The following is a 1,153,433-nucleotide window of genomic DNA, read 5'->3' as shown; positions in this document are numbered from 1 at the left end:
TGGAACACAGGGTCAAAAGGGACAGACAAAGGGGCATTTACCACAGGAAACAGTCCCCAGGGCTCAGCACAGCAGGAAGGGCAGGAGGTCCTGGCATGGGACAAGGACGGGCAAAGCAGAAGATGGTGTGAGCATGCTGCCCCTGCGTAGTTCTGAAACCAGACAACCCATGGGTTCGAGCTGCCTGTCACTTCCTGAGCCAATTCAGCAGACAGGGTTGACTCATAGAGGAGCGTTTATTCCAATACTGCCAGCAGTATGGGAGAGCAGCAGATCACCCACAATAATCTGCTCTGTTAACCCCCCATAAGCCAGCTGCTTATATAGGGTAGGACAAAGATTACATGGGGAAGCAGGAACCATGGGCTGTGGGAAAGTAGGCTATGCAGGCTGGGCGGTGGGGGAGTGGGGGGGAGGGGACTCCCTTGTTTGGGCAACAAGGTTGTTAATCTTTCCTTGATAACAGGCAGTTCTTGAATGAGAATGGACAGCATTCCAAGGTTGATTCCCTGGTCCAAGATGGACTCCCAGGCCCCGGGGCGTATAGCTTGCAGCCAGGTTAGAATGTCCGTTCTTTAACCAGAACCAGGCAATCACGGTTAACAGAGCATGATAAAGATTTCCCATAACCATAGCTAGTCCCCAGTACTGTATGTTTTGCCCCTAACAGTTCCACTTGTCTGCAGCAGTGTGCCCGGACTGGCCCGGGCACCAAGGACAGTGGTGTGGCCTTCCCTGCAGTCACCGTGAGTCAGCAAGTTTCCTTGAGGATGTGGCTCTGTCGGGGCTCTCAAAGGTCACATGTTCCCAGCGTTCTCTGTATGGGAGGCGGTAAGTGACTGATAAGACCAGCCAGCCCACTGGTGGAGCAGCCGGGGCTGGATTGCATCTCTGGGTGCTTATCCAGTGTCCTTTTCCTATAGGTCACCTGCACTGGTGTGCCCGCAGGCTGAGCGCCTCATCTGGGAAACCTAAAATCGTCAAGATGAGCCCCATCTAGACTGGCTTCCAGTGAATGGGAAGCCAGGGGGTCCAAACTGCACCTCTGAGGAAGCCTGGAGTCGCCACCCTTTTGGGCTCTGCTGCGGGCAAGGAGGTCGGCTAGGTGTCCTCCCTCCCTCCCCTCCTGCCTCAGCCAGAGAAAAGTCCTTCCCACCTGCTTTGTTTGTTGAAATGATGTTTGCTATTTCATTTGTGAGGGAAAAAGAGTTCTGATCCTTAAAAAATCATTTCAGAAACATTCAAATCAATCCATGGAGAACCGAGGGATCTGTTGGGGCCCTCTCTGCTCATTTTCCAGATTTTAATACCTCTCGGTGAGGATTCCTGGAGCTCTAGCTACTCGTTCAGCTTTGTGGAATGTGCTGGGGGCACAGAAAAGAGGGTCTGGCCTCAGCACAGGTACCACGATTCCCGGGTGAGTCACTTGGAGGCATTTCCCTTAGAAACAGTTTTACATATGATACCTCAACATGCCCATTTCGGGCACAATGTTCCTACCATCCTATTTAATTGCACCTCATTTCTTGGAGGTCCCGGAGAAGGACACATACAATGTGTTAGCTTTCTGCCACTGTGCTAAGGATGATGTATTTATAGGATCACACGGGGATCTAGTTCAAAAGCTTTCCAGATTGTTCTGTACCGGGTAACGTACTGGACTGCTTCCCTGGAGTTCATCATGGTCCAGTGAGGGAGGACAGAAGAAGGCATCCTAGAGTGGAGGTTCCTAAGGTGAGCACAGCTTAGGATGTGATAGAAATTAACCCTGTTGGCTCCTGGGATTGCCTGGAGGGCAGGCGGTATTTCTATGACAAAGAAGGCAGGTGGAAGGTTAGGTAACAAGAAATGTTTCAGGAGGAAGCATGTGAGAGTAAACTGAGAGGCCCCCTACTATATGCAGAATTCTTCCCAGGACCCAGCACCGGCTCCCGCTAATTATATGCTCACAATGCAGCTTGGATAGGATGGGTTACCTATAAACAGCTGGTCTCTGGCCTCGTCCCTGGCCTGCCCGTCTCACCAGAACATTCCTGACTGTGCCTCCGCGGCCTGGGTGGTCTTGACCCTCGAAAGGGAGTCACCACCCTTTTGGGCTCTGCGGGCCAAGCAAGGAGGCAAAAGGAACCTACTTCATTCTATGTGAGCGACAGAGCCTCCACACTCACCACCCTGTTCCGTTCCACCTAAGCTCATAGTGTAGTGCTTGTTGCCCCCTGCTGGCCACATGTGAGTAACGCTAATGTTTCAGCAAAGCTGGGTGACTTGGGGAAGCCCTTGCTTACTGCTTGGCAGTGAACCTTCCTGGTGATAGCAAGAACCACACTGCTATTGCCAGAACTAGCGGTGGAGGCTTATAGATAGAAATATGCCAGGCACTGTTTTAAGCTATATATACACTGAGTGGCCAGGTTATTATGACCACCTGACGTTTATAGGCAAATTAGCTATAATTTCATGCTGAGGTTGCTACAGGGCCAGATCATTATAAACGTCTGAATAGCACAGCATACCTAAGTATCATTGCTGATCAGGTTCATCCTATCATGTTGATGGCGTATCCCAATGGAGATGGCTTCTTCCAACAAGACAATACGCCATGCCGGGCCGGAAGACATGAGAAATATAAGTGGTACAAAAGTAAGATAATTCAGGATAAAAAGGGAAGACACAGCTTGGGAAATGTTTACATCAGTGTGAAAAGGGGGTGATAAATACGTTTTTATTAGAGGCCCGGTGCACGGAATTCATGCATGGGCGGGGTCCCTAGGCCTGGCTGGCGATCAGGGCAGATCAGGGCTGGGCCGGAGAGGAGGCAACAGTCACCGGGCCAGGCACGGAAGGAATGGATGCCGGACACCTGACGCCAATGCCGCCATTGTCGGCACCCTACCACCATGCAGCTCCCCGCTTCCTCCCCTACTCCTTCCCTCACCGCTGCAATGGGCATGTGGTGGGCTGATCAGGGCCTGCCTGCTGGGGGGAGGGACAGGGCACGTTAGGTTGGCTGCCTGCCCCGAGGAGGGAGCTTGCCCTTGGCCTCCCCGGGAAAGGGGCTGTGTCTGCTGCCGCCCACCCTCGATTCCCCATCCCAGCCCAGGGTCTGAAGGCCCCCTGGAAGGGTCCGGAGAGGAGGCGACAGTCGCCAGGCTGGGAGCAGAAGGAACAGACACCGGACACCGACACCAATGCCATTGTTGGCACTCTGCCACTGTGCAGTTCCCTGCCTCCCCCCTCCTCCTTCCCTCACCACTGTGGTGGGTGGGCAGTGGGGTGGGCCGATTGGGGCCTGTGGGAGGTTGGCCGGCAGGAGGAGGTTGGCTGTGGGAGCGCTCTGACCACCAGGGGGCAGCTCCTGCGTTAAGCATCTGCCCCTTGGTGGTCAGTGCACATCATAGCGACCAGTCTTCTGGTCATTTGGTCATTGTTGTTCTGGTTGCTTAGGCTTTTATATATATAGATAAGTCCAATTTTAAAAAACATTGTGGTTGCATCCTCCACTAAAAAAATAAAAACAAAAATAATCATTTTACATTGTGAGCTATTACATATTCAGTTTGAAACAAATTGTATGCATGAAAAGCTCACTATTCAAAATGATATTTTTTTATTCTATTAATAATATTAATTAAGTTTCTATAATATTACCAGAATATAACTTTCCTACCTTTCTATTATATTTTATTCTATTCTATCCTATTCTGTTCTAATTTTTTCTTTACTGCTCGTCATGAGCCACTGGATTGATTTCCTAATCTACTAATGAATTGTGACTTGCTGTTTAAAAATAGTGATCTCAAGAGCTCTGATAAATATATTATTGGGTAAAGAGTAGACACAGATACTTCTATGCATGAAAGACATTTCCACAATGTTTAAAATGTGGAAAAAAACATTTTTAAAATATAGCAAAATCTCAACCTCACCCAAGTTTTACAAATTATAAACAATGATAAAACACAATCTTATTAGCAAAAATTTTAATTAGCAAAAATTAAAAGCAATGATACTGTCTAATGCTGATAACAGCACAGTAAAGACTTTTTTGTTTTGTTAAATATTTTTATTGATATCAGAGAGGAAGGGAAAGGGAGAGAGAGAAACATCAATGATGAGAGAGAATCATTGATTGGTTGCCTCCCGCACGCCCCCAACCAGGGATTGAGCCCGCAACCTGGGCATGTGTCCCTGACTGGAATCGAACCCAGGACCCTTCAGTCCGCAGGCCAATGCTCTATCTACCGAGCCAAACCAGCTAGGGCAGTAAAGATTTTTTTTTTTTTGAGTGCACTTATTTATATCCCACTTCAATTCAAAACACAGTTGAGGTGGGTTTATGTACCAACATTGGCAAACACAGTGGATGACAGAATCTACTGCTGCAATGTTGTCTGAGAAGCAATTTGGTAGTATATTTGTGGAGTCATAAAAATGTTCATAGCCAAAAGTAATTCCACTCTGGGACTTTGTCCCAGTGAAGTAGTTCAAAGAAAAAGAAAAATCTCCATGCACAACTCTGTATATCCTTACTAAAATAGTGAAAAATAAGAGTTTGTCTAAATAGCCAAAAAGAGCACAATATTTAAACAAGCTATACTACAACAACTCAAAAATATTTTGCAGCCAATAAAGTGAAAATTATGGCTATAAAACAACATGAGTAAATGCTTATGCCCATAAATGCAAAAGTTATAAAGCAAAACTGTGTGTTCCAGATACTATGGCTGCATAAAAATTACTCTAAAACAATTATGAATTTCCTAATTAAAACCATTAATTTAATGTTAATTAAATAATAAGAAGTCCTTCTATAACAAATTCTAATCTCTTCCCAGACATATCGTTGTCTAAGGCAGACTAGGTATAAAGGTCATGGACACATGGAGACAAAAGAAAAATATCACACAGAATTTCAAATTATTCCTCCACTTATGTTCTTAAAACTCTATATCCATCCCAACCACAGGGGCTCTTCTGAGCTCTAGCCGGTAATAGCTAATTGCCTACTGAACGTCTTCAGACACCTCGAAAGTCTAAGTCATTATCTTCCCTCTAAAACCTGCTCCTCTTCCTTTGTTCCCAACATCAAAGTTTAAGGAGAACAGTGGGAATTTTTTTTTAATTGATTTAGAGAGGAAGGGAGAGGGACAGAGAGAGATAGAAACACCCATGATGAAAGAGAATCATGGATTGGCTGCCTCCTGCATGCCCCACACTGGGGATCCAGCCCGCAGCCCAGGCATGTGCCCTGACCAGGAATCGAACTCATGACCTCCTGGTTCATCGGTCGATGCTCAATCACTGAGCCACTCCGGCCAGGCGGGAATTTTTTTAAAGTATGTTTTTATTTATTTCAGAGAGGAAGGGGGGAGAGAAAGAGAGAAAGAGAGAGAGAGAGAGAGAGAGAGAGAGAGAGAGAGAGAGAGAGAGAGATCAATGATGAGAGGGAATCATTGATCGGCTGTCTCCTGCACAGGAGATTGAGCCTGCAACCTGGGCATGTGTCCTGACTGGGAATTGAACTGTGACTTCCTGGTTCATAGGTCAATGCTCAACCACTGAGCTATGCTCCTCAAGGGGAAAAAAATATTTTTAAATCAATGAATTGCAAATTTCTAACACCAGGTGTTTTTCAAATCCTAGACCTCCATCCTTTTATTCCCAGAGATTCTGAATAGGTCTGGGGAGCCTGCATCTTTAGCAAGCAAGCCAGATGTTTCTGGTTCCCATGGAAATGGGGGCGGGGCGGGGGGGGATGGCATGGGAACCACATTTGGAAAATGTGCTCCAAGTCCTGCCACCCAGGAACCACACCTGAGAGTGGAGTGGAGCACAAACAGCCTGTGGATTCGCTCTCCCCACCCGGCTCCCCGCCATGCGCTCCGTCTTGCTTAATGACATCACCGTCTGCCCAGCTGAGAAGCGGGGGAGTCTTCCCCCTTCCTTCTCACTGCCCCTCCTCACATCCACACCGCCCCTGGATTTCCTCTTCCACCTCCTGGTTGAGACTTGTGTCATCTTTAGCTGTGTGGCTGCACTGTCTTTGGGTAGGTCTCCAGCTAGAATCCCGCCAATCCACCCACCCACTACCCCCGCCCGGAGTGAGTTTTATAAATGTAACTGATCATGTCACTTGCACTTAAAGGCCCACAGTGGGTGCCGTTTTCTCAGACCCAGGCTCTTCACCACTGAGGCCAAACTTCCAGTTAACCCAACCCTCTCCCCTCACAGATCCTCATTTCCCAGCTATGCCAGCACCTCTTAGTGCCACGGTCCTTGGTTCATGCTGCGCCCCTGCCTGGGGCTTCAAACACCCTGGGCTATGAGCTACCCTGGTCCTCCCCACCTCCAGGCCAGAATGCACTTTTGTAAGAGCTCCCCGCCCCCACCCTGGTCCCTACACCGGCTCCCACTGGCCTGTGTTTGCATCGCTGGATCGCATTGTGCACACTGAGCACCCAGTATTACTGCTAATCCTAGATGCTGCCACTCCCCTGCAGCTCAGGAGTTTCTTGAAGGTGTTTTGTTGATGAATCCACAGAGTGACTGAAAAGAAATTCCAGGGCCCACCCTTGAATGGAATGAATCAAACATCCCTCGAGTCTAGAAATGTCCCTTCCAACCTCCCAGGAGCAAAGCTGTATTTTGTCCTCTGCTGTGCTTTTTTCTTTCTGCCCAAGTCAGGACCCAACAACCAGGTCCTGACTGAGGGGAAGTATCGCTAAATGGTTAGGGGAGGCATGGACCCGCCATCCAGACTCCTGGGTTGAACTCGGCTCTACCATCTGCTGCTGGTAGAACCTTGAGCCTCTCTACACCCCAGTTTCTCCAGCTATAAAATGAAGGCAGTAAAAATACCTGTGTCTTAAAACTATGACGAGGGTTAGATGGAATAATGCGCCTGAACTGCCTGCAGCGCTGCCCGGCGGGTGGTAGGTGCTGTAAAAAACGCTATGAAAGCTCAATCTGGGTGGTGGTCAGCCTCCTGTGAGATGCTGCACAGACAGTCCATCGCAGGGGCCTTCCCATGATAAAGACCAGTTGCCAGCCACAGGGTTACTCCAGGACCAAGACCTCCTGCAGGTGTATGGGGCAGAGGCAGTTGACGGGAGGTGTGACTACCATGCTGGACACGCCCCACCTTAGTGGCTGACGCATGGCCCCTCCCCCTAGAAAGCCTCCTCTCCTCTCTGCCTGTGTTGTGCCCGCCCCCTCTAGCCATGCTTCCTCACAGCCCAGCTCACAGGAGCCCTTTTTTCTGGGTCCTGGATGCTCATGTCTGTATCGCTCACATAGAAACTGTATGTAAGGTGATACCAAGATTGTGGGTACCAGCAGGCCTAGGGTAAGCCATTTGACCCCATAGCAGGGATGGCGTAAGATCAGTACTCAGATGAGGCTTAGCCCTCAGATACCTTGCAGCCTAAGCTCTGAGGCGAGCTTGGGAGTAGCTCGGAGGGAGGCTGGATCGTTCTCTTTGTGAGCTGGACCCCACCTGTTACCCAGAGGAAGCACAGCTCCGCCAGGCCTTCCGGATCTAGCCCAGGTAGACCCTGCTCCGTCTCTGGGGCCGTGACTTCAAGCAGGACTGGATTGCTAGGCCGCTGCTCCTGGCCCTGGACAGCCATGACCCCCAGAGGACAGGTCTCCCGCAGGGCTCAGGTCCAGAATGGCTGGTCAGACCGTCTCCTGTGGGTTTCCACCCTTGGCACTTCCTCCTCTGCTGTCCTGGCTCCAGGAGCCCGCCTCGGGCCTACGGTTAGAAAGTCCCTGGACAGGACCCCTGGTCCTTGTGTGTGTGTGTGAGAGAGAGAGAGAGAGAGGAAGAGAGAGAGAGAGAGAGAGAGAGAGAGAGAGAGAGAGAGAGAGCTGAAAATGCTGTACATCTCAAAACAGTGGCACTGGGTCCGGCTGTGGCCCTCTGTTGTGGGGTGCCCCTGAGGGAGGATGACAGCGGGAGCACTATCTCTCCCCTCACAGGATTGTCACTGCCTAGCAGGTCTGAGGAGGCTTGTCCTGAGGTCAGTAGGCACAGGCCAGGGTAGACTCAGTGCCTCCGTGGGCCTAGGGCTGACAGGGGCTTGAGAAGTGCTGGTAGCAGGGGCCACCAGGACTGATTCATTCATATTTCTTAGCATTTTCAGCAAAACCCAGAGATCTGTGGGTGCGGTGTGGCAATCTGCAGGAAGCGCGGACGCCTGTGAGCAGGGCAGGCAGGATATGGGATTGCAATGGAAACATCAGCTGCTCTGTCATCACAGGAGGAGGAAGACTGGGCCTGGTTGGCCCTCCCTCTGTATAGCTCATTTGTGGGAGAGGCCAGCCCTCAGGGTTCCTGGTCCTGCTCCATTGGGTCCAGCCCACCTACAGCAAACACCCTCCACCCTCCACCCATGCCACCTTCCTAGCTTCTTCTGCTGGATGGGCCGCATGGATGATCCTTCTCCCCCCAGCTCAGGTGAGTCCTCTCTGAGCCACAGAAGGGCCTGGACTGGCCAGGCTTCCAAGGTGCCCAATGCCAGGTCGCCAGTTCTCCGGCCATACACAGGCATTTTCCAGGAGCCTGCCACCTGGGTCAGACCTGGGCAGGATACTTCCCGTACGGAAGGATGAGTTGGACCAGGTGGTGGGTAGGGTTTCCAGCGGATCTGTCACTCTAATTCTGGGATGAATCTGGAAAATAGCACCAAAAAGGCCCTGCGTAAGCCCTCAGAGATAAGCCACCAAGACACTGTCTCCCGTACCCAGCCTTGGGCACGCTTCATGGAAGGTCCTAGGTGGACTCCTTCCCCCCCCCCAGGCAGGCGGGGACCACAGAGGAGAATGGGAAGGCAAGGACCCAAAGGACCCAATGCGGGTCTCTGTGAGCAGGGTCCCCGCTCAGATTTGAGACCAGAGAAGGGGTCCCACCAACTCTTCCCCCGTCTTTGGTCTCTGCTTTGACCAAGTGGAAATCTACACTCTGGTGGAAAGGGTATTTTTTTTTTTTCTTCTAGAACCTTTGTGCTTTTCTGTTTTCTAAGTTTCCAAGGGAAAGTTCCTTTTGGGAAATTCCAGCTGAGCCTCAGCTAACAAAAGGAAAAAAGGGATTTTCCCAGGATTTTGAGGGGGCGATAGGGAGACTCAGAGCCCCAGCTGAAATCAGGAGCTGGATCGATAAGAAGGGAATTCTGGGAGGTGGGAGCTAAGGTCAGCCGGCGACCCCTGGCCCTTCTCTCCCACCATCGTCTCAAGTGGACAAAGAGGACTTCTGACACTCCCACTGCTCTTCTAGGACTCAGCGCTTGGGGTTCATCTGAGCCCTAGTAATCGAACATGTTAAATCCAGTAATAGGATAAATGCACTCTGTTGGAATGTCTAGTCCCAAAGAAAAACTCTCTGAAGAGTTGGTTGGATCTTGGAATATTCTTTAACCTCCTGCTACCCCTAAAAGCCACTCTGACTGTTTTCTCTTCTTTTTCTCCTCCTCCTCCTCCTCCTCCTCCTCCTCCTCCTCCTCCTCCTCCTCCTCCTCCTCATTCTCCTCCTCATTCTTATTATTCTTCTCCTTATTTTTATTCTTCTTTGCTTTGGTAAATATTCAAATGCTCTTTAAAACTGAGATAAATTCCTTTAACATAACATTCACCATTTTGAAGTGCACAGGCTTTTAGTAGATTCACTATCCGTGTGACTTCTACCCCTTTGGCCTCTTCCCTGGGAGAGAGGGAAGGAGCTTGGCTGGAAGTTTCCCTGCCGTGTGACCAAGGCCGCCTGGCAGCTGAGATCCCAGAGGCCCCCTCCAGCCTAAGTGACAGAGCCTCGTCCCCTCAGGAACTTCCGGGAGAGCCTGTGGGGCTCGAGTCCTGCCCTTCGGGGAACAGGTGGCACTCGGGGACAGTTTTCCGTGTGTGGGAATCTCTGACATCAGCGACACCGCGGTCCACACTAGAGGGTTTGGAGATCCTTGCCCCGAGATGAAGTCAAGCCCTGAGGGTGAGCTGACCAGGTCAGAGCTCTGGGCTGGGATGGAGGAAGTTGTGGCCTGGGTGGCCCTCCCTCCATATTGTAGGATAGGAAGGATCAGAAGAGAGAAGGAAGAAGAGATGGTTAAAAGGACCCTGAGGCTAATATAATATTGAATGTCAACTATAATAAGTAAATAAATAAGGATACATGCATATATGCTCAGCCTTTCCCTCCCTCCCCCTCCCTCTCTCCCTCCCTCCCTCCCTTCCTCCCTTCCTCCCTTCCTTTCTTCCTTCCTTCCTTCCTTCCTTCCTTCCTTCCTTCCTTCCTTCCTTCCTTCCTTTCTTCCATCCAATTACCTATTCATTTCATTCATCAAATATTTGGAATGTCCACTATCTGTCAGGCACCATACCGTTCTCTGGGAAAAAGCAAATGCCAGCGAAAGAAAGACCATCCCTCCAGCACTGTTCTCCCTCTCCCTGGGAATAGAGCCCATTTGGGCCCAGGAATCTCTTCATGTTAGAACTTACAAAGGGCAGGGAAACCAGACCTCAATTTCAACGTAAGGGCTAAAGGTCTCAGAATGTAACTGGATTACCCAGTACTAAACGCATACAAGTGCTTAAGCTTAAGCAACTGAACTTGTACACGATTTAACAAAAAAGAAAATTATCTTTAAAATCCTCTGTCCAGCAAACAAAAATCCCCATCTACATATCTGTCCAGTTGCACATTGTAGATAGATAGGTGTGTGTGTGTGGTGTGTGTGTGTACCCATCTACTATTCAAATATTTGGAATGTCAGGCACCATACCGTTCTCTGGGAAAAAGCAAATGCCAGTGAAAGAAAGACCTCCCCTCCAGCACTGTTCCCCCTCTCCCTGGGAATAGAGCCCATTTGGGCCTAGGAATCTCTTCATGTTAGAACTTACAAAGGGCTGTAAGTTCTCTTTATCCTTCAAGTTGCTACCTCTTTCCATTGTGATCGTTTCTCCTCCTGTTAGTTTATTGTCTTCACTTTCTCTTTTTTAGATAGCATGGATTCAGTGAGCCTTTATGGCTTCTCATTCATTGGCTTCTGGTCACTTTCTGGTCCCAAATTTTAACATACCCCAGCTCGCCCAGGGTAGTTGTTAAAAATGCAAACTCCCAGCTGCCAACTCCCAGGTTCTGACCCAGCAGATCTGGTTCAGGCCCCAAAATCTGCACCTTGACCAGGTTCTCAGGTGATTCTGAAGCAGGTGGTATAAGCATTTTGCAAAATACTTCCTGTGTCCCTGATATGCCTAAGTAATAGGATATGTATTGTCTTTTCCCGTGGAGAGGATTCAGTTCTGCGGCTCCGTTCCCACTCCCTTGCTTGCCGCCCTCACTAGCACAGTTGTGTGAAGTTTCCTCTGTGTTAGCGTGCTAACCCTGTGAGCCCGCTCCATCAACCCTGTGCTCTAAGCAGCCAGGCCTTGGATCGGGGTGACACCAGGTAAACTCTCTGAGGAGAAAGAAGTTAATGAAAAACCAGCAGTCAAAGCTGTCACTCTGTCTCTCCACTTAGTGGCACTATTGCTCCACTTCTAGTTCCTCTCAGCTTGGATCCCTAGCTTTATTTTGCTGATGGTTTAGAGGGGTTTTAGTTGTTATTTCGAACTGTTTTTCATCCCCTGTTACAATCTTTGATTCAGATACACAGCAACACAATGAGGAGCCTGTAAAGGGAATGGCATTTTCTCTCACCCGCACCACAGGTTTTGGGAATGCGTTTTAGATTGTGTTAAAGAAGCATCAACAAAGACCAGGGTTCACAACAATCAATTTGGGAGAGGCTGACGCACGCCTCAAAGTCATGGGGAGTCACTTTGCTGCCTTCCCTCTAGACCAGCGGTTCTCAACCTGTGGGTCGCGACCCTTTGGGGGTCGAATGACCCTTGCACAGGGGTCGCCTAAGACCATCGGAAAACACATATATAATTACATATTGTTTTTGAGATTAATCACTATGCTTTAATTATGTTCAATTTGTAATAATAAAAATACATGTTGCATATCAGATATTTACATTACGATTCATAACAGTAGCAAAATTACAGCTATGAAGTAGCAACGAAAATAATTTTCTGGTTGGGGGTCACCACAACATGAGGAACTGTATTAAAGGGTCGCGGCATTAGGAAGGTTGAGAACCACTGCGCTAGACCCTAACACAGAGATTACATAGCCGGTGTGCGGAAGAGACCTAATGTTTGTTTGTTACCTCCCGTGTGCCAAGTACTTTACTTGTCATCTCATTTAATCCTCCCCCTAATCCTGTATTTTATTTCTCTCGAGGGAAACTGGCAAGCTGGAGGAAAATGAGATGCAGAGAGAGCCCTCCCCCATTCTTTCTGCACACACATCATCTCCGTTCACTCGCTGATCAAACATTGATAACAAAGCAGATTTGCAAGTGATTCTATTTAGGACAAACGGATGGGTACTCTGGCCTCTGCCTGCAGTAGTTCACTTAGAAAATAAGGGAGAGGAAAGGAAATGAGTACTTTCCAATGAATGGGCAAACATGGTCCCGTCGGCAGCTAAAACCAATGAAAGCAGCAATGGGGGCATTTGAGCAAGCCGGAATGAAGGCCACCTGGGACCAGCAGTCCTCATGCCCTTCCCAAGGACATCTCCTGTCCCTCTCACACCTGCAGACTTCTGAGAGGGCCCCCAAAGCCATTGGAGGGGTGTCCAGCTGGAGCCACGTGGGATATGCAAATAGATGGTGTCCTCGCTGTCTTTATCCATCTCTTATGTCTAATGCAGGCACAGGCAGGGTGGAGGTCCAGGTTAATTAAGGTACAAATAGAACTTAAAGAGCTAAAATTAGGAATTACATGATGTCATCAGAGGGACAATTAAAAGCAGGTACGATCTGGCAGGAAGGAGCTGTGTCTGAGCAAAACTATGAGAAGTGAGATGCAGAGATCTTGAACTCAGGCCAACCGAGGGAGCGGGTGGAGGAAGCACCCTCATTTGCCTGTGTGGGTGGGTGCCTAGGTTTTTACTCTGAACACCTGTTGGGCTATTTTGCCTGGCTGGTCTGCCAGCAGCGTTCCCTCCCCCCCGCTGGCCATCTGACCCACCAGGGCAGCACCTGAGACCACATCACCCCTCCTGAGTCACCACATTATTCACATCCCTTTCCTCTGCCTCAGGGCAGCCCCACTTCTCCCTAAACAAGGCCACAGGGAGAAGACCCAGCCGACCAACCGACGACCCGTCTGGGTGACAGGCACCTGAGGGACCGTTTCATCTGATTTGCTTGATGGTAAACTGTGTACGTCCAAGTCACTGAACTGCAGCTTGAAAGGGGTTATGCTTGGCCTCTCCATGGCCACTCATGAGCTCGGCGTTTGCTTCCACATTTTGGTAGATAGACAGAGCTAGATGTGTGGCCATCCCGTGGACCCAGCCTGTGTGCAGCACCGACACCTCCATTCACTCAGCCACCTGCTCTGCCAATGGCCAGGGAGTGCCTGCTCTGTGCCCAGGACGTCACACGGTGGGCATGGCAAGGGGACTGCTGCTCTCAGGGGGCTTAGGTTCTAGTGAAGGGGACAAAGCCTAAACAAACAAACAAGGAAAAGTCAGGTGGTGATGAGCACCAGATGGAAGTAAAGAAATGTGAGTGACTGAGGTGACCAGGGGCTTAGATGGGTGGGATCCGTCTCCAGGGACCGTGCAAACCGACCCCAACAGCATTCTTTCCTGGTTTTACTCAGCTCTGGCTTCTGCAGGAGGAAAACTAAAAGGCAGGCTTCAGGGGAAATGGATGAGGTCATTGCTTCTCGGTGATGCTGCAAGTCACAGGTGGATGGGGAGGTTCCAGGAGACACCACCGCTCTGGCCCCGATGGACGGGCAGAGGAAGCTGGACATCGGGAGCCCACGGTTGTCTTGTCTCCCTGGGTCCTGGACTGTGCCAGCTGAGAGCGCCACCCTTCCTTCCCAGGTGACAGGATGGGAGTGGGACAGGTGGAATGCTGTCTCTGACTCCTCACAGCTGCCCATCAAATACCTGTTTTACATTCCTCCCCTCAGCCCCTTTATTTTCTGGAAAAGGGAGAGTATAAAAAAATTGACAATAATTTCTTTTGATTTTTCAGATTCCTGGTGCCCCCATATAGGGCAGTGCTCAATTTAACTCGGAAGAGAAGATTTTAAAAGTCTCTCTATTCTCTATTAAATTTGATGCAGCCAATAAAGGCGGCAGGACTGGGGCTATGCAATGGGAGAGGAGTTGTCACAGTGGCCACCATTTACTAAACACCTACTGTGATGTGACAGAGAACCGGGCATGAGCCGTATCACCCCTTCATGTCTGCCCTCGAGTTAGGAGTCTGCTCGTGAGGAAACTGAGGTTCAGGGAGGTAAGCAAATTGCCCGGGTCGCACACTGGAGCAGTAGAACTGAGATTTGAATGCAGATCTCCTTGACTACAAAGCTTTGTCTTTTTTCTACTGCAGCACACCAAGGAAAGTTCTAGAAAAAAAATGAGAGGAAGGCATTAACTTGTAATCTTTGCTCAAATATCAAAGTTCTGAGACCACATTGTCCAGGCTTCTGCCAGTCATGCTCTCAGGTGCCTGGCAGCCCCCCGTGGCCATGGACCCTGGCTAAGCCCTCCCATAGGATGATCTGAACTCCTGTTCAGGCTGCTAAACTCCTATGAAGTGGGGAAAACAGCAGAGAATGTCACGCACCGCCCAGGTCCAGGTGAACAGCTCTCCTGTCTCCAGCGCTCATTCTTTCCCTCCTGTATAGTCCTTTCTCCACACACCAGCCAGAGTAACCTTGGAAAATGAAAGCCCATCATGTTCTCCATCACATTGAAAATGAAATCTGAGGCCTAGTGTGGTCCAGGGCTAGGTCTGCCTGCGTCCGGGCCTTCATTCCTGGGTTCCTCTCTCTCCCTCTACGGGAGGCACCTGCAGATCTGTCCCCACAGCCTGAGGACGAATTTTTACCCCCAAAGTCCCCAGAGCTGGCCCCCTCACCTTATTTAGATCACAGCTCAAATGTCACCTTCTCCCAGACACCTTCTCTCACACTCTACCACTTCAGTCTGCTCTATTTTGTTTCCTAAAACTTTTCACCACTTGTTGTTCTATACTTTTTCAGTTGTCTTGAGTGCCTGTCTGTTATGGGTATGTAAGCTTGCTGAAGGCAGGAATTGTATACATAACCCTTGCCCACCATGGGGCCCATGGGAATCCACAGTGCCTGGTACACTGCAGACTCAGTAGCTGCTGTTGAATGTGTGACTAGATGAACAAATGAATGTGTTGACCGAAATAAAGAGGTAAACTGAGGCAAGCTCAAAAAAAGATGAGTTTATTCAGGGATAGCTGAGAAATTGCAATTCGGGACAAGCAAACTGTAACCAGCTATAGGCGAGTCCATTGAGGGTTTGGGGTAGGTTGTATTTGTGGGCAGGGAATGTGAAGAGGGAAGAGTTCAGCTGAGTCGGTTAAAATAAACAAACAGAAACCAGCCTTGAAAAGCTCCCAAGGCGACAAAACCAGTCACACAAACAAAAGTCAATTCAGCCCACTTTGCAAGCTCAACCCCACCGGGGTCATCTCCCGTTCATGCCTCTGGCAAAGCCAAGCCCTGACCAACCCCTCATCATCCGAGAAAATTCCAACAGGACCAGTTTTCTGTGAGTCGGGCATTTACAGGCAATCAGACCCTTAGTCCTTACGTTTCATCTCCCGAGGGCACATGCATGCGATTCTCCATCTTATATCCTCTGGTCCTGTTTTAGACTAAAATTCTTTCACAAATGAATGAATAAGGGGCCGAAGCTCATTTCCCCATGACATACACTGGGTTCAGAAGAAATAAATTGAAGGCTTTTTTTGGAGAGAAACAGCCCCAGCATCCTTTGCTCCTGAGGCATCAATGGGAGATTCCTGCTCGTGGCTTCATTCCTCTGAGAACTCTCTTACAAAACCGGCCTCAGAGCCTAGTCCAGTGGTGGCAAACCTATGACACGTGTGTCAGAGGTGACACGCGAACTCATTTTTTTTGGTTGACTTTTCTTTGTTAAATGGCATTTAAATATATAAGATAAATATCAAAAATATAAATCTTTGTTTTACTATGGTTGAAAATATCAAAAAGTTTCTGTATGTGACACGGCACCAGAGTTAAGTTAGGGTGTTTCAAAATGCTGACACGCCGAGCTCAAAATGTTCGCCATCACTGGCCTAGTCCCTGGACACCAGTCTGGGGCCGGCTCTCGGGCCTTCTCCTTCCTGCCCACCACCCTGGCGAGGTGAGCTGATTTTGCCTCTGCTGCTCAGAGCTCGGCACAGTTACACTTCCTGCTGTGGTTCAGGTCAAGATCAGCTCCCAGATATAAGCCTCTCTCCTAGAGAGGTTTGCTCTAAGTGTAAATCACTGATAATGAGGCGGAAGAGTCTTGAATGGAAAGTTGAGGGAGGGAAGGGGGGCCATGGAGAAGTCACGTGTAGGTTGGTGGTCCCTATCAGACGCTGGTAGGGTTTCCCTTCTCACAATGAGAGTCACACCCCACTGCCCTCCCTGGAGCGGGGTAGCTCCTGATGCCATCTCTCTGCTCTGTTTGGGTCTCCAGGTTTCTGTTTGGGTCTCCAGGTTTCTGTTTGGGTCTCCAGGTTCCCCTTTTCAGAGGATGAGGCCAAGGCCATCACAGGTTCCATTTCCTTCTCCTTCAGGTGCTGAATGAATACAACAAAGCAGCATTTTATAAAGTGTTTGATTCTGAAGTAGAATCATTCATAAAAAGATCAGGCAACTCTAGAGACCAAATAACCGAGTCTTCTCATTGGAATGATGCGGAAACAGAGGGGCAGAGGGGCTGAGCGACTTGCCCATGGTCACGGGCTGGTGCAGGGCCCACCTCGGACATGAAATTGCCTGACCCGCCGTCCAGCCCAGCCCTGCAAGCCACATATGGCAAACCAGGCCAACAGCGAAAAGCCCTGGCTCTTAATTAGTGAAATTCTCTCCTCCTGGTCATTGAACAGATGGCGTCACATGACTTAGCTTCTACAAAGCTAATCAATCGCATTCCTGGAGAAACCTATATTTCAGTAGTCACATCATTAACATTTTTCATGTATTAATCCTATTAGGAATATGCCCTCCAGGAGCGGGATAAAGGTGGAACGAAAAAGCAAAACAAATAGGCAATTCTGCAAAGAACACCCCATTCCAAGGCCTGCTGTTTCCCTGAGGCACAAGCTTCTTGGTGCAGATGTGAGCGCATCTGCGGCTCAAAGCGTCCTCTGACTACCCCCAAGGCTCCACAACATCCCAGCCTAAGGGTCTGCTCTTCAGAGAAAGCTGCAGCCCAGCATTTCTTTTAAATTCTGGGCATAGCTCCTTCCAACGCTTACATGAAGCATTGGAGGGACAATTAGAAAACAGGCCAACAGAAGGGCGAGCAGAGTGGCTGATGGATGGTAATGAGCGTGCAATCGGGCCAACTACACACCCGAATGCACCGGCCACAGGTGAACGCGATGGCCTTCATTTTAGCCCGAGCCTGGCAGGCAGTGAACTCAGGGTCCACGCCACCCTACGATGCTTCACCACCTGCCCCGGAGACACTGCTCACCTTAGGAGACCAGCACCCACGCTGCAGCCTCTTCTCTTAACTCCTGTCACATCGGGCTCTACTTCTTTCCCCTATTTATGCTCCTTATTGAACTGTTAGCTCCAAAGAACGATGATTTTTATTCACCTCCTTTGTACCACTCCCATGCACACAGTAGGGGCACAATAAATGATGTAATCCCAGGAGACAGTCACCCTATCTTTGGCTTGTTAGTAGTTTAATTTCTGCTTCCTAACCCTTCTATTGTAGCAACAGAGATGGGAGAGAGATGTCATAAGCCAGATATGCATATAAGAGAAGGGGGATTTTTGTTTCTTCTCATTCGCCTTCATGCTTTTAGTCTTGGATTTTGAGAGAATGGAAAGGATCTCGGTCAATGAAAAAAGAAATCAAGAAATGCAACCCAGTCTTGGAATACAAGGTGGAGGCATAAGTTTCCAAAGTTGCAATTTTTCACCTCTCAAACGAATAATAATCTGTATTCTGACTACTCGCAGGACTAGCACGAGGCTCAAACGAGATAATGTGTGTATGGAAGCTCTTTGCTAGTAGGAAAGCACAATACGGGTGTAAGGTGTTATTATCCCTTTAATCTTCCTCGTCTCATAATAGAGAAAATTTTTCAAAGACAAATTGGGAGCTCGTGTCAGTCTCCCAGCTGCCTCTTGCGACATGACAGTCATGACAATTAGATGCTGCCGAAGGGTCTGGCTGAATCCAAATAAACAGCGTGTGACAGGCATTGTCAACCCTCTGGCGCTGCTGCTGACGCTGGCGGGCCTCTGCGGGCTCTGGGGCTCCTCGCCGGCTGAGATGTCACTTTGCATGAGAACACCACGATGCCCTTCTGAAGAGCTTTACTCGTGCATCCCAGTTCCAGCTCTCACCCTGCCGCCCAGGGCCGCTCTGCAGGAGCGGGGGGCTGTTCCCGGTGACCGTGACCTAAAGCCCCCAGGAGGGAATTCAGGGTGCTCTGCCCAGACCTTCCCACCCTTTGGGGAACGAGGGCCCATTCTCTCAGCTGCTCGGAGTCATGGCAGTTGGGGGCTCTCAGGTGAGCCCCAACCTCGGCATTGCCCTCAGCCTAACAAGGCCTCTTTTCCAAGGCCACGTCCGCTCTCATACCCGGTGACGGGTCAGTGATGGGGAGGGGCGGATAAAGGCCTGGCTCTCTTGCCCTCAAAGTGGGACAACTCTGAAGGGTCATCCTAGCCCCAGAGCTCCCCAGACTGTCCGCTGAGGCATCTGAGGCCACTTTATTGCCACTCAACTCCTCCTTCTGCCCAGTCCTGCGTGTCCCTTGCCCCTCATAGGTGGTGTTCTTGACACTCAAACATGGCTTCAGGAAGCTCCTGCATACCGATCTCCGAGGAACTTACCTATGTCCCCTCTCCAACAGCTTCGCTGTGAATGGGTCTGGCCGGCAGCATATTGGCCCCCAGCCCTTGGAGAAGCTATGTGGGTCCCCTGTCACTTCACCTGCCCAGGCGAGTGGCCTTGGCCATACGCAGCAATCTCCATTCCCCTTAGCTTGTCAGACAAGCATTATGTTCTCAGTCCCGGGATGAGAAAGGTTGGGGAGCCCACAGGTCATGTGCAGCACACTCAGAAATAAGTCTCTTTTAACACAGCATAGCTGCCTTTCCAACATCCATTCCCTCTCTTCCTCACTAACTGAACCCTGATTTCAATTCCAGGCAGTGATTTTTCTCGGCTGAAAAACAAGATGTTTTCGCAACTTCCCCCGTGGCCCAGGAGAGCCGGTGTGTAGCTCTTGCTCAATGGAGAGAAGTAGAGATGCGATGGAGGCATCTCCCCACGTGGGTGTTGTTCCCTTCTCTGTCCTCCGGCCTGGAGCAGGGCTGGGAGGCTGGTGACCAAGGGGAGACCCATGTGCTAAGCGTATGCATAAAAAATCCCCCCCAAACTGGGAAGCTTTAAACAAACATATTATTTCCCAGTTTCTGTGGGTCAGGAATTATAGGGGGATGAGGTCACTTTTTTTAAAATATATTTTTATTGGTTTTGGGGTTTTTTTTTAAGAGAGGAAGGGAGCAGGAGAGAGATAGAGACAGAGAGAAACATCGATATGAGAGCGAAACACCGATTGGTTGCCTCCTGCAGATCCCCTACTGGGGGATCCAGCCTGCAGCCCCGGGTACGTGTCCTGACCAGGAATCAAACCAGTGACCTTCCCGTGCGTGGTATGGCGGCCAATCAACTGAGCCACACCGGCCAGGGCAGAATGAAGGCACTTTGAGGTATTTTCTTGGTCATCCAACCCAAATTCAGTCTAATGTGGGAGGGACTGTACAAGGATGTGCATGGCAGGAGGCAGGGATCATGAGGGGCCTCCTGAGGGGAGCCCACCACGGTCCATCCTTGGCCCTGACGATGCACATTTATTCCACATGCAAAATACACCACTCTCTCCCCGCCCCCCCCTCAGAAGCCTCATCTCCTTTTAGCATCAACGTGCAGAACCTCATCATCTGAATCAGGTCCATGTGTGGGTGAGGACTCAGGGGCAGCTCCCAGCAATCCCTCTGATCCAGTTTCACTCAACTCAGGCGTCAACCACTGAGCCATGCCAGCCGGGCCACTTCTAGGTTTATCGAAGCAGGTAGTTGGGAGGTAGCTAACCAAATCGCATTAAATTACTCAGTTGTTCAACTCAATGCATCCCTGAGAAGGAAGGGGCAAGATCCTCCAGGACTTTTAGGAGGGTTGGGGGAGGGGCATGGAATTGGGCAACTCTCAGCCAATGTGTGAACTGTCACCACAGAGAGCCCTGCTGTCTGAGGGCCTGAAAAATTCCAGTGAGGCCCTAACCCAGCCGTGGGCAAACTATGGCCCGCGGGCCGGATACGGCCCGTTTGAAATGAATAAAAGTATTGAAAAAAAAGACCATACCCTTTTATGTAATGATGTTTACTTTGAATTTATATTAGTTCACACAAACACTCCATCCATGCTTTTGTTCCGGCCCTCCGGTCCAGTTTAAGAACCCATTGTGGCCCTCGAGTCAAAAAGTTTGCCCACCCCTGCCCTAACCAGTTTGGCTCAGTGGATAGTCAGCCTGCGGACTCAAGGGTCCCAGGTTTGATTCCGGTCAAGGGCATGTAACTTGGTTGCGGGCACATCCCCAGTAGGGAGTGTGCAGGAGGCAGCTGATCGATGTTTCTAACTCTCTATCCCTCTCCCTCTCTGTAAAAGAATCAATAAAATATATTTTTTTAAAAATTCCAGTGAGACCCCAAGCTTGGGGAAGGCTTGGCAGGGGGCTTCTGGGAACCACAGGCAAGCCCGCCCCTCCCCACCCGGGCCCCTGCAGGTGCTGGAATCGATGGGGTGCAGTCAGGTACGTAGGCCATGCGGGGAAAGGCAATTGCAGGAGAAGCACAGGCCTGATTAATGCACCACAGCCTTTGAGAAGATTAATGTGTGGACAAGGGGAAACCAATGAATGTAATTTATTTAGACTTTCATAAAGACTCCACACTAACGGCTATTTTTAAAAGTCACCGTGGAGAAAGGGTTTTAAAGGGCTCACTAGCTTTTTGAGGTTAATGCCAACACAGACACATTTTCCTGCTGCCACCGCCACAAAGTAGGGGTGACCAGTGACTGTGACTCTGTGTGGCAATTTCTAAGCAGATCCCTACCTCCTGTCACCCCTCCAGAAGTGACATCTTGCTCTTTCCCTTCTAAATTCCCGTCTGATTGCTCTCTTAGTGAGCAAGACCTACCTTATGTGAAATTACATGTCTCATTCCCAATAGACTGCAACCTCCTCAGGACAGGGAAGAGTCTTACGCACTTTTGTGCCCTTTATAGTGCTATGGATAGAGCTTCCTTACACCAGTGGTTCTCAACCTTGGCTGCACATTAGAATCACCTGGGAGTCTTTTTTAAAATCCTGATTTCTGGGCCTCATCCTCCGGAAATTCTGTTTCTTTGTTATGGGGTGGGGCCACAACATTAGTAACAAAGAAAGAATTTCCGGAGGATGAGGCCCAGAAATCAGGATTTTAAAAAGATTCCCGGGTGATTCTAACGTGCAGCCAAGGTTGAGAACCACTGCCTTACACCCATTCAGAGGAGACAGGTGACTTCAGACCCAGTAGCCTGAACCACTACAGCTTACACCTGGGGATATTGCTAAGCATGGCCAACTCTGCAGCCCTCAGCCCCATCACACACAGCTGTTCCCCCAATGGCCCCTCTTGGTGGGTGCCATCACTCCCACCCACCTGTAGTGTCCACCTCTCTTCATCCCACTGCACCTACCTTAGCCCAGGCCCTCACTGCTACCCCTGTGTGGCAACACTTCCCACCTGGTCAAATCCTTCAAAGGCCCAGCATGCAGGGCTCCCCATGCCCCCACCCAGGTTCCCCTCCAGCCTTACTCTTTGCACCACCTTCTGTCCCGCTTGCCCGGAGCTGGAGCCGCTGTGGGTGGGGGCCTCTGCAGGGCCTTTGGCACATCTTGCTCCCATGACTGCCACTCCTTTCCCTCACGTCTCCCAGCTTCTTCCTGCAGTGAAATTGGCTTGTCTTTTATATCGCAACTCGGGTGCTGTCTCCTCTGAGAAGATTTCTCTGAACCCCCAGTCTGGGTTTATCACTTTCTCTATGTGCTCATTCATTCATTCAACAGGTATTTCTTGAGCAGCTACTATGTGGCAGGCGTTATGTTAGCTGAGGGTGAAGTTGTAGTCAATGAGACAGACATGGTCTCTGCTCTCCCAGAGCTCAGCATGTAATGAGGAGCAGGCACAGTTCTACAAGGAATTGGAAAAATATAGTAAATATTCAAAGAAATGTTCCCTTCTGCCCCAGGCATATGCTAGCCCCTTCCCCTGACACTCTCCCTCCCCTTTGTCTAGTGCTCTTTTAGATGTTAGTTCCCCAGGCTGATTCTCCAAACCCCCCTTCCTTATGCTTTCATCACATTTTGCACTCCTCCATCAACGCATTTAGCACAATTATAATTTCATATTTATTTGTATCATTCCTTGGTTGATGACTACAACTCCTCTAGGCCGTAAGCTTTATAAACACAGGGCCATGTTCAGTTTTCCCACCTGGAGATGACTCTGGCATAATAGAAACTCAACAGGTATTTGCTCTAAGAAGAAACTCTAGGAAATGGTTTAAGGGGGGCTAGGCAAGGCTGCCCAGAGGAAGTGATAAATCAGAGACCTTTAAGAGAGTGTAGGAATGAGGCCAAGAGCAAGTGGGCAGCAGACACAGCTTTGTGAAGACTCTGTTCCTGGGGGAATAAGTAGGTGCTCATTCCCAGGGGTACGTAAGGGAATCCATGAGGACGCAGGAAGAAAATAGCCATCTACGTACGCTGAATTTGTAATCTCACTAGATAGGAAAGAAAGAAGCTCTATTATCTTACCTAATAACAGACAAACATGTAAATTGACTGTACCTTCGCTATGCTAACCAGCCAATCCGGAGAGTATGCAAATTAACCCAACAAAGATGGAGGTTAATTTGCATATGTAGGCTCCAAGCGGCGGAGCGAAGCCTGATGGCTCCGGGGCTGATTCCGGTCGGAGCCCAGCCAGAGCGAAGGCCTGGGTCCCAGGTGCCAGAGGCAAACCGGTGCCAGCAGCCAAGGGAAGGGAAGGCCTATTGCACGAATCTCTTCATGCAACAGGCCTCTAGTTCTCTAATAAACAGGCTGAAACCGGCGACTCCCTCGGTGTTGGAGGGCCATGTGCCATAGAATGCACGAGGTGTATTCTGGAAGAAAGGCCATGTCTGCACGAGCAGCTCACGTGTGTCTGTTACACTAACTCATGGAGCATATTACTTAATGTAAACCAACTCTCGCAAAACGAAATGTGGCTAAAAGAGGCTCCTGCAAAGGATTCATCGGCTGCAGGTAAAGTTAATAAGGGAAGTACCAGTGAACAAGGATTCTCTCCTGAACTGACATTCCTCGCACAAGCTCTTTGTCAGCCACATTACGAGATCACAACAATGATTTAATCAGACCTGACAAGAAGTCTGCCTAAAGAATATAAAGTTATCACCAAGTCTTTTTGAAATATGGATTTGCATCCTCTGTTGTTAATGTTGAATCTTTATAGTTCTCCTTGCATTGATATATTAATGGTAGTAATACATTATACAATGTATAAATACATATACACACCTTGGAGTGTGTATGTAAATATATATATATTCCTATTATATACATAATACATATATATGTTCAGAAGGTGTGGGTTTATTTATTTGCTGTGTTTTCTAATTGAGGTGTACAACCAAAACTTTGGAAACTGTTTCATTAAGGAATAAAAGAGGGCCGTATAGCAGAACTTGGGAGAGGGGAGGGCAGTGTTGAAAAACTGGACCAAAGAGGTAAACAGGGAACGTATTCTTAGCATAGTATTTATCATAGTATTTATAATTACTTATTTTAGAGGTTCTTAACCCAGTATCTAGGATTAAATTATACCCAATAATTTGTGTTATGAGTATTTTGTAGAGATGATTTAAAACCTCCATGCAATTCTCTAAGTCTATGCCTTAGTAATATTAGGAACTATTGATTTAGCCCTAGCCGGTTTGGTTCAGTGGATAGAGCATCTGCCTGCAGACCAAAGGGTCCTGTGTTCGATTCCAGTCAAGGGCACATGCTAGGTTGCGGTCTCATCCCAGCCGATCAATGATTCTCTCTCATCATTGATGTTTCTAGCTCTCTCTCTCTCCCTCTCACTTCCGCTCTGAATTCAATAAAGATATATTTTTTAAAAAATCAATGGAAAAATATCCTAGGGTGATTATTAACAAAAACAAACAAACAAAAAAGAACTATTGATTTAGTTAATAGTCCACCTTTTCCAACTAAACTGTGTTCCTGTTGTCAAAGACTCTCATCTTTATTACCATCATCATAATAGGATTGGAACAGAGCCTCAATAATAATTGACTGAATTAGTGATTTATGCATTGCCTTCTCTTCCAGTGTTGAAAGACAAAGGAACCAGAAAACTGCATGCAGACAAAAGTTGATTCATGGAAAGAGAGTTTTGTAGTTTTAGTCAATATTTTATTTTATTTACATAAAACTTGCTGTGTGCAGACACTAGGCTAAGCCTTTAGCAACATTAACTCATTCAGTCCCTGTACTAAATCTGGGAGAAGGTCCCGTCCTTGTCCCTTTTCTAGATGGGGAAGCTGAGGTGCAGGGAGGGTAAGTGGCTTGCACAGGGTGTGTAGCTAGTAAGTGGCAGAGGCAGGGATCAAACCCAGACAGTCCGGCTGTAGAGTCTGTGGTTGTGAACATTGAACATGGCAAGACCTGTGCGTCGGCTCACATGGTAGAAAGGTCAGTGTCATCAGAAGATGCTCATTTTAACCTGACATCAAAGAAGACCCCTGTCATAACCTCCCTCACTTCTTGGCAAAGAACGCCCTTCAAAAGGAAAAGCCTTAGGTTCATTTGGCTACAAACAGCGGGCTTGAGTGGACAGCTCTACAGTGGGGCCTTGACTTACGAGTGTCCCGACTAACGAGTGTTTTGAGATACCAGTTGTCTCTCCACCGATTTTTTGCATTGAGTTGATAGAGTAATTTGAGTTAACGAGCTCCTTAACGAGCTCCTTAACGAGCTGGGTCTCAGAACGAATTAAACTCGTAAGTCAAGGCCCCACTGTACTTTGTAAGATAGCAAACTGCTCACAAAGCTGTGAAATTGTACTTAACATTTTATTGTTGAAGCTCTCAAACTTATTCTAAGGTATAGAGAAAAATACAATGAACTTCCACGTACCCATCACCCAGCCCCCAAAATTATCCACACATGCCAATCATGTTCATTCATACGCTCATTCACTCCCCCAGGCTATCATTTTTAAGTAAGCTCCCAATATTATGTTATTTCATAAATGGTCTTTAAAATATTGTACTATTCACTTAGAAACTGTCTAGGATTGGAGTCAAGAGATGTGAGTTTGAGTTTTTCTTCTATAATTTTCCGGCTGCGTCCTTGGGCAATAACTTCTCTGAGCCTCAGCTGCCACATGTAAACATCATGATGACAGCTGTTCCACAACATGGTTTTGAGGATTAGATAAATCAACACACGTGAGAGTAATTTTAAACTGTAAGGTCCTGATTGACCCTCAGCATAACTCTGCTTCCATCTTGCCCCGCCACAAGGTCTGTGATGGCTAATTTTATGTGTCAACTGGACATGACTGTGATGACCAGCTGAGGTGTTGCTGTAAAAGTAGTTTTTAGATGTGATTGACATTTACAGTCAGTTGACTTTAATTAAGTAAAGCAGATTACTCTCCATCATATGGGTAAGCCCCATCCCATCAATGAAGGTCTTCAGAGCAAAGACTGAGGTTTCCTGGAAAAATAAAGGAAGGAAGGAAGGAAGGAAGGAAGGAAGGAAGGAAGGAAGGAAGGAAGGAAGGAAGGGAGGAAGGAAGGAAGGAAGGAAGGAAGGAAGGAAGGAATTCTGCCTCCAGACTGTAGGACAGAAATTCTGCCTGAGTTTTCAGTCTTTGGACTGGAGACTGGAACATCAGCTCTCACATCCCCAGCCTGCCATTCACCTACGGACTTCGGACTTGCCAGCCCATCCATGATGTCTGGCTTCAAACTGGGATTAGCCAATGGATTGGAAGGTGAAGGGAGAGAGGGGTTGGGCTATTTATTCCCATATCCTCCCCTGGTAGGTTGTTCCAGGCCAACGTACTTCTCTCCCAAGGTGGTTCTCTCCACTGCCCGGCTTCAGTACTGCGGTCTCTCCTCCCCTCCAGGGATGCTCTCCCCACATTGTCCCAGCCCTGGGCATATCCCTGGCTTTCCTCTCATGGTGCCCACACTCCTGCAAATAGTCCCGTGTTAAGCTTTCCTCCATTGCCCAGTTGGAGTGCTCCATCTGTTTCCTGCTGGGACCTAGGTGAGGCTGGAGAGAAAGCAGCTGAACACAGAAGCCATACGAGGTATGAGGATTAAACACATCCGCTAAGGATTCCACTGGGAAACGTCAAGTGCCCCTCAGTAGCCCTTTTCCTGAGTCCCCAACCTGTCATGCTCCAAGCGCTCCGGCTCTGAGAAACTCAGACAACGCCTTTTCTGTGTCCTCCATCTCCTCTCCTTCCAAAGTTCCCACCGGCAGCTGCCCTCACTCAGGTCCTTCGGGTCTGCCTTTGACACGCTACCGCAGCGGTTCTCAACCTGTGGGTCGCGACCCCTTTGGCGGTCGAACGACCCTTTCACAGGGGTCGCCTAAGACCATCCTGCATATCAGATATTTACATTACAATTCATAACAGTAGCAACATTACAGTGATGAAGTAGCAACGAAAATAATTTTATGGTTGTGACACAACATGAGGAACTGTATTTAAAGGGCCAGAAGGTTGAGAACCACTGCTCTACCGTGAAGCGGGGGGGGGGGGGGGGGGGCGGGGGGGAGGGGGGTCAACAGCTCCTCCCCTCCCCCACGGCATCACTGCATCCCCTCCTTCTACACCACTGGCAATGGCTTTCCTGTCCTGAGCCTTGCTCCTCTGGAACCACTAGCCCAGCCTCCGAAACCAGCTCAACCAAGGGCAGCCCTTCCCCCATCCACCCTAACGTCTGCCCATACCTTCCCTCACACACGTGCACAAACACTGTGGTTATTTAAATAGCTATCTCGCTTGCTTTTCTTCTGGGTGTGGTGATTCACCAGTTGGGTCTTTTCTGCAGCAACACACAGTTCATTCCACCCTGAGAAATAGCCTTTCATTCCCCCCACTCGTCCCCTAGCGTGGCTCCCACGACCTGGGCCCCCATCAATACCTGCAACCAAACCCCAGCTATTACAGCGTGTGTTGGAAGGCACATGCAGTTTTCACCAGGAATCTGATACTATCTTCAAAGCTAGTCACCGCCTTTCCTCCCTTGGCAGTTTACTTCGGAAGCTAGAGAACCTTTCTTGCTTATACAAAAGACAAAATAAAAGTCAGAACTTGACCTCTGTTCGCCAGCAGGACGGTGTGTGTGAATTTTGCTTTAAATAATTAAAAACACTAATAAACTACAAAGCAGCCTTTCTGCCCTGCTCTAGCGAGAGAGGTGCGTCTCAATGCGACACTGATACAACGTAGCCATGTTGATGTCCCCTGATTTCATTAAAATGGGATTGTGTGTGTGTGTAGCCATAGGAACAAACTCCAAAACCAAAAAGCACAGACGCTGTTTGAAAGCTGAGGAAAACGGCCTTCAGGATTCAGGTGGCGGTGATCAAAAAACAGCATCTTCCTGCCAAGCCCCTCGCAGTCAGGAACATGCTTGGAGTCGGCGGGCGTTACTGCTGTGGGAGCGTATAACTCAGCTGCTAAATGGCCCGCGGGCATGGATATTGCCGACCCAGCGTCATCAGTCAGCCGGGGCTCTGACATCCTCTCCCACTCAAACCTCCGCGAGCCGGGGGCATCTTGAAACAGGGGACTGTCCCCCCAGCAAGTCCACTCAGCTTTTGTGGCCAATGAGGATTTTCTACTCAATAGTGGTGGGAAGCGGCCTGGGACAAGGTGGAGAGTCTCTGGGAACCAGGCCTGCGGGGGGGAGGGGGGGTTCACAGCAGGAAGCTGAGCATCCAGGCCATCCTCATCCTCCTCACTCAGGATGGTCCCGGACCTGGCCAGATCCCCACCTAGCAGGACCCCCACCTGAGCTCACTCCCCACGTGGCCTGACCCCTCACCTGGCCTGACTCCCCCCACCTGGCCTCACTCCTCACCTGGCCTCATTCCCACCTAGAACAGGTGGCAGAAACCAGAGTCCTACACAATCTTCACAGTTTTTAAGGAGAAAGTGGCTTTTCTTGGTCCTTATTAGCCTCCATACCTTGGGGACCGCTCAGAAACAGTAGGTGAGAAGTAAAGAAACATGCCCAAATTGGCCGCTTCTGGACACCATTCATTATCCCGTTCGTTCTCTAGACCCTTCTCTAGAACCTCCCTCAGCGCTTTCCTTCGCTCGCTCCACCATTCCCCTCAAACCCACTCAGAAAGAGGGTGTCGAACAGCCTAAGGAAAGAAAGGTTTTACATGGAAAACTTCCATCTTGTCTCTCTGCAATGAGATGGCAAGGCCACATGTGAGCGTGTCTGGGGGGTGCCCAGTTCTTTCTCCCTAGTCTGTCTTTGCTCATCTCAGGAAGGGCCTGAGCATCAGGGCCAGGCAGGGCTGGGCGCTATTTGTTACTGGATGACATTGGGACGATATATAACCTCTCTGGGTTTGCAGTTTGTCCATCGAGAGAACAATAAGACCCAGTAATGGATACTTATGAGGACAAGGCAGTTACGAGTCTAAGGAAACTTGGGGCAGGACTTGGGAGAGATGAGGTCCTCAGTCACACAGACACCATGCTACCTGCGCAAACCACGGGCAGAATTTACAGTTTCTGCCAGACCAAACACAGCTCCAGAGGGGCAGGGTCGCCGTGCTCTCTTCTTACATTTTGGGGAATGTAGCAGGTTGGATGATAGCCCCCTAACGATGCCCACATCCTAATCCCCAGAACCTGTGAGCATGTTGTCTTATGTGATGGGTTTTGCATGAATGATTAAATGAAGGCTCTTGAGATGGGGAGAGTATCCTGAACTAGCCAGGAGAGTCCAGTGTAACCACAGGGTCCTGTTGCGGGAGAGTCAGAAAAAGGGTCACGTGATGTTGGAAGCAGAGGTCATAGTGTTGTGGGGCCAGGACACAGGAATTCGGGTTGCCTCTAGAATCTGGAAAAGGCAAAACAAGACAGCACAACACACACACACACACACACACACACACACACACACACACACACCCCAGATTCTCCTCTAGAGCCTCCAGAAGCAGCACAGCCCTGCTGGCCCATTGCAGACTTCCAGCACTGTAAGAGGATAAATCTGTGTTGCTTTAAGCCACTGAATTAGTGGTAATTTGTCCCATGGAGCAACTGCATATAAAAGAATATGGAAACATCTGAGAAATGCTAGGATCTGAGCTAACCTCTCCTCAGGATTGATCTTGAAGACGGGGACATGATGGAAACCTCTTCAGAGGAAAAGCTTTGCATCTGAGCAGCGTGCTCAGAAGGCAAGGAGGAATAAGGATTCTTCCCCTGGAGCCCAGCCACCCGCGGTGCAGAGAATTCCTTTCCCATAGACTGGGTGTGGCTTATCTCTGTGTGCCCACAGCCTGGTGAAGCACAGGCACAGAGCAGGTGCTCTGTGAACACGTGTGAGATGAATGGAGTGGCATGGGATGGCATGGGATAAGATGGGATGGGATAGAACTGGGTCAGAGGCAGAGCCCTGCTGGACACTGTAGAGATTTGGTAACCAGCAGGGGTCCAGGTGCTGAGGCCCTTCTCAGCCTGAGAGGCCCCTCCTTGAGGAGGGAAGGTCAGAGGAGCTGGTAGTTGGAGGAGTTTTACTTCCCTTTTAGTCGTTTCTGAGTAGCCTGTCATTTCTAAGCTGCATCTCCCCTGGGCTACAGACCTGTCAGAGCTCATCCAGGGCCCCTTGGGCTCAATTTGCATAACCAAGGACCAGGTAGGCTGCACAGGTTTGATTTGAAAGACAAGGAACCTGGTCCAGCTATACTGATGGCAACTGGGGTATCCACCTCCCCTTCCTTTATCTGTACCTGGGGCCTTTGTTTTGCAAAGAGCCAGAATGTACACAAAGTTAGCCCCACTCATTCGTTTCCCTAAGAAACCCAATCATTTTATGGTTTTTAATAATATTAGTGAAGATGAATCTCACTGTGCAACAGTGATCTCCCAACCTCTTGTTACTTTATGCTTCCTCCTTTGTATTCTCCCCTCTCCCCTCTCCAAGACCGAATAAAACCCTAAATAACATGTATTTCCTTATGCAGAATAACTGGCTCTTTCTCTGAAACCTTAGCACCAGGGAACAGCTATGCTTCAAAGGAATTGACTACACAAGTGAGCTTATCAAGTGAGCTTGCATTTTTCTCCAAGAGGCAAGTCTCTTCCTAAGATAAATTCCGGTACCAGCTACTAAGGGGATAGCAATTTTTTCATCTCTTTGTGCCTGCGAACTGCAGCTGAGCAGAGTCGGGCATCTGTCACACAGACCATGTCCTGACCCAGACCCCAGGTGCTCATGGCTGAGTGCTGCCATAAAAGAGCAAGTCCCATCTCAGAGAGCTTTCCCATCATTATCCCCACAGGCCTCTGAGAACACAAGACGCCGCCATACTGGCCCCAGCAGCTCTGCGCTGGTGAGAGAAGTACCAGGGCTTCAGAGAACTCCCTTGCTCAAATCAGACCTTCAAATCAGACATCAGCTGGTGGTGGCCGAGGTGGTGACCTACATGGAGAATCCATGCCCAGATGTTGCTTTTGGAGTTGGCCCAACCTGGCGTCATCCAATGAACAGGGGGAAAGGAAAACGGTAGGTGTCACTGTGTAGCCAAGACAACTGAGGCAGAGCATTCTCAGGAGACACCCTCACCTCCAGGGGGCCTCGGATGCTCTGGGAGGAACTGGAGCATTAAAAAGATTAACTGCCCTAGGCTCTCAGCAGGGGAGGGCGGAGTGACCTATCAGGGTCTTTCTGTCAGATTTCTGTAACGAATGGGGAATAATCCATAAAACAAAACACGTGCTTTGTGAATTTGTCTTCCATGGCACAGAGCTGTGTGACTTCTCTGCTCAAGGTTATTTAAGGATAACTTTAAAGTGTGGAGAAAAGACAGCTTGGCTGGCCTGGCCCGCTCTTCCCTTCTCTACAGCTCTCTCCTCTTTCCTTCTTCTCCAGAGAACACAGATATGGAAACGAAGCTCCTTTTTGTTAATGCAGGAAAGGGTAGAGACAGCTACATCTCTGATGAAAAATACTCCTAGCCTGACTGGCATGGCTCAGTGGTTGAGCTTCAACCTGTGAAACAGGAGGTCACAGTTCTATTCCCGCTCAGGGCACATGCCCAAGTTATGGGCTTGATCCCTAGTGGGGGCGTGCAAGTGGCAGCCAACCAATGATTCTCTCTTGTCATTAATGTTTCTATCTCTCTCTCCCTCTCCTTTCCTCTCTGAAATCAATAAAAAGATTAAAAAGATAACAACTCCTGAATTTCTATAAGGACTTCCTCATCCTTCTATCTTTCCCAGACCTCTCAGGCAACTTGGTGGAGGCATGTGAGCTAAGATCTTGGTACTTATAGATAAAGTGATGCTAGAATATACTTCTATAAGGTTCACAGTCTTGTTCCTATAAATCTCAGATCAAGCCAGTGACTTTATAGCCTGCTAAGCCAAATAATCATATAATCAAAGTGTGAGCTAGAGCCTTTCTTCTGTCTACTCCATATATACCATGTTGTCATCAATACCCTCCCAATCTCTTTACATTGTAAGTAGATGGACCACAACTTGGGAAAGATCAGAAATATACTGGAAGAGGGTTGGGAGTTCAGTGCCGCTGTAAGCTTTACTTGGTGCCAATATTAATTTGTTTCATCGAATGATCTGCATGGGAAGAAGCACAAAGAGCACAAGAATGTTTGTGCTCGTGGTCATAATTCTTGTACTTGAGCTCTTACAGCAGCTTCCACGGGGAACCTATGGACTATGCCTCACTTTCTCCCAGTGCTCAGGGTCATGTGAGCATCCCCCATGCAGCATGACCTCAGACAGAGGTCACCCCAGTGCTGCAGGACCCTCTGACATCATGCCAATGTCCTCTCCCTATAACTTCTTTGTCCTCCCTAGAACACAGGAATGAAGTTCTGACTGACTCCTCAAAAACTGGATATTTTGATATCAGCATCCTTTCTTTCTCCCAAAGCTAAATTGCAACTACTTCTCTGGATCACCCATTCTACTTGTCATCTCTTGTTTATACCACATTTCTATGGATGTTCTCTTCTGTCAGTCATTAATATTTCTAACCAGCACCAATACCTATAGTTTTCCCTCATGCTGTACCTCATTTAATTTTTAATATTTTATTTGTATACTAGAGGCCTGGTGTATGAATTATGCACTGGTGGGGTCCAGGTGGGCTGGGCTGGGCCTGATGGGGTCCATCAGGGTCGGGCCAGCTAGGGCCAGGGGCTGATTGGGGGCGGGGCCGGCCAGCATGAGGGGCCGTGGGCATTCGGTCATTCCATCATTTGGTCAATTTACATATTACCCTTTTATTATATAGGATTCTCTCTGTATCCCTCCACTACACATATGCACACAGTAAAAATATCTATACCCAATATTTTACTTGTTCGAGTTCCTTGTACCTACACAGTTATGCATTTCCTACTACCCCCTTATTAAGAAATTTAAACTTACAATGATCACAATCTCTTATGCCAAGTAATATTAGCTGCCATTTGTTGAGATCCCTGACACAGAGGTGAGAAACTTGAGTGTCAGTGTGTTTAAGGAACTTGTCTAACATTAGGCTGCTAGTCGGTGGTACAGCTGGGACATATTTCATGGTCTTTTGGACTCCAGAACATGTTTTCTTAACCCCTGGCCCAGTTATGGAACTATAAGAAATCAGCACTGACACTAACATTTGCTTGTTCTACTACTCACCCCCCGCCCCATACTTCTAGACTCCCTGTAATACTGGTGAGTGGGGAAGGATGGGGGAATCCTTGCACATTCTGCCCCACCTTTACTGGTACACTGCTAGCTTCAGGTGTCCTGTGCCTAATTGGTCCCACTCAAGAATCTCCCCAGGCACCCTCCCCATCATCAAACTCCCGTCCTTTCCTTTAGATGTCAGATGAAAGCAACTTGCTTTCTTTCTAGACTCTAAGTATTAAGCGAGCCCATATTTAGAATTATTCTAGAAAATGTTTTTAAATGGTAATGTTTGTCCTTGACCATGACCTTCCCAAACTTCCAAGTTTAAAAATGAGAAAAACCTATGGACTGAAAATAACAAAAATGGCTCATGCTTGCCACTTCGTTTTTGTGATGAAAATAGTTATTTTTGGAAAAAATTTCAATAAGCACACATGATCCCATTTGAATAAGATCCAAATATCTTTTTGTTTTAGGATTTTACTGTTTTTCTGAGCTCATATTGGGGGACATGAGCATTTTATCCTCAACCTGTTTCTCTTACTCAATTTATAGGTCTGAGCTTCACAGAGAAAAATATCTAGACGCAGAGCTGAATAGGTGTTAATTCCAGATTGATGCAATTAATATTTTAATAAGGAAGCAGGTTGGCTAAGGTTCTTTTCAATTTGATGCCAGTCTGCTCTCAAAATAACTTTTCTTTTGAATCTAGACTGTTCAGATGAATTTAACATTATTAGAATGTTTTCTAAATGTTCTTAGTTATTCCCACCTGTTCTTCAGATGGACAATATAATTATATTATCAATTTCCAAAAAAATAGTCCCATTAGAATATTCATTGGGTCTGTAACTAATGGATAAATTTAGGAAAATTAACATTCTTAAAGTGGTCAGTCTTGCTATCCAGAAGCAGACATATGTCGCCATCTCTGTAAATTTTAGTTTATAAGTAGTGACAATGTTTTGCTGTTTTACCTCCCAAATTATACTAATTTTCTGCTTTTCAAAAAATGATGTCTGCTTTTACATTTGTCATTTTATTCCTTTTATCTTCCTAATATTTATTTTATTCCTACTATTCTCTCTTTTTATTGATTTGAGAGAGGAAGGGAGAGGAAGAGAGAATAGAAACATCAGTGATGAGAAGGAATCATTGATTGGCTGCCTCGTGCACGTTGGACCGAGCCCACAACCCAGGCATGTGCCCTTGACGAGAATCGAACTAGGGACCCTTCAGTCCACAGGCCGACGCTCTAGCCACTGAGCCAAACTGGTGGGCTTACTATTCTCATTTTAACACCCCCACCCCCGCCCCAGTTAAGAAAATCGTTTTGAGTCTATGCACTTACCTATTAGTAGAGCTTTGGCTGCCTTCCAATAGATTTCATGGCTGATGGTTATTTTCCCCTTGTTTTGTAATTGCACTTTGATATTCTGTTTGATCTAACAGTAGTTAATTTTTTTATCTTAACTGATTGGGAGTTTAAGTTGATTCATTCAAAATTTTATTAATTAGGGTAATGAAAAGATGTGACCAAAAAGTAATAGCAATAGTAATAATACCAATAGCTAATGTGTATTGAGTGCTTATTATAACATGCTCTATAAAAACTCCTTTACTCTTCACAACACCTGTATAATATTATTAATACTTTATAGGTTAAGAAACTTAGTAAGCCAGAAAGTGACCCCAAAGTTTCTGCATTGTGTTTTGAATTCTCATAGTAATTTTGACTCATTTGAATTTATTGAGGTTGTTATTAGAGCCTAGTATTTAGGATCAGCTTTGGTAATGGGGCATCAATGCAGGATAGGAACTCGTTTACAGTTTCCAACTTTGCAGTAGATCTATTAATGACCATTCCCTTTACCCTTGTTTGTACTGCCAACCTCATCAAAAACCCAGAGGTGTGTAAGGGTCTCAATGATTGTGCTTCTTGCCGAGTCTCCTGGTTGTGCCTGTGCCAACTAAGCCTTTCACAGTTAGTGGATATCTGCCCCAGCATCGAGCCACAGTTTCAATTCTGTCCTTTACTGCCTCTAAAGTGAATTTTAAAGATTCTTAAATTTTTTTAAATAAATAAAAAATATTTTGCCTTTTAGTTTCCATGAAACCCCTTCTATATTTCCACTATCTCCTTGTTGCCTTTTTATCTCAGCTGCTTCTCTGATTACTTTATTCTGTCTTGTAGAGCCTGAGTCTTCTTACATTCTACTCACAATGTCAAATTTCCCTCTGTCATTCCCACTGGTTTCAGAGATATGCCCTCCCAATGAGCCATGAAAATTGTATCTTTTGCCCCACTGGTGTGGCTCAATGGTTGAGCATCAACCTATGAACCAGGAGGTCACAGTTCCATTCCCGGTCAGGGCACGTGCCTGGGTTTTGGGCTCCATCCCCAGTGTGGGGCGTGCAGGAGGCAGCAGATCATTGATTCTCTCTCATCATTTATGTTTCTATCTCTCTCACTTCCTCTCTGAAATTAATACAAATAAAAAGTAAATAAAAAACATAACTGTGCTAGCATCTTTCTCCCCATGTTTTCTCTCTTTCTGGTTATCCCAAACGTGGTGCTTGCTAAAAGGCAGGTGAGGGGGGTATCCTTGACCTTACTCTATTCCCTTCCCGCTCTGTGTTCAGCTTGTGATCTAATGTGTATCACAGCTGATCCTATATGTTCCACTTTGCTGAGCAGACATGGGACCTCTGTTTCCCCCCCTGCCTCGCTTTCTGACACTCTGGTTTGTAAACAGTAGAAGAGTCTACACCTGCACCATGAAGACAGCTCTTCCTGTCTCCACCTTGGCTTCCAACAATAGTTCTCAAACGTGGATCTGAAAATCTATGAGCTTTGTGAGAATTTTGAAATTCAGTGCCTTTATTTTTATGATAATCTAAAAACAGTTTTATTATTTTAAAGGTTAATCTATGTTTTAGTGGTAATTTGCAATTGGAAGATATTTGCATTGAACCAGATTAATTTTTTAAAGTCAGAGTTCTTAAAAATATCATCAGTCATTATTAACATAATTAGTGAGATTGGATTAGATCAATGTCATATTTCCTGATTATGATAAATGTTTATTGTTGTTTTAAAAAAGAGAAAGTTCTGGCTCTTAGGAAATAGGCATTAGCATGTTTATAAAGCCCGAAAACTACTCACAATGATTCAATGAATGTGTGTGTGTGTGTGTGTGTGTGTGTGTGTGTGTGTGTGTAGATTAGTAGATAGATGGGGAGAAAATGGGGCAAAATGTCAACAATTTGTTAACAATTGGTGAATCTGGGTGAAGGTTAGATGGGAGGGTTTTTTTATTTCTTGTAATTTTTTGTAAGTATAAAGTTCTATCAAAATGAAAAGTTTTTAAAAAATGCATGACTTTCATGGACCTTGGCCCAAAAGTATTCCTAGAACATACAATTCTTTTTTTCATTTAAAGTTATTCAAGTTGAGCCCTAACCGGTTTGGCTCAGTGGATAGAGCGTCAGCCTGCGGACTCAGGGGTCCCGGGTTCGATTCCGGTCAAGGGCATGTACCTTGGTTTCTCTCCCATCGATGTTTCTAACTCTCTATCCCTCTCTCTTCCTCTCTGTAAAAAAAATCAATAAAATATAAAAAAATAAAAATAAAAAAAATAAAGTTATTCAAGTTGAGAAGCACCAATAAATCCTCCACTGTCCCACTAGGTTGAGCATTGGATAGACCAATTTTAGAAACCACAACTGTTTACTGTGCTGCTTGGAGTGTTTTACTGGCTCCTGAACACCGGGTCCCAGGCGCCTAGTCTGGCCAACAGGACCCTCTGCCATCTCGCCCTGGCCAACACCCAGCTGTGGCTACTCCTTACCTTTCACTGAAAAACACTAACTACGCATGGCTTCCTAAAATCACTCTATGGGTTCACTCTTACAGACTTTGGCCAGGTTATTTACTTTGTGCCGCTCCCTAATTCACACCCTTCTTTCTTTAACTCTGTAACTGTCAATCATTTGTTCCAAGCCAAATCAGAGAGTGCCTCCCCCAGGAAGCCTTTCTTGAATCCTCCTAGGCCAAGTGTGTTCACTCTGAGTTACAATAGTCCCCCGAGGGGCCCTCCATCATAGTCCTTGGTATCCCCACCAAGTGTGAGCTCTAAAAGGGCAGGGGGGTCTGTCCCCTCTCTGTGCCCTCCACACTTAGCACAGTGACCAAGAACAGAGAGGTGACCTGGGAGCAGAGAAGCTTAGCAGGTGGCTCTATTGGTGGGGTCCTACTGTATGTAGGAAGAGCACATGACTGCTTTGTGATGGAGGAGTTGAAAAGCTCCAAAAGAATTCGTCTCCTACAAACGTCTCTCGCACGCCTTTCCCACAGTGTTTGACATTTCCACCTGGGTGTCCTTTTTTTGAAGTACTGTTCTACCCTTATGTTTGGCGGCATGATAACCTATTAGCATGCATTATTATTGCAGCACAGGTTATTATCATTAATGAGTGCCCCATATACTCCTAGAGTGCTTTACGATTTACAAGTGATGTAAGTTGCTAGAGGGGCTCAACTGTCTTTACATGTAAATACTTATGCAGCCCAGCTAAGTTCCTGAACATAGTAAGTGCTCAATAAAAGTATGCTGAATGAAAGGAAAAAATGTTGCACATTGTATCTCATTAAATGCTCACATATAAACCCCAAAGCCAGAAGAGACCCTCACTTACAAACCCCCTGATGTCACTTCCCTAGAGGGATGAGCTGTTTGGAGTCAGACAGGAGACGACCCGAGATGGCACACCTGTCTCATGGGCATGCGTGTTCACTCACAAAGGGGAGCTGGTGAGAATAAACTTTCTGAAGAGGAGGAACAATGATGGATTTCCCTGAGCCCAATGTAGGTGCTAAGATGGCTCCGGAGTCCTGCCGGTTCAGAAGGGGTTAATGGCAGCTTTGAAGCAGGCTAGATAATTAACAGGATTAAATCTCTACCTGTCAATTAAGCCAATATATTTGAGTATAATGCTATTTAATTCCGGACCAGGGACAGTGCAATAAATCAAAGTTTACGGGTGTCTTCAGCAAGCCCTTGATGGATGAAACACTGTAACTCAGAGGTGCATAGAAAATCTCAAATAAGATAACCTCCCATGTGATTAATATAGCTGTCTGCATTGGCATCGGCTCCAGAAGGTTCTAATCCAAACATGTTTAACATCACATACTTTATTGTGACAGATGCAGACACCTGAACTAACTAACCAGGCAAATGGTGCTTAATTATACTGACTCATTATGGACCTCAGCAATAAGGCTGGGGCACAGAATTATGTGTTAATTCCCATTGCACACAGTCACCTGCAACAGTGGTTTTCAACCTTTTTTTCATCTCCTGGCACAGATAAACTAATTACTAAAATTCTGCGGCACTCCCCAAAATGTATTTTTTGCCCCCCTGCCCAAAACAATAGGGATAACTTCGATTCACTCACACCGGATGATTGCATGTTTTTAAAATCCTTGCAGCACACCAGTTGGAAATCGCTGACATACAACATAAGCAGCCCAGTGTCCACAGGGCCTTACAGGGTCTGATGCACAAGGCGCAGGGTAGCGGAGCAATCTGTTTCTTCTAAAGCACACTTCCCTCCCCTCTGCTCAGTGGTGCTTGTCTGCAGGCCTCGTTCAGACTGGCGAACAAATGCATATTACTGATCACCAGGGGCCAGGGTCATGTGATCACAAATGTCTCTATGAACATCCCCCCAGTTAAAATACAAAAGAGTTGAGGTGCAAGTGCATCCGCATGACTGGAACTCTGTTGTTTAAGAGGCTGAGTTAAATGCTTATCAACTTTCTGTGTTGATTCCAGAATGCAATTCCAAAAGCGTGGCCTTCTCAACAGGCGTACAGATTGGAGCTATCAGAAGTGGTAGCTCTTGAAACTTGCAGGTACGAAATTCAACTCCCAGTCCTGTTTCCCCGCTGAACTTCTTCCTAGGGGACCTCTCTGTGTCTCCTGGGAGTGTCAACACGTGCACAATTAGTGCAGGTTTTTTCATTAGGATCGTTGTTTGACTCCATCTGTGCTAATGTCACAGTGTAACCATGTGGAGCGGGTCTCAGTCGCCGCCTGCCGATTGACTGAAGGATCGATTAAGTGTGCCAAATGTTGTGTAAAGATGGTGTGGGACAGAAACGAAGCATAACAATGGTCTCTGCTCTCAAGGCATACCTCATTTATTTGGGGAGAGCAGCTTAACACATACCAAGGATTGAAGTTATGGTGCCAGCTATACAGAAAATAAGAATTCAGTCTGACTGGTGTTGCTCAGTGATTGAGTGTCAACCTACGAACCAGGAGGTCAGGGTTCGATTCCTGATCAGGGCAACATGCCCGGGTTTCGGACTCGATCCCCAGTAGGGGGCGAGCAGGAGGCAGCTGATTGATGATTCTCTCTCATCATTGATGTTTCTATCTCTCCTTCTCCCTTCCTCTTCTTCTCTGAAATCAATTATATATATATATTAAAGAATTCAGTAAGGACAGAGACCTGTGTGGGCTGGAGGTAGTCAAGAAAGCCTTCCCAAAGAGTTGAGTTTGAGATGAATGTTAAAGAAAGGGAAGGATTTGGACCAGCAGAGAAGATGGAGTAGGATGTTCAAATGGGAGAAACAACACAAACATAGAAGCAGGGATTGATGTGTGGAGTGAGGACGGCATGTAGAGAGCGACTGAAAGAGCCCATGTTGCACATTGGTGGATGGAATCAGTGTGATGAAACCACATCTGCAAACACACCCAGAGAAGTCTGAATCTAAACCAGTGGCAGGGGGAGGCATTTACCACAACTGGATCAAGAGGGAGACATTTACTGTAACTGGATCAAGAAGAGACAGTATGAGCAGAGGCGGGTAAGAGCCTTCATCTAGCAGCTGTGTGCAGACTGGACTGGAGAGGGACAAGGTGAGTCAGAGCAGGCAGATGAGACATTATTGCAAAATCAGTACAGGCACGCACAGCTGACATGGAAGGGACTGCTGTATTGGAGGGGTTACAACATGCAAGCCGGGACGCTGAAAAAGACTGCAGAACCACTGTTCCCACAGGCTCCCTCAGGCTGTGGTCAGTGACCACTTCCACCTGGAAACCAGGAGCTGAGCAAGGTGACCCCTCGAACATCCAAAATGATGATTGTGTTAATTCTGGTCCCTACCAGGTCTGCCATCTCTCCATACCCCAAAAAATCAACTTAGCCCGGCCGGTGTAGCTCAGCAGTTGAGCATTGAGCCAGGAACCAAGAGGTCATGGGTTTGATTCCCAGTCAGGGCACATGCCTGGGTTTTGGGCTCGGTGCCCTGTTGTGGGGTGTGCAAGAGGCAGCTAATCAATGGTTCTCTCTCATCAATGTTTCTATCTTTCTATCCCTCTCTCTTCCTCTCTCTCTAAAAAAAAAAAAATCAATAGAATATATATTTTTAAAAATCAACTTAAAAAATAATCTGTGTGAAAAGGAATGTGAGGGGGCTGGGAAATCAATTCCTAAATGATTCTACTTTCGTGTGAAGAGATTTGCTTCCTTTTATTTTGGGGACTTAGACTGTTTGCATAGAATTCGCTTGTCCTATTTCTTTGCGTTCGTATTCCTGTCTGCTCTGTGACATGACGATCAGTCGCTACGCTGGTGACTACGTGTGTCACGAACAGAGAATTTCATCATTTCAGCTGCAGGATGACTCACCACATTCTGGGCTCACAGTTCCTGTGATCGTTTCGGCTCTCAGCTGCTCTTAGAAGAGCCAGGAAGGTCTCTGTTGAAAGTGATTTTTCTGATTAATCTTTAAAAATGTATTTAGTTCCTTTCTTATTTCAACTCATAGATATGGTGCCCATCTAAAGTCACTTGTCACTTTACAACTGCAGCAATTGCAAGTGTTGACAGAAGGCTGTCTCCCGGTTGTCAGTCTTGTAGAAAATAAGATGATATGCATTCATGAACTAAGCATCACGGGTTCCCTGGCTGTGAGTTACCTGACATCTGGCAGAAGCCTAGAAGGTAACTTATTTCAAGGCTCTGGGTGAACCTCTGTCGCTCCCAAAACATTTCTCGATCAGCTGACTCTTCATAATTAAAAATTCTTTCCTTAGTCGCCTGGTAAAAGGCAAAAGCTGCCTTTGAGCCTCCACTCTACCCGATTACCTAGGAAGGTTACAGGGAGTAGGGACGCTGCGGGTGGATGAGAAGGGATACAGGTGGAGCACAGGGAGAGGGCCAGGGGGCAGCTGGGGATACAGAAACCAACCCCCCTTTCTGAGAGATTTCCTGGAAGGCAAGAAGACTGCACGGGAGAAGCTAATGGCCCACCCATTTCTCATGCTCCCCTGCAGTTCAGTGAATGGTTCCCATACAGGGTGATGGATGGCTAACCCCCTCAGGCATCTGTTTCTCTTGAAGACTTTCTCTGGCTTCATACTAGGACCACAGTCAGCTTACTGCTGGGGAGGCCGGAAGTGCCAAGGAGCTACAGCCCCAGGAGCAACCTCAAGCCAATAAGATAGAAATTTTTTAAAATATATTTTATTGGTTTTTTACAGAAAAGGAGGGAAAGGGATAGAGAGTTAGAAACATCGATCAGCTGCCTCTTGCACACCCCCCACTGGGGATGTGCCTGCAACCAGGGTACATGCCCTTGACCAGAATCAAACCTGGGACCCTTCAGTCCGCAGGCCGACACTCTATCCACCGAGCCAAACTGGTTCGGCAAGATAGAATTTGATGGATCGAAGCCTCAGCTTCCTCAGGCCTCGGTGGGACCGTCCTAAAGTCTTGCCCGTGACTGCATCACTCTTCACTTCCATGTTCGCTGGAAAGCTTTAGCTGTGCTTGATAGATGTGTTCTCAGCGTTACTTCCAGATGCTTGACTGTTGGGCAGGGAAGTCTGACTTCGGGTTGAACTTTCTCATGCTTAACCTTTGGCTAAATAGAAAGGTATTTGTAAAGTTTGAATGAATTCTGTTTACTCATTTTCAGTAAAGACGGAATAAAAAAAGAATATAAGTTTAAAAATTGAAAATGTGCGTTTTGTAATAAATGATTGATTCCAAGAAAAACAACAACACTTGAGTGTTCCTCGAGTCTCTTGAAGGACCCCTCTTCCCCCCTGGGGGGATGAGTCTGGGTCACCCACAGTGACAGCCCTCTCATCGACATGCCCTTTCTTGGCTTTTTCTCCTCCCATTTCACTCTCCTACTTGCTCACCATGCTTCCTGGGGTCACTTCCTGGATAAACTACTTGTACCCATTTCCTCACTCAAGGTGTGGTTTTGAAGGAACTCAAACCAAGACATCATATCTTCTCAAAACAATAACTCATTCACGTCCCACCGTGCTGCCTGCCACCTTAAATCCATGCCTCACCGTCCCTCCAGAGAAAAGTCTGCTTCAGTCACACCCTCCCCCTACTTCTTTCCTGACTCTCATCTGGTCCCATCTCCACACCTTCCATCACAGCCTTGTCCTCCCTGGAGCAGTGTCCTAGCCTCTCTCCCTGCCTAAGTCCTTCAAGACTCCTGGGGCCAGTCCTTGACATTTCTGACAATTTGCCAACACTGTAAATACCTTGTGGGCTCATGTCCTCTACTTTCCCTCATGACCGTCTCTTTGTTTAATGACCTCATTAGATACAAGTCTATGCCAATGATCCTCTCATAAGATACAGAAAGAAAATCCACTCTTGGGTTAACTGATGACCAATGGCCCCTCTATAACCTCAAATGACAAATGCTAGCAGCAAAGACGCCTGCACAGATACAGCATCATGAAAATGAGAGGGGTCATGCATTGGGTATGCATGACTTCCGAGGAGGAAGCAGTAATGGGTTCTTATTTTTTATCTTAATGAAAAATGGTAAATTTCACAGTCATCCAGAACAAATAGAATTGTGACTTATGCTTCACAATTTATGTAATTGATTTCCTGGAATTGTGACAGTTCTATCATGCTTTCAACAAATATCTCTTTCTTCCCTCGGAAGTTGGTCATATGGTGGTGGAGTGGGTGGTTCCGGAAGCCTGATTATTTTTCTTTCTTTGAATTGCAAGGCAATTACTGCCTAAATCACTTATTTGGCACTTAGCTGCAGCCACCTTGCATTTTTAATTCTTTCTTCTACCCACAAAAGCCCAGCTTCCCCAGGCAGGCATCTTGCCTGGTATTTCTTCCAGGGCCTGATAATTGCCAGTTCTCTAAAAATAGAAAATAAGTTTTTCTTGTTATTGATGAGAACATTGACACTTTTCTGAAATATATTATAAAAGTCTCTGCCTTCTGGAGGAGAGAGCTATCTTTGTGAATGCACCGTGCACCATTTAAATTCTACACTCAGTTTACATGTTCTGTCTTCTTCCTCAGCATCAGGTCATTAACCAGGGCACCCACCTCAAATGCCTCGCCTTTCCACACTACAAGCCCCTCCCCAGTTCCCGGGTTACAATCTGCTGCAGGCCAGGGGTCCAGTATTCCAGATGGGATCCGGCTTGGAGTGTAGAGGCACCAGGCACCTGCCCTTTGCTCAGCAGCTCCGTGCTGGACACGCCCAGTGCTCAGGGACTGCTTCCCCGCACGGCCAGGCTGGCGCTGTCAGCTGCAGAGGCCAACATTCCTGTGTCCACAGGGTCTTGGCGGGTCTGGGCAGAGCCTGGTCAATGTTAAACGATGCAGAGAAAGGAACTGTTGACACCCTACAGGCCAGCAGGAAAACTGCATGCACAGCTGCGACTCATGCAACTTCACTCCCAGCCTTGGTTTTCCATGATTCTGGAACTGGGAAATTATAAGGCAACTCACTTCCTCAGAATTCAGAAAGACCTATTGATCAATATCAGCTTTGCCTACACAGGACAACCTTCTCCAGCACTCCCCTCTGTTAACTTTGCTTTAACCAATGGCTGGAAAACCACATCTCTTCCAGGCGACCTCTTCCAGGCAGCCATCCTGGATTCACCTCAGAAATTCACTGACACCTGTGTCCTAATCAAGGTGTACAGTAGTGTTCATGTTCACATTGTGATGAAAAAAGAAAACCCAATACAAAATGCATTTTAAAATGTTTACTATCTCTTTCTTTTCTACAAATGGATTGTACCGGCAGCCTGCTGTTGCACACGAAGAAAGAGCCTGTTTAACAGAGCAACTGATCTTGTTTATCATTCAAGACTTGGGAAATTTGAGCTAGACCATTAATGGGCACTGGGCTACTCTGTTTTAATGGAGTGAGTCAACACAACACTTCAAAAGGCATTCCCTCCTGCACTGAATGCACCGTGCACCGTTTAAATTCTACACTCAGTTTACATGTTCTGCCTTTTGTAAAAGATTTCCTCCCAGAAAAGCTTGCTCGGTGGAAGAGAACTGAGAGCAGCTCTGGGTTCTACTTCCATGGAAAATCCTGGGGAAGTTCCATCTTTGTGGATATTTTAGGTGTTGCAGATGCCCAATCAGAAACAACCTGAGAAGTCTGTGCTGCCAGCGTGCTGGTGGTGAGTGTCAGTGGAAAGTTTCTGCAACTGAGTGAATCACCCAAAAATGCTCCCTGTCAACAATGGCCCCGCCCAGGAGAGCTGAGGAAAACATAGGCAACACTAGCAATCCCTGGGGAAAACTCAGCAGCTTTGGGTAGTCTAAAGGGCATATACATGCACACAGATACCTTGCCAATTCAGTGGTCGGCCAAGATCCACTTGGAGATCCTGTAACTACAAGACTAGCCAATGCGCAATATGGCGCCTCAGTTACACCTTGTGTGGACAAAGATGAGGCCAACGTCTTCTCACTGAGGCTTTACCCACATCCATGTATTTGCCCAACCACCCTGCATAGGTTCCAGGGTACCTATTTTTTATCCTTATTTTATAAACAGGTCTCGGAAGATTACAACATTCTGCCTAAGTATTAAGAACCGGCTAGTACGAGTTGGAGCCAGCATACACCTAGGACTTTTCCACAGAAACTATAGACGCATTCAGAGGAAGACCCTATTTGGACACAGGTTTCTGGTGACACAGATTCTTTTCCAGGAGTGATAATCAAAACATGTAGGCACCCAAACGCCAGGACATCGACCACTCTGAAGGGAGCCAGCAGTGAATCCTGTGGACAATCACAGGCTGGTCTAGCTGCCGAGTACCTGGCCTCCTCGTCAGTCCACGCGGGAGATTCGGACCTTTCTGAGTGGGTGGAAGAGTGCATAGGTGGTCATGGTCATCAAAAGATTTGTTTTACTTCAAATAGTATTTTTGATGATAAAGCAATTTAGGTTGATTGTATAAAATTGCAAAATATTTAAGAGAAAATAAAAAATGCATATGATTCACACACACACACACACACACACATACACACACACACACACACACACACTCCTGCCTTGGGTAAGCTCTTGCCTTTTCCACTTATAAACAGGTTGCTATATCATAAAAAAAAATCTCTGGCAATTTTATGTCATTGGCTGCTTAATACTTTATTTTAGGGATGTAATGTAATTGATGTAATCTCCCTCTTAGTGCTAATTTAGAATATTTCCAAGTTTTCATTTATATAAATAATGCTTTGGTAAATATCTTTGTGCCTGAAGCTCTGTTTACATAGAAGTCTATGTCCTTAGGAAAAGTCCTAGAACGGTTCCCGGTAAAGATGATCACAGAACCACTGAACCTCCTTAATGGGGAAAATTCCCCTTCCACTCAGTAAGGTTTCCACCAATAGTAAGCATTATCATCGTCATTGTTGTGGTTCTAACCTTTGTGTGAGCTCTCACCTGGGACCTGATCACGTGGCATCACATCCCGGCCGGCACCCTCACTGGTTTCCCCTGCCGCTAGGATCCAGTTCAATCCCCTTCATGTGCTGTAGGGGCCATGCATGAGCTCGCCTTGTCTTACCCTCTCTGCTTCATCTCCTGCTATTCCACCCTTGAACTTCATGCTCTAGCAGTATTATATGACTTGTCATTTCCTGGATATACAGGAGGGTCTACTGGACTTTGTATATGCAATTTCCCCTGCCTGAACCACTTTCTTCACTACCAAGCCCCAACTTCACCTCTGCAATTTCTATTAATCTCTTCAGTTAATGCTTTGATGTTGTCTTTTTCTAGGAAATATCTGGGAAGCCCAACCACCTCACTGTGCCCCATCCCTAGACTGGGCCACCTGCCCCTCCTAATGCCCTACCATTCACCGCACCGTAGTGTAATTGACTGTCTTCCCTACTAGGTACCGAGCTCCTTGAGGGCAGGGACTGTGGCACGCTGACTACTGTATCCTCAGTGCCTCTTGTGTTTTGGCATATGGTAGAGAGTTGTTGAATGAACAGAACACAATCTGTGTTTAAAGAATTGGTTTGCTGCTCTGATTGAATGAATCTGAAAAGGTACCCAAGAGCTGAGAGATTTTGGATCTTGAGGAGCTGCCATTTTCTTGGAGGATTTTTTGGACTAGAAAATGACATACCTCAGCAACATGGCAAAAAGTCAAAGCCAAAGCAAGGGTCCGGCTAGTGGGAAACATGGAGGGAGGCGGTGGTGCACCCATCCCTCGTCACACAGTAAGTTGGACCATGGATCCTCATGCTGCCTTCAAGTCAGAAATCCCCGTTCTCATAGATGAGCAGGAGTGAATGAGGGATTCTACCTTGAAGAGCCCAGCCACCATATGGAAGTCATACTCCCATCGTGGGTGGGAGCAACAAGAACCGTGTCCAAGGGAGATGGCATCTCAGACCTGTCATACCTGCTTCCCAGGTACAAAAGGAAAATGTCTCCTCATATTTATCCAACACTTGTGAATCAGCCCCCTAACTTGTCCCATCACCTTTCCAGAGGTTTCCAGAATTTTCTAGAATCTTCGGAGGAGACGGGCTTGGGGCGAGTCCTCCCCCCACTACCTGCCCATGTTCTTTTAACCTCGAGCTGATGTGTCATACAAATGCCTCATGGCTGGCCAGCTTCCAAGCTATCAGACAGCTGTATAGTGCAGGGGAAGAATACAAACTTGGACATCAAATGACCTGAATTCTGGTCCAAGCTTTGTAATTGATTTGATTGTGTCTATTTCTTTATGTGTCTGTTTGCTCACCTGGAGATGGAGTGTTTTGATATCAGGTTACTTCTGAGATCCCTTTCTAGTCTCAGATTTTCCTAATTTGACTCCTCCATAACCCTGTGATTGGCACTGTTGGACTGGTTAAATATGAAACATGATTTCAGTCCCTGAAATGGTCCGTGCGTTCTCCCGTTGGTGTGCCTGCCAAATACAGGGTTACTTCCACTGCTGGGGGTGAAGAAAAGGCTCAGGGCTGTCATTGAAGTAAACTACTTACTAGTAGCAAAGGGCCCTGGCCAGGAAGAGCCTCTGCTGTGAGCCGCAGACAGATGGTCATCTTCGTTGTGAAATGTGCCCGTCCACCAGAGTCCTGGAGGACCTTTAGGAGGGATGGGGTGGGACAGGGCATATTCATTTCCAAGCTACACGTTGCCACCAGACTGGCTGTAATTCCTTGTTCGGAGACTATGCCTCTTAGTGCTTTTCTCTGTGGTATCACTGTTAACAACACTTTTTAGAAACCACATTAGCTCAGAGTAGGTATGGCATGCCTACATTTCCCAAAGGTATTGCTGTTAGTCCATGAATATGGAGTCAATCTTTGATCCTTCAACCGGGAAGAGAGAGGGACAGGGGACTAAAACAAGTCAGGCACAGAGCCAGGATTAGATGGCATAGCCCTATGTGACTTGTCCCTCCCCACCCTCTCCCCATCTTGGCCTCCAGTTATCCAAATGAGTCATCAGCTGCTCCCCTGTCTGCCAGGTTAGCTGTCCGATGAACCATGGGCCTTAACGGCTAAGGAATTTTCCAGCAGTTCACCGTGTCCACCTTTCACATGAGATCATGCCTCCCCTCCTGTGTCCACCTTTGGACGTCCAAAGGGAAAAGAGAAAGGAGCGCACATAGAAATGGAGGGAAAGAAAAGCCAGCGGGGAAAGGGGGCAGGAAGGGTGTCCTGGAATTGTCTATCTGTCTGGCCCTGTGTTGGTTCTCGGGCTTCAAGTCTCCATGTGCACGGGGTTGCCGGGAGCAGTGGCAGGGTTATCTGCAGATCATGCCATGTGGGTTCATTTCTTAGCTGCATTTCTCATACGCTATTAAAATGAATGTGGACTTGACCTTAAATAACAGGGAACTATCACAGGTTCTTCGTCAAAGGGAGTACTGGAACACAGCAGCTTACATTTTGTATCTGCCAGAATCCTGGCAGGAAACAAATGGCATATTCCAAAGGGGTGTTTGAAGTAAGTTAATTAAAAAGACTGTGCACGATGGTGTGGGTGGAAGACGGGAAGCCAGCAAACGGTTCCTGCAACCCGGACCGAGCTCCAGCCCCAGGAGACAGACGGCTGCCTGCGGTGAGCGGTGGCCTTTGGTAGAGGAACACAGTGTGGCTGGAATGGGGGAAACTGGGAAATAATCCCGACCTCTCTTTCCTCTCCCCCTCCAGTCTCCTGTGAGAGCCTCCCATTAGCTGAACCCAATGTGACACCAGTGAGTGGGCAAAAGAGCCCGTGGATGCTGTCCATTCAAGCCAGCTTCCCAGGGTCAGAGCAGGGGGGAAGGGGAAGGTGGGGTGCTGGGTCAAAGAGAAAAGGCCTTGGCCAGTGTTGCTAAATGGTTAGAGCATCGCCCCATGCACCGAAGGGTCTCAGGTTCAATCCCTAGTCAGTGCATAAACCCAGGTTGCAGGTTTGACCTCTGGTTGGGAGGCATGTTTGAGGCAACTGACTGGTGTTTCTCTCTCTCTCTTTCCTCTCCCTTCTTCTTTAGAATCAATGAAAAATATATCCTCAAGCGAGGAGTAAAGAGAGAAGAAGATCTAGTCTATGTGGTACAGCCTTATGATATCCATATAAATAGATATCTAGATGTACTAGTAGATAGAGATAGAGATAAATATAGAGATCTATTTTTTAATCTCATTTGAACCTCACAATAATCCTGCAGGGTTTGCAAGTTTTTCAAATGAGAAACTTGGGCTACCAGAGATCAAATCATCGACCCAACTAAAGAGGTGGCACAGTGAGAACATCAATGCAGGACAGTGACCTTTACAGAAGCCACTCTCTGTCTCTGTCCCTTTTCATAGTCTACCTCCCTCTGCCTCACTTACCCAGGGCTAACCTGTCCTGCAAGTCTAGTTCGAACCTGTTTGAATGAAGTCACTCCATTGATCCCATCCCTTCTGACTGCCCAGAGAGCCTGGTGTTCAATAGACACAGTGTAGCAACTATTCATTTATTGACTTTGTATTGTTCTGGGAGGTTGGTCCTTGAGCTCCAGAGTCTGTTTTTTTAAGACAAGATCAATAGAACATTCCTTTGGATATCAACATCTGACAGCACTTGGCAAATTCTACCACTCAGCAGATGGTCAGGAAATACATCCCAATTTAAATCAGCAACGTGGGAAGGCAGTGAGAGTACGTGTGTGCATGTGAGTGAACAGACAGGTGTCAGGTAGGGCTCGATGCAGGAAACAGAGCAAGTCTAGCGGAAAGGGATCCCATATAGGGAACCAGGCACTCCCAAAATCCTTGGGCAGGCAGAAGCCAGGGGGCCACCTGTACATACTGGTGTCAAGCTCACATTACTATAGCGGCAATTCAGGAAGCTGCTATTGCTAATAACACCTCACCCCTCTCATAGATGGACGTGGAGGTGGATGTCAGGGCCAGCCTGACAGGTTGAACCGGGCTGAGGTAGGGAGGTAGGAATTGAGAAAAGAAAGAAAGACAGGAGAGCGGGATCGGGAGGACTGCAGCTCAATCGAGGAACTGCAGCAAGTTTATTAACCACGCAATACCTTTTATACACAAGACACTGAATGGGAGGTCTGTCAAGAGGAATGTATTCTTTGTTCCTCTTAATCTCTAAGGGAGAGACAGAGCAGAAGGACAAATTCTCGGTACAGCAAATCTCAGTAAATAGTTACAGACTTCTTGGTAAGCCATGAAAGGCTGTTCTCATTCTACAAAGGTTGCTCTCATTCTTCTGATAACCGCCATCCAAACAAGTCTGGGAAAACTGTGTGGGTAAGGGTCCCAGCCTTGCTAGCCCCTTCAGGTGCAAGGACTGTGTCCGCTTACACCCAGTCTCCAACAGGTGGAGTTCAACCACCATGGACATTCACCTTAACTGACCTCCTTCCAAAGCCGCAGTGCGGGCAGATGACCTCTGCCCCTCTCCACTATTCATCCCAGTCCCGCTCATGGCACCAGTGCCCCACAGTGCACACAGGCCCCAGCTCTGGGGAAGAATGGGAAGGCAGTTGCTGGCCTCTCCTTTCTCGCAATATTGAAGGGAGCTCAGAAAGGGTTGGCAGTGAATTCTGAGTGCCAACGGCGCATGTGCAGCGCCTGGCTGTCAGTGTGCAGACCGGCAGCGTCTGTGTGCTGTCCTCGTCCAGAAATCAAGACGGTGTGGTCCTGGCGAGACATCTGGGAGGATCGGTGAGGTGAGCGCCTTTGAGGAATTTTAGATGGAGCGTCTTGCCCTAACCCAGTGATGGCGAACCTTTTGAGCTCGGCGTGTCAGCATTTTGAAAAACCCTAACTTAACTCTGGTGCCGTGTCACATATAGAAATTTTTTGGTATTTGCAACCATAGTAAAACAAAGATTTATATTTTTGATATTTATTTTATATATTTAAATGCCATTTAACAAAGAAAAATCAACCAAAAAAATGAGTTCTCGTGTCACCTCTGACACGCATGTCATAGGTTCGCCATCACTGCCCTAACCGGTTTGGCTCAGTGGATGGAGCGTCGGCCTGCAGACTGAAAGGTCCCAGGTTTGATTCCGGTCAAGGGCATGTACCTTGGTTGTGGGCACGTCTCCAGTAGGGGGTGTGCAGGAGGCAGCTGATCGATGTTTCTCTCTCATCGATGTTTCTAACTCTCTATCCCTCTCCCTTCCTCTCTGTAAAAAAAAATCAATAAAATATATTTTAAAAAATAGATGGAACATCTTTATTCCAATCAGTGAAATTTGATGGAGTCTTCAAGGTCAGCCTTGGAAGGAAGCAATGTCAAAGAAAGACAACTTGTGACAGGAAGGCAACCAGCCTTACCTGGGAGCTGGCAGGGATGCAGTGGGGTGGGGCCAGCTTACCAGAGACTTTAGGTGTATTTGCCTGTGTCTTTGAGCACCAGCTGCTCACTGAAAGTCCAATCTCCCATCCCATCCTCTGCCACCACCCACCAGCCCACTTCCTCCCTCCCCCAACCCGCCCCCCACCCCGCCACACACACACACACACACACACACACACACACACACACACACACACACATCCTGGCTACCATCCTGAGCCTTTCTGGGTCAACAGGGCCCCCTAGTGGTATAGCAAAAACCTCGTTTGTCTGTAGCATAGCCCCAGATTCGCTCCTTTTGAACGCAACTTTTACACGTGGGAGAGACACAATGCTAAACTGAGATGGTGAGCAAGTCGGAGCTGGAACTAGTGATGCTTAGCTCCGAGCAACTGGGGAGCCCCCTCCCCTCCTCCCGAGGTACCAGGCTGAGGCTAGGTGGTCCTGACCTGGACAGGGTCCCCAAAGGGGTCTGTCCTGCTGCCTCAGGCACATCTGGGGACATTTTTTATTGTCAACTTGGGAGTGGGGGCTGCTGGCACATAGTGGGAGGAGGCCTAGGCTGCGGCTCAGGCATCCCACAGTGCACAGGGCGAAAGGAAGCATCCGGGCAAAAATGTCACCAGTGCCTCCGTTGAAAAGTTCTGCCTCGGAAGTGGACAGTCCCCTCCCCACCCATGCTCCTCAGCATGTCCCAGGCTCAAACCTCCTGAATGTCTCCCAGTCCTCCTCAAACCCGAGGCCCTGAGAGACACGAAAAGACAAGAATAAAGGCCCACAAGCCCCACGCCCATTAGGACCGCGGATGGCTATTGTCACAAAAGGGAGAGGGTAAGCGTTGGTGAGGAGGCAGAGAAATGGAAACTCTCAGATATTGCTGGCGGGGATACAAAATGGTGTAGACGCTGTGAGAAACAGTATGGAGGTTCCTCAAAAGTTAAACATAGACGTTCCTCCGTGTGATCCAGAAATCAGCCGACGCTCCAAAGGGCTGAAAGCAGGGGCTCCAATCGACCCGTGTGCACCACTGCGGATGGAAGTGATCCTCACGACGGTCTGAGGCAGGAGCACCCAGATGCCCATCGGGGGAGGATGGGGAACCCGTGTGTGGGGAGCACACACCGTGGGCTGCTACTCAGCGGCAGGAGGGAGGAGGTTCTCATATACACGACGACACGGGGTGGGGGGGGGGGGGGCTGGAAACACTATGCCAAGTGAAGAAACCGACACAAAGGACAGATTCTGTGATTCCACTCACATGAGGCGCCCGGAGCGAACTCACAAGCACAGAGGGTGCATGGGGGTGGCCAGGGCCTGGGGGTGGAGGGACGGGAGTTGTGGTTTGATGGGCACAGTGTGTGTTTAGGAAGAATCGTCCTGGAAATGGACAGCGAGGCGCACACGACGTGGTGAAGGTACCGAATGCCCCCGGATTGTGCACTTGAAAACGGTTAAAATGGGAAACTTCATGCTATGGGCACTTCACCACAATAAACCTCCAAACCTGGGTTCTCGGCTCTTCACGCCAAACGGCAGCCAAGGTCAGCAGGGCCCCTCGCTGGCCAAGACCCACGAAGGCCCAGGGCTGTGTGTGCCAGGACGGGTGCCAGGGCTCAGGCCCGCCGCCCGTGCCTTTCATCACCGGGCTCGCACTGGACACCGGGGGGCCGCGGCCACGGCAGCAGCGCGGCTGCCTCCTCAGCTTCCCCGCAGGCCGCGCTTAACGTCTGAACCGAACCGAACCGGACCGGACCGGACGGAGCCCTCGGCAGCCGGTCTGGCTGCAGGGGCAGAGTCAGCAGGGCTGTCTTGCTGCGGGAAAGCAGATACGAGAAAGGGGCTGGGGTTTGTGGGAGGATGAGGACCGTGCCAGGTCCTCTGGCTGGCTGTCCCCCATTCGCTGCTGCGCCGACGGGGTGCCAGCTCTGCTCAAGTTCAGACAACGCTGCTTCCTCGCCTCGGTGTGCGCCGCGCTGTCGTCTGTGCGTGGGTGTGCCGGCGCGCATGGTGGTGTATTTCCCACTTCCCTCCAACCTCGTCATCCCAGGCTTGAGAACACAGAGGTGACGAGTCCGCGGTTGTTTAATTCCAATGACAAACCAGTTTCAGGCTGCAGGGACCACTGTTCTCGGTCGCAGAGGGCACCCTGGCCTCGGCTGGCCAGCTGGCACGGGGACCGGGGTGGAGGAATAGGGATGGCTCCCGGAAGCCGCCCACACCAGCGTGCCCATGGCCTCCAGGAGGCACGGGCTTTGTAAAGCGGTGAGTGGTGCTGAGGCCATCGGTGACCGGCCTGTGGCACCCGCCGGCTTCCACCCAGAGGAGGCTGCAGACCCAGAAATCCCCCGTTGGTGATATTGGCCTCGTTCCATGGACTGAACCTTCAAGCAGTGGGATTTTACAAATCCGCTTGGTGTCCGCTGTGTATAATCCAAGCTTTTCCCAGTAACCCCTTAGGCCCTAACCCTTTAATACAGTTCCTCATGTGGTGACCCCCAACCATAAAATTATTTTCGTTGCTACTTCATAACTGTAATTTTGCTACTGTTATGAATCATAATGTAAATATCTGATATGCTATATGTGTCTTCCAATGGTCGTGACCCACAGGTTGAGAACAGCTGCCTTAGGGTCCCCCCCCCCCCGAGAGGAGTTGGTAGCCAGCAAAAGTGGCTCCTCAGCTGTCAGCACTGGAGATGGCTGTGCGAGCAGACAAGCCCCTGCAGAACCCACAGGCTGTCGGGCCACCCTCCTGGTGGAGGCCTCACCCCCGGGGTGAGAATTACTGCAGCAGTCTCCTTGGGCAACCAAGAAAAAGCACTGGCACCGAGGAGCTGAGTATATGGGTCAGAAAAGCCAGTGGATTTCCTAAAGCCTGGATGGGGGTACAGTCATACCAGGCCACACTCTGGGGTCTAGAAACGCCCCGTCCATGCCTGCATGTGCAGGGTTTATGGCACATATACCTCCCCCTCTGGAATTCAGTGTAGTCATTCCCATCTCTGTTTCTGTGCATGTTATTCTCCTTGAATAGGATGCCTCCCATTGCCACCTCTTTATTAAATTCCTCCAGCTTCTACCCATCTTTATGCATTCTGTTATTTTAAAAAGTCGAGTTAAAGCAAGCCATCTTACACACTGTTCTTCTGGAGCCTTTTATTCGCAACTCCAACCTCTGACACTAGGTGGCGCTGACACACTGCGCGTTGCTATTCTGGGTCCCACAGAGAAGTTACCTACCATGTGTCAGGCATGACCGCACTTAATCCTACAATGATCTTAAGTATTGCCACCCCCATTTTTGCAGACGAGGAACCTGAAATTCAGAGGGGCCTAAGTAACCAGCCCAAGATCACACCACTCATTAGAAGCAGCATCTGGGAGCTTCTGGAAAGTTCTAATTGCATTCGACCTACAGGCTCCAGAGTCTGGGCGTGGTTGGCCTCTGCCTGTCATCAGCAATGCACAAAGCCCTTCCACATATGGACTCTCTCCTGGGCCTCACAACAGTCCTGAAACGAGGTTTATTGTTCCCATTTTATCACTGAGAAAACTGAGTCCGAGAGCCCAAAAGCGGTTCACCACCCCCGCCGCCCCCATGGAGCCAATGGGAAGTGAACAGCTTAGCCAGGATTTGAACCCAGGCCTTTTAATTCTTAATTCCAAAAACCTACCCCCTCAATCTTTTTTTCTTTTTAACAAATCAGGGCCAACTGATAAAAAATAAGATCAACCCAGGGAGTTTTTAAAAAGCTAATATTTTTGAAGATTGTTCTGTGATTATTTCCTTCCTGGGTTGTTTATGGGGATTTGGTGGTACTGTGTTTTTGTGTTGTTGTTTTGTTTGTTTGTTTTGCATTAAGATGTCATTTTGTATTAAATGATTCTGATTATGGATGGTAGAGTAACATTTTTTTTTTATTATTTAAGGCCTAGTTGGCAAGATTTTAAAAAATGACAACCCCATGTTAGCCCCCAAAAATTATACTATTAGGGACTTCTCTGGTGTTTGACATCTGGAACCAGTGGCCCACAGTCCACAGTTTTCACAGACCACACAGGTGAACGAAACAGGTGGGAGCCCGAGGACGCTGGCCTCCCTGCCCAGTCCCCGTTCTCCGACCGTCCCTGCCTCAGTGCAGGTCAGGGCTGCTGGCTCTTTGCTGCGGGATCTGTGGCAGCTCCCCCCACAGGGCCTCCTGCTGCTGATCTTGCTCTCACTGGTGCCTCCAGTGGGCCAGTGGCGAGGAGGGAGACTCCGCTCAGGGCAAGCGGGTGAGAGATTCCTCCCGGGGCTGCTGCAGAGACGACCTTGCTCTATTTCTCCAGCAGCTTCGCTATCTAAATGCAAACTGGATTGGATGCTGTGCCACTCAGAGGAGGGATTGCAAATGCGCGCTCGCACAGCTCTGCCACAAACCTTTCCCTGTCTCTTCTTTGCCGACAGATTGAAATGCAAAGCCCTAAACGTGGCCCTGACCGGCATGCTAAGTGGTTAGAGCATCATACTGAGCACTGAGGGGTTGTGGGTTTGATTCCCGATCAAGGGTGGGTATCTGGGTTGCAGGTTGGATCCCCAGGCCTGGTCGGGGCGCATGCAGAAGGCAACCGATCGATGTTTCTTTCTCACATCGATGTTTCTCTCTGTCTCTGTCTCTCTCTGTCTCTCCCCCCTCACTCCCTCTAAAATCAATGGGAAAATATCCTAGGGTGAGGATTAACCAACAAAATAAATGAAAAAACCCTAAACTTGGATGGGTCTCAGGCACAGTCTGGGCCACTTCCCTTTCCCCTGCGTTCTGACCACCCACCACGATTCCCCGCCCTCACGGAAGCTGGTCTGTCCTCCAGGGCCCTGCACTCTGTCCCCGCCTCCCCTTCACTGTCTGCTCACGCTCTTATTCTGACTGGGAGGATGGATGGAGCCGCAGCTCAATTCCCAGTTTTCCAAGGAACTCTGCCCTACTTGCCAGCACTTAGCATCTCCCCGTGGTGGTACTCGCTGTCCAAATTGTTCCCTCTTTTTTTATGGCTAAAGATACACCAAGTTACCCCCAAGCCGATGTCAGCATTGCCGGGGCCCTTGCTAACAGCTGCAAGAAAGGATGTTTGTCACTGGGAGAGACTTGATTTGCTTTATGTCTGACATAGAAGGTAGATGTTGTGTGGGTTTCAAAACTCCCAGCAATCCTCTGTGGCCCTTTAAAGGGGTGACACGTGCGGGGCTAAGCGTGGGACATGTTGGGAGCACGGAGAGGCCCTGGCTGAAGTCCCTCGCGCTGAGAATGAGTCCCTCCCGCCCAGCTGTGAATCCTGTGTGAACCCTTGGTCTGAAGACTTCACTTGTGTCCTTTTATGCAATGGCTCCCCCTCCCCCAGAGGGCAGTGTTGGCGAGATGTGAGCGAGCCTAGAGTCGCACAGTGACTGAAGACCAGGACCACTAACCTGTGCACCCAGGCTCGGCGCCTCAGGTGAGCTTGGGCCCCTACAGCCAGGTCACGCATGCTGTGCCTGCTGATCACGGCTACCAAGCTCTGCTCTTCGGTATAAACCTTCTGTGACCGTCCCTCCGTTTCCGCCGTGGCCCAGGCTGCGGCAGCTGACCCGCTTCAGTAGCACCTGCGGTGGGAACGCACCGGCCTGCAGCCGCCTCTGCTCCTGCAGCCGCCCCTGCTGACGCTGGCCCACCTGCCTGCTGGAGGGCCACCCAGTGGGCCCTGTCCTCTCTCAGCAGAAGGGAGAATGGACCGAAAAGTGCTCCGTCCCCCAGGACTAGCCCTGATTTGGGAATCTAACAGGATGCAGTACAATAGCCTTTCTGGGAACCTCAGAAGCCGGTTCCATGTTGTCACTGTTTCCTATGGGAAAGCATGAGCCAGGCCCAGGGTAGGGAGCAGCCAGAGACACCAGCTCAGTCCCCCTGAAAGGGCCTCCTAACTCCACACACCACCTGAGCCTACGGCATCTCCTCTTAGACAAGCTCTGTGCTCAGATGCGCCTTCCTCCTTCCCTTCCTTCCCTCCCTCCTTCCTCCCTTCCTTCTTTCTTTCCTTCCTTCCTTCCCTCATTCCTTCCTTCCTTCCTTCCTTCCTTCCTTCCTTCCTTCCTTCCTTCCTCTCTTCCTTTCTTCCTTGCTTTCTCCCTCCCTCTCTTCCCTCCCTCCACCTTTCTTTTTCCTTCCTTCCTTCCTTCCTTCCTTCCTTCCTTCCTTCCTTCCTTCCTTCCTTCCTTCCTTCCTTCCTTTCTTTCTTTCTTTCTTTCTTTCTTTCTTTCTTTCTTTCTTTCTTTCTTTCTTTCTTTCTTTCTTCTTTCTGTTAATTTTCACCCGAGGATATGTTTCCATTGATTTTTAGAGAGAATGGAAGGGAGAGGGAGAGACAGAGAGAAGCATCGATGTGATAGAGACACATCGACTGGTTGTCTCCGGCATGCACCCCGGGGGTGGGGGCAGGGAACTGCAAAATGTATGGGTCTGTATCGAACCAGCAACATTCCTACTGCCAAGAGAACTTTCTAATTTTAAGTTGTAACACTTTGACAACTAGTTATTCAAAACTCTTTAAGCCCTAGAAAGCCTTAAAACTGTGAATGAAGTGATTATTTTACGTTTCAGTGATCAAAACAGTATATTTTAATGAATCTCTGAAAGCATCACTATGAAGGTGAAAATGGAAAAATGTAGTTAGCATGGGATCCACTTTTTAAAAAAATGTTTTTAATGATTTTCTAGAGAGAGAGGAAGGGAAAGGGAGAGAGAGACCTGTCAATGAGAGAGTGAAATATGGATTGGCTGCCTCCTGCACGCCTCCTACCCGGGATTGAGCCCACAACACGGGCATGCCCTGACCAGGGACTGAACCAGTGACCTCTTGGTGCACGGGACTATGCTCAATCAACTGAGCCACACCGGCCAGGGCTAGATCCACTTGTGAAGAGCGGTGCCTGTTCCTGGCTGTGTGGTCCTTACTTACCGGGCGCCATCGGCTGTGTGCAGTGTGAAGGGCCCATGGGGAATATGTGCAGGCATTTGTCAAGCCTGGATCTGCAGACTCGGCCTGCGTCACGGAGTCTCCGCCACTGGTATCTACTAGGACTAGTAGAGAAGCCTACATCGACTCCCTGATCACATCGGCTCCCTCCGTTTTAATGTCAGAAACGAGCAGGCCCGCGTCGTTAGATCACTTCCAAGAGTAAATAGTATGCAGCCAATAACCAGAAAAGCCGGCAAAATTAACATCCTTTTAGGAAGCATAACTTACCAAGATAACCAGGGCCCAGGCACCACCCAAACGCCACAAGATCCTGGTTGCATGTTGGCCACGCCCCCTCCTGACCTGTCCTCCCTAAGAACGCAATTGGACCCAAAGGTTCCCCATCGGCCTGCACCACTTTGCCGAAAGCTTCCCTCCGTGGAAAAGAAACGCCCTGCCCCCTGCTTTGTGGCAAATCAAAGCGTGTTGTCCGTGGCATTGTATTGTCTACCGAGGCCGTGGTGCCACGTTGTACCCAGACGCCACTGGGCACGTTACCCGCAGAAATGCAGGATTCTTCTTATAAATAACCCTGAGCTCACCTTGTGTGAGGGTTCGCCGGTCCCCGGGGCCGTGTGTTACCGTAATGGAAGGGGGTGATTACATGTCCTCCACCTTCCACAGGGCCCGCACTGCGCCTTGTGCCAAGAGGGTGCGGAATCGACGCTGCATGAAGTGGTGGGTGGGCTTTGTCAGCAGCCAGAGAGCTCCATGGGGGACAAGGGGATCAGGGCAGATTCATCTCTGTGAAACAATGAAGTGATTTGAATTCCACGTGGCGGTTCCAGAAATGTCAGTGACTCCCAGAGCACGTGACCCGGGAAGGGCCTGGTGCCAGCGCAGCCGAGACAGGTCGCTGGGTTGTGGCTCAGCCAGGGTGAGTGCAGAGCCGCTTCGGCACGCGCACATAGGTAGTGACTGCCGTGTGCCTGGAGGTGCCGTGCAGGCACCAAAAATGTGTTTCTCTGTTTTGATCGGCTGCTGAAAACCACTGCTCATCGCCCTGAAGAGAAATAATGCCTTCATGGCTCACAGCTTACAAAACAGTTTCCCAATACACTGTCTCCTCAGATCCCTCTAACAACCAGGTGAGGTGGATGCTATTAGAAAAGGAAGACTTAGAAAGGTCACAACTTGCCCAGGCTGGGTGGGAACATTGTGTCTCAAAACCAGGATTTCTAAACCCAAAGGCAGTTCTTGCACCTGGGCCAGGCCTTTAGCTCGCCTGACCCTCAGAAGCTTACTTAGAGGGGCCCACAGGACAATGTGGGTGAGGCCCCAACTGGATGAAATACTATCTCGCTTATTAGTCATTTCAGTGCAGCGTGGGGTTGCTTCGTAACCTTTGTTGCATTTCGGGGCAGAATGGCACATTTTCATAGTTTCTTGGGGGAGGTTTCAATGCTTTTGTTCTCACCGTTTATTCCTCATCCATGAGTCCCAGTCCGCCTTATTTGTCGTTGGAATAAACAAAATTGTCCAAGCACAACGATGTGTAAGACCTACCTGGGCTCTGCTAGGTACAGAGAATCTCTTGCTCCTCTCCGTTCACTCACCTGGGGCATTCTGGGATGTGAGTCCCCAAGCCATGCTGGTCTCGGCCTCCCCTCCCTCTCCCAGGCTCAGGGAGGGGCGTCCCCGGGCCAAGGCACCACGGGACACAGAGCCTCTGCTCAGAGCCCCTCCTCAGGGATGGCTGGGGGATCCGCCCTCTGACAGAGCCTGTGACTAACAGCAAATGTCAAATGCCCCAGGGGATGTGCTGCTAAAAAAGGAAAACATCCATCCCCTTCAGGAACTTTGGCTGTAGACCAAGGCAATCTCTTTTATCCCAGGCTAGACTTTCCGCGCTTTTCCCTCTCTCTGCTTCTACCTCCATCCTATTGCATGTGTGTTGCACACACACAAACACACACTTATTTCTGAGGTCCAGTCCTCTCATGGCAAAAGGATTTGAAATGAAAAAAGATAGAGGAGGGAGGGTAGAAAAAGAGAAACAGCTAGCTCGATCACCCAGCCTCCAAATCTCAGCAGGGGGGAGAGGGAGGGAGGCAGGGGAGATCGGCTGATGTTAAGGCAGCCTGGAGACCACCTAGTCATTGAATGAAACACAGAGAAGAGAGAGAGATGAATTTGCTATTCTAAAGAGCCACAGTCAGTGAATACAAATTCGCCCTATTGGAGAAAACCAAATTAAAGGAACTGTTGGGAATTCTCTGCATAGTTAAGCGGAACAGTCCCCAGTCCGCCCACTCCCCCCCCTTTAAGGCCATGTTTACCGTTCGGAAATCACATACCCTTAAGCACAGAAACCTAGAAATGCATCGTTCGCAGGAAGGATGTGTTCCATTAGCCCAGCCCTGTCCTTCAAAGGAAGAATCACAAAATCCATCACTGCCCTGCCCGCATCTGCCCGCTGCAGCTGCAGAGAGAGGCTGGGCTCCAGGGCTCCTGGGTGACTTGGCTTCAAGGTGACAGGTGTCGGGGTGGATCAGAGCCCTGGCCTTCCTCTAGGCCACAGCCACACTCCCACGTGAAGTGACTGTAGACTAGGGCAGCGCCTTTTAATGCCAGAGCCAGGGACCAGGCAAGTGAGCGGGATGTGGAGAGCCCAGCCCCCATTCCTGAATTTTGCCACCGGGTCAATACCAATGGTTGATTCAAGATGTATTTTCATTTTTCAAAAGGATATTTTTATTGATTTCAGAAAGGGAGAGAGAGAGAGAGAGAGAGAGAGAGAGAGAGAGAGAGAAATTATCAATGATGAGAGAGAATCATCGATTGGCTGCCTCCTGCATGCCCAACACTGGGAATGGAGCCCGGAACCCCGGCATGTGGACCAGGAATCGGACCATGTCCTTCTGGTTTATGGGTTGACGCTCAACCACTGAGCCACACCGGCTGGGCCAGATGTATCTTCTTTCCTTGAATTGCTAAGGGAACTTTCTTCTGATTCTTCTGTCTTCATCTGCAGCCCGCGTTGGTTTTGGGTTATAGGGGTGCCCTGGCCCAGCCCAGGCTGAAAGGCGGAGGGGAGGCTGTGAGGATCTGAGATCTCATGAGGGAAGACAAACATGCAGACCCTGAGCGGGCTGGGTGTATCTGTGTCTCTCGGGGTCTCTGTCCTGGGTCTGTCGCTCCTCTTGTGGGGGCTTCCCGTCTCGCTTTATCCACATTCTGTTCCCCACAGTCCCCGGAGGACTTCCTCCAAGCGGACAGCCAGCAGTCTGACCCCACCTCCTAATCTCACGGCCTGATTTCTAGAAAATGAAAACTTGTGAACGAAAAGAGGACACCCCCTGCCTGTATGAACTTATAGAGAACAAGACCCTATCCAAATAGGCACACGGCTTTATAAATGACTGATGATGTAGAAGGCAAAGACGTAGACTGCTGTGGTGGGGGAGGACGATCGGGGAGTGCTACAGACTGAAGGTGTGTGTCCCCAGCATTCACATGTCGATACCTAACCCCCAATGTGATGATGGTATGAGGAGGGGGGCCTCTGGGAGGAGACTGGGTCTTGAGGGGGGAGCCTTCATGAAAGGGATGAGTGCCCTGATAAAGGAGACCCCAGGGGGCGCCCTCACCCCTTCCACCAGGTGAGGACACAGGGAGAAGACAGCCATCCAGGAGCCAAGAAGCCAGCCCTCAACGGACAGTGTCTGCCAGCGTCTTGAACTTGGGTTTCCCAGCCTCCGGACCCATGAGAAGTGCATTTCTGTTGTTTAAAAACCACCCAGTCTGCATTCTGTATGAGCGGCCGGAGTGGACTGAAAGGGGCGGGGGTGCCGGGAAGTGCTGTTCGGGAGGAGTGAGGTTTAAGCCGAACCCTGAATAAGCAGCAGGAATGAGCCATTCAAACGGAAGAGGAAGGAGACTCCAGGCCAGGGAACCCCCGTGGACGAGGCCCCAGGGCCCAGGAGAGCGGAGCTGCTTGGAGAACGTAGATGCCCCTGTGGCCGGTGGTGAATGGGGGAGAACTGGGCCGAGCTAGAGCGGCCGCAGGGCTCACACCAGGGCAGTCTCAGTGCCAGGTGACGGGATTTTACTGGAAGTGCGGTGGGGAACAAGGAAAGAGTTGTCAGCAGATGAATCCTCTTTGTGATTGTTTTAAAAGATCAACCTGGGGACACATGAGCTGATAGCAGTGGAAGGGGGTGGGCAGTCAGGAGCCCGTGGGAGGGTCCGGAGGGGGCGCTATGTAGCTTCTTAGCTCGAGGTTACAGCAGCTGAGAGGAAGAGAAGGACTGAAGGTGAATCTGGGAGGCAGAAATGACAGGTGTTGGGGGTGTGTTTTTTATGTGTGTGTGTGTGTTGGGGGGGGAGTGGGGGTGAGGTAAGGGTAGAAGCAAGAATGCACCCAGATTCCTGGTCTGAGCAACAGGGTGCGTGCAGGTGCTGGTACAGAGACCGGAGGCCTGGAGGGAGCAGGAGCCGATGGGCCAAAGAAGAAACGGCTGCCTCTGAGGTGTGACATGGAGTTGAAGAGTAGGGACTGTGTATGTGAATCTAGTGCTCAGAAGAGAGGTCTGAGGCTGGAGGTAGCCGGTCGATGTTTTTCTCTCACAGCGATGTTCCTCTCTCTCAACCTCCCCTTCCTCCCTGCCTTCCACTCCCTCTAAACATTAGTGGGAAAAATATCCTCAGATGAGGATGGGCCAAAAAAAGATGTATTTGGGCACCATCAGGATAAAGAGGTTTTTTGTTGTTGTTAATCCTCACCCGAGGATATTTTTTCCATTGATTTTTAGAGAGAGTTGAAAGGAGGGGGAGAGACAGGGAGAGAGAAGCATTGATATGAGAGAGACACATTGATCGGTTGCTTCCTACACGCATCCCAATCAGGGCCAGGGATCAAGCCTGCAACCGAGTTTATGTGTCCTCGACCAGAATCGAACCCAGGATCCGTCAGTCCCCATGTACCCAGACAAACAGGCTAGGGCAGGCCAGAGAGGGTTTTTAACCCCTACGGTGCCTGGGAGCGCAATCGCTCTCCTGTCTTTCACCAAAAGTGTTGGGAGCGCTATCAAAGCTTCGAAATGGCGTCCAGTTCTAAGTCTGCTTTTATTAGTGGTGATGATATTGCTAAATATGTCAATGTAGTAAAGGTTTCCTTAAGTTTTTGAATATGTAACTTCATTTACTTGCGATTCATAATTTTTTTTCCTAAACTGCTGTAAAATCAGCAAAAATGCCTTGGCAATTTTAGCATAGTTCCTCGGATATTGGTTGGCACTCGAAGGGTTAAATCAGGAGACTGGGTGAGGTCACTCGCCAAGGAGAAAGTGCAGAGTGAAATGCAAGCTGTCAGGAGCTGAGGACGAGGAAATCAAAAATCAGCAAGGAAGTCTGTGAGGGAGGCTGGAAGGAGGGAGACTTGGTGAGCAGGCTGGCCCAGAGCAAGGGAAGACGGGGAGGTGATGCTGAGTGACCTAGTCACCTAAACCGACAGCACCCCAGGCCCGAGAGGGGACAGTGCTGTTGGGGCCAACGGTGACATTATATAGATGGCTCCATCCGGCCCTTCCCTGTTTTACAACCATTCGAGGTAAGCTTTTTACTCTAAACTATAACTCTAAGTCATCCACCACCCACCTACCTATCCATCCCTCCATCCCTCTGTCCGTCTGTCTGTCCGTCTGTCCACCTTCCATCCAAGTTCCACATTTTCCTCTAAGTTGCAGGGCATACATGTGTCCACAAGGGGGAGCCCTCAGTCCTCTTTCCTTTCACTTTAATGGTTTTTGTTTTCTGGCTCTGAAGGGATTGTGCAAGGCCGTCTTCATGTACTTGTAATGATATCCCTTCTGGTATGTGGTCTTGCTGAAGAACCCGAGATTCCAGCGTAATTATGTTGAGTTAGTGTTAGAAATAATAGCAATAATAGTAATAACAGCATGATCGGAACGATCTTCCTGTCAGTGACAGAAGGAATACGTCGAGCTTCCCAATGACTCTCCATGGTTTCCACACCGCTGACTGCTCTAACCCTGTAAGCCTACTTTTTCTCGATTCACTCGGTGTCTTCCAACGTTTGCATTTTCTCTCAGCCTGTCAGCATGACAGACTCTGATGTAGCGATGCCTTCAAGGCCAGCGTGGTACCTTCACAAACACCGGTAAGACTGTTGTCTGTTGTGTTACCCTCGACGGCGAGCCTCTTTCTCCCCTGGCGACAAGCCCCATTGTCCTGGCTGGGCCGACAGCCTGCCCGTGGCCGACGTCCTCCCTCACTTCTGCTACCTCCAGAACCACACGTTTTCCCATTCTCAGTCGGTGTCCCCTTCCGGCTACCCTCTGGACTTGTCTTTTCATAGATCATGTATCCAGGAAGCCTTGCAGTGGTTCTCAACCTTCTGGCCCTTTAAATACAGTTCCTCATGTTGTGACCCAACCATAACATTATTTTCGTTGCTACTTCATAACTGTAATGTTGCTACTGTTATGGATCGTCATGTAAATATCTGATATGCAGGATGGTCTTAGGCGACCCCTGTGAAAGGGTCGTTCGACCGCCAAAGGGGTCGCGACCCACAGGTTGAGGACCGCTGCCTTAGCGTGATGGTAGGTTTCACTGGAGCCTCCCCATTGATCCACATCTTCCTTAATGACCCTCTGTGACACGGCTTACAAACTCTGACACTTCCAGACCGTCTTGGACTCTTCTGTCAGGATCACTTTCGCCAGTTTCTTCTCTCTTTCCCTAGATTGTTTCATAGCAACTGGCCAACAGTGCGCTCGCTCCAGGCCAGCGGCAGCCCCTCTACTCTCTATTCTCCGCCGCTTAGCGCATCCCCGTTCCGCTGCACCTGGCCCAGCGTCCAGGCGCAGGGGGGGGGGGGGGGGGGCCAACCCCATCTGCAGGTCCCGCGCACCCGTTTGGGAGGTGGGTAGGGGCACAGACCTTTAGAAAATAGACTCCATCAACACGCGTTTGCCGTGACAGGTGATGAATTAGGGGGATTAAACTTCCAGCGAGTGAGACTTGTTAACACCGCAAAGCCTCCACCAAAAAGAGGTTTCTGCGTGCTTTTCCCTGGGGGTTTTCAGAAATAAAACGAACCTGCCTCCGATGACTTATGGGGACAGACGAGAGGACTTCGAAGTTCCTCCCCGTCCTGAGTTTCTGCTGTTCGCCTTCCGTGACTCTGCTCTCTGAAGTCAGAAGCAGGCATGTCGTTACGTTGTGACGGACGCACCCACCTGCATTCTCTGTTGCCCCAGTCTTATCGAGGGGGTGAGGTGGGCTTCTTGTGCACCCATCAGAGACATATCTGAAGACTTCTCTGGTGTGCGTAGTAAATCTAGGAACCAGATGGCCCTTTACTTCTTGTCCCTGAATAACAACGAGGCGCCTGTGTCCTGGATTTGCTGATTTGCTGACTTTCTTTGCCCACGTCCACCTTTCCAAGTTTTGTGTGAGTGGGCATGCCTCCGAGGCATTGACAGTCTCCCGAGAAAGCATTAAGCCATGAAGCTGTTTGCCGCAGAGGGTAACTGAACCCGGACGCGTATTCCTATGAAGCCTCCTGAGTTTAAAAGCCGAAGGGGGCCGACTCTCACCATCCTGCTCAGCACAGGTGTGTGTGTGGGTTGACTGGGTTCGTGCTACTCCAGTAATTCACTTGCTCCGCGCCAGGCTCAGTGCCAGGCAGGCTCCCAAAGGCACAGGACAGTGTTGGGGGTGCAGCGGTGAGCACAGCGCCTTCTTCTAAAGCTGCAGCACATTCTGCAACAGAAGAGGAGAGAGCGGGGCAGAGGGAGGGGGTGACTCACGGAGCCAGACACCCCAATGCTTCTAGCCAGCCCCACCCCCACCCCCACCCCCACCCCCACCGCTTCACAGCTGAGTGACCTCGCCAAATCTGCTGGCGACTGCATCGTGGACTTCCCACCTCCAGAACTGTAAGAAATAAGTGTTTGTTGTTTGATTTAAAACTTTTCAATCCTGCCGAAACCGGTTTGGCTCAGTGGATAGAGCGTCGGCCTGCGGACTGAAGGGTCCCGGGTTCGATTCCGGTCAAGGGCATGTACCTGGGTTGCGGGCACATCCCCAGTGGGGGGTGTGCAGGAGGCGGCTGATCAATGTTTCTCTCTCATCGATGTTTCTGACTCTCTATCTCTCTCCCTTCCTCTCTGTAAAAAATCAATAAAATATATTAAAAAAAAAACACAAAACTTTTCAATCCTAAGCCTTGGTTTTTTGCTCTGTGAAATGGGGATAAATCTAAGATTGCTGCAAGGGGCAGGTGAGCAAATGAATGTGAAGTGTCCGACCACTGCATCCAGTGGCCAGGGTGCATGAAATGTGCAGTGACTCCTCCAGGCCCCTGGATTGGGCGGGGCTGTGCCGTTTAAGGTCTGACTCAGTGCAGGGCTGCATTCAAAGCTCAGGAGGGATGCTTCCTGCTGACACCCCTGCACGCCCAGCACCCACGGGAAGAAGGCCGAGTGCTATGTGAGCCACCAACACCATCCCGCCCTCCAGCAGAAATGGGCCGGGTGGGTGAGGTCTCGAGCCAGGAGAGCAGAAGAACAAGAGGAGCAGGACATGCAGTGGTTCTGATGAGGCCCAAGTACCACATTACTCCTCGCTGCTCAAGCTGGAGGAGGCACAGCCCCGGTTCTGTGCAGGGCGGATGCAGAACAAGAGGACCCCAGACAGCCTGGCCAGTGTGGCTCAGTGGTTGAGTGTTGACCTATGAACCAGGAAGTCAGGGCACATGCCTGGGTTGCAGGCTTGATCCCCAGTGGGGGGTGTGCAGGAGTCAGCAGATCAATGATTTCATCTCATCATTGATGTTTCTATCTCTCTCTCCCTCTCTCTCTTTCTCTCTGAAATAAAAATATTTTTAAAAAATATATTTTAAAGAAAGAGTACCCAGTAGATCTTTCTGAAGCAACAAGCTTATCACAACATTTGGAAGAATCAATCTATATTATAAAAAGCCAGTGACCATAACGCCATAATGACCAAATGATTGGTCACCAGGAGGTGCATTGATGGGTCCCACCGGCGTGGCAGGTCTGGGGTCCTGTACGATTTCCCACGCTGGGCATCTAGTACTTTAATAAAAAAAAGAAGAGCAGGGAAGGGAGAAGGGCTCCGGGGGAGAAAGTCCAGTCTCTGAAGCTTCACCCAGGTGGGGCCAAGTAGTGGGCCTGCAGCTGGGGTGGCCTCTCCTCTTGCCCCTCAGGTGGCTCCAGGGCATCCTCCAAGCTCACCAGGGATTTGGGGTACCATGCTCCTGAAGGCCACAGAGATGCCAGGCACCCTTCTGATGTGAATCCCATGCAGAGAACACTCCCACACTTGGCACCTCTCCATAACCCACTGGATCAAGTCCTCTGGCCCCAGGATCCTTGCATAACAGGCTGTACTCCTTGCACTGCCGCCACCATAGCGGTGGTGTCCAGCCTCTGACCCATTTCCCCACACCCTGTGGCCAATAAGATCATGAGCAGATGTCTCATCTGAGGCCTCGAGACTAAGGGGCAGCAGGTTGATATATTCAAAGCACTAAAGGAGAAAAGCTGCCAACCAAGAATCCTCTATCTGCCAAAACTCTCCTTCAGAAATGAGGGCGAAATGAAGACATTCCCAGATAAACCAGAGCTGAGAGAGTTGTTTGTCACCAGACCTGCCCTGCATGAAGGAAGTCCTTCAGGCTGGAAAGAAAGGACACTGGTCAGTGACTCAGCCTTATGAAGAAGTAAATATCTCTGTTAAAGTTAATACATGGACATTATAAATGCTGGTACTCTTGTAATTTTGGTTATAGCTACACTTCTTGTTTTCTACTTGATTTCAGAGACTAAGGTATTTAAAAACCCAATTGTTAACTATGTTTTTGAACACTGCTTACATGTGTGATTTTTGTGACATTAAAAAAAAAGAAAGAAGTGCAAATTCTCCCACAGAAAGCTTTCAAAGGTAATATATGTCTTTAGTAAATGTGTTAAGGAGGCAGAGGGAGCCAGGTTCCCTGGCCAGTCTCTACACCTCTCTCCCCAGAATCCAGCTTCTCATCCATGATCCCATCTCCCTACTGTTTGTTGTTGTTAATCCTCACCCGAGGATATTTTTCCATTGATTTTTTTAGAGAGAGTGGAAGGGAGAGGGAAGGACAGAGAGAGACACATCGATGTGAGAGAGACCCATCGATTGGTTGCCTCCCACACACACCCTGACTGGCACCGGAGATGGAGCCTGCATCCGAGGTACATGCCTTGACCGGAATCGAACCTGCAACCCTTCAGTCTGCGGGCCAAAGCTCTAACCACTGAGCAACCAGCTAGGGCCCACCCTTCTACTTTTCATAAATCCTCCTCGCCCACCCTGGCTCTCACACTGGCCCGCCCACTCCTACACCACCTCCAGCGCTCCGCCCCCCCTCACTTTCCGGAAACCAGCAAACCTCCCATGGGAACATCCTAAACAGCTGTTAAGCCGTACCAGGCACTGATCAGCATTTCTAAGAACTGTGGAGGCCCTTAGCTTGAGGGAAGTGCCTTTTCCCACTTGTGTTCATCAAAACTTCATTTAAAGGAGAAAACCTACAGGAGCATCTGAAAGGAGGGAGGAGGAAGAGGAGAAAGAGGAAGGTGAGGTTTGGGAATGGGCTCTTCTCCTTGCAGAGCAGGGAGTGAATAGCCACTCAGTATATTCACCGGGGAGGAAGGAGGTGTCAGGCATGACCGTGGGATGTGAGGGGCAGGCGTTGACCTCAGCTTTCTGCGGAAGCTCTCAGAACGCAGCGGACGCCCCGAGCCTCACTCTCCAGACACGTAGGAGGATGCATCCATCCTTCCCTTCCCATGTCCCGGTCTTCCAGGCTCCACCCTCCCAGGCCAGGCTGACATTCCCAGGGTCACACCTCTCCAAAGAGGACAAATCATTAAAGGACCTGGATTCTAAACGAAGTCGATGTGCAGGGAGCATCTGCCCAAAGTCCCCCTGGAGCCCAACGCTTCTCGTGGCTCCATTAACCTTGACTCTGCATTTCATCAGATGCATTTTAAAGGGGCCAGAGGGTGGACGGAGCCCGAAGTTCACTGAGCGCATCCCACGTGCCAGGAGCTTCAGGTGTGTAATTTTACTGAATTTTCAGGGTAGAATAGGCAGGTGCTGTTATTCCCTTTTATAGGTGAAGAAACTGAAGCTGAAGGTTTTTAAACGACTTCCTTAAGGTCACAACACCTAATAAGAAGCAGAGTCGGGGGATGAAGCCAGACCCATCTGATTCCAAAATACCTCCTTTTCCCTAACTCCATACGGTTTCCCTTCTTCCGGGTTTTTCATCAACATGAACGCCTGTTAACTCCTATAGACCAAGTTCACATATTCCTAAGTGAAGGCTTGATGGAGAGAACCTCAAGAAAATCATTTTCACGGGAGAAAAATCTCACATACTGAACTCAGTTAAAAGCATTGACCCCTTCCCATCACTCAAAACACTGCCCACGCCCTGCCACTCTCACCTCTGAATTGATTTGCTCCTGGGTGTGTTCAGAAAGGACAAACGATCATGACCTCTCAGTGGGCAGTAGAATGTCTGTGCACATGGAGGGAAGGGCTCCTTTGTGAGAACATGTGGTCCAGGCCTCACCCCAGCACAGGCTCCAAGCAGTTCAAGACCACTCACTCACTGAGGCAGTCTCCACGCCCAAACGGGACAGGGCCATTGTGCATGCACCGCCATCATTCACCATTTCGGAAGCCAAAATAAATTGATCTGGGTAACCAACCCCCCTGGCCCCACACAACGTAGACTCAAACAGCAAAAGAACCTAACTCCTTCCGTTCTAAAGCACCCCCCCAAATGGGCTCCCTGTGCTCACCCCATTAATGAGCTCTCCTCACCGCCAAGTGAAGGACTGAACAAACATCTTTGACTAAAAAGAAAAAAGAGGGGTGACCGTCATCACCTGCCTCGTCTGGAAAGCCAGGACAGGGTCTGAGGGGGCTGGCTCCATGAACCGTTTCTTTCAAAAGAGGTACCTTTTAACTGGAAGCTAGCTTTTTTGTCAAATTTCTAATTTGACCTTCCCAAATTGCATCTTGGGTCTCTATTAGGAGATGGCGTGGGAGGGTCAACTCTAAAAGAGAAGAAATAACTGCAGATTGAAGGAAGTCAATGGGCTCTAGGATTTTTGTTCTTTTACCAGTTCTTCTGCCCCTTGTAAGTAGGGCCCAGAGGTCTGCCCAGCTAGCCAGGGTGGCTCAGCTGGGTGAGCATCATCCCCACTGGAAGGTCGCCAGTTAGATTCTGGGTCAGGGCACATGCCCAGGTTGTGGGCTCGATCCCTGCTAGGGGCTGTGCAGGAGGCAGCTGATCAATGTCTCTCTCTCACATCAATGTTTCTCTCTTTTCCCCCTTGCCCTTCTTCTCTCTCTAAACATCAATTTAAAAAAAAATCGTTATAAATAAATAAACCCACTTTGGTAATATTTACTGAGCAGATACTATGGTGTCCTGTAAGTCATCTAGCTGACGCTGGGGAAAGCCGTGGATGGAACAGCTAAGTCCCTGTCCTTAAGGAGTGTACATTTGAGTCAGAGGGCAGAAAAAAACTAGTATCATCTATACTAATAAAAGGATAATATGCTAATTAGGGTGGACATCTTCCGGACGTCCATCTGGACGTCCATCCGGACAAAGCCACAGCGGCTGCGAGGCCTGGGGCTCAGGCAGCCATGAGCCCTGGTGGCTGTGAGGCCTGGGGCTCAGGCCTCACAGACGCCGTGGCCGGCAGTGGCAGCAGCAGTGGGGTGATGGGGGCGGCACCTTCCCCTGATCAGCCCGGTTGCCTCCCGCAGAGGGAGGCCAGACTGCAGCTAAACTGTCAGTAGGACATCCCCTGAGGGCTCCCGGACTGTGAGAGGAGGCAGACTGGGCTGAGGGACACCCCCGCCCCACATGCATTTTGTGCACCGGGCCTCTAGTATCATATAATTTCAGGTGTTGATAGCATGCCTACAATGTACAGCAGAGTAAGGGCTGGAGGGTGATGAAGTGGGAGGCTGCTCCTCTTTTAGGCAGGGGGACCAGGCACCGCCTCTCTCAGCACTTGGCATTTAAGCAGAATCCTGAACGCGAGGTGGAAGCAGCCAAGTGGGTATTTGAGGAAGGAGCCTTCCTGCAGAGGGAACAGGAGGATGCGAGGCTCACCATCGCTCAGCTCCTAGTCAGAGAGACAAAGGCTTGGCTCCTCAGGTCGAGGCTGAGAAAGCTGAGGGCCAGGGCGGTGGAGACCCCGCCAGACGCCCAGGGTTTCAGGGTGTGGACAGGAGCAGGAGGCCTGGCCATAGTCCCAGCGACTCCGTCAGGGAGCTGACAACCTGAGACGAAGCTGTCGCCGCCTTCACGGTTTTCTGAGACCTGCATTTCTCCGGCTGTGAAGATCCTTTGACCTTTTCCTGTAAAATGGGGCTTGAATTGGGTGTGCACCTCCGAAATGTCTCCACTGCCTACACTGTGCCTGGGAGGGGGCAGCAGGCAGAGCTGAGCCAGGGCCCCACCTTTGTGCCCAAAGTGCCCACTTCCCTCGCACTAAATATTGTTTTTGCTCAGGCGGTAGCTAAATTACAGGCCACTTTGCAGCGTGAGTGCGCCCCGCTGTAGTGTGTGTATTATACTGAGCCATAAAATGTTTTGAAGTTTCTTGGGATGGGAACAGGTATGAAATTACAGCCCATTATTATTATATATTTCTTTTCATTACTCTTTGTTATATTTCTCAGGTCCAACCAACATAATTCTTACTCCGCTGACTGTTTACAACCTGCAGCTGTAAGAAGCGGGTCCCCGAGTTCCCTGCGGTCATCATTTACGGGGCTCTACTTACTCAGCTCTTTCATCTTTCTTCATGAATCCAGCTCCTCCTCCATCACTGTGGCTGCTTTTCCCCAAATGTGCCCTCCATTTGTCTGTACCTAGAGGTGATTAGGTGCTCGGAGCCCAGCACAGCCCTGAAGGTGGGCTCAGCAGGGCTGTCGCTACTCTGGGGGTTGCTTAGCTGATCCATTCCCACTTCCTCTGGGGACCCCATTTCACTCCAGACGGGAAAGAGAGCACGAAGGGGGGGCGGGGGCAGCACAGATGTTACCCAGACCCAGAAAACAGCTCCAGAAGCAGCCACAGGAAGACGGGGTGGCGAAGGCGGGGGTCATTTCCTCCTCCACATGGGTGCCATGGACAAAGCGGGTCTTATTTGCAGCGGAAACATGTTCTCTTTAAATGGTATAAAACCTGCCTCAGGCTGGCTGGTGTGCCTCGGCGGTGGAGCACCTACCCAGGAACCGAGAGGTCGCTGGTTCGATTCCCATCAGGGCACTTGCGGGGGTTGTGAGCTTGATCCCCGCTAGGGGGCGTGCAAGAGGCAACCGGTGGATGATGTTCCTCTGTCATGGATGTTTCTCTCTCTCTGTCTCCCTCTCCCTTCTGCTCTCTCTAAAAATCTATAGAAACATATGCTTTTTAAAAAACCTGCCTCAGACTGAGCTTTCTGGGGTCCTCTCCTTCGGAAGTACCCATGAAGCATAGTAACCTCCATCTTGGGTAACAACTGCTGTTTAAAATTTTAACCCTGCCATCCTGGCTTCTGTAAACATTTGCTTCCTTAAATAATAGGGAAAATAAGACTACTCCCCATTCCAGAGAGGCCATAAACTGTGCCCCAGACAGAGCTGTCAGTGCTGGCGCCAGGCCAGGCCTTGAGATATGGTCTCACCGCCCTGTCCCAGCACACAGGACTTTTTCTCAGAAGGTCCAGAAGTCTCATTCCAAATTTGGAAAACAAAGAGCTGAAAAACATATAAATTGAAAAGACTTCCACCATATTGGGCCCAGAATTTGAGAAGCAAGAGTTCCTCTGGGCCCGATAGCGCTAGCGAAAATGAACGGGACTCCAAATAAATTTGGCTTATTGATTAAGGCATCTTCTGATTACAGTATAACACCTAGAGCCTCCGGCACAGTCAGGCAAGACACAGGGTGGGGCATGTCATCCCCCTGCACGCTGAGTTCACAGCCTGCAATGGGCGGTTTCTCCAGCCCTTGCCCACCTCTGCACAGGCTCCCGCCTCTCCAGAGTCGTATACAGGGCACTTTCCTAGTGACTCCCTCACCACGATGTGGGATTAATTCTTTTTTTAAAAAATTAAATCTTTATTGTTCAGATTATTATATTTGTTCCTCTTTCCTCCCCCCCATACCTCCCCTCCTCCCAGTTCCCACCCCACCCTGTGCCCTCACTCCCCACCCACTGTCCTCATCCATAGGTGCACGATTTTTGTTCAGTCTCTCCCCAAATCCCCCACACCCCTTTCCCCCACAAGAATAGTCAGTCCATTCCCTTTCTATGTCCCTGATTCTATTATAATCACCAGTTCATTCTGTTCATCAGATTATTTATTCACTTGATTCTTAGATTCAGGATATGTTACTTAGCCACCCGGACCTCAGCTTCTTCAAACCCGAGACAGAAGCATCTCACTGGGGGTTTGTGAAACAGTGAGAGAGTGAGAGGGCGTAAGTAAAGCCCGATACACAGCATGCGTTCATACAAGGTTAGTTTTTCTCCCCAGGGGGGAAAACCCATAATGGTGCTGGCCCTGGTAGACCTCACAATCTCTCATGCTACAAAACTCCCGTAATCATCGCTATTTTAGGAAAGTTAGTGTTTGGAGGGAGGAGAAAAAGTCACATACACTTTAATCCATTAGCAAGACAGCGCAGAAGTTTACAATCTACCTTTGATGTGCAATTTGGAGAAGGCGGTCCCAAATACTTGAGGGATCCTCTCTCTCCTTGATGTGATGTTGGAATTTAACTCCCATTAACCGTTCTAGGCATAACAAGCCGGCATCCGGGGGGAAATATACCCTCTAGTGCTTAATGAACACAAAATAAAACATTTCCTTTTATCTTCGACATCTACCAGAGTAATTTGAATAATGACATTCATATTCATGACTCATCAGACCCTTCCGCCAGCTCAGTGTTGTCACTAAGGCCCCTATGAAATGCCAATAACTTCGCCGAGATCTTTTGGATGATATTATGGTGTGGAAGCTGCTGCTGCAGATGACTCATGGGGTCACAGGTCAATAGAAGGTAAAGAACATTCTACAGCACAGTAGCTGTGTCTTTCTATTCAAACCAATGGGATTTGGAGGCCCCATAGAGCACAAATCACCTTTAATTGAGCAGAGACCCTCTGCCACCGGATAGGATGAAAACAGGACGGCGGCAATAATGAAGGCCGTGAGGGTCTGCGGGGGGCCCAGCTGTGGCTAGAAGGACACCTTGGGAGTATAAAAAAGAACTGGGTCTCGGGGGGGGGGGGGGGGAAGAGTTTAGGTCAGTGGTTCTCAACCTGTGGGTCGCAACCCCTATGGTGGTCGAATGACCCTTTCACAGGGGTCGCCTAAGACCATCCTGCATATCAGATATTTACATTATGATTCATCACAGTAGCAACATTACAGTTATGAAGTAGTAAAGAAAATAATTTTATGGTTGGGTCACAACATGAGGAGCCATATTTAAAGGCCCAGAAGGTTGAGAACCCCTGGTTTAGGTTGTGCTATTGTCCAAATGGAAGATGAGAAAACCTCTTCGGTGACGCCATCTTTCTCCCTCATTATACCTGTGAGCTCTCTGAGGCATGAGACTGTCTTCTTTTTAAAAAAAAATATATTTATATTGATTTCAGCAAGAAAGGGAGAGGCCGAGAGGGATAGAAACATCAATGATAAGAGAGGATCATTGGTTGGCTGCCTCCTGAACACACCCCACTGGGATAGAGCCCTGAACCCGGGCATGTGCCCTGACCTGGAATCAAACTAGTGACCTCTTGGTTCATGGATCCACAATCAACCACTGAGCCACAACAGCTGGGATATTTCTTCTATGTTTTAGAAAATAAAATAATAAAAACCTTAAAAGGTTACAAGTGATATGAAGCACCTACAATGTGGTGGCACAATGCTAGGTGCTAAGCACACAAAGGCGTAGGGAGAACCTTGTTTCCTCATGGGCTGGTGGATTCAGGTTCGTCATCACTGGTGGACTCTCTGGTGCTGCTTCAAGTGATCAGATCGTGCAAAACGCCTGTCGCACAGAGTACACAGGTAGCGTCGCTCCTCACTGTGCTTTTTGTTGTGTCTCGTGAGCTCATCTGAACGGGCGAATTCCCATGTGCATCCCTTCACACTGCATTTGTAGGGCCTCTCTCCTGTGTGTTTGCGATTATGGATTTGGAGATGGGAATTCTTTTTTTCTTTTTTCACTGACATTACAAAGTACAGGGGAAAGAGGAAGGGAGAAGGAAACAAAAACCTCTACCAATCCTGCTAATACTGTCTCACGAAATCAGACCACACTGCTTTGTCCCATATTCAATCACTTATATAATAAACCACAAATAAAATCTTCTCTGGAAGATCAGTTGCCCCTCTTAGAGGCGGCAGGGGAAAGGGCCAAAGTGGGGGCAGGAGGCTTTATTCTTTTGGCAGATCCTGTCAGTCATTATAGATATTGCTGCACTGTTAATAAAAATATATATGCTTCTCTGTAAAGCATTAAAAAAAAAAAGTCCAAAGATGAGATGGCTGAGGTCTCAGCTCAAGCATCTCCAAAAACAATGTTGTCCATTCCCTGATCTTTCCATGGGTTATTTCTTGGTTATTTCCCGGATCAATGCCATTCTCTGTTTGTGAGCCTCTGTGGTGCAAGCTTTTCTGTAGGGTCGGATTTCTTCAGAGCCAAATCCTGAGAGGCACGTGTTCCACCGGCACTGTAGGTGCAGCTGGCCGTCCTTCACCTCCAGGGTGCTGGACTCGCGCTGCCGAGCCAGCTGGCAGGCTGCTGGCACTACACTCTCGATAAAACCATCAGCCATCGGCAGCAGCATCTCCTCTACATCATCATCCAGTTCCTCATTAGGATCCACTTCTCTCACTAAGTCTTGTAATTTCTTCTTGGTCAACACCTGATTGTCTTCAGGGCTGAGACGCCCTCCAGACCCAGGCGTGCCTGGTATTGTTACCACTGTAGTGCTATTGGCCATGGAGCCTTGCGGAGGGGTGCTGACTGGTTCCCGTTTTATGGCTGATAAATTGGACAGGTTGATGAGGGCTGAGGGGCCAAACTGGTTCTGCGGAGCTTTGGACTTCAGCTCATAGAGCTTATCGAGATCCGGTTTCTTCCTGGAGGTATGAGGACCAAGACCAATCAAAGGCAGCAGGTCTGTCTCCCCATGAGATGCGGAGACTGCCCCAGTGAAGCGATCCTCTCGGCCGAGATAGGAATTCTTTGAATATGATTTCTTACAGTCCTGGTCTGTGCAAATGTAGGGCTTTGAAATGTCAAGATTCTTCTTGAACTGACATCTCTGGGTTTTGAGTTTTGACTTCTGCTCTTCTAGGGGTTGTCCTTGGGTCAAATGGGAACTTGAACAGTCCGGGAATCCTAGGTATGGCAATGATGGCGATTGACATGGCATCATAAGGGTTCCAGAGAGAGTGTGGTCCTCAGTGAAGGCTCTCATCTGGTCCCCTTAAGGGTCCCCATCTGACCCCCATAGAGAGTCTTGTCACTGCTGTGTGTTGTCACCTGGCCCCCAGTGAAGGTATGGTTCCCAGTGAAGGTCAGTGGATAGCCCCCTTTAAGAGCTGTCATCTGGCCCCCATAATGGGTCTGGTCCCCACCGCAGGTCATCTGGCCTCCATAACGGGTCTGGTCCCCACCACAGGTCATCTGGCCTCCATAATGGGTCTGGTCCCCACCACAGGTCATCTGGCCCCCATAACGGGTCTGGTCCCCACCACAGGTCATCTGGCCCCCATAACGGGTCTGGTCCCCACCACAGGTCATCTGGCCTCCATAACGGGTCTGGTCCCCACCACAGGTCATCTGGCCTCCATAACGGGTCTGGTCCCCACCGCAGGTCATCTGGCCTCCATAAGGGGTCTGGTTGCCAGATAACTGAACTAGGTCTTCAGCTGTGGGATCCATCATTTCATCGAGCGCGGTCAGGAGCCACTGTGTCTGGAGGTAAGGTCGGCTGGCAAGCAGTTGCTGGGTGCAGGGCCTGGCACTTATGGAGCCGCAGCCAGATGCGCTGCGTGTCTATTGGCCCCTTCGCTTGCCACGCCCCTCAGGGCGGAGCCCAGGGCATCGCTGTAATCCGCTTAGGGAACACGGATGCACGCATGGCCTGAGGTCGCGGTCGCAGTCCTTCCCCGTGTTCCCACCGTCGGGGGAAGCATTTGACAGGGATTAGCCCACCTCTTCCTCCGCACCGTTCCACCTGGTGGACTCTGTGTCTGTCATCAGATGAAGCAGAAACCGCAGGAGACTGTCTTACGCATCTTTGTAGCCCCACCTTAGCACAGGGCTTAGTGCACAGGGGCTAACAGACTTGAACCACTCTTTATGTGCCAGGCCCTGTGTGCAGCATTTCCATCAAATCATCTTATTCATTTCTCATTACAAGCCTCTGAGGGCAGGAAGTGGTATGGCTTGTCCATTTGTACAGATTAAGGACATGAGGATGATTTAAAAAATTCGAAAAACTAGCCCAGGTCACCCAGGAGATGTCAGAGCTGAGCTTGAACCCAGGTCTGTCTCGAGCCAGAGCCGGTGCCCCGTGCTGTGAAATGGTCCTGACCAGCACGAGTCAGGGGTGGGTCAGCATGTGCAAAGGCCGTGGGGCTCTTATAAGTGACCGAACCAGTGCAGGAAAATTACCATCAAGTGATCTCACGGTTGTGTGTTTGTTTTTCCCTTAAAATATTATCAGCTATGGGAGGAGTTCAGTAAATAACTCTGAGACGTGTCACACAAGTGAAGAACTTGGTTCTCTGACATCCTTCTTTCTGTCAAGGCGGTAAAACAGTGTCTCTTCCTCAGAGTTAGACTTGCCACCTCAGGGCATAAGGCGATTTAACACCCCCCAGCTCAGCAGCAGTGCGGGGGGACCAGGCACAGGGGCCGAGTAGAGGTGTGTCCTGCTGTCCAGGAGCTTGCCCGCAGCCTGGGCGCTGAGCACTGTTCCTTAGGTGGTTATTCTACTTACAGGTTCCCCCAGGGCAGGCAACCCCTCTCCCATTTGTGTATGAGTCGCTACAAAAGGAGCTGTTTTTTCTAAAGGTCCTTCCTCCTCCCCCTCCTCCTCCTTCTCCTCCTCTTCCTCCCCCAACTCCATCTGTCCCTCTGTCCTTTCTTCCTACCTTCCAATCATTACCTACTGCGCATTTGCTAAAGCTTCTAGATTTGGAGGATACGGTGGGCAATACGATGAAGTCCTTGACCTTGTGCCGCTAACGTTCTGGTGGAGAAGATTTCCTTTCTAGCCAAAACGCCCTGTGCCGTAACCACAGGACTCTGAAGAAGAAAACCTGTCTTTAATGACATCCCCGAGGAAGCCAGCTTTTACACACCTGTCAGTACACGGGGGCATTGCTTGAACATGACCCATGAGACAAGCAACAACCACCTTTGGCTTTATCAATACCGTGAGCCTGTGCACAGCTCCAAGCACCTCAAGGTTTACGCGGCAGAAGGAGGAGAAAACCACCCTCATGTCATCGATAAGGAGAACAAGTTTACAAAACACCAAGTGACAGATCTCTGTAGGATTGTCACCTTGAGGACACTTGTCAAGCAGCAAGCCACAGGAGTCATCTCACTTAATTTTTGGGTCAGCATCTTGGCGAAGCCGATTTTATAAATGATTCAAACGATGTCTCAGTGGCAGGAAGTGGAAGCAAGAAACCTTCACAGCGCCAACTCCGGGCAAAGAAGATGAACCCTCTCAGGACGATGGGTCCCTCCTCACAAGCGAAGGGCACGTGCGAAGGTTTAAACAGGGTGAGCCTGGCTGCTGTCTAAGATGTTATTCACTGAAAGATGCTAGAAGTTTGGGCTCAGGGAAAGGAGGAAAAACAAAGACGCCTGGGAGCTGAAGCCATGCCTATACTTCCTAACTTTGGTTTTATGGAGAAACAAACTACTGAAGTTGAAAGAACCCCTTAAAACTGGGTGTAAGTTGACAACTGGGGTGTTCCAGCTGTCGATTTACAGCCTTTCAGCTCCAAATCCACCCTTCACGGCCCTGTTTGTGATGGTGGAGCTGGACCCTGGGGACGCCGCCTCCGCCAGGTATCGTGCGATGCCGGGATTTGTCGGGGAAGGCGGGCGGGCGCTGCCAGAGCAGGACAGGAGGCGGCTCCTCTTCTGGGTTCTGGCGCCTTTCCTCCCTGTTCCTGCAGCACAGAGGACCTGCGTGGCGCTCACCTGGGTCAGCTGAGCAGCACCTTCCAGGTGGTTCCCAGGAGGCCCTAGAGCCCAGCCAGCTTCCTGGCTGGACCCAAAGGTGCTCATAGCGTTTATCAGCACCTCACTGCTAGCGGAGGGCTACAGCCAGACCCCCACTAAGGTGGAATCTCCACTTTAAGGGGAGAAGACCCTGGTCCACATGAGTTCCTTCCTCGGGAAGCCCCTCTCAGTCCTAGGCAGTAGCTGTTCCTCGTGTCTGCTCTCCCTGTAATCCTGGCAGTTTCTTAACCCCTCACAGTAACAAATCCGCTGCTATTAGTTAATAGTTCTTCCTATTATACTTTCGCTCTTCAAATTACTGGTCATTTCTGTTTTCTGGCTGGCTGGACCTTGATGAAGATACTCATATCCAACAGCAGTGTGTACTTATGTTCACCAAAAGGCAAGTACAAGACATTTCTTAGCCCTAGCCAGGTTGGCTCAGAGGATAGAGCATCGGCCTGCGATCAGAGTGTCCCAGGTTTGATTCCGGTCAAGGGCTGGTACTTTCATTGCAGGCTACTCCCTGGCCCATGCCCTGGTCAAGGCTCACACAGGAGGCAACCAATTGAGGTGTTTCTCTCACATCGATGCTACTCTCTGTCTTTCCAACTCTCTTCCAATCTCCCTAAAAGTCAATGGGAAAATATTCTCGGGTGAGGATTAAAAAACAAACAAACAAAAATTTCTTAGTGGCACTATTCATAATAGCCCAAATCTCCATCTCCAGAAGAAGTGACACATAAAGTGAGGTACATTCGTACAAGGTGCATTCATGTCAGTGCTATACAGCAATGCCAATGAATGAACTACAAATACATGTAACAACACAGATGAGCCGACAAACATAATGCTGAGTGAAAGCAGGAACCAAAGAAAACATTCTGTATGATTCCATTTATATAAAACTGCCCAAACAGGCAAAACTAACCTCTAGTGCTAGAAAGAAAAGCAGTTATCTCCAGAGTGTGGCGAGCAGCTATAGGGTTAAGCCTAGGACTGACCTGTTGGCAAAGTCACAAAGTCTCAGCTTAGAGGGCACAGTCCTCTTAGCATAATTAAGCTTGACCTTATAATGCTCCCTAGATCTTATCTGGGAAGCTAATAGGCTGAGGGAGGTGCAGGAAGTGCTGCCAAAACAAATGAAACTCACAAGAACAGTGTAACTATGGTAACCACTACCTTGTTTACCTCTGACTATAAAATAAAGGCTCAGCTTGTCTCTGTGGCCTCAGCCAGGCACAGGGAAGATCCACGGAGAATAAAGAGAGAACCTGGTTATGCTGATCATCTGAATGCAGTCTCCTGTAAATCATTTTTAGCCAACTCCGTCCACACCTTTGGGAACCCCTGGCCTGCTGGGGCTGGACCCCGGCACCAGAGGGGGTCAGTGATTGGAAGGGGCAAAGGCACTTCTGAGATGCTGGTAATGTTCTGTTTCCTGCCAGCGCCTTTTTGATGTTTGCATTTTTAAAAATTCATCAGACTGAAAAATATTACCTATTTATTGACTTTGTGAGGTGTGAATTATTTTACTCAAGTAAGAAGTCAAGCTCATTTGTTTACTCAACAAAAAGTGTACGCACATATTAGATACCAGTCACTATATATGACGCTAAGGATCTAGAGATGAATTAGTTATTCTTTATTCTGGTCCGTCATGGGCATGAGCTAGAGTAGGAGGAAGACTGACATGAAAACAGATAACTACAATGCCCCCTGATTCCGGGAATGGTTTAGGGATGGATGGAGCGCTGGAGCTATAGAGAAGAAGCTGTGGATGATGCATTGAAAAGCTACACATAGAAAGCTTTTGTGAACAGAAAGTTCCTCCCTTCAGACATCACATTGTCGAAGATGTCAAATAAGCAGTTGGAAACTTTGATTTAAGACATGAGGAAGCTTGGGGCTGTACATATATGTATGTGTAGGTTCACTGTTCCATATGGTGATGGTTGAAGTTGCAGAGATGAGATCACCAATAGAATGTGTTTGGACAAAAAAGGAAGGGACAGATGATGGAACTCTGAAAGGAGAATTTGAGTGGACGGAGAAGGAAAAGCCTGCAAAGAAAACTAAAAAAAAAAAAAAAAAAAAAAAGGGTAAGTCAGAGAAGTAGAAAGAGAAAGATGGGACTCGTGTCTTATGAGCAGAGGGACAAGAGAATGTCAGAGCATTGAGTTTCATTGTCAAAAGCCATTTGCAAGATCAAGTAAGACTGGTACAGTAAGTTCTCACTTAACATCATTGATGGGTTCTTGGAAACTGTGACTGCAAGTGAAACAATGTATGTAATGGTGCACACAAGCTAATTAGTAAAATTCTGTGGCACACCAAAAAATATATATATTTTTTGTCAACCTGACAAAAAGAAAATAGGTATAATTTTGGTTCATTCACACCAGACAGCTATTGTTGTGTTGGCTGTTGTCATTTTTAAAAATTTGATAATCTATGTCAAACTGCAGCGGGAAGGCCGGGGAGGGTGGGTGCAGGAGGTAGGGGGGTAAGAGATCAACCTAAGGACTTGTATGCATGCATATAAGCATAACCAATGGACATAAGACACTGGGGGATAGGGGAGGCTAGGGGACTGTCTAGGGCGGGGGGAAAAAATGGACACATATGTAATACCCTTTGTAATACTTTAAGCAATAAAAAAAAAATTTGATAATATAAAGGAAAAGGGGTTAGTGTCCCGACTAAATAGTCAGGTGCTTCACATTTTCAAAATTCTTGCAGCACACCAGCGTGCTTTTGCCGGCACATGGGCTGAAAATCGCTGCCATAGGCTAATTGATAAACGCAAGAATTAAGTTGTAATGGCATCTTACGAACGTTATAACTAAACAACATTAAATGAAACGGTACTCAGAGATCTGCTGTATATGGTTTTGACAAAGAGGTCAGTATAAGTCAAAATGAAACTATTTTTAAAAATCTGGCTTTGATCAGAATAAAAAAGGCTATGACTATAGATTAGTCTTTAGAGATATTTGGTGGTAAAGTGAAGGAGAAAGGTAAATTACTTTGAGCATGATTGTAGGCTAAGGGGAAGGAGAAAACTAAGCAACCGTTGAGTGGCAGGAGGTCCCAACCTCAATGGGGTGGGGCAGAGAAGTCTCCAGAGACGATTGTTTTAAAGGTGTCTGCTCTTCTAAGGGAGGTGCACAGACCGGTAGCATCAGCAGCAACTGGGAACTTGCTAGGGATGCAGAATCTCAGGGCAAATTGCAGGTGTAATGAAGCAGAACCCACATTTTAACAAGATCCCCAGGTGATCATAGCTTGTAACCCTCACAACAAGCGGTGAGATGGGCATTACTGCTCCCGTTTTTACCAATAATGAGACTAAGGCTCCAAGAAGTTGCCTGCGATAGCAGAACTGATTAGCAGCTGAGCCAACATTCAATCCCAGCACTTTCTGACTCCAATGCTCCTTTCAAAAGGTAGAAAAGTAAGTTCAGAGGAGTTTTTGCTTTCACTCCATTCAGAATTGTTTCAGATGCTAGAACGCCGCCAGCGATCAATCACAGGTCTGCAGCTCTAGTGCCGCCGCTGTGTTTGTTGAGACCTGGACGCTCGCATCCCTCTCTGAGCCCTTGGCTTACTCGCCAGAAACCACCTCGGCAGGGTTGAACTTCACTTCCCAACAAACCCTGCGGCTTCCTATCGCGAGAGTCATGACGAGAACCTCGCTGCTCTCTCTTCTCGAGTGGAGGGTCCCAGCAGAGGCGGGACACGTCCCAGCACGGCGTAAAGGGTGCGCGGCATCCTGGGATATGTAGTCGGCCTGGGACCAGAGCGCCCCCTCGAATGAATGGGGTCGGGGCTGACAGTGAACTACAGCTCCTCTGGCCGGGAGCGTTGGTGGCGGCGCCGGGGAAGAGCGGCGCTCCGGGAAGGAACGAAGTTGTGTGCCACCGCCGAGGTAGTGGTCTAGGCGGGCGCTTCCTCCCCGCGCGCGCTCCCCTTCCCCGCGCCCGCCATGCGCCCGCTCTTCGCGGTGGGCCTGGTGTTCGCCGGCTGCTGCAGTAACGTGATCTTCCTGGAGCTCCTGGTCAGGTGAGTGCTCCCCGCGGTTCCCGGGGCTGCACCGAGAAAGCCGGAGGGGCGTCCGCACGCGTCACCCCCACGCGCCGCGGGGTCGACTCTGCGCGCCTGGAACCTGAGAGTCCACTCCTTCATCCTGCGCTCCGCCCGCTGTCCCACCAAATAGTTTCACAGCATCGCTCGCAGAAACACTCGGGGTGTTGCTGGCGTCACCCCCTTTTTACACACCCGGGGATTGAATCCGGGGGAATTTCTCACGTGACTGGCCTCAGGTTGGCAGGAGCTTGTGGCAGACCCCAAGGTTCCTCTAGCTCTCTTCTCGGGTAATAATGCCACGTTTGGTTAAAGCAAAGCGTTTCGACTTCTAATGCAGTCTGGTTTTGCACACGCTGCAAAGAAAGTGTCATGTGTATTCAAGTGCCTGCAAAGCATTTGTTTTGCTACCCTTACAGATCAGATGGCCATGAGGACTTTGCCCAAACATTACCTCTCAGTGATGTAGGTGAATCAATTCTTATTTATGTCTATGGTCCGTCTAATTGACTCAAGAGAGCATTTCCAGCTTTAAGATATTAGTCTTTAAATTGGGAGGCATGTATTTTGAGACCTAACTTTCTAAATTAAGACTGGGGAGTGGATAAAAACAGCTGTGGTACATTTATACAGTGGAATACGACTTGGCTGTAAAAAAGAAGACAATCTGACCTTCTGCAACAGCATGGATGGACCTGGGGAATATTATGCTAAGTCAAATGAGCCAATCAGAGAAAGACAAATACCATATGATCTCAGGTGTATGTGTAATGTAATCAACACAATCACTTGACAAACAAAATAGAAACAAGCATAGGTACATAACAGATTGACAGCTGTCAGAGGGGAGGAGAGTTGAGGGTTGGGTGAAAAAAGGTGAAGGGATTAAGGAAAAAAAAATACATATATATATATATATATATATATATATATATATATATATATATATATATATATATGACACATAGGCAGGAATAACAGTATGGTGATAGCCAAGTGGAAGGAGGGGTTTGGGAGGTGGAAGTGGGCAAAGAAGAGGTAAGTGGGAACAGAAATGTACTTGCCTTTGGGTGGTGAGCCCAGGATGCAGATGATGTTTTTATTGAGTTGTACACTTGAAACCTGTATGGTTTTACTAACCAGTGTCACCCCAATAAATTCAATTAAAAAAGAAAAAAAGAATGGGGGTGCCAAATGGAAGCTTCCAGTGGTGAGCAGGAGGTACTACACACAGATGTCAAATTTTAATGTTGCACACCTGAAACTTATGCAATGTTAGCTAAAAAAAAAAAAAAAAAAAGAGAGAGAGAGAGAGAGAGAGGAAGGAAGGAAGGAAGGGAGGGAGGGAACTGAAAAATCTCAAAATTATGAACTTCATTCTTGGCTTTGTCATTACCCAGGTTGGGTGACCTTTTCAAATCATTTCGCTTCTCTGGACCTCCTCCTGCTGTAAAATGCTATTTATGGCGCTATCTACCATCATGTTTCTGAGTCTGCACGTTATCTCCATTGACCCTCAGGACAACCTGTGTCCAGTATAAGTCAAGAATTATAATGTCTGTTTTACTGAAAATGGAACAGTTCCCGAGAAGTTAGATCGTCTTTTACTTCTTGTAAGTGGCAGAGACAAAACTGGAATCCAGGATATCTAAACTCCTAGTCCAGTGGTTCTCAACCTGTGGGTTGCAAACAATGAAAATACATCCTGCATATCAGACATTTACATTACGATTCATAACAGTAGCAAAATTACTGAAGTAGCAACGAAAATAATTTTATGGTTGGGGGTCACCACAACATGAGGAACTGTATTAAAGGGTCGTTCGTGGCATTAGGAAGGTTGAGAACCTGTTAATTTTGAACTTGAGCAGCCTATAGGTTTTGGTCACCCAGTTGCTCATGTGGTGCCCACTAGAAATGTATTTTATTTTCCTGATACCATTGATTAAGTCATTCTGAAGCAACCAGTTTATTTAAGGTGAACTCTGTGTGGGGTTAATTTTTGCAGTTACTGAGCTTGAAATTTTGTTATGCAGACAGTGTTGATAAAGACCTGTCATTTGTCATTCTTTTCTTTTTAAAGGATAAAGTACTTTTTTTTTTTTTTTTTTAAAAAAGAAGAGTTTATTGATTTTTAGAGAGAGAGGAAGAGAGAGAGGAACATCGATATGAAAGTGCAACATCGATCAGCTGCCTCCTGCACGCTCCCCACCGGGGATCCAGCCTAAAACCTGGGCATGTGCCTTGACCTCGAATCCGACCGGCAGCTTTGTGGTGCACAGGAGGAGGCCCAGTGAACTGAGCCACACTGGCCAGAGCCATTTGTCCTTGTTGAGAGTAGGTGGCGAAGGATAGAGCAATGTATCCTGCTGTAAGCTGGTACATTTCAAAGGAAGGTTACTTTGGAAATTTTTTTTTTGATGATTTCTGTTCTTTTATTATTTTTTAATTTATCTTTATAGTTGAAAGTATTACATATGTCCCCCTTTTATCCACATTGACCCCCGCCCCAGGCCTTCACTGCACTATTGTCTGTGTCCATGGGTTATGCAGATATGCATAGAAATTCTTTGGTGAATCTCTTCCCACCCTCTACCCCCTCTAATACCCTGCCTTCCCTCTGAGATTTATCAATCCGTTCCATGCTTCTATGCCTCTGGATCTGTTTTGTTCATCAGTTTATTTTGTTCATTACATTCCACATATGAGTGAGATCATGTGATGCTTGTCTTTCTCTGACTGGCTTATTTGGCTCCAGGTCCCTCCATGCTATCCCAAAGGGTAAGAAATCTTTCTTTTTTACTGCTGCATTGTATTCCATGGTGTAAATGTACCACAGCTTTTTTTATCCACTCATCTAACTTGGCCTGTTTCCAGATCTTCGCTATTGTAAATTGTACTGCTCTGAACATAGGGGTACATACATTCTTTTTAATTGGTGTTTCAGGTTTCTTGGGATATATTCCTAGAAGTGGGATCATTGGGTCAAATGGCAGTTCCATTTTTAATTTTTTGAGGAAACTCCATACTGTTTCCACAGTGGCTACACCAGTCTGCATTCCCACCAGCAGTGTACTAGGGTTCCCTTTTCTCCACATTCTCACCAGCACTTGTCCTTTGTTGATTTGTTAATGATAGCTATTCTGACAGGTGTGAGGTGCTACCTCATTGTCGTTTTAATTTGCATCTCTCTGTTGATTAGTGACTGAGCATTTTTTTCATATGTCTCTTAGCCAGCTGTATGTCTTCTTTGGAAAAGTGTCTATTTAAGTCTTTGCCCATTTTTTAATTGGATTATTTGTAAGCAGTCTATGAATTTAATGCAATTCCTTTAAAATACCAATGGCATATTTCACTGATCTAGAACAAATATTCCAACATTTATATGGAACCAAAAAAGACCATGAATAGCTGCAGCAATCTTGAGAAAGAAGAACAAAGTGGTAGGTGTCACAATACCAGATATCAAGTTAGACTACAAAGCCACTGTGCTCAAAACAGCCTGGTCCTGTCACAAGAACGGGCATATAGATTAATGGAACAGAACAGAGAACCCAGAAATCAACCCAAGCCATTATGCTCAATTAATATTTGACAAAGGAGGCAAGAGCATATAATGGAGTAAAGACAGTTTCTTCAATAAGTGGTGTTGGGAAAATTGGACAAATACATGCAAAAAAATGAAACTAGGCCACCAACTTACACCATACACAAGAATGAAGTCAAAATGGATAAAAGACTTAAATGTAAGTCATGAAACCGTAAAAATTCTGCAAGAAACCATAGGCAGCAAAATATTAGATACCTCTCGTAACATGTTTGCTGATAGATCTCCTAAGCCTTAGGCAAGGGAAACAAAGGAGAAAATAAACAAATGGGACTACAGCAAATAAAAAGCTTCTGCACAGCAAAAGAAATCACCAACAAATGAAAAGGGAGCCCACTGCATGGGAGAACATATTTGCCACAGATATATCTGGCAAGGGGTTAATTTTCAAAATATTTAAAGGACTCACACCACTTAACAAATGGAAATTGATTTTAAAATATAAAAATGTGATAAAATCAGGCCAGCCAAATAAAGGTCAGAGAAGAATAGTGTCACATTTGTGTTGAATATGCCATTAAATTAAATCTTCTGAAAGGTTGTGTGAAGTCAGTTATGCTAGCAGCTGAAGGTCTTCTTTACTAGTTATGAGCACTCGGCTAAATTACTTGATCTCCCCAGTCTGTTTGCTCAACAGTAAAAGTGGGGTGGGGAGGTGATGGCTCCACCTGCCTCACGTGGATTTGAAGGAGATTCATGTGCAAAGCCTGAAGCACATTCAGGCTTCCCCTCCCCTCTAACAACCTTTATTTCAGTGCAGGTCTGCCTTGTTTTATGGGTTTGTTCCTGAGAAGTTGTGGAGAAATCTAACTTTACAGAATATTTTCATGCATTATGGAAGCTTCTATTTAGAACGCTTTGAATAATGTGTAAATAAATGTCGCTCATTTATCCCTTTTGTAAATCGAGATTTTTGCATACAGCAATGGGCTTTCGTAAGGAGAGGGGTACATTTATGACTTTAATGAATGGTACTTCAGATGAATAGCAGCTTTTTTCCTGATTTGTTTGGGCAACTCACGACTTCTCATGTTACAATAAAATAAGAGCTGGTTGGACTGGATGGTCTTTAAAGTTCTTTCTAGTTTTGGCCTTCTCAGAATTTGTGACTCTGTCTTGGGACATCACGGCTCATAAGTCTTTACAGAGCAGGAACTGCGCTTTTTATATGGCTTCCTTGGAACCCTTGGGTGCCGTAATAAATGGCAGGTAGACACATGGAAATGCTGAAGTGAATTGCAGGGAGAAGCAAACATTTCAAATCATTTTTCCCAAATTGGAAAAACAAATGTAGGCTTTTCTTTCTGATGTTCATGCCTATATTTAGGATCTAAAATAAAATACAGGCCACAATGCAGTGTAAAGAGCAGATGTGAATGACTGAGGGGATGTGCATCAGCTAACTGAGTAGGCAAGGTATTGTGTGTTTTACATGAGGAAAGCACTCTGAAACATTTTCTTTCCCCCATTTTATTCCAATCAAGTGCCTGGTATTGACTCAAATAGAAAAGTTTCCTAACTTTAGACTATGAGATAACAAAAGGCATAAAATATATGCCCAATTCTTTCTCTTCAAAGTTGCCTTTTTTAAAAAATAATTTGCCCTGGCCCACATGGCTCGGTTGGTTGGAGCATCGTTCCATCATGCACTGAAGGGTCATGGGTTCAATTCCTGGTCAGACACATACCCAGGTTGTGGTTTTGATCCACAGTCAGGGTGCATACGAGAGGCAACCAATCGATGTTTCTCTCTCACATGTATGTTTCTCTCTAAAATCAATAAAAGCATATCCTCGGGTGAAGATTTTAAAAAAATTATATAAAAAGTTAGAATGAAATAAAATAAATTTGGATTCTTGCAAAAGAGAATTCAAAGTCAAAGAAACTGTTTGCAATTATGACTATAATTCCCAAGAAATGAATTTCAACAAAACAAGTGATTTAGGGAAAAGGCTCTTAAGTTTTTACTCTGAAGTTTTAAAATGAATTAAATTAAAATAAGTAATTCCATTGGTATCTACACAACAGTGTGTTCCTAAAAAGCTCTGTAAGTTCATTTTTTAAAAATGGAATCATGTGAGTGCAGTAGGGAAGTTTAACAATGCTATGGAAATAGAGCGCGGAGATTAGAGTTGTCAAGGGGCTGATTGGATTTGTTGTTGGAGGTGCCCTAAATCCAGATCATGGTTGCTTAAAGTGAGGCACCCCCACATTCACTCAGGTGCTTGAGTGAAGGCCACACACTGCCCAGAGAGTAGGGGCACCTTCCTCTAGCCATCCCTCTGTGGCACTGGGTCCTTTCTATCTCATACTCCCTCATCCTGTCATCTGGGGGCAGGGATCAGGTCTCATTCACATGGGAGCTTCCTGGCCGCTAGCCCCTAACTTTATGCACAGTGCACAGTAGGTACTCCCTAATTGTTCTTTAGTTGAATCGACCTAGGCTTTTGGGAAAGAGAAATGGGAGGGAAAGCCAGGAAGCTTCTTGAGCCCTCGGGCTAAGTCTTGGGCTTGGCACTTTATGTGTATTTTTTCATCGCATCCTCATGACAAGGTTAAAAACATGTCCCTTTTGATTTATAGTTGAGAAGAAAACGGTCAATATAAACATATTTTAAAAGGTTACTATATTCAATTGAAGACCTCATATGCAAGATGCGACATTTTGGTCATCCTAGAGTCCCAGTCTGCCTTTTTCCCTGCTTGGCAGACACTGTGGGAAGTGCTTTTCAGGGACTGGCTTATTTGCTCTGCAGTAAAACCAATGAGGTAGTAGGCACTCATACTGTTCCCATTTGAAAGATAAGAAAACTAGATGTAGATAGGGTAATCAACTTCCATGTCACAGGGTAAGTGACAGCTGCGTCTTGCATGTCACTGTGTATTTTTAGCCACTGGAGCGCGGTAATTCTCAACCCTGTGTCAGCACATAAAGATCACCTGTGCGTCTTACACGCAGCCTCACCCCTCCTGTCCTTTCCCCCAGGCCTACCTTAGGGTTCTCAGCTCTGGCTGCACATGAGAATCAAGTGGGAAGCTTTCACAAGTACAGGACCTATCCCAGACGAATCCAGTCCGAACTGGGAGGGGAGGCTCCCAGCGCTCATGGTTTTAACGAGCAGCCTAGGTGTGCAGACTGTGCCAAGAACTATCTACAACTCAGGCTCCTTCTCTAACTCATAGTGAGGCTAATGGCTTTAATTAGCTCCTTCAATGAGGTAAATGTCGTACATGATTATTTATGGATTCCTGCAGCCTTTCGCCCTGTCCCTTGAACGTAAGAGGTGCTAAAAGAAATCACCGAATTGAATATAAAGCTGTAGTTTTCATAGGCAGTGGAGCCTAAAGAGTAGCAACAGTTCTGCCTCAGATGTCAGCATAGCTCCGTACAAGAAAGGCGTGTGCTTGGAGCTGTTTATTTTTATGCCTGATGGGTGTATTTTGGAATTTGTATGCTCGGCACTGCTATTCAATATTAAAACCACTAACAGAGGATGGAGTTTTTTTGTTTATTTTACAATAAATAGCATTGTATTAATGTGTAGTAATATAATTACACCCCTCTACTCAGTATCTGTGGGTAAATGCCTTGGGTGAAGGTGAAGATGCAGGCTACGAAGGCTGAATTTTGTAATGTGGGGATGTGGGTAGCATGGGCAACCAGGAAGCTTCAGGAAAACAAAGGCAGCTGGCTGCTCACTTCGACCTTCCTCCAGGGGTTGAGCAGAGCCTCATGGAGGACAAGCTCAAGAAAACGACACACGGTTTGAGTAACTCCTTTCAGTGTGCCTCAGGAGGGATGCCAGAAGGAATTCTTCTCTTGTACATTTTCCCCTAAGTCACCGTGAAAGATTCCCCATCCCTTACCAGATCACTGAAGAGCTTCGATTGAATTTCATGAACATTCACTGAGTGCCTAATAGTGTTGTATGGTAAATCAGCGAGGTAGACGAGACGCCTTAATGAGCCAATTAGTTAGGAGTCATCTTTATTGCCCGCGGGTTCAGAGCAGAATACCGCTGTCAAATTCCAAACCCCAAAACATAGAGGAAGTTCTCGCTATTTATACCTTTTGACCTCTTTGCAGATTTTACAAAGAGCTTTGTGTAGGTTATTTTTGCAGAGAGTTTATAACTTTGGATACATAATGAACAAACACTTGTCATGAAAATACGGGAATTATTATCAGTATTTGCCTATTACGTTAGACGGCTAGCTTGCAAGGTCAGACAGTTAAGTTTTTATCTTTTTCTATTATTCAAACTAAAACAGTTATTTTACAGAATAAGGGACTATCTAAAAATAACGGAGTCGGCCTACAGAATAAGAGACTGTCTAAGAATAACGGTAGTTCAAACGGCAGTTTTCTAAAGGAGGAATTACTATGCTTCAGTATATTTGTGTTAAAGGTTGTGGAGAGTAAGCAGTGTCCTCATTCTATTCATTATTGCTTCTTACCCTCTCCCCACCCTCATCTAAAACCCCCTTTTAGACATTTTTTCCTAGACATCCCCCCCAGACACACTGTACATGGGTTTATGTACTATACATATATCTGTGCTTTATACTTACAAAATAGTAAGCTTTCTCCCACCCTAAGGACCAGTTTTTGCCTCTATACGGGAGCGAAGACAATGTCCCTGGATATGAGTCTTTGACTGACAGTAGTCTTGGAGATTCCGGCCAGGAGGATATATAAATGTTTCTAGGAGACTGAGCGTGAGCTGCGTAGGCTGACTAGGACCCTGAATGAAGTCCTCTTGGTTACATAAGTGAAGATCTCAAAAAGAACATCTGACTGACCAGCTTCCTCAGTTTACTAGGAAGGCTGTATCAGAGCGGTCCTTCCTGATGGCCTGCTATACCTATAGGAGAGTGAAATAAGGCTTGACGTTCTTTTCTGTGAGGTGTGTGATCCATGGGACATGAAAACCGAGAGGACAGTGGGTAATGGAAATCTATCCCCCTGTTACTCTGAACTGTCAGTATAACAGGTCATAGTGGCCTTTATCTCAGTCTTTCGTGCCTTTTTCTTTTTGTCCCTCACTATGCAGGAAGCATCCAGGATGCGGGAACATTGTGACATTTGCACAGTTTTTATTTATTGCTGTGGAAGGCTTCCTCTTTGAAGCCAAGTTGGGGAGGAAGCAGCCAGCTATCCCAATAAGGTATGTACATCGAAGTCTCTTTTAGCCTTGTTTGTCTTAAAATAACATCGCCTAAGAATCCAAAAACACCAGTCAGAAAGAATATATCCACCCCTGTGTTCATAGCAGTGCAATTTACAGTAGCTAAGATTTGGAAACAGCCCCAGTGCCCATCAGCGAGATGAGCGGATAAAAAGGCTGTGGTACCTTTACACAGTGGAATGCTACACAGCTGTGAGAAAAGAAAGAACTCACATTTGCAACAGCGGGCATGAACCTGGAGAGTATTATGCTAACCTGAATAAGCCAGTCAGAGAAAGATAAGTACAGTGGGGCCTTGACTTACGAGTGTCCCGACTAAGGAGTTTTTTGAGATACCAGCTGTCTCTCGGCGGATTTTTTGCATTGAGTTGATAGAGTAATTTGAATTAACGAGCTCCTTAACGAGCTCGGTCTCCGAACGAATTAAACTCGTAAGTCAAGGCCCCACTGTATCACATTATCTCACTCATTTGTGGAATCTAATGAACAAAATAAACCGATCCAGAGGCATAAAAGCATGCAACAGCCTGACAAACTTCAGAGGGAAAGGGGGGTGGGGGGGTGGTTAGAGGGTGGGAGGGGAGGATTCACTGGGGAACTTACATGCATTTATGCATAACCCAAGAACACAGACAATAGGGTGGTGACAGCCTGGGAGAGGTGGGTACCGGGTGGAGGGGGTCAATGGGGAAAAAACATACAGGACATCTGTAATACTTTCAACGATAAAGAGAAATATTAAAAAAATCAAGAGCTTTTCTGGTACTTATATAAAAGGAATATGAGACATCTATTTATAAGATTTGTATCAATGGTATTAGTAGAGTTTATATTCATTTTCTGAATTTAATATGTTGTGAAACTCCAGGAGCCTATATTTAAAATAAAATTCCTGCCTCAACACTTTAAATAACTGTGATGGAGACAGCAGTAGATATATATGTGTGTGTGTGTGTGTGTGGTAGGTGGTCAGTTAAAGGCCTAGTGTGATCACCAATTTTTTAAACAGTTATGTACGCTATCCTCATGTTATCACATATGGTAAGAGTGGTCTCATTGTTCCTTTTAAGAAATGAATGGCTTTGGAAATAGAGGTGGTAGTTGCACAATATTGAGAATGTACTAAATGCCCCTGAATTGTTCACTTTAAAATGGTTGATTTTATGTTATGGGAATTTCACTTCAATTAAAAGAAAGTGACTGGCAAGCTAAGGCAAAATTATTGATTCCAGACCTCTGTCCATTAGTCCATATTTACATAATTGTACTCATGGGGCCAAATAGCAGTTCTTATAATAAACAGTGTATCGAAAACTCAGTATTCTTGCTGTCAGAGACTTGAAATAAATATATAATCCATCCAATTGTGAGTATGTAATAGGATAGTGTCACTTAATCTCTCTGGGGGGTCCTTCTGGTATGAATGTATTTGGGGACTGGTTAAGGCTCGTCCTTGTTGGTATTATTTTACAGCATTCCTGAGTAAGCTTACTATAGAAAACCTAGCTGAATTTTGTTATTAATATCATATTTAAAATTCCCAAATGTGATGCTAAATATTCTGAATACATTTTTGTTTGTTTCTGTTGGCTTTCATATCTGAATAAAATTCTTTGCTCTCAAGACCAGCATGTACATCACGGGAGCTCCAGCATTTTTCATTTCTTTGACCCTTTCTCTCTTTCCATCTGGCTGCCAGTGTAGTTCAGGAACATATTCGCTTTCCTCTTAACTTTCAAAATAGTTCTAGAGGCCCAGTGCACAACATGCGTGCACTCGGGGTGGGGGAAGAGATCCTTCAGCCTAGCCTGTGCCCTTTATCACTCTGGGAGCCCCTCAGGGGCCTAAGCTGGCAGTCGGACATCCTTAGCGCTGCCGCGGAGGTGGGAGAGGCTCCCATCACTGCTGCTGTGCTCGCCATCTATGAGCCTGGCTTCTGGCTGAATGGCGCTCCCCCTGTGGGAGTGCAGTGACCACCAGGGGGCAGCTCCTGCGTTGTGTGCCTGCCCCCTGGTGGTCAGTGTGCATCATAGCGACTGGTCATTCCACCATTCGGTCGATTTGCATATTACCCTTTTATTATATAGGATCCTTCCTGCACGGCCTTCCATCTGTTACCTCCTTATCCCCTGTGTCAACTTCTTACCTTTATAGCATGGCACCCTCTCTCACAAGTGCTCAGGGGTCACCATTAGGGTCAGAGTAAAGCCCAAACTCCCTAACCTGCCCTTGGAGGCTCACCATAATCCTTCCCTAACAACCATACTTCATATGTCCCATTTGTGCTGGCTTTTTATTTCCTATCTATGAAGCTGTAATGAAAATCTTGCTCATGTCATTCATTCCTGTGAGCAATTTCTGGGCAGTGCTAGTTGGCAACAATGTGGAATATAGTTAGAATTTTTTCCTAAAAGACCTTGATGAACGCACTTTATCTTTAAATGGTATCTTTTCAAGACAGGGACTAAGAAAATTTGGCAAGTCGCCAATGGTATATGATTTAAAGCAGGGAAACAGCTATTGCTGCCGGGAGCCGGTCCATCCTTGCTGTTTCAAGGGACCTGGCATATATGGCATACGGTTCTTAATATGTTTGCTCACCTTCTTGGCGCTGTGTTTTAACCAAAGTCACCTCTCCGAGAAAGGTTGAATCCCCAGGTAGGGATTTTCCCCTGAAGTTAGGGAGGGAATAAAACCCCTCAACTAAGTGCCAGGCGGGTAATTAATCCCTTTAACTACGAACAATCATGCTTAAACTACATAATCTTTTCTCCCTGGAATGGAGATAAGAAACGCCCTAACCTTTGTAATAGAGATTGATAGGATTGAATCAACTGGTATAAATACAGTTGTAACAAGACAGAAAGACTCAGAACTCAGGAGACAGAATTCAGAAGACAGAACCTACACGGAGCCTAGAGACAGAAGAACTTCGCTGGCGAGAGCATGCCAGAGGATCCTGGACCGGGACTGGCCTCGGAGCCTAGAGACAGAGCCTAGCGGGAGAACATGGCAAGGGATCCTGGACTGAACCTGACTACAGAGATTGGCAGGAGAACCTGACTGGAACCTGGACACTGAACCTGACTGGAGAGCCTGGACAGAACCTGGCTGGAGAACCTAGCGAGGGAACATGGCTACAGAACCTCGCTGGAGATCCGAAGCAGAACCTCTCTGGAGATCCGGGCTGGAGATCCTGGCTAGGCTGCTGATCAACTGAACGCTGTCTCCGTGACATTCCTTCTTCGCCGACTCCGTCCACACCTTTGGGGACCCCTGGACCCCCTGGGGTTTGGACCCCGGCATATTGCCAGTAATTTTTTCACGTGTGTGATACTGTTCTGCATTGATAGGGAAGATAGCTTAGAGTTGGTGCTATCGCATTCTGCAGATGTGCAAAGATGAAGGATGAGATCCCTGTCCTTCAAAGATCAGCATTTCATGACGAACATGGAACCCCTTATTTGCCTTTCCCCTGCAATCTTTAGCCATTTATTTTAAACTAGAGGCCCAGTGCACGGATTGGTGCACAGGGGAGTGGGGGTACCTCAGCCTGGCCTGCACCCTCTCATAGTCCGGGACCCCTCGGGGGATGTAGCAGTGCACCAACTGACAGGTGGCCAGGGAGGAGCCTGAGCAGGGGCCCGGTGCCACGCTGCTCGCACTCATCCCGACCCGCTGTGCCTGCCACCACTGCTTGGTAGTGCTGCCGCAGAGTCAGGAGAGGCTCCTGCCACTGAAGCTGCACTCGACAGCTGTGAGCCCGGCTTCTGGCTGAGCGGCCCTCCCCCTGTGGGAGCGCACTGACAACCAGGGGGAAGCTCCTACGTTGCGTGTCTGTCCCCTGGTGGTCAGTGCGCGTCATAGCGACTGGTTGACCGGTTGTTCTAGTCGTTCGGTCATAATGGTCTCTTAGGCTTTTATATATATACTAGAGGCCTGGTGCACAAAAATTTGTGCACAGGGGGTGGGGGGAGTCCCTCAGCCCGGCCTGCGCCCATTCACAGTCCAGGGCCCCTTAGGGGATGTCCACCTGTCTACTTAGGCCCACTCCCCGGGGGATCAGGCCTAAGCTTGCAGTCAGACATCCTTCTGGCAGCCAGGGAGCCCTCGGGGGATGTCCAACTAAAGGCTTAGGCCCCCAAGGGATCAGGTCTAAACCATTAGTCGGACATTCTTAGTGCTGCTACGGAGGTGGGAGAGGATCCTGCCACCACCACTGCGCTGGCCAGCCATGAGCCAGCTTCTGGCTGAGTGGCACTCCCCATATGGAAGTGCACTGACCACCAGGGGGCAGCTCCTGCATTGAGCCTGTGCCCCGTGGTGGCCAGTGCGCATCATAGCAACCGGCCATTCTGCCGTTCAGTCAATGTGCATATTAGCCTTTTATTATTATACTAGAGGCCCGGTGCACAAAAATTTGTGTACTTGGGGGAAGGGGGGTCCCTCAGACCGGCCTGTGCCCTTTTGCAGTCTGGGACCCCTCGGGAGATAACGACCTGCTGGCTTAGGCCTGCTCCCAGGTGGCAGAGGGCAGGCCCAATTCCTAGGTGCAGCCCCTGGTTGGGCTCAGAGCAGGGCCGATTGGGGAGTTGGGGCGCCTTCCCCTGTCATGCACAGAGCAGGGCAGATTGGGAGGTTGCGATGCCACCCTCAGTCACGCTCAGGGTAGGGCCGATTGGGGGGTTGGGGCACCGCCCCGTCACACTCAAGGCAGGGTCGATGGGGAGGTTGCGGCGCCACCCCGTGTCACGCACAGAGCAGGGCCCATCAGGGGGGTTGGGGCTCCATACCCTGTCATGCACAGAGCAGGGTCAATCGGGGTTGGGGAGCTTCCCCCTGTCGTGCACAGAGCAGGGCCGATCAGGGGGTTGAGGAGCTCCCCCCTGTCACTCACAGAGTAGGGCCGATGGGGGAGTTGGGGCACCGCCCCCTGTCACAGTCAGGGCAGGGCGGGTCAGGGGGTTGGGGCACCGCCCTCTGTCACCCACAGAGCAGGGCCGATCAGGGGGTTGGGGCGCCGCCACTGTCATACTCAGGGCAGGGCAGATGGGGAGGTTATGACTCTACCCCATCACACACAGAGCAGGGCCCGTGGGGGTGGGGGGGGTTGGGCCGCCGCCCTCTATCACCCACAGAGCAGGGCCGATCAGGTGGTTGGGGCACTGCCACTCTCATACTCAGGGCAGGGCCAGTGGGGAGGTTATGGCTCTACCCTGTCACAGAGCAGGGCCCGTGGGGGGCGGGGGGGTTGGGACCCCGCCCCCTGTCACACACAGAGCTGCAGGGCGATCAGGGGGTTTGGGCGCAGCCCCCTGTCACGCTGATACCGGTGCCGGGAGGCCTCGCGGCTCCGCTGATCCCGGTGCTGGGAGGCATATTACCCTTTTACTATATAGAATAGAGGCCTGGTGCATGGGTGTGGCTGGCTGGTTTGCCCTGAAGGGTGTCCTGGATCAGCGTGGGGGTCCCCACTGGGGTGCCTGGCCAGTCTGGCTGAGGGGCTGAGGGCTGTTTTCAGGCTGGGACTGAAGCTCCCAACCGCTCCGTTTTTTCTTTCTTTTTTTTTTTTATTCTGGGCCAGCTTTAGCTCTGAGGCCTCGGCTGCTGAAAACAGGTTTCTGGCCTTTGTTTACCGTCTGTATTTGATACAGTGTTGCAGTCCGGCTGGCTGAAGCTCCGCTGAGTAAAGCAGGTTTCTGGGTTTTTTTTATCTTCTTTATTCGCAACATAGTTGCTGAGAGTTGCAGCTGAGAGGCCGGCAAGTCAGGCGGGGAACGTTGGAGTTCTCTGTCACTGAAGCAAGCAAGCCTCCCTGTTCACATCAGCTGCCTGGCTGCCGGCCACCATCTTGGCTGCCAGTTAATTTGCATATCTCGGCCCTACTCTGTGAGTGACAGGGGTATTAGCCAATGGGAAGGGTAGCGGAGTGACACTAATTACCATGTTTCTCTTTTATTAGTGTAGATAGGATGTCCCTATTTCCCCCCTTTTGCCCCCTCTACCCAGCTCTTGCCCCCCACTTCTCTCTGGCCATCACCATATGCCGGGAGCCGGTCCATCCTTGCTGTTTCAAGGGACCTGGCATATATGGCATACGGTTCTTAATATGTTTGCTCACCTTCTTGGCACTATGTGTTTTAACCAAAGTCACCTCTCCGAGAAAGGTTGAATCCCCAGGTAGGGATTTTCCCCTGAAGTTAGGGAGGGAATAAAACCCCTCAACTAAGTGCCAGGCGGGTAACTAATCCCTTTAACTACGAACAATCATGCTTAAACTACATAATCTTTTCTCCCTGGAATGGAGATAAGAAACGCCCTAACCTTTGTAATAGAGATTGATAGGATTGAATCAACTGGTATAAATACAGTTGTAACAAGACAGAAACACTCAGAACTTAGAACAGAATCAAGAAGACAGAACCTACACGGAGCCTAGAGACAGAAGAACTTCGCTGGAGAGAGCATGCTGGAGGATCCTGGAGAGGGACTGGCCTCGGAGCCTAGAGACAGAGCCTAGCGGGAGAACATGGCAAGGGATCCTGGACTGAACCTGACTACAGAGATTGGTAGGAGAACCTGACTGGAACCTGGACACTGAACCTGACTGGAGAGCCTGGACAGAACCTGGCTGGAGAACCTAGCGAGGGAACATGGCTACAGAACCTCGCTGGAGATCCTAAGCAGAACCTCTCTGGAGATCAAGACCAGAACTTGGCTGGAGATCCTGGCTAGGCTGCTGATCAACTGAATGCTGTCTCTGTGTCATTCCTTCTTCGCCGACTCCGTCTACGCCTTTGGGAACCCCTGGACCTGCTGGGGTTGGACCCCGGCAACCATACTGTTGTCTGTGTCCATGGGTTGTGCATATATTTTCTTTGGGGCCGGGCTGCCTCACCACCCGGGGTCTTAAGAGCATTTTTTTTTTTTTTTTTTTTTACAAATGAACACAGTGAGGAGTCACACTTTTTTTTTTTTTTTTTTTGAACTTCTTAGCATGAGGCACAAAAAAAGATTCTGTTCGCGTGCGCTGTTTTACAGCTACAGGCTGAGGGGAGAATGGCTTCCAGGGAGCAGCCTTGAGGCAGTCACGGCCCCCACCACCTGGGACGGAGGAAGGGGAGGCTGCAAAACGGCCTCGTCCGAGCTCAGAGGGACGCCTGCTCCTGGGGCTGCCTTGGACGTTTCCTGTGCCACGGACTGAAAGCGGGCTGAGCCCTCAAGGGAACCGTCTTCCCCAAGTCTTCCGTCTTTTCAGGGCTAAAGTCTCACTCTTCCTATCGACCAAGTGTAGCAGCTGCTTAAAATCTAAGGGGTGACCCCAGAACCAAACCTCATCTGTGCCATGAACGTGAGGCCTGGCTGCCCAGGGGGTGGGCATGACTTTAACAGCCAAGATAAGGGGAAGGGAATAAACTACATGCAACTACAACATCTGAAGTAATATTTACATTTGAAAACCTGGGCTGGGAAGCTTGGAATGGCATCATGGCTGGGCGACCTGCCCTTTTCCTTCACTTGCCTGAAGCCACACCTCCTCTACCTCGTGCTCCTCTCCCGCCGCTCGCATCCTGAGGCGAACACCCGGCCTCAGCACCATTCTCTCCAGACGTAGCGCTGCCCCGCTCTGAGCCACACCCCCTCTCCCTACGCAAACATGGCCCTGCCTTGTGCTTAGCCACGCCCCCTGCTTTTCCGTACAGAAAATGGTGCCCCCCCACCTTGGGCTTAAGCCTCCAGGTGAAGAGCTGCCTGCCGCTTCCCGACACAGGGCCGGATCGGGTCCCCGGGCGGCGAAGCAGCCTGGCTTCTGGGTCTTCTCTGATCACCGGTGATTGGTGATCGGAGAAGCTGAGCGGGGCAGGGAAGAGGCGGCTGCTGGCGTCCGCCTCTTCCCTGCCCCGCCCGGCTTCTCCGATCACTGGCCAGGGGGCAGGCAAAGGCGGCCCGGTTCTCTGATCACGGGCTGGGGGGCCGCCTGGGTTTCCAATCACTGTCAGCGGCAGGCGGCTTCTTCCGTCCTTCCCCTTTCGCCTCCCAGCATTACGCCTACGTATGCAAATTAACCACCATCTTTGTTGGTGGTTAACTCCCATCTTTGTTGACAGTTAATTTGCATATCGCCCTGATTAGCCAATGGGAAGCGTAGTGAAGGTACGATCAATTACCATGTTTGTCTATTATTAGTGTGGATACTAGAGGCCCAGTGCAAGAAATTCGTGTATGGTTGGGGGCCCCCTCAGCCCAGCCTGCACCCTCTCCAATCCGGGAATGTCTGACTGCCGGTTTAGGCCCGATCCCTGGGCCCTAAACCAGCAGTTGGACATCCCTCTCACAATTCGGGACCGCTGGCTCCTAACTGCTCACCTGCCTGATTGCCCCTAACTGCCCCCTTTGCCGGCCTGGTCTCCCCCAACTGCCCCCTCCCCACCGCAAGCCTGGTCACCCCTAACTGCCCTCCTGGCCAGCCTGGTCGTCTCTTACTGCCCCCCTCTGCTGGCCTGGTCACCCCTAACTGATCCCACCTCCCCCCCTCCCCGCCAGCCTGGTCCCCCCGTGCAGCCTGCTGTTCAGTCATTTGGTCGTCCCTCACTAACCCCCCCTGCCACCTGGTCTCCCCACGCAGCCTGCTATTCATTCATTTGGTCGTCCCTCAGTAACCCCCTTGCCGGGCGTGTCGCCCCACACAGTCTGCTTTTCAGTCATTAGTCCGGTTGTTTTGGTTGTGAAAGCCCCTGGCTTTTAATACATTAGGAGATTATATATATATAATTTTTTCTCCTATTGAATGTATTGGGTTGAATAAAATGAAATTACTGACATTCAATCCTTTTTGACCTACAAAAGTATGGTCATGTAGTTGAATGTGATATGTATAAAAGGCATCTTAATTTTATTTGGTTTAACCTGGTATTTATGAAAGGCATTGTAAAAGTATTTTGTAGTTCAAAGTGGGGGCATACAAATGTAAAATTATTTAATTCATTTGTTTATTTGTATTTATCCCTTTATTTTTCTAAGGTACTAGGGTTACTGGATTTTCTTTTTAGCTTTTGTGTGGTTGTTTTTTATTTAAAGACCTATAAGTCTTAAAAACAGGGGCTCTGGTTTTTAAAAACAGATTTGTACAAGTTAAATGATGTCCTCATTAATTTGGAGGCCACTCCAAATGTGAGATAATTATTAACAGTTGCTAGGCTGAAAATAACCTTTGACTTAGCAAATATTTTCTTTAGAAATAGTGAAAATTAATAGTATAAACAAGTGTATAGAAGAAGTATTTGAGAGAATTAACCATTTTTAAGTTCTTTAGAGGTATAAGAAAATTATACAAAGAAGTGATACAGTAATAAAAATTATTCACTTTGCCCTAACCGGTTTGGCTCAGTGGATAGAGCGTCGGCCTGCGGACTCAACGGTCTCAGATTCGATTCCGGTCAAGGGCATGTACCTTGGTTGTGGGCACACCCCCAGTAGGGAGTGTGCAGGAAGCAGCTGATCGATGTTTCACTCTCATCGATGTTTCTAACTCTCAATCCCTCTCCCTTCCTCTCTGTAAAAAATCAATAAAATATATATATTTTTAAAAAGTCAAAAAAATTATTCACTTTTTTTTATTTATGAAATTAAATATATTGAGGTAGCAATAAATTTGTTATTAATAGCATTATATAAATTTCAGGTATACAAGTTATGACATCTGTATACTCTTTTGTGTGTTCACCACCCAAATCAAATCTTCTGTCACCATATTTTACCCCTTTTACCCTCTTTGTTCTCCCCCCTTACCACTTCCCCTCTGGTAATCACCATTTTGTTGTCTGTTTCTAAGAGTTTGGGGTTTGTTTGTTTTTTCTTATATCCCACATACGGGTGAAATCATACTGTTCTTGTTCTTCTTTGTCTTAATTTCACTCAGCATAAATATTCTGAAGATCCATCCATGTTCTCGCAAATGGGAGTATTTCATCTTTTCTTATGACTGAGTAGTAGTCCATTGTTTATATGTACCCCATCTTCTTTATCCAATCATCTGTCAAAGGACACTTAGGTTGTTTCCATATCTTGGATCTTGTGCAGTGAGCATAGGGATACACATATCTTTACAAATAAATGTTTTCCAACTTTTTAGGTAGATACTCAGAAGAGGGATTGCTGCGTCATGTGGTAGCTCTTTTCTTAATATTTTGAGGAACCAGTCCACACTGTTTTTCCATAGTGGTTGCAGCAATTTACATTTCCACCAGTAATGCCAGAGGGTTCCCGTTTCTCCACATTCTTGCCAGCACTTATTTGATTTACTGATATCCATTCTGACAGATGTGAGATGATATTTCATTGTGGTTTTAATTGTCATTTTCCTGACGATTAGTCATTTGTAGCTTTAGATTAGTCATGTTGAGCATCTTTTCATATCTCTGCTGTCCATCTATATGTCCTCTTTAGAGAAATGTCTGTTCAGCCTCAGCTTATTTCTTAATTGGATTGTTTGGTGTTTTTTGTTGTTGTTGAGTTGTATGAGTTCTTTATGTATTTTTGGTATCAGCCCTAATCAGAGGTATCATTTGCAAATATCTTCCCCCATTCAGGTTGGTTGCCTTTTTGTTTTGTTGATGGTTTCTTTTGCTGTGTGGAAGCTTTTTCGTTTGATGTACTAGCAGACCCATTCATTTATTTTCGCTTTTATTTCCCATGCCTTTGGGGTTAAGTTCACAAAAGCCCCTCTGAGACCAAAGTCCACAAGGTTAGTGCCTATGTTTTCTTCTATGTATTTTATTGGTTCAGGTCTTATATTCAAGTCCTTGGTCCATTTTGAGCTAACTTTTGTTTATGGTGTCAAATAGCAGTTTAGTTTCATTCTTTTGGATGTGGCTTTCCAGTTTTCCCAGCACCATTTATTGAAGAGACTTTCTTTTCTCTGCTGTGTGCTTTTGTCTCCTTTGTCAACTATTAGTTGCCTATAGACTAGTATGTGTCAGCTTATTTCTGGGCTCTAAATTCTGTTCCTTTGGTCTGTGTGTCTCTTTTTCTGATTGTTTTAGCTTTGTAGTATAATTTTAAGACAGGCAGTGTGATACATCAGCCTTTGTCCTTTTTTCTCTAGGTAGCTTTGGCTATTTTAGGGTCTTTTGTGGTTCCATATAGATCTGAGGATTTTTTGTTCTTATTTCTGTGAAAAATACCATTGGGGTTTTGATGGGGATTGTGTTAAATCTGTATATTACTTTAGGTAATGGTCATTTTTAACAGTGTTAATTCTTCCAATCCATGAACATGGAATATCTTTCCATTTCTTTGTGTCTTCTTCAGTTTCTTTCAACAATGTCTTATAGTTTTCAGTGTACAGGTCTTTCACCTCCTTTGTTAAATTTCTTCCTAGGTATTTTATCCTTCTTGTTGCAGTTGTAAATGGGATTGTTTTGTTTCTTTTTCTGGTATTTTGTTGTTAGCATATAGGAATATAGTGGATTTTTGTGTATTGATTTTTGTATCTTGCTGCTTTATTATATTTGTCATTGTTTCTAATAGTCTTTTGGTGGAGTCTTTAGGGCTTTCTATATACAGAATCATGTTGTCTGCAAATAGTGACAGTTCTGTTTCGATACCTTTTATTTTTTTCTCTCCCTTAATTGCTCTGGCTCGCACTTCCAGCACTATGTTGAATAACAGTGGCAAGAGTGAGCATCCTTGTTTTGTTCCTGATCTTAGAGAAAAAACGTCCAGTTTTTCACCATTGAATATGGTATTAGCTGAGAGTTTGTCATATATGGCCTTTATTATGTTGAGATACTTTCCTTCTATATCTATTTTATTGAGTATATTAATCATAAGTGGATGTTGTATCTTGTCAGATGCTTTTTCTGCATCTATTGATATGATTATATGATTTTTATCTTTTATTTTGTTAATGTGGTTTATCACATTGATTGATTTGCAAACATTGAACCATCCTTGCATCCAGGGAATGAACCCTACTTAACCTTTTTTTCCCCCAATTTGTTTTTACTAGCGGCCTGGTGCATGAATTTGTGCTTTGGTGGGATCCCTCGGCCTGGCCTGCGGACATCCCCCAAGGAGTCCCAGATTGTGAGAGGGCATAGGCCAGGCCAAGGGACCTCACTGGTGCACGATCGGGGCCGGGAAGGGACCACAGGAGGGCTGCAGGATGTGTTCGGCCCGCCTCGCCCAGTCCCAATCGGCCAGACCCCAGCAGCAAGCTAACCTACCGGTTGGAATGTCTGCCCCATGATGGTCAGTGCACATCATAGTGACTGGTCGAATGATCGAATGAATGGTCAGACACTTGGCATATTAGGCTTTTGTTATATAGGATTGATTTCTGAGAGTGGAAAGGAGAGGAAGTGGGGGATAGAAACATTGATGAGAAATATTGATCTGTTGCCTCCTGCACACCCCCTACTGGGGATCTTCCAGGGCTGACCAGCAGACCCACAGTGACGGATGAATGATTACTCTAACACAATGTTTGCTGTGAAAGAGAGGACTAAGAGACTGCCTGGCTAAAGGAACCAGACAGCCTCAATCACCTGTCTCATTAGGCTTTTATTATAGCAGCAGTTTGAGATAAAGTTTATCTTTTAGATACAATCAGTAGGGTAAGTAATCTTGGAAGGACACATGTGTTTGTAGTGTCCTTTAAGCAAGGACACTCAAAGATTAAGCATAAGAATTCCAGTAAACATCCAGGGGTCTGCATGTGCACAGACTTGTTTGGAAAGGTCAAGGAATAATTAGGGGCGTGGCCTTTGGCACTCCCCTAAGTTGGAATTCCAATAAACAGGGCAGTCTGCCTCCAGCACATTTTTTTTTCTTCTCGGAATGTCCTCCTTACAAACTTTCCACCAAGTCTCCTGTGCTCCCCAACAGGGATTGAGCCCACAACCCGGTATGTGCCCTGACCAGGATTGATCTGAGACCTTCTGGTGCATGGGTCATTGCTCAACCACTAAGCCACACTGGCTGGGCAACCCCACTTAATCTTGATGTATTATCCTTTTAATGTATTGTTATATTTGCTAATATTTTGTTTAGAAATTTTGTATCTATGTTCATCTGAGATATTATCCTGTAATTTTCTTTTTGTGTGTTGATATCATGGGAATGTTGGTCTCATAAAATAAATTAGGAAGTAGTCCCTCCTCTTCAATTTTTTGGAAGAGGTTGAGAAGGATTAGTATTAAGTCTTCTTTGAGTGTTACTGTTTCATTTTCCTTACTAGTGATCACTCTCTTTAGGTTTTCCAATTCATGGTTCAGTCTGTTGGCTGTATATTTCTAAGAACTTTACCATTTTTTTCTAGGTTTATAGAATTTGGTGGTGTATAGCCTTTCATAGTGTATTTGTATAATGATTTATATTTCTGTGATGTCCACTGTATGTGGTATAAAAAAGTGGTTTAGTTCTTTTTTTTTTTTAATGTGTTCAGTTTTCCTGATACCTCTTATTGAAGAGAATGTCTTTACCCCATTGTATATCCTTGCCTCTTTTATTGTAGATTAAGTGATCATATAAGCAAGGATTTATTACTGGTCGCTCTATCATATTCCATTGATCTATACATCTGTTTTTATGCCAGTACCATACTGTTTTAAGTATTGTAGCTTAATAATAATAGTTTGATATCAGGTAATGTGATACCTCCCACTTTGTTCTTTCTCAAAATTTCTTCGGCTGTTTTCAGTCTCTTGTGGTTCCATATAAATTTTAGGATTCGTTTTAATTCTGAAAGAATGCCATTAATATTTTAATATTGGTTACCTTGAATCTGTATATTCCTTTAATAAGGACATTTTAACAATATTAATCCTTCCATTACATGAGCAAGGTGTATTCTTCCATTTATTTGCTCTTCAATTTGTTTCCTCCAATGTCTTATAGTTTTCATAATACAGGTTTTGGTTAAATTTATTCCTAGGTATTTTATGCTTTTGATGCAATTGTAAATGGAATTGTTTTCTTAATTTCTCCTTTTGATCATTGGTTATTGGTGTATAGAAACCCAACTGATTTCTGTGTATTAATTCTATGCTGTGACTTTATTGAATTCATTTATTAATTCTAATTGTTTTTTTTCTTTCCTTATCGTTATGTCATCTGCAAATAATGAGAGCTTTATTTCCTTTTCTATTTAGATGTCTTTTATTTATTTTTCTTGTCTGATTGCTATAGATGGGAGTTCCAATATGTCGAATAGAACTAGTGATAGTGAGCATCCTTGTCCTATTCCTGATCTGAGAGGAAAAGCTTTAAGCTTTTCACCAATGAGTATTATATTACCTATAGGTTTGATCATATATAGCCTGTTTCTTCTATACTCACTTTGTTGAGAGCTTTTTGTTGAATTTTGTCAAATGCTTTTGCTGCATCTATTGAGATGATCATATGGTTTTAAACCTTTATTTTGTCAATGTGATGTATCATGACGATCGATTTATGGGTGTTGAGTCAGCCTTGCATTCCTAGGATAAATCTCACTTGATCATGATGTATACTTTTTTTAATGTATCTTTGAATCTGGTTTGCTGATATTTTGTTGAGAATTTTGCATCTGTGTTCATCAAGGGTGTTGGCCTGTAATTTTCTTTTTTTGTAATGTCTTTGTCTGAGTTTGTTATCAGGATAATGGTGGCTTTATAGAATGAGTTTGGAAGCATTCCTTCCTCTTCAATTTTTTGAAATAGTTTAAGAAGAGTAGGTGTTAATTCTTCTTTGAAAGTTCACCTATGAAGCCATCTGGTCCTGGACTTTTATTTGTTCAGAATTTTTAAAAATTATTGCTTCAGTTTCATTGCCAGTAATCAGTTTAGATTTTGCATTTATTCCTGATTCAGGCTTGGAAGGTTATATACTTCTGGAAAATTCATCCATTTCTTCTATTTTGTTGAATTTGTTGGCAAACAATTGTTTGTATTATTCTTTAATGAGTTTTTATATGTCAATGGTATCACTTGTAAATTCTCTTTCATTTGTGATTTTATTTATTTGGGCTCTCTTTTCTTGATGAGTTTGGCTAAGGGTTTGCAATTTTGTTTATCTTTTCAAAGAGTCAGTATTTTAGTTTATTGATCTTTTCAATTTTTAAAATATCTATTTTGTCTTTTCTTTTCTGATCTTCACTGTTTCCTTGCTTCTGTTTACTTTGGGTGTTTTTTTTTTTTTTTTTTTCCTAATTCCTGTGGGTGTAGACTTAAATTGTTTATTTGGGATTTTCCTTTTTTTTTTTTTTTTTGAGGTAGGCCTGCATAGCTATGAACTTTATTCTATAACTGCTTTTACTGTATCCCATAAATTTTGAAAAGTTGTTTTTTCGTTTTCATTTGTTTTTATGATAGTTTTTGATGTTCTGTTTGACTTCCTTTTTGATACATTCCAGTTTTCTTGCTGGAGTTGATTTCTAAGTTTCATGTTATTGTGATCAGAAAAGATGCTTAATATGATTTCAGTCTTATTGAATTTATTATGGCTTATATTGTGGTGTAATATGTGAGCTATTCTAGCGATTGTTCCATGTACATTTAAAAAAATGTATTCTGCAGTTTTTGTTTGAAATATTCTAAAAATGGTATTAAATCAATCTGGATTAATGTGACATTTAAAGCCATTATTTCCATATTGATTTTCTGTCTGAATTATCTGTCCATTGATGTGAGTGGGATATTAAAATCCTGTACTATTATTGTAATACTGTGGGTTTCTCCCTTTATGCCATTAATAATTGCTTTATACATTTAGGTGTTCCTGTGTTGGGTGTGATAGTTATGATATTTATGATTGCTGCATCCTTTTCTTGGATCGAACCCTTTATAATTATGTAATGTCCTTCTTTGTATTCTTAAAATATTTTTGTTTAAAAGTATATTTTGTCTGATATTGCTACCCCATCTTTCTTTTCATGGAATATCTTTTTCCATCCCTTCACTTTCAGTCTGCATCTTTCGATTTGCAGTGAGTCTCTTGTAAGCAGCATATAGATGGGTCTTGTTTTTAAATCCATTCAGCCACCCTATTTTTTTTTTTACTGGAGCATTTAATCTATTTACATTTTAAATAATTGTTAATAAGTATGTCCTTATTGCCATTTGTTAATTGTTTTCATTGTTTTTATAGTTCTCTGTTTCTTCTCTTGATCTCTTCCTTGTGGTTTGCTGGTTTTCAGTAGTTGGGTTTTTTCCTCTTTTTTCTTTGTATATCTTTTATAGGTTTTTGGTTTGTGGTTTACATGAGGTCTATGTATATCTATAACAGACTGTTTTAAGTTGATAGGCATTTAAGGGTGAATATATTCTAGAAGGACTACATTTTACTACCCCGTCCGTGCTGTATGCTATTGATGTTATGTTTTGTGTTTTGTATAACCTGGCTACTTATTGTTTGAGTTGTGTTTGATACTTCTTTCTTTTGATCTTAGTAGTGTTTTCAATGTGTGATTCACTGTATTTATTTAATATTTGGCTTTACCTGTGAGATTTTTCCCTTTAATATATATATTCCTATTTCTGAATATGGCCTGTCCTTTTCTGCTTAAAGAAATCCCTTTAACATTTTTTGTAAAGCTGGTTTAATGGTGATGAACTTCTTTAGTTTTTGCTTGTCTGGTAAACTATCTCTTCTTCAATTCTGAATGATAACCTTGCTGGGTAAATTATTGTGTAGTTTTCTTTCTTTCAGAACTTTAAAGATGTCCTGCCACTTCCTCTAGCTGGTAAAGTTGTTGCTGAGCAATCAGCTGATAACCTTACGGAGTTTCCTTTTTGTGTAATTCAGTTTTCCTCTTGTTTCCTTAAAGATTGTGTCTATATCTTAAACTTTTGCCATTTCAGTTACAATATGTCTTGGAGTAAGTCTCTTGGGTTCATCTTTGTTTGGAACTCTTGTGCTTCATGGGCCTGGGTGTCTTTTCCTTTCCCAGCTTTAAATATAGTTTCTGTTCCTTTCTCTCTTCTCCTCTGGGATCCCTGTAATGCTAATGTTTGGGTTCTTGATGTTATCCCAGAGGTCCCTTAAATTATCCTCGTTTTTTAAAATTCTTTTTCTGTTTTCTATCCTGATTGGTTGATTCCCATTGTCTGTCTTCAGGATGCGTTCTTCTGTAGTAGCTAATTCCTTCTAATGTGTTTTTCATTTCAGTTACTGTATTCTTCAGACCTGGTTGGTTCCTTATTATCCTTTCTACCCCTTTTTGAAGTTCTCCCTAAGTTTTTCTATGTCCCTCTCAAGTTTGGTGAACACCTTTGTGACCATTTATTTGAATTCTTTATTAGGCAAATTACTTAACATCCATTTCCTTAGGTTTTTCTTTTTTCTGCACATTTTTCTTGTTCTTTCATTTGAGAGATAATTCTTGCATCTTTTCATTTAGTTAAAGTGTCTATGTTTGTTCTATGAATTAGATAAAATAGCCCTCTCTCCCAGTCTTTATAAAGTGGCCTTATGTACCAGGGTCCTCGGTGTAGGCTGAGTCTGTCAGGTGATTTTGGTCGGCCAGAGGAGCCGAGCAGGTGTAAGGTGTCCTGGACACTGGCCCACTGAACTGAAATGGCTCCAGGTGGGGCGGCCAGGTGCATGTAGTAATGACCTGTTGATCCTGTTTGCTCCCGTTGTTTGGGACTGAAGTGGGTTTGGGTGATGTGTCAGGTACACTCTGCAGTTACCTTGCTGGTAGGCCAGAGCATCTGGATAGAGCCCCCGCCCACCCCGTGGAGGCAGAAGGGGGTATAAGCAATGATGCTCTTTGGCACCTCCAACCAGGGATAATCCCTGCAGTCTCCGGAGAGCTCCAGTGGCTCCCCAGACTTCTCTATAGTCTCTCTCTTGTTTGTTGTACAGAAAGTGGTCTCATGTAGAATGACCTCTGACTTTAATGCCAGCTTGGAGCCCAGCAGGGAGGCCGGGCGCCTGCACCACCCAGTTGTTCCTGCTTGCTCTCTTTGCTGGAGGCAAAGGATTGGGCAGCAGAGCTGGGAAGGCTGCTGTGATTTGCAGGCAAGCCACAGCCCCTGAACAGAGATCCCGCCTGCCCTAAGGCGTTCACCGGCGCCTCCAGCCCATGGAGTTCCTGCAGCTCCCAGAGGGCTCGTGGCTTTCCCAGCCTTCTCCATTCCGTTGTTGTTTGTTGTTGAGAAACTGTTCATGAAGCCCTTAGCTATCTTGCAGAGTAATTACGCTATATATGTGTATATTTCAGTTTGCTCATGGGAGGGGTTGAGTTCAGACCTCCTATGCTGCCACCATCTTGGACTTTTTCTTTCTAGTTTTTAAATGTGTAATGCTAGGTGGTTTATTTGAAATTTTGTTTGTTTCTTGAGCTAGGCCTGTAATGCTCTAAACTTCCCCCTTTGTACTGCTTTTGCTGCATCCCACAAATTTTGGTATATTGTATTTTTATTTTCATTTGTCTTTATGTATATTTCGATCTCTTCTTTTATTTCTTCTTTGACCCAATAGTTGTTTAGTGGCATGTTGTTTAAACTCCGCATATTTGTGATTTTCCCAGAAAATATGTTTGGTATGATATCAGTCTTCTTAAATTTATCGAGATTAGTTTTATTATCCAGTATATGGCCATTCCTTGAGAATGTTCTCTGTGCATTTGAAAAGAATGTGTGTTCTGGCATTTTGGGATGTAAAATTCTATAAATATTAAGTTGATTTAACCTGCTGTGTCATTTAAGGCCCATATCTCTTTATTGACTTTCTGTCTGGATGATCTATTCATTGCTCTCAGTGGGGGATTCATGTCCCCTACTATAATTTTATTTTTGTCAGTTTCTCCCTTAGGTCTATTAGTAATTGCTGTATATATCTTGATACTTCCAGGTTGGGTGCATACATATTAATAAGTGTTATGTCTTCTTAATGAATTGTCTCCTTTATCATTATAAAATGTCCATCTTTGTCTCTTGTTTCTTTTTTTTTAAATCTTAACATCTGTTTTGTCTCATATAAGTACAGCTACACCCACTTCTCTCTGGATGCCATTTGTTTTAAGTATCATCTTCACCCTTTCACTTTGAGCCTGTGTTTGTCTTTGTAATTGAGCAGAGTCTCCTGCAGGCAACATATAGTTGGGTCTTGTTGAATAATCCATACCTCTACTTTGTGCCTTTTGACTTGTGAGTTCAATCCATTTATAATTAGGGTTGTTAATGATATATGAAGATTTACCAGTTATTGTATCCTTTGTTTTCTTGTTGTTCTATCTCCATTGTTTGTTTTCTCTTATAATTATTTCTGCTATTTTAGTTTGACAGTTTTCTATGATTTTCTTCTTCATTTCTTCTTCTTTTTTAATGTTTTATCTCAGCTCTGGATTTTTGTTTTGTGGTTACCATTAGGATTGTGCAAAATGTGTCATACATACATATAACAGTCCTTTTTCTTCTGATTGCCTCTTCATTCACCTGTACTATTCAATCCTCTTCCTCTTTTATCATTTTGTTGTTGCAAATTATCCATTTTTATGTTGTGAACTTGTTTATCTGCAATAGTTACAATTATTTTAATGCCCTTCCCCCCTTTAACCTTTATGTTATAACTAGTGGCCCGGTACATGAAATTCGTGCCGGGGGAGGGGGGTGGGTGGGTGGGTGCAGTGTCCCTCAGCCTGGCCTGTACCTTCTCCAATCTGGGACCCCTTGGGGGATGTCCAACGGCCAGTTTAGGCCCAATCCCACACCGGCAGTGGGACATCCCTCTCGCAATCTGGGACCCCTGGCTCCTAACCGCTCACCTGCCTGCCTACTTGATCGCCCCTAACCACTCTGCCTACCAGCCTGCTTGCCCCCAACTGCCCCCCCTTGCCAGCCTGATCGCCCCAACTGCCCCCCCTGCTGGCCTGCTCGCCCCTAACTGCCCCCCACTGCTGGCTTGCTCGTCCCCAACTGGCCCCCCTTGCCAACCTGCTCGCCCCCAGCTGCCTGCCCCCCCCCCGTCAGCCAGATCTCCCCCAACTGCCCTCCCCTCCTGGCCTGATTGCCCCTAACTGCCTCTGCCTCAGCCCCGCTGCCATGGCTTTGTCCGGAAAGACATCTGGAAGGTCTCCCAGTCTAATTAGCATATTACCCTTTTATTAGTATAGATAGAGGCCTGGTGCACGTGTGGGGGCCGGCTGGTCTGCCCTGAAGGGGGTCCCGGATCAGGGTGGGGGTCCCCTTGAGGGGCATGGCCAGCCTGGGTGAGGGGCTGAGGGCCGTTTTCAGGCTGGCCAGACCCTCTTCAGGGTGGGGGTCTCTGCTGGGGGGCGTGGCCAGCCTGGGTGAGGGGCTGATGGCCGTTTGCAGGCCGGCCAAGCCCCCGGCTTTGTCCAGAAGGACGTCCGGAAGGTCTCTGGAAGGTCTCCTGGTCTAATTAGCATATTGCTCTTTTATTAGTATAGATTATTTAATAAACTACTCTGAAATAGATTTTTAGTTTCCTGCTTCTATGTATTAATCATCTTATTCAACGTTTTGTGTACTTTTGTGTTTTTGTTTCCAGTAGAAGATCTCCTTTCAACATTTCTTATGTGCAGTCTTACGGTGGTAAATTCCTCAGCTTTTGTCTGTCTGGGAAAGCCTTTATTTCTTCTTAATGTCTAAAGGATAATTTTGCTGAATATCTTATCCTTTGCTGATGGGTTCCTCTCTTTCAATATTTTAAATATTTTCTTTCATTCTCTCCTCTCTTGTAGTGTTGCTACTGAAAACATTACAGAAAAATCTGGTGATGATCATCTAATGGAGTTTCCTTTGTCGGTTAATCTTTATGTTCCCTGGCTGCCTTAAGAATTTTTTCTTCGTCATTAATTTTTAACAGTTTGAATAAAATGAGTCTTGGAGAAGGTCTTTTTGCATTGATATAATTAGGTGTTCTGTTTGCTTCCTCTATTCTAACATCTAGTTCTTTGCATAGGCTTGGGAGTTCTTGTCAATTATTTCTTTAAGTGGGATCTCTGTTCCCTCCTCTCTCTCTTCTCTTTCTGATATACTGTATCTATTATCCTTATATTGCTCTTTCTAATGTAGTCAGAGAGCGCTTTTATTATTTAAATTTTAACTCTTAGTTCTCTCTCTTCTTCACGGGTTATTTCTAGGTTTCTCTCTTCAAGTTCCCTAATTCTTTTCTTTTTTAAATATATTTTTGTAGATTTCAGAGAGGAAGGGAGAGGGAGAGAGAGAGAGAAACATCAATGATGAGAAAGAATCATTGATTGGCTGCCTCCTGCACACCCTGCACTAGGAATCGAGCCTGCAACCTGGGCATGTGCTCTGACCGGGAATTGAACCGTGACCTCCTGGTTCATAGGTTGATGCTCAACTGCTGAGCCATGCTGGCCGGGCAAGTTCCCTAATTCTTTTTTCCATCTGGTCTGGCTCTGTTTCCAATGCTCTCTAGTGCATTCTTTATCTCATTTATTGAGTTCTTCAGCTCCAGAATGTGTTTCTTTTTTTATAATTTGAATCTCTTTGGTAAAGTACTGCTTTTGCTCATTAATTGTATTCCTGAACTTATTGACTTGCCTTTCTGAGTTTTCTTGTATATTGTTTAGTTTCTTTGTAATTGCAGTCTTGAATTCTCTGTCATTTAAACCACAGTCTTCCATGCCTTTGAGTTTGGTTCCTGGAGATTTTTCATTTTCTTTCTGTGCTCCCAAGTTACCCTGTTGTTCATGGTATTTGATGGGTTGTTTCTCTGTGTGTGCATTTGAGGTAGAGATCTTATGGCTCTGCTCCACCCCTACAGTAATGGCTTCCCAGCCACCTCTATACCCAGCTTTGCCCTAATGGGCAGGGCGGAAGGGAGATGCCTTTTCTAGGAAGGAAACTGCTTCTGCCCCTCTGACCCTCCAGGTTGCAGTGTGAGGGCTGCAGCCAGACTTCTCCCCCACTGTTGTGCTCCTTGCTCGCTGGAGCCAGGATGGGCACCAAACTGCATCTGTGGTCACATCCCTGTCCTTCCCCTGTCCCCCCTCCCCTCCTGTCCTTCCCCCATCCCACCTTCCCTACTCATTTCAACATGCCCACCTTCAGATGTGCTAACGCATGGATCTTTCAGGTGTGTTTGTGTGCTGAGCAGGGGATCTTTGTTGAGTTATAATTGTCTTGAGATAAATTTAAGAGGAGAAACAATGGAGTCTTCTCACTCTGCCATGATGCTGATGTCATCTCTCCCCATTTACTTTTAAAAACCTATTGCTGTTAGGTAACATTTTTTGAAGCCTAGGTTTTAGTTGCTATGTATACTTGAAGCATATTAAAAGTGTTTCTTGAAACATACTCTATAATTTAAACTTTTTCCATGTTAGTTTGGCTTTGTGAAGTATTTTTATAGGTACTTACTATTCTACTCAAATTATAATAGTGATACAATTTTAATAAAGAGGAAATAAGCAAAATACTTTTAACTAGAGGTATTTATTTCCTTCTCTATTTGATTTTCTTGAACTAGCAGATTCTGTGTGGTAAGCTATTGCCTCTGCATTTCAGATACTATGCCGTCATGGTGACCATGTTCTTCACGGTCAGCGTGGTGAACAACTATGCCCTGAACCTCAACATCGCCATGCCCCTGCACATGATCTTTAGATCCGTGAGTACTGCTGCGCAGATCAGTGAGCAGAGGCTGGCTGTCGTCTGAGAGGCCGAAAGAGCAATGTGAAAGTGGATGGGTTACTTTTATCTATCCCAGGTCTTATGGGTGATTGATAAAAGGAAAGTTAACATTTTCCTGAGAAACAGATTTTAACTTTTAATTTCCTTCATCTGGTTGATTTTATATTCAAACTTGCTATGAATGTTCTTTAACATTTCTCATCACTTTTTGTTTCTTTCTTACATAAAATTACATTTATTTCAAGTAAATGAAACAGACCCTTCTTTCATTTCGAGTGTGTGTGTGTGTGTGTGTGTATGTGTGTGTGTGTTGTTAATCCTCACCTGAGGATATTTTTCCATTGATTTTTAGAGAGAGTTGAACAGAGGGAGAGAAAGAAACATCGATGTGAGAGAGACACATGGGTTGGTTGCCTCCCTGTATGTGCCCTGACCATGGCCGGGGATCGAACCTGCAACCCAGGTATGTGCCCTTGACCAGGAACCAAACCCACAATCCTTCAGTGCTTGGGCCCACACTCTAACCATTGAGAAACACATGCCAGGGCCAGACCCTTCTCCTTCCTGATTTTTTTTTTTTTAAATCAGAGACTTGAGATAATTAAATAAAGGAAAATTCTTGATGGAGGCATGCTTCTTCCAAAGCAGTAGAGGTTTTTTCTTTGCCTCATGTATGGTGAGAGATCTGTGTTCAGTATATAGATAAGAACAGTTTTCCCTGGAGGGCAGAACAGACTTCAAGGGAAATATAGTTAGGGTTGCAGAAGAATACAAAACGGGTGAGGATTAGAATTGTAACATTTTGGTGTGGTCTGAGATTTTTGTGAGATCAAATGTGTTATTCCTAAAGGCACTTCCCAGAGCTAATTATAATGACTAAGATGACCCTCACAGCATGGAGCACGTAGTAGACTTTCTATGAGCACTTGATGAAGGACAGACACCCTTCCAGAGAAGAGAGAGATCTCCACACTTCTTTCCTCAAAACGAGGGGGGAGGAGAAACGTAGTAAAAGCTCTTATAAATTAGATGGAAAAGCTGACAAAAATAAGCCTGTAATAAGCTTCAGCTATGAATAGTTATTGAGAATTGATCATTGTTATCTTCATTGTCATCTTTAAAAGGCGTAATTATTTTGCAAGATAGATTTTTATGGCTTATACTTGTTGCCATCATAAGAACACCTGGACCTTACTAATTATTCATCCGAATCTCCTCCTGCCCGCTGTTTTTCCCTCTTGGCGATGTTCATTTTTACCTTGAAGTATGTTGTCTTTCCCTAGTGCACTAAAACTTCCTCTTGTCTCCTTTTACAGGGCTCTCTAATAGCCAACATGATTCTAGGGATTATCATTTTGAAGAAAAGGTAAACAATGCGCTTTTATAATTTATGTTTAGGAAGCACATTCTTGGCCCCACCTATAAGCTAGGCATGTGGGTTACTTTTCTCCTGCTGGAGGGGGCTTGCTCCTGGCCTCCTTTGTTTGAGTTCTCTCTGTGGCATTGATGTGCATTCCTGAAGCAGCTGGCCAGGTAGGGGGTCCCACCTGTGCAGCAGTGTTCTCTCTGTAGAATTAGCATCATTGAGTCCTTAGATCCATCCTAACCTATGAAGCCAATCGATTGAGAACTTCAGTGTCCCTTGTGGTCACCAGAAGCCACATGTGACTATTCACATTTAACATTTAAATTACTTAAAATTAAATATGTAGTTTCCCAGTCTCACTGGTCAGAGTTTAATTGCCCAATAGCCACATGTGGCTGGTGGTGACCGTATTGGAGAGCCCAGGATGGAGCATTTCCAGCCTCATAGTTGTGTGGGACAGTGCTGTCACAGGAGGTGTTCATCAGTGCAACACAATGAACGAAGGACTAATCGTGCTTAGTACAAAGAAAATTCTGAATAAAGCCCAAGTGGCCAAGAAAATAGAATGAAAAGTGTCAGAACTGTTCTATGTGACTGTCACCAATGGAATGTCATGTTTGGTCTTTTTTTTTTTCCCCCCCTAATGAAACCATCTGTTGGTCCACAAACTTTTAGAAACTTTTAAGCAACACTAAGGAAGGGTGTGTGTAGCAACCAGTGGGCACCCTGATCCTTGCACATGCAGACTTACGTGGGCTCTGCTGGTGATTTATACTCTCAGGCACCATCTACCGAAAACATCCTGTGGAAATTGGTACCTGTGCCTTCCTAATGTGTTCTTGTTCTTATTTCTGCAGATACAGTATATTCAAATATGCTTCCATTGCCCTGGTTTCTGTGGGGATATTTATTTGCACTTCCATGTCAGCAAAGCAGGTGGTAAGAATCCGTTCACAAATCATTTATATTCACTGCTTGCCATGCGGCCCAGGCACCAGGTACTTATTAATGATACAAAGAGGGGAGGGAAAAAAGGTAGCAAACATTTCCCTTGTGTCCAGGCCCATTGCTTGTGGTTCTGGTCTCTGTACCTAATGTTTTTTCTTATTCCCTAGACTTCCCAGTCCAGCTTGAGTGAGAATGAAGGATTCCAGGCATTTACATGGTGGTTACTAGGCAAGTATGCTAATTACAATAATGATAATTGCCTCTGCAGTTCTGTTTGCTGAGTTTTCTCCTAAGGGACATGTTTCTTGGCAAGAAGCGTTAGCTAAACAAATGATGCCACAGGAGAGAGGCACCTGGGATCATAAATCTGAACCGCAGTGCTCAAGAAGTGACAAAGGAAACGGCGAGGTCATGGTGGTGTGTTCTGTGACATGGACCCGTGTTTCTCTGCTGCCACTGATCTAGGAAGAAAAGCACCTGCCTGCCTGCCCGGCACCTGTGGGTGCTTGGCTGTCATCCGTCCTTTGTGACCTGTCTGCTGAGGACAGAAGGGCACGTTGCAGCAGTGGGCTCTAAGTCCCCAAGGGACCCATTGCTAAATCTTAGATTTATTTTCTTCGGAAGTTAGCTGTTCCACATGGCAGTGTTCCCAGACCTGAATGGTCAGCAGAATCTCCCTGGAATTGTGTATCTTTGTGGAAGTGATGAGACGATTCCTGTAGTGCTTGGCCCTCCTGTTGTGAGATACAGAGGTGAAGCTTTCTGTGCTGGCAATAACAGGTTGAGACTGACCAGGCGAAAGAGAAATAGCAGGGAAGGAACTGGATTCTTGCTTCTTGGCTTTGAAACTGTACCCCCCTTCCCCCCCCCCCCCCTTTAGATTGCTATTCCTAACACAGAAAGATCTTCATGAGCTATTGGAAGAACACTATCTATGAGGAGAAATTTGCAAAGGATTTGAACATACCACTTATGGAGGAAAATATTAATGTCCTGTAATTTTTTAAAAATATTTTATTGATTTTTTACAGAGTGGAAGGGAGAGGGATAGAGAGTTAGAAACATCGATGAGAGAGAAACATCGATCAGCTGCCTCCTGCACACTCCCCACTGGGGATGTGCCCGCAACCCAGGTACATGCCCTTGACCGGGATCAAACCCGGGACCCTTGAGTCCGCAGGCCGACGCTCTATCCACTGAGCCAAACCGGTCAGGGCAATGTCCTGTAATTTTATGTTCAGCCTCTAACTAGTCTGATAATTAAAGAAATGCAACTTGAATCCAAGATGCAGTATCTTTTTATTTTTGATCTATTATATTGGCAAGATAATAAATGATTATTCTCTTTGCTGCTGAGGGTGCAATAGGACAACCATTTTCACATAAACTGTTTACAGTATAAATTGACAAGCCTTTCTGGAAAAAAAGTATATGTATTGAGTTTTTAAAATGTCTACAACTTTGACTCAGTAATTCCACTTGTGAGAGTATACTAAGAAAATAACATTTTAAAAAGATTTACATACACGGATGTACATTGATTTTAATGAAGAAATAATTGGAAGTAATCTAACCATTCTCATATTGTACATCCACATGAGAAGAGTAATGTGTGGCCATTAAATCATACTTTTGAAAAAATTTTAATGAATGACCTGAAGAAAAATCCAGAAAAAGATCATGAAAAAAGCAAGACATAAAGCTGTGTACTCATGATCCTGGCTTAGAGAGATGTAGAAAACTATCAAGGACTAGATGGTAATATTATGGTTGATTTTTATTTCTCTTTAAAGTTTTGTGCATATTCTACAGTTAGTTTGTAATATTTGTAGTACATTTAAATAATAAATGTTCTTTAACAGAATATCTGGAGAGTAGCGAGTGCAGGTGTCTTGTAACCGGGCCTTTGTTTTGCAGGTATTGGGGCACTGACGTTCGCGCTCCTGATGTCTGCGAGGATGGGCATCTTCCAGGAGACTCTATACAAACAGTTTGGGAAACATTCCAAGGAGGCTTTGTTTTATAATGTAAGCAATTTCTTGAACCTGGGGAGGATGAAAATTACTGCGTTATTATATTGTTGTAATGTGTGATTTCGAATGTAACATGCCATCCTGCTAATGGAGTTGAAGGATCAGTTGATCACCCGGTGAAGGGCTTTGGGCCCACAGACTGCAGTGCCTTCCATAGGCTGCTGCTGTGCATCTGAGCCACAGCCCTCCACACAGGTGGTCACGGCCAGTCTGCATGAACATGTCTGCTAACCAGGAGCCACCGGGCAGACCAGGAACCTGCACCCCAGTGGTCCTGCAGATGCACCCAGGTTCAGACCAATCTGGAAACCTGGGAAAGGAAACTAAGCTACAAAAACTGCATGCCCAGGGGAACATGTGCAGGCAGGCCTTTGAGAAGGTTGGGAAGACGGGTGAGAGGAGGCCCTCAGATGGGCTTCAGTCATTTTATGGAGAGTTTAAATAGCAATAATACACGCTTCAGCTTCTTTGTTTTAAACTGCTGGTCTAGGGCCGTGGTCGGCAAACTGCGGCTCGCGAGCCACATGTGGCTTTTTGGCCCCTTGAGTGTGGCTCTTCCTAAGCCTTAGGAGTACCCTAATTAAGTTAATAACAATGTACCTACCTATATAGTTTTAAGTTTACAAAATTTGGCTCTCAAATTTCAGTCGTTGTACTGTTGATATTTGGCTCTGTTGACTAATGAGTTTGCCGACCACTGGTCTAGGGCTTCCTCTTCCTCCTCCTCCCTCTCTCCTGTTGTGATAATGCCCAAAGCACAGCCCCTCAAGGTCAGGGTGAGGTTTGGTAACTCGGGGATTCCTTCACTGCCAACTTTTTGTACTGAAGCTGCAGACAAGCAGTTTGGCTTATTAGTTGGAGCTAGAGCATGTGCCTGGGAATGTAAAAATACACACTCCATTTGGCTCACATCTTTCTTTTAGAACAGTAAGTGGCACATAATGACTTCTGAGTAAATGTTAGCCGTGATTCCTTATTCAGTTATTGTGGTGGTGGGTTGGTGTCGAGTATGTTAATCTTTGCTTATCTGTTGTTTCTTCTTCCTCTTCAACCTCTTTTCATTCTTGGCTTCATTTATTTTTCCCCTGACATTGAACTGTTCTCCATCTCTTTTCCTACTACTTTTCTAAACAATCTGAACTCTGCCTGCACATTCCTTTTGTTGTTGTTGTTAATCCTCACTTGAGGATATTTTTTTCCATTGATTGTTGGGGGAGAGTGGAGAGAGAGAGAGAGAGAGAGGCATCAATGTGAGAGACACACATTGGTTGCCTCATGCACCTGCCCCAACTGGGGCAGGTATCAAACCCACAACCCAGGTACATGCCCTTAACTGGAAATCGAGGTGCTCAGGCCATTGCTCTAATCATTGAGCCACACCGGCCAGGACCTGCCCCATGTTCTTTATAATTTTTAAATCCATTTCATTTGCTTAACTATTCTCAAAATTAGTAAAACGTAACAAATCATTGGACACAATGACTGTGTGTATTCCCTTTTGTTGTGTGTGTGTGTGTGTGATGATCGTCACAAACTCCAAAAGGGCAAGAACCGTAATTTGGGGTTTATTGAGCCAGACAGTGTCAGGTTGTTAGAAGCACTGGATACATTTAACCTAGTTCTATTTGCTTTTCTTGATTGCTTGTCAAACAACTTATAAAACTGCTCATTATTCTGTCGTGTGTTGCATTTCATTTGATGTGAAGTATTTCTTCCCCTAGCATGCCCTCCCGCTGCCTGGATTCATCTTCTTGGCTTCTGACATTTATGACCATGCAGCTCTTTTCAATAAGTCTGGTGAGTTTGGGTTACTCAGGAGAATTGCCTGAGAGCTTCCAAGGCAAGTTTCAGTTTTACTCTGGACTTGACCACTGATGTTTTTATGCAAGTCATCTGGCCCACTTAAACCCTCTCCATTCTACCTTCCTGGAATATAGTGCCATTCATCAGTAGTTGCAGCAGCAAAAGCATTGGCAGGTGTTTCTCAATGATTTGCAAGAGAAATAAGAATATGTATCTTCAGATTTTCTGTTTTGCTTTGGAATTGTGTGTTTGCATTTGAATGCGGAAGATTTGCTTTTCAAGAATGCAAAGAAATAGTCCTAACACACAGCAGAGATGGGAGCCTTGGGGAAGAGGAAGCAAAAATGGTGACAGGTTAGAGTTTGCAGGAATAAGCAAAATTAATTCAAAAGTCTACAGTATGAATTGGCTTTTACTTTTTAAAGTGACTAATAAATTAGCTATCAATTGCCAGTTAACTTAAGTTTTTAAGGCTCTGAATTACCCATTTCTGAGATAGTTTATTGAGGTGATTGACATACAGCTGATTTTTGACACATGGTTTTCAGAGTTTCTGACAGTCCCTGCATAGCGAAGAGCTGTTTGAGTAAACACACTATCAAATTCATTTCGATTTAATTATTAGAATGCTTCTTCCAAAAGTTGCAGAGCTGGGTACTTATACATTTTTTACTTTTTAGAATCTGCCTTTAACTTTTTCAGGATCATCCCTAAGTTAAATTTACATTTTTTTTTCTCTTCTTGAGTTTTAGCATCTGGAACCTATTATCCTTGATTTTTCTAAGAGAGCCGAATATCCATCTAAATGTTGTAGGTAATACTGATTGTCTCTTTCCTCAGCAATTGATATAGTGGATCTCTAAAGTTATTAAGTAGTAATAACATTTGTTAACTTTCTTTTCATTTCAATACTTGCTGAGTGTTTCAAAGACAATATAATACCAGATTATTGGGATTTCTCACTAGTCTAGACATACAGTTATCTCTTTATCTAGATGGCTTTTAATTTTTTTGCAAAAGAAAATTAATGTTCTTTTCCTAACCAGAACTCAGCATCACCTTTGGGATTTCCTAAGTTATGCTGTATATTTCAAACTCCAAAAGCAAGTTAGCAATATAAAAGAAGCGACCCTGAGAGGGCTATTATGTCCTTATTCTTGTTAATCATGGGCATTTTGTTTCCTCTCAGATGTTCACTGTGCAAACCTCTTATATAAAACTGACATAAGAATGTATTTAAAAAGAAGAAAAGTTTAATAACTTCCATCACTCTACACATCAGCTAATTTCATTTTACCAGTTTCCTTCCAGACACCATTTACATAAATTCTTACATCGTTGTAACCCTTGTGTAGATAAAATTTATACTTTTTCACTTTCATTCTTAGTTTTTTGTGTGACTATATATAATCCTTATATTTTAAATAGAATGTACGTACAATGTCTCATCTATTCAAAGCACCTTTGCTTGCACAGCCATTGCTCTATCATTGGACATTTAGATTAATTCAGAGTTTTTCCTAAGAATGGGTATCAATACTTTTATGGCCCCTTAATAAGAATTGTGAAATTGATTTTTAAAAAATCAATTTATACTACAATTAACTGAATGGCTGCCAATTCCAATTTTACCTTGCCAGATTAGAGTATTATTTGTAAATTTTAGAATTATTTGATGACTAGTAGGATTGACAGTATTTCCAAATGGCATTTAGTTACTGGTTGTCTTTTCTCTGTGTTGAGTTGTTAAGACCACATCATTTGAACTTCTCTGTGATTCACAGCCTTTCTCTGTAAAGTGGAGTCCTGTTTAGGTGAATGGTAAAGAGTTTATTTTAAACTTAAGATAAATTCTCATTTGTTTTAAGAAAGCAATGCAAGGACTCTTGAGGCTGATATAGCCTGGAATCAAGGGCAAGTAAAGTGGTGTTTGGTCCAAATCTAATTGCAAGGGAAATAACATCGTTATCTCTATTATGTTCAGTTTGTTCAAAAAGATGAAAACTTTAGCTGTTAAAAGTAATACAGCTATCTCCCCTCTTAATCTTTGCAGAATTATATCAAGTTCCGGTTGTTGGTGTGGCAATGCCCCTCATGTGGTTCTACCTCCTCATGAATGTCATCACTCAGTATCCTTTGCACTCCTCTGCCGCATGGTGGTCTTTGGCATGGGATTGTCTATTCCCTGACAGCTCAGTGACATGAGTTTCATTTCTGCTTTGATCTGTTCTGCAGGAGGAGGAGAAAGGCCCATCCATTGAGCTCCCTGTGGAGGGCCAAAGAGATGACAGTGGGTGCCGAGGGCACAGGGCACTATGAAGGAGGTGCTCTGGTGCAGGGGTGGAAGTCAGTGGGTGATTGAGAATTAGTATATGACATGAATGCTCCGTGATTTCTACCTGGAGTTTTCTAGTATCCTGGGACATTTCACAAGCTTCCACAAAATTCTGAAAGAAATTCCAAGTGAATTAAAACTAAAATAATGCTTCTTTCGAACGATCTTAAGTCCATTATAAAAACTTGAAGTCTTTGGAACAGATGGGATTGACTTCATTCCTCTCACTTCACCTCATAGATTTGCCTTACAGAGTTCTTTTTTGGAGAAGGGGTGGAAGGACTGGGGACCAGATCAAGTAGAGGTAGGAGTGATGACCTTTACTGCGAGTGTTAACCTCTGTCATTCCTTGGGTGGTGACCTTCACTGTAAACCGTGGGAAGAATCCAGAATAAGAATAATGGGAGGTTTTAGGCAGTTTGAGTTGGGACCCACAATTAGAATGGCAGGACAGGAATCTGCAGAATGTCCTACCAAGGAGCCGCCATAGCCAACCCCAGAGTTTTCTGGTTCTTAGAATATGAACATTTAAGCCAAGAGCCATGCCAGAAAGTGCTCCCCAGCTGATCTCTCAGTAGTCAGAAAACTACCTTAACCCTGTCTCTCCAGGTACGTGTGCATTCGGGGTGTCTTTATTCTCACCACAGAATGCACCTCCCTCACCGTCACACTCGTTGTGACTCTACGCAAGTTTGTGAGCCTCATCATCTCCATCTTGTACTTCCAGAACCCTTTCACTGTGTGGCACTGGCTGGGCACCTTGTTTGTCTTCATTGGGACCCTCATGTACACAGAGGTGTGGAACAACCTGGGGATCACAAGAAGCCAGCCTCAGAAGGACAAGAAGAACTGAGGCCTGCCTGGGAGACCAGGGTCTGGCTAAGGTCTGGCTGCCATTTCTCCTTTGTTAATGAGAATTACCCCAGCACTGAACCACCACGTACCAGAGACTCCTCAGAGGAGGGGGCTTTACAGACCAACATGTGTAGACTCTGAACAGAAACCTCTCAACCCTGAATTAGAAAAAGAATAGTTGTCTACTATTGAACAACCATTTGTTTACCAAAATATACAGTACTGTACTTGTTTATTGAGTCCCAGAGCTACTCGTTTTATATCCATGGTCTTGCACAAGACTATCCATTTTGTTGTTGTTTTGATGATTCTCTGCCATAACAACCATTATCTCGTGTCCTCATGCTTTGGTCTGTCACCTTCCACTTTTCAGTCAGCCAGATGTTCCTGGCATCATCGTCAGGAACAACTGAGTGACCAAGTGAAGTGAGACACTGGTGACACGGCTGGACTTCCCCCAGCGTGTTGGGAACGAGGCAGTGGTCTCTGAGCTGAGCCCTGGTGACAATGGAGCAGGGCTGGTGGGAACCCTTTGCACGTGTGCAGGTTAAGTCTTTGAAAGGCTTCTTAAGCAAAAAGGTTGAACTCTGCCTGGCGATTCTGATAGAATCATAGGCTGGGAGTAAAGTATGGTGTATAAATTCAGGTCAAATCACAACTAAAATGGAAATTTTTTCTTATTTTTCTATAAGGTGTCTTAATGTTCTTGATGGGTATTTGTGTGTGTGTGTGGGGGGGTTGTATGTGTTTCATTACATGTAGGAAGGTGCCGCCCCCTTTACTAACTTGGTTTTTCTCCCATGGTATAATTTTGAGACAGAGGAACCATGTCAGCGTGGTGTGTGTAGGTAAGTGTGATCATTTTGAGAGAAAGGCATGAAAGTCTGAGTTCTTTCTTCACTTAGTCCTGGACCTTAATGGACCTCACAGAAGTAGATGGTGGTTAAACTTACCAGGTACTCCCTTTTTGTACACAAAGGCCTTTTTTTTTTTTTCCCTGGATGCAGATTATGTTCGTAAATCGACATGTGGCTGTATGGTCCCCTGGGTTCACGCATGGTGGACTATGTATATTCTAATACCTGGAGCTATTCTATGGTGGGGCCTGAGATTAGTGACTTCCCCAAAGTAGCCCGAATTTGGGCAGGTCCAAGATGGCAGCATAAGAGGACACTGAGCTTGCCCCTCCCATGAACACACTGAATGCACATCCATATTTTGAGTAGTTGTCTCTAAGAACTGAACAGCTTTTGCACAACAAAGAAGAGAGGAAGAGGCCACTTGGAGAACATGGGAACTACAGGAGCTCTTCAGAATCAGGGAACCCACCAGGAATCGGAGTAGCTGGTGAGCACCACTGTTTGCATTCTCCTTACACTTGGGTAGCATTGGTGAGAGCTCTACCCAAGTGCTCTGGCCAACCTGCAAGGCGACAGTAGTGCATCCCTAGTCACCCCTCCTGTAACCAGCTCCAGCAGGAAGGGGTGCATAGCAAGCATGCACAGCCCCTGCTCCCTACGCACCAATCCAGAGTTAGATCCGCTGGGCCCAACAGGGCACTGAGGCTCAGCCACTGCTGTGCAAGCCCACTGGACAGCCCCACCTAGAGTGAAAGGGACTTAGCAGGGCATCACTGTGCCCCTGCCCAGGGGGCAGTCCAGCTCAGACCTGCATGTCAATCAATCAAAGCAAAAGGACATGCCTCTGAATGCACAGAGAGGGGCCCCAGAGTGAGCCGCGCACAGAGAGGGAGGCCCCTACTAGAGTGGGAGGGAGCTGGCAGAGTGCTGCAGCACATGCTCAGCGAGCACCCCAACCCGGACTGGCAGCAGTCAGTCAAACCACAAGGCGAGCCTTGCACAACAGTGAGTGCTGCGGTGCCCATGGTCAGGTGTCCTCAGACCAGCAGCAGTCAATCAAAACAACTAGGTGTGCTCCTTTGTACACCAGGCAGCCCCACCAGGATCAAGAGTAGAACCAGCAAGGTTCTACAGCACACACAGGTGCAGCTGTGAACAGCCAAAATAACAGGACACCCAGACCTGCTCCTTCTGGCCAGGTAGCACCCTGGGCACTGCACATGCCCGCCCTAACTCCAACCAACTTGCCAAAGCCATCCAGTCTACACAGACACCACTTTATACAAGACCAATTTTTCAAGACCAGGAGAGAGAGCTATTTCATCTAACTCGTAGAAAGAAACAAACACAGAAAGTCAAATGAAATGGAGAAAAATAATTTGATAAAAAAATTCAAAGAAACTGTCATAAGGATGCTCCGTAAATTTGAGAGTAGAATAAAGGAACTCGGGGACAACTTCAAAAAAGAAAATATTATAAAGAATCAATCAGATATGAAGAATACAATAACTTAAATGAAAAACATACTAGATGGAACTGACAACAGACTGGTTAACACTAGAAAGACTGAAATTTAGTATATACCTATATTGCCCAAAAGCAGTCAAAATGACTGCATTGTGAAAGAATAATATCAGAGCACTCTTCACTTATGTTCCTTAGCTTTTCCAATAACTCACTTCTATTCGACATTTCTTTCATGAATTTAGGGCGCAAAAGAAATAAACAACTTCCTAGAACAAGTATCACTGCATAAAGATTCGAATAACAAGTACTAGTTTAGCTTATTGAGCAACTGCAACTTATCAAGTATCGACAATTTATCATGTACTTGTATGTTATCATGTGACGGTAATCGAAAAAAATGAAAACTGTTATTTCAATACAGAGCCGAACTGGTCATATAAGAAATTTACTCAATTCAATAATAAGAGTCATTTGATTATTTAAAGTTTCCCCAAGCAGTCAAAATGACTGCTTTTGGGCAATATAGGTATAACACACACACATTATATATATATATATATATACCAGAAATGAAGGAGGGGGAGGTACCTACAATTATTAAACGCATTTATATATTGTACAAAAAGTCACAAAATTCTAAGACATTGTGTCCTTATATACATAATTGTTTTTCTAATTGAAAGTAAAAAGAAGTCAAAATGACTTCCTTGGGCAATCTAGTGTTAATATAGAAGAATAGATCAGTAACCAGGGAGAATAGTGAAAATCACCCAATCATAATAATAATAAAAAAAGGAATTTAAGAAAATAAGGATAGTATGAGAGCCCCATGGGACAGCATTATAGGGATCCCAGGAGGGGGAGAGAGACGAGCAGAAAGTTCATTTTAAGAAATAATGGCCAAAAACTAACCAGGGAAGGAAACAGACACCCACGTTAGAGAATTCCAAAGAGGCCCACACCAAAATATATTGTAATTAAATGGCAAAAGTTAAATATAAAAACACAATCTTGAAGGAAGCAAGGGGAAAACATTAAATTACATTAAAAGGAAACCCCAAAAAACTAATAGCTAATTTTTCAGCAGAACTTTTACAAGCCAGAAGGGAATGGCAGGAAATATTTAAAGTGCTGAAAGAAAGGAACCTACAATCTAGTATATTATACCTGGCAAGGTTGTCATTTAGGATTGAAGGAAAGATAAAGATTTCCCCAGATAAGCAAAAAACAAGAAGTTCACCACTAAACAGACTTAACATGAAGTCTTTATGCAGAAAAGGCCATGCCAAAAATAAGAAAATGGGGGTTGGGGGGTGGGCAGGGGAGGGAATCACAGATAAAGGCAAATACAGAATTAACAGTGAATCAGCCACTCAAAAATCCAGTATGAAGATTAAAAGACAGAAGTAGCAAAATTAACTATAATAATCAGGAGCTACTCAAAACAAAAAAGGTATGATATAAAAAAGTGTGGGGAGGCAGTGAAAATGTAGTGCTTTTAGAATGTGTTTGAACTCAAATGCTTATCAGTTTAAAATAGACTGCTACAGAACCCCAGCAAAACATTAAAGGAAACCAGCAAAGCGATCAACAAAAGAACAAAATGGCAGTAAGTACATACCTGTCCATAATTATGTTAAATGTAAATGGACTAAATTCTTCAATCAAAAGTTATAGGGGGGCAGGATGTGTTAAACACCAAGACCCCAGACCCATCTCTGTGCTGCCTACAAAAGACTCACCTTAGATTGAAAGACCCACAAACTGGAACTGAATGGATGGAAAAAGATATTCCTACAAATAGAAATGAAGAGAAAGCTGGGGGTAGCAATACTCATATCAGACAAAGTAGGTTTTAAAACAAAGAATGTAAAATGAGACAAGGACATTACGTAATGATAAAGGGGTCAATCTAAGAAGAGAATATTACAATCAAATATTTACACACCCAACATAGGAGCACCCAAGTCTATAAAGCAAATATTAATGCATATAAAGGCAGAAATTAATACAATAATAGTTGCGGACTTTTACTGCCCCACTTACCTCAATGGATAGATTGGGCAAAAAATAAGAAAATAATGGCCTTAAATGCCACATTAGAATAGATTAATATAATAAGCATTTTTAGGACTTTTTATCCAAACAGTGTGGATTATACATTTTTCTCAAATGCACATGGAACATTTTTTAAGATAGACCACAAAAGAAACCTAAATAAATTCAAGAAGACTGAATTTTTATCACATATATTTTCCAATCAGAATTGCATGAAACTAGAAACCAACTATAGGAAGAAAACGGGGAAAAATACAACATGGAAATTAAACAGTTGCTACTAAACAACCAGTGGATCAAAGGAAATAAAATACTACTTAGAGACAAATGAGAATAAAAACTCAACTTTTCAAAACTTACGGAATGAAGCAAAAACAATTATAAGAGGAAAGTTCATAGCTATGCAGGCCTACTTCAAGAAGTAGAAAAAATTCCCAAATATAATCTAACTTTACACCTAAAGGAACTGAAAAAAGAATAAAGTCCAAAGTAAGTAGAGGAGGAAAATAATAAAGATCAGAGTGGAAATAAAATACAGACAAAAAAAAAAAAACTATAAAAAAAGATCAATAAAATTAAGAGCTGGTTTTTTGAAAGGATAAATAAAATTAACAAACCTCTAGCAAGACTTACACCAAGGAAAAAGAGAGTCTAAGTAAATAGAATCAGAAATGAAATAAAAGAGAAATACTACAGAAATACAAGGGGTCATTAAAGAATACTATGAAGGCAGCCCTGGGCACTAGCAGGGCAGGACTAGAGGCATCAGCTGTCCCCATGCTACCCAGCTGCAAGCCCCGGAAGGGGAAGCCCTTTAAGCTCCTAGGAATTTTAGATGTTCAGAATATTCCTTGTGCCTGGGACTCAGTCTTATATGGTTCATAAGGATCTGTTGTGGCTGGCCTTGGACATTTTTTGTTAACTAGTAGAATTAGGAGATCATAGGGTGTTGGGAGTTGGAGGGTTTATTTTGGTAGCTTTAGGATGCTGGTTCCATTGTAGGTATAATAAGGTAATACTAAAGATCTGAAGAAGAAAATAAAAATAAGATAGTATGAAACTACCCACCGTGATCCTGAAAGAAAACAAACGGCAACAGCAGCAATTGAGCAGAGACTCCAGCCTGGAAACCCAATACAACTCCCTGAAGTCAGTGTGGACAAAGTTAAGATCAAGGATGTAAAACATTCTATGTATCATAAGGAAGCTTTCAATCAAGTGAAGTGTGTGTAAGTTGTAGCCTTTTGTATACTTGTATGAATAGTTGTGAACTTGTAGCTCTGTATCTGCATTACAGTATATAGTAGACTTGCCATACGTAAAATAAAAATTATGAATAATTATGTCAAGAAATTGGACAATCTACAAGAAATGGACAAATTTCTAGAAGTAGACAACATTCCAAGACTAAGCCAGGAAGAAACAGAAAAGCTGAAGAAACCTATTATTAGTAATGAGATTGAACTAGTAATAAAAACAAAAAAACAAACAAAACATGAATTTAAAAAAAGCCCAGGACCAGATTCCTTCACAGGTGAATTCTACCAAACCTTTAAAAAATTAATACATATTCTCCAGCTATCCCAAAAAGTTGAAGAGGAGGGAAAGCTCCCAAATATTCTTTGAGGCCGGCATTACTCTGATACCAAAACCAGAAAAAAATACTACAGCAAAGTATTACAGGCCAATATCCCTGATGAACATGGAAAAATTCTCAACAAAATACTAGCAAATCAAAACCAATACAGTAAAAGGCTTATACATCATGACCAAATGGCATCTATACCATGGATGCAAAGGTGGTTCAACATTCACGAAACAATGTGATTCACATCAACAAAACCAAGAGTAAAAATCATATCTCAATAGATACAGAAAAAGCTTGTGACAAAAAAATCCTTTTACAATAAAAGTTCTCAATAATGTGGGTATAGAAGAACTTACCACAACATCATAAGGACTGTATATAAGCCCACAACTAACATCATACTCAATGGTGCAAAGCTGAACATTTTCCCTCTAAGATCAGGAATAAGACAAAGATGCCCATTTTCACCACTACTATTCAATATGGAGGGGATGCAATGGCGTAATGGACTGTTTTCATTCTTCATGCAATCATTGCTAGAGCTTTTGTAGGGGGCTTTAAACATTTGATTATACAGAACACCAAAAGCCTGACAGTGAAATATATTGAACAAATTAGAATAATAACGAATAAAACAATTTTCAACCCAGACTTTATAATATCTCCAAGCCCAGTAGGGAGTCAGCTAAAAACATCAGAGAATTTAAATCCTAACCAGCCAGTGGTGCTTGAGGCAAAACTGGAACACCCCTTAAGAGAGTTTGCAAGCTTAAGGCGTCTTCAAGTTTGGTTGTTTCTAATTCTGCATGGGAAGAGTTATTTATCCAGGTACAGCTGGTGATACTGGCTGTGGCAAAAAAAACCCCACAAAAACACACACACAAAAAACTCCCTGGGTGGCAAGCAAATAATCAAGCAATCCTGGTGTTATGGACTACTCAAGCTCAGGAATCTTGTCTCTTGAGCTTGAATGACTATCATGGCCAGGTGGGCTATTCTATTAATGGTTCTGGTCAGATTTCACATTATGTCTAATTGAGTGGTACCAAGGCCAGCTAGTGTTGAAATTGAGGAGGACCATTCACATGCACAGTAGTACCAGAATCATACTCAGATTTCCATGCAATGTTTACCATGCAATGACTTGTTTGAGAACTTTGTAATGGTTAATAGAACAAAATCTTTTTTTGCCCAGCTGGTGTGGCACAGTGGTTGAGTGTTGACCCATGAACCAGGAGTTTGTGGTTTGGTGCCCTATCAGGGCACATGCCTAGGTTGCAGCCTCGATCCCCAGTAGGGGGCATGCAGGAGGCAGCCACTCAATGATTCTCATCATTGATGTTTCTATCTCTCCCTCCCCCTCCTTCCCTTTTTTGTTATAAAATAAAAAATATTTAAAAAGAATTTTGAGAGTACATTTATTAAGGCTGGGGACAGTGAAACAAAGAGGAAGGGATTAGGATAGAAGAAGCAACAGGAGAGAGCCCAGGCTGGGCTGCTTTGGCTCACTGAGAAGTCAGAGAAAAGGGGGCGTTGGAGACAGGTTCAGGGGATTAGCCCAGGACAACTGCCGCTGCCCATTCCTCCCCTGGTTGGAAGTCTCATGGGTCCCTTAGCGTTTAGGACATGTGCTCCGGGGAGGGAGAGTGTTCCTAACAGGACAAAATCTTAATGAACATTGTACTAATGTGTAGCACATTACACCAATTAAGCAAGAAGCTCAAATTTATAAGTTTAAAGACCCAATATCCCCAAATTTGCAAGCATACATCTCTGTTATCTTGGTTTCACCTAATTGTTACTTCACTGGGAGAGACATTTTAAATATCCCTCCCCTTCCAATACATCATCCTTTCTGAGATGGAAAGGGAACACTTCAATTTCTTCACCATTTCCCCCCTAATCTCATGAATCTGATACAATATTGTTAACCGTGCTTACACTAAGGTGTAAAGGATCCATATACATTTTTGTATACATGGAACACATGGAATCGCTCTAAAGCAGCGGTTCTCAACCAGGTGGTTGTCTGCTCTGGATGACTTTAACTTGAGGTCGCCTATAGGCTGGGATGTTCAATCAGGTGAGTGAGGTGGAAGTGTGGAAGCCTTTTTAAATAAGAAACAGGAATTCAGAGTTAATACCTTTTAACTTTGTAGTGCAGGGATTAGTTAGCCATAGCTGGCATGGTCTCTCCAGCGAGGCTGGAGAGAGGCCTTGTGGGGAGGTCTTCTGATGAACCTGTCTCCAGGTTGGGCGCCTTGACTTTCAATGTCTTCATCTCCTGGCAGTGTGCTGTGGAAAGATTGCTCTACGAGCTATGAATTCATTTCAAGGACGTCTATAAGTCCTTTGCTGTAAGCTAGAAGGTCGCCTTAAGGCAGGCTCATGCATTCCCTGATCTGGCCTCACAGGTCTTCCGAAAACAATTTTAAATGGGGACAATGGACATTTACCAAAAGGAGTAAATCTTACGTTAAGCAACACCAAGTCAAGAGCTTTAGGCCAAGGTAGACTAAAAGATTCAACCAGATTTCACCAACTGAGTTTTGACTACCTCACATGTTTGTGCTGTAAAACCAGAAGGCTGGGGATGATACACTGCATTGTTGGCCAGAGTTTGTCCCCCTGGTGTAGACTGTCTTGTAAAGTGGGTTCCCTGATCCCTGTGGAGTTCCATGGTGATTTTCCAACAAGAAAACATGCTTTCTGCAAGTATTTTAATAATTTTTTCAACTGTAGCCCTTCAAGGTGGGAATGCTTCTACCCAATGGGAATGCATATAAATCATCACTGGAATACCTTTATCGTGGGAAGGGACAATTGGATTAAAATCTACTTTCCAAACATCAGGATTTTAGCAGATCACACAGGCCTAATTAGTTTCATTTCTCCCTTTCATAAAGAGAGATTTCCTTATTTTAGTTATCCGCTTAATCATCCATTTAAAGACTTAACAAGCAATTATAGAAAGTTAAGTCATTAGGAGCAAAATTTAATTCAATATTAAGAAGGCTGGGTTGCCGAAGCAATCAAAGAGCAGGTCATATAGAACATAGGAAATAATCTTACCAAACACAAAATCCTTCCTTTGCCTTTGTAATCTCTTACCAAGAGCATACCATCAGTACAAGAAAACTTGTCCTTTTTAACAGAGAAAACCCCAAATTTCAATTCGGTATCAGGGTACTTTTGAAATCAAAGAAAGTTCACTTAAATAAACCCTTTTCAGTGCTAGCCAACCTGACCCATACATACGATTTCAAGATTCCTTTTCCATCAACTTCCATAAGCCTTCCAGCTTTTGTTCTTTTTCCTTTCTTACTCTAGAAAAATCATTTTAGTTCAGGACAAAATTAATCTTTCCTTCCACAAAATGTATCTTCATTCCTCATACCTTCTTCTCCCAAGCATGCATCTCTTAGTTTCATGTAAAATCTTTTTCTGTCACCGTAACATCCTGATCAGACTTTGTCACAAGTGACCCCAGATTTATTGGAAACTGAAAAAATTTTCCCTAAAAACGTATCTTACTTATCTCATTTGTCTTTAACAATCACTTTTAAATTACTTCTTGAAGGCTTCATGAGACCTCAAAGCGATTAGCCATTCTCTCTAAAGACATGCCTGTTTTAATTAAACCAACAACCTTAAGCCACTCCATTCACTGAAGACTGATGCTAGATCACACACATTAGGAAGTGACTGGGTTCATGTCTGTTCTCTCTGTTTCATATAAGTGCTCATTTGTTTTAAGCCAATTGAGTAAGTTCCTTTACAACCCAATTCTGAAATTATAGTTCAGTCTTGGCAATACCATCCACCTGTAGAAATATACTATATCTACAACATAAATACATAGACAGATATAAACATACAGATCACCATAGACTGCACTCTTCTTTCATTTGAATATGCTAGCTTATGTGTCCCAGGCACAGAAATACAAAACTAAAAAGAAAAACTGGATCCGAATTGTGTTTTTATCAGATGGACTAAGTTCATGTTTTGCTCCAATGGCCAAAGTTTTTGCATGCTATAAGGATTCCTTTAGAGCTGTTTTTAAAATCAAAGGATATATTTTCTTGTCTTTGAGAGCAAAGATCAAATAGATGACACTAGCTAGAAAATGTTGTGTGTGTGTGTGTGTGTGTGTGTGTGTGTGTGTGTGTGTGTCTACACGTACCTGTGTGCCCACTGAACCACTTGACCAGGGTTATAGATAAGGTAACGGGAGAAAACAGTGGATATCTGAAATACATTAATGTAATGTCTACATATCCTCTACCACAATTCTGTCATCACATTATAAATGCTAACTTTTCCATTTTTATTAGTAATCTTTGATCCTTTATTTTCTTTTTCATCCAACTAAAACAACCGTTAATGCACTTGATAACTTTCTGTCAAGTTCAAATGTATTTAGTCACAATCCAAAGTTTCTTTCCTTCTTCCTGCCCTGTTATCCAAGCTGAAATGCTACAGAACTTGAATTTGGTCAGAGCTATGAGTGAGGAAAGATCATGAAAGCTGAGTTGATCTGAGGCAACCACAACACACCACTCCTCCTGGGAAGATTACCTGACGTTTTCTTAAAGAATCTAATAAATCTCTTCTGCCCATTTTGTTGTTGTTATTGGGGGGGGGGGTTGTTTTTTGTTTTTTGTTTTTACTTTCTGCCCTGGTTTTTGTGGTTGTTTTATACTTTCTCACCCCCACCTCCATTCACTTGTGTGGTTTTCTACTGAACAACACCTATAATAATTTATCAGTTCATGTCTCCATTATTTGAGGGTTCTGGATGTTTTGTGAATTTCCACAGAGTATTTGTATGGGTGAAGCATGTAATTTGTTACACATTGTCATAAGCATCAGCAGTAGGGGCGTGTGTCTTTAGGGTGAGAATATTAGGCAGAGTGTATGACTGTATGTGTAGGTGAGTATGAACATGGAGAGTTAATGCAAAAATGTTTCTATACTGTTACAGCTCTGAGGGGGTTGAGAATCTTTAACACCACTCTGTCTACATTTGGAAAACGATTCTCATTTCCCTCTTTTTACCCTGCCTCTAGCTGACTTCACGCAACTTCACAAGTGTCAAATGCCTCTGAGAGGGAGGGAATGCATTAGCTCAGGGATGATTCTAACCCATGAATGAGCTCTGGGCTGGGGGTGCCCCTCCGGGGACCCACTGACACACTAGAGCAGGTGGCAAAGACCGGAGCAGATACACAAACATACACGAGAAGAACCACATCAGAGTCCGAAATCAGGATACTCCGTCTGCTGGAGTTGGTTTCTCTTTGGCTGGGAGCCAAGAGAAGTATGAGTGAATCTGCCCTAACTAGATAGGCAAAGCATTTGGGTCTCTACAGCTGTATCCCGAAAAATGTGCGTGGGACTTACCGATGGTGGTTTGTTCTTGGGCTGAAAGAACTGTCAAAAGAGATAAAGTCCATTATTACCACTGACTGGTGTGACACCTGAGAACAGTATAAACAATATTTGTAAGTAAAAGAACTAGCCCTAAGCACTGGGATGTGTTCAGTACGTACCAAACTGGGGAGGGAGACTCTGCAGGGGGTGCTCCTTCCAGCAGCTTCCGTGTGGTAGTCGTGCCAAGGGGGATCAGGGTCCTGTCTTCTCAGTTCAGCACTGCCCGCCTCCGCGGTGTCTGACTTGTGCTACACGAATGAATGCACACTCACTCAGCTAGCTTATTCCCTCAAGTTTCTGAGAAATCTTCGCATGGTCCCTGATACCTGTTCTCACTCTCCATCAGCTGTTGGCAAGGAGGCAATTAGGAGGAAACACCCCTAAGATCCAAGCCAGAGAAGCAATGCGGAGCCAGAGGAGGGCACACACCAGGGATATCAGCTCTGGCTTTTTGCCCTGTCTGATGGTGGGCGGGAAGGGCATTACATATTTAGCACCTTGCATCATGGGATGCTCCCTGCAAGGAGATGCCTGTCAGGCAGCATCAGAGAGTGGTAAGGGTTTTGGAAGCAGGCTGTCTCCAGAGCTGGGGGAGTGGGTTTGTACTGATGCTGCCCGGAGCTCCCTGTGTGCATGTATCACGTTCCCTGAGCTTCACCTACTTAAGTCGCTAAGCACCTACCACATTTCTCCCATTTTAGTCAAGTAAGGCAAGCTGCAAGGTAGCGACATAGGTGGGGGGTGGGAGGGGAAAGCTTGCTCTACGGTTGGAAGAAATAAGACGCATACTTTTTAAGAAAAAAAAGGCTGTAATAATTCTGTGGGCACTGACTTATTTATGTCATCGGAGATGTAAAGACGACTCCTGTGAACTATGGAGGAGCCACGGCTACTCTCCAGTGCAGTACAAACGTCTGTGCATCAGCTGCAATCACAAGGCATTACTCTGCCTGCTGCTTTCATTCCAGGGAACAGCCTCTTCCAAAAAAAGAGGATGGTTTTGAAAGTAGGATTTCCTGACTAAACCTGTGGGAGGTGGGGGGGGGGGGCGGTGAGGGTTTGATTTATCCAGCTCTGATCACTTCCCTCTGTATTACATTTTAGGAACTGGAGAGCAGTAGGTAGAACAGCGAAAAGACATTAGCAAGTACTCACATTTTGAGCTGTGTAAATATCAAACATCAGCTTCCAGCCCGCGGAGCTATCTGTGCAGAGTGAAGGAGGAGAGGGAGATTTCGTGAATAAAATGTCTTGCCAAACAAACCGAACGAGTCTTTTTACCGTGATTTCTGATAAAGAGCAATTTTCTTCCTTCTGAAACGACTCGTCGAACTGGGTTTTATCGCGAATGGTGCAATCACTGTTTCCTAATGAAAGCGATCCGTTTCCTGCAGGTGTTCCCCGTCACCATTACCTGTCAAGTGCCCGTGGGCAGCTTCCGGAGCTCCCGAGCTTGGCCTTGCGGGCGGTGCCGGTGCACTTCACCGCAAACGATGACAAGCAACCGGTCCTCCCAGCGCCCAGCAGCCCGATCAATCACAAACCACTTTGCAGGCGCAGGCCCGCTTCCACCTCAGACATTTACAGAGGTTTGGAGGTTTGGGGCAGTACGTTTCTGCAGCCAATCTCTCAAAACCTCTTTGCCTTAATAGAAGCAGTGACTTTTGTAGTACTGCAGTGGTATCGCCAGTCTTGCTTTTAAAGAAAGCCCCTTTCAAAGCCGTTTACCACACCCAGTCTATTTGAACCGTATCATGCAGTGGGCCACTGGTCCGGACACTAACAGGAAAAAACAAATGAGAGATTTTGCCCTGAATATAGCATCATTAAAACGAATCTTTAAAACTCACGGCACAGCTTTCTCAGAACGGAGCCCGCTATTCAACTGTCCCGAGACCCTAACTGCAGCTGGGATGGCCCTGGCTGCTCGAGCCCCTCGCCGTCTTCATAGGCAGGAGGGGGTGGAGAACTCGAGATGCTGTGAACCGCATGCCTAAGAAAAGTACAGAGCCCTTTGGGAGACTAAAGGAAACCGTGGTTTAGTGCAGGTCTTGAGCAAACGGCATCCTCTCACCAGTGCAGCAGTTGCTGCCCGGCACCCTGTGGCTGCACTGCCAGCTGCCAGCACAACGGCGGTCACAGCAGCATCTCCCCGAGGTGTCCCTCTCTAGCCAGGGCTCAAGCACATAGGCCAGCAGTTCTCAACCTGGGGGTCGCGACCCCTTTGGGGGTCGAACGACCCTTTCACAGGGGTCGCCTAAGACCATCGGAAAACACATATATAATTACATATTGTTTTTGTGATGAATCACTATGCTTTAATTATGTTCAATTTGTAACAATGAAAATACATCCTGCATATCAGATATTTACATTACGATTCATAACAGTCGCAAAATTACAGTTATGAAGTAGCAACGAAAATAATTTTCTGGCTGGGGGTCACCACAACATGAGGAACTGCATTAAAGGGTCGCGGCATTGGGAAGGTTGAGCACCACTGACGTAGGCGGCTGTCAGGAAAGATCAATTTCTCAGTCCCCGACTTCATTCAGCATGGGAGCCACGATCAGAAACGAGCCCGGGTGGGTGAGCTGAGCAGGCACTCAAAGTCGAAAGTCCTCTTGAACAGAAAAGAGAGCGCATCTGGCCATGCAAGTATTTAATTCTCCAAGCTTTTCAGTGATGTGCAAATTAACAAAGTCATCCCATCGTTACAGTGAAGTTACGTTCGTGTCTGATTGTTTCTTAACCAGCACTTCAAGGACGTAGCATCTGGCGTCATTACCGTGTGTGACTGGCTGCTGCACAGATGCGAGCTGCAGCTAAGGAAACAGCTGATGATAATTACTGGAGTTTTGCTATTTCCTATAATGGCTTCAAATGAAGTTTACTGCATGAGTACATTCCTCGCATGCAGGTCATTCATGTGTATCGATTTCCCATAATCTTTAACCTTGTTTAAATAATGGGCTTTAATTCCAGCAATTAAATGGGGTGACACAGTAATAGTAAACGCACATTTACCATGTATGAGGCACTTTGCTTGGCTTATATGTTGATTTATTTAATCCTCTGACAAATCATTGAAGTTAGAAAATTATCATTTCACAGGTAAGAAAACTGAGGCACAGAGGAGCTAACTTGCCTTCTTACCCATGTGTTGGAACTGGGATTTGAACCCATGAAGACTAATTCCAGAACCCGCACTCTAATCACTGCACTGTGCCACTAGAGTCTCAGTCAGAGGTTGTAGGATCTTCCTGTGCCCTGCCTCCCTGCTTGGTGCAGACACATGCCCAGTGTCAACGGTCTTGAGTTTGATCTTTTTACCATTATGGTACATGTGTCTTTGAATTCCTATCCTATCCCCTACCATTCCTCTAAGACAGTGGGGTTCTCAACTTTCCTAATGCCGCGACCCTTTAATACAGTTCCTCATGTTGTGGTGACCCCCAATTTCATTGTTACAAATTGAACATAATTAAAGCACAGTGATTAATCATAAAAACAATATGTAATTATATATATGTTTTCCAATGGTCTTAGGCGACCCCGGTAAAAGGGTCGTTCAACCCCCAAAGGGGTTGCGACCCACAGGTTGAGAACCGCTGCTCTAAGAGCTCATGATCTGTAGTTCAATACAAGCAAGAAGAAAATAAAACCCAGAAAGGAGCCAACCAGGACTCTGAAACAAACGATCCTGGACCTTCAATCTTCACACCCAAATGTACCCGCTATTCCTGGGTCCGCAGCACACGGCTTTCAGGTCAATGAGCAGCATCACGTAGCAGCGCGGAAACCTAGGTAATGAAATCACACAGCCTTTATCAACGATTTGCTTAAGTAGCTGTACTTTACAGAACGTTTAATGTACGTGTTAACCGTTCTTTCAGTCTCTTCACGTTCTGTCTCGGAAAACTTAAATTATATTATCTCGTCTACCCGGAGAAATGCCATCCCTGAATTATACTTTGATAAGAAGCCTACAACCATTGTATAAAGATATCATTACAAGAGCTGTCATTGCCAATGATTCAGTATCTTCGGCACAAGTGGTGTTTAATGCATTATCCGTTACCCACGGATTGCCTGATACCCCCTTCCGAGCAAGAACCACTGGTCCAGTATTGCTCAAACGTCGCTTCTGGAAAACATTTGTCTCTGCAGATGTGCCTGCGCATGTAATTCTGTCAGAAAATGGAAATGTAACTGTCATCCCTTGGATACTCGTTGTATCAGGACTAAGTTTAATGACACGAAATAGAAACCCAAACTGTGGTAACGTAGCCTAATGGTTTCTCTTTCACGAGGTAGGCAGATTGGGGCTGGTGCAGCCCCCCGGGGAGTCATCACGGAAACCAAGTGAAAGCTGCCAAAAGGAGGCACGTTTACAAAAGGCCACGCGCCTTCCCACTGCAGTGTCTGCCTTCCCCGTCACATGACCCCTGTCCCCCGAGGAGCCTCTCCCAGAACACTGCTGGCCAAGACTCTGGGCAGTGCAGACTCCGAGACTCCCAAACCCCTTGGATGACTCAACAACAACATTTAACCTTCAGACGAACGCTTCGAGCTGAGGATTCTAATATCCTGATTTGGGGGCTGAATATGTAGACCCTTCTGCAATTTGGTCTCTGGCCTGTTCTGTTTTGTGCCTTAAACTCTGAACTGGTCTACCTGACCGCATTTCCGTTTCACCACAAGACTTGTTTTACTAGTTTGTTTTGCAGACACCAAAGGACATGGAGGTGTGGCCTGCCTGGTGACCCCTCGCCCCCTGCTGACCATGTCTTAGGACTCCCACGGTTGGCCAGGTACTGTGACCCGACCTGCTGACCACCAGTCAACTGAAACCGCTCGTTGTTCTTATCTCACAACCCTACTTGCTGGCGACTGAGTCAGCCAACCTGTGAAAGTCACTTGCCCCCTCCAATCGGAAAAATGCTTGATGTATGTCTATGATCTTGTTTCCCTAGCAACCCATCAGCTTCTTGCAACTCTCACTTTTAAAACCTTTGTCTTATTTTTCCCACCTCAGAGCTGGTGTTCGGCTAATCCGGAAGGCTACGTTCTCAGATTTGCAAATCATCAGAATCAAACTCTCTTTAATTCCTCAGAAGAGTCCTGTGAAACTTCTGTTTACAGAGCAAAGCAGCATGCTTCCGCCTACAGTGGTGTGACGTTTCCTCCTACAAATGAACATGCTACCATTCTTTCCCCTTAAGGCACCGTATTTATCTCTGTTTCAGCTCCAATTCCCCTTTGAGATCCTGTAGCCTGAAGCCAAAATTTACACGGTCACCACCATACATCTTACATAAAAGGAAAAGGGTGGTGGGATTTGTTGCTGATAATCAAATTAATTTGCTAATGTTAACATACCAATATATTCATAACAATGCAAGGAGCAAAATATGCGGCTGGTTAATAGTCCTTATTTTAGCGACTGTCCCTGCGGCCATCGTTGGTATTTGTCACCTTCTCATCCCATTCCTCATACTCTGTTTGCTTTGTCTCTGCCAGCTACTCAGCTGGTCAAGACTCTACCCAGTGGGATGACCCAAACCGTCTCCCTGAAGCATCTGCCCCTGCCTGCCTGCCTGGTCCCTGCAGTGTGGCAGGACCACCGGGTCCAACACCCCAGCAGCAGCAGCAGCAGTCCTCTTTGCTGTTGCTTCAGTGGCATAAGAACTGCCCCCTCAGCCGAACCTCTGCTGATCCCTTGCTGAAAGCATTCCTCCCTTGTAATCTAAAATTTCTAGACCCGCAGCATTTGAACAAGAAACAAACATTCTGCAGATGGGTTGTTAAGGGTAATGGTGTGAATCTACTCATGTCTGCCTCCTAATTCTTAGACCCGTTTCTCTCCTGTGGTCCAAAGGGCTCCTAAAACGTCTTGGACAGCAGGTTTGCACTGCTCTTCCAGGATACTGAAGGCTGTGCCCACTTACCTAGGTCCCTCTTCCTGGCTGTCCCACAAGCAGCCAGTTCTCAGGTGTTTGTTACCGGCTTAGACCAACTTAAGAGACAAAGGGCTGGCCCAGCTTCTTCCTCAAATGCTCAAAAGTGTACAAGGAAAACACACACATTTGCCGTGTCTCTGGTGTAAATAAACCCCGAAAGCTACATTTTTTTTCTTTCTCTTTTGAAGACTCCCCAGTTCCCCCTGTCCCCACTCTCTGTTGGCAGGCCAATTTTAATGTGTTAAACTTAGGAGGAGATGTCATCAAAAGGAGAGAAACAGGTGGGGAAGAAAGAGATGAAAACACTCTGACAATTCTCTCCTGTTTTGCAGCTGTGAGAGCTGCAGATTTGAATTGTGTTACCTCCCTCCCCAAGTTAATTAATTCTCTTTTTTATAAAAACAGCAACAAAAAACCCCACATCTCTTTCCTTCAATCAGTGTCAACAGCCAATTACAATCTTTCATCACCCAAAGTGTAATAACACATGTTATCATGGGAGAAAACAGTTGGACTGACAAGATGAGCAATTCGCTCCTTTCTTAATCTTGTAATCACATGGTATGCAGCAGTTTACAATAACAGGCACCCAAGCTCGGCAATAAATTACCCGTAAAGACTGTATGCAAATTCCCCAGCATGGCACATTTGCCTTTGGCACAGAAGCGCGTGTCTTCCTGCAGGAGACACGGGAAGGATTAAGATCAGCTCCTGAGAGAGCCTTCTCCTCCTCTGTGAACCACTGCAGAAGGCTGTTAATTAGGTAGAGAGAGCATACTTGGTAGACTACGTAAGCATGACTGGCATTTAGGGGCAGCAGAAAACCCAGGCAGGTGACATGACAGAAGGTATTTCGCCAATGCTGCCACATGCTGAAAGACAAAAGGCCTCCTGCCTTATGGGCATCAAATATGTGCTGATATGATTTGGGTTTTTTCCCTAACGTCTTTGCGAAGCTCAGCTTTGTTTTCCGCGCTCAAAACCACATTCCCCCCACGCGGGAGAGTGTGAGTGTAGTGGGTATCAACCTTAGATCACAAACTGAATTGTGAAGGGATTCCACATATAATTAACAGGAAAAAAGAAATTGAGAATAGAGCTACCATATGACCCTCTTCTGGGTATCTACCCCAAAATGTTGAAAACACTTATTCATAAAAAATATATGTACCCCTATGTTCATTGTAGCATTATTCCCAAATAGCCAAGACATACAAATAACCTTTGACAGATGACTGGGTAAAGAAGTGTACATATATACAATGGACTACTCCTCGGCCATAAAAATATTGCCATTTGCGACGACCTGGATGGATCTTGAGAGTTTTGTGCTAGGTGAAATAAGTCAGAGGGTAAAAGACAAGAACTCATGTGGGATATAAAACAAAAAGCAACAAATGAGCAAACAAAACAAATAAACACATAAAAATAAACTTGTAGATACAGACAACAAAATGCTGAATCTTCCTTAATTTGCCCACATGTAACCACTGTAGATGATTTGTGGAAGACATGACGAAGCCCGGCAATGCCTAGTGCCTATGCTTGACAATCTCCCATCAAGAGTGAATAAAACATACCTATTTCAAATCAAACAAAGACACAGACACTCTGCCGTGGACACGGCGTGTTGCGTTCATTTCACACATCTAAGGCAAAGGTCCAACAGATACACTTCACTGTGAATGTCTACAAAAGCGCTGGTGAGAAGTGTATGAACTGTCTCTGTCATTTCCAGTGCCCAGAATGCTGTTGGTGGATGTGGCTGGTGTGGCATGCCAACCACTAGCTTTGCAAGCAGGAATATATGATAATGAAATTTCAGAACACATGATCAATGGTAAGTTATTGATAACAGGCTATGAAGGATTAGAATTCTTACTGTTTTTATGTGCATTATTTCAATTAATTGTTGAGTACCACAATTCACAAGCACTGTGCTGAACTATAGAAATATCAAGCTGAAAAAAATGTCATACTAATTTCAAGGTGCTTGTGGTGTAATGTGGTAACCAGACTCATTGGTGATTCCAATCACCCAAGGTAACTGCTGAAAAATACTGGTATGTTTCTTTCTAGTTTCCTCCATGCCTACCAACCATGTACCAAAATTAGGATCATGCTGTTTTATTTAGTTAACAATGTCTTGTATGCATTTCTTATAATCTCCGAAAACGTGAGTTTTAATGACTTCATGGCAGTCTGTTATGTGAATGTTCCACAATTGTTACCAAAAATTCATTACTGTTGAATACTTAACCTTTGAAGTTTCCAAACTTACTTTAGCATAGTGATTGCATGAACATCCTTGTATATGACTCTGTCTACACTAATCAGATTTCTTTCTTAGAATACATCCTGAGAAGTAGATTTACTGGTCCAGAGGCTATGAGCAGTTTTAGACTCTTACAGACATGTGACCAATTGTTGTGGATCTATCCTTCACGTGATTCATTAGGCGAGTGTTTTTTTCATTCATTAGCAAGTCGCTATGTGCCAGTTGTGGTGCTCCAGCACGAGGGAGACATTGGTGAGCAAACCCAGCAGGGCCTCTCTCTGTACAGAGCTTGTAATCGACTAGAAGATAATCTAGATCTAACCTGAGAACAAGAATCTTTGTAGATTTAATGTTAAATTTTATGCAGAATTAAGATACGTGGCCAAGGAAGAAATAGAAATAAAACTAAAATTTTGACTCTCAGAATACCATTGATGCAAATAATTCCAACAAATGGTATTAAAATTTGCCAAGCATTCAGCTCCTCTCAAATGACCCATAAATTATGTGTGCAGTTAGTTAAGGTTATGGGGGACATTAGAAATTGCCATGGTTTGGAATGACATGGACGGGTTCCTATCCTGTTCCAGACACATAGACATTTGGGGGGAAAGGGTAACAAGGGAGGGAGGGAAGAAGGGAAGCAGAAAGGAGGAAAATTAAGCTACAAACTAGGAGAACATATTTGTAATATACACAGAACCCCTAAAATAAAAAAGGAAAAGACAACTGAATAGAACAACAGGCAAAAAAAAAAAAGATACAATATTTCACAGAATAAAAACACCCAACGGCTACTAGACATGAAAGGATGCTCACTTTCATTAATAATTAGGGAAGTGCATCTAAAAACCTGAGTGATGTATCATGTTACATTCATCAGATAGGCTGCCATGAAGTAAGGAAATAGCAAGTATGGACAGGGAGTATATCAAAGGGGCTTTTTTTTTTCTTTTCTTTTTTATATAGTGCTCTGGAGTGCAAATCGGTACAGCCAATTGGAAGATAATTAGACGTTACCTTTTAAAGCCACAAATGTGTCTATCCTGCAACAGAAACGCCACTCCTGGCTGTACCCATAGAGCAGCGCTTGCACACGGGCACCAGCAGACACACCAAGACTGTTCACAAGTGCTGCTCTCACTCTGCAAAAGGGAAAAGACCACACACACACACACACACACACACACACACACACACACACACAGTAACAGCAAACTGGAAATGCAGAACTGTGGTCACTTCTGCCCTCCCAGGGCTTCCCTTTCATAAGGGAAAACACACAATAAAGATAAATAATTAAAATAATGTTGGATGGCGAAACATGCTCGAGAGAGGAATAAAGCCGGGAGGGGCTGAGTCCTGGGTGGAGTGGGGTGGGGCTCTGGACAGAGATTGACACAGGATGACTGGGGAAGGCGTGAGACAGTGATGTGCTAGCAAGACTAGGACCGAGTCAGGGGAAGTGCACACACTCTCCTGGTGGCTTCATTTCCTGGGTGAAGGTCACCTCATTAATGCTGGTGCACTGGAACCAACCAGAATATTGAACTTCAAGTTACCACGCCTTTCTTGTCTTTCTTTTTCCTTCTTTCATCTGGCTTCCTGAATCACACACTAATTGGGTTTTTAAGGACCTGAGCCAAGAACAAGCAAGTGGAGTTATTATTTAGGTAAATGTAGTGACCCAAGCCAAATCTCCATTTGTCAGAATTCTGAGTTAGAGCAGGGATTTTGCTACAATTTTCAAGTACCACAATTTCAGGGGGAAAACAGATTGTACCTCAGTTCCTAAGCCCAATGATCCAGTAAATATACAATTTACTCCACAGTGGCAATGGAGAATATTTTTGACTTTGTAATTGGTGGGAAGTACCATTTCTTACAGGAGTTAGAGAATGAGAGGCGTGCATTAGGATAATAAATTTTCAAGAGAACCTCATAAACTAGGGTGAAAATCAGACTGGGAGCTTTAGTGTCTGGGGTTCTAATTTAACAAGCTGCGGAATTCACCTCATCAAATTGTAAATTCCTCTCTCACGCCATCAACTGCCTGGATTAATAAAAACCTGGAGCTTTTCACAAGTTAAATATGAAACTGCACACCTTTCTCCTTAAATGCAAACAAGACATGACCTTAGCTGGGCCTCTCTGATTTGATGGAGGCATTCTGATGAGCGGATCAAATTGCTCTCATTTTTCATAGCGCCTGTTCAACAAACTTCTGCATCTGCTTTTTAAAAACAGCAATATCGTTGATTCTGTCTGGTGCTGGGCAGATTGTTACACCAAGGAGCTGTTTTTCCTGTTCATTTCATCGTCTTTGTAAACAACGCCCTTTGCTATCATAGATTTTGGGATTGGGGTGTTTTCATTAACCGGGTACTTTTAAGGAAGAGTTTTTTTCACATGACTACCTTTCAAAAAAGTATGAAAACAATAACATACAATGTTTAGGCATTTGGAGATCTGAGCGGCATATATTCAACGATGCAGCGTCTCACCAACACGGTTTAAGGGGTTTGCTGTGGTTTGGGAGAAGAGGGGGCATAATTCCCTGGGTGCCCTCACACCTCTTCTCCCCACGGGGACTCTGCTTGGGCCTTGCACTGTGAGCAAACCACGGTGCACAGAATTCTATTCCCTAGCTTCCAACCACGGCCTGGTTTTCATTGTTTCACCATTTCTCTTTTAGTTTTTGTTTTTTCTAAGGAGATAAATATGTATATATAAATATATTAAAAAGAGAAACATATACGTGTGTGTTATGTGCAGAGGTATATATTGTTTTAGTGAGTTTTTCTCACTCTATTTTTATTGTTTTGTTTTCTATGTATAGTCTTGTCTTATTTTAAAATTTATTTAATCTTCCGGCCCTCTGTTTCATCTTTTAAGATTTATTATTGCATTTCTTAGAGTAACACTTTTAAATACTTTTTTTGAAATTTCAGTTATTTTAGTGCCAAATGCTTTTCACATAAGTTTTATATGGAAATTTCTTACACTATGGTCTCTCTTCCTTTCTAATTTGAGATTTTATTTATTATCAAGGTTGATTTCTTGGTCCTGAAATTCTTATTCTTCAGCTTGTATGTTATTAATGTTTAAATCCTTCTATATTTAAGTTATCCTGTTTCTTACATTGTATGAGCACCAATGAGCAGACAGACTTCACGTGGCCCACACACAGAGTAGCCATATAAACAGTCACCTGCACTAGGACACTCTGGAGGGGCGACAGGAGCTCTGCCAGTAGCTTCGCTGGGACAACGGGCATAAGCGGGGGCGGCCCCAGGCAAGCTGTGTGCGTGACTGCTTGACCCACCAGGGAAGTCTAGGTCTTCCCCCTCCCAGGCACCAGGAAGCACAGGGCATTTCCGGTGTCCCTAACAGACCCTTCATATCTTCCAAAGCCCGCCTTGCCGAAAACACCTACACAAACAGCCACGTTAGCTGAGCATTTACCATTTGACGAACACTTTATGTGGACGACTCTGGGGGACTAGGCTGTGAGCCTCCCTGCCCACAGCCGCCTGGCCTGGGCTCCCGAGCTCCAACAGGGTGGTTTCCTATGTCCTGCCTGCGGGTTCGCCGGCCTGGACAACAGCGGGGAGATTGCCACACAGAAGGGAAAGGTCAGAGGGAGGGGCTGCTAGCATTGATCTCTCAATAGTCCCGGCCGGCCGGACTTGGTGAGGAAAACACAGAGCCCCAGGGCGGGGCCCTGCAGGGGACCCTGGCAGGCTGGGCGCTTGTTCTCTCCCTGCCTCTCGTTGCACAGTATTTGTTTTTTACAAAAACATATTTTTATTGATTTTTTTACAGAGAGGAAGGGAGAGGGATAGAGAGCCAGAAACATTGATGAGAGAGAAACATCAATCAGCTGCCTCCTGCACACCCTCTACTGGGGATGTGCCCGCAACCAAGGTACATGCCCTTGACTGGAATCGAACCCAGGACCCTTCGGTCCACAGGCCGACGCTCTATCCACTGAGCCAAACTGGTCAGGGCTGCACATTATGTTTATTTGTGGTTTAATAACTGCCACGCGTCCCAAACGGAAACCACGCCCACACGCCATGATATTTTGAATTTACTTGCGGCTACAGACGCTTAGGGCGTACAGAGGGTCAACTCTTTTATCTCCGTGACAAAGGCGTTTCCTGGTACATGCAGCTCTTTCCCTCATTATGAGGGACTTAGAGAAGAAGGCATGCTTTTAAAATGGAAGGTCCATATGTCTGCTGAACACCTTCTTCGCCAGAACCCAGCCAGCCAGCCATGGCCTCCTGGATTGCCAGAACTTCTGAGGGACTATTCCACCTCTCCACACAGACCTCGGCTGCCCCCGAGGAAAGCCGGTCTCTTAGAATAATGATCACGACCGAGCTGTATTGAACCTCAAATGTTATAAATTGAAATATACACCATCATTCAATATCCTACCCAGAAAGAAAAACAACGCTGCCAAAGTGGCTGTGGCATGCCATCCATTTCTCAGTGTGCCCGCTTTTAAACATATGGAAATGTGACTCTCAGAACTGACAGAGTGCTTTCTTTTCCTTTAATTTTCCACTGCTTGACTATTAATTTTCTTGCAAGACCCACCGCAGCGGGTCTGGAGACCTGCCTGCTGCTGCTCAGCCTGATTCATGACGTGCCCTCCCTCCCTCCCCACCCCCACGCCTGTAAATGACATCTCCATCAGTCCCTCCATGAGTGAACCTAGCAGTTGAAATAACGAAGAGGCGAGGAAATTGCCCAAGGTCAGACTCCCAGCAAATGCCTGAATCAGAATTTGAACTCAGATATTCGGACAGCAGTCTCACACAGTGAATCCTTATGTTGTAGTGCCTCCCTACCTTTATTTAGACAGGGCCTCTCAAGAATTTCCTTTTTTGAAGGACATTTCAGAAAATCACCCGTGTCAAACTCAACTGCAGTCACTGTCTGTAAGGTATTGAGAATGTGGGCCAGACATTCCTACAGCGCCCTCCTTGGGAGAACGGGACAAAACCGTCTCGGGGTCCTGGCCAGGTAGTTCCGTTTGTTGTCCAGACACATCAGGAGTGCGGGTTCAATTCCCAGTCGCAGCTCATAAAAGCAACCAATGAATGAATAAGTGAAACCACAAATCGATGTTTCTCTCTCTCACACTCTTTCTCAAATCAATCAATAAAAATTTTTTAAAAATGTCCCCCAAAGTCTCATTAATCAAGAAAAGCTGTACTGTTCCGGGCCAACCATTTGCCTTTACCTTAAGGTCGCCATGAATCTGGACACTGTGGAACTGACCATGCTTGCATTTTTACTGTGACTCCCAGGAAGCCTAATTTTGTGACCCACCTCTAACAAAAAGAGCTTTCACTTTATATATTAAACATGACCTTTGTTTCATTGCTCCAATATCCTTACTTTTTCATGTTTTATCTGATTGAATTGAATACACCACTGTAAGTGTCCTTGAACCTTTTTGGAATGGAGTGGTATAACCTACATATACATAGATGCAGACGCACATCTTTATGAACTTTTGAAAATTTAGTGCTTTCTAGAAATTGAAATGCAGCATGTTAGCATCTACCTATCCTAGCTCCCCATTCAAACATTTATGAAAGGCAAAAAATAAAATAAAAAATAATCCAAAGAAATTATAAAATTCAAATAAAACAACAGTAACAAAATAACTGGCACTAGGAATGAAATCTAAAGTTAAGTCCAATGCCAAGTCTTGGTATAGCCCCTGAGCACAGCATCCTGGGAGAGTAGATAGAAAATATACCCTGGAATAGCAGAATATATGTTTTCAACAAATGTTAGAAAATTCAGTCACCTCTCACCTCATCTGTCTACTAGAATACAGAAAATCAAACAGATTCCTACATTACTGTAGAACTATTTTCTGAAATGCTCCCCTCCCCTCACTTTCCCTTTGGGCTTTTAGATTAAGAAATTTGACAATGAGAAAGCAATCATGTAACAGAATTGGTAGTAAACACTGAAACTACTGAAAAACCCAGAGAGAAATAAAACAACATAACTACTGAGTATGAAGCCAAAAGAGGGGTAGGGGGGAGTCCCATAAACTGAGCCTATAATTCCTAATTAAATTTATAATTGTGAAAATTGGAAAGGCAGGGAGAAATAAAAGCATTTTAAATTCCATGTTATACATCAGAGTAGGGAAAAATATATCTTCCAAATCACTGTAAATGAAAAGAGCAAATATATACAAAAGACATAAACCAGTCAGTGAAACAGCTGTTTTTTACAGTCTCTAACTCACCACAAAATATAAACAAAATGACAGAAATAGGACTGAACTCATCAGTATTGAAACAAAATAAAGATCGTTTTGCTCTACCACTGAAGTTAGACTGAGTTAGAGAAGAAATCCAACTACGTCTATTACAACAGTGAGACCAAAATCAAATTACATAGAAAGAATAAGATCAGAAGGATAGAACAAAATATGTCAGGCAAACAAAATAAGCAGAGGTGGCACTGATCTTACCAAAGGAAAAGTTAAAGCCCCATTTTATATTGAAGCAAAGTGAAATCCATATCTATGTTATAATAGTCCTGGGCATTTATGAGCTGATTAACATAACATCAACATTTATAAAGCAGCTGTAACCGGTTTGGCTCAGTGGATAGAGCGTCGGCCTGCGGACTGAAGGGTCCCAGGATCGATTCCAGTCAAGGGCATGTACCTTGGTTGTGGGCACGTCCCCAGTAGGGGTTGTGCAGGAAGCAGCTGATCGATGTTTCTCTCTCATCAATGTTTCTAACTCTCTATCCCTCTTCCTTCCTCTCTGTAAAAAAAAAATCAATAAAAATATATTTTTAAAAAACCTCCTATATACTCCTTAAAAAAAATTATAAAGCAAAAAACTATTCAATATGTAAGAAGACAGACACAGAAACACAACTATAGTGAGGTACTAAAATACCAATATCATCTATGACACAGCAAGTTGGTAAAAATAAGAGGATATCTCCAGGCAGTTTAAACAATGCAATTAGCATCCAGCCAGCATGGCTCAGTGGTTGAGCATCGACCTACAACCAGGAGGTCACAGTTTGATTCCTGGTCAGGGCACATGCTCAGGTTGCGGGTTCAATTCTCAGTGGGCCTGCAGGAGGCAGCCAATCAATGATTCTCTCTCATCATTGATGTTCTCTCCTCTGACTCCCTCTCCCTCTCTGAAATAAAAAATATTTTTAAAAAATACAATTAGTAAAACCGAGTTAGTAGATGTAGCAACATTTTATACCACAGACTTTCAATTCCACTGGTTTAAAAATGAGCACATCCCAAGGCACAAAGAGCATTAATAAAGTTTATACAATATAATGATAAACCACATTTTTAATAGGGGGAAGGGGAATGCAACAAGAATAGGGCCACAGATGTTTAAGGATTATTCACCTTACCAACTGTAGATAAGGGTTTTCCTACAGACCCCGGGAAACGAGGAGAAACACAGGATGTAAAAAGATCAGCGATGCCTCCATTACTCAGATGGGCCCATTACTCAGAAAGAAAGTACATGTTGAGAACAGACAAAGCACAGGAGATACTTTGATTTGGTTGCTGTGCCTGGACCCGGGACCCTCCCGGAGTTTGCCTCAGGAATGCTGCCATGCTTGGTCCCAGGACTGGGGGAGCCGTTTTAAAAGTCATAGCAAATGAACCACCTTGTTATTGGACTTTAAGATCCTGGGAGGAGACACACAGACACCCTGCAGCCCTCACCCTGCCTCCCTCCGCCCTCACAGTTAGTCTTTCTTCCTTATCCATATGCAATCAGCCGGCTGGGGGGGCGGTCAGAGCAGATGTACAGGATGAGCTGCTGCTCTCCCATCCTGCCGGCATTATTGGCATAAACACACGGATATGATTCAACCTTGTCTCTGCTTCATTTGGCTCAAGTAGGGACAGGTGGCCCCCAAACCATGATGAGAAACCCTTTTGCTTTTCACTGTCCCATATGGTAGCCACTAGCACATGCAGTTACTTACATCTAAATTAATAAAAGTAAAACTAAAAATTTAGTTCCTCCGTCACAGTAGCCACATGGGGCTATTTTGTGGCTTCCATATTGGACAATGTCGATATTTCTATGCATTTATATTTTCACGGAAAACTCTACTGGACAGTGCTGCTTTTAGAAAATAAGAATTCATGATAACAAGTGGGGACCAAATAGTTAATATTCAATACACATAATTCTCAATAAAAATATAAAACACTAACATGCCAGGATAAAAATGTAACAAAGACCTGAACCAATAATTTTTTTTTTTAAATCCTCACCCGAAGATATTTTTCCATTGACTTTTAGAGAGAGTGGGAGACAGAGGGAAAGGCAGAGAGAAATATCAATGAGAGAGAGACTCATCCATTAGTTGCCTCCTGCACGAGCCCCAACCAGGGCCTGGGCCGAGGAGGAGCCTGCAGTCTAGGCACACACCCTTGACCGGAATCAAACCCCAGACCCTTGGGTCCACAGGTGTACACTTGATCCACTGAGCCAAAGCACCTAGGCAACCAACAGTTCTTAAGAAGAGAATACTAATTTTACAAAAGCATATGAAAAATATTAAACCTAAGCAACAAAATAACATTTTTAACCATGACGTCAATAACGATGAGATCATAATTGCTTTATGCTAATGAGCATGGTGACATGATCACTTGTAAACCCCTGAAGGCAAATAATAAGAACTTGGACAAAATCGTTGCAGAAACCTCCCACTCCACCATCTAGCTGTGGTTCTTGAACCTGGCTACACGTTGGAATCACTCTGGGGACTTTTTGAAAAATGCAGTGCCTGAGCCCCAAGCCCACAGGTCCATCTCTAATTGGCTTGGGATGGAGCCTGGGCTTTGGTGGTGTTCAAGCTTATGGAGAGTCTGAGATGCAAACCAAGTTGACAGCCATTACTCTAGAGACATAACGTCAGGGTCCAGGAACAGCAGAAATCCGACCTGATGTGGGACCTTCAGAGCAGGCACTTACGCCCACTGCTTGGCCTACGGTACACAGCTCGCTGGCAGCCTGCTCACCGAGGTCCCAGTATATCCACGTGGTGGGCACTCGTCCAGGAACGAATACTTTAGGTGTCAAGGCAGAGAGAGGCTCAGAAAGATCCCTGGCCTCAGACACATGGAGCAGCTGGCTTATTATGTGCTTTCATGAAAAGAACCAAAGTTGCATTAAAGGAGGGGTGGCATACCTGCGGTGGTCTGAATGGCGGGGGTGTGGCCGCAGCCACAGGCAGGGATCCTGGAGAGCAGGCAAAGCCACGGCACTTCTCATTAATGCAGGAACCCGTTGGCTCCCCAGGTAAAAACCAAGGGAGGAGAAACAGAATGGAGTGAGATGGTCCTGAAATGACTAAGAATAAGATTAAGAGTGTGTGGCATGGGGTGTTCTTGCTCCCTACACGTGCATTATCTAGCTTAATTACCACAAGGATCCTAACAGGCACTCCAGTTATCATCCTAATTTTATCGATGATAATGCTTTGCTTTGGACAGAAAGTAATTACATTTCCAACACTTTTTGCTTTATATGCTTTGATGTTACACAAGTCAATTCATGAGGGTTTAAACTCAAAGATACAGACAACAGATTGGTAGGTACCAGAGGGGAGGGCAAAATGGGTAGAGGGGGTCCCATGTATGGTGATGAATGGAAACTAGACTTTGGTGGTGAGCCCGTCATAATGCACACAGATAACCCATTATAATTTGTTTTATCTGAAAATTATATGCTGTTAGTAACCAATGTTACTGCAATAAAAATAAAGTAAAAAATGTTTAAAAAAACAAATGCCAAATAAAAAATCTTAAGGTTTTGTGACTGCTATATCTTAGTAATGGGATGTGCCTGGTTTAATGTAAAAGGGTATTTTATGTATCATTTACTGATTTTTTTTGTCTTGACCTCTTACTTTGACTAAAATATTGCTGCTTGTTCATTTGTGTGATATTGCCTTTGATGCTTCTGTAAGCATTTCTGTTAATGTAGAACTAACTTTTCTACAGTCAGCAGGTAATCTGTGAGGGAGGCAGGGAGGGTAGGAGGGAGGAGGAAAGAAGGAAGAGAGAGCGGCTAGAGAGAAAGGAACAGAAACTCAATCACTGTAAGAGGTTTTTTAATATATCAGTATGAGTAAGTTGAAAAAAAAGGAAAATAAATGATTTGATTAATACGATTGAATTCATACATACTCATTCTGCCATAGGTCAATTTGCATATTAGCCTTTTATTATATAGGATTCAAATTACCTATCCCATAATGGGTAAGTTGTGGTGGTGTGTGTTCTTGAGGAATTGGTCCATTTCATATAAGCTGTCAAATTTAGGTATATAGTATTGTTTGTAGTAGTCTCTTATCCTTTTGATGTCCACAGAGTCTGTAGTTCCATCCTTTGCTTCATTTCTAATATTGGTAATTGTGACTTTTTTTTTGTCAGTTTCACCAGAGAGAAGTTATAAATTTTATTGATCTTTTCAAAGAACTAGTTTTTTGTTTTCTTGGTTTTTGTTTATTATTTTTCTGTTTTCATTTTTCTTGACTTCTAATCTTTATTATTTCCTTCTGCTTGTTTTGGGTTTATTTTATTCTTTTTCTAGGTGCTTGAGATAGGAGCTCATTGATTTGGTAAAAGGCGAAAGATTTATACGATCTGAAGAGAAACCAGAGTATAAAGGAGCTCATTGATTTGGGAATCCTCTCTTCTAGTGTATGGATTTAGTTCTATACATTTCCCTTTCAGCACTGTTTTAGCTGCATCTCACAAATTCTGATATGGTATATGTTTTTAAGATTTTTGTATTGATTTTTAGAGAGAGAGGAAGGGAGAGAGAGAAACATGTATGTGAGAGTGGAACATTGATTGGCTGCCTCCTACACGCCCCCTACCAGGGATCAAGCCCAAAACCCGGGCATGTGTCCTGACCAGAAATAGGACCTGCAACCTTTCAGTGCACAGGACAATGCCCAACCAACTGCGCCACACCAGCTGGGGCTGATGTGATGTATTTTAATCTTTTTCCAGTTTGTTATATTTCTTTAATTACCTTGAGAATTCCTCATAGACCCATGAATTTAAGAGAGTGCTGTTCGGTTGACAGATGTTTGGAGATTTTTTCTGTTATCTTTCTATTATTATTTTCTAGATTCCAGTGTAGTCAGAGAACAAACTTTGTATGATTTCAGTTCTTTTAAATGCACTAAGGTGTTCTTTTGATGGTCCAGGATATGGTCTGTTGTGATAAATGCTCCATGAGAACTTGAAATGAATGCTTATTGGGCTGTCACTGGAGGGAATGCTCTATAAATGTCAAATCCTATTGGATGATGATGTCGTGAATTCTACATCCCGGCTGATTTTGACACATAGGGTGGGAAAGGTAGAAATGATGCCTTATTAATGCTGGGTGAACATGGAAGTTTAGGGTCCCCACTAGGCCTCCACTGAGACCACCTTTGCTGGGAGGGGAAGGGGCACTCCTTTCTCCTCTGCACAGGGCACCCCCTGACACCGCAAAGAGATGGTAGAAGTCCTGGGTCTCCTCAGACCTTCTCTGATGCCACTGATGGGAAGGGGAGGAGATGCCTCATTGCTACCAGATAGGGAATGGAAGTCCAGGCTAAAAAGATCCAGTTATTGTCTACAAGCTTTCTCTCCTGCTAGGCTGCCGCCTTCCTTGTAGGCGGAGAGCACAGGCTTTTTGTTGAAGTCTTTGTTGATGGTACTGCTGTTATATTGTAAATCAGAACACATCTTAATCAATAAGCCAAATTTACTTGGAGTCCTTTTCATTTTCGCTAGCACTAGCGGGCCCAGAGGAACTCTTGCTTCTCAAATTCTGGGGCCCAATATGGTGGAAATCTTCCTTATTTGTATGTTTTTCAGCTCTTTATTTTCCAAATTTGGAATGAGACTTCCCGACCTTCTGAGAAAAAGTCCTGTGTGCTGGGACAGGGCCGTGAGACCGTATCTCAAGGCCTGACCTGGCGCCAGCACTGACAGCTCTGTCTGGGGCACAGTTTATGGCCTCTCTGGAATGGGGAGTAGTCTTATTTTTCCCTATTAATTAAGCAAGCAAATGTTTACAGAAGCCAGGATGGCAGGGTTAAAATTTTAAACAGCAATTTTTATCCAAGATGGAGGTTACTATTCTTCACTAGTGCTAGTGTTTGAGGTCGCAGCTCTTCCAGCACCCATTTCAGGGTAATTGAGGCAAAAGGAAAACCAGCACTGTGCTGTCACTCAGGTCCCTACATCTCTCTTCTCCCTTTCACCTCTCAGTCTTCTTATGTTTACTTTATATGTAATTTCTAGGATTTTAGCTGTACTTAGTAGGAGAAACAAGGAAAAGTGCACCTCCTCCACATTGTCTGAAATTGTAACTGTGATATCTTCTATTGCATCTAAAATACTTCACAATAACTTTTTAAAAGATGAGATGATGCAGGTGGAAGTAACTATTCATTAAGATTTTGGGGGCACAAGGCCCCCTCTTCTGCTTTCCCACTTTCCCAGAGAGAACTGCCTCCCTTTTCCTGCTCAGCCTGGTCCTCCTCCCCACATCCTGCCCCCATTCCCTCCCACCAACCCCAAGAAAAGAACTTTGTCCAACTTCTGCTGAGAACTGGGCTGTGGAAGACAGATGACTGCAAATCCTGGTACATCCACATGCAGTCAGGGAGAAGGAGTCATTAAAGGGGGTTTAGATATGTTAAAATGGGAAGTCATTAGAGGGTTTTGTTATTTAAAATATATAACAATTGGTACAGCACTGCTGAAGGCTCCTGTCCCCAGGAGTCCTCTAGCACAGAGGATTCCAGAAGAGACCATTTAGCAACCCAAATGGCTGTGCTGCAATATTTCAACAACCAGGATAATCCTACTGGCACACCAGCTGAATGCCAGCCTTACCATATTTTCTTTCTGCAAATACTAGTAGCAAGTAGTGAAACCATAAAGATTATTAAAGTTGTTTAAAACATTTCTAATGGCAGGCAATACATGATCAGAGTCAGGAAAGGGTGCATTAAAAAATATCTGATACTTTTTATTCCTTGATATTGCTAAAGCTAGTCAAGAACCATGAGAATTCCATTAATTAACTCTCTTTGAGAGATGCAGTTGATATCATGTTTGGCATAGCTAGGTGCAACTCTACAATCCTTTCATAATCAGAAGAAGAAAACATTTCAATTCCCTAGAGTATACACTAATGTTATAAATGGACACAGTGAAATTTCAAGAGCACAATCCCAGTTGGATATATCGAAAAATCAAAGGGTGGAATAAATGGTGATGGAAGGAGACCCGCCCTGCGGAGATGAACACACAGGACAGTGTTCAGATGGTGCGCTGTGGAATTGTGCACCTGAAACCTGTATAATTGTGTTAATCAGTGTCACCTCAATAAATTCAATAAAGAGGAAAAAAAATAAACCCAAAGACAAAAATCACATTGCACATAGCAACGCAGAGATCCTGGGGGACTCTGCCGTCAGATCTTTCAGGCAGGAAGCAGCTGGAAAAGTCATTAATGGCTGTGGGAAAAACAAATTCCTTTTCTAAAAGTTAAGAATAACTTACATAAAAAATAAACACTATTCAGAGAATCACAAAAGAAATTGATTGAGAAAATTAAGGCATACAGGACATTCTTTTGGAGGTAGATGGCGGTGCAAGAAACAGCCAGGATCCATGGCCAGGTGAGACACAGGAACTGGGTGTGATCGGAGCAAGGTTTCCGTGTTAGTAATGGTGTACTTTCAATGTTAAGTACTGCTGTACTTCCGGCCCTGAGGGATTGGAGGGAGGGTGGGTTTGGTGTTGGAAGCTGGGTGACTGATGAGTGATATCGTGTGTCTTCTCTGTGGCAAAGACCCTTTTTCAAATTGAAGTGACATCTTGTGTGGTGCTATAAAACATGAAGAAAGATACAGTACATATAGTTAACACCTTGCAACACTAAACAAAGAAAATAAGCATTACATGATGTAAGCACCAGAATAATATTTAGAATTATAACAAACTCTAAAGAATATATGATATACAAACAAGAAAAACAGAGGGTGAGGTTCAGAATATACTGTGTGTGTGATTGGACAAGCCTTGGGCTGTGTAGACTTGCACAACGACCAAGAGGTTGCTACAGTAAGCAAATCCTATGCTGCTCTTCTATGCTGCTCCTACCTATGGTAACAGTGACCTGCATCATATTCTTTCACAATCACACATAAGTAGGCTTAGCATGTGCACACGCGTGCACGCACACGCACAAAACACACACACACACACATGCGCGCGCACACGCCTTGTAGTCCTTCTTAGAGAAACCTCATCTACCGCCCTCTAAGGTTGTCTGTTTGCCAAGGATGAAGACTCCAAGGATGAACCATGGAGCCAGGTTCCTTTGAGGACTGTATTAAGCAAGAGGAGTCTGGACGATAGAGACTGAAGGCAGACGCATGGTGGCCATAGAAGAAGCCAAATCCTCCCTGGGGAGAAAGCAGTGGAGTAGAGACTGAGAAAGTGAGGCAGGGCATTCTAATGGGAGTGAGTACATGGAGGGACCTATATAATAAGATCTCTATGTCATAAGATCAATGACAGTGAGAAAAGTATTGGAGACAAAAAATACTGCCATTTAAAAAATGGAAACAAAGATTTACAAACCAGTATACCTGACGCTAAACTTTACCAAATTCGAGTTTATTAAAGAAACTAGAGGCCCGGTGCACGAAACTCGTGCACAGGTAGGGTCCTTAGGCCTGGCTGGTGATTGGGGCCGATTGGGACCTTCCGGCTCCCAGCTAGTGCCTCCCTTCCCTGGCTGCAGGCAGGGGCCTTCCTTCGTTCCTCTCCGCACCCTGGTGGTCAGTGCACGTCATAGCGAGTGATTGAACTCCTGGTTTCCCGAACTCCCGAGGGGGCAATTTGCATATTAGGCATATATATATATGGCTTGCGTATTTAGAAAATACTATAATGAGAGATACGTGTTGAAAAGGATTTGTGAAGGAAAATTATTTCTGATGAACTTAATTTCCCTTTTACTATGGCAGAGGTCAACAAACTATAGCCCATACGCTAAATCTGCCTGCCATTTTCAAAAAGCCCATCTTTTCATGCAAGCCCACTTTGTCCCCAGCTTTTGAAAGCAGCCATGCAGAACTGGGCCCCTGAGCCAGTTCAGAGAACCTTCCCCTCTTCTCTGCTGCCTCCCCATGCTCGAGCACAAGCTTAATAAAATCTGTCTGAAAGCTTCTCTGAGGTTTCCTCTCAATTTCTACCTTAGGGAACCCAAGAATCCCAACATGGGTAACAGAATCACACACCATGTAGACTTTGCCTGGAATTGAGTCTCTAGAGCAGCCATGGGCAAACTACGGCCCGCAGGCCGGATCTGGCCCGTTTGAAATGAATAAAACTAAAAAAAAAAAAAAAAAAGACCGTACCCTTTTATGTAATGATGTTTACTTTGAATTTATATTAGTTCACACAAACACTCCATCCATGCTTTTGTTCCGGCCCTCCGGTCCAGTTTAAGAACCCATTGTGGCCCTCGAGTCAAAAAGTTTGCCTACCCCTGCTCTAGAGACTTGTTACAGGATACTCTTCTTAGCCAAGTCCTGGGTCCTATTTTAAAAAATTTTTTATTTACTGATTTTAGAGAGAGGGGGAAGGGAGAGACAGAGACATTGATTTATTGTTCCACTTATTAATGCATTTATTGGTTGATTCCTGAATGTGTCCTAACTGGGAATTGAACCTGCAACCTTCGCATATCAAGACGATGCTCTAACCAACTGAGCCACCAGGCCAGGGCCACTGGATGTTACAGTGACCATGACAAAGGCATAAGTGGCATGCTTGCTGGATTTATAGAAATCTATAAGTAGTTAATATGGGAGGTGAATCAAGACCCAAAGTGATCTTATCAAGCTAGAATGTGGGGCTAAAAATCCTATATAATAAAAGGCTAATATGCAAATCAACCAAACAGCAGAATGACCGGTCGCTATGATGTGCACTGAAAACCAGGGATCAGACGTTCAACGCAGGAGCTGCCCCCTTGTGGTCAGCGTGCTCTCACAGGGGGAACGCCGTTCAGCCAGAAGCTGGGTTCATGGCTGGCAAGTGCAGTGGCAGTGGCAGGAGCCTCTCCTGCTTCCACGGCCGCACTAAGGATGTCTGACTGCCGGCTTAGGCCTGCATATCCCCCGAGGGCTCCTGGACTTCGAGAGAGCGCAGGCAGGCTGAGGGACACCCCACCCCCTAGTGCATGAATTTCATGCACCAAGCCTCTAGTAAAATAAAAAAATGAAAATAAAAGTTGCATTTCAATTTTAAAAAATCAAGTCCGCATATATTGTACAACAGAGTTGCTGGCTTGGCAATTCATGCGAAAAAGATGCGAGTGTTTAATAGACCAACAGCCAATAGTGTGATGTGATTGATCAGAAAACCACCAGTGAAGGACCTCAGGTAGACGGCAGACCAGAAAGCGCCAGGCCCTCATTCCTCCAGGGAAGCATTAAATAAACAACTGGAGACCAGCCAAAATAACTTTATAGGAGCCCTGAAAATCAGTCAAAGGCCTACAGCAACCAATGGACGCCCAATCAAGAAAAAGCCACATTAAAAAGGTAAGAAATATCAAGGTAATTTTATAAATTGTCTCACCCCCTTCCCTGGTGGGTTAAAGTACAGCATAGAGGAAGGGAGGCCTGGTCCCCAGTTCCCTCCTGAGAACCAGAAGGTAGAGCAATGTTCTCACCTGTCTGGTACTGCCTGGTGACTGTGTGACTAAGCTGAGTTCAAAGTGATACCATTGGAATCTCAGTCTAGGGGAGCCTTAGGAAGCCATGGAAACCACAAGGGGGCAATAGATGCACAGATGCCTGCGTCAAAAGATGACTAATAGAGGAATATAATAGAACAGCTAAGAAGCAGGAGTCTCTTAGGAAAATTAAGACATTTTTTAAAGCACCTGTGCATACTGAGGAATTGGGAAAAAGCCCATGGAAAGTGCATGTTCAGAAAAGGACTGGAAAGACCCTAAGCCTTCATGCTGGGCTGATCCTGGGCCCTGCTAATTGGCCAAGGTCTCCCCCTGCACGGAGCCAGTCTGCAGACTTGGAAAGGAGGCTCCTTTTTCAAATGCCCAACTTTCAACAAAAGATCACAAGACATATAAGGAAACAGGAAAACATGGCCCGTTCAAAGGAACAGAATAAGTCTCCAGAAACCATCATTGAAGAAACTATCACAGACTTCTGCTGCGTGTATAAAAATTTACAATCATAATACCTCGTAGGTATCTAGCACTTTGCTTCTTAATTACACCATATTCATCTTGTCTGGTCCTATATGATTATATTACACATTATGTTCTAATATACACATATTACAGTGATATGTAGAATGTAGGATATTACTATATTTCTGTAGGACCGATATTATTATTCCCAAGGCTCATACAAGAACTGATTTTCCCAACCGCAGTCAGCCAGATAATAGTAGAAATGGAACTAGAACCCAGGTCCTCTGATTCCTAACCCAATGTTCTTTCCACGATACCACCCCACAGGCAACAGCCCCACTTTGCTCTGTTTGGCCAGGCTACTAGTATGTTTGGAACAAGGATACAGGCAGAGGAGAACACACGAGATGGGACAGGTCTAGGCACTCTGTCCAGTGGGAGCCAGGACAGGATGGGCTGTGGTGACATGCTTGGTCCAGGGCCCCTGGGTACTCTCAGGTACTAGAGTGACAGGTCACAGTCTTTAAGGGGTTCCTAGCATATGTCCCGCTCCTGTATGATGACACGAAGTATCTACTTGAGAATTTGGGATTATTTCCTGGAACTCTGGTCTTGGGACTCTAATCCTTATTGCTTACACCCTCCCTCGTGTGTAAAATCCTTGAAGATACGTTATCTCAGCCAGCTATCCTGAATTTATTTACAGCTGAGGAGGGAGCTGCTTTTAAATGGGTTAGAAGACGGCTGTTTTAGGAACCTCTTCCTTCCTCCATGTGTCCTCTTGTCCCTGGCAACCTAACAAATCTATATTCTGTTTCTGGTTCCCCTGGTCACCTGAGCAAGCAGGGATCCTCACTTCTGGACTCAGGCAGAACATCCCACCCCCACCTCAGGCTACAGACAGTGGCTCCCTCCTGGCCTCCAGGTCCTAGAGAATTCCCACGATCTACTCGTTCCTCCATCAGTCACGCACAGAACCCCAGCTTCTATCCCAACACGGGGTTACTTTCCCATTTGCCCATTTTCATCTCTAACGCTTCAATTTCCTCACACTGTTCCAGGTCTTTACTCACTGTCATTTATGAACATTGCACTGAGCCCAGAGACAAAAATGCAATGAGCATCTGTCTGCACATGAAGATATGCATTTACATGTGTGTTGGGGAGCAACAGGCAAAAAGTGTGTGAAGTGAGGGGGGTGAGTTAGACTGGGCCAGATCCGTCAACCTAACAGCCTCAGCATTCTCCCAGAGCAGCCAACAACCTGAAACCTTCCATGCTTCTCTTCACTTTCACTCAAAGGAGCCCTGCTTGTCAAAGGGGGATCCCAAGTCAACTCTCTTCCAGAGAGCACCTGCCCCTCGCCCTAGAAGACCCCTGCAAGTGGTATGGTCAGGTGTGGGGGGGGGCAGCGTCCACTCTGAGTAGCTGTGTGACCTTTCTGAAGTTTGTTTCTCATGTATAATGATGAGGCAAATAACCCCCCCTACCTACAAGGAGCGGTGCTGACTTAAAACACTCATTTAGTTTAAAAAAAATCCATAACAGTCAGAAAAAGGGTAAGCAATACATATAATTATAATTTTACTATTTATATGAGAACCAGTTGTAAAACGACTCCTACCTTTAAGGGTCCAATCTTCCTTGACATCACTTATTTCTGGAGGCTTAAAAGGCAAGTCTTTTAACCATGGACAAGACTGAAACAATGCAGAGTATTTCTCAGCATAGGTATCCTTGTTGCTGAAAATTGAAAAAATGAATGATACCTGTTAGATGAAAAACTACTAATGGCCACGCAACCTATGCCCATGACTTCACTGGGTTACCTTTATCAAGTCCTGTCAGGAGTCTGCAAACAAGTCTCTGTTGAGCTCAAGTTTTCACTGGTGTCTGTAGCAAGACCCTAGATAGCAGCTGACATAAAGTACTGTGCAGATTACCATAAACTTCTCATCTATTATACAGAACATAACTGAAGACATTGGGATAGGTGCTGGAGTATAAAACTAGATAGGTAAGGCACAGGCCCTAATTTCTAGGACTTTACAATCAAGTGCAACTTATGTACAGTGGTTCCTGCTCCTTCAAGGAGAGAAAGAAGGAAAGCATGTCAGGCGGCCTGACCTGGACCACACATTGGGCCCGTCTGACGCTAGTTTGGGGACTGTGATTTCATCCGGCTCTTAGGATGAGGTGGGGGTGTGGACTGGGTGCCTGGAGTTCCTGCGTCTGGTAGTGCACTTCCTCCCGCCCCATTGCTCTTCTTGCGCGAGTCACCTGCTCCGTGGCTACCTCTCAGGGGAGGCAGCCCTCCCTTCGTGGCTCACCCAGCAGAGCACTGTGAGTGGTTGAGCTTCATCCACTGCAAGATGGAACGTTATTTCTTGTATTGATTAACTAGCATGTCTCCCATACTTTGTAAACTGTTTATTTCTTTTCCTCATTTATCCTTTGAGGATGTTCGTGTTTTCCATATCAGTTTGTGTGAACTCTTTATATACGGAATGCCAACTCTTTTGTTGCATTTTAAAGAGCTTGCTGTTTTCCTTTTAATTTTATTTTGAACCTAGAGAAACTTAAGATGTTTAAATCATAAAAAATATATTCATCTTTTCATCTGTGATCTTCCCTCATTTCTGAAAAAAATATTTCATTAACATTTTAATCAACCTACCATATGAATAGAATTAAAACTAAGCCATATTATACAGAAGGGCTCATAAAAAAAAGCAACACTCACCCCAATTTCTTTCTCCTGAAAGCCAACCATTTCTTAACCATGTCTGTGCTTAGATGTCCTGGTAATAACCTTCTGATTTCTAAATATGTTACTAACGTGTATTGATTTATCAGCTTTAGACACACCTTTGGGAGACATGGATTTCCACTCTGACTGGGAAGGATTTAGCTCACTTAATAACACTCCCCCAACTTTTCCTCCCCAGAACAGTTCTAACCTATTTTCAGTTGCTCCATCTGTCAGATCTTCATCTTCATGTTTCCTATTTAAAACCTCCACCTCTTGTTCCATCAACAACAGATGGTATATGTTGACCTTCCACTTCTACGTCCTAAACTTTGTCCTCAGAGTTCCACTTTTCACTGTCAATGCTAAATTTTAGATTTAGCCTAAGGCTGAGTTAAAATGTTGAAAATTAATAGATGATTGTTTACTGCAGAGACCAGTAGTTGGCTGTGATTATTCTTTCTCCTCTATAGTTCCACGTAATGATTCCTATCTCTGCAAAAAATACGTTTCAAGGATCAGGTTCAAGTTGACCTCCACTTGCTCACATTCCACATTTACACACATATCTGGCAGTAGCAAAGGCTGATACCAGTTGAGTCTGTTCAAGATAAAGCCTGCCATTTAAATGTCAACCAGGATGATATTGTGACAAAAAGGGGTAGAAGTCTCGATGAGGTATCTTCAGGAGTTTGGGGCTCTACTGCTGGAAGCAGAGTTAGCTTTCTGGGCCTGTCCTCGACCCAGGAGGAAATGTAGTGGGTGACACATCCAATGTGGGCCCAAGCTCACTGCCTGAGTGATGTTTGAATGGCAAGCAGGGGCTGCAGCTCTTGGGTGGTAGTTCATGGCTGGACTCCAGCACCGGCTTTCATGGAAAGCTCCCATTCAGCTGAACATGGACACCTGCCTTTGCTGGGCCTGAGCTCCCTATCAACTATAGCAAAGGCTAGGTGACGCCAATATTCCTACCTAGAGGTAGTCCAATCTCCTGCACCCAGGGGTTCTGCTTAGAAGTTTTGATTACTTGTTATCAACTGATAGTGAAGTTGAATTGCTTTCTTAATGGAGGAGATCACTCTTGGACTGAGGTCTTGAGTCTTTTGCTAGACAACAGCGTTTGGAACCTCCTCAGAGTGCTAGGCCCCTTCCGGTCCGACACCCAAGGTCCTAGAAGCTCTTGCTTCCCAATGACTTGCTCACACAGGAAGCACTTCCTAGAGAAGGATAACCTTGGCGAGACCAATACTGTCAACACCTGGGTTTTCCAGTGACCGAACAGCTCTACTCCTGGCAGTGGAGAAATGCCATTAAGCCAGGCCTGGGATCTTCTCTCTAGAAGTATAACTAGACTGAGTCTTGCCCCTTAAGTTCAGTCTCAGATGCATTTATGTTTTATGGGCTAGACCTTTTATTCCAACCCACAGAAGCATAAAGGTGTTCTTCCCTCTTTAGTGAAAGACAATAATCCATAGTTTATGGCCAAATTCCTAAGAGTATGAATGTAGTACCTTGAAAGGAACATAGAAAGAAAGTAGCAAGAAAAATCTCAGTGGGTTTTAGTAACAGTTTGGTACTAGTTTTCTAGGTTTGGCATAACAAAGTGCTATGAACTGAGTGGTTGAAATTTATTGTCTCACAGCTCTGGAGTCTAAAAGTCAGAGATCAATGTGTCAGCGGGGCTGTGAGGGAGAATCAAGTCCAGGCCTCACCCCTAGCTTCTGGTGGTTTGAGGCAATCTTCTATTTCCTGGGCTTCTGCATCACCCCAGCTCTCTCCCTGTGTGTCTGTACCAAATTTCCTCTTTTATATGGACACCAATCATATGAAATCAGGGTTCACCCTACTGCAGTATGACCTCACCTCAATTAATTATACCTGCAATGACTCTATTTCCAAATAAGGTCACATATTCGTAGGTACTGGGAGTTAGAGTCCCAACACATGAATTTTTAAGGGACACAATTCAACCGGCAACACATGTTGTGATTTTTGGATATCTTTTCACTTAAAACACACATTTAAAAAAGCATAACAGAACAAGTTCTGCCTTTCAACAATTACTTTTCCTTTGTATCAAGGCAAGCATGAAGTGAAAACTCTCTGAAAGAAAGTCAGAAGTCAAACATGGTGGAGTTGAAAGACATACAAGTATCACCATATACGAAGGGTCAGACTTGAGTGACAAGTCCCTTTCACCAGGGGCACAGGTGATGTATACATAGTCCACTGCAGCCTATTAGGCATTTTTTTTCCTTCTGCTAAGGACTGAATGTTGTGCTCCCTCCCCAAAATCCATGTGTTGCAATCCTAATCCCCAATGTGACAGCATAAGAGGGTGGGGGGCCTTTGGGAGGTGACTGTCAGGAGGTGAAGCCCTCGTGAATGGGATTAGTGCCCTCAAAAGAAGAGACAGGAGACAGCTTGCTTCCTCTCTCTGTTTTCCGCCCTGTGAGGACACAGCAAGGAGACGGTCATCTGCAAACCAGGAAGGGGACCCTCCTCAGAACCTGGCCGCCTTGGCAGCCTGATCGCAGACTTCTGAGCCTCCAGAGCTGTGAGAAATAACTGTTAGCCATGCCGCCCTGTCTGTAGCAATTTGTTACAGCAGCCTCAACTAAGACATTCTCTTTCTCACTGTATTCCCATCCACCTGCCTCACTGTACTGAAAACTCAGAGCTTCAATAAATCCCCAGAGATCCACAGTTTCAACACTGTCACGGAAAGCTAATTAGCTCATGGTAATGCCAGAGTCTCTATCTACTGAAAGGTGCAGATGGGGGCGGACCACTTAGAAGTGACAGTTATTTCGCGTCATAAAATTAGTGAAGGAAACCCAAAGTGTTACAACAATAAAACTCAGACAGGAAGGAAAGTATTACTCATTTTTAAATTCTCATTATGACACATCACCATCAAAAAAATATCCCTTTGTGTGGCAGACTTTAAAAATAACTTTAAAAATTTATATTAATGCTTTGAAAATGATAAAATGCTCATTGTTGAAAATATGGAGAAGAAGAAAGAAAATTAAAATTGGCCATAATCCCATCACTAAAAGATAGTAACTGATGAAATTTTGGTATATTTCTTTCCAGTGTTATTATTTTCTGTACTACACAAATATTTTTAGAACCTCCATTTTGCTGGATATGCATTTGCATTTGACTTTTAACACTTATCATTATGTTATAGGCCCTGATTTATATGTAACTAAAATTTTTTTAACATATAGAGCATTATGAGAAACTCAATTGTATATAAAGGACCATTTTTTGAATATTTCATCAAATTCTCATGAAATTTTAATAGTTTTTAGGATATATAAAAATAAAAAGTATGTCCTGTGTAGACAATTTAGAAGGTACAGAAAAGAGATAAATAAAAGGAACATAATTCTAGAGAAATACTCACTGTTAACATTTGAATGTACTTCCTTCCAGTCAAAGGTTTTGTCTAGTGTGTCGCCATGTATTCAAATATGCCAGAGAGACTGCCAAACCCACAGACCCCTTCTGAAGAGTTCTTTCCTCAGTTCTCTGTCACTGGTCTGGCTACAGATGACTGGAAAAGGATGGGCGCTTGACATGGGGGCAATCAACTTATAAGCCAGCCTGTTACCTACAAGGGCCCTGGCTAGAGACCTCTACCCAAGAGTGGCACCTCATAGTAAATGGTGGTTGACTCAGCCAGCGAGATCTTTGCTGGGAAGCTTGGGTTCAAGCCTACAAGAGAGAGGGCCAGTGTGGCAGGTCCAGCTGAAGTAGAAACAGAGTGCAGGAGAATGCCCACCAAAACCAAGCGCTAAAATCAGCAGTGGAGGGTCTGCTGTGGTCTACATGGAGTCCTCAACTTATACACAGTCAGGTTTTGGTTTTTTGGCTTTTTTTACAATATATTTTTATTGATTTCAGAGAAGAAGGGAGAGGAGAGGAAGATAGAAACATCAATGATGAGAGTGAATCATTGATCAGGCTGCCTCCTTCACACTCCCTACTGGGGACTGAGCCCGCAGCCCGGGCATGTGCCCTGACCGGGAATCAAACCATGACCTCCTGGTTCATAGGATGACACTCAACCACTGAGCCATACCGGCTGGGCTACATGGTCCGGTTTTGAACCACACTTTGACATATTATGCTTTGGAACCCTGAAATGGCATTTTGTATGTTGGACATGAGCTAGTAAACGTTTTGAAATATAGCACTGAACCAACCAGAGATGTTGACTGTACATTACGGACACCAACTTTGGCTAATTTGAATATTACAAAGAGGGGTATTGACAAGCTGTCGGGTAGTTTAGAGACTTGGTGGAAAACTAGAGAACCAGGCTTAATGAGGCAGAAGCCAAGGTAAGGTAGGTGCCAAAACACAGCTGAGTCACGATACAGGAAGAGACTGGTAGACATCATTGCTTGTACTTCCCAGTAGATTCTGATTCTTCTGCCACTGGCGACTTGAATGACCTCTAACTGTCCCTGCATCATGTGATCACTCCCTCAAGATCCAGAGTTCCAGAGAGAGAGGCTTCCCATTGTGCGAACCTAGCTTTATGCCTGTATCCTCCCTAGAGGGCCAGCATCTCTCATTCCAACCCCATGGTGGCAGGTGGGGCCCTGCTTCCCGGATTCAGGATGTTTTTGAAGCCGAGGGACGATGCCATTAGCTTAAACTGACCAGTAGAAAATAACCGATTCCATCCAATAAAACCCAACTCACCTCTTTCCATATCCAAAGGGAATTTTAGAAGACTCTTCACAAATCTCAAAAACTTTCTGTAGTTCTGAAACTGAGGCATAATGTGTATTGTTGAGGGGTGTTGGTACTGAACCCCTGAAATTAGAAATAACAAAAAATGTAAAGAATTTTGTAATGATACCAAGTATTATAAAACATGTAATACGTAAACACTGACTATTACATTCCACATAAGTGCAAATATCAATAAAACCCCTCATAAGCATATACCTCAAAGCTGCATTATTACATCCCAATTTGTAGATTAAGCAAATTTGTGTTGCTGTAAACATTCCTTTTCCACGAAACCAAATTATTTTTCTACTGATCAGAATGTATTATATTATAAGCCTAGTCTACCAGCTATGTGAGGCCCGGCAATATACCAATGACTATGAAAATGGACATAGATATTTCCCTTCCTTTGTAATCTAATGCTCTGAAATAGCAAATTAAACATTTCTAAAAATCCTAGTATTATACTCTCACCTGAAATAAAGTACAAAATATTTCTTTTTTCTTCTATACTAGCCTGTTTTCCCAGAGTGACTTGAAAGAATCATTCACCATTTTTAGGGAATAAATCCTACAGTTTGCCATTCACCCCACACTTGCTAACTAGAGTTGCTGTGTGCACAGTAGCTCAATTGCATATAAATGCAGGCAAATCCAAAGCACCTATCTGTCCCAGCATGACCCATTTGGAGCTCATATTTAAACTGCTGAGTTTCTCTGTCTACAGTGCTTTAACCAGCAAGGCCACCCTGCTAGTCAGAGGTCATACAGGCCCAGTTGTAGCTGCTCTGGGGACCACTGCCTATCATCTGGCCACCACCCTCCTAACCCCCAGAACTTTGTGAATACCACACAGCCTGTCCTGTGAATCAGACTAACCAAAGACAGTCTCCCAGTGTGGGGAAAATTAATTATGTTTTATAGAGCAGACAAATAGACACATGCATTATTTATGTTAAAAAAAAATTTTCAACAAATAGCTTAAAATTACAGACAATAAAAAGAACTATGATTTCAAACAACTATTTAAATGGCCTTTTTATCTTGAACCACTGGGTTCATTTTAGTATAGAGGTCCAAGTTTATGTTGATCATTTAGGATTCATCTGCTCTATTTCGATATGAGAAAAATCAATCTAAAGATGCCCAGGTATAAATAAACGTGATAAGTTGCTACCTTTGAAACAGGAATGTAAAATGAGGAGGTGTCCTCCCCATTAGGGCCTGCCGGGCTGCCTCGTACTGTCTCTCCATAGAATTTTCTTCCTACGCAAGAAACAGCATCAGAAAATTATACTGATGTTAAAAACATGTCAAGTGAGTAAAGAGCTATAATCATTTCTCTTCTTACTAGAGATTGCCAAATATGTGAAAAGAAAAAGGAAAAGTAGATAGGCCTAAAACAATTGTTATTTGTTCAGTGGGGGGTGGGGGGGTGGATAACTTTATAACTAAAATCAGAATACTTTTATGGAGACTGCGATTTAATATATAAATATATGAGATCTGAATAATGATGTAGAAAAATTTTGTTCATGTTTCACGTTTATACTTTTATCTTTCCAATGAGACTCTCTCAAGGATCCAGATTATTATTGTCCTTTTAGTTTTCCCAGATGTCACACAGAGTAACAGACTGACTATATCCAACAATGTTGACACGTGATCCGGAAACAGGACAAATGGCGACGTCTTTCTCCTGTATCTCACCAACATCACCGTCACCATCACTAAATCCTTAGTAAGCATTTGATAGGGATACAGAGATATAAAGACACAGTCTCAGCATTCAAAAGGAGTATGACCTGGTGGTAAAAGGCGATTTAAAAAGATGGAGGAAAAAAAGAAAAGATAGCTCATGCTGTTTTGTAAACAGTACATGTGTTTACACACAGACGGTCTGATGGGGTGTGGGCCTGTTGAGCAACTGTCCATGCACTGGGTTTCTTCACTTCAGCCAAAGTTAATACATAAAATTCTTAACTGACAGAGATATAAATTGGCAAGTGCTTATTTGTTTTACATAAAAAAACCTATGCACTGATAAAGGGATTTATATTAACATTTATTTAAACAGCAAGTGCATTTAAAAGACACTAATATTTGCTTGCAGTAACTAAAGCTGAAATAAACCTGACTTTTTATTTTAATGCCCTTACCAGGCTCCTTTATAAATTGATATTCTATTAAAATCGTATAGGAAATAACCACGAACAAGCATGTCAGTGAAAGAACCCAGGCCATAGCTAATGGTGAAGAGCCCACAACTCCAGGCTCCCCACCTGCTCAGCCTTGGGGGCCGCATAGCTTCGAGAGTTTGCCTGTCTTTGAAGACACTTTTAAGAATCCAGTGTTAAGGATTAAGTTGGTGTGGTTCTAAAGCAGTGATGGCGAACCTATGACATGCGTGTCAGCGGTGACACGCGAACTCATTTTTTTGGTTGATTTTTCTTTGTTAAATGGCATTTAAATATATAAAATAAATATCAAAAATATAAGTCTTTGTTTTAGTATGGTTGCAAATATCAAAAAATTTCTACATGTGACACGGCGCCAGAGTTAAGTTAGGGTTTTTCAAAATGCTGACACGCCGAGCTCAAAAGGTTCGCCATCACTGTTCTAAAGACACGTCGGCATTGCAAAGACTTGCCTGCAGGAGTGGCTCTGCTCTGCCGGACGCCAAGATGGACACAGCGAGCATCTCTGGGCAGCAGTTCCACCCTGGAGACCAGAATCGCCCCCCTGTCTCCCCGGCACATGCACACACGCCTTAGCACAAAGCAGGGGCTCAACAAATATTTTTAATGTAAATTATGTAAATTTGGGAAGATAAATAATGTTCACTGCTCTCTATAATCTGGACTAGAATTGCTCTCAGCTGTGGCTAGCTGTGGAAATCATGACACATGAGAGCTACCATGTGGACTCCCTGGACATGGCTCTCGGGGGAACGTTTGATTGCCAAGACCTTTCAGTGTTCCCCTGACCATCAGCTCCGAGGTTCTGTGTAAGCAGGATGAGGGGAAAATGTCGATTGGGCAGAAGGGAGGGGTCCGGAATGGGATAAGAAAGGAACACACTATTTACATTTCACCATTTAAAAACGATATATTTAAGTAACTCCACGGATATGTCTATATTGTTTCATATTACTATAAAATTACTAAATAGATTCCAAATCTGCTGCCCTACTCTCATATTAATTTAGTCTTCTTCCTCGAATCATTCTATACTTGTATATACTACATTTACTGTTGTGATTTCACTCTATACCAGTGGTTCTCAACCTTCCTAATGCTGCGACCCTTTAATACAGCTCCTCATGTTGTGGTGACCCCCAATTTCATTGTTACAAATTGAACATAATTATAGCATAGTGATTAATCACAAAAAAACATTTAATTATATATGTGTTTTCCGATGGTCTTAGGTGACCCCTTGTGAAAGGGTCGCGACCCACAGGTTGAGAACCACTGCTTTCTACCATCCTTATTTTTTCCCCTATACTGATGCATGCTTTTAATTATATCATGACTGGGAAAGATGCCAGTGGTAGTGGATGCACAGCTTTTGGATCTTCTGGAATCCCCATCTGAAAATATATATAGAAACTATATAGTAAAATAAAAGATGTTTCAAGACATGTGTAAGAAAACAAGGTGAGAAGGTATCATTTCAAGCTCCAAATACAAGTGATAATAGCCCCCCAAACCGCATGGTACAGGTTTCCATGCAAGAGGAAGCCGCAGGAAGGGACAGGACAGTGACTAAAAAAGCTGAGAACAGGAGAACCTCCAAAACAGCTCAGAGGTAACCCCTGGGAAGCACAGGGGGAGGCTGTGGGAAGCCTAGCGGAAACAGGCAGGGGCTGTTCCACTCCGGTAGTGGTAAGAGTAAGGGGTCCACAGTGAGGTCCAAAGGAGCTAGATCAACTGTGAATTCTTGAGAGTGACCCACTGGGACTCCCCCTTCTGAGGGGCCTCACACTGAAGGAAAGCTGTGGGAATGGAATAAAATTATCAGGACAGAGGCAACAGAGACAAAGGAAAGAGCAAGTCTACACCAAAGTGGGAGAGGGAAGCAGAACCAGGGAGCCTCAGGAAGAACGTCATTTATATTTCATCACCCTTCAAAGAAACCTAAAAGCTTGAGAAAACGAATTTCACATAAAAATGAGAAATTTTCTGGTCAAACCCCATACAAAGTTATTATAAGAAAAAAGAGGCAAGGAGTAGAACAGTGGTTCTCAACCTTCTGGCCCTTTAAATACAGTTCCTCATGTTGTGACCCAACCATACAATTATTTTTGTTGCTACTTCATAACTGTAATGTTGCTACTGTTATGAATCGTAATGTAAATATCTGATATGCAGGATGGTCTTAGGCGGCCCCTGTGAAAGGGTCGTTCGACCGCCAAAGGGGTCGCGACCCACAGGTTGAGAATTGCTGGAGTAGAATAACACCTCTACATACAATGAAAGCTTGCTCATAAAACAGGTAAAGTTCATATTCCACTATTTCAAAATAAACTAAAAGGCATTCAGACAATGACACAACATATTAGAGCAGTGGTCGGCAAACTCATTAGTCAACAGAACCAAATATCAACAGTACAACGATTGAAATTTCTTTTGAGAGCCAAATTTTTTAAACTTAAACTATATAGGTAGGTACATTGTTATTAACTTAATTAGGGTACTCCTAAGGCTTAGGAAGAGCCACACTCAAGGGGCCAAAGAGCTGCATGTGGCTCGTGAGCTGCAGTTTGCTGACCACTGCATTAGAGGAACAAATAAATTACAGTGTTACACACTCAGAAATGAGGTGACAGAACTCAGGAAAGACTTAGAAATAGAAGGGGGGAAAATCACCTTAGAAACAAAAACTAAACCAGAAAGGATACAGGAGTGAATGAGCACAACAAATAATGTCTTAAGTAGAAAGTAAATGGAGAGAAGTTTTTAAACTAAAAATGAATGAATGAATGAATAAATGAATGAATGAATGAATGAATAAATGAATGAATGAATGAATGAAAAGGATTCAAGAGAAAATGACAAATATTTAAGATAAACAAAGAAGACCCAACACATAAACCATAGGGTCCTTGACAGAGTAGACTAAAACAAGGAAACAGGATAGATAATAAAAAACTCAGTTCAACTATAAAGTACAATAGTACAACAGACTGTTAGCAACAGGTAAGAGTTCTGGAAACACTGTTACCATAGCCCTTTCTATATCTATTACAGAATTAGCTTAGATAACAAAACAGCTAGAGAGATATTTGCCTAAATTCTAATAACGAGCATTACGTATCTACAAATTTGAGAACTAAGACAAAATGAAAGTTAAAGGGGAGCAGGTGTATAATGACTATACGCTCTGATAGTGCAGCTATAACACCATCGAATATATTGGGTGCTGGCAATATTATTGTTATTCTGAGGCTACTCTGTGTGTAATGGGCATAAAAATAAAAACTGTAATGAGATATTATAATTTTATCATCTATGTCTTTCAGAATCAGGTTTCTCAATGTGGCAGAAAAAAATATATGTAATAGATATAGAAGAAGATAGATAAAAATCCTCACGTCTTGAATCTGAATTGGAAATATTAACGCGAACTCATGAAATATCTTATCCACAAAGCAGGCCTAGAAACAATGACCGCCCCAATGGGACAGGTAGCGAGCAAAAGAGCATAGACAATCTTATGAGTCATGTTACAAGGACACAGGAGCAGCTTGAAGAGGCTCTCGCTGGCCAAAGGTACAATGCATTTTAATAAGGATAAAAAATGCAGCGGGTGGATACCCTTCAATATGCTGTGCATAAATCAGTATCATAAATGATATTTTAAAATTAATAGGTCACCAATTTTTTGTCTTTAAAAAAGCGTTTGGATGGCTGATCTTATATGAGCCGTCCCACTTGGCAACCCGGTGGCAGGTCAGAGAAGCATTTCCTTATACGTTACCCCAGCTAATAAATATGGCGCTGAGCCCTGTGCGCTGAAAAATGCACCTGAGGAGAACGCACTTTTCTTTTGGCGTCAAAATAGACCCTCCTAAGCTGCGTAATCCTGGGTGAGCCCCGGAGCTGACCTCCTCACAGTTTTGAAAGGAAACAGCGCCAAGTAGGTGTTAGGTGCCCACTATTCTCTCACCATAGGTCCGCTTCTCACTGGGCACTTTATAAAACGGTGCCGCCTTATCTGCCACACACATGCATTTGCCACGCTGGCTTTGAACGAATTGGGCATTCAGCATTTTTTTTTTTCTAAAGAATTGGCTTGGGGTAATGTGGCCTGCTTCACAGTAAGGGTGTCCCCTAAGGAGGTCAGAGGAGCTTGCTGAAGAAACAGATACAGTTGAAATTCAGACAATCGAGCTACTTTCAGAAGGCAAAGACCTAGTCACAATAATTCCAGAGCAAGGAGCCTTCACGAAGCCATCATAACCTCCACGTGTGCTTCCCGGGAGCCAGCCGTGCAGAGGGGGTCGGGCTGCTCTCAGGGAGGGCAAGTGAGCACAGTGATATCTGACAAATAAAACACAAGAACTTCGCTGCAGCCAACTGCACATGTGAGTGTCATACAAAGAAACTTCTCACTGTATACGCTTGTTATATATTTTTAGCAGCAGTAAAAAAAGGAGCTGTGCATTTTTAACTCACACCTAAAAAGAAAATTCTGTTTAAGAAATAAGGCTATCATCAACAAATCAACAAACAAGTGCTGGAGAGGATGCGCAGAAAAGGGAACACTCGTGCACTGCTGGTGGGAATGCAGACTGGTGCAGCCATTATGGAAGACAGTATGGAGTTTCCTCAAAAAGTTAAAAATGGAACTCCCATTTGACCCCGTGATCCCACTTCTAGGAATATATCCCAAGAAACCAGAAACACCAATCAGAAAGGATATATGCACTCCTATGTTCATAGCAGCACAATTCACCATAGCTAAGATCTGGAAACAGCCTAAGTGCCCATCAGCAGATGAATAGATTAGAAAACTGTGGTACATCTACATGATGGAATACTATGCTGCTGTAAAAAAGAAGGAATTCTTACCATTTGCAACAGCATGGATGGAACTGGAGAGCATTATGCTAAGTGAAATAAGCCAGTCAATGAAGGAAAAATACCACATGATCTCACTCACTCATGGATAATAAAGACCATTATAAACTGATGAACAAAAATAGATACAGAGACAGAGCATCATCGAACAGACTGCCAAACTATAGCAGGAAGGCCGGGGAGAGTTGGGGGTGGGTGGGTAAGAGATCAACAGAAGGACTTGTATGCATGCATATAAGCATAACCAATGGACACAAGACACTGGGGGGTATGGGAGACTAGGGGAGAGTCAAGGGGAGAAAAAAAAGGAGACATATATAATACTCTTTGTAATACTTTAAGCAATAAAACAATTTAAAAAAAGAAATAAGGCTGATTAAAATTATGTTTATAGTTCTCTAAGAATCTTTTAGAGACGTTCAAATTAATGTGCTTTGGGAGTCATTCAGAAAAGTAAATACCATTTAAACTTTGAAGAAAGAAGAAAAAAAGCAACAGAAGATTGTATAAGCAAGGAATGAGGAAATTAAGCACTTCATTAAATTACTTAAATCTATATTAAATTATGGTCATATTCCTAGAAAGCATTGTATGTTGATAAACTATTGGAATAACAACAAGAAAAGTGATGTTAACAGTTTTTTTTTTCCCCCCAGACTTGAAGAACAAAGAATAACACGTTTCTTTCTAAGAAAGATGAATTAGTTGGGTCCTAGAGTAAATACCCAGTGATCTTAGATACAAGGAACAAAAACAGCTGTCAGGATGTTAGGAGTCAGTAAGACCGAGGCCCTCCATGCTCCATTAGCCCATTTTCTACTTATAGAACCAAGGCAGGCCCTGGCTGGGTGGCTCAGTTGGTTGGAGCATTGTACACCAAATGGTCAGGGCACATACCTAGGTTGTGGTTTCGATCCCCAGTGTGGTATGGACATCTGTGGGAGGCAACTATTCCATGTTTCTCTCTCTCTCCCTTCCCCTCTGTCTGAAAATCAATGAATATGTCCTCAGGTGAGGAGGAGGAGGAAGAGAAGGAGGAGAAAGAGGAGAAGGAGGAGGAGGAGGAGGGAGGGGGGGAGAAGGCAGTAGTAGAAAAGCTACAGACACACTGGCCTGACCCTACCAATGAGAGGAGACCGGAAGGTGTCACTACTAGACTATACCTTCCATAAGGACAGGGACCATGTCCATCTTGTTCTAGTGTCAAGAAGAGAGACTGGACAAATACCTGTGCTGTACTGAAAAGCAAATCCAGATCGGCATACATAGTAGGAACTGCACACATTCAGGATGGGTAGAGATAGATGAATGAGTGAGAGGAAAAGAAGGGGAAGGAGAAGCGTAGAGGAAGGGAGGGGAGGTGAAGGGAATAAATATTGCTATTATATAAAAATCTAATTTATTTTTGCATATTGACATTGTATCTAATAACCTTGTCAAATGCATTATTTCCTAAATTTACACCAATCACCTCTTTATATAACCGACATGTAACAAACAGCATGTAAGTTTCAGGCGAGCAACAGCTGAGGGCCTGACCCTTTCTGCCCTCCCTGCCAACCACTATCACCATAACAACAGTTAACATTTGTTTTATGGTTAACAATTTAGAAAAACGTTCCATAAGCATTTGACACAATAACTTTGTAAGGCAGATATTACTAGCTTCACTTCACAGGAGAGAAAATGACATGCCATAGCAGATAAGTGGCTTTCATAAGACCACCCAGTAGGTGGTCAGACTGTCACATGAACTCAGTCGGTGCATTTCCTTCCAGGTCAAGGAACCAGTAGGTAGATGCAGACAGAAGCAAGCCAGACTAAAAATACACATGCACACACACACACATGCACACGCGCACACACACACGCACGCGTACAAATACACGCACACAAATATACACTTACCCAACCACTTATAATATGTGTCCACGTGACTCCCAAGGAATAGAATGGTTTCCTTAAGACACAGACAAAAGCAGTTTCCTTGTTTTGTAATCACACCTTGACATACATGTAGTTACAAACTATGCACACGGAAAGAGTGGAATGTTAGAAGGAAGGGGTGAGAGGAAAGACCTCATGCATGGGTGAGTTCTGGGGTAGGTTTGAGTAGAGAGGAAGAACGCAGTCTTCAGCAGAAGCAGGAAGGGTGCCTCAGAGAAACAACCAGAGAAAGCATTGCTGACAGGAGCGTCTACCCTGTCCCTCTCTGCCAATGGCTCTCTGGATCGTTTCCAAAGGTAAATCCTCATCTACAGTTACAAGCCAAAGAGGCACAAACATTTCTACCTTTTCTTTTTTCAGGGGGCAAGGTAAGATACAGGTTTTTGAAAGAGAAAGCTGTAATTCCTTTCTTTAATCCAGAAACTGGGAACTAAAAGTTCTAAAAATACATGGAAATTTATGTTGGGAAAATAACACGTTCTCTCCGGAGGGGTGGAATGAGGGCACATGAGGTAATTTACACGAAAGCCCTTTCTGGATTAGAAATGCTGTATAAGGCCATCTATGTTCTCTAACCTAATGTGGCAACATCTTGCTAAAGCTTCGGTGTGGTGATTTTAAACAGCCATGCTGCTCCTTTTGTAGCATTATAACAGCAGTGGCAAAGGCTAACAAACTATGAACTATCCTAAAAGTGAATACTTACAATTTAAAGATAGCATTGTATTCATAATCTTGACAAGAAAATGAGGCACTAGCCCTAGCCAGTTTGGCTCAGTGGATAGAGCAACGGCCTGCAGACTAAAGGATTCCAGGTTCGATTCTAGTCAAGGGCACATGCCTGGGTTGTGGGCTCGATCCCCAGTAGGGGGCGTGCAGGAGGCAGCCAATCAATGATTCTCTCTTATCACTGAGGTTTCTCTCTCTCTATCTCCCTCTCCCTTCCTCTCTGAAATCAATAACAAAATATTAAAAAAAGAAAGAAAATGAGGCACTAAAAATATCTTAGGCAAATTCACCCCATACACGACAGCAGTAATTTAGTGTTACATTTGCACTGGTTCCTGAAGAATGAACCTGTGGGCCTCTTGGGGGGTGTGATTCGGTTCCACTGTCTCCCCACCAGCACTGACAAGCAGAGGCGCCGGGACCTCGAGGCTGCCAGGTCTGAACGCTGCTGCCGTGAAGGGCAGGCAGCTGCCAGCCTCACACGGGACACAGTCGGTGTCCTAGACTAGGCTCTGGCTGCCCTTGATCATGGGGCTGACGAGCTTCCCAGGGAGGTCCCTGCAGGAAAAGAGTGAGTGGCCCGGCGTGTAAAAGTTCACGGGACTCTGACGACAGGTGACACCTGCTCCCCTCCCCATCTGCCGCCACCAAGGTGGCCCCTCCGACTCTCACGCTGCCTTTTTATCACTCTTTCCCCTCCAGTTTCTCCACGCCGGTCATTCATTTTATATGGAAATCTTGGAGATGAATTATTGAGAAGAACATACAGAGTGGCTTTAAAAAACATCTCTGTTCCCCTGTTCCCACTCCTGGGTATGTGAGCGCCCTGGACCAGAGAAAAGCTACCTGTAATTAGGCCTGAAGGCTTTCTAACAGGTAATATTCAGATTTAAGTAAATCACGAATGCCCACTAACTGGCGGAGGGGTGCCAGCCAACGGTGTGTGCATCTCAGCGGTGTGCGGAAACACAGCCTCACCGGGACAGGAGCTGGTCTGGCTGCAGGGCACAGACTCGTCGTGCGGCATGAAGGTGGCCCATGATTTGTGCTCCGGAGTTTACACTCTGGAGTGCCCTGTCCTAGGGGAGAGTAAAGAACAGTTGACATTTGAAAAGCTAAGCTCCAGGAAGCATAGAGCCATGCCACCGTGTGCAGAGAGGAAGCGGTGGACTGACCTGGAAAGAGCTGGATGTCCCAGGACTGAGGGGTTCCTTGTGCAGAGGGAGGACTCCTGGGACACAAACCTCAGGGGTCAGTAGGAGGCCAAGGGACCAGGAAGATGGGCTACGGAGAATACCAGAGCCACTGGCTCGGAATGGAACTCGGGGTCTCAGAGAAGGAGCGTCTCTGTGCTATCCCTGGAGGGTGGTAGAGTGGCCCAGCGCTCTGCCCCAATTTCCCAGGCTGGTGTGGGCCTCAGGATTCTTGAACTTAACCCAAACGGTGGACGTGATCCCCACTCCCAATGGCTGATATTTGATTTCCCTCGGATCCCCGGTGGAGGGGAACGATTCCGAATTTATTTTGGATAAATATGCACTCAAGTATCAGGGAACGAATTCATATTATAGATGTTTAGAGTCTACCCACTGCTCCTTCTAGGAAGCCACAGTCTGTACAGGTGGCCCTGCCACCGATAACTGGACAAGCAGTCTTCTGTGATCGGGGTGGTATGGCCTGAAATGTCCAGCTGGGCCAATGAGATTCTCTTGCGTTCTGCAATATATATTAAAGAGATGGAATTTGCTGGGAATTGCAGGCACTGAGTCAAGAGATCGTGGAGAATTGGGGCTGGTGTGCATGAGAAAGGGTGCAAATTCTGTGGGAGAGGCCAGCCCAGAGAGAGAGGGGACAAGACACACGAGAAAGAGAAGCAGAGGTGACAGGCACCTGCTGCCTCAGGAGGCAGAGAACGCGTCAGCCTTTCTAACCCAAGCTCGCTTCTCCGAGGTCCGCTTTTCACCCCGCCCACGATGCACTGGGAACCCCTCACCTACCCTTCATAATGGAACTGCCTCCTACCGGAGCCGATCTGAATGGGCATCTGTTTTCTTGCACCTGCAACACCCCACTCTTACGACTAAGTCAGAGTAGAATGTATACACAGTTCATACCGCTGCCCGAGACTCTTCACCTGCAGGAGCCAGTCTGATTCTTCTGACCCCTGCCTATGGTCCCGACTTCAGAAGATGATGTAGTTATTTGTTTAGAAGAAGCTGGGCTTAAGGAAACACATCGAGGTGATGACAACCAAAGCGAAAGTTCCATCGCTTCCACAACGGCAACTGCAATGACTGAGATCTCTTCGCATTCCCAGATCATCACGTGCAAACTATTACACAGGGACAATGAGCACCACCTCACTTGATTGCAGTGCCAATGCTGCATTCAATAAACCGATTTCTCCGAATTTGCCGAGAACGGGGCTGGGACTCGGTGAGCTGGCCGGTCTAAGTGCTGCTGTGTCATAAAGCATGCACTCTGAGGGGGCTCCCTCTGGCGACTCAGCCCAAGAACACCAAAATCCCATGCCAACAGCAAAGCAAGTCCTCCCGGGAAATACGTATTTTACAGCCTTAGTTCTATTGTGCTTTCCTGTTCGTGCTAAACAGGAGAGCTGGGTGTTAAGGTTCTGACCGGGTTCTGCCTGGGGGAAAGGCCCTCACAAACTCTACACGGAATATTCTATTGTTAGAAGCGACGTCTACTATTAGAGGTGTAGAAAGCGGCAAAAACAAATCCCTTGTGTTTATGTGACGCCAGTCGGAGAATCATTTTGGTGAAACTTATTAGTCTGCAAATATCAAGCCCTGCGTTTTTCTGACCCTATGTAACCAGTTGCAGCTTCCCCCGTCTATCCCTCCTTACCACTGGTGTCTTTTTGGTTGAAAATTTGGTCCATAATTTCATAAAGTAGTTTCTGTCTGTAGAATCCATAAAATTAGACGAAGTCAAATAAGCAGATTTTTGAAATGTCCGTGGAGATGTCTTAACAACTGGTAGAGGAAAAAAAAACACACCAAAGTTTAAAATAAAAGGCATAAAATAGGATAAAGGAACTTTCTGAAGTGAGAGAAATGTTTCCTCTCTGCATTTGCCCAAACACATCGGCCTGCATGTTTAGTCTGGACCGTGGTTTCAAGTATGAAGAAGACGGGCATTCAAGTACCTGGGGCAGATGCTGCGCGGGCAGAGAGAGGGGCTGTGCCTAAAGGACCCGGAAGCATGCTTAACACTGAATTCAGGAATCCAGGGGGGCGGAGCAAGGAAAGCGTAAGATGGAGAGGCTGGAGTCTGTGCTCATTTAAAAAAAAAAGAGAGAGAGAAACAAAAAACCCCTTATCCTGTTTGTTTTTTTAACTTCTCATCTGAGGGATTTTTAAATTTTTTATTTATTATTTATTTATTATTGATTTTAGAGAGAGGAAGGAAGGGAGAGAAACATCAATGTGAGAGAGAAGAATCGATGGGTTTGCCTTCCACAGGCTCCCCGACCTGAAATTGAACTTGCGACCTAGATATGTGCCCTGCCTGGGAATCAAACCCACAGCCTTCTAGTTTACAACTGAGCCATTTGGACAGAGCAAAAGCCCGATCCTATTACTGGAACCATAAGAATAGCATTTGTGTCAGGGTGCCTTGTTCCTTTCTGAGATGTAAGTCATTTGTACTATAGTGTAAACAAACCAAGTTCTACCTGATGATCCAATGCAGTTGTAATTCTAACAATTTAATGTTTTAATGGCTTCTCAGCAACAAGACATTTTGGGTAAAGATCACTATTAACTGCATTGTAATGCCACCACTTTAATGACTGGGACACCTATAATAAACAGTTTCACACAGTTCTTAATGTAGTTTCTAAAGTCTTAATACATCAATGGACAAGAGTTTCTATTTCTCAATTTAAAAAAACACATCAGCTCTAGCCAGTTTGCTCAGTGGTTAGAGCGAAGGGTCTGGGTTTGATTCTGGTCAAGGGCACATAACTGGGTTGCAGGCTCAGTTCCAGGCCCCGGTCGGGGCACGTGTGGTAGGGAACTAATAGATGTGTTTCTCTTACACTGATGTTTCTCTGACTCTCCCCCTCCCTTCCACTCTGTGCAAAATTCAATGGGAAAAATATCCTCAGGGGAGGATTAACAACAACAAAAAAAATTAAAAACACACACAATAATTCCCAATATTATAATACCCTACAACAAAGTTTCTTAATGGGATCTTATTCAAAGTACCTTGAGGCAACATTAAAAAGATAAAAATTACTTTACAGTACACAAAAATACCAAGTTCTTCAGTATATAGGCTAAATTTATTTAAACAGCTCCAATGAAGTATAAGTGAATTTAATGATGCATGACAAATTTTAAAGTTATTTTATGGATTTGTGCCATTACCATATGCAGGAAAATATAAATGAAATATCTGTAACTACATCTCAAATTAATTCTAAATAGCTTAGACCTTTTAATTAGAATTATATTCTCTTGCAGTCAAGTGAATTAAAATAATATTTATCTAAACTGTTTAAAAAGAATGAGCATAGAATCCAACCTAAGTAATAAATGCAGTAGAAGCCATGTTCCTAAGAATAAAACATTTGTACGTGTGTTTAATATCATATCATCACGCAGTCTAAACAAGGCCTTTTACTTTATAAAAGAAAGTAGAAAATAAAAGATGCTGATGATCTAATACTACAGGCCCATAGCCATGTCAATAACTAGTAATAAAATAAGAATCTAGGGGTCAAATTGTGAATACAGTTGACCCTTGAAAAACACGGATTGGAACTGTAGGGTCTACTTATATGTGTATTTTTTCAATAAATACAGTAAATGTATTTTCCTTATGATTTCTTAATAACATTTTCTTTTATATAGCTTACTTTATCATAAGAATACAGTATATAATACATATGACATACAAAATATGTGTTAATCGACTGTTTATGTCATCAGTAAGGCTTCTGGTCTATAGTTGGCTTAGTAGCTAAGCTTTTGGGGAATAAGAAATTATACATATATTTTTTGACCATACGGGAAGCTAGTGCCCCCTAACCCATGTGTTGTTCAAGGATCAACTGTATTTTGAAAACCAAAAATCACTATTTTAATAACCAATTTTTCTATATTAATGAGGTTATATGTACAGCAAAATAACTGAGTCACTCTCTTGCCCCAAAACAAGAAACTTAACCATTTTAAATATAAATTTACATTCTTAATTGATTTCAGAGAGAGGAAGGGAAAGGGAGAGAGAGATTAAACATCACTAATTAGAGAGAATTATAGATAGACTGCCTCCTGCACCCCCCCCTCCCCCCAGGGGATCAAGCCCACAAGCCGGGTATGTGCCCTCACCTGGTTTATGGGTCAACGCTCAACCATCAAGTCACACCAGCAGGGCTAAATACACATTTTTACCATTTGTATAAAGCATTGCAAAAAGTGAATCCCTACTAGAGTTTCTCTTTGAAGACACTTGGAAATGTATGGCTTGGAAATAGCCCTTAATTTTCAGACAAAAGTTCTCAGCCAGCCCGATGATTTCCATATTGTTCACTTTTTTTACCACTCAAATGGAGCTTTTAGAAAACATGTTTATGTAGGTAATAATGAGGCTACACTAATAACATTAGGTAATAAAAATACCGTGTGCAATTTTTTAACTAACAAGAGTAATTTATACTTATCATGATTAAACAGGCATACCTATATAAAATGTAAATACCTTTAAAATCCTTGCAAAAGAGTCTCAATGCTGAAATATGTAACCATAAAAAGGACCAAACAAAGAGCCAAAATCTGCTATGCAATGAAAAATGTTTATTTTTAGTAGGACAGTTACATAATTTGTAGTGGAAAGTTAAGGGAAAAGCTGTTCATTAGGAAGTGTGACCACAAAACTGAAGGCACCAAAAGAATCTATTTTTTCAGGACAGAATTAAATCTTAAAGGTCTTATAGATCTGTGCTTATAAGAAATGATAGCAAGTAGAAAAATAATCATTTTACATAATATCCGTAATAATTTTCCATAGTAAAATAAGCTTTTAAAGTAGAAAGCTACCATGTGAGTCCAAGGAAATGCAGTAATAATGCTCATGTTACAGATGGTAAAATGAATATACCAATTAAGCTATTCTAACAGTAAAGTACTTTATTCTTGAGTGTCCAATCAAAGGCATAATCGGCCATTTAAACAGAGGACAGGCTCTCCATCAGGGCGAAGGGAAGTGTGTGAAAGTGCATCCTCACACAGACAGGGTGAGGTACAGAAAGGGTTTCTTGCCGCTGAACTTCGTCCTTCGTTGAAGTAGAAGCTTTGTACCTGGAATGCCTTCAGGAGAGCTGAACTAGGGGTCACTGTTTGGACACTGTATTCAGAATGTCCTAACTAAAACATGTAACAAAAGTCCCCTGAATTTCAGTTCTTTAAAACGGATGAGTTCATTATGCAGCAATTAATTGACATCTTGAAGGCGATACCATACAGGACAGGTAAATTTCAAGAGGCGAAACGTGATACATAAGACCTAGATGTGTGTAGAATTTGGGAAAGGGAAGAGAAGAAAGAATAGCGATGATTGGCAGGAAAAAGGATAGAAACCTTGAGGGAGCTGAATACACACTAAAGTGTCTTCTCCTTTGAGCAATATTGTTTGATAACTCAAGTTCTGATGTGATTTTTATCTAACCCAAACCCCTACTTCTGGGGTGAGTGTGGTCTTCCCTTGATAAGGGCTCAGTCTTCAAAAACAATTCTTTCAAAGATGTTTCACTGGTCAATACCTTTAACAAAGGCATTTTTTATTTTTTGCCCTTTTTCACTTTGTTTTTGTATTTTTTTCCTTTGGAAACTGGTGGTCTTTAGATTTGGTAGCATGTAGAAGCCCGTCTGTCTCACCCCACAACAGACAGAAATGCCCCCTATCTGGTAGTTTATTCCTGAGTCAAGCAACTTGACAGCATCTGCCATTTGAAACATAACATACAAGTGCCTTTGTTTTGATCAGTAAGTAAATAATAGTAGTAAAAATAATAGTTAACACTAATTGAGCATGTCCTATGTGCCAGGCGCTGCTTTAGAAGGCTTTTCTGTGTGCATCACGAGTTTCAGTGCTGCCTGTGAAAGCCCATGAAGAATCTCTTGAGCTAAGTAATATTTTGCTGAATCACAGTTTCTTTCTAATGTTATTCTAATTCTGCTTAAGCTCCTTAATTCAGTCAAGGTTGTCCATGTTTTTAAAAGGATTTTCAGAGATGAGTCTCCCATTTGCCAAATATTTACACCTAGTTTGACCGTTATTGTCCTATTCTGATTAATGATAAAATGCTACTTTAAAAAATTTGTTTTTAAAAAAATTTGTTTTTAGATATGGAAACAACCCAAGTGCTCATCAACAGAGGAGTAGATAAAAAGTTGTGGTACACATACACAATGGAATATTACTTGGCCATAAAAAGAATAAAATCTTACCATTTGTGACAGCACGGATGTACCCACAGGGTATTATGCTAATAAGTCAGAGAAAGACAAATACCAGATTATTTCACTAATATGTGAAATCTAAAGAATAAAATAAAACGAATAAACAAGATAGAAACAGACATATAGATACAGCGAACAAACTGATGGTTGCCAGAGGGGAGGGGGCCTGGGGACTGCATGAAAAAGGTGAAGAGATTAAGAAGTACAGATTGGTAGCTACAACATAGTCACCGGATATAAAGTACAGCACAGAGAATAATATTGCAGCCAGGTGGGCACTGGAAATAGCAGAGGTGCACTTTGTAAAGTACTGACCACTATGCTGTACACCGGAAACTACTACAACAAATAGGGAATGTAAACTGTAATTGAAAAATAAAATTTTAAGTTCTTAAAAAAATTGTTTTGCTGCTTACATGTTAATACTAACAAACACTAATATCAGCATTACTATGTGTCAGGCGTTGTTCTGGGTGTTTTCCAATATATTCACTCATTTAATCTTCACAATAATCTGGAGACAGCTAATATTACCACCTCCATTTTCCACGCGAGAACTTTGTACTTACCCAAGTTCACACAGCTAGGCCATACTGAACTGAAGTTTCCAATTAATATTTTGACATTTAGTGTTATTTGAATTCATGAGCTTCTAAATTTATAATCTTTAATAATGATAATACTAATAATAAAAAGGTGCCCTAGCTGGTTTGGCTCAGTGGATAAAGCAGCTGGCCTGTGGACTGAAAGGTCCCAGGTTTGATTCTGGTCAAGGGCAAATGCCTGGGTTGCAGACTCAATCCCCAGAAAGGGGTGTGCAGAAGGCAGCCAATCAATGATTCTCACTCATCACTGATTTCCTATTTCTCTTTCCCTCTCCTTTCCTCTCTGAAATCAATAAAAATATATTTAAAAAATGAAATCAATAAAAACATATTTTAAAAAGGTCTTCAGCTTTCCTAATCAACACTACGCTCTCAAAATCACTTTTAAGATTAAGATTTGGTCTTCTAACATTATTTATCTATCATCAACACAAAGAAATAGGCTCTTCTTATCAGTAATGCCTGATCAGTAAAGAAAAGTGATTTCTAGAATTATGTCTTTCAAATTGAACTAAGCAACTAATTAAATTCACTTAGACACACTGTCCTTGACACTATGCAAATAGCGCAATTATCTGAAGTGAAATTTGGAGGATCAAATATTCTCCTCTTCTCCATAGTCCTCTACAGCATGATTCTAAAGGCAACACAGCATTCTAGCATGGGGCTGTACCATAGCATGTTTCTAAAACTTATTTTTAAAATCCATTAGATGGCTTGGTTATTTTCAGATTTTTTAAATAAAGACATTAATATGATCATCCTTGTATATAAATGATTTCCTTATAATTCTTGGATTGGAATTATAAGGTTCAAGATATGAACAATTTTTAAGGTTTTGACAGATATAAAACTGTCCCCAGAAAAGTTGTGCCAATTTACTTTATTTTTTTATTTTTATTGATTTCAGAGAGGACGGGAGAAGGAGAGAGAGAGAGAGAAACATCAAGGATGAGATAGAATCATTGATCAGCCGCCTCCTGCACACTCCACACTGGGGATTGAGCCCACAACCCAGGCATGTGCCTTAGAACTGTAATCGAACCCAGGACCCTTCAGTCGTCCTGCAGGCCGAGGCTCTATCCACTGAGCCAAACCGGCTAGGGCTCAATTTACTTTCGAATGATGACACAGAAAGCGCTCTTACCCTTAGCCTCACCAAGAACAGGTATTAGTTTTCCCTCTTTGCCAGTTTGGTACCCAAAAAATGTCTATTTGGTTTTAACTTATAGAGAGGTTAAGTACTTTTTGACATATTTACTGGTTCTTTTTATTTCCTCTGTTATGAATTAACAAATCACGTCCTTTGTCCAATTATATTTTGAAACCTAAAAATAATTGACTTAGCTCTTCATACATTTGAAGAAGGCTCCCATGTGTCCAGTGGAACTATTCTCTCTGTGGATTGGAATACTAGCGGCCAGACTTCCTTTCAAACACTGAGAATGACAGTAGCTAACAGAATGTCTAAAGTCCATAATTTTCCCTATAGAGATAGCTTTGCTGAGAAACGTAGCGAATGGAAGTGATATGAATTTTATCAATGTAGATAGAAAATGACAGTTTTTGAATATTTATATTCTGCCATCAAAAAGCAGTTGCTATCCTTACACCAAGAAAGTCAGTAATAGCAGTAAAAACGTCTCATCAGAGAGGAGCCGGTGATCTTCTCGACTCCTTCCCTTGGACCACAGACAAAATGCTGTCCAGCTGCACTGAATCTGAGACACTGTGCCACCAAACAGAAGCACAAACACACACTAAAACATACTCTATCACTGACCCCAGGAAGGAGGCCCGAGCTTCCCTTCAAATCAAGTGGAGAGAAATTTGGCTTCTCCCTCCATTGCTACCCCAATGAAAATGCAACCCAAATGCACTGAGGAGCCTCCAAAACAGTTGCACAACGAGGAAATCAAGGGACATTTTAAACTGTTCACCTAAGTGAGGTGTTGGTGCCACCAAAATGTCCCATACACAGCTCATAAGCAGCAGGAATGGGACAAACAGCAGGCATTCCTCCTGTGCCTTCTCCTGTGTATGCTGTTTGCTCTTTCACAATCTGCCCTTCCCATACACCTAACCCAAATAACTCTTGACTCTCCATTCCTGCCACAAGGCCTTATTTCCGGCCCTTACTGTCTGATCAGGACTAGTACAAGAGCTTTTCAGCCATTTTTCCTGCCTCCGACATTGCTTTACTCAAATTCATCCCCTATACCATCTCTAAACAGATGCCTCTAAAATAAAAACGTAACCTCATTGTTGACGCTCAAGCTCCACATTCACTGGCATAGCACAGAAGGCCCTTTGAACTTACATATGCCTGGGGCTCTCCCAGCATGTGGATCGTTAGAATATGCTGTGCTTGCTCCTGTGTATGCTGTTTGCTCTTCTGAGAAACCTTCCCTCTCTCCCATCAGTCTGCTGACTAATTCTGCAACCTTGGGGACTTAGCTGAAGGACCACCTCCTCTTCGAAGTGTTTCCTGATTCAATCTTCACATTCCAGGCGGAATTCAGTGCCCTTCTTGGTATCCTTATGACATTCTGGAAAAATCAGTAAATAATTTTCTTGCCTACGTGATGCTGAACTTAGCCTAGATTCTGCCAGGCCTCCAGCTGCCCAAGTCACATGGTGCTGTAACAAACCCTGTCTCCTCTGCTGACGTGCAAGCTCCTTGAAGTGTCCTCATCATCTCACTATATGTAGCAACTATCACAGTGTCTGGCACATAGGAGGTAATCAATGCTTCTTGAATAAACTAACACAATAAAAATGTTAAAATTCACCTTCTTACTTTCATTTCGGACAAACCAGATAAATCAGAGGGTAATTACCAGTATAACACAGGCTTTTAGTTTGACAAGAGGATAGTTGCGTCATGAATTTAAGAATATCAATATCTTGCCCAGCCAGTGTGGCTCAGTGGTTGAGCATCAACACATGAACCAAGAGGTCACTGGTTCAATTCCCACTCAGGGCACATGCCCAGGTTGCCGGCTTGATCCCCAGTAGGGGGAGTATAGGAGGCAGGCGATTGATGTTGATGTTTCTCTCTCATCAATGTTTCTCTCTCTCCCTCTCCCATCCTTTCTTTTTCAAATCAATCAAAACATATATAGGAAAAAAAATCAATTTCCTCTACTGCCCTTGAAATACCATTTGACATACATTCAATTTTGTGGATGCATACCTTTTGTGTAAGAGAAGACACATTTATACAGGCATTTAGTCATCAATTACACCTTAAAATACAGAATGCCAAACACAACTTAGCATGCCTCTGTATACCCAGTATAATAAGCCTGCAGTAAGTATCTTGCAACTTTTTAAGAGTTGAATCTTGGGTTGGCTGCTTCGCTCACAATATCCTCTTTCTGGGAATGCAGACTCCACACCCTCCAGGAGTGGGCACAATGGGTAGGTCTCAATATGACAGAGTAGACTGGTTTAAGAATGAGCCTGACCCAAGCTGGGCCAGAGTCTTTCCCTCAACTTTAAAAAAAATCTTATGATCAAGGAACACTTGAACTGATCCCTTTCTAGTAGTGGGAGCTGCCAGTTGTTAGATGAGATGAGATGAAAACTTGAGAGGTGTTTGTTAGTGGCCGAGTTCCCTGCCACCTGCAGAAACTGATATGCAGTCATTAGTATCAAAGGGAATAAAGGCAACACGGAGGAGAAAACAGAGAGGAGAACTGACGAGAGTCCAGGAGGCGATGAGAGTCCAGGTGGCCAGGGGCCAGGAGACAAGAATCAGTAGATGACAAAATATGCAGATGACAAGAGCACAGGTTATGTCCAACAGCTGGTTCCCAATCTCTCTGCACCTCCGCCCTCCCCACAGTTTGGTTGTGTGAGACGTTCCACTCCCGTCCAAGACATTCACATAAGCTGGCTCTGGTTGGACACCTGTCACTGGCCAGCAAAGAATCCTGATGGTCTGAATACATGAAAACGAACTCGCCTGAACCCCTGCTCCCCCCACCCCCCAATTCTTTTAACGGATTCAACCAGATGGTTGGGCATAATGAAGGCGTGAGCTAATTTACAAGAGGCTCCTATTCAGAGAGGGAGGAAGGTATTCATTTTGAAATACATTTCAAACAAAAGTCAGTTTAAAGCAGTATGTGCCAACGGGATCTGAAATGTTGCGTCACAGGGTCACGCGCAAGGAGATCGTGTCCTCTGGCCTTCCGAAGGTTCCCACGTGTCAACTGTGCACGTGGGAGAGACCGAGAGCCACACACTGCAGAGGCTTCGTTCCTCGGGGTTCCCGCTCCCGGACCCCTCAGTAATGTAGGAGGCAGGGGAGTGCTCCAATCTAAAAGCGGCTTTTCTAAGGAACAGAACAAAACCTAATGGCAACACAGCACCGTCTCCCCCGAGCTGACTCCTGTTGGGCTCATACGCATCTGGACACCAGGGCTCCTGCTGACACCGCCATGCCCAGCGCTGTCGGCTGGTGTCTCTCTTTATAAGGGCTGCTCTTCCAGGCTGCAATGACCAGCCACAAAAGAGGCACCGAAGGGCAAAGACTGGGTGTCTTCTAAGAACCCAGTGGCTGGACTGGATGGTGCGGGCGGGCCCTTCTTGGACGACTCGGGTTGCAGAGGGACATTGGGTGTGAACTCAGCGTCCTGGCCACGCTCTCCATCCTGGGGTCCTGGGTCAGCACTTCTTTGGGCACTGGCACTGCTAAACCTTAGTGCTCTGGCTGCCCCTGGTTCGCAGCCTCTCCTGCCGGCCACCCTGCTCCTCAGCAGGCACTGGATTCTGGGGTGCAGCAGGGTTTCTGTCGTGGGATGCCCCTTCGTGTTTTGGGGTGTGTTTCTCGTTGGTTTGCTGCCTGGAAGCATCGTCCTCTTGGACAGAGTGCTCTCTGGCCTCGCTGGTCCCTGGGGCAGGCTGCGGGGTGGGTGCCGAGACATCCTGCTCCGGGAGGTCTGACGCCGGCTCTCCCTTCCAAGACCTTCCCCTGTGATGAGCCTCTTTTCTCCTTGGACGCCCCGCGGAGGCGGGACCGCCCGCAGTGGACTGTGCATGGCGGGGAGCTCTCCCGTGGGCCAGCGGACCCTCCCGGCTGGGCCGATCACTGCCAAGGGTGGCTTTATTTTCTTGAGAGAGCCCTCCAGCACGCTCTCTTTTCGAAGATGGCCCTTTGGTGGACGTAGCTACCTTCTGAACCAGGTCATTTGGGGGGAGGTTGGCATGGGCCTTTTTTCTGGAATGTTGCACTTTTCCCCTTTCCTGTTCCTGTAATCCGGGATCCCCAGGCGCTGGCTCAGCATGGGGTGGCTCAGGAATCCCTGGGGAGTGGGCTCTGCTTTTCTGGCTCCTCTGAGGGCTCCGAGGAGGGCTGGGGTTAGGGGCGGCGGCGGTCTCTGGGCCGGTGGGTCTGCTCTGGGATTCTGGCTGCAAGGCTGTCTGGTGGCTTGCGGGCGGCACCTCTGTCAGGTGTGCTGGTCCTCTAGCTGTCCCTCTCTGGGCAGCGAGTTTTTTTTTCCTCGCTACTGCTTGCTGCACGGGCTCTTGGTTTGGGGGTGATGCCTGCATATCTGGAATCTTCTTGCTGGAGGAGCGGCCACCTTGGGGTGCTTGCCTCTCCTTGGCAGGCCTTGCCTGATGACGGGGCCCCCGGTTCTGAGGCAGGGGTGTGGGAAGGCGAGGGAGCCTGACCCCGGGGGCCTCCTCTTCCTGGGGCAGATCAGGGGCCGGCTGGGGGGTGTGCTCCTGGATGGGGGGGCTGATCAGAGGGAGTTTCACCTCCCGGACGCTCTCCTCCTGGACGTGCTGAGGACTGTGGCCCGGATGGGGGCTCAGGTGCGGTGGTGGTTTGGAATTTGGGGGGCTGATGAGAGGGAGTTTGCCGGGGTCCCCTTCCTGAGCTGGTGGAGGCTTCGGAGAGGGCGTCCTGGGTTGATCTGCGGCTGCGCGGGGTGAGGGGAGTCGGGGTGAGGGCCTCGGGCTCTGGAGGGGAGCGAGGACCCGCGGCTGGGGCAGCCTGCTGGGGGCCAGTCGGCTTCTGGAAAGCAAAGCCGCTGGGTCTCCCCTGTCCTGGGGCTGCTTGCTGATTCCTGGATCTTGGGGTGGCGGCGGTCCTGGGAAAGGAGTGCTGACCCTGACTTCCGCCTCTGGGGTTCCCCCCTCCAGGGGATGTTGAGATCCTCCCAGCGACGGTTGGAGCATCAGAGCCCCTTCGGGGTCGGACGGCTGTCCTGGGGGGTCATGATGGGAACTGCCGGGTGGCAGATCGGCTGACTCGGTCTCCTCAGCCGGGCTTCTCTGGGGGCTGAGGGGTGGCGGGCCAGGCCCCTGTGGAGGTTCGGGCGAGGGTGGGTCGGTGGGGGTCACCTCGACCTCTCCCGACTCCTCATTCTGGTCCGGCGGAGGGCTGGGGGCTGGAGGTGGGTCAGGGAGCCGAGGGGGGCCCTGCCCTCCTTCACCTGCTACTGGCTCGGATGTCCCGGCCTCGTTTTCAGGGGGGTTTGTGGTGGTTCTTGTTGAGGAAAGAGGTGACTGTGGCGCATCGCCTTCCTTCTGGTTTGGGGATGCGGCCTGGGCCTCCGGGGGGATGCTCAGAGCCGAGGAGCCGGGCTGTGCAGGAGCCTCAGTGCCGATGTGACCACGGGGAGAAGGCTCTCCCTGAGGGGTGGCTCCCCCCGGACTCAGCTCCTGGTTCTGGTTTTCAGGGACCTGCCCCCCAGAGAGACGCTCTGCGGCCAGGCCGTCCGCCTGCAGTTTTGCCAGGCGCCGGGGGGAGGGAACCAGGTGTGCTGGGACCCCGGAGGGCGTCTTCTTGTTCGAGGGGTCTCCTGCTTTGATATAAAAAGATGTTAACGAAGACTCTCTTCAGAAGTTAATCACAAAAAACACCTTGCCCTTTGCTGCACCCAGGCCCATGGCAAGCATGAGATTGCACATAGAGAAGCATACAACCATCCCTGCTTCTGGGGGGAGTTAATGGGATTTAGAACAACTTTCTTTAGTCAACTGAAAACATGCACTTTACTGAATAAACATAAAGAGGTTACTCGCAGAACCAACATTTATATCCAGCTCTGAGAGTGGCAAGAACATTTGCTAAGTGAATGAGATTTACGTTTCCCCACCTTGCAGGCCAGGCTGCTTTCAGGGGCAGGAAGTAGGAGATGGGCGTCTAAGCCAAACAAAGTCCCTCGGTTGGTTCCCTTGTTTACTGGCGCCCCTCGGAGACACCGCGCTCTGTGGGAGGCGCCGGCGCACCAACCCCAGCAGGTGCATGAAGCTCTGCAGCGCTCAGGGAACAAGTGCTGGGTGGCAGAAGGAAGGAGGGCGTAGATCCCAGAGAACCCTCCGGCCCATGGCTCAGAGGTGCTGCTCCCCAGGGTCTCCCATTCAGGAGGCCACCCCACCTCACCCCGGGGCTACCCTTTTCCCTCCAAGTCTTCCCTGGCATCCGAAATGGCTTTCAATAAACGTGATACATCACATAAACAGAATGAAAGACAAAAATCACATGATCATTTCAATTGACACAGAAAAAGTATCCGCCAAAATCCAACACCCTTTTGTGATAAAAACTCTCAGGAAAGTGGGAATAGCGGGATCATACCTCAACATGATAAAGGCCATCTATGACAAACCTACAGCCAACATCATACTCAGTAGCTGGCAAAAATTAAACCATTTTCCCTAAGAACAGGAGCAAGAAAAGAATGTCCGCTTTCACCACTCTAATCAACATAGCACTGGAAGTCCTCGCCACAGCAGTCAAGCAAGAAGAAAACATAAAAGGTATCCAAATTGGAAAGGAGGGAGTAAAACTCTCATTATTTGCAGATGGCATGATGCTGTACATAGAAAACTCACCAAAAACGACCCACCAAAAAAGTACTCCACCAAAAAACAACTAGACTTAATAAATGAACTCAGCAATGTAGCAGGATACAAAATTGACTCTCAGAAATGGATGGCATTTTTATACACCAATAACGGACTCTCAGAAAGAGGAACTAAAACACAATCCCATTTACCACTGCAACAAAAAATTAAGATACTTAGGAATAAATTTAACCAAGGAGATAATTTTCCAAGTATCAAATATCCAACTGCTATTTGATACTTGGAAAATTACAGGACATTAAAAAAAGAGATAGAGAAAGATATAAACAAGTGGAAGAATATACCATGTTTATGGATTGGTAGAATCAACATCATTAAAATGTCCATACTACCCAAAGCAATCTATATTTTCCATGCAATCCCTGTTAAAATACCAATGGCAGATCTAGACAAAAATTTATATGGAACCAAAAAAGACCCCGAATAGCCACAGCAATCTTGAGAAAGAAGAACAAAGTTGAGAAATCACAATACCAGATATCAAGTTATACCGCAAAGCCACTGTACTCAAAACAATGTGGTATTTGTCACAAGAACAGGCATATAGGTCAATGGAACAGAATAGAGACCCCAGAAATCGACCCAAGCCATTACCCTCAATTAATATTTCACAAAGAAGGCAAGAGCATACAATGGAGTAAAGACAGTCTTTTTAATAAATAGTGTTGGAAAAATTGAACAGATACCAGTACGTGCAAAAATATGAAACTAGACCACGAATTTACATCATACACAAGAATAAACTCAAAATGGATTAAAAACTTAAAAGTCGTGAAGCCATAAAATCTTAGAAGAAACCATAGGCAGCAAAATCTCAGACATTTCTTGTAGCAATATGCTTGGCAATACATCTGGGAAATAGGAGAAAGCAAACAAATGGGACGACATTAAAATAAAAAGCTTTTGCACAGCAAAAGAAACCATCAACAAAATGAAGAGGGAGCCCAGTGAATGGGAGAACATATTTGCAAATGATACATCTGAAAAGGGGTTAATTTCCAAAATATATAAGGAACTCATACAACTTAACAAAAGGAAGACAACAATCCAATTAAAACATGGGCAAAGGACCTAAATAGACACTTCTCCAAAGTGCCATACAGATGACCAAGAGACATACGAAAAAATGCTCAAAGTCAATGATCATCAGAGATGCAAATTAAAACAATGAGGTATCACCTCACACCTGTCAGATGGCTATCAGTGAAAAATCAACAAATGACAAGTGCTGGCAAGGATGTGGAGAAAAGGGAACTCTAGTACACTGCTAATGGGAATGCAGACTGGAAAACAGTATGGAGTTTCTTCAAAAAATTAAATATAGAACTTCTATTTGATACAGTGATCCCACTTCTAGGAATATATTCTAGGAAATCCAAAACACCAATAAAAAAGAATGTATGCACCCCTACGTTCATAGCAGCACAATTTACAATAGCTAAGATCTGGAAACAGCCCAAGTGCCCTTCGGTAGATGAGTAGATAAAAAAAAGTTGTGGTACATTTACCCCATAGAATACTATGCAGCTGTAAAAAAGAAGGATCTCATACCCTTTGAGACAGATCTCTTGGAGGGACCTGAAGAGTATTATGTTAAGCGAAATAAGCCAGTCAGAGAAAGACAAGCATCACATGATCTCACTCATATTTGGAATCTAATGAATAAAAGAAACAAATGAACAAAATAGGTCCAGAGACACAGAAGCATGGAACAGACTGACACATCTCAGAGGGAAGGCAGGGGTGGGTGGGTGGGGAGGGATTAACTGGGGAACTTATATGCATATAGGCCAGGTGCATGACATTCATGTACTGTTGGAGCGGGTATTCCCTCAGCCCAGCCTGCACCCTCTTGCAGTCTGGGACCCCTCAGGGGATGTCCACCTGCCGGCTTAGGCCCGCTCCACGCGGGGAGTGGAGTGCCACTCAGCCAGAAGCCGGGCTCGCTGCTCCTTAGTGCTGCCTCAGAGGCGGGAGAGGCTCCCACCACCACCACTGTGCTCGCCAACTGTGAGCCCGCTGGTGAGCCTGGCTTCTGGCTGAGCAGTGCTCCCCCTATGGGAGCGCACTGACCACCAGGCGGCAGCTCCTGCATTGAGCATCTGATCCCTGGTGGTCAGTGTGCATCATAGCAACTGGTGGTTCCCCCGTTTGGTCATTTTGCATATTAGCCTTTTATTATATAGGATATGCATAGTCCATGGACACAGACAAGATGTGATGGAGGCCTGGAGTGGGCGTGGGAGGAGGGACCAATGGGAAAAAAAGGCGGGGGGAGATCTGTAATACTTTCAACAATAAAGATAGATGTTTTGTATAAAGGCTCGCTGTTCTCTTGTGTCCCTATAGCACCTTAAGCCAGTCTAAGGACATGGCTCTACCATGCTATCACTCAGAGGTAGCACAACCTAGAACAGCCCTGAAGAAACTAGCCTCAGCTCACTTTGGGGGAGACCAAACAAGTCAGGCCCCCGAGGTGGTCCCAGGGTATGAGCTTGGACTGCCCCAGGTAGTGTAGGTGCACATCCTCCACATGCCCTCAAACCAGGCGTCTCTGTGGAAGGGGGTGGGGACAGGGGAAGAGCTTGCCTCTTGGTAGGGTGTCTGGGGGGATGCCCTGATCATCATTCTTATCTCCCTAGTTTACATCGCTTATAAATTAGAACACAAATTTAGTCAAGAAACAGGTTAAAACCAAATATCATAACAGTGAAAACATCTAGAATAGGCAAATTCATAGAGACAGAAAATAGGTTAGCGGTTACCAAGTCCCGGGAGGAGTTATTACTGAATGGATACAGAGTTTCTGTTTGCGGTGATGGAAAATTTCATAAACAGGTAGTGGTAATGGTTAGGCAACATTGTGAGTGTAATTAATGACACTAAGTTGTATACTTAAAATGGTTAAAATGGCATGTTTTATGTTATTTCTTTTTACCACATAGAAATCTAGAAAAATATAAGAAGAGTGAAACCCAATGCTGAGGTTAAGTCTTCCTGGTTTCCTGCAATCAGACATGCAGGATTTCCCCGACTTCCACAGCTTAACTGTTCATGTAATTTGTCAAATGATGCCATACCCTTTATTCGAGATAACGCACCACTTTATGGACTGGCAAATTGACCAATTTCGCCTGTTTGCTCATCGCCATCACCAATTTCCTCCATCATTAGTCAGAATTCTGAATGACTTGCAAATATAATTTCATGGTATGATCTCTATAGCGAGCATGCAGGGTGGAAGTTGGACCGGCTCTTTAAAAAGCTTTGCTAGAGCCTGGTCCCGTAGCTCGGTTGGTTACCCTGCTCAGCTGGCATCCTGATACACCAAGGTTGTGGGTTTGATCCCTGGTCATGGCACATACAAGACTCAATCAATGGACGCACAAATAAGTGAGCAACAAATCGATGCTTCTCTCTCTCTCTCCCCCTTCCTCTCTCTAAAATCATTAAAAATGAAAAAAGGAAAAGACAAGCTTTACTGGAAGAAATGGGCTGTATGGAGACATATGGAGGGTAAAGGTATCCCTTACACTGAATTGTGAATATAGTGAGTTTTTCCTAATTTTATAGAAGTTATATTGTTTACTCGGCTTTTTTGGTCTTTATAGTTTAGAAATATTTACCTGCATTGCTATAGGGAAAAAAAATAAGATAACTGTGTATTTTAATTGCTACACACTTTTAATTAATGGTAGGTCTAAAGATCTCGAGGTTTTATAATTACTCTGTACCTAAAGTCACCATTTTATACCTGCATGGAATAAAAATTCAGCTAGTCGCTCCTCTGCTGCAGGTTTAGCTTTCTGGAGCCACTCTGATGGGCCTGCTATCAGCTCAGGATTATAATCTGGGGCTTACTTTTACCACTTTGTGCCACTTTCATTGTTTAAGAAAAGGAATTAAAACTGCATTCTCAGTTACAAATAAACAACATAGAACTGCCAGAGATAAAATCTATATATATAAAAGCCTAAGTGACTGGCCAACCAGCTGACCAGCCAGTAGCTATGACATGCACTGACCACCAGGGGGCAGATGCTTGACATAGGAGCTGCTGAATGACAGCAACTTTGCAGAGTGCCCTCTCTGACTCCGGGACCCCTCAGGGATGTCAGACTGATGGTTTTGGCCCTATCTCTGCAGGCCAGACCGAGGGACCCCACGGGTGCATGAATCCATTATAATATGTCTAGTCTATTATAATATCAAATATTTGGGAATAATTTCCAGTTTGCATTGATACAGGATCCCTGTTTCTATGGAAAGAATGCTGTTGGCCATCAGATTCCTGTGTGTACTAACATGTAATCTAGATGCTCTAACCAGCTGGGCACACCTCAGCTCGGAAGACTGGATTCTAAGTGTTCCATAATATTACATGAGTTGACTTTTTAAAAAAGAAATGGGTGTTTAAGTGATTTCTCTAAATTAATTATTACTGGTGACATTGAGAATACAAAATTAAGGATTCCTACTTTTAGTCCCATTTCTAATTGCTCAGACAAAACTGTCTTTCACAGGATCTTATATTTTTCACTTTCTTACCTTCTTAGCTCAATTATATATATAAAATATTCCACTATACTGAATTATCAACTTTTGTTTCTTGGGGTCCCACTTATATGAGTAATACTAGTATAAACATTTATATAGATATACCTAAACTAAGGAAATTAACATCAGAGTGCCAGGCAAACAGGTGAGAGCCAGCAGGGCCTGTGGCAATGACCCTGATGGAGTCCTGACCTTCACCTGGTGGTAGCTGTGGTGCGCCCGCCCCTCAGTGAGCCTGTAAACACCTAGCCCCGCCCCCTCAGTGAGCCTGTAAACACCTGGCAATACTTTTCAGCTGTGAATCTCAGAGGCCCCTGGCTCTACTCTTGGGCCACTAGAGACACTATAAAAGCTTAGAAAATGGACAATGTTAATGAGAATTTTTTAATACTCACTTGAATAATGTTTAGGCTCCACAAAAAAGTCAAATCCATCCTTAAACCATCAACTGAGAAATAAAAACTCCCCCAACAAATTAACTATAAATAAGAAAGTATGTGGCATCTTAAGAAAAACATATTTTATTCTAAAATACTAAACCTGCCAGAAAAACAGGGGCTGTTGGGTTTAGTGATTTGATATATTAATCACAAACACTCCCATCTGCTTTGGGAAAGATGGAATTCGATTAGTCAAGAACTGGATGGCCCTGTTACAGTTATGAAATGACCTGAGAACTTACAAATTCTATAATTCATACTTTTCATTAAGTCAGACAGGGCTAACCTAATTAGTGCAAAAAAATGAAGTTTTATTATACCTTTGAAAATGGGAGTCCATTTTCCTACGCACACATTATCTGGTCTATTAATTTCCTGAATAGCAACTGCATGCAACAGTGAGAGTTTCTGGCAGTTGCAGAATAAGAAACGATGGAGATGAACCGCCCCCCCCCCACACACACACGCGCGCACACATGCTGTCCCCCTATAGCTCTTCCCCTCCCTCCCCTGCTGCCCCCCTGGCTGTTGAGTCAGAGACAGAGTCCTGCACAGGCACCGCCACTCAGAGGTGCCCCAGAGCCACGGATCCAGAAGCGCACTTTCCATCCTTACTCAGAACTGGTCAGGCTCGGGGACTGACTCGTGTTTATCCAAACCCACAAGGGGCTGATTTAAAAGCCAGGACACCAATTTATTAATTTGCAATGGGAGATGGGCCTGGCTCAGGGATCGGGGCAGGGTGTTCTAACGTAAGGGACAGCCCCCACCGGGACAGGTCCACCCAGGGGACCAAATTAAAGATCAGGAGGAGGCTGCTGGGTCGGCAAGGATTTAAAGCAAAGGGAGCCAGATTTCCTCAAGAGAAACTTCCATCAAGCTACGGAGGCCTCATTAGATAGCCTGCGCTGCTGGGGGGGGGGGGGCACAGGTGCTGAAGAGCCGCTGCCTGACGCAAACACACCGACGCCCCGGGACTGTGGACGGAGCCCGCCCTCCACGCCTCCGCTCCTGCCTGTTTCACACAGGGCACACTTCCCTCAGGGGCACTACAGAGAGCAGATCGTCCCCTCCTTACTTGCCTCTAAGACAGTGGTTCTCAACCTTGGCTGCACATTAGAATCACCTGGGAATCTTTTTAAAATCCTGATTTCTGGGTCTCATCCTTCGGAAATTCTGTTTGTTTTGGGGAGGATGAGGCCCAGAAATGAGGATTTTAAAAAGATTCCCAGATGATTCTAATGTGCAGCCAAGGTTGCGAACCACTGGTGGATTCGGGAGCGTTCTGCCCCCGCCTGGCAGGACGCACTGGCCCTGTCCTACCTGGGCAGAGTCACGGAGGCCAGAAACCATGTGTACACCAAGCTGTGGGCATCCGCACAGCAGCCAAGTCTCCAGTTAGTGGTTCACAATGAGCAACTTGGGAATGTGGTTCCGCCCATTGGTGGCACCTTGTCTTTATTATGGTGGTAAAATAACACGTCACATAAAATGTACCAGGTTAGCCATATTGAGAGAGCACAAGTCATTGGCGTTCGGTACACTCACAGTGCTGTGCCACCATCACCACCACCCAGCTGCAGAACTCCTTTCCTCTTGGGGAACGGAAACCCCGCCCCACGTCCCCAGCCCCTGGCCACCACTCTTCTACATTCAATCTTTAAGGAGTTCACCTTCTATCTGCGGAATCATATAGTATTTGTGTTCTTGTGTCTGGCTTATTTCACGTAGCATAATGTTCCCACGGTTTACCTATGTTGTGGCAGGTGTCAGAATTGCTTTCTTTTTTAAGGAAGAAGTGTGTCCCATTGCAGGCATACGCCACATTTTGTTTATCCATTCACCCTTCCATGGACAATGGGTAGCTTCCCCATTATGGCTGCTGTAAACAATGCTGCTATGACCACAGGCCTACAAATATCTGTTCTGCTTTCAACTACTCTGCTTTCAGTTCTTTGGGGGCATATACGCAGAAGTGGAATTTCTAGGTCACAAGGTGATTCTATTTTTTTTCCTTTTTCTATTTTTTTAGGTAATTCTAATTTTAATTTTTTGAGGAGCCACCATATTGTTTTTCAGAGCAGCTATACCATTTTACATTCCCAATTTCTTTACATCCATGCCAACATATTTTGTGTGTGTTTTGGTTTTTGTTATAGTCATCCTAGTGAGTACGAGGTAGATCTGGGGGAACCTTATAAATACATTTCAAATGACTCAGGTTGGAAAATTCTAACTTTAGAATCCTAGATTCCGAGGAGATGCACTCACATATCCCACATCACTGCCGCTCACACCCGACCCATGAGGCCGTGGGGAGCCCTCAGTCCATTTGGAAGGCAGGAACCTGAGGCTCAGAACAGTGGGCAGCTTGCCCGGGGAGCGGCAGGGCCAGGGCTGGCTCGCAGGCTCTGACCCGCGCCTTCCCGCTACACGCTGCGGTGCCACTTTTTGAGGGCTAGGGCGACGCAGAGAAACCTCTTGGACTAAAACAACAGTGAACACAAACCTGCCAAGCAGAACACATTCTCGAGGGACCCTATGGGAGCCAAACCTCTGGAAGGCAAAGTTCTGACCCGTGAGGCTGACCAGCCTGGTGCACTGCCAGCCTCCCAGGCTCTGCCCCGCACATCCCTGAAGGGCAGTCCCCTGGGTTCCCCTGTGGCCATCGAGACAAGCAGAGGGACAGGCCCAGGGGGCTCCCTCAACGCTGCCCGTCTGTGGGGAGGATGGCCCCAGGGGAAGGGTAGGGATTAAGGAGCTACACGCAGCTTGAGCCTGGTTGATAGTACTCAACTACTCAAAGATTTGTTTTCCTCTCCTCGCACACAGATTCTGGCACCAAGCGGCTAGCACTGTACCTGCAGGCGGAGCCAAACCTGTGGCGGTGTCCTGACCCAGGCCAAGGTACTCCTGGACCAGCTGGCTCAGCTGTTGGTAGGCAGCATCCAGGTCATCTGTGGCAAAGAGAGAGTGTGCTTTAAAGCACCAGAATCCTATCAACATACGCCAATTGGCAACTGCGGACGGTAACGATTTTTTAGCTCCCTTTAAGTCTATGAATATCATGGCAGGCAATGTCCTAGGATGGCCCCACGACATGGACAGGACCTGGGACAGCCCTGGACTGAGGACAACTCCTGGCAGGGAGCCAACAAGGAAACGGCCTCCGGCCTACAACCACAAGTAGCTGCACTCAGCCAACAATAACAATGCACTGTAAGCCGATTCCCCGCGCCCCCAGTGACCTTCAGAAATAAAACTTTGCTGCAAGTTACCAACCTGCATTGATCACTGCATCAAAAAATCCTGGAAATTTCTGATTAATTTGAATGTAATGGTCCACTCTGGAGACAGCAAAATCAATCTCTACACGACTGAAGAGCCCTTTTCTCCGCAGGTGGCCCTCATATTTTTTCTTGTTCAGGGGCAGCACCAGGATATACCGAGGTTCAAAATGGGTGAGCTTCAAACTTCTTACACCCTGCACATTGAAAAAGGGTACTAAGTTAGACACAGAGACAGGATTTAGAAATAATTTTGGAGATGTCGGAAAACGCAAAGTATACTAAGTAATATTACATTGAAGAATTGCTTTTATAATAAGAAATAACTAGCAATTATTTCCCTATACATATCTCGAGATTGGATTTTCATTACTGCTCCCTCTTCATCAAATATTAAATTATCATTGGAAATATAAGAATTCATTCTACCTGGTATCCTCAAACTAATCATTCCAATGAACATGACTGTCCACAAAGAAAACGGCCTGTACGCATAGGTACACTCAGGGCAGCACTGCTTCTTTATTACTGAAGAGTGACTTCAGTTCTACAGTTCAAAGGCCTCCTGGCAGCGTCAGGACAGAGATCTTACCAGAGAGAAAGGCTCCTCTGTTCCCTTTTGTCATCTCCCTGGGACACTTCCGGTTCCTCCACCAGCCAGCAGCCTGGCGGGCTCCTGTCACAGCCTCTCCCCAGAGCACAGGACGGCCCAGCTCCAGACCCCGCGATACCCACGCCCACAGCGGGAAGCAGCGCAGGTGGAGGTGTTAGCTCCCGCGAACCCGTGCAAACCCTCACCTGAGCCCGTTTCCTCATCAGGGAAATGAGAGAGTTACTCTCATGGACCCGCAGCTCCTTCCAGCTCAGTCCTCTCACCAACAGTTTCACCCAGTGCTCAAAATCTTTGTTTTAAAAATTCAGGGGAAGAAAAACAGGCTCTTTTCAAAAACAACTTCTAAGAGTCCATGGCGAGAGCAGTTGGGAAAGTGCGTTCGTGGAGAGGACTGGGAGCAAAGCCTGACTTACGGACTCAACCTCTTGGGAACGAGCAGGAAAAAGCTCCCAGGGAGGAAAGTGGGAAACCAGGAGCCACACTCAGAACCGCTGAACTGCCAACAGGTGGACGCAGGGAGCTGGGGCGTTCTGGGCCTTAAAAATGCATCAACTTTCACCTCTTCCTTGTCCAGGGAAGACATTGTTAAAAAAGGCCTTTTATAAAAACAATGAAAACCTCCTTAAATGCAAACCCAATCCCATGCAGAACGACAGGGCGAGCAGGATTTGAAGTTGGGGAAGGTAAAGAGCTGGGAGAAGCGGGAGGGTTCCCTGAAGCTGGGACACGCACACCCACACCTGGAGCCGGAGGGGACCACGGCTCCTGCTCCGTGAAGTTTTAAGAAACAGACTGAGTCAATAGGAAAGGAATACCAGGCGTGCCCAGATTTAGTTTTCTGTTAAGTTTGGGTTAATGGAATAATGTTTATTACAGATATTTTTTCTGACTCCAAAAATGTTAGACCCCCAGAGCAAGGACAGTGGGCCAGAAAGCCCCGGATGCCTGGCAAGGGGCAAAGCAGAGGAGACAAGCACTTGCCCCCAGGGTAACCTACCCTCCCCAGCATAGCACTGGTCACAGGGTTTGGACCCCTGACCTTTCCTATCACTGGTTAGGCCGTCTCCTCTAAAGACAACATCTAGGCCTCAGTTGCATTTCAGCTCCAGGCAGAAAAAAGCAGCACAACCAGACAAGTGGTGCCCTGGCTGCCTCGGGACCAGCTGCATTGACTAATGACCGCGGCCCTGGCACCGACCAGTCAGTGGAGACCACGCCCCTGAAAGAGCACACCTGGAAGCTGATGAATGGTCTATTGCAGTGGTTCTCAACCTGTGGGTCGCGACCCCTTTGGCGGCCCAACGACCCTTTCACAGGGGTCGCCTAAGACCATCCTGCAGATCAGATATTTACATCACGATTCATAACAGTAGCAACATTACAGTTATGAAGTAGCAACGAGAATAATTTTGTCGTCAGGTCACAACATGAGGAACTGTATTTAAAGGGCCAGAAGGTTGAGAACCACTGGTTGGGACCCTCCCCTGAGACCTCCCCTAAGAGATCCACCTGCAGGAAAGAGACAAATACGCTCAGGACAAAGGGCCCAGTGTGCGCTCTCCCTCCAAGGAGCACGCCCCTGCCACTCTGCCCCCTCTCCTTCCCCCACAGGCACGTATCCCCCAACCTCTAAGGGACCCCAGGAGACTTGCAACCAGGGAAGCAATGGGCAGCAGCAGCTCATCCTGGGCTACCCCCCTGAACCTGTCTCCTTTTCTCAGACTTCTCAGTGAGCGCAGGCAGCCCAGCCTAGGCTCTCCTGTTGCTTCTTCTATGCCCTTCCTTGTGTCACTCTCCTAAGTAGATTTGTGCTGCCATCATGGACCCAATACCCTTTGGCCCTTCTCTTTGGAAAGCTCCATCCCCATCCCCTTTCCTTAAATAAATTCCATTTTTCTTTACTCACCATCTGAGATGGCTATTTAGCCTGCTCGCACCTCCCCACCCCCGCCCCGGCTTTAGCCTTTCAGTTAATAAGGCCATATTTTTAAAAACACATGAGTGGAATATTCATGCTTTTCCTTTGAATCTTCACTTCGGAGAAACTTGTGTATTAATACAGAAGATTAGTGCAGGGAGAAGGGGTATCGGGGCAGAGAGAATGCCCCCCCACCTTTGAATCCTGCAAGTCTAACTTGCTAAGAGAATGAAAATACCCCAACCGGTGAACCGGCGGAGTCAAGTGGCAGCAGAGCCCACGTCCCCACGTCCGCACGGAGAATGAGGGAACGAGGTCCCTGCAGGCTGCCACCGCCCTGAGGGGACAGGGCACCAGTTCCACTCCCTGTGAGGATCAGGCTTTACCCAATATCACTTCACAGAGACTCAGCCCAAGCTCCCAGAGGCAAGAGGATAACCTAGTGAGAAAATGGCTGAGAAAATAAACCCAGAGCGGCAGTTTTACTCCTAATAAATGCATACATTATGAGTAGTACACTTCTTGTATTGGAATCTAATTCCTGTCATTTAATTTTCATGTGTCTTGCCTCCCACATACTAATTGTAAACTTAAAATCTCGCGCATCCGTGTGCATTCCTCTTGTGCCTAGCAGGGTGCCACCCCAAATATGAATACACACACACATTAACGATAAGTTGATTGGAAGAAAGACACTTACTTCTATTTCCATATGAACACAGCTGGCTAACCCGTCTCTGGCGATGCCTTCTATGGTGTCCCTACTCAATCCGTAACTGTGATCATTATAATTAAACGTGAGAATGAATTTCCCCTGAAATTTAAGAAGTACAAAGATTTTCCTAAAACAGCTGCCATGATGAAATTTAATATAAAGAAAATTATTTGATGTCTTACTTTTTATATGATTCCATAAAACTTACCAATATTACCAATAATATAACAATGGGCCTATGAACATTAATATCAGACTGTGATGGAGAAGTTGATTCAGAATTCTCTGCTGGCAATGACAAATTAGGTTTTTGGAAATAATGTGCTGACAAAATGTGAGAGAGTGACATGTAGAACAGGTCATTTTGCTTACTTGCCCACCTCCTGCCCAACCTGCTCCATAAATCTCCATTAGAAACAGAAAAACTTAGTTCGCCATCTGCCTCAGCAACTTGGGCTCTGCCAGCACCCCGGGTGGCCCGGAAAAGCTCCCCTTCTCTAAAGCTTGCTCTGCCCGTAAACGGTAAACCCAGAGGCCGGGATTACAGGGCCGTCCTGAAACCTCTGCGTGCTGGGAGGAACAGACCTATCCTGCTTTTCCTTATAAGCTGCCCAGCTCTTCCCAAGCTGTACTCCCTTGCAAAACAAAACAAACAAACAAAAACAAGTAAAAACATATCTCTCAAAATCATCTGACTCTTTCTCTGACAATATTACAGTTATGAAACCACTAGGTCTAATCTAAATCAGGAGGCTAATGACAATGGAAGGAATAGAAACATGGACAGCTCTGACTCCTCATGTGCATGTTTTGAAATAAAGTCTGAAGTGAACCTGCAAGGCTGACCCCCCAAAGGCAGCATCCTCAGTGAGAACATGCAGTTAGGAGTCTCCGAGCTACCCTGCGCCTCCTGAACCCCTGTCCAGTAGATGTGTGAGGACGGGACAGGCTGTCTCTCAGGGGGCGGTGGTAGAAGGCCAGGAGACACTGGGTGCCCCTCAGGGTGGGATGGGCTCTGGGGGATGTGTCTGCTGCGAAAGATGAGGAAAATCCACCCCCTCAAATCAGAAGAAGCTTATGTCATAGATTCTGGAAGTTAACTCAACTATAAGTATCCTCAATTATTTACTCTCTGTGTCATACCCTCTTTGCTCTGTGGAACAAATACTGTGACTCCTTTTCTTTTAATCTATGTATTATAACCAACTAGATAGATAGATAGACAGACAGACAGATGATAGATAGATAATAGATAGATAATAGATAGGTAGGTAGGTAGGTAGGTAGATAGATAGATAGATAATAGATAGATAGATAGATAGATAGATAGATAGATAGATAGATAGATAGATAGATAATCTACCAGGTATGTTCTTATCTTGTTTACTGTGACTCACCCTGTTTTCAAAAAACCTTGAACCAGGTTTAAGATATATACTATATATACTTTGGGGACAACGGCCTCCCTCTGTGGATTCCAAATACAGTTTCTGGAAGGATGTAGGGTAGGAATTACTCATGGACTGTGCTTATGTGTAAAACAGGCCATTAATTTTTTTTTTTAAGAATTAAGATTAAGTGACACTCCTTTCATTTCTCCCTGCCAGTGAATTTCTTAATAAATAGCAGTAATAATATTTCAGAAGCCTCCAGATCTGTGGTCTTATTTGCACAAAAGAAGTAGGTAAGTGACTGTGTCATGGACATGCTGGGGGATGGCTGTGTTGGGAGGTGTGTTAGGGGAGGGTGTGTGGCGATGGGTATGCCAGGGTTACCTATCCAGGGAAGATGGTAAGTGGGGGAGGGCAGGCCGCCTGAGGGGATAAGAGCGGGGTTCTGTGCACAGAAGGCTGAGTGTGTGGCCGAGATCAGCAAAGCTGACAACGTGTCCTGAGTTTATAATCTGTAGGTTTGTCTCTCTTCGTAAAACAGTCTCAAGCTTACTTTTAAGAAAAGATAAGGGCGTCAGAGCAAAATTCAAGTTGAAGGAACTGATATTATACTGAAGTCATATGTGTCAGAAGAGGTGAAAATGAGTGATTCTCAAACACATAAGGGTTTCTGCAGAGGAAATGGAACTATAAGACTAAATACAGCACAGAGTTCAGTGATCTTGTTGAGGAGGAACTGAAGCAGACTTGATTACGGGTATGATAGGCAAGGTGTGGAACATCAGGGGTGCACGTGGGTACTGAGAACAGATGCACCAAACCGAGAAAAAATGGCTCCAATCCAACAAGAGAAATCAACATTAATTTTGGGAACTAGTTGTCTTCCAACCCAGAGTGTCTTAAGAAAATGCTTCTTGCTAATAACAAGATGACTCCTCGGATCCCTCTAAAGTAGTGGTTCTCAACCTGTGGGTCGTGACCCCTTTGGCAGTCGAACGACCCTTTCACAGGGGTCGCCTAAGACCATCCTACGTATCAGATATTTGCATTACGACTCATCACAGTAGCAACATTACAGTTATGAAGTAGCAACGAAAATAATTTTATGGTTGGGTCACAACATGAGGAACTGTATTTAAAGGGCCAGAGAGTTGAGAACCACTTCGCCTAAAGCTTTCAGAACTGTGACCTGCCAGAGGACTCTTGCCACAGTAAACTGAACTGTCAGCATGGGGGCCCAGGAGGGAACATACACAGCATCTCTGAGATGTGCCCCTGACAAGGTCGGAGGGAAAGGGCCTGGGACAGGAGGGCGTCTCTGCAAATGTCGGAGGAAACACGCTCCGTGGTGCAGCTGGTTGGTCGTAACTGCTGCGGGGTCTGCGCTTGGACGTTTTGTGCGGATGTGCACTGAGACAGAAGCCAGGCTCATTACTGGGGAAGGTGGGGCACAGAAAGGAGGGCGGGAGGGGAGGGGACGGGGCAGGGAGGATGCAGCTGTAAGGGCATCACTGGTGGGTGGTGGTCTTTCAAAAGCAGAAACACAGACTAACCCTTAATCTGGCCCTTTTGTGAATTTCAGGGGGGAAAGTGGTGCAGGATTCCTTAGGTGATGGAACAAATGATAATATAAACAGAATCAAGGCCCCTGGTGAAGAGACAATAGGCTCACACTCGCTGGTAGTGATCAAGACATGAGACATTCCTTTAGTTCCCCTGGGTCTCGGGTGGACGTGTATTGACATGAGCATACAATTTGACAAATAAAACAAACGAGGGTGGTGGGGGTTCCCTTTGCAGGTGAAGGTCAAAAAAGAACACAAGTGAAGGGATTAAGAAAAATATATATATGTGACACATAGACTACAGTGTGGTGATAGCTAGAGGGAAAGAGGTGGGGGAGGTAGAAGTGGGCAAAGGGGGGGATACATGGGGATGGAAAGAGACATTGCTTTGGGTGGTGAGCGCAAGATGCAGGATGCAGATTACATTTTATTGAAACCTATATGGTTTTATTAACCAATGTCACCCCAATAAATTCAATAAAAAAGAAAGAACAAATAAATTATCTTTAAGAAAATGAACTCAGCAGCCAGGGTGTCATAAATTACTAGCAATTAGATTATTAGGGTTTCAGGAAAATAAATTGAGTCTGATTGCCCAGAGCGCCTGCTTCAGGCTAATGCAGGGCAGCTCCCCTCACACTGGAAGGACATGGACTTGAAAGAAATTAGGACTCTTCTCCAGTCTAACAGTAAGGCTCCCTGGTGCACTAGTGAACTGCCTGGCCTCCAAGACTCAGAACTTCCCAAACAGGGTGCTACAGTGGACGGCTAAGGCTGCCTAGGGGTCAGGGACAGGACAGCCACATGGAGCACACCATGATGAAATAGTGCTCCAGGAGGCGGCAATGAGAGAGCCCCACTGACAGCAAGCAGAGGAGGGTCTCTGGGCAGAACCCACCCCCTGGAATGCTCAATTCGCAAGCTCCGTGCACCACGTAGGTCTGTGAGAGCTGTCTGTCTTCAGTAAAATCTGATTAATAACAGGAGAACCTGATAAACACAGATCACAACCATTTTTCACAGTGCTTTTACTTCTATTTTCTTAAACCGTCTACTCATCAGTCGTATTGAAAATTTATAATACTTTCTCTAAGATCATGAAATAAAGCAGCCTGTGGACAATGATGGATTAAGTGGATTAAGGAAAAACAACCCAATAAGAATACATCTCTCATAACAAACACAAAATGTAATTGTTCTTCTTATTACTGTTTTCCAATATTTCTACCAGAGCACATGTATTTCTTGTACAATAAAAATAAAGGAGAACATTCTTACCATGTGCACCATTTTATTAAAAACCTCTTCCGAGATAAATTGGTAATCAACTCGATCCCCTTCTCCAAAGTACGGGGCTCTTGTGGTGTGACAGGCCCTGAAAACGTAGAACAGATCATCCAGTCTGTATCTCGTAACTTCAAATTCAAAATGAAAATGAGTTCAGTATAAGGTATATTAGAAAAAACTGAAATTGACCCATAAATCGTAAGTGATTATACTCTACAGGGCTGAAACCAAGTTTGGATTATCAACACAATATTTTCACTCATTGTTACCGGTGACCTTCTGAGCCGCCTCCTCCGCCATCACATAATAACATCTCGGGGAGTAGAACAATAGTTACTGCTTACGTATTTTCCACCCAAGTGTTTTCATGTTGCCTCTGATCCACGGCACGTTCTCCACGTTCCTCTCTCATCCCTCCATCTGGATGCCCACGTGATTTCAGGACTCAGTTTAAGTGTCACCCCCCTAAAAAGCCTTTCCTGAGCCCTTATCACTGGTGTCTGCACCTCTTCTTTACACTCCCATCCCCTCTGCGCCTGCACCGACTGCAGCCCAGTTGCTTGTTCAGGACCCACCGCCCCTGCTGCCTGAGGGCAGAAGTGAGCTTGTTCCCTGAGCTGCCAGGACGTGTGCACACTGTGCGTGAACCTCCACTGGGAGCCCAGGATTCCAAAGCTGAATAGAGTTCTCAACTCAACTGTCTGAAATAGCATTGCCACTCCACACCCCCAATAATTCTCTCTCACCAAACCGCCTTCTTTTCCCCGGGTACCAGGTTTTTCCCATCTTCCCCAGCAGGACACGGGGATCATGAGGGGAGGACTGATCTAATTCGCCTTGTTCCTGCTGCATTCCCAACACCTGGTCCCTAGTAGGCACTCTGACTATTTGTAACACGAATGAAGACATGCAATGTGTGAAGTGGACAACAGCTGCGATAAAGTCCATTTCACAGGTGACTCTAAACAAGACCTGTCCGAGGCCACAGAGCAGCCTGGTGTCGCTCCCAGGGCTAACTGTGGGTCCCACCTCGCTCAGGTCTCTGGACTTCATACCACTCTGACTCCTGTAAATATTGCGGTCTTGACGTCACACTTAAACCGTATACTCAGGAAAGAGACGTTCTAAGAGCAGACTGGCAAGTCATGGTGACATCGGTCCTGTTGTTTGGGTACACTGGCATTTCCTCACACACCCTGGCAGGGACCTGAGCCCCTCTGTCTCCCGGTGTCCTTGACAGTCAGGAGATAAACCAGTGGCTGGGCATCAAACCCTCAGCGTAGCCTTACACACTGCGCCCAGTCTGCACGCCCAACACGGAACCGAGCGGCAGGAGTCGCTTCAGAATCTGTGAAAGGAAGACAAAGCAAGGCACAGTGCGGCGCTGCTGGCAGGTAAGGGGAGAAACGGCGTCCCCGATGGCAGCTGCACCCACTGCGGAACTCTCCACTAAGAAGGCCCGGAGGTGACCTGAGGCTTCTGAATCCGTCATCCTTTTCACACGCAGAAACGTTCACTGCGGAGTGTGCTGCCAAGTATGAGCATCTTAAACAGAACTTCGTAGTGAAAGCATGTTTCACTAAGAAAAAAATAATGCCACATTTTGGACAGAGAAATCTGCTTTGGCATCACTTTGCTATCCTTCATCTCCCCTGTAAATACAATTTCAACTGCAACTTAAATTTCCGAGTTCATCATTTACATCGTTAAACCACGGTCCATTAGTTCAATCCTGGTTTGTAACTGGAGCCATACTCCCTGTTAGTTTCACTTAACAGACAAAAGAACGGAGTTAGAGACGAACCCCGCAGGCTACGACACCGCCCTGCATGTCTAAGGGTGAGATGGACGTTTTAAGGACCAATTCATTGGCCAGCTGTCACCCAGGATCCTCACAGACCAAGTCCACGGAGAGGAGGAGAGGGTCAGCAGGGAAAGGAATCCAGAGGCCAGGCCGAATACTGGGGTGTTCAAGTACCAAGGACACGGGACAGGAAGAAAACCATACCTCGGAAGAGCTAGCGGGTGGGTGAGGAAGCAGCATGCAGATTTAGAATCTCAGTTCTGACCACACTGCCTCAGGAAATAATCAACTCCTTGTCGTCGCAAACATTTAGGCGAGTGATGGCGAACCTTTTGAGCTCGGCGTGTCAGCATTTAGAAAAACCCTAACTTACCTCTGGTGCCGTGTCACATGTAGAGATTTTTTGATATTTGCAACCATAGTAAAACAAAGACTTATATTTTTGATATTTATTTTATATATTTAAATGCCATTTAACAAAAATAAATCAACCAAAAAAATGAGTTCGCGTGTCACCTCTGACACGCGTGTCATAGGTTCGCCATCATTGCTTTAGGCAGAGGCTCGGCTGTGAGCGCATCTAAACCCAAGCAGATTACTGCGCGCCACACTGTTAGTACTGAGCTCTTTCAGTGGCATCCACAGAGGCCCAGGGGGTCCTCGAGCATTTGGCAGGCAAATGAAACTGTTCCCAATGCTCAGTGCAATGATGTGTCAGTGAACTGCTGGACACATGTAAGAGGTCAGCAACACGGAAGATTCCAGCACATATGCATCTGAGTGTCAAATTCCACGAAGCCACTCCGCTGTCCACGCTCCAGAAACAACACACCCCTTTCTAACTCACACCATCATCACCTGTCACTTATCCTAACTGATCTCCTGTCTCCAGCTTGCCCTTCCCAAACCCTCCCCAAATGCATGCCGATAGGGTGTGCTTCCCAAACACGGCTGTGAGCCGACACTCCCCTGCTCAGAGACCCTTTATGATCAGACACTGGCTGTCTACTAGCTGGTCACATCTGAATAAACAGGCAGCTTAGATTAGATTGCATCCAGGTAATTCTAGATGCCAGCCCATTTAGCTAAATAGCTGCGGTTTTTTACTTTGCTGTTTAGAGTGTTAAAAGTAAAATATATTTAGTAGCCAACATCATGCCAAAGGTCATGAAAAGTGAAAGTAGTAGATGTAAGGGGAATACAATTTTCTTTCATGACTATTCAGGTCACTTAGATCAGTGGTTCTCAACCTTCCTAATGCTGCTACCCTTTAATACAGTTCCTCATGTTGTGGTGACCCCCAACCATAACATTATTTTCGTTGCTACTTCATAACTATAATTTTGCTACTGTTATGAATCATAATGTAAATATCTGATATGCAGGATGTATTTTCATTGTTACAAATTGAACATAATTAAAGCATAGTGATTAATCACAAAAACAATATGTAATTATATATGTGTTTTCCGATGGTCTTAGGGGTCCCCTGTGAAAGGGTCATTCGACCCCCAAAGGGGTTGCGACCCACAGGTTGAGAAATGCTGACTTAGATGGTCTTAAATCTAGAAGGTGGACGGGCAGGCTGGTGTTGCTGTGTTTCCCTCATTGTCCAGCTCTCTTCCAGGAAGACACCAGTGTTAAGGTTGGAAACAGAGAGACTCCAAAGGCAGTAAACCCGCATTCCCAGGACACTAATAACACATGTAAAGAATATCCAACCTACTTTTCTTTTCTTTTTTAAATACATTTTTGTTGATTTCAGAGAGGAAGGGAGAGGGAGAGAGAGAGAGAGAAACATCAATGATGAGAGAGTATCATTGATCAGCTGCCTCCTGCACACCCCACACTGGGGATCAAGCCTGCAACCCAGGCATGTACCCTGATCAGGAATGGAACCATGACCTCCTGGTTCATAGGTCCACACTCAACCATTGAGCCATGCCTGCCGGGCCCAATCTACTTCTAAAATGAGAAACAAATAGAAAAATCAAACCTAAGACAAGAGCACAATCTCTCTGCCACAGTGACATTTGTTATACCACCAATTATGCTTTTACTATTTATATATCTGGATATGCAATTTAGCACATGAAAACTTCATTGAATGTGTTGGTCTTAGGTCAATGCAATTTAAAAAGGAAGACAGGACACCAGGAGAAAATAAAATACATAGGAGGGAAAGGAACGATTTAAGCAAATGAGAGAAAGTGCCTTGTAAATGCATATATCCACAATGAAACTGTATTCATGCCTTTTCTCTTTTCATTTAATTAAAAATCAATAACACTTATGTTGGATGAAGAATAAAATAAAAGCTTCCTATTACAGTCATTTCCCGCGAAAGTTGCATATACAGTGGGGCCTTGACTTACGAGTTTAATTCGTTCTGAGACCGAGCTCGTTAAGGAGCTCGTTAACTCAAATTACTCTATCAACTCAATGCAAAAAATCTGCGGAGAGACAGCTGGTATCTCAAAAAACTCGTTAGTCGGGACACTCGTAAGTCAAGGTCCCACTCTAATACCATTAATTAGTTTATCCATTTGCTCACTCAACCAGTAACTCATTGATTGAACAAATACTTATCATGTGTGTATTAGGTGCCTGCCACCTGCTGAGCCCTGAGAACTCAGTGGTGAGCATCACCGACCTTGGTCCTTACCCTCATTGGGCTTACAGATGAGCAGGGAAAACAGACATTAGATGAATCCATCACACGCATGATGAATAAGCATTGTAAGAGGGGAAATATGGGATGTAATGAAAATGGATAACGGGGGGACCCGTCCAGGTGAGAATGCAGAGGCAGACGGGGTCCGAATCTGGGTGGTGAGTTCATAAACACCTCCCAGGACACATCTGACCCAGCGTGCCTTAGCAGTGCATACCACAACCGAACCTGAGGGGCAGGCCACCAGCCACTGGCCGTGTAATCGGCTCCCAGGAAGTGCAAGGAATCCTGATCAGAGAAGACCTTGGCTCTCCTTGCTTTGGTTTTCTAGAAGGTTCCAGGCTTACGTATTAGCACAATAGGCAGGATACACCCCTTTGCCCTGGTTTTATCTTCCACTCTCTGGGTTCACTTATCTTTTACTACAGGTCCAGTGCCCCTATATAAGTATAATGACACTCTATTCGGTTTTATTCTAAAATTAAGTTTTAATTTACTTGTGTTACCTCAGGGTACTTCAAATATATTAATGAGTACATTATTCTTTAGTATTTGCGTCCTGAGGTTGTTTGGATGAGGAATGTAATTTTAGATATCTGAATAACGGACCTGCTTAAATAGCATCTGCATTGTTTGAACATGTGCAGCTTAAGGGAAGGAAGTTTCCTGTAACAGTATTAGAACGTAATTTGCATTTATTTTCCTCGCTGTCCTATATATCTTCACAGTCACATCCTCAGCTCATGGACAAACACCACTAATCTAAAAGTAATTTCGTTGCCACGCAGGAAAAAATAAAAGAGGAAACTGGTGTGAAAGACCAGTGATCATTCTAAATCTGATTCTCAGAAACACTTTGGAAGTCTGTACATCCAGCTGAAGGTTTCTCTTGGAGGTTCTAGTTTTCTGGATATTTCCTCTATTTTTTCTAAGTCATTAGGGAATTACACAGCAAAATATTTGTCCAGAAAAGCAGCAGCGAGCTGAGTGCTAACCGGCGGGAAAGGAAGGGAAGGCTTTGCCTACCACTTCTCAGTCCTTCTCCTGAAATTCGGCTCAAGAGAGAAAGCCGGGCCGTGGGGACGAGGAGCCGCGTGCTGTGCTGTGGACATGGAAGACTGGGAGGCTGCCTGTCACCCATCACAGCATTGTGGTCGTGCTGCCGCCCCGCCCAGCGACAGGATGAGCTGTTCCAACGCCGCTCTGCGCAATTAAAACACGAGTATTTCCTGACCTTGGAGAGTGACTTTGGCTGTCACTGAATTAAAGATAAACATTTGGAGGGTTAAAGTAAAAAAAAAAAATACAGTGTACAAAACAGTGCAATAAATGGCATCTATGCATGCATTTGAACTTGCTTCAAATCAACAGTCAAAATCAGCAATCTCCAACCTTCCACAGTCTCCCCAGCCAATGAGCAAACCTACCCGTATCGGAAGTAAGTGCTGAACTGCCTGCAGAGGCGGTGGGCGAGTTCCCGTTTCCCACAGTCTTCAGGACCAGCTAAGACCAACATGGGGTACGGTGCGTCCAGGCTGGGCAGGGTGCTGCAACACAGGGCAGGGTCAGTGCGGGGCCTGCTCCGCCACGGTGGGGTGCTGGCTGCACCCGCACAGCAGGCAGGCCCCCCTCCATACGATGCCAAAAGTACATTCAAAGCACAGATAACCCGGGAAATCCAAGTCCGTGTAAATCTAACTTAACAATTATTTAAAAAGAAAATAGATGGTAAGGTATGTTAATTCTTGCTTGATGAAGTATTCCCCTATGAATTTCAAAATGAAAGAAGACTGCCCTCTGAGAATTTCACTTTAACATCCCTACCGATTGCATTAGAACACTGATATGCAAAGAAACGTTAATAACTAAAACTTACCTGAGCAATTACTATGTCCCAGGCACTATTCTAGGAGTCTTACATGTTTTACCTCATTCAGTCATCACAGGAAGCTAATGGAGATACTTCCATCATTATCCCCATTAACAGGTGAAGACTGGAACACAGAGAGGTTAATTAACTTGCTCAAAGGAACAGCTAATGAGGAAGAGCTGACGGATGAATGTCAGCATGGCTGCTGGGCCTGAGACGCTCGCCTAAAGAATGAGTTGGCTACTAAAACCTCCTGCAACACGGCGAGCTGAAGTGTTGGACTCCACTCACGACACTAATTCTCGAATAAGCGGGACATTTTAAATAAACAGATGGCTGAGGGGTGATTGTTATGAAGAATGGGGGCGGTGGCAGCACGATGCTTCAGCCTCTCTGAAAACCCACAGAGAAACAGAAAAACGTGAGCGCAAAAGCCCCCGGAAAACACGTATCACAAACCAGGGGACAAGGTATCTCCATGAACTGCAAATCTGTGCAGGAAGAGGAGGGAGGAAGCAATGGGGCGGCCTCTGAGGGATCTGAGAGCAAGGGAACCCCAGCAGCCAATGGGGTCCCCTGGGAAGCGGGCGGGCCGGAGCTGCACATGCACCAAACCTGTCCAGGAATGTTCCGGCAGCTGTAGTGTGACCGCCGGAACCGGAACCGGAATCAGCCTGGATGAATCGCTCAACTGGCTGTGCTGCATCCGCACAAGGAACGCTGCTCAGCCATCCCAGGGAATGAGCTACTCATACAACCCACCAACTTGGATGAATCTCCAGGGAATGAGCCAACCCCAAAGGGCATATACTACATCATTCCATTTACATGGCATTCTTGCAATGACAACATTATACAGATGGGAACAGATTCCGGGTGGCCAGAGCTCAGGGCAGCTCAGAGGAAGGCGGCTGCAGCTATAACAGGGAAGCGCAGGGACCTTGTGACAAAATCATCTGCATCTTGACTGTAGTGCTGCTCACATGAATCTACACACGTGATAACTGCACAGAACTAAGAGCACATGTGAGGACATGCAAAAGTGGCAAATTCTGATAAAGCTGGTACTGCATCAATGGCAGTTTTCAGGATTTGATATTCTACTATTGCTATGATGTCACCATTAGGGAGACAGTGAAAATACATAGGATTTCTCTGTATTATTTCTTACAACTGCATGTGAATCTAAAATTATCTCAAAATAATTCTTTAATGATTCAAGAGAAGAAAACTTTGAGAGAAAGTGACAAATATTGAAAATAAGCAAATAAATATCCTCTTTCTCAAGAAGAAAACCAAAGCAAAAGAACAGAACAAATATTAAAGGCTGTAATTAAAGAAAACTTTCCTGATATAAAAATAAAACAAAATGGTATCTTATGAAAGAACACACAACATACCTGAGGATATTAGCCCAGAACGACGAATACCAAGATATACTAGTAGTCTAGTAAAATTACTGGACTTAGAAGAAAAAGGAAAAAAAATGTTCCGCTAGAAAAAGAGATGACATGACTTATAAGGGAAAGGAGATCAAATTGTCATTGGATTTTTTACAGCAATATTTTGCATAAAGTAAAAATGAAGTAACAGCTTCAATATATTCAAGGAAAAATGGGCCATGAGCTTTATATATTATAGCAAAGTGACTTTCAGTATAAAGGGCAGAGAATACCATCAACAAGGGATACTGACCCCATAGACTGTCCTGAGGACTCTCCTAGAGAACAAGCTTCATATAAGCAAAATGACTCAAGAGACATCCATATAAGGGGCTGGGAGTGAGCAATGAATACTAAACTACCCACAGAGCCAAGGCCAAGTGACAGCTAAGGAGAGTGTGCAGTCTGTGATGGATATATGTCCTGACAATATAAATACAGTACACTATTTTTAAAATGGGGTGATTGACACTTACATAAAATATATACAATAGGCAAAGTCATAGAGACAGAAAGTAGATTAGAAGTTACCTGGGAGTGGGAGTAGCTGAGAACTGGGTGATATTGCTAGAGTTTCTGTTTGGGGTGATTAAAAAGTCTTGCAAAAAGACGGTGATGATAGTAGTACAAAATTGTGAATATAATTAATGTCACCGAACTTTAAAATGGGTAAGATAGCACATTTTATTCTATATATATTTTGCTATAATGAAAAATGGGGGCTGGGTAATGGGAAGAATATTGGCAAGATACGTTCAGTGCTTTCAGTAATCATGTTGGTGGGGGTGTTGGTATTGGTATTCTGATACTGTTGTTGTGTGCCGGGAGCTGGTCCATCCTTGCTGTTTCAAAGGACCTGGCATATATGGCATACTGTTCTTAAAATGTTTGCTCACCTTCTTGGCACTATATGTTTTAACCAAGGTCTCCTCTCTGAGAAAGGTTGTTTCCCCAGGTAGGGATTTTCCCCTGAAGTTAGGGAGGGAATAAAACCCCTCAACTAAGTGCCAGGCGGGTAATTAATCACTTTAACTACGAACAATCATGCTTAAGCTACATAATCTTTACTCCCTGGAATGGAGATAAGAAACGCCCTAACCTTTGGAATAGAGATTGATAGGATTGAATCAACTGGTATAAATACAGATGTAACAAGACAGAAAGAGACAGAACTTAGAAGACAGAACCAAGAGAGACAGAACCTACACACAGAACCTAGAGACAGAAGAACTTCGCTGGAGAGAACATGGCAAAAGATCCTGGACAGAAACTGGAGACAGAACCTAGTGAGAGAACATGGCAAAAGATCCTGGACTGAACCTGACTACAGAAATTGGCAAGAGAACCTGACTAGAACCTGGTGACTGAACCTGGCTGGAGAACCTGGACAGAACCTGGCTGGGGAACCTAGCAAGAGAACATGGACACAGAACCTGGCTGGAGATCCTAACCAGAACTTCGCTGGAGATCCAGACCAGAACTTGGCTGGAGATCCTGGCTAGAGATTCTGGCTAGGCTGCGGATCAACTGAACACTGTCTCCGTGTCATTCCTTCTTCGCCGACTCCGTCCACACCTTTGGGGACCCCTGGACCCGCTGGGGTTGGACCCCAGCACTTGTGTAATGTGGGATTTTTAAAAAGAGTAATTATGGGATATTCTAGTTCCATCCTCCATGTTGCTGGTGTGGAAGAAAAGGAGGTTCAGATGAAATAGGCAGGGGGTGAAGCAAAAGCTCAGCTGTAATCCTGAAACTGAACTGCAAGTATCAGTGTGAAGTGAGGAGGTGTTTGATACAGATAGATATATCTAGATATAGATTAGATAGCTATCAACAGCTTGGACAGATGTAGGTAGATAGGTGCAAATAGGATAGAGAGAATAGATGACTACATGGATGGAAGGACAGAAGGAAGGAGGGAAGAAAGGAAGGAATAAATAAACATACTCCTGGTTCGGTCCACTCTAAGGCCTAGAAACAATGACCCACTCTATAGCCATGATTGTCTCCAGCACTCACATTGTGATTGGAAAATACCATTTCTCACTAAAACAAACCAGAGCTTCTTGGGGAAATGGAAGATTGTTTTAAAATATATTTTTATTGATTTCAGAGAGGAAGGGAGAGGGGGAGAGAGAGAGAAACGTCAATGATGAGAGAGAATCATGGATTAGGCGCCTCTTGCACATCCCCTACCAGGGATCGAGCCAGCAACCCAGGCATGTGCCCTTGACCGGAATCGAAACCGGGACCCTTCAGTCCACAGGCCGACGCTCAATCCACTGAGCCAAACCAGCTAGGGCAGAAGTGGAAGATTTTAAAGTTCAGACAGGACTTGCACAAGGGAGTCTGCAGAACCCTGTCAGTCCAGAGCACGAAGCTCTCAGCAACCACCAGGCCAGAGTCAAGGCTCTGCGGGCTCATTTTAATCCTGTATCCTCACCCAGTCACGGCAGAGCGGGATGGTGATTCCCCCAAAATGCAGCACAAAAGCCCAAGGTCAAGCATCAGGGTTCTTCCTCTGGGCTCCCAGAGAGCTGTGTGCTGGCCCAGAGTGGGACGGGCAGTGCCCCCTGCGAGTTTTTCACAATGAAGACTGCCCCCTACCCTGGCTGCTTGGCCATTCGCACTTACCTGCTCAATAGCCAGAAATGATGATGAAATATGTGTTTATCAGGCACTGTTGTAAATTTCTTTGATACATATTTTTATATAAATGTACCCTAAAGCATGAAGCAACTAGCAATCTTCATAAACTAAAAAAGAAATACAATGAGAACATAAATGCTCTTTTTAAAAAAAAAATCAAATGTGCTTTTCCAGATGTATGCAAGTAAATGGTAAATCATTTCACCTAGAGGGCTACCATAAATGTGTATAAAACTGTCAATGTCTGTATTATTAAATTACATGTAAAAAATCATGTCCTGGTTGCAAAGTAAAGCATTTTGCTCTCTGTGGGAAACCATGTGACGTGCAGGAGCAAATATCCCATGAAGAAGAGAAGCCATTTATAACCAAGAGATCTTACAAGTATTTTAAGCAAGCTGTTGGGTCTTGGTAGACTTTCTGAATTATACTTATAGCATAAATGGCCATCTGCTCCAACAGATCGTTTAGAAAGGAAAGGAGAAAACGTGGTAATCTGTCTCCGAACTTAGAGGTGAGAGACTGTTCATGTGTTCAAGCAAGGCAAGCGCCTGCTCCGAGGGCACCCCTGAGACAAGACTGGCAGGCTTCCCTCGGCCAGCGGGCTGCCTCCAGGGCTCTACCAATCTGTGTTCCTGGGATGCTCCCTGGCAGGGGTCCAGCCTCCACTCACAGCTAAGGGAACATGTACAGTGGACAGAAATGATCACGATCGTCCGTGGTTCTACCCTATAGCAAAAACCCTGACAAACTCTTTTTACTCATTATTATTATTTCACCATCCCATGTCACAGGCTGGCCACCATTCAGGGGCCAGGTGAGAGAGGGAAGATGAACCCACTCACCTCCACACTTGGGGAAACACTGAGAGAGAGCCCATCTTTAAGCATGTGATGGATAAAACGCTGTCATCGAGCCAAGTGGGCCCATCAGATAAACCCCTGGCCTCTTCCCTCAGACAAGGTGAAAAAGGAATGGGTCACAAAACGGAAGCCTAGGAAAAGGATGGGGGCCCTGTGCTCGCCGCCCCAATTCCACCCCAAGAATCCCTAGCGAATACCTGTCAAAGATCCTCTGCGGCTGCATCACGCTGTGGACAACGTGGGACAGGTGATCCTGGGCTGCGACCACTTCCGGGGGAGGGTTGTACTTATTTACTGCGAAAACCTGTTTCAGAATCAGAAATGCAAAGGGAAACAGACTGCATTTCTAAAAAATACACAAGGCTCAGATTTTCTGTAATGAATCAGTCTAGACATGCAACCAGGGAGAGAAAATAATGTAAGGCATGCTCATGAATCTTTGTGCTCAGTCTCCAAGCCTAAATAATGATAATTACTTTAAAATATTGAGCTGGAGTCCCTCGATCCCCTACTTTTAATACAGTCAACATCCCAACTGTTAGTAGAAGAGGAAGAAATAAAATTCAGCTGCAGATTCCAGGTAGTTGCAGAATTTTCTTCTTATGCCATCTCACCAAGAACTATCCTGATGATCTCAAATTCTACCCAGAGCTCCTCCTCTTTTAGCATAACGTTCTCTGTCCAAAGACCTAGGCCTTTGCCTCATAAGGTACGGCTCTCCATCCCCTTGTTTTTGCCATCCCTCTAAATGCATTATCCTGTCTGCCATACCTTTCCTTAACCTATAGCTTTGAATTATATTTCCTTCACAAAACGTTAAAGGAAGAGAAATCTAGTAAGTATCTTTGGTTGTGAGAATAACAACACACTCTTGTCTATAACTACTTTTAACCAAGATTTCAGAAAGGCATTTATAAAATGAAATACCTTCCTCTCTACATTAAGCCTGTTTCCATTCCACTCAATGTGCATTGAAAGACATCCCTCGTCACCAGTCACTAAAGCGAGACAAAGCGGCTAGCACAGGTATGGTGGAGGGGAGGCAGGTGCTAGCTTTTGAGGTCTGCTTACTCTGCAACTGTGTCCAGATGTATTATCTATATAATCTATATAATAAAAGCCTAAGCGACCGTTACAGCAGAACGACCAGAATGACTGGTTGCTATGATGCGCACTGGCCACCAGGGGGCAGATGCTCAATGCAGGAGCTGCCTCGTGGTGGTCAGTGTGCTCCCACAGGGGGAGCGCCGCTCAGCCAGAAGCTGGGCTCACGGCTGGCAAGCGCAGCGGCAGTGGTGGGGGCCTCTCCTGCCTCTGTGGCAGCGCTAAGGAAGGAGCAGCGAACCGAGTGGTAAGAAGCAGTGAGCAGACAGGCGGTAAGGAGCAAGGGGTCCCAGACTGCAAGAGGGATATCTGCCTACCAGCTTAGACCCAATCCCCGCAGGGAGTGGGCCTAAGCCGACAGGCGGACATCCCCCAAGGGGTCTTGGACTGCTATAGGGCACAGGCTGGACTGAGGGACTCCCCCCCGACCCCGTGCACAAATTTTGTGCAATAGGCCTCTAGTTATCTTAAAAAGCAGAATTAAGGATTTAAAATAGCAGAGTAGTCATTCATTTGTGTACCTTTCGAGTATATGGTAAAATGACAATAAAATACATTTCATGACTAAATCTATTTTAGAATAGCACATAGAATGGCACACCCTCTAAATAGGATAGTTATCTAAATTAATAATCTGCCGGAATGCTGCCGGCCTATAGAAATGCAATGCTGCTGCTGAATTGGGGTTGATGTTCAGCTTTGAAGAGGGTTAAACAGACTGATCCTAGGACAAGGCAGCACTCCCTGAACAAACCATTAATTCACATGTAAATTGATTATGGGCATCATTTATCGATTTTATTGGTCCTGCAGCAGGCAGTGTGAGCTTTTCAGCTTATTACTGAGAAACACATGAAATAATATGATTACATACCTTTTCTTCCACTGTAATCTTCCTCTGATCTAATTCCGTTAATTGTAGTAGCATAAAAATGACGAAGAGCCAATATTCACAGTGTTCCTATTTGAAATACCAAGAGGACTACTGAATTGCCTTTGTTTTCCAAATTAAAAAGCACCAGCATTCTACTTTCATGAGCATTGGTCTATCACCTGCTACCCTGTCTCACACACACACACACACACACACACACACACACACACACAGTTCTCCACATTTTCACACTTATCAGCCCCATTAAATTAACAACTCAAATGCACACTGTCCCTTGCAACTTATAAAGCTCTTCCAAGTTGTGATCTTGTTAGTCTCCCTGTGAGGCACGCAGGACAGGTGTGAGCATCTTCATTTCCAAAGAGCCTTAGGGGCGAAGCATTCCACCTAAGGATCCATGGCCAGCAACTCGAACCCTATCTTCTAACTCAGCCATTTTCAACCTTTTCCACCTCCTGGCACACATAAAGTAATTACTAAAATTCTGTAGCACACCAAAAATACAATATATTTTTTGCTGATCTGACAAAAAAAAAGGATAATTTTGATTGATTTACAGAAATAACAACAGTAATTACCTACCTTTTTTGCTCCCAAAGTGACTTTTTTAAAAAAAAGTGACTTTTTCCCAGCTGTCATGGCTCAGTGGTTGAGCATCGACCTATGAACCAAGAGGTCATGGTTCAATTCCCAGTCAGGGCACATGCCCAGGTTGCGGGCTCTGTTTCTGATATGGGGCCTGCAGGAGGCAGCTAATCAATGATTCTCTCTCATCATTGATGTTTCTATCTCTCTCTCCCTCTCCTATCCTCTCTGAAATTAATAAAAAAATATATTTTTTAAAAAGTAACTTTTTACATATGTACCAAGAATTAACCAACAGATGCAACCTTATTATGTAACACTAGGGGCCCGGTGCACGAAATTCGTGCACTGGGTGTGTGTGTGTGGGGGGGGGGGGGGGAGTGTCCCTCAGCCTAGCCTGCCCCCTCTCACATACTGGGAAGCCCTCAGGCGTTGACCCCCATCACCCTCCAATCGCAGGATCGGCCCCTTGCCTAGGCCTGACGCCTCTGGCCTAGGCGTCCGGCCCGGGCAGCGGGGACCCACAGCTGCAGCGGCCCCGCGATCGTGGGCTTCGCTTTAGGCCCAGGCAAGGGACCCCTAGCTCCTGGGACTGCCAGCTTCGACCGTGCCCAGCTCCCATTGCTGGCTCCACCCCTACTTCCTGCTATCACTGGCCAGGGCGGCAAAGGCGCCTGATTCTCCCATCATGGCTGGGAGGCAGGGCAAAGGCGGCCCCAGGGCCGCCTTTGCCCTGCCCCCCAGCTCTTAGCTCCCCCCTGGGTTTCTGATCACTGTCAGTGGCAGGGGGCTTCTTCCTGCTTTCCCTTTTGCCTCCCTGCATTGTGCCTACATATGCAAATTAACCGCCATCTTGTTGTCAGTTAACTGCCAATCTTAGCTGGCAGTTAATTTGCATATAGCCCTGATTAGCCAATGAAAAGGGTATCGTCCTACGCCAATTACCATTTTTCTCTTTTATTAGTATAGATGACCAATAAGATGCAACTCTGTTATATGACCTACATATATATGGTTCAAGACAGGGCATGCATACCAGATGGCTATTGTTGCTTTGGCTGTTTTCACTTTTTAAATTTCTTTATTGATTTCAGAAAGGCGGGGGGGGGGGGGGGAGGGGGAGGGGGAGGGAGAGGGAGAGGGAGAGAGAGAGAGAGAGAAACTATGACCTCCTGGTTCATAGGTTGATGCTCAACCCCTGAGCCACACCGACTGGCCTTTGTCATTTGTTTTTATTTGACAATCTAGGGGAAAAGAGGTCAGTGCCCCTGACTAAATAGTCAGGTATTGCATGTTCCAAAAATTCTTGGGGCACACTGGGTGAAAATTGCTGTTCTAACTCCAAAGAGTTTCAGAATTGCAAATATTGAAACATTTATTATTATTTGTTATTTGTTTAAGACTTTATTTTATTTTTGTATCAATTTGTTTCATGTATTATATGGAGGGGGGTGTTCTCTTCCCATGACCAGTGCAGAGAGAGAGAACTCGGGGGTTGATGAATCTTGATTAGAAAGCGACAAAGTTTAAGGGAAAATGAATAAAACAAGACTGAGACAGAAACAGAGTGAAAGCTGGGCCTCTGATGGAGGGACAGACACGGAGAGAGCGCCGCAAGCAGGTTTATTAAATACTCGAGTAACAGGAAGTTACACCACATCTGGGTGGGCCGTGAGTTCCTGGCGACACCATGAGCTCCACCGCCTTAAAGCAGTGTCCCAATCTCTTGATTAGGTCTGCCCCCAGGGCGTGACTCTGCCTTCCTCTGAGTTTCAGCCGACATATTTAAAGATGCCTGAGTGTTTTGCCAGCAGCACTCAACAGTATTATGAATTTATTTCATAATAAAATGATATTTATTTATGGAATGAATTCTTTATAACTCCCTACCATCGGCTATGTTAGGATTATCTGCCCTTTAAAAATGCAATTAACGTGTTTTGTATCATGAAGCTATGCCTCTTTGAAGGGAAAGATGTTAGTGATTGATGCATCTTACAGATGACAATGTATGTTACATGAACCGACACTCCTTACGGATCTGAAGCTGGGGGTGATGGCTGTTGTAAGCTCCATTGCTTTCTTTCCAGAGATGCTTGTAATGCCTGCCACCATTTCTATACCAAGCATTGCTTTTACTTTTAAATCTTATTTTTCGCTTTAATTTTTTTTTGCCATTCTAGAGACATTGATTACAAAAACAAAGGTACTCAGAGCTATGTACAAAGTCAAGAGTCTATAGAAAGGTAAGCAAAGGGTATAGGTAGAAAAGGGTATGAGGACAAAGACACAAAGGCCAAGGCCAGGAGAAAGGATTCATCGGTGAAGCCAGAGCCTGCAAAACAGTCATGGGTCTCAGATTCCCGGATGTGAAGGATCCAGGGAAATACATTTTTTTCTTTAATCATTTTACAACAACACCTGCTTCCCAGCTATATGCAGACAATACTCTAAGTATCTAATCTTAGACTCTCTTTCCCCTGTTACAAAACAGGAACCACATTCTGTCCACACCCCAGCACCGTGCATCTTCTAATGCAAGAGGCTGCTGCTCCCCCATCTCAGCAGCTCCTTCCCGGGATGTTGGCCACCTCCTGGATGACTCACAGGTACCACACAGAGTGGACCCGTTCAGGCTTCCTTCCCCTGACAGAGGTGCCCAGGGTGCCTAACCCTTCTGATTGCTTAACCCTCCTCTTTGCCTCCTAAGAGACTGAGAATGAAGATAAACACACCGCACTCATGTCCTGATGCTCTTTATCAAAAGCACTTCTTGAAGAAGAGTTCCAAGAAGCCCTCATCCCCTCCCTGAGGTAAATGATCTCTTACCTGTATTGGATTTTTCAGAAGATTGAGAATTCGAAGGAGGGGGAGATTTTCAATGTATTCTATTTCACCCAGCTCAGCAATCTGTTTCATCAAAGAGACACAACAGTATCAATAGACTGAATACACAAAAACAGTAGGAAGGATCATATACGAGGGGATGCCGTGGATCCTTTAAATTCAACTTATTTTAAAAATTGCTCTGTCGACTATTCAGCCCTTTAATAAGAATCTCACAGTTTCACAGAACCTCTCCGGCTTGAGAACAGTGAGGTGCTCCTCATGCTGCTTTACAGGCACACGTGAAACGGCACATGGAAGCAGAGAAATGGCACGGAAAAGGCATGTGGAGGCTACCTGTTCTCCCCCACCTCCCCCTTCCTGAGCCTCCAGTCCCCAATCTGCCCCTCAGCACAGCTTCTGCTGCCCTGGCTCACTGCCCGGTGAAGCCTTCTTACAGCAGGTGTAGCTCTTATCATTTGTGAAAAATATATATTTTTATTGATTTCAGAGAGGAAGTGAAAGGGAGAGAGAGACCGAAACATCAATAATGAGAGAGAATCACTGATTGGCCCCCGTCTGTAGGCCCCCTACTAGGGATGGAGCCTGCAACCCGGCATGTGCCCCGACCAGGAATCACACTGTGACCTCCTGGTTCTTAGGTCAATGCTCAACCACTGAGCCATGCCAGCCAGGCAGCTCTATAATTTTTTAACAAGAGATCATTATTTTAAAGAAAGATAAAAACGAAAATTGTATGACGTAGTTCTCAACATGGGTGTTACACAGGTGTTTGCCTTAATGCTTTTTGTTAAATGTACAGTTATGTTTTATACTCTCTTCTATGTAAGTTAACTTTCACAACTTTTAAAAGTAAGGGGGAAAAGGTGTCCTTAATTTAACCAAGAATAGAGGTTGGGTTGTACCATGCCTGAATTTTCCACTAAACTAAAGACAAACACTTTTCCTTAAATTCCCTGTAGTTAGCATAATTACCATTTTATTTCAAACTAGAGGCCCGGTGCACGAAATTCGTGCATGAGCAGGGTCGTTAGACCTGGCCGGTGATCAGGGCCAGCCAGGGCTTTCCTTCATTCTGTGCCACCCCCTGGTGGGTCAGCACATGTCATAGTGAGTGGTCGAACTCTCGAGGGGACAATTTGCATATTAGCCTTTTATTATATAGGATACAGATACTGAACTTTTGCAAAATTTAATAAGCACTTTTCATTTATATTTCTCCCCACCCAACTCATTCCTGCACACATTGTAAAAGCTCCCCAACAGCAGAGGCCTGAGAATCCTGAGTTATCCAACCACAAAACACAGCGAAAATGTAAACTATTCCCAAAGCTAAATCAGGGTAAGAATATTCGCTCCATGTTTGAAGGATGCTACTTTCAAAGATACAATAAGAAAGGCAAATTCCAAGATACAATACACAACCTGTCCACATTAATCTGGATATATCAACGTTAGGCTATTACACACAGCTTTTTCCATAAGATGACTAGCTTACCCCTAGCTTACCCCTTGGACTAGCTTACCCCACACGGCCCTCTATAAGATACAAGAATCAATATTTTATATTGCATTGTTCAGGGGGTAGAAAGGTTCCTATTGGCTCAGTCATAACGCTCATACTATGGACTGACTTCCCTATAGACACCACTCCTGTGGTTGGTCCTAACGCAGATGTCACCATGTCTCACCAAGTCCGGCCACAGGCATTCACAGCACTGCTGGTGAGAGTGGAAACTGGCACACTCTTTCTACAGGGCAATCTGCGTTAAAAATGCGTAAGCTATGACACAGGTATCCCACTTCAGGAGTTTTATCCTGAAGAAATCATCAGACAGGCAAACATTAGATACAAGAATGCTCTAATGTTTTTAGTAAAAGTTAAAATATTCTGAATCCTGAAAGCTCCACCATCATGTGATTAAATGAGCCATGGTGCAGTCACATAACAGGAATTTATGCATCCAATCCAGAAGATGGTGACATCTACAGTGATTGACATGAAAAGGTCTTCAAATATTACAAACAGCACAGACAGAATGATCATGGACCACGCAGTTCTATTACCACTAAGATGCCAGCTGGGATCACTGGTCTTTTGAGAGTCAAATGAGAGGAATCCAGCTTCCCTCCCAGTCCTTTCAAAGGTAGGATGATGCCGGTAAGGGCAGACGGGAGCCGGTGTGGAGTAACCTGGCTTCGAGTTCCTATGGCTGCTGAGTTAGCCACGTGCACAGGTCCTGGCTGCCTTGCCTGAGCCCCCTGTCCTTCAGACCTACCCCCACAGCAGACCACCCCATGTCTTCTCTCCTCAAATGCCAAGACCCGTGGCTGTGTGTATCACTGATGATTATAGACGGAGTGGGGACACCACACCCCAAATGACCTACAGTGAATATTGCCAAACAGGTTATATTCTTAAAGGAACATCAGCCATCTGCTGCACGAATGTCACACCAGCAGAGCTGGTCCCCATTCTGGTCTGGGCCTCTTCTCGAGCCTCCTCTGCCCGTTAGCTCCTCCCCACCCTCCAGAGGCCTTTCAGCTTGGGCTTCGTAGGGAGCACAGTTCACATGACTCATTTTTTGCCTTTTCCTTCTGGCCATGCTCACCGCGCCTTACCATCCAGACCTAAGGGTGCCGTGCTAGATGGATGGATGGATAGACAGACAGACAGAAGACAGATAGATATAGATATTTGTGATATAATGACACTAAGTCTCAGAAAAGCAAAATGGCATTCTCTAAGTAACTCCCAGACCAATATTTTGCTTCTAGAAGAAAGGACTGAGGTTACAATAGAGTTAACATCTGGGGGATAAGTTGTAAATGCTAGAAATAACATCAAACCTACCAAGGACTACAGAGTAAAGAGCGATAAAGGCCCCCAAATCACCAGCTGACAATAAACATTTGCAAAGGAACTTAAAAGAGATGTTTGCAAGATCATGGGAGGTACAGCAGTGTTTCAACAGCTAAAGCCAAGTGAATAATACCAGAGACAGTGCTACCGATAAAACAACATTCCTAACATCAAATTAATCACATGAGAAGCAACAGCCATGTTATGTTTCTTTTAAATGATAAATTTTCCAGCCCTGATACATAGCATTCCCAGTAGTACTGGAGAAATCTCTGAGGAAATCTTTGGAAGGCTCAAAGAATATTTCAAAGTACTGGGTTGCTCCCCAACCTGCCCACTGGGGAGCCAGGGAATTATGTTATTGTTACAAACCCAATCATTGTCAAAGGATCCCCACCACTGGGAAATGCGGCCACTTTTTTTAAAGGGGAGTCTCTTTAATATTTGAAAATTATAAACTCCTTCCTTCACTCGCTTTTTTCTTTAAATGTTTTCAAATGTAATTTGGATAGTCTCTTGAAATGGGAGAGAACAACATATGATTTGTGAGGTCTATCTAGACCAGCACTACACAGAACCGTGGTTACTAACCACAAGTGGCAACCCAGCACTTGGAATATGGCGAGGATGAATCCAAATGTCCTGTGGGTAAAACACACACCAGATGTCAAAAATCTTACTGTGAAGCAACAGAATATAAACTATCTCGCCAATAAATTTTTACATAGATTACATGTTGAAGTTATAATATTTTGGATGTTTTGCGCTAAATAAGACATATCATTAAAACTAATTTCACCTGTTTCTTTTTACCTCTTTATTGTGGCTACTAGAAAATTTAAAGTTGCACACACATATTTCTATCAGAAAACACTCTCCTAGGACATTTACACCCTACACCTTTCTGAAAGGGGGCCCTTAGCGTTTCATTTACTGTACTTCCTGCAGGGTTAAGAACATTGACTCTGGGGGCAACCAGTGTACACTTACATTTTGGCTCTGTTATTTGCTAGGTAAATAGCCTTAGACAAGTTACTTAACCTCTCTACATCCCAGGAGCGATAATCATAGGGCTATATAATAAGGATTAAGTGAAATATATGTAAAGTGCTTAGAATAGTGCCTTGTGCTATAGTCAAAGAATATCACAGTTATTTTATGACTATAATTGTTATTATTAGTATTACTATTGCTGCTTTTCCTGAATCCTGAAATACACTGAATTGGGATTAAATGAGTGCATTCCATCTTTCCAACATTCCCTGCATATACGTGAGAATCACGTTAATGGCAATCTCATAAAAAAGGTATTAAAACCATACAAAAGAGAGATGATGCTGGCTTCATAAGACACATGGCACAATGAGCAAAAGTTGTCCATTGGAATTAACTTTAGAAATAGACAAAACAATTTAACGTACAAATCAAGTGAAAGTGAGGATGAACAGTTCTGTCTGTAATTAAATATCTACTTCTTCCCAGACCTAAAGATTGCCTTTTCTTAATTTTTAAAAACCTAACAGATGCCCTAGCCAGGTAGCTCAGTTGGTTAGAGCATCATCCCGATATGCCAAGGTTTTGGATTCAATCGATGAATGCATAAATGAATGGAACAACAAATCTCTCTCTCTCTCTCAAAACAATCAATAAAATAATAAAAATAAAAACCCAATAAAGATGGAAGTTCATTGGAGAAAGAGTCATCAGACACAGATGAGCATCATCACAGCTGAACAGAGACAGGTCTCATAGCCTCACAACTTAACCCAAGTAGGACCAATGTCTCCTTCAGGGTCAGCCAAACTTTCATTTTCAGAAGAAATAAGGATTCAACTTCCTTATGAAATCTTTTCTAAACACGTGCTGGAAGTACGCAATATGAATAAAATCACAATGTAGATTTTACTGCATAAGAAATCAGCTATAGGTACCAACTTAATATACCATGATCATAAGTACAACTGATTTATTAAAAGTCAAGTATAATTAAGAATAAAAATTGCCTTGGCTGGTGGTTTGGTTGATTGGAGCATCATTCCATACACCAAAAGGTTGTAGGTTCGACCCCTGGTCGGGGAGTGCACTAGAGGCAACTGATCAATGTTTCTCTCTCTCTCTCTCTCTCTCTCTCTCTCTCTCTCTCTCTCTCTCTCTCTCTCTCTCATCAGTTTTTTATAAAACATCCTCAGGTGTGGATTTAAAAGAAAAGAGTAAAAGTTAACCTGTATAATTTGTGGTATCATGTGCACATTAAGCCAGATACAGAGATTTGAGTAAGTCCGATCCCCAACTCATACAGCTGGGAGCATACACTGTTGTACCAAGGGATGCAGGCGTTCACCCCTGTGCCTCTTCTTTCAAGGGCAGGCGTGGGCCACACCAGCCTGTGGCCATTCTTCTGTCTACAGTTTCCCTGCGCTGACTTTCAGGCAGTCCTAGCGCCATCCTGCTACACAAACGTGCACGCGGACACGTTTACTTCAGAAGGTCATGTGTACTTGGTTGTAGCTGAAACCTTTAAAACCATGTAATAAGGGATCATCAAGTTTTCAAAAATTAAGAATTGTAAGTATTTATTTATTTATTTCAAGTCCTCCCTCAACTACTGTTCCAGGAGGTTTTCTAGAATGACATTTCTGAGCTGGCATTTAAGATGACAGCCCTTGAGCAACCAATAATGGGTCCTAGTGTGTCTTCTTAATGTCGACACAGCAGCCACCACGTGGGAAGCATGACCTTACCTTATTGTCCTCCAGGTTGATCACTTCCAGGAAGTCGTGATTCTCCAAGCCTTGGAGGCTCCTGATCTGATTGTGGGACAGGTCCAAAATCTTCAGGGCTCTTAGCCGGTCCAAACCCATGATCTTCTCAAGCAGGTTATGGCTCTAAAATGGTTAAAAGACACTCAATGTCCTAAAGGCCTCTATAGGAAAAGGTGTAATGACAAGTTTTCGTTCTGAATACGGTCCCAAATCTCGCCCACAAAGAAATCTCAATTTCTCAGCTGGAAGACTCAGAAGATAATATTTTTTTTTTAAAAAAAATTAAATATGTTTCTATTGATTTCAGAGAGAGGAAGGAAGAGGGAAGGAGAGATAAAATCATCAAAAATGAGAATCATCAATCGGCTGCCTCCTGCAAGATTGCCCCTTAGTGGGGATCAAGCCCGCAACCCAGGCATGTGCCCCGACCTCGAATCGAACTGTGATCTCCTGGTTCATCACTCAACCACTGAACCACACCAGTGGGCAGAACATAATATTTTCACTAAAGTTAAAGCAAGATGAATATTCAAATCAGTAGGGCAGCATTTTACATTGCATAACCTAAAGCCTAATGACAGCATAGCTCCATGTTTATCTTTAGAAATAAAATGTATGCAGTTCTTTCATCAGCATCACAATAAATCACTTGAATATTGTAATTTCCACAAACACTCTGTTTTCAGCAGTATTCTAAATGCACTCCCTCCATAGCGTGAGGGATCTGGCAGTCTGACACAAGCCTTCCGCTACTTGTGCTCTGAGGTTCCTGCCTCACATATCTGGGCTGGACCTATGCCTGTCCTAATCAAAGGACATGGCAGAAGCAGGCCAGTTCCAAGTCTCAGGATTAAGGAGGCCTGGCTGCTTCCCCTGTGGTGCCTTAGAGCCCTGCGGTGCAATGTAAGAACACTAGCTACTCTATTGGAGAGAATTTGTGGATAGGTCCCATGGGGAAGGAGAAGTCACATGGAGAGGCTCCTGAGATTAAATACAGAGGGAAAATCCAGCCATTCCAGCGTCCCAGCTGGGCCCAGATCCCAGCCCATCTGCCAGCTGTGTGAGGCAAGACCAGCAGAAGAACCGCCAGCCGCCCCCAGCTCAGACTGTAGAATTGCTGGCGAACACAATGGTTAGCTAATAAAATTTCTCCACACCACTACACTTGGGGTGGCTTATTATGCAACTATAGAAAACTGAAGTAAGTTCTTCAATTATTCACACATGAACATCTTCTCAGACAATGAGCATAAAACAAAGAAAGATTCAAGACTCAACCATTGTTCTTTCCCAACCCTCATGTACCCATCAACAACAAATTATGGTGATAGTGGGCATTTGAATTTTCTTTACATTTTTCAACATACTCATAACTCCATGGTTCCTTAGTGTTGAGGTATAGTAAAACGCACAGTAAAAGTAACTTTTAATTTAAATTGAGAATCATATTAAAGACAATTTTGAGGTTTCAATTAATGCTGTTATGTCCATCTTTAAACTTTTAATAAACACTTAGGAACTAAAAAATGAAATTATGGCCCTGGCCAGGTGGATCAGTTGGTTGGAGTATCATCCCATATACCAAAAGTATTCAGGTTCAATTCCCTGTTGGGGTGTATATGAGAGGCAATCAATTGATGTTTCTCTCACGTCAATATTTCTCTCTCTCTTTCTCTCTCTCTCTCTCTCTCTCTCTCTCTCTCTTTCTTTCTCTCTCTCTCTCTCTCTCTCTCTCTCTCAAATTAATAAACATGTCCTCAGGTGAGGATAAAAATATTAAATCATAATATTCTCTTCCTCTATAATATTTTTTCTGAGATATTTAATAGCAAGAACTCATTTTAATCCTATTTTTCTTAAGATTTCACTTCAATAATGAGCAAGATTTGTGTTCATTAGTATAATTTATGGTTCTTTAAAACATGTTAATAGAATGTTGATGATCTATAAAGCTTGGGATCTCATTAAACCATTTCCTTTACTCTTATATATGTTGAAAAAATTCTATTAGAAGAAGGAAAAAATACTAATAACCCCATTTGCCTAAATTAAGTCAAGTTTCCTACTGTGCAGAATTAAAAAATGTTCAAAAAGTATAATAGAAAAGAAAAAAATGATATTAAACTTAACATGATGTCCATATTAATTTAACTTATTGAAATAAGACTTCAATATCCTATTTAAAATATGCCCACATATCAAGTTTATATACCCTATACTTCTTTGCAAAGAACCTTGAAGTGCTGTAGATGTGGAAGATAGCCTGTATAATTTTTTTTTAATATTTTTTTATTGATTTCAGAGAGAAAGGGAGAAGGAAAGAGAGAGAGAAACATCAATGATGAGAGAGAATCACTGATTGGCTGCCTCCTGCACACCCACTACTGGGGATCAAGCCTGCAACCCAGGAATGTGCCCTTGGCCGGAATCGAACCTGGGACCCTTCAGTCCGCAGGCTGACGCTCTATCCACTGAGCAAAATTGGCCAGGGCAGCCTGTATAATTCTTTACAGCATCTCTGATGGCTTTCAAAGTGGTAGATATAAGAATAATGAGCCTTGGACGGTGTTCTCAGTGGTTAGAGCATCGGCCCCAGACACTGAAGGGTCTCAGATTGGATTCCCTGTCAAGGGCATATACCTGGTTCACTCCCCACCCTGGTTTGGGGCGTGTGTGGCAACCAGTCGATGTGTCTCCCTCTCATCGATGTTTCTCTCTCTCCCCTTCCACTCTCTCTGAAAAGCAATGGAAAAAATATCCTCAGGTGAAGATTAACAACAACAACAACAAAAAGAGTAGAATGAGGCATAGAGAAGTTCAATTAGATAGCGTGTGGTCATAAAAGGAAGCAGAGCTGAGAAATATTCAGAATCACATAATTTCTGAGTTGAAACTCATCCAGTCCAACCCATTATCCAAGTGCTGAGGACACAGTGGACATCCAGTTTCTACACGAATAGCTGTTGCTTATTGTGTCACAACTAACAGGGTAAAGGGAGCCTTCAGAGAGAAGCCATTTCCTTAAATAAATGAAATGAGAAATACTCATCTCCCCATGTGGAAGGGAAACAACAAATGGTTCTTACTAAGACAAAATAAATTTAAAATGTGAAATGCATTGTCCTGATTTGCTAAGGGAGGTGGCTACCACAACCGCCCACAAGTGAACACATTTCCCCCTTACATTTGTCACAGACGTTGATGGTAGACAGCTATTGGTGTGTATACTGAATTGTCCTTTTTTCTCTAAATTGTAAAATAAATTATTTTCAGTAATAAAGCAATTGATTTTCTTACTCCACAGCTTAAAAAATGAAAGCATTAAAAACCGTTGAAACAAATGTGTAACATTTCACTGTATGTATTTTATTAACATATGGAAAAGAAAACCTTCCTATTCTCAAAAACTTTAAGGAAAATTAATGATGGCACAAAATTGTCAGCATGGATTACTTATTTAGTTATTGAAACAAACTCTGAAGGATGAAAGTGCTATGTGTTGTTATTCTTTTTATTAAGATTCTAAAAAGTGAATTCTAGAGAAAGGAAGGGAGAGAGAAACATTAGTGTGAGAGTGAAACATCGACTGGCTACCTCCTGCATGATCTTCCCGGGGAGTGAGCCTGCAACCTGGGCGTGTGCCCTGACCAGGAATCGAACCAGCGGCCTTTCAGTGCATGGGACGATGCCCAACCGACTGAGCCAAACCAGCCAGGGCTATGTGTTGTTATTCTTAATAATGAATTCAATTCTTGTTCCCTTAAGCACACCCCCAGATCTTCTTCTATTGCTCCACTTAAAGTTAATGGGAATGCCAATACAGAAAAGATGTAAAGAGAGGATAAGCTACAAACAGAACAGTGCATGCCGCCAATAATCCTTGAAATTGTTACAACTTTAAAATGTGACTTTTCTTATAATTCTGAAATTTGCGATCCAGCTTATCAAGTTCATTTTCATATATGTTTGGCTAATAGGCATTTGTGGGCAGGAACCATGAAACCTCAGGGAAATGATTAAACCTCCCCATGCCTCATTCCCATCCTCAGTACTCGGAACCAGAACTTCATCCTCCCCTGACTCACTGTAAGGAGTGAAGGGTCTTAAAAACACACTTCATCCCCAAGCGAGGGGAGAAAATTAACACACGGCCATCAATCAGCTCTCGGTAGTTAAATAAGACAGGGATAGTATATTGTATACGTCAAAATTCTGCAGGCAACCAAACATGTCATTTCAAACAACAGTTCAACACTCCCATGGGAGAGTTCACATAGGAATTTAATAAGCTACCAGCCTCATGGCTTACCATCCTCCAGGCCCACCTTGTGACAGGTATAATAAAGAATAGCAAAGCCATCCAAGGTTAAGAAGTAGGAGGGAGGAGGGAAGGAAGAAGAAAAAATCCTGGATAATTCCGAAACTATATTATCAGCCCCCAAATTAGTGAGCAATGCTGTTCTTTCAAAAATACTGTGTATTTGGGACTATTATGATCCTCCCAATTTTTTGTAAATTACCTTTTCATTGAGTCATAGTCACATAGCATGTTCTATAGCTAAAGAAGAGTGCTCTCTATGGGAAAGAGAGCCAAGTTTCCACTCTCTGATTGGAACCGTTCATCTATTCTCAGTGCTAATTCTGGTTGTTAGAAGGGGAGACTAGCATATATTAATGCAAAACTTCAGTGCCCAGAGAACATCTTGTGGTTCATTTGAAAGCAAGAGTGTTAACATCAATAAATATAATGCTTAAATAAGCTTAAGTTTTCTTTTACCAATAAGACATTATAAAATGTATTTTTAAATAATTGTTAAAAGTATGCCTTTCTCAATGCAAAAAAAAAATCAATCTTTTGAAAAAAATTGAATTTGGATACCAAATTAGAAAATCATTTTTCTTTAGCCTGAAATATTGATATATATCTCTCTCACACACACACACACACACACACACACACACACACACACACACACAGATACAGCAAAGAATAAACAAAACTGAAGAAAATAACATTCCATTAAGGAATTCTCTCTTTCTAAAGCGGAAAATTCCTAAACAATTCTAAGTCCTGCCTTTCCTAAAACGTTAACTAGCGCTCCCAATGCTGTCACTCACCAGACAGAGGATTTTGATGGGCAGCTCGCCCAGGCCGCTGATGGTTGTGATCTTGTTCTTGGCCAAGCTGAGGTGAGTCAGGCTGCTGCACAGCTCTAACCCTCTGATTTCTTCTATCGCGTTGCCTATATACCATGACTGTGTTTAAGGAAAATGTTGTTCAAAACATTTTAGAGAAAACAAGAACCACTGGTAAATCAGGCAGTAGCAAAAACAGAGCAGTATTATATGTCAATGTAGCATGAACATGTATTTTTCACATAGAAGTTAATACCAGCACAACTTAAAATTAACTTTTAAAAAAATCCCCGTGAGAGGATGGAGAGAGAGAGAGAGAGAAACATGAGGTGAGAGAGAAACATCAATCAGTTGCCTCCCATATGTTCCCCTGACCGGGGATCAAGCCTGAAGCCGAGGTATGTGCCCTGACTGGCACTCCCACCTGTCACCCCTTGGTGTACGGGAGGACGCTCCAACCACGGGAGCCACCCAGCGAGGGTGAAAATGAAACAGTCACATTTGCATTCACAGGTGACTCAGTGGGCGAGGAAAGGAAGTGCAGAGGGGCTCCCGGCTGCCCCCTGCCTTGGTGTGCGCTCCCTCTCTCACAGGGCTCTGTGAGAAACTCCTGCTTCCCACAGGCTGGACTTCTGAACGGAACTGCCCAGAGAGGCAACAGGTGCCAAGCTTTCTCATCATCAACACCAGGGACACAGCCTGGGAAGTGAATGGCCTCTAGCCAATGAGTGGTAAGGAAAAGCCAATGTCCTGGTATAGAGAGAAACGGCCCTTTCCTTCTCCCTTTAAAATAAACGAAGCCAAAACTCTGCCTTCATTTCCTCATCCATTGACTAAGTTTCTATTCATTGCTAAAATTTTAACCTATCTTCTGTGTCCCATCCGTGTAGGCACCTAAAACCATCAACTCAAAGTCACCGAGTCTTCTCGCCTCTCTCTGTCTTCAATCTCTTTGGCAAATTTCTGGATTTGATACCATTTCCCCATTAAAGTTCCGTTTTCCCTTGAAAGTAGCCCAAGACATCACCGTTTTCTCAGCCACTTGTAATCTTCAGGGCCTGCAATCCATCACCAAACCTAGCTTTTTTTTTTTTACTTTAAAACATCTCTCTAATTATTCCTTTCCTTTTCATTCATTCCTCTGCCAACTTAATTAAGCTTTAGCGCTAATGGGCACCTCCAACATCCTGTCTCCAAGTCACTTCACACATTGTAGTCAGGTTAATATTTTATTCAAAATGTTGGCTGGGTATTACACTTCAATTAAAAAATTCTCATAGGATGAATCCCAAATTCCTCACTCAGCATTAAGGGCTCTTCCCTTTAAGCAAACCAGTTAGTCAATTTCATCCCCATTATAATCCAGTGAGAATTCTCCACTCCTGCCAGTGAACATTCTCAGTGGGTCTGGGAGGGACCAGCACCGTGTCTGCTTGGCCGTGTTACGGTTCTTCATACTGCTCTCCAGCTCCTTTCTAAACCCTGCCTGTTCTTCAGGCTCAGCGTCAAATCCCACTTTTGTTTTCCCTTTTTTTAAACATTCATATTCAACCAACATCTTAAGGGTTTTTTTTGATAGATAAGCTCATTTTCTTATTTCTTTTTTATTACTTTTTAATTGCATAAGTAAGTACAAATGATAGTTTGGAAGAACATATTCACAACATCTAGAATAGGCAAAGGATTACTATCTAGAGTACATAAAGAAACGCCAGAAACTAATAGAGAAAAAGGAGAAAACAACCGGATTGAAAGCGAAGAATATGTTCAGGCTATTCCCAGGTAGTTTTCAGAAGAGCAAATCTAAGTGGCTAATAAACATGTGAAAAGACACTTCACCTGTAGTCAGAGAATACAAATTAAGACAAGACGCCACTCTTCGCCCACCAGCGTAGCAAACATCTGAAAGGATTAAAGGGTGCAAAGGTTCTAAAGAACAGATACTTTCATAGTACTGAGTGAGAGGGTTCATTATGACGCAGACGCTTTAGAGGTGACGCGGCAGTAAATATGTCACAGCAATTCCCCTTCTTGGCATCCACTCTAGACAAACCACCGTTTTCTTGAAGCCTTTTCTGTTCAATTTCTACCCCCCTCACCCCCAGCTACCTCCTTCCATGAGTCACAGGATCAACAATCATGGAATTAATTTTTTAAAGGGGTGGGAAGGGTTTGTAAGCATCACAAGGACATGTTTTTTGCCTCACAACATTTTGTAGTTATGGTAACTCTACTACTTGAGTTATGTGACTTCTTTCAGCTCAGATGTTTCGTTTGCAAAGTGAAGATCATGCCAGATTGCCCCAAAGCCCAAAAGTTAGATCATCAGAAAAAACTAGAAACTGGGTGTGAATGAGTTGCACAAACCATAAAACACTTAACACTTGTAAGGCATGTTATCCTTCCTGAATTAGGAGCACGTGAGGCCAAAGAATCCCATCCTCTACCACTCAGCCAACAGCATGAATGGAAGATTCAAGGCCAGGACTGATTCCGAAAAGAACTAGGCTGCGGAAAGGGACATTAGGAAACTAGAAGCAATGGTGAGAAAATGTTGCCAGATAAACCAGAAATTCCTAGATTTTCTTCACCGGTTTCATTCAAATTCAATTGTTGGGTGGAAACACAGCTCTGCTTGTCGTCACTATGCATTTTCAAATCTCCTTGCACCAGCTTCTTGCCAGAATAGCTCTGCACAGAGACCTCCAAGCTCCCCGACGCTATGGCTACGCTCCTTTCCGCTCCCATTTTCTTTAGCTACTTAACTAATCCTTCTATTACTAAACCAAGACCAGAGCTTTGCAGATAAGGATTGTAACAAAGGGTGTGAAATGTAGGAGATGGGAAATTAAACTCTCACACAGCCAGGTGAAATACAGCATCTTAGGAGTAGGCAATCTTTGGCAAGAAAACCTTCAGATGCCCATCTGTCTCAGTTTAGCAGAGGGAGCAACGGTCCTTCGGGCCTATTTCAGGAGCTCTAGTGCCCTGGTAGCTGTGCTCCCACCAAAATGAAGAAACTCTAAATTACCACAAAGGGTAAGCACAACACATGCTTGTGGGTGGCTGAGCCAGGACGCATTCCCTTGGGAAGCAGGCAAGGATGAGAACACAGGCAAACAGGAATCCTGAAACTAGGAAGAGATCATGGGAATTGAAAAGGAAAGCTTGTTTACTGTGTACACAGTAATTTTCCAAGACACTACAGGCCAAGCACAGTTCCCTTGGTAAATCCAGCTGACTGGCTGATGAGAGCGGCAAGGCTTGCTGCAAGTATTGCCAGGGCCAACGGGAGGAGCAATGCGGGTGCATCACTGCAGTGGTAACCCTGGGCTCTGTGGCGACCGCCACCCTCACTCACAGCACTGGGGCCCAGGGTGAGGAACTGACTGAACAACTCTATCGAGAAATATGTTCATTTCAGAAAAACAGTCCCCCACGCTTCATTTTCCTTTAGATTTCCAGGACTTTCAGGCACTATAAATGAACAAGGTTCGTGGGTAAGGGGCATTTTAAAAATATATATTTTTACTAGTATTGACTTTAGAGAGAGATGAAGGGAGAGAGAGGTAGAAACATCAATGAGAGAGGCATGGATTGGCTGCCTCCTGCACGCCCTTCACTGGGGATTGAACCTGCAACCCAGGCATGTGCCCTGACCTGGAATCGAACCAAGGACCTCTTAGTTCATGAGTTGATGCTCAATCACTGAGCCACACCAGCCGGGCAGGAAGAAGCATGTTTTTACAGTGGCTCAGCAGCTTTCCTGCCCAGGGACCCCACAGCACCTCGTGTGTGACCGCCAGCACTGGTAACGGTCAATGTGCAGGCTGGTCCAACAGTCCACATGGTCCACGTAGCGCCGAGTTCACAGCCTGCTTTCAGAAATTCCTTTATCTCCCCAATTGCCCAGTTTCTTATTTCAGGAACCTTTATAAAGTATTACCTGCCCTTCTTCTAACATTATTCTTTCACAGGTTTTGGAACTTTTGGGTAAGAAATATCATTGATAAGTCACTAAACTATTATAATGAATTAGCTTACTGGGTAATCCTCTTAGGTGTATTTTCATTTTAAAAGGCCACGGTCAGGAGAAACACTCACAGTACCCTGAATTATCAGATGGTATTCCAGCTCTAAAGCGCTTCGTTCTGTGAATAAATCTTTGGCAGCGGAATGTTAGGTCCCGGAGGAAACGGAGCGGAAGAACCAGGGTGCACAGGCAGAACCTCGCAGTAGGGAAAGCCCAGCCATTTATTTTACATTTTGGCGATGCTGTCAGCAGTTCACAGCTCTTGACATGAATTACTCACTAGTCAGTATTCGCTCTTATTCATGTGTCCGTGATCAAAATATATGGTCCGAGTGGGTAGAAAACCGTTACTAGACATACTGGAAATCCATCACACTCCTCTTAGTGGGGAGAGCCGCAGTGATGGCTTTAAGCAAAACCAGCCCTGAGAGGCCTATATCACCTTGCCAGGGCAAAACGTTCTTCCCATGGGAGTGACACTCTTTAAAAGCAATGAAACACGCACACACTGTGAATGGAGAGGTGATAACAGGAGTAATTACTCAATGAGATGCAACATGGGCAAAACAATGGCATTCAGAAAACTACTCTCAGTTCAACCATTTTCCAAATAATCTCGGACAGTTTTCCGAATCCCCTGAGTTGTGGGCGCCTCCTCCACAAAATACCGGTTAGTACTGGGTGGTTTCTAAAACCCGTCTCGATTTTAAAATTCAATGAATCATTTTTAAATTTCGTAATCCTATAATTGTAAATTACAATGCACAGCCAGTCAGGATTTATAGGTAACGAATAAACTGCTCCTTTCTCAAGAATAATAAATTTATGTACACTTGGCAACGTTTATCATCTTGCAATTTAAAATGATTATCAATTAATCACCAATTATCCACGTCTTGAAAGGATAAAACAGCATGATAAAATAAACTACAAAGTTGTTATCTTATAGTTAATTCATTCTGAGGTATTAATATAATCTACCAGGATTACATTATCAGTAGTACTAGCTTTATTAACTCAGTTGTTTTTAAATAATTGTTTTGTTTGTTATATTGATAATTACACTTTTATTTAACTTTATTTTAAAGAAAAGCATACTTCCCTCCCACCCCACCCCCCCAACTAGAAAAGTCATATATGCCCACTAAGGAAAGCTCGAACAAATATAAAAATGACAGCAGTCAGATTTCTGCAGCCATCAGATTAGGAAAGCATGCCTTGCAAGGCAGAATAGAGAGAGTGGGCTAGTTTAGAGCTGAGCTTCTCAGAGTACGGTCTCAGACCAGCAATGCCAGCATGACCTGGGAACTTTAGAAACATGATCTCAGGGGCCACCCCAGACCTACTCAGAAAGAGGCTCTGAGGAGGGGGCCAGCAATGTGTTCAGCAAACCATCCAGGGCAGTGGTCGGCAAACTCACTAGTCAACAGAGCCAAATATCAACAGTACAACGATTGAAATTTCTTTTGAGAGCCAAATTTTTTAAACTTAAACTATATAGGTAGGTACATTGTTATTAACTTAATTAGGGTACTCCTAAGGCTTAGGAAGAGCCACACTCAAGGGGCCAAAGAGCCGCATGTGGCTCGCGAGCCGCAGTTTGCCGACCACAGATCCAGGGGATTCTGACTCAGTAGATGTTTGAGGCTTGGAAAATAATTATTTTCAAAGAAATTAACATAATTTTCAGGCTTTTAAATTTGCTAACTGACATAGGTACACCATTGTCCCATATATCGCCTGCTTTTTATTTACTTTTAAAAATATAATGGACCCTCTTGAAACCACCACCATCACCATCATCCCACCCCCAACCCGAGAGGCAGGACATTAGCAATACTTAAACATCGTCTCTGCACACCCCTCCTGTCCTATCCAGGGGCCCCTCTCTCGGAGCTAACCACTGTGCTCAATGGTCTATTTCCTCTTCCTTTTCCCATTGGTTTTATACCTAAACTATATTTAGTTCATTAAGGTCTCTCCTATTCCTACATGGAAATACATTTCATTCATTTTCGATACATATGATATTCAGTTGTGTAAGTACACCATAATTTATGCTTTCTGTCATCCACGAACATCTGGCCTGCTTCGATATTTTGTTGCTATAAGCAGTGCTGCAATGAGCATTGTTAATTCTTACACAAGCCTCCAGCTACACGCATGCTACCCTTTCATATGTAGGGATGAAAATACTAGGTCATAGGGAATTTGGATATTCAACTTTACACAATAGTATAAAATTGTTTTCCAAAGTGGTTGAACCAATTTCATACTCATAAGCAACCTAAAAAAGAGATCCTTTTGATCTACATGTTCCCCAACGCTTGGCGTTTTTTACATTTCTTAAATTTTTTCCACTCATTGCTCATTTTCGCACAAAAGTGCTAGAGGGCGTGGCACTATGCTCAAAGCGTGCCATCAAAGGTGAAGGAAGGTTTCTCCTACAAAATATGTCTTCAAGGAAGCATCCCTTCCATTCTCCCCACCTCTCGGCCTCATCGCAAGCGTAATGTGTTCTAGCCGCTGCGACATCCTGACATCCTGGAACTAGGCGCCCAGGGGCAGTCCATTCACTCTCCACTCTGCCTGAGAATCCTCAGGGGGCAGGCAGACACTCACTGAGAGGAGACGGGCTGCTCCCTGGTCACCCAGAGGACCGCAGCCTCTGGTGGGAAGAGGAGGCTCAAGCTCATTAAACTCACAGGCCCCCAGTGACCCCCTGCGGCTCCGGCTGGAGCATGTGCTTTAGCGAAGGCGCAGCCCGAGCCGTGCCCTAGACCTGTTCCTGAACTTGGTCGCAAATCAAGTTGTTCTTTTTTCATGAAAGCACATTTAAAACACACCAGAGAAGCTTGCTATTTAAAGGGAGCTTAGTAGGAATTCTTTTGTGAAATAGTCACTAATTTTCCAGAGGGCCGTATCAGGATTTTCAGATACTGAATTTATATGAAATAGGGTGCAAGTTTAAGTAAATTTGAAAAGGAGTCAGTTAAAACAGAACTTCTTGTCTGGTTCCTGCATTAAAAATAAGCCTCCATTAATCAGAACTTAACTTTTCAGGTAGAAAATGCTCTTGGCAAGCTTTGACTTGCAGCCTTAATCCTTTGTAAATAAAACATCTTTCCCATTTTGTGATGATCAGTCCTTCATTATTTAGTAAACTGCTTATCTGGTACTGTTTCATGCCATCGGGGACATGCTCATCAATGAATCTATTAACCAAATTTTCCCCTTTACTTAGCAAAGGATACTGTCCAGAATTAGTTTAGTGAGAGCCTGGTATGCCGACAAATCACCCATTTTAGAAATTTGGTTGCAGGAAAAATCCACCTTCTGAGGAGAAAAAGAAACAATATGTCATACTTTATTTTTCATTCAGCTTCACCACAGTAAGTAAATGCACAATCAGAATGTGTTTCTGGATGTAGGATTAGAATTCTTCATTGAAAACATGTTTATCCCTATTTCATCACTGTCTGTCCCCTCTAGAGACCCTATGACGACCCCGTCCTGTGGGCAGAGCAGAATCCCACGACCCAAACACCCAGCTCCTGCAGCTACTCTCTCCCTTTCAGCATTTGTTTTAAACTTTCCCGACCTTCTTCCAAAAGTGGGGTCTCTGATTTGTTTTTGTTCATTTGTGGAGTCTGAGAGAGGGTGAGGTAAGGGTGTAAATGGGAGAAACCCTGGGGAAGTTCTTCCCAGGGCCAAGGCCACGCTGTTGCCCGGACTGACTTCCCCGGGGCTTAGGGCTGCAGGGACAAGCCGGGGAGGGCCAAGGAAACAGCTCTGCCAGTACAGCTCCCAATAACCTGCAGACGCGGCCACGCACCAAGCACTGGCAGGCACCCCGTGTGGCCTATTTGGACAGAGCAATGTCACCCTGGCATCACTGTCATTCCAAAGGGGGAAAACCCCACTATTGATAAAGACAGCGAGATGTGAAACCACAGAAGGAAAATTAAGAAGGGCAGGAAGGACGTCAGATCTTGATCTCAGACCTGGGCAAACGCTGGCAGAATACTTTGGGTCTAAGTTCATTTGGTTTGTAAACAAAATAAAACCAGTAGCTAATAAAAGGCAGTAGTTGATGTCCATTCCTAAAAAATAACTTTAAAATTAAATATTTGGGTCCAAAAGAGGAACACGGGTCCCCAGCTCAGAGGCACTGGCTCCCAAATTTGTCAGCACATTTGAGCCCCAAAGTCCCGTCATTACCTGGGGCCACTTGGATCAGAATCTCTGGCAGCAGGACCCACACACCGAGGTTTAAAAACTCCCAGGCGGCTGCAGTGTGCAGAAAGGTTCGGGAGCCAGTACTCCCCGGCCTCTCTGCCTAATGTGGCCCATGGACCGGCAGCAATAACACCACCTGGAAGGTGTTGGAAATCACCCTCCCAGGTGTCCTCCCCCCACCCCACCCGCCTCCGCACCCCCAGGACCTCCAGGGAAGAATCTCATCTCCACAGGAACCAGGTGAGCTGTGGGCACACTGCAGGTGGAGACCCAGGGCCCAAGAGCAGAGCAGGCTGCTCTAGCAACCACTGCTCACAGAGCGTTAATCTGCCCCAGACGTGCAAAGGCAGCTGCAGAGGTGAGGATCCGGGCCTGAAACCACCACTTCCTTATAGAACTACTGGCTGGATCCAAAAGGAGGGTGAAATATGAGCCCCCAGGACATTTTTACAGATTTTTCACAGTAAAGTTATTCTGCTGTCATAAAAGCATACAATCACTCCCTTTAAATGAGGGAGCGAGAACAGAAGGGAGCTAGTTCTTTGATGTGAACACTAGGTTTCAGCACAACTTCCTATAAACATGCTGCATTGACAAACCATCTCCCTTTTCCAAAATACATGATGCATAAAGCCTCTCCCTCTTATTTCACTTCAAATCCTTACACTATTTACCCTCCCTCTTATCCTCTGCATGTCCTATTTTAGTGACATTTTCTTATTAGTGTATTTTGCAAACAAGTTACCATACGGAATTAGTGTATGAGTCAAGCCTACCTTGAGATTTTTGGGTGGCTTGAAATTGAAGAATGAGGTCAGTTTATTTTGAGAAGCATTAAGTTCTAGAAGATACGGCATACAACTCACACATGACAAATCTGGGGAGAAAAAGAGATACACAATAAGGTAAGCCAATAAAACAGAAATTGGACAAGGTCGTTAAAAACAACATGTTACGTAAGAACATTTTTTAATTATACCAGATACAAGCACATCCAGATGAGTGAAATGAATAGGATGTGTGAAACACACACACACACGTGTGCACACACACACACACACACGTGTGCACACGCACAGAACACTCTCCCTGAGTCAGTCACTGAACCTTCTCCCAGGGCCCCCCACACCCCCTCCAACTTGTCCCAGGACAGCCCCCTAACAATGAACGGGCCTCCTGGGGGTCCCGGCTCACTCTAACAGTCACATCTTCAGAAACTGCCAGCCAGGGAGGAGAGGACAAGAAGCTAAAGCCCGGATAATCCTCTCGATAATTGGCCCCTAAGTAACTGAGTTAGTTCCTTTCAGAAAGACTGAACATGTCACAATGAGAGAACTTTCTATGCTACAAATTTTGTTTTATTTGGACTCAGTCCTAAATCTAATTCATTATTTGAAGCAATTTAAATGATTGCTATTATTATACTTTGACTCTGGATTGGCTCAAATCTATGTGAGTTCTGCATTTTATCCCAAGCAAATATTCTGAGTCTTGAGTACTAAGTAAAGGACTGTAGTGCTGATATTTGTCCTAATGAAATTACATGTAAAACATAAGAAATGAAGTATTGTGTTGCGTTTTGCGGCCTCTTCACAGCAGACGTGATTCTGGGCAGGAGGAGAAATAAGAAACCAGCTCAGGCCCAGCCAGCATGGCTCAGTGGTTGAGCATCGACTTATGAACCAGGAGGTCATGGTTCGATTCCCGGTCAGGGCACATGCCCAGGTTTCAGGCTCGATCCCCAGTAGGGGGTGTGCAGGAGGCAGCTGATCAATGATTCTCTCCATCATTGATGCTTCTCTCTCTCTCTCCCTCTCTGAAATCAATACAAATGTTTTTTAAAGAAAGAAACCAGCTCCAGAAGAACCCCGAGATAAGGACTTGCTGCCCTGTCTCTGCCAGTAACTTGTTTTTCCACCTAAAAATGGTAGTGATAGTGTCTCCTCTCTTCTCATTCTAGATCACAGGGCCAGTCACAGCCACTGAGGCCAGAAGCACTCCACCAACTGCTACTTCATTTCTCTGGCCGAAACCACCCCCTTCCTCTAGCCTGTCTGTTGAAATGAAATTATTCTGGGAGGGGCACCCCCCCGCCCCCCCCAACATCAAACCTCCTGTGGGAATTAATGAGCGCATCAAGGCCGTCTGTGAGAGACGCCTAAGGGGAAACTGCCATTGCTTTACAAGCTTGGCCTGCTTGTCCCTTCTGAGCTCAGCTCTGTGTCCGTCAGCAGTGGCCTCAACTCTTCATTTCCACCAGCCCCTCCGCCCCCTGCAGCTGACCTTTCTGTGGCCAGTAAGGGTTGTGCCACTGAGTTCTGTCTTGAAGCAGCAGCAGCAGCGACCACTTAGATGGCGATGAAGAGGTGGCAGGTACATTTCATACTGTGCAGACGGACAATGCTTTCCAGTCACTGACAGAGAAGTTCATGGTCTGGGTTGCTGGGCTTCTAAAGTCTTCAAGCCGGTTAATCCCTTACTCGGTGTAGAGACCTCCACGACCACCAGATGGCAGGAGCACCTCGAGTCTACATCCCTGGTTCTCAAAGTGTGGTCCTGACCAGTTTCACCAGGCAACTAACTAGAAATGCAAATTCTCAGTTCCCACCCCGGATCTGAACCTGAAGCACTGAGGGTGGGGCACAGCCACCTGTGTTTGATCAGCCTCACCTCCACGCCCCAGGTGATTCAGACGCAGACTGAGATTGTTCTGCTCCAATTCATCAGTAACACTGTCCTCACAAAAAGAAAAATCGACTGTACTTTACACACAGTAGGTTCTCAAACACAGGATGAGCTAATAAAACAGGCCTTAAAGATGAAAGGAGACTGACCCCAGAGGAAAGCTTCATTGGCAAGTGTGGGCTCCTTGCTCAAGCGATGCCACGCCTCCTCCCCCTCCCCCAGCTCTAGCACCTGGAAGCCGCCACCGCTCTGCAATTCCTTACCCAGGAAACGAAACCAACCTGTGTGGGGTGCGGGGTGAGCGCCTGCCAGTAACACTAAAAAAGTCTTTCTGATGCTATGGTATCTGAGATTTGCTTTGAAATAATCCTGGGAGCGGGGCAGGGAGGCACAGACGAAGCAAGATAGGCCACAGGCCCAGCCGAGGGGGCTCAGTGGTCACGGTTCAATTCCCTGTCAGGGCACCAGTTGTGGTGGGTGTGCAGGAGGCAGCCAATCAATGTTTCTCTCTCATCAGTGTTTCTATCTCTCTCTTCCTTTGCCTTCTTCTCTCTAAAATCAATATATATATTTTAAAGTACCATATACTTAAAAAAAAAAAGATAGGCCATAGCTGGAAATTGTTGAACCTGATTATTCATGACAATGGTCCCTCTACTTGTTTATGTTTGTACTTTTTCATAGTAAAGTTTTATAAAACTGGGGGTGGGGGTGTCTTTCAAAACAGTAGCATTTTAAGAAAAAATACGCTAGAATATTCCTTAGCCATTGAAATAAAAGTGGATTTTAATTATTGCAGTCATATAAGGTTAAAAAAAACCACACTACTTAAAATGAGCCAGAGAAGACCTAATCAGCAACATTTAATTGTGACAGAAAGACAAACTAAAGAGAGTAGAATGATTATCAGTGAAGAAAGCAGGGCAGAAATGAGGATTTGCTTCCTTTCTTAGAAGTCTGAGGAAAAGAAATTGTAACTTCAAATAAGACCAGACGATTAGAAACAAGGATCAAGCTTTCGAGGAAATGTAACTAATTTCATGAAATGTGAACAAGGCGTCACAACAAATACGTCATACAGACCTTCTAATGTCAAAGTTGAGAGTTTAAGAATCAACTAAATATAGAGACAGCAAACACAGAGGAAAAAACTAATTTGAGAATCTCTGTGCTCAAATAAGAACGGAAGTAGATGGCCAGTACTAAAATGTTGTTGCTGCAAGCGCAAAATAAAGGAAAGAATCCATTAAAGGGAAAAATAAAAGCGAATTCATCTACACTGAATAAACTAAAAGAGAGAAGGAAAAGGGAATCGTGGGACATTCAGGAAATATTAGAGAATCATCCCTCTCTTAAAAGGAAAAAGCAAACCTTCCATCTGAGACCCTCACCCACAGCACATTACCGCAGTCATCGGCCACTGGTGCCTTTTTACATGGAGAGCCTTGGGTGGATGTGTACATGGACCCACAGTAGCATTTGTATCAAGTTTTGCAGTATTAAACTATATCACCTTCTGCAAAGCTGAACTTCTGAAATGATTCAGTGACCCTAGAATGACGATGACATACCTCCAATTTTATTTACTGAGAGATCCAGCTTCTGTAGGTGGACATATCCGCAGAGGATGCTAATGTCAATCAAGTCAGAACCCTGAGAAAATAAAAGGTAAAGGACTTTAATGTTGCTTTCACAGTTAGTACTCAGCCTTCTCGCAACGTCTAGAAATAGTTGTCGAAAGAAATTCGGAGTTCCTTTCATAAAAGAGTAGAAGTGAGAGGGGGAAAATCTGAAGCCTACTGCTAAGAGGATCCCAAGACAGACTACAAGCCCCATTGAAAATGCATTCCTCTGAAGAAAATAATAGCGTAGAAAATTAGTGTTAGCAAGAACAAATACGACACGAAAAGGCAAATTAAGGCAGTGCCACGAAGACCTTTTGAGCAGAGTTTTATAGTAAGAAACATGTACGAATAATAAAGCCACAGCCTTCATCTGGCTGAAGAAAAAGCAGATGCCTGGAATTTAAATGGCACATTAAAGAGAGTTCACACCCAATCAGGAGATCATTAACCAGAACACCCACGTTCTCACAGGGATCCTTTTCAACTCTCCCACAATAACCTCCTCTGATCAGACAAACCTGTGGGATCCCCAGGGCAGAGGGCTCCCAATTTAGAGATGAGGAAAGTGAGGTACAGAGAGGAGTGTAAATAGCCTCAAATCGCATAGCAAGTTGGTGGGGGAGAAGCAGATCCAAGTCTCCTGAGTCCTTCACTAACATTCCCTCCATGACATCCCGCCTCTAGTGAACTGACAGGGGCTGGAGGGGTGTTCGGCCCCTTGGAACAGAGACTCATGTCGCTGGTTTGTGTTGTGACGTCGGAGTCAGAAAAAGCCGACCGCTGACGTGTCATCATACGCAAGATCTCAACTACAATAATAATGGAGTTCAATAGAGGCCACTAGAACGGTAATCAATAACTACCTACTGAAACCCTACTGTGTAGAAGGCATTGTGCTCGCCATGATGAGAAATACAACAATGAAACAGAGCCATATTGTGTCCTTAAGAAAAGTATGACTCTGGTAGAAGAGAACCTACATACACAAGTAATAACAGAAAGTAAAAAATAATGTGTAACATACCTACTGGTAAGATATTGGGGGGAGGCGGGAATCACTAAACCAGGCAACCCTAAGACAATGTATTCAGTAAAGACAGGTTATGAAGGCAAAGTAATTCAACACGTAATATCTCACATGTAAGGAGGTCAGTGGCAAAGCAAGTTAAGCCTCAGTCCATCTGGCTGAAATAAGATTTAAAGAATTGCTTTTTTTGGTAGATCGATTTAAGGCATAGCGCTGCGTACCTAAGTGGAATATTGATCGCAAGGGACTTGTGTGGGATGTATTGGCTGCTGGAATCATCCACCATCCCAGTGCCTACACAGTGCAGTTCACACAGGGTGCCCCCTGTATGTGCCGGCTGAGTCATCCATAAATGGTGTAAAGTGAAAACAGGAAAAGATGAGAGCCTTCATATGCTGTTCTCACAGGACATGCCATGGAGCCAGCGTGGGTGAAAAGAGCTTATCGTTTCTCAGATAGTTTACTAGTTCAAACCCAAGACAGAACAGCATTACGATGAATTTATACACTTGGGCCAAATTTTGGTGCCACAGCAAATTTTCAGTGTGCGTTTTCAACTACGTATCTGCATCTACTCAAGGAATACTAATGCTTTACAATACAAGGCAGCACAAAGATGCACTGTTTGCCTAGGACTGTGGAAAAACAAGGGAAAGAAACTGGAGTCCTCCACGGATTCTGTGCTGCACTGTGACTAGCATCGAAATCTTGAAAATTGACGAATAACAATACACTTGTTCATTAATAATAGGTATCTTTAGGAAAGGGAGAGACTGCTCACAGCTACTTATTCCTTGACATACTAGGGGGGAAAGTCAATACCAAAACCCTTTGTTCCCATGGATTCAGATATAAATTATAGTCCTGATCTGAGAGAAAATTCTTAAAGAGTTTTTTATTAGTTTTATAGAATCAAATTCAACCTTCTGGAAAGAAGGCATTGATTGCTATAAAATAGACTACTTAAGATGAAAGACATAGGCTCCGAAGGGAATGAAACTAAGGAATTTGAGAAGCTGATTGTGGAACTGGCCAGGATTCTTTGATGTCTAACATTTACATAAATAACTTTTATCACCAATCTCCACCAAATGCTACTGAGACGTGGGGCCACCACAAAAGCTATGGGTACCGGAAAAAAAAAAATGGAAATAGTCCAACCCAGTGGTTCTCAACCTTCCTAATGCCGCGACTCTTCAATACAGTTCCTCATGTTGTGGTGACCCCCAACCATAACATTATTTTCGTTGCTACTTCATAACTGTAATTTTGCTACTGTTATGAATCGTAATGTAAATATCTGATATGCAGGATGTATTTTCATTGTTACAAATTGAACATGATTAAAGCATAGTAATTAATCACAAAGACAATATGTAATTATATATGTGTTTTCTGATGGTCTTAGGAGCCCCCTGTGAAAGGGTTATTTCGACCCCCAAAGGGGTCGCGACCCACAGGTTGAGAACCGCTGGTCCAACCCCTGTCAAGATGCAGCCAGGCAATGGTGATGTTGTCACACTCACCGATAAAGTTAGGTTGAGGAAGACCTGCTCAGTCCCGGAACCGGAGCGCCCCAACTGGTAGAGTGCCTCAGCCACCGCCTCCTCTCTCAGGACCCCATCAAATTCACCCTGCAAAAAAAAAAAAAAATCGGGCGAGGTGGACAAAGAGGACTTCCATTACAAAGAAACAAGCCATCCGTCTAATCTGGCACTTATTCAGTATGGGACATATCTAGGAGCTGAGCACTTCAAGATTTACCAGTACCCTCCCCCAAAATTCTGTGTGGAATACAGAGATTACAGTTGTTTACACCAATATCTATCAAGTCATTGTTTTCACGGCTGCTTAATTTTCAGGTGGTCACTGGCATTAGGTATGCCAAGTGGAATGAGCACCATAGACACACCAATATTAGTGGTGACAGTTACACTGATGGAGCACCGTGCCAAGAGCTCTTGATGGATCAGCTCATTTACTCCTCTTGCACCCCAGGGAGGCACTCTTAGCTCCATTCCACAGGTGAAGAAGGCTTAGGGGGTTAATTTGCCCGAAACTGCATAGCCAGTTTGTGACGGACCCAAAACAGGAACCCACATCTTTCCAACCCCAGGCCATTCTCACTGGTACACCTGACTGCCTGCCCACCCCCTGGAGGCTGGTTACATCAAATTAAGGTCATGACTTTGCTAAATCTGGTATTCTTGCTGGAGAAAACAGGTCTTCTGTCAGCTTCCTATGGGCTAATTTTGCTGCATTCATACAGTTTGCCAGATTTATTAAAAGGGTAGTAATCATTTCCATAAAGGCGTCTGTAGACATCCAGGGGCCAGTGGTGGCCCAACATGCTCTTTCCTCAGTAGCGACAGAAAGAAGAGATAACAGGTGGTTAGTGCTGCCTTCAACTCTGTAACGACCTGCACATTATCACTGGCATCAGCACGAGGACACAACATACAGAAATCACATCAGTCAGAACCAAATAACTAAGCTTAACTGGCATGCAGACTGTGGCGGCAAAATGTCTTTCCAGGTTTTCCACATTAATCCTGGTACTGAGGACATAAGTACGTCGGCTGGTGCTACTGTAAGGATTTTCTTTCTCCCAAATTTGCACTAACCCAGGGAAGCAAGTATCACACAGAGAGAGCCCACAGGCTCCGGGGCTGGGCAGGCTTGGTTAAACCCTGGATCTGCCATTGTGGATATATGACTTTAGGCGGATAAAGTTTTCTCTCAGCCTCACAGTCTTCATCTATAAATAAGAAACATTATTACCTTCTCTTAATGTTTTGGGGAGAATGGCTAGACTATAGCAAGTGTTTCCAATAAATGACAGTTGTTACTACTAATCGATGCAGTCAGAAATCCCACATGGGAATGTTTCCTTCATCCATGCCATCAGCCTGTGCACAGAACGGGGAAAGGCATTTCCTTTTCCAAATAAAGTTCCAATTTCTTATAAAAGGCCTGGGAAGGGATCAAGGTGGGCGTGTTACCTTCCTTCCAAAACTTTCCACCTAAACCTCTGAAGTTTACCTGACCCAGCCCCTCCACTTCCTGGATAAGAGAAGATGTTGTGCCTCTTACTCACAGCAGGTGAGTGTCTGTAGCCACTGATACGGAGACCTGCCATACTGTCAGCACTGTCCCAGGACCCCCAGGCAAGACCCCCCAGCAACGCCCTCACACCTCCTTTGAGGCTCCTGCCATTATTGGTCAGGAGGACGCCTTTGCCTTCTGGTCTTCGGTCATTTTCAGTCCTTTTACGCCCTGTCTCTATCTGGGGCGGCATCGGAGTCCCCAAGGATGGCCACTCAACACGCCTTGGACTCTGAGCACATGCACACACACACATTTCTTTGCTTTCTCAACTTCAGACACCTTAACATTGATCTCCTCCCAACTTCAGGCCCTCACTCCCAGGGCCATGCCCGGGCCTGGTCTCCAGTCTAAACTGCTCCACCCCAGACACCTCAAACCCGGTATTCCATTACTCCCTGATCCTCCAGGTGCCTACCTTCAACCTTTCCAGCACGCACCGGACTTGTTCTTGGTTCACAACAGGATCTCCGGTCCGTTCGTCCTTCCCTTCTCAGGGTCTGCCTGGCCCCTCCCGACTGTGCTTCTTTCCCTCCTGGGTATCCCACGGGCAGTTTCAATGTCTCTGCTCCCAACTCTCTGACTCCTGGCCCCCTGCTTGCAGTTGCCACGTACATACCCATGCCTGGAGCAAGTTCACAACTGAGCACTCTGCAGGGATTGTGTCATGCTCATCACATGCCGGACAAGGACACAAGCTATTTCAGGACTTGGATAAATATGACACTAGAGGTAAACAGGGCGCCCTTTTTGTCAGGTCTAGTGGGGAGCAGGAGAGTAGCAAAGGCTTCCTCGGGGAGAGAGCAGTTAAGTTGAGACCCAAAGTTGTGAGTTGTTCTGGAAAAGGGGAAGAAGGGGCAGAAAAGAGGGCCAAGGATCGTGCGGGCAGAAAGGGAAGCATGGACATCTCTATGGCAAAGGCGTGCACGGCCCATTGGGGAAACTACAGAGAGTCCCACAGCTGAAGCATAAGGTGGGGAGGGGCAGTTCAGTGCCTGGTACAAACGCAGGTTGAAGCATTAACGACCCCACTCTCCCCTTGAGCTGCTGAGAGGGCTGGGAAAGGCCCCACCACCATGCACTCTGGTGCCGCTCTACAGCCAACTTGTGGCTGGACCTCAGGGCTGTTAGCGTCTCCCACTCTGTATCAGCTGCCTTTCAGCTCCCCACCTTGACTGTGCAGCGTCCACCCTCTCCTCAAGCTGTCCAGTGCCGCCACTCCTTCAGCAAAGTAGAAACAACCACACAGGATCCCTCTCAATGTCCTGCGCCGGCCCTAATGCTGCTCGCTTGGGTCTCAGATAAGCCTGCTCCTTCTCCACATTCAGGGTCCCACTCCCTCTGTTTCCTCAGGGACTTGGCTCAGGGACCATCCACTTTGCCCTCTTTTGCCTGCGATTTCACCCAGTCACTCTCCACTGTCCCTCTCCAGCTATCCAAGTTGTGAGTCTCTTCTGTCCTAAGAGGGCTCCCTTCAGTCCTGCTTATGGTCCGCTATCGGGAGCTATCGTCTCCCTTGATCACCAAGCTCCTCCAGGGTTGCGTTTTTATCCTTCAGCTCCTCTTCCTCCCCTCCAATTCGCTCTTCAGCTCCCTATGGTTAGGCTCCGCCTTCACCACATCACAAAAGCACATGGGCCTCAGGTAGGCACAGCTAAGAAGCACTTTTTAGGCCTCTTCCCACTTAACATAATGGCAGCAACAATATTCCCGTTCCTCAAAACTCTTCCTTGCCTTGGCTTCCTTATCACACAGCCCTTCCTCCCTCCCTCCCTCCCTCCCTCCCTCCCTCCCTCCCGCATATTTGTATTGATTTCAGAGAGAGGAAGGGAGAGGGAGAGAGAGAAACATCAATGATGAGAGGGAATCATTGAGTGGCTGCCTCCTGCACGCCCCCGACTGGGGATCAAGCCCACAACCCTGACCTCCTGGTTCATGGGTGGATGCTCAACCACTGAGCCTCACTGGCCGGGCACACACAGCTCTTCTTTCCAGTTTCCTTCCCTAAACCCTCCTCATCTGCTGGCTACTTAAATACCTGTACCCCAGGGCTCTATGCTTGGCCGTCCTCTCCTCTTCCTTCCTGGCTGATCACACAGACTCCAATGCAGATGATTCCTGGTCTTCTACTCCGAGTCCATGTCCCTGATTCCAGTCATACGACTAGTATATCCAACTCCTTACTACACAGCTCTGTCTGTTCCTGTTTCTTACTGTGGTTAATGGCCTTAACATCCCCACCCCCATCCCAGACCATGCCATAGATCTAGCAGGCATCCTAGGCTTATTATTTTCAATCAGTAACTTTCCCATCTCAAAAACGTTACACGTTTTCATCTTTACCTTCCTTTCCATTTCCACTTCCACTGCCTGAATGCAGCCTCTTGTCTCTCCTCCATAGATATTACTGGAGTCTTCTCACCGACCTCCCTGCTTCTAAACGAATCCCACTCGGCCATCAGAGCTCTCCACAACCTGGCCAGCACCTCAGCCGCCTGTTCTGCTCTCACCTATCATCCATCAATAGGAAAAGCTGCCATCTGCCTGCCCACACACCACCTCTCCACCCAGACAAGGGTCTACTTTCCTTAAGTCTTCCATGATCCCCACAACCCAGCTGTCATCTGTACACAGCAGAGTACATAATGCTTCACATAATGCGTAGGTATGATTTACTCACATTCTTATCTCACCTTGAGAGGGACCATGTATGTCCTCAATCATGTTCTCACCATCTTCTATCATTACTGTTGCTATTAGTATTACACCTAAAATTTTTGAGAGCCTACTCTGTATCAGACACTATATTAAGGACTTCAACATAGCTTCTCATTAAATATGAGGTTCATAATAATCCAGGAGTAGGCATTGTTACCTACAGTAGTCACTGGAAAAGAGTGGTTTTCGTGCATCAGACACATATAATGGGCCCAGACTCTTCTTTTGCCCTTTATAGTCAAAGAGCGCTTCCTACATAGCAATCATTCAATTAATGTGTGTTCAATGAAGTCTACATTAATTAAATCACTTAATGGGCTGTAGTTAGCACATAAAAACATGCAAGTTATTATCTGTATTAGTAACAGTATAAGTAATATAGTATACTAAGTATTTTACATGTGGAATCTCATTTAATTCTCACAATTCTCCTTTGAAGTAGGTTTTATTATAATTCACATATTCCAGATGAGACATAGAGAGGTAAAGTAACTTGCTCAAAATCTCACAGCTAACAAAAGGCTTCACAGGAACCAACGACAGTATTCTGAACAGCTGGTCTGCACTATCTCCGTCAAGTCCATGAGGGCTTCAGAGGTTTGAGGCTAATTGCATTACAGGCACTCAGTAATCATTGTGACCACCGTGGCATTACAAATCTTAACTAGGCTAAGACATGGAAGATAAATCACTAAACATAAAAGTTCAAATAAGTCCTTTTAAGCTTGACAGTTCAGTATATTAAAACTGATGAGATACTATAAAACGCTAACATATAATGTGAAAACACAAAGTAAATATTAATATTTAGAATGCAAATGGAAGAACTAATAAACTTTTCCCACATACATCCAATAAGCCAAAAAGGAATAACTAGTTCAAGTCATCCCCTTCTCTGGTTTGTTAATGGCATACTGAAGACGGATTAACAACGGTACTAATGAGCCTCATAGCTTAAGAGCATGTGTTAATTAGGATAATAAAATGAACTGGTGGTTCATTTGTGAATTCCTCTGGGGTGGAAGCTGGTGGAAACCATACAAACATCTCGAAATTGTAAAAACACTGTAGCCATTTTGCAATAGTCACTGTTAAAGGTTGCAAAGTAAATAAAAAGATGAACAAATAAGGCATAATTTCCTATAATCTATTTTAAGCAAAATTAATGTGTAACTAGCCCCTGTAAAAGGAGGTAGAAGAACAGGAAAGACAAAATGGAGGTGGAAAAAATGAGCCAAATGTTGAGAGTGACCAAAAGGACATTACAAAGGAAGGGAACCCAAGTGGGGTAATGTGTAAGTGGTTAGTGGTAGCATCAGAGTAACAGAAGACAATGCAAGTTTCTGAGGGGAACATAAGAAGAGGTAAGACTAATGAGGAAAAGGGTTTGGGAAGCAGAACGGCATGCAGAGAGAAGCATGTTTGGCCTCACGGAGGAAAGGTGACGGGAAAGGTGCAAAGAGGGGAAGACAGAAGAATATCACAGAATGGGGACATTGGGATCATTCTATTTCTCTGCATCATGCCGGTATCTACCTACTTCTGAAACGAATTTGAGGCAATTTATACTACAAAGGAAAAGAGGAGAGAAAAACCTACCTCAGGAAAAACGATTGAAAGTAAGAAAAATGTTGATTTGAGTTTCCTGGCAGCAGGACAAAGAGGAGAACATAACAGTTCGTTGAAAAGAATTCCAGTCAATTTGTATTTTTTTAAGAAAACAAATAGCATATTAGAAGCCAAGAGAAGGAAGTGATGTGATGAGAAGTAGAAGGGACAGAAGACAAGTAATGGGCTAAGAAGGAAGCAGGAGGGTAAGTGTAAGAAAGGAGTGGCTTCGAGTGGTGTTTAGAATAGGTATCTATTAATGTGAATTTGTATAATGTACAAGGCAAAGCCACCACCCCAGGCAATGTCAATGGGAAGGTTGGGAACCATCTCTACACCCTAAATCACTCCCAAAGTGAGGGGTGTGTGTGTGTGTGTGTGTGTGTGTGTGTGTGTGTGTGTGTGTGTGTTGCTTGATAATGTGTCAGATACACCTGCCGAAGTAATATGTTAAACTTGTAAGTCACGTAGTGTTTGAGGAAGCACTTCTCAAATTATTTCAAAATGTTAAGTAAGTAAGTAAGTAAATAAATAAATCCGTAGTAGGGCAAAGACGACGAAGGACTAGAAGTGGGGGAGAGCATTGGAGTGCTTCAAATTCCCGGGGACAGGCCTTGAGCAGGGGATGTCAAGGACGAACTCTACCTATTCACAAGCTTGTCGAGGTGTAATTTTAACAGAGTTGAAGCCGTAAGTCCCATATAAATAGTAATTTTTTCATAACGACCCTGCATAATTTGACTCTTAAGAAACCAGGTGTGCTAATAAAACTAAAGGAGAAACTGGGAAATATTTCCATAAGGGGTGGGTGAGAAAACCGGGTAACTGAAGCGGGAAGAGGACAGGGGAAGCCTCGAAGCGGTCGGGACTAACGAGGGGCGCGCGGGGAGCAGCCGCAGAAGCAGCAGGTCCCAGGGCTGGAGGAAGGAGAGAGGCGGTGAGCGGTGGGGGGAAGGCACACCTCCAAATTCAGCAGCTCGGACTCTGAGGACGCCTCGGAATCCATTCGCTCCTCGTTCACGCCCACGCCCTCGCCCTCGGCCTCGGCCTCGGATTCCTCCAGCTCTGGGTCCGACTCCGGATAGCGGTGAATGATGTGCTGGAGCAGGAAGGAGGAGGTGGAGGCTTTGTAAGAATTCACCCCCCTCTGCGCCATGGGAAATGAAGACCAGCGTTCTTTTTCTGAGCGAACCACTGCCGACTGGGCTCCACCTCTAGAACCGCTCGAGCCCTCGGGGAGAGAGGTAGCTTTCCTTCTCTGGGGATGTCCCCCGGAGGTTGCCATCTTGTTTACCTGGGTTGCCTAAGAGACTGACACTGGGGTAGGGGCACCGCAAGGGATTCTGGGGGCTGTAGTCTTCCCCCGTCCAGAGTCCTAGCGTTTAGGCAGCGCCGCAGGTGGCACGCGCCTTTCTTTTCTTTTGGTCGCCCCGTGGTCTTCTTCTTCTTGTCTCCTTCCTCCCCCCCCCCCTTTAGTGCATTCAGTCTCTGGCTTTGTTTCTTTTTGTTTGTCTTTCTCGTTTTCACCTCTTTTTCACACACCCCTTTTCTTTGTGTCCAACTGTTTTCTCTGGACCTGGAAGCCCCTCTAAAAGATTTTTCATCCCACCGTAAGATCACCTGTGAGCCCCATCCTGTTTCCTCCACGAAGGCTCTTTTCGCAGAGTCGAACTTTGGAAATGTTAGATGTTTCTCTAACACCCTCTGTCCAAAAGCTAATAATGTTGAAATTTTACACTATGCAGAGCATGGTATTAGGAGATGGGGTCTGCATAAATGAAATAAAAGGCGTGGCTTCCAACCTTACGGTTTAATTGGAGATAATAAAGAGAAACTAGCAGACAACAACTGAAGCTGATTTGCAATTAAATTCATTTTTTCTCGGACACGATAAGCCATGTTCTTGAGGAGAAAAATAACAGTGGTCGAACAATCCAATCCAGAGAGAGGGTGGGGTGGGGGTGGGGGGAAAGACTGTCAAGTTGACACTATCTGAAAGCTTCTGAAAAGCTATTAGCATCCATAAATAATTGTTCGTCAAGTGACTGTATTGGTAATTATTTTTGTTGTTTTGCATAGGTTCTTGCCGGGGTCCAGTCACGGGGGTACAGGGGTTCCCAAAGGTGTGGACGGAGTCAGAGAAGAATGTTTTACACGGAGACAGCATTCAGAACTCTCTAGCTCTCTTTAGTCTCCGTGGATCTTTCTGTGCCTGGCTGAGGCCAGAGAAAAGATCTTGAGGCAAGCTGAGCCTTTATTTTTATAGCCAGAGGTAAACAAGGTAGTGGTTATCAAAGTTACACTGTTCTTGTGAGTTTCACTTGTTTTTGTTCTTGTTGCACTTCCCTCAGCCCATTAGCTTCCCAAGTAAGATCTAGGGAGCCTCATAAGGTTAAGCCTAATTACACTTAAGAGGACTGTGCCCTCTAAGCTGGGACTTGTTTGTGACTTTGCCAACAGGTCAGTCCGAGGTTTAACTCTATAGCGGCTCCCCACAGGTTCTCTTTGCAGTTTCATAAGATATTCTGGGAAGATTACAAAGCATGATTTTATGTTAGTGTGATTTTATGCAGCCCAAATCCCATAGCCTTCAGCTCCACAAAGTAAACACTCTATAGAAAAGCAGAACGAAAATCACAGTAACTATTATTGCCATCATGATGACAATAGAGATCCTTGCAGGGAAGATGCCCTCATCCGACTGGCCTCACAGGCATTTTCTCCATACTTCAGGGAGAGCAGTTACAAATACACAATCAGCCTGTCAGTGGCTGTCAGGGGAGGAGAAAAAAATCCTATGGACACCATCCATTGACTATTATCTTTCTCAGTGCTTGAGGGATCCTTAAAACGGTAATAAAGCTTTCAGAATTACATTCCTTCGTCATCTTGCTAGTCATAAATGTGAAGGCCATAATGAAAGTGTCTCTTTCTGCTGGGCTCATCTTGCAGCTTGCTTATTTATTTTCTCCAGTGGGTAGAGACCCGTCCAAGGGCCATTTCCTCACCTTCACCCCCTTAGGACCTGGCTCTAGCTAACTGACATAGGGAAGAGGAGGATAGAATATATAAAAATGGAAACCCAAGTATGTTTTTGGTTGCTCCCCACCCCCATCCCCCAATAGCTTAATCAGCATTTCTAGCAAAGTGTTGCCTATGTCAATATATTCAGTAACGTGTCTTAGAGGGTCAGTTAGGGCCTGTCAGAGGATAATTTTCCAAGAGTTAAATATGCAATTCTCATACCAAGTATAGGATGAAACATATGTGATTTTATTCAACTCATTAATTAATGAGGAAATGAGTAAGATGGTAATGGTATTCATAATTCACAAAGAAAGATATCCCAAAATAAGTTCCCTAAAAGATAAAACTGGTTAATGCCTTTAAGGACATTAAGCTATAGCTTTTGGAGTTATATATTTCTAAGCGTTTTGTCTCTTTTCATCTTTATGTTTATTCTTTGTCTATTTCCACTTGACAGATGAGGTAACTGAGACCCAGAGAAGTTAAATAACTGGCTCAAAGTCAAGTCCTGGTGTTGAAATCCAAACCTAGAATGACCAACTCCATAGCCCACCTTCAAGTACCACTTTTGCAGGTGAGGGGAGAGTAAACCCTTACCTTTAGTACAAAAATATCAACAATCACTTCCATGTATTCATCGCTTACTGTAAACCAGGCCTATGTTAACTGCGATATATGTATTTCAGTTAATTATTCCAACTGCTCTCTGAAGTAGGCACTGACATTCCCATTTTACAAAGCAGAAGGACAATATTAAAAAATGCTAGCAAGTCCTAACTGGTTTGGCTCAGTGGATAGAGCGTCAGCCTGCGGACTGAAGGGTCCCAGGTTCGATTCCGGTCAGGACATGTACCTTGGTTGTGGGCACATCCCCAGTAGGTGGCGTGCAGGAGGCAGCTTATTGATGTTTCTCTCTCGTTGATGTTTCTAACTCTCTATCCCTCTCCCTTCCTCTCTGTAAAAAATCAATAAAATATATTTTTAAAAAAATGCTAGCAAGTTTCCCAGACAGACTATTTGTGTCCAAATCAAAACTCCAACTCCAGTCTTCCTGGATCCAAAGCCCCTGAACTTAACCATTAGTACTTTACTTTCTCTAGAAGTCTAAATAAGTTTCTCAGGAAATAATTGTAAGGCACAGAGAGCCTGGCCCTGGTGAGATACTGAAAACGTGTGTGTGTGTGTGTGTGTGTGTGTGTGTGTGTGTGTGTGTGTGCTCATTGGGGGCCAGGTTTCTGGGGCCAGGGGAGTGGAGTAAGGTGGGCAAAGGCCGTGGGAAATAATGACCCAAGAGAGCACGGTGTTCTGTGATAGCTCTGAATGCTTTCCTACATGGCTGAGAGGAAAGAGAAAGTGGGGCAGTCTCACTCTGACACCCAAGAGCACCTTTCTTGGGAGGACATCCAGCATAGGCTGTGGGGAGGGGAGAATCAAGGAGGTACAGAGCTTAAGTTTGAAAGACGGTGCCAACAACCTCTAGCTACTTGGTAGCTTTGCCCCAGAAGTATTACTTACCCTTACCCCTCACTTTTCTGTGTGGAATAGGGGTGTCCACTAACCTCGAGTCAGTGCCCTAGAAGAAAAGGGGCAGGAGTGAGGAAGAGGATGAAATTGTCTCATGTAGCAAAATGTCTTAGCAGAATCTAGGGGCTGACTTTTTTAAAAAAATGTAGAACAGATGGGACTGGTGAGATAGTCTGACAGCCATGAGGAGACGCCAGAATCTTATAATCCTTGGTTTTACACACAGATGATACTTTCCCATGAGATTAATAGGAGACTTTGTTGGTCCCTGATGTACTTAATGTCTATTTTAGGTACTTTACACAATTTACATCTATACTTCATGAACAAATTTTCTCAGTTCCTTGTACATAGCAGGTGCTTTAGAAACAGGTATTGACTGCTCAAAAGCTTAGATTTATGTGATTATGAGACAGGTTAGTAAGCCAGGACAAGCGGAAAAGGGACGCTAAGACAGAGAACTTATAAGTAGTTTACAGTTACTTAGTAAATAGCAAAATTCTATCTTCCCTAACCAAGGACCTTTAAGAGTAAATGTTTCACACTTCTCCTTTCCAACCACTGTAAATCCCCAACTGATGAATGTTGTGTTAAGATTCTCCCCTGAAGCACACCCATGCCTTTCTTCCCTCTCAGGAGTGCATCTTTACTTTTCTCTCCCAAACCCCAAGGGTGTGTGTACAGGGATGAGAAAAATTGGTGACCATACTTATAATTTTCCACACCAGTTCAGCCAATTTTACACTCATTGCATTTACACTCGTTTACACTCATCCGCATCGCCTTGGGAGGTAGGCGCTGGGACTGGCTTGAAGTAGATCCCAGGTCTGACTCTAAACAAGTCCTGTTAGTCTCTGTAAACTCCATGAAACTTGCAACCAGGGGAGCAACAGGCAGCAGCAGCTTGTCCCGGGCTTACTCCCTGAACCTTTCTTTCTCCAAGGCCCCCTTTCTCTAACTTGTTAGTGAACTAAAAACAGCTCTGCCTTGGCTCACTTCTGTCGCTGTCACTTTTACTTCTGAGTGAATTCATGAAGCCCAGCATGGCCCATTTCTTTCCTGTAACATTTCCAGGAAGCCAAAGCAGATCCCTGTCTAGGCTCTCCTCTGTTTCACTGTCCCCAGCTTTAATAAACATACTCTTAAAATCACCTGGACTCATGTGAAATCTTTCTTACAGGAAGTCAAGAGCCCACACACTGGCCTGAGGCAGGCTGGCTCCAGGCCCGGTCTCTTTCCCATGATAATTATACTGAATGTAACTGCCATGTCATTTCTCTGGAATGAACATCAAAGCAGAAGAGTGTTTGAAATTAAGTTAGCAGGACTCCTGTCCCAGGAAGAACCTGGACTCTGAAGCCACCAAAGAAATAAAGGGTTTACAGAGACTAACAGGACTTGTTTAGAGTCAGACCTGGGATCTACTTCAAGCCAGTCCCAGCGCCTACCTCCCAAGGCGATGCGGGTGAGTGTAAACGAGTGTAAATGCAATGAGTGTAAAATTGGCTGAACTGGTGTGGAAAATTATAAGTATGGTCACCAATTTTTCTCATCCCTGTACACACACCCTTTGCAATGTGACTCTGTAGGCCCCCCACCCCTCACCCCCCACCCCATCTAGAGGTAGAGTCTGTTTCTCCACCCTTTAAATCCAGCTGATCTGCCAACTGACTCAAAATTTCTGAAAACAATAACAACAACAACAACAACAACACACACACACACACACACACACACACACACACACACACCCCAAAAACCAGAAAAAAACAATGAACAAAAGCCAAACAAGAACTGCTTGGTCAACCCAAAGAATCATGTGTTAAATAAATGGCTGTTTTGCCTGCCAGTGTGGTTCAGTGGTTGAGCATTGACCTATGAATCAGGAGGTCATGGTTTGATTCCTTGTCAAACCAGGGCCACAGGCTCGATCCCCATTAGAGGGCCTTCAGGAGGCAGCTGATCAACGATTCTCTCTCATCATTGATGTTTCTATCTCTCTTTCTCCCTCTTCCTTCCTCTCTGAAATCAATAAAAAATATGTATTTTAAAAAAATAAATGGCTGTTTGAAGCCAGTAAGATTTGGGATAGTTTGAAAGGCAGCAAAGTTAATTTATACATAGAGTGTCTGGGTTTCCTGCAGTCTCACCCAACTGGTTAGTAACACATTGAAGTTAGAATCTTTATCTTCTCTCACTCAAGTCATTATTTCCATATTGGTTTTGCTACTGTCAATATTATCTTCCATCACAAACAAATCTTTGCTACTATAAAGCTCTCCCACCCCAAAAGCTTCAAGTCTTTCCAACAATGCAGGAATATTAGTTAGGATTCTGCAGAGAAACAGAACCAATAGGAGATAACATCAAATACAGGAGCTGACTTACATGATCATGGGTGCTAGAAGTCCTAAGATCTGAAGCAGGCCAGCTGGAAACCCCAGAGAGCCCATGGCAAAAATTCCAGTCTGAGAGGAGGAAGACAGATGTCGCAGCTTAACAGTCAGATTCCCTTTTACTAAGTCTCTTTGTCCTATCCAGGCCTTCAATTGATTGGGTAAGGCCACCCACACTAGGAAGGGTGATTTGCTTCATTCAGTCTATGGACTCAAATGTTAATCTCATCTAGAAATACTCACAATGCACCCAGAATAATGTCTGACCAATGTTCGGTCCAGTCAAGTTGACACATAAAATTAATCATTATAGAAGGTGACACTAATGGGTGGTTTCTAAGTAAGGGACAGAAAGAAAGCCTTTTGGAATCTGTGAAAAGCAAAGAACAGGCCTCACATCTTTACTGTCCTTGTACCAGCCACCCTGTCCAGCCAAAGGGCCTCATGGATATTCTGCTTGAACCTCATTCTCCCTGCTGTCTGGGGATGGCTCCTTAAGGCCTATGATGATGCAAATCACTAAGAGTATTAAAAAAAAAAAAAAAGAAAGGGTAATATGCAAATTGTCCCCTCAACTGGGAGTTCGACCAAGGGGCGGGGCCAGCTGGCCAACTGCCTGGGGCCCCTCCCTCTGGCTGGCCCCACCCCAGATTGGTCCTCCACACCCTGATTTGGGACAGGGCTGGCCCACCAACCGCCCACAGCTCCTTCCCCCAGGCTGGCCCAATCCACCTCGGTCAGGGCAGGCCAGCCAGATCCCACCCATGCATGAATTCATGCACCAGGCCTCTAGTAATAACAACAATAATAATAATAACAAGAACAACAACAATAATAATAAGCCACACTCATGAAAAAGCATAAGTAGACCACAGGTGGCTTCAGAATTCTTTTCCCTTCCAATGAAACATTATTTATTCAGAAGTGGAAAGAGGATGGTAAAAAGGGAAATCATAGCTTGAGATGTGTCACAGGGCCTTTCAGTGAGTCATTGGACACTGGCAACATACACATCTGGAGAACAAAAATCAGTAGCCGTCAGAGAAATAAGACAGAATCCTGACCTTTGGCCTCTTACTGCCCAGGTGAGCAAATCTGTGTTTGAATTATTTATCTGCTTTGTGAAGAGTCTTGCAGATACAAATAGCACAATATGAATATGCATAGTATTTTCATTATAAATAAATGGAGGCTTAGGGTATTTTTCAGAGTTCATTAATTATTGAAGTCCCCAGCTCTCACTCTGACATGCTTTGATTTTTGTTCCTGACCAAATCAAGTTACTCAAGAGTCCATCTTGATTGTAAATTCATTCTGAAGGTGATGTGTAGGTTTTATAAAATTATTCTCTCCAACATGAAGAAAAATCATGTTGGAGAAATTTGATTTTAACTATTTAGGTACTGTGTTACTCTTCATCCTCCAGCTTTTAAAAAAATTGTGGCAAAATACACATAACATAAAATTTACCATCATAACCATTTTCAAGAGTACACTTCAGTGAAATTAGGTATATTAACATTGTTGTATAGGCAACACTTCCATCTATCCCCAAAATTCTTTTCACTGTGCAAGACTGAAACTCTATTCCCATTAAACAATAACTCCACATTCACCCCAGTCCTTGGCAACCACTGTTCTACCTTCTGTCTCTATGAATTTGAGCAGTCTAGATACCTCATGTAAGTGGAATCTTACAGTGTACGTCTTTTTGTGACTGGTTTATTTTGCATAGTATAAAGTCCTAAAGGTTTATCTATGTTGTAGCATATGTCAAATTTTTCTTCCTTTTGAAGGCTCAGTAATATTCTGTTTATCTGTCAGCGGGTACTTGGTTGGCTTCCATCTTTTGTCTATTGCGAATGCTGCTGCTATGAACATGGGTGCACGGAGACCCTGCTTTCAGTTATTCTGAGTGTATACCTAGAAGTGGAATTGCAAGATGATATGATAATTCTATTTTTTAATTTTCTAAGGAACTGCCCTACTGTTTTCGATAGTAGCTGCATTCATTTTACATTCCCACCAACAGTGCACAAGGGTTTCAATTTCTCCACGTTATCACCAACAATTATTTTCTGATTTTTAAAAATAATAGTCATCCTGAGTTGTAGCTCTGGTTTTGGTTTGCATTTTTCTAATGCTTCGTGATATTGAGCATTTTTTTTTCATGTGTTTATTGGCCATTTGTATATCTTCTTTGGGGAAGTGTCTATTCAAGTCCTTTGCCCATTTTTAAATCAGGTTGCTTGGTTTTGTTGTTGTTGTTGTTGAGTTGTAAGAGTTCTTTATATATTCTGGATATTATTATTATTATTATTATTATTATTTTGCCAAACAGATGATTTGCAAATATTTTCTCCCCTTCCAATGGGTTGCATTTTCACTCTGTTGACTGTGTGCTTTGTCTTGTGGACAAATTTTGAATTAGCCTAATATATTCTTACTTTTGTTGCCTGTGTTTTGGGTGTCAAATCTGAGAAATCACTGTCAAATCCAATGTCATACAGCTTTTCTCCTGTTTTCTTCAAAGAGTTCTGTAGTGTTAGCTTTATGTTTAGATCTTTGATCCATTTTTGAGTTAATTTTTAAATATGCTGTAAGGCAAGGGCCCAATTTCATTCTTTGCATGAAGACATCCAATTTTCACAGCATCATTCTTGAAAAGACACTACTGCTTGTTCTAATGTTTAAAATTCCCAGGAGAAACTAAGTCTCTTCGGGCAGAGAGCATTAACACTGTGCAAGGTGGGACTAATTACAGGCAAGCACTACTGAGCACCTGATCAGTATTGCTTTAATAATCTGTAAGGCATAAGCAATGTCTAGTCTTCATTTCTTTCTTACTCCATCGGTTCCCTTCCAGTCTCTGCATCCCTGGAGGGGCTGACCCTGCAGACAGTATCACCTGGCTCCCTTGCCTTCTGTCTTTTGATTGATTTGGGGCAATGGAAGGCAGGAGCTGGGAAGGTAGGCAAAAAAGTGGTCAGTGCTCCTCTCCCACGTCTTGCATCCCTCTGAGACTGTGCTTCTGTCTGGAGCCCCTTCCATAGCTTCAGCGCACATGAGGCTCTGGAAAACTGTTTGCTTCTTTGATCCTTCAACTCCTGCTGCAGCTAGGCCCTGGGTATCGCAACAGTCTTGGTCCTCTAGTCATCTCTCAAAGGGACTGTATCTTCCACTGACTCATTTCTCTTCAATGCATCAGAACCGAACTAATGGGTAAACTCAACCCATGCCCATGCCTGCCTCAGTTATTGAACTAATTTGATTGTGCCTGGAAGGGACCTCTTCCACCTCGCTGGACTTGAATGAAATCATTCTGTAAACTACACCCAGAATTGTGTACCCTAGGGTGAATACTGGGTACAATGTAGTCAGAATTACAGCACTTCTACACTGCCAGCTACCCCCATTGCTGACTCAACCCATCAGGCCATGCTTCTGCACTGATAAATATGCCCCAGCTACTCCGATCAGCAGCTATCAGAATTGCAAGATTACACCCAGAAGGGAGTTATTTAGTGGACTACTTCTGGGATATTTTGTAAACCCAACCTATTCTAAGGATCATAATCATCACAATGTACAAGATATTACATCCTTGCCATCTCAAAAATTACCCTTTATGTTACAATTTAAAAATAAGTGGATATGGATCATAGTAAAAATACAGATAGAAAGATCTTCTCCATGCCAAATCGGTTCATACTTATTCAAACGATGACTAGGGGGCAGCCTTAAGCAGGAAGAAAATTTTGACACATGCAACAACATAGATAAACCTTTAGGACTTTATGATATGTGGAATAAGCCAGTCACAAAAGGACATGTCCTGTAAGATTCCTTTAGATGAGGTATTTGGACTACTCCAATTCATAGAGATAGAAGGTAGAACAGTGGCTGCCAGGGATTTGGGTGAAAGGTGAATGTGGAGAGCGGACTTTCAACTATTCACATCTCCCCATCCATCTATTTCTCAAAGTACCTGCCAAGGCTTCTCATAAAAATCCTAAACAATATCCTGTATTTTCATTATGCTTGTTTTTTAAAATGGAAGTAAAAAGACAGAGTATTTGTCACCCTGACAATAAACCTGCACAGGCAGAGAATTAGGTGTCAGAATCTTTAGAAGCAGCCACATTATTTAGCTGATGAATTAATAGGAATTTGTGGAAGAGGTAGGATTTAAAATTATAACTGAATAACAACTCCACTTTCATCTGCTACTAATTTTCTTTTGACTATAAAAGACATTAGTTTTTCTGAGTAAAGAGTAAGAAAGATCTATATTGTTTTACAGCAGTACCAACCAAAGAGGCTGCCACTTTAGTAAGAGGTTGTCATTTGAATTGTGTATACAGTGTGAACATGAATAAAGGAAAGGCTCATTCATAATGGACTTGGAAGGCATGAAGGGAGGGTTCTGATGCATATCCACTTGTTACAAATTACTTTACGTCCCCATGCAGGAAGAAGAAAGCGTTTCTCCTTGCCCAGCAACAACACAGCCAATAAGAAGCCACCACAACTCCGAACTCTCACACTCTCCCAATAAACTGTTGTTCAAAACTGCCCCTCCCAACGTTCCCCCTTCCTCTATGACAGCATGGTTCCTTCCTTTGTTTCCTGGACTTGCCTATGGTTCACCATAGTTTGCATGTCCTAAATTGCAATTCCTCTGCTTTCTTGAATAAACTCCATTTTCCTGGCTAAACCACTTACCTGTTTGCTTTAAAGGTTGACAACAGAAGTAGATGAGCAGAAGAGGGGAAGATTGGGAAAGAAAACAATGCCCTGGGGTGCATGTGAGAAGCCTGAAAGCATGAGCCAACTCAGACAGGAAGCAGCACTACTGTTCCCAGTGGTAGGAAATCAGATGAAGGAGTGAAAGAAGAAACAGCAGAGGCCAGCATCTGGACCTGTCTTGACACAGGGGGCAGAGAGGACTGCACACCAAGGTGTCCTTTATCAATAAGAAGATGAGGTGCTTTGAAAGGGAAGGTTGGGGGTGTTGTGCAAGGTCAAAGACAATTCTACTTAACTCCAATTGACAGCATGGCCATCAGGTTTAAGGATTTAGCCAATTTCCATCATTGAGATACTTGTTGGTATATGGAATTTATTTGGGGAACAAAACTTGAGTTGGCGTCATGATTCTACCTTACCAACTTTTCCTTCCAGCCCCCCAAATAAAAACTTGTCTATTAATGTCACTAGGCCTAATCACCCACCTAATTCCTGATTAGAAATAATAAGTGTGGAAACTGAATACATTTCATTGTTAAGCAGGTCCATTAATGTATTAACTGAGAGCAGAAGAGCAGAAGTATTTTAATGTTGTGACAAACTGCAGAATCTGAGCTGTCGGCTGTCAGAGCTACAATTCTGGGCTCTATCATTCAAAAACCGAACCATCTAAGGAGAGGAAACATCACAGCATGGGGTAATGTGTGGAAATCCAAAATAGGGACAAGGCTACTACTGCTAAGCCTCAAGACTGCTTAGAAAAGTGGACATCCTCCTTAAAGGAAGTCTGGTAAGCACACAGCTCTTGGAGAAAAACAGCAACTGAAGAAAACGGATCCCATACATCTTGTCATTCTTCCGGAACAGAGGAACCAGACCTCCCTCTCAAGGAGGGACAGATAAAGAGAGCTGCCTGGAGAGGCCGAGATGAGAAAGGAGTGACTCAGCAAGAAGATGGCAGCCCCTTAAAAATGAAATGTGGGTCAGAGCCTCAGCCCTCCCTCGCCTTCCTAATGGCTCCTCCGAGGGTAGTTCTGTTAACTTTGTAGTCTTCCCTTAACAGGGAAATGAACATCCCGTGACCTCATCACAGCACTAAAAGGGTCACATTTTAGTTAGCAAATGGCAATCTGTCTTTGTAATTTACATACTAAGCCAGCGGGAGCTCTTGGATTCCTGCAATCTACCTTAGGGAGACATGATAAGTAAGTGCTGGGGTTCAACCCCAGCAGGTCCAGGGGTCCCCAAAGGTGTGGACAGAGTTGGCGAAGAAGGAATTGACATGGAGACAGCATTCAGTTGATCAGCAGCCTAGCCAGGATCTCTAGCCAGGATCTCCAGCCAAGTTCTGTTCAGGATCTCCAGCCAGGTTCTGTGTCCATGTTCTCTTGCTAGGTTCTCCAGGTTCTCCAGCCAGGTTCTGTAGCCATGTTCTCTCGCTAGGTTCTCCAGCCAGGTTCAGTTGCCAGGTTCTGTGTCCAGGGGGGTCTGCAGTACCCTGGTGGAGTCCTATCCGTCCCGAGTGTGGGGTTCTCAATGGGGGGGGGGGTTACCTAGGGGAATCCTGTTCCAGGGCTTCCCAAAGGTGTGGACGGAGTCGGCGAAGACTATCCACCCTCTTCCTACGGTGGAGTCCTATCCGTCCCGAGTGCGGGGCGCTTACCTAGGGGTCCCTGTTCGGGTGCCAGATGCTGGGGTCCAACCCCAGCAGGTCCAGGGGTCCCCAAAGGTGTGGACAGAGTTGGCAAAGAAGGAATGACACAGAGGCAGCGTTCAGTTGATAAGCATGGTTGGGTTCTCTTGCCTGGTTCTATTGCCAGGTTCTGTAGGTTCTCCAGCCAGGTTCAGTCACCAGGTTCTAGTCAGGTTCTCTTGCCATGTTCTATAGTCAGGTTCAGTCCAGGATCTTTTGCCATGTTCTCTCCAGCGAAGTTCTTCTGTCTCTAGGTTCTGTGTAGGTTCTGTCTTCTAAGTTCTGTCTTGTTACATCTGTATTTATACCAGTTGATTCCAATCCTATCAATCTCTATTCCAAAAGGTTAGGGCGTTTCTTATCTCCATTCCAGGGAGTAAAGATTATGTAGCTTAAGCATGATTGTTCGTAGTTAAAGTGATTAATTACCCGCCTGGCACTTAGTTAAGAGGTTTTATTCCCTCCCTAACTTCAGGGGAAAATCCCTACCTGGGGAAACAACCTTTCTCAGAGACCTTGGTTAAAACACATAGTGCCAAGAAGGTGAGCAAACATATTAAGAACAGTATGCCATATATGCCAGGTCCCTTGAAACAGCAAGCATGGACCGGCTCCCGGCAAGTAAGAAAAGCTGCCTATGTTAACCCATGGCCTAGCAGGAGAAACAGAGCTATGCATTGATGATTCAAAAAGATGGGTGAGTTTTGTAATACAATGTGAGAGATGCTAGTAATGGAACTCTGGACTCAGTGCTAAGGGAAAGCAGAGAGTTATGTATACAGTTCTGTTTCTTAATATTCAGAGTAGTAGAAATTATTCTCTACATTTTATGGACCAGAAACAGAGTTGAGAAGGTTAGGTGACCTGCCCCGTTAGCTGCAGACCCTGCTGAGGGTCCATTGGTTGCACCCAATCAGAGTGTCCGTAACTTGCTGGTGATTGGCTTAGGATAGTGACACAAAACTCATCTGACCAATGGTATGTCTCTATTGGAGGGACTCTTTAAAAACCAGTTCAGCCATAACCGGTTTGGCTCAGTGGATAGAGCGTCGGCCTGCGGACTCAAGGGTCCTAGGTTTGATTCCGGTCAAGGGCATGTACCTTGGTTGTGGGCACGTCCCCAGTAGGGGTTGTGCAGGAGGCAGCTGATCGATGTTTCTCTCTCATCGATGTTTCTAACTCTCTATCTCTCTCCCTTCCTCTCTGTAAAAAAAAATAAAATAAAAAACAAAACAAAACACAGGTCAGAGAAAGGATTGGTGAGACTTCCACATGGGGGTCTTGGAACTGTGCCAGCCTTCAGTACCAGCCACAGAGCCCGGGGGAGGGAGCTGGAATCCAAAAATGTCGGCCGGCTGCCCAGGCCAAGGGCCATCTTGGGCCTTTCACTACTTCCTTTGATGGTGGGAACTCTCTTGGATGTTCCTAATGGTTAACCAGCTACTTGAGCTATTTTTTTTTTTTTTTTTTTACCTTTTGTAGAATCTGGAGCAGTTAATCACTTCATATTCATTTCTCTTTTGTAATGTAGAGAGCCTTCTCTGTGAAATGGGGAGCAAGTTCAGAGAAGCCACAAGACAGTTCTCCCCTCTCCCAAACCCTCACAGTCCTTTTTAAGATCAAACAGGTATCTGTGCACAGAGAGCAGCATCGCAGGCCAGAGCGCTTGCAGGTGATGATGAGATAATGCCTGCGCTTGGATCTCCTCAAGAGTCCACAGGCCGCACCCACCGGCACCTTCTCCCACTTTGGTCTCCTCTCAGCATCTTCTTCCCACTTCTTTCTAAAATTCAAATGAATCTCTCAATATTCTCCGTGTTATCTCTACTTTTAAACCTTTTACATTACGATTTTATGCTCACCGGCCACCCGATTTTTATCCTTAAATTCTACAAACGCTCCGTGCACAACACGTGGCGAGCCCAGTGCAAGATATGATGCTGAGCGCGGGCCCTGCCTCTGTTAGTTCATACTCCAGTAAGGGAAGTGAGTCTGGTAGGTAAGGAAAGCAGGAGGTATGGACCAGCAGGGCAGTTTTGACCAGCTGAGGCAGGAAGGGCAGGGGACTGAGGTGAGAGCAGAGGGAGGGACCAGGCAGGAGAGGACCAGTCAGCCCTCGTGCCCTCCTCAGCTGGCAGCTCAGCTACGGACTGACTGCAGGTGAAGGAAGAGGCTTCCATAGGATCTCTGCCACCTCAGCCTTTCCCGACCTCTCTCCTTCGTAGCCTGTTGACCCTTCTGTGGGCTTCTCCCTTCTCCCAAGTGAGGCACTCCCTTTACTTACGCTTTTAAATATTATTATTATTGTCATCACCTTCAGTTGCCTTTCTCTCCCATAAGCTGGGCGGTTCCTAGGATCTTCAAAGGCTGGGTGTGAGGCAGAGCCAAGATGTCAAGGAAAGGCCCTCCCTCCGCCTGTGGGGTTTCACGGGAGAGGGGCGTTTAGGAGGAGAGAAGGGGCTGAGGCTTCCCGGGTGGTGCAGCCGCGTGGGCTTCCTCTCTGGACAATGCTCCCCATCCGGCCGTGTTGCTGTGCTGAGTGGGCCCCCCGTGGTGTTGGGGGGATGGGCTGAGGGGAGATGATGACTCTCATGCCTTGACCAGAAGGTAAGAGAGCCTTGGGATATCACAAGGCCTCATCCACGTGACTCATTCACTGCCAGGTAAGAAAATCCACCGAGCACCACTGTCTGCAGGTTGGCCTCTGTGCTTATGTACTCAGAGCTCCACGGACGGTGAATACTGAAAATCAGGGCCTCTTGCTGGCTGTTCCTGATAATACATACATGGGCAAGGTTCTTTATTTTAAATCCTCACATGAGGACATGGAGAGAGAGAGAGAGAGAGAGAGAGAGAGAGAGAGAGAGAGAGAGAGAGAGAGAGAGAGAGAGAGAGAGAGAAGTGAGAGAGAAACATCAATCGGTTGCTTCCCGCACCTTGACCGGGGATCAAACCTGCAACCCTGGATTATGTGCCCTGACTGGGAATCGAACCGGCAACCTTTGGGTGCTTAGGACAAGGCTCAGGCAACAGAGCCACACCTGCCAGGGCTCTTCTTGACCTTTTTCGTGTGGCTGCTGGCAATTATTTAGTAGCTTATAGCTCACAGTATATTTTATAGGACAGCGATGAGGTAGTGCACAGCTTATGTGACAGGCCACCAGGGGAGATATTGTTCACTTTCGGTTGGTTTAATTATGCTGAAGCTTTGAAGGCGTTAAGTATGGGCGCCTATGAGTTAAGTGCATTCTTCCACTGCCCTCACTGCTGACTTTCAGCAAGGCTTTCCTCACTCCAGTCGCTTTATAGAAAGCACCTTCTCTCATCCTGCTGCTAAAAGCATCCAAGGGCTTCTTCCTGGGTCTGCTTCCTTTGTCTTTCTCCCCAGGATGCATCCATTACCAACACTTTGACGACCAGAGCTTCCTGGCAGAGCTCAGCGCTCCCCACTAATGAACTCTCCAAAGACAGCCCAGCTGCTGTCCTCCGCTCTTTCTTGCTGCCTTGGTGTCTCCCCTTCCCTGTCCTACCAGGGCCAGGAGAACAAAGTGGGGGGTCCCCTGGGGCTGCAGGGCCTCAGGCCTGGGTTCCCACTCTCATTTTTCCAGCTGGGAGAGACACCTGACAAGCAGCATATTCACTTCATTACTCCACCTTCCAGAGAGAGGAATGGATTTCTCAAAGCAAGGTTCAAGCAGACCAACCTTTTCTTTGTTAATAGCATTAAAATGGCAACAAATAACAACCCACATTTGAACAGATTAGAAAACCTTTAAATGGATTAACATAGTGGCCCCCCCTACCCCATTTTATTTCATGTCCTATATAGAACTGTTAATTTTCAACTGGCTTCAAACTTTCAATTCTCTTGTCCAGATGAATGATGTCATGTTTCAAATCCATATTTTCTTCCAAGTTCAACCCCAAAGTCAGCGTGTGCCCAGGATCTCTCCACACCCCCACAGGCCCTCCCTTCCGAGCTAAGTCTGCTGATGCGCCACCGTCGTCCCTGTCTCAGAACCTCAGGGCCGGCTCCTCTCTCCCTGCCTCTCCACTCACACACATTTGCCGGTCAACCTGTAGCTTCATCTCCTGTCTTTATCTCCTCTTCCCCGCTCTGCCCCCATGACTGTTCCGGTTCTTCTTTGGGTGCTCGCTGCAGCTTCTTCCCTCGGCCTCTTCTTGTCCCGTTTCTCTAAGTAGGAGTGTCCAGGCCCATGTGCCTATGGAGGCTCTGATCAAATCACTCCCAGTAGGCAACCGGGTTCCCCAGGACTACAGACTAAAGTCAGACACCTCAGTTCACTTCCTGCCACATGGATACACATAAATAGAAACACAAATTAAATGAGAAGCAAACTCTGCCGGACGGAACATTTCCCAGCATCCAAAGCTCTCTGTTGCCTGGCCCAGTACACGTCCCACGCCTCGTCCTCAGACGCTTGGTTCCAGAAGAATTGAACTATTGAATGCTCCCGAGAGGCCAGACCATGTGAACTCAGTGAGCTGTGCTCTTCTCTTCACCCGAGGTTCTCTTTACACGCATCTAAACACACAGGCCTCCGGTCTGCATTGCTGTGCTAGGGCTGCTGCACCGAAGTCCCACACACTGGGTGGCTCAGAACCACAGAAACTGGTTGTCTTACAGTTCCGGAGGCCAGTCCGAAACCAAGGTGTCAACAGGGATATCCTCCCTCTAAAGGCCTCTCTCCAGCTCCCAGTTATGCTCCTTGGCTTGTAACATCATCATTCCAGTCTTCATATGGCATCTGTGTGTGTGTGTGTGTGTGTGTGTGTGTGTGTGTGTCTCCAAATGTCTCCTCTTCATAATTACCAATCACATTGGGTTAGGGACCCACTGTACTCCAGTGTGACCTCATCTTAACCATGTATAGCTATAATGACCCTATTTCCAAATAAAGTAGCTTTCTGCCATATGCGGGGTTAGGACTTCACCATCTGAATTTTGGGAAATAGTTCAATCCATAACCCCACCCTATAGCCTGGCTCCAATGCATCTCCTTCTGGAAACAACCCGGACCCACTTTCCATTGTTCTACCCTCTTCGACTGCCTCTGGCCTAAGTCACCCCCATAAACTCTTCTGCACGGTGGCACAAGCCCTGGCTTTGCATCTGGTTCCGGTACTTGAGTTGGCTCCGAGCTGTTGTTTTGAAGGGGATGTTGACCCTGATCGCAGGGTCTCTAATGCCCACGCCCTCTCATCTCCCTGGGAAGATGGAGGAGAAGCATGATGCTCAGGCTCTCCCTGGCCCCAGACCTGCTGTGCCTGATGAGGAGGGTCTCATGGCGACTCCCTGCTGTGAGAGTTGTGCCCAGAACCGGTGCAGGAGTTCTGGACAGTTCTGAGGACTCCTTCTCTCCAACCTCCACCGTTGACGATGTGAGATTGCTCTGAGGCAGCCCCACGCGGCCAGCAGCTCTCCCAGCCAGAGCCGTTAATCTGCTATTTAAGATGCACATCTTGATTTCTTCTCATAGCCTGCTCAGCCACATTTTGCAGTTTTGATTAGGAGATAGCACTCTGTACGCAAGAACTGGGTCGGGTCACACCATTTAATAAAACTCTCACGACCCATGCGATCGCTACACACCAAAGGGCACAGAAGTCACATCGCTGTGCTCTCCGTGGCCAGAAACCGTGCCGCTTCCATTTGGGCGGGACCTTTTAATGTCACAGGGTGAGGGATCAAGTCATAATCATGCAGATCCAAATCAAATCGCCCTCCAGCAAACCCACGGGCGTGTCTTCTTTTACATCGCAGCCAGCTTTCATTCCAGCATAAGACTGATCACCCTGAGCCCCCGGCACCCAGCCTGCAGAACAGGTGGGGGATTAAGACTTTGGTTGAAAAGAACTTTTGTCTCAAGCTTGATTTGGATGGAAAGTGTGCATCCTCCTTCCGTGGCAGTGCTTGGGGAGTGTGTTTGCCACGCACCACACGTCGGGCTCTGCTGCCCAAAGCTCACAGCCCTGGGATCTGAGGACCCAGTGGAGCCAAGCAGCTCATGGCTTTAAGGTGTGACCTGAGACCGTGGCTGACCCTGGTCATCTGCGTTCTCATTAGAAGGCAGTGCCACCCCAGGTCAGGTTTCTCCCCAAACCTTTTATGACTTAGGTGGCAGCTGATGTGATCACAAACATCTTCCAAACCCACATCATACGCAGAGTGAGAACAAAAAACACCTTCGTGTCTTTTCCATGCGTGTAGGGCAGTTCTCACGGATGGTTTTCTGTAGTTGAGCTGTAATTTTGATGTGGTTTGGGAGGTTTTGAGTACTGCGTTTATCTAAGCTGCCTTCTGGACCCGAACCTTCTGCAGGTGCTGAAATAGCCATGGGAATGGGGTGAGGGTGGGGGGTGGTGAGGGGAGGCACAGGATAAACAGGTCTGCCCGGCACTTGGCTGTTTCTACCTCATCATCAGGCTGTGGAGGCTGGTCCCCGGTCCATGAGCAGGATGCCTTAGGTTGGTTGGTTGACTCTTGTTTGGGGTCACCCAGAAGCTGTCTCAGCAAGGATGGATTATGGGCCAAGATTACCTCCTCCATCTTCCGTTGGGGTGAACCTAGGATACTGCCCAGCGTTAGCGAGATGCAAAGCCCTGATTTAGGAGACTTCAAGGCAGTCCCTGCAAACCAGTGGTTCTCAACCTTGGCTGCACATTAGAATCACCTGGGAATCTTTTTAAAATCCTGATTTCCGGGCCTCATCCTCCGGAAATTCTGGTTCTTTGTTATGGGGTGGGGCCACAACATTAGTAACAAAGAAACAGAATTTCCAGAGGATGAGGTCCAGAAATCAGGCTTTTAAAAAGATTCCCAGGTGGTTCTAATGTGCAGCCAAGGTTGAGAACCACTGCTGTAAACAATGGACAGTGAGATCCGCTTTTCTCCATTAAGGAGAGAGAGAGAGGCTTTCTCAGACTAACCTTAAGGGATAAGCTACCCCTACTTTTTTTTTTTTTTGTCTGTAACAGGGAACATGCTTTAGCTTACCTTAAATCGGGTAATGACAGCCCCTGACAAAATCATAGGGCAGGTGTCGGGTCGGGAGGAAGAGCCCGGGCTAGAATATCTCCAACAGAAGTAGCCAGTGGGCTTTAGGAAAGGGACCACTGCCAGGCCCCGCTCTCGGCCGACCTCGTCACACCTCCAGTGGTCGGGAGTAACATTTCCTTTCTCTCCGCTTCCATCAGGCTTAGTTTTAGCTGTGGCAACTCTAATTCCTCTGTGTGGTTTCTGGTCTCTGCTTTTTATTTTCAATCTTAGCTTGAATTATGTATCATAATTCCAGAGCACTTCAAATTCTTTCTGGAAAACAGGAGGTAGTGGGAGTGGTGGGAGTCAAATTATAAGTAAAATTAAAAACAGTCGCCGAAACCGATTTGGCTCAGTGGATAGAGCGTCGGCCTGCGGACTGAAAGGTCCCAGGTTCGATTCCGGTCAAGGGCATGTACCTGGGTTGCGGGCACATCCCCAGTAGGAGATGTGCAGGAGGCAGCTGATCGATGTTTCTCTCTCATCGATGTTTCTAACTCTCTATCTCTCTCCCTTCCTCTCTGTAAAAAAATCAATAAAATATATTAAAAAAAAATAAAAACAGTCATTCACAAAGACCACGTCACGTCCTCACTAGAGAAAGAAACCACATCATCATCTGTGGTAAATGCCCATCGATCTTTGCTTGGAATCTTTTAAGGGCCAAGCAGCTCTCCACTTTAAACTGGGACCTATTCCATTGTGGGCTGCCTTGTACTGGAAGAAAATTAGCTTCCTGGTAACATTTCTCTTATTGATCTTCTTTCCTTTGAACATTTCAGAGGATTTTTCCTCTCAGCATGCATTTGTTACTATTGCTGCATAACAAATTACCCTGAAAGTTAGCTTAAACAACAGTTTGTGTGAGATGCACAGTTTCTGAGGGTTAGGAACTCAACAGCCAATAACCCGGATGGTTCTAGCTCAGGGTCTTGCGTGAGGTTATTATCAAGATGCCAGTTGGTGCGGCTATAGTCATGGGGAGGCTGGACTGGAGTTGGAAGATTTCCCTCTAAGACGACCCACTCACACGGTCGTTGGCTGGAGGCCTCAGCTCCTTGCCGCGTGGCTCTCTCCATGGGGCTGTGCGAGTGTCCTCGTGACATGGCAGCTGTCTCCCGCAGGGCAGGTGACCCGAGAGGGCAAGGAGAAGCCTCAGGGTACTGAGGACCTAATATGGTCACACACCATCGCTCTGGCAGATTCTACTTAGTAGACTGAGTCGCTAACTGCAGCCCAACTCAAGGGGAGGAGAATTAACCTCTGCTTTAAAAAAATAATTTCTATCTCTTCATTGATAGTCTCTGTTTGGCGGGACATTATTCTTATTCTTCCCTTTAATTTTTTAGACATGGTTTCCTTTAGTTCTTTGAACGCATTTGTAATAGCTGGCTGAAAGTCGTTGTATGGAAGGCCAACACTGGGACAATTTCCAGTGACCGCCTCTTTTCCTGTGGATGGGCAGGCTTCCCTATTTATTTGAGTGGCTCCATTTCTTGGTTGAAACCTTGACATTTTCTTAAAAACATTTTTTTGAGATAGGTCACGTACCATAATGTTCATACTTTTGAAGTGTACAATTCAGTGGATTCTAGTATATTCAGACGGTTGTGCAACTGTCACCACTATCTAATTCCAGAACACTTTCTTCACCCCTAAAAGAAAATCAATACCTATTAGTTGAAAACTGGACATTTATAATAATACAATGTGGCAACTCTGACAATCAGATACCCTCTTCCACCGAGGGTTGTTTTTGTTGCTGCGTTGTTCTTGCTGTTTAGTAACTTTCTCAGACACATTTTGTAAAATATGCATTTCCTGTCATGTGTGGCCACTGGGGATGTAGATGGAGGACACTTACATTCAGGGAGACCTGCCCAGGCCCTCCTGGTACAAAGGTAACCCAAGGGCACCAGGTGTCAACCAGGCTCTAGGGCTCTCTGATCAGCTTCCCCAGCAAGGTCACCCGGGGTCACCCAGGTGCCTAGTAGGAGCTCTTCTCCTTGCCTGGATGGTGCCCTGGCAATGTGTAGCCATATTTTCACTTCTGGCCAGCCCTCCGGCCCCCTGATATATATATATAATTGATTTTTTACAGAGAGGAAGGGAGAGAGATAGAGAGCCAGAAACATCGATGAGAGAGAAACATCGATCAGCTGGCTCCTGCACATCTCCCACTGGGGATGTGCCCGCAACCCAGGTACATGCCCTTGACCGGAATCGAACCTGGGACCCTTCAGTCCGCAGGCTGACGCTCTATCCACTGAGCCAAACCGGCTTCGGCCCCCTGATAGATTTTATGCGTCCGTAACACTGACAGGAGACAGGCCTCTCTGCTATTGGACAATTGAGGAACTACCTGTGGCTTCCGCAGGAGTATTTTGGAATTATAATTAGGTCTGTACATCTCACTTAGAAGGAACTGCCTTCAGAATGGCCAGTCACACCTGGTGCTCAGTGTGATAATTAGTCAGTAGAACTCTACAGCCTCGGCTGAGCCATGTTTCCCGAGTGAATGGCTGAGACCGGGCCGATTATACCTCTTTCACAGTGAAGAGTCTTACTGGGGGAGAGGCAGGTTAGCAGCTCGCTGGAGCCAGCCAGCCTGGGTTTGTGTCACACACAGGTGCTAGAGGGATATTAGAAGGGACCTTTTTGTTTGCTGTGATAAACCTAATTATCTATGGAAAAAGAAGCTGAGAGATTTTCACTTTGCAATACACGTACGGGGCGACGGGCAGCGGGAACCAGCCCACACAGCAGAGGGGTAGAAGAGTAACTGGAATACACAAGCTGATCTTGCCCTCTTGAGTGTGGCGGATTCAAGATGGCTGTAAATCCTTTGATATCCCCCTCGTATTGAAAGGGAGGTCTATGTACTTTCTGACCTGTAGAGCATGGCCACAGTGATACGATGCTGGTTTCAGCCTTTGAAAGGACTGGCAGCTGCTGCCTTGGTCTCTTGGTACCTGGAGTCCTCACGTAAGAATCATATACATCCTGTAAGTCCATGTGGAGAGGCGGAGACTACATGGGGCAGGAAAGGGGCCCAGCAGAGCCAGCCAAGGGTCATTCCTGCCAAGGTGTCAGGCATGCCAGTGAGGCCACCTTGGATGCTCCAGACGAGCCCAGCTGCCAGCTCAGTCCCGCCCACCGGCCCTGGCTGATGCCAGTTGGAACCGAACTGCCCAGCTAGTCTCTGCCCTAATTCTGGACCCACTGACTCCTGCGGCATAATAAAACGATTGTTTCAAGCTACTAGGCTGGGTTAGTTTGTGACGCAGAGATATACAACTGGAGCAGGAGCCAGTGCCCTTCTGTGAGAGTGTTCCTTAGACATGAGCAAGGGACCAGAGTTAGACCTGACTTTCTGCAGCTGATCTGGGTGCGTCCTCAGAGACCCTCCTAGGAGTCAGGACTAAGGGGCCTGGGCCTGCCCCCTGTGAAACTGGACGGGGCTTTGGCTGCCTGCTTGGTGGGACACAGCTGGCCACACTGAAGTAAGGTCCTGTTGGTGGAGAGCAGATCTTGTGCTTACGACCAGCAGATAAAGACTTAGAAGAGAAATTGCTGAGTCATGGATATGTAATTTCCAACTTTTTGATACATACTGCCAGCTGCATTCCAGAAAGGTCCTTCCCTTTTCCAGTTCCTCCCAAGGTCTAGGAGAGTCCTTTCCCTGCCCCTTAGGAACACTGGTTATCATCAACTTGGTAGTGACTGTGATCTTAAGAGAAATGTCACCATTTGCACGATCTCAGTTTGTTCATCTTCGTATCCATCATGCCTGCATAGCCTCTGAGACAAAGGAGACACATAATCAATATATTCTGAATGAATAAAGACATCAAAGGTTACACAATCTGTTCCTCCAGCCAAAGCCCTCCGCTGTCTCCCTGCTCTTGTCCTAGATGTCCCACAAGGGCCTCATATTTTCCATCCACTCAACCCTGCGTCTCCCCTCCCCCATGGAGGTCCCATCTCACTGACTGGCAACCACCCGCTCAGGCAGCCTGGGAACTTTCCTTTGTTCCTGTGCCAGTTCCTCTTACCCCTCCCATCTAGCCATTGCTCACATCTTGCCAATTCCATTCATCCTTCACCTATTCATTCACTCTAATAGCATTTCTTTATCCTTTTCTGTGTGTCAGGGATTGCTCTAGTAAAGCCACCATGCTTTTAACTATCTCCTGCATCCGTCCACTTCTCTCCATCTGCACTGCCATCGCCTTTATTTGAGCCACCACCGTCCTTCTCCTGGATTACCACTAGTCCTCCACCTTCCGATTCATTATCGATCTTCCCCACCAGGGTGATATTTCCAACGTCAAAACCTGATCCACTGTCTTGCTTAAAAGCTGTTAGTGGTTACTCCAAACTCATTAATATCTCCCACAAGCCTCCAGCTGCTTCTCCAACCTTTTGTTCCCCCAAGGGCCTCCTAATGGCCATAGCTACTTATAGTTTCTTCAATACACACAGTGCTGAACTTTGCAAAACCTTCTTATACACCTCTCTTACTCCACAAAGAAGATAATGGGTTTTATTTATTCTTTTTTATTTGGATATGAGATGCATTTCAGAAAACCTGGCTCCCTTCAAAAGAGCCATTCACTCAGAAAGGGCAGGCTGGGGACAGGACGGTTTCTCATCAGTAAGGTAAGAGCTAGTCATGCAGGTGAGGATGCTTGTGGTTTAAGTCGGGGCCTGAGCTCTGCATTACTAATAGGCTACCAGGAGGGGCAAGGCCCTGGACAGTAGGGGCAGAGGCTGGCTGGACTCTAAATCTTGGTGTGATGGGATACAGAGCTTCGCATCCTTGGAGAGGGAGCCAGTTGGTAGAGCCACAGCAGGGTTAGATGGGGGTGGGGCACCCCTATGTACTGGTTCATGGGGTCTGGGAGTCTGGCTTCCGATGTGGGTGACTGGAGGGAGCAGCGAGCTCCGGGGGAAGGTGGGTCAGAGAAGCACCACATCACCAGCGTTGTGGGTCCCAAGGCCCAGTGGGCCACTCAGTGCAAACCTGGGCCCACACTAGGAAAAGGACAACTAGCAGATGTCCTGTTGTGGGGACGAGAGGCAGTGACGCTCCGTCTGAAGGGCCGGATGTTGGTAAGGGGCAGGGCAGCCCATTCAGGCGGCTCCCGGAGCAATACTGTCTCAGGGACCAGGCTCAGGGCCCTGCCAGCACCTGCTCCCTGGAGGGGCCTGGGGCAAACCTGCCAAGTGCTTGACACATGTGCGTGGCTGGTCAGACCTCACAGCCTTGCCCAGCTTTTTAAGAATAAATTAAAGACAAGCAAGGCCAGGACTGGTGGCTGTGGAGCAGCACTCTGGTTCCCGATCCCTCCAATGGATAGAGAACCTTGTCTCTCGATCTGATTGGGAGGCGAGTCTCATCTGCTGACAAAGCACTGCCGTGCCTGACTTGGAGTAAACACCCGGATAGAGAGGGGCCAGCGGGGACTTCAGGGAACTCACGGAGCACGTTGGAAGACTCTTGTCCTCACTAATAAATGTTGTCTGCGCACTTTGTAGCATACCGCCTGCTAGCAAAGCCGCGGGAGGAGGCAGACGGCTCCTACTGATGGTTGAAGGCTGTGATGGTTACCAAGGGAACCTGGCAAATAGGAATGTCAACTTGGCCTGGATGGTTCTGTTCTCCCTGAATGTGTATGTGAAAATCCCAACACTCAGGTGATGGTACTAGGAGGTGAGGCCTCTAGGAGGGGCTTAGGGTAGATCCCTCATGAATAGGATTAGCCCCTTTTAAAGAGACCCCAGAGGGCTCCCTAAGCCTTCTCACCCTGTGAGGCGCCATCTATGAGCCAGAAAGAGGGTTCTGACTAGATTCCGAACCCGCCTGGCCCTGACCTTGGACTTCCCAGCCGCCGGCTCTGCGAGCAATGAACCTCTGTTGCTTCTAAGCCCCAAGCCTCTGGTATTTTGTTACAGCCCGAGGGGACTAAGGCAACCAGTCCTCAGTGGAGGGATGGGATGTGGGTGAATTGCTTAGATACTCTTACTCCCTCCTGACCTCTGAGACGGTGTGGGATCATGTGTGACTATCTCAGGGCGGTACTGGGGCAGAGCCTGACCGGAACTAACTGCAGCTAGAAAACATGGAGATGAAATGCCAAGGAAATGACCACAGTTAACAACACTGCGGAGTTTAAGACTGTGTGTAGCCCCTGTGAAAATACTTCAATGTCTGCTGAACCGGACGTGAGTGAACTGCAGCTGGTGCCAAACGCCCAGGACCTCTGCTTTCTGAGTCTCTTGAAACAGCATGTCCTGTTTTGTTTCCTCATTTTTAGGTTGCAGCTGCAGCTCTCCTTCAAGCTGTTAGCACTGACTTCCATGGGGCATCAGAGAAATACAAGGGCCTCTGAGCTGCTGGAGAACAGGGCAGCCAACAGAGAACAGATTTCCCTCTCTGTCTTTTTCATGTTTTGGTGAGTGGGTCTGGTTGTCAGAGGACAAAACTCAACTCTGGGGACTGGTACTAGATGGGGCTATGATGGAAAGTTTTGAAGAAAAAGGGGTTGGTCCAAGGAGATGATCAGACCTCAGGGAAAATTTAGGATTTTTAAGCTTTAACAACAGTTATAGTAGTGCGAGTTTTGCTCTTTATCTACTAGATGTATTTACAAACTTTTCTATAAACAGAAACACTGAACTAAGACCTATGTGCACGGCTCAGTACTACTACAGAAATTAAAGGGAGGAGGCAGAGAAAGCAAAAGACATAAATAAACCGGGGGCTCCAGGGCCACTCGTTGAGTTTCCAATACAACCCCGTTGCCTGTGTCCCTAGGACCAATGTGCTGAGTGAGCACTTGGTATTGGTAAAACATCACCTCTTCTCCCCAGTCTCTAAGTCTGGCTCCTATTCCCATCACTCTGCTCAAGTAGTTCTCTTTGGTGCAATAACATCATCTTTGTTTAAATCTCCCTTGCTTTATCTGCCCTCCTCATCAAGGTCAGCATCTTTCTTGTGTGTATTAGTCAGGATAGGCCAGGATATGCTGCAGTAACAAATAACCCCAAGATTTCAATGGCTCAAAACAATAAGGATTCATTTCATGCTTACATCACATGTCCATAACAAGTCAGCCGGGCTCAGCTCTGCATCTTCCTCCCTCTGGGACCCAAGCGCACTGAATGGTCGCTGTCTGGGATATTGCTGGATGTTGTGGCAGAGGGGACAGTGAGCTCTGCAGGGTTGCACACTCGTAGTGAAATGCTTTGGCTGTGAAGTAACACACTTCCACTCACAACTCATTGGCCACCTAATCACACGGTCTCACCCCAACAAAAGGAGCCAGAAAATTCAATCCTACTATATTCATGGAAGGTGGAGAGCAGAAAATATTGAGAATCTGATCAAAATCTCAGACATTTAATTGCATATAGAAAGACACCATCTCTCCAAACGGAGTGTTGGATCCCCAAAGCTTGTAGATTCTATGGTGCCTCCCAGCGGGCAGGACCGGGGTGGAGGTGACTGAGGGGTTACCTGTGGACACTGGGCATTGCACCTGGAGCCCAAAGCCTGGAGACATAGGAAGGACCTTTGGATCTGAGGGCAGTGGCGTCCAGCGCAGAGGTGACAAACACAGTGATCAGCACACACGGATGACGACACCGTGCTCACTGCCATCTTCCTGACCTGCTTCAGCGGTGGATACAGGCACAGCCCAGAGAAAGGCAGGCTGCCCGCCTTTCCAGGAAACCACAGCAAATTACTGATTTGCTGAGAATGGTAAGTAGGAGCTCAGAGTAGATTTAGAGAAGAAAGGGACATTTTTCTTACCTCGGTTTTGTAGAGCAGTTTGTGAACTTGTAGCTACGAGTTCCGTGTGACATTCTCAGCACAGGTGGGAAGTGCAACAGCAAACGCAGGCCCAGGCCGGTCGCCACGTCTGTGACAGCCTGGTCCCTGCAGGGGGATGGAGCCTTCTGAGTTGACTGAGCTGTGCACAGGACATTGGCAGGCAGAGACGCACTCACTGACGGCTAACAAGGAAGCAGGCTTGAGGAACCAGAATAATATCATTCATTATGTGGGGAACATTTATGATGCGCCAGGCACTGAACTCCTCTTTTACTCTACTAAGCAACTGTTGGCTAGGCGCTATCATCCCATTTCTCAGATGAGAAAACTGAGGTACAGGGCATTTACTAACCTGTACAACAGCAAACGACCTGTAAAAGCTGAGGTGACATTTGGAGCCAAGGTCCATCAGGTTCTAAAAGCAGATGGAGGTGTCAGTCTATCAGCCAATGTCACTTGAAGCTCAAATATAGCAGGTAAGGTCCCCTCCCTTTCCCACATGGGATGAGGGGGTTTGGCTCAGAATAGGGAACAGAGGGCTTCTGAGCATGAACTCTGGCACTGGCATCTCTCTGGGGCGAAGGCCGTCATTTGAGCCTGTTTCCCACGTAAAGGAAAGAGCATAGATCTCAAAGGATACCACGAGGATCAAATGGAATAAAGTGGTGAAGCACTTAGCCCAGCATCTGACATATAGGAGATGCTCAATAAATGATTTCTAAAACAACATAATGGCAATCATACAACAAAAGCAACAGCAAAAACCAGGCACTAATGCTCGAGTCTAATGCATTCCTGGAGTCTCACAGGAAGTAAATCCTGCGACCGAAAGCTTGGCCTTCGTGGGTGAGTACGTGTGGGGTGAGGCGAGCCAGCTTTCCTCCTTCTGGGGTATCTTTGCAACAGTGATGGCGAACCTATGACACGCGTGTCAGAGGTGACACGAGAACTCATTTTTTTGGTTGGTTTTTCTTTGTTAAATGGCATTTAAATATATAAAATAAGTATCAAAAATAAATCTTTGTTTTACTATGGTTGCAATATTAAAAAATTTCTATATGTGACACGGCACCAGAGTTAAGTTAGGGTTTTTCAAAATGCTGACACGCCGAGCTCAAAAGGTTCGCCGTCACTGCTTTGCAAAGTCAGCGGGAATCGGAGGCCACGCTTCTACTGGGATACAGTGTAGTGGGCACTACACTCACTTGACAGCTCCGAGGCCCCTTATTTTTCTTTTCAGTTGTGTGAACGTACAAACACTGTACAGTTTAAGAACACACGTGAAGCTGTTACGGGCCACTGCTCTGTCGGTCCCGGGGCCGCCCCCTGCAGGTGAGTGAGTGTCCTGCCGTCTTTCTGATCACAGACATCAGTCCTTGGCCCACGTATGTTAAAGCGATTTCTCAGATCACACAGGTTTCCTCACGCCTACACCTGGCTCCACCAACAGAAGCTCTTCTCCGGGGTTGGCATCTTTTTTAAAGACATTTCCAGCTCCCCTGCAGTGGCTTCTGCATCTCATTCCGTTCTTGGTAATTAGCTCTCTCACTGCACCCAGCCCTGTGGCTGCCTCCCTGCACCTCTGCAAAATCCCAGGCGGGCCCCTGCCTCAGCCCACGAGGACACTGCCAGCTGTGCACGCCTCCCTCCAACTTCCGCTTCAGAAAACACCCCGCTGCCTTCCACATCTGGCCATTCCTTAAGTGCTCCTCATAACAGCCGTGCCTCACTGAGACCCGCTCGGGCCTTTGCTGAGCCCGTCCCTCTGTGTTTCCTTGTTCTTGGACCTCATTACCCTCCCTCCCAACTGTGACCAGTTTGTCTGACGTCCCTGCCACATTAAGACGGTTGTTCCCAGCTGTGTATTCCGCAAACGTGTTGCTTCTCAGGCACAAGCTTGTTGCTCAGGATGCTCCTGCTCCCGTATCCTGCCAGGACGGCCGTTTTGCTGGTCTTCTCAGATCTGCCCCCGGTGGAGGGAGTCTAGCTGGCCTGAGTCCTGTCACCCTCTGTGCTTTACTGGGAAATGTGTGTCCCCTGGTCCCGGGGAGGCAGCCATAGCGAAACCTCAGGGCAAGAGTCCTGAGGACAACGGCCTGGGTCCACTCAGAGCCTGTGAGGCAGGAATCCAGTTTTTCCACCAACAAATAGTCACGGGTGAACTTCAGGCGCTGTGTAGCCAGGGAGGGGACAGTGAACAGTGACATACACCGTCCTGAGCTGCCAGAGGGCCCAGCTCAGAGAGAGCTGCAGAGGGCTGGGCTGAAGACTTCAGTCCTAGGTCCTGCAAGATGAGAGGCCTTCCGAAGTGAAAGGACAGCTGTGGCCGATGGAGAAGGAGAAAGGGGCCCTGGGAGGACAGTATCAGAGCGGAGGCTGTACGACTCTCCATCAGTGCTGGCCACTGCATGCACCCCGTGCCAGCCGGGCTGTGACGGGCAATTACATCTTTGACTGACTGAGTGGAGGCATTAGCGCAGATATCCATGGGGGTGACCTGACAGGGAGAATCATCAGGATTAGTTGCCAATTCAACTTGGCTGTGCTTGAGGGTTTCTTCCCAGGCCATCTGAAACATAAAACAGTGACTGACAAGAGGAAATATTCAGACAGGAGGTCCCGGAGAGGATCTGGGGCTCCCAGGACTGAGGTCACTCAGCAGGGGGCAGTGCCCCAGGTGGAGGTGGAGGGCCCCCGGTTTCTGGGTTCCTGGCCCTCTCAAGGGTTGTGCTGTGGGAGCTCAGCCGGTTCTCATGCCCTGTCCTATGAAAGCGATGAGTGTCCTCGTGTCTAGAGCCAGCCCACGCCCACCAGCACTGGCACATATATGGCTCAGGAAATGTTTGCTGAATAAAGAATACAAGAAAAACAGCACACCACGTTTAAGCTTCCAAATACTTTAATGTTCTTTTATTCTCACCAAGACCAAAGTTGTACAAACAGGTATCAAATTCTGGACCATTAGGGCGTGAGGAAGGGCCATGTGCATCAAAGTCCCTGCTGCTCTCCCCCCACCTGTGTTCAAGGTGTGTCGCAGTCAGCACACCGCTTTCTTCTGTGACAGATCACCCAAGGGTGCCAAGAGTACTTGGCGACCCTGGGACAGTGGTGAGGCCATGTGGCAGGGGCAGTGAGCACTCACACCACCCAGGAGCATTTCAGACATGGACTTGCTGGCTGGCACACACAGTGGGGATGCCATAGCTGCCCCTCTCCTAGCACTCAGCTGAGCAGATGGGGCTACTTCCTAAGGTGAGAAAGACCGAGGGTCTCACAGGAGGGTAAATGAGCACCTAAGTATCGTTCACACCCAATGTGTCTAGTGAGATGAAAAGTTTTCTAGCTGCTATTTTCTCAGAAAGTGTGGGGAGAAAATCAAGAAGACGACCGAATCACCTTTCATTCTGCCATTTTTGTCATTAATTTGATGGCTCTTGGTTTTGATACGGCAGAAATAAAAATTAAAAGGTAAAAGACCAACTCAGAAGCTGTGGACGAGCCACTGCATATAAAACACAGAGGGCATGCCTGGCCAATGAGGCTCAGTGATTGAGCATCAACCTATGAACCAGGAGGTCACGGTTCGATTCTGGGTCAGGGCACATGCCCAGGTTGCAGGCCCGATCCCCAGTAGGGGGCGTGCAGGAGGCAGCCAATCAATGATTCTCTTTCATCATTGATGTTTCTCTCTCTCTCTCCCTCTCCCTTCCTCTCTGAAATAAAAAAATGAAACAATCAACAACAACAACAACAACAACAACAAAACACACACAGAGGGCTCTCCCCAGCCCAGAGGCGCTCCTGTGCTGCTCAGGAAAGTTTGCTGAGAGCTCCATCCAGCAGAGAAGCCACTCATTTGATCTTGGCAACTGAGACAGAAAACAATGCACATGCACTTATTTCACTGAACTGAAACTGACAAGGTCAAGAGGGTAAGATCCCTACTGTTCCTGCAAGAGAACCTGTGAAGCAGATTTAGGAAGAGACTGAGGCTTAGGTAGCAGTCTGCCTCCCAAAGACTGCTGGGCAGTAGTAACTCGTGCCTTTATTTTCTCAGAGTCCCATTGACACAACCTTCCTCTCGGTCCCACCCAAGTCCCTTTGGAATCGACCTCATCAAAGTAGATGTTAAATCAAAACATTCTGTACTGCAAACTCCCTTTGGAGTGTATATGAAAAGCCAAAACTGAAGAGGAAAAAAATCCTTACACCTTCTCTCCACTAAAGCATCTCTCCACGACGACAGCTCAGAATATACCAAATAACATGCCAAAGAAAAAAGTAAGTATAAGTTTGACTAAATAACCAGAAGTGACCACCCCCCACCCCTGACCCCACGCAGTACCCCCCTCCCGCCCTGCTACACCGTGGTTATCTTCTTATCCTTGGTGGCCTGCTTGATGGCGGCCTGCTCACAGATGATCTCCTTGAGCCGCTGCAGCCTCGTGTTCTGGGTGGTCTGGTCTCCCACGCCCGTCTGGCTGCGGTGCAGCAAGGTCAGGGCATGGATGTACTCCAGCTCCGTGTACTTCACGCCCTGGTCCACCACCAGGTTCAGGAGCTCGTCAGCCGTGTTGTACAGCATCTCGTAATACTGCCTGAGGAGGAAGAAGAACACTGCTCACCATCTCCTGAGTGATCTGTGTGGCTTTAGTGGTCATGGATCTGCTGTTTATAAATGACTTGGTTTATTTATTCACTAAACATTGGTTAATCACTGGGTGTTGTTCTGGGCCCTAGGAATATGATAGATAATGAGACAGACCCGATTTCTGTCCGCTTGGAACTCACTGAACCTCTTCATGACAATAGGAAGCCCTAGGAGATCTCATGTCTTTCAGAGTTCAATCAAGACTTCCTCCTATTGTGCATTTATCTCCAAAGAAAGAAAAGCAGGGCACAAAACCAAGAGGGAGAAAAACAATCATCGGGTGGGCAATGCCAACAGTGTTTGTCTCATTCAATTCTTCACTCATTGCAGGCTCTGTGCAATGCTTGGTTTTCTCCTCTAAAAGTGGGATAATAATAGTACCTACCTCTTAGGATTATTGGAAAAATTAATCAATCTATATAAAGCACCTAGAATGGTGCCCAACACAATTATACATGCTCCATAAACATTAGCCGTTAGAAAATAATAACAATAATGTATTAACAGCAATGCAATAATGGTAATCGTATACAATGATGAGCAAGCCATGGTCTCTTTCCTCAAATGGCTCAGAGACAAGTAGGAAAGGTAATGAGAAGCAGAGAAATCATCACTGCATTTTTGCTGACAAGTTCATTTCCACGTGCTGTCATTTCTCCTTGCGGCACCTAATGAGCTGTGATTATCCCCTTTCTCAGATAAGGAAACTGAAAGCACAGAGGAGTTAGGGGGCTTGCCCATGTCAGAGACAGCGAGTGACTGTGCCGGGATAGGAACCTGGGTTTCTGACTCTCAGTCCGATACTCTTTCTTCAAGGACATAGCCAAGAAGAGCTTGCCAAGTGCCACGGGGAGGTGTTAGTGCCTGAGGAAGGGGAAATCACATCTCGCTGAGGGGCGGGTGAAGAATCCAGGAAGTCTTCGTGGGGTAGGACCCTGCCAGGCAGGGTTTACAGGGAGCAAATTCTAGATTAAGGGGAACGAGAAGAGCATGAGCAAAGGCAGGGCCGGGGGGCCTGGGTAGCCTGCGAAGTGTGGCTGAATGACGGGGAGTCGCAGGAAAAGACAGAAAGTCAAAAGGTAGAGAAGAGAGTCTGACATCAGGCTAGTTGAGTTGATAAAGGGCCCCTCCCCATTCCCAAGGCCCCACTGAGGAGAGCAGAGGCGCTACTCCCAGTCCATCTTCTGGACGATTAATGAGATGGTACGCAAAGCGGTCGGGGAGGGGACTTGGCCAGGACTGAGGGGACAGACCAAGGTAGCGGGTTCAAGGAACCTCAGGATTGAAGGGATCTTGTGGGTCTATCAGGACCCCCTGCTCAGAAATCTTCACTCCTGGGCTTGGGGCCTTGGATTTGTTTCTTCTTCATCAGCAGAAGCTTGAAAAAATGGGTGTCCTAGGGAGAACTAAGCCCTCCTGGGGCAAGGAAGCCCTCTGGGGTTCCATAAGCTCAAGAATGTTTTATGAATTGCCGGTACAATGAGACGGGTCATTGAGAGCCCTGCTGTCTTCACAGGGCTATTTCCTTTTCCTGCTCTGCCAACCTCCTGTTCTAAATAAAATACTCTGCTTAAAAAGAAATAGGGTAAGGAATTCTCCTTTGTGACTATGCCCTACATAGTGGCTGGAATGGAAAGTGCTCATCTTAGACGGCGAGTGCCTGAGTGACTCCTGGCAGCAACTCGTTGAACATCCTGTGCAGGGTCCTCTTGGGGCCGATTCTCTGTAGTGGTTTCAAATGGGTGTTCCGTTTAACCTCCCGGACCCACGTATTCAGGAATCAATGCTCAAGGATAACCTTGAATGCAGACAGAGGCACTGCTGAGAGAAGGGACATGTGCTTTCTCACCTCCAGAGGTCTGGGGCCCAGTACTGGCTCAAGTCAGAAACTTGTTTGAAGTTTCATGTTAAGCATAAAATCCACATGACCTACTCCCCCTCCATAACAAATCTGCTGTAATTAAAAAAACACAAACTAATTTATAAAGACCCAATGCTGTAGGAAGAGGCATCCTATTTACCCGGTGGCTTCACACATCTTCTGGCTTCCTCCCCGTTTGGACAAATGAGGCCCGCCTTATCTAATTCTGTTTCCCTTGCATGCACAGGTGAGCCAGGGACTGCCCATTTGTAGAACTAAGCACACATTTAAAAATGTCTCAGGAAGAACACAGGTTCAAATCTAGATCTACAGATGGAATGAGAGAGAATTGGGGCCCGGGTTTCTTTCAAAGCTCCAAGGGACTAGGTAGCTGCAGTTCTACACTGGAGGTTCCCACACTGCAGAGCGCCTGGGGAGCGTGGGAAAAGTACCGGCTCTGAGGCCCCTCCCCAGGTCCTCCTATTCCCAAAGGTTCTGAGGCTGGGCCAGGAGGCTGCGCAGGGTCTGCTTGGTGTGGGAACAGATGCAGAACCCTGCCCATCTCCTTGAGCCAAGGACCAATAGCATTAGGGAAGGAGACAGAAGCTGTAAGTGGGCTGTAATGCTTTTCAATGAGATGAAACCAAAAGAATCGGGTTTCTTTGTATTATGATGCTGATATTTTCATCATTTATCTTAAGAAGTATCATTGAACCCATGAGATCAGATGAAATTGTATTTCTCTTGAAAGAAATCAGATGAATTGTTTCCAGAGGTGAATGGCTGGTTTTCTACAGAGACCGCTATTCCACGCTGGGAACAAACAACGAAAGGAAGAGGCCCGGATTTCTAGTCGCGGGTCCCCCAGTGTGATGAGTGATAAAGGACATGCCACCCAGGCCCTTAATGTTGCAATATCCTCTGTGCAATGAAGATCTTTATAAATCCCAGAATGACACTCTGGCGGGGACTGAGAGACTAAAAGAGTCCTCAGGAGCCTCGGATAAACAGCGCCTCGGAATCGCGAAGCTGAGTTATTAAACAAAATTGACAGGTAACTGATGGTGTATTTTCTGTAGTTAGGGGAAAAAAACTCCCCGTAACCACGATGATATATTAGATCATAAAGAAACATAAATATTTAAAGCCAGAATGAAATTCATTCATCTTTCAGAATAGCACCCAGTCGCAAATAGTACTAAATCAGCCCAGCAGTGGGGAGGTGGAGAAAGGGTGCCATAAGGTGCCCTGAGGAGAAAATAGGAAAGTGCCCCAAACTACACAATTAGAATGAGCTTCTATGATAAACATTGCCATGCTGAAATGAAATCACGCAAACCAACTGGGATAAATAATTTATCAGCACTTATTGAGGCCTCGGGAAAATGAAAGCGTGATCTTTTATCACCAAGTGTTAAAACAGCAGCCCTGGCTTCCCAGGCACGTTTTACGGTAGATAGCACTTGACTTAGCTGCTGGGATGGGATTGCATGCTGCCATGAGTTTGACATACTTGGTTTAGACCCTTTTGGCTCATGACTTGTGGAGCGAGTCTCTCCATAGCCCATAACATCACAGGGCCAATGGCTAGACCTAGACCAAATGTCCCCTTCTGGAAACCGGAGTATATTGTCTTCCTGATGGGTGGGACATCTTGCGAGAGGAAGTCCCTTCTTGTGCACATGGTAATATTAATAATAATATCTACCTTTTAGCTCCATTAACACAATCCACCCTTGGGTGTAGGTACTGCAGTCATCTATTATTATTTTTAAGTATTTTTATTGATTTCAGAGAGAGGAAGGGAGAAGAGAGAGATAGAAACATCAATGATGAGAGAGAATCATTGATTGGCTGCCTCCTGCACGCCCCCTACTGGGGATCAAGTCTGCAACCTGGTCATGTGCCCTTGACTGGAATCAAACCTGGGACCCTTCAGTTCACAGGCCGATGCTCTGTCCATTGAGCCAAACCAGCTAGGGCCAATTATCCATTATTTACAGACTATTGGCGTGGTGCACGATTCATGCACATTGAAAGAAAATCAATTAGAAGAAATATTTTAATATCACTATTTCCCCTTTCTCTATAATAGAAGTGTCAACCAAATTCACGGTCAACAATGACAGATCGAAACACACATGTGCGATTGGCGCCAGCGAGAGCTTTATAATGTATCGCACATGTGTGAGTCAATGTTTATTTTTAAATTTCCAGTGTGTGTCATATGTACCAGCCGGCTGGTTGGTGGGACGGACATCCGGTCGGTCACTTAGCCTTTTCTATATATAGATTGCCAGTGCATGTCATATGTGCTGGCTGGTCAGACGGTTGGATGGGTGGACAGTCGGTCACTTAGCCTTTTATATCTATAGATGAGCAAACAGAGCTTGAGCAAGTGATTTGTCTGAGGCCCCGAATGGAGGGCTTTGAACCCCGGACTCACTCCAAAGCCACCAGAATACAGAAATATCTGAAACTGTAAAAAGCAAAAGTACTAATTTCAAAGAATACTTGTGTAGCTAATTCATTTTTAGTATGATTTAGGAAATATGAATTGAATAAAATTCGCATAATGACTCAACTCTCTGCCTTCTATTGTATGGTGGCAATACAAGCTAGTATTTTGGCAATTCAAAATTCACTTCCACACTCTGCAGGTATAGTTGAGTAACAGTGGGCTTGATCTGGGAATTCAGTGCTCTAAACCAAATAACGAAGTCACTTTGTAAATCCAGCATTCAGAACTCACAGGAAAGCTTTTCGGCCTGTTCATTCATTTTGTCACCTCCCTTTACTCCTCCCTTTTTGCCCCTCCAAGCTAGTAATGGACGAGGTGACCTTTCTTTCTAAAAGCTGGCTGCCCTTCTGACTCATTACTTCCCCCAGGAAGGGAGAGAATTAAGTGATTTCACTGTAAAGACTTTCTCATTTAGTCCTTCTGAGATAAAGAGTGTGTTAATGTCAAGAAGAGACTTAGGCTCTGAAGTTGGCTTTTTAAAGTTTTAAAGAAAGAACAATTTACCGGAATATAGCTCAGTAATAACTGCTGCTCCTCATGTGCCTTTTAGCCAATAGTTGCAGCATTTTGAACACTTAAATAAAAATCCAGTTGTAGACGTGCCAATGAATTATCAGTTAAAACATTCAACTCCTGTTTTCCTGCTCACTCGGTGGTACATGTGACAATAAACAGGGAGATGGAAAGAGAGAAAAGAAAGGAACTGAATAATCTATAAGCTAGATAATCATCCCATAAATAATTGAGAGGTAGTTACAGCCGAAAGACTTGGGGAAATAAAAAAACACTCCGGAGACCACCTACAGTCAGATTCTCGTGAACTCTCACTGCCCGACCAGCTGTGTGACCTTGGGCAGATGCTATCAGCTCCTGGAACCTCCGCTTCCCAAGAAACACAAAGAGGCTAGAGCAGGTGCTGCTTAAGCACCAGCATTTTTGGATTTTAAAACCTTTACAGCATCCTCTGCCTGGTCCTTTAAAATCGTGGGCTTCCACCAGAATTATCGGTGCCGATTTCCCCGAGCCGTGACTGCAAGATGCTGTAGCTGTGGATCTGAAAACATTCTGAACCAGCGGAAACTTAGCTGACGGCGCCTCCCAGACCACAAGTAACCTGGATGGCAGTCCCGTGTGACGGAATACATTCATTTATGGAAAAAGATAATGTGATTGCTCTCATTTGCCTTCCCCTTCTAAGAGCTTAGAGTTTCTCATAGACAAGACTGAAAGTGCCAATCTGAAATAGTTAATGAAGTTAGTTACTTTCATTTTAGGAATGAGAAAACTAAGACAGAGAAAAGTGAAAGCATTTTTCGAGAGTTGGGGGCAGAATTAGATTTAGATGCTATACGGGGCTCAATTCTAACACTCCCGACAACAGGTGGGGCAGGGTTTTGTTCTGGCCAGGCCACTCCAGAAGCAAAGGGAAGTATGGCCTTTAGAAGCATCAGTGTGAAATTCCCTCCCCTGGCGGAGATCCGGAGGTGAAGAGAGCTGGGGGTGTCTCTGGAAGGCTGGCACGGGCTTCCTCCATGTCATTTACCCCTATTTTCTTCATATAAAGGGACACGCACACACACACACACACACACACACTCACTCACTCACTCACTCACACACACACACACTCACACTCACACACACACACACACACACACTCACACTCACACACACACACACACACACACACACACCAGGGCCCTTGGTCAGTGGCATGTGCTTAAGTGGCAGTCACCTACTGGCCTGGTTCTGACACTCCCCACGCTGCAGCAGGATGGGGGTGTCTCGCCTGGGAAGACACTAACAGTTAAAGCAGCTGGGCTCAGCCCTGCTGCGAACGCATCCTGGTATCTTTCCTAGCTGCAGCCACAGCCTTGCCTCATTTCTCTTAAAACACACACCCACAATCACTCGACACCAAGGAATTCCTCTGAGACCCACCCCTGGAGATGGTGACCTCTCCCAAGCTCAGTAACACTTGCGGAAAAGGGGGAAAATTGCTTTTTGCTCCCTTAGCTACAAACTCTGCTCCCCACCTCTGGAACACATCCTACATTTATAAAGAACTATGGTTGAAATTTCCTCTTCAACAATGCAAGGATTCATAGTCACTCTCTGCTGCATCAGATAATTTTTTAAATTAAGTTTTCTACAACAGGGCTGGGAGAAGATCTGCATTTTAAATTCAGCACAATTAAAACAGTGTCTCTCTGGTCTGGGCACTGCCTTTGGTCAAACTCCAATTGTATGAATAATTATTCCGTCCATTAAGAAGTCTGCCCAACTTCTCCTCCCATTTTGAAGGTTTTAATAAATATTGATCAGGCACGTTTCTGTTTGCACTTGCCAAAGCAATTCTGATGGATTCATCTTCTGATGTTATCAAATAATGAAATATGAAAGAGTGAATAGAATTACCCTCTTGTTCTGTGATTTTTTATTTAGGTCCTTCATTTTACTTTCATAATTGCATTTGTCTTATACTCCTGTAAATGTTCGTTTGATTATCAAAGGGTGAGTCCAGGTTGGTTAAGGAGAGCTGTTCTGTGCTAAATATCACTTTAGAGAGTCTTTTCCATTAAAAAAACCCCAAATTATCTAATAGCACAGGTTGATAAAAGGACCTCGTATTATGCAGTTTGGTGGCCTCAAAGCTACATGATTTTTACCTGTTAGCACATGGCCCTTATTGGATATTATCTGTTAAACTATATATTCTCAGATTAGTGATCTGGGAAACAACTGCTGGGATATGCTGAATAAAAATAATTCAGATGCCCTGTGGTCTTTCAGTGTGAAGTAATGAAATGGAATTATTGTCTGGCTGGTGTGGCTCAGTTGGTTGAGTGTCGTCCTATGCACCGAAGGGTTGCCAGTTTGATTCCCGGTCAGGGCACATGCTTGGGTTTGGGGTTTGATCCCCAGTCAGGGAGCAAACAGAAGGTGACTGATCAATGTTTCTCTCTCACGTTGATGTTTCCCCCTCTCTCTCCCTCTCCCTTCGTCTCTCTCTAAAATCAATTAAAAAATTGAAGTGGAATTATCAATAAATAATGCAAAGAATTTTTTCAAAGGACAACCTAGTATTATTACTAGTGTTTAGGGAGCTCTAATAGCATTTTAAATGCTAATATAATGCAGAAAGGTATAGTCCTTGTTGCAAGAAGCTTCTTTTATCTACACTTAAAAAAAATCCAATCCAATCCAGGCCCAGATCAAAGGTATCTGAGGCACTAGGCCAATGCTCTCATGGAAAGTAAGGTAAAACTGGGGGTTACTAGCCACCCAGCCCACCCATACGACCCCCAAAGAGTCGGAGGGCCCTAGAGAAGGTGCAGACCCAAGCTCGCTGCTCTAGGTGACTCGCAGAGTGAGTGACGGGATGGAGAAGTGAACGGGTGACAGTGTTGGGTTTCTGTGTTTACAATATGGAGATCCTTCTCCACCTGTGATTGGGGAGACAGGTATGGACTGCATGGCTTTGCTGGGAAAACCTGACCATTAGAGCATCATGCCAGTGAGGTCAGGGTGAGGGCTGGTTCTGGTAGGTTCCAGTTCGTTCTATTCTTGTGCCACTGCCTCTGCCTCTGGCCAGCAGCTCACAAATGTGTGAAGCCAAGGACTGGATGGGGTTGATGAACAGTTCACTGCAAGCGATTATCACTGCCAGGGGTGCTAGACGCAAAGACTGCTTGCTATTCAGCCATTAGTTGGCTGAGTTAGTCAAACCCGACTCCTGACCTTTTGGTCCTAGTTAGAAATCCTAATCCATGTCTCTTGTTTGTTCTAAGAGATTTCTCTACTTTGCCGAGGCAAGAGACCATATCTTTTAGGACTGAAGAGCCAGAAAGGAAATGATTTTGGCAGAGAAACAAAAAAATCAGCAGATTATTAGAAAAGTGTGAGCATATGCAAATCGGTAGGTTCCAATGGCAAAACCTGACATGTTTACTAAACCTTTATGGTTATTTATGAAAGAGAGAAAAATCGAAATAAAACAAAGCTGCAAAATGAGCCACCTGAGATCCAGGGACACGTGACTCAGGATGTCAGTTAAAAAAAATGATAGACTAAATCAGAAGGAGCTAATGGAAATATGCAGAGCATCCAGCAGGGTTTAATTAAAGACCCAAACACTCTGCCAATGGGTAGCGTGTGAGTCTGGGAGATGAAAAGACCACTGTGGGTGATATATATTTGGATGTCAGCGAGTCATTTTGCACAGTGCCTCTAAAAATATTACTAGCAAAATGAATTTAGTCTGAATGGCTACCCCTGATATGACATGGGCTGAAAAACAAACAAAGGGTAGTGATAAAGGCAAACCAATTCATTCAGAAGAGAAAGCAGCTGGTGAATGCTGAGGACACTGGCTTATAACTGACCTCACTTAACACCTTAATTAATGTGCAAAAACATACAGAGTGCTGGAAGCCGCATATGTTACCCAATGGGGAAAGGCCGTGAACAGAGAAAAAGAAAGAGAAATATTGTAAGGACCCCAGAGCAGCCCAAGTGCATTTGTGTGGAAGAAATTCCAACCTCCTATATCCCATAGCTGGGAGAAGCTTAGAACAGCACTGGTAAACATGGTCCATGAGGGTGTATGTGTGTGAGGTAGAGGGATGTCCCCAGAGCATTTTCTTACTTCCTGTGAAAAACACTGCTGGTTACAGGACAAGGAGGTGATGACCATCTCTGTTCTTGTACTTCACAGTTGTGGACGGCTTTCTCCCATAAGCCATTTGAAAGGAAATCAGAAAAGAGTGCCAAATGGGATTAAAAGGACAGAAGGTTGGAGGAAAATAGAAGCATAAAAGAGATTCAGTCCCGTTTTTGCTCAAATGTCAGCTTATCTGTAAGAGAGGGCATTGGGAGGGAGAAGTTTTCCCTGACCACCTTATCTAAAACTAGAGGCCCGATGCACGAAAATTCATGCAAGAGTAGGCCTTCCTTCCCCCGCTGCCGGCACCTGCTTCCCTCCGGCACCCGGGACCCGGGCTTCCCTCCTCTGGCTGCCCACAGGCACCCAGGACCCGGGCTGGCTTCCCTCGGGTCGCCCGCAGGCACCTGGGCTGGCTTCCCTCCGGCCCTGGCTTGGTCAGGAAGGACATCAGGAATGACATCCAGAAGATGTCCAGTCTAATGAGCATATTACCCTTTTATTATTATAGATGATACCTGCCCTTTGTCATCAAGCTCTGTCCCTTTTCTGAGTTTTACTTTTGTTTTTAGCTCTCACCTCCATCTAAAAATGTATCTTTCCAAAAATATCTTAAGATATATTTTATAAGTACAAAGTACATATTTGGTAAGTATACTAGTATGTATAAAGCTAGAGATGTGGGGTAATGCAGTGGTTAGCTAAGAGCCTGGATTCAGGAACCGGGGGCTGGACTCTGACTATTGGTGTGATCGTGGGCTATGTATTCATCTCTCTGTGCCTTCTTTTCATTTGAGAAAGGAACTAGTAACGGGGAGGGGGGTATTATAAGGATTGGGTGATGAACAGTGGCTGCAATAGAGTGTTTATTACACAAATACGTGTCTGCCCCACCCCTTCGTGGAGAAGGGCTGGACTCTGTCACTCCTTGTTACCCGCTGGCCTGAGAACAGGGCCCTGAGTGGTGTTGAATAAATCAAAAGGAATGAATGAATGAAAGAGCCAACAGTCAGTAAATCTCGCTGAGTGGCACAATGCAAACAGTTATCTGATTCTTTGACGCTGGAAAGGAGGAACCATGGCTAACAGCGGCTCCGTGTAAGGGCCACAGTACTCTGGTGCTGTTCTGAGCAGGAGGTGTGGGGCGCCTCGACGCTGGGATAACTGGATGCAAATGGAAAAGGGGAGCACGGAGGGAGAGATGCACTTCTGACTGAGGATCTGCAATCCTCCACTTATCTTTCCTTCTCTGGGGGAAACAGACATGAGACCTTGGCTGTTTCTTGGCCTGTCTGGACTTCAGCTTCCTCAGTCACCCCATGAGATGAATGACACCACTTTCAGGTTAGGCCTGAGGATGAAAGCAAACGGTCGGCAGGACACTTGCTATGTAACAGTGGAAAGGAGAACAGCTCACTGGTCTCGTGCTCGTTACCGGCCACCTGTGTAAGTTCTTCCTTCACAACTGTGTGGGGTATCATTTCCCCTACACGGCACCGGTTTTTATCAGTCCTCCCTCTCCACTGGGAAGAAAGGTTCATTTTCTTTCTTTCCTAAGATTAACCCTATGCCTTTGATCCCAATGCCTCCCAACGCTTTTAGGACCCTGCTGGGGTTTTTTTTTGTTTGTTTCAATTCCTGTGTCTGGTATCTACCCCTGAAAACAAAACAAAGCCAAACAACTGACCCCAAACCTTGCACTCCCCCATCTCATTGTTTCTTTTCTTCTTTCATTGTTGATTTCTAGAAAAAAATCATTTTTATGCCCGAAAGCCGCCATTCTGTCTGAAATTATATTTATAAAGGTCACCAATGACACCCTAGTGCAAAAACACAATGGCCTTTGCTTAGCACCCCCCCCCCCCCCCCGGACAGTTCTCCATCCTAAAGTCAACTCGCACGGAGCCCCGTTAGTTAGGCCCCTCCCAGCTCCCACAGCGACTTTGGTTTTTCACTGGCCCCTCCCCGGTCTGCCCACTGAGGGCATTCCTGCCAGCCAGGCGCGGGCCCTCTGTCTTTTCTTTGCTTCCAAAAGTCTTCTCTGTACATGAGATGTTTTCTCTTTCTCTCTTAAGATCTGGTCTCTTATCAGGTTTGCCTCAGTGGATAGAGCATCAGCCTGCAGACTGAAGGGTCCTGGGTTGATTCCGGTCAAGGGCACATGCCTGGGTTGTAGGCTCAATCCCCAGCGGGGGGCATGCAGGAGGCAACCGATCAATGATTCTCTCTCATCATTGATATTCCTATCTCTTTCTCCCTCTCCCTTCCTCTCTGAAATCAATAATACACACACACACACACACACACACATACAATCTGGTCTCTTAATATCAAAGCTTCATTTTCTCCGATTTGCAGACATTTTTACCAGATGCCTTATCAGGTAGCCCTCCGACTTCCAAATTTTGCTTAACAGAAGTATAGTTTGCAAAACCTCAAAATAGTAACATGGGGGTGTTAAAAGGATCAAATGAAGAACCATGGCTGGGATGAGTAAGTGCTGTGTGAGTGTCTACTATGTAAATAAGCTCACTTTTGAGTTTCTGCTCTTCCATCTCCTTTGATGATGATCCCCAGGTCTATCATTATAGCATCTTTTGTTCATTTCTTCTTTCCACTCGCAGCATCACAGACCTTAATCACTGCTCATTGGGCTATTACAACAGTCGCCTAATTCAGTCTCACACAAGCATTAACTCCTCCCAGGCCAGTTTAACAAGAGCCACAACCACAACTTGTGTGTTTACTAGTGCTAATAGGGTTAAGCCCAGACTCTGATACCCAAGGCCTTTTAAAGATCTGGCCCCCAGTCCACCTTTCCTCCCACTTTTCCCCTGCATCAACCTGCTATTTAAGCCAAACTGAGCTACTCACGGTTCCTTGAACACTCTGTGTCTGTGTATCCAAAACCCAACAACCTTCAAGACTCCCGAAACCCTCTGTCCTCTATGAGCTATCTGAGCCGTTCTCTCTTCCGTTACTTACTGCATGGGTCACCCTTAACATGTATCATTCAGAGAAGTGTCTGGTTTTTAAAAAAAATTATTTTTGACATGGTGATACAATACAGAAAGGTATAGGTATGTTATTACTTACATAAACTTGGAAAAGTTACTTGACTTTTTTGGGCCTCAGTTTCCTTATCCATACAATGAGGATATTGATAGTACCTACTCATAGGGTTGCTAGGAGGAGTAAATGAGTTAATATCTGTAAAGTGCTTAGAACAATGCCTGGCACCTAATATATTTTTATATATTTGTTAAATAAATTTGATAAATAAGCAAACAAAACAGAAATAAAACATAAGGTAAACAGTGCAAAGTCTCTCTCCCACTCCTGTCTGCTGTCCCCAGTGTCTAGATGTCCTTCCAAATACATTGTATACCTACACAAGCACAGCACCCACACCCCCCACACACACAGCATGTAAAGAGAAATGGTGTTTACACGCTCCACTGCACTTTGCGTTTTCCACTGAACACTAGATCTTAGAGATGGTTCCATTTCAGTCCACATCAACTTGACTTATTCTTAATGGCTGCAGAGAATTCAGCTGTATGGATGTACCATAACGTATATTTATTAACTTCTCCCAGACCGCAGCCTTCTTGACGAAAAAGACTCTGTCTTATGACTCTGCAGCATCCTCTGTGCTGAAATAGTACCTTTAAAAATTCCTTTTCCATGTGTTTATTTGCTCAACAAATATTTAAGCATCAATTATGCAACAGGGAGTATATCGTAGGTACTGTGGATACAGACGCGAGTAAAACCTAGTCCTTGCTCTCTGGAGGTAGAGTCTGGTGTGGCAGGAGCCGGGCAATTGCAGCAATGTGACAGCAGCTTAAAAAAGGTACAAACGAGACTCTGAGACCAACAGGAGGGGCTATGCACTTAGAGCACTCGGGGAAGACTTTGTGGGGGAGATATTCATGATGAGGCGAACATGAGAGAAAGTACTCGAGTGAAGAAAATGGGATGTGTGAAGTGTGTGGGGAAGTAGGAAGAATGTAGTTTTGGGGGGAACTGCAAATGGTTTACTTCTCACTGGAGCGCAAGTGAGAGGGGAGGAGGAACAGGAGCTAGCAAGGTAAACGCTCCAGCTCTCGGTGAGCCTGCTGTCAGGCCCGAGACTGTGGGCTTCCATGCGAGGTGGAAGAGGGGTGGGGGGCGAGACTGCTTAGAGTTGTCAGCCCTGCATCAGCCTGGGTGGCAAGACAAAACAATGATCTATTATTACCAGGCTTTAATGAAAGAAGATGCTTTAAGACTCCTCAAGTAGAAAAGAAAGAATCTCAGAACTAAAGGTCCATGTTTTCTTTTATGAGAAACTCACAAACTTACTACACGGTCATTATTTCCCTAACTTTCCCGGGGATGAGGACAGCTGACACCCTGGCACTTGGGAAAAATTCTGTAATTGATGTGGAGGAATCTGAAGACAGAGGGTTTTAGGGAGTCGGCCGTGAGGCCACGTGTGTGTCCTCAGGGTGGAGGACACAGTCTGAGAAGCAGGAGCGCCTTCAGGCTGTGGGACCACCCAGCTTCTCCTTGTCGCCCAGCTTCTCCTTGTCGCCCAGCTTCTCCTGTCAGAGCGTATCATTCTTTAGGCTTCCTCACCACTCCATGATACTGAGCTGGACAAAGTCAACCTCAAAGAGAGAGAAGTGTGCAAACTTCTCAGCAGAAAAACATGTCGAGGCTGTCACCTCTAGTACCTTCTATCAACAGGGCCGTGGGACTATTGCAACATGCACAGCTGGACTAAGACAAGGCTGAGAGGACAGGGAAGGCTGGCAGTGGGAACAGACGAGAGCAGGAGGCACACCTTTTACCCAGAGGCACCTCCATCCCTATCCCTCCACTGGTCTGGTGAAACGTGAGGGAGGGAGGACCTAAGATGCACATAACTGTACGCGTATATACAATTATAAGTGAGGAGTACCATCACTATCTTGTTTAATCTCTTGACAAGCACACACAGTGGCTTGATGACCTTAGTTTGGCAGATAAATAGAGAGTCTGAGAAGAAGGCCACAGTGTCATGTGACTGACATGGGATTCTTCACTAGTTACGGGAGCTCCTGGGAATTCCATACCACACAGCGAGAACTTAACAGCAGATCCTTAAGTTTAGCATCAGATTTAAGTCCGGGGAGGGTATCTGGAGTAAAATGAGATGTAACAGGGTAAAATTAACCACAGGAAAATACGTTCTGTGAGTCAGAGAAAATGGGGGATGAGGGACAGAATAGCACTTTTTTTAAAATGGCCCTTTCCATATAAAAAGACTAGTACAGAGACACAGCAATGCTGCTCTCCTAAGTCTATATGTATAGAAAAGGCCTTTAATGGGAAAATATATATAGCATTTGCATCCTTTTTTTAGAAAGAAGAAAGTATTGGATTTGAAAGGGCAACTTATGAGAGAAGGTCTTTAATGCCTCTATTTAAATGCTAATGCTAACCTATAGCTCCGGACCACACAGAAATGAAAGATTTTGAAAGACCAAAAAGTGAATTTAAAAGGAAACCTTAATTCTTGAAGAAGGGATTTTTTTTAAAAAAAAAATTTTGAAGGGAAGCGAACACATGAGATTTCATGAGAGGCACACGCTTCTAATGGGGGCAAAATCCATGGGCCGCCCAGCAGGTGAGTGTGAATGGAGTTTCCCCTCAAAACCTGGCCTTGGAGCTCCAGGTCTGCCACAAAGTGGACTGGGAAGGGGATGCTTTTTCAGCCAACTGAGCGGCCTCCGTTAGAGCCGGCGCTGAGGGAGCCCTGCTGACTGGGGGGGAAGCTGGAGACCCAGGTGAGCACAGGCCTGGGGTCACGTGGCCCGGACAGGGCGGACACAGCCAGGGCCTCCAGAGAGTGTCAGTGCCGCTGGATTTCCCGCGGGAACAGCAGCAGTGATGAGGCGCAGCGCTGGGGAAAGGTCTGTGGGAATCAGAAGCAGGATTAAGGCTGGGAGACCGCGGGCTGCACGCGGTGCCAGGGAAACCAGCTCACCAAATGAAATGAAATGAAATGAAATCTGGAAATTGCTGGGCTGGGGGAAATGACTAGGAAGGGGGCCCAACGAAGCTTCTGGGGGGTTCTCATATTTTACATATGTTTATCTGGGTGACGGCAATCAAGATGCATAGTTAAGATTTGTACCGTTTCCTGTATGTATGCTATGCTTCAGTAAAAACATATTACTTTCTCCTCCTAATCCCGCCTCCAGAAAAACACAAAAGAAAGATAAAATGAAAAAGCAGGCAGTAGGCCAGGTGATGGGGTGGGCACCTGGAGATTATATATATATATAACTCAGTCTCATACCCTAACATTATATGTAACTCAAAAACATTACACCAGCTAAAAGAAGCTAGACACGAAGACCACATGTTGTATGATTCCATTTACATGCTATATCCAGAATGCACAGGCAAAGAATGTGCACGGGTGGAGGGGAGGGGGGGGGGGGACAGGGAGTGACTGCTGATGGAGGTAGGGTTTCTTTCTGGGGGTGATGAAAATGTTCTAAAGTCAGCTAGTGATGATGGCTGCACAACTTTCTGACTACAGGAAAAAAACAATGTATCACATTCTTTAAAGGTTTAATGTTTATAGCATGTAAATGACACCTCAGTAAGGCTGTTACACAAATGCTACTCCCTGACTGTCCGCAGCCAATGCTATTTCAAGACCGATCCAGCAAGACATGTGCTCCTGTGGCATCTTCAGAGAAGGTCTGTAAGTTGACAGACACGCAACATTCCCACCAGCTCGCATTCGCACCAACTGCCCCTGAAACGTACTAGGGCATTTCGCAGGGCTCCACACTGCTGTAGGCCTGTGACCCCAGAATCTTTGCAGGAAATGCCTCTGAACTCCCTCTAACCCAGTGGTTCTCAACCTTGGCTGCACATTAGAATCACCTGGGAATCTTTTTTAAATCCTGATTTCTGGGCCTCATCCTTTGGAAATTCTGTTTCTTTGTTACTAATGTTGTGGCCCCACCCCATAACAAAGAAACAGAATTTCCGGAGGATGAGGCCCAGAAATCAGGATTTTAAAAAGATTCCCAGTTGATTCTAATGTGCAGCCAAGGTTGAAAACCACTGCTCTAACCCTATATATTAATCTCAAGAAAAAGCTGTAAGTAATAATAAATAATCCCTACTAGGAAAGTCAGTTAGAGTTGGGAACAATTCTATGTGTGTGAGTACAAAGTAATAGAGATATAATTGAGCCACAGAGTCACTAATTATTGTTTTCATTAAGGAAATTAGTGTTTATTTAACACTTACTATATGCCAGGTGCTTTACAGGTGTACCTGATCTCATCCTCACAATGGAGGCTCACAAAGGCTAAATAACTAAGATACCCTGGCTGATTAACAGCAGCCAGACTGGATTCTGTCTACATATTACACTTCCCTATTCCCTCTCCCCCCACCTCCAGTCATTCTGGGAAAACTCCAAGTTGGACCATGAGAAAACAGTTCACACCCAGAATCAAGCTTGGGGAGACAAAAATGTTAACTCATAATCAAAAGACCCACTGAGATCATATTTGTGACAGTCCTATGTAAACTGTAAAGTGGTGTGCATATCTGGCAAGAATATATTAATATACTTTGGCCTGGGTATTATATGGACGGGGAAATGACAAGCTGGGGTGCAGATGATGGCTGCCAGGTGACGACTGCTGTGTTAACTTAAGAGAAAGAGAAAGATGAAATGTCTCACATTTTCTGTGTGCAGGATTCTAATGTGCAGGATCTGACTTCCAGATCCTGATTCATGGCAAACAGTGACTCTTCAAGGTGGAGCTGAGGCAGGTGAGAGAGAAAGGTGAAGAGTGGGATGGCCTGTCATCTCAGCAGGTACAGTTTAAAACACACACGCGCGCGTGCGCGCGCACACACACACACACACACACGTTCATCTTCAACAGGAAAAATCAAAAGATGTGCAAAAAGGCAGTAAAATGGGCTGGAAAGCTGAGCCACCAGGTTTCTCACAAATACTGCAGAAGAAGTGGGAGAAAGAGCATTACCTTCACACTTGCACCTTCGAAATCAGTCTCAACATTCCCAGTGCTTTCAAACACCCAGCGAACCTCCCCGGTGCTTCCCATATGGCCCAGTGGGCTCCACAGCGAGCAGGACGTGGCCCACCCATCCTCCTCCCGTGGCCCTGAGCAAGTGCTGCTCTCAGGACAAATGGAAACCAGAGGAAGATGGCGGAGGGACCCAGGGGAGGGTCCTGACAAGCCACAGTAGAGTTATGAGAGGAGAGTGAGGCTCACTCTGCCTGGACCCTGCTGCTGACCTGGTCACTAGACCATGCTCCATCGTTGGCCAGGCCAGTCTATGACCGAGGTCATGCTAACACCCTGCTCCAATGAGCACTGCTGTGTTGGAGCTGCAGCCACTATGCAGGGGAAGGAGCCTTCTGTCTGTCCTGCCCACATGAGCCTGCTCTGGCCAGTTCCTGCTCCTCTCTTCTCTCTTCCTCTCAACACCTAGTCTGAATTCACAGGCACAGGAAGGAACTCGCCTGCTGCCACAGAACCCACCCGAACCACAGCCCTCCTCAGCACACCTAGTACAGTTCAAAACCCAAAGAGTCAAGGTCTAAGGTCCTGTCGGGAGATTACACGTCACTTAGGAGCCAGGAAGAAACTGCTGTGCGGGAGGCTCCTGCATGTCCCAAATCAGGCAGCTGGGGTGGCCCTCTCCCTCCGGGCTTATCTTTCTGCTGAGATCTGCTTTACTGGCAATTTCCCATGTTTCTAAGAGAAGCATTTCAAGCAAACATTGGTTTGCAACCCAAATGTTTCTGCAAGTGTTTTTTTCAGGCTGGGGGGTGCAAATGTTTACAAACCATGTGGGAGGGAAAGCTATAGTGATGTGCTTCAGAAACAGTTGCTCAATTGAGGGGAAAAACTCCAGCTCTACCAAGTACAGCCAGGATGTTATTAAATCATGTCTGTGTACTCCCTGTGACAGTGTGGGCGTGACGGCACACCTCGGATGTGCCCATCCACTCCTCGCCCTGCCACTAGCTAACTAGTGGTCATGATGGTATAATTTATCCCATGGTACCTCATTTTGCGTATCTGGGAAAAGAAATGGATTACACTAGAGCAGATGACATCTGAAAACCATCCCAACCCTAGAAGGAGGCTGATGTGGGGGAAGCACAGCATTCTATATAATAAAAGGCTAATATGCAAATTGACCAAATGGAGGAACCACCGGTCACTATGACACACACTGACCACCAGGGGGCAGAGGCTCAACACAGAAGCTGCCCCCTGGTGGTCAGTGCACTCCCACAGGGGGAGCGCTGCTCAACCAGAAGCCCTGAGTCAGGCTCACAGCTGGGGAGCACAGCGGCAGTAGCAGGAGCCTCTCCCGCCTCAAAGACAGCTTTAAGGATTCCTCGGGGGATGTCCAACTGATGGCTTAGGGGAGGCGGGCCTAAGCCATCAGTTGGACATCCCCCTAGGGTTCCCAGACTGCAAGAGGGCACAGGGGGGCTGAGCCCCCCCCCCCCCCCAGTGCACAAATGTTGTGCGCTGGGTCTCTAGTTATTAATATTTTTCCTATTTTCCTAGAAAAGAACTCCAGGCTGAGAGAGATCAGGCCCAGATCACACAGCTAATCAGCAGCAGAGGTTTGATCTGTTCCTCGTTAAGCCCCAAAATATCACACCACAAGGGCTCCCAACGTTTGTCTGGCTCCCTGGCTGCCTCTGTAGTAAACAGTGGTGTACTCGGTCATAGAGGATCCACATTTGTTATTTGTCCTTTCATTTTTTTTCTATGAGGCATCGTGTCACTCAGTCTGCACTAAACACACACACACACACACACACACACACACACACTGCTTTTGACAAGAGCACTAAGCACCCTGGGAATGTGGAAGATGCGGTGCTATTTCAGTGCATAGTCAATCCACTGTAATTGTGGCTTCATTGTAATAAAAAGCTTTATTGTGCTTTGTAATGAAGACACAAAGCACTTAGTTGAAATCACAGTCTTTTAAACTAATCTGCTTTATACTCTACGGCAGAGATGCAGATGCATGGGAATTCAAAGTGATTTCTACAAAATGATTTACTCAAAGAAGCAAGCCTGAGTGGGAACCTCAGTTCTGCTCAGGTACTACACTGGGGTCGCGGTTTCTTATCTTTCCTCTTTTTTTACTGTGGCTATGGCGGCACTCTGATCTTTCTCTGTGTTTATTCCACTGTGAGGACTGAGAGACTTCCCAATAACAACCCTTCCACAATATGTGTCCTCCATCCGGACCCCTGTACCATGTACCTCCAGGCACACACACACACACACACACACACACTCACACACGTACACTCACGCACGCACACTCACACACGCATACTCACATGTGCAGCCAAGACAGCCAGCTCAGAGGGAGGACAGGGAAATGAGGATTTTAAAGCCTTTAAATAAAGATTATAACTGTTGTTGCACTGCCCAAAGATACAATAGTAATTAAAAACTCTTCAAAGAATGGAATAAGTCCATTAAATTCAGTTAAATAATTTTTCAGAAGCACTTCTTGCTGTTCGGTTCTCTCACAATGAACTGAAGGAAGAATATCTCATTTTCCAAATGGGACTTTATGGAGTTTTCAATAAGCCCCCTCAACACTTATCTAAATCTTTAATTAGTTCTATAATATGCTGATGATATCGAGCCTAATTAAATTTATAGAGATAAGGTGCAATGAAATTCTAACCAAGTGAGCTGGAAAGCATATATTAAATAGTAAATTTAATGGTTCAAGTTGATAACTACAATTTTTTATCAAAAAATTCAATTCAATTTACATGTTGTATTCAAATTGATTTTGAGTGTGCAAATTATTGGAAAAATCTCTTGAATACATCAGTAAAGTTGCTAATCCAGCCTATTTAAATATCAGTTATTAGTGTCTGCATTTGCAAATAAGCCACACACATTTGCATTTTTACTGCATGTAGTAAAAATTATTTGAACCTTATGCCATTTTATTAAGAATACTAAGTGATTTTTCTTTTGGTTTCATGCATAAATTAAGGAGGTAAAGAAATGACTACTGGATCTAAAGAAGAGAGTCAGCAACTCAATATATAGCAAGGCAAAGATGACATATATATTGCTGACTAAAGCAGTTTATGTTACTCTTTGGGAACAGCAATTATGATAATAAAGTTCTCCCTTATTTAGGATCAGCTGGAATGGAACCGTACACAAACATCTGATACCACAATCTCAGGGTGGGTGGGCACATACAGATTTGGGGTGCTGTTATGTTTATCAGAACGTACAGGTGCACATTTCACCGTTTGCCAAGCGTGTGGCTGGGAAGCTATGTTAAACATTACAAACACTGTTCAGTGAGCTGCAGTGACCTCCGAATCAGCTGCATATTTGCAGAGATTGAGCCGGACCAGCCATTATCTTTTTTCTCCAAAACATTCCTTTATTACGATGGGATTCCATTGGTTGGAAATCTACCTTTGAATAATCAAATAGTTTTCCAAAATCTATTACATGGCATGTGCTTGCATTATGGGAGATACGAATAATACACTGATGACTTCAGAGGACAGAAAACTGAGTGTCAACTGGGGTAGTCAATCATTCCAGAAAAGGAGTGGGAGTGTGATGCATTTTGAAGAGTGAGAGGTGTAATAAGTAAGAATAGCCAGAACAAAGCATGGAGGTTAGACTATAAATCATACGTAAGGAGGACAGTGAGATCAGTGGGAAGAGAAGAGTCTGGAATAAATAATGAGAGAAGAAGCTGGGTAGTTAAGAAAGGGCAGTTATTAGGAGAATTTCTATATAAGCTTGACATGTTTGGGCTGGATAGTGTATTTTAACAAGCCACTCTGAGGATTGAACAAAAAATTAGTTTAAGGAAAGCAGTATATCAAACAGTGGCTTAGAAGGAGATACTGAGAGACACCGACATCAGCTGAAGAATGTTGCTTTCTTCCAGATGTGAGATGGAAGTGATGTGGGAACACAAAACAGGAATCAGTTAGAGGAAGAGAGTCAACAAGTCTTTGTGCTTAACTGGACTTAAGAGGTTGACAAGGATGGATGAGCCACGGAAGGCGGCAGAAACTTCTGTAATGTAAAATCCAAGGTTAAGGTTCGGATTTGGCAGGTGTTGAGCTTTTACAGACAACCAAAACCAAAGTGATTAATACTTGAAGACCTGGAGGGAGAATTGCTAGGACCAGATAAGGATGACAAAAGAGAATCAGGACCAAGGATTATCCAGATTTCCTCCTGAAGGGAGAATGCTGTCAAGTTCAGAAATGGGAACTTGCTTTATGAGAGAAGACGGCTCTTTTCAAATGTATTCTCTTTAATAAAATGAAAGCCTGTGTATGCTGAGGCTATCCTCATGGTAAATTTAGTTCATTCTATTGGGGCAGCTCCGCAAAACAAGGGAAAGCTGGGCGTGGAGGACTCCGGTGGGGAGCGGTGGGGAGAAGGTGCCGGCAGGCCTGGCAGGATGGTATCCTTCAGCATTAGGATGACTGCCTGTCCTGATCCCAAACTTTTTGTTCAGAATTTCCCAAGAGCAGACAGCAAATACAGATGGTCAAAGAGAAGGGATTAAGAATCTCACAGTACTTTTGGCAAATTTGGTAAAACCATGGACTGTCTGGCCAGAAATATTAACATCTACATAAACAGATTTTGCATATAATTTTTTGGTGTTTATGGACCCCCTGAAGATCCATCATGTACTCCAAGTTACGTTTATATGGTTTATATTCTAAAAATCACACACATACACAGACACACACACACACACATTTATATAGACACTCGTCTTTTCTACACAAACCTACACCATACTTATGGGCATGTCCATCCATCCATGCACTCCATGAGCTCTCTTTACCCACTTCTGTTTCTGATTGATCAGGATCTCTCTGCAGACCACAGGAAGCCAGGAACAATGTAAATGTGGGTGGATCTCTCCATGTCACAAGGAAAATGAAGGAAGAAACTTCAGTATCTCCAGAATTAGGAACACAGCTTATGGGATTTATTGTTTAGACACATATATGTAGATCTTTACATGTGCACTGTGAGTGCTTTGAGACTGCCGGGTAAGCCAGTGTTCATTTATCTTGATTCTTAGGGTGCTTACGTAGAAACAGTCAAGCCCTGGGAAGGTCTTGGTTCGAGCTTACAGCCCAGGGAGCCATCCTTACTATAGGCCCCGCTTCCGTGTCGAGAGAACGGGGACAGATGGCCTGCTCAGTGAAAGGAGGCCGCTAGGCCAAGTCTCCCTTGCCTGGCTCCTACACCCACAATGTCAGAGGAACTGGAAGCTCCCCTCTCCCCCTCCTGTTCTGGTCAGCTCTGCAGTTGGCTTTCTTGATTCTCTGACCTCTGAACAGACACTGTGGAGACCCAGTGGGCATATTCCTATTCCACAGGTTGACCCTGCCTCTGCCCCCATCCACGCCTTTCTATGACCACCCCCCCCCCCACTGCAGCCCTCAGGAGCTTGGTTCTCCCATGGTTGGCCTCAGTGATAATTTGGTGACCTTTTCTCCTCACTTGGGAGTGATCCAAGCATCTGTTGATATTTGCATTTAGAAGCAACATGGAGGCATTTTGAACCTTTGCCACTTAGTGAGTGAGTACAGGGCACACCTTTCATTGTGGCACGACAATGATCAGGTGATGAAGAGCAAACCGCAAAGAGGGACCCCGGCAGAGTGGGAAGACTTAGTGCACTTAATGTGGGCTGCTCCGAACAGATCAGGGAGCCAGACCGGGAGGGGAGGGGCTCTCCCTGTTATTTAGTGGCCGCACTTGAACTGAAACACACACATCTCTTCATTTCACATGAATCTCTCTCTGTTCCAGGGGCACCGGCTCTCGGCTCTCTCTTCTTGGTAGAAAAGTGCCTTTTGGATGCTGCCTGCCTTCTCCATGGAGAAAACCACTGGAACTAGTGACCCTGGGATGTAAGGTCTTCAAGAAAAAATAAGACTTGCTGGCTTACAGTAAGCTTGTGTGTGTTTGGGGGTGTGTGTGTACAAAAACAACAACCACCGACAGCCCAGGCATCTTGCAAGAGCCCTGGTCACTGCTGATGGGAATGTATGTATGAAGATTGGGGTAGGCCTGCTCTCTGGGAAGGGGAGGTCTGGAGGCCACACGGGACAGCGAGGAAGCATAAGGGAAGAAACAGGGAAAGATGTAAAATAGAGATGAGAAGGCAGAGATGGGGAGAGATGAGACATCAGAAGAAAGTAACAGATAAACATGATTTTTCACAACTGATTTCTCAAAAGGGATGAACTTATCCACGTGATTTGCTCAGCACTCTAAGACAATTGGGGAGATGTGGAAGACAGATCAGAGAGGCCCTGACTTCTGCATGACCGCCTGCATGCAGCGGTTCCCGAGGAGCAGAGATGTAAGCGCAGCTGCCTAGAGTGTCCACAGCAGGCGGGAACATCTCACTCTGCCATGTGCAACCGGCCCTGGAACCGATAAAGGCTTGGATCTCTTTGTGTGCTCACTGCATCTCCACGGGAGACTCAGGCTGCATGTTCAGACCTGAAATCTGACACGTCAAAGTTCAGCAACGCCCATCCGCCCGGTGCACCTGCCTCTCAGTTGAAGGGGTTCAGACAGTCCCCATCTGCTGATTCTTATACAATCAATACCGCAGCGCCTGAGCCTCATGCTTCTCCGAACTGCCTGCTCCACGGTGTGGTCCACAGCCGGTGGAGGAGGCCGACATGCACTCAGTTTGTTCCCACCCTGACCTTTGAAAGGCAGAGCGGGAAACAGGTTCCCGGGGTTAATGCCTTGGTATTCAGAGTGCGAGGCGTTTGTAAAGAACTCCCGAGATTCAGAATCAGGTGTAAGTGGTAAGATGCTGAGGACTGCTGTTTTAGGATGGGAATCCTGGAAATAAAAGCATGCGCTCTTTCAAGAACTCCGGGGCTACCGTTGGGGAATCACAACTCGTGAAAAGTCACAGGAAGCCTTCAGTGTGTTCTGGGGTGGCATTCGGCTCCACAAGCTGTTTGAACCTCGAGCAACCGCTCTAAGGACATTTAGAGAAGAAATGAGAAAGATGATGTCTCCATTCAGAACCCAGAAAGCCACCAAGAATAATCCACTTCTAAATTGTGCCTCTAATGTTCACGGCCGTGTATATAAGCCACGGAAGCTCCAGCCCCAGGAGCCCTGCTCTGTCTCGTCCTTGGCACAGGGTGTAAAGAGCAGCAAGCCTGCCCGGCAGGCATGGCTCAGCGGTTGAGCATCGACCTATGAACCAGGAGGTTCAATCCCCAGTCTGGGTACATGCCTGGGTTGCCGGCTCGATCCTCAGTGTGGAGCATACAGGAGGCAGCCAATCAATGATTCTCTCTCAACATTGATGTTTCTCTCTCTCTCTTCCTCTCTGTAATCAATAAAATTTTTTTTTTTTTAAAAAAAGAGCAACAAGTCTGAGCAATTCTCATCTCCTCTGAACCTGCTGTAACTCACTGGGAGGACACAGCTGAACTTCCTTGAACCTCCCACCAGGGGGCAGTGCTAGAGAAATTCAAATGTTACAGAATGATAATCCTATCACACATTTTATCCATCAGCTCATGCTTTTTGATTGTCTGAGCTTGATTTCTTTTTATAATTCAAAGTGATTCAGTGAAGAAATTCGAGGAAACCACCGCACGGAAAGCCCTTCAGTGGCGGCTCCCTGGGATGGGCTCGGGCCAGATGGCGCAGCCGGCAGTCTTTGCCTGAGAAAACTTGGTCAAAAGCACTGGGATCTCCTCCCTCGGGTCCTTTCCTCGCTGCTTTTCATCTCTCCTCATGTTATTCTATTCATATTTCAAATGAGAATGAAACTCCTCGGCCTTGTCCCCTAATCTGACTCACCTTCAGTGATGTCAACTGCCTATCAAACACATAGAAACCGGAAAGCCGCCTGCTGGGTATCCCTATCCTTACAACAGGACAAAAGATGGACCATTGCTGACATCCCCTTATTTTTAAACCAGGTACTTCCATTTGCAGTTTCATTTCATTCTTAAAACCACCCAAACACGTACACAATTTGTCTCTATTTTAGAGACAATTATAGCTACAGGGTTAAAAGGTTAAGAAACTACTGGAGGTTATGGAGGCACTGGTAAGTGGTAGAGTTGGGATTCAAACTCTGGTTTGCACTGGCCAAGCTGCAACACAAGCACGTTTTGGAAAGAGACACAGAATCCTTCTCTCTGGGTAGCATTCTGGATGCCAACTTTGGGAAGGGTGAATGAAATGGTGCGGTATATTTTCATGTCTATAAATTTTCATTAATGCCTATGTTTTCAGTTTCTCTTGGCATGCTCACATTTTCTGAACTATTTATGGGCCCTGAACTTCTCCAAAACATGTTACACATACAACTGAGCCCCCCCCCCCCTGCAACCCCGCCACACACACACTGGATACCCATTACTGTATCCCATCTTCTTCCCATTTTCCAGAAACCTACTGACATCTTCTGTTTATTGATTAATCCCCTCCTACCCTTTCTCATTTTGGATTTAATCTTTTTTGTGTCTCCATGAAAGTACAGTGGGGGCCGCTATCTTGAACCCTGTATATTATCAAATCCTCACAAGCTTTTTAAAAAATGGAGATGGGGAAGATTTTAAAATAACTTTTAATATATGGCACTGAAATTCAGTGTATGTCGAGGAGGAGCATGCACGCTATTGCTCATTTTGTGCAGCTGAGCAGGCACACTGCCAAAGCTGTCCACTGTGCTTAGACCAAGTAGTTTTCAAACTGTTTCATCTCTGAAACCAGTAAAGAGGAGAGATGCCAGGCGCTCATGTGCAGACTCTTAAAAGTCCAGGATGCTTTCAGTGTCCAGGTCCAGTCTCACTGTGAGGCCTGCCCAGCCGTTTCCATGGGTCACAAGGTGACTATCCAACTCCCTTTGCCAGCGAGGCCACCCGGCTCAGGGCTGGTCCCAGTGGCATCAGCCCTGCGAGGGTGGTAATGAGCAATGGCAGTGCAGGGTGTCAGATGGCCCGGAGCCTGGGGTGGTGAGCGGCTTCTGCACCTTGATGTGGCCTGGAGAGGCGCCAGCCCCTCTCCACGAGCAGCAGGAGGACAGTGGCAGCGGCAGCAGCTTGTATGTGATGGTGCTGACAGCACGGTGAGGCAGGCTGGCAGCTGCCACAACACCAGCGCACAGCCACCGGCCAGCGACAGCAGCCACAACTCCAGGAGAGAGTGGTGACAGACTCAGGGTAGCACATGCCTAACACTTTAACACAGAGATTTCAACCGTTTTCACCTCATGGCACACATAAACTAATCAGTAAAATTCAGCATGCCAAAATAATTTTTTTCCCCCATCTGACAAAAAATACAGGTATAATTTGATTCATTCATACCAGATGGCTATTGTTGTGTTGGCTGTCATTTTTAAAAAAATATATTTTATTGATTTTTTACAGAGAGGAAGGGAGAGGGATGGAGAGTTAGAAACATCGATGAGAGAGAAACATCGATCAGCTGCCTCCTGCACACCCCCTACTGGGGATGTGCCCGCAACCAAGGTACATGCCCTTGACCAAAATCGAACCTGGGACCTTTCTGTCCGCAGGCCAACACTCTATCCACTGAGCCAAACTGGTTAGGGCTGTTGTCATTTTTTTTTTATTTGACAATCTAAGGGAAAAGAGGCCAGGGTCCCTGACTAAACAGGTATTGCATATTTTAAACATTCTTGTAGCACACCAGTTGAAAAAAATCACTACTTTAATGTAACATATTGAAAATCACTTTTAATATATAGAATACTGCTCTCTAGGTAGCATGGTTGTAAGAAAAGACTCGCTTGTGATAAGGGGCTCCCTTTGTAAGACCAAGGTCAGAGGACCATACATAATAGTAGGGCCGTTACACCATCTCTGCATCACTGATTCCAAATTTCAGCTTGTGAGGGGTTAATCCATTTCTAAAAAGGCTAGTTCTTCTAGAAGGGCTGTACTCTGTGTTGTCATCAGGTGGCAATAAAGAGTCATCATTTATAATCCCAGATGGTTTGGGTTAGGAGGGAGATCAGACAGTATTTTAAATCACGACTCTGTAACTAAACCCACTGTCTGCTTATTAAAACAATCCGAACTGAGAGAGTCAGTAACAAATGAAAACGCAGTAACAAAACGTCTGCAAATACAAAACAAAAGAGTTCCCTTACACTTCTTCAGCTGCTCTTAGCTTGATGGGTGTATAATGGAGTCTCAGATTCATTTGCACAGAAGTTTCTTTCTCTTTGTTCGATGCAGCGAAAAAAATCTTTGGAACTGGTATTTCTTCAGTAGTTTACTGCACCATCGCTTCTTTTCTAAAATAACGTTTTCCTCCAGCTGGGATGGATGTGTGTGTCAGATCTTGAATTAGTGAAACCTGTCTCTACTCTCTCGAGTTGAACCACTCTTTTTTTTTTTTTTTTTTTAGGCTGGATGGTCTTTAGTCCTAATTAGCTCCAGAATCAACTCTTAACAATTATTATTATTATTATTATTTTAATATATTTTATTGATTTTTTACAGAGAGGAAGGGAGAGGGATAGAGAGTTAGAAACATCGATGGGAGAGAAACATCGATCAGCCGCCTCCTGCACATCCCCCACTGGGGATGTGCCCGCAACCCAGGTACATGCCCTTGACCGGAATCGAACCTGGGACCCCTCAGTCCGCAGGCCGACGCTCTATCTACTGAGCCAAACCGGTTTCGGCTCTTAACAATTATTTTAAAAAATCACCAGGACTACTAAAAGTACCCCCACTTCCAGAAGCAGTGTTACAAACTCCGAGCGCTTCCTGCCATTCTCTCTCACTACTTTCAATTTTTGTTCTTATTAGTATAAAGCATAGCTTTATTGAGATATACTTCACATACCTTATAATTCACCCATTTAAAATGTACAATTCAATGGGTTTTGACATTTTTATATATCTGCAACCATTACTGCCATCAATTTTAGAATATTTTCATCACCTGAGACAGAAACCCCATCCTCCCTGCCCTCCTCCCCCACCCCAGGCAACTGCTTATGTACATTCTGTCCTGTAGATCTCACTATGCTGGACTTTCATATGAATGGAATCGAGCAGCGTATGATCTCGTGAAGTCATACACTGCTTGATTCACTTACTTGGCTTTTCTTCACTTACATAATATTTTCAAGGTTCATTCATGTTGTCACAGGAATCAGTACTTCAATCTTTTAAGGCCAAATAATAATCCATTGTATGCATATACCACATTTGTTTATCCATTCATCCAATGATGGGCATCTGGGCTGTTTCCACCATTTGGTTATTATATATAATGATACAATAAACATTTGTGTCCAAGTTTCTGTGTGAACATATGCTCTAATTTGTTGGTATACCTGTATATATCTAGGAGTGAATCTTAGGAGGTTTTAACATCTTTTATTACCTTAATCCTCTTTCTCTTAATTCTTATCTCACTGTACGGCTCACATTATGGAGCCAGCCCTGCCACTCTGTGAATAAGCAGAAAAGGCATCTTGTTTTTAAAGCTCCAGGAATGATTAGCTCTTACATATGTCCAGTAACTATCTGATGTATGAATTATATGAATGAATGACCCCTTCCTAATTTGTCATAACCTTGAGCAACTGACTTCTTCAGGAAATGCTTCAGACACAAGCAGTATAAAGTACATGCTTTGGGGCTTGTACTTGCCTCTATTCTGTAAGAAAATTAGTGGCCAGAAGCTCCCAATGGTAGATGGTTCCACGGATGTGTAAGAGCCAGAGAACAGGCTGCTCTGAAAGGACCACCAAGGTGCTAAAGTGACTCAGAGGCTTAATGTACAATATGGAAGTGGGTCATCAGACCATGTATTTGGGGTGATAAGGATGTCGTAAGACAGATAACCCCTTGGAAGGGCATGTCTTGGTCTGGGTAGGGTCTGCTTCCTTTATCGCACTAAGAGAAACCGAGGTAGTCGTCCCGTGCACAGGAGGGCTGCTTCCCCTGCTCCCTCCTGCCTCTCAGAAGGACCGCTTGGGGATCTACAGGTCCTCTCATATCTATCTGCTAGATGTGGCTATGCATCTGCGAGTGTTCTTACGAGGCAGACAGCAGGTATCTAAGTGAGACTGATACCTCTCAGAGAAAGTAAGAATTTGAAGGTTTTGTGCACTAATATGTGACCCCGACATGAACCCTCAGTGCTCCCCCAAATGGGTTGGAGAGAGACTCTCCCTGTCTACCTAGCACCTCTCCACATTGTTACCATGAACTCTGAGGCTCAGGAAAAGAACCTGTGTGCCCCGGGGAGAAGTCTTCATTGGAGGCAGAAGAATGGTATCAGGGTTGGCACTTAACTGGGTAGTGACGACACAGCTTCTGAGCCTGGCCCGCTGCACTGTGCCTCCTGCACAGGAGTCGGTCCCCTCCACACGGGGGCTGACCTAGGGACTCCAGGCCCTTGGGTTTGACCTTCCGCTTCTTAGTGGCAGGGGCAGCCTCCCCTACCGATGTTGTTTTTATTGGGGTGACATTGGTTAATAAAATTATATAGGTTTCAGGTGTACAGTTCTATAATCATCTGTACAGAGTTTAGCAGAATTTAGACAGCAATTAACTATGTGATCATGTCTACTCTTAATTACTTAAGAATAAAGATTCAGATTGATGTGGGCAGAGCAGATATTTATAGCTAAGAGAGAACATGGCAATATCAATATCAAAAGCTAATCAAACTAATAATCTTTCTGTGTCCAGTTAGTAACAAGAACATAACTATGTGTGGATAGAGAACAGAGCTCATAGTCATTATCACACAGTAATTTCTGTTTATGAGAAAGTGTCCCACAGCACTATGATTCTAGTTTTAGAGAAGACGAACATCATGGGGAGTGGGATAACGTGCCCCCCTAGGGCTGTGTCAGACACTGGGCAGGGTGGAGGGCCAGTGGTGTCCCCTCTCTCCAGGCCACCTGTCACTGCCCAGGGGGGCACTGTTTCTGATGAATGCGAACCCGTGGGAGCTGCTGGTATCAGCCTGCAGGAGGCATGGCGGCACTCAAGGAGCCCTGACCCAGGAGATAGGAAGTCTGGGTTCTGCCCTAGCAGGGTCCTTCCTGGCCGGTTACGTCATCTCTCTAAGCCAGTTTCCTGCCTGTTCAAGAAGGGACAAGATAAGGAGACCTTCACCAAAATGAAGAGATAACCCACAGAATGGGAGAACATATTCGTTGTTAAATTTGATAAGGGGTTAATATCCAAAATTTATCAAAGTCCTTTCTAATAAAGATGTTTTAGGTTTGGGGAAGACAATATGATCTAAGTAACCTGAGAAACAAATTCTAAATAAATCTCTGCCTTCTACTGATTTTTCCTTTCACCCTAAGTATGGAAACTGTAGTCAGCTTAGCCAGGTCAGTTTCTTCTACTTCTCTCCTCATACTCTCAGACCTCTTTCAGTGTGTGTGTGTGTGTGTGTGTGTGTGTGTGTGTGTGTCTGTGTGTGTATAAAAGAGAGAGCGAGCGAGCGACAGAGAGAGACAATGAGTTGGCTCACTTTCATTTTCTCCTTAGCATGTGAGAGAAGAGCTAAATACACATTCATGGAAACCTTCAGCTTCCCGGAAGGACTATAAATACAGAAACGCAGATTACTATTATTTCTGGTAATTTCAGCAACTACTGTTAATCAGAGTGACAGAGGACAAGGGAACATATATTGTAAAAAGGCTTTTCTTTTCCTTTGATAGCAATCACCTTGGACATTTTATTTTTGTCTGAGCCCCTTACACACTTGTCACTCCGGGTTAAAGAAATGTCCTTGGAAGCAACTAAATCTGCAACTAAATAGTACAACGCACTATGGTGACAAAGCCCTTGATTTTCTTAAAGATACGGTTTTAGGAGAGCAGCAGCATCCCCAAATTAAACTTTATAACATTTTCTGTTTTTAATAGCTTTTGGTTCTTGAGAAGATAACCTTTCCTCTGTCTACAATATCCACCCTTCTAAATCTCACCTCTTTCAAGTATAGCTAAAAAACCCCATTTCTTCTACAACACTTTTCTCTAATCATTTCAATGCACTCTGAATAATGTCTCAGCAGCACCTCCATCTAACTCTTTCCATAAAAATGGCTTCCAGTAAAGAAAATTTTAAAGTGTCTATTTTCTTTGGCACATAATAAACTGAGGACATTGTCTGTGCTGCTCACTTATTACTTAAATTTCATTCAGTCAGCAAACTGCTGTTGGTGTAGTGGTTATCTCTTGGCTCTGTTCACCCAGCATTCGTGCCACTTCTTTGGTAACAGAACCCTTCCTTTTCTCTGGAACACGTGCTCTGAGGTCCAGGTTGGACTAATCAATCCTTCACATAGGTGTGAGCATGTGATGTGGATTGTCCAATCAGAATGCTCCATGCTTCTTGGTCATAGCAATTGGCTGAGAGATGAACAGGGCCATCAGAACCCCCCCGCGCCCCTCCCCCCTTTCAAAAAACACACACACAAAAACTTGCTATACTGATTTTAGAAGAGAGAGGATCTCTTTTTTCTAAGATTTCCAGCTACAAGTATGACACTAATTTGGGGCTACTATTTTGCCACAGGGGGAGACAGGCTATGTAATGATAAAGCCAAGCAGCTGCAAACAGAACTAAGAGTGTATCAGAAAAAAGACTGAGCCCTGTTGATATGGTTTAGATCTTTGAGTAAAATCAAGTCTAAGACCAATCACCCCTTGACTGTCCCAGTTTCATGATTCTATACATTCTCATCTTTTGGCTTAAGCTGATTTGGATTTGGTCTTTCTTCTTGCAACTGGAAGTTATCCTGACAAATACATTGGATGTGTACTATACCGGGCACTGAGCATCTAATCTAGGGCCTGAAGTCTGGATATAGTGCACCTAAATTTCAAAGATAACCCCTAATGAACTATGTGTTCCATTATTCATGCCTTTGTGTGTCCCCTCCTGCATTAAATATGAGCTAGCCCAGTCTTGCTTCAACTAATAGAATGTGGTAGAAGTAATACTGTGCCAGACCTGGATCTATGCCATGGCAACTTCTACTTCATGGTTTTGGGAGCCCTGAGTCATCATGTAAGAAGACTACCCTGATGGAGAAACCACTTGGAAAAGCTATGTGAAAGGGGGATCTCTGAGGCTACATGGAAAGAGAAACCCAGCCAGCCCAGCATCCCAGCCTCCCAACTATCCCCACCATACTACGCGAGCTGTCTTGGGTATTCCAGCTCCAGCTGCCATCAGATTACAGCCATGCAAGAAGCTCCATAGCAGTCCAGCAGAACAACTGTCCAGCTGAGCCCTAGTCAATCTGTTAAATCAAGAGAACTAATATAATGCTGTTCTTGGTATTAAGTATTGGGATGATTTATTACATAGCAATAGATAATGGAAATAAGTACATACATCCAATAAGTAAATTGTCCCTGCTATGGGGAACCAACTTAAGGGCACACAATCCAGCCAGTTTTGTTTTCCCTTAAAATATTAAAATTCTTGAACGATATTTAAGTATTCTATATAAGTGACCAAGATAAAAAGAGATATGATATAATTTTATGTCAAAATTTTAATACTAATGAGTAATCATCAAACCAAAGCTTAAATCAAAATTTAATAGTAATAAGTAATAATGTAAGACTCTGAGCGTTGCAAAGGACTGACAGAATTAAACCAGCTAAAATTCACTAGTTTCACTAGATTTTACTATATATGTATGTAACATTGAAGGTTGTAAATCAAAGAAGAAATTATTGAAAAGATACTGGGTAACTCATAGACGAGCCAGACTGGGAAAGTGAGCAGGAATAAGCAAAGCTAGGCGGCAGTTGGGATCATGGCCAAAATTACTGCGGAATCACTCTCCAAAGACAGGAAATACCAGCGCTGCCACTGCTAAGCACACACACCAGGTCTTGTTCTGCTCTCATGGATGTTGAGCCACTGAAGCTACCACCACCTCATGAGGTTCCCCATTCCCCTGCCCTCAGTGTCCATAGTTCCCTGCTTAGTCTGGAGTGGGCACATCTGACTGGCCCAGCATAGGTTACGTCTCCACATAGTCAGCCAGCCTGGACTTTATGTTTTTATGATGGAAGGTGGCTGTGTCTCCCTTTAAGGCCATGTTATGAGGAATTCCCTAAACACAGAAAGAGGTTTAGAAATTAGTTGGTCAAAAAATGACAAATGTCAATCATACTAGTATGCCATTGCTTTTATTTGTCTTTTAAAATAGCTAGGTTTTCTATTGATAAGACAAAAAGACATAGTTTATTGCTTTCCCCTCCTTTCTGAACACTTAATTATTTATTTATTTTATATATTTTATATGTTTTTATTGCTTTCAGAGAGGAAGGGAGATGGAGATAGAAACATCAATGGTGAGAAGCATTGATCGGCTGCCCCCTGCATGCCTGCTACTGGGGATCGAGCCCACAACCCGGGCATGTGCCTTTGACTGGCATCAAACCCGGAATCTGTCAGTCCGCTGGCCAACGCTTTATCCACTGAGAAAAACCAAATAGGACCTTTCTGAACACTCTAAATTCATGTAGGAAAACATAGTAGCTTCTTAAAAGCCATTTGAGGACAATTTCATCAGTCACTGTATACACCTTACGTAGTGCTGTACTGATACTTTGGGAATGGAGGCTTGCACTTAGCAGTGGTCCTACTCTCCCCTGTGCTGCCTGGCCCAGGTTCCTCCCAGGCCTGGACACCTAATGCTGCTGCCACGCCAGGTTCTGAGATCCTCATCCGTCCCTGCCTCTGTTGGGCCCAATAATGCCTGTGATCATTTCTAGACAGGCCTTAGGTGCTGTGCTAACATCCTTTCTCCTCATCTTTCTTGGTCTCCTTTGTTTCTCCCTGCAAGCCTACAAGACAACAACTCCTTTCAATTGCTCTCAGGGAGGATAAAAAATTGTCACCCCTCGTTTAAGCCCTTTCAACTAGGAACACCCCATCATCACCATTTAATAGAGTCTATAAAGTCATTTTGGCCCTGGTATATCTTCTTGAAATGCTAATACATTACAGTGAAATGAGCTGTGTAGCACAGCAGCGAAAATGCAGATAGAGTTGGTTTTGAATCATAGTTCTGTCATTTACTAGTTGTGCAGGACTTGGGTTACTTAATCTTTCAGAGACTCAATTTTCCCATTTGTAAAATGAAAATGCTAATACATGCTAGGTCATTATAAGGGTTGAATAAGATGTGTGTAAATCATGTAAATAGAGTCCCTTACACGAAGTAGGTACTCAACACATAGTAGTTATTAGTAATGATATTAACAATAATAAAATATTTTAAGTGCTTGGCTTATACTGAGATATCATATTGAGTCATCAATTTTTAAGACAATATAATGAGATATATGTAATGCCTAAACTACACTAAATGCAATGGTATCTTTGATGATGGATAGGATCCTCTAGTCTCAGAGATAAACACCAGGAACCCCAATAATCATGGTGGTGAAACAGCACAGAGTCCGGCTACAAAAGAATTATCCATAACCAATTCTTACTATTCTTCCATTGGGTTCTAAATATGAACAATAGTTCAAAGAAAAAGAGGAATATTGGAAAGGAAAAAATAAACATTGTTCTAAGAGAGGGACAGCTTGATCTAGGAGATTAAGCAAACCTTTGAAGTTAGAACTAATAATGGCTTGCTGATCAGGAAGGGACAAGACAGATGAGATGGAACAGAAAAACTTAATATCCACACAAATGATTTATATTAAAAAGAAATGCAAACATGTAGCTCCTATTGTTTGGGATGAGCCAGCCTCAGCACCAAGCACAGGATCCTGTGTGTGATAATAGGTCACGCTGGCCGGCAGAGTCCTCACTATTGTGTCTGCCTGGGTGAGGACCCCTTTTAAGATAGTTACCAAAAGGCCATTTCTCCCTCATTTTACAGGTGAGTGAAGTCATATTATCCAAGTAGATCTGCACAGGCCCTTTGGAAAGAGAGAGACACCAAGAAAGGAGCTGTAGGTTTCCCAGGAAAAGTGTGTGTGTGTGTGTGTGTGTGTGTGTGTGTGTGTGTGTGTGTGTAATTCAAAAATGGAAAAAGAGCTATTAGAGGCTCTTTGGCTTCAGGGCCCATAATTTAAACATATGCCATAGGTGAGAAGGAGCCTCCAAACGCCCCAGAGCGCGTTCTTTCCTTCCGCACCACAAACAGTAAATATTTAAGGCTCATTAGAAGCACTGGCAAATAGCTGATGGCCAATAGCTACAAAATTTAACTAAGGCAATCAGCTTCCTGGCAGACATATGCTTCCCTTGTTCAAATGTTAGTTATGTGTCATTATCATTTCAGTACTTTCATTCCTGGAGAACTGGGAAACCAAGAAATAATAATAAAAAAAAGCAAAATTTCTGAAAACTGAAAAATAAACATTCTCCCATGCTATATAATTAAAGTTAACAAAAGAAGCTGACCGGTTGCCACATACATGGAATGGGAGAAGCCGAAACATCAAATGACTGATTTATCACAGCAAGTAATTACTTTATGTTTTTCACAAACATTTCAAGCCTATTATTACTTTCACAGCGGTACACGCCAAGAGAAGACTGTCACCTAAGGGAGAAATGGGGAGCCGGGCTGTAATTAATTTCTGGTCGAATATATCACGAAGCCCTTAACGTTGTCAATAAAATGCTCTAGCAATGAAAAATCCCCAACGTCTCCCCCTCCCTCCTCTGTCCCCAGCCCCCCAACATGGTTAATCAGCATCTTGCGGAGGATTTGCCTAGAGGAGAATGCGATGCAGCCTAGTGCAGGCAGCCAAGTCCAGGCCATTGATCCACGCCTTCCCCGGCCCTGGGTAAGGGGTGGGGGAGTCAATTAGGAACTGGCCTCTCCCACCCCCACTTGTTTTGTTCCTCATTTGACTCCATCTCCAGCTGAGAAAGTGGAAGGTGTGCAGTTCTTCGGAGGAACTCAAACATGCAGATGCCAGGCAATGGAAATCATTACAGCAGCAGCCACAGCCTATATCCTTAAAGGTTAGAGCACAAAGATTAAGAGTGCCTCGAGGACAGAGTGAAACGCTGATCTGAATAAAACCTTTCCATCAATCGGAAAATTGCAGCACAGCAAAGGAGCTGCGGAGCTGCAGTAGATGTGACATTTATATTTTTGAGCACCTACATGTTTATTTTTTAAATTACTGTTCAGAGCCTTAGGAGACCTTTCTAGGTCACGCAGACGCAATAGCCAGTTTCTGGCTGGCCGGCCATCCAGGACGTGTGGTGAGCAAAAGCTCCAGCCACTATTGTGACTCTGAAAAGAAACAGGCCTCTATTACTTCCCTCCTCATCCACACACAGGTGCCAAAATACTCAAGTGCCTGTCATGTACCTTGTTTCTCAGAAATCTTTACAGTATCTTCTTGGAACTGAGTTGAAATTAATCTTCCTTGTGAAAACCTCTCCCGTGATAGTCTCTTTTGAGAGTGGGAGGGGGGGGGTGGCGGAGGTCGAGGTGAACCCCATCCCTGGCCCTACATCATGGCACTCGGGGCAAGTCATGTCTGTCTGAGGCCCTGCAGTCAATTGTCTGACCAAACCCTTTATTTTGTTGACGAGGAAACTTCAGCCAAGAGAGTTGAAGTGACTTGTCCAGGTGTGTGCATTTATGGGTTGCATTTGTTTACTGGCCAACCACTGAATAAATGAATAGTTAGTTCTCCCCTAAATTTCCAAGAACACAACTGGACTCAAGGTGCCTGCCCTGAAGGATGATTTTAATGAGGATTCAGCTTAATCCTTTCAGGTTATAATTATCTTCACTGTCCTGGAGAGAAGAAGAAGAGAAAGGGTGACTAATGGACAATAAGAAGCAGAGAGAAAAATGGCCTAGATGTTGTGTGTCTCAAAAAACCCGAGGTTAGGTCAGTATTTCCCCAGGAGTGTCTTAGAACTACCGCATCGGGGTCCCCTGGGTACACATTAAATACAGTGCAGGTGCCCGGGCCACACCCTCAATCTTCTATTTCCAAAATTTTGGGATGGAGTCAAAGAATTCCACTTAAAACAAATTCTCTAGGGAATTCTCAGACCCTCCAGCTTTTGAGAATGATGGTTAACCTGTTGGTGCTGTGAGAGTGCAGGGTGTGCACTTGGGGTTAAGGGCAGAGCTCCCCAGGGATGCGATCATGTGCTGGGTCTCATTTGTGTGACGGGTCCCAGAGAGCAATGCTGGGCCTCAAGTTATTGCCTGGGAGTTTGGGCAGAAAGCCTACAAGCAGCACCAAGAACACATTCCCCTGTGGGCGGGGTCTACAGAGCCTTCTACGGTGAAACTGCTGATTAAAGCTAATCAGAACTGCCAGAGGCCAGAGCTCCACAGAAATGGGGGTGGGGGTCGGGGAAGAAAGACGTACAACCAGAAAAATACAAGGAAAAAATGTTCGAGAGCCTAATGGAAAGATGAAATCATATTTTAATTAAACAAAGCAAAACAGAGACCCAATATTTACAAGATGACAGCCCTGATTTCATAGGTGAAGAACAGCCTTTGGGGTGGGACTGAACTAACTTTGAATCCTGACTTCTTATGTGAGCTGAGTTCATGGTGGTCCTCGGCCTCCCCTCAGCACTCTGGCTTGTTTTCTTTGAAACTGCAAAGGTGTTGAGAAAACAGAAGGTGGGATGGAGAGAGGGCTTTCTGTAGAAGATGCAACAAGAAAAGGTGGATGCTGGGGAGGAAGTCTGGCCTGGACAAGTTGGTGAAGGGTTGTAGCTCTGCTTTAACAGCTGTAACAACGGTGCCTGTTTACTACTTCTAAGTATCAAAGTTAAACATCATATCCTATTTAGAAAACAGGAAAGGTCAGCTGCCAGCATCAAGCTTTGCAGTGAGAATTTTAATCAAGTAAATGATCATCCTTGGGCTTTATCACAGAACGAGTTCAACGTCTTTTCAGTACAATGCAATCCTTTCCTGGCAGAAAATGGCCTTCCTGGGTGAGTTAATTCAATTTCCTGATGGTGACGACTACAGGGCCAGTGCAGGGTACACAAATAGCACAATTTGATGAGAGCTTTTGGACAAGTCACTTCTGATTTCCATCCCCTGGGATCTTTATTGGAAATAATAACACGTGTCATCTCTGCTAATCTCTGAATCATTCCAATGGCAGCATATCACTCCGAAGGGAAGACACTGTTTGCCAACAATCCCTAAAGTATATATGTGCAAGGCATAGTAACTTTCATTGAGCATAATCAAAAGGAATCTTACTTAATCAAAGCCTCACACCTGAGATATGTTCATGAGAAATCAAACACCAACACTGACAGGTATTTTTTGAGAGGGTTATAAGTACTCATAGTTTTGGGGTGCTTTCTGGGGGATATGCAGACCAGCAGGCATACTCACCTGACTTCAAAGAGCCCTAATTAAACAACCAATTTAGATCAATTGTTGGAATATATAGAACCTACTATATGTGCAATAAACACAGAAAAAGAGATCAGAAGAAAGTCGAATGGTCAGAAACAGGGTAGCAAAGCCAAATGAAGGTTTAATTAGGGAGCTGTAATGTTTAAATCTACTTATACAAAGATCTTAATATTTTTCTCAGAGATCAAGCCATTACAATTCTTGGTTTACTATTACATTTTTTTAAAAAATATATTTTACTGATTTTCTACAGAGAGGAAGGGAGAGAGACAGAGAGTTAGAAACATCGATGAGAGAGAAACATCGATCAGCTGCCTCCTGCACATCTCCTACTGGGGATATGCCCGCAACCAAGGTACATGCCCTTGACCAAAATCGAACCTGGGACCTTTCAGTCCACAGGCCGACGCTCCATCCACTGAGCCAAACCGGTTTCAGCTACTATCACATTTTATTAACTGGTACATTTCCTCCTACCAGGCAGCAAAAGCGATTTAACCCGTCATATTTCTCCATTTACTCCGGCCCCTAAGAAAGTCAGGGCTAACTCTGCATCACCATTACATTCAAGAAGTGTAACAGAATTTTGGGGAGCATTTTCACGAAAAGAATTTGGATAGCAGACTAATCTCTCATAAAAATTAATCACAAATCCACATGGTTAATAATCTTGAGTCAAAAAATCTTGAGTATTACAGGTAAAGGCTAAAAAAGGAGTAGGTTACCCCAGAACTGAAAAGACACCTATACCAATGGCAAAATAAAGCTGGGGGTGGGGAGGGGAGGAGGAGGACCAAACAGAGAAAAAGATGTGAAAATATTTTGGATTTTTTTTAAAGTAAAAAAATTGCTCCCCTAGCAAGACAGAGAAAATGTTATGTGATAGGTAAAGGCATTTCATGTTGTCAGCCAAGTGGCCTCTGAAGCCTACCTCAGGCAGCACCATTCTTTGGAGATTTAGACCACGGTACTCGCTTGTCTGGATGACTGGGGTGTGCCCAGCAGATGGCAGCATGGCACTGCTAATCCCTGATCATACCACCCTGGTCACTCCAGGCAGGAAACCTATAACCTTTTCCTGCAGGAAACCAAACTAATGACTTGGTGCAATAGGTTTATAGTAAGAAACCTACCAAACAGCTCCTGGTGGGGATTAAACATTCTCAGCCCTCCAGAGACCAAGGTCAAGGACAAAGCAGGGTAGGTACCAAGTGATATGTTTTGTTTCCAGGCTTTGCGCTTGGGAACATTCCTTCCCTATCCTCTTCAGGGGTTCCTCTTCCTCCTCACGCCCCTCCCTGGAGATGCTGGTGTTCCTGGGGGTTGTTCTGCACCCACAGTGTTTACTTCCTCTAATAGCTTAAAGGACAACTCTATGCTGATGACTCCCCAAGTCTGTTTGCTCAGCACAGGCCTCTCCCCCAAGCTTCCAAGCTACACTTGCGTATGGGAAGTCTCACTTGGAAATCCCGCAGGCACCTCAGACTCATGTCCACTGAAGATCCTGCTTCATCGAATCTACCTATCCCTCCTCCTGCAGGCTCATCTTATTTGATGGTGACCCAGCTAGATACCCATGCCAGACAGTGGAGGATCATCCGTGACGACTCTTTCTTTACCTTCACGATTCAATCACTCTCGAAATCCTGACAACTTTAGCTCCTTCATACTTCTCAAGTCTCTCCTCCATCCCCACCAGCCCTGACCTCTTCAAGCCCCACACACCTCTCACTTAACAGTCACCTTCCAATGGGTCTGCAAGCCCTCCAGTTTTATTGGCCTCAAATCTATTTCCCACATAGCTGCTGAAATCATCTACTTAGAATACAAATCTGACCATCTCACTTTTCCACTTAGAAGCCTTCAGCCACTGACAATAGGAAGTCCAAACACCTTAACTTTATCACCCAGGAGTATTTATTGAATGTCAGGTACTGCTCTAGGCTCAGGGACTATAGAAATGAATAGTCTTTGCCCTAGAAAGCTCACATCTACTTCCAGTAGATGGGGAACTAACCCGCTGTTTGAAAGCAGCTGCACCATTTATACTCCTGCCAACAATATACGAGGGTTCCAGTTTCTCCACATCCTCTCCAACACTTGTCATTTTGATTAGAGCAACCCTAGTGGGTATGATGTGGTATCTCACTGTGGTTCTGATGTGCATTTCCTTAAAAGTGAATGATGGTGAGCATCTTTTCATGTGCATATTGGCCATCTATGGACCTCCTTAGGAGAGATGTCTATTCAAATCCTATGCCTATTTCTTTAATTAACAAATTTTTCCCTCCAACAGTTTTACATTTACAGAAAAATTGAAAAGACAGTACAGAGATTTCCCAGATAACTTACACTCAATTTCCCTATTATTAGCATCTTATATCAGTATGGTGAATCTATCAAAATGAATGAACCAATATTGACACACTGCTGTTTACTAAAGTTCACAGTTTATTCACATTTTCTTAGATTTTAACTAATGTCCTCTTTCTGGTCCATGATCCCATCCAATTACCACATTACATGTAGTTATCCTGTCTTCTCAGACCCCTTTTGGCTATGATAGCTTCTCAGACTTTCCCTGTTTTTTAAAATATGTTTTTATTGCTTTAGAGAGAGAAGGTAGAGGGGAAAAGAGGGATAGGGGAGAGGGAGGGAGAGGAGGAAAGAGAGAGAGAGAGAGAGGAAGATAGATAGATAGATATCAAAGGGTTGCTTCCCTCCCATATGCACCCCAAATGGAGATTAAACTTGTAACCTGGGCATGTGCCCTGACTGGAATCGAACTGGTGACCTTTTGGTGCATGGGATGACACTCCAACCAACTAAGCCACACTGGCCAGGACAGAATTTCCTTGTGGTTTTTTATGACCTTAAAGTTTTGAGGAGTACTGGTCAGGTATTATATAGGGTCCTTTTCCATGAATATAGGCCTGATGTTTTTTTCTCATGATTATACAAGGGTTATGGATTTGGGGGAAGAAGATCATAGAGGTCAAGTGTCATTTTCATCCCCTTGTATCGAGGGTACATCTGTCAACATGATTTATGCTTGTTCACGTTGACCTTGACCACCTGGCTCAACTACTATTTTTCAGATCCCCTCTACTATAAAGTTACTTTCTCCCAATCCACAGGCATTCTTTGGAAGGAAGTACTCTGTGTATCCTACACTTAAGAAGTGGGCAGACTGGTGCAGCCACTATGGAAGACAGTATGGAGTTTCCTCAAAAAACTAAAAATGGAACTCCCGTTTGACCCTGTGATCCCACTTCTAGGAAATATATCCCAAGAAACCAGAAACACCAATCAGAAAGGACATATGCACCCCTATGTTCATAGCAGCACAATTCACCATAGCTAAGATCTGGAAACAGCCTAAGTGCCCATCAGTAGATGAATGGATTAGAAAACTGTGGTACATCTACACAATGGAATACTATGCTGCTGTAAAAAAGAAGGAACTCTTACCATTTGCAACGGCATGGATGGAACTGGAGAGCATTATGCTAAGTGAAATAAGCCAGTCAATGAAGGAAAAATACCACATGATCTCACTCATTCATGGATAATAAAGACCATTATAAACTTATGAACAATAATAGATACAGAGGCAGAGCTGCCTCAAACAGATTGTCAAACTGCAGCAGGAAGGCCGGGGAGGGTGGGGAAAAAAAAAAAAAAGAAGTAGGAAGTTAGGATCCCCCTCCTTTAGGGTGGAGCAGCTACACAATTTATTTGGAATGCCTCAGCACAGATTGGTCTCTTCTCCTCACCAATATATTCAATCACTTATTTATATCAGTATGGACTCATTGATATTTATTTTTTATGCTTCGGGTTAAAATCCGATGATACTTTTTTTTTTTTTTGCTGCTCAAATTGTCCAACTTTGACCATTAGAAGCTCTTTCAGTGGTTCCTGTGGCCCTGGACACATCCCATCACTGTGTCGTGTGTGTATTTTGTTACTGCAAGATGTTCTAGGCTCATCTTGTATATTTCCTGTCCCAGTCCTAGAATTCTATTTCTCCCAGGAGCTCCGGGTGCTTTCATTTGAGAATACTATTACAACCAAGATCTGGGCACTAGGTGTACTTAATGCTACTGGGGTACCTTTACCTATTCTCTAATTTTGCTATTTGCCTTTGTATTATTGAGTTTTAAGAGTTTTTTATATGTTCTGGATACAAGACTCTTTATCAGATATATTATATACAAATATTTTCTCCCAATCTATTGGTTATCTTTTCACTTTCTGATTCAATGTCTTATTGAATTTAACAAATATGGTATATTGTACTTTTCCATATACTAGTAAACCCGTGTTCAGAGGAGGCATTTCAGGCAGGATTTATTTTATCCTTTGGTCCTTAGGTCTCAAATGGCTCTTTCTCTACCAATCAGATGTCTCTGTTGGCTTCTGTGGGATAAATGTTCCCATGTATGGGCACTATACGTGGGCAACATAGGTCTTCACTGGGTAAGTGAATATATATAGACCAGCTCCAAAGCTAACTCAGAGTTGCTGGAAGGGAACTGGAAAGGGATGGGTGTGGCACCTGGGAGCAGAGACTGCCCTTCATTAAAAATGAAACTGCCCAGGTATTTATCCTTCTAGAGCAGGGGTGGGGAATGTTTGGACTGCGGGCTGCATAAGGCCTGAGAAATCATTTGGTCTGGCCCTGCCAAGGCATTAGGGGTGAGTTATTGAAATGTTTGACCAAATATAGCAGGGTAATTTTTAGGTTGATAATTTTGTATGGCCCACAAATGATGTTATAAATATCATTGGCTTGGCAATGGCCCTTGGCAAAAAAAAAAAAAAAAAAGAAGAAGAAGAAAAGGTTCCCCACCCCTGTTCTACAGGGATCACAAGTCTGCTTTATGATGGGAAACACATCATACCGTGAGTACCTATCCCGGAAAGCGCAGAGCTTTCTCAGTCAGCACCCAAAGAGAAAAGAGAAGCTGCCCATCTGATTTTTTGCATCTCACAACAGAAACACTCTAATCACTGCATTCCCTCCCAGGGAACTGAGGAGGGAGGAGCCTGCTCCAAATGTATGCACAGCTTGCTTCTACACTAGGTGAACTGTGTAGTGAGGATAAAGAAATGCAACCAAAGCATTTCAGGCCTCTTGTGGGGCCTGTCAGTGGCCAATTCTCTGTCCAGAGCGATGTAACCTACCCACAGCATTTGACACAGATGAAGACACCTCCTCTCAAAATACTTTCTTCACCTGACTGCTCGGACAGCCTCTCCTGGTGGTCCTCCTACCCCTGACTCTGCTTCAGGATCCTCGCTGGTCCTGCTCCAGCACCCCAACATCCAAACAGTGGAGTGCCGCTCAGTTCCTGGACAGCTCCTCTTTCTCCTGTAATTTGTTCTCGAGTGCTCACCTCTTCCTTTCTCTCAGCCTTAAATCCCAGCTTCATGCTGATAAGCCAAGCGCCTCTTCCCATCCCAAACCTCTTTCCTGAGTTCTAGGTTCGTATATGCAGCTCTCTTTTTCATCTCTATTCAGATGTCTAATAGGCACATTAAACTTAACATTCCAAGCCCAAATGAACTTTTGATCTCCCCTTCCTACCTGCCCCTTTACCCCTCTCCCACAATCCCAATTCTGGCTCATGGTCGGGCTCATTTTCATTTCAGTAAATGAAAGCTCCGTCCTGTGAGCTGCTCAGAAAAAGAACCTTGGAGTCATTGGCTCACTTGCAACCTTCAGCAAATCCTATCAGCCGCATTTTTAAAATATATCCTCGTCTGACCGCCTGCCATCCTCGCCACTGCTGCCATCTTGCTGTGAATCACCACCATCTTTCACTCGGATCACTGCAGTCGCTTTCTAACAGCTCCATCTGCTTCTGCCCTTGCCTGCAACCTCCTCTTCCCAATCGTCTATTTTCAACCTAGCAGCCCGAGTGATTCTTTTACAGTGTCAGTCAGATGATGGCACTCCTCTGTTCCAAACCCTAACAGCTTCCTACCTCACTCACGGTGAAAGCCAACACATCATTACAGCAGGCTTCAAGGTCGCAGCCTCTTAGATTAAACCTCTGACCTCACCTCCTACTCTTCCCCTTGCTCATTCCTTTCAGCCACACTGGCCTCTCTGCTGTTCTTCAAATGCCAAGCACACTCCTCCCTCTGCGTTTTGCTCTTCGATTCCCTCTCCTGGAATGCTCTTCCCCTGGAGAGCCACCTGATCTACTCTCACTCTTCCCTTAGCTCTGTCCTTAAATGCTGCCATCTTATTGAGGAATTCCACAAAAACTCCAAAACTGAAGGTTACATTCATTATACCCTGGTGCACTCAATTCTCCTTCCCATGCCTAATTTTTTTTATCATAGCATATACCTTTATCTGACATACATATATTTTACTTATGTCTGTCTTGCCCCACAATAATGCAAGTTCCATGAGGGAAGGATCTACAGAGGATGCATACTCAATAAATATTTGTTGAATGAATAAATGAATGAATGAATGAATCAAGGCAGGAACACAAGGGTGAGGAAGTGTTCATTTCTGTGTTAGAATTCCCCTCACCACTCCTAAACCTTAGCTTTCATTTCCTTACCTTTGTCAGACTGAGGAATGAGAGATACCATTCTCAGGAAAACAAAAATAAGAAGAAAATCAAAGTGAGATGACACCTTGAAGGAGGAAAGCAGAAAATAGAAGTGACAGGAGAGATAAAGGAGAAAAGAGAGGCAACTGTAATGAGAGAGACAGACACAAAGAGGAAATGGGGGTGGGGGAGAGAACTAGGAGGAAAACTCTGGAATATTCTTTCTGAGTAATGGCCTCACAAACTATAAACACTGCCAGGTCTACTGTGGGAACTTCAGTGCCCACTCAGACTCCTGAGATATGCCAGACTGTCCCTAGCGACTCAGCCTGGAGAAGTGACAGCTCAGGGTAGAATAATCTCTGATGACAGGAATTAAAAAGCACACTGATAAAGCCTTCCACTTTTCAGTTAATCCCAGCAATTTCCCAGGACAAAGCCTCTTTCTGAGTTTGAAAATTAATCTTGGAGTCAGAGGGTGAGAACCACAGCAGAGGTCATTACCACAGGGCACAGGGTCTCTGCAATTCTGGTGATCACAGGCCGTCTTGACCCTTTGCTCACCCAAAGTTTATCCTCCGATTAGAGATTAGACGGAGCACAGGAGTGTATAAAAAGAGACAACTTCACAACACCCTGAGCAGAAGAATGAACATAAACGGAGTTACCCCAGAGACCTCATTTCTTTATTACAGAAAGGGCGCTAATTTTCCCACTGGCCAGAACGGCTACGGAAGAGAGAAACCACAAGCATCTTGCAACTTCTTGTTAAATAAGTTTTCTGACACATGGTGACTGGTGATTAATTACTGTGTTAGAAGACAACATTACTATAGAGATTGGCCGGAAATACAGCTGCTGTCCATGCTTGATTAGACATTGCCTAAGGAATGCTGAGGCACACAGCTCCAGTCTATCATTTCTGGCTATTTTGGTACTGCTGTTACATTTATTTTACATAGCTTCAAGTTCAGGAGAATTGATGGAGCCCATTTCACAAAGCTGTCCCTACCGAAATCGGAGCAGAAAAAGGATAAGGCTGTAAAGTGTGTCTATGTCGGTGTATGAGGGCAAGAGAAAATGAGGGACAAGGCCTGTGAAGAGTAGGGATGCATTATTCCTCTCTGTAACACTTTCCACTCCACAAAGAAAGGACTGCAAGGGAGATGATTGGTTTCTTATAAGCCTAGAAGGAACTGACCCATGTCGCTGATTAAAACTTTCAGGGCAGTGACGATAAAACTGAACTTTGGCGTTATCCAAGCCCTTCACCAATACCAAACGAAGCCTGGATTTGGTCCCTGTTCATTAGTCCAGTACACATGACGAGCACTTACTCTGGACCAGGCATCGAGGAAACAGGGAGAGTCTCGGCCCCTTGAGCTTACAGTGTGGTAGGGAGATGTCTTCTGACCCAGGATGGGAAGGACAGAATCACCCAATGCCATGCACTTACACTAGCCTACTTCCGAACCCACCAAGAGTGGGGAGTAACAACAAGCAGTACCTGTCCTACGTTTCAGCTTACACCCATTCCCTGGACTTCAGGCACAGGTCCAGCTGGGAAAGGCAGGCCTCGGTTGCCGTTCTATTATTTCACTCAGGCCACCGATGCCAACTCCAATACTGCCCAGTCAGCATTCAATATTCAGATGCCAGTTTTTTCTAGTGTGTGTTTGAGCCCCATACTGTCTGCCAAAAACTGTGTTAATTTACTTACTTCAGCTAAATAAAAAAAAAATCATTTAAAAAGGATGATTGGATTGCGGAAAATATATTCCTCCGAGAATTAGTAATGCTTTTCTCTATCCCTCAGGCCTCCACGTTCTTATGTTCCCCTTGTCAATGTTATTATGAGACTAATTCAATAATGAGATCATTCCCCATAGAGCGGCCAAATAAATGCAGCATTCAGTCACACCTGGTTTCTCTAATCTGGGCAAGAAAGGCTTTCCACCAAATTTAGCCTAAAATAGGGAATTTAATGAACACACACACACACACACACACACACACACACACACTCTCACACATGCAGGAAAAAATAAGACAGGGAAGAAGGACAGAGAAGCAGAAGAACAGAGCAGCAGTGGAACAAACGCAGTGACAGATTGGAGAAGAAAGGTTAAACACGAAGATATATGACTATGTGATTCCAAAGCAAAGTTCCTAGCATACGTCTTAATAATTGTCAAGGTAATATAATACTTCATCGTTCCTTAAATGTCTCGAGAATTGTTTCAAATTTTCTTGAACTTCTTAGGGAATCAAAATATCAAGCGAAAAGACACAGAAGTACTAAATATGAGGCAGGAACACTCTGGATTATTAAAAACAAATGACTTCTTAGCCATAAAGGAGTCTGTGGAATAATTCAGCTAGATATAAGATTAGCACTGAGAAGCCATAATCATCATCTATCCTCTTCAAAACTGGTTAAACTTTCATTAAAACACCAAAGGTCTGATGACTGAAGCAAGGTATAAATGGTATTGAGACCTCATAAAGAGAGAATAAAATTAACTCGCAAATTTGAAAAGACACGTTATAAAGACACATTAAACACTGAAATCAGCAAACCTAGAAAAGAGGAAGTGCCGTTTAAAAGCAGCAGCTTCAGTTACAGGAAAACGAGGGGAGGCAGGTTCCCTTTGGGACGAGATGGAAGAGATGAGGAAATAGGTTCATGTAAAAACACATTCAATACCTGTTGTTTACAATGAGAGAAAAAAAGGGAAAACCCAATGTCTGCAAATTTGCAAGTTATTAAATAAATAAATTATGGTTCATTTACAAGAAATTAAAAGTAATATTTTCAAGAAATAGTAAATATGGGAAAAACATGTTTTCAAAGAGTATAATAATCTGATATGGAAAAATTCAATTAAATGAATATAAAGCCACATTAACATAGTTTTAATTTTGTAAAAAGAGAAATTGCATGTATACGCATGTACAAAAACTCCCCTACACACATAATACGTGCACAAAAACCAGGAGAAAGTATACCGAATATCATGGTCTCTAGACTAAAAGTTTACAAGTAATGTTTATAATCTTCTTTGTATTTTATATCACATACTAGAGGCCCAGTGCACGGATTCATGCACCAGTGGTGTCCCTTAGCCTGGCCTGCACCCTCTCGCAATCTGGGACCCCTCAGGGGATGTCGGACTGCTGGTTTCAACCAGATCCCTGCAGGCCAGGCCGAGGACCCCATTGGTGCTATCTATATAGATGTTATGAATAGCATATAATACTTTTATAACCACCCCCCCAAAAAAGTTAGTAAAGTTTTGCAGCAAGAAAAACTTAGGTTAAACAATAGGAAAAAGTACCTAATGGATGTTTTGTTTCCAATAGAATTTTATAGAATATCTTTCTTTATGACTGATGAAAACCTATTTCATTTATTTTTGCTTTTTAAAATTTGAGGTATAATTGATATATAGCATATTCGTTTCAGTTGTACAACATAATTATTCAATATACATATGTATATATTGCAAAATGATCACACTAAATTTAATTAATATTAAGCAACTGTTTTAACTTTTTCTTTTTAAAATATTTTTTCCCCATTGATTTCAGAGAGGAAAGGAGAGGGAGAGAAAGATAAAAAAAAAATCAATGATGAGAGAGAATCATTGATCGGCTGCCTCCTGCATGTCCCACCCTTGGGATTGAGCCCACAACCCAGGCATGTGTCCTGACTGGGAATCAAACTGTGACCTCCTGATTCATGGTTGATGCTCAGCCACTGAGCCACACTGGTTGGGCTAAACTAACTTTTTAAGAACCAATAATCTACTTTTAAAAATGACTCATACGCTTTGGTACAAGGAACTGAGCCCAATCGTCCCTCTTACCTTGCAAAGTCCAGGTCTGCCTCCCGTGACATGGTGATGTTGGTTAAATTCTGCTGAAGAACAAAAATGTTCCTGCACATTTTCTTGATGCCAGACTCACTGATGCGCCGGAAGTACTGGGCACCATTAATGAGGATGCAGGAGATCAGGTGTCCTAGGCCTGACGGATGGGCACAGGGTTGGGGAGACAAGAAACAATAGATTAGTGACCTCTTACATAAACTGACACACAGGATTTCTCTCTTCTAATCCTCCACCATTTAAATGACCAAAGAATACACATCTCTGATGGCTGCACCAGCTAATGTCACAATGATTTCAGAGCTGCCCTGGTACTGAAAAATGGGGAGACTTTGCTGGCAACAAAACCTGGTAAATCCACAGCTCTAGCACCAGCACGTACACCCAGTCATGCCAGGGCTTGGAGAAAATGCCAGGTTTCATAAACTATTACAGTGCAGGAACTCTTTTCCTGTACAGGTATGTTGGGAGTGGAGAACACATGTAAATACAATGATGTGTTTGACCTCCTCTTTCTACCACAAAACATAGGCGTATACGCTACCTCAAAAGTTGCTTCGGGCCCTACCTAAGCAAAAATAAATCAATAAGAAATTGGGCTATTGGCACTGACGCTAATACACCTCAACGCTGACAATGGAGTATATTTCTGAAGTAGCAATTGGAGAAAATGTAAGCAGAAGCAAAGTGTGAAAGAAAAGCAGATCATGCATTAACTGTTGAGTTCCTCCAAGATGGCTATGGGCATTTCTAGAGTCTGATAAGTGGTTTGTTTTTGTCTCCAAAGGGCTATCTTGAGGTCTAGGAAACTGACCAAGAGCAGGTCAGAACATCAACACCTACAGGTCCCATTCAGGGTATCCATGTAATTGAGTTCAGAACAACCCGAGGCACATGTAGATTACCATTTCAAGAAGCCAGATTCCAATTCTAAATACTTGGAATTAAGTAAACTTCTAGTTCTTCTTTTTCCTTTTTTTTCTTGCAGAGCTGGACTCTAGCAGGCTGTTTCCCCAGAACTTGAGTGCTAGTCTGACGAGTCCCATCGGTCTGCTGTATTTGTTACTTTCCTCTTCTGAAGGCATAGTCCCTCCATGGTGACTGTGGCTCAAGTCAGAGCTTAGGGTGAGTCTTTGGGTGTAATGGCTCCCTCTGTCTTCAAAATGAGTTTCCCCTCCATTAGGATGAAGGTGGCAAAGGGAGAGGAAGGTGTGCGCTCTCTTGTTCTGCTATACTCACCAACATTGCTTCCAGCCCATAAACCCACTTGCATGTGCTACTACTTGAAAGTGAGGAAAAGACACACAGGGATTTTTACATTAATGCCAGACGATTGACTTCTGTGAAAAATCTCCGTAGGTCAAGTTTCAGCTGCTACTCCTGAGCCCATACCTCAGGGTATAATTCTGTTCTGCCATTTGCAGTAAATTCTAGTGCAGGCAATGGGTGCGGGCAAGTGGATTGTTTGTAAAGAATAATAAATACTGCCCGCCGGTGTGGCTCAATGGTTGAGCATCGACCTATGAACCAGGAGGTCATGGTTTTGTTCCTGGTCAGGGTACATGCCCCAGTTGCAGGCTTGATCCTCAGTAGTGGGCGAGCAGGAAGCAGCTGATCAATGATTCTCTCTCACCATTGATATTTCTATCTCTCTCCCTTCCTCTCTCTCTCAAATAAATAAAAACACATATAAAAAATAGTAAATACTAATAAATATATTACATAAAAATTTATGTAATAAATAATAATAATAAATAATAAAGCCAATCAGAAGTTGGTCTGCCTTATGTTATCACTACACACCAGCAATTCTAAACCACAGCTGGGTGAAGTACTTCCCCTCGGCCACGCATGGAAGCCTGAGACCTTGTCCCCTCCTCTCCCAGCTTGGGGAAACTCAATATTATACCTTTTGAATTTAGAAAATGACATTGCAGAGAAATAACTGGCTTTTAAAACATAAAGTCTGAAACTTTCCTAGTTAGAATTAATTCTAAGTCAGAGGATCAGGCCTGTATTTGAGACATGGTCTCCCAGCAGGATTACATGTGAAGAAATGCCTGGGCACAATGAGAGGAAAACTCTGGGAGAGAGAATGTAGGGCTTGGGAGAGCCCCGGTGAAACCCAGAGAGGACACTGTGCAGGAGGGAGAAGGGAATTCTCAGACGGGCGCCTCAGATTCAAGCTATGGAGTGTGACCGCGGCCCCCAAATCCATTGTACCAGGCGCTCACTAACAGCTAGCTTTATGATATGATTTAAAGAAAAAATAGATATCCCAAGAAACCAGAAACACCAATCAGAAAGGATATATGCACCCCTATGTTCATAGCAGCACAATTTATAGTAGCTAAGATTTGGAAACATCCTAAGTCCCCATCAGCAGATGAGTGGATTAAAAAACTGTGGTGCATCTACACAATGGAATACTATGCTGCTATAACAAGAAGGAACTTTTACCATTTGCAACAGCATGGATGGAACTGGAGAGCATTATGCTGAGCGAAATAAGCCAGTCAGAGAAAGATAAATATCACATCTCATTCATATGTGGGATATAATGATCAACATAAACTGATGAACAAAAATAGATCCAGAGATAAGGGGCAGGGGGCGAGGGGAGGTTAGAGATCAACCAAAGGACTTGTATGCATGCATATTAGCAGAACCAATGGACACAGACACTGGGCGGTGGGGGCTGGCCAGGGGTGGGAATGGCTGGTGGGGGGAGGAGGTTAAATGGGGAAAAAGGAGACATATGTAAAACTTTAGACAATAAAAACATAAAAATAAAGGAAAAATAGGATTTGGAGGTCCACATTCTCTGGAACACAACTGTTTCATGAAGCAATCAACAGCCAGGCATCATCGCTGCCTCTCTTCAGGTGGCTACAGTCCTTTAGACGACGCACCTCTTAATAGTTGTAAACAACACTGGTTTCATTCTGAGACACACCGTGGATGCTTTGAACACCCAGGTCTATGGACAAAGAAACCAAAACAAGAAAAGAGGGAAGGCAATGTGAAGTCCTGACAGGGATCCTAGGAGGGAATTCAGCATGAAAAATTACCTGCCTGGCACCACTGTGCTGTCTCTCATTCCCTCCCCTGCCTGTGGCCTGCCCTGAAGGCATTCAGGATGCAGCCTTCCTAAAATCAATGCCCATCGGAGGTTGCCTTTGTTTTCCCACAATAATGCATTCTCTGAGAGAAAATGTTAGCCAGGAGGGATTTTTCAGGGCCCTCTCCTCACGGTGTATGTTTCTTTTTCTCTTATGAGCTCCTCTGGAGTGAATTCGGGGCCCTCCACACATTTACCCAACTCTCATGAGTGGCATGTCAGGGAGGCAGCCGGCTGCCATCTGCCTTATCTTGGATTAAATCTCCTTATCAACCGGGAGCAGATGGCAGCCATATTGTTGTCTACCTGGCCATACAGAGATACCAGGCATTGCTGCTTTAAGCAAAAAAGATATAAAAATTCCAACAACCTTTCCCCACAAGTTTTAAACCTCGATAATAGAGAAAAATCAGGCCACCGGCCCCTCCTCTCTCCTGAACACGCAGGGATGGGGCAGGGCTGACCTTCAAAGATGTACTGGAACTTGTGCTGCTGCAGGCTGGCACTCATGGCCTCTTCGATGGCACTGATGTCTTTGTTGAGCTTGACCACCAGAGGGTCATAGTCCATACTTTCCACGTTGGCAACGATAGCATAGTTCCCCTCCTTTGCAAGAGGGATGAGATAGTGGAAACAGTGAACCCTGGAAAAGACAGAGAGGTGGGGAGAGCAATGAGCAATTCATCGTTCTGATGAGAATAATGATCTTTTTGTGATAGTGCACTCAAATATTTGCAGAAGCAGTGGCCTGTAAAACCGCATGTGGCCCTCCCCCCTTCACCAGAAAGCCATTTTGGTTACTCCACAGAACAGGTAAGTGGCCCTGAGCCAATCAGCGTCTGTGGTTCTTGCTTATTTAATCCATACGCTGTGGGGGAGAAATAGATGAGCTCTAAAATTCTTGTCAGTGACAGGACTGCATGCATAGTGTGAAAAGCATTAGATTTTTCAACAGATATTGTTGTAGTAAAAATGAGAGGCAGAAGGCACAGATCTAAAATGTGGAAGCTGTATAATGAGACTGCATTGGTTTCAATTCCCAATTCCAATCCTTATTAGCTGTGTGACTTCAGTCAAGTTATTTTCTCTCTCTCTGTCTCCGTTTCCATAGCTGTGCAATGGGAATGATAACAATTCCTAAGGAGCTACCGCATAGAAAGTGTTTCGCAGAGGGCCTGGCACGAAGGAAGTGCATAGTAAGGCTGGATGACATCACTATTAGCATATTTATTAATGTTAGTCTATTACTTAAATAAAACACAAAACATCCATGAATTTGTAAAAATTGTGCTAGGCCCTGGGAATGTAAGACTCAATTTGAGTCCTTGAACACTACAGCCTGGTAGGGCTGACCAAGAAAAAATGGCCACAAGAGGGCAGTGTTTCCCCAAGAAGCACATACACTGCGAGTGTGTCTGGAAAGGGCATATCTGAATGAGCTGGAGGAAGAAGTGCACTTTATTTCTGTGTTGAAATGGCCTGAGTCATTTTGGTTATGCACAATTCTTCATTTCTTTTTATTACATTTTACTGAATTTATTGGGGTGACATTGGTTAATAGAATTATGTCGGTTTCAGCCCTACCATTCTATAACACAGTGGTTCTCAACCTTCCTAATGCCGCGACCCTTTAATACAGTTCCTCATGTTGTGGTGACCCCCAACCATAAAATTATTTTCGTTGCTACTTCATAACTGTAATTTTGCTATTGTTAGGAATCGTAATGTAAATATCTGATATGCAGGATGTATTTTCGTTGTTACAAATTGAACATAATTAAAGCATAGTGATTAATCACAAAAACAATATGTAATTATATATGTGTTTTCTGATGGTCTTAGGCGACCCTTGTGAAAGGGTCGTTCGACCCCCAAAGGGGTCGCGACCCACAGGTTGAGAACCGCTGCTATAACACATTGCATTGTGTGTTCACCACCCCAAGTCAAGTCTCCTTCCATCACCATTTACCCTCCCTGTACCCTCTTCTACCTCCTCCACCCCCTCTTCATTTATTTTTTGGTAGATTCAGTAACTGCCAAAGATGTTTGAGGTGGGTGAGAATTGGCTACTTCATTACCTTTGTATTACATTGAAATGAAAAGCAAGTTTCAGTCTAAATATCACACACATAGGTATTTATTTAAAAAAGAAAACAGAAACACCATCCATAGTTCACACAGGCCATTCTCTGACCTCAATGAAGTCCTAACTCTCTATTGTTTTGGATGCATGTCTCTGATGCTCCTGGTGGGAGATATGACACAATTCGGGTCAGGATTCTATTACCCTTATAGTTGGCATCAGGTAACAAGAAATATTCCTAAACACATGGTCGCAAAAACCTTGGGCATTATCCCCAGTGATGCAAACACAGACTTGACTACCATCTTTCTAAGTCGGGTTTACTGAGAAATAATTTATAAGCAGGAAAATTCACCCTATTTAGGGTCCTATTCTATGAGTTTTGACAAATGCATACAGTCATGTAAGCACCAGCATAATCATTACAGAATAGTCTTATCACTCCCAGAATTTCCTTGTCCCCTTTGAAGTCAACCTCTACTGAAACCCCAAGCTCTTGCAACCACTGATGTATATTTCCTGTCCCATGGTTTCAACTCCTCCAGAATGCCACCTCAATGGAATTGTATAGAATGCCGCCTTTGGAGTTTGGCTTCCTTTACTCTGCATTAAGGGTTTGAGATAAATCCATGTTGTTCATTCCTTATTATGGCTGAGCAGTCCCCCACATATGGATGTACCACAATTTCATTCTTCACCAGGTGACATCTGGGTTGTTTCAAGTTTGGGGTGATTATGAATGAGGCAGCTTCATGTACATGTTTTTGTATACATTTTCATTTCTCTTGGGTAAATACCTAAAAGTGGATTGGTGGGTCATATGGTAGGTGTATATTTAATTTTATAAGAAACTGCAAAACAGTTTTCCAAAGTAGCTGTGCCTTTTCCTATCCCACCAGCAACGTGCAAAGGTTCCAGTTGCTCCACATCTTCCACCAGCACCTAGTGTTGTCAGTTTTCTTAAATTTTAGCTCTACTAAGGTATAACTGGCACGTTATAGTCGTAAGATATTTAAAGTGTTTTGATATAGGTATACATTGTTAAAGGATTCCCCCATCTAACTAAATAACACCTTTATCACCTCACATATCTATTCCTTTTTTTAGTGTGAACATTTATGTTCTAATCTAGTAGCAAATTTAAATTACACAATACAGTGTTATTAACTATAGGCACTATGTTTTACATTAAATCCCCAGGCCTTATTAATCTTATAATGAAAGTCTGTACCCTTTCCCCAATCCCTTCCCATTTCCTCCACTCCCCCAGCCACCAATTACTTCTCTTTATTTAGATTCCGCATATACTAATACCATGACTATTTGTCTTTCCTTGTCTGGCTTATTTCACTTAGCAAAATGCCCTCACACATTTGTTAGGTAAAAATAAGTGCCGTCATTCTAATAGATGTGTAGTGACACCTCACTACGGTTTTAATTTATGTTTCCTAATGACTGAGGATGTTGGGCATATTCATAGGCTTATCTGCTATCATATATCTTGGTGTTCACGTCATTTGCCTACTTTTTTAATTAGGCTGTTGTCTTACTAACTTTTGAGAGTTCATTCTATTTTTTCTGGAGGCAAGTCTTTTATTAGATATGCATTTTGCAAATATTTTCTACCAGTCTTTTCTTTTTTTTCCACATAAACTTCTTAGTCTATTAATCCTCTCATGAAAAATCTGCAGTCACCACAGAGAAAGTCAGAAGAATCTTTACTCCTCCTGTTGTCCAGTCTCCAGCTCACTTTCTGCAGCACCAACGCTGGCCTTTGCAGACCCCTGACTTTGGTCATCCTGTTTTTGCCTTCCTTTCTCTGAGCGCTTCTTCTCATATAGGTTATGTCTTGTGAGTCTGTGTTTGGGTTCATTTTTCTTTGCATAACCCCAGGAATCATAAATCATGCCAAAGCCAGCTGAAATGCCACCACCAAAAATGGGTTCTGAATCCAAACACAAAGATGACATCTGCTGTGGTTTAATACATTTTGGCTACTTCCCCTCAAATTTCTGTCTGAAGCACTGTTGATGATGGGTGAAGGACGTCAATGATTATTTGTTTCCGCTGAGGTAGTTTGTTGTCATAAACTTCCTGGTCTGGACAGTCTCTGTGCTGCTCATGATGGCAGCCAACCCTGAGGCAGCCAGGGGGAAAAGAGGCACTTTTTCCCCCCCCACTTTACCAGTATCTTTCAAAGAATGGTTTTAAATTTTGATGAAGTTCAATTTATCATTTATTTCCTTAATGGACAGTGCTTTAGGTGTTAGATTTAAGACTCTTTGCCTAGGCAAACTCACTCAATTTTTTCATGTGTTTTCTTCTAGAAGTTTTAAAGCTTTAGGTTTTACATTTAGATCTAGAATCTATTTTGAGCTAAGTTGTGTATAGTACGTGCTATATTCTTATAACCTGTTCATGCAAGAGAATAGAAATATCTCGACTAACGGTTCATTTTCATGACGGGGGCTCATCTTAACAGCTGCTAAGCAACTCATGACTAATTGCACCAATAAAAGCTCATTTTGACATTCACGTGCTAACTGGCAAAATGTACAGTTTTGATCAAGATACCAGTAAATGCACTGGTCACAGAATCCTCTAGAATCTGATTTTCTAATATAATGAAAGTCAATCAACCCTGGAGAAGGATTAATGATGAGGGAAATTGATTAGCACTGTGGTTGAAATTTAAACTAAATAGCTCTTAATTGAAAATAAAATGAAACCATCAATGCTAAGGTATTTTTATAATAAATTATAAATATTATAACTCAGACAATGGGAAGACCAGGGACAAAGGCCTGTGTGAACGGAGGGCAGTTTCAGGGGGTGATGAGCTGCTCCTTCCGGTACACACAGATCACAGGACAGAGCACGAGGTGAGCTTGGGGAGATGGGCAGGGCCAGGTCATCATGGGCTTTGGAGGCCATCTGCGGACTCTGGATTTTGAGAAGCCATAGGGAGCCTCAGAAGGATTTTAGGAGGTGAAATGATATCATTGGATATGAGCTTTGGCAAGATCACTCTGGCACAGGATAAAGGGTGGATTGATGGTGGAGGGTGGAAGAAAGTGGAAGTAGAGAGACTAAGTACTTAGGACATTGTTACAGATTGGAAGTGAGAGCTTATGAGATCCTGAGGTGAGGGGCAGAGAAGAGAAATAGACACTGTCTTAAGGTACCAACTTCCTCTCCCAAAATGGCCAGAGATGAAAAAGAAATTAAAGTAGTCATTGACAAACATCAAACTTGAAAAAAGTGTTCGTTTTTTTCCTTTTCTTTTGAATTCTGACATGTTGTTGCTGACCTTAATATGCCTTTGGCATTATGGTTTTCTGCAAATATTGTTGATTACACAGCAGGATGGTTGATTTTCAGGAAGTGCACACTTAGGATCCCAATAGTGACAGGCAGTGGCTCTTGAACCCACTTGGATTCCTGCTGATGGTGAGAATCAGCTGATAAAGGTGACATTCTTTGCATCCTGGGCTCAAATGGCAACCTAATTTTCTTATAACATTCAAATAGGAAAAAATACTGACCAATATTTTATGGTCTCACTATGTCTTTCATTTCTTGGGGGTGTCATTTGCCTTATGTTTCAAACTTTGGAAAGTTGGTGGTTAAATGTGACCTACAGTGACGCAGGTAAACTGTCAAATGCTCTTTGGATGGGTTCTTCAACACAGAACCTACTGGATTTGAGGACCCTTTAACATTGAACTTTAACAATAGTAAAGAAAATATGGACTATGGCTATAAAAATTGGGGACGATAAGACAAAAAATTGGCATTTGAAGTTGTTCTGGACTTCTTGCTAGCATTTCCCATTACTTTTTTTTTCCTATCTATGCTCTTACTAGTGTCTCCTTGGGTAAAAATGCCAGAGGCAGTGCTTTCCAGCCACCTTTTCATTGTACCAGTTCTGGACAAAAAGTCCTAAGTTCTAATTCTTTCCTAGCAGGAAAGGAAAAGAACAAACACGAACTGATTATTCTTATACAAGGATGGTGTTGGCCATGCAGCACCTCTGTATCTTTCAAAATACATATAGTGAACTCCTAAGTGAAAACAGAATCTCAAAATCAATTAATTTTCTTTAACGAGAAACAGATTTTATTTGGGGAAACAGCACTTATTTTATCTGGGTTTGGTCTCAAACCAGCTAATTCTCAAAGGTGACTGATCTTTTTATTGAGCATCTATTATACAGAGGGACTCTTCCTGGTTCTTGGGCCATCACAGTGAACAAGACTCACCTGATTCCTGTCTTCTGGGAGCTAACTGTCTCTTCCCACTGTGGACACTTTGCAGTCTGCTCTATTTTAACATTATTATACTACAGTATAAGGATTTGCTTGAGATATGTCTTATTCATTTTGTAAACTGATTATCATCACCAACAGTAAAAATAAAATAAAAAGCTTAGTACTGTGACAAGAAATGAATAAAATGTGTGAACATTTACTATCGAAGCCATACATGGGGTGTTCTATCCAGTTTTATACACCATACTTTAAAGAAACAAAGACAAATGGAGCATATGCATGAGAAAGCAACCTGAATGTTGGAATCATGTTATATGAGGAGGTGAAGACATTCAACTTAGAAAAAACAAACATGTTTAGTGTTCACAGTAAAAGTCAAGGAAAGAAAATTCTGCATCCAGAACTCTAAAACTCAGCATTTTTTGTTATTTATTTTTAAAATGACCTTCTTCTGTTTTCAGACTAATGTTGGAGGAGTATAGCAGTGGATGTTACAGCACCAAATGGTTCCTTGTAGAGTTAATAAATAATGACTAAAACATGTTCAGCATTATAGAATAGTACTGCCAAGATGTAGAAAAACAAAAAGGGCAGAATAGAGGTTAAGGATTTAAAAGATTTTACTCAAACGTGTTGTAAACATCCCACCTGGAATTAACTACACTACAAGCAGATAATTCTAAATGGAGAACACATCCTGTGCCCGCACAATCAAAGTATAATTCCAGGAGCGGGGATAGTAATGAATTCGATGTTCTCTTGTTTTTCTGTGTGACCCAGGTAAAAGAGACATCAGAATGTTACTGGTGGTTTCGTTCTTTTATGCTTATTGCATTTACTTACTCACAGAAAACACCTGTCATGCTACAAATAAATAGAAAACAAATCTAAAACTTATTGTAAATCAAATCAGAATACAGAAGAAAAGCCTTATTCCTGGACAGCTGAATATAAGAAATAAGTTCAGGTTGGAACCAAGATGGTGGCATAGGTAAACACCGGTACTCGCCACATCTCACAACCACAACAGAATTACAACTAAAATACAGAACAACCATCATTCAGAACCACCTGAAAGCTGGCTGATTGTCTGTCCTAAAACTAGAGAAGTAAAGAAAATACAAGACTTGTAGGAGGGGTGGAGGCGTGCCGCTGTGGAGGCCTCACATGAGGAACAAGGGGTCCCAGCCTCACATCAGACTTCCAGAGCTGGGAATAGAAGTCCCTGTAACTTTGGGCTATAAAAACCAGTGAGGATTGTGGCTGAGTGACATGGAGGCTCCTGGAGACCCAGGTAGTCCCTCTTAAAGGGCCAGCACATGAACTTAAATGGTCCTGCTTCCTCTGAGCTCCAGTGCTGGGGCAATGTTCGAGGGAAGGGTAGGAAGTGCCTGACACACATAGGGAGGAACTGAATTGTTTGGCATCGGGACAGGAACTTGGGAGATGGCTTTATCCCAGACAGGGGTGCTTGCAGGGGTCTTTGTGCCTGTGCTGGGACCTCCCCTGTTGCAGAGCTGACTGGCGGCCATATCTGAGTTTCCATAGTGTGGTCCACACTATTCATTCTGCCCTGGTGATTCCATGAGACTCGGCCCCATCCAATTTGCAGCCCCACCCAGAGTGTTTGCAATAGCTTTTCCATATGAATGGCATGTCCTAGCTCAGGCTTCAGACTTCCCTAAAATTTCTTAAACAAGCAGCGGCTGGCATCACCATGCCCCAAAACAACCAGTAAAAGGCCCAAGACTAGGCACTAGCACTAGACTGCCTTGCTTCACAGCTGGGCCTCACCTGGGCACTTCCAAGCTCAATACAAGTAGCAGCCATCTGCAGATCTCTCTGTAGCTCTTGCCTGGTGGTCCCAGTCAGTGGCTGACTTTGCATCTCCTGGGAGACCCCAGAGCCAGTGCACTGGGTGGACAGTTTTAGACCATACTAGATTACAACTCTACATATCCACATGCGACACACTCAAGGGACAGATTCAGTGAGCACCAAAGCCCCACTGAAGCTGGTCCTGCTCCATAGGGGTATCTCTGCAAAGCAGCTCTTCCACCTTAGTCACAGCTGGTCCCCACAGCCAATTGGCCTGCAGGGCAATTCCTTTCAGTGACGCCAACAACAATCAAGACTCAAGTACAAAAAGACTGCAAACAGCCCACATAGGGGCATACCTAGAGTGCCAGCTCAGGTGACTGGGCAGGTTGAGCCAGTGGGCCCTATAGGATACGTACTACACAAGGCCACTTGAACAAATCCAGGAAACATAGCAGCTCTACCTAATACATAGAAACAAACACAGGGAAGCAGCCAAAATGAGGAGACAAAGAAACATGTCACAAATGAAAGAAATGGAAGTGAGCAAACTACTGGATACAGAGTTCAAAACAATGGTTATAAGGTTATTCAAGGATCTTAATGAGAGCTTCAAGGGACTCAGTGAGACTTTCAAGGATCTTAGTGAGAATTTCAAAGACATGGAAAAGGACCAGTCAGAAATTAAGCATACACTAATTGAAATAAAGAATAATTTACAGGGATTCAACAGTAGAGAATATCTAGAATCAAATAATCGATTTGGAATATGAGGAAGCGAAAACACCCAATCAGAAGAGCAAAAAGAAAAAAAAAAATGAAGATAGTATAAGGAGCCTCTGGGACAACTTCAAGCGTACAAACATTCATATTATGGGGGTACCAGAAGGAGAAGAGAGAAAGTGAGATATTGAAACCTATTTGAAGAAATAATGACAGAAAACTTCCCCTACCTGGTGAAAGAAATAGACTTACAAGTCCAGGAAGCACAGAGAACCCCAAACAAGAGGAATCCAAAGAGGCCCACACCAAGACACATCATAATTAAAATGCCAAAGGCTAAAGACAGAGAGGATCTTAAAAGCAGCAAGAAAAAAGCAGTTAGTTAGTTACAAGGGTGAGCTCATACAACTGTCAGCTGATTTTTCAACAGAAACTTTGTAGGCCAGAAAGGAGTGGTAAGAAATATTCAAAGTGATGAATAGCAAGGACCCACAACCAAGATTACTGTACTCAGCAAAGTTATCATATAGAATTAAAGGTCAGATAAAGAACTTCACAGACAAGAAAAAGCTAAAGGTATTCATCACCACCAAACCAGTATTACATGAAATGTTGAAAGGTATTCTTTAAGAAGGGAAAAAGTAAGAGAAATAGGATGAAAAAGAAGAAGAAAAAATATGAACAATAAAATGGCAATAAATACATATCTACCAAAAATAGAGTCTAAAAATCAAAATAAAGGAACAAGAAATCTAATGAACAAAATAAAATAGTGAATAAAATATAATCAGAGGCATGGAAACATGCTGGAAACCAAGATCAACAGTAATTAATATAAATGTGAGGAATCTGGCAGAAGGCTGACCAGGACTCCTTTTGATATTAACAGGGTGAATATTTACATTTTATTACCTGCTGCTGACACAATGGCCTAAAGCAAACTCCCCCAAAACCTGACAATCTTAGTGTTTACTAAACATTACCATTGATATGTCTGTTTGCATTCCTAAAAGGCAATTGTGTATTCTAGTAAATAATAGTAGTTGGGAATGGAGACTCAGCAAGAACTTGACTGCTATGGTCGAGTTTTCCTCTGGTTTCCCCCGGTATCAAAATTAATATTTTGTCTTGTATGTCATTTGTGCGTCAGCTCTTCCTCCAAGCCTTTGAACCCTGAAAGCCATGCTGGCCGTGGACTTTCACAGAAACATGGAACACACTGACGAATCTCAGAGGGAAGGGGGGGGGGGAGGCAGGAAGAGACTAACCAAAGATCTTATATGTATAATGCATTACCTATGGACACAGACAATAGGGTGGTGAAGAGCTGGGGTGGGGCAGGAACCAGATGGAGGAGGGCAAGGGGGGAAAAAAGAGAGACATCTGTAATACTCTCAACAATAAATATTTTTTTAAGAAGAAATAAGTTCAGAAATAATGCTAAGATAGACTTCCAAATCTATGATGCTCCTTATCTTGTTCCACTCACAGGTGCTCACAAGCAATAAAGAAGTAACTCACTGAACAAGATAATGAAGAATAAAAAAAGCAAGTGTCATACAAAAGAAGTGACATTAACAAGACATTATCATTTAGGCTTTACCTGGGCACACTGAAAGATATCCACGTTCTAACTAGAGTCTAAACCAGTGATGGTGAACCTTCTGAGCTCGGCGTGTCAGCATTTTGAAAAACCCTAACTTAACTCTGGTGCCGTGTCACATAAAGAAATTTTTTGATATTTGCAACCATAGTAAAACAAAGATTTATATTTTGATATTTATTTTATATATTTAAATGCCATTTAACAAAGAAAAATCAATCAAAAAAATGAGTTCGCATGTCACCTCTGACACGCATGTCATAGGTTCGCCATCACTGGTCTAAACAGTTGTATGAACCAAAATCCTATTTACATTTAAAAGTCTAAATCTAGTAAAGACTCCAAAAGAAAAAAAAATACTCTATCAACTTTAACAATGTCTCCTAGTCATCTAGAAGAAAATGTATTGCTATACACTCTCTAATCCTAAGATTTCTGATCCTTAAGTTTCAAGTCTATATCCAACTGCCTATTTGACATTGCTACCTAGATGTCTACTAAGCATCTTCAACTGAACATCTCCAAAATAGAATTCGTGATTTCCATCTCTCGCTCAACCTTTTTCTTCCCTTGGTCTTTCTCACCTCCGTCAATGGCTTTGGCATCCACACAACTGCTGTGGTCCCAAAGCTGTTGGTTCTCCTTGAGCCCTTTCCCCCTCACTGCTTCCAGTCCCTGCGCCCAATCTGATCTACTAACAAGTTCTATCGGCTCTACCTTCACAATGTGTCTCAAGTCCAACATTCTCACATGCCCACCTCCGTCATGCTGGTGCTCATAATGGTTTCAACTGGTCACTCTGCTTCCACTCATACCTCTCCCTGAAATTCCTTTTCCATTTACAGCCAAAGTGATCTTTTAAAAATGTGAATGGATGTCTGACTTATTTAGCTTTGCATGATATTCTCAAGATCCATCCATGTTGTTGCAAATAGCAGTATTTCATTTTTTCTTATGGCTGAGTAGTATTCCATTGTATATATGTACCATATTTTTACCCAATCATAAACATGCTAAGTGAAACAACTCAGACAGAAAAAGTCAAAAAATATATGTGGGATATAAAATTGAGAGTAAGAAATGAACAAACAAGAAAAACAAACAGAAACTCATAGGCACAGGCAATAGTATAGTGCAGTGATGGCGAACCTATGACACGCGTGTCAGAGGTGACATGCGAACTCGCTTTTTTGGTTATTTTTCTTTGTTAAATGGCATTTAAATATATAAAATAAATATCAAAAATATAAGTCTTTGTTTTACTGTGGTTGCAAATATTAAAAAATTTCTATATGTGACACGGCACCAGAGCTAAGTTAGGGTTTTTCAAAATGCTGACACGCCGAGCTCAAAAGGTTCGCCATCACTGGTGTAGTGATTACCAGAGGGAAGGGGTTGGTGGGGTAGTGAAGGATAAAAGGGGTCAAATACATGGTGACAGAAAAAGACTAGACTTTGGGTGGCAAATGCATAATCCAACATACAGGTGATGTATCACAGAAATGTACTCTTGAGTCCTATATAATTTTATTAACCAATGTCACCCCAATAAATTTAATTTTTATAAAAAATTGAAAAAAAAGTGAATGAATGATGAATGAATAAATATGTCTCCCCTGCTTAAAAACCTCACACGGCTTCTTAATGCACCTGAAATAAAATGTGAACTGTTCACTTGGTCTGTAAGACCCTAGAATGTGTCAGGTTCCATGACCCCACATAACCAGGCTCCAGCCCACTCCTTTACCTACCCTTTCACTCTACCCTCTCCTCCCCCCCCCCCCCCCCCCCCCCCGGAGTGACAACCAGCTGAACGCCTCTCTCTTCCAAGCCTGATTTTGTCTCAGGACCTTGTGGTGTTTCTCCCTCAGAGAGTCTGAAGCCCTTTCCCCTAGGTCTTTGTACAGATGGCTCCTTCTTGTTACCGTGCCACATTTCCTCTGCCCACTCTATCTAAAAAACACACACACACAAAACTCCCGCTTTCTCATCCACCTCAGCCATTCCCGGCACTGCCCAGGGTGACAGCACTGGCCACAGGGAGGCGCTGGAGCACTGGGAACGTGACTAGGCCAACGTTCAATGTGATGTGAGTGTAAAATCTGCAGATTTCAAAGGCTTGGGACAAAAAAATACAAATGTCTCATTTATAATGTTTATGTTAATTGCATGTTGAAATGATATTTTGGTTATACTGGATTAAATAAAATATGTTATAATTTACACAATTATAAATTGTATTCTTTTTTCAAATGTGACTTGTAGAAAATTTAAATTATCTATTTGGGTCACGTGTAGCTCATTTTATATTTCTATTGGATAGCACTGCTCGATTCCATTTTGCCATTTCCTTGTTTGGGTTGCTCTTATCTGAAATCATCTTTTTCGTTTACTCATTGGCTATTTCCCCGTTAGAATGTAATTCCAGGGGAGTAGGGACCTTCGGTGTTTTTCCATTCCTATATCCCAACTTTTAGAACACTACCTGGCACAAAGAAGGCACACAAATGAATGAATCAACAGGTAAAGGCTCCCTAGTCTTTTCATCCTGGCCTTTCCATATATGTAATAACAGCAGTTATCAAAGTACTCAGAATATTCTATACTGCAGGGGAAGAAATAAGAGGCCATTATTTTCATGAATTATTATTTTAACTTACTCTCTCCTATTGGGTTTTAAGATCTTGAAGGGAGGGACCATCATTCCTGAATCTCTATACTACCTTCTTGATCAGCAGAGCACTTTAGTAAAAACATCAGTGACAATAAAATCACCATAATCACAAAGCTATCACATTTTGCATCCTTACTATGTAACAGGCATTGTATTAATTATGTCATTTATAAAATCTACAAGTTAGGAATTCTTGTTTCCATTTTTAAGATGAGGAAACTGAGGGTTAGTAAATGTAACTGTCTCAAGATCAACTAGCCATCTGGTATAGACATTCAAATCCAGGTCATTCTGATATCACAAGCCTTGCAAACTCTGAATCACCGTGTTCACAATACAACATGCGCTCAAAAAACTGCAGAGTCACCGAATAACACTACAAATCACATCCAGTGTAAAAAAGGAACAACACTGATGATAATAAAAAAATTATGGTGATATTTTCCAGAAAAAAAGCAAGTGATTTATGGCCCACGGTGGGTTTCAATCTTGGCGTCTTGTGGGTGGCCCAGTCATACCTGACTTCCAGATGCAGCACCAGCAGGCAGCGGTCGGCCATGTCCTGGAAAGATCTGGCAAGCTCACTCAGTGTCTGCATGATCTGCTCCGACACCGGGGGCAGATCCATGTTCGTGTGACCATCTTGAGCAGGAGAAAGCACTGGAGAAAGGGGAGAGGACAAACACGAATCATTTCTCTACATGCCTACTGGGGTTTGAAATGACATGTAATTTTGTTGTTCATCATGTTGCTTTTACCAATTTGGCTAATGCTAGTGTTGGCAGCATTAGACGTCCAAGACAGGATAGACTATTTCTGTCCTTGATTAAACACAGAAACCCAGATGATTGAATCTGTTTGCAGAATGACAAAAAACAGACCTTCAGAGTTGGAAGTGACCTCAACAGTCATCTGGCCCAGCCACGTGGTCTATGCTTGTGTCATTTACACATCTGCAGGTGGCTGTTCAGTTTCGGGTGGCACACCCACACAAATGTTTGTGAAAGGGCTCTCAACACCTTCTGAGGCAGCCGAGCCAATCTCTGAAGGATCTGACCATCCTACATCAAGTCATATCTGTCTGCCCTGATCTTGCCAACTTTGCAGTCATTCTCGTATGTGTCAGCACTTCAAGTATTAAAGACATCGCCTTTGGCTTCTTTGAAGTCTTCCCTTTCCAGGCTAAATGTCCGTCCCCTGTTTTTCAATGATTCTTTAAATAAATGAATTCAATAATTTTACAGTTCTCATACTTCACCAATAAAAACATCCTGGCTATTCTGTATCTCCCTTGAAATGTGGAATGCAGGACCACACACAATAAATACTGCAGAAGGAAAAAATACATTGGGGTCTGGCCTGTCTAGAGAGAGCTATCTCCTCCTTCCATGTAGATGCCACATTGCTTGCACGTAAGGCTAAGGTGTTCAGGGGGCAGGCCGTGGTTTTATGTTCTACTTGAACTCATATAGAGCTCATAGTCAACTAAAAGTCCTATAAAGGTCTTTTTGGAAATTTTTATAAAGCTAACTTCTATATCTTTCCCAAGTAATTGACACAATATTCAATAGCACTTGGACATTGCCTTCAGGAAAAGACTGAGCAGCAGAAATGTGAACTATATTTGTTTATGTCTAGGTTTCTGTTATGTACCCAGTTTTCCACAATCTCTCAAAGGCTGCCAATAGTAATTTCGCAATTTCATTCAAAAGATCTTTTAGTTCTCTAGAGCCTCAAAGACTAGCCCTGAGTCCTGTCCCCACTACTTACTATATGGAAACCAAGGGTTAGTGAATGTAACTAACTGTAAATGTAACTAACTGTCTTATAATTAAGAGGTAATTACTTAAATTCTGTCGGCCTGTTTCTTTTTCTATAATATGGAGATAATAGTACCTAGAGCATGAGGTTGTTGGGAGTATTGAATAGATTAATGTAGATAAAACTCTTTGACCAATAGCACATAAAACTCAATATTAACATAAATAATAAACACAAATAATAAGTATTCATTAGCATTTGATTTGTCCAGGTTAAGAAGCTTAATTATAGCAACATGTTACTTAAAAGCTAATTCTATCCATCTTGAAGTCCAATTTCCATTTATCAGTTATTTTTGCTTTTCCATCTGAAAATTCTTCTCCTGATTGGAGGACGCAATGTCCTTTGGATGTGGCCAGGCACTACTGACGAAGTGCCAGGAGGTGTTCACCTTCAGGGTAGGGAGTCAACATCTGGCTGCAGCTGCATCTACAGTTATGGGCTGTCAGGGCTGCATGGATGCCTAGATTCTGGCCAAGCCCGGAGAAGGGACCAGAGAGATAGTCAAGACTTAGAAGGATAGTTCTTCCCTATGGAACCAGACTTTAATAAATTATCACAGCAAACATGAAAAAAAGACTTTGTTTAAAGGAACTGATGCATAGGAGGAAGGGAGTGTAGCGAAGTAGACTTAAAATTATTTCCAGCCGTGGCATCATCTAAGGTGAACAGAGCTGGATCTGCAGGAGGCTCCATGCGAGGCAGAGCCACTCTCCTGTACTGTGAGCATGACTTATGTTCTCTCATCGCCAGGAGAGATCACCGCCTTCAGGCCTTCATTTGGCAGGTGGGGTGAAAGCAACCACAAGCAACACTGATGGAGTATTTCAAAGCATTTTAGGGCTTTTGAGCTCCTGGATTCCTCTGCTGTGTGACACTAACTGTGGCAGAGAGAGCTACTATGTATCCACGAAAAGAGGTAGAAATCAGATCCTGAAGAAATCGGACTCATGGTCTGAGGTTCAAAGTTCTACAGTGGTTTCCCCTCATCAGCAGGGGACACGTTCCAAGACTCCCAGCAGATTCCTCAAACCATGAATGGTACCCTACACAGACCTTGTTTTTTCCTACACATACACACCTTTTCACTTAAAGGAAGCACTGTACAGCTTCTCTTTTGTATTCAAATTACCAGCATCTTCTACTACTCTTGTGTTTGGGGGGCATTACTAAGTGAAATTAGGGTGACTGGAACCAGGCACTGTGACACCACGACAGCGGATCTGTAAGGGCTACTTACCAAGTGACTAATGGGAGGGTAGCACATACATTCGCTGAACAAAGGGATGAGTCAGGCAGGACAGAATAGGGTGCTGAGATTTCATCATCCTACTCAGAACAGTGTGCACTTTAAAACTTATGAATTGTTTGTTTCTGGAATTTTCTATTTAATACTTTTGGATTGCAGTTGCCTGCAGGTAACTGAAATCGTGGAAAGCAAAACCAGAGATAAGGGTGGACGGACTACTGTACTAATATCCCAAAGTCTATCAAAGGCATTCTGGACAAATTCCACCAAGAAAGTAAAAAACAACAACTGCTTTATTATAGAAATATATAATTTCATTATGTGTAGCAACCGAACATTGCCAAACTGAGCCATTAAAAAAAAAACAAGCAGCCATGGCCAGTGTTGCTTAATAGTTAGAGCATCGACCTGAGCATTGGAGGGTCAAGGTTTGATCCCCAGTCAAGGGGACGTGCCTGGGTTGCAGGTTCAATCCCTAGCCCTGGTCGGGGGAGGAGGAGCATACAGGAGGACACCACTCATTGTCTCTCTCTCACATCAATGTTTCTCTTTGTCTCCCTTTCCCTTTCCCCTGCCTTCCACTCTCTTTAAAAATCAATGGGACAGCCAAAACCGGTTTGGCTCAGTGGATGGAGAGCATCGGCCTGCGGACTGAAGGGTCCCAGGTTCGATTCCGGTCGAGGGCATGTACCTGGGTTGCGGGCACATCCCCAGTGGGAGATGTGCAGGAGGCGACTGATCGATGTTTCTCTCCCATCAATGTTTCTGACTCTGTATCTCTCTCTCCCTTCCTCTCTGTAAAAAATCAATAAAATATATTTTTAAAGAAATCAATGGGACAAATATCCTCACTCCTTTGGTGAGGATTTACAAAAACACACCAAAAAGACAAGTACAGTAACTTAATGGCAAGATAAAACTTGCAACAAGCGAGGTAAAAACAGTTTAGATAGCAGCACACTGCACATTTTGCTTGACTGTAATCTATAGCAAAAAGATAACACTTTAGTAAAGCAACATGAAAAATCATGCCCAGAGTTCTACTGAAAAGCTGGCTTGTGAATTCTTGAGGGCTCACTGAAGTTTACAAAGTTTTCTTAACAAGAAGGAGTACACGGAGCAAAGAAATGCTGAGAATGGCAAACAATGACAACACAAACAACCAATGAGCTCTTAAATGTCAAATGGAAATCTGCAAAAAAGCAAGGCTGACAGAATCTGCTGTTTGGGTGACTATAGTCAAGATAGGTTACTACACACACACACACACACACACACACACACACACACACACACACACACACACAAACCCTTTTAGAGGCTCCATGGTGTATATTTATCTTGGGGATTGCTTCGTTTCTGCAGAACACATATTGTGGGCTTTAAAGCTATTAGCACTCAATCATTTTATTAAGGTATGCACTTTATGCTGTTTTTCTGACACTGGGGCTGGGCCACATCAGGTCATTCACAACATGCTTGTTCCTCTTATAGCCTTTGCATAAAAGCAGGCATCTCCGAGACTCCTAGCTAACCATCTGCATGGCAATGTAGCTGGGCTTTCTATGCTAAACTGATTGGTTTATGAGGAAGCTGATTCTTGATCTCAGGGGCAAACCCTGCTTATTAGATAAAAAAACAGATACTTCCAACTTTCCTTTGTTCATTCCACTAGAGACTGGAAATCTAGAAATCTTCCCAGCCTAGCTTAGTGGTAATGATCCTCTAAGCTAGCGGTTCTCAACCTGTGGGTCCCGACCCCTTTGGTGGTCGAATGACCCTTTCATAGGGGTCGCCTAAGACCATCCTGCATATCAGATATTTACATTACGATTCATAACAGTAGCAACATTACAGTTATGAAGTAGCAACGAAAATAATTTTATGGTTGGGTCACCACATGAGGAGCTGTATTTAAAGGGCCAGAAGGTTGAGAACCACTGCGTCTAAGCATATTTTTCTTTGGCAACTTGACCTAACTATGGCTAATTCTGCGGCTCACCTTTTGACAGGGAAGCGAAACAACCCTAAAGCATCAATTGTTGTCACTAAAATTTTCTGGGTTTTATGCTCAAAAGCATCTTCAATACCACATGTTCATCCTTCCCTAGTGCTTGGCTAGCTCCTTTCCCCTTCTCAGCAACTTCCCCCAATTCATGTTGCTCTCCCAGACTCTTTGTCTTTCCTACTCTCCATTACTCCTCTCTTGAGGACCTCAGATTCTTATTAAGACTTCAAAAAAATTCTCAACACTTGCTTTCTCCATAGTCTTGCTTCCCATTAAGTCTTTCATGTGCCATAATCTGATTTCTGCCTTGGACGGTTTGTTAAATAATTATTCCGAGGATCATCACCAATGATAGCCTGCTGCCAACTCTATTGGGTGTTTCCCAGTATTAATCTCATTCAACACGGAAAGGCCATTTCTTTCTTGTAATTCTGTTTTCTTTTGCCTCATATGGCACCCTGTTCTTCAGGGTTTCCTTTCACAGCTCTGACACACTTTACATAGTTTCCTTGACTGGCTATTCTTCCTTTAGCCCACCCATAAATGCTGGTGTTCCCGAAGATTTTTTTCTATCGGTCGCTCTCACTTGTCATTCTATCTGTTCTCTGAGTGAGCTCATCCATTTTCATGGTTTTCGCTATTATCTAAGAATTGATGATTCCTAAATTTTATTTGATCAACTGTTTGCCAGCTATCTTTACCAGAACATCCCACAGGCATCTCAAATGCAATGAGCTCAAAACTAAACTCATTATCCATCTCTACCATCTGCCCTTTATCCTGAATTCTCTCTCAGTGGCATATCAATGTCGGAATCTCAGCTGCAAACATAAGAGTAATCGATTCTCTTCCTTCCCTCACTCTCCTCAACAAAGACTAATGTCTGCCCACTTTATTGCACAAATGTTTTCTTAACATATTTTGTCTTTTCTATGTCTACTGCGATTTTCTTGGTCTAGCTCTCTCTCTTCCATGGACTACTGGGACAGTCTCCTGACTGATGTCTTTGCCTTATGCCTTGTCCCTACTTAATTCAATCCTCCATATTTGGTTAATTAAATGTGAGTGAGGCAGTATTATTTATCTAAGACACACATTTGGCTATATTAATTTTTTATAAAAATCAATGATTTTTTAAAATTAAACAGAACAAGTGATTTAATTGGCCAACATAACAGGACAAATAATCCACATAATAGATTAATAAAGATCAGGAAAGAGAAGCAACGACTTGCCATTAACAGCTATAACTTTCCCCTTAGTTTCTTGAGTAGATGCCAGGGACAGAGTGGAAATAGGGAAGCAGTTCATTATAGCTCGTCTCCTTGGCTATTCAAAATCTTGCAAAAGTATAGCTTAAAGTGATTCCGGTCAAGCCCTACAGTCCAATCCCTATAAATTGGGTTGCCTTTAGAAGTCACTTTAATTTCATGAGGCCATCTTGCTGCAGCTGAGACGTGGGGGGTCTCCTCTCTTTTCTACTGACATAAAATCCTTGGCATATCAAACACCCAGCATCTCACAAGGAAAACCAACACACTAACTGTCATGGAGAAGCAATCAACGTAGGTCATTAGGATGTCTCAAGTGGTTCCACATCCTAATATTAACCAGACTGAAATCTGTTTAGGTCTTAAAATCAGTCAAAATTGGACTCATTCAGACCCAGAAGAGCATCTGTTTTCAAGGATGCAGCTGCTACACTTTTAATGGCAACTTACTGTGACTTGTTTAATTGATTCATATGAGGATGTCCTTGTGCATCTGCAATATTATCTAAAATTGTTACAATATTAGCTTAGACTGGGATCAGCTGTCATCAAAGTGATAAATTGAAAAGGGAAAGATGGTTATCACAGCAGGAAAAGAAAGGTTAACTCTGCAAATTCAAACTCTTTAGAAGATGGAAAAAAGACAATGAGGAATGATCCCATGAGATTTTCTCACTGGAAAACATTTCAGAAGATCACATTTTGGTGCAATCATTATTTCTGACTCCTCTTCCTATTTGTACAGAGAAATGACAGTCACTACAAAATGATCTCTGCTTCAACCTGGGTAAAATTATTTAATTTCCAGTCTTCAGTTTTCTAATTAGAAAATTGTGGTAATAGCACCTTCTTAACTCCTAGAACAATGTGTGATTAGCTTTTGTAAATAATTTTGAGATCCTTTGATTTTGTTACCTGGATGACATTTTTTAAAAAGTGAGAATGGGAATCCTGATTAGGCCTGTGACATTAAGAACTAATGGGGCTTACAGAGTCAATGGGGCTGTGACAAGAAGACCCTCCGTCTCACCTCTTTCCTCCTGTTAAGTGCCTGTGGGATATGCTACTACCAAGCTCAACATCAGGTTACAATGTAAGTGTTAGGCACTATAAATTCACAGTTCCAAGGTGCAATTTTAGTGTCAGCTAGCTCTATTCTCAGCCTTCTTATTTTCTCTGTACCACAATCCCTACTTTTTATTCATTCCCTTGAATTATTTACAAACTTATAAAAGCTAACTTTCCTCCACCCCAGTGTTTTGTGCACAGCAGGCACTTTATAAGTGTTTGTTAAACAAATTCTATATAGATAAACCTACTAGTTTCTGGAATGGATACATGACCTTCACATGCTGATGTATCTACTGTCTTATTAGCATCTAATTTGGGTTTTCTTAGGAAAGAGATGTCCTTTCTTATCTAAGTCAATGGCTCCAAATTAAAATCTCATGGTGACACTTTTTGATCACTTTCTCCTTCCTGAGACATATTTTTAACACCCAGCTAGCTATTCTTTGCAAAAGTCCTAGCTTTAGCCAGTACTACCAAGCCATTTATTTAGACACCCCTTCCCATCCTCCAGTCTATAACCTAGTTTTAAGTTCTTTTGTTCTGTTTCTACATAAGATGGACGTCATCTAAGAAACACATTTGGTGGGTTCTCTTTATTTTGCCTCCTATTTCAGAGGCAATGGTTCTTTTGTTCCCAGATAATAACTCTTTCTTTCCAGCCCAGATTTCCTCAGAAATTCTGGGTTGAGCTAGCAAAGCCAATGGATTTTTGAAAGCCAAAGTGCCGACTCAGATTGTTCCTTGACCTATAGAATTAGGATTGCAAAGAATGGGGACACAGGACACATTGTTCAGATTAGATCCCACGGGCGTAGTCAGCGCTGGAAGTACAGCTCCTCTCTCAGACACAATGCCCATCAGTGGATCCCTCTGTCTAATGGCTGTGCTGGGATGCTCAGCCTTTCACTGCTGCCCCGGAGGGGGGCTCTTCGTCCACTCTTACAGGGGACGAAGGGCAAATGGAAGGGATTTTTAAAAAATTGGACTGGGGAAAAGTAGATGAGATTCATTATCAAGAAGGAAACAAGATAAGGATGGGGGTAAGGTGAAGGTGTCTTATTTATATTTGCTTTGCTTGGTTCTATTCACCTAATTGATAATATATTGATGGTTAAAAAAAAATGCTTTCAGTTGCTACAGCAGGCAAAGACCTACTTCCTTGTCTATGGGACTATTTGTTATTTAAATGACCATGTACTACACCTTCCCCTTATTAATTACAAGACTACAGGCAACACAACTTCTTAGTGTTCTCTGTAACATCTCCTTCCCACTCCTTTCTCTTTCTCTTCTCCAAAATGCCTTGTTTCCCTAATTATAGAGAGTAACTCTTTGGGGAAGAACAGATATGCTTGTCCCTCTCACTGTCCAGGTAATGACATCTGTATGAGAATGTATTATTATGAGGCCAAAAAAAACAAAAAACCAAAAACCAAACCAAACACCCAAAGATCATATTTTTATAAAGAACCTAACTTCAGGGATGCTGCTTACGAGTAATTTTCATCTCCATGAAACCATTCTCTTTCCTGCAGCTTCCCAGATAAATAAAATGTATTCTTTTATTTTGTATTTCCTCTGGAATACATTTCTTAACAACTCTAAGCCTTATTTTCCACATTTATACAGGTTATGTTGCTGTGCGGGCCACTAGGGGACTTGGCCCCTCCCAAGGTGCCCACAGAGCTGGAGCACATCTTCTCAACTCTGGCACCTCTGCCTCCCTTTTGTGGCCGGAAACATTTCATCTCACACTGGATTTGCCTAAGTCAACGATTCTTGGTGCGCTGTAAGAATTTTTAAAACATTCCAACACCTGACTATTTGGTCAGGAACACTAACCTCTTTTCCCTTAGATTATAAAATAAAATAATGACAACAGCCAATACAACAATAGCCATCTGGTGTGAATGAATCAAAACTATACTTATTTTTTTGTCAGATGGACAAAATATGTATTTTTTGATGTGCCGCAGAATTTTAGAAATTAGTTTACGTGTGCCACGAGATGGAAAAGGTTGAAAATCGCTGGTAGAGTGTGAGATCCATGAGAACAGAAGCAATATGTTATTCTTCCAGAGCCTTTCATAGCCTGTGGTTCTTCTTACACTCAGCAATAATGCCTGTTGAGTTTAATCTTTAAGGACAAATCAAATAATTTTATATCCTTTCCCCCCATTATATCTTCACACAATGCCTTTGACCTAATGTCTTCCAAACAGTTCACTAGCCTGGAACATTATTCCACTTCGGGGTAGGAAGCTAAGCTCCAGAAAGGCTACGAAACTGAAGAATGGTTCCAAATATCGACCCACGTGGTGGGAACAAAGGAGATCCGTGTGCGGCACGCCGTGAAAAGCAAAACAAAAATAAAAACCCAGGTGAAAAGAATAGCTGTTTCCTTAGGCTACACAGGATAGGAGGCATTCTGCGCGGCCAGGATGCAGCACTGTCCGCAGAGGGAAAACCACATCCCCTTAATTAGGCGATAGGGCTTGCTGGTAGGTCACCAGCCGCGCAGGCCCAGGGCCTCCGAGACGGTTGGCATTAGGCTCCTGCTCTGTACAGTGCAAAGCAGCACAGACACGTGGTTTTCACACGTTGTGAGCAACAGAACAGACCTCAGCCTCTTTTGGACCTGGGGGGAAACATTAATATTGATTTTTCCTTTATTCCAAATAATCCTCACTGATGCTTCATGAAAACCTAATCATCTACTAAAAGGGCATGTAGTGAGGCCAGATCAGCTCCTGCTGGAAAGGGAAGTTACTAGAAACGGGGGGAAAAGCTAACGAACAGCTCGTCCTCCTGTGAAAGGCACTATTGTGGAGCCGTATGAGGCGGGAAGCCTTTTGTGTTTCTGTAAAACCCGCTTTAAAGAGCATCTTAAAATGTTAACAAATACTTAACTCAATATTTCAGGTGAATAAGCAACACAGATGCAAGTTTTAACAGAATTTTAGAGGCAAAAATATGGCGAAGGGCTAACATTTATCCATGTTATTAAAACAGCAGCCTCCCAGCTTCAGCATTTGTGAACCTCCCCGAGTCTTAGGGAGCGGCATAGTCACTGTAAATTGGAAACACTCGGCCCATTTACTAACGGCGAAACTGAGGCCACCAGAATAAAGCACGTTCTCCAACAGGACGCAGCAAGTGCGTGCCACGTTCCTATAGGTCTTTCTTCCGTTTATCTTTTCGAGTTTCCTTGTGTCAGGCAGCTGCATCCTTCAACAATTTAGAGCCAAGCTGAGAAAGAATCATTACCTTCTTCACTGAGAGCAAGTACAACCTCACTTTTATCCTTGTACCCCCAGAGTGCCATGCAGTTCCTGGAACCAGCAGGTAACTATCAAGTACAGTGAACAAGAAGGTGCCCTTTGGAGACAGACAGATCTGAGTTCAGATTCTGACTTTCTCTAGCATATGGGTGAACTTCCCTGGAACGTTCCCCTGTAAAAGGAGGACCCCCACACCTAACTCCCAGGATTCTGAAGATTAAAGGAGAAAAGATATAAATGCTTAGAGAATAGCGTTTAACATGCAAATGCTTACTATATGGCAATCGCTATTACTACTACTTCTATTTATTTATTCAATACAAATGTATTCAATAAATAAGTAATGAAACCCCAATGTGTTTCTCCTCCATTTATAGCTTTAAGTGGGCTTTGGAACAATTAGCTCTGTACATTCAAGGGCAAAGCGTCATGTGCTACTGTGACTCAGAGCAAACGTGGCCGAATCGTAGAAGCCCTGGTCACTCTGACCCGATCGCTGTGTGGACAACACAGATAACCGACTTATCTGGAAGACAGAGGGGACCTTGCCACGGAGCCTCGCAGTGTAGCTGGCACCGCTGCCTGTGACACATGCTGGAAGTAAGAAACAGGCAGAATGAAGTTGCTACCATGAGGTCCAGGATTTGTAGGTGGAAATCTGGCTAAGAGAACTGCTGGTCAGTGAGAATAGCGTGCACTTCTCCAGTGTGTGGTGAAGGGAACAGTGGAGTCCTGCTCCTTTCGTTTTGCTGGTGACAGATACTCTGTGCAGCCTCAATTGACGAGTCGGTGCCAAACACATACTGACTAATGCCTTGTGAAGGTTAATAATATACAGCCATATTTTTGTCTTTATATATTAGTTACACATGGATACTGTTCACACATCCATTCCAGTTTTGCTACATAATCCCTAGAATAATTAACAGTTCATATAGATGAATCTAGAATCAAGTTTCCTAAAAATCAAAAGATAGTCTTTTTTTTTTATGCCAGTTAAGGGTAAACTACATAGAAAAGCAATAATTTATCTGTCAGGTGATTTTATAATTTCAGGATATTGCCTCAAACTCTAAGTACTTTCCTTCCCCTGAGTAAAAAGATATGAGTGTTCTCATTAATGATGAACCCGATTGCCCTACCTATGACAACATTTCTTTCGGATTGACTACCTATGTGTAGGCTCAGAAAGTGGTTACATCCTGACTCAACCTCTTTATATAATCTTGGGCAAACTGCTAAACCTGTGAGTCAGCAACGGCACTCTCTGCCTAAGAGGAGCACTGTACGGATTCCATGAGATGACACATGTAAAGCATGCGCACCATGCTCGGCACAGTGAGCGCTCAGTAACCTGAGTCACTGCTGCTGGACCTCCTGGGAGGACCTGGAAGACTGCAACGCCTGCACTCACCTCATTCCTCAGGGAGACACCTTGCAGAACACTGGAGCCCGGTGGGCTTAGCTGTTCACAGGGCTAATGAGCAGGAAGGAAATAACATGTTGATCTATGAAGACATTTACACTCTATAAAATCATGACCTTTTGACCTTAAAGTAAGGAATTACAAAGTATCAGAACTACAGAATTCTGGAAATGGTGAAGACAAGCAGGAGAAAAATGGGACTGAGGGTGGCAGGTTTAAATGTTATCTTTTTATCTACAAAAGGGGAGGAAAGCCTTTCTCCAGAGTTGCCAATTTAATAAAGGAGGTGGTATTTCAGGCAGGCATGAGGAAGTGGTAGTTTATATTTATATTTGCATTTATATTTATAATCAGCATCTGTTTTATGGTCACAGTTTATTCCCCTGCCAGAGGCACTGTGAGGAGAGCAGAGATGAAATACGCAGGGAGGTGTCTATACGGTAGAGTAAGGGAGTCACAATTATGAAATCTATATAGCCGTGACATGTCAACCTGGAATGATAGGAATTATTTTCATTTGAGGAGACAGAAATTGTGTTATAAATTATTTCAATATACAGGACTTCTATTAAGGCTAAAACAGTTGAGATGGCCTTATTTTGGAAAGATTTTTTTTATATTTACTACTATAGAAGATGTGTTACTTTACTCGCTTTCTTGGGAATATATTCCCCTTGATAATACCCTAGGTTAAATTTACTATAGAAAGTAAGACAGGAAAATACCTTATGACCCTGTCTACTGTCAAGTCAGCATCATCTCCAGCCACTGCCTGGGGAAGAGGAATATCTATATACTAGGGGCCCGGTGCACGAAATTCGTGCACTGGGTGTGTGTGGGGGGGAGTGTCCCTCAGCCCAGCCTGCCCCCTCTCACATACTGGGAGCCCTCAGGCGTTGACCCCCATCACCCTCCAATCGCAGGATCAGCCCCTTGCCCAGGCCTGACGCCTCTGGCTGAGGCATCCGGCCCGGGCAGCGGGGACCCGCAGCTGCAGTGGCCCCATGATCGTGGGCTTCGCTTTAGGCCCAGGCAAGGGACCCCTAGCTCCTGGGACTGCCAGCTTCGACCATGCCCAGCTCCCATCGCTGGTTCCACCCCTACTTCCTGCTATCACTGGCCAGGGTGGAAAAGGCACCTGATTCTCCGATCATGGCTGGGGGGCAGGGCAAAGGCGGCCCTAGGGCCGCCTTTGCCCTGCCTCCCAGCTCTTAGCTCCCCCCCCGCCTGGGTTTCCGATCACTGTCAGTGGCAGGGGGCTTCTTCCTGCTTTCCCTTTCGCCTCCCTGCATTGTGCCTACATATGCAAATTAACCGCCATCTTGTTGGCAGTTAACTGCCAATCTTAGTTGGCAGTTAATTTGCATATAGCCCTGATTAGCCAATGAAAAGGGTAGCTCGTACGCCAATTACCATTTTTCTCTTTTATTAGTGTTGATAATGCATACATACAGTCTAGGAATATAGTTTCCTACTTCTTGCAGCAGGGTTTTGGGCTTAATTCTGGCAGTGAGACGTGGCAGGCAGAAAGGAAGGAAGGCGTTATTGTCCTTTGCGTGGTAGAAAGATGCTCGGGCAGAAGGCCCAGAGGAGAGCGCGGCGGTGCTGCTTCCTCGCAGCAGGTGGCGAACCCCTGGCGCATTTTCTCGTTTCCTGTGAGCAGAAGCTAGTTTCCTTGCTCTTTGCTTCCATCCAACTGTTTTCGAAGCCCTTTAAACAATTTTTAAAATATCTAATTCCATATGTTAAATTCCTTCTTGCTTGAAAAACCTAAAATTGGTTTCTGTGTTCCTGACTGAGCCTGGATGAATAAATATAACCTTCCCATCATGAGCTATTTCTGAGCTACAGCGACTCAGATCTCAGAGAACATCTGGAGCCGGAGGAGTGGGATGAAGGGTCGCTGAGGATGTGCCTCCTGGACACCTTACCCACAGGCTCGCTTTCCGTCCCATATGCCCTCACCTGTGATCACAGGTTTCTTCTTCCATTCCTATGTTCCCCTCTGTGAGCTCATGAGAGAGCTCTTTGGATGCTATACAACAGCATGGTGGCTAACAGTACAGACTGTGGAGGAGGCATATTGAGTAAGTTAAAATTCTGGTTCCACCACCTAATAACTTAATGTGTCCTCTCTGTACCTCAGTGTCCAGTTTGTAAAAATGAAGATAGTATGGTATTAAATGAGAGAGAGAGAGAGAGAGAGAGAGAGAGAGAGAGAGAGAGATATTAAGAATACATCCAGGCGTAGAGTATTTGATATTATTATTGTTGTTGAAATTACTTAGCATTTTTGGTTCAAATTTTATGTCCCAAGTCTTCCCACCCCTCACCATGAACTACATCCCATTTGGTAAGTTCTAATCATGGGATCACACCTATATTTTTCCCAAATGTCTGAAAATGTAATGTTTGCAAATTAAATATCCAGCTACTAGTACACCCAGTGTTTACTTCTTTGCTGTGTAAACTTCAATATGATGACATTCTCCAAAAGACTGTAATAATGTTTACTTTCCCGTGAATTCTTCCTTTTGGTCTAATTAAGTACTACAGGGTGTTTGGTCTCCATAGTCTTCCCTCTTGAGAAGAAAAATCATCCAAAAAAACAAGTCAAAAACATACTTCTCATCTCACCGTAGCTGCATCAGATTCCCCATCACTACTGTCGCCTTGTCAGTGGCATCCTTACGTGACGGGAGCACCACCCAGGGCCTGCTCTCATCACGCGGTCCATAGTGCGTACTTTGCATCACTGCTACTTGCTTCTTCCTTTCAGGTTTATTTTAGTCTTAGTTTGAATGCTGTTTTCTAGCCTCTTCTCAGGGAGGTGGATTTTCATAGACTATTTCTCACACTTTCCCCATTAGCTGTGCTTTCTTCATTGGAGATATAAAACTCAAAATACATGTGCAGGAATTTCTACAGGGCTTTAACTTATTTGGTGCTACAGATGGTCCATTTTGTGTTTTGCCATTATTTTAGATGAAAGCAGAATACACAGTAAGATGTTACTAAGTAGTAAGGGAGGGAAGAGAAAAGGCGATGAAGTGACAGAAAAATATGCTTTGACTTTAAAGAAGCAATTCTGATATTTCAAGTTGGTTTTCGTCACTTTATTTTATGTTTAAATTTTTTAAAAATGTGTTTTTCTATTACAGTTGGCATTCAATATTGTATTAGTTTCGGGTGCTTAGACATTTATATACCTTATGAAGTGATCACCCACTAAGTCTAGTACCCATCTGGCACCATCCATTAGTTAACACAGTATTATTGACTACATTCCCTATGCTCTACTTGTTTTTATCAGGTAAAGAAACAACTTAATGAGAAGAAAGAGCAGTAAAGACTTTCTAACCCAGAAAGTAAAAAGCATGTCCACATGACACCAAAACAGAGTTTTAGAAGGAAATAAAGTACTTCAGATGAAAGATTGGTAAAATTCTGTCCTGTGAGAAAGCATACATCACAAATGGAGTGGGCAGACCAGTTGTCTCCAATGAGGGGTGCTGAAGAATGTAAAGAATATGAGAAGGAAAAAGTCAGAGAAACGGAGTAAAATTTCTTGTTAGTTTAATGAAAAGTAATGTGTTTTCAAGATCAATATCCCCGCTCTGTCCCTGGCTAAGCATGGTTCCCACTTTCATGCTTCAGTTTTCCATCTGTAACGTGGGAATAAAGATGCTAGCTTTCGAATTGGCTCAGAAAGTGGCTGTGGGGATTAACCAATGGATGATTAACATTACAAATATATACAGTGCTAGAGCGTTTCTTCTGGGGACACAACAGAAATCAAAGAGCAAGGGAAGGAAATTGAAAACGGACAGGACATCTTCATTGCTTCCTTGGTACCCCTGGGCCACTCTTTTCAATGACCAGAGGAGGGATGCCCAACAAGTGATGTAAACTAATTCGAGATGAGCTATGATAAGCCGGCCGACCGTGTTCCCCAAGGGTTAGTAAACAGTAATGATGAAGAGAGTGCAGACTGCCACTCGTGATAGAGAGCCAGCTAAACACCCTAGTAGTTTTTCATCTGTGAATTGATGTCCTTCATGGCGAGCGTACACTAACCAGTAATGGGTCTCCTTAGAACTGCCCGGGGAACTCCCCTCCGCCTCTGCAAGAAGGCATACAGTTCACATGGAAATTAGCGCTTTTAAGGAGGCAATAACTCCTTTCAAAGAAGTTTTGTTTTCAATTAGTTTCTGCAAACATCTTGCCTTATGAAAATTTGCCCCTTTTCTTCCTCCCTCTTCCCAATCTATCTTATAAAAATTAAAGGAAAAACAATCCATAAAATTTTATAGATAGATATATTTGATTTATTTAAGAGCCCAAGTATGAGCTGGGGATATTTAAAACCACCACAATGCTCAAGCCCTGTTAGTCTTCTATAACAATAAAGAGAAATGAATCTCTTACCGGTCAGGTCTTGCACATTAAGCCTGATGATTGGGTTTGCTCCGTTTGCCAAGGTCCCCTAAACCTTACCTGCCCTGAAGAATTAGAAAGCCAGCCTGGGCCTCCAAGACACATAATCGTATTTCACCTCTCCAGGGCTTATAAGCATATAGCTCACAACAGACTGTACAATTGGGGCTCAGGCTCTCTTTTCAGCCTCTGAACAGCCTCCCTGTGGGATCTTCATCTAGAAAAGATTTCTTAGGGAAATCTTTCATCAGGGAAGGCCATGCCGCCTGGCCTGGATTTTCTGTGTGCTCTGTGGTTGACAACCTTGAACCAGAGAAGGAAAACAAAACTAGGTTTAAAAGCCTGAGAGAAAAATATTGTTATTTCTTCAACTTAGCTGGCTTCCTTTTTTAATATAAAAAGTTAATACTGAGGAGACTGCATTGTGTTCTGCCATAAACAAAGAGATGAGCAGCCAGGGAAGTCCAAGTTCTATGACGAGTTCTCTTGCTAATTTTTCTAAAAGGGTTTGGGATTTATTTCCTTCCCCAAAGATTTATATACTGCCCATTTCCCTAAGCACCTGGAGTTCTTTCTCATATATTACCTCATATTAGCCATGCAGATTTTAATTAAAAAGATTCCACAGGGGCATACATACATAATAAAAACAATCTCATAAGATAGAATGACAAGTCTCTGTTTCTCAGTGTAAGGCTCTTAACATTCATCCCTTCAAGTCGACCTACTCCTTTCTTCTTTTCCATCTTCAACATTTCCTAGGTAACTGTATTAAAAAATAAAACAAAAACCTCTGGTCCATTTAACCACCTCCCTGCATTCATGTCTTATGCAGACCGTGGCCCACTAAGCTGTGGGCCCTAATGGCCTGGACCGTGTATCCTTTGTCCACTGGTGACTCCTCATACCCAAACCCATCCTGGCACAGGTGGGCTGACAACTGAGATGACAGATGAAGGAAGGACAAACCCTGTCATGATCAGTGCAAATTTCACCCTCCTATTCCCCTTCATGGGAGTTCTCATCTCTTTCTTTTTTGACACTTAGTATCATAGATTCTGCTCTAGAAATTAAGCATAAAGTCAGTCGTTTCCCCACATCCTTGGTACCACAGTTGCCTGCAGTTTGGCATCCTTCATCTATATGTCACTGCCCTGTCATTCGTTACCTTCCTTGGCAGAAGCGCTCAGAAGCATGGCATTGCCTTTGTCCTGGACTGTCTCTAGTCTGAAGAGAAGTTCCTAGGAGGGCGAGCTCCTGGGTTCCTCTGTGGAAAGCATTTGGTAGTTGACTTTAATAACAGGACTTACATGAGTCTGATGGTTTTCTTCCTGGTCACCTAGCATTTACTGAACACGTAGAGAATACTCAGAAATGTGCTCTAACACTAAAAGGCATTCACAGCCCAGCTGGCATGGCTCAATGGTTGAGCATCGACCTATGAACCAGGAGGTCATGGTTTGATTCCTGGTCAGGGCACATGCCTGGATTGCAGGCTCGATCCCCCATGTGGGGTGTGCAGGAGGCAGCCGATCAATGATTCTCTCTCATCATTGATGTTTCTATCTCTCTCTACCTCTCCCTCCCTTTCTGAAATCAATAAAAATATATTAAAAATCAATAAAAGGCATTCATAGAGTTGTGTGTGTTTTTTAAAAAAATTCTGAGCTTTTCAACGTTCTGAGCCCTTTAAATATGAAAACCCCATGACCACCTGTCTGTGGTACCTGCTGCAGGGGAGTAAGATGAGGCACAACCTTGGGGAGTGACTGGCCCAGGGCCACCTGGTGAAGCAGAGGGACCATGGGAAGTAGCTATGGGTGCAACGTCCCTCCCCTGGAACCTCCTTTGTATAATGCCTGCCGCCCCGGGATCTCCACGCCAGCCGCCATGTGCAGCCTGTGAATGCTACTGCAGTCCTCTTCAGATCATCAGGCATCTGCTCTGAGAGGCTGAATGAGAGATGCCAGAGGAACATTAGCGCAGAATTTCCTAACTTTAGTGCAATTAAAATCTCAGCCACAGTGTGGAATTAATGCAGCCCTTTGCATTCTAAATACATATTTTAATTAAATGACACCCATCTGTAGAATATGAGACTGCATTTTTATTGAGGATTTCGCATTATATAATCTGTTCCTATGAAGCGTAAATGGCTTGGTTCATGTTTGCAGAAACCTCAGAAGAATTATATAGATCCCGCATAAGCACATGTGAGGACACTCAATTTTGCTTAAATTTAAATCTGTTTCACTAGCATGCTAAGTGTTGTTTGTGTGATGAGATTTAGATTGTGTACGAACGTCTTGGATCGTTTCTGGGGAGCGTCTGTGAGAAGGAAAGACAGGTCAAGGCTGGGACACCCCTGCCCTGGCTGGAGCCAGGCAGTCATGATGTAACTGAATGTGAAGCTTCATCTGAGGAGAAAGGGAGCAAATGCTTTCCTCTTTAGAGCTGTTACGGAGCATCTTTGCTCGATGTGGGTTCTGACCTGTATCTTCACATTCAGTGTGTTCTTCAAGAAGGGAAAGGCCTAGAGGAGGGAACCTGGATTCAGACATCCAGTTTTGTCTCCATCAAGCGGGAGAACGTAGCAAAATGGTGCTGAGGCTGAGCACACTGAATCCTGCCTCCACACTCTCTTTAACCTCTCTCTGCCCCAACTTCATCACCTAAGAAATGCGGACAGCTACCACCTCCCTCATAAGCTACCATGAGGACTAGGCAAGATAACACAGTAGAGATCTTAGACCAGGGCCTGCCTCAGACCTGGCTGTTGTTATAAATGCCAGCTGTCACTGAGTCAGGTCTGGGAGTCCCAATGTCCTGCTTTGCCCCTTACTACCTGCATGATTTTGAGGAGTTACTCAATCTTTTGAACCTTATTTTTGTCATCTGAAAAATGGAGACAACAATGCTGAGTGCATTAGATTCCCATTGTTCCTGTGACAAATTATTGCTAAGATCACAGTTTACACACACTAATGTATTATCTTATAGTTCTGGGGATCAGAAATGTGACATGGGTCTGATTGGCTAAAATTGAGGTGTCAGAGGCTCTAGGACAGTGGTTCTCAACCTTCCTAATGCCGCGACCCTTTAATACAGTTCCTCATGTTGTGGTCACCCCCAATTTCATTGTTACAAATTGAACATAATTAGAGCATAGTGATTAATCACAAAAACAATATGTAATGATATATGTGTTTTCTGATGGTCTTAGGCGACCCCTTTGAAAGGGTCGTTCAACCCCCAAAGGGGTCGTGACCCACAGGTTGAGAACCGCTGCTCTAAGGTGAATCTGTCCCCTGGCCTTTCCCAGATTCTAGAGGCTGCTGCCATTCCTTGGCTTGTGATCCCTTCTCCATCTTTAAAACCAGCAATGAAGAGGTGAGTCTTTCTCACATGGCTTCACCCTGAACTACTCATCTGTTTCCCTCTCCTACTTCTAAGGAGCCTTGTAATTACACTGGGCTCACCTGGACGATCCAGACTACCTTCCCTACATTAGGGTGAGCTGATTAACAATCTTATCTTCAACCTTAACTCCCCTTTTCTGACAGGTTCTGGGGATTAGAGGTTGAGAACTTTAGGGGACTATGTTCTTCCCATCACACTTACCCCCCACAGGGTTATAAGAATTAAAAATAATATTCTAAAACTCCCAGCAAAGAGTCTTGTGCATTAATAAATTCTCAATAAATCACAGTGTTCATTATTAGAGCGAATTAGTGACTAAGGTCCCATCAATCGTGGAAGTTCTATGATCTTATAATCATATTGTTAAATGTGTTTCTAATAGTTTTGTTTTGATCATAGAGCAGTATGTTCCCAGTTCTGATTACATATCTCTAAAGATTTGTCTATTAATAGACAGAATATCACAACAGAATAACATCTGACTCTCTGGTTAATCTATCAGTTGCAATTTGAGGTAAATTAAATCTTCTAATATGATTATTACACCCCTAGGGGGATCTGCCTCAAAAACACTGTCAAATAGCTTGTGAAATTATCTTAACAACCAGGAATTGTTAATTTGAAAAGATATATGCACCCCTATACTTATTGCAACCTTACTCAAAATAGCCAAGATATGGAAGCAACCTAAGTGCCTACCAATAGACAGATGGATAAAGAAGATGTGTTACATATATACACTGGAATATTACTCAGCCATAAAAAATAATGAAATCTTGCCATTTGTCTCAACATGGGCAAACCTAGAGGGTTCCATGCTAAATGAAATAAGTCAGACAGAGAAAGACAAATACCGTATCATTTCACTTATATGTGGAATCTGAAAAACACACACACATAAAACCAAAAACCAAACAGAAACAAACTCACAGATAACAGGAAACAAACTGATGATTGCCATAAGGAGTGTGTTAGAAAGGCTGAGTGAAAACGGTGAAGGGAAAAAGAGGTACAAACTTCTAGCTATAAAATAAAAAAGTCATGTGGATGTAACGTACAGCACAGGGATTGTAGTCAATCGTATAACTTTGCATGATGACAGATGATTACTAACTTATCATGGTGATTACTTTGTAAGGTAAATAAATGTTGAATAACTACGTTGTACTCTGAAACGCATATACTATTGTATGTCAACTATACTTTAATAAAAATAGTAAACTTTATAATATTACTTATGGGGATATAATGTTAGATATAATATTATAGATGTGCATCTATAAACACATAACAGAAGGGCTTACATTTTTTCATTATACCTAAAAAAACCCCACTAAGTCAAATTTCCAGGCTTCTGTTGTTTCTCATGGGACTATTGCTGATAAACAGAATGCCGTTCCAATCTATCCTGCGTTTGGCATCCTATTGGTTTCAGCTATCTGGCATCTTATAGTCCTTATGAAACCAGAAAACACCTTGGTCAATATTGTGTGCCCATGAACAAGGCAGAATGTGGGAGCAGCTGAAAGAGTTAAAGAGAATATAACGGGGCAGAGAAAACTTATTGTGCTTAGCAGATATCTTGCAGAAAGCTTGCAGCCTTGAGCACGGCATAGCCCAGATAACCAGAAGACACCTGGCATGGGAGGAACCAAGGACGGACCAGACCCTCACGTCAGCAGAGTGGCTTGCAGCCAGCAAAAATTAATAAAAACCTATCTCTCCCTGCTGGCTTTGCTGATGCCTTTCTCGGTCTCAGCCCACCTGCACCCAGGTGTCGGGAATAAAATCTCTTTTGATACATTATGGCCTCATGTCATAGATGCATAACCCTGGCCCACTCCAGACCTTTCAGCAGCTGCCTGGGATCTTATTGAATAATGGATAGTAGAGCGTTTATCACTCACCCAACGCTGACAAAATCAATTATAATAGTAAATTTGGATTTGGTGGTCAGCACTAGAAATGAGGACAGATATCAGTTATTCATCAGAAATGTTACAGGAGAAATTGTGAAAGTCCAGATTCCAACTGACATTTGGAAGGTCCATTTTTCTCCAGTTTCTGGATCGCAGGAAGACTGATTGGAACCTTGTGGACAATAGGTTCTTCCCAGCTGGGTCTACCTAACATTGCCCTATAGTCTCAATAACTCATTAGAATTGATTAAAAACTTAAAAGTGAGGGCCCAGTGAGAACTTTTGCTACTGTAATCACTTTTTATTTTAATCAAAGCTAGAAACACACATAGTCAAGTAGTTTTTATAGGTACACTATACTGCTCCACACAGTCTTTTTTTACTTTTTTCATATTTTCTATTTGTATTTATGTTTTTCTAAACATTTCTTCAACTCTATCTTCTAACCTTTCTTCTGAGATCTTTATTTTCACTTATTTTTTTATTTTCAAGAGTGTTTTTGTTGTTGTTCTCAGCATGTTCCTTTCATATAGTATACTATTCTTGCCTCTTGGATGAAGTGTCTTTCCTTGTTCTTCTAAAGATATTGATTATAGATTCTTTTAAATGATTTTCTTTCAGGATAACCCTTGTTTCCTCTAAGCTACTTTTTCTGTTTACTTTGGTCTCTAAGTTTCATATTATATGGTTTCCTCAAATGTGTATTTCCCCACGGAAATAATATTATTAATGGAGGTTAAGGTTGATTAGTTTGTGATTTTTTTTTCTTTTTTGGTAATTAAAGAAATCCACATTGTTTGAGCCCTTTCTAAGTACCATATCAGTTGGTGGTGTAACGAGGAAAGAGATAAAGCCCATACTTCCAAGGTGCATGTGGTCTAAGGAAAGACAAATGTAGAAATGGAAAAATGGTATAATATAGTATGTAAAATGCTAGAGATAGCTCTTGGGCACTATGAAAGGTCAGATGAAAGTTGCTTAATTCAATCTGAGAGGGTTCAAAAAAGTTTCTTGAAGTGCTGACCGTATAGCCGAATTTTTAAGGAAGAAGAGGAAGTAACCAGATGAAGGGGAATGGGAAAGGTAGGAGGAAAGGTGTCAGACTCAGAGGAGAGGGCCTGAATAAAGGGGAGGAGGTGAGAAATGGCATGACATTGCAAGAACACTAAGGGCAGTTCAATTTCCATAAACCAGAGATCTAGATTGGGAGGAACTTTCTAAGTCATGTTAAGGATCTTGGATACTTCCTATGGGATGATGAGAAGGAATCAATGTATCAGTTACCAGGTCATATCTGCATTTAGATAGATTGGTCTGGTATGGCCTTTGTATCACAGGTGAAAAACCATGAAGGTATAAAATAGTAGGAATGAAGAAGGAATGACAGATACAGAAATATTTAGGAAGTAAGATTAGCAGATCTTCATAGCAACTATCTATAATAATAAAAGTGTAATATGATAATTAGACTGGACATCCTTCTGGACGACCTTCTGGACGACCTTCTGGACAAGGCCAGGGATGCAAGGGAAGCCCGGGTCCTGGGTGCCTGCCAGTGGCTGGAGGGAAGCCCGGGTCCCGGGTGCCAGAGGGAAGCCGGTGCCGGCAGCCGGGGGAAGGAAGGCCTACTCTTGCACGAATTTCATGCATTGGGCCTCTAGTAAGAAATAAACATTATAGCCCAGCTGGTGTGGCCCAGTAGTTGAGCATTGTCCTATGAACCAAGAGGTCACAGTTCAATTTCCAGTCAGGGCACATGCCTGGGTTGTGGGCTCGATCCCCAATAGGAGGTGTGGGATGAAACATCATTGATATTTCTATCTGTCTCTCTCCCTTCCTCTCTGAAATAAATAAAAATATATTAGAAAAGAAATAGAGATTGTCATTATACCTCATTTATAGGTGAGAAAATTAAGACTCATAGCGATTAAAAATCATATCTCATATCCCATAACCAGAAATAACAATGTTTCTATAAAAGAAATACATTTAGAACTTCCCACAGTTGACTTTAAAGTGAATTTCTGGACCACAACATATTCATTAGTCAGTAAGTAAAATTTGTTCCCAAAACAGGTACTGAAGGGAAAATTGTTTAAGGAAATAAAAAATAGGTCAAAGTAGATGGTCAGAAAGAACATTTTCAGTAAATAAAATCCACATTTAGCAAGGGATAAAATAGGCATATAATTAAATATATTGCTTTAAATAAGGAAGTTAATGGCCAAAATGCTATGGAAATCCAAAGGCAATTGTACTGTTTAATCCCAGGAGAAAACTGTAAGGGAGGTAATGGATGACTTGGGAGGAACCTGCCTGTGCTCTATAAGATAATGGTTACCATCAGTGCCTGAAATGAGAGGGAGAAAAGGGGAATAGCAGAACTGGCAGAAATAAGAAAAAGGGTTGGCTCATTGTAGACGCATTTACCAGCCAATTCAGCAAATGGAAGAAGAGTAGCAGATTTTAGGATCTCATTGGAAGCACTCTGTTAATTTAATTCAATTTGACGAAACATTTACTGCATACCTGCTATGCTTTGAACTGGTTTTATTGTTGATGCTGATAATTAGACTGGCCTTGTCAACAACTGTCTCAACATGCAGCACTCATACGCCCTGTGCAGCACGCCCAAGCCGGCTGATTTCTACCTGGTGCTTTGGTTTAGGATCTAAGCTAATGGAGACTCTGATGAGGGTAAGGAGTCTCAGTGCTGGCTCATCTGGCAGTGGAGGCTGGGCTGTTAAGTAATTCACAGGACTAATGCAGTGTGGAGGGTACAAAATTAAGTGAATTGCAACATGGGTAATTGACCCATAATGAATTCAAGCTAAATAGCTATTTTCACTATTCTTGCTTCCCAGCCCTCCCAAGTATATTCCTGGGATACATTTCTCAACTGTTCAGATGTTTCCAATGGTCCTGCTAAAATTAACAGAAGATCCACAATAATTAAGTCGTTCTGTTGTTTCATGATGTATGTGAAACCTTAAGAAGTGATCCTTGTAAAGTACTGCTTATACAAACAAAATCACAGAATAATAACCCATTACCTTACTAGTGGATATAGAAAATACCATATTAGTACTTAAGAATTTAAACTTAATCTAAAGACCAGAATGGCCTTTTTCTTATAAGAAAAAATCCTACTTTAGACTAAATTATACTGTGCCAACAGGATTTTATTGAAGACAAAGACTATAGTTATTAAAAGCTAAGTAATTTAAAGTTGTGGTAAAAGTTTTAAATTAATGCATATTTATTTATTTTTAACATTCTAATGTATATGGCATTAATGAAATGTTAGTGTTCTATTTACCTTCCTAAGTCTATTTATCGCCACTCAGACACTTAATAGTCTATTGTTATCCTAGTTTTAAAAATAAAAAGTTAACAGTCACTTAACTGAAAAAAATCCATATGAACAATAAACTCAATCAGACATGTTCCAAGTTAATCCCTAATAAAGAAGAGAAGTTGTTTGACTTATTAGGGAAGTTGTTAGGGAAATACTACTTTCCCTGGAAAAAAAAATTCAGTTCACTTTAAGTCATAAATATAAAGATCCTTACCGTATGCCATTGAGGCATCATTAAAAAAAAATCTCACCCAAGGACTTGTTCATTGATTTTAGAGAGCGAAAGAGACACACACACTGATGTGAGAAACAACCACTGGCATCCTTCTGCACTGCCCCTGACTGGGGACCGAACTCACAACCTAAGCATGTGCCTTGCCTGGGAATTGAACCTGCAACCTTTCAGTGTATGTATGATGCTCCAACCAAGTGAGCCACACCAGCCAGGGAAAAGCATCATTTTAACTGTGCATTTTAGTCCTTAAATATAGTCTTCATATTGACACACACACAGAAAATCAGGCATATTATCAATTGGAAAATACAATCTTTTTTAAAGGAAATGCACAGAAAACAGGGTCTCTGTTTAGGCCAAACTAATTAATTATAAATAATTATATCTTTTCTGGCATTGTTTCCTCACAATTAAACATGTGTGCTATAATAAATATGACCACAATTCTTTGCAATTCTTTTCATCAAAAGGCAAAGTCTTTACCCTAACTCTTGATTCTGGGCTGGCCTTATGGCTTGCACGAACACCTACAAGCTATGCCTGTGTGGGTTCTGGAAACTGGGCCTTAGCATTTGCTTATGCATTCTGGACACTGCCCCGAGACTGCTGAGCACTGAAGCAGCCCCGGATGAAAGACCACAGGGAGAGGGGCCAGCTTTCCCAGAGGATTCAGCCTCAGCTGAGCTGCCCAGCTGACTGCAGCTGCTTGAGTGAGCTCTGGAAAGCTGCCTAAATTGCTAAAGTCCTAATTATTTCATAATTTCAGATAAAATTCACAATGCTCACCTAACAAAAAATGAAAAAAAAAAAAGAGCAACAACATAGAAAGCCATGGCAGAGCTGTCCTGGTCCCTTAACAATTCCATTTGGAGGCAATAATGTCTAGGGCAGAGATCTCTAAACTCTTTGATTAAATATCCTAACAGTAAAAAAACTTTTGAGCCCAGATCATCAGAATAGATATTTATTTACTTATAAATTATGCAATCTATTATGGTACTAAATATATAACTAAAAATTAATAAAGAATGAGCTGAAGGTGGAACAAATAATGTCCTTAAATGTCTTCCTAATCATGATGACTTCAAACTGATGTTAGTTACTATATCATGGCTCATATACACTTAGGGCAAAGTTCATCTTGATGGCAGTGGATATAAATCCATATTCCAAATAATATTCTTGTCAAGTTAAAGTTCCTTTGCCAATTTCCAGTCATATCTGATTAGATTGTTATTGCTGATTAAATGACATCATACTATGACTGATAAAGAGCTCTACCAGGAACAAGAAAAAATAACAGCTCAGCCATCTTCTTGTTGTTTGTTCTTGTTTATATTTTAGTCTAGGGCTCCCACGTCATCTCTTATATTAAATATGCTGTTTTAATTGTTAAAAGTATAAACATATGGTCTCATACTTTTCCTCATGCCCCAATGTATTGTTTCTCACATTTCCTGGAGGAATAAAACCTATATTGAAAATAATTGATCTAGAGAACTGAGTAGTAATCTTGAATCTTAATTATAAATTATAAATTCCCTAGTAGAGTAAAGGAGACAATATCTAGGGCTTTAAAATTGTTTTAAGCCCACAGATAACATCAAAAGGTTAGAAGTTTTCCCACTAATCTCAGGAACATGACAAGTATGGCTACTCTCACTACTACTATTCTATACATAGTACTACTAGAAGTCCAAGTCAGAGCAAGCAGGCAAGAAAGAGAAATATAAGACATTCAAACTGAAAAGAAAGAATTAAAACTCTGTTTACAGATGACATGATCTTATAATAGAAAACCCTAAAGACTCCCTACTAAAAAAACCCCACAAACCTGTTAGAATTAACAAATCAATTCAGTCAAGTTTCAGAATGCAAAATCAACATACAATAATCAATTGCATTTCTATACCTAACAAAGAATTATCTGAAAAAGAACTAAAGAAAATAATCCCATATACAATAGCATAAAAGGCAACAAAATACTCAGGAATATATTAAACTAAGGAAATGAAAGACCTGTACACTGAAAACTACAGGACATTGATGAAAGAAATTGAAGAAGACACAAATAAATGAAAAAATAGCCCATTTATAGGTCAGAGGAATTAATATTATTCAAATGTCTATACTACCCAAAGATTCAATGTAATCCCTCTCAAAATTCCAATGGCATTTTTCACAGAAACAGAAAAAAAAATCCTAAATTTTATATGCAGCAATAAAAGACCCTGAATAGCCAAAGCAATCTTAAGAAAGAGCAAAGCTGGTAGCACCACACATCCTAATTTCAAGCTATATTACAAAGCCATCATAATCAACACAGTATGATACCGGCATAAAAGCAGAGGAAGTGAATCAAGGGCCCAGAAGTAAACCCATGCATAAACGATCAAATAACATTTGACAAGGGAGGCAAGAATACTCTCTGGAGAAAGGACAGCCTCTTCAATAAAGGAGGTGGGGAAAAGCAGATATTCACATGCAAAGGAAAGAAATTCCTATCTTACACTACTCAGGATAGATTAAAACTTAAACATAAAATCTGAAACTAAAAATCTCCTAGAACAACACATAGGAAATAAGCTTTATGACACTGGTGTTGGCAAAGATATTTTGGATATGACACCAAAAGCAAAAACAATAAAGGAGGAATGCATTAGACTAAAAGAAAAGGCAACCTGTGGGCTGGGAGAAAATATTTGCAAACCACATATCTGATAAGGGATGAATATCCAAAATATATAAGGAACATACAACTCAATAGCTAAAAGCCCATATAATTCAATTAAAAATATATATTTCCAAGGAAGACATAAAAATGACCAAAAAGTACATGAAACGGTGCTCAACATCACTAATCATTACTTAAATACAAATCAAAACCACAATGAGGTACCACCTCACATCTGTTAGAATGGCTATTTTAAAAAATATAAAGAATAACAAGTGCTGGCAAGGATGTGTAGAAAAGGGAACCCTTGTTCACTGTTGATGGGAATATAAATTGCAACAGCCACTATGGGGTTTCACAAATATTAAAAATAGAGCTACCATGAGATCCAGCAATCTTAATCCTGGGTATTTATCTAAAGGGAATTATCTAAAGTCACTATTTTGAAGATATATTTGCACACCCATGTTCATTGCAGCATTATTTACAACTAGAGGCCCAGTGCACAAAAATTTGTGCACTAAGGGGGGTCCCTCAGCCCTGCCTGCACCCTCTCACACATCCGGGACACCTCAGGTAGGGTCCCTAGGCCTGGCCTGAGATCAGGGCCTAGTGGGGCTCTCCTTCCCCCGGTTGCAGGCAGCTGGCCCCACCCCTGCCGCTGCCACTGCTTGCCATCTGTGCAGCGCTGCTCCCTCTCCCCTGTTACCAGTGGCCTCTCTCTGCAGGCAAAAGGCTGGGGTGCGATGGCTTGGCTGGCCTGGCCTGGGCCTCCCTCTTTCTTTGCTGGGGGTGGGGCTAGCCCTGCAAGGGGCCGTCTGCCTATCTGATCACCGCTGGCCTGTCTGTCTGATTGCCCTCACCACTCTGCCTACCTGCCTGATCGCCCCTAACTGCTTGCTTGGAGGCGGGGCCAGCCTGGTGAGGGGCTGTCTGCTTACCTGATCTCCCCTAACTGCTGACCTGCCTACCTGATCACCCTTAACCACTTGCCTGCCTACCTGACCACCCCTAACTGCTGGTCTGCCTATCTGATCACCCCTAACCACTCTGCCTGCCTGCCTGCCTGATTACCCCTAACCACTTGTTTGGGGGTGGGGCCAGCCCGGTGAGAGGCCACGGTGGTCTGGTCTCTGATCATGACGCTTGGCCTTTTATTAGTATAGATAGCCAAGACATGGAAGCAATTTACGGATGAAGAAAATGTGATCACACACACACACACACACACACACACACACACGAACATTATTCAGCCATAAAAAGAAGGAAATCCTGCCAACATCCATGAATTCTGAGGGCATTACGTTAAATCAGACAAAGGATTAAGTCAGACAAAGAAAGAAAAATACGGTGTGATCTCACTTAGGTGTGCAATTTTAAAAAGCCAAACTCATAGAAATGGAGAGTAGGATGGTGGTCACCAGGGACTGGGGGATAGGGCAAATCTCACATCTGCTAGTCAAAGGGTACAAACTTCACTTATAAGAGGAATATGGTCTGGGGATCTAATGTACAGCATGTGGCTATAGTTAATAATACAGTGCTGTATACTTGATAAGAGGGTAGATCTGAAATGTTCCACCATACAACAACAGCAAAATGGTAATTATCTACGGTGAATAAGGTGTTAGTTAACCTGATTGTGGTAAACATTTTGCAATATATATGTGTATCACATCATCACACTCTTTACCTTAAACTTACACAATAGTACCTGCCAATTATATCTCAACAAAGCTAGAATATTTTATTTTCTATTTCGTGAGGTGGTAAGGAAAAATGGTTCATTTGAAGGTAACAGAGTGTGATATCACGCAGATATGGGTTTACACATTAACTACACCACTTACAACCAGAAAATTAACCTCATAGGCCATAAAGATTAGATGAAATAACTTAAAGAGCTTGGTATATAATATTATTCCAATTGTGATTAGCATATCTGAGAATAATGCTGAATGTCTCATCAGGACACTATCTATACAAGCAATGAAGGGTTTGGGAAGCAGTAAGTAGAAAAAACATAGGTCTCAGAATACTAATTTTTATAATTCTGCTTCTGGGTATATATCCAAAAGTACTTAAAGCAGGGACTCAATGAGATATTTGTGCACCTGTGTTCATGGCAGCATTATTCACAATGTGTAAAAAGTACAAGTGTCTACTGATGAATGAATGGATAAACAAATTGTGGTTTATCCACATAATTCAAGCTTTAATTTAGAAAGGGAGGAAATTATGACACATGCTACAAGTGGATGAAGACCTTGCTAAATGAAGTCAGTCAGTCAGTCATTTACATGAGGTCCCTAGAGGAGTGACATTCATAGAGACAGAAAGTAGGATGGTGGTTGCCAGGACTGAGGAGAGGGAGGAGTGAGAAGTTAATGTTTAATCAATATAGAGTTTCGGTTGGGGAAGATGAAAAAGTTTTGCAGATGGAAAATGATGACGGTTGCACAACAATGTGAATGTACTTAATGCCACTGAACTGTATACTTAAAAATGGTTAAAATGGTTTAAAAAAGAAACAAAAGAAATACCAGTTTCCATTTCCAGCTAACACAAAGTTGTAGCAGAGTTGGGACCTCCAGAACCCATCATCTATACTAGCAACTCGGGAGTTGGGAGAGAGTAAGTAAAAAGGGAGGTATTTGGTAGTTTTATTATTCCTGAGGCAGAAAAGGAGGGTTACCCCAAGCCCAACACTTGTCACCCCTGAGGACTAGGCCTGGCTGAAGCTTGGGTAAGTCTTAACTGGAGCTGGTCCACCGGCCTGCTTCAATACAGACAGACCCCTCGACGTTAAGAGGCCCAGGAGATCCAGAGCTATTGGGGCTGTAGAGCTGGGTGGTCTGTCTTTTGTGTTATAGTTTCTACTAACACCACGATGCAGCAGCTTCCTCATTGCCACAGCCCCTGATACAATGAAGTGCAAGTTTACAGAAAAGCCATTTCATGAGAGCTGGGGGTTTAACCTTCAGTCTCACTCATTGTGGTCCCCAATAAATTCAGCCTCACCCTGTGCCTGAGTTCAAAGGCCACAGCGATTTTGGAAGGCTGTTAAACATAAGTGCTCAGCGTCTAATTTCAAATGCAATACATCAAAGATCCCTCGATGTAATAATTAAATTATTATGCAGAATGGCTCAGCGATCAACTAGAGGCAGACCTGGGCATTTCACACTGAGTACCACTGTGGGCAAATATTGGCAGTAAAATAAAGAGAGCCATCTTGGGATGGCTAAGAATGAGGTAAGGAGCTTTAAAAAGGAGAAGAAACAAGGAAAAAGTACCACTTACCGAGGTATCTACACTGTGTGGGCTGATGGGTACGCATTAGTTGATTTGACCTCGAAGCAAACCGCGAGGAGTTTATACTACAGACACCACCCGCCGTGGTGGTGAGTGCCTGGCCCAGGCCGGCCAGTGCCCACCTACTGAGCTGTGCTGGCGCCGAGGAACAGAAACAAGGCAGGAGTGTAACATGGGATGTGGGTCTCGCCTCAATACTCCCGGGTCGGGTGGGGTTGGGAGAGAAAGTGTGGACGCAGTGTGGAAGGAAAGCCTGTCTCCCCACCTGGTGAGGGGGCTGGAGGAGGCGGAGGAGGAATTTCCCCTTTGGTGCAGTTGGCAGCCATCTGTCTGCAGTGACCCAGGAGGGAGGCAGGGACCTCAGCATATGCAAACCTCCTTCGTGGGCCCATAAGCTAGCACTTGCAAGATTTCTGTGAAAAGCCCAAAAGCTGTTGGCTTGAGCCAAAGTGTTAATTGGGCTTGTGGTCCCTTTAAACAAATGATACAATGGTAGCATTTTCTCACACTCCCTCTTTCACAAGCAGACATGAGAGGAGTCTGGAACATCTCCCACTGGGTAAAATCTAAACAGATAGTTTTGCTCATAAAGCCAGTTCTAAAGGATGGCCTTTTCAATTAGGGTTCTGAAACTGAAAAACTCTGATGTTATTTCTGTTTTGGTGCTTAATACAATAATCCATAAATCTTAAAATGAATATATGGTGAGAATTTCTCTTTATACAAGGATTCTCAGTAGCCTGATATCCCCATTTAAAGACTGTACCATGACAGGTCAAAATATTTCTATCAGCGTCCTTGAGTGAAGTTCTATATTTCCCTAAACACTGTGCAGGAGAGACTGTCTTGGAGAAAATGGGCAGGTCCTCGCTGGGCCCAAGGAGAGAGCTTCCGATGAGGGATGCGAATGGTGGCCCTTTCATTCCGCTCCTTTTCCAGGCTGCCTCCCCTAAAGCTTCCAGGGAGTTCTCATTATGAAGAGAAGGGGCTTGGTCTCAAGGAGAAAAGAGCACTGCACAAGGAGAGTGCCCAAGATAAGGCCTGGAATAAAAGGTGAACACCTGAAGGCATGAATTACAGATCAGGTCTGAAGCTTGGGTGAAGTATACACACCTCTTAAAAATAATTCACTTGGGACCACAGGCGGTTGCATTTTTAAAGACATACAATAGTTAAATTCTCAATAATGATCTAAATGTAGGAAGAGATGTTGTTTGAACTGGCACGTCTCCCCCAGGTGTCAGGCTAATGATCATTTTCCTTTCAGGACGTTTCTCATATAAAGACAGTCTTTATAACAGAGACCCAGTTACATAGCTTCTCATCACCATTACTGAGGCTCTATAATAAAGTAATTCCGATAATGCCTTCTCTTGTCTCCTGGCCACCTCAGGTTTCATAATACCTCAACTTTGCATGCACTGTGTTGTTTTAGAAGAATGAGGCTCCAAAGAGATAGAGAATACACATATATTGGAAATAAAGAAGGAGAGGCCAACCCCAATTGCAATTAAAATGCAATAGTCCTCCACTGCATGTCCCAAAGCTAGTTAATACAGACATTTCCAATAACTTTAATCTCTAAGTGGCGATTGTTGAAAAAAAGAAATCAAGTTTGCGTTTCTTAAAAGACAAGAGGGAAGAAAATGACTTGTCATATCTGACTGGGTTGGAAATAAAAAATCCAATTCTGAGGAAGCAGAGATAAGGCAGGTGCCATGGAAGTGCCATCAGCTTAGCAAACACTAAATAATGAACAATGCAGAGACTGTCCAGCATGATAAAATACTCCATTAGAGGGACTGTTTTTAAATGAGTGTGATAATTGTGGCACAGCCACAGTGAAAGGTTATTGAATTTTTATCTGTAGCCGGAAGCTTTTGACAGACTTGCTGAAAAGTCATCTACAAATAGTGCCTCCTTTAGATGAAGCCGACAAAGGGGGTTTCCAGCATGTCACATCTTCCTGACATTTACGGGATTTTTTGCTTCCTTGAAGAATCTGATCAGATATTCTTGGTTTCTAGAAAGACACTTAGGTTTTCATGAGCCTTATGGAAAAGTCCTCATTATTCTTCCTTTCGTAAAAACTGGATTAAGTTGTTAGTTAATAACTTCAGTCACATCCACCCAGGATTCAACAACCAGAGCTCAAAGATGCTAGTACACAGAATTAACTGCTATTAGTAAGCAACACTGTGTCTTGGAGACCTATTGTTTAATTTATAATACTGGATATAATCACAGTATTGAAATTAGGTTAATAAAGTGAAAGAAAACCTTTCCCTAAATATATGACTAGAAACTTTGGTTCCAAAATAGATCCTTTGTGCAAGGAGGGGCACCGCTTTTATATCTCAGTTTCTTAAAGTGAGTGAAATGTCAAGATCAGTTCCCCCTCCTCCCCTTACAGTGCGTTCAATGCCATTCACACTAAGGACACAGCATCCCATCCATCTTGCAGCTGTGATTTCGGAAGTCAGCTGAAGGACAGCAGTATCTCAGTGGAGGAAGCTCGGCCATGCTGGTTGGGGTTCTGAGACTCATTAGTAATGGGTGATGATGATGTCTTTCTGGATACCATAGTCTGCATTTTTTTTAATGTATATATTTTAAGTTGATATCAGAGAGGAAGGGAGAGGGAGAGAGAGCTAGAAACATCAATGATGAGAGAGAATCATTGACTGGTTACCTCCTGCATGCCCCCTACTGGGGATCAAGCCCGCAAGCCAGGCGTGTGCCCTGACCAGGAATCAAACCGTGACCTCCTGGTTCATAGGTCCATGCTCAACCACTGAGCCACACTAGCTGGGCAATGGTCTACATTCTGAGAACTATCAGCTTAAGTCTAGATTTTGTCACTGACTCATTTTGACTTTGGGCAAATAGCCAAACTTCTGTGTTTCATGATTATGCTTTGTAAATTGAGATAAGAATGGTTGGCCTGCCAACAATAGTTTGAGGCAAGGATAAGGGATTAAGAATTAATGATTACACAGGTCTGTGAAAGTATGAAACATAATCTAAGATGAGTGCTGTTGCCACCCACAGGCACCTCTGGGACTGCTGCATGCACACACATTCACAAGTGCCACCCCCTGGTGCACTTACCTGGGGCCACGGTCTGAAAAGGGTCTTATGCACTAGCCTATATAATAAAAGGCTAATATGCAAATTGACCGAAGAGCAGAATGACCGGAACGACTGGTCGCTATGATGTGCACTGACCACCAGGGGGAAGACACTCAACGCAGGAGCTGCCCCCTGGTGGTCAGTGAGCTCCACAGGGGGACTCCACAGGGGGAGTGCTGCTCAGCCAGAAGCCCTGAGCTGGGCTCACGGCTGGCGAGCACAGCGGTGGTGGCAGGAGCCTCTCCCACCTCCGCAGCAGCACTAAGGATGTCAGTTGGATATCCCCCGAGGGCTCCCGGACTGTGAGAGAGCACAGGCTGGGCTGAGGGACACCCCCCCACCCCGCCACAGTGCACAAATGTCGTGCACAGGGCCTCTAGTTGATTAATAACTCACCTGTCTGAGAGAGCACATCCAGTCTACACATAGAACATTTTTCTAAATTCAATCCCACAGAGTGTTGAAGATTTCTCCCATTCTGTTTTCCTCAAGGATGGCCATTTCATTCTGATCCTTTAGCCTTTGATCTTATCTAACTGAAACTACTACTTTTGTATGAACGTTTATCACTTTTTAAAATAATGTCCAAATATATTTTCACACTGTACCCAATTTCACAACTAATCATATGTTTTGTAAGGATAAAAATGCCAAATGCGAGGCCTGCCTTTTAGCCTTTCTGTTTTCCTCAAGGATTCGTCTCTCCTACCCGCTGAACTGTGTGCTACACCTAACTTTAGTTTCAAGGGTGAAGAAAGGAAAAAGACTCTCTTTTTCTGGAAGGAAGTTCATTAAGCCATGGTTCATCTTGGTTAGTGGGCACACCTGGAGTTTGAAAGCACCAAGTCTCTGAGGGCCTTTCTAGATAAAGGGCTTAGGTTCAATAGCACAATCTGTGCTTCTCACTGAAAGAGGCCTTCCTGCTTGGTGGCCAAGTCAGTCCCTCAGACTTCTCGTTCAAGTCCCGCCACCCTGGTAGCCACTCGTCCTCATGGCTGCTCAGTGTCACCCCGGGGCCCTCTGCATTTCCTCCATCTCCTCAGGCTGCTGGGCAATTTCAGCCCAACACTTGAGGGACGTCTCTTGCTTTCCACCTTCTTCTGCTTCCTGCTTTCCAGAGATTTTCACTATTTCTTTTTCCATTTTCTGGTTTTGTTTGAAGACATAATTTTTCAGCTGGAAGCTCTCAGCCACCACACTTAAGCATCCATGATATTATCATATTTTAATAAAATATTTCCCTTATGGATACAAATGTTGGCATTTTCAAAGAAACAGCCACATAACTCTTTATGGGCAGACACTTAGAACTCCATAATTACACGGAAGCGCCCACAGCACGAGCCCCTGTAACTCCACAACTGATATTTGCTAGAAATGTTCAGAAGCATAGATGGTAACTTGAGACAAAAGAAAAGCCTGAAGAGGTAGAAGGAAGGGAGGTGAAGACCCAGTACTCGGGGAGGAGTGAGACTCATGGCAGTGCTAAGACTCATGGCAGTGCTAAGACTCATGGCAGTGACCCCGGAACTCCATACTGAGTCCCCGCTGTGTGTCACGTTCTGCTAAGAACCCAAGTTCATCATTTCACTCAATGGTTACAGTAACTCAATGAACATAAATCACTGTTTCTATTTAACAGGTAAGAAACCCCATTTAGCTCAGAAAGGCTAAGTAATTTTCTGATAGTAATACAGTAACTTGCCTGCTTCTTCCCACATATACCTGACTTCAAGGTCAAATATGTCTATATGCCTCCTAGACTAACCCCTAGAGTGCCGGGGAGCACGATCTCGCTTCTCCTGTCTTTCTCCAAAAGTGCCGGGAACACTATCAAAGCTTCGAAATGGCGTCCAGTTCTATGTCTGCTTTTATTAGTGATGATGATATTGCTAAATATGTCAATGTAGTAAAGGTTTCCTTAAGTTTTTGAATATATAACTTCATTTACCTGCGATTCATAATTTTTTTCCTAAACTGCTGTAAAATCAGCAAAAATGCCTTGGCAATTTTAGCATAGTTCTTAGGATATTGGTTGGCACTCAAAGGGCTAAGGGAGAAGCATGGGAAAGGTTCTGTGAATTAAAAGAAGAAAGATGTTTGGAAAGAGGAAAAATTACCATGGTTTAGAAGCCAGGTCAGGATGCTCAGGTGAAAGGAAAGAGAAAAAGTGAGTAGAAATGTTCTAAAAGGGACTAAGTCTTGTGTATCAGTATTTAAATTGTGCTAAAAGCAAAGGAACATGGCCCCCCTGGTGAGCGGAAGCCTGGCTGAGCAGCAGCTGCAGTGCACAGTGCATCATGGGAGACGGGGCTGGAGGGGCGATCCTTTTCCTCACAAACCAAGAATCACCAGCAGCTCCACTGCCAATAACGACATGGGTTTCGGGGCATTCAGAGGAACAACCAGGTGAACGCTGGGAGCACAGGGATGTTCCACACAATTCTGCCTTCATTAAGATCAATTGCAATCAGTTTGTAAATAACAATAGAGTATAATGATGATTGAAAACGAACAAACTGAATTATCATAAAATTATCATTTGGTGTGTGTTATTTTTCCTACAAAACATATGACTCGTTGTGAAACTGCATACAGCATGAAAAGATATTTGGGTATTATTTTAAAAAGCGATAAAGGTTCATACAAAAGTAGTAGTGGTTTCAATTAGATAAGATCAAAACAAATTTGGAGTATGGGCAAGATATAATATAATGCCAGTGGCAATTTAATGTTCTGGGCAAACAATGTGATCAGGAAGTTAACCAATGACAATGAATTTGGAAGGTGTCACCAACCGAGGAAGAAGGATGATAAGAGTGAAGCCACAGAATGAGTCAGCTTTAAAAAATGACGCTAATAAGGCCAAAAAGGCTGATGGCATAGGAAGCCTAACCTCAGAAAGACGACTAGAGAAACTGAACGGGTAGAGTGAGGCCAAGCAAAGGCCCGAGGAGGAGCTGTCTGATAACAGTCTGCAAATATTTGAAACTTGTAAATACCGAAGTGGGAGAGGAATTACCACACATAGAGTTTTAATTAAAAATAATCAGATGAAATTACGACAGGGGGAATTCTAGCTTAATGGATTGACAAAATCAAAGCTGAGACAATGTCTCATGAGATCCTGGCAAGGGACAATTTTATACTCATTTGTGTCACGGCAGAAAAACAACAAGGCATGCGGGGGTGGGTGGGAGATCTGCATGTTTTCTTTCATTTACCATTAAGGCCGAAAAAGCCCATTCACACTCCACCTTCTAGAAAATGTTAAATCATAGCAGGCAATGCATAAAGGTCCCCAAGTATGGCACACACCATGTATGAGAGGGATGTACAGACACTGGACCTTTTCCATCTTTATTGTCAATGACTGATTGACTAGTAAACATTTCCACGTTCATTCAACTGGTTTGGCAATCAGCCTTCGGTGTTAAAATAAAAGGCACCAATTCTTATATTCGTTTTACTTATTTGGCTTGAAAAGGATAAGAGGAATGTTTTTATTTTTAATCAGGTTTGGGAGACAGGTTGGCTAACTAAAAACTGCTAAGCAGAATTCTATTCTACCATAGAATCAGAAACATCCATCTGTATGCCTGGTGCTCTTGTCCATAAAATGAAAAGTCATGTGAAGCCAAGCTTTGAGAATGAAAGCACTGATAAAATAACCTCAAAGATTTCTAAAATATAAATAGCTACAAAAACTAAACAAGAAATTGAGGGTGCTCTATATCAAGCTTGCCTATGTGTTGAAATGCCCTGAGGAGTGTTAAAAAGTACAGAGGCCTGGGCACCTGCCCACAAGCTCAGTAGCTGATTCTAGTCTAAGACTGAGAGCCAATCTGTTAGAAGAGTGGCTCTCGACCTCCGATTTGATTGGTTTGGGGATGCCCAGGCCACACCTGGGAAGAATTAAATGAACGTCTCAGGGAGTGGGCCTAGCATCAGTCTTTCTTTTTTCTCCAGCTCCCCATTGAATACAACTAATGTGCAAAAAAGTTGTGAAATGCTGCTCTAAAACACATTAGACCCTAATGAAAATGGGTTAAAGTAAGACCATTTTTAGTGAACAAAATGCAGGTAACTTTTATTCTCAGCATGGCTGTGTCTGAAATTACTATGGTCGTGGACACTTACCAAGGATTGTTTAGCACATGTGGCAACTAGGAATAGGGGCAGGCCCTAAACAAGTGGCTGAGGGCAGAAAAACAGCTCCTCCCACAGAGAGCCTTTCTGACCCACAAGATTATAATCAATATCAAATGCATAATTGCTTAAGGTGGACCACGATTTATTTTAGTAGCTATTCAAGTTGTCCAAACGTTGGGCTTATAATAGATACATTTGTCATGTTAAAAAATAGTCACTAGAAAGATAAACAGAGAAAAGCAATTTGTGGTGGGGAAGTGGAAAGTCGATCTAGAATTCAGAAGGAACTGTCCAGAGAGGATTACAAGAATTGGAGGCATAAAAGTCAATCCCAGAGCATCATCGGTGATAAGTCTCAGTGAGAGGAGTTAACCTTGACACGATGTGATGAGAATGGCATTTATTTCTGTGGTTTTCCTTCCCCAAGACCATAAACCCAGTCTAGTCATGAAAAGAGATGAGACAATCCCACATTGAAGGACATTCTGTAAAATATGACCATCATTCCTCTAAACTGTCAAGGTCATCAAAACAAGGAGACTCAGGAAACTGTCACAGCACAGACAAGCCTACAGGGGCACCGTGACTAGATGTACTATGATATCCTAGATGCGATGGAACAGGAAAAAGACATTAGATAAAAACTAAGGAAATTATAGACTAAAATATATAATTAAGTATATAGACTTAATTATATAAAGTACAGACTTCAGTTAATAATAATGTATCAATACTGGTTCATTAGTTGTGAGGAATGTAAGATATTAATAATAGGGAAAATGAGTGTGAAATACGTGGGAATTCTATACTATCTTTGCAACTTTACTCTAAATTTAAAACTATCCTGGGAGTCAGAAAACAGGCTTATGCAATGAGAACCAGGGGGACCCAGGAGAGAGGTCAGGCTGGGTCAATCCAAGTCCTTACTGGGGCTGTTTCTGGAGCTCTTGGCAAAAAATTCTCTTTTTATTTGGGATCAAATAATCTTGGGGCTGCTGATGGTCAATTTTCATTCTAAAATAAAAATTTTATTTAAAAAAAATCAATCCAGGGAGTCATGTTAGCATTAGTCAGTGAAGTGAGGTATGGAGTTACATTAGCAGCTAGAATCTCTGATATTTGTGAGGACAGTGCAATGGTAGGCAAAGGGTTGTCATAGCAGCCAAGTCTGAAACAAGCAAAAAAAGTAAACTATAGTCATTTATATTGGCTGACTAGACCTTCAGGCCCAAAATCTTTAATAGCCAGGGATAGGCAGGTAGGGGCCAGGGAAACGCTCTCACCTATATTAAAGTCTTTTGTAGAGAAGATATTCAACATTTAATTTTGGAAGAATAGGACAGAGAAAAGAGGGGTAGACAGAAGTCAAGGGCCTTGAATACAAAAGAGATAACCTCCTAGATGGCAAGATTGCTTATAAGGCAGAATGTATAATCAAGGAAGTGTTAGAATCTCTAAACCTGGAGACTCTTTTCAGAATTCAAGACAGAGAGGAGGCCCCTGAGGAAGCAGTGCAGACAAAATGAGCCCTGGAGCCCCTTCCTATAGTCTATTTTTAACAGCAACACGTCCTTAAAACAAAAGGGTGAAATACAAAAGCAAGTCATTAGTGCTCAAATTGAATACATCTAACGATTTTTATGTAGGTCACATTTTCCTGAGGATTTTCTCCACCATAACAGTTCATCTCAGAGCCTTCCTTTAGAATTCTTACAAACACCAGGTACCACAATGGACAGATCCCATGATGTGCCTTTACTACAAGGTTGAAGTTGTGATCTAAGTGGGAAAACACACACATATAAACCTAGATCCTGAATGCCCAACTCAATATGAGCCTGTTCAACCTCCTTGCACCGAAAGCATGTTTGTTACAGCGGATCCTGAACATACAGGAATTCTAGAAGAGGGCGTGGGAGACAGACTAAGTATGGGATGGGTAGAGGAGCCAGAAAACAAGGCACGTGCAAGGAGAACCAGAGGGACCCAGGAGAGAGGGTCAGGCTGGGTCAATCCAGGTCCTCCCTGGGACTCTGGGCAAAAATGCTCCTTTCATTTGGGATCAAGTAATCTTGGGGCTGCTGATGTTCACGGATGTTGCCATTTGGAAAGCGCTCTCCTGAGATGGAAAGCAATAAAGAGAAAATAGGAAATGCTGGATAGGGGGAGCAAGAGTGAGCAGGTGTGTAAACATATCTGTGACACGATGCTATCTTGTGAGCCTCTGGATCCAGCCATACCTGAAGCCTTCTGCTGTACCAGTTGTATGAATCCATGCATTCTCTTGCCTTCAACTGGTCTGTGACTTTCATGGAAAGAATCATAAGTAGAACAGGCTTAAGGAAGATTGAGAGGGGAGGGGCACCAAGTGAAATGGAGCAGGAGCCATGGATTGAGGTAGGACAAAAGTCAGAGCAGTGCCTTTGGTGCAGTCAGAATCTACATGAGGTGAGAGGACCCTTTTTGGCATAAAGAAGACAGAGGGACCTTTGGGCAAATACTAAGAGAGATGGAAAAATTATCTTAGAAAAAATGGTCACCCTGATCTCCTGGATGAATGGACAGCCATGCTCTGCCCCTAAATGCAACACTTCAGGGTGACACACGTTTCGGGTGGATGAGAATCCTGCTACACTATGTGAAGAGACATTCTACTATGAAAAGAATTTTCTGCCCACTTCCTCCACTCCATTACATGATTAGTTTCTTAATGATAATAAAGCACGGCATTTACCACACCAAATAGTTAATAGAATGCGGAACAAGAACCTGTAAACTTCTTGCCTTGATTTCTTCCCATCCTGAGCACCCATGAGTGCTAGATAAAAGCTAGCATTTTATTCCTGCTACTTAGTCTCCAGACTTGGAACAACTCTTGTTGAGGTAATCAGGTTCGCTTTTCAAGATAATAACCAAGAGCTATTCCTTATTCCCTTTCTAGAGTCACAATGACATGGAGCAATTAGAGTAACCCATTATAGAGAATTCCCTGCTTTGTTCAATTTATATAGACATCAATGGACACCTCTCCCGGGAATTCAAAGAACAGACTTGTGTGGGCGAGCTAGGCTTGCTGGTGGCAGAATAAAACACATTTGCTCACTGCATTGTTTTAACAAAGACAACGTAAGTAGTGATTACAGTTCACTGGGGTTTTGCACCAATCCTCAAAACGCTGACAGTTATTTAAGTCACTCACTGGGTGGAATGATCATCTTGAGAGGAACAGAGAGGGTACCATTTATATTATAAAATGGAGTGAGCAAATGAGACAAAGCATCAGCAGGTGTGGTAGAAGAGATCTTTGTCAGAATAAGAGATGATTACATTTAGGAAGTAGACAGCAACTGTACTGAGTACTCGTGGTGACATGAACAACAGCTCAACTGTGCCATTACAGAGGTGAGCATAATTCTGGGAGCTTCTCTCTCTATCCAAAACAGTCGATGCAGGTTGGCCTGAGTATATCACTCAAAGGCTTGATAGAAATTGGAACTATCGTGCCTTGTGGAGCCCTTTTAGAATGGATAGAACAGAAATCTGCAATGCCATGCCACTGGAAATAAGATACTGTATTATTAAATACTAGAGGCCCAGTGCACAAATTTGGGCATGGGTGGGGTCCGGCTGGCCCGGCCCCAATTGGGCCAGGCTGGTGTGGGGGAGGGGCCGTAGGTGGTTGTCCCTGCCGCTGGTCGAACTCCTGGTAGAAGGGACAATTTGCATATTAGCCTTTTATTATATAGGATTAGACACTGAAAGGCCACCAATGATCACTAATACAACTACCCATGCAGTCCTGTATTTGCAAGAAGCAAAGAAATCAGCAAAACAGGCATCTGGTCCCTTTTCAGGGCTGTTTATTTTGCAATTAGCAAAAGGGAAGTAAGTTATATTTGACTTTTTATTTTTATTTTGGTAAAGTGGAGTGGCACCGGGAGATAAAATGGATAATTTAGGCTATTGCTTGTGACAGATTGCCTGATACAAAAAGATTATAAAGTTGAAGGTCTTTCAATGAGACCTACTTATCGAGTCTGCTCAGATCCAATACTGTGCCCAAATTATCCTTAATAGGTGCATTTATTTTTTCCTATTTTTATAGGTTCTGGGAACAAATATGTATAATCTTTATCAGCAGATAAGAAGTAATATTTTAAATAATAAAAAGTAAAAGTACAAATAAGAAGTCATATTTTAAGCTTTTTAAAATAGAGTCTATGATCTCACTCAGAGCCCCTCCTCTGCTGGCCTTCAGGAGAGATGCTCAGTCAGCACGAGCTCCGAGGCCGTGTGCCTTCCAGGGCCCGGACTCTGCCCCTGGGGCCTGGATTTTGAATAATTTAGCCCTTGAATTTCATCTACACCTCTTCCATCTCTATGCTGGAAATGCTTGTTAATCAATAATAACTTGTCAAAAGACAATGGTAATAAACCACTTCCCCTGAAGTTCACATTCCAAATGATGTGTTTTCCTAGCAATAACCTTCGAATGGTTAACTTTGGTACCAAGTTCAGGGCAGATTCTGTTTATTTCATGTTTTTGCTGTTATTTTCCTTTTTTCTACCCTGTTTCTGTCTCTCTGTTTATGCATTCAAATCGGCCATTTCCTTTATTCCTTCTTCATGTTTGCTTTGCCTCTATTATAACTGCCTACCACATGCTTCTGAATGAATGCCTTTAATATGTATTTATTTTATAGTTATTAAATAATGTCTATGTGCCCTAAAGTTTTCAAATTATTTTTCTCTGAGTCATTGGTTCTTGGTAAAAAAAAAAAGAAGTTTCACATTTTTATTTCATACCCTATTACTTAATTTTCTTGAAATCTATAATTAAGTTGTCTCTTAACCATCTCTTTTCCAGAATAATTGTTTTTCTCATATTCTCTATTTTCAAGCACCTTAATCACTTCTAAATATTCTCTTCTTAGACATTTTTTCATTAACTTGTATCAGTTAAAAAAAAAAAACCACAGCTGTGTGCTCAGCGCTGAGTTTTGAGATAAGTTCCTTCCCTTGGGAAGTTGTGAGGGGGACTGGACTGGCTTTTGTTCTTGAGACAATCATGGTCCAATCTTCCACGATTTTGTTTCTAAGGTTTAATATCAAGCACTGTTAACATGGACCATTTTTGGCTTCCCACGCCCCACACAGGGAAGCGAGATTACTTCCTTCTGCAGAACCACCAAGTGCAGAGGCTCAGCTGAGCTGGGTTCTGATAACCTGGACACGTCCCATAGGGTGACACATTCCCAATGAGAGTACTCAGTCTAGTTCCTCAGCCTTCCCCCATCAGGTACTTACTCTGGGATGAGGAAAGATTGGAGAAGGCTGACTTTGTTCGGCCTGCTAACCATTCCAGGCTCTCGTGCATGTTGGCCAAGGCTTTGAGGTCACTGACGTCACGCAGGATGTCTTGTGGAGGGATTAATTTATCACCCAGGTTCCCAATAAGAACTTCTGACTCCTTGCCAAAGGCTGCCCTGCAAAGCAAACCAGAGACATTTCACATACAGCACGGCAAAGACTGGGGTGGGCAATACTTTTTAAGACATGCCCAGCATGAGGTTGTTATAATCACTGTTATTACGGCATGCTACTTTTCCTAGGTTTAATTTTATGAGGATACTATCATATACCTGCTTAAAATTACTCTGATCCGAGAAAGAGAGCTCTTGGAAGAAGAAGCAAATGACCTGATGCTTGTACCTTTAGCAGCAACTGGTGTGGGCCTGACCTACACAGGGATGATCCTAGGGATGCTCGAATGCCTGCTCTCTTCCGGGATTCCCCTTACCTCTTCTCCAGCTGTGCAAATTGCTGATGGTGTTAAATATATACATTGTTTGAAGGTTTTTGAAGTAAATAAAACTACTAAGTTAATCTGGCAGCTAGAAAATGTTCTGAAATGTTCAAAAGCAAAGGGGCCCAGCCTCTTTAAGGAGATTATAGTTGGGAAGGAAGGCAGGCCTCATTCATTCATTCATTCATTCACTCACTCATTTACTTATTCTAAAAAGGCTCTGGACACATAAACGAGGAAGCATTTAGGCACTCATCATTTGGAAAGAAAACCCAGTAAAAAAATCAATGCCGGGATCCTTTTACTGACTGGAAGAAAACACAGTCAGGTGGATTTCACACAGAGCCCAGTGTCTTCATAATGTTTTTGGAGGGTTGAAAATCATGCTACGTGGGGTTGCAGAAGGATGAGCTGGAAGGGACCGCAGAGACCGCATGGCACAGCCACTGCACAGATGAAGAAAGGAAGGCGCCGAAGGGAAGGTTAACTACTCTGCCTGCAGGACACATAGTGGCAGGGCTGGGACTCACGCTGTCCAATTCCCACAGCTCTCTTTCTTTAAAAAAGAGAGGACGGAAATGATAAAAGATGAAGGAAGATGTTAGGGGAGAAAAGTCCCGTCTTTTCAGGAAGTACCTACAGGTGGGCAAGCAGAGCTCATGGCGGAGCTGGAACAGGCACCTGGAGTTTCCATGGAAGCCTCCCCACAGCTTTTAAAACTCAGGATACCTTCCGTGAGCAGCAGCTCTACTTTATACGCAGAACAAACTAAATTAAGTTTCAAGTGAGCAGCGTTAATAAGAGCAGACATATATGTTCAGAGCGATGCTTAATGACACACAGCATTCGGTGCCCAGCACTATAGCAGACACCCAACGTTGGCAGAAAGAGCTGCTGTGGGTTAAATGCCTATTAAAAGTATGTAGCTGAAGTGGTGGTTCATGATTGGGCTTATTTCAACAGGAGAAAAAGTCAGAATTGATGGAGTTGGGTGAGTCACGTGGACAGAGCACAGAAATGCGAGTGCACTTGGGGGTCTTGTACCAGATCCTGGGGTGGGACCCGAAAGTCTGCATTTCAAGTTTCAGGCTGCTGGCCTGGAAGCATGCTTCCTGAGTGGTAAGGGTTGGAGCACACACTTCAAAGTCAGGCAGACCGGTGCGAATCCTGCAGGCGCCTCTTCCTTGCTGTATTATTGGCTAGGGTGATGGCGCTGACCTCCTATGGAGCATTTTAAGAAGTAGACGAGGTGACATTTAAAATCTTTATTGGGAAAATTTCAATAATTACAGAACTAGAGAGAATAGTGTAGTAAACTCCCAGGCAGCCACTGCTCAGCTTCAATTATTAGCAACTCACAGAGAGTCTCTTTCATCTATCCTTATCCAGAATTAAAAAAATATTTTATTGATTGATTTTTAGAGAGAGAGAGGAAGAGGAAGGGGGGCAAAGAAGGGGGAGAGGGAAAGAAGAGAAAGGGGGGTTGGAGGGGGGAGAGATTTGTTTGATCACTTATTTAGGCATTCATTGGTTGCTTCTTGTATGTGCCCTGACTGGAGATCAAACCTGCAACCTCAGCATATTGGGATGACACTCTATCCGCCTGGGCCACCCCAGCTAGGAGATGCCTTATCCACAATTTTGAAGCAAATCATTCAGCTGATATTCTTTGGTGCCTAACACAGTGCATGGAAAGCTAACAAATTGTAGCTATTATTATCCTTAGGTCTGTTGAGGTGGTTGGTTTACTTAGTGTCAACCTGGGGTCTGCTGTGATGAATAAATTAAAATAGATAAGAGAGATCAGAAGTAAATAAGTTGGATCTCAAGGGCTAGTTTCACAAATGGAACCTTGCAACATCAGAGCAAATGCCGCTGTGTTTCAGAGGCCAGACTTTTCTCAAAATCTTCAAGAGGTAAATCATTGCGGCAGAAGCCACTGGTGGGCTAAGCGGTATCCATTATCCCATGCCTGCTTAGTAAAAGGGCCCTGGCATTGTTGGGGTCAGCATGTACCCAATCTAAAAACAAAATTAAAAAACACACAAGGCGAAACCCCATTCAATTTCCCAGCCCCTCCTGCCGATGTGGCGGTCAATGAAATAACAGCTGAAGTCGCAGACAGGTTTCCAAGAAACATTTCTCAAGCATCTTCGTTGGCAAGGACCTCTTTTGTGCCCCCCCCCCCCCGCCCCTTACTGGACGCAGCCCTGGCATCAGGTGCCCTTGAGCATGAAAATAATGCTGAGAATAATGGAGCCAAAGACAGGAGGGCTTGGAGGCACCGATGACATCATGGAGCTGCAATGCAGCCCCAGATAATGCACTTCTAGGCTTAGTTCGTTTTATAGGAGAGAAAGTGAAACCTTATTTGTTTAAGCCATTGCTATTCCAAGTTTCTGCTACTAGCCGCTAAATGTAATTTCCACTGACACCATTATCTAATTAGCATAAGTGATGTCATTCTTGGAAAACTTTCTCTAAATTAGATATCTCTGAAATCAAGTTACTGCGAAAGCAAGACAATGTCTCTTCCATGATCTGAGCCCAGCAGACAGTACAATATCTCCCCCTTGGCTGTCACGCAGTCGAGTTGTAAATATGTAGTTTGCTTAATCTGTCCTTATATATCCACTCTCCCAGCCCCTTAATCATCTTAGATAGATACAACAAATAGTGCCTCTGAGCTCGGTGGTTAAAGCAGCAGGGGAGGCAGACAGCTTTGGAAACCCGCTCGGAGCCATCTTTATGCATGGAGGTGTGACCCTGGGGGGAATGTGACAATCAAGACAAATGCATTTATGTCGAAGTCGAATCTGCTGTGTGGGATCTGAGGCCTGGGCATGTCTGCGGTCTGCCTCCGAGGCCAGATGCCGAGCCCGCTCCCCTCCGGCTCCCTGAGATCGGCTTAACCTGCTCCGAGGGGAGCTCGGTGGACCGAGAGAAACACACACTGCCTCTCGCTGCACACATCGCAGACATCTCATTTGACAGGAATCCATAATCACCCCCTAACAACCTGGAGAGGGCCCCGCAACCATGACACCCAGAATAAATGATTGACAGCTATCACCATTTCACACAGAAAGTCGTTCCTTCGAGGATTTGTGTGTCAAAGAGCTTGGTGGACGGTCTTTGTGTGTTATACAAACCTTCAGGGGACGGCTTTAGCTGCAAAACCGTGGACTTTTTCCTAAACCCTCTAATTTATTAAGTAAACTATGGTATAGTCACACTATGGAAAAGTGTTCAGTCATCAGAGATTATATAGTAGAAAATACGTGATACCATAGAAAAATGTTGCATATAGTTTATTTTTAACCATGATATGCAGTTGAGTAAAACAAGCTGTTATAAAACTGAATGCACCACATACTATTCAAAAAAGAGTAATTATAGATTTTTATGAACTGAAAAGACTGAATATCTATACACCAACATGTTAACTGTGTGACCGGATTATTTTCCTTTGTGCTGCTCTGGATTTTCTACGTTTTCTCCAAAGAACATGTTTACTTTGTAATTAAAAACAAAAATTACAAACCCTACCGGGAATGAGAAAACCTTTCAGATGGACACAGGAAGAATTTCACCAGGGAAATGGGAGGGGAGGGGGATTACAGTCACTTGAATGGAACTGGGAGAGACGGGTGCGGCCTGGGGGCTAGCTCAGGGTGTGGTCAGTGTCCACCACAGAGGGTCATGCCGTCAGACTGACCACACCCAGCATCTGGGCCAATGCGGTTTCTTCCTAGATCTGAATCGTATGTACTCTTTATCATCTGCTTATTATGAAAGCGCAGTACTTAATGGAGATGTTACATGTTTTTGAGTGAAATGGATAACAGAATGATCATTTTCTTGAGAAGTGAAGTGACAGGTGCTCTGTAATTGCCCAGTGATTACCTGACACGGCCAAGAAGAGAAATGTGCTTGCAGTGGGTACCCTGAGTCCCATGTGAGGAGTCACTGTCACCATCGTAGGCCAACATGCTCACAGAGGAGCCCAAGAAACTGAAAAAGGGTGTTCAACCTGTTAAGCTTAATTTCCCCACACAATTATCATCTTTAAAGAGCTTGATCTGACAAGACTTCATTTAAGAGAGTTTTCGAGAGCATGAAATCTGTGTAACTTAATTTTACCACACAATCATCATCGTTAAAGAGGTCTATCTGACAAGAATTCATGTAAGAGAATCTTGCCAAAGATGCCGAAAATTGTCTCCATTTAATCTTTAAATAATTCTGTTATTCACTGAAATCTTAGGAAGGAAAAAAAGAAAATCTGCATTTCAGCAGGCTAAATGCACTTATGAGAGAAACACTGCACATCGTTTCTGAGCGACTGATTTGCAGATCTGTGCTATATTTGGTCACATAATATGCACACTCAAGACTCAGGGCTCTCTCTCCCTGCCCCACTCACCCATCACCCAAGACTGCTTCCTACTGCTGAACCCACTGAGCGACCAGGAAACGCGGACAGAAGGTCAGTCCCCCTGTGACCCAGGCAGAGCAGGGGAAGGCGAGGACTAAAGCAAGCCGTGCTAATGGTTGCGAGGTGGCATTTCCTCTACGATTTCATACGAGGAGGATGTGAGTATTATAGTCACTTGAACTGAACTAGGAGCAGTGAATGCTTGGTCTGGTAGCATTTCCTCTACGATTTCATATGAGGAGCTGGTAGGGGTTCACTTTCCCATTTAGTTCAGAGATCACCAGATAGGAGGAGCTGAATCTGACTTGAGATGGAGGACAGGGAAATCCTAGACCTGGGAGGAATGCAGTGACTGAGGTCACCAGACAGGAGGAGTGGCATCTGACTTGAGATGGAGGACAAAGGGCTTCCAGGCTTGAGACAAATGGAGTGACTGAGAAGTGTGACTCCCTGTTGGGGAGAGGAGAATGCTTCCCTATGATGGGTAGCTGTCACCTTGTATTAAACATAAAGTATGACATTTTAAAATATGGGTACAAGGGTGAGAATGGAGACAGAATGACAGAAGGGTGGGACCTAAAAGTCCTAAGGCTATTGGCCCCAAATTCATTCCCTTCCACTCCTCTCTCCTGCTCTGATCTGTAGGGGACAAGGGGAGCTGACCCCTGCAGGCTGTGTCCTAGGCTCCCACTGGGCACTGAGCATGGGTGGCCCTGATGGGACACTGAAGGACACAGGGAAAGGAGAAGACAGGGCATTTGTCCCCCTCCCTTTGCCTGGGATGACATCTCCAGCAAGGATGCATCTCATTCTTGGTCCATCCAGCTCCTACCACCCCCAGCTCCTCTGCGTGCCTCTCCAGGAAACACTTCTTCCCCTTGGCATTCCAGTTAAAGCGACAGCGACTTCCTGCTGTTGCTCATCTATGGGTTATCTTAATGCCCACTGTGTGACAGACACTCAGGGCACTATGAACCCGTGTACCAATTCCCTACATTAAATTCCCTCTAGGTAAACATTACGAGTGGTTTCTGTTTTCCATGTTAGATCCCAACTTATACAAGACCTAATAATGATGTCTGACCATATGCCATGCTACTGGGAAGCGAGTACGTTTTTGGCACGGGGATTAATTAGTTCTGTTGTGCAGGCAGTGAAACTGAGATGTGTCAAGGTGACCTGTAAAGATCACTTAGCCATTACCTGTCAGTCTAAACTGATGAAGGTTATAAAAAGGTCAGGTCACCTTACCCAGATTCGTCATAATACCCACTCCTTATGAGATTCGACAATGACACTTCCATTTATCATGTCTGATTTTTACAACTGCTCAATCTTCAACACTTTCAAAACGTGTGCCAAAATAATGGGGGTAGTACCATTCTGATGGGTTCTTTAATCAGGTTTTCACAAACTGCTCTTCTAAAATGATCCTGGCTAAACCCTTATAAATAGGAAGTAATCCAGTAGTCCAGTTACCTTGATTACAACATTATTTTTGTCCTGGAACCTGCTGAAACTCATCACTGTCTACCCTTCAATTGTTTTCATGCATGTGCATGTCATCACACACTATCATGAGAGTAGCTATTTTTCATATTTAATAACTAATTGCTCCTCTTTAGAAAGCTGCCTCCTCCATTATCACAGTCGAGGATTTTTCCTTTGCTTTCTTTACCTACTGTGTTTCTATCATTTAGAAACTTGCAATGCTCATGACTGGCGAGGCGAGGTGAGGTGAGCAGTCTATAATTCTGTGCAGAGGCAGAACTGGGAACAAGTTGGGGGGGGGGGTGTGGTTCTCAGGTGTTCTTTACAATCAAGGCAAATATGTGAAATATCAGCAACTTCTCTTCCCTTAGTGTCTGCTTGGGACTTAAAACATTCATTATTTCCCATTGGTTGCAGGGAAATTGGGGTTTCTGGGTTCCTACCCACTCAGAGATGGCAGAGAAGTTAATTATGACCACCAGCCCTTTCCCTTGTGCTTTTAAATCAGCTTGCTTGGCTCTAGCTGGTTTGGCTCAGTGGATAGAGCGCCGGCCTGTGGACTGATGGGTCTCAGGTTCGATTCCGGCCAAGGGCACATGCCTGGGTTGCAGGCTCGATCCCCAGTGGGGGCGTGCAGGAGGCAGCCCATCAATGATTGTCTCTCATTGATGTTTCTATCGCTCTCTCCCTTCCTCTCTGCATCAATAAAAAATAAATAAATAAATAAATAAATAAATAAATAAAAATAAATCAGCTTGCTCACTGGGACAGGCACAAAACACCTGTCCTGTGGATTTATGGTATTCTGGCACTGACAGGGACCCTATGGGTTTATGGTATTCTGGCACTGACAGGGACCCTGTGGGTTTATGGTATTCTGGCACTGAGAGGGACCCTATGGGTTTATGGTATTCTGGCACTGACAGGGACCCTATGGGTTTATGGTATTCTGGCACTGACAGGGACCCTGTGGGTTTATGGTATTCTGGCACTGAGAGGGACCCTATGGGTTTATGGTATTCTGGCACTGACAGGGACCCTATGGGTTTATGGTATTCTGGCACTGACAGGGACCCTATGGGTTTATGGTATTCTGGCACTGACAGGGACCCTGTGGGTTTATGGTATTCTGGCACTGACAGGGACCCTATGGGTTTATGGTATTCTGGCACTGACAGGGACCCTATGGGTTTATGGTATTCTGGCACTGACAGGGACCCTGTGGGTTTATGGTATTCTGGCACTGAGAGGGACCCTGTGGGTTTATGGTATTCTGGCACTGACAGGGACCCTATGGGTTTATGGTATTCTGGCACTGAGAGGGACCCTATGGGTTTATGGTATTCTGGCACTGACAGGGACCCTGTGGGTTTATGGTATTCTGGCACTGACAGGGACCCTATGGGTTTATGGTATTCTGGCACTGACAGGGACCCTGTGGGTTTATGGTATTCTGGCACTGAGAGGGACCCTATGGGTTTATGGTATTCTGGCACTGACAGGGACCCTATGGGTTTATGGTATTCTGGCACTGACAGGGACCCTGTGGGTTTATGGTATTCTGGCACTGAGAGGGACCCTATGGGTTTATGGTATTCTGGCACTGACAGGGACCCTATGGGTTTATGGTATTCTGGCACTGACAGGGACCCTATGGGTTTATGGTATTCTGGCACTGACAGGGACCCTGTGGGTTTATGGTATTCTGGCACTGACAGGGACCCTATGGGTTTATGGTATTCTGGCACTGACAGGGACCCTATGGGTTTATGGTATTCTGGCACTGACAGGGACCCTGTGGGTTTATGGTATTCTGGCACTGAGAGGGACCCTATGGGTTTATGGTATTCTGGCACTGACAGGGACCCTATGGGTTTATGGTATTCTGGCACTGAGAGGGACCCTATGGGTTTATGGTATTCTGGCACTGACAGGGACCCTGTGGGTTTATGGTATTCTGGCACTGACAGGGACCCTATGGGTTTATGGTATTCTGGCACTGACAGGGACCCTATGGGTTTATGGTATTCTGGCACTGACAGGGACCCTATGGGTTTATGGTATTCTGGCACTGACAGGGACCCTGTGGGTTTATGGTATTCTGGCACTGACAGGGACCCTATGGGTTTATGGTATTCTGGCACTGACAGGGACCCTGTGGGTTTATGGTATTCTGGCACTGACAGGGACCCTATGGGTTTATGGTATTCTGGCACTGACAGGGACCCTATGGGTTTATGGTATTCTGGCACTGAGAGGGACCCTATGGGTTTATGGTATTCTGGCACTGACAGGGACCCTGTGGGTTTATGGTATTCTGGCACTGACAGGGACCCTATGGGTTTATGGTATTCTGGCACTGACAGGGACCCTGTGGGTTTATGGTATTCTGGCACTGAGAGGGATCTTGGTAGTCTAAACCAGTAGTTCTCACCATGGTTATAAATTAAAAGCTTAACTAGGAAATCAAACAAAATACTTGATGCCAAACTCCACCTGCAGAAATTCTGATTTTATTGGTCAGGGGCGGGGCCCAGGCATGGGCATTTAAAAATAACAGCTTTTTTGAGATAACATTCACCCATTTAATATGTGCACTTTAATGTTTTTTAGTCTAGTTGCAGAGTTAGACAATTAATTCAGAACATTTTCATCTCCTCAAAAGGAAATCCTGTACCCATTAGACTTTGCACTTACCCCACTCTCCACCCCCAGTCCTTGGAAGCCACCAACATTTCTGTCTCTATAGACTTCCCTATTTTAGGCATTCATATTTAACTCCTATTCATATAAATGGAATCATACAATGTTATTTTTTTGTGAATGGCTTCTTTTACTTAACATGGCTTTAGGGTTCATCCATATTTAAGCAGTGCTTCATTTCTTTTATCACCAAATAATATTCTATTGTATGGATAGATCACATTTTATTTACCTATTCACCAGATGATGGACATTTGGGTTGTTTCCAATATTTGACTATTTATAAATAATGCTGCTATGAACATTCACACATGAATTTTTACATGGATGTATGTTTTCATTTATCTTGAGTATATATACCTAGGAGTGAAATTGCTGGGTCAAATGTTAACTCTATTTTTAATCCTTTGAGAAAATGCCAGATTGTTTTCCAATATGGCTGCACCATTTTACACATTCCCTTGTACCAAGGGTTCCAATGTATCCACATTCTTGCCAACACTATGATTCCTGTCTCTCTTTTTTATTGTTATTGTAGTCATCCTAATGGATGTGAAGTAATATCTCATTGTGGTTTAAATTTGCATTTTCTTGCAGGCTAATGATATTGAGCATCTTTTCATGCGCTTATTGGCCATTTGTATGTCTTCTTTAGAGAAATGTCAAGTCTGAACCTTCATTAATTTTTTAACTGGGCCATTTGTCTTTTTATTATTGAGTCATTAATTCTTTAGCTGATATTTACTAGGAACGCGCCATTACCCAGGCCCTGCCCTAGTTTCTGTAGTAAGTTCAAAATCCACTAAAATTATTTCATAATTTGCTCATAGGCCACAACGCAGAGTTGGAAAAACACCATGTCAAAGCCCGCCCGGCTTTGTGAATGTGCTCCTTAACTGGGCCTTCCACAGAGGGCGAACATTCATCAGGCGCTTCACAGAGAAATTGGAGCCCGGAGGAAGATGTGTTCATCGGCTCACTGTGGCAAAGGAGGGAGCAGAGCAACATCTCTCACGAGCTGCAGGGGCTTTAGTGTTTCCCTCTGCCCAGGGGTTCAAATAGCCCCCACCCCCAACCCAAGACATATAAAAACTGCTTTGAGCCATGGAAGTGGACTTTCCTAAGCACGCAACTGTCATGAGGTGCTAGAGCAGGGAGGACATACTCAGATCTGTCAAATCTCAGCATAGAGCCCTTAATGACAGTAGGCACTTTCCTACTTTTTAAGATCAGAGAGTTTGATTGACAGGCAACTGCCTAGCAATAAAGTAAATCAAAGCCTCCTATGGGGAAACAATACTTCTTCTAGTTCCTTGACATGTTTACCATATAATCCACAAATGATTTCAGAGTTCATGTGGGACACAAAGAGGGAGGACACAACACTCTTAAGCGCAACGTGGGAGAACTCTGGAGGGAAAGAGAAGGAGGCGTGGATGAGTAAGCCCAAGGACTGGCTGTCGAGAAGGGCGACTGATGGGTACCCCCTCCACTAAGGAGAGCATGTTGCTTCCATTGGGTCACAAGTCATCCCTGAGCCGTTTGTCAACTTGACCGGTGGGTGGGTGTAACAATGAGGAGGAGCCTTCTCATTTTAAATTAATCTCTTAATTTTAAATTAATTTTAAATTAATTTTTACATGGAGGGTCAATGGTGATAGCTATGCATTAAGTCTGTTCTTAAGTCACAGGGTGTGTCACATACACTTGGCTCAGAAAACATGCCTGGAGAGCTTTTAAGAGAAAGGAACCCTGAGAGATGTAAGAGCATTCTTTCCTAAAAGGAAAACAATGACAATTTCCAGTTCTTCCACTATTTTAGGCATGTTCCCAGGTCATGCTCCAGCAGGTGGGTGCTAGTAATGGCAGCAGCACATTGTTAAACACACAGAGCAGAGAAAATGGAATTGCTTACTGCAATCATGTCTTAGAAATGCTGGAATCCCTTGTGGTTTGAAATTTCCTGGAGTAGCTGCTTACCCTCAACTCTTCCTTCCTGATCCTTAATCTGAACATGTCATAGAAAGGAAAACATTTTGGTAGGCGAATGAACATATTTGTAATCAAACTGATCACTTCAAACATTTAAATCATTTTAATGTAACAGCACAAAGACTGACTAACCACCAAGTGTTCATATTATTATTAGAGAGATAAGACCTTATTATTATGAGATCTAATATTATTACTAGAGGACTGCATTATCCAATGCAAATACTTTTGGTTCATTTACCACCATTATTCCTTTTCACCATCAAGCTTTCCTTCCAATTACATCTAAAGCAGTGACTAATTGAGAACCATTAAGGAGATGAGAAGAGAAAGAGTGAGGGGAGGGGAAGGGAGTGGAAAAGCCCCCCCCCACTTTTTTTTACAGAAGAATGTCAGCTAATAAATGTTTCAAAGTTCATCAATGGATGATAAAATTACTGGTGGAGAGGCTGTTAGAGAAGTGGATAATCACATAGTCTCAAGTTAGCAACTCAGATTAATCATAAAGGGACATAAATGCACCTGTCTACAGGAGAGTCTGACAGTCACCACCTTAATGCAATAGTCAGTAGCAGCCCAGGCAGACTTGATGGAAGCGGTACCGTGGGAGGCACAGAATGTCACCCATGTAGTGTTCCCAACAGAAATGTGCAACTTGGACATAATCACGAAGAAACTGTGAGATAAACTCACATCTCTACATGGTAACTGGCCTGGCCTCCTCACCAAAGGATTCCATGTTGTGAAAAAATAGAGGGAGTTGATGAGACTTTGTGGATTAGGAGACCTAATGAGAATTAGCGAAACTTAGAGCTGTGCAAGTCACATGACAAGAAATTCTTCACATTTTCTCTATAATTAGAGTTAGCATTTTTCTTCCTCTGCAGCATAACTTCTGTTCTTTCACCTGTGTTACTAACTATACATCCTATACATTAAACCAGTGATGGCAAACCTATGACACGTGTGTCAGAGGTGACACGCGAACTCATTTTTTTGGTTGATTTTTCTTTGTTAAATGGCATTTAAATATATAAAATAAATATCAAAAATATAAGTCTTTGTTTTACTCTGGTTGCAAATATCAAAAAATTTCTATATGTGACACGGCACCAGAGTTAAGTTAGGGTTTTTCAAAATGCTGACATGCCGAGCTCAAAAGGTTCGCCATCGCTGCATTAAACTGTCAGCCTTTTTATTTCTGACTGATTTCTAATTGCTAATGTAAAATTACAGCTCAGATTTTAGGTAAACAGTTAAGTATTTGCACTTTGCTATGGGCTGAAATGTATTCTTTCCCAAATTCGTATTTGGAGGCCCTACACCCGAAAATGATGGTATTTAGAGATGGGATCTCTGAGAGGTAGTTAGTTCAGGAAGGGGGTACCCTTATGATGGGGTATATACTCTTACAAGAAGAGGCAGAGCTCTTTTTCTCTCTGACCTATCAGGACACAGCAAGAAAAACAGGCCTCTGCACGCAAGGAACTGAATGGGCCTGCACCTTGATCTCGGACTTCCCAGTCTTTAGGACTGAGAGAAATAAATTCCTGTTGTTTGGGCCACTCAGTATACAGTACTTTGTTATGGCAGCCAGAGCAGACTAAGACATACCCAAACCCTGAGATTCCTTCTACCCATTCCTTTATTTAAGCCCATTACTTGTATATTGAGTAATGCCTGCATTCAATCAGTATTTTTTTTAAATATATTTTATTGATTTTTTACAGAGAGGAAGGGAGAGAGAGAGAGAGTTAGAAACATCGATGAGAGAGAAACATCGATTAGCTGCCTCTTGCACATCTCCTACTGGGGATGTGCCCGCAACCCAGGTACATGCCCTTGACCGGAATCGAACCTGGGGCATTTCAGTTCGCAGGCCGACGCTCTATCCACTGAGCCAAACCGGTTTCGGCATATAAGTATTTATTGAACATGTGTGACACACTACACCTGGCATTTGATACCAAAATTCTAGAGCAATAATACAACTTAATACTCTGACCATTTGCCCTATACTTTTGCTATCAGTGTTGAATCCTGATTTGATGGAGGAACTTGTTTGCAAAGCCTTTATAGGCACCTTCTGCTCTTAGGACAATGTTTTTCAAGAAAATAACAATCATCAAAGAATTGATCAAATTTTCTTATAAAAACAGCTTTAAAATGGAAGGTTGTGATTCTGAGATATCAAAAAAAATGATGGTTACAGAAAATATACCATAAATGTAAACATACTAAAACTAGAACCCCAAGAAGCAGCTAAAAATAGTAAAATTATTTTTATATGCCTTAATCCATTTATTCTTTTCTCCCCATTGATTTTTTCTTTATTGATTAAGGTATTACATATGTGCCTTACCCCCCCATCCCCCCGCCCCCCCCCCCCCCCCCAAATCATGCCCTCACCCCCCTGGTGTCTGTGTCCATTGGTTAGGCTTATATGCATGCATACAAGTTCTTTGGTTGATCTCTCCCCTTTACACCCACCTTCCCCTACCTTCCCTCTGAGGTTTGACAGTCTGATGGATGGTTCTCTGTCTCTGGATCTGTTTTTGTTCATCAGTTTATGTTGTTCATTATATTCCATAAATGAGTGAGATCATGTGGTATTTATCTTTCTCTGACTGGCTTATTTCGCTTAGCATAATGCTCACCAGTTCCATCCATGCTGTTGCAAATGGTAAGAATTCCTTCCTTTTTATAGCAGCATAGTATTCTGTTATGTAGATGTACCACAGTTTTCTAGTCCACTCATCTGCTGATGGGCACTTAGGCTGTTTCCAAATCTTAGCTATTGTAAATTGTGCTGCTATGAACATAGGGGTGCATATATCCTTTCTGATTGGTGTTTCTAGTTTCTTAGGATATAATCCTAGAAGTGGGATCACTATTAAACATTCCTCAAAGTGGAAAGAATGCACTGGGTATACTGACTAAACAAAAGGCCCCAACGTAATCTAAAGCATAAATCCACAACATAAAAGCGCAACTTTAGTAGATATTAAATATGACCTAATATGCTAGCTAACACACACACACATACACTCTAAAAACAGCCTGTAAGTTGCAGAATCAAAAGCTGTCATTCATAGATAAGGGACAAAGGTGCAGAGGAGCGAGGGACCTGACTAAAGTCACACTGAAAATTAGGGGCAGATGGAGCAGAAACCCGGACTCAGTCTCGGGGTTTTCTCCACACTCTACCCCTTTTTTTGGGTGCCGAGTAGATGAGTACACTGATGTATCAGTGGGTAAAGATAGTGAAAAATTCCATGTAAATTGATAAGACGTAACAACAAGCAAAGAGCTAACTGTGAAGCCATAGATTTGAAGGCCGATGGCACCTGCCCCGAGTTCCAACATAGACACAACTTGGAAGAAGGTTGCATTGAAATGCTCTGTTAGCTTGAATGCAAACACATCTTTCTTCAGCTAAGCCACCAAGCAACAGTGGATTCAAACAATAAAGGGACAAGGTTTGCCCTGTAGGTGCTGAGGCTTCCAGGCCTATGCAGTTTTTCTGCCAGAAGCCACTATAAATTATGAATTTATTCAAATAGCAACAGTTTTCTAAGAAGAACATTTCTTAAGATTCAATACAGAGTATCAATATGTAGGAATAAAATAACCAATAATTGCTTATCATGAATTGAATATATACTTTGGTTTTTCAACTACCAAGAAGGATTACAGGTTTAAAAGTAAAAATGTATATAGCATTGACCTTTCTCGTTGGAGGAGTCTGGTTTATTGACCATTCTGGGTATTTCTCAAATTGCCATACAATTCCCTTTTGAAGAATCTAAATCTAGTCAGAGCATGGACACTAAACAATTGATCTCAAGCAAAGGCAGGAAGCCCAAACTTTGCAACTAAGTGCCAGGTCTTCAAGGAAGCCCTGGGGGAACAGAGAGGGAAGAGAGTGAGGGGGTGGAGGGGGTCTTGGGGACTTGGGAGAAAGACAAAGACAGACATGGGGGCCACTGGGGCAGTGAGAGTCCACAGAGAAGGGGAAAGGCTTTGCATAAAATCGGCAGAAAGTGAAGATGGTTTAAGATTAAGACTTTCCCCCAGGGGAAAAACAGAATGACAGTGTATTTGTAGAGAATTGTCTAACTGGCAGTGAACAGTCCCTGGGTTTGAGAATGTGTGGAATTTTTTTAAGCAAGTATGAATTTAAAATCTCAGCAGCAATCACTCGTGGTTAAATAACCTATAATGAGCAGTGAGCCCCTGCCCCAGCTCTCCTCATCCTTAGTCCTGTGCCCCCAAAGAAGCACCTACAACTTAAAAAATTGTTCTTAATTCTTCCAGTTGTTATACGTACCTCGTTACATAATCTGTGGAAACAGCTACTTGTTGATATATTACTTTTAGATATTTTATTCTGACAGGCTGCTCAATGGACGGATGAAGAATTAATTAGCTATGTCCCCCTTTTCCATCCCCAAATTGCCCCCTTCCCCTTCCTAATGTAGTTATATTACAGTTTTTATTTTTTCACTGGTTTTTAATAATATATGTACACATATCTTTACCTCTAGCAGGAGCACTCACCACACTAAAATGCTGACTTGTCTTACTCCCCCCAAGACTGTGGGCTCCACCCCAGGAGGAAGTGGGGTTTCGGGGAGAAGATGCTGGAAGAGTTGATGTCTGAGCTGAATCCTGAAAGAGGAACTGGGCAGGTGCAGGAGGTGGGCGTGGGGTGAGCAGAGAGCATTCTAGGAAGAGGGATGGGCAGAGCAAAGACAGCAGTTTGTAGGAAAGGGCACGGTGGCCTGGGGACCTGAAAGCGTTTAACAGGGAAATAAAGACAGTGAAAGGGCAAGTGTCCTCCCGGGCCTGGCAGGGAGTGTGAGCCTGTGGCAGGGGGCAGCCATCAGTGAGGAGATGGACAGGGGAGCAGCCATCAGTGAGGAGATGGACAGGGGGCAGCCATCAGTGAGGAGATGGACAGGGGAGCAGCCATCAGTGAGGAGATGGAAGGGGATCAGCCATCAGTGAGGAGATGGACAGGGGGAGACAGAAGACAGACGAGGAAGGAGGCCCTTCTGTACAACTGGACTCGCACTGCTCGCCTTGTCTCAGGCACACCTCACCCTGCCCTGGCCCAGGCTAGATGACAGGTGTTTTTCCCTCCACAGTGGCATGGTACGTCACTATCAGCCACTTTCTGAAGGGCTGAGCGGGATTAAATTAGAGGGATTAATTTTCCCCCTTTATTAAGAATGTTATTAAATGTACACCTATGTGAAAAATTAAATAATTGCATGATCTAAAATTAAACAAAAATAAAATGTTTTAAACATTCTATAGTGATGTTTAAATGATACTATTAGATAATTATAATCCTCAGATAACTGTATAGGAGAGATTTTAAGTTCTTTTTTTCATTTACTGCCAATCATGCTAGTAAGTCATATCATTTTGATATAATAATAAAGTGCCTAATTTAATCTTCTTGAACATTAATTGATATGTTTGTAGCTGAGTCTCCAGTTAATTACCTGTCTTTTCTGTTTAATCTTGAGATTTAAGTCTGCTTCTCACCCTCCCTTGCTGGGCAATGTCCTCCATCTATCCATGACCTTCATCTTATTTAATTGAGGGAAAAGAGCATTTTAGCAAGGCATTCTATACCCTTGTACTTATTTAATACATTCATGCTTTCTGAGTCATCTTTCCTTTTAGAATTAAAAGGAAAGTGATCTTAAACATGCAGAGATAGTGAAATAAATGCCTCCATTCCAGTAAACATTTTGTCCCAGCAAACGAAAGTGTTTATTTTCCTGCACCAGAGTTTTCACTTGTTTCTTCAAATATATGTAAAGATTCTCCGACAGCTACAGTTATCTGGAAACACTTCATGGCTGTTGCTTTTGAGAACCTTTTACATTTCCAAGTGAAATTTTTCTGAAAATTTATACTCTACTTCATTCAGACCATGTTTCCATCCAAATACATCCCTAGGCCCACTAGATTTCTGCTTCATTTACTTGTCTAATCTGGGTTTGGGCTGGATGTAGAAACTAGAGGTATAAAGACCTACCAAAGGCAAAACAAAACAAAAAACTCTGAGGATCGGAAGTCAGGCTGTGAGCTTCTAAAAGGAACATGTTACCAGACATAAAGCGTAGGGAGCCACTGAAGACATTTCCTTCCCACTAAGGCAAGCGGCTCACCAATTCTTTACATGTTCTTTTCATTTGAAGAGTGAGAGATCCTTCCTACTTGTTTGTATTCAGCTTCCTTGGTTCAGCATTTATTGAGGATCTCTGATGAACGTTGGGGCTCCAAAGAGGAAGGTGAGTGCAAATCTGCTTTCTGCTTTTAGTCTGACTTGTCCCTCAGTCTCTTCCCTACTCAGGACTGCATCACACTATCTGAAACCCACATAATTTTATATCATTTTGATATTTTCTTTCCCTTGGTATTATATTGTTTATCTTTTCAATAATGATTATTTTCTTTTCTTTGACTGGACAAGCATAAAGCTCAGATGAAAGCTAAGATAATCAGTTTTAAAGTACCAGCCTCCCCTCCCCCAATAGCTGGATATTCTGTTACCAACCTATTATTGAAAGGAAGAACTCAAAACAATGTAATACATGAAATATAATACAGTGAGTACTAATGATAACACACGCAATCTATAGTAAAGCACCTACATGATAAAATGTTTGTGACATCAGTAGAAAGTGATTAGCATATCAGCCAAGATGATGATGATGATTAAAAATGAAGGAATAGTCTGGTTGGTGTTGCTCAGTGGTTGAACATCGACCTATGTATGAACCAGGTGGTCACAGTTTGATTCCCGGGCAAGGCACATGCCTAGGTTGTGGGCTCCGTCCCCAGTAGGGGATGTGCAGGAGGCAGCCAATCAATGATTCTCTCTCATCATTGATGTCTCTCTCTCTCTTTCCCTCTCCTTTCACCTCTGAAATCAAGAAAAAATATATTAAAAAAAAGAAAATGAGGAATAACTCAAATGTGCAAAAATACAAATTCCTGATCCATTTTTAGGCTGGTTGTTCAAAGTGTTAGAGGAGGCAGATAGACGGATATGAGCTGGGAGAGGCTGGGAGAGGCAGGTGGGCTGGAGGAAATCAGTGTGAGACGTGACAAACTGAAAATAGACACTGGCAGTGGTAAGTCCCTATGTGAGCAGAGAAGATTCAGAGCCCTCCGGGATGTGGTCTCCCAGGGGCATAACACCTAGCTGAAGAAGCCTCATTAAAGAAATAAGGGAAGGGGAGATTACATATCCCAGACCCCACCCAAGCAGGGTACTGGGTTCAGTGCCAGCCAGCTGAGCTGCCCACTCAGGTCCTCTCTGAGCGTAATGCCTTCCTCACCTGCTTTTGCTGTTATTTGTTGTCTCTTGTTTGAATTTAATCCTACAAGCAAGACAAGAACTGGGGCCAGAGGTGATCTCCGGCCAGAAATGCCCTTATCACTGCTGACGACAGTGTGGTAGCTCTGGGAGCCAGACCACCTGGGCTCAACTAGCGGCATTACTTCGTGGCTCTGTGAATTTGGGAAAATCATGTAATTTCTCTGCTCCTCAGTTTCCTCATCTCTTGCATGGAAATAACAGCACGTGAATACCCATAATGCTGCTGCCCAGTGCCAGGCGCGAGCTGACTCTGATCGCTGTAACAGCTGAAATAAATTGTACAGTCTTTCCAGAAACGTAATCAATTATTCATCTTTCCACATGCTAGAGTTCAAGACTAATTTGTAGAATTTACAAACAAGAGTGGGCAAAAGTAGGTTTACAGTTGTTCATATGGGAAAACAATATAATAATTCATAAATAATAATACAAGAATAAACTCTGTGTTTTGCGTACTCACAGCTGTATTTTTTCACTTTTATCACCAGAAAGCTCTGGCCCTGGTTCTGCCAATTACATCTGTCCACTTAAGGATTTTCAACCCTGGCTCTAGAGAAATGATTCTTATTCTTTGATATTCTGGGGCCCTGAGTGAAATGGCGCTAAAAGACTTTTAGGACAGTCTTTCTAATACACATGTTCCCCCCCACCCCAACTCCTAGACAACCCTTAATCTTCCCCTTTACTTCCCTCAACACCTTACCCCTTCTGTTAATTACATCTCCAGAAAGTAGGGCTGCTTTTATCAGTGGATAGTTATTGATCTCAAAAGGATAATATATTCATATATATATGACAGGTGCAAAGACAATGGCTAGAAAGCCTGCTTTCAGCTTGTTGGGAACAAAAGGATATTTGCTATTTTTCTTTTTTCTATTAAAGCCCTGGCTTGATCTATTCCCGCCACCTCCCCATTCAAAGTTAAGCCCAGAAATAATACATTTTATTTTTTTAGTTAAAAAATAAGAATAGAAAAAGGCCTTGTTTAGTAATGAAGGGAACATCACCTTTATTCAATGTGAAGGGCACTGGATTCTATATTCATCCATCTGCTAAATAGCTCTCTGAGCTCTAAGAGCTAATTACAGGAGGAGAGTGTGACTTCTCAGCCTTGTGGCTCACGCCATGCTCTATGGTACTCTAATGTGGGAGATAAAGGCTCTGTCAGCGCTGCCAAGTTGGAAGGCTCTGTTCTCTACCACTTACCTTTCCTCAACTTCTCCTTAGGATAGAGAACATGGCAGATCAAGAAGAAAGAATCAATCACACACAAAACAAATAGGCCTATCATATTATTTTTTTTCCCTTAAAGCAAATATAATTTGTTTTCAAATCATGTCTAATTGCAAAAATGTAGACAGAGCTCTCAGACATAAGGTCCAGCACAATAAACCAGATACTATAATTCAATTTATATGGAATTTGAGGACAGTGAAAACTAAACTCGGTGATAAATGCCAGAACAATGGGTACCTTCAGGCCAGGCCTCTGGGGCCCTGGAAAAGCTCGATATTTTGATCTGGGAAGTGGTTACATGGTGTGATCACACATAATAATTCATTGAGTTATACACTTCACTTCATGTATAACTAACCAAAAATTTATAAAAGTATAATTTGTTCTTCCTTTAAATCTAAGCTGGAAAGTGATACAATTAAGTGGGCAAGACAAGAGTAAAGAAAGCTGGAACTCACTGCTAACCCTCCTAAACCGGAAGCGGGAGGTGGCACACGAAGGTTAGACCTTCAGATCAGCGCACTCTTTCCTGGGAAGGGCTGGAAACTCCTCCCCAGGTCCAAGCTGCTGAAGAGACCTAATGAAGCTGACGAACATCTCCTTGCAAGCACAACATGTGATTAAGGTGTGACGTTAGAATAAGCCAAGGAACGGCAGAAAAAAGACCTAGTTTGATTTAAAGTAACCTGAAAAGTTGAGGAACACACACTTTATCTTTGAGAAGGTGCCCCTAACACAACCATGAAGGGAGCGAGATGATTAAAGGGAAGGAGTGGGAATGTGCTTATCCAGACGTCTTAAAGCTCTGGCAGCAGGAAAGCACAGTGGTGAGACTGAGAGAGAGTAGAGCCTGTGGCTGACCTCGTCCTAAGATCAGGTTAGTTATTCTTACGTGGGGCTCCAATCCACCCATGTCTCAGTCACGCTTTACCACTCTTGATAGAAAAACATTATGAGGTTACGCTCTGTTATTATCACCATGTGATTTAAATTACGGATATTACTTAGGAGCATTCTTTCTGTGTAGAGAACAGGCATAGGAAATAAAAATTTAAGTTTTCAATTTACTTCAGATGCTGGGGAAAATATATTCAGCATTTAAAGGTGTTAGAAAAAACACCTCTGTGACTTTGGTATAAGCCTGGATTTCTAAATAGAATACAAAATTTCCTATCCATTAAAAAATAATACATTTGACTTATTAAAAATGTTAAAGTCTGTTTATTAAAAGACACCATTAAGAGAGTAAAAATGGGCCTGGCCGGTGTGGCTTAGTGGTTGAGCGTAGAGCCAGGAGGCCACGGTTCGATTCCAGTCAGGGCATATGCAGGGGGCATACAGGATGCAGCTGATCAATGATTCTCTCTCATCATTGATGTTTCTCTCTCTCTCTCCCTCTCCCTTCCTCTCTGAAATTAATACAAATATATTAAAAAAAAGAGAGAGAAAGTAAAAATACAACTTATAAAGTGGGAGATGATATCTATCATAAAAAGTTATATCCAGATATATAAAGAATTCCTACAAACCAGTACAGAAAAGACAACCTAATTTAAAACGAGTAACAAATATGTTGCAAAAAAGGATATTCAAATGGCCAGTAAATACAGAAAAATACATTAAAAGGTGCTCAACTTCCTTAGTCATGAGAGAAATGCATATTAAACCAACATAAAAGACCTCTACAAACCTACTATAAGGCTAAATTTTAACAGATGGAAAATATCAAGTATAGATGAGATATGGAGCAACCAAACTCTCATATACTGCTATGCAAACTCTTACCATCACTCTGGAAGGTGGTTTGGAAGTGTTACTAAAATTGAACATATGCATAGCCTATGACCCAGCAATTCTACTCCTATAAATAAACAATAGAAACACTTATAAATGGGGTTACCAAAAGACATAGAATATTCATGGCTGCACTATGCAAAAATAGTTCCAAACTAGAAACTACCCGGGTGCCCATAAGCAATAGAATAAATGAATATACACATATACATACCTACACAAACAAATAATAAAACCAAAAAACTGTGATGCATTCACACAATGGAATACTATATAGACTATAGAGTGATAAAAACTAATACAACATAACATGGATTAATCTCACCAACATAATGTGAAGCAAACGGAGCCAGTCATAAAAGGAAACACGAAAAGGATCCTTTTCACTATCATTCTGTTTCTTGATCTAGGTACTGGTTACACAATAAAAAGGGTGAAAATGTACCAAGCTATGCCTTTGACATGTGCACATATGTTATACATATTCAAGAAAAAGTTAACCTTAGGTAATTTAAGCAGATAAATGGAAACTCTAAGAAAGAATCGAAAGGAAATGTTGACAAACATACCATAAAAAAATGAAGAATGTCTTCTCTTTGCTGACCAATAGACTGGGCATGACCAAGGAAAGAATCAGTGAGCTTGAATAATTGTCAATAGAAATTTCCAAATACGCAATCCAAAGAGAAAAAAAGAGAGAAAAGACAGTACAGACTATTCAAGAACTGTGAAAAAGTTACAAATGGTGTAATGTATGTGTAATGGAAATAACAGAAGGAGAATAAAAGAAACAATATGCAGAAGAAATATTGCAGCAATAATAACTATGAATTTTCCCAGACCAGTGACATACACCAAACCATAGACCCAGGAAGCTCAGAGAACACCAGGCATGAAAATTCCAATATACACACATCCAGGCATAAACTATTCAAGTGGCACAAAATTAAAACAAGGACAAAAACCCTCAAGGAATTCAAAGGAAAAAAATCACCTTACCTATAGAAGAACAAGAAAAAAAATTACAGTAGACCTCTCTTCAAAAATTACGGAAACAAGAAGAGTGAAGTGAAATATTTAAAGTATTAAGAGAAAAGAATCACCATCCAATGAATGCTATACTCAGTGAAATTATTCTTCAAGAGTGACGGAAAGATAAAGTCTGTCTCTGACAGACAAAAATTGAGAGCATTTGTCACCAGGAGACCTGTCTTATAAGAAATGTTAAAAGAACTTCAGGGAAAAGGAAAATGATATAGGTTAGAAACTTGGACGTACATTAAGAAAGGAAGAGCACAAGAGAAGAAAAACCTAAAGGAAAAGATACCGGCTATTTCTCTTATTCTTAATTGATCAACAGGTAACAGTTTGTTCAAAATAATAACATTATGTGCAGTGACTGTAGCTTATGGAGAAATGAAGTGAATGAGAGCAGAGAAATAAGGAATGGGAAGAAGGCATTCCCCACGCAGTGGGAATGTGTTATTTGAAAGTGGACTCGGATTAGTTTAAATGTATCTTGAAAACTCTAGGACCACCACTAAAAACAGTAAAAAAATAAGTATAATTTATATGCTAACAGGGAAGAAAAAAAATGGAATCCTACAAAATGCTCAATTAAAATCATAAGGAGAAAAAGCACAATCCATAAAATAAAAAATCAATACATTTGAATTCAATTAAAATTAAAGACTTCTGCTCTACATAAGACATTGTGAAGGGAATTAAAGACAAGGTACAGACTGAGGGAAAATCTCTGCAAAACACATATCAATAAAGGACTGGTATCTAAAATACACAAAGAACTCTTAAAACTCAAAAATAATAAAACACACAACCCAATTAAAAATGGGCAAAAAATCTAAACAGATATCTCAACATGTGTCATTACAAAAATTTAAAAAATGAGATACCACAACACAATTATTAGAATACTAGAGGCTGGGTGCACAAAATTCGTGCACTCGGAGTGGTCCCTCAGCTGGGCATGCGTCCTTTTGCATTTCCATATTAGCCTTTTATTATAGGATACCAAATTCAAAACACCAAATGCTATTGAGGATGTGGAGCAAAAGGAACTCTCATTCATTGCTGGTGGAAATGCAAAATGGTACAGCCACTTTGAAGATAGTTTGGCAGTTTTTTGTGAAACTAAACATACTCTTACCATATGATTTAGCATTGCATTCCTTAGTATTTACTCAAATGAATTGAAAATTTACACTCTCACAAAAACCTGCACATGAATGTTATCAATAGGTGAATGGATGAACAAACTATAGCATGTCCATACAACGAAATATTATTCAGAAATTTCAAAACAAAGAGTTATCAAGCTACAAAAAGACATGAAGAAAACTTTAGTGCATATTGCTAAGCAAAATAAGCCAACCTGACAAGGCTACATACTATATGATTATAAATATATGACATTCTGGAAAAGACAAAATGATGAAGATGGTAAAAAAAAAAAAAATCAGTGATTAACCAGGGTTTGGGGAGTGGAAAGCAGGAATGAATAGGAGGAGCAATGGAGAATTTTTAGGGCAGTAAAACTATTATTTTGAATGGTAGATACATTCATTATACATTTGTCAAAACCCATAGAATGTATAACAAAAAGAGTGGACCTTAATGTAAACTATAAACTTTAGTCAATAACAATATATCTATGTTAACAACTGTACCGCACTGATGTTAAAAATAGAGAAACTTGGAGGATGAGTGAGGGGATATATGGGAAGTCCATGATTTTCGATAAAATTTTTTATGAACCTAAAATTGTTCCTCCTAAACTAAAGACTGTTCATAGTTTTCTTATATCAAAGTAACTAGTTAACAGGTTTCTCTGAGATAATTTGAATAATGAGAAAGAAAAGTATAGATAGGAAGGCTTTAGGTTAAATTACTAGTGAATTTTGAGTATCATGATTTGAGAAAGTTTTAAATGGCCCTTTAGCATATTTTCATAATAAAATGATGGTAAAATATGGCACTACAGAATATGAATGTGGTTAATGTTGTGAGCTATAAAGACCTATTTATCTATAGTTTTGAACTACATTCTGAGAAAGAGAAGAGGTCACGGCAGTCTTATGATAAAATGAAAGTAAGGTACTGGCCATTCCTTCTTTTATTCCTTTTTTGGTCTTTGCTTCTTTAAAGTGCTTTTATTTTATTTTTATTTGAACTATTTCTTTATTCACCTGGATAGGCAAAAGACAATAGGAATAAAATTAATTTTCATGTGAGAACGTATTACTTTCCCCTCTACTTTACAAACTAGGTGGGATGTTTCACTGTGGCAAACCCCGCCTGTGAAAATGAGTAGCTTCATCAAATTAGGCTCTAAGTAAAAAATTTAAATTGAACTTAGGTAAACACTGAGTGATAAAGTTGAAGGAGAGACATTACTTTTGTCAAAATAATCAGAAAGCAATCAGAGAAAATACAATGTATATGAACAGACGTGGGGAGCACATTTGTATCTCCAGAAAGTTTCACTAACGGTTCTCTGAGGTGGAAGAACATGCTAAGAACAACTGTAATATGTGCTGTATGGGCAGGAACTTTTCTTATCAACTGTCCATCATATTTCCAGGTGTGGTGCTTAATAAGGTGAATACAGCTTTGCTGAATAAGTGAATGAATACATACACTATTTGTCCTCTAAGCGGGGAGAAGGACCTACAAATTGAAATATATTTTAACTCGATTTAGTAATGCTCCAAATTTGACTCATGTCGCTCACTGCCTTCTAATGTTTTGAGCAAAAGGCATAGTTGCATGGGAAGTGAGGTGTAGTAGGATGAAAACAGACTTGACTAAGTTTGGTTAATTGCTACTTGATATTTAAAATTGGCCAAAATTTCACACAAGAAAGAATTAGCTAAACAGATATTTTTCCTCCTCATGCTCAGTACAACTTAGAAAATAGACCTTTTACCTTATGAAATCTTCTTCATCTTCTCTCTTTGGCCTCAGCTGTTTGGGCTGAGCCATATTGATCCAGTTGGGTAGAGATTTCAAGAGTCTGCTGATATCATCATCTTTTGCCCAAGATGCACTGATGACAAGTTTTTCTTCTGACTGGACGATGCCCCTAAACACAAGGCAGAAAAGGGACACGTCAGCACATTGCTTCATATCTGGCTGGCACTTGTCATCGACCTCTGCTACACAGAAAAAATGCCTCACCCCTCTCTCTTACTAACATAATCCATTACCTGGGTTGGGGGCAGTGACACCATTAATACTTCTCACCCTAAGCGAAAGTTTTCTAACAGTAGTATAGTTAGTGGTACAAAAACATACTCTCAAATTACTCACAGTTACCTTCAATCCCCGTTTCTCCCCTATATTCTTGCATAATTTCTGAAATATTTATGGACTAATCCCACAGCCTAACTTTTACACTTTTTATACTTGGGGGACTGGGTGCAATCTTAAGGAGTGGCATCACCTCACATTTATGGTACGCCAGGCCAGATGGACCGCCATGCTCTTAGGCATTCTTCTTACCTGTCTCTGATCGACTTCCTCTCCCATTTCCCTCAATGACTATTTTCTAAGCCTGTACCCTTTATCTCCTCATTGCTTCCTCCCCCCGCCCCAGTCTTCCTATGTGACAGAGGAGGGGACCTAAGTACATACTTTCAAACACTCCACCTCTGATCCCCCACAGAAGTACATGCAAATCTGTTTCATTCTCATTCACCCCCAGTAATCTCTCTACCTAGGCTTTTGAGGATCATTCCCCCCCCCCCACACACACAATTATCCCCTCCTTTTCCTTATATCTAGTCCCTTCTTAACCATGGTTTAGCTTTCTGTGGTTTAGGTTTCAGTTACCCAGGATCAACAGTGTTCTGAAACTATTAAAAGAAAAATTCCAGAAATAAATAATTGATAAGTTCTGAGAAATGTAATGAAATCCCGTGGACCCCCACCCAGGATGTGACTCCACCCTCTGTCCTGCGTTTCCATACCGTACACCCCCCACCCATTAGTCACTTAGCAGCCATCTTATTATCAGATTAACGGCCATGGCATCACAGTGCCTCTGTTCAAGGAACACTTATTTTACTTAATAAGGGCTCGAAGCACAGAAGTGATGTTGGCAATTCAGACATGCCAAAGACAAGCCATAAAGTACTCCCTTGAAGTGAAAAGGAAGTTCTCAATTTAGGAAGAAAAAAACTGCATGCCGAGGTTGCTAAGATTTCTGGTAAGAAGGAAGGTTCTACCCATAAAATTATGAAGAAAAATTCATGCCAGTTTTGCTGTCTCGCCTGAAACTGCAAAAGACACGGCCACAACAGTATATAATAAATACTCAGTTAAAACTGAAAAGTCATCAAATGTGTTAGTGGGAGAAATGAATGGAAAAAGTGTCTTGACTGAGAGCCATCAGCCAGGGTCCCGGAAACCATGACCCCGAGCCATTCACTAAAAGTGAGGATGGTTCCACAGATGCAGGAAGAGGTCTGGACTGAAAATACAAAAAGTACTGATAGTATCACCACACTGTTCTATTGTATGATTACTTATTGTTAATCTCTTACTGTGCCTAATTAATAAATTAAACTTTATCATAGGTATGCATATATAGGAAAAAACAGTACATAGTGGGTTCAGCACTATATCCACTTTCAGAAATCTACTGGGGATCTTGAAACGTATCCCCCACAGATAAGAGGAGAATACTATCTATAATAATAAAAGAGTAATATGCTAATTAGACCAGACATCCTTCTGGACGTCCTTCCTGATGAAGCCGGGGCTGTGAGGGAAGTGAGGGAAGCCCAGATCCCGAGTGCCAGAGGGAAACTGGTGCCAGCAGCCGGGGGAAGAAAGGCCTACTTTTTTTTTTTTTAAATAAATCTTTATTGTTCAGATTATTACAGATGTTCCTCTTTTTTCCCCCCATAGCTCTCCTCCACTAGGTTCCCACCCCACCCCTTACCCTCTGCTACTGTCCTCATCCATAGGTGCTAAGATTTTTGTCCAATCTCTTCCTGCACTCCTCACACCCTCATCCCCCCAAGAACTGTCAGTCCACTCCCTTTTTATGCCCCTGCTTCTATAATATTCACCAGTTTATTCTGTTCATCAGATTTTTTTATTGACTTAATTTTAGATTCACATATCCCAAGAAACCAGAAACACCAATCAGAAAGGATATATGCACCCCTATGTTCATAGCAGCACAATTCACCATAGCTAAGATCTGGAAACAGCCTAAGTGCCCATCAGTAGATGAATGGATTAGAAAACTGTGGTACATCTACACGATGGAATACTATGCTGCTCTAAAAAGGAAGGAACTCTTACCATTTGCAACGGCATGGATGGAACTGGAGAGCATTATGCTAAGTGAAATAAGCCAGTCAATGAAGGAAAAATACCACATGATCTCACTCATTCATGGGTAATAGAGACCATTATAAACTTTTGAACAATAATACAGAGGCAGAGCTGCCTCAAACAGATTGTCAAACTGCAGCGGGAAGGCCGGGGAGGGTGGGGGTGCAGGAGGTAGGAGGGTAAGAGATCAACCAAAGGACTTGTATGCATGCATATAAGCATAACCAATGGACATAAGACACCGGGGGATAGGGGAGGCTAGGGGACTGTCTAGGGCGGGGGGGAAAAATGGACGGACACATATGTAATACCCTTTGTAATACTTTAAGCAATAAAAAAAAATTTTTAGATTCACTTGTTGATATGTATTTGTTGTCACTTTGTTGTTCATAATTTTTATCTTTACCTTTTTCTTCTTCTTCCTCTTCTTAAAGAATACCCTTCAGCATTTCATATAATCCTGGTTTGGTGGTGATGGACTCCTTTAGCTTTTTCTTGTCTGTGAAGCTCTTTATCTGACCTTCAATTCTACATGATAGCTTTGCTGGGTAGAGTAATCTTGGTTGTAGGTTCTTGCTATTCATCACTTTGAATATTTCTTGCCACTCCCTTCTGGCCTGCATGGTTTCTGTTGAGAAATCAGCTGACAGTCGTATGGGTGCTCCCTTGTAGGTAACTAACTGTTTTTCTCTTGCTGCGTTTAAGATTCTCTCTTTTTCTTTTGCCCTTGGCATTTTAAATTATGATGTGTCTTGGTGTGGTCCTCTTTGGATTCTTCTTATTTGGGGTTCTCTTTGTTTCCTGGACTTGTAAGTCTATTTCTTTCATCAGGTAGGGGAAGTTTTCTGTCATTATTTCTTCTAATAGGTTTCCAATATCTTGCTCTCTCTCTTCTTCTGGCATCCCCATAATTTGAATGTTGGTACATTTGAAGTTGTCCCAAAGACTTCTTACACTATCTTCATATTTTTGGAGCCTTTTTTCTTTTTGCTTTTCTGAATGGGTGTTTTTTGCTTCCTCGTATTTCAAATCATTGACTTGATTCTTGGGATCCTCTAGTCTGCTGTTGGATCTCTGTATATTATTCTTTATTTCAGTCAGTGTATGCTTAATTTCTGACTGGTCCCTTTCCATTTTTTTTGGCATTCTCATTAAGATCCTTAAAGGTCTTACTAAGTTCCTCAGCGGTCTCACTAAGTTTCTCGGAAGTTTGTAGAAGATTCTTGAGTAACCTTATAACTGTGGTTTTGAACTCTATATCCAGTAGTTTGCTTTCCTCCATTTCTTTCATTTGTGACATGTTTCTCTGTCTCCGCATTTTGGCTGCTTCCCTGTATTGATAGAGTGGCTTTGTGTGGTAGGTGTCCTATTGGGCCCAGTGGCTCAGCCTCCCCAATCACCTGAGGTGGACACTCTTGGTGCACACCTTTGTGGGCTGGGTGCACAGTCTTGTTGTAGTTAAGCCTTGATTGCTGTTGGTATCCCTGGGAGGAATGACCTCCAGGGCAATTGACTGCGAGGACCCTCTTGTCTATAGTGAAAGAACTGCTGTGCTGGAGACACCCTTATGGGGCAGGACTTGCTTCAGTGGGGCTTTGGTGCTCACTGAGTCTGCCTCTTGAGTGTGTCACTTATGGATGTTGAAATCTGGCATCTGACCACTGGGTACACTGGCTCCTGGATCTCCAAGGAGGTGCAAAGTCAGCCACTGCATGAGTCCACCCAGCAGGAGCTACAGTGAGATCTGCAGATTTCTCCTCTTCGTTTGGGGTTTGGAAGTTTTGGAGCTCTCTGACCCAGCTGCAGTTTGTTAGGTTAGGCTGCAAAAGGACAAGCGATTCATATGCAAAAGCCGCTGCACACAGCTTTGGTGGGGTTGTAAATTGGGTGGGGCGGGGTCTCAGGGAATCACCAAGGTGGAGCAAAAAGCGATGGCTGTCAGTCAGCTGTTTCTGCATCTCCGCGTCCCTGAGTCCCGCACCCCCACAGTAGCAATGATCCCTGCAAGCAGCTCTGCGAGAAAGCCATCCTCGCTTTCCGACCAAATGCCAGACAATCCAGTTTCTCCCTGTAGGAGTCTGGGTCCCCAGAGTCTCGGTGGAAACGAGTTCAGAGCAGTCGGGAGCTTGTATCTCCCTTCCAATTGAAAAAAAAACAGTGCACCCAGTTGCCAGCCCGTTTCGCTCACCTCCATACCTCTGCTCTTGGTGCCTCTGCACCTCCTATCCAGTCTCAATGCGCTTTTTTCTTTCCTTTTAGTTGTAGAACTTCCACTCAGCCAGCTTTCCCATGGTTCTGGATGATAGCCATTTTGTCTTTTAGTTATAGTTTTGGTGTGGCTGTGGGGGGCAGCATGTACAAGTGTATACTTTATGCTGCCATCTTGGTTCTCCCCAGGAAGGCCTACTCTTGCACTAATTTTGTGCATTGGGCCTTTAGTACCTACATATTCCCCAACCCTCTGTTATTATTATTAATTCTCACCTGAGGAAATGTTTATAGATTTGTGAGAGAGAGGGAGGGTAGGAAAGAGAGAGAGAAAGAAAGAGAGGGAGAAAGAGAGAGAGAGAAGCATCAATCGGTTGATTCCTGTATGCGCCCGAACTGGGGTTTGAACCCTGAACCAAGATATGTGCACTGACTCGGAATTGAACCTGCATTAAACCCAAAACCTTTTAGTGTGTGGGATGTCGCTCCAGCCAAGCCACTCAGCCAGGCCCTCTAGGTTATTTTTTCAAAGAGTGAGTGAATGAATGAATGAATGAATGAATCTCTTCGGTGATCCAGCCTTTCTCTCCAGTGAAGCTCCTCTCCCTCCTACACAGATACTCATCACTTGAGTGAGCTTCACTTTATCACCTCCTTTTTTTAAATTCATGAACTCTCTAGGATGTGCTCTTTTATTTAACCCATTCATTGGTTTTGATAATTTTTCAATGAACATATTTTTCATTTCCATATTTTCTATTTAGCTCTTTCATAAATCCACTCAAAAATGCCCTGTTTTTGTATTATGGATTCTCTTCCTCCGCCTCTTTAAATATTTAAAAGCAGCAATTTTAAAGCTCCTTTCACTTGGCGCTATATTGTGTATGTCTTTGGATGTCAAATGTCCTGTTTGGTGCATTTTCCTTCCCTTCTCATGTGCTCTGCTAGTTTGTTCTGCAAGCTCTGCCTCAGTGGCACTTGCCTCCTGCAAGAATCCCACATGTGCCCTGAGTTTTGGAGATGTTACTATTAGGTGGTTTGCATTAGTCTCTTCTGGATCCTATGGGTTTCACTAGTTCAAAATAATTTTTTAAGGTTTTTTTTTTTTTTTTTTTTTTTTTTTTTTTTACTTTATAAGTTTCTCTCCCCACATGAATAGTGTAATTTGCATGTGTCACAGAAATGGAATTCTGATTTCTTTTCATGGCCACCTTTTCTACTCCTAGGTGGGTGGCTCATTCCCAAGCCCAGAGTTCTCCTGGCTCCTTTTATGAATGAACGTCCCTCTATAACTTCTGCACAGATAAAACTGCTTGGCATGCAGGTGTTAAAATGTCAGCCCCTTTTGGTTCTTGATCTCTGATATGACCTGAAGTAAATGTAACATCTTGGAATCCTAACACTAATGTGACAGTGTTAGGAGGTGGGGCCTTAGATAAGTGATTGGGTCACAAGGGTGGTGCCCTCCTGAGTGGGATTAGTGCCCTCCTAAAAAATCCCAGACCATTCCATCATTTGAGGATGCAGTGAGAAGCCTGTGACTGGAAGAGGGTCCTCACAGTACTATGATCTTGTACTTCCAGCATCCAGAACTGTGAGAAATAAATTTCTGTAGTTTATAAGCCACCCAGTCTTTGGTATTTTGTTATAGCAGCTCTAAGAGACTCAGACAACCTGGAGAATTTCTTCTTCCTTTGAATGTGGATACATATTAGAAAAAAATTTGTAAGGTACATATTTTTATCTGGACTTTCTATGAGCTGGCAGTAGGAACAGAGCTTCCTAAATCTATCTACATCACACTTTTGGCTGAAGTCAAAATTCTGTCTTAAATCAACTACTGCCCTGTCTTCTAAGTCTCAGACCTGTATATCCAAAGGCTTACAGGAAAACTTCACTTGTAAGTTCTACCAGCATTTCAAATAAATATTATCCACCTCTTTCTCTCCCACTAAACATCTAATATACCTGTTCTTGTCAACAGTTCATCCATCCATCCTGCCATCCATAGTTACCATATCCTGCCAGTCCACCTCCTTAGAATCTTATGAATCTGCCATTTCCTGACCGGGTTCGGTCATAACCGATATTTAGACCCTCATCATTTCTCACTGGGACTTGGCAGTGACCTTGTAACTGGGTGTCTTGCCTCGAGCTTCAAGACCATCAGTTCAACTTACAGCACTAGTCGCAAGAGTCATTTCTCTAAAATTGTTCAAATACAATCATCTTATCCTCCTTAGAATTCTTCACTGACTCCTAATTCTAAGACCAAGTCACACTTAGCAAGCCATGAACACCTACCTTTTCAGCTTCATCTCCTGCTACTATTCTCTGCTCTGTCCCTGTTCACTACCCCAGACAAACCCTGGCCCAACCTGTGCTGGCTGAATACCCTACCCATGACGAGTATTGTAAAGTTTTTTGAATGCGATATACTATTTCCTGCTTCTGTGTATTATCTCTGCCCAGAGAGCTTCTCTTCATCTTCCTTACTTGCCTCTGCTGATCAGGATTGCCTTGGCTCTTCCCTTAGGACAGCTGAGTCCTCTCCTTTGAGCCTCATCACCTATACCAGAGGCTTTCTATGGTGACTGCACATTGGGATCATCTGGGCCACACCCAAGACCAAGTAAATGAGACTCTCAGAGGATGGGACCTAGGCATCAGAATTTGTAAAGATTTCCCAGGTGATTCCAATGTAAAGTCAAGGGTGAGCACCACTCCCTTACACAGAACCTCCACTCTCACTGGTCCTATTACACTTCTTCACAATTTGTGATCCCATACCAAATGGTGAGTTCTCTGAGGATAGAGTTGATTTCTTACTAGATTTTGTGCCTGTGGCACTTAGCACAATACCTGGTATTGGGAAAGTGTATAAGAACCGAACTGGAGATAAAAATAGCCCTCTTCAGTTTTAGGAGTCTAGATAACACATTAAACTAAAACCAATTTTGTGGTTTTCCTTTAGCCCTTCTCTGCACTAAATGACTCGGGTGAGCTAGCAAGCCACTGGCATTTGACCAAATCACAGATGGCTCTGCCTGGCTCTCACCATACCTCCCTGAATTCAATACAAATCAGACTAATGAATACAGGTGTACCGCCCTCCCGCAAAAAAAAAAAAAATCCAACATAAAACAATCCTGACTCAAAAAACAAATGAGCCAATGAGTGATTGTTGACAAGCCTTCCCTTCTACCACTTATTTTCACGTGGCGATTATTGGAGAGTCTCCTCCAAGTCTCACTTTCTCTGTGAAGAATTTGTTGATTGTGTCAGCAGCCTTCAGTAATCTCTCCCTTTGGAAAGCAATAGAACAAAAAACCCTCCTTTTATACTTACCACCTACAACTTCACCATTAGAACTTTGCTCCATAAGATGGGCTAGGCAAACAATGGCCTGTCAGTCAAATCTGCCCCATCAACTGACTTTGTATATCCTGTAAGCTATAAATGGTGTTGATATTCTAAAATTTTTTTAAAAAAATCAAAAGAAGAAAATTACATGAAATTTAAATTTCAGTGTATATCTAGAAAGAACTTTGGTTGGGTGGCTCACTTCCTCTTAAACCCACACTAGAGGTCAAATTCTGTTGCACAGAATTAGAAGCCCAAACCTAACTCAGTTTTCCAGCCTCTAAATCTTTGAGCCCATCTTTTCTGGCCCACTTCAGCCCTGGGAGTCAGTAAACTGTTTGGGTCTATAGGTGTGACATGGTATTGCATATTTTGGGGACTTGGAATTTTTCACTTTATCACTAGCTGGGATGAAAAAATTAGCTTATTGGGAACTATGTTAAAAGCACTCACATTATTTACATATTTTTTGGAAGACTTTGGAAGAATTCAATAATTCAAGTACTTTATTGCTGCCTTCAGTAATATTCATTGATCCTGTCTTATTAAAAAATGTAATCCAAATTAACTAACATGCTACCTATATAGTGCCCTCAACAATATATTACTAATTCATACTGGAATGAACATCAATTTCAAATGCAATTCCCAATATTCCAATTTAAAATACTGGCATTGATTAGCAACATACAATTACCCTAAAGGAAATTTTTCATTCAAATGGCAAGTTTCCATCTTGACCAATTGCATTTATTGATTTATAATTTTGTGCTAAACTAGATTGTGTGGGCTACAAAATTCCGGGACATATCCAAATAGCTTCAAAAAAGTAGAGCTAAATCTCTAACAATTATTCCACAAGAAGAGTAGGGTTAATTACCACTACCAGAACCATAATCTACTAATTAATTCACAGCTCAATGGGCCACAGACAGAGCCATCTGTGTAACTATTTGTACCTCCTCCCAGGAGGAAGAGGAAAATAGGCATACCTCTTGGAACAGGTGATAAGGCTGCCATGAGAGGGTCCACCCTCCAGACACAGCCGAGTAAATTTCATTCGGAAAACATCTGTTGGTGCCGACTGGCTGATGCGCACTGCTTCCTCTCTGGAACAGTTGGGACGTGCAAGTGTGTGCCTGGTCCCCGGACACAGCTGGGGTGCCGAGTCTTTCATTAGGTAAACAACCAGGGGCAGGTGGGGCTAATTGGATTCAACTGTTTCCAGGGCATGATGTTTACTTTCAGACACTTCAAAAAGTAGGAGCCAAGCTAGACAAATGAACCCTGGGCAAAGCTGGTCCAAATGAAGCTGCTGGTGCGGATTTTCGGGTGGGAATGATGACCTGCAGCAGGCTCAATGCAGCGCAGTGTCCAGCAACATAGTCGTAATGACAACGAGAGAGAAACAAAATAAGAGCCGGCACTATGCTGCTGATGAAAACAAAACAGGACAAAATAAACGCAAATTCAAAACCAAAATATCCCTTAAGGTAAGGCGGAGCAGAATAAACAGGAAAAGAGCAGAGAAACATCAAGTTATCTTTTATATCACGCTCAACGTTCATCGGAGAGCCTTATGGTGGTATGTGTTTCTACTCAATAATCCCAACTTAGGGAACGTCTGATAACTCTGGAGATGGCTCCTGGAAAACAGAGGCAAACTGGAAGGCACCTGGCATGGAGCGGGTGGCAGGTTTCCCTGGCATGTGCCCTCGGCTCTTTTGAAGTTCAAAGTTAGTTTGCTGGCAAAGGTCGCAAGGCAATCAAGCTAAGCTCTTACTCCTGCAGGACCTGGCCTGTGGCTACACAGGAAACCCGAAGGACTTCACAAGCCATCACAGCCCTGGTGTCTAGTCTCTGCTACAGTACGATGAGGCCACCACCTTCACACACCACAGGGAGGAGGTCGTCTTTCTCAGCAAACCTATGATGCCCTCCTTTAGGAATATGGGAAGTTTTCAAAGCTCCCTTTTCTTCACCTTCCTACCCAACCACACTGCCAACCCCAGGCATTTGGATTTCCTGGCCTTCTCCCCAGCCATCACGATAGACATGCTACCCCACTGCCTGCTCATCCTACTCAGTCTGCCAGGAATTTCCTCATTCATTCAACAAGCAGACTGAGGGCCAACAAGGCGTGCAGGCCCGCACCACACCTGGGTTCTGCCATCAGCTACTGTTAGCTTTGCGCCCTCGGGCCTCCGTGAAGAAGTGGTAAAAGGCGGGCCCTGAGGATGGACCTTTCCCTAACAGAACCTGGGAACGTGCTGTGTCTTCTATCAGTCAAGCCTCTAAGATTAGAAGATGCTTTATGTGTATCCTCCACCAGGCCGGACGCAGTGCAGAAAGGCCAAACAAAATTTTGACGAATGAACAAATGCTAAGTTGGAACAGACAGAAACTTCAAAAAATTGTGACTTTCAATTTTTAAATGACTATTTTGAGACACAAGCTGCGGGCTGTGCCTCAGGACAACGGGCAGCAAAGGGGGCGAAGCGCTCAGCTTGGGACAGGTTGACTAATGGACCAGCTGCCTGATGCTAACAGCGCAGAAGACAACTCCCAGATGAGTGTTCCTTAAGCCCCAAGGGGTGTGGCTAATTAAGGGAAAGACTTGGGGGTCCTCATTCCCTTTAGGAAACCTCTCTTTCTCCAGAGCATGTAGCATGGTATCATTACATATACAGGCTTTCTCTCCAGGGTGAGGTGCTCATGGAAAGGTGAGCTGTTTCTGACCTCTCCAACCTGTAAACACCAGTGGATGCCCAGGTTCTTATAGTAAACTTGGTGAACTTGGAAAACCAGCCAGCTCTCAGCAGAGGGCATTGTAAGCTTATGGATTTGATCATTTCTGTAAGAGTTATCTGCTCCGAAAGAATCCGACTGCAATGTTCCCAGCTCCCTTCCTCCTTCCCAGTGTTATATCATTTTGAATCATTTGAATTGTATATGGCTTGCTATTTAAGTCAGTCATTTGCTGGCAGCCAAACTAGAACATTTCCTGTTTTTCCTCTCACTGTAATCAGGATTTGGCTGTCCAAATTAGGACTGCCCTAATTACTCCTCAGCAGGTGCCAATCCGGGGGAGGGCAATGCATGGGGACAGGAAGTAAGGACACTGCGTCTTCAGACTCATACGGTAAGAAAACACTTTCCCACTGGTGTGAAAACCTGATTACGGAAGAGACAACAGGCTGTGCGCATATGTGTGTGCACACAGTTGTATAACAACCATATACATAATATTCTATTCCCCTCAAAGCTTCACAGAATTACTTTTCCCAGCCCCGAGATAATTCATCCTAGGCTGTAATTCAGCAACTGTGGGAGATCACTGCATACATTACCCTATATATGGGATGGTCTCTTAGTGGCACCATTCCAGACAATCTGGCCAAGAAGGTCACCAAAGTGTCATACTAGCCTCCCAGGGGAAGGACTCAACAGACTCTTGATGGCCACAATATATCAAGAACCAAAAGCCATGGCCACGATCCTGGAAGGAGTATATACTAGAGATACAGTTGCACTGTATGGACCAAATGTTGATATAGAAATGACAGAGAATTATCTCAATTCCTGTAAGAAGGAAATACCATGGTGAACAACACCACCCATGTTCCTGCCTCAAGCCAATCGCTGGACTGACTCACTACATCCACCCTACTCACTACATCCCACCCTACCCATCGCCAAAGCATTAGTTCTACAATTCACCCTTTGTCTCCTACATCAATAATTTCCCCTTTTCTCTAAGCAGTTTTCTTCAAATACAAACACTCAATCTTTCTCCTAAATAAAATAGCACACAAAATGACAAAAAAGCCCATCATGTTCATAGAAGAAGGTAAATTACAGAAATTGGGAGAGTTTAGAATTATAGGCAAAATTCTAGAGCAGACTATTAAGCATAGTGTGTAAACAAGGAGGAAGTGGCACTCAGTTGGTGCCAGGAAGACCTCACAATGAGTGAGTCACATGACTTTTTTCCTTTCCTAAACGGGTAATTTCATTGACTTGAATGAATAAATTGTATATATGGCTCAAGGTCAAGAAACCTTATATCCAAGGGTAATTTGTAGGCTGTCCAAGATGAGAGTTCTTAACATAGGTCTGGCAGGACAGGGAGCAGTGGGTCCCAAAGTGAAGGGATGGGAGGGTTCCTGCTCAAACACCATTGCTAGCTTATACCTGCCCATCTTGGGGAGACAGGAGGGAAGATTAGCTACAGTAAAAGGATTGGGACTTGGAGATGACCAGCAAGAACTCTAACCTCTCTTATAGGGCAGATAATAAAATGTAGGGCAGTACTGTCATCGATGGTAGTCATTATCAAAATAGCAGCTAATCATTTGGGGGGAACTTAATATTTTGTTGAAAACAGCTCTAAAAGATTGACATTTTGAAAACTACCCCATGAAGGAAGAGCTATTAACTCCTTTTGGCAGATGAGAAAATTAAGGCACAGAGAGGCTGAGTAATTTGCTCAAGGTCATAGAACTAAAAAGTAGAAAAGCTGGTATTCAAATTTAGGCTCCAGAGCCTCCTTCTGAGCTACCCATGAGCTCCTGGAGTACTGAGTGATATGTGGATGTAGATCTCAAAGGAAGTCTCCAGAGATATGGCCCCAAATTCTTAATTTAGCCCTGTCCTATTGAACATTTTTAAAAATGATATATGAAGAAACCAGAAGATTGCTTATAAAATCAAGATTGACATGAAATTTGGAAGCATAGCTAAGATTTTTCTGATGACAGAATGAGAATTCAAAAATATCTCAATAGATTAAAATGATGAGCTAACAGTAACATTAAATTTAATGGGTAAATGTGAGATCTTGAATTTGAGGTAAAAAAAAATCCCTACAAATACAGCATAAAAAAAAAAATAGGCTAATTTCAACTATTTCTTCTTACATCACTTCCTACCCCCTCCAGCCAAGCAGTGGCCATGTCCCACAAATTTACTTCCTTAATGATTCTTGAACTCTGTTCCTACCCGGCCTCTCCTCTGATTCGAGCACTCACTGCCCCTCTTCTGCCTCCACACACTTGCTGTCCGATCCATCTCATACAAAGCTCAGAGGCTGTCCCTAAAGCACCTGGTACTCCCCGTTCACTCACCTTCACCAGCTCCCACCTCATTTAGGCCAAGTTCCTGGCACTCAAGATCCTCCACCATTTTGGCTCAGTCTTCCTTTCCAAAGCTCCAAATCCATCATTTGTTCTTCCTGTTTTTACTCTTCCCCACCTCCTTGACATCTCTCTGGTTCCTTTCTTCCTTAAGCTCCATAAGCCTAAGTCATGTCTAAACCTTCCGTTTCCTTCACAAGGCCTCCTTCATGTCCTCTCCCCTGCCTTTCTTGTCCTCCTCAGGTAATTTCTTCCCCCTGGAACATCTTACTGTATTTTCTGTTATAAGCTAATGCTGTGGATATACACATGTCCCCTATTTCCCTTTTTATCCTCTATCAAGAGTGTAAGCTCATTAAAGGCATAACCTGTGACTGATTGACTCTGCTGTCCCCATACACTCAAACGTGTCTTGGGTCTGGTAAACGCTCAATCAGTAGCTGACAAATGCAATGACAGGATGTAAGAAGCACTGTGTCCAGTACTGGATCCTGCATAGCGGAGGTGATGGTGCTGCTGAAGTACAAAGAGCACACCTGGATGCTAGGCTCAGTGTGGAGTCCTTTATAATCCAGGCTAGTGGGCAAGAGAGAAAGAAGACTGGGATGGTTCATGAGAAACCGAGAATGTTCAGTCTGGGGGGGGGGGGGGGGGCGGGGGCAAGAAGACAATATGGACCCTGATAGCCAACCTCACACATAGGAAGGGTTTTCATGTATATGGATTAAACTAATTTGGCATCACTCCAGGGAAAAAGGTCTATGCACAATGGATAGGGGGACATCATTTCAAAACAAGAAATTGCTCAAAAGAATCAGCTTGCTTTGTGGATGTGGAGAGCTTCCCATCACGTGACATACTGAGAGGCAGGATTATAAATGATGAGGAAAAGATCTACAGCCAGTAAGATGCCAATCTATATGAAGTTAAAAAAAACAACTTCTTTCTAAATCACAAGAATAGCCCTAGCCGGTTTGGCTCAGTGGATAGAGTGTCAGCTTATGGAATGAAGGGTCCTGGGTTCAATTCTGGTCAAGGGCACATGCCCGGATTGAGGGCTCAATCCCCAGTAGGGAGCGTGCAGGAGGCAAACGATCAATGATTCTCTCTCATCATTGATGTTTCTATCTTTCTCTCCCTCTCCCTTCCTCCCTGAAATCAATAAAAATTTATTTAAAAAAATAATAAAAAAACAAATCATAAGAACAACAATATAAATGGTGATCAACGGTGTTTAGATTCTAGAATCAACTTTACCTTATCTTGGGCAGGTTATGTAACTCCTCCATTATAATTAATATTCATCAGCATTATTATTTGTTAGAATTATTGGTTGGCCATAATATAAGCAAATATAAGCAAAAAAAGGATATGATTTGCTTTTGTAAAAAAACCTTAAAATTCAATGGAGGTTAAAGACAAACTTAACAGTAAACTTAAAACAATGTTATTAAAATGCAACCAATTTTAAAGGTTTTTTTAATATTTTGTTTTAATATTTAAAATATGCTATTTGAGTCTCATTTGGTTGATGTGACGTTGGTATAATCACTTTGGAGGTGGGTTTTGTAAAGCTGAAAATGTAACTCTGTGGCCCAGAAATTCCAATCAGAGAGAACTAACGATGAGCAGTGGCTTTTAAAATTTGTATTTGTGTACCAGTTAAAGGAATTTTGAAAAATGATATTCTCCTCCCCACATTTAAAAATTGATATTTAGTATCTTTCAGTATGAACTTATATGGTAGCAAAGAATATACTTTGTTTAATATTATAAATAGTGACACTTTAAAAGCACTATTTCAAGTGTTCCCAGTGGAATCTCAACACCATAGGGATTTGATATCCACCATTATATACATAAAATATATTCGAATAAGGTCTTCTCTGACAGTTGGTATTGTTCACTTTTCTCTTGGAATTATTATTTCTATTTTAGTTCCTCACTGAATTTCATCCATTAGAAATATATATTTATGCTTGAGAGTATCTTATTGATTACTCTATTGTAGTGTTCTGCCAAAAACTGTTTGTACAAATTAAAATCTAAGATAAATTAAAATTTTCTGTTACCACAAAACTAAATTTTAACATTTTTGTTTGAATTGCCATTATTATTATTATTATTTAGTACAAAATAATAATAATTATTATTATTATTTAGTACACAATTGATTATAGCATAATTACTGATTACATGTATATTTTAAAGGCAAATATGTTATAATTTTATGAATCACTTTTAAACAAATAAAGTAAAATATCATTGGAAGCGCATCTCTCAGTGAGGTGGTTGATGTTCTGTGGATAAACAATACTTACTGCTGGAAGGTGGTAAAGTATTAATCTAAGTTGTATACTCTTTGGCCAGATTCATCTTTCTGACCACTGCTTCCTGGCTCACTTATAATGACTCCTTATCGTCTACTATGCAACATCTAAATGTTCAAGTCTTGCTCTGACTGGTTTGGCTCAACGGATAGAGCGTCGGCCTGCGGACTGAAGGGTCCCAGGTTCGATTCCGGTCAAGGGCATGTACCTTGGTTGCGGGCACGTCCCCAATAGGGGGTTTGCAGGAGGCAGCTGATTGATGTTTCTCTCTCATTGATGTTTCTAACTCTCTATCTTTCTCCCTTCCTCTCTGTAAAAAATCAATAAAATATATAAATGTTCAAGTCTTACCTTTTAAGACCCTTTGTTATTCGGTCTTACTTTTCCTATTAAATATTATCTCTCACAACCTTCTACTAGGACATCTGTTCCATCCAAACCTCCTTCCATTCCCCCTTTGAATACCAAGCAACCGTGCTGTGCTTCCTCTCCACCCCTGCAAAGCCCTTACTTATTCTTTGCTACGTCCTACCTCGCATTTGTCTTTCTCAGGCCCAGCACATAGCTCATCGTCTCTGAAATCTTTCCAGACTCCAATCACCCTTTCTCTCTTTCATTCCCTCTGCTCTTATATTCTGTGCTGCACAAGTAGTACCTGATTATGTACTGCACTTTACCTTCCTAGGTTTAATTATATATCATACAAAATGTAGTATTTTATTATACATTCCTTTCTCCCCTAATTGTGTTAGGTTTTGTCAACCAGATCATAATTTGCTCCTATAATTAGCTTTTCATGAGAAGTGCTATGATCCTTTCCATGAGCTCAAAGAGATTTTTGAACCCAGGGAAAAGAACTGAGAGGGAAAAACTAAAGGTTTTCAAGTTCATAACAATGGTTTTTCATTTCTGCTGATGCTAAAAACAGTGTAACTGTCTTTTCATGACAGTAGGAAGGCTATAGATCAAACAGTAAGAGGAACACATTTGAAAGAAGTAAAAGGAAATCATATTATAGATTATTAAGAGTTCCTATGAGTTTGAAATTGCTTTACTTTAAAGATCATTTAGAATCACATGATGGACTAATCAAGTTCTGGAATGTCCTCAAGGAAGATCAATCTTAGGATTCTAAGCTTTCATGGAAATCAAGGCTGACACCTCATCTCAGCCACGGATGGCAGTCCCCAGTGGCTCTGTCCCTCTGTGCCTCTGTCCTTTGCCCTCCCTCTGGGGGATGAGGACAGCATCCAGGAGACTCTTTCTGTGGCACATGTTCTCCTCAGGCCCCTTGACCGACTAAAGGTGGTCCTTTCCTCTGAGTGAGGCTCTGAAGGCAGCCTCACCAACCAGACAACCGTCAGGTTGCCAGTGACATTGCTCAGGTCCTACCTGTAGGCCGCCGTGCAGGTGTCCTTATACTCCTGGAGCTTCACGCACACCATGTTGAGGAACTGGTCTGAGTACGCGCTCAAGTCATGCATCAGATTCAGCAGGTCTTGCACTGTCTTCTCCACAATGATTGTGCTCTGCCAAGGACACAGAGGACACAGGCTCAGGAGTTGTTGTTTTGTTTGTTTGTTTGTTTTTACTCAAGTAATAGGTAGGACAAGGAAAGACGGCTGAAATAATGCAATCACTTCATACACTCAAGCTTTCCTGGGAGGGTATTTAAAAGTACTGATTAAAAATGACAACAAAATAAGTATCTTACATACAGCTGGTCTTCCCAAGATCTGAGAAGTGTTTTCTGTGAAAGGACATAGGCTAGGGATTTTCAAATTGATTTCATGGAATTCTGGGCAGTCACAGCTATCTCTGTGGCTTTTCAGAAAGTGAATACATATTCAGTTGGGCCTGAATTTATCACCTCCAGGTCTGCACTTGGAGATGAGGGACCTATGGCAGGCAGCACAAAGAAAAAGCCTTCCATGACTTATTTTTAAAGTTTCAAAACCACCAATCTATTACGAATAACAACTACCATTTGTATTGTGCTTTACAGCCTCTAGAATGTTTTTACATACATGGCATATGTTATCTCACCTGAGACACATAATGATCGTCATGATCATGAACATTTACTGGTTTTTGCAAGTACAAGGTACAGTGCTAGGGTTCTACATGCTTCACCTCACTTAATCCTCTCAACACGCCCACCTGCTGGGTGAATCCTGTACTCATCCCTGTTTAAAGATGAACAAACAGGCTTAGAAACAGGTAGCACACAAAGCAAAGGCTCCAGGCTTTGCTCTTTTAACTACACCGTTCTGCCTCCCGGCTAGACCTGAGTTCTGCCTGTAGCCCCATCATTTTCTCATGAGATCACAGTACTTGCTACTGTTGTTGCCACTGTAGAAGCAATGTCCGAATAGACTCCGACATAGAGACAGGGAGTACTCTGCAGTAAACCAGTGTTATGTCTGACAAGAGGCATAATCAGTAATTTTTCACTCTTTAAAAAAGACTGAGTTATGTAAACCATTAGTTCATCTTTCAAAAGGAGCAGAATTACACTGGGCCAAATATTAATCACATGCTTAGCAGCTTGGAATCCTTTGGTCAATAAATAGTTTGTTGAATACGCATTTAATCAGACAGAATTGCATAGGCTACGGTAGACTTGGCCATAAAGTAAACATTGGAAAAAACTATTTATTTCGTCTGACAGTGACCCATGAAAGATCAAAGGCATTTTATTATGCTTAAATTCAGGCAGTGGGGCACAGACTTTTGGTTAACTTTCTTTTTCTTCTAAACATAAAAAGAATGGATAAAAGTATGCAGCTTTTTTCTACACAATGGAGGATCCGCTTGTTATGTGTTTACATGTGTATGTTTATTCAAGATTATTTGCTTGTAGGGATTTCTTGTCTTTTTCCCCTCTCCCCCTCACACCCCACCCCTGTACCCTCCCCCAGAGTAAAATAGCCAGAAGGAGAAAAGGAAGAACAGTTATATTCAGTAAGGCAAACCAAATTACCATCTCTATAGAATCCCCACAAGTTCAACTTCCTTTTCTGTATTGATTTTAAGATTAAAACACTGCAGATTCCCCTGATCCATGATCCCGTTTCTCTGTATTTGTGTGTGAGTGGCAGGAATTGATTTTGCTTAGCTACATGTCCCCACACTGCTAAGAAGAATCTAAAATCCTCATCCTGCTTCAGAACTCAGGATATCCTACATGTGGACAGCAATTAACAAAGGAGAGTGCACTCAGCCTTCCTGAGGAAGCCAGTGTCAAACCCAAAGCTCTGCGGGAAGATGAGCGCGGGCAGGATGAGGGCGGGGAGATCGCATGGATTGTTGAGGGACAGGGCCTGGCTCTCCTTTCAATTATGCCACTGGTAATCAGCTCGGGGCAGGTTTGGGTAACCTCTTCCTTTCTTATGACTCAATTTACTCTTCTAATAACCGAGGATAATGTGATGGCGCCGCTAATCTACTGGCTGGCCCTCATCACTCGAGTATTCACTGGGTGCCCCGCGCTTCTGTTCTGGGAAATAAACACTGTAATTGCTCCAGGCCTCCCAGGTGTGCTGGGGCTGCCTGACCAGATTACCAATTTCTCAAAAGCAAGCCTGGCATTCTCCTTTCATCCAGCTCCCACCCTCCCCGGCTGCTACTTGCTTATAATTTCTCAGGATCTTCAGGACGATACTACTAATAAAAGGAACAGGACTAATAACAGTAATGCACATCAATAAACCCCGATTGTCGAATGGGAGGGGTGCTAGACACAGCCATCCCTGCATTCGGAAACCTCTCTGAGTGGATCAGTTTGGTCTGTATTTATCCCAGTGCTTCCGGGTGACCAGCACTGGGCTGATGACAGTGAGAGTGGAAGGGAGATGCAGGCACAGAGGACCAGTCCCTGGAGATAAGGATGTGGGGTAAACAGGACCTACAGGAGAAGTAGGAGAATGCCATGGTTAATGTGAATGGCTGTGCTCACCAACCATTATGATGCTGTGATTACAGACAATTTTCCAGCTATTTGCTTGGTTTACCTTGTCATGGCAGCACTCTGGATGGCCAGTCACTACATTCTCCTCAAGGAAAATGACACTCGTTTGCCAAATGATGGGTATTTTTACAAGGGAAAAAAGTTCCCATTTTTCAAGAATTTATAATAATTTCCAAGTCAGTGGCTCAGACAGAGAAATGTTGAAAATATCAGATTTCTAACAAGGTCAGTTCTGTTTTTATTATATGATCTCTTTGGCATCACAAATGATTCATTGATTCATTATTAATTTTGGTATCTGCCTATATTAAATGAATTCTAAGTGAAACCCTGATTTTATTCATTGTAATTTCTATTAAATATATCATAAATGATTGATATTTATACAGAAACAACTCAATTTTCATTTCTTGTGACTTATTACCAGGTAATCAAGTCTGGGCATGACATGAAAAATGAGAAAATGAAAAAAAATTCCCAGGATAGCTGATGCTATGAAATAATAACCACCAAAGTTTCTTACGGGGATACAAAGCAATCTAAAACACAGAGAGGGTGTGTGACCAGCTCTTTCAAAAACTGAATGACTAAATAAATGAAGACATGTGGATCTTTGAGGCCTTGTTCATTTTTTGCTAAAATGGGGCTCTGCAGCATGATACTGACAGTGATATTATAGGAAATTGGCTCTAAGTTCAAATAACTTGACAAATGCCGAGTTAGAGAAACCTGAAGTGGTTTCTTCACTGGAAGGCTGGAAACTTAACATGCTGATGCCATGGTGAATCTTAGGGGAGAATATGGTAGTCAAACTTCCCCTAACGATTTAAGTAAAGAACAATTTTTCATAGCACATCTTTTTGCATCTACCAGGACACTGTTCCCAGAACATGGTTTGGGAACAACTCTCCCAGTTCTCTGGTCATACTGATGAGGACACTAGGCCAGATGACAAGCTTGAGGACATGGAATCTAGGTGGGAACAGGGGAGAATCCAGGTCTTGTCCTCAGACTACACCCTTTCCTACACCCAGCTTTGTGTTTTTGTTTTTTATAAATTAAATATTTATTGCTGAAAGTATTACATATGTCCCCCTTTTCCCCCATTGACTCCTTTTAGCCTGCCTCCATGCCCTGCCCCAGGCCTTCACCACCCTATTGACTGTGTCCATGGGTTATACATACATGCATACAAGTTCTTTAGTTGATCTCCTGCCTCCTGCTCTAGCCTTCTCTCCAGCTCCCCTGAGCATGCCCACCCTGGGCTCTAACCATCTGTCTGCTAGTCAGGAATGACTGCACCAGGCTACTTCCTGCCTCTGTGCCTTTGAGGTTCCCAATCTCCATGCTAGGTGTGCCCTTCCTAGCTCATGCCCCTCATCCTTGACGAGGCAGCTCAAGGGTTACCTGCTCTGATTTAAATGCCCCTCTTCTGTGCTACCAGAGCACCGTGGGTATAATTTTTATCTCAAGTCTCAAGTGGGATATGACAACCGCTGGGTCACTTACTTGACTGTCTCTGCTGCTAGTCTATAAATTCCTTTGATCAGCAACTATACCTTGTATCTTCTACTACCAACTAGCAAGGCTTCTGGCATATTGCCAGTGCTCTATAAATGTTTATTAGATGAATTAATGCAAATGCATAGCCCATTCGGAATAGGGTAAAAACACAGATGTAGAGTAAAATTAGAAGGCCAGGTAGTGGGTTAAAACCCTGACTTGGTCAGGTGGAATTAGAACACAGCTCTTCAGTACACATTACTGGGTCTCAATTTCCAAATGAAGACTGAACACTGATTGTCACTGAAGGTCTTGGATTTTTCTATAAAAACACCTGACTGTATTATTTTCTATAATGTCAACCATATCCTATATAGTAAAAGGCTAATAAGCAAATCGACTAAATGACTGGTTGCTATGATGCACACTGACCACCAGGGGGCAGACGCTCAATGCAGGAGCTGCCCCTGGTGGTCAGTGCACCTGAAGCCAGGCTCATGGCTGGCAAGTGCAGAGGCAGTGGCAGGAGCCTCTCCTGCCTCTGTGGCAATGCTAAGGATGTCCAACTGCAACCTTAGGCCCGCACCCCCACGGGGAGCGGGCCTAAGCCATCAGTTGAATATCCCCTGAGGGCTCCTGGACTGCAAGAGGGTGCAGGCCAGGCTGAGGTATCCCCCGCCCCCCCCCAAGTGCATGAATTTCGTGCACCGGGCCTATAGTATATCTATATATATAAAACCCTAATATGCAAATAGACCGGATGGCAGAACACCCGAGCAACTGGTTGCTATGATGTGCACTGACCAACAGGGGGCACACGCAGAACATGGTGGCGTTGGCAGTAGGTGGCAGAGTGCAGAATATGGCAGGCATCAGCTGCAGCAGGATGGTGGAGCAGGTGAATTGGGGCACCAGACTAAGGCGGGGCACCAGCGCTGTCATTGGGGCAAACCTCTGGTGGTTACTGAAAATTCTTTGTTCCCATGTGCTGTGGTCCCTCCCAGCCCTTGCACCTGCTGCCGCTCACACCCGCTGCCCACACCCAGTGCCGCCCTGATTGCCCCTGAGGGCTTCTCCACCTCCCCCTGCTTCTGAGGGGCGATCGGGGCAGCAGCCGCCACTCGCACTTGCTGCTGGCACCGGCCCCAATAACTCTGCAGTGTCAGCGGGTGCGAGCGGGACCAGCACTGTCAGCGTGTGGGAGCAGTGGTGGAGGGAGTGGGGCCGCAGGCAGATGGTACTGGAGACTGTGGTGGAAAGGGACAGGTGGGTGCGCAGAGGATGGGCCGAGACCCGTTCCTGTGCCCACCGCAGCCTCGTGGCCCACAGTTCCTTTCAAGGTGCACAAATTCATGCACTGGGCCCCTAGTATGTATGTATGTATACATACACACATATATACAACTAAACATGATAATTTTAAAGTTTTAACATATAAATAAATTCACAATTCAGGAAAAAAACACAAGTCTGGATCATGGCAGCTCTGTATTTGTGCTGTTTTACCTGTAGAGCAGGGATGGCTCAGAGATGCCGCAAAGAACTGAGGGTTCTGGGAAACTGCTTTAGGAAGAATTTGAAAGAAACATAAATAAATCATCTATCACTTCAGACACACCCACTACCACACACACATACAGCAATTGTGGAGGGAGGGGCTACCTGAATGTCTGATGATAACAATAATGTTTCTGTTTATTGTTACAGAATCAACTATAATTTGCAAAACTTGCCATACCATATTGTCCTCCCAATTAGCTGGCTGTAAACAATGCTAACTCCAGTCTTACGGCGGTGATCACTTTGTAGTGAAACAAATACCAAATTATAACGGTGGATACCTGAAAATTACATAACGTTACATACCAATTTTACCTCAGTTAGGAAAATAGTAACGAACAATGACTACTGACAAAAGCCAAAAGGAAACCTGCTGTTTCTAATCTCCATTTTGATTTGTGTGACATTGAGAATGCACTGAAGGTGCTTGCTTTCTCAGTGAGCCTGCTGGTGAAAGGCTGTTCCCAGGGGTTCATTGCCTGAGGAACTGGCCTTCCACTCTCCTCCGTCACCCTTCCCTGCACAGGCAGGCCTTTTACACAGCTGTATCTTCCGCAGAAGTGACTGCTGATGTCCAGCAAAACATGAACACAATATTCACAGATGTGTTCCTTATAATAACCAATAATAAGAATGAAAACGATCCTCATGCCCATCAATAATTGAATGGGTAAATAAATTGAGGTGAATTCATACAGTGGAATGCAGCACAGAGATGAAATGGAGGAACTGCTGCTACACTTGACAACAAGGATGTCTCACAGACCACAGGCTGAGTGCAAGTAACATGGTTTTGTTATTATTGTGGTTCAAGAAAAAGGTAAAAGTAAGCTCTGGGGATAGAAGTCAGAATAGTGGAGGGGCCAGTCCTGACGGGAAGGAGAGAACCTGCCAGGTGTTGAAAATATCTTGCTTGGCAGCTGTTGCCTAAGTAAAAACATATGTAAAAACTCTTTGCTCTTAAGATTTGTGCACTTCATAGTTTGTAATTTTAATATCAAAAGAAAAATGTAAAATTATATCTGATTCTATTTCTCACCAAGTTACCGCTCTTTCATGCACTAGGGCCCGCATTCTCCAGATTATCCATAAGGCCTTCATGACAGGGCTCTGTCTACCCTCCAGCCTCTTCGCCTACCACCTCCCTCTTGCCCCTCGAGGACCTGGCTACCTGGGCTTCTTCAGTTCTTCCTCCCCTTGCAGGGCCCTATATTACCTGCAAACTTCTGTCCCTTTTTTTGCTTTTCTAGAGTATTTTTCCTTTTTATTAATCCTCACCTGAGGATATTTTTTTCCATTGATTTTTAGAGAGAGTGGAAAGGAGGGAGGGAGGGGGAGAAAAAGAGAGAGACAGGGAGAGAGAGAGAGAGAGAGAGAGAGAGACAGACAGACAGACAGACAGACAGAGAGAAACATTGATACATTGATTGGTTGCCTCCAGCACGTACCCAGATGCAGGCTGATGCTCTAACCACTGAACCACACAGACCAGGGCTCAAGTATTTTTTCTTATCTTTCAGGTTACAACTACACACGCCTTTCTGTGGGAAGACTCTCCCTAGCCCTTATTAGGTCCTCCTGTTAGAAACACCTAAAGCACCTCTCACCCCTTCCCTTTGGTTCCCTTTCACCTTTGCAAGGGGAAGGACGTCTGGCTGGTGGTTACACCTGTGCATGTTAAATATCAATTCTGAACAATTTCTGTCCAACCATAATGCAAATGAATTGGTACCACTTCCAAAATGTGTCTGAGCAAACCATCTGTACATGTATGACTATTTTATCATAATCCTTCCTCTTGTGGCATATATTTAAAATGTGGAGATGTAGCAGTACTGTTGGCAACACTACTATAGGCCACTAAATAAAAAAGTTCAGGAGGATCAGAAGTTATTTGGAGAAAGAGCAGGGAATTTAACTAATTGATTAATACATATTTATTAAGTAATATTGTCTCTGTGCCAAATATTAGGGTAACTGTAGGCAACAAAAAGCCAGATGAGACAAGACTGCCGCCCTCCAGTGATCTTAGATGTTAGTAAAACAATGAAGTGTCCCAGTGCTACTCCAGCATCTGTACCTCATCCAGTGGAGGGCCAGGAGGAGAGAACTCACCGGGCTGCAGTGGAAGGTGGGGGAGTGGTGAGGAAGAGGGTGTTATCATTGAACTGAGTCCTGAAAGATAAACAGCAACTTGTAGATTAAAAAGATGGGAGAAGAGGCACTCAAGTAATGCAGCAGCATAAACATGACATGGAGTGGGATTCAGGATTTGCAAGTGAATTTGCTGGGTGAATTGTGTGTGTGTGCGTGTGTGTGTGTGTGTGTGTGTGTGTGTGTGTGTAGATCAGGACGGCGAGCTGAGGAAGGCAGCCAGAAGCTAGATCCTGGAGGTTCTTCTATAACATACACATACATAGAACCTAAATATTTTTAATATCCCTCTGTTCCCCTTTTCTAACAAGAAAACACACAAACTAATCCAACCTGATATCACTAATCACTGGATAATCCACTCAGAGTGAAGGAAGATCATTTCAAAAGGTCCCACTGTCAAAAGGACAAATATATTCATACAAACAACAGGGGAATATATTCTGAAGCTCTGTTTGGCAGCCTAAAGAGTCAGGAAGAATTTATGAATAGGCTTAACAAAGAAAATGTGCGTCAAAAAGGTTGTGCAGTTAGGAAAGCTGTATCCCTTTAGAATTCACATAAGTAATTATAGAATTTACTAGAGGCCCGGTGCACAAAATTTGTGTATAGGGGGTGGGTCCCTCAGCCCGACCTGCACCCTCTCCAATCTGGGAGCCCTCATGGGAGCCCTCTCCAATCTGGGATCCCTCTCCAACCCGGCAGCCATGACGGCTTAGGCACACTCCCTGTGGTTCTCTGCTCTCTGGGGGGCCTGGCCGCTCCGTGACCCCTGCCCAGAAGCTCTCCACAGCCCAGAAACTCTCCGTGGCCGGGGCAGGACAATTGCCTCATCGCCATAGCGACGAACCAAGCATTCCACCAGGCTGCTCACGATGCCTGGTCTCAGTGGCCACCCCCCCAGGACTGGGGGACTCCGGCAGGGCTGAGGGGACTGGGCACCGCCATCTTGTGGCTATGGGCGCTGCATCTTTGTATGCAAAGGCTGGGAGTAAGGGTGAGCAAACAGGGGACCAGGGTGGCTACAGGAGGGGATTCCTGTTGAGGACTTGGAGGAGAAAGGGTTGACTGGACTTGGGAGCCAGCCTGTGGGTGGTGTGAATGACAGGTGCAGATGGAGAGAAACAGACCAGGGTGTTAGTGGAGCTCAGAATCCTAATTCTAGAGCTGAAAGTAACTTTTGCTATCTAGTCTAATTCTTTAGTTTTATCAAAAGGAAAACAACTAAGTCAAATACTAAAGGGCCTATCAAAGACACATAGCTAGTTTAGGATACTTCGAAATCTAGAAATCAGATCTAAAAACTAAATCCAGCTCCCTCTGGCCAGAGCTGATAATTAGAGTATCAAACAGAATAAATTATTGCAGGTGATCATATTTATTTTAAAAAATATGAAAAAAATCAATGCACAGAGAAAGCAAAAACGCCAAACCCTGTCATTTATCAAATTCCTCTTTGAGAATTAATAAATAAAGAGAAAGAATTAGACATTTACTCTGTCTTTCCAGAAGGATCTTTATTTTGCGGTTACTAAATAATGAAAGCTCTTTAAGGAAGACCGCCAGCAAAGGCACGTAGGAGAAAAAACAGAACCAGAAAATCATTTTGGAGCCCCCAAATAGAAAAGTTGATTCAGGTAAAAATTATCAACTAGTGCTCAGACAAACAGATGAAAGATGATAGGAAAGGAACAATTTTGTAATGGCAAGGTTATACCGGACAGATGACTTTCTGGTCAGGTGAGGAAGACTGTAACTGCCCCACGGGGGGGATCGGATGGTCACAACCTCTTCCAGAGGTCAATCTTAGCATCACTAATGTGAGAAGTGAGCTTGTGCAGGTTTGCAGATGTGATGGAACATGATATATAAAGATTTAATATAGCAAATCACATTATAATCAAATTGTTGAAAACTAGTGATAAACAGAAAAATCTTAAAAGCAGCAAGATTAAAAAAGAGAGAGATATTTGTAAACAAGAAAGAATTCAGGCTTTTTGATGACCATTTCTATGTTCTCTTTAATACTCCATACTGTGCCACCTCCTGGGAAATGGTGTTAGATGAAGAAGGATTTTATCAGGTTGATGTATGGGATGAATTAGAGAAGTGAATGTTCAAAAAGAAGATTGACTGAGGCCCCAACAATAGTCTAGGGTGGCGTGGACATTCATGATAGGAGAAAAAGAGGGTTCAACAGAAAAAAAGAGTGGGTCAAAGACAAAACAGAAATCAAGAAAACAAAACAAAATAAAAGCTAAGGTAGAAGAGTTTCAAGAAAAAGAAAGGTCTAGGGGAAGGGCATCTGACTTTTAAGGAACAACCCAGACACAAAGTTCTCCAACATGGAAAGAAGAACTCCAATGGAGGACTTCCTCCCTGGAATTTTGTGAAAAAAACTCCAATGGAGGGTCTCCTCCCTGCAATATTGTGGAAAGAAGAACTCCAACAGAGTAATTATGGAATCTTGTGGAAAGAAGAACTCCAACAGAGTAATTATGGAATCTTGTGGAAAGAACTCCAATGGAGGACTTACTCCCTGGAATCTTGTGGAAAGAAGAATTCCAACAGAGAATTTACTCCTGGAAGTTTATAGAAAGAAGAACTCTAACAGAGGACTTACTCCTGGAATCTTGTGAAAGGGACTCAAATGGAGGACTTACTCGTTGGATTCTTTGGAAGGAAGAATTCCAATGGAGGACGTACTCCCTGGAATTTTATGTCCCAGCTATATCTTTCTAAATATTGTCTTTCTGTGCAAATGGCCTAATAATATTCTAAGCTTTATAGTCTAGCTATACATACATTTAAAAAATACTTTATTATTTTTAATATAAGTTGTTTTTTAAAAACATAATTTGCTCAAAGAAAACTATAATAAAGGAAGCAGTATAAAAGTTAAAAGGCATGAAAACACACACACACAAATATAAATGACCTTATAGGAAACAGGTCTTCAAAGGTAACCAAATTCTAGCCCCTCGTTAACTTGATTGGTGAAGACAAAATATCCAAGTACCATTATTTCCTTTTTCTTATATTGAGCGTACCTGTAATTATGAATAGCACTTATATTTACTATCAATAGCATTTATAGTCTAGAATAAATGTGAATATTAGAATAAATTACCTGTCATTCATCTGTCAATCTATTCAATATTTACTGAGTACCTACTATGTGCCAGGCACTACATTATGCTACATCTGGGAATCCACAATTATAATGAAGTGTGCCATACAATATAGATCTAAGTGCTTCATATGCATTATCTTATTTAACTCCCTATAACTTTTATTTAACATGTTTAAGGTGGGTAATTATCCCTATTTTACAGTTGAGGAAATAGAAGTACTAAGAGATCAAAGAGTTGTCTGAGGTCACATAATTAGTTCATCCAGGATTTGGACTCAGGCAACCTGCATCTTTTGTTGCTTCTAGCAGAAACACAGAAACAGCGAGTGATGAGTTAGTCTTTTCCAGCTACAATGTGGTGAAGTGAATGATGAGTGATTATGAAAGGTCACTGTGACCTTCAGATGACAGTTTTAGCGGTGGTTTTGGTGACAGCAGAACCAGGTTTACAGGAAGCTGTGAAGGCAGTGTGTGGCGAGGGACAAGAGACACCCATTTGAGACATAGGTCAGTGAGAGGAAGGTGTGAAGTGATCCAGCAAGTAGGCAGGACAGAGTCAGGAGAGGAAACAGAGGTGGGGCCTTCTGCTACTCAGCAGGCTGTCCTGACAACACAGGCCACTCCAGCACCTGCAGCTAAGAGACTCTTTAATGACAGCTTCCCACCAGCAAGTGGGCCTCTCTTCCCAATTTCCTGATACCCCAACCCCTTACCTTACCCAGAACTGAGACCTCAGACAAAATGACTGGACTTTGGACATACAGGCTCAGGCTGTAATTCAAACTTTCTCAGGCTCATCTTTCGAAAGTTATGTTTTTGCACAATTTTCCATGCCCTGCTAACAATATCACCACAGCATTTTCTAACACCCTTTCTTCTGAGAACTCAGAGTGCTTTGCAAATATCTCAATCGATATCCCAGCAGATTGCAGAAAGTAGAGCAGTCATTATCGTTCCTATATTTGAGCAAGTCTGACACCTAAAGCAGTTTCAAGGAATAAGAATAGCACTCAGAAATGGAGGTTCATAAAGAACTCTAGAACATGAAGCTGCCATCAGAGGTGGTCCCAGATGCCTGCATTTCTCCATGTCCCTCAGTTCTCATTCCACTGTGACTAGGTTCTGTAACGTCGCAAAGCATCTGCGTTCACAGAAACCCCTCTCTTGATGTAACGGTATCATTCCAGCATTTTATGGGGCTGTTCTGTCCTTTTAAAGATCACATGTCCTCAGCCACTCCATTTAGCGCCAATAAACAAACAAATCTGGAAATTCACGAAGCAGAACCTCTACGGTTCTTCCTTTTGCTGGCGAAGGCAAGGTCTCTTCAGCAGGAGGCCCCAGTGACCCACGCAGGGGCACAATTCATTAGGGAAGAGCCATAGATCTATAAATCAACATGTCAGAAGAGGATGTGGGGCTGGGCCCACACCACACACACGTTTGCTCCGCTCTGTGCAGCTCGCCTGTCTTTGGAGGCGCACACCATATAATCATCAATTATGCTGACAAGTTTCCCACACATCCTTTCAGCCTCAGTTACCCGCGCACCACAGGGGTGAGATCCAGAGCCCTCCAAGGAGGAGAAGGAGCGGGAGCGGGCTTCCAGGAAAGCAGCACATCTGGAGCTGTTTGGGGAGGGAGGAGTGGGAGAGAGAGCGCACAAACATGCACGCACCAGGGGAAGTTGGTTGAAGGGTAGAGATACAGTGTCTCAGACCCGGAGGGACAACAACATTTGAGAAGAGCTAACGAATTTTTTTATTTTATAAAATATGTTTTTATTGATTTCAGAGAGAAGGGAGAGAGAGCGCGAGGGATGGAAACATCAACGATGAGCGAGAATCATTGATTGGCTGCCCCCTACTGGGAATCCAGCCCGCAACTCACAACTGGGATATGTGCCCTGACTGGGCATCGAACCGTGATCTCCTGGTTCATGGATCAACGCTCAACCCCTGAGCCACACTGGCCAGGCAAGAGTTAATGAGTTTTAAAAAGTAGATCTTGTTCTTGACAAAACTGGTCGTAGTAAACCCACCATTTCAGCTCTTTCTAGGAATCAAGTTAAGTGCTCCATGACTTTGGCATGCTGAGAAAAATAGCGTGCACCACTGGGCAAAAATCAAATGATTCTAAACACCACCTGCTTTGGGGATAGGGAACAAATTACTCTCCCTTTCTTTATTCACGAAAGATGTGACACCCTTCATTAACCATGGTGACATCTCCATCCTGCCCACCATCAGGCCAAGGAGGGCTTTTACTCATTTCCCCAAGTTTAGGAGCTGAGTCCGTCACACTACCTTTCCTAGATCTTAGCTGTGAAAGCACGTTATTTGTGCAGAAACAGGCCCGTATGAAATTAGAAATTACCATAACGCAATCTGAGAAGCAAACTCAGTGGCATCCTGCCAACGTCTGTGTGACAGGAACAGAACCGCCCACATACTGCCCAAGAACCCAAGAACGCACTCTTCTCCTGAGTCCAAGAAGAGCTGGTGGTTCAAAATCGGACTATGGAAGCTTTTAGCATTTCTTTCTTACAGTCTCTTCACACAGGAAACACCCATGCCACCGGGAATGATACAGCCAACACAATACAATGATTTCCAAACTTTAGGATTTCACCATCAGGAAAAATAAATGGGTCAACATATACCCAACTTCTTATTTCGCAAATTATGATGCTTAAAATAAAACGAAACAAAACCAGAGCACCTTCAATACCATTGTTTTATAAATGTACTAGTATGATAAAAGCATGAATGTTTTAATACCAAAAATAGGAGGAAAACTAGTAATAAAAGTTCAACCTTTCCCAAGAAAGTACACCAAAACTAACTAACTCCTCTCTCTCTCTCTCTCTCTCTCTCTCTCTCTCTCTCTCTCTCTCTCTCTCTCGACTTCACCCATTTCCTGTGGCTCCTGTTGGACTGGCTGGCCCGGGTTGGTGGACCGGCTTTGGGGACCACTCTGGGAAGGTGTGTTTGGTGTCACGAACAGAGTACGTTTATTGCAGGTCACTATACCTGATGTGACATATAAGCCAAAGAACAATGTTCAACGGTTGTGACAGCTCTCAGTTTTGGGGGAAGGTTTTGCTTTTAATTGGAACACTGTCCTTCTATCAAATGAGGGCTTCATATTTATCCTAGAATCTCTCATTAGACTGAGGGTGAGAATAGTGAGAGGCTATGTTTTATTTTTATTTATCTTTTACTTTTTAAAATATATTTTTATTGATTGCAGAGAGGAAGAGAGAAGGAGAGAGAATAGAAACATCAATGATGAAAGAATCATTGATTGGCTGCCTCCTGCATGCCCCCTACCGGGGATCGAACCCGCAACCTGGCATGTGCCTTTGACCAGAATTGAACCCAGGAACCTTCAGTCGCAAGCTGAACCGGCTAGGGATGATATATTTTAAAAAATTGGAAAAATGAAGTGCACAAGGATTCAGATGCCATGATTTTATCTTTTCGAAGTAAGTATAACTTTTTTTAAAATGCAAAATTAATACAAAACTCAAAAGTACTAAATGGAATAATGAAATTGTTCAACAGCCTCTTACTGTGAAAACTTAGAAGGCACTTTAAGAAGACGCAGATATAATTTGGAAAGAAAACTCTAATGATTCATAAAATTACCACAGTTCCCATGTAACTGAAAACAATAGCGCTTACTGCAAAATACAGGCAGAGCATTCAAATCATTTTAATGGTTTCTCATCTCTTTTCTTGTTAAACTCTCTGCTCCTTTTATCACTAAGATTTTTTGAAAATGAACAGTAGGATGTTCCTGCTGCCCATTTTCTTCTATTATTGTCTCCCTTTTGTTCTAAAAATGAGGGTAAAATTAAGTGCTTAGATCACTAGAGATTTCCAGATGGTCAGACAAATGGCCCTGTGGCTCCTGGGCTTGCTCTCCCACAGCCACGGACACGCGTCGCTCACTCAGGCTCCACGGCTCTCGTTCAATACAAATCTGATGCGGCCTAAGTACCTTCGGGATGTGACAATCACATTTCTGCCTGGACCAGTGATGGCGAACCTTTTGAGCTCGGCGTGTCAGCATTTTGAAAAACCCTAACTTAACTCTGGTGCCGTGTCACATATAGAAATTTTTTGATCTTTGCAACCATAGTAAAACAAAGACTCATATTTTTGATATTTATTTTATATATTTAAATGCCATTTAACAAAGAAAAATCAACCAAAAAACTGAGTTCGCGTGTCACCTCTGACACGCGTGTCATAGGTTCGCCATCACTGGCCTAGAGCAAGGATCAAAATTGGTTTAATTGCCTAAGTCACAATGGAAAATTTCTATGCATTTATAAAGTACCCCTCTACTTTCCTGGTTGTATACATTTGCAATAAAATATTTTAAAATTACATTTTCTATTTTTTAATCTTAGTGGATTATTCAGAAACAGAACTATTTTTTTATTGATGTGCCAACCTGCCTTAGCTCCACCCTTCCTCCGGTTCATCTCATTACCCTTTTCCTGCTTCCATTCCAGCGTTACGTTTCCTGTTCGTGTGACCATGTTTCCCATTCCTGTGTGACAATGCCAGGCCAATCTTTCCCTCCTTTTATTTTCATGTGTTCCTTTTGCTATTCTCCTTTCAGTCATGAGCTACCTCATAAGAAGAAGCAGGTAAGGGCTGGATAACAGCTAGGAGAGTTTATTTTATTAAATAAACATGCATATTTGCTTACTATATGCCAGGTGTTATTGTAGGTGCTTTAAAAATAATTGGCATATTTAATCCCCATGATAACTCTATGAAGTAGATGATATTATCATGTCCACTTGACATAATAGAGATGATAAAGCCGAGGCAGAAAAAGCTTGGTAGTAAGCGAGGGTCACACAATCACGATTGGTGGAGCCAGGTGCAAAGCTAGTGAGTCTGGCACCAGAGGCCCTGCTCTCACAAAGAATAAAAATGAGGAGGAGGAGGAAGGAGAAGAGGAAGGGCGGCAGAATCAGAGGGAGAAACTCAGGATTAATGACTGACTCACTGGGGATGAGAAGGCTGGAGGGAAGGGCAGTTTAGGATCCATGGTAAAAATCTGGGCTTGGGGTTCACTGGGGACCGTGGCACAAAGAAACGTAAGGCGGGCACAACCATGTTAGAGGAAGAGTTTTGCCATCAGGAAGATAAACGGTAGCTGATGTGGCTCACGAGCATTGGGGCTGGGATGTCGGCAGAGGTGGAAAGGAACGGCAGGGGCGCCGAGATCACTCGAGATTTCCAGGTGGTCAAAGGAGTGCCGTGGCTCCTGGGCTTGCTCTTTTTCAGAGATATGGACACTCATCTTATTGAATTTTATGTATAAAGCATGTATCAAATGCCTGGAATTGAAAGATCAGCACAAGATTCATCTCATTATCCCAAACTGCCAAACGATGGGCTGCTTGCTGATTGACACCTGAACATATAATTATAACTGGCAACCCTACAGAGAAGAGCACCTGAGGTCAAAAACCCAGCTCGCTCCAGATCCCAAGCGGCCACCTGTGGGCTGAACTGGACGTCAGTTCACATTGTTCCCATGTCTAATTGCAGAGAGAAGCCCAATTACAGTTCCCACGCCCGTAACTGTGAGCCTCAGGTCGGCTTTGGGAAAGCCAGTGGCTCTGTGTCTGCCTCCCCCAGCCCCTCCCCCAGCCCCCCGCTTACTCAAGCAGTAAGGGTTTCCTGCCCTAAAATTCTGGTTCAGAGCAGGGATTCTACCTTCCTGCTGTAGTTGATGTAGTTTACCTCAGATACAAAAAAAAAATAGGAAAACTGTGTGATGAAGAAACTGTATCAACGTCTTTTCCAGAACAACGTCTGGTGAACACTCTGGAGCATCGCTGGAGGGAAACTCTGTGCTAAGGAGACCCAAACACAGAGCGGGGAGCCGACCTGGACCGATCCCCGCGGGGTGCAGGGATTATGCTGAGCAGGGCCGCCCTTCATCTCATTCAGTCCTCACAGCCTCACTTTACAGAGAAGCCAGGAGCTTCAGAAGGTTAAGATCCTCGTCCACCGTGACACAGCTAGTGAGCGGTGGGGCCCAGAGCTGCCTTCAGACTGGTCCCATTCCAGAGCCACGCTCTTTCCTCGGACCACATGGCAACTCAAACCGGAATCCGCAGGCAAGGCCTGGCAGGAAGGAGGCCACACCTGGTTTTAGTCTCCTTGGAGAGGATGTAAGACACACACACAGAGGTGGCTCCCACTTGGGGTATGCGTGAGTGCTTTTGCCCACGGCCTGAGGTTTATCACAGACCAGTCAGACCTGGAGCTGGGCCTTCATGGGGGGGGAGGAGGCTGGACCTCACTGGCACGGGGCGAGTGGGAGCGTTGGCTGGAAGAGGGGTGCTCTGTGTTCCTTCAGTGGCCGGATGGAGAGGCAGGGCCGGGCCTGAGGAGTGAAGGCACAGGGAGCAGGGATGAGAAGGTGTGCCTAGGGGAGGATTTAATTCTGGGTAAAGAAAGCAGGTTGGACATACACGTCGAGTCTCACCCTCTAAAAAATCTCACTGAAATGACAGCCAAGGGATTATTTTTTTCCAAGACATAAACCTATAAGGATAAGGAGAATAGGAAGGAGAAGACAGAAGCAACACAATTTTGGAAGCGGGGAAGCAGATCAGAGTGGCAAATGCCACTGACAGACGCAGGAGAGCAGAAGCTTATGTCAGCAGCAGTAGCAGCGGCTCTGCTGTGAATTCCCACAGCCGGGGGTGCATGTGGATGTGGGGAAACAGAGGAGTGGCTAGTATGTGGATTAGCTAAAAGTCCTTTTTTTTTAAAAAAAAAAATTATCTTTATTGTTGAAAGTATTACAGAGATGTCCCCAGTCAGGACACGTGTCCAGGTTGCAGGTTCCAGCTCCAGTAGGGGACTTGCAGGAGGCAGCTGATGGATGTTTCTCTCTCTCCCTCTTCCTTCCTCTTCCTCTAAAACTCAATAAAAACATATTTAAAAACAAATCTTCATTGTTCTATAACTCTAGCCCAGGCAGTGCAATCAGAAGAATAAATAAAGCGGAAGAGCTCTTGCCCCTAATATTTGAAAAACAGAAAGGATCTCTTTGAACCACACTCCATATAGAACTATTACTAAAGACAGTTTAAAGCATTTTAATTTACTTATAAAAGAAAATTCTTGTTGTTTTTTTTATCTCTGTGCTCCTGGCAACTATTTGATTACCAAATTGATGAAATAACCTCAGATTCATGCTGGTTTACCTGAGAAGGCCATTAACACACATGCTTTAAAGATCCCTGGGAACCACATGGTCAGCTCTCATGCAGTGCAGCACACAGGTTATAATCTTCCTTTAATTAAATTAATCAATACGAATTTGCTCGGGTTCGACTGAGTGGACCTGGTTGGTCTCCTTTAATATGCACACCTACCTCTGAGGCTCCTAAAAATTAGTCTTTGGCAGGTGTGAGTGAGTGATTAGAGTTTTCACTGATACTTTACAGATCAGACTGTGCGTCACATTTAAATGAACGAGGCAGGATAATTTTCTGAGAGTCTAGCTTCTGCTCCAACTGCCACAGGAAACTTGGGGGTGGGGCTCAAGGAGATTTTTCTCCTTTTCTGATCCCACTGGTAAAAGAACAGCCACATCTTTGATTGCCCAAGAAAGGAGTCACAGAACTTGGCGAATGGCATCTGCGGCCAGGTCTCTGGGAAGGGAAGCCGGGTGCCTCAGTGGGAATGGGTAGGAGGCACTGCGTGCTTTCAAAGGACTGATGACAGTGATGGTTATGACCACACTGAACTTTCCCTGAGTGCTGACTACGTGTTTGAAAGTGTTTGCATTAATGTGTAAGTCAGACATTTATATATTAATTTACGTGCTCCTTACCCAGGTGAAGAAGGTACCATTATTGCCATTTTACAAAGGAGAAAACTGAGGCAGAGAATAGGAATTGTGCCCAAGGCCACACAGCTAGTAGATGGCAGAACCAGGACCGGATCAGAGCCCGCTGGCGTAATCACTCTCAGGAGGGCCTGGAGTCTGGGAATGCCTGGATGAGAGGCTGTAGTTCCCATAAGGGCAGGACCGAGCCCTATACAGAGCCCCGGCAGGCAGCAGATCACAGAAGAGGTGTGTGGAGACGTCTGGGAGCCCAACACTAGGCTGTAACCTTCGGGGCCACAGGACCTGGGCCAATGGCTGAGTTGGGTTGGCATGGGCGAAGAAACTGCTGGGCACAGAGGGCAGAATATTTTCAAATCAACTAAAGAGACTTGCAAATGAGCTGCTCATCAAATACTAGGATGAGCAGAACCCAGGCCAGTAGATGGAGCGTTCACATTTCTCTCTCCATCAGGGAGAGTACCACAACTCTTGCAAAGCTCTACAAAGCTTCAGAGCAACACAGTCTCTCAGACCCAGAGATGAATCACAGGGAGTTCTACTCTGGAAGAGGGAAAGAAGGTAAAGAAATTGGAAGGCACTTATCAAAGCTGATATTTAGTGGAAGATGTAAGCAGCAATGCTTCATATTAGCCAATCCTCTGGCCTGGCCCACATGACTGCACCTCCTCACCAGCAGTGGTACAGCCATCTCGCCTGCACAGCCTCTCCAGCTAGCATCACCTCTTGTCAACCTCCCCACTTTCCACCGGCTGCAATGGACTGCAGACCCTGCCACACCTGTGCCCTTGGCCTTCTTCCCCTACCGGAAATGTCCACCTCCCCGTCCTCTGCTGGGTACACTCCTACTCAACCTGCAGGATCAAATGCCAGCCTCTCTGAAGGCTTTCTCCAAATTAGTCGTTCACTCCTTCCTGCTCCCACAGCGCTGGGGACAAACCATTACTGTAGCATGACTTGCTTGCTTATCTCCATTTCTTAGCCACTGCCCCAACCATTTCATGGAAAACAGACCTGGAGACACACCAGGTCCTGCATTTGCTGAGTGGCTAGTCAGCATTCAGTACCTACTAAGCCATATGCCTAAGGGAGGCAGTCAGTCGTGCAAAGAGGCAAGAGTTAAGAAGGCCAAGACTCATCCCTGACTCTGCCAGTGACTTGATCTGTGACCTAAAGACGTCAATTTTTCTCAACCTCATTATTGTTGTAAAGATTACATGAGATGATGTGTCAAAAGCATGTTGCTCAACAGCCTCCTCTTTATAAACATCAGTTGAATGAATGTAATTTTCTTGAGAAAAATGTGAGAAATGAATCCAATCTTTATTAAGAAAATAGCAAAATAAATATGTCCTAAGTTCACAATGATTGGTCATTAATAGAGGTATCATAATCAAGCAACTAAGACACAAGTATTTCTATAGAGGGATGAATAAAATTGCAAGTGATGGGAAGATAATGTAGCTCAACTGTATGTGAATTAAAACAATTTAAAAGAACTGCTGGCAAACACTGAATTTATATATCATTTCTAAATAAATTACATAAAAGGACTCCAGAGGTTTTCATCATAAACAAACTACACTTAAATTTTTATTTACTTGTTTTGATGCACTGCCTATGAATTTCTATATTGTCACTTCTGATATAAGGTTTCCATTGTTTTTTAATGGGAATGAAAATAAGAAATTCAGAAGAAAAAAAAACCCATCTGATAAATCATCTTAAATTTGATTGGGCAAAAGAAATTAGTCAAGACAACAATTTTCTCCCATGAAATTTACCTAAGGAAACATTAAAAAGTGTTCCATCATAGTGAGCATCTTTCAAATTACATGCATAACAATCCTTCACTATTCACTTTCATTTTTCAGATAAGAATTTCTCAAATAAAATCTCAATTCCTAATAGATGGCTTAGGAATAGATGAGCAGAACCCAGGCCAATAGACGAGCTTTCATATTAGCCAATCCCCTGGCCTGGCCCTCATGACTGCACCTCCAAAGACCACAGCACAGGTGGTCAGCAATCATCAAAAGAATGGATGATGGTGAGGAAAATATGCCGTAGGCATGGAAAGAACAAACTCCAGAATCCCCATGAGAAGTTATACTTCTTATTGCTTCTAATACCATCCCAAACAGGTATTAGAAACAAATGACTCAGCAGCCACCTACTTATTGTCTTTTATGAAATCTGTTCACTCCTATAGCTGTTTGGTCTGTAGAACCCAACAGAACTGTGGGATGTCACAACCGTCAGTCATTAGTGCAAAACTGCAAAGCAGGCAGTACATGCCCCCCCCTGCCGCTCCCCCCCAAGCCATCCCAAACTAGATGCAATTCTCTAACACATTTAGCCTTTATTTTCTTGGCAAAATGTTTAAATGAAATATAATGTTTAAATATATACACTTTATATAATGTCTTATACTCCCATTTCTGATGATTTTTCTAAAATATATTCTATGCTTTTAGAGTAGAATCCATAGGTCATAATGTAACCCCATAATGACTCCTTAAAAATCAACCATTCACCATTATTAATATCAACTTTTCTGTTTAGCCATAAAACCATGACCTTAAAGGCGATCATGGCAGGTAGCACAGTTTGCACCTCACTTAAGTGGCTCTAAACAAGCATGTCGCTTTATGATTTTACACGGTGTTTGTTACAGAGACTAGCGGTTATGAAATCTCAGTGCTTTGAAAAAAAGAGTAGCCTCTTGCTGTCAGTTTCTGATTGCTCATTTACCGCTTCTTAAAATAATGTGAACCAAGAAATCACATAGAGAAATTTTTTTCTAGAATAAATAGGCTTTGAGCTAGGAGCCTGTGGGTTTATTATGATCACTGTTTATGTAACTCAGAAGCTTTCAATTTTGCTCATACTAATCAACTTTTGGTACTTAATTTCTGAATCAATCAGGTGCTCAGACAAAATGTAAGAGCATCGCTATCCTCTCCAACAGTAAGTCAGGTGTGCAAAAAGTAATATGGGTACTTGATGGAGACAGGATTCATACTATAGATGGATTTTGTCATTTCCTTGTGTGTAAAATGTAAATTTCTTGAAAACAAAGCCTGGTCTACACATTTTTTTGTACATCCCAGAGCACCTAGCGTTGTGCCTCATACATAAATAGCAATCAATTGTTATTTATTTCTTGAAATAGCTATAAGAATAACAGGAAAAGAGCCTTTGGTATTTCATCAAATGCATTAGCTGCCTCCAGTGAGGATGGGAGCCACTCCCGTGGACACACCTCCCATTCAGAACACAGAATGGAGGAGGGGGAGCATAACAGCAAGGTGGAGAAACCAGAGGAGGAAGGGGTGGGGGGAGCTGACTCAGGGAGAACCTCCCTCTCCCTCCACTGCCCCCAGGCCATGGCTTAGGGGAACTAGCTGTCCATTCCTTGAGTTTCTGTTCTCAGGGCTCCCACTCTGAGGAATTTGGCCACCCAGCCTCACTCCCACATTTTCACTTCTTACTATGTGAGACTACTAGAGCCAAATATTCCATGGCCGGGCAATGTTTCCACATCTGCTATACATAATCCACTTACAAAACCCAAAGTTCCAGTGACAGGAGATCTACCTTGTGTTCCATAAATATCTATACTCACTAAGCCCTCTGCCTTTCCTAATTTGAATGTAAATGCCTTAAAGGTTAGAAGAAGCGGATTTGACAATTTATTGCTTACCAATATGCTATAGGTTGATATTCGGCAAGTGACTAAACACTAATATTTGCAGGAAACGTTTGGGAGCCCATGGCATTACCTAACAATTCCTGTCAACTTTTGTAAAATAACAAGACTCCCTAAAGATGAGCAGCGGGATAGAGAGGGCATGGACTCAGAGGTAGTGGGTCTGGGTGGTAGAACCTGATCCACACTCCGGAGATGCACTACATTAACCAAGTCAGAGGCACTAGGTAAAATACCACCCAAATGCTCATGGATATGATCAATTTCCACATATAAATCAGGAGACCTAGTCAGATCAGGTTTCAGAAACCTGTGGCCAACACCCGCAATGGCCATGCAGCGCTGCGTAGCGTCCATCACAGCTATTTATGAAGAAGAGCGAGTAGAGACCACAGCACAGGTGGTCAGCAATCATCAAAAGCACAGATAATGGGGAGGAAAATACGCTGTAGGCATGGAAAGAACAAACTCCAGAATCCCCATGAGAAGTTATACTTCTTATTGCTTCTAATACCATCCCAAACAGGGATTAGAAGCAAATGACTCAGTGGCCACCTACGTACTATCTTTTATGAAATCTGTTCACTCCTATAGCTGTTTGGTCTGTAGAGCCCAACAGAACTGTGGGAGGTCACAACCGTCAGTCATTAGTGCAAAACTGCAGAGCAGGCAGTACATCCCGCACCCCACCCCCCCGCCCCCCGCCCCAAGCCATCCCAAACTAGATGCAACTCTCTAACACATTTAGCCTTTATTTTCTTGGCAAAATGTTTAAGTGAAATATAATACACAGAAAAAAGTAACAAATCCTAAGTGCAGAGCTCAATACATTTTTACAGAGTTAATCTAACCAAATCACTAGCACCGAAATGAGAACACTGCCAGCCGTGCAGAGGCCGCCCTTCACTCGCCAGTCGCCAGTCGCTTTCCCTGCCCAGAGGCAAGCACTGCCCTAAATTCTAGCCCTTTCATTCCTTTGACCTCTTCTGAACTTCATTTAAGGGAATAAAACAGTGTATGCACATTTGTGTATGGCTTTTTTTGGCTCAATATTATGTCAGTGAGATTCAACCATGTTGTGATATTAAAAAGAGCCTGCTCTTTTCACCACATTATAGTATTCCATAGAGTAAACATACCATAAACTACATATTCTATAGATTCTTGGTTGCTTCCACTTTGGGTATGTACATGTGTACATATTTTTTATTGGGTTGATACCAACGAGTGGAATTGGTGGGTAAGAGGATATGTATATGGTCGTCTTTAATAGATACCACCAAAGAGTTTGACGTTTGACGTAGTTATACCAACGTGTGCTCTACTTTTAGCACATGAGCATTCCAGTTGCTCTGTCCTTACTAACCTTGATAGGGACAGTTTTTTAAAAAAAATCTTAAATGTGTAGTGGTACTCCGTTATGGTATTTTATTTTGTATTTTCTTGAAGAATAATGATGTTGAGTACCTTTTTATATATTTTTTTGGAGTATCTTATTTTCGTAAGTGTCTACTCAATCAAGTCTTTGCCCACTTTTTATTACCTTGTCTTTTTCTTACTAGTTTGTAGAAGTTCTCTATATAGTCTGGACATATATCTTTTTGTAGGAAATATGTGATAAAAATACATCTCTCTCTCTATGGCTTATTTTTTACTCCTTTAAAGGTGTCTTTTAAAGACAGTCTCAATGAAGCTAAATTACCTCTTTTATTACTGGTACTTTATGTGTCTTTTTAAAGAAATCTTTGCCTAAGTCATGAACCTATTCTTCTATTTTATCTTTCAAAAGCCGTATTTTTTCATTCCAGTTGGATACCCAGTTGACTTGGCACCAATCATGGGAAAGATCACCCTTTCCCCACAGCCCTGCAGTGGCCCTTTTGTCCTAAACCAGGTATTGGTCTGTTTTTTACTCTATTTTTTTAATATACTTTCAATATTCACTGATGAAGGAAATAGTGAGCCAAAGATAATATGAATTCAGTAATGTTTATAATTATTTTGTAGTCTGTCATTAAAGCTTTTATCTGTACTAACAAATAGTACTTTCATGTATGAGACTTAATTATACAGATTCACGATCCTTGCAAAAACTCAGAAACCCTCAGCCTGTCAACTTCTGCTTTAGATGTTAATCTTTAAAAGCTTTTACTCACACCCTAGCCGGTGTGGCTCAGTTGGTTGGGTGTCATCCTGTGCAACGAAAGGTTGCCGGTTTGATCCCTGGTCAGGGCACACTGCCTGAGTTTTGGGCTTGATCCCCAGTGGAGGGCATGCAGGAGGCAGCCACTCCATATTTTGCTCTCACATTGATGTTTCTATCTCTCTCCTTCTCCTTCCCCTCTATCTAAAAATAATTTTTTTAAAAAAGCTTTTACTCACATATCTTTGCCCTAACATAATTTCTTGTGTGTATACGTATATATGTAACTATCTAGCTGTCTATCTTTATTTTAAAAAGCAACCCTGGCTTCTTGTAGAAATCCTTGAAAATCTTAGGAACAGCCATCAATTTCACAGCTGGAAACAATGATTAACTTACCTAAAGGTCATCTTTCTGCTGTAACTAGTACTACAGTTAGTCAATCAATCAATCAATCAATCAATCAAAAAATAAAATTCCTCAATTAATTCCTCTAAGTCAGTGGTTCTCAACCTTCTGGCCCTTTAAATACAGTTCCTCATGTTGTGACCCAACCATAAAATTATTTTCGTTGCTAGTTCATAACTGTAATGTTGCTACTGTTATGAATTGTGATGTAAATATCTGATATGCAGGATGGTCTTAGGCGACCCCTGTGAAAAGGTCATTTGACTGCCACAGGGGTCGCGACCCACAGGTTGAGAACCACTGCTCTAAGTATAAAGTTCTTTTTAATGAAGCAGATTAAAGTAAAAAAAAGTTTTAAAATAACTAAAGGTATGCATCATGTGCACCAGTGTTGGTGTATGCCTGTGGCTTTATCAGAATGTTTCTGAAGCTACACACACAAACAACAGCTGACTGAGTACTGTGTCACATGACTTTTATTTATAATCACCCAGGGAATATGGGTTTGACCTTACACAGACTATGAAGGCGAACCTTTGACACTTCCTACCTTGCCTTCTTTACCCTTCATTATCTTGATATGCAATGTACTTCCTGCCAAACTAGTGTTTCTCCAAGTGTCGCCCAAGAAACACCTTTGTTAGAATCACCCTGAAGGTATTAATAAAACTGAGCCCCAATCCTGATGTAGAGAATCAGAATCTGTGGGGTCAGCCCCAGGAATTTCCACTTTTAAACACAGTCCAAGGCAATTCCTGAGCACCCCAATTTGAGAACCACTGTTTCTGATCCTACTGTAGCTTTTCCTCGTTTCCTAAAAGCGGAATGCAGGCGCTGTCCAAGCAAGGTCTGCCTTAAAGGAATCTTCCCTCACAGGCCCCAATTCCTCTTTCTCTTGAAAACAGATTGGGAGAATCAGGGCTTATTTGTGAAGGAGGTGACAGTAGAGCTAGTAATATTTGGATATTTGGGGATGGGTGGAAGGCATTCCCAGCAGAGAAAAGTGAGGAATGTAAAGGCAAGGATGTTCTCAGCACATAACGCGAACAGGGAGCAGTTGACTGGCTGACATGCCTGAATTATTTCTAATTATATTTAATGAGAAAGGAACATACAAACTGACATCATGTGGCTATGCCGATAATCCGCTTAGGTAGATCATGAGATTATATACAGTTGTGTTCACTGGTTAAAAGTTTACTGTGTTTTGCATAGGGCATTATTATTACTTCAAGACCTACAGAATTTAAATCCCACATCTAAAACCTGGATATAAAGAGGAAAAAGAGAAATAACACCCACTAAGCACATATGTGTGTGGACCCTACACTAGATACTTTACTATCTGCTCTTCCATTCACCAACATTTCTCTGAAATATGATTTTCCTTAGTGTGAAGTACAAATTGGTTGACATTAAGATACTTGCTGAAAGTCACATAGCAGCTGTGCAGGGGAAAGATCTGCTGTTAATTTGCTTTGCACGGTTCTTTCTTCCTTCTCACAAATGGCCAAACACATCCCTGGAGTCACCAGAATTAACGTTTTTCATTGTAAACGGCACTTTTGAAAACTGAGGAATTGCTGGCTCTTTTATTTTCTTCCTCGGAACTTTTAGTGATGGTCTCTCATGCTCTGTCACTTTGACTGTAATGCTGTAATATGTGGAACATGAGGCTCAGGAAGGGGCAGTGAGCCGCCCCACATCAGCCAGGCTATGTGACCAGATGTTCCCAGTGCAGCTGTTCCCAGGCAGCTTTCTGACTCACACAGCTAGCAGCTCTGAGTTGGGCTCCTGTAAAGGACATAGGGGAAACACATATCTATGGTGCTGTTGGCCCTCAGAATTCTATCTAAAAATACCAAATTGTACAGGTTGAACCCTATGACATTTCCAGTTTTTGACATTGGTTGACCTACAAGTGGCAATTTCATAACCTAATAGAAGCACCACATATGTGCTCTAAGGAGTTTTCTTGTTGGCTTCTGGCTCAGCTTTCTAGAGGGTAAGACAACTATTTGTTACTAAATTTCCTGCATTTAACCCCCAACCCCACTGATGTTTTTAGAGAGAGTGGGAGGAGTAGAGGCAGAGAAAGAGATACATCGATGTGAGGATGTGAGCGAGACACATAGATTGGTTGCCTCCTTCACATGCCCCAGCCGAGGCCAGGGATCCAGCCTGCAACCGAGGTATGTGCCTTTGACCAGAATCGAACCCACGACCCTTCAGTCCACGGGCCAGTGCTCTAACCACTGAGCCCCGGCCAGGGCGATTTCCTGCATTTTACAGAGCTTCAGCACACGAAACAGTAGTAACATGGAGTGTGACACTTAAAAGTACTCAGAGTAATTTCCTCCCCACATCTCATTTATCTTCAAGGCCCTGTACACTGAAGACCAAAAAATTCCATTTTTTTTGATTCTTAAAACTCAGAGGTGACCCTCTCATGCTAGGCCATTTGTCTAGCCTAGAAGGATTCTGTGACTTCTCTCTCTAAAACAAGCAAACAAGCAAGCAAATAGGCTCAAACAACCGAACTGCCCTGACCGAGCATGGACAGCAGCAAGTGGCTCTCCAGTCCTGGTCTTCCGTTTGATTTCCTTCCAGTGCTAATGACTATAAGCCACTACCCTGTGAATAAACCCATTCAGGTCTCCTGGCGCCAGCTGCAAATAGGAAATTAAAGTAAATGGAAAGCCAGGCGCAGCAACAGTTCCAGGGTGGGTACTGGATCCAAGAGACACTCATCCATTAACCAAACAGCAGCACTTCCAAACCCAGCGGGAACCACTGGCTCCCTGCTGAGGAACAGAAATTAACTTTGCAAGGAGATAATTTGTCTTCAGATGGCTGTCATATTCAGAGAAGCTCTGGGTGAGGTGGGGGGAAGAGAGGGAGGGAAGTGGCAGCAACACAGCCACATAGAAAAAGGAAGCTTATCAGGGAGACAGGTGGCACTGAGGATGGGTGTCCATCTTGCTGCCTCTGTGACCTGAGCTTGAAATGTAGCAGGAGCTGTGGTGCCATTTGGGTCTGATGGCTGCTTGGAAACACTGAGACTCCCCAAACAACAGCTGTAGATTTAACTCCATCGAAAAGGACCAAAGAGACACGTGGAATCAGGTCTTTGAAAAACAAATTGGTGCCAGTGGGTGGGGTTTTGCAAGGCTTGGGGGGAGAGGAGTCAAGTACCCAGAGGGTGTCCATGGTAACAAGAAAGAGACCTGCTGGGGTGGAAGGCTGCCACCAAGTAAGCCACGGGGATCTGAAATGGACCCTGGATCGGACAGCAAGCTGCCAAAAGATGCCACTTGCTGTTCAGAACAGATGAAGGATACTAGATACCCAAGACTGTGACACTGTTTTGACTAACTCGAACATATTTTAACATCACAGGGTTTGAAAACTGTGATGGGGTCAAAGTATAGGAACACTCTGACGTGTGTGAACTGAACAGAACACCACTCGATCTTGGAGCCAACATTTCTCCGACACCTGCCCAAGACCCAGTCCTCACGCTCAGGAGTTTCTGGATGTGTGACCCCCAAGGCACCCAGAGCGTCCTCTCAGGGCCGCCTGGCACATAAAGTGATGTCTGCGTGTTCCCTGAGTATCAGAAGACAATCAGCAGGTAGACCAATGGATATATTGTTTTGTAAAAGTGTTGTGTTTCTCCGCTGTATTGCTGGCTGCAGATAAGAACCTAACAAGCAAGGAATTTGAATCAAGAGCGTTAAGAAGCTTGGTGATGCAGACTGGAGGCAGCTTTGTGGGGTACAAACAAGCTACATTAGTTGGCCATGGCCCCACCGATTCTAATTTATAGTTATTTTCATAGATGTGAGTAATATCCCTGAGGTACTACGGCGTGAGAAGTGTCGCAGATGATAGGAATCATGCACTCGTTCATTGAGCAGACTTTGCTGGGCACCTCCACGAGAGACACTCTACCGGCAGGTGCGCAGGCAGTGAGGACAGCCCTCCTGCCCTCCAGGAACTCACAGACTCGCAGGTGGCAGAGAAGTGAACAAGCAATAACAAACGCGGTGGTGCCACACTGTTGGTGAATGGCAGTGCTGGGGGAAGGCCTGAGCAATGGGCCCCGCGTGCTTAACTCACGTTCTCTCACAACTCTCAGTCGCTGCAGCATCTCACATACATTTTCTGCACCAGTAACTACAATCTGCATATTCACAATGTACGCATTTCTTATTTAACCTCCATACTGATATTAAGAGTCACCTCAGTATTATTTCCATAAAACAGATCTGGAAACAAAGACACTGGGTGCTTCTCTGTGAAAGGCACCCAGCTAGTGAGTGGCAGGTCAGGGATCCAAGTCCAAAGGCCATGCTTTTTAAACTACACACAGGGTTTCACTTTATAAAATGCTTGTATAGGTTCCAGACCATTTAATCTTCCAGACAATGCTATAAGGTCAATATTTTCGATTCCAGGTAAGGAAACTGAGGCTCAGAGATGCTAAGGGATAGGACCCACTTACACAGCTACTAAGTGGCAAATCTAAAGGCTGACAACCAGGTGCCAGTCTCTAAATTGAAGCTTTGCCCACTACAGTCAATACATGTAATAACTGTTCGTCAGTGTGAAGGGGAACACAGGGTTAAGCATTTTGACTAGCAGATGAAAAACCGGGAATAACATAATGCCTACTTTTCAATCACTAGTTGCTTTTACCCTCTCCCCAAAGGAAAGGTACATGCTCAGCTTTTCAGAACTGTTCATCATTCTGCATTATGTTCAGAGTGCTATGACATCACCACTTGGGCACTTAGCACAGAGAAAATGAATGTGAAGATTTGAAGGTTATAGGCTAAAAAGTGGATCCCAGGGCCCTGGCCTCAAACCCACATATCTCTGAATGTAGTCGTGCTGGTATCTTGAGACTCCAATTGAAGAATCAATCCTGCCTGCCCGGTAAGTGGAAGACATATGGACCTGAGTGTTCTTATCGCTTATTTTCATATCTCATTAGACAAAAGACATCTTCAGGGTACTGGCTGTAGCATAGAGGAGCAATTGAAAACCCACAGGTGAAACCAAGTTGGTTTTCTGACAGGGATTATAGATTATTCCAGGATGCCTGGTGGTTTGGGAGAGGCTGAGAGGAGTACGAAGTAGCAGAAGCTCTCTCTGCTAAATGCCTGGGTAAGTCGTGCCTGAGAAACAATTGTCCAGGTCTCTCTGCTGGTAAAAAGGGCTGATTGGGCAGTGCCTTCGGAGGAAAATAGCAGGAGGAGCCACTGACAACACCATAATCCGCCAGAGGGCAGCACTGTGTGTGCTACTTCCTGCAAATGAGAAAGATCAAGTGGGATAATACGCTGCCCAGGCCTCTGGCTGATGGTCCAGATCACAAGGCTTCTGCCTTCTTTAACTAATGCCAACAGGCAAGTTCTGTTTTATTTTTCTAAATTGGTTTCTTGGGAGCAAAGGAAAGGACTAGATGGAGGATACACCCCAAAAGGAGAAATGGATGAGGTGCAAAGTAAGATCTCAAAAGTTTCAAGTGCCTCAGGGTTACTCAATTTTGCTGATGGCTGTGCTTATGTTTTAAAAATAAAATATCTGCTGAGTGGATGAAAGAGTGAATTGCATTCCCGAGGCTCCTATTACCTTCCCTTTGCCAGGTTTATCAGCAACGATTAGTATGACCATCAGGTCTGATGTAAACTTCCCTCTGGCACTCTTTTAGCTTCAGAGCCGATGGAGCACAGAGGTAAATTTTTTCTTTTGAACAGTGGAGCCCAGAAGGAGAATGTGCAAGAAAAATACCTAGTAGCCAGGAAACCACAAAGAGAGGGCACACACGTGTGAGGGACATTAACCTCACAGACTCTGAAGGCACTTTCCTCTGCAGTCCCCAGGGCCCCAGTGCCCTGTGTCTGTCACAGCTCTACCCCAACTTCCTGAGAAACAGGAAGCTGGACGTCCAGTGTCTGGAGAGATGAGTGTAAAATGACCCTGCTGACTGCCTTTCCCTGCAGTCAAATGGGATGGACCCCTTTATACACTTCTGTCCGAGGACAGTGACTCTCACCAGGCAGCTGCTTCCTCCACGCACCACCTCCTCTTGAAGGTTAAACTCTCCACCTCCCTCCAGAACGCAAATGCGCACACCGGGACATCTTGACCACACTAGGGACTGCGCTGCCAGGGCCGGCTGGTGAGAGCCTCTGGCTCACGGACAAGTCAAGGAAAGAAGGCACCAGAGGCCGCGCCCTCTCCCAGGCAGAGGAGCAAAGTCTGGGGCTGGAAAGAGGGTGTAACTCTTACGTGCTGCTGGGCTGACGTGAACCAAGAGGTTGAGGGATTTAACCTGGTCAGGAGTGGGAAATGCCTCTAGAGCAGGGGTGGGCAAACTTTTTGACTCGAGGGCCACAATGGGTTGTTAAACTGGACCGGAGGGCCGGAACAAAAGCATGGATGGAGTGTTTGTGTGAACTAATATAAATTCAAAGTAAACATCATTACATAAAAGGGTACGGTCTTTTTTTTTTTAAGTTTTATTCATTTCAAACGGGCCGGATCAGGCCCGCGGGCCGTAGTTTGCCCACGGCTGCTCTAGAACATTATCTCTGTGCCCCCAGAGACCAATAAGAACAGGGACACGTGGTAAGGGTTCAATAAACACTGCTGGACTGGACCACAATGAATGAGGATGTCCGAGAGCTGAAACACTGGCGAGTGGTTTGCTGGACCTCAGGCGTGCCAAAGCCTGATGCCAAACAACTCAGATGTTCGGGTGAAGAAAGATTTTCTTTCCCCTAATAGAGGTGATGATGAACACAACCATAGATGAGGTCTTGACAATCACAATATTAAGAAGAGAAAAGGAGCGATGGCAACTGAGCCCAGCTAGCTCTGTGCAGCAGGCGTGCTGGCTGGTGACTAAGCACATAGTTCCCTTGGTGTCACACTACAGAATAAGGTCGTTTCCAAGTAGCCAGACACCACCTTGACTGCCTAGGACAAAGCCAAACTGCACTTTAAACCAGTACTTTTCTACCTCAGGCTAGAGCAGCCTGGGCAAACTACGGCTGCGGGCCGGATCCGCCTGTTTGAAATGAATAAAACTAAAAAAAAAAAGACCGTACCCTTTTATGTAATGATGTTTACTCTGAATTTATATTAGTTCACACAAACACTCCATCCATGCTTTTGTTCCGGCCCTCCCATCCAGTTTAAGAACCCATTGTGGCCCTCGAGTCAAAAAGTTTGCCCACCCCTGGGCTAGAACATTAGGAGCAAAAAGTCAGGTAATTGACTAACTCTGGCTTTCAATGACTTGACCTATCTCTGACCTCCCAGGCTTTTAAAAAGTACTTAAGAGCGAAGATACCTGATTATCTCTTAATTTGTTTATTGTTGTGTTTTCTGTTTTGAAGAAATCATTGGTCCCTAGGTCACTGTGAGAGTGCTCAATAAATACAAATTTGTTTTGTGTGAATCTGTGTCAGTCATGGATTTTTAGAGACAGCAGACCTGTTACTCCTTTCTCTTAAGAACACTCATCAGAGGAGACTCCATAAGAGTTGTGCTAGCTCCCTGATCTCTATCCCAAAGGCTTCAGTCAGGAAAATGTTATTTTTTATTTTTAAATGGAAGAGAATGCATTTTAGAAAGAATTGATTAAACTTCAATCATCTTTTGGGTTATTGAGAAAAGAAAATGTTATCCAAGTCACATTTATATACATTTAGATGAATGTTATCTAAGTTAATTAGATATTTACATGTTATCTAAATGCATTCAGGGTGTTTTGACCATTTTCCTTCCTTTTTTCTTACAGGATTAGTAGACTGAGTGATCCATATGTCTCCAATTATCTTGAAGGCTATCCTTATGGGAAAAATATGGAATGGATGACAGTTCATGAATCAAGTATTAGCAGGTGGTTGAAAAACTATACTGAGAAAGGGCTGGTTAACGGATTCTTTTCAACCTAGAGAGATATCCATCCATAACAGACTAAGTCCTTGGAAATGACCTGAATATAATTTTATTGATAACTGTGAATAAAGACATATAAGATTTATTAAATTAAGAAAAACAGAAAGCTGAGGATGCTGCTATTACTACTGATGACAAAGTCAGGAATTTAACATCTGGACAAGCAGGAAATCAAAACAATGAAACTTAAAGATAACAAATGTTTTCACTTAGATTCCAAATTCTGGCTCTATCAAGAGTATAAAAAAGAAAAAAAAAATCACCTGGAGATTTTAATTTGTCAAAAATCACTAGGACTTAGAAACTTGATCAGATTCGTAGAAAAACAACAACCCCCACCAAAAACCCAGGCCTGGATCAACAGCACTACAATGTGCTACCAAATGTAGGTCATCAAACTGTCCATGTATATCAGTGAAGATCAGACTGACTGGAATTACCCTTTGGAAGTTCATGTTGCTCTCCCCTTACAGTACTCCCCAAGGTGGCCTTCCTTTCTACTGACAATACTGCCCACAGGGGCCGTCTCCTGTTCCTCTCTCTCCTATAAGGAGAGTTCAAACATCAGCTCCCAAATCGTCACTAACCACTGATCTCAAACAAGCCACTTCCTTCCTAAATACTTTGTCATGATAGACATTCCTGTCTTATGTATAACATTTTTGACTACCTGAGACCATCTTCCCATTTACCTATTTCATGGTTTATTTGGTTTTCCACCACTAGGCCGTAAGCTCCATGAGAGCTGTGACCTAGATTGTCTTGTTGCCTGTGTCTTGAATAGTGCCCCAAACAGAAGAGTGGTCCTAGAAGTATTTGCTGAATAAGAAGTTAAACGTTTCTGTTGGAAGACTATAGCAGACTGTATTTAATTCTAGGTATCTCATTTTGAGAGGGGACCTTGAACATTATCCAGGAGAATAGTCAGGATGGTGAGAATTCTAGAAACTTCCCCAAGTGAGGAAGAATTGAATAAACTAGGACCGTTCAATTTAAAGAAGAGAGTGCTAACAGGGAACATGCTAGTTATTGTGTAGAAAAAGAAGCATACTTGTTTTCCAATATTCCAGTTGGCAAAACTAGAAGTAATGGATAATTTAGAGAAACAATGGGCCACCAATGGAGTGGCCTGCCTTTTGGGATGGTAACTTTCCTGTTAAGATTAGTATTTAGCGGAAGCTTGGTGGCCATTGGGCCTGGTGATGCAAAAGGGATTCTGGCACAGGGATGGGGTTGGGGAGGTAACCTAGCTAACCTTAAAGCCTCTCATTCTAAACATTCCATGGTTCTGTAAGTCTGTTTGTTTATGAGTGTGATGTTCCCCAAAGAGTATTCCTTGGAACATGATGTCCTTGTGATACTCCTGTGAAAACAGATTCACTGGGAAATGGAATATATTGCATTCCCATCAGTAATGTGCTACTGTAAAAATACCTGCTTAATGTTAAATTAATTTTTCCCAAACCCATTCTTACCTTGGAGCCAGTTCTCACACTGTACCCATTAACATCCCACAGAACTGGTCCCATGGACCACACTTCAGGAAATGGCGGCCTACACGGTGGGAAGAGCCTTCTTTTCTCCTTAGGAGACCTTAAAATACGAAGATGCTAGAACTTCTAATTTTGCTCAGTACCAAAGATTTAGGCTAAAAATATAAAAATTATGCAGCACCCAGAGAAAATTTTTAAATTTTCTGCAATTTTATTAACACAATTAACCTTCATGTCATAGGAACTAACAGTATTTTTGTTGGCTTAGAAGAACAAAGAAATTGACATTCCATTGAAAAACAGTTCCCAAATATATTTATATTATGAGTTGTTTCTTTGAATATTAAGCTCATGAATAACTCACATACCCTTAGTTACAAGGTATTGAAAACATTAATATTTCATATACTAAAGTACTTAGAGAAAAACATACATAGAAAGTATATTGTGAAAGCTGACCAAAACCAAATCAAGAAAATAAAATGTGTATTTAGGAAAATAAATCTTTATGTTTTGTTTCAAAGTGGATTAACCTGGTGAGAATGCAAAAGACTGAAATGATTCACTCAGTAAACAAATACTTGAGTACCTACTATGTGCTGGGCATTAGAGATGCGCTGCACATGCTTTCAGGAAGCTCATTATTTAGGGAAGGAGGCAGACAGTGAAACAAGCCACCATAATACATTGTGACAAGAACAGCGATGTGCTGGAGCCAGCTCCCACTGGCTCATAAGAGTGAATGGTTAAATTTTTAGGACTTTGCGAAACAGTTGTTAAACCCCGACATGATTACACACACAATTAATACTACTATCAATGCACTTGAGGCTATTTATGTCTATTGTGTCTGTAGGGTGAAAATTCTATGTAATGGGTGCTCTGCGCAGCTCTTCTCCGCTCTGCATTCAGCTCCATGTTGGTAAATCTAGTTGGCCATGGTAGGAATAGACACACCATGACAATTGGCAAATGCTATTGATCTCTCGCCCACCCCACTTTTACCCCCCTAGAGAACTGGCTATTAAACATTTACCAGAAAACTATTGGGTAAAAAACTACTTTTAAGTCCCCAAGCTTGTGGAAAACAAATGACAGCTCCATTAAAAGGTAAAAGCTACCAAACAAGGTTAGTGTATTCTGGTCTTCTTGGCTTCTGAAAAGCTCTCCTATACCAACAAACCCTTATTTACTTTCCCCCACTCATGAACATGCATTGACCATCATATACAAGAGATTAAGGGTTCAAGACTATGTCAGGTATGTTTTTGACAACAGTGGCCAGACAAATTAGAAAGTTTGTGTTATATAAAATTCAGCATCCCATATAAGATACAATTATCTTCCACTGCTGTTCCTTATGAAACATGTTTACAAGCTAGCTTCATTCATGTTAAAAATATGGAAACTGGAGGAAGAGAAGTTATAGAGAGATAAATGGTGATGAAAAAATAAAATAAAAAGTACAAAGTACATATTTTAAAAAAAAATCTGTCATCACTGGTGTTCTCTTTCGAGAGTTCACTGCAAATTAAAATTATAATGATCCTGAAGCCAATAAATAAGTGAAACTGAAAATATGGAAACTGGAAACGTTTTAGTACTGTGTCTCTTGAGTCTATCAAATCCTTCCTGGCAAGTGTAAAATTTCATGAGAATGCTTAGATGGGAGGGAGATCATCCATAATACTGACCAACCCACTGGCTGCCAGGGTTGGTGTAAAAGACATCACAGACAATGTGGACATCATCTCCCTTCTCCTACCAGCGGTTCTCAACCTGTGGGTCGCGACCCCTTTGGCGGTCGAACGACCCTTTCACAGGGTTCGCCTAAGACCATCCTGCATATCAGATATTTACATTACGATTCATAAGAGTAGCAACATTACAGTTATGAAGTAGCAACAAAAATAATTTTATGGTTGGGGGTCACAACATGAGGAACTGTTTTAAAGGGCCAGAAGGTTGAGAACCACTGTGATCTTCCTGAAGCTGTGTACTCGGGCAAAAGGGGCCATTTCTGATTTTCTGATGTGCTGCTAGGGCTTCAATTTAGAATTATATGTATACTAGAGGCCCAGTGCACAACATTCATGCACTGGAGGAAGGGGGTCTCCTCAGCCTGGCCTGCACCCTCTTACAGTCCAGGACCCCTCAGGGGATGTCCACCTGCTGGCTTAGGCCACTAAGCTCACCAGCCAGAAGCCGGGCTCACTGCTCCTTAGTGCTGCCTTGGAGGTGGGAAAGGCTCACACCACCACCACTGTACTCGCCAGTCACCTGGCTTCTGGCTGAGTGGCGCTCCCCTTGTGGGAGTGCACTGACCACCAGGGGGCAGCTCCTGCAATGAGCATCTGCACCATAGTGACTGGTCGTTCCACCATTCAGTCGATTTGCATATTAGAGTTTTATTATATAGGACTAGAGGCCCTGCGCATGAAATTTGTCTGTAGGTACGGTCCCTAGGTCTGGCCTGTGATCAGGGCTATCTTCTCTGACTGCCTGTAGCCGGCCAGCCCCCCACCCCCCACCCCCAGTTCATCATTCGCCATTGGCAATCGGAGCCTGCCTGCAGGGAGGAACTGAGAGATTGGCCAACCACCCCTTCACCGGCCCTGTCCCCCTGCTGTGGGTTACCCTCTGTGTGGGGCAACCAGTGGGGCAGAGGCCTTGGCCTGGCACCCCCACATCCCCCGCCACCCACCCTGAGTTCCCTGCTCACCATCGGGCAACTGGAGCCTGCCGGCCGGGTAGAGGAGTGGAGAGGTTGGCTGTTCTGCCCACTTGCTGGCCCCGTCCCCCACCCCCAGTTCCCTGTTCACCATCGGCAATGGGAGCCTGCTGGCCAGGGGAAAGGGACCGAGAGGTGGTTAGTGCACCTCATAGTGACTGGTTGAGCAGTCATTCTGCTGTTAGGGTCAATTTGCATATTACCCTTTTATTATATAGGAGGATGTATATAATCATACACATATTTGGAGGTGCATTCTCCTTCCAAGTATGGGGCAATCTGAGGGCTTGTAGATGTTCTACCCCTGACCCATAAGTTCCAAGAGCCTCTGATATAATTGTGGAAAATTAGAAGTGAATCCTATTCTTCTACCCTCCTAGAAAAACTGCCTTGGCTGTCGCTAGTAATACCAGGAAAAAAGGCTATGCTTGCATAGTACTTCATAGTGAGGCAATCTTACATATGTTATTGCCTTGAACTTGCTAAGGAAGGTATGACAAGTGCTATTACTACAAATTTATTTGTAAACTAGAGGCCTGGTACACGAATTCATGCACGAATGGAATCCCTTGGGGTGGCCTGCGGGGATCGGGTCTCAGCTCACGCCCCCAGGCTCACAGCCCTACAGCCCCGCCTGGCACCCCACCATGGCCTGGCCCCCGCCCAGCTCCCTCAGCACCTGGGAGCCGGGCGGCAGCCCCACCCCCTGCTGCAGCGTGATCGATGGGGCGATCGGGCCCGCACTCGCACCTGCTTTGGCCTGGCACTGCCTGCTCACCTGCTCAACCATACTGCCGCCGTCTCACTCTCATGGGGGCTTATTGGGGCCGGCAGCGCCTCTACTGCCACCTGCTGCCAGCTCTGCGTCGCTGACGCCCACCATGATCCGCTCTGCCTCCTGCTGGTCAACGCATGTCATAGCGAGTGGTCGAACTCCCGAGGGGACAATTTGCATATTAGGCTTTTATTATATAGGATAAATATACCCACTTAAGATCACGCTGTGATGATATGGGTTATAAACCTCATCCAACAATCTTGCCATGATGCCAGGGGTCAGTGCTCTCAACAATAGTTTGTGGGCCAAATCTGGCCTGCCACCTATTTTTGTAAATAAAGTTTTATTGAAACACAGCTACATGTTCATTTGTGCACCAGCTATGGCTACTTTCCTGCTATGGAGGCAGAGTTGAATGGTTGCAAAAGAGACTCTCTGGTCTTTTGCAGAAGAAGTTTGCTGACCCGGCACTATCTCACATTGGCTCAGTTGACTGATTGGTCCTAAATTTTCAGCAGCGACAGATGGACTCTTTCAGTCCAACATGCAATGGATTATTGTATAGGTATTGGGTACTTGAAAGGGACCCTGGGCCCGGAGTACCACTGTGGATGCACATCACCTACATGTCAACCACAACTCAGCTAATGGTGGTTAAATGCTGTGGTTATAAAGTTCGTGACTGGCATGAGGTTGATCTAGAATTTCTATTATCAGCATTTTGAGGTTTACGAGAAACTGAAGAAAAAGAACTAAATAGAAAGATATAATGGAAGACTTAAAAGATGAAATGAAAGCCTAAGGTAACGAAAGCCTAAGCTGAAGGGCTAGAAATAGATTTTATGAAATCCCAGCCTCAGCTTGTGTCTTGCATTGTCTTTTCTCAAATTTCCTTTCACTTGATCCCTGATGTCTTGGCTTGACTGAAGACCAATTATGTGGGAACAAAATAAGGGAGAAGTCTTCCTATTTTTGCTTTACATTTTCCCTGTGTATATATGTATGTATGAGGGGAGTGAGGAGCAGAGGACAGTAATCATAGAATTCATCACAAAGTCTGTTGGTTTATTATGGCAAACAAATGCCTGTCTTTTATGTTCTTTTAAATCCTGTAAGACTAACAAGTTGAGCCATTCAGCCAGACACTTCATTTCCCCCCGGAAAAGGAGTGTGGACGTCAGCACTCTGACAGGACACTGGCAAAGACCAGATTATTGTGACCTGAGTTCATGACATGATTAGAAATGGACCTCTAATCTGTGAAAGCAAGCAAAGCTTCTGTCATGGCAACACCAAGTGTGGAGTTTTGTTTCAACCCAGCTCCAAACTGGTATAAGAAAGATGAGATCTGCTGGATGAGAGGGAGGTGAGGTGGCTGGGACAGGTGGCCCCCATATCATCTTTCTAAATAGATAACAGTCTAGTCACTCTCTTTCATATACAGAGAAAACACACAAGCAATAAAAACCAAAGTTCCCATGATGTAGAGGCTGCATACACATACAAACTTCAACTTCAAGACATAAGTTTAGATTTTTAGGCTTGAGTTTATATCAGGCCCTTTAAGTTAAAAAAAAAAATCCATATGAGGTAGAACAAAATCTACTACAATAAAAGTAGAAAATCTAGTGTAGTTTCATGTAAACAGACATTTCAGGGGGTAGTTTAAAGAGAGCTTCTGAAGGGGGTTTAGTGTGGTTATAAAACCTGAGTGGAATCTGAGGAAGAGGATGAAGACTGCTGGTACACCCACAGAAGCGCGGCGGCGAAGCGTGGCCAAGGACACGCAGGAGAAAAGTGAGCCGCAGCACGGGGCGTGCCAAGTGGTAAGAATGGGATGTGTGGTACAGTGAGCACAGCCAAATGAAGTTCGGTGGGTGAAATGGAAAAGAGGCTCTAAGGGGGACACGGTGGTTGGCACTAATGAGGGTGTGAGGATGGCATCTGAGCCTTCTTGGTAGGGCAGTGTGGAGGGAGTGGTGACTTACAGTCTGAAGAAGCAGGTATATAACAACATTTGTGTAGACTGACAATGAGGAGCAAAAGCTGCAGGAGAAAAGGCCTTGCCCATTGTGGACACAACATTCCCTGTCTCAGCCACAGCCATCTTCCTAATGGACAAATTAAAAGCCTGGGATCATGGCAGACCCTGGCTTCCCATCACCAACTGAAGCAGGGGCCATAGGCTTCTACTGCCTAATCCCCTTAACCTCATTCTTCCTTTTCCTACTGCCTTATTATCTTCTTTGTAAGGTATCGTGTGTGTGTCTGTGTGTGTGTGTATGTGTGTGTGTGTGTGTAAGTTTGTGACATGGATGTATATCTTAATAAGTAATCATAATGCAAACACTTGAAACCAAAAATCTGGTAAAGAAACAAAACTTTCTAGTATTCTAAACACTCCCCACTCAAACAAAAGTTGCTCATTTCCCAACAGTGGTAATCTTCATGATAATCTTTTTTTGCTATTCTTTATCATTTTGCCACTTTGATATGGATCCCTACACTATCTAATTTAAACTTGCCTGTTATTATCAGAATCCTATTTTGCATATTCTTTGTGTCTTTTTCCTTTCTTTCAACATTATGATTCATCCAGGCTATAACATGCAGTCAGTCATTCTCATTGCTGCATAGAATTCCATATGCTATACTAGAGTCCCAATGCATGGATTCATGCATAGGTGGGGTCCCTCCATGTGGCCTGTGGGGATCGTGCTGAAACCAGCACCCAACATCCCCTGAGGGATGTGGTAGTGCATGAAGCGCCAGGGAGGAGCCATTCCCGCTCATCCCAGCCCTGCTCATCCCAGCCCCGCTCATCCTGGTCAGCTGAGCATCTGCACCCCCGCCGCCCCCCATCTTCTACTGTCACCCCTCACATCTCCTGGTCTGCTGTACCCATCTATGGAGAAGTGGGTCCCTAGGGCGGAGCTCCCGTGGCCTCACTAGGGGTGTAGACTGAGGTTCTGAGAAGTGGGGTGAGTACCCCAGCAGCACCGAGGGCAGACCAGGGAGTCACAGTAGCTGTGCAGTGAGGCCGCCCACTTTGCACACCGTCCTGCAAGTCCCAGGGTGGCTCTCGTCTGATAGGAGGAGGCGGTACTAGGGAATGGAGTTTGTGGTCTCTTTTTTCCCTCTCTCCATCCCTCGGTTCCAGATGCCCCAGGAGGACACGGCCAGAGGGGTTGACAGGGGTCTGGGGCACCGTGTCTTCTTTGTGGGCCTGGGAAGTGATGGAATTTGGGCCGATGGCCCGGCTGCCCCATGCGAACTGCAGCTCAGCCCCACCTGCTTGCAATCTTTCATAGACTCAATCGCCTGTTTCTTTTTTCATCTGCCCAAGTTGACTGCTCAAATGGTCGACTGGTCGAATGGTCGCTTAGGCTTTTATATATATAGATATGACAAAGTATCTATTTCTCTCAATGTGCTATGCTCTTACATGCCTCTATATGCCTGTTAATGTTTTCTCCTCTACTTGGAACATTCTCCCACCTTTCTAGTTTTAGCTAAGATATCCCTTATCAACTCTTTCTTAAATGACCGCTCCCTCTCCTAAGCCCCAGTGTGCCACGTACAAATGTGGATCATGGCAGACATACTACTGATTCGTTAGTACCATGCCGCATACTAAATATACATGTGAGGCATGTTGGCTAAATATGTGCAAGTCTAGATAACTTCCAAGCACAACACGTAAAACTTCAAAGAAATCAAGTACATGTGATCGTCAGCAACAGATAGATTAAAAAGCTGAACCTAGCACATTGGCCTGAGGTTCATAAGTCTGAATTTTAATCTTCTCAATGTGCTCTTAACTGATGACCAGCTTTAGTTGTCATTCTTTGTTGACTACCAACTCATAAGCCCATTTCTCTGTGACCAGCAGATGAATAGGCAAAGGGTAAAAAGCTTGCCAAGGAAAACACAGGGAAAATGAATTTATTAAGAGCATGCATTTTTCACCAGAGCGCAATCTTCAGAGCAATATGCTGCACTGTCATTATCTCATTACAGTAATTTCAACACTTGCTCCTGTTAACTTATTAAAAAACATTTTAAATCATTTTCTTCATTGCAGGCACAACAAACTACCTCATTACCCAAATATGGATCAGAGCCAAATGATATGGCAAGGGATGTGATAAAGAAATGTGCACACACGGACAGAGCTGGAGTTCGGAGAGGCGAGCTATAACAATATGCAACTGCAAACCACTGCTCACCAATCAGAAAGCAGTTTTTTCCAAATGCTGTCATCTTTATGCCACAAAGGTGCTAAAATATCATGCCTCTCGTCCATTCCAAGTCCTCTAGGGAAAAAAGATACCTTGTTATTTGGCTTAATTTTTTCTTAAATAATATCTTGGTAGAGGATAAATGAACCTCTACCCATTTTATATATGTACCTACATTGTACAACAATCCCATACAAACACTTGAATGAAAACCATCAAATGTAAAAAATATATATCATTTCAAATACATTGTCTAAACCAGGGGTTGGTGCACTATGGCTCGCAGCCAGATCAGGCTGCTGCACTTTGGGTCAGTAAAGTTTTATTGAAACAAAGCCATGCTCATTCATTTACACATTATCCATAGTTGCTTTTATATCATGATGGCACAACCAATCCAACAGTGGCCATTAGGCTCCCGTAGCCACATGGACATATTTACTACTGGGCTTTTTGCAGAGAAAGCTTGTTGAGCCCTGGTCTACAGCCTTTCCACTTGCAGTGGGGCTCACGGAGCAGCAGCAACATTGCCTGAGTCACGTAGAATACCAGGACCCAACCAAACTGACTGCATCACAATGTGCCTTTATAAAAAGCAAAATAAGCCAGTCAGAGAAAGGCAACCATCACATGATCTCATTCATGTGTGGAATCAAGTGAATAAAATGAACTGATGAACAAAATAGATCCAGAGACACAGAAGCATGTAACAGACTATGGAATCTCAGAGGGAAGGCAGGGGAGGGTGGATGGGTGGAAAAAGAACAAGCAAAGACCCTGTATGCATATATGCATAACCCATGCACACAGACAATAGGGTGGTGAAGGCATGGGGCAGGGGGTGGGGCTGGGCTAGAAGGGGTCAATGGGGGACATCTGTAATACTTTCAACAATAAAGATTTTTTAAAATTAAAAAAATAGTAAAAATTAAAAATACCTCCCTGGTAATTAACATGAATATTAAAATATTAGAAGCATTGATCTAAAGAACACAGTCTGAAAGATAAATAAAATGATCAGAAAAGAGGTGGGCATATTGTTATGTTATTACTAGACAACAAAAGAGAAGGTGCTTGCAAATATTTTAATAAAGTGGAAAAAGGAAACAGATTGCAAGTTGGAAAGTATCAGTATCCTATATGAAGAGCAGAGTTTTCTAGCATCGATTTACACCCCTAGAGAGAACGGACATGTGCAAACTACTTTACCCCGGATGGCTAGGTTTCTTTCATAAAAGAACTATTACTGCTGAAAGCAGGTCTAGGCCCCATATCACTCTCCCTAGTGCAAAAACAACAAGTAAATAAGAAACAAATTTGCCAATTTCAACCAAGTCCATTTGGTTGTCATAGTCATTTCCTTTTTAAATACTCTATTTTCCCTGTATAATAGGAAAATTGTTTTTCCAATAAGGCAAATGGGTTATGATTTGCTCCCTGAAAATAAATCTGTTATAAAACCCCTCTAAATCTCTCTATTTTCTCATGTGGTATTTGTGTTCCATTTGTAACAGGGACACACTGTCATTTTGGGTTTACTTTATCCCACACTATAGGATCTGGCAGCGATGAATAGCATTTTTCCTCATAAAGTTACAAGGCCTCATCTACGCTTGTGATTATATTTACTACCTTTAAGCTCTTCAGTTGGCAAGTTTCACCATATCAAACTAGACACCTCCAAAGAGTAAAGAATAAAATATAAGCAGCCGAAGAAACATTTTCTGAGCTTGCCTTCCAACCAATGGACAATGAAATTCAGACTCATGAAAAACGCATTATAATCACAATCTTCACTGAAAAACCCCAGCTTCGTGAACTCGCAAAAAGATGTCAGGCAGTAATTTGAGAGGAAAGTTATTACTCCTTTGATAACAACTTTCAGTTGCTCAGATTTTGTTGCCTTCTGCTCCCAAGCATACCCTGCTTTGGCCCCACGGGACCTAAGGTAGAAAGCACATTGAAGAAAAATGTTTAAGAGCTTTCAGACCAGACCAGTTTTGATTTCAGAGGTGACAAACTAAAATCTCTCACAGAAAATTCATAACTTACCCCACCCCCCTACTCTTCCAATGAAACCTGACAAAGAAGGAATGTGGTCACTACTTTATGCTCTTTTCTCAAAGCATCATGGACTGTTATAGATGGAAGATCATTGGAAGAGGCCCAATAGCCTTTGCCAGAGATGAGAAATTGAGGCCACAGAGGTTAAGTAGACTGCCCACCGCCACATCATGAGCTGGTAGCAAATCACCAAGTCGTACACTGCTATGGCACAGTGTTCTCATTTCCTTTCAATCTTGGCACTTCTAATGTTCGGTCCAGGCCTGGGCCATAGCAGCCTCTCAGAAACTGCTCGGTGAATGCAGATCTTTGAATTCCAGCTCAAAGTTTCTCCCACTGCACCACGCTTGCTCGTATTTAACAATGGATTAATCTCTCTTTTATCTTCAAAAGAATCAGAAGTCACATTTCAAATTATGCTTTTACACAGGTATAATTAAATCTTTAAAAGGTGGGATGGCAAAGAAATTAGAGGCTAGAGCATAACAGACGTTTTACAACCCGCAGATGCCAACAGCCGGCAGCCCACCCCACTCCGCCCGCCTTCCCCCACAGTATAGCGGCAATTACATTCCAGGGTGAATAATATAATTATCTAAATGAAACCAGGAAGGGGAAAAAAGTATACAACATAAAAGGATTAGCTGCTCAAGGACTTGCGTTGGGGGAGGCGGGAGGATGGATCCTGCCTGACAATTTCATAAAGTAGCCATCAATTATTTAAATCATTGTGACTTTTCAGACAGCATGCTGGACAGCAAGGGAAAAAACACTGTGCAATTTTGAAAACCAGAAATTAGGAGAGAGATCCTTGTTATTTGGTTTTGGAGTGAAATGTGCTCTGCCTTGAAAGAAAGGAGCAAGCCAAATCCCCTTAGCGGGAGGTGGTTCAAAACGTCACTTTCCCGGAAGTCAGCACAACAGACTACTTTCCTTGTCCGAGCAATGGCAGCAGTGATGTAACGTATGGTAACAATTTTCTTACTACTGATATTAAGATGCAAATACATTTTCTTTTTTAAAATATAGTTTTATTGATTTCAGAGAGGAAGGGAGAGGAAGAGAGAGATAGAAACATCAATGATGAGAGAGAATCATTGATCGGTTGCCTCTTGAATGTCCCCACACTGGGGATCGAGCCCACAACCCGGGCATGTGCCCTGACCTGGAATCAAACAGTGACCTCCTGGTTCATTGGTCGATGCTCAACCACTGAGCCACATCGGCTGGGGGAAAATGTATTTTCTATTAGGTTGGATATGGTTCTTATCATTAGATGGACATTCTTTGTTTTAGGTTTCTAGGTGCTTTGGTGCTGCTAAAATCCAATGTAAATAAATTACTCAGTACATGCAAGGCAGCTAATTGTAAATAGAGCTGCAGGTAGAGTAGAAAGAGAACCAGGGCAGCAGGAGAGAGGCCTGGATTCTGTTCCTGGAGCTGCCGCTTCCTCACACTGTCACCTCAGGCAAGACACTTAACGTGCTGAGGGTGACTTCAGCGAGAGTTGGAGTAAGCTCTAAAATTCTATTGAAGTCCAGTGTTGAGATGACAGCCAATGCCAACAGTATCTGGGCAGACTGTAGGCTTAACTATACACAGTCAGACTTATTAAACAGAGTTATGACTTACAAAGAATATTTGTCCCGTTTGTAAGAGTTGGGTTACAACATTCCTTGTCTGCTAGATTATATTTCTGTCATGTGAGTAAACCAGCCTGTTCCTAGATGCCAAGGACCTGAAAGAAGTAAGGAAGCAGAATTTTAAAAAGCCTAAAATTTTTGCCATTGGTCTAAGCTAGCTCTAAAGCAATGAATTATTTACCCAAGTTACAGGTTTACGTCTGAGTTAGTATTCATGGGGTGAATATGTCAGTAGTTTCATGAGTCAATTAGCTTGGTTTTCCCTAGATACACCAGATATATCTAGTTGAGAAAGAGTGAAATTAGCTTTTAATCCAGTCACTTATGATTATTACTATAAAGCTACTCCATAAAAAATGCAGATGTTATAAATATATAACTAATCACATAAATATTTAACTAGTGCATTTTAGACAAATACATGAATTATAGCAAGATTTTAAAAAATATAGCTACCCAGGGACTAATTAAAAACATTCACCAACCAAATTATAACATTATAATTAGAACTTATTTCTGATTTTTTGTTTTTGACCTAGAGAAATCTTTAATTTGTTCTTATTTATGTTTTATACATCAAACAGTTCCTGATCACTTGCAGCTTACACATTCTTGCCATGCTGGGTGTAGGAGAAAGTTCTTTCTGCACTGATTGTGTGGTTCCTCTGCCTCTACTTCTACCCTATTACTTCCTCTACAAACGAAGAGGGCTTGCTAATTCGGTCGGGCCTCTGAGCTTGTGTTATGTTTTCCTAATATGCAGATCATTGTACATTCCAGCAGGATGTATATACCACCTCCTGTGCATGCATCTCCCAGGCATTAAGCACACTTTCCTTTTCTCTTCCACCTTCTTTACCCTCGACTAGTGTAGAAGTCAGGATCCAGTTGACCCAGCCATTTTAAAAAAATAATATGTTTTTATTGATTTTAGAGAGAAAGGAAGGGAGAGGGAGAGAGAGAGAAAAAAAAAAAAAACACACATCGATTTTGGTTGGCTCCTATACGTACCCTAACCAGGGATCAAACCTACAACCTGGGCATGTGCCCTGACTAGGAATCGAACAGTGACCTTTCAATGCATGGGATGACATTCAACCAACTGAACCACCCAGCGAGGGCAGATCCAGACATTTAACACTCAAAAGTGTGCAAGGAGGAAACAAGAGGCCTCTTAAAGGGCCCCTGGCATCTCTTCCAGGAAGCTTAACACAAAAACTCTTCTTGAAAGACAAGCTTATCGCTTGACAAAGCAGGGTTTCCTTTCCCATGTGCTAGTCCCTTTGGGTTTGGCTCCTTCTATAAGACATCCTGGGGGAGGACCCCCAAATCCCAGAGTAAATTTACTTGTTAGCTCGGGATGACTTGGGAAAGAATTATATTTGCTCTTTTGTCCCATTAATCCAGATTTCCAAATAGCTCAGAGTCTCTATGCCTTGTCTTCTTCTCTCGGGCAAGAGCTGCTCTCCCCCTTATGTAGCCACCTCCCCAACTACTGAGCCGGAGGAAGAGCCATGAAGTGCTAAAGGAGTCTACTGCCAGGGCATTCCTATGCCCAGCGTCTCTCCCGGAGATGTGCCACCTGGCGCGTGGCCTTTGCTTGGCTGGCGCAGCATGTCCTCGATCGGCAGTTTGGTTTCATTTTGAGGGTATGGAGGGTAGAGTTGCAGGCAAAGAGTGTTTTTCCTGGAAAAGAATTCTAAATGCTTTTAAAAAATAGAATCTAAGAGTAAGTTTTTAAACAGGATCTAAGAGTAAGAGCAAGTTATACTATTTTTACGTTGGCCCTTTTCTTAGATACATCTGTTTATTCATCATGTTCATACTTTCATTGAAACATCACTGTAATGTACTTCTTTTTTTATGTTTGTGCTCGCCACCACCACAACCCCATTCATCCCCACAACTTCCATAGTCAGCACACAGCTAAAATCATATCCAACTGACTTGAAAACTTATGACCGCAAAGAAACATATACTCAGATGTTTACATCCTAAATGGAAGCAACTAAGATGTCTTTCAATATGTGAGTAGATAAACAAATGTGATACATCTGTGCCTCATGACACACCCACAATCCATACCATGGGATGTTATTCAGTGATGAAAAGCCAAGGATGAATCTTAGGTACATGGCTAATTAAAAAAAGCCAGTCTGAAAAAGCTAAATACTGCATGATTCCAATTATATGAATTTTAGATAAAGCAAAATTATAGAAAAGGCAAGATAATTAGTAATTGCCAGACTTGTGTGGAGAGAAGCCAGAAAGGGTGAATAGATAAATTATTGGAAATGTGGGGGTTGGTAAAAAATACATTTTGTAGGGCATTGTAATGGTAAGTACATGACATTATGTATTTGTCTAAGCCCAGAAAACTTTAAAGCACAAAGAATGAACATTAATGTATGTAAGTTTAGTCATTTAGGCCCTAGCTGGTTTTGCTCAGTGGATAGAGCAGACTGAAAGGTCCCAGGTTCAATTTCAGTCAAGGGCATGTACCTCGGTTGCAGGCTTGATCCCTGGCCCTATCGGGGTGCGTGCGGGAGGCAATCAACCGATGTGTATCACATCGATGTTTCTTTTTCTGTCTCTCACCCTCCCTTCCACTCTTTCTAAAATCAATGGAAAAATATCCTCAGGTGAGAATTAACAAGAGAGAGAGAGAGAGAGAGAGAGAGAGAAAGAGAGAGAGAGAGAGAGATAGATTGATTAAGGGATTCCAGGATGGAGTGCAGAATATGAAAAAACCATCTAACTGAATGACAAAACTGAATGACAAAGGTATAAAACTACCTTCTGGAAAGGAGTGGGAGAAAAAGGTGCCACCCCAAGTAGTTTTGGAAATTAGTAGAGCCTATAAAACTAATGGCTAAAGACACTGTACACAAGGACTGTGCCCTATTGATAAAGGTATTTCCTACAAGCCTATGGATTAACAATTCTGATGTTGTTATACATGCTGCTGGAATTGAACAGGTAAGTAAATGATGGTAAAGATGGAAGCAGGTGTTTCACTGTTAAGAGGGAGGTTGAAGATACAGTAATGCATTAGAGTTGGAGACATCAGGATGAACTTAGTTTTAGTTTAATAAATAGGTACAAGTAGCTACATATAGAAATATGTACAGTTATGAATATATGCCAGGGTTAGTATATGCAAATATGTTTCCTTTCTCTATCAGCTGAGAGCACCTAGAGGTAGCAACAAGCATAGCAAGTCCCAGCTCCTGGTTACAGTACTATTCTCCAATAACAGCAACTGAGTTCCTTGGAAAAATGGCTGTTTCTAGGCCTGGGTAGAAAATATACAGATACAGTTTGGAGCATCTTGTGGTGCCAGGAAATTAGTGCTAAAAATCACCAGGATCGGGACACAGGATATAAGAGTGCCAAGTGAAATATCTCCCAACGGCCAAAGTTGGAACCATCTGAGCAACAAAATAAAGTAGTAGTGGATTGTAACCCACTGTGAACAATAAAAATCCATGAGTCCCTATTGACAAAGAGAAATGATTGAATACGTATAAAATGGGAGACGAGACACATCCCTCATGCAGAAGAAACCCAAATAACTAATGCACATTCTCTGCTGCCAGGGAAACGAAGCCTACCTGCCCGCCCCGGAGTGTGTGGGCCCTGCACAGCTGCTCCTTCCACAGAGCAAGCTATCGAGAGAGGGAGGGAAAGAGTAATTTTGCAGTGGAGAAAGCTAGGGGCCAAGGTCAACACTGACAGTGATGAGTCATGTTGGCAGCGTGCACACCTGATGTGATGTGATGAGAATGGCACGCTATCCCTGGGATCTTCCTCCCCAAAACATAACCCAGATCAAATAATGAGAAAAAGAGCAGACAAAGCCATATTGTAGGACATCCTACCACATACCTAACCCGCTCTCAAGGTCATTCAAAAAATGGGAAAATCTGGGAACTCATATCCAAGAGGAATCTTAGGAGACAAGACAACTAAAAGCAATGTGGTGCCCTAGGTGGATCCTGGAACAGAATAAACACATCAGGTGAAAAACCAACCAAGGGGGCAATCTGAATACAGTGTGAGATTTAATAAACAAGAATGTATCAATATTGGTTATCAATTGTAATGAACGAACCACACTAATACCAGATGCTAATAGTAGGAAAACCTGTGCACAGTGTATGGAGACTCTCTGTATTATCTTTGTAATTTTCTGTAAATTTAAAATTTCTGAAATAAAAAATAAGTTTATTTAAGAAGAAGGTCAAACATTTAATGTTACTTTCCTTGGCAAACAAGACAGGTTCACTTATACACACCCTGCCAGCTGTGTAAACCAAAGGCCACTCTTGAACAGATTGCTGACAATTTCCCTTTTATTCAATCAACAAATGAGTGCCTACTAGGTGTCAGAGACTTCTTCTGGCTCTGAAAGAATTGAAGAAAAGGGGATACTTCTCGCTGGAGAAGTAAGAAGTTAACCTGCAGCAGCCACTGCTAGGGTGGGCTGCTCATCTGGCAAACCCTGGGAAGCCACGGACAAACACAGCAAGGTCACCAGGGCTCTTCTGCAAGCACCTGATAGACAGCCTTGACCTTGGGATGACCAAGGGGAGAATAAATTTAAAAGCGCTTTGTGGAATAAAAAGGAAGAAGCAATTAAACTCCTGCTGTTGAAATAGGGCACAGAGAAGCGGTGTGTGGGGAGAGGTGCTGAATGGCGCTAATTTAAGTGCAACTATTGGAGTTTGACTTTGTAGCTATTTGCAAGTGAATACTCAGGGTATTCTGGACTCCAAAGATATGACCGTTCACCAGGGGAATAGCTGTGACTATGGAGGGAAAAGCAGACACAAATGACGAAGAAAAAGAAAGGGAAGCTGGAAGCTTAGGCGGTGTTTTGTGGGGTTTTTTTTTTCCTCCTTAAAAGACTATTTTCAATATGCACAATCCAAAAAGGACATAATGACACAGATAACCTGTTAATGAGCTCGCTGCGTGCCACGTGTTCCCCTAAGCAGGGCTTTAACTGACAGCTCCTGTGTATGGGAAAAGGCAATAAATGAGAGAGGTACAGCTTAATCTTTAAACAAATGTGACCCTTCGGCAGGCCAACGGCGGCTCCGTGGGCAGAGGTGATGGAGAGCCCCATCCAGTCCTCGCCTGGAGGCTCAGAGAGGAAACCCGAAGAAGATCTATGAGCACAGTATTTATTCCAGAAAGAAAGCCTGTCAGGTGTGTTTGGCCAATTATGACGATCGATCAAAAGACTGACTTCGAATGCTGAGCGGAGCAAATCCCAGGCAGCTATGAGGTCACTCCAAGCTTCGGGCTGGAGAGAAACATTCACAGGAAACTGTCTCCCCTTCCTGGCTGGATTACTGGTCGCTGCCTGGGCTGGCCTCTCTGGCCCCAGCTCTCTGCCCTCCAGTCTGTGAACTGTCAAAGCCACTCACCCTTCAAAGAGCATCCACTGGAGGCACACCCCTCCCCCATGCTGTACCTCCTCCCACTTCAAAAATGAAGACCTTCTCGAGAGTTCCGTGCTTGTGACCCTCATTTCTCACTCTCCATTCGTTCCTCCACTCATCAGGCTAACCCGCTCTCTCAGGAACACACCTGCGTCTTTGCTACGTTATGTCCCTTGTTTGGGTCGCTGTGTCCTCTGCTTTCTCCATTACCACACATGCCCAGTTCAGGACCTGCCTGTTGTCTAGAGTCTCTCTTGAGTCCTCTAGCCCACGGTGGTCTCTCTCCTCGATTCTTAAACTGCAATTCTTCTGATTCCCTAATTAAATGGGAAACTCCTGAGAAATGGGAATTATACTTTACATTTCTTCTTTAGCTCCACATGTCCTTGTCTAGTGATAGGACAAAGTAGGTGTTTAATAAGTCAATATTTATCATTTAGTTGTACCATTGAAATTTTAACCGTGGAAACTGCTCATCTGTGTCGTGTCCCTCTCGCTATAGCAGATGCATCAGACTTAGCGTGTGCGCTAAGATAAAGTGTCTGAGTAGGACAGGATCCTCACACAGCATGAAGAAAAGCAGCTGCTTTATTTGAACAGTTAATCTTAAAGGGCCATTTAACTTTCAAACCGAGAGTCTTGTTTCTCTCTCTCTCCGTTTTCTCACTAGAACATCTCTAAGCCGGAGCTGCAACATCCAGACAGGACAAAAATTACTTATGATAAGAGCCTCAAAAACGCCCAAGAGCAGCAGTTCTCTGTCTGCGCTCATCCAGCTCCGAGCAGTCATCTCGCCAGGTCAGCAGTCCCGCTGCTCCCAGGAGTGATAGCTATCATTTGCTCAGCTGTCGAGCCAGCCTTTCCCCTCTTCTTGGTATCTTTTGAGGGGACGTTCTTCCTCTTCTCTAGCGTTCAAGGAAAAGAAAGAAATCTGAAGATGCCTTTGTTAGCAAGTAAAGTCCAGTATATTTCAGGCAAAGGCGATTCTAAAGAGCTGAGCAACAGAGCGTTAATGCAGTTGGGTCCCTGTCAGCAGGTCTAAGTCACTACCTGTCCTAAGTCACTACCTTCTCTCCTGCGGCTCCACCAAGGAGGGGCCCAGACAGCAGCCAATCAAGGTCTCAACATGCTCACCACACATGAGCCCTGTTTCTTAGCACAGTCGAGGTGACGACTAAGATGGTCACCAGTGGGCCTACCTTTTCTGAGAGCGAAAGTCAACTCAGAGGCCTCGTTGACACCCAGGCTTGTCCCTGTACTGACGTCATTCTGAAATGGCCGGCTGCTCACACGTTTCCTAGTACCAATCGGAGCTGGTAAACAAGTGTCACTACTGAGATTACTTCCTCTCTCAGGAGTCCCTCGCCACTCTCCACCTGCCTGGAAAAAGCTCTCTATTCCAGCTGCTTCTTTTTTAAAATATATATATTTTATTGATTTTTTACAGAGATGAAGGAAGAGGAATAGAGAGTTAGCAACATCGATGAGAGAGAAACATTGATCAGCTGCCTCCTGCACACCCCCTACTGGGGATATGCCCGCAACCAAGGTACATGCCCTTGACCGGAATCGAACCTGGGACCCTTGAGTCCACAGGCCGACGCTCAATCCACTGAGCCAAACCAGTCAGGGCCCAGCTGCTTCTTCTTAAACTGACCTTAAACAGACATAAGAAGTGAATTCTTGAAAAGTTGCATCTCATTCAAAATCTGTTCCAAACACATTAAGAAAGACGAAGGACATTTAGAATTATAATTGACTTCAAAAGACATAAACTCTGAGATTACTAATGGGTCTCATACAACATTGGAGGCTGGTTGCAGATGACTTTCTGTGACAAAAGAAAAACATTTCTTCCTTTCTAGCTCCTCTGTACTTACTCTCAAAGCTTAGCTGACTATACTGTACAGAAGTTAGTATGTAACACACACACACGGTGGAGCAAAAGCAGGTTTATAGTTGTTTGTGTAGGATATAATATAATAATGAATAAATAATAATATAAGAACAAACTGTTTCATGTACTCACAACTATAAACCTACTTTTGCCCCACCCTGTATGTATAGACAGGGTGCTCCCACAAATGTATACACACATGTTGAATAATTATAAAGACAGTGTTTATTAAAATACATTTCTTTTTTAGAATTATCAGTTATTAAAGTGTGTATACACTTTTGGGGACACCCTGTATATATAAGTTTTTCTCTCTCCTTGCTGTGCAGAAAGATTCTTATAGAAATCTAGTTAACCAGCACCTTCTCTAAGAAAAGCAGCCAACCAGACAAGACCCTATTTCTTTTTCATCCAGAAATAAGACTACAAAGATATTTGTAAAATGCAGGTTGGCCTACTGTGTGCCTATTCCTCTTGTATGAAAAGTCATCTCTCACCTGCTCACATCACAGCCTCCTTCCTCAACAGCCATGCAGACCTGCCCCCTGGCAGTGTTACACCAATAGCGGCACTACTGACAGATTGGTCACAAGCATGAGCGGGCCAATTTGCTGTTCTCTGACACTTATTTAAAGGAAATGTTTGAATAGGCACTTTTAGAAATTGGACATTCTTTTAACAAAGCAACTACTTTCCCACTTAATACATTTCTCTTTATGTTCAGATTTTCTAAGAAAGATATTAAAAACCTATGAATACCACCACGGTAAAGAGCTTAGGGAATGATTGGAAATTCATATCTGGATCTGGGATGGCTAGTGAAGAATCAAGATGACCAAGTTTGTTCACTCTGAAACAAATACAGCAAAGTATTCATTATAGGATCTAGATCAGTGGTTCTCAACCTTCTGGCCCTTTAAATATAGTTCCTCATGTTGTGACCAAACCATAAAATTATTTTCGTTGCTACTTCATAACTTTAATGTTGCTACTGTTATGAATCGTAATGTAAATATCTGATATGCAGGATGGTCTTAAGTGACCTCTGTGAAAGGGTCGTTCGACCGCCAAAGGGGTCGCGACCCACAGGTTGAGAACCGCTGATCTAGATGGTGAGTGGTGTTCACTGAATTTTCTTCACCCTTTATAGGCATTTAAAATATTTTCAAAATCAACTGTATAAAAATATTGCCAGGTTCTTACCCTGGTTACCTAATCGTGGTTATCTAAACAAACTTGGTAAACACCAGTGCAGCCAGTGAATGGGAAACACTGGCCATGTCTGCAGGTGTTTTCTTAGCATCCCCTCCCTTTAACACTAGAAAGACTGAAATTTAGTATATACTTATATTGCCCAAAAGCAGTCAAAATGACTGCATTGTGAAAGAATAATATCGGAGCACTCTTCACTTATGTTCCTTAGCTTTTCCAATAACTCACTTCTATTCGACATTTCTTTCATGAATTTAGGGCGCAAAAGAAATAAAATAAACAACTTATTAGAACAAGTATCACTGCATAAAGATTCGAATAACAAGTACTAGTTTAGCTTATTGAGCAACTGGAACTTATCAAGTATCGACAATTTATCATGTACTTGTATGTTATCATGTGACGGTAATCGAAAAAAAAATGAAAACTGTTATTTCAATACAGAGCCGAACTGATCATATAAGAAATTTACTCAATTCAATAATAAGAGTCATTTGATTATTTAAAATTTCCCAAGCAGTCAAAATGACTGCTTTTGGGCAATATAGGTATAACACATATATATATACCAGGAATGAAGGAGGGGGAGGTAACTACAATTATTAATAAACGCATTTATATGTTGTACAAAAAGTCACAAAATTCTAAGACATTGTGTCCTTATATACATAATTGTTTTTCTAATTGAAATTAAAAAGCAGTCAAAATGACTTCCTTGGGCAATCTAGTGTTAATGCTAGTGGATTTCCTGAGCGATGTGATCACGTGGGCATGTGGACTAATAGCAGCAACTATAAAACAACTCGATATGTTGAGCAGGTCATAAGGCACTGCTGAACACATGGTCCCACGCACATTTCTCTTTGGTCTATGAGGGAGTTGAGCCAGCATCATTTTTGCTTTATAGATCAGGGGTGGGGAACCTTTTTTCTGCCAAGGGCCATTTAGACATTTATAACATCATTCTCAGGCCATACAAAATTATCAACTTAAAAATTAGCCTGCTATATTTGGTCAAACATTTCATTTACTCACCCCTAATGCCTTGGCAGGGCCCAGACCAAATGATTTCGTGGGCCTTATATGGCCCTCGGGCCTCACGTCCCCACTCCTGCTATAAAGAAAATAGAGCCCAGGGTAGGTAAGTGGCTTGGGTTTGTCTATTGTCACTAAGATGACTAGGAAGGAGACCAGATCCCTGTTTTAAATGCTTTTCCCACCAGGCCACGATGAAATTTGCATCAGTTATTTTTTCTGAAAGGCTATAAAGAATCACAACAGAAATTCTACAAACATTAAAATGTACTGACCCAGTAACAGAATTAATAATACAAAGATAACAACTAAATAAGACAATTTGAAGATGGAGATGAATGTTATAAAATCCCCAAAGTCCCATCAGTCATGAAATAGTAAATTTGCTTGGCTGCCTCAGCAGTGAGAATAGGTGAGTGCTGAAAGCCACGATGACAACACAATCAAGACAGGATAAGGGCATTTTCTCCTTCACCTTCCTGGGTAACCCTGACGTGGCCACCAGGGGTTGGTTATTTGAGGCCCTTACTTGTCATGAAGAGGCCAAACAATATCAGCAGTGTGTAAAATAAAATAATAAGAATAAAATTCAAAGAAAATCAAAATGCAAGCTGTGGTATTTCTTTAGGTCTAGATAGACACTGAAGAATCAAATTAGACCCTAACGCATCTTGATTCTAAGAATTATTTTAGTACAGTGAGACCATTAGCACCTCCTCTCAGAGCTATGGAGGGACTGGGGGGATCAATTGATCAGCTCTGTTTTCAACTTAATGATTCGCATCATGACTTCCAGCATCCCTTAAAATTTACTAATCTGGTTACGCTAATAAAAGCTAAATCTGTTCTGTACCACACAGTGGAACGGCAACAACTGGCCGTGATGCAGATATCAGTCAAATGCCACATTTTTCACATTAACATAACCCGAGGTGATGAAAACAACCTGCTATTGCTGCTGGCCGCACTTCCTTGGGACCCCAGCAAGAGGACTGGCGGTACCTCATCTCAGCCGGAGAGAGATCGGGTTTGGGCATCAGTGTAATTCTCTCTCGCTCATCATCACACTGTGAGCAGATGTGTCTACCAACCTTCAAGGAGGTTTAACCCCTGCTCCAGCAATCACTCGGCCTACTCAACATTCATTTGGAACCTTGTTGAGGCCTAGAATTTAGACCATCCTGACCCTGTTGCCTAACACTGCTTCCTGCCAGAGGGTATTCAAGGCAAATACAGCAAACTGCATATATTGTGTTCTATATAACTTGCTTCCAATTAGCCGTAGTAGGTTAAGCAGTGCCTGCCCCCAAATAAATTCCCACACAGACCCTCGGCGTGACCCTTCTAGGATACGGGGTCTTTGCAGATGTAATTAAGGACTGAGATGAGATCATGCTGGCCTAGGGTGGGCCCTAAATCCAATGACAGTGTCCTCAGAAAAGCCAGAAAAGGACAAATGGAGACACAGATGAGAAGACCAGGTTACATTGGAGGCAGATCAGAGTCCCGTTGCCAGAAGCCAAGAATCGCCAGGATGACCAGAGGTGGATGAGGCAAGATCCTCCTCTAGAGCCTTGGGGGGAATGTGGCCCCTGGAAATTTGGTATGGGAACTGGAGGATGTATCTCCACTGTTTTAAGCCACCAAGGTTGTGGTAATTCGGATGGCAGCCCCAGGAAATGAACACACTGGCTTTATTGGTCATTAACCCCGCACGCTGCTTTTGCTGCTAATAAATGGTCTGCAGAAAAACACCAGGAACAGAGAAAGGAGGTGATACAGTATCATCTTGCTGCCACACAGGGCAGTGTGAGGCCGGAGGCAGAGGCTACTAGGTGGGTACCAGCATACGAAGAACTGGAGTGGGTAGACAGCACAGTGGCACAGAGAGGAGACACGCTGAAATGTGGGCAGGGATGGCAAGGATGGGGGCAGGAGCCAGGGGTCTGTACAGGTGAGAGGTAAGGAGCAGGCAGGGAACATGTATCGGAGCAGCCAATGCTGGGATTCACCTGTGATGTGCGGAGGGAAGGAGACATGGTTTACAGTCATCGTTCCACCTGGTCGTTAGAGGTGACCCCTGTGCTCCGGTGGCACATGTACTATTCTTGCGTTACAAGGAGGAAACAGGTGCAGAGTGGCTAGCAATTTGGTCCTGGCCACAAAGTTTTCAACTGCAATGCTGGGATTTAAAGCCATCTGTATCTGCTTCGAAGGCTTAGGTACCCAGCTTGGTTCAAGGATCAGAGAGCCCGCTCTTATAAGCCCAACTGAATTAAAGAATGTCTGGACTATAATTTTCAGATGCTTCCTCTCGGGCAATAATTGATTCTCTGGCAAAGACAGATCCAGGCCAGTGGCACTAATCCTGGCTGCACCTTACAAAACTCGAATGCCCAGGCCCCCTTCTCTGGGGTGGGTCAGAGCAGTGATGTTGCAGGAAGCTCCTGGGCTATTCTAACAGTCACTGTTGCTGAGAATCACTGCTCTAAACCCTTGGGTACCAGTGGGCAGTGCGACTGGCTAAGAGAGTGTGGTGTTTGCGGGCTGACTATAACCACTTCACTCCTCAGAGGGAACCTGACCAATACTGGGGCATTGAGGAAAATTAAAATATGCTTTAAATCTTTTGAGCGATCACCTACAAGTTTTACTTGCACAGCTTACTGGTATGTTTTTTTTGCAGGAATTTGAGCCTAAGCATAGAAAGCCGCCTCTGCATGAGCCAGGAAACATAGGCTCATCCTGTGTTTGGAAAGAACTTTGAAAAAACTCAGCGATGTGCTAGACTAGGAAGCAGCTTCTGCTGCCACAGTAAATATTGTTTTTACATTTCTGGGCCTGTAGGAAACAAAGCTGAATCGTTTAAGTGACTATTGCTCTCCACGAAGCTAAGAGCGCACAGCGTGAGGTTCCGTTTCCAAACCGACAGCTGGGTGTGGGGGTATTATATAAGGAAAGGCTTCTAGAACTTTACTCTCCATCAAAGTCACCTGGGAGGCTGGTTAGAGCAAGGCTTCCTGGGCGCCAGCCCAGAGTGGAGTGAGGTGCAGGGACTTGCATCTCTCCCGGCTCGGGAGATGCTGATGCTGACAGTCCCTGGACCACATTTGGTGCTACCCTGGCACCGGCCACACTTCTCCAACTCTAATGTGCATGCAAATACCCCGGTGAGGATGTCCAAATGCAGATTCTGACGTTCTTGTCCACAGACCCTCTCTAGGTAGCAAGGTAAAGCATATTCCATCAGGGGTAGGGAGAAAACTGGTACCTTTGTTCAAGCATTCGGGTGCCCATGCAGCACTGTGACAGGTAAAAGGTAAACACCTTAAGCATTACCACCCTTGCCCTTTTTTCGGATGGAGACACTAAGGAAGCAATAAATTAAATGACGCCTCCACACCAATAGTAAGTAGGGAACTGAGTGGCCGTCTCCTGCGTCGCAGGCGTGAGCAATCTGTAGACTCCTGTAGGCAGATAAGGCGTGAGAGGGCGTCCACTTCAATTGAGTGTTTCTATAGCTCCAGGTGCAAAGGCTAGGAGCTCTGACTCAGGAGAAATGAGGAATGTCTTAAGAGATTTCCTCATTTTGAGGCATCAGGCTTTGCCGTGCACCATGTGGAAGCCATTTTTTAAAAGGCGGAATCTCAGATAGCGAGAGCATGAGGTATATTCAATCCTGCCTTCAGATGGACAACATTCGAGGCTTGAGAACGATGACATTTTAATGTAAGCATTGCCCATAATCTTCAACCCAAGACCACAAATCTTACCCCACGAGGAGAAAGCATGCACGCGCATGTCCTTGTACCAAGGAAGCTGCCATTAATTCTCTCCTTGTCACGCAGTCATCCATGTATTCACTAGTGAGCATCTTGGTAGCAGACACTGTTCCAGGGCTAGGAATTTAGGAGAGAACCACCTGCAACTAATATCTGAGCCACACTGTGGGCACAGAGGCCAGAGGTGGCTGGTGCTGTGCTTTCACTTCTCTGTGAGACAAGATAGGAAACAAGGGGTTTGGAGCACTGTGGCCCTAACTATGGTGAGAGCCCAGCCCCCACCTGCTGTAGATTGGCACTTTTATAAAATACAATAGAAATAATTTACTGGGAACAAAGAAATGAAAAAAAATGCCACAGAAGGATATACAAAACACAAGTCCCAATTGTTACTATTAGAGCCGACGGACAGTGATAACTGCTTTAAGGGGTGGGGCTCTAAAGGCTTATTTTCAGCTCTGTGGTCTCCGGGCAGATGAGGAGCAAACAGCTGGCAGACAAGCTTGCTCCTCAGCTCGGCTTTGGGCAGAACTCATTCAGAGCGTGGCCTCCAGGGTTAGGCTCCTAGGTTTGCATTACAGTGCTGGCACTTGCAGCTATGTGACCAAAGGCAAGCCATTGAATTCCACTGTTTCTCAGTTTCCTCCCCACAAAGCTGTTGCCCATATACAGAAAACACAAGTCAAAACATAAAGCACTCAGGATAGTGTCTGGCTCACAGTAAATGCTATTAAAGTGTTAGCTGTGATCATTACTACTGTCTACAACTATTACTATTATTACTACTTCTATTACTACTGGTACTGTGCTCTGTATTATTTTGGGCCAACACTTGAACAGTTGTTTCACCTATAAAGTGGTGCTTGTAATCTCTTTCCTTCTATTGCTTCCTTTCCTTCTATGAACTCGGTGCCAAGGAAGTGAAATCACCATGTGAGGGCACACGATTGCCCATGGAAACTGCCCCTGTCATGGACTCTCTGTGCTTCCCAGATGCCAGTCCAGAGGGGAGGGCAGTGTCCGGGGTCCCTGCACCTATACCTCATCACAGGTGACAGCAGCCATGGGAAACTGTCCTCCAGGCACCGAGACCCAGCTGGGCTGGTGCTGCCTGATGCTGAGCAACCAAACCACAGTCTAACAGACAGAGCGACTTTGAAGGACATTTTAAAACTTCATGTAATTGAATGCTTCACCCACCTGCATTTTTTCACACATGCACAGATTTCCCCAAATGCCCTTCTTGACAGCTGTTTTGGAAACTCAGCTTAAAATTTTCAGAATTATTTCTTACTTTTTCTTCAGATTCGTCACCTACAATTGGCTGGGGATCACAACACCCAGGTGACAGAGAAGCATTTGAGAAATATTGAGACTTGAGCTTGGGAAATTTTCTTAGAAAACAATTTACGGTCATTTTAAAGCAAGACTAAAGCTCAAGATCTGAAAGGGGAATAACCATCACTCTAGTTCCTTCCTAAATCTCCTAAATCTGAGACTATGAAACAAATTTATTAATATGGCCTAATGATTTTGCATTCTCATAAAATAAAAATTTTATTAAGAAAGAGAGGGCAACAAAACAACCAAATAAGAAACAACCAAAGAAGAAAGCGAGTGTTTTGGCTGTAAAAACAAATTTGGAGATTACTAACGTGAATGGCCTAGTTTCAAGACTCACTCACTCACATGAAATTACCACACTGTGACTAGGTCAAAGAGAGAATAGGTCAAATTGGAGTTCTTATCTGGCCTCAGAATGAATGGAGTTACTGATTTAAGGAACGAGAGGGAAAACCACACAACATTCAAACGGCATAGTGACATGTGCAAAGGCTGGTGATGAGGTTGGGAGGGATTTGACAAGCATATGGGGAGACTGCCCAGAGATGTAATTCAGTATGTGGCCCTGACATGGCCCAGATAACAGTCAACTGGTTATGAGTCTGAATGTGTCTTTGCCACTCGAGCCGAAAACGGTAATGTTTAATAAGCCAGCATCTTTAGTTCACAGACTCACTCTAGGGATCTTGCTGTAAATGTCATTTAAATTCAGTACACCAAGCACACTGAAGGTGCTCTGTACAGCGGAGAGCGTGGCACTGTAGGGGCACAGATGCTGAGAGGTGTCCTGACAGAGAGGAAGTTAATGTCAAACAACAACAAAAAATATTAACAAGTCTGTGTCAGTCTCTATTTCTTATCTTTTCCTCCAACTCTGCAATTATTTATGAATCTCAAAACTTATTCTCTGTGTCTATCTACCTCTCCACCCTCCATCTCTCCATGCTTGTATGCATTCATTCAGTAAATGATTTATTGAGTGCCTTCCTGCCGCCTGGTACTGTATTAGGCTTTTAGAACTTACATTGTAGTTGGAAAAGACAAAAAATAAACAAGTTAGAAAATAAATGAAATAATAATTACAATTGTGTTAAGAAGGAAAAAACAAAGTCAAAGTGTTAAAATAGTGACTAGCTGGGGAAACCTATTTGGGATCCTAACAAAAAAGAGAATTCCATTCAGATGATTCAAATGAAGAAATATTAAAGAGGAGATACTCCCAGGGGTATGGGCAGCACTGACAGAAGCAACAACAGCTGTCCTGGTACCAGAAACCAGCAATGGCAGAGAGCAGTGATCAAGGTCAAGGAGAAGAAAGGATGTAGCCAGAGTCCACTGAGAGCTGCAGGTCTGGAGGAAGGGTCATTGGGCAGGACTGTTGCCGAGGGATGTGCCCACAGCCAGCACCATGATGCAGCGTGGAGAGGAAGGAGATAAGAAATAACCCAACCTCCTCCTCCCACCCTCCTACCTGCTGCTAGTGCTTCCTATTGGTACAACCTGATCCCAAGCCCCCTGGCAAGGGAGCTTTGGTGATATCGTCCACAGAGTTTGACTTTAGTGTTGAGAATGGACTGGGGACATGAATGGAGGAGGGGAGAATGGAGAATAACCAGAGAAGGGGACCTACTTAGGTGGGACAGTCAGGAAAAGCTTCTTCGTGGAGGTGACATTTGAATTGAGACTCAAGGAGGAGAAGGTCCCAGCCCTGCACAGAGCCAGTGGGAGAGCCATCCAGCCTCTGTGATTCTCCCTTCTCTAGGCCAGGCTCAGTACACATCCCTCACCGGGAACCATGTCACACAGACCCCGACGATCTGAATGAACCCACTCCTCGGTGTGATGCTATAATTCAAGTTCCGGGAGAAGCAAATGGCGCTACTCGATTTTCTCAACACCACGGAGGCGTCTGCTCATAAACGAGAATGCTCCTATCTAGGACACTACCTATGAAAGACTCAGCGTTGCTATCAATTCTAATGTGCACAGAAGGAAAAATCAAGAAAGCTATATACACAAAGGTGGGTAAGGGCAGCCATTAAAGCAACTGTAGCTTCCTTCCACTGGTACAACTTCTCTTTGAAGAGTGAAAGCCTTCCACATTTGCAGATATCCTCATTTCATGCAACTTGGGTAAAAAATGAAGAAACATTTTTCTCTCTTAAGTGAAAAAACGCCAGGAAGATTCCATTTCAATTACAACTGTAATAGCAATCAATGTACAGCCATAATTTAAACTCATACTATTTTCTTTTAGTTTTATATTTGTCTTTATGTCCCCGGATAAAATGGATACAAAATAAATACCTCAAGCCTATGAATCCACATATCCACTGAGAAATTATTTTATGTCTGCTGCCCAGAAACCATTTCTTTATATAGTTAAAGTAAAAGTTTCAATATTAACAAGACCATCACTTAAACCGAAATGGTATGACTTTGAAAAGCCAGTTTGCTGGTAGGTTCAAGTTCACTGTGAGCTGGCCAGTCCGTAACAGCGTCTGCCCTCCAATGGATGGGTACGGGGGTTTCGGTGGCCTCTGTTCGGCAGGGAGATTTCCTTCCTGTAAGTCCCAGCAAGGGCAAATGCCAGGCAAATAAGGAGGCCTTGCCTGCATGTTAATGAGATGTGCATTCTACCATATTCAAAGCTATCCACATTTTTCTTAAAGATCCTAAGGAATTTCCATTATCTCTATATTAGTCCTAAATGTCCTTAGTGCCTATTTAATTTATTTCCTCTTGTTTTGTCCCCAGTGAATATAAAAACAGATGGCAATTCTTCTTCTGTTTTTTAATTTGAGACTCTTGCGAAGGCCATGAAAACTGTTGACAAACAGTAAGTTCAAAGCATATCCTTACCTGCAGCAGAGGGCGCTGCACGCCCAGCACCTTCATGGTGTCCGCGTTGGCCAGGATCTTCAGGGGATCCGATGTTTTCGTGACTCCTTCAATCTCCTTGTTGATCTCAGCCAAGACTTGATTGAGAAAGATGTTTTTGATGTACACAGTGAGGAACTCTCGGAGAGGACACTGTTTGGCTGGCCCAAGTCCCAAGGCATGCTCAACTTCCTGAATGAACCTGGAAGCCAAACAGGAATGGTTGTCACATGTATCAGAAAGATGGCTACAGAAACATGACAAAACCCACATGGGTATCTCTGGACTTTGGCTATTTTCATGGAGGGAAGCAGGGAAATTCCTAGAATTCTTAACAAAAGCAGCTCATCACTCTATAATAGTCATATCCATATATATCCATATCTATGTATATAGATATACTAGGGGCCTGGTGCACGAAATTCGTGCACTGGGTGTGTGTGGGGGGAGTGTCCCTCAGCCCAGCCTGCCCCCTCTCACATACTGGGAGCCCTCAGGCGTTGACCCCCATCACCCTCCAATCGCAGGATCGGCCCCTTGCCCAGGCCTGACGCCTCCGCCAGAGGCATAGACCCCCATCACCCTCCGATCGCCTGATCAGCCCCTTGCCCAGGCCTGACGCCTCCGCCAGAGGTGTCAGGCTTGGACAGGGGACCCCCATCTCCCCCCGATCACTGGCTCTGGCCCCCGCCCAGGCCTGAGGCCTCTGGCCCAGGAATCATGCCTGGGCAGGGGACCCCCATCTCCCTCTGATCGCTTGCTCCACCCCCCGCCCAAGCCTGACACCTCTGACCCAGGCTTCAGGCCTGGGCAAGGGGACCATCATATCCCCCCAATCCCCGGCTCTGCCCCCCACCCAGGCCTGATGCCTGATGCCTCGGCCAGAGGAGTTGACCCTCATCACCCGCCGATCACCAATCACTGGATCGGCCCCTTGACCAGGCCTGAGGCCTCCGGCAGAGGTGTCAGGCCTGGGCAGGGGACCCCCAGCTCCCCGCGGTTGCAGGCTCCGCCCCTGCCCAGGCCTAACACCTCTGGCCTAGGCGTCCGGCCCGGGCAGCGGGGACCCGCAGCTGCAGCGGCCCCGCGATCGTGGGCTCCTCTTTAGGCCCAGGCAAGGGACCCCTAGCTCCCGGGACTGCCAGCTTCGACCGTGCCCAGCTCCCATTGCTGGCTCCACCCCTACTTCCTGCTATCACTGGCCAGGGCGGAAAAGGCACCTGATTCTCCGATCATGGCTGGGGGGCAGGGCAAAGGCGGCCCCAGGGCCACCTTTGCCCTGCCCCCCAGCTCTTAGCTCCCCCCTGGGTTTCCGATCACTGTCAGTGGCAGGGGGCTTCTTCCTGCTTTCCCTTTCGCCTCCCTGCATTGTGCCTACATACGCAAATTAACCGCCATCTTGTTGGCAGTTAACTGCCAATCATAGTTGGCAGTTAATTTGCATATAGCCCTGATTAGCCAATGAAAAGGGTATCGTCGTACGCCAATTACCATTTTTCTCTTTTATTAGATGGGATGTGTGTATATATATGTATGTGGATATATAAATATATATATGTATGTGGATATATATGTATATATGTTTTAATATATAAATATATGTCATCTTTCTCTATATAACTATCCATCTTTTAAAATGTTATTTCACTAATTAAATAGAAATAGGATGAAGTAGAAAACTACTTCTAACCTGGGGTGAAGAAAAAGAGATGCACAGAATATTTTTATTAATTCAAAAAGTAAATAAGAATACAAGAAGCAAAGCACAATCAAAGAAAAACAATTATGTGCAAATTTAAAAGCACACCCCAAACACTACATATTTCTCATTGAGATTTTTATATGTGTAGATAGAAATGTGTGTGTGTGTGTGTGTGTGTGTGTGTGTGTGTGAGAGAGAGAGAGAGAGAGAGAGAGAGAGAGAGAGAGAGAGAGAGAGAGAGGTGATGATACGTAAGTTGGGAAATTACAAAGTGAACAGGATGGGAGGTGGGGGCAAAGAAGGACTTCAGCCTTATTTGTAATGATCTATTTCCTTTACTAAAGTACTTAAAGCATATATAAAGGATTGTTAATAACTGCCAAAGCTCGGAGATGAGTGTGCAGTTGTTTGTCATATTACTCTTTGTGCTTTTCCATACTGGCAGTTCTTGCTTTGCATGTTTCTGATATATACAAATTTTTTTAAAAAAATATATTTTATTGATTTTCTACAGAGAGGAAGGGAGAGAGATAGAGAGTTAGAAACATCGATGAGAGAGAAACATCGATCAGCCGCCTCCTGCACATCTCCCACTGGGGATATGCCCGCAACCCAGGTACATGCCCTTGACCGGAATCGAACGTGGGACCTTTCAGTCCGCAGGCCGAGGCTCTATCCACTGAGCCAAACCGGTTTCGGCTGATATATACAAATTTAAGTTACTACAGTTAATGCCTGTCTTCCAAAACCAAGATTCAAATTCCAGTTAACAGTGTTTTAACTGGAGTAATGGCATAAAGTATAAACTCTGAGGCTAGCTCTTCAGTTCAGATACCTCTACCAGAATAATTGATGTTCACCATGATCAATGATCAATCATCTCAAAATGTAACGGTGACTGATCATTGCACATCTGTTATTCAGTTCATGTACAGACAGCAAAGTCTCTCAGTGATATGCCCATGTGATATTTTACAAAGGATAATTAAAAGGGAATTGGTCAAAAATGGTAAAAGTACAGAAAAAAACTAAAAGTGGTAACAGTGGGAGTGAAGTTTGAATTCAATGTAAATGGATTTATAGAAGCAATAATTGACCATAGGAATATTAACATTACCCCCATTCGAGAGGCAAATGCAGTCAGAGTGAAGGTGAACTTGATCTAAATAAATGAGGAAAGTGGTTATGACAAAAGGGATAAAGGTGGCCCAGAGGAGGTATGCCAGCCAAAAATCTCACATTATAAGAACTCTTTGAGATATTTCATGACAGTGAAAATCAAAGAATAAAATACTGGCAGTTGACCCGAACTTTGAAGGAGGTGTGACAGTTCACCAATGCATGCATAGGAAAGATGCTCACTGTGTATTGTAAGGTATACAACACAAAGAAGATGCAAGCATTTTTCAACTACTCTGGACAAGATTTTAACAAAGAAATTAAATGTTTCTAATAGCAAGTGGACTAAATACATTGTTATATGTATACATATCTGTATACATTTATAACAGTAAGGGAGTTTTTAATGTGTTGTTAAAATTTGTAAACTCATGAAACCACTGTGATTTCCCCACTGATTAAGACTCTCTGCAGGTAATGTTTACAGTTCCACAATGCTATGCAAAGCAGGTTACCAATTTTCTCAAAAAAAAAAAAAAAAAAGGAAAAGGAAAAGTGAAATGAAATGAAATGAAATGAAATGAAATGAAATGAAATAAATAAAGACAACAAAATGAATGACTAACTGGGAAGATATATCTGCAACCTATATTACAGATGACAGGTAGGGGAAAACAAACAAGTTTTGTAGAAAAATGACCAAGGGCACAAAAAGACAGTTTACAGTAAAAGGAAGACTGTGGTCAGTAAACATAAGGAAATATTCTTCATTTCATTCACAATGAGAAGAAAGGGAAGTAAACTATGCTGAGATGCCATTTTAGCATCTATGCATTGGCCAAATTCCAAAAGTCTGAAAACACACCCTGTCGGCCTAAGAGTGGGGAAAGAATCATTCTATAATGTTGATGGGAGTGAAAAAGTACAACCCTTATGAAAGGCATGTTGTCATGATCATTCAACATTACACATGCACTTCTCTTTGACCCAGAAATCGGACTTCTGAAAAAAATTTTTGGACAGCCATAGCTGAACATGATTACACAGGCCAGTGTGGCATTATTCTAATGGCAAAAGACTGGAAACAACAAAAAAATTCATCAGTCAGGGATTCATCAAATCCACTAATGTATCTGTACACTGGAATACCATGCAGCAACCTCAACCCTCCAAACATGGAAGCTGTGGGGGCACTAACATGTAAAGGCCTCCAGGATATATTAAGTGAGAAAAAGAGCAAATTGCAAAGCAATTTGTGTTCAGTAGTATTTATATTACACTGACTTTTGTGAAAGAACTATATATCCTCATTTGTTTATTTTCTTATAAAGACACCCTGGGAAGACTCATAACAAAACTAAAACTGCCCAGCAAGCATGGCTCAGTGGTTGAGTGTCAACCTATGAACCAGGAGGTTGTGGGTTAGATTTCTGGTCAGGGCACATGACTGGGTTACAGGCTTGGTCCCCAGTGGGGAACATTCAGAAGGTAGCTGATCGATGATTCTCTCTCTCATTGATGTGTCTCTTTCTCTCTCCCTCTCCCTCTCTCTCTGAAATCAATAAAAATATATTTTAATATTCAGTTTAAAGGCTAAAACTGAGTACCTGTAGGAAGCAGAAATGGGGGGGTCTGGAAGAGGAGTGGGAATACGATTTTTCAGTTACAACTTGTTTGAATCATGTGATTTTAAAAATCATGAATGTATTAACTACTCAAATAAATTTAAATTAGAAAATGAAAATCACCTACATATGTCAGAGACTATATTTCATAAACTGCTTTCTAATTAGATCACATTTAAAGTTTAGTGTATACATGTTCCTTCAGTTTAGCTGTTTAGCCTCTGAAGTGTTTCCTTCAGTTAATAAAGAAATAAATCGTGGTTAATTGTGCATATCAGCAGTTACACACTCCATTAACCCCCGGGTGTGCATGTGTGGTGGGGGAAGGAGCGAGCGCACATAGGACTATCATGAGGAAAAAGCAACCCAAAGAATTTGGGGGAAAGGCAGAAATTGAGAAGTGATGAGAAACAGCCACAGGCTTCTTAATTGATGTCATCAACATGGAGAGGGAAATAAAAATACGACGCAGACAAAATATAACGAGTCTTTAAGAAGAGTGAGTGGAAGAAGGTAGGGGACAATGAAGACATGGAAGTAGATAGCCAACCATGGCCATCATTGTCAGATCTCTGATTTCCGCACCCTGCTCTGTGGGCCACTTCTCATCTCATCTAACGCTCAAATCATCCACCAGGAGCCTCTGGGGCCCCTTGGTGGGCCTGTGAAAGAAAACCTCTGCTATTAATCTGCTGATGTGTAAATATAGCAAAGGTCTTATTTTATTATTTTTAATATTATGAGAATCAATCATCAGAATCCCAATTTATTCTTCTCAATGGGACTCCGATTTCTGAATACTTCTTACATTTTCAATATCTTTAACATCAGAACACAATTTGTAGTGGTTAATCTGTTCCTAAACAGTGACAGAAGGCTCTAAATGATCCCCCTGTTTGTGTTTTCTGGTCCCTTATTTGCCTTTGTGTCCTTAAAGTATCGAACTGCTCTGAGCACACTGATGGAGGAGTTCCCGTCACTTGCCACTGAGTGATTTCTCTCAAATACAAATCACTTATTCCCTAAAGCACACACATCCGTCTAAAACGACACATCCAGGCTGATGCTGTCATCTCTGACTGGAGGGGACCCATCCAGCATGTTCCCAAATCTGCTTTCAGAGCTGCGAGGGCCCTCCCTGTGCAGAAAGTGTGAAATATTCGTAAGAGAATGAAAGAGAAAAATTAGAGCTGTCTTATCAGACCGCTTTTGTACTCTAGTCAAAAATGGGTAGCCATTGCATTAATAGGCAAACTGCTCTTTCTGGGGCAGGCAGGACACTGAACCAGCGCCTTCTCAGGCATCTGGGAGGTGAGCCAGACTCCTGGTCACGGTGGGGAGGAGTGATCTAAGGAGGCTGAGCGGCCAAGAGCAGGCCTGAGAGCAGCGGTACCCGAGTCTGAATCCTGAACTTACAGGGTTGGGCAGACTATTCAGCCTCGCTTTATCTTAGCTTTGTATTCTGTAAAATGGTATGATAACACAGGACTGTTCTGATAATTAAACGAAGAGATGAAAGTTAAGCACTCAGCACAGAGGCTGACAGCAACTGCTAAGGAAATGGTAACTAATGCTATTTGTGTAAATGACCAAAGTCTCATGTGGCCAGGGGCCAAATTGCTCAGGCTGTATCCTCAGTGAGTAGGACTGGCTAGCACACAGTAGGCTCTCAGGATGTATTTGGCGAAGAAAGTGCTGAATAAAATAATTTACAGACCCTTTAACTTCAACCCATAGTTCCTGAAACGGGTATGTCCTTGCTGACAGATAATATCCTCTTCTCAAGAATGTGAACTAGATAGCCAAATAAAAAAATTGTTTTTGAAAAAAATCACCCCATACCTCCACCACCCCAACGTTAATAGTTGCCTCTCTCTAAAAGAGCATTCTCTAGTCCCTGCCCACATTCCACACTGCTTTTTACTTTGCATAATTCAGTTGTTTCACATTACTTTATATTCTGCTCTTTTGCAGAGTATCAGAGACTCATTCATCCCCTCCTGCTAATGGACACACATTATTAAACCAAACATTGATTAGGTAGCAGCCATGCTGCCGCCTGGTTTATTACAGATAATCCCACAGTGAACATCTTCATTTTGTTTCTGTTGAATTCTTTCCCCAAGTTATTGGCAGGACCTCCTCATGGTGGTTCATGAGCAAGTCTGTATTTTGTTTCCCCCAGCCCCCACAGTACACCGCATGGCTCCTTTCACCATCAAGGACTTTGAAGATGATCTGCTGAGTGGGAGGCAGAAGAGTGGAGAGGAGACTCATCAAAAAGCCCAGTTTTTCTCACACTGCTCCCAGTCAGCTCAATGGAAGTGAGGAAGCACTGAATTCTTTGCAGTCAAATGAATCTCATTAGGAAAGAAAACACTTCACTTCAAAGGGAAGATGAACCAGATGGAACCCTGTCAAAAGGGTATTATCTCATCTCACGAAGTGCCTTCATGTTAGGGATTTCCCATCTCTGTAAATGATGAGAAGGCAAACACAAAGCCCAGGTAGAGCTACATAGAAGCAGACAGAATGAGACTCGAAGGAAAGGATCTACATAATGCTATATGGGAAGCATTTAATTACAGGATTTCGAGAAATCTTATTCACATCAGCTTCCTAAATTGAAAATTGTAAAGTAGGATAAAACAAAAAAACAAGTGAGAGTAGACAACCTATTCTCATTGCATTTGAATGACCAAAGCATGGATCTTATTCCCGACATTGTAATATTGCTACTTGTAAATATTTTCCAGTTTTCTTTTCAGAATTTCATCAACTATGGGCCTCCTAAAATACGTACAAATGTATCAATATTTTAAATTTATTCTTTTTTATACAAGTCTATGTCCTTTGGACTGCATACAAGGAACACACACTACCTATATTTACCCAGGATTTTCAAGATTTGTATCTTGATTTGATTTCTATCCAGAGAAATTATAAACTAATTAAAATTTCACACAAGTTTCCCAGGTCCTTGCTTAACTCAGCCTCCTCCTCATTGCAAATTCTAGCTCATTGCAAAGCTCCATTTCTTCCATCTCATCTCAGCCACGAATTGTAGCTGTTACCAGCTAGAATCAGCCTTGAACACAGAGGGCCTTGATTGTGTTTTAGAAGTGGCAATGATATTTATTCACTTGAATATAAATAGTTGCTCATAGTAAACATGTACTCCTTACATTCACACCCTAATGAATTTCTTCAGCTCCATGGCCAACATTATCAGTAATGGGACAACCGAATATCCTGTGTCTCCTAACGGCATCACTTCTCTGGTATTCTTGTCCTGAACCCAAAAGTTGAATAGTCATGGGGAGACATCATCTTTCCATAAAATCAAAATACAAAATTAAAAGTGAAAATTTCAGGAAAATTCAATTCAGAATTCTGGGTTTTGGAGCACAAAGAATTTGTCCCTGTCTCTCATGAACAGTGTGTCGGTGTTTGCTGTTAATTATGCTTTCAATGTATACATTTGCACATAATCTGTATCATACACCATATAAAATTTCAATTCCTTTCACTCTGATATTTCCTGACTTTGTTGTATATTATTGTACACATGTTTTGGTAGTGTAGGCCGAAGAGTGTACACAGAGTATTTATGTGAAAGGCTTGGGGGTGTTTCTGCCGATCCCGTGTATTAGAACCACTGGTGATGTGTGATGTATCCCACTGACCTACATTCTGCGGATCTCTCAGCGTATCACTTCACTGGTCTCTAATCTAGCCTGAATCTGCACTGATAGGCCATGCTAACCCCACCAAGAAGCTCTGAATCTCTACTACTGCAGAGTAGCTTTCGAGACATTTTTAGAAATCTGAACCATCTTCCCTTTGTGTTAGCCCAAGGTTCCTGCGTGAGGATCTGCGTGATACGTATGGGCCTGCGGAAGCTCTGCTTAAGTAGCCGAGTACATTCCAGGGTAAGTCCAACGGCCCATCCTCACTGTGCACATTTAATAATGTCGTATGACACAGACATTTCTAAATGTATGAATTTAAACTTAAACAGCGACACACTGTTCATGAGAGAGACATGAATGAATTCTTTGTACTCCAAAGCCAGCGTTCTAAATTTGAATTTTCTGCAATTTGCACCTTTGATTTTGTGTTTTTGTTTCATGGAAACAGTGCAACCAACAGCAGTAATCACAACCCTATAGCACGAATGACACAGGAATGACAAAGAGAAAACAAAACTACATTTCCCCTCATATCCAGTAAGTAGGAATAATCTTTGGGCAGGAAAGATAATAAGATGCTGAGTGTCACATGTAGAGCTTTCCTGGAATACACGGGCCAGGTAAGAAGACGCCAAGCAGTGCTCATAATAGGGTCCTGCTGAGGACCCTTCCTGCAAGTCACTCCAAGGGGCAGAGCAGACGTTTATGAGCGTATATTTCCAATCCCTGCCATGCTTGACGGACACGGAAAAAATCAATCCATAACCCATAATAAAGCCATTCTGACACGAGCCCATCCTTGCATGTTAGTTGTACCCAGGGAAATGGGCCTTTGGAATCAAACCCTGTGACGTCACACCAAAGGCCGGAAATAAATCAGGGTGCGGAGAGATGCTGCCCGGCGAGCATGGCTCCTTGAAGGTATTTCTTACTCAGTCGCGCTCAGACACGCCATTCACGGCACAGAGCAAACCCAGAGCAACGTGGGCTCAGAAGGAAAGAAGCCTCAGAAGAATTGCTTGGAGATGCAGTCAACTTGCCTGGATTATCCGACTCAAAAAAGATCCTTTAGAAATGATTTACAAGGGACTCATTGAGAAGCAGCAGCAACAAGCATATTTAAGGCCATAAATCAGTGGAACATGAAAACTGGAGAAAAATCCATGAAGGTTAATGCACATTTGGAGCCCATTTGCCTCTTAATGCCCGGGAGTAAGTCATTGGCACAGCAGGGGTGGGGGAGACTCCCCAACAGGCTGCACTCGCTCATGCTGAGGGTAACCGCTCTCTGTGCCTTTTGTATATGAAGATTTTCTGAGTAAAAGTGCACAATAAGCTCTCGTTGCAGAGCCCAATCATGTCCTCAGCCCAAATCCCTAGGAGACAATTTGCTGAACTAATGAAATAAACAAGGATTTGGATGCTCTTATTTGCAATGAGTAAAATGCATGCCTAGGACTAGAGGAGAAAAAAGGTAAAAGTCATTAAATAAACGGAGAAAAGAATATTACCTACGAAATGTGAATTCTGCAGGCCTGTAAACAAATTTAACTAGAAAAAAAAACTTAACCTGAATATATTGCAAGTGATTTTGGACTACATTTAAGTGTTCCCTCCAGACGAAAAGCACTTTAGGCAAAATAAAGTAAGCCTCTTTAAATGACAGCTGTGTATATTTTTTAACCACATAATTTAAAATTGATATAATTTAAGCCCTAACCCTTAATATTAAGCAGTCTTTTTGAGCCAAAAAGTGCATATAAATAAATTAATAAGGATTATGGATATAAAACTCAAAGACAAATATGATAATCCTGCTCTTCTGACAGTCCTGGGATTGTTTGTATCCCTTCCATTTATCTTAATTGTAGTAAAATAACCTCTCCTTTATATTTTTTATTATAAAAGATAAGGCTGTCAGAAAAATTTTCAAGAAAAATTATAACTTATTATCAAGTGTCCATCATAGTACCTGAAAATTATATGTAATGTATTAAATATACTTTTGTTGTTATTGTTGTTAATCCTCACCCAAGGATATTTTTCCATTGAGTTTTAGAGAGAGTAAAAGTGAGGGGGAGAGACAGAGACGTGCCTTTGACCTGAATCAAACCTAGGACCCTTAGTCCCCAGGCCGATGCTCTATCCACTGAGCCACATCCATTTGGTCTTTATTTATTTTTTAAAATAATTCTTTATTGTTGAAAGTATTATATATGTCCCTCCCCCCCCTTTTAAATTAGGCTGAGAGCTAATCTCTCTTCTTTTAAAATATATTTTTATTTATTCCAGAGAGGAAGGGAGAGGGATAGAGAGATAGAAACATCAATGATGAGAGAGAATCATTGATCGGCTGCCTCCTACATGCCCCCAACTGGGAATCGAGCCTGCAGCCCGGGCATGTACCCTTGACCGGAATCGAACCTGGGACCCTTCAGTCCACATGCTGACACTCTATCCACTGAGACAAACCAGCTAGGGCCATATGTTCCTTTTTTCTCCCATTGCCCCCCTCCAGCCCCCCATCCATTTGGTCTTTAGCTATTCTAGTGCAGGATACAGGGCAATGGCCAATGTGCCTGCTTCTCTGTCAGTAGAAACTATACTAATAATTGCTAGCATCTATTGAGCTCCTACCATGCCTGATTGGACAGCTTTGTACGGATTACTTTATGCAATTCTTATAATAACTCCATGAGGTCTGTGCTATTACTATCTGCATGTTACATATCCTGAAAGTGAGCAAGTGAAAAATAACAGTAGCATTAATGGCTGACAGTTACATGGTACTTACGATATGCCAGCACCCTTACTTCTCATAACACTATGAAGTACAGGGCTTTCATAATTGTCCTTTGGAAGAAGAAATGAAGGCATACGAAGCTTAAGTACTTTTCCCAGGTCAGCTACTAAGTGATGGGGCCAAAATTTGAACTCGGGCAGTTTAGCTGCAGAGGCCAGGCTATAATGTAGCCTTCTAACTTTGCTGCCTCCCAAATGTTCCCTTTTGGGTAATGACTCATAAAGGGGTTTGGTAGGGAAGGAAAATCAGCAGAAGTCCATGCAGAAAGCCCTCGAGTGTGGACTGATGCAGCAGAAGCTTGTATTGATTGACAGGGCCACAATGTTGCTAGATACAAACTACCTGAATATACGAAAGACTGAATGATTTCTCTTAAAATACAATACATCTTATCCCATGCCCTGACTTCTCTCTCCAAGCTCCTGACCTGCATTTTTAATCGCCTATTAGATACTTTCAATTGATGTCCTCTTGATAATTCAAACTCTGTCTAAAACGAACTCATCATAGCTGCCCTCCCATTATCATTCCTATGTTCCTATGTTCCATTTCTGTACCATCTCATTTCACTTATGGAGGCTTAAACTTAAATATCTTTTATTTCTTCTTATTTTTAGCCTTCACTCATGTAAGAAGCTAGAGACATCCTCATTATATTATCTTTTGTGTACGTGCACTTACTCACTGTCCATTTCTTTGTTTGAATAAGCAATACGCATGGAGTATCTACCTTAAGCCACGCATTGTTTTGGTGCTAAAGCTTCCACAGGGAAAGAACCCTGTCCCAAGGATGCCACTCACATAGCATACGACATGAGGTGCCATCTCGATTAGTCCCTTGTTGGAGTCTGGGCAGACATTTCTGTGGCTCCATTTGTAACGTCCAGTACCATGACTCAGGCTTTTATTAAATGAGATGATGTAGATGAATGGGCAGAACTTAATTTAAGGTAATTTCTTTCCCAGGCCTCCCTAAAATAATCTCCTGACTGGTTTTTCCATCTTTAATCCCTCCTTCCTTCAATGTATCTAACATACAGCTACTACGGCACAGAACATATAACTACCTGCAGTTCTATGAATGCACCACATCCATATCCGTTTGGCCTTTAAATAATCTAATGCAAGGCAGAGGGCAATGGCATCCTTGTCTCCAGGTCTTGCACATGCTGGCTTATTTGCAAGAACATTCTCCCCATAGATCATCTCCCAACAGTCACCTACAGCCAGTAGCTTAAATATTACTTTCTCCAGGAGGCCTTCTCCCTGGAGTCTCCCCTGAATTGCCTTTCATTTTGTCCCCACAGCACCCCAGGTCCACAAAAGACTCCTGATGAGGGGTATTTTCTGCTGGTTTGTAAAGATTTTGAGGAGAGGGAACGTGTCCTGTTCATTGCAGACAGTCCCTAGTAGGCACAAAGAAATAAGTCTAACATGTATTCATTTCTACTCATCAGCAAACTTGGCTTGCTGTATACTCTTTACATAAAAAAACCCAAACCAAAACAACAACAACAAAAGCCTCTTCTCATGGTATCTCTGTGGTCTCCTTCTCCATCCAGGCATTTCCTAAATCGTGGTAGAGAAGCCGGAATGGAGGCTTGAAAGTTGTCACTTTCACTGTAACCTTCCTTCAAGGACCAATCAGAGCCCACTCACTCATGGTTTTCCCCCATCTCTTTAAACCACATTATTAATTGAACTACTTTACTGCATTACACAGCGTTAGTCATTCCTCTCCCTCTGTTTTCTCTCTTCTGTTGGAACTGAGCTGGAGCAGCCACGGTGCCCGCCCGTCTGTGCGTCACATGCGACGCACTGAACGACGCACTGAACGCGAGCGATGCCAAGCACAGTGGATGTGGTGAATAGCGTTCTAGTGAACAAAGGCACGGTGTTCCTATCACAGACGAGGCCTGTCGGGAAAGGCCGGTGCTTTGGAAAGGGTTACACTGCACAGCTTATTTTAAAGGCTGTGATTTGGAAAATAAATGCAGAGTATTAAACAAAGTGAAAAGATGGAGATAATGAAAGAGCAAAGAGAAGGTTGAGAAGTGAAATGATGCAAGCAGTGGGTTAAATGTATCAAGGAGGCGTTTTAGGGCAAACCATTAGCAAATCAAAACATGTTTCCATCCCTGGCCCCGTGAAATTTAGTGACTGTGGCCTAAGTGGGTGCTTCTTGGGTACCAAGGGCAGATGTCAGAGACGAGGTATGTCCTGTGCCAAAACATGGATTTTGAGCCTGCTGGGGTCAAATGACAGCATGTTGCTGGAGAAGGCTGGCCAATGGGTCCACTCCTTCACTGTTCCTCAGTAGAATAGATTTCTTTACATTTAATAAATGGACGCTTTAGAAAACAGTGTGACTGTCTCTAATGAGTCTATTTGGCAGTGAACCTTGTTTCTGAACTTAGCTTATGACTTAGCTTCTCCCACTCTACGATTACTGGCCCTCAGTGAACTGCCAGCTAATGCTCAGGGCTCTCAGGAAATGTACCTAGGAAATAGCAAGATCCCCTGTCAACAACTATGGCACACGTGAGTCTCAGACATTTCTTGTCCCCTAAACTTTTCTACTTTTATCTCCTTTATTCACAGGCTTAATTATTCCAATTAAGCCATAATAATATTCTCATATCACCGTTGGTTCCTTTCTCTGCTCCCACATCCACACGTTCCCAGACCAATATCTATAATGATCTTGCAACAACATTCACAAAGTTATTTCCACAGTGGCTCAAAGTTCTCCTCAAATTTACCTCCTACTGATCTCTTTCCTATTTGAAAGAGACTTGGTTTCTAGAGTCTCACGTTGGCCATCCGCTGTCACATTACACTCTCAGGGCTTCTGCCTGACAAAATGCGCTGCAGTCACATCAACTTCATACTAAAAGTGAACGAAGCTAAACGGTTCTAAGCCATCTCAGCTGGGTTCTACTACTGACTGTTGGTTCCACTATTATTATCCTACTTCCTTCCAGAGGCCTCAGACTCATTTCCTCCTTTATAGTTAGTATTATAAATAGATCCACTTTTATATTATTCTATTTCATTCAAGTTTTCATATCCTTTGTAAGGCTAAATAAATGTTAAAAATTAGGCTAACAGCCCATTTGCTTTGGCTCAGTTGGTTAAGTGTTGTTCCATGCACCAAAAGGTTCCCAGTTTGATTCCAGGTCAGGGCACATGCCCAGGTTGCAGTTTTGATCCCAAGTAGGGGGTGTGTAGGAGGCAGCCAATTAATGTTTCTCTCTCACATGGATGAATCTTTCTCTCTCTCTCTCTCTCTCCCTCTCTCCCTCTCCCTTCCTCTCTAAAATCAATAAAAAACATATCCTCGGGTGAATATTAAAAAAAAAAAACACTACATAAAATGATGGAATATACAACATTTTCAAACAAAAACTGGCCTCTATAAAGCAATTTGTATTGCAATATTATCAGTTCCTACAGAACTGATATTCCTCTGGATTATGTTGATGACAAATACCTAAAACACTCAGAAAACAGCTGCCACAGTCAGTGTCTGCATTTAGGTTATTCTGCTCAGTGAGTTACATGCTTGAGCTCATTGTCGCTACTAACTGCCGCTGAATATGCAAGGGACAGAAAAAACCTATGGTAGTTCAAACACTAAAAAAAAAAATTCAATATAAGCCCTGGTTACATCTGAGAAACGTCTCCTGTTTTCAAAGCAATGGAAAAATAAGTAAGGAATATATGCTTTATCATAGCACAGAGATAAAATATATCTTAATGGAAAAATTATTTCGGAAAACTTTGTCTCATAGGAAACTTGTGAAAAAATGCCTAGCCCATCAGACTAGCAACGAGCTCCCTCTGCTAGTTTATTTTCAAAATGATAGCAGACATAAAAGTGTCCAATTTTATGAGGTCAACAAGGAAAAATTATGGTCACAGGCATGAGAGCCACCGGCACTGGAATTAGCTTTGCATTGAGCATGTATGTATTCAGATCGTCACTGTGTGCATTTATATTTATTAATACTGTTATGTGTTCTTATATCATTTCCCACAGGCATATTTTGTTTTGGCAGCTATAGAACAAGCTCCTTTTAGGCAGGAGGTATTCATTGTTGTTCCTCTCCTTTTATAATAATCACTTATACAAGATCTCAGCACCTCACTAATTGATAGGGACACCAAGTCTAAATAAGTCACGTGGCTAAATGATGGTCTAACTGCAGTGCCTGTTAGCCCTTGCGAAGGACTTCCACATTCTTGAACCTCACTCTGCTTTGGGGGCTGTTTTGACAGTGATAGTTATTTGCATTTTACAAAGGAAGAAATTGCAGTTCAGATGAGATAATTTGCTGACAGTCACACTGCTATCAAGTTTTAAGATTGCATCTTGAACCTAGATCTGACTCCTAAGTAGTGTGCCATTCTTCTACACCAAATTCTAAAAATGTCAAAGCCCGTATGCATTGGGATTCCGAATAAAGTAAAATAAATGGCCACAGATCTGATAATTCTAGAGACTTTTTCAATGTGCTCATTTCCAAAGATGGAGAGGCAAGTTTTCCACAACTAAGTTTTAGATATTGTGGTTGTTTTAAAAACATTGGCAACGTCAAATGCATACAGCTTTGTTGGAAAAATGAGTGGGCAAAACGCACGTGTAGAAAGGAGGGACATGACAGGAGCTTCTACTATCAGTGTGTTCACTTCTAGAGCAAAGGACTCTGGCATGGTGCCAATGCCATTCACAGGCCCCGGAGGCTGGGGGAGACCTGGAATTCTCAAAGACTCAGTCATAGCACTAGGCCAAGTGCAACATCTCCGTCTTCTGCCCCTTGGTTCAATGTCCTATTCTTCAATGACGAAAGTGAAACAATAATTAGAACGTGTAGGTTTCTCTTTAAACCAGTTGGCCATTTATCTTAACAGCACAATCACCCTGCTAATGATATTAAGCTGGGTTGAACTAGAGGATTCTTTCACAGCAGAGTTCCCAAGGACTCCCGTTCCCATAGGATCCAGCCTTCTGTAGATGCGCCCAACATTCATTTGCCGTAATGAAAGCCAGACACAGAATGGGGCCAGCACAGTGGTGAAAACACAAGGGCTTTTGTTTATATTGAAAAAGAGCCCCGCTTAGTCAATCTGAATCTTCCTAACACCTAGTGAAATATTTATTAATGAGCATCCGCGCAGCAAGCCAGAAAGTCCTATTTGCATTCATTTGAACCATAAATAATTGAAGGTAGATTTCATTCCTTAAGTCATGGTTTCCGAAAATATCCTCACTAGCATGCTGGGGGGCGGGGAAGAGAGCCCATCAGTGAAGTAAAATGCATTAAATGTTGAGTGTGGTAGATGCTGTGCAGATCCTTGGACTACATGGACTATTTCTCAAGAATAAATAATGCATTATCCTGTTACACTCACCTCAGTGGAGGTGACAGGATGAGACACTGATACTTTTTCCTTATGTCTGTTGGTCAGGACTACAGGGACTGTATCTTGCTGTTCATCAAGCTGAACCAAACAGTAGTTCTCAGCAGATCCGGGTATCCATTTACTCACTCAGGGAACAAACATTTCATGTGCTTACTATATGGCAGGAGCCGCTACATCATAAGAATGAGAAATGGACAAAACAGAGAACTGGCTCTTAAAAGAGCTCAGGCTAACGCAACACTGAATCCAAAACATAATTCACACCAAAGACACTGGTCCAAAGGAAAAGGACTTAAGAATTACACTCTGGACAGGCTAACGGGCTGAAGGCACAGCCCATTGTGTATTTGCTTGCATACCTCTCCCTCCACAGGACTGTAGGTTCCCTAAGGGTAGGGGGCTGGTCAGCTTCACCACTGCATTCCCCTCAGTGCCCAGCCCAGGGGGTTAGTAGATGATCAGTGCAGACTCCCTGCATAAAGAAGTTAAGTCGACTCTGAAAATGGCAACGATGTAAACCAGGCAACTAGGGCTCTGTTTCGCTGAGCAGATGTAAAGAAAATATATATTCATTTGCTGTTGGCCAGTGTTAATGTTCATTTTATGCTGTATTTTCTCTACAAATGACAATTAGAGCTAACTCCATGTGTGCAAGCTCTCATTAATTCACAGCTTTGAGTCTCTACCTGTAGAAAGAATTCAGAAATTACAAACAATATTGCTGCTAAGACAAATTGTGCCTCTTATTAGCTGGGTATGCTACTGTAGGGGTAGGGAAATAGGTCTATCCATTATTCATAAAGAGCAAATATAACATAAGCAGCAAGAGAACATAAGCATGAGGGGATGCTAGTAAATCATGTCCAGCTCACAGCCAATAAGAAGAAAATCATTTCCAAATATCGTGCATGCCTCTCATCTCATTGCTCCCCTTGGAAATTAGCACAGGGATAAACAGCATTGCCAAGGAAGCAGTGAGCATGGTCAAAGAAACACAGCCTCCTTCATGCTCTCTAATCACCCTGAGCCCATATGCCATGTCTGCATCATCGGCCCCACGATGTTAAAGTTATCTGGTGGGCGTCTGCCACGCATGCTATGGCTCTTGGCCAGTTGTCACCTAACACTTCTTTATCTGAAAAAAGAGGGGCTCGGTCAACTCTGACCACAGGCTGAGCCATTCTATTCCCTGAGGTAATTTACAAAAGTTATAACACTGGAAAGGACCAACACATGAGATGATCTTACAATTTTTCTCCCTTGCTCTCTGACTTGAGAAGTTATGCATGCTTGACACACCGTAGTATTGTTACGAGAGAACAGACGATGCCTGCATGTTAGGTCTCCACACCGAGAATAAACACTCGTTTTAATTAGATGTTAACACTGTCAGTTGCTTGGGTCACCTACACCTTGAAGGCAATGGCCAGGGAATGTCCCTGATGCGTTTCCATAAATCAACTTCTTTTTCACTATTGTTTCTAAGACTGAACGTGTGCAACAAAAGAAAGAAAACCATATCAACAGAGGACTGAATATTTACTGCAAGGATATTATTTAACGATATGACTATTACTTAATACTGCCTTCTGAGGAAAATAAAAGCGATGTTATTAAAACAAAATAGCAAAACCTTTATTCTTATAGCTGTTAATCTTTCAGATGGAGCATCATAAAGAGAAGCAAAGTAGTTATTTCAGATCTTCCTAGGGAGAAAGAAGACTCCCTATTTGGTCAATTAATTCTCTAGGAGAAGACATTGTCATAAAAATGTTGAAGGAATCCGAATAATTAGAAACAGAATAATTGACGGATATATTTATTTCCAAATGTACAAGCAATATACCCATCTACCTATCTAATCTAAATATGATATTAGAGAATCAAAAAGGGATGAAACTAAGTAATACTCATAATGTTTGAAATGTGTCTTCAGAATTTTGGAGGCACGCTCATATTCATTACCTAATTTAATGCCAGTGCTATGTTGGCACTGTTATTTGGGAAAGCAATGTGTTAGAGGGAGAAAAAAGTACAGGATGAAAGAATGGCTGGATGAATGAATAATAGAGTGCATTTAAAAAAACTATAGCTAGCTGATTTACTAATTTCTTGGTATTTAACCTGTTCCTTTGATGTGCATTATTCCCCTTAAATTGCTTCAATGAGATCAATTAAGATGCCAAAGTCACCAGAAGGGTGTGGCTCAATGGTTGAGCTTGACCTATGAGCCAGGAGGTCACTGTTCAATTCTGGTCAGGGCACATGCCCGGGTTGTAGGCTTGATCCTCAGTGTGAGGCGTGCAGGAGGCAGCTGATCAATGATTTTCTCCCATCATATATGTTTCTCTCTCTCCCTTTCCCCTCTTCTCTGAAATCAATAAAAAGATTTAAACAAATTTTTTTAAAGATGCAAAGGCAACAGAGTGATCTCCACACAAGTCCCACCTTTATGACTGGTCTATAGCTCTGGATTATTACAACCATTTCTACACCAGCCTTTCCCATTCCCATGTCACTCTCCACCCAATGTTTCACCAACAGATGGATCTACATTAAAGATGCAGTGATATTTCACAGTGATATTCCATTTCTCAAAAACCTCCTGTGGCTTCTACTTCCATCACACAAATCTAAAATTCTCTCTGGTTCTCACAGCCCTCCTATGATCAGGCCTGCTACTTTTGAACATCTCTGGAGAATGCTCATTGGCTTATTATTTCACAAGAATCAAAAATAATTCCTGCCCAAGACCTTCCATATACATTTTTCCACTCATTCGGAACACCCCTCACTTTAGAGTACCCACATTTAACATAGATGACACATGCTGAGAGAGAGGCATTTAGCTGCCATTCTACTTGATGGAAGTATGACCTGGGGTGAGCAGGACAGGGAGACACAAATCCAGGTCCCTCAATCAGACTCAACTCCAGGCAGCCTTTCATGGTGTTAGCACCTGGGTGTGACTATGTAATCAAGAATCTATATCTATATATATAAAAGCCTAAGCGACCATTAGGACCAAACAACTGGAATGATGGGAACGACTGGTCGACCAGTTGCTGTGATGTGCACTGACCACCAGGGGGCAGATGCTCAATTCAGGAGCTGCCCCCTGGTGGTAAGTGCGCTCCCACAGCCAACCTCCCGCAGTCATCCGAACTCCCGTGGTCATGGCTGGCCAACCTCCCACAGTCCCTCCCCCTGGCTAGCCATGGGGTGATCGGGGGGGATTCCACTCATGCACAAATTTGTGCACTGGGCCTCTAGTATATACATAAAAGCCTAAGTGACCATTACAACGGGTCGACCATTCACTATGACAGGCACTGACCACCAGGGGGCACTCAATGCAGGAGCTGCCCCCTGGTGGTAAGTGCGCTCCCACAGCCAATCTTCCATGGCCAGCCAACCTCCTGTGGTCCCTCCCCCCCGGCTGGCCGCCCTGATTGGTGGCCAGGCCCAAGGACCCCACCCGTGCATGAATTTGTGCACCGGGCCTCTAGTTTTAAAATAAGTATTTTTAATGCACTATAATGCCTATTATTCACAAAGTGAATACTTCTTTTGGAGCTTTACTGAACAGAGGAAAGAAAACTGGGAGGAAATCTTGCCTATTGTATTTACTATGTTAACAGACAATGGTTCATGTCTAACTTGGCAAGTGATTTCTGCAGGTAGTTATGAGGCTATTCAATCTTCACCTTTGGTACAGGAGTAGATTCTAATACCCACACATGACGGGAATTTTCTGACGTAGCCTATCTACATTCCACCTGCCTTTTAAAGCTCATCCTCAGGCCCAGTGTCACCTCTCTTCCTCAGCTTTTGTAGTCCAAGGAATGCAGTTATGTGTTTATACCTCACTGTTCCCTGTCCTCCATTATTTCTCATGTAATCATCTCTTGCCAACTGTATTTTCATTTCTCTGAGTACAGAGACTCTGCTTTTGTTTTTTCCATAGTCCCCAGGGTTCCTAACACAATGTGCCATCATGTTAAGAACTCCATGGTATATTCTTTTCAACATGGTATACAGAAGACAGCATAGGGCTTGGGGTCAGATAGGGCTGGGTTGGAATATCAGCTCTCACAAATATTTAACTGAAGGACGCCCCGACCCCCAGGCACCTAACCTGGTGAATAATACCTGCCTTGGAGGGTCTGGTGAGGCTGGCAGTGACGTCTCTATGGCACTAAAGCCTCCTAGACACCATACATATAAGCAAAGTGCCCGAAATTTAGTAACTCTCATCAAACGGTGGTGGGGCAAGTGCAGCAGGGCTGGGATGAGCAGGAGTGGTGTGGCGCCCGGCCCAGGCTTGGGCTGCTCCTCAGCTGCCTGCTGTGGCCTGATTCCTGCAGGCCACGCCGAGGGACCCCACTGGTGCATGAATCCATGCACGGGGCCTCTAGTCTAAAATAGTGCCCAACTACTCTCTACCTCCTTTAATTGCCTCTTTTTCATTGTACATTTTTATTGTAATCTGATACCATATGTATTTCCTTCCTATTTGCTTCTTTTCCCTTTGTTCCCTGAGGGCAGGGACTTAGGTTGGATCACAGCTGTACATCTAGGACTCAGAAAAGTACAGAACACACTGCAGGAGCTCTGAGGTCCCTGCCAATCACGTGAACTTGCTGGATCCCTGTCAGAGCTTCCCAGGCACATCATGGACTGGAAACTCCCGGAGGCTGAGATTCTCACGGAATCACTCAGTGAATGAATGAAGCCAGGCCTTTACCAGTTCTCGCCATCTGACCCACCCCAGACAGGCGTTTGGGGGAGAATACAGCTCTGGGCCAGGTTCTGCTCCCAAACTCCCATAGTGAGCCCACCCCATGTGTCCCCTCCAACAGTCCCAGCAGCAAACTGAACTCTATGAAAGAAGAAAGGTGCTTAGCAAGACCCTGTCACGTTCCTTTAATGCAGTGGTTCTCAACCTTCTGGCCCTTTAAATACAGTTCCTCATGTTGTGACCCAACCATAAAATTATTTTCGTTGCTACTTCATAACTGTAATGTTGCTACTGCTATGAATCATAATGTAAATATCTGATATGCAGGATGGTCTTAGGCAACCCCTATGAAAAGGTCATTTGGCCGCCAAAGGGGTCGTGACCCACAGGTTGAGAACCGCTGCTTTAATGCCTCATTAAGACTGTTGTTTGTTTAATGATCACACCTAAAAAGTAAGAAAAGAATACTTGAGTCTAATGACATTACTTGGGCAGAATAGCTTAAATTATTTTTAAAAATGATCACCAGTAGCACATTTTTGCATGTTCCAATCCTGCAGCTCTCAATCTGGCCCCCATAAAAAGTAACATATGCTCACAATAAATCTTTAAAATGGCTTTATTAATAGAGTGGCTATAGTGACAGTTTTATAAATGGGCCCCATCTTCATGCAAACTGTGTTTTATTAGATTGCATTATAATGATTTGTAATAAGAATACAGAGATGGATTCTGAGAGAAGGAACTCCAAACATCCCTGAGCCAGTCAGGGGTTTCAAAGCCCGTGATTCTGTGTGGCAGACTGCGCATCCGGGAACAGACACCATCAGATTAGTTTTGCCACAGTTGCATGCGTCTCCGCCTGCTTTTCCCAATCAGATAATAACAGTCTAATAACTGGCTTTGTGTCTGTCAATCCAATTACTTCCTATTTGGGATGTGCTGACACTCCATTAAAGAGGCAGACAGATGGCAGGGTCTTTCATTACCCTCAGACTGAATAATTAGCTTACTGGGCACATAACCAGGCAAGGAGCCCATCTATGCCGTCAGGTGTCTTCCGAATGAAACCAAAGACATAGATCACTAAAAATAATCTCATTAGTTTAATGTTATGTCGATGCCGTGCCTGTAACAGGCACAGCCATCTAGTTTATCCTTATGTCAACTCAGAGCCTTTCTGGGCAGCTCGATCAGGCGAGGGGCCCTCCGGCCATATTTCCACCAGAGCATAAGTCTGACTGGTGTCCACCTAGGAAAAATACGTCAGTCTGAGATTCCAGTGATGTCACCTTGAGAAAGCAAAACTGTTCCTTCATTGACCCGATCTCTTCTCATTAAGAAACAAAGGGAATGTAATATTCACTAAAATAAGCTGCCTAAGAAGAAAGCTAAGTAGAATTTAACCTTAAATTTTTAGGCTTAGAGGTCTGGGTGCCTATTGTGAATTAAAATGCAACCATAAGAATTTGAATGAAGTTATCTTATAAATCTTCATAGGATGCTTACAAACAATTTCAACGGAAGCACCGTCATCTGTCTTCCATATGCCTCACTCTATTGACCATAATGATCAACATTTAGCAGGTGTTCCATAAATTCTCCGTAAACCAACTTACAGGTGTTTTTAAAAAGTTAATTATCATAACGATAATGTTTGAAAGGAAAAACTGTGATATAGTTGGTGAAATTAATGTCCCCAAATAAGAGAGTTGACTTCTAAGAACCTACATGGTTGGCACAGACCCCTCTCCACTCCTCTACCCTCCCTGAATAGCTTTGTGTCAAATGTCTCAAAGTCATGGTTGAATTCTAAGTAGATACTGGGCACTTCATGCTTTCAATGGGTTAGAACTTGAGGAATGAAAAAGGCAATTTAATATGGAGACAGCACGATATTATGGAAAAAATATGGCCTGGGAATATGGATAGACCTGGATCCCACCTGGCTGCCCTATTACAACTGTGACCTGGGGCGTCAGTCTATTCACCAGGTGAAACCCACAGATCCTTTGAGTACAGCCCTCACATCCCAGGACTCAATATGGGATGCTGCCAGGATCTGGCCATTTTCTCAGCTTTCCTCATTGCTAAGAGTAATCCCCCCAGGGTCCTAAAAGGAAATGAATATTCATTTCCAAAGGCGACAAAGGCTAATAAACTCCCAGCTGCTGGGAACAGAGGGTCAACACACTAAAACAGCACTAAAAGCCAGGAGACATTAGTGTATTGAACCACCATCTCAGACAACTTTATAGCCCTTTAAGGAGGCTTATTTTTTTCATGGTTATGGTTAAAGGGAAAGCAGGCCCATTAAACCATTGTTCTCCCTTTTCTAAGTGTCTTCATCCCTTATTTATTGCGGGTAATAGTTATATTCAACAATAGTTACGTATGAGCTGGATGGTGTAATACCTTACTTTTTTTTAAAAAGTTCTTTGAATACAGAGACTCTTCGATTGAGCATTTACGAAAGCATTCACAGTGGGCAGTTGCCTTGCGAAACAGTGATTAGATGGGAGATGCTCCGTCAATGGAGCCAGAGTGCAGCTCTGAGGAAGAGGCTCATGGCGGGCGGCTTGGGACATTGAGGCTATTATCCTGAACACACCAGCCCAGACAGCCCCTAGGAAACCAGTAAAATGATGGAAGGAACACTTGGGCTGAAAGAATTGAAACCTGAATGAGTTGACTTGAAGGTAGTGCCTCTCAGATGCTAAGAGAAGAGATCAAATAGCCTAATAACTAGAGTTCAAAATGGGGAAAGAGGTGATTTAATTTTGAAATTTTACAGACACTGAAATTTAGTCAGAATTCCAAAGTAGAAGAGGCAGGCTATGTTTGCTGGCCACTAAGGAGGCCAGGGATTATCAGTGCCATTAGTACAGTTAACAAGGGGCTAGGCTGCCGGTGGCTTTCTGAAGTACAGTAATGCACCCTTTAAAGTGGGAGAGCCTGGACAGTGTTGCTCAGTGGTTAAGCATTGACCTAGGAACCTGGAGGTCACGGTTCGATTCCTGGTCAGGGCACATGCCTGAGTTGTGGGCTCAATCCCCAGTAGGGGGCATGCAGGAGGCAGCCGATCAATGATTCTCTCTCATCATTGATGTTTCTATCTCTCTCTCCCTCTCCCTTCCTCTCTAAAATCAATAAAAATATTTTAAAAAATAAATAAAGTGGGAGAGAGTAGGAGAGGGTAGAGGGAGATACATGATGATGGAAGGAGACCTGACTAGGAGTGGTGAACACATAATATACAGATGATGTATTATAGAATTGTACCCCTGAAACCTACATGATTTTATCAATCAATGTCATCCCAATGAATTCAATAAAAAATAAAGTGGGAGAGAGACACTTAGTATGACTCATCTGGACAGCAAAGATGAAATACCACCCTAATTACTAACATCACCTGAATGTATGTGATATGGTATTTCTAAAGAGTTAGTTTTCCAACTGGGAGTCAAGAGCACTAGGAGCCCCATGAAGATCACCCTCCCTTCCCCCCCTTTCCTCCTCCCCCCCCCCCCCCGCCCCACACAAACATTCAACAGCAAAATAATCGGCAAGATGTATGGAGAAAATGGCCTCCATGCTCAGGGGTCCTGGATCTAACTCCTCCTTTAGCCTCCCTGTGTCTCAGGAGAGCCTAAGGAGGAAAAGACTTAGAATATGCAAGGGGGGTGTTTCCATTGAAATTAGAAGGGTACCATGGAGCTGGAAGTGCTTTTGGAGCTGTTCAAAGCTATGCGAGGTCCCTGATACATCCTGTCAACAGAGTGCTACTCTGGTAGTCGCCTCAAACCACTCTGAAAAAATCACCGATGAAGATGGTGAAATGAGGTGAAAGGCTCCCTGGTCAGGTTCCTTGGGGGATTCCGAGGCCCCATTTTTATTAAATATCTTTTTTTGCCAATGAAACACACTGTGCTTGCTTTCCTGGTAATGGGCCCATTTTCACAGGTAAAGAAGGAAGGGGTGGCTGGGGTGGGAGAGGCTGCCTCAGAAAAGTGAAGTGAATGTTTTCCTTTCCCTTTTCTTGCCCAGACCCCCAAGGCCAGGGGGACACCCAGGCAGATGACCCACCACTTGGCTCTCTCTAGACCAGCGAGCCTTCACATGCACTCAGACCACTGAGAGTTTTGATATGCTCCCTTGAAAAACTACAAACACATATCATTTCTATACACTATTTTTTGGGCATCAAAACTGTCTTAGTTTGTAGATCCACATTGTGATAAAAATGCACACTCCACAATAGCTCCATTTATGGCTGCATCGCAACACAGTAATTTAGATTTCTGTTCCTCTGAACAATTTTCTTCTATAGCAGTTTTTTTTTCATTATCCATATTCTTAAAAAATGAAATTGCCTTAGTCATAAATAAAATAATCACTTTCTGTGGACAATATGAGAAGTACTTGTTGGGGCATTTTAAATGGTGAAACATTACGGGCGGTTTAACTCCGGTCTGAGCAACTGTGAAAGCCCTAACGAGAGCACCCAAACCTGCAGGACAGAAGGGACGGCAGCGGATTTCCTGAACCAGGTCCCCGTTGTGGGGTCTAAGGACTGCCTGCCACTGTGCTTAAAACTACATGGGTCTGGGCTTAGGAGTACTTACCCAAGGCTCACAGCTGTCATCTCAGAATCTCAAAGGCAGCTGTAACTGCCCCCTCAAATTCCCTAAACCACACATTCCCCTAAAAAGATACTTATCTGCATGTGAAAAATAAAAAGTTCAATTCCGTTTCCACATGTCATACATGAGAATAAAAGCTATAGAGGCAAGTTTTATTTAGAGCCACAGATGTTTGATTTCTAAATCTCAGATAACATTTCTATCTTGTAAAAATTAAACATATACAGAAACCTGATACGGTTTACATGATGTAGTTGGTAGTGGGAAGACTGGACCGGAAGTTCTAAATTCTAATTCTGGTTCTGAGCCCCCTGCTGCTCAGCCTGGAGTAGGGTGACTTCTCTGAACCCCCGTTCGGACCTGCTGACAGTAGTTTACACGTCAAGAACTATTTTACTAATTCACTCTCACTGAGGTTTTTGTTTTGAAATAGTTCCCCTAACCAAATTGCATTTATTAAACACCTGATTTCTCCTTTTAAAAATTAATCCAGATTTATATAACTGTCCAAAGAACTTCTGATTAGTTTTTCTTCTACCCTTTGTCCAACCACCCAAGCAACAAACACTTACTAAGCTCCTAGCATGTGTGAGGCCCTACTCAGGGAGCTGAGGACACATAACTGAGCAGTGTCAACCCAGCCTCCACTGCTCTAGGGCCTATAGGTGCCTCACCTTGAGTTGGTGTAACTCCAGCCAGAACATAACTGAACGGATGTGTAATTCTGCAGGCATAGGCTGAGTGAATCCATACTTGTGAGGCTTATCATCCCAGACTTCTAGGAGCTGGGACCCCTGGATGGACTGAGATCAGCTGTCAGATCCCTTCTGGTTCTGAAACATTAAGGTCTCACTGTTGTAAGTGAAGAAGAAAGGACCTACAACTCAATACCAGTCCCTGATATCCGGCCCTTGTACAAATGATACTTCAATGATTAAAACACTCCCACCTCTCCCCAGTCTACATAAATGTCTCCTTTCACGGAAACCTAATTACGTCTACAACTAAAGCAGATATTTATACTGATAATTCAATTGAGGTAATGTACATCTTCCTCCATGCTTCAGAGAGTTGAGTTTAAATGCCTTTTTGATTACTAATTAATTTCTTAGTGAGTGTAATGCCTGTGAACGCCACTGGGACCACATGCCAGAGAGTAAATGCTGTTTACTTGACAGGCAGGCTCCACCGAGCCCTAAGCCGCCTGCAGCGGGACCTCTTCCGCAAACCCCGACCTGGAAAGGCTGGTTCTGTGCAGCTGAATAGTTCAGTCACGATTTCTCCCCTTCAGTTACTGGCTACTTATAAATGTCACGCAGGAGGATGACCCAGCGTTAGCCATAAGGGAAGAATTACATGAAGAATTTGCCTAATCATTGATTTCAAATGGAATGCATGTGGCCTCTCACAAACTAAAACCTGGAGGAACAGGGCTAACATGAATTTGTAATAAAGGCAATTGCATCCTTATCTTTTCTGTCAATTGTGTAAATTCTCTCACTCCGTGCAATTTGAGGTGTTACTGTAATCACCCCCATAGTTCCAGGAAATCGAATCATTTTTGCATCATTTGTTTCAGCCTGCTCAGTGCTTAGCAACATGTAAGTGCCCCCAATGGATGGGCAGACTCATTAGCAGCCTAAAGCTTGAGGAGAACTAAGCAATCTCAGTAAAGATCTCTCTCAGATTATTGCAGTGAAAATCAATTCATTGGACTCCCGTCCTGTCCACATACTACTGCAGGCTCCTAACAAAGCCTGTCCTTCCCCCAGCTGGGCAACCGCAGTTCACACAGCACCCTCTGATTCTGGCACATTGCGGACTATAAAGCAGGCCGGCTCCCATTTCTGCGGGGAAGATTGGGTTGTGCTACTTATGCGCTCATTATTTACCAGGCTGGAGGCAGCTCCGACTCCCTTAGGAGACGCCTAACACTAATGGTGTCAGGTTTGTTACACGAGAATATGTATTTCTTCTAATTATGTGGTCAATGGGCTAAAGACCTCACTATCCTGAAAAAGAGGTGAGTCCTAGGACACCTTAAACTAGATGATAGATATGTTTATTATACCTAAGATGAAGAGGTAGAAACTAAATCAGTAGAATATGGTTGTGATGCTTAAAATGTATAGCTTATACAGAAAGTCTTTCACTACTTTCTACAACAGTGTATTCTTAGAAACTGAAATGGAAATGAGACAGTTTTTTCCCATCAGCCTCCAGTCTACATCAAATGCCATCTTCCCTTTGAAATGGGTAGGCTGATCAGTAAACCTGCGATTACTGTACTGGAAACACAATCTTATACCCAAACTAAGTAATGGAAGCACGGACTTTGTAGTTTGACCACGGCTATCCTTAGGTCAACACTAGGCCTGGAACCCAAGACTTTTAAATACTCTTCAGTCATCTTTCCAATGCGTTGCATTGTTCTGTTTTATCATCAAATGGTAATCCGTTATCATTAGTGTGGCAGACTATAAAGTTCCATTAGGAAGCTTGCTGGAACTTAACAACTGAACTAAGTAAAAGAGGTCATTTGGTGGTGGGGGGTGGGGAGGGGAAAAGTGACACAGAATTAAGTAAAGGTCAGCACAATACAAAGTGGAGAGCCCTGCCGCAGAGCGACCACCTGAGGACAATGACTTCCTCAGCCCAGGGCTCCAGAGCTTTGCAGATAAAGAATTCCTTTCTCTCCTTTCCTTCCTTCCTTCTTTCCATCTGCCTTTATTAAGGTATCATTCACATACCATATAGTTCACCCATTTAAGGTTTATAATTCAAGTAGAGGCCCAATGTACGAAATTCGTGCCAGGGCCTTGGCCCTGGCCCCTGTCCACGGCTGCCACCGTGGCCAGGGGCCTCTGCTGCCTCTGCCACCTCTGCCGCGCCCCCGCCCGCTCTGGCTTTGTCCAAAAGGAAGCACATCCAGAAGGACGTCTGGTCTAATTAGCATATTATGCTTTTATTATATGTGATTTTTTTTATTATATGTGATTTTTATATTCCTTCGAGTTGTGCAGCCATCACCATAATCAACTTTAGAATATTTTCATCACCCACAAAAGAAATCCATATCCATTTGCAGTGACTTCATTTCCCCCACTTCCTGCCCTAGGTCATTACTAATCTACTTCCTGTTTCTATGCATGTGTCAGTTCTAGACTTTTCATATAAATGGAATCATATAACAGGTGGTCTTTGAGACTGGCTTCTTTCACTTAGCATAACATTTCTAAAGTTCATCCATGTTTTAACATATACCTGTACTTCACTCCTTTTTATTGCAGAATAGTCTTTCATTGCATAGATATACCACATTCTATTTATCCATTCATCAGTTGATGGATGACATTTGCTTTTTGACCTGTTAAAAAGCCCTTCTAGGTTCTTCATTAGCTTATAGTTCACTGTTATCACTATTTTTATTTTCTTTCATAATGACTAATGGAGTTGTGCTGTTGTTTTTTAATCTGAGGAAATAAAAACAATCTAAGTAAGAACTGAAAGGCAGATTGAAGATAACAGATTAGCCCTGGCTGGTAGGCTCAATTGGTTGAGCTTTGTCCCATGCACCAAAACATTGCGGGTTCCACTCCCAGTCAGGGCACATATCCAGGTTGCAGGCTCCATCCCTGGTTGGGTATGTGTACGAGGCAATTGATTAATGTATCTCTCTCACATCAATGTTTCTCTCTCTCTCTCTTCCTTTCTCTAAAACTGGTAATAAAAAAAGATAACAGACTAAAGGTCATGGCTTGGTATGAATAATAATCAAATTAACCAGAAACCATTAACAGAATACCAAAAGAATCTTTTGGATCTTAGGAACTAGGTGATAGTTATCTAGGAAGGTGCTGCAGTGTAGATCCTTTTGGCATCACCATAGAATAGTGACTAAACAGAGACGGTGGGTTTCATAGTACTTTCCTGATGACTTCTCAGTACGCCATTAGAAAAAGGCAATGTCACTGCTTGAGCTATCCACCTGTTGGCTCCCCTGGTCTGACATCTCTTTGAACCTCCTCAAAAGCCTAGAATAGCACCTGGTAGATCTAGAGTTAACAAATATTTATTAAATGATCATATATTCCAGCTTCAGAGTCCCCTGAGAAAATTCCAGAATTTGCTAATGCACTGGGATCTCATAGCAAGTTTTCTAAGGGACAAGCTCTTGCAGGTCACAGCTGTGTATGAACACATTTGATTCTTGGAATTATACTTAAAATGACTGCACTGTTTAGTATTGAATAAACATCTAAACACAACTGCTAATCAATTCACAGGCACTGTTGAGTATCTGCTATGTGGCAGGCATTACCCTAGACACTGGGACCTAAAAGACTAAGATGCTGCCTGATAGAGCTCACACTCTCAACAGGGGAGGCATATGAAGTAGGCATTATCAAGTAGCAACAGATGCCATGAAGTAAAATAAAGAAATAACAACTGGAGTCTGGAATGTGAGGAGTGCTTGCTCTTCTACATGGATGGGCAGGGGACATTTGAACAGAGACCATAGTAAAGTCAAGAGTGCTGCAGACTCCTGGAGCTCTAGCATATCTGGATGGGGAACAGCAAGTGCGAAGATCCAGAGCAAGGACAGATCTTCTGCATTTGCAAATATCAATGAGGCCAGTGTAGGTGAAGCAGGAGGAGGAAGGGAGTAAGGAGAGATGACTCCTGAGAAATCATGAGGGGCTAAGTATGAAGACTTTATAGACCACGGATTTGAATTGGGTGTCATGATTTACCTTGTGTTTCAACAGGATCACTCTGCCTGCCATGTGGACAGTAGAGGATAATGGGCAAGAAAATAGTAAGAGCTTCATCGTGTAGAAATTACAACATGCTGATGAGACATTATGGTGGCCTCAGTCAGACTGGGAGCATGGGGATGGATGGTGTAATGTAGGTAGTGACTAAACAGAGAGGCTACAACAGTGTATTCTTAGAAACTGGAATGGAAATTAGAAAGCTTTTTCCCATTTGAACAATAGAGGTTTGAGCTGTGCAGATCTACTTACACACGGATTTTTTTTCAGTAAGTATGTAAAGTACCCTAAATGTATTTTCTCTTCCTTATAATTTCTTTAATAACACTTTAAAAATATATTTTTATTATTTTCAGAGAGGAAGGGAGAGTGAGAGTGAGATAGAAACATCAATGATGAGAGAGAATCATTGATTGGCTGCCTCCTGCATGCTCCACACTGGGGATCAAGCCTGAACCTGTGCATGTGACCTGACCATGAATCAAGCCATGACCTCATTGTATATAGGTCGATGCACAACCACTGAGCCATGCCAGCCAGGCTCTTAATTTTCTATTCTCTAGCTTACTTTATTGTAAGAATACAGTAGATTATAATACATATAACATACAAAATTTGTGTCAATGGACTGTTTATGTTATTGGTAACAGTTCCATTCAACTATTAATAGTAGGCACACCTAAATCCTGTATTGTTTTGGGTCAATATAGTGTGAAGGTAGAACACCTAAGATCTGTCAATAAACGACTGTTTTAGGGATATAAAAATGAGAAGTCTCTAGTATGACATAAGGAGTTTTGGTCTGAGCAAGTGGAAGGATTGAGGTGACATTTACTGAGATGAGCAAGACAGTAGGAGAAAGAGGTTTGGGGAGAAAGTGAGAGTTTTGTTTTGGACAAATTTAGATAAGATGACAGTTAAACATTTAAGTGGAGAGATCATGTGAGTCTAGAGTTGAGTTTTATCTGGCAGTGCAGATAAGCTTTAGAAAATATTAGTACACAATTGGTATTTAAAGTCATGAGAGTAGGAAGTTCATCTGAGATACCTCAGTTCAGACAGAAAAGACAAGCAGGAGCCAGCAAAGGAGAAGCAACAGCAGCAAGAAAGGGGCAGACCCAACCAAAACCTTAACAATTATTACATAGAAAGCAAGTGTTTTCAATATATATGGACTTTATTCCCCTTTCCTCTAGGAAATTCCCTAAAATATGGTATGTTATAGAGAATATATAATAATTAAGAACACAATTATTGGGAAGAAGCACCTAGGTCATGCTGGTACTACCTGTGTGACCTTGAACAAGTTATTTAACCTCTAGGAGCCTGTTGCATTACCTGTAACATCACCTATGTGCTGAGGGATGAAATGGCACAAACCATAAAAAGTGTTCAATATACTACCTGACAGAAAGTGTTCAATAAATGTTACTTATTGTTATTCATGAATCTTTCATCTTTTATGTCTAAAGCACTTTCCATCTATATACTGATCATTTGGGATTTATTTACAACCTTGAAGCATAATGGTAACTACTTCTGTGTTTATGTCTTATGTTGTCAACTAAAGCGTAAGCTATTTGAATTCAGAAACTGGCTCAACTTTCTTATATTCTCCACAATTCTAGCTCAATACTCTGAGCACAGCAGAAGCTGACTATATATATTAGTGAACTAATTTTATTAGTTTACATTTTGACAGGGCAGAAAGTATATGGGTCCTAGGGGTTTTCCTCTCTCTTTGCCTGAACACTTTTAACAAAGGAAAATGTAATATGCATCATACTCTATGTTCCTCACAGATAAACTGTAAGTCTTCTAACAGCCAGGGGTTCTGGCTCTTACCTGGCTTTTGTTGGATGGGGGAAGAAGTGGCAAACAACTGAATAAAGGTCAGCAAAATGTAAAATGACACAGAGTGTAGAGTATAGATCTCCTCTGTGACCTTAAGCCTGAACAAAATTGCTTCCTGGACCTACTGTTCCAAACTTCTCAGGTACTGAATATGCTTTGAGAGCTTTCATTACATTTCTGGAACAGGTGCTGGTCTATAAAACTCTCTGACACCTGCTTTTTTATTAATGAAAATGAAGGTTATGGGTTCAATAGCACATGGACACTTTTGGGGTGGCTTACCCAGCCCAGTCCCCTTCTCAGTGAAGAATCCATATTCCCCAGAATGTTAGACATTTTGAAGCTATTTTTTCCGCTGTGTGACCCTGTCTTTGCACTAATTGATTTGCACAGTGTCAGGAGATACTTGGCCAATGCGGGAGACCTGGATCATGTAATGGGAGCACCAGAGGGAAGATTCGCAGATTCCTCATACCAAGGTCCCCAAGAGGCCCTAGTTGCTATCCTTCCAAAGCTTGGGTTCGTGAGACATGCTATTGTCCTTCCAGAAGTTTCCTTTTTTTATATATTGGTTTCTTTTACTTACAATAACACACACACACACACACACCATGATTCATTGATACATTTGGTACACTGGAAAGAGGCTGAGATTTGAAGTAAAGCCAAGAATATAGAGCATATGCCAATTTCCTTCCTTCATCTCTTCCTTTGACCTCTTGGGTTGGTGACTGAAAATAATGACATTCTCAGGGCTGAGGATGAAAGGAGCCAGGCAGTTTCAAGAAAGTACGTGTGTGCTTAGAGAAAAAGAAAGGAACAGAGGTAATTTTTGTCCAAGTCACCCCAGGTCCTCCATCTCTTAGCACTATATTCCTAAATTACTCAGTTAAACAAAAGATAAAAGTCCTAAATATGGTATAGTGTAATAAACCGGAATCATATGGGAAGAAAGGAATCCACTGAAAAACTTTCTCAATTCCATGGGAGTGCCAAAGAAAACAGTTACTGAAAAAGCTAAGACTTGATCAAGTGCTTGTATTATTATTATACTTAAATTAGAGGCCCAGTGCACAGTGGGTCCCTCGGCCTGGCTTGCGCCCTCTTGCAATCCGGGACCCCTCAGGAGATGTTGGAGAGCTGGTTTCAACCTGATCCCCATAGGCCAGGCCAAGGGACCCCACCAGTGCACGAATCTGTGCACTGGGCCTCTAGTATACATATAAGATCTTCGGTTAATCTCTTTCCACCCTCCCCACTCCCCGCTTCCCACCCATGGAACTCCCCTTATCAGTCTGTTCCATGTTCCCATGCCTGTGATTTCCGTTCCTGCACTGAGCACCTGCCCCCTGCTGGTCAGTGCGCATCATAGCTACTGGCTGGCCAGCCGGTTGGCCGGTTGCTTAGGCTTTTATATATATAGAAGGAAGCATAATTGGTAGCTGGGAAAAAAGTAATATATAAGTAGGAGCTGGTTTACTCACAATACCCTGATACCCATGGTGTGGATATTCTCCACACTGACAATTAAATCTCCAACTCTCTGGACACCAGGTGGATGCCCAACGACTCAGTTCAATTCAGACACTAACTAGAGTTGGTGCTAGACCCAAGTTAAGAACTCAGGTTCACAAAACTGTCCCCACTTCAAACACCATCACAAGCCCCAGGCCTCTCACACTTCTGACCGACCAGCTATAAATCAGGTGCCAACCATCTCCTTGCTGGGTTTGATGATTTGGTAGACCAGCTTACAGAACTGAGCAAAAACAGGTAACTTACTATTACCAGTTTATTATAAAGGAACAAATGAACAGTCAGATGAAGAGGTACAGGGGGAGAGGTCCAGAAGGGTCCTGGGTGCAGCACCTTTGCTCCCGTGGAGTTGGGGTGTGCCACCCTCCTGACACATGGATGTGTTTGCCAGCCTAGAGGCCCTCAGAATCCTGTTGTTAAGGGGTTTTTCTATGGGCTTCCTTCAGGCACGACTGATTAAATCATTGGCCTTGGATGACTGATTCAACCTCCAGCCTCTCTCCCCTCCCAGGAGGCTGGGGACGGAATGAGAGCTGAGAGTTCCAACTCTCTCATCATCTTGGTCTTTCTGGCAACCAGTCCCCGTCTTGAAGCTATCCACAGGTACCAGTCATCACAGGAGCATGCAAGTCTACGTCACTCCAGAGATCCCAAGGGTTCTAGGAGCTGTGTGCCAGGAACAAAGGTCAAATATATATTTCTTATTGTACCACAAGTAATAATACCTTGATTCTAAACACGATGTACTAAAAGCCAAACAGGTAAAGAAGACAGAGTTTGAACATATCACTGCAATAGTGATGCCACCTTTGGACTGACCAGTAGAGTTCTTTTCCCAGATCCCCTTTTGCTGGCAGGCAGTAATGTGAGCGATAACTAACTAGGGTTGGAGATATGGTGACTGATGATTTAGTTTAGTGAAGTCCTATGGGAACTAACTCAGGGCACTGGTCTCGCTCAAACTGTGCTCCGATGAACTACAATGTACTATTCTGGGGTCGTGGAGCTGCTGCTGACTGTAGCAGCACAGCTGCTCAGAGTAAAAGCCAGCAGCCAAGCAGTTAACTGCATTTGGCAAAGAAAAAAACACTTTTGAAATGCCTTCTTTTTTTAAAAGTTAGCCTGAGAGCAGCTGTGATTCTGGAACAGCTTGTTCTGAACCACAAGGCCTTCCAGCCTCCCAATCCCCCACTATGTTCCATGCTCAACTGGCTTGCACAGCTCTCCCGAAGCCACTCTGCAGCATACTAAACTGGGGATTCTTTACACCAAGCAACACTCTTTTCTCTTTAATGGGATAATTTAGCCTTTTGCCTTTCGCAGAAGATGCATTTAAGACTTAGTGATGTCACTTAATTACAGACTCTGAAGAAATCTGCAAGCCTCATTATAGCTAGCCTGGTAGTCAGCTCCCTGACGGAGCCCACCAGCAATGCCACGGACACCAGGACTGACTTCTGGGGAGAAGAACGAGAGAAAGGCACAGGTCAAAGCCTGCACTTCATCAACTGAATCCTGATGTCCAAGGCTCTTCACATATCATCTAGTTAAATGGGGATAGAACTCAGAGAGGCAAAGACTGAGGGTCCAAATTAGAAAGCAATGATCAGTCAATATTCCTACTAATAGTTATTAAGATGTATTTTCTCAATTAGAGTGATCAAATTAAGATACCGAAGGTACATTGTTCTGTCCTCTTAATGTGGTCTTAAAGTCTTAACCACCAGAGTTCAATAACTACTGTGCAAGCACTCCCACTTGACCTTTTGCCTCGTAAAGTAGAGATAATGAAGATTAAGGGATACAAATATAAGCTTTCTTTGCTTCTTTTAACCAAATGAGAAAGTGCTTTAAGAAAAAATTAAATGGCATAATTAAGAATGTTATTGATTTGAATTAAATTAAACTTATTAATGTTACCATTGAAAATGAAAGGATAGTTAAAATGGATATTTTAAACAAACGATTACTATTCTTTAAGAACAAAAGTGACAAGAAAAGAAATCCCAAGCTATCCTAAGTTAAATTACAGGAGGCCAGAGGGTGAGAGGAGGAGACAAGGAAAGCTAATCAATTAGCAGCCACGGCCGAAACCAACAAAAAGCTAGCCATGTGCCTCAACGTACAGCTTCCAGGCAGCTATGCAACAATTACCCAGAAAGAACAGCCGACTGTCAGGAGCATCCTGCTGGTGCATGAACTTTCCCAACTGCTGCCCACAACTAAGCCAGAAGCAGCAAGTCCTCCTCCTTCTGGACTGTTTACCTATCCCCAACCTTCCCTGCTTCACCTCCTCCCCCCGCCCCCTCCCCCATTTATAGCCAGTGTAAGTTCTTTAAAAAAGACTGACATCTGTCTTCCTCAAGCTCACTGCACAGACGAGCTCCATGAACCCCAGGATGGCAGACACACTGTGTTCTCTGTGTAGTCGCGCTGGTGGTTTAGACTCCAGACCTCCAGACCTGGTCCTTTCTCAGGCTAGAAAGGGTTTGTTTATGGTTTAAAAAAACCTTTCTTTCAGAAAAACTCTCTATCTCCAAGGTCTTTTTTGTTTGTTTGTTTGTTTAACATAAGGATGGGGGTGTGAAGAATGTATCATGTAAATAAATTATCCAAAAAAGGAAATCAAAACAAGTCAAAAATAAATATGCATTTCGTCTACTGCAGAAAACGTTCTCTTCGTTCTCACTGCCATCAGATCTGCTAAGAATCTGAACAATTCAACTGCACAGAAGAGTTTAGCAAAATATGAAAGTGTCGCAACTCCAAATATGTATGATCTGTTACTGAGAACACCTATCACTGGGATATCACAGCAAAGGAAGAAAGAACTAAGCTATCTTTGTTAGTCTGTCAAAATCAGAACCTTCCTCCCTTCTAAATAACTTAGAGGTTTTAAAACTATAAGCAATAGTCCCACACACCAACTCTCCACACAGTTCACTGAATGCACACTTTATTCAACTACTTAAATGTGAGAGTTCAAGAGCACAGACAGATGAGCAATTGGCACGATGACTGAGATGAACAGTCTGGCCTTCTGCTACATAGAGTCATATAAAATTCATTGCTCATAAAAGCAGTTATGTCCTAGGGCCGTGGTCGGCAAACTGCGGCTCTTTGGCCCCTTGAGTGTGGCTCTTCCTAAGCCTTAGGAGTACCCTAATTAAGTTAATAACAATGTACCTACCTATATAGTTTAAGTATAAAAAATTTGGCTCTCAAAAGAAATTTCAATTGTTGTACTGTTGATATTTGGCTCTGTTGACTAATGAGTTTGCCGACCACTGTCCTAGGGGGACTGCACGTGGGATGATGGCCAAGGCCATGGCTTGATATCATGATGTCATACAGAGCAGTGCTTCCTATGTAAGCATCGAAGTCCACCTGGTTATGTGACCATGTCCCACTCTTTCAACAATCAGTCACAGACAATCCCTGGTCTCTGCATATCTCCAACCAGAGCTGGTCTTGGCAAAGGGCTTGGCAGCCTATGGAGCAATCAGACTTAAGGATGCCATGAAGATGTGGATGCTCTAAGTTCTCTGCTTCTGGGCAGGGCCTAAAAAAGTAAAGTTTTTAAGGGATACAACGGCTCGTAGCCACGGTAGAGGATATGAGTTACAGACGATCTAAAAGTCATTTATCGAATACTATAAACTGTATAAATTGCTGTATACATTCTATTACTAATGTTCATAAAACTCCCATAAAAATAAACATCCCAGTGACACTTGAGTCTTTCCACTCTGTCACCCTACTTTCCAATGGTTGAGCAAGTGACCAGAGCAGAACCCACCAGTGGGTGGCCTCGCAGGCAGAGGGCAGGTCTGGGGAGACTTCTCCTGTCTTTCTGTACACTCCTCACAGTGCCCTCAACCTTTGCTCTCACCCCTCGCCCCACAAGAACAGCACACCTGTATTATGTACTCGGGTCCCGGGATAGTTAATCTAAGGACAATCATTCCTGGCGCTCACTGAATCCGATGTTATCTACAAAAGAATGTATTCCAGGGGACGCATTAGAGTATGATTTGCCCCAGGCTCCACTTCCATGACGATGATGTGAAGGAGGCTTCCATTTGAAATGTATCCTGTAGCAGCACTCGGCCTCCCTGATGGGAGTCTCCTCTGTGCAGGCAGATGACTGCAAAAGAAGCCCCGTGCCTAGTGAGATCTCCATGCCGGGACACCAGATAAATTCTAACTGAATTTTGCATCACTTTGATTAATGCCAATGCCCTCAAGGCCCCAAGAATGGGTGCATATGTGTAATTTGAAATAATTTAACAATTTTATAAAACCGAGGAGAGTGTTTGCTTATTTGTAAGCCTAGAGGCCCAGGTATCTAACTAGTTTGGATCTGGAATGATTGCATGCCCTCAGAGGTTACATTTATTTTAGTAACCAAGATATGTATAAACATAACAGTTCCTAATGTAGCATTTTGACAAATAACTAGCGATGTCTGGATTGATGACTTCCTCTGAGCTAAGGAAGCTAACATGTTCTCAGCAAAAGCTTAAAAGATACTGTGAACATAGATAATACTGCAACTCTTGGCAACTCTTTAGCCCATCCTGGCTGTATTCATCCCCAAAGGTAAGTCACGTAGAAAGACTCATGCAGGCTAGGATTACAAAGGGGGTCTCTCTCTCTCTCTCTCTCTCTCTCTCTCTCTCTCTCTCTCTCTCTCTCTCTCTCAAAAGCTTTTGTGTGTTGCCCTCATTAAGTGGTGTGTCTGGAAGGAGATGTTATTTGCTCTGTAGTTGTTGAAAGTCATGTTATGTTAGACAACTCACCCAAAGGCATAAGCACTGAGAGTAAGCCAAGAACACATTGGGAGCTGAGCTTCTGAGTCCCTACCTCTCCACTGACCACAATGACTTCATGCTGAGTCCATAGGGGAGACACACAGGCAAGGAAGGCCCCATGCAAGACAAAGTCTCTGGAGACATAACTAGCTCTCCCACAAGCTTCCAGTGTGGGGATGGCTGGGCTTTAATTGCCTGGACACTGAGATGCTAGAATTGGAAAGTGGCTCTGCACTCATGGATACCCCAGTTCTTGCATTGTGCAGAAAAAGAAACAAACTCAGAAAGCCTAGGTGATGTGGTGAAGGAAACAACCAGTAAGTGGCAGAGCCAGACCCCACACCTTGCCCATTGTTCTTTAACATCGCCATGGTGTGGACAAACCATCTTTAGATTTCAGAACCTACAGAAAGCCAGTTTATTTTTACAGTGAATCCTGAAACCCCATTTGATCTAATCTAGAGTTTAATGACCACCCTCAGGGCTACCAACAAATAAACCAGGTAACCTGCAACACATTTAAAGTTTCCAGCTTCACCAACCTTCTTCAGGGACTATTTGAATTCTGCTTTTAGAGGTGTGTGAGTGTGTGAGTGAGTGAGTGTGTGTGTGTGTGTGTGTGTGTGTGTGTGTGTGTTTGCTTCTTGATACGTTATATTCCCTATAGAGAAAGACACACTCTCTAAGAGCTGTCATTTTCTCTTAGAACCACAGCTGGAGGGACCGGGCATCATGTTCCACCATAGTCAGTGCTGCTGACACACTGGCCAGGGTCTCATGCTTCTAGAGAGGAACAGATCATATGCCCAGGTCGGTGATGTCACCTGTGGTCACCATGAAACAAGGCATACATTCTCAGAGCAATCTTTGGAGGATCAACTAATCACTTAGCACTCCAAGAAGCAAAATTGGAAAACTCTTCGTTTTAAAAAGACCACACACTAACAGGGGCTGTAGCGGCCATGGAGGTGTTACGGGGAGAGGGTTGGTGGTCAGCCTGCGGGTGCACACCTTAGGACCCGTTGGTGGTCATGTCCGGCCACATTTTCTGGAGTAGCTCCCAGCTGATGGGGAAGCATGGCAGGCACACTTGAATTGCAGCATTGCAGCCTGATATGGATTCCATATGACACGACTTTGAATCCAAACAACAACAACAAAAAACACTTATCTTGGGAATTATTGAACAGAATTCTCTTAGCAAATCAGGGAGAGTTGCTAAGTCCAAATAAGAGGGCTGTCTCTATTGGTACAAAGGGGCAGTTTTTTTAAAAAAATGCACAGGAAGAAACCTGTTTAATACAAGCTCTTAAATGCAGTTTTTGAGCTCCTAACTCCAAAACACCCCTGAGCTAGTATCATTACAAAAATGAAACAGAAAACCTCTTACTGACTTGGTAACACTGCCAAATAAATTGCTAAAAGTGAGGCCTTTTTAGATTCTTTAAAAAATAATTATAGGACGAATAAAGTATTTCAAATATGAAGAAAATGAAGGATATTTTTGGAAGACATATTAGCCATGAAAGTTAAGGTATTTAGGGTACTGCTTGATGAGGAAAAATAAAAACATAGCTGATTGTAAAAAAATATTATTAGTGACCATCATCTGTGAACCCAAACTGATTCCTCCAGCAACCCACTGCTGCCCCTGTAATCGGCAGGACTCACTCCGGTTCCCCAGTGAGGCATCACTACTTGACCAAGGTATCACTACTGAAATGTCTCACAGGATCCAAAGGTCTAGTGAGCCTGAAACATATTAAGAAACAGAGTTTTTATATTTGTTTCTTCTCTTTTTTCCTCCTTCACACTTTGCTTTTTATAGTATCATAAATCCACAGTCCTCAGCTAGCACTATAGCAAAAGTAAGAGTTAGCACTATTGAGCAAGCCATTAAAAATAAGCCCATTTTTTCTAGACAGGGACATTAAATGCACAATATTTAAACCTCTCACTTATACAATGAAGATAACAAGCAGTTATAAATTTTACCGTATCTAAAAGCAAAAACCTGTGGCCTTCCAAAACAAAATTACCTTTCTCATGCATTTTTTCAATGGGAAATTTAAATTCCAAAGGTAATTTTGCTCCAAGGTACTCACTAATATATGAATATACTCACAGAGATGAGTCAACACAATTTGCTTGATTGCTTCCTCATTCTTCTGTTATCTCAAATCTTCTAAGGCAGCAGGAAAGATCATAAGCATGTTTGAGGATTGCTTATTTGAAGGTACAGAGGAGGCCAAACTCTATCATACCTATTACAGAATACAGCCCGACCATGAAATCTTAATTAACACTGTAACAATTTATTTAAAATTCTCTGATGCAGCTCATGTGAGGCTAAATCAGAATGGAAACAGTGCTAGCATTTTAGAAGAATTAAATTAAGAGAAAAACCCCAACATGGCAGAGGCTGCGACACAGACTAGTAAGAAATTAGACAAAGCAGTTATTGTTGGGTATTGTTTCTGCTGTGTGCGAGGATGAAGGGAAAGCAGAGCCTTGGTTAGACTCTGCTAACTCTCTGGATGAGTAGTGGTGGAAAGACAGGGCAGGTAAAAGGTCCACCACCGTCCCGCTCAATCCACACCCTAGAAATAGTGGAGAAATGTTCAATGAAATAAAATCACAGATCAAGTTCTGTTTAAAGTAAATAAGGGAATTATGAGAAACTTGGTTTATTTTTTTCTCATTAATTACCCAGTAAGATCCAAATTAAGAGCTAGAGTAGCATGAATGGAAACTTGCGTTACAACTTACTCTATATCCAGCATGTCAAACTCACCGCCTGTGGGCCAGATGCCTCGTTTAGTTGGCTCATGTTAGCCTTTGAGTTTGACATGCTTCCTCTACATACTTTGGACCTTTCCTTTTCTTTAATCACAGCACAGTCCTAGGAAGAATAGCTGCAATTTTCATCAATTAAGTATACTTTATAAGCCTTTGAGGGACACCTTTCTGTTTTCTAAGTAGGGAATAAAGTAAAGAGTGGATGTTATGAAATATCTAGGCTGCAGAGGTACAGAAAAATGTAGTTCAAGGAAGAACAGAATATCACAGGTAAGGTATGGCACAAACTTCATAATATCTCATGATAATAGAAAATGCTATACATTTGTGCTAGTTATATGCCAGAGACTGTTCTAAGAACTCCACATATATTAAGCTTAATCTTCATAACAACTCTATAAGGTAGGTACTATTATTATTATCCCATATACGAGATAAGGAAACTGAAAAACAGAGAGAGTTTAGTAACTTCCTCAAGGTCACACAGCTAATAAATGACTGGGCAAGGATTTGAACCCAGACAAGATCATTTTAAAGTCTGCATTCTCAACCATATGCCACTATCTCTCTACTGCTCGTCTGCTTCTTACTACAATTCCAAATCAGGCCATGCCTGATTTCACCAAAAATCATAATCTGCCTTGTCCTTTAGAATGACACTCACCAAGAATATGAAAACACTTTTAAGCTCTAGAATAGCAGCTTCTCAGATGACCTTCCACAGGAAGTATTTTTATGATACATTGTGGTCCAAAAGGAGACCCTCAGATTGCCTGAATCAGACCTAGACAAACAATTAATTAATAACGTTTCCTGATGATTTCTTCTGAAGCTACATCTCTGAAAGCAAAATTAACAGACAAAACAAAAAAATAAAAAATAATATATATATATATATATATATATATATATATATATATATTCAACAGAACAAGCAGAGGCCTAGAAGACAAAGTGTACATGGTTTTTGATCTCAATAGAAATTCTGATAACTACTGTGTTCAAAGAATTCTCCTTGATAGGGAGCAAGAATCATTAAAGATCCTGGTAAAATCATTTTAAATTAATAATCTTGGCAGGCTAAATGTAAAACACCAATAACAAAAGATAATTATGAAATAATGTCCAAAAATATAAAGAAGTAATTTTCTTAGCCCTCAAGTGGTCCCATATTTAGAACAAAATTAAAGCTTGTATTCTTTTCCCCTGTGGTCACATTCCAGAGGCTAAAGGGGCCTTGTTGTTACAGCAGTTTGGCTTCCCATTTTTAGGATAGTAGTGAGCTACACATAACTATTCTAGATACAAAGAAATTAGGAGCACATAAGTAAAATAGGGAACAAATTTGTGGCTCATAATTTGCAATACAGAGACATAGAAAATCATGTTTTTTAAAAACACCCATATGAAGACCCAAAGCAATAGGTTTCTGAACTTAATCCAAATTATTTGGCATATGAATAGGCTTACTCTGAGCCAAATGTTAGCTCTTGAACATTTGATAACTCTTAGAAACAATGTTGATAATTCAAGAGGATACAAGTCAAATAGGAATTGAATTTTTCATAAATTACACATGATCTTAAAAATTAGAGAGAAGAGTGAGTGAATCCTGTCCACATTCACAACAGAACCCAGTTCGCCAGGCGCATCCTTCATTCACAAAGAGGTCAATTAGCCTCCTTTGCTTGCTTCTTTTTACACATAAAGGAATCGGGCTTAGGGCAACACGTGCCAAAATGTCTGGAACAAGAGACAAGATGTTCAATTAACTCCTGAAAGACGGCTGAATAAATTAATGGGGAACTGAAACTCATGCCAGTGCAATTAAGCGTCAGAGAGTGGAGGAGGAGGAGGAGGAGGAGGAGGAGGAGGAGGAGGAGGAGGAGGAGGAGGAGGAGGAAGAGGAGAAGGAGGAGGAGGAGGAGGCGGCGGCAGAGAGGAAGAAACTGTGTTGTTGCTTTACTGAGCAGCAACATGAAGACACCACCGTTTGTACTCCTAGCACCAGAGCGGGGAATCAGAAAATAGACTGTGACAATCATTAAAGGGACAGTGACAAAAGAAACCAAAACTCAATCTCCCCAAGTGGCTAACCTATTCCTTAAAGCCTTGCTTGCAACTTGACGTTCCCACTTGCTTTAGCTTTATGGCCCAGCTAGATTTAGTTCTCTATTCTTATGCCTTATTTCTTTGATTCAAGAATGCTTTTCATCCATAGGCTACCCATAAATATCCAAAGGGCTTTCATGCATGGAGATTACACACAAAAATAAGATAGATGTATTTCCTTCAAGAGAACTTGTAATATTTTTTTCTTCTAGCACTGGGCCTAATTCTCTATTTCTTAAGAATCCTTTTATTAAGTTCCAAGAATGCAAATTTCAGGGTTTTTTGTAGACACTAGAACTTTCCAAATGATCAACAGCCATGAGTTACCTGCACTGATGGTCCCAAACCAGCCCTCCTGTCTCCTATGCATTCATGGACTGCGGACTCAACAGAAGAGGGAGTGAACAGCTGGTGGGCTATGGATGCCTCAGAGGAGACATGGACAGGGAAAAAATCTCTCATATTTTCTTGGATATTTTGATGCCTTAACTGTTTCAAAGTCCTCTCTATTGTAGTAAATCCATGGAAAACTAAGGAGAGAATATATCCCAGGTAACATTAGTGTCGCTATACATATATGCTGCCGAGTGTCCCTGCTGCATGTTTGGCAGATAAAATTAAGTTGTCTTCTTGTCTAACTTTATTAAAGATGATCAATTGAAAGACAAGAGCTCAAGGATGGTGCTCCACTCTGTACCCCAATTAAGAGAGTCATGTGTTTGCAGATTACTCTGTGGGATTGTCAAATTGGCTCCTTCATTAAATGGTCTAACAAGTGGCTTGAAGTCACTTCTCAGTGAGACAGGCTAAGAGGGACCAATGAGCACTCTTCTAGTTTATATAAAAGCCTAACACATGGGGGCACACATTTCATCCATGTTGATTTCTACTCCTTTTCCCCAAAGGACAGGGCCATTGCAGATAGACGGGATTAAGAAACCCTGATATGTGGTACTATGTAGTCCCTGCTTAGAGTTTAGGAGGGAAATGGAATGCCTCACTTCTGACGACACAAACTAAGAGAGTAAAAAATTGTAAAATATTGTCCACCTTTTTGAAAAACTGCCACACCGGTGAGTCCATCAAGAGTTTCATCCTCTTAGAAAGCATGCCTGGAGCCAGGGTACAGGCAGTGCTCTCACTGCCTGCACGGAGCTACTGCTGGAGGGACAGACAGCCAGGTTAACCACGTTTTCATCATTATTTATTCAACTAATAAGCGAGGCAAGTTGAGTGGAGGATTAGAATCTTCAGGGAAAAATAATCATAAACTTTGAATTGACATTGTGAGTTGTCCATAAGGCTCAATGATTCCTGAAATTGGTCCAGGGAAGAGCTTCGTACAGTCCATTTAATTCACCTAAAAACCTCTAATTCACTACACCCAATGGAAATATGAAGTCAGAATTAATGTCCATAGTTAAGGACCATATACCATAATATGCACAAATAGAGTAAGAAGTTAGGCTTGAACTAAGTGGATTTTAAAAACTGCCCTCTCCCCCTGTGAAAAAATCAAGTTAAATGCCTTCAAGTTTTTATGCTTAATATTCATGGTCAATATGTCACTGATTATCAGCAATAGCTTGAGCTAAACAGCAATGGCATAAGAATAATAGCAATAACCTGGACTGGAGCTAACACTAAATGCTGACTATATGCTGGCTTCTGTCTAAGCTAACTTTACGTATATATCAAATCTCATTATCTCTGATTGCCTTCTTTTCTCAACATCTTTATTCAATGTCGTTCTACTTCCTACTGGAACATCTTTCAATTTTTGCAAACACTAAGAGTCCACAGCTGGGAAGGAGGCTGCATTCGTTTAGAAAGCAAGTGAACCATTATGGTAGCACATATGGAATTGGCCAGTCATATGCTTTCTGCTCAGGCCTGAGAATAATTCAAGACATCAGTCTGGATCTTCAGGGATGTGGATGGTCTGCAGTCCTGCAGCCTTCCCAACCGACCCTGGCTGGTTAGCTCCTTGGGGAATCACACACCCAAAATTATGGCATCATCTGCTTTCAGGTACCAGTTTATTTTGCACAGAGAGCAATCACTCAGTACAATATGCTATGCCCTTACAACCAGCTACACGTTTTGAAAATATCTTTGATCATGAGGGGACCAGATGTAAGAAAGAGGCCTTTCATGTAAACATGCCCTATTATTAGGATGGTGCGTGTGTGGAGATTACATCTGACGTGCGTTTTCTAGTAGTAGACCACAGACCAACTACAGAGTCCATTCAGGTCAGAAGGGCTGTGGACAGAGTGGCGGTGGAGTTGGTGAGGGGGGGAACAGTGGGGACAGTAAGTGGCTTTGTGTATGTATGACTACATAAGGGCAAGGAATAAAAGCGTCAGTACCTCCAAGATTTATATTATCAGCTTACTGCTGACATTTCAACTTCTGAAATGCACAAATTAATTCAAGCCTATAAAACAGTATCCAGAGCTTACAGCAAGCTGTAGGCCGCACATGTTAGCTAGGGTGTGATCTGCTCTACAGCAGCATCTCCCAGGCAGTCCCCCAGGGAGCTCCCAAAGCAAAAGCCAATAAACAAGCCTGGCCAATAGGAGGTAATGATCAGGCTCCACTCCACCCACTGCGTTCTGTTTCTTCTGAAGGAGGTGCTGATGGCAGGGGGTGGGGGGGGTGGGGGGGGTGGCGGCAGGAGCAGGGACTTGTACTTTTAGAAAACGCTCTAGGGGATTCTTTCTCTGTCATGCTTGGAAGCTACCACCCTGAAGACATCAGTTATGACCACTGGGGTTGAAAAAGACTGAATTTCTGCACAGGACTTGAGTGGCTATATCTCTAAAACAGAAAACAGATGTATAATGGCTAACCTGTGAGTATGGATTTCAATCAGAAAGGTCCTGAGAGCCTTCTTATGACCCTTAGCAGGCGTTTCTGAGCTAGACAGACACTGGGGAAAGGAGACGTGACCAAAGCAGCCGAGGGCAGCACAGATTGCTGGGAGTCCTCCAGACTGCATGGAGTTGCTCCCTCTTCGCTCAATGCCCCCTGAGGGTATTATTCCTATGCCCATTTTACAGATGGGGAAACTCAAGGACTGAAAAGTCTCATGGTTTTCACAGCCACCGGGTGGTGGGGCAGGAGGTGGTACTCTACAGGGAAAGGAGCAACTGCCTTGAAGTCGGGAGATGCAGTTTCTGCTCAGGCTTGCCATGAAATGACTTTAGCACTGCGGGTCTCACATATCCTTGTTTGTAAACAAAGACATTCGAATGAGTTAGTCATTTCTATGGCACCTTAAAATTTTCACAATCTACGATTTTAAGCTGTCACAAGCAGGATTTTCCCTTCATGGCTTAGTTTCTTTTATGTTATACTTTATTGCCATGTTATAATGCTGGTCAGCAAAAGGGGGCATTAAAAATCAAGGTTAGGCACTATGGCAGGAGATATCCGAATCTGAGGTTTATTTATACGAGAATAGATAATTTTAATTAACAAACTGTCAGTTCTGCTTTAGTGAAACTGGAAGGGGGAGGTGCCTCAGTGGTTTGCTCTAACACAGGTTGCAACTGGTAAGTGGCGTCCTCCATGAGCCCAGCTGTCGGAGCCTGCTGTGCGAGACGTTCCTAAATATTACCAGGGCTGCAGCAGCAACTCTGTCTGCAAAACGCATGCCCGGCACAGCCTGGGACACAGAGCACATACTAAGTGGGAAACATAAATGTGCAGAACGGCTGTATAATTGTTGAACTTGTGCCTCATATATTCATAGTTAATTTTGGCAACGAATTTCAGTTACGGGAAGGGGGAAGATGGGGCGGGGGTGACTTCCCTTGTCCTTCAACTTCCCAGAAATGTATTAAAAATGACAGCCTGTGATTGCTGCAGACAGTATCTAATTAACTGTCATTATAAAACACATGTCAGAGCCTGGGGCCTATGAGGGATCTGATGTCTGATTTCTCTCCAGAATAATAACAGTCTCCTTTGAAACAAGCTGGTGAATGAATTTTGTTGTCTTATTAATCAACTGATTTCAATCTGACCCCTATTTCCCTCCCCTGCCTTATTCTTTTCTGCTGTACCCCTAAACACCCCCCCCGCTCCCCCACCCCCATTCCCCCAACGACTTTGGAACCATACTTTAGACAAGTGATGGATTTAAAACAACTCCTTGTCATCTTTTGCCAGAGCAATCGCAATAAAGAGCTACCGCAGAAATATGATATGGGAATGGAAGCTGTTTGTAAAAACTATTAACTCAATAATGAAACAATTATTCTTAAACAACCATGAAAATTACTTACAAGCCTTATTTTCTCTCATTTTGCCACACCACAGATTGCGATTCTATTTTCATTCCTATTAATTAGAACAAAGACTTTAATCCTTTTCTCCCGCTATTATGCAAAAACAAGCATGGTTATTAGGGAGCTATCTAGTTTCCAATTAATTTTTTTTTTTTAGGGATGAGCTGCAGAGCTGGAATCATCACGGATGCCCTTTGTTGAGGGGGTTGGGACAAGATAGGGCCTGTGTTGACAAAGAGAGTAAGAAATTTCCCTCAATTCACTGTTCCATTCACAAGAATACTCCTCAGCCCCTCCTGGGCAGCCTGCGACTAAGCAGGAACTCAGCAGTGAGGCTGGATGACACAAGAGAAAGGCTGCCGTTGACAGCGTGTGTAAGAGCCCGCATGCAGCATCCACAGTAACTCGCCTCCCCACCTGCTGCCACAACGCGTGACAGCAATGGAGGAGTTCAGCTGCTGCACCTGCTTGATCTGTGTCACTGAGAATGACCATCGTGTGTTTCTCAAACTGTGCATCATAACCAGCAGGAGATGAACTGATATGCAATGGAGTAGGACAAAATGGAACAGCATTTTGAAGTATCAGAGTGTATCGCATATGCTAATATTCATGTATATACAAATATGTATATATATTTATGCCTGCATACTCTTGGTTAAGGACAAATATTTTGAAAATCCTTGGACTAAGGCAAATAAAGTAGTCATCAAATATTCATTAAATACTTAGATGACCCCAAAGCAAACTGAATTGGCATGATGCTTGTCAGCTACTCAGCTGAACTGCAGACCTACTCATTAGCCACATCGGCTCCCATCCTTCTTCCACAAGGAGTAGCTGGACCGTGTGGGAATGATCCTGGCCCCATAGGTCTAAAGACAGGCCTATGACTCCTGGTCAAGTCAGTTCCAACTGCTTTTGAAGAATTAGCTGAGAATCTAGGATGCTGGTAAATGCGGAAAAAGCTCCATTATGTGAATTATTGAAATGTAAAATAAGCCATAAAATTTCACCTTGGTGATCATAGCAGGTAATTATGTTCTACTTTAAACATGCTATGAGCTTGCCTACAAAGAAGCAGCCATCACTTGACTGTGACATATGCAAGAGCCAATTATTTAGTAATTTACGTATACATCAGATACTTATTTACATCTGCCCATGAGAGTACTGATAAGTAATCACCATATAAAAAAATCAAAATCTGGGTCTTCGTCCATTAGCTCTGCTGAAGCACCTTGTTCAATCTTATGTGGCTCAGGTCTTAGAAGATAAACTAGCTGAGAGGTTTAACAAGGCTTATGTACTTTGTGAACTGGGCTGCTATGTACAGGGTCAGCTCAGGACAAAATTGTTCATAGTCCATACATCTACCCACCTATGCAACTAGTATTTACTGAGTGATAACTATGCATCAGGCATACTGCTAGGTGCTAGGGATATGGAGTTAAAGATATGTTTTTTGTTCTCAGAGGATCGCTATCTAGTAAGAGGATACCAACCAACAAACAAATGAGTGCATCATTATTAGAGATTCCTGTCACACAAACAGACAGTGGAGAGGAAAGGAAGGAGCGCCTCGTTCTCGGGAAAGACTAATCAGAGGAGAGCGGATGATCCTGAAGCTGGACAATGGCTGGTGGGAGAGAAGACCTAAAACTGAGCTTCTGAGTGAGGCAGAGAGGTCCAGCAGAGCAAAGCCCCGTGCAGACGTGAGGCCAGGTCCGCATGCTTCTTTGAAGAGTTAGACTAAAGCCAGAAGGTGGGGAGAAAGACTAGAGCCCAAAGCTCACTTAGAAGTACTAGTAAGTCACTGAGTATCAATCTCGCAATTCACGGTTGATCTTCTCAAAATTTGCAATCTTTTCCCTCAGTACTTAATTATTTAATACCTCATGTTACTTCCTATCTAGACTTCATCATCAAAGTACCTTACCTAGGACCACCCTTTTGAAAATGGGAAATAAAAGTATGCCTCAAGATTTCCTCTCACTTACTTTTATGCTGGGGTAAATTTCATCAGAGAATATTCATTCGAACATTCACTCACTATATTTCTATGTAACCAAAACATTGTACAACATTCTTGGTGCAACAAATAAGACACCTACTTTCTAGATGAAAAAAGATGATATTTCTCATCCCTGATGCCCCACCGAACTCCCCTCCCTCAGGCAGTGCGCCCTGGTCTCTTGGCTAGATGTATTTCTATCCCTCTCTGACCTGCCACCGCACTTTACTTAAACTTCTCAGTGCACGTGGTATACTCCACCTTTCATTTTGTGTCTCTTCTATGGAGTTATTAGCTCCATAGGGAAGCCTTAATGGCATAGAATTTTGAGGAAGACGAACCTGAGTAGGAATCTCAGTTCTGCCCGTGGTAACTATGTGAGCTTGGGTAAGTAACTTATCTGAGCCTCAGCTTCCTGGTCCCTAGAATACACATCATCACCAAGCACCTTCCAGGGTAGTTTGGAAGGTTAAGTACAATTTCTAGAACAGTGCTTGGTATATAGCTCAGGCTAGGAAACTGCTGCTTCCTTCTCTTCCTCCCTTTACAAGGGGCTGAGATCATGTCTAAATCTCTTACAGTGCCCAGGAAGGAGAAATACATGGTAAAGATACCCAATAAATGCTTGAGGGTGAATGGGGAAGTAAATGAATGACGAACAAATAAAGGCAATATATGAATTCAATACACCTCCAGCCGCAGCACTCAGGTGCAATAATAGACTCACGGGAGAAAGATCTTTGGACATAGAAGTGTCCCTGGAACCCTCATATCAAAACATGAAGATGACAGTCTCATGACCTTATGCGAGGATAGCCATACAGTTAGGGTCGATCATTTGATGTAATTTCGTAGATTTCTTGGGAGTGGTAAACACCTTGCGGGTGAGATGGAAAGTCGCTGTGAGATATCAGTGACAGTGCTCACTGGAGGTGATTTATGACTTCCAGTCATTACCCCTCCACCCCCACCACTGTGGTTCTGGAGGTTGCAAACCACACTTCTACACCTCTGGCCGAGACTCACTCAGTTCTTTAGAATCAGTCTGTTTCCCACAGGGACAGGTATGATAATTTTATATGGAAAGTTGCTAAGCTTTCAGGATTTTTCTGAGTAATTAATCAAGTGAGACATCTTGTTTACAAGTAGCTGGAGAAGATGCATTTGGGCAATCTTCTTTCATAATACAGACATGCTACAAGACAGAATTTTCTACTAGGATGAAACAAAGAAAGTCTTTTATTTTTTAAATCCTTCCCATAATAACCTATATATAATGACAACTGCTCCATAGAAGGCAAGGCAAAAGCTCTTGGTGAAAAGGAGACAGGCAACATTGTTTTTGAGATATGAAGCTATTGGGCCCCTTTGTTCTTTTTCAGTTTTGAAATTTATTCTTCAAGATCCTCCTCCCACCATCCAACTTCCCTGCCTGCTCTGAAAATACTTTATCACCATGAGATGGAAGGTGCTTGGATCATAGCTGAATATAATTCTTAAATGTACACAGTTCTATAAAGAAAACTTCTAAAAATAAACCTCTAATCGGTACTTCACTTATGTCTTATTCTTGATCTTAACCCCAGTCCTACATTAGAATCCCCCAGGGTAACTCACCTTGATTTCTTTAAATCAAATCCATGGGAAGACTTGTCAGTGGAACAAAACCCTATTTTGTGGCAGCTTAAAATCAAAGTCTACTCAATTATTCTCAAACTGCAATGGAAAAACATTCCACGGCTGGTCTTTAACTCAAGCTGTTGGAGACCATGTCCAAGAGGCGTTAATGTAGGATTCTCTCCTTTGTTTACAAAGGAAAAGAATAGGAAGCTACAGCCTATAGCTATGCCGAGAATGGTTTAAATGGCCTCTAACATGTTACCCCAATCAGAGGTGCTGCCTTTCCAAAGTATCTGCACTAGTGGCCGAGATGTCCTCAGCCACTCACTGACTTTCACAGAGCGGCCGGCCTCTAAGTGACACGTGACCTCCTGACAGAGCTCATACCCCCTCACGCCACCTCGCATCTGACACTGGCGCCTGAAACCCCTCCTCCGCAGGGAGGAGACACTTTGCTGCTATTCTTATATTCATGGCTACACCTCCCTTTTCCTTCTCCACCAACAGCCTCCACCCTCTTTAATCTCTTTAGCTTCGTTTCTTCCCTCTGACCTTAAATGTCATCACCTACATTTTTTACTTTGCCCACCCTCAATAACATCATTTATTGTCGTAGATTCAAATCAGCATATATATACCACTGACTAAATGTCAAATTTGTAACTAGTGCTTCAGACCCCAAATGCCAAATGCCTGCTATATATCCCCACAAGCGTGATATAGGGGAAACTCAACCCCAAAATGAGCACTAGTTCCTCTGTCAATCCAAACTCTCGCTCTGTTCTTCCCACTGGATTTCACAGCCTAGTCAATGGCATTCCCACTGGCCCAGAGGTCAAAGGTCAGCTTTCAGGTCTTTTCTTCATCTCTCAACCCACCTCCTCTTCTCCGTTCTTACTTAATTACTGATACTGCTTTGGTTGAAGTCCTCCTCACCTCAGACTCTGTTTACCAGTACAGCACCCACACTGTGGTAAGGATTTCTTTAATGCAAACATTCAGAGAAGCTCTCTGTTTAAGGCCTTTCCTGACCCCCCACAGTCCAGCCACAGAGAAATGCAGTGCACACTCCCTGGGGCGTGCAAAGCCCTCCAAAACCTGGTGCCGGCTTGCCTACCGAGTCCTGTCCCCCCCAGACACCCGAGCCAGGTTCTTCAATGATTCCACGTCTCTGCCCTTGACTTCAGCTCTGCCTGGACGCCTTCCACCTTTGGGGGAATTCAACTTTCAGCACCTAAAGCCCCCCTTTTGTGAATCTAAGTCAGGCCAAGTGGTCATTCCCTCCCAAGCTTCCGGTCACTGTGCGGGACCTCATTCCCTTTGCCAAAGCCCTGGGCTCAGCTGTAGTTCAGAACTGAGAAGAGCCACGGAGGGCACTGTCTACATATTACATGACAACTCCGGCAGAATGGGGAGCAGCACCTCATAATCAAACACACACATCAAAAATTACCCTCAGGTACAAATCAGGGCCATATGTAGCCTCATATCCGTTCAGGCCATGTCTTGGTACTAAATGAGCCTCACAGGGAAAAACATCAAAACCTTCTGAACTTTCGGGAACTGCGAATTCTTGTATATGTTGCCAATATGCTACGGCCTCCTCGAGGTCAAGAGGTATCTTTCTTAGTCTTTAAATCCCAATGCCTGGTGTAAGGTTTGGTTTGTTATTAGCGAAAACATCCTTGCTGAATAAATATATTATCAAGTCTGCATTGGCGCCAGCTTGCTTTTGCTTTTTACAAACAAAGCTATGAATAAGCTAACAAGCACTATCATAAAAGATGAGATAAATCATGGCTTACATTAAGGACTGTCACGTGGAAAGTCGGCTTTAGAATATCACAGATGAACTGAAAAGATGCAGTTTAGCCTCATTTTAAGAGCATGGGCTCTGGAATCAGAACATGGGTTCTGGGTGCAGACCCCAGCCCTGTTATCTGTAGGATCGTGGGCGAGTTGCTTGACTTCTAGACACTTCAGTTTCTTCATAGATAAACTGCATTATCATGTTAGCATCTACGTGATAGCCTTACTGTAAAGATAAACAGAATAACACATGCTACATATATGCTTAGTATGAGTTGATTGATTTAAAAAAGAGTTTATGATTATGCAGTGATAAGAAGAACATTTATAACACTTGTGCTGACGTAGCTATGAGGGATCAAGGTGACAGTCACGTGTATGGAAGGCTACAAGGCTTGCATTTACCAAGCTTATTGAAGCGCTGATCTCTACTCCTTCCCAGTATAAAATCTGACACTTTCCTGGTGTCTCACCTTGGCGCAGGGGGACACATTTAAAGTGTAGATGAGGCCAGTGAAACAAAGGGACCTGCTTTCACTACACGGAAAGTGAGTCTGTTCCAGAGGAAAAGTGTAGCAGATATAATCGAAGTGTGAGGCTCCCTGTGGTGACTGCTAATAGTCCTTCAAACCTGGAAGCTAATTCTGTACAAAATCCAGCTCCTTTGGATATTAAACATTCATGATAAAGGAGATTAGGGAAAAGTTCAAAACTGTCTCAGATTCCCTTGTTATCTAGGAAACAGAATTGATGTATTGCATTTAGAGATTTTTTCCCCCATTAGCTAATATCCAAAAGTTTCTCCAAGCAAGTTTTTTTTTTCTTCTTAAACAAATGCTATTTCCCTTAGTTGTTAATAAAAAGAACAATAAAAAGGAATCATTGTCCTTGTATGAACTGCATGGCTCAAGGCATGATGTGCACAGACAGACTTTAAAATTGGAATGAAAACCAGACACAACCCCAGGACAGAGAGATTTGATGGATCAAAACCATGTCTGTTCAGTTTCTAAGAAAAATGATGCATTAGCCTAACCATTGTGTAAATCAGTGGTTTTCAACCTTCCTAATGCCGCAACCCTTTAATACAGTTCCTCAGGTTGTGGTGACCCCCAACCATAAAATTATTTTCATTGCTACTTCATAACTGTAATTTTGCTACTGTTATGAATTGTAATGTAAACATCTGATATGCAGGATGTATTTTCATTGTTACAAATTGAACATAATTAAAGCATAGTGATTAATCACAAAAACAATATGTAATTATATATGTGTTTTCCGATGGTCTTAGGCGACCCCTGTGAAAGGGGTAGCGACCCACAGGTTGAGAACCGCTGGTGTAAATGGTTGGCAAGTTCAGCTGCTATCAATTACCAAAATGTGGCTTTCTGGGTAACAAAAGTCAAATTGTCAATGTTTAAAACCAAATCAACTTATTTTAAAACTGTGCACCAGGCCTCAGTTAGCCTCACTGTATGTATTTCACATTTCATTCTCACAGTGTTCTGCGGTGAGCACTAAGCAGAGGTGTGGGAAGTGATGTTCAGAGGCTAAATAACTGGCCCATTTGTGGTCAAGGCCTTGAACGTGGCCGGCCCAGTCTCTGGTGTATCAGATGTCAAAGCCAAGTGCTTCCCGTCTTAACAGGAAGCACATAGGATATGTCACCGTACCAACCCCCCACCTCTGGCACCAAGTCTTCATCTGCCTAATTCCTAACTTAACCTTAAAGACTCAGTTTAAATGTCAGGGCCTGTGATGTAACACCCTCCTTTTTATGTTCCCATAACCTGCTCTTTATATTTCTTCCACAGCCTTATTACAATATTTTTAAATTACCCATTTACTGATCTGACTTCTTTATGGGTCGATGGCTTTCTGAGAAGAGGGGCTTTTCCTTTTCCTGATGGTACAGGTTCCAGTGCCTGGCATATAGCAGTCCATCAAAAAGTTCTTGTTATATTGAGCCGAACATCTGTCCCCAATATGGCATCCAATTTTAGGGAATTCATTAGAGTGTTATCAACTAGCTAATAGCCATTACCTTCCTGCCAAATAAACGCAAATTTTCAGATGATAACTAGGAATCCCCCTCATAAAAACACTACAGTATTTCCATTTTGTTAATTAGGGTTCATTACCTAACCTTGGTGATAGTTTACACTAGATGCTTTGCATGTGTTATGTCATTTGACTTTCTCTCTAGCTCCATCTTCCACATAAAGTCTCTGAGGCTCAGAGAATTCACAGTTTATCTGAAGAGGTACATTTTAAACCCATTTCTGTCTGGAGCCAAAGCTTAAAGCCCTTGAGGTAGAAAAGAAAGGTTTTGGTGTGAATTAGGGAGCATAAATAGGAAAACTAAATTGCAAATATTTTAAAGTTGGTATTTCAGAGAGAGAATTTAGTTTTAAACTAAATGAAGGAAAACAACAAAGATCAAGCCCTCGGGATAGACACAAGAGTGTGTGCAAATGAAAGGCAACAGTTACATGGGAGAGGTGTGTTTCTAACATCCAACGTCTGACAAAGATTGGGAGGAAGGGGAAACCTATACAGGTAGAGGAATTTTGAAATGGAGAGAGAACAAAAAAAAAAAAATGAAACGGAGAAGAGCCAACTCCATTGCAAATTATTTTAACTCTAATAGATGATTTGCAAGCTTGGGTAAAACTATAAATATACTAAGTATGGAGAATGATCATAACCAAGTGAACTGGGCGATCTGACATTAAACACGTGCTTCAGAGAATACGTTCGAAGGTGAACTGAACCTGTTGGGTCTTTGACAATCATTGCCAAGTACTAATTCTCTCGCTCCCTCTTCTAGAGTTGGTGACAGAGAGGTTCAGAGGGCCAGGAAGGTTTTCCTTAAAGCAGTGGTTCTCAACCTTGGCTGCACATTAGAATCACCTGGGAATCTTTTTAAAATCCTGATTTCTGGGCCTCATCCTCCAGAAATTCTGTTTCTTTGTTACTAATGTTGTGGCCCCACCCCATAACAAAAAAACAGAATTACTGGAGGATGAGGCCCAGAAATCAGGATTCTAAAAAGATTCCCAGGTGATTCTAATGTGCAGCCACGGTTGAGAACCACTGCCTTAAAGGATTTGGTAATGTTGACCATCGTATTCTAAAACTTTACCATTCTTAATTACAATTTGATATTGAAACAACTCTTGTTAGATTTTAGCCAGTCCAAATTCCATGGAGGTGGCTAAATATTTTTCAACTACCATTCTAATGATATGTCACTGCTATTATTTTAGGAAGCATATTAAGTTGGAATTTAATTTAAAAAGAAAGCAAGTTGCTTTCCTTTAAAGAATTACACTGTTTCCTGTGTTAAGCAAATAATAATTAACACAAGTACATCCAGTTATAATTAGCAAGGAATTTAATTAAACAAATATGCCAACATAACCAGATGCATGACAAAGTAATTGTAATATGCCTTGCCAATGCATTCTCTCCCACTTCATAGTTCTTACATAGTAATTATAAAGCTATCTCTCTCCTTTTAAAAAAATAAGTACAGAAGTTTTAAAGATTAGCCTCCTAAAAGCCATATTCAAGGAAAAACTTTAAAAAGCAAGTTAATGAAAGCTTAGCGAAGGGGCAGTATTGGAGAATGCAATCATTTATTTCACTCAGCACTCCTAATACAAGCGTAATTGATTTTGATTCTTTAGCTCCATCTGAACTTTTCCAGATTGCAACCTCACAAAATTGAAGTGATACTCTTCCAGAGTAAGTACTTTATCCTTCAAAAAGAAAGCAAGTCACCCAGAACTCATATGCCACTTTGAGCCCCAGAAGAGTCCCCCAATAGGGAAATAAATCACAAAAGGGGGAGGAACTGTGGACTCACAGGTAAAGTTCAAAGTCTGCATGCTAATTAAACACTGAGAAAAGAAAAATGGGCTAACCTGACAATTTCCTTACAGAAAAGACTATATACGGAAGAAGGTAATTAATGCAGAAAAGAGAAAAATTTAATTAGCTCATTTCTAGAGTAACTCCAAGAATAAACTTTAACATCACAATGCTATGTTATACAAAGATCTTCAAAAAAACATGTGGTTTTCTTTTTATCCTGTATGTAAAAAAAATATGATACTTGTAGTGATTAAAAAAACAAACCATTTGCCCATGGTAAAAGTGCACATCTACTTCAATTCCCAAGCCCACCATCGTTAGAAGTATTCCATTAACCTTGGGCTTGCAAAATGAGAATAAGCTATTTTAAAACCCTATCTACTCTGCATACAGAACGATTCCGCTGCTCAGCATTTAACTTTTACCTAGCACAGGTTACATGGAAACCAGTGGGAAATTCAATCAAAAGGCAGGAGGGTTAGAAGTATAACAGTTAGAGATCATTTCCATTTAAATATTAAGTCCTGAAATCAAGGGGGGAGTAACTGATCCTGATTAGATAAAACATGCAGTTAAATCAAAGTGTAAACTCACCCTACGCAATTAGGATAGGCTCATTCTACAGGAAAGCCAACTTATGTTCACATTTAACATTAAAGATAGCGGCAATAGCCTAACAAGTCCCACTCCAAGTAGGACTTCCTAGGTTATAAAAAGCTTTCACACATTTTATGTTACCTGATGGCCACAACTATAGTTACCTAGTAACCGGTATCTGTACTGAATAATGCAGAAACTGAGATGCGGAGCGGTTAAACGTCCTGCCTAATAAATGACACAACTGGGGTGGAAACCAGGTCTTTGGATGTTGACTTTGCTGTCTTTCCCACCGCCTAGAAGAAAGGCCTTTTATATGTATAACAGATCACAACACTCTCCAGATCAGCACAAGCTTGAGCAATAAAGAGTCAGCAGCTCCCAGCTGAGTAGCTAATGGCGAAACAACTTACCAAGTTATTCAATACACTTGAAACAACTACCTTTCTCATTATTTCAAATATTTCTCAAAAGTCCATTAAGTGGCATATCTGAGACATAAAGTTTCTTTCCTCACTGTCTCACAGGACTCTCTTCTGCGAGGAGGCAGTGTTTGAACTGAAAGCCTCAAACCACACAAATTCCAGTGGCCTGGGCGCCTCAGGAAAATGTGATATTCCTGAGCTAAATCCTCTCAGCCCCTAACACGTTGAAGTGGATGGATTTGTCTCCAACTCAGAGGCACCGTGATAGAATGCCCATGAAGGCTTCTCCTGGGAGAGAGAGGGCTTCAGGTTTCACTGGACAAGTTAACTTCTTAGAGCACATCTCCCCTTTTTAATGGCAGGAGTATAAAGAATTATTATTTTAAATTTGTCACCCGTTAGCGATTTTTGAAAAGTATGCCAATACTAAGAAACACACCACCCTGACTTCCATTCAACATTTGAAACCTACACAGAAACTGTGTGAGGCAGAAAGATAAAAAGTGAGTTTGTTTCTTAGTCACTAAAAATAAAATGAATGTTTAATTTAAATCAACTGATTCATTTACCTATAATTCCTTGTTTAATCTTATATGTAACTTATAAGGGAATCAGTATTGACATCATTAACATAGGAGACAGGGGCAAAAGACAGAAGTTTGAGAAATTCTACTGATCCACAGAGAGCTATGCTTCTTTGTGATTTATTTTTATTTTTACGGCTACAAAAATCAAAAGTAGACTAGGAAGCTTCCATGTGCTTCTGAGAGGTCGCGTAGTTGGTGAACCTGGGGCTGTGGGGGAACTAAAAGCAGAAACGTGCAGGAGAAACCCATCCAAATGCTTTCAGAGAAGGCAATTTTCTCTACACTTCCTTCCCAGGGCTTCTGCACCTAATAAAAGGATTGTAATTTCCCTCTCTTAAAAGTATCTGGTATTACAAATTTGTTTTCCTGCATACTCAGATAACTTTAAAAAACACATTCGAATGCAGGCAGTTTTGTATGGAAGTAACAACAGCTGCTAACATTTATTAAGCACTAATTCCAAAACCTGTGTATTAACTCCTTTAATCCTCCTGTGAACTCCATGGAGTCATTTTACAGATGAGCAAACTGGCACATCAAGAGGCTAAGTAATCCGTCCAAGGGCACATCATTAGTAAGTCTTCAGGGAGCCAGGAGTTCAGCTCATTTTTTCTTTTTTTAATTTCAAAACTGTGCCCTTCACCACTTAATTCACTCAACACGGCAACCAACATAACACGCAGGGGGTGGCAAAGGTAGGTCTACAGTGTGAGTGTGTGCAACAGAGTTGATTCTTGTATTCTTATTTATTAACTATTGCATTGCTTTCCATGGGAACCACTGTAACCCTCTGGCCTGCCCTATATTTTTCTGTGCCAGGTACTGTGCCAGGTGAAGGGTATACAGAAAGGAAAGGCATGGTGTGTGCTCAGGGCAGACACGTGTTGGTTAGAGCCTAGTGACTTACAACGAAAGAAGCTTTCTGCACTTGGTGCTCAGTCCTGTTTCAAATAAACCAACCTTGTCAGAAATGCATGTGTCCACAGTTCCATGGGACACGTTCAACTCTGGCCTGGGAGACATCCTGACTTTATAAATTTGTGTCCAATAAACAATTATTTTAAAGGTCCTCCCACATTGTAAAAGCAAAATATGTTAATTGCATAGCCAAGTTTAGAGTCCAAAAAAACCACTATTTTCAATATTTCAATGTATTTTCTTCTTGTCTCTTTTCTATATTTACAAATAGTTTTTTATATATCATATTGTATATATTATTCTGATATTACCATATGCATTTTATTTTCAATATTATTAAAAACTCTCAGTAAATACTGTTTTAGTTACATAACATTACATCATATGGATGCACATGATTAACTTACAATTGATTCCCCTATTTCTAGATACTTAGTTTGTTTCCAATTTTCTGTTGTTATAAACAAGCTGAGATGAACATATTTGTACAAAAATATTTACTCACATATTGGTGTTCTACCTTGGTATAAACATCTATAAGTAAAAAATACTAAGTTTAAATATTTTCATACCTAGTGTTGTATTTATCAATGATCCCACTAGCAGACTGTAAGACCATCTGACAAAGGTAAGGAAACAATTCTTATTATAATGTTCATTTTCTGGTTTCTAGTAATATTGCCGCTTTTATATATTCATCAGCCATTTATTCTATTTTTTGCACATACCAGGTATGCGATTTCATATGTTGATTTTACAACTTAAGTCAAATTGTAGAAACTAGTAGGACCTCTTATAGGTAAAACATAGCTGAAAATCAGCAATTTCATATTGTTCAAACCTAGCAGCTCAACTTTTAGGATTTGAAACTGTATCACTTACCCAGTGATGGCATTTTCAGTTTATTTGGGACCCAGGAGATTTGTACATGAACAGAAGAAAAAACGTTCTTGTCACTAGTTTCAGTATCATCAGCCCAGCTCTGCCTCCTCTTACAACCAAGTACCCAATGACATTATAAAATTTATAATCCCATCTTAATATCTTCCCTTAATAGAATGTCAGTTCCGAGAGCAAGGAGGAGAGGGGAGGGAGGGTTATAAAAATCATTGAAAATCTCAGAATCCAGTGTCTTCCAACATAAAGCCCTCACTCCATACACCTCTCCACCTGATTCCACCCACCCCCACACTTTCTCTCCTGCTACAAAGATGCGGACAGAAAAGGCCGGCGCGAGAATGCTTGGCTCAAGGAGGCAGAGAAGAGCATCCAGGTATCAGATCACATGCTCTTTTCTAACCCTTCTTGGCAAGCCACTTCCGGGAAGTTTCACATGAGGGACAGAGGGGAAACCAACCGAAATTATCCACTGACCAGTCCCTTATTAAATGAAGATAAAAACCACTGGCCCAGGTGAACGTGTTTGCTTCCTACTTGGAATTGCTAGCAAGTTGTACAAGGGACAGTTAGAACTGAACCAGGTCATAGACAGAACTCACTTATCAGCTACCATCTCAGTCAACAACATTGATTTCACACTGAACAGTCAATCAAACACCAGCCCAGCCATATGGTGGGTGGGAAGGGCAGGGGACTGCTCTCTGTCTCTCAGGCAACCTGGGGTCTAGTGCTGCTGCCACCACACCAGCTGTGGGACCTGTCCCGAGTCAAGAGCCAATGTGTGGGTCAGGTCTCTGTTGTAAAGGAGATGGATTAGACCAGCTCGGAAGTCTCTTTCCAGGCCTGAAGTCCATGAAGACATGGACAGCTGGATAGACCATGGCTGCCTCTTCTCCTACAGCTCTGGAAATAGTACATTTCATCAAAGGAGACTCAGAACATCTTTCAGCACAGGCTCTTAAGCACCCTCAAACTCTCACATATGCTGGAAAATACAAGGCTTTTTATGAGTTTCATGAACCTGTTTCAGATGCTTTAGAAGAAATAATGTTATCCAAGCTAATTAAATTATTTCATCTGTGTGGCTCTATGCAATTGTTGGGATTTTTCCAAAGATGCTCCCTAGGGTATCTTCTGCTTACATTGTTTTGTTCAAAATTACAGAAAATGCTAATCTTCCTTTAAGACTTCTTAATGAGGGGTGGTGAAGCCCAGTAGACCACTGTTAACACTAAATTCTTCATTTATTGGTTTGTTTGCTGATAGGCTGCTGCAAGCGCATCTGGGCGCAGGGCTGTGAACTTGTAGTCTTGTTTTTGAAATCAAATTGTGATGCTGGGTATTATAGGCCAAATAATGATAACAGAAAACCCAAGAGATGATAAACATCTGTTTATTCTGTGCTTAATTCTGTTTTATCAAATATTGTTTGCAATAGGAGACCATTTCCTAAGCCTCGGAAATATCCTTGTTACACAGAACTTCCTGTTATCTAGAAAGAAAGACTTTTGACACTGGATTCTGAGATTAAAAGAGGACAGGTTTCCAATGATTTTAGAGCCCTCTCTCCTCTTTCCCCCTTCACTCTAAGAACCGACATTCTGTTAAGAGAAAATAATAATGGTGTACTCTTCCATACCCATCCCATCACTAAAACAGTAGTCTGAAAAAGTTTGTTAATTAACAGTAATTCAAATGTAGTTACTGTACAAAAACACTGCACCAAAATAGTACTCTTCACTAAAAGGACTGGTCGGAAAAGGACAGGGCCCTCCGAACGCCCGTCTTGTGCACACCCGCGGTGACTCCACGCCACCTGCTGTGTCCACGGGCTCTCCGAAGTCTCCCTACGCAGAACTGGGCAGCACAAAGGGCCAGGTGAAAACGTAGATGATCTCCCTGTGCTTTCTCCTGGAAGGCATCTGACTTGTCCTTAACGTTTTTGTCTTTGGTCAGACAGGTGCTGACTTGGAGAGGCAAGGAGTAATTCTAACCTGCACCCTGCTTCTTCTCTCTTTTTCTACCCCCCTTGTGTCTGCTTTTCTCATGCTACAGGCAATTGCTAGACCGAATTGAAAGTAGGTGAAGTCTCCCACTACTTTCCCACATTACTTTTCTTCTAAGCTCTGACTCCACATCCCCTCTAACATTCAAGAACTGATGCCCTAGTCCAGTGGTCGGCAAACTGCGGCTCGCAAGCCACATGTGGCTCTTTGGCTCCTTGAGTGTGGCTCTTCCACAAAATACCGACTTCTGCGCATGGGCCACGAAGTTTCAATCGCACTGTACATGCGTGCCCGCACGTGGTATTTTGTGGAAGAGCCACACTCAAGGGGCCAAAGAGCCGCATGTGGCTCGCGAGCTGCAGTTTGCCGACCACTGCCCTAGTCTATCTCTTTACTCCTTTGCCCCATTATCCATTAGAACTCCAACTCAGCAAGGCCCTTTTTTTCAGCTTGCTGTCCCAGAGAAAATGGGTCAGCAAGCGATTCTAAGCTGTATCTGATGACAACTTTATGAGCAGTGGTACTCAGTGTGGTGAAGACACAGAGGTGTGGCTACCCAGAGTCCTGGGTACCCAGGTTTGACCCTGGCTCTGCCACTTACTAGTGTGTAACCATCATGTGTAACCAGTATCCAATTAATGTGTAACTAGTATGTAATCCTGTTAAATCTGTATTTCTTTAGCTATAAAATGAGAAAGCTCATAGGACTGCTGTATTTAAATGAGATGATATACTAGTAAAGAAAACCATGTTAGATCTGTACCTCGGACATAGTAAATATCCAGTGAAGCCTAGATATTAATTTATTACATCACTAATATGTTATTACATATTATCATCATTTATTAGCCTCTCCCAGATCTATTAGGGTATTAAGAGAATATTGCTCAGAAAAATAATACCTTAATCCAATATTCGGGGGACGGGTAGAGAATTCTGTGGTCAAATGAATATGGGAAGTGCTCTTCCCATTATTCTAGAGCTAATCTCATTCTTGGCATTTCATTGCTCTCTAGAATAATAAAAATTCTAAGAAGTCTCATAGTAAGAAAAAAAATCCATTTAGTTTTATTTTCCATCCCTATTCTTATTTGCTTTGGAACTCTTTGCCTGTCTAAAACATCTTGAACATCTTACAAGATTCTATAGAACACAACTCAAGAAAAAGTGCTTTAACACAGAGATTTTAATGGCATAATTTCAGACACTGTTATAAGCTGGAGGTAGGTGATTAGCGACATGTGGAACCATCCCTGAATCCCAAAAAGTTTCATCCTATTTAAAGCTGTCTAGCCCCGTGGTTGGCAAACTGCGGCTCGCGAGCCACATGCAGCTCTTTGGCCCCTTGAGTGTGGCTCTTCATAAGCCTTAGGAGTACCCTAATTAAGTTAATAACAATGTACCTACCTATATAGTTTAAGTTTAAAAAAACTGGCTCTCAAAAGAAATTTCAATCGTCGTACTGTTGATATTTGGCTTTGTTGACTAATGAGTTTGCCGACCACTGGTCTAGCCTATCAATATCCTACTGGCCCTTCTCCTTCTCCCCACTCTGGAGAAATGCCTCAAAACATCATCCAGTTATTCCTTTAGCACTTGTAACTGCCAAAGAACTTGAACTCTTATGAAGGACATGCTCTTTATACTTCATGATCTGAAGATTGAAAAGGCACAATCTATCCCAGGAAAAAAAATTCTCTCTCTCTCTCTCTCTCTCTCTCTCTCTCTCTCTCTCTCTATATATATATATATATATATATATATATATATATATATATATATATATACCTTAGGTTATTAAACTTCAAAGATTAATACAGAATCCTTTGTGTATCTGGGCAAGAAAATGAATGTATTTTATGCACACACTTCCCAGTGTGTAACTATGTAACAGGTACCACTCCCATTGTATACCATGTTCTGGCTGAGTTATTAACAATGTATCTACACACATAAAACAGAGGTGGAAAGAAAGAGCATGCATCCATTCCCGATGCTCTCTGCCTTTGTAGCTTATCTCAGGACTGAAACCCTCTCATCCTCCGTGTGCCGCTTGGTTTGCATGTCTGCCTCTCACACACAGTGGGATAAGTCCCTCAGAGACCGAATCCTGGCCTTTTCATCTTTGTGTCCCTCGTGCCTGGCATGGTGCCTGGGAAACCATAGGCCTTCCATAAATATCCAGTCCATTCAGCCAATAAATTATGGATTGATTGCATTATTTCATACTAGCTCCATGACTTTCTGCCTGGGTCACAGTCATAAGTGGCACCATTAAAGGTGGTTTCTAACCAGCCCAGCAATTGAGAATTTCCCTGACTGAAGAGAAGATAAAAGCAGCTATGAAAGCAACCCTCCCTTAACCCCCTGCATGAGAGAGCAGGTCTGGAGCCAGACAGCCTGCTTCTTCCCTTACTTGCTGTGCCAGGCGAGTTATTTAAATTTTTAAAGACTCGGTTTCCTCACCCATTTCAAAATGGAAAGATTAATAGCACAGTAGTGGTCAGGGTTCTCCAGAGAAACAGAGCCAGGAGGGTGATGGGATGTTACAGTTCAAATCTGAAGGCTGTGAGCGGCAGAATTCATTCTTGCTCTGGAAAAGTCAGCCTTTTCATTCTTTTCAAGTTTGCAACTGACTGGATGAGGTTCATCCACATTCTGGAGGTCAATTGCTTTATTCAAAGTCTACCTGTTTCAATGTTAATCTCATCCCACTTTCACAGAAACATCCAGAATAATGTTGGACCACATATCTGGGCACCTTGGCCCAGCCAAGTTGACACATAAAATTAACCCTCACAAGTCCCTGCCTCATAGAATTATTGGGAGGGCCAAATGAGTTAATAAATATAAAAGCACTTAGAACACTGCGGCATTAGTACTGAGGATTTATGAAGAGGTATTCAAAAGAACACCAGTTTGGGGTCACTGAACAAACACATATTTAGTCAGAATCCCGATCCATGAATACCTGGTCCTTACCCAGGTCTGCAGTATACTGCAGGAACATTCAGGTAACAAGCTTTCCCACAACATGTGAGAGACATATCATTATGGGATTCTTCTCTTTTTGAAACACAATGCAGTCCACGCTGGGATTCCTTGGCAAAAAGCCTCTCTCAGGAAAACAGCTGACTGGTGAGTCTCCTCTCCCATGGGAACCTGGGCATTTCTGAAGTTGGACACCCTCATGACACTCCTGTAAACATCTAAATCACAAAGCAGACACAGTCTACTTCTTGAAAAAAAGAAATGCTGCATTTCCCCCTAAAACGACTTCCTTCCTCCTCTCTTATTTCACTCAGCAGAAAATCCCGGAAAAATTTAACTGAGGCATAAAATGCAACCTGTGTTTAATGGCTTATATCCAACATGACCTCCCTTGACCACTGAAATCGCATTTTAAAGGTAGGACCCACTCTCTTCAGTGTAAGAAGAGGGCCCTGGAAGACAGAGTGGCCCGCTCTGTACTGAGGCAGGATGATGGGAGCTGTGAATGCTCTTACATACGGAAAACAGAATTGCAAACAGCCAATTTCAGACAGACTTTATAATGTACCGTGAAGCTAAGGAGCATATTTAGTCCTTCAATACATGCTTTTAAAAGGCAGCCGGTCACGGGCCTGCCCATTTGTTCCCTCTCTTGCCCAGCAGCCTAAGTGCAGTATTTCCACATTTCGCTGTAGGAGTCACCATCTTTGATGATAGCCACAGTGATTCTCCTAAACTAAATAATCAAATCACACCCAGATATTTTAAACTAATTTTAACCATTATTTTTATGTAACTTTACTAAGCATTTATACATGCTTTTCAGAATTTCTTCCCATTTTTGGCTTTTTAATTAAGAGAAAGATGAACCATAGCATCTCTCCCACCTCTCGGACGTGAAACACTTTCTGAATTCTGTCATTTCTGTGAATTTTTCTCTCCTGTGCTTAGAGAGAGTCTTGGTTTCCAGGTGGTCTTGCAGGTATTCTTTGTGTGTTTGTGCATAGAGGCATTTTTAAATGGAGTGGGTCCAAAGCTGTCCACATTCTTAATGAGGTGTATGACACAAAAGAGTGCAGAACTACCAATGCCAGAGAGACTTACTATATTAAAAGAGTAACAGAATCAGACTGGTTATGGTGTAAAGGACTTTACAGATACTCTCAGAGACGATCAAGCTCAATATTTTCATTCTAAGTTCAGAGAGATAAGTGAATTTGAAATCACTTTTTTAAAGTGATTATCAAGTTAAAAATAAGTGGCAATCAGTAAGTCTTCCTTAGCTATTTAAACATCTCCACCCTCCATCTTAAATTGTAACACAGGTATGCAGGAAAAACAAGTGAGAAATGTCATCAAGATGGTGATTATGAATGATTTATTTTCTATAATGGGGTAATACTATTTTAATAATGAAAATGATAATTATGAAAGTTACATGGAAATATGAAAAAACATGATGTGCAAGAGAAAAAGAAGACTACAAATCAGTACATGCAGTATTATATGAATATACACACAGGAAGAAAATAAAGGGAGGGTGTGTAAGCAAAGTTGTCATGCTGGACTAGAGTGGTGATTGCTTTCTTCACCCACATATCTCACTAGTTTCACACTATTTTCCCAATGACTTCACTGCATAGCAGGTCACCATGACACGCTGGTAAAACAAGCTAAGTCTTGAAGGATGAAAAGGTATTAGAGAGAAGGGAGGGCGAGACATTCGGAGGAAACATTCCACCTTGAGTCAAGACATGAAGAAATGAAAAAACACGAACATCTGGGGAAAGACTATAAGAAGTTCAGGGAGTGTGAACACCAGCTGTGAGGATGAGATGTGTATCAGCCTATATGCACAGTTAGCATTCAGCAAAAGGAATGTAGTGATGCCATTATTATAACTCAGTTCCAACATTCTACATGAGAGGCTTACTGGATCCTACAGACCACACCCCGCTCTGCCCTCTGGATCCCAAAGACCCCACCCCGCTCTGCCCTCTGGATCACACAGACCCACCCTGCCCTGTCCTCTGGATCCCACAGACCCCGCCCCGCTCTGCCCTCTGGATCACACAGACCCCGCCCCGCTCTGCCCTCTGGATCACACAGACCCCGCCCCGCTCTGCCCTCTGGATCACACAGCTTCAGTTCATGGCGGTGCAGTAAGAGGAAGCAACTGAAAAACTAGGTTAAGTGCTGCACAGACATGAGTGAGTCCCTAGGAAAGGAAGACTTACTGGAAGAAGAGATTGTAGATGCTGGCCTTAAAGAAAATAAATTAAAAAATTCAAGAGAGATAACGAAGTAGCCAGTCCAAGGGAAAGAAGTGGTAGTGAAAATCGAAAATTAGATGTAAATATTTTGCAGTTGGGTTTTAAGACAACATGTAAAAACCAACACGACAAAAAAGATGTATAAAACTGGTTTTGCTGAAAATGAAGACCAACCAAGAACTGACACTCAAACCAAGGCTCTGTTAAGTACAGAGTTGTTTGCTCACTTATATCGTCCACCCAACTTTTGCTTTCCTGCTTTAATTCTGTCCATGAAAACCAATCTTGCTTGAATGGAATGGAAACCAAGCAGTTTCTCAGAAGATGGAACGCCCTCTCACAAGTTGAAAACTCAAATTGGGATGGAGGCAAAGCAGCAAGGAATAGTCGGGCTATTTCGGGCTATGTGTCTTCAGAGGCCTTTCCCTGGCTAACCCTTCCCACCCGGATATTTGACTAATTGGAACTCTGGATTTCAAGCAGGAGTCTCCAGCTGTAATTTGGTACATCTGCTTAGAAATGTGACCAGATTCTCAAATGATTTAATTTCAACATTTGGGAATGAGGGACACTAGTGCAATTACATATATCTACCAGAAAGATGCTAATAAAGGTCACTTTGCTGAGAAAGGAGAAAGACACGCAAGCAATTAAAGATGACTTCGTGACCATGAAGCACACTGGCCCCCAAATATTCTGGTGGTTCTCACACACGAGGAACTTGAAGGAGGCAGGAAGGCAGTACAGGAGACAGTGCTCGGTGATGGCCTCCTCCATGCTGGTACACGACTGGGTGTGGAATGCAAATCACTTCTCTGAGTGGCCTGCCTCTTGCATTCCAGAAACATTTGCATTCTGCAAAAATCCATTTTCTGAAATTTTCCCCCTGAAAAAGTTCCATGCAAGTCTACAATCCCTTCACACATTAGCTACTCATCTCTCCTGTCCCAAACCATCTTATTTAAAAACTGGACTTCTTGCAGAATGAAGCACACAGACATTGTTGCTGTACATGTTTACATATTCACTAGAGGCCCGGTGCACGAAATTTGTCCGGGAGGGGCGGGGGTGGTGGGGACCCTCAGCCTGGCCTGTGCCCTCTCATAGTCCGGGAGCCCGTGATCCATCGCCCCACAGAGGGAGGCCCTGCCAACCTACCGCAGCCTGCCGGTCGGTGGCCTGGGCCTCCCTCTTTGGGGCAATCGTGGAGCCACCCCCTCACAACTGACTGATCGCCTCGCTGGCTGGTGGCCTGGGCCTCCCACTGCAGGGTGATCATGGGGCGATGGCTGGGCCCCCAACCAATTGCATCGCACCCGCCTTGGCTGGACTGGTCATCAGAAGGTCGTCTGGACGGTCGTTCTGCTGTTCGGTCAGTCGTTCGGTCGATTTGCATATTATTTTTATTATTATAGATATTCCAGAGGAAATCTGTGGTCTACTGATGCTGTCTGAGTCTCTGTGCAAAGAAGAGTCTATAAAAACAAAACAGCCTGGACTCTTGAGAACTGGAGTTCAATGGACACTTTGGAAAAACTGCTTTAGGCCAATGATCTTAAACACATCTGAGTCTAAATGTGTATTAAATAAAACGATTTCTGTCAACCGTTAATGGCAATGGCTCACTATTAAGGGGGCACAGAATCCAGAATCTGGGGAAGGAGACAACGGGAGGAGGACGTGGTAAAGAACCAGAAGCTCACGTAACCCGAATCCCCAGGTAATTCCAACATACAGCCCCCTTCTGTGCTGATGGCCAGAACACCACAGCACCAGGCCTGTAGCTTTCCCCCACTTCAGATAAATCTCCGCATCTCATCTGGGTCTCACAGGTCTATCTGTTTAGTATTCATGGCACCAAAATCCACTGGCAAAGAAAAAGGCAACCAACCTTTGGCAGAGGCAGACTGACTAGGATTCTTTGTCTTTTACTGAATCTCAAGGTGCTTTGAAAGCAGAAGCAATTTACTGTGAAAAGAGAACTGATCATTGATTTGGTATTAAAATACTAGTTCCCATGGAATCCTCCTCAGTGCTTGAACTAGAGTGTTTTAGACATAACACTATATCCTTGAAGTCTGACCAGATTGGAATTACTTATGACATAGACTGAACAGAACTCAAACCAACTGAGCCACATTTTTAGATTTCTTTAGTCTGATTATACTTAAAGTCTTTAAATATAGGCCACCATCCATCAGGACACAGAAACATGGATAAAACTGTAAAGTTGGCCACCTGGGGGACCCCTCTCCTTCCTGTCATTCCTTGGACTTCATTGCAAAGTCTATCAGCCAGGGCAGGAGTCCTGAAAAAAAAGAGCCTGACACTAGATCTCTAGATTCTAATTTCCAGGTAATGAAGTTCCCCCAAATTACCACCAAAATGAGTCACCATTACTGGTGTGAGGATGGAAGTGTTTGTCTTATATCCACAAGAACAGACACCTGACTTATGTATGGCCAGCCACCCTGGCTCCTGAGCGTACACTGCCATTGTCCCCTGTAGACAATGAGCAAACTCACTGACTCCAAGTGCCCTTGTGCTAAAAGGGCTCACACAGCAAGCCCCAGGCTGCTACCTGAGGAAGGGTCAGGGTGAGCCCTTGGCGAATATTTGGGAATTTGGAGTTTGGAACCGTTCTCACCTTTTCCTAACTGATAAGCGTGCACATGAGCCTGGACTGTTTGTGCAAACAGTGTGGTTTATGCTGATACCCGCTTTCCTGCCTGCAGTCAGTAAGTGTGGTGCCTAAGAGGCAGAGTGCCCACAAGACCAGTGGTGCCCAGGTCTGACCTTGGCACTGAACTGCTCATCGTGTTGTTGCATTGCTGTTCCTAGGAGAAGAGTGCTCTGTGTGACCTCATGGGAGAGAGCAAGCAAAAGGAAGCCATGCCCTGGATGGTTTGGCTCAGTGGATAGAGCGTCGGCCTGCGGACTGAGGGGCCCCAGGTTCAATTCCGGTCGAGGGCATGTACCTGGGTTGCGGCACATCCCAGTAGGGGGTGTGCAGGAGGCAGCTGATCAATGTTTCTCTCTCATTGATGTTTCTAACTCTCTATCCCTCTCCCTTCCTCTCTGTAAAAAATCAATAAAATATATTTAAAAAAAAAGAAGGAAGCCAGTACATGAATCCTCCAGACTTCACTGTGCCTTTTCCCTTCTCAGCCAGCAGTGCGCCCTTCCCACCGCCTGTAACAGATCTGACCCATGGGCACAACTGCAGGCCGAGTGAGTCCTTTTAGTGCTTCTCCCAACATGTGAGATGGACTCTGAAATGACTTCCCAATCCAGAGCTTCACGTGGCTCCTCTCGTCACAGGGGCCCATTCATGGGCAGGCCGCTCATTCCCTCTCTTGAAGTTTGTCCCATACTATTCATAAGGTGTTTAATGGAGAAGCGGCATTGTCGATTTCTAGGATCTGCGTTCTTCCTTCAAACTGTATCATCTCATACACGTAGGCCTCTGCGGAAATAGGCTCAGGTTCATTCGCCAATAGGCAGTAGTAACTGCGGTGGTAGAACTCTGAGGCCAGGCAGAAAGATGTCAGTTGGACAACTGAACAGTATAAGTATCCTGGAGCAATACGGGCTTTGCAGGCCTCAGCTCCCACCACACCCTCGGTTCCTAAATCTGCAAGTAGGGTTGATGGAGCACATGGGAAAGGTTTGAGGAACAAACCTTTTCTACCCAAGGAAGAAAAAAATTCACTGGTCTCTTAGCCTCTTTGTATAGATTCTTCTTTTTCAGTGTGAGAACAAGGAGCAAAAAGCTAACAAGCCATTCTAAATCTGAAAGGCTAAATTTTCAATCAGGATGTAGAAGATATACTTATGTGGTGATGGCTGATAGGCAAGAAAATAATTAATATTCTCCTTGGCTGCTGATTTTTCTTGATGAATCACACAGATTTTAGATACTGCTTCAGAACATTATGTTGAAATGGGGGAAGGGGTGAGCAATAGAGAAGCTAAATTAGGTGGTGTGCTCAGTCTATTCTGATGAGGGGCAAAAGGCTCAAGTCACCTTTACTTTTGAGCAAGGTAATTCAATCCATAGGGTCCAGCCAGATGCATCATCATCATCATTCACCAACATCTATTTCACTGCATGTTAATTTCAAAACCAAGTCATAGATTATTTCATTTGACCCTCACAGCACACAAATTTCTATGAATATTTCTGGTGTGGCTTTAAGTAAATGATGTTACTACTAAATCACTTGGAGTTCTTATTACAAGTTAAACATGCCACATTTCTTAAATGTGAGGAAAATAACAGCAACATCAACAACCACCACCGCTGCCAATAGAGCAACAGGGCACTGACTATTTATTCTTCCTAACTAAGCACACAGCTTGCTGTCACTCTGCACTGTGTTGCTTTCGATAGTAATTGCTTCTAGATGTGTTCACTACAATGCACTCCAATATTATATAAAAATTAAAAATAAATGGTCTTAATATACAGCAATAATAGCATTTCAGAAAAACCAAATCATTAGTGATTTGGAGTTAACCTAACTTACGAGATCAGAGAAGATTTTCACAGCAACAAAACGCTACTGGAAGATTCACTACATGCATCTACTTTACGTCACTTCTGCTCCAGACTTGGGGATGTGGACACTTTCTAAGTGCTGCTTGAAACAACACAGCTTAGCATTGAACTTCTGAACCCCTGACTCTCTCCTCAACTTATTTTCTTCTCTCCTTGTCCTACTCTCCTCTGTGCCGGCTTTCTCCTAAGTGTTTCAGTGAGACCCTCACTATGTAAGAGAAAGTTTTGCCCTGACTTATAAGAACCATGGCAGAATTGACTGCTGTCAGTATGGCAGCTGAAGGGGGAATCATGGGAAAGATGGGGTGCATCTCTGTGACTTTGAAATTTTTCAGCAACAGATGGAAAGGTTTTTGCATTCTGATTTCTCTCTGTTGTCACCATCCTATTTCGCTGAAGTCTTAGGCAGAGATGCACAGTGGCTCAATGGTGGAGACTCTGGCGCTGGGAAATTGACACCAAGAAAACCGATGAAGGAAGTTGTGATTTAGCCAGGTTACAATATTTTGAATTAAAAACTGTAATATTTCTTCATCTATAATAAGGCTCTAAGGTAATACTTCACCAGCAGAATAACTGAAACTCTCCCTAACGGGGAACTGCAAGTGTCCTAACTAGAAAGGAAGAGCTTTTCATATGTTCAAAACAGAGCAGTGGGGAATTAACTGACCGAGGATTTCCCTACATTGATTAAAAGCTAAGGCAAAAAAGTTAACATAAACAAAGGCTGTGAGGTGAAACAATCACTTAAAAAAATGCAACGTGAGAAATATTCTCTTATTATTTCCTGTCTTACCATAAACTATACAGCAATAATACACCTTATGGAAGGCGAGATAATGGTTTAAAAATGGTTTTCACCCTATCAAATCAGTTATAATTTTTCTATTAACATAATTGTAGACACAGAAAGGTGAGAAGTAAACATATTCACTCAACAAATATCTTTGCAGGGCGTCTGTCAGCCAGCCAGTGGCACCAGACACATGATCCACAGTAGTGAACAAGGCCAGCATGAGCCCTTTCTCGTAGCATGTCCATTCTAGAGGGCAAGACAGTCAAAACCCAAGTAAACTAACCAATAAAATAACTGTGCATAGCGATAGGCACCTGGCACTAAAAAAATAAAAGATAAAGATTAACAAAAGGTGATGGTTTTAAAACAAACCACAATTAATATTTTGTTCTCTTTTATTCCAGTGGTTTTAAAATAATGTGTTTTTATTTTTATAACTGTAATCCTATCACTTTATACCCTGTTTCTTTCATTTAAAGTTCCCTCATGATCATTTTCTACATCAAGATACATGCTCTATGAACATAAGTTTAATAATAGTTTTTATTAAGTATGCTAACTTTTATAGAACAATGTGTAAAAGGCACTTTATATGTTAGCTCATTTCATATTCATAAAAGCCTATAAGGTTAAAAAATTAGACAGAAAATTTAAATAACTTACTAAAAATTGTATAGTTAAATTAAAGCATAGCTAAGACTCAAAACAGGCAGCTGGACTGGGGTCTAAGATTTTACCACATGACTAACCTATATTGCCTTAATGGTTGCATAATACTCCATCATTTTTATTTGTTAATTGGGATTATAGAGTTAAAATGAAAGACAAAAATATGGAGTGACAATGAAAGCAACAAATACAGGGGGGAAAACAGTAGAGAAATAGAAAAAAGCTCCCTTTGGAATGTCTCCATTTCATGTGAGGCATGAAGGTGAAAACAGAGCTTTCAAAAATGACCCCCTTTGCAAATTTCTAAACATCACTAATAGAGAAGTGGTTATGTATTTAGAATAACTTTTTTCAAGCAAAGGAACAAATTTATATTGTGTACTATTTTCACCATAAAAGCATCAGCTTGACCCTTCCAAACATTTGGACTCATGGGCAACAAGAAGCAAAGGATTTGGCCATCAGATGTGTCCAGGGTTAAATACATTCGGAGATTTCTTGGCCTCGGCGAGTCTAAAGGGTGCACAGAATCTTCGGAGGGCCTCGACACCATCTTATAAAACTGACAGACCCAGCCCGGCCAGAGTGGCTCAGCTGGTTGAGCGTTGCCTCATGTACTGAAAGACACATGATACACAGCCGGTTTAATTCCCCGTCGGGGGTCAGGGAGCATGTAGAAGGTAACCAATCAATGTTTCCCTTTCACATTGTGTTTTTCTCTCTCCCTATTTCCCTTTCTCTCTCTAAGCATGTCCTTGGGTGAAGATTAAAACAATAAAAGACAGACCCAAACCACCCATCAGGACAGGTCTTCCTGGAAATTCTACATGCAGCAGGGATTCAGATTCACATATGCAAGCCCAACCAGCAGTGGAATAATACAAAACCATTTGCAATATTAAGAATAATTAACAATAATTCCATCAAAACTCTAATTCCATCTGTGCCTTTGGGTATATGATTTCCTCAATACTCTCCCATCCCCCGCCCTAGCATCATTATTATCTTCAATTAGATTTGCATTCATTCAGTGGAGACCATGCTTCACACATTTCATCTAGAGCAGTGGTTCTCAACCTTGGCTACACATTAGAATCCCCTGGGAATCTTTTTAAAATCCTGATTTTTAGGCCTCATCCTCTGGAAATTCTATTTCTTTACTAACGTTGTGGCCACACCCCATAACAAATAAACAGAATTTCCGGAGGATGAGGCCCAGAAATCAGGATTTTAAAAAGATTCCCAGGGGATTCTAAAGTGCAGCCAATGTTGAGAACCACTGATTGAGAGAGTCTTTTTAAATTAAGCTTCCAATAAAAATTATCCTACATAATAAAAGGGTAATATGCAAATTGACCCTAACAGTGACCAGAATGACCACTCGACCAGTCACTATGAGGCGCACTGACCCACTGACCACCTCTGGGTCCCTTCCCCCGGCCGGCAGGCTCCAATCGCTCAATGGTGAACAGGGAACCGGGGTTCGGTGGTGGCAGGGGGTGGGATCAGCTGCAGGCAGCCGGGGAAGATGGCCCTGATCACAGGCCAGGCCTAGAGACTGTACCTGTGCACGAATTTCGTGCGCCAGGCCTCTAATAATATAATAAAAGAATTAAGAGTTTGTGCTTTGAAATCAAACTGTCATGGATTCAAGTCTTGGCTCCATCACTCACTTCTGCCTTGCAGACTTAGGTTGGGGTAGGCTGGGAGGTGGGCTGGGGCTGGGGAGACAGAGAGTATACTACATTATTTCCTGTACGCAGGGAATCCACTACAATGCCCTGTACATAGCAGATGCTCAATGAATTTCTTCATATTACATCCCCTCATATCTAAATTTTTTCTGTATATTTAACAAGATCTAATTCTCTTCTACATTTTTCTTGCTTCTTGGAAACACGTACCTGGCAGATGTTTAACAGCTCCACGTCGGCAGTGAATGAAATGATGTTGGTACATAATTTGGCTGTAAAGTTTATAAAGTGCCTTGAGCTGACAGATATAGTGCAAATGAAGGCTGTAAATGAATATAAAACATGAAATATCTTTCTCGCTAACCTATCTTTTCTGCTTAGATTTGTCTCTCTCAAACTGGGGATTCCTTCTTTTTTCTTTCCCCTAAGAGGCAGACACACCAACCTAACAGGCAGCAGTCAGACAAGGTGGCTCTCTTTTATTTAGGGCTTCCAACATCAGGGCACAAAGATGTCAAAGTAGCTTAAAACCAAAGATTAGCCTCTTCCACCTAAAGTAGGTAGCTTATTCATTACAGCTGATAAGTGGGCAGTGATCCCTGTCAATTAAGCCACAAAGGACAATGGCCAAAGTATGATCCGCAGGGCAGCTGTGAGGTCTGCTATCTCATGGTTTTATAAAGGGTGGCATCTAATTTCCACAAAGATCTTGTTTCTGGGAGAAATGCATCCTCTTTGCTACATGACATGTCACGGTGCTTGGGAGTAGGCCTCTGCCAGTGGCAAACACTGTTGACACAGAACAGGTACCAACAAAGGCACAGCTGCTAATGGGGACATTTAAATCAACGCCTATTCTTCCCACGCCATCCTGCACAGCCCCTTTTGCTGCTCTAAAACAAATACGGCTTAATTTTATTTCCTGCCTGGCTTTGTGTAATTGTGACATGTCCTTAGTCAAACACGACCCAGTCCTTCAATCAGGCCCTATTTTCTGGAGATGGAAAAACAAGAGGAAGCTAAAGCAATTATTGAAAACTCATAAGCAGCAGCTTTAGCCTAATTACCTTGACTTTCCTCTTTAATTTTTCTATCGATTGTCTCTTGTTAATATACAAGTATTGACTGAGCTGGCAGAGCCCCGTGCTACTATGATAAGAACAGATGCTGGTGGGAAGCGAAATGTAATTAGGGGCCCCAATATTCTGCTCTTCCTTTTTGGAAGCAACATGCACTGCAGACTTTGATTTGAGGCCCTGGTAAGACTCAGCAGCAGCCCCTACACAGCAAGAATCTTTGTTCAATGCTTTTGCTGTAGGTTGTGCCTTTGCCACCAGGGGGCAGCTGGGAAGAAGAAAAACCACCCCTTTTTCTTTGTTCCTCTTTTGATGTTAAAATACTGTCTTCTTTATTTTCAGCACATAATCTATTAGAACTCCTGGGTAAAGGACTCTAAAGGGATGAGCAACCCAGGAATGAAGGTGACATCCTTCAAGCTGCATGTGTTGTCTTCAAATGCTGTTGTATGCAGAGTTTCAACTTGAAAATAACTGAGTCACACCAGGTGAGCGGCCTGAATATCAATGCAGCATTGACAAATGCTTTTAATAGTTCCTGATTCCTCTGTCAGGGGGAAAGCTGACGTTTCCTTGCTGTCGAATATGAAACTCATTTAAAAATAGTTATTTCTAAAGTACTTTAAACTTTTCAATTTCTCATATATCGTTCTCCGGAGCATTAATAACATGTAGGTTGAGAGTCTTAATCTGCTACCAAGGTGTACTGCACTATAAGCAAAAACAATATAGTAACACCGAGGGGAGTCATTCTTCTAGAAGCCTGGGAAACCAGGGTGTCATGGAATATCTGTTTTATTTTATCTTTCGGAGAAAATAAATAAAGCAAGAGCAATTAGCAATGCTAAAATAAATCAGAAATGTCTATAAGATGGACTTTTCAAAGAATAAACCCTGGTCACAAGTTCTATTAGATATTCCAGAAGGAAAGAAACATTCTTAAAGCTGGCAATAGCCATGAGAACCAAGTTAGTGCTGTAAAATCCAGGAAATGAGGGGCAAAGTGATAGGAGAAGGAGGCCAATGGAGACAGAAGGGAAAGTGAATGAAAGAACCATCAGACTAAGGATGAGGGTTGAGGACCGGCTGGGCAGACAATGGTACAGCAGCAGGAATACTTTAGTCCCCATCACATGTATTATAAAGCAACAAAGGTACAACTGTGAAGGGACAAGTCTACAGACTTCGGGGGCAGTTGTGAAAGGGCAAACGGATTTCTATGAAAATAACTTCATCAATCCCTGTGGGCTGGTCACAGGCACACATACGTCATCAATCCTGCTCAGCAAATAGCAGACAATTCTTCAGACAGTCCGGAGAAACACAGTCATACCACAACAACAGTCCATAACGACCTCAGGTAATATCACAGATATTCATCTGCAACATAGGTGTCAAACATGCTTCAGTGAAATACTGGCTCAGATCCCATGTATAATATTTGAGATTCAGAAATGCAAGCTGAGAAAACATGTTTAGGATTTTGAATTCGTGAATTCCAAAAAGAAATGCTGCAATTTGCATCTGCCTGGACTCGAACACTTCCACAGGGCGTCAGCAGGTTGGGAGCCAGGTGCTGCGAGCACACTGCATCCAGACAGCAGAATGCAGAGGCAGACATGGCCTGGGCTGTCTCTTTGCAAAGGTCACTGTTTGGAGGAGAGAAACACTCACTAGTTATGATATGATGCACCAGGAACAATGACTCTGACAGGAATAAGATGTCAAGCCAGCCTTTGTCAACAAAGGAATGTGGGAGGCTTCATTGAAAGGAAAGGTTCTATTTCAGGTGTGTCTTAAAGACACATGTGCATGACCATTGGGAGAGCAGCAGGACGGAGCAGTGGGCATTCCAGGCCAGCCCAGGCCTCTGGTGGGGAGGGCCAGCGTCTGAAGGGAAGACCTATGCTTAGAAAGACAAGGGTGGGAAGAGAGACAGGACCTGCTGGGGCTACTCTAGGAGACAAAAGGAAGGGAGACAAAATGAAAGGAAAAAGTGGAGTCAGATCCCCCGGAGAGAGCTGTGAACTTGTCATGTGACCTGGACTGAAGCCCTAGCTCCACTTCTCAGTATGTATGTGTCCAGGGTTATTTCAACTACAAGTGATAGAAAACTGACTAAAAGTGGTAGACAGGGCTTCAGGGTAGGAAAGAGGAACAACGCTGGTTATTTTAAGCAGAAAAGAATTTAATGTAAGAAATTCCATGCTCACAGCATCATAGGAAAAGCTGGTGGAGCTAGGTCAAAGCTGGGTTTCTAGGAATTATTCAAAAATAACGCTAAAGACCTGACCCACCAGAGGAACTCCTACATCTGTCACTAGCAGGAAAGGAGGAGTGAGGAGGTTTCCAAGGTTGCGATAACCTCTGGAAAGCCATGAAACCAGTGAGTGACTTTCAACACTTGCGGGAATACCAGCATTGCCATACCTGCTCCCAGAAAAGAGCCGCACCACAAAAAGCAGCCTTTAGCTCAGCCTTCACCCCTTTCCAATGCCACATGCATACAGCTAATAGGATGAACCTAATTTATATCCCTTAGGTTTTGGTCACAACATCACATTAGGGGGAGCCTGGAATGTTCTCGACTGCCCAAGCACCAGACTCACAGGCAGACTAAACAGTAAGAATAATGATTAGCATTCAAGACGAGGATTCCAAAGGCAGGGCAGTTTCACAACTAGTTCATTCAATGGCTCAGGGGTTTTCCATCTTTCTATACTTTTATTATCAGAGGTTTGTCCCTTTTTGATTACAAAATGGCTGTCACACTTCTAAGTAAAACATGTACATTTGACAGTGCTGACAGAAACAAGCAGCCTATGTTTTTAAATTATCTTTTCATCAGAGAAACCCTTTCCCCAAATGCCTCAGTATACTTCCTCTGGAAATTGCTGACCAGAACTGTATTATTTATCCATGGCCCAGCCCATTGCTGGTAAAAGAAACAGCATTGGCATGACTGCCCTAGACAAACCATGATGACTCTAAGGGGCAGGAAAGGGCACCCTTCCTGGCAGAGCACAACCAGAACACCATTAGCCTTTGAAAGCCAGGTAAAGGAGCTGGGTCTGGAACAGCAGGCAATCAACAGTTGGCAAGCTGTTTATTGCCAACGCTGTATCTTTCCTCAATTCTAATAGGAAGATGTTAATATCTGCCTCCTCATCTAACAGGGCCATCATTCCTGGGGTCACCTGCACCTATGATCCAACAGGACCATCATTCCTAGGGTCACCTGCACCTATGATCCAACAGGGCCATCATTCCTGGGGTCACCTGCACCTAAGATCCAACAGGACCATCATTCCTAGGTCACCTATGCCTATGATCCAACAGGACCATCATTCCTGGGGTCACCTGCACCTATGAGCCAACAGGACCATCATTCCTGGGGTCACCTACGCCTATGATCCAACAGGACCATCATTCCTAGGGTCACCTGCACCTATGATCCAACAGGACCATCATTCCTAGGGTCACCTGCACCTATGATCCAACAGGACCATCATTCCTGGGGTCACCTGCACCTATGATCCAACAGGACCATCATTCCTGGGGTCACCTGCACCTATGATCCAACAGGACCATCATTCCTGGGGTCACCTGCACCTATGATCCAACAGGACCATCATTCCTGGGGTCACCTGCGCCTATGATCTAACAGGGCCATCATCCCTGGGACCCTCTGTAGACAATGTGAGATATCATCACCATCATATTATAAGGCAGCTGATTACAAAGGAGACTTTTGTCCTTACAGAGTACCACCCTTGTCTTAAGGAAAAGCAATTTGCTGAGATGTGTGTTTTTGAAGCATTTTACATTGTCACTAGAGGCCTGGTACATGAAATACATGCAAGAGTAGGTCTCCCTTCCCCTGGCTGCCAGCACCGGCTTCCCTCTGGCACCCGGGACCCAGGCTTCCCTCACAGCTCTGGCTTTGTACAGAAGGTTGACCAGAAGGATGTCCGGTCTAATTAGCATAGTACACTTTTATAATTATAGACTAGAGGCCTGATGCATGAAATTTGTGCAAGGGGCTAGGCCCTCACAGCCCCTTGCAGCCCCGGCTTCATGTGGAAGGTCATGTGGAAGGTTGTCTGGATAGTCGTTCAGCTGTTCAGGCTAATTAGCATATTAGCTCTTTATTATATGGGATTAGGAAAAAGAAGGCTGCATTCTATATAAAGAAAGACAAGCAATAAACCATGAAGCTGCCCAACAGTGTAGGAGTGCTTCCAGAGAACTTGTTATTTGTAACAGACGGTCCTGAGCAACGTTTCTAAAGCATGTTAATGACTATCCCCGCTGGTAAGGATGGATCAAGAGCCTTAAGTTTAGAGGACAGAGCTTACTATTAATGCTCATGTTAACACTGATGCAGGCTCTTATGTAGAAAATGTGTGGATAATTCAAAATTTCATAGCCCTAGAGATTTCAAGGGCCCATATGCTTACCTGTTGCTTCAGGGTATAAGCTAATGCATATCAGTTTCTTCTGTCAAGCTCAACACTCAGGGCAATTTCACCCCATATACAGTTTACCTTTGAACAGCACAGGTTTGAACTGCACAGGAACACTTATAGGCAAATTTTTTTCCAATAAATACATACTATAAACGTATTTTCTGTTCATTATGATTTACTTATTAATATTCTTTTCTTTGGCTTATATACAGTGTACAATATATGTAACATGAAATATGGTTAATTGACTGTTTATATTATCAGTAGGGCTTCCCGTCAAAAGAAGGCTATTAGTAGGTAAGTTTTGGGGGAGTCAAAAGTTATACATGGACTTTCAACTGTGTGAGGGTTCAACACCGCCCTGCCCTCACATTGTTCAAGGATCAACTGTAGTTATATGAGGCCAGCAAGGATTACTATTAATATGACTTGATAGTATAATATTTTTCTGCTTGCCAAAGTTAATTCACTGAATCAAATTAAATTATAATATAAAATATTATTATAGAATTGATCTCCTAAATCAATGATGAAACTTTCCAAAAGAATGTTCCCTAATTTTCTCATTTATTTATTTTTAATTTTACTACATTAGAATTCTACCCTCAAATGCAATGAGCCATTACATAGGACTCTAAGCTCCAGAGTAACATTAATAATGCAATTACATATTTTGACTGTGCCTGGAATTTTATTATTTTTTTTAGAGAGGAGATACATTGATGTGAAAGTGAAACATAGATCTGCTACCTCCTACACACCCTCTACTGAGGATCGAGCCTGTAACCCAAGGATCTGCCCTGGCCAGGAATAGAACTGGCAACCTTTCAGTACATTGGAAGACACCCAACCAACTGAGCCACACCGGCCAGGGCAATTATGCCTGGCATTTGTCTACACATATTATGAGAAGATTGGGAAAGGCTTTGACTTGTTGAAGAATATTACCCTTTTGAAATGATAAAGAAGTTATACAGAAGGCTTTGCTATTATGATAACTTTGTAATGTATTGACTTGGCCAGACTAACCTACATTTGCCTGAGTTCCCTCCCCTGAGTGTTTCCTGTGGGGTGGGATTTAAAGGTGGAAAGGAAGCAGCAGCCACCTGTTTTATAGATTGCGAGGTCGGGGTCTTCATCTTGCTGGTTCAACTCCTCAGCGTGGGGCTGCTGTGGGGCCTGCAACTGCTCCTCCTTCCTGGGTCCTCAGCTTCTGCGAGACCTATGCCAAGTGTGCCTTTAACTCAATGATGAGGTGCCAGGTTCTCCTGCAGGACACAGTTCCCATCCATCCTTGTATGTTCCAGCTCGTCCTTATTCTCCTTGACCTTACATCTCTCTCTCCTCCTTCCCACTGCCCTGCAGACTTCAAATTACAGCATGAGATCTAAAGAAACAGTTTAACCGGAGCCCACAACTGCATACAGTCAAGTCCCTGTAACGTTTTTATTTTTTATTTTGCTATGTTTGTTTTTATATTATACACACACTCCTACATGTGCTTCTATTTTTCTGATTGAACACCAGTTTTTAGTGCCATAATTAACTTTTTGGAATTTCATTCCATGGCATACTATCCATAAAGATCTTTGTTTTGAAGAGAAATGACCAAAGGTAAGCTTTTTACTTTTTAAGTTTCTACAATCCGGTAATTGACAGATGTGTGAATCATCATGAAATGGAGAGTTAAGGCTTAAAGAGGCAAGAGGGATTACTACACATTTAAGAGAGATTTCCTTTGAAAGGTTCAAAACTAAGTTTTAGCATTAAAAGCTAAACCAGTCTTCTGCTAAATTTTTCTTTGAAAACTTCTTAATCTCCAATCATTCTAGAAAACTTGGGCATTTTTATATATGCAATGTTGATTTTTTTCAAAACATATATTAGAGAAAATGAAAGTGGCATAGAGAATTTAAATATACACTGAGTGGCCACATTATTATGACCCCTGACGTTTGTAGGCAAATTAGCTATAATTTCACGCTGAAGTTGCTAGAGGGCCAGACCATTATAAATAGGGAAGCAGGATGTTTACCACAACAGTAGATGTAATTTTTTTCCGAATATATAGGTAAACAACGCGATTTAACAGCCTTTGAACGTGGGATATATTTGAATGTGAGTGGCCAGATTATTATGACCACCCCATCAGTACTTCGTTGGGCCACCTTTTGCCTTCAATACTGCAGCGATTCTACTTGGCATTGACTCCACGAGATGTTGAAAGGTGATGCGAGGAATCTGACACCATGCCTGATGAATAGCACTGTCCAGTTCTGCGAGATTTGATGGTTGTGGAACCAGCTGCCTGATGGCTCTTTTAACTTTGTCCCACAAATGCTCAATTGGATTGAGATCTGGTGATTGTGGGGGCCACCTAAGCAAGGTAAAGTCTCCCTCATGTTCTTGAAACCACTCCTGCCCAATACGAGCACCGTGGCATGGCGCATTGTCTTGTTGGAAGAAGCCATCTCCATTGGGATACGCCATCAACATGATAGGATGAACTTGATCAATAATGAGACTTAGGTATGTTGTGCTATTCAGACGCTGTTCCACACGAATTAAAGGGCCCAAATCATGCCAAGAAAACATGCCCCAAACCATAACACTGCCCCCACCAGCCTGAAGGGTTGTACTCATGCATGTGGGGTGCATGCTTTCATGCTGTTTCCGCCATATTCTCACTCTGCCATCTGCATGATGCAACTGGAAACGTGATTCATCGGACCACATGACTTTTTTCCGATGCTCGACTGTCCAATCCTTGTGTTCCTGTGTGAATTGGAGACGTTTTATCTTGGTAACTGCAGACAGCAAAGGTGTTCGAACAGGCCTTCGGCTTCCATATCCCATACGATGCAGTGTATGGCTAATCTGCCTACAAACGCCAGGTGGTCACAATAATCTGGCCACTCACGTTCACATATATCCCACGTTCAAAGGCTGTTAAATCGCTTTGTTTACCCGTATCTTCAGAAAAAAATAATTTCTACTGTCATGTTAAGCAACCTGCTTCCCTATTTATAATGGTCTGGCCCTCTAGCAACTTCAGCGTGAAATTATAGCTAATTTGCCTACAAACGTCAGGGGTCATAATAATGTGGCCACTCAGTGTATAGATCTCTATATAAAGAGGAAGGGTAACAGCAGCATCTATTGTGCAAAAAAGGTACTAACAGGAGTTTTCTAAAGAAGAAGAAGAAGAATTATAATTAACATTCACATATATGGTTCTGCAATGAAATTTCACTGAAACCACAAGCCTGTTTTTGTGAGTGTTAGATGTAACATGACACCTCAATACCACTCTACAGGGAAAGCCAGTGATTACCTCCCTTGTGCTGATGGGGAAACTGAGACAGCTGAGATAATAACTTTCCTAGCATCACCTATGGAGAAAGTGGCAGGACAAGGCAGAAGGGCAACTGCTGAACTCATACTTTCATCCAAAATGTCCTGCTACCATTTTTTAAAATTTATACAAAATTTTTAGAAATAGAAATACTGCTTATAATAACTATATGATGCCTCTTCCTTATCTCAAAGCCTTTACTCGAATTCCAATCCAAACCATCTAGGTACAACCAGTTTCTTCTGTTCAGCTGTAAGCTTCCTGTGCCAAAGTCAGAAGTATTGACGAAGATACTTCTGAGTAACAAATATAGTCAAGGCTAATACGAATCCATGGTTTGTGATAGTTAAGTGCCCTCTCATCTGTGGCAGATACCTTCTACTTTCAAGCATCCTCTCAAATGGACACAGTGTTTCACATATAGCAGATACTCAATAAAGCCTATTCTTTTTTTAAAAAGAAAGTATTTTTTATATTTATTATTGATTTCAGAGAGAAAAGGAGAGGGAAAGAGAGATAGAAACAAGCAGTGATGAGAGAGAATCATCAATTGGCTGCCTCCTGCATGTCCCCCACTGGGGACTGAGCCCACAACCTGGGCATGCGCCCTGACTGGGAATGGAACCATGACCTCCTGGTTCATAGGTCGATGCCCAAGCACTGAGCCACACCAGCCAGGCAAAGCCTCTTCAGTTTAATTGTCAACTGGCTTTTCATGGGGCAAGGCAAAGCTGAAAAAAGACAGTCAACAAATTGCTTAACTCTACAGCAAAGGAGCCTATCTTGAAGCTTAATGGCCATTTCAGAACAAATCCAAGAAATGACAAACAATGGGAGGAAGATGTATAGAACTTGTTATTGTTATTCAAGGAAGCAACACAGATTCAAAATAATGAAGATTACAAAAGGGTTTTTGATGAATGAAAAGAACACATTCATCATGACATGAAGTTCAATGTTGCCCTTTCATAAAATGCTGTTTGCTACCCTGTTGAAAAAGCATAGGCCTATCCTATGGTGGGTACAAAAGGCAGTAGGAGGTCAGCAGTATCCGGTCTTAGACCACCACGCATAATTTGCATTTATATTACACTTTATAGCTTTAGACAGCACTTTGGGATCTCAGGTTTTGTTTCTGTCTCCATTTGGCCAGTTACTTTCACTCTCTTCGACAGCTAGAAACTGTCAAAACAAGGCATCTATTTTATAAATGTGTTCAACATATAAAAATGGGAACTTGTCTAAAGCATATTTATCTCACTTACTGGAGAAGAATTCAAATGGAATGGACGTAACACCACAACTTGGAGTTGGAAGGGAACTTATGCTGGTTCATATGGTACCCTACGCTCCTTACTGCAGCGTCTCTAGAGATGTCAATAACATTATCTTCAAATCAGAAGAAGCTAATAGTTTAGACAATTTCTAATAATTACTACTTTAAAAAAAGACTTTAAGTCATATTCTATGAAAGTGATGATCTCAAAATACCAAAAATACATCTGCAAAATTATCTATGCAAAAGAGGTCATGCTGACGAACTGCTCACCTTTTACAGACATGCAGAGCCCATGGTCCATCTCTAGAGAACGCCTCAAACAGCAAAGTCACCAGTTTGTCAATCCATTACCCACACCCCAGTAGAAAGTTCATTCTGCTGAAAGAACTCTTGTCTTATAAAATGTTGCACTAAGCACTATACTGTTTCCCAGCAATGCTGGCCACGGAGGAGGTGAATGATGCTGTGCATTTAATTTTTCCAGCCTTCATGAGTCTGCCAGCATTGCAAACGAGTCATTAACAGACTCAGACAGATTGACATTGTTGTTGCTACTGCTGAGAAATCTCATTTCTTCTAAGACAGCAGAAGGACAATCTGGGTTTAAGTTAAAGGAACCTAAGTATACCGGTCCGACTTTCTAGGAGATTTACTCTGTCAAAGGCTGAGTGGCATATTTCATCAAAGGTCCAGGCTGGGAAGATAGGCTCTAGCCTACAGAAAGCACAGAAGTTGTAGCTAATAAAAGTGAAAAACCTAATCTTCACCTTGGATGGGTTGAAGGGAAGAGCAATTTGCTAGACAGAATCCCAGGATGTCCCACACAGCGCAATCAGCCACAGCCATTTCCTAATGTTCACACTCTGGTTAAATGATCTCTGAGCCACCAGAAACCTTAAGCCACTTAGTTCCATGTTGACTTTGGAAGTCAAATACCATGAGAAGAATCCACACATGCTAGAACTTTTATGGCAAAAATCTTTCTTCCTATGGGATTTATAATAAAAGTAATAAACTTCATAAGGCAGAACATTTACACAAGAAAAGTCAGAGGAACAGTTTAGAGGTGAGGGAATAGCAAACAGCTTAGTTTGGCTAAAGCACAGAGTCCTGTGGCAGAGTAATGAAAATGCTGGCAAGGACCCATTATCAAGAGCCTAGAATTTCATAATAATTGTTTGCATTAAATTATAATAAGGAGCCATAGAAGGTTTTAAAGGATAGTGAAAAGATTGGAACTGTGCCTGAAAATTAATATAGCAGCACTGTGTAGGACACAGTGAAGGCCAGCTAGTGGGCCACTGTAATTGTTCATGTGCAACCAGAACAAGATTAATGACGGGAGATAGAAAAAGAAGAGCAAACTAAGGAGCAATCCCTAGGTGTCTGGGGGGAAAGAAAGCTAAAAACAAGTAAACAAACAAAACCCAACAGTTCCTGAAAGATGATAAGCTCTTCTTTGGACATGATTGCCAATGGTGTATGTGGGTACAGATGTCTATAACGCAGTTTATAATGAGGATTCTGGTTTAGGGACAGTGAGTAGGGTGATACTGCATAAATATAATGCTAAAGCAAGGAAATAAGATCACTGATCTGTATTATTTAGCCTAGAAGACAACATAGGTTAGTAATTTGGAGAGAAGCAATGCTTTAGGATAGGAAGGAGAAAGAGGAAAGAAGAGAGGACAGAGACAAGTGGGAAAACACACAGCACACTCATCCAACTGTGGATGTCTACAAGCATATGGAAGAGGTTTCCACCTAATTTGAAAGGAGGGTAAATGTTGGAGAGAAAACCTGTTGAACTGAATGAACAGTTAGGGGTGACTACTGTGGTCATTGGGACCAGTCATTCTCAACCCTGGCAACACATCAGAGTCTTCCAGTAAGATTTTACAATCTATATACATAAAAGCCTAAGCGACCGTTCGAACATTCAACTGGTAGCTATGACGCACACTGACCACCAGGGGGAAGACAGTCCAACCAGTAAGTTAGCTTGTTGCTGGGGTCTGGCCAATCAGGACGGGGCTAGACGGGCTAGACATGCCCTGGAGCCCTCCAGTGGTCCCTCCCAGGCCCCCAATCATGCACCAGTGGGGTCCCGGATTGCGAGGGGGTGCAGGCCAGCCCAAGGGACCCCACTGGTGCACGAATCCGTGCACCAGACCTTTAGTTTATCAATAAAGAGACTTATCACTGACCAATTAAATTAGAATTTGTAAAACGGATGCCCAGGTATTTGCAGTTTTTAAAAGCCATACAGATGATTCAAATGTAGCCAGGATTGGAAACCTCTGATCTAAATAGAATGATGAAGAATATTAAGCATTAAATTAAAACATCAGTGGGTGGCAGAGAAAAGGAGCACAGCCTGCTCTCTGAATGAATGTGGTGTAGATACAGGGCGATGTCTGGAGAAGATCTCACGTCCGGAGAAGGTTTCTTTAGGATGAGGAGGAAAACTGGTAGATAAAAGAAAAGAAACCAGTGGATATAGAGGAAATAAATATGTGAGGAGAATGGAGAAAGGTTGGATTGGGGTGGGTAGTGGATAATGGAGCAAGATTCTGAAAAATATAGGAATTAATACAACTAAAAGCACAAAAGGCGAACTTTGCTTGATATGGTGGAATAATATTTATTCCTCAGAAGAAGGAATCAATGCATAGAAGAGGAAGATAAAGGGAAAATTGTGAAGTACAGTAGAAGGGGCATGATAAGAGAATGCTCTTTAACAAGGAGGATTTGGAGTTTTAAGAAGTGGAGAAGGGCTTCAACATCTCGGAAGGTAAAAGGCCTAAGGTCTCATTTAACTGAGGCAGATAAACAATCTTCCAATGTAACTTGGCATATTTCTCATGAGAAAAGACTGGAAAGATGACTGGAGTATGTGCAGAGGAATCACGCACACTTGTGAGCCAGCTGGAAGAGGTTAATAAACAATATGGCTCAACATTAGAAATCAGACGTTTTGTGTAAAGGAAGCAGACTGCCTGAACCAAGGTTTCAACTCACATCTACATTAAGTCCTACATTAAAGAGCTCATCAAAATTTTGAGTTAGGCCTGGCTTTAACCAGTTGACTAACACTAAACTATAGTTTAAAAATTTGTAATTTTTAAATTTTTATTATATTTATGATATTGGTTAATAAGATTATAAAGGTTTCAGGTGTATGACTCTATAATACATTATCTGTATGTTGTATTGTGTTCACCACCCCATGTCAAGTCTCTTTCCATCTCCATTGATCCCTCCTTTACCAACTCTTCTACCTCCCTGCATGCCCCCTTCCCTCAGGTAATCACCATATCATTGTCTGTGTCTATGAGGTTTTCTTTTCTCTGCCTAATCCCTCAAGAAATATTGGTGATGAGTCGGGAATCAATTTACTAAATCCCTAAAATTTCAAAAAGCTGCATGAAATAAATAGAGGAAAATTAGAATGTCAAGGAATCCCTGGACTTCTAGAAGGCATACAGAAACGAAAAGAAATAAAAAAAAACTAAATATAATTTTCCCAATAAATGAAGTCTAATAGAAATAGCGATCACCTCAAGTTTCAAACTCATACCAATGGTGAAAGAAAAGGGAAGAACAATCATGAGATAAGTGAATTTCAGAGACTCCATTTACATTCTGCCAGGTCCTGTTTAAATAAAAGGAAAACCAATTTATGACCCATCATCCCCATCTCCCTGCTTAATGTGATAATGAGCACACAGGCTGAAAGGCTTAATTTTACATTCTTTCCAGGACTTGGGATGCTCCCATCTATAATTTGAGTATTTAAGTGTCACCCACTGTCCTCCTGGGCTGCTAACAGAAGCTGTCCTGGTGACACGAGGGAGCTCTCCTATGGATAATAGACAACCCGCCTGCACAAATTTGATCTGCTAAGGCGCTATTGTCTAGTGTTTGGTAAATGGTTTGTATAAAAATCCATATATTGAGTTGAGCAGAAATGAAGTAAAGTCTGAGCCGTGACAGAATGTCAATTATGGAGTGGGCCAAACAGCCCTTTTCTAAAGTTGTTCACTTCGGCACTTTTCTTTTATTCCAAGAATTTTATTTAAATATCATATTCCTCTGTCACAAGCCACATTTTGAAAAACCACAAAATTATTTAATGAAAAGAAAAACTATTGTTAGGCAACTATTTTTCTGGGGGCTTCACTAAAAATAAGTTAAAATTGGCATTTTCAATCGCATCGATATGACATGTTTGGAAGTGAGGGCAAATGACCAGCAGCCCCTGCTTACCTAGGTCACAACGCGTTACATCTCTGTCACTTGCAGTCAGTTATATGAGGAATTCTGGGAAGGACAGGCCTCAGTAGACCACCTACAGGAGAGCTACAGAGATGTGGTGGGTGCCAAGCAATGGGAAGGAAGTCATGGACTTAGTAACACTAAGTTTAGGGACAATAATGATTAAAGTTTAGGGACAATAATGATTAAAGGACATAGTCAGATTTGTCAAACATAATGACAAGACCTCAATTTAGGAAGTTAAGACTTGGCAAGGAAAGACAATAGAGGAAAACACAGAGGTACATGACATAACAATTAAATTGGCCCCTGAAATGTGAGTTCTGATTTTCACAATATTTTTACATAACTAGCTCCTTAGTTCCTTATAGCATCCCTGTGAGGTAGGTAAAGGAAGCTTTTATTAAACCCATTCTAGAGCTGAGGCAACGGAGGTGCAGAGAGGTTAATTAATAACGTGCCCAGGAGCACTATCCAGAGTAAGTGCTGGAGCCAGGATTCAAGCCGAGGTCCTGCCAGGCCGGATTCCATGCGCCTCCTTCCTCTGCACCAGGGGGTGCTGACTCTGACTGGACAGATTGCTATTTTATTTATCTCCTTATCTTTTTTCTGGGCTGCTTTGCAAATTAAATAGATATTTTTCTCATTGTACACCAGTAATAAACAGAAAATCTATTTACAAAGAATTCAAAGATAAAAGACATTCTTTTTATTCACATCCAACATAAAAGAAATCAAAAACAATAAGAACGGGGATGGGGAGTGACTATTAATGGGTAGTATTGGAGTGTGGGAAGAGGAAAACCTTCTGGAGATGAATGGTGGTGATGGTTGTACAACAAGGTTGAATGTATTTAGTGTCACTGAACTGAACCCTAAAAACGGAAAATTTGATGTTATGTTTATTTTATCACGAAGATAAGCCAATACAACATTTTAAAAATCACACTAGAACTTTGACTGAAATGCTGTTGTACAAAAAAGAAATTACTACAGGGTAAAATCTACGTCTGCTGTTGATTATGTTAAATATGCTGCTCGTCTCTTTAAATGTGACCTATATTTTAGTAAAGTCTGATAAAAAGAAAAACTAAATCTCATTTTTCATTTGTACTAGATTCGTTTTGTAATAATTATCAAGTGAGTCTTGTGAAATCAAATGAAATCTAAGAGAGAAAAGTAGAACATTTAATCTTACTTAAGGCTAATCATGCCTTTCACAGCATTCACTATGAAATGACTAAACCTCACCATACTAGTGTTTATCTGTTAAAGTGAGTTAATTTATACAAAGCAGAAAAACAACAGTAACAACAAAGTGTATACTTGTAAATTATACTGATAATTATCAATGCTGATAATTATGGATACTCCTTCTGAAATGCTTTGGATTATAAACTCCATTAGCACAGGAACTTGCCTTATTCTTTACTATATGTTCAGAATTTCGCAAATAACAGAAGGGAGGAAAGAAAGAGAATGGAGAGAAAAAAAACTAATGGCTTTAAAGACACATCCAGACAGTCATCCAGAAAACATGGGATCTCAAACTCTGAAATAGTTAGTAGTTCACCAAGTAGAGTTGATAATGTCAAAAGCTACTTTTTCGAGAGCCATGCTCAACAGATATAGTAGCAGCATTAATACATTTCACCAATCTATCATCTGAAAATAATAACTGGAGTTTAGAACATTTCAGTAAAGGGTCATCACAGGCAATTAATCAGATTCTGTGCTTGCGGATCCTGTTTGCTAACCTCTAGAGCAGGGATGGGCAAGCTTTTTGTGAGTGCGTGCCAAAACCAGCAAAATCGCCGACTCAAATTTCTTCTGCGTGCCAACCCTAATTTTTTGAGAACATGTTACGCCTACTTGATATCTCTTAAGGTGTACGTATGTGAAGAACCTTGAAGAAATAATAAAATTCATTCGAGCGACAAAAACACAGTATAAGATGATTAAAAATACATTTATTTTTTAATGTATACATGTACACTGATAGTCCGAAAGAAAACTTTATGACTCCGTTTGATATTATCAGTGGGATTTTTGCTGCTGCATCACTGATGACAGAGATTTTACATCAGGTTTATATTTCGTGACCTTCAGAGATATGCACGAGCTACTACTTTCATCCGTCAGGGTACTTATTATGAGACTTAACAAAATTCATCACTGAGAACAAAGATTCACAAGTGTATGTGGATGAAACCAAAACACTGGTCAGATCTAGGAAGGCAGGGAGAGTTAAGGCAGAGGCATAGAAATTGCTCTTCCCCTCTCTCGTCAATCACGTCTATGGTCCTTAAGATAACTTGTTATGTAAAATTATTTATTTATCTAAGATGCACCTATACTGAATTTATCTGAAAAATAAAAAAGTCAATATTAAGAAAAAAATTGTAAATGGAAGATTATAAGAGAGGGTTTCGCGTGCCAGCAAAAGTTACTGGCGTGCCATATTTGGCACGTGTGCCAGGGGTTACCCACCCCTGCTCTAGGGTTTGTCCTGTAAGGTCCCTATTCAGGTAGAGAATATCATTTCAAACCCATTTAACAAGCCTCCTCTTATTGTCCCCAGTAATTACTACCCTTTTTCCAATCATCTTATTGGTATTATGTAGGTCACCAGGAAGGTCACCAAAATGCTGTTTTATCTGCCTTTGGGATGTATAGGGTGTTGTTCTTTTCCTTTTTAACCTTTCCTTGCTTTGAGGTTGTTAGAAATAGTAGCAATAATAGAATATCAGAAAATCAAAGCCCCACTATTATTTGGTCAAAAGCCTCCATCACTTATTCCCTTCACCTACATCTAAGAGAAGCAATCACAGTCGTCAATCACAGCAGTCAGATGATTACTCATCAGAACGCTCTAACATTCAATTTCTAGAGGTCAATTACTTTATACCTTGCTCTGGGAGTTTTCCAGATTAAGATTTAATTAATTTTATTCCTCTGACCAGGAGACTAAGTTATCTGAGACTTAGAAAAAGAAGTATTCCCAGTCTCCTGTCAGAAAGGGAATATCTATCACTGAATCATGGAAGCCTTTTGGAGAATCATCAAATTTGACTGTGATTATTTTAATGCTTTTCAAAAAATACCATTAAGAGTATGAGTATGAAGCTTAGAAAAAGAAGACTCATTAAATCAAATGTTAAACAAAAAGTCTACAGCTAACTAAAAATAAAATAACATCAGGAAAGCCTGAGGAAATCTCCTATGCCCCACGGACCCAAGGAAGCACCCCCTTCCAGTCACACCAAAAACATCACTGCAAAAGGAAGCACAAGGAATCCTTTTTATTATTCCCTGAGGGGCAGTGGGCTGACAGCAGTGCTCATTCTAGCTAAATAAATATTTAGCTGGCAGGATCTTTTATGAAGGTCTCCTTTCCCATCACCCTCAAATTACAGTATGCAGGACTTGCACAGTAGGTCAACATGCATCCAAATCCATTGATCACTGACGAATAAGCAAACAGTACTACTTTAACAAGTATGTAAGACACTAGTGTAATTACTGTCTTTTAAAAAAATGCAAGATTTTTTTAATGGCATAAGTATATACACTGAGTGGCCAGATTATTATGACCACCTGACATTTGTAGGCAAATTAGCTATAATTTTGCGCTGAAGTTGCTAGAGGGCCAGACCATTATAAATAGGGAAGCAGGTTGTTTACCATGACAGTAGAAGTGATTTTTTTCTGAAGATATGGGTTAACAACGCGATTTAACAGCCTTTGAAGGTGCTTCCCTATTTCTAATAGTCTGGCACTCTAGCAACTTCAAGGCGAAATTATAGCTAATTTGCCTACAAACGTCAGGTGTCATAAAAATCTGGCCACTCAGTGTATATATACTCAATAGAGAATAACCAAGACAGCTGTCAATCATTCCCACATTTCTCCTTACAGCCTGCCACAAGTTTGTAGTTTGCAATTAAGTTCTTTTCTCTCTCCCCCTCTCTCTCTCTGCATTTTTTATAAATTTTCTTAAAACTACTTCTAAGGAAGAATAAATGGAGAAAAATTCATCAATAACCAACATTACCTGAGAACCTACAGGGTGTATAAAACAGAACTATGTTCTCATCATCCAATATTGTGAAGGACTATTTTATGGAAGAGGGATTACACTATTTCCTTTAACCCAAAGGCTAGACAGGCAAGTTTGCAAGAGACAGAGTGTGCTGCACTCACAGAAGGCTTTCTAATAGCCCATTTCACTGAATGGAGAAAGGTTTCCTCAATAGGTGGTGTGCTCTGTATTACTAAATGTCTAAATGTTGGAATGCACAAAAGTAACAACAGAGGGGCACTACAGAAAAGATCATGTGTTGGAGGGTTGCTGAATTAGAAGACCTCAAAAGTTATTAGTAAAAATGACCTGTCTACAGAAATCATTCTTATTATTGTTAGTAGTTAACTAATAAGTGGGATAAGAGTCCAAAGGAGTTTATAGGATAGACAATTTTTACATCATGTTATAGAGGAACCGAGTGTAGATAACAGAAAGCTAAAAGGCAATGCAGTAAGGAAGGTTTACACTGAACATCAAGACATATTATCAGCAAATACACCTATTTTCCAAGGAAGGGCCAAAAAAATTCAGCTTCAGTCTGACAAGGGAAGGCACTCTTGTTTGATTCAATGTAGCCAAGAGGGCGGGAGATACTCCATAACTCTCAATGTTACCTACAGTTCTGAAATAAAAAGCTGTCTGCAGTAAGCACTATGTGACAACACCAATGGAAAGTCTCAATAAAAATTTCCCCAGTACACACTGTCACGGAAGCAATCCTTTCAAGACAACTCCCTAGCAAATAGCTACTTGGGGGAAAGAAATATGCTTCTTGCTGCTGAAGGTTCACAAAGCCACAGCAGAGGGTCAGCGCGACCTTTCCCTTTCTCCCCTGATGCAGTGCCATCAATTCTGAGCACAATGTTTTAGGGTCTAATGGAAAAGTCACTAAGTATTGACTTTGCTACAGCTCCTTCTCATTCCATGATGCTGTGTTGATGAACAAGAAAAGTGGCATTTGGGGCAAAGGAAGAATCACATATTCCTGTGCTGTTATCAAGTTAATAAACTGTCAAGTGGCAATGATTCTAAAGAGCTTCAACAAGGACTGTAAAACGAAAAACGAGAAATTCACTTGTAATTTACTTAAGGCATAGAAGTTAATGCTTAATCCTTTCCATGTAATTTAAGAGGAAGTATGTGCAAGAGGAAGTGAAAAACACTAGAGATTAAAAACAGCAATATCTTTATGATTTTTCCTTGCAAATTATTAACATTATATAGTACAATAAATGCATACATTTAATATAAATATCTTATTTACACCTCACGAAACTTATCTGTCTTAATTCACAGGTGAAGAAATGGAGCCTCCAAGTTACTGAGCAAAATCACAAGCCAGTGGTGGCAGAGCTGGTATTGAAACATAGGTCTGCTTTACACCGTTCTCTGTGCTTCTGCTTCTAGTAGTTTAATATATCTTGAGGGAATTACTCAACTGGAATCAAAGGTAGACTGGGAGGAACCAAGACCAGGGTTTAATAATGGATGAGAACAGATGGAGGGAGGCTGATATTAAGGACATATTTATGGAGAAAAGGACATCTACATTGTCTCTGAAGAGACTGCTAGGATTTCAATAGGCAAAGAAGGGCAGCATGGCATTCCAAACATAGAGGATTTGAACAGGATGAGTAAATAGAGCAGGGTAAAGGTGCAGGGCTTACTGTCGACCTATGAAGAGTGCTGTGGTCTGGCTCACAGCCACTTTAAAATACAAATTCCTGGTTGAGAACTTGGACTTTACTTTGTAGGCAATGGGGACCCACCAAAGGCCTCTGTGCAGGGGGTTTGTGCATTACACCTCAAGAGAAGTCAGTGTAGAGTATTGTGTGCCCAACGATCCATGGACCCCCACAAAGATGCATGTGCCTGCTGTGTCCCAGGAGCATGTGACTGTATAGATGGGTCTCTGACATATCTTACCTGGTTGCTAGATCACCACCTTCGGTTGCTCTGACCCTTCCTCATGGCTCCTTTGCTGGGTCCTCCTTACCTATTTTACCTTTACACAGTGGAGAATGTCAGGGGATTAGTCTTCAGATCTTTGCTGTTCTTCATCGAACTCATTCTAGCAGACCTTATGCAAACGTTTAATACTGTTATTTTTGATGACTATCAAATACAACTCTGCAGTCCAGATCTCCAGCCTCAACTTTAGACTCCCCCTGGATGCCTAATAGATATCTCAAACTTAGCAAGGTCAAATTCAACCAGATCTCTCTCTCTTCCCAAATGTTCTCCCATCTAAGTCTTCTCCATAGTAGTCAATGGCAACTCCAATTTACTAAATTCAGAAGACAAAAACCTTCAAGTATCTGCTCTTCTCAGCCACCCCCCCTGAGTCTACAAATAAAGCCTATCAGTGCTACCTTTGAAGTACATTCTGGTCCCAGGCACCAGCACCTGCCACCCACATCTGAGGTTGGCAAGCTGCAGCCAGGGGCCAAATCTGACCCACCAATAACGTTTTAAGAAAACCCAACCATTCTAGTCATTTTCATATTGTCTGTTCTGCTTTCGTGCTATAATGACACACTTAAGTAGTTGCCACGAAGATCACATGACCTGCAAAGCCTAAAATATCTACTACCTTGGATTTTACCAAAAAAGTTGGCTAACCCAGGGTCTGGATTATTACAATAGCTCCTAGGGTCTTCACCCTGCTTCTGTCTCCCTACAGACTGTTCTCCACAAAGCAACCAGTGAAAATCTCAAACTGTGCTGTCCAATATGCTACTGCTAGTCACCTTGGCTATTCTACTTATAATTATGTTAACTGAAAAGTTCAGTTCCTTAGGTATGTTAGTCCAGTTCAAGCGTTCAACAGCCACTAGTGGTTAGTGGTGCCTTATTGGACACTGTAGATTTTAGAACATTTCCATCATCACACAAAGTTCTGTGGTTCAGCACTGCTTTAAAATCTAGGATCATTTCCCTGCACTTCTCTAAACCCTCCAGTAACTTCCTTTTTTATTCCATGTCAAAGCCTTTGCTATGACCTATATCTGATTATCCTCGTCCCAAGTCCGCCCCTTCTCTGACCTCATCTCCTTTCACGCCTCACTCACTGTGTTCTAATCACCCAGTTCTGCTCATGGTGCCCTCCAAATGCCAAGGATGCACTGTCCCACTCAGGCACTCTGTACCTGCTGTTCCCTCTCCCTAAATATCAGTCCCCAAACAGCTGCATGAATCATTCCCTCATCCCTCTGCCTCTGCTCAGACATCCTCTTCACAAAGCTCCCTTTCCCAACCAGCCTGCTGGTCCCCTTTTCTGTCTTCATGGCATTGGTCACCAGCTGACCAGTGAAAGCTACTTAGTAAGTCTATGATTCACTAGTAAAATGATAGATATGACATTATTAACATCTGGAATTGTGACTGTTTTGTTCTCAGGGCTCAGAACAATGTCAGATACACAGTAGGTGCTCAATGACTATTTGTGGAATGAATGAGTGAGTGGTGAGTGAGTGAACGAATGGGAATACCCTGCAGAAGAGCCTGCTGGGAAATCCGCCTCATGGACTTCACTTCCAGATGTGGATTCACAAGTTTGTCTTTTACTTCCACCAAAGCTTAGCTTCCTCCTTTCAGTTGACTTTGGAAAAAGCGATAAAGGAAGGAAAAGCTTCTCAACAGCTCCAGCTGAGTCCTCTCTGCCACCCTATCAGCAAGACAGGCTGTGAGAATTCCAGCCTGGAAAACAGCTCTGACTTAGCAGCCCCTGCCTCAGGCTCCACTTACCTGCCCGGAGCAGCACTGGCCCGGCCGCATCTGCCTGGGGCTCATTTCTCATCTTGATGGGGGATTTGTGAGCCTTCCAGAATTTAAATTGGCATGACTAGCAATTACATGTAAGAATTTTTTTTTTAATTTATATAACTCGGGGCTTCATTTTTAATTCTGCGTAAGTCATGATGGAAATAAACTAAACTTCTTTAGTAGCTCAAGATATTATTCCTCATCCAGTCCGGTGGCATTGTCATCTCTGCCCACAGGAGACACCATTCCTCTCGTTTGAAACAGTATCCTGCTTTCCACCCTAACCAGCTCCATTTTAGCTCTAATGAAGGAAACGCAGAGGAGGAGGAAAGGTGAACGAAGACTAAGATTTAGTGGGAACTGCCGGAGGCCCGCTGGTGCCGGGTGCAGCACAGCCGACTTTCATAGGGAGCACCCGACCTCTTCTCCCCCCTTCCCTGCCCTTTAAGACACTTTAATTTTGCCAAGAACTCCAAAGCAGCTACTTTAATGAGCAACTGGCAAGTAGCATGAATATATTCACTCATCTGGCAAATTTGTAACGTATGCATTCCAAAGCAGGTAAATAATTGAAGACTACTAATGTAAATGGAGAAGTAACATTTCACTTACACGTAATACTCATAAAGAAAGGGGTTTCTATCCTCTGAGGTACACGAATAAAAGCAAATCTCTGAGATGATCAGTGACCTAGGAAAAGGTTAAGAGCAGCTTAAATAACAAATGCAGAAGTAGAATTCAGGCTGACATACATGTCTTTTTCCCGCTACTGCGTCCAGATGGTGATAATCAGATCTGAGGAGCTGAATTTATGTGGTAAAGGCACAACTCAAAGCCCGCTTGTCTAAAAATGCAACAATTTAGGGCACTTTGGAATGGGTGTATTACACACCACTTTGCATTTTGAACGGCAGGAAAATTTTACATTGATTTTCACAGAAGACACTTACATGAACACTCCAGTAAAAATCAATGGGTTATCTTCCCTTTCGCCATGACCATTAAATGTACCTACCAGTTATCACTTCTGCTTCCTACACCAGAGACCAAAGACCGAATGTTTCAATAATGTTTCCAAATTGGCTACTCTTGGCCACAGAGAATTGCCACAGCAGAGTTTAACTGCAGCCCGCTTCCCAGTCCTAGTGAAGAGGATACATTTCTTCTTAGACATTCCTGGCTGCAGAACCTTAATTTTTTTCTGAGGGAGAAAGAATAACTCTTTTTCTCCATTTAAGGAGCCTCTGATTTCCTCCCTGAACCCTAGGTAAATGCAAAAGTAGCAGGAATTTAAGGAACTCGGGTAAAGTAGCTGAATATGTGCAGCCAGAGAAATTGTTTTTCTCTAATTTCACCTCATAAACTCTCAAAATCAAAGTACATTATCAACAATCCTCAACATATCAGTGCAATGAAAGAATTGTTTTAAGGCTCCCAAGTCCCCAATGAGAAATGAGTTAAGAAAGAAATCTGAAAGTCTAGAAAGAAATCGTAAAGTTACATTTTATGTCTTGCATCTACATTTTCTATCTTTGTGTGCCAGAAATTGCAGGCAGTTGCTAATTGCAGCAAATGCATAAGTGCATCTACGTGCTTACTTCAAAGTCAGAAGTTCAAATTCAATTCTATCAGGACCTGTGAATGGTCTGAGTCTTTAGCCTGCTTGCTCACTCTCAAGTTAGCGACCACAGCCACACGGACACAGGCAGAAAACACTGCTCCCTGGTCAGAGACAAAGGACAGCGGGTTACTTTCCGCAGTGACATTAGCCAGAGGATCATCGTGCCCTTGCTTGACTGGTTCCCACAGAGCCCGTGATGAGGGTCAGGGGTGCATGATGCTCAGTCCGGGAGGAGAAACCCGAGGTCAGGAAACTCCAGTCCTATCATGGGCTGCGAGCTGACCTGCCAGGCCTTGCGGCCTGGAGGGAGACGTTCTTTTTAAGACACTGGGCAGTGAGTAAACCTGCACTTTCCTCCGGGGGAGACACCATCTCTTTCAAGGCCTTGAGAAGATGGGCCACAAAAGCTCACTCCATCTTACAACAAGCATCCTATTTATTATACCTGCATTTTTCTTTCTCTAAATCTCACAATGGCCCATGTCTAATGTGATAAAATCTGGCCTTTGGCACAGTAACAACATTAGGAGAGAATGAGACCTCTTTCTTGACTTCCAAACTTACTTTTTTTTTTTTTTTTTTTTCCCTGCCACACCACATTGCCTCCATATTAACAGAGATTCTGTTATTAATGGTTTCAATGATCAGTTTTGATTGCTGGTTCTTTCCCTAAAGACACTCTATGAACCCCAAACAGGTAACATTCAGAAAGTATTTCAAATTCTTTTTCTTTATAATAAGCTCCTAAGAGTATAGAAAAGAGTGAACTGCAAAGTGATACTGTTGCTGATAAATGTGTGTGATAGGATTTTCTTAATCTTAATGAAGAAAAGGAAATGAAGCTCTACAGTTTCCCGTCTTCGCCCCACACCTAGGCCAGTCCATTAGTTTAGTGACAAGAACAATGCATTATCCGAATTTCAAGCTCTCTGTTTCCCTTAATTGGATACAGACAGTAAATGCAAGAGCAAGTCCACCAGAAGCGAGGGAACGAGCAAAATGACAATCTTCACATCAAACACCACTCGTTTTTACTTTAGGAAAGCTGAAGGGTCCGACTTCATGCTAAGAAGTTCTAGCCCAAATTAATTTCTTCTTAAAATTGTCAGACAAATGTGTGCTCTAACTCTCCACTGTGTTTGTGGTGGCACACTTAGAACAGCAGTCAAGTCTACTTAAAGTTACCCATCTCCTTGCTGAAATACTCACTGTCTACATGTCCAAGGTATCTATGTTCTGTTTAGGGAGACACATTCGACAACCTGTTCAGTCCATCACAGTCCATGAGGTAAGGGCCAGTCATTCTTAACTGCTCTGTGACACAGCCATTCATCCACTCACTCATCCATACATCCACCCATCATTCCTCATTAGCTTCTATCAAGCACTATGCAGGGCAGGGTTAAAAAACAGAATGCCAAACAAGACATTGCAAACTTATATAAAACTTTGGTCTTGCTATAGTAAAAATAATTATTCCTTGAAAAGGAGGTGCACTATTTCTACATTTGTATCAATTTAACGAGAAATCACCAGAATCCACTTCAGATAAATGCTGTTTCTAGATATTGTTATGTAATATTTTCATTTGTTACTGGGCTTTAGTAAACTAATTTTCATCGCCGTTTAAACTTGTTTTTACAATGCTAAGCCTCAAGCTGTGCACGCCAGGAAGAACAGCGGGAGACGGACACAGGTCTGAAGGTTTAATGCAGCTAAGACTGTAACTGACGGGATGAAGGCTGACGGCAGCCGGAACCAAGTCAAAGTTCAAACAGCTCAAATCCGCGGCTTCCTGGAAAATAAATTACTTCTAGCCTAAAAGGTCATCCTGCGTTCAGTTTCTTTACCTCTGTATATCCCTGGAATGCCTACCACCACATTATTTTTCCCCAAAATTCTTCTACATGTCATGGTTTGACAAGAAAATCTCCCAGGGCTCCAAACCGACTGGAGGATGGCTCTTCAGTCCTGCACTAAGAGCCCCACAAGTCCATTCTTGTTCTCCCCCCCAACACGCCCCTCTCCGAGTGAGGCTGGCCCACCGCTGTCCCCATAACATGCAACTCCCATCCAAATGCCTCACTGGTCTGCTTTCTCCCTGACACACTAATGGTATTTTAAAAATTTACTGCAGATTTCCTTTTTAATACACACAAAACCGAGTGTGACCACAATATACTTCTCTGATGAGTAAAATCTTGTTTTACATTATAAAAACAAACATGAAACATTTCTAAAGAGAAGTGTTTTATCAAACTGTGCTACATGGAATACTAGTTTTAGGAGACATTAATTTTCTTTTTACCGCAGAATATAAGGGGGGACTCCAAGGTCAAATAATTTGGGAAAATACTGCAAACTCACTGTCTTCTTTTGAAGATTCAGAGCTTATGCTAGCATATAGAGTTTCTGAAATTTCTTACAGGAAAATGTTCAATACTGCTTAATCCACTTATTTCCTAAAATGTTTTTCTAATTGAGGTAAGAGTGGTTTATAACATCTACACTAATAAAAGACAAAGATGCTAATTGACCATACCTTCGCTACACCCACCAGCCAATCAGAAGAGTATTCAAATTAACCCAACAAAGATGGCTGTTAAATTTGCATACTGCAGGTGGGGCGGGCAGCACCAGACACCGCCTGCAGGATCTGGGCCGCAGATCGGGGACTGGGGAGGTGGGGCAGGCAGAGCCAGATGCCACCTAGGGAGGTGGAGCTGGCGATCGCCCTGGCCAGAAGCCTAAGGCCTGGGCAGGGGCGGAGCCCAGTATGTGAGAGGGGGCAGGCTGGGCTGAGGGACCCCCCCTTCCTGGAGTGCACCAATTTCGTGCACCAGGCCCCTAGTTATATATGTTTCAGGTTTGCAACATTGTAATCCAACATCTGTATCCACTACATCATGCCTACCACCCAAAGTCCAGCTTCCTTCATCACTATGCAATTGACCCCTTACCCACTTCACCTCCCTCCACCAGCCTTCCTCTCTGTAATGGAAATCTGTTGTCTGCCTCTGAGTGTTTGTTTACTTTTTTGTTGTTTGTTTTGCATTTATTTTTTAATATTCCACATGAGTGGATGGTATTTGTTTTTTCTGTCTTACTTCACTTGTTGTTGAAAATTGCAGGATTTCACTGTTATTATTGATGAGTAGCATCCCCTTGTAAGATATATATATCTTCTTCACCCATTCACTGGCTGATGGGCATTTAATTGTTTCCATATCTTGGCTATTGTGAGCAACGATGCAATGAACAGAGAGGTGCATACATCTTTCCAAATTTCCCTGTTCCCTTTCCCAGAGAATCGTCATCCTTCCTTCTCAGCTAATGTTTACTGAAGCTTATGGTGCATTAAATGGCCACTTTGCTTAACCCTCACTACACTCCTATGAAGAAAACATTATTACTCTACTTTCACATTGCAGAACATTGAGGCTGAGAGAGGCAAGGGCCTATGGCCACAAGAGCCAGGGAGTGGGCAAGCTGAGATTTGAACTGAGGTCTCTACTTCCAGGGCACAAAAGCTTACCCACCACCCTGCAACAAGCATGATGATCTGATAGTGATCCCAGAGCTCACTCAGTGTTGCCTGGAAATCAAACTACTGGGGGCAGGTGACTACCTTTCTCCTAGCAGAGGGGACTGGCTCCCAGGTCAGGTACCCACAGCCCTGGTGGCTTCCTCCCACAGCAGAGGAAACGGAAACTCCCCCTGGGTGTGAAAGGGCCTGGATACTTGTTCCTGGTGCTCCTCAGTGAAGGGGGCGGTGGGACTCTACACGTAGCAGAGGTTATGCTCTGGCCTTGGAACAGAGCACGTCTTTAACATATACCATTATTAGTTAAGACCCTTTTTCACAAATATGCTTTTTGATTCTAATGAAACTGTAGGCTTCTCAAAGGGAGGGCAGGGGCCCCATATAGTTAGTACCCTTAACAGGCCCAGGACAGCCCTGGGCACAGCAGGTATTTAGTGCATATTTCCTGGTGGTGTGCGTATGTACTTATATGGGTAAGTATATTTTGTTCCTCGGGAGGCCACATTTCATCCACTCGTTACATATACAGGATCACCTACTATATGCCTAGCACTGTGTTGGGTGGGCGCTGGGTTTACAAAGACACTGTTCTGACGCAAGGAGCTCCTATTCCAGCAGTAAGAGAAATGCACGGATGATGAATTATAACGGAAGCAGAGAGTGGAGTGGGCAGTGATCATGGAGAGCCTCACACAGGGCGGGAACGAGGACAGGCAGAGCAGTCACATCCCAGCAGGGCCCTGATGAATGAACCAGGCTAGGAAGGAACAAAGTTCTACAATAATGAGAGAAATACACCAACTCTTTTGTTATTAAAGGAATGCTAATTTAAGAGGAGATGATTCCTATCATTTTTTAAACTCTAAAGCTCACTTAATGACCAGAAGTCCTTCCAGCAGTTGTTAACCTTGAATTAGGAAAATTTTACTGATTTTTTTCTCTGGCAGGAGCCACCTGAGGGGATGAGAAGACAAGGAGCCTCTGAGAGGTTCCCACAGTTCATCTGTGTGCACCCCCCCACTCCCCCTTCCCCTAAGAGCTACATCTGAGCTTTTGCAAATATCAGATGGGCTTCCCTGCTAACAAGACTTTTTAAAGGTAACAATGAATGAAAACAATTTCTTGTTTCTTTGCTTATATGTTAGTTTAAGGAACACAGAGCTGTGGTGAATTATTGCCAATTGCATAAATATACTTTTAAAGAAGATTTTTTAAAACTAACATGAAACAAGACAGCTCCAATTCTGAGGGCATTTTCATTTTTATATTTCATGACAGGAGACCACGTCTATATTAAAAATCCCTTGAAGTCTTCAAGTCTCCCAGGCGAGGCCAGATGCGAAAAGTGCCCACTCAGACTGTGAACAGGAGAACTCCTCCCGCAGATCCTGCTAGAGCAGTGCTCTCCTCTCGGGATTCTAAACCCGTGTTTCTAAAAGGGCTGTGTTCACACAACAGCCTCTCCCACACACAGGTATTCAGCTCTACAACAAGCCCCCGCAATTACTTGTTCAGTTTTTTCTTCTGTATTGAAAGCCATGTCCACTTTTTTCAGGGTCGCATGTCCCCAGTATTTTGAAGTGCTCTGCACACAGTAAGTATTCAATAAAAAGTTGCTGAATGAATCACTAAATAAATGGAATGCCTCTAGAAGAAGAATATTGAACACATATGCTAGAACAAACATATCTAAAGGAAAGGATGTAAGATACAGTCTTTGAGAACTTGCCTGTAATATTTTAAGGAGCAAGAGAAAAATTCTTTATTAGGACATGGAATGCTTCCGACATAAGTCAAGGCAAAACTAATTGATTTAATGATTTTGCATCACCTATAAGTGGTTCTTGCCATGTGAACAGGAATAATGGCTATTGGACAGTAAGTTTCCTATGAAGAAATGTACTTCCTAGAGGAAGAAAAAGAGTTACCATTAGGAGTAAATTATCTAGTTTCTTGTGTCTATACTAAAAAAAAAAAATACCGCTTGCTCACTAAATTAAATAAGGAAGGCACTGGCACCCCTGGCATCCTCCCTCCTCCCTTTTTCTCTCCTTTCTCTCTTTCTCTCTCCCTCTCTCTCCTCTGAATGCCCCTAAGAGTAAAGACAAAACAAACAATGTCTGGTAAAACAAAATGCAGATGAGGTAAGAATCATCATCTATGAATTCATCACAGCTAATTAGGATAGAAAGTCCCTAGGATGCAGCTTAGGAATTAACAGGAAAAGATAAAAGAAGAACAGGGATAAAGCCAACATTTGTAAAAGCCCATATAGTCGCTCAAAATATAGGGACCTTTATGTTAAGACTCTCAATTACTATAACTTTCTTTTAAAATATATTGTATAGATTTCAGAGAGGGAGAGAGAGAGAGAGAGAGAGAGAGAGAGAGAGAGAGAGAGAGAGAGAGAGAGAGAGAGAGAGAGAGAGAAAGAAAGAGAGAAACATCAATGATGAGAGAGGATCATTGATCAGCTGCCTACTGCACGCCCCACAAGGGGGATTGAGCCCACAACCTGGGCATGTGCTCTGACCGGGAATTAAACTGTGATTTCCTGGTTCATAGGTCAATGCTCAACCACTGAGCCACGCTGGCTGGGCCAATTACTATAAATTTAAGCTTATAATTTTTACCCCAAAATCTCTCCTGTTTGCTGAATTCCCAATATTATCCTTACCGCCCCCCAAAAAATCATTAGAAAATATTAAAGATTTAATGGCCACCTCAGGGTCAGGAGGAGCGCGGTTAGCGAGCAGGCCTATGTGTGTTGTCTACAGTCCAACTGGGAGTGCCCCATGGTGGCAACAAGAAATGAGAGGACAGTGAGAACCATGAAGGCCCAAGATCACTGGTGTGCACTCCAAGCCTGGGACACTCAGTACCACGGCAGCCACCGCTGCACTTCTCTGCCTCCAGTTTTCCTCTGTTCATACAACCCAGCAAGAAATGGCTGCGCTTTTGTGAAGATCATCATGATTTTGAGCCAAAAGATAAAGAAGACAAAAATGAAGGAAAAACATTAACGGAATCAGCAGGTTTATAGAGGACACTTGGCAATCAACAGATACAACCTACCTCATTATAGCAAAGAAACACTGAGCTCAGGGATAGAATGTCTTTCTCTCTCAAGATCCTGCAGTGACAGAGCAGAGGCTAATGTCCAGTTATTATTCCTTTGTAGTCAGTATCATTCCTACCATATTATGGCGGTGATTATGATCTGAACGGGAAAATGAACTCTAAAGAGTTAAATTCCAAAGGCGAGCTGTACACAAGTCACCAAGTCATGACACCACTGGGGTCCTTTGTTTCCTGTCACAAAATGGGGATGATGCTTGCTAATGTACAGAATTCTTTTCTAAAGTAACATCATACATGGGAACGTATAGCAGAGACTACTGAATACAAACACCCTAGGTGATCTGTGCGTCACTATGCTCTCAGCAGCAGGGAGCACAACAGCCAGACGATGTATTTTCTCGTGTAGCAAGCAGTCCGAGGGCTCCCCGCGCTCGGGGAGGCCCCAGCACCGTCATGTCAAGGCTCTACTGCAGCTCTTCTCTCCTCCAGTCATCTCGTCCTCAATTTATCTTCCCTGAAAACCACAGGAAAGAGAAACCCTGTCCTAACTGGGGAGTAAATATTTTTCCTTGCAGCCTGATGTGTCCAGGAAATAACGTGGACTTTCTCATCTTCACTAGCTGGGCTTCCTTAAGGGCAGCTCAACAAGCCTAGTGTTAAGCATATTCGAGGGCTGGCACACTGGCATTAACCGGAGGCAAGTGCACCCCAGGCTGAAAGTGACCGAGTTCCTCGAAATGAGGAGGGCTTATCAGTGTCCCATTGAGTCTGCTTCTCTCATAAAACATCCATGAATTGCTTACCACCATGTACCTTTAGGAGACATTCAAAAGTGACCCTGTGTATCGTTATGAGTGGGTTTCAGTGTATGCATCCCATCCTTCACAAAAATCCATGAATCTCTCTACTTTGAGTTTCGCTAAGTCCATTTCTGTCTTATTTCAGTCTGAGCATTGCACTCTGGCTCCACAGGTAGCAGATTGAAATGGCTGGTGGCCACTGCAAACAGACTGAAAAGAATGTCACAGACAGAAAGAAGAAAGGCAGGGGTATCACACAGTGAAGCTCTTACCAACACGGTGCCCACGTGGGTGAAGGACCGAGCATTTGTTAAACTTCTACCATGCGGAAGTAACCTAGTATTTTCCTGGTTGTGCACTGAAATGCCTGTCGCCGCCAGAACAAGTCAGTAAGGATGACTTAGTTTATTTTATATTGCTGTTGCTCTAAGGGGACGGTGTGGCACATTGTAGCCCACATCCCTTGAACTCCTCCTCACCAACAGTATAATCAATTTATCTCTCTCCTTTGACCATTTTGTAACTGTTTCATATAGTGGTGGTGATGGCATTTCCTTTTCTTTCTTCTTTGGTTGTTAAAATTAAGTCCAACATAGTCTGAGTTTAAGTTTCACATGGCATGCTTATAAAATAAAAAAATAAAAAAGAATGTGGCAATCATGTCAAAGCAAAACAAAAGAAAAAGAAATTAGCAGTGGCCTCCCTGTAACATGCTTCTTCGTCTCTGACTGCACAATAAAAATAGTTGAAGTTATAGCATGGATCACATGGTAGCATTGTGCACCTGCAACTACCAATGTACATCCCAACCAGTTTCCATGTCCACGTCGCTGAGTGTAATCCCCACACAGCAGCTGCACTGACTTAGGGCTGTCAGCAGAGGGACAACAAACACAGGAAGGCACCTAAAGACCAGGTGCGAAGGAGATGAGTGGATCCCTCAGGTCTCGGACCTGTGACGTGAGCCCCACCATCATCTGCACTGTCTCTGCTGTGCATCTTCCCGAGTGCTATGGACTGAATGCTGTGTCCTCCAAATTCATGTGTTAAGGACTCATAACCCCAATGTGATGGTGTTTGGAGGTGAAGAATGTAGGCCGTAATAAGGGCATGAAGTAGAGCCCTCAGGAATTTGATTAGTGCCCTCAAAAGAAGAGTCACAGAGAGATGTTCTCTGTCTTGGGCATGTGAAGATAGAGCAAGAAGGTACCACCTGCAAATCCCCGGATGCCGATCTGCTGGCCCCTTGGTCTTGGACTTCCAGCCTCCACACTGTGAGGGTTAAAGCCACCCAGACTATGGTATTTTTGTTTTAGCAGCGTGAACTGGCTGAGATTCCAAATATCATGTCCTAAATGCCTGATTCTACCATATGCAATATTTTATTAAATTCACACTTTTTTTTATGGCTGATACAAATTTGTCAAGATGTCCAGGCAAAGTACTAAAATTCTAAAAGTAAATGCTCTGTCCATGTGCCATTTGATGCTAAGAGGATAATGATGCCCATTTATGCACAGCATGATCATATACCTGTGATATTAATAACAATAACACCCACAATCATAATACTAATACTCCACCGAGTGCACACAGCATAGACCAGGCCCAGCTGCTCTATGTGCTTCACTGACTAAAATCCTATCAAGCAGGTTCTACTGCTCTCCCCGGTTCACAGAAGAGGAGTCTGACAAGGAGAGACCAAGTCATCAGTCCCAGGTGTCATGGTGGAAGAGATGGGCACTGAGACAATCTGGCCCCAGAACCTCGGTTCTTCTCGAGGACACTAAACTTACACCCCTCCCTACGAAGGACATAGAAAACAAATTATATGATGACTCCATCACAGGAAATCTTGAAAACAATGCTAAACTCACACAGGCAGTGAATAACCTCCCAGCTACTTGACTGTGCCCTCTTCTGTTGGGCCAGTTGTAATCAAACCTTCATCTGATAAGAAACAAGGAGTCTATACAACCTGGCAGGTAACAACTCTGACCTGCTGGGACAGAGCCTAATGACGGGCTGCCCGTAATCAGTCTGCAGAATGTCGCACTGCAGCTGACCTGCCTCCTGTTTATCTTTTTGATCCCTCTTGGTGTCATCTCCTGAATTCTATTCCTTCACAAAACCTATCTACCTCTATAGCACCCGCCCCCATGCCGACACTGGCAGACACCGCTGATTAGAGCTGGCTATCCTTTGCCATTACAGACGATGCTATTAAAGAGGCAACTGCTGATCAGAATCTCTGCTCTGAAGATGGCCCCATTCAGACTCTTCCTGTTGTTACTGGGGGGAAGCAGTCACTGGTGCGACCCGACCAGACTGAACATAGCAAATGTAACTTCATTGGAAGACATAACCAAGCCTGATACTGCAAAATGATGGCTCTGAAAAGGGAACTGAATGTTGAGCAAAGGTACAGGTTCTAAGAGTAAGACATGCCAAGGTTTTCTCACAAAGAGTGTGGCCAGGGGAGGCAGGCAGCAGTGGAGCTATGGAATGAAGAGGTTGAATGACCTTTCCTGTTGCTTGCTGGCTGTGTACACCTGAGCAACTTACTGAGACTCAGTTTCTCCATCTTTAAATTGGAAAAATGGTAATGTCCTTGCTGTGGGACTTCTGAGAGAATATATATGAAATACCCAGTGCAGAGCCTACAAGAAAACAGAAACTTCTTCCCTACCAGAATTTAACCTCCATGACGGCAAAGACTCTTGTCCCTTTGTTCTCCAGAGTTTAATAAGTGCTCAATAAGGATTTAATGAATAAATGAATAAACACACTGACTGCCTTTTTCCTTTTAGCAATGCCAATTAAAGTCAATAGCTCTGTTTGAGTGATGCAGAAGGAAATCATTTCATTAGAACTGGGTACCTTACTGAATCCTTCAATCACTGTGGCCCCACCTTGCCACCTTGAAATGATAAAGGGCTCAAACTCTTCATTTTCCTTTCCTAGACCACTTATGAAAAATTTCTATCTTCTGTACTGACCTCATATTCTACTTTTTTGTCTTCCTCTTCAAATAGTTCTTGTAAATTGGGAAATTCATCTGCATTCTAGTTAAGACTAATGGAGCTCCAGTCAGAAGTAGGATTGGTCTTGGCTGATAGCTGTGCGGCTCTGCCCCCAAACGTGAGTCGGAGGGTTTTTATTATGTTCTGTTAGAGGATTTCAAAAAAGTACTTTATAAATAACATGAACTATAAAGCACCTTAAATTTTCAGGGGTTATTTTCATTATTCCATTGTCTAACTAATTGCTCACTGTCACTCAAGACAACCAGAATTTCAAAATTTCAAGTCCTCACATCTGTCAAAAACAGAAGTGATAGCAAATATTTTTTCAGAACTAAGCATTCAGGAGTTGAGAAAAGACTAGGCACATTTCTATTCATTTACTTTCAAATAGGAAATTGTTGATCTAATTAATTGGTATTTCATTGTCAACTTTGTTCTTCTTTGTAACAATGGCATTTCTTGTCACTGGTATAGTGAATTCTAAAATTTTACCAGTAAAAACTCAAATGTAAATCCTGACAATTACTTTTGTGTTGAATGAATATGTTGGCTTCAATTTTATATTGCTTTTAAAAAAAGATTAAGTAGGAAAGATCTAAAAGCAGTCCCTAGCTCGGACTAATGCTTGTAGGTGTGCAGGCATATCGCCACCCTGCCACACTCCACCCCTGCTCCTGCTAAAGTCATTCTCAGAGTGACGGAATTTGGAGGTGGGGCCCCTGGAGTTAACAGGTTTAGATGAGGTCATGAGCTGGAGCCTCATGATGGGATGGGTGCCCTTATAAGAAGAGAAAGAGGCATCAAAGCTTCATCTGTAGCTGGGGAGGACAACAAGGTGGTCATCGGCAAGCCAGGGAGAGGGACCTCACTAGAACTCAACCACACTGACACCCTGATCCTGGACTTTGTCTCCAGAACTGTGAGAAACACATTTCTGTTGGGTAAAACACCCAATCTGTGGTATTCTGTTATGAAGGCCAGAGCTGACTACACCTTCCTTCTGTCTCCACATTCACTTTAACTGGGCCAGAGAGACTGCACTTGAAGGAACTTCCCGCTGCAATCTCTTTTGAGAAGCAGGTGACTCCTACAACTCTGCACCTCCGCCCAGAGTAGCCTGGGCCCAGCCCTCTGCACCAGGAGTGTTCATGAGAGCTTGCGGGGCTAAGGCAGGCTTCCCATCTCTGCAGGTCTCCTCCTGGGAGACAGGCTCCTCCTCTCCAACCTGAGAAGGAATTAGCAAGGCCTGGGAATTCCTGTGGCCCTTATCTCTATTTTGAATTAGAAAATCGTGATTTCTGTCGGCAAACAAAGAAAAATAATTTAGGCAGCTTTTTGGCAGATACCCTTTATTTATGTCCACATTATTTAGAAAGTTGTCCTTTTCCCCCTACCTTTTTCTTTCTTACTTTCCATAGTAAAGAAGTAGTGATGACTGAAGAGGCTGTAAATGATAGATGATTCCATCCTTACTTCACTATTCTCAGATTCCTCACCATCCTGGAGCTCACGGGGCACACACACTTACAAGCATCTTGCCCTGCACTATCTAATTGTTATGCTTTTATTCTGAGGGAGGCAGCAAAATTATGCTCCAGAAACTGAGTGTGTCTTTGCCAGTGATTTATTTAGCACAGGTTTGCTGTGGGAGTTTATAACAATTTCACAAGCCAACAGCATATAGCATATCTCTTAATAAGCCAAATAAAGAAATAACTGACTCCAAAGAAATAACAGATGATCACACAATTCTTCTAGGTAAGGGGAGATGAAGGAATAAAGTCCAAATTTAATATGAGTTGTACTTTTTTATATGAGGAGCCACTCTGAAGAGGGGCACAGACCAAGAGCCCATTTCTAGCTGCCAGGGCAAAATAAAAGTCCCCTGTTGCTAAGAGCATGTTGCTAGGGATCAAAGACACTGGTGTAGGCAGTAGTCTGACTTTCTTCCTGGGGCCACTATGCTGCTTTACACCACTGCCCTTAAGAGAGCAGCCCTTACCAACATAGGTCCTAAAGCTCCAAGGGATTTCAGAAAGCTTTTAGGTTAAGAAAGAGTCGCCTCACTGGAACTCTGTCTTTACAGTCTAACTGCCTTTTGCACAGTTGCTTCTCTACCTGTTCTGATCCATAAGCCCCCATTGAGGCTCCTCACTGCTGAAGTGCTTAGCAAGGACAGCAGATGTGAAAGATGACATCCTGACACAGCTTTTTCACTTTGTCATAAACAAGTAGATTAAAACAACTGCACTTAAGTCATAAACAAGCAGATCTAAAGTCACACTGAACCTATATGCAACACCATACAATAGTCAAGAGCCACAGGGAACTAGTAAGCACTTCAAATATGGCCAGTCCAATTGAAATGGGCTTGGTCACATACACTGGATGCATACGATTTAGTATAAAAAGAAGAATGTAAAATATCTCATTAACAATTTTTCTTTTGGGAAGTGGTGATCTGCACATTTATTTCGTCAACCAAAAGCCATGTTGACTTAGAAGTCTGTATATCTATATAAATGTACATATAAGTATAAATGCTAATGTATGTGTATCTATCACCTGTGCAGAATGCATTTGTAATTGATAAACCAAGCTTGTAAATTCCTATAAAGTAGGAGAAAGGTACCATGCTGGAAACTGTTCAGGTGTTTTCATAATAATAATTATGTTGAGGCAAACGGAACTAGGAAAATAAAAATGTGACCACATATATTTTTCCACACCCAAAGACTTGTGCACCATACACATGGTGGTCTTTATCACACACAATAAAATTGTCATTAGTTCAAACTATCTGGGAGGGAAATCCACTCACATGAGCAGAAAGGCCAAGTTTGATCATTTCTAAAGTTATAATGCACTGGCACTCCTAACAAATGCTGTGTAATAGGAAGTATGATTTAACACACAAATAAAAATCAAGCAAATTGGCATAGCAAAGCCTCGGGGGAAGCAAGCTTTTTAACAGTGCCTCAAAACGACTTGATTATTAGCTTTTAATCTTGTTGATCGTGTTTAATCACGCTAATATCCTCTTTCATTAAAATCTTTAAGGTAATATCATGCTTCAACTCAGCTCCAATTTGGATTATCCTATCACAGATTGTGAATTATGCCATTCTATTACACTCCACACAGATCTTTTTGAGGAAGATTTCTAAAGTCTAGGACTACATTTAATTTTGATGACTCAGGAAGAAGTTCAGCTTGGAGAATTAAGACTTTGATAGTGTTTTTAACACTTTAGTGCAGTGGTTCTCAACCTACTGGCCCTTTAAATACAGTTCCTCATGTTGTGACCCATCCATAAAATTATTTTCTTTGCTACTTCATAACTGTAATGTTGCTACTGTTATGAATCATAATGTAAATATCTGATATGCAGGATGGTCTTAGGCGACCCCTGAGAAAGGGTCGTGCGACCACCAAAGGGGTCGCGACCCACAGGTTGAGAACCGCAGCTTTAGTGGCATACCACTTGCAAATTCAATATACTGCTTATTTTCATTGACATACATGTTTGAATTTTGATTCTCAAATCCACTGCTTACTTGGTCCTTCTTGTTTATTTCACTAGGTAAGACTATATGCTGTAAGATAATTGCAACTTGTTAAAAAAGTATTTATTGATTTTTGAGAGAGGGGAAGGGAGAGGGGGAGAGGGAGAGAGAGAGAGAGAGAGAGAGAGAGAGAGAGAGAGAGAGAGAGAGATAGAAATCTCAATGAGAGAGAAACATAGATGGGCTTCCTTGAGCATGCCCCCCACTGGAGACCAAGCCTGCAACCCAGGCATGTGTCCCAACCTGGAATGGAATCAGTGACCTCTTGGTGCATAGAGCAATGTTCATTCCACTGAGCAATAAAGCCAGGAGATAATTGCTACTTTTAATAAACATGAGAATTTAAACATCCAAGTGAGAGTTAATCTTTCAAAATACTTGCCTATGGATGTTAGATATTTACCTCAGAGCTGCTACCACTGTAAAAATATTCTAGAATTCTACTTTAGGAACTGTCCTGAAAAAGTTAAATGGTGAAACATTTGTTGTCTGCTAAGATTTTTTTTTTTTTTATCACTTAAAACCATTCAAACCTCAACCTAAGGAATTATAAAGTAAACGAATTAAGAATTATCATTTGACATTTAATATACACATAAAAATACATAAATATATGTAAAATATATTAAAAATATATAAACAATTGTACCTAGTTTTTGAGTCCCTGAATTTGCTCAAGAATAATTCCAAACGTTTTTTAAAATGTGTGAAATATATGGCAACATTTTATATATTAAAAATACTTCAAAATTAAAAATTTTATGTATAGCCCTAACCGGTTTGGCTCAGTGGATAGAGCGTTGGCCTGCAGACTGAAGGGTCCCAGGTTCGATTCCGGTCAAGGGCATGTACCTTGGTTGCGGGCACATCCCCAGTAGGGGGTTTGCAGGAGGCAGCTGATCGATGTTTCTCTCTCATCGATGTTTCTAACTCTCTATCCCTTTCCTTTCCTCTCTGTAAAAAAAATCAATAAAATATATTTTAAAAAATATTTTATGTATAAAATTTAATTAGATAATTGAATCTAGAATATTTATTAAAAATCTATGATTATGCAAAGTCACTAATCATCCAAGAGATAGAAATAAAAACTACAATGAGGTACCATCTCACACCTGTCAGAATGGCTATCATCAACAAATCAACAAACAACAAGTGCTGGTGAGGATGTGGAGAAAAACGAACCCTCCTGCACTTCTGGTGGGAATGCAGACTGGTAGAAAACAGTATGGAGTTTCCTCAAAAAATTAAAAATGTGTAGACGAAAGGGGCCACATACTAACCTGACAGGCTCAGGGAAGGCCTGCATGGCGGTCTTGCAAACTCAGAGACCTAAAGTATCCACAAAGGATGGTCTGAAATTAACCCTAACCCTAAGACAGATACAAATTCCTTCATTATCATGTTAATTGTTCCTGCAACCACCTAAGTATGTGTCTATCATTTTACTTTTTATCCAATCCCAGGGGTTTCCCAGCTTTGCTTTCTCCCACCTCTCTAGTCTATCACCAATGGATTTCATATAACCCACCTACGTCCCTTCCTTTGATTGCAATGTATTAACATAGATGTCACCCGTCATTCTCCAGAACATTTTCCCAATCCATTGAGATTCTGCTTCCCAGCGACGGTAGACAGATTGGCTCAAATAAACTCACAAAAATTCTTTGCAGGTTTGAATGTTTTTATGCTAACATTACTTGGCGTAGTCACGGCAGGATTCCAAAGAAGCTCACCCAGGACCATCCCTTGGACTTGGACTAGGTGCTAGGATCCAGCAAAGGGCCCATTGAGCGCGCTGGTTTCCGCCCATTGGGTGAACGTGGGTGAGCTGTCTCTTGGATCCAGGACCTTCCCTTGCTTTGGTAGAGGGTCTGGCTTTATTTGAGCTGTGTTTTAAAATCCTCGAGGTGGAACCAGGGTGACAGAACCCAGGCTAAGGCTGGACTGGAGGAAAAAATGGGTGGCTGGATTTGATTTTGGCTTTTCTATTGGAATTGCTGAGAGTCTGAGCAAAAAACCTTCGCCGTATAAATGAGCTGAACTCATTCAGCTCCGAAGATAAAAGGGCACATCCTCCCTCCAGTCTGATTCTGGGATGTGCTTAGGTAACTAAGAATCTTTATGGAGGTGTCAGAAGTGCCGAAGCCCTATAGGGAAGGCCTAACTCAACTGTAATTAACTAAATGGCTCGTCTAGGGGGCCACCATAAGGCTTGGTCTGGCTGGGCCCCGAACCCTTCCTGTGGTTTTAGACAGCTGGGAGAGAAACTGAGGCCACACTTGACCCACTACATAACATGTCTAGAAAATTTGCTCAGAATACAGATATTCAAGAATACAAAAAAAAAAAATTTAACATGGGAAATTGTGCCTCCATGGCCAGAAGCTCCCAAACCCCAGCCCTCATTTAATACTCCTGATAGGAAGCCTTTACTTACAAGTGCTATACAGAAATTGGAAGGTTTTACTAGAAAATATCAACTTAGAAAAGGCCAAAATGCAGTTGTTTTGGGTTCCTACATTAATATTTTGCATCCAGATATTAGAAAAATGCTGGCTCTGAAATTAAACTGGATGACTATATGGGAAGCATATTTTGATTTGAAAACTAGAAGCTTCTAAGGAAAAGCATAGAAAAAAATTCTTCCAAAAATGATGGAAATTAATGAGAAATTTTATAGACTGTCTCAGAATTATTCTGAAATTAATGAATGCCTACACCCCATTCCACCCCCCCCCCACCCCGTAGGAAGCATCCCTCTAATTTATCTTCATAAAAAAGAAACAGTAGCCCTAACTGGTTTGGCTCAGTGGATAGAGAGCACCGGCCTGCAGACTGAAAGGTCCCAGGTTCGATTCCGGTCAAGGGCATGTACCTTGGTTGCAGGCACATCCCCAGTGGGGGGTGTGCAGGAGGCAGCTGGTTGGTGTTTCTCTCACATTGATGTTTCTAACTCTCTATCCCTCTCCCTTCCTCTCTGTAAAAAAATCAATAAAATATGTTTTTTTTTTAAAAAACAAAAAACAGTAGGTGGCCAGGCCATTACTGAATTTCCCTACAGCAAACAGGATGTGGGGTGGGGAGAGAAGGTATCTGTGGCTGATAGCACAGGTCCTAGGAAGATTCCCCTAGACCAGTAGTCGGCAAACTGCGGCTCGCAAGCCACATGCGGCTCTTTGGCCCCTTAAGTGTGGCTCTTCTACAAAATACCACGTGCAGGTGCGCATGTACAGTGAGATTGAAACTTCGTGGCCCACGCGCAGAAGTCGGTATTTTGTGGAAGAGCCACACTCAAGGAGCCAAAGAGCCGCATGTGGCTCACGAGCCGCAGTTTGCTGACCACTGCCCTAGACAAAGGGAGGTAGAGGCAACTAGAAAAGGCCCCAGCCCATCAATTATTAGGTCACTTGCCTCTTGCCTTTATTGTGATCCTGTAAAATAGGTGCCTGCTCTTGGGAGTGTTATTAAAAGACTCATTTTCACCATGTTTTTGTTTCCTAGTCTATCATTTGAAATTTGGATAAGTGAGCCACTTGTCACAATTGGGGGATGCATCCAGGACTTCTGTACTCATGGAGAGGGAAAGGCTGGTTTAAGGAGAGGCGCGCTTCACCGATTTTGGGTGGGTTCTTAGCCTAAGCCCATGTCTTCATGGATGCTGTAGAATAGGCCTAAGACTGTTTTTCTTTGGAAGATGGCGAAAATGACACAAGGGGAATATATGCGAGGCAACCAGGCATGCCACCTGCATGGGCCAAAATAGTCCATTGGAGAAAGCTGAGGTTCCGGGGAGGGGAAGTTCCCGAGCCAGAGACAGGAGACATTGCTCTGCTTTGGTGCTTTTTAATGCAGGATATTCTGTGGTGTAAACTTTTAGTCTGTTGTGTGTGCCTATATAAGAGTGTTTCTATTGATGTCTTATGACTCTTTGTTGCTTGTTTAATTTGTTTAAAGATGGGGCAAGTCCCGCTTTCAGGAAGCTCAGTTATGAGTGGTGAAGCTGAACACGTGAAAGACTGCAGAAAAGTCTCAGTGGCTGCCAAGAATTCTTAATCTTGGGGACTCTTCCTGCTCTCCCTTTCAGGACTTCAGCTGCCAGAAACTCGTAGCTAGTGAGGTTTCTGTCTGTGTGTCTGTAATGTAATTTTGGCTTTCTATCTTTTGGGGACTTTGGTTTGCTCTACCCTGGTTTATGAATATAGGGACAAAGATCACATAGGGAAGTAGGGATTACAGGTGTGGGGAAGTGAGCTATACAGGCTGGATATGGGCAACAAGGTTAATGTTTCCATGTAAAGGGCAGTTCTTAAATGAGAATGGACCGCATTCCAAGGTTGACTCCCAGGTCCCGGGGGCGTGGGACTCCCAGTCAGGTTAGTATGTCCTTTCTTTACATATTCTGGGCAATCATGGTTAACAGCATAATTAATATTTCTCATAACCATAACTACTCCCCAGTGTTCTACTTTTCCCCATAACACTGGGAGGAACAGATCTGTTGAAATATCCTCTAGCAGTGAAGTGGAGAGGGGGACGCGCCCCTGTTTTATAAAGGAAAATAAAATAAAATAGTACTTTCACATTAAAGCCACTGAAGACTGGTGAGTTATCCCTGTTACAAAATTGGTCAAGAAAATGCTTTGGGTAATACTTGGCTTTAAAACTCTCAAAGTTGCTAAGATATAATAAATAGATATTACTAAAATGAAGGGTTTATGATAAAACTTTCTCAGTGAGGATTATAAATATGTTAATGATAAAAGTCCAGTCACTCAATAGGGGATTGACTATGCTCTCTGTTGGAGGAAGGGGCCAGTTGCCCTTCTCCTTATAAAGGGAGAGTAGCCTAAAAGAGAACCAAGGCGGACAGACAAATGAGGTCCCTTGTCCTTCCTTCCCCTCCCTATGCGCCAGGGGACAGACAATCTGAGGGAACATCCAAGATAGCGATTTGAGATCCCAACCTTCCTCTCAGGAGAGGGGCTGTCCTGATCAGGTTCCCACCCGCCCAGAGGCCCCTGTGCCACCAGAAACCACACTTTCTAGGTTGCAAAAGGAGTTGAAACAGTATATAAACAACAAATGAAAATAACGTAATGCTCACAACTGCAGAACAAATGGCCCAGGGAAGGGCTGGCCCTGAGGGCCAGAAACAGCGGCCACAACAATATGGACATCCCCAAAGAGGGGGGGCATATGGGTCACAGAGAAAAAAGGGACCCCTCACTGAGCCTTTAGATCCTAAGGCCAACATTCTCAATCCCCTTCCCAAAGTTAAATAAGCATTACTTTACTTAACAGTCCTGATACTATCAGAAACTACTCATTATCACTGAAACCTTAGCACGTTATCACTAAGGAACAATGTGGCAGTTTTAATCCAGGCAGATGGATGCTTGGAAACCTGCAGTCCTAGAAGAGGCTGCAGGGCCTGCTCTCTTCCCTCCTCCGCCTTTTCTCCAGCCTCATGTGCCTAACTGGTAACATAAAAGCTTTGGAGCATTGCTGGGTTAGATAGTGAATAATAATAATAATAATAATAATAATAAACTTTTAATACCTAGGATTTTTGAAATAACAGGATACTGAAACATTAATTAATCTGAGTTTCCCTGGTGTGGAGAATCTAGAGGGTAAATCTGAATCTATTAATTGAATATGTCTTCTATTTTATTTGAAATATATCCTTAAAAATGAGAATGTATTACGAATCTGAGAAATGCTTATTTAACTTGCCACCTAAAATTTGAGGCTTCTAAGAGTTAAAAGTTCAAATTAAGTTGGGAGAAATTATATGATTGTCATAATAGAATGCATGAAATACGAAAATTCATTTTTGAGGAAAATAAATTCTTGTGTTTTCTCTGTTAAAATTAGTAGTTTGAATTATGTTGTGGTCTTTATATATATGATCTTTATGTGGTATGAGTTTGTGTATTATGTGTGGTAAAATTTTAGCCTAGAATATAATATTTTATTGGCCTGATTAAAAAAAAAGGATTAATTCTATGGTCTGGATCAATTTTTTAATATTAAAACGGGTTTAGGTTTGATTGATGTCTTTTAGAATAATTACAAAGAGTTTGTGATATAATCTTTGGGTTATGTATATTTGGCAGTCTTTCCAAGTTAAATTTCAAGACTTTAACCAAGAGATAGCTTTGGGACATTTCAAGGGCCCTGGAATGACTCAAGGGTTTATTCTCTCTTCTTAAAAGAAATATTTTTGAGCTAAATTAGGCCAATTTCATGTACTTGAATTTATGTGGGGAGCTTGGTCAAATAAAAATTATTAACTATGTTCTATCTATATACATATATTTTATTAAAATTAATGATATAGAAATTTCAGTCTACTTTAGAAAAAAAACTTGCAAAGATTCAGAGCCAAGTTCAAACAGGAAACTTTTAGAGGTAACATGTGTCCAGTCAGGGACACCAGGCAAGCCAAGAGTGATGATTCTCTGTGGGGGCGTCTGCCAGTGATACTCAGTATTTGCGTTTCACATATTGGGAATTTATGATTTATTTTCAATGTTCAATACACCGCTTGCATATATGCCCCATTTTAAAATCTTACTTTATGTGCTGAAATTATATATTAAGTCTACCAGTATACAAATTTTATATTATTCTCTATATCATTTTACAGGAATTATTATTTACCAAGAAATTGTTGTCTTGGAATGTTATATCTTATAGAAAAGGAAAGTTTTCATAAAGTCTATAACCATGCCACTTTTAAATTTTGTCATTCATGGATAGTCACTGCTTTACTCTGATGCATTTGTAGATATATTATATTTTTAGAAAATCCATAAAAGGAGTTTGACTCTAAATTGCAGGCTTCTAAGGAGGTCATGTCTTTGAAATGAATGAAGGTTTATAGAACTTCAAAGAATAACTGAATTCAAAAACCACTGGCAAATAACCAGGATAAACAAAAATAACTATGGGACTAAATGAATTAAGAGTAATTATTCTTATGACTTTGTTTAAAATATTGTTGATTTTTAAATTTTTTGTTTCCCAAATATAAGGAAAACTAAAAAGCAGACATTCCACATTGTAGGAACTAAGTAATTAGTAACATTCATTTCACAGGAGACAAAACTTCAAAGACTACAACAACCCTGAGATTTTTGTCCATTGGGAAACACATTAATGAAAGAGTCTAACAGTGTTAAAGGACCTTACCTTATCAGGTACCTAACCACGAATGGACATTTGCCCTTGTCTTTGACACTCGCCTTCATCTCAAGGATGAGAAGCCGCCCACTACGGAGGAGATAGATACACAGCCATCCCAAACAATCAACAAGGCCTGTATACTCACAAATGGATACTGCTCAAACCTTGCTCTTATATCACCTAATTGTTATTGATTGAATGTATACAAATGATTTTTATACTGCTATTATCCTCCTTATGGTTTCCTAGTGGAAACAATATTTGTTTCTCTAGAACGCTTTCCCTATTAAACATAAAAAATTTAATTTGGGTACCTGCCGTGATATGGAGTCTGTCCCTATATCCACAATATCTTTCAGCTTCTGAGCTTTCCTTCTCAAATCACAATATAACTACCTCTAATTGCCCTCTTATAATTAGATTTTAATTCATATTAGGTTAGGATTTGAATTCAATCAACGAACTATAAGTTAATATTTATTATCAGAGAAGCCCCCTTCCCCTTTATTAACTAATAAACTGCAACAGAGAACAGTCCCTGTCATTGTTCCTTGGACCACATGGATACCTAAGTCTCCATATAAAAAACAGTTACCAAGCCAAATGATTTCAGCAGTAAAATAAGTGAATGCAGATTGTCAATTGTTATTTGTTATCATATGATCAGACATATACATCTTGTCCAGGACCTCTCAGCAAAAGAATGATATAGGCTCAAAATCTCCCCTGATATCCCCTTTACTAAAGAATAAATGGAATCAATTTCCTGCAACTTTGGAATTAGTCCAATTCAGAGACAAATTCAGAGTAAATCAGAGGCAAACCAGGAAGAGCCCACAACCAATATCATTCAATTTCTTTTGTTCACATACCAAGTCAAGATGACTTTGATATAAAGAACCTGAATCAACATCATGCTGAATTCATTTAGCACAGCTCCTCTAAACTGCATCTTAAAAAAAACAGTCTCTTAAGAGAAGATAAGAGCAATTGTAGAGAGGGGCTTCTGTTAACATATAACTTTAGAAAACACTGCGTGCTGTGCCCACCGCTTTAGCACATTATAGTTCAGAAAAGTCCTGGAGAAAAAAAATCCCAATACATTATATTTAACCGAAGTTCTCCGCTCCCCCAAAGTCTTCTTCTCTCCGACTGGCCATGAATTCAGTTACATTTCCTGGGGCACTATGTCTAGTTTGGCAAGAGCTGGTTTATTAAAAGTATAAGACAAATACCACTAGTGCCAGACAAAATTTAAGGAATATTCTGTATGACTTTAGCAAGCAATTTAGTTGTACTTGACCTCAGTTTTCCTAAAAATAAGTCATACATTTCCCACAACTACTAGTATATAATGCAAAATTAATTGCTCTATTACATTTTCCATTGCAATGAAATTAATAAACTTTATTCACTAAACCAAAATCAAACATTTAGTGAACGTGCAATGTTCCCAGACTCTCTGTAGCTCTTAGAGATGGTCCTTGTGTGAAGGAGCCCATTCAGTTGAGAAGACACATGGTTAAATAACTCACTACAGGGAGTTATAAGAGGAATGAATACCCATCACCCTTCATTCAGCCTTTTTAGGGTCAGGCAAAGAAAGTTCTACCCAGGAGTGGGCCTGAAGGATGAATATCAATTTGCTGTAAGAGCTAAAGGTGAAGGAAATCCAAACAGGGGTAAGAGTTTGAGAATATAAATCTTTAAATAGTCTAGATGTAAATATGTCTCTTTGTGAATACATTTCATAGTTGCCTCTTTAATGGGTGTTCTAATTTCACCTTTGCAAATATTTATATCATATCTATCAGTTTGGTTCTAAAAAAGGCCAATGCTAATACTAAACTATTAAAAGCAACCTCAAGTTAGTGCATAGTTTTATAAGAAATAATATATACATGGCACGGAACTGGTAAAGCACATGCCTACTGTTATGGACTAATCTATTATCGTGGCCCAATTTTTATTTTCCATATTATAGACACACAACACAAATACATCAACCATCAACCTGTGAACTTTCACATTCTTTGCAAAATCTCAATTCATGGCCTCAAACACCATCAAGAGAGAAAAGCAATGGCTAACATATTGATATAAGGAGAAAATGAGACATTACATCCCAGTATAGAGTAACATGCCCACCGAATGTTGGCAGTTAAGTTAATACATATAGTCTACAGAGCTAAAAATAAAGCTATACAATATCCCTATGCATCTTAGATTAATAGTCTCAACTCAAAAGTGAAACCACTACTTAAAACTATTGACAAGGATTTTTTTAAATGGCCTAAGTTTTGTTTTGGTTTGGTTTGGTTTTTGTTTTTTCGTAGACAGGCACTAATACCATGGCAGGTGGAAAAAAATCAAACGTCAAAAATATAAACAATTTATTTCATAAACCTTTTTTAGGAAGCATTCAACTTATTTGCATTTCCTTCTTTGTTCTTACAACAGAACACATATGCAGTTAACACAACACATTTTAAAAACAAGGAGTTTCAGTTTGATGGTCTCGGGAAAGCATGGGAATAATATTTACACAGATGTACTGTAAAAGTTACATTAGATCATCTGTGCTAAAGTTCCTCAAGCTTTAAAATAAGCCATGTCACCTCCCCATTTTATTTCCAGTTTGTTCCTCTGAAGGAGAACAAAGATAAAGAGTAATAGAAACAGAGATAATGACAAAAGATAAGAAAAAGACTAACCAGTCTCCGGAAAGCATCATATCTCTATCTCTCAACCATAAGGGAATATTAGAATTATCAGGGAGCTCTAAACAATTGCTCTAAGGTCCCAGGCCTCACCCTACAGTGTCAGGACATCAGGGATGGAAACTGGTTTGAAAGTTCCCCCAGGTAATTCTGATGAAGCCAATTCTGACATCTGCTTTAGGAAACTTATTCTAGCACAAACATGATGCGCAATAAATGTTTACCAAATGAACATATTGCATAAAATTGACAGCCATTTGTGATATAAAACATTGGAAATAATTTTAAAAAAAGAAACTGCTTTAATAATGTACCAGGCAGGCACTGATGTCCCTTGGAGACTGATAAAGGAGTAGGAAATATAAACAAATAAATTAAAATAAAATTGTGATAAATGCAACAATAGAAACACAAAAAGGAGAGTAGGATTAATGTGCTTCTCTAAAGCGGCAAAATTCAAAAAGAAACAATAGATGATGTTACTTCAATGTGAACAACAAGACCAAAAATCCCAAAGATTATATAGAAAGAGACCAAAATTTAAAGGGGAAATATCAATTTATTTTATATTTATAATGCCCTGCTTTAAATACTCCTTGATCAGTAGTGTATTTTGTTTTCTAATGACCAGAGAATCAGTGCAAGTAACTTCTGAAACATGGAGAATACTCGACCCATATATTTCTGTTAATCTTCACATAAGAATATTATTTCAAGCAATCTGTATTACAGCCATGTTTCGGTATAACAAATGAATGTGGACAGCCCTTCGGCTTTTACTATAATAGGATTTGATCCATTCAACGCACTTGTTCGGATAAGCCTAATAGGGATACCTCTAGAATAGCCTTTCAAACTTTTAAAACACTGAGACAACTTAATAGACAACATTGGTAATGATGACTAGAAAAGGTGCTGACACTATCATTGTCACAATTACCATCACAGCCTTATTTAAGCTGTTAATGGCTTGGTTTTGCACAGCCAGTAAATAATGATAGCAACAGTAAGTCTCTGGAGACTGATAGGTTAGCTGAGAAGAGGCTCAACTCTTCGGTAAACAGCTAAAGATGGGGAGAGAAAAGGGGTAAAAGTTGACTCTCGAATCCACTAGTTTCTGGCATAGAGAAGATCCTCTGTAAATATTTATTAGTAGTATTCTATTTATCCCGTTGTATTGCATTTACTTAACTGTTGAAAACACCATTAATTAAATTACAAAGTATTATTTACAAGAGAATCTCTTTTGAGGAAATGGTCAGCTTTTATATTATGGATGTTAAAGAATCACACGAGTGCCTAGCCAGCATGACTCAGTGGTTGAGTGTCGATCTATGCACCAGGAGGTAATGGTTCGATATCTGGTCAGGGTACATGGCCGGGTTGCAGGTTCGATCCCTAATGTGGGGCGCGCAGGAGGCAGCTGATCAGTGATTCTCTCTAATCACTGATGTTTCTCTTTCTCTCCCTCTCCCTTCTTCTCTGAACCAATAAAAATATATTTTAAGGAAAAACAAAAAGAATCACAGGAGTGGTACACAGTAAGTCCTCAATGCTCTCAATAGGTCCTGCAACTTTAAGTGAAACGATGTATAACAAAACCAACTTCATTACAGGTTCACTGATATAAACAAGAGTTAAGTTCCAAGGGCAGCAGTTCTCAACCTGTGGGTCGCAACCACTTTGGGGGTCGAACGGCCCTTTCACAGGGGTCGCCTAAGACCATCAGAAAACACATATATAATTACATCTTGTTTTTGTGATGAATCACTATGCTTTAATTATGTTCAATTTGTAACAATTAAAATACATCCTGCATATCAGATATTTACATTACGATTCATAACAGTAGCAACATTACAGTTAAGAAGTAGCAACGAAAATAATTTTATGGTTGGGGGTCACCACAACAAGAGGAACTGTATTAAAGGGTCGTGGCATTAGGAAGGTTGAGAACCACTGTCCTAGGGCATTTCACGATTATTGTGACGTTGCACAAAATGACATTATCTGAAGACCTGCTGTACAAGTGCATGTCTGCACTGACCCCTGGAAAGCTCCCAGACATATTCAAGGCCCACCCTACCCAGTGTACGACCACTATGACCGGTTACATCCAACTGCCTGAACCACAGTTTCCTATGTCTCATATATCTTTATGTTTAACTTACTGAGTTGTATCTTTACAAGCCAACTTAAATGGTACATGGGAGAAACTACACAGATAAATAGTAATCTGACAAAATACATGTTAGGCAAGAGGGCATTTGAACAATTTCAGCGTATATGCAGAATATTGCAAATGCTCGACTGGGAGAGAAGATACCTTTGCTGAATTCCAAAAGAACTGGCATCCTTGAGTCTCACGAGTATTCAGAGTGTAATAGAAATGTCAAAATGTTCACACAGGAACCAATGAAGCATCTCCTGACAAAGAAAAATGGGTCTGGACCAAGGGGCTATGCCTTCTGAAATGTTTGAAATGACAGACAAGGTAAATTACGTTTGAAGCTTTTATTTTTCTAAGGCAGACAAACTACATTTTATTAATACTGAAAGATAATTTACTTGTTTAAAAAAATATATTCGGGACCTGTTCTTCTAGTTCCATACCATTTATAAAGGAGAATGCTAATGACTAACAAGATTGGGTACCATTTCTTTTCTTATCAGTCCCCAAGGAGCAATACTCATCACTATACTGTCATCTCTAAGGCAAAGGAAAATCACTGCTCCACTGGGACTCAGAGTAAAAAGCGGTAAGGTATTGTTTTATTGCTGCCATTTTGTCAGTACATGTTTTCATTCTGTGGAAGACTTCATTCTATTTAATTAAACGTATACATTGATCAAATGAAAATGTATATAGATATGTGCATAATATGACACGTGTTCTATAAATGGTGTGTCTACACTCAGCATTCTATTTTCAGCTGGATTCACCAAAAGGCTAGCTCCTTCAGAGTTAATCACACTACAAAATGTATAACCTTCTTACAAAATGACGTCAGGACGTTTCTGTTTACTTTACAGTATGTATAAATCATGACTTTGAGTTCGATGGCATACAAATTGGTGCTATTAAATAGTTCTACTCTATACCAACTATATTCAGAGTTTTCCAAGGCAAATGAAGATTTCCTCTAAGCCTACTTTTAAAAATGAATGTTTCAGCCCTGGCTGGTGTGGCTCAGTAGATAGAGCATCGGATCTGGCACCAAAGGATGGTGGGTTCGATTCCTGGTCAAGAGCATGTACCTGGGTTGCAGGTTCGATGCCCAGCCCCAGTCAAGGTGCGTGCAGGAGGCAACTGATTGATGTGATTCTCATTTTAAAACTCTCTCTCTCTCTCTCTCTCTCTCTCTCTCTCTCTCTCTCTCTCTCTCTCTCTCCATCCTCTTCCTATTTCTCCCCACCTCTCCTCACTCCCTTTCACTCTCTAAAAATCAATGGAAAATATTTTTGGTGAGGATAACAAAAAACAAAACAAGAATGAAAAAATGAATGTTACATATGTCTCTAAAAACAGTTTGCTAGATTTATATACTAGCATTTTAAAATTTAAAGCAAATATTTATGTTAAATAAATACTCTTATCCAACAGGTTTTTTCTTTAGGTCGCATTTCATGGTAACTGTTTAATAACTAATTAAGCTAAAATAATGAACAATTGCCAGGTTAAATAATTTAACAAGTCTGGAGAAAGGTTAGTACTTGTATGAATAGGTCCTGAGGTGTGGGGAAGAAAGGCCATAGAGGCAACAGAGAGCAGCAAATGCCAATATAGGAATGTAGAACTCAAAATATAGGAACAATAAGAGAAAGCCAACCATTAAACTTAGTAGCATTCCAAAGCATAACTGTTTCCTGCTATAGCTTATCAACAGTAGTAGCCCCATCAGCTCTCAGCGGCCAGCTGACTGGATGGAAACCACACTGCTGACTGCACACAGCTGGGGTAGGAAGTAGGTCTAGTACAGCCGTGGGCAAACTACAGCCCGCAGGCCGGATCCGGCCCGTTTGAAATGAATAAAACTAAAAAATAAAAATAAAAATAAAAAAGACCGTACCCTTTTATGTAATGATGTTTACTTTGAATTTATATTAGTTCACACAAACACTCCATCCATGCTTTTGTTCCGGCCCTCCGGTCCAGGTTAAGAACCCATTGTGGCCCTTGAGTCAAAAAGTTTGCCCACCCCTGGTCTAGTAACTGCCAGGATCACTGAGTGCATCCACGCCACACAGTCCCTGCTGAGGGGGTCAGCCGGAGACCTTGTCCACAACCTGATTCCATCCCACCAAGCTGTAGGTAACTGGACCAAGGGTAGACAGCTTATTCAATGGCAGTAAATCCAAAGGCTGGCTAGAAGCCAAGCTCATCATATTCTTACTTTCAGAAAGCTGAAATTTTGAAATGAGGTAGTTAGAGAAAAAAACAACTAAAGGATCATGATGTAGACAAAGACTGGAAATGTCATGAAGTAAGTTAAATGTTTAAAAAGAACCCAAATTGTGAGAAAATAAAATTACAAGGAGGGAAAACAAGTAGAAGAGCTAGCTGAATCCTTTACTGGAAGATGAATATTTAAGGGCCAGCTATCATTCGGAGTCTGTGGCCTCCTGTTCAGCTTTACAATGTTTCCCATTCCCGTGTTTCCCCTGCATTTTTAAATAACTCCCAAGTACATCACATACATGCCATAACCCCTGCAATTATCTGAATGAGTCTCTATCTATTCTTTGCAAAGAAAAGATCAACTAAAAATGAAAGAGCAAAAGTTTTGCCAATAGATTTTTTAAAAAAACTGAGTTAAATGTCCAAATAAATTGTAATCTCCAAAGCTCATTCATGTCCATTTGACTAACTTACCATTGGAGAGAAGAATAAAAATGGTAGTAATGGCCTCCCACTATCATTCTTAGCAATTTTATAATCAGTAACTTCTTTACTTCCCACCTGTCTTTCCCTATTCTCTCCTCCCCACTCCTATGTGCATCCCCTCTCTTTCCCATTCATACTCACTTACAAGGACTCCATTTATTGTTGGCAAATCACAGTGATTGCCAGGTGTCTGAGAATGAAAACAGTCATCTTCAACAAAATGTAGCAGACTATTTGCTACTACAGATATTCAGAAAATCAGAAGATTGAAGAATACGAAGATTTTTCAATGGTATCACCAGTGATATAAAAGTTCAAAGTCCACCTTCCTCATTATCAACCAATAACCAATATATACCATTCATACAATTCCTAGATTTCAGCCAGAAGGTTTGATTTCTTATTTCACCTCCTCCACTCCATCCATGCCCCCTCCTCTACTAAGGCTCAAAATCTCCCAATCAAGTAAAACTTATTTCATTCCACATATGCTTCGATTCCTGTCCCATGTGTTAAATTATACACTTAAACTAAAAGGCGAATAGGATTTACTTTATCTCTATCCTCTAAATCCTTTCAGACTAAGTATGTATTTCCTTCAAGGAAATGTCACACCACTTTCTGTTATAAAGATTCATGAAATCTTCATATTCTTGTTCAAAATTTTATTATAAAATATTCTGACATACAAGGATGCATAAAAAGTAATGATTAAGAAATTAACCATTACAGACTTAAAAGCCTGAGCATAGTCTTTCTCATTATATTCATTTTCCTTCTCTATTCCCACCCCAGAAATAACATTACACTAACTTTAATGTTTATCATTCAAACTATGTCTTTATATTTTACATATGTGTGGATTGCTAAAGAATATACACAGAAATCCATACATATGTACAGTTTCTCAAATTTTTAAACTTCAGATAAATACCTTCATACCATAGTCCTCACCTAACATCACCTTTGGGAGATTGATTCACATTGATATACCTCGCTCCCATCAATTATTTTTTACTGCAAGATAGTATGGGTAGCTTTTTGGTGTTACAACATATCACAAAGTATTTATCAATCCTCTGCTGATGAATACTTAGGATGTTTCCAGTTTTTTTGTTATACCACTAATGTAGGTTGGAATTCATTGGTAAGTAACTATCTTTTCTCTGCTTTTAATGTCTTCTCTCTGTCTGCTTTTAGCATCTTATCTTTCATTGACTAGGCATTCTACAGGTTTATTTTGCTGCATTAAGGTATGGGTTTCCTCTATCTTTCCTGCTTGGGATTCATTATGCTTTTGGTATCCAAGGATTCATTTCATTTATAAATTCTAAAAATTTATCAATTTCAAGTTCTTAAATATTGCTTTTTTCCTAATTCTATTTCTTTCGGAACTTCTTTGAAATGCATGTTAGAACTTCTAATCCCATCTGTTCCAATTACCTATTGCTGTATAAATAACTCCAGGGACTGAGAAGTACAGATTAGTAGTTACAAAATAGTCATGGGATGTGAAGTACAGCATAGGAAATACAAATAAAAACCTACGTGACCCTTAAGACCAGAACGACCAGTCGACCGGTGCTATGATACCTCCTACACACCCCACACCGGGGATCAAGCCCAGGAGACGCTCAATGCAGGAGTTGCCCCCTGGTGATCAGTGCACTCCCACATCCAACCTCCCAGGGCCAGCCAACAGCTTGCAGCCCGCGACCATCGCCTCCTCTTCGGGGCCCCAGGCTGAGATGGGGTGGGTGGCGGTCAACGACGCAGCCTCTTTCCCAGGGGGGCCAGCTCCCTACTCGGGGCTGGCAGCCAACCTTCCACACCCCATTTTTTTCCCCGGTCGGCAGGCCCAATTGGCCTGCGGTCCCACCTCCTGTCCCTCCCCCCAGCAGCAGGCCCCGATCGGCCTGGCCCTGATCAGCCGGGCTCTGATCAGCCCTGATTGCTGGCTAGGCCTAGGGACCCCACCCATGCACAAGTTCATGCACCGGGCCTCTAGTATTATAATAACTATGTACAATGCCAGGTGGGTACTGGAAATATCAGGGGGCGGGGGTCATTTTGTAAAGTATATGTTTGTCTAACCACTAAGCCATACACCTGCACCTAATACAAAATAATATTGAATGTAAACTGTAATTGAAAATAATTTTTTAATTTAAAAAAACCCTCCATAACAGTAACAATAACTATTTGGTGGGTCAAGAATTCCGACAGGGCAGAGCAAGGTTGAACTGTGTTGTTCAATGATATCTGGGACCTCTGCTGGGAATCATAAAATGCCTGGGAGTGACCCAAAGAGCTGGACTCTCCATGTGGTTGGCATGCCTCACACCACAGAGTCGCTGGGTTTCTTTCATGTCAGCTCAGGGCTCCAAGAACAATTATTCCAGCAACTAAGGTAGCAGCTGCACAGCCTTTTACAACTTAGCCTTGGGAGGTACATAAAATGACTTACACCATATTCTTGGTTAAAGAGGTCACAGCCTGCCCAGTTTCAAGGGCATGGGCTATCTCTCAAGGTGAGAGTAGTATCAAAAATCAGTGGTCCTTTTTCAACCTGCCACAGCATACCACACATTTAACTTCTCTTTCATACTTTCTAAACCTTTTGTCTTTATATTTCACATTTTAAGTAATTACTTCAGATCTGTCTAGTAGTTTGCTAATTCTTGCATGTTTAACCTGTTCAAATGATAAACAAAATTCTTAATGCAAAGATTACAATTTCCATTCCTAGAAGTCTATTTGGTTCTTTTATACGACTGTCTAGTTTGTGTTTTTTTTCCAGTCTCTTATTCTCTTATCGTGTTTTAGATGCAAATGTTATTTTTCAAATGTTTAGAACATAACCATTCTGTACTCTGCAATTAGTAATTTCATTTCTGAAGTTACTGAAAACTAATCCACCTGTTCGTTATTTTTGCTTGACTCCAGCTCATGGTTACGTATTACTTGAGGCTGTGAACTCATGTTTTGGGACATTTTATCCCTGGGAAGAACCAAGGCTTACACTGAGGGCACATTCCTCCAGAAGAATTGTTTGCTAGGACAAACGTTCTTGTCATCTCCCTTTGCTGATGAGTGAATTTTTTCTGTTCTACCCTTTCACTGAAGGTATAACACTTGAAAAGTTCTGTGCGTTACATGGTGGTTTTAACTCTAAATCTCTCTGGTACAGGCCCAAGGTCCTGTCTCCAGCAGTGATGCAGCTGTTAGAACTCAAACCTCTGGATTTCTGAGACTGACAAATGCCCCCAAGGCAGCTACAATATCACTCTCAGTTTACTGCTCTGGTTTTCAGTTTTCTCTATTTTCATCCCCAGGAGACCTCTTACTTTCTAACAAGGTCAGCAATACACTGAAAAGGAAGTTTATTACATTAGATCTAGCATTTCTACCTGCCTTGTCCTGGGAGATTTTCCAGACTTTTTAGCTCTCAACCTTGCCAGAAATCAAAGTCTCTTCATGTTATTTTATGTGGTCACTTCTAATATTCTTCTTTCCCCATTCATTTGGCCTAGAACCCACAAACTTATCACATATTATGCAAAATCTTTTTTAAAAAATTTAACTTTATTGTTGAAAGTATTACAAATGCCCCCCTTTAAAAAAATACATATATTTTTATTGATTTCAGAGAGAGGAAGAAAGACATAGAAACATCAATGATGAGAGAGAATTACTGATCAGCTGCTTCCTGCACACCCCACTCTGGGGATCAAGCCTGCAACCCAGACATGTGTCCTGACTGGGAATCAAACCTTGACCTCCTGGTTCATAGGTTGATGCTCAACCACTGAGCCACACGGGTCACAGATGTCCCCTTTTGTCCCCCCCATTGACTCCTTCTAGCCCTCACCCACCCTCTGCACCAGGCCTTCCCCACACTATCGTCAATGTCCATGGGCTATGCATATATGCATATAAATTATTTGGTTAATATCTTCTCACACACTGAAAATTCTTTTTACTTTATCAAACCCAATTATTTTTAAAAATTGAGGTAATTTGGTATTTTTAAATTACGAATCCTTAAAAATTAAAAATCAAGTAAGAATATGGTAATTTTGTATTAAAATTCTTTGTCTTTATAAGCATATCAAGTTTACATACAGTATAGTTGAACCATAACTTTTGCCATCACTTAAAAAGTTCCAAGAGTGCATTAAAAATCAAAGAACAAAGTTTTCTGACATGTTAAATAAATTTTAATTGAGTAAATTAGCATAAAGGATGAAACTTCATCTTTTATTTGTGAAACCCTACGTCATAGTTTGCATACGGTTCTAACAGCAGAAGGATGACTGACGTCTAGAGACATCTTTTTCTGAGCTATGACCGGTCCTCAAACAAGTGTCACAGAGCTATGCTCAGTAGCATCCACTAGCTAAAGTCTGTTAAAGCTGAGGTGTCTGGATTAGCTGGATAAACAAAGTAAGTTATATTGCTCAAGCAATTCTGGGTGGGGCAAATGTAGGTTTATAGCTGTGAGTATGCAAAACATAGATTTATTCTTATATCATTATTTATTGATTAATGCATTATTTTCCATAAGAACAACAGTAAACCTGCTGTTGCCCACATGCACATCTTTAAAATAGCAAATGTGACTGTAACTTTCTAAGTCACTTAAGACAGACTGCTAAACATGTATAAACGAACTTGGGTGCACACTGTGATCATTTGCTAAATAAGCTATGTTTAAATAAACAAGGAAAATTTATGTTTTCTAGGTATTTTATTTTACATCCTTATTTTTTGGATATTTAGATGTACAGGTAAAATTTTTATCAGCTTTTCATATTTTGATGCTAATATATGTTACTTGATTATTTTCCCACATGAGTGTGTCAAAACAGTGAAAAGTATTTTAATAGAGCTAGCAAAGTTACTTTTCTTGGTTCAAGAATACCTATAATCTCATGAGTGCCCCAAAATTGGGGCACAGGGGTAGTGTGCCATTCAGACTATAAAACTATATATCAAGGGTACGGTTTTAAATGGAAGGTTTAGTGGCAATTATTTTCACAAATTATAACCTTAAATAATATTAAATTAATGATCAGTGAAAGAATAATCATCCCAATTTTTATTTGATTCAAAAGCTTCAGATGTTAGTTAGAATGGCTCAGATGAGCAAACTGCAAACCATTCATTCTTCTACTGCCAGCCTCTGACAGTTTAATATGTTAACACTGGGCCCTGAGATATGAACCAACACTGCATATGAAATTAGCACACTGTGAGTTAAATTAAGGAGTCAGATGCAGAATAAGCTGCAAACTTGATACTGATCAATTATGCCCCAAGCAGAGCAATCAAGGAGTGCGATCTTTGAAAGCAAACCCATTGACCTGAAAGAATGAGAAACAACACTGGCAGTGATTTTACTCCTTCTAATCTGTGATAACACTAACAAAATGTGTCAGCTGGAATGAGCCATGTACTGTAAACACCCGGGAGGAGAACAGAGGCCCCACAACAAGAGCCAGGAGGAAAGAAGAGGAGAGATGGCATTCAAAAGAGTCACAGTGCTCAGGAGGTCAAGGTGGGAAGGGGGTCTTTCCAGGGGCCCTCAGACTCCCCCCTTTCACAGAATGACAAAGTCTCTGCGAGATCAGAACGCCAACTTGTTTAAAGCGAGCATTTCATGGTGTTCAGCACAGAGGGGAAACTCACAGATCCCTCGGCCATCCCTTGCTTTCCTTTAAAAGCAAGAATTGGTACTTGAGAAAATAATGTGTTTCAGGACCCAGCAGGTGTAGCTTTTGAGTCATTTGACTGAGAAGCTCAGACCCTATGTGGTAGTAAAGGGTTGGATTGTAAACACTACTTTACATGTGGCACAGGACTGGCAGGCAGTGAAATTATAACACATGCATGAGAACGCATGCCAGCCATGGTTAGCTAGGTGTTCCTTAATGATCATGACCGTCTGCACACGGTCTATGAATTCTCAGAAATAGGGCAATTGTTAGTTTATATGCTGTAAGAATTTGTTTCCTTTCTGTGTCTTACTTTTCTTATCTATACAATAAGGATAACAACAGTGTCTACTTCATAGGCTATAAGTTTTAGTTGTAAGGATTAACTAAGTTAATATATGCAAAGTCCTTATTTTTTATCATCCTTGATAGACTTCCTGGCTTGTATAACATTTATCCAACTTGTACATTTTTATACTTTTATGAGCATCCATTTCAACCATTCTGGTATACCAACCCTCCCCCATAATAAGTGGAAAATTATGTGATAATGTACATATTTCAAAATGAAAATCAGAATAAAGAAAAAGTATAAGCAGATCTGCCAAAAGAAAAGTATCCAATAACAATGTATAAATTAGGTCAAAATTTCATCTGGTAGCAAAAGTTGATCATATTAATCAAGCTTTTATTTATATAGATTTTCTATTATATACAATTGAATATAGTACATAGCATTTCACTTCTTTTGAATAGTGTTGTTATAAACCTGTATTATACCTCCCATGTCCTGTATTTTTTTAACATTTAACAGTTACTGGAGATTTGCTGACAATATAGAGTTCCTGTCTACATTCCACTCACTCCCCCTTATTTAACTATGATATAATTACCAAAACTAAAAAGGTAACATTGGTGCAATGCCATTAACCTAACCACAGACTTTAGTCTGAGTTCTCACTTTTCCCACTAAAGTCTTCTTCTCTTCCAGGGTCTAATCTTTGATGTCACATTAAATCTAGTTGTTATGTTTTTGTCTCCTTCAATCTATGATAGTTCTCAGTCTCTGTCTTTCATGATTTCAAAACTTTTGGAGAGTTCTGGCCCATTATTTTGTTTCTTTGATGTTTTTCCACAATTAGGCTGTAGTTAAGGATTTGGGGGAAAATATCATGGAGGTGCAGTGCCTTTCTCACCGGTGTCTCATCACTGGTGACATAAACTTTAATCCCATGCAAGATGGTGTCTGTCAGGTTTCTCCACCACTGAAAAGTTACTTCTCCCCACTTCTAGACACTGTCGGGCAATTGTTAGGTGTTAGAGGTGAGTCACTCTGTCCAGTCCGCACTCTGGGGTAGAGAAATGAGGCTTTGCCGCTTAGAGGGATGGGTATCAAAGAATTTGTGGACCTAGGTTAAAACCACCATCATGGTTAATAAATATTTTGGGAGAGATACTTTAAGGCCATACAAATATCCTGTTTCTGTAATATATGTTTTCAAAAGCCATTTTTAGCCCTAGCCTGTTTGGCTCAGTGGATAGAGTGTCGGCCTGTGGACTGAAGAGTCTCAGGTTCGATTCCAGCAAGGGCACATGCCCAGGTTGTGGGCTTGATTCCCAGTGGGGGGTGTGCAGGAGGCAGCCAATCAATGATTCTCTCTCATCATTGATGTTTCTATCTCTCTCTCCTTCTTCCTTCCTCTATGAAATCAATAAAAGAGAGATATACTTTTTTAAAGCCATTTTTTACATATACCATTTCCTTTGACCTTCACAAGAATCCTTTATAATAAAGAAGCCCGAAAAAGATGGGCATGACTCACTATGAGTAAGGGGGAGATCCCCAAGTTCATGCTAAAATTGTAACTTACATGGCAATGCTAATTCTGTTGCCCTGCAACAGCACTGGCAGACTTCACTGTCCAAACAGCACATGGGTACATAGTTGGCACTCCCATTCACTTAGCCCTGACCCGGCTCTTGCCTGCCGCCTGGGTTTCCGATCACTGTCCTTCCCCTTTCGCCTCCCATCATTGTGCTTATGTATGCAAATTAACCGCCATCTTTGTTGGCAGTTAATTTACATATCACCCTGATTAGCCAATGGGAAGCACAGTGAAGGTACAGTCAATTACCATGTTTGTCTATTATTAGATTAGATTTGCCCAAACATACTTGGGCGGATCAAATTATTTCTTTTAGACAAAATGCATTCTTGGATATCTATCAGAGCTATGGACACTTCTTAATATCACAATTTTTTTTCAAATCATAAAACATGCTGACCAAATGAAAATATTAAAAAACATAGAAAAAAAAGGTGGAAAGAAAAAAATAATAGCCGGGGATAACTATGTTTATTATCAATTATATATTACCTCGTAGTACTGCTTTACACAGTTAAGCTCTTTGTGGACATAATTTCAGCAGAGCCTAATAAAACAGCAAACAGGCACATGATGCATGTGACCCCATAAGTTCTTGGTGCCTCACATGTGTGAACTCAGCCTTCACCTCAGCCCTGCCAGGTGGGCACTGTTAGCCCATTTTATTGAACAGGAAGTGACTTTAGGGCTAGATATAATAGTGCACCAGCTGAAAATAACGTAATTTACTTGGTCTTCTCACTATTTATTGACTTTAGGTTGCCTGTCATTGATAAAACTTAAAATAAACCTGGCTATTCTAAATTCCTACTCTGCATGCATTAATATAAATGTACACTGGTTTGGCTGGAACTGTGGATTAAATAAACTGAGAAGTGAAACAGACTTTATTAGACATTGTTAATTAAGTGGTACTAAAATAAAAGGTAATAAAAAGCAAGGCTGCCTTGGTGTTTTCAAATTTCTTGGATTGCCTACATAGCATTGACTGTAAATCTCATGGCCAGGAATCCACTAAATCCCACTGCCTGAAGAGCAGTCATTACAGACGACGTCTCCTTCCTGCCACATCATAACCTTAGGTGCTATGGTTTAGGTAAAGGAAACTGGATACAGAAAACAGATGACTTATGTATGGTTAGTCAATAAACAGCCCGCTGGATCAGAAGCATCACCTTGGTTAACTCTTCTGGTCTGGCAGACCACGCTGCCTTTCAATTTTAAAATGAAATAAAGTGTTCTAACTTCAGAATGTTCCTCTGAACGGTAGCAGGGAGGATTAAGTTCATATACTAGTACTGACAATATTTTATGTAAACTAAGGCCAAGTGAACGGAAGAACTCACTGCCAGATAGGAACTGTTTATAGGAATAACCAAGTGTCCTAGTTTGTCACAAATACAGACTTTCTTCTGCTACAGATACAGAGAACATTTTTAAAATTAAAAACAATTTCCCCTTCAGAGCAAGTCTCCCTCATTCAAAAAGCTATCTGGTGCTGAAATGCCCTTTACCTGCTTTATTTACATGAGAAACACAACAGAGACTTCATGCTCTCCACCATCTAATTTCTCTAAGCTGCAGCCATTGATTCTGGGTAAGTTTATTTATTCAAAACAGCAGCACAAACAATTCTTTTTCCTTGGGTCAGCAGCTTACTGAATTAACATCAATCATCAAAGGAGACTGGGCTGAAGGGAAGATGGAAGCCCATTTTCTCAGAGATTGATTTTTTTAAGCCAAAACACACAGGCATAAGCAGCAGGCTATTTACCACCGAAAAGGTTCAACTTGAAAGTCACAGCCAAAAACTGGGCACTTAGGACTGACCAGGATCCTTGAAATCTTAAAGAAATTGTTTTAATCACATTTCTCTTTTTGCTGGCCTGTGAGAGCTTGATTACTTCACTACTCAAGCCCACCTGAGTGGCTAAAACAGGGGAGGGGGCGTTCCAAAGGAGAGGCAAGTAAATCAATGTTGCTGTTTATTGTAATGATTTCCTAATGGCTTTCTCTCCTCGTTCCTTCCTTTGGTGTATTTAAAGTGGGAAAGGTTCATCAAAGACCACTGTGATTAGAGGCTTAAATGTTTTTAAATAACTACCTGTGGTGTGTTTGAAAGGGGACTTGCTCCAGAGGGCCCAGCAAAATTGTTCTTTCTAAACCTTCATTTGCTTCCTGCTAGGAATTCAGCTCAATTATTTTTCCTTGCGAGGTGGGGGCAGAGAATTCTTGCCTGAAAATGGAGTCAGAAGGGTCAGTATTCCTAAGATTGCTCCAAGAACTGCAAGAAAAGTAATTGGTTTATATCCACTTTACATCCTGTCCTGTCAGGGGAATGTGTTTCCTTCCTATAGCTTTTCTTGAGATTTATGTCAGGTGAGGGATGCATTAGACCAAGCAAGCATGTATAAACTACTGGCCTCCTATTTCAGCAGAATGTGCTACATTCTTTATGTTTAAACATTTGCCATGTTGTTAAATCAATTTTAGGAGAAAATGTGGGGTTTGTGGTCTAGGATATAAGAAAATTAAGAAAAACGGGGGCTGGGGAGTCCCTGAGGCCTGAGCTCTTTTGGTTGCCAGAGACAACCCTGTGTTTCCACTATTTTCTCTCAAATTGAGACAAAATTATTTCAGTTAAGAAGTTGATATCAAAGTCATCAATCACCCTGTTGACTGAGAATGAAGCAGGAACATCCATTTGTTCTCCAGATGGAAAACAAAGATTTTTAGCTTCTCATTCACAAGGATTATGCTGGGTAACAAAGGTAGGTAGTTCCTTGGAAGGGAGAAAATAAATTCATTAATCAATAAAAAGTATACAAGACCATCACCTAATTAAAAAGAAAAACACTTAACAATGAGATGTTAAAATTTGTTAACCATTCTAAACTTTCATTTTTCTTTACTCCTATACTTAGATCACAAATTAACAAACTCGTGCCATTCTGCATGTATATCATCTATGTGATTTCTGAGCAGTCTTTTAGCTTCAACATTCTGCAGAACTTGTATAATGAGAAATGCAAAAGTCTAGGAGAAGAAAAGGCCTGCCACCAATAACGACTAGCAATATCAACTGATTCTCAAGCAGTGTAGTTGGTGAGTGTCTGTACCCTTCTCGGAGGAGAAGGTGGGAGTCCAGTGAAGCTAACAATACTCCTGGGCCAGGTCTAGGGCGGGATCCCACGGCCTCAGGAAAATCGACCGAAGGTCAGGCCCCAAGCCCTGTGCTCAGTGGCTCCCTGTGAACATCAGGATGAGAAGAATGGGGAAGAATGATCACACTCAGACTTAGGAGGGAGAACTCAAAGGCAGCATTTTGGAAAGTAACTTAAAAAGAATGATTTGTAACGAATGCTACAAAAGGGAACAAAAGAGCTTTGTAAATTTCTGGGGCGGAAGTTCCTAAAATTTTCAAAATGGCGCATTTGCTTCTAGCAAAATGGCTCCTCCCAAAAGTGGGAGAGGTCAGACTTAGAGGGAGAGTGGATGAAAACGAGTCCTGCTTTTCTGAGGTTTAGGGTGTTGACAAAAACACTCCAAGGCAATGGAGTTATTAATAAATGATAGCCCTGAAGTATTTTAACAAAACCCAAGTCTTGAGACTGACTGGTTTGAATATATAATGTAAAACCAGGAAAATACAAAAATGAAATATCTATGGAAAAGAAGTAACTTGGATTCACCTGACAAGGAGAGACAGGGTAGGAGCCACCAAGAGCTGTTTTGGTGACACATGTGGAAATTTAAAAAGGGGGGGGGGGTTTGCCGAAACCGGTTTGGCTCAGTGGATAGAGCGTTGGCTTGCGGACTGAAAGGTCCCAGGTTCGATTCCGGTCAAGGGCATGTACCTGGGTTGCGGGCACATCCCCAGTGGGGAGTGTGCAGGAGGCAGCTGATCGATGTTTCTCTCTCATCGATGTTTCTAACTCTCTATCTCTCTCCCTTCCTCTCTGTAAAAAATCAATAAAATATATTTTAAAAAAAAGGGGGGGGGAGGGGTAAGAGAGAATGAGATCAGGTATGTGACTACGTTTATGACCTCCAAAATATAATTTCAAAATAAACATAACCTTGAGAAATTGGTTACTTTAATAAAGGGGGTAGCATGAGGGGAATAGTTGGGAGTAAATTGCATTAAATTCTTTCCCTGTGAGTGAACAAACTCATAGTGTAATTAGCTGTGAGGAGTGTAATTCCGGACTTACATTGTGTTTTGTAAGCAAAGTGGGAAATTGAGAATTACTGAACCTTGCTTAGGTTCTTATCCAAATGAGTGTTTCAATTAGTTAACTAAGATTTCCCCATGTCTTAGAACTGGAGTTAGCACGTGGAATAGAGCAGACCATCAGCAAAGTGGGATGAAGTCTAATCAAAGAACTCTACCTGAATTTATAGCACCAGCACTTGTTTTTAGGGAAGACCTGTGAGGTTGATTTCTCTGTGTATGTTCCATACCCTTGCATTGGCTCTGACTTCTGGCAACACTAGGAATAACTGGTGTCCACAGTGTCCTGTCCTCCACAGCCCTGCTCAGCTCCCGTCCTGCAGGCTCACACCCGGGGTTCTTTTATGGAGTCAGGCCATCTCGTAGTGGCTCCTCCTCCTTTCCTGCTGCCTTCTGTGTTTCCCAGCATTGCTGTCTTTTCCAAAGACCCCTGCCTTCTTATGATGTGCTTGCAGTACGGCAGTTTCAGTTTCCTCATTTTTGCTCATCTATCTATCTATCTATCTATCTATCTATCTATCTATCTATCTATCAGACAGCTTTACTGAGATATAACTTCCATATCATAGCATTCAACCTCTTTTAGGTTATTCTTAACTTGAACAAATATAGAAGAAAATCCAGTCTTGTTAAAAATAGTCAATGAATGCGTAAAAGTACAATTGCAGTGATGCTTTTTAAGTCCAGTATACTGTTGGGAAACTTTATAGGACAATAAGTAAGCATTTTAATTCACTAAATAATGCAGGCTCTCTAAAATATATCTATCTACCAATGAAAGAAACTTAAACAAAATATACAAAATCTTTTAGTTAAAATCACACGAAAAACAAAACCACAAAGCCTTCCATTCTGATGCTGTTTGGCAGGAAGGGTGTAAGAGTGATGGTCTTCCTGAGTGGCGTTGGGGTGGGGACAAAGAAAGGAACCTTCGCCTGTCTCTGTAACCCTCCAGGTGCTGAGTAAAGCTCTCCGCATATAGTGAGCACTTAAGAAATATTTGCTGTATTAAACTAAAGAATGAAGGAAGCTGCACTATAAGAGAAAAGCAAACTCCAAAGTAAAAACCAGAAAAAGGCAAATTTAAAACACAAGCCTATAATTCCAAATTAAAGATTTGGAATTTTATACTTGTGGTTGATAACTGGGATGGCAGTCCTTTTTTTTTCATGCAATACATTTGGCATATGAGAAATTCTAGTATTTATCCCTTGTGGGGAGAGCAGTGTGGCCCTGACAAGTATGGAACTGTCTAAAGGTGAAATCATGGAACAAATCAAGCAGCGAATCACCTGGGTGTGGCACTTCATAGCTCATTAAGATTGGGAAGAAAGCTATGGAACGACAAAGACATGGGGATTTGTCATTTGTCCTAGAAACTGGAACACATCTTAACCATAACAAAGATGTCAACAAGGACCTTTTAATTCTTTTTTTTCTAGAACTTAAATATGAGAGACAAGGGAAACTCCACGGATTTATTACACCAGTTAATTTTATTCCTTGGGTAGAAAATAGAGAGTTCAAATAAAACAGAATAATACTCTTTAAGGAAAAGACAGATGTTAGCAGTATAAACAAGAAAGACTGTGAATAAAAAAGGCAGGAATTCCAAGCCTTGAAAACTCATCACTTCATTCTTATTCAATCATATTCTCTCTCTCTCTTTTATGTTTACTGTATTTTCATATCCTCAAGTAATGATTATATTTGACTTTTGAAAAACTTTCTATAATATACCTAAGAACCTCCTATTGCAAATACAAAGTCTTACTCACAATCTTCACTAATAAAAATGATCAGAAAAACAAATAGTTCAAGGGTATATATACTTAAATATCACACAGATATATATATATATATATATATATATATATATATATATATATATATATATATATATATATATATATTAGCCTGTTAATTAATATATTAATTATAAAACATAAGTCAGGCCACCTTGGGGAAAAGGAGGAGGTGGTGGTTAATAAATGCCTAAGGGGAAATTAATGAATCACAGGAAGTATAGTACCCTCCCCTCCACAAGTACAGACCAGATCCCATTATCAGTACTGTACGCAGCGCTGGTTCCTACATATTGAAAAAGGCAATACTCTACCAGAGGAGAACCAAAGGAGGACAATCTAACCAGTTAGGAGAAAGAACTGCTGGAAACTAAGGCTATTTAATTTAGCCTGGACATGAGGCTAATCTAATCCATTTAACGTCTGCCATGAAAGGACTGGATCTACACTATGGTACTCTCCAAAGGATATATACTTGATTTTGTACTCATTTACAAAACAAACTTTTGATCATATTCTAAATTGTACTGTGCTGGGCTAGGTGAGGTGGATGACACAAAGTAATCATACAAGAATATTTTCTCATATAGCACACATTCTAGAAAAGAAATTAAGACACAGATTTAGAGTATGACTATCTTAATGGTGCCTGGTAAATAATGAGCACTCAATTAATGTCTTTTTTTTTTAATGAATGAATGACTACAACTCTCACCTCACTGATCTTGTGCCCCTCTGCTGACTGAGCAGCATCAGCTGATCTGGCCAACTCATGCTCCTCTCCAAAGCTGCAGGCCATGGAGTAGGCAGCCATCCCAAACAGAGAGGAGCCATCCTTTATTAATGAGACAAGTATAGATAATACAGAAGGCAGAAACTATTAACCGCCAGAGAAGAGAACAAAATAGAGCTACGTGACTTTAGAAGTTGAAGAAATTAGAAGGAAAAACCACAAGAAGGCAGATTACATCTCAATCTAATCACTGAAGCCGTCCAGCAAAGGAACCAGAATTGAACTCTCAGCCTCCCAAATAGAAATTGTGCTCTCTGAAGACTCCCGTCAGAAGGCTGCTTCCTACAGCCCCCACTCCTATCCTGGAGATAGGGTCTGCGGCCATTCATCTTGGCAGGACCACGAGGAATACAGTCTGCTCTAAATCAAATGCTCTCTACAATGGAATGTTTTGTCCACACCAGAAGCAGACAACCAGGACATCAGCTCTCAGAGTCTTTCAGAATAAAGTAAACTTCCTTACACACAGCCAGTAGAGTATTTCCATAATACACTGCCTGGTTCGTGTGAAAAGCCTGGGTTTTCTAAGTGATCTAACAAGGCCTTAACTACAACTATGAAGACAAAAAGTCTTCACATTGATATACTATTTCTTACATACAATGTTCTAATTGATTCTAAATAAATTTTATCTAGAGAAACAACATTAGATTGTAGGGAAATTAATATGGATTCTCCTTAACATCACAGGATAAACAAAAAAAATCATGACTTTATCAAAGCCTTTGAATGAAATCAGAAAATCCTTCTATACTTATTTTTAGAAAGGTGAGCTTGCAGTGCTGCCAACATTTGGCAAGGACTGCTGCTCATCTGCTAGTACCAAACACATCACCAAAGCACTTATCTATGATCCATTAGCCATAAAGGTAAACTCAGCACATCCCTTTAATGCCCATACATTCGATATAAATATGCAACAAAATGAAATTTAAAGACTAAAAAATAAAAATGCAATATAAAACAAACACTGAGTATTCTGTATTTTATTGAGGTAAATATACCTGTATTTTGCAATACTTAACTTCATTCAGCCCTTTTCTCTTGGAGATGGTAAAAGTTCCTAGTCATATAGTTTCAGGGAAAGCCCCAGTCAGCAGTGTAACACGAGGTAAGTACGCATGGCCAGGGAGAATCTAAATGGGGGCACACTCAAGCTGCAGAAGCTGCCTAAGCTAACAGCTTAATAGGGGCCTTGACTGCATAAACATTTTCATGAACCTATAATTTAAAACAGGTATCAAACTGGCAGCCTATGAACCAAAATCTTGTGCTAACATATCTCATAATGAGACTACAGTATTTAATTTTTTAATAAGTAGATGACAATTGAATAAATGAGGACTTCATATGAAAATCAAAGCTATCTAACATTTTGTTTGCTTGTTTTTCAAATTTAGACAACCTGGCACCACGGGGATTATATTCTAAATGACACCCGTTAGCTGGGCCTGTGTGCACTAGTCCTCCCTTAGCCAAAGGGAACACGCTCCAATCCCCCAGTGGATTCCTGAAACTATGGATACTAGCAAACCCTAGGCTGTGTTTTTCCCTATGCATACATACCTGTGATATAGTCTAATTCATAAACTAGTCAGAGTAAGAGATCCAACAATAACTGATAATAAAATAGAACAATAATAACAATATGCTGTAATAAAATTATGTAAATGTGCCATTAAAATAAGGATGACTTGTGCACAAGCACTGAGATACTGCACCCATCCATCCGATAAAGGAGGCAGCTACTAAGTGACTAAGGGGCAGGAGCTTCTACAGCGGGGAGACACTGGACAAAGGGATGAGTCATGTCCTCCTCGGTGGGATGGCACTAGATTTTGTCATGCCCCTGAGAACAGCATGCAATTTAAAACTTAGGAATTGTTTATTGAATTGCTTATTTCTGGAATTTTCCATTTAATATTTTCAGACAATGGTGGACTGCAGGTAACAGAAACAATGGAGAGCAAAATCATGGATAAGAGGAGACTACTGTGTAGGCTGGCCTCTCAATATGGACCAAGGGAATCGCAATTGCCTAGATCACTCATTGAGGTTATCAATCAAGCTCCCACAGACAGGTACGTTTGTGACCCTTTATTTCAAGGGAGAAATACCGAACGAAGGGAAATAAAAACAAAGATAATACAAAAATAACCTGAAAAAATCTCAGAATATAATCAGGCATACACCTATACACACACAATTGGGAACTTTCATGAATTAACTCTTCGGGCCACCATGAAATAGAATGGCCCTATTGGCCAATGACCTTAGTGAGATTCTGGCATGCAGATACTTCATCTATGGATGACTGACACGGTCATACTGAAAACCACCAAACTGACAATTAATTGATAATAAAAAAAATTATGAAACAATGTCCCTCACCCCCCAGAAAAAAGTCTAAGGGTTTTTCCATGAATGAAGATGGTGGAAAACACTGATTTAACATTATTTAGTACAAGAAGCTATTATTTAGAATCAAGCAACAGATAAAGAGCTTCCCAGACAAGAAAAGCTGAAGGAATTCATCACCACCAAACAAGTATTACATGAAATGTTAAAGGGTCTTCTTTAAGAAGAAGAAGAAAAACATAAAAAAATATGAACAATAAAATGGCAATAAATACATAGCTATCAACAGATAAATCTAAAAAACAAAATAAGCAAGCAAGCAGAACAGAAAAAGACTCATAGATACAGAGAACACGTTGATGATTGCCAGATGGGAGGGGGTTTGGGAGGATGGGTAACAAAGGTGAAGGGATTAAGAAGTTCAAATTGGTAGTTACAGAATAGTCATGGGGAGTTAAAGTACAGTATAGGGATTATAGTCAATAATATCATAATAACTATGTATGGTGTCAGATGGGCACCAGAATATCGGGATGATCACTTATTAAGTTATGCAATATCTAATTACTGGGTTGTACACCTGTAGCTAATATAATATTGTATGTCAACTGTAATTGAAAAAAAAGATTTAAATAAAGAAAATAATAAAAAGTAGGTGTTATATACTTTTAAGAACACTTTCTTAAATTGCTAATTTGGAACTACTACAATCTTCTAAAATGTTGTTAATATGACTGAGTCTTCCCTCTCTCCCAGTCTCATTACATTCTGATGCCAGTACAATGCTAAACATGGTAATTCTGCCTTTATTAGATTCAGGTATATAAATGGCATCCCAGTGAGCGTGGTAAATTTTGATCATTATTTCTCCACTCAAGTTGTGTTCATCTTCCTGCTGAGAGGATGATCACTGAGTGTTACCACAAGCCCAAGGGACCCATTATTTATTATATTACATTTTATTGTGTGGAGTAAATAAGTAGCATTAAAGTGCTAAATTCATTCAGAGAGATGAACTGTATTCATAAACTGATGAAATTCTTTAAATCAAGCCAATGTTGCCAATAGGCTCTTCATAAAAATGCAAAAAACATTCATTGTAATATGGCAGCAATAAAGAGAGACAACTGGGTTAACACACAGAAATACTAGAAGGCAAACATTCCGGCAAGGCACATGACTGTAATTTAACCGGATCATGAGGTTAAACACACAAGCCTCACTCAAGTAATCTGTCATTTTCATCTAGCTGGGTTGCAAAAATTCACACCTTAAAATAATTATCATAGATGGAGAATTGAAAATAAACGATGTATATGAATGGGTGAAGAAGTCAGCAACCTCGACCCCTCCTAAGATGTGCCTCAATGACTGCGCATGATGTCTAATTGGCGTGACTTATATGCAAAGCCTGATCAGCAGGGAGCGTGTGTGCCTTTGTCTTCTGCATTACATACAATGTAATTCTCATCTTTCATTTCTAGGGTTTCATGCAATTGCTTCTGGGATAGCTTTTGCCTATAAAAGATATTTAGCCAGCAATCCTTTGAGATTTCTTTCCCCATCCCTCGGGTGACTTGAAATCATTTAAGGCAAGTTACAACTCTGCATTTCTTCCTTGACAGATTTAAGCTCGGTAGAGCTTAAGTGATAACAACTCCTTGCCTCTCCTGGACTTCACTACAGAAAGTACTATGGGTCTCAAGGGTCAGGCCCCATACTACCACAGCATCTGCTTCTCGTTATACAGTTCCTTACCAACACTATCCACATGACTGTATTTTAATAATGGGAATAATGAATTCTCTGTGCCAACTATAACATTCACTAGTATTACCAGATAGTACAATCTATATATATAAAAGGCTAAGTAACCGTCCGACCATCCGGTAAGTATGACACACACTGACCACCAGGAGGCAGATGCTCAACACAGGAGCTACTGAGCTGCTGTGACTTGACAGCGGGGGTTCTCGGGGTGACGCACCCCAGAACCAGAGAGGAAGGAGCCCGATTAAATATTAAAATATTTATTCTAATTAATTTCCTTTCAATGTGCACGAATCCATGCACTGGGCCACTAGTACAGATATAAAGAACAATGAAATGAGTATTAACAACATATCATAGTAATTACTTAAAATCATACTTAAGAGGATTACCATGGAACTATAATCAACGTATTAAAGGTGGCAAGGAGAAAAGCATGTCTCTTGTCTTTTTGTTTTTGAGATTTGTCTCCAAGCTAATCAGAGATCAGTGGGAAGCAATGCATCAAATACAGAAGGGAAGTCTGAGGTCTAGAGGGAGGGGAGAAACTCCTAGTGAAGGCATGCTGGGGTACAGCAAGGCAAAGCAAAGTTTATGTGGTTAGGCCAAGTCAGGCTGAGTCCGGGCATTCATAGAAACAATGAATGGAACTTTCCAAAATAGAAAAAGAACAAAGAAAAAACATACATGAGAAAAGGAAGGGGAGACAAAGTTGACTGTTAACACTTCTGTCATTACACAATTGAATTCAACTGCAAATTCCTATCCTTTAAAAATGTAGGCATTAATAAGATCAAGGGTAAAATAAACCTCCTGTGTGTTAGACACAGGCCATTTAATGAACATGTTCTTCATTCTCTGCAGTGTTTGAATGCTGTTTATTTGGTTCCTAAAATCCAACTGTCCATACTACATTTTCCAGGACTTGTCATTAAACTACAAATTCTGATTCATCACAGAAGCACTGAAGAGTTTCCCTCCAACCCTCTGTCTCCACATGCACAAAGGTGCCCCAGCTTAGCCATGAAGCTGACACTGTGTTCTCTCCAGACCTCTTGTTAACCTCTCTCACAACCTCATCCATGGCTTCCACAGTGATGTGAGGATCCGGCCCTACATTCAGACAGCCTCATCACCATCCCAGTCCCCCTCCTTTCACTCCTGCAAACTCTGCACCCACCAGAGACAACTCAATTTTGCTCCTCATCTCTTCCCTCCAGTCAGGGCCTGCTTGGGTAAAGGGGGACCTGTTTTGGTGCACTGGTAGGCCAATGGGGGGAAATGAATGCCCTTCTGCTAAAAGAAAGGGGGTTCACCCAATAGGCCTTACTATCTAGGAAGGGAAAGAAGAGTTGGGTACAAAGAGAGAGACAAAAAATGGAGCTAACTCTCCCATGCCCAGATCCCTATCACTACTGCACCTTCCATACTTCACCCCAGAACTGCCATCTGACCCAGGCCAGTGACCCCTGGAGACTTAGCCCCTCACCACCCAGCTCTCTCAAAAAAGAAACCTCTGTCCCAGGCCTTGGTAAGCACAAGGAGGGCATATCGAGGGTGATGCCCTTATTCTAGGAAATAAGAAGGCTGGACTAGATGCCTCTAGAGCAGGGGTGGGTAAACTTTTTGACTCGAGGGCCACAATGGGTTCTTAAACTGGACCGGAGGGCCGGAACAAAAGCATGGATGGAGTGTTTGTGTGAACTAATATAAATTCAAAGTAAGCATCATTACATAAAAGGGTACGGTCTTTTTTTTTTTAGTTTTATTCATTTCACATGGGCCGGATCCGGCCCGCGGGCCGTAGTTTGCCCACGGCTGTTCTAGAGCCTCTGTGACCATATCCCAACACTGCAAGCTCTCGGGTTTCTGTAGAAAGAGATGTGCTCCTAGAGTTTCAAGTCAAACTCTACATCCATTCCCAGGACCCAGGCTTATATTTTAGTTAAATTTGAGAAAGCTATATCAAGACTCTAGAGATATATAATGGATAAAACTGTGTTTGCAGAGGTTTGCACCACATAAGATGATATAAGATTATTTCTATGAGAAAACGCATTCTGAGTTTCAAACAACTAACAGATGAACTGGTAAATGGAACATTACCTATTCAAAAGTATGAAACTATATTGTTATGATGTTACCAGGTCCCCTGTGATAGAAAAGCATCAGAAAAGCGGCAATTTGGTAGATGACCACGAACATTACACAATCTGTGTGTACATGGTTATTTGACTTACATGCATTTCTGGAACATGTTTATGAGAAATGCAAGGCCTTCATATAGCTCATTTTCTATTCATACATTTAATGGTTTTTGTTCTCTTGCTATATTTATCGCACTTCCTTTGACATAAAACACACACAACACACATTTAGAATACAAACTATACAGGGCTGCTTGTACTGCATCAGGTTAAATAGTGAGTCACTATATTCACTGTGGAGCAAGGAGAAAGACTCACCAGTGCCTCAAACACAAATGGCTATTTAGGCAAAAATACCCTAAATATTATGGGATAGGTAGCAAATGAGAAAACTACAATGTAAGATAAGAATGTGTCTGATTCAGATAGTTTGTGGGAAAACGGCAAAAAGCATTTGACTGTAGAGGCTGTTTATGTAGGAGTTTGTATCCAATGCACTGGTGATTTCACAGTATCTGAAGAAGACTTCTGTTTAGGTGTTATCTGAGACATAGTGAGGTACAGTGGAAGAGTCTGGAGACTTGGGTTCATTTCAGGCTCTGCCGTAACTAGCTCTAACCTAAAGCGTTGAATAGCATGGCTAGCCTAGGTGATTGCTAATCTTTTAAGAGTTAGTCTCATGAATAAAAATATCTTATACAGAGTGAGCATAAATGTGAGCAAAAGGGAGACAGTTGGTATCTTTTTCACAAGCTGGTATTCAATTTTTGGGAAAAACAGCTTTAAAGAGTGATTAGATTGCCCTGGCTGGGTAGCTTAGTTGGTTGGAGCATCGTCCTGATATGCCATGGTTGAGTTTTCGTTCCCTGGTCAGGGCACATACAGGAATCAACCAATAAATGGATGGATGGAACAACAAATTCCAACAGATAAAGAGCTTCCCAGACAAGCACTGACCTTTCCCATCTAACTCTCTGTCTCTCTCTCCCCCCTTCCTCTCTCTCTCTCTCTCTCTCTAAAATTAGATTAATCGCCGAAACCGGTTTGGCTCAGTGGATAGAGCGTCGGCCTGCGGACTGAAAGGTCCCAGGTTCGATTCCGGTCAAGGGCATGTACCTGGGTGGCGGGCACAGCCCCAGTAGGAGATCTGCAGGAGGCAGCTGATCGGTGTTTCTCTCTCATCGATGTTTCTAACTCTCTATCTCTCTCCCTTCCTCTCTGTAAAAAATCAATAAAATATATTTAAAAAAATAAAATAAAATAAAATAAAATTAGATTAATCTTCAGGAGCTGTTCTGGGTAAGCTGCTTGTCTGCCTGTGGCCATTTCCAGTGCCACCCAGCAGGTGGCTGGTGGAAAACGGCCATGTCATCGGTTCTTTAAAGTGTATCCTAAAGATACCAACTCCAAAATACATCCCTTGCATCATGTGTTTATGTTCACATAAGCTTTGAATGTGGGCTACTTGCCTCTGGAAATTCACAATGCAACATGAATGCTGAAGGCTCAGAAAAGTTCTGCAGTGAAGAAAGTTGTTTGCTTTAAAATCAAGCAAACAAAAAGTATTATTACACTTTTATGGTTCTCAAAAGGATCTACCAGAATACAGTTTCTTGGGAATAAGAACTGCTTCCTAATACACCTTTCTGGCCATGGCCCCTAGCACAGGAGCTGATATATGACAGTGCTCAAGTTGTTTTGAAAAACTGAATGGCTAAACCTGGAAAAGCCTAGAACCTGGAAATATGGCTAATGTTCTTGTTAGGTGTTGAATAGCTAAAGTGAAAAGTAAAAGGCATTAAGAAAATGCCGAAGTAAAAGTGAAATGTACAACAAAACAATGGCTTCCCATGAGGACAAAAGTAAATTCAAGCCAGTAGTTCCATGGCCTCCTTTCACAAAGCAGTAAGGGGAAGCTAAAACAACACACACTGCGCAGGGCTTGTGAAAGGATTCTCCACCCGGCTCAATAAACACTCACCGCTGTTTCCCAGCAGTGTCTGCAACTGATTTATCTACCCACTTAGGTTCTCAATGCCTCAATTTCCCTGTCTATAAAATAAACAAATATTTACTGTAAAATAAAACAGCAATCCATACTCGATGAGGAGGTAGGAGGCTTAATTTACGTTTCAGAAGCATTTGGGAAAAGGCAGATGATGGATGGGAGTGTCGATCACCATCACCATCACAACTGCTGTTGCGGGAAGCAGGTTGGGAAGGCAGCCTGCCAACTATCCCTGCTCCTATGTATGCTTCCTGTCCTGGGAGAGGTGTCCTTTTTATAAAACCACACACTTCTCAGTTTCTTAGGGTAGAGAGAGACAGATGGGAATTGCTAAGGCAATAAAACTCGACATAGCTAAGTTCCAATGATTTGCATTAATAACCCCGTTCCTTTATTAATAATCTATGACAAATATTTTTGACAATAAAGATACACAAATTAAAATACTTCCGAGGAAGAGCTGTTATATAATAGGATATTTTTTTTAAAGGTTCCAGTTGGGCTTTGAACAGAGAGTTGAGGAAGGAAAAAAAAAATCTTTGATTAGGATTTTGACTGCATAGCACAGTCCTAATCCATCAGTTTGTAAATTACTTCAAAGCAGGGATGGTGGCAATCACTCTTACATCGCTCATGACTGGCAGAGTCTGGAATACATTAGGCACCGAGGAAAGGTTGAACGAATGAATGGATGAATACCCACACCTCAATGTTTGACCAAGCAATAATCAAAACCTAACTGGCTATTTAAAGGCTGCCGGTAATGATTCAGTTGTTTGTAAAATGCTTTAAAGGAAAAGTGAAAATGTCTCTATTCCCATTAGCATAAGCCTTAAGGTGGAAGAAGGGGGCAGGGCTGTGAGGGAGACAGCATCTGTATGCTCTATAGAATGTCCACCAGCTTAATATATGGCATGGCGTATCAATCTGTACACCAGTCACCCGATCCATTCTGGAGAAAAATCAGTGTTTCCAACATAATACACTAAACAAATTTATAAATGTTAATAAAATTTTTAAAAGGTCAGGTCACTACTTCCTGTAACATACGTCAGGGGGAACCTAATATATCTCAGTATCGGGTCACTGGCAGGACAGCTATGACATTAAAGAATGGTGAAAATGGAATTTTTTCTCTTTTAAAATTAGGTAACCAGCACATCTGTCTGTTTCCCTCTTGGCTGCCTGGCATAGAGCAAGCGCTGTAACAGGGGGAATTTATTGAAACATACCATTAAATCAATATGGCAGAGCACTCCACTTTATATGGGGCTATAAAAATCACACATGTGGGAAAGCGAAACAAATTGACACTAAAACAAGAACAAAAATGTTTCTTAAAAGTAAATGGATTCCTAGAATTTACAAATTTCGTGGATCAGAAAGCAACACCAGGCTCTTGAAATTTGCCTTGTAATCCTTTCTTCTTAGGCTAAAATTAGAGACAGCCCTCTTACTCAACAATCTAGCCTGAAAATGACAAATAAAAGTAAGGGTTCTGGCTGGATTATCAGAAATTACTTTAGGAGGTAATAAAACTGGATTTATAGGAAAGAGTCATACCAGGGTTTTATTTAGTAGCAAATGGAAATGCTATCTTTTTGTAGATCATCCATGGAGACTCAGAGGACAGGGAGAAAATGTGTTGTCAAGTAATTCTGCTGTGGAGTAAAGTGTGTTCTGAATATCTGAGAAGCAAACACTGAAAACACAGCATGTGTAGGTCATACTGACATCTGAACAGATTTTTAAAAAAATCCTAGGCTGAATTACTCATAGCTACATCCATCCATCTATCTATCTATCTATCTATCTATCTATCTATCTATCTATCTTGTGGTTTCTATTGCTTGAACATAAAATATTCATAATTATATATCCCAACTACCTAAATTTATAAAATAGGCTGGAAAGACTGCTTTTGGTTGGAAGTCTTAGGATAATTTAGTTCTACAACTGAAAGGAGTCTTAAAGATCAACTGGTCTAATATCTACACTGGCATCAGCTTAAGTGTTTATGGTAGTTTATAAAGTGTATTTACACATACATACATACATATACATGCATATATATACACATATATATATACATATACATATTTGAATCTCATAAGAATCATGTGCAACAGAAAAGTTAATTGATTAATAAAGATCACTCAATTCACCATGTGAAAATCAACAAGCTCCTCACTTAATTTAAGAATGGGAAAGAACAGAAAATGAAATCAGTCAGTACGGATCATTGTGATAAAGGTGTGTCTATAAGTAAAACTAACAAGGAACTCAAAACCTCACCCATTTACATACCAGTGCCACAGAAAGGAAACATGATTTACACTGGATTGCTAGTGGGACTAAAGGGCACTGTTTCCATTTACTGGAAACAGCCGAGAGTCTCCATCACTCTACAGTGAATGGCGTAGCGACCTTTTGCAGTCAAGATGCCCGTGCTTTCAAAAAAGAAAGAGACATCATGAAAATCACCTTGAACTTGGACTGCAAGTTGTTTGCCTGCATCGTTGAATGTGGTTTTATTTTGTCTGGGTTTTTGTATGTTGTTTTTCATTACCATTATCAGAAAGAAGAAAAAATTCCCGCCCTGCATGGCCGCTGAGCCTACAGAGACCCATTCTGTCACAGGTCATTAGTGTTCATCATTACACAGCTTAATGCAGTTGCCTGTTCCCTCTAGTGAACCCCGCACAGATTTATCTTCAGCTAATGCAGCAGAGGCGAAGGGAAGCTACAAAGGTCTCTTATTTGTTTGCCTTTATGAAAGAGCATTTTGAAATCACTCTAGGCCAAAGGGACTTGAGGGTAACATGTGCTTCTCCTGTCACTAATAGGTAACACCTCTTCACAGGGATAAAGATCTGGGTACTCAGAGGCACCTTTGTTCAGAGGTGGAAAATTGTTATCCTAAGACTGTGACTCAGAAATCTGAAAAAAATTTATTCACAGACATAGAGAATTGAATACCTTGACTCCACAACTCTATTTTTAGGCTCTGAAACTTCATTTGTTCAACAAACAGTAATTGAGGGCCTATTGCCAGGCACCATTCTAAGTGATAGGGAAAAACCAGTGAACAAAACAGACAAAAATCCTAATCTTATGCAACTTCTATTCTTAGTAGGAGGAGATAGGCAAAGAAGCCAGATTACAGATAATGCAGGAGGTGATAAGGACAGTGGGGAACCAAGCAGGGTATGTTACAATTTTAACTAGAACAGCACTCCTGTGTAAAGGTTCAAGAGAGCTGTCTGGCTGGAGGGGAGGGCTGTAGAAAATGTGCTTGGTGTCAACTGGAAGGAGCATATCATGTAGGGCCTTCTAAAGAATGATAACGAATCCTAGCCAGTTTGGTTCAGTGGATTGAGCGTTGGCCTGTGGACTGAAGGGTCCCGGTTTCGATTCCAGTCAAGGGCATGTACCTTGGTTGCAGGCTCCTTTCCAGTGCCGGCCCTGGTCAGGGTGCATGCAGGGGGCAGCCAATCAATGTGTTTCTCTCACATAGATATTTCTCTCTGTCTTTCCCTCTCTGAAAATCAATGGAAAGATATCTTTGGGTGAGGATTAAAAAAGAAAAAAAAGAATTCTAATTTTTATTCTGCGTGACTTTCTATTGGAAAATTTTTAGCCCAAAGTTTTATCTGATGTGACTTACATTTAAATAGGATTGCTGTGCTAAAAGGGAGAACAAGAGATCAAACATGAGACCAATTGGGAGCCTGATTCCATAATCCAGGCAAGAGAAGATGGTGTCTAGACCAGGATAGTAACTAAAGAAGTGATAAGCAAAGATTCTGTTTATTTATTTATTTTGAAGCCAAAGAACATGCTAATGGATTGCTTCTGGGGTGTGAGAAAAAGGGATGACTCTTAGCTTTCTGATCTGAATGACTGGAAGAATGGTACTGCTATTTACTGAAACGGGGGGAGACTAAGGGATAACATTGGGTGAACAGATAGTGCAGTTTTGGACTTTTTAAATGAGAGCTTCCACATGACAAAGCAGCAGAAATGCCAAGTAAATGGAAAGACATAAGGCTGGAGTTCACTGGAGCAGTCCAGGCTGGAGATGCAAGTTTGGGAGTCATCAAGCTGAGATGGTATTTAAAGACCTAAGACGGGTGAGATCACCGGGGAAATGAGTGTAGGTTTAAAAAGAGAAAGTGGCCAGGAACTAAACCTTGGCACCATGGGCTAAGACAGGGGTGGGCAAACTTTTTGACTCGAGAGCCACAATGGGTTCTTAAACTGGACCGGAGGGCCAGAACAAAAGCATGGATGGAGTGTTTGTGTGAACTAATATAAATTCAGGGTAAACATCCTATCTAATAAAAGAGAAAAATGGTAATTGGCGTACGACGATACCCTTTTCATTGGCTAATCAGGGCTATATGCAAATTAACTGCCAACTAAGATCGGCAGTTAACTGCCAACAAGATGGTGGTTAATTTGCATATGTAGGCACAATGCAGGGAGGCGAAAGGGAAAGCAGGAAGAAGCCCCCTGCCACTGACAGTGATCGGAAACCCAGGGGCGAGCTAAGAGCTGGGGGGCAGGGCAAAGGCGGCCCTGGGGCCGCCTTTGCCCTGCCCCCCAGCCATGATTGGAGAATCAGGCGCCTTTGCCGCCCTGGCCAGTGATAGCAGGAAGTAGGTGTGGAGCCAGCGATGGGAGCTGGGCACGGTCGAAGCTGGCAGTCCGGGAGCTAGGGGTCCCTTGCCTGGGCCTAAAACGGAGCCCACGATCGCGGGGCCACTGCAGCTGTGGGTCCCCGCTGTCGGGCCGGACGCCTAGGCCAGAGGCGTCCTGCAGGGGCAGGGGCGGAGCCTGCAACCGCGGGGAGCTGGGGGTCCCCTGCCCAGGCCTGACACCTCTGCCGGAGGCCTCAGGCCTGGTCAAGGGGCCGATCCGGTGATTGGTGATCGGAGGGTGATGAGGGTCAACTCCTCTGGCCAAGGCATCAGGCCTGGGTGGGGGGCAGAGCCGGGGATTGGGGGGATATGATGGTCCCCTTGCCCAGGCCTGAAGCCTGGGTCAGAGGCGTCAGGCTTGGGCGGGGGGTGGAGCAAGCGATCAGAGGGAGATGGGGGTCCCCTGCCCAGGCGTGATTCCTGGGCCAGAGGCCTCAGGCCTGGGCGGGGGCCAGAGCCAATGATCAGGGGGAGATGGGGGTCCCCTGTCCAAGCCTGACACCTCTGGCGGAGGCGTCAGGCCTGGGCAAGGGGCCGATCCTGCGATTGGAGGGTGATGGGGGCCAATGCCTGAGGGCTCCCAGTATGTGAGAGGGGGCAAGCTGGGCTGAGGGACACTCCCCCCCACCCCCACACACACACCCAGTGCACGATTTTCGTGCACCGGGCCCCTAGTCATTACATAAAAGGATACGGTCTTTTTTTTCAATAGTTTTATTCATTTCAAATGGGCTGGATCCAGCCCACGGGCTGTAGTTTGCCCACGGCTGGGCTAAGAGATCAGGTAGCTGAGAGGCAAACTCATGAGCAGACAATGAGGTGGGAGAAAAGCTGGAGTGTGTTGCCCTGGGAGCCAGGAGGACAAAATCTGTGGAGGAGGAGATATTGATAAGTTGCATCAAATACCACAAAACGGTTTAGTAACATGTCAAAGTGGCTGGTCACAATAGTGGTGACACTTCGTCCTGACCAGCAGAAAGTGTAGATCAGGAGAGAATGCACCGAGAAAAGGAAAACTTGGGGTTACATTTGTTCCATGTCATTCATTTCTCTGTTTCAATCTGATCACACGCACACACACAGACACACACACACAGGAGAGAGAGAGAAAGAATAAAAGAGAGAGATTAACCTAATCCCTTATGCATGTTTTATTTTTCAAAACTGACATGTTTTGAGGACTTAGAAAAAAGCACAGAAAGCGTGACTCTCGAGTCCACTAGTACATTTAGCACATCACCTGTCACCATTTTGTATCTATTCCTTCTTAGCAAATCTTTTCCTAGACAAGACAAAGGAAAGGTTCTTGTATAATTCTAGTATTCTAAGTAAGGAAGGCATATCACCATTTCTCCTTACTTCTATACAGGTACTTATTTGTTTTGGATGCGAGAAGGAACAGAACAATGAAGGGAGAATCACGTGGGCTCTCATTTGCTAAAAATGTCCAGAACTATTGTCCTAGACTAAATGATGGTCTTGAAATCACCTTAAGTCAATGCCTGGATAATCACTGAGTAAACTAATCCAAAACTCAAAATGAATGGCATATTGAGATCTGATTAAATACCCTACCCCAAATTGCTCTAGTCCAGCGGTCACCAAACTTTCGGACCTCACGGACCACCAGTGGTCCGCGGACCACCGGTTGGTGACCGCTGCTAATAGTCAAAGTTCCCATAGACACATAATCTCTATATTTAATAATTTATTTCTCTTCTTGATTTCTCTGCAGCTTTAAAAAATAACTCTCTCGTCCCCTAAGCACTCCTGCATGGTTTCTGTGACTGGCTTTCTTTCAATGTCCTAGCTGTCTCATCACTTCTCTCATCCTCTTAATATGGCATGTTCTCAGATTAAATGGACCCCAGCTCTCTACTATATTCAAGGCTTAAAAATAAATAAATAAACTGATGAACAAAACAGATCCAGAGACATAGAAGCATGAAACAGACTGTCTAATCTCAGATGGAAGGCAGAGTGGGTGGGAAGAGATCAGCCAAAGAATTTATATGCATATATGTATAACCCATGGAGACAATAGTGTGATGAAGGCCTGGGGTGAGGGGTTGGGTTCGGAGTAGGGCTGGAAGGGGCCAATGAGGGGAAAATGGGACATATGTAAAACTTTCAGCAATAAAAATTTTTTTTAAATTAAAAAAAATATCTATGAAGAAACTGAGAGTTTGGATTTAAAATTACAAAAATCTTTTCTATGCTGGTTTCCTTGTCTGTAAAATGTGGATATTAATATTATCCTGTTGCACAGGTTTTTTTAAGGTTAAATAAGCCAATCATTTAAGACTACCATCGAGATTGGCACATATTAAATATGCAAAAAATGTTGACTATTATTGTGACTCCCAAATATAAAGTCCTATCTCCAGCCTCTCATTATTTCAAATTTAATTTCTACTGCCTACTGGAATTAGTCACTGGATTCCCGCAAACTCTTTGTGAACCAAAGACAAAATATTTCGGAATATCATAAATTAAAGATCTATTGTTATATCATGAGTAAGTCAATTACGGCAAATTATTCAATAAATGTCAGTGTAGGAGAGTGATGAATGAAATGGCTTTTCAGAAATGGAAACCTAACTTGAAACAGCAAGACTGCCTAGGATGAGTCCCGCACTTGGCAGTGCGTGCTGCCACAATGCTATCTGACTCCATCTCTGCCTCACCGGCCTATTTCTGGTCAAGCCGAATTCTAGCTTTTATTAATAAGACAGTACACTTATTTCATCACTCATCCCCATCTTAGACAAGAATCACTGGTCTAAAAAATGTCATCTGGAGCATCAGAACCCTATGTTTCTAAGGAATTACCTCTTAAAAAACTTTTATTACCAATACCATTTAAATAGCAAATCATGTCCATTTTGAATACTTTATCCTGCTATTTTAAGAATTTTTTGGAGGTATCTTAACAAAGAACTCTTTGTACCCACACCTGTCCCATTCTCACCTATAAGAGCAATAGAGAGTATATTGTCACACCCAAATTGTGCTCACTGCTCCTATTTATTTATTTATTTACTTACTTACTTACTTACTTATTTTAAATATGTTTTAATTGCCCTGGCTGGTTTCTCAGTGGTTAGAATGTCGACCTGTGGACCATAGGGTCATGGGTTTGATTTCTGTTCAAGGGCATGTACCTTGGTTGCAGGTTCCCCAGCCCCGGTTGGGGCTCATGTAGGAGGCAACCAATCGATGTGTCTCTCTCTCACATTGATGTCTCTCTCTCTCTCTCCCTCCTTCCCTCCTCCCTCCCTTTCACTCTCTCTAGAAATCAATGGAAAAAAAACATCTTCGGGTGAGGAGTGTGTGTGTGTGTGTGTGTGTGTGTGTGTGTGTGTGTGTGTGTGTGTTCATTGATTTTGAGAGAGAGAGGGAGGAAGAGGAAGAGAGAAAGAGGAAAAAAATGTCATGAGAGAGAAAGTCACTGATCGGCTACCTCCTGTACACCCTCTACTGGGGATTGAGCGCACAACCTGGGCAAATGCCCTGATTGGGAATCAAATCCTGACCTCCTGGTTCATAATTCAACACTCAACCACTGAGCAATACTGGCCGGCCAGACTCTGGATTTTTAAAAGCAAATTATTGTTACGAGAATTAAGATAAGCAAAGCCATGAAAAGTAGTTGGTAAAAGCAGGGGCTTAAGAAAAAGAACAAATGGCAGGTCCCTCCTCCAGGCCATGTGGACTGATGAGGTGCCTGCAGCTCCCAGCATGTCTACCCACCTCATCAAATCCTGCACTCAGCTTCCATGAGGTATTTTTCATGTATCCCCCCAGATAACACTGGCACTGGGTTTCAGAGGGAAACTAGTTAGGAGAGGAATGAAAAAGCAAAAGCAAGGAACACTCTAAATCACTCTAAATTGCACTCAAAGGTTTAATATTCTTCTGAGTGGATGCTTTTAAAATTTGCAGAGTTCCACCAGGCCCATTCAATGGGGAATATATCTTTTCCATGGCTTATAAAGATCAACACAAAACAAAAACAACAGGCATCAAAGTGCTATAAGCCTGTAATCGAGAGGCCTTTCACATAATGTGGCAGAAACAATATCTGAGAAGGATAGGCATCTCTACCACGATTCTTCCTCCCCTCATGCTTATTCTTTTTAAAAATTACTAGAGCAAGTGCAGGGCGACAGCTGTCTGTCTATGCCTCACCATATCCCTTCGGCCTAGCTCACATACAGTAGATTTCTAATACTCTCCTGTGCTTGGAAAACGCTCTGTAAAGAAATAACTGGAAACAAATTAGTCATTCTGCAGTCTATTGATTAAGCCACACTAAGTCAGGGTCACACCGGGTGTGCTTTGGGGAAAGGAAAGCAATCAATTCAAGGCTGCAAAAAAAAAAAAAAATTAATGAAAACATGCAGAAGTTTCAGCCCTTTTTGCCTTGTTATTAACATTCAGGCTGAGTCCTGAGCATATTGCCCAAGGGCAATAGCAAACCCAAGATGGAGAAAGGGAAAGCTCATTATTAACTACATTACACGGAAGGCTGGTGGCAGACAGGGGTTAGCCTCTGAGTCTTGAGTTGTAGAGAAATGGATGCTGGCAAAGAAGACTTATCCAGAGAGGAAGACAGTCAGTCACATCTTCCTTATCTCTGGGAAAATCCATGTAAATGGAGATTGCTAAGTAAGAAAATTGCTATTTCTCCATCTATATAAAGCAAAGAGGGACACATCATATGCAGAGAGTCAGGCTTGACTCAATTCCAATAATTGTAACTCTTATTATTTTTGAAAATATACCCTACTAAAGATGGAAACATTTGAAAATAGGTAGCAACTTATCTTTTTATTCTGTAAGGGTTAAAATCCCTATAGTTCAAATCACTCCTAACTAAGTATAATTATCTCATTTCCCAGGTCTTTATTTTCCCAGGTCTTAATAGGACATCTCTTATTTTAGGAGGACTTCCCTGACCTGTAACGGCTGTGATGGATTACCCTACTGTATTCTCCCATTCTTTTATTTCAGAGAGGAAAGGAGAGGGAGAGAAAGATAGAAACATCAATGATGAGAGAGAATCATTGACTGGCTGCCTCCTGTACACCTCCTACTGGGGATCAAGCCCTAAACCTGGGCACGTGCCCTGACCTGGAATTGAACCTTGGTTGCCTGGTTCATAGGTTGATGCTCAACCACTGAGCCACACTGGTTGGGCTATTCTCTCATTCTTTGCAGCTCTTCCACACTAGCCTGTGAGCACCAGGAAATACTGCTCACTTCTGTCTTGTTCCTATTGGCTTGCATAAAGCAAAGACCACGACGTGATTTCTTCTGGAAGACCAGACAACACAGCCCATTAAAGAAAACTCATATCTCTGGGTTCCATGTTTTTCTTGGTAGCCTCAATAACCAATTATCTCCCAATACTGATTCCATATGCAACTCAAAACAGAATCCACATTTTAAAAATAATAATGCAGCTTTCCTTAGATGAGAAGAAATTTTAAAAACCACACTCTCCCAAAATCATATACTCAGGAAATGAAGATCATTTCTACTTATTACTTCAATTTATACAAAAAGTAGAATGACCTCTTTAGTGAAAACATGTTTTCAAATTTGGAACTTTATTGAAATTCAGTTGTGTCTGTCGAAGTGGTTGGAATGGATTAACTAACAGAACCTCAGTGATTTTAAGATCTGTGCTGAAAAGATGTTCTCAAGTAAAATTTTTAAAAAAATATATTTTATTGATTTTTTTACAGAGAGGAAGGGAGAGGGATAGAGATTTAGAAACTTCGATGAGAGAGAAACATCAATCAGCTGCCTCCTGCACACCTCCTACTGGGGATGTGCCTGCAACCAAGGTACATGCCTTTGACCGGAATCGAACCTGAGACCCTTCAGTCTGCAAGCAGATGCTTTATCCACTGAGCCAAACCGGTTAGGGCTCAAGTAAAATTTTGATATTCAAAATTTTCTATTCTCAATAACAAAACTCTAAGAACTTCTTGATGGTGATGAGTGGCAGTCTCTTTGGGGGGGGTGAAGGTTAATTATGAGCAGAAAGAAATTAATGTCAGTAATTCTTTTGCTGGCCCTCATTCATTACCATTAAGTTAATAGAATCCAGAAGTGGTCAGCTGCTAACACTATGCATTTGGCATGAATTTTGTAAATCATGCCTCAGGTCCAAGAAGAAATGCCATAGTACTCACTAGACTAAGAACAACAAAAGAAGAAATAACATCTGCCACTCAGATGACTCCCTGGCCGTCTTCCTATCTTCACAGCACAAATTAATCAGGTATTCCTCCCTGCCTCCAAGATTTCATTCTTAAACTGGACTTTAAAACTAAAAAATAGGCAAATACTACATATAAACCTTCCCCCCAAAATCCCTACAAAACTGTACCGCATCACCTCACGATATTCTATCTGGTGTTAACTTATTGGGACACATCACAGAGAGAGAGAGTCAGGCCTGAAAATTAGTTCTAGTAACGGTAACTCTTATTATTTTTTGAAGTATTTTCTGCTAAAGATGGAAATATTTTAAAACAGGTAGCCACCTATCTTTTTATTCTGTAAGGTTCACTATAATGTTGACAAATAATTTAATATAAATTTTTTTAATGTATATTTTTGTCCTTGGCCTGGTAGCTCTGTTGATTAGAGCATCACACTGATACCCCAGGTTGTGGTATTGATCTTAGATCAGGGCACATAAATGAATCAACGAATGAATGCATAAATAAGGGGAAGAAGAAATCAATGTTTCTCTCTCTTCCTTTCTAAAAAATCAATAGAAAAATATTTTTAAATGGATATTTTCACCTGCTGCTATTTCATTTATACCATTATTTTAATTAATGGGTCATTCATCATTTTAGTAGAACTTTTTCTGTATTTGAGGGGGCTATTGTTACCTTTTTAGTATTTTTATACTTAAAAAATAATTGTAGGTATTCCAGTTACAAACTTTGGATACTTCACAAGATAAAATTCAGCCCTGGCTGGTGTGGCTTAGTTGGTTGGAATGTTGTCCCATATATTCAAAGGTTATGGGTTCAATTCCCATTCAGGGCATATGCCTAGGTTTCAAGTTCGATCCCCATATGAAAGGCAAATGTTTCTCTCCCCCATCCCCCTCTCTCTAAAAATCAATAAGCATATCCTCAGGTGAGCATTAAAAAAAAAAATTCATTTTCTATTTCTTCCAATTACCAATTACACTAATGTCTTTGCAAAAGCAGAAAAGAAAGTAGTATATGCACGTGTTATGAAAGCTCCCCAAATGATATCTTTGCTACTAAAGCTTAAAATTCAGCCCTTAATAATTTAAGCATAAGCAATCTTCCTAAGTCCTACACTAAAAATACTGTGGGGGAGCAATATAGCCTGTTATTTTGCTGCGAGCCAGCCCTGAGCAACAGGAACAGGAAAGAGAGAGAATTGCTGGGCCCAGTACTGAGAAAAGAGCGAAGGGGCAGGTATTCACCACTCACCCCTTCAGTTTGCTCCATCCATAACCAACAGCCCTAAAATGCTAACGACTCTTAGATGATCTAAAAATGGTAATCCATTAACTATCCACTTTCCGTTTCTTTGACAACAGCCTCCACAAAGAGCATTTATGGAATCCTTACTGTGTTTCAAGTACAATTCAAAGTTAGGTACATGGGCTCATCTAACAATCCCATAAAGCTAATGGTATTATTCCTATTTTACAGATAAAGAAACTGAGCCTTACCAAAGTTTGGTGACTACAATGAGAATGAAACTTAATTTGTTCGACTCTAAAACCTAGACCTCAATAGTATTTCTGCCTCCAGGGTTAAACCACCTCCCCCACAGCCCTCAGACTCCTAAGGAATTTAAAGCACCCCTTTATGTCCTACTAAGGAATATTTCATGCAGAACTGATATTCATGAACCCTTCTTCACGCATGCCCAGAACCAGTGCTGAAGTGACAGAGCTTGCCCAGTGCACTACTCCATTTCTTATTAAGAAAACACTCCATATATTAGAAACCTTATTTTGGAGTCTCAAGGGGGAAAAACACATACATGATGTCTATGAAGAAAGTTGTTTCTCCCCATGACTGCCTAGATCTTTCCAGACTAGGTGTCTTCATTATATGAGATTTTTCATCTCCTACCTGGATTCCTCCACCCGACTTCTCTGCTGTGCTGGGCACTCTATGCCTTGCTTCCCACACCAGGGAGCATAAAGACAAATGACCATGGAGAGAGGCACCATTCTCACTTATTTCCATTTTGTCCGCTGCCACTTCCCTGTGCAGTTCAGAAATGGGGAGGTTGTTTGGAGAGTGAGAACAGAAAAAAATTCCTAAAGTTGGGCTTCCTCTTTCTTTTCTGGGAGGAAAATGGAGCTATACAGGGAGGAAAATTCAACTAAAAGAGAAACGTATTTGCCGAGCTTTGGAGTTTACAAGGAATGAATGTTTGCAGAGCTGAAGCCCCAGAGGAAAAGATTAGAGCAGTATTTACCCTGTTAGCCTGACAAAGGGAAGTCCAAGTTCTAAAAGGTGAATATATTTGGGTACAAATGCAAAACGAGTGAAGCAGTCTTGTACACCCTCTAAAAAATTACTTTGGCGACACAATTTTACAAATAAAACCTGCCTTGTACATGGCATTTTCAACTGCGATGGGCAAATACAAGGGGAACTATTTCATCCTGGCAAAGGGCAGAGGCTTGCCTTGACCTTTAGGGAAAACAGCTTCTGAAAGCTAAGTTACAATTTTGGCTTCCAAACCAATTCAGTGTAACAGGGAATCTGAAAATATAACATCTACATACAAACATAAAACATTATTATTGCTAATATTGATAATGCTGTCCTTTCTCTCTGAAGGTTTATTAAAAGACACCCTGCAGTCCATCAAAATCTATAAGAAAATACTCCAGACGTGGGCTCCGCTATGGATACTAATATGTAACTTCAGGTTTTGAGAGCCATACAGAACACAATGTCATTAATTTACTAACGCTGCTCTCTTCTTCTAGATACACATTCCTCTTTTTACTTCCTTCATTTGCTTTCCGTTCCATTCTTTCCCTCTGATAAGTGGCATAAATAAAATACATGTTTTGTGTTTTTTTGAAACAATTGTTATTTGTAGCAAATAAAGCACTATAATCTCAATATTATGTGAAAGACAAATTAAAAAGCTTATATTTCTCTAAGAACAAAAAAACTGCATTTTTCAAGTTATTTTGAGGTAATCAAAAGAAAAAAAACTCTTTACCACCTCCCACTTATCTTCATTAAAAAATATGCTATACTTCTTACCTGGCTGGTGTGGCGGCTCAGTGGTTGAGTGGCAGCCCATGAACCAGGAGGTCACGGTTCAATTCCCAGTCAGGGCACATGCTAGGGTTGTGGGCTCGATCCCCACCCAGTAGGAGATGTGCAGGAGGCAGGCAATCGATTATTCTCTCTCATCATTGATGTTTCTATCTATTAATCCCTCTCCCTTCCTCTCTCTATAAAATAAAAAATATTTTAAAAAAAATACTATACTTCTATGATTTTATGTAAGTAACCACAATTCATAATTTTTCATAAGATGTATTTGCACAATGATACACTATGCAGCTATAAAAAGAAGGATCCCTTACCCTTTGAGATAGCATGTAAGAACCTACAGAGTATTATGCTAAGCAAAATGAGCCAGACAGAGAAAGACATGTATCACATGATCTCATTTATATGTGGAATCTAATGAACAAAATAAACTGATGAACACAACACATCCAGAGACATGGGAGCATGGAACAGACTGACAAATCTCAGAGGGAAGTGGGGTGAGGGCTGGAAGAGATTACTCAAAGAACTTATATACACACTAGAGGCCCAGTGCACGAAATTCAGGTAGGGTCCCTAGCAGCTGCCTGCTGCTGGCCAGGGCCTTCCTTCATTCCACGCTGCCCCCTGGTCGTCAGCGCACGTCATAGCAAGCGATCGAACTCCCGAGGGGACACTTTGCATATTAGGCTTTTTTATAGATAGATAGATAGATAGATAGATAGATAGATAGATAGATAACACAGACAATAGTGCGGTAGGTCTGGGGGGAATGCAGGGTAAATGGGGGGTTAAAGGAGGTGGGGAAAGGGGAACAACTGTAATAGTTTCAACAATATAGGTAAATGAAAAAGTAAATTTTAAAAAAGTAATCCTTGTATTGGAAGTACTTATGCCAGTAGCCTTCCATCTGCAGTGCGGATATTAACTGTGGGCGTCATGGAAGCGTGGCTGTTATACCCCATCAACATCATATCCAAATTACCTGGAAAAGGAAACCACTAGCTTTTCCGTTTAGCTCTAAGCTGATAATGAAAATCAATCTACCAGACAGTACCTGCCTACTATAGTTTCAGAGTTTATAGGTGAGGTCAGACAGGAGTCTTCAGAGTAATATTTAAAATCATCCTTTCAATAAATAAGAAATCTGTATCTTGATATTATGGTTTCATGCTATGAGGCTAATTCATACTATAAGTGAACCAAAGCCTATTTCTATTAGAGTCAACAATTCTTTTCTTATGATAATGCAATCATTTTTCAGACTAATGAATCAGAATGTTTTTCTAAAAATGTTCAATTCAAAACAAATACAGAATCTGTAGTGTTAAAAAAATCTATAGGTGTTGAGCTTTTCCATTTTTCCTTTTTGGAAGATATATCATCCTTCCCCTCCCTATTTATACAAGTTTGAATGAAAAGTTCCTGTTTCAGTTCAGAGTTTGATCTCCTTGGCTATGATGTTTTCTTTGGCTTTGACCCTAATGAGAGGCAGTCTCTACACACACTGTCAATCATCTACATCAAATGCCTGAGTGAGGAAAAACTTACTTATTACAGAACTCTGAGGCCCTCTTTGGGGAGGAAAAAGGGAAAATGTGGTGTATGACATCTTTCCATTTTTCTTCTTTTTCACATGAAGGTTCTTAGGACACATTCAAAGATCCTTTACGGTCATTATAATTAAATCAGTAAAGTAACACCCTCTTCCCCCATTTTTCCTTTCTTTCGTTAGAGCCAGAGAAGAAATGTCCACGCCAGAAGTAAAACTGACCAATCTTGATCCTTGGAATGCTTTGGGGACAATTTCTATCTATTGGAGGATAAAATAACCTCGAAAACAAGAATAGGATTCCTGGCCTTTTTGCTCTCTGTACGCCTTCCATTACAGTTATTTTAGAGACCAGAGTTAATCCCCCCATACAGTTGACTATGCAGCAGGGTAGGGTATTGATCACATCTTATGATAAGAATACCTTGCCTGACCTGAGCTTCAACACTGTGTGAACAGTCGGCCTGAATTATCAGGGTGAAATGTTAATAGTAGATTCACTTCCCAGTTCCAGGGCTTAATTACTGCACAAGGGACCTTGAAATGGCCATTCCATTAGCTCTAAGTGGTACTAATTAGGGTTTGTAATTTAGACCCTATGTCATACATTGACACCAGCACAGGCCATGTAAAGTTTTGTTTTTTTCTACAACAAAACATCAACTTGAAGATTAAAAATGAGACTAAATAGTCTTAAAGGGCAGAATGTTCATTTCAGAAAGGAAATAAGCAACCTCTGGTTGTTGCAGTGGGAGGAACCAGTGAGCGGAAAGCTCCAGTTCACAAATTAAATTCTGGCTGAATTTTAATATCAAGACTTGTTTTTCCCCTCACAGCGCCAGAAATGCATTCCAGAGCCAACGTTCTCAAGTGAAAACATACAGTATTTAGACAAGCAGTAATTCGCTAGCAATGTTTCCACATAATCATTTCACACCCGATTGCTAATCATGCCATGTAAGGGAAACCTCTAAACTAGGGAATAATATATATGGCCATAAAATTAAATTATCACACTGATAAATACAAGAAAAATGGTCAAATAAAATAATTTGCTTGAAGCTGGTTCAGAATACTAATGAAGTCTGTTTTGAATACATAACCAAATCTTAGGAGTATAAACACTCTCTTATCCCTAAAATGCTTAGTTAAATTATTTCTCCCCAAAGTAGTAATATAATATTCCAATAGTTTCCCATTCAGCCATTTATCATCTTAACTTCCAAGGACTAAGCTCTTAAAAAAATTATCTATTGAGGGCCATTCCAATGTTTCCTGTCAATCTACACTCTCTCTTCCCTCCCTCTTCACACCCTTGAAAGTCACTACTAGGAGCAGCACAGGTGGGCGGGACAGCCCCAAAGCCTCCTGGTGAAGAAACCTCTGGCTGAGAAGAGGGAGGCATTCCAACCCACTCCATATTTCTCCTCCTGCTCCAAAGGAAAGACAGAGGTGGTGACTGAAAGCATTAGAAAGGTTTACAGAGAAGAGAGCCAAGAGAAAGGGCCAGAACAGGCGCACGACTCCCTCCCGGCTTCAGAAACACAAATGAGCAGGGGAGAAGTCAGGGTTATAAATAATCTTTAGTGGTAAAAAAGCAGTAATGTTTCACACATGGCAGGATCTGGCAGAGTATGTTACGGAGCCAGCTCATGAAATGCTTAGCTATCAAATTAATTCCAGTTGGCTGGGATATGAACTCTGTCACATAGACTGAAAACTTGATGAAACATCACTAAATGTAATGATAAAGAGCAAGGGAGGTGCTGCTGGAAAAGTAATCATGAAGCTTCAGCTTGGTTAATGATTTTGTCAATATCTGGAGAAGAGGAATTCCAGGGAACCAGGAAACCTCAGGAGGATTCGGCAAACATTAGGAAGAAATGACACAGAGTTCGTGAAACCAGTACTTTTAAAAGGCGGAGTCATAATTTTCAAACAGTAAGCTCAAAAATATGCTAGACACTAAATTTTAAAGCTTAAAATGATTTTTCCTTTATGAGTGTGATAGTGACGCTTAGCATAGTTCCAGAAAAAAGCCCACTGGAAATTCACGCAATGCGCCAGAGAGGAAAATCACGCCTTTCAGTTCGCTCTCCTCCTGACCCTTAGGCACTGGATGGAAGAGCACAGGCATGTCAAGAGAAATGAGTTAGCAAAGTGAAATAGGTCCATGGCTTTCCTTTCCTACACGTTCTGGCATTCTTTCCCCAGAACTTCAGTTTAATGACACTGCAAATAAAAGATTGAGCCAGCCGTTTTGCATCCTTTTTAGAAAAGCAGGAACACTAAATGAACAAGTGAATTTAAAAAATTGATACAATTTCTTTTCCAAATAATATATAGACGTGCCATTCTTCCTCACATAAGAGTAAGGCTTAGCGAGATGTCACTAACAAATGACCTGGGTAAGTCAGAACTGTTTTTCTCCTTTGATGGCCCCTACCATATCATCCTGCTCTGAAATAAGGAACAGGGAGTATGGGAGATATATGTGTTTAAAGCCAATTCATAATAGTGTCATAAAGACTAAAATATTTGAGAACAATATTATACTCATCATATCTCATTGAAAAGAAGGCGCGTCCACAATAGCAGAAGTCATTTGAGAAATAATGTACCACTGCAAAATATAGAGAAATGTGTGTTTTCCAGAAGATAATGCCAAGAGAGGAAATCCATCAGGAACACACTCCTGCGGGGGTATAAGGATTCTTGAAGGTTTCTATTTCACTTCATACCAAGACCCAAAGCTAAAAGAGAATCGCAATGTTTGCTTTTGAAAACAGTCAAATGCTACTTCTTTCTTGAAATAGAGAAATTTAAAAAAATAAATTATATTTTAAATGGCTTAAAAATTTACCTTGGGTAAATTTATAAAATAAGGGTTCTTGTACAAATACTTATATCTAAATTAACCAGTTAAAGTCATACAGTTTTCTTCTAAATCAGCTCAAGTATCTTTAGATGTTTATCATTTATTAGCAAAACTGAGAGAAGGGCATAGTAGTAAGACTAGGCCACCATGAGAAGAACTCTGAGGTTCTGATCTTGATCCCGCCTGCAGTGTCTCTGGGACCCAGAGCTGTTCGTATTGTGTCTTTCATCTCAATTTTTAAACAGAAAAATCACTTATTCTAACCTTGCAGGAGAACTGTGTTTATGAATTGATTCCAGAGTCTCCTACTGATTTGATATTCCAGACTCAAGCAGCCCAATCAGAGCCATCAGGGAAGAGTCCCTGAGTCTGAGAAACTTTATCTTTTAAGAGTTTTGAATGAAGGCACATCTTTGAAAAACAGAGTGGGAGGTAGGAGGCCTGGGGTACTTCTGCCTAGGCTTCCATTTACAATAGTGTGCTCTCAGGCAAGCCATGTCAACTCTCTATGCCTCCGGTTCCTGAGCTATAAAATGGGAATAGCAATAGTACTGATCACATACGAGTTGCCATGAAGACTGAACTAGCTAATACATGTTAATCATTTAAAACATAACTGGGTATATCACTAGGGCTCAAGAATTCTAGTTACTTCTATTATTATTTACTAGGATTGATTGAGACCTTTATAATACACAAGCAGATTGCAAAAGTGAGACCCAGAATGTACACTTAAATGACCAGTTCCATCTGCATTACCCTCACATTCCTAGAATTCAGAATGTTTCAAACTATTATTTATTCTCTTGTATACAATCCAAGATATAAAGATTCAAGATGTATGTTCATTACTATTTCTAGACACAAGTGAGAAACAATATTAATGTTCCAGAAATTCAATGTTTGCATGGCGTCAAACTTTTGGTGGCAAATTGTATGTGAGCAATGCAAGCAAAATCACTAAAACTGCATCAATAATCTGACTCCTTATAGCAGCAGTGGTAGTTTTCCTGCAGTTTGCTGTGGCAATGAATACAGACAGCATTGATCCATTAAGGGCCATGCCTGCTGTCTTAATGCGTTTCTTCAAGTAATTCAATCATGTTTGTTTGGAAGAGACTTTGAGTTATCTTAGGGACATTCAGATACTACCAGGTTTCTCAGGGTATGCTAATGCATTTAAATTACAGAGGGGCTTCCTGACTGCATTAAACATGCATTCATCTTCCCTTCCTTATCTTTGCAGAGGGCATGCCACACGCTTTGTCATAACCAAATGCAAGCTTCTCTTGAGCTGGGGTTGCTAATTATATTTTGAAGAGCAACTGGTTTCTTTCTCAGTAGTTATTCATCATCCACCAAATAAAATCATATCTGAAATATGCGTAGCACACATAAATATATTTCATCTGACTCCCAAGTAAAGGCATATGTGGATGAATCCCAAGAGTGGGTTTGGTAGAGTCTAAATGCCTAGGAAGAAACTAAAAGAAAAACTAGGAAGAAATTGAAGAAATATCAAGGTCATTAGGTAAAGCTCACTCTTTCCTTTTTAGGGGAAATAGACTAAAGAGAGCATGAGATGTAAGTAAGTAATACTCAGAAGAAAAAATATTGACTCTCTTTGTGGTGACATTCACCTAAGTTGCTAGAAAGAATTCATTCAAAATGTCAGCAGGGCTCCCTGCCCCTCCCCAGTCCAAAGGACACATAAAACTCCCTGCAGAAGCACTGGAGCCTGTGACAAAATTCCTCTAACTTGTACATCTGTGATGGTCTTTCTTCCAGAGAGAAGAGAAAATCTGGGGAAATGAAACTTTCGACAGCCTTTGTGATGTTCAGTAAGGTGGACGTGTGTTTGCAAACTTCAACCCTGAGTGACCTGCTGCAGCACCTTTGCTGACAGCAACATTAGACAGGTCTCACATGGAGGCTCCTCCAGGGGGGCTGGCTTGGGCTGGGGGAGGGGGACGGGAGGAGGGAGAAGAGTGCGTGCTGTCGAGGGAAATTAGCGGTCTACCTTAAGGAGTCTTACAGACCATCATTGTAATCAAACCCATATAAGGAGCAGTTTCCTTAAGCCACAAAACACATTTGGAAATTTATCTTTGTAATTAATTGATTTGGATATCGAAATTAGCCCCAAGAAGGAAAACTGGACGCAAATCTATTTTAGGAGGCAATGACCTTAAGGCACACGGGAGCACAAATCCTGAACTCTGAACTGTGCATGGTCACCTAACATGCCTGTCCCCATTATCACTCCGACACTGAGAACTGTAGGATCCCACTCTCCATGAAAAGCTTACATTGTGAATCCACTCACCAGATATTACCGAGAGCCGAGTGTGTGCGGGACAGCAACAAAGTTCCAGGTATGCAAGGCCAATTGAAAATGCTCACTAGCATCTTCTCTGTGAGGGAGAAACATCTGAGAACTATGAGAAAAGACACTTAGAGAATAATTACATGCCAGGCGACAAGCGCATAGAGGAAAGGGGAGGAGTACGAGGGGTGTCAGCTGTCCCAGCAAAGATGTTGCTGAGGGGTGAGTAGACATTCATTCACCAGGTAGAGAAGGAAAGGGCATCGGCTGAGAGAAAACACACTCGAGGAAGAGAGGCAGGACAGAGCAGTGAGGTCTGGGGAATGTTAGAGTTTAGGACGATACAGACCTCAGGAAGCAAACAAAAGAGACAAAGAGATCATTCATTCAGTTCTAGAACTGCCCTGGCTCCTGGACCTTGGGACAGAGTTCCTGTTCAGAGATGACATTTTGAAAGTAACAGCTCCAACTACTGAATGAGTGTGACAATGTACAGTGAGCCGAAAGGGGTTCAGGGCAGACTGTGGAGAACTTATGCTGAATGAGGTGGCAGAGAGAACAGAACTTAACAGGTCTGAAGTGGAATGAGAGGCCAGAGATGGCGGTGACAGGGAAGCAGAGAAGGGAAAGGTTGAAAGATAAAGCATAATCAGCTCTGTAAAAGGCTGACAAAATCAGGAGAGTTAAAACTGAAAAATACCCTTGAGACTTGACAATTAGGTATTACAGGTCAGTAGAGTGCAAAGTAAACTTTGGGGAAAAGGAGGGAAATGAAGAGCACAGATTGAACAGTTGAGTAGGGAGAAAAGAGGCTTTTCAGTGAAGGGTGAAGGGGGTGATATGCGGAAAGAGGTTTTATGAAAGGAGAGAGGTCCAGTTGAGCATATAGTTTGATAGATCTCAGGGAAAGAGCCATTAGATAAAGACAGAAGACACCGGAGTAATTAGGTCTAAAAAAAAAAAAAAAGAAACAAACAACAACAAAAACAATATCCCAGAGGAGATGAAGAGAAATGGAATAAAAACTAGGGGAGGAACAGCTCCCAGAAAAGGAAGGGACACAGAAAGAACTGTGCCTCTGCAACAATAAAATTTAAGGGTAAAGAAGGAAAATTGAGGCAATTCAGCACTGGAGAGTAATGGACTTCCTTATAATGGATTTTCTTTAATTCTCAGATTACCAGGTCAACCTAATTAGGAACAAGTCTCCACAGAGGCCAGGACAATGTCTGGCTCATAATACCCACTGGATAAATATTTGTTGGCAGAAGAGGGGGATTGAAAAATAATGAACAGAAAAATATGACTGCATGGAAGAATTCCCCCCCAAATACCGTTTACTTTAAGTATAGTCAAGTCCTGTTGAATGTAAGTTGCAGCATGAAAAATCAATACGTCAATCACCCCCTCCAAAAAAGTCATGAATCAAGGCTTAAGAAGCATAGGGACTCCCACATTTCAGAGATGGATGTGGTTCCTTTTTATTCCTCAGTGAGACCCTCTTTTCACTTTTCCTGAAAGCTTCAAAATAAGAAAGGACTGCAGATCCATTCAGGTGCCTCTCTGAGCGCTGATGCACCTCTATCAAACCTGCTCAGAATTTCTCATTCCATTTTAAAGAATGGATTTAGGAGCCTCTTTCCATACAATATTCTTTTCTATTCTTATTTCCAACTTACATGTAAAAAATAAAATATGCAAAGAGATACTGATGGCTTTGCTGATGCTGCTGCCCTGAGCGCACCGGGCAGAGGGAGAGAATGGCCTGCCCGGGAGGGCACTGCTGCCCAGGGATCCAGCAGCCACCAGGAAGGTGCAGGCGGATTAAAACCCAGAAAGCAAAGTGGCAACGAGAAATGTAACTGCACAGAATTATGTTCTGATAGTCAAGCAGCTAAAGTGAAGACAGTGAATAAATATAATTAACAATAGACTGAAGATAAAGAGGTTAAAGACACATAGCTTTTAATATGTGATAATTAAAAGCAAAATTCCAAAGACCTATTAAAATATTTAATATTCATCAAGTTTGTGTTGTGCTTTTACAATGAGCCCACCCACTTACTAATGATTCCTTTGCTCATTTACTCCAGACATCTTTACTGACTGCCCATTATGCACCACAGCCTTGCGATGCACAGCCAGTGCCTACTCACTGCAGTGATGTGAGGGCCTCCCCATCGCCCAAGCCTGCTCATTGTTCCCTGCGATACATCCAATGGACTCCTGATTAATCCCTCATGTCACACTTCTCCCTCCTTCTTGACTGAATTTTATTGCTTCTAAACACAAGCTTGCATACTGAAGTTTGCCTAAGAATGTTGCTTTAAAGTTGCAAACAATCTTTCTTTGAAAAGTATGGTACTTAATTTTGAGGTAATAGTTTTACTTTTCCTGGTGTTGAAATTCCTTCTCTTGAATAAAACTGGCAACCTATGCTAGTTGCCAGTTATTTTTTCATTGATTGATTCATAATCCCTAAGTCTGGGAAATTCAGACTCAACTACCTTTAGCTCACCTGACTTTTACTTCCAATGCTGTAGAACACGTCTATATTTATCATGGGGACAAACTGGTCCTGGGCACCCTGGTGCATCACCTGGCCGGAACAAGCGCCAGGCCTCCACGATCTCTTACTTGCCTAAGAGGCTCTTTAGCCCCACAAGACAGGAAATAAAAATTTTTCTTGAGAAGTTGTTTTGAAGAAGTTTCAATTTTAAGCAGTTTTAGGACCATAGATAGTTAAAAATTCTCATTTATTAAAAAATAATAATTGACTATTGTTTTTATAACTATAAATTTCAGTGATATCTGATACAATGACTGACATAAAGAAACCAAGTACTGCTGCTACTCCAAATAACGTAAATGACTAACACAGACCCAATGTCCTACGAAAGAAGCCAAACACCAAAGAGGACATATTGTATGACTCCATTCATATGAAGTCCCATCACAGGCAAAACCAGTCTCTCTACAGTGAGAGAAATCAGAAGAATAGTTACCTCTTAGAAAAGGGTATTGAGTGTCAATATGAGGAGGGTTTCGGGGGCCCTGAAGATGACCTATATTAATGTTCCATATTATGATCTGGGTTATGGTTACACTTGTGTAAAAATTCATAAATTATTAATTGTATATCAGCATTTGTACATGTTATATCACAATAAAAATGAAAAGAAACAAAATAGCCTGTAAAATATTTACAGATTCTGAATTCACAGACTCTAATTACGATGCTTCCATATTCTTTCACTAAAAAGTGATTTCATAGAAACTTCTGGCATTTCACTTTGTTCTTCTTCCTATGCTCAAATACTTTCTCATCTACTTACAATGTGGTAGCTTCCAGTAATAGGCTGTAAAGAATGCTGAACTTAACAAAAGTAATTTGAAAATAATTCCTATTCTTCCACAAGTACTGAAGACTATTTGAGGACATCAAAAACTCCAATATCTGTTTCATTTGCAAAAGAACAGACCCAGCATTTCCAAGTTAAAAACCACTATTCTTACAAAAAATCTGAAATTAAGGTAATTAAAAACTAAATCATCTTCTATGATACTTCCACCTCTATTCTTTATATCTGTCTGTTCTTGCTTATCTTGCATGAATCAAAGAACTTGCCTTTTTCTTATTGAATAACAAAATCTCAAAAAATAGTCTTGCTTAGTTTGAGGTTTATTTTTGTTTGTTCATTTGTTTTTGAGTATAAAAGCAAAATAAAAAGACTTTCTTGACCATGAAATGGAAAACATTTCCCTTGTGGTATGACATATAAAAAAACACAGTAGGCAACATTAATGATTCAATGCTCAAATGACCATTACTGAAAGTAAAAAAAAAAGCTTAAAATGACCAAGGACGAGCCCTTGGTATTATGCAGAAGCCCCTGGAAGAAAGTATGCAAAGCACAAATAAGAAGACAAAATGAATAGGGGTGAGAGTGTCTTTTCTGAGGGGTAAGGGGAACAGCAAAATAATTTTGCAAATTATACAGAGAAACAAGGTATGGGCCAACACCCGAAGGAATGTAAGTTATTAAAAGTAGAGACCATGTTTTTCCTCTAGGTATTCCTACGATATTTTTGATACCAAATTACATTATCAATTCAGGTTTCAAAATCAGATGTAAATGGGCCTGTGGCTGAACATAAGCACATTTCACTGAATGCTGAATAAGCATATTTTGGCTACTGCATCCAAGGCAAATGCAGGTACAGAATGCATAAAAAGCAGCACACAAATTATGTACACATTTTGCACTGAAAAGACTCTTCTCTGTATTTTATATGTAGGCTTCCAACAATATTCATTAATAATTATAAAATTTAACAGATAATAAGAAAACCTACACCCAAAATGTCTACTTAAACAAGGTCAAAATCATAGCAGCAGTCACGATGATTACAGGTTTATTTGGAAACACAGTTTTAGTTTCATATTAACTTTTACAGCAGAAGAAAGCCAGTCTTCATGTTGCCTTAAGAGTCACTGACTTAAACTCATCATGAACCAGTTACTGGCACAGGAAAAAAAAAAACACAGAAAAATATATAAATAGGAGCAGAGAAGGAAAAACAAAAGAGGACAGAAGGAAAGCCTGGAACAACTGCTCTTGATACAGCCAAAACACAAGTTTCCCTCTTACCCTTGTGTTGGGAAACAGAAAGTCAAAGCTGAAATAATGCAGAAGTCAGCTATAACTCCTTGATCCTGCCAATGAGCGGCAGCATTAAGCTGGTATGAAAAAGTAACCCAAATGCACAAGCAGTGAAAGAAACCTTTCTATCCAGAGCTCCGACTGCACAGTGTATTAGAAAGACTTACAATCGTAGATTTAACGAATGTAGACCTGACCACTCAGCATCTAGCTCACTGCATCCCAAATTCACTTCTGTGTAAGCGTCGCCAGGGTACTGTCTTCTCAGGAAACTGTTCCTGTCTTTCAATTGCCTTGTTCATTAGAGAATTATCAATATGTAAGTCACATTTCTTTAACATCCAACCAATGTTGGAGTTCTAATCCAGATTTATGCAACAACAAGATACTAAACTGCTTTATCTCTCGTGATAGACATTTATTTGAAAATAGAGATCAAATCTTCTGTTTTTCACTAACATTTTCGGTTCTTCCTACTGGTCCTCATAAGAAATGGCCTGTACTCTTCTTCTAACAAGACTGACATGTCTTACCTCTTTGACATTGTTGTTGAGATGTGCTTTGATATGTGTGCTGATCGGCTCTCCATTTTGCTCAGTAATTAAAAAAAAAAAAAATGCCAGGTATTTGCAATCAGAATTCAGCCATATAGCACACATCATATGGAAGAAAAAGAAAGTTCTAAAAAAATTATAATCTCTAAAGGTTAGCTTGAAGATTAAATGCATTTAACATCTGTAAATAAATTCCAAAGCAGTTATTCAAATGAGGGGTTTGAAATATAAATATTCCACCATTCAAGTGCTTCATAGGCCTTTACCGGTCAGACAGTCTGAAAACAGCAATGTTTTTCATAATTCTGAGGACAGGACAAAAACCGCTGTGTTTCATAAAAATGCAACAGGGAAGCCACGTTTTCTCTCATGCATGAATAATGTATGATCTACAATGTTATTTGCTAGACTATCTAATCACCAGCATCTTTCAAAATGTCCAGCTTAGCTTTAGCTCATTAAGGACAAACATGTATCTGTATAAAAATATACCTGTGAACACTCGGAATAATATTCCTCCAAACACCAATGCACACATCACAGTGACATGTGGGGATACATTTTGTGCATTTCTCAAAGATAAAAATATCGGGAAAAGAAATACAAAGTAGTTATTCAGCTTGTGACATTCATGCTTACTCTAAGTAATCAAACTTAATTTAAATCCCTCTTTCAAAACAAACTACACACACACACACACACACACACACACACACAAACACACAAACCCACATACATATACACATACATTCAAAAACTGACCCAGGAGCTATCGCACATTTTTTAAATAAAAGTAAAAATCTAAGGGAAACAGAACAGTGGCTAAATAAGAAAGCTTTTAAAGCAAGGTTTCTTCTATTAGAAAAGATTTTAGGAAGGGTATCCCACTAATCATGAAAAAATGATAAGGCAAAAGCTACTTCATGCATCCATAAACTTTTAATGTAGTAATAAGAGAAAGAAAAGGTGAAAAGTATTTAAAGTTCTAATAAGTAGCCTCATATTTTAAAAAATGTTTTTATGAATTTTTAGAGAGAGAGAAAAGGAGAGGGAGAGAGAGATAGAAACACCAATGAGAGAAGAACATCACCTATTGGCTGCCTCCTACAGCGCCCCTACCTAGGCATGTGCCCTGACTGGGAATAGAACTGGTAATCTCTTGGTTCCTGAGTCAACACTCAACCGCTAAGCCACACCAGCCAGGCAATGTGTTTAACTAGTCAAATGATAAAAGTCATAGTTTCGGATCAGTAGCATAAAAAAATAAATTTCTAAATTCACCTTTATATTTCTGTATTTTATTCCATAAGGCACTTTCTAGTTATGACAGGGGTAAAAAGATCTGAAAAATATGTAATATCCCACTTTAGATATGAAAGAAAGATTGACCTATTTCAATATCATTACTAAAGTAAAAATAATTTTATATTTTTGTTGAATGAAAACAACATTCACTGCAAATCAACAAATATTTTGCTATCACTCTGATAAATTGCCTATTTACTTCTTTAAACTAATGGTAACTGTGTGCCCCATTTGTATAGGAGATGCATCTGAACCACTATCCTCCCTCCACTGTGGAAGAAATGTTAGGAAACAACTTGAGAAAGGACAGATCACAAAGAGCCAAAATCCAGGATGTTACAGGAATGCAAATTTGGAATTTCGAAGACCTAAAATGGTGTTACCAAATTTACTCATTTATTAGCATGAGTTAGTGCCAGAAAAGTTAAAAAGACCTCTTGTGTTAGACCTGCTTTAGACCAATATACTAGTATATAGTTCATATGTAGTTAAAGAGTTTTCTATAAAAAACTGTGAAGATTTGTTGGCAAAGCTTATTATAAACAAGCAAGCAAAACAGGCCTTCTGCAGAGCAGCCCATCAACCCATCCTACTGTTTACAAGCAAATAGTAGTATGCAGTTCAGTCACAACTATTCTTTGCAAACTCTCATATATTTGGGATGTCACACAGGATAAATAACTCCTTAATAATATCCTGACAGGCTAATGGCATTGTAACATTTGCTCCATATCTCTGGTAATACTTCAAAGTGGACTATATCAAAGACTTCTTTTCCATTTCAGTACACATCATTGTTAAGAGGGACAAAGGATTTTCATTATGTTAATTAGAGAAGTGCGAATAACGTCACCATTAAAAACAGGGATCCTGGGTGTTCCAAAGCCAGCAAGATAAAGCCTGACAGCCATTAAAGGAGGCTCTCTCTGGGTCTTCAGAGTTGCTTAAAGTTTCAGATCTAGTCCCCCAAATTTCTTACCATCTAAATAAAATGCCATCCTTGTTGAAACAAAAAGGAGAAATTTTTGCCTGGACAACCCTGTGTACAAGCTCCCTGCTTATAGGCCCAGGCCTGCACCCCAGCACCACACCCCGCCATTCACACCATCCTATTCACTCTTCCTTGAGAGTATTCATCTTCTTGCAATCAAAGTCATTTCTCAGAAACGCCTTCCCAGCTCACCCTATATAAAATCGTGCCCCTAGCACCACCGCCAGTCATTACTAAATTCCTAATTTCTCTGTTGTTCTTCATAAACACTTCATAAACCTGATACTGTTTCCCAGGTGCATTGGTTTACTTTTCGTTGTCTGACTTTTCTGCTAGACTAAATTGCATGCAGTCAGAAACTTGTCAGTTGCTAGATGGAAACACTTGGCACAAAGTAAGTGCTCAATAAATTTTGTTAAATGCACGAGCCAATAAATTTTTATTATGCTTAATAATAACAATGAATTTTATATGCCTTTGATCTGCCAGTATTGTCAATATGTGGAATTATAAGTACAATAATGAATACAACAAAAATAAAAATATTAATCACAAGGCCATGGAATTTGGAATATAATTTTTAGAAACATAACTATGTTACTGGTATAATCAGTGCTAGAGCCTTTCATTCCTCAGGTTTGGTTTCAGCTACTTCCTGATCCCCTAACTTTAATTTCACAGCTATTCACAACCAGGCCATAAGAAACTTTGAAACAGTACCCCATACTATTGCTAACTGGCAGTTCCTGTATCTGTCAAGATTAACTTTTAGAAGTTACTCTTTATAAAGGCAAATATGAATTGATTATGTGGTTACAATTACTTGTTCTTACAGTCGATTGCCTTAAGAAAGGCGCACAGCAGAGATACTGCCCATCACCAAAGCCCCAGTTGCAAAGAAAATTTCAACTCATTAACTGACCTAAATGCCAGCCTACTCCTTAATGACCAATAAATATTTCATTTTTTGTTCTACCCAGGAAGACTTAATTGCTGTCTGATTTTAATGAAGTGTTGCTGATAATAGTGAAAAACGTTCAGTGCCTAGATATTCAATATTCAAGTTGTGTTCAACAGAGTAAGCCTCAGTGGCATTTTTACAACTTTAAATGGCACCGTCATCTACTATGTCTTCAGCCTTTTACCTCTGCCAAGTCACCCCAAGACTGCAAACATCTGTTCTTCAATTGTCTCATAGGAAACACACTTCATTTATGCAAAGTGCTCATTACCCTAAAGAGCCAAATGCCTTTTAAAAGCTAGTTGAAGCAATAAGCAAAAGAAAAAAATACACTGTCAGTTGAGCATTTAAATTTTAAAATGTTAAGCCTTTGGAGTCCCTAAATATTAGAAAAGCATTTCCCAATCACAGAATCACAAAACTCAAAAGGTAAAAAGAAAAATACATACCAACCGACTCCTTTATTTTATATACATAAAAACTTAAGACTCACAGTGATCTGAAAAACATCAAAAATTTAACTAGGATCATTCCTATCCTACTCCCCAGCCCACTTTCAGTCGTCTATCCTCTCTACCATGCAATACAGAAAATGCCTTTCCATTGGAACAATGGTTCCAGTGCTAAAAGAGTGATTAAATAAACCATTTACTAAATTAATTTCCACAGAGTGTTCTAAATGCAAAACTTAATGTATATTCTCTGCAGCAGATAATTAAGGTTAAAAGAGATCATAAGGGTGGGACCCTGATCCAATAGGGTTTATGTACTTAGAAGGGGCCATGTGAGGACACAGTGAGGCTTCCTTGAACTCATGTGTCCTTGGTCCTGACTTGGCCTAGCTCTAAAGACTTGGAATTTCTGCCTCTCAAGCAATGATAGGCAGCATCAAATCCCAGTCTGTCTTTGATGATTCTGCCTCAGAAACCAGAAGCCTACAAGAGATGGTGACAGCAACACAGAGCAACACAAACTTTGCTGTCATTTGTAACTGTCCTCGCTAATCTGCCTTACTGGCCCAGAATACATGCATAGATGGATAGATAAAAAGACAGAGCAAGCATTAGATTGTATTCTGAATACTTCAGTTAGATGCTACAAGAATCTAGAATACATTTTGTTCTCTACCATTTTCTGCCATATGAAGAAATTGTACTAACAAATCTAAGACATGATATATTCTTTGTTTTCAGATTTTTAGAGAATAAAGATTAACTATAATAAAAAATAAATGAAAACACAAAGGGAAAAAGAAATTCTCACCCCGTCTCCCCACAAACAGCAGCCACAAAGTTCTTATATATTAGTTGTGATTTAAAAGTGTTACACTATGTTAAACTATGGTTGATACCTCAATAAAATGTACTTCATTTGGTGAAGGTTTAGTTATATTTAGATCATGGTTAATAATTACCATGATATAATTATTCAAAAATAATAATTTTTATTTTAACAATCTAAATTCATGTTAGACCTAGACAAAAGAAGAAAAATATGCCATTCAAATTTCAACATTAACATTTCTCCCTTTTGTTCTCCAAATTCAAGGCCTAGAAAATAAATTCCATTTATCAGAGTGAATCCATCATTCCTCTTGCATGTTTTATGAGAAAGCTATAAAAATAGCAAACTTGTCGGTGGGAAAAAGGCATCAGTCCTATCATTTCCAGGGTCTATATTTTGGTGCAAGTATTTCAAAATCTACCCAGATGTGGCCTGAAGTGTATTTATTTCAATATGGTTTTGTTTGTTTTTCATTTAGACCCACCAGGAGAAAAATTGATCAGATGACCCCTTATCTTATCATCCAAAGCTTAAAGGTTTAATTGCACACAATGCCTTTTTAGACCAAGACTGAAGCAAGGATACTACTATACTTCATCTTTCTAAAACTTCACACTCTAAGACAATTTTCTGGTTTATGTACCAAAAAGAGAAAATGGTATGGAAAAGCATTAAGTAAACAACTCACGGGAGGGGTAAGCAGGGTTAATGAGAAGTGAACAAATAGGAAGTCAGTATATTTGCCTCCAACAGCCTGTGCGTTTCCTGGTGATGGGCCGGCATTAATTGAGAAGAGTACAAGGATAAGTCTGCAAGGTTACCAGATCTGAGGAGCCTGTGCAATGAGTTTACGTGAGGACAGTATAAACGACTGCTGAGCATATATAAAACAGCATAATGGGAATCCACAGTGTGGTGTTCTCAGCAGGTGGTTCAGTTTTCTGTAGGGAAAACCTTCAGGCTGCAAAGAATGCACTGGCAGCTGAGTAAAAATTATGAAAAGCAATTTTTAAATAAATAAAGTGTGGAAAAGCCACAGCCAAAGTTTCTGGAAGACAGAGTACAGTGTTGCTGGACACAGGAGAAGGGAAGGGAAGGAAAAATGAAGGCCCTGCAACACACGTGGGAAGGTTTCTTCCTTGCGGGTGAGAAGTATGTGAGAGCTCACTAAAAGCGTTGAGGAAAGCAATGACATCATGTTTGAACAGTGCTGGCTTGTGATAAAAGTCAATTAGTGATGAGTTCCTTCTGAACTTATTTTTAATACGGAATTATAAATAAAGACTCATTATTACCATCAACGAGAAAAAGAGTTTGGAAAATTGGGATGGAAAGAAAATTAGTCACTCCAGACCAGCAGAAACACATCTGGATGGGACTACTTGGGAACAGGATGTGATCGCTCAATAACGTCAAGCTGTTTGCAGAGAGGCTGTGCCAGTTTACATAGTAGGTATACGAGATCCCACTGATCAACCTCCTCTCCAATAATTGGTGTTTTCGACTTCCTAATTTTTTGCCACCTTTGCAGCCACCAAGCAAGTAAGCAAGGATTCCATCTTATGTTTTTGTCTCCTCAGAACTTGGCATAGAATCAGAGTTCAAGAAATAATCAGTGAATAAAAGTGAACTGATGGAACCTACATTTGAACTTTGATAACTTGTTCTGGTTTTCTTTTTAAATTTTAAAATTATGCTTTTTCCTAACTTTCCATTCTTCTACACTGCCTCTCCCACTATGTTACATCTTCTTTTAAGTCATAAGTTGCTAAATCACATTCACTTTAAACTAGCACGAAAAAAAAAGCAAGGAGCAAAAGGATGAAAAAGGTATCTAGGCATATTTAAATAAGTCCATAAAAATAAGAGTGACTATTTCTAAACAAGACCACAGATCTAACTTAGAGAAGGGAAAACACACATTGCAAGTATTCCATAAATATCTCATTTATTGACCATAAATAAATTAATGACTACAGAAGAAATTGGACATTTTCGAATGATAATAGTAAAAATAAAATATACTAGTATGATAATGCACACTGATTCTCATCATTACTGAAAGTAAACTTCCAAACTTTAGAAGAAATACTAATTCTAATAATCAGCAAGTGCTGAAGTATAAAAACTAAAAAAAAAATTAAAAAAAATTAAATACTAAAAGATCTTAGTCATTTGAAGTTCCATAAGCCCATCAAGAGTTATCAGCTACAACTCTATAATGGTTTGAGAAGACAGGTTGCACTTTGAGTCAAAGACTAATTTAAAGTCTATGTTGATGACCTCCTTGGAGAAGAGTTGACTTACCTTGCAAACCACATAATATTAAGAGTTACACAGAGAATGAATGAATGATAAACTATTGTAAATCATGCAACAAAACTTTCTCCAGTTCTAATCTATACTAATAAAAGGGTAATATGCTAATTAGACCTAATAGACTGGGCATCTTCCCGACGTCATTCCAGAAATCCTTCCTGACAAAGCCGGGGGTGTAGCCAGCCTGCAAACCCATGTCAGCCCCTTGCCCAGTCGCCCTGACCCCCATTAGAGATGCTCCCCACCCTGATCCAGGGCCCCCTTCAGGGCAGGACAGCCGGCCCCCACCCATGCACCAGGCCTCTATCCTATATAATAAAAGGGTAATATGCAAATTGACTCTAACAGCAGAACAACCAGAATGACCACTGGATCAGTCACTATGAAGGGCACTGACCATCTCTTGGTCCCTTTCCCCGTCTGGTAGGCTCTGATCACCTGATGGCTACCCACAGCAAGGGTGGGGCCAGTGAGCGGGTAGTAACCGCTGATCTCTTGGTCCCTTCCTCTGGCTGTCAGGCACGGATCACCCGATGATGAATGGGAAATCTGGGGGGGGGGGCGGGGTTGGTGGCTGGGGGCGGGGCTGGCTGCGGACAGCTGGGGAAGATGGCCCTGATTGCAGGCCAGGCCTAGGGACTGTACCTGTGCACGAATTTAGTGCATCAGGCTTCTAGTCAATAATAAAATTCTGACCCTGACCCTTGTGGCTCAGTAGTAGAACATCTGCCTGCGCACCGAAGGGTCTTGGGTTCAATTGCTGATCAAGGGCACATACCTGGGTTGCAGGTCAGATCCCTGCCCCAGTTTGGGCACGTGTGGTAGGAAACCAATTGATGTGTCTCAGATGATGTGTCTCTTCCCTCCCCCTGCCTCCTTTCTACTCTCTCTAAAAAATCATTGGGAAAATATCCTCACTCCTCAGGTGAGGATTGAAAATAATAATAATAATAACAACAACAACACAATTCTGAATGAAAGTAGAGACCAAACAAGTGAGTAAACCTAATAGGAGTATTCTCCAGCCTCAAAACAACTCTTTAGTAAAGCAGGCACAAATAACACTAAACAATAATAGTCAAGAACTGTAATGTGTTAAGTTCTACCAGTATTTTACCCGAATTGCATTTTATTAAGTGGGAAATGGTATGTTTTTCCATTCAACTAACTTCACATTGAAAGAGGAAAAAATGTTTATGAGGAAAAAAGCTCTTGAAAAGTGGATATTAACAACACTGCCAAAAACTTCCACAGGGTCTGTTTCTTTTGTACTCAGGGACAAATGTAAGCACGAGGCTTCCATTTACCAAGCCATATGGAGCTCTGCAGTCAATTATGGCATTCAATCTTGGTTAGGAGATGCCTATACTGATTTAGGTAGTTTCCCATTTTCCTAACAATTAGCAACATTAACTAAGTAGAAATCAATTGTAATTGGAGAAGAGAGTGAGTACTAAATTAATTACCAAAGTCAGTCCATATATGAGAGAATTGTTACTTAATCTAGCAATTCTTTATGTTGTAATTTACCTATTTCATATGTATATAAAATCAACCACATTTAGAGGACTAGTCTTAATTCTCTTAATTCAGTCATTATTAAATTACATGAATTTACTCAAATGTTTGCTAAAACAATTTTTTAAAGATTAATAACATTTCTTTTAAAATCTTTTATTTTTTTATCGTGCAAAAGTGAGGATTTTTATTGTTATTGTTGCTGAATTTATTTATTTGTGCTTTTTGCATTTAAACCTATTTGAGTAAAGTATTCCAGTACAATTTTAAAAAACTGGTTAAAAGAAGAGAATTAAATGAATTCTAATGATATCAATTTAGTAATTCTTGGCTAATGAGATGGTAGGATAATTCCAGTAATAACTTACTTATGTTTTTGAAAAATACATACAGTATTATCTCTGACCATTTCAGTAGCATCTGTTTAACCATTAATCCACATGCCTCAAGTATTATAGAAGTTACCTGAGAAAGTGAACATGATGATATGAGGTATCTAACTTTTAATGAACTCGAGGGTTTCTTACTCATTATATGAAAACACAGCAAAAATATGTACTGGTTATTACCAAGGAAAACATATAATTAATATTACATTAGATATTATATATATTAGATATTATATCAGTCCCCAAAGTTCTCTTTTTTTATTGTAGCCAAAACTCATAATTTACCATATTAATGTCTTTCAGGGATGCAGTACAGTAAGTGTTAACTATATGCACATTGTTTTAACAGATCTCAAGAACTTTTTCATCTTGCAAAACTGAAACTTTAGATCCATAGAACAAACCCCCTTCCCTCATCCCAAAAAGTACTCTTTTAATGGTACTTAGGGCTTAAAATTTTTTTTAAAATAAAACTATCATCGATTCTTATTTTCTTACATCATAATATCACAATAAATTGAGCACCATAATAGTCACCATCAAGTTTTCCTTCAACATATAAAAACCATGTATTTGGGAGAAACTAAGATGGCGGCATAGATAAACACTGGGAAATTGCCGCCTCCCACAACAACTGAAAAACACCACAAAGGACAGAGCAGACATCATCCAGAACAACAGGAAGGCTGGCTGAGTGTAAATTCTACAACTAGAAGGAAAGAAAAGCACACTGAGAGCCAGAGGAGCTGCGGAGGTGAAGTGCGGCGGCTCACGCGCGCAGAAAGGGGGTGGCATCTGAGGACGCGGCTGTCTTTTTGAATCAGGAGGGAGACACAAGCTCCCGACTGCTCTGAACTCTGGTTCCGGGAAGTCTCTGGGGACCCAGGACTCATACGGGGAGAAGCTGGACTGTCGGGCAGCGGGCGAACTTGAGGGCAGCTTTCCCTCAGAGGTGCTTGCAGCAATTATCGGGTCACTGAGACGCTGGACTCCTTAGGGCTGGGCGGAGAATCAGCCATAGCTGCTTGCTACGCCCTTTGATTCCCTGAGACCCCGCCCCACCCAGGCTGCGGCAGAGGCTTTTGCATGTGAATGTACCTAACTGCAACCGAGCCAGGCAGACCCGGAACTTCCAAGAGAAGGCCCAAGGCCCCGCAGCGGTTGCAATGCTTCACAGCTGAGCCTCTTCGTGGCTCCTGCTGTGTGGCCTCAGACAGAGGCTGAATTAGCACCTCCTTAGATCCAGGAGCCACTGTACCCAGTGGTCAGAGGGGGACCATCCAGATTGCAACTCCTCAGATCCATAAGGGACACACTCAGGGAGCAGACTCAGTGAGCACCAAAGCCCCACTGAAGCAAGTCTTGCCCCAGAAGGGTGTCTTCAGCACAGAAGTTCTCCCACTTCAGACACAGCTGATTCTCACAGCCAATTGGCCTGGAGGTCAATTCCTCCCAGTGATCCTACAACAACCAAGGCACCAAGAGTGCACCAAGAGTGTCCACCTCAGGTAACTGGGGAGGCTGAGCCACTGGGCCCTACAGGACACCTGGCGCGCAGGGCCACTCTATCAACACAGGGAAGCAGCCAAAATGCGGAGACAAAGAAACAGGTCACAAATGGCAGAAATGGAGGAAAGCAAACGACTGGATATAGAGTTCAAGGCCACGTTTATAAGGTTTTTCAAGAATTTTATGAAAACCGCCGATAAATTTAATGAATCCCTCAATAAGTATAGTGAGACCATGGAGGACATGAAAAAGGACCAACTAGAAATTAAGCATACACTGACTGAAATAAAGAATAATTTACAGAGATCCAACAGCAGACAAGAGGATCCCAAGAATCAAGTCAAAGATTTGAAATACAAAGAAACAAAAAACCATGTATTTGATTGATATAATGTCTTTAGTTTTATAAATCATATTTGTTCAGAGACCTGCCAATTCTCAAAGGAAATCTGAGTAATTAGTGTAAATTAGTGAGACAGATCACGGGTCTGCAATTTTTTGCTGTCAAGGGCCGGAGAGTAAGTATTTTCGGCTTTATGGGCCATATGGGTTCTGCTGCAAATATTCACTGCTGCAATTGTAGCACAAAAACAGCTATGGGCAATACATAAATGAATGAGCATGAAAACAATTTGGAATGACTTGGCCTAGTCTTCCACATTAAATAAACCATGAGCCGTGTGTCAATAAAAATGTATTTACAAACACATGTGGCAGTTAGACGTCTCCCATGGGCCCTAGTTTGCCATCCCTGAAATACATAAGGAGAGGAAGGAAAAGACGGGGGGAGGGAGAAGGGCAGGGACAGAGAGTAGGAGAGAAAGCCTAAAGTATTTATGAAGTATTACTCCTGAGAACAAATAGCTACTTAGTGGGGTTGACATTATTTATTCTATTGACCACTTTGATAGTGAGGCCCTAAGAAATGGAACAAGTTTTTTTGGTTTGTTTTTTTTATGATGTTTCAATGCTGACTGACCTAGTAGCATTCCATACATCTGCATCAATAATGAAAATATTGACCTTCAGTGACTACACAGGATTGGACTTACCTTAGTAGCGGATGGAATATGACAGTAATATTTCTGGCTCCAGGTTTGCAGACAAATTTTGTTCCTCCACCTTCAATTAAATTGTCATCAGGGCCACCTTTCAGAAAAAAATAAAAGAGAGATTTACTTTTTTAGAAATATTACAAAGAAATAAAACAAGCATATCTAGATAAATGTTATGGGGGCATAAGAAGGACCATCTTTGAAAACAATTGCCTTCAATATCTACAAAACATTTTGGAATGACTTGGCCTAGTCTTCCACATTAAATAAACCATGAATGAGCATTTTCATGGAAGCACAGTGAGAATAAAGAGTATATTTCAAGAAAAAGTGCAAGGATACAGCTCTTGCTCTCTAACCACCAGTATCTGTCTTGAACAGTAGAGCACAGACAACTTTCAAGGGGAGAGACCTGCCATACAAAGTTGTCCAGGGCTGTAAAGATTGGAGCCGAGACCCAAATGAACTTAACTGTGTGTATTTCATCAAATCTAAGATCCCACTGATTGTAAGATCTGCTATTATTTTAGGTTAACAGTAAGGGAAAAAATGTCCTGCTAATTAAACTACAGAATGCTTCCTTATCACTTAGGATCTTTACTTTTTCTTACTGAAAAGCTCCTTTTAAAATAAGTGGATGTTAACCATAAGTCTCACATACACATGTAATAAGGAGATATAAGAAATATAAACTGGTTGATATATTCCTAAAACTATGGAATACCCAGAGTCCAGCTCTTCTGAATGACTCCGAGTTGTCACTTCCCGTGTTTTCTAAAGATTTTCAGCAAGTGAGTTTCTTAAAGGAGTATATCCAGTACTTTATTTCAAGCTGCTGATTGATATCCACTCTGCCAGGTTTAATATATTGATATGTTCCTGATGCCATCAGAAGGTCTAAAGAAAACATGTCCCTGTACTAAGCAAGACTCATATTCCTTCCTCAAATGGTCCTTATGAGGTTCATTATCTAAAATACCAAGTCACAGTATGAGGAATAGTCAGTCACTCAACTCCTATACACTGAGGCAAAACAAGTCATTAAGATTGTCTTCGGCTGGACAGCCATTAAGATGCCATTGATTACAGATATATCCTAATTTCAGAGAGGTTAGCATGTGAAAACAATGTATATTTTAGGATGTTGGGAGAAATGCTCTCCTTCCATATCCAATGCTCATATTTGTTTCCACTAAAATGAAGCTTGATGAATGTAACCCATGACCTCTCTCCATCTTTAACCCACTCCAGGGAAAGTGAACTAACTCCTCTGGTAAAATTGAGAAGAAAAAGCTGTGCATAGTTGCTTCAGCAACCCCCTAACTCCGGTTTAGAAACCGGATGCACATAGATAATAAGTGTGGTCTTGCTAAGTTGAGAAATAAAGGTTCTGCCTTGTCAGAGAAGGACGAGTGGTCCAGCACCTTCCATGAGGGGGTGCGCAAATCAGTTTAATGTTGATGTTCATTTAGAACTCTCACTCGACTCTATCTGGCCTGTATCAATATGAAAGTAATGTTCATCTTTCACCTATCTTATGTTATTTCTTAAGTGTGTCAGGACTCTGACAGGAAAGATACATGCCACAAAATGGGCTTCTCAAAACCTTCGCAATCTGCACTTACAATGTTTCCCTTCTTTTTCCTAAATTAAACATTTTCTTTCTAATTATAGTTCTTTGCCTGATACCAAACCCAGCTTAATCTCACCTGATTTATTATCTATCTCAAGGTCTCTGAGGTATCTTGGAAATTGACTGATAAAAACATGTGAAGCTTCAGAAATCCATAGCCCAGATCCTCAAGAGTTCCCAGGGGTACCAGAGTCTAGACAAATCCCACTTGGATTAGTTGTTTCCACCAACTAATCAGAGCAAGGTCTGTCTTAAGGTAAACAGAAAATATAATGGCATGTTCAGTGCTTAAGTCTAAAGCATGAGCTATTTTTTCTCATTAGAAAGAAATCCATCTTATTGCACTATCTTTGTATCAGTGATATGACTGTTCTGCTGAGTTAAAGGAGAGCATCAAGACCAGCACAAACACGACTCCTTTATAAAAATCCTCCTCAGAGGTCCCCGGATAGTCACAGACAGAAAAAAAGGAGCAGTCAATATGCCTCCTTTATCAACACTTCCCCTTCTAAGATCATAAAATCTAGACACAATTGAGTCACCAAGGAAATGGGGGGGTGGTTGTAGAGAAGAAACCTGGTTATATTCTGCACTCCAGGGACAACATAAATAACTTACAAAGGAATAAATGAATGCACACAAAAAATAATGCCTAAATCTACTCAATGTGAGCATATCTTTTTAAAGACAGCATGATCTCCAAAGGCTTTTAAAAATTCTGATGTTCTGTGATTTTCAGTATTTAATAATTAAGTACAGACCTGATTTACCCACCTCCAGTCATTTATTCTAAATCCCTGTTAGCTATAGACACAGGATTACTGAAAGCTTGGGCAGAAATATGAAGGGGGGAAAAAAAGGAGAGAGACTTCAAGCTGAAGAGCAATTCCACATACAAGAAGTTCTTTGTTACTCCAGTCCTGCTACCAAGGGCCATCCACACTGTATTCGCTGTGTTTTCCTCCTTACAGACCACAAGTTTTCACCCAGCTTACTAAATTACCAATAAACAACACTGGCCCAGGGGAAATATCCTTGAAAACAGAGCTGTCACAACCAAAGGTAAAGGCTGTGGCCAAAGACCATACAGCCTGTGACTCTGTGCTCTGAGATTTATTCTAGCCGGCTAACATCTGGGGGAGCTACCAGGCTCACCAGTCCTTACACGCCTTCCCGTAATCAAGTAACCAAGGAGCTGCTGCCATGAACAGTCCTAGGGAGCATGTTGTCCAATCCTGAGAAGAGCACAGGATGGCCCAGAGCATCTCCCTCCTGCTACTTATTCAGCTACAGTATATCTGGGCTGGCGAGGCCAGGTGATAGGCACCAGAGAAAACGGTGAATGATGATGGATGGCTGGGGAGAAGGGAAACTGACAATAGCATTCCAAGGAGAAGATATGTTCTGCAGAAAGGAGGGGCAGAAACACCCCAACCACATTTCCTGTTTCTGACAATGAGGACAGGGTGTGACAGGCTCCCTCAGATGATTGGCAAGAGGCACCCAGGCCACCCAGTGACTGTTTGCAGTTAGTCCTTCATTTAGAACGCATTTCCTTATAGATAATGAACTCCCAAACTCATTTATTCCTTGATTCTCCCAACTAGAATTTGATGGCATTTATAATATAGTCATTTTAGTAGAACAGAAATAAGAAACCAAAACCGCAGAAAAAAAGGGAAACACATGTTCTCACTGAGAGAACGATGGTACAGTGGGAAGAGTCAAAAAGATCTGTGCCAGACCCCACATCAGCTACTTACTAGTGTAAGTGTGATAACATTATTTCAATCCTCTGAGCCTCAGCTTTTCTATTTATAAAATATAGATTGCAGTAAACTCTTTCAAAGACTTTGGTGATGTTTAAGTAAGATAACATACTCAAGGGCATTCAGGACAATGTCTGACACCTAATGCATCGCAAATAAATGGTGGTCTAATTTCCCCTTGAGAATTACCAAGCAGTCAAGGACTTACTGATCAGAAACACACACACACACACACACACACACACACACACACAGAAACACCATCATTGGAACATAAACTAAAATACAAAAACTCCAAATTCAAAAAAAAAGTTATCCTTGCTACTGTAGGAAACATTATACAAGTCTATATACAAGCCTTTAATGAGACTAATTAAACTGTCTGCCTTATTTTGGGGGCAGTATTATTGTAGCGAAAAGCAGAGAACACAGCACAATGGAATAAATCAGTCTTTATCCACTCTTGCACTTTAATTAAAAATAATCATTATTAAATGTATTGGTGTTCCAGTGGTGAATGCTTTATGCCAAACACTGAGATGAGAACTAGAGAATGTGAGGTCCTATCTGCTGAGCCGCAGAATCTCAATCTAACTTGGCCTTTCCACACAGAAAAAAACCACGGTGAAGGGAAATGGTTTTGCAGCAAACACTTTGCTTCATAAATACTTTCTAAGGATTATAAACATGCATTCAGTACAATAAATATGGAATTGCTGATTGCATCAATAAATACGGACTTTAATTGGCCCTAAGAGCCAGCTGAACGGTCGAAGAATTCCCTGAATTCATAGCCCTCACCTTGCCAGAGGGGTTCTTCTAGATCAAACTCTTTGGCAAATGCCCATTTTTAAAGCACAAATTATCATTATGATTTAATGCTGTTGCTGCTGCTACTAGCACTACCAACAAACTTGTAACAAGGGACTATATATGAGCTTGGGGTTTGGTACTCAATTAGGATGAAAACGAAGGTAAAGTAATTTTCCTTACACTCAAATAACTCACAATCACAGTCAAGTCAAGCAATTTGGGATTGGTGAGGACATTCTATTGCTCATGAATAAGGTGCTTTTGGGGTCGGGGGGAGGGGGGGTGGAAATACAGGCAACAAGCCCCTTCAAGGACAGGATCATCTTGACTCAACTCTCACCAAGTGTGTAATTATTTTTTTAGTATGTTTTTCTTGATTTCAGGGAGGAAGGGAGAGGGAGAGGGAGACAGAAACTTCAATGATGAGAGAGAATCATTGATTGGCTGCCTCCTGCATGTCCCAAAGTGAGGATTGAGTCTGCAACCCGCGCATGTGTCCTGACCAGGAATTGAAACATGACCTGCTGGTTCAGAGGTTGACGCTCAACCACCAAGCCACCACGGCCAGGCACCAAATGTGTAATTATTAACAATAATGCTAATTTGTTAATGGATGAGAATAGTTTCTGGCATGTAATGAATACTCAGTATTTGTTGAATGACTATATAAATGAACAAATGAACAAAAAATGATAATATCTCTTTTAGTCCAAGTGAATTCATAGTACAAAGCAATGAGGAACAAACAGCAGTTATGTTTTACATAAAGTATGTTCAGTAAGGAATCCAAGTTTCATAAAGTCCTGAAAAAGTGTATTGATTAAGACATTATTTGTAGAAAATTTCCCAAATAGAAACAAATGATTTATCTAAACCATTAGAAAAGTAAATGTCTAGCCTATATTTCATTGCCCAATTACATTTTATTCCTGGGTAGCCAGCTTTAATGTTGTACTGTAGATAACTAAGATGTGTCAAGTATTACACAGGATATGTAGAGAGAAGGTCAGGAAGGGGAAAGCAGATTCATTTATTACTCATCTACAAGGAAACTGTTACTGTGCTAGACATTTTACATAAAATGTCTCACTTACCCTTAAAAATACCCTTGTAATACCCTTACCTATCACAGAGAAGAAGAAATGGAGGCTCATTGAGGGTGTTGGGAGCAAAGTATCTTGTCAAGGTCATACACATGGTAGGTTCGGTATTCAAACAATTTCCCCCCCAAATATACATACTTAATGTCATTTTAGGTTCCCAAGAAACTCACAAGTAGAATAAAATGACATAGATGACCGGTGAAAGAGGAATATTCTAAAACTAGAGGCCCAATGCATGAAATTCATGCAAGGGGCTCGGCCCCAGCCACCTCTGCCTTGGCTCCCACTGCCGCAGCTTCATCTAGAAAGTTATCCGGAAGGACATCCAGTCTAATTAGCATATTACACTTTTATTATTATAGACTAGAGGTCCGGTGAACAAAAATTTGTGCACTCGGGGGGGAAGGAGGGTCCCTCAGCCCAGCCTGTGCCCTCTTGCAGTCTGGGACCCCTCAGGGGATGACCACCTGCTGGCTTAGGCATGCTCCCCAGGGGATTGGGCCTAAAATGGCAATCAGACATCCCTCTGGCAGCCTGGCATCCCTCTGGGGATGTCCACTTTCCAGCAGGGAGCAGGCCTAAACTGCAGTTGGACATCCTTAGCACTGCTGAGGAGGCAGGAGAGGCTCCCACCACCACCGCTGTACTGGCAGCCATCAGCCTGGCTTGTGGCTGAGCAGAGCTCCTCCCATGTGAGAGCACCCTGACCACCAGAGGGCAGCTCCTGCATTGACCCCCTGGTGGTCAGTGTGTGTCATAGTGACCATTCATTCCCAGTCCTTCTGCTGTTAGGGTCAGTTTGCATATTACCCTGTTACTATATAGGATAGAGGCCTGGTGCACGGGTGGGGGCCCGCTGGTTTGCCCTGAACGGTGTCCTGGGTCAGGGTGGGTGTCCCCACTGGGGTGCCTGGCCAGCCTGGATGAGGGGATGATGGCTGTTTGCAGCTGGTCACAACCCCTTCAGGGTGGGGGTCCCCACTGGGATGCCTGGCCAGTCTGGGTGAGGGGCTGAGGGCCGTTTTCAGGCTGGTGGTGACTGAAGCTCCCAACCTCTCCTTTTTCTCTTTTTTTCTTTTTATTCTGGGATTTATTTACCTTCTATGGCTGTCACTGGAGCTGAGAGCCGGCTTTAGCTCTGAGGCTCGGCTCCAGCTCTGAGGCCTGAGCTGCTGAAAGCAGGTATCTGGGCTTTATTTAGCTTCTATAATTGAAACACTGTTGCAACTCCAGCTCTGAGGCCAGACTGGCTGAAAGCAGGTTTCTGGGGATTGTTTAGCTTCTATAATTGCAACGTAGTTGCTTAGAGTGCAGCTCAGAGCTGGGCGGCAGCAGGCGGGGAACCTTGGCTTCCTCCATCACTGGAGCAAGCAAGCCTCCTCTTCACTTCAGCTGCCTGGCTGCCGGCCGCCATCTTGGTTGACAGTTAATTTGCACATCACCCTGATTAGCCAATGGGAAGTGTGTTGGAGGTACAGTTAATTACCATGCTTGTCTATTATTAGATAGGATAGGGAGGAGTAAACCCTGGTGTTATGGTGACTTCAACATAAAATGCATTTTCTATGGAATCAACACTAACTATAGAAGTTGGTTATGTAAATTCAGGCTTAATTAACTTAGTGGCATAGAGGCTTAAGGTGAGAGGTGATGAACTGAACTAATCTTTGAAAGGAGGGCAAGAAAACTATTAAGGATTCCTTGACAATCCTTTTAGATTGCTAAGGGCACAGGTGAGACACAATAACTGAAATTTATAGCAATGCAATATAGCTGTAGGATATTCTAGAGCAGAAATAAGAGTGAAGAAGAAAGACTTTGAGAGCCAGGGTTAAGGATTTACCACCTAGAAGGGGTGAAAACAAGGGATAAAAAGTGTTAAAGGTTCTAGTGAGAAAGAAATTAAAGTGATTAACCATAGATGGGTCAAAGCTTGGTGGTGAGAAAAAAAATTAGGCTTGAAAAGGGTTTGAAGAAAATGATAGAAGCTGACACTTGGGGTCTCTATAAGATCAAAGAGTATTTATGGCTGGAATCAGAGGAGAGAAAATGTGAAGAAAATGGAAGGCTGCAGTTAGAGAGGGACATACCTTGAATTATAGCCTTCCTTGCCTTTCCCTATAGTTGCAACCACAGGTACCCCCTCCTCCCCCCGAATTAGAAATGGCATAGTGGCCAGAGGGCAGTAAGTTTGATGTTTCCTACTTAAAAGAATTTGGGAATAGGGTAAGACTAAGGAAAGAAGGAAGGAAGGGAGGGAAGGGAGGGAGGGAGGGAGATGAGGAAGGGAAGGAAGGGAGGGAGGGAGGAAGGAAGGAAGGGAGGGGAAATTCTAAGGATTGCAGCCCAGAGGAAGAAGGGGGCATTCCTATGGGTTCGCTATAGAGCAGTGGTTCTCAACCTGTGGGTCGCAACCCCTTTGGGGGTCGAATGACCCTTTCACAGGGATCGCCTAAGACCATCAGAAAACACACATAAATTACATATTGTTTTTGTGATTAATCACTATGCTTTAATTATGTTCAATTTGTAACAATGAAAATACATCCTGCATATCAGATATTTACATTAGGATTCATAACAGTAGCAAAATTACAGTTATGAAGTAGCAACGAAAATAATTTTATGGTTGGGCGTCACCACAACATGAGGAACTGTATTAAAGGGTCGTGGCATTAGGAAGGTTGAGAACCACTGCTCTAGAGGTATAAGCAGAGAAAGGGAGGCAGTCTAAATTAGGGACTGCCTAATGGTAAGCTATTGTGAGAAAGACAGTGCATGGCTTGAAGTATGAAGAACAATATATTATATGTATATGCAGTATCTTGTATCTGTTAGAAATTTAATTTGAGCAGACTGCTAGGAAGGACATACTTCACCTGAGTTTTGCTTCAAGTAAGACCATTTCTTCTGGATTTTTGGTAAAAGACCATGAAATATTTTTTATGAAGAAAGAAAAATCATATTCTTTTGTTGTTCAAGAATTGAACATATTCTAGCTCCTATATAGCAACTGCATTTTATAATAATCTATTACTTTGGGATGGTCTCTCAGTTTAAAAAACAAAAGAGAAAAAATCAATTTCTTAATTATCTTCCTAGCAATAACTTGTAAGAGGTTTTGGAGTACAGAATGACAAGGAGCAACCACAACAAAAATGAAGCAACACATTTTAAGGTTAATAAGAGTCCATCCTGAACCACCAGTAAAATGTGCTCATCTGCAGTCTTCCAAGAGCATAAGTCAAAAAAGGCTCCACTAGTAACAGCACTGGCTTTCTGCAATGGAGTATGAAGTGGCGTGCTCTCTAGGAAGAGCAAATGTAAGACTGAGCCAATTCCCAAAGGATCCAGTCACTGCGTGCGTCTTTAAAGGGGGATCCCAGAGACACAAGGGAACTTGAATTGACCATCTTTGAGGAGCATTCCTATTCTGGTGACATTATCCTTCAACTCGTTTTGTTCTAAGGCTACATAAGGAGATGCATTGATTCTTTCTTTTCCTTCCACTCTGTAACCCATTCCCTAGTTTTGATTTTTTGAATCTATTCAATATGCTTAGTGGCTAGTCAGATATAACTGGCTCAGAGATTCTCATGTGTGTAAGCTGGAGTCCCCTACCTTATGTATCATGTCATGTGTCTGGTTTCTTTCACTTAGCATGTTTTCCAAGTTCATCCAAGTGGTAGCATAAATCAGACTTCACTTCTTTTTAGGGCCAGGTAATATTTTAAAGTATGTATATACCACATCTACTGATGAACATTTGGGTATTTCCACACTTTGGCTATTATAAACAATGCTAATCTAAACATCCATGTACAAGTTTTGTGTGGATGTATGTTCTCTCCAGTTCTCTTCAGCATAGACCTAGAATTTGAATTGTTGGGCCATCTGATAACACTATGTTTAACATTTTGAGCAACTGCCAGATTGTTTTCCAAAGAGGCTGCACCCTAATGCTCACTGCTGTTATTCTAAATAACTAATTATTTAAAAAAGAAATCTGGGAAGGTGGGGGTGGGGGTGGGAATGCTGATGGACAACACACAGAGGAAGTACTATGTGGGGTAAAAGTAGGTTTACAGCTGTTCCCATGGAAAATAACACAATAAGTGAATAACAATACGAGACTAAACAGTGTTTCTTGTACTCACAACTATAAATCTACTTTTGCCCAAGCTGTGTATTTTGTTCTCCCTTTCCCACCAGCCCCAGGTCTGCCTCCTGAGGAAGCACTACCAGCTATAACAGGTGAGAGCGGATGCATTTGGGAATTGGCACAACTGGGAAATGATCTGTACTCTTTCAACTAAGTATCTGCTGGTTCATCACCTATGATTAAAACAGACAGTAAGGTTTCCCTCCTCACTCAAGTTTCAGGTTGCAGAAGGTTTTACTGTTCGCTCAGTGGTTCTTGTTAAAATAAAGCAAGAGCGATAGGAAGGATGACAGAATGCAGTGCCTCTCCCTGATCAGATAAGCCCTTCTCAGTGTTGACCTAGCACGTATGTTTGCCTGGTCAGGGGTCTTTCGATGATGGCTTGCCAGCTGAGTGGTAGATTTATGATGCGGATAAGCATCAACCTGAAAACAGATTGAGCCCATCAATCTTATTTTGCCTGTGAAATGGTCTATGTTGGAGCCCGGGCCACTGGGAATGAATAAGGCATAAATACACTAGCTCATAGAAAGAAATGGTAGTGTTAAATGCTGTCACTCTCTTCACACTTACCAAGTTGGAAAGATGTTATTTTGAAAGGACTGATATGACAATATGACAGGTAAAAAGTATAATAAGCCAAAAGTGACTATGAGAAGAGGGAGAGATGAAGGGTTAAGTACAAATGTAGAGTCCAAATACAAACTGCAGAACATGGCAGCAGTTAGCTAACAGACACAGATAATCAGCGCTGGCATCCAAACAGAAACAGCATCCCTCCATGGCTCATTGGAAGCATGTGCATTACCGAGGCACAGGTGGCTTTAAGTAACTTGACTAGAAAACCCATGGTCACTGTTTAGGTTTAATCAGCAATAGTGAACTTTCCAGGCACGTTAGGCAAAAACTCCTGCAATATTCTCACAGAATTAAAATTGGTCTCCTAAGCCAGCTAACCATGAGCCATGATATGATCAACTCTCAAAATTACAGCTGGCAGATGTATTTTTCTGTTTCTAGATAAATAGAGCATAATACAGGATTATGCATACCCTACGTTCAGCAAATAATTGATAAAAATAATCAGTATTTTACACTCTATTTAAACTGGCCATCCCTTGCAAATCGCCAATGGCCAACATATTTTTCACCCCAATGGAGTACTATTGATAAAAAAAAAAAAAATACAATCCTCTCATTCATCTGCAATTGAAATAATGTCAACAACCTTAAAAAAGACGAGTCTTCTCTGTTTGCCTTGACCTCCGTCCTTCATTAAATGCAGTAAGTTCAATGCCAGCCACACACCAAAACACAAAACAGTGAATTTTTCCAATAATATCTGCTCCACATTTTGCTGACATGTACTTATTGTCGAAATTTTTACTTTCCATTTTATCAGTCATAATTGGTATAAAGCACATTTACACATTACTGGAGCCCAAAATTCCAGTTCTAGTAATTTCCTCCCATCTTCAGTAAAAAATAATATCATGGGTAAATTTAAGATTTTCAAGGATATTCATCACAGAAAAATATATTAAACTAAAAAAATTCACTTAAATTGCAAAGCAATAGGAAATTGGTTTTATGCACACACACATATAATTGATAGAAACATACACACAAACATATTATAACCAAAATATGACGTGGCCATTAAAAATATATACACACTGTAATATGGCAAGAAAAAGATATAAAAGGCAGAGACCATTATGGCAAAAGTTTATTAATGAAAATAATATTTTAAAATACTAGTAAGCCTGTATTATATGTGTTATATTGCAATATTAGAAGTCTTTGCTGATCTGATTTTTCGTCTCTCCTTTCTGCTGAATCTTGTGCCTGAAACCTTTTTTCCTATGTGTTGTATACGGTGTGTGCATGCACGTGTGTTTTATAAACTCACATTACTTAGAAATGTATCTGTAGCAATTATTTGAGGCCTGATTTAAAGGTAGTTTCCACCAGAAAACATTAGCAATAGCTTCTGCTTATCCATATAAAGAAACTACCAACCCAGAACCCATTTTAAACTAAATTCTCACTTCAAAATTTTCTCATATCACCCAAAGGATATATACTTTGGCAATAAAACTCTAGAGATCTTTTCTCCCTTTGGCCTATGCCAAGGTTACCCATTTTTTTAGTGCCTTCGAGGTGGTTATGGGAAAGGGGTGGTATTTCAAGATGGCCCATATACTCTATGTGGAGTTTGGGGGTTCCTGGTACTAGACTCCCCAGGTTGGCTAAGTTCTGGGCTTTGCTCTTGTTCTCATGCGCCTTGTAAGTTTCCTTGGGCTTGACAAAACCCTCAAAGTGAAAACTGACTTTAGAAGTACTTCCTTCAAAATGTTTTCTTTGTTTTGTTTTGTTTTGTTTTTGGCTTCCTGTAATCATAACTTTTTGCAACTTCATCAAAGCAATTGCTAAGTGTTTTATCCAACATTTTAAATTTTTTTATGGAAGGATCTACAAAGATCTCAATCATACTGCTGAAAAGAGAAGTCTCCATATAATCTACTCCTTACAAAATAGTCTACAAATAACTTCCCCTCAGAATTCAATTATCCCAGTGAAAGTGTCTTTGGATTCTACTTGGATATCCCTGTGATTGTTTTTTTATCAATTCTCACAGTAAACTGGAGAGTAGAGTAGAATATAGTTCTTGCCTTAAATATCATGAATTAACTTGAGATAGTGAAATATAACAATATATAGTAAGGCACAATTTGGTATCAATTATAAAATCCAATTATTAGAAGAGTGAACTTCTCTTAACTTTGATATCAAGTAATTATAAGAGACTAAGTTGCTCAATACTCTGAGCCACCTATTTCTTACCAATAAAATAAGGAGAATGAACCATACAGTGTACTCTTGAGAAACCCTTGCATCTATGAAATTGTATTTCCTAGATTATATATTTCCTTTATACTATATTCTACCCATTGCGTTTATTTACATTTTCTGATACTGTCGAACAGTGATGGCGAACCTATTGAGCTCGGCGTGTCAGCATTTTGAAAAACCCTAACTTAACTCTGGTGCCGTGTCACATATAGAAATTTTTTGATATTTGCAACCATAGTAAAATAAAGAATTATATTTTTGATATTTATTTTATATATTTAAATGCCATTTAACAAAGAAAAATCAACCAAAAAATTGAGTTCGCGTGTCACCTCTGACATGCGTGTCATAGGTTCGTCATCACTGCTGTAGAATATAGTAGTACCTTTATCAAGTAGAAATTTATGCCAATTATTATAATCATTGAGATTTCATATGCAATAATTCTAATGGGACTTTAAATAAGAATGAACTGTATTTTTGCTTTGGGATATTAGTTATGCTTCAGGAAAAAATAATTTGTATCATCTCGGGTTGACATTTTTATACCATCTAATTAGGATTATCTTATGTTCTCTTTCTTTTAGGGTAAGCATGTTAGATACTGCCTTGAATGAATATGACAAAATGGGCAAAATTCATCGCATGTCTCTGCAATTTTAATCTAAAATGTTTCTCAATTATTCACCCCAGGTAGGTATCAGAATTTTAAATAAATCACTATAACCAATGGTTTTCAAAGAAGCAATTCTGAAAAAATATATACTTAATAAAAAAAATGTATTTAATTGAATTCTATCTATAATCAGGAACTTGGCATCTTCGTGCCTAGGGGTGGGCACGTGATGATGTAAACATAACTAATAAACACAGTGTATGACTGGAAGAACTTCATGTTCTGACTGGGGTATAAAAAAATAAACCAAAGTGAGAAACAAAACTATCATAAAATATAGCAAAAGAATGTAAAAAGTAGCATTTCACCAAGATAGATCTGTCCCTTTGAACTTGGAATCCAACTTACATAATAAGCCTAATAAAATCCAGGAAAACATGTGAAGTTACAGTTATTTGGCAGATAAAATATGCCATTATTTCCTACAAAGTAGCCTGATATTAATAATACAAGAAAGCAGATTGGCAAAGATAACACATGGTACAGAGTCCCTAATATTGGTATTCAATAAATACCCCATTTGGCTGATAAAAAATAGTGACTCAATCATATAACAAAGGAGCTACTTATCAACATTTTCTAAATACATCATACAAAATTACTGCTAAAACCCCTTCCTGGAAAAGTACTTTGCCTTTGTATTTCTTTAAAGATTGGTGAATCTGCTTTTTAAATGTTTTTCAAAAATCTAAAATATAGACAAGGCTTTTTGTTAAAACAAAATGTACAAAAGAATGACTTGTCAATTTAGCTCAGTACGGAGCAGAGATGGGCAGAGGTTACTAACAAAAAGACTCTGAAGATATGAGACAAAGCAACTTAGGCCTGGAAATTGATGGTCCGTGGACAAGGTTTCAGTGTAAACATTTTTCATCCCAACATTCAAGCACCACTCCAGCAACAGAGAACAAAGGCAAGTCTAGGACAAAAAGACTGAAGGCAGATTCAATTCAAATACATTCTGTAAGTTTTTATTCCATCCATCCATGCACAGGCATTGCACAGGTCCTGGCATGGTAAGAACATCAACCTTTGGTTGTGCGTGTTTAAAACCTTGTGTCATTTTCACTCTCTTATTTTGCTCATGCCTCTCATCCAACCCATCAGAAAACCTGGTTGGTTCAGTCTTCAAAACATTGAGGCCCACTACTTCTCCCCACCCCCACTGCTACACTTTCCTCTGCCTCAGTCCTTGCCCTTGTCAGGGGCTCTCAGCATACCAGCTAGGGAGATGCTCTTAAAATGTAAGGCCAATCCAGCTCTTCTCGCCCTCAATGCTCCAAATGCTTCCTACCTCATTTGGAATCGAAGCCCAACTCCTCACAAATACCTGGAAGACACTATACCGTCTGCCGCTGTAATTTTCTGGGTTTCTCTCCTACTATGCCCTGTCTCACCCTGCTCATTATACAGGCCCCGATTGTGAACACACCATGAACACATCTGCCTCGGGCCTCTGGTCATCCCGTTTCCTCTGTCACTTTCTTCTTCCAGGTCTACATGGTTTGCTCCCTATGGTCTTCATGTCTCTACTCACCTGCCTCGCTCTCAGCTCTCAGGAAGTCCTTCCTGGGCATGTAAAGTAGAGGGCAAGTGAGGAGAAGCAGGGGAAAGAGGGGAGGAGGAGAGCCAGCTCGCAGAGGCCTGCGAGGTCATGTTACAAAAAATAGCTATTTTAATCCTAACTACAATGGGAAGCTATTTAAAACTTGGAGGAGAACAGGGTATAATTTAATGCAAATTTGAGATCGTGTTTTTAAAAACTCAGAATAATCTCTAACACAACCCTATCCTTAATTTTTATCCTGACATAAAGTCTTGCTTCAAAAAACCGCTCATATATTCCCCAAAACCAAGTCTCTCGTCTGTCTCCTTCGATTCCCTCTGCCACGCAGCACAGAGAGCTGGGACCACCGTCAAGCAAACCAAAGGCCACAAAACCACTGGCCCTGCTGCCCAAGGCCCACTGTCCCTCTTATTCCCGTTTCATTGCTCCATCTCCTTGGATGTAAACGATCTAACCACCCACACTCCGCCTCATCATATTGAGTTTCCTTGCTCCTGACTGAGATGGGACATTTCTCTGATCCCCACTCCCCTCTCTGTCATCCCCTGGTTTTCTCTGTGAACACTGTTGCTCTATGGGCCTCTCAGTGTGCACGTCCTCTCACAGGCAGGAGAATGGGTCGTCTAGTCTGGACGGGGTCCCGCAGCTTCCAGGCTGCTGCGTCTCAGCACTTAAATAAAATCATGTTTTTACATTGTGATATACAGATGCATCTTCAGGTACATGCAGCTAAAATGACTTGATGTCTGGGAACTGCTGTAAAATACTTCACCAAGGATTAAAAAAAAAGGAAGATGAAACAAAATACAATTATGATAACTATTAAATATGGATAATGAGTATATAATATAGAACAGGGGTCCTCAAACTACGGCCCACGGGCCATTGCAAATACAAATATTGTATTTGTTCCCGTTTTGTTTTTTTACTTCAAAATAAGATATGTGCAGTGTGCACAGGAATTTGTTCATAGTTTTTTTTTTAACTATAGTCCGGCCCTCCAACGGTCTGAGGGACAGTGAACTGGCCCCCTGTTAAAAAAGTTTGAGGACCCCTGATATAGAATATATATGTCTAACACAAATAACAACCATATATTAATTTTCCTGGATCAACTTGAGTCTTTAGTAAATACTGTTCCAAATCCTGTTCCAGCATGTCCCCTGAATACAACATACATATTTATCAGAATTAACAGCTGAAAGGTAATGAAATTTAGCTACTGGGCCCAAACTGTAGCTATTGCTCTCCACTCAAAAGTACTTATATGAGCCACAAGGCCTTCCTAGGGTCCTTTATTGACCTTGCACAGATACCTTATTACCTTAACTTTCTTCCTATTAAAGGAAAGTCCCTCAGCGTAAACACCCACCTGTAGGTATTTCAAATTGGTTTTGCTGAGTACAGGCCTGGCAAATAGCACGCACGTAGGATGCCAAGATATAGGCAAAGAGCAGGCTTCATGGCGTGACACTCAACGTCTACTGTCAGAAGCCTTAGATTTAGTAAGAACTGCTCAGAGGTGGCATTCAAAAGTATCTAACCACAGGAACACCTGACGTAACACATGCTCATGGCAACGTTGCAAACCATAGGCAGCTAAAAGTGAAATGTGACTGGGTACAAGTTGGTGGCATGTTTACTGGAGAAAAATCTTTAGATTCTGGGCACAGAACAAATGACTGTTTTGCAGAACTGATCTCATGCTCTTGCACTATAATATTTTATCTCATCTTTATTTTCAATGTTTTTATTCATTTTAGAGAGAGAGGAAAGAAGAGGGATAGAGAGAAAAATCAATGGGAGAGAAACATCTATCAGCTGTCTCCTACATGCTCCCTACTGGGGATCGGGCCTGCAATCTGGGCAAGGGTCCTGAATGGGAATTGAAATGGTGACCTTGGTTCATGGGTCAATGCTCACCCACTGAGCCACACATCTTGAAGCAGTTATGTGTGGTGCCCTCTCTCTCCAGGAACTGTGACTACCTTGAACTCAGGGCATGTAGAAGGCAGGGTCTTTTTACCTATTTAATGCTTTTACCTCTTTTTACCTAATATAATGCCTTTAGCTTTAATACAGTGTTCCACAGCTGATGAACACAATAAACATAAAACCATTCTGTGAAGGCAGAAAGAAATTACCACCAACTCAAATGACATAATCAATACAGTGTTGACCTAGGTCTCTTTGCAAAATATAAGAGAAGAAATGCATGAGATGCATCCTCTCCTGTTTTTACCAAGGGAAAATAAATTTCCATCCCTGTTCTCCGTTTACCCAACCAAAAAATAGTCCCAAACTCAGATCAAATTGTTCTGCATTAAACTAAGGATTAAACAAACTCCCAGGAAAACTCTGCTGAGATTTAACTTGATTTTGTAGCATATATTCTACTAAAAATGCCTTTATTTAAAAAAAAAAGCAAAGAAAAAAATTTTTGCCCCACTTAAACTTTACAATGTTAATAAAAGACAACTTAAAATTACTTAAGGATGTCAAATTTTGCTTGTTATTTGTCCCGCGTCTTTACTTGCCAAATATTAAATTTATATCAAGCCATGCTTGATTGCTTTTCTAAAATCTACTTTTATACTTAAGTATGTAGTTTTATGCAATGGTCCACTTTTTATCACTCTGTGAACAAGAGATGACCAAAGAGCAGATGTTCCAAGCATAAAACAGATTCACAAACACTGATGCAAATGTGTCCATTATAACAATTTGCATTTCTTCTGCTAATGCTTCTTATAAGAAGTCTATAAAGCAATTGCAGTCTTCTAATCTGCTTAGAGCACAACAGAGAAAGAGTTATTAGAATGATCAGAGAATGCTTGTGGTGATACAGTTCACTCTGGTCTCTTTCACATACAGCTCCACGAGATCTCCAGGCTCCTCGTGGTGCCCTTATTTATTTACTGAATTTCTGAGTTGGTGCCATGAAAGGGATCTAAACAGTGTTATGTAGATCATGCTTGGGTAAATTGTCCTTCTCATGCTGCCTAATCTGTTTTTACTCCCAATACTATCTTGTCTAAGATCCAACACCATATGCATTGAAATAAGTTTTCTTCACTGTTTCACAACCTGATTGATTAGTTGTTCACATCCCATCTGCCTCAGAAAGCTGCACAGTGCCTTTACTCTCACTGGTGCACAAAGGGTGAGCTGCCATTTTCCTCCATGTCATCACTTGATCAGCATATCTGACACAGGTCTCAGTTCTCCTTTCAACTACTTACACCCTTAAAATACATGCATATTTTTTAAGGAACAGATCAGTGCAGCAGGAGCTTGACTAAAGTGTTTGTCATCTTCCATATTTACTAATGTTTCAAAAACATTGGTCTCAAAAAACTGTCCATGCTATTGTAAACTACATTGAAGCCAGGCTGTACACTAATACTCGCCCAAAGCAAGCCAATTACTTTATTATTAGCAAACACATGGTGCATGATGTACCTCTAGGAACAAGATGAAAGGATCCTAGGGTCTGTAAATTAACAACCAGGAAGGGCGGCAGATGGAATAACCTGAGGGCATGGGGATTTTTAGGGAGAAGAGAAAGAAAATGGCCTGGAAGATGCAAGGAAGATGCCTATTGTAACTGCACAGGAACTCTTTGTTCCAGCCAGCTTTGACTCACTTACCTCTTTCAACCAGATCCCCCACTTTGCACTAACTGCTCACCCCCTCCCTTATCATTAAGCCCTTAGGCCAGCAGTTCTCAACATGTGGGTCCGGACCCCTTTGGGGGTCGAACGACCCTTTCACAGGGGTCGCCTAAGACCATCGGAAAACACATATATAATTACATATTGTTTTTATGATTAATCACTATGCTTTAATTATGTTCAATTTGTAACAATGAAATTGGGGGTCACCACAACATGAGGAACTGTATTAAAGGGTAGTGGCATTAGGAAGGTTGAAAACAACTGCCTTAGGACATCAGGTTCTGGTCAGCATCAAACTTTCTTAAGAAAAAGCCTCAGGTCTGTTGAACAAGAGGACAGAGTTTAGGTCCAGAGTTTAGCATCTTGACCTCAGATGTGTTTCAGCCCCAGGCCCATGAAAGCAGAAAGACCCTACAGATCCCACCTCATGAAACCAGACAGAAGGAGGCCATGGCTGACATCAGGATCTGATGCAATGACCAACTACTCCCTACTCGGGCCCCAACCAATGGGGCAGAGCCCAGGACCCTAATTCCCTTAGTCACCATGATTAATGATTTTCTCCCTATATAACCCATTGATGCCCTGAAGCTATGGGGAGCCATTTTAGAGCACTAGCTCAGGTGTCTCCGGGTGTGGTCCTTAATAAACCTCTACTGTCTTTCCTGCAAACTGCTGTTTGTGTTTTATTGGGCTTTGATGCATGTGGACAAACAGACTCCTTTAGTCTGGTAACACTATTGTGTCTCTAGAAAGAAAAAAGCCACCTGTTAAAACAGCAGCAAGGAAGTGGGCTCTCAAAGGTGAGATGGATTTTAGTTCTAATTGCTCTAGAAAGAAGGTTAAAGGGTCATTCAATAAAAGTGGTAGGGATATAAGAGATTTGTGAAAAAGTCAGACACTGGAAAAAGGAGGGAAATGTAGATGTACGGAGAGGAATAATGATCTGCAGATGTATCATAACTGGGGAACTCTGGACTCTGTTCAGTGACTGGCGTGAATGAGATAAGAGGCATGGTGAGATGGAACAGACTGCAGAGGTGAGCCTGTAAGGGCTGTGGAGGATGAAGAGCCATGGGAATTACCAGGAATATACAGGCAACTCTGAGGCCCTTGAGTTCACTCTTTAAGTGTTAGCTTGGAAGCTACCTTCTTCTATGGTCTTAGTCAATAAATGATTCTCAAGCTTCATTTTTCTTCTTGGATCTAGAAACATCAATTGACACAATTAACCCTATAATTTCTAGAATAATTTCTTCACCCTATAATCTCTTGATTTTCCTCTTTACTAACTAGTCCTCCATTTTCTTGCTGATTCCTCCTCAATTTCCTGACCTTTTGTTTCAAGTTGCCCAGGGGTCAACCCTTGAACCCTTTTTGTGTTCTAGAAACAAGCCATAGAGGTTATCATTTAACCTGGTGGCTTTAAATATCACTTATATGCTAATGACACCTCAATTCATATCTCCAGTCCAGACCTCTCTAGAACTCCTGACCTTTATTTCCAACTGACCAATCAGTATCTCCACTGGGATTCTAATAGGTATGGCTCTAATTTAATATGTCCAAAAACAAACTCTGACCCATCTCCCACTCTTAACTTACCTTCAATAGTCTTTCTTATCTCAGTAAAAAGGAATAAAGAGCTGACTCATACTACAACATGGATGGACCTTAAAAACATGCTATGTGACAGAAACCAGACACAAAAGACCACATATTGATGGCTTCATTTATATTAACTATCTAGAATAGAAAGAAAAAATGTATGAGTGGCTGCCAGGAGCCAGGGAAAGGAGAAATGGGGAGTGACTGCTAACAGAGGGCTTTCTTTGGGAGATGATAACAGTGGTGATGGTTGCACAACTCTGTAAACTAAAGATTACTGAATTGTACACTGTACAATGGTCTTATGATATGTGAATTTTAGCTCAATAAAAACATTTATAATAAAATAAATATAATGAAAGATAAGAACTTTGTTTTGTTTCCCCTTGTATAACAATATCGGATAATAGTATATGTGAGTGTACCCCAGAAATGTATCCACACTTTAACAACTGATAGCTCAATTTTGAAAATGAAATGTATTTTAATAAACACTGCCTTTATAATTATTCAAAGTGTGTGTATTAGTATATGTTTTTGGGTACACTATCTATAATAATAAAAGTGTAATATGCTAATTAGACCGGACAACCAAACAACCTTCCAGACAACCTTCTGAACGAAGCCAGGGCTGCAAGGGCCAAGGCAAGCTGACGCAGCTGCAAGGGCCAACCGAGCCCCTTGCACAAATTTCATGCAGCGGGCCTCTAGTATATATGTAAACGTCAACTATTTGGCTGTTCTCTCTTCTCATACACCAGTATCTAATGATGTGTGAAAGAGAAGCAGAGTTAAGACCCAAAGTCCATTGTCCTATCCTGAAATCAGTCCTGAAAGTTAGTGTAAATGTGAATAAGAGCTGAGGAAGAAGTACCAAGTGTATCACTTCTTTATGTTCAGAAGTTTCTTTTATTTATTTAGGTATTTGTATAACACTGCATTTGAGTTTAAAGTTATTTCTTGTAGAGTACAAATGTTAATTCTAAACCAACCCACAGGCAGGTATTACAAAACTATTTTGTGTAAGGCACAGTGAGAGAAAACTAAAAGCCCAAGGTACGAGGCCTTACCCTCAAGAAATTTATAACCTACATGGGTAGAAATCAAATATCCAAGTCCTAAAATTTCCAAAGATAAAAGAGCCGTAAGTAAAATAATAAAATTATGTAGGATTTTAATTTGGTAGCAACTGAAGAAAATATCTCATGTTCAATATTCTTAATTTTTAAAATGTGACATTTTTTCAATATCATTAACTGGGGCTGTGGTAGACACTCAATAACTACTTTTATTAGATGATCATAACTCCACAGTATATCTTATAACCTGGGGGACTTTTCCCTCAACATGTACACACACTTATTTTTTCACAATTAAGGTTCTCCAGTCCACATAGCATGAGCTCATTTCCCACATGCACCAGCAGGCAAAGAGGCCATTCCACACAGCACAAGTCTCTCAAGTGTGCTGCTGCCTGGTGCTCATGCCAAGCACAGAGCACCCCATTAAGAAGAAAACCAGCCAAAGCCAAAATATCTGCCTACCTCGATTTCACCCTGCCATATCGTATGCCTCAACCTGTCTGTCCATAATCTCTTTCAGATGGGTTTCTCTCCCTTCCATCATGGCCCGTTGTTTGGTGTGCAATTCAATCACAGATAAATTAGTCTTTAAGAAACATTCCCATTCTAGCTCTGTAGTCACATCAGAAACCCCATACCCTGAGTTAATTTTGTTACAGCTTTGAGCTCTTGCATTTCAATGCAAAATCACTTCCCCAAGAGAATGCCACTGATATTGGCAAGAAAGCGCAAGGGGCTGCCACACAACTGAACCGCCAATAACAACCGGGGAAACTCAACCCTCAGCAGACATTAGTAATCACGGGAAAACAGCCAGAACTTTAATCACAAGTCTTTCAAAAACAGCCAGGGATTTCAAAATGCTGTTATTCTAGGATGTGACCCTAATACAGTGCTTAATCAAAGCCACTGCCAGCACAAGAATAACCTCAGACTTTAATGAAAACCAATTTCATAAAAGTCAGTGTGTCGGCATCATGCTGGACCCAATTTAGCACAACTCTAAAAGTTTACATATAACACTTTCTATAGATAAAATTTGTTTATGGCACCTTACGGCAGCTGTACATTTGGGACTGTGTATTTATACAAATACACATGCTCATGCCCACACACATACGCACTGTCATTCTGGCATATGCTGTCACGCAGTTAAGGTTCTCTAGTCCACAAAAGCACAGGCGCGTGAACCTGTGTGACGGTGGCCCGCTGGGCAGGCAGGTGCAGGATCCAGGCTGGACTGCCCCTATCCCAGAGGTGGGCTGGAGGCTTTCTTCAAATCAGAAGTTGGGGCGAGAGCATTTTTTGGTGCCAAGTCTCTGCTGGCAAAACACACAAGTCCCAGATGTTCAGGAAGCCTGGAGCGTGACTTAACTCAGCCTCCAGATCTACATAGGTTGTGTCCTGGCAAAATGGCAAAGCTAAGATCACGCCGTAAGACACAGCAGCTGCCAAAACTGCTACTGTGGCTGGAGAGGGCACACAGAGCTGTTCTCCTTCATCAAGAGGAGGAAAGAAAAGTGGCAGAAAACTGCCAGTTCATTCTGTCTGCTCAACCCTCTCTTCCAGGGCTTCTCTCTTCCCCCAATAGGAGAGAATGGGGCGGGGGGGGGGGGGGGGGACAGAGTGGAAGAGGCTACACTGAATGTTGTATACATTTATAAAGATGATCTCCTCCCAGTAATGTGCATATAATGGTGAATAAACAATTCAGAGCGATGTATAGCCCATTAGAATTGGAGGAAATGAGTTAACATATATATATATGTTTTATATATATAATATATATAATATATATAATATATATATATATATATATTAATGTGTGCACACATACATCACACACCATCTCCAAACATCTCAAAAGACTGCTTTATCTCACCAGATAATGTCAACCAAATCTTTCCACAAATAAAAGGGAGAAATTTATCTGAATAGAAAATAATGTGACTGTCAGTGAGTACTACAGCCCACAATAATCATCAACATTCAGCATTTCAATTAACTAAAAAAACAATCTGAGATTTTTTTTTTTTACCCCTGAAAAACCACCCCAATCACAAAGAGGTCTATGAAAAATAATTCCACATAAACTATTTCTTAATTTTAAAAGCAAGGGAGAGGATGGGCAAAGGGGTATACACCCGTCACGTTTCCATGCACTGTCACCGGGACAGTCTTTAGGGGATATAACCAGGCAGGTGACTAACAGCAAACCGAACTGAAGAGTCCAGTCAGGAGGGACTCTGTAATTCAGGAGCTCCCATCCATAAAGATCTCCTGATTATTTACTAGGTAGACCTGACAGTTAGACTTCATCAGCTTTCTTCTCAATGCAGACTCCCAAGGACAACTGACTCCCATTTAATAATCACACACATTAGTGATTCAGGGAGCAAGATGGCCTATGGCGCACAGATTTCTGGCTGGATTTTCTCTGGCTCTGAAGGTTATGCCTGCTGGGTAAGGATTACAGAGTTAATCTCAGAGTGAACTGGGGAGACCAAGACTAATGAAGAAATATTGAGTCCACAACCAGAACAGTAAAGCTGCATCGCGATCTTGTCCTGACAAATCTCTCCTGGCTGGACGTTACTCACGCTCCTGTGTCACTTGTAAAAACAAAACACCAGCACAGCACTTATCGACAGAACGGAAGTGGTGACTACTCGCAGTCCTTTTTCTCCACAACAAACGGAGACTGAGAAGAATTGAGACCAAAATGAAAGACTTTCCTAATTTTTGGAAGATTTAAGCCTTTTATTACTATCTACGTAGTTGTTGGATTGATCTTTCAAGGCCTCTCGAGATAATCCGAGGTACAAGAGGGAATGTGTTCCAAAGGCTCCTCAGCTGCGAAGACCCCAAGTCCAGATCTTGCCAGACTTTGGTTTGGCCAAAGAATAATCGCAGCAGGTAACATTCACAGACTCAAATTTCACTCTCAGGAGTCAACACATACCACAGCCTCATGCTCACCTATCTGAATCTACCTGTGGCCACAGCATTAGGCAAGGAAAGCAAATGGACCATATCTCAAACCACATTCATTGAAGCCCCCAAACCAAGTGTCTGCCACCTTTTCTAATCCTTTGAGCTGCCCAGTCTGTCTAGCAGTGTGCAGCCCTAAGGGACTCACTTCTGCAAACAGACTGCTAAAGAAGCCCCTTAACCAATTCATCGCAGCAACTTAGTTCCAGGTGTATTTTTAAAACAAATATATTCAGTGCTAGGAAAACAGGCAATGTTACTAGGAAATATGAAGACTATATTTTTAAATTATTAATTAAAATGTAGTTACATAAAAATAGCTATCTATGCCTTCATTTCCTTTATGTTTGGACAGCTCATTTTACATAAAACAAAGAGGGTGATGGCCACAAGGCAATCTTTGTTATTATTTTATTTAATGGCTAATCAAGTATTGTTCTCCCAAACACAAAACCATAAATAAGCAAACTGGAAATGCTGAAACAAATGGCAGTTTGTTTTTAGGATGCTATTTAATATTTTTAAAGGGTGGACTGTAGAGGCCAGGGAGGGGAGGAGGGAGAAAAGAAAATGATTCATTTGGTGTTTGTGGTGTTTCTTTCTGGGACTGAACTGAGGACCTGGGTCTCATGAATCTAAATGCTGCCTCGTGGCCCAGTTCCTAATGATTGCTCTATTAAGCTGTACTCAGACTTATTTGAACAATTAAATGGGCTTGTCCAAAACAGCCTGCCTTCCAGTAGATAAAATACACAAATTCCCTTAGGGGATGAATATAGGGCAAGAATACAAAGAACAGTGTTTAGCAATGGTAAGGATGTCAGGAAATGTCAGATCCCCAGGGGAAAACTAACGCAAACTCTGGTTAGAGCTAGGCGCCATTTTTTTCTTAAGTGAAATTACAGTCTATGGTCTCCCCTTAGGAAAAACAACTGCTCCAATTAATCAAAGTGTAGTGTAGAGTGGCCTTCCTTTTTTCAAAGTTGGAGACAAAAGCAATAGCAGCAACACAGCTTTCATGCCATTGCCGACAGGAAATTCAACTCTTCTCGGGACAACATTTCTCTGGAAAAAAACTGAACCAGAAATGAGAGTTACACAATCTGAGTTCCTCTCTCTGATGCCAATTTCCGGCCTGGTATGCTGGGAACTAAGGGAATCTGGAGGATAAATTTAACTTAATTACATATTTAAGCCATCTTCTGATTTTGCTGATGGATTCAAACAATGATGCTAAAAGTTAGGCATTTTGCTTGATGATTTCTGTTCAGTCTGACAAACACACAAATCACTTGAGTAAAATGAGCTGCGGCCTCCCCACCTTTCCCAGGCCAGGCTGGTTCAGTTTCAGTTTGAGTACTGGAGTTACACTTAGTCCTGACTTCCAGTGATTTCCCCTCAGAGATCCTTTCCATTATGAAACTCAAAGGTACTGCCACCCTCATTCAAAGTCCCCAAAGGGCAGTTAACAACGCCTGGTGGAGGCAACTAGGCTTTATTCTCCTGGTTTTGATGTTGCGGTCTTAAGTGTACGGCCTCACAAAAATTAGATGAAACAAGTATTAAGTATTTAACTTCCATGGAATTCTACCAACCTCCTCTTAGGTATAAAGGAAGGCCTTGCCTTTTCCATGATTTCCAGTTACATTTTGATATTGTGGGATAATATGCTTCCTCTGCCATAAAAGTGGGGTGAGGGTACAAAGAGCTAAGACAAACTGTCTTTCAGCTCAAAAGGCTCTAATGGAGCTGAGAAGGAAGCTGACAACATGTGCACATACATGTAGGCAACCGAGAAGGTGCCCCACAAATGCCTGGGAGTGTGCCAAGTGATCACGGGGTTCCTAAGGGGAAACTCAGAGAGGCAGTCCATCACCCTATCTAAAACTTCAATTCCCTCTTGTAGTTTCTGGCTCTCTTTCCTGCTTTCATAGTTCTCCTTAGCACAGTGGTTCTCAACCTTCCTAATGCCGCGACCCTTTAATACAGTTCCTCATGTTCTGGTGACCCCCAATTTCATTGATACAAATTGAACATAATTAAAGCATAGTGATTAATCACAAAAACAATATGTAATTATATATGTGTTTTCCGATGGTCTTAGGCGACCCTTGTGAAAGGGTCATTTGACCCCCAAAGGGGGTCGTGACCCACAAGTTGAGAACCGCTGCCTTAGCATTTATCTTCACTAAAATATGATATATTTCTTATCTTGTTTCTAACCCATCTCCTTCTCTAGAACGAAGGTGCCAGAAAGCAGGATTCCTGTCCACCTGGTTCACTGCTGCTCCCCAACCACCCCAGGAATGCTGGAGCAACTAATTGGTGCACGAGTAAATGAATGAATGAATAAGAGAATCCAGAGGGATAAAGATCAGAAATATTAGCTACTGGGATTCATTTTTCCATTTTTAAAAATTAATTTAATGCTCACAACATTCTATTTTACAAATAAGGACTCTGAAATTTAGAGAAGTTGTTCAATAATAGGTAGCCGCATAAGGATTTGCACAAAGCTCTTACATCATCACAAAGAGGAAATGGGACTTGAACTGCTGAGTTGAACCTTTGCATGAGTAGGAAGGAGTGAGGAAAGGTAATGGAAACAGCATAAGAAAGGCAGGCATGAAAATTCATGACGTTCAAATATTGCAGAATGGCAAAAACCTAAAACTTATGCTGAGATTTCTGTTCAAAAAGATAAATTAGAGAGAGACTGCAGGGCCTTGAATGCCAGGACCTGGATTTTTACAAATGAACACTTTCAAACTTCATTTTCCTTAAATAGTAGAACTTGTGTCACTTGAAAACTTACATGGTATTCTAATATATTAAGTAGATGAAACTCTGAGGGAAAATGCGGTCGACAGGAAGATAGGTTAAGAGAAAATTGCAACAGACTAAAAAACAAAGGTCTGAAAACAATAATGCAAGTGGAAAAAAATAAAAAACGTATCATAATGGAAAAAGCACAAGAACTTAGTGACAGATGAGGCAAAGATAATTGTTTAAACTCTAACTACAATGAAAATGCCACTATGATGAGAGAATAAAGAAATTTAGAGAGAAAAGGGTTTTAAGGAGAGAAGATGATGATTACTTCAGATAAGCATGGCTGATTTCCTCAACCTCCATACACCCCTCACATGTTGAAGCCCCTATGGTTCTGTTCTCCAATCCTTTGCTCTTCTTACTGTCTCCCTGAATGACCAAATACACAATCAACTACCACCTGAAGACTAATGAACCCAAATACATGTGTCCTGACCTCCCTCCCAAACTCCAAATTCATGTTTCAAATTCAACAACTGAACTCTTCATTACATTTTACCCTTTTCCCCGAAAGGTGGACCCTCTGCCACCCAATTTCTCACCTCAGTAGTCATCTTACACTGCTTCCTGTCCTTTAATATCTTCTCCTTTCCCCACCAGTCACAGAGAGCAAAGAAGGATATTGTTTTATGCCTTCCCGCATTATTTGAATCTCCACATTAAGTATATGTGGTACAGTTGTAATGATCTGGTTATTATTTAACAGGAAAGGAGTAAAGGGAAGACTAGATAATAGTATAGACATGCCATTTATACAGCTTTGGTAATTAAACACTCTCCAAGTCTGTTCCCCACTTATCGCTGGGGGAAGGGATTGGACAATGAACGCATGAGTGATGTGGGAAGGTGCTTGTCTGTCAATCACACCTGGGAACAGGTAATTGGCCAGAATAGGCATGGCCACTGCAAGGGCAGGAAACATGAATATTTAAAATTCTGAGTAAAGGGAGTTTCCTCTCTTGGCTGTTGGCTCTCCTACCTGCCTGAGCTCCTGTGTCTTCTGTTGCAGGGGCGCACTCCCCTGCATTCACCCACAGGGCTCCTGGCATATGGACTCCACACAATGAACTTACGGACTTTAATTAACCTGATGCTGAACTAAACCCAGCTGCAACATGGAACAGAAGCTCTGGATACTAACTCTCCTTATGGCTTTATTGAACCCCTAGCTACACCTTTTAAGGGCTGGGTTAGGGACAGAAACTTTGAAACCCGAGGAATGTAACTCCACACCAATAAAAACCATTCATTCTCTCATGCAAATCTTAGAAAATTCTTTTTCCAAAGAAAATTCTTTTTCTAAGAACCCCACTGTCATGAGCAAGGAAGGCATTTGATTCTCCAATAACATATATAACTCCCATAACTTAAAATCTATAGATACAACAGAAAATAAGTGTTAGGGAGGACGTGAAGAAACTGGAACCTGTGTGTACTATTGGTGGGAATAAAAAATGGAAAACATTATGGCAATTCCTCAAAAAATTAAAAATAGAATTACCATATGATCCAGTAATTCCATTTCTGTATATATACAAAACAGGGTTTCAAAGATATATTTACACATTCATGTTCACAATATCTATATATTATTATTTATGTAGCCAAAGCAGAAAGCAGCTCAATATCCACTGGATAGATGAACAGATAAAAGGTGATATATGCCATGGAATATTATGCAACCTTAAGAGAAAGGAAATTATGACACATGTTACAACATAAATGAACCTTGAAGATATTGTGCTAAGTGAAATAAGCTAATTACAAAAAGACAAATACTATGATTCCACTTATATGACACAACTAGAGTAGTTAAATTCATAGAGACAGAAGGCGGGATGGTGGTTGCCAGGGACTGAGGGAGGAAGTAATGGTGTGTCATAGTTTAACTAGAGGCCCAATGCATGAAATTTGTGGAAGAGTAGGCTTTCCTTCCCCTGGCTGCTAGCACCGGCTTCCCTCTGGCACCTGGGACCCGGGCTTCCCTCCAGCCACCGGCAGGCACCTGGGTCTTGTGCTTCCCCCTTGCAGTCCTGGCTTCATCCATAAGATCATCAGAAGGATGTCTGGTTTAATGATCATATTATGCTTTTATTATTATAGATAGATACAGAGTTTAAATTTGTGAAGATGAAAAATTTCTCGAGATAGATGGTGCTGAATATAAGAAAGCACTGTCCTGCACACTTAAAAATGGTTAAGATGGTATATTTTGTTACGTGTATTTTACCACAATCAAAAATTTAAATATTAAAATAAAAAAGGCAGTGAAGCAATGAAAGAAATCTCAACTACATAATAAGGATAAATAGTAGTGTTTAAAAAAAAATAAAAAAGGAGTACTTAAGTACCAAAAGCTATTTATCCTATATCCATGCCTTACTTTATACTCCAGAAGGGTCTTTTATGTAGAATGAACTAATGCATGTCCAGCACTCCATTTTCTAGCAAGTTTATTTTAATTTTTATTGATTGATTTGAGAGAGAGAGAGAGAGAGAGAGAGAGAGAGAAAGGGAGAAAGAGAGAGAAACATGGATTTGTTGTTCCACTTATTTACGCACTCATTTGTTGATTCTTGTATGTGCCCTGACTGGAACCCACAACCTGGGCATATGGGGGAAGACACTCTAACCCAGTAGTCGGCAAACCGTGGCTCGGCAAACTGTGGCTCATGAGCCACATGTGGCTCTTCCACAAAATACCAGCTCTTCCACAAAATAATGACTTCTGCGCATGGGCCACAAAGTTTTAATTGCACTGTATGTGCGCGCCCGCACGTGGTATTTTGTGGAAGAGCCACACTCAAGGGGCCAAAGAGCCGCATGTGGCTCGCGAGCCGCGGTTTGCCGAACATGGCTCTAACCCAACGATCGCCAATTGGTGGTCCGTGGACCACTAGTGGTTCGTGAGATCCAAAAGGTTGGTGACCGCTGGTTTAAGGAAACTTTGGAGCAGCAGTCGCCAACCAGTGGTCTGAGGACCTCTGGTGGTCTGTGAGGTCCCAAAGGTTGGCGACCCCTGCTCTAACCAACTGAGTTACCTGGCCAGTGCCATATATAACATTTTTAGTTCAAAGAAAGAAAGTCAATCCATTATACTTTATGCTCAAGTATCCCTTCAGTTAATCAAGTTTAAATGAAACTCTTTATGGAGCACTAGAGACCTAAAACTGAAGCATCAGTATATCATTAATATTTTAATTGAATTCACGAATATTCATAGCCATTTACTTCTTCAAAGAACAAGATAAGAAAACTGAATTATTCCAATATGCAAATTAAGTCTGACAAGACATCTTACCTTTATCTACATTACAAAAGCCAATGCATTTTGGACCCATTCATTATTTATGTAATCCTAGAGGTTTTCAGGTTAACAAGAGCTATTGGACATAGCAGCCTTTTCTCAGATGGGGCAGAATAGCTGGTGTTCCAGAGTCATTCTGCCCTAACCCCTGAAAGAGCTATATTTTATATCAACACCACCCGCAACATCCATTCTTAAGGACAAGCCCAAGAGAACTAGGAAGATGCAATGTTAATTAAAGATTTGTTCCTCTGCTTTTTCTTTCAACACCATGGGAAACTCCTGTTCCAACACTGCAGAGAATGTTAAGTACTTTGACAGCTAGGCCAACTGTTTTATAAAACTAATAGTGCATTACTTCCATTTTCAATTATAAATAAATTTATGCAAATTGACTGATAGTCCCCCAAAGTGAAACAACTCATTCTGATGCAACAGTACAAATAACCTATTTATTCAAGGAGCCATCCAGAATACATCACCATGTCAGGGTTATATATATTTTAAACCATGTCACTGCTCCAAGTTAGCCATGGTGCTAAAGAACAATAATGGCTAAAAATCTATGAGAAACTGTTGTTCTTACTAATGTGACAGAAGAAGATAAGGCTGGATTTTTAGTTGTTCAATAAATAATCAGTGACATGGGAACTGTTCTTGAGGTTCCAAAGCGTAAGTAAAGTAACAAGAGTTCTTTCTATGAACTAAGGAAGGCCAGGTCAGTAATAAAAATCCCATTAAGCACTTAATGAGAGGTGAAACGGATTTCCAAGGGAGAAATAAGACCAGAGGGGGATACAGAACCAGGCCTTTCCTTTTCTTTGTATCCCAAATGACAATCCCGTTACCAAAGATAAGTACTATAGTTTCAACAAATTTAAACAATAATGTAAGAATAACAATTTCAAATATATACTGAGTTGGAAAAAAATGTGCATCTACCTATTGAGCAGTCCTGAAAAGAACCCCTATACTACCTATGCTATCCCGAAAGTCGAATCCCTCTTATGCGGATCTGTCTCTGATTAGAACACATACTTGTATGGGATCGTGCTGGAGTTTACCATGTGATAATATCCTTCTAAATAAGCCAGATGGAACCATCTTGGCTTCTTTTTTTGTTAACATTTTTGGGAGTAAGTCAGAAAAATTGCATATGCAAACACCACTACCAGTTTCATTCAGTCAGTCAACAAAGAAATATGTATTGAGCATTTTTTACACAAAAAGCCTGTGGAAAATAAATTTGAACTCTATAATTCTATTAATAAAACACTGATGAGACATGATAATAATTGCTAGACAGAAAATTGCCTCCTCTGGACTTTACCAGGCTGAGGATGTGATAGGAGCAGCTTGACTAGCAGCAAGACTACTGAGCAGGAAGGAGGAGATCTGGGTTCTTCTCCAGACTCTGTGACTTGATTTGTGGTGTAGTCTTAAGTCACTTACATTTTGGGGTCAGTTATCCCTCCTGTAAAACACACTAGACATTACCCAAGAGATCTTCTAACTTCAAATAATCACTGGAATATGTGTAGGAGCAGTTACCTTAGGAAGAGTTACTGCAGGAAGAGAATGAAAATGCTTATGATCGTGATCCAGGAAACTACAAGGTGGCACTTTATAGTTCAAAACATTTTCATAAAGGAAAATGTTATTAAAGGGGGGAAAAGACATACAAGTTTATTACTTCAGCATATATTTGCTAGCTTCCTCAATTCTGATGAATTCATTAATTATTTAAAGGCAAATGCAGGTAACACATTTTACTTTCTTTTTTAAAAAATATATTTTATTGATTTTTTTACAGAGAGGAAGGGAGAGGGATACAGAGTTAGAAACATCGATGAGGGAGAAACATCGATCAGCTGGCTCCTGCACAGCGCCCACTGGGGATGTGCCCGCAACCAAGGCACATGCCCTTGACCAGAATTGAACCCAGGACCCTTCAGTCCGCAGGCCGACGCTCTATCCACTGAGCCAAACTGGTTAGGGCACATTTTACTTTCTAATCTCTATATATAAAAGGCTAATATGCTAAGTGTCCAACTGTCCGGGTAATGACATCGTGTAGCAACGCCCAGCTTCCTCTCCCAAGCGACTAGCCTCCTTGCCATTTCTTCAGCCCAGGAACACAACTTGCTTTATAGCCAGGTGGAAACACTTTACACTGTACAAATAACCTATTTATTCAAGGAATCCTATTTTCTTTACATTAGCTGGAAAATTGAGATTTAGAAAGCTCAGAAACTTGACCCAACTAAAAAGGAGTGAGAAATAGTGGACCTCGAAAATGACTTCAGGTTTTGCCACTGCACAGACTATAGTCAAACACAGCTGCAATTAAATATTTTACCCTTTGTTCTCCCTGCTTGATCTACAATAATAATCTGCTTCATGTTGCTATTTACTGCTGTGTTGCTGACAATTACCTGAAAGAGAAGTTGGGGTGCTTCACTGGGCTGAAAAAAGTTTAGCCAAATCAGAAAGCAGGTCTAATTAAGCAAATTTACTCTATATCTACAAAAGGCTAAGTTGACATGAGCATGTGCGATACACATAAAGCTCTCACTGGCGGCAATCACACGCATGTTTGATCTGTCATTGTCGATCGTGAATTTGGTTGACATTTCTATTATAGAGAATGGGCGAATAGCGGTATTAAATTATTTCTTTTAACTAATTTCCTTTTAATGTGCATGCATTTGTGCTCCAGGCCACTAGTCTAAAATATTATCCAAACTTTAACAAAGGTGTGTCCCCCACTCTATCATTTGTATAATTTATTCTTTTTTATTATGCCTATCTTTAAATTACATTCTGAAAGAAACTGCCAATCTCCTGTGCCAACAAGTATGTGAGCATCTTCCATTTATCAAGAAATGAAAATATATATCCAACCATGAACATATTATCCTTCTCTCCCTCTCTATGCACTCATATGCACACATACAGCAGTGAATAATATTACTAGAAAGTAAAAAGATTAAATTTATCTTAGCATCTTTCTTCTAAGCAGAAATAAACGTCCATTATCGTCATCACGAGAATCAGGTGTTACAACAAGATGTACAATGTCGATACTTAAGCAAATGCTGAATTAATAATTATCAGAACTATGGATATTTTAAAGGTCATCCTCACATCTGTCATCACTGAAGTTGAATGAATGAGTCATTTTGCCCTAAATCTCAAGGATTCAATAAAGACTTGCTGAGCATGGAAGGGCCACCTGGGTGCAAAGGACTCACACTTGGCTCTCCCACAGTGCACCTCAGTCCAGTATTTTGTCTCTATGTTGGTAACCAGTCTTCACTGAGATGGCTTCACAAGTCCCATTTCTCACTTAGGATCATATTTCTTTCTACTGAGACTGTGTGAGATCCCCTAGCTTTATCTGGGTGGTGACTGTTCCCCTCCTTTAAGAAGCTATCTATAGATCTGAGATTATTGGGATCCCCTTGTTTGCTCATTTGGGTTTTGCTGGCTGTTACTAAATTGGCCAATGTAAGAGAATACTTTAAATAATTCAAGCTCAACTAACAGAACTGGGTTAAATCACTTTTTTCAAAAAGGCATAGTAATATATTACATAAAGGTAATTTAACTGTGATGGAGACCACGAACTAAAATGAAAGAGACAAACCAAGCAATCGTTTTTCTTAAGGTGTGATCTGCCAATTATCTCAACCAACACAGATCCCAATATTATCATTCTATGCCATATGTGTAATACTCAGGCAAAAAAGAAATCTTTTAACAAGTCTGCAAGAACTGTTGGCACCCATTCATGCCAGCCTGCACTAACATCTTGAGAATTTTCTTTATCCCAAAAATATATAATGAGGGGGGAGTAAAAGGGGTGGGAAAGAACCTAGCCATAAATGTGATTAGTTGTAGGTTCAAAAAAGATATAAAGTGCCAAGCACTTCTTTTTAAATTTGCTAACAGATAATACAATGCTGGCAGCGGCGCACTCGCAGCGGAAGGAGTGTGTGGAGGTCCAGAACACACTCAATATTCAGGGCCCATCTGTCAGCTACACAGTCACCGAGCAGAACGAGCAATTACCAAAGCCCTTTTCAGATATAATCTGTCAACCACATCTCGTCCTCCTGCCAAAAGAAATCAGAATTGAGAAATGCAAAAACAGATGGCCTTATGGGACCAAGGAGAGGTTTGTTTAAGATGAACCTGAAGGTGAGGAAAAGAAAGGGAAATTAGAGGCCTGTTACAACCACTCACCAGAATGTGTTTGAACTGTTCTCCCCTGGGCATCAGGGATGCCTGGAAGGAGAGGCACTCTATGAGACACACCCACTCTGCTCTGCTATGCTTATGACAACTTTAAATTCAAGAAATTGTCCATTCAGTTCCTGTAAATGTCTCTCTGGACAATAAAAATACTGCACTGACCTCTCTCTACAGCCATCCAATTCCCCTACCCTTTCACCAAAGCAGTAGAATTTTTAAATCAAGGAAACTATTTCAATTCATCAAATATCTATTAAAGGGTTTCAACATCTAAAGCAGTATTACTATATGTGTTATGAGCCCAGAATTCTTTTTAAGGGGGAGGGGAGCTCTTTAAAAGTTAGGGCTCTATCACAAACCAACATCCCTCCTGTCAGGTTTGGGATCACCCATTCCAGTCTGGATGCTACTAATGTGCACTGCAAATGCACTATACAGAAATAACCAATGAGGATAAGAAGTATTTGAGAACACAAAATGTTTTACACATACTCAATAATAACGGAAATAATTACAACATATGACAAAAGGTATTTTACCATTTTACAAGGTTGAAGAATATCTCCTCACAGCAGAAATAAGTTACCAACATTTTTAATTCATACTGAATACAGGAACATATAACCCTGACAGCTACAAATCAAAACCCAGATTGGCAGTGAAAAGCTTGGCTCTAGTCCAAGAAGTTCCACAGGACTTTGTACCACAAGCTTCCCAGTCCCTAATACCCTATTATTATAGTTGCCTCTGGAGATTCTGCAAATGGACAGGCCCAAGTGGAGGACCCAAGGTGAAGGCCTGCAGGCTGGAACACAATACTCTCTGTACTGTCCATCACTGGCACTGATCCCTCCTCCACTCCCCTAGGCAGCTCCATGGCTTGCCTGGTCTGGTGCCCAAAAAACTGGGTTCCTATTTGTCTCTACCAATAACTAGTCAACTCATTCCTCCACATCTAAGTTTTGTCATTCTGTAAAAATGAGTTTCCTTCCAGATATGAGTCTCTGTACAGTTATGGACTAGTATTGGCTTTTTAAAAAATTATTCATCAGAAACTCCAAAGTCAACATATTAACTATATTCAGTACTTAACTGTTCATGTATTATCAACTATATATGACTACACTCTTTTGTCTCAGAATTGGTATAGTTTCAAATTACCATATATAATAAGCGTTTCATCATATCGTCATATCCTTTAATATGTTAGGACCTGGTTAGGGCTTCCTGGTAAATGGGATATATTTGAATGTAAAGTCCAAAAACAATAGACTGTTTCCCTAAAATATTCCCCATGTTTATAGTGGGGAAGAAAGTTTATTAAATTGGAAAATTTCTCATAATTATGAGCTGTAGGCTGAATCATAAACCTTTTTGAGTCACTACAGATCATACTCAAGTAACACTCAAGTAACAGCAATCATAATCATGCTGTTTCAATCATGCTCACACTTAGAGACATTCCTGGGCAAGTGGAATGGGCAAACTGAGACAAGATAATTAAACAAGGCCCAACAATTTGGACAACTTACAGCCAGGTAGTGAATCACAAGGCCTTCTCTTCCCTAACCAAGGACACTTGAGAGAAAATGGTTAATATCTCTCCTCCCTAACCGGAGAACACATAGCTTAAATCACCCTGGTGGGGAGAGAGAGGGCAGAGACACAGCTAATGCCATTTGTGCCAGCTACAAAGTCAGAGGAACAAGTAACAAAAACCCGATTAGAGCCAGACAGACCCAAGATAAAAGTAAAACAGTAAAGCAGACCAAAGGATAATCCCAAACTCTTCCATACACTCATTTTGATGCATCAACATTATTAAAAATGCACCTGGAAAACTGATGAATATTCTGAGAAAACCTCCCCTAATATTCTGGCCCACAGAAAAGAGAAAAACCCTCAAGACAAAGACTCAGTGCTGGCTCGCTCTAGAGCACACCCATGCCCCTTCTTGGGCATAAACTGTTTACTTCCTCCTAAACTCCAAGGGTCCCCATGAGACTTGTAACCAGGGGAGCGGCAGACAGCAGCAGCTCATCCAGGCTAATCCCCTAATCCTGTCTCCAAAGCAGTCTTTTCTCTGACTTCCAGTGAGCTAAAAGCAGCCCCGCCTTGGCCCACTTCTAGCGAGCCAAAGCAGAGCATGGCCTAGGTCAGTGATGGCGAACCTATGACACGCGTGTCAGAGGTGACACACGAACTCATTTTTTTGGTTGATTTTTCTTTGTTAAATGGCATTTAAATATATAAAATAAATATCAAAAATATACATCTTTGTTTTACTATGGTTGAAAATATAAAAAAATTTCTATATGTGACACGGCACCAGAGTTAAGTTAAGGTTTTTCAAAATGCTGACATGCTGAGCTCAAAAGGTTCGCCATCACTGGCCTAGGTGCTGCCCTGTTGCTTCTTCTACCCTCAGCCCTTCCTTCGTTTCACTGTCCCCAGCTTTAATAAACATAATCTCAAAATCACCTGGTCTCGTGCTGTTAAATCTTTCCTACATGAAGTCAAGAACCCTCACACTACTTGCCAGCCCAAGGCAGACCCACTCCACGCCTGGTCCCTGTCTGATACCACCAATAGCTCTTCAAATCAGTAAAATATCTACCCTAAACTTTATTTTATTTTACTAAAGTGATTTTTGTTATGACAGAAGGAATTCCTTTTATTTTCTTTTGTTTATACTTCTTTTTATTCTGCCATAACCTTTCAAATGCTAGAAATCTTTCATATACACACAGGGAAACTATCAGTTCTGTTTATATTGTTAAAAGTAAAATAATTATTCAAGCAACCTAGTTGTTTACTATTTTTGATTTATTGCTCCTTTTATATTGAGTAAGCTTTTACAAGTTTTTCCCCAAGCTTATTGATTTTTCAGTTCCGTCTTCTTTTCTAGGCAGGTCCATGTTTGAGCCTATTCAATAATTCACTACTGTGATGCAGATGACTGTTTGCATTGCTATGAATCTGGAGAAATTCAGGCAGTATTCTAGACAAGAAGATAGGCTATAACTTTGTAAAAACAAAAGAAAGTAGATTGGAATGATGTGTTAAAGTACCTCCAATGCCTGGCAGGCATGATTCAGTGGTTGAATGTCAACTTATGGACCAGGAAGTCACGGTTCGATTCCCGTTCAGGGCACATGCCTGGGTATGGGCTCGATCCCCAGTGAGGGGCGTGCAGGAGGTAGCCTATCAGTGATTCCCTCTCATCATTGATGCTTCTATCTCCCTCTCCCTTCCTCTCTGAAATAATAAAGTTTTTTTAAAGTATCTCAAAGCACAAACAAGAGTGGCCATTCAAATGAGTCTAGTTGCTTTAATACCTATTGACATTCTTCATTCATAAACACGACTACCTTCTCCATTAATTCTCTCCATCATCTTCTAGTTTATTTTCACCCAATGACTCATTAACAAAGAAAATCTCCATATCTACTTTCCTTGTGAATCCTAATTTTCATTAACCTTCCTTCCTTCCTTCATTTTTATTAGTATTTCCTCACACCCTGGCTGTTTGGACCATCAAAGAAGCTTATCCTGTCACTACTCTTACTCAAACTCCTTTCTCCTCTTCATTATATGACCTCTAGCCACAAAAGTAATCCTTTAATAATCACTTTTTAAATACTGTTCCTTAACTGTTTATGTATCAAAGTTGGATTTTCTACAAGACTTAAGCTACTTAAAGATAGAGTCCTGAACTATTCTAAATTCCACTGTCTAGGACAGTGATGGCGAACCTTTTGAGCTCGGCCTGTCAGCATTTTGAAAAACCCTAACTTAACTCTGGTGCCGTGTCACATATAGAAATTTTTTGATCTTTGCAACCATAGTAAAACAAAGACTCATATTTTTGATATTTATTTTATATATTTAAATGCCATTTAACAAAGAAAAATCAACCAAAAAAATGAGTTCGCGTGTCACCTCTGACACGCGTCTCATAGGTTCGCCATCACTGGTCTAGGAGGAAAAGCCCACCTGAGATGCTCAATAGGGTCACGACTGGAAAGCATGGAGATACCAATACTTAGATGAGCATCTCTAATCTGTTTCACATTATGTCATTTTTAAGACAGCAATCAGTATTACTTATTTGAAATGCCTAATTACAGCTGGCTCATGCTGCACAATTTCACTTTGGTTATTAACAACCATATATCACCCAACACAGCAGATCATGTTGATCTCAGGAGCTTCCGAAGACTTGTTCCAAAGCTCTAGGTCAGTCATCTCACTTCCCACAACAGGAAAACCATACATCAACAAGATGTTGAGGAGTGGGTCAGAGTCCTGATTTCACCACTTCCTAGATGTATGACCTTGAATATAAGTGTCTATGTATTCAGCTTCATACATGATTTTGACCATATTTCTCAAAGCATGGCACAAGTACCATCTGCATCCGAGTGAGTACTTATTTAAAAACGTACATTTTGGGGCCTAGATACCAGACCTGCTGAATTAGGATCTCCGAGCAGGAGATCAAAAATCTGTATTTTTTACCAGGAATCACTTGGGGTACACTGGAAATTAAGAGCCACTATGGCAAAGGAGCAACATGTGTTGCGAAAAGCAATAATGCAAGTCAGAAACCTATTTGTTAATGGCATCTCTGTCACCAAATCTGCCTTGTACAATCAGGAAAAAAAGGGTCTTTAGATTTGACTCTCCTAAACTGTAAAATAATGTGACTAAACTAGATAACAACATTAACTGCTGAGGCTGTAAAACCTCAGATTCCCTATCCTGTCTAAAGAGAGCTGGCAACCTTATTCCCCACAGTACTGAAAGTCTGCAAGGTTCTAAATGAGTGAGGTCGTCAACATTCCTGTGGTGCCATCTATTATGTTAAGTATCGACACCACTAACTTGACTTTTCTTTGCCAAATCTGAACTGTCAAATACTTCCAGTTAATCCAGAGGCCTCTCCTGACAGTTCACAATTCAGGTGCAGCAGCACTGCCATCTTGGTAGTCCGAAAACTATTTGATATTTTACTGCATTTTGTCATTATCTTATAAAAATTTGTGGAGAACAAAAAAACAAAAGTATGTGCACTGGTAATAAGCACGGGTCTCAGACCCACTCCAGTTGAGACCCACGTGAAATATTAGGTGTTCAGGAGCACTGTCTCCAGCAGCCGCCTCACACTCCCTGGGAGAAGCCGGAAGTGGAGGACTCGATTGTGAAGAAAGAGAAGAGTGTTAATCTTCAGGCATGAGATGCAGAAGACTGCATCAAAAAAAAAATGAATTATTAAATATTTTATACTTCTTTTGGCTTTCTGACATATTTATAGACATGTCTCTGTGTGTGTGTGTGCACAGATACACTACATAAACACTTGAAACATAATCCACATATATTTTTTGTGGGATTTTTTCCAATACTGGGTCTTCCTCACTGTTTAGTCTTTTGATAACACTGGTTGACACATGCTTCATTATAAAGTTATATATCTCCATGCACTATGAAAACAATTTGATATCTTTTCCAGTTGAAAATAACTACCTGCAGGTACCTGACATCTTCTGAAGGTTATGTCAACTTACACATTTCACCTTACTTTTGAAACGTAAGCTGTTTTTTTTTGGTGTGTTTTTTTTATCACTTATGTCCTTTGGACATAGCTCACATCTTTGCTGTCCCCTTCATTCAAATCCTGGACAGTGACTGAAACGCTCCCTGAATTCCATCAACTGTACCAAGTATTAAACATTTTCCCACATGATTAAGTTTCTTTTCCTTTATCACCTCACAATGCATTCTGTCATCTTGTGAGTTATCTGAGGTTCTTCTAAATGAATACATTGGCCTTTTAAAAAATCGTTAAAGCCCTAGCTGGTTTGACTCAGTGTATAGAGCGTCAGCCTGTGGACTCAAGGGTCCCGGGTACAATTCCAGTCAAGGGCACATGGCCAGGTTGCCAGCTTGGTCCCCAGTAGGGGGCGTGCAGGAGGCAGCCAATCAATGATTCCCTCTTATCATTGATGTTTCTATCTCTGTCTCCCCCTCCCTTCCTCTCAGAAATCAATAAAAATATATATTTTTTAAAAACCCACTTAAAAAAAATTCTTTAATTATTCTTGATTCTTTCTCAACGGAAGTTCCAAAATCATAAAGCTGGAATGGTGTTGTTTTTACACTTCCATCTTGCCTTCATCTTGAAAAGTGGCTCACTCAAATTAGTTTTCCTAGTTCCATTATATTTTTACTAGAGGCCCAGTGCACAAAATTCATGCATTGGTAGGGTCCCTAGCTGCTGCCAGCTACCGGCTATCGGCTGGGTACTCCCTCCCTTTCCCAGGCCACCTGCCACCACCGCCACCACCACCACAGGCTGGGGCTTCCCTCCCTTCCCCTGACTGGGCCCGCCCTCTGGTCAAACTCCCAGACAACTCCTGGTCGAGGGGACAATTTGCATACTATGTTTTTATTATATAGGATTGATTTCAGAGAGAGGGAGTGAGAGACAGAAACATCAATGATGAGAAAGAAACACTGACTGGCTCCCTCCTGCATGACCCCTACTGGGGATAGAGCCTGCAACCTGGGTATATGACCTCCTGGTGCATAGGCTGATGCTCAACCACTGAGCCACACCAGCCAGGCCCATTTTTTTTTTTTTTTTTGCCTAGCTAAAAATTAGGGATGCCAGAATTAGAATTATAAATCATATCATCAGCTAATCTATTCATACCATACACTCACCATTTTCATAACTCACATGCTACCTACCCTCAATCAATCTTTCAATTAGCAGATTATAAAACTAAATGATCTAAAGATACTAATCACTTCAAAAATTAATATGATCTGCACAAGCCCTGTCCTTTCCTAAACACAGTGAATCCATCACTCTCTCATTCTCTCTGCACTCCCAAACCTCTTTCCACTGTGCTTACTGGGCTTTTTCAGTATAATTTGTTCTGGAAATCTAATCCAGCTCCTAAGCTATAAAATGCCCTTCCAGAGGCATTCATCAAAGTCCCTTGCTCACAGATGGTATTCAATGAAAATTACTTGAATTAGTAACGTCACAAATAAAGCAAAGTCAAATGACTTCCTCCTACTTTAAATTAGGTAATTTCCAAATGGATTCATATAAAACAAATAAACAAAAAACGGAAACTGTAAACATAATGGAAGAAATCATGAGAACATTCTTTATATTATCACCTCAGCCACCTGGAAATTTGCCATAACAGAAGTTGGTTTAGTAAGGTACAGTTAAAAGTATGAAGTAAAATGACTAAAACATCTTCATTATATCTAACTTAATTTTTTATTTAAAATAAGTAGAGAAAGAGGGCAAAAAGGTGGGGACTTGACATTCATCTGCAAATGATTAGGCAAAATAAAAGAATTCCTATGAAGCAAATTATCTTTCCATAAAGCTCAATTTGAGTCATACCTATGCCAAGAAAAATAAAACAAATTCTTAGCACCTTCATTTTTTTTTTCTTTAGAGCAATTCCATCCTATAAAATCATGCCCAAGAGAGTATAACTCAGCAGAAACTTCAAATGGACAAAGTGCCTGATGTCTGACGACAGTGGTGTCAATGTGTAATTCAATTCCTGGCAAGTTTGCAGAAACACATTCATGTTGAAAGTATAAGCAAGTATATTTGAACCACTGGGTTTCAAGGCCCTATTGTTCAAGGTCTTCATGTAGTCTAGGATTCATGCAATTTTTTCCCAACTAACTTATGCCACCTAGTTTTACCAAATCCATTTCTATGAAAACAGACAGACAAAAAGGACCATGTATCAGACACCTCCCACCCATAAGTAGGCTACAAGTGGTGCCGATTCAATTCAACTGGTAAGGTGCTTGGAGGAACAGCCTTTCACAGATAAGCACTCTTATTAGGTTCTTAAACATAATCAGGGCAACTTGATTTTTCTACACAAACAAACCCATCTGACCCAACCACCAGTAGGAAAGGAGAACTAAAGTGACATGTAACGAAGGAGAAACAATGGAGAATAAAACCAGGAACCAAGAGAAGCTGCAGGGCAATTAACTCAATACATACAGATCGTGAGAGCAAGCTAATTTGTCCAATTTTGGTTCACTTTTTAAAAACACACTTCTTGAAACTTAATGTAAAAGCTCATTTCATTCTGGATACTTTAATAATTAAAAGCATAGTTTTCCTTCATTCCAACACCTCAGTCTCTTTCAATTTCATGTACTATTGTAAATGGCAATTAAAAATGACCACTAATGCCACAGTGTGACAACCCACCAATACTTATCAAACAAATGAAATATAACCACAAATAGGCCTTCCTTGGCCTGAAATAACCATTTTAAATTTTTTTAAATGGTACTAAATGACTAAAATGATTGCATCCTATTTTCATGACTTCATGAGTCACCAGTCTATCCCAGCAGACCAAAGCACTCCTAACGAGTCTCCCTATTATTCAAGTTAATTAGGGAAGTATTCTGTTTGGCCACTGGGGGGCTAGCAATTCAAACATGTGATGACTCAGGGACAAAGAATTAAAATATCTTATTAAGAGGCAGAAGGATTACTAAGGACACATTAAGATCCTTTTAGCTTAGATTTCATAAGTAACAGGTCCCAGTATGTACATGAACCCCATAATGCATTAATTGTATCATTAGACACTCCAGTGACCCGATGTCCTCAATCCTTCTCTCAATTTGTTGACATAGTAGAAAATAAGAATATTTCAGCTGTGCTTATCTAAAACTAATTGCAATTTTCCAGCTCTTCACACACTTGTGAAAACAGCTATGGTTAAAATAAAGCTCCTATTTTTCCGCAGCAGGGACGAACTCTGTTTGTCAGGAGTGCGCAGTACCTGCTGAAGCAATGAGACCTAATAGAAACCACAAGTCTGGAAGTGCCAGAGGAATGGGCTTTAGGAGCCATATGAATCAGAAGCACAGGAACCCAGCAGTGCAGAACCCAGTAATCTGAGAAGCACCATGAAACTCTGCCTGGAGGTCAGACTTCTCCCCAGGCCTTCCTTATCACAGAGCAGAAACCCCCCATCCCTCCACCTCCCCCCCCCCACCCCCACCCGCTCTTGCAGGGCCTGGGAAGCATGGACAGGAGGGCATAGGTGACTGTGAGAGCAAAAGCAACCGCCAGAGAAGCTCAGAGATTTCTTCACAGTGAAAACAAATGAACAAACACAAATAGAGCCCCCACTCCCACAGATGAGTGGCCAAGGCAATCCAGTCATTAAGAGTCAAGGAACAGCGCTTGAAACTGATGGGAACGGGTGGGAATGACTTCTAGGGTTGCTAGGACTCTATGCCCTGCACTGTAGATAGCAGGCAAGTGGGGGTAATGTCTTCCTAGAAATCTTTGAGGGGGAAAAACAAAGCATGAAAATGAAAACACTTGTTCAACAAGATACAGAGGAACTTAATTATCTGTAGTACAAAACTGGATTTGCACAATTTAAAATATTTTCAGGGGTGATTTTCATCTTATTTGGAAAGACAGATGGTGTTGACTGGCTACCCAAGGCCAATCCAACCCAACCCATTTGCCAGGATAGAGACTAAAATGCCCAGTGCTTGCTTCTGCTAACCTTATCTGCATAGAGGAGTGGTCATGTGACCAGATGTAAGCAAGGTAACCTGAAAAAGCTTTCCGTTTTCTGACAAAGCGCAGACACAGCCTGTTTCTTACCCTCTTACCTCAAACGTGGATGTGATGACTGCCATTGCAGGAGCCGCCCTGTGACCACCAGAGAAGGCCAAAAGAACTGTAAGGATCGGCTCTGATTGCATTGAGACATCAAACACACTGCCTATCTTCAGCCTTGTTTGTACATAAATAATAACAATAAACGCCTGTTGTAATCGGGTTCCCTGTTATTTACTAATGAGTGCATTACTAAATGGTACAAGTAACACTTTGTTGTATCCCCAAAATGTAACCCCTGTGCAAGATGCCGCCCCACCATGTGCCTCAATGTAGTTATCCCTGAATGGCAGGATGATACTTACTTGTGTTGCCTAAATTATTATTCCATGATGCTTGATTTGGTTAACCAGAAATTAGAAAAGAACTTTCATATGACACTAATATAGCAATGTAAGATAGTTGAACATAAAATAAAGACTTTGAGAGAGAGAGAGAGAGACCGAGACCAGCTGGTGTGGCTCAGTGGTTGAGCATCAACTCATGAACCAAGAGTTCACTGGTTTGATTCGCAGTTAGGGCACATGCCAGGTGACAGGCTGGATCCTCAGTAGATGCAAGAGGCAGCTGATTGATGTTTCTCTCTCTCTCTCCCTTCCTCTCTATCTCTAAAATCAATAAAAACACTTTTAAAGAAGAGAGAGAGAGAGAGAGGCATACCCTTATTCTGGAAAGTAAGTCTCAAAATGAGAAGTCAGTTATCCACTTATAAATCTATAAATTCAATATATTCCCATCAACAAACAATGGAATGTATAATGGAACTTGACATGCTGATTATAAATTTCATCTGGAAGAATAAATACCAGCCAACATATTTTTTTTTAAGGAAAATGAAACCATGAGAAGGTACTGCTCCTGCAGATCTCTAAGGACAACAGCAGAAAACGCTGACTTGGAGCAGTCGTGGGTAAATGGCTAAATTATAATTTCTAGAGCTTCCAGAACCAGACCCATGTACCTAAGGCACAGTGGGAGGCTAAGGAAGCATAAACTTTTTTGTTAGTCCTCACCCAAGATTATTTTTCGCATTGGTTTTTCAGAGAGTGGAAGAGAGGGAAGAAGTAGGAAGAAAGAAAAGAGAGAGAGAAACATCAATGTGAGAGAGACAAATCGATTGGTTGCCTCCAGAACCCGAGACCCTTCAGTTCTTGGGCCAACGCTCTAACCACTGAGTAACTTGGCCAGGGCTTACATCAATCACTGCACCTTCATCCCCATGGTCTGGGTGAGGCTGGACTTCATTACCAGAACACAATGAAGGACAGCTGATCCAAACTGAGATTTTTTTTACTGGAGACCAAAAGAGTCAGTTTCTTTCTAGACAGATGTAAAGCTCAGAAACCATTTATAACGAGACAGTCTGTAGTAAGAAAGAAGAATGAAGCCAACGTGTAGAAACAAGAGGAGATGAGAAATGGAGAGAAAGAGAATAAAAACCTGATGACATTTGAGTCCCTGGTCAGCTGTTTTCCCATGGTACAGCCACATTTCCTGCTCTGTGGTTATGAGGGACAGCCACTCTCCTTAATAATCACTACTTTTTACTTATGCTAAGCTGGCTCCTTTTTGCCTGAAATTTAAAAACCCTAATTATACATATGAGGATTAATATATATTTCAATTGCTGCAGAAAGGACAGAATTGGTTGCTAAAAGGTGGTGGGGCACTGATTTTACATCTGAAAAAATTAAGTTGATGTTCTATTTCACATTTACACAAAAATAAATCACATGGAGATTAAAGACCTAGATGTCATAAGAAAAAAATTGAACTACAGAATTATAAGAGTCTAGAAAACTAAAGTGTTGTTTATGTTTTGTTTTCAAACTGGGGTAGGAAAGGTTTATTTACACAAAATTATAAGCCAAGAAGCTGTTAAAAAAAAAAAAAATAAGAAGTAACAAAACTTTAAACTTTTGCATAATGATAATTTTAAAAGGTTCAAAAAAATGAGCAACAAAAAGGAAGAAAATTTTGCCACACTTAACAAGAAAGGATATCCATAATTTATAAAAGTCAGTAAGTACAGAAAAATGGTCAAGGAATAGGAACAGGCAATTTGGGAAGAAGACAATAGAAGCATAAACAAGAAATCAAATGCAAACCAAGGTCTGGGATAACTGGTTTAACTGCTTAAAATCAGAGATCTGATAGGCATGTTACATAATCTATATATATAAAACCCTAAAATGCAAATAGACCGAACGGCGGAACAACCAAACAACTGAACAATGGGTTGCTATGACATGTGCTGACTACTAAGGGGCACACGCAGAACATGCCAGGTGTCGGCTGTGGTGGGATGGTGGAGCAGGTGAGCGGGGGCACCAGACCAAGGCAAGGCGCTGTTCGCTGTCATCAGGGAGTGCCTCTGGTGGTTACTGAAAATTCTTTGCTCCCGTGCACCGCAGTCCCGCCTGGCGCTCACACCTGCTGCCAGCGCTGGCCCCACTCGCACCTGCTGCTGGTGCCAGAGCCACCGTTTGCACCCGCTGCTGGCATCTGGCACCAGCCCCGATTGCTCGGCGCCATCAGTGGGTGCGAGCAGTGGCTGCCAGCCCTGATTGCCCCTCAGAGCTTCTCCACCTCCCCCTGCTCCTGAGGGGTGATCGGGGCCGACAGCTGCCTCTTGCACCCGCTGCAGGCGATGGTCCTGCTCATATCTACTGCTTGCACTGGCCCCATCAGTGAGTGCAAGCGGGGCTGGTACCATCAGCGCATGGGAGCGGCAGCAGTGGAAGTGGGGCTGCTGGCAGGAGGGGACTGGGGGCCACAGCGGGAGCAGCCAGGTGGGGGTGTGGACTATGGGCTGAGACCCAACCTTGTGCCCACCTCAGCCTCCGCGGCCCACAGTTCCTTTCAAGGTGCACAAATTTGTGCACTAGGCCCCTCATTACTGTATAATATCACCTATTTTTCCTCTTATTATTCTTAGAGTAGTGATGAGGGCTAATGTGATCAGTCACACGGCAGCCCTGCAGGTACCACAGCTGGGCAGTTTCTTTCTCCTGCCCCTCAGGCTGCTCTTGAAGGCAGTCATCACCAGCGTTAACAGTGTTAACTCAGATATCTTAAATGATCAAGATTCCTTTAAATATAATTTATATCTCATCTCTTTAAAAGTGACCATAACTGCAGCCTAAGGGGACTATCAGAAAAACATAGAAATATTACTTTAAAGTTTGAGAAAAAGGAAGAGGAGAGAGACAATACATACGTATAACATTTGTAATTTCCTAAATTACTGTTCTAACTTAAAAGTGTACAAGGGTGAGCTGAAACCCATTTTTTCCCATTAAATTAGACAATGTTTACACACACGCTCAAAAATGCCTCAGGAATTTCATAAACTTAAAGAAAGTAAGGGCCATTCATTTGATAGAAAAAAAATGATTATTATGAAGTTATACCTATAAAATAAATATAAAACACATAATAACTCTTTTAATTTCAAGTTATGTCGGATTCTAAGAAGCCACGATTCTAACACTGGGATTTACATTCATAACATATTCTACAGCAAATATGTTTTTACTAAAAAAAGAAAGAACCAAAATGCCAGCTAACACTTCCTTCCAGGAACCATTTCACCGTGGGTGTGTTAACAGGCATATTTCTGCTTTGATCAAGGAATAAAAAGCAGATGAATTAACAAACATATGACATGGGTCAGAAACAATGCGTGAGGGGAAAGCAATTATCATACTAATTCCCCATGCTGGTGCTCTTTTAAGTGCAAGGGACTGCTGAGTTTGGACAGTTAGTATCAGGAGAATTTTCTTTGCTATTCAGAGCTCCATAAAAACCATGCATATTTTATGCACCACACACCTGTGTCTTAACATCCTGACAGTTTCTAAGACTGTGAATCTAATAACTCTATTTATTCAAAACAAAATTCTAATTATTTTAAAGTTCATGAAAAATAGAAAGCTTTGATTTTATAACTAACACTGGGCTCATGAAATCCCTAGGCCATTTACAGAATGCAAACAGCATGTATCTGTTAACTGGCATTGTATCAATATGCAACCTAGGACTTCAGTTTGTTTTACTGGGGAAGGAGAAGAGGCCAGGTGGTATTTAAAAGAGGGCGATGACTAGAAGTCAGGCTGAATAAAAGCTGTATTATTTACGTTGAAGGGATGGGTGTCTTTCGGCAACCATGCAGAAACATCATTTCTTTAATATGACCTATTCTCCTTTCTTTCCTTTTATTCAAATTGGCCTCATCCAGCACCCTAACCTACCCACTTCCCCCTCCCTTGCAGCTCCACCCCCTTGATCATTAAGCCCTCAAGACAATGGGGTTCTGGTCAGCATCAAATAATCTTCGGAGCAAAGCCTTGGGTCTCTAATCACAGAGACAGAGTTTCAAGCTAGGGACAACATCGAGGCCTCTGTTTCTGCTCCAGAACAAGCCCACCAACCACAACTTTGCAAAACCAGACAGAGCAATGCCACGACTGACATCAGGACCAGATGTAGTGATCAACTACCTCCTACCCTAGCGCCAACCAATCAGTAGAGATCATGACCCTAACCATGACCCTAACTCAGTTCACTATGTAACCCATCACCTGGAAGCCGTGGGAAAGCCAGATCTTTGAACATTAGCTCACCTGTGACTCTGGGCTTGGCACCATTCCCTCAACTAATAAGCCTTACTTACTTGGCTGCATACTGCTGATGGCACTGGATTAGGCTTTGATGTGTGCAGGCAAATGAACCCTTTTAGTCTGGTAACATGTCTCCTTGGTCAAACACCCCAGTTAACTGCTGTTCTACTCTGAAGAGCTCAGTGATCAACAGTGAGGAAAGAGGCACACAGAGACTCCAAAGGAGGCCCACCTTCACCCTATCTAACAACGTACTCTCTCTCTCTCTTAGTCCACTCACATGTCACTCACTATGGAAACAGAGGAAGCAGAAAGGGTCAAAGAAAGCCCTGGATAGGGAACTTGACCCAGTCATTGGATATCGAGGTTCCCGTGCTGACTTGGCACCTTCTCTCCTCACTCCTACGTAACTGTGGATTCCCCAATAAAGTCCTTAGTCCTCTGCTGTTGAATCCACCCACTTTTGGCATTTCAGTAATCATTTCCACCAAATTCCACAAAAAATACTCCATTAATGCCTTATCTTCCTTGCGGCTAGCCCCTCAATTCTTCCAACAGTGGTTAATTCCTACCATAATACTGACTTTGTAGGTCTCAAGCATCTCACACCCTGAAACCTGTCCTTATGGTGGTACTTCTTATGTTTGTTTAAAAACCTGACATAGTATATTCTGTTAAATGCCGAGGTAGAACTTGACTTTTTCTTTTTGGATAGTGCGGGAGTTATGAGTTCAGCAGTGACTCAGGGACCTGAAGATGGAGAACAATATGGAACTGGACACTAACATAGGCTAATCTTAACAAAAAGGGAAGAAAAAGTAGGGCAAGGATTCTCCTTTCAAAATAAAAAGAATTAACCCTAGGTATATATGGAAATTCCATTTAGGATAAGAATCAGTGACAGGAAACAGCCAGAAGAGACTATTTGTACTGAAATACAAGCCATTAACTTGAGCCAAGCTAACAGCAAATGACTGCAGTGGCAACTGCTGGCTGCAGATAATTAGTTTAGAACCTATTTTAACATGAATATTTTATCATGCAGCGCAAAACTCGTTATGGAGAAGAATTAGAGAGCAGGACGTCTGGAGACTTCTGCGAGGTGATCTGTCAGGTCCCCATAAAGAGCCTCCCAAGAGAAAGCAGGTCTAGTGATTCAGCAAGACTGGATTTCATTAAAGTTACAATAATCCATTAAGAACATATCAGGCACAAGTTCAAGAGTATGGGTACCAAGCTACATGGCAACAACTTAACTACAGGCAACAACTGACAGGAAAAGTGAAGTTTATAAAAAAAAGCAACTGAAGTGATTATAGCTTTCTCAAGGATGTGCACATTCCTATTCCATCAGAAACAACCTAATATGCCGGGCCCATTCTGCTATAAAAGCATCATCACCCTATGTGCTTATGTATAAAAGGTGAGAGCCCTAATTGGTTTGGCTCAGTGGATAGAGTGTCGGCCTGCGGACTGAAGGGTCCCAGGTTCGATTCCAGTTAAGAGCATGTACCTTGGTTGCAGGACCATCCCCAGTAGGAGGTGTGCAGGAGGCAGCTGATCGATGTTTCTCTCTCATCAATGTTTCTAACTCTCTATCCCTCTCCCTTCCTCTCTGTAAAAAATCAATAAAATATATTTAAAAAGGTGAGAAATCCAAAATTCTAAAAATGAAAAGTCGCATTTTGCATGCTACCTAGGAATGTGTCAGATTGTTCTTTTTACTTCAAAATCAGCTGCATGTTGAGTGTATGTCATAAGTAACAATCATGGTAAGAGTCTTATGTGCATGATCTCATTAAATCATTGGAGGTAAGTACCACTACTGCCCTTACTTTGTAATGACAAAATAGCAAAGAGATGCTAAAATAAACATGTCTAAAATCATGCAGCTGAAGTAGCAAAGTGAAAACTCAAACCTGGGCAGGTTTATTTTAAAGTCTGTGCTCTTTCCCTTAAAAAAATTTTTTTTTTTTTACTCTATTTTTTTGCCCCACAGGTATGGCTCAGTGGTTGAGTGTCGACCCATGCAGAAAGAGGTCACCAATTCAATTCCCAGTCAGGGCAAAGGCCTGGATTGTGGGCACGATACCCAGTAAGGGACGTGCAAGAGGCAGCTGATGGATGTATCTCTTTCATCGATGTTTCTATTTTTTCTCTTCCCTTCTTCTCTCTCTAAAATCAATGAAAATTTAATTTAAAAATTTATTCCATTAAAAAAATTTTTTTTATTATTTTTAGAGAGAAGGAGAAAGAGAGAAACATTGATCACCCACCTCCTGCAAGGGATCCAGCCAGCAACCCAGGCTAGTGCCCTGACTGGGCACCGCACCAGGAACCTTTTAGTACATGGGATGATGCCCAACCAACTGAGCCACACTGGCCAGGGCAAAGTCTGTGTTTTCTCTCTCTATGTACGTTTCAAGTGACTGCAGGGCTTTTGAATATAAACATACTTCTTACAGGAACAAAGTTAATGACTTTGAATTTTATTAAATAAAAACAGGGCACATAGGTATAGCTCAAAAAATTACTATTTTAAAGAAAAACAAATGTAGCTAAAAAATAACATTACAGGTTATTGAGGATGAGACATGAAATGTCCTACCTGAGAAAGCAGTTAACACATGGCTAAAATATTTCCATCTTCTTAACCACTACATACACAGTGGCCAGCAAAGAAAAAGGGCATTTTAATTATTGCCAGTTCTACAATCTATTTAGATACCTGACCCTATACACATAATAGCTAGATCTAGCACAATCCCTTAGGCTGACGGGGAGTCAATAAATATTTGTTCATTGTTATTTAGATAGATAACTTGCTGAGGCCATTCTGTGTTAAGGAATTAATCCATATCCCAGGGGGACTACAGGCTAGATTCAATATTTTCCAATAACTTCTAATCCACTGCTTTCCAAATATTTTCCAGCCATAGCGGTCTTGGAGGTTTCTATGTAGTTCATAATACCATACCTAAGGGGAATTAAAAGGTGATGAATCTTATATTTTAATCCACCTTTAGATTCTATAAACATTTACTGCATGTAGGTTGCAAGGATTGGGACTATAAAAATTTAGTTAAGACATGATTCCTGCTCATAGGATCACACAGTCCAGTTGGGGAGAAAATATATAAATAAAAATTATAATACAACGTGATGACTGTTAATGTATAAAGGAGCTCATAGAATAAGAGACATTAAATTCTGTCTCAGGGGTCAGGTGGGCTCTAGTGATGAAAAGGGCAGGAGGCTAGCCTGCAGCATGCCAGGCAGGCGTAGGAAAAGAGCAGGTTTGAGTAGAGTAAGGAAGAGAAAATGACAACAGCCACAAAAGTTGAAACCTGAAATGAGCGCTATGATTGGAATTCTGATTCATGGTAATTTTGTTGGAGGAGAAAAGAAGTCAATTTGGTTGTGTTTTGAATCACTGAAGAGGCCATTGGCATAGATACTGCCCTGGCACTGGATGAAAAAATGAATTTCTCTACCAGAGATCAATTTACTTGGAAATTGACAAAAATTACAATTCTATTTTCGATGTATAGAACTTAGGAACTTAGAATTTAAACATATTTTCAAGATCCTTATACCTCAAGTTTTATTATCAATAAAGACTTCCAGAGAACAGTATTAAATTATTAAAAGCTAAAGGTTAAAATCTGATGAATATATGGTAGGACAGCCTATGACGGTTTTACAGCTTCAGAAATACGCTTGCACTGCATTTCTATAGATATTATCACCTAACATGGCATAAACTATGACTTAAGAAAAGCTGATAACCAGAAATCTAAATTTATATGACAGATAAACTGTGAAGTTTTTCAATATACAAATTGAATTTTCACTTTCAAGATAACTCACCTCTGCATCCCTCTAAGTAGCATATTTCCTGAGAAGTTTACATTATAAAACATATTTAAAATCAGTATTATGTATATTATACAAAATAGGAGTATTTCTAGATCTATGTAAAACCTACATATTAGGTGAAGGAAAACTGAACATCACAGAATACTCATGGCTGGGGCAGGAGGCACTCATGACACATGCTACATGAGAGAGAAAACCTACCACAACTTTAATTTCCCAACAACAAAATAAAACCTGCATCACTTCTCACTGTGTTGCAAACAAGAGAAAATCAAACTGGGCCACACTGCCTCCCCCTGGTTACCACCCTCTATTCCTGGCTCCCTTTATCTGTTCCATTTCCATAAAAGAAAAATTGGGTCTAATACAGTGGGGAAGATAATTAAAGGTAGAAAATAATATGTGAAATGAAACTTGAAAGATCAGATTTATTGAGTAAAGACAACATGAGGTTAAGAGGAAGAAAAGACTCTAGGGAGAGGTGAAACACATGCAGCAGTGGCAGGTGTGAGGAGCTTGAGGAGTAGCAAGTGGTTCCAGGAATGGAATGGGAGGAAGCAGATTAAGGAGAAAACAACAGCTGGAGATGCAGACAAGTGGCACAGTAAAGAAGTCTTGAGAAGGAAACTAACATTTCAAATATTATTTCAGGATTACTCAACACATTCTATAAAAGCCAGAGATAGGGAAGTTATTTAGTATAAAATAGACATAACGCAAGCAGAGGGCCTCAATTAACTGGGGCAGTGGGAATGAAAAAATATATATAAATTGTAGACACATTGTGATATAATATCTTTTACGTGTATATCACACTTTATACTCATTATCTTGTTGGATTCTCATAACAATCCTGTAGAGTAATTAAGATATACATTACTGTCCCTACTTATCAATGAAGAATCAGTGCTTTAGACATTGGCACTGCCCAGGGCCACCTGCCCACTAGGAAATGGCAAGGGTAGAGTTTTTGAGCCCAGGCATGTGAACCAATGACCCTCAACTATACAGTTGGCAAGTGGATCAGACATGAGGGAGGGTCAGTTCTGCTCCTTCCTTTATTTGTTTTCTCATTAAACACATTTTGTTCAAAGGTTTACTAAAACATAAGTTTAAGCGGCAGGTAAATATAACATATTAATGGTAAAATATGCCTTGATCGTAGAAACATTTAAATGTGAAAAAACGTGATTTTTTTTTTTTTATCAAGAATGTAGTACTTTGCAGCCACCGCCATGCCAGGTGCTGTGTGTGCAGCGGTGGGCGGACTTATGCAGGCTGACCGCCACAAGTGCTGATGAGATGGGTATGATTAAATCTCTCACCAGCTGGGGGACCATCCCACCCCTTCCCATCGTGTCTCAGCAATTTGCCATCCATGCCTGGGGGTGGCTATGGTTGAAAGGTGGTAATGCCTCACGTATCTGGCTCAGAAAATAACTTCAGAAGTCAACAGTTATGACTCAATTTCCCTAACATGTGGGTATCAATACAATTTCTCCAGTTCAAGTCTCAAATGTTTGCTAGACTGTATACCTGAAGCACCTTTGTGTTTCTACATGACCACAGTAACACAAAGACATCCTCCGTGGTTTCTGCCCTGTCTATTGAAACAGCTGCTTTGAAGAGAAGCTGAAACGTTTAAGATGCAGTGTAAAACAATGCTAGCTGACACATAAACCAATAACTGTCTAGAGCTTAGAGAAGCATTTTTTTATGAGGTCTGAAAATCATGCTTCAATGAAGCCATGTTGTTTTTTCTCCATTTCTGAAATCAAATGTTCTTAATGATATAAAACTACAATATCATACAGTCAGAATGCAACCAGTTTTATTACTTTGCATATTCAATCAAAATGCCAAGTGCCATTCACAATACCATTATTCCTGAACCATGAAAACATATTTAAATGCATTAATATCATTACTTTTAAAGATGTCCAAAATGATCTAACTCTATCTCCTCATGAAGACAATACAATAAAGTTAATTTCCCTCTCCACTCCACAAGTCAGAAATGGACCCACTGCTCCCCGCTGTTAATGAGGTGATAGAGAAACACTACTGCTTGTTGTACTAATGCACTCATTTAATGAATTATTTTTCTGGCAATTACTATAATGACAGTAACTCATCCCAAACTTCAGCATTTTAACACTGGTATATTACTTCCATTTCCATATTTAGTTTGCTTACCTCTTGGACAAATTTAAATGAATGAAAATCAGCTAGATTACAGGTGGTAAAGACCCCAAAAGAAACACCATATGGAGATCCATATGCTTTGGCACTGCATCAGCACGTGACAGAATCCTGGAACGTAACTTCAGAGCAACTGACAGCCCTGTGTCAACGCTCTGTACTGGGCGCCAGAACAGTCACATTGTAAGCTCCGTGCTAACATATTCTATGCCTAACCACATACAGTAAATCAAAATGCACAGCAGTTTTCTTTTCTCCTTCCAAAAAAGTAAACGGAGCAATTTAAAAAACAACTAAAATGACAAAAAACATTCCCTGTGCACTCTAGACCAGAAAAATCACAAGATGAAACTTTACTTCTAAGAAGAAACATGGGAGGAAAAAAATCAAATGGCAAGGCACTGAGTGGCTACACAGTCAAGTTTACGGGAGCGGTGCAACCAGAAAGTATGCAAAGTATGCAAAGCACAGACATTTCTCACATAGCAATGGTCTTTATAATGAGCAATATAGTAACAGACTGATTGATTAGGAACCTGCTCATGATGAGGAATCACCTCTCTGACAGGCTACTGTGTCAGTTCTGGTTTAATCAGAGAAACACAACCAATAGGAGATACATCTTAAGATTTTACAAGGAATTGGGGGCTGGCTAGGCAAGTCCAAATAGGGCAGGCTCTACTCTCGGGCATGAGCTGACACTTGTCCCCAGACAGAATTTCTTCTTCAGGGCAACTTTGCTCTGAAGGCCTTTGCTGGCTGAAGCAGGCCCACCCAGACTGTCTAAGATAACCTCCTATACTTAAAGCCAATGGATTGTGGACTTTAATCAAAACAACACAATACCTTCCTAGCAACACCTATGTTAGTGTTTTTGTTGAATAACTAGGAGCTGTAGCCTATCTAAGTTGACATGGTAATAATTTGAAAAATGGCACCATACCCTCACTTGCAGGTTAGGAAACAATGAACAGCCCTCATACAATTGGACCTCAATTAAGTTTGAGTGCACATGCATTCTTTTCTTCTATTCATAAAAATGGGTGATAAAGTGCAAAATGCCTTTCACTAATGATAATGCTGGTGGTAAGGAAAACCAGTAAGGCCATTACTCTTGAAGAAAAGCTAGATGTCAATAAACGCTAAATTTGCTCAGAGATATACATTTTACAGTCTCAAACATGGAACCCTATTTTTTTAAAAAGCATTATTTAAATTCATGCAAGAAGAATTACTGTTATTATAATTGAAGACTATAAATATATAATAAAGCAAGCCTACACAGGGCCTGGTATTTAATACAACTGAACACAATACATTCTGCTATGAAAGGGGTTGCAGCTAGAGTAGAAGGTTCTTATTTAGGGAGCACATACTGAGTGTAAGGCATCCTGCTTGATGCTGGGGTCACAGTGGTACACAAGCGCGATGGTGCCTGTCCCCACAAAGCTTATTTGTATATCAGAAATTATTATATAACATCTCTTCCCTAACAGTATAGGATTGGTTCATAAAAAAATCATGCCTTTAATTCAAGTATAAAAAGTCTTACAGCCGAAACCGGTTTGGCTCAGTGGATAGAGCAGTCGGCCTGCAGACTGAAAGGTCCCAGGTTCGATTCCGGTCAAGGGCATGTACCTGGGTTGCGGGCATATCCCCAGTAGGAGATGTGCAGGAGGCAGCTGATCGATGTTTCTCTCTCATCGATGTTTCTAACTCTCTATCTCTCTCCCTTCCTCTCTGTAAAAAATCAATAAAATATATTTTAAAAAAAAGTCTTACAATATCATGAGTTTTGATTCATAAGAAAAAGTCAGTTGAGAAACAAAATTCATTAGTTGCTTACCACGTAAGGCTAATGGCTAAAATGCATATAAATTTCAAAATTAAAACCTTCAAGGAACAGCAGTGACCAAGAGAAATGTGAATTTTAACAGACAGTGCTCCATATGGTAGTTTCAAAGTCATGTTAGTAGGCAGAAAAGGTTACTAGGCTACTGCATAATGAAAATTCAGGATGAAGACTGTTCCAGACTGCAGCAAAGTATTTGCCAAGATCCCTTATGCTGTCCTTGGTTAAAACGTATGTATAAATTTAATCAGAGCAATAATATATTTAGGTAGATTAAAGTACAACATCAAAGGAGATTGATAAATGAATAAATGTCAACTTAGAGTATGTTCTCTAGGGTCAAACAAGGGTTCTGCCTCGTTTGCTCTTGTTTTTGGTCAAAACCTGCTCCCCTCCCCCAATAACATGGAAGAAAAATACAGCCAAAATGCCTATCAGATTTTTGCATGTCACCAGATAGGGAAGACAATGAAAACAAAATTAGAATCCCAAATGACTATGCTAGTCTAGAGCTATGCAGCCAAGCTAAGATGAACAAAATTTAAAAGAATAAAGACCAACTTCTATAATACAGCAGGAAACTCAGCCATGTACAAATGAAACAGTACCTAGAAAAGGCTATCTTACAGGGAGAGAAAGGTTGCCAGAAAATGAGGGTTGGGGAAGAGACTGACCATGAAGGAGCACCAGGGAATTTTAGGGAATGAGGGAAATGTATGTATAAAATGTGGTTATATGACTGGATACATTTGTCAAAACTCATCAAATAATCCATTTAATAAGAGTAAATTTTACTGTAGGTAAATTATATCTCAGTAAACTTGATCTTTAAAATAATAAAACAGACAAATGTCGCTTTAAAATAGCACCAGTGAAGAACCCTTATAAGTCACTATGAAGCCACAGAGTAACTAGCGATAAAATATATTTAGAGAAATACTATATTACATTAACAGATGTACAGTATCTAGAACAAGAGAAGTAAATCATCCAATTCCCCTATGAACAGGTCAAATCAGAGCTGTGAAGAGTATCCATTTTTTTAAAGAGCAATTTGAACCCACTGAACAGTCAAGAATATCAATCAGAATGTCTAAGGCACTAGAAACCCAGAAATACATTCTAGGAACCGAGGGTTTTCATCTGGAAAAGTGAAGGCTCAATGGAAACATGCTGGCCACCCCCAAGTCTCACATGACTTGCCATCTGAAGCTGAGATTAGACATTCTCTGAGCTTAGATGAAGTCAAACTAGGACCAGCATGTTTAAGTTATGGGCTGAAAAACTACTTGAAGAATTATTGGGAGAGTAGTCAAAATAGTTCGAGTGAGTGATGAAAAGAACTTGAACAGAGGAACCTGTAGCAAATATGAAAGAAAGACAGAAAACTATTTTAATGTAAAATCTAAATGATTTTTGGGTTTGTTTGTTTTTTAAAATATATCTTTATTGTAATGTCCTTTTTTGCTCCCATTAACATCCTCCACTCCGTTCCAGCCCCCTCCTCAGGCCTTCGCCGCACTATTATCCATGGGTTACGCATATATGCCTGTAAGTTATTTTTGTGACTATGAGAATGTGAAGAAATAAGAGAAAGGGAAGTTAAATCAAGTTATGATATTTAATGGGAGAAGGGAAAGAACCTAGTATGTATTCAATGGTTATTTTATTTTGGTTAGGTATTTCATACACTTTTAACTCTCAGATTAAACTACTGAAATAGCTATTACCTCAAGTTCATCTTTAGAAAAGAGAAAATTTAGGCTCAAAGAAATTTAACAACTAGTTCAACATCTAAAAAATGAAGGGGGTAGGATTCTTAGTTGGATTTGACTCAGAAGCCCACACCGAGTCCACTGAACACCAACGTGTTCCCAGAAGCAGGATTTAGGTCGCTGGAAAATTAACTATGAAGAGACACTTCATTTCTTAATGATGCTAACAAATGAAACATTATTTTATTTATTTTTTTCTCCATAAAGGAAGAGTCTTGAACCTAAAGTATAGTAAGAGGGGTTATATCTCGAATTTATGAGTATTTAGCAGAGAAATAACTACCACAAAGACAGAAAAAAGGTTAAAGTCACCTTTTTAATTTCTTACAAATTTTCAAATGCCAAGCATACGTACAGATCCCTAGACTTTCAAAATCCCAAAATGAAATGGAATTAAAAAACAAAATAATCAGAGCGAAAGGTGAAGAGTTGTCCTCCCATTCACTCACACCTTATCTCACTACTTCATGTTCAAGATGCAAAGCTCTGTAGCATGTGACCAGGAAAAAGAAGGAGGGAAACCTACAAAGGGAAGACAAACCAGCACAACAATATCCTGCTGCTTTAGAAACAGAACAGAAAGGAGACTGCCGCTTTCATTCCCCCAATTTGGATAAAGCTCACATCTAACAAAATACCATCTAATGAACTTATTGGCATGGTCCTGGAGATCAAGAGCAGAGGAAAGGGAAAAAGTGACAGTGTTGAGGTTCTGAAATTTCAGTTAAAATGCAGAAGAAAAATGCCTTAGACACTGTGAAGTGACCTATTTTAATTTGTTATAGAAGTTGAAAAAAATGGGTTCTAAAGTCCTCAATCCTAATGGACAAAGAAAAGAATCTCAAACCAAAGATAACAGAATTGCGTGGAGATGAAGGTAAATCAGTTTCCTGCTGGGAAAACAAATGAATGGTGGAACTGACCATGAAAGTCACTTAACAAGAGGAATTGTCCTAAACTTCAATTTAACTTGATCTTTAATGATTATAGGACTGGGAGGAAAACAGATAAACCATGAAGACATTAGTCCTAGACATGCTGTGATTATTAAGACTTAAATTTGATTTTAGAGCTGAAAAAAAATCAAAGCACAAATACTTGGTGAAATTTATCTTACACATGTATTTTTTTCAGTCTACCTAGGTTTAATTTTTTAGTTAGATTGCAAGTATTCATGGTGAGGAATTTTTTATAGTCTGGTGGAAAAATTCATTTTTCAAAAGCACCGTTATTTGGTGCGAAAAGCCAGCAAAAATATATGTATGTAATAGTAATCAAAATGTAGCCCCTAGCCTTTACTATTTAACTTTGTTTGGAAAGGTATAATTCAAAATTTTCTAAGTAATGATATTTCTTGGAGAAATAAAATAAACCTAATTTAATTTACAGGCTAACTAAATACTGAGGGTCCATTTATCATTTTTAAAATGCTAGCCAGCAGGTAAGATTAGTTTCTGTCACTCACAGGACTGTCAAGATGACTCAATATGATTGCAAATTCGATTTTTATGGCCATATTTGAACAAATAATAAATGTTCCCATGAAGGCTCCAGTTCAAGGCTCTCAAAGAATCTGCCTGATACAAAGAATAAGGACAAGCACATTCCCCGCAGAGGGTTCACTTCATAATCTCATAGCCTCTTTTCTAAGAAGATCTAGAAGAAACTACTACAATTACCAAAGCCTGGATAGGAGCAGAATAGAAATAAAGATGAAAGGAACTGGGGTTCCTGTGCATGAAGAAAAAACAGCATATGAATAACCTAATCATTGTTATTAAATATATGAAAGCTCATTGTATGAAGGATAGGTCATGCTGCTCAAGTGAGCAACTCAAGCAAAACTGGAAAGTAAGGAATCAGGAAAATGCAGAAAGGAACCTGCCCACAGAATAGCCATCAGATGTGGAAAATACCTATAAAAGTACCCTCTGAAATCCAACACGAGGGAATATCAACTAAATAATAGCTTAGAAGTAGTCGATAGAAGTAATTAAATTATATCTGGACACTCCAGGTAATCTACTGAGATTCCAAAAGAATATTGAATTAAACAGAAATAATAAATTAGGTAGAAACATAAAAATCTGCCTTTGGGGGAAATCTTAGGCTATAGAGATTATGTGTGGGTATTCTATTTAGATACAAAGTGGATATTGAAGAGCTATAAAAACATATCTATGATTGCCTTCTTAAATCATTACAAAAGGGAACTAAATACCAAAAACAATAAGTGCAAAGCCAACCAACAGTTCAAGAACAAATCCAAAACGCTCAAGTTTTCTAAAACTCTCAAGCTATTATGCCTGCCATCTAACTAAAAATATGCAAAAAATTATTTTGATAACTACGGTCATCTTATGGCTCTCAATTGGCATATTTCTAGTCTAAATACAGTTATTATTAATATTTTTAATCTCTAAGTTTTAATTCTGAATCTACCCATGAGTTTGAAAAGAACAATTCAAGTTTTCCTAAATACACAGAAAAAATAAAATGATATTGATAATCAACTACAGAATTTGATGCCATTAATTAAAATTACTTTAAAATCATTTAAAATCATTTTGTGGACATTATAGCTTTAAATGGGCATTCTCTGGCTATCCTCAAGAAGACGAGATAAGTGTTGTCAAGGATGTGGAGAAAAGAGTACCATTGCTCACTGTTGGTTGGAATGTAAATTGCTGCTCCTTAAAAATTAAAAATAAGAACTATCATATAATCCAGCAATTTCGCTTCTGAGTATATCATATATAAAAAGAAATGAAAACAGGATATTGAAGAGATATCTGTGCTCCATGTGCACTGCAGCATAATTCACAATGGCCAAGATATGGAAACAGCCTAGGTGTCCATCAACAGATGACTGGGTAAAGAAGTCATCACACACACACACACACACACACACACACACACACACACACAGAAATGTTACTTGGTCATGATAAAGAAGGAATTTCTGCCACTTGAATGAACTCTGAGGACACTATGCTGAGTGCGATGTCAGACAGAGAGAGACAAACACTGTGTGATATCCCTTATATATGGAATCTAAAAAGCCGCACTTGAAAAACAGAGAGTAAAACTGTTGTTACCAGAGCCTGGGGGATAGGGAAGTAAGGGAGATGTTATTTAAAGCTACAAACCAGGAGCTAGTAGATAAATAAGTCCTGGAGATTTAAGGGACATTGATTTCAGCCAATAATATCTATATATATAAAGAGCCAGGGGCCATCGCAACCAAACGGACGACCGAACAGGCTGAGTGGGGCGACAGGCCAGCAGGGGTGTTAGTGAGGAAGGACTAAACAACTGAACACAGCTATGTGGGGCAACCAGGCCGGCAACAGGGTCAGTGAGGGGTGACCAGGCTGGCAGAAGGAAGCAGTGGGGGCAACCAGGCCGGCAGAGGGGGGCAATGAGGGAAGACCAGGCCAGCATAGAGGGGCAGAGGGGCGACAAGGCCAGGAGTGGGGGGCAGTGAGGGGCGACCAGGCTGGCAGGCGGGGTTGGGCAGTTGGGAGTGACCAGGTCTGCAGGGGGGCGGGGCAGTTGGGGGCAACCAGGCTGGCAGGCAGAGGCCTTCCAGCTGCCGGGGCCTCCCTTGGTTCTGTACTGCCCCCTAGTGGTCAGTGCACGTCATAGCAAGTGATCAAACTCCTGGTCTCCCGGTCGAACTCCTGAGAAGGCACTTTGCATATTAGCCATATAGATAGATAGATAGATAGATAGATAGATAGATAGATAGATAGATAGATAGATAGATAGATAAATAGATAGATAAATAGATAGATAGATGATAGATAGATATAGATATATAGATATAAAGATATACAGATCTATAGCTATATCAGTAAAAATAAATGTGCATTCTCCAAGTGGCATGTTACTTCAAAATAATTTTTAAAAGTAAGTTTACAAAATGCAATTATCCTGTGTACAACAAAAGAAACAGACTGGTAAGAGAGTTCAGGACCTCTCAGTCTCCCATGAGACAGACGAGCCTGTGGTTTCCTCACTGGTCAACCCGCACAAACGATGCACATAGCGCCTCGGCAAGATTTCTTTGCCTCCCAAATACTCCCAACACTGCCTGGAATTTTCTACTTTATCACACAGCTAAAATGTACACCACATAGATGCCCAAGTACACAGATAAGAATTTATCTTTAAAATACAAATACACCTGGGTGCATGATTCACCCTAAAGGGAACTATTTATGGGGTACCCAACTGTGTATGGTCAACAGCTTTCAGCGGTATCAGGGAGATGCTACATAGTGATGCTAAAGAATGCAGTAGGTAACAGGGATGGACATTCAGACATGAAAATTAATCTGAGTGCCATTTGGCATAGATTCTCAGAGACCACACACCTAACTTGACGTTTCCTGTTTAGAGCACAAATTCTCAAATTTTTGAAAACATGACGAAAATTATTTCTAGTAAAGAAAAAAAACAAAAACAAAATGACTAGAGTTGGCTTAATTAAATCTAATTGCTTCATACAGACATAAATATTCAAAATATTCACAATTTATCTTATTTGTCACCTATTTTCATGTTGAAAATTTTCATGTTCCTAGAATTAAAAATACAACTGCTCCTAATGTCACCAAAGGGAAACAGCTAGCGGGAAGTACTTTGTTTCTCTATGTAAAAACCCTACATTTGAAATAAAAATATTTTTGAAGTTTTTTGATGAAGAGAAAAAAAAAAGAGGTTTTTGATGAGGAGTAAATAAAGAATAAACATATCTCTACAACTAAGTCTTTGTCTACTTTATAATGGAAAACTATTACGTTTGTAAGTGAAACGGACACTCTAGCAGTTCAGTGTATTGTTCCACAACCTGCGAATTGATAACTGCTGGCAGAAATTTCTCAGAGAGACCCAAAGCTTTGAAGAGGAAGAAATGGCAATTTACTAGAAAGACACACTCATGCATATATATAATGAGAGATGCAGTAGTAAATTAAAGCACAGATTTGCAAATTATGTTTGTAAATTTGAAAGTAAATAAAAAGGCAACTTAGCAATTTACCAATTGGTTATAAAAATGAAGCCATGCATGGAAAACTTATTAATGTTCTTTTAATAGTATTCTAAGGTAATAATTGGGGTAACCAGTTGGAGTTACACTGATTTTTACTGTCTTCTTTTCCTGGGCACCCAATACCATATGTTTCTAAGAAATTTCCATTAGTAGCTCATTGACAAATGGGATAGAAACAGTATTCTAGGGCTGGAGTTTGAAGGGGAAAAAAAGAAATGGCAACATTTAGGTGGTGGTGGTTTATCACAGATTACATAATGACAAAAAGTGGCCATAAGGAATAAAATTGCAGCTCCTATAAGCAATTGCATTAGTGAGACAGGTGCTACAAAAATGATAACAAGTAATGGCAATAGTAATAACAAAAATACCATATGTTTATCTAATGCTTTCCCTCTGAAGTGCTCAAAACTACCAACAGGAAATAGCCCACCACTCCTCCCAGGGTTTGAGTTGCTGGTGGTGGATTTTTATATACCTGAATTACAGAATGGCTTATCAAAGAATCATAAAGCAAGAAGGGATTCTGAGAGATTATCTACAACTTTCCCATTATCTCCAAAGCAAATGTACCCTTCAGCATGCCTCCTTAGAGTTTTCTGGGAGACAGTCTACAAATTCTCAGGTCCAGGAATTCACAAACTTCATAAAGCAATGAACTTCATCCAGAAGGACAACTCAAACTTCAAGTTATATCCATAATGGGATCTGGAGAAAGGTTTAATGCTTACAAAAACCGTATTAAGCCTGGCTGGTGTGGCTCAGTGGTTGAGCTTTGACCCATGAACCAGAAGGTCAAGGTCCGATTCCCAGTCAGGGCACAAGCCTGGGATGTGGGCTCAATGCCCAGTAGGGGGCATACAAGAGGCAGCCGGTCAATGAATCTCTTTCATCATTGATGTGTCTATCTCTCTCCCTCTCCCTTCCTCTCTCCGAAATCAATAAGAACATATTTTTAAAATATATCTTTTTGTAAAATAACCCATATTAAAATTTCTTTCTTATACTTGAAAACTGCTATGTCACACAAAGAGAAACTCCACAATGTTGAATCATCACAACCTACATGCATATTAGCTTAGTGTTTAGAGATAAGCTATGTCTAAGACAAATGGTTTTTCCTGTTCTTGATTAGCAGGTATTAAAATAGCCTGTCTTCACTAAAATCAGCAAGGAATTGAAGGCAGATACAAACTCATTTGCATCACTTGCCAACAGAAGCTGGTTCCTGAGTTTACAATTTGAGTTTGTTTTAAGGTTTACATATTGGCAGGTATGCAAAATGGAAAACTACAGCCTGGGAGGAAAGGTTAAGGAGAAACTGCAATAAGGAGAGATGACTATCTGTGTCAGACACCAGCTGATGACAATAAAAGAAAACATATCTCGGGGAGAAACCAAGATGGTGGCATAGGTAAACACTGAACTTGCTGCCTCCTACAACAACTTCACAAATACAACAAAAAGACAAAACGGAAATCATCCAGAACTACAGGAAGGCTGCCTGAGTGGAAATTCTACAACTAGAAGGAAAGAGAAAAGCACACTGAGAGTCAGGAGCTGCGGAAGTAAAGTGCAAAGGTACAGAGGCTCGAGTGCGCGCGGAAAGGGGCTGGTACCTGAGGACGAAGCTGTCTTTTTGAATCGGGAGGGAGTCACAAGCTCCCGACGGCTCTGAACTCCAGTTCCAGGAAGTCTCTGGGGACCCAGGACTCATACGGGGAGAAACTGGACTGTCTGGCAGCGGACAGAACTCAGAACTCGAGGGCAGCTTTCTCACAGAGGTGCTTGCAGCAATTAAATTACCTGGACACTGAGATGCGCGGCCCCTTAGGGCAGGGCTGCGGATCTGCCATAACTGCTTGCTCCGCGCTGTTGATTCCTTGAGACCCCACCCCACCCAGGCTGCTGCAGGGGCTTTTGCATATGAATGCCCTGGCCCTTTGAAACCTGAAAATTACCTAACAAATTACAGCTGGGCCACAGACCCAGAACTTCCAAGAGAAGGCCCAAGGCCCCACAGCAGCTTGCATTGCTTCACAGCTGGGCCTCATCTGGGCACCTCCAAACTCCAAAAAAGGAAGGGGAATCTGCAGATCTTTTCGTAGTTCCTGCTGGGTAACCCCAGGCAGAGGCTAAATTAGCACCTCCTTAGATCCAAGAGCCAGTGTACCCAGTGGTCAGAGTGGGACCATCCAGATTACAACTCCTCAGATCCATAAGGGACATATTCAGGAGGCAGACTTAGTGAGCAACAAAGCCCCACTGAAGCAAGTCTTGCCCCAGAAGGGTGTCTTCAGCACAGAAGTTCTCCCACTGCAGACACAGCTGATTCTCACAGCCAATTGGCCTGGAGGTCAATTCCTCCCAGTGATACCTACAACAATCAAGGCATAACTACAATAAGACTGTGCACAAAGCCCACAAGGGGGTGCACCAAGAGTGTCCACCTCAGGTAACTTGGAAGGCTGAGCTCCATAGGACACCTAGCACACAAAACTACTCTACCAACACAGGGAAGCATAAAAAATGTGGAGACAAAGAAACAGGTCACAAATGACAGAAATGGAGGAAAGCAAACAACTGGATATAGAGTTCAAAACCACGTTTATAAGGTTTTTCAAGAATTTTATGGAAACCGCCGATAAATTTAGTGAGACCCTGGAGGATATGAAAAAAGACCAACTAGAAATTAAGCATACACTGACTGAAATAAAGAATAATATACAGAGATCCAACAGCAGACAAGAGGATCCCAAGAATCAAGTCAAAGATTTGAAATACGAAGAAACAAAAATACCCAACAGAAGAAGCAAAAAGAAAAAAGAATCCAAAAATATGAACATAGTGTAAGGAGCCTCTGGGACAACTTCAAGCGTACCAACATCAGAATTATAGGGTTGCCAGGAGAAGAGAGAGACCAAGATATTGAAAACCTATTTGAAGAAATAATGACAGAAAACTTCCCCTACCTGGTGAAAGAAATAGACTTACAAGTCCAGGAAGCACAGAGAACCCCAAGCAAAAGGAATCCAAAGAGGACCACACCAAGACACATCATAATTAAAATGCCAACAGCAAAAGACAAAGAGAGAATCTTAAAACCAGCAAGAGGAAAAAAAAGTCAGTTATCTACAAGGGAGTACCCATACGACTGTCAGCTGATTTCTCAACAGAAACCATGCAGGCCAGAAGAGAGTGGCAAGAAATATTCAAAGTGATGAATAGCAAGAACCTACAACCAAGATTACTTTATCCAGCAAAGCTATCATTCAGAATTGAAGGTCAGATAAAGAGATTCACAGATAAGGAAAAGCTGAAGGAGTTCATCACCACCAAACCAGCATTATATGAAATGCTGAAAGCTATTCTTTAAGAAGAGGAAGAAGAAAAAGGAACTCTTACCATTTGCCACAGCATGGATGGAACTGGAGAGCATTATGCTAAGTGAAATAAGCCAGTCAGAGAAGGATAATTACCACATGATCTCACTCATTTGTGGAATATAATGAACAACATAAACTGATGAACAAGGACTGATCCAGAGACGGAGAGGCATTGATTGGACTGTCGGGCCTTCGAGGGAAGGTAGGTGAGGATGGAGGTAAGGGGGAAAGATCAACCAAAGGACTTATATGCAAGCATATAGGCCTAACCAATGGACACGGACAACGGGGGGGTGAGGGCATGAGCGGGGGAGTGGGGGGGGCGGGTAGGGAGTAACGTGGGGATAAGGACACATATGTAATATCTTAATCAATAAAAAAATATATTAAAAAACAGAAAAGATATCTCTTACCTAATCAAAGCATAACTGTGCTTAAAGTAGACAGAATAAAGAATAATGCTACCCCCATTTCCATGCAGGAGGGGGACACTGCCACTGCCTCGTTCCCACTCCTTGTAATGATCAGATGATAGTGTGTGTGTGTGTGTGTGTGTATGTGTGTGTGTAAATATAAAATTGTTCTTTTTAGAAGTAATGGCATAAAGCAGATACTTAAGCATACCACAGATACAAATTACATGGGTAAAAATCAAGGACAAACAAGTAAATATTCCCAGGATATAGAATGACAAATCACTAACAGTTTGTACTAAAAATGTACTGAATAAAGGACACTAAAAGAAAAAAAATACACAGTGATTACATTAAGACATGTGCAGCAATGTGACCCTCTCCTCATGCATATATTATGTATCCCTGAAGAAATTTAAGTTCCTTGAGAGCATGTATACAATTTTTTTAAAAAATATGTTTTATTGATTTTCTACAGACAGCAAGGGAGAGAGATAAAGAATTAGAAACATCAATGAGAGAGAAACACCAATCAGCCGCCTCCTGCAAGCGCCCCCACTGGGGATGTGCCCGCAACCAAGGTACATGCCCTTGACCGGAATCGAACCTGGGGCCCTTGAGTACACAGGCCGACACTCTATCCACTGAGCCAAACCGGTTCTGGCTGTACACAATTTTTAATATACATTACAAATTCAATCATAAAAGGACTAAGGTGAAGAGATTTTTATGAAAGAGAAAGGAGATATTTGCTATGGGTGAAGACAAGCTGTTTAACAGCAAATAAAAAGCAATTCAATTTGAAATATATCTGCACCCTTATGGTCATTGCAGCATTATTTACAATAGCCAAGATATGGAAGCAAACTATGAGACCATCAATTGGTACATAAAGAAAATGTGGTACGTATATACAATGGAATATCACTCAGCTATAAAAGTAAGGAAATCTTGCCATTTGCAACTACATGGATGAACCTAGTGGGTATTATGATAAGTGAAATAGATCATGCAAAGTCAAATGTGATTTGACTTATATATGGAATCTAAAAAACAAAATAAACAAATAAGACAGAAACAAACTCATAGATATAGAGAACAAATTGATGGCCACCAGATGGAAGGAGGTTATGGGGATGGGTGAAAACAGGAAAGGGGTTAAGGTATAAATTACCACTTATAAACATGGTTTCAGGGATAAAAAGCACAGTAATAATATTGTAATTATATATGTGTCCGAGGGGAACTAGACTAATTGGGGTGATCACTTTGTAAGGTATATAAATGCCTAATTATTGCTGTACACTTGACACTAATATAATATTGTATGTCAACTGCAATTGGAAAACAAATTAATTTTTAAAGAAAACAACTTTGCTCTATCTGAACATTTTGGTAGAAATGAGGGTTCTCCCATGAAAGATGATCCATCCTTTCTGAAAAAGCAGGAACAGGGAATAAATTATAAGAATTTACAATCTAATCAGTGAAAGAAAGCACTAAGTAAGAAAGTAAATATACGATATCAAACATAATCACTAAATATCTAATCACTAGGTAAGAATATACCCAGCTCCTGTACCACAGTGCAAAATCTGAATTCAGGAGATCCAGATTTGAGTCAGATCTGCTGCTTGCTAGTTTTAAGACCTTGGACAAGTTAACAAGTTGCCCAACCTCTAAAACCAGTTGCCTCACTTATTAAAATAAAACTACTCTTATGACTTCACGTGTCAATCACAATATAGTATATTTAAAAAGCAGGGAAAGTTCTTGTAGTTGTTGCTACTGAAGAAAGGAAATATCTATCTATATAAAAGGCTAATATGCTAAGTGTCCTTCCCACCTTCTGACCGGTTGCTATGATGCACACTGACCACCAGGGGGCAGGTGCTCAATGCAGGAGCTGCTGTGACATGCACAGAGAAACGGCACTGTGGACCTGGCATCTACAAAGCAACACTCGACTTCCCCTAAGTGGGACACAGGCCCTGCCACCACCCCGAAGCGGTAGCCCACCAAATCACACCAAATCACAGCTGATGCTGCTGAGACACCGATGGCACAAAATGCAGCCCACAGCCCAGCCCCACCCAGAAATGGTTGCTGTGGGTGCCAGGTAATGATGTCACATAGCAACACCCAGCCTCCTCTCCTTAGTAACAACTAGCCCCCTTGCAGTTTCTTCAGTCCAGGAACATCACTTGCTTTATAGCCAGGTGCAAACATTTTACACATTAACCAAATGTCTGTGAAGCGTTTTCCTGTGCCTCATCTCATTTGATCCTCACAGAAGTCTTGGAATAGGTAGAAAGGAGACTCAGTAGAATCCTATTTTCTTTTTATTAGTCAGAAAACAGAGATTTAGAAAGCTTAAAAATGTGACCCGACTGAAAAGAAGAAATGGTGGACCTTGAAAATGACTTCAGGTTTTCTCATTGTGGAGAATATAGTCAAACAATGCTGCAATTAAATATTTTACCCTTTGTTCTCCCTGCGTGATCTACAATAATAACCTGCTTCGTGTTGATACTTACTGCTGTGTTGCTGACAATTACCTGAAAGAGAAGTTGGGGTGCTTCACTGGGCTGGAAAAAGTTTAGCTAAATCAGAAAGCAGGTCTAATTAAGAAAGTTTAATATCAACACTAATAAAAGAGAAAAATGGTAATTGGCGTACGAGTTACCCTTTTCATTGGCTAATCAGGGCTATATGCAAATTAACTGCCAACTAAGATTGGCAGTTAACTGCCAACAAGATGGCGGCTAATTTGCATATGTAGGCACAATGCAGGGAGGCGAAAGGGAAAGCAGGAAGAAGCCCCCTGCCACTGACATTGATCGGAAACCCAGGGGGGAGCTAAGAGCTGGGGGGCAGGGCAAAGGCGCCCCCCAGCCATGATCGGAGAATCAGGTGCCTTTGCCGCCCTGGCCAGTGATAGCAGGAAGTAGGGGTGGAGCCAGCGATGGGAGCTGGGCACAGTCGAAGCTGGCAGTCCCAGGAGCTAGGGGTCCCTTGCCTGGGCCTAAAGCGAAGCCCACGATCGCGGGGCCGCTGCAGCTGCGGGTCTCCGCTGCCCAGGCCGGACGCCTCAGCCACAGGCGTCAGGCCTGGGCAAGGGGCTGATCCTGCGATTGGAGGGTGATGAGGGTCAACGCCTGAGGGCTCCCAGTATGTGAGAGGGGGCAGGCTGGGCTGAGGGACACTCCCCCCCACACACACCCAGTGCACGAATTTCGTGCACCGGGCCCCTAGTATATATATATATATATATACACACACACACATACACATATATCCTATCTAATAAAAGAGAAACATGGTAATTGGCGTACGACCGCTACCCTTCCCGTTGGCTAATGAGCGAGATATGCAAATTAATTGCCAGCCAAGATGGCGGCCGGCAGCCGGGCAGCTTGAAACTAACATGAGGCTTGCTTGCTTCAGTGACGGAGGAAACCAACGTTCCCCGCCTGCTTTGCCAGCCTCTGAGTCTGCAGTTTAAGAAACATTGTAACACATATAGAAGCTAAACAAAACTCCAGAAACCTGCTTTCAGCAAGCCCGGGATCTCAGAGCTGGAGTTATACATTGTTTCAATTACAGAACCGAAACAAACCAGATACCTACTTTCAGCAGCAGAAGCCTCAGAGCTGGAGCCAGAGCTAAAGCTGGCCCAGAATAAAAAAGAAAAAAAAAAAAAGGAGCAGTTGAGAGCTTCAGTCGGCCTGAAAACAGCCCTCAGCCCCTCATCCAGACTGGCCAGGCACCCCAGACGGGACCCCCACCCTGAAGGGTGTGTGACCAGCTGCAAACAGCCATCATCCCCTCACCCAGGCTGGCCAGGCACCCCAGTGGGGACCCCCACCCTGATCCAGGACACCATTCAGGGCAAACCAGCCAGCCCCACCCATGCACCAGGCCTCTATCCTATATAGTAAAAGGGTAATATGCCTCCCAGCACCGGGATCAGCAGAGCTGAGAGGCCTCCCAGCACCGGGATCAGCGTGACAGGGGGCAGCGCCCAAACCCCCTGATCGCCCTGTGGCTCTGTGTGTGACAGGGGGCGGGGCCACAACCTCCCTATTGGCCCTGCTCTGTTCGTGACAGGGGAAGGCGCCCCAACCCCCTGATCAGCCCTGCTCTGTGCCTGATAGGTGGGAGCTCCCCAACCCCCTGATCGCCCTGCGGCTCTGTGTGTGACAGGGTGCGGGGCCTCAACCCCCTGATCAGCCCTGCTCTGTGTGTGAGAGGGTGCGGCGCCCCAACGCCGCCCCCCCACCCCCACACACAGGCCCTACTCTGTGTTTGACGGGGTAGAGCCATAACCTCCCCATCGGCCCTGCCCTGAGTGTGATAGTGGCGGCGTCCCAACCCCCTGATCGGCCCTGCTCTGTGGGTGATAGAGAGCGGCGCCCCAACCCCCTGATCCGCCCTGCCCTGAATGTGACAGGGAGCAATGCCCCAACTCCCCTATCGGCCCTACTCTGTGAGTGACAGCGGGGAGCTCCTCAACTCCCTGATCGGCCCTGCTCTGTGCATGACAGGGGGGAGCTCCCCAACCCCTTGATTGACCCTGCTCTGTGCGTGAAAGGGTACGGAGCCCCAACCCCCCTGATGGGCCCTGCTCTGTGCGTGAAAGGTGGCAGCGCCCCAACCCCCTGATTGGCCCTGCTCTGTGCATGACAGGGTACGGAGCCCCAACCCCCCTGATGGGCCCTGCTCTGTGCGTGACAGGGGGTGGCGCCGCAACCTCCCCATCGACCCTGCCTTGAGTGTGACAGGGGGCGGTGCCCCAACCCCCCAATCAGCCCTACCCTGAGCGTGACTGAGGGTGGCATTGCAACCTCCCAATCTGCCCTGCTCTGTGCATGACAGGGGAAGGCGCCCCAACTCCCCAATCGGCCCTGCTCTGAGCCTGACCAGGGGCTGCACCTAGGGATTGGGCCTGCCCTCTGCCACCCGGGAGCAGGCCTAAGCCAGCAGGTCGTTATCTCCCGAGGGGTCCCACACTGCGAGAGGGCACAGGCCGGGCTGAGGGACACCCCCGCCCCCCCGAGTGCACAAATTTTTGTGCACTGGACCTCTAGTATATATATAAAAGGCTAAGTTGACTGGCACATGTGCGATACATATAAAGCTCTCGCTGGCTCCAGTCGAACGCGTGTGTTTTGATCTGTCATTGTCGATCGTGAATTTGGTCGACACTTCTATTACAGAGAAAGGGCAAATAGCAATATTAAAATATTTTTTCTAATTAATTTCCTTTCAATGTGCATGAATTCATGCACCGGGCCACTAGTTTATTCATAAAAGAAAACAAAAGGAACCAAAAGTATTTGCTATTCTGATCAATGTAAAACTTTTCACTGTTCCATCCTCAGTAGAGTTCATGATTACACTTGGCTACTGATAACCTTGAACATGAACTCTGTTTCCACAGATGCGTGCATAAAGACAAACTGAAGAGGCTCTGCCGTTAGGCTGGTTTAAGACATAGTAAAATCCCCAGGCTGGGCTGCCTTCAGAGGAGTGTACAGACAACCATCCCACGTGGCACTGCTGGGTCTCCTGCTCAGTGTGCAGCCAATGATCACGGCATCTGATTCATGCCGAACAAAGCATCTGACTAGCAGACTGTCTTTTCTTGACAAGAAAACGGACAAAATAGAGTGTAAGTGTTATTCTCTCTATTTCCATAATAGTGTAGACTTAAAAAAAAAAGTATGGTACAAGAAGTAAGTAAGTAGCTACATAAATGGTGTAAAAGAAAAGAATTTGATTTTCTGACACTTTAGGTAAGGCTATAGCACAGCTCACATAAACTGCTAGTTTTCCTTAAATATCCATCTCTCCTCCTTCCCAGCACATGAGAAAATTCTAAAAGACCACAATTCTGAGTCTTCCTTACAGCTCGGTATGGGCATGTCACTAAGTTCTGGCCAAGGGAAAATGGAAGGGGAGGCCAGTGTGGGCGGCCTCCAGGGAGAGGCACATGTCCTACTCTGCCCCTGCCTACTTCCTGCTGACAAATGTGTAGATCTGATGGCAAGAGACCTTGGGAATGCAGCACCCACGTGATGAAACATTAAGAAAAAAGGAGCCTGAGTCATTGTGGATGCCATGGATCAAAGCCAGCATACCAGGGCTTGGCTGGCAGACTTTGAAGTGAAAGAGAATTAAACGCTATCTTGCCTGCACCACTGCTGTGCTGTGCCTGTTATTCACACCATACCTATCCCTATGAGTGGATAGACATGATAGGCAGAAAGCCCATCAACTTGATAAGGAGAATTTTAAAATGGACTGACAGAAAGAATCCAGCCCAGAGAAAAGAGGCAACAGGAGATAACAGGTATGATTGGGAAAAGTAGTATGGTGACAATTGTATCTAGTAATATTTTGCTGAAGTAATGAGACTGGTTAGAAATAATACTGATGACCTTGTTTGTCTAACACTAATGACCAGAGCAGGGTCAAAGTAATCTTCAAAGTGAATTCAGTGTGATCGCATAAGCATCACTAAGATCGTGGGATTATAAACAGAGAAAGACAAAGAGAGCAGAATGGAGGGGGAGGTAGAGGAGGAGAAAGATGTAAAAGTACGAGAAACAATACTGCATATAAGGGAGAATTAATTATTGAACACCAGCTCTTTGGGATTATGGCAGCCATCTCTACAGTGACCCTATTTAATCCTCACAATAACCCGACTAATCCCAATCATTACAGATCAGGATAAGGTGGCTGCAAAAAGCTTAGCAACTCAAAAAGCAAGCAAGTGGAGAAACAAGAATCCTAATTCAGGTCTTCATCTCAAAAGCCTAAACTCCTTCCTATTTCTGGACAAAACTTACTAGACTAGGAATAGAAGCAAAGTAAGACATCCAGTCTTGCATAAAAGATAAGAAAAATAAATGTGATACCTACCACTCTATCAGTCTGAGCCATTACAAAAGAAAGAGATGATATAATAGTAACAGAAATCTTGGAAGAAAATGAGTATGTTCATTCAGTTTATAACAGCAACAAAATGTGCTGGACATGGGTGAACATGCGCCCACTACCCACTAGTCTTAGTAGAAAAAAAATGGCAACATGTTTGGAGTGTAGATACATATGATTCCAGGGCTAGAGTCTATAAAAGAAAATCAAAATCTCCAAGGTGAAAATAATTTTTAATCAGATCGAAGAATTGATATCACTTTAACTGTAATTTTGCTACTGTTATGAATCGTAATGTAAATATCTGATATGCAGGATGTATTTTCACTGTTATAAATTGAACATAATTAAAGCATAGTGATTAATCACAAAAACAATATGTAATTATATATGTGTTTTCCAATGGTCTTTGGTGACCCCTGTGAAAGGGTCGTTCGACCCCCAAAGGGGTCGAGACTCACAGGTTGAGAACCATTGCTATAGAGAGTCATGACTTTGGTCAAGTTGCTTACCTGCTCTGGACTTCATCAATAAAGTCAGGATGAAACCCACATCCCCAAGCAAAAATGCATGCCCAGATATACAGTACTTGAGTTTAACTGATGCACAAAAAGGTTGTTTTTAAAAAATAAACATTATTTCGGGTGCTCAAGTTGAGATGTTACATAATGTGTAGACCCCACCCCCACCCACACACACACACACATAATGACTCCTATGCCCTTTAGTTTTCTGCCTCATTAGCACAAGACTTCAAATGTGTGTTCACACATCCACACAAGTGCCACTGAGATGTAAGCAACCATCACACTTGGGATAATGTCAGCTCTGAACATAAATTTATCCCATTTACCCCACAGTTTTTTCGTTTTTTTCCCCAAAGACAGTATATTTTCAATCAAGCACTCTTCCATTGAATATGAGTGAATCAACGAGTCCAAAGGTAAACATGCTATGTTTGCTGACTTGCAATCACCAGAGAAGCCATCCTCAGCCATATATTTCTGTCCTTTGTTTGATTTGGCCTGATTGACTTTGACCATTGATGTCACACATTTCTTTGTGTTTGCGCGCCAGTGTATATACATGTTAATGTAATTCAATGCATCTAGGTTAAACTGCAGAGAAAACATCCCCTGCCCTTGATTAAGGCCTGCATTAAACCATCAGACCCCATCACAAGCCTTGCTGATGAGTAGCTATTTGGACACACACAGAGCTGTGATTTCCATCCACTTTACCAATCAGCAAGTTCAGATTTGCTGCTAATGTGACAGTGATGAACAGGAATGATGTTAATGTGACAGTGATGAACAGAATGACAGCTCAGGGCTGATTAAAATTGGCTGAGGTTCTTCAGCCCAGGACAAAACGAAGGGGCTTTGAAAGCAACTGCAGCAAACGTGCATTCTGAAACAGAAAGGAAACACCAAAAAATCATGTTTACTGATTACACATAAATTAGAGCAAACAGACATCACAATGTGACATCGTTTAAAATGTAGGCAGTCACTGTTCAAATCCTGCACTGAATCAAAAATGTCAACAGAAACGTGAATATGTGCTAAGCAAAACAACATGTCAAAAGGTAGAGGGTATGGTTTTAGTATGAAAACACAGGGCACACCAGAAACACAAGCCACATGCTTATCAGCCGAAATAAAATTCTTTGGCCGAGCTGATTGAGGAAAAGCCTTCACAAGTGCCATGTGGCACTTCTCGCATTTCTCATTCTCACAGACTCAGAGTTAGGTGTCCTACCTACAATTACCTCACCATCCTAACCTTCCTTTTCTCGCCATCCGCTCCCCTGCCATTGGGGCCAAATTCAGTATATTAACACGAGGAGAACAGAAGAGCCACTGACCTGGGTATGAGTCAAAATGCACTCCTGCAAAACGGAAGAAGCTGTAACGTATGTCTATTTTCCAACACAGTAGTCTTAATCCATTCACTCATGTTTCTAGCAGCATAGTAGAGTTTCAAAATAAAAACCACAAAATATATGTAGAAATGTCATAGTCAGCTGGCAAGAAGCTGACCTTAAATAATCCACACTGTAAGGCCACCCTCAGCACCAGAGAGAACAAGATAATGTCTTTTTCTAAAATAAAAGACCATTCATACATTCTGCCAATGTTAAATTCTAAATAAAGTGATCAGACTGTCATGTTAATGGTATTGAATTTAATTCCTAAAACAGATTTACTCAAAACATAACCAGCACCGATGAGTCCTTCTAAAAGGGTTGGCATCCACAAGCTACAATGTCCTGGCACTGGCCCTCATTCTAGCACTCAATACCAAGAAGTATTTCACACAAACATTCATGTATATGGGGTTCTACAAAGAATAAATAAGAGAATATGTTATATGCCAAAAATACTAGTGTCCAAAGTCTAGCAAATTTTAATTCAGGTTTTATATAATGCTAATATTGCTATCAATGGAAACATTCTACTTAGAAAACACTAATCCGAAATAGTTGCCCTGGCCTGTTTGCTCAGTGGTTGGAGCATCAGCCCTCTGAGGGTTTGATTCCCTTTTAAGGGCAAGTACTTCAGTTGCAGTCTCAACCCCTGGCCCAGTGGGGGTATGAACAGGAGGCAACCAATAGATGTATTTCTCTCACATCTCTCTCCCTCTCTCTCTCTCTCTCTCTCTCTCTCTCTCTCTCTCTCTCTCTCCACCCCCCCCCCCCCACCTTCCACCCTTCCCTCCATTCTCTCTTAAAAAAAAAATCAATGACAAAAAATATCCTCGGTTAAGAATTTTTTTTTAAAAAAAGGAAGAAATAGTTAAGTGGCCTGCTAAGAATCCAAAAATCTATAGATAAACCAGACACATTTTACAAACATTTCTGTGAAGAGGTAACAAAAGAGATCAAAGATAAGATACACTGCTGGAAGCTTCTGTAATCAGATACTGAAAGTCAATCAACATAGGCAAATCTTGCAGGACTGCATTCCCAGTAGCAATTATTGACAGGGCTGTTTCTGGGTCATACTCCATCCATGTAATTTTCTCCTTGAAATCTCAGAAAACAGACTATATGCACAGAGAATCTTTCATTTTAAACTCTAACCATTTATAGTAACATCACTCCCTGTTTAATAGTCTTTTCTGATGTATAATATAATTGTCTAAATTATCCTTTATTAGAATTTCTTCTCAAAAGTAAATTTTCTGAAATTATCTGAATTACTTATTGCTTCTAAATAAGCCAATTACAGACGCCTCCAAACAAATTTATACTGAAGTAAATAATTTTTATTTTCTTCTGCTAATGTTCAAAATCAAACGTGGTTTTCAAACTTAAAAGCAGAAGTGGCCAATGTATGACTTAGGCACACCAAAGTCCCCAAGTCCCCAGTCTCACAGAAGGAAGTGGTAGTGCCACTGGCCCAGTCTCTCATGGTTTTATTACAATGTCCCATTGTCTCCTCTCCAGCTTTCACCTACTTGACAAAATTTAACAGTAGACTATAAATTCAGTTAATGAGTCTGTAGTTAGAAGCCAAGTAGACTATACTGTAAATCGAAAATGCTAAACATAAAATGGTTTATTATATTAAAACTAATTAAAGAAGCATGGACACTGTCCAACGTGCTTAGATTTCACAGAACAGCAATGGCACAGTATGTGGTCAGGAGTTAACCTAGGAAAGACAAGGAGTGCATTCACAGTGAACAACATAAAATAAAGGTACCTTTCCATGTCAGTGTAATATCAGCTATATTTTAAAGGATAATAATTACCATACTATTAATTTGAATTAAAACCTTTTCCTCACTGGAAAGTTTTTGTCCTTAGTTAGCTTTGCTACAGAAAAGATGTACATTAAAAGGTGTCTATTACCACCCCCAAATGTTTAATGAGGACAGTCGCTTGTAGGCCCTATCTCCATGAGTCTTCCCAGGCTGTCAGAAATGCCTCATATCTTTAAGTAGGAGAAAAATTAGGGTGAGACCCACACTATGCTCAAGATTATGCAGTTAATATGCCAAGACTCCTGACAGTGTTTGTCCCTTCCTCACAGATGCCTTGGTATGGAAAGTGAATCCGATTCACACCCTTCATCTCTTTCCTACGACAAGCTGTATACTTGTAACCTCTAGCCTTTCTCTATCACTGTTTTAGACCATTTTATTCTCAAAACCCCCAGATCCTTCCATTTGGATCCAACTAGAGTGACTCAGAAATCGTATAACCAACTGCCTTAGGTTAATCCAAAGTATACAAAGTAAATTTGCAGGTTTAATTTCTCCTTAGGAGATTAGTATCTAAGGAGGGATAAATAAGTATACCCAAATTTTCTTACTATTTCTTAATATTTCTGGTCCAGTGGGGGTGTGAACAGGAGGCAACCAATCGATGTTTGCCCCCATGTTTTAACCTGCCAGAGATCTGGGGTCTGAGGGCAGCTCTTGCCTGGACTGTATGCCTGCGCATGTGTGACCTTTGGCATATGGTTCAACTGCTCTGGACCTCATATGTCTATTGATTTTAAAAGAGGAAGTGGGGAGGGAGGAAGAGAGAGAGAGAAACATCAGTTGCCTCCCATACACACCCCGAACAAGGATCGAACCCAAAACCTAGGCATGTGCCCTGACCGGAATCAAACCCACAACCTTTTTGGTGAACACTCTAACAACTGAACCACCCAAATAGGGCTATTTTTTTTTAATTTTTATTGAATTTATTGGGGTAACATTGTTGATAAAATAATGTAGGTCTCAAGTGTACAATTCTATAATAAGTATCTGTATCTTGCATTGTGTGTTGACCACCATAGGTCAAGTCTCCTTCCATCACCATTTATTCCCTCTTTACCTCTTCTACCTCCCTCCACTCCCCTTTCCCTTGGTAATCACCATACTGTAATCTGTGTCTATGAGGGGTTTTTTGTTTGTTTGCTTAATCCCTTTACCTTTTTTACCCAGTCCCCTAATTCCCCTCCAACCTGACAGCTGTCAGTCTGTTCTCTGTATCTATGAGTCTGTTGCTTTAGTTCATTAGATTCCACATATACCATTGTAAGTGAAATCATATGGTACTTGTCTTTCTCTGACTGGCCTATTCCACTTCACATAATATTCTCCAGGTCCAGCCATGCTGTTGCAAAGGGTAAGATTGCCTTCTTTCCTTTATGGCTGATAGTACTCTGGATGACATGTCCTACCTCTATCCCTACACTTTCTACAGGATGAAATGAAATAATGCATGGCCATGGCTGGCATATTATAAACTCCCAGTATATGTTAGAAAGCCTGAGATGTTTCTCCAATTACAAAGGAAGCTCCAGATTGCTATTTCTGATCATCTCTGCCTATTTCATTTGAAAGAGTAAATAATTCTCCAAATAGAAAAATGATGATATGGGTATGCATCTGGAGCTCCAGATAAAAATGGTATTTTTAACATGATTTCTCTAGTTGTCTTTCTTTTTGTTCGGAATAATCGTGCCTCATAAGTAGACAATAATGCCACATGAAAATGAGCATGGGCTTTTGAATTCATGTACAACTCACCAAAAGGTACTATAAGTTGTAGAGATTAGAGAATCAGAAAGGCACAGATTTGAATCCCTGCTCCACAATTTACTATTGAGTTATCTGGTCTCTCTCTTGCTCAGAGCCCCATCTACAAAATGGGATGATGATACTTACACCTCCTAGATTTCATTACCACAATCAAATAGCAGGGGTGGGGAACATGCAGCCTGCGGGCCATACAAGGTAAGGCCCAAGAAATCATTTGGTCTGGCCCTGCCAAGGCATCAGGGGTGAGTTAATTAAATGTTTGATCAAATACAGCAGGCTAATGTTTAAGTTGATAATTTTATATGGCCCATGAATGATGTTATAAATATCCAAGTGGCCCTTGGCAGATAAAAGGTCCCCACCCCTGAAATAAAGTAACATAAATGAAGCACCTGACACAAAACAAGGACTCCGATGTACGCTCCCTCCCCTGATAAGCAACTCCCTCCCCATCCAAGTTGCTTTTACTGCCAGGTGGGCAGAAATGTCTGAAAGGCGATTTACTTGTGGAAATCTGTTCTTAATATCCTTCTCGTTACATAAACAAGTGATATGTACTAATTACACTGTGATTTTATTTTCTGAAATAAAAGGCATTCCAAACACCATAAGCCTAATAAAAAGCCAAAGAAGAGGGAGAAGAGAACAAGGGAACAGCTGGTAGAAACGGTGCACATCATTCAAAGAGGCAATGGGGCCAATAGAGGTTTTCAATAAAAGCAGAGAGAACACTAGGTGGTAACTGAATGGATACTTTAGATCTGGGGAAGCAAAGCACAGTGGCTGCTCTTGGATGCCAGGGGAGGCTTGGATCACATCTCCTGTCTTAATGAGCTGCACTCCATTCCCAGCTGCTCAGAACAATGACAGAGTTCTCTGCTGCAAGGACTCCATACACAAACTCCACAGTCCCCAGAGCCAGAGGGGCGGGCAAATGCTAAATCTTACATCTGCTGGTGTTTGGAAGGATAAATGAACAGCGACTGAAAAAAACACCTTGCACATCCAGCATATTTATGTTTCTCCAATAATTGTCAAATTTATGTATATTTTCTAATCCCTTCCTTTGTTCAGACAAATGTGTTGGCTCTGAGCACTTTAAAAAAACTAATTGATTTTCTTTTTTAGAATAGTTTTAAGTTTACAGAAAATTAACTCTTTTAGAAATTACCCATACATACATCTTCTCAATCTGAGCACTTTTACAGGCCCTGGGTCAATTAAAAGTTGTCACCCAAAATTTAAATAAACCAATAAACAACATGACCAAAGAAGAGAATCTGAGACCCTATTCAGATTTGCATAAACCAAGTGATAGCAACAACAATCTGAATACAATACAATGAAGATCAGTCAGTAGGAGAAACAAAAAGTATAGCCGCAGATTTATACAGTACCTATTATATACAGAGCAGCATAAAAGACAAACACAAAATCATGGTAACTGATAAAACATGTAAGTATACAGTAGCCCTCCCTTATCCATGGGGGATCCATTCCAAAACCCCCAGTAGATGTCTAAAACTGTGGATAGTACTAAACCATATATATATAATGTTTTTTCCTATACATAAAAAATTATGATAAAGTTCAAGCTACTCTTGTGCTTTGCAGCCACTATTAAGTAAAACAGGGTTACTAGAAGACAGCACTGGCATACCAGGACAGTTGATCTGATACCATCGGAAACTAAGTGATGAAAAGGCAAGGAGCATTTACAGCATGGATATGCTGGGCAAAGGGATGATGCACAGCCCTCTATCACAGTCAGGACAGCACGTGGGATGACGGAAGATTTCATCATGTTACTCAAACGACTTGCAATTTTAAATTTATGACTTGTTTATTTCTGAAATTTCCCATTTAATATTTTCAGACCTCGAATGACCTTGGATAACCGAAACAAAGAAAAGTAAGACCACAGATGGGTGGGGTGGGAGACGGGTAGCTACCATATTTGTAAGAATTGGAATTTTTGCAGCCAATTAACACATTAACATCTCCTGTGAACTCCACATTTGGAAACACTTCATACAGGTCAATCTCCAACCTAAAGGACCTAAATGCTCCTGATATCAAGGCTTGGAGCTTCCCTTACATTTATCAGACAGCTTAATAAGATAAGGTGCTCCATTGGGTCATGCAGACAAGTTAAGCAAAAAATCATCAGGTAAGTAAGTCATCACTCTAGCCAGGAAATAGTTAAGTGAATAATACAGTGCAGAGGTTCTCAAAATGTGGTACCTAACTGGTGAGAAAAGCAAATTCTTTGAGTCCCACTCCTGACCTAAGCATGAGTCCGAAATCTAGGAAGGTACCCAGCAGACTGTGTTTTAGCAAGCCCTCCCGGTGACTCTGATGCAAGGAAAGCGTGAGAATGACTAGTACATTTAAGGATGTCTGAAAGTGAAAATGAACAGTAAATATGCCCCCCTCCTTGCTAAAAACAGAAGAGAATTTTGATTAGTTTCAGAGCAATGTTGTATTTCATTTGGGAATTTTGATGACTGCTTTATAGGGTTTCCCTAGAGTGGCCTAATAAATAGAAAGAACACCAACTACAGCAATTTTTATTAATTGGGTGCAATTCACATTTTTCATGCATCACAAAATGAAATGAAACCTTTTGGTTTACCCATATACAATTTTTTGGCTTCTATACAACTTGAAATTTATTCTAACTAGGGTTTTAAACTAAATGTTTTCTTTAGTTTTACAGTGGCTCCCCAGCCTTCCCAAACTGCATTCTACCGCAATGCCTAAATCTTCCTATTCTGTTACCTATAGCTCAGGGTATATAACTCAAGAGACATATCACAGTAAGATCCTAGGTTCAGGTAGGTCAGGTAAACATCTCTATTTGCATGCCCCAGCCCTTAGTTAAGCAACATAAAAGGCCCAACTATTGCATGACTTTAATGTGTATTATTTATTTCTAATCAACTACAGCTTGATGCATGAAAAATCCAATTAATGGGAGTGATATTATGGTTAGTGTCCCTGTAACTTTGCTTCCTTTTGTATTGTCATCTAAATCTATTTCCCATTAAGACTCTACAGTAAAATTAGTTATATTCTTACTGCTGATTCTCTCTAATGTGCCCAGAGACATGAAATGCCTTTGTGTATTGATTTGCTAAACTAGATAGTCATGATGCATTTGTTTGCTGCAGGAAGTTATACCCCGGTACACTCTCTCTTGAGAAATAAAATGCAGAATCAATGGGAAAAGTTTTACAGAATCTTAGATCATGTATTTTTTTTTTAAAGATTCTCTTCAAATCAATTTGGTCTTTCTACTTACTGCAGTGAATAACTGTTTATTTCAAATTACTGATCCTGTATCACAAATTCCTAGCCTGACATCCGCTTGGATAAAGGAGGAGTGGTCAACATTTATAAATGGGATTAACTTATTTGAGCAAATTGGAAAGAAAAAGATTGGGTATTTCTGTCAAACTGATTTATGCTTTGGTCTACAACATCCCAAAGAAATAAGAATTTCTCAACAGCTTACATAACAATATTGTATTGGCCTCTCAAGTAAAGAAAGAGCCAATTATTGAGGAAAAGAAAATAATGCACCAAACATACATCTCTCCTGGCAGAAGAAGCTAAAGACACTGAATCCTTAGCATTACAGGACTGATTGCTAATGTTCAAGGAAGTCAGCCCGTCAGGAACAAAAGGCAAGTCTCTCCCACTCTGGAATACCAGCTCTGGGAAAAAGTTGATCAGATAAGCCCGAATCCCTGTAGGAAAGGGGTCCAGGAATAAAGTCGAAGGAGTACATGACCTTGGGGGGGAAACACATTAGTATTTTTATTTTACTCACTGCTAACTGAAATTTGGCACTTCCTTCCATTATCATTATAGGTTACAACTATAATAGTATTAACATACCTGTAACTGTGTCACCAATAGAATTCAACAATATTTCATAGCATATTAAAGCTGTTACAGTATTGTTAGACATGCCACGGGCTCTTGTTATTTATTATCACTGTATTTCAACAGTTGGTTTCTTTTTATTCCTATATGCTTTTTAATGTATTTAATAACATTTTGAAATGTCAAAGGGGCCCTGACTGGTTTGGCTCAGTGAATAGAGCATTGGCCTGCGGACTAAAGGGGCCTGGGTTCGATTTCGATCAAGGGCATGTACATTGGTTGCAGGCACGTCCCCAATAGGGGGTGTGCAGGAGGCAGCAGATTGGTGTTTCTCTCTCATTGATGTTTCTAACTCTGTATTCTCTATTTCCTCTCCCTTCCTCTCTGTAAGAAATCAATAAAAATATATTTCTAAAAAAATGTGAAAGGGTTTATGAGTCAAAAAAAGGCTAGGAAGTGTTCTTTTGCAAGAAGGAAGTAGCATCAAAAAGAGGAACTACTCACAAGTAGTCCCAGAAACTCCAGCATAAACCCTACCATGAAGAAGAATTTTCTAAGAAATCACATGCATTTTGCTCTCTTCTGAAATCCACAAACAGGTTGGAAAGCAACACCAATTTATTATTCTCGTTTGCAAACTACAGAAACACCTTAAAAGGTTGAGGATGACTTATGTGGTCTCAATAGGAATTTCCAGCCACCACCGTGACCTTGAAATATTAACCTAACAGCAATGGCAGCTCACTGATAACACAGCAAAACACCATCCTAAGCCACGTTTTCCTCAGTCTAAAACACTACCTAAGCCACCACTAGGGGCGTGATGAGGCACTCCAAGAGCATGGCTCTTAAAGAATCAAAGCTGCAACTAGCAAACAGCCTGTGGTGAACCATTCAAATGGCTGAGTGTCACACTGACAAGATGGAATGGGTCAAAGCCTTTTTGTTTGTACAGAAAAGATTTCAAATGCCAGGCAACAGAATACTAGTAACTTGGTGAAATTCTGGATAAAAGATTAAAATACTCACAAACCAGTATGTTTATAATTATCAGATACTAGAGGCCTGGTGCACAAAAATCTGTGCACTTGGGGGATCCCTCAGTTGGGCCTGTGCCCTCTTGCAGTCTGGGACCGCTCAGGGGATGACCACCTGCTGGCTTAGGCCTGCTCCCCGGGGGGATTGGGCCTAAGCTGGCAATCAGACATCCCTCTGGCAGCCCGGCAGCCCTCGGAGGATGTCCACACTTGCCAGAGGGAAGCAGGCCTAAGCTGCAGTCAGACATCCTTGGCGCTGCTGAGGAGGCAGGAGAGGCTCCCATCACCACCGCTATACTGGCAGCTGGCAGCTTGGCTTGTGGCTGAGCAGAGCTTCCCCTGTGGGGGCACACTGACCACCAGGGGGCAGCCCCTGCATTGAGCATCTGCCCCCTGGTGGTCATTGTGAACAGTCATTCCCAGTTGTTCTGCTGTTAAGGTCAAATTGCATATTACCCTTTTTTTTTTTTATTACAAATCTGCCAAATTTTTTTTAATATATTTTTTATTGATTAAGATATTACATATGTGTCCTTGTCCCCACGTTACCCTCTACCCCCCCCACCCCCGCTCATGCCCTCACCCCCCCCCCCCCCCCGTTGTCCGTGTCCATTGGTTAGGCCTATATGCTTGCATAAAAGTGCTTTGGTTGATCTTTCCCCCTTACCCCTACCCTCCCCTACCTTCCCTCCAAGGCCTGACAGTCCAATCAATGCCTCTCCGTCTCTGGATCAGTCCTTGTTCATCAGTTTATGTTGTTCATTATATTCGACAAATGAGTGAGATCCTGTGGTATTTATCCGCTCTCCAGTTCCATCCATGCTGTGGCAAATGGTAAGAGTTCCTTTTTCTTCTTCCTCTTCTTAAAGAATACCTTTCAGCATTTCATATAATGCTGGTTTGGTGGTGATGAACTCCTTCAGCTTTTTCTTATCCATGAAGCTCTTTATCTGACCTTCTATTCTGAATGATAGCTTTGCTGGATAAAGTAATCTTGGTTGTAGGTTCTTGCTATTCATCACTTTGAATATTTCTTGCCACTCTCTTCTGGCCTGCATGGTTTCTGTTGAGAAATCAGCTGACAGTCGTATGGGTACTCCCTTGTAGGTAACTGACTGTCTTTCTCTTGCTGCTTTTAAGATTCTCTCTTTATCGTTTGCTGTTGGCATTTTAATTATAATGTGTCTTGGTGTGGTCCTCTTTGGATTCCTTTTGTTTGGGGTTCTCTGCGCTTCCTGGACTTGTAAGTCCATTTCTTTCACCAGGTAGGGGAAGTTTTCTGTCATTATTTCTTCAAAAAGGTTTTCAATATCTTGCCCTCTCTCTCCTTCTGGTACCCCTATAATTCTGATATTGGTACGCTTGAAGTTGTCCCAGAGGTTCCTTACACTATCTTCATATTTTTGGAATCTCTTTTCTTTTTTCTTTTTCGGTTGGGTATTTTTTGTTTCTTTGTATTTCAAATCTTTGACTTGATTCTTGGGATCCTCTTGTCTGCTGTTGGATCTCTGCAAATTATTCTTTATTTCAGTCAGTGTATGCTTAATTTCTAGTTGGTCCTTTTTCATGTCCTCCATGGTCTCACTATACTTATTGAGGGATTCATTAAATTTATCGGCGGTTTCCATAAAATTCTTGAAAAACCTTATAAACGTGGCCTTGAACTCTATATCCAGTCGTTTGCTTTCATCCATTTCTGCCATTTGTGACCTGTTTCTTTGTCTCCGCATTTTGGCTGCTTCCCTCTGTTGATAGAGTGGCCCTGCACGCCAGGTGTCCTGTAGGGCCCAGTGGCTCAGCCTCCCCAGTTACCTGAGGTGGACACTCTTGGTGCACTCTTGGTGCCTTGGTTGTTGTAGGATCACTGGGAGGAATTGACCTCCAGGCCAATTGGCAGTGAGAATCAGCTGTGTCTGAAGTGGGAGAACTTCTGTGCTGAAGACACCCTTCTGGGGCAAGACTTGCTTCAGTGGGGCTTTGGTGCTCACTGAGTCTGCGCCCTGAGTGTGTCCCTTATGGATCTGAGGAGTTGCAATCTGGATGGTCCCCCTCTGACCACTGGGTACAGTGGCTCCTGGATCTAAGGAGGTGCTAATTCAGCCTCTGCCTGAGGCCACACAGCAGGAGCCAAGAAGAGGCTCAGCTGTGAAGCAAAGCAAGCCGCTGCAGGGCCTTGGGCCTTCTCTTGGAAGTTCCGGGTCTGCCTGGCTGGGCTGTAGTTAGGTACATTCACATGCAAAAGCCTCTGCCACAGCCTGGGTGGGGCGGGGTCTCAGGGAATCAAAGGGCGGAGGAAGCAGCTATGGCTGATTCTCCGCCCAGCCCTAAGAAGTGGAGCGTCTCAGTGACCCGATAATTGCTGCAAGCACCTCTGAGGGAAAGCCGCCCTCAAGTTCGCCCGCTGCCCGACAGTCCAGCTTCTCCCCATATGAGTCCTGGGTCCCCAGAGACTTCCCGGAACCGGAGTTCAGAGCAGTCGGGAGCTTGTGATTCAAAAAGACAGCCACGTCCTCAGGTGCCACCCCCTTTCCGCGCGCGCTCGAGCAGCCGTACCTCTGCACTTCACCTCCGCAGCTCCTCTGGCTCTCAGTGTGCTTTTCTTTCCTTCTAGTTGTAGAATTTACACTCAGCCAGCCTTCCTGTTGTTCTGGATGATGTCCGCTCTGTCCTTTGCGGTATTTTTCAATTGTTGTGGGAGGCGGCAATTTCCCGGTGTTTATCTATGCCGCCATCTTAGTTTCTCTGCATATTACCCTTTTATTATATAGGATATTCTGATAGTTCAATCTCTGCACACAAGAGATATTCTGAAATAGTGGCTTATAATACTTTCAATGTGTAAAGAGCTCATTATTGAGAGGACTCTAACAGTAAGACCTGATTGTCGGAGACCATGCTTTGGAGAAACATGATCACATTACATAGGTCCACCCAAACTAGTTTACAAGGAGCTATTAAGCATTAATACATTTAAGTCCTTACTGAGTTTAATATGTGGCGTGTGCCTTAACAGGAGCTTGCACCTGCTACTAATCACCTGCCATTTATACCTGGAGATTCCAAACTTCAAACTTTTTTTCTGGCCTGATCTTTTCTTCTAAACTACCCAGAGATAGGTCCTCTCAAGCAATCAGCACAAAAGAAGCTGGGGCAGATGATAGTTATTAACTGGAATTTTAACGGAGGGTAAATAACAATTACCATCACAATGCAGCTCTAGCTATAGTTCTTTATGGCAAAGCAAACAAAGTGGAGGGTGAAACCCTAGTCTGCAGCCTGAACTGGTTCAGAAATTAAATGCTGCAGATGCCCTTCAAGTGAGATCTTTTCTGAAGAGTCCCAAGCAAACCAGTGGGCCATGGCTTTCACAGGGCACAGCACAGATCCTGGGCAGACACCCGGGCAGACATCCCAGTCACCCGTAAAATGAAACTACTTAGCACCATGTGTGTGCAAGGATCTTACACAGGCTATTTCCGAGGCAGAGTCTGTGCATGTAACATGCTCTGCAGCCGAGAAGAAACACCTTTTCTCTGTTTGAACAAAGAATTTTCTATATGCTCCACTACTCTGTTATATGCCATCCCAATTTTTAAAAAACCCTCACAGGTAATTATGATTCAGTGAAAACAAAGAGAGTGCCAATATAATTGTGCCCAATGAGCCCCAAATATTAAACTTTTATTTTCGAGCATGGCTTTCATCACTCTCTCCGCCAGTGTAGTATATATGATAATATATTATTTGTTATTCAGAAGAGAATGAGTTCCATACAAAATGAATGACTTCAATCACCTTATAAATAAAACATGGATAAATGTCTCAGTAAAATAAATTAAAGGAGCACTTGTATTTGATCACTCTATCATATTGCTGTCTTTATCTACAAGCAGAAGAAGGTGTTTCCGGAAATTCATTTGTGTAAAGTCCATAATGGAGAAAAATCACTACTAACTTATGGCTGAAACTCAAACAAGTCACACATATTGAGCACCTCAGAGACGCAAAACATGTTTAAGAAACAAAACTCAGAAAAAGAGAAAACGAAACTCAGAAAAAGAGAATGGTGGCCCAAACCTGTAGCTTGGGAGTTTGCTTGTACGTTTGTTTTGGAAGAACCTTTGCTAGCCTGTCTATTTTAAAAAGTAAGCTGTAACACATTACTAAAGGTCAGTATTAAACTCCACTTTCACTTCTTAAAATGCACTAATGGCTGAAGAGAACAAACATGAGTCCTGAAGAAATACCTGCGCTGATTCTGATTTAATGAATAGGAGTCATGAGATAAACTGCTTAAATCCATCTTGAAGGAAAGCTAAATCCACACCGTTATCATCATACTGTTAAAATTACAAATACATAAAAAAATAGAACTGGAATAAACCACAAATAATAAACACAATATATTTTGCTCAGAGGTATAATTCTAGGTTATCTTTCATCCTTCCATTATTGTTGAAATGCATTGGAGACAACACAAACTTCAAAAACTATAGAAATAAATACAGAACTTATTAAGAGAAGGCATTTTTAAACAGAAATGACAAAACAATTTTCAGTGAGAAAACCATGAAAGAAAAAGCTTTTTTCTCACGTTATGGCAAAGTGACTTACAAGCATAAAATCTTAATTATATTCACCATTTAAGATTATAGGTAAAATAAAAATCCTCCAATTTCTAAGGATTTCCAATTTCCAATTAGTATTGCCCATACAAGGAACAGCTCTACAAGAATCATATTAAAATAACGACAGCAAGTGTATTCAATACAATAAAAGTTGAGCCTGAGTCATACAAATGCCGCTCTGTAAGTTTATAAACACTGTCATTTCCACTAGCCAATATTAAGTTGGCTCAGTTTGCTATCCAGATCATGTGATCCTATCTAATAATAGACAAACATGGTAATTAACCATACCTCCGTTACGCTTCCCATTGGCTAATCAGGGTGATATGCAAATTAACTGCCAACCAAGATGGCGGCTGGAAGCAAGGCAGCTGAAGCGAACATGAGATTTGCTTGCTCCAGTGATGGAGGAAGCCAAGGTTCCCCACCTGCCGCAACCTGGCTCTGAGTTCCAGTCTAAGCAACAATGTTGCAATTATAGAAGCTAAACAAACCCCAGATACCTGCTTTCAGCCAGCCGGCCTTGGAGCTGGAGCCACAACAAAGTTTCAATTACAGAAGGTAAATAAATCCCAGAATAAAAAAAAGAAAGAAAAAAAGGAGAGGCTGAGAGCTTCAGTTGCAGGCTTGGCCCGCCTGAAAACAGCCCTCAGCCCCTCATCCAGGCTGGCCAGGAACCCCAGAGGGGACCCCCACCCTGAAGGGGGTGCGGGCAGCCTGAAAACAGCCCTCAGCCCCTCATCCAGGCTGGATAGGCACCCCAGTGGGGACCCCCACCCTGAAGGGGGTGCGGACAGCCTAAAAACAGCCACCAGCCCCTCACCCAGGCTGGCCAGGCACCCCAGCGGGACACCCACCATGATCCAGGACACCCTTCAGGGCAAACCAGCTGGGCCCCACCCATGCACCAGGCCTCTATCCTACATAGTAAAAGGGTAATATGCAAACTGACCCTAACAGCAGAAAATCTGGGAATGACTGGTTACTATGACACACACTGACCACCTCAATGCAGGAGCTGCCCTCTGGTGGTCAGTGAGCTCCCACATGGAGGAGCTCTGCTCAGCCACAAGTCAGGCTGATGGCTGCCAGTACAGCGGTGGTGGTGGGAGCCTCTCCTGCCTACTCAGCAGCACTAAGGATGTCCGACTGCAGTTTAGGCCTGCTTCCCGCTGGCAAGTGGACATCCCCCGAGGGCTACCGGGCTGCCAGAGGGATGTCTGATTGCCAGCTTAGGCCCAATCCCCTGGGGAGCAGGCCTCAGCCAGCAGATGGTCATCCCCCGAGGGGTCCCAGACTGTGAGATGGCACAGGCTGGGCTGAGGGACCTTCCCCACGCCCCCGAGTGCACAAATTTTTGTGCACCAGGCCTCTAGTATATACATAAGAGCCCTGAAGGGTCAACATTCCATATAATATCATTTTATTTACTTTATACATAATCACCAACAGTAATAATTTGCATTTGAAGCTGGTTTCCCATCAAACTGGGGCAATCTGATTCACATCCTTGGTTGATGTTTATGACTAAGTGGGGAAAGGCATAAATGAAACTCAAAACCCTCACTCTCTTGCTGGGGAGGGAAAGAGAGCTAGAGATCAGAAAAGGGAGTAAGGGGGGGGGGGGCAGAAGGAGAGAGAGATGAAGAAAGGAGATGAAATAGACTAGGAAGAGAGGAGGCAGGGCTTCAGGAACAGAAAGGTAGAAAAATCAGCACGGCAGCAGAGGGAGCTCTGATAAGTAATTCATATAAACTAATAATTTGTGTTATTTGCAGTTACAATGTGACTCCCATAGCCATTCAGGTTTTTACTGCAATATATATTTTATCTTTTAAATATTTTGCATGAAAAATCGTGACTGATGCTACATTTGTACAGTAATTTAACTGAGCACTTTTCTCCCCTTTACTCAAATTGGCTTCATTAATTGAAGCCAATGCATTTGTCAGCATTTCACACCTCAGCAAAACAAGGGCACCAAAATTCTGGGGTTTTTTTAAACTCAGATATTATTCAGTTCCTTCGATGTGCTAGATTTTGTGGTTGGCCATATTTGTTATGACAGCATTCAAAACATTTTTGGCTTTTAATTTTATATATGTAGATTTGTAAAGTTTTTGCACTTTTATGTAGCAATACTAAATTATCCTTTTCTTCAGGGGTTCTTTTATGCAAAAAGTCATTGTACTCCAAACATTTAACAAATATTTACTTTCACCCTCTAATTTTATGTTCTGATTTGTTATTTACTCTTTTCACCATCTGTAACTAATTTTTGTCAAATAATATGACATGAATTAGAGAAACATTTTCTTCTCAATTGTTCCAGTTCCATTCATTGGCTACCTCCCTCCCACAATGAATTTTCACATACAGTAAGTTCTCAAAGAAACTGAGCCCGCTTTCATTCCTGTTGTCAGTGTCTGCTTTACCAGGAGAGCTTCCTCTGAAAACTGCCTCCCATTGGAACTGGCTGGCAGACCTGCATTCCTATAAATGCCCATTTTCTCTAAATTATTTACGACTAGAGGCCCAGTGCACCAATTTGTGCACAGGTGGGGTCTGCCTGGCCAGGAGGAGGGGCCGTGGGTGGTCAGCTAGCTGGCCCTGCCCTCTGGTTGAACTCCCAGTCCAGGGAACAATTTGCATGTTAGCCTTTTATTATATAGGATTCTCATTTGGAGGCCAATTAGGTTGTAGTCAACTTCTGTCAAACGTTTTTATTTATTTCTCTTTTCTAATTATTTTTAATTTATTTTAGAGAGAGGAAGGAGAGGAGAAAGAGAGAAACATTAATCAGTTGTCCCCCATATTCCCCAACCAGAAATCTAACCTAAAACCTGGGTATGTTCCTCAACTCGGGATTAAACCAGTCACCTTTTAGTATTCTGGACGACGCTCCAACCAACTGAACCACCCAGCCAGGGCTGTGTTTATTTTCTATAAAGATGTATGTATGGATTTCTCTCTGGCTTGACTTTTTTCCTTCTGATTTTTTTAAACTTTTCTAATGGTTAGAAAGGTAACACATACTTGTTTTTAATTATTTTATTTACATGTTTGCAGTTGTACTGAATATATACAGTAATTTTCATTTACAACAAATATTTCATATTAAACATTCATAATGTTAAATGAATACTTAATATTTTCTAAAAATTACCTACAGTATCTCTACTATTAAGCAGTTAGGCAACTGCCAATATTTAATTGCCACAGTGAATATATATTTTTATTATTGTAAAAGACATATAACATAAAATTTTCTATTTTATCCATTTTAAATGTACAGTTCAGTGGCATTAAGTACATTTACATTGCTTTGTAACCATCACCATCATCCATCTCCAGAACTCTGTCATTAAAATGGGTGGAATTCAGTAGGAACTAGAATTTAATACTTGGCTTATCAATCTGAACCTCTCATCTATACTAATAAAAGAGAAAAATGGTAATTGGCGTACGACGATACCCTTTTCATTGGCTAATCAGGTCTACATGCAAATTAACTGCCAACTAAGATTGGCAGTTAACTGCCAACAAGATGGCGGTTAATTTGCATATGTAGGCACAATGCAGGGAGGCAAAAGGGAAAGCAGGAAGAAGCCCCCTGCCACTGACAGTGATCGGAAACCCGGGGGGGGGCTAAGAGCTGGGGGGCAGGGCAAAGGCGGCCCTGGGCCGCCTTTGCCCTGACCCCCAGCCATGATCGGAGAATCAGGCGCCTTTGCCGCCCTGGCCAGTGATAGCAGGAAGTAGGGGTGGAGCCAGCGATGGGAGCTGGGCATGGTCAAAGCTGGCAGTCCCGGGAGCTAGAGGTCCCTTGCCTGGGCCTAAAGCGAAGCCCACGATCACGGGGCTGCTGCGGCTGTGGGTCCCCGCTGCCCGGGCCGAACGCCTCGGCCAGAGGCATTAGGCCTGGGCAGGGGCGGAGCCTGCAACCATGGGAAGCTGGGGGTCCCAGCCCCGGCCTGACACCTCTGCTGGAGGCCTCAGGCCTGGTCAAGGGGCCGATCCGGTGATTGGTGATCGGAGGGTGATGAGGGTCAACTCCTCTGGCCGAGGCATCAGACCTGGGCGGGGGGCCGGGGGTGCCCTGCCCAGGCCTGATGCCTGTGCCAGAGGCATCAGGCCTGAGTGGGGGGCGGAGCTGGGGATTGGGGGGATATGATGGTCCCCTTGCCCAGGCCTGAAGCCTGGGTCAGAGGCATCAGGCTTGGGCGGGGTGTGGAGCAAGCGATCAGAGGGAGATGGGGGTCCCCTGCCCAGGCATGATTCCTGGGCCAGAGGCCTCAGGCCTGGGCAGGGGTCAGAGCCAGTGATCGGGGGGAGATGGGGGTCCCCTGTCCAAGCCTTACACCTCTGGCAGAGGCGTCAGGCCTGGGTAAGGGGCCGATCAGGCGATCGGAGTGTGATGGGGGTCTACGCCTCTGGCCGAGGCATCAGGCCTGGGCAAGGGGAAGAGCCAGCAATCGGAGGGGTCTGGGGGGCTGGGGTCAGAATTAGTGATGCGGGGAAATGAGGGTCCCCTGCCCAGGCCTGACACCTCTGTCAGAGGCGTCAGGCCTGGGCAAGGGGCCGATCCTGCGATTGGAGGGTGATGGGGGTCAACGCCTGAGGGCTCCCAGTATGTGAGAGGGGGCAGGCTGGACTGATGGACACTCCCCCCCCCCACCCAGTGCACGAATTTAGTGCACCGGGCCCCTAGTTAATAATAAACTGGTGAGAACAAAAAAGTTCAGAATATCCTTAGTCGAACATATCAGAGAAAAATGCCCTTATATGCAGAGAATATGATTTACTATTGTATAATGAACACAAAACATTGATCAAAACTAACCCAGCCCTCCTGCAGGACCCAGATTTCTCTCATTATAAAGCCAAGCACCCAGCACCCATAAGTCTAAGCCCTCATAGTTTCACTCTCTCTAATCAACTAATAAATGTCACCCTCCTGTTTATTACACATTTTTGCATTTTCAGATTTTTAGCACTTTGTGTTGTCTCGTTAGTTGCTTAGATACGGAAGAGGTTATCTGGCACTCCCCAGAGCATCTCTTTGTCCAAGTTTCTAGAACTTTCATTCCAGTAAGGGATTTATCAGAAATTACCTGGAGGAATTTCTACTTTTAAAAATATAGTAATGTTCTTATAAGTTGAATATTAGAACTAAATTAATCAAATTGAAGTACACAATGGTAACAAGATACTATCAATATCATGAATACATATAAACCACCTACAACAATATCTGGATACAATACTCAATAAATGTTACATATCACACTACATACATGAATTAACAAGCAGGATAAAGGGCCCTGAGCCAGCCATAAATGTGCTGGAAAAACACCACCCAATGAAACAACCAATTTTGTTCTTTGCCCAATTATGGACCAGCAATTTGGAGAGCAGATACAACTGAGATATATCCAGCAATTTCAGGAATCCAGGTAATAATCAAGAATTGAAAGTAAACAAAAAAGGCCTCTCAGGGCACAAGGTGGATGTTACACATTTCATAAGCCTTACTACTCATCTCAGGTCTATTTACTTTTACTTTACACGAAGCAATGCTTTCTTATATCCAGTTTCTATGTCTAAAGTGAGGCATAAAAACAAAGATCACTAGAAGAAAGTAAGCAAAGAGCAGGAGAAGCTGCCTGACAATAAAGAAAGAAATATAAAAACTAAAGAAAAATCAAATTGAGGAGCAGACCCAAGAACACAGAGCCAGGATCCTGGGTGATCTGAATCAGAACAGAGAGACTTAAAACTCAGTATCATAAACTGTTTGAAGTTTGTAAGGCTGACTCAAAGTTATCAATAAAAAGTTATAATATGTTTAAAATATTCTGTTCAAGAAATGAGAAAAACTGGAAAGCTTCTACAAAATGGGTAAAACTTTTAAAGATAAAAATCACATTAAGCATGGGGTCAAAATTTTCATACATTTTATCTTCAATTCTAACTGCCTTTCTAATTAAAATGTGTAATTATACAGTGGGATTTAGAACTATGAGATGCTTCATAACTCTCAATCCAAGTGAACAACCAAAACATTACAACCTGTGCATTCCAGGAGAATCCTTCAGTGACCTGTACCGCCCTGTCCATAAGGAACTGGCAGAAGAGCATGATAATACTAATTAGTCATTTGCAACCCTGTGGGTCCCATTATCACCCAGGGCATTATTGAAAATCACTGTAATGGTGTGATTTTTTTTATGTATGCCTTTAACATAATTCCATTGATTATATGCCTCTAGTGTTTAGATTTCTTAATAAAGGATCTCTTACCGTATTTCATTTAATCTTCACTGCAACTCTATGAGGAAGACAGTACCAAAATCTTAGAGAGACAAGGAAGTCATCTCTTTTAGAGATGAGTTGTTAGGCAATTTAACTGAGGTTACCAGACTAATCAAAACAACAATGAGGTACCATCTCACACCTGTCAGAATGGCTATCATCAACAAATCAACAAACGACAAGTGCTGGAGAGGATGTGGAGAAAAAGGAACACTCGTGCACTGCTGGTGGGAATGCAGACTAGTGCAACCACTATGGAAGACAGTATGGAGTTTCCTCAAAAAACTAAAAATGGAATTCCCATTTGACCCTGTGATCCCACTTCTAGGAATATATCCCAAGAAACCAGAAACACCAATCAGAAAGGATATATGCACCCCTATGTTCATAGCAGCACAATTCACCATAGCTAAGATCTGGAAACAGCCTAAGTGCCCATCAGTAGATGAATGGATTAGAAAACTGTGGTACATCTACACGATGGAATACTATGCTGCTGTAAAAAAGAAGGAATTCTTACCATTTGCAACGGCATGGATGGAACTGGAGAGCATTATGCTAAGTGAAATAAGCCAGTCAATGAAGGAAAAATACCACATGATCTCACTCATTCATGGATACTAGAGACCATTATAAACTTTTGAACAATAATAGGTACAGAGGCAGAGCTGCCTCAAACAGATTGTCAAACTATAGCGGGAAGGCCGGGGAGGGTTGGGGGGGCAGGAGGAAGGGGGTTAGGAGATCAACTGAAGGACTTGTATGCATGCATATAAGCATAACCAATGGACATAAGACACTGGGAGGTAGGGGAGGCCAGGTGATTGTCAAGGGCGGGGGGGAAAAAAATGGACACATATGTAATACCCTTTGTAATACTTTAAGCAATAAAAAAAAAAGGACCAAAAAAAAAGTAATTAAAGAGAAGAAAAATAACTCAATTTTTAAAATTTAGAAAAGGGGTCAAGGATCAAATTGTTTTAAACTCTTAATAATAACTCAGTGAAAACTACAAATGTCAAATAAATGTAGAAAATGACACAAAACCTGGCTAGTAATCAGGTATACACTCCAATTGAGTTTTTTAAAATTAATAAATCAAACAATGTCAGGGGCCGAAAGAAATGGATGTTTTCATAGACTTCTGGAGAAAGTGTAAACTGGTAACATTTTGGGGAATATAATTTGGTGGCCTACTCAAACAAATTTTGAGTAGGCTTATTTATCCCTTTACCTAGGAATTCCCCTAATATTGCACCTACTTTTTTAAAATATATATATATTATTGACTTTTTTTACAGAGAGGAAGGGAGAGGGATAGAGAGTTAGAAACATCGATGAGAGAGAAACATTGATCAGCTGCCTCCTGCACACTCCCTACTGGCAATGTGCACGCAACTAAGGTACATGCCCTTGACTGGAATCGAACCTGGGACCCTTCAGTGCGCAGGCCGATGCTCTATGCACTGAGCCAAACTGGTTAGGGCGTACCTATTTTTTTTTTTTAAGATTTTTTATTGATTTTTAGAGAGAGAGAAAGGGAGAGGGAGAGAAACATCAATATGAGAATGAAACATCAATCTGCTGCTTCCTGCATGCCCCCTACCATGGATCAGCTGCTTCCTGCACACCACTTACCACAGATCGAGCCCAGAAATGAACCAGCAACCTTTCAGTGCATGGAACAACATCCAATCAACTGAGCTACACCAGCCAGGACTACACCTCTATTGTTAAAGCAGTATTCACAAGTGCTCATAAAAGTGTTCACTGCAACATTTCTGAAATAGCAAACTCTGAAAAATGTGCACATATGAAGTCTTGTGATGATGCAATATATAAATCCACAAAACAGGAACTGGAAGGGTGCCCACAGAATTCCTTACAGTGCACAGTCTGGGCAGAGCAACAGGAGTGAGACGTTGAAAGATTTTATTTAACTTAAAAAAAAAATCACACCAAACATGAACAATTTCATGGATAAAAAAAAAACAAAGGTATACAGAGGAACACTTGAAAGAAGAAAAAAAATCTTACATTGAGTCCCAACATAAAAAACAAAGAAACAAAACCCTTGGGCCTCCCTGGCAGACGCTTCCCGGGGAACTGGGAGCCCATGTCTTACACCTCTCGAGGCTTCCCCGTGTTCCAGGAAACAGTCACAGTTTAATGGACTATGATAACTCAGAAGGTGCCTCCTCGTCCCACAGGACAATCTAATATTTTTTAAGGGTTTAGCAGCACTGAAGCCCATCCAAATCTCAGTCACATACATGAGTGCATTTTGATTACTAGGCTACAGCTTAAATAAATCAAACACCAATATTTAAAAAATTTATCTCCCTAATCCATTTAGACATCCTAAGATACACCCCATCACCCAACTGAAAATTAAATTACAACCACCAAATAAGCCAACTCCTTTGGCAATAGAGTATTTTTAAAAATATTTCTTCACCATGTCTCCCATTTTAAAGAAACTCTGGCTGAGGAAGACCATTTGGAAGTACTTAAACACATTCATTGGCCGAATACACGAAGAAGGGAGTGTTCGCACATCCTGGACTAAATGTGGTTTATGGGCAATGACTGCACAGGAAGAAGCAGGAGACTTCAGCAGTGGTTAATGGCAATTAAGTTGAACACGACCACGAAGTCGTAACAATTAAGACTCCCAGAGAAAAATGTGCAAAGTCATCCAAGCTACTAATCATTTACAACATTTTTTACATTATTTAGCTATAGAACATCAAGCTTTTGTTATTACACTATCAAGCAATTAGAAAGAAATCTGAAAACGCTAATGTGATTTGCAATTGTACTAAATTCTTAGAAGAAGAATCAGAGTGAACTTGGGGTCCTCTCAGGAACATGGGAGGTCTTGCAATTGCCCGGGCCTCAAAGAAAGTTCAGATAAGAGATGGAGAGAAATTTTTGATGTTATATTAGTAATTTTCATGACTCTGGTCCAATCCATGTCATCAGAACAAGAGATTAAAGTCAGGTGCCCTTAATTAGCTCTTTTTGCTTGACCATTATCCCAATGTTTGCAAAAGATATATAATTCTAATTCAGAAACTTAGAGTCCAGAGTTACAGACTACTAAGCTACTAAAATAAACCCATGATTTTGGATACATCAGGCTCAAAACTGACAAGGGAACTAGAAAGAACAAACATTTGAGTATGGCTCCTGGGAATCATAAAGACGGCATCTAGGTGAGGTTTATTTAAGCTGATGGTGGAAGACTTTTACACTTATAAACCTTATAGTTGGCCACATGTCCGCCCTCTCCTTAACTTATGCAGGACACCCAAGTCTCCTCAGAGGTGATGCCTCCTTCATCCATGTCTTAGTCTTAAGCTTCTCTTCCCATCACCCCTCTATAAAAGCTCAACAAGTCCAGGGTTTCCCCCCACCACACAGAGGATTCATATACTTCCATCTCTGACTTGAATATTTCCCAGTCCATTATTTTGAATCCTGAGGTTTCAACTTTTCCTTTCACTGGCCTATACTGACCACCATGCACACTACAATCTAATTTCATAAATTAGACTGATAATTAGAAAATGGGGTTCTTTGTCCCTACACTATTTCTGCTAGAATAGGATATCCTTATCAAATCAGGTATTTTAATGAAAATTGGAATTAAAGAATAGAGAGTTTCAACTGCTCAGTAACAACATAATTTTCCTAGTAGCAATTTCAATAATCATTAAATATCTATACACCTAAGCATATCTCTATCTATCTATCTATCTATCTATCTATCTATCTATCATCTATCTATATACATAGATATATGTAATCATGTATAATCATGTATATAAACATACATGAGTCAAACACTATTAAAGACTGATTACATTATACTTAAAAGTAAAAGCTATCTTTTCCAATATTGCCAGCAAAGATTTTTAAACAGCCTTTTTCCGAGTCCATCATCCACTGCTACATAAAGTGCGCACCTAGCAAACCAAACAAAGCAGAATCGTTGCCAGTAGAAGAGCTGACACTCCTCACCCCACTGCTGGGCATTCCAGAATGTAATGAGGTTACCACCAACTGTGAGCCTCTTAAAGCAAATCAAATTCCTGAACTAACTGATTTAGCTACACCAACTATAGTTGTTGTTTTTTTAAATCACACGTTACCGAAGGAAAAAATACCTAGGACACCCTTGGTTTTTCCACTCCACTAAACAATAATCCTTGCTTTCTTTAAAATGATTCATATTTAACTACCGTGCCTCTCTTGATTAATTTTACTAATTTTTATAAATTCAATTATTTCTGCCTACCTTGATACTTAGGTATAAACATTTAAATAGAGGTATGTCTGTATTTAGTTCACACTTATTACAAAAGGATATCATTTCATGTGTTTTCATTGAAGTTTTTTCATTATTTTCATTTATAGATATTAGGCTCTCAAAATGGGGAACTGATTTGTATTTGTACTTGTGAATGTGCATGTGTTTACACACAAACACACGTAATAATGGCATTTTGCAAACCTAGGAAAACCTGGGCACCCTCTGCCTTCCCCCATAGACCTGCATGCAATGCTCAGTCACAGCCTCCCTGAAGGCCACCCATATACCTCCCTCTAATGGGTGCACAGATGGGTCCTGAATCCCTAATGCCTCTGTTTAGGCTCCCTGTGTGATGGATCTGGAAAATACATGTAAGCATAACACTTATAAATTCTTTCAGCAAATATTTAGTGAGCAACAAAAAAGCACATAACTATCAACGTTGAAAAACGTAAAGACCAGCATTGAGGCTGATAGCTATAGATCTAATAAAATCAACTCTCCAGCCTCTGTCAGTTTTTCCTCTTTCTTTCCCTCAAATTGAACTGCAGAGAATGTTCACCCAGCCAGTGAAAGCTACTCTTCCCCATCAAAGGAAGGAGGATTAAGTAAGACTGACAAATAAAGCTGAGAATCCATAGTGGGATTGGAATAATGATAGACACGGTCAATGAATCATGTTCCTAAATCAGAGATGCTTTGGGGAGAAAAATGCAATGACAAAAATCACTGATTATACAGAGGCCATGTGGTCTCTTCCATTATGGTTAGTATAGTCTAGAAACTGCTTATGTTTTTAAAAACAACCCCCATGATTCCAACAAAAGCCTACCCTTTATGTAACTAGAGAAAATCAACGCTGGAAGAACACAAGAAAAGCCAGATTCACAGAGACCTATTAACCAATCTTCAATCCCACCCCACCTCCACCTGAGGATGGGTTCTTCACCTGTGTTCCCTCTTAGTACTGGATGCCGACAATATCCCTAATATCAGTGACTAGGCAGTCCATCAATGGTACAAACTGACAGCTTCAGATACACTAAGTCATCGTATGTTCAAAAAATAGGGCAGTGAAGAGAAGGTTGGGTTATTCAAAAATACTGATAAGGTCCCTTTAACTAAGGAATTTTAAAATCTAATGGGTAGCCCTGGCCAGGTAGTTCAGTTGGTTGGAGCATCATCCTGATACACCAAGGTTGGGAGTTGGATCCCCAGTCAGGGCAAATATATAAGAATCAACCACTGAATGCATAAATAAGTGGAATGAAGTAATGTTTCTCTCTCTCTTCCGTCCTCTCTCTCTAAAATCAGGGTTTTTTTTAAAATCTAATGGATAAAGAGGAGAAGGATAACAGTTGTACCCTGCCTGGTAGAGTGGGCTACCAAAAAAGATACATTGCTCCCCTATTTTTCAATTGAAATGAGATGTCTAAATTGAGGTGAAAACTACTTTCCAGAAGAAATGATTTTTCATTATGCTGTATCTCCGCGTGGAGCACCAATTATACTGATGACAGAACACACAGCTTACAGGAGTCTGGGTGGCCTGACCTCCTCTCAGGCCCCCGGCTTGAGCAAGGTCACAGATCATTAAGTGGTCACCATGCCCTGAGACAGGCAACTCACTACCCAACTATGCCTCAGATTTAAAATAAATAAAAACATCAACAACAATAGACTCCAAAAATAGTAAACCACCATTTAAAAAAGATTTTGTTTTTAATGAAAGAAATTAAGGGCTTCTCTCTAAAACATATAAATACTTTAAATATTGGTTCAGCCACTGAAAGTCTAAAAGACATTTATTGGAGAAAGACTGAATAATAAGTAATAATACAGGAACAAAAAAAAATATTGCTGAGCTTCTAAACATATTCCATGAAAACATTTGCCACTGATGTTTTGCATAGCAAACAGGCCACTAAAGAACCAGTCATTTCAGATTCTTGAATTTTCAGATTTTTGTTCTCTTCCTTCATTGAATTTTCCAGCAATCTTAGAATTAAAATCAAGAGACAATGTGTTTTTTTTAACATATAATTTCACACTCCCCACCCCTGCTTTGCTGTCAAGTATCTGACCCTGGTTTGATAATCTCATTTCCTGAGAATCAAAAAGCTGGAAATTTAAGCTTCCTAGAGTGTTAATTGCGGCCCTGCTCCATTGCTAATCAAAAAATTGGATGTTTTGCATGAAAATGCTTCTCTAATTAATTCTCAGTCATAAATCGCCCTGGTTTTAATAACCCTCCTTGATTGGATAGCCTTTGAAGAGACAGTGCAGCTAATCCGCCAAACTAGAAAAAACACACGGAGAGGAAATAATAAGTGGGCTTACAAGGTACAAACTAGATGATTGCATTAATACTGTCAAACCGAAGGAGTGAGCCTCCTTTCCAGGTTTTTCAGGCGGCACCCTGCACCCCAGCAGAATAAACCATGAAACCAGGAATCATGAACAAAGGCAATTGTCAAAGGGGCCATGCGTCAGAAGTCAAATCTTTTCACCCTCCTTCCATAAAACAGCTATTCCTATCATTTTTCAAAAAGAAGTTTTCTTTGACATTTCCCCCTAGAAACTGGAAATCCAGCAATGCCCACTTGTCACATTGTCTACTTTAATAAGACGGGTTTTGCCTCCCCTCTTCCCTCTCCTGCCTGACAGTGCATTATACATATCGCTAAGAGGTGCTGAACTGAGTTTTCATTATCCAAAATGTCAGGATTCGTTTTTGTCATCAGAGAACACAGCTGGTCTACACCAGAGGCCTTTTGATTAATTCAAATGGAACAAGTCACCTACACATAACTTCGTCTTCCCCATGCTAGGTCTTGCATTCTGCGAGTTTTAATTTACAGCTTGTCAGTTTACGATACCATTTGCTGCCATGGTGGCGCGCAAAGGAAAACAGATAGTCTTAATTAGAAGTACTTTGCATTAACCCTGTGATTAGCAATAAGGCAACAATTGGTAATTTTTAGCTTCAGAGTAGGGCTTATTTAGAATCACTCTCTGCTGTTTGATAATGTCATACAACTATCAGAAGATGCTGGAAATGTATAGATGCCTAATGAGTATTTTTAGTAAGCGCTATTTTTAACATATAAGCAAATACATGTGCGGCTTTCCAGTTGAATTGTAAAACAGTTACATCTATTTTCCCTATAAAACAGTTACAATTTTCCCTAAAAAAATTTCATGGAGGTAGATATAAAAAAGTTATTCCAAAAGAATGACACAGAATAACAGGTTGTGACTAATTATGACAAGAGAAAAAGATTTGAGGTTAATTCTAACTTGAATATAGAACACTCAAACCTAGTCATAACCTTCTACATCTATAAGAGGCTACATTAAAATGCACAAGCCACCACAATGAGATGGTACACCCATTAGAATATCTGAAATTAAAAAGACTAAAAATACCAAGTGTTGGCATACACTGCTGGTGAGAATATAAAATGATACTCTCATGCCAGAAAACTATCGGTTTCTTAAAATTAAATATACACCAATCATTTGGCCCAGCGATACCACTGCAAGGTATTCCCAAGGGAAGTGAAAATTCATATGTCCCATGCAAAACTTCTACATGAATGTTTAGAGCAGCATTACTCACAATAACCAAACATGGGAAACAATCCAAACATGCACCACCAGTGGAAGAATATAGGATGTGGTATCTCCCTATCTATTGTGGCACATGCATACAGCAGCTCACTACTCAGCAATAAAAAGACACAAACTACTGATGTACGCAGCAAATTGGATGAATGTCAAAATCATTGTTGAATGAAAGAAGCCAGTCGCAAACTGTATACTGTATGATTTCACTTATATAAAATTTAGAAATTGCACACTAATCTATTGTGACATAAATAATTTCAGTAACTATACAGGGCTGGGAATGGAGGAAGAAACAGGGCACCATAAAAGAACCAAGGAAACCTGGGTGATGAAAATGTTCTGTATCTTGACAGGTGTACTCATCTATCAAAATGCATCATCAAACTGTTCATTTTAACTGAATGTGGCTCACTGTATGTAAACTATATTGATAAAATAGAAAAATGCACAAGCCACTTCAAATGCTAGTTATTTTGCAAACCTTATGTAATAAAATTCTATTATATTAATTAGTCTACTTTATCATTTATCAGTTGTGTAACTTCAGTCAAATTACATAATTTCTATGAGCCTTGCTTTTCTTAGTCATAAAAAATTAGAAAAGAAGTACCTGACAAAATGATTGTAAGATTCAAGTGATAATTATGTATGTACTAAAAAAAAAAAAAAAATGCTATCTCAATAACTTCTGCTCTTACCTCAAAAAAAAAATAGTTCCCCTTATCTCCCTTCTTAATATAATGTATGACATTCATATATTTCCTCAAGTATTAGTATATTGGAAAAAGCTCTAAATTTGGAGAGAAAACCCTAAGCTTCTGTCTAGCTCAGTGGTCGGCAAACTCATTAGTCAACAGAGCCAAATATCAACAGTACAACGATTAAAATTTCTTTTGAGAGCCAAATTTTTTAAACTTAAACTATATAGGTAGGTACATTGTTATTAACTTAATTAGGGTACTCCTAAGGCTTAGGAAGAGCCACACTCAAGGGGCCAAAGAGCTGCAAGTGTCTCGCGAGCCGCAGTTTGCCAACCACGGGTCTAGCTCAGTTTTGTTTTTTTTTTTAACATGTAACATTGACCTTCTTTTCATTTGTAAAAAGCATGACTATTTATTGCAGGAATGGGGAACATCAGACTCGAGGGCCGTATATGGCCTGCGAAATCATTTGGTCTGGCACTGCCAAGACATCAGGGGTGAGTTAATTAAATGTTTCACCAAATATAGCAGGCTAATTTTTAAGTTGATAATTACGTATGGCCCATGAATGATGCAGCAAATATCCAAGTGTTCCTTGGCAGAAAAAAAGTCCCCCTATCCCTGATTTATTGGGTGATTACTATATGCCTGACACTGTACAAGGAGTTTGGTATATAAGTAAACTCAACTGATGTGGCTCCTGCCTACGTGGAACATAAAATAAATAACAAATACACGTTTTAAACCAACAACAACAAATAATTAACTGAATACAGTGGGCCCTTGACTTATGAGTTTAATTCGTTCCATGACGGAGCTCATAACTCAAATTACTCGTATGTCAAATCTTAAAGTGAACGAGTGAGACACGTGATGCTGGGCTGATGTTGTGGCGTTCACTGTGACGTTCGCTGTGCCAACTAGCGGTGGGGTATCTGAAGCTGGCTCATAACCCGAATTTTAGCTCACAACTCAAAGCAAAAAATCGGCCGAGAGACGGCTCGTATCTCGAAAAACTCATTAGTCGGGACACTCGTAAGTCAAGGCCCCACTGTAATTTTAAGTATGCCATGTGATACAAACATTAAAGCTAACATAGTCTGGGGGTAATTTAAACAAATAAACAAAATCGTAAAAGCTTTTCTAAGGAAGTAATAGTTAGGATAAAAGAAGATACCGATGTAAAATTGTTTAGAACACTGAATGACACTGGTAAGTACTTAATAAGAATTATACAAAGTCGTCTTTTAAGCAGAGAAAATGAGGGCAAGGTGGTGATTTTGACATTCATCCAGTTTGTTGTGTATATCAGTAGTTTGTATCTTTTTATTGCTCAGTAGGACTCTGCTTTTGGATATACCAGGTAAGAAGGCCTCGAGGCCTGAATGAGAATGGCATGTTCTGGGAAGCCCAACATGGCTATGGTGAGAAAGGGGCCAAGGAGAAGTTGCATGTCAGTGGTGGCCAAATCATGCAGAGCCCTATCATGCATGTTAAGGACATGGGGCTTGGTACAAAAGGGACACAAGAAATCACAGAATACTTTTACATCACTCTGATTCCAGTATAATGAATGGTTTGAAGGATTCAAGACATAGGCAGGAACAACCAAGAGGAGAGGGGAGAAAGAACCTAGAGGGGGCAGGAGACATTTGAAAAAGAAACAGTAGACAGGCTGCAAAGGTAGATGGGTTGGGAGACAGTATCAGAAGGATCTGGTGATAGAGTAATTGTGCAAAGCAAAAGTGGGAGACAAGGAAGACTTCCAGGTTTAGCAGTTGGTAAGTCAACAATGTCATTTAATGCCCTTTAACACAGTCATGTACACTGAAAGAAGAGCAGGTTTGGGGGTACGGAGAAGGCAAGATATGAGTTTGATTTAGACTTATTCGGTGTTGGTGCCTAAGACCCAGCCCAGAGAGGTCACAAAATCTGTACTGCTTGCCTCAGAGGGTCACTGATGACAATACTTTTTATTACATACCAGAGGCCCGGTGCACGAAATTCATGCACAGAGGGGGGGGGGGAAGTGGTGTGTGTCCCTCAGCCCAGCCTGCACCCTCTCCAATTTGGGATCCTTTGAGGGATGTCCGACTGCCCGTTTAGGCCCGATCGGGTGGGATAGGGCCTAAACGGGCAGTCAGACATCCCTCTCACAATCCAGGACTGCTGGCTCCCAACTGCTCACCTGCCTGCCTGCCTGATTGCCCCTAACCATTTCTGCCTACAACCTGATCACACCTTAACCACTCCCCTGCCAGCCTGATTGATGCCTAAATACTCCCCTGCCAGCCAGATTGCCCCTAACTGCCCTCCCCTGTCGGCCTGGTCACCTCTAACTGCCCTCCCCTGACAGTCTGGTCGCCCCTAACTGCCCTCTCTTGCCAGCCGGGTCGCCCATAACTGCCTGCCCCTGAAGGCCTGGTTGCCCCCAACTGCCCTCCCCTGTAGGCCTGGTCGCCCCCAACTGCCTGCCCCTGCAGGCCTGGTGGCCCCCAACTGCCCTCCCCTGCAGGCCTGGTCGCCCCCACTGACCTCCTCTGCCAGCCTAGTCGCCCCCACTGACCTCCCCTGCAGGCCTGGTCCCTCTCAACTATCCTCTCCTGCAGGCCTGATTGCCCCCAACTGCCCTCCCCTGCAGGCCTGGACCCTCCCAACTGTCCTCCCCTGCTGGCCATCTTTGACCACATGGGGGCGGCCATCTTGTGTGTTGGAGTTATAGTCAATTTGCATTTTACCTCTTTATTATATAAGACAGAAATTATTAACATTTTAAAAACTGTTATTTAAAATTCACAGAAACACAGAAAGCCTCCTGGACCTCTAGTCTCTCTCAAAGCACCTCCCAGCCTCCCACATGGTGACAGAGAACTAACTGGAAGGACACCGAGTAACTGTAAGATTGACAACTGGACTACGTGTGGGGTAGGAGGGAAAAGGTGGTTCTGGCCTTGCGCACTGTAAGAGAACTAGTCTGGCAACTTCTAGCCAAAGTCTGAGGGACTATTTGAACGTCTCAAAGGAAGAATCATGAAGTATTCAGATTGGGTTTCCTGTTGATATGTAACAAATTAACACAAATGTGGCATCTTAGAACAACACAAAGGTATTTACCTCACAAATACTGTGGGTCAGAAGTCCAGGCCTGGGTTAGCAGGGTATTGTGCTTAGGGTCTCACTAGCCTGAGATCAAAGTGTCAGCCAAGGGCCTCTTCCTAGTTCGCTCAGGTTCTCAGCAGAATTCCTTCCCTGTGGTTGTAAGACTGAGGCCCTGGCTTTCCTGCTGGCCATTTAATAGGGGCCACTCTGATCTCCTAGAAACCACTCTCAGTCCTTGCCACATGGCCCACTCTTCTCACAAGAACTGCTTCTTCGAGACTAGCATCTGCTACTGCCTGGTCTCACTTGATTAAGTAAGGCCCACCAACGATAATCTCCCTCTTAATTAAGTCAAAGACAAATCATTAGGGACTTTAATCACATCTGCAAACTCCCATCATGGTTTCCAGATCATGTAAGCTAATCCTGAGAGTGACAGATAGTACATCATATTAACAGATCTGGCCCACACACCAAGGGAGGAATTATAAAGGTCATGGATCATTTGGGTCATTTAACAGTTCTGCCTCACACTAGTGGGAATAAGAACGATATCATTCAAAACAGAAAGCCACTAACCAAAAAATATCAAAGAGGGAAGAAAGGAGATATCTTTATATTCCACCTTGGAAGTGCTAACATATTAGTGGATGATTTCTAGCAAGGAAGGCTACCCCAGAACTCTGGGTAAACTGAACATACACATCAGGACATCCTAGGAAGAACAGAAGGTCATTCACCATGAAAAGCTGCACTGTGTAAACCAGTGGACTGGGATATAGCCTTCAACTAAATAACCATACCCACAACTCCTGCAGACTGAAGGGAGGGGCAGAGGCAGAAGAAGGGAAAGCTTAGAGAGTTTTGTTTTGTTTTTAATAAGGCAGACTGCACATCCACCAGAATAATGAAAACTTAGGCTGATAAAAATCATGTTATTGAGACTATAGAACAACTGAACTCTCATGAAATTTCTCATTAATTCTGTAAGTTTAAAGTGCCTGTTGGTACCTTCTAAAGCTAAACACATGCTTCTCGTGACCCAGCAATTCCACTCTGAGGTCTATCCCAAGAGCAGTGAGTGCATGTGTACAAAATTGTTCACAGCACATTAATTTATAATAGCCCCAAAGTGGAAATAATAAATTTCTATTAGCAGGGAAGGAATAAGTTGCCGATGATCATACAATGGAATACTACATAGCAATAAAAACAATCTGATACATAAAAAAAATGAAGGAATATCACAGATATCATGAATCTCACAGATATGTTCAGCAAAAGAACTAGATACATACACATTGTATAATTCTATTTATATAGAGTTAAAGAACAGACAAAACTATTAATAGTGATAGCACTGGAAATCACAATAGTGGCTACATTGGTGTGGGGGATGGAAGTGAGTGGACAGTGACATGAAAAACCTGCAGGTTGCTGGTTACATAGGTTAACAGACAGGCAAAAATTTAGCTGTACATTTAAGAGTATTTTACACACTTACTGTCAGTATATTCCACATCAATATAAAGTGAAATAAAAAAAATAAGGGAGTAGAAAAAGGGGAGAAGAAAGGGAAAGGATTCAGTTCGTAGGGAATTAAAAGTTCATGTGTTAGAGACAATTTCTGTTTACACAATGTATATTACATAAATTTCAAATCTCAAAGTGTAAAATGAAATAATTATGTCTAACAACTAAACAAATACCACCTAAAATTGAGTTAATTATTCCCCTGGGGCATTTAAATTATTTGTGGAGTAAAATTCTGAGTTAGTGACATTGAAGATCAAAACAATTTGAAGAGAAATGGCCATGTTCATTCCGGCCCTAAATATTCATCTCTAGTGTGGATATAAGTGGAAAGTGCAGATCACGAGAGAGCCACTCAGTGCTGCCCTCTTGGTTAGAGAGATCTGTGAATCCCACCCAGACCATCACAAAGAATGCCACTCACTTAACATCACGAGATTGGGAGGATCACTCAGGTAAACCTTTTCTCAATATCTAACTGAAGGACTTCTGTTAAAGAAGAAAACAGAGGTCAAAAAAAAAGTTTCTAAAGACCATTCTAGGAGAGTCTACTTGAACTTATTTGTCCATTAGCATATTTATTTATTCACTAATTTACAAAAATGTATTGAGGGTCTCCGATGTGTGGAGAATGTTGCTAGGTGCTGCAAGGTCTCAGATAAATTAGCCACAGTTAACATTTACTCAGTACTCACTATGTGCCAGGCACAGCTCTAAACAAGTTACACGTTTTCACTCATTTCTTCCTCACTAGGGTCCTAGAAAATAAAACTCATGCACAAAGGAGTTGCCCAAATTCATGCAGGTAGAAAGCCTGACGGCAGAGACCACACTCTGAACCTCTAACTAGTTCTCAGGCTCAAATAGGACAAGATAGTGACCAAGTAACTGAGACTCGAAAAGCTAGAGCTCTGGACTTGAATCAGAGTCACAGAAATCATGTAATTTCTCTTCATAACTGAGTAAACTGGTTGAGTGGCTCGCATGAAATCAAAGAGTAAACTATTAAGAAAGATGGATGGCAACTTGATTTTAATAATAATAAAAATACTGAATACATCTCGGAATAAAAATTGAAGAATTCATATTCTTCAGAGAATAAAATAAGGGACTAAAACCAATAAAGCAACCAAAGTCTAGAAAAGAGAAGGCAGTATTTGCAATTTTTAACTAGAAGGAGAGAAGAAAACAGTAACTCCAACACTCTGGACTTAGGAAGGGAAATAGTGACAGGTAATCAAGAACTGCTAAACAGGAGGGAGTTGACAGTAGATTAGATTAGGTAGATTACATACAGTTATATTAGATTGGAAAGACCTAAACAAAACTAAAAATATCTACCCAAGTCACCACATTGGAAAAGTGGGAATCAGCCAAATTCCTATCTCTAGCTCAAACTCCACACAGAATGAGTCACCATGTCCAACTGATTCTACCAGTTAGCTTTTGGGTTTATTCTCACCTCTCCATTCTCACGGCTACTACCTTTCTAAAAGGCTGGTAAAATCTTCTAAAAGCTCTCGCCTGAAAAAACACCACCACTTGCCTCCTTGACTGCAACCTCACTGTCCTCAATACATCCTCACAGTCACCAGAATATTTTAAAGTGCAGATCTGATTATGTCACTCTCCTGCTTTACTCTTACAGACTCCATCTTACCCACAGGACCAAAACCATGCCTTCTTGCTGTTGTACCAGGTCCTTTGAGATCTGCCCACCTGTCTCCCTTGTCTAGGTCCAATCCTCCCCGTACACTCTGTGCTTCAACCACAACAAAACACCTACAATTCCACAATGCTCTCACCCATCTGTATGTGTTGTTTTACAACCTCTCCCAACTTGCAGTGACTGCCCTTGCCCTGCTCAGTCTGGTTATCTCATCTTTCCAAGTTCAGTATAAAGATTCCGCCTTTGAAACACCTTCAAGGTGTATGCTTTCCCCTGGGAACATTAAATGCTTTCTCCTCCATGCTCCCCAAAGTACTCATAACATTCATTAAAACTATCTGTTGGCAAGTCTTGTCTTCCTTGCTCCTAGAACTCTCCCATAGTCAGCGTCCCGGAAGCAGGATCTAGAATATAACTGGCCTAAAAATGTTGACTGTATGTTGTCACCTACAACATCTCAATGGATACTCCCAACAGCCCTAAGAAATAGGCAGGATAAGTGTTGCTAACTTAATTATACAAATGAGTGACCTGGGGATCAGAAAAGTAAAGTGACTTGCCTAGTAAAAGCAGGATACGTAATAGGTTGTCCTTCCACTAAACTATGATGCTTCCCCAAGCAGCTCAAAGCACAAATAGCCGCACCAATATTCCACATATGAACATCACTAACCAAGTGAACAGGGATATGTAAATTAGTTAACTGGGGCTGAAATCAGACATTAATGTCCAAACAAGCAGGGACTTCTTTGAGCTAAGTGGGCATGAGTATGCAAATGAACTGGCTGCAATTCAGCAGATGTCATCACGGTTCTAGGAATGAACATCCTATATTTTGACTATTACAATACAGGGTAGGACAAAGTGGGTTTGCAGTTGTTCACATGGAAAATAATACAATAGTTAATAATAAAAGAATAAACTCTGTTTTGTGTACTCACAACTGTAAAGCTACTTTTGGCATATGCTGTATTCACGTAGCAGTCATACCTACTATCATATATTACTACAATGTGGGCTTTTCAAGTTTAAAATTGTTTTGAAGCCAAAAGTAACTTGGTGTATATTTTTACCCACACCAAAACTCGAAGCTGGAAATAGATGTGAGCTCACAGAACTCTGCAACCTTCATACAGAACCAGCTGCCACTCCCAGTTCAAGGTGAACAAGCTACCCTGGTGCTAGATTAGGCTGATCCTTCATGACCCAGCCCGTCAAGATCTTCAGCCCAATCTACCATAGGCAGTCTGATACATTGCACCACAGTAACTGCATTTAAAGCAAAGTTGTTTTTCCGAGGGGACTTTTAATAATACAGTGGCATGGCTATACCACTTGACCACCATTCAGAAAATCCAGTGTGTGATTACACTTAGCTTTTGCTCAAGTATAATAATGACTTTTCTTTTTCTATCACACTAGTACACCAGAGGTCCCTACCAATTCTTAATCTCTTATTGTTATAATGATAATGGCCAAAGTCATTCACAGCAGCTTTATTGTTCTTTCTATCCTGAAAGTAAGATTGTAATCAGTGGAGATCTAGAAACATAAAATGACTCAATTATTAGAAAATATTATAACCGGTTCATGTTATGAAACGAGAAAAGCTAGCCTCATTTTCATATGTTTACCCCTGCCATGCCCACCCCTGCTTCATCCTTTACAAGCAGCTTGAAACTTAAGTACTTATGAACTCCTCCCTGCCTGTCCCAGCTCTTGTATACACATCTCGGTTACACATATACAACTCCAGCACAATGCAGACCACTGTGCTGTGATCACTTGTTTGCATGTTGAATTAATTAGGATATCTAAAAGTAAGGCTAAAAGTAACAGAGAACCAAAATACTAGTGACTTGAGACAGTTTATTCCTCTCTCATGGAGAAGTCTGGGATGGGACAGTGGCTCTGTTCATCAGAGGTGTGACAGACACCCCACATATGAGAAGCCCAGGCTCTTTCTATCTCCTTGCTCTGCCACCACAAGGGTGCCATCTCACCTGCATGGTCTGGGATGGCACATCACCACATTCCATCATACTGTGTGTGTGAACATCCTCATCCTTGCACTGGGTGGGGAAGGAAAGAGAGTCTATCCCTTCCCTTTAAATGTAAGTTGCAGTGAATGTGAAGTTGCACACATCAAATTCACTCACTTCCTACTGGTAAGAATTAAATTACATGCATGGGTGGCTGCCAGGAAAGCTTAGAAATGTTTACATTTTGGGTGTCCATGTGTCTGGCTGAAAATCAGAGCCTCTATTAATGCACAGGAAGGGAAAACAAATGTGGGGGACAAGTGCCAGTTTCTGGGACACAGTCATGTTCCCTTTCTCCCTTTCAGCCTTCAAAGGGTTCTGTTAGTTATTGTATCCTAAAGGCCTGGTGAAATAATCATCAGAGATCTCAACAGATTCAATAAATAAACAGAAAGCCCTAGAAAACCTAGGTGAGGCGACAATAGTCTAATAACTGCTGGCTTCCCTTAATGCTAGGTTCTGACACCCTGAGGGAAGACGAGGGAGAGGAAGAAACAGGCAAGTGGGGAGGGAGCCCCCCTGTCCTGAAGCTGTCTTCTCATGAACGACCTTAGGCACAGTGCTAGTTACATCAACAACCTGAGGCACAGGAGGAGTTCCAGTGGAACAGGGCAGGCTAAACAACCAATCACGTGTCACAGAAAACTCCAAATGTGGTTTAGACCTCTACATGGAAATATTACACTACAGGTATGGTTTTATGTTTAAAGACTTAACATTTTTTAAAGTTGGTTATATTTCTATTTTTTTTTATAAAATGTATATGAGTGTATATGACATTTGCACAGTTTTAAAAATAATAAAACAAAAAAAACCAGTATTTCCACCACTTAGCTTAACAAAACAGTACCATAATCCTCAAAGCCCCTGTGCTCCTCTCTCTGTCTATCCTCCTCCATCCTCTCCAGGTGTGATCTCCCACCGGAGATTCATATTTATGCTCCTACCTTGCCTTCTTCACACTCGGAACACATGAGGATGTACATGACTAAAAAAGATAACTATTCAGTTGTTTCTGGCCTGCATACAGATGAAGTTAGACTATCCATATGCATTTGAGATTCAACCAAGTGAAGGTTTAGTATAGTTCATTTATTTTCATTGCTACATAGCATTCCACTGTATGGCTATACCACGGTTTACGAATCCATTCTCCTCTTGACCTAGGTATTTCAGTTGTTTCCAGGTTTTGTTATTCTGCTATGAAGAACACTTGTCAATAGGTTTTGCCTTTCAATTTAAGTCCTCAACCCATCAAAAATTTATTTTCCTAAATGACATAAGGTTCAAAGTCAATGTATTGTTTTGTTTATGAAGATTCAATGGTCTCAGCACCCATTACTGACTACTCTATCATGTCCCTACAAAAGTGCAATGTCATCTCTGTCCCACATCTGAGTACTTGGTTTTATAATGGTGCCTCAGGTGCCACACAGAAGAAGGGAAAAGGGGACGATGAAGTGGGCATTTAAGCAGCTGTGTCTCAGGGCCCACAACCCCACTTAGATCAACCATCTCCGCTTTAATCCGTTTTCTATGCTGAACTGTGAAATAAGACTTAAACTGAAGATAGGATCTATGACTGAAAAGTCAATTTGCAAGCACTAGGTTTGAGTTCTAAAGCACTCTCTACCATTAAAACCTACTGTTTTACTTTCTAGACATCATATCACATACATGTTTACATCAATTTATTCTGAATTTTTATAACATCACTTCAGATAAGATCATTTCTATTATTAAATGTAACATTACTTTCTGAAGCGTGTCTTACTGAAACAATGATAAACTTCTGTAGCATCCTCATCAGTTTTTAATGTCTCTCACTATAAACCATAAGTGTTTGTTGTCCTATTTTCTTAAAAAGCTCAATAATAATTAGTTACATCCTATCAAGTACTCAAACTGCCAAAAATTTAATTTCTCATGATCCAAAAGACTAAAAAATGAGCAAAACTGTTTTTTTCTTTCTTATTAAGACATTAATGTGAGCCAAAAAATGAAAAATAACAAAGAAGCTTTTAGAATTTTCTGTTATATTTTGTTATAAGTTTTTGCTGTTATTTTTTCATACTTTGGTGTGTGTTTTTTCCAAAATAACTATTACTTGAATTATAAAGAAAAATGCATATGTACAATTTTTAAAACTCAAATATGTATCTTAAAGCATTCCTTCTTTCTGTATGAATGAATGACAATTAGTAGAACAAAATTTTTATTAAAAAAAGAATAAGATTATTTGTCATCAGCTAGTTCTGCTCGCTAACCAAGGTTATTTCTCACAGTGAGGTTCCTCTCAGGCTTCGCCCAGGCTCTGCAGCAGCTCTTCATCACTCTCGGGATCCACTGTCCCCTGACCTCAGGCTCCCCCACCTGCTTCAGCTACCATGGCTACAGAGGGTGTTGAATGATCTGGGTTATGCAGAAAAAGAAATCCACTTTATGTAAATTAAATCCACAAAGAACTTTTTAAAGTAAAACATTTACATTGCATAGAGTAAGACTACGAGATGGTACACTCAATAACAATCTTGGCATAAGAATATTCTTATTTCCTAAACAGTTTGAAACAATGCACTGGTCTGTGCATAACATGAGGAGAGTATATTTAATACTACTACTTAGGAACAGATAAAGAAGTTGGCATTTATAAAAACTGCATTATAATTTCATTATAGGACAAATCTTACATATAAGTTCAGTCTTTTTAAAAGTAAGAATATAAATATACAAGAGGAAGAAGAATTAATTTTACACACTATTTTAGAACCTACAACAGAAGAGATAATTATGAAAGATGAAGGTTATTTTGAAATATTTATATGCAACTTTCAGAAGAAAAAGAGCATGCATTTTTTCATGTCCCTTGCATATTGTTATTAACAAGTCATCAAGCAAAACTGAAAAGACTACAAAGAATTTTCTAATCAAATTTCAGGACATAAAGCTTTACAAGCACTTCTAATATTTAAGGCTGTGGAACAAATATGTGGTATGAGTATAAAATTGCTGTACCTCATTTCAGCCAAAATGTCCCTGAAAATGTGTGCGCAATTTAAATCTTGCTTTAAATGCTCCATTATAGAGCAGCTTGCTATTTAAGAGACTCCTATTATATATCCTTCTGTAAAAAGAAAAATCAATTCATAGTTAACCTATTTCAGGAGTGGGAACTTTTTTTTCTGCCAAGGGCCATTTGGATATTTATAACACCATTTGAGGGCCAGAAATCACCCTGCTATATTTGGTCAAACATTTAGTTAATTCACTCCTCATGCCTTGGCAGGGCCAGACCAAATGATTTCCAGCGCCTTGTATGGCCCACAGACTGGACGTTCCCCACCCCTATCTTTATATATATAATTTATTTTTTAACTTTATTCATTATATTAGTTGGTGTGACATTGATCAAGATGAACATATAGGTTTCATGTATGGATTTCTGTATATTGCACCCACTCCTGCCTTAAAGCAAGGTACTTCCAAACAGATTAATTACATACAAAATCATGAAGTATTCACAACCCCAGTCACCAAAAACGCATTAGAGAGAAAAACTCCAAAAATACAGGTCAGGTCAGTATCAGAGCCCAGGTTTCCCAGATGCCAGTGCTTCCATCTTTATACGTAAAGCAAACCACTTAGAGAAGTCAATTCTCAAGTGGGTGGAGCTTTACAGGCTGATTTAATGTCAAAGCTACAGAAATGCCACTCATTAAACTAATGGGAATGAAAGTGGCATCTAATGCTAATATTATTAAGTGCAAATGGAAGCACTAAGTAGCCCCAAGACAGAAAAGAAACTGTAATAAAAACTGAGTATATACTTCTACTTGGATCAATGACAAGTAATGTTCTCTACCCATTCGGGAGTTTTATTATCTTTAAACATGCGTGAAGACAAATCACAGGACTCCTATTCTGTTTATCAACGCTCCCACTAGGACTTCTCAAATAAGTAGGCTTGTTCCTACAAATAACACATTTGGAGATATTGAGGCTAGAGGCCGCCTTCAGGGTATATTTCTTATAGTCTCTTCCAGCCAGGTACTGTCCTCGGCACTGGAATGCACTAATGAATAAAGCTTGCATTCTGGGTATGCTGAGGCAAGTGTAGAAATTTAACAAGACATGTATTTATGGAGTATTACAGAAAAAAAAAAAAAACATGCAGTAAAGAATGGCCGGATGGGGGTGGGGGCAGGATGCTGGAAGAGGTCAGGGAGAATAGTGAAATGTGGGCAGGAGACCCAGATCTGGAGGTCATCTGCACCCAGGCACTAGGCCGAGCTTGGTCCCAGCTGAGATCACCTGCGGAGAGTCTATGGAGTGAGCACAGGAAAGATCTCGAAACCAAACCTTGAGACACTTCAGAGAGCGCTTGAGAAGACTCGGAGAACATCAGGGGAAGATAAAAACAATAGCTGCTGACAGATCAAGTGAGATGAACACAGAAAAGCAAGCACTGACCTGGCCAAGATGGAGGCCACGGGTGGCCTTGAGGAAACCCAACTCAGTGCAGCAGTGAGACTGGGGAGAGGAGAAAATGAGCCAAAGAAGCGGGCACAGTTCTAGTTCCACAATGATACATTGTTAAAGCACCATTTTAATTTAAATCTATCACAGCTATTCTAATTGTTCCAGGGTTTGAATATCTAATTTTATAGTCACAATATCCCCCTATGTGATCAGAACTAATAACAGCTCTATTTTTTATTATTATTTTGTTGTTGCCAATCCTCACCAGAGGATATTTTTCCCATTGATTTTTAGAGAAAGTGGAAGGAAGGGATGGAGCGAGGGAGAAACGGAGGGAGAAGCAGAGGAGGAGGAGGGGGAAGGGGAGAGAGAGAGAGATATCCATGTGTCATCGATTGGTTGCCTCCTACATGCCCAGGACAGGGCCGGAAATGAACCTGCAAGCCAAGTACATGCCCTTGACCAGGAATCTAACCCAGACCCTTCAGTGTGGGCCAACACTCTGATCACTTAGCCACACAAGCCAGGCATCAGCTCTATTTCTGAAATGAGAAAACAGAGGCACAGTGGTGCTAAATAGTCTAAAAGCTTATTTTGGACATGAGCGGCAATATTTTGTTATTTTTTTGAGATAATTTGTCCATCAGTTATCTTATCCTCCCGGTGAATCACACATTAAACCTGAAAAGCTACACTCAAGCTAAATGTTCATTAAAACTAATACCAACACGGCTGTCTAAGCACTACAATGAAGCAGTGAGAGGCTCCAAACAACAGGAAGTCTATGATTAACGTAGACACAGACTCACAAGTTAGATTTCCACCTGTTATCACACACGCTTTGAAATAGCATCCCCACCTCTTCAGCCCAATTGCCAAGGGCAGACTATATAACGAACCATCTGTACTCTAACAGTTAGAGCCAATTGAGATGGGCTGATGATACCAAAGAAATCTCATCTTTTTCCATTCTTTTTCCCCCCTGTGTGCTGCTGAATAACATTTTTAATTGCATGATAAATTGAAAATGTTGGCAGGAACTTAACTTCTGTAAAATTGGAGCTATTTTTAATGTTACTTTGATGGTCTTTTCTGGTGGATTTTTTACTGCTTTGCCTGCAACAGAAGGAAATTTGACCCTATGAACCAAACCTCTAGGAGGCAAAGCCTGCAGCTCCACGGCCTTGAGGAGACAAAGATCGCCTGCCTCCCTCCAATGATCTGACTGAACTGTTGCATTATCCCTTCTTGAGGACAAGCTGAAAGGCAGATCTCACGGTGGTCCAAGGACCAGAGTAATAGACTAACTGAAAGGATGGCCATTTTTAATGGAAAATAGGTGTGATTTTCCTACTGAAATGTGAAAAGCATTCAGTAGAGAAACTTTTGTTCCTGAATGAAATGCCACCAAACCTTACAAAACCTGGTCAGCTGATCTATTCTTGCACCAGGCAGGTGATGTGTCAGCTCAGCAAAATTGCTTTTTAATGATTATGTTGAGCTTGATATGCTTGCTAACTACTATCTCCCCTTGTAACCAGAGATAAATCCTCCTATTTTGCTGAACACTGAAAAGTACAATGGACTATTGCTTGGAAGTTCCATACTTCAATTAAGTTTTGAAAGATGGGACAGTTCCTAGTTAGATTATAGTGACTCTTCAATTAACCATCCTTACATAATGAAATTCCTCTGTAACTTACTTGGATTTTTAAATGTTTTTCAATTACACACAGCGGTGTTGTCCTAGGCCAGACTCAAGGGCAACATTTCTATTTAGTAAAGGTGCGTACAACCTCAGAGAACAAAAATCTACACATAGCCTCTACATCTCCTTTGGGCATCTTCCTACCTCTCAAAGGTAAGCACTTTATCCTGCTTCAGACCTCAGCTGCCTCTTTCCTCCTGTCACTGAGTCAGCCAGTATTTACTGAACATTTACTACACCAGGCACTGTACTAAGAACAGGAAATAAAATAGTATTTCCCCCATGGAGCTTATAGTTTTGTGGCAGCCTCCAACGAGTGAGTGTTAATACACATGATAGTGTGGAAAGTGCTCAGAAAGAGAACATTAAGGATGTGAGCACACACCAGGGCCCACAACTTCAGTTTGTGTGTGTGTGTGTGTGTGTGTGTGTGCATGCGCGCACATGCAAGTAAATGCTCATGTGTGCTTGCACATGTAAGTGCACACACATGTGTCCGTGTGCATATGTGTCTGTTTATGTTAGATTAGGGAGAAGAGAGCTCTTTAGTATAAGTTACAATTAAATTTAAGTTGGAAAGCTGAGAATTTAGCAAGACAAAGAGACAAACAGAATGCATATGAAAACTCTGAAGAGACAGTACTAGCAATTACAATAATACTTGAGGAGAAAGAGACAGGCATAGCATTTACTATAAAATTACACTTTGTAAACACTATTCACATCTTAACTTACCTAACTTTCACAACAACCTCGTGGATAAGTACTATTGTTTCTATGCCCATTTAGAGATAAGAAAACAGAGGCACAGAGATTACGAAGCTAGTAAATGGGAAGCTAAATTTGAAAAGTGGGCAATCTGGATCCAGACCCTCTAGTCTTCACGATCTCTTATTCTCTCAAGAGACCAGGGAGGTGGGGGCACACAACTGAAAATCATCCCCCACGGCGAGGGCCCAGAGTGCTTACTATTCTTACCCACTATCTAACAAAAAAAGAGAAAGAATCCAGTGTCAGTGGTTTATCCTTGTCGACTAGTTGTGCCTGAGTTGAGTGACAGGCTGCACTGCTGGCCCGTAACCACTTGGGGGTCTAAGTGTTGAACGCAGGGCTCTGGTGGAACAGAAGGTGATGGCAGGGAGGCTGTGCATGCACGGGAGGGGGGAGGGGGGGCTCGGCATTTTCTAATTTTCTACTCAATTAAGCTGTGAATCTAAAATTGCTCTAAAATATTAAGCTTACTAAAGAATAAAAATGAATTATCAGGATTCATGCTAAAAAAGAAAGATTTTGTTTGTCACCATTGAAGGAATTTTATGTACTAGAAGCCAGGGGGCAAGAAATTATGAAGGTAAATTTGAACTATTTCTTAAGCCAACTCTGAAATTAAAATTAGGACACTGTGAGTATGGAAGACACCTCTAGCCTTAGATAATCGGTTACACCCTCCCCAAGTGGCAGTTAAGTCCGATCAGTCCTATAAAACTGTGCGTTGTGTTTCTATCAGTCCCTCCCAAACAATCGTTGCAGTCCACCCTAAGCTCCCAAGGAGGTCGCCGCCAGCCACAGCCTGGGCACAATCCTCCTTCGCTCTCTGTCCCATCAGAGGGGTCTTTCCTTCCTGTGCTCCAATGCTAACTCTCCATGCTCCTGGATTGGAGACTCCGAGATGCAACCTCATGTTTTCCAGCACATACAGCAACACTTTCATATTAAATAAAATGCTGGCAGGCTAATCTCCTTTTCCTTATGTCCTCAAACATATTTCTAAACTTTGAGCTCTGGAATTACTACTCTGATGTAACTATGGGAGAGCACAGCAGGATCGCTAGAAAAATGCAGACATTTATATTAATAACAAAGGTAAACATAGGAATGACGAGGCGAGAGTCTTTAAATCCAGAAAGACTGGCTGTTTACATCATAACATTTTGATGTAGAACAGTGGTTCTCAACCTTCCTAATGCCGTGACCCTTTAATACAGTTCCTCATGTTGTGGTGACCCCCAACCATAACATTATTTTCGTTGCTACTTCATAACTGTAATTTTGCTACTGTTATGAATCGTAATGTAAATATCTGATATGCAGGATGTATTTTCATTGTTACAAATTGAACATAATTAAAGCATAGTGATTAATCACAAAAACAATATGTAATTATATGTGTTTTCTGATGGTCTTAGGCAACCCCTGTGAAAGGGTCATTCTACCCCCAAAGGGGTCGCAACTCACAGGTTGAGAACCGCTGATGTAGAGCTATGGTGAGTCTAAAAAACTAAATATTTAATTGTCTAGGCTGGTCACCTCAAAATACCCCAAGTGCCTCCAATGCATTGAAACTGAAAGTGGTCTTATCCATCCATCATAGGAAAGCCCACACTTCTAAAATAGCTCAAATAATCATTCCCTTCCCTCATCTCCTCTAGCAATTATATGCATACCATCTACTCAGTTGGTAACATTCACTTTCTGATATTGTTATTGACATGCATGCCTTGGTTTCAGAACTAGATCCCAAATCATTATCTTTTCTTTCCTTGCACTTGACCTCTATCCCTTCCGAAGCCTAGAATGTGCTGCACTTGGCAGGCCCTCACAGATCTTTCTGGAATGATTACACTTACCATGATTAGGTCCTTTTTGTCAAAGAAGAAAATGCTATTGGTATGATTTGTTATTTGCTTAAATTTACTTGTTTTTTTCCTTCAGATCAGCCCTGTTTAGTAGTCACGTTTGGGTATCAAATAACCTGTGTATCAAAGTTATGTTCTTTGGAACATACTATTTAAAGGCATCCTTCCTCCCTTTAAATAATGACAGAAGCCAAATTTGCCTTTTCCAAATCTCAGATACTCCTGACATATTCCAGGAGGGACTGAGAACATTAAGCAACGGTGGGAGCCACAGACTGACATTCCCCTGGACTGTGACCAGACTCACATCTGCCATCTTTAAACAGAAGAGACTAATGGTGTCTCTTTTTGCTTTGAGCTCCCATTTGAATGTTGGCAGGTGTGTAAGTCCTGTGGCCACAGTGATAGCTTTAGCCGCTTGTCCACAGATACTAGGAAATGATAGAAGCAGGTTATCAAGTCTTTAAACCCTGCCCCTTGAAAGAATCCTGTGAATTCAAACCTGAACTTCGCATGCTGCATACTTCAGGTCTTCCTCCAGAAAACTAATTTTTCCCCCAAAATTTGATCACCCACCTTGGAGTTCTCCACTCCGACTGTAGAGCTCCCGTCTCTGCTCTCGCAAGTAGGCACTCATGCTGATGGCGTGGGAGGACGATTCAAACCTGCATGAAACGCAGGGAAACAATGGTCAGGTGGTAACCAAACAGGCGATGCGGGCTACAGATTCCAAAGTACTCTCCTCTAGTCTGTGATGCCCCAGTGGGCCACACCAGGACACTCTGGCTATGCCACGACAGGCCAGGCGTGGGCTGCCACAGACCTGGATTTATGAACGGGCTCCCGGCTAATGCTCCTCCACAATGGCATTGGGATCTTCTGCCCACTTTCCACTTCAGATGGCCCAACTCTGATCAACTTTCTTTGGTCTCCAGATCCTCTGCCAGGATCCCTACACACACAGCAAAGAGTAGCTCATAAGGTCATTCTAACTTTGCCTGTCCAGCTCAGAAGCTATTGGTAGCTGCCAGCTGTCACACAGAAGTCCTGGATGCTCAGAGCAGACATCGTGCCATTCTAAGTCCCCCGTTAGAGGATTAGACAATGGGCATGCTAGGAATGCTGCTGATTCAGACGTGGGGAACCTATTTCTGCAAGGGCCGTTCAGACATTTACAACATCATTTGCGGGCCATACGAAATGATGGCCTTAAGAATTAGCCTGCTATATTTGGTCAAACATTTAATTAACTCACCCCTGATGCCTTGGCAGGGCCAGACCAAATGAATTCACGGGATTTATACAGCCCGTGGGCCGGATGTTCACCACCCTTGAACTTCACCAAAGGAGCCAGGCAGCTAAATCCTTACACACAATACAGCTTCGATAGGGCTGCCAGGCTCTGACCTGCACCTGCCACATGAAATGCTCTGGAACATACCAAGCTCCAGATGTGTGTTTGCCCACACCCACTTGGAACTGTTTCAGAGGAGAAGACTCATGATAGAGAACATAGATCTAAAATAATAAATATAAAAAACAAAAAACAAACAAAAAAAACCCCCACACAAATGAAAATCACTATCTTAGGAGAAACTTGCAGGTAAGGAAGAAACAGTTAAAATTGTGACCCTATCAAACAGTAAATCCTCTGCTAAGTAGCTCCATTTCCAACCCAGTATCTTCAAAGTCAGAATACCAGGCTGACAGGAGAAATCCGTGGAAGAACTGCTGCCATTGAGGCGTAAACAGCTCCACAATGGAAGAACAGCAGTTACAGAACAGGCTCCTGGCCACAAGGAGGGAGCGCCATCATTTCCTTAATTCTGCCTCCTTTATCCATCCTCTGACAAGGACGAGGCGCACTAAGCTGAATGTCAGTCTGAGGGGGACACTTGGGCTGCTTGATCCTCTCCCTGCACCCTGCCAAGAACTAAGAGGACACTCACAGCCAGAAGGAAGGCCCAGTATGCAGTAAAGTACCACCTGCCAGTCAAGTAGAAAAAGGAAGCCGCTGGCCTCCGAAAAGCATGCTGACAGCTATTGATCAGAAATGACAAGGGAAAGAAATAAACTCTTGAGCAAAGAATGGAGAGGCCCACATTATACAATAAGAGAGAACTTAAACACACTTAATTAACCTTGGCTCGGGGCAATTAGAGGGAGCAATAAAGTCCTTCATGGATGTGATAAAAACAGGTTACAGCTCACCAAAATCCGCATCCTCATGACCTGATGTATTCCTTGGGAATCCTTTTATGTTTGCAACAAGTCACAGATTGGTACAATTTTACAGTAAAAGGGGATCTAGAGATGACCTAGTCTCACCTTATTTTGGAGCACAGGCACGAGGCCCTCAAGCCGGGAGATCTGCTCCGGACCACAGGGCCCACCAAAGGTGGAACCCAGACTAAGAAAGGCAGATCTGAGATAATGGCCTATGTGGGCGAGGAGTTTTTATTTCTATGCAATAATAATAAATATGCGACAAATATTCACAGTCATTTATTCATTTCCAACATTTTATGTTTTCCAGGACCACAATTTCAGGATTGGCTAAATGTTTAAAAATGGCTGTGTGGTCTCAGGGGTGACGGTTGAGAGCATGAAATCTAAAAACCCTGAAACCTGATTTCAGCACAACACCTACATTTAGGTGGCAGGTTGAGCTGGGAGAGGGAGACAGGAGAGGAAGAGGAGCCTAACAGGCAGCATCTGAGGCAATCTCAGTGTCCCTATCCACTACCTTTCCCTTCCACCGCCTTTCTTGCTTGCTGCCGCAGCTCCAGTTCTACTGGGGGTTCTGCTACCTGCCTCCTCTCTTCTCAGCAGTTCTCTTTCCTGTGCTCAGGAAAAGTGGCTCCCTCTGCAGCTTGAGACCTGTCCCAGAGTGAACCTAACTGGTTTAAGGTGACCACCCAGTCTACTTGCTCTTGCCAGGGACTACTTCAGGAATGGACAGAGACCCAGTCCTCGTCTCCTGAGGAAAACATGCAGAGGGGATCTGTCGCTGGCAGGAAAAATTAATGAATGTATAAGCAATAATTTAAATTAATTGTAAAAGCATTTGAAGGGGCAGGTCCACTTGGGAAGACAGTTTGCCTGTGTCTTAAAGTTAAACGTGGTCTACCATATGCTCCTGGGTATTTACCCAAATGAGCTGAACACTTATACAGAACACAAAAACCTGCACATGAGTGCTTATATTAGCTTTATGGAGGCAACCAAGGCACCTTTCAATAGTTGAATGGGAAAATGGTGGTGCATCCACACAATGGAATTATTCAGCGATACAGAGAGATCTACTGAGCTACAAAAGACATGAAAGGACCTTAAATACATATTGCTAAGTGGAAAAGAAGCCTGAAAAGGCTACATATTATATGACTATAACTATGAAAGGCATTCTGGAAAAGACAAAGGTAGAGACAATAAAAAGGTTAAGGGAGCAGGAAAAAAGGAGTAGGAATAAACAAGTGGAAAATGGGGGGTGTTTAGGGCAGTAAAACTATTTTGTATGAGACTGTAATGGTGATCTATAGCAGGATACATTTCTTAAAACCCATAAAACTGTAGAAAACAAAATGTGAACCCTAATGAAAACAGTGGACTTCAGCTAATAATTATATAAATACTAGAGGCCCGATACACGAAGATTTGTACAAGAATGGGCCTTCCTTACCCTGGCTGCCGGCACCACCTTCGCTCTAGCCCGAAGCCGCCTTTCTGCCTTCATTCTGGCGCCTTCCCACACTGCCCAGAGGCCCAGAGCAGCTGGGGCAAAGCAGAATGCCGGTGCCATCACCATGGCACATGCATATGCAAATTAACCCAACAAAGATAGCATGTTAATTTGCATACTCACTCCTGACTGGATGGTGGGTGTCGTGAAGGTATGGTCAATTTGCATCTATCTCTTTTATTAGTGTAAATTGGTTCATCAAGTATAACAAATTACCAGATTCATGCAAGATGTTGATAGAGGAGGTTACAGGAGAGGGGAACATAAAGGAACTCAGTGCACTGGCTGCTCCATTTTTCTAAAAACCTAAAATTGCCATAAACAATAAAGACTACTAATTAAAAACAGGTTTATAGGCAGAATCACAGCCTACTTCCTGGTATCACCATTCTTACTGGAGTGGAAATAAAGGCAGAGAAATGGGAAGGGCCAAGTCCTTGATGACACCATGCTGGTGAGGTAAGGAGTCCTCTACATTCATCCTTATTGTGTGAGATAATAACTGCCCCCACTTTACTCTACTCATGGCTCATGTGGGGTTCTACATCACCTGCAAATGAAAACAGTTTTACTGATACTGCATCTAACCTCTGAATAAACTGTAAAAAGAAAAAAAGAAAAAAAAGAAATGCACTCAATAAACAGAATGGATTTTCTTCCACTGTGAAAAGAGTAAATCTCCTCTCCTCTAGACACAAGATAAATGAAGTGCTGAAACTGTCCTTAATGATTAAGAACTCTATAGTCCATGATTTAAAAAACAACAAAAAAGCCCTGGCCAGTGTGGTTCAGTTGGAGGGTCATCCCGCCATGCACTGAAGGGTTGCTGGTTCCATTCAGGTCAGAGCACATGCCTAGGTTGCAGATTCGATTCCCAGGAGGGTGGTAAGGGAGGCAATCAGCTGACATGTCTCTCTCTCTCTCTCTCTCTCTCTCTCTCTCTCTCTCTCTCCCTCCCTCCCTCCCTCCCTCCCTCTCTCTCATGTGCACTCTTTCTCTCTTCCAATCTCTCTAAAAATCATTGGAAACATATCCTCAGGTGAGGACTAAAAAAGAGAAAAGAACTTGCCCCCAAAAAAACAAATCTCAAAAGTGAATCAGTAAAAAATACTGGAGCTTCCAGTATTCCAAACACTGCGCTAATACATACTTCTGTAGCCACTTTACATGCTTAGATTTACAGTAACAAATTCTTAAATATCTGTTAACTCTTCAGAAGGACACATAGGTCTACCAAGATTTAAATACTGCTTCTAGCACTTGCTAGCTGGGTAAACTTACATAAGTTACCTAACCTCTCTTGTGCTTCAGTTTGTTGTTGTTGTTGCTGTTTTTACATGTAAAATCAGATTAAAAATTGAATCCACACCTGTAAGGTCATAGTGAGTAAATAAGATAATCCATGAAAAGGGCTTCATGCCTTGGCTAGCACTCAGTAATGACTCAGTAAGTGTTAGCCAGTACTCCAGCTGCTGAAGTTTGATGTAACCTGAATTATGCTTGAGACTGTTTGGAGTAACTTATCTGCCAGAGTACCTGACAATAGTAAGCACTCAATCAATGGTAGCTACTATTGTTGTCATTATCAATGTTAATAATAATATAACTATTAGCTGTTGCTAAGATAGTAATTAGAAGGAAAAAAGTCCAGATTGTACCTTTATGAAATCAAACAAAACCCAATACTACTTAGTTAGACAGATTTACATAACTTTATTAACAAAGGTTGCTTCTTGGCACTTGGGTTTTTCAAAGGCTGAAATATTACATTTAATTTCATATAAATTCCTCAGAAACAACTGGAGAGTTTAATTTTCCTTCATTATATATAAAGCTCCCCAAAATTAACTCCTGCAGTTTTTTTTAAAGTTCCTGGATCTAACATTTCCTAACACCTGCTATATGACCAACAGGGAGATACTCACTTGAAAAGAGAATTTTTCGGCCTTTGAGGTTTCTTCTTGGCAAAAAAGGCTGCGAACTCCCGTCCAGTGCTGGCGTAACTCAATTGAGCTGATGGTTCAGAGGCCGTACGAGTATTTTTCATGTCCAAGTACTCAGTCAACAGCATCTGTAGAATCAGATCAGCAATGTAATACACACATTTAGAGGTGCTATCAGGAAAAGCAATTTTAAAGCATAAGAACCTAATTCTAAATCCTCATCCTTGCCACGTAGAAGTATAGTAACCCAGCTATTCATATTTCCAGTGGTGGATCTGAGAAAGTTATTCTACCCAGAAGCCATCTACTCTCTGTTTGCATCGAAAACTAGGGGGGAAAGGGTGTAGTGGGCATTTGAAAATAGGAGTAAAATAAGAGTTTATATCTCACTTATATGTGGAGTCTAATGAACAAAATAAACTGGAAAACAAAATAGATCCAGAGACACTGAAGCATGCACCAGACTGATGAATTTTAGATGGAAGGGGCAGGGGGCAGGGGGCAGGAGGCAGGGGGCAGGGGGCAGGAGGCAAGGGGCAGGAGGGAGATTAACCAAAAGAACTTCTATGCAGATGCTTAACCTATGAACAGATAATCGAGCAGTGATGGCCTGGGGAGGGTCCTAGAAGGGGGCAAAGGTGGGGGGAGGAGGGGGAACATTTGTAATATCTTCAACAATAAAAATATTTTTTAAAAGAAGAGTTTATTTAAGCCAAACTGACATTTTCTGGGGAGCAAGATCTGAAAGGCTCTGAGGGAACATTTTTATTAAGGGTCTACTATGTACCAGGCACTGTGTTGAGTTTATCCTTTAGTCATAATTTAATCATTGATAATTCCAAATTATAGCATCATCAGCAACAATGACACAACATTTACCGAGAGCTTACTATGCCGCAGGCAAGGAGCGAATCCATTTAGGTGTTTTTCCTCGTTTTAAAAGAGCAAAATTATATCACGTAAATTCTCAGATTATGAGGAGAAAAGGAGGCTCAGTAGAGGCTCAGGCACGCAGCGTGCAGCTGGGGGCCTGGCTCTGGGTCCATGTACCGGCACAGAGGACAAGCACTCTACCCAGCCTGCTCAGAGGTGCCACAGGCCATAGCAGGTGGAGGGTCCTGGCCGATGAGTAATTTCTAGGGCCACTACTCATCTTAAGAGCTTCAAAGCAGCAAATAAACAAAAAACAGCTTTTGATCAACTACTGTCAGTGGGTCCTCTTATAAAATGAATCCACTTTAGAGTCTCAGAGGTGGGGGCCTGGGCTAGAATCAACTGTTCCACAGATTGTAAGACCACTGTTCTCAGAAGTCCCCACTATTGTGAAAGGAAACAGAATAACTACCCTGGACTAAGCACATCAACTCATTCCATAATCACCACATTTACATCCTTCAGATACCCAAGTCCTATAGACATATAGGCAAGCAATTCTACCCAAGACTGAAGTAAAAACTTTTCAGAGACTCTGGCTACCGTGTAACTATTTATTCCTGCAGACATGTTTACATTCACTCATTCATTCATTCAGTGAAAGTCTGAGGACCATATTAAGCATTATCACAAAAAACATTTAGAAAGCACTCCATAAACATAATGTGCCCCAAGTAAGTTTTAAAGCCATTATGTCTCTAATAGGAGAACACATCCACCACGAGTACTTATTAAATATCAGACACTTTAAAAACAGGATCCTTCTCCACCCTAAAACCTACCTGTTTTAGAGAGGAAGAAAGTGAGAATCAGTGGTATTTAGAAACTAGCCTACATGCCTGGGAGGGATAAGGTTATTGGGAAATCTCTGTGCACTCCCCTCAATTTTGCTATGAACCTTAAACTACTCTGAGAAATAGTCTGAAGGAACAAATGAAACAAGCCTATGTCTTGTAAGTATAGCAAGCTGGCCTAGCTGGCTCCAGAGCCCGTGCTCTCTTCCCCATGGCACGTTATTCTCACTAAAAGCATAAAAACTGTCAGTAAGAATGGCTGTAAGTGGCAGTAAATGGGCTTTATTTCATATTCTGCAAAATAAAAATTTATACTGGGAAAGTATAAAATATGTTAACAGATTGATCAATGTTTCTTATTTATTTACGAGGCCACTGGAATATTACTCAACATGATGATAAAGTAATATAAGGACAAATACCATCTTTGTTAATACATCACTCAAACTGCCCAAAAGTCAGGGAGTACTGAATTGGGTCTCTACGTTAGTAACTCAACTGAGGGACTCAATTTGTAGATTTGACACTGACACCAATAAAGTTTGTAGGAATCTGTGATTAAAAGAAGGCTAGTAAACCAGAAGAGAATATCAAACTGATATAACATAGGAAGACGTCTGGTTTTAACACCAATATGACAGAAGGATGTTTCTACCAAAGTATGAAATACACTGACCAAGTAATTCTTCTAAGGTACTTACTTGTCCTAGAATTCATTGAGTGGCCTTGAGCAATAAAATACTGACTAACCAGAATCTAACTGGCCAGCATCCTTAAAACCCTAATATTTTAAGATCACTGCTCTTTTTCTCCACATCAACAATTCCCCAATTTATTACTTCTCAACAATGTTAGTCTACTTCCAGCCACTGGCTTCTCCGTACCTATAAATATGTACTGCTTCTACCTTCTCAACAAAAATCTTACTTTGGGCCCCATGATCTACCTATAACAGGGGTGGGCAACCTCTGGCACGAGTGCCAAACATGGCATGCCAGTAACTTTTGCTGGCACGCGAAACCCTCTCTTATAATCTTCCATTTACAATTGTGAATCTTTGTTCTCAGTGATGAATTTTGTTAAGTCTCGTAATAGGAGTAGCCTGACAGATGAAAGTAGTAGCCCGTGCATATCTCTGAAGGTCACGAAATATAAACCTGATGTAAAATCTCTGTCATCAGTGATGCAGCAGCAAAAGTCCCACTGATAATATCAAACGTAGTCATAAAGTTTTCTGTCGGACTATCAGTGTACATGTATACATTAAAAAATAAATGTATTTTTTCATCATCATATATTGTGTTTTTGTCGCTTGAATGAATTTTATTATTTCTTCAAGGTTCTTCACATACGTACACCTTAAGAGATATCAAGTAGGCGTAACATGTTCTCAAAAAATTAGGGTTGGCACGCAGAAGAATTTTGAGTCGAGATTTTGATGGTTTGGGCATGCACTCACAAAAAGGTTGCCCACCCCTGACATATAATCTTGTTTCCCTTTCGTATTTAGGTTCCAACTTTAGAAATAGCCTTCACACATATTTATTTCCTTTTACCTTGATGTAGTTTACTCCTGATTGCTCTCACAAGCTCCAGTCCCTGATTTGGAATCATATATTGCACTGACATAGTCACATACTTACTGATAAAATCAACCCTTAATTCTGAAACCTAAATCATCCTCCCCCCAAAAATCAATAATTCCTTCTGTATTTTTGTTTGCTTGTAGTCTTTTATTCTCACTGCTCTCCAGATTTAAAACTTCAGAACCGTCTTTTGATATCCCTTTATCCTTTGTATCCATAAGAGAGTTAGTCCCCAAGTCCATTAATCACTCTTTATGAACTATTATTTTGTCCCTTCCTGTCCATTCTGATAGCAACCAACTTAGTTCAACTCAGTTTTTCCTATTTAAATTTCTGTCTCTCACCTCTTACTCTTCTAGTCTTTTCCAGACATGATCAAGCACTTGCTGCTATTACCATAAGGCTACTCATCTCACAATGTACAAACATCTGATCTCAATATCTATTTCCAATAGTATCTTATTCTCCTCACAATGAACCCAACACTAGTCAAAATCACCCACTTTAGGCCTATTCGGTTTTGTTCAGTGGACAGAGTGTCAGTCCACAGAGACTGAAGGGTCACGGGTTCAATTCTGGTCAAGGGCACGTACCTTTGCTGCAGGCTTGATCCCCAACCCCCGACAAGGCATGGAGGCAACTAATTGATGTCTCTCTCATATTAATGTTTCTCCCTCCTCCTCCTCCTCCTCCTCCTCCATTACACATTAATGTTTCTCCCTCCTCCTCCTCCTCCTCCTCCATTACACATTAATGTTTCTCCCTCCTCCTCCTCCTCCTCCTCCTCCATTACACATTAATATGAGAGAGACATCAATTAGTTGCCTCCATGCCTTGTCGGGGGTTGGGGATCAAGCCTGCAGCAAAGGTACGTGCCCTTGACCAGAATCAAACCCGTGACCCTTCAGTCTAAAAATCAATGGAAAAATATCCTCGGGTAAGGATTAACAACAACAAAAAGAAAAAAATCACCAACTTTACTCTTCCCTGAATATGCCTGGGCCTTCCATTCCAGAATTCCTAACCTAGATTAGCCTCTCTCCTAAATAAGTCCTAACAAATCCATCCAAAAACAATTCCACTGCCTCTCTTCAATGAGTCCTTCCCAGGCTACTCTAGGCCAGTGGTCCCCTTTTCTGAACTCTTAAACTACCAATTTTACACATTATTCAGGAGGTATTCACCAAAACTGCCTAATAATATTAGTTATTTCATGAAAAATGCCTGACTACCTGAAACATAAATGCTACAATCCTTAAAAGCACTATATTTTTTTACTCCCACCATAGAGCCATGCAACATACCAGAAAACCAAAAAGAAAAAGTGACTCACTGATATTTAAACAGTATGTGACAGGAAGCCTTGATGTATATATTATGATATACAAATTAGAGACAGTTTCCAAAACAGAATGAGCCCTATAAATGAGTCCTCAATATAAAACCTATAATAGAGCCCAGCCAGCGTGGCTCAGTGGTTGAGCATCGACCTATGAACCAGAAGGTCACAGGTTCGAATTCCGGTCAGGAAACATGCCCGGGATGTGGGCTCGATCCCCAGTATGTGGGCTTGATCCCTAGTGGGGGTTGTGCAGGAGGCAGCTGATCCATGGTTCTCTCTTATTATGGACTAGGGGCCCGGTGCACAAAATTCGTGCACTGGGTGTGTGGGGGGGGGGGGGGGAGTGTCCCTCAGCCCAGCCTGCCCCCTCTCACATACTGGGAGCTCTCAGGCGTTGACCCCCATCACCCTCCAATCGCAGGATTGGCCCCTTGCCCAGGCCTGACGCCTCTGGCTGAGGCGTCCGGCCCGGGCTGCGGGGACCCGCAGCTGCAGCGGCCCCGCGATCGTGGGCTCCGCTTTAGGCCCAGGCAAGGGACCCCTAGCTCCTGGGACTGCCAGCTTCGACCGTGCCCAGCTCCCATCGCTGGCTCCACCCCTACTTCCTGCTATCACTGGCCAGGGCGGAAAAGGCACCTGATTCTCCGATCATGGCTGGGGGGCTGGGCAAAGGCAGCCCCAGGGCCACCTTTGCCCTGCCCCCCAGCTCTTAGCTCCCCCCTGGGTTTCCAATCACTGTCAGTGGCAGGGGGCTTCTTCCTGCTTTCCCTTTCGCCTCCCTGCATTGTGCCTACATATGCAAATTAACCGCCATCTTGTTGGCAGTTAACTGTCAATCTTAGTTGGCAGTTAATTTGCATATAGCCCTGATTAGCCAATGAAAAGGGTAGCTCGTACGCCAATTACCATTTTTCTCTTTTATTAGTGTTGATGATGTTTCTATCTCTCTCCCTCTCCCTTCCTCTCTGAAATCAATCAACATACATATATTTTTAAACCTATAATAGAAGTAAAATAAAAGAGGGAAAGGTATAATTTTATTCATAGGCTTTGCAGTGTTTATTTTCTTGATGTATTTTGCACCTTTTTCTCAATACCATTCACCACCAGCCAGAAAATAATGCTTTAAAACAGGTAAAGTGTGATTTTTACACCCAAATTGGTAAAAAATGCATTTTTAAATATCTCAAAGAACAAATAAGCTCCTATTCCTAAAATGCTTTAAATCTGGCTGAATTAGGCTAAATCTTCTACAATAACCACATAAATATAAACTATGACCACATAATTTCTTGGTGATTCTACATCATTGTGGATAATGTAGTGCATCTGCTAAATTATACTTGAATATCCTAAGCACTCACCTGTGAGTGCCTGGGGAAAGTCACTAAAGCTTGGAATCTTGGGGCAAAGGGCCTTACATATAATATCAAATACATCCTGCCCACAGAAATTCGCAGAAAGTAACCCTGTGTTCTTGCTGGCTCTAAATTCCTTCATATCTCAAACACTCATTTATTTTCTCTTCTTAAGGACCAGAAACTGCTGTTTCTTATTGATCAAGAGTTCAAAAAATAAAAGTCAAAGTTTATGGGTGTTTTTAAGTTTACCTTAAAAGGCATTAATTTTTCAAACAAAGATAGGAAGTATGAAAATACAGTTGGAGAGCACCTGAAAATCTATATATCCCAGTGAGATCATGATTCACTATATTTTTTTGAGTACCTGGTATGTTAGATAGTTCTGTGGTTCAAGCAAAAAATATATAATGCTTAAAAAAAACATACAAATTAGGATGGTCAGGCATCTCCTCCACTATAATATTTAATAAATAGTTGCTAAAATGCTAGTCCAAAATCTAACAATGTATAAAGCAGGGCCGAGATTGTGAGAGTTATAACTTGATATAACATTGCTAGCATCACTCTGAATACATTTGTCATTTACCATTTAATCCTCTTAAACACACTGCCTGTGGGTGCTTGTGGTTATACACACACAGTCTTCTAAAACTAAATATGGAGATTATAGGCTTAAAATTAACACATTGCCTGTCTGCAGCTTCTCTGTTTATCCAGGTAGCTAGCTACTCAATGAAACACCCAATCCTTCTAGATATTTAATGTGATTGATTCCTATAGTAACTTCCCAGCTTACAAAATCCTCTCCTTGTCTAAGAACTGTTCCCCAACCACACAGTTGACTCTGGTAGCCATACTTTTACCCTGGAATCCCACCCTCCTGGCCAGACCTTATCCCACCAGGGGGTCCTCCAACCCTCAATAGCCAATCAGATTCACTTTCCCAGGCCCATATTAGGGGGATACAGTCTCTGCTGGTCAATGTAGGTGAGGAGATGTAAATTCTTTGGGGCAACTACCTTTCTATATGGATGAAAAATCAAAGAAAGCTAATCTGCACAGAGAGAATAAAGAATGAACTAGGTGATCAGAGAGAGAGAGAGAAACAGGAGACCCACAGGAGAGAGACTTAAAGGTTGCAATCTGTTTCCCATAGCTTTACGTGTCTCAAATGCAGTTGCTGATAAGATCTTAGATTCTCTACGCTTTGGTTCCACAATATAGCCTTTGAGCCTTTACTACACTGTCATTTTCTGTAGGATAACTTGAGTAGGTTTTGTTTCTTCACTAAAGTAACTATGGATAAGTGAATATAAACCAATATGCATCGAGTGACAAGCATATCACAGACACTGTTTTTGCAGAACACTGATATCTCATGATAACAGCAGTGGATACCAGTTCTCCTGACCTACTTCCAATGTCCAATGATTTACAGCAAAGCTACACTGTATTTTCCCCCTTGGTGAATCTGAAAATTAGATTTCTTTTTATGTTTGGAGCAATACAGTGAAAAAAATCACCTTGAGCTCCCAATATGAACTAAAACTCGATGTCTTGGGCAAAATGTCTTGAATGTGCCTGCATGAAATACTAATTTTTATTAATTTTCTCTTTAAAATGCAGATGCCCAGGAGTTCTGTTCCAGGCACAGTAAAGTAGCTTCCAGTGAACTAACCCTCATACTGATAATAATTGTAAAAGCTGAAGAAAAGTAAAAAAATAAAAATGTGACGTCCCTAGAGATGAATCAAATTAAACAGAAACGGGTGACTATGGTCCTAGAAAGGCAGCGCCCAGGTAAGTTCCCCTGGCTTTGCCGGAACAGCACGTCCCATCTCCCTGGAGCAGGGTGGGACCCAAGCAGAAACCACTGTGCCACTGGATAGAGGAGACAAGGCCTAGGAACAGGGATGCCAGGACGTCCAGAGTTTGAGAAGAGAAATTGAGACAAGGATAAGAAGCAAAATCAGTGAAATATAGCCTTTAATCTACCACCCTGATCCCAGAAAATATTACAATAGAGAGATGAAACAATATAACATTTTTAAATTATTAAAAACTATTGGATCCCCCCCCCCAGACTTGATAGTGAATGAAATATGAATGACAAAGGAAAAAAAACAGAAAAAGTTATTTTTTGAATGTAGCAGTCTCATTTCCCTATTGAATAAGGACTAAAATATTCCACAGTAAGGAAACCAAAAGAAAAATAAACAATCATTTTGAAACTAGAACGGCTGCCTGCTCAATTATACTCACTATCAATGGCAACTGAATAATTAAAACCACTAACAGTGTAGTCCTGTGAATAGTCCTCACTCTAGTGCTCTAAGTAAGACAAACCCCAAATTCCAAGTGTACATATACTTCCTGGTCCTGTATCTGATCCCTTACCAACAATGCCCACTACCTCAACAGCAGCGTTTTTAACAGAGAAAACCCAGTTTTTATAGTTTTCAAAAGGAAGATTTCACTTACTCCAAATTAAACATATATTTATGCAATGCATAAAGTATGCAGGGTATTGTGATATATATATACAAGCAAGACTCAAAAAAATCCTTCCCTAATATAAAAAGGTGAATTTTACTATATGTAAATAAAAAATTTTAAGTGAATTAAAAGCCAAATCAGTCAGTTCCCCCTTCCCGCCAAGGGCTTATCTAGTATGAAGACACCCATGACTGACTCCAGTGCAGAAGAGAAAGTAAGCGTCGGGACAAAGAAACTGCTGTGAGCGTCTGAAGAAGGACACGATTGCTTCCAACAGGACAACGAAAAACACAGTACAAGATCATGACACTACAGGACACACACATAATCTAAAAAGGTGCAAATGGCCAAGAGAAAAATGACAGAAGGAACAAAACAAACAAATAGTGCTAGGGAAATTCGGGGTATCTCTAGTGAACAGCAAATAGCGCAGGGAACGTAACAATGAAGCCGGGGCGGTACGCAGGGGAAGGCGAAAAATGGAAGAACGCATCAGGACCTTCAACACCAGGCTCAGATGATGAAGTAAAACACAAAGTGACAAGGCAACAACAGGTTTTGAATAGGTAAGGAAAATGTTGGTAAATATTCTTTTAAGTCAATTATCTGCCAGTATCTATATATATAAAAGCCTAAGCGACCGTTTGACCGGTAGCTATGATGCACACTGGCCACCAGGGGGCAGACACACAAGGCACAGGCATGGAAACATGGAACAGACTGATGAATCTCAGAGGGAAGGGGGGAGGGGGGAGGGTGGGAAGAGATTAACCAAAGATCTTATATGCATACTAGAGGCCTGGTACACGCATTCATGCGCCGGTGGGGTCCCTCAGCCAATCCTACGGGGATCAGGCTGAAACTGGCTCTCCGACATCCCCTAAGGGGTCCCGGATTGTAAGAGGGTGCAGGCCAGGCCAAGGGACCCCACCAGTGGCAGTGGGATTTTAGATCAGAAGGCAATGGGATTTTTGATAAAATAAATGATTAAGGAAATATTATAAAGGGAGAGGACAAAAAGAGAAAATCTACGAAGATAGTTCAAGAAAAAAAAAATATTTTAAAGTAGTGTTAGTAAGATTGTACATTACAGGACACATTTGAGAGTCAATGAAGAGAAAAAATAGAAATAAAATTTAACCAATTATTCTATGAAGGAAATAGGAGAAAAAATAAAAAATAGCTAAAAGGTTGCACATGTGATTATAGAATTGTACATCTAAAACCTATATAACTTTATTAATCAATGTCACCCTAATATATTTTTTAAAATTTACACACACACACACACACACACACACGATTGCACATCTGAAAGATGTGGTTCCAGGAGCAATAACCAGGAATGCAGGAAGAACGGTTTGAGAGAAACAATACATTTAGTTTGGAGTATACTCTTGTGAAGCACACAATGTTCATAGTCATGTGTGCCCTCACACAATTGTGAAAGGGGAAATAACGTTGATGAGGTTTCCATGATTTATACCTTAATTAACTTTCATTAGCACGGGTAGGTATATGTCTGCATGGCCTCTGAAGGATATTGTGAAGGACAGAGATCTTTGAATATCTGTAATTTGATTTTATCCCATAATATTTTTAAAACAGCTTTGCTGAGGTATAATTTACACACCATAAGATGCAACTTGTGTAGTGTACATTTTGACAATTTTTAAGTAAATATATACAGTTGGGTAACCATCACCACAATAATTTTAAAACACTTCTAACACTTCAAAAAGTCCCCTTATGATGTTAGCTGCAGGTTTTTCACAGTCTTTTAACAGATTGAGAAAGTTCCTTTCCAGTACTAGATGATTATGTGAGTTTGTTCTTTATTCTATTAATATGGTTAGTATGTTAACTGATTTTTTTTTTTTACAAATCCTACTTAACAATAATACATAGTACAGTTTATATGTTGATGGATTCAATTTGATAATATTGTGTTCAAGATTTTTCTACCTCTATTGTTTCCTGTGCTAGCTCACTTTTTTATCTGGCCTCAGAGAATGGAAAGTATATCCTCATCTCTAATTTCTGAAAGAGTCTGCAAAGCATTGGTATTATTTCTTCTATAATGTTTAATAAAACATTTTTATGGGTGACGTATGTGTAGGAAATTTTTTTAATTACTTAGTTCTTATAGGACAATTCAGATTTTCTATATCTTCTTGAATTAGATTTGGTATTTTGTGCCTTTCTAGGAATTTTTCCACTTCATCTAAGTTGTCTAATTGGTTGGCATAAGCTTGTTCATAATAATTACTTATAATCCTCTATGACTCTTTCACATTCTTCCTCCTTTGGAAATACTCCGACTCTAAAGTCTCCCACTATGACTTCTCTCTGACCACAATATTTCATCTCTTCCCAACAAATACAGGGTGGGACAAACGTAGGTTTACAGATGTAAGTGTGTGAAGCAGAGTTTATTCTTGCATTATTCATTAATTATATTATTTTCCATACAAACAACTGTAAACCTACTTTTGCCCCATCCTGTATAAAACTCTGCCTTTTGTTTGTGCTAAAATTCTAGAAAGATTGGTCTACACATAGAAATCACTTGGAGAGTTACTTTATAAAGATACATGTGCCCACTTCAGAACTAAAAACTGAAAGGGCAATACTGAAATGTAGAAAAGTCTGTGCTAGGAATCGGTTCTGCCACTTATAAGCTGTGTGGCCCTGGCAAGCTGCCTAATCTCACTAAGCCTTACTTCCCTCGTCTATGAAATAAGAATAACAACAGAACCTACTGCATATAATCACTATGAGAATTAAAATAAATAACATATAGGAAATGCTTACCAAAGAACAGATCATTATTATCTATGAGGACGAGGCTCTGTTGGTGTGTTTTTTTTAATGTATTCCAGAAACCAAGTTAACTAATACATTATCTCTTTGTGCCTTAGAACCGTGGTTTCCACATCTTTAAAACGGGAAAAATAGTAATATCTACCCCATATTGTCGGGATAACATGAATTAATGCTGTAAGTCACTTAGAACATTGCTGGAACATGGAAGTACTTTGTAAGCGTTATTAGGAAATAAGTGAAATCACTTATATATCCTGTCATCTGCTCACTGCTGTCATTCCTTTCCTCCCTCCCCTCTTCCTCTCTAATAAAGGCCGCAACCACTGAATCCAGGCTAGTACGCATTCTCTAACCTTTGGAAGGCTTTCTTTCATATCAGTGAGTTCAATTGCCATATTTTCCTTCCCAACAATTTGAATATCTTTTTTAAAAATTCTTTGTTTAAGTATTACATATAGTATGTCTTGCTCTTGTTCTCTTCCATTTTAGTTATTTGTACATTTCACATGATTCCCGAATCTCCCTCTGCCAACATACTTTCTCCAAAGCTCCAGGCTTTCACTGCCATTGCCTGCCCAGGTGTCTGCTTTCCCCCTCAGCTGGCCTCCCTGCACTCACGCTTGTCCTGATAAGCCTATCCCACAGCCAGTTACCAGATCAAACTAACGCAGAGTTCAATGTCATCACTCTTCTGCTCAAATCCTTCAATGGCTTCGTCCTTGCCAGCAAAATAAACCTCTATCTCCTGTTATTCAGCACCTTCCACAGCTCCAATTGCCTTCTGACGCCTTCCTTCCTATTTGTTGTTTTCAAATAACTACCATTTAATTAAACTACATTATTTCCTACTCCCTAAGTAAGTCCCAAGGTTTTTGGTCATGTTTGAGTTTATCCTCCGCACCCCTAAGCTTGTAATTATCTGTTTCATCTATCATAAACAGGGGGATGAAATCAAGAAAGTGAATTTAAGTAGAACTGAACTAATTTTAACACACAGGTACTCCATTCAGATGTTACAGATCAGAGTCCTCATGCCCAAAGGCAATGTCAACCCCATGCATGTGGAAGCAGAGGCAGGTGTTACACCTGTGAAGTTTTAACTTCTCTTGGAGGTGATCTCTATCTCCTTCTTTTGCAAATTCCTTTTGCAGTAGGTGTTTTTTAAAAAAATATGTTTTTATTGATTTCAGAAAGAGGAAGGGAGAGGTGAAGGAGAGAGGGATGGAAACATCAATGATGAGAAAGAATCATTGATCGGCTGCCTCCTGCACACCCCACACTGGGAACTGAACCTACAACCTGGGAATGTGCTCTGACTGGGAATTGAAACCATTACCTCCTTCCTGGTCCACGGGTGGACACTCAACTTCCAAGCCATGCAGGCCGGGTTTTTTATGTCACTTAATCTTTCTCCTATGATGACAACTAATAGCCTGTATCTTCAAAAAATAGATAAATGTGTAAAAATGTTGCTGGGTAGGATAGACCTTCCTTATCCTCTTTACTGTCTGGAGTTCAATATCCCATCACTAGATGAAGTGAGATTATCAGACAACCAGTGACCATATCACCAAAATTTCCTGGATTATTTTTAGATCAACACCAGACATTAATAATCAATATGTTACCTAACATAAGCAAAGGGAGGAAAGCACATATATGGGAAAATTGTAAAAAATACTTGATTAATTGAGCTCATATTTCACCATTACATGTATAAACATGTATATATACTTGCATTTGTTCATGTAAATGTGTGTATGTAGTGTGCACATATATCTGTGGCAAGAATAAACATGAATGACCATACTGTGTGTTCCAGTGATGGTCCCTACCATCCATCTTAACTGTGAATATGATAGTTCACTCTCACTCAAACCCACACACGGTCCATTGCTTGAAGACTTCACCTGTGGTTATCTGCCTTCTCTCCTGCCTCTCAGTTCAGGCCGTGCTTTTTCTTGTATCTCTGCTAACATCGAGCACAGTATCTTGAACAAAGGAGCTGCTCCCTAGTAGGTTACCGAGCCTGAGAATAAAATGCGCTGAAGGGCGGCTGCTCATTGCTGTTTTACATTCACCCGTGAGTCCTCAGAGTGGAACACAACACCCAGGGTGAAAGTCGAAGCTTTCAGAGCTCCATTAATTTACTCACAATGCAGGAATACCATTTATTAAATTTCTGCTCCAATGAGATAAGTGCTACCCTAATGACCTGAAAGAGTTAATGCATCTTGGAAAAGACCCAAATTGCTCTCTAAAGACAGTTTATTCAATGAAGTGACTACAACCCAGATTTCAATTAGCAGTTCGGTTACTAAAGACTTCTTCATTTCGGTTATGTGCAATCTGTGAACACTAACATGCCCACAAAAACACACTTTGCTCATAATTCATTTACAATGGAATCGGTAGGAATAACAAGTGCAGATTCAGGTCCAAATAACGTTCATTGTGTACCTACTGAGTGCCAGGTTCCGTGTTAGGTATGCTCTGAGGGGCACATTGGAAAGACTGGGAGGTGACAGGGTTTGGAGGCACTGGGGATACAAAGCACAAGGACACGGAGACAAAGAGATCATTTCTGTGAAGACCCACAGAGAAGCTCTTCATTGAACCCAGGGAGGCTCTTCAGAATCAAGTCTTAGTCTATCCAATCGCATCTTACCCTCTTCATGTATACGCTAAGGTACCCACTGTTAGGAACACATGCATGTCATCCCTCTCTAGAAAGTTCTTCCCACATGCCTAAACCTTAGCCTTCCTTAAAGAACCAGTGAAGCTCCAAACACATGCACAAAACCCTCTCCGACCAAGTCACCCTTTAAATTCCTGCACACCCACAGGTGACTAGCTGGATGTGGCAATTAGTCACATCCTGCTATATATTAAACTTTTCCTTATTCATCTCTTGAACTCCCAACATGGCTTGACAAGAAGACACTTTGTCCAACACCTCCCTGTGTTACCACAAATGCACCTCACATTAAAGAACCTTTACTGAAATCATTTATAACTGAGGCAGCAACTTAATATCGCTCTTTCTAGATTTTGTCAACTTTTACATCTACATAATTTTGACTATAACATAAGCAAAAGTATTCTGTCGCAAGGTGACTAAATGTGTATATATACGTATCTCCCTTGAGTAAGATACTAACCTGAAAAAAAAAAATACCCATGACAGTGTGGTTAAACAAGAACTAATCCTATTTTATCAGTTTTGTCACAAAAAAATAAAGAAAGAAACCCAAATCTATAATAGGTCTGTGATTGTTATACACTATTTCTGCTAAAATAGTGTGTGTTGATTCAAAACATGCAATTGAACTATTTCATTCATCTACTACACTTGAGGTTAGCCCATAATTTGAAAGGTTAACCAAGTTAACTGTACTGCTGGTTTAAGTTCATTTATAGTAAATGTAGAAATTCCAGGGTCCAAAACTGGAGCACTACTTCTTGATATTTCTGTCATCCAATTTAATTATTTTAGATTAGTTTTTCTATTTAACTTTACTTCTCTTTGTTTTATTTTGATGTTTTATTTAAAAGCAATATATGCTCATAAAAATTTCAAGCAGTACAGAAACACGTAAAGATTCAAGTATTCTTTAATAGTACTGTTATATGTAATACTAGAGGCCCGGTGCATGGGATTCATGCACTGGTGGGGGGCGTGGCCTGCGGGGATGGGCCCACTGTGGGAGTGCTGCTCATCTTGATCAGCCTAGTTATCCTTGTCCCTGTCCTACCCCTCGGTAGCAAGCTCATAACATAAAGCCAGTCATAGAAATGAAAAAGACAGCATGCTATTTAAATACCAACCATGTTAACTCGGGAGCAACACAGTACAATTCAGGTACCTCTTGTTCTCTGCTAATTGCTTGAGGCATCCTGCTATGGAGAAGACTGAGACAGTAGCCAGGCCCTAGCCCTCTTTAAATGCCAGCTCTTCATAAGAAACGCCAAAAAGGTCTTAATTGCATTTACCAGGAGCTCATGAACTTTAAAAGTTGTTAATCAGATTTCCATGTAAATGGAGTGACGATTAAAGGTTAAGTACAGGTTTCTAAAGTTTCAGAAGTTGAGAATATATTGCCCTTCACAGGGGGAAAAAAAACCTCTATCAGCCTTGACAGGAACTAAACATCTTAATTAAAAATGCAGAAGTACCATGCTTATTTTTACATGAAGTTCTATTTTCAAATGTCAAAGTTAATCATGCACTTGAGTAAAAATGTGCAGCATTCACTCTGCCAAAGAAGAAGCGCCTTAGCATTCTTGTCTGCAGCAACATCTGCAGGTCTCCAAGAATGTCTCAGGTGTCCCCTCCGCCGCGGCCCCTGCCTGTGCTGCAGGCGAACCTTCCACAGACAGCCCGTAATTGCTCTCCATCTGAGGAGTAATCGAAAGCCACACGTCTTCAATCAAGTCTGCTTCATATTTATGTGGCTCAGGAGAAACACGAGGAGCTTCCTCCATAAATTCGCTGCACCTGTGTCCCTGGAGTGACATGTTGACAAATGCACATGACATCTCCTCCACCTCCAATACGAATTTCTAATTCTTTGAAAGAATATATTTGATCAATTACAGTGTCATCACAGTGAAAAAGCAAAACCATGTTTTTGGAGTGCACTTCACAAAATTGGTGAGTGCTTGTTTTCTGCAACAGGATAAACGACAGATCCCAAACCCCAGAGTCAGGTCCTCGTCCCGGCTTTAATGCTCAATCTCAGATCCTCCAGCTCAAGAGGCGCGAGGTACAACAACTGCTGAGTACAATAAAGACTAAGATGAATAGCTGTGTAGTGCTTTGCACAAAATAACTGCTCAGCTCAGATTCAGAAAGATTTGGAGTGTATTATCTAGCCAGTAAAAGTAAGTAATTATTCTTAAGCTCAATATACACACACATGCGAGGAAAAAACTCCTTCCGCAACCCTACTGTTTTTCTGCTTTTGTCTCTGATGATACTTTTAATTCACCTTTCTTTTATTCCTTGTAAAAGTCTGAGACAGTTCAATGCGAAGTATCTACAGCGCACTGTACAAGAGAAGCACAGGCTCCTGTGTGACTGCCAGAGCTACAGCCACCACTGCTGTTAAATCGCTTCCAGTAATTGTACTACTGGGATTCAGCTTAGCTACAGAGCAAACCAAAGCTTGGGAGTTTTACAGAAACCTGTAGGTGAAAAAGTAGTACAATAAAACCGTTAGCCAACTTAAGGTGAAAAAAAGGGAAGCAGGCAAGAGAAGAATTTTTAAATGGTTCCTTTTGAAAATGCCTCAGCTACAGTTATGAGGTCCTTTTAGCAGCCTCTGCAATTGCCTCTCAAGGGCTGGATGGGCTCTATCAACTGGAAATGAGAAGGGGCTTCCTCCTCCTGAGGACAAAGCTGAGGTTTTACATTTGGTTCAGTCCACCAAGTATCAAGGAGGCTTCACTGAGCACTCTGATTGAGAAAGCGGTCCCACTCAGTATGGCGAGCCCTAAGCTGGAGCAAGATGGGTGACTGAGCCACCACACCTGCTTCTTTCTGCTGCCCCTGTGACCACCAGCATGCAGCAAGGCCGTGGGTCAGGGATTCTGAGATCAGTCTGGGAAGCAGAATTTCTCGGCAGAAAAGCATCTCATTCTCCTCGGTATTTCCCCAAAGAAGCTTACACTAAGTCTACTGTGTGTGTGCACTCAACCCCAGCTGAGTAAACAGTTGGAATGCAGATGAACTCCGTAAGGCTGGCCTCATTAGGGCCCTGTTCTCCTAAAGTGGGTTTACCCAACAAGATGATCAAGACAGGGGTCCATAAAGACAAACACAAAATCCCCCGGAATTGGTCTTTAAAAACAGCCTCTTAATGCCTGACAAGAGTGGCTCGTTGTTATCCTATGAACCAGGAGGTAAACAGCGGTTTGATTCCCAGTCAGGACACATGCCTGGGTTGTGGGCTCAATCCCCAGTGTAGGGCTTGCAAGAGGCAGATGATCAATGATTCTCTCATCATTGATGTTTCCATCTCTCTCTCCCTCTCCCTTCCTTTCCGAAATCAACAAAATATATTAAAAACAAATAAACAAAATAGCCTCTTACTAACCAACTAGAGGAATGGTGCACAAAAATTTGTGCACTCGGGGGGGGGGGAAGGGGGGGTCCCTCAGCCTGGCCTGTGCCCTCTTGCAGTCTGGGACCCCTCGGGAGATAACAACCTGCTGGCTTAGGCCTGCTCCTGGTTAGCAGAGGGCAGGCCTAATCCCTAGGTGCAGCCCCTGGTCAGGCTCAGAGCAGGGCCGATTGGGGAATTGGGGCGCTGCCCCCTGTCATGCACAGAGCAGAGCAGATTGGGAGGTTGCGATGCCACACTCAGTCACACTCAGGGTAGGGCCGATTGGGGGGTTGGGGCACCGCCCCCTGTCACACTCAAGGCAGGGTCCATGGGGAGGTTGCGGGGCCACTCCCTGTCATGCACAGAGCAGGGCCAATCAGGGGGTTGGGGCGCTGCCCCCTGTCACGCACAGAGCAGGGCCAATCAGGGGGTTGGGGAGCTCCCCACTGTCACGCACAGAGCAGGGCCCATCAAGGGGTTGGGGCGCTCCCCCCTGTCAAGCACAGAGCAGGGAGGATCAGGGGGTTAGGGCGCTGCCCTCTATCACCCACAGAGCAGGGCCAATCAGGGGGTTGGGGCGCCGCCACTCTCACACTCAGGGCAGGGCCGATGGGGAGGTTATGGCTCTACCCCATCACACACAGAGCAGGGTCCGTGGGGTGGGGGGGTTGGGGCGCCGCACCCTGTCACACACAGAGCCGCAGGGCGATCAGGAGGTTGGGGAGCTCCCACCTATCAGGCACAGAGCAGGGCCGATCAGGGGGTTGGGGTTCCTTCCCCTGTCCAGAACAGAGCAGGGCCAATAGGGAGGTTGTGGCCCCGCCCCCTGTCACACACAGAGCCACAGGGCGATCAGGGGGTTTGGGCGCTGCCCCCTGTCATGCGGATCCCGGTGCAGGGAGACCTCGCGGCTCTGCTGATCCCGGTGCTGGAAGGCATATTACCCTTTTACTATATAGAATAGAGGCCTGATGCATGGTTGGGGGCTGGCTGGTTCGCCCTGAAGGGTGTCCCGGATCAGGGTGGGGGTCCCCACTGGGGTGCCTGGCCAGCCTGGATGAGGGGATGATGGCTGTTTGCAGCTGGTCACACACCCTTCAGGGTGGGGGTCCCCACTGGGGTGCCTGGCCAGTCTGGGTGAGGGGCTGAGGGCTGTTTTCAGGCTGGGACTGAAGCTCCCAACTGCTCCTTTTTTTCTTTCTTTCTTTCTTTTTTTTTTATTCTGAGCCAGCTGTAGCTCTGAGGCTCCAGCTCTTAGGCCTCTGCTCCTGAAAGCAGGTATCTGGTTTGTTTCGGTTCTACAATCGAAACTCTGTATCAACTCCAGGTCTGAGATCCCGGCTAGCTAAAAGCTGGTTTCTGGGGTTTTGTTTAGCTTCTATTTTTGTAACTATGTTTCAAACTGCCAGCTCAGAGGCCTGCAGCGGCAGGCGGGGAATGTTGGAGTCCTCCGTCACTGAAGCAAGCAAGCTTCATGTTAGTTTCAAGCTGCCTGGCTGCCGGCCGCCATCTTGGCTGGCAGTTAATTTGCATATCTCTCTGATTAGCCAATGGGAAGGGTAGCAGTCGTACGCCAATTACCATGTTTCTCTTTTATTAGATAGGATACCACCACAATACTCACCCCAGGCCACTAATCCGACTGACCTATCTAGCACGGAACAAAATCAAACAAGTGTGTCTCAAAATCAAGCCAACACATGTGCCTTTATTCAGAGTCCCAATAATTTGAAAAACACCCCATTTCCCTCTGTCACATCAAATCCAACCACCTTTCAGGCCCCGCACAAATATCAACTTTTCAGTGGTGTTTCTATTCATTCCGTGAGCCCTGAGTGGAAGGCACTGTGCTGGGCACGGTAGCACACAGTTGCACAGGACAACCTGTGCCCTAAGGGAGCTCTTGGCATCACTCAGTGTCGTGCTTCCTTTGAACTGGAGCACTGCTTCTCTGCTGGCTTAGACAAATAACAAACGTCCCCAAGTGTGTTCCATCTTAAGGTGCACCACAGCAGAGACTCCAGCTGCTGACTTGTCTCATATCTCTGTTCTCCATAGACTGTCTGGCTTGTTTTCTGTAATTTCCTTTATTAGTTTAGAAAATATTTACAAATGCTTCATATGTGGTAGGTCCTACCTAAGTACCTTAATTGGTCACTGCTGCTGTGTGGAGTGACCCAGTTCTCCAAAATCACCCATCTGTCCTTGGTCCTGGGGCTCTGTGATGCCCAGGGGCATGCTTGTGGCAGCTGCCCCAGCAGTGAGCTCTGAGAACGCGGGGAGGCAGGTCTACCAAGCACAAGATGACCATCTGCACCATTCAGAGCAGCTTGTGGAGCTCAATCCATGTCTCCTCAGTTTTCTCACACATGAGACTCTGATTACCAGCGGATGCCAACCTTTCGGACCTCACGGACCACCAGTGGTCCACAGACCACCGTTTGGTGACCGCTGGATTAGACAGTACAGAATCTAGTTTTCTGTTATTCCCAATCTCCCCGAGTGGCTCCATGTGAAGTTCCTTCCCCTGGGGATGTTCAATTACATGGTCACGTGAATGTAAATTACGATGAGAGGGCATAGACTTATCATTGCTGATAGTGATGTACTTTCATGCAGGGAAGATATAGTAATTAGCATCTATTTTGTTGGCCTAGATACAGCTATTCTTTCTTCTGGACCTATGAAGCCATTACCTGAACATTTTCTAGCCAAAGGTTGACCCCTCTTAGAATCTAGTTCAGGGGTCCTCAAACTTTTTAAACAGGGGGCCAGTTCACTGTCCCTCAGACCGTTGGAGGGCCGGACTATAGTTTAAAAAAAAAACTATGAACAAATTCCTATGCACACTGCACATATCTTATTTTGAAGTAAAAAAAACAAAACGGGAACAAATACAATATTTGTATTTGCATGTGGCCCGTGGGCTGTAGTTTGAAGACCCCTGAATTCTAGTTACTTGTATAAATACAGTGATTCCAGGATTCAGTTACAATAACCCACAAGCAGAAATTAGAATCGTTAATGACAATGTATAGGCTGGGATATAGTTGCTTCCATTTCCTTTACATTTACTTTCAACTGAAATGCATGTTTTACCAGGAAATAATAGTTTACATGGATAAAGGGAGAACACAACTAGACTGAATGCAGCAAGGCAAACAAAGACATTCTGGTTTAGCCCAACATGGAAGGAAATAGACTGCTCACATAATTTATTAAAATTTACATTCTTAGAGGGTAAAGCTATTATAATCAATAATTCTAAAATTAAAATATAATATAATACTGTATATTAATAATATTAATAAATAATGTAAATTTATGATTTGGGAAATCGTGGAGAGGAAAACAGCTGCACTGCTTATGTTTCAGGGAATTCTGCTTATTTTGCTGCTTGAAACATCACTAGGGCCATGGGTTGATCATAATTTTTAAATCAAAATAGCAATAAATTAAAACCCATAAATCTATAGAACACCAATTGTACGTATTATACACGCAGTTTTAAAGGTACAGTGAGCATTTTCCACTTGGACACTCACTAGCTCACCCCTGTCCATATACATCACATGACATGAACTTTCAGATTCATCAACTCCAAAACAGCTTTCAAAAAAACCCAGAACTCTCCATAGTCAAAGGTCCTACAGGTAACTTTAGAAAATAACGACTTTTTTCCCCTCAAGTGTAAGTCATGATACTTTAACTAAAAATCTATGATAGGAATCCAGATGTAGTATTCCTGAGCTTTGTCACAGAAAAAATAGAAAGTTGGCAAGATAATAACTCTACCACATTATAATCACACATTGTCACCTCAGAAAATGCTCTTTTCTTACCAAGGAAGGAGTTCTATGTTTTGTAACCTTCAGCCTAACAATGAACCAAAGCAAATTCTCTGAAGGAATAAAGGCAGAGTTAGAGAAATCATTAAAAACATAATACAAAACATAACAGTGTTGTTTCAGGATAGAAGAAATTTCCTTTTAGGAATGAATTAAAGGAAACATTTCCTAATCTATTTGGAAACTGAATATTTAGAATGTTTTCAGTCCAGTTATGTGTGAATAGGTGTAAAAATGTAATAGCAGCCTGCCTCTAGTTTTCTTTAAATTGACATTTAAAAATACCCTGAACCATACAATTTAGAATTTAATCATATATTGTCTTGAAATGTCAGAGCTGGTAAAAATAATATTAGCTTGATCTCAAGTAGGAAGCACCTAAGAACAAGCTTCATTTTCTGCTTTTGCTTTGTTTCCTTCATCATCATCGATAGAGGTTGTTCAATTCCAATGGCGTGAACTTGGAAAGAAAATCATCCTGCTTTCAGAGAGAACCAAGATGGCGGCATAAGGTATAAGTCTGTACGTGCTGCCCCCCACAACAACATTAAAACCACAACTATAAGACAAAGCAGCTATCATCCAGAACCACGGGAAAGCTGGCCAAGTGGAAGTTCTACAACTAGAAGGAAAGAAAAAAGTGCATTGAGACCGGGTAGGAGGTGCAGAGGCGCCAAGAGCAGAGGTACTGGGGACGCGCCAGGCGGCTGCACCTGGGTGCACGGTTTTTTCCAATCGGAAGGGGATACAAGCTCCTGAATGCACTGAACCCATTTACAGCGAGACTCTGGGGTCCCAGACTCCTACGGGGAGAAACTGAACTGTCTTGCAGTGGGTAGGAAAGCAAGGGTGGCTTTCTCGCAGAGCTGCTCGCAGGGATCATTGTTGCTGTGGGAGCGCGGGACTCGGGGACGCAGAGGGACTGGGGGACACAGAGGCGCAGAGTCTCGGAGACGCTGACGACAGCCATTGCTGTTTGCTCCACCCTGGTGACTCTCTGAGACCCCGCCCCACTCAATTTACATCCCCATCCAAGCTATGCACAGTGATGCAAAGTAACCACCTGTGCTTTTGCAGCATAACCTAACAAACTGCAGCTGGTTCAGAGAGCTCCAAAACTTCCAAACCCCAAACAAAGAGGAGAAATCTGCTGGTATCACTGTAGCTCCTGCTGGGTGGACTCACACAGTGGTTGACTTGGAGATCCAGGAGCCAGGGTACACCTGGCCAGGACCAGATTTCAACTCCCCACACCCATAAGGGACACACTCAAGAAGCAGACTCAGTGAGCACCAAAGCCCCACTGAAGCAAGTCCTACCCCATAAGGGTGTCTCCAGCACAGCAGTTCTTCCACTGTAGACACAGCGGGTCTTCGCAGTCAGCCAAAAATGCGGAGACAAAGAAACATATCACAAATGAAAGAAATGGAGGAAAGCAAACTAATGGAGGACATAGAGTTCAAAACCACAGTTATAAGATTACTCAAGAACCTTCTACGAACCTCCAAGGAACTTAGTGAGGCCTTCAAGGATCTTAATGAGAATGCCAAAAAAATGGAAAAGGACCACTCAGGAATTAAACACACCCTGACTGAAATTAAAAATAATATACAGAGATCCAACAGCAGACTAGAGGATCGCAAGAATCAAGACAAAGATTTGAAATACAAAGAAGCAAAAAACACCCAACCGGAAAAGCCAAAAGAAAAAAAAAACCAAAAATATGAAGATAGTGTAAGGAGCCTCTGGGACAACTTCAAACATACCAACATCCGAATTATCGGGGTGCCAGAAGAAGAGAGAGAGCAAGATACTGAAAGCCTATTAGAAGAAATCATGAAAGAAAACTTCCCCTACCTGATGAAAGAAATAGACTTACAAATCCAGGAAGCGAAGAGAAATCCAAATAAGAGGAATCCAAAGAGGACCACACCAAGACACATCATAATTAAAATGACAAGGGCTAAAGACAAAGAGAGAATCTTAAAAGCAGCAAGAGAAAAACAGTTAGTTACCTACAAGGGAGCACCCATACGAATGTCAGCTGATTTCTCAACAGAAACCATGCAGGCCAGAAGAGAGTGGCAAGAAATATTCAAAGTGATGAATACCAAGAACCTACAACCAAGATTACTCTACCCAGCAAAGTTATCATGTAGAATTGAAGGTCAGATAAAGAGCTTCACAGACAAGAAAAAGCTAATGGAGTTCATCACCACCAAACCAGGATTATATGACATGCTGAAGGATATTCTTTAAGAAGAGGAAGAAGAAGAAAAAAGTAAAGATAAAAATTATGAACAACAAAGTGACAACAAATAAGTATCAACAAGTGAACTTAAAAATTAAGTCAGAATAAACTGGTGAATATAATAGAAGCAGGGGCATAGAAAGGGAGTGGACTGACAAATCTTAGGGGGAAGTAGATGTTTGGGGAAGAGACTGGACAAAAATCTTACACCTATGGATGAGGACAGTGGCAGGGGGTGAGGGCATGGGGTGGGGTGGGAACCGGGTGGAGGGGAGCTATGGGGGGAAAAAAGAGGAACATCTGTAATAATCTGAACAATAAAGATTTATTAATTTAAAAAAAAAGAAAATCATCCTGCTTTCAAAGTAACATTGTGCATTTAACATATTACCCTTAACTGTTTAAGAGTTACATATTATAAAGGAAACTTTCTAAAGCAAAGAATACCTTGTTTGCTAAAACAGCTAATTAACCAATACCTTTAGTATAGAGACTATATTCTCCTTAATACATGTTTAAAAAATTATCCACTTATATGTTTATGATTGATTTTCCTTAGAAAATCCTGTTAAAATAGACATAACAGGAAAAAAATTTATGAATCTCCAGATGCCTTATAAAAAGTAGCACAAAAGGTAATCACTAGCTTCAGAGAAATTACTTTTAAATTAAGTAAAAATCTAATGATTGAAATTTTCAGTACATATTTTCAATTTTTAAAGGGTCAGAAATCTATATGCTATTATCTAAGAGCAAATGTAAGAGAAAAGGTAAATATTTCTGTTGACGATGCACTGATAGCAATACAAAGCAAATGCAATCTCCAATAGCAAGTAAGCATCGGTGTTCCGTGCTATCAATTACCACCAAGAATTTTTATTATGGAACTTTCTTCTACTATTTTCCATGTAGAATCTGGTCAACCAATGTTATTAAAATCACTGAACCTTATTGTGCGAAGAAGAAATATATTTCTGCTTTCATAGAAAATGATTTCTATAACCCTGCTGTATTATTTATAATTCACAATGGTTTTTATATTCTCACAGTCTACTACAGATTTTTCTTAGTGATTTATGTTAGGCTCTTGTAAAGCCTTGTTCATATTTATGGTTTATTCTCCTCCCAGAAAAGGTAGCGATCCAATCCATGTCTGTGTCATGATAAACTCAGAGGCTGACAGAGGGTGGACACACGCAGACTTTACACAATAGGAAGAAGAGAGATGAACAATTGGAGATGCCACTGTCAGGTGCTTTTCATATGGAGAAAAATACAAATGGACTAGAGAACTGAACAACTAACCTCACGTGACACCATTTAAACAGACCTATATTTCAAATGTCCATATACTGCTCACTTGTTCAGAGCAAGCACAAAGGCTAGTAGTTCACATATGTAACATTCTGTTGGCTATTTTGTCATTATTGCTAAGAACGTGTTTCCACCGTGTACCTTTGTTAGATTGTCAGTTACTGTCAATAATCCATAATGGTGGAAAATCAAAACAACCTAGTTAAAAATAACTTTCATGAGGGAAAAAAGCCTATTATCTAGAATTGATTGGCATTAGCTATTGTGGACATGCGGGATGGACAGAGCAGAAGGCGGGTGGGCTGTGAGGATGACTCCTGACCCCTCACTATGTCTGTGCGTGGGGCAATGTTCTACTTCTTTTGTCACCAGCTTTCTCCTCAGACACATTTACTGCTTCTCATAGCTACACATGACACGTCCCCATATTTCTTAGATTCTAAAGTACACATTTTCTCAAGTTTTGCACATCTGCAATAATTATAATATGTCTTTAAAAATAGGTACCAATAGTTGTTTTATAATAGATATACACTTTAAGGATCTTTTTTCATTTTTTCCTAATCTTATACTTCTTAGAATTTAAATCAAGAAAATGAGATATTTACTAATATTGCTGCTATGGGGCAATTACATCTAATTGAAGTTTTATTCCTCTTCCCTCCTCTCTGCTTTTTTCTTTTTGTCTTTGTTTCCCATATGCTTTGTGGGGAAAGCTTGGCTGTTCAACAAATCATAGTACATTGAACTAATTATCAGACGCTCACTTCTTCGGAGTAGAAGAAAAAGGTTTAAAAGCAGCACTATTAAATTGTACACTAAAATGGTTAAGATGGTATATTTTATGTTTTTACCTTAATTTTTTTAAAAAAAAAAAAAAAGTAAAAGCAAGGTACCAGCTCTCTCTGGAATCACCCTGGTGTACAGCTATGTCTTCTCAACTCAAAATCATTGACTTCTATCCAACACACCCATTAGCTATGGCTGAGCAGGTTGACCCTATCAATACGCTACACTAGCATCATACTGAAGAAATCTCAGAACTGGGGACATTCATTCTTTCCCCAGCACAGCAGGTCATTGATGGGTCACCAACACCCCAATTCCCTAAATAAAATCCTGTAACTTTTTCACTGACTCAAGGTTTTTAAATAAAATATGCCTGTGGATGAGGGAAAATCCAATATACAAACAGAAATGAAAAATCTTAAATACTATGAATCTATCAAATGAATGAAAGAAAAATTCATTTGGTCAACAATGCAAGAAAGAAAATGTTATCTTATGTGAATAAATAAAGTGTTAATAAATTACCTGGATAAATATTTATAGTAATTTCTGTTAAGCATATATATTTAAAAGCCCATTTAAAGCTAAAGAAAATAAGCTTAAAAGAGAAACTTGCCCTAAGTTACAAGTCAATAGGAAACCTATGAGTAGAAATGAGAAACAAACGTCACAGACTTCCAAGTTAAAATGTTAAGGTCGCCGAAACCGGTTTGGATCGGTGGATAGAGCGTCGGCCTGCGGACTGAAAGGTCCCAGGTTTGATTCCAGTCAAGGGCATGTACCTGGGTTGCGGGCACATCCCCAGTGGGAGATGTGCAGGAGGCAGCTGATCGATGTTTCTCTCTCATCGATGTTTCTAGCTCTGTATCCCTCTCCCTTTCTCTCTGTAAAAAACCAATAAAATATATTTTAGAAAAAAAAATGTTAAGGTGGCATTAGGCTAGCAGTATCCCACACAATCTCTGCCATATACCCACTAAAATTCCAACGAGTGAAAAAGAGGACACAAAACAACTCACAGTGCTGAAACTCTGCACCCACACACAACCACTGCCAGAATCTTTAAAGAATTTCCACTCAATACAAGGTTGATGGGATAGGGTTAAGACCTATACCTTTTTGGTTTACACTCAATGGTTTCAGGGCTGTACCAATGGAAGGAAAGTGTCTGCTCACTTGGAAGTAGGTACAAAAAGCCTTTCCCACTCTCCCATTGTCTGCAGGCCCCAAACTAAACAAAAGTGTGTAACTGCCCACTATTGGACAGATGCTGACCTGAGAGGCAGCCAGCCCTCTGCTCACCCGTACACACAAGCACTGCTGTCCCGCCTCTATTAGATACAGCATGTCAGATGAAACAGTTGGCTAGCAAGTTGGAGGAGACTGGCAATGGAGCTCTGACAAATAGAATCCTTTTATGTAAAAGACCATAGATAAGGACAAAAATAATCATGGAAGATGCATTTGTGTTTATTTTAATATGCCATCTATTCTGTATTATCAGGGAGTCAGGTAGAAATGGAGGTTGAAGATTCCATCTCAAGGAAATAGATTTGAATTATAGGAAAACTAGGAACTGAGCTGGCAGATGTACACATGCAATTGATTTCTAGCAGTAAAACTCAGAAAATGATTTCATTAGCACCCAAATGCTAAAATAATAGGCTAAGAGGCATCTTCAAATTCTAACAGTCAGCAAACCTTGGGGCTAGGTGACCTTCCTCTCATTAGAGAATGAGTCAACAGTAAAAAGAAAAAGCAAGGAAAGGGGAAATTTCAAGAAACTAGAAAGAAGAAAATTTCAATAAATTCTGGCAACTTCAGTAACATACAAGGACACATAGCCTCCTGAAATAATAAAAAAATCTTTAAAGAGAAAATGGGCAGAAAGAAAAAGATACCCGAATAAGATTAAAAATGGACATAGGAAAGATGACAAGAATTGCAAGGAAAATAAAAATGCTATAACAGAAGAGAAAGATGCAATAAAGGCTGCAGGTTAATCATTTATATCCCATAATATAAAATCAGAGGTGCCAAAAAATATCTGAGAAGTACTCCCAAACATAGATGGAAAAAACAACAGTGAAGATTGAAAAGGTTGAGAGCAGATGATATGAAAATTTGGGAACAGGGATTCAATTCAAGAATTATAGGAACATTTCTTTTTAAGGTGTGTGTATTTATCCACCTAAAGTATATTTTCTTGCTTTCCGGGGGGAAATGCCATGAGTAAAACAAAAAGTGGTTAGCACACTGGGAGGTAGGGGTAACAACAATGAAATGATTCTGATCTAGTTAAATCCAATCTGTGATACAAATAAAAAAAATAGACTGAATAAAGAACTTACACAAAGAACAAAAATGAGGTTAGCTTCATACTTTCTGCAATACTATATGATAGAAGACTATGGGACACTATCTATAGGTTTTTAAGGAAAAAGTATGTGTCCAAAAAAAAAAAATGCTCACATTTTAAAAAGTTCAGAAAACATATGTTCATAGCAGTGAAATTTACAAGAGCTAAGATTTGGAAACAGCCCAAGTGCCCATCAGTAGATTAAGGATAAAAAAGCACTGTGCATTTACACTATGGGATACTATAGATCAGTAAAAGAAAAGGAACTCTTAGCATTTGCAAGAGTATGGAGGGACCTGGAGAGTATTATGCTAAGTGAAATAAGTCAGAGAAAGATAAGTATCACATGACGTCAACTCACATGTGAAATCTAATGAACAAAATAAACTGATGAACAAAACAGATTCAGAGACATAAAACCATGGAAAAGACTGATAAATATCAGAGGGAAGGTAGGGGTTGGGGGGGGGGAGAGGGATTAACCCAAGAACTTATATGCATATATGCATAGCCCATGAACACAGACAATAGTGTGGTAAAGCTTGGGAGGGGTCGGTGCAGGGAGGAGAGGATCAATGGGGGGGGGGGGGGCGCGCGCGGATGGGACAAAAAGGGGACAAATATAATATTTTCAACAATAAAGATGTTTTAAAAATAAATAAAAAGCTCAGAAAACATAATTTTGAGAGAGTTCATAAAATAAGTAACCAGTGCGCTTGAGGAGTATATCAGTGTCTCGGGGCTGAGGTAACAAATTACCACAAAGTGGCTTAAAACAACAGAGCTGTTCTCTCAAGGTTCCGGAGGCAGAAGTCTGGAACGGAGGTGCTGGCAGCTACCCCAGCAGACTCTGGACAGGAGGCTTCCTTGCTTCTTCCTGGTTTCTAGAGGCGGCTTGTGGATGGATGCATCACCTCCATCTCCACCTCCACTGTCAATGGCATCCTCCCTGTGTGTCTCTTTTCTCTGTATCCAACTGTCCTTCTCATAAGGACACCTTACTAGATCAGGGCCCACCCTAATACAGTAGGACCTCCTCTTATCCGGACTCCACCTGCCAAGACCCTATTTCCAAACAAGGTCACATTCACAGACACCAGCTGTTAGGATGGGGACATATCTTTTGGAGGCACGCCCCTCCGCCCACAATGTGGAGAGGGAGTCTTCAGGGCTACTTTGGGCTACCAAGGATGAGCAGACATTAGGACTGAAAGCATAAGGAAGTCATGTGAGAAAAGGACTGATGGGTTCCTCAGCCCCTGTGTTAATAACACAACCAGCCCGGGCGCAGAGGGGCACGGGCAGCGCACGGCCAGAGAACGCTTCCCTGCCTTGTGCCCTTCCTCTCCATCTACAGTCGTTTATTTTGACCCACAGTCTAAATATTTTAATTAGCAGTATCATCCTTTCTACCACTCACCAATAGTGGTTCAACTGTTTCAAAGACACTTGGGATAATATTTCAGAAGAATTACTAAATATAAAATGTATTTTTCAATCTAAAAGGGAACAGTATATTAGTATATAGAGCAACATAACAGTCTTTCCTTTTTGCCTAGAAACTTGAGAAATGATTTTTTTTACACCTTTGATACTCATTCTGAATCATTTTTTAAAAATATTTTTTATTTTTAAATTACAGTTGACATACAATATTATCATTAGCTTTTTAAATGAACTCTTCTCTCATCTAGATCCTATGATTATGGCTGTATTAGGTATGCTTACAAATATTTAGGATATGAACTCAACTACATTTTTAAAACAATCAAAAGTAAATACACATAAGTACAAGTTAAAAATTATCCCTGGGATGTTGGCTTCGGGACGATTTTTAAATTTTATACTTTATAAGTTTTCTCTACTTTCTAAACATGTCTATAAGGAGCATGTAATTACAATTACAAGCAGAAAAAAGTGCCATATTTAAGTCAGGGTCTAGAATTTTCTGTTGCCAATATGATGACAACTTTATGACTTTTAATGAAGCAAAAATCTGGAGAAGGAAATCCACTAAAATGTGAACAATAGCTATTCCTAGATGCTGGGAACATAGAAAAGTTCACTCTCCTATTTTTCTATATCTCCCAAATTTTCTATAATGAGCATGCCTTATTCTTACCATAGGAAATAAGAAAAAAAGCCGAGGGGGAATTGTACAGTGGACTTTGCAGGAAGAACAGTAAATGAACCAATCTCTTCTTGTAAGCTTTATATAGTCTAGTTTGGGGAAAAGTGAGCAAAAGCCTCTCATTGCCTAAAACAATGTGTAATGGAAAAGGATCAACATTGCCGTTTCCATGCCTCCACATGCGTTAGACGTGATATGTCTTCTAGAGCACAACAGTGCAGAGCCAAAACACATCTGAATATAAAAAATGACATGCTCAGCTGATTTGGCCAGACTCACTTAAAAACTGAAACATGAGCTTCCAAAGCAAACTGAAAACGATTTTTCCACGTCGTTCTTGACTCATGGTTAAAAGTCCAATACTAAATAAACCTGCCAAAGTGTCCCTGTGTCTTCAAAGGTGAAATAAACATGGAAATGTAACTGCAGCCTAAGGAGGACAGGTGGCAAATAAAGTGTCAGAAACACATTTACAAAGTTCTATTGTAAATTGAAGTTCACCACTTGACAGTTTTGTTAGTCTACATCCTCAAAATAGTCCCAGATCAAGAATGTTATCACTCCTCCTCGGAAAAAAGTAGGGGTGGTTCTTAGTCCTCTCAGTCCCTGCTGGGCTCTAAGATCTAGACCGCGGCTCTAAATGATTAGGCAGGAGGGATTGGTTTTGCTATTCTTGTAGAGTACAAATAGAATAATATTTGAAGGAAAAAAAATGAACAAAATCTAAGCTTCAGTTTTATTTTACTCTTCAATCCAACAGACATAAGATTACTTTGTCCAATCACTGAGTTTCTAAAAGCTCAAGCTCAGTTTCTCTCCGTACTTCATTGAGGACAATAATGTAGTGCACGCTGGTGCTGTCTGGGGCCACGCCTTGAGCAGCACTATTCCCGTGGAGCTGGAAGCAGGAATGTGCTCCCAGGCTCACAGTGAGCAGCTGGAGAAGCCATATTCATTTTACAGACACACCTGCATGAGAAGCACCATCAAATCACCAGAGAGAGGTTTACAGCACAAAGAATGGAGCAAAAAATACAAAACTGAACTGAACAAGATTCCCTTTTAAATGAGAAAAGAGCTGTATTGACCGCTTTTGGCTGTCACTGTATTGGGCTAAGGGAAGAAAAGGGTTGATCCAGCTTCACTGGTCTCAGGTACAGGCAGAGAGAATGTGATGCCAGAGGAAGTCTGTGTGATGCTTTCAAACTCACAAGCAGACAGGGAAAGGATTACAATAAGAATAGGACCCCCCTGGCCGCTGAGGCTTGGTTGGGTGTCATCTCATGCACCAACAGGTAGCAGATTCGATCCCAGTCAGGCACATGCCAGGGTTACAGCTCAATCCCCGGTAGTGGGCATAGGGAAGGTAGCCAGCCAATGTTTTAACTCTCACATTGATGTCTCTCTCTCTCTCCCTCTCTCTCTAAAAATGAATTTTAAAAATCTAAAAAAAAAAAGAAAAAAAGAATAAGGGCTCAGAAAAGATAAGAGTAAGGGCTTTACGGGAAAGACAAGAGAGGCCTTCCTTACCAGCATCATTAGAAAGTCCGAGGGTTGGCTCGGTAATCTCTCAGAGTTCAGGAAACAATAACCTGATATCAACACCGCTCCTGATAAGGTGGTTTGTATAGAGCAGTGGCTCCCACCTCCACCACTGCACATTAAAATCACCCAGAGGGGGAAATACCATAGCCCAGACCTCTGGAGTGGGCCTGGGAATCCTCTTTTGTTCTTTTTTTTTAACTCCATAAGATTATTATAATGTGTAGCCAAGGCTGAGAACCACAGAGGGAGTGAAAGGAGCCCTGGCACACACATTGACCCCTTGAGTTCGAAGACTGGCCCTGCCAATTTTTACTTGTGTTACCCTGTACGAGTTACTTGGAATTCCAAAGTCTTATTCTACACAATTGTAGGGGCAAGAACACCCCACCTTCCCCCTCACTGGGCTTTTGGAACCTCAGATGTGTGTTAACTGTAAAGCACTTCGCACATGTTCCAGCAATCCTTTTCAAACACAGTATTTACTAAGGTATTTCCAGGACTCATCAATCTGGAGATCAGAAACCTATGACTGCATATGCACACTTCAGTACATTCTATAATGAGGTTATAAAATTTTCAATTTGTCAAGATATAAGTTGAAAACTTTGAGAAATGCTGTCTTTTAGAACCAGGTACATGGTAGGAGGAACTTAGCAACCAGTATACATACAATACAAAAACATGCAAAACATATATACACGTACAAAATAATATTAATGTCCATAAAGTTCTACCTACTTCAAAAAAAAAACAACATTCAATTTAAAATAAGAATTTTATATGCAGTTGCTCTCTAGGCAAATAGACATGGTCAAAAAGAGCCCCCCAAAAGTGTGAGTTTGAGATGTCATCCAGCCTATGACTTTAAATATAATCTGTCTGGTAAGAACACTCACCTATCAGTCTGACCTCTCTCCTGAGCACCCAGAAGCATATGCCTACCTGCCAACTCAGCATCTATCTGGCAGGCACCACTAACTTCATATGGCCAAATACCAGTCCCAGTTCTTCTCTCCCTTTTCCAAATCTTAATGTGGCCATCTCTTTCTTATCATCAGGACTCAACTCAAGTGTCATCTCTTCAAAGAGAGCTTGCTGACCACCGTAGCTTGTAGAAGACACTGTGAGAGAACAAACCAGACCCTGCTGTGTTGTTCCCTATTTTATATTTTTCCTAAAAACTCATCAGGAAGGAAATTATCTTTGTATGTATGTATGTGTTTATTATCTCCATCGCCCCCACTAGCATACACAATCCATGGGGAAAGGGACTCTGTCTATGTTGTTCATTGCTGTGGCTCCAACATGGAAAACATTATCTGGTACAAAGTGAGTCCTCAATCAGCATTACTCTCAAAATAACAGTGTGTGTGCCCAAAGAGAGGCATATGGAGGGAGGGTGATTCAATAAGATTAACACAAAAAGAATAAACTACCCACAGTTGCTCAGGTTCTTTTAAAGATTTCCTCCTTTTCACACCTGTGACCAAAGGTGCCCTATACAAAGATACTCTATGACACACACTGACACAGAAAATCCCTCCAAGTTCTACTTGCAACTCTCTGCTTTACTCCTTCCTTCCTTTCTGGTCTCCCCAGTCCATTATGCTCACTCTTATCCAGAATCTGCCTTGCTCCTTTGGGCTAAAACCTTTGGCCAGCCAGCTCACCTCTGCAATTTGGCTTTTCCTGAATACAACACTCAGATTGAACCCTTGGCCATGCACAGTCCGTGAGGGAGCCACACCCCTCTCTGATGTGGATGGGCTTGATTCTCAGTACATGTTTTGGGCCAGGATATCAGTACACCCAGGCCTCCTGGGAATAAGAGAATAGGAAGTGGTCATAATTCCCTGAACCACATGGTTCTTGGGGTCTGTCATTTGTCCCAGATCCTGGCACAACGAACAAAATAAGGGCTCCACTCTACCCCAAGCTTTCGTCAGCTGTCACCACATTCTCGTTGCAGATGCTCCTGTGCAGTTTGAGCTTTCTGCACACAGCCCCTTACTTAACCATCACAGTCCTTGCTGAGGGCTATTTTGCAGCTGACTCTTCTAGGAATATGACTTTGAGAGATAAAGATAAAGCTCAAGGCCCTTATGCACTAAGTGTAGTTCTGGTCCCTCATCACAGCCAGGAAGATGGGGAAATCTTTCCTCAAGACCACTTATGCCACCTACTAACACCCAGAGAGGCAAGCTAACAGGCATGCGCCTGGACCTACAGAGCAGCAGACACACACTCACACAGAGGAGCATTGGCCATGGGAAGGGTCATATGCGAGTTCCTGGTATTTGAATTTCCACCACCACAACTGAAGTAGTAACAGACTCAAAGAAACTATTACACACTTCAGACCAGTCCTTACCCAGAAGCCTGATTTCTGACTCCATCCAAGGTTACCCCAGCTGCTCTCTGGTGAAGAAACCAGAGATGGGCCTATGTTCTGCACTGCACAGGAGAAAGTCTACCAAGAGGCTGGTTTGACTACTGATCATCTTTCCCCTGTGCTGGGCTTTCCTGCTAGGATTCCCTGGAAACCCATCCTTCTGCTTGGAGCACCGTTTACATTTCCCACTCGTCTAGCCGCCACATCACTCCATGTGCAAGTTCCTGGGCCAAGTCATCGCTTACAGAAGAATATCCTCCATAAACACGTGATGGCGCTGCCCCTACAGGGAAATGAGCTGCCTTAACTCTCTCCACGCCTCCCTTTGTAGCCAACTCACCAGGTCGCAAACCCCCGCTCCCACGGACACACACTTAGTGCCAGTCCTCCTCTATGATCTGTGGCACTCATCTTTCACTTGTCAACCTTATCCATCTTTACTACAAGCTTCCCATTGAAATGCCATCATCTCAAACTCAAACAAATTCATCCCCTCTTTATTACAAATGGTACCACCATTCTTTTAGTTACATAAAACTGATTACTCGGTCAGCTCTGATTTACTTCTTTTCTCAATATCCAGCCAATCTTCAAACCCCTCAAATGCCTTCTTCTTGTAATCAAAATCCATTTACTATCACCTCTTCCATATTCCACTTCATTAATGATCCATCTCTCGCCTTGACTGTAAATAAATCCCTCCTTCACTACAGGGTTCTTTCCTTGAGTGTATAAATAGGCTCGGTCTGTCGCTCTCCAGCTCCCGTTGAGCCCGTTCCAGTCCCCAGCAGACGGAGGAACCCGCAGCTCTCCTCCCACAGCTCTTCAGCATGCTCTGCCGTTAGGCACTCATGTTATCACATGTCAGTGTCTGACTGCCCACCAGGCAGGCCTCCTTGAAACAAAGACCAAAGTATAATGGTCTCCAAAGTATAAAAAATATCAATAAATATAAAAAACCAAACCACCATCACCAACAACAAAACGTACCCACCAATGATTCTCCATTGCTCATGGCAACACTTGTCAGCAGGGGGACCATTAGTAACTGGTAGACTGCAAAGACCATGTGGTCGGAATTTCATTTTGCAGCTTTCCAAGATTCCTGACAAGAAGAGAACTTTTCCAGGGGTGCTGTACTTTCCTCTGCCGTGCTCAAGACCTCCCATTCATATGTGTACTGTGTTTATACACATGCACACTCATACACAAACACACAAAGGCTAGGCAATTTGAGCCCCACTGTACCATTCTTAAACCCTACCCTGAAGAGGATGACTTGAGCCTTATAGGTAACGATAAATACCTCTTCAAGGTGTTAGAAATGATTGTTCCATATATATATATATGCATGCGACTGAACAACCAGACAATCGGCCAGTAGCTATGATGCACACTGACCACCAGGGAGCACTCAACGCAGGAGCTGCCCCCTGGTGGTCAGTGTGCTCCCACAGCGGGAGCGCTGCTCAGCTTAACTGATGCACCAGATGCCGGGCTCACAGCTGGTGAGCACAGCTGCAGCGGAGTGAGCCTCTCCTGCCTCCACAGCAGTGCTACCGAGGTACCGGATGCAGTGGAGGCAGGCACAGCGGGCCAGGATGAGCGGGAGCAGAGCGGTGCCAGGCTCGGGCTCCTCCCCTGCCACCTGCCACGTCGCACACTACTACATCCCCAAGCGGTCCCAGATTGCCAGAGGGCACAGGCCAGGCTGAGGGACCCCACCAGTGCATGAATCTGTGCACCAGGCTTCTAGTAAAATAGAAAATTAAAAATCTTTAGTTGGGATTCTTAGATCCTCCAATGACTCAGCCCAAACCTACCTGGACAGGATTTTCTCTCACGCCTGCTATACAGGTCCACCCTCTATGCTAGTCCGTTAAGTAGAGTCCCTCTTCCCACACAGTCCTCCTCCTTCCTGCTTTCCCTTTCTCTGGTTCTGCTTCCCCAGTCCCACTGGCTTACCTGTCTGTAATACCACTCCCCTCCGGAAGCATGTTACAAAAACTCAGTGATCTCACCTTTCTCTAACTCCCCTGATACTTAGAGGCCATATCATTTATTTGGCATTTACCACTAGCTGTTAAAGTTACAACTTTTGAAATGGGAGATTTCAACTAAAACCTCCCAGTAGTACTAAAATTCCCCCAGTCAGATCACGAACACTGATGACCAAACGCAGCATGAGAAGTGAGCTCTAAGGCTAACGCTTGAAAGGAAGAGGAAAGGGAATGGTGAGCTGGGGTAGAGGCAAAGGTGTGGAGAATAAAAGTGAGAGCCTTCAGAGAGTACAGAGTTGATTCTAGTACTCTCCTCTGTGCCCCTTAACATATCATCCAGGAACAGTAAGACCCAGTAAAAACATGACGAGAAATAAAATGTCCCTTTTAGTTTTTAAGAATTATGGTAACTCTCTGAAAAGTTTAAAAGGTATAGATGTTTCCTGTGTAAGAGGCTGATTTGAGAGTGTGTGTCTGTGTGGGGGTGGGAGATGGTTGCCAGTAACTGATTATTCAACTGGATCACTGAACTTGTTTTTAAAAATGCTTTTCAGTGGACACATTTAATTAAAAGGATACAATAAATACAGAGGCTGTAACTCACGGAAGCTCTGTGCTGGGCTGACTCGGGTTCCTTTGAGCTGTCTGAACTGAGTGATGGATGGGAGAGTCGCCCACGGAGTTACAGTCACCCTGATTACCTCGTTGCTAGAAATCTGCACACTACACAGTCCAACAGAGAAGCAGATTCGGGGGAATGTGGGAAAGGTCATCGGGGCTGCGAGACTGTCTCCCACTTCATCTTGGCTTCTTTTGTGTTACAGAGTTTATGTCTCTTAATAACTCCTGACTCTTTCATTAGTGCCAGACCAATGATACGTCTTGCATGGTCCTAGGTAATTACGTGTCAGTAGTTAGAAGGTAGCTTTGTGTAGTATCATGATCCTCATAAATACAAACACACACAAAACAATAGGCAGCACTGTATTGATTATATGAGGGACATTATTTCACATTTTAACATCTCTGAAATTGGAAGGGGTCTTATACCATCATTAGAACTGATGAAGGACGGTATTTTTCCTCTAACCCTGACTATTCAGCAGAGATTCAAACATTGACTAAAGAAACATTAATGATCTGTTTAAAACCCCCAGCTTTTGTAAGTGAAACACACACACACAGAAGGAAAAACAAGCCTGAAATCCTAATCTTATTCCTAGTCATCTCTGTTATGTTCTACAAGCCCATCAGCAAAACTCCTGATGAACTGACTCACTGTTCCATGTAAACAATAGGAAATCAAAGACGTTTTGAGATGAGGAAGACATGAAAAAAATTCAGTCTACTATAGGCATTGCAAGATCAGGGACAAAGTCTATTTTGTTCATTACAATATTCTGAGTGCCCAACACAGTGCCTTGCAGATAATAGGCATTTCATAAATTAACTTATGAACGAATGTTCTGAGATGAAAAACCTGGCAGCTGTATTTCAGGCACAGGCTGCCAGCAAAGAACCCCATTAGCAGGCAGCAACAGCAGTCCACAGTGTGGCCACTGGACCACCTCATCGTGTCTGTTAAAAAAGAACATATCTAGGCTCTTCACAAGCCAAGTGACTTAGAATCTCTGGGCTTCAGACCCAGCAATGTGGACTTTGAACAAGAATTCCATGGTGATACTCATGGCCGTTAAAGTTTGAGAAAAGGTTATGAGAAAACAATGACCTGCACTGGAGGCAATGGAAAGAGAGGAGCACTCACAGAAAAATGAATAAATAAATTGCCCTGGCGGGTGTTGCTTAGTGGTTGAGCGTCAACCTATGAACCGAGAGGACACAGTTCAATTCCTGGTCAGGGCACATGCCCAGGATGCGGGCTCCATCCCCAGTAGGAGGCATGTAGGAGGCAGTCGAGCAATGATTCTCTCTCATTGTTGATGTTTCTATCTCTCTCTCCCACTCTCTTCCTCTCTGAAATCAATAAAAATATTTTAAATGAATAAATAAATCTAAAGAACATAGGAGACAGAACTGGGTGATGGTAAAAAATAAATAAATAAAAAAAACAACAAGGGAAAGTTGTACTTATATTGTCAGTTGCGAACAATATAAGTACAACTTAAATATAAATCACAAATATTAAAGAATCAGAAACTCTGAGAAGCTTTGGGATGAAGGACTAATTCCATCAGTGTGGAAGGGGCCAGGAGTACCATATTAGGATAATTAAATAATTAACACACACAGGATTAAAATTTCTCTTGGGAAAAATGATAATGAATAAGAAACACCTAATGTAGTTTCACAAATGACTCTTCAAATATCTACAAAGACAGATTTGAACTAAAGATCAAAAAAAGTGGAAAGAATCTTGTTACAGTCAGCTAAAACTTAAAGAAGAGAGGAGTTACAGGTAGCAAATTAATTCATGCTACTCAAGGAAGCCAAACATGAAAAGATGAGCTTTTAAAATTACCAAGGGAGGAAAACTAGGAAAAGAAAAATGTTTCTAAAATTGGAGTGGAGTGTGGAATTAATGAAGACTAAACTTGCTCAGAAACTGAACTAATGCTTTTTAATTTGTCTTTGATAAGAAAAATGAAGAAGTCATCTATAATAATAAAAGTGTAATATGCTAATTAGGCCAGACATCCTTCTGGACAACCTTCCGGACAGGACGACCTTCCGGACAGGACGACCTTCCAAACGAAGCCAGGCTGTGAGGGAGGCCCACGTCCCGGGTGCCTGCCAGCAGCCGCAGGGAAGCCTGGGTCCCGGGTGCCAGAGGGAAGCCGGTGCTGGCAGCCAGGGAAAGGAAGGCCTACTCTTGCACAAATTTCGTGCATCGGACCTCTAGTACTTTTATAATTAGAGAGAATGAAGACTTTACAGAAATAGTGATTGACAAAAAGTAGGTAGGGAACAGGACAAAACTGAACTCATACCAATCAGTAGCCTGGATGATGGAAGCTAAGCTTCTTAAGGGAATTTACTCACACATTTCAGGAGTCACTCACAATCATTATGGAAACATCACAGAAAAATAGGGAAACAGAAGGTTTGAAGGGGAAAAAATTAGATAATGAAATCAATCTTAAAATGATTACAAAGAGAAATTACAGAAAATGTTAGAGGAAAAACCAGTGACATTTTCTCCCATCCAGACTGTGAGTTCCTTAGGTCCAGAGACATTCTTCACTATCCAACGTAAGCACCAAGTTTGGAGCAAACAGCACGTGATCGCCAGACAGCTGAACGTGCACAAAGACAATGAGCTGCAAAGTGAATGCTGCCAAACTTTACCACCTCTTTCTGAGCAGAAAATTGTACCACAAAGGAAGTGATGGTCCATTTTTCTCCCTCTGTATAATAGCATAATGTAAACTCAAACATCTGGTGGATAATGAAATCATAAACCATAATCAGAATAAAAGCTCTAGTAACAAATACAGAAAATGTGACAAACTATAAAATAAAAGCAAAATAAAGTACAATGAATACTATAAATTTGAGTGAATATTCTCAGTACTTTCTTTAAAAAGAAATACTCTAATGTATGTTTTTGGAGAGCATGCTATGTTTAAAGAGAAATCCAAAGAACTACCTTTACTATGAGCATAATATAATTTAATGAATCGTGGAGATCCCTCATGTACACACACAGAGCAACATAACCCCCATCCAGTCACATTCTCAGATATATTCTTATTAACTTATCCTCAATTTATAAATAGGGCAGACAGGTAAATTTACATAAAGGCATATGCTTTTCAGGAGGTTGACACTAAGCTAATGGAAAACTATCTCAAATATTTCATTTTCTTCAAGCTAAATTAAAAGGGGGACTTCATTTTTTATAATCTTTTTGTGTAAAGCATAGTGCATTCCATTAATAACTACACACTGATTAAACCAAATGGAAAACCACTTGGCTCATATACAGGAAAAGTATATGACACAAAGACTGTTTATTCACAGGTTAGTCCTCTGAGCACATTCTTAAAACTGACCTCTAAGATTTTAGTAAAAAATGATTATGCTAGAGACTTCTGCAAATATATAAATGTTAGAATGGGGGGAGGGGCTGGCGGGCACAGACTTCTCTCAGAAAAAAGTAGACAAAGAGGAGAACAACAGAAACAGGTAGTGGCCCTGATTGTTGGGAAAGGATGTTTCATCATTTATGAGTCTTGATGCCAAATGAATAGCAAAGGAGAAAGCAGACTCAAAGGCAATAGTACCATTTAGATGAGTAATGATAGCTCTGGTCTAAAGAGGACAGTTAGAATCAAATCAAGATCTGCTATTCAGAGGGCAAAGCTCACAGTGGATAGATGGGCAAGTGCAGACTGTCAGCTGAGACAGTAAAGGGAGTGGCAATCCCAGGTTTGACCAGCTCACATCCACTCAGTGTATCTGGATGCCGAGTGGAAAAATCTTTCAAAGCTATAAGAGCACCGATCTCTCAAAACAACTGGCTAGAGTAAATTCTGTCTTCTTAAAACAAAAGATATACACGAGAAAGCTTAATGATCTGTTTAAGATCATTCAAAAAAGCACAAGAACAAACTAAGAAACTATTTCCAAATCTTGTCTATTGTAAATAACGCTGCAATCTAAGTGTCCACCAACAAATAAATGGATGAAGAAGATGTGGTAGACAGACAGACATACACACACACACACACACACACACACACGAATATTCATTTATAAGAAAGCAGGAAATCTTGCTATTTGTGACAACTAGATGCAACTGGAGGGCATTATGCTATGTGAATGTGGAATTTTCAGAAGAGTCAAACTTATAGGAAGAGTGTAGGAAAGTGATTGCCAGGGGCCGGGGAGAGGAGGAAATGGGGAGAGGTTGGGAAAAGCTCACAGGCTTCCAACTGTAAAATGAATAAGGTCTGAGGACCTAATGTAAAACATGGTGACTATAGTTGATATTACTAAAAATACTTTTTAAAGAACAAATTTGAGAAAAAATTTAACCCCCCCAAAAATCCACTTGCTTCTGTGTGAAAAGAAGCAAATTTATTCATTCACTTCTTCATTCACCACACTCCCAGCAGCATAACAAGCAATGACAGACACTTTACACCTAATCGAGACACTTCTGGAATTTAACAAATTACTAGATAATGGAACATTTTCCCCAGAAACTGATGTCTGTAGAATATCTGAAATTCAAGTTCTAGAAATAGAGATGGATTAGACCAAGAGAAAAACATCTACAAGAAACATGTTTTAGGTGTCATGTGATTGCCACTGTTAGCAAAATGATATCTAACTTACCTGGCAACCTGGACTGCTGAGAACTTTAATGAACAGGAAAGAAAGAGTAAACAGCAAAAATGTACCTACATCGCAAAATCCATAACTGAGAACTCAAGAACTTGACGTCAGAGAGTATTTCTCTGTTCACTTCTCCTAACCACCTTGGTCCAGCCTTCATTGAACAAGTGAGAAGGCAAGAGGCGCTTGTCTGAGGCAGAGGCAATAGTATCATGTAGCTGATACATGATAACCTACAGCCACATAAGGGGGAAAGCCAGGTGGCATTAAAGCAGACAAGGAAATAGAAAGAAACAGAAGTCTGGGGCTGGGTCCAAGAGGGGACAACACTGTACATGGCTCCGTAGGTGATAAGGTGACCTCTGACACGCTACACCTCACTCGATAAGGGCAGTGCCACAGAGTTCAAATGAAGCCTCCATCACCAGGTTCAAAATCATGTGCCTACAATCACCAAGAAGAGGCCTGGAGTTCAGAGCACGTCAGCCCAAAATACGTCACTTAGACATAGTGACTATTTTGAGTTAAAGACACCTGAAAAACAGCAAAGACAAGAAAAGCACTCTGACCGCTGCCTTTTGTTAAGAGATGAAGTCCCTATATGAACGAGGTTCTCTCTATACCAGAAGGAAGGTGGTAACCCTCATATCATCAAGGGCGACAAGCTGAGACCAAGAGACTTCTATACAAATAGACTCCATTCCAATCATTCTTACCCCTTCAGCCTCCTCATTTGGTCACTTTCCACAACTGCCTCTCTCTGCTCAACCCAACATAAAAAAGGAAGTAGGCTTCAACATGTCTTTTGGTCTTCATTTCCTTATGAGGATCCTCAAGTCAAGTAAAACTTTAAGTAAATCTGTATGCTTTTCTCCTCTTAATCTGTCTGTGTTGGTTTAAATTTCAGATTTAAACCAAGCCAGGTACCCTAAGAGGGTGAAGGAAAATGTTTTACTCCCTTACAGAACCAATTTGAGAAACACACTGTACAAAATTTTCCATTAAGAAAACAGTAAAATACCATCTTTGGTGCTTAAAGGGGTGAGACTTTGTTTTCTGAAAAATTAAGCCACAATAAAAATCAGAGTCCTAGACAGTGCTCCATAAATTGGGCATTGACACTATTCTTTTTAAAGAAAATGCAATAGTTAGAAGTTTACTTACAATAAAAGCAATCGGTCGCAATTAGAACAAAGATAACCATTTTTTAAAAAAGGCAGCAAGGATAAAGCTTATGAAAACAAAGAGCCTTATGGATTTCTCGAGTAGGATAGCACAATCCTGAGCTCTGTGAAAAGGCACTTCATTTCATTCCTGGCACACAGCCTTAAAATATGGTCAAACCAGCTCAAAGTATCCTTAAAGCAACTGTCAATGGCGCATTGGGTTTCCGATTTTTGCTGCACTGAATTAAAAGTTAATAAATGTTGCAGGCAGTCCCCTGCGTCTCTTAATCCACAACCTCCCAAACTCTAGAACATAAAAGCAGCCCCTGCCATCACTGCACAGTCGAGGGTTTGCAAAATAACATGGTGGGGGAACTTTGAAGCTTGTGATCATAGAAAGAGAAATATACCATGAATGCCAGAGGGGGGAGCTCAGAGCAAAGGGAAAGATCATGTTTATAATGGGCAAGAAAGGGAAATTCTGAAAACCTTCTGAGCTTTTACACAATATCCGTTTTTCTCTTTTTGTTAGTGTTCAGTTTTGAAGGATGGGTTCCAATGCCTTTTGAAATAAACAATCTTGTTTTGCCTGTTTTTCCTAGGTAGGGAGGAACAAAGGTGCTGCTGAGGTTAACTGCTTCAAACAATGGGCAGGTGCCTGAAAGCTCTGGCTTTAGGAAGTCTCCTGTACTGGACTCCTCTCTAATCAGTTTTATTTGCAAATGAACCTACACAGTAGGACTGGCACCTAATGATGCTGGAGGCACAGGGAAGAAATTAGCCCGAGACAATCATTATTTTAAAGAGGTGTTTGGCCTCCTCCAGATTCCTTTGTTTGCTTCTAAAGACAAAACGGAATTTTAATAGGCTCTTGGCTCTTTCCACAAATAGAGACTATCTTTGTGTACTCACTGCCCTTCCATCACTGAGGAAATATAAGGACTTTCCCCAACAAGAACAGAGGCACTGGCCTATCTTCTAGAAATGACTTCCCAGTACAGACAGGTTTACAGAGATAACCAGAGTCAACCAGCCTCCTTCTTTTTCCACATCTGAACTGTGAGCACTCCTTGTAACTGAGCTTTCCATCCTGAACAATTTGTCACTGACCAGAGAGGCATTAAAATAGGTGAAATCAAAGAAGAAGTTTATGATTCTATAGGGAAAGTTAAGGCTCCCAAATCAATGCCCAAAGAAAATCTTTAAATCAGCATCCGTTTGTATGTATCAGGTCCTGTCACAACAATATGCATGTAACAAACCACCTCAAACTCAGTAACACATAACAGTAAGCACTTCTTTCTTGCTCACATATATGCTGGTTTCCTGGGATTCAGCAAAATACCAAATCCTAATGCACAAGCACATTTCAAGCCTTTGCTACTGGCATCTCCCGCTGACATTCCATTGGTTATGGTAAGTCACATGCCCAAGCCCAATAGCAATGGGGGGAGGGGGCATACTGCTCTCAAGGAGACAGGGGTGGGTGGGTGGGTGTGGGGATAGGGAATGAATATTTGTTAAATAATAATTCCATCTACTGCATCCTCGGATGCAGGCTGCTGGGGTTTTGGTTTTCGCATACCTGGTATCCTGCTGTTAATGAAATACAAAGGGCCCTTCACCACACCATCCAGGTAAAAGCTTGCCGTTGAGAGGAACATCAGACAATAAGAATTAACTTTTTAAAAACACTTTAAATTGAGATTACATTATATTTCTGAGTATAAATGGACACAATACGGGCTTGAGTAGCACCTCAGTAATCGGTTGACTAATACATTTTCTACCCTTTATCAATATCAGCAATCTTTTATGCAGTATTAGCTTTGATAGAAGTAGACTGCTGGGCAGCAACATTATGAAGAGAAGGTAGAAAAGGTCATGCTATGGTTCCCAGCTTGAATGATGTAAGCAAAAGTGGTGACATTGTCAGAAACTGGAAGAGTGACAAGTAAATGACAAATTTATAGCAGCTTCTAATAAATCTTTACAATAAACTACATTTTAAAATAATTTAAAAGGCTCTGATTAATCCAATACATTTAAGAGTTAACTGTCAATTGCCCGGCTGGTGTTGCTCAGTGGTTGAGCATTAACATATGGACCAGGAAGGTCATGGTTCAATACCCAGTCAGGACACATACCTGGGTTGTGGGCTCGATCCCTAGTGTGGGGCGTGCAGGAGGCAGCTAATCAATGATTCTCTCTCATTTATGTTTCTATCTCTCTCTCCCTTCCTCCTGAAATCAATAAAAAAAAAAAATTTTTTTAAACGAGTTAACTGTCAACCATATAACCAGATAAATCTTACTGAAAGCAAGATGTGGGATGGAGATAGATTGACACGTGTGTGTGTGCGTGTGTGTGCGTGTGTGTGTGTGTGTACTCACACATACAAATACACATACATATAACAAAACCTCAGTAAGGCAACCTAATCTACCCCAGGTTCAGATTTCACTAACTTCTGAATGCTTACTCTGTGTCTCATACAGTACAAAATACAAAAGGTATGTTGTGAGGAAGTATTATTATCTACCTTTTACAAATTAGTAAAGTGACCCTTGGTGAAGTTCTCTAATTTAAACAAGATTATACAACCAGATAGGCATAAAGCCAAATTTGAACACAACTGCTCTAAATAAAAGCCTGGTGTTTTTTTCCTACCACCCCATGCTAATCTCTAAAAATGCCTTTATTTCTTACTTGAACAAAAAAGGGGAATTCTTTAATATGTTCCCACTCTCAAGTCCCAAAGCTATGTGGATTGGGTAGCCTAGAAACCCAATTATTATCTTAATAGCCTTATGATCCTCCCTATGATATATCCCACAGATTTGGACAAAGGTGACTAAATTCAGGAATCTGTGAAACCTCTTACTGTAATGCCAGGTATCAATCAGCTGGTGACAAGTTAACAAAAAGCAGAAAATCTCGGTATCTTCAAGTAAGATCTTAATATTCTGCTTCCTGGAATGAGTTTTAACTAAGGTAACTGAACTGTTTCCCATAAAGCCTTATAAAATAGAGGTTTTGTCGAAAGCAGGTGAAATATATATCTTTGCATTCCAAGGCTCTAGATTTCTAACTACAGTCTATAGCGTTCGCACAGCAATTCTCAACTTCATTACCAGTCCAGTCTATGAACCTATCCTTCATGGTACAAGATGGCACTTAACATGCAAACATGGCTCAAAGTACATTGCCTCAGATACAAGGGAACCGATGCTTACTTGCGCTGCACTACATTTAAGTTATACAAATATTATCTGAGGAGCAGAGTAGGAAGAAGAAACTGATAAAATGGATTCCTCCATCCACAAGGGTGATTAGGAAAGAAAAGAATACTAAGTAAATATAGCAAACTTGCATTAACTTGTCTCACTTTCAGATAATTAGTTGTGAATGTTTTAAGGCAAGTGACTCACAAGGGATGCAAATTTATTGTCTTCCACAATTTAATAACCCTGGTAGCTATAAAAGTTATTATCTATTTATTGATGGCCAACTGTAATTTATCTTCCCCAGGTAAAATGCAGTTATTTAAATGTTTTTTTTTTCTCCTTTTATGAATGCTGTCCTCAGCAGTAAACATACAAATGATTTTACAGGAATGAAAACACTCGTTAAATGTCAATAAACCCCCAAAGCAAAGCTATAAAAGTGTGGGAAATGCTGTACCAGGTCAGCAGTGGACTCCATGCTCAGGAAGAAGAGTGAATTCCTGATGGTGAGGGTAAGAGCTTGGCAGGGATGGATGCATTAGCAGAGAATCCTTCCAGCTCCCAAATTCTATGCCCGCCAAAGCTTCAGGTAGTAAGTCATCCCAGTACATATGATGTCCAAAAGTGCAGGAGGCAAAGGGTCAACTTATTGTTAACAGCATGCCAGTTACATTAAAACAAATATGGCCAATATGGTGGGAATATAAAATGGTGCAGCCAATTTGGAAAAGTTTGGCAGTTTCTCAAAAAGTGACCCAAATGACTCCAAAATTCCATTCCTAGGTATAATGAAATTGTAAGTGTATCTTCATGCAAAAACTTGTACATGAATGTTCACAGCAACATTATGCATCATAGCCAAAAGTGGAAACAACCCAGATATCCATCAACTAGTAAATAGATATTACAGTATATGGATAATCAAGTGTCCATACAATGGAATAGTAGGCAATAAAAAGGAATGAAGGGCTGATACATGCTAAAACATGGATTCACCTTGAAAATATCATACTAAGAGAAAGGAAGTAGTCACAAATCATCACATATTATACTATTCTGTTTATATGAAACTAGAGGCCCAGTGCATGAAATTTGTGCATGGGTAGGGGAGGTCCCTCAGCCCAGCCTGCACCCTCTCCAATCTGAGACCCCTTGGACATCCTCTCATAATCCGGGATTGCTGGCTCCTAACCACTCCCCTGCCAGCCTGATTGACACCTAACTGCTCCCCTGCTGGCATGATCGTCCCCAACTGCCATCCCCTGCGGGGCTGAGGGGACTGGGGGACTCCGGCTGGGTGAGGTGGGGCTGAGGGGACTGGGCACCGCCATTTTGAGAGGGTGTGGCAGTCAATTAGCATATTCCCTCTTTGTTGGCTGTGGGTGCCACATCTTTGTGAGGGCGTGGCAGTCTATTAGCATATTCCCTCTTTATTAGATAGGCTGTCCAAAGTAGACAAATCCACAGAAAGCAGACTGGAGGTTGTAGAAGAAGGTGGGGGAGGACTGGGAGTGACTGCTGATGGTGACTTCTTTGCCAGTGACCAGTTTCTCTGTGCGTAATGAATATGTTCTGCACTCAGACAGTGGTGATGGATGCACAACCTTGTGAATATTCTAAGAACCAATGAATTGTACACTTTAAAGTGGTGAACTTTATAAAATGAGAATTACACCCCAATTTTTTAATCTTTAAAAAATTATCAAAAACTGGTGCAAATATGTAATATTGAGCAATATTTTAAAACAGCATGTGGGAATAGAAAGCAAATTATTTGCTAATGTAATGTTTAAAATATTCAGATTATGATTTCAAAATAAATTTTACACTTTGCTCATTATTTTAGATCTAAGGCAAACATTATGCAACTGGAATAAAACAGAATATGAAAAAGTATGTTTCTATCAATTCTTTCTCTAATATTCTGAGACTTCATTGTTCCAGTACCCTTATATCTAAGAAATCAATATACTCCCTATTTCTCTATCACTGTTCTTCTAACCCATATTATTAATTACCTCAATCCCTATTCTCAAGCCATTATCTCTTCTTGGTTAATACTTTCCCTGCCACCTCAGCCTTTCTCAGGCATCAATATTTCTACCATCACCCTTTAATCAGCTTTTGACTCATACCAAATTAGAATTTTCAGATATACACATCTTCAAAACATGCATAAGGTGACTTTTTATTAATGAAAAAAGGAAGAAATAAAACACGAAAATGTAAGAAGTGATGATATTCACTGTAAGTAATTTTACCAAAATTAATTTAAGCCCTGGTATAACCCAGTTCAGAACAACAGACCTAGTACACAATAAGCACCGATAAATGCTTGTAGAATAACAAGAAAACACACTGAGGTAGAATGTAGCTGAAGGAATCTAGAAATTATGTTAAGCAAGTCTTCAAGCCAGAACTACTGAATCACTTTCCTGGTTTCTAAATTCTACAAAAGCAGATTTCTGCACACCTCGCCAAACCTGGAGGAAGCTCAGGGGGTTTTAGAAGCACTGCCTGAGGGCCTGTGATGAAGTTAACAAATATGACACCGGGTGATTGCCATTTGTTCTGAGATTGCTTCTTCCTGGCCATCTAAGGCATGTGCCCCAGGTCATGGAACCTGTTTGTGGCTATTGGAATAACAAATGGCGTTTAAATGTCAGTGAAGAGCAAACTCAGGGATGGGGGAAACATTAGTGATTGAGAAGTCCAGGAGCGAAATCACCCCATATTAGTTTGGCTGGCCCTGACCAGAAACTTACCTGTGCTTGACAAATTTATCCTCTACTGTGCAAGACGACAGAAAGGATAGCTGCTCCTCACATCAGACCAAGCGGATAAAATGGGAAAATTTTAAACCAGGACATTCTCCATGCTGAGGTTTAATAATCCGTGGACATACAAATCACTGTCAAGTGCAACCCAGCGATTCGGAGCTGCATCCTGAGCTCCCATTAGGCTGGGGCACTTTTACACGATCCCATCAGTCAAAAGTTGAGAAGTTAAACACCCTACTTCTCAAACTCTTGAAGTAGCACAGACTAAAAGCAAACAATTTGCAAACACAAACTAGTTATGTCTCTCACCCTCTTCTGCAATAAGGAAATTGATTTCTCTCCTCAAAATCTGCCAATTGATTTTTCTCCTTCTTTTAATCGGGGTTATTAAAAGGTAGTATAATTTCTCTACCTGAGGACTTCAATCTGAAAGAAGGAACAGCAGACTGTGGATCCCCAAGGGTGTGTGTGTGTGTGTGTGTGTGTGTGTGTGTGTGTGTGTGTACTGCCTTCACCCACCCACTCCTACCCTCCCAAAACACAGTAAGAAAATATTTGGCTATCAGCCTTCCAAACTCTAATCTCTGCCATGGCAATGAGTGGAGAGGACTGGCAAAGAGAATCCCCAAAGGCAAGATGTCAGTTTACAGAATTCATAGAGGTGAGCAAAATGCCAGTGGTTCAACCTTCCTAAGCACCCCATGTTCTCCGGCACCCCAACACACAATAACCACAAAATGGCAAAATCAGGTGGAGAGTAGCTGATACAAAACAAGTCCCAGGTACAAAATGCTCTGTTTTCCTTTCTGACTAAAAGTTAAAATTCCTGCTCTACTGAAAATTAAAGCAAACGTTCATTTCCATTCTACTTCCTGCTTTGTGAACAACAGATAGCTAATCACAGTGTTTAGCATGCCGTGAGATAATTGTTTTAAAATTATGTCAAGCCCAGCTGCTGTGGCTCAGTGGTTGAGCATCAACCTTTGGAGGTAACAGTTCGATTCCGGGTCAGGGCACATTCCTGGGTTGTGGGCTTGATCCTCAGTAGGGGGCACGCAGAAGGCAGCCGATCAATGATTCCCTCTCATCATTGATGTTTCCATCTCTCCCTCCCTCTCCCTTCTTCTCTGAAATCAATAAAAAATATATTTTAAAAATAAAATAAAATTATGTCAAAATGTCAGAGTTGTTGATAAAAATGCATAGAGGTGAGCAAAATGCCGAGACTTGGCATATGGAAAGCAAGTAAATTAAACACACGGGGCTTGTATATCACTCGATGGAGGGAGGCATTCGGTGGATAAAACACGCCTGGAAAGTTGGATAGAAAAACAATTACTCCTTGTCCCAACCAAAATGTTCCCTCGCTGACGAGGCACCTGATGCGCAATCCAAGTTAATGATCCACAAGAAGTGGTTCTCCTGAAAGAATGAAGGATCTCACATGTTCACCACTGAGGCACCTCAGGGAAGAGGTGCACCAGGAGCATAGACAGCCACATGGGATGCAGAGGTTTCCTTGGAGCGTGCGGAACACTAGGCGAAGTTCAGAGCCATCGTTTCAAAATAAGCCCAATCACTCCTTAGTGGAAAAGGCAGAAGCCCACCCCTGGCTCACACACCCACACAACCTGCTCCCTTCCCTGGGCTGCCTGAAGAGAGGAAAGGTCTGACGTTCACCAAGAAGCTGATGTCAAGATGTTCATGAGATAGAGTCGCAGCAAGGCCACCTGCACTGGCACCTGCCATGAGTGCTCAGGTGCAGTGAGAGCCTCTACATTACAGAGGACGGCCATGGTGGTGGCCATGTGTAAGGCAGAAGAAACCCCCCTACAATGAACACTTCTTTCTTCACTCTATGCCCACAAATATTGTCTTTGGAGTTACCCTTGGCAAAGCCATGATAGCAAAACAATGTACCCGTTTTTATCATTTCAATAAAGCATTTCTGAAAGAAAGGGGAAAGAAACTAAGTATGTATCATTTTCCAAAGGAAAATTAGCAGAACATTGAGCCATGTAAATAAATTTACCATAAACATCCAAACAGATACTATTATTATTCCACAATTCATGAACAACAGTTATTTGCATGTCATTAATTTGCTTATTTCTGGTGCCTCAGACAATGTAATATGCTTATCAGCTTGGTTTCAAAACAATAAGTGTTTAACTCTTCCTGTTATATTTATAAGAAAATATTTATCTGGCTCTTTTCTTGACAGATTCAGAGCCATCTGCAGGCATAACACACAGAGCTGCTTCTGTGGCAGTTAGACACAACCCCCAACCGGGCATGATGTCAGTAACTTCCAAGTGAAACAGAAGTGGCCAAGGTGAATTCAGTAACACCTCCACTATCCAGATAGGCAGACATGTTGACCAATGATACACTTTGTGCCAAAAGCATCCATACCAGGAACAGAGAAACATCTAAGGAAGAGGGCAAGGAGAGGGGGTCTATGAGCACTAAACCCAATTGCTAAATCCTGTCCCTCCATAAAAAGGGCAACTCCCTACCAACGTCCTGTATCCCCTGAAGCTTTCCTGGCTGCTGAGCTCAGTGTCTTCAAAGTCCCTCTCTTTACAGACCCATAACTGTGTCCATGGAGCACATTCCTCCCGCTAAGGACACCCTGACCGTGCCTCAGCTCTCCTGAGCTCTGGCCCTGGGAAAACAGCACTGCTTCCTCCACTGACTTAGTTTGTGGCTGTGAGAACTCCCCTGACCTTGTATTTACTCTGGTCAACCTGGTTACTAGGAGCTTTGTCCCCACAGAAATTTGTTAATCATTTGCCAAGTCCTCGTTTAAAGATTACAAATGCCCCCCCCCAATTGATCCCACTCTCCTTCTTTTCATATTTTTTTAATATATTTTTATTGACTTCAGAGAGGAAGGGAGAGGGAGAGAGAGATGGAAATATCAATGATGAGAGAGGATCATTGATCGGCTGCCTCCTGCGTGCCCCCTAGTGAGGATTAAGCCCACAACCCAGGCATGTGTCCGGACTGGGAATCGAACCGTAACCTCCTGGGTTCATAGGTCGATGCTAAAGTGCATGCCAGGCAGGCACTTTTCTTATTTTAAATTAGCCTCTCTCTGACAGAATATAAGAAATAAGAGTCAAAGTGATCACATTTTTTAGGAACTATTTACTGACCATATTCATAGAGCTAAATAGTGCTAAGCTTCCCATCAAATATATAATAATCTAAAGAGTCTAAAAATGATGTTACTTATAAATATTTCTGGTATATATTTGCATGAGGAAATTTGTAAAGAATACTTGTGCAGAGTTATATGAATAAATTATAAGTATCCATTCATTCACCCATTCATTCAGTAATTACTGAGTGTCTACTATGTCCAAGGACAGTGCTAAGTCCTGAATACATAGTGACAATATGGTTATTACAGGGTTCTCATTTTCAGTGAGCTTAAAATCTAGATGAGAAGAAATTGACAAATGTCTACACATGCCCACACATGTGAGTGAGGGCACATGAACACATACACGAACACACACAGACACACACACACACACACACAATTACCAAATGAGCAAAGTGATATAAAGGTAAGATAAAGAATGCTATGAGAAAACTACATATGGGTTATCTAAGGCAAAATAAAAAGGTGGGATAAAATCTGTAAGGCAGTATTAGTTTTACCAGTGGTTTCACACCTCTGTATTATGAAGTCTCTAGAAAAATTCTAGAATTAATCTCTAGAAGAATTCTCATTTCAAGGAAAATTATTTCTCATCCTTGGGTTACTCACCATTAATTCTATTACTTTCCCTAATGATATTTTCAAAATAAGGCTAATTAGTTCCTATCCCTCATTTAAAAATATAAGCATTTCTCACCATTGTTTTAGGAAGATAAAGCTTCACATACTTCTCTAAAATTCTAACGACATAGTTTTCTACTATTAAGAATGAGATTCTTAGTTTTTTAAATTGCTCCATAAATCCCCAAGGGATTTCCCACCAATGCCCATTTCAATCAGCTCTCTATAAGTTGAATGTCATTCTGAACTGGGTCATTTTGAAGAGCTGCAGGAGCCAGTAAAACATATAACCTATATAACCTCCCTGTTAAGAAAATGTGGTTCTAAAATCAGGCCTATGCAGCTTGCCTATAATTTCATAGGCGTCCATCTAATGTAAGCACCATTTTATTAAGTAATGCAAGCTATAGGGAACACAGGCTCTTATATTGGGCACCCCGTTTATTATGCACTGCAAGCTATTAAGTACCCTTTTTATTACATAATTGCAAGCTATAGGGAACACAGAACTCTTATAGTAAGTACCCTTTTAAGTATATAATGCAGACTACATAAATACCAATTTTACATGTAGTGCAAGATATAAGCAGCACAGAACCCCTAACAACAAGCCTAAACGTGGAAAGACTGCCGTCACCCACAAGTGAGGGTCATCTCAGGAGAGCAAATAACTGCGATGAACAAGTTTAAAAAAGAAAAGAAAGAAAAAGAAAGCACAGATCTTAGCTTCTGATGCGTCTTATTTTCAGTTTTGCCTACATCATTGTAATTCTCGCCACCAGCTTTAATAAAGAAAAGCCAAATCAAGCACAAGGAATTTTCTTCTCCCTCAAAATCAACTCTTTTGGAACTTATCACCTCTAACACAGCTTAAAATGTAATCACCTGGAGCAGCGGTTGCCAACCTTTCGGGCCTCATGGACCACCAGTGGTCAGCGGACCACCGGTTGGTGACCACTGCTCCAAAGGTTTCCTTAAACCAGCGATCGCCAACCATTCGGACCACCAGTGGTACACAGACCACCTGTTGGCGACCGCTGACCTGGAGAATATAGTTAAAAATGCCATAGTCAGACTTTAACATGGTCCCATGAGCCCCACTTCCTGATCCCCACACTTTTGTATAATTCCCTCCATTTGGGTGTGAGACAAACTTGGCTTGCTTTGAACCAGTAGAATGTGCTAGAGATGATGAGATACCACTAGCTTTGAGGTGACTGGTAAGGCAGCCACAGGAAACAAATAGAGGAGGTATGGGCTGGCACCTGAGTTCTGAGATTCCCATTCTGAACAGTACTACTACCCATTTCACACCAACATATCTGCCTTTGTCTGCGTTGACCTTTCAAGTTGCCCTTGTCTGGATCAGACTGCAATCTACTTAAAACACAGAGCACATACTGCAGGGCTCCCACGACAGTACTCAATTAATACCCGAGTACTGACTGGGTATGACTGAGCCACTGTTACCTTCCTGATCTCGCTTCATCCCAACTTTGATTTTTCCCTTTTAAATATGCTTTATTCAAAACACTATAGTCAGGTGGCAAATTTCTTTACTAGTGGTTTTCAGAACTTACTTCTTAACTCTTTCAATGATAAACACCGACTTGGAGAAGTGGAGATATTTTCCCAGTTCTACTGACCATGTATCAACAGATGACTGGTCTGATGTTACTCATATGGAAACCAGCTGTTCTTTCCTTGAAGTCACTTCTCCACTATATCATCTTTCATTCTGCCTCACTGCCCTGCTACTTAAAATGAAGTGTTATCCAGACCCTGCCTCTTCTGCTGCATGGCACTCCTGAATTCACTTACACCAGGAAGGTCATATTGAACCACTTTATCACTTCTAAACACAGTCAAGGATGACCTTTTGCTCAACACTGAAAATACCTGTCATCCTTACAATATTACCCCATAAATGTCCTTTTTTTTTCCATTTAAATTCTCCTCATGTATGAAGGATTTTTCTAACCTTGTGCTCTACATAAGAGTTGGTTATAAAATAGCTGGCCAACCAATGACAATGGTCTCCCAGTGCAGAGTACATTCCCCAGCACTGGCTTCTCAGTTCATCTTATATCTAGCAATATGCACAACAATCTGAAAGCTGCTTAAAGGTAATGAGTACATGTAATGATTCAAAGCAGGAAAAAGGAAAATGTAGATCCCAGAGTGGTGGCTACAGCAGAACCTCAGGAGGTGGGTCACGCATATTTAGAAAAGTTTTATCAGAGATCTATTGTCGTCCCTTACAGACTGCGGGCCTGATCCTTACTCCAAGAGACTCAATGCACACCCCTATTTTTTCTCCAGCACTTCATCGAACTGCGTACATTTCTGACATTCTTCTCAGCAATTTCTAATACAATATTTCCCATGAATACTGTGACTTTATTTCAATAGTATAGTAGTCTCCATTTATCTACAGCCTCACTTTCCACAGTTATAGTTACTTGCAGTCAATTGCGGTCCAACTATATTAAAGGGCAAATTCCAACTTCTAAGTCTTAAATTGTGCACCGCTCTTAGTATCGGGATGAGATCTCACGCCTGGACATGAACCAGCCCTTTCTCCAGTATACTCATACCACAGACCAGGGGTGGGAACCTTTTTTCTGCCAAGGGCCATTTGAACATTTATAACGTCATTCTCAGGCCATACAAAATCATCAGCTTAAAAGTCAGCCTGCTATATTTGGTCAAACATTTAATTTACTCACCCCTAATGCCTTGGCAGGGCCAGACCAAATGATTTCTCGGGCCTTATACAGCTCCGCCAGCTGGACGTTCCCCATCCCTGCTATAGACACTCCCTGCCAGTTAGTCAATTAGTAGCCATCTCAGTTCAGATCCACTGTAAGGGCACTGCAGTGCTCATGTTCAAGTCAGCTTTATTTTACTTAATAATGGCCCAAAAGTGCTTAAGTAGTGGCCTTAGCCATTCTGTCATGCCAAAGAGAAGCCATAAAGTGCTTCCTTTAAGTGAAAAAGGGACTACAGGGCAATAATATATTTTGAAAATGAAAGAGATCACATTTACATAACTTTTATTACATTATATTGTCATAGTTGTTCTATTTTATTATTAGTGATTGTTGTTAATCTCTTACTTTACCTAATCTATAAATTCAACTTTTATCGTAGATATGTGCATATAGGAAAAAACACAGTATACATAGGGTTCGGTAGTATCTGCAGCTTCCAGCATCCCTGAGGCGTCTTAGAACATCTTCGCCATGGTTAAAGAGGGGCTACTGAATCTTGACCATACAACATGAAAGAAAGTGACTATTCGGTGTCTCTAAGAACCCACACTCAGCCTGAAGGAGGAAAGAGAGCTAACTAGCCAACCTTAGGCTCCACGCTACTTTCCACTCAGATGAAGCAAGGGAAGCCTGGAAATCAGAACTCCATTTCTGGGCAGTAATGCACCACATCAAAAAAAAAGTGTTGGGCTTGGAATCCTCCCAGATCACAGCCCATACGTTACACACTGAGCCAAGAAAGAAACGGGTGCATGAATTTGGTAATAATTAGCTGTCCCTTGCCCTGGACTTCATAGTGAGTTTGCTGGCACTCTCTTCACCACATGAGTGAAACTGACTAACCTGCTCTTCTTTCCCATGCTAAGAGATGCAAGGAGGGAGAAAAGTTAGGAAACAAAAATTATTTAGGATTTTGTTTTAGTAAAAATAAAAAATGTATTTAGTTATTAATAGTATGGCTTTTATTAAAAATATAAAATTTAGCTACTGATTAATGTTAGGGAAAAGAAAATCATGCAAAAACTGGACAAGTATAAAAGTGTTCATGTTCCATGCGCACCATCCACAAATAAACCTAAAACTTCTTTATTTTTTGTCAAAAAAAGTTAATCATAGTTATTCATTTTAAAAAGCAATAAAATATTAAAAGAGGATAAAAACACATGGCTCACAGTTACCCAGAAGACAGACAAATGGAGGATACCTGCAAGTTATGGGAGCGATGACTGATGACCACGTTGTCAGTGTCAAGATCAGAAAGGCAGAAAAAAGGTGGTTACCGTGCCATGAAGATTCCACAACTGACTTAGCTCTTTGGCTCCTTTCTAGCTACAACCGGCATCCAGTCTAGTTTGGGGTCATAGTCACTATATTTTTTCCTACTCTTAACTACAAACTAGATTTTCTTCCCCCATCAACCTTCCAATGATAAATCCTTTTATTTTTATTTTTTTGTTAAACCTCACCTGAGGATATTTTTTCCATTGACTTTTAGAGACAGAGAAAAACATCAATTTGAGAGAGAGACATCCATTAGTTGCCTCCCACAGGAGCCCTGACCAGGGTCCAGGATCAAGCTTGTAACCCAAATACATGACCTTAACCGGAATCAAACTCGGGACCCTTCAGTCCATAGGCAGATGATCTATCCACTGAACCAAACTGGCTAGGGCATGATAAATCCTTTTAACACCTTACACACAGTCAGTCCTTCCCACCTTCACATCCCAGCTTCTCTTGGATTCCTTCCCCTGATATGAAACTCCTTGTCAAAACAGTGTACACCAATATTAGGTAGCTCTAATTATTGGTAAGTTCTTTTACTGAGCTGGAATCTGTCCTACTTAGGCTCTTCAGTCTGAGTTCTATTTTCTAATAAAATAGAATTATAAAAATTACTTATCTCTATTGGAAGTGTTCAAACATTAAAAAGAAATTATCATGTCTCCACCAACTTTTCATTTGCAGCCCTATGTATCCTTCCCCATATAATATATATTCTGTATGCTTTTCTTCAGTCCCAGCTTCTAAAACAAAACAAAAAGTCACATATTTACATATTATTCATACTATGTAAATTCAAGGGAACTCTCAATGTTGCTGGATACTGCCTTTATCCATGTGCCTTTTATTTCTTTGCTCATACACATATGTGCCTTATTGTCTTTAATGCCCTACTCACCACCTCCATCACCAAGGACCTCACTTCACCACACTGAGGGCAATGACCATGCGTTCCATCACTGCTCCTCCTCTGCTCCCAGAGATGTAGCCTCCCTCCTTCCGTCCCTCTTTCTTTAAAAATTTAACCCTTCCTGTGTCTTCAGAAATTGTTTTCCTCAATTATCTCCTCTCAAACATCTGGTAGGGGAGGAGTGATAAGGAAATACTAACATTTACTGATCATAGGTTAAGTATTTGCACACACTTTGTACACACAGTTTCATTTAATTGTTCCATCTTTTGGTAGCTTTCCCATAAGGTCTCTCCATGAGAATAAAGTTGTTTCTTTTAAAATTAAGATAGTATATTATTTATGCATCTACTCTATGCAAAGAACTATAGTTGGCAGTGGTATAAAGATAAGCAAATAACCTATTATTCCTTCACAAAGGATCTTAAGAATGAGAAAGTAAAATAATCATACATGCAAAAAAAAAAAAAACAGTTTTAACGTGGGAAGATGGAGAGAAAATATAAAGTAGTAATTCTCAAGTTTCTAAGTCAGAATAGTGTTGCCGTGCTGCCACTTAGGAATTCCAACCTGCTCATGTGGGTGATAGTGAAGTACTTTACCAAGCTTGGTGCTGAGGCTGAATCAAGTTCTGTGCTCCATCTTCCATATTAAGCAATTGCCCTGTGTCTCTCCTTCAAGTCACTGCCAGCACGGTACTGTTTCTCATACACCATAGAGTGCATATTCCTTACAATTTAAATCTGACCCTTGCTTCTGAAATCAAACTCCTTGAAAGGTGTTGATGAGTTTTGATGTTTTATTTAATAAGAACACATCCTCTCCCTCTCCGTGACATTTGACATTGTTGACAACCCTTACTCAGTGTCTACTAACAAATGATTCTTTAACCTATACTTTTTTGGGCAAACTTTGTTTCCTATTTCTCATATCTCACCAAAATGAAAGCATACACCAAAGCATTTCTGGGATTTCTTTTCTGTTTTTATTCTTGCTTAGAAAACATTCCTACTCTGAGCATATCAAGTATTGTTTTAGGGTAGTTCTCTTTATAGATATAGCTGTAGAATATAGATTTATAGTTTATTGATGTGTGTATAACCACACATCAATAGAAAATAATATAACAAGACAACTATGTATCTACCACCATTATTTAACAAATGCTAACATTCGGCCTTATTTTTGTCATGCTTCCTTTTTTCATTTTTAAGAAATAAAACAACACAAATATAGCTAAAACCCTATTCTCCACCTTTTCCCATTTTTTATACTTTGATTATATATACAGGTTGAGGCAGCAGTAGGCTGACAGTTGTAGTATGTGAAACAGTGTATTCTTGTATTATTATTTATTAATCCTATCTAATAATAGACAAACATGGTAATTGACCGTACCTTCGCTACACCTCCCATTGGCTAATCAGCAAGATATGCAAATTAACCCAACCAAGATGGCGGCTGGCAGCCATGCAGCTGAAGCGGGCAGGAGGCTTGCTTGCTCTAGTGATGGAGGAAGCCAAGGCTCCCCGCCTGCCGCGGCCCAGCTCTGAACTCCGAAAGCAACAAAGTTTCAATTATAGAAGCTAAACAAATCCCAGATACCTGCTTTCAACAGGCCAGGGCCTCAGAGCTGGAGCGAGCAGGAGCCCAGCTCTCAGCTCCAGTGATGGCAACAAAGTTTCAATTATAGAAGCTAAACAAGCCCCAGATACCTGCTTTCAGCAGGCCGTGGCCTCAGAGCTGGAGCAAGCAGGAGCCCGGCTCTCAGCTTCAGTGACGGCAACAAAGTTTCAATTATAGAAGGTAAATAAATCCCAGAATAAAAAAAAGAAAGAAAAAAAGGAGAGGCTGAGAGCTTCAGTCGTCAGCCAGCCTGAAAACGGCCCTCAGTCCCTCACCCACACTGGCCAGGCACCCCAGTGGGGACCCCCACCCTAAAGGGGGTGTGGCCAGCCTGAAAACAGCCATCAGCCCCTCATCCAGGCTGGCCAGGCACCCCAGTGGGGACCTCTACCATGAAGGGGGTGTGACCAGCTGCAAACAGCCATCATCTAGGCTGGCCAGGCACCCAAGCGGGACCCCCACCCTGATCCAGGACACCCTTCAGGGCAAACCAGCCAGCCCCCACCCATGCACCAGGCCTCTATCCTATATAGTAAAAAGGTAATATGCAAACTGACCCTAACAGCAGAAAGACTGGGAATGAATGGTCACTATGACAAACACTGACCACCAGGGGGCAGACGCTCAATGCAGGAGCTGCCCTCTGGTGGTCAGTGTGCTCCCACATGGGGGAGCTCTGCTCAGCCACAAGCCAGGCTGATGGTTGCCAGTACAGCGGTGGTGGTGGGAGCCTCTCCTGCCTTCTCAGCAGCGCTAAGGATGTCCGACTGCAGCTTAGGTCTGCTCCCTGCTGGCAAGTGGACATCCCCCAAGGGCTGCCGCGCTGACAGAGGGATGTCTGATTGCCAGCTTAGGCCCAATTCCCCAGGGAGCAGGCCTAAGCCAGCAGGTGGTCATCCGAGGGGTCCCAGACTGCGAGAGGGCACAGGCCGGGCTGAGGGATATCCCCCACCCCCAGTGCACAAATTTTTGTGCACCTGGCCTCTAGTTATTGTATGACTGTCCATGTGAACTGTAAACCTACTTTTGCCTCGCCCTGTGTATGCATTGAGGAACAATACATACTAACATTCTGTTCATTTTTAAAATGTGGAGTCAATAACACATGAAATAATTATCAGTATCATTAGTCATCAGGGAAATGCAAATCAAAACGACAATGAGATGCTACTTCACACCCACTAGAACAGCGGTTCTCAACTTGTGGGTTGCGACCCCTTTGGGGGTCGAACGACCCTTTCACAGGGGTCGCCTAAGACCATCGGAAAACACATGTATAATTACATATTGTTTTTGTGATTAATCACTATATTTTAATTATGTTCAATTTGTAACAATGAAATTGGGGGTCACCACAACATGAGGAACTGTATTAAAGGGTCGCGGCATTAGGACGGTTGAGAACCACTGCACTAGAACATGTGTAGTAAGAAAGATGGACAGTAAAAAGTGTCAGTGAAGACAGAAGGACAGTGAAACCATCACACACTGCTGCTGGGGATGTAAAAATGGTGCAGCCATATTGGTAAACAGTTTTGTAGTTCCAACATAGAGTTAAGTTTCCAAGTAATCCAGCAATTCCACTCCTAGGTAAATACCCAAAAGAAATGAAAGCATATGTCCATACAAAACTTGTACATAAATGTTCATGGCAACATTCTTTATAATAGCCAGAAAGTGGAAACAACCGAATGCCCATCAATGAATGAATGGATAAATAAAATGTGTTCTAACATTCCATACAATGGAATATTTGGCAATAAAAAGAAATGAAGGACTGATACATGCTCCACCATGGGTGAACCTTAAGCAAATGACCCATCTGAAAGAGGCCAGTCACAGAGGACCACATATTGCATAGTTTCATTCATGAAATGTCCAAAGCAGGCAAACTTATAGAGACAGGAAGTACATTTATAGTTGTATTGGGGAGAATGGGATATTTGAAGGGTGGTGACTAAGGGTTTCTCTTAGAGGAAATGAAAACATTCTAATTTTGATTGTGGTGATAGATGCAAAACACTGTAAATATACTAAAAGCCATTGATTATACACTTTGAATAGGTGAATTGTATGATATGTGAATTATATCTCAATAGGCTGGGTTTTATACATGCATATACTTATATAGTATATACATATTATATTAATTATGTTATATATACTACACATACCTATAATAATATATTACACATACATATAATATACTCGTTTATAGCTTATTCATTGGGTACTATGTTTTTAAAATTTATCAAAGTGGATACATGTATAACTACTTTATGTATCTTAACTGTTCCATTGTGTAGGGAGAAAATTATACTACATTTATCAATTTCTCTACTTTCTCTTCTATTTGAAGTAGTGCTACAATGAATATCCCTGTACATGTCCCCTTGTTTTATATGTGTGACAATTTTTAGGCTAACTAAAAGTAGAAAGGCTGAGTTGCAGAATATGTACACTTTCAACTGTACCAGATACTTCCAGATTGCTCACTAAAAATATGACTGTAATTTATTCCACTCAATTATATACAAGAGTTCCTGTCTCTTGCCAACACTTGGTGTTATCAAGCTTATTAGGTTTTGCCAATCAATAGGTGTAAAGTGAATTCTCACCAGGGATTTACTTTCATTTCCCTGATTATTAGTGAGGATGAGAACCTCTCATAATTGGACAATTTTCTTTCTCTGTTATTGCCTAGTCATATCCTTTACCCATTTTCGATTGAGTAGTTTGTCTTTTCTTATTGAGTTGTATGACTTTTTCCAAACTCTGGTTACTTGTCTTTGATCACTTAGAAGAGTTGCAAATATGTATTCCCAGTCTATGGTCTGTCTTTTCATTTATTTTTAAAGCTTCTTACTATGTTAAAGATTTTTATATAAATGTATTCTAAAATGTCAGTCTTCTTTTTTAAGGACTTGTGATTTTTATGTCTTAAGGAATTATTCCCTATTACAATGTTATGAAAATATGTATTGTACATTCTCCTGTGAAAGTTTTAGAGTTTTGCTTTTCACACTTAGAAGGGTAACTCATCTGGAATTTATTTTCCTGTATGGTGTGAGGTGGGTATTTAAATTTACATTTTTTTCCATATAGATAGCCAACATCTCTAGGTCCATTTATTGTTCATCAAATCCATCCTTACCCCCATTAATCAGTAACTGACACACTACTTTCAAATCTATATTACCTATTTTATAATTACAAATGTAATAAAGTCAGACAAAAAAACAATAATAATCTGGTAAAATGTTGTTGAGAAAGAGGATATACAAATGGTCTCTAAGTATCCATCCATAAATAGCTTAATAGTTACAAAGGAGATTTTTCTCTTTAAAATGGAGAGTTGGGCCGAAACCGGTTTGGCTCAGTGGATAGAGCGTCAGCCTGCGGACTGAAAGGTCCCAGGTTCGATTCCGGTCAAGGGCATGTACCTGGGTTGTGGGCACATCCCCAGTGGGGGATGTGCAGGAGGCAGCTGATCGATGTTTCTCTCTCATCGATATTTCTAACTCTCTATCTCTCTCCCTTCCTCTCTGTAAAAAATCAATAAAATATATTTAAAAAATAAAATAAAATAAAATAAAATGGAGAGTTTGAGGAAATACTTTCATCAAGAGAACTAATTCAGCATCACCAGTAATAGACCAAAGTAATATGTACTTCCTGAAGTGACATAATAGGAAGTGCACAGCTATGTAGTGTTCCTACCAAAATTCACCAAACTTAATCTGATTCAGAGGAATGAATTAGACAAATTCAGATGTGGTACATTCTTACAAAACAACTGGCATGGACTCTTCAAAAATATCAATTAAAACAAAAAAGGCGAAAGGACTATTCTAGATTAAAGGTAATTAATTAGGCAGGACAAACAAAATGTAAATTACAATCCTTGCATGGATCCCAGATTATTCTTAAAAAACTCATTTGTAAAAAATATCTTTGGATAACTGGAGATATTTGAGAAACCAAAGTCACTGTAATTTCTATGACATCGCCAATAAAATGCCAGTGTGATGGTGTGGAAGGGGATTCAAGCTAGGGATGTCTAAAGAAAGACCATGTACAGCAACATTTTCTTAAGGGCAGTTTTACCATCTATCTAGGTCCCAACAAAACATAACCATTAAATAAAGTGAATTATAATGCTCCCTGATAACTCCTTTGGATTTAAGCACTAAGCAAAATGAAAAGGAATTTGAAACAAACAAATTACCAGTTTCAGCATGAACTCCATTGGAGCCTATAAATCAGAAGAAAGTTCAACGAGTTGTGCAAAAGGAAAATCACTGAACTCAACAAAAGGAATAATTCTGAAATAGGCCTTCAGTAGATGGAGCTGTCCCCTCTGAATTGGTGCTGAACCACAGAGCAGGGAAATCTGAAGAGCTAAAAATATAGTCTTTCAGACAAAGGTTCTGAATATTTGCACTGATTAAAATGCCAATCACCCTTCTCCTAAGAGCAATGGCATTGACCCTGGCACACTAGCCACATTCAACCCTGAATAATATTATTATACATGAAGTGAGCACCAACAATGCCTTCAGCACCTCTAAGAAAGATAGTGCCCTTGCCAACTACTTTGCTATCAAACGGGTGTTTTGGGAAAGACAGAATATCTATAAACTACTTTGAATTTAATTTTCATGAATATTAAACACTCAAAGTTTAAGTCCCCTTAAATTTTAATGATTTAAGAGTTCTTTTATGAAAAAAACATTCTTTATGATTGCTACTTTTTTCCTCATGCTTGCTGCTATCATATGAATCAGGCTTACAACCAGGCTCTGTTTTAATAAACCCAGAGGATATTTGATTCTACATGTTGGCTTGGGATTACCATACAATTATGAGGTTGTAGAATTGTGCTATCCTTTCAGAGATGCTAAAGAACTTTATACTTGCATGCAGAAAAATCAGACATTACCCCAAATGAAGACAAAAATATCATAATATCCAAATACGTTCAAACATCCCACCAAACCATGCCACTTTTTCTCAGCTAACTAAAGCCAGCCCACCAAATACTGGCCACAGAAAGCTAAATGTAAAGGACTCAGCAGTGCACATCAGAAATTCTGCACAGTCTAAGTTTCACAAGGCCTAAATTAAAGTTAGATTGCCCACTGTAGCACAGGACTAACTGTGGCCCAGTGGTCAAGTAACAACCCCCAAAAGCAACACACTAACAGCAAACCCACTGAAAGATGCTTATTATTTGACTAGAGGCCTCTTGCGCGAAGAGATTCGTGCAATAGGCCTTCCCTTCTCCTGGCTGCCGGCACAGGTTTTCCTCCGACACCCGGGACCCAGACCTTCGCTCCGGCCAGAGCCGCCTTCAGTCTTCCATCTTCACGGCTCCAGCCGGAGCCGCCTTCAGTCTTCCGTCTTCGCGGCTCCAGCCAGAGCCGCCTTCAGTCTTCCATCTTCGCGGCTCTAGCCAGAGCCGCCTTCAGTCTTCCATCTTCGCGGCTCCAGCTCACCTTCAGTCTTCCCTCCACCGCTTGGAGCCTACGTATGCAAATTGACCGCCATCTTTGTTGGTGGTTAATTTGCATATTGTGCTGATTAGCCAATGGGAGGCGTAGCAAAGGTACAGTCAATTATCATGTTTGTCTATTATTAGATAGGATGATTCACTGTAAGTTTAGGCCACACTTAAAAGTAAATTGCATTATTAGAGAGGAACATAAACTTCCACTTCAAAATCCAGGGGAAAACAATTGCTTTTTAATATGATTTATGCCATGACTTTTAAAAGCAGGTGAGAACATACTTTCAAGTATCCTATCTAATAATAGACAAACATGGTAATTGACCGTACCTTCGCTATGCCTCCCATTGGCTAATCAGCGTGATATGCAAATTAACTGCCAACAAAGATGGCGGCTAATTTGCATACTGCAGGCAGGATGGGTCAGTGCCATCCTGCCTGCCCCGCCGATATCCGGGCCTGCTATTTGCCACCCAGGGTGGTGGGGCGGGAGAGCACCATCCCACCTGCCCTGCCGCCATCCGGGCCTGCTATCTGCGAGCTGGGGCAGCAGGCATCCCGTGTGCAACCCAACCAGGGGCAGCCGGGCGGGGCAGCAGCGATCGGCCAGCCTGCCCGGGCATCCCGTGTACAACCCGACCTGGGGCAGCTGGGTGGGACAGCGTGGCTCCTCTGTCACCCAGCTTCCTCATCACAGCTCCCTCGGGGGCCTAAGCCTTTAGTCGGACATCCCCAGAGGGCTCCCTGGCTGCCAGAAGAATGTCTGACTGCAAGCTTAGGCCTGATCCCCCAGGGAGTGGGCCTAAGTCGACAGGTGGACATCCCCCAAGGGGTCCTGGACTGCAAATGGGCGCAGGCCGGGCTTAGGGACCCCCCCTCCCGAGTGCACAAAGTTTTGTGCACCCAGCCTCTAGTCTATCTATAATAATAAAAGCATAATATGCAAATTGATCAGATGGCCGAACAGCGGAAGGACTGTCCGGAGCTACGAGGGCTGAGGCAGCCTACTATGGCATGAATTTTGTGCAACAGGCCTCTAGTTTCAGTATAAATAACACTGCAAGAGTTCCTGATAAACTATCCTATTTCACTTTATATTGGGAAACAGCTTTCCCTACGCAGCATACTTTTCTGACCTTGAAGGTAAGTCTCTCATAATATGGTCATAATTTGAGATGCTTTCACTGGGGCACCTGATGTTGGGATTTTTTTGTTCAAACTACTTTCTTGAGAATGTCAATACATGTTTAGCTGGAATGTAAAGACCAAGAAATTGTTTTACTTTTGCTGATGTTGAGTACTGAAAACATTAAATCTACAGATACACATCAGTGATAAGCTCTAGTTAGAATGCTACAAGGGCAGGAACATGCTAACTGTACTGGAGAGATCAGGAAATGGGAACTATTTTTATAATGCATAAGGACTAAGAATATTTCTATTTAAAGATAAGAATTCTTAAGTTTATTTCTAGTGACAACACAAACTATGAAAGACAACACTATCATAGGTAAAGTGATTCAGTGAGAATCTAGGGCCTAAAGAGGGAAGAAACATGCTTCAACTTCCTTATATTTCTTTTGGCTAACACTTTTAACAAACTATTTAAGGTCCTTTCCTTGTATCCAAAAATTACTACGGTTCAACTCTGTTCTTAAAAACATGTTTTTATTGATTTTGAGAGAAAGAGGAATGGAGAGGGTTAGAGAAATAGAATCATCACTGAACAAAAAACATCATTGATTGGCTGCCCCCTGCATACCCCCTACTAGGGATCAAGCCCACAACCCCCGCATGTGCCCTGACCAAGAATCCAACTGGTGACCTCTTGGTTCCTGGGTCAACACTCAACCACTGAGCCACAACAGCAGGCTCAGCACAGTTCTTAGAGAAACCAGCTCAGAAGCCTAAAACCAGGGTTTTACTAGTCACTGAATGCCTTCAATTAGAAATCCTTTTAAAATATATATATTCCAAATGCTTTTTCACTTCAAAAAAATTACTATACATATATATATATATATATATATATATATATATATATACATATATTACATAAAGTTTAACTGATTTTTATAAAAGTGAACATGTTTACAACTAATCTACACATATTCTTTTACCAAGTCCCTTTTGTTACAAAAGATGGGTATCTTTAAGATGGCTGACCTTTACTTACTTATTTATAAAGTAAATATGTATATACATAATTAATAATCTATAGCCAAAAAAAATAGTAAAAAGTTAACTTCCTAGCATCTAAAACTTCAACCGCTTAACATCATCTTCCCATGCAATGCAGTGCCAGTCCAAAACTTTATAGTAAAACGAGAGGTGTTGACTAGAACAATTTAAATAGTCTAGATCTACTGATACTAATGTAGGTCTCAAACAATAAATTTTACTACCATCTTTTGAGATCTCCAATGCACTCATCCAAACAGGATACAGCAGACAGATATCCACATACCCACAACATGAATGAATATATAGTCTCATGTGACAATCTTAAGGTTCTTTTGATAACGCTATGCAAACTCTAATTTCCCTACTACAATGCTTTTTTCTCTAATATAATGCTTTCTTCTCTTCCTCCTCCAATATCCTATAAGTCCTCATAAGAACCAACACATCATTATGATTCCTGCAGGCTGTGTGGGGCTCATGAACATAAAACCATTTCAAAACCATGCTCATTGTGTATTGGCTTAGCAGGATAGGCTGTCTGGAGGTAGGGGAAAAAAAATGGAAAGGTGATAAGCAGGCCGGCCAGAGTAAAATATAATTTCATTTCTTAGCCCGGAAAAGAGACTCCCTGCAATCTACATACTTACTTTCTATGTCTTTATTTGTAAAACAAGGCTAATAATTCTGAAAATTCTCTTGAGAACATCACAGTGATAGGCTAATTAACAATAATAAAAAACCTGGAAAATGCAAAATTCTTTTAAAATGTTAATTGACAACAGGTTTCTCTGCAGGTAAGGTCCAGTAATTTCTATTCTTTCATTTCACTCCCCTCCATCAGCCCCATAAGACTAACTAACCCAGAGCTGTAAAGAGCAGAGTATTTCCCATAATTATCAACCTGACCAAAAGTAACATTCTTCAAATGTCAGATCTCTGGGGTAATTAAAATATATAGAAAAGAAGGAAGGAATTAATTGAACAGCCACAGCCTGCCAAATGTCTAAATAAGACTAGGTGTTCATATGTTCAGCAGTAAGAAGATTGGAGCGGAGGGCAGGATGAGGATAAAAGCAAGTCACACCCACTGCTCCGCATTAGTGATCGCTAAGGGAAATAATGGAAATGCTCAAAGGAGCCATATCTGGAAACATTTTGAACCTAAACAAAGAAATTTAGGCTCCAGCACATTTACCCTCTCGTAGCTGGTGATACTCCACATGACTGCTTTGAGAAAACGGGAGGTGGAGGGGGGCCAGGGGGAGACACTGTACTTAGGGGCAGTATGTAGCACAGATTTTACACACACTTCTCTCACTTGTGCAGTTGGCAGGTTCTGTGCAGGGAATAAATTGAGAGTGTAAACCTAATGCAACGAAAATTCTAGTAATTTTAGACCATCAAAACGGTAGCTATGTAGTAGGAAAACAAAACCAGTTCAATTAAGTAGCAATAAAGCTTGATCATTTTGTTATTGTATTTTAGCGAAACATTTATAAACATGCTCGTTTATTATATAATCCCTGATGAGCAATGTGAAGGCACAGCTTATGAGTAAGAACAATGATGATTTATCTATATATTAACTTACTAGGAGGCTTATCTGATTTTTATTATACTTCTCTTTTTATGCAGTCACTCCAGACAGCGACAGCAAGAGAAAATTGTGTATAGAAGGTGGTCCTAAAACAGGCTACCTATGTGCTTCAGAAAGGTTATTTGGTCTTATCAAGTGTTGAATATTAAAATATGCAAAGATAAATGGGAAGAATTACTGGTACTTGTTCTCCTAGCCTGACAGTCCCAGATCCCATGGCTACTGTCACTATTCTAGAAAATATAGGGAATTCACATATGGTGGACTAAGAAATGTGGGAAGGAATATAACACTTCCGTGGAACATGCAGACTTGGGTGTCAGACTGATTTAGGTTCAAATCCAAACTTTGACTTTTGGCAGCCATGTTGTAAATCATGAACAAGCACTGAAGTGTACGTGGAATGAGATCATCACAGAGAACAGTACAAATGATTCCTAAACCGTAGTTTTGAAGAAGCTGAGTTACTCAGATTCTTGCTAAAACTGGATTTAGCAAGGACAGACACAAAGCCCAGAGTCAAGGCCTAGTTGGGTAAAGGGTTCAGAGGAACCAAACTAAAGTTTGGTCAGGAGATTTTTTGTCAAATCCAAGAGTAAACAGCCTTTGTATCAAGACAAGAATAGCTGTCCTTCTAAAGAACATGAGGCTCACTGCACACTCTGTGACGTGCACTCTGACTGCAGTGGGCTGTTCCTCGCACTCTCTGTCCTGGCTAAAGATGATAACGCAACTTTACATTCACACAGCATACTGCATCTAATAAACCTTGGTTACATTCATTTGTATCCATTGGTAGTGTCCATAGGAATTACTGTTGCCTAAATGAAGAATCTCTGTAAGTAGATATAAAATAATTTAAGCTGAAGTGAACTACGAGAACTGCATTTAATTTAGATGCTAGAATTCCAGTGCATTTCTTCCTCTAAGTTCCTTCCTAGCTATAAGAACCTCACCCTTTATATTTTATCAATATAGCAAAGAAATTACAAGAGGCAAAGATAAAGAATCAAACAAAATTTCAAAAAATACATCCTCTTTTTAAAGCTAAATAAAATTACAATCTCAGAAACGAAAAAGGTAAAATATATTTTTAATATTTTAAAGAGACCCAATAGGTAATATAGTAGGTTGTATTAGTCCACAAAGCTCAACAATTACTAAGCATTAGAACACATGCCCTAATTTTTTAAAGTATTCCAAAAACCATGATATTGAGAACTTGTTAGTGTTGCGGGTGGTATTGCACAGTAGCACATGGAGGCAGTGCAGAATGGTGCAAGAAAATAGCATGGGATTTGGAATCAGAGTCTATCCTGATTCAAGTTTACTTCCTCCACGGGTAGTCAACGGACTCGGTATAAATCACTCTCAGCCTCAATTTCTTCATCTGCAAGCAGTAAATCACTATGCAAGTATTAACTATATCAATAACACCAAAGCAGACTCATAATTTAGATTTTTAAAAAATTATGGACATAGTTTTACCTTTAAGATGATATATCCCTTGCTTGTCACCCCAGCATCTAACACAGTGTCTTGACCACAGTAAGCACTCCAGTATTTGCCACATATGGTAGGTTGACAGGTGGATAGAATGGATGAACAAATAGAGGCAATTTAATTCTCTTTTGCTAGCTCTCAATTACAATCTCATTAGCATCTTAGGATGGTGCATTTGCCCCAGGGGGGCAAACAAAAATCATATTCACAAAACAGAATATTATAATAACAATATTTATTGGTTATATTTACATTATTTTACCATGTTCTGAATAGAGAGCCACAAAAAGGAGAATTTATTTTTTACAATTTCCACAACCATTCTATATCTACTCAAATATTTATTATTGGTATTATTATTATTACAGATATTTTTCCTCTTCCTTCATATTTAATATGGATCATTGCCTACACAATTACAAATTTGGCTTTATTGACATTTTCTCTGTATACATCATTAAAACTTTACTACAAAATCAATATTGACTGACTTTAATGCAAAGTTTCCATAGCATCAAAAACACTGTAAATTCTGTCTTAGACAAAATACAGATATAATTTCTAACTTTTAATTTTCTTTTTCACTCAGGCTCTTACTCAATATATAGTTCTATCTACCAGGCACTAAGAATATAGCTGTGAGTCTTTCAAACAAATGATGCTGGTAAACTTGGGTATCTACATGCAAAAGAATAAAGTTGGGCCCTTATCTAACACCATATCCAAAAAATAACTAAAACTAGATTAAAAACCTAAAAGTATAACCTAAAACTACAAAATTCTTATAAAAAAACATAGGGCAAAAGTTTCACAACTTTGGATTTAGCAATAATTTCTCGGGTATGACACCAAAGGCACAGGCCCCAAGATAATAAATAGATAAACAGAACTTCATTAAAATTTAAAAAGTATGTGCATCACAACAGTAAAACAGCAACTCACAGGATAGAAGAAAATATTTGCAAATCATACATTTGATAAGGCATTTATATTCAGAATATATAGAGAGAACTCCTAAAACTCAATAACAAAAGAAAAAAACTTTAGGGGAGTCCACAACAGCGATTCCCAGTCCTCCCTTTCAGAAACTGCCTGCCATCAAAATTGAGAAGTAGCCGTAACTGGTTTGGCTCAGTGGATAGAGCATCCGCCTGCGGACTGAAAGGTCCCAGGCTCAATTCCGGTCAAGGGCATGTACCTTGGTTGCGGGCACATCCCCAGTAGGAGGTGTGCAGGAGGCAGCTGATCGATGTTTCTCTCTCATCGATGTTTCTAACTCTCTATCTCCCTTCCTCTCTGTTAAAAATTAATAAAATATATTGAGAAGTAAAAGAAAAATGAGTGTCATGGAGAGGGGGATGAGAAAAGATATCTTACACAGAGGGAACACTAAATGAGAAAGTTTGGAGGCAAGAAAGAATCGAACCCCATCTAGGAACTGAAATGAGATATAGAGCTGCCGAGGCCACACTCAAAGAGGTCTTGTATGCCATGCTGAGGAGTTCAGACTTAGCGTTCAGAGTTTGGACATTAAGGAGGAATTGCTCATTTAGAAAAGATGGCCCCAGCTGCAATGTGAAGAGTAAATCAGAACAGGGTTAGAAGGTCAGTTAATAGCCTAGTACAGTGACCTTGAGGGGCAGGAACTGGGGGTGGGGGGAAATGGTGCCTTGAACTAAAGCTGCAGCCTTACAGAGAGAGAAATTAGCATGTTTAGAGATAGATGTTAAGGATGGAATTGTTAGACATTACTGATTGATGTGGGATGTTTTTGACGTGGAGCACCTGGAGTAGTCATATTGAGAAGGCACTAAGGTGGAGAACTGACAACTGGCTTAGCACCCAATACTGACATAAACAGAGATGCAGGACTCAATAAATAATGTTGGCGTCACTCTAAAGGCCAATCACTATAATAGGGCAAATTCATTTCTATAGACATTGACAACCCACAGAGAGGTTCAGAACTTGAGTTCTCGATCAAATGCAATGGCCTGCCAGCAGTCTTTCCTGCCATCCAATCTCTCCAGGTGAGAAATGCTAAAAGATGGCATGTGTGCGTTTGTTTCCTATGAATAAAAATATTTCTCCCCTTGTTCAAAGAAATACTAGTGTCCTGCTACTCAAACTGTGGTCCAAGCAGCACTGGGATCACCTGACAGCTTGTTAGAAATGCAAACCACTATGGCCACCCAGAACTACTGAAGAAAAGTCGCATTTGAAGATCAACAGGTGATTCATACACATGTTAAAACTTGAGAAGCACTGAACAGGGGCTTGTCCACAACTCACCTCTCTAAAGCTAAAACAAAAACGCCAGCATTTCTGCCCCTGTGCCAATTTGAAGGAGTAACACAATAGCTTTCCAATTATGCAGCTTCCAAAGCAGTACACACAGGTTCTTAACAAGAATTATCAGGAGTCAAAAAGTGACTTCAGGATTTCCCATATTCAGCAGGCCAGCTACTTAAGCAAGCCTAACATAATTATGATTTGCTCTTGTTTTAAATACTTTCCAGAGGAAAAATTCATTTTCACAACACATTTATCTAATAGAGCTATAGATAACTTACATTCTTAGAACACATCTTGGTCTTCTAGTTTCCCAAAGAGGTTTGCAAAGCCCTTAATTATGTACTAGTCTGGAACAACTATCATTAGCTAATTTTCTGCCTACGTCCTTTGTCAGGCGAAAATGTGTTACAATGGTCCTTAGTGGAGGCACAGTTAATGTTTTTTGGGTAGTGATTTGCCCTGAAAGGAGTTAATTAATACTGTAGTTGGAAAATAAACACCACATCTATTAAAATAATGCATTCAGGAATAGATTAAAAGGTTGAATAAGCAAAACATGTCAAACTTTAGATTAAAAACAAGTTATAGAAAAAACACTGTATATATTATTTAAAATATTTATTTTAAAAATCTTCAATAAAAAAGATTGAGACTGTGATTTACCCTCTAATTATTCAAAAAATATAAAGCACTGTCCATGTTAAAACAGACCAAATTTTAGGGCAAATAACATCATCAAGAGGCTAAAACAATTGATTTAATAGGAGAGAGAAGAAAACAGACACTCCTTTGAATTTGGACCAATTTTAGTACAACAGCCACTACAAGGAGGCTCCATCTCTTCAGACTAGCCAATGAAACACCTGTGCACTCTGGCACCAAAGAGCAACACTGTGCACAAATGGTGATGGTAACTAGGATTCTCAGGCACCCCTAGAGTGGTACTAAAAACCATGGCAACTTTTCCAGTTGGTTAAAAATACTTAAAATATAATTTATATAACTTTTACTGTTTCCTGCAAAACTTGGTGAAGAGTGTCAGAACCTGACTTTAACTATGAACCTACAGCTACAAACAGCTCCGCAGACGACCATTCAGAGGACTCATATCTCATTTTCTCTGACCTGTTTCATTCCGTATATGTTTTACTCCTTGCATCTACTCTTCCTCCTTTCTTCTTAGTTCTCTATCACATAAACCCACTAATAACCAAGCTATATACCCCACCTATTTCTATATTCGCCCTCTTGGTATCTAGTTGATCACCAGGTGACACAAGACAGAGGAGCAAGACTGCTCCGAGGAGCGGTGGGAGGGAAGGAGGGCCTGAGACAAACATTAGGTCATTGTGATGGCCAACAAGTACTAAAACTGAGAGAAAGGGGGCAAAAGTAAATCCTCAAAGAGATCTGGCTTTTATTCCTAATGATGAAATGAGAAAGAAAAAATAAGAAATAATAACTAGATTCTGGTATTAGCATGCTGCTATATATATAGTTTTTTAATTCCTAAGACAAAACTGGAGAGAGCATTATAAAACCACAATCTTCAAGCAGTAGGGTGTCTCCCAAACTGGTTATATACAGGTATTAGGAAATATTTATTAAATGGTTGCACCTAAATTAACCAATGCTAAGTGTGCAGAGGGGCAGAGTATAGAGATATATCTAAAGTAGGTAACTGATAAGTATCTACCAACTAAATACTCATTATTACAAACTCTTACATTAGATTATATGTAAAATAACCAAGAAAACTTAAAGTCTCTATTCTCTAGGTCTACGGTTTTCAGGTAGCTGGATTTATAAATTTTAGGGCCAAGCCTAATCCAAAGTGTCATCATTTTTGTGTGATCAACCATAATAGTCTTCTAACTGCATTTCCTGCCTTATTCTCTCCATTATTCTCTAAGCTGCTCCTATGTCTTCAGTGCCACTAACCTCTGCACCCACAACCCCAACTATCTTGACTGTCAACTCATCCATATAAAAGCACTGAGCATTATGCCTAACACAGAGATGGTATTCAATGTGTTGGTTTACCATGATTCCTTAGCTGTCATCCAAGAGTCTCAAAATTGTGGCCCCTCCCAACTTCTCAAATATGGATGGAGTAGATGCCCTTACAGGAACTACCTACCCCAAACAAACGGGGATGCTCCCTGTCACCAGAACCTGCCACGTGGGAGATATCTCTGTTTTCCTTGCTTGAAATATGTTACCCCTACCCTCCTCTTTTTTCTTCTCTTAACTCAATCCCACTATGCTGTCCAATCTCTCTATCCCCAGTAGAGACCAGCTCTACTCCCACCTCCAAGTGAAGCTTTCCTGAAAGGGCCCTACTTCAATCCTGTGATGTTATATTCTGTCCACACCACTCAGGAGGTGTGCATCTCTTCCTGTGAATATCAGGTGCTACTTAAAACTGGTGAGATAAAATTTCTGACATGTATAAAAATAGGTTTCATAACTGAAACAATATCTCAGCATGAAAATTCATTATGCCCATAATTCTATCTATACTGATCTTTAGATCTCTAGTCTGTAAGACAGAATGCTGTACTGAAATAAACTTACCAAGTAAGTGGTAAGAAGCATCAGAGACCTTGGTAGTGTGCTATTTCTTGACCTGGGTGTTAATTACATGGTTCTGTGTAGTTTTTTTAAAATATGTGAAAAATATACACATATGTATAAAAATACAAAATGAACAGGTAGAAGAGTGGAAGTGAGAAAGGTAAAGGAGGAGAAGAAGAGAAAAACGAAAGATACATAATCAGTATAAAGAAAATAAATTAATTCTCAAATATTGGCCTGGAAGTCATGTTGGTCAGTCCAAGCACCTAGTTACCTTCAAGGGCATTTAAGAATGTTTCCCTTTAGTGGTTTCAAAGCTATTAATCACTTTCACCCTTTTAACAAAATATAGATTGGCTGAAATAAAAATAGTAACTATAAGCTAAAAAACATCAACATTTCAGAGGATAATACACACATAATTTATAGAAATGCCAGGAGGACCAGGTAATTTACATGAATAGAGCACTTTGGAAATGTAAATGGTGTGCAAATTCTAAATGAGGATGATAATGATAGCCGAGTTATCCATCTTTTAACCTTTATAAATATAACTTAAAAATAATAAGCACTTAAATATTGCTTTAGTCCTTTAATCAGTTCAGAGATACCAATTAAGCCGCAGGTCATCCTCTGAAATACGTGTAAATAATTCCAGTTAGAGAGAACGGAAGTCAAGTCACTGAATTAGGCTCTCACTGAAAGGCACTAAGTAATCCAGTTCTCTGTGGTCCTTAGAGCTCCAGCTGAGAATGTGGAACATACTGAAATTAACAAAGGAGGACAACATTCTTATGCTTTTAGCTCCCTCTGTACACCTTGCTTAACATGTTAACCACCAGCCTGTTTTGTCTCTGGACGGAAAGTATAGTGTCAGTCACCAGTGACTGACAGGGCGCTTAATGTGTTAAAGAGAGGTTACTTGGTGATGGTGAGGATGCATATAAAAAGGAACCCTCGTGCACTGCTAGTGGGATGCAGACTGGTGCAGCCACTGTGGAGAACAGTATGGAGTTTCCTCAAAAAACTAAAAATGGAACTCCCATTTGACCCAGTGATCCCACTTCTAGGAATATATCCCAAGAAACTAGAAACATCAATCAGAAAGGATATAGGCACCCCTATGCTCATAGCAGCACAATTTACAATAGTTAAGATTTGGAAACAGCCTAAGTGCCCATCAGTAAATGAGTGGATTAAAAACCTGTGGTACATTTACACAATGGAATACTATGCTGCTGTAAAAAGGAAGGAACTCCTACCATTTGCAACAGCGTGGATGGACCTGGACATCATTATGCTAAGTGAAATAAGTCAGTTGGAGAAAGATAAATATCACATGATCTCACTCATTTGTGGAATATAGTGAACAACATAAACTGATGAACAAAAACAGATCCAGAGACAAAGAAGCATCAATCAGACCGTCAAACCTCAGAGGGAATGTAGGGGAGTGGAGGGGGAAGAGGGAGAGATCAACCAAAGGACTTGTATGCCTGCATATAAGCCTAACCAATGGACACAGACACCATGGGGGTGAAGGCATGAGCGGGGAGGGGGAGTAATGGGATAAGGACACATATGTAATACCTTAATCAATAAAGAAAATCTAAAAAAAAAAAGAAAAGATTACTTAGGAATGTCTGGAAAGGGAATGTTATTAAAATGAAGATCTGGCCCTACTATGCCCTAGTCCAGTGGTCGGCAAACTCATTAGTCAACAGAGCCAAATATCAACAGTACAACGATTGAAATTTTTTTTGAGAGCAAAATTTTTTACACTTAAACTATATAGGTAGGTACATTTTTATTAACTTAATTAGGGTACTCCTAAGGCTTAGGAAGAGCCACACTCAAGGGGTCAAAGAGCCGCATGTGGCTCGCGAGCCGCAGTTTGCCGACCACGGCCCTAGTCTATACCAAGAGTTCAACACACTGAAAAAGCCAATGCAGACAGCGAGTGTTTAAGAGAGAAAAGGGTTTGACATTCAAGTGTACAAAGTCACTAAGATCCTGCTTGTAACACCAGAAGAACATAACTAAACTAGGAAGATGCTGATGCAGCCCTGCTTTCTAGTAGGACCATGTATGCATCCCTATCCTTAGCCACTGAAAATGACACCCAAGCTTGAACTACAGTGTGGCGATTGCTTGATAAGATAATATCATAAGTAAGATAATATTATAAGTAAGATAATATCATAATAAAGGGAAGCAGACTAAGGCATAAAAGTTTATATAAATTTTGAAAACAATGGAGATAATATATCATAGGGGTTAAGTGTCTAACTACAATTAGACAAAGCTGAGTTTGAATGTTGGCCTCACCACTTAATAGCTGGGGCAAGTCACTTAACCTCTTTAAATTTCACTTTTATCACCTATATGTAAGAATAGTAATGGCATTATCAATATGGGGATTAAATGGAATAATGTAGAAAGTACTAACTAGAGTGGCATGTGATAAATGCTGAGTAAATGTTAGCTATAATTTTTAAATTATTAATGGACAGAGTAAGTTTAGATAGAAGAAGAGAATGTCGTATGTGTAGTAGGGGAATAACACGTACAGATGCTTAGAAGTAACAGGATGAATTATGAACACTGAGCAATAAATCAAAGATAGAGGACAGGCTTTAAAATAATAGAAAAAGATAGCAAGATAAGAAAGCATCAAAATATTATTTATGAAATCATTGAGCATCTGCTATAAAATGACACAGTATGAATTGGAAAGACAAAAAAAAAAAAACACCCTAGCTGGTTTGGCTCAGTGGATAAAGCGTCGGCCTCCGGACTGAAGGGTTCCGGATTCGATTTTGGTCAAGGGCATATGTCTGGTTGCAGGTTCGATCCCCAGTAGGGGGTGTGCAGGAGTCAGCCAATCAGTGATTCTCTTTCATCATTGATGTTTCTATCTCCCTCTTCCTCTCCATTCCTCTCTGAATCAATAAAAAATTTGGGACTGTCAAGGGCTGGGGGGGGGGGGGGGGAGGACACATATGTAATACCCTTTGTAATACTTTAAGCAATAAAAAAATAAATAAATAAAAAGAAAGAAACACACACACACACACACACACACACACACACACAAAGACAAAAAACAAATAAGTAGTCCTCACTGCGAAAGAGCTAAATAAGTCAGCCGAAGAGACTGCAACTTTAGGCAACGGGAAAAAAACAAAACAGCACAGAACTGAACCAGAGGATATGTACATGCCTAGATAACATGCCCAGATCCCTAGATAGGCTCTGTTTGTAGTAGATCGAAGCTGGTTCAAAGGCTTATGCATCAAGGCTTGAGATGGATAAAACCAGGATTGTTGTGACAAACAGAAAAGATACAAGTGAAAGAAATACATAAGGTTTGCATGGACTCCTAAAAATACTGCAGGGAAAAGTGAACTTCAGCATTTTAGTTAGTTTGTATTTTTCTTAGCTCTTTGAAACAGGATGGTAGCAAAGACTCGGTCTTATCACATCAAAATGAACAGAAGCAAACTACAGTTCTTCCAATTGAAAGGAGATTATGACCTTGGAAAAGTCACTCCACTATGCTAACATTTCCAGTTTGAATGAAAGCATGGCTTTAAAAGAGATAGCACTATATTTCAAAGATCTACAACAAACTCTCCAAAAATTCATCTGGAATAAAAAAAGACCCCGAATAGCCACAGCAATCCTGAGAAAGAAGAACAAAGTTGGAGGGATCAAAATAACAGATATCAAGCTATATTACCAAGCCACAGTTTTCAAAACTGCCTGGTACTGGCACAAGAACAGACATATAGACCAGTGGAACAGAACAGAGAACCAGAAATCGACACAGCCATTATGCTCAATTAATATTTGACAAAGGAAGCAAGAGCATACAATGGAGTCAAGACAGTCTCTTCAATAAATGGTGCTGGGAAATTTGGTCAGATACATGCAAAAAAATGAGACTAGAACACCAATTTACACCATACACAAAAACAAACTCAAAATGGATAAAGGACTTAAACGTAAGATGGAAAACCATAAAATTCTTAGAAGACTCCATAGGCAGCAAAATATCAGACATATGTCATAGCAGTATCTTTACCATACAGCTCCTAGGGCAATGAAGACTAAAGAGAAAATAAACAAGTGGGGCTACATCAAAATAAAAAGCTCTGCACAGCAAAAGAATCCATCAACAAAACAACAAAAAAGCCCACTGCATGGGAGAACATATTTGCCAATGCTATTTCAGATAAGGATTTAATCTCCAAAATTTACAGAGAACTCATACAACTTAACAAAAGAAAGATGAACAATGCAATAAAAAAAAAATGGGCAAAGGGCCTATACAGACACGTTTCGAACGAGGACATACAGAAGGCCGAGAGACATATGAGAACATGCTCAAAGTCACTAACCATCCGAGAGATGCAAATCAAAACCACAATGTGGTACCATCTCACTCACACCTGTCACAATGGCTATCATCCACAAATCAACAAATGCTGACGGGAATGTGGAGAAAAAGGAACCCTCCTCCACTGCTGGTGGGAATGCAGACTGGTGCAGCCACTGTGGAGAACAGTATGGAGTTTCCTCAAAAAACTAAAAATAGAACTCCCATTTGACCCAGTGATCCCACTTCTAGGAATATATCCCAAGAAACCAGAAACACCAATCACAAAGGATATATACACCCCTATGCTCATAGCAGCACAATTTATAATAGCTAAGACTTGGAAACAGCCTAAGCGCCCATCAGCAGATGAGTGGATTAAAAAATTGTGGCACATCTACACAGTGGAATACTACACCGCTGTAAAAAAGGAATTTTTACCATTTGCAACAGCATGTACAGAACTGGAGAGCATTATGCTAAGTGAAATAAGCCAGGTGAAGAAAGAAATATATCACATGATCTCACTCATATGTGGGATATAATGATCAACATAAATGGATGAACAAAAATAGATTCAGAGACAAGTGGCGGGGGGAGGGGGGGGATGGTGCGGGGGTTAGAGAGCAACCAAAGGACCTGTATGCATGCATATTAGCATAACCAATGGACACAGACACTGGGGCAGTGGGGACTTGCCCTCAGGGTTAGGAGTGGTGGGGGAGGGGTCAATTGGGGGGAAAAAAGACATATGTAATACTTTAAACAATAAAAATAAAAAAAGATACAGTATATTCAGGGTGTCCTCCAAAAATGTGTACACACTTTAATAGCTGATAGCTCAATTTTGAAAATGAAATGCATTTTAATAAACACTACCTTTATAATTATTCCTAGTATACATTTTGAGGGATACCCTATATATGTGACTTGTTGGTTATTTTGAAAGCAGAAAAAAATAAAAATAAATAAATGAGGTAGCAATGCCCTAGCTGGTTTGGCTCAATGGATAGAGCGTCAGCCTGCTGACTGAAAGGTCCTGGATTCAATTCTGGTCAAGGGCACATGCCCGGGTTGGGGGCTCGATCCCCAGTGGGGGACGTGCAGAAGGCAACAGGTCAATAATTCTCTCTCATCGTTAATGTTTCTATCTCTCTCTCCCTCTCCCTTCCTCTCTGAAATCAACAAAAATATATATTTTAAAAAATAAATAAATAAAAGAGGTAGCACATGCCTGGCCAGTATGGCTTAGTGGTTGAACGTTGACCTAAGAACTAGAAGGTCACGGTTTGATTCCAGGGTTGCAGGCTCGATCCCCAGTGGGAGGCATGCAGGAAGGAGGCAGCCAATCGATGATTCTCTCTCATCATTGATGTTTCTCTTTCTCTCTCTCTCTTCCTTCCTCTCTGAAATCAATTAAAAACATATATATTTTTTAAATTATTTTAAAAGTAAAAGAGGTAGCACACTTTACAGGAAAATGGACCTAAAGAATCTAGACGACCACCCTAACTGGTTTGGCTCAGTGGATAGAGCGTACGCCTGCGGACTAAAGGGTCCCAGGTTCGATTCCGGTCAAGGGCATATGCCTAGGTTGCGGGCACATCCCCAGTAAGGGGTGTGCGGGAGGCAGCTGATTGATGTTTCTAACTCTCTATCCCTCTTCCTTCCTCTCTGTAAAAAATCAATAAAATATATTAAAAAAAAAGAATCTAGAAGACAAGCAGGAGGCCTGATCAGTGAGTAAGATATTAGGTTGAATAAATGGTGAGAGAATAAAAACAGAGCCGGGGCTAGAATTGAGCTCTACGTTTATACTCTGATTTGCTCTGAGGGTCTGACATGGCATGTAACATATCTCTTGGGTACCTCCCTCATGACAACATACTTAGTTGTAAAAAGTCACAAGAATAATCATGTAAAATCATACTTTTAAAAAAAATATTTCTCTTCAATAGCAAACAATAAACATTGAAATCAAACCAGGATTCAAAGCCTGGCTCTATCACTTCGCAATCATGTGCCTGGACACAGTGTCACCATCCGAGCATGGGCATACTAATACCATGCTCTCTGAAGCGTTGTGCGGGGAGGAGGAAATAACGTATTTACAGCTTGGCCCAGGTCATGGTCATTAGCATAAGTGGGATGAGTGCTGAAGTTTCTTGAAGTGACACCGGTGCTTCCTGGTGTTTAATTCCATGGTCTCCTGAACATGAGAATAGCCGGGAGAGCTTGTTCAACACAGACTGCAGAGGCCCTTCTCCCGAGTCTGTCACTCGGCATGTCGGGGACACGGCCCTAGATCCTGCACTTCTGACCAGTTGATGCCGATGCTGCTGGTCTGGGTGCCACACCTGGAACCACAGCCTGTCTACAGTCATTCTGGATGCCCCTGTGTAGCCTGAGAAATTTTAATAAGATAAAGGAATGAAACTCCTCCAGAAGGAGTCAGAAAAGGCTAACATTTAAAAAAATAATTTGCCATGTACATATGCAATAAAGAAAAAAAGGGGGGGGAAGCATCTGTTGAGTTGGGAGCTAAATAGTCCCTAAAGGGAAAGTTTTGGTTGCCCCCACCCCATCTCTTGGCACCTTTTTCATAAAATGTTAGTACAGGTTTATTCTTTACAAATCCCAAGTGATTCATGTCAGATTAAATCCCTACAGAAATGTAGGCAAAATGAACAGATGGCGTTTTCCTTTCTACACACTGTGTGTGTGTGTGTGTGTGTGTGTGTTATTTTTTACTTGAGCAGTAAAACGTACTTCCTCCATAGTCACACGGGACCTAAAGATCAATAATCTCAGAGCATTCATAACAACCACAGTTCTGGGGAACTATTCACTTGCTTCTTTAATACTGTGAACTGCTCATTCCCTGTCCAATCCCAGTTGGCCATGGATGAAGAAAGATATAAAACCAAGAGCATCGGAGATGTAAAAGATGAGGGTTTTCCATGCTGTCTTAGCTGTTTTCATTTTAAAGAAAAGAGCATGATTCTTTATTGCAAGCACTTTCCCATCTCTCTATTCCTCTGATTAATGAACCCAGAAGAACAACAGCTCTTCAGACATATTGAAATAGTGTTTATATGAACGCAGAGGAAAATTATGAGTATTTTATACTAAAAATGCAAACTTTTTTTAAAGTAAGCGCTGTAAATGTCTCCATTTCACCTTTATCCTTCCACTAGTAAATGGATTTTTCATCACCTCCAATTGTTACTAGGGAAGAAAAAAGGCTGAAGTACTGCTGTTTGGCCAGCAATAATAATATAAAGACTTGGTGACTGAGGCAAAATGATACCAATTATCACAGACTAGCTGGGAATCCTCAAATTGAGTCTCTCAGAAGTAATTTACTACCATAAACTGACTCAATTACAGCCATTTTAATTTCATGTTCTTGTAGTTCTTTTTTCCCTTGTAACTTTGCTGGTCTTTAAAAAGGACACTGTCAGGCACTTTTGGTAGGATCTTTTATGCTACATTTGTATCATTCTCTTGCAGCTTGAAATTAAAATGTCTTTCCCCTACCAATTTAGACCCTTCCCATTTGGCAAACATCTTTTTTGATTCTTGCATATCTAATGGGGCTGAAAATTAATAAGACTTTTTGTTTAATTCTTTGATTATGCAAAAGAATCATCAATGATGTTCACAAGGTCCTTTCTGTACAGCAGACTGGGAGTTGTAATAAAAGCCCCACATTTCTATAGCACCTCACCTCCCAGAGGACCCCAGAACACTGCACAGGCTGCACTCTAAACACATCCACACCACTCAACCCCAGTTGCCCTCAGGTGAAATGCAGGCTCTGATTAAACAGCATTTACTCAAAAGAGTTACATAATAGAAGCTCTGATGATTCTAAAGAAAGAATTAACACTTTAAAAAGGTAATTACACACTAAAGATATCTCTGAAAGAAGTGAATTTAATTTATAGCAAGTGCAGTTCACTTATAGGAAAATACAAAGAAAACCTCTTTTAATAAGGAGAAGAAAATCAAAAGGAAAAATCAAAACGTAAAATCCCTTTTCCCCCAAAAAAACTAAGGACAATTTGGGAAAGTTTTATGTTAACTTAACCTATCAAAGTTTTCACCATTTTCCCAAATCTGTCACACCTATAATAAAAAGGATGGCAATGAGTGAGCATGAGTTATCTAGTAACAATGCTGCGATGGTCTCAATTATTAACGGTTTCTCTTGCCAACATTATTTCATGCCCCTTATCGGGAGCCCTGGGCTAATCTTCCTGACCAATGGAAAGCCGAGGATGGCTTCACAGCCATCCAGTATGAGAGAGAGCAGATGGACTAGTCTCCTGGGAGCCAGCAAACCTTCATATTATTATGAGTCCTCTTAAATCTACAAAGTTCATCACATGTACAAGGCATTGAAAACTGTCTTAAATCAACCAATCAATAGATATGTTTTGGGTATCTACAACTCATTCATTCAAGAAATATTTATTAGCTGCATAAGAAGCTGTGCAAGTTCTGAGGGGAGATAACCACAATCACCAAATAATAGTCCCTTCCTTCAAAGTGCTTGGATGTGTTTAGAGTGCAGATTAAAGACTAGCTCATAAATGAATTAAAAACTGAAAAGTATGAAAGCACCAGAAGAATTTAAAGACGAGTAAGAAATGGTCCTCCTCTGGAGGACTTACATCTGATTGAAAAGGAAAGTGTAGATTCTGCAAAAGCACAGAAATATAACCATGGAATATGTCAAATGAGTAATAAAACCAAAAAGTGCAGTGAGTTCTTGAAAGAAAATGATCAATGAATGCTTCATAGATGAGATGAGATAAGCAGACTGGAGCCGTCAGTAGATAGTAGAAAGGCGTGGGCAACAAACAAAAGCACTGGTGTGAGAAAGGACAGAGTCATGTTTAGAAGACAGAGAGAGATTAATTGAACTGAAACACAGCGTTTCTATAGGAAAAAGAATAAAAGTGTTGAGAGACAGGTTTTGTCTAAACTGCAGAGGCATTTGAATAACAGTCTAAAAAAAAATCCTCACCCCACAAACTACTTTATTACAGAGAAACATAGACCATTTGTAATGCACCTAAAATTTAGTTTGCTTTTGCAATTCACTTCTCTAATTATACTATGATGCTATGACAGAAACTGGCCCACACATCAAGGCCATACGATAAGAGTCAAACTTTTCTTCAGGAGCCCCATCCAGGAACCTGAAATTATCCCATTTCTACTAGACACAGGAACAGTCTGTGGTCATCTAGCCTGCTGAATATCCTTTTGCCTTAAAGCAAAATCTGGGAGGAGGGGGTTAGGGCTGGCATTAGTCCCTGTAGCCCTCCTATTTCCAAGCACCCCAGAGAGGCCAGCTTGCAACCCTGTTGTGTTATTATGTACCTCTGAAGAAAACGCTGACCCCACACACACCAGCCCACTCTATCAAATTTACCATCTTCAGTAGGAGACCCTACTGACCCTAGCAGTGCTGCATCCCTAACAGAGGGGAGTGATTCTGTAAAATCAGGAGATGGTGCCAGGTCGAACTCAGGGCAAGGAAGCTCTCTTTAGCCTATGTCAGTCAGCAGAGCATCTAAAATGTGCCGGGGTGTGGGGAAACAAAGAGATGCTATTTCTTTCTGATCACAGCAGGTGAACAGATCATCAACAAGAGCCCCGAATCAGAGAAGAAAGCAATGAAAAAGCCGACAGGGATATTCAGTCTATTTCCCTCCTGATACACAGTCAATTCTGTCAGGATCACATGCCTGATGAAATTCAACTCCGTTTTCCTAGGGGACTATCCTATGATCCAATAGTCCTCACTGTAGAAATATTCCCTAACATTCAGTTTACATTCTGCATTTAATTTCTCCAGGCTCTGCCCACCTATACTGTTGTGGAAAGGAAATAGTTCCTTAATTTCATACTTGATTTTCTAAAAAGTATGTAAGGCCTCAACCCATTGTTTCCAAATTTCACATTTGCTTTGGATTTCCAATCAAAAGCTCTTGACCAAGATTATCAATTATTATTTTGTATTCCTTTTCCCAGCATAGCAGGCAGTGCCATACTTGTTGATCCCTTGATAAAAACACAGCGAACCAATGATATTAAAAAAAAAATAGAACAAAACATCATCAGATTTGTATGGAACCACAAAAGACCCCAAATAGCCAAAGCAATCCTGAGAGGGTGGGGGGGAAATGAAGCTGGAGGTTTCATAGCACCTCACTGCAAATGATACTACAGAGCAGTGGTCGGCAAACTGCGGCCCCCTGAGTGTGGCTCTTCCACAAAATACCATGTGCGGGCGCATACGTACAGTGAGATTGAAACTTTGTGGCCACACTCAAGGGGCCAAAGAGCCACACGTGGCTTGCGAGCCGCAGTTTGCCAACCACTGCTACAAAACATCGACAATCTAAACAGCCTGGTATTGGCCTAGCCCAGTGGTCGGCAAACTCATTAGTCAACAGAGCCAAATATCAACAGTACAACCATTGAAATTTCTTTTGAGAGCCAAATTTTTTAAACTTAAACTATATAGGTAGGTACATTGTTATTAACTTAATTAGGGTAGTCCTAAGCTGGCCTTTGCTAAAAACATCCTCAATCTGATTGAGGTACATTCGCTGTGGTCGGCCCCTTCCAACTCCCCCATCCACACTCAACTCGTGCATGAATCACGCGTGCCTCCCCTGCGCCGCGTATCCCATGGCCCACCTGTGCCTTGTCTCCCGTTGCCCATGGCCTGACCAACCAACACCCCCCACTTCGTCTAATGCCACTTCTTCAAAATAGACTCGCCCAGGCCAAAAACCGACCTCTGCGCATGGGCCACGAAGTTTCAATCACACTGTACGTGCACGCCCGCACGTGGTATTTTGTGGAAGAGCTACACTCAAGGGGCCAAAGAGCCGCATGTGGCTCACGAGCTGCGGTTTGCCAACCACTGGCCTAGCCCGTTTTGCTCAGTGGTTAAAATGTCGGCCCATGGAATGAAGGGTCATGGATTTTATTCCAGTCAAGGGCATGTATACCTCAGTTGCAACCTCAATCCCTGGCCCTGGTCATGATGCATGCAGGAGGCAATCAGTCGATGTGTCTCTCTCCCTGTCTCTCCCCTTCCTTTCCATTCTCTCTAAAATGAAATTATGGAAAAAATATCCTGGGGTGAGGATTAACATAACCAAAAAAAAGAGCATGGTATTGGCAGAAAAACAGCCACACAGACCAATGCAACACAATCGGTAGCCTAAAATTAAACCATGCATACATAGGCAAATAATTTTTTACAAAGGAGCCAAAAACATACAATAGAGAAATGAAAGCCTTTTCAGTAAATGGTGCTGGAAAAACTGGAAAGCCACATACAAAAAAATGAAACTAGACTACAGTTTGTCCCCATGTACAAAAATTAATTCAAAATCAAAATATAAGATCTAAAGCAATAAATTACATAGAAAACAAACATAGGTACTAAACTTATAGACTTAGAGAAGATTGTATGAATTTAATAATATAGGGGAAGTAAAGGCAAAAAATAAATGAATGAAACTATATAAAACTAGAAAGCTTCTGGCCCAGCCAGGACGACTCAATGGTTAAGCATCAACCTATGAACCAAGAGATCACAGTTCGGGGAACATGCCCAGGTTGTGGGCTAGATCTCTAGTGGGGGGTGTGCAGGAGGCAGCCAATCAATGATTCTCTCATCATTGATGCTTTTCTCTTCTCTCTCTCTCTCTCTCTCTCTCTCTCTCTCTCTCTCTCTCTCTCTCTCTCTCTTCCTTTTTCTCTAAAATCAATTTAAAAAAAATTTTACAATAAAAGCTTCTGCACAGCAAAAGAAACCAACAACAAAACAAAAAGGCAACCAACCGAATGGGAGAAGATATTTGCAAATAACAGCTTCAACAAGGGATTAATGTCCAAAATACATAAAGAACTCAACACCAAACACACAATCCAATCAAATAAATGGGCAGAGGCCCTAAATAGACACTTCTCCCAAGAAGACATAAAAAGAGCAAAGAGATAGATGAAAAGATGCTCAGCTTCACTAGCCGTGAGGGAAATGCAAATCAAAACTACAATGAGATACCACCAAACACCTGTCAGAATGGCTACTATCAGGAAGACAAGTAATAACAAGTGTTGGAGAGGTTTGGGAAAAATAGAAACCCCCATTCACTGCTGGTGGGAATGTAAACTGGTACAGTCGCTGAAGGAAACAGTATGGAGGTTCTTCAAACTATTAAGAATAGATGACTGAATAAAGAAGATTTGTACAATGGAATACTACTCAATCATAAGAAAAGATTTGTGACAACATGGATGGACCTTGAAAATATCATGCTAAGTAAAATAAGTCAGTCAGGAAAAACTAAGAACCATATGATTTCACTCTTTGGGGCTATAAAACTGAATCTCACAAAAACAGACAACAGTATGGTGGTTACCAGAGGGAACAGTGTGGGGATACTATCGGGGGGGTCAAATATATGACAGACGATGATTTGACTTTAGGTAGTAAGCACACAATGCAATATATAGATAATATATTATAGAAATGTACACTTGAATCCTATAAAGTCTTATTAACCAATGTCACCCCGATCCTATCTAATAATAGAGAAACATGGTAATTAACCAAACTTCACTACCCTTCCCATTGGCTAATCAGGAAGATATGCAAATTAACTGCCAACCAAGATGGCAGCCGGAAGCCAGGCAGCTGAAGCAAACAGGAGGCTTGCTTGCTCCAGTGATGGAGGAAGCCAACGTTCTCCACCTGCTGCTGGTGGCCTCTGAGCTTGCACTCTAAGAAACAATGTTGCAATTATAGAAGCTAAACAATCCCCAGAAACCTGCTCTCAGTCATCAGAGCTGGGGCGAGCAGGACCGCAACAGTGTTACAATTATAGAACCCAAACAAACCCAGATAACTGCTTTCAGCAGCCGAGGTCTCAGAGCTGGAGCCGAGCCTCACAGCTAAAACCGGCTCTCAGCTCCAGTGACAGCCATAGAAGGTAAATAAATCCCAGAATAAAAAAAAAAAGAAAGAAAAAAAGGAGAGGTTGGGAGCTTCAGTCACCCACCAGCCTGAAAATGGCCCTCAGCCCCTCATCCTTCTGGGGACCCCCACCCGGAAGGGGGTGTGACCAGCTGCAAACAGCCATCATCCCCTCATCCAGGCTGGCCAGGCACCCAAGCAGGACACCCACCCTGATCTGGGACACCCTTCAGGGCAAACCAGCTGGCCCCCACCCGTGCACCAGGCCTCTATCCTATATAGTGAAAGGGTAATATGCAAACTGACCCTAACAGCAGAAGGACTGGAAATGACTGGTCACTATGACACACACTGACCACCAGGGGGCAGATGCTCAATGCAGGAGCTGCCCCCTGGTGGTCAGTGTGCTCCCACAGGAGGAGCTCTGCTCAGCCACAAGCCAGGCTGATGGCTGCCAGTACAGAGGTGGTGGTGGGTGCCTCTCCTGTCTCCTCAGCAGCGCTAAGGATGTCCAACTGCAGTTTAGGCCTGCTCCCCGCCGGCAAGTGGACATCCCCTGAGGGCTGCCGGTCTGCCAGAGGGATGTCTGATTGCCATCTTACACCCAATCCCCTGGGGAGCGGGCCTAAGCCAGCAGGTGGTCATCCCCTGAGGGGTCCCAGACTGCGAGAGGGCACAGGCCGGGCTGAGGGACACTCCCCTCCCCCACAAGTGCACAAATTTTTGTGCACCGGGCCTCTAGTAAATTTAATAAAAAAAGAAAGAACAAACAACAAACCATAGTTGACAATAAGCAAGTACTTGCTTAATTTTGCTCTGGAGCCCCTTTTTGAATACCTGAACCTGTGAAAATGCTTCACTAACCCCTCAAAGGTGCTCTTTGCAAAACCATTGCCAGCTCTTGAGGAGTCACAACTCTCTTCCAAGTGACTGCCTTTACAGTGACACTATTCTTCAATGTCATCCTATCTTTGAAAAGGTTAGCATCTCTTTGCTCTCCATGCTCATTCCTAAACATGCCAGCTTTTCCAAAACTGGCCTCATCTGAAGCCCTTAATCACTACAGATGCTCTGCTTGGGACTCCCACCAACTGTCTGTCATTCCAGTGCACAAGTGCCCAGCACTCCAGGCAGCCTCCCGGACGCCGCCTCACCAGAGCGGGATAGGCAGCGATGATCAGCCCAGCTCCGTAATGAGATGCTGTTTTGTGCAGTGCAGCCCAAAATAGCGCTGGCCTTTTTCATTGCCATATCACGTTGCTAACACATATCGAATGTGCTGTCATTTATTACCCCCGTGAGACTGGCTATGTCGTGCTGAGTTTCCATCATCTGTTGTGTGTGTTCACTTGGCGGCAGCCCTTATCTCCCTTAGATGCAATCACATCTAAAGCGGGACACGTCATTGTCGTTGTTCAATTTAGATTTTCAAAATCCTTCAAAACTTTTAGGTACTTAATCAAAAAGGTTGGAGCCACTCAGTAGTGTGACACAACATTTTGGTAACACCAATAAACACTCCTAGAAAGCCCAGAACTACTTAAAAAAAAAATTGCACCTTTGAATGCTATAAAATCTATATAATCTTGTTAAGGGTAAACAAAATTTAAACTGTTTTGAAGACAATTCCCCTGTGGATAAGTGTCCATCACCTTTTCTCAACACTTGATTGCATTATATGTACAGTTTGAAAGCAAACATTTCTTTTATCCAATCTTCTACAACTAGGCAAAAGCATGCATAAACATGGGTGGGTACATCTGATGCTGTTAACAGTTTGAGATTTCTGAATAACATTTTCTTAAGATCCTTTAAGTTAGAAGGAACTTTTTTGAAGACTATAACCAATTTTGTGGCTTCCCATTAAACTACTTTCCCTGAAGTTCTGATGGATGTAAGAATGAACAAACAGGACTAGATGGCAAGAAATGCTGGGGCCCAGGCTCACTAACCAATTCTCAGTGATGATATAGGTCAGGGGTCAGGAAGGAAATAAATATCAACTCGGAGGTCTTTTCCTAATGGCTGGCCCAATTTACCTTTTGTCCTGCTTACTCTGCTTCTTCACTTCCTTCCAGGTTCACTTCTTGACCTGTTAACATAAGCTTTTACTTCCTCTTCAAACTGTCTGTCTATATCCCCTCCCTAAGGAATCACCAGCTTCTGAAAGCCACCACCCTTGACCTGAAAAGCATTTGGATTCAGCTCAAAAACTTGCTACCGTATCACCCACATGGAATGAAAAACTTCAAAAGCAAACAGAGCAAGGAAAACTGTGGCATCACTACAGGGAACTCCGATCTCCAGGGCCTGTCAATATGCTCCTGGTAGCACCTACGGTCAGCTGACTGAGCTCATGAACTATGTAAGGAAAAGAGTCCTCGCTTCACTTTCACAGGCACAAGCTCGGAGCTGGTCCATTTGTACAGAGAGACAACCCCTAAATTTCATTCTCCTCTTCTAACCTCTCTCCTAGCCTCCTGTGCCCATTCTCTAGCTGCTTATAGCACAACTCTACAGGGATATTCTGCCGATACCTCAAATTGAACAGGCACAAAACACCATCTTCCTGATCCTAATTCCCAACCATCCAGGCTCAAAACATCACCCTGACTTATGGCTCTCCATTTCTTAGTCAATGTTAAGAGGTTTCAAACCTTCACTCTTCTTTAAAATCTGTCCTCTTTTCACTGTTGTGCACTAATCTAGCCTATCCCTTTTGAATTGACTGAACTTGGCTTCTTATTGTTCTATCTCCATCCATCTCCTCTTCCACCAATTCATTCTGCACACTGCCGCCAGATAAATCACCCTAAAAACATTCCTTTCACCATTTTACTCCTCTATCAAAAAAGAATATCTACCATTATATATAAAGTATCATGCCCAAAAAAATCAACTTAAATTTTATTAAGCCTCTAGACCCAAGTTACAGAACATTAATAAATAGCAAAAGACACCATGACAAAACAATCAACAAAAACCAGGATATGGGAAGTTCTATTAAAAAAATCATCTGGTTTCTTCAATAAATAAAATTCAAGGGTTAAAAAAAGAGAGAGAGATGGAGGGGAACTTATAGATTAAGTCTTAAGAAACTTACCAATCAAACTGCAATATTTAAACTTTATTTGGGTCCTATTCAAACAAACTATAAAAGATACACAATCACAACATTTGAGACAATTGGAAATATGAACACTGACTGTATATTTGATAATAAGGGACTTATATTAAGGTATAGTTGTGTGGTTTTTAATATATATTTTAATTGATTTCAGAGAGGAAGGGAGAGGGAGAGAGAGATAGAAACATCAATGAGAGAGAATCATGATTGGCTACCTCCTGCACACCAATAGGGATTGAGACTGCAACCCGGGCATGTGCCATGACCAATAATCAAACCTGTTACCTCCTGGTTCATTGGTCAATGCTCAACCACTGAGTACACCTACTGGGCTACAGTTGTTGTTTTTAAAGAGCCCTTATATTTGAGAGATTCATAATGAACTATAGGTGAAACAATATAATCACTAGAACTTTTTCAAAATAAGAGAAAGTGAAAATGACAGGGGCACAGATGAATCATGAGCATGAACTGATATTTCTAAAACTGCTGAAGTTGGGTGGAAGTACATAGGGGTTCATTATGCATGTCCATGTATTCCTGAACATGTTGGACATTTCCAATAATAATAGAAAAACCAAAAAATAAGTAACAGCCCACTGCCTAAAGGGGCAAGTCCAAACTTCTCAATCTCTTATTCAAAGATCTCCCTGTCACCCAAAATTCAGTCTTATTTTTTTGGTTAATATTTCTAAGAAAACAAACAAATAAACCAAGGCGTCCATTCGCTCAAGCTTTATATAATACTGGTCTTATGATGTATTTGACAATAACCACATTAAAGGTGCATGTTCTACTTTCTGCATGAAAACAGCTCCTAGAACTCATCCTGACCCCTTTCTTCTGTGGATGATTTATCTAGCACTGAGTTCACATTGAACATTTTCCATGGGACCTGAAACTGCTCTATATTGTTCTTGGTTTATATCTTTGTCTTAATGCCCAGAAGGTTAAAATAATTTCTTAAAGTCCTTTTATATGAAGAAGTTAAAAAAGAAATGTTTTCCTCTCAGTTAAAACATATAAATTAATATAAACTCGAAAAACTCATCCTATCTAATAATAGACAAACATGGTAATTAACCGTACCTCCGACATGCTTCCCATTGGCTAATCAGGGTGATATGCAAATTAACTGCCAACCAAGATGGCGGCTGGAAACAAGGCAGCTGAAGCGAACAGGACGCTTGCTTGCTCCAGTGAAGGAGGAAGCCAAGGTTCCCCGCCTGCCGCTGCTGGGCTCTGAGCTTGCACTCTAAGCAACTATGTTGCAATTATAGAAGCTAAACAAACCCCATGCTTTCAGCCAGCCGGCCGAGCTGGAGTTGCAACAGTGTTTCAATTACAGAAGCCAAACAAACCAGATACCTGCTTTCAGCAGCCAAGGTCTCAGAGCTGGAGCCGAGCCTCAGAGTTAAAGCTGACTCTCAGTTCCAGTGATAGCCATAGAAGGTAAATAAATCCCAGAATAAAAAAAAAAGAAAAAAAAAAAAAAAAAGGAGAGGTTGGGAGCTTCAGTCACCCGCCAGCCTGAAAATGGCCCTCAGCCCCTCACCCAGACTGGCCAGGCACCCCAGTGGGGACCCACACCCTGAAGGGGGTGTGACCAGCTGCAAACAGCCATCATCCCCTCACCCAGGCTGGCCAGGCACCCAAGCGGGACCCCAACCCTGATCCAGGAAACCCTTCAGGGCAAACCAGCCGGCCCCCACCCGTGCACCAGGCCTCTATCCTATATAGTAAAAGGGTAATATGCCTCCCAGCACCAGGATCAGCGGAGCCATGAGGCCTCCCAAACCCAGGATCAGCAGAGCCGCGAGGCCTCATGCCCTGGGATCAGCGGAGCCGCGAGGCCTCCGGCACCAGGATCAGTGGAGCCGTGAGGCCTCCTGGCACCGGGATCAGCAGAGCCTCCCAGCACCGGGATCAGCGGAGCAGCGAGGCCTCCTAGCACCGGGATCAGCTGAGCAGCGAGGCCTCACTGCCCTGGTGTCAAGAGGAGCCGCGAGGCCTCCTAGCACTGGGATCAGTGGAGCCGCGAGGCCTCCTGGCCCCTGGAACAGCGTGACAGGGGGCAGCGCCCAAACCCCCTGATCGCCCTGCAGCTCTGTGTGTGATAGGGGGCGGGGCCACAACCTCCCTATCTGCCCTGCTCTGTTCGTGACAGGGGAAGGCACCCCAACCCCCTGATCTGCCCTGCTCTGTGCCTGATAGGGGGAGCTCCCCAAACCCCTCATCAGCCCTGCTCTGTGTGTGACAGGGTGCGGCGCCCCAACCCCTCCTCCATGGGCCCTGCTGTGTGTGTGAAGGAGTGGAGCTACAACCTCCCCATCGGCCCTGCCCTGAGTGTGACAGGGGGGAGCTCCCAAACCCCCTGATCGGCCCTGCTCTGTGTGTGACAGGGGAGAGCTCCCCAACCCCCTGATCGGCCCTGCTCTGTGTTTGACAGGGTACGGAGCCCCAAACTCCTGATAGGCCCTGCTCTGTGCGTGACAGGGGGCAGTGCCCCAACCCCCTGATGGACCCTGCTCTTTGCGTGACAGGGGGTGGCGCCACAACCTCCCCATCAACCCTGCCTTGAGTGTGACGGGGGCGGCGCCCCAACACCCCAATTGGCCCTACCCTGAGCGTGACTGGGGATGGCATCGCAACCTCCCGATCCGCCCTGCTCTGAGCCCAACCAGGGGCTGCACCTAGGGATTGAGCCTGCCCTCTGCCACCTGGGAGCGGGCCTAAGCCAGCAGGTCATTATCTCCTGAGGGGTCCCAGACTGTGAGAGGGCACAAGTGGGGCTGAGGGACCGCCCCCCCCCCCAACCAGTGCACAAATTTTTGTGCACCGGGCCTCTAGTACAAGAAATAAATAAGAATGGAATAATAGTAAGCAATATAAGAAAAAAAACCTTCCTAACCAAATCATCATAAACATTCTCATATAACTGTTTTCTGTCCAAAAATAAAATCCTGGATGAAATAATGCATTTGTCAATGTTCTGAACTATCAGTGTCAAAAATAGGAATTACCTATTTTTTCTGTCTTTGGGTTCCTATCCTAAATAAAGTTGACCAAAATTTGCAAATGGAGATCACTTTTAGCATAGTCATTTAGTTTTTCTTTTCCTTCTAAAATGTGTATATATTAAAGCTTTTTTCCATCTTTATGAAGTTTCAACTTGCCAAATTATTTGTTATATATCATAGGAAAAGAAACTCTCCTAAATATGTTATAGTGACATATTTTCAAAATTAAACTGAATTCACTTTTTATAAATTTCTCAGATCCCTTAAGACTGCATTTAAAACTCGTGGTTTTAATATGACCAAACCTAAAATATTATTAATTCTAGCCGCTAACCGATTTTGTGCATTAGACTCAGCTGAAGTCCATAGGGGTTCCATAGGTGATTCTGACTGTACACCCTGTTTTAAGATAAAGACACGACAAAACTAAGATTAGCCATGACTAGTATAACAGGATCCGGAAGACTTCATTAACCAGATCACAAACATATTTAAAATAGAGCAAATCATGAGATTAGTGCACTGTCGCTGACCTCTGCATCGGTGCTTCCTTAACCGTGGCATCTGGGTCCCGCACAACACAGCAGAGTCACAGAAAATTCTTCTTTCAGCACCTCTTTCATTAGCAGAACTCATTTGAATAATGCAGAGCTTATAAACTAAGATGAAATGAAATACTGTAACAGCAGGTTCTACATCACCTTTCACCTCAAAAGGTTTAAGGTCAAGGGCATAAAATATTAATATCCTGCTATTTAACTTCCACTTGATTTTTACATTAAACTTTGCATACTCATAGTATGAAACGCACATCAGTGATGTCCCTCATTTCTATATTCCAACATTTACTGTACTCCACAACAGACTATAATGAGCAATGCAAACTAACAGTTACCAGCTTGCAGTCCTCGCTGGAGTGACAAACAGGAACAGATGCACACCCTCAAAGGAACAGCAATCACCACAGCTTCTCTGTGCTTCCTGCCGACAACCATTTTATAAAAGCAATACACACACAAGAAAACTAAGCTACCTCTAAAAATAGGAAAGAGGGGAGGAGGGAGACAGAAAAGGAAGAAAGGGATGGAGGGAGGGAGAGAGGTGGCTCAGTGACCACTAGTACGGCTGTGACTACCAAAATATTCAGAACATTCAGATGATATGATGTGAACCACTGCAATAACATAAATGAAATAACCTTAATTTTATTGGAAAGACTTAAACCAATTTTAGTTCTTTTATCAAAATCTTTGGCATTTTAAAACTGGAAAAGCCAAATCTCTATTCAATTACTCCTATTCCTTTAAACTTGAAATCCTCCATCTCCGTAACTTGCAAACATGTTCATGCTCCCCCAGGTATCATGGTGCATGGACGCCCGAGTGCTCTGACCTGTGCGTCTGCTACACCTGCCCTGGGAGCCAGTGGCTCTCGGCTGCCCCTCAGCCCCCGCTGTAAGCACTGGCAGTGAGCATAAAACCAGTCGGAGAATCCTGGTGCTACAGGGGCCACGTCCAATTTACAGGAAGATTTCTACTTTAACTTTAAAGGGTAACTGTTCCGTGGGCAGCACACTGTCCACTGAGAAGGCAGAACAAAAATTTTAGGAGCGAGGGCCGCTCTGGAGACTCAGTGGTCTGGCTGACAACAGGGCCATGCAAAAGCTGTCAAGGTTAAGACAACAACAGTCTCACAAGTTATCTAGCCTGAAATACGGGACTCGTCTTACTTAAAGGTATGGAATCCTCAGCTAGTCAAAATATCACAGGAAACAAAACCTAAGAACAAGTTTCAGAGCTGGATTCAAAAATAGAAACTGTGTCTGTCTCCTTGAAGTGCCCCCGCCCCGAGGTCTTGGCTCAGTGCCAATAAGATTGGTGTCTTTTCTTACCTGACAGCAAACTTCACGTTCTCTCCACCTGAGGTTCATGTTATCACTATGTAAACACTTTGGTGGCAGTTCACAAAGTAAGATGAGTTTGCATTCTGTCTGTGTTAGTCCCCAAGAAAAAAGAGGTCAAGGCACCAAAAAGTGAGGTGACTTGTTCGGGGTATCCCTCCTGCCTCCATCTGCAGCTCAGCACACCCAGGGACTCACCAGTTAAGCCAATGATGCCTAAACGGGCAGTTCTGTTTTAAGAAGAGATATGGGGTGGGGGGGGGGGGGGGGGGAGAGAATGAAATGTTTTTCCGAATCACAAAATCTAAAAGATGACTTTGTTCAAAGCGGTCCTCTTATTGCCTGTTTTGCACACTCCCACAATCAATGAGATGTTGTGCTTCTAGTGTACCTCTGTCTCATGCACTTGAAAGTGTGCAGCCAACAGTATGACAGGCGTGTCACCAAGGAGGCGACATTTCAGAAGGTGCTGCTGCTGCTCAGAGGGGCACAAATATGTATTTCTATTATCACAGTTTCAAAAAGAGTGTGAAACTGGAAAGGGAGTGCCACGGTGCGTGGTCACAGGGCTGACACCAGGAGAACACGCCGGCACCTGTGACTATGACACCACAGCCTTGTCTCCTCACTACGCTGTCTCCAGACACAAACATGCAGACAAATGAGCCTTCCGACCACAGGATGGACTCCGCCTGCCAGGGAACAGCCCGGCGCTAGTGGAGAAAAGCTGCTGCAGTCTTCACAAAAGCAAAAATTTTTGCCTTTTTCAAGTTTAATAAACAAAAGAACATTTCAATTTTTCAGCAAGAAATATTTCCCATTCAAAGAAACACTGAAATTCAAACTCTCAACACCTGAAACCCCATGCATCATACGGTCCGTCACCTTCATGCAGGCTGGTGCATGCCTAATTGCCGGTGTCTACTGTTCTTCTCAATGGCTTCATTCCCCAGGAATATTTTAACCTAAAGAGCATTCCACCAACAGGTATGAGAAAACTCAATTGGCCCTAAGCGTAAAACTCTACATGGAAACTGAAACCAAAAATATCCTTTTCTTAACCCTCCACGTTAGCGGACATTCTCCTGTGTTCGTACTCATGCCAGAACACTAACACTGACCTTCGTGGGGGAGCATACACTATTGCAACCACCACTCACTTCACCAGATGAGCTTTCTCACTATATTTTGTTCATCTTTATTCCCTAATATCTAGCACATAGTTGGCCCCAATAATTTAACACTAAACCATCATTAAATATGTCATGTTGGAAATCGGGCTGGCAGGTTGATTACATGGTTTTACAAATTTTCTAAAGGACCCCCAAAAGGTTTGCAAATCGCTTTCTGTCTTCTTTGTATTCCTTGACCATGCCCCATGAAAGCCTGCCTTGTTGATTTCACTAATAGACAATCCCTTAAGTAATATAACCCAGACTCTTTATTAGCCTACGAAACAGTTTCCCTGCTGAGTTTCCAGCCTCTCCTTTCCCCACTACTAGATCAATCCTCCTCCACCGCATGACACCAGCAAAACCCTGCAAGGTCCAGCATACCTAAAGCAGAGGCCCCCGAACATCAGCAGGCACACAAATCACCTACAAGGCTTGTTAAAACACAGACCATATACCACCCTCCCAAAGTTTCTGATCTGCTAAGTCTGAGGTAGAGATAAGATTTTGCATTTTTAATAAGTTCCCAGGTAACACTGATCCTACTGGTTTAAGAAACATACTTTGAGAACCACGGACTCAAAACAATGGTTCCCAATTACAGGATCCTAAACAAATATACAGTGCCCCCCCCCCCCCATGTATACACACACTTTGAATAATTATAAAGGCAGTGTTTATTAAAATACATTTCATTTTCAAAATTGAGCTATCAGCTGTTGAAGTGTGTATACATTTTTGGGGACACCCTGCATATTGCAATCATCTTAGGAGCTAAAAGAACAACAAGAAAAAAACAACAGAATCCACTCTCTAGATAAATCTATACATAACCAGCCGCAAAGCTCTTAGATGGCACTAGGCCTTCCACAACCCAGATCCACCTATCCAAATGTATCTTCTAGTGCACAAAACAAATTATCAGTCACCGATAAACCATTCTTCTTCCTAATTACCCCTGAATAGCCTTGATCATTCATTCGTTTGTGCCACTTCACAATATCATCTTATTAGTCATTCTATCTATCTGGAGTGCCATCCCTTCTCCCTGTGTGAATCCTCCAAGGATCAGTTCATCATCTACCTTAAAAACCTTTCTTAGTCCATTCGACATGTCTCAGATATATAACACCTTTTGCCAAGTACTCTTTTTCCATTCAGCAACATTAGCTCATTTAAGTGTCTGTGTCATTGCATATCCAGTTTATTGATGGGTGTATAGCATAATATTACTCAGTAATCTATAACCTGAAAGAATGTGGGAGGGACTTGAAAATACAGAAACCTAAAAACAACTTAAATGTTGTAAAATAATTTTTACTGCATAATAAACTTAAAATATTTAGATGAATCTCTTTTCAAAAAGGCTTTATTCTTGAATCCACACACAGCAAAATCTCAGACATATGCAGAAGCAGAGTCTTCACTGACGCAGCTCCTAGGGCAATGGAAACTAAGGAGAAAATAAACAAATGGGACTACATCAAAATAAAAAGCTTCTTCACAGCAAAAGAAACCATCAACAAAACAACAAGAAAGCCCACTGCATGGCAGAACATATTTGCCAATGTTATCACCAACAAGGGTTTAATCTCCAACATTTACAGGGAACTCATACAACTTAACAAAAGGAAGATAAACAACCCAATCAAAAAATGGGCAAAGGACCTAAATAGACACTTTTCAAAAGAGGACATTCAGAAAGCCAAGAGACATATGAAAACATGCTCAAAGTCACTAATTATCCGAAAGATGCAAATCAAAACGACAATGAGGTACCATCTCACACCTGTCAAATGGCCATCATCAACAAATAACAAGTGCTGGCAAGGATGCGGAGAAAAAGGAACCCTCGTGCACAGCTGGTGGGAATGCAGACTGGTGCAGCCACTATGGAAGACAGTATGGAGTTTCCTCAATAAACTAAAAATGGAACTCCCATTTGACCCAGTGATCCCACTTATAGGAATATATCCCAAGAAACCAGAAACACCAATCAGAAAGGATATATGCACCCCTATGCTCATAGTAGCACAATTTATCATAGCTAAGATTTGGAAACAGCCTAAGTGCCCATCAGTAGATGAGTGGATTAAAAAACTGTGGTACATCTACACAATGGTATACTATGCTGCTGTAAAAAAGAAGGAACTCTTACCATTTGCAACAGCATGGATGGAACTGGAGAGCATTATGCTAAGTGAAATAAGCCAGCAGAGAAAGATAAATATCACATGATCTCACTCATTTATAGAATATAATGAACAACATAAACTGATGAATAAAAACAGATCCAGAGACAGAGAAACATCGATCAGGCCGTCAAACCTCAGAGGGAAGTTTGGGGAGGATGGGGTTAAGAGGGAGAGATCCACCAAAGGACTTGTATACATGCACATAGGCCTAACCAACAGACACAGACACGGGGGGAGGGGGGCGGGGGGCAGGGAGAGGGAATAATTGGGGGGTAAGGGAGCAATTGGGGGATAAGAACATATATGTAATACCTTAATAAAGTGGAAAGAAGGCTTTATTCTTGAATCTGTGCATTAATAACAAAGATGAGTAAAAAAAAAAAAGAGTTAAGAAACCATCAACTATAGCGTAACTCAAGTCATGACTAAGGTCATTCTTCTAAAACAGTAGCCGCCAACCTTTCGGACCTCATGGACCACCAGTGGTCTGCAGACCACCAGTTAGCGACTGCTGTTCTAAAACATGTATAGAAAAAAATGGGAGCAGAAAAGCAGATAGGAAAGAGGGGAAGAAAATGGAAGAAGAGAAGGAACACTGCCAAACCTTGACCTCAAACCAATTAAACACGATACATGAAATGAAATGGTATTTCTGTGTTAGACTGCTCACCTTGTACTATTAGCTAAGCTTTAGTTTTATGTTCTTTATCTGTCATATAGCTTATGCCAATGGTATACATGTGCATTAACTCAGGGGACCTTAAACTTTTTAAACAGGGGGCCAGTTCACTGTCCCTCAGACCGTTGGAGGGCCAGAGTATAGTTTAAAAAACACTATGGCCGAACCGGTTTGGCTCAGTGGATAGAGCGTCGGCCAGCAGACTCAAGGGTCCCGGGTTCGATTCCGGTCATGGGCATGTACCTTGGTTGCAGGCATGTCCCCAATGGGGGGCGTGCAGGAGGCAGCTGATCGATCTCTCTCATCGATGTTTCTGACTTTCTATCCCTCTCCCTTCTTCTCTGTAAAAAATCTATAAAATATATTTAAAAAAATAAAATAAAATAAAATAAAAAATAAAAAACACTATGAACAAATTCCTATGCACACTGCACATATCTTATTTTGAAGTAAAAAAACAAAACGGGAACAAATACAATATTTGTATTTGCATGTGGCCCGCAGGCCATAGTTTGAGGACCCCTGCATTAACTGAAATAGCAAGAGTATTGTCAAGTGTGTGATCTGGGCACTGTAAGTTACTAAGACACAGAACTCACAGTTGATTCCTCTCTAATGTCATAACATCTTGGGTATGGAAAAGAGTGGGGAATAGAAAAATTTCAGCTAATGGATACAAGGTTTCTTTTTAGGGTAATGAAAATATTCTAAAATCCTATCATGGTAATGCTTACACAACTCCATAAATATACTAAAAATCACTGAAATCTATACTTTAAATGGATAAATATTATCACATGTAAATTACATCTCAATAAAGCTGTTTAAATAAATAAACCATTCCATAATATGAAGACAGGATCTCTAAATCACTCTCTAAAAACCCTGTGTGAAAAGTATAACTCATTTAATAAGCCAGGAACATATTTTAACCATTTTTACATTTCAAACTGATGTCTGATAGAACTTAAAGTTCCTCAGTTTATTATAAATGTCGTTAATGTGAGATAATAGGTTTTTTTTCCCAAAATGTAAGAATTATATACATTTGACAAATTCAAAGTAAGTAAAGCTAAGTAAGGCATATCTTACTTTGTTCATAACCATAATTAATTCTTTGTGATGGTATTACAAATAGAATCCTACAAGATGTAAGCATTATTTTGAATTTAGAACATTAGTCTTAGTCAAATATCAGATCAAAAAAACTTACTCATAAAGTAATTTGTTACCTTATGAGAGTAGGATTACATAGTCCATAACATACTACTGTATTCAGGTTTTAATAAGTACTATGATACAAGTAATTCCTTTTAATATTATATATTCCAATGGTTTCCATAATAAAAATTATTAGTAGTATTTCATAGCATATCTCTTTCTGTTTGTATACTTTTAATCTATCTAGAATTTATGTTAAAAGTGTATCTCTTGAACCCAAAATGAGAAACTTGTATTAAAACATGGAGATATATTGCCCTAGCCGGTTTGGCTCACTGGATGAGCATTGGGCTGGGGACTGAAGGGTCCCAGGTTCGATTCCGGTCAAGGGCATGTACCTTGGTTGCAGGCACATCCCCAGTAGGGGGTGTGCAGGAGGCAGCTGATCGATGCTTCTATCTCATCGATGTTTCTAACTATCTCTCTCAGTTTCCTCTCTGTAAAAAATCAATAAAATATATTTTAAAAATAAAATAAATAAAATAAAATAAAATAAATAAAAGATGGAGATATATTCTTCAAAATGCCACTGGTAAAAAAGTAAAGAAAGGCAATGGAAATGTTCAAGCTTAAATTAAACTAAAGAGACATGAAAAGTAAATGCAATATCTAACCTTAGACTGGATTGTCTATTGAAGAAGAAGAAAAAAACTGAAATAAGCCAATCAAAGAAAGACAAGAACCATATGATTACAATTATATGTTGAATCTAATGAACAAAATACACTAAGAAACAAAACAGAAACTAACTCATAGATACAGAGAATAGACTGACAGCTGTCAGAGGAGAGGGAGATTGGAGCGCTAGGTGAAAAAGGCAAAAGGATTAAGGAAAAAACAAAACAAAACACCAACACATAGATTTAGACAACAGCACAGTGAGTACCAAAGGGGAAAGGGGTGATACAGAAAAGAGTAAAGGGGGGGGGGGGCGGATGGTGAAAGAAGGAGACTTGACTTAGGATGGTGAATACACAATACAATATACAGATGATGTATTATAGAATTGTACACTTGAAACCTACATAATTTTATTAACCAATGTCACCCCAATAAATTCAAGTTAAAAAATGCCAAGCAAATCATTATTGGGTCAACTAACAAAACTAGAATATACACATTCTGACAACTTACAGTCAAACTGTTCAAAGAAAAAATTTGTGTACATACCTAACTACATATGTACATACACAAAACAAATGATAGTGTAACAAAATGTTAAGAATACTTGAATCAGAATAAAAAGGTATATGGATGCCTACTGTATTATTCTTATTGTTACAACCTTTCTAAAAGTTTGAAATTATTTAAAAATTAAAAAGTAATAAAGTTACATGAAATGTACTTCATAAATATCATGGTTGAGTCTTATTTTTTTGTTGTTATTGTTGTTCTTACTGTTTTTAAACCATATGATAAACTCTGCTTTTTAACTGAAGTGGTTAGCTCATTTACATTTAATATAATTACTTACATGATTGGTATAAGTCTAACATCTTTGCTATTTGTTTCCTATTCATCCTACCTTTGCTTTGTTCTTTGATTGATTTATTATTTTAATCCTCATCTGAGGATATTTTTTCATTGATTTTTAAAGAGAGTTGAAGAGAGAGGGAAAGACAGAGAGAAACATCAATGTGAGAGAAACACATCAATCGGTTGACTCCTGTATGAGCCCCGAGCAGGGCCCAGGCCGGAGAGGAGCCTGCAACCTAGGTACATGCCCTTGACTGGAATCGTGCCCGGACCCTTCAGTCCGCAGGCCAACGTTCTATCCACTGAACCAAACCAGCTAGGGCTTCCTTTATTTTTTATTCTTCCTCTCCTGCTTTCTTTTGGATTACTCAAATATTTATTTACTATTCAATTTTTTCCTTTACTAACTTTTTACCTATACATCTATTTTACAATTTTAGTTTTGTTCTAGGGCCTAACTTAACACAACTTACTTTAAGCATTATACCTCAGATTAGCAAACCTCAGACAGGCAAACTAATTTATGAAAAATTAAATAACCAGCTTCTTAACAATAAAGACATTTTATTCAATACAAAAATATTCGCCAAGTACCTACTATGGGCATATAGTAGTTGACAGAGTGGCAAAAAAGAACTCAGAGAATAGAGTTGCAATCCATATGCTTTCTACAACACCATCAATAAAGCACACAGACTTAAGCCAAAAAAATGTCTAATGAATGAATAACCAAGAATTAATCATTCAACCCACCAGGAACATGTATATAGTGTCAAAAATAACTACAATTTCCCTTCATGATTTATTTAGTCCTGTAAGACTCCTATTTGCCATGCAAGTAATTTCATTCCTACACAGTTATATTTTTCAATTCCCTACATATTCTTAATTTTTTTCCATATTAGTAGGTACTGCTCAACCAAGACATTTCTATTTAACGATGTCAAATTTGTTTCAGCTGACTCTTAATTGTATTTCAAATTTTCAGCTGGCCAAATCAAATCTGTTTTCCTGAAGCAAGGAGAGAAAATATAATAAAATTTCTAAATACCATCTCTGCAGCATCATACCAAACAGTAATATCATTTCTCCAATCTTAACCAAATCAATCAAAATGATACATTTATACTTATAGATTCATTCTCATCTCAAAATAAGCTCTTGACCTGTCATTTACCCTAATATATACAAGAATTAACTGTAGGAAAATCATCATAAACTTAAGCTATGTATAAGTTTATAAAATAGTGTTTAAGAACATTTTTATACTGATTACTTTGTCATATGACTAATTCCAGTGAAGTAAAGTACCTTTCAACAAAAATCCAAATACTGCACATCCTTGATTACTAGGTACTGGCATCTTCTCACTTTAAAGTCTAGTAAAAGAAGTTTGTTAAAAGATCTCTGAAGATGATAGAAGTTCATGAGATCAACAGCATCATCTTCAGACAGAAACATTCCTGTCTCACTGCTTATGACTAAAGGAAGATTTTAGGTTGCTGATTTGTGTGTTGTGGTCTTAACCTGTTACTCTGACGAGACGGCATCCTTTGTAAAAGGACTTACCTGGAGGACATCCTGGATCTTCACCCACACATCTGCCATGTCGTACAGTTTGACATCTTCCTGCTGAGGCAGTGGGGCCACGACGGTGTCCTGCAGGTATCCTAGGACCACAGAGTGTGCAGTGGCTACAGCATTAAACTTGTCAAACAGCAACTCCAGCAGCTCCAGAAGTAACCTAGCCAAGAAATCAAACAAGTAAATAACATTAAAACATATACCAAAGAGGGTTACACTGGCCTGCAAGAAAACCGACAAACTAGTGACAATGTAAACAGCACATTTCAGCAGGTTTGATTTCAAACAGCTGTATGATCTAAGAAACTTGAAAACATATTTAAGCCTGTTTTCTCTACTATAAAAAAGAAATAATGTAAAAATTTAAAAACCGTCAAGTCCCTAAACCAGCAGTAGCAGCTCCATAAACATTTGTTTCATTTTGAACATATTTTAGTGATTACAACAGTACTGCTCTGTATTCTTATAAGCAGTTTCTCCAAGGAATTCAGGTACTTTTTCAGCCAGTTCAGATGTCACACGGAATATGCTATTCCCTAGCAATAAATTGGGCGCTTTGGTAAGGATACTAATCCTTTCAGACGTGGAAAGCTGTGCTTACTACCATTCAAACGCATGGTGTAAGTTGCCTGAAAAAAAATACACACCTGCCAAGCAATCTGACTTTCACCACAGGGAGCAGCTTATTCATCCGCATTATCTCATTTTTCATGGTGAGAAATGCTGGACACATATTATTAAATCAATTTTATATACTCAAGGACACAAAATGGGGTTGCAAGGCAGCTGGGACTAGAACAAACATTGATTTCCACGTCAGTGCATCTGCCACCTACCTCTCACTCTAGTTCCAGAATGCAGATGTCTGTTCAGGGACAGGGCGGAGCTTTGTGGCATGTAAGCAAAGGGAATCCTCTACCACTAAGACTCACAGCTTCACTGACCACATGGGCTGGGAATCTTTCCTCCTCTCAACTTGTATATCATTGTATCCCACTTCCAAGGAACTTAACCAAGTGTGGCTCCCATATATGACCCAAACAATGCGGGTCCCATTCATTTACACACAGACACTCTACCTCCCTGCTCCACTGTTAGTCTTCCAGTGTGGGCACTGCTTTATACATCTCTGTATACTTAGCAGGGATCAGCAAAATGTGCTGAATGAATTCAATGTGTATACCATGAAAATCTGGAATATACTTATTGTATATTGTGTGGCTCTCAGTTCATAGTTCCTAAGTAGATTTATAAACCAACCTGGAAAGGAGGAAAGGAAAGCAAAAGAGCTTGTCAGCAGGGTCAATTAATAAGATCCCATTACCATAAATAAGAGGTTATGGCTACAATCTCATCAAAACATACAACATATTATCTATTCCTCTGGCTTCTTTACTGCCCAATTATTATAATTAATGTGCCAATGTGATGGCCAATAACTGTCTTATGATAAAACCCTAACATGCATTTGACATTTTAATTTAGATGAGACAGAATCAATAAAAATTTATGTACTACTCCCAATCTAGAATATACATAATACAGAATTTATACACTGTATTTGTAAATAAGGGTCATCCTATCTTTTGAATGGTGATTTTTAAAATCTTTTAAAGGTCAATTCACATTTACACACATATATCTAAAACAATTATTCTTTCTCATCTGTGCTATCCACAGAGAAAGGGACAAAGTACAGAAGACTGTCTAACTTAGCCAAAATAATTCATTAAGTGTAAGACATAATCTGTATAAAACTGGTATCTGGCATGACACAGAATAAGTACTTGATTAAGGGATGGTCCACTTCTCAAATAAAGATTTATGCCGATTATGTAAGCCTGTGTTTCCCAAATATCAATCCACAGACCATAACGTATTTTTCAGTACGTATAACAAAATAAGAAAAATAGGACCATATATTGACTTTTCACAAAGGTAAATATATTTAATTTGATGTTTTTTATACTCTCCTGACAGGAGAATCTGGTCCTTTCTCTCAAATGTCCCTACTTGACAAAATTAAAACTTAATAACCTTATGTTAACCTCCAACATTTTTGGAAATCATACTGATCCATGACATTCAGACGCCAGCGGATCTGGCATCCACCTTCCCAATGGCATAAAGGCCTAGGCATAAGCCTGCAGAGCAGCAATGAAGCAGAAGCACTGAAGAGAAGGGCCTCTCTGAAAGGAAGGCGCTGCTGCCTGGCTCTGTCCAGGGCCACAAGCTCGTGGCTGCACACCACGGCTGCCACTCAAGCACAAGGCCAACTCAGCCACCAGGGGCAGTGCTCTGTGTGGAAGAGACCTAGCAGGGAAGTGAGGTGAAAAGTGAGATCCATAGTGTCTACGAACATCACAAAAGCAGCAATCCCTTGATAGAATGCTGACAAGTGCCAGCTTTGTCACTCCTGAGGGATCAAGGCCAAGACAGACCATCACAGCATGGGAACTCTGCATGGGGAAGAGTAAGGGAGAAGAGACAGGTGAGAAGGGTGAGCTGCCACCTGTACATCTGCCTCCTCAGAAACATCCAGCCACTTCAAAGAGTAGGATGCTCTCCTCTGCCTTATTATCACACAATGAAGGCAACAGTAATAAAACCTGTGGCTCCAACAACAAAAGTAGAAACGTTTGTACTACAAAGGATACCCTCAATAAAGTAAAAGACAACCCACAGAATGGGAGAAAATATTTGCAAATCACGTATCTGATAAAGGATTTGTATTTAGAATATCTAAGGAATTCTTACAACTTTTAATGAAAAGACAAATAATCAAACTTAAAAATGGACAGCGCATTTGTATCTACCTTCTCAAAAAAAATATATGATTAATGAGCAAACAAAATGTTCAACATCATTAGCCATCCTATCTAATAAAAGAGTAATATGCAAGTTAACCTTCATTCCAACACAAATATGGCAGTGCCCATAGCCACAAGATGGTGGCGCCCAGTCCTCTCAGCCCTGCTGGAGTCCTCCAGTCCCAGGGGGCAGCTGCTGAGAGCAGGGCCTGCTTGGCCGTCGCCCGCAGTGACCCAGGAGGGGCCAAGTGGGCCCGCAGACAGCAGAGAACCATGGGAAGTGGGCCTAAGCTGTCAGTAGGACATCCCCTGAGCGCTCCCGGACTGGAGAGAGTGCAGATCGGGCTGAGGCACCCCTCCTCAACTCTGCCCCCGGCCCCCTGCAGAAATTTCATGCACCAGGCCTCTAGTCCTATATAATAAAGAGCTAATATGCTAATTAGACCGGACAGCAGAACGACCAGTGGGTGGGGCCGCGGGGCTGCGAGGCAGCCAAGGCCAGGACTGTGAAGGCCTACTCTTGCACAGATTTCGTGCATCGGGCCTCTAGTTTGGCTATAAAAGGAAATGAAGTATTGACACATGCTACAACATGAATGAACCTTAGAATATGTTGTGAAAAAACTCACAGAAAACTACATATTGTATAATTATATTTATGTAAAATATCCAGAATGGGCAAATTTATAAAGACAGAAAATACATGAGTGGTTACTTAGGTGGGTGAGAATTGACTGCCAAACCATATGGGATTTGTTTTGGGTGGGGAGACAAAAGTGTTCCAGAACTAGACAGTGGTGATAGTTGCACAATTCTGTGAATAACCTGAAAACCACTGAATTGCATACTTTCAGTGAATTGCATAGCAGGTGAATTATACCTCAATATATCTCATTTCTAAAAACCATCAGTGAGGACAGTGAGGGTCCTACACCCTCCCCGGCTGCCGTGAAAGGAAAATACATGGAACAGTGGAGAAAAGAATCCATCTGATGCCTCAAAAAGTGAAGCACAGTGAAAGCTGACACCTTCAGATTCCCACTACCTTGGGATACTGGGCAGTCCTCCTTCAGTTCGCTTGGGTTTTGTTTGTTTTTCCTCCTAATGTAAGTAATCTGTAAGAAACAAAAGATTCACATTCTTTCCCAGGACTGATCACTCCTAACCCTTTAATTATGAAACAAAACCTCTCAACTTCTCCAAGGGTTCCATCTGTAAAACCCAAGTATTAATTAATACCTGTTCCAGGAGCCTCACAGAACTGCTAGAAGGATCAAAGCAGAAAATGAATAGAACTAGTCAAGGTGAGAGGCTACAATATTACAGAGAGGGAGCGAGCATCCCTCTGCCTGGGTTTATGGCTTAAGCAACTCGGGAAGACGAGAGAGAGAGAGAGAGAGAGAGAGAGAGAGAGGGGGGGGGGGGGGGAATATGAGAATAAGAATGAATTAGGATAGAAATTTGGAAGGAGTGATGTTGGGCTTAAATCTGGATATGTTACATTTAATATGTTATGTAATTAGGTACTTGGATAGGCAAGTCCAGAGCTCAGGAGAGAGACTGATATTGGAAATTTAAAAAGCGAGAAATATTTGAAAGAATGAGATCACACAGGGACAAGGTGCAGAGTAAGAAAAAAGAAAAGCAAGTTCCAGAGCCAGCAGTCCTGAAACAGCAGCACTGGGAAGGCGGTTATGAAGTAGCTGGGGAGGAGGAAGCCAGGAAAGAAAATGTTAGAGGACAAAGGAGAAGAGAGTGCCAGCAGAGTGAAAGGCTACCGAAGTCAGGTAAGGTAAAGAGAGATGGTGACAACCCGCCGTTCCCAGCAACCTCGGCAAAGGGGTTTCAGAGCAGCACTGGGAGCTCAACTCCGCAGAGGGCAAGTGAATGGCCGACAGTAAAAAGAAACCAAAGCCAAGCACACACTTCGCAACCAGCATATGCTCCTTAAAGAAGGAAGAGAGAAAGTAAGAAGACTCCCCGGATGCATCAAAGAGCGAGAGAGACTAGGACTCATTCACACAAACTGAACATGAATGTGCACTAGTCTGGCCCTAGTTAAAGCTACTGGAAATGCACAGAAATATGTTGTTAATATCCATATACATTCGAATGCCCATACAAAGCCAGACTGAGAAAACATGGGTTTACTTTTCGCTGCAAACACTCAGGACGAACTAAAAACACAGAACCCTATGAAAATCATTCCCTGCACCACTCCCACCACAAAATATTAAGCAAATAAAAGAAGAAATAAAACATTACAGTGCAGTTAGCTCAGTTGCTTAAGTCCTATTAGGTTCAAGGTTTTCACCACTGATCTAAAAGACAATAGAGCAAGCAGAATCATTAAATTACTGGATAAATCCTTAAAGTGAACTGAATAAGAGAAAACCTCCTATGGGAATAAGCCTAAGAACCTTAGATATTAGAATTTCAACTAATTGTGATTTGTATCTTTTGTTGAAAATAACACATTCACACACACACACACACAGGTTATTTGCAGTCAGAAAACAGTAAGCTATAATATGAATACAACATCACAAAAGGTGAAAGGAAATATTAATCCTGGGACCGCCAAGTGGAAAGAATACCAGTATGGAGGACTGTCAGTCACCGAGACTTGCCAACAGGACTCTGAGGACGAGTCAGGGACTTTTCCAGCTCTCAGGTTCCTCAAACACAAATTCCCTAATCACAAGTTAATTGCATTAAATGCAAAATGATATGCAAGTATAATAAAACAGCAAACTCAAAATCATAGTAAACTGTTATGCATGTACCTTTAATAGTTACCATCTACAGAAAATTTATAAAGGCAGATACAGGAGACAATCCAGATGTTTCTGGCCCACCTGCACCTCTGCCATCCGTCGGCATGGTTAGTGAAGTCCTGCTTATGTTTTAAGATACACCAGTATCGTTCCAATGAAACTGCCTCTTCAATTGAATTCAGTGGAGTTAGGGTCCTATCACTTACAACTTAAAAAGGCCTAATTCACAGAATAAGAGCCAGTGCCTCTATTCCTCTGTGATTCTATAACCACTCCAAAACAAAACCAGGTGATCACAGTGGACTGCAAAAAGTGACAAAACAGTAACATCATAGCCTCCTGGACCAGAAAGTGAGGACAGAGTCCCTGTTTTATGCTTCCTTTATGCTAACACATGGCCCAGTGCCCAGGATGGGGAAAGCACTCAGTCAAAGTTTGTGGATGCCCAAATCAAGAGTAAAAGAATGAGCTACCCTAGCCGGTTAGTCTCAGTGGATGGAGCATTGGCCTGGGAACTGAAGGGTCCAGGTTCGATTCCAATCAAGGGCATGGACCTTGGTTGCAGGCTCACTCCTTAGTCTTGGTCAGGGTACATTCAGGAGGTAACCAATGGAAGTGTCTCTCTCACATCAATAATTCTCTCTGTGTGTCTCTCCCTCTCCCTTCCACTGTCTCTAAAAATCAACAGAAAAATATCCTCAGGTGAGGACTAACAGAAAAGAAAAAGAGTAAAAGAATGAGCAATGTAGGGCAGCGGTACTAGAAGAACTCTGCCTGGGGCTGGCAGCTAAAGCTGTCTGAATAGAAGAGATCCATGAAACAATAAGGCTGGGCTAAAAAGGAGAAGGAGGAGGAGGAGGAGGAGGAGGAGGAGGAGGAGGAGGAGGAGGAGGAGGAGGAGGAGGAGGAGGAGGAGGAGGAAGAGGAGGAGGAGGAGGAGGAGGAGGAGGAGGAAGAGGAGGAGGAAAGGAAGGCTGAGGTGAGGAGGAGGTAGAGGAGGGAGAGAAGGAGGAGGAGGATGGTGATGACCAAGACTGCAATGAGGACAACTACAAAGACACCACCACACCATCCACAACGGCCTCACTGATCACACACTCCAGGCAAGGTGTGCAGTGCTTGATGTGGATTAGCTCATCTAATCCTTCGGACAACCCTGTGAGGATGGTACAGGTAAGTCCACACTTAACATCATTGATAGGTTCTGAAATTTTAAGCAAAATGACATGTAATGAAACCAGTTATACCACAGGCCATTGATATAATCCAGATCTACGGCATCTCATTAACACTGTAACAAAAGCACTTGAAGTGAAACAAAGTTATTCCAGGACCTGCTGTCCCACTTGTAGCCTCATTTTACAGACAAGAAAAACCAAAGCTCAGAGGTAAGAAGAGAACAAAGGACTCAATTTGGAGAATGTTCCTTTTTAGGAGTGTTAGGGAAAAAGGAAGCAATTGACAAGAGGCCGTAGAGATATAAGTACTCTAGGATGCCAGGAAAAACAGGCCTAGAAAGACAGCGGTCTATACTGCCTTTCCTTCCTCACTGCAAACCAGTGTTCAGCCCTTCAGTATTCTACTAAGAAAGTCTTGCTAAATCTCAGATAATCATTTTACTCCATCTGACAGGCTCTCTTCAGTCCTTACTCAAATGGGTATAGCACTTGCTTCTACTGACCTCTCACTCCCACAGACACTGCCTTCGCCGCGCTCTACAGAACTGCACTCTCTGCTTCCCTCCCAGCTCTCAGGAACTGCTCCCTTCAATGCTGTGATCTCTTCTCATCCTCATGCTCTCTGAGTGAGCTCACTGACCACTCCGTCCTCAGTTATCCCCCTGCTAACACTCCCAAACATCTCCGGGCCAGTTCGCTCCCCTGTGCTGTCGACTTCAAACAGCAGGTCTTCGCTGGAACTCGCCACATTCTTCCTCAAACCTACGTCTCCATGTTCCCTAATGAATGGCATCATTTGTCCCAGCAAATCACCCCCCCTCCTCCCTCCAATCCAATCAACCACCAAATTCTTTTACTTCTACCTCTTCACTCCCAGATCTTCTACTAACTTCCTACCCACAGCTAATCCTTTGTGTCTCACCTTCAAGTGACACCAGGAAAAAAGGCAAAGGGGTTAAGAAGAAGTTTTTAAGGAATAGTCGCAACTGCACAAGAAAAGAAATGCTTGATATAAAGCTCTATCATCAAGCTGTGAAAAATGTTTAATTTTTAAGGTGAGATACGACTATCTGGTTCTAAATTTAACACCCAGGAAACCTTGAATTAGTTATTTGGCTGGAAAACCCATGTTTGCAGCCAAGAGACTGCCTTACTTGGTCACGAAACAAAGACACACACACGGGAGAAAATCAGTTCTGTTCTGCTACTTCTCTGCTGAGGCTCTAGTATAAGGGGTCTACATTTCCACACGGACAGACCAAGGCAATAACCACAATATCTATTTCCCTGCTACTATTATGCTCAGAACGATGGGGAAAATCCTGAAATCAGATCTTAGCTTTTATATAAGAAATTAAAAGAAATTGATCATCTGCCCAACCAGCATGGCTCAGTGGTTGAGCATCAACCTATGAACCACGAGGTCATAGTTTGATTCCTGGTCAGGGCACATGCCCGAGTTCTGGGCTTGATCCCCAGTCGGGGCATGCAGGAGGCGGTCAACCAATGATTCTCTCTCATCATTGATGTTTATATCTCTCTCTCCCTCTCTCTACCTCTCTGAAATCAATAAAAATGTATTTTTTAAAAAATAAAAGTAGAAAAATAGAAGAAACTGATGATCAATTATTTCATACCCAAATGGTCTTAGTGTTACATGCCTATATCTCACATACACATTTTCCTAATAAGCATGGCTAAGCTAGTATTTTTCATTTCAAACAAGACATCTTTAGGGTTTTCTAATACCTACTATTAAGGGGTAGAAATAAGTTCTCCCATTTATTAATAACAATTTTCATGTACAAAGAAGTTACTATTTGAGAAGTGCTGACTAACTCTCCATCTGCACTATGAAAAGAACAGGAAAAAACTATTAGCAGCATAGACTGAAACACAGTAAAAATAAAAGGAAGACAAACTGGGTCCTGGCACCAGTCATTTCCTTCCTGCGTTCCTTCCCTTCTGGCCAAGTCAGCCTCTCCTGCTCAGTTTCTGAATTCTGGAGGGATGACTGCAAAAGAATTTCTCATCCTAACGTGTAGCAAATTAATGACTACAGTTACACAATAAACCCAGGCCCCCTTGCTTTTCACTGAAGTTTTAGTATCATTCTTTCATCAGCCTTTCAATAATCCCTTCAATAAAAGGTATCGGGAAAACTGGAAACCACATGCAAAAGACTGAAACTCGACCATTATTCTTACACCATACACAAAATCAACTCAAAATGAATTAAAGACTTCAATATAAGAGCTGAAACCATAAAATCTTAGAAGAAAACATAGGGGTAATCTACTTGATATCAGTTTTGGTAACAATATTTTGGATTTGACAAAAGCAAAAGTAACAAAAGAAAAAACAAATGAGTGGGGCTATATAAAATGAAAAAGCTTTTGCAGAGCAAAAGAAACGCATCAAAAAATGAAAAGCAACCTATGGAACGTGAGAACAAAATTGCAAGTCATATATCTGATAAGGGGTTAATAATCCAATATGTAAAAAACTAACACAAATCAAAGACAAAAGCATCACAATCCAATTTTTAAGTACACAGAGGAACTTAAATACACATTTTTCCAAAGAAGACATGCAAATGGCCAAAAGGTGCATGAGAAGATGTCCAACATGACTAATCATCAGAGAAATACAAATTAAAACCACAATGAGATATCACCTCACACATTAGAATGGCTATCATCAAAGCCAAGAAATAGGTGCTGGCAAGGATATCTTGTGCACTGTTAGGTAGAAATGTAAACTGGTGCAACCAATATGAAAAATAGTATGGAGCTTCCTCAAAAAAGTAAAAATAGAACTATTAAATGATCCAGTAATCCCACTTCTAGTGTACATCCAAAGACAATAAAAACAGGATCTCAAAAGAGTTATCTGCCCTCCCATGTTCACTGTAGCATTGCTTATAATAGCCAAAATAAGAAAACAACCTAAGTGTCTATCAACAGAGGAATGGGTAAAGAACATGTGGCATATCTATACATATAAAAGCCTAATATGCAAAGTGTCCCCTCGAGAGTTCGACCAACCAGGAGTTCGATCACTCGTTATGACATGTGCTGACCACCAGGAGGTGGCACAGAATGAAGGAAGGCCCCAGCCGGCAGCCAGTAGCAACTAGGGACCTACCCGTGCACAAATTTCGTGCACTGGGCCTCTAGTACTGTATATAACGTAATATGATTCAGCCATGAGAAAGAACAATGTGGTACTGTTTACGACCACGAGGGCATTATGCTTAAGTGAAATAGGTCATAGAAAGACAAACACTATATGATATCCCTTAAATGTGGAATCTAAACAAAACAAATAAAAGAAGGATCACGGTTGCCAGGGACTAGTGGAGTGGAGGAAATGGGGAGGTGGTGGACAGAGAGTACCAACTTCCAACTCTATGATGAGTCAGTTCTGGAGATCTAATGAACAGCATAGTGGTTATAGTTAATAATACTGTATTATATACTTAAAGTTGCTAAGAGATCTTAAATATTCACACCACAAAAAAGAAATGGTAAGCATGTGATGTAATGCAGGTGTTAGCTAATCCTATGGTGGTAATCATTTTGCAATATGTAAGTGTATCAAGTTAACACACTGTACACCTTAAACTTACACAATGTTATATGTCCTTTATATATCAATAAAGCAGGGGGGGAGGGCTTTCCTCCATTCCAAAAATATTATTTCCTCATATGCAACATTAGAAAAATTATCCATAAATCCACTTCTAAGAGATAACAAAAGTTAAGAATTTAGGGGAATATTTTTATTACTTAGTTGTATATTAGTTTTAGTACAAGAATGTACAAGGTTTCTAGGGGAATCGTGTAGGAATCTAAGTCATCAGTTTGATTCTCAGGTGAACTAATTAAGATCCATTTACTCTGTGGCTGCTGATCAGACTTTTTAACACGTCCAGCTACTCCAGCTACCTTGGAGAGTCCTGCCATTGATCACTATTGGGGGGTGTGGGTGGGAGAATGAATATATCAGTGCAGATTGTACCCTTGTCCACAGGAAAAACTAAATCGAGCCCAGGAAATGAGTCAGGAATGTCATTTTTACATGAGCCAGGAAGCAAACTTACATGGTGGAAAGAAACAACTTCTACTCTTAATTCCACTGCCACCAAGCTTTGTGAGCTGTCAAATTATTTCAGCTTTCACATTTCCCTGGGTAAATCTGGGATTAATAATAATGCCCCCACCTGTGATGAGGCCAGGAGTGAGGCTCACTCAGGTGAGATACCAGATGGCAGGCTGCTTTGCAAAGCATAAAAGCTACAAAACTGCAAACTCTGTGATGTCTGTGGTTATAAAGAGTGTTTGCAAACTTGGGCATACATAAAAATAATCTCAAGCGTAATTCCTGTGGGCCCTGCACCCACAAATTCCAATTCAATCATCCCTCCCCCACAGGGTTGCATTTCTAACTCTCAAGAGACTTTGGTGGGGCTGATCCTTAAACCCCCCAACACACACACACACACACACACACACACACACACACATAGTAAGCAGTGCTGAGATTTAAAAAATAGTCAACATAGAGTACTCTTACTAAAAATTATCTTATTTGCATCCTTTACTCATATATTTACTCATTAAATTTCTTGGGCATTTAATATGTGCCCATTCCTAAATCAGGCTGCAAATTTCATTTGACACAATTATTTGTTTGTGTGTGTCCACAATGAAAATGATACAGTGTCAGTTTGATCTCAGACTACCTTTTGTATTATGACACCAACAAGTACACAAAATGACAAGACCTAAGGCAGCTCCCACTATCTGCCAAATACAGAAGTGGGCTGACACTTAAATAATGTTATCAATAATAACCCATGAAATTGACTTTATCTATTGTTCCCTTAACTGGTTCAAGCTCTAATTTGAACCTCTATAGTATGTAAAACAAGAGAAATGAAAAGCAGGTTTCTTTTTTTTACTCTGACAAATAAAAAACAAAGATTTAAGAAATGTAATATTGAGTGCTGGCCAGGTCACTCAGTTGGTTGGCGCATTGTCCCACGCACCAAAAGTTTTCGGGTTGATTCCCAATCAGGGCACATACCTAGGTTGTGGGTTCAATCCCCAGATTGATGTTTCTCTCGCACATCAATGTTTCTCTTTCTCTCTCTCCCTTCCCCATCAATGTCTGTCTCTCTCTCTCTCCCTCTCTCCCTCCCTCCCTTCTCTATCCTCCCTCGCTCTAAAAAAAAAAAAAATGAATAAACATAACCTCAGGTGAGATTTTTTTTTAAAAAAAAAAAAAAAAGGAAGAAATGTAGCAGAACCACAATGTTCCAGTGACTCGCTAAAATGCCTAACACAAAGGGAAAGAGGAGAGGCGCCCACTGTGTTCTGTAGGCCTTTTAGAAAACATGGAATTGTTCCTTTGGCCACATACATGCAAATCTACAAGAAAGGTGACATTGTGGACATCAAGGGAATGGGCTCTGTTCGAAAAGGAGTGCCCTACAGTGTTACCAGGGAAAAACTGGAAGAGTCTACAGTGTCACCCAGCATGTGGTAGGCATTGTTATGAACAAACAAGTTAAGGGCAAGCTTCTTGCCAAGATAGTGTACAGATGGAGCATATAAAGCACTCTAAGAGCTGAGATATGATCAGAAATGGCCCAAGAGAAATTACCTGGGTTCCACTGAAGCATCTGCCTCTCCCCACAGGGAAGCACACTTTGTGAGAACCAGTGGAGGGGAGCCTGAGCTGCTGGGGCCCTTCCCTATGCAGCATGGCATGGTAAGTGTTTGAGAAAAGGCCTCTGTACTGATCAAAATGGTTCTCTTAACTGAGTATAAGTGTGGAATCAACTTCCCCCAAAAAATAATTAAAGGAAACGTTGTATCCTAAATAAATAAATAAACTGTAATATTAAGACCTCTGGCCCATTTAGCAAGTCCCCTTCTCTACAGACTATAACCAAAGGGCAATATACAGTCAGGACAGCTGTCCAACTTCACATTTACAAAAGAACTATAGACATTACTACCTTGACTAACTCACCTGACATATGAGGCCATCATCCATTAATTTATGCAGACCTATTAGAGAGTACATAGATTTGGGATCAGTACTACCTTCCATGATAATGAATTGTATAATTGAGTTAACAACTGGTGCAGTAACTCCCATATGTAAAGAATTGATTCCTCCCCTTTGTTCTAAAAATATTTCAGTAAAACTGCAGGGGGTATATTCTAGTTGAGGAATAGTGAAATTTCTTCTATATGTCTCCGGTTCATCTTATTCATATCCTTCAGTATTTAATAGTTGTGTGCATTTAAAGCATGTTCTCACTGATACATGTAATCAAAACTAGAGATTTAATCAAATGGAATCATAATCACTGAAGTCAAATTTACTTGCTTCTTGCTTGCTTTGATTCAAATTAATTACTCATCGAAATCACATCGAGGCCCTTCCTGATTCCGAGTATGTCCAGGTGCAGCATGCAGTGCTTGGGAATGGCTACCAGAAGTCCCATTGTTTGACCTTGCTTCAAAGCTTCTCTTAAATGACTTTTCTGTAAAATAAAATGACCAAGTCCACAAAATCCTACATTTCAGATACTTAGGAGAAGAGTAACTAATAGAGACAGAGAAGATGAAAGAAAATGCTTCATATTTGAAAAAGAAACAAATGCCCAACTCTAACCACAGGTCTAAAGAAATCATGAAAAATATCTCACTTATTTCTCTTTTCATAAGCACTCTACTTCTACTACAAAACTAACATTGGTGCCTGTGTCTTTAGACTTTCTCATAGATGAAAGCACTTTGTAAGACTCCCCCTTGTAAGTATAACCTTATTCTGAGTTCTGGATTCTGAACTTTTAAAATATTTTTTTTCAATTTTTAGAGCAAAAATGTCTTTCCACAAATCTACAGTCTTCTTAAGCTGAGAAATCAGCAAAAGGGGGAAAAAAACAGGAAATGAGGCAAAGAACAACCCTGAAGGGAAAAAAAAGATGACTATAAAGTAGATGATTCAGTATTAGAATTATTCAGCACTCATTTAGCTAACACTGACAACCAATTACATGACAAACATACAGGAGGCAGAAATAAAAGGTGTACCACACAGTCCATTACAATACAATGTCCTATATGCTATATCTGTTTAAAAGTAGTGTAGCCATTCCTTAGTATTCCAGATGTATCAAAAATATTAAGAATGCAAAAAACTAAAGGACACTGAAAAAAGAGACAAAGGAAGATATAAACAGATGGAAGAACATACCGTGTTCATGGATTGGTAGAATCAACATCATCAAAATGTCCATACTACCCAAAGCAATCTATAGATTCAATGCAATCCCCATTAAAATACCCAATGGCATAATTCAGACCTACAATGAACTTTCAAAAATTCATCTGGAATAAAAAAAGACCCCGAATAGCTACAGCAATCTTGAGAAAGAACAACAAAGTAGGTGGGATCTCAATACCAGGTATCAAGCTGTACTACAAAGCCACTGTTCTCAAAACAGCCTGCTACTGGCACAAGAACAGACATATAGATCAATGAAAAAGAACCCAGAAATCGACCCAAACCAATATGCCCAATTAATATTCAACAAAGGGGGCATGAACATACAATGGAGTCAAGATAGTCTCTTCAATAAATGGTATTGGTAAAATTGGACAGATACATGCAAAAAAATGAAACTAGACCACCAACTTACACCATACACAAAAATAAACTCAAAATGAATAAAGGACTTAAACATAAGATGGGAAACCATAAAAATACTAGAGGAATCCACAGGCAGCAAAATCTCAGACATATGCCGAAGGAATTTCTTCAGATACTGCTCCTAGGGCAATGAAAACTAAAGAGAACATAAACAAATGGGACTACATCAAAATAAAAAGCTTTTGCATAGCAAAGGAAACCATCAACAAAACAACAAGAAAGTCCACTGCATGGGAGAACATACTTGCCAATGTTATCACCAATAAGGGTTTAATCTCCAATATTTACAGGGAACTCATACAACTTAACAAAAGGAAGATAAACAACACAATCAAAAAATGGGCAACGGACCTAAATAGATATTTTTCAAACGAAGACAGAAGGAAAGCCAAGAGACATATGAAAACGTGCTCAAAGTCACTAATTATCTGAGAGATGCAAATCAAAATGACAATGAGGTACCATCTCACACCTGTCAGACTGGCTATCATCAACAAATCAACAAACGACAAGTGTTGGCAAGGATGTGGAGAAAAAGGAACACTTGTGCATAGCTGGTGGGAATGCAGACTCGTGCAGCCACTATGGAAGATAGTATGGAGTTTCCTCAAAAAGTTAAAAATGGAACTCCCATTTGACCCAGTGATCCCACTTCTAGGAATATATCCCAAAAAGCTGGAAACACCAACCAGAAAGGATATATGCACCCCTATGTTCATAGCAGCACAATTCACCATAGCTAAGATTTGGAAACAGCCTAAGTGCCCATTATCAGATGAGTGGATTAAAAACTGATTTACATCTACACAATAGAATACTACACAGCGGTAAAAAAGGAGAAATTCTTACCATTTGCAACAGCATGGATGGAACTGGAGAGCATTATGCTAAGTGAAATAAGCCAGTCAGAGAAAGATAAATATCACATGATCTCACTCATTTATAGAATATAATGAACAACATAAACTGATGAACAAAAACAGATCCAGAGACAGAGAAGCTTGACTGTTAAATCTCAGAGGGAATGTAGGGGAGGGTGTGGTTAAGGTGAAGAGACCAACCAAAGGACTTGTATGCATGCATATAAGCCTAACCAATGGACACAGACACCAGGGGGGTGAGGCCATGAGTGTGGGGGGCTGGGGGTTGGCGGGGTAATGAGGGGGATGAGGACATATATGTAATACCTTAATCAATAAAGAAATTTAAATATATATATATATATATATATATATATATATATATAGAGAGAGAGAGAGAGAGAGAGAGAGAGAGAGAGAGAGAGAATGTACTAGAAGAAAGAAGTTTGGAAAGTTTCTATAATCTAAGAGTGAGGAAGTCCCAAGTTTGAACAAAACCTAGAAGACATAAAAGAAAACATTGAGAAATATAGCTTCATAAAAATAAAAAATTTTTAATGGTCAGACATCATAAAGTCAAAAGAGAAGCTGGGGGAAAACTGCAATATAAATACCTGAGAACTAATTGTCTTAATATATAAAAAGTTCCTACAAATCAATAAAAAGACTGACATACTAGAAAAATGGCTAGTTCACTGGTAGGTGCTATTAGATAAATGGAGCTCAATAATCACTAGTTATTATTATTAAAAAAAAAAAAAACCTACCCAGACCAGCTGAAGCCCCTATGGTTATATGCTCTCACGGCACTCTTTGTTTTTCCTTTACAATACATAAAACAATTTGTACTAATAAACTTATCTCAGAGTTCACTGATTAATGCCTTTTTTCCTCTTCTAGACTTTAAACTCAATAAGGGCAGAGATCTTATGTTTGATACAATTTTTGATCCATGGCAGATAGATATTCAATATATGTGAAAGTCATTCTTTCATGCAACAAATATTTATTATGGGTCAGGTGGGCTACATTCTGGAAACATGGGGCTGAACAAAGCAAACTACTTCTCTCTTCTCTTGAAGTTTCCATTCTAGAAGCAGTCAGAAAATCATAAAAAGTAATGTAATGCTCTGCAAAGAGATATTACATTTTTCCATACTAATACCCCCAATAGGCTTTTTCTTTTTTATTATTATTTTTATTATTCATTTTATTAATAATAAAAATTTATTATTTTTATTTTATTTTTAATAATTTTTAATCCTCACCTGAGGATATGTTTACTGATTTGAGAAAGAGAAAGGGAAAGAGAAACATTGATGTGAAAAAGAAACATTGCCTGGTTGCCTCTCATAATCACCCAACTGGAGATCAAACCCACAACCTAGATATATGCCCTGACCTGCAATCTTTTGGTGCACAGGACAACACTCCAACCAAATGAGCCACCCAGCCAGGGCACGTTTTCATTTTTAGTGACTTCTTCTGATTAAAATAACTTGAATAATAGTTCAAATTAATTCTTGAATAAGGAATTTATTCTCCACTATAACTTAACAGCTGCAAAATAGAGCAGAAAATAAAACATACGGGGCGGGAGGGGAGGCGGCAGGCGGGCGCGGTGCGGAGCCGGGCAACCGGCTGAAGCGGCGAAGGCGCGGGGCAGGCCTGAGCGGCAGGGAGCGGTGCCCGGCCCGCGGCCATGCGGGACCGGCTGCGGACCTGACGGCGCGCCAGAAGAGTGATGAAGAGGGATGACGGGGACACGGTGGTCGTGGCTGAGAAGGACCACTTCATGGACGACTTCTTCCACCAGGTCGAGGAGATCAGGAACGGCATATCTAAGATAGCTCAGTACGTGGAGGAAGTAAAGAAAAACCACAGCATCATTCTGTCTGCACCAAACCCCGAGGGAAAAATAAAAGAGGAGCTTGAAGATCTGAACAAAGAAATCAAGAAAATTGCTAATAAAATCTGCGTCAAGTTAAAGTCCATCGAGCAGAGCTTGGAGCAGGATGGGAACAGGCCCCGCACGTCTGTGGACGCCTGGATCCGGAGGAGCCAGCACTCCGTGCTCTCCCGGAAGTTCGTGGACGTGATGGCCGAGTTCAACGAAGCCCAGACGGTCTTTTGGGATCGCAGCAAGGGGCGCATCCAGCGGCAGCTGGAGATCACTGGGAAGACGACCACAGACGAGGAGCTGGAGACCATGCTGGAGAGCGGGAACCCCTCCATCTTCACCTCCGACTCACACAGCACAAGACAGGCCCTCAACGAGATCGAGTCGCGGCACAAGGACATCAAGAGGCTGGAGACCAGCATCCGCGAGCTGCACGAGATGTTCATGGGCATGGCCATGTTCGTGGAGACACAGGGTGAAATGATCAACAACATAGAGAAGAACGTCATGAACACGGCGGACTACGTGGAACACGCCAAGGAGGAGACGAAGAAAGTCATCATGTACCAGAGCAAAGCGCGCAGGAAAAAGTGGATCCCGGTGGCCGTGGCGGTGGTGCTGGTCGCTGTCGTGGCTCTGATTATTGGCTTATCGGTTGGCAAGTGAGGCTGCGGATCACGCCAGGGTGCATGCCTCTGCAGGCACGGCAAAAATGATGTGCGTTGTTATTTGTGTAATTATTTTGCTTGTGATCCTTGGAATTATCCTAGCAACAACATTGTCATAGCAACCGTAGCCCACGAGCCCTTAGTCCCTGGAGTCAGCCCTCCCACGTCTGCAGCAAGCCAGCCTCCCACGTGGCGCACGAGCCCCGGGCGTGGCAGCCGTGGCACCGAGTGCGCTGAAGGACACGGAGAATGCCGCCCGCAGCCCGGATGCGATGCGTTAGCCCCGCATCCTTGGCTCCATAAACAGCACGCCGCAAACCTTCAGGAATGTGAAACAATGGCCTTAAGATAGGAATTATTGACATTTTCAATTTTTTATATTTCAGTGTTAAGACTATTTGTATGTAGCGTTTCATGAGGAATATTTTATGTTTGAAGCCACGCGATTCCAGGTCTGAGACTTGGTGCCCTACCCCCTGGCTCACAAGCTCCCTGACGCTTTTGTACCGTTTCCTTCGTGTTTACTGTTTGCTAGGAAATCCTCGTTATTATCACAGAGCTGTTTTGTAAGATATCTATGATGTTAAATGTTTATAAATTAACTGTTTAATATATTAACCTCTTAGTTTACCCCATTTTTATATATTAAATGCTGCCTTTTGAAAGGAAAACAAAAAAACATACGACCTTATTATCTAAACACAACTATTTTTAGCATTAAAGTATATTTCTTCCCTTGTTTTCCATGAACCTTCCTTCAATATGACAGTGAGCATAGAACATGCAACGTTCTCAACTTTTTTATCAGATAAAACCTTTCATTCATAAAAGAGATCAAGGAACAGTGCAAAATGGTTTCCTTCTGAAAAGGAAAAAGATCTAACAGCCATGGCTCCAACTCATTCAACTCTTCTTGTCTTCTTCAAAAACAACAGTTTTTGCCAAAGTGGAACAGGCCTTCAGCACCAACCCCTGCAATGAATTTTGTCTTGACGTTTAAACAGGACCATTTTCAAATAGAGGATGTAGTAGCCTCACACATGCCAATCATTCTTTTCCCACATTCTTTTCTCTTTCATATTCTTGACAAGATATCGCACCTTTAGAGGAGATTTTATTTCTTCTATCTTTTCTTCATGCTTTTCTTACTAGAGACCTTCTTCTAGCTTCTTTAAAACAAAAATGACATGAAAATGCTCATGAGCTAGATTTGGGGAAAGAATCAATGATTAGGCAGCAGGAGTTGGAGACCTGAAATTGAAGACACTGCCTGCCTTTCTGAGGACATAATCGGTAGCTGGTGGTCCTGGGAGACTGGAAAAGCACATGTTCCCCTAATGTTTATCAAGTTGGCAACAAAAGTAGTTGAATATTTTCCTTTAATAGTAAGTGTAGTTTTATAAACACTAGATAGATTATGAATGACAAAATATTTCTCCTATAAAGAGACAGCAGATATTTTGGGAAATTTTAGTTTAGATAGCTTGGGGGTCAAAAATAAAATAAAATAATAAGTAGATCATTGAAGTGATTTTTAAAAACTGGCTGTGAATGTATACTGCCTCTGTAGGAAGTGAAAAAAAAAGAATTCTAGCTTGGTTCCTTCTACTTTTCTAGCAAAATAGCATACAACATTAATTCTCTACATAAAAACAAATGAAAACAAGCCTGCAATGCATCACAACCAGAATATATTTAATAGGATGATATTAAACAATGAAACTTTCAGAAAAAGTTACAGAAATGGTATCTTGCCTCAGAGTAGCATTTATATGCTAATGATTTCTAATAGTCTTTTTTTTCCCCACTTGGGAGGGGGGATGAGGGAGAAAATATGCATGTTGGAGAAGGAAGAATCATGGCTCTTTTTGGCTATGCTTCAATTTTCTATAAACAGATTCTTATGCCTTTGGCATAAGAGTCCTTGTATGTAATGGTAAAAAAAAAAAAAAAATGCAAAATATTGTGACTTTACTGCTCTCTAAAATAAATGCCACTAACACCTCCCAGTAAAATTCAATGAACACGAAGTACCATGCAAGCTTTAAGGGATAATCTGACACTATCCTTTCTAAACCTCTAAGAAGCAGCAATGCAAATCATGACTTTTCAATGATGTTTCCAAGGTAATTCTTGAGACATTATAAAGCATTTGATAGCACACAGACAAGCTCAAAACCATCAGTCATTTGGAGTGCCAGCCCAAGAATTTAATCTTTAATCTTCAAAAAGTGGTTCACCACCAGAGGGAAAGGGAGTGGGGTTGGGGAGCAGGTAGTACAGGGTAAAGGAGTCAAATGTATATGGCAAAGGAAGGAGATTTGAGTTTGGGTGGTAAACACAATGCAAAATACAGATGATGTGTTACAGAACTGAACACTTGAGCCCAGCTGCACGGCTCAGTGGTTGAGCACCAACCTGTGAAGCAGGAGGTCACAGTTCAATACCCAGTCAGGGCACATGCCCAGTTTATGGGTTTGATCCCCCTTGTGAGGTGTGCAGGAGACAGCTGATCAATGATTCTCTCTCATCATTGGTATTTCTCTTTCTCTCCCTCTCCCTTCCTCTCTGAAATCAATAAAAATACATTTTTTAAAAGAACTGAACACTTGAAACCTATATCATTTTATCAACCAATGTCACCCCAGTAAATTTAATTTCCTTTTTTTAAGTTGTTCACCCCAAATATTTGCTTTCTCTGTACTATTTTACCTCAGAGTGTTTGGGCCCAAAATTTCAGATTTGTACATTTTATAAAATAAGATCATGTTTTAGATAGTTTCGTTGTTCACTTGCTACTGTCCAATATATCCTGCCTACAAAAGCCTTCAAAATATTGACAAAAACAAAACTTAGAGAAGGAAAAACCTCTTGCTGACTCATTCCCCATAGAGAAACATTTATTATCTCCAGGGCAGTACGCTGAATTTCTACCTCTACTGCTGCAATTTCCACTCGTGAATTCTGCAAGGGGCTTAGGGCACAGAAGAGGAAGAGGTCAAAATCCTTTGAAAGACACATTGCTTTTAAGGGCACCGTAATGAGATCTGCAGAAAAGTTATTGATCCGTGCCCTTTCGTTTTACTTCCAATATATACTACAGTCATGTTATTTCCCTATGAAAGTTCAGCGCATTCATCTAGGAACTTGCAGCAGCAGGACATATAGAGAGCCGGAATTCTGGAGCGTTCATTAATAAGGAGGCAAAAGGTCATCAAGGAAATCCAGGCACCAGGCAACAAAAATAAATTCAATTCAGAACCAGTTCCAGCTTCTGTGGGTCATACTGTGAGTGATCAAAGAACATGAAGTTGAGGAAAGAAACAAGAATAAATAAATGTGTGTATTAATATACACCAATACAGTTACTGGCACTACCCTACTAAAGTCTAACCATATATCTTCATCTAATGCCAGCAACCCTATAAAGCAGGTGTTATTTCCTCAGTCAGGTCTGTTCAACTCCCAAACCCATGCTCATCACAACATGTGCTCTGAAATATTCTGTGGCAGGCGAGGGGTGAAGGAAGGTTTCTTCAACAACTATACTTTTGAATGAAGTTTACAAGGGAATTAATGTTGAAATTTTAAAGTAGAATTAAAATTAATGTTATTTAGATACATAAAATAATATAAAAAAGAAAACAGCATACATTATTTTTCCAAAAAAATTTAAAGTCTGGGAAATTCTATACTAAGTGAGCTATTATTATTTCCTTTAAAATTTATCTTCTTTAAAGAAAAATATTTAACCCCTAACAAACAGGAGAATTTCCTTAACAGCAGGTCAATAAGATTATGATGCCTTCCCAGAAACTCACATTATTTGAACTCAGAAGACATGCCTTACTGTGCCCTGTGCTCTCAGAGGAAAGTGTAGTTCCCCCCCCCACCCCCCCACCCCCATGCAAATTTCTGCCTTGTCCATGTCTGGTGTATGTGGAGAGTTCGGGGTAAAAGCAGAGGAGAACAGAGATCTGTGCAGAGTGTATTCTGGATTTTCTAGGAAAGTCTCCATTTCAAAGCTCTTGTCCCACCATCAGATGGCATTAGTCTTTTGTGCCCTAGACTCTGGTTTGGCAGACATGCTCTCTCAGTGCCTGACAGTCAAGACAGAGTTTGGATCAGAGCACAGTTTCAGTTTTCCCCTTATGAAACAAAAAGTATGAAATCCAAACCCAATTAGTTGTTTTAAATAGATACAATAGTTCCTGAGACTGATTTGCCTACTGACAAATATCCACATATTAAAGGACAAAACATGGAAGAAGGACCATGGCCTTGCATTCAACCCCAAGATCAGTCACTTGCTCTGTGACCTTGACTAATTACTTAATCTCTGAGGCCCATTTCCCTAACTGTAAATTATGGCTAATAAGTAGTTCATAAAGTTGAAGTGATACTTAATGACATAATATATACAAAATGCCTTGAATTCTGCTTAATACTTAGTAAATATCCAATAATTGCTTCATTTTTTCATTTGCATCTGAACAAAATGCGTTGAAACTTCACAACTATGTCAAAAGCCAGCTGGGGGGAAAAATGAAAAAGGAAAAAAAAAAAAAAAGCCAGCTGAATTATACCTATTCAAGCTGTTTTCACCAATTGAGTTTGTATATTCTATAGTATCCCAAGTTCAAAAAATAATATCAAAAGAAGATAATTACTTACCTCCCACCCTAGAAAAGGTATAATAGCTATCAAACACATGAATTACACCCGATCTACCTTGGTTGGTTGTCCGCAGTGAGGTTCTCTCCCCTCTGATAGCTACTGTCCGCCACCTGGGTTGTAGACCTCTTCACAATCTGTTGGAGCTCCTGCTCCAAACGTTCTTTGATGGCCTTCACTGTCTCTGGGATCTTCTTCAGTTTGGCAAGCCCCTTGATGAGGATGCCCATAAAAAGGGTGCTGTTCTCCTCTGGATCCAAGTCCAAATCCTCTTTGATGTCCTGTAGGTTTATCTCCCTCACTGTAAAAAAATAAACACAGGTTCCATTACAAAACACACAATGGGTCTGGTACATGGCTTCACTGCTTTGATTGCTCCATTAAAGAAATCAGAGAAGCCCTGGCTGGTGTGGCTCCGTTGGTTGAGCATTGTCCCATGCACTGAAAGGTTGCCAGTTCCTTTCCCAGTCAAGGCATATGCTCAGGTTGCAGACTGGATCCCCGGTAGGGGATATGCAGTTGGCAGCCAATGGAAGTTTTGCTCTCACATTGATGTTTCTCTCTCTCCCTCTCCTTCCTCTATCTCTAAAAATCAATTTTAAAATCTTTTTTTTAAAATAGAGATTTTTCAATTATATTTGTAATTAAATTATATTTACATAGTAAGAATCACACAAAAACAGTACATTCTTCAATCCATCCCAATTGGTTAGTAATAAGACATAGAAAACAATTAACAGCAAGAAAGCAAATCTCCATGGGAAGTTTCCATAGACTACCACTTCCAGAATGAGTCAGTCAGTTTGTGACATTTATTAAGTATTCACTATTTATAAAATGTGACACTTGGCATGAGAATTCTAAAGAGGCAGACCATAGTTTAAAAATTCCTATTTATTAGTTATAAGAGATAAATAGCTTGATATAAAGACATTTATAAATACATGAAGAGGTAAATAAGATTAAATTATAACAAATTATAAAAGAGATGAAGAAAATAAATGAAAAATAATGCATGCAAGTGAGACAAAACGTTGAGGGTATGTCTAGCATAAGATTATTATCTACTGAAGACTAGTACTGCTAATACATGTAGGTTTTCTGAGAATGAACTATATATGTCAGTAATCTCTCTAGATCTTTAGACTGCAGCTTTCATCCAAGCTACCTGGTTTTCAAATGGAAGAAACATCTAGAACAGTGTTCTTAACCCCATGAGAAGGTGGGAAGCAGGTGGGACTGGAATCTGAGATTTCTGTAATCTGCTGAAATCCATAGGCCTTTCCCTCAAATGAATATACATATACACAACACTTCTCCTGTAATTTCAGAGCAAGCACTACTGTCAAAAGAAAAAAGAAGCACAGGTTGAAAACTTCTGGCCTAAAAATAATTCTCTAATTTTACAAGTGGCTGGATTAGGACAGACAAAGCAAAAGTGAATACAAACTTAAATATGGATCCTAATAAAGTTTCCCCATCCTCCCCTTTCCTCCACTCCTCATAAAAACTGAATCATTTTTAAAATATGTGCCATTCTGAAAGATGCATACATTCTTCTTTAGTGGATTCTAGCTCAACTACACAACAAGTGTGGTCTGGGTTGTTCGGCACTACTGGAATGCATTGAAATCTGTTTATTTCATTCCCTAAATGAAAATACCCAGTGTATGGAGTAAGTCCTTGTAACCACTAAATACATTTCCTAAAACCTCTACTCCAGACGACGAGTAGGCTATTCTCCTCAGTCCTTTGTTTTGCTCCAAATTCATAAAATGCACATAAATATAAACCAAATGCATGTAATGATATAATTACTTATACAACCTTAATCTAAAGTAAGTCCTCTGCATATTTATCTGTGATGCTGTTGTCTTACTTAGATTCAGTAGACCCCTAAAGTCCATAGAGAGAGAGAAGAACATAAATAACAACCAAATTCATGTGGTTTTCCTCACAGAACAGTGGGCATTTGATATGGTATTTAAATCTACATTTTTTAATACTAGTAAACTGGTCGTAGAACCAAGAAGCTGTAAGCCTCGAAAGATCACATGCCAATCAATTCTGAAGGCAAATCAAAGAAGTCATTGATATTTCCAAAAGTGACATTTCAAGAATACACATTTTAGTTGCAGGTTTTGTTTTATACACAAAGAGCTAGACACCTCAGGCCACAAAATTATTCCATCCTTCAAGACCAACCTCAAAAGCAAGACGAGAAAAGTATTTAGCAGGCAAGGGACTATCTAAATTCAACCTGTTAGAGGGGGAAATGAAGCGAAAAGATAAGCAGAACTCCAGGCAGAAAAAAAGGTAATAGAAATTTAGCTGGGACAAAATGATCTTCATAAAAGAGGATCTATAAGTAACAAAGGACCATGCAAAGGGCCACCTGAAAATTACAGCCACATGCCGCAAGAGTGATTGGTGATGAGATAAATGTAGTTTAACTCAATAAGGGCCTAGATGACGTGGCATACTCACATGCAAATTAATATAATAGATAGCTTATTAAAAATAACAAATAAGCAAGGTATGAATATTAAAATGCCACCGCCCCAAATGGCACATTTGTTTAGAACCTTATCTATCTGCTTGTCTCCTGAAATCTCCTAGAGCATAAACACGGAACAGATCCAATATTAATTAATTTATAGTATCTATTTCACTTACATCAGCTGAAAATTAAAAGGCAATTTAAAAGGATAATATAATCAACCATGAAGACTAGTCTAATAATCACAAAAACCCTGTGATTTCAGATAGAGTTATTGGTACTTTATGAAAAAGCCTTGTGCAAAATAATTTAGCTGAAATTCAGTAAGGGCTCACAGCACAATTAGAACAAAATGTACATATTTTTAAACTACCACACCCCAAATCATTCCCTTGTGTCTATATTGCTATAATATGCACTCAATGTGTGGGTTTTAGAACACTTTAAAAAACAAAAACACCTTACTTCCTTTTCCAATTTCTTATCTGCGATATTTTTGCTTTGAGTGTCTTAAGTGAGGATTTCTTGAACCTGGTTTAAAAACTTTCACTGGTAGAACAATGCTAAATAATAAAAGACTCTCAAGTCCTTGCACTAATTATTTCTACTAAAATCCTACTGGCCCCAATTGTTTCTTATTTGATAGACAGGCATGCATATATATCCTTTATATCCATACATCCTTATCTAAGTGGATGTAAATGATGTCACTGGCTGAGCTTAAGCATGGAATCCTGAAAGAGGTTTACCTAAGACACTTTGGGACTCAAGGAATATTTAACTAGATGATATCTACAGTCCTTTTAAGCCCTACAATTCCATGATTCTACTAAGTACAGTGTAAATCTATGCATCTCTGATCACTAAGCCTATAGCTGAGTAGGTATAACTATATTATAGATAACCCATTTAAAAAGAGATAAACAAGGTGAATGATCCATTTATGCAGTAAATATTTTATAAAAGAAAACTACTTCTTTGTTTTCCAGTAAGTACAGAAAGCAATCTAGACCAGTCCGTGGCTGTGTTCTTTTCATAATATGCTTGGAAAGAAACACTGGTAACATACGCCATATGTCATCAAATTGCAGGAGGTCAGGGCTATCGTAAAACACTAATTTTTATTGAATATGTCATATTAATTTATCATTTATATTTATACACTAGAGGCCCGATACACGAATTTGTGCACAATTGGAGTCCCTTGGCCTGGCCAGCGATAGGGTCTGTCTCGCCCAGTCCAGATCGGACCTATCAGGGCCGGCCAGCAAGAGGGGGCGGGGAGGAAGGACCTTGGGAGGTTGGCCGGCTGTGGGGGAGGGGCCGATTGGGGATGGCCATGGGGGGCGAGGGACCATAGGAGCTTGGCCAGCCGCCAAGGTTGGCTGTGGGAGTGTACTGACCACGAGGGGGCAGCTCCTGCTAGAGTGTCTGCCCCCTGGTGGTCAGTGCACATCATAGCAACTGGTCATTCGGTCACTTAGGTTTTTATATATATAGACGCTAAATAAGGTATAAGAGATAATGGTAACATTTACTATAGAAATTCCTGGTAGATGTCATTCCTTATATTATGCACAGTACCTAAATTATATAACATACATTATTTACCTACATAATTTACATGTATTCAAGAACATTATCTCTATATAATGTCTGCCACTACTGAACAAAATTCAATATAAAAAGGAGCCTTCAAAAAATCACCAAGCCTAATTAGACCACTAAAGCATCAGGATTTCATACCCACCATGCTGCCCCCACAGATGGGAGCCTGGCCTCAGAATACTGACAATATTCTCAAGCAGGAAATAATAAGTTACCACTAAAAAAAAAATAATTCTGCCTCTGATCAAAATGTCATTACAACTTCATACTTTAGATATCCAATCTACTAAAAAAACACTATTATATATAAAATATAAGTTAAATTAAAAAAAAATAGTCTGCCTCAAAATTGAGAGTAATATCTCTGTAGACAAAAAATGTAAACAATGAGAGGGTTCACGTCCAGTGAGCTCAGGGTAGAGAAGCAGGCAGAATCTGGCAGAGACCTATGCTGCAGTGACTGGCCAGGTGGGTTGATGAAATCCTCCCAGGGCTATAAGCACAGAAACAAATCAAGCTCTAGACCTAGACTGGTAGGTTGCTCAACTCACCAATCCTTATCCTCCAATCATGTCCCAGTGGAAGCACTTGGTCAACTATATACCTTAAATATCTTTCTTTTCATCATAAAAAATTACTTCTAACATCTTTTATTCTAAGTAATACACCCATTGGGGCAGACTCAGAGAGCAAGATCTGATGCACTGGTTGCCACTGGAGTATAGAATCTTGATTAGGGTCTTTCAAATGTTAACTAACTACCCTGAGTGTGGATTCCTGATTAAAGTACTTCAAAAATGTTAACCAAGAACCCCGAAGGCACAAATTAAATTAAAGAAAACTAGAGACAATATAATACCCCACTCCTGAAAGGAGGCTGCCAAAAGCTACTGCCAACTGCTCCCAGGAGCTCTCATTTACATGAGCAGGGAGTGTTTTCAGCCTGGGCACAGGGATGGTTTCAATTCTGAGGTGGAGATGAAACCCACATTGCCCTGACTTTTAGCACAGTGACTGTGCACTGGTTATTCCAGGAGTAAAAGTGGACTAAGGGTTTAATGATGGTTTATTTGCCTCAGGAGTTAATAGCAAACCTTTTATTAGGATAAAAACAAACAAGACTATCTGTTTAATTAGTTTCCCTTGAGACAAAGCTCATCACCCCATTTAGAGCAAGGAGGATGTACCTTTGAAGCTCAGAGAAGCACCTAATGGAGAGAAGCTACTAAAAAAGTAAGAGGGACACAGGATACGAGGACAAGTAAAAGACGAATAGATTGACAGTTTATACTAATATTCACAAAATTTATTAGACTGCAGGTATTCGTTAATGTATGTTTTTTAAGTTCAACTGCCCAGGAAGACAGCATGATGTAATGGAAAGAACAAAAGCTTGCCATCACACATGTTGGATCTGATTACCATCTCCACCACTTTCTAGTTGTGTAATCTCTCAAGTCATTAAATATTGCTGGACCTCAATTTCTTCATCTGTAAAGTGGAGATAGCATTACCTACAGAACTGTGCACATTAAATGTGATGTGACATGAAAACACAAAAACGAACCCCCAAAATAAAAAATGTAAGTTGAAAACTTCTAGCTTTAGGAACTCTGGGGTTGCTGAAGACAATGGGGGCTGTATAGGTCCCCATTTCTCAATATTTCTTCCAAAACAACATAGAACAATGAAAAGAATAAAAGTCATAGAAATCATGCCCTCAGGATAACTTTAAGACAGAAATTGCCCCAAATTCAAAACAACTGTAAATAGAAATAAGAAAAGAACCATCTAATCCCAGCAAGTGATCTCCCAAGCTCCTCTCCAGTCCTGCTCAGCCACAAGGCTTTGTTGCAGGCCAAGTCAGACTGTGAAAAACTGAGGAGAGAAGAGGGGGGCTAGTGATGAACCAAAGACTGAACTGAAACTATCAATACAAAGACAAAGTCCACTGCAAGTTTCAAAATACTAAAAAGTAGCCAAGCATATCAGAGCATTGACTATAGAGAAGGAACTTAAAAGCAGACACAATCTGAAGGAGCAGTGTTTGAGACACACAGTTTCTGGGGGAAAAATAAAACAAAGAGAGAGAAATGCCCTTTGGCTATATCAGATGTGAAGAGAGAATGAAGCATAAAAGAAAAATTCAGGATCCTACAGGACAAGAGCATCAAAGTTCTGGAAACAAACAACCTTCCCCAACCATCAAAAACAAAAAAAGCATCTAGATTTTGACAGAAGAGGGAGCCAATGAGCTAGAATTTCTATAAAACACTCTGATACTATAAACATGAACAGAAAACAGTGAGATTCATGTAGAGCAAGCATGTCAAACTCGCAGCTCGCAGGCCACATGTGGCCCAAAACAAATATTTTTGTGGCCCAGCCAATATAACGGTATATAAGAAAAGTTTTAATAAAAATTTCGTGCCTTAATTTTTACAATACATAATTGTTAATAACGAACTACAACGTTCACTAATGACTGAATACTATCGTGTTGCATTCATTCAGGCGCACCATTTCTCTCCACTAATACTAGCAGCAAATATTTTAGCAGCTGATTGCCATGTCATTAGTCTTAGACTCACTTGTTTGTTGTTCACAACAGGAAATATTTTGCTTTCAGAACACAAGAAAAATAGGTTTATTTGCATTACTCTTATGAATTTGTGCAGTTATTCAGTGTCTGGTAATTTAAAGTTCAAGAAAAAATATTAATTTTTATTAAAATGTTCTATTATTTTATGTTAAGAATGACTCATTTATTTCAGCTCGTTGTATCCAGCATGTCTCTATCGAAATAAACCTACGTTTCTATGAAAATTGAAGCTTTTGTTTTTTGTGCGGCCCACATAAACTTAAACCTTGTTTATTTGGCCTGTGTTAGCCTTTGAGTTTGACATGCTTGATGTAGAGGCATATTGAAAAAAATCAGGAAATCCAAAGCACATCAACAGAGGAAAAGTCCCTGTAATAAAATAATCATGAAGCACAAGAAAACTAGATGGCAACACTCCAGATGAAATTAATATACTCAAATAAGAATTTGAGGATAGGTAAAGCCATTTTGAGTCGAAAATCCAAAAACTAAGAACAGACATGGACAAATAAAGAAAGGTATGAGAAGAAAACTGACTAATATCAGGAAAGATATGAAAGAAAAAAAAGTCACCTCATGCATGAATAATACATAATAAACTATAAAATACCCATGGGAGAATAAATTTAAATATTCTATAAAGGGTATCGAGAAAATGCAGAGAATACAAGGGGATATAAAGAAAAGTAAAAATTGACCAAAGAGAAAGTAGTAAAAATGGAAGACAGGCCAGGAAAAAAGTAACATATTACATGAAAAAGAAACAATACAAAAGAACTAATACTTAAAAATATAAACCAAGAAAAGTTGCCAAAAAATTTTTAATCTACAAAATAAAAGAACCCATTGGGTCTGAAGGAAAATTAATGCCAAAATATAACTCTAAGACATTTCCTACTAAAACTAGTCAATTCCTAAGTTTAAAGTCCTTTAAGGCCTACAAGATCAAATAACTCACAAGGGCAAAAAAATTAGATTGGCGGCAGAATTTTCATAAAGCACATGAAGGGAAATAAAAATAACGGCATTTTACAAAATAATAATAATAATAATAATGAGGAAAAGTGTAAACCAAGAAATTTATACCCACTCAAGAGGTCCTTTAAGTACAAAGGCTGTGGGGTGGAAAGTATTTTTCAACAGAAGGAATTGAATAGCCATGACCCTTCTTGAGTAATCTTTTAGATGATGGACTTCATCCAACCCAGAGACAATTGAGAAAATTTCAGCAAAAAGATGAATGAGCATTTAAAGACAAAGACAAAAATGAGGATGTTGATGGAAACACAACTTTACAAAAGCAGTATATTGTTTAAAAAAATGTTTAAATACAACTAAAAATTGGCAGTAGAGAGATGAAGAAAAAAATAAGTGTATTGTTTATTGTCAAAACAATAGATGGGAAGTAAAGAATACAAATAAAAAGAGAGAAATCTGCGAATAAAAGGTTAAAGAAAAAAAGGGGCTAAAAGCATTTTCAAAAGATTTTTAAATACATTAAAAGATAACCACTGAGGCAGGGGAACCTTTCTAAACCACAAAAAATTCTGCATAAAGAGCAAAAATTAATATTTCAGAAATAGAGCAAATATAACATAATATACATTTATAAAATATTATGATAGAGTTGAGAAAAATATATCAGTCATATCAATATATGTATGTCAATGGATATGACTCACCTATTAAACAGACTTTCAATTTGACTCACAAAGCAAGGTACAACTATAAGCTATACACATATCTAACACAAACTAATTTAGAAAGGCTAGAATGAACAATGGTATGCCAGCCAAAAAGCATTAACCATGACAAAGCAGGACATTCAATATCACAAGCCACAATCCTATATAATAAAAGCCTAGGTGACGTCGTGCAACAAGATGGCCGTGTGCACAGTAGAGGCAGGGTCTGGTGGCCACACTATGTGGTGAGGCCTGGGGGTCCTGCAGCTCTGCACGGCACAGAGGAGGTCAGTCCCGGTGTCTCCTCCACCCCGCGTGGAGGAGGCGAGTTGTGGCAGGGGAGGGCAGTTGGGGGCGATCAGGCCAGCAGGGGAGGGCAGTTGGGAGCAATCAGGCCAGGAGGGGAGCAGTTAGGGGCAATCAGGCAGGCAAGCAGGCGAGCGGTTAGGAACCAGCAGTCCCAGATTGTGAGAGGAATGTCTCAGATAGGAGAGGGTGCAGGACAGGTTGAGGGACACCGCCCCCCCTTCCCCCATGCACAAATTTCATGCACCGGGCCTCTAGTTTATAAGGGTAATATGCTAATTAGACCAGATAGACCAGACGTCCTTCCAGACAAAGCCGCAACACCTGTGAGGGCCAAGGAGGACCGAGAAGGGCTGGCAGCCGGCAGTGGCAGCAGCAGTGGGGTGATGGGGCAGTGCCTTCCCCTGATAGGCCCGGTCACCTCCGGCAGAGGGAGGCCAGAAAGCGGCCATCAGTAGGACATCCCCTGAGGGCTCCCAGGCTGTGAGAGGGGGCAGGCCGGGCTGAGGGACCACTCCCCCAGTGCATGAATTTTTGTGCACCGGGCCTCTAGTTCATAATAAAGCTAGAACACTTATGAATATATGCCAAATAAAACAGCAACCACATTTTTAGGGGGGAAAAATACGGGAAATGCAGTGACACAGAGGAAAAACACACTAATAATAGAAAACTTTAGTTCATCACAAAAAAATAAAAGACAAAGGACTTAAACAATGTAATTAAAGTAGATCTATGGCTCTCTATCAAACTGTACACCTAATAATAGAGAATGAACCTTTTTCTAAAGCACCCATGGGACAGTCACAAAAATTGATCATTTATTAAGTTACAAGAAAGTGTCAGTAAGTTCCATAAAGTAGAAATATTACAAACAACACTCTCTAAATTCAATGCAATAAAACTATAAGGTATTAAGAAAAACAAAAGTCCCATTCATCTTTAAATTTAAAATTCTTCTATTAAAAATACTAGGATAATCATCCAAATGCAGACTGAAGTAAGACAATCTTTTTAAATGATAATGAAAACACTACATATTAATATCTATGGGATGCATTTAAAGTGTTGCTGAGAGGAAAATTCATATCATTACACACTTTGATCAGTAAAAAAATGAAAGAATTAAACATGATTTCAATTGCTTCCTCAGAAAAAAAAAAGCACAAAGAATGATATAATAAAGATAAAAGCAGATAATAATAAGGTACAGAACAGAAAAACAATAGACCTCATCAATAAATCAAAATTCTGGTAATTTCTTGGGGGGAAACAAAACCAACACTACACACAGACTGTTAACTACTTAGATCAAGAAAAAAAGAAAGATGGCACAAGTAAAAAAATAAATAACAAAAAGAAAACAAAAGAATTTCAAAACCCTAAGAAAATACAAAATTAAAAAAACTAAGTGAGTTTTTTCCTAGGAATCTATGGGTTATTAAAATTGATCCCACTAAAAACGAAATGCTGAAATAGAAAATTTTGCATATAAGAATTAGAAAAAAAATTAAAAAATAAAATGAAAAAATTTTAAAGTACCAGATCCAAATGGTTTCATAGGGCAATTCCCAAACCTTCAAATACCAGCTAGTCCCAGTGCTCTATATATTGTTCCAAAGAATTGAAAATGAAAAAAAACTTCCCAATTCCTTTTATGAAGTAAATTATTACACTGAAATCAAAATCTGATAAGATTTAGGGTACAGGCTAATATCACTTATAAACATCTATGCAAAATTCCTAAATAAAATGTTACCAACAAAATTCAACATCACATTGAGAAAATAACACAATGATCAAGAGGGATTATTCTAGGAGTGAAAACTTGGTTCAATATTAGAAAATCCGTTTACATATTAATAGATTTAAAGATAAAATAGGAAGAAATGGATAAAAGACCAGGACAATTAACAAAAGATATATAAAAATGGGCTTTATAAAAAACATTGTTCAAACTGACTCATAATCAAAGAAATGCAAAATAAACAATACTGTGATGCCACTTTTTATCTATGAAAATGGCAAAAATAAAAAATCATGACAACACATTCTGGCAGAGTTGTGAGAAAAACAAGCACACCTACACTGGTGGTGGAACGCAAGCTGATACAACTCTTACGGAGAAGAACTTGGCAATGCTGAAAAAAACAACCACATATGGACTTACCTTTTGATTGAGTTATCCCCTCATCTAGATATTTACCCTAATGATACACCCCCAACAATATGAAAATACACATGCACAAGGTTATTCATTGCATCATTGCTTGTGATGACAGTTACACATAAGAGGGTGGATGAACTATGTAATAAATTGACACAATGAAGTACTATGCAAGTATTAAAAAAATCAAAATCTCTCTGAACTAAAAGAGCAAAGTACAGGAGACAATCTATTGTTATCTTATCCATCATAGAAAAAAGAAAAGTGTAAAAAAAGATACGTATATCTGCTCGACGGTGCTAAAAGAAATATAGGAAGGATAAACTAGAAACTAATGAGCTTGATTACCGATATGGGATGAGTGGAAACAGAAGAGAAAAATGATTGGCATCTACTAAACTTTCTTACATATTATGAGGGGGAAAATGGCCTAAAAAAATAATTAAAAACTGGCTAAACAATAGACAATACACAAAAGATACCCAAATGGTCCATATATATGGAAAGATTCTCAGCACCACTAGAAACCAGAGAAATATAAACGAAAATAACTTAAACTAAACTAAACTGAAATAAAATAAAATAAAAACACAAAACCTATCAGATTTGTAAAAGTCCATTTGCAGAAATTAAAGTCTAACAAAGCCAATTTTAAATGCAAGAAGCAGAGTAACAAAAGCCATGTACAGCTCAGAGGAATCTATATTGGTACAATCACTTCAAAAAGCCATTTGGCAAGAAAATTAAAATGCAAAACATTAAATTTCCTTCTCTCTCTCTCTCCTCCTTTCTCCCTCTCCCTCTCTCTCTCCTTCCAGCTCCCTCCCTAGACCCCTCCCTCCCTCCCTCTATTCCTCTGAGAGAATGGCCCTAAGAATAAGGCTTCCTCCTTTTGGGCATCATGGCACATGCATAAAATAATAGTGCTTATATAGCACAACTAGGATAAATGCAGAAAGCTGTGAATGTGGCTAAAAGGGGCTTTCCTAGGAATTCTGACTGTCTCAAGGCCCAACTGGCTGCTCCAGAGGCTGAATGAAGGCCAGGCATCCCTCTCTATAACCTATTCCCAAGAGATCACTGGTTGGGCAACTCTGTCCTACAGAAATATAGACAAGAATACTCATTGCTTTAGGTTGCTAATAATGAAAAACTAGAAACAACTTATACCTAATCCATAGGGAAATGAATTGTGATATATTTTATAATAATGTACTATAACTAGTTAAAATTTTAAAACTAGAGCTATATTGTCACATGAGAAAATCCAAAAACTATGATGAGTAAAAAACCCAAGTAGTAGAATGGTACATGTTATATTACACAATTATAAGTAAATTATACAATTAAAATTAAGTAAATAAATACATGGAATTATACAATTTACTTAAAACTTAAAATATTTAAAGTAATAGTGTATATATGTACATACAAACAATATATACTGTATATTGCTCATATATACACACATACACACACATATATAAACTATAATGTTTCTGTATTTACAAATGCACGACACAGTACACATACACATTCATATACATAGTAAAAGTATGAAGGCTTACAAGAAAAAGATAAAGAATAAATTCAAAATTGCAGGTACCTCTGGGATAAATGAAAGAGGAAAAGAATTGAGGGAGAATTCATGTAATCACAGGGGCTTTGATTGTACCTATAATGTTTTATTTAAAAAAAGAAACTTGCCGTGGCCAGTTTGGCTCAGAGGATAGAGCGTTGGCCTTTGGACTTGGGGGTCCCAGGTTCGATTCCAGTCAAGGGCATGTACCTTGGTTGCGGGCACATCCCCAGTGGGAGGTTTGCAGGAGGCAGCTGATCGATGTTTCTCTCTCATCGATGTTTCTAACTCTCTATCTCTCTCCCTTTCTCTCTGTAATAAATCAATAAAATATATATTTTTTAAAATAGAATAAAAATAAAAAAAATAAAAAAAGAAACTCTGAAGTGAATAAGGAAACATATTAAGATTTATTAATCTAATGGGAAGTACATAGTGGTGGTTATAGTGATCTCTGATACATGAATAATATAACATTCATATTTTATAACACATATTTATAATAAACACTAGTGGGGGGGCACAGCTGGGGGGGTGCAGCCTCAGGTCCCCCACCCTGGCCCGGCGCCATGCAGCCTCAGGTCCCTGCTGATAGCTTGTTATGGCTCATTATGGGAACCCCGTCTCTGCTGTGGGCACAGCCATCTTTTTTATTTTTTAAAAAATATATTTTATTGATTTTTTACAGAGAGTAAGGGAGAGAGATAGAGAGTTAGAAACATCGATCAGTTGCTTCCTGCACACTCCCTACTGGGGATGTGACCGCAACCAAGGTACATGCCCTTGACCAGAATAGAACCTGGAACCTTTCAGTCCACAGGCCGACGCTCTATCCACTGAGCCAAACCAGTTTCAGCGGCACAGCCATCTTGTGTTACGGGAACCCCACCTCCGCTGTGGGCACAGACATCTTGTGTTACGGTAACCCTGCCTCCACTGTGGGTGCAGCCATCTTGTGACGGTGTGATGGAGTGAGGGTCAATTTGCATAGTCTCTTTATTATATAGGATATTTTAAATAATTAAAAAGTAAACTCTGGTCTTGCTTTATTTTTACACCTAGAAATATTTGATCTATTAATTCTATTTCGCCTGCCTTGTATATATCCCTCACTGTTCTATTATGCATCATAGAAATCAACAAAGATATTTCATAAGAGTAAATGCAAGGTACTTTAGGAACAGCTGGTTTAAAATGCCAAGGAAGACTCTGACCTGCAGACAGGACTAACTCAAAAGGTATATTAATATTTTGGAGAATCAGATCTTCATTGTTCTAGATATGTGAGTTCCAAGAGGAGAAACTTCATCTCCTTTGATGTTGGGATTCATAGCTCCCACCCCAAGTAGAAAGAATATTTTAAATATTAGACCCAAAATTCGTAAGACAAATATTAAGTCTCAGAACAAGACTTCATGAAATAAGGCAATGGCAGGGAGCGTTGTCCCCATATGCCAAGGTTGCGGGTTTGATCTCTGGTCAGGGCACATATACAAGAATCAACTAATGAAAGCATAAATAAGTAGAACTAACTGATGGTTTCTCTCTCTCTCTCTCCCCTCCCCCTTTGCTCCCTCCCTCTCCCTCCTTTCTTCCCTTCCTCCCACCTCTCCTGTCTCTCTAAAATCAAATAAAAAAATTTAAAAGACTTTATGAAATAAAATGCACACTAAGGAAACAACAGCAAAAGAAACTCATTTAATTTGTGTTCTCTTTAGGTTTTACTGCTTAACCTATGCTGGAACCAAAAAGAAAAGAAGTAAGAAGTCCAGTTTCATTATAGTTACAAGCACAGCAATCCCAGCAGGAGCATGAATAAAATGAATAAAGAAGTCGAATGAAATGCCGGTGTACCCTGGGAGTAATTGCTCAGTCAACGTGTTCCAAGGGCAGCAGGCCAAATGAAAGGACATAGTGAGAGAATCCAAAAGCCTAAAACAACATTTTCCTACAATTATTGGATTTTTTCAACACTTCTCCCACCCTCCTACCCAAGTTATAGTTGAATTATTACATCTAAATTAGTCATTAGTTTCCCTGTACATTACAAAATACTATGTGACTGATGAAAATAGGAAAAAGGCTTGCAAAATGCCATCCCTACACAATTAGAGTGGGAACAGCACGAGGCAAGCCCCAACAATTACCATCTCGATTGACCCTGGACCAATCACTAAACCTCCCTGGATTTAGTTTCCATATGTGTAAAGTGAATTTTTTTAAACACCTGATTAGGGAGTATAAGCAGTTTTTCATATATTTTACTAGCATAAGTGCTCTCTTATATAAACTACCTGTTCATATTTTTGCCTATTTTTCTAATAGCTTGTTTTATTCATTTACAGGAGTTCTTTATATATTCTGGATACTTTGTCAAGTAAATGCCAGTCTTTCCATGTATGTGGACTCTTCTGCAGATTGCCCATTATTTGCCCAGTTATTTATTATGCTGTTTTTTTCCTTCATTATTATGTGGGAAAGCTAGGTGAATGTGGATCATTTTTCTCTTAATGAGCTGCTTGTTTCTACCAACCTGTGTCTTCATTTTGCATTTTATAATTAAACTAGAGGCCCGGTGCCCAAGTTCAAAAACTCGGCCTGGCCTGTGGGATGGAGCCAAAACAGGCTCTCCGACATTCCCCAAGGGATTCAGCTTGTGAGAGGGCGCAGTGCACGATCGGGGCCAGGGAGGGGCGCAGGAGGTTGGCTAGCCAGGGAGGGTCTATGGGAGGGCTCCAGAGCATGCCCGGCCCATCTCATTCAATCCCAATCAGCCAGACCCCAGCAGCAGGCTAACCTATCAGTTGAAGCGCCTGATCCCTGGTGGTCAGTGCACATCATAGCAACTGGTCGGCCGGACGACCAGTTGTCTGCCCCCTGGTGGTCAGTGCATGTCATAATGAGCAATTGACGGGCCTTAGCATGTCATTAGCCTATTACACTTTGATTGTTTGAATGGATGACCAGACACTTAGCATATTAGGCTTTTATTATATAGGATGCTTTATTTTTTAATTAGATAACCGCACCCGGCTAGCTCAGTCGGTAGAGCATGAGACTCTTATTTTTTAATTAGATGATGCATATGCATATAAAATTCTATATAACTTTTTTGATAACCTAAATTTTTGATAATATGCTCAAAACTAAATATAATAATGATAATGATAAGAATATCTGCCCTAACTACCTCAAAGGACTATTGCATCAGCTGAATGACATAACATATCTCGCAAACTGTAATGCATAAACAATGACAGAAAATCTCTCACAGGAAAAGTCACACACAAATCTACCTCTAAATAAGACATTTGAAAAATGACTCATTCATAAGTAATCAAAATTCTAATTTAATTAATAACAATATGAAAGTTCTCAGGAATTGCCTCCAACCTTAATTTATGGCACCCTAATGGAAGATCTGTTCTACCCAGGGATTCCCTATCAGAACTCCCTCCATAAAAACGTCAGTTGTAATGGATTATACCCTCAATCCTACTATTTCACAATATGAAAGGGGAGCTTTAAGAACCTCTATTAAATTCCCTGCTGAAAATGACATTACTTTCTAGGTTGACCTGCCGAGCACTTCACAAATACTCTTAGGACTTACTGTTGATTATTAAGAGTAAGAAAATGTCTGCCCTTAATTATAACATATTTCATCAGCCTCACACTTTTATGTGTACTTAGTAACATTTTATGCAGCTCTCTACATAATTTACATCTTCCTCATTTATACAATTCCCTTATATAATGTGACCCAGAATAATATAGTCCTAAGGATTAGAACTGCAATAACTTAAAAAGACTCACACACAACTTCAAAAAAGTCGACTTTTCACACACTGGCTCCTAAAGACAACTTAAGTCAGAAAATGGGCAGTGCAGAGTGTGATGAGAGGAACAGTGATCCCAGGAAGATATCCATATCCTAATCCCCAAAATCTGGGAATGTTACCTTACACGGCAAAGGAAACTTTGCAGATATATTAAGGTTAAGGACCTTGAAATTGGGAGAGGGTCCTGAATTATCCAGGAGAAAATTAATCTAATCACATGAGTCCTTAAAAAAAAGGAAGAAGGAAATTAGATCACCAACTTATACCACACACAAAAACAAACTCAAAATGGCTATAAGGACTTAAATGTAAGACAGGAAACCATAAAAATCCTACAAGACCCCATAGGCAGCAAAATAGCAGACATATGTCATAGCAATATCTTTACGGACACAGCTCCTACAGCAATGGAGATTAAGGAGAAAATAAACAAATGGGACTACATCAAAATAAAACACAGAAAAGGAAACCTTCAACAAAACAAGAAAGCCCACTGCATGGGAGAACATACATGCCAATGTTATCACCAATAAGGGTTTAATCTCCAACATTTACAGGGAACTCATACAACTTAACAAAAGGAAGATAAACGATCCGATCAAAAAATGGGCAAAGGACCTAAATAGACACTTTTCAAAAGAGGACATTCAGAAAGCCAAGAGACACAGGAAAACATGCTCAAAGTCACTAATCATCTGAGAGATGCAAGTCAAAACAACGAGATACCATCTCACACCTGTCAGAATGGCTATCATCAACAAATCAACAAACGACAAGTGCTGGCAAAGATGTGGAGAAAAAGGAACCCTTGTGCACTGCTGGTGGGAATGCATACTGGTGCAGCCAGTATGTGGAAGACAGTATGGAGTTTCCTCAAAAAGTTAAAAATGGAACTCCCATTTGACCCAGTAATCCCATTTCCAGGAAGGACTATATCCCAAGAAACCGGAAACACCAATCAGAAAGGATATATGCACCTCTATGTTCATAGCAGCGCAATTTACAATAGCTAAGATTTGGAAACTACCTAAGTGCCCATCATCAGATGAGTGCATTAAAAAACTATGGTACATTTACATAATGGAATACTATGCCGCTATAAAAAAGAAGGAACTTTTACCATGTGCAACAGCATGGATGGAACTGGAGAGCATTATGCTAAGCGAAATAAGCCAGTTGGAGAAGATAAATATCACATGATCTCACTCATATGTGGAATATAATGATTAACATAATTTGATGAACAAGAATAGATCCAGAGACAAATGGGGGTGGGGGGGTGGGGGGCGCAGTTAGAGATCAACCAAAGGACTTGTATGCATGCATATTAGCATAACAAATGGACACAGCACTGGGGAGGTGGGGGCTTGCCAGGGGTGGGAATGGCTGGTGGGGGGGAGGGTCAATGGGGAGGAAGGGGGGCGCGGGGAAGGAGACATATGTAAAACATTAGACAATAAATAAATAAAAATAATTTTTTTAAAAATGGAAGAAGAAGAAGAGCAGGTCAGAGAAATTGTGCCATGAAAAGGACTGACCCACCACTTCAGTTTTGAATACAGAGAAGGAGACCGCAGGACAAGGCAAGGAAAGGAATTCTCCCATAGAGCCTCCAGAAGAAACACCTCCCTGCCCACTCCTTACTTTAGCCCCAATGAAACCCAGAGTGAACTTCTAACCTACAAAACTAAAGAATGATATATTTAAGTTATGGTAAGTTGTTGGGGCAGCAATAGAAAAGTAATACACAGAGCACACCTAGCTTATTTTCAGGAAAACAAACTGAGCACACTGGAACCCAGCTCCTGATTTGAAATTGCAGCTATACTACTTGTCAGCAGAGTCACCTTAAACCATCTAGTAACCCTCCCTAAGCCTCCATGTTCTCATCTGTAAAATGAGGCTAGTAGTACAGTAAGTCCTCACAGTTAATGTCTTTGGTAGATTGGTAGACTTCAAGCAAAACAATGTATAACAACACCAATTTTACCATAACCAGCCGTGGGCAGACTACGGCCCGCGGGCCGGATCCAGCCTGTTTGAAATGAATAAAACTAAAAAAAAAAAAAGTCCGTACCCTTTTATGTAATGATGTTTACTTTGAATTTACATTAGTTCACACAAACACTCCATCCATGCTTTTGTTCCGGCCCTCCGGTCCAGTTTAAGAACCCATTGTGGCCCTCGAGTCAAAAAGTTTGCCCACCCCTGGGCTAACTAATATACTAGTAAACAAGAGTTATGTTCTTAAGGCATCTTATCAACATTATAACAAAACAACATTATTCAAAAATCTGCTACAAAACCTATCTTAAAAGACTGTTGAAAAACTAAATGAGTTAATTCAGGTAAAGTACTTAAAATATTGGTTCACAGAGAAGGCAGTAAGCACATCTGAACTACTGCTATTATTGGTTTTAATCAATAATAACTACCTTCTCACCCTAGCCAGTTTGGCTCAGTGGACAGAGTGTCAACCTGCAGACTGAAGGGTTCCAGGTTCGATTTTGGGTCCCTGGCCATGATTGGAGCGAGTCAGGAGGAAACCAATCGATGTGTCTCTCTCACATCAATGTTTCTCTCTCTGTCTCGTCCCCTCTCTTCCAGCCTCTCTAAAAATCAATGGAAAAATATCTGTGAGTGAAGATTAACCAAAATAATAATAATAATGATGATGATGATGATAATAATAATAATAATAATAATAATAATAATAACTATCTTCTTTTTCAGTCACCCACAGAAAAATCATGAGATCGTCTTCAAAACAGTCAAGGAAATGAGCCCTTCTAAAACTTAAGGTTTAGCCCTAGTCAGTTTGGCTCAGTAGACAGAGTGTTGGCCTGCAGAGTCCCAGGTTTGATTCTGGTCAAGGGCACATGCCCAGGTTGCAGGCTCAATCCCCAGTAGCGGGTAGGCAGGAGGCAGAGATCAATGATTCTCCCTCATCATTGATGTTTCTACATCTCCCTCTCCCTTCCTTTTTAAAATCAATAAAAATATTTTTAAAAAATAAATAAATGAATGAATAAAAATAAACCTTAAGGCTTACACACGTGTCCACAGCAATCTGCACAATAGTCTCAGCTACACTGAACTAAGATGCGCGGTTCTTCAAGAGTCATTCCCGATAATTAAAGAAGAGAGCCAAAGTCAAAGTGCCAACATGAACTCCACTACATGATAACCACTCACCCAGGGCCTGACAAAGTGCCCATCAAAAAGTAAGAGCTGTCTTATTAAAAATAATAGGCATTGCAAAATTAGTTTCTACTGAAATTGTCCATAACTGGCAGTTTTTCAGTTTATTTGGTATTTATATAGCACTTTTTATTTGCAAAAGCTGCTCTATCATTTCTTCATAAGCAATTAATTTTTATTTTACTTGGCTATTGACTCGGCCAAATTTTTATAAATTGACATAGCCTAGCTAAGCATGAGGACTCACACTATTAAAAAAAAAACAACAACAAACATAATGACTGGTAATTTCCACAAAAATTACAGACAAATACAAATCAAATGTATAGATATATTTTGTTTCGTAATTCCATACACTGCAACAGCCCAAAGCAGTGTCAAAAGCCAAAGAGATAACAACACTATCAGAAAGAGGGAGAAAACAAAACCTTTGAACACCTGAGTAAGACTTTTGTCAAGTACCATAATAAAAATCAGTGTGTGAGGTCTTTAAAAAAAAATTAATAACTAAGCAGACTAACATAAAAACCTATTATACAATAATTCATAGAGTAAAAGAAATAAACTTCAGTATTCCAAGCCTAAATAACTCTAAATTTAAATAAATTATATTTTAAAAGGTAATTGAATATGCCCAGCAAAAATAATATATTAAGCTCTCAAAAAAAATAGTACTTTCATTTAGTAACACAGAATGTACTGATTAAATTCAAACAATTTTTCTACCTTTTTATTATTTCAAGCTCTAGAGGACTACAGAACTAGTTAGAACTATAAAAACTAGTTTTTATCTGAAAAGCCAGTGACAGATGACATTACTATTGTTTTTAATCTTTATTGTTGAAAGTATTACATAAGTCCTCTTTTTTCCCCTATCGATCCCCTCCAACCCATCCACACCCTCCACCCCAGGCCCACACCATCCTACAGTCTGTGTCCATGGGTTGTGCATATATACATACAAGGTCTTTGGTTGATTACCTCCCACCCACCCTCCCTCACCTTCCCTCTAAGATTCCTCTCTCTGTTCCATGTCTCTGGATTCACTCCGATCATCAGTTTATTTTGTTAATTAGATTCCATATATGAGTGAGATCATGTGTTACTATTTCTTTAAAAGGCATTGAGGAAGGCTGTCAAAGGAAGGCACCTGGAGGGCATCCCACAAAAGATATCCAGTCCCTTCTCCCTAACCCAAAGGTGCAATAGCAGAGCAGCTCCTTGCAAAGGCCCACTCTCTGAGCACAGCTGGTCTGAATACTCTGATGGTCAGGTCTGAGCCATACCCAAATTCCCCTAAATCTTTGCATCCCGAGTCAAAGTACACTCTCCCTCCTCCAGCTATAAATATAAGCCAAACTGGCTCTCCTTTATCTTATTCAACAGAATTTAGGTAGCCCAAGAAGAAACTGGATATATCCTCAAAGTGTGTGTTGTGTGTGTGTCTGTGTGTGCATATGCATGTGTATGCACATATGAAGTGGGGAGGCCACTGAAAGATACAGGAGTCAAAATACATAACGGGGTCACACATGCAAAAACCCTCAAGGACCACACAGGGAATGTAATAAATGAGGCAGCTGGGTCAAAGCTAATAGAAGCAATAGAGGTTATAGCAAAAGGATAAGACATCCTCCATAAAAAAACATTCAAATTCAACCTCAGAAAAACAAGCAATGCCAGTCAAATAAAACACATCCTCAGCTGGATCAGCAGGCAGGCCAGATTGCTAGATAGGTGCAGCAGGCCCAGCCAATCCCCTTAAATCGCGTTCTCTCTGAGGAAAGCAAAGGGCTCCTCACAGGCCCCAGGGGACTAGCCTCAAGCCCCCCAACCCTGCAAGCTCCCCAGATCTTTGCCAGGAGCTGGAAAATTAAACACTTACCACTCGAGCTTCCCGGTGTCGAATATTGAGAGTTATCAAGAAATTTTCGAGGTGTAGGAAGGTTTGTAACATCAATCAGAGGAATAGGAGAAGCATCTTTCACAAGGGTACTGGAAGGAAAAGTAGCAGTCGTTACTCACCACTTCCCCCAAAACAACTCAAATCCCACACATGCCACCCCTTATCACCTTCTCTCTATTTTGAGCCCTTTTCACTCTGTGACTTCAAATATCTCCCAAGTATATTTCCAGTGAAGTGATGACTGTCACAGACAGGAGTATAACGATGTGTCCTAAAAGCTCCAAGTATGTAAATATTCATTGTCTTTCATTTCTATGCAAAATTTAAAAAATTAATATAAGTATGTTCTGGATCATCTGGATGCCACCTTTGAACCAAATTAAGCCACACAGTTTCAGTACCTTCCTTTGTTTCTGTATTGAAATTAATTTATCAGCAAAGAAAGAGCAACTGATACCTTTTCATGATAACCAAGCGAAGGTTTAATTAGTTAAGTCTAGTTTAATTTGTGTTTTTCAAGCTAAAGTTCTTTGACATACTCTGGGAGTTCACTACCTTTAGTTTTCTTTAAAAGAGGTTCATAAATTTTATCAAGTTGAAAATCACTACAATAAATGATGACTGAAGGAACTTTGAACAGGGTTAATTCAGTATTTATCACCTTTTCCAAAAAGGCCTAGCTCCCTCATCTTGATAATTAACTTTAGAGTCTCCAAAATAAACACATCAATTTTAAATGACACAAAGACTATAAAAAATTAAATTTCAAGTTAATTCCCATTTATAGGCATCTGTTAAGTGCAAGAATATAGGCAATGCCAAGGCAAATAACACCTGTGTCCTACCTTCCAGAAACTGAATCATCTAATCACAGTGCATCTATAAGAGAAAAGCTACATCTAAGTCAAATCTCAAGGGCACAGAGGTCAACATCATAGGTAGTTCCCATCACCCCTTTCCAGTCCCAATACATATCTTCTGTAGCAGTTGCTACCCATGCAAATGATTAGCATAGTGAGTTATAAAGGGAGGACAGGTCGAGGGAAGCAGGGACAAGACCACACCTATAGGAAGACTTTCTCCAGATGTAATGAAAGGATGTGTGCAATTCTGAACATCTGTCCCCACAAACTGACATATCCCCATCTCCCTCCTACACCACTTTTGGAACCAAAGTACTAAGTATGTGTGTATTTTTTTATTATTATTATTATTATTATTATTATTATTATTATTGACGAGGGGCCCGGTGCACAAAATTCGTGCACTGGGTGTGTGTGGGGGGGGGGGAGTGTCCCTCAGCCCAGCCTGCCCCCTCTCACATACTGGGAGCCCTCAGGCGTTGACCCCCATCACCCTCCAATCGCAGGATCGGCCCCTTGCCCAGGCCTGACGCCTCTGGCCTAGGCGTCCGGCCCGGGCAGCAGCGGGGGGCGCCGCGATCGTGCCACCTTTGCCCTGCCCCCCAGCTCTTAGCTCCCCCCTGGGTTTCCGATCACTGTCAGTGGCAGGGGGCTTCTTCCTGCTTTCCCTTTCACCTCCCTGCATTGTGCCTACATATGCAAATTAACCGCCATCTTGTTGGCACTTAACTGCCAATCTTAGTTGGCAGTTAACTGCCAATCTTAGTTGGCAGTTAATTTGCATATAGCCCTGATTAGCCAATGAAAAGGGTATCGTCGTACGCCAATTACCATTTTTCTCTTTTATTAGTGTTGATTAAGGTATTACATATGTGTCCTTATGCCCCCATTGTCCCCCTCCCCACTGATGCCCTCCCCCCTTGGTGTCTGTGTCCATTGGTTAGGCTTATATGCATGCATACAAGTCCTTTGCTAGATCTCTCGCCTTTACCCCCACCCTCCCCTATCTTCCCTCTGAGGTTTGATGGTCTGATTGATGCTTCTCTGCCTCTGGATCTGTTTTTGTTGTAATCTTAAGTGAATAAAAAAATAAACATTTTCTTTCAGAAATTTTTGAAAAACAAACTTTATGTTAAAGGGCAAAATTATCATGTAAGGTATTATTTTTATTGAGTGCTGGTAAAGTGTGATCCACTGTCCTAGGCCATAAGGATAACTATGACAATCATTAACTTCTCCCTTTTCACTTAAACAGAGAAGGGGGAATCATTACTCGAGTCTTAAGCATCTGTTGTGTGCTTGGCACCGTGCCCACTGCTGAGGCTCCAACTATGACTAAGGTAGGAGCTAACCAAACTTAGCACATTTCCAATTGTTGAAATCACTTGCAGACTAATGTGAAAACTCATGTGAAGTATAAGATACAAAAGTAACAGAAACAGCATTTACTAAGAATTGAACTGATATAGTTCCAACAACTCTTTTCCTCCAATATAAAGCTATAAATTCCTAGCTGCCTAAACTATCTTAAGAAAATCCAACAGAGCTTTCAAATCCACTAGTTTATCACAATAGTTTGCATATTATATCAATCAATAAATTCATAGATCATCAATTCATCCATTTATCTTTTACATATTGACTACTATCTTCTCATTTATCTTCTCAACCACCTCATCCTCTTTTACCTGCACTTGACTCACAAGTGGAAAACCAGCTCTATGCCCCTCCCTAGCCCCTGGATACACACATGCCCCTGGATACACACAGGCCCCTGGATACACACAGGCCCCTGGATACACACAGGCCCCTGGATACACATCTGCCCAGGGGCAGAGGATAATCACTGATGTTTATGGTGCTGCTATTGAGTAAAGAAGAAAAAGTTCATTTCAATTTTAAATAAGAAAAATATAGGATACATTTTATAAATATTTCTGTAACAAAAGTGGAGGAGTTATTTTTAAAGCACTGATAAATGAAGGCGTCAATTAGCAGGAGGGTTCAGGTGTATGGCTGGAATACCACCTGCCAAGCCTATAAATGAAGCAGTAGAATTAGTACATGTGTGTGCCCAGTGATATATATGTGAGTAAAACACACATTTCTATAAACACAGATGTGCATATGATTCACTTTAGATCAAAACCCATCATTATTTTCTCAGTTTTAAGCTAAAAATAGACTTTAGTTAAATATAGGGTGATAAATAGCTTGCCATTTTAACTTTGAGGGGGGAAAAAAAAAGCCTACAGACTTTATTACAGAGCCAGAAGGGCCCTCAAACTCCATCAATAAACTTTCAGAAAGTCAATTTACTGCAACACTATTTTCATAGACTCATCTCTCTTTCTAAAATTTTCCTTTGGGCTTCAATTTTCCCCTTCGTGAACACCAACCCAACGGCAAGTATCTGCAAATGACTTTTAGTTTTTCTCTTGTTCTTTTCTGGAAGGACTTAATCTCAAGAGTTCAAGAGAAAGGTAGGTGCCCCACTCACTCAGCTACTAGACAGGAAGCTCAACAGAAAGGTAGGTGACACTGTAGAATATCACACTTAAAGAGCACATCCCTCAGTTTCCACTTCAGACAACAGAAAAAGCCTGTTCTTATCATACACCAGAGATTAAGTTCAGAAGTATTAAATAATTAGTACCCTCAAAGGGTTCTGAATCTCTCAGAGGAAGTATTTTTTTAAACAAAAAATAAAATCAAAATTGGATTGCTCAAGTTTCTAATTAATATGAGTGATTCGAACTACCTTAGTTTGAAAAAAAATGATAGGAGTTATTTTTCTATTTAAATACATATGATTACAAATTTTTATCAGAATCATTCATAGCTAAGTTGAAAAAAAAATAGCTGATGGACAAAAGACCATCCCTCCCAAATTACTTATTGTATATTGTGATTGAATGTGATTTGCTATTAAATAGCTTCAGGCCCTGGCCAGGCTCAGTTGGCCTGTTAGGGTATATACCTGGGTTTTGGGTTCAATCCCCAGTCAGGTTGCCTACAGGAGGCAACTGATCGATGTTTTTCTCGTACATCAATGTTTCTCTCTCTTCCTCTCTCTAAAATCAATCTTTTTAAAAAACATATCTTCGGATGAGGATTTAAAAAATATAAATAACTACATGATGGCGGATAGAAAAACTATAAGCAAATTAAACTATTCCAAGAAAGCAACCCCTACCACCACAGCCCCAAAAACTTTCTGGCTGGGAACCATCCACGCAATTAGTAAAGAGCGTCTTCTAAATGTGTCTGATTTCAATATTTCAAGCCATGAAAAGTTTGGTTGTTTTTTTAAATAAGGATTAGAAGTGCTGACAGCTTATTAAACATTTGCTTTTTAATTAGAACTTCTTTCTGTTCCTGCACTTAGTAATAAATATGTACAACTATGTCCAAAATTTACAGCAACAGCTCATCTGGTTGATTTTATTGTCAAACTAAACTTGACGGAGGTGAGTTGAACTTTGACTTTAAATCTAGTAACTAATATATTCATCTCTATAACTCCAACAGCTGGCACAGTAACTGTCAAAGAGCAAGCTCATAAAAGTTTGCTCAATCAAACTGAGCTGAGAAATATCTGTCAAAGATAATATGCCCTTAGTAAGAAAATTTAACGGAAGAATGAAACACGAATGGCTGGCACAGTAATTTTCTACAGTTCTACGAGCTCTTGGAAAATACAGAAAGAATAATGAATGATTCAAAGGGTATAAAAGTCAAAAACAATCAGGGTCTCAAATGACAGACCAAGTGTTGAAGACATTTAATACAAAATAAAGTGGAGCTAAAATCTAAGCTAAGGGGAAAACCAGAGAAAGAAAACAGTTACATGGGGAAAAAATTAAAAAATAAAATAGTTAGGCAGCAAATAATACAAGGGGGTCGAGGTCGTTCTTTACACACCCAGAGACAAATATGGACACCGAAACCCGAGTCTGACATTTTCTTCTCCAGGAACTACAGTGTCCAAAAAAGCAAGGCTAATGAAGTATTAACCAGGATGCATGCAAAAAATTAAAGGATTATTTTTATACGTTTTACTGATTTTATCAGCCTCTAAGGTATTAAGGATTCCTTTTTGAAAATAAAAAAAAAATCTACAAATATTATTTTGGCGTAAGCCCTTTCAAACATTTCACAGAACAAAGCCTCTGATTGTCCATTCATCCCTGTCCCCCCAACACACACACACACACACACACACACACACACACACACACACACACTCTAACCTTTGCTTTTTTCAACATTAATCCTATATAGAATTTTAAATCCTAGTTTTTCCTTTCAACAGTAAACATTTGCCATTTCATTTTTGAATATCTTCAAAAGCATCATCAGTAATTGTATTTTTATGAAAGTAATAACGTGCTCATGATGAATACACTCACTAGGCAGAGGGTATGGAATAAGCCCTTCTTTCCTATTTCCCACTCTCCATTTCCATTTCCCATAGGTAAGTCCTTTTTTCGGTGTTTCAGCATATCCTTTCAGGAATTTTCTACACGTCATTTATATCTATATATAAAGGATGCAGATTTAAATATATATCATTTCAATTCTTTTCAAGTTCCACTTCAAAAACATCTGTTCTTTATATGTATGTGCTTTCATGTGACTTCCTTTCTCCAGTAGCAGAAACTTGTTGTTGGGCATTGGTATAGTTGTTTTGGATACCAACAATTGGAACAGTCTCTGTATTTGGACAACAGACTCTCCATTGTCCGGTCAAAGCAAAAAAGAAAGAGGACACTACTTCTGATTATAAAAGTTGAAGGAGGCCAGGCTAGTCCCGGCTCAACAAACTGAATTCATCCACCCAGGACTTTGAATCTTAAGAAGATAAAGAAAAGTTCCAGGGACATTTAGAGATCATTTACCAGAGAGTTAAAAATCCAGCAATTGTAGGTATGTTGCCAGCAATGTGCAACCCAACCAGTCAGTCAATGATGTGTGCTCAGTGGCTTCATCTGCCTTGGTCCCTCCTGGGGTTTAGAGCCTGGTCATACAGACTTCCTTCTCTTCAATTCTGTGACCTACCTGATAACTTTCCCCTAAATTTCTTTCCTTGTTTTAGTTACCAGGACTGACTTCTGCTATTTGTAGTCAAGAACACTGGCTAATGCATCAACCTTTGCAGTAGACAATGTTTTATTTGCTGTCTTCTTTGGTGATTTTTTTTTAATTTTTATTAAATCTTTATTGTTCAGATTGTTACAGTTGTTCCTCTTTTTTCCCCCCATAGGTTCCCTCCACTCCATTCCCGCCCCACCCTCTGCCCTTACCCGCCCCCACTGTCCTCATCCATAGGTGTACCATTTTTGTCCAGTCTCTTCCCGCACACCCATATCCCCTTCCTCCCCTGAGAATATTCAGTCCACTCCCTTTCTATGCCCCTGATTCCATTTTGTTCACCAGTTTATTCTGTTCATCAGATTATTTATTCACTTGATTTTTACATTCACTTGTTGATAGATGTGTATTTGTTGTTCATAATTTGTATCTTTACCTTTTTCTTCTTCTTCCTCTTCTTAAAGGATACCTTTCAGCATTTCATATAATACTAGTTTGGTGGTGATAAACTCCTTTAGCTTTTTCTTATCTGTGAAGCTCTTTATCTGACCTTCAATTCTGAATGATAGCTTTGCTGGGTAAAGTAATCTTGGTTGTAGGTTCTGACTATTCATCACTTTGAATATTTCTTGCCACTCCCTTCTGGCCTGCATAGTTTCTGTTGAGAAATCAGCTGACAGTCATATGGGTACTCCCTTGTAGGTAACTAACTGTTTTTCTCTTGCTGCTTTTAAGATTCTCTCTTTGTCTTCTGCTCTTGGCATTTTAATGATGATGTGTCTTCATGTGGTCCTCTTTGGATTCCTTTTGTTTGGGGTTCTCTGCGCTTCCTGGACTTGTAAGTCTATTTCTTTCACCAGGTAGGGGAAGTTTTCTGTCATTATTTCTTCAAATAGGTTTTCAATATCTTGCTCTCTCTCTTCTTCTGGCACCCCCATAATTCGGATGTTGGTACACTTGAAGTTGTCTCAGAGGCTCCTTACACTATCTTCATATTTTTGGATTCTTTTTTCTTTTTGTTTTTCTGGTTTGGTGTTTTTTGCTTCTTCATATTTCAAAACTGTGACTTGATTCTTGGGATCCTCTAGTGTGCTGTTGGAACACTGTATAATATTCTTTATTTCAGTCAGTGTATGCTTAATTTATAGTTGATCCTTTTTCATAGCCTCGAGGGTCTCACTAAATTTATAGGCGGTTTCTACAAAATTCTTAAAAAACCTTATAAACGTGGTTTTGAACTCTATATCCAGTAGTTTTCTTTCCTCCATTTCTGTCATTTGTGACCTGTTTCTTTGTCTCCGCATTTTTTATGCTTCCCTGTGTTGATAGAGTGGCTTTCTGTGCTAGGTGTCCTATAGGTCCCAGTGGCCCAGGCTCCCCAATTACCTGAGGTGGACAGTCTTGGTGCACCCCTTTGTGGGCTTTGTGCACAGTCTTGTTGTAGTTAAGCCTTGATTGTTGTAGGTATCACAGGGAGGAATTGACCTCCAGGCCAATTGGCTATGAGAATCAGCTGTGTCTACAATGGGAGAACTTCTGTGCTGGAGACACCCTTAGGGGCAAGACTTGATTCAGTGGGGATTTAGTGCTCACTGAGTCTTCTCCCTGAATGTGTCCCTTATGGATCTGAGGAGTTGTAATCTGGATGGTCACACTCTGACCACTGGTTATACTGGCTCTTGGATCTTTAAGGAGGTGCTAATTTAGCCTCTGCCTGAGGCTACCCAGCAGGAGCTATGGAGAGATCTGCAGATTCCTCTTCTTTGTTTGGGGTTTGGAGGTGCCCAGATGAGGCCCAGCTGTGAAGCGATGCAAGCTGCTGTGGGGCCTTGGGCCTTCTTTTGGATGTTCTGGGTCTCTCTGACCCAGCTGCAGTTTGTTAGGTAATTTTCAGATTGCAAAGGGCCAAGCCATTCATATGCAAAAGCCTCTGCGCACAGCTTGCATGGAGCTGGGTTTCAGGGAATCAACAGGGTGGAGCAAACAGCTATGGCTGATCCTCAACCCTGCCCTAAGTGGCCCCGGGTCTCAGTGTCCCGCGGTAATAGCTGCAAGCACCTCTGAGAGAAAGCCGCCCTTGAGTTCCGACTGATGCCAGACAGTCCAGTTTCTCCCCGTATGAGTCTGAGTCCCCAGAGACTCGCATAAACAAACTGAGAGGCAAAAATCACATAATATCAATTGATGCAGAAAAAGCATTTGACAAAATCCAACACCCTTTCTTGATAAAAACTCTCAGCAAAGGGGGAATAGAGGGATCATACCTCAATATAATAAAAGCCCTCTATGACAGACCTACAGCCAACATCATACTCAATGGTCAAAAACTAAACCCATTTCCCCTAAGAACAGGAACAAGACAAGGATGCCCACTTTCACCACTGCTGTTCAACAAAGTACTAGAAGTGCTAGTCAGAGCGATCAGACAGGAAGAAGAAATAAAAGGCATTCAAATTGGAAAATAAGAAGTAAAATTATCCTTATTTGCAGATGACATGATACTATACATAGAAAACCCCAAAGGCTCCATCAAAAAACTAATAGACCTAATAAATGAATTAGGCAATGTAGCAGGATACAAAATTAACACTGAAAAGTCTATGGCTTTTTTATACACCAATAATGAACACACAGAAAGAAAAATATAAAAAAAAAAACAATACCATTTACCATTGCACCAAAAAAATTAAGATACCTAGGAATAAACTTAACCAAGGACATAAAAGACCTATACTTGGAAAACTACAGGACATTGAAAAAAGAGATAGAGGAAGACATAAACAAATGGAAGAACATACCATGTTCATTGATTGGTAGAATCAACATCATTAAAATGTCCATACTACCCAAAGCAATCTATAAATTCAACGCACTTCCCATTAAAATACCAATGGCATATTTCAAAGATCTAGAACAAACTCTCCAAAAATTCATCTGGAATAAAAAAAGACCCCGAATAGCCACAGCAATCCTGAGGAAGAACAAAGTTGGAGGGATCACAATACCAGACATCAAACTATATTACCAAGCCACGGTTCACAAAACTGCCTGATACTGGCACAAGAACAGACATACAGACCAATGGAACAGAATAGAGGACCCAGAAATTGACCCACGCCATTATACTCAATATTTGACAAAAGAGGCAAGCGCATACAATGGAGTCAAAACAGCCTCTTTAATAAATGGTGCTGGGAAATCTGATCAGATAAATGCAAAAAAATGAAACTAGATCACCAACTTACACCATACACAAAAACAAACTCAAAATGGCTAAAGGACTTGAATGTAAGACGGGAAACCATAAAAATCCTACAAGACTCCATAGGCAGCAAAATTGCAGACATCTGTCATAGCAATATCTTTACAGACACAGATCCTAGGGCAAGAGAGGCTAAGGAGAAAATAAACAAATGGGACTACATCAAAATAAAAAGCTTCTTCACAGCAAAAGAAACCATCAATAAAACAAGAAAGCCCACTGCATGGGAGAACATATTTGCCAATGTTATCACAGATAAGGGTTTAATCTTCAACATTTACAGGGAACTCATAAAACTTAACAAAAGGAAGATAAACGACCCAATCAAAAAATGGGCAAAGGACCTAAATAGACACTTTTCAAAAGAGGACATTCAGAAAGCCAAGAGACATATGAAAACATGCTCAAAGTCACTAATCATCCAAGAGATGCAAATAAAAACAACAATGAGGTGCCACCTCACACCTGTCAGAATGGCTATCATCAACAAATCAACATTAGGGGGGTAAGAGATCAACTAAAGGACTTGTATGCATGCATATAAGCATAACCAATGGACATAAGACACTGGGGGATAGGGGAGGCTAGGGGACTGTCTAGGGCGGGGGGGAAAATGGACACATATGTAATACCCTTTGTAATACTTTAAGCAATAAATTTAAAAAATAAAAATAAAAATAAAAAAAATCAACAAATGACAAGTGCTGAAGAGGATGCAGAGAAAAAGGAACCCTTGTGCACTGCTGGTGGGAATGCAGACTGGTGCAGCCATTGTGGAAGACAATATGGAGTTTCTTCAAAAAGTTACAAATGGAACTGCCATTTGACCCAGTAATACCACTTCTAGGAATATATCCCAAGAAAAAAGAAACACCAATCAGAAAGGATATATGTACCCTTATGTTCATAGCAGCAAAATTTACAATAGCTAAGATTTGGAAACAGCCTAAATGTCCATCAGCAGATGAGTAGATTAGAAAACTATGGTACATCTACACAATGGAATACTACACTGCTGTAAAGAAGAAGGAATTCTTACCATTTGCAGCAGCATGTATAGAACTGGAGAGCATTATGATAAGTGAAATAAACCAGGCAGTGAAAGAAAAATACCACATGATCTCACTCATTTATGGATAATAAAGAACATTATAACCTGGTGAACCAAAAGATAGATACAGAGGCAGGGAAGCATCAAATAGACTGTCAAATTACAGCAGGAAGGCTGGGGAGTCATGGGGGGGGGATGGGTAAGAGATCAACTGAAGGACTTGTATGCATGCATATAAGCATAACCAATGGACACAAGACACTGGGGGTGGGGTAAGGGCATGTGCCAGGGGTTAGGAGAGGCCAGGGGAAGGTCAATGAGGAAAAAAAAGGAGACATATGTACTACTATTTGTAATACTTTAAACAAAAAATTTAAAAAATAATAATTGCCAGTTAATATTATTTTTCCTGTAAAAATAGATGTCAGTTATTTATATGTAAATTTACATATTTAGTGGTGTGTAGTCCTCACAGTAGTTATAAACTATCTACAACTTTATTGTTCTCGAGTTGCTGAATTTGATTTATATATCAGAGTTCATCATTGACTAGTCTTCTCAGAAAATAACACAGTGATTTATTTATTGTTAATTTACATCTGAGGATGTCTCTCTGCCACCCATGCACATCAATGTCCACTTAGCTGAGAACAGATATCTTTGGTCCCAACTCATCCTCATTCAACACTTTGTCACCTTTGTTCTGTCTGCTGTATCCTGCCATTTCCTGGTCAGCAAATCCTGGTGAGCCTGACTTATCCTCCTTTCTGTGGATTGGAACTAGGGTAACTGTATAAAACAGAAGATCCAAATAGCAGTGGCCTGAGTCAAAGGTTTTCCTTCCTGTCATATAAAAGATTTAACCTATGCAGGCTATAATAGAGGATCCATGTCATTAAAGAGATTACAATGTGTCTTCCATCTCAAAGTCCCTTCATGTCTAAGATGGATTGATGGCACCACTCTATGTCCTAATGGGAAGTAAAGGAAGGCAGGTGAACGGTAAAGGAGTGAGCATACCAATTTAGTTGGCACCTTTAAAGAATTTCCCCATGAGCCCTGATTCAGCAGCTTGCAAGCAGAAGCCTCACTAATTACCTTTTGCTATACAGGAGGCTAGAAAATGGAGTCTTGTAATTGGGCATATGGCCACCAGAAACAAAATAAGGTCATTGTTAAAAATGAAGAAGGGGAGAATCAATATTGGGTGGGAAGATAACTATCTCCGTCACAATAGATGACATCAATTTTCTTCCTAGTGCTTACAGAATTTGTTTTTGAAATTCATAAAAATTTCTGGGTAATATCCAAGAGGATCTTTTTTCATTAATTTCACCTTGAATTCTTTTGATTTTCAGATCAAGGTCTCCCCCCTCCCCTCACCCCCCGCTTTAAGTAGGTTTCTTTATTTACACTATAAGTATTGCTTCTGCCTTAACAAAATAGCTCAGACTGGGTGGTTGAAACAAACAAATTTATTTTCTCACAGTTCTGAAGGCTAGAAGTACAAGGCCAAGACACTGGCAGGGTTGGTTTGTTCTGAGGCCTCTCTCATTGGCTTGGCCATCTTATCACTGTCTTCACATGGTCTTCCTTCTGTGCAACACTGTGTCCAAATTTCCTCTTCTTATATGTCTATAGGTCATATTCAATTAGAGTCCACCGTAATGACTTCATTTTAACTTGTTTACCTCTTGAAAGACCCTCTCTCCAAAATTAATCACAGTCAGTGGTATTGGGAGTTAGGACTTCAATATATGTATTTTAGGGGGATGCAATTCAGCCAATAATACCATATTCTGTAGAATACTTAAAATCATTGAATTGATCATTATTCTTTATCTTTCATACCTATTATCTTTCTTCTGTCATCTTGTCTCTCCATATCACTGATCCAATTCTTCACTCTAATGCTTGAAACAAAGACTATATTTCCCCACTTTATTTTGGTTTTTCTTACATTTTGTTCATGTTTTAGTTATTTCTTTTTGTATCCTTCCCATTTCCATTTTTATCATTCTCTGTTAACATTTCATAAAAGCTATATGCTTGCTGCACACAACCACAAAATTTCAGTAACATTCACAAGAAGCACATATTTTGATGGTGGGCAGTCAGCTGATCTTGGATCAGTTCCACATGTCTCTCATCCTCCTCGTTGGATCAATGCCATCATAGCAATGGCAGAAGCACAAGAGGGCATATGCTCACCGGCATAAACCCATTTCAGGTCCTTCCTGAAACGTGCTAATCGATTGGCAAAAGCAAGAACCCAAAAGTCAAAGGCAGGAAATACATTTTTCCCACTAAAGTGAAGGGGAAGGAGTGATAATTTTGAAAAATAATCTAATCTACTACATCATTTTCCATCTTTTGAGAAACCTTGAGCTTCAATCTCCTAAAGTTTTCCTGTTTTGCTTTATAAAATATTTTTTCAAATAAATGCTCTTTTCTAAGACCTCAAGGTAATGCTCATTTTCCCTTACACTACAGAATATTTTCACAGGACCCAGAGTATTTCTTCAATCCTTGCATGGGAAGAAATCTATTCAGACCTGCTAGTCACCAGCAGACACATGGAAGGACGTTCTTAGCTCTGCCCTACCTACCACTACTCCCTGCTAAGGTCCTGACATCTGTGTATCTTGCAAAAGGTTTTCTAGTGCCATATGCAGAAAAGGGACAGAAACTCCTCTTTCTCTGGCAGTGTCTCCAACTAAACTGAAGCATCACACACAAAGTCAGCAGGTTTTGCTTGAACAGGACAGGACTTGAAAGATTTCATTGCTGGCATGCACTGCATCCAGTGCTCCTCTTGTCTACAGCTAGTGAACAAGCGTGGATAGTGCTAAACTGCCCTCTGAAAAGGCCTATGGCTATTTCAAAGGAATCTCGGAAGGCCATGACATGCACAGCTCTCTGCTACCTGTTGACTGTGCCAATGTTCTGCTGCCTTAACTGACTTAAGTTCTAGTCTATTCCCTCCCAGGTCTATACTAACCTACTGAATGTCTTGAGTCTTCCCTAGGCCATTCAATATAGGACTCTCCTGAATGCTTCCAGAAAGAGGACTACAACCCTAAGTAACAAAGAATCTTATAACTTCAGTGCATACAGCCATATTTCTTAATTAGGTTGACATCACTATCCAATTTAAGGATTTTTTTTCTTTCTTCTGAGATAACCAGAGTATCTCTGATGGCCCAGCATATTAAGTCCCACCATAAATGTTTCTTATGTATCTTTACATAAAAGGACCATAATATTTCTTATGGGTCTTTACGTAAGAGGACCATAAGAAATGTGCAATGAAGGAATGAACAAACTTTGAATGTCAGCCTTTCAGAATATGGTGCACTGAAAACAGTATATTAAAAAGAAAATTTTAAAAAAACTACAATATTCTGGGAAACAAATAATATTCCATATTGCCATAGTACACTGTACCAAAGAGCCTCTGTAACCCACCTTATTCTCCCTTTTTCCTTGATACGCTGCACAATTCGGCTGGTGGATTTGATGTACAGGTGGCGGTGCAGTTCATCTATGAGAACTAAGTGAAGATTCATCTTCTTGCTGTGAAGCTCCAGCCTAAGGTCACTCAGTCCTTCTACTTGGAGCAGGGGGCCCTCCAAAGACTGGACTGCTGACACCTAGGAAGGGGAGGGAAGACAATAATGAATAATAACTAAGTACTCTAGAAATATTCTAAATAGGAAGAACTATTTTTTAAAGATACTGTTAAAAGAGAATCTATGAAAACCTTATAAACGTACAGTAGACTTTGTAGAGTACAGTAGTCCCCCTTATCGGTGGTTTCACACTCAGCAGTTTCAGTTACCTGTGGTCAACCAAGGTCCAAAAATATGAAATGGGAAAAAAATCCAGAAATAACTCTGAAGTTCTAAATTTTAGAGCATGCCTTTCTGAGCAGTGTGATGAAATCACACACCATCCAGATCTACTCCGCCAGAACATGAATCATCCCTTTGCCCAGCATATACTTACTACATACATACACTATGTCCCCATTAGTCACTGAGTAGCCACTTCAGTTATCAGGTCACTGTCATAGTATCACAGTGCTTGTGATAAGTAATCCTTATTTTGCATAATAATAGCCCCAAAGTGCAAGAGTAGTGATACTGGCAATGGAATATACCAAAGAAAGCCGTATAGTGCTTCCTTTAAGTGAAAAGTTCCCAACTTAATAAGAAAAAAAATTGCATGGTGAGATTGCTAAAATCTATGGTAAGAACCAATCTTCTTTCTGTGAAAGTGCCTAATTTATAGATTAACTTTTATAACAGGTATGCTTCTAAAGGCAGAAACATAGGACATATAGAATTCAGGTACCCACTGGGGGTTTCGGAACACATGCCCTGAGAATATGGGGTGACTACAGCACAATGTGGCTAGGCCTCGCTCTGCCTTGAAGGATTTAGCATCTGAGACATAGAATGCTGAAGAAAACAAGCTTGATGAAGATAAGCATGAAGGCATCTAACATACCGGCAAAGCCATACATACAATTAATTCCTACATACACTGCCTATCAATGGACACAAGTAAAATGAACTCCCCAATTAAAGTGATTATATCACGCATATTCTCACAAGAATTCCACATACTAATAGTTTAAATCAACTTTCAAAGCTAGCCTTTTAAGTCTAAACAGAAGCACATTATTAATGTTTTAATAATTCTTATGATGATTATGAACCAGAGCTTCATTAGCCTGAGTCTACATGTGAGTTTACATAAAGTCAGTCTCTCTTTCTCATATACACATACACAGGGAGGTCAATGCAATTTTACATGAATGCTACATGAGGACAATAGCAGTCATCACTCCTTGGCTTAACCCAGTTTGATAGAAGAATGAGGATTTGAACAGTGAACAGAAGATAAACTATGGAGAGGGAGATACTCCTGGTGTAAAGTGCTATTTGGGAGATTTTAAGACAAAATAGATTGGATGAATAAAAATGGTGTAGGGATGCCTACAACAAAGGGAGAAGATAGGGAGGGACTCAGGGAACCTGGAGCAACTCATTTGGAAACCAAAGTGTATATGTTTCAAAAGAAAAAAATAGCATGTATGATCTGATCCCATTTATCCATGTATATGAAATTATATTTATGTCCTTATGTATAAAGATCTTATATATTTTTAGTGAAAAAAAACTTAAAGTGAAGAGAATATTGAGGAGAATATTCACCTTTGGAGAACAAAGGTGGAAGGAAAAAAGCACAAAGAATGCAAATGTAATAAAAACAACAACAACAGAGAAGAGATGACCACAAGCTGAACTCAGAGGGCAAACAGCACACCAAGCTCCCTGAAGGGATTAGCATGTGATGACTATGCCTGCTTAGGTCATACTTCTAAATATTCCTAAGATGTACAAATAAAGGCAATAACTAATAATGCTTACTTCAGGGTAAAAACATTAAATGTATTTATGCAAATAAACATGCTCCTAAAAAATGAAGCATTTAGACAAAAGCAGTAAGTGGTGAAGGCCATGAAACATACCAGTGGTTAAGTGTTCATCAGAGATCTATACCAATATACACAGACATGGAGGAGTTGTGGACGGTGAGTATGGACAGCTTGGGAGCTGCCAAATGCAAAGTGGCCTGAGATGGGGAGGAAAATGCAAAGGCTCACCCACAAACAAATCACTTGTTTTGTGATATGCTAGAATCAAATGTCAGCAGCAAATAGGTTTCCTTACATTTACCAAGAAAGAATGAGGAAATGAAAGAGTGACAAGCCCTGGGCCAGCTCTGCCCTCCGAAGCCCGCCTGTTCATTTTCATGCTGACTTGCAACTGCCCTGCTCTGAGAGCCCTGGGCCTGTGCAAGCTGCAGCAATTCCAAATGGAAAGGCAGCCTCACCAAATGACCAGCGTGTCCCCAGGGAGGAAAAACAACAACGAATTCATTCACACGGATGCTCTAAAATGGATTTTAACTTGAATCTCTAGCAGAGAAAAGAGGACGCGGTAACCTTTAGTGACATCGAAATCCAGAAAATGAAAAATAATTTGGTAAACCACTGGTCCATCATGTAGCCTTATCCCTTAAGGTAATTAAATCCAACTGAGATATTTAAGCTTAAAAATCACCCACTGCACATCCAAGCTTGATTTGTTTGTAGGAATTTGCATGAAGATTTTTAACCCAAATACATCAAATTCCAAATACAAAATTATATGATGTCAACTTTCAAAGCCACTTAATTAAAATATTTTTAACACATAGGTAAAACAGCACAGTGCCTGGCACCTCTTTATTCTGTGGGCAAAGAAACCTCAGAGGGTGTTTTCAACATGCTTTGATGCAGCATTTTCAGTAAAGTGTTGTTTCCTTCATAGAACCATTGTGACATATAGATTACAAAGTTTCTGAATATGTTTCATTGACCCAAATTACAGGAATATAAGTACAATTAACACAGACACATACACACACACTATGAAGAGCTATCTTAAAAGATTTGAAAACCTTACCACAATGAGAATAGAGAATAGTCTCTTGTTTCTATATGAAAATACAGTGTTTTATTTTCTGTCCTTCACTTATTTAGAGTCGGTTTATAAAACTATAATCATGGAAGCTAGGCAAGGTCACTGTCTTCCCCCTACTCTACCCTTCCTAAGTGGTACTCAAACCAACTTGAAGAAAATAATTGTCAATGCAACGTTTCATCCCTAGAACATCAGTGTTCTAGCAGAAACCTGACATTTATCTTATCTTGCTTTAAGTAGCCTGCACCAGAAAGTTTACACATAAAGAAAAACTTGGTGAGGCAGCAGTCAAACCCACAACCATCACTGATGGCTAAGTCTGTTGTCCTGTGGGTCTGGCTTCCAGGTAGTTATTGACAGTAAGGCTTCACTACAGGAGAAACCCCCCTATATTTAGAACTGAGCATAATTCCTAATAAAAATACAACTACAGAGACATTTAATGTATGAGAAATGGTTATTTCATAAATTATTTCACCGTTTTCCAAATGTAATGACTACAGAACACTTCAAAATAATACACTGATGAAACATTAACAGGAATTCAAGAGATGCAGATGGATCAAAGCAGCAGCAAAATGGCCTCACAGGTTAGTGGCTATGAGAAGTTATCAAAATTGGGTTCACAGATGTGACTTTGTGACACTAAATAATGTCACAAATATATATTAAAATTGTAAATGAAAGGTGAAGTAGACAACAAACAGTGGAATAGTTCATAGGTAAATGTTGCCTATACATCTACTCACAAGACAATTATCATTCATTCATACCCCAATGACCTCTTAAAATTCTAAGGTATGCCATACCATTTCGTACAGATTACTTACTACAAGTAGATAATGAGCCAACTAATTGTATCTAGAATTTCTCTTACACATATTTTAAAAAATTATTTGGGGGCAAAGATGAGATACTACTTAGAAGGGAATTTTTTTTTTTTTCACAGAATACCAATTATTATCTAACAGAAAATTGGTATTCTACTCAACTTCTCATATAAATAACAGAAATCTGTTTTGGAGTTGAAAACAAGTATTTCCTTTAGGATTAGGAAAATAAACATTTACAAAACGTTTTAACACATGAGATTGAACAGGACAGCATGTTTTGTTATTAGAAACCTACCCATTAAGAAAACAGAAATTCTGAAAAATGTTTCCATAACTCAAAAAATAAGTGAAATGCAGTTAAAATATACATAATCGAGAACTTTCAAAAAATTTTACCTTGAGATGACAGATAAGTCTACAACAAAAGAAATCTTGGTAATTATGAACTGTAGTACCTATAATTTTTCTTTCCCAGTGTGTTTCTCAATCTCATTTTAGTTTAAATGAGGAAATCATTATTTCACAGTTAAATTTGTCTCCTGCCCACCTTATTCAGGCCGATTAGGTGGAAAGATCTAGTTTTGTGCCTTAAACATAAACCAGTAGAAAAGTTTCGGAGAAACACCAAAACTGGCCATACTCAACAGCTGCTTCCCTGAAGAAAATGCTAGACAAGAAGCTACTGGTCTTTTTTATTTATTGTTTTAGTTGGGAGAGGTGAGCTCCACAAAGGTAAATGACATTAGTAACTGTTTCTAAATAGAACTAAGGTTCCAGCCGAAAAAAAGAAAGGAAACTTTTTGTTTAAGTATAAACAAAAAACCAACCTGCTAACTAAACCATCTGCTAGCTAATGAAAATGCTTATTTTGGCAACAATATTCCCTAAGAAAGCAAATGTTTGCAACTGTTGAGTCCAAAACAAATATTTCCTTCAGGACTCTGATAATTAGTTTGTCTCTCTTAAGGAAGCTTTTTTTTTTTTTTTTAATAGTAAGACAACATAAACATTCTGAAAATGTTGCCTTGGCCCAACTTATGGATGCAGTAAAAAGATAATGAAATTTGACTATTCCAAGGAATTGATGCCTTCCCCTTTCCTGTATGTATATTATAAGAAGACACAAGCTAAACAATTTTTTAGAATGGTCTTAACTAAATAAGAACACCAAAAATCTTTGGCTGCAAACAACAAAGAAGCTTTCCTGGGAACTCAGAAGAGGGCAAGTGACTTAAGGCCTCGGGGCTATTGACAGTTTCCTATTTAGACCTCCCAGGAAAGCTGCAGCACAGGGCAAGGCCAAGAGCCTGGAGCAAAAACACCTTTTTTTACCCTAACTCCTCAGCCTATAGCTAATCAGTGATCAAATCAGGCAATCAAAAATGCCCATTCTTAAAATCAGTTTGCTAACATGCTATTGATCCAACCCATTCAGGTGCCCCTTTCCCCTAAGGAAACCAAATACCTATAATGCAGACTCAGCATGCTCTCACCATTATAACAGGATGCCGTCTACCTCCATTCTCCTTTCATTACTTTACCGCTAGGGCGATTGCATGTTTTTATTTAATAAACCTTCATCAGCTCAAATGAAGGGTTGTTATTAGTTGAGCTAACAGCCAAATGATAATGCTCCAGAGAGATATCAGTGCTTGTTGGTGCATTAACAAAGAGAGGAGAAGGGCTGAGGTCAAGCACGTGTCAATGTAAATGAGGCGATATTAGGTACTAAAGGCTTAATGCAATAGACTGCCTGGGAGATAATGGAATTTCCAGGATCAAGCAAATGAGATGAAGTTATTGATAAGTGAATGGGAGGGGGGCTGCAAGATAAAGTGCTGTCAAAAAAAGGCCTTTTACTTGTGAATTTCTTTTTTAAAATATCTTCAAATCTATCTTAGAAAACAAAACTCAAAAGAGATCAAATATGACATCTAGCTTCGTGAAACATCCTATTACTGCTGTGAAACACAGATTTGTTCTAAAAACACATCATCTTATTAAGCTATTCTTATGCTTTCTTTGGATTCCCCCTTATTTTTGCTCTTGTCTTATTTCATTTTTTTCTTATACATCAAGGCATTCTACCACAAGTAATTCCCATATTTTATATTTTATTAACACAAAGTCTAGGAAAGGGAAGCCAGGTCTTCTAAGATCCAGTAGCACAAGCCTCACAGAATGACAATATCTGAGAAACGAAACGTAAGAATGTTCTATTGTCAGGGACCTTTCAAGGTTGTCAAGACTCAGGCCCTCCACAACTTTACAGATTTAAAAACAAACAAACAAAAAACGTGAGGCCCAGAAATGTGCTTTTTTTCCTGAACCTTTATTTTTCTTCCAAATTACAAAGGTAATACATGCTCAATCTTAAAAACACAGAAAATCACAAAGGTAAAGATGGTCCATGTTCTTAATAATCAGATAAAATTATATCTTTTAAGTGATTCTTTCCAATCATTTTCCACACAAAGTTTTTTTGTGTGAAAATACTGTTATTTTTAAATATGCATTTTTAAAATTTGTCAATACATTGGGAACATACGCCCATCACCAAATATATACCAAAGAGCCTCTTTTGTTCCAAATGGATTTATAACAGATCTGTTCACAATTACTTTCCTGATGAAATTAAACTACACTCAACACTTTATGAGAAAGATAAGAATTGTAATTGCTTATGGGAAAGCTCATAAAAAAAAATCCTTCTTTAGTGCTAATCTTATGATTCTTCCAATTCCCAGTTCCCTTCAGAGCCCCATAAAGAGCACTAGAACCTGGATTTCTACTCCAAAATACAAGAGAAGAGACCACTGGGAAAGTTATTCTCATTTACCAAGTGTCCCAAAGTCACTTACACTTGTCATCGTGTTATTCTGGGACAAGAAAAAGTTACAAACAACTGTCCTCTTAAGAGTTGGTAAAGGAGGTCTCTGAGAATCACTTCAGGCTCACACTCAAATCAAGACAATTCACCACACTCTCTGCAAGAGTCCCAAACCCATTAGAACTGCTCAGCACTTATACAGCTCTTTACTAACATGAACTATTAAAATCCCACAAAAGAATGTGAGAAAAATATGGCTTTTTTTTTTTAAGAGCGAGGCAACCACAAGTAATCAGTACTGGGATGGATCTCAGAGATTACAGACTTCTTTAACAAGCTCCGCCTATCTTGTCAGGACAAGCAAAGGCTACTTATCAGCATTCTCAGACCATCAACTTGAGATGGAGGGCTCCCATCAACAACACGCATTATCATCTGCTGCAATTTACACATGTCTAGGGTCCCCAGGCCACAGACTGACCAATCAAAAACCTATTCAAGCAACTCCATCTGTGAGGCTGAAACCTGAATATGATGGAGGATGTCAGCAAAGGACCTGTGAATTATTCTTGACTTAGGTTATTCCTCCCACAGACTCGTGTGTAAACATGTACACACACACACACACACACACAGAGTCAAGCTGATTAAAACATGTATGCAGTAGTGATGGTAACAGTAGGCCAGAAATGCTACCCAATGTAAACAAGCCCCAGACTACTGCTTTTTCTTTTTACTTAGCACTGTGTGACAGTGATGATGACAATCCTGGCTACAGCATTTTTAATTTCATACTGCCTTCTATTTTTATAAAGCACTTTACCTGTATAAAATTTCATTTTTATTCTCACAACCATTCTATAATATGACAGGGTGTTTGTATAACCATAGAAGAAGATAATAAAAACCAGGGAGAGAAAATGATTTCTTTGTCGAAGCTCACAGAACGGGCAAATTGTTGGGTCAGGACTGGAGTTAAGAAGGTCTGGCTTTTAATCAATTTTCTTTGCACTATACCACACTGTACCTAGCCACTGCCTGTCAATAAGTAAATTTGTACCCCAATTTCTGTCCATTAAATCCTGGCAATAAGTCAGATAAGAACCCACAGTAAAGATGCAGGAATCAGAGCACCACAATGACAGCTGTGAAGAGTTCCAAGTCAGCCTGAGCCTGGAGAGCATCTACCTTAAACCATTACATAGAACTCCTATTAACCAAATAATCACACTAGAAAATCAGAATAAGAGTCAGACACTCAGCTCTATCTAAAAACTGCAATAGAGGACCGCAACAAAGCAGCATCAGTCAAACTACTTATGTGCACATTTGTACACATGTGTCTACCTCAAAGTCATGTCTCTCTTATGCAAATATTTGGTTTCTAATGACTCTAAGCTGGTATTAAACAGAGCCAAGGGCAATTAGTTTTGCTTTATTGCACAGCATAAGCTAGACCCTACAGCAATGGTTCCAAATTTGTCTACACATTGGAATCACCTGGACAATGTCAAAAATTACTGAAGCTAGTGTCCCACCACCTGATATCTCAATGTAATCAGTCGACTGTGACCTGGATTTCAACATTTTTTTTCAATTTTAATTTTATTATATTTTTCAATTACACTTGACATACAGTATTATATTCGTTTCAGGTGCACAACATAGTGATTAGACATTTAAAAAACTTACAAACTGATCACTCCAGGAATTCTAGTACACATCTGACACCATGCATAATTATTATAATATTACTGACTATATCCCCTAAGTTGTACTTTACATCCCCATGAATTGAAGGATTCCCTAATGGGCAGAGTTTGAGAAACACTGCTCTACAGCCAAGCTAGCCAATTGCAAATTTCTAAACTTATGAGGTTTAGTACAATAAAATAAAACTTCTACTTATTTAAAATAAAATAGGCAGACAGAAGAGCACACTAAAAGGGGAGGAAAGTTAATACGATAACCAGTGCCTATCAAACATCAGGGCTTTTCAAAATTCCAGCCTTCCAAAACAAATCTAAATAAAAAGGGCACTGAGCAGCAAGAAAAGCAGTTGCTACCAAGCCCTGCACTTTGACACTCAGAGTCTAGGAGAAAAATAAAGTAGCCATATTAAGTGTACTTAATTGTGGACGCAAAACCAAGGTTACTTGTTTAATAACTTTATTTTCAGCTTTTCCTAAATCTTTTTGAAAAGAAGATCAGATGCAGGTGTTTGAGGGAATAAGGGGGTCCCAAATGCAGCTAGAAGCAGCTACAGCTAACCACCCTATCATATTCCCACCCCCAGTATTCCTGGTCCCCCTTTCTTGTTTTTTAACGATATAAAAGACACTATTTATTCATCATCTGTCTCTTCCAACTAGTGTGTAAGCTCCTTCAAGGTTAAGTCCACTTTCACAGATATACTAATGATCAACAACAACATCATCACATTCATTTGCCTATCAAAATATGTGCCAGGTTCTTTTCTGGTAAGTTATTAGTACAGAACACTGGCAAGTCTCTCAAGTCAATATTCAACACTAGAACAGATGGACTTTAAGGGTAACTATTTCACTATTGATCACTGATACATTTTTTATCATGTGCAGAAATCTATATGGAATATTGAAACATTTTTGCAGAGTCACTGAACCATTTTCAAGATAAGTTCAATAAGTTCACTAAAATGTTCCAGGTCCTGATCTTTATAGAGCTTTCCTCTCAATATCATTTCCAGAGTCATGATGAGAGAAAAATAATCCTGTGAGATCTCAGAAACTTGCAAGTCAGATGAAAGGGATGGGCATTTTGGCCCTTTTTTTCTTATTTGTACATTAAGCATTTGATAGTGATGATCACCCCTTCCCAACCTTAATATGAGAAAAGAATTAGTCTATTTGCTAATGAGAATGCTTTACTGGCACCAATAGAAGCAACCTCATTGGTCTACTATTCATGCTATCGAAGCAATGACAGAAAAGAACAGCTTACCAACTACTCTAACACTAAAATCAATTTATTGTTGTTGTTGTTGTTCCTCAACCAAGGATATTCTTTCCATTGATTTTTTTTTTTTTTTGAGGGAGAGAGAGAGAGTGGAAGGGAGGGAAGAAGGGGAGAGAAAGAGAGAAACATTGATGACAGAGACACATCAATTGGTTGCCTCCTGAACATGCTCTGACTGAGACCAGGGATTAAACATGCAACCCAGGGACATGCTCTTGACTAGGAATCGAATCTGAGACCCTTTGGTCCACATGCCGACACTCTAACCACTGAGTAACACTGGCCAGGGCTAAAAATCAACATTTTAGATGAGCACCCTCCAACAGTGAATGGCCTTATTTCTAATTACGACCCTTGGCAAAATAACACATTTAATGCTTACAGATTTTGCAACAAACTGATCTTAGTTTACCAACAAATGGACATTGCTTATAATCAACAGTCAGTGGATACCCTATGAACATATACTTGATATAGGCTGAACAGGTAACTGATGACACAGAATCTGAAATTTGTCCAGTCAAATCCCAAAAATAAGTCATAGTACTCTGGGGTCTTGCTCATCCTTTAGTGCACATGTTAGAGCACACAAGACTTACTTTCTGAGAAAAATTCTATCTATCTGCCTGCAATAATTCCTTTGAGTGTATAAAATGTGGAACAGTCTTTCATTCAGATAGATGTCCATGTTAGGCAAAAAGAAAAGGAATAAAAAATGCTTACCTTGCCAGTCCTACTTTAACTCTTTTATCAGCTCAAAAACAAGTCCACCTTAGAACAGTTTTTGAGATTATAACATGGGAACCATCACCTGTCTTACAGTATCAGTAAAAATAATCAATTAATTATAAATAACATTTCTAAGCACTTACAGTGTATACCGTGACTACTTTACATGTATAGCTTAATATCTCATAATCCCTTCAACCACCCTTGCGGGTATGCATTATTGGCAACTCCAACTTTCAACAAAATCAAGTTAAAGAATTAGCTCTAAATCATCAAGCTAGTAAACAGCAAAGCTGGATTCCAAAACAGTCCATCTGACCCACACTAAGCCCCTACTGACATTTACAACCTTGAATGTTGTCCAACAATTGCAAAGGTAAGGTAAATATATTACAAATATATTAATTGCATTATAGGGACTTAAAAAACAATGCAATTAAATAGCTGTCTTACTCTCTTTATCCCCCTGATATGGCCACATTTTCACAGTGTAAGTAAAATAATTCCACTATACTCTTCTCGCAGCAAAGCACTCTGGGATCCCCTGGGAAGAAGGCAACTATATAAATACAAGTTATTATTATAATTATCAGAATAATTCTTATCTGACTATACAGCTATGGATTCTTTTTTAAAAGGTATATAAATAATAAAAAGACAAAATGATTAAGAGACATTCAAAATCTCTCCACTCCCTGGAAGACTTAGAAATGAAAAAATTTATTTTAGTCACAAGCTTGAGACTGGCAGCTAAAGTGCCTCAAACCTTCTCACACTGGCTTGGCTCCCACTGATTGAATGAAATCATTGAACTGACTTCTATGGGTTGATAAATCAGAACTTGTGTAAGTGATTTTCGAAGCTCATCTGTGCAATTTCAGTTCTGATGCAGACTTCTACACAAAGTTCCCTTTAAAAAAAGTTCATAAAAATATTAACCATCATGAAATACCTTCCTGGTTAGCTCATGCCATGGGGAAGCCACTGCTATTCTTACATTACTAATTCTTCCCAGAATTAATCAGTCATTGTACATTAGAACCAGCAGCTGGAGTGTTTTGAGTGATAATGAAACCTGTAACAAGGCATCTTCAGCCGTCTTTTCAAGACAATAAGGGAATTAAAATTTCAATTTAAATGCAGAGGTTTGAAACACGCTTCACTGGCAAAATTACTTCAATTAATGTGAGTGGAATACAAAGAACAGACTGCAGAAATGTGATGCAGCAACCAGAAATTATGTCATTAAAGTGCTTGCATCAACCCCGCACAATGACTGCAAAGGTCTAATTTAAACTGTACATATCACAAAGCTACAGGCTACACTATAAATCAAGTCTCTGATTTCCATGTGATGGATGCAGGCTTCTTGTTGGATCACTTTTAGCTTTTTGTAAGAACAACAGCTGTTTACCTTGAAGAAGAAAACAAAAGGCCATGTCTATTTGCAGACATTGCCAGCCTTGACAATTTAATTATTTTATGCAATACTCAGGTTATCGGATCAAAGGAAGAACTAAATATCCCATCTAGAAGCCAAGTCTAGAGCTATCAGACCAGTCTAATGCTGAAGTCGGAACTGCAGGAGCCGACAAGAGCCAGGGTCACCACTGATGTAGTTACTCTGGATTTATAACCTGACTAGGGATTAAATTACTGGGCATCTGCACCTGCCTCAAAATAAAAATGCAAAACCTTTTGTTAAATGAATCCAAGGAAATCAGAGGGTTTTGAAAGACGACATTATTGTGTCTTCACTTTCCTCAGATGCTTTAAGTAGATTTTACTTCTAATATCACATAACCATTGGGAAAGGAAATGTGATTATTTTTTCATATGAAGGCCACTGAAAGAGCAATTACAGACCTTACTGTTCAGTCTTATAAATAAGAGGCCAAATTGAAGAATATTTCCAACCTCTTAAGCGCTTTAAATCTTACCTCCACGAAATCTTCACTGTATATGAGGATATGCCAACGCCCCAGATCAGGCAAGGCAATTACCTCATCTGGAAACCTACCTCCCCTAGGGTTGTTGGGAAAATTAAATGTATTACCAAATGTAACATACTTAAAATGGTACTGGCACATAGTGAGTATTCAATATATATTAGCTATTATAATTATTATTTTGTTGTAAAAAGAAAAGATTAGAAACTACGAAACCATTAAAAAGCAAGCAAACAAACAAAAAAATGGGAGAAGAAAATCAGATCAGAGATCCTAGAGAGAGAGTAAAATGCCTTTTTCTATTTAGTGATATGAAACACTTTCACCATTTGACTAATGACCTGTGAACTATGACTATATGACTATGGTAAGCACGGGGCAGACAAAAATAGGTAAGATACAGCCCCTGCCCTCATTGATCTACAATATAAACAAAAGTAATTATATTACAAAGAAATACATACAGCTTACGAAAACAAAGAATAGCATCTACGCATGTTAAGTACTGATACCATAATAAAAATACATAATTTTTTAAAGAAAAGTATCTAATTACCTGGCATAGTCAGAAATGATAAAATTTGAGCCAAGTTTTAAAGACTAGCTCATCATTTTCCAGGCAGACAGAATTGGGATTAGTTTCAGGGAAATGTATAATCAATTAAAAAAGAAAAAATCTACAGCATCCCTATATAGTAGCAACAAATAACTAGAAATTGTAATTAATAGCCATTGTTTTAACAAACAAAAATATAATACTCAAAAATAAAAATTATGTACGTAATACAGTATCTCTAAGGAATACATTACTAAGCATTATTACAAAGAACATAAATAAAGTCTTCAATAAATGTGAGACATGTCCTGTTCATTGAAAGACTTGTTTTACAAAGATGAAATTCTCTTACATTTAATCAAAATCCCATCACACTTTTTGTGGAACTTAACAAGCTGATACTAAAATTCATCTAGAAGAGTAAAGGGCCAAAAATAGCAGACGATTCTCAACAGCAAGGTGAAGTAGCATCTTCACCTGCTACCAAGATATATTATAAAATTATAGCAATTAAAACAGCATGGTTTCATGTAGACACAGATGAGACCAACTGAACAAAATAAAGAGCTCATAAACAGCCATGCATATATGTGACCAAGATGGCATTAAATCAGTAGAAAATGAATTCAACAAATGGTCTGGGCCAAGTGGCTATTTATATGGAAGTTAAAATTAGATCCTCAGTTCATACCACATATGAAAATACATTCTAAATGGATTTAAGAAGAACACATAGGAGATTCTCTTTATGACACTGAGATAGAAAAAAAAATTCTTTTTTTAAAAATATATTTTATTGATTTTTTTACAGAGAGGAAGGGAGAGGGATAGAGAGAAACATCGATGAGAGAGAAACATCAATCAGCTGCCTCCTGCACACCCACTACTGGGGATATGCCCGCAACCAAGGTACATGCCCTTGACCGGAATCTAACCTGGGACCCTTGAGTCCGCAGTCGGACGCTCTATCCACTGAGTCAAACTGATTAGGGTGGAAAAAAAAAATTCTTAAAATAAAAATCACATAACAGAAAATGAGAAGTTTTATTTCATTAAATTTTATAACTTCTTTGTAACAAAAGACACCTTAAACACAGTAAAAAAGATACACCACCAACTGACAGAAGACATTTATAATCCATTCAACAGATAAAGGATTAGTATCCAGAATATATAAAGAATTGCAAGTAGCAAAAAGGAACTTCTAAGAAGTTTATCTCATACACTCAACTCACCCTTTTCTGAAGGTGACTGTTCTTCCTCCCCACCCACCAATCACATAGTTTTAGATACATAAATATACAAATAGATACATAGATATAGATATAGATGATATAGATAGAGATAGAGATAGAGATAGAGATAGAGATAGAGATAGAGATAGAGATAGAGATAGAGATAGAGATAGAGATAGATATAGATATAGATATAGATATAGATATAGATATAGATATAGATATAGATATATGGAAGGATTAAAGAGAAAGAGAAACATCCATGTGAGAGCAGAACATCAGCCACCTCCTGCACACTGCACAACCCTTACTGGGGATCGAGCCGGTAACCTGCGCATGTGCCCTGACTGGGAATCGAACCAGCAACCTTTTGGTACATGGGACTATGTCCAACCAACTGAGCCACTTGGCCTTGGCCTATCCCTGTATTTTTTTAATTATTTTCCTCTTCATACCTGAAGAGATGTAGGCTATAGCCTACACTCCTCCTTCTCCCCAAACACCCAAATCCCACCCACAGTGGAAGAAACATCTCCAATAAAACAATGAAGATGACATGCTAAAGAACACAGAGGTGGTATTCCACATGTACGCCTGTCCTTACAGATTGGTTACATGAGTCAAGCAATTCTTTTACCTAATTGGATTTCTGTAACTTACAACCAAGAATTTAAAGATGTATTTAATGAAATTCTTAAGAAAATAAGTAAAAAATACACAAAAAAACCACTATTCATCATTGATTAGCTCTTTAGTAAATAAATTAGCCCTTAAGTAATAAAACCATGAAATAAAAATCTAAAATCCAAAAAGAACATAATTAACACAGAAATAAATTCTACCTATTTTTAATATATGGCACTTATTTAAAAGCAGGCCCACTACAAAGAATCATGATTCAAATACATGTGTATATACTAAATATATTCTACAGGCTTATCTATTCTGATTGCTGAATCTTGATCAGTTAGCACATATACACATTCTAATCCATTAACCAAAAGTAAAGCTGAAAGGTGACTTTTTTTTTGTCAGTCACCCTACAGTCATTATTAAGAAAGATGTCACTATAAACAAGATACTGAAAACAGCCAATTCTTTTGGCACTCCCAAGAGCAGACCATTACTAACCTCCTTCCCCAGTGGCAATTGACTATTCATGTCTATCACATAAGCAGGTTTCAGAAGAGAATATCATGGCACATCTCACCTCTAGGTTACAAAATTTCCTTAAAAGCTTCTTATGAAGGACTTACAGCAAAATTCTTCTTGACAGTCTGAATGAATTAGAACCACTTAGAGGATTTAACCTGTTTCTCCCACGAATTCCTCTCAAGTGATTTTTCCAGTATCATAATTTGGTAAAACAAAGGTAAGGGAATTTCACCTACTGTGGAAAAGAAAATCCAAATATAGTCCATCTAGCCCGGCTGGTGTGGCTCAATGGTTGAGTGTCGACCTATGAACCAGGAGATCACAGTTCAATTCCCAATCAGGGCACATGCCTAGGTTGCAGGCTCAATCCCCAGGAGGAGGCATGCAGGGGGCAGCTGATCAATGATTCCCTCTCATCAAAATGTGGCAGAATGGGCTAAGATAGAGGCTAAAGGCTAGGCTGTGGACTACTCTTGCTTGACAAAGGCACTTCCAAAATTATTTTCTTTCTTATCAATTTAGGGGAAAAACAAAGCCCTAAAGTAAAAATTCCTTCGAAGATCTTGTGGAACATCTAGTATATAAATCTCCTTTAAGTCTCTTTCATGCATATTTCATTCTTTAAAATATGATTCATTAACTAGCTCCCTCTGAAGCTAAAACACCTCTCATTACTATTCCAACATGATTAAAGTACTGATTTCTTACTGCTGTTCCAAAGGCAGACAATACATAAATAATAATTGTCTACCATTTCAAACGCTGGAATTAGGAAGAGAACCAGCCAGGCTTTACCTGCAAAGAACCGTGAACCCCAAGAGGGCAGTTGGTAATGTACTATGTGAATCACAGAATTCAGAGAGAACAAAAGGGAGTGCTTTGCTGTCTTAGCAGAAATGGCCATTAGCTCGGGCTTCTCTTACCAGCATGTCGGTGGCACTGAGATAGTGCTTGCTGGCCATGCACTGTTCCAGCTTCTGAGGCACTTGCTTGATATTCTCAATTTCATCCAGCAGGTTCAAGACATGCTTATGTTCAATTCCTTCAATCCACAGTTTGCGAAGCTCATCCCGTTTGCAGTGCAGCAGCATCTTGCATGAAAGCAGATTTTCTTTGACCTACAATTAAAAGATTGGGTCAGTCCAAAGTCTTACCAGTCTAAACCCATATCTGTAGTGTTCTTCTTTGTTACTATAAGTATCAATTCCTCACTCACACACTCACTTACTCCCCTTGACTGCTCTGCTTGAAAATTTTTAATTCTGTTTCTGACACTGAATCACTTGGGTACATCTCCACCTCTCAGTGTCTGTATTTTCTCTCCTGTAAAATGAGAAAATTACTCCCAACCTACCTTTGAATGCACCTAGGAAAAAAAAAAAAACTACTTAGGATATAAAGCACTCTGAAAATAGGATGCTAATATATCCAAAAGGGAATGACTGATATGAGAATCTGCACTATTCTTTCATCCCCATTCTTTCCTGCATCTCTTCTATTCAGCTGATAGGTCACTTGGTCCATCCTTCCAGACCAAGAACTTCAGCTAAAGTTTACAACTAAGAAATTGGGCATTCATCTCAACTGACTAAAATGAAGAGAAGACCAGTTTCCAAAAAAAGAGTAGACACATCCCGAGATAATCTCCAAGTAAAAGGAATTGGGACATACCTAGGATTTTTTTTTCCATTCATTTTGATTTTTAAATATTAAATAACACAATAGCTGGCATTCTTGTAGATCTGCACAGTTAGTGGCCAGCACAGGCACAGCCTGACAAACAGGAGGCGGCAAAGAGGAGCAGGGCGGGTAGTCACATGTACATACTTGATGGGTGCTTTCTCATTTTCTACTCTAATGAAAAATGACTTTTCACAATTCACAGAACTACTTTCATATACTTTCGACATTCCTTACACGTGTTTTTATTTAAATTAGAATTTAATATTTGTTTTTGGTTTTTGTTTGAGGTGAAATTTATGTGTGAATACATCTCCAGTGTATCATTTGATGAGTTTTAGCAAACGAATACAGCTGTATAATCTAACTCATCAATATGCAGGTCCTTTCCATCACCCTAGAACATCTACAGTGTTTTTGAAAATTGAAAATCTGTCTTCTTCTACAAGATTTGGTATGGTGTTGCACATAACGATGCTATGCTTCTGGTAATTACAACGCTAAATTTCAACATTTTCCCAAGAAAGATGGAAAACATGAAGATAGAATGCTAACATTAGAAGATTTCTTGAGAAAGCATCTCATCTTTTCCTATAACTTTTGGATAATACCTAAGTCATACTTTTATGAAACTCTCCAATGTAAAAAAAAAAAAAAAGCCCTGAGTAAGGAGATTTTGTATTCTCTTAAAAAGCATAATGGAATGATTATTAGCTTCTAGCGGGGTCAGAGACCAGTTTGAAAATCTGTTGAAGATGGTCCTAATTACCTGTGCTCCTTCTTGCAATCCCACCAAAGTGGGATTTTTAAGCATAAAGACCAAGAAAAGAAAACAGAAAGGAAGGAAAAGAAAATAAGAGATGGTAGAAAACTTTGGAAGGTAGCAAGACAACGGATGGTTGGTAACTAATTAGCAGAGAAATCTGAAAAATCTTAACCTGGAGTGGGGTTTGCTAACCCTGAGAAGGAGGCACCAAAAATACTGAAGGCAAGAATGCAGGGTTAGAACTTTCTATAAGGACTATTGTGAGCCCCAGACCCTCATCAAACCACACAGACAGGAAATTCCCTCCCCCCACAGTAGCCAAATAGGAGGTTTATGATCTGAAGGAGCTGAGCAAGAAAGGAGATGGGCCAGGAAATGCTAGATGGAAATGCACTGGGTAGAAAACAGGAGGATCCAGTCAAAGTAGATCTAAGCAACAGTAAGACCCTTGGCCACTTGTGGATCCTCAGCCTCCTTCCAAGGTTGCCTCCAGTAACACTCAGCTTGACTTTTAGTTCCAACACAGGGAACTTACAGCTTTGCCCTGGCATATGTAACCAGTGAAAAGACCTGTAGGTAGTGACATAGTGACATTTGAGTTTTCATCAAAGAAACTGCCCAAGCGTCACTCAATAAGCCTCATAACATGCTCTGAGCTTCATCGTGCCTCCCTCTTACATATAAATAGTTAGCCAACGATCACCAGACAGTCAAGGAAAGCCTACAATGTAGAAAGATGGGAATCAAAACAAATAAAAAGAAAAAAGTAATGGAGGGAAGAGGGGAATAAACTATTCAGGAAACAGTTTTGAAAAAATTATAATTAATACTAGAGGCCAGGTGCACAAAAACTTGTGCACTTGGGGGGTCCCTCAGCCCGGCCTGTGCCCTCTCACAGTCTGGGACCCCTCAGGGGATGACCACTTGCTGGCTTAGGCCTGCTCCCCAGGGGATTGGGCCTAAGCTGGCAGTCAGACATCCCTCTGGCAGCCCGGGAGCCCTCGGGGGATGTCCACTTGCCAGAGGGGAGCAGACCTAAGCTGCAGTCGGACATCCTTAGCGCTGCTAAGGAGGCGGGAGAGGCTCCCACCACCACCGCTGTACTGGCAGCCGTCAGCCTGGCTTGTGGCTGAGCAGGGCTCCCCCTGTGGGAGCGCAATGACCACCAGGGGGCAGCTCCTGTATTGAGTGTCTGCCCCCCAGTGGTCAGTGTGTGTCATAGTGACCAGTCATTCTCAGTCTTCCTGCTGTTAGGGTCAATTTGCATATTACCCTTTTATTATATAGGATCCTTAGGAAAAACAAGAGAAGATATTATATCAAAGAACAGAATGAAAAATAACTCTTCAAAATTAAAAATATGATAGGAAAAAATCCAATACAAAGATGAAAAGATATCCTTGAATAAATATCAAAAGAATAAAACATAAAAAAAAAAACAAGATATAGGTAAAAAGAAGATAAAAGAAAATGAGGGGATTGATCTAAGAAATCTAATACTTGTCAAAGTGGAATTGGTGGGGGTGGAGATGAAAAAAATGAAGTGAAAAAAAGTACCAATAAAATAAAAGGTCCAGACCCAGCCTGCGTGGCTCAGTGGCTGAGCCAGGAAGTGACAGTTCGATTCCCAGTCAGGGCACATGTCTGGGTTGTAGACTCGATCCCCAGTGTGGGGCGAGCAGGAGGTAGTTGATCAATGATTCTCTCTCATCATTGATGTTTCTATCTCTCTCTCTCTCTCCCACTCTCCCTTTCTCTTTGAAGTCAATAAAAATATATTTAAAAAATAATAGTAATAAAAGAACAAAAGAATGGGTTTTCAGATTGAAAGTTACACATAGTGTTCAAGACAATGAAGTAAAAACAAGACCCAAGCCAGGGCACATTATTCTGACATGTAAGAACACAAGGGATAAGGACATAATTTTGTACAAGAATTCAAAGGTGGGGGGATGAGGGGGCAGAAGACTCATATAAATGACTGTGAATCAGAATGCATATCAGGATTCAAGCTGTCACACAATAAGCCTTATATGCACCTATCTCACCAAGCTGGTGAAGAATGTGCTCCATCAATACAAGAGAAAAAAGGAAGAAACCCAGGATCCAGAGAAGGGGGTTGGGGGTGAACCAATGCAAATGGAAAGCAACAGGATTATTCAACCACTGACTCCCAGAAAAACAACAACAAAATTACACAAGCAAATATAATATGCTGCCTAGATATAAATATTTATGTAGTTATAATAGAGTAGGCACTATTTAACCAAAAACTAGGATACAACTATATAGAGAGATTGAGGAAAGAAGATGTGGTGGGTGGGAGAAAGAGTGGAAGGAGAACTATGTCCTCATCTTCCACAGCTGGAAGTTCTTATGTAATATCTAAAACAGAAAATAGTATAAACATTTTACTTAGAAATAAAGAAATAGAAATATCTGAAGAAAAAAACTAGGAGTAAAAGTCAGTGCTTCCACAGTGTTGGAATTGGGACTAGGCTAGGATGAGGTAGGGGAGTGCTGGTTTTGATCAGCATTCCTGATTTTATTTGATTTTTAATGCCATTCTCAGATCCTCTTGGAGTTCTTGGTCTCTGGGTTAATAACGCTAACTATTAAATCTATTATATTTTAAAATCTTAGTGAAAATCTATTAGAATTTGATTTCTGATATTCTACTCCTATCACCTTGGTTCTATAAATCTCACCTTTTTCCTCTGTAATTGTTACTATGGAAACAGTTAAAAGTAAAATTTATATTATACAACACCCAACTAGGCTCTTGATCAAGAGAAATTTATAGAGTGGCAATAAATCTTGGCCAACTCTTTTTTATTTGGAAAAAGAGCATTTCCAGCATTTCACACGAGGATGTACACAATGTAATCAGCCCGCTTACTGTTGCTTACTGCATGAAGGGAAAATGAAAGGCAGGTAGCACTGGGGGAGGGCGCAGAAGGCATCAGGCTGTGTGGAAAATGAGCATCACCATAAGTATTCCCTAAACTGAGTTAGTTAACCAAAGCTGCAGACATAAGAAGCTACAAGAACTTTTAATGCTAAACTGCCCTGAGGGTTCAGTTTTTTTATTACAAAGTCACAGTTATGAAGACATGGTATTTTAAAAGTTGGGGGATGGGGGCAATACCAGTCAGCAATAAAAGGGAAGAAATATGAATCTCAAAAACATTATGCTGAGCAAAAGAAGCTGGGTGCAAAAGGGTACATACTGTATGAACTTCTAGAAAAGGCCAGAATAATTTATAGTGATCATTTCAAATCAGTAGCTGCTTGAAACAGGATGGGGGTGGGGGAGGCTGTGACTGATTGCAAAGAGGCAGCGGGGAACTGGGGTGATGGTACACATTCAAGGGCATATACAGTTGCCAAAACTCACTGAACTGTAGTCTAAAAATATTGCACTTCATTGTATGTAAATTATAGCTCAATAAATACGATTTTTTAAACAAAAAAGAGAGAAACAGGGCTATGTCCAAAAATGAATAAGATCTAAATTTGAGAAAGGTAACAAATTATATACATTTATTTCAAATGCCTGTTTTACTTTTATGAATGTGGTGTCAGCACTTGAAATCTATTTATCAGGACAATTAAAATTTAAAATTATGTTCCTTTGCTTCTTCCTTAAATAAATCCATGAAGAGCCAAGCTGTTCAAATCATGACATCAAAACCCAAGTAGCAATTCTTCCTCAAACACAAGTTTCTTTTGCTTCCTGAGAATTTGAGTAACTTCACAATTGCTCCTCAACACCTGTTCAGCAATGGCAAGAATTTCAGTTTTAATGTACAAGAACTGCAAGTCACTCTAATTAGAAACTATTAGAAAAATAGAAAATAAGGAAAACAGGGCCCAGGAGGTTACTGGGAACAATGTATGAGATGATACAGACGGCTGAGTAGTTGAGATTTTTGCAAGCCTGCCTTGGGAAAGACAGGGAGAAGGAAAACTACCCGGGCCTCTGAATAACACTGTGGTAGCTTTTGTGAGAGGAGTGGCAGAGACAGAGACATCTGTAAGAAAGGCTGAGGGATATAGGCATGGGGGAGGTGGTAAAAAGCCATCACTTTTAAAACCTTAAATCAGAAAAGCACTGAACTTGGATCATGAATGAAGAGGGAGCCCTAACCGGTTTGGCTCAGTGGATAGAGCGTCGGCCTGCGGACTCAAGGGTCCCAGGTTCGATTCCGGTCAAGGGCATGTACCTTGGTTGCGGGCATATACCCAGTAGGGAGTGTGCAGGAGGCAGCTGATCGATGTTTCTCTCTCATCGATGTTTCTAACTTTCTATCCTTCTCCATTCCTCTCTGTAAAAAATCAATAAAATATATTAAAAAAAAAAAAAGAATGAAGAGGGAAATGCTTCTGAATATGCATATTATCCTACTAGAGGCCCAGCACGTGAAATTGCACGAGACCCAGGCCCACTGCGCCAACAGGACCCAGACCCCCGCCACACTGTGAGACCCATCAATGCACCTCCTGGTGACCGGTCGCTGGTCATTACGGCTACTGGCCTTTTATAATATAGATATAATAAAAGCATAATATGCAAATCAACCAAACAGCAGAATGACAGATCGGTGGGTGGTGGGGCCGGCTAGCAGGCAGCGCCAGACCAGCCAAGGTGCATGCCAGCGGGCAGACGGAGGGGACGGTGATGTGGGGGGCGGGGGGGCAACTAGCAGCAGCGGAGGGGCAATTGGGGTAGGGTGGGGTGCGAGACCAGCTGCTCACCAGCCTCCACAGTCCCCTGATAGGCCCGCCCAGTTGCCTCCCATAGAGGGAGGCCTGACTGAGGCTTAGGACATCCCCTGAGGGCTCCCAGGCTATGAGAGGGCGCAGGCCAGGCTGAGGGAACCGCCCCCCACCCCAAATGCACGAATTTTCGTGCACCAGGCCTCTAGTCTATAATAAGTACAGCAAACATGCAAGCACCTCACTGAAAGTATAAACTAGACATCTCCTAAAGCTCCCCACATGTAAGGGCTGGTAAGTTAAAATTAATATAATAAATTATTCTTAACTTTAAAAGCAAAATATATCAAGATGTCTTCTCTTTTTTATAGTAAAAATAAATGTACATATTAGTATTTTCATGGGTATTTTCCTGATGTAAGTGTCCAGCCCATTTTTTCCAAAATCCTATAAAACAGGGGTGGGAATGTCTGGCCCTTGGGCCATATAAGGCCCAAGAAATCATTTGGTCTGGCCCTGCCAAAGCATTAAGGGTGGGTTAATTAAATGTTTGACCAAATATAGCAGGCTAATTTTTAAATTGATCATTCATTTTATATGGCCTGCTAATTATATTATAAATATCCAAGTGGCAGAAAAAAGGTTCCCCACCCTTGCTATACTAATAGAAAGTACCCACTCCTGCTATGGAAAGTACGTGGAAAGAATGAACTTCAGAAACACTGCTCACTATTCTCTTTAAAAGCCCTTTATAACTAGAGAGTATTTTAAGATTGCCTTCAAACTCATTCCCATGCTTTTGTTCTCTTGGTTTTTCAGCTACCATTCAGCTACCATTCTAAGGTTTTAAATTCTCTGGGAGGCTCCACTCAACCTTTCCAAGGGCAGTACTTAGCTCTTCAGTTGCAGAGTCTGGATACGATACGCAAATACAGATACTGTTCAACTTAATGGAAATGTTTCCTCATAGTTCCTGCGACTGCATCAATGCACTGCAGACTACTGCCTAGATCTTAAACTATAGCATCTCATTGCTGCCCACTGCTTAGCATGTCCACTTCTAGGCTTTTTTCCCTTTCTCATACAGGCAGCTAGGATTTTCCATCTTATGTTAGGGTTGTAAATATATTGCTACCAAAACCATGTTGTTCTACTGTGACTTTAATTAAAGTTACTCCTCAGTCTAATTCTACCTTTCAAGGTATACTTTCATATAAAAGCCACAAAATTATTTAGTTAAATGTCAACGAATGAACGTTGCATTATTCGATGATTAAGCCCTAACAACTTCACTTGAATAATCACGTATAGTTATTTCCAATTACAAACAAGAGAGATGAGTTAAGAGCTTGATCTAACAGCAACAAGGCAGCCAAAACTTGGATGAAATGTGAAGTGTTTCTGCACATGTCACAATAGAGACAAGCATCTGTGTTTTCCGTCAGCTTAGCTGCTCCTGTGATAAGCACCGGATGGACTACTTAGTATCTTTAAAGAAATCTAGTATCATCTCCTCCACCTAGTACACCAAGGAGGAAATACTCAAATGCCAACAATTATCACCTCTCTGGTCCGAGTCCTCAACTTGTATCTACCATATTCATCCATTTTGGTGCTACTGCTGCAATTGTCATACATGAGAAACTGGCAGAACCTATGGACCCTGAGGTTTTCTAAGCAATAATATCTCATTTTGACCAGTTTTACAATATATTCAATTGTAATAGGATTGCCCGAGTATTTTTGTTTATTATATACATTTCTTGACCTGATCCATCATACATGGTGTTCTATTTGCACATTTTTTAAATCTAGAATAAAATTCCAAAAGGACCTGACTGATGTAAAAAAAATTGGACTATTTGGGAAGACAGTCCAAATCTGTCAGTTCATATCATCCTCCAGGACACAGATTCTACCAATACAAAATAAATCTGTACATGAAACTACTATCAAAATTGGAAAGTAAACAGGTCTGTGTTTTCAAGCTTTTAAAGGTAACAAGACATGGCTATGAACATCTTCACCTGACTTGGTCCCCACTCAAAGCTATTCTCAGTATAACAGCTAGAGTGGCCCTTTGAAAATATTAGTCACATCATGTGATTGCAATGCTCAAGGCCTTACAATAGTTTCCCAACATACTCAAAGTTAAAACCGAGGTCTTCACAGGGACCAAGGAGATGCATCCACACCCCTCCCACCAGCTCTCATCTCTCTCCAGCCCCATTGGCCTCTAACTGCTTCCCCAAAATTCCAGTCATGTTCCTGCTCCGGGAAACTTTTATATCTGCCACTCCTCCTTCCTGTGGCGCTTTCCTGACTCACCTCCTTCAGGGCTGGCTCAGATGGAAGCCTTCTCCAACCAACCTATTTAAAACAGCAGCTCCCTATTCTCCCTCCCTTGCCATTTTTTGGCACATCACTTCTTAATATGTTTTACCATATTCTATTTATTTATTAATGTACAGTCTTCTCCCCTGACTAGAATGCAAACTCCATGAGGACAAGATTTTTATCTGTTTTATTCACTTCTACCCCAGAGCCCAGATAATGCCCAGCACAAAACAGACATTTAATATACAGAGGCAATGATGTTAAGTAGCATCATTTGTTTGTTTCCCTATCTCCTCCCATTAGCATGTAAGCTCCATGAGGACAGGGACTGGTGTTTTCCACTGTTAGGACCTAAAACAGAACCAGACATGACAGACTGTAAAATCTCAAAGGGAAGGCGAGGGCAGAATAGGTTAACCAAAGAACTTGGTTGACACAGACAATAGTGCAGTGAAGGCCTGGGGGGAGGGAGAGAGCAGGTGCAGGGTAGAGTGGGAGTCAATAGTGGGCTGGGAGAGGTGAATGAGGGGAAAAAGAGACATATGTAACACTTTAAACAATAAAGACTTTTTTTTAAAAAAAGGACAAGTCTTTAAATGAAAAAGGAATGACAGGGAAAGATTGGTGAGAAAACATCAATGTTTCCATGGTGATAAGAAATGCCCTTTCACAGTACAAAATTGTCAGATTATAAAATGAAAATAAGTTCACTTTCATTTTTCCCCAACATGTTTCTTCTCCCATTTATCAATTATTAAAGACTTTCTGAAAAGAGCTTTAGCCCTTTCTTGCTCTTTCTTTCCAGTATTGAGGCTAATTCATAACACAGAATTATGTGACTTTCTTTTTCTTGACAACTGATATAATAAACACAACATTTTCTCTCTTGGTTTTCTTTTGCCTCAAATTCCACCATACTTAAAAAAGAGGACGGCCGGTATGGGTCAGTTGGTTGGGCATCATCCCATGTACCAAAAGGTTGCCGATTTGATATTATTGGGTCAAAATGGACTACAGTTTATTTTAAATCTAGAGCAACTGATCTATACCTTTACCTAGTTTCACAGATAAATCCACAGGATGAACTCACCGCTTGTAAAGGCCTAGAATTACAGTATTCCTTTCGAAAATACCTAGTTAATTTCAAAATATAAAGAGGTCATCATATTGCTTCAAAGGGCTTACTGATTTGGCAACTCTACTCTTAGAGGGTAAAACACACGAACACCAGTCTTAGAAGAATAGTTTCTGCATCTGCTTACAAAAGCATAATATAAGGTCTAGAAGACAGGAAAGAAAACCTGTGAGAATGCCGTGAGCTCAGCTACAATTGAGCAGGTAGAGTCCAGAGAGTCCCCACCTCAATCAAATGGCACAGAGCAGTACATTTCAAATGGTCTACTCAGCCCTCAGCCCACAGAGGTGCTTAGAGGCAGCCACCAACTATGGAAGAGGAGACCAAGCCTGAGCTCCAGACCTTTCGCACCCACATCAAAAAGAGAGCACAGCCTTCCTGAATGTTTGTATGCTAGGGTTCTGGCAAATATCTCATTTTAAAAATGTCTGAAAACCAGCAGCAAGGGCTTAGAGTTAGGGAGACGCAAGTTCAAATTCTAGATTTGTTGAAATAGGAATATACACCACCATGCCTAGCAAGGAATCAGTGCTCAGTAAGTGGTAGAAATGATTATCCATCAATGAGTAGTAGTAAGAGGTATTAAAGGAGTGACCCTTAAAATATACAACCAAGAACCACATAACTATAATGTGACAACACACAACATTTAGTTATCAGTTTACTCCTTAGCCCAGTGGTTCTCAACCTTCCTAATGCCATGACCCTTTAATACAGTTCCTCATGTTGTGATGACCCCCAATTTCATTGTTACAAATTGAACATAATTAAAGCATAGTGATTAATCACAAAAACAATATGTAATTATATATGTGTTTTCCGATGGGTCCTGTGCAAGGGTCATTCGACCCCCAAAGGGGTCGCGACCCATAGGTTGAGAACTGATGCCTTAGCCAAATATAAAATTACCCCTTATGAACCCACTCTATCCCTTAGGTACTAGAGACATGGTACCCAGGAACCCCAAGAGCTTTTCATGCACCTACTACAAAAGGAAGGAGGTGGGGAAGGAGAGGTGGAGGAAAGAAGAAAAGGGGCAGAAAGAGGGAAGAGAGAAAAAGGGGAGGAAAACAAAGGGGAGAAAAAGAGTGAAAGAAAGAGTAAAAAAAACACCTCCAAAATATGAAAAGAAAATTACAAAACAGAAATTAATACATACTTGTCACTACTAAGAATTATATTCGAGAATTTTGGTATTCATAAATATTTCTTATATGCTTAAATAATTTATGTTAGATTTTCTTCACAAACATGACAAAGAATGTACAATGACTGCAGAGAAATCACAACCAACTTCAAATTAGGTGACATACTCAAGGGTAAATTTTTTTTTTAAAATAAGTCAACCGCTACAACACACAGACACACACACACTCAATGTGTGATATGAGCACATTAAATACATTTGATACTCTGTGACGGGAGCCTCAGATAGTAAGAGGCCCATAGGAGAAGGAAGAAGCAAATCCCGGATGCCCTCTGTGACCCTCCGGCTTTCCCGCATGTGCCTCTCGTAACTCCTGAGAGCACCTTTAGGAGTCACTGGAACCCCAGGAACCCAAGGTCAAGGCCGTGGGCCACTGCACAGCTCCTCTCGCCCAGCGATAACACCTGGACGAATGGGAAGGTGCTGCAATCACCAGACAAGAGGAAAGGAGGCGCACCTGCTTTATTTTATTTCGGGAGTTGGTGATGCGCTCTGTGATGCTCTGGTACGTGCGGATAGCTGTCGTCAGTTCTGTGTAGTGCTGCACGATCAGCTCATCCAGGTCACGGTCACATTTCTCATAGGCTTCTTCAAGGCGACCCTTCTCATTTTCTCTGTCTTCAACATCATCACTGGTAGACAGCGTTCTGATAAAGATAGAATATATCAAGCTGAGTCAAACTTAAAGCAAAAAGGAAAAAAGTACAACATAGGAAATATAGTCAATAATATTGTAATAACCATGTATGGTGCCACGTGGGTACTGGAAATATTGGGAGAACATATACTGTATAAAGTATATGATTGTCAAACCACTTACGTTGTTCACCTGAAACTAACACAAAATAATATTGCATATAAACTGTAATTGGAAGAAAAAAAGAAAAGACCAATTAGTCAATAAGCTAGTCCAGTGGTCAGCAAACTGCGGCTCGGCAAACTGCAGCTCATGAGTCACATGCGGCTCTTTGGCTCCTTGAGTGTGGCTCTTCCACAAAATACCAACTTCTGCACATGGGCCACGAAGTTTCAATTGCACTATACGTGCGCGCCCGCACGTGGTATTTTGTGGAAGAGCCACACTCAAGGGGCCAAAGAGCCGCATGTGGCTCGCAAGCCGCAGTTTGCCGACCACGGAGCTAGCCCATTCATCCCACTAACTAGGAAATGAAACAATTTCCTAAAAGAAAATAGGAAACCACCTACGTAGTAAATTCCAATGTCCCCGTCTAAATGGATTTGCTGGTTGCCTGTCCAAGGGGCCTTCCGCTCAGTCTTTCCTTAGCATGCCAACTGTAATCGGATAATAGGCGGCATGAACTCTGCAAGACCCTGGGCAGGTCTTGATTTGTTTGAATGAATTCTGGTAATTCCATTTCCCTTCCCAATGACAAGTTTGGCCACTGAAACTAAGGACTTCTAGGTATAGTTTACTCGCAAGTAAGATTAAGGCCCCTTTTCCCAACACTGAATACTCTGACACAAAGCTGAGATACTCAAATAATTCAGCCATCTTACAACCATGGACGGAAAGCTCAGACAAACACCAAGCTACTGCTATGACGTCTTTGGCCACCAAAACAGACAACCTGCAGCTGCCTGACCTCAGGACTTCTTGCTAGGAGAGATGATAATTACCCACTGTTTAGGTCACTTTCAGCTGGTCATCTTTTACATAGAGCTGAAAGTGTCATAACTGGTAAATTCACTCACATACACTGAGAAGCCACCTTCCAAATAGCTTTTCTTTAATCCTCACTCGAGGATAAGTTCTTATTGATTTTAGAGACAGAGAAAGGAAGAGGGAGGGAGAGAGGGAGGGAGGGAGGGAGGGAGAAACATAAATGGGCTGCCTCCTGTACCCACCCTGAACGGGGATCAAAAACCCACACCTGGGCATATGCCCTGACGGGGAATTAAACCTACAACACTTTGGTGCTTGAGACAATGCTCCAACCAACTAAGCCACACCAGCAAGGGCCCAAATAGCTTATTTAAATGACCTCAATTTGGTACAGAACCCCCAGTGGCCTGGAAATAAGGTCATATTAATTCTAAAATCTGTTAGGACAGCAATAATAGGAGCTACACTACAAGGTAGTCCCTGAATGTGCTATTCTTCCATCAGCACTAACAAGATTGATATGAATCAACAATAACCAGGGGATGAGATAGATACTCTTATTAAAAATCTTTCAATAACTTTAGTTTGATACATGGGCCACAGACCTTTGTTTCCTCTATTATTTTTCTTGGATAATTTTTTTTTAATTTAGTATTATAATCAGCAACAAAGAAACCTTTTCCTCTTATCTGTTGGCTGTGGTAATTTAGAGTTTCATTAAATTCCCTCAGATTTGTCAGCCTATACATTCAGCATAATTTATTTCATTTATCTTTTTTAATTTAGGGAGGGGTATTTTAGGCTCTCAATGATGGATGCAATCAATTATAAGTCCATCATTAAAACTGCTTTCAGAGATGGTCTGTCAGCAAATCAATCACATATCCACTCCTAGATATTTGCAAGCAAAATACTGTACAACAGACTTCTCCAAACTGTCACTTAGACCAAAAGATCTTAATTCACGAGCCACATAATATGTAAAACTTGTTTTTCAATTCAGAGGGAGATTCAGCAGGCCAGTCTTTGACTTCAATCTAACCTCCTGAAACAATTTTGTAAATGTGTTACGGATGCCAAGAGATCTGATCTAGCATGAAATTGGGAGTGGGGGGAGAGTGTAAGGAAGGAAAAAGGTGATGCCTCTAAGGCAGGGGTCCTCAAACTACGGCCTGCGGGCCATATGCGGCCCGCCGAAAACATTTATCCGGCCGGGTGTTTTGGCCGCCACTGCCTGTCCTGCTTAGCAGCTGACTCATCCCGAGCCCGCAGTGCGCATGTGTGGAATGTCTGAGGGACAGTGAACTGGCCCCCTGTTTAAAAAGTTTGAGGACCACTGCTCTAAGGAATGTGGGGTACACTCAGGAAATCAACATCCTGTGACCCCAAGACTTAAAGGAAGGCCTTTCCCATGCCAGGTCTGTGTCCTCTGTCAGCTGGTGATCCTACACCACACTTATCAAGGTTACTTTCAGGTAGAGAAGACCATGCAAGTGTTTGACTAATAAATAAATCATAGCGGAGAATTTAGGGAGAATTTGGTTCCAAAGACAGAGCTACCAAAATCACTTGCATTATTTGGGGGTAGCTAAGGGTGTCTTCCTGTTGCTTCTATGATCTATAACTTTGCTCTTTAAATCTGAAACCTTCCAGGCTGTTAATCAAAAGTAAAGCACAATCAGAAAATGCCTTCAATTTATCAATTGTCCCAAGAAGAAGATCCCTAGATATTTAACTCTATGTTTCCCCTGGTAACAGCCAACAGCCACAGAATTTTCAAAGCCACACCGCTGTGCATGACTTCCTCACCACCACCATCTGTGGAAGGAAACATGCCAGACGTTTCACACTGTTTACATTAAGCAGCAGCGTTACCACTAAGGAAAATGTCAGGCCCAGAGAGGACCTCATCCTGGGCATCAGCTGTCCCTGCGACACATCACTGGAGCATTAGGAGTTATTTAGGAAAATCAAAGAGTTACTAAAGTAAAGATTGAAAAGTAAATTGGTCTGTTGGGGGTTTCGGCTATTTTCATTTTTAGAGAAAATATTTATGTAAGGAAAACAGCCTGTGCCAGGGTTGCCCCACATTGGAAATTCTTTCTCTTGATGTAAAGTGGACTGAATGACATTTTTCCTTAGTAAAATATATTGGAGAACTCTGAAAGTACAAACCACTTTTAAAAATTTAATTAAAGGAAAGGAAGGCAGCAAGGATAAAAAATAATAATGATGGCCGCTAATATTTAGAGAGGCTTAGTGGCTGCCAGGAAGCAGCTGTGCTGTAGACCTGATAGAATGTATGTTTAATCTTCACACAACCCTGGAGTGGGTCCTATGACTATCCTCCCTCCCCTTTTTACAGATGTAGCAGCTGAGATGTGAAGAGGTTTGCCCCACCTCATACAATAAGGGAAGGAACAGGACAGGGATTCAAAACCCAAGTAGATCTGTTTTCTAATTATGCTCCTAACTGCTACAGGAGCCATGAGCTCTGGAGTCAAACTGCCTGGGTTGGAATCCACCACTTGCTGCCCCTGCGACCTTGGTAATACTATCCCATTTCACTAATCTATAAAAAGGAGATGGTAAGTACACCGTCCTTATAGGGTTATTGGTTAGAATTAAATGAGATCAAACAAGGCCTGGCATATCATTAGAACTCAACAATGTCGGTTGCTGTTGCTAGGTACCATAGGTATAGCAGCAGTAGTACTGGTAGTAGTAGGAGAAGCAGTAAAGTCAGTAGCATTTTTCCACAATGTAATGGGAAGAACATCCTTTGGAAACACAGGTTCAAATTTCATGCCCCCAAGCACTAGATCCGTGGTCAGCAAACTGCGGCTCGCGAGCCACATGTGGCTCTTTGGCCCCTTGAGTGTGGCTCTTTCTAAGCCAGTGATGGCGAACCTATGGCAGGCGTGTCAGAGGTGACAAGCGAGCTCAATTTTTTGGTTGATTTTTCTTTGTTAAATGGCATTTAAATATATAAAATAAATATCAAAAATTTAAGTCTTTGTTTTACTATGGTTGCAAATATCAAAACATTTCTATATGTGACACGAAACCAGAGTTAAATTAGGGTTTTTCAAAATGTTGACACACCGAGCTCAAAAGGTTCGCCATCACTGTCCTAAGCCTTAGGAGTACCCTAATTAAGTTAATAACAATGTACCTACCTATATAGTTTAAGTTTAAAAAATTCGGCTCTCAAAAGAAATTTCAGTCATTGTACTGTTTTTATTTGGCTCTGTTGACTAATGAGTTTGCCGACCACTGCACTAGATCATTTGGCACTGGGCATGAGATCTGACCTCTGATTCTCACTTTATTCCTTAATGTCAAGAACTGTGAAGAGCCTGAGATTTTTATCCTACTTACAAGTTAACAGCTAGCCTGCCACGGTTTTATGGATTCTGGTAGAAGACACAAAACTCCTGGGTCAGACTAAGGACTTTATTACTCACAGCACAGCAAGTAGCATGAGCACCAGCACATTTGTTCAGTGCCCATTCCCCCAAGTCCCATGGGGGTTAAGCCCAAAAGGATGCCTGCACACACTGTGAACTACCGGAGAGAGCCCTGAGTTTAGAAAGCCGAATCTTTCATACCGAACAGGAAATATGCCTGCCCTCTGCTCTAGAAGACAAGATTCTATCTTCCAAGGATGCCTGCTAGCAAACACCCTGACAAGACAGCCTAAAACAAAGGGCACTCAGTGCTATGCTCAAAAGAACTCCCAAGACACAACACTCCCAAGGAGAACTGTCTCCCATGATGAAACGTAATTCATTGGGTTTCTCCAAGGAGTCCATGATGTCAAGTAAATACAAATTCATTTCCAACCTCTGTTTTCATGTCAGCAAAATAAGACCAGAAATACAATGTCTCACACAATGAATATCTGCAAAATGAACAAATGATAGACCGGCAGAACAGACTAATTCCAGGGAGAAAGTTCCTAGGCATGTTACCAACACCCAGCAAATTTCAGTGTGAAGTCATCTTCCTTAAAGCCAGTTACCTGATCTGAGTTGACAGCAGGGTAAAAGAGAACACTGTCATCTAGGCCAGCAGTCACCAATCTTTCAGACCTCACCCGTGGTCCGCGGACCACCGGTTGGAAACCACTGCTCCAAAGGTTTCCTTAAACCAGCGGTCACCAACCTTCAGACCTCGCGGACCACCAGTTGGCGACCGCTGATCTAGGCCACCCTACAGCCAAATCAGGAAGCCTCCTAAGCCTCCATGTGATGGAGAGCTCACTAACTTACAAAGCAATTCAGTGCAATTTTCAATGCCTCTCCTTATTACACAGCCTTTCATTAAAATAAAATAAATAAAATAAAAACAAAATAAGCCTCTTCATAATGTCTACCCATCTAGCTTTCCCAGTAACTCAAAATAAATCTATTCCTTCTTCCCTAAAATTTCTCTTTAAATGGTAAAGGCCTCTCAATACTCCCTTCATCCTTAGATTAAAAACACCTCCAATTTCCTCAACTGTTTCTTCCACAACACGGAAGCCCACCATCCTGCTTGCTTTCCTCTGAGGTCCCCTCAACAGCGGCTAACACTCACACAAAACCCACTCCATGCCTGGCATTCATCTAAGTGGTCGACGCATAATAATTCATTTATTCCTGACAACAATTACAAGGGAGGTGCCATTATTACCACTCTTTCTACCAATGAAGAGACTGCCTGGTTTGCCAGGCCCAGAGCTTTTCAGTAGCAGCTGGGCAGTCTGCTTTTTCAAAGCCTCCCTGTCCTGCCTCCGAAGATGAGCTACTCAGCACTGAACACAATATACCCTCAATATGGTGTGGCCAGTCAGTCCAACAGGAAGAGATTCCATAGCCCACCATCTGGGCACTAGCCTAAAACTACACTGCATTTTTTATCGAGTCCAAAAATTATCCAAGATCCCTTTGATGTTGAATGCTAACAAAGAAGCTCTCACTCACCCTCTACTTGGAAAAGTTTAAAACTAAGTGCACAAATATACTACATTTTGGGAAGAGGAGGTGCAAGTGAGGCACAGGATATAAATGGAGTGTCCATTACACACCAGGCCATGCAGTGGCTACCTTGCACACATAATCTAAGGCAATCCTCAAGACAGTGTGGTGAGATAATATCACCACCCTTTTCACAGATAATAAGCAGAGGAACAGAGAGGCAAAATAACTTGCATACATGTACATAGCTAATAATATCAGATTTGGAATGAAAACTAAGTATACTTGATGGCAAAGGCCACGCCCTTTCGCTATAATGTTACAAAATCCTACTCTTCCTGCCTCAGCTCTGGAGCTGCGGACTGCACCATAATCAGTCAAGAGAAGAGCTGACAGCTGAAGATGTAAAAAGAGCACTAAGCAGCAGTTTCAGTGGTAACATCACATCTGGACAAGAGGGTTTAAAAAGCATGAGCTAAAAGACATGAGCAGAGAACAGTTTAAAGTTGCCACCCCAAGATGCATTCAGGTTACAGAATCATCCTTTTTTATTAAATTTATTGGGGTGACATTAGTTAATATGATCATATAAGTTTCAAGGGTACATGTTATGATACATGATCTGTATATTGCACTGTGTTCCCACCACCCAAAGTCAAATCATCTTCCATCACCATATATTTGGCCCCCTTTACCCTTTACTATCCTCCCACCCCCTGTTGTCTGTGTCTCTGAGTTTTTGTTTTATATCCTGCATATGAGTGAAATCATATGTTTCTTGGCTTTTTCAGACTGACTTATTTCGCTTAGCAGAATATTCTCAAGGTCCATCCATGTTGTAGCAAGTGGCAACATTTCATCTTTTCTTACAGCTGAGTAGTATTCCATAGCCTCTGTATTTCAGGTAGCTGCTCAAGTGTTTTGAAAGGAAAATAACTAGTCACCATCACTGGCTCCTTCTATGAAGCAATTTTGCTTTCACTTTGGACTTAATAGTGAAATGCAGGCAGGACAAAGTACATGAAAGTTGATATTACTCTTTAAAAAGACAAAAGGAAGATTACATAAAAGAAAAAGCACACCTATGAAAATAAGGTTAGCCACCCAAAGGTAACCCATCACTCAAGAGCAGCAGTTCTCAATCTGTGGGTCGAGACCCCTTTGGGGGTCGAACGACCCTTTCACAGGGGTCGCCTAAAATGATCAGAAAACACATATTGAATATAAAATTACATATTGTTTTTGTGATTAATCACTATGCTTTAATTATGTTCAATTTGTAACAATGGAAATACATCCTGCATATCAGATATTTACATTACGATTCATAACAGTGCAAAATTACTGTTAGAAAGTAGCAACGAAAATAATTTTATGGTTGGGGGTCACAACATGAGGAACTGTATTAAAGGGTCGAAGCACTAGGAATGTTAAGAACCACTGCTCAAGAGGAACAGTAACCTTCAGTCAAAGACAGAAGAAGAGGATGCAAAAAGAAAGAAGACAGATCTGGAATACTACCATTAGTGTATTTCTACAGAAATAGTTCTTACCACTCTCATCAGATATGGCAAACATGAGGTGTCTGCAACTTCCAAGCTCTTTGACCTCGGAAAGGCACTAACTTCTCTGGATCTGTTTCTTTCCTTGTCAAAGTGACAAGTTAATAAGAGTACCTGCCTCACCAGGTGGTGGTAAAGAAAAGTGTGTAATGGGCTTTGTAAAATAAAAAGTGCAACTGAAGTGTGGACTTATCCATCATTGGGAACAAAGTCAGTCACCTGTGAATCACAACACTGTTAGCCCAAATTCCTTAACACCTCCCCCATATCTCGAAAATATCTCGAAAGCACTGAGATATTTATTTAGGTCCAAGATCAGACCTTTCTCTGTATTCTTAGTGCTGGGTGCACTAAGTGCTTAGGAAAAGCTAACCAAGGAGCAGCAGCCAGATGCAGGATCAGAAGGAGGCACAGAAAGCAGTTCCCTGGGCCAGGAAACAACTGCAGCCAAATTATCTCCCACGAAGTAATGCCTGTTCAAAAATGTCCAAGAGCCCTGACCGGTTTGGCTCAGTGGACAGAGCGTGGGCCTGCGGACTCAAGGGTTCCGGGCTCGATTCTGGTCAAGGGCATGTACCTTGGTTGCGGGCACATCCCCAGTGGGGGGCGTGCAGGAGGCAGCTGATTGATGTTTCTCTCTCATCAATGTTTCTAGCTCTCTATCCCTCTCCCTTCCTCTCTGCAAAAAATCAATAAAATATGTATTTTTTAAAATGTCTAAGAAAGGACAGACAATAGTATTGTGACCCTACTTAGCTCATTTATTCATTCAACAAATAGTTATTAAGCACCTACTACTTAGCAAGCACAGTTCTAAGCAACTAGAGCAGTGGTTCTCAACCTCCTGGCCCCTTAACACATTGTATGCAGGAAACGTATTTATACGATTTAGGTTGACTGTAGTAGTAGAGCGCGGGACACGTATTAATACGTTTTTTATAGACTAGCGGTAGAATGTGGTTAACGTATAAATACGTAAACTAAAGTTATCGTAATTTTACTGAACGTTGCCATTTGCGCAAAAAATTAGCAAAAATGGCCCGCGCCACCTGTTAGCGTGTGATAAAAACTACCCACAAACAATGTGTTAAATACAGTTCCCCATGTTGTGACCCAACCATAACATTATTTTCTTTGCTACTTCATAACTGTAATGTTGCTATTGTTTTGAATCGTAATGTAAATATCTAATATGCAGGATGGTCTTAGGTGACCCCTGTGAAAGGGTCGTTTGACTGCCAAAGGGGTCGCGACCCACAGGTTGAGAACCGCTGAACTAGAGACTCAGCTGTGGCAAAACCAATCCCTCCCTCATAAGCTTACATTCTTATAGGGAAGCAATGGAACAAATAGAGAAACAGGTAACACATGGAGGCAGGGAGTAGCAGCTATGGGAAATGGAAGGCAGAGTAGGAAGATGGGGACTATTTTACTTATGGAGACCAAGAAGGGCCTCCGATAAAGACAGCATTTGAATGGAGCTTTCTAGGTACGAGGGGGAGGAAGGTGGCATATCCAGAAAAGCTGATTCCAGATAAATAGAAGATGGACAGGCCATGAAGCAGGAAGTATTTGGCCTGCTCAAAGAAGGAATGGCAAGGTGATCCATGTGGCTTTAGAAAAGTGAGGAAGAGTGACAGGGGCGAGATGAGGTCAGGGAGGAGCCTGGGAGCCAGATCAGTTACAGTTATGTGGGCTTTCACGCTGAAAGTGTTCTCTGAAGCCACTTGGGGGTTAGCACCCATGCAAAGAATGATAGCCTTCAACCAGGATTTAATAATAAATACAAATGCTGAATAACAATATTTATTTTCAAGTTTCATTTTATTTCTATCCTAGCTGTTTCCAAAAAAAGATCTGAGATGACTTGTACAAGAATCCTATCTAATAATAGACAAACATGGCAATTAACCGTACCTCCGACACGCTTCCCATTGGCTAATCAGGGCGATATGCAAATTAACTGTCAACCAAGATGGCGGCCAGCAGCCAGGCAGCCAAAGCGAACAGGAGGCTTGCTTGCTCCAGTGAAGGAGGAAGCCAAGGTTCCCCGCCTGCTGCTGCTGGGCTCTGAGCTTGCACTCTAAGCAACTATGTTGCAATTATAGAAGCTAAACAATCCCCATGCTTTCAGCCAGCCGGCCCGAGCTGGAGTTGCAACAGTGTTTCAATTATAGAACCCAAACAAACCAGATACCTGCTTTCAGCACCCAAGGCCTCAAGCTGGAGGCGAGCCTCAGAGCTAAAGCCGGCTCTCAGTTCCAGTGACAGCCATAGAAGGTAGATAAATCCCAGAATAAAAAAGAAAAAGACAATGGGAGAACCAAGATGGCGGCATAGGTTAACGCCGGAGTTTGCTGCTTTGAACAACTACTTCAAAAGTGAAACCAAAAAACGGAAGGGACATCACCCAGAACCACAGGAATGCTGGCTGAGTGGAAGTCCTACAACTAGGAGGAAAGAGAAACGCATACGGACACTCAGAGGAGGCGCAGTGCTTAAGTCAAATTCTGAGGTGTGGAGTGCGAGGAGCGGGCTGGCGGCGGAGGGCGCGGTTGGCGTTTTCAATCAGGAGGGAGTCGCAGACTCTGAGCTCCAGATCCGGGTGAGTCTTTAGGGACCCAGACTCAAACGGGAGAAGCGGGACTATCTGGCCTCGGTCAGAGCGAGTGCAGCTTTCTCTCTGAGCTTTGCAGCGGGTGCTGGGACTCAGAGAGGCAGAGCCCCTGGGGACAGGACTGAGAGCTGCCATAACTGCTCTCTCCGGCCCACCCTGTTGATCCTGTGCGACCCACCCCGCCCAAGCCCTGCACAGAGGCATTTGCTGGATAGCCTCAAGCAAAGGCTAGATTAGCACCTCCCTAGAGGACAGTTCTCTCACTGCTGACACAGCTGATTCTCATAGCCACTTGGCCTGGAGGTCAAACCCTCCCTGGAATTAGCTACAACAATCAAGATTTAACTATAAGACTGCGAACAAAGACCACTAGGGGGTGCACCAAGGAAGCATAACAAAATGCGGAGACAAAGAAACAGGACAAAATTGTCAATGGAAGATATAGAGTTCAGAACCACACTTTTAAGGTCTCTCAAGAACTGTTTAGAAGCTGCCGATAAACTTAATGAGATCTACACGAAAACTAATAAGACCCTCGATCTTATATTGGGGAACCAACTAGAAATTAAGCATACATGGAATGAAATAACGAATATTATACAGACGCCCGACAGCAGACCAGAGGAGCGCAAGAATCAAGTCAATGATTTGAAATGCGAGGAAGCAAAAAACATCCAACCGGAAAAGCAAAATGAAAAAAGAATCCAAAAATGCGAGGATAGTGTAAGGAGCCTCTGGGACAGCTTCAAGCGTACCAACATCAGAATTATAGGGGTGCCAGAAGATGAGAGAGAGCAAGATATTGAAAACCTATTCGAAGAAATAATGACAGAAAACTTCCCCCGAGAGAACCAAGATGGCGGCATAGGTTAACACCGGAGTTTGCTGCTTTGAACAACTACTTCAAAAGTGAAACCAAAAAACGGAAGGGACATCACCCAGAACCACAGGAATGCTGGCTGAGTGGAAGTCCTACAACTAGGAGGAAAGAGAAACGCACACGGACACTCAGAGGAGGCGCAGTGGTGAAGTCAAATTCTGAGGTGCGGAGTGCGCGGAGCGGGCTGGCGGCCGAGGGCGCGGTTGTTGTTTTCAATCGGGAGGGAGTCACAGACTCTGAGCTCCAGATACAGGCGAGTCTTTAGGGACCCAGACTCAAACGGGAGAAGCGGGACTATCTGGCCTCGGTCAGAGCGAGTGCAGCTTTCTCTCTGAGCTTTGCAGCGGGTGCTGGGACTCAGAGAGGCAGAGCCCCTGGGGACAGGACTGAGAGCTGCCATAACTGCTCTCTCCGGCCCACCCTGTTGATCCTGTGCGACCCACCCCGCCCAAGCCCTGCACAGAGGCATTTGCCGGATAGCCTCAAGCAAAGGCTAGATTAGCACCTCCCTAGAGGACAGAAGTTCTCTCACTGCTGACACAGCTGATTCTCATAGCCACTTGGCCTGGAGGTCAAACCCTCCCTGGAATTAGCTACAACAATCAAGATTTATCTATAAGACTGCGAACAAAGACCACTAGGGGGTGCACCAAAGAAGCATAACAAAATGCGGAGACAAAGAAACAGGACAAAATTGTCAATGGAAGAAATAGAGTTCAGAACCACACTTTTAAGGTCTCTCAAGAACTGTTTAGAAGCTGCCGATAAACTTAATGAGATCTACACGAAAACTAATAAGACCCTCGATCTTATATTGGGGAACCAACTAGAAATTAAGCATACACGGACTGAAATAACGAATATTATACAGACGCCCGACAGCAGACCAGAGGAGCGCAAGAATCAAGTCAATGATTTGAAATGCGAGGAAGCAAAAAACATCCAACCGGAAAAGCAAAATGAAAAAAGAATCCAAAAATGCGAGGATAGTGTAAGGAGCCTCTGGGACAGCTTCAAGCGTACCAACATCAGAATTATAGGGGTGCCAGAAGATGAGAGAGAGCAAGATATTGAAAACCTATTTGAAGAAATAATGACAGAAAACTTCCCCCACCTGGTGAAAGAAATGGACTTACAGGTCCAAGAAGCGCGGAGAACCCCAAACAAAAGGAATCCAAAGAGGACCACACCAAGACACATCATAATTAAAATGCCAAGAGCAAAAGATAAAGAAAGAATCTTAAAAACAGCAAGAGAAAGAAACTCAGTTACCTACAAGGGAATACCCATACGACTGTCAGCTGATTTCTCAACAGAAACTTTGCAGGCCAGAAGGGAAGAAATATTCAAAGTGATGAATACCAAGAACCTACAACCAAGATTACTTTATCCAGCAAAGCTATCATTCAGAATTGAAGGTCAGATAAAGAGCTTCACAGATAAGGAAAAGCTAAAGGAGTTCATCACCACCAAACCAGGATTATATGAAACTAGGGGCCCGGTGCACGAAATTCGTGCACTGGGTGTGTGTGGGGAGGGGAGTGTCCCTCAGCCCAGCCTGCCCCCTCTCACATACTGGGATCCCTCAGGCGTTGACCCCCATCACCCTCCGATCACCAATCACCGGATTGGCCCCTTGACCAGGCCTGAGGCCTCCGGCAGAGGTGTCAGGCCTGGGCAGGGGACCCCCAGCTCCCCGCGGTTGCAGGCTCTGCCCAGGCCTAACGCGTCTGGCCCGGGCAGCAGGGACCCGCAGCGGCAGCGGCCCCGCGATCGTGGGCTCCGCTTTAGGCCTAGGCAAGGGGCCCCTAGCTCCTGGGACTGCCAGCTTCGACCGTGCCCAGCTCCCATCGCTGGCTCCACCCCTACTTCCTGCTATCACTGGCCAGGGCGGCAAAGGCGCCTGATTCTCCGATCATGGCTGGGGGGCAGGGCAAAGGCGGCCCCAGGGCCGCCTTTGCCCTGCCCCCCAGCTCTTAGCTCCCCCCTGGGTTTCCGATCACTGTCAGTGGCAGGGGGCTTCTTCCTGCTTTCCCTTTCACCTCCCTGCATTGTGCCTACATATGCAAATTAACTGCCAATCATAGTTGGCAGTTAATTTGCATATAGCCCTGATTAGCCAATGAAAAGGGTATCGTCGTACGCCAATTACCATTTTTCTCTTTTATTAGATAGGATGCTGAAAGGTATCCTTTAAGAAGAGGAAGAGGAAGAAAAAGGTAAAGATACAAATTATGAACAACAAATATGCATCTATCAACAAGTGAATCTAAGAATCAAGTGAATAAATAATCTGATGAACAGAATGAACTGTTGATTATAATAGAATCAGGGACATAGAAAGGGAATGGACTGACTATTCTTGGGGGGGAAAGGGGTATGGGAGATGTGGGAAGAGACTGGACAAAAATCATGCACCTATGGATGAGGACAGTGGGTGGGGAGTGAGGGCGGAGGGTGGGGCAGGAACTGGGAGGAGGGGAGTTATGGGGGGGAAAAAAGAGGAACAAATGTAATAATCTGAACAATAAAGATTTAATTAAAAAAAAAAAAGAAACATCAAAAAAAAAAAAGAAAAGAAAAGAAAAAAAGGAGAGATTGGGAGTTTCAATCGCCCGCCAGCCTGCAAACAGCCACCATCCCCTCATCCAGGCTGGCCAGGCACCCAAGCGGGACCCCCACCCTGATCCGGGACACCCTTCAGGGCAAACCAGCCGGCCCCCACCCGTGCACCAGGCCTCTATCCTATATAGTAAAAGGGTAATATGCCTCCCAGCACCGGGATCAGTGGAGCCTCAAGGCTTCACACCCCGGGATCAGCGGAGCCACGAGGCCTCCTGGCACTGGGATCAACAGAGCAGCGAGGCCTCCCAGCACCGGGATCAGTGGAGCAGCAAGGCCTGCTAGCACTGGGATCAGCGGAGCAGTGAGGCCTCACTGCCCCTGTGTCAAGCGGAGCCGCAAGGCCTCCCAGCACTGGGATCAGCAGAGCCTCGAGGCCTCCTGGCCCCTGGAGCAGCGTGACAGGGGGCAGAGCCCAAACCCCCTGATCGGCCCTGCTCTGTGTGTGACAGGGTGCGGCGCCCCCCCCCCCCATGGGCCCTGCTCTGTGTGTGACAGGGTGGAGCCGCAACATCCCCATCGGCCCTGCCCTGAGTGTGACGGGGGGGAGTGCCCCAACACCCTGATTGGCCCTGCTCTATGGGTGACAGGGGTCGGCGCCCCAACCCCCTGATCCGCCCTGCTCTGTGTGTGACAGGGGGCGGTGCCCCAACTCCCCTATCGGCCCTGCTCTGAGCCCGACCAAGGGCTGCACCTAGGGATTGGGCCTGCCCTCTGCCACCCGGGAGTGGGCCTAAGCCAACAGGTCGTTATCTCCCGAGGGGTCCCAGACTGTGAGAGGGCACAAGTGGGGCAGAGTGACACCGCGCCCTCCCCCCGCCCCCCGTCAGTGCACAAATTTTTGTGCACCGGGCCTCTAGTGTAGATAATAAAGCCCTGGCCAGTGTGGCTCAGTTGGTTGGAGTGTCCTCCCATATACCAAAAGGTTGTATATTCAATTCCTGGTCAGGGCGAATACTTAGATTGAGGGTTTGATTCCCGGACAGGGAATGTCCGGAAGGCAACCAATCAATGTTTGTCTCTCACATCAATATTTCTATCTCTCTTTCTCTCCCTCCCTTCCTCTCCCTCTAAAATCAATAAGCATATCCTCAAGTAAGGATTAAAAAAAGAAGGAAGAGAGGGAGAGAGGGAAAGAGGGAGGGAGGGAGGGAGGGAGAGAGGGAGAGAGGGAGAGAGGGAGAGAGGGAGAGAGGGAGAGAGGGAGGGAGGGAGAGAGGGAGGGAGGGAGGAAGGTAGGGCCGGCTGCTGGCAGCCGGAGAAGATCAGCCTTGATCACAGGCCAGGCCTAGGGACCCTACCCATGCACGAATTTCATACACTGGCCCTCTATTACAATATAGTGAACAATGTCTGCAAAAACCTTTGGGTAAAAAGTTATTAATTTTATATAATCATTCCTTATAAGTCATTCAAGAATATAACATTAAAATGCAACTCAGACCTACAGATTTTGAAAGACTGAATATAGTCCCAGTAAGAACTTTTCTAATGATCCTCTTTAATCTATGGATGGAAATTAGGGAATTTATAGAACTAAATGGATCAAATCAAGTATTATGAATTTCCTCCTCTCAGCAAACATTTTAATAGTTCAAGCTGACTGGAGAGTGGTTGTTTTTAAAAAAGAGTCTACAGTGCAAATATTTGGCATTAGAGGGTTAAACTTCATAAGCCAGAAAAGCATGCAGTAAGGTTGACAACCAATTATAAAAAATCAAAAGCCTGGCCAGAACTCTTTCCTGAGCCCCAAGATGACCCATAGGTAATGACAAACTATCACTGTGGAAGCAGTTTATGGTACTTTAACAAAGTAGTAAGAGTCCCCAGAGTACCACCTGTTAAGGACTAAATTTTGGCGCACACTCCCATTCATATGTTGAGGCCCTACCTCCCAGTGTCACTGGAGATACAGTCTATAAAGGAGGTAATAAAGTAAGGTCTTAAGGAACTGGGTGAGCTTATAAAAGAGGAAGAAACACAGACAGCCCTCTCTCTCCACATACTCAGAGAGGAGAGTCCATGTGAGGACACTGGGAGAAGGGAGTCATTTACAAGCCAGGAGGGGGGCCCTCACTAGAAACCACAAGTACCTTGATCTTGAATTTTTAGCCTCCAGAACTGTAAGAAAATTAATTTCTCTTGTTTAAACCACCCAATCTGCAGTATTTTGTTATGGCAGCCTGAGCAGACTCATGCATCACCCTATAAAACACAGGGAGTGTTATTTTGGTTAGGTAAATTCTCAAGGCAGATATTATCAGTCACCCTCCCTTAACCATAACAACACAAATTCTTGGCAAACCCATAAGAATTATCTGCCTAATACAGCCTCAGATAACTAAACTAATTAACCTGTTGTAAGAAACTAGAGGCCCGGTGCACAAAATTCATGCACGGGTAGGGTCCCTAGGCCTGGCTGGTGATCAGGGCCAATCAGGGCTTTCCGGCTGCAGGCTGGGGCCTTCCTTCATTCCGCGCCACCCCCTGGTGGTCAGCACATGTCATAGTGAGCAATCAAACTCCCAGTCTCCTGGTCGAACTCCCAAGGGGACACTTTGCATATTAGCCTTTTATATATATATATATATAGGTATTTGATATAATACACCTGAATTTTGGAGACACCTGCAGAATAACTAGCATTAAGTCATGCTTTCTGAAAACAATGAACAGGCTAAACCAGGGGTGGGCAAACTTTTTGACTCGAGAGCCACAATGGGTTCTTAAACTGGACCGGAGGGCCGGAACAAAAGCATGGATGGAGTGTTTGTGTGAACTAATATAAATTCAGAGTAAACATCTACACTAATAAAAGAGAAAAATGGTAATTGGCGTACGACGATACCCTTTTCATTGGCTAATCAGGGCTATATGCAAATTAACTGCCAACTATGATTGGCAGTTAACTGCCAACAACATGGCGGTTAATTTGCATATGTAGGCACAATGCAGGGAGGCGAAAGGGAAAGCAGGAAGAAGCCCCCTGCCACTGACAGTGATCGGAAACCCAGGGGGGAGCTAAGAGCTGGGGGGCAGGGCAAAGGCGGCCCCAGGGCCGCCTTTGTCCTGTCCCCCAGCCATGATCAGAGAATCAGGCGCCTTTGCCGCCCTGGCCAGTGATAGCAGGAAGTAGGGGTGGAGCCAGCGATGGGAGCTGGGCACGGTCGAAGCTGGCAGTCCCAGGAGCTAGGGGTCCCTTGCCTGGGCCTAAAGCGAAGCCCACGATTGCGGGGCCACTGCAGCTGCGGGTCCCCGCTGCCCGGGCCGGACGCCTAGGCCAGAGGCGTTAGGCTGGGCAGGGGCGGAGCCTGCAACCGCGAGGAGCTGGGGGTCCCCTGCCCAGGCCTGACACCTCTGCCGGAGGCCTCAGGCCTGGTCAAGGGGCCGATCCGGTGATTGGTGATCAGAGGGTGATGAGGGTCAACTCCTCTGGCCGAGGCATCAGGCCTGGGTGGGGGGGCGGAGCCGGGGATTGGGGGGATATGATGGTCCCCTTGCCCAGGCCTGAAGCCTGGGTCAGAGGTGTCAGGCTTGGGCGGGGGGTGGAGCAAGCGATCAGAGGGAGATGGGGGTCCCCTGCCCAGGCATGATTCCTGGGCCAGAGGCCTCAGGCCTGGGTGGGGGCCAGAGCCAGTGATCAGGGGGAGATGGGGGTCCCCTGTCCAAGCCTGACACCTCTGGCGGAGGCGTCAGGCCTGGGCAAGGGGCTGATCAGGCGATCAGAGGGTGATAGGAGTCTACGCCTCTGGCTGAGGCATCAGGCCCGGGCAAGGGGAAGAGCCAGCAATCGGAGGGGGCTGGGGGCAGAACCAGTGATGGGGGGAAATGAGGGTCCCCTTCCCAGGCCTGACACCTCTGTCAGAGGCGTCAGACCTCGGCAAGGGGACGATCCTGCGATTGGAGGGTGATGGGGGTCAACGCCTGAGGGCTCCCAGTATGTGAGAGGAGGCAGGCTGGGCTGAGGGACACTCCCCCACACACACATACACCCAGTGCACGAATTTCGTGCACCGGGCCCCTAGTCATTACATAAAAGGGTACGGTCTTTTTTTTTTTTTTTTTAGTTTTATTCATTTCAAACGGGCCGGATCCGGCCCATGGGCCATAGTTTGCCCATGGCTGGGCTAAACTGTCTACTAAGGGCATTCCTCGTTGGCATCCAGTGACCTCTCCTCCAGGAATAATAAAGAGTAACAAAACAATGAAAATCCCTTCAAGCACCTCAGAAAAACCAAGTAAGGCTCCACATATCCCAAAATTACTTATCAGGAAGTTGAGCACAATCAACCACAAGAATCCAGTTTCCTCAGTGATCCATCCCCATTCTGGAAAGTACGAAAATGGGCCTCCCAGCAACAAAGTGGATGCCACTGAGCCCTCGCACTTCTCCCTCATCAAACACCGAGCCCCTCAATCAGTGCTACCTCCTCCACATTAGGACCATTCTAACTACTTTTTAATTGTATAACGGAAATAGTAATAAACAAGGAGTCATCTTTATTTCCAAAATATTCTAACATTATCATAAAAGTGAAAATTAAGAATTTTAAAACTCTCAACAAATACTCAAAAGTTAACTAGTTCTGGAACTTCACTCCAGGTAGGACAAAAATTAACTATTGATTTTTACTGACCAATTAGCTCATTGATCTTTCTGGAGCATAATATTTCTTTTTGCTACTGATGCCAACACAAGAAAAAAGAGTCTAGAGCTGACACGATTCTTCAAAATGTTATCCTATTTTCTGTCCAACCTGCTTTTTACCAGGAGGTATTAGGTTACACTCTTAGGTCTATTTAGCCCTTATCTCAAAGGGTGAGCATCAGATTTTCTTTCCCGCTAAAGTGCCAAACAGCCAACCTAAGAAATTCCTGACAGCAACAAATACGTACCCTATCAGTAGGGAACTGAAGGCAGTGCCAAGTCTGAGTTGAGTGACAGCAGGAACTGAAGAGGAGGAAAAGAGATTTCTATGAATCTAAACACTAACCAAACTAGCTGAGAAGGAGGTCTTTAAAGATACTTTATACTAAGCAAAGCACTCTGTGTATGATAGGCAGTCTATAAAAATAACAAACCCTCATAATTCTGAGTTAGCGGTAAAAAAAATCACACATTAAAGAAATGTTTGAGATGTGTATCACTATAAAATCAAACTAGATATGGCTTCACTCAAAGCATAACCAAATCTACATTACACTTTTTTTTTTAATTTATTGATTTGAGAGCGAGAAATACCAATTTGTTGTTCTACTTATTTTTTTTATTTTTTTAAATATTATTTTTATTGATTTCAGAGAGGGAGAGAGAGATAGAAACATCAATGATGAGATAGAATCATTGATCAGCTGCCTCCTGCACACTCCCCACTGGGGAACGAGCCCGCAACCCAGGCATGTGCCCTTGACCAGAATCGAACCTGGGACCCTTCAGTCCACAGGCTGACACTCTATCCACTGAGCCAAACCGGCCAGGGCTACATTAAACTTTTTAATCGATTTTATTATATTCAATTATACATTGCAATTGCTTGTTTCCTAACTGCCTTATTAGAGCTCAAAAAATACAAGATAATCCCATCCCAATTGATAGCAATTCACGATGACAAACAAGTCCCTCTGAAAAAGTTTTCTGAGGCATAAAAACAACATCCCTTAATTCAGTACAAAGATTCATTTACTACCAAGTGACAGGAAGCAATTTCTGCTTTAAAGTCAATTGAAAACTCACTGGTGTCTTGCTTCAGACAGCACTTAGGGCCAATTACTACACCAAACACATGCAGTTTTTCAATATTTCAATTAACTGGGTTATTCAAAACACTTCTGGGGACCAAAAGCTATAAATCTTGTAGCCAACAGAGAAGGCCATTATCTAAAATTAAGTAAAATCACTCCGACTAACACATAAAACTGAGTCCAGGGTTGACAAAGTCAAGTTAAAATCTACCCCCTACTCTGACTCTCTTTTCCCTCTTGCATGTTAAGCCCACCTCCTGCGTAAAGTTTTGTCCACAGTGATCTTACTTTTCACCTCTAGTGGAATGTTTTTATTACCGCATTTGTTCATTTTCAGGGTGTATCCTGTTGCCTAATGTGGAGTTTCTGGTGAGTTCCTCCGAAATGATGTTTTGTAAGATATTAATAGGAGTAATTTGGTCATGTTTGGAAATTCTGGATTACACAAATTGAAGGGTTGTTAACCGCAGACATCCAGGAGACTTGAATATGATAATATGCAAGGTGCCGCTGGGTGGGAAGTTGTCAGAGTAGGGGCTGGGTGGACAGGTCATGAAGATACATTATTTAGCATTTCTGCAATTTATTAATCTACAGAACCCCACTCTCTTCCCTCTCCTCGCCACATAACATATATAACACACATACACACAATTTTATTAAAATTTTCAAACACGTACAAAAATTAAGACACTTGTCGAAAAAGTCCAGCTTCAATAACTAAACACATTCCAATCTTGCTTCATCTTTCACTGACTCAACCTTCTTCCCAATTACTTTGAAGCAAATCCTAGGCACATCATTTTTATTGGTATGTATTTCAGTGTGTATTGCTTTAAAATAATCTTTTTTAAGAAACAAAGCTACAATGCATGCCAGTACCTCAGCTTTTTTAAACAGTAAAATGCTAATTGGTTTTTTAAAGTGTATTTGAATCACCTGGAAATCAAGGCAGATTCAGTGGGTCAGGTGGTGATTGAAATTCTGTATTTCTAAAAAGCTCTCAAGTTATATTTTGTCTCCCATACCACAATGACAGGCACCAAGTTTTAAATGGAAAATCACCTTTTGAATCATGTACCACTTTATTTTCTGCAGCAGCTTTATTAAAATTTTTAAAGAAAAGGTTCTCCTAAGGATCTTAAAATTTTCTTACCACGTAAAATGGTACCCAACAATTTTCCATTATAACTTCCTGCTAAATGGTGAGTTGCCACGTTTTTTCAAGGTGAAATTCCCTACAAATAAAGGACGGATACTACAAAGACCAAGATTATAACTCATTTCATGGCTTGCAAGCAAGTACAGATAAAGGAAGCAACAGGGAGCAGGCTCCTCACTGCAAACTGGAAAATGCAAGCACAGGTTGCAACCATCCGAATGCAAGCAAAAGAGACAAAGTATGATGGCACCCAAAGAAACCCCATTTACCAGCTCCGTAACTGTCAGACCTCGGGCTCACAATTAACACTATCACAGTCACTAAATAAGCAACACAGGCAAGAACTATATTCTTAAAAATAAAGAAATACATAAACAGATATATACGAATTCCAAAGCATTTGTAAAAGTTCTTAAGGAAAAATTCCTAAAAAAGTACTATATGAATCAAAGTTATTTAGCTGTTTAATTAAATACACCGCAAATTACTGAAAAGTCAGAAAGACCAACTAGTGCCAAGATACCTAGTTCATTTTCATGCCCAAACTGTATATACACATATGATTACCTTACTCTTCCTCTCTGAGCATATGCAAATCATCTGAAATGACTTACAAAAAACAAAACAGGTTCAAACTTGGACATTAAGGCAGTTAGAGCTTGCAGGGCAGAGCTGTGGAGAGGAGAGAGCTCCCCGCAGCACTGGGAGGTGCGTAGGGGGTCTTTCTCCATTCTTCAGCGAGGTATCATCAGCGCAAGCGCGAGAGGGAACCACTCGAGACCAGGAAAAGAACCACCTGAGAGGATTAATGGGAACAATTATCTGAAATCATGCCCAGCCAAAGTGAGAACTCTCATCATTCACAGAGCACTGGGAGGAGCACTCAAAAGGATTTTGCCATCTTGGTGAGACAAAATTGGCCTTAGACTAAATGTTGCTCTGTTCCCAATTAGAGAAATTTAAAACAAGACCTGAAAAAACCCCATTGTTCCCAAATAACTTAACCACATCCCAGAAAAAACCTCAGGAATATTTATAGGAAAATAAAGACATACAATATCAGTACCTAACAAGGTAAAATTTAGAATATCTACCATCCAAAAAGTAGAAGGAAGGTGGGGAACATTATTCAACTAAAACTAACCCCAAAATAAAACAGATGATAAAATTAGTACACGAGAACATTAAAACATTTATGATACCTGTATCCCATATGTTCAAGAAACTATAGGAAAGAGCAAACATGTAAGCAGACATTAAACATATTAAAACACACACACTCAAATCAAACTTCTAGAGATTAATACAACAAACCATTAAAAAACTGCATTACATGGAATTAACAAATTAGGAACTGTAGAAAAGATCAGTGAACGTGAACACACAACCATACAAACTATACACAAGAAAATGCCAAGAAAAAAAGAATGGGGAAAAATGAAGCTCAGCATTCAGTGAGCTGTGGGACAACTTGCAGTGGCTTAAAACAACAGAAATAAATCTGACAAACAATGTAAGACTTATACATTGAAACCTATTTTTTAAAAACTGCTGAGAGAAATTAAAGAGAAATTAAATGGAGGGATATCCCCTATTCATGGATCAGAAGACTCAATACAGTTAAGATGTCAATTCTCCCATGTTAACCTGTACATTCAATGCAACCCCAACCAAAATCCCATCAGGTTTTATTGTAGAAACTGAGTACCTAGTTCTAAAATTGATACAGAAATACAAAGGACCTAGGACAGCCAAAACAACTTTTAAAAAGTAGGATACAGTTGGAGAGCTTACACCATGCATCTTCACAATTTATAAAAGCAGTAAACAAGACTGGTATTGTCATCAAGATAAGAAGATGAATGGAGCCAGAGCCGGTTTGGCTCAGTGGATAGAGCGTCGGCCTGCGGACTGAAGGGTCCCAGGTTCGATTCCGGTCAAGGGCATGTACCTGGGTTGCGGGCACATCCCCAGTAGGAGATGTGCAGGAGGCGGCTGATCGATGTTTCTCTCTCGTCAATGTTTCTAACTCTCTATCTCTCTCCCTTCCTCTCTGTAAAAAATCAATAAAATATATTTTTTTTAAAAAAAGAAGATGAATGGAACAGACTAAGAGTCAAGACACAGACCCACATTAATCAACAGATTTTTTACAAAGATGCAGAGATATTCAGTAAAAAAAGGATAGTCTTTTCAATGAATGGTATTGGAACAAGAGAATATCTGTACACACACACACACACACACACACACAACACTAAAAAAATTGACAGGGATGCTGAAAGTGTTCTCTATTTTGATGTGATTATACAGGTAAAAATTCATCAAGCCATAGAGTTAATATGTGTACACTTTACTATACATACATATACCTGAAAAAGGGAGACAAAGTAAGCATGTAAGTTAGCATACAGGCAAGGGCCCATATTTATTTTTTAAAAATTATTTCTATCAATCCCTCCGACATTTCATACAGAGAGAGAGAGAGAGAGAGAGAGAGAGAGAACCCACATGTGTGAGAAATATGTCTGGAATTAGGTTCATCTAATTTCAATGAAGGAAACTTATGGAGGATAAAGTTTGAAATTTTTTTTATCTTCACATTTTTCTGAATTTCCATTGTTTAAATTCCTTTAATGCGTGCATACTATTTTTGTAACAACATAGTGATTTTCTAAAAATTGAAAGCAAAGTTATTAAGAGTAGTTAATTCTAGATGAAGAGAATATGAGTAATTTATATTTTCTTCTCTGTAATTTCTATATTTTTAATTCTCCCACTTAAAAGTATTTATATAACTACAAAGACTACACATTAACATAAAAAAATTTTGTTATGCTAAAAAATGTTAACTTTGTTATAATTACAAGAATTATTCTTTGTATGCATGTGGACAGCATCCACATGAAAACCTTAAAAAAAGGAAGTGAGGAAATATTTTGGGAAATGAGATTGGACAATGTTACTCTTTTATGATATATTTTTTATGTTTATGAGATATAATTTTTATAAAGGGAAATGAATCATTGCTGAAGATCCAATATATATTCAGCAATGGAGAAAAGATAATCTTTCAACAAATGGTGGTAAAACTACCAGACACCCACATGCAAAACCATGAATGTACACACAGATCTTACACCCTTCACAAAAATCAACTCAAAATTGATAACAGACCTAAACATATAACACAAAATATAAAAATCCTAGAAAGTAACACAGTAGAAAATTTGATGGTCTTAGATATTGCAATGACTTTTAATACAATACCAAAGAACCAATCAATGAAAGAAATAATTGATAAGCTGAGCTTCATTAAAATAAAAAACTTCCACTCTGGGAAAGACACTGTCAAGAGAATGAGAACACAAGCCACAGACTGGGGAAAAATATTTGCAAAACACATCCAGGTATATCCAACAGCAGTGTCTAAATGACAGTGAAAGAAACACTCCCCTGGTAATATTTTAATACAGCAGAGTTAGTAAAGACAATCATCAAAAATATCCAGTTTCTGATATATATAATGGCATATGACTCAGCCATTAAAAAGGAATGAGAGCCTGCCATTTGCAACATGGGTGGACCTAGAGGATATTATGCTAAGTGCAATAAGTCAGACAGAGAGAGACAAGTACTATATGATTTCACTTATAGGTGGAATCTAAAAACGACAAAGTAAACGAACAAGCAAAAAAAGCAGAAATAGACGCATAGATACAGAGAACAAACAATGGTAGCTGGAAAGGGGATAGACGGGTGAAAAGGGTGAAAGGAAATGAGAGGCACAAACTTCCAGTTATAAAATAAATTAATCACAGGGATGTAATGTAGAGCATAAAAGATATAATCAATAATATTGTAATAACTATGTATGATGATAGATTGGTTACTAGACATCATGGTGATCACATCCTAAGGTATGTAAATGTCAAATCACCATGTACACTTGGACCTAATATAATATTGTATGTCAACTATAATAAATAATAAGTTTTTAATAAAAATTTCATTTCTGGCAAAACCATGAGGAAACAGGTACTTTAATATACCACTTATGGGAGTGTAAATTATCATCTTTTTAAAGTACACTTTGGCTCTATCTGTCAGAATACAAAAGGCAATATACATACTCTAATGTAACTATTCCACTGCCACTGCCATAAATTTAAATTCCTGGGTATGCTCCCTCACTACAATATAGTTTTAACAGAAGATAAAAACAATAAAGAAACACCTAAAGTGCTTGTTTAAAAACTAAGTAAAAGGTGGCCCAAATTAAATAGATTATGGTGTATACATATGACAGAATACTACATAGCTACTGAAAAGAATGACAGAAATCAGTGTGTGCTGCTAGAAAAGATCTCAAAGATAAAGTAAAACAAATGAACAAAGTTTTAAAGTATACATAGCATGATCCCACTTGTTTAAAGAATATATATATAATATTTATAAATATTCCTTAAGAATATATAAATTCATAAACAATATTATACTAATACATTAAATATATATTTTTTCATTAAGATTATACATTCACACATAAATATAGTCCCCTATTTTCCTCACAGAACCACAAGACACTTAACAGGGTTATGTTTTAGGAAGGAAATGAACAAGGAGAAAAGTCTTCACTTTTTATTTTGTTCCTCTTCAAAAATTTGAATTTTTAAATACATAACTAATTTTAGAAAATTACACATTTAATTTTAGAAATCATATGTATAATGTTTTAATGGCAGCAAAAATGGGCTAGGCAGAGATCACTGGCCCTTCAATTTGCTTGCTGATTATACACACATCTTTGTGTGTATAATCTAATAAGTATGTTTTATATTTTATGTCGGTTTACATTTTGTTTTGCATGCACACATAAGCATACATATATTTAAATCTAGCTATTTAGCTGACTCTCATATTATCAAATAATAACCATCTAAATTCAGCTACACACGATTCCCTGGGTATAAAGAGAACATTCTGATAACTGGAATCAAACATTCTAGCCAACCTGGAAAGAATAGTCTGGATGAAAATTAACATAACCTGGTAGCTAGCTGGCAAACATTAAAATAAAGTTTCTAACCAGAGAAGCTACAGATCCTAAAAATGAGGAAATGAATATGCCTTCTCTATGCCAAACTATGCTGGGCACTTTCACACACTCTTAATTTCCCCAACAACCACAGCAGATCATTATTACCCCATTTTACAAGTACAGAAACTAAAACTGGTGGTTTTAAGTAACTGGTCCAGGGTTACTTTACATGGATAATACAGTAAGTTTCTACTAACTATACCACACTTCCCACCAAAGACTATGACCACATCTACCTACAAGTAATTGCTTAAAAAAAAACACCTGACCAATCACCCAACATTAAAAACATATGCCTCAAAGCCTTCAAAAGATTCCAATGTTAAAAATTACACATGCCCTGGCCGGTGTGGTTCAGCTGGTTGGAGTGTCGGGTTCGATTCCCAGTTAGGGCACATACCTAGGTTTCAGGTTCAGTCCCCACTGGGGCATGTATGGAAGGCAACCACTCAATTTCCTCTCTCACATCAATGTTTCTCTCTCCCGCCCCCTCCCTCTTTCTCTAAAATAACAACAAAAAGGTTAGAAACTACAACGTGGATTCCCATGATATTAATTCTGCATGTTTAGCCAGAAAAAAAAAAAAAAAAAAGGAAATTTTCCCCCCTTGCATCCACATATGCTGTTGGATGTCCCGGGACTCCCAGAAAGTTGAAAAAGTGTTTAGTCTTCAGGTATTCTAGTAGGAATTTTCAAAGTGTATCACTCGTGACAAGACTCCGAGGGTGCAAAGAGAGCCAGAAACCCTAAAAAACATTATGAAATGGGCTCAAATAAAGAGAGAAGGTGGTGCTGGAGACGACACTGACTACCTAGCACCACGTGCAGGACTCTGCTCTGAAGTGTCTACACCCCTCTCCCACCACAAACAGGGTTGTGGACCTCAAAGCTGCTTGGTCAATGCTCTCATCAAAGCCTGGACCCCTCAACAGTGTTCTCTGGATTAAATAAGGGGCTGACCAAAATACTCTCCCTGCAATTTAACAGGTGTTCTCAATGAAGGATTTGCTCGGTTTTTGAAATTCCATCTTCTGTGAAGACCTGAAAGTTGATGGAAACGTGAGCCTTCAATTCCTTCAAACCTCCTTGACATCTGTAACATCTGCCTACAAAAGCTCTACTCCGAGGTTTCGGTAAGGTCTCCTCAAGTCACAGTCGAGTTTGTCTTCCCAATTAAATTGGCAATTAAAGACCAACTTATAAAAAGAAGAGTCAACCTTTAATTGGAAAGCAAATCACCTAACAGTAAAAGGTAGACACATTTCCCAATTAAAAATCTGACAAGAACTCACAAAAACAAAAGAGCATTTCCCAAATGTCATGGTGCTTATTTCCTGGTTAGAAAGGCTTCCAGCTCCAACTCCACACCAAACACAAGGTGAGCAGGCGGGGGCAGAGGATTGATAGTAAAGCAGGAAAATGTGTGCGGACACAGGCATGAAACTGTACAAATTGTGCATCAGCAGGGAGCCAGGACTCTGTCCACCCAATTAGTTCCATTTTAAGGGGCCAGTGGGCAAGACTTCAAACCAAAACCTGCAGTGAGCAGCAGCCCGACAGACTCAATCCCCAGCCCTGGGTCTCATCGAAGCCCCTCCTCACCACCTGCGGACCTCTTTGCAAAGCCCAGAGTCCACCCTATGGAATACCTGACTGTCCTGACATATTTTTAAATGGTTAAGAATTTCGTTTATGAGTCTCAATGTACTTTTAAAAATACCCATCTGCCAAATGTAATACTTTCATTACAATTACACTATACATCATCTTTAAGTTACTTTGATGGACTACCACACTAGCAAAATAGAGTCATTTTTTATCTACCTGGTACCCTGGTTAGAAACCGTGGTGCCCTAGATGAGATTTGGATATGGCATGTCCACACCTACTCTGTCCTTAGATCAACCCCTTATTCATCTGTACTTTTTTTTTTATCCAGTGTTGAAAGACAATTATAACAATAAATGCTCTTCTAACAAATAGGAATAGCATTTTAAAAATACTTACAAACTTGTCAATACATAATGTAGTTTAGAAATGACCTTTTTAACATATCTGAACAAGAGAACTGAGGGAGAATTTTTAACATTCACTATTCAAAAAAGAAAAACAACTGCTCAGTGATATAAAAAGATAAAGCTAAACTAAGCAAACTTTTCAGAGGACAGAGGAGTCTTTCATGAACAAGTAATTTACTGTGACAAAATGATAGGGCCAAGGAAACATAAAAGAGAATTGGCACATCTAGTCCCAAGTATCCTTTAGATGTAGTTCAGATTTTATTAACATGAGTCTAAAATTGGTTTTTCTTTTTGAGGCTTGTTGCCAAAGCAACCAGGAAAGCTACAGTCTTTGAGAGTTTGAAAAGAGGTTAAGGGTAAGAGGAGGTAACCAAAGTTTTATACCAGGAATGAGGAATCATGAAGACAAGGTTGCAAGAAGGGTAACACAGAGAATACAAATTGAACAGATAGACAAAGCAGCAACTACAGTGACAGAACAACTTCTCCAGTTTTATTGAGATAAAAATGACATTTAACAATGTATTCATTTAAGGTATAAATGGGATTTATGTGTATGTTGCAAAATGATTACCACAGTATGTTTAGTTGACATCTATCACCTCACAGTTCTGTTTTCTTGTGATGAGAAATTTTTATATCTACTCTCTTAGCAACTACATTCCCTATTCTGTTCCCTGAAGTACTCTCCCCTGGCTCTCCCCAACCTGAATACCAAAGTAATATCACCATCCTCCTCTCATTCACTGCCACTGTTTATGAAATTTAAAGCATTGGGTATGTTCAAAAGCATATCAGGGAGGAAACAAGAGCGGAGAGAGTTAGCAACACCCTCACTACAATGTCAAAATTGCCCTGCGTCTCAGAGATGTTGATATATAAACATCAACATTCTGACATCAACAACATCAGTCTTAAAATGGTCACGTGTAAACATGAACCAGTATCCTTACCCAGAATGCTAGGTGTGGACACTCCATTTATATCATGCTGGTAATAGATAGGACAAAATAAAAAGTGTTGTTCTAATGGTCTGAGGTGGTCAAAAATCAGGAAGAAAAATGAAAACAAAAAAAAAGCAACAGAAGCCAGAATTAAAAAAAAAAAAAATGCGCTGGGATTAAATCAGGGTGATCATGAGAAAGTAATATGTATGGACATAAGAAATGGATGGATAAACCACAAAATCACACCCCACACCACCCAGCATTGGGAAATTTCCCCTGGAAAACAAAGGCAACCAAAGAGCAATGTACATATGTTTTTGAATCAGTATCAATAACAAAGCTTTAGTTTGTCTTTTAAGCTTTTTTCAAATATAGAACATGAGGGTAAATTTAACTGCATTTTTAAAAACTGATATAGCATAAAAGAAATGGGTAAAACCTACAGAATCATAAGTACACCAATGAGATGGTACATTTGTATATAGCTGCTAACTTCCCTAATTCCCCACTCCACTTTCACTGGGAAAGAATCACTCCTTCCTGGGGATTCCCATTGCGTCCCATCTGTCTCTTCTAGTCTCATGTCATAGTTGTAACTTACATATTTTATCCCTCAAATATAGTCTACATCATGTCAAATTAGTCTTTGCAAAACTCAAGGCATTCACTCATTCATTCAATAAACATTTCCAAAGCACGTCTAAGTGCCTGGCACCATGCTACAGACAGGAAAGAAATATGTACTGCTTAAATGAATGTTGACTGCAAGGCAGAAAAAAGTGAACTAGTCCAAAAAAGATTCCACATAAATCATGTGTTATATATTTCCAAGGGGATTCGGATGGGAAGCTACAAATGTTCTGATACCGTGGAACAGCTGCACTACCTGTGAATTGTCACAGCAAGAAAACGTGTCCACAATACAACCGCACTTCCTCTGCTTGGCCTGCCAAGTATATTAAGTATTCCATACACAGAATTGTCATCTTAATCCCTTAAAATATTTAGTAATGATGGCTTCATATACCATAATCTTAACCTAGAGGTCCCTAAATAGCACACACGAGATGGGTCTTTATAAGTCCAGGAAAGGCAGGCTGTTTTAAAAGTTCGATCTGTGCATTCATTCAAGAACTTATTAATAGGGGAGGCTAGGGGACTGTCTAGGGCGGGGGGATAAAATGGATACATATGTAATACCCTTTGTAATACTTTAAGCAATAAAAAAAAAAAATCTTTCATGTCTACCACTGTAAAAAAAAAAAAAAAAAAGAACTTATTAAATACCAGATACTGCTGGGCCAGGGTTTTAAAAAGATCAGGACAGTCCAAGAGCTCTCCAAGAACTGAACCAAAAGTTTGCCATGCCGGGGGGCGGGAGGACAGTCACGTTTTATTTCATGGAAAATACCAGAGTTGAAATTCAAATGCCAACAACGTAAAAAACGTGTTGCGTTTTATTCTGGTTGTTTTCAGTCACTCCCTCTATCATTCTTAATGGTACTTGAAAGGATTCCCCCATCCTCGATTTATTTCACTTAAAAAAAAAAAAAAAAAAGGCCAACCACTCCCACTCCCACTATATAGATTGGGGGGGGGGGGGCGGAGGAATGTGTACAGAGGGTAACTTGAAATTTGTTTCATTTCTTTCTTTCCTTCTTAAGGAATAGACCGGAAAAGGTGGCAGAATAAAAGTCGAAGACGGATGAGTGCCTGCAGACCCACAGCCCTGGCACCGGCTCACTGCCGGCTCCCGCCCGAGAGGGAGGCTGTGGCCGATCACAGGTGGTTGGAGGTGCCCCGAGTGTGACAACATTATCTGCAGCGCGTGGCAGGCCTCACACCCCAAGTCCCGGGAACTGAGCCCCTTCCGGGGAGCGCGGCAGAGGGAACCCCACAGTCCAGGTGCGGGGCGGGCTCCCGGAGCTCACCTGGCTCCCTCCACCACGCCCCACAGCGTGCCGGCAGGGCCTGGGCATCCCGCGGGCAGCTCTGGCCCCAGAGAAAACACCGAGGGAGGCTCCTCCCTCCAGTCCAGCCCCCGGACACTGGGGGGCCCGTGGGGACCCTGGGATGGGCTTGCGAGAGGCCAGGAGGGGAGGACAGGGGAGGGTCGGCAGGGTGGCACCGGCTCACCCTTCTCCCTGCCAAGCGGAGGTGGAGGCGCTGCCCGCTGCCCTGTCCCCGGACCCTGCCTCCTGCCTCCTGCCTCCCTCACCTGATCACAGAGATGAGCAGCCCCGAGGGGTCTTTGCTTTTGCTGACTGTGCCTCGGTACTTGCCACCGGCTGCCTCTGCCGCCATCTTGGTAACGGGCGGAGAACCCGCGGGCTGCAATGGAGCGAAGGCGGTGAGAACTCTGCAATTGACCTCTCCGAGAGCCCACCAATAGGAGAAGAGCACTTCACAGAACTTCTCTTCCCGTTGCCGGAGTGAGCGGGCGGGACTTCGCGCGTTTCCAGGCCGACGCGCGTTCTAAGCACTCTGGGAATTGTAGTTTTCCTTCAGCCGTCTCTGGGCGCGGAGGAAGCCAAACCAGGGGCTGCTTGGTGAAGTCCCCTAATAAGTGACTTACTTATCTTTACTCTGATCTTCGGCTTTTTTAATTTCCTTGTTTTTAGAATGATATCAGTTTTTAAGTTAAAATTTATCTGATGATGCCACAATGTGTGTAGGTGGGTGGGTGGGTGGAGGGGCGTATCTAAGTGGGGCAGGGGTCTATGCTGGATGTCTACATGCGCGATTCTACTTCAAACACAGTTTTTTTTAAAAAAAAACAGTAAAATGTGAAAATGAAGAGACAAATGCTTTTCTTTAATATTCTCTAAAACTAAGTGTTTTGCATTAGTTTTATGTGAGTTCAATCATTTTCAGTGTCCCTGTATTCCCAGATAATCCTAAAAAACATACACTCAGGAACCCACAAATGGATATTGATGAAGACCAACGAAACGAAAACCAAAACTGACCAGATTACAAATTCCTTTTCTTCCCAAGCTAAATAAAATATGGATAATAGTCATGTCCATGTGTGCTTTATTAATATTTTTACTAGTAAGTCTTCATATTTCCTGTGTATGACTCTTGGTTTAGTTATTCATTCAGAAGATGAAATGAACAAATAACAAAGATTAGAGTATGTATGGGAAGTGGACAAATCAAAAACAATAGGAAAAATAAATACTGAAAAGGAGGGAAAGAGGTAATATTGTAAATCAGAAGACACCTTAGTCAATAAGCCAAATTAATTTGGAGTCTTTTATTAGTACGCTAGCACTAGTGGGCTCAAAGTAGAATGTCTCTGTCAAATTCTGGGCCCCAACATGGTGGAAGTCTTCCCTATTTATACTTTTTTTCAGCTCTTTGTCTTCCAAATTTGGAAGAGACTTCTGGACCTTCTGAGAAAAAGTCCTATGTGCTGGGACAGGGCTGTGAGACCATATCTCAAGACCTGGCTTGGTGCCAGCACTGACAACTCTGTCTGGGCCATAGTTGATGGCCTCTCTGCAATGGGAGTCGTCTTATTTTTCCTTATCATTTAAGCAAGCAAGCGTTTACAGAAGCCAGAATAGCAGGGTTAAAATTTCAAACAGCAGTGTTTTACACAAGATGGAAGTCACTATGCTTCAATCTGCTTAGTAGCAGTAAAGATTAAGAATTTAAGAGATGAATAGAAAGCAAACTCAGAGGTCTGGAGTTGTGAAGTAGCAACCCCAAAACACATCAACTACTTTCTTAAACATATATTGCAAAAAATATATATAGATATATCTATATCTATCTACATATATATGTGTGTGTGTGTGTGTGTATATATATATATATATATATATATATATATATATATATATATATATATATATATTAGAGGCCCGATGCACGAATTTCATGCAAGAGTAGGCCTTTCTTCCCCCAGCTGCTGGCACCGGCTTCCCTCTGGCACCCAGGACCCAGGCTTCCCTCACAGCCCCGGCTTCATCAGGAAGGTTGTCCAGAAGGACATCTGGTCTAATTAGCATATTATGCTTTTATTATTATAGATTGTGCTGGTTGAAGTTCACATTGACTTTTTAAAATCATAATGAGATACCACTTCATATGTACTAATATTGAAACAGGATTTTTAGACTGGAACACGCAGTGTTCTCCTGGGCAGACGGGTTCCCGGGTTCTTTGTCTGTGGGAATCGAAATCCATGGAAATCCTAGAATGAAAACCACGGACAGAAGGTGTAATAGAAAAGGTGGAAATTTATTGAAGAACAAGTACAGATTCCCACGTGGGAAGGAGGAAAGAGTCCCCCACCCCAGTCCCTGTTTCCACAGTTTATAGACGCTGTAGATCTTTGTGCCTTGATATCCCCTCTGATTGGTCACTATTTCTTTAGACTGGTTACTATAGTAACTTCTGAGCTCAAAGGTAGAACCTCACGTGGGACATGTGGGGTTCTCTCCGCTCTCTGCCCCCCCCCCCACCTTCCCTTTCCTATTCCCTTTGGGCTTTCTTCTTCTCCTTCTGGATGAGGGACTTCCTTCCCTTTATTTTGTAAATATAGACCTTCTGCTGTTTTCAGCTTTCCTATTCTATGGAAATATACCTTCTGGTGCTCTGTAGCCCTGTGCTTCTTCCATGGTCCCCTTAATTTCTAAAATTTCCTAAACCTGTCTTTTTCACCCCTAAAAATTCCTGCTTCATTATGGCTGTGATTTTTTTTAATGGAAAAAAAATATTCACAAGGATGTGGAGAAATTGGAACCTTGTGCATTGCTGGTGGAATGTAAATGGTGCAGCCATTGTGGAAAATAGTTTGTGGCTCCTCAAAAGTTAAACATAAAATTACCAAATGACCCAACAATTCCACTCATAGGGATATATTCAAAAGAATCTCAGACAAGTGCTCAAAAAAAAAAAAATACTTGTACACAAATGTTCACAGCAGCACTGTTCACAATAGCCAAAAGGTAGAAACAACCTGAATGTCCATCAATGGATGAATATGGTATCATATGTAACAAAATGTGACATATCCATACAAAGAAATATTATTCAGCCATAAAAGGGAATAAAATACCAATGCATGCTACAGCATTGATGAACCTTGAAAACATTATATCAAGTGAAAGATGCCAGACATAAAAGGCTACACAGTGTATGATTCCATTTATACAAAATATCTGGAATAGGCGAATTCATACACAGAAAGCAGATTAATGGTTTCCAGAATTTGTGGAGGGTAGGAATAGACTATGGACAAAAAAAAAAGGCCACATGCTAACCTGACTAGCTCAGGGAAGGCCTGCATGGCGGTTTTGCGAACTCAAAGACCTAGTAACCACAAAGGATGGTCTGAAAGTAAAACTTTAACTAAAAGCAGTTTTTAGTGGGTAGTCATGTCCTATACAGTATCTTCCCTGATAAAGGTCAATCTTTACTTAACTGAGCCTATTATCTTTTTGTATCTAAGATAACATCCTCGTGAAATGTCAGGGTAACTTGTGACTTCTTTCTTTCCCAACCGCTTAGGGCACAACCAAATGCATCTGGTCACCAGGACAGAGACCATGAATTCTTTCATTGTCATGGTTACCACCTTAATTGTTGGCTGTTAACTATAACTGTCCTGCACCCACCCAAGTAAAAGAAGTATGTGTCTATCATTTTACTTTTCATCCAATCCCAGAGTTTCCCCCACCCCTTTTGCTTTCTTCCACCTCCCTAATCTATCACCAATGGATTTCATGTAACTCACTTATGTCTCCTCCTTTGATCGTAATGTATAAAACAAGGTGAGGAACTGTCATTCTCCGGAGCATTATCCCAATCTGCTTCCTGGCAATTGTCAACAGTTTGGCTCAGATAAACTCACAAAAATTCTTTACAGGTTTGAATGTTTTTACATTAACAAGACAATGACTGCTTTATAGACTTCCTTTTGGGATGATGAAAACGTTTTGGAACTTGATAATAGTGATGGTTGCACAAGTTTGAGAATGTATTAAAGGCTACTGAATGATACACTAAAATGGTAAATTTTATGTGATGTATATTTCACCACAATAAACAAAATGCAGGTGTACAGGAGCATTGCCTAGATTCAATGCCAGCTCTCCACTTAATAGCCAGGTTACCTTAAGCAATTTTCTCAACCTTTGGGTGATTTAGTTTTTTTTTTATCAGTAAGCAGGTGATAATAGGACTCCCCGAGGGTATTGTGAGACTGTGAGATATGCATGATCAGCTAGTATTACTCAAGTATGATACCAATTTTGTTTAAAATATGCCTCTATGGGTATTGTGAAGTTCTTTTGAGAAGAATATGGATAATTTTTCATTTTTTCTTTACACTTTTCTGTGTGCTATTTTCAAATTTCCTATGAATAGGTGTTGCTTTTACAAACAGAAATAAAACAGTTTTTAAAAGCAAGAATTGGATAAATATAAAAAATAATGGGCTACTTAACTGGAAACGCAATTATGCAAAAATTAAATCAACACATCCCAATTAAATCTTAATTCAATAAACTGTTTTTGCTTCTCTGTTCCACTTCCTTCTCACTGCACCTCTCTCATCTTCAGGTGACAGGATGCTGTAATGTACCCCGGGAATCAAATAAGGATGCCTCAAGAAGTCAAATTAAAGAGTCACATTTATTGCAAATCCAGGACTATAGGGGAACATTTGCTCTCCCAAATCTCATAGTGCCTGCCCCAGCCCCAACACCAGATTTATATAGGCAAAGATCACAAAGGTATTGATTACATCCCAAGGTTTGGAATGAGGAACCTGATTTGCAAAAAAACAGTTTACAGAAGCAGAAGCAGCATGTTATCTAAATTACAGTTTGGGGTCTCCGGATCACTGAATTGACAGAAACACATTATTTAGAGCCCTTGGGTCGGGAATGAGGAGCCTGGTTTGCAAAAAAGCAGTTTATAGAAGCAGAAGCAGCATGTTATCTAAATTACAGTTTTTGGGTCTCCAGAACACTGAGTCAACAGGGACACGTAAACTGGAGCCCTCTGACCTTGGGATAACTGTGCTGTCCTTCCCAGGTGAAGGAAAATGTGCTTCTAAGACCAGTATGACCACAACCAATGGGATATTCACATTACAATCAATAGGGTATTTAATCGAATGGGATGATTTATATAATTCAGAAAATCAAAATAACTTTTCTATTATTTTAGCAAGCAAATAAGTACAGAAACCAAACAGCAGGGTTAGAGTTAAACTACAGTTTCTACCTGAGATGATTGCTATCATACTTCAAGACATACCCTTTTACATTGCTTCTATTCTAGGTGACTTTCTAAATTAACTCCAAACCTTCACCAAACTGTGAACAATGAAAAAAAATAAAATAAGATAAAATAAAATAAAATAATAAAATAAGGGAAGGTCCCAAACTCCCCAGGCTACTCAGAACCAGCTAAAGTTCATGAAGATGTAAAAGATTGGTTACAGACTTCTCTGTGTGGAGGAGCTGACATGCTCCACAGGGAAATAAAAAGAAATGAGCATGAACCACAGTATCTACTCAATGCCCATAGAATAATAGTATAAATGCTGCAGATGTTTCCATGGGAAATAAGAAAGGAAGGCTAGGATGACTAGAGCAGTCTGCATGGAATTGTTTGGTTATAATTGAGCTGGACTCCTCCCCTCCCCCACTTCCCATCCCCCCAAAAAAGTAGAGACTTACACACCTAAAGAGGAAGAGAAGGGCCATATAGACAGCTTAAGGTACAAAGTGAAAACACGCATTCTATGTTTAGGGAATAAATTGACTAGAATAAAGGATTCATGGACAAGTGGTGTCATAGGTAGAGATACATGGAGCTCTGCTCAGAAAGGACCTTGAACTCCGTGGCCAGGCATTGGGTATGCTTGTGCAGCGAAGGTGAGAAGCAGTGTATGTTCAGGTCTTGTTTTATATTGTCTATTATATTGTACACCAAGGAGACTGTTTCTTATTATTACATTTGTAAATATACCCAGAGGCTCTTAAAGCCATGGGAACATCCAATTAAATTAAAATGCTTTGATCTCTCTGGATGAGAGGCTCTATATAAATCCAAGGTATTGATATTCTTATTATTGTGGATAAATGAAATGTGAGCGTCAAGCTAGCTCAGAAGCAGAGTTGCTTCTCTGAGATTCAGAAAAACATGCCAGACTTGGTGTCTACAGGACCCCCAGCTCCACGGAGTTTTAAAGGAGTGTCTCATAAGATCAACAAGGTGGGCAGAGCTCTGGAAAAGGAGTTTCAAGCCTCCATGAACATTTCCTGGTTATAAGACTCAGCTCACCTAAGATATAAAAAATGTGCTTTGGGCATGGCTGAGAAAATCAAGGCATAGCATATAGATTATAAACTGAAGGGGAAAGTTAATGGCGCTTTCATCATGGTAAAAGCAACTGTTTTATTTGGAATGATAAATTTTATATCAGCTCTTTCAATTACTTTGGTTTAAATAAGTCTTATATAAATGTAAGCTTAGCACACATGGTATTCTCTTTGGAGGGAAATTTATAAGTTAACTCACAATAGGCTGTATCTCTCGCTGGTTGATTTTGTTTTCCACATTCCGGGTACCTTGTTTAGCCTATGTTGTCTGATTGAGAAATTGTGGTTTAAACTTCATATGGCATTTGAGTTTCTGAATGTTTTAGGAGGTTGGCCAAGAGTTGCATTTAATAATCTTATCCTATCTAATAAAAGAGAAACATGGTAATTGGTGTACGACCACTACCCTTCCCATTGGCTAATCAGAGAGATATGCAAATTAACTGTCAGCCAAGATGGCAGCCGGCAGCGAGGCAGCTTGAAACTAACATGAGGCTTGCTTGCTTCAGTGACGGAGGACTCCAACGTTCCCCGCCTGCCACTGCAGGCCTCTGAGCTGGCAGTTTGAAACATAGTTACAAAAATAGAAGCTAAACAAAACCCCAGAAACCAGCTTTCAGCTAGCCGGGATCTCAGACCTGGAGTTGATACAGAGTTTCGATTGTAGAACCGAAACAAACCAGATACCTGCTGTCAGGAGTGGAGGCCTAAGAGCTGGAGCCTCAGAGCTAAAGCTGGCCCAGAATAAAAAAAAAAAAAGAAAGAAAAAAAGGAGCAGTTGGGAGCTTCAGTCCCAGCCTGAAAACAGCCCTCAGCCCCTCACCCAGACTGGCCAGGCACCCCAGTGGGAACCCCCACCCTGAAGGGGGTGTGACCAGCTGCAAACAGCCATCATCCCCTCATCCAGGCTGGCCAGGCACCCCAGTGGGGACCCCCACCCTGATCCGGGACACCCTTCAGGGCAAACCAGCCAGCCCCCAACCATGCACCAGGCCTCTATTCTATATAGTAAAAGGGTAATATGCCTCCCAGCACCGGGATCAGCGGAGCCGCGAGGTCTCCCTGCACCGGGATCAGCATGAGAGGGGGCAGCGCCCAAACCCCCTGATCGCCCTGTGGCTCTGTGTGTGACAGGGGGCGGTGCCACAACCTCCCTATTGGCCCTGCTCTGTGCCTGATAGGGGGGAGCTCCCCAACCTCCTGATTGCCCTGCGGCTCTGTGTGTGACAGGGTGCGGCGCCCCAACCCCCCCACCCCACGGGTCCTGCTCTGTGTGTGACAGGGTAGAGCCATAACCTCCCCATGGGCCCTGCCCTGAGTGTGAGAGTGGCGGCGCCCCAACCCCCTGATTGGCCCTGCTCTGTGGGTGATAGAGGGTGGTGCCCTAACCCCCTGATCCGCCCTGCTCTGTGCGTGACAGGGGGGAGCTCCTCAACCCCCTGATGGGCCCTGCTCTGTGTGTGACATGGGGGAGCTCCCCAACCCCCTGATGGGCCCTGCTCTGTGCATTACAGGGGGGAGCTCCCCAACCCCCTGATTGACCCTGCTCTGTGTGTGACAGGGGGGAGCTCCCTAACCCCCTGATCGGCCCTGCTCTGTGCGTGACAGGGGGGAGCTCCACAACCCCCTGATTGACCCTGCTCTGTGTGTGACAGGGGGGAGCTCCCTAACCCCCTGATCGGCCCTGCTCTGTGCGTGACAGGGGGTGGCGCCGCAACCTCCCCATCTACCCTGCCTTGAGTGTGACAGGGGCCGGTGCCCCAGCCCCCCAATCAGCCCTACCCTGAGCATGACTGAGGGTGGCATCATAACCTCCCGATCTGCCCTGCTCTGTGCATGACAGGGGGCAGTGCCCCAATTCCCCAATCGGCCCTGCTCTGAGCCCGACCAGGGCTGCACCTAGGGATTAGGCCTGCCCTCTGCCACCCGGGAGCAGGCCTAAGCCAGCAGGTCGCTATCTCCCAAGGGGTCCCAGACTGTGAGAGGGCACAGGCCGGGCTGAGGGACCCCCCTCCCCCCCGAGTGCACAAATTTTTGTGCACCGGGCCTCTAGTTCAATAATAAAAGATAACTTTGTTGAAAGGGGAGTGTCCTTTGTTTCTGTCGGACACAAGCCTCTGACTGCTGGTATCTAAGACAGCAACTGGCCCCCAAATTCTCTTCCAGATTCCATCATTCAACAAACACCAAATGTATATAGTGTTCCAGGCAGCACAATACAGCCAAATACTTTCTAGTCACCCCTCTCCCCCAGATTTCCAACCAACACTTTCATTTTACCCACTTTCCCTTCCCTCATGTATCCCCATTGGCTTTTCCTCTGGGTTTTCTGTTTCAATAAATGGCTCAAAAATCTATTGAGTGAAAAGATAACCAACAGAATGGGAGAAAATGTTTGCAAGATCTGATAAGAGTCCAGTATTCAGAAAATATACTTTTATAACTCAGCAACAAAAAGATAAATAATCCAATTTTTCAAATGAGCAAAGGATCTAAACAGACATTTCTCCAAAGGCAATATATAAATTGCCAAGTAGCACATTAAAGAAATGCAAATCAAAACCACAATGAGATATCATATCACATCCACTAGGATGGCTATATATATATATATATGTATATATATATATATATATATACATATATATATACATATATATATATATATGGAAAATAGCAAGTGCTGACAAGTATGTGAAGAAATGAAACCCTAGTACTTTACCTGTGGAAATATAAAATAGTGTAGCTGATGTGGTAAACAGTTTGGTGGTTCCTCAAAATGTTAAACATAAGATTACCATGTGACCCAGCAATTATACTTGTAGGTATTATGCAAAAGAATTGAAACCAGGTGTTCAAATAAAACTTATATACAAATGTTCATAGCAGTACTATTCACAAAAGGTAAAAACAACCCCAATGTCCATCAATGGATAGACAAATAAACAAAATGTGGTATATCAATAAATGGAATATTATTCAGATACTAGAGGCCCAGTACATGAAATTCATGCACAGGTAGGGTTCCTAGGCCTGGCCAGCAATCAGGGCCAATCAGGTTCCCCGTCTCCAGGCCTCCCCTCCTCCTCCTTACCTCCTCCCTCACCACCCCAATGCCGCCACTGGTCACCTGCTATGTTCTGCGCCACCCGCTGGTGGTCAGTGCACATCATAGCGAGTGATCGAACTCCCAGTCTCCTGGTCTCCCGGTCTCCCGGTCAAACTCCCGAGGGAACAATTTGCATATTTGCCTTTTATTATATAGGATTAGAAAAAATGAAGTGAATTCTACAACATGGATGAAATCTCAGAAACATTGTGCTAGTGAAAGAAGGCAGATACAAAGGGTCACATAATGTATGATTCCATGTACATGAAATATTCAGAAGAGGTAAATCCAAACAGAGAGAAGGTAGTAGGTGTCAGGGGGAGGCAAGTATGAGGAATGACTGCTCTATGGGGACAGAGTTTCCTTTTGAGGTGATGAAAATGTTCTAGACCTAGATCGTGTTGCATAGCATAGTGAATGTATTAGATGTTACCAAACTGTAACTTTCAAATGATTAAGTGCATGCTGTAAGTTTCACCTTAAAAATTATACATATATATGAAAATATAGATACACATATGTAAAGTGAAATATAAGAATACCTGGCATATTTGGGACATGCCAGGAGACTTATTCATGTTGTATGTTTTTGAAGTTGATCATCTTGGTTGCTATTTATATCTATCTATATCTATATCTATATCTACCTCTATCTATATCTATATCTATATCTATATCTATATCTACCTCTATATCTATATCTATTTCTAGAGAGAGACCAAGCTAGGTCCTTTAAGTCATCATTCAGTTGGACACCAAGTTCTGTAACTTTGACTTGCACAGTGTTTCTTAAATCTGTCCCCCTCTCGGCATTCCCACTATCATAGCCTGATCATCATCTCTCCTCTCAGTTTTTTCCATGGCTTCCCACTTGTTACCCTTTTCTCCTATCCCACCATCATTCCAATCTGCCCACCTCACTTGTAGAAATCCGTCAAATTAAATGTGTTGTGCACAGTGTTTGTGGCCTTTGCTCACATGAAGCTGTTGTGTGAAGTTTGCTTATCAACTAATGACTTAGTGAGCAAAATGTGCAGTACTTCATGCATTCAGGATTTTAAATGGTTTCTAATTATGCATTATACCAAATCTACCACTTTAGGTGGAAATTAAGACTTTATGTGGTTTTCATATGTTGTAATATTTCTTCAAATTAATCTCTCCTACAAATCCCCCCCCCAAAAAAGGGGGTAAGAATCTGATCCTTTCGTTTTTGCTTTAAACCTCCAAGAACTTGCATTGCCCATAACATCGTTTACTAGAGAACCACCTCTAAACTATCTTTCTCATTTCCTTATTGATTCTACCCCATTGTATGTATTCTCTAGCCATGCCCTAAATCTGCCAAGTATTCTTATATTTCCCTATTTCCTATACACTTTTGCTTGTCTAAATTGTCTCTGAGCCTTGGATTCCATATCTGTGAAATGTGGCTACCTAGCCGTAACTGGTTTGGCTCAGTGGATAGAGCGTCAGCCTGCAGACTGAAGGGTCCCAGATTTGATTCCGGTCAAGGGCATGTACCTTGGCTGCAGGCACATCCCCAGTAGGGAGTATGCAGGGGGCAGCTGATCGATGTTTCTCTCTCATTGATGTTTCTAGCTCTCTATCCCTCTCCCTTCCTCTGTGTAAAAAATCAATAAAATATATTTTTAAAAAGTTAAAAAAGAAAAGATGAGAAAAGAAAGTCAAAGAAAAGAAAAGAAATGTGGCTACCTATTTTTCTGGTTTGTTGACAGATATGTTAGTATATATGCACCAAGAGACATGTAAAAGTTATTCATAGCAGCATTATGCATAGTATCCCAAAACTGGGCATAAAAACAAAATGCCCAGTAACAGCAGAATACATAAACAATGCCACAGTCATACAATCGAAGACCCTACAGCAGTGATTTTCAACCAGTGTGCAACAAGATTTTTTAAAACTTGCAATACCTGACTCTTTAATCAGGGGCACTGACCTCTTTTTCCTTATATTGTCAAATAAAAAATGTCAATAACCAACACAACAATAGCCATCCAGTTTGAATGAATAAAAATTACACCTATTTTTTTTGTCAAATCAGTAAAAAATAGAATATGTTTTTTGGTGTGTCACAGAATTTTAGTAATTAGTTTGTGTGTGCCATGAGATGAAAAAGGTTGAAAATTGCTGTCCTACATCAAAGAAAGAGGACAACTTCAGATACATACAACACGAATGAGTCTCAAAAGTATATTGTGTCTTGGCCAGTGTGACTCAGCTGGTTGAGCACTGTTCCATGTACCAGGAGGTTTGATTTCTGGTTGGGGCACATGCCCAGGTTGTGGGCTCCATCCCCAGTGGGGAACATGCAGGAGGCAGCCAATTAATATTTCTCTCTCATCAATGTTTCTATCTCTCTCACTCTCTCCCTTCCTCTCTCTGAAATCAATAAACACACACACACACACACACACACACACATATAGTGTGTGTAATGAGTAAAGACACACAAAAAAATGCATGCATACTGTTTCATTTCATCTGTATAAAGTTTTAAAACAGGCAAAATAAACTATACTATAAGTAAAGATAGTGGTTACCTTCTGGGTAAGAGGGACCGGGTAGCAGGTGAGGGAAAGGGTGCTGGTAATGTTCTCTTTCTTGATTAGGTGGTGGTTACATAGATATTAATTTTGTTTATATCTTATTTATATTTTATTTTTCTATTCTATCTTACTAACTTTCTTGAAGGTGACAACAATGTATTGTTGAATACGTTGTTCACTTTTCTGAATGTGAATATATATACTGAATTTATATATATAGTGAATATATCATGCTTCCTTATGCATTATGTATCCTTGTAAGAATACAAAAAGCTGATAATATGATCATCTTGGTTGCTTCTTGAGAGGGAAATGGTGTTTGAAGAGTAGGGTTGTGTTTTTAAAATTTTGAATTATGCTAAGTATTAAGTATTCAAAAATAATAACTTAAATAAAGTATTATAATAAGATTTACCCAGCATAACCCACATTATCCTGGCCATCTTTAATAGTTCTAATATTCTGGCTTTTATGTATTGTGCTGCCCTTTTGTCACTAATATCTTGCATTGCAGAGTGCTCACACCAGTGTTCTGCTAAGGTGCTGACAGTCTATTGACTATTAGCATCTCTTTGAGAAATTCTATGGCATTTCACTCTTTTCACTTCCAATCATTCTTCCTTCAGCATTGTCTATTCATGTTCCATTTTCATCTTCAAAATTTTTTTCTAACGTCTACTTGGCAATCCTGATACAGTTTTTCAGAGTTCGTACACATAGTTCATTTACCTTTACACATTCTAATGCTTTAAAGTAATTTAATTAAATGATTGCTCAAAATCTCATCAAATTCTTTGATTATGTAAATAACTGCTCAGAAGCACCACTTTTAGAAACACTTGTAGGCACTAAGGAAATGCAAAATAGATGACATTTATTTAACTTTATAGGTTTGTGAAATTTCCACACTTAATTTTAAAAATATTAAGTAAACAAATGCTCAGATATACACACAATTCTTAAGAAACAGCCGCTATCACCTGTTACCTGTTCCATGCAAACATTTGTAAATTAATAAATACTAGAGGCCCAGTGCACAAGATTTGCTCACGGGAGGAGGGGGGCGGGGGGGGGGGGTCCTCAACCTGGCCTGTGCCTCCTTGCAGTCCAGGAGTTTTTGGGGGATGTCCAGCTGACAGGGAATGGGCCTAAGCTGTCAATCGGACATCCTTAGTGCTGTTGTGGAGGCGGGAGAGGCTCCTACCACCGCCACTGAGCTCGCCAGCCCAGCTCAGGGCTTTTGGCTGAGCAGTGCTCCCCCTGTGGGAGCGCACTGACCACCAGGGGGCAGCTCCTCCATTGAGTGTCTGTCCCCTTGTGGTCAGTGCACGTCATAGGGACAGGTCAATTTGCATATTAGCCTTTTATTATATAGAATGGTTTCCACCTGAGCACTGAATGCTGGGTTCTTCCTCTCAAATGATCATGTAAAAAAGTGCTCTCCTTTGGGAAAACATAAATAAGATTTTTATATACGATAGATTAGCATGAGTGTAATAAAAAGCAAAATGCAGGAAATTACAGGAATGAGTAACGAGATAACTTAAGACCTTAATCACTAAAAAACATTTAATCCTAAAACTAGTGAGTGACTTGATAAAATATCAGAAGTTCTAAATAATTTTTCTTAAGCAATGATCTCAGTAAACTGATGGGAAAAATAAAATAGAAACAGAGTAATCTGGAATGTGTCTATTAGCAAGATCTTCATTTAGTCCAGGCGTGATATTTTAAAAGTAAGGAATGGTATGGCACAGGTACTGACCACTTAGAATAGATACCTCAGACTTGGGCCTGCTAGGAATTCAGCCTTCAGGTGCTGTCGTGTGGCTGTGAGAGATGTGGAGAAAGGGACACATTGTGGAGGGCTTCAGGCAATAGCTACTTACCAACAGTACAGTAGTACCTCCTTTATCCGAGATTTCAGTTACCCTTGGTCAAACTCGATCTGAAAATATTAAATGGAAAATTCTAGAAAGAAACAATTCATAAGTTTTAAATTGCACGCCACTCTGAGAAGCGTGATGAAATCTTGTACCATTTCACTAGGGTGCGAGAGCCATTCCTTTATTCGGTGTGTCCACTCTGTAGACACTCCCTGCCCGTTAGTTGCTTATTTCCATCATCAGACCCACTCTATCACAGTGCTTGTGTTCAAGTCACCCATATTTTACTTCAAATGACCCCCAAGCCCAAGAGTGGTGGTGCTGGGACTCCAGATATGCTGAAGAGAAGCTGTAAAGCTTCCTTTAAGTGAAAAGGAGAACGTTATTTAATAAGGAAAGAAAAAATTGTATGAGGTTTTAGCTGAGGTTACTAAGATCTATGAGATAAGAACGAATCTCCTATGGATGAAATTGTGAAGGAGGAAAAGAAATCCTTGCTATTTTTGCTGTTCCACTGCAAACTACAAAAGTTAGAGCCACATGCATGATTAGTGCTTAGGTATGATGGAAAAGGCATTAAATTTGTGAGTGGAAGACATGAGCAGGAAATGTGCTCTGGTTGAGGGCAACATGTAGTGCCAGAAAGCATTGAGTCTGTACAAAGACTTCGACAAGGGGTCCTCTGAAATGAGCGACACTAAGTCACTTACTGCAAGTAGGACATGGTTACACTGATTCGGCAAAGGTTTGGTCCTTTATCATCTCACATCATCACATGAAGAAGAAGAAGGGTGAGTATAGTACAGTTAGATATTTCGAGAGAGAAAAAGAGAGTTACCACATTCACATAACTTTTATTACAGTATGTTATTAAAATTGTTCTATTTTATTATTAGTTATTGTTCATCTCTTTTAAACTTTATCACAGGTGTGTATGTGTAGGAAAAACATAGTATATAAAAAGTTCAGTTGTATCTGAGGCTCTGGGCACCCACTGGGGGGCTTGGAGTATATCCCCCATGGGTAAGGTAAGGTTACTATAAAGAGCATTTCATATTAACACTATACTGGTGCATATCTGCAGAATATCGACCCTGCTCTAATCCAAATAACAATCCCAGTGTTCCTAGTAACAAGTGCTTGCTTTATATACCATACCATGATCTGAGTATTCTAAACATATTATCTCTAGTCCCTCTAATCATTCTAGATTCTACCAAGAAGAACCATGGGACAGAAACAGTAAATGAATGACTTTACACCTCCTCATTCATTCAAAGTGACATTTTGGATGTAAGAACAAAATGCAACCTATGAACCTGAATGCAATCCTAGATTTTTAAAAAGCCATAACAACAGTTATGAAAGACTTTTGAAGGCAATTCTGAAGTTTTAACTGTGAACTGTATATTATACTTTTTCCTTTGCTATGAGAGTATTGTGGTTATATAATAAAACTAGGGGCCCGGTGCACGATATTCGTGCACTGGGTGTGTGTGGGGGGGAGTGTCCCTCAGCCCAGCCTGCCCCCTCTCACATAGTGGGAGCCCTCAGGCGTTGACCCCCATCACCCTCCAATTGCAGGATCGGCCCCTTGCCCAGGCCTGACGCCTCTGGCAGAGGTGTCAGACATGGGCAGGGGACCCCTTACTCCCTGTAGTTGCAGGCTCCGCCCCTGCCCGGGCCTAATGCCTCTGGCTGAGGCGTCCGGCCCGGGCAGTGGGGACCCGCAGCTGCAGCGGCCCCGCGATCGTGGGCTTCGCTTTAGGCCCAGGCAAGGGACCCCTAGCTCCCGGGACTGCCAGCTTCGACCGTGCCCAGCTCCCATCGCTGGCTCCACCCCTACTTCCTGCTATCACTGGCCAGGGCGGAAAAGGCACCTGATTCTCCAATCATGGCTGGGGGGCAGGGCAGAGGCGGCCCCAGGGCCGCCTCTGCCCTGCCCCCCAGCTCTTAGCTCCCCCCTGGGTTTCTGATCACTGTCAGTGGCAGGGGGCTTCTTCCTGCTTTCCCTTTCACCTCCCTGCATTGTGCCTACATATGCAAATTAACTGCCATCTTGTTGGCAGTTAACTGCCAATCTTAGTTGCAGTTAATTTGCATATAGCCCTGATTAGCCAATGAAAAGGGTAGCGTCGTACACCAATTACCATTTTTCTCTTTTATTAGTGTAGATATCCTTATTTTTTGGAAATTGTCGAAATATTTATAAGTGAAAAATCATGGTCTCTGCAGGATATTTTTTTTTTTTGAAAGGTGTGTGTACATCTGGGCTTGCTCTCTCTCTCTCTTTTTTTTTTTATTGCTTAAAGTATTACAAAGGGTATTACATATGTATCCATTTTATCCCCCCGCCCTAGACAGTCCCCTAGCCTCACCTATCACCCAGTGTCTTATGTCCATTGGTTATGCTTATATGCATGCATACAAGTCCTTTAGTTGATCTCTTACCCCCCTACCTCCTGCCCCCCAACCCTCCCCGGCCTTCCCTGTGCAGTTTGACAATCTGTTTGAGGCAGCTCTGCCTCTGTATCTATTATTGTTCAAAAGTTTATAATGGTCTCTATTGTCCATGAATGAGTGAGATCATGTGGTATTTTTCCTTTATTGACTGGCTTATTTCACTTAGCATAATGCTCTCCAGTTCCATCCATGACGTTGCAAATGGTAAGAGTTCCTTCCTTTTTAGAGCAGCATAGTATTCCATCGTGTAGATGTACCACAGTTTTCTAATCCATTCATCTACTGATGGGCACTTAGGCTATTTCCAGATCTTAGCTATGGTGAATTGTGCTGCTATGAACATAGGGGTGCATATATCCTTTCTGATTGGTGTTTCTGGTTTCTTGGGATATATTCCTAGAAGTGGGATCACAGGGTCAAATGGGAGTTCCATTTTCAGTTTTTTAAGGAAACTCCATACTGCAGGATATTTTCAAATGGTTTAGATGAAAATAAAACATGTATAAACAGATAAGTCATATGTAGCCAGATGTTAGTAATTGCTAAATCTAACCATGTAGGTTTCAATTGTTTAATTCTTTCAACTTCTAGGTATGTTTGGACATTTAAAAATTAATAAATAAAAATAAATGAAAAATAATGTGTGGAGAAGAAAATGTAAAAGTATATGTGGAAAAGGCATATTTACTGGGGATTTAATACATACATAGCAATGAGCCAGACATGAAGAAAAACAAAGCAAATGTGAGAACAGTGCCCACCTTGCAGAAACATACCAGCAAGCTGGGAAATAACACGAGCATGCTTCACGATTACACGCTGATGTTGCTACATGGTTTTAGAAATGACGTGTTTAAACAATAGCACCGTCAGCCAATGGCACAGGGAGGAAGAGGATGTTTAAGGGTGTTACCCAGAAAGTGCCATGGTGCAGCTCAAAGCAGGACCTGTTATCACAGCTGCCAAGCAGGAAGTAATACTTCCCAGCCAGGGGGAGGAGACAGCTCTGTGACCACCACCACGCAGGGAACCACCACCAAAGCAAGAAGAGGAGCCAAGGAGACTGGGGTGCAGTGCACCCTACGCAGAACGAGAGATGCGGCAGCCCCACACACCCTTTTTGTTAACAAGTTGAGCAGGCAGCTAGCAAGCAATTTGTGGAATTACTGACAGATGGGCAAATCTTCCATAGAAAATACACAATAAAGACTCATCCTGAGAGGTGAGGCTTTGACAGGCAAATTCATCTGCATTTGCAGCAAGAACAACATGGAACAGCTAAAACTACACCCAAATCATTCTCTTCAACCTACTGGGTAAGGCAGTTTACCAGGGCGCTAGGAGATACGCATTTTTAAGAGGATGTTAAATTCAAGTGCCTAGAGAAAAAAGAAGCTATTTTCCATACAGAAAGAGCATTCAGTCTTTCTCAACAAATCGTTACTGCCATTTTCATACAGTTCTGAGATAAGGACTTTTTCTAAGCGTCGTTACCTTTAGATACCTGCCCTCACTGAGCCCCATATCATTCAGTCCCTGTTCTGCTATTCTGAGCAGGTGAACAGTCCCCTCTGCCGAATCCAGTCTCAATAGCGTTCTTTCTGTCTAGTGTGCAATGTTACAGTCACACGGGGGACACCAAGAGGAGAGGTTTCAAAGATTGGAAGCTGGGGATGGGAGTAGGAGAAACAGAATTGAGAGCAAGAGAGAAGAAAACCTTCGTAGGAGACCCAGGAAGATACTGTGAGAAGGAAGAATTTGCTGGCTCTACAGAGTACGAGTCATACAAGAATGAGTGACTATGGGGAGTAAACACACACACAGTCTTCACAAAAATCTGTAGGGCATGAAAACCCTATTCTCCTCACAAAATCAGAATTGTTCCTCCTACAATAGGAAGTGCTCCCTGGCTGACCTCTCCTCCCAGTCATAACCGCCACCTTCCATATCCTCCCATATCACTAAATTGAGAACACATAAGCCTTAGCCTGCAGCACATTCTCAAAGGCCTTTGGCGTGTCACATTGGCTTTGTGTCAGATTTATTGCTGAGTTTCACTGGCTTCTCCTGATTTGGTTTATTGCTGATTTTAATCTTGTTTGTTTTAGGCTTCTGAGTCCCACTGCAAAAATACCTAATGTCCTCTTTGTAGCTAGAGACTGCGTAAATAAAATGTATCATAGTCCCATTATAACCACACTAATATCCACATTGTGCAGCACCCATAGGTGGCCTACATTTTTAATTATTTACCCCCAAACTCTAAATTAATACCATGAATTTAGAAACTCCTCCACCTCTCATCAGAGCAAGTAACTGAATCCTCCATTATGATAATAAACCTTTTTCATTGCAAGGGCTCATTCCCAGGGGGCTTTGCTTTGCCTGTGCACTAAGTCTACAGGCAATCGTTCTGAAAGGGCAACGTGTATTGTGTGCTCAGATAATAGCACTTTGTTATTTTGCCTTAGAGCGTAAACCACTTTTACTCTAACAAACCCTCCCAGTATTCTGTGGCAAAATGGGTCAAGGGTAGAAAAGCAAGCCCGGGTCTCTGGTGATGGGGATGTTCTTGACTTTCTGGTAAAAAGAAGGCACCTTTCTCATGGGAAATTCTGTGGCCTGTTGTAGGTATTAAGGGGGGAGTCAGGGAACTCCTCCAGCATCTGCTGCTCCTCAAGCGTCTTCAGCTCAAAGTAATAGGTGTGTGGGAGCGTCATGTTTGGGGTGGCTGATCCCGAACTCCTGCAGCAGGCTGGGGAGGCGGCCCACACCACGATGAGGGCAGAGGCCTGATAAAGGACCTTGTTGTACAGCATCATCGCCCCAGCAAGCCAAGGCGTGAAAAATCCCCCCATCAGTCCTCACATCACCTCAGAAAACGCCTCTGAAAATGCAAATAATGACGAAGGGGAGGAGGATGGTTAGCATCTGATTGGCTCCCTTTAAACCCTCCAAGAACTCCTGATGATCTAACAACATATTCCTTTTTAGCTTTCAAAGCCTTCTCCTGCATGGCCCCACTGCTTTTCCCACTTGAACTCTTACCTACTTTCCACATGTCCATATCTTAGCTGTGGGTCTTTGTTCCTCCAGCTGCTGCAACTAAAGTCTATTCCAGCTGGAAATAATTCTTCTCAGGCACCCTTTCTAAGGGGGTCTCTTTACCCCATCTGGGCGTAGGAACCCTTGATGGCAAACACTATTAAAGCACATGGAGTTCCTCTGTCTGTCTATCTCTGGCAACTCCTGAAGGATTTTCATAACAAGAAGATTAATTGCCCACACATCAGGGGAAATTTATATACTGTAACTAGCAGTTGATCTTCAGCATAAACCTAACGTAAAATTGATATACAATGTCTTTCTCTTGCACTTCCAGTCCCTTCTCACTAAAGGGCAACATGTACTCAGCACAAAAGGAAGAATATGTTGGGGGGGGAGGGGAGGGATGGTTCTGGGAGGGCAATGATTATAAAAGCCGTAAGACATGAGCTTCTTTCTGAATCGTGTCCTTTGCAACATGCCAGCCATTGTTGTTAAAGTCACAAGTGACTAGCAAATAATTGTTAGATAAGCATACAGTATCTTCCACAGAAAATCACACAGATCCCAGACTCAGAGACAATGCCGCTTTCACAGGAAAATACAAAGGGGCCGGAAGAACTTCTGCAAAGCTAGGCATGTTCTATTTCTTTCTTTCTTCTTCTTTTTTTGTTGTTGGCATGTTCTATTTCTGACCTGGGTGAAAGCTACCCAGGGGTGCTCATTTTGTGAAAATTCATGTGCCGTGTACGTATCAGTTGTGTGCTTTTCTGCATGTGAGTTATATTTCCATTTCAATGCTCCTTAAAGTATTAAAAAATGGAATATGTTAAGTATGTACTATTTTAAAGACATTTTAATTAACTATGTAAGTGGACTAAAATATTAGTCTAATAGTGATTGTTCAAAATTTGTTAAGTCTATGAAATAGAATACTAAGATTTATAAGTTGAGTTTTAAAACTTATGGAAAACATTATTCAGCCATAAAAAGGAATGGAGTACAATGTGGATGAACTTCCAAAACACTGTGCTGAGTAAAAGAAGCCAGACACCGAAGGTCACAGATTGTATGATTCATTTATGTGAAATGTCCAGATAGGTAAATCCATAGACACAAAATGCTGATTGGTGGTTATTGAGCTTGGGGGAGGGGGAAAGGGGCAGAAACTTGCTTGATGGATAAGGAGTTGATTTTGAAGTGATGGGAAATGTTTTAGAAATAGATAGAGGTAGTGGTTGCTCAATGTTGTGAATATATTAAATGCCACTGAATTATTCACTTTAAAATGGCTAATTTTTTTTGCCCTAGCCAGTTTGGCTCAGTGGATAGAGCATCAACCTGTGGACTGAAGGGTCCTGGGTTCAATTCTGGTCAAAGGCATATGCCCAGGTTGCAGGCTTGATCCCTAGTAAGGGGTGTGCAGGAGGAAACCAATCAATGATTCTCTCTCATCATTGATGTTTCTATCTCTCTCTCTTTCTCTCTCCCTCTCCCTTCCTCGCTGAAATCAATAAAAAAAATATTTTAAATGGCTAATTTTATGTGAATTTCATCTCAATAAAAATCTTAAGAAAGATTAGATTTAGATTTTAATACATTATAATTTAACACATTCAATAACATTTTAAGAACCTGAAAATGGTCTTTTCTGGGACCAAAACAACCCTCAAGGGCACACAAAGCGATCATACCTTCCTTTGGCTTTGATATGGGAGCCATTGATGGGGTCAGGCTCACGATTGGGTGCAGAGACAGGAGATCCCTCTACATTCTTTGTGTGCAATGGCTTACTGTCTCTGCAAGTCCAATTTCATAGGTTCTCCCAAGCAAAGTGGAGACTTGGATGGGGAGAGGAGAGAGAGAGAGTAATCTGAAGAATTATTCCACCTTTGCCTGCCATTTTGCAAATCTGAATTCAGTCCACTTGAGACGGCATGTCTCCAATTAATCAATTCATGGGAAGGAGATTCTACGAGTTTTTGCGATAGATCTGACATCCCAAGAATAGGATTTGTAGGAAAAATCCTGACCTTGATAATTAAGCCTTTACTTATCTGCAGTCCATAGGAGGTGGACAGTAAATTCACTGTGATTAACTGGTGATGTTTGCTCCTTTGGCAGTGAAGGGACTAAGCATATCAGCAATTTGGGGAGAAAGAAAACAAATTCCAAGATATATCTACTTGAAACCTTTCTGTAGCATCTGCAGAATGGGAGCTGTCCTTACGGTGTGAACTTTGAGTAACTAGAGTCAGAAGCTAAGAATTATTTGCAAGTAATATGCATGTCCTAATACAAGAAAGTGACTGTTCCATGAAAGCCCAGCAGCCGACAGTGGCAATGTCTTCAGCACCAGTAAGACGACATTCAGAAGCAGAACATAGACTTGAAACTTAATTATAGTTGCCAGATTTAACAAATAAAAATACAGAGCATCCAATTTAATTTGAATTACAGATAAAGAACATTTTTAAAAGAATAAATATATTCCATGTATTGCTTGGAATATACTTAGCCTAATAAAATTATGTTGTTTCATCTCCAGTTCAAACTTAACTGGGTATTTTGTATCTTATCTGGCAATTTAGGGGAGTGTGTGTGTGTGTGTGTGTGTGTGTGTGTGTGTGCGTGTGTGTTTGGGAGAGAAAGAAACTGAGGTTCAAAGGAGACATGCAGCTCACGCAGTGACACAGTCTTACAAGGTGAAACAAAGTCTCTGCTCATTTTACCTTAAGATGCTACGAAAAGGCGAAACAGTCCTGTGAAAGATTTGGAGCTTTCTTGATTCTGGTCTCTTTCCCGATTCTCCTATACAGCCTCTGTCTTTTCTGCTTTATAGCCAAACAGACTTCTCATCCTGACCCTGAGTCTTATTTTTGTTTATACTTGTTCTCAAAACAAGTAGAAAGTAAATGAAGACTGTTGACTCACCACAACCCAGACCAGGTGAGGGTAGGAAATAGTGAAAACGTGAAGCGAAAGAGAAGAAAAATATCATCTTTACTTTCCCTTTTCGCCACAAGTGACAAGACCTGCTGTCTGTGTGTATTTACCTTAGAGACGGGCTTTGTGTAAATTGGGTAAACCACTTGACCTCAGGTTGGTCAACTGTAAATAAGAATAATCTCAACCCAGGGCTGCAAGTAGCCTCCAATGAGCAAAGGTACTTTAGAAAATGTCACGGGCTATGCTCATGGAGTTATCTCATTAATGTTTTCCTCTTGGAATAGCACATTTAGTACGTGTTTCGATCTCAAAAAAGAAGCAGTATCAATATATTCTATGCACCTTCACCCTAATCCCAACACCTGGGCAAAGGTGTTATAAACAATGACAAAGGAGCTTAAAGAAAGTGGGTCAAGCCACCTTCACCAGCGCCTCCCAGTTTTCCTGGGTTAAGACCCTCCACCAGAGAGCAGGTGGTGGTTGGGGGAGAAACAGTCTCTTTGAAAAGCCACATTGGAGTCTCTAGGAAATGACAACACTTCAGATGCATGAAAGGAAATGTTCTGGAGCTAAACACCAGGAAACATCTATCAAAACACAAAGGAAGTGACAAATTACTTTGTAATATGCAGAAAAATATGCATTTGAATGATCATCTTTAAAGATTTTTTTTTTTTTGGAAAATAACACATTTATAGATGTTCTGCTTTATTCTTCTATTAAATCTCCCCGTAAAAGGAAACTTTAGGGATTCAAAAGATGCTTACAAATCACACTTATAGCTTCTTCCTTTCTCTTACTGGCATTTTTTTTTTTTTTTTTTTTTTTACTTTTGACTTTTGCTCTTAACAAAGCACCACAATTCTGGTGGGTAACACACCATCACGTGTGCTGGGTCTTTGCTGTGATATTTTTTTGTTTTGCTGCTTTTAAAACAACCTTCTTTTGATCTCTTCTTTTCAGCTCTACAGAGTAAGCTAATGTTTTCTAGCTGTTTGTGTTCTATCCCTTGCATTCAACCCAGTTTTGTCAATCCAAGTTCCAGCAATTCCCTACCTCTTACAAAAGGGATGTGTTTCTCAGGAACCCTTGTCCAAGGCCCTGCATGGCCATTTCACACCATTTGTCAGTGTTAGTTGCCAGCAAAGGATTAGGACATTGGTCTCTAAAGGTTAAAAGGGGGAGACATGTGATGTTTTAGGGATTGGGCAAAATGATCCATTGGTGTATGAGGAAAAATAATAACACATTTATTTTACTTTAAAAAGTGAAAATTGTGGCCCACTGGGGGAACTCAGTGGTTGAACTTCGACCTATGAACCAGGAGGTCCTGGTTTGATTCCCAGTCAGGGCACATGCCTGGGTTGTGGGCTTGATCTTCAGTAGGGGGTGTGCAAGAGGCAGCCGATCAATGATTCTCATTGTTGTGTCTGTCTCTCTCTCCCTCTCCCTTCCTCTCTGATATCAATAAAAATATTTTTAAAAAGGTGAAAGTTGTTAAACTTTAATACTTACTATGTGGATTGACACTGCCACCTTCACTTGCCCCATTAAGTTGTTTGTCACCAGTGATGTGCTAAGTGTACTGGAAAAAGTGGGGATATCACAATGGATTGAAATTGACAATGGTCCCCATTCTCATTAACTTGATTCCATAGAATCATCAACTATTACTATTGGCATGCGTACAGTGACGTGGTTTTGAAGATTATGTTTAATTTTAATCCACAAAATGAAGAGTAGTTTAAAATGTTCCTGCAGCGAGACCATGATTTAAATTGAACTTTAATAACTCAAGCACAAAGGAACCACAAGGAATTGGCAGAGTGGATGCTGTACCTTCTGGCATAAGCTCTAGTTCAGCCACATTACAGGTGAAAATAGTGATAATCTAGTAGTGCTGATGCTTTTTTTTTTAAATATACTTTTTATTGATTAAGATATTACATATGTGTCCTTATCCCCACGTTACCCCCCCTCCCCCCCCCCGCCACTCATGCCCTCACCCCCCCGTTGTCCGTGTCCATTGGTTAGGCCTATATGCTTGCATATAAGTCCTTTGGTTGATCTTTCCCCCTTACCCCCACCCTCCCCTACCTTCCCTCCAAGGCCCGACAGTCCAATCAATGCCGCTCCATCTCTGGATCAGTCCTTGTTCATCAGTTTATGTTGTTCATTATATTCCACAAATGAGTGAGATCATGTGGTATTTATCCGCCCTCCAGTTCCATCCCTGCTGTGGCAAATGGTAAGAGTTCCTTTTTCTTCTTCCTCTTCTTAAAGAATACCTTTCAGCATTTCATATAATGCTGGTTTGGTGGTAATGAACTCCTTTAGCTTTTTCTTATCTGTGAAGCTCTTTATCTGACCTTCTATTCTGAATGATAGCTTTGCTGGATAAAGTAATCTTGGTTGTAGGTTCTTGGTATTCATCACTTTGAATATTTCTTGCCACTCTCTTCTGGCCTGCATGGTTTCTGTTGAGAAATCAGCTGACAGTCGTATGGGTACTCCCTTGTAGGTAACTGAGTTTCTTTCTCTTGCTGCTTTTAAGATTCTCTCTTTGTCTTTTGCTCTTGGCATTTTAATTATGATGTGTCTTGGTGTGGTCCTCTTTGGGTTCCTTTTGTTTGGGGTTCTCTGTGCTTCCTGGACTTGTAAGTCTATTTCTTTCACCAGGTAGGGGAAGTTTTCTGTCATTATTTCTTCAAATAGGTTTTCAATATCTTGCCCTCTCTCTTCTTCTGGTACCCCTATAATTCCTATGTTGGTTCTCTTGAAGTTGTCCCAGAGGCTCCTTACACTATCTTCATATTTTTGGAATCTTTTTTCTTTTTTGGTTGGGTATTTTTTGTTTCTTTGTATTTCAAATCTTTGACTTGATTCTTGGGATCCTCTTGTCTGCTGTTGGATATCTGTATATTATTCTTTATTTCAGTCAGTGTATGCTTAATTTCTAGTTGGTCCTTTTTCATATCCTCGAGGGTCTCACTAGATTTCTTGAGGGTCTCACTAAATTTATCGGTGATTTCCATAAAATTCTTGATAAACCTTATAAACGTGGTTTTGAACTTTATATCCAGTCATTTTCTTTCCTCCATTTCTGTCATTTGTGACCTGTTTCTTTGTCTCCACATTTTTTATGCTTCCCTGTGTTGGTAGAGTGGTTTTGTGTGCTAGGTGTCCTGTAGGGCCCAGTGGCTCAGCCTCCCCAGTTACCTGAGGTGGACACTCTTGATGCACCCCCTTGTGGGCTTTGTGCACAGTCTTGTTGTAGTTAAGCCTTGATTGTTGTAGGATCACTGGGAGGAATTGACCTCCAGGCCAATTGGCAGTGAGAATCGGCTGTGTCTGCAGTGGGAGAACTTCTGTGCTGAAGACACCCTTCTGGGGCAAGACTTGCTTCAGTGGGGCTTTGGTGCTCACTGAGTCTGCGCCCTGGGTGTGTCCTTTATGGATCTGAGGAGTTGTAATCCGGATGGTCCCCCTCTGACGACTGGGTACACTGGCTCTTGGAGGTTACCCAGCAGGAGCTATGAAGAGAACTGCAGATTCCCCTTCCTTTTTTGGAGTTTGGAGGTGCCCTGATGAGGCCCAGCTGTGAAGCAATGCAAGCTGCTGTGGGACCTTGGGCCTTCTCTTGGAAGTTCTGGCTCTGTGGCCCAGCTGCAATTTGTTAGGTAATTTTCAGGTTGCAAAGGGCCAGGGCATTCATATGCAAAAGCCTCTGCCACAGCCTGGGTGGGGCGGGGTCTCAGGGAATCAAAGGGCGGAGCAAGGAACTATGGCGGATTCTCAGCCCTGCCCTAAGGGGCTGCGCGTGTCTCAGTGTCCCGACAATTGAATTGCTGCAAGGACCTCTGAGGGAAAGCCGCCCTCGAGTTCCGAGTTCTGCCCACTGCCAGACAGTCCAGTTTCTCCCCGTATGAGTCCTGGGTCCCCAGAGACTTCCCGGAACCAGAGTTCAGAGCAGTCGGGAGCTTGTGACTCCCTCCCGATTGAAAAAGACAGCCGTGTCCTCAGGTACAATCCCCTTTCCGCGCGCACGAGCCTCCGTACCTCTGCACTTTACTTCCGCAGCTCCTGACCCTCAATGTGCTTTTCTCCTTCCTTCTAGTTGTAGAATGTCCACTCCGCCAGCCTTCCTGTAGTTCTGGATGATGTCCGTTTTGTCTGTTTATTCTGTTTTGAAGTTGTTGTAGGAGGCAGCAGTTTCGGTGTTTCCCTATGCCGCCATCTTAGTTTCTCCTTCTTTTTTTTTGGCTTAGAAAAAGGTTGTTTGCATTGAAAAGAAATGTTTTGCATTACAAATAAATAAAATAAAATCCATTTTAAGATATTGTTTATTTACCTTTACATGGTTTTATAACCATATTAGTACAGTAGTATGTGCACATAGGGCCATGCTAACCACCAATATTTGCAATTATATAGATATATAAGCACAATGGACCATTACTGATAGGTATATGCAACCAAAACTGCTTGGCAACCACTGGATGACAGTCCCTGCTGTTCTGGAACTGGCTCATGTAACCTCAGGACAGCTAATTGTTAAATTTTCAGGAGATTTTAAAGCTATATGTTAAACACAACTGTTATTAAAATTTGAATGATACAAACATATAATTATGTAAACTATGTTAAAAACAAAATCAGTAAATATTCACAACCTGTCATTTCCTAATTATTTTACGACCATTATTCCCGTTACCTATGCTCTTGAGGTTATTTGCATCTATTTATGTGTATGGTAATATATTAAGTACCTATTGCTGCATAACAAGTGACTCCAACACTTAGCAGCTTAAAATAATAAACATTTATTAGCTCAACAAGATTCTAAATCAGGAACCTGAGAGAAGCTTAGCTGAGTAGTTCTGGCTCAGATTTCTCATGAGGCTGCAGTCAAGATGTCAGCTGGGACGGTGGCCATCCCTGCAGCCTGACTGGGGCTGAAGGAGTCTCTTCCAAGATGGTAACCACATGGCTGTTGGATGGGAGCCTCAGTTCCACTCCATGAGCTTCTGCATCAGCTGCTCACGGCATGGCAGCCAGCCCCAAAACGCGTGATGAGAGAAAGAGAGAGAGAGAGAGAGAGAGAGAGAGAGAGAGAGAGAGAAGCTGCAGTGCCTTTTATAGCCTAACCTTGGGGGAACACAGCATCACTTCTGCCATATTTGATTGGTTACACAAACCAACTCTAACACAATGTGGGAAGGGAATAAATATTAGGTGTGAATACTGGAGGATGTGATTATCTTAGAGGCTGGCTAGCACCTGTGGAAATACTAAGTGATGATGTGCTTCTGGGTATCTCTTTCCAAGTCCATATTTAGTAACATCACATGGATTGCTTGATGGAAGTACTTATAACACAGAAATCGGCAAACGCTATAAAATCGAGTGGTTTTTGATGTTGTTTCTTTGAGTGTTATCTTGTTTGTTTTGCCTGGAGAGCCAGTTGTTAAACATTTCCCAACACATCCCAGATTAGAGTATACTGCCACATTGTGCTGTCCATGCTGTCTGGCAAGTTAATGGTGAGGAGGTGGGTAGCCCAAGGTGGTAATAAGTTAGCTGGAATTTAGTTGGGATCAGATAGGGCTTAAAGAACTAAGGCAGAAACAGCAAACCAAGATTGAGGTGACAGGAATTGGGATTAAGTGAGGGGATGGTCCCTCAGTGATTCTGAAGGAGGACGGGCAGCCTGCAGATTGCTGCATGCTCCTGGTAAATGTCTAGGATAAGGAGAGATTGGACAGATGCCGGGGTCTTATCCACATCTAGAAGGGTTCAGGAAAAGGGGCTGCGACGTAAATTAATAAACTAGACATGAAATATAAATTTGGGAGGCATTTTGGGGGAGCCAGGGGAGGCTTAGCTTTAGTAACTAAGTTCCCTGAATCTCCGAACCCAGGGCTTTTAATTCACACATTTTGCCCTATAGCAAGGCAGATATACATATCAAAGGTAAGGTTTGGTAAACAGTAAAAAGATGATCAGGTTGGGGGAACTGCCTTCGGCTGGCTGGCAGCAGGCAATAATATATGCAGATCTTCAGCCCTGCTGAAGCTCCAAGGTTCATCAGCCTTTTGATGAACTTCTTGCATTTTATTGAATTTGCTTCCAGCAGACAGACACTTACCAAGTATGACACAGTGTGGACCCCAGGCTCCCACTCCATAGGGGGCTGACAGACTGTAGCTGAATTTTGACTCTGAGCGCATATCAGTGCCCCAATCTGAGGTTGAAAATGGGAGTGAATTAATATTGGAAAGCAAGGATTGGGAACGAGGGTTAAAGAAACAAGGAGAGAAGCACAACAGAAGAACAACAGACAATAGGGATGGTCTTCTAGATGATAAAAGGCGATTGCACAGAAGAGTGAGCAGGATAATGACAATAACAACCAGAATTGAGTCTGTTCTATGAGATAACATCTATTTTAATTTCTAGTCACTCCTAGGTAATGAATGTAGGCTTGTTTCATCATCAGTATAATTGTCCAAAATTCAATTTAGTAAGTGCTATTTAAGGCCTGCTATGTACTACAGATTTGGCTGAGCTCCTGGGAATGAAGCTTGGGGTGAGAGTTAAGAGGACTATATTAAAAAGTCTCTATTCTAGATGACATTGCAGACTTTTGGGTCTAGTTTACATTTTAAGAAACCTCTATTTTTGGTATAACAGGTATACTGGAACTTAGGAGGTGTGTATGTGTGCATTTACTGCAGTAAAATATGCATAACATAAATTTTATCACTGTAGCCCTAACCGGTTTGGCTCAGTGGATAGATACACTCAGGGGGCAGACTCAGTGCCCTGACTGGGAATCGAACTGTGACCTCCTGGTTCATAGGTTGACACTCAACCACTGAGCCACACGGGCTGAGCAAGGCCCATTATTTCAAGTGAACACTGAACAAAGGGACTAGGTGGGCTGAAATGAGAATCATATCTTTATTTTCAGAACTTGGCCTTCAAACTGTGTATAGGCCCCAGTTACTCTACTCTGACTTGAATGTCTGTCACCAGGTAAACAGAAGTTTATTAACATGTATACCTCATACATACAGAGAAAAATGAGGAAGACTCTGAGGTGGCCTAGAATTTGGGTTTAAATAGCATTTTAATAGGGTAGGTGGAGAGTAATTTTGGAGGGAAATAAATGGATCCTTAGAAAAATATAGCAGAGCTACAATAGTGTGTGACAGAGTCTGGTGTGGTGTTGACTTCTAGTCTCCTCTCTTTGGATGGGAGTCAATCTTTTCTTGTTGATGAAACTCCCGGGGAGGGCATGTTACAACTGAGATTCTTTGGGAGGCTCTGTCTTTGGGTGGATAAGGGGAGTTCAGAGAAAGCCTCTCCCTGCATTTGCTGCTTTTCAAGTACCTAATAATTGGTATACCAAAGCTGCATACTTTGGGGTGGCATGACCTGCTATTCTCCAGCATTGTATACTGAAAGGGCGAGGACTACGCCCTCCATCTTACCCTGGGTCCTCCATTTTTGGGCAGAGCCATGTGCTCGGCAAGGCTTCTTCCCAGAAGCCCATGCCTCTGCTAGCCACACCCAGGATTTCTCTAAAACTAACCAATGACAATCAAGGGAAGTGCACGCCATCGATATGACCACATCCTGTGTAACGAGACACCGACTTGCACCTGGCCAATTTGCAGGGCCCACAGTCCCCTCTCCTGCCCTTACTCCACCCCCCTATAAAACTCCTCTTCACACCGGGCTAGGTCTCTCTCTGCCACCTGCTGCTGTGTCAGTAAGAAGGGTAGGGGAGCCAGACCTGGGTTTGAATAAAAGACTCTTTGCTTTTGCATCGGACTCGCTGGCTCCCTGGTGGGCTCTTGGGAATCTTGAAATCTGGGCATAACATATACCAACTCCCAACACTCACTGTTTGAGGGCTTATCTAGGGGGGGGAGGTCAATAAAAAATAGCATATAATGTAAGACTGCATTTACATTTATGTAAGAAGAAGTTGGAGAGTTAGATCAAAAGGCTGTAGGGACATAAAGACATGATGAGCAGTTAGAATTTTATCTTGAAATCGAGAATTTTATCCAAGAATTTCCACTGCATCACTGGAGAGCATTTTCAGCATGAAATAAAAGCATTCTTTCTGCACGGGAATGTTATGTGACATATGTTTTTAACTGAGATGACTCTGGCTGCTGTGTGAAGAATAAAATGCAGGAAAGTAATAGATGAAACAGAGAGACCAATTAGAAGCTATTTTCAATGATAAACTGGGGCAAGAAATGATGAGGGCTCAGGCTAAGGTGATGGTGGAGAGATTGAGAGAAGTGGTTGAGGCAAGATCATCAGCAGCATATAAGAGTGAGAGGAAGGAAAGTCCATGGTGACACAGACTTTTTACTTGAACAGCTGGGCTATGGGCAGTGCTCTTGTTAATTCCGGAAAGGCTAGGGAGGCACACTCAGTGGGTAGAAATATGTACTGAACATGTTATGTTTGGAATGCCAGGTAGACATACCAGTGAAGCTGTTATGTAGGCATTTGGAGCTGGAAGTCTAGATTGTAAAGAAGTCTAGCTTGAGATACAAATTTAGGCCTTAAAAGCATCAAATTAGGTGTCAAGTACAGAAATAACATTTAAAGTCATGAGATCAAACTTCCAGTTTTAAAATAGTTGCAGAAGACATTTCTATCCCTGTTCCAGGTATCTTCTGTTTTCCTCCTCTTTCTATCCTGCTTTCTGCCTCAAGGAGCTTGATATGTGTATATGGAGCCATTAATGGGCTCTCTTGCCCTGAAGGACCCTCCACCCAACCCCAGGAGCTGAGAGAAGGGAGGAATGATGAGGTCCTTTGATTGCTGTGTTTTGGGGTCATATCAACCCAACGTCAGTCACTGCTACTCTCATGATGGCTTCTTCCACTGAACTCTCTTCCCTGGATCCCAGTTACCTTTCCCTCTCCCCTCTCAGGCTGGGGCTGGGTGAGTAACAGCTCTGCTGCAGACTCTGGCACTGTAGGATCCCTGTGGTTCTCTACCTTCAGCTCAAATCCGTGTAAATAGGACATTTATTGAATATTCTCAAATGATGCTTAGTATGCTATGTGTTTCTTCTTAGAACCCTGAATAATAATACATCCACTTTTTCCTCTTAAAAGTCACCCCCCCCCCAAAAAAATAATGAGAACAATGAACAGAAGCACAAACGCCATATGGTCACGTATAACCCTGAAGTCATATTCTATGAACATGGAACACTGGGTGAGGAATGAGAAAAGAGTTGGCAAAGCTTAGGAGAGTCAGGAATTGGAAGCACTCGGTTCTTTGAAAGGCAGGGATGAGGCAGAGGGATAAAAACAGGAAGACTGGTTAAAAGGCTGTATAGCAACATGCATGTCCCCACCTCTGCTTTCAATCAGGACAGTTACTCTCACCCACTCCTGTAGGAGACAAGAGATTTATTTTCTGGAGAAATTAAACAAATTGGAGCAGGAAGGCAGAGGCTCTAAGAGGAACATCTCCAGGAAATAAAAAATGGAAAAAATCCAATTTCTTGACAAGATTGTCTATGGAGAAAGCTCTTTGCAGTGACATTTTACATTTCTCTATGAGTGTATTGAAAATCTAACTATATGTTCAAAGAATATTAAGCAAATGAAAACATGAGTATTTTAAACTCCAGGTAAAGCAAAAATTTGCACAAGAATATAAATGTAATTATGGCATATCAGTTGGCTTAGCAGTGAACAATATTTATACATGTGTCATAGGGAAAACAGATTTAACATGCTACTATGCTGGGAAAAAAGGACGTATCTATGCACACAACTTATGGCCCCCAAATTCTCCTTAAAATAATTTATTCTGTATATTTGCACATATTCAAGGATAGTTATGATAATGTTGTTTGAAATAGCAAAAGGCTGAAACAACCTAAAGGATAACAATAGAGTTAAACCAATAGCATTCCAAACAATGGATTATTATTCAACTATCAGAAAGACTGAGGCAACCCTATATGTGAAGTATGGTACCTATTTGCTTTGTTTAACAATAGACAGGTTACTTTGATTTTCTAAATTGTATAAATCATGAATGCCTTATCGATTGAATGACTATCCCATTGATTGTTATCATACTGGTCTTAGAGAGCACATTCTTCTGTACCTGGGAAACAGGACAGCACAATTACCCTAAATTGTTTTAGTGGCCACAGGTGGTGCGTTCCAGCTGCCTCAGTGGTCCCGAGACCAGAACAGCACAATTACTCTAAACTGTCCTGACAACTCAGTTGTCGGGAGACCCGAGGGCTCTAGATAATGTATTTCTATCAACTCAGTGATCCAGAGACCCAAAACTGTAATTTAGATAACATGCCTAAGTTTAACCCAGGTTACCCAAGGGCTCTAGATGATGTATTTCTGTCAATTCAGTGACCCCTTGACCTGAAACTGTAATTAACATGCTTAATTCTGCTTCTGTAATTTGCTTTTTTGTGAGCCAGGTGCCACATTCCAAACCCTGGGATGTAATCAATACCTTTGTGATTTTTGCCTATATAAGTCTGGTTTTGTCACCATCTTATTACTATGAGATTTGGGAATGAGCCCTCATAGTCACGGATTGCAATAAACGTGACTCTTTAATTCGACTTCTTGAGGCATCCTTCTGTGATTCGCGGGGTACATTACAACAAATGTACTGACACTGAAAAATCTTCAAGATATATTGTTAAGTGAAAAAAGCAGGACTCCGAGTATTCGGCGAAGTGTATGTAAAAGTGTGTTTGTGTTGTACCTGTCTGGAATATTTCTAGAAGGAAATACAAGACACCAGAGACACTGGTTGCCCTGAGGAAGGGAACCAGGTGGTGGTGGGTGGTGCGGGAGTGAGATGGATTGGGATGGGGTAGGATAATGGTGTGTTTTTGTTGTAAAAGCCTCTGGCACTGTTTGATTTTTTTTTAAAAAAAAACTATGTGTATATACAGTTGATCCCCACCTCCCCCCCCAACAGAACAATACTCAAGACTCCTTCACAGCCATGCATGGACATGCACAGAGCAGCAACACATTTGAGTCACCTAAGGCACAGGTTCCCAGCTGACATCCAACAAGGCTGCCCCGTGCCTTCAGTTCTCACACTGTAACCAAGTATTCTTTTCCCAGCCCATTAAGTGCCATGCATTTTCCATTTTTGTACTTTGTGTTGGTTATTTCTCTGCATAAAATGGCCCTCAAGCATAGCGCGCATGTGTAGCTATTTCTATAGGACGAGTTTACATAGAAGTGGAATTTCTGTATCACAAGAAATGAAAACTAATAACTTTTAAAAGATACCTCCTAGTTTTGTTTCTAAAATTTATCTTTCCAGCCTCAGTGGATGGGAGCTTTGATTACCCTTATCAACATTGGAGATTATCAACTTTTAAATGTTTACTAACTTGATGGGGAAATAATGCTATCTTCTTTCTTAAAACTTAAAATTGAGTGTTTTCATATGGAAAACCGCATTAAGAGTAGCATTCAGCCCTGACCAGTTTGGCTCAGTGGATAGAGCATTGGCCTGGGGACTGAAGGGTTCCGGTCAAGGGCATGTACCTTGGTTGCGGCCACATACCCGGTGGGGAGTGTGTGGGAGGCAGCTGATCGATGTTTCTCTCTCATCGATGTTTCTAGCTCTCTATCCCTCTCCCTTCCTCTCTGTAAAAAATCAATAAAATATATTAAAAAAAAAGAATGCTGCTTAAAAAAAACACAAAGGAGTAGCATTCAATGAATTTTAGAAAACCAAATGCAAACGTGAGGCTTAGCACCCAGATCAAGCACCCTGAATCTCCTTCCTCCTCATGCTCTGTTCCCGTCACTACCCCCTCTACAGCGGCACTTCTGAGAGCATAGATTCAGTCAGCCTGTTTTGGTACTTTATAGAAATTGAATCATATAATATAGTAACTATTTTGTGTCTGGCTTTTTGACTTGACTTGTGAGATTCTTTGAAATCATTGCAGGGAGTTGTGGAAAACTCATTCTCACTGCTCTCTCTCTGTCTTTTCCTCTCTCTCTCTCTCTCTCTCTCTCTCTCTCTCTCTGTTACTTAAATTTGCATTTTGCTCTTAGGTAGAATAGTTTTTAGTTTATTAACAGATAATAGGTGTCTTTATAATATTAAATGTCCCTATTTAGAAACATAGCAACTCTCAGGACTTATTTTCTTTTTATTGATACTGAACATTTCTTATTGTATTGCCTTTGAAGTAATTTGCAATTTTCATTGCTGTTATGAAAGGAATCTCTGTTTTTTTCTATTTTAAGAGCAAACAGAAAATACGATTTTTATATGCTGATGTGAAATCTGTTGAAATTTATAAATTTTCTTTATCAATCCCAATAGTTTAAGTAATTATCTTGAACTTCTAGTTAAAGTGCAATTTGTAAAGGAACATATAAGGACACTTTTGCTACTTTCCCCCAGTAGTTGTGACTTATTTCTTTGTCTTCGGGCTCGAAGCCTAGTACCACATTGAATAGCGGAGCTGATGCAGACACCCTTTCCGCATCCTGACTTCAGTGCGACTGCTTCTCATGCTCCAGCAGTTTCACTGCTTGTTCTGAATTTATGGCTGAATTTATGGCAGATGTTATTTATCAACTTAAGGGTGTTTTCTTCCTTTTCTGTTGTTAATGTTAATGAAAAATAGGAATTGAATTTGAGCATATTTTAAAAATATTCATTAATGTTAATTTCTTGATTTGTTAATGTAGAAAATTACATGAAAAGATGTTCTAATATTGAGATATCCTTATAATTATGGGATTAATTGATAATTGGCTATGATGAGGGTTTGTGAGAATTATCTCGATTTTATAATATACTAGAGGCCCGGTGCATGAATTCATGCACCAGTGGGGTCTCTCAGCCTGGCCTGTGTGATTGGACCAAAACTGGCTCTCCAACATCTTCTGAGGGGTCCTGGATTGTGAGAGGGTGCATATATATATATGACTGTATAGCAAGTGGGGATGTTTTCCATCTTTTTCTGTTCCTGGAATAATTTATATAAGAATTATCTATTTCTTAAAAGCTTGATAGAACTTGTCTATAAACTGTCTGAAATGAACCTTTTAAAGGATAGATATTTGATTACCTATTCAATTACCTTTATAGTTATTGAATTATTCTGTTTTCTACCTCTTATTTCTCCTTAAATCAACATATAAATTTAAATTTTTCTGAAAAGTCATCCATTTCTTCTATATTTTCAAACATATTGGTATAAAATTTATATAATTTTTAATAATTTAAATAAACTACTGTTGGACCTTTAGTTTGTTCACTTTCTTTTTTCTAAGGTTTATTTTCTTATCTTTATGAGAATTGCCAAAAGTTTATTTTACTATTCTTTTAAAAAATTCATTTTTGTTTATATTGATAAAGTCTACTATATTTATATTCTGTTTCATCAATTTCTGCTTTTATTTTTATAATACTTCCTTTTTATTTCTGTGTTCTTTTCAAAATTTTCTTGTAATGAATGACTAGTTTGTTTTTTAACTTTATTTTTAATTTTTCTTATTTTCTTATAAGTATATTTAAGGCTGTAAGTTTTCCTTGCTCACATCCCACAGGGCCATTCATTTCTCAATAATTTGTAATTTCTGCATCAATTTCTTTTTTTTTTATTGCACATCACTCCTTTGTTATACTGATCTGGAAATAAAAGACTTAGTAGTTATGCTCAAAATGCATACTGGGTGCAAGTGGCAGGGCCACGCAACGGGAACAGGATTCAGAACTCAGACACAGTGAGAGACACCCCTGGACATGTTCAAGAGGCATTTCACTGCCAGGAAACAATGAGGCAGGAGCAGGATTCCAGAACACACAGCAGGATGACTCCTACATCTCAGAGTCAAGGAGCTCATCCCACCACGGTGTGAGGAATGGCTTCTTTTGTGATGGACACATGGGGGAATAGTACAACCGCCACTAGAAACCCCAGATCGGTGTTTGCTTTGTATTAGTCTATACCAGAGGCCTGGTGCACGAATTTGTGCACATTTTAAGGAAATTAATTAGAAGATATATTTTAATATCACTATTCACCCTTTCTCTATAATAGAAGCATCAACCAAATTCACCATTGACAATGACAGATGGAAACACACACGTACGATGGGCGCCAGCGAGAGCTTTGTATATATAGATAACTTAACTTCCTTTTTTTGTAAAAGTAAATACAACATGTCAACAGTCAGGATTGATCCCAATCCTCTGGAGCCAGCATTTCAGGGGTCAGGGAGGAAATGTTTCTTTGAATCACCATTCATTCATCTTCCATGACCAGAGCCCGCCCCCCAGTCACCTGACTACAGAATAGCACAGGACTGCTCATGGGAACACAGGTAGGCTCTCTCACCTCTCCTCATTGGTCACCCTTTAGCATGGCTCCTCCCTACCCCCTACTCTAGCAGGTCCTTAGTAGTAAACAAAGCACTAGCAAATAAGAGTTCCTACCTCCGGACTCTCTTAGGTAAGAGTCTTCCCTCGGTTTAGAGTGAGGACCCGTGCCCCAGAGGTGCCATTCTGATGAGATGGCATGAAGGGAGAGGGTGCAGGAGACAAAATGGCTAAACCAAAATTGGGAGCCACCCGTCCCCATCTGCAGCTACAACCTAAGATGCCTAGAGATACGGGCAGTGTGACCTGTGCACAGGAGCGATGCCGAGGAATGGGGTGGGAGGGAGGTGTCCTTGGGAAATTCCTCAGCCTGCTCGCCTTCACTTCCTGGCCTCGCCCCGGGCAGCCACAGCCTCCATGGCTTTAGTGTGGTCTCTTCTTCCCCCAGGAACTGCATGGGCTTGATGGGCTTCAAGTTTGTCCAATTCCTAGGCAACGGGAATACCAGTCGGCAGGTTCAGCTCCATGACAGCCTCCTCAGAAAGCTCCCCCCACACACACCAGATGTCTGACAATGCCCCAGAGGCTGTTGCCATGGGCTGCAATCAGTACCATGTCCCCTCCTTGATCAGGGGAACTATTTCTTCATTCCCAAAGGGCAGAGCTCTGGCAAGGGTGTCCTTCAGACTCTCCCAGGAGAGTGGCTGATCTTCACTGAGGTCTGCATGCCTGCGACCCTTACTGATGTGGCTGTAGAAGGGAAGGTCGGGCTCCATCAGTGGTGGGATATCCTAGGAGCACCTCCAGGCCTTTACCTGGGCCTCGCCATGCTTCGCAGCAGTTTCTGCTTTATTAAGGCCAGTCAGACCCCCACAGGGCCGCTCATTGAGAGGCCACGTCCTCACCACAGGCAGCCACATGTGGTCCAAGGCATCCAGCACTGCCCAGAGGGTCTGCATTGCCCTCTTCTGCACTGAGATGAAGCAGATGTCAAACTCCCAGCTGGCATCCCCCAGCGCCTGCCCGCACTTGGTCTCCTCGCGCCTCTCGGTTCTCCAGGTTCCCAGCTCTGGCCCTGCGGGATCAGCACCAGCTCGCAGGCGCCCCGAGGGCAGTTCCGAGTACCCTGCAGACTGGGGCTCACAGATTCCAGAATCTGTTTCCTTTTTCAGCCAAGAATGATCGGAGGTGTGTTTTATATTTTAGAGGGACTTGAATTTCCTTTATAACCAAGAAAAGGCACAGCAATGCTAATATACTTAACATTGCCGACTGTATACCTATAAATAGTTAAGACGGTAAATTTAATGCGATGTATATTTTAGCACAATTTTTAAAAAAATTTAATGCAAAAATAGGTAAGTAGTTTTCTGGGCGGCCTCAATGTAACCACAAGGGACTTTAAAAATGGAAGAGGAGGCAGAAGTTCAAGTGAGCTGGCAGCGCTGGGAAGACTTGCCCATCCTTGCTGGCTGTGAAGATGGAGAAAGGATACAAGAGCTAAGAAATGCAGCAGTCAGTCTACAGAAACCGGAAACGCAGGGCACAGATGCTCCCCTGCAGGAAGGAAAGCAGCCCTGCCTTGATTTTAGCCAGGCCTGTTTTGGAATTCACTCTCCAGAACCGAAAGAGAATAAATTTGTATTGTTTCACTGTGTAAGGGCATTTTTAACAAATCCATTTGAACAGATTTTAAGAGAGGCTATAACAGTGCAAATTCTTTTTTAAAATATATTTTTGTTGCATTCAGAGAGGAAGGGAGGGTTAGAGAGAGATAGAAACATCAAGGATGAGAGAGAATCGTTGATTGGCTGCCCCTTGCATGCCCCACACTGGGGATTGAGCCCTCAACCTGGGTAAATGACCTGATTGGGAATCAAACTGTGACCTCCTGGTTTATAGGTTGACCCTCAACCACTGAGCCATGCCAGCCGGGTTAATCATGCAAATTCTAATGAACTTTTATTAGCAACAGTTAACCCCTGAAGTTCATATGAGATATAGCATTAGTATTAGCCCCTTTCCAGATCTGCAATCTAAGCATATGATGCATATGGCCTGACATATACTGGTACGCCATAGGGAAATTCTTCCTAAAAGGTACTCAGAGCCTCTCGTCTTGCCATCCTTTTGTACAAACAGTGCAGAGAGCACCATCCACGTTCTTCTCTGAGAAAATGGAAGCTGAAGAAAGTTAGGCTCCCAGACCTCAGGATCTCAGTGGTCGGTGAGGGGCAGAATCTCCTAGATCAGGGCTGTTTATGTCCACCATCCTCACTGAGCTCTCCAGAACCCACTCCATACGGCCGGTATCAAAACACAAAGCCCCTGGAACCAGAGCCAGTGAGGCCCAAAGAGCCAGAGCTCGGGAAACATTAACCTGAAACACTATTAAAACTTTCATCTGCAGTCATTACAATGGTAGTGAGAGTGTAAGCTCAGGAGAGAGAGAGAGAGAGAGAGAGAGAGAGAGAGAGAGAGAGAGAGAGAGAGAGAGAGACACCCCACAGCTCACCAGCCTCTTTGCCCTCATCGGGGCTTAAGGGAATTCTGTTCTTGTACAGAACCTTTGCCACTGTGTCCCAGCTGTGCTCCACCTGCTTATCCTTTGAACTTTAGATTGCATTAGGAGAGCTAACATTTGCTGGTTTGGCAGGAGGCTGAGCCTCTTCTCCCCTCGTCTCCATGGCCATTCGAGAAAGGTCTGAGAATAAGAATGATTCCTTTAATAAATGGAGACAGAGCCTCCTCTTGCCAACAATATTTTCATCAGTCTTCCACTTTACTGTTTTTAAAACGGAATTCAAGGTGATTTTCAGGTTTGGTGCAATTCCTCTGACCTAGGATTCTCCCAGTTCATAGGTAAGGGCAGGACTTTCTGGCCTATCAGATGGGGAAACTGAGGCAGGGATTGGGAGAGTGATGAAGTCAAAGTTACTCAAGATTAGAAAGAGCAGAGTTTTAAAATCTCTGATTCCTAATGAGTTGATAAGACACTCAAGCAGTGGGTTTCTGATTTCCCCTTTTTTCCCCCTCAGTGATTCCTTAGTTTCGTAGAATAAGTACCTCCTACGCTTCATTTACAGCTCTCTTTCTACAAGGCACAAAACGAGGATGAAGATGAAGATGAATTCCATGTACTTCATAGAGGAGCAACACTTTCTCTCCTACCCTGCTCCCCATCTCAAATTATCCAAATAATTTCTGCAGTCCCTAAGTCCTGTAAAAAACTTAAAATAATCTTTTAAAAGTTTACATTTTTTGGTGTGAAAATGCTATTCCGATTGTGAATTCTGGGGGCAAAAGTATTTGCATACAATATTTAATAGGACCTTCACAATAAACTTTACAAACTTTAAAAAAAAATATTTTATTGATTTTTTCCAGAGAGGGAGAGAGAGGGATAGAGAGTTAGAAACATCGATCATCTGCCTCCTGCACACGTCCTACTGGGGATGTGCCCGCAACCAAGGTACATGCCCTTGACCGGAATTGAACCTGGGACCCTTCAGTCTGCAGGCCAATGCTCTATCCACTGAGCCAAACCGGTTTGGCAAACTTTACAAACTTTTATATAATCTTTTGTATAATCTTTACAAATTACTTTCTTATGTAATCTTCCTCAGAAAGCAGTTTACTTAAGAAGGCAGCTTATCAAAGTTGTAAGTTGTTAAAAAGTTACTAAGGAAAATCATATATGGGCAAAATAAAATATTGATCAAATGGTTATAACTTGAAGTGAGCTCTCACATAAAAGAAAAATAAAATGCAAAGATATAAAGGCACTCAAGTGAAAAGGGATCTAGAAATAGAATTGATTACTAAGGGTTGTTTTGCTTGGTTTTGTTTTGTTGTTTGTTTTTTATGAAGGGCTGAAATGCCTTCCCTGGCCATAATCTCCTCCTTTTCCTGCTCCATGAAAAGAATCAATAAAAACACCTGAAACTTATAAGGAACTACTTCAACAGAGGCTGTGAGAAAGGGGAGTCATTGAAGTGATTCTTTAAGCTAAAGCAATAGCCAATAGTTGATGGAAGCTGTGAAAACAATGTTTCACCCTAAGGCAGAAAAGCCATGGACGTGAGCCATCTTACATGTTATATGACTTTAACATAAGGATTAAAGAGAAACGACAAAGACATTTTAAAACCAAGTCTTGGGAAAATAAACTGTGTTATGAATGACCATGTTTAGAATTTATAAGAAATGAACTGAGTTTTGCCACATAGCAAAGTTTTTTCAAACTATGGTCCATAGATTAGTGCATCTGAAGCAAAGGGCACTAGAGATGGAATGCCACTGTTCACCTATATTCAAACTTTTTCCTTTCTACCTGAATATACCACGAGACTGCATTCCCCTTTCCAATTTACAGTGAGGTGTAATTTCTAGATTGAATTCAGCCACTACCATAATAGGCTGTACACACTCTCATGTGCTAATATATCACATTCTCAATCTTCTCTCTCATTCTCTCTCTCTCTCTCTCTCTCTCTCTCTCTCTCTCTCTCTCTCTCTCTCTCTCTCTCTCTTCCTGTTTAGATATAGGGTTTTCCCACAGAGGATTCTCAGTTCTTACAAGATGACAGGACCATAAAATGTGAGGAGTCTTGGTGTCGAATTCTCTACACAGGAAGCTGCCAATTTGGTTCGGGATATGAGTGAGAAATGAACCTTTCATGTGTTCACTATTTGAGGTTTGAAGGTTATTTGTTACGAGGATAGACTACCTTGATTAATACAATACATATTAAAATGACCTGATTCACTGTTCCATTCTAAGATACATTGAATCAGAAATTCTTGGAATAGGATCCAGAAATCTGAAGTTCTTAACAAGTTCTCCAAGTGATTCTACCCACATTGAAGTTGGAAAACCGTTTTATACTTTGATTTCTTTAAAAGTTATGCATATATATAAAAATGAAATCTTTCTGAAGTTGAAGTGTTCAAAGAGTTTTAAATCTATTAGAACAATGCATTTGAAACAATGTTAATCTTGTTTTCAATGCCATACTTAGTTTAAGCCATGTAGGTCAGAGTATGCAGCATTTATCCAACAAATATGTAGTAAGCACCTCCTATATGCCAGGAAATATAGTAGATGCTGGAGATACCTGATTAACAATATAGCCACATTCCTTGCTCCCCCAAATACTCCTATGGTTATAGATAAATATAATATATTGTGATAAGTAGAAATACCTGGTGCTCTAGGAGCAAATATAAAAAACATTTAACTCAGGTGTGATGGCTTCAAGGAAGATATCTCAGCTAAAGCATGAAGGATGAATAGGAATTAGCCGGATGGAAGGGAAGAGGAAAGAGGGAGGGTAAAATGTTATTCCAGGTAGGCAAACAGTATGCACTAAGATAAAAATGAGAGAACATGCAACATAACGTTAGGATGGGCATGATGAGAGCTGGGGCTAGAGAACTAAGTATGGCCAGGTCAATGAGGGCTGTGGAAATCAATTTAAGGAACTCAGAAATTATCTGGAGGGAAATGAGGTGCCACTGAAGGGGATTTAAAGGAAATGCACTTTATTAGATTTACTTGTAAAAATTTCTCCAACTGTATTGAGGAGAATGGATTGGATGGGCCAAGACTGGGGGAAACCAGTTAAAAGACTGATTTGTGTGTGTTGCAGAATTCCAGGTGATAAGTTAACTAATTAATTTGTTCATGCAACTAACTTTTAATAAGCCCCATGTGAGGGTCTCACAAATTTTAAAGCTGAGAGAGAGCGAGAGAGAGCGAGAGCGAGAGAGAGAGAGAGAGAGAGCGAGAGAGAGCGAGAGCGAGAGAGAGAGAGAGAGAGAGCGAGAGAGAGAGATTGAATTTAAAAGGTAGTGACCCAGAATGACCAGTAAGGCTGAAGAGAAGTACTGTACTGGTAATTGATGAAATGTGGGAATGGAGGGAGAAGTCCAAGATGATGCTATGGTTTCTGGCATGAATAAATGGTACCACCATTCATGGAAATAAAGAAGACAGGAATAAGATTAAGTTGAAAGAGAGATTATGTTCAATTTTGGATTTATACTGCCTGATTTCAAGGCTTATTATAAAGATATAGTAATCAAGACTGTATGGTATGGGCATAAAAGTAGCACAATAGATCAATGGAACAAATTAGAGAGTCCAAGATTTTTCAACAAAGTCACAAAAGCAATACAGTGGAGTACATACAGTCTTTTCAACAAATGATTCTGTAACAATTGGACAACCACATGCAAAAAAAAACCCCACTTTGATCATAGCTTATACCATATAAAAACTATCTCAGAACTGATTTTAGATGTAACTGTAAAACCTAAAACTGTAAAAGAAAATGTCTATAAACTTAGACAAAGATTTCTTAGATACAATACCAAAAACCCAAGCCATAAAAAATGGACATATTGGATAATATCAAAATTAAAAACTTTGAAAGAAACTTCATCAAAATTAAGAACTTCATTAAGATAATGAAAAGACAAGCCATAGATTGGGAGAAAATACTTGAAAGTCACATAATTGGTAAAACAAACAAACAAACAAACAAAAAAACAACTTAGATCCAGAATATATAAAGAATTCTTAAAATGAAGTAATAATAATAAAAAATTAAAAATGGGCAAAATTTTGAAAAGTTACTTCACCAAAGAAGATATATAGATGACTAGTATTTACATGAAAATTTGCTCATCATTAGTCATTTAGGAAATGTAAATAAAAACTTTAAGAAGATGCCACTGTATACCTATTAGAATGGCTAAATTTAAAAGACTGATCATACCATGTGCTGGGGAAGGTGTGGAGCAACTGGCACTTTTATGCACCACATACTGCTGGTGGGAATGAAAAATGGTACAACTACTTTGAAAAACAGTTTGGCAATTTCTTAAAAAGTTAAACATATACCTACCATATGATCCAGATATTGACTTATAGGTATTTACTGAAGATGTATGTCTATATAAAGATGTGTATTTATATATATCAGATTTATTTGTAATAGTATATCTATAGTACAATGGAATACCATTCAGCAACAAAAAGGAATTAACTCAATTGATATATGCAATAACATAGATGAATCTCAAAATTATAACTGAAAAGTCATTAAAAAGAGTATATGCTATATTATTTTATTTATTAAAAACTCTAAAATGTCCAAATGAGTCTTTAGTGACAGAAAGCAGATCATAGTTGCCTAAGGACTGATGGGGAGTGATGTAGTGAAGGGGTTAGAGGGAGGGATGACAAAGGAATACAAAGAAACATTTGGGGGTGATAAATGTGTTTATTATCTTGGTTGTGATGATGGTTTCATGGGTGTATACATATGTAAAGGTTATTCAAATTGTACACTTTAAATATGTGTACTTTCTTATATATCAACATACCTCAATAAAACTTTAAAACTGTTAAAATTCTTAAAAAAAATAAAAACAATCATTCAATTCTTTAAGGGCCTGAACAGAATAAAAGAAAGAATTCTTATTTTAAAAGAATTCTTTCTTTCTGCCTGCCTGTCTTTGAGCTGGGACATCAGTCTTCTCCTGTCTTCAGACTTGGACTCATACTGGGACTTGCACCATTGGCTTTCCTGGGTCTCCAACCTGGAACTAGAGATCTTGGGAATTCTCAGCCTCCATAATTGCATGAGCCAATTCCATAAGTAAAGTAAATCTCTCTCTCTCTCTTGCTCTCTCTGTAGATGGATATATAGAGATATACACATATAAATATAGGTAGAATATAGAATTCTTTATAATTATATAGAATTCTACATAAATATATAATTACTTATAATATAAATTCTATATCCTATCTACTATAGAGGGAATATGCTAATTGACCATCACACCCTCACAAAGATGGTGGTACCCACAGCCAATAAAGAGGGAATATGCTAATTGACTGTCACACCCTCACAAAGATGGCAGTGCACACAGCCACAAGATGGCAGCACCTAGTCCCCTCAGCCCCGCCTCATCTAGCTGGAGTCCCCCAGTCCCCTCAGCCCCACAGGGGAAGGCAATTGGGCCAGCAGGGGGAGAGCGCAGTTGGAGGCAATCATGCTGACAAGGGAGCAGTTAGGCATCAATGAGGCTGGCAGGGGAGCGGTTAGGGGGCTATCAGGCTGGCAGGCAGAGTGGTTAGGAGCCAGCAGTCCAGGATTGAGAGGGGGATATCCGACTGCCGGTTTAGGCCCAATCCTCGAGGGGTCCCAGATTAGAGAGAGTGCAGGCTGGGCTGAGGGACACCCCCCCCACCCCCGTGCATGAATTTCATGCACCGAGCCTCTAGTATTATATATAGAAGTCTTGGTATTTATTAATTCTATATAGTTATATAGACTTCTATATATAGAATACAGAATATATATTATATATGGAGCTATATGTATAATTCTATATAAATAGAATATAGAATACACATGTATATCATTAGTTCTGTTTCTAATACAGACTAATACAGTTTAATACAGACTAACGCAGTGACAGAGAATGTGAGCAGTTGGATCAGTCAAAACATGGCCAGGTGTTGAATTGGACAATAAGACAAAAGAGTTGAGGAAAGACAAAGCAATGAAAACAAACAGAGGTGCTGAGTACGGGGGGAATAGAAGTATCAAGGAAGTAGAGGGGTCAGAGTGTAAACCAACAGAGAGAGTAATGGGAGAAAAGAAGTAATTGCCAGGATAAGAACTTTAAATGAAAGCTGTCAGAAACAGAGGTATTCTAGATGATGACAAAATCTAGGGCTGTGGCCTTGGAAGGAGGTGGCTGAGAAAATGTAAAGGAGAGGTTTATTGGCATTATGTAAATCAAGGAACTGATTGAGTAGGGTGTTGAATCACCCATGAGTTCTTGGTGAGAGGAACATTCAAAAGAATCCAGACTTGTTACTGATGTCAGCTTGTCCTATTTGTAGGTTTTGCTATTGTAAATGATATGGTACCTCTGGAGAAATTGCACTCCTAAACTAATAAAATGATCATAAAATACTAGTATGCCTGAAATATTTTGATCAGAAAAATTGTGTATTTACTGATCTATCTGGTGCAACCTTTTTTGTTGTTGTTGTTCTTTTATGTTATTTTTACCTTTCACGGTATAGGAATTTTAGATATCTATATTTATATCTATATCTATCTATCTATTATCTATCTACCTATCTATCTACCTAGCTAGCTATTTTGTCTATTTATATACATATTAGAAAACTTCCTTTCCTGCTATTGGTCTTTCCTAACCCCTCTCCTGGCAACTGTGCTTCAGCACGGTAACTTGAGTGGTTATGATTGGATGAACTCTACAAAGTGAGGACATTGGATTAGATCAGTGAGAGGTTCTGGACCTTTTTTTTTAAAAAAAAATTGTCAACCTCTTTGTAAATTTGATGGAAGTGTGACTTCTTTATGCAGGAAAATGAATGTTTTCATATAACCACAGAATTCTGCCACTTAATATAATCTGAATTTTATTGTTGTGGGTATCTTTTCAGCTGTACAATATAACAACTACAGTTATACTATGAAATCAGTTTGCTTATTTGCCAATTTTTAAAGTCTAATTGCAATCTTTTCCCTTAAACTTGTCTCTCAGATCTCATTCTGTAATGGGTGAGGTCAAGGGGGCACATCCATTTCTCCCTGTGGCCTGATAGTTCTCTCCGAGTGTGACCCTTCCCTGACAGAGCACCGGGGAGTCTTCTGCTAGTCACCCCAACAGGTTTTATTTTAAAAGGGTGGGTCTCTCTGACTGGAACAGCTGAGCCTGTCTTCCTGTTTGTTGACTGGCAACAGCCCAACTCCACAGCTGAAGTGGTGAAGGGACATCAGGGACACTTCCGTCAGCCATTTCACTCTGCCCTGGGAATTACAAGTCAGAGAGAGGAGTTTGGCACAGAAGGCAGCGAGGGAACTGATGGGCTGATGACAGTCTCCACTGAGCGCATTTGTGCTTGTGGTCTCAAGAGTGCTTAGAAGGACAAGCCTAGGGAGAGACCCTGGGTGCAATGAGGAAAGAGAAAAGAAAAATTACCCCCCAAACAAGCAAGCAGGCAAGCAAAAAACATACACCATTAAAAAAATTGCTAACAGTTTGTCCAAAGTAGCCGTTGGAGATTTAACTGCTCAGTATCCAGAGTAGGTGCAAATTCGAATCCATTTTAGAAAATAAGTGGGCTTCATAGACCAGACTATTTCTTTCCACTCTTCCTCTTAGGCAGAAAAGCTACCTCTCCCCTGTTATTCTCTATCTATGCCTTCTCTCCCCCCACCCCCTTTTTAATGACAGTTTTATTCTCTCTTCACCTATAGCTATACTGTATCAAATTCCTAGAATGGCGAAATAAAAAATTTTGTACAATTTATTTACTTACCATTGGGAAATAGATAAAATGGATTTTATCTGTTGCCCAAAAGATTTGAAATGATTTACAATAAAGACTAAATTGCTAGAAACCACTAAAATATAGCAAAAGAATAAGAGTCAAACAATAGGTGGATTATAGTTGTGTTGTAAAAAATTAGGCCAAGCAAAACTACTACAATTGACCCAAAACATAGCTCTGAGTTCCAAGGTAAAAAAATATAATCCCTTGAGGTAGTCTTCATTGCCTATTAAATTAAATATACACATTTTTTCCTATTATTAAATTTTCAAATGAATTTATATGTCATAGAGGTATTCAATTAACATAGTATATTTGAATATCTTCAATTTTATTTGAGATATGGAAACATTTTTCCATGGAATGTTTTCAAGTATATCCTTTATAAATGCCAAGGGGGAGAATTTAAGTCATGGATTTGTTAAGGTTTTCTCATAGGTAGGTTGAAGAAATCTGTCATAGTAATGTTATTGGCTAGTTTTTGACTTGTCATGAGGATAGAATTTAGGCTTGAGGGGAATTTAGTCTAAATGAATAAATTGTTAGCTATACTTCTTAGAACATTCTTTTCAATGATCAATTGTCTCAGTTAGGTAATTAGCCAACAATGGAAGGCAGGTAATTTGAAATCTGAAGCATAGATCTTCCATTTTGTTGATATTAGAAGGTTGGTGAACATTAGGTGTCTGGCATGCTGATGGCAAAGCCAAGGTTTTATTATAAAAACAGGAGCCTGATATGGAAAACCTTCTCATTTTTACCCTGGGTAGGTTTCAGGTGCCTATGCAAACAGTGCCAACATTTTTCTCAGGAAGCAGCTTTGGTGGAAAAGTAAAATATCGCTGAAAACTAAATGAAATAACAAGGTTGTGCAGTCTATAAACTGAAGCACATCTGCCCATGGCAACGATTTTGAATTTGGCAGTTCATTTTGGGCTTTTCTTTTTGAAAGCAGTTAGTTGATGGCATTATTGGCTTTAAGATGATGGCTACCATGGACACAGACAATAGTGTGTTGAAGGCCTGGGGGTGGGGGTGGTGCAGGGTGGAGGGGTCAATGGGGAATGAAAAGGGAACATCTGTAATACTTTCAACAAATTAAAAAAAAAAAGAGAGAGAGTAAGACTATGCCATCATCAAAGGATAGAATGATGAATGATCTTCCTATTTGCTATTGAAAGAGAGAATGCATCCAGCTCATCCAAAAGTTGTTCCAAATATATTTGGTATGAGTTCGAGAGGATGAAAAGGAGCTGTATAGTTGCTACTAACAAGGCCCAGGATCTCTTGTTTCTGGTTCTCAGGACTCATTTAAAGGTAACATTGACATTAGACAGAGTAGGATCAGATTTACATTATTCATTTCAATAAGGACAAAAGGGGACATAGTACAAGCTATGAGAAGCAAAAGATTCATAATGTCAGCATGGTTGTTAAAACAAGAGGGAATTTGCATTACAGTTTTTTAGATTATACCAAATTTTTTTTCTCCTTTAGATTCAGAGTCTACTTAAGTACCTTGTCCTATGATTTAGCCTTTGAGAACAAAGAATTCCTTTCCTCTGTGTCCCGTTATTTCCCCTCTGGGAATTTGATTATCTTGCAAATCAATAGTCGGGTAGAATAGAGGTTCTAAGAAGAAAATAGTAATAAAAGACACTTCTTTGAAAAAACAAATCCAACCAATGTTGCCAGTGGGCCATGAACAGCAGAATATAATCAATAGAATCATCTGGACCTGACTTCCAAATAAACAACATTGAAAACAACAACCAAATGTCTAGGTCGTAAAATAGACTTTAATAATATTATAATAACTATGTATAGTGTCAGGGGCATTAGGTTTATTGGGGTGATCAATTTGTAAATTATATAAATATCTAACCACTATGCTATACACCTGAAACTAATATAATGTTGAATGTCAACTGTAACTTAAAAATAAATATTAAAACATTCAATGGAGTCAAGACAGTCTCTTCAATAAATGGTGTTGGGAAAATTGGACAGATACATGCAAAAAAATGAAACTAGACCACCACCTTACACCATACACAAAAATAAACTCAAAATGGATAAAGGACTTAAATGTAAGACGGGAAACCATAAAAATACTAGAGGAATGCAAAGGCAACAAAATCTCAGACATATGCTGAAGCAATTTCTTCACCGATACAGCTCCTAGGGCACTTGAAACTAAAGAGAAAATGAACAAATGGGACTACATCAAAATCAAAAGCTTCTGCACAGCAAAAGAAACCATCAACAAAACAACAAGAAAGCCCACTGCATGGGAGAACATATTTGCCAATGTTATCACCGAAAAGGATTTAATCTCCAACATTTATAGGGAACTCATACAACTTAACAAAAGGAAGATAAAAAATCCAATCAAAAAATGGGCAAAGGACCTAAATAGACACCTTTCAAAAGAGGACAGTCAGAAAGCCAAGAGACATATGAAAACATGCTCAAAGTCACTAATCATCCGAGAGATGCAAATCAAAACAACAATGAGGTACCATCTCATACCTGTTAGACTGGCTATCATCAACAAATCAACAAACGACAAGTGCTGGAGAGGATGTGGAGAAAAAGGAACACTTGTGCACTGCTGGTGGGAATGCACACTGGTGCAGCCACTGTGGAGTTTCCTCAAAAAGTTAAAAATGGAACTCCCATTTGACCCAGTGATCCCACTTCTAGGAATGTATCCCAAGAAATCAGAAACACCAGTCAGAAAGGATATATGCACCCCTATGTTCATAGCAGCACAATTCACCATAGCTAAGATCTGGAAACAGCCTAAACGCCCATCAGCAGATGAATGGATTAGAAAACTGTGGTACATCTACATGATGGAATACTATGCTACTGTAAAAAAGAAGGAATTCTTACCATTTTCGACAGCATAGATGGAACTGGAGAGCATTATGCTAAGTGAAATAAGCCAGTAAATGAAAGAAAAATACCACATGATCTCACTCATTTATGGATAATTAAGACCATTCTAAACTGATGAGCAAAAATAGATACAGAGGCAGAGCAACATCGAACAGACTGTCAAACTATAGCAGGAAGGCTGGGGAGGGTTGGGGGGTGGAGGGGGTGGGTAAGAGATCAACCGAAGGACGTGTATGCATGCATACGAGCATAACTAATGGACACAAGACACTGGGGGGCATGGGAGGCTAGGGGAAGGTCAAGGGGAGAAAAAAAAAGAAGTCATATATAATACTCTTTGTAATACTTTAAGCAGTAAAACAATTTAAAAAAAGAAACTAGTGGGGGGGGGAAATAAAAATTAAAATAGAATTTAAGTCAAAACTGGTTACAAGCAACAAGGAAGGTTATTATATTGTGATAAAGTGGTCGCCTCATTAAGAGGATATAATAATTTTATACATATATGCATCAACATTAGAGCACCTAGACATATTAAGCAAATACCAACATATCTGAAAGGGGAACTAGACAACAACACAATAATATTAGGGACTTTAATACCCCACGTTCAATAATGAACAGATCATCCAGATATAAATTCAATAAGGAAACACTGGACTTGAACTACATCTAAGACAAAATGGACATTCCACCCAAAAGCAGCAGAATATATATCCTTTTTTAGTGCCCACAGACATCTTTAGGATGGATTCATATTAACTCACAAAATAAGCCTTAGCAAATGTAAGATTAAATTTTTATCAAGCACCTTTTCTGACCATGATGGTTTGAAATTAGAAATCAATACCTGAAGGAAAACTGGAAAATTCACAAATGTGTGAAAATTAAACAACACACCACTCACAAAAAATTAACTAGAAATGAATTAAAGGCTTTAAGACCTGAAACTGTAAAACTACTTGGAAAAAAAATACACACATAAGGAAAAAGCTCCTTGGCATTGGTCTTGGCAGTGATTTTTTAGATATGACGCCAAAAGCACAAGCAACAGAGCAAAAATAAATAAGAGGAACTATATAAGCTTCTGCACAGCAAAAGAAACCATCAGCAAAATAAAAAGGCAACCTGTGGAATGGGAGAAAATATTGGCAACTCATCTATATGATAAGGGGTTAACACCCAAATTATATAAGAAACTTATACAACTCAGTAGCAAAAAACAAACAATTAAATGAAAAAATAGGAAAAGAACTTGAATAGACATTTTTCCAAAGGAGACACAAATGGGCAAAAGGTAAATGGAAAGATAGTCAATATCACTAATCATTGGGACAATAGGAACCAAAATCTAAGAGAGGTATCACCTCACATCTGTTAGAACAGCTCCTATGAGAAAGACAGGAGACAAGCATTGTCTTAAAACTCATGGTAAGGCTGTGGAGAAAAGGGAGCCCTTGGGCACTGTTTGTAGCAATGTAAATTGATACAGCCACTATGGAAAATAGTATGAAAGTTCCTCAAAAATTAAAAATAAAGCTACCATGATTCAGCAGTCCCACTTCTGGGTATATATCAGCAGGAAATGAAATTACTATCTTGGGAGAACCAAGATGGCGGCATAGGTTAACGCCGGAGTTTGCTGCTTTGAACAACTACTTCAAAAGTGAAACTAAAACACGGAACGGACATCACCCAGAACCACAGGAACGCTGGCTGAGTGGAAGTCCTACAACTAGGAGGAAAGAGAAACGCATACGGACACTCAGAGGAGGCGCAGTGCTGAAGTCAAGTTCTGAGGTGCGGAGTGCGCGGAGCGGGCTGGCGGCGGAGGGCGCGGTTGGCGTTTTCAGTCGGGAGGGAGTCGCAGACTCTGGGCTCCAGATCCGGGTGGGTCTTTAGGGACCCAGACTCAGGCGGGAGAGGCGGGACTGTCTGGCTTCGGTCAGAGCGAGTGCAGCTTTCTCTCCGAGCTTTGCAGCGGGTGCTGGGACTCAGAGAGGCAGAGCCCCTGGGGACAGGACTGAGAGCCGCCATAACTGCTCTCTCCGGCCCACCCTGTTGATCCTGTGCGACCCGCCCTGCCCAAGCCCTGCACAGAGGCATTTGCCGGATAGCCTCAGGCAAAGGCTAGATTAGCACCTCCCTAGAGGACAGAAGTTCTCTCACTGCTGACACAGCTGATTCTCATAGCCACTTGGCCTGGAGGTCAAACCCTCCCTGGAATTAGCTACAACAATCAAGATTTATCTATAAGACTGTGAACAAAGACCACTAGGGGGTGCACCAAGGAAGCATAACAAAATGCGGAGACAAAGAAACAGGACAAAATTGTCAATGGAAGAAATAGAGTTCAGAACCACACTTTTAAGGTCTCTCAAGAACTGTTTAGAAGCTGCCGATAAACTTAATGAGATCTACACGAAAACTAATAAGACCCTCGATCTTATATTGGGGAACCAACTAGAAATTAAGCACACACGGACTGAAATAACGAATATTATACAGACGCCCGACAGCAGACCAGAGGAGCGCAAGAATCAAGTCAATGATTTGAAATGCGAGGAAGCAAGAAACATCCAACCGGAAAAGCAAAATGAAAAAAGAATCCAAAAATGCGAGGATAGTGTAAGGAGCCTCTGGGACAGCTTCAAGCGTACCAACATCAGAATTATAGGGGTGCCAGAAGATGAGAGAGAGCAAGATATTGAAAACCTATTTGAAGAAATAATGACAGAAAACTTCCCCCACCTGGTGAAAGAAATGGACTTACAGGTCCAAGAAGCGCGGAGAACCCCAAACAAAAGGAATCCAAAGAGGACCACACCAAGACACATCATAATTAAAATGCCAAGAGCAAAAGATAAAGAGAGAATCTTAAAAACAGCAAGAGAAAGAAACTCAGTTACCTACAAGGGAATACCCATACGACTGTCAGCTGATTTCTCAACAGAAACTTTGCAGGCCAGAAGGGAGTGGCAAGAAATATTCAAAGTGATGAATACCAAGAACCTACAACCAAGATTACTTTATCCAGCAAAGCTATCATTCAGAATTGAAGGTCAGATAAAGAGCTTCACAGATAAGGAAAAGCTAAAGGAGTTCATCACCACCAAACCAGGATTATATGAAATGCTGAAAGGTATCCTTTAAGAAGAGGAAGAGGAAGAAAAAGGTAAAGATACAAATTATGAACAACAAATATGCATCTATCAACAAGTGAATCTAAGAATCAAGTGAATAAATAATCTGATGAACAGAATGAACTGTTGATTATAATAGAATCAGGGACATAGAAAGGGAATGGACTGACTATTCTTGGGGGGGAAAGGGGTGTGGGAGATGTGGGAAGAGACTGGACAAAAATCGTGCACCTATGGATGAGGACAGTGGGTGGGGAGTGAGGGCGGAGGGTGGGCCGGGAACTGGGAGGAGGGGAGTTATGGGGGGGGGGGGGAAAGGGAACAAATGTAATAATCTGAACAATAAAGATTTAATTAAAAAAAAAAAAAAGAAATTACTATCTTGAAGAGATATCTGCACCTCCTTCCATGTTCACTGCAATATTCACAGTAATATTCACAGTAGCCAAGACAGGGAAACAACCTAATGGATGAACTAATCAAGAAAATATGGTTTTATATACTCAGTAGAATGTTGTTCAGCCACACAAAAAAAGGAAATCCTGCCTTTTGCGACCACATGGGTGCAAGTTGAGGACATTATACTAATTGAAATTAGTCACACAGAGAAAGGCAAATACTGTATTTCTCCCTTATGTGTGGAATCTAAAAAAGCTGAACTTGAAGAAGTAGAGAGTAGAATGGTGATTACCAGGGTCTGGGGGTGATGAGGGTGGGTAAAGGAAATGGAGAGATGCTAGTCAAAGAGTACCAACTTTCAGATATAAGATGAATAAACTCTAGGGATTTAATGTACAATGTCGTGACTATCCTATCTAATAAAAGAGAAAAATGGTAATTGGCGTACGATGATACCCTTTTCATTGGCTAATCAGGGCTATATGCAAATTAACTGCCAACTATGATTGGCAGTTAACTGCCAACTAAGATTGGCAGTTAACTGCCAACAAGATGGCGGTTAATTTGCATATGTAGGCACAATGCAGGGAGGCAAAAGGGAAAGCAGGAAGAAGCCCCCTGCCACTGACAGTGATCGGAAACCCAGGAGGGAGCTAAGAGCTGGGGGGCAGGGCAAAGGCGGCCCCCAGCCATGATTGGAGAATCAGGTGCCTTTTCCGCCCTGGCCAGTGATAACAGGAAGTAGGGGTGGAGCCAGCGATGGGAGCTGGACACGGTCGAAGCTGGCAGTCCCGGGAGCTAGGGGTCCCTTGCCTGGGCCTAAAGCGGAGCCCACGATCGCGGGGCTGCTGCAGCTGCGGGTCCCCGCTGCCCGGGCCGGACGCCTAGGCCAGAGGCGTTAGGCCTGGGCAGGGGCGGAGCCTGCAACCACGGGGAGCTGGGGGTCCCCTACCCAGGCCTGACACCTCTGCCAGAGGCCTCAGGCCTGGTCAAGGGGCCGATCCGGTGATTGGTGATCGGAGGGTGATGAGGGTCAACTCCTCTGGCCGAGGCATCAGGCCTGGGTGGGGGGCGGAGCCGGGGATTGGGGGGATATGATGGTCCCCTTGCCCAGGCCTGAAGCCTGGGTCAGAGGCATCAGGCTTGGGCGGGGGGTGGAGCAAGCGATCAGAGGGAGATGGGGGTCCCCTGCCCAGGCATGATTCCTGGGCCAGAGGCCTCAGGCCTGGGCGGGGGCCAGAGCCAGTGATCAGGGGGAGATGGGGGTCCCCTGTCCAAGCCTGACACCTGGGCAAGGGGCCGATCAGGCGATTGGAGGGTGATGGGGGTCTACGCCTCTGGCCAAGGCATCAGGCCTGGGCAAGGGGCCGATCCTGCGATTGGAGGGTGATGGGGGGTCAACGCCTGAGGGCTCCCAGTATGTGAGAGGGGGCAGGCTGGACTGAGGGACACTCCCCTCCCCACACACACCCAGTGCACGAATTTCGTGCACCGGGCCCCTAGTAATTAATAAAATACTATACACTTGAAAGTTGTTAAAAGTAGATCTTAAATGTCATCACTAAAAAATGGGAATTATGTGAGGGGATGGAGGTATTAACTAACTATTGTGCTAATCATTTCATAATATATATGTTTACACATGTGTCAAATCATAACATTGTATACCTTAAACTTACATATGTCATATGTCAATAATCTATAATAATAAAAGTATAATATGCTAATTAGGCTGGACAGCCGAACGACCTGCTGACCAATCTTCCAGATGAAGCCGGGGCTGTGAGGACTGAGCCCCTTGCACGAATTTTGTGCACCGGGCCTCTAGTATCTCAATAAAGCCGGAAGGGGGGGTGTGCTGGCGGGGGGGGGGGGGGGAGTCTAGGTATTGACTTGAGAACTGTTTGTGTGTGTACTCATAATAAAGGAAGCGAAAGAACTGTGAACACATTTGTACCCTGAGTTTGTGGAGCAGGCAGTCATACCACTGAAATAAGCAATGGTCTACTTCCTGAAGCATCTTGCCACCTTTCCACTCCAGCTCACCCATTACAGGACCTTGTTGTGTAAGCCTCTTAGAAGGAGCTGGGGAATATTCACACCACCCTTTTGCCACCATCTTTTGTGAACAGAGCTACAGACAAGCCTCACTGGGTTCTTCTGACATTTGCCAAATTCCTACACAAATAACCACTACCTGGACCTCTAGCAGCTGGGAAATAGATCAGATCTGATTGGTTTAGACCAGTGGTCGGCAAACTGCGGCTCGCGAGCCACATGTGGCTCTTCCACAAAATACCGACTTCTGCGCATGGGCCTTGAAGTTTCAATCGCACTGTACGTGTGCGCCCGCACGTGGTATTTTGTGGAAGAGCCACACTCAAGGGGCCAAAGTGCCGCATGTGGCTCTCGAGCCGCAGTTTGCCGACCACTGGTTTAGACTGACAAGGAGGTCGAGTCGGGCTGACTTCATTTTGAAACAAGACTAGATACTTGTTTAGGAGCTGTGAGAGGGTAACTATGTGTTAAACACAGCACAGTGAGCCTGGGAGACGCAGCTCTGGACTTCCAGAGGGGGCGGGGGGAATGCCCTGGGTCAGTGGTTGGCAAACCGTGACTCGCGAGCCACATGTGGCTCTTTGGCCCCTTGAGTGTGGCTCTTCCACAAAATACCACGTGCGGGCACACACATACAGTGCGATTGAAACTTTGTGGCCCATGCGCAGAAGTCGGTTTTCGGCCTGGGTGAGTCTATTTTGAAGAAGTGGCATTAGAAGAAGTGGGGGTACGTTCGCTGAGGTCGACCCCTCAGATTGAGGACGTTTTTAGCAAAGGCCAGCTTAGGAGTACCCTAATTAAGTTAATAATAATGTACCTACCTATATAGTTTAAGTTTAAAAAATTTGGCTCTCAAAAGAAATTTCAATCGTTGTACTGTTGATATTTGGCTCTGTTGACTAATGAGTTTGCCGACCACTGTCCTGGGTGCACAACTGGAGAAATTTTTAACACCTTCTGTCTCTGAATGAAGTACTATCATTCTGTTCACTCTAAAGCCTCTCTGTTCTTTTTTTTTAACATTCAGTTTAATTCAAAGAAAGTGATACATGGACATTTTAAGAGGGAGCATCGCCGGAAGAGGTCAGGTTGGAAACGTTAACTGCTCCAGGCTCTGGCGCTCTTACTAAGGAGACAGAGAGTGCCGGTGATGACAAAGACACACTCTCAGATAGAGGGACTGTTTACTGCAGTTTGGTAGAGACCAGAAAATCTTTTCCGATAGGACAATGATCACAATGACCGTTGTGGACCTTTCACGGTGCCGACCTGCAGGTATGGTGGGGTTACAAATCTCTCTTCACAGTTAAGGAAGCTCTGCGTACACTCATTTGCATGAAATGAAGTGAAAGGGAATTGGTAGTGGAGAAGCCTAAAGGAGAGTGGGTTTCCATCTGAAATGTCTTCCAATTGTTCTCTGATACTCTAGGCCCAGCCGTGGGCAAACTACGGCCCGTTTGAAATGAGTAAAACTAAAAAAAAAAAGACCGTACCCTTTTATGCAATGATGTTTACTTTGAATTTATATTAGTTCACACAAACACTCCATCCATGCTTTTGTTCCGGCCCTCCGGTCCAGTTTAAGAATCCATTGTGGCCTTCGAGTCAAAAAGTTTGCCCACCCCTGCTCTAGGCCAGTGATTCTCAATCTTCCTATTGCCACGATCCTTTAATACAGATCCTCATGTTGTGGTGACCCCAACCATAAAATTATTTTCGTTGCTACTTCATAACTGTAATTTTGCTACTGTTATGAATCGTAATGTAAATATCTGATATGCAGGATGTACTTTTATTGTTCGCGACCCACAGGTTGAGAACCGCTGCTAGGCTAACAATTCAAAACGGGCCAGGATCTTAATAGTCAAGGGAGTTGGGGCTGAAACTCTGCCACCTGATGCTAGTCACCTGCCTAGGTGGGGTCTTTCCACCTGTAGGAGAATGACTCGTCTTGCAGCAGGGATGGGGAGAGTCCAGAGTCCAGAACTTCCCAGCATTTTGAAGTTCTCTGTGTCCCAAGACTTATAGGAAAATGCCTGGGCTCATCGTGTGGCCTGGTGGTGGGGGCAGAGGCTGGGGCATTTGAGCGTACCTAACTAGGGCCACTCATAACTCAGGTGGTAATGTCTGAAGTTTCAGAAAACGCCAAAGGGTTCTGTTAGGAATGCAATGGTCAGAAAAGACGTGGGGCACCAATAGTAGATTGCGTTATGGGGCACGTTTGTCCTGGTGTGAATGACAAGTATAGCGTATGGAAATAATTCTTGGTTCAAGTGTGACCTGTGCAACCTACCCCAAATCCTTTGGATTTTGCGTCCTTAAAACTCTAGCTCCTGTCTCAGTAAGAGCTGGATGCTGTTAGTTGACGGGCTGAGAACCATCAATTTCAATATCCCCAGATTATGGCAAAATCATTTAGCAGCTCCTCTGACTGATGGGCTATTCTTTTTCTCTTCCATCATCACAGCATGCCGACTATGTGTTTGCCATAATTAACTAACTTAATGTTAATAGGAAACTTCAGTGATGTGTATCGGCCCTCAAACTCACTAAGATCTTAGGAGGGGAAATAAGAGTAATTTTTTTTCTTACTTTACACAATCCCCTGGGGAAATCAGAAGCTAAGGAAATTTCCAACGATGAAATTAAAAACCATTCCCTCAGTGAATTAAGTGAAATAATAGAGAACAATAGTGGCTGAAATGGAACTGTAAGGGACTTTTTAATGTCATTTTAGAGTTGACAATGCTGGTCCACAATAGGACTTCAATAAATGTTGAAAGCAAAAGGTGGAGGAGAGAGATTGAGAGAATGAGGGATGGATGGAGAGGTGATGGGGGAAGGGACATGGAAAGGAAAGATTGCTGACTCAAGTTTAGCTCTGATTTTTGAGGAAACCAATGAAAAGAGAGACTAAAAATGTCTGTAAACAGGTTTGTTGCAAAAGCATTTCATTGCTTCCAAAACCTTTGGACATGTCAATAGTTACACTGACATGTAGCTAACAATCAAGGAGATTCTATAATCTCTTATTACAGTGGGAGCAGTGTCCCAACATTGCAGTTATGATACTGTCATCCGGAAGTGGAATGAGTAAGGCTTATTTGAGTCAGGTAGAGCTAAAAACTACCAGGAAAGATGTTCTCTCAACACTTTCGGAATATGAGAAAATACAATGGTACCCCATACTCTCAAGCTCTTAAAACATTATATAACACACACACACACACACACACACACACACACATATTGAAGAGAGAGAGAGAGAGAGAGAGAGAGAGAGAGAGAGAGAGAGAGACGCACACATGTATATATGGTTTTTAACTCAAAGATTCAGTTGTGGAAGTCAGTGCTCACCCAAGACCCTTTCCTGGTGATTAAATTAAAGCTGTCTATATCACTTGAGAAACCTGTCTGTACAGTTTTGGAGCTGAACATTAGCATAATGTTGACAGGTGATTTGTCCTAGTCCATAGTATTTTCGTTTGGGGCTTGGGGTTAGAATTATATACACCTTCATCACTCCGACAGAAATTCTAAGTGAAGGATGTGACCTTAATCCACAGATATTAATCAAAACCCAATTAAATACCAAATGATTAATGATGACAATCTCAAGTTCCTCTTTTGAACTCACTTGAGGGAGAGAAGACTGGAAAATATATAAAAATGGAAATAGAATCAAAGGAAGAGGAAGGTGGGAAGAAGGAAATAATGACAAAGGCCTTGAGAAGCAATCAAAAGTAAAAGAAATCCCACGAAAAGTCATTGATTAAGTGGGCCAGAGTGCCCACCCAGGAGATGGCTGGCATAACACCAACAGAAATGTATGTCACCATCCCCCGAAAGGCAAAGCTGTTGCATCTAAGGCGTGAAGTCTTATGTCCAGAGCAATTGCCTTTCTTCCCTCTGATGCTCTTTCTCAATCACATCTTCCACACAATACAGACTCCGCCCTCCAGAAAATAGGGACCTGACTATTCAAACTGTCCAGAGAGTAACCACCAGGGCTCATTCAGCCCACACAGCTTCCACATACTGATAAGCTACCCAAGAGGGGCTCCAGCTTTCTCTCTTAATTATTAAGGGTTTATACTATCATGCCTCAGTCTATTCATTGTGGATTATAATTTGAGTATAAAGAAACAAATCAAGATTTTGTTATTGTTGTTGTTGTTGTTGTTGCAAGTGACAGAAATTTAACTCAAAGTGACTTTAGCACAAAAAAGGAACGTATAGGTTCTCATGATGGAAAAATCCAGAACTTCAGGTAAGGCTAGGTCAAGGGGCTTGAACCATATCAAGTCATTATAACTAAACTAGAGGCCCAGTGCATGAATTCGTGCACCAATGGGGTCCCTGGGCTGGGCCTGAGGAATCAGGCTGAAACTGGCTCTCCGACATCCCCCGAGGGGTCCCAGATTGCGAGAGGGTGGAGGCCAGGCCAAGGGGCCCCACTGGTTCATGATCTGGGTCAGGGAGGGACGTGGGAGGTTAGCCAGCTGGGAGGGACCACGGGAGGGCTCCAGGGCATGTCCGGCCCGTCTTGCTTAGTCCTGATCAGCCGGACTCCAGCAGCAAGCTAACCTGCCTGGTGGTCAGTGCACTTCATAGTAACTGGTCGACCAGTCAACTGTTTGCCCCCTTGTGGTCAGTGCACATCATAGTGAGTGGTTGAGTGGCCTTAGCATACCATTAGCATATTATGCTTTGATTGGTTGAATGGCCGATCGGTCAACCAGACACTTAGCATATTAGCATATTAGGCTTTTATTATGTAGGATTTTCTTATTTTATCTGTAATAATGTCATTTTTAAGATGTTCCCCATATGAGGCACCCAGACACTTCAAGTATCTATCCTCCTTCTGTTACTAGCCAGAAATATCTGCAAGGGCTTATCTTTCCCCATAATTCCAGTGGAAGTCACAGGATTGAATTGCATTGCTTGGATTGGATTGCATGGCCATCATTAAACTAATCAGGGTAGTTCGCAAAATGGAATACTAGTATGTTCACAGGCCATGCTTGGGCCACATGACAATTTCAGGACGTGTGGGTGGGATGAATTCTGTAGAACTACCCAGACTGGGAGAGGTATTGTGACCAGAAGAGCCGTCAGTGACCATTAGGAACCCTTTCTCTTCTTTTTCTTTTTCTCCACATTCCTCGAAACTTTGCTTTGCTTTCCAGGAACCACTTCCCTTACCTCCAATTCCAATTGGAAAATGAATTTCTCAGTTACCTATCCACCCAAATGGTGTGTTACTCATGCCCTGCCTTCTTTTCTCTTCTCTCAGAGCTTTCAAACTAAGTGAAAATATTCCCCTCAGCACTTGCTGCCTGCTTTCAAGACTCTTCTAGATAACATGTCTCTGCTCAGGTAATTTTCTCTTCTCTGATGACTTCCGCTTTCCCCCAAATCCTATCACATCGCTCTGCACCATTTTTCTGCCTGCTCCCATGCCTCTTAATACTTCCCTTTGCCTCATTCTGTCAGCATTTTTGAGCTTCCAGGCCTAAAGAGCCTGCCAAACAGTGCTGAAGTTAGCATATAGTAACACAATTGTTAAACTATTGACCAAAAAGAAATAGTTTTTAAAAATCCACAGGAATTTGGGGGGGGGGGTAATTTGCTATAATGAATTATGGTCATAATTGCAAAATTATTGCACCTGCGTAAATGTATGGAATTATTTTAAATTCCAGGGGTTAGTAATTTCATGGTGTGATAAGTATCCTGAGAGGTTAAGGGGAGAATTCTGAATTTATAGGCTGGGTTTTCTTTCCTTCACAAAATATGTAATGCTAAGATTGCAAATTCAAATGTCTACAGAGCCCTGGCAGGTTGACTTAAATAAGAACAGACGTGGGTCTTAGATGGTAAAGTGATGGGGAAGACTGGTGGACTGGAACATGCATGACCTTCTAATGGTGGTGGGTAGTGGTTAAAAGCTCAGATTCTGGAACCAGACAGACTGAGTTCAAGTCCTGGTTCCATCACTTCTTACTCTGTGATCATCGGCTGAACAGCTGACCTCTCTGTGCCTCAGTTCCCTGTCTGTAAAATGGGAATATCACCAATATCTGCCTTGGAGGATTGTTGGGAGCTATTAAATGAGATAATATAGCTAAAGCACTTAGAATGGTTTCTGGCACATAATGAGCACTGTATGTGTTGACAATTATGATTTCCTAGTGCAGCCTATTATTTCCATAGAGAAATGTGTTCTATCTTGTGGGATCTTTTAATATTAATTTAGAAATGTAGTTTTATGTTGTTTCCAAATGATATTTGTTTGAATTGAAACTATTTAGTTGATTTTCAGTTTAATTAAAAATATTTTAAAACACCAAGAAAGCTCTATTGGTTAGAAATGCATTCAGTTGCTGATTACTGAAAATCTACCTTACATTAGGTTTACCAACTACAGCTTTATTTTTTTTTTCACATAAAACGATGTCTGATACAACCACTTTTTAAAAAAATATATTTTATTGATTTTTTATAGAAAGGAAGTCAGAGGGATAGAGAGTTAGAAACATCGATGACAGAGAAGCATCTATCAGCTGCCTCCTGCACACCTCCTACTGGGGATGTGCCTGCAACCAAGGTACATGCCCTTGACCGGAATCGAACCTGGGACCCCTCAGTTCCCAGGCCGACGCTCTATCCAGTGAGCCAAACCAGCTAGGGCTGATACAACCACTTTGGAAAACGTTTTAGTTGTGCATCTCCTAAGACCCAGCAATTCTACTCTTAGGTATATACCCAACAGGAATGTGCTTATTATTAGATTGTTTAAGAATGTTCTTTGATAATAACCCCAAACTGGATAGTTCAGAAATGCTCACCAAGGTAGAATCAATAAATGGTGATCTTTACACATATGGATACCATAAGGTAATGAAAGCAAATGGACCACAAGTACATACACAAATAGGGAAGAAGCTCACAAACATAATACTGAGTGAATAAGATCAGACACCAAATCATTCACACTGTAGAGTCTCATTTATATAAAGTACAAAATCGGGCCCTAACCAGTTTGGCTCAGTGGATAGAGCATCAGCCTACGGACTGAAGGGTCCCAGGTTCGATTCCGGCCAAGGGCATGTACCTTGGTTGTGGGCACATCCCCAGTAGGGGATGTGCAGGAGGTAGCTGATCGATGCTTCTCTCTCACCGATGTTTCTAACTCTCTATCCCTCTCCCTTCCTCTCTGTAAAAAATCAATAAAACATATTTAAAAAATAAAATAAAGTTCAAAATCGGGCCAAATTAATCAGGGGTATCTGAAGCAGGAAGGGGTTATCCTCGTGGAGGTAAAGACTGAAAGAAAGAGGACATGGTGTGGGAGGACACTGGGATGCTGGTCACGTTCTGTTCTTGATCTGGGTTCTGCTTTCTTGTGTACATACAGTTTGTGAGATTTCGTTGAGCTGCACACTTATGGCTGGTGTCTTCTCTGTATGTACATTATACTTCAAAGAAAGTATGTTTTAAAAAGAGGAGGAAGTCTAGAGGTGAGTGATGTCTGGTATTGATCCTGGGGCCCAAGCTGTATACGTTTTTGCTCTGTATCCTCAGCCTGTTGTCCTTCATCCTCTGTCTGTCACCACATGTGGCAGTTACAGGCATACTTAGTACAGCGTACTTGTGAGAATTAAATAAGATAGAGCATATAAAGTTTTTAGTAGTTGCCTTCAAGCATTCTGTGTCATATTCACTTTATGGACATCTCCCTTTTGACCACAACATAAAAACATTCTTTCCAAAAGCTTCCCCTTACCCTAGCCCAGTGGGCGGCAAACTGCGGCTCGTGAGCCACATGCGGCTCTTTGGCCCCTTGAGTGTGGCTCTTCCACAAAATACCGACTTCTGCGCATGGGCCACGAAGTTTGCATCGCATTGTACGTGCGTGCCCACACATGGTATTTTGTGGAAGAGCCACACTCAAGGGACCAAAGAGCCGCATGTGGCTCGCGAGCTGCAGTTTGCCGACCACTGCCCTAGCCCAACAGTCTTACTTACATCTCAAAGGCCAAAGGTGGGTCATGTGCTCACTCTTAGTTGTAAAAGAGCAATCTCCCCACCCTCAGTAATGGGAAATACCAAGGAGGTAGACAATTGGAAAAGGTATTTTTGTAATCAATCAATAGTGTCTGTCTTTTAGGCAGATACATTTGTAAGTTGAGTGTAATGGTTGTTATTTCTTCCTAGAACTATAAGGGTATTTCCCTGTGTGTTTTCATGGATAGAATTTATCGTATTAAATTTAAGTGATGTGTTTGTGATTAACATGCTGCTCTTGTCCAGCCTGATAAGTCAGGTTTAGCAAAAATGATAAGGTGGTCCAGCGTGATGGGACTCTTTCATCATGAATTGTGAGACTTTCTTTTGATTAAAAAAGCAATGAAATGTAGAATTGCTCTTCTAAAAATATCTATATTAGATTTCAGACTACAAAGGCTAATTTTGTGTATAAGTAAAAGCAAATTTATTCATGAGGTGAACACTGAACACCTTTCCAAAAATCCAGAGTCCCTAGTAATCTCAAATTTTTGGCTCTATGAATTGGCCTCTTCTAGATATATCATGTAAGTGGAATCAAACAATATTTGTTATTTTGTGTCTGGCTTAATTCACTCAGTATAATGTTTTTAGGTTCATCCATGTTGTAGCATGCATCAGGACTTCATTCCTTTTTATGGTTGAATAATATTCCATTGTATAGACATACCAGGCTTTTTTAATCCACTCATCTTCATTGGCTATTGGATTATTTATACCTTTTGACTATCCTATATAATAAAAGGCTAATATGCAAATTGGTGGCTATGATGCGCACTAACCACCAGGAGGCAGATGCTCAATGCAGGAGTTGCCCCCGGTGGTCATTGCGCTTCCACAAGGGGAGCACTGCTCAGCCAGAAGCAGGGAGCAGGCCTAAGCAGTCAGTCAGACATCTTGAGCTGGGCTGAGGGACACCCCTCTCCCCGAGTGCACAAATTTTGTGCACTGAGCCTCTAGTTGTAAATAATACTCCAATGAACATTAGTGTATAAGTATCTGAGTCTCTGTTTTCAATTCTCCTGGGAATATACCCAGGAGTTGAATTGCTGGGTCATATGGTAATTTTATGTTTAGTTTTTTGAAGAGCCGGCAAACTATTCTCCACAATTGCTGCATCATTTTACATACAATTTTACATTCCCATCAGCAATATAAGAAGTTCCATTTTATTCCAGGATATGTTCTCTTGCTGAATTTGTGCCACTGATGGGCATACTCCACATCTGTTTCTCCTCACTTCACATGCCATGTTTCTGGGAGAGAGTGCAAACGGCCCAGCTTAGGTTGTGTCAGGTGATTGCCCTTGTTAGCAATTGACAATGGGGAAGGAGAGGAGGGATCATGTGATAGAGATGTGGTCACATGGGGGCGGGGTTGCCTGAGCTGTAAACAGTAAACCCAGGAAGTTTGTACAATATTCGGTTGCTTCTTTTCTGAAATGGGGACAATAATACTTAACACAGTGTACCTGTGAGAATTAAATAAGATAGTGTATACCAGGGGTCCTCAAACTACGGCCCGCAGGCCACATGCAAATATAAATATTGTATTTGTCCCCGTTTTGTTTTTTTACTTCAAAATAAGATATGTGCAGTGTGCATAGGAATTTGTTCATAGTTTTTTTTAAAACTATAGTCCGGCCCTCCAACGGTCTGAGGGACAATGAACTGGCCCCCTGTTTAAAAAGTTTGAGGACCCCTGGTGTATACTGTATGAAGTTTTTCGTAATTGCCTGGCATTCAATAAATGAAAGATAATAGCAACAGTAGCAGGAGCAGCAGCGTCTCAGGGTGGGAGGGAGTAAGGATGTTTATGGGCAAGCACAGCTCTTCTCCGTCAAGCATCAAGTGTGCTGAGCTTACCTCTTACAAAGGAAACCCTCTGTCATAGACATATAAGTTTGACTTTAACCAAAGTAATTTTTGAGCCTATTTCTATTTTCACCCTATATTGCCTTCAGGGGCAATATGTTTCATTTCTTTATTATCTGCTTCGTCGAGTAGTAATTTGTTGTATTTCCTAAAAACCACCCCCTTTAAGCTCCGGAGGCAGCCTCTTGTGTCTACCTCAGTGGCCCTCAAGACCTTCTCCACAAGGACCCGCTCACGTCTCTGAATTCAAGTGAATGAGAGCATCTGTACAGGTGCTGGGCTTTCTTCTGGGTTGTATTCCAAATCAAGCGCTTTCTTTGCCTATCTTCACAGACACGCTGGCAGCCTTTCTAGCTTTATTGAAGTGTCAGAGTGAAACCACTTCTTTACAGCCTTTGTGTGAGCTGCTGCCTGTAAGGACAAAGCCGAGATGCTGAGTGGCTGCTTGGTGACTGGATAGGTGCCGTCACCACCTATGCGCCTCGTTCTTGTCACATGTCACCCGGCACAGGTGATCCAAACTCATGCCTCAATAAAATGACTAATTACCTTACCTGCTTTTGGAGTGAGTCTGATCACAAACCAAAAATCATGAAGGCAAGAGTCTACTGATTCAGAAGTTAGCGAGCACACACATTTTTTACCCTCCTTATTCCTTTTATGATTAGGGGTGCAATTAGGGACATCTGAAAAGATATTTTTCTCTCTATAAAACTATAGAGATCTGGTTCATGTTTTTCTTTGGCCTCCATCAACTGAATTAGTCACATTAACCCAAACTCTGAGAAATGCTACTGCGATGTGAGCCACAGGCGACAACTGTATATCTTTCCTCCATGTAGTCACCTCCCCATTATCTGCACAAATGCAGGGGTGCGGTGGTGCAGATAATTCAAAACAGCAAATAATCCAAATGCCATTTCTGCTTGGCTTGAGAAGACATTATGCAAATTTGGGGCAGCAAATTTACCTTCTTTATTACATTTTGCTTGCATTCATATTAAACATTTATTTGCATTCTCTGTGAGTGTGTGTGTGTGTGTGTGTGTGAGTGTGTGTGTAGGGGGGTGAGGGGTGTTGGGGGGCGGGGGTAGGAATGCCATCCCTGGAGTTCAAGAGAATCATAAAACCTTGGTACTTGGAGGAGCCGTAGAAATCATTATGCAACTTTTTCTTTTATTTTTGTTAGCGGAAGCAGCCTAGGCCCCCAGAGGTAATGTGACTTATGAGAGATCCCAGTGTAAATTGGTGGCAGAGCAGGGACCAGACTTAGCTCTATGGCTCCCTTATTTCAAGAGGAGAAACACACACTATTAAATCAGAAGCCAGCCCTGGCTGAGTGGCTCATTTGGTTGGACCATCGTATGTACACCAAAAGGTTGTGGGGTTCGATTCCTGGTGGGGGTGAGTACAGGAGCAACCGATCTCCTCTCTCTCTCTCTCTCTCTCTCTCTCTCTCTCTCTCTCTCTCTCTCATCAATAAAAACATATCCTCAGGTGAGGATTAAAAATAAATAAATCACAAGCTGACAGAGTGCCCCAGCCTTTAGGTTTCCAAATGCAAACCCATAAACAAACTCTCAGTTCCTCCAAAGGGTGAAGCCATCTGCGCTCTCACTTCTGGAGGCACAAACCTTCCTAATGAGGCTGGATCAGGGGACCCTCCCTCCTTGTGGACTAGCCAACACCTGTTTCCCATGGCAGCCACTGGCCCTGTGGGCTCTGAGTCTTCTGACACATGCTGTCGGGATGTGATTTGCTTGGCATCAGCCAAGAGCTCACTCTCCGGGAGTCACCTGAGATCCGTGTGAGTTGGGTGTGGGAATTGCTGGAATCCGTGAGTCTGTACCTCCGGGAGTGCGGCAGGGGAGAGCTCACGTGAGCACTGTGCTTTGAATCAGGACTCCAGGAGCTATGCCCACCTGATGGGTAATCTAGGGCTTGGCTGCCAGTGAGTTAAGTTGACCTTGAAATAACAGCTAAAGAGCAAACACGAAGCAGATAGGCAGCCTCCACTGCTGGCTAACTCGCCGAGAAGTACAGCAGGGAGGTTTGAGAAAAGGCACTCAGAAGACCAGCCAGCCAGCAAACATCAGCTCAGGTGCTCTGGGGAGCTGCGGGGCTGGAGGCGACATTAATGAGCTCGGCATCAACTTTCAATCCAACGGGTGGCTGTGCCAAGGGTCATTATCAGCTAATAGCTTTTTGTAGCTCGGAGCTGACTGGCGGTCATTTTCCGTGCGGGCAGGTGTTCTCGGCGCGGGTCCTCCTGGAGCAATGCGGCAGAAGCGCGCTGGAGCACCTGGAGGCGCCCAGGGGGCTGAGAACGGAACCCAGAGACGGAGATGCGCGGGGCAGGGGCACAGGCAGACTTTGCTTTGAGCTTCCAGTCTGGCAAGTTGGATCTATCCCTGCCCCTCACCTGTGCGGCCCACTCTTATTTCCTGCCAAGGATGAAGACAATATTTACCGCTGAATGCAGAATAATGTCTGAAGCTACTTACTGGGTGAAAGACCTTCTTTTTCATCAGAGGTGGATTTTATTAATGGTTTCTTCTTCCTGGGCAAAGCCTTTCTCTCTGCTCATAGCCACATCTGCTTAGAACTGCTAGGATTATCAACGATAGCAATGTTACAATATAATAGGTTCCTAACACGAATGCATAACAATATAACTTTAGTTTATGAAGTGTTAGCATTGAGGGAATAGTTTGTACAGGATTTTCCACTTAAGTCTCACAACAGCCATGTAAAGTAGGTGAGAGCATTTTATTATCTCCAAGGCTCAGAGAGGTAAACTGCTTTAACAAGGACATAGAATAGAAACTTGAACCCAGGCCTTATACGTCTTTTCCAGTTTCCATGGCTCTCCCTCCAAACACCTGGGAGGAAAGATTAAATGGTTTATGAGAAGAAAAATGGAAAGCTGTGCGTTGAATCCTAGTGCTCAGCAGAATGCTCAGTGCATGGGAGACAGAGCAATTATCAGCTCAGAGGGACACAGAATGGGTAGTCGCCTACATAGGGTAATTTGAGGATTACTTGAGAGAATTGGAAATGCAAATTCGTCGGCGTGATCCAGACCAGCTGAATTAGAAACTCCAGCGGTAGACACAGCAATCTGTGTTTTAATATGTCCTCCAGGTAATCCTGAGGCACACCACTGGCTTAGACCAGGGGTCAGCAACTTTTGTCTGTTAAGGACCAAATAAATATTTTAGGCTTTGGAGGCCACACAGTCTCTGTCAAGATTACTCAATTCTGCCAACGTAGTGAAAGCAGCCACCGAGAGTGTACAAATGAATGGATGAGGCTATGTTCTAATAAAACTTTATTTAGACTAATTAGGGCTCACTTGGTTAATGATATTAATGCACTTCAGTGTGAGTACACCGACAGAATAAATTCCTGTAGGTAAAGTTGATTTTTCAAAGTGTAATGCACTTTTTTATGAAACTTTAAGATATTTATTTTTCCCGGTGACTCACCTCAAGTGTAAGAGGCTAGCTGTCCAGTATTACAAAGACATTCCCTGCTATCTTCCAAGTTCCAAGAATGCTGTTGAGAAGCCCACTGCCATTTTGATTTCTGATCTTTTGTATATGACTTTTAAAACATCTCCAAAAGGCTTAGGCCCTTTATTCCTGATCTATTGAAGTTTCACAAGGCTGTCCTTTGGTGTGGGTCTTTTTCATTGCTTGTATTGACATTTTGGGGCTCTTTTAATCTGGAGACTCATATCCTACAATTTTCTTGTATTATTTCTTTGATAATTCCTTCCCCATGACTCCCTTTGTTCTCTCTTTCTGGTATATCCATTAATCAGATATTGGATCTCTTGGTTTCAAACTCTAATTTTCTCATTGTTTCTCTTATGATTTATCTCCATGTCTTTTTGTTATACTTTCTGAGAGATATTTCTTTAAGCTCTCCCTTCTCCGTTAGTTAAAAAAAAAAACACAATTTTTTTTTTGCTGTAATATTTTTAATTTTCTCTGATTATTCTTTTTATAGTTCCCATTCTTTTCCCATAGATATTTTATTTTTGTTATTTCTAAGAATATAAATTATATTTATTTTTTGAAGATAATGTTTTTGCTACCTACCTTGTCTCTGTTTCTTCCTAGTTCCTTCCCCTCTCTTTGTGTTTGTGTGTGTGTGGTATGTGTGATCTGAGTGTTTGTGTGTGATGTGTGTGTGCATGTGTTATGAATGATGTGTGCATGTTTGTATGTAATGTGTGTGTATGTGGTATATATGATGTGTGTGTGTGTGATGTGTGTATGTGTCTCTGTGTGTATGTGTCTCTGTGTATGTCTTTCACATTGGAAGATTTCCTCAGATGAGATTCTTGGTTGTCAGTTCATATTTTAAAGGGACCTACTATATTAAAGAGCCGAACTTGCTGATTTCCGTGTAGGTTAGTGAAATATAACAAACTGCTTGGTCTTCATTGGTGGAAATCACAATTAGTGGTATCTCTATCTCTAGGCCGTTTCTCTGGGACATTCAGTTATTGCACGGAAGAATTCTATAACTTACTTTACTTTCTCTGGGTAGAGGTTGTGAGGAAGGAGGAGGCCACGACAATAAGGCTGGTTCCTAGTGTTCCAGCAGCTTTGCATAGGTAGAAAGTGGGGTCTCTCCATTCATTTTACACATAAACTTTTTTTTTTAAAGACTAGTGCCTATTCCCTGCCTTCTACTGGGCTGGTATCCCTGAGTTTGAAGCTTCTCTGGCTTGACTTCTTCTTGGTACAGAATCTTGAAAGATAGTCACCTGGTTGTGCAGGCCGGGTGAGGCTCTGAGGGGTTCTCTTTGTTCCTTATTTAGACTTTTAACAAATCTCCCCGCTTTCAGCCGCTTCTCTCACACATGCCTTCTGAGGTATTAAATGTCTTAAAAATCCTATTGTTAACCGATTATCAGGCTTCCTCCAGTCTGCAAAACCATTTTAACTCTTTCATTCAATTTCATATGTTGATTTGGGTGATTTCTGGGGAGAAAGGGGGCAGGAAAAACTTTACTCTGCCATCTTAAACTTGGACATCTCTGATAGCACATTTTTATTTTGTTAGATATTCTCAAATTGCCCTCCATACAGTTCACACCAGTTTACACACAGTAATATAAAAGTGTTCATTCCCCCTATCCTCCTCACCGTCTTAATATATTCGCTTTTTAACCTCAGTCAATCTTAGTGAAAAGTGGAGATTTAGAAAAAACACTATATCTTTTGTAAAGGGCACTGAAATCGCATTAATTCTCAATTTAGTCATTTAGTAAGTACAAGTTCCTACATGCAGGTAGTTGTAGATAAATTACTATAAACCTCTCTTTGAAAAATACCTCCAAGGGCTCACTTGTCTGACAACAGAGTGTCAGTAAACATGGACATTGTCAGCAGAGCTGTATTTATTGTTGAGAAATTGCGTCCAAGTGGGCTTGCTAGTATATAATCCAGGACCCAGGGAAGCAGAATCTGAAGAACTCGGGATTCTGTGCCATTATCCCCTCGTTTGCCCTCTTAGACTTTCCTCCAGGGAGGCAAGTAGAGGTGATGGAACAGAGTTGGGAGACTTACCTGCATTATGCTTTCTTCTCAGACTCTTGACTTCTCTTAGTTTTATACAGTATGTGTCCTCTAAGCTGTTCAAGGTGGTACATAATCTCGTTGACAGTGAACATTTCATGAGCAGCACAACAGTCCAGCAGTTAGACATCATGCTAAAGGGAAGCATTTGGCACAGAAGCTAATCCAAATCTCTGCACTATGGTCACTGAGGGTTGTGGAAGGAGCCTTCTAGAAGAGAAAGATCTGATTGTCTTCATGTTTGAAAAATGAGAGCAGATTGGGTTTTCCATTTAGTGGCCACTTCTCCTCCATCAAGGGTCCCTGTCTATCTAGAAATACAGAGATAAAGGACCAGAGACGCTAATGGAAGGTCTATAGGGAGATTTGCCACAGTTTAGCAACTGAGTAGAGCAAATTGTGAAAGTGCATTGCTAATATGTGGAACACCTGCTTCTTTCCCCTTATGGACATCACTTTGATACCTAATTCCCAATCCCTAGCTGGTATCTGTGGCTAAGCTGGAGGATCATCTCAGTCCGGGGGACACTCAGGGAGTGGATAAGAAGTGTTTCTATTTAGTGTGGAAGATTAGCAACACAAAACTTTTTCTTTCTTTTGAGCCTTTATGATTATATCTTGTCTTCTAAAACAAGATTTATTTACTTATTTAAAATATGTTTTTATTAATGTTAGAGAGAGAGAAAGGGAGAGGGATAGAGAGATAGAAACATCTATTGGCTGCCTTCTGCATGCCTCCTACTGGGGATTAAGCCCACAATCCAGGCATGTGTCCTGACCGGGAATTGAACCAGTGACCTCTTAGTTCACAGGTTCACACTCAACCACTGAGCCACACTGGCTGGGCCTCCTCAAAGATTTAAATCAGTTTTTAATGTTATGAATTTTTTAAGAAAACAAATGGAAAATAAGGTCAGTTTTGTTGGAAGATGATTTATGGTTCTGAATCTACCTCACTGCATTTCATTACCCTCATAAAAAGGCAAAAATGGAAATAAACTTCTTTCTTCTTTAACATTAGCTGAGAAAACACAAGCGTATACTCTGCCAGACGTTTTAGGTGGAATAGAGACAGGAATGTCTGCCATACATTCCAGTGTGATTTTCAGTTTCCCTGGTGAGTGCTGAACACCTGTGGGTCTCCAGCACCATACCGCTTTTCTGCCTTATTTAAGAGACATCTAGCACTTTCATCAATAAGGTGTTTTTGTTGTCATTTGACAAGGGAACAATATGCTGACAGACTAAGCCCACAATAGCTTCTATCAGTCAAGCACTTTGGGAAATCACAAATGACAATGAAACCCACTGCATTAAATAACCCACGGTGCTGGGAATTAATCAGAAATCTGGTGTTGTTGAAAATAAATGAGTTTTTAATAAATTAGATTTGAGAATTACTTACAAGCTGTGGGTTATGGGTGTGTGCAGAGGCGGTTTCTGATTCACTGGGAAATCCATGGGGGGTAACTGCTGCTAAAGTAGATGAAAAAAATATGCTTGTTCCCCTAGAGAGAAGGGAAGAGGGGGAGGAGGTTCCCCAAGTATGTGCCAACTTCTCTCTTGCTTATTCCCACATTGGATCTTTGCTTGAGGCCCTTGCCTTCTCTATGTTGACTGTAATATCTAACAAAAAAACCCACTTTTCCTACTTACACTCTTACTCTCACCATCTGCTTTTTATCTTGGATTTAAATTACCTGAAGTTTTAGAATAAATTATTAAAATATGATGATGCTCAATTTCATAATTAGATTAATCAATATGGGAAACATTCAATTAACGATCCGTAATAGACAGCAAGACCTGGTCCACCAGACCCTAACAATCAATTAGATTTAATTCAAGACAATACACCAATTGGCTTTGGAGTGCCTAATGTGTGTGAGATACTATGCTAGGTATTAGGAATACAGAGTTGCTAAAGTTCTCTCAAAGATCTTAGAATCTTAGGTTGGATCTTAATACAAAACAAGGTGTCCTAAGGGTTTAAATGAACTTGCAAGTTGCTACAGAATGGCAGAGGGCAGGAAATTCTAGCTTCAGGTGTTTGGGAAGACATCACAGATAAGAGGGCATTTGGAGTGGATGCTAGAAGACTACTCTAATTACAACAGGTGAAGGAAGTGTTACTGGCATTCCCAGAAGATGAAACAGTATGAACTACTACAATGATGAAATCTCAAAAGTGCAAAATAAATAGTTAACATTAATGTTTGTATACTTGAAATTTGCTAAGAGGGCAGATCTTAAATGTTTTCACCATGCACACACACAAAAGAAAAGGAACGAAAAGAGGTAAACATGTGAGGTGATGGACATGCTAATTAGTTTGATTGTAGCAATTAAATCACATTGTGTATGTATAACATCAAGTTGTCTACCTTAAATATATATAATTTTTATTTTTCAATTATACCTCAATAAAGATGGGGGGTGAGAAGTGAAGGACATGTTTGAAAATTATAATTTATTCATTCATCCAACAATCATTGAATGTCTACTCTAGCTTAGCTACTGTACACTGTAGCTGAAGTGCAAAGTTGAGGCAGGAATAAAGTGGAGATGAGGCAAAGGAAAGCTTAGGACTCAAGTTCAAAGGATCAAGGTTCATTTGAAATGTTAGTTTTATTTTGTTTAATATTGTTTTCATAAATGGGGATAGACTGAGTCTATTTTTTCCTATTGCTTGATTTCCCCCCCCACTTAATATATCTCAGAGATACTTCCACGTCCATACCTATAAGACTGTCTCATTCTTTGTATCTTATATAGATATTAGAGGCCCAGTGCACAACATTCGTAAAGGGGTGTGTGTGTGTCCTTCAGCCCAGCCTGCACCCTCTCACAATCCTGGACCCCTCTGGGGATGTCCAAATGCTGGTCCCTGTAGGATCAAGCCTAAACCGGCAGTTGGATATCTGTCTCAAAATCCAAGACCACTGGCTCCTAACCACTCGCCAGCCTGCCTGCCTCATTGCCCCTAACTGCACGCCTGCCTGCCTGCTCGCCCCCTAACTGCTCGCTGCCTGCCTGATAGCCCCTAACCTCTCGCCTGCCTGGCTGATCATCCCTAACCACTCTTCCTGCCTGCCTAATTATCCCTATCCACCTCTGTCTCATTCCCACCACCGCAGCTTCATCCAGAAGGATGTCCGGAATGATGTCTGGAAGGTTGTTTGGCTGCCCAGTCTAATTAGCATATTACACTTTTATTATTATAGACTAGAGGCCCAGTGCACAGAATTCGTGCACTGGTAGGGTCCCTAGCGCTTCCGGCTACTGGCTGCCAGCTGGGTACTCCCTCCCTTCCCCTGGCCAGCCCTGTCCCCTGGTAGAACTCCTGGAGAATTCCCAGTCAAGGGGACAATTTGCATACTACGCTTATATTATATAGGATGGGCTATAATTTATTTAGTGATTTTCCTTTTTTTTTCTTTAAATATATATTTTATTGATTTTTTACAGTGAGGAAGGGAGAGAGATAGAAAGTTAGAAACATCCATGAGAGAGAAACATCGATCAGCCGCCTCCTGCACACCTCCCACTGGGGATGTGCCCGCAACCAACGTATATGCCCTTGACCGGAATCAAACTTGGGACCTTTCAGTCCGCAGGCCGACGCTCTATCCACTGAGCCAAACCGGTTACGGCTGCTATTTTCCTATTGATAAGTATTTAAGTTGAGGAAAACTATCTTAAGCATTCTCATTCATAAAAAGAAATCAACCTAAAGACCATTACAATGCCACAGAATTTTTTAAAAGGAGTTATATTAGAACTAAGACCTAATAATATCAATTAACCAGTCAATCAATCAATATTTGTAGAGGATTTTATCAGAGTCATGTCAAAAAAAAGACAGTAATTGAGAATACTATAATAAAGTAATAAAGTTTGACAAAATTAATAAAGCTTAAAAATGCATTATTTACAAAAGCATAGCCTGGGTTTAGGGACACTAACAAAGGATGATGTTACTCCCCACAGGCTAACACCAGAGAGCTGTCAGCACCTCTAGGCCAGACTGGCAGGGAGGGGGAGTGGTTACTGGAACCTAAAACAAGTAGCTGTGCAGAGAGAGGCAGCCAACTCCTCATGACTAAGCAAAGAGGGGTCCATGGGGAATAGACATCTTGACCTCACGCTCCTCCTGACTCTTATCTTTCACCAGGGTCTCCCATTGGCCAAACCATTTGGCAGCCAGAGGGCATGATGAAGCATACAGTCCACAGAGGCCAGCCTCATGGAGAAGAATAGACAGGAAATCTGGAAGTACACTAAAAAAATCTATAGTAAAAGGATCAATTAGGAGTTACCAAAACTTTTACATTGAAAATGATAATAAAATATGGGGATTTTTCATTGAGAGTTTCAGGATAAATACTTATCTAGGAAGAAATGAAGTATTTTTGAGGATGAAAAACAGGACATCTAGAACATTCTACAGTATACCTTAGCAATATTCCATAAAAACAGGACTTCTACATTATAAATCTTTTCTTGACTTTTCTTTTTCATTATTTTTTATTTATTTATCTTTATTGTTGAAAGTATTACAGATTTTCCCTTGTTTTTCCCCATTGACCCCTCTCCACCCTGCACCCCGCCCCTTATTCTTGACTTTTCTCCCGAGTTTCAGACTCAGACTTCAGTTGATTTCTGGGCATATCATTTCCATGTCAAACTTAATATGTCTCAATGATGCCTCTCCAAACCTGTCACTAACCCCAGCCCTCCTCAGCTACTCCTCCCTCTCCCTGCACCTGAACTCTATTCCTCTCACCTTATGATATGAGCCATCACTGGAAGCTTCTTCCTCAACTAGACTGTTAGGTCGCTGAACTCAACACAAGGAGGTGGTTACTTGTTCACCCTCCACAATGCCCAGTGTAGAGCTGGTCTACCTCCATTTGGGGGAGAAATAGGACCTTTCTCTCCCGAAGCAGATCTGTGTCATGGGACTCCCCCTAGTTTGTATCACCTTAGTTATTCCAAAGCCATTCAATTTTGTGGCTATTGCCTCACTATATTGTAAGTTATGTGAGGGCAAGGACCATGTTTATTTACATCGACTTGTCTCCTGGTACCCCCTTTTTGGAGAAAAGAACTTAACACTCATTAGAAGACCAGTAGCTACAGTTGAAGTTTTGCTCTCACTGTTAAGTGTATCTGGAGTTAACCATGTCTAAGCTTCCAAGACAAACTTCAGAGTAAGAGCTAAGTTTGGAAGTGTTTTCTTAAAGGTGGATTCCTGTTGTGCCCAGGCTCCCAACTGGGAAAATTGCTCTCAGTTCAGCCAGTGTTTAACTGCTTCGTCAGCTGACATGAATATGCAAAGAGGAAAGAAAGGCCATCAGCAGATCCTGTGGCTTGGTGATTAGGCAATAATAGACAATCAAAGTTTGGACAGACCTCCTCTTCAAGTGCTGCAGGTATCAAGAAAGGGTATTGAATTGCTCTGATTTCCTTGAAATAGCTGTTTGACAAGACTGAAAAAGTGCGTGATTATAACTATCCCTTTGTGGGTCTTTTCCACATTCATTTGAAAGAGGTATGGCAGCCCATAAAGAACAGCAACTTCCTCGCAAGCCAGAGGGCTTAATGAAGAATTAAGAATATTTCAACCTTGTAGCTGAAATAATAGAAAGAAAATTGAATTATTCTTCCCATAGTAAATGTATATATTCCTGAGTGTTTTTGTTAAAATGACTTTGCTAACCCGTGGAGTGAAATACACCTTGTTTTCACAGGGGTGCATTAAGCAGGGCTGTGGGCTCTACTACGCTGCTTAGCAGAGAACAAAACACATCAGAATGAAAAAGCACTCTCGACGTACGGGCATATCAGCTCTAAATTGTATCCCAGCTGCTTCTGGCACCGTTAGACGGAGCACTGGGTAATTCATAGAAGTCATTTTTAACAATTTGATTGTTGGTATATATCTGCTGAATTGATTGGTTGCGGAGACAGATCTTTATTTGTATAATAGCAATAACATCCTTTGCAGATTACTGCTCAATTTATTCCTGATGCTAACATTACCAACCAGCATCTATCAATTTACATTGAAAAAATATGTTCTTATTTCTTAATTATCTGTTTAATTGTAGGGAGACTAGAGTCCCATGATGCCTCGATTTGCCAGCACTGGGGAGTCTGCCAGAGTCAATGAGAGTCATGCTGTTTGGCTTCCAGAGGGCCCTGTGCAAGCTCGGGATATTAACAACCTTCACCCCTGTGCACATGAAGGCGCTCATGCCCTGAATCAGTCACCAGCACAGCCTGCCCTTCTACACCCCAGCTGCAGTCTTCACAAGCCAGCAAATGACTTCTCCATTGACCTACTTTCCTGCTGCTCTAATCTTGCCAGCTCTAGTCATCAGGAATCCTGGTGATGACACCCTCCATCAGATCTCCCTTGGGGCACCATGGATGTCTCTGCAGAGTGAATGGCAGGAGGGCGGGATTGCCCAAAATTTTGTGGCAGCTCCCAGGAATAAATTATAGGCCCCATTTCTGACCAATGAGTTCGGATTGGCTGAGATGGAAGCTATACACATTTAGCCAGTTTCCTCTTCACCCCAGCTGCCACCACCACTAAATATAAACATTAATCTATGCAATAGCTGTGCATTAGAAGGCAACTCCTGTAAGTCATGTCATTCTTATTTGCCCACTCCTTTTAAATGAGATTTCCTTTATATCTTATTTCTTATTATGGCCAAATATATATAACATAAAATTTGCCATTTTAGTCATTTTCAAATATACAGGTCAGTGACATTAAATGCACTCACATTGTTCTGCAACCATCACCACCATCTATCTTCAGAACTTTTTCGTCTTCACAAACTGAAACTCTGTACCCATTAAACAATAATTCTCCATATCTCTCTGCTCCTACCCTGACAATCACCAATCAACTTTCTGTTTATGAATTTGACTACTCTAGTGCCCTGAATAAGTGGAATCATATAATATCTATCATTTTGTGTCTGCCTTAAAAAATAAATTATAAGGAAATTTTTATTTAGAAAAGCACTGAGGTAGTAGAGGGCCCTTGGAGCATAGGAGAAAGAGAGATATGTGCCTTGAAAGAGGAAAGAGGGAGGGGAGGTATGGGCTTGCTCTGGAAAAGAGAGAGAGAGCACCCCCTGGGGATAGAAGGGGGTGGAGGAAAGCACAGAGCCACCGGCCTTCTTATATCTTCAAGGTTCATCGATATAGTAGCATATATCAGAATTTCATTTTATTTTGAGGCTGAATAACATTTCGTTGTATGGGTAGACCATATTTTATTTATCCATTTATCCATCAATGAACATTTGGATTGTTTTGAGCTCTAGGCTATTGTGGTTTTTTTTAGTGTTATGCTTGATTCCTTTCTCTTTATTTTTTGTGTATCTACTAGAGGTTTTCACTTTGCGGCTACCATGATGTTGGCATAAAAGACCTTAGAGTTATAACATTCTCTTTTAAGTTGGCTATTGTGAATAATGCTACCATGAACTCGGGTGTACAAATATCTGTTCAAGTGTCTTCTCTCAATTATTTTGGTCTTTGCCAAATACTACTCATCTCCTTAACCATGTGAACCCATCCCAACTTTTATCTCCCTGTGATTCACAGTTCCTGCCAATGCCTTTCACTGTTACTACCTAAATTTCACCTCTTCTCAGTATCTGCCCTCCCTGCATCCCCCTTCTTCAGCTCACAGATTCTGATTTATCTCCCAAGCTTCCTTCCCACCATGAGCCTGCTATGGAAGAGGCAGAAGCTCAGGCCAGACTCCGAGAAGAGGATACTCTCATCTTTTCCCACCGATGCCCATTAGCCTAGGTGGATCCCATTCCCAAGCCTTTCATAGCTAAAGGCAACAATCCCTGATTTCCACCTGGCAGACCACATGGATACACAAAGATCATCCCTGACCTTGAGACTCTGGCAAAAGATAAAGGGTAAGCACGTGTCCCATACTCAAAGACCCAAATCCAGAACTGTGTTCGTGCTCAGCAGCTTTGAACTCCATCAGCACTGTGGCAGGAAGAGACAGTCTTCCCCCACATGTGGGATCAAGCACAAGTAAAGAAAGCCCTCTCTCCAATAAGGATAACAGTTTGCTTGGGGCCGGCAGCCCTTCCAGGGATTCTAATCACACCTTCTCTAAATCACTTTGATTTTTTATTGTTCTTTTCATCACAATTATCATCATTTTATTATTATTACTAGAGGCCCTGTGCATGAATTCATGCATGGGTGGGGTCCAGGGGGAGGGGCAGGACATGATCAGCTCTCTGAGTGGGCGGTGGGATGCCCTTGCCAGCCTGGGATCCAGATCTGTCCTGCTGACGTTCACGCCAGTTGTTGGGAGCTACCTGGCAGCTGCTTTTATATCCTTTCTTCCTTGTAGAATGTCCAGGGACAGGGGGAAGTGGCTGTGATGGCTGAGATTGACTTCCAGGAGGCAGGCAGCACTGTTGGGATCCTGCCAGTGGTGCTGGTCCATTGGTGCCTGGCCCATTCTCCAGAGATTGGATAGGACTACTGAGGGAGTGGCTGCCGCCAGCCTGGTGGGCTGCAGGGATGGCTGAGCAGCACTCCCACTATGGGAGCGCACTGACCACCGGGGGGAAGCTCCTGCATTGAGTGTCATCCCCCTGGTGGTCAGTGCACATCATAGCAACTGGTCTTTCTGGTTGTTCTGGTCATTCGGTCGCTTAGGCTTTTATATATATAGATTATTATTAATTCTCGCCCGAGGATATTTTTTCTTTTTTTTTTTTTAGAGAGAGTGTAGGGAAGGGAGGATGGGGGGGGGGGGGAGAGAGAGAGAGAGAGAGAGAGAGAGAGAGAGAGAGAAACATCAATGTGAGAGAGATACATCAATTGGTTGCCTCCCACTTGGGCCCTGACCAGGCCAAGGATTGAGCCTGCAACTGAGTTATGTGCCCTTGACCGGGAATCAAACTGGGGACCCTTCGCTAGGTGGGCTGATGGTCTAACCACTGAGCCACCAGCCAGGGCATCATCATTATTTTAGATTACTACCATTTGTTGCTTGCTTACCATACACAAAGTGCATGGTAAGGAATTTTTCTCTGTTTATATTTTTAACAATATCGCTATTAATGGGAGGCAGAATACTTTCTGGAGCTAGTCTGCCAAGTTCAAACCCCAGCTTCGCCACTTACTAATGGCTTGAAACTATCTCTCTGTTTCTTCATGCAAGAAGGATAATAATAGTTTGTATATTAACAGTTGTGATAATTGAGTGAGATAATCCATGCATCATACCTAGCAAATAGTCAGTGCTTGATTAAGATGGACTCTTATTATTTTCTCCATCTTGAAGATCAAGAAACTAAGAGCAGGTTAAGCAGCTTGCCTAAGGCAACACATGCTGGGTCTGTTGACTCTCAGGTGTATGCTTATACTATTTCTCAGGTTTATATATGCCTGCTCCCTTGTCCATGGAGGACGAAATAGAACAAGCTATATATCAGCCTTTTATATAAGTTGTAAATATGTACTCCAGATATACTTTGTATTAATTAGTCTACCTCTACCTCAAGTTGCAAGGAGTAGATAACACAGAGTTAAATAAAATTTGTCTCTAATTTTTACTGACCTAAGGCAAGTGGCTATCTAAAAGGCTGATATACTAGTATTGATAATATCTTCCACGTACAAACACACATGAAGTGTGGAGATTCCTTATTTCGCCCTCTGCTAAATATCTATTCTCAACATTCCCAGTCATTGGAAAGTAGACTATTAATCCTTTCTCCTATCTCACCACCCTCATCTCTCCACAAATTGGTACATGAGAGATAGTGAATGTAGATGGCAGTTCACAGAGCAGGAAATGATCTCTACAGGTGTTCCTTATAGAGGAAACTGCCTGCTCCCCAAGAGGAAGGACCAGATGAATCCCACTCAAGTGCATTTCAAAGTCATTACAGTAAAACTTTAAAAAAATCTAGAGCATTTCAAAATTACTTTTAATAGACTTGCTTCATTTTCTCAGGCTTTCTTCAAATCAAAAGCAGTTTCACTCCCCCCTTCCCCATCAAACCTCATGCTGTGTTTTATATCGACTGGCTGTTTATAATTGGGCCTAGCCCATGGGACCCCATGAAGGTAATAGGGCAGGTTTCTGAATGTAGATTTATATTGGAGCATCATTCTGCCTCAGTTGTAGATGCGTCTCTGGACACAGATATGAGCTCATCTTTGAAAGGTAACAGCATGTGGTATGGAAATTATGGAGTACATGTGAACTTCTCTTTTCTGGAGGTGGCTGACAAAAGGTTAGTGGGGCACATGTCTAGATTTTATGGGAAATTTTCTTACAGAAAACCAGGTGTTAGATTAGAAATTGCAGTGTAAAGTGTCTTCCAATGGCCACATTTTCTGATTTAATAATAATACTTTTTAAAAAAGAGTAAATGTGTATTTTGGGAGAAAGATTATGTCTGGGTCAGGTGTTGGCAAACACTTTCTGTAAAGAGACAGATAGTAAATATTTTAGGTTTGCAGACCATATGGTCTCTGTCACAACTACTCAACTCGTCCTCTGTAGCAGACAAGCAGCCACAGACAATACAGAAATGAATGGTCATGGCTGTGTTCCAGTAGAACTCTGTTTACTAAGACAGGCTGTGGGCTGCTTTGGTGTGTGGGCCATACTGGGCCAGCCCCTGTGCTGGGCACTTTATAAACGTTATCTTCATTGCTCAGGCCACTGAACATCAAGGTATTGTCTATGCTAACCTAATCTAGGTAAATGATATGAACACAGGTAAAGAGACATTCTTCCCGTGCACCCAGTAAGGAACAGTAATGAGGCTGGCGCGAGACTTCTCCACAAAAGCATTCAATGCGAGAAGAAAGCAGAGGAGCACCACCCGAGTTGTCAGGGAAGGAACGTGTGACCTGCGAGCATTACTTTATCTAAGAAGACGTCAAGTAAACAACTCAAAGAATACAGACCCGTGAGCACTTAGGAAAAAAACTGTGAGCAACAAAATTCTGCATTGATAAATAAAAATAAAGAATGCAGGAATGGACAGTCCAGGATAAATGGTAGTGAGCATTAAATACATTTGAATATAGAGCCATATGTAGATCCAAAGCCAGACTCCAGCAACTGTGGGAATTATGTGCATAAATTAAAGTGAAAGTTACAAATATGGACAATAAAAAAAACAACAGTGCAGCTAACACAAATCAGGAGGTTGCAAAGGGAGTTGAGAGGAACTGGGAGGATGCTGATGTCTAAAATATAAATAAATATGACTCTAGGCACCTAATATTTTTATATTCTCTTTTTAACTTTGGAGGACTCTTTTAGAAAATTGTTTCTGTTGTAGTGAAAGAAATATTTATTTCAAGTTCAAGAATTCTTCTGTTTCACATCTATTAGATATAGTTAAGTTTAAATTTAAAATAGCATCTATAATGTGAGCTCATTTTTTAAAAAAATGTAATTCCACCTATTTTTCTAGTTCCACATTTGCATTTTCAAAAGATGCTTTGGATAACAAAGAGTTTTTGGTTGTGTTATTCTAAAGAAAGAATAGACCTTCAGGATGAAGAAATCTGAGCTATTTATAAATTTCTAATGTTTTTACATTTCCATATTAATTAAATTTATATCATGAGCAAGTAACTGTTTTATGGTGGTGTGATTTCCCTAAAGAAAATAATAAAAAGGAGAATCAAACATGTTAGCAACAGTTAACTTTTTGATGATACAAAGATAGATGATTTTTTTTGTTCATTTATATGTTGAAATAATTTTAAAGAAACCAATGTGGATTTGTAAAAAAAAACCAGAATATACTGTAATAGAAACCATAGAAAGAGCATTTTCAAGAAGGAGAGTGTGGTTAATTAAAAAAAAAATGAATGAGATTAGTCCAAGTATTAGCAACAGGAAAATCATAGTTGACCTTAATGAAAATAATTTCAAGGGAATGATAGAAGCAGAAGCCAGAAATAAGTGAGTATGGAGTGAATGGAAAATAAACAAATGAAGATTCTGAATTTAGGTGACTCTTCAGAAAATAAGTCATTATTCCTCACAAACACTTCTTGGGATGGATGCGATGTCTCTACTCTTATAGAGAAACTGAGGTTTATGCTTCTTAGCCAAGGTTCTATGGCTGGTGATTACTGAGCTAGTATTTGAGCCCAAGTCCGTCCGACTCTTAAACCTATTCTATCCCACTATCCCAGGATTTGTGTGAAGTTTGGTTGAAGGGTACAATTAAAGTGGAGAGAAAGCAGAAGTGACCAAGGGTGTGTTTTGAAGTGCAAGTCTTGACAGAGGTAGGAAGGTAAGAATTTAGTCACATCAGGGAAGACTAATGGACACATGAAAGTTAAAGGATTACCTGACATCACCATGGCACCGTGCCTGCTACTTATCAACAAATTGCTGGATAGATGGCTTATGCGTTGGAAGGTACCAAGACTGCTTACTGAAAAAAAAAAATAGCCTTGACTCCTAATTCCAAGTGCTTTCCTTCCTCTCTGGCTGGGCCAAGAGAACCTAGAGCATGAAATTTGCTTAAAGGATATAATAGGAAGCATCTGTAATCTAAAGGCAGGTTGGGAGCTCTTGAGGCCCTTCTGGCATTTTCCTAAGAGAAAGCCATGAGGATCCCCAGCCTGCGGTGACACCGACAGCTTGAGCCATAACTCCAGTGCTTCTCAGTTTTCGAGGGCTGTTATGTCCCCAAGTTCCGTTACCGATCCTTGAGTTGGGTTTGGAGAGCATCAGGTTTCCCATAACTACCAGTCCCAGTCCTTCAGGCAGCAACTGGAGGAGGAGAAGACGGTAGAGTTTTACTGTCAAGTCTTTCTCTATGGCAGTGGTTCTCAACCTTCTGGCCCTTTAAATACAGTTCCTCATGTTGTGACCCAACCATAAAATTATTTTCGTTGCTACTTCATAACTGTAATGTTGCTACTGTTATGAATCGTAATGTAAATATCTGATATGCAGGATGGTCTTAGGCGACCCCTGTAAAAGGTTGTTTGACCGCCAAAGGGGTCGCGACCCACAGGTTGAGAACCGCTGCTCTATGGCGAAGACTTGGCTTTAGAGTCTCGGGTCATTCATTTATTCATCATTTGTCATCAAAGTTCTCCTGAAAAGTCTCATGCATGGAATCAATTGCTTGGACGATTGATGATAACAAGCTCTTAAGTTTAAACTCCAAGAAAATCATTTAGCATTATTCTGACTTGAGGTGACCGTGGGAATCCAGTCATATGCTTCGTAAGTTACTTGCTGTTTCAGCATCCATTGCACCCTTTGATTCATCAGCATCAATACTGGAAGAAGATCTGCTCACGGGGCACGACCCATCCCACAGTAGTTTAGAGGTACCATCCTCTTACCAAAAGTTTGAAATATTTTCATCTGTCAGATCCTGTCCCCCAAGGACCCACTGATAGCGGAGTTTACCAGTGGGAAACTGATACTTCAATGTGGCGAGTGCACTTTGGCTCTCAGATGGAGAGTGACACAGATGCTCTCCCTTGGTGCATGTCCTACCCCAGCCGGCACTTTCGGCACATTAGATCACTTCCTCTGGACAACGAGCATCTAGTGTCCAAGCCGATGTGTGCAGCTTGGCTGATGTAGACTTAAATGCTACAATGCATTACAAAGTGCTTCATGTCACCCCAGGTTGTGTTCGCCTCCATCACGGCTTAGGCTGATGGGATGCAACATAACGGGATGTGGCAAGCTGGGTGATAGCTAACGCACAGTTCCATGTTCTGCCTGCAAAGCAGTGTGTTCAGTGGGAGCACCACATGACCACAGAAAGCCCTGCTCTTAATGAATCCTGCCAGTGAGCTGTCAGTGGACTGGGGGGAGTTGGCTCACTTAGGTAATGGGCTCTCTCAACACCTTAGAAACCACTGCTCAGTTCTAAGTTGCACTTATCCAATTCTATAGGCAATTGCTTTTTAAAAAAAAAAAAAAAAAAAACCACACACACAAAAACAAGGTTGAAGCCCACAGCTTCAACTTAAAGTCATTCCAGGGAGGAGATGAGACTGGGCTTGCCTGTCTGTGGTTAGAATTAGTTGTGCTGGAGATCCGGGCATTGGCCTCAACTTCTGAAGGCTCTTGTGAGGGCAACTTCCCGTATAGCCCCTGATATGTTTGCCGGACTTGATTTCACTCTGAATATGATCAAGTCACTGGGATCCGTGTCTACCTAAGGCTACTGGTAGCCTAGAAGTTGCCTTTTTGTAAATTAGAAAAAGACACGGTTTTTTGTTTTTTTCTCCCAGATGTGCCTACACGACTGTACATTCTGATCATAATTTTTGCTCTCCAGAACAACTGTCAGTTCTTGGTCACGTGAAAGGGTCTCTTACAAATTCCGCTTCCCAGAAGACTTCCTCAGCCAGGCTGCCCTTGACTCTTGCCCACTGGCTTTGCCTCTGGAATGTGTCTGTCTCCACGGAGGGCCTACTTCAGAGAAAACTTACATGAAAAGTGAAAACTTAGATTAAAATTTCAAGCTGTTTCAGAATACCTGCTTCCTAAGGTCAGGACCAATCACACCGATATGTATCCACAACAGTGGAGAGAATGGGGGTTTTCAATGATACAAGATATTCAATCATCATTAATAAGCGAGGTGTTGGTGTTTATGACTAAGGTGTTATATTGGCTTTCTCAAGTATAAAAATAATATCTACTAAAGAAAAATTGAAAAGTCCAACGTAGAAAAGGTATAAAGTAGAAAATTAAAATCGCTCATATCCTACCACTCATAGTCACTATTAATATTTTAGTATATTTTCTTTTTGTTATAGACATACAATGCATTTAAAAACTCATATATATATATATAATATGTATTATAACATATGTACATAATACATATAATGATTGTTATATATTATAACTATATGATATAGTATATAACATGATATGTGTAAAAACATATGTAAATATATATAATTTTGTGTCTTTTTTCCACTTAACAGAACTTTTTTTTGTTAATCCTCACCGAAGGATATTTTTCCATTGAATTTTAAAGAGAATGGAAGGGAGGGGGAGAGACAGAGAGAAAGAAACATTGAGACAGAGAGACATATCAATTGGTTGCCTGCTGTACGCACCCTGACCAGGGCCAGGATTGAGCCTGCAACCGAGGTACATGGACCTTGACCAGAATCAAACCTGGGACCCTTCAGTCCACAGGCTGATGCTCTATCCACTAACCGGCGAGGGCTAATAGAACATTATTAACATTTCCCCGTGAGTTGCTAGCACAGAAATTCCTAGATCAGAGGGGTATTTGTAAATCATACAATACACATGGTCAAATAAGGGTATTGTCTGGCTTTGAAATCTGCACAGCCTCGCAGGCCAGTGGAGAACAATCCACCACCCTCCCCTGAGAAGGACCAGGTTCATTACAGGAACCATCCCACGTGGCTGGAGGCTGCGAGGGCTGCTGCTTCCGCTTCCCTCACGGAGTCTCTGGCACAATCAATATTTCCAGCCCCAAGTCTCAGTTCCCACTTCTATAAGATGCACTTAAACATGAGGACCCCCAGGATTCCTCGGCTCGCCAGAGGACCACAGGACACCAGGTTGGGTTCTCAGACCTCCACACTCTTACTTTTCACCACTGCCATGGTGGCTCCCCGTCCCCGCCCCCCAGCAGGGCTCTGCCTCCTCACCAGGTCTGCACAGAAGCAAGGAATGAGTGTGTGTGTGTATGTGTGTGTGTGTGTGTGTGTGTGTGTGTGTGTGTGTGTGTGTGTGTGTGGAGGGGGTGGGGAGGGAGTGGGGTGGAGGAGGGAGGGCGGGGAACTGTTTCAGAAGCCTCAAGCTCTGCTCCATTTCCTGTCTTCTTGAATTCCCAAAGACTTCTCTCAGGAGAAGTTGGGAATAAAATATAAACTTTTCCGTGAAACCTGCCCAATGCAGTAGCCACTAGGCACATGTGGCTATTTAAATGAAAATTAATTAAATGAATTTAAATGGAATACAATGAAAAATCCAGTTCCTCAGTCTCACGTCTCACCTCTTAAGCGCTCAATAGCACACGTGTCTGTGTAAAACATTTCCATGGTCCCAGAAAGCTCCGTGGCGTGCGCGGCGCGCAGCTACGTTTCCGCGGAGGGATGTAAATGCATTTCCCTGCGGCCCTGGAGCTTCTGCCAGAACTTCACCAGGGAAGAAAATTCCTTCAAATCCATCATTTTCTTTCAAAAGCTCGGGCAAATTTTTCACTCTATGACATAATGCACGCACGTTTGCTTTAATGTAAAAATATGATTTTAAATAGCGAAGATTGAATAAAACAGACAAACCACAACGGCGTTAGATTTATCCTGCGGCTTTTCCTACTGCAGCTGGAGGAACACAGCTTTGGGGCGCTGCTCTCCTCTGCCTGTCACCAGCGGTGAGCCTTCCTGCCTCGCCTGAGAGAAGGGGCCGTGCCAGCAAAGTGATTCCTCCTCCGACCCGGAGAGTGACACAGGTGCAGACCTCTCAGAGAACCTCCGCTCACACCCAGGGAAGCTCTGTGATGCAGGGAACAATGAGGGGCACCTCAGAATGACTACTTTTTGTTGTTGTTAATCCTCACCCAAGGATATTTTTTCTATTGGTTCTTTTTTAAAAAATAAATTTTTTTTATTGATTTCAGAGAGGAAGGGAGAAGGGGAGAGAGATAGAAACATTAATGATGAGAGAGAATCATTGATTGGCTGCCTCCTGCACACCTCTACTGGGGATCGAGCCTGAAACCCAGGCGTGTGCCCTGACTGGGAATCGACCAGTGACCTCCTGGTTCATAGATCGATGCTCAACCACTGAGCCACAGCGGGCTCTATGGAGTCTTTTAGAGAGGGTGGAAGGGATAGAGGAATGGGGAGAGAGGGAGAGAAACATCAATGTGAGGGAGACACATTGATTGGTTGCTTCCTGCCTGTGCCCTGACCGGCGATAGGGATTGAACCTGCAACCCAGGTACGTGCCCTTGACCAGGAATCAAACCCAAGACCCTTTGGTGTGCAGGGTGGTGTTCTAACCACTGGCCCACACCAGCCAGAGTAGAATGACCCTACTTTTTAACTATGCTGTGACAAGCTGGCAGGCTGAGTAGATGCAGACTGAACTTGTTGACCACATAGCAGATTCTCTGTCTGATCACTGAGGCTCTAGGATGCTGTCCTCACAGGGATCCCTTCAGGCCCTCTGCTGAGCTTTGCTTGTCATAAGCCAGGAGTATTCACAATCACTTGTGGAAAGGTTTTTAAACATGTAAATTTCCCGATGAAAACGGCCCTTAGTAATTATATAGCATGTGGTCCTTTAAAGGTGGGCAATAAAAATACAAGGCAAATAATCATTAATGTCTGGAATCTTAAGATTAGAAGCAATCTCCAAAGGATACATAATTCACACAGAAGCCTTAAGTGGCTGCAGTCGTAACCTGCAGACTGACACCAGTTCCAATGCATGAGATCGGGTCCTTTGCTATTGATTCATTCTATATTTTTTCCAAAGCAGTGCTTTCATTTAGCGAAGGCTGCTCAGTGATTTCTAACAAAGAAGATGTCCAGAATAATGTGAAGAAAAATTAAAATCTGTGCGGAGCATGGAGGGAGGGGGCTTCTGTTGGGATTTGTGACCTCCCTGCAGTTCTAAAGCTTCAAGGGAATTGGATCAAATATATGTTATCACCTCCCGTTTTAGAATCTAACATTCAATTTTGTGCTTAGTTCAAATTTTTCATTGTCTAGTGGAGGTCTATTTCTTCTTTGTGCTGAGGAGAGATGGAAATGGCAAATTCCTATCCTTGAAAACAATGAAAATCTTACGGTTTTGAAAGTTTTCATTCATGTATTATGCAGATCTACAGCTTAGATGAAATCATCTTTTTTCTCTCACCTTCCCTACTGGGGCTATTTTCCAACTCAATTCATTCTTTGTTTCTGGAACTTCTCCAATTTATCTATGCCCGCTCTATAAAATGCTGGATAAAATAAGGTCCTAACCAGTGATACAGAACCGGATTCAACCAAAACGACACCAAGGCCATCAATTTTAACTGCCCATTTGGTTTTCCTCTAACCTGGGGCTTGACACCTGTTTTTCTGTTGTTTCCACCCCTGACCAGACCCCTCTATTAAGATTCTCTCGGCCAACTGTTGCAAATATATCATACACAGGAATTGTTATTGCAAATATTTGTTTCAATTAATTAGCAATGAACTTATGATGAAGCCTGACTGCCTTTTTCTATCATAACCATGTGGTAGCTCCAGCCCCAGGGTGATGCACAGCCCAGCAACATTCCTTAACGATCCTCTTAATTACACAGTTGGGGTAACCATTCTGTCTAAAAAATCTGCTTCGTAATTACAAAATCACCAGCCCAGCCAGCCGTGTTGACCCATCAATCGCTTGCCTTCCAGTGTGTCCTTAAAATGTGTGCTGTCTTCTCTCCAAATGACAGGGACGCGTTGGAAACGGGTGAGCACAGGGTGCAGCTGCTCCTGTAATAAATGCCTCTGCCCAGGGCTGCTCCATCGCTGGGCTTTCTTCCTTTACCTCCTGCCATCTTTTCCTCCACAACAGCCTCCAAAAACACAGGGGAATTCATCCTCCCTTTCAAAACAGCTCCAAAATGCTAGTTGCAGTCATTTAGCATAAGCTTGGAAAAAGTCATTATGGCCCCTCGGGTTGACTGGCTTGGTTCCTTGGATGCAGAGGCGGTGGCTGAAATTGCCACTTAACTTGTTCCCATTTACTTTCCGGTTTTGTCTCATCAGCTCCAAAATCAATGCGTGTCCCTTTGTTATTGTGTGCATTGCATTGAATCCTGATCATTTGTGGGTGTGTTGGTCTCCTTGGTCGCACTGGGAGTTCTGGAATGCTAGCACCCAGCACAGCGACTGACCCAGAGGACAGGCTCAATGCAACTTTGTGGTCAAATGGTGGCAAATGAAAAAGCTGGCAAGTTCTTCAGTTCTCGGCTATGTCACATCTTTTTGCTCTCAGTGATCCTGCTGGTAGAATGGTCCTGACTGCAGTGTACATGGGGAAACCTTGGGACCACGGAACATATGTGCATCTTGAGTGTCTGGTGAGTGAAGCTCCTTTTTGATATGACAGAATCTCTGTTTGACGGTGTAGTGAGGTTTCCTAGTCTTCTGGGTGTCCTCTACATGCCTGTTTCATCTAGGGCAGTGGTTCTCAAGCTTCCTAAGGCCGCGACCCTATAACACAGTTCCTCATGTTGTGGTGACCCCCAATTTCATTGTTACAAATTGAACATAATTAAAGCCTAGTGATTAATCACAGAAACATTATGTAATTATATATGTGTTTTCCAATGGTCTTAGGCGACCCCTGTGAAAGGGTCGTTCGACCCCCAAAGGGTCGCAACCCACAGGTTGAGCACCGCTGATCTAGGGGCTCATCACCTCCCCCCATATTACAAAAATATTGCTTCTTCAGGTGCCCTTTGGGGTCCCTGGAGTCATGAGAATGGTGATGTCTAAGGACCAGTGGTTCTCAACCTTCTGGCCCTTTAAATACAGTTCCTCATGTTGTGACCCAACCATAAAATTATTTTCGTTGCTACTTCATAACTGTAATGTTGCTACTGTTATGAATCGTCATGTAAATATCTGATATGCAGGATGGTCTTAGGCGACCCCTGTGAAAGGGTCATTCGACCACCAAAGGGGTCGCGACCCACAGGTTGAGAACCACTGCTAAGGACTTAGGCCTCAGCCACCACCTCTTCTTGCGGACACCCTGCCTTCTGCAGCAGTAGAGACTGGCTTAGGAGTTTTTCTTCACTTTGGGAGTGACACGATTGAAATTAAAAGGGAAGGCGTAGAGCAACAGGAACCCTCATTCCTGGTAGGAATGCAAACTGGTGCAGGGACTTCGGAAGACAGGTTGGCAGTTTCTTGCAAAGCTAAAAATACACAGTCTTTTCACATGATGCAGGAATTGTGCTCCTGGGTATTTACCCAATTGATTTGAAAAAGATATGTTCACACAAAGGCCTGCACATAACTGTTTACAGCAGCTTTATTCATAATTGTCAAAAAACTGGAAGGAATCAAGATGTCCCTCAGTCAGTGAATGGTCAAACAAAATGTGGTGCATCCATACTATGGAATGTTATTCAGTAATAAAAAGAAAGTGAGCTGTCAAGCCACCAAAATATATGAAGGAATCTTTAAGCTCCTAAGCGAAAGGAGCCAGTCTATAAGGCCACATATTGTATGATTGCAATTATATGATATTCTAGAAAAGGCAAATCTATAAGCCAGGAAAATAATAAATGGTTTCCAGGGGTTCTGGGGGAGGAGGAGAAGAGATGAACAGGTGACTCACAGGGAATTTTTAAGGCAGTAAGATTATTTCATATGATACTGCAAAAGGTACATGACATTATGCACTTGTCAAAACCTGTAAAACTTTACAGCACAGAGTGAACCTTAATGTGAGTAATTTAAAAAACCATTTAGGGGATTGAGGGATCCCAGAGAAAAATGCAGACTATGGTAAGATAATCTAAATGTAGGAAACAATTTCACTGAAGGGGGCGGGGGAAAGGTGCTGATCTTAGTAACTATAAATTAGTGGAGTCAGTAAGGCTATAGACAAAAGACACTACACATAAGCCCTGTGTTGTAGTAAAGGTGTGAACCACAGGGGTGTAGGCTAACAGTTCTGAGACTGCTATGCATGTATACTGGAAGCGAATGATGAAATAAATGAGTGGCAAATGGTAGAGCCAGGCTTCTTACTGTTGGAGAGAAAATTTACAGATCAGCAAAAGGAGGAACCTGCAGTGGTAATAAATTAGAGTTGGAGACATTCATATTAACTCATGTTTAGCATGATTACATATATGTAATTTTATTTCTCTGTTAGCTGAGAGGGCTTAAATGAACAATGCCCCAGGAACAACAAGCATACTGAACACCCAGAAATTGGTTTCTAATATCATTCTTCAATCAACAGAACCAGGGTTTCTTGAAAAAATGGCAGATTCTAGCCCTAGCTGATTTGGCTCAGTAGAAAGAGCAATGGTCTGCAGACTGAAGGGTCCTGGGTTTGATTCCGGTAAAGGGCATGTACTTCGGTTGCAGGCTCAATCCCCAGCCCTGGTTGGGGTGTGTGCGAAGGCAACCAATTGATGTGGCTCTCTCACATTGATGTTTCTCTCTCTCTCTGTCTCTGTCTCTCTCCCTTTCACTCTCTCTAAAAGTTAATGGGAAAATATTCTCAGGTGAGGATTAACAACAACAACAACAACAAAGGCAGATTCTAGGAGTAGTGCAAGTATGACATAACAAGAAATATATATTTGGTCTCTGTCTCCAGCTCCTGGCATAAAACTACCAAAACACTAGGACTTTCTGGCATGTTAGGGTGAGAGAGACATCTTTGGTTATTCATAATAAGCCCCTTTCAACCATGCCTAAATTTCTGCTAACCAGGTTACTCTTGGGGGATTGAGGAGGTTTAGTTAGTAGAGGAACCAACCGTGTGATTAGAGAGTTGGAACTTCCAGTTCTACCTCCCACTTCCAGAGAGGGAAGAGGGCCTGAAGATTGAGTTAATCATTAATGGCCAATGATGTAATCAATCACATCTTTGTAATTGAAACTTCACAAAAACCATAGAAATTGGAGAGCTTCTGGGTTGGTGAACATGTCAAGGTGCTAGGAGGGTGGCCTAGCTGGAGAGGGCATGGATGCTCCATGCCCCTTGCTCCTTCCTTGCCCTGGGCATCTCTTCCATTTGGATGTTCCTAAAACGTATTTTTAAATAATAAACCAGTCATAGTAAGTAAAGTTGTGCTCTGAGTTCTGCAAGCCATTATAGCAAATAATCAAACCTGAGGAGAGAGCCATGGGAATCTTTAATTTATAGCCAAGTCCGACCTAGGGATCCACTACTTGCACTTGACTCAAATTGGGGCCAGTCTTATAGAACTGAGCTCTTAATCTGTGGAGTCTGCACTAACTCCATGTACTTAGTGTCAGAATTGCTTAATGTGAGGGAAAACCCCACCATTTGGCATCATAAGTGTTCTGTAGGTAGAGTAAATTATTTTTATTTTAGTAAGAAATACACAAGATAAGCCTAGAGCATCTTGTAGTGCAAGAAAGTAAGAATATACACATTACGGCTTCTGACAGCATAGGTAAATGCGGTATTCACATCCTCCCACAACCACATCAAAATTACAACTAAACTACAGAATAACCATCATTCAGAACTGCTTAAAATCTAGCTGAACAGAAGTCCTACAACTAAAGATACATAGAAGAAGCCACATGGAGCCTGGAAGGAGGCAGTGGAGGTGTAGAACGGGCTGGTCCCACATCCACATGTAGAGGACAAATTTTGTGAGGGATATCTCAGCTGAAGAGGTCCCCCATGAGGAGCAAGGGATCACAGCTCCACACCAGGCCCCCCAGCCCAGGATTCCAGTGCCAGGAAGAGAAGTTCCCACAATTTCTGATAGTAAAAACCAGTAGTGATTGTGGCTGAGTGAGACAGAATCCCAGGCATTCCTCTTAAAGGGCTCACACACAAACTTACTTGGACTCATTCCCTCTGAGCTTCAGCTAGAAGGATACCAGGGACATGTGGAGAGAAACTGAATTGTCTGACATTAGTTCGAGGGATGGAGGAGCAGCTTTCTCCCAGAGAGAAGTGCTGGTGGAGGCCATTATTCCTTTGATGAACCATCCCCCCACAGAGCTGGCAGGTAGGTGCCATTTCTCAGTCTCCATTAACCTGGCTATCACTGTTTGCCCAACCTGGTGATTCCCTGAGACCCCCACCCCACTCAAATGGTGATCCCACCCAACCTGTTCCCAGTGGGTTTTCCATATGAATGGTCTTTGCTCATGCCTCAGACTTTTCTAAAAATTTCTCAAACCAGTAACATCTGGCCTTGGTGTGCCTTGTACCTCTCACTAAGTGGTTCTCAACCTTCCTAATGCCGTGACCCTTTAATACAGTTCCTCATGTTGTGGTGACCCCCAACCATAAAAGTATTTTTGTTGCTACTTCTTAACTGTAATTTTGCTACTGTTATGAATCATAATGTAAATACCTGATATGCAGGATGTATTTTCAGGGGTTGCAACCCACCGGCTGAGAACCGCTGCTTGATCCCAGGCTTGGCACTAACAGCAGCCAGCCTTGGTTTGCAGTTTGGCCTTTCCTGGGCACCTCCAAGCCTAGCACAAGTAGCAGCCATCTGCAGATCACTTTGTAGCTCATGCTGGGAGGCTCCAGGCAGAACACAGGAAATAGCTGACCTTGGCCTACACTTGCCAGGAAGCCCCAGAGCTAGCACACCCAGTGGACAGCTTCAGATCATGTCAAAGCACCACGTAATCACCTCTACAAGTGACACCCTTAAGGGGCAGACTTGTCAGGCACTAGAATCCTGCTGAAATAAGCCCTGCTCTGTGGGGCCCTGCACAACTGATCCTCCATGGTAGTCATAGTCAGTCCTTGCAGCTGATCGACCTGGAGGTAAATCCCTAAGATTGACCTGCCAACCGTAAACAAGGCTCAACTCTAACAGGAGGGCGTACACAGCCTACACTAGGGGATGCACCTGGAGTGCCCAGCTTGGGTGAAGAGCGAGACTGTGCCACTGGATCCTGCAGGATACCTACTACATTAGGCCACTCTATCAAGCCTGGGAGATGTAGCAGCTCTACCTAATAGATAGAAACAAATACAGGGAGGCTGCCAAAATAAGGAGACAAAGGAACATGTCCCAAATGAACAAATAGAACAAAATTCCAGAAAAAGAACTAAGCAAAATGGAAACAAGCAATCCACTAGATGCATAGTTCAAAACACTGGTTATAAGGATGTTCAATGAACTTAATGAGAACTTCAACAGCATAAAAATGTATATGGAAACCATAAAAAGGAACCAGTCAGAAATGAAGGTTACTCTAACTAAAGTGAAGAATAATTTACAGGGAATCAACAGTAGAGTAGATGAAGCCAAGAATCAAATCAGTGATTTGGAATATAAGGAAGCAAAAGACACCCAATTTGAAAAGCAAAAAGAAAATAGAATCCAACAAAATGAGCATCTTGTAAGGAGCCTATGAGGCAACTTCAAGCATAGCAGCATTCGCATCATGGGGGTGCTGGAGGAGAAGAGAGAAAGCAAGAAATTGAAAACCTATTTGAAAAACTAATGACAGAAAACTTCCATAACCTGGCAAAGAAAAGAGACATGTAAGTACAGGAAGCACAGAGGGTCCCGGTCAAGGTGGACAAATTGGCCCACACCAAGGCACATCATAATTAAAATGCAAAAGGTTAAAGACAAAGAGAGAATCTTAAAAGCAGTAAGAGAAAAGTGATTACCTGCAAGGGAGCTCCCATACAATTGTAAACTGATTTATCAACAGAAACCTTGCAGGCCAGAAGGGCTTGGCAAGAAATATTCAAAGTAATGAAAAGCAAGGACCTACAATCAACATTACTCTAGGCAGCAAAGCTATCATTTAGAATTGAAGGTCAGCTGAAACCGGTTTGGCTCAGTGGATAGAGCGTTGGCCTTCGGACTGAAAGGTCCCAGGTTCGATTCCGGTCAAGGGCATGTACCTGGGTTGCAGGCACATCCCCGGTAGGAGATGTGTAGGAGGCAGCTGGTTGATGTTTCTCTCTCATCGATGTTTCTAACTCTCTATCCCTCTCCCTTCCTCTCTGTAAAAAATCAATAAAATATATTTAAAAAAAAAGAAAAAAAGAATTGAAGGTCAGATAAAGAGCTTCACAGACAAGAAAAAGCTAAAGGAGTTCATCGCCACCAAACCAGTATTGCATGAAATGTTAAAGGGTCTTCTACAGGAAGAAGAAGAGGAGGAGGAGGAGGAATAAAAAGGAGGAGGAGGAAGAAATATGAACAATGAAATGGCAATAAATACATATCTATCAACAACTGAATCTAAAAAACAAAATAAACTAACTAGCAGAACGGAAACAGACTCATAGATACAGAGAACATTTTGATGGTTGCCAGATGGGAGGGGAATTGGGGGAATTGGTGAAAAAGGTGAAGGGATTAAGAAGAACAAATTGATAGGTACAGAATAGTCATGGTGATGTAAAGTACAATATAAGGAATATAGCCAATAACATACTATGTATGGTATGAGACTGGTACAAGATATATCGGGATGACCACTTAGTACGTTATATAATGTCTAATCACTAGGGTGAGTACCTGAAACTAATATAATATTGTATGTCAACTTTAATTGAAAAATTTTAAATGATTTTAAAAAAGAAAATGCATATTAAAAAACAACAGAAACAAAACACATTGATGGGGATGTGTTAAAAGAGTGCGGGAGCCAACCACAATAGCTCCCAATGGCCAAACCTGGGACAATTTAAGCAACAAGATAGATAAAATGGCATTGAATTATATCCTAAAGTAGAAGATAAATATCCAGGAGTCCATATTGATATACTAAATGAATGAATAAAATAATAAATGGAGAGAAAATAGAAAACCCCCATGCAGAAGAATTCTAAATAATTTATATAAATTCTTCACTTTAAGCTTACTTCTCTACTCATTAGGGTTCACACACAGTGATTTCCTTCCAAGGTGCAAAATATGGAAAGGGGGAAAATTACTTTACAGTGCTGAAAGCTAACAAGCGCTACTTCAGCCAGGTGATCAAGGTCAACATCAATAGTCATAAATCATGTTCATAGTATGTACTCTTGACATGCTGTGATAATGATGGTTCTTTACCTCTGTGGTTTTCTTCCCCAGATCCCCTAACCTCAGTCTTATGATGAGAAAAACATAGAAAAATCCTAATAGAGAAGCATCCTACAAAATTCCTGACTAGCACTCTTCAAAACTGTCAAAGAACATCAAAAACAAAGAAAGTCTGAGGAATTGCCACAGCTAAAACGAGCCTCAGAAAATGATGACTGAATGCAGTGTCATATGCTAGGTGGCAATCTGGAACCAAAAAAGGGACAGAGAAATACTTAAAAATCTGAAAAATCTATGCACTTTAATTAATAGTAATATATCACTTTTGGTTCGTTAACCATAACAAATGTACCATACTAATTTAAGATGTTAATAATAGGGGAAGCTGGGTGCAGGGTATATGGGAACTCTGTATTGTCTTTTCAATTTTTCTGTAAGTTCAAAGTTGTTCTAAAATATAGCCTATTTTAAAGGGGAAGGGGCAGGTTTTGTGGTCATCGAGGCTACCATCCTGGTCCCTTTCTCTCATGCATCCGCATTCTGGCATCTTTACAGTCCCTCTGTTGTGCCACCCTTGACCTTTGGCAAGGACGGTGGGGCAATGCTGGCAATTCTGTTGGCCTCTCCATAGTCACTCACCACCCTTTCTTTGTGCCTCTAGAAGTTGACCTCCATGAATTTCACCAACTGGGGCCCCTTGCCCTCTGCCTTCTGGTAGGTTCTGCAAATGGAAGGCACTGGTGGGAGATCAGAAAATAGGAGAAAGAATTTGGGGTGTTTATTTTTCTGGTGCCAGCTGTGGGCTGGCAGTGACTGTTATGCAATCTCAGGCCAAAGCTCTGTCTGGGTGAGCCTCTTGACAGCTCTGTCTCAAAGTCTGCCTCCTTCAGGCCGAGGCTGGTAACTGCTGTCCAGGCATTTTACCATCACTTGCTGGTTTCTTTTATCCCTGCCCACACCCTTCATTAAAATCACCCCAATTTCCCCACTTGAATGGGCCATTGGTATCCTGGCCTGATCCTACTGATGCCCTCAGGCCTGTAAGGGCGTCTTCCTGCTTTATCTACCTCCTGATACCCTGTACCCCCAACAGCCTGTAACCCACAATGCTTTTCTAAGAAAACAAGATAAATTTGTCTCCCACTAGCACTCTTGAACCCGCCCTCCCTGCCCCATTGACTACAGACCAGTCAGAAGTAGATGAGAGATGTGCTGAACCTCTCAACATAAACTATTGGTAAGCAGCACTGTCACTATTTACCTGGGTCTTCATTTGAAAAATGGGGGTATTGCCACAGGCCTATCTCATTTCTCTCTGTAAGAATTGCCAGTGATAACAAAAGTAAAGTCATTAGTAAACCCAAAGAAACAAGCAGTAACATCATTTTATGACCTTTTCTCCTCATTACAGAAATAATATAACTTCTATAGTATTAAATTTTACAATAAGCATGTATTCATGTATTACTGTTATAATTAAAAGACTCTAAAAAGATAAAAGTAATATATGCTGATTATTAAAAATTTGAGAATATTTTTTAAAATTCAAAGGAACATAAAATGACCCACAATGCTGGGACAAACAACACGAGAATGCTGTTTGAACATGAGCATTCTCAGTTCAAATACTGGCTCCATCACTTTTAACTGTAACCTTGCACAAGGCACCTAGCTCCTCTGAGCCTCATTTGTCACAGCTATAACAAGGGGCACTAATACCTCCCTAGTAGTATTGTGGCAAGAATTAGAGATGCTCTCAGCATGGCCTTTAGCATAGTGCCTCATGCAAAGCATATACAAACAGAGACTGGCCTGGGTTTGAATCTCTGCCTTGCCAATTATACCCTGTTTGACCGTGGGGAACCTTGGTCATCTCTCCAAGTCTATAAGATGGGGAGATAAAAATGATAACTATTTCCTAGGGTGGAGCAGGGTAGTTAATGAAAAAAAGAGCTTCTTTGTAAAATGAAGAGCCCACGGCAAGTACATGGCATTGCAGCCACTGTCTTCACCTTGTTCATGATCAAAGCCTTTGTATCTTCATCATCATCAACAACCAGCATCTTAGGAAAGGAAGTCAATCCCAAAGTGACCCAGCAGATCACAAGAGTATCCCCACTTCTGCGGCCCCAGACCAATAAAACCTGGTAAGAATCAGAGCAGCAATAGCCCTAAATTAAAGGGTGTGTGTGTGTGTGTGTGTGTGTGTGTGTGGTAAATTGGTGTGAATGAAAGGGAGGAAGGAAATGGGGTGGGAAGTGAAGAGGCAGGTGAGAGAGGTGGGAGTTAGGAGAGGCTCTCTTTTCGTATTTGTCTCAGCAGCGGGGAAAGGTGTGCCGGCTTTTTATTTGTTTTATTTACGCTTGTTTGCTTGCTGAAGAAAAACCCCTGTACTGTTTTCTGTGAGCCAGGCGTGTTCTAACCACTTTACAGATATTAAATTCATTACTTACAAATGTACATGCATAATCATTTGCTTATATGTAGGCCTAAGAGTCTCAGGCCTTTGCTAAAGCAGCAGGTATATCTGTTCTGTCTCACTCCCACTCTCTTTTCTGGGAGTAAGACAGCATTTGTGTGCCCAACTACACACCACTCATTCATTAATTTATTCGAGAAAGATTTACTGAGCACCTATTAAGCCAAGGAGACTTGCACTGACCTTCTGGAGTTTATATTCCAGTAGAAAGAGACAGACAACAAAACATTAGTTATAAAGCATTATTCCCGTGAACCCAGAATTTCAGCATGAAGTCCATCAGATAGTCTTTCTGAACTCAGCTTCTGATAGACGCGAGGGCGGCAAACACCTGGGACCTGGCTTTGGGGAGTGAGTTTACATGGAGACATGTCCATTAGAGGAAGACACAGACGGGGTGATCAGACGCCTGGGCAGGCACCCACCTCACACCTTTTCCTGGGGTGAGTCCAAAGTCCCTACCTGAAAACTGCACGCGCAGCTCCGGCATCTCGAAGGGAAACAGTCTTCCCCACCTCACCACTTTCTCTGGCAGCTCTTGGATAAGACGTGTGCCCGCACAATCTCCAAGAATCCGATGAGTGCTGAACCCGAGGGCCGAGCGGTTTCAGAACTTCCTATCTCTTTATCTCGGGTGGGGACTCTTTCAACAGCCAGAGGGGAACTGGGGATGATAAATTTTCTTAGAAAAATCATATTAAAGTTCAGTTTGTTAAATCAGCCCCCTGATCTTATCCACGGTGGGCACTTGTTCTAGCAACAGAACCAGGAGGTGATACATCCTGTAAGCTAAGTCCGCAGATGGTTATCCGAATGGAAGACGAAATCAATGGGGAAGTCATCTGAGGAACGTACTTGGGGCTTGTAGAACACCAGGCTCCTATATTGCTTGATCAGATTGCAATCATTATTTTCCCCTGGTGCGCGTGTCATTTCAATAACAAAGCTTTTGGCATGGTTGGGATTTTCCTCTTCTGGCGAGATCAGCAGAAACACCTGTTACCTGTGTTCCTGTTTTCAACACAAAATCCACTGTTTGCTGTGCCAAGTTAATTTTTGGAAACACTGGAAAAGAGGGTTGTGTGCAGGCGGCAGCTAACACAAACCCTGTGCTGTCAGTGCTTCCCAAAGAGCTTCTGGTGCTGAGGGAACATCCGAACAGCCTGCGGGGCATTAAATTGGGGGGCAACTGCCTTTGGGGAGACTTCATGGGCAGATAGGACATGGTTAAGCTGTGAATGTTTTATAGGCAGCAGTACAGGGACTGGCACTTGTCCTGTTTATTTAGTCACGCAGTAAGTGCTGGGGGCAGTTTGTGTGCCAGGAAAGGCGCAGAACAGAGTAGAGGCCGCCTGACAAACAAGCCCGTCCCTCCCCCCATGAGTGTGGGACCCAGGGCAGAGCCCGCTGAATCTGCACCCGCTTGTTTCTGCACAGCCTGAGGGCTAAGAATGGTTTTTCCCTTCTTTGTCATGCTTGAAAAAAATAATACTTTCTGACCTGTGCAAATGACATGAAATGCAAATTTCAGCGTCCATAAGTAAAGTTTTATTGGAACAGCCCTGCTCCTACATTTATATATTGTCTGCAGCTGCTTCCTCACCACAATAACAGAGTCGAGTCATTGCGATAGAGACTTGCAGGCCTGCAAAGCCTGACATATGTGTTATCTAGCATTTTCAGGCAAATGTTTACCACCCATGACGTAGGGGACACCGGTGATAAGAGGAAGCTACCTCACAAGGTGCAAGCGACAGAGGGGGTAAGTGCAGCAGCAGCTCCTTGCCTTGAGGACTCCAAGGCAGCCAAGATGTTGAGTCAGTCCTTAGCAAGTGTTATTATGGTTACAAAGAGCTGACTTTGCAATGAGGGAGCGTTTCAAAGAAAGGGGAGGCTGGGCTGGCTGGTGGTGATTAATAATAAAAGTAAGAAGGCATCAACCTCACCAGAGATGCAGAGGGTGGATTAGGGAAGGGAGCTGACTTGGGTATGGGTTTCTGTGATAGCAGAGCCTAAGACAAGAACTTGATATAAAGGGTTTATGTGGGAGCTGATCTCAGGAAACAGGACTGAGAGAATGCAGAGAGTGAAGCAGGGAAGGAAGGAAAGCTAATAGAAGGTGTGTTGATGATGGGTTACTGCCGAGGGCAGCTGAGGCTTAGTCCTTCTGGGAACCTGTGAGGAACAGATAGAACAACCCCCCAAATTGCTCCACCCACCGTGGGGCAGGGAATCTGGGTCATTTACTCTTTGATCCTTTATCGGTTAAGCTCCCATCTTCTCCTCTACGTGTCAAAGTTGCACCTGCAGGTGGCTGCTGAGCCCCTTCAGAAGCTGGGGAGGAAGTCCTGGGCCACCGAGAAAGTCCTGGGCCCATCGGGAAGTGGGCTGCTGCCCCAGGAGGGAGCTGTCCACCACCGCCATGCTGGAGTCAAGTGGATCAAGCACCTGTGGCACCAGGTACCACGAGCATCTACTGCAGAGATGTCCACCCAGCTCGGTAGGAATAAGAGTAAGCTGTGGCCCCCGGCTATGATACATTCTGTTAGCCTGGTAGCTCCTGTTGCTGGCTCCTCAGATCCCCTGGCTGGCTCCCCTCAGAGAGCATGTGCTAAAACGAACGTGTTCGGAGAGTTCAAAGCCTTGATTCCCTGGATTAGGGTTCTCCAGAGAAACAGAACCAATAGGACACACACACACACACGCACACAGACTTATCATAAGGATTGGCTCATCCAATTATGGAGACTGAGAAGCCCCACTATCTGCCGTCAGCATGCTGGACACCCAGGAAAGCAAGTGATGTAATTCCGTCTTTGTAGGGAAGCTTGAGAGGCAGAGTACTGAGAGCCAGAGAAGATTGATGTCCCAGCTCAACAGCCAGGCAGGAAGGGCTACAGTCTTCCTTCCCCTGCCTTTTTCTTCTAAGCAAGTCCTCAATGGATTGGATAATGCCCACCCACAATTGGGAGGCCAAACTGCTTTACTGAGTCCATCAATTCAAATGCCAAACTCGTCTGGAAATATGCTCACAGACACACCCAGAAAGAACGTGGAGCCAAGTGTCTGGAAGCCTGTGATCCAGTCAAGTTGACCTAAAATTAACCATCACAGTCCCTGACTGGCCCTGGCAAGCTATTTATCTTTTAAGACTAGAAAATTGTCCTCACGCATACATTCGTGATGAAGATTAAATATGTTTTGAGTCTCACAAAAAAGCAAAGTGCCATATAAACAAGACATTATTATTACTATTCTGTCAAAAGCCCCTTCTCATTTCCTCTATAACACGGAAGACTTTCAGAGAGTCAGGCTCCTGCCAGCAGCTCGCCTCGAGCCCGATCAGCACACATCAGCATTTCTCCGCAGTGGGAGTCGCCCCCTGTGCAGAAGATGGGTTTGCTTAGCCCCAGAATGTGTCTTGTTATCCACTCCATATCCTGTCATTCCCCTACCTTGTTGTTGATCAGCGCAACTTCCACGCACTAAGAAACTGCAAACATCCATGAAAAAAACTATAGGAAGGTTCCTGTCTCTGACACAAGCAGACAAACCTTTGACCAGGATTTTTCTTTGAAATTAAAAATGAATAATAATAAAAAAGCTATGGGACATTCCTGAAGCCCAGCCCACTCTTCGTTTCCTGGAGGAAAAAGAAAGACTATGTTGCCTGACTGGTGTGGCTCAGTAGTTGAGCATCAACCTATGAACCAGGAGGTCCTGGTTCAATTCCCAATCAAGGCACATGCCTTGGTTGTGGGCTTGATCCCCAGTGGGGTGTGCAGGAGACAGCTGATTGATGATTCTCTCTCATCATTGGTGTTTCTATCTCTCTCTCCCTTCCTCTCTCTGAAATCAATAAAAAAAATATTTTTTTAAAAGGACTATGTTTGGGTGGCAGCTGAGAAACCCACTCACATTATATGTGGCTTGCCTTCCTGGGACCATTGAAAAAACGCTTTTCATATTTCCAAGCAGTTGATTTTTTATTGTGTTTGCTACTTGTGCAATATCTGAGGAGAAAAACCCTGTTGCTTTTAAATATATGCAAAGTATCTCACCCTGATAGAAAACGGTTTTCATCAAAGGAAGAAATAAACAGTGAAACGGAGAGGGAGATAAGGAGGGGGAGAGACAGAGAGAGCAGTGAGCCATTTCAGGTTGCCATCCATACGCTGGGCTGTCAAAGAAGAGGCAGGCGCAGAGAGAAATGATAGCAATAGGGGAGCGTCAACATCTGGAATTCACCGCTCATCACTTCTTGGTTCAGGCTAGGTGAAAATGCTATGAAAAGATCTATTCTGTTTAAATCCATTTATTTTCACAACAGCTGAGAGAGGCACCAAGTAAAACCAATTCCATTTTACAGATATGGGACATGAGTACCTAGTTTTCTGTGACAGTGGGGCTGGCGAAGGCATCCAGAAACAACCATTCCCTAGGCCAGCGTTAGCTTGAAACAGTCCAGATCCCTGGGGTCCTTTCCTTTGCCAGTTCATCCCTCACAGTCCATCCCAGTGCCTCTAATGGCATTTCCTTCTCCAAGGTAATTAGAAGCAGTAGTTCTGAGATTCTGTCATTTGTAGGAAGAATTTTTTTTTTTAATTGAAACTTTTACACTCTGGAATCAATTTCTTAAGGTTCCTTCTTGTTTTAAACACTGACGGGCAGAAATGCTATTTTAAAAGAGAAGCACGGATCAAAGGCAAGAATTAAACCCACAGTGACAGGTCCGTCATGTAAAAGATTCTCCCACCATTGCTGTGTTTGGAATTTGCAGGAATAACATGTCTCATGTCCATTGCTTTGCATTTCTTTCGTGCTCCCTATTCCTGAGAAATTGATAATCTAACAGATATGCTTCCCCCAACCACATAAGTCAACTTGATATCCTTATTTCTCCTCAGCAGATAAAGATCCTAAGAGGGGAAAATGGCAAGTGTCTTTTCTTGCGGTCTTATGAAAATCAGCATTTGGAGATAGGACTCTGGAGTTTCTCCTTCCATGTGGGCTTCTAGCTAATATACACAGTCCGGTCCTGGGCTGACTGGACTGAGCAGGGCAAAGAGGAACAGTTAACTAGAAAAACACCTTCACTGGGGCATCTGGGTAGTATATCAGAGCATCCAGCACAGGGATTGTAAGGCAAACACAGATGGTTCCAGCAGAAAAATAGAAATTAGATGAGGAAGGAGAACCCGGCAGCCCCACTGTCCCCAGTGCCTGCAGCCCACTGGGCAATGCTTTGGCAGGAAGCTTGTTACACTCATGAGAATCAGATCCACCGAGAGAAAGGCTCTGGAAGATGCAAGACATAAGCTGAGAGCCAGAAGCTTAAATCTTATTGCTGGTGGCTGCACAGCCCCTCACTCTGAAGCAGAGGAGATGTCCACTAGCGTCAGGGAGCCAGACACAGATTCCACTGTTGATTCTACAAGGGAAGGACCTGGTTCAGAGTAAGATGTCCTCGTTGTCTCCAAGGAACCTGTGCTTGCAGAATTCAAATACGTTGAACCCAGAGGTACCCTGAGTTCAGTTAGCAACAATGGGCAAACTCGACAAGATTTCAATTACGTAGTGGGAGTTGAACCATGCTGGGGCAGCTCCCCTACTGACTGTCAAAGTCAGAGCAATTCGTGGTTCCTGTGTGAGCTGCTCTGAGGACCCTCTACTTAGTATCTGGAGCCTGGATTTCCTAGCAATGTAATAGGTGATCATGGAATGGGGTGACCCTAACAATGATAATCAGATCTACAGGGAGAAAGTCTTCCCACCCTTAGGGTATAGATATCATTCCCCAGGCCTACACCCCAGCATTTGAAGCTTGGTCTGCGTGAGGAGGCCTGGGGACTGGAAGGAAGCTCTGGTCTCACAGAGCATAAGTGGGTAGGTTACAGTTGAAGAAGGTCCAAATTAAGTCAAGTGGTGAATAACTAGAGAGTTGAGCACACTGTTGGATTTGAGCCTAGTATAAGGCCTTATCTGCTTGGATTATTTTGACTTCAGAAAGTAAGTTCCTATATCATAACCCTGTATAGACCTTCCCATTCGTTCTTTAGACAGACATTTTTGTTGACCCACTCTGGACTACCATTGTATTAGAAATTGCAGATACAAAAAGGCTAATTAATATATGGGCTTTCCAGTGCTATTTCCTGGAATCATTATGCCAACCATAATGTTATATGGAACATGTTTAGGGTAGAGTAGAAAGTCTAATCAGGGTCTAGTGCTAGTCTGAAGCCCAAATGACGTTGATTATTTGATATGAACTCGAGGGTTTCTGCTGGGATAAGGGCCCTGCTCTGAACCTATGGCTCTTCTTATTTTTTAATTATATTTTTATTAATTTTAGGTTTTAGAGAGAGTATAAGGGAGAGAGAGAGATAGAAACATCAATGAGAGAGAAACATCAACATCAATTGGTTGCCTACAGCATGCTCTCCACTGAGGATCGAGCCAGCAAGGGATGGTATGGGATGATGATTCCAACCTATGCATGGTCCAGCATGGTCCAATGATTATTTGCCAACCCTGTGAAACTTGTTTTTGGTGCCTTAATTTCTCCCATACACAGTAAGCAAGGACCAGTGTCTATTGCCCTCTTTCTAACAGGAATAGACAGTGATGATAGTGAGGACCTTGTCATTCTCCCACGGAACAAGACCTCCAGTGACAGCTTTGGAACACATCATTTCACCATTACAAGAGATTTCTGAAAACTGCAATTTTCCAATCTGGCTTCCCCATCCCAAAACCTGTCCACAAATCCAGGATATAAGCATATCATACTTCCTCTCCCTCCTCAACTAGATAACTGTTTTAAATTCAGTATAAAACAATTCAAGATTAAAGTGACGAATTAACTTAACTGCTAAATATTTAATGTCAAGGAAAAGCCATTTAAAACCCATAAAAATTCAGGCAGTAAATCTAAATAGTATAGTGGAAAAGTGTTATATTAACTTAGACTTTGCAGCACCTTAATATTGTCTTATATCAGACGATTGCCGATTGGAGACACACAGCACATTTACTGCATGAATTTATGAACATGTTCCGGTAACCCCATCCATTTTCTCTGTATTGTTTTCTCTTGGCATTTATAGCAACTTCAGTTTGCCACCGCGCAAGGATAAATGATTTTTAAAATTTCATCCCGCTGTTGGCCCTTGTTTAGTGGAGTGCTCTCACGGCCCCCTCACTTTTCTTTCATTACCCTTGAAAAATCAAGTTGCGTTTTTAAAATGTAAGTGGTAGAATTTAAGGCAGGACTTGAGAGGAGCTCGAGCCCAAGGATGGGAGGCTCTCCTTCATCTCTGGCAGTAATTCACTCTCAGAATCCAGGTTGCTACTTTTAATGTATTCTACTGACGTTGCTCTGAAGGCAATAATACTTGCCCCAAAGCAATCCTCCAGAGAAATCAGGGGAGTTGAAATAATAATGAGGTGAAAATGCCTGTGAGTTATAGAATATTCCTTGAATTAAAGTGGTAATGAATGAATGTGAATCATACAAAAGTGGCTGGATCTTTAACACCGTTTTACTTCCTGGAATACTTAGTCCCTTCTTGCTGGCCTATCCGCAGGGATGCCATATACAGCTATATGGATTGTGCACTGCAGACCACACAGGCCACAGCGTGAACACCTGTCCAGATCCTCATGCTCCACCTCTGGGAGGCCTTTCCTGACCCCCACCCCCACCCCCACCCCAGTTCTCAGGGCCCTCTCCCTTCAGTAGACACTCAAAGATGCTACCAGTGGTGCCTCTGACCCCAGTTTCATGAGAGACCATGCCCCCAAGAATGATTCTCACTAGGAAATCTAAAGACCTAAGATGAGCTGCCAAGAGTGAATCAAGAAGGGGGCTTTGAGCCCACAAATGCAAGTCAGTCCCCTCAATGATGTTGAGTCACCTGCTGAAAAAGCAAGAGTTCCTGAGCCAAAGGGGACCCAGCATTGCCACAGGGAATCCAAAATGAATATTCTGCTGCCCTAGGCGGTTTGGCTCAGTGGATAGAGCATTGGCCCGGGGACCCAAGGGTCCGGGGCTCCGTTCCTGTCAAGGGCATGTATCTCGGTTGCAGGCTCCTCCCCAGCCTGTGCCCTGGTCATGGGGTGTGCAGGAGGCAACCAATTGATGTGTTTCTCTCACATTGATGTTTCTCACTATCTTACCCTCTCTCTTCCACTCCCTCTAAAATCAATGGAAAAATATCCCTGGGTGAGGATTACAAAACAAAACAAACAAAATGAGTATTTCGGGCACAACCAATTCTTTCATCTGCGGGAAGCTGATGGTTGTGCCCGAGGCTACTGCTGAGTAGCTCAAGATACTGCTGCCAGAATTCCCTACCTAGACGCTGAGGCCTGAGCCAGTCGTGTGCACTTGTCCCCACCTCCATCCTTGGAAGCCATCAAGAACTGGGTTTAGGCCTTCCCTCACGGGGAGCTTAAAGATGGGGGCCCCTGGGCCGCAGGCCACCTGTGGCAGCACTGAGGGACGTAGTGTGGGTTCCGTGGCCCTAGCTGAGCCCGTCACCTGGCGTGTCTGCCCTCACAGGGAGATCTCTCCCCCTGGGGCTGAGACACCCAGCCTGTCCCCAAGCTGGAGCTGCAGGGTATTGAGGTACCAGCTAGATGTCTTCTCACAAAGGACCGGTGGTGGCACGGGGCAGTGGGGCTCCTGCCAGTAACAGGGAGACTGACACGGTGGAGCTGGCTGAACTGGGCCCCCTGTTGGAAGAGAAGGGCAAACAGGGAACCGCTGACCCAGTCAAAGCTGAAGAAGAGCAAGCATGCCCAGTGCCCCAGGAGGAGGAGGAGCAGGTGAGGGTCCTGACACTTCCCCTGCAAGCACACCATGCCATGGAGAAGATGGAGGAGTTCGTGTATAAGGTCTGGGAGGGATGCCGGAGGGTCCTCCCGTACGATGTGCTCCCCGACTGGCTAAAGGGCAACGATTACCTGCTCCACGGCCACAGGCCGCCCAGACCCTCCTTCTGGGCCTGCTTCAGGGGCATCTTCCGCATCCACACAGACCAGCAATATCTGGGCCCATCTGCTTGGTTTTGTGCTGTTTCTGTTACTGGGAATCTTGACCCTGCTGAGACCAAACATGTACTTCCTGGCTCCCCTGCAGGAGAGGTGGTGTTTGGAATGTTCTTCCTGGGCGCGTGCTCTGCCTCAGCTTCTCCTGGCTCTTTCACACCGTCTACCGTCACTCAGAGAAAGTCTCTTGGACTTTTTCCAAACTGGATTATTCAGGGATTGCTCTACTGATTGCGGGGAGCTTTGTCCCCTGGCTCTATTGCTCCTTCTACTGCTCCCCACAGCCACGGCTCATCTACCTCTCCATCATCTGCGTCCTGGGCATTTCCGCCGTCATTGTGGCACAGTGGGACCAGTTTGCCACTCCTGAACACTGGCAGACAAGAGCAGGGGTGTTCCTGGGCCTGGGCCTGGGCTTGAGCCGCGATGTGCCCACCGTGCACTTTACGATCTCCGAGGGCTTTGTCAAGGCCACCACTGTGGGCCAGATGGGCTGCTTCTTCCTCATGGCTGTGATGTTCATCACCCAGGCTGGCCTCTTTGCTGCTCGGATTCCTGAGCGCTTCTTTCCTGGAAAGTTTGACACATGGTTCCAGTCGCATCAGATTTTTCACGTCCTGGTGGTGGCAGCAGCCTTTGTCCACTTCTACAGGGTCTCCAACCTTCAGGAACTCCACGGCGGCCTGGACGGTGGCTGTACTGCTGACTGTCTTCTCTGAGCCTCCCACCCAAGGCTGGATGGGAACTTCCCAAGTGCTTTCAAAAAGAACTTCTTTGCTGAAGTGAAAGGAAGCATCTGAGTTATTTGTTTCTAAAGGAAACTCTTAGAGGATCTAGCGCCAGCCAGGCTTCAGCCCACCTCCCCACCTCAGGGCGGGGGGATACGCTTCTGTGTCCCTCGCCAAGGAAGGGGTGAGCCACCTGGCCATGCCCCTCCTCAGCAGCCCGCCTCAGCCAGCCAACTCTGTCCCCTTGGCACAGAGTGCTTTGAACCTCATGTTGAGATGTTATCCCTTCTCCAACCATTTTGGGAAAAAGTGATGGACTGGGACTCTTCAGAAATTCTATTTCTGGAAGAAAATGTCCCTCCCTTACCCCCATCCTTTGTAACCTGGCTTGGAACAGGCCATCCATTTTGTAGCACACTTTTCAGAAATGATTGTGAACCTGTCTCATCTTTCTGGGACCTGGATCTGCTGACAGCAGGAAGAAGTCACCAACTTTGAGGCAGCCAGCTAATCATGGAAGTGTGCCCAGGCTTCAGATAACTTGAGTTTTAATTTTTTTTTTCTTGGTAGAGTAATGTAATATTAAAATGGGGAGAGATATTTAATATTTAATACTAAGCTTTAAAAAGAAATCTGCTATCATCGCTGTGTATCCTGATACA

At 42.2% G+C, this 1,153,433-nt stretch overlaps 5 protein-coding genes and 2 pseudogenes across 14 annotated transcripts; 3 read left to right on the top strand and 4 right to left on the bottom strand.

The window, feature by feature from the left end:
- Positions 1-75,706: 75,706 nt before the first annotated feature.
- Positions 75,707-77,399, bottom strand: LOC132211342 (Kruppel-like factor 18). Its single transcript, XM_059656062.1, has 2 exons — positions 76,958-77,399; positions 75,707-76,850 (listed from the first exon to the last, which is right to left on the bottom strand). Exons 1-2 carry the CDS (start codon positions 77,397-77,399, stop codon positions 76,054-76,056), a joined length of 1,239 nt encoding a protein of 412 aa, XP_059512045.1. The 3' UTR covers positions 75,707-76,053.
- Positions 77,400-83,403: 6,004 nt separating this feature from the next.
- SLC35B4 (solute carrier family 35 member B4) lies at positions 83,404-125,214 on the top strand. Of its 6 annotated transcripts, none has more exons than XM_059711829.1 (11): positions 83,408-83,765; positions 92,448-92,561; positions 115,067-115,169; positions 116,509-116,558; positions 117,416-117,497; positions 117,674-117,734; positions 119,424-119,533; positions 121,261-121,336; positions 123,396-123,471; positions 123,946-123,981; positions 124,405-124,534. In XM_059711829.1, exons 1-10 carry the CDS (start codon positions 83,689-83,691, stop codon positions 123,977-123,979), a joined length of 783 nt encoding a protein of 260 aa, XP_059567812.1. In that variant the 5' UTR covers positions 83,408-83,688; the 3' UTR covers positions 123,980-123,981; positions 124,405-124,534. The 6 variants fall into 6 exon arrangements, with proteins under 6 accessions (XP_059567810.1, XP_059567812.1, XP_059567811.1 ...); XM_059711824.1 differs by lacking the exon at positions 123,946-123,981 and adding an exon at positions 124,910-125,214 and having other exon boundaries at positions 83,410-83,765; positions 124,287-124,561; XM_059711823.1 differs by lacking the exon at positions 123,946-123,981 and having other exon boundaries at positions 83,410-83,765; positions 124,287-124,767.
- A 32,140-nt stretch (positions 125,215-157,354) lies between these two features.
- Positions 157,355-260,333, bottom strand: LRGUK (leucine rich repeats and guanylate kinase domain containing). Of its 2 annotated transcripts, XM_059711822.1 has the most exons (20): positions 260,010-260,333; positions 253,144-253,251; positions 250,537-250,618; positions 247,057-247,157; positions 245,296-245,377; positions 237,991-238,115; positions 232,852-232,995; positions 227,230-227,310; positions 223,795-223,881; positions 222,014-222,120; positions 216,420-216,539; positions 210,506-210,602; positions 206,257-206,370; positions 203,021-203,222; positions 202,600-202,695; positions 181,625-181,752; positions 170,173-170,261; positions 168,963-169,076; positions 163,116-163,234; positions 157,355-158,143 (listed from the first exon to the last, which is right to left on the bottom strand). In XM_059711822.1, the coding sequence occupies exons 1-20, from the start codon at positions 260,331-260,333 to the stop codon at positions 158,001-158,003; spliced, it is 2,463 nt and encodes an 820-aa protein (XP_059567805.1). In that variant the 3' UTR covers positions 157,355-158,000. The 2 variants fall into 2 exon arrangements, with proteins under 2 accessions (XP_059567805.1, XP_059567804.1); XM_059711821.1 differs by lacking the exons at positions 157,355-158,143; positions 163,116-163,234; positions 168,963-169,076; positions 170,173-170,261; positions 181,625-181,752 and adding an exon at positions 191,316-193,675.
- A 29,885-nt stretch (positions 260,334-290,218) lies between these two features.
- Positions 290,219-1,043,870, bottom strand: EXOC4 (exocyst complex component 4). 4 transcript variants are annotated; one of them, XM_059711814.1, is made up of 18 exons: positions 1,043,712-1,043,870; positions 1,012,712-1,012,901; positions 1,001,334-1,001,528; positions 985,059-985,243; positions 971,300-971,409; positions 949,982-950,225; positions 927,309-927,483; positions 822,938-823,083; positions 817,847-817,935; positions 695,857-695,953; positions 507,365-507,584; positions 443,766-443,902; positions 426,918-427,073; positions 401,414-401,592; positions 357,853-357,994; positions 344,627-344,805; positions 341,021-341,180; positions 290,219-291,935 (listed from the first exon to the last, which is right to left on the bottom strand). In XM_059711814.1, exons 1-18 carry the CDS (start codon positions 1,043,795-1,043,797, stop codon positions 291,698-291,700), a joined length of 2,928 nt encoding a protein of 975 aa, XP_059567797.1. In that variant the 5' UTR covers positions 1,043,798-1,043,870; the 3' UTR covers positions 290,219-291,697. The 4 variants fall into 4 exon arrangements, with proteins under 4 accessions (XP_059567797.1, XP_059567799.1, XP_059567800.1 ...); XM_059711816.1 differs by lacking the exons at positions 290,219-291,935; positions 341,021-341,180; positions 344,627-344,805; ... (3 more) ...; positions 443,766-443,902; positions 507,365-507,584 and adding an exon at positions 605,967-606,063; XM_059711817.1 differs by lacking the exons at positions 290,219-291,935; positions 341,021-341,180; positions 344,627-344,805; ... (3 more) ...; positions 443,766-443,902; positions 507,365-507,584 and adding an exon at positions 634,343-634,364.
- Positions 944,340-945,929, top strand: LOC132242771 (syntaxin-2-like). Its single transcript, XM_059711813.1, has one exon. It carries the CDS (start codon positions 944,427-944,429, stop codon positions 945,246-945,248), a length of 822 nt encoding a protein of 273 aa, XP_059567796.1. The 5' UTR covers positions 944,340-944,426; the 3' UTR covers positions 945,249-945,929.
- Positions 1,043,871-1,080,641: 36,771 nt separating the features above from the next.
- LOC132211341 (phosphoglycerate mutase 1-like) lies at positions 1,080,642-1,082,794 on the bottom strand (annotated as a pseudogene).
- A 68,774-nt stretch (positions 1,082,795-1,151,568) lies between these two features.
- LOC132211429 (adiponectin receptor protein 1-like) lies at positions 1,151,569-1,152,859 on the top strand (annotated as a pseudogene).
- Positions 1,152,860-1,153,433: the final 574 nt, after the last annotated feature.

The sequence above is a fragment of the Myotis daubentonii genome, chromosome 10, assembly GCF_963259705.1.
Source record: "Myotis daubentonii chromosome 10, mMyoDau2.1, whole genome shotgun sequence".
Classification (NCBI taxonomy): Eukaryota; Metazoa; Chordata; class Mammalia; order Chiroptera; family Vespertilionidae; genus Myotis; species Myotis daubentonii.
Note: the sequence above shows the minus strand (reverse complement) of the source record. Positions and strands in the feature narration are given on the sequence as shown.

Excerpts from the sequence above, each read along its gene's own strand:
- LOC132242771 (XM_059711813.1), top strand. The coding sequence starts at position 944,427 with ATGAAGAGGGATGACGGGGACACGGTGGTCGTGGCTGAGAAGGACCAC.
- LOC132211342 (XM_059656062.1), bottom strand. The coding sequence starts at position 77,399 with ATGATGGATCCCACAGCTGAAGACCTAGTTCAGTTATCTGGCAACCAG. Across the intron at positions 76,851-76,957 it reads TGACAAGACTCTCTATGGGG|GATTCCCGGACTGTTCAAGT; the intron begins GTCAGATGGGGA and ends TGCCATACCTAG.
- EXOC4 (XM_059711814.1), bottom strand. The coding sequence starts at position 1,043,797 with ATGGCGGCAGAGGCAGCCGGTGGCAAGTACCGAGGCACAGTCAGCAAA. Across the intron at positions 1,012,902-1,043,711 it reads CTGCTCATCTCTGTGATCAG|AACGCTGTCTACCAGTGATG; the intron begins GTGAGGGAGGCA and ends TATCTTTATCAG. Across the intron at positions 1,001,529-1,012,711 it reads CCCGAAATAAAATAAAGCAG|GTCAAAGAAAATCTGCTTTC; the intron begins GTGCGCCTCCTT and ends TTTTAATTGTAG.
- LRGUK (XM_059711821.1), bottom strand. The coding sequence starts at position 260,333 with ATGGCAACCTCCGGGGGACATCCCCAGAGAAGGAAAGCTACCTCTCTC. Across the intron at positions 253,252-260,009 it reads CCGAGCTGCTGAATTTGGAG|GGTGAATTTGATGGGGTCCT; the intron begins GTGTGCCTTCCC and ends TTTTTTTTGCAG. Across the intron at positions 216,540-222,013 it reads CCGCAGAGGATCTTTGACAG|CACCCTGCCCAGCCTGGACG; the intron begins GTATTCGCTAGG and ends CCTGTGTTGCAG.
- SLC35B4 (XM_059711824.1), top strand. The coding sequence starts at position 83,689 with ATGCGCCCGCTCTTCGCGGTGGGCCTGGTGTTCGCCGGCTGCTGCAGT. Across the intron at positions 83,766-92,447 it reads TTCCTGGAGCTCCTGGTCAG|GAAGCATCCAGGATGCGGGA; the intron begins GTGAGTGCTCCC and ends CTCACTATGCAG. Across the intron at positions 116,559-117,415 it reads ATTATCATTTTGAAGAAAAG|ATACAGTATATTCAAATATG; the intron begins GTAAACAATGCG and ends TTATTTCTGCAG.